The sequence below is a fragment of the Podarcis gaigeae genome, assembly GCF_964106915.1.
Source record: "Podarcis gaigeae genome assembly, chromosome: Z".
NCBI lineage: Eukaryota > Metazoa > Chordata > Lepidosauria > Squamata > Lacertidae > Podarcis > Podarcis gaigeae.
In genome coordinates, this window is record NC_139691.1 from 7,032,698 (window position 1) to 8,186,130 (window position 1,153,433).

Sequence of the window (1,153,433 nt, forward strand, 5' to 3'; positions counted from 1 at the left end):
AGTGAAATAGTGCAGCCTTATTCCCCCCACCCACCCCCTCTAGGTCTGCAATCTTAGTGCTTTCCTCGAACAGGAAGCAAGCTTTATGACCTCCAAACGCTCTCCCCCTCCCACATGTCCTTTGCATGCAGAAAGCTGTAGGTTCCACATAATCTCCACATAAGGCTGGGAGAGGCTGTTGTGTGAAACCCTGGAGGGCCAATGACAGTAAATGTAGACAATAATGAGCTACACTAAACAATGGTTTGATTCAGTTTAAGGCAGCTTCCAGTGCTCCTGTGGATAAATACTGGCCATAGTTCAGTGGTAGCACATTTGTTTAGCATGCAGACTGTTCCAGGTTCGTTCCTGGACTACTCCAGTTAGGGCTGTAAATATCTGCATCCAAAACCCTGAAGGACATCTGCCAGTCAGTGTAGACATTACTGAGCTAGATAGAGCAAATGTCTAAGGCAGATACCTATAGTCCAGCAGACAGACTTATTGGAGGGGGATTTTCAGCTGGTGGCAGAGAAGAGACTGTGACACCATGAGACAGGTGTAAAACCAAACTAAAATGAAGCAAAACTTCTGGGTGTTTTTCCTGCAGGCAGAGTACAAACTGCAGCTTTTTCCTTTTGTAGCCACGGCCAGCTGCAGCCAATTAACCCAGAGCTTACAGAAACTTCTTAAAGGTATACATATGTTTCTGTGCAGAATGTCTCCCAACAAGACTACACACAACTGGTCACCAAAGCCTCATCAATCCACAATAACCCCACCATGATAAGCCCACTCAGCTGCTGCTGCTGCTACTTCACAGGTGTTGTCAGGGGCTTCTGTGCTGCAACTGGGAGACTTTGGGTTTATGTGTGGCTACCCAATGTGAAGAGTCAGAGAGCTGCTTTTTGCAACATCTGCCTAGACTCAGGGTGGGGAATCTTTTTTCAGCTCTAGGGGCCAAGTGCCAGTTGTGGATGGAGCCATATGCAAAAGCGGGGAGATCAATTAATGTGATTGTAACCTTTAATATAAGAACATAAGAAAAGCCCTGCTGGATCAGGTCAATGGCCCATTGAGTCCAGCATCCTGTTCTCATGGTGACCAAGCAGATGCCTGTGGGATACCCACAAGCAGAACCCAAGCACAAAAGTACTCTCCCCACCTCCTGTTTCCATAAACTAGTATTCAGAAGCATTGCTGCCTGCCAACTGTGCAGGCAAATCATAGTATCAATGGCTAATAACCATTAATAGGCCTCTCCTCCATGAATTTCTCTTGTTGGCAGCCATCTGCCTCAAGAGACAATGGAGTGCGCCTCCAGATAATGAAATCAAACTGCTGTATTAGCAACACCGAAGTGACCTCCCCAGGGCGCAACCAAGTGCCCTGTTTTAAGTGAGACAGCCTTGCTGCTCACTTTGAAGGTGTCCTGGGCTCTGCCTTCATCCTGGGGTGCCCTGGTTTTACATGATGGGTGGGCAAGGGCAAGTGGAGATGGGCAAAAGCGTGCAGAGATGGGGTGAAGGGGGTCTCCCTCTCTGACTGCAACAAGCTCCCATCCCCCCTGGTCTTCAAGAATGAGCGGAATAGGAGGGCAGAACAAAGATCAGAGGTGCGTAGACAATATTCCCTATCTTATATTTGTGCATCTGGTTCTTCCTGTCTAGGTGCAGATCCTTACATTTGTCTCTAATGAAATTCATTTGTACATTCAGCTCGGGGCCTGAGGTTCTACACCCCTGATTGAAAGACCAGCCACACAAGATTAAGCAACACTGGAGACAGAATTCTTTTGATACAGCCATAACTTGAGCCCAAGTTATGTCTAATGCTCTCTGTAAATCATACTGCATGTTTCAATACCTTCTAACATTTCTCTGATAAAAATAGGGACATTCTATTTCATAATAATAATTTTACTATTTATAACATACCCATCTGACTGGGTGGCCCCAGTCACTCAAGGTGGTTTCCAACATATATAATAAAACATGAAACTTTTGTTTTTTTAAACAACTTCCCTTACAGGGCTGCCTTCAAATACCTCAGGGACTGGATAGCTTCACACCTTCCAACATTTCTCTGATGAAAATAGGAACATCCAAAGGAAAAATGGGACATTCTGGGATCAAATCAGAAACTGGGACAGCTTCTGTAAATCCGAGATTGTCCCTGAAAATACAGACACTTGAAGGGTCTGTATTTTCACTATGTGGAAAAACAACTTACAAGTTTTCTAACTCTTTCCTATAACTCTGCTAGTGACTCCACATTCCTTATTCTGAACTGCGAGAGTTCACATCTAAAACCATATGTAATTGCTAGTTTAAGCTGTACACATGCTTTCCCTCAAAGTAGCCAACAGAGGGCGTTGGCATCTAGCTGAGCTGAGTCTTCAATGCACAAATACACATAACTGTATATTTTAGACATGCTAGTGGCAAAAACAAGCTAGGCCCTTTTATCATATTTTGACATTTCACTGTTTACAGGGCTTTGCCTCCCTTTCTTCCCTTCAGCCCATGCTTTTAGTAGGGATTGTTTTCTCTCAGAGATGATTTAGGTGGGAGGGAAACAAGAGCTATTTTTCTAGAAAAAGAGGTGCTGCAACTCACTATAAACAACACCCTTGTTCTCTTATAATGGCAATGGCGCCCAAATGAGAGGAGCTGGAACTGAATTCCAGTGAAAGAAAGCTCTGGCTAAAACTCTTCAGCAATGCAGGTCTGATACATACAACTTAGCACAGAGAGAGAGAGAGAGCATGCCAAAGTATAATCTCTGATCCATGCTCTGCTCAACTAAATCAAAAGAGCTACCAAGGCAGACTTGAGGAGAGGAGATGGAAGGAGAGGCTTTCAAGAATGCATGCCAGCACATTAGTGCCTTTGGAATATAGAAAGCTGCCTTCAGAGGTAGATTTGGGTGAGTACAACTGGTTTGCCCACACTGGGCACTGAGCTGAGACGATGCCGCAGGGTGTGCTAGTAAAGGTAAAGGGACCCCTGACCATTAGGTTCAGTCGTGACCAACTCTGGGGTTGCGGCCCTCATCTCACTTTATTGGCCGAGGGAGCCGGTGTCCAGCTTCCGGGTCATGTGGCCAGCATGACTAAGCCACTTCTGGCAAACCAGAGCAGCGCACGGAAACACCGTTTACCTTCCCGCTGGAGCGGTACCTATTTATCTACTTGCACTTTGTGCTGGATTGGCAGGAGCAGGGACCGAGCAATGGGAGCTCACCCCATCGCAGGGATTCAAACTGCTGACCTTCTGATCGGCAAGTCCTAGGCAATGTGGTTTAACCCACAGCGCCACCCGCACCCTTATGCAGGGTGCTCCACAACAATGGAAAACAAAAGAAGGCTGGAGGGCAGGGTAGTGGTTTTAGGCTTTGCACAGGGCGCTGCTGAAATTTTAAAGCCTGAAGTCTACCACTGCTATAATCATCTAGTTCAGGGTTGTCTACACTGACTGGGTCTCCAGGGTTTCAGGCAGCGGGTATGTCCAGCCCACCCTGGAGATACCATTAGGGATTGAACCAGGAACAATCTACATGCAGAGCAAACCATCTACCACTGAGCAGTGGCCCTTCCCCTAAGCCTTAGCTTCATTGACAAAAGACTTTCACTGACATTACTAACCATTTTTGGTGGCCATAATGATACAGCAGCATTTAAGGAGGTGCAAACCTCATTCCTTTTTTGTTGCTGCAAGACAGGTGATCACAAAATATTAGAAAGGCTCTGGGTAAGAATGGCATTGTGTTACAATTGGCAGTGCCAACGCACCCATGAAGAAGAAGAAGAGGAGGAGGAGGAGGAGGAGGAGGAGGAGTTTAGATTATATATATACATATATACATTTTTAAATGGTATTACTTGGTATTATAGGTCAGGACATTAATAGGCAAGATGTTAAATTGTTTTTATATGCAATAACTGTGGCAAGAATATTGTTAGCCCAGAAATGGAAACAAAAAGAAATTCCGACGAAGGAAGAATGGCAGATGAAATTAATGGACTATGCAGAATTGGACAAAATGACAGGAAGGATTCGAAACCTGCGGGATCAGAGATTTACTGAAGATTGGGAGAAGTATATGAATTATTTGAAGAGCAACTGTAATCAACAAATTACATTAGTAGGACTATAAGACATTTTGTAAGGAGAAATATATGAAGTGTTACAAAGTAGAAAAAGATAGAGATATTGGTTATGAGTTTGAAATGTAATATGGAAGATAAGAAATGCATACTGAGAGATTAGATTGGAAAATTTTCAGACAGGATTGATGGAAGTCAAAAATTTGAATAAGATGTAAAAATATGTTTAATTGCTGTTGAAAATGATATGTTAAAAAAACTAATAAAATTATATATATATATATATATATATATATATATATATATATATATGCAGGTTTTGGTGTCCTCGGGTGTCTTCCCGTGTAAAAGTTGGGGTGTCTAGGCGACGTTTCGACGAGGTCTCACTCGTCATCTTCAGGCTGGTGCTTTCGGCTTCTTGTTACTGGAACAGAGCGGGATCTCAATGTTTCAGTTCCTATAAATACTGTAGAGGGGGTGTGGTGTCTAGCCTCCAATGTTCTGGGCAGAGAGGAAGTTCCCAGGCTAGTGTGCCTTTTCTTCTTTTGTTCCTTAATTACTTGAGAGATACCTTGAGTGATTTCTTGAGTGATATCCTGAGTACCACTTAGGTGGGTCATTAGGTGTGGATTAGTTGCTAAAGTCTTTGTGTCTTGACCTCTTGAACTTTGTGAAGAGTTTTCCTGAGAAGATGGCTGTATTGCACTTAGTTGTGCTTTGGCTTGGCTTCGTGTATAGGGGCGAGCTGTGGTTTTGTGGCTTGTGTCAGCCAGATCTGTGTAGGGATTGCAGGGGGGTGCAGCATCCGGAGGTGCCACCATGGATTGGCTACTGGATGGTGTCAGTAATTCATCTGTGGAGAGGGTCTGGGTTTGGGTCTGGTGTGGTTGATTGGTGTTGGCGTTCTGTGTGCCTCTGGATCTGGTGTCAGTTTTTGTGGAGAGGGCTAATTTCCAGATGTCTGGCAAGCGGGATGTGTCGTCACGCTTGTTCATGTTGTGAGGGTGTTTCTCTATCTCGATGGCTTCCATGATTATTCTCTTGTGGTGATGTTCCGTGTTAAAGAGCAATTTGGAATCTGCAAAATTAATTTCGTGTCCTGTTTCTTTCATGTGTTGGAAAAGAGAGGAAGTTTTTTCTTCTTTTTTGACGGCATTCTTGTGTTCTGCGATACGTGCATTTATTCGTCTGTTTGTTTGTCCAATGTACGTGGCTGGGCAGACTTTGCAGGGTATTTCATAGATCCCTTGGTTTTCCAACTGGATTTTATCCTTGGGGTTTCTGAGGATATTGGCTATTTTTTGGTTGGTGCAAAAGGCTGTTTTGATATTGTGTTTATGGAGGATTTTGCTAATTTTATCTGTAGTGCCCTTGATATAAGGAAGGAGGGCCATGCCATTGTTTTCTTCTGTGTCTTGGTTTTTGGGGGGTGTTTCCTTTTGGATTAGCTTCGTAATCCTGTTTTGCTGGTATCCATTGGCAATTAACACATTTGAGAGATTCTGTAACTCAGTTGTCAAGTGGTCTTTGTCAGCCAGGCGTTTGGTTCTGGAGATGAGAGTCTTGGCTACGGAGTTTATTTGTGCAGGGTGGTGGTGTGATTGTGCATGTAAGTAGCGGTTGGTGTGTGTTTTTTTCTGGTAGATAGTGTGTCCTAGGGAGCCATCAGGTTTTTTGTAGATTAGGACGTCAAGGAAGGGAAGTTGGTTGTTGGCTTCTATTTCCATAGTGAATTGTATTTTGGGGTGTAAGTTGTTGAGATGTGTGAGGAAGCTATCCAGTTTTTCCTTCCCGTGTGGCCAAATTACAAAGGTGTCGTCAACATATCTGAGCCAAAGTTTGGGTTTGTGTTCTGACTTGTCTAAAGCATTGGTTTCAAAGTGTTCCATGTACAGGTTTGCGATGACCGGTGAGAGGGGTGATCCCATAGGTGCTCCTTCTATCTGTTTGTATCTTTGTCCATTGTGGATGAAGTACGTGTTGGTTAGGCAGTGGTTGGTCAGGTCCAAGATGTATTCGGGGGGATTGTATTTGTTTTGAATAGCTGTCAAGGCTTCATTAATGGGCACTTGTGTGAAGAGAGATACAACATCGAAGCTCACAAGTAGGTCATTAGGATGTAGGTTTTGCTTCTTTATTGTTTCTATGAACTGGAAGGAGTTTGGTACGTGTGAAGAGATGGATTCTGCATAGGGCTGAAGTTGCTTGGCGAGAAATTTAGCGAGATTTTGTAGAGGTGAGCCTATGGAGCTGACTATTGGTCTGAGTGGTGTTCCTTCTTTGTGTATCTTGGGGAGGCCGTAGAGTTTGGGGCATCTGGATGATTTTTCTCTGGGGATGATTCTTAGCTGGATTTCTTCACTGATAGGAGAGGCTTTTATTTTGGATTTGGTGGTTTTTTCCAGATAGGTGGTGGGATCTGTTTTTATAGGTTTGTAGGCAGGATCTTGGAGTAGCTTTGATAGTTTTGCTTGGTAGTCCGATGTGTTCATCACCACTGTGGCATTACCTTTGTCTGCTGGGAGAATGATTATGTTGTTGTCTTTCCTCAGGTTGGTGAGTGCTTTCTGTTCTTCTTTGTGTAAATTGCTTCTGGGTGGTTTGCTGGAGCAGAGGATGTTGGTGACTTCAAGTCTGATTTTATTGGCTTCATCTGGGTTGAATTTGGTTAGGCTAGCTTCGACTCCGCATATGATGTTTTCCGTGGGGATGCGTCTCGGGGCGACTGCAAAGTTGAAACCTTTGGAGAGTACTTTGGTTTCAGTTGTGGTGAAACGTCGCCTAGACACCCCAACTTTTACACGGGAAGACACCCGAGGACACCAAAACCTGCATTCCTGTACCCGTGAAAATCTACGAAAGCAAATATATATATATATATATATATATATAAAAGAGTTTGTATTATCACTACCCGAAGGAGTCTCAAAGTGGCTAACATTCTACTTTCCCTTCTTCCCCCACAACAAACACTCTGTGAGGTGAGTGGGGCTGAGAGACTTCAAAGAAGTGTGACTAGCCCAAGGTCACCCAGCAGCTGCATGTGGAGGGGCAAGGAAGTGAACCCGGTTCCCCAGATTACGAGTCTACCGCTCTTAACCACTACACCACACTGGATCTCCATGAGGTAGACTGAAGAAGCAGCCTTAGGCAGTGGAATCCCCATGGGTGCCATGCCTTCCCCTTCTGCTGCTGGTGGCTCATGGTGGCTTCTGGTGAGATCTCATGGAACTCTCACAAGAGCTCACTGGTAGCCACTGCCACCACACAATCTTTGTAAGTAGGGCTTCAGGGGTCTGGTGGCTTGGCACCTTCCCATTTTGCCTCAGTTGGTGAAATGGGATTGGCAGTCCCTGATGGAAGGCAAGGTGCCTTAGCAGTGAAGCTGGCTAAAGCTGACTGGCAGGTCTTCAGGCACCAAGTTCAAAAGAAAAAGGGGGAAGGAAAAGAACATATTATCAAACTTGGCCCATGACGGGCAGAGGAGATAACAGTCTGGTCCACTGAGCTATCAAGGTTCCTCACCTCTGGACTAAATAAACCGAAGCTTTGAGGATGGCTGAATGTGAGGATGACTTTGCACCTCACTGTTATACTTTTATTCTATGGTTTAAAAGAGAAGGTAGCCACTGGATTTCACCACCCAAACATGGGACTTTATGGACTGACCTGCTGAGATAAATAAAAGACATCCCTTTCTTACTCAGCAAATTAAACTTGTGAAAGCATATGGGGTTTAGATGCATTAGCATTAGCAGAAGTTTGAACTGTGCGCAGAAATCTCTTGGAGGAATGCACGTTGGCCTGGATGTAATCACAAAGAGAAAAGTTTAAGGTAAAAAATACATGTTAGATAGTAAAGCAGTGGAAGACAGGAGTGCCTGGCATGCTCTGGTCCATGGGGTCACGAAGAGTCGGACATGACTAAACGACTAAACGACAACAACAACAGATAGTAAAGATCCTAGTTCGGTCGAACTGAGTTGGAGATGCAAAGAGCCATGTTTCAGAGAGAGAGAGAGAGAGAGAGAGAGAGAGAGAGAGAGAGAGAGAGAGAGACTAAAGTAAATATGTCTCCTCTCCCAAGGTGTGATTGAGAAGAAAGGCAAGGGGAAGTTAGGAGACATCAGATTACAAGACATCAGATTACCAGACACCAGAAGGAAGGTCAGCATAGGTTAGGTCAGAAAGACAGTCTTGGAAGCTTTGAATTCATCTCTATCTACCTTCTCCCTGAGTTGTATCTAACACTTCCAACAACTCTGACTGATACAGTATCATGCCACTTTAAACAGGGTTGACTTCCCCAAAAGAAACCTGGGAACTGTAGTTTGTTCCCAGTTCTAAAGAGACACCCCTCTCTTCTGGGAATGCTTTAAGAGTTCCCTGGGAATAAGGATGGGTTGTTAAACCACTCTGGAAATTATGAGAGGAATAGGGGTTTCCTAATAACTCTCAGCTCCTGCCAACCTAGCAGTTCGAAAGCACATCAAAGTGCAAGTAGATAAATCGGAACTGCTCCGGCGGGAAGGTAAACAGAGTTTCCGTGTGCTGCTCTGGTTCGCCAGAAGCGGCTTAGTCATGCTGGCCACATGACCCAGAAGCTGTACGCCGGCTCCCTCGGCCAATAAAGTGAGATGAGCGCCGCAACCCCAGTCGGCCACGACTGGACCTAATGGTCAGGGGTCCATTTACGTTTACCTTTAATAATTCTCAGCAGCCTTAAAAAAACTATGCTTCCCAGCAGGGTCCCAACTTAAATAAAATATTGAGGGGCAGGTAAGCCCCACTCCACATAATCGATCACAAGAGACACACACCATTTGAATGACAATGCCCATCAACTTTGGGAGCCCAAGCCCTCTAAAATATTTTATTGGATGGCTGAAGCGACCTGGGCCCCTAGGAGTTCCCAGTATTGTTGGGAGAAGCTATGACTGTTGAAAGTGGTATGATTATGCTTTAAATGAATAGTGCAGATATGGCTTAAGATTGCTATATACCTACATATGTACTGTGAAAATGATGTGCCACATGTTGTTAGGTTTTTGAAATATATATATAAATAAATAAATGGTTCTCTCACTTTTTAAAAAAAAAAGTGCATTACTTATGGATGGCTTTTCTTAACATTTAACCACACTTTTGTGTTCCTGATGGTTTTTTTTTGAAGAGAAGGAATCAACAGTCCTGAAGCTAGGACAAATATATATCTATATACACACACTCACATGTTTATATATAATCACATATACATAAATCTGAGCAGATGGTGTCCGTTGCTTTGCAAGAACGCAGAAATCCTTGGGGTTTGGCGAAGACAGAAGGAAAGATCCTATTCTCAGTACCTTCAAAGGCCATCTTTTGCAGCTGCTGTAAAGACCTGGACATCTCTAGGCATATCATGGAATGCTGGATTGGTCTGAACTAAATTAAAACCAAACATGATAAGCCATAGCTCAGCTGGTGTTGATAATGCCAGGGTTGCAGGTTTGATCCCCATATGGGACAGTTGCATAGTCCTGCAATGCAGGGGGTTGGATTAGATGGTCCTCAGTGTTCCTTCCAACTCGACGGTTTTATGATTCTATGTGGGTCCTGCAACCATTCATTGCAGTGTGGAGTGATGCTGTTCAGGCTCCAGCCAGGCAGTCATACTAGAGATTCCATTATGTTTCCCCTCCTCTTTGTTTCCTTCCCTGCCCCTAAGCCAATGTTCTGTAGCTACTGATCCTGTCCAGTCCTCAAGTTCTCTTTGCACTGGTTCTGCCACCCCCAGCCACTTCCCTTTTTGGTGTCGGTCTCTCCCACCAATACTTTTTGTACCTCTGCAAACCTTGTGTATTCCAGTACTGTTACATCCACTGTGCTTAGCTGGTAGTGAATGAGACTCTTAATCTCAGAGTCAAGGGTTTGAGCCCCATGTTGGGTGAAAGATTCTTGCATTGTAGGGGTGTGGACTAGATAACCCTCATGGTCTCTTCCAACTCTACAATTCTATTATTCTATGTGTAATGGTTCTAGGGGTTGCTCATGCGTAAGTTGTCGCCACACCTGGCTGGGTTACCTGGGTGAACCCTTTCTGTCCGGACAGCCACCCATCCGTGGCTGTCTCAATCGCTGGCAGAATCCGTCAGTGGGCGTTTCTTGAACTTCTTCCAGCAAAGAAGTTCTTTGACGCCGAGTCTCCTCCTACTCTCCCTGCGTGGAAGTCTTCTGCGCAGGGAGGGTGTGGGCAGCAGAGGACCCGTGCTCTCCCCGCTGGTCCCCGGCAAGGAGTCCTGGAGCCCCCTTGCTGATTCCCCCATCTGCCCCCCTTCTCCACTGGTGCTACGCTGATTTCCTTCCCCAGCAGATGGGCTGCCTCTCTCCCTACTGGGACCCTCTCTGGCATCCCTCTGGAGCCTTCCCTCCGCCTCTGGCTCCGATGACAGTTCCCTGACATCCGGATGGCATGGTTTTGACTGCATAAGGACCTACACTCAGTAAATGAATCTGCAGATAGGATTATACAGCCAAAAAAATGGCTCAAGGCCCCATGAGGAGTAAAATGGAACACCGTTGTGGCTGATAGCCAGGGATGATGGGTGTTGTCCAGCGACATTTGGTGGGAGGCCGAGGAAGTTTTATTTAATCCAGGGGCAACCGTCAATGTGGTGGCCTCCAGATGGTGCTGAACATCAACTCCCATCAACCCCAATGAAAAGAACCAATGGCCAGAGATGTTGGGAGTGGCACCCCAACAACATACAGAAGACACTATGCAGACTTGCCCTGTTTTAAGCTATGGGCAGTCCTGCTACCATGGAGGAGACCACAGCAGTTTGCTGCTTGAGACAGAGGCCAATTTTAAATAATTTATTAAAAGACCTTGGCAGGTGTCAAGAGGGGTGTCTGAGGGTTCCGAGCTTCCCATGGGTGACAAATTGGGAAGCCATGTGACATCCAGGCCCAAAGGCATTGTAATGAGGGGGTTTTGCTGCTTCCACCACTACCACCACAATATTGACAATACGGGGTGGGGCAGGACGTTGATGTGCTGTACAGCCACCAGCCATTGTCAAGCTAAGGGGCAGAGGGCAAATGAAGACCCTGAAAAAAGCTAAAGCCTGATACCAGTCTCAGCTGAGAGGGGCCAGAAGACTGCATAACTGAGGATTCCAAATAGATTGGCAATCGACTTGCTAGCTGTGGTTGCTGCTTCACTCGGTGGAACCTGCTGTACTCCATAGGCTTGTTCTATTTTAGCAAAATGAGTATGTATTTAGGGCACACGTTTATCTGCCGAGTAGCATCCTATGGAGAATTCCCTGCTAGCAGATTCTTGCACCCTTGGGTGGCCCAATCTCCTGCAGGAGGAGCAACCTTCTATAATAAGAAAGAGAACGCTCGCTCCATACCCACTCCAGCTCCTCAGTTACCTTTAGAAATCTGCCTTGTGCTGAAACAGATCACTGGTCTATCTAACACAGTGTTGTCTGCACTGACTGGCAACAGCTCTGGGGTTTCAGGCAGGCATTTGTCCCAATCCTTCTCATAAGTGCTGGGTGCTGTACCTTTTGCATGCAAAGCAGATACTCAGTTGCTGAGCTATGATCTTTTCTCCCCAAAACTGACATTTTAAAATGTGTTTGGGTGCATTTTTTTTTATCTACAAACTGCATTGAAAACTTTGGAGTATTGCCAAATCTCAATGATAATTATACCCCAATCCAAATCTTTATTACAGTCATAGACCAGCATAAGATAAAAGCACCTTCATATATAAATAAAATATATTAGATAAGCAGTAAGGGAACTGCAGAAGTAGCGGGTACACATGCTCATACTCACAAATACAATAGACCAACATAAGATTAAAAAAACAACATAAAACATTTAAATCAAACCTTCAATTTTAGACCTGCTGTGTGGCACATACCATCCTCTGACGTATGTCAGTCATAGCAGCACAATATCTGGCAACGGAATATGTTATAACAGGATTTATATCTTGGAGCAGTAAGGAGATACAGTGGTACCTCGGGTTAAGAACTTAATTCATTCCAGAGGTCCGTTCTTAACCTGAAACGTTTCTTAACCTGAAGCGTGCTTTTGGTAATGGGGCCTCCTGCTGCCACTGCACCGCTGGAGCACAATTTCCGTTCTTATCCTGGGGCAAAAATCTTAACCTGGAGCAACCACTTCCTGGTTAGCGGAGTTTGTAACCCGAAGCGTCTGTAACCCGAAGAGTCTGTAACCCGAAGCCTCTGTAACCTGAGGTAACACTGTACAATCATACCTCGGTTTGCAAACGCTGCAGGTTGCGCGTTTTTGGGTTACGGATGCGCTGAAGCCGGAAGTACCGGAACTAGTTACTTCGGGGTTTTGGCGCTTGTGCATGTGCAGAAGCACTAAATCGCGCTTTGCGCATGCACAGAAGTGCCGAATCACAACCCGCATGTGCGCAGACATGGCACTGCAGGTTGCAAATGCTACGGGTTGCGAATGTGCCTCCCGCACGGATCATGTCACAACCCAAGGTTCCACTGTATAGAACTGCCCTGTGTGTCCTGGAAATGTATGTATGATCAGCAGAATAAACCTAACATATATGTTTGTGTAATACTGGCAGTGGAGGAAAACACGTTCATTTGTTTTTATATGTCCAGAGCCGCAGGGGCATTTTCTCTCCTCATAAGGTGTCTTCCTGAAACGACCTTCCTGGATGGCTGAAGGGAGAGGCTGGCAACAAGCCAGAGTGAAAACCCTTTGCTGTTTTGGTATCTCAAGATTGGTTAAATAGGCCATTGGAGAGGTGAGGTACCTACTGGTTTCACTGATAATGAACTTTGGGGACCTAGCTACATATATCTGACTGACATTCTACAAAAACCAGACACTGTTTAATGGTTTCTTTGGCCTGTTCATAGTCTATGCCGAGTAAAAGCTGTGGGGTAAGACCTAGAGTTAATATTTTGTCTACCACTGCTGGTTTCCATGTCGTTTGAAAGTTGTCTTTTATAATTAGTAGGGCAAGGTCATGTGAGTAAAAGGATAGTCCCTGTGAGAACAGAATGCTGCACTAGCAGGGTCCTTTGGTCTTAGTAGCGGACACTTCCAATGTTGTTTCCCCCATCAACAAGATGGTAACAGCAGTGTCCTAGTTTAAAGGTGTCAAGGCCATTCCCCCATGCAGTGAGGTAAGGTGGCCACCTCAAGCTGCAGGCTCTGGAGTTGGGAGGGGTGGCAGATCCACCACGCCTGCCACCTGCTGTGTGCTACTGTCACCTGCTCCCTTCCACGAAGAGGGAGATACAGCAGCAAGAAAGGCGACTGGAAAAGGCTCTCAAACCCCTCGGCTGTCACTCTCGTCATTATTCTCTGAGAGAGGGAGACACAGCTACTGTGAACTGACCCCCCCCCTCCACACACACCCCTTCCTCAAGAGGGTTGGTTCACAGCAGACAAGAGAAGGAGTGAAGATGAATATTGCAAAGAAGGGCAGGACTCAGATCAGCATCAGATATAAGGGAGAAGTAAAGATCAGCATGGAATGTGGGTGGCACTGTGGGTTAAACCACAGAGCCTAGAGCTTGCTAATCTGAAGGTTGGGGGTTCGAATCCCCACGACGGGGTGAGCTCCCGTTGCTCGGTCCCTGCTCCTGCCAACCTAGCAGTTTGAAAGCACATCAAAGTGCAAGTAGATCAATAGGTACCACTCCGACGGGAAGGTAAATGGCGTTTCCGTGCGTTGCTCTGGTTTGCCAGAAGTGGCTTAGTTATGGTGGCCACATGACCCGGAAGCTGTATGTCGGCTCCCTCGGCCAATTAAGCAAGATGAGCGCCGTAACCCCAGAGTCTAGGACGACTGGACCTAATGGTCAGAGGTCCCTTTACCTTTAAAGATCAGCATTGGGTAAAAGGGGGGAGTGAAGATTTACACTCCCCCCCCCCGCCCCGTTTCCAATGCTGATCCTCACTGCCACCCACATTTTTGATATTTCCCAAGTGAAGATAGGAATTAGAAATAAGGAGGCGGGGAGTGAAGATCTGCATCAGAATGGGACATGGTGTGAGGAGCCTCAACTGTATTTTAGAAAGCGCTCTTGACAAACTAACTACAAAGGGGTGTGTTTGTCAATTTCTGATTTGCTTCCGACGCCAAAATGTCTGGAGTCAGCCCAGACAGGGGTGTTGCAGGGGTGCTAAAATAATGCTCTTTCCTGCCCCTATTTTCCATGTTCATTCCCTAGTGTTGTATGATTGGAAGTTTAGACAGGAGAAGAGAATCAAGGGAGCTAGGTGTACAGCTTTAAACTACGGTACCTAAATAGTTCTGGCCAAGTATAAAAGTGCTTGCTTGCTTGCTTGCCTGCCTTTTGTTAGGGAGATGGATTGATTGATCTCGATAGCTGGCCTTCTGAAGGGCTCCACAAAATACTTGTAAGGAGGGGCGACTTTTTCTGCCGTGGGCAGCTTTCTAAGGGCCCTATGCCCATGCTGTGCAGGACCAGAGGCAAAGGTGGGCAACACAACTAATGTAAAAGTAGAGCAATGCCTGCCAAATTTACCTGTGTACAATAGACTAGTTACTACCCCTGTCTATGCTCCATCCAGGCAAGTGGGCACTTACCAGCCAGGCAAAAAGACTCAAAGAGAATGTAAAGTTAAGGCTGAGGCTTGGGAGGAAAGAGTCCCAAGGGCCAAAAAGAGAGATGTAGAGGAACAACACATTTGCAAGACAGTACCTCTCTACCTAGGGATGCGGGTGGCACTGTGGGTTAAACCACAGAGCCTAGGACTTGCCAATCAGAAGGTCAGCAGTTCGAATCCCCGCGATGGGGTGAGCTCCCATTGCTCGGTCCCTGCTCCTGCCAACCTAGCAGTTCAAAAGCATGTCAAAGTGCAAGTAGATGAATAGGTACCACTCTGACGGGAAGGTAAACGGCATTTCCGTGTGCTGCTCTGGTCCATCAGAAGTGGCTTAGTCATGCTGGCCACATGACCCGGAAGCTGTACGCCGGCTCCCTCGGCAATAAAGACGCCACAGTCACGACTGGACCTAATGGTCAGGGGTCCTTTTATCTTTACCTTACCTCTCTACCTATGCCAGCTGAGGATGTCTGTTTGTGGAGACAGACTGCTGTCTGGAGACAGAAGAAGAGAGATATCTGTGCTTTTGGACTGCACAAACAGAATTTTGGGGTGCTGCCTGTCTTCCTGGAAACCTGATGTGAGAGCACTAGACTTTTTCAGCTATAATATGTGCCTCCAACCATGCTCAGCCTGTATATCTACAAATTCAATTGATAAAGCACACTTCAGCATAACGTGTTGTGTTAAGAGCTTTTTGTGTTCATTCAAGCTCCAAAAAGGTGGGAAATTGCAGCTGCTACAGGCCACAAATTATTTAGGCATTGTACATATGGTACTGTATTTTGCGCTTCAAGTTTCACAGCTATCTTGGAGCTGAATGACTGTCGGGGGCAGAGGATTGAACCTAGGTCCCAGATTTGGCTGTTCACTGGAACGGATGCAAAGAGTCTCTGCCATGGAAGCTACAAGTACCCAACTAGAATACTTGGGCATAGCCATGGGGGGGAGGGGCAACTGTCTCCCCAAATCAAGTAAATAAATAAAAACAAAAAAGAAATAATCCGAATATTTGAAATTGAAATGCTCACTGGGGTAACTCGAATGATGTTGTGGTGCATTCTAGTGACGCAACTGGCAACCCGATTAAGGAATAGGTGTGGCTTCTGCAAACTGACCAATTGTGACACAGGTACCGGTAGTTTGGTTCTGGAAGCTTCTCACAGTTTTCAAGTGACTGAAGATTTTGACAGATTTTTCTAAGCAGTTGGGGGTCAAGAGAAAGTAATTTAAAACAACTGCTGTTGAGACATTTCATTCTAAATCGGCTAGACAGTGCCAGACAGAGGATGATGACAGGGGGCTGTCCTGCCCGCCCCCAGCATAAATCCTGACTATGCCCATGACCCTCCACATAGAATTATAAGAGTTGGAAGGGACCGTTTCATTACAAAATGTTACCAAATGTTCATAAGTCTCCTTTGTCAAACATGGGTAAGTGCTGCACCTCTGGAAAATGTCACTGCTCTGAAAAGTATGGGGTGTGTGTGTGTGTGTGTGTGAGAGAGAGAGAGAGAGAGAGAGAGAGAGAGAACGAACGTAACACAATTCCATAGGACCTCTCTCCAGTCTGTCACTGCCTCTATTTTGCTAATGTGAATTGTCCAAATGGTCCCAAGGGTAGGGTGACTGGATGGATGGATCTTATATCGAGCACATAGGCATAACCCATGGGTCGGCAAACTAAGGCCCAGGGGCTGGATCTGGCCCAATTGCCTTCTGGATCCAGCCCATGGATGGTCTGGGAATAGCCGCATGGATTGGCATGGGGATTCTGATAGTTTGGGGTGCTCCGTGGCCCCCACACACACATACACACACCGCGGCGGCGCCTCCTCCCTCCCTCCTCCTGGCTTCTCCCCGCCCTGCCTAGAGGAAAAAGGGGGCTGGGCTTTGTTCAGCAGTGGCTGGCTGAGCACCATTTTAAGCAGCCCCTCTCTGGAACCAGCCCTTTCACGCCGCTCATCGTCCCTCTGCCGCTGCTACCACCAGCCCCTGCCACTCGCAAGGCACAGGTAAGCAGCCACCGGGGTTCATCCGGTGCTGTGGAGAAGGGAGGGGAGAGTTGGGGGGGATTTCACCCCAAAAAATATAGTCCAGCCCCCCACAAGGCCTGAGGGACAGAACAAGTTTGCTGACCCCTAGCATAACCCCTAAACCACCCCATTAGTGTAGTGCATTTTTTTTAAGTTGTTTTGTACTTACGTCATTTTTATTTTATTGCCAATGGATGGAGACTTGTTTACTTCTTGAATCTCTGTAAGTAAAATATTCACTTATTTGCAAAGCTACATGTCTGTGATTTATTTTAGTCTAAGTATTTTTGTGGAGAAGTTTATGTAAAGATGGATGAGGGCAGATGTAAATCTAAGCAAGTTTTAATGGAGTGATCGCAATTGTGCTTCACTTTGCTACTGTGTTATGAGAGAGTAAGATATCTCTCTTCCAAACTTCTCTCTAAAAACTGGTAGATTCACTTTTAAAGGTAAACTGAATAGAAGTTCTCCCCCACTTTTATGTGCTGTATATATAATTGGTGGTTGGATGGGATAGGAAAGGCAGAGTCGTGTTATACTTTCTGATATTTCTCCTTATGTTTCCTTTCATAACTCTGTGTATTTTTAGGTTCAAAAAATGGAAACAACATAGAAAAGCCAGTGGGATTTGGTGCTTAGATCATTTTTAACTGCTCTATTAATAACCAGTCAAACAGTGGTCAAGCTTTTTAAAAGCCAATCTTAATTAAATCAGCTTACTACAGTTGTTTCACTTATTGAGAGGGCAACAAAAAGACTTTTCATCTTCCTATGTATTTAATGCTTAAAATAATTAACCCAAAAAAGTTAGCCAGGACCTAGTGTGAAACATTGAAGTTTTAATCCTTAACAAAGTGCAATGAATTGGTATAATTTAGGGAACAATGTTAAGTATAAATGCATAAGATATAAGAGGCCAAGCAGTTCTTATTGGTGTTTTGTCTTCAAATACCAGCATGAATGGGACACAAAAGGAAAAAAAGAATTGCAATATGCACACGGTATTAAAAGAAACAGAAAGCAAACATAATAAAGGTCATTTCTCCCCTAAATTAGCCTTTGCCAACTTGGTGCCCTCCAGATGTTTGGAACTGCAATTCCCATCATCATCTACCAGCACGGCCATTCTAAGCCTGTTCCAAATGCTATTTAAATTCACTTGGCAGCAAGCCAACCATTCTAGTATTTAGATCTGTGATTCTCAGGGCTCCTCCAGTCCACCTATTTATTTAGCGTTCATCCTGATCTGCTTGCACAAAGCTTACATGAATGTTAGTCTGTGCCTAGTCTTTACTGGGTACAGTGGTACCTCAGGTTAAGTACTTAATTCGTTCCGGAGGTCTGTACTTAACCTGAAACTGTTCTTAACTTGAAGCACCACTTTAGCTAATGGGGCCTCCTGCTGCTGCCGCGCCGCCAGAGCCCGATTTCTGTTCTCATCCTGAAGCAAAGTTCTTAACCTGAAGCACTATTTCTGGGTTAGCGGAGTCTGTAACCTGAAGCATATGTAACCCGAGATACCACTGTATTTGTTTTCAATGCATTTCTCCATCACATTCCTAACCTCAAAAACTCAATCTGTTGTGCTAGGGGGGACAGAATGCTTTTTACCCGTGTTAATTGTGCAAAACTAAATTTTCTGGTATGCGCTCTGTCCTCTCCTGCAAAGGTAGGACCTCGTTGGAGGTAAGAACTGGCCTGCATAGTACCCTGAACCTTGCACCAGCCAGGAAGATGGATAATTTAAACACCCCCCGAGAGAGAAAAAACAGCACATATAAAAGAGAACAGCAAAGGTGTGCCCAACATGTTTTGATCATGTGAGCAAGGTGAAAAATGTTGATTGGGTGAAGAAACAAAAATATAATGGTTATTGGGCAGCATGCAGCTTTGCTGAACAGACTTATGAAAGGATGATGTGCAATTTCTCTTGATAAGGGTATCGCTGAAACACGTTGGGAATACCAAACTCTCATTTTTTAAAAACAAACCTGCGCATACCTGCATCCTTTTCCAGCTGCTTTTGGCCCTCCTTTTGCTTTCTTTGAACTCCTAAAAATAGACGCACACCCCTTATCCACATTCAGATGATTACAGTAGTACCTTGGGTTACAGACGCTTCAGCTTAAAGACTCTGCTAACCCAGAAATAGTACCTCGAGTTAAGAACTTTGCTTCAGGATGAGAACAGAAATCATGCGATGGCGGCACGGCGGCAGTGGGAGGCCCCATTAGCTAAAGTGGTGCTTCAGGTTAAGAACAGTTTCAGGTTAAGAACGGACCTCCAGAATGAATAAAGATCTTAACCCGAGGTATCACTGTACTACAAGTGGGACCTGCAACAAAGTGTTACAGCACATTCCTCATCTCATAACAGGGGTGCTGCTGCTGAGTCTTCTAGTTAGCTTACCATTCAGAATGTTGTGTGTGTGCTTGGGTGACTCAAGCAGGCCAACACACACACACACACATACACAACCCCCCCCCCCACTTTATTTTCCAACCGACACTCAGCGGTCCATTGTTCCTGGAGGCTGCAGATCAAACTAAGCATGCACTGGGAGGGTTGTACTAACTACTGCATACAGCAGGAGTATGAAACCTTCTGCATGCAAAGCAGATGCTCTGTTCCTCCCTCCAAAGGGTTCAGTTATTTAGTGATAGTATTAGGCAGAAGGAATAATAATGTTGCCCCTTTAAGAAAAGGTAGTGCATTTCCCCTTTCCAGACCTCAAGGCAGGCTGAGAAATGAAGAAACAGTAATATTTTAGTTTCTATTGGCTCTGTTCAGAACAGGAAAACTTTCCCTTCCCACCTTTCTTTCCTTGCAACTTTCTGTTTTAGTTCATGCAAGTTCAGGAAGACAGGCAAGATCGCTCGTTCCGACAGAACTCCATAAAGAACTCCATAATTGTAGAGCTTCCTAACCACATTCATTCAAAGCCAAAAGGACAACCTACTGGAATGTGAGTCCATGTGTCTTGTGAACTTCAATAAAATACATGTTTTAAGAGCTTTGTGGAGTTTTGTTGCATACTATCCAGACTGAGAGAGAAGTCTCAGGACAGAACATGCTCTACTACTGAGTCATGCTTTTCCTCCACAAGGCAATGGGTGGATGTCCACAAAAGGCAAAAGTAAGGATGAATTTAGGACAGTAATTTACCAAGGGCAGGCAACAAAAAGTAGGAACTGTGTCGGGTAAATAGAGACCAATATTTCAAATATTCTGAAATGTTTTGTACATGACATTCTGACTTTTAAAGATTTATTTACACTCTTCCAGTAGCATCTCATGCCCCATAAAACCACATGCTGGCTCACAGTTAAATCAGAGGAAAGAATCCTGGCTGTTGGATCATAAATGTCACTTCCTGCATTACTTAAAATATTCTTTCACTACCCCCTGCTGCCCTCCCTCTCCCAAATCCAGAAATCTTTTAATTGAATTGCTGACCTAAGCATGCTCCTGCTTTAGAGGCTGTGAAAGCTGACAAGACCACAGGTTGTATTGACGTAACTCTAGGCCACAGCTAGATAATATATGGGCACAGAACAGAGTTAATACACCACAGTTTAAAGGGGGAAATTAATTCTGCGGTGTTTTCCTTTGGACTGTGAAAAACTCTCTGCTCTTCCTTAGAAGAGTTATTGATGCTGATCTGCATCTTGAAAAGTGAAATATAAGTCTCATATTACATCACAGTAGGGCAATATGACATATTTGACTAGCTGGCCCTAGAATTTGCCAGATCTATTACAGACAGTGCAAATCGTTCCATATATTGTAAATACGTATATAGTGCACCATCACTGTTTATACATATCATCAATAATTGGTCCAATTGAAAACCACTTCAGAAAGAAAATTCTAAGCCTCTGCTGATATTTTGCAATAACGCTTTCATCTCCTGTACTGCTTGATGAAAGATACATTACACTAGGCTGTCCAGAACCGTAACTCAGAAGATTGTAAGGCAAGGCAAATGTTCCACCTGCTACCACTTAGACCAAAGTGGTTATTTTCTCTTCCTCTTTCTCCTTTTTAACCTGGATTGCATTGGCGTTTTAAGTATTTTCCAGTTTAGATTACTGCATGCAGATGCCTGGAGAGAGACTACGCACAGACCAACTACCATTGTGTGTGTGTGTGCACACACACACACACACAACCAGAGCAACTGATGCTGCTTAGAAAAATACATCACATCACTTCTGGGATTGCTGCTAATGGCTACGGAATGAGAGCCGTAGCCTCTGGGAAAGGCTCAGTCACCAAGAGGGATCTGGGAAGAGCAGAAGGGTGCTGTGCACCAAATTGAATTTTGGGCGCTGAGGATTCGGTGGCGCCGGTCAGCGAATTCTCTTGTCCGCCCCACCACACAGAAAGGCGGCAGCGGCGGCGGCGGGGGGGAATGAGACGGGACTAAGTCACGGCATGGAAGAAAAATATCTTTACCCCCTGGTGAGAAGCCTTGAGCTCCAGCTAGGATGTAGTAATCCTTTCCAATTAATTTAAAGCGCTATTGAATAAAGATATTTGGAATTAAAAGAATCAGAAAATTGGGCATTATGATGGGGAAAAGTTTCAGGAGGTCCGCCCTATTCTGGCATTACCTTCTGTGACGTATGCGTTTGTCAGTTGGGTGAGTGGTTTTTGGCATTTCCCTCCCAAAAAAGCTCAACAACCCTGGGCCATCTCCCCCCATTTTCTTAAATTGGAGTCCCCAAAAGTAGGGGACGTCGTATACATGGAAAAATATGGTATCTTCTTTGATCCCTTTCCCGTCCATTAACAAGCTGGTATCTTGCTGAAGCTGTAATAAATCAGAACTACAGTGGTACCTCGCAAGACGAAATTAATTCGTTCCGTGAGTTTTTTCATCTTGCGAATTTTTCGTCTTGTGAAGCACGGATTCCCATAGGAATCCGGTTTTAAGAAAAAGGAAACAAACTTGCAAGACGTTTTCATCTTGCGAAGCAAGCCCATAGGGAAATTTGTCTTGCAAAGCAACTCAAAAAACGAAAAACTCTTTTGTCTTGCGAGTTTTTCATCTTACGAGGCATTCATCTTGTGAGGTACCACTGTAGTCCTCTTTAACATCATAGAAGGTCAATGCCACAAATCATTACAATATTTTCACACAATTCAATTCTTGTAGTTATTTCGTAAAAAAAATATGAAGTTCTTGTTAATTCCCTCTTGCATTACATTAATAATAAATCTTCGGGGGAGGCTTGCCAGATCATAAAACAGCAAGTATAATGTATATGAAGATAGAGTAAAGACTCCCCTTCTCCTACATTCCAATCAGATTATGGCAAACGTCCTCTCCAGTGGCTGATTCATTTAGCAGGTTATCTTGTCTCCTTAGTCCAGAACGCACCTATTACTTAAGCCCAAATCCAAAAACATCTTAAGAAACAGAAGGACCTCCGCTCATAGTGACTGCATTGGAGGGTTACCGATATGTGGCAGTGCTATGCACTCGGCATCCCCTGCCTCCAACATTCTGTCGGAACGAGAGGCAGGTATTAGATGAACTGCAAGTGAAAGCTCACCCCCCCAACCCAGCTTGCATGGATAATTACTCTCACATTATCCTTAATTTGCTGCACGGACGGTCTCCGCTAGCGTGGGAGCCACTTTTCGCCATGGCGGTAAGCACTGGAAGTCCTTCATAGTACAATTTTATATCTGTTTGCTCAAAGGCTGATCCTCTTCTGTCACTACCACATCCAGTTCTGAAATGTGCCAACTCTTTCTTGTATTTTCCCCAAAATTCCTCAGCCTTCAGTATCTCAGTACATCTGTGTGTTTTTTGGTTCTATATGTACATAAAATCCCTTCTGGGAATTCTCACCTAAATGGGATTCCCTTTTTCCTGAGCGCTTTAGTCAGAAATTTAAAGTCCTTTCTTTCGTTCAGTATTCTTTTTAGAATTTCTTTCAGAATTATTATCCTCTTGCCATCTACCTATAGGTTGTTTTAAAATGCATTTGCAGAATTTCATCTTTAATAGCTCTTGAGAAGAATTGCACCAGGCCATCTCCTGGTAGCTTCTTCGTTCTGGTGAGCACAGACAACATGGAATGCTCTCTCTATCACAGCCAGCATCTCTTATTTCATTTTTCCCAGAATTTCCGCTAGTTCTGTAGCGTTTGTCTTTAATGTTCTCACCTTCTTGCTCCAATTTCACAAAACCGCAAGATTTTGGTCTCATTTCCAAGAGAGTCATCAGATCTAATACCTGCTCTTTCTCCAGTTTAAGAGCACCCACGTCCTTCTGAGTTGTGTCCACATTGGTTTTTTTAACTTCTTGATGTTCCACCCAAATTTTATTCACAGAATCTTCAACAGAGGTTGTTCTCTTAGTCTGTTCCACAATGTTGAAAGGAAGTTGAGTTATTGTATTTTTATTAGCCTCTAATGCCACTTGCACCCCTCTCAGTGATTCATTTAAATCTGGATTTTTCTCCTCTTCCACTGCCACCAATCCTCTCCTTGATGAAGTCCCTATACGCCTTTCTTAACTTCTGTCATTTTGGTCCTGTCAGTTGCAAATGTTAGCTTAGACAACAGTCTTTCTGGGTCAGGATTTTGTTTAGTAGTTCTCTTCTAGACTAAACAATCTCACAGCCAAATTCTTGTGATCCTGTGATTCTTCCCCCTCAGATTTCAAATCTGGACCAGCATAAGAGGGTAAAACAACTTCAGAATTTGCATGCAGATGATCCCAGCGACCCTGCTCACAAAACTCTGCATGTCTAGACACTACAATCCCGCCATGCACAAGAAAAAAATTGATAGCCTTTGGACAAGCTCTGATATCTGACAAACCTCAACCTCTGTGCTGTGGGATCCCCTTTTCTTCTCTGCCCCCCTCAGGCTGTGCACCCAAGCCCAGCAACTAAAGGTTCTGAGATGATCTACGCATGGCTCGTTGCCAAAAAGCAGTAAATAAGGAGTATTATCTACTGTAGAATGAAATAGCGTGTTCTGTATGTAATTAACACAAAGAATTGCTCCCCACCCCCAACTTTCTGGGTATACCAGAATCACTCAGCATAGAATCCTTCATTGTTTGCAAAGATCTAATTTCACATTCTGTTCTCCTGAGGAGAAAATGTTTTGCACTGACTGATCCCACACTTCTTCAGCCAGGTATGGAAAGCTCCTGACATGAACTCTCCACCTCTATCACTTTGAAACTGTGCCACCTTGTGGGAGAATCTTCTATCCACATAGTTAACCCAATCCTTAATTACCTGGAACGTTTCACTCTTTTGCTTTGTGCCTCACCCACATGAGGCGCTAAAAATCATCGATTAGGACCAAAAAATACTTGGCCCCTCCTTCCATCTCAGGGAACGGCCCAAAGAGATAAACATGAACCAGAGCAAATGGTCTCTGACTAACCCTGTCACTTTTCTGATAAGACCTACATTTATTCTTTGATTCTTTGCATGTATTGCAATCCAGAAAAAGTTGAACTTTTCCCCCCTTTCATTTTGGACCCTTCACACAGTTCAGACATTTTAGCCTCATTTTTTGAAATTTGAAGTCCCGATGCATCTATGCCATAAATGTAAACAACCATTATGCAAAGCTCTCATGCATGCCCCGGACTCTTTCACACAGCCTGGTTGGTCTTACAACACATACAAACCATTCTTCAGTGGTGCAGTGGCAAGTTTGCCTGCCTTATCTACTGTACAGCAAGAATCAGAGAAAGACGCTTTGAAAGCTTGTTTCACAAGACAGGATACAGACATTAAATTATTTTCCAGACAAGGAACAATTAACACATTAGGCATTGCAGCGTCAAGACTGTGAACATACACACTGTCACGCCCACTCTACCATCAGCCAGGACCACATGTGCAGGTGTATTAGAAAGCTCCTCTTCGAAAGACTGTGATGAACAAACTAGAGACTTAGGTTATTCACTGTCAATTATCCAGCATAGATGGGTGCCTCCATGAGATTCCTTGACCATTGAGCCTGATGCTGATGCTTCTTCTGTTTCTTAGCAGCTGCTGGCTTCTGTTTGGCTTTGCTGCCACCCAAATTAGCAGTGCAGTTCCGCTGAAGATGTTTTGATGATCCACATGGAAAACCGTATGCTGACTCCTATGCGCAGTCACCGGTCTCTCTGGAATGCTGTCCATCACCAGCTGCATTCCTTCCACCAGAATGCCTCCCACTTCTTGGGTTGCACTGATGGGTTAACTCCTTCCTCTCCTGGTGTTTTGACACCTCCATCAATGATCTCCCAGTGAGATACTGCATGGTCCCTTGCTGCTCAGGCAGAGCCTCAAGAGTTAAGACTAAACTGTCCCATGATTTATTCAGTGATGACAATATGATATACACCTTCTGCTGCTCTGAGTAATCCTCACCAAGCTTGCTGAATTGTGAAAACAAATCACACATCTTTTGCAGATGATCTGAAACACTTTAACTTTCCCTCAACCTGGCTCTATACAAAGCCCATGTTCTTGCTCCCCACTGAAACTCAGCTGTATCTTGATTGGCAGCATCTATTCTATGCACATGTGATAGTTGGGAATTTTCCAAACTTAAATCGGATTAGCATGGGATTTGTCCTCAAATGTCTGTTGCCCATTATCAAGATTCCCAACAGGAGGATTCATTACAGTTCTCCACAATCCCTCCTGCTTCAAATATGCCCACATCTTGTCACTCCAGGATAAATAATTGTGTTCATTCAATCTTTCCATCGGGAAAGAAACTGACGTTGAAGCCAACGCCATAGCGGCAACCAAGCTATCAGCTGTCCCGGACCGGTGATTGATTACTCACTCAGAGCGGCAAGAACACTGCTCAACTTCTGGCCCCACAGACTCTCCTTGCTGGCGCTCCTCACAGGCAGCTCCTGGTAACACAGATTAGCTGCTGTTTATGCATCTGTGCTAACCCCAACACCTTCACAGGAATTAACCCATAACCTGTTAAAGATTTTATTATCTCCAGATCACATTGGTGTGTGCCAGCCCTAATATCAGCAGAGATTAGCCTTGGACAGCCACCTTGGAAGCACACTGAAGTTCAGGTCACACACAAAAGGCAACAAAACACTCATGGAAGCAATAAAGATCAATCAAGTAAGTTGTTTACTTGAGCAGGTCATAAAATGCGTAACTGTTTCTTTTTACATGCAGTTACTACAACTGTCTCCTGTAGGAACTATGCATGTTCAGAAAACAATTCCCACAGCAAAAGTTCATTTGTAGACTAAATAATTCAGCTCTCACTGCTTCTTGAATCTTCTTTCTGTTTCTGGAACGAATGATTGAATACACTCTCAATCACTCAGCCCAACATGCCAAACAAATCCAGGATTACTCTGAAACAAATACTCACATGATGTGAAGCCAAGAGAACACCAATAATATGGTCTTGGAGTAAGTACTAATGATTCCTGCAATAAAAACATGTAATGCAATGCAAATATATATTACAAGATGTCCGGTCAAATTACACAGGCATTACCAAATCCGTAATAACCCAGTCCTTGGTAAGTTTGCTTGAAGCAATATTTCACCAAGTTCACAGGAATTTGCTCCCCCTGAGCTTGATACTGCAGTCCAAGATGTTGGTCAGGGAGGGAGAATGGCAGGTATGTAGGTGTAAACACCTTTCCCTCCATAAAATAAACTCCCTTATATTTTCATAACAGCAGAGGACTCATGAGAAGTGGCTGGTGCCCACTGAGACCAGTAGGACCAAAAGCAGAGAAGCCAACAGCAGGTAGAGCCAGAGCAAATAACATGCAGAGACAATGACAGGTGGAGCCAGTTTTGTCCCTAGCTCTTCCCTGTTGGATTTTTACAAATACAACACAGAGACTAAGAAGGTAGATGACAGCCAGTATCACCCACTGGGTCTGTTGTAAATAGGAAGGCAGACAGGTGGAGGCTGGCTGAGGGCAGCCTGGGGTTGGTGGGACAGTGCCCTATTCACTGTAATGGAACAGCCTCCACTAGGACTCACATCTTTATGAAGCAGCCCCCCACAACATTGAACACTCATTCACATGGTCTTCTTTCCATGACAGGAGTTCCCATAGGCAATAAATAGATTTGGGGTAACCAATATGGTGTCCTCCAGATTCCACTGGATTTCAACTCCCATCCTCCCCACCACCACCACCACACATAAAATCTCTCTGCAAGAAAAAAATCTAATGTAGCAGGTAGAGCTTTGAACATAGCCCACTCCTCTGTCTGAAGAAATGAACCAATGCTGCCAATTCTCGTAGTAGACCAGTATAAAGTAAGCAGCACATAAGCGGCACAGAAAACTCTACCAAACCATTCTGCGTTCTAAAACATATTAATGACCCCAAAATTGAAAGAGCAATGTACAAGATCTAGTACAGAAGCCACAAACAGAAAACTCATTCAAATTGTGTCTGTGCTATACTTACTGGAGAACATTCAAAATTATTATCTTCTCCATTGCAGTAAAAAAATGAAATAATAATAATAATAATAATAATAATAATAATAATAATAATAATAATAGTAGAAGAAGAAGAAGAAGAAGAAGAAGAAGAAGAAGACCATTTCATGAACCTTCATTACACCCTAAATCAGGGCTGGATCTACACTGACCATTTTAACTTTATTAGAATGATATGAGATATACTATTCTAAAACGTCACAGGGGATACTGGTAAATTTTTAAAAGTTCCTTACCTTGTTTTGTCCGTAACAATGCAGCTTCCCTATTGCCGGTTCTTGGTTGCTCTGCAGCACTCTCTGATGTCACATTTTAATAACGTATTATTAACGTTAGAAGTGAAACGTAATATGTCCATCTACATTATGAAAATCATTCCGTAACCCTTCCTGACTGTTATAAACCATGAGTATAGATCCACCCCAGCTGGTTGCAGATATTAGTTTTGAAGCTCTCCTGCAAGAACAAAAGTAGCATAGATGGAGGAGTGGGCTTGGCTAGAAAGCTAATGGCTGCATGACACTCCCGCTCCCCCGCAACCCATTGCACTCAGTGGAAGAATACAGTTTTTGCCACAAGGATTCAGATTGTGTGATAGAGCATGCCAAGAACATTAGAGCATTGTTACTGCTGTAACAATTTGTTACTAACAACTGTTTTCTCATGTATATTCTGTACCATGAAGAATAAATAAAAACTTTATTTTAAAAAAGAGCATTAGAGCGTAAGAAGAGTTAACTTTTCCAGATATGGTTACTCTAAGTCTGACACCCTTTCCTCTTCCTTTTGTGCCTCTACACAACAGAAACTCAGAGAGTAAAAGATTACAAACACACACATACACATACACTTACTTCCGATCAGGCACTCCTTTTTCTCAGGCTTACTGCTTCTGATGCCTCACACATACAAGAGAAGCACCCAGCCTTTCAGCTGGATTTTGTGGTAGACAAAGCAAGGGTCAAAGAGCTTTTGAGAGATGGGGGAAAATTGAAGGTGATCTTTATGAACATCACCACTGCTGCTATAACAAATTAAGCCAAGTGTTCACTGAGATTGTGAACTTTTAAGATCATCTCACCCATTTCTGTGATGGTGCCCTTTCTCTTTTCCCAGTTTAATTCAAATTAGTAGGTAGTCAGCCACTTACGTGCTTGCATCTGAGGCTTCCCAGCAGAGGAGTCAGCAATGATGTCGGCCTGTGTCTCGCTGCTCAGCCTGCCTCGGATGAGATCCTTTGACTCTGTCCAAGGCAGGAAACAGTGATCCGATACACGTGGAAGATCTCCAGCCAACCCAATACATTTGCCTTTGTGACCCCCAAATCTCCCCCCACCAGGCCTTTTCCAACCTCAGAAAAAACTGCTTTGTGTAGTTGCAGTTGACCCAGAAGTCAATTTTAACAATTTTTAAAGAACAGCAGAAAAGTAGCAAAACTAGAACAGCAAAATAAAAAACAAGATTTAAAGATATACGGTAATCAGCCTTTCAAAATAACTGAAAATACTTTTTGATCACATGAGAAACTGTTGTCTGGGTGTGTATACTTTTCCTCCTCTTTCACTCAATGCCACCACAAATAGAATCTGTTTTTGTCTTGAACTTTTTGGTTACTTTGTTCAAACAGAAGGTGCATTGCCTTGAACTGGGTGTTAAGGACATCCAGCTATGATTTTAGCAACTACCAGCTTTCTCTCACATATGTTGCTAAACAGACTATCAAGTAGTAACAGCTCTTTAGCTGCTATTGATTGGAGCTGGATTTGAACTCTAAGGTACAAATCCCCAGAGCCAGTCAACCTATCCAGCAGCTGATATTTGAAAGGGCAATGAAAGGCTGAGCTGAAAGTACATTTTTCTCCCAAGGCCTTCTGCTGTCTCACGCTTGCTTGCCTGAACGTAGAGGAGTTCAACATAGAGGAGCTTGGACACTTTTAGAAACCTTGTATGCATTACAAGCCTATCTACCTATAAAAAGGAAATAACCAACCAAGAATATTGCCTGGAGCACAGCTGTGTTGTTATTACAGAGTTGATAGTCTTAAGAGGAATGTGTTGCCAGTGGGTAAACTGGGTAACCATTTCAGAAGAGTGTGTGTGAGAGCTGGACTGTGCAAAGCCTAGACAACAAGAGAAGTTATGCAAAGGGCACAAAAGGCATTGGAAGAATTAATAGCAGACTGGAAAGAGGAGGCAGAGAAAATGGATCAAAAGAGAAGGAGCAAAAGGGACAATGAGAGAACGAAAGATAGGATGAAAGATTAAATAAGTGAGGCAGAACTGAAGAGAAAACAAAGCTGATGAGAGATATTAATGCATTGGTAGGCAAGAGGTTTGTTGAAGGTAGTACAACAAAAGGGCAGACCTGAGTAAGAGAAAACTAAAGATGGGTTTAAGTGACAAAGTACTGAAGCAAAGAAAAGGATGGAAGAGTAGTGCACCTCACCCAAGATGGGAATTGTTCCTAAGATTTGATTTGATTGAGAGTTGTGTATGAGAGATCCCATTCAAGGCCCAGGGAACTGAGGGCTTAAAATAAAATTACCGGAAGCAAGCAGAAGTCAGCCAAGGGGAAAGGGGAGTGATGAAGCTGTCTGAAATAATCTTTAGGAAGGACTAAGGGTGGGGGAGATTAGCAGAATGTGGGAATGGAGAGGCGAAAGGTTAAATAACACAGTAAATTGACTACTTTTATCAGATAGGAGGAAAGTGGAGACAGCTTGCAAAGCATACACAAGGGAGGAGAATATATGGGTGGGGTGGGGGAAAGGCCCCCTACTTGTAGTGATTTCAATTTTTGTGACTCCCTTGTGAATTCTTTGTTGTTCTTTCTGAAGGGGAACAGAAGAAGAGTCTTGCTGGTTTAGGCCAAAGACTCATCTAAAAGCCCTCTAGACTGCTGGATTTTTTCTGTGTGAGAATATTCAGCAATATGCATTAGTTGTGGATTTCAACCACATATCATTCCACTTTATTAATAGTTCTGCAATGCTTCTCCAATGAATGTTACCAAATTATTTTCCTCTGGAGGGGTACTCTTGCACTGTAGCACAACAAAAGCAGGACAGTCCCTCTCCTCAGCCCAAACAGTTATGATATGAAAAGTTACATATTTCTATACACAACAACAGCAGCGAGAATGTTGGTAGCCCGTCATTGGAAAGGAAATTATATTCCAAGAAAGGGGGGATGGTTAAGTAAACTTTGTGAGTACCTGGAGTTAGCAAAATTGACGGATTTAATAAGGCATAAGTCAAAAATTTTAAATCAGAAACAATGGAAATGTTTAAATGATTATTTATACAAGCAGGGCTCAAACACGAAAGTTTGGTTGTGTCTAGACTAACCTTGTGAAGAATTCAGAGAGCATAAAGATTTGATGGATTATGAAATAATCTAAGGAAGGGAAATGATTGAAGAACAGATGTAAATGCGGGCAAGATAACTAAGAGGCGTGTGGTGAATGCGGTGGAAGTCTTTTATAATATTTTAACTAAGATTTATATATGGCAGTACAGTGGTACCTTGGATTAAGTACTTAATTCGTTCAGGAGGTCCATACTTAACCTGAAACTGTTCTTAACCTGAAGCACCACTTTAGCTAATGGGGCCTCCTGCTGCCGCTGTGCCACCAGAGCACAATTTCTGTTCTCATCCTGAAGCAAAGTTCTTAACCTGAGGTACTATTTCTGGGTTAGCGGAGTCTGTAACCTGAAGCATCTGTAACCTGAAGCATATGTAACCCGAGGTACCACTGTATTTGAAGCAATAATTTGGTAATATTCCAGGTTATGAAAAGTATTTTTTCTTTTCTTTTGTTTCCCCCTTTATACCTTTTTTCTTTTTTCTTTTTATTATTGTTTAACTTCTATTTTTTTGAAAAAAAACAATATTTTTCTTTAAAAAAAGTTACACGGTTTTTGCAGGAAGCTATAGGGACACGGGTAGCTCTGTGGGTTAAACCACAGAGCCTAGAACTTGTCGGTCAGAAGGTCAGCGGTTCAAATCCCCATGACAGGGTGAGCTCCCATTGCTCGGTCCCTGCTCCTGCCAACCTAGCAGTTCGAAAGCACGTCAAAGTGCAAGTAGATAAATAGGTACCGCTCCAGCGGAAAGGTAAACGGCGTTTCCGTGCACTGCTCTGGTTTGCCAGAAGCGGCTTAGTCATGCTGGCCGCATGACCTGGAAGCTGTACACCGGCTCCCTTGGCCAGTAAAGCAAGATGAGCGCTGCAACCCCAGAGTCGGTCACGACTGGACCTAATGGTCAGGGGTCCCTTTACCTTTTATAGGACTGAGCAGTATGACAAAACTTTTGTTGGTGCAAAGAGGAATGAAAAAGGGATTCTGTACAACCTTCCAAGTACCATCATGAGCACACATCACCATGAATGTACTGAGTCAAATATTCTGTTTCTCACAGCGGGCAACCGGATGCCTTTTCTTGGAAGCCCACATGCAGGACCTAAGTGAAACAGTTCTTCACCACTGTTCTTTGTCAGCAACTGGTATTTGGAAACAGGCTCTCTCTGCCCCATTAGCAGCTCTGTCCTCCATGAATTTGGATAATTCCCCTTTAAAGCCAGCTAAGTTGATGGCCACCATCACATTTTGTGGAAGTGAATCCCATAGTTAAATCTATGTGCTGTGTGAATACATACTTTCTTTTGTCTGTTGTGACTCTTCCATCATTCAGCATCATCGGATGACTCAGAGTTTAAATTTTAATTGCAGGGCCAGGGGAGACTTCTGTCGATTTAACTGCCACGTGCTGGCTCACTGTTTCATTGTGCTATCCACCTGCAATATCCCAAAGTACTCTTCCTGATCAGCCACTACCAGCTCAGATCTCATCATGAAAATGTAATTAATTTTTTTTTTACCTGGTCCAATATACATCACTTTACTGCTAACTTACAGTTAAACTGCATCTTCCATTTTATTGCTGATGGAGACATCGTTTTTTAATTCTTTGCAGTCTTTCTGTTTTTACTAACCTTGAATAATTTGGTGTTTTCAGCAGATTTGACCACCATACTTCACCAATCACAACTCTGTCATCAGTCCCACTATAGATCCTTAGGGAGATTCCCCCCCCCCCCTCATGATACATAAGGGGGGCTGTCCTCTTGCACCAGGACTACTAAGTTTAATTTTGGCAAGAGACTTTGTCCTCACAAATTAATGGGTATGATTTGTTTTTAAAGAAATATGTGTAAAGGGGCTTTAAGATTTTGCAGGGGTGGCGGTGGTGAGATGAAGTAGAGAATTCTGAGGTGGTTTTAGCAACAATATGTTTAAGTACACTTGAGGGGAAAAAAGGTGAGAGGGAATCCTTATCTGCTAAGTGACTAACTAGAAGGTGCTAATATGTCTTCAGGAAGAGAGCAGATTTAGATTCCCTGTTACTGAGTATATTTTGAGGTTCTCTCTTCAAGCTTATGCAACAAATTCAAAGTCTTCTATTCAGAAGAAGAGTTTGGGTTTGATATCCCGCTTTATCACTACCCGAAGGAGTCTCAAAGCAGCTAACATTCTCCTTTCCCTTCCTCCCCCACAACAAACACTCTGTGAGGTGAGTGGGGCTGAGAGACTTCAGAGAAGTGTGACTGGCCCAAGGTCACCCCGCAGCTGCATGTGGAGGAGCGGAGATGCGAACCCGGTTCCCTAGATTACGAGACTACAGCTCTTAACTACTACATCACACTATATATTCAGGATGCTGCATTCCATGATTTTGGCCTTACCAAACAGGGCTTTTCTTATGTTTTTATCCTCAAGTACTTTTTAACACATGTGTTCTATCCTCATACTTTCCCAGCCTTTACAAAATTCCTCACCCCAAGGTCATTTCCACCTAACTCTGTACACAAATCCTTCCGCTTTGTATATTTCTATTTCTCCTCACAAGTTCTTCATATCCCAAGAGTTTGTTAGTTCTGTAAAATTAATTATCCATTAACTATTGTTGGCTGTACATTCCCCTCCTTGCCAAAACCCACACATTCCAAGGACTTATTGGATGTATATCATATAATCTGAGTAGTAATTTACCACCCCAAAGTGGTGAATTTTTATTTGATTTTACTTGTACATCTTCTTCTCACATTCTGCACATTCTAGGAATAGGTTGTTGTTCTTAAAACAATTCTCCCCGCCCCTGTATCCCTTACAAAACAGAGGGCAGCATTTTAAAGAAGCTATTTATATACACTTCCCTCCAATTTCTCAAAATACAAAAAAGATGAGGGGATCCATATGTATTTTCAAAAGCAACAGTAGTATAATACTGCTTCTAATAATAATGATAATGCTTTCTGGTTTTTATCTAATGGATAGACATGCATATCTGCAATTTTTGCTTGCTTTGAAGAATTTCTATTTGAGCTTTGTGTCTACTTCTTCCCATAGATTTTGCATCTATGTTTTTTCCTCCCAACTTTGAATAGCAGACCAGTAAAAAAAAGTGGAGGAGGAATTAAAGAACCTCTAATGAGGGTGAAAGAGACTCTTGAGAGTCCCATGGACTGCAAGAAGATCAAACCTATCTATTCTGAAGGAAATCAGCCCTGAGTGCTCACTGGAAGGACAGATCCTGAAGCTAAGACTCCAATACTTTGGCCACCTCATGAGAAGAGAAGACTCCCTGGAAAAGACCCTGATGTTGGGAAAGATGGAGGGCACAAGGAGAAGGGGACGACAGAGGACAAGATGGTTGGACAGTGTTCTCGAAGCTACCAGCATGAGTTTCACCAAACTGCGGGAGGCAGTGGAAGACAGGAGTGCCTGGCGTGCTCTGGTCCAGGGGGTCATGAAGAGTCAGACACGACCAAACGGATGAACAACAACAACAACAAACATGGGAACATTGTGTACACATGTGTAAAGGTGCATTAATCTTTCATTGTGAAAGGAGGCTGCCAAAAAGTGAAACTGGCAGTGTGTAAAGATTTGTATAATGTGGTGTGTATAAAGGGTACATTTATTTTTAACTTTGTGAGGGGAAACAAGGCAATAAATTGGAACATCTTTTAAGGAGAGAGAGAGAGAGAGAGAGAGAGAGAGAGAGAGAGAGAGAGAGAGAGATATGAATGTGAAGTTCTTTGAATATTTGAAAGTGCTATATAAATGCTAAGCATTATTTTTAGTGTTTATTTATTTATTTATTTTAGTGATGGGAAACCCAGCCAGCAAGTAAATGAATGCAAAACATCTCTAAGTGGTGAAAGCATAATGAAAAGTCTAAATACTATACTATTATTAATAATATAATTATTATTGTTTTAGTGTATGTTTTCCTCCGTGTGAAGCATGGGTAAGGGCAAGTGAGCTAGTCAAAATCTTTAAAAGAAGTTTGTGTAATGAATTTAAAAGCACACTTTTTTGGGTAAGGGGAAGCAAGCTATTAAGACTGCAGCTCTTTACCTGTTTACCTAGGAGTAAACCCAACTCAATTCAGTAAGATTTCGAGAACCAGTGTGGTGTAGTGGTTAAGAGCGGTAGTCTCGTAATCTGGGGAACCGGGTTCGCGTCTCCGCTCCTCCACCTGCAGCTGCTGGGTGACCTTGGGCCAGTCACACTTCTCTGAAGTCTCTCAGCCCCACTCACCTCACAGAGTGTTTGTTGTGGGGGAGGAAGGGAAAGGAGAATGTTAGCCGCTTTGAGACTCTTTTCGGTAGTGATAAAGCAGGATATCAAATCCAAAACTCTTCTGAGTAGACAAGTATAGGATTATGCTATGATTAACGTTGGAAATGTGTTTCTAGGCACATTTATTTTTTCTCATGTGAAGAAGTGAGCCAGCATCTAAATCTAGAACCTATTACAAGTGTGTGTTTGATGACCAAAAATTGCTGACCACATGAAAGTGCCATATAAATGCTAAGTACTAATTTTCTAATTATTGTTTAGTTTACCCTTGAGAGAAGAGCCAGTAAATTAAAGGATTTTTTTAAAGGACTGATTTTAAGGACCCAGGAGAGCCAATTTTATTTTTCTCTCCTAAGTAGTGAAGTGAGCTTCAAAACTCATAAAGTTAGAAATCTTGAAGAAAGAAATATGTGTTTCTAAGTGATGCAAATCTGTTTGACCCCTTGAAAGTAGGCATACTTTCTAAGTAACAATGTTATTAATATTATTTCAATTAAGCCTGAGTTTTGCTTCTTTCTCTCTCTGGAGAAGTGAGTTAAGATCGATTAAATTGGGGATATTTAAAGGGCTGTGTGTATGTGATGAATGCCCCCTCAATATCATTAACAATAACTAACAGAGATATGGTATTTTTGACCCCCAAGCTTTCCATGTTACCCTAGTTATTGTTAATAATAATAGTTATTATTATTTCTTTTTGTGAGCAAAGATGTGTTTTATGTTCCTTTTTTTTTGAGCTGTGCATTACACCTAAAAAGCACATTTACCGGTATATTTATGCAAAGGGAACAGAATCTAAAAAGTCAGTAAAAGTTGGAAATCTTTCAAGCTCAGAGTTCTTCGAATTTCTTTTAACTCTTCAAATGCTGTACACACATAGAGCCTAATTACTAATATTACTAATTACGGCGAAACATGTTTTTTCTCTCTCTCTTGTGTGTGTGTGTATCACCTAATTACTAATATTATTACTAATTATTATGATTTTAAAACACATTTGCCTTCTTGTGAGGGGGAGGCAGGATATATTACTAATATTCATTATGATTAAACGTCTTTTTCTCTCTCTTGTGTGTATACGTACATCCTAATTACTAATACAGTATTAGAGTATATCTAATTATGATTATTTTTAAACAGGTTTTCTTTCTCATGTATGTGTGTGCGGGGGAGGCATGATATACAGCCTAATTACCTAATATTAGTGCCAATTATGATTAAATACATTTTATTTACCTTGTGAATATGTGCGCGCACACACAGCGCCTAATTACTAATATTATTACTAATTACTATGATTTTAAAACACGTTTCCTCCCTCTCTCTCGTTTGTGTGTGTGTGGAGCCATGAGGCGGCCAGTCACCCAGACTGCGCTTTAAAGTTGGGACCTGTCGAACGCAGCGTGTTTTCGCGCGGCTCAAAAGTAACTCGCTTTCATTTTGGAAGCAGGTCGCTCGCGAAGCGGCGGCAGCGGCCAGAACCAGAGCCAGCGCGCGAGGCGGAGCCAAAGCAGCGGCGGCGGCGGCGGCTGCCGAGCTGGGGGGCGGCTGAGTCGGGGGCGGAGCAAGGGCGGGGAGGAGGCAGGCGAGGCAGGCTGTGCCCGGCAGGCGAGTCGCTGGCGTCGGCTGCTGCTGCTGCTGCTGCTGCTGCGACGTCCTCCTGCTCTCTCTCGCTCCTTCTCTCTCTCGTTCCCTTGCTCCCTCTCGCTCCCCGGGTCCGAGCCACTTCCTCGCGCGCCCCGCGCCCCGCTCCGCTCGGGCATGGCAGCCCCTCGCCCCTTGCTGCTCCGCCGCCGCCGCCTCCTCCTGTTCCTGCCCGCCGCTTGCTCTTCCCCATCGGCGGCCGCCGCTGCGCCCGCCGCCTCGGCTTCCTTCTCTTCGTCGCCACCGCCGCTCCTGCCGCTGCTGCTCCTGCTGACCAGCGGGCCGGGCCCTTCGGCGGGGGCGGCCGCGAGAGTAGAACCGGGCGGAGGAGCTGGCGGAGCCGGCGGGAGGAGCGGCGGAGCTGGCGGCGGCAGCCCGTGTCGGGAGAAGACGGTGACGGTGTCTACTCTGCCGGTGCTGAGGGAGAGCGACGTCGCCTGGAGCAGCGGCGGCGGCGGCGGCGGGAGCAGGAGCCCCCCGGTCGGTTCATCCTCGGCAGCGGCGGCCCCGGCTGCCGATTCTTCCTCTTCGTCGTCGTCTTCCTCGGCTGCTGCTGCCGCCGGCTCACCGGGCTCGTCGCCCCCCGCGGACTCGCGGCTGCTGCTCTTCGTACGGACCGAGCTGCCCGGGCGCGTTGCTGTGCAGGACGACCTGGACAACACCGAGCTTCCCTTCTTCACGCTGGGTAAGGTGGCGGGGGAAAGCGACCCACAACTTGGATGGGTGGGAGGGGAAAGGGGGAGCGGGGTGGGGTGTTTGCCTAGAGGTGCCTCCGTCCTGCCCTCTTCGCCTTCTTTGTGGGAATTTATATCTGCCTGTCGGGAGCTCCTGCAAAAGTTGTTAGGCGACCCCCTGGGGTGCGGGAGGGGGGCGAAGAAGCATCTCTTTCTCTCCCCCCCCCTCCCGCAATTTATGGAGGTAGCGCATGCGACCCCTGGGATGGGGCAAAAAAGAGCTCCTCTGCTTTTTGTGGGATTTCTTTCTTTCTTTCTTTTCTATCTATGTATCTATCTGGTGCTGCAAAAGTAGTTAGGTGACCCCCTGGGATGGGGAGAGAGAGATGCTTTCTACCCCAAATTTGTGGGCATGAAGAGACTACCGAGGTCGCACATAGGACCCCCTGGATAGGGAAAGAAAGACTTCCTCCTCCCACATCCCTTTATTGTGGGGATTTATATCTATCTATATCCTCAGGGTAGGGATATAAATAAGCTTTCCTTTCTCCCCACCCCTCCAATTTTTTGTGGGCATGAAGAGAGTATGGAGGTAGTACAAGCACATACGACCCCCCAGGATGATGCAAGAAATACATCCCTCCTAGGGGTGGGGGCATAAAAGGAACTGCAAAGATTGCCCCCCCACCTTCCTCCTCCCATTGGGTTGAGGGTAGAAAGGGATGCATTCCCCCTGACCCCTTGGTGAGCATGGAGGGTGTGTAAAGGTAGATGGGTTTGCCCTCATGACCACACACAATATGGGGATAGAAAGAAGCGTCCCCTCCTTATGGATGTAGCAGGAGTACAACACCCCCAAAAGGGGAGGTGTAGAAAGATGCCCACAAAGGGGTTGCTCCCTCCTTTGGGGGCATGCTGGGAATAGAACATGGATGCATGCTGCCTCCACTTTTTTGAGCCTGGAGAGCTGAAAAGGTGCTCCTCTTGGCATGAGGAGGCAGCAAAGAAAGGCGGGCATACCACCCTCCCACCCAGAAGGGGTGGAACGGGGTGCTGACACCCCCCCTCCCAATGAGGGAATGCAAAGTAGAAGGGTGGAAAGAGATCTGCCTGCTTTCCCTGAAATGTCTCTTGGGGAGGAGGGTGTAGTGTGTTACCATTACTTACTCCAGGTGCTGTACAACTGAAAAAACAAGAACAAGTCCTTTGCGAATTACTTGCAACTGAATGTTCAGAGAGGGAGTAGGTGATGTCTGGAGCGAGGTGAGCAAAAATGTATAGCAAATGTCAGGTTTACCCCACAGAACTGCAGGTGCTCCTTGAAAGGATGGACTGCAATGGGGATGTGAGATGTAGTGGATGACGGTGCCCAGTGTTGTGCTAGGTGCTGTGCATCTTAAATATAAGAACATTCACTTGCTAACAGCTTATTGGAATGGCTTCAGCTACACAGATAAATAATATTCCTGTAACAGCTTACTGGCTAACACACTGGGGAGCAGGCGCCCAATTGTCCCGTGATGGTTGGGGAATGTGGTGGGGAGTGCAAGGCTTACCATACACGAGTTGTGACTTTTCTACCCCCAACTTTCCCAGTGGGAACACACATTGGAAGATAGGTAGGCTTATCTCATCTCCATGTGAATAGGCATTGGAACAGTGGGCTGGAATGAAGGGGCCAGATAGTGTGCATTCATATTGTGCCGGGAATTGTAAAAATTAAAAGCAGCCAATTCCCTGCCTATTGCATACAAAAATTTGCCCACTAGGACTAGGAGGGAGACCCTATTTTGGGGATGGGGTTGCAAGTTTACTGTGATGGGTTGCAAAAGAGATTCCCCATGGGCACACTTACTGGGAATGGGAGAAGATCATAAGTAGTGAATGCCCAGCACATAGGATAAATGGATTTGTGCGTGGGGATAACACAAGGGAAGGCATGGGGTATTGAATGGCAGGAAGCATTATATGTGCATTTAGGCAGGCGAGAACAAGATTCAGCAGAGTGGACGGGAGGGCAGTGGCATATATTAGAAAAAACCATTCAGGAGGTACAGTGGGTGGCCAGATGAAGGAATTGTGTACACTGGTGAGTAGAATAGGAGAAGGGCATGTCTTGAAATGGTGCGTTGGAGTGATGCTCATGTACTGATGGCTGGAAGGATGCAGTGCTGTGTTTCTGGTTTCACAGACAAGAAGCTTTTTGGAGAAGAAGGGCACTGGATGAAGAATATGTTTCACATGGCAATGGACGGTTCAGTAGAAGGAGACACTGGGCCAGGGTGACCCTTCTGTGGATTGAAGGGAGCACACCATAGCACAGTAGCGAGGGGTGGGTAGGTAGGTGGTGGGACACAGAGTGAGAGATAGTATAGAAATGAAATACTAAATAATAATAATATTGATAATAATACTCACTGATAGGTGAAGAGGATGCTTTGGAATACTGCATCATGGTTTAATCAAACCTAAAGTGATGGAGAACCAGTTGCAGATGTTCCTTAGATAAAGTGAGGCATTGTTAGGAATGGGTAGGTTTGGGAAGAAGTGATGATAACAGCTGTGGAACAGCTCGCTGCAGCAATTTCTTTGGCAGGAAAGAAGGAGATGATGTACTAGGATGCAATGTGCAAAGTACCAGTCATAAGAATGTCCTGGGAATGGACGTGAATGCATTATATGATGGCCTTGTGGGGTAGTATACCAGGCATGGAGGTTAATCAGGTAGGGAAAGAGCCAGTTGCAGACTACAGCAGGAGAAAGGGGGCTGAGATCCAAGACCTACGGTAGTGTAGGAGGAGCTGTGTGTGTAGATTGGGAAGGGTGGGAAGAGAGGAGGAGTTATCTTGAACATTTTTGGGACTATGGGAATTTTTTCTAGATTGCGAGGGCTAGTCCAGGTTAGGAAGCATAAAAAACCTAAATTAAAATGTTGCACAGCTTGTCTGCATCAGATTGTATCAATAGTCTATAAGCATTTTAAACTTTTTCTTTACTTAGGGGAAACTAGCCACGTTAAAAGCTGTGTAATGTGATTATTATTTTTCTTTTATGTTTGCTAGGATTTTATAAATAAATAATAATAAGTTTTGTTTAAAAAAGAATATATTTTGCCACTTGAACAACCCCTCATGTACATTTGGAAAATCTTGCGGTGGATCTAAATAAATAGTACTCAGAATAAGGGAGGTAAATGCAAGTTTGCTGTGCTCTGGAGAGTGGCAGAGGGTGGGATGGAATTTGGATTGGTGGTGGTGGTAACGGATTGTCTTTGCAACGAATTCTTGGTGGCACCACCATGGACCAAAGCAGAATGACTGAGAACTGAGGAGCGGGTAGGCATTGAGGGTCAGGAAAAGGGTGACTGTGCTCCAGTGAGTGAGAATGTTATGAAAGGTGATTCTAAGATGTGTGGCCTGGAGGCTTGATTCAGTTGAGGTTGGTGTATAGGGGAACAATAATGAGACTTGTTTGGTTGGTATTCTGTAGTATATGAATAGGATTCTAAGCACGTGTTTGACCTACAGTTGCTCTAGGCAACTGTGGAGAGGCTGGGATAACTGCTGGCAAAGCTGCTGGACAACTTGTTCTTCAAGTTGCTATCCCTGGCTTCTGGTTTCTTCTGCTCCTGGTTAGGACAACTAAGAGCGCTAAGACTATTGATTGACTGTTAATGATTTGGTTTATGCCTTATTTCTGTTCATGGGGAAAGGGGTGAAAGAGAGAGAGAGAATGCCTTGGGCAGAAACAAGTTTGTCAATATGATTTCCATACAGTTTCCAGAGCTTTGCGATGGGTTCATTTGGAGATGCTAAGCGGTTTATGGGTTTTCTTGCCATCTCCTATTCCTCCCTTGCAGTGTGTGCTGGACTGAGTAAATCCCTCAAGTATTGTTACCTTTGTCCCTGTGGATGTTTAAATTTAGGCCACATCTTCAAATGGAAAGTATCTTCCCTCTTCCCTGCCCCCTTTCCAAGCTGCCAAACACTTTGAATTTTGTAAAAAGACATTCTTTATGCTGAGGCAGGAGTCTCTTTAGTGCTGCTGTCACTTTGCTGTGGCTTGATTTCCTTCTCTTGCAATTGATAGCTTAATTATCTTTTAGCGCTTTGTAATTTCCCCCCTTCCCTTCTTCTGCTTCCTGTGCGTTCCATGTCCCCCTCCTTTCAGTTCTCTTCGCCTGGTTTTGGAACAAGATCTGCAAACCTGCCCAGTATCTCTTGCTTTGGAGGAAACTGCTCATCTCCACTGTGGCAGGTGGCATCCTTAAAAGACTCTGTTTTGAAGCTGAATGGTGGAGTATGAGAGTTGTGCAAAGCAAAGGCTTTGTTCTAATAAGCATCTTGTATATAAATATTTTGTTCTGATTATTCTCATTCTAGTTGTCATGGTCTGTCACTTGAGTGTCTCTGTGTGTTTGCTCCAAGCTTCTAAGGTTCTCTCTAGTCTAGTGGGAAGAAGAGAAAGGAACAAACGTCTGTCATCCTGTGTGTACCTTGTTGCTCTTTTGCTCTAACATGGTGTGTTCTTGCCAGGCCTTGTCAAGGTTGTCGTGTGTATCATAGCTAACTTGTTATCCTCACTAAAAGTAAACTGTTTAGAATTCTGCATCCAGAAGCAGGCTCTCTGCTTTGGCAGAACAGCAAAGGCAGTCTGTTGATCTCCACACAGCTCCTCTTTTATCTACCAGCTTCTTCCCCTCACTGACGCTTCAAAACCTTGCTGTAATTTGTGGATCTGCTTGGCTTTGTGCTGCCACTGATTGGTGCTTAACTAGCTGTGGTTGTGAGACCCCCTCACATGTCTTGCATAAACTTAAATGTGTCAGGCTGTTGTGTAGGTACACATATATGCCTGAAGTACAGCTGTCCTAGGCAGTCTTTAGAACACTGGCTTTGTTTTTTTAAAGCATTTTTTTTTCTTTAATCAGGGAAAGTATAATGCTGATGAATACAGATTTCTCCACACTGGGGTCCTTTTAACCCTTCCCCAGTGATTTTAAATGCTGTTTTGTTTTGTTTTGTTTTGTTTTTATTTTTAAAATAATACAAGAATCGCTAAGTAGAGCTTTCTATTGAATGTGTTTCTCTCACTAAAAGCACAATTTTATACTCTCAGTTACACTGGGTGATGAGGTTGCAGGATTTGGTGAAAGACCCGTCACGCTGTTTGAAGTGGATTGAGTACAGTGGTACCTCAGGTTACAGACGCTTCAGTTACAGACGCTTCAGGTTACAGACTCTACTAACCCAGAAATAATACCTCAAGTTAAGAATTTTGCTTCAGGATGAGAACAGAAATCGTGCTGTGGCGGCGTGGCAGCAGCAGGAGGCCCTATTAGGTAAAGTGGTACTTCAGGTTAAGAACAGTTTCATGTTAAGAACTGACCTCTAGAACGAATTAAGTTTTTAACCTGAGGTACCACTGTATGCCGCTATTGTGAAAGATACACCAGAGACTCACCATATAAGGTAGGGTTGCGGGCAGCATTAGGGTCTACCCTAACTCCTCTGATCATGGCCATGGCCGTGTTGACAGTGCACTGGACCTGGAGTAAGACGTTGCCCTCTTACAGACTTCAGCAGAAAGGATATTAGCTGCCCCTGCATTGAGGGCCACCCCACCCAAGACATCACAACAGAGCAACTTTGCACATAGTCACAGCACTCTACCACCCATAGGTGTAGCCAGGGGGGCAGGGGGACAGCTGCCCCCACTAAATCAATAAAAAATACTTAAATAACTGATGTTTTTACCCCCTCCCTAATATAAAGGCTGCTTCTTAACAGAAATCCTGGCTACACACATGCTAAAAAGGTAAAGGTAAAGGACCCCTGACAGTTAAGTCCAGTTGCGGACGACTCTGGGGTTGTGGCGCTCATCTCGCTTTATTGGCTGAGGGAGCCGATGTTTCTCCACAGACAGTTTTTCTGGGTCGTGTGGTCAAGACTGAGGGAGCTTGTGAGGATCCTCTTTACTAGCAAGCTCTCTCTCCTTTTCTTAGATCTTTCTAATACTGTATTGTAAAATAAATGTAAAGGTAAGGGGACCCCTGACCATTAGGTCTAGTCATGACCCACTCTGGGGTTGCAGGCCACTTTATTGGCCGAGGGAGCCAGCGTACAGCTTCCGGGTCATGTGGCCAGCATGACTAAGCCGCAACTGAGTATGTAACATCTGGGTTTTTATCTTGAAGTAGTATGGAGGTATAAAGTTGTTCTGTACAACCTGGAAATTTATGTAGTACAGTCGTACCTTGGATCCCGAACATCTTGCAAGTGAAACATTTTGGCTCTCAAACGCTGCAAACCCAGAAGTGAGTGTTCCGGTTTGGGAACATTCTTTGGAAGATGAACCTCACTCGTGTTTAGTATTGGCAGTGAAAAAAGGCACGTTCTGTTGTTTCCAGTTGCCCTGAGCCACATGGGTATTTCCTCTCCTCATACAGTATCTTCCTAAAGAGGCCTTTCTGGATGGCTGAAGGGAGTGCCTGGCAATGGGCCAGAGTGAAAGCCCTTTGTTGTTTGGGATTTCAAGGTTGGTATTAGGTATTTGGGAGGTGAGGTGTTTCTGGTTTCACTGGTTAAAAATTTCAGGGACCTGACTATATCTGCTTGGTGTTTTGTATCTTCCACACAGTATTTAATAGGTTTTTTTTGGCTGGTTCATACCCCATTTTGAGGATAAAGCAGATTTGGGGGACTTGGGGGCGAAAGGCAAAAGTGGGCAGAGCAACAAATTTACTTTTGTACAGCAGGCTAGTTTCTACACACTTGAACATAGCCCTCTTTATTTTTCATCCAGGTGAGCAAGAGGCATCATAAGAGTTCAAGGAGATACTCCAGCCAGGCAAATGTACTCAATGAGGGTGTAAAGCTGCAATGGTAATGGATATGACCTGAGAAGAGAGTGTAGACCAGGTATGGGGAGAGTCCTGATGACCAAACAGAGACTTGGAGACCACATTTGGCCATATCCTAAATTTGCCAGTCTCTTTTCAGAGGCACCCCCATCACAATCTTTTGTTGTTGTTGTTGTTGTTGTTGTTGTTTGCATATAAAGAAAAACATGACCCATCATACACTGGAGTGAAATCTGTCTACTAATCAGGATCACTTTAGACTTATTCTCTACCCACAGGCATTAGGGGGGAAAGAGAAAGCTGCAATTATCCTCCACGTTTCAGAATAACATTGTGCTGATTCTGTTATGTGTGAAGCAGCCTTAAGCCTGACAGCATATGATGTGGCTTGCTTGTTACTAGGAAGCATGAAATGGCAGGCTGAGGTTGTCGTCCTGATACCAAGAACTTGTGTGCTTGCCACATTAAACTAATAAGACTTGAATCTGTGGGGACTGGGTTGCTTAGCCCGATGCAAAGAAATGCAGTTTCCTGGAGAATAACAGAAATATCTCTTTAGAAAACGGCATCAGCTATTGCTGCCCTTGCAGTTGGGAGAAATTCCTGTGCCAGGGTTTAGAGTCAGTCTTCTATAAATGTGTGCTGGCCATCATTACATCTTCTGTGACTGTATTTCCTCATGGAAATTCTACTTTGTGAAGAAGCCTGCCCTTTTTTTGCCATTCATGGCATGATCTAGTGTTTTAGTATTGCAAGACAGGAAGGAAAAAAGCCCACTCCCATTTGGCTGTTTCCACATGATGCATACTTTAAAAAAATTCTATGATTGTTCATCTTATCTGCCTGAAAAGAATGGTTAGGGAACTTTTTTCTGAATTCCTCTGATGTCATCTGTTAGCAACCACTTATCAATAATGGTCAGGGCTGAAACCAATAATGGGCAGTGCCCACTCTTTTCTCAGTTTACTCTCTCTGCCCAACCCCTTCCCTTACCACCTTCTTGAAATTAGGCCAAAAACTGCAAGTTCCCCATTTCTGCTTTTCAAGTGTCCCGTATATTGAAACTTGTCTTCCAAGGGGGGTTCCTCTTGCCCGCGAACCTTTTGGTTGCCCTTTTCTGTATTTTCCCCAACTTTACAATAACCTTTTTGAGATGTGAACATAATTGTGCACAGTATTCCAAGTGTGGATGCAACATACGTTTGTATGAAGGCATTGCAATATTGGCTGTTTTATTTCCAGTCTCTTTGATCCCTGTCATTGAATTTTCCTTTTTTCACAGCTGCCAGGAGACACTGGGATGTTTTTGTTGAGTTATCCATTACAAGATCCTTTTACTGATCAGCCCACTGTCAGTTCAAAGTTTTAAGATGCATTACTTATATTTATTGTATGCCCATTTTATGCCCATTCATATGTTTTAGAGAAGTCTTTATAGGGTGTGACCCAATCAGTTTATTGTTTGTACCAACATGAATATTTTTGTGCCCTCCCCAAAGTCTGCTGCATGCTGGCACACATAAACACACCTACACCACATCCCAGCTTGGTATTGCAGAGAAGAGTAGAAATAAGATTTCTTTTTAGTGTACAAAAGTGAGTGCAACAATTCAAGCATTACCTCTTGCTGTCTTGGTCTAGGATGCAAATAATTGATGACATGTCCTTTAGGGGCATCAATCATACCTTATCTCATAGCTGTAACTGTTGAAAAGTTATGGCAGTTCTTTTTACTCATCACATGTCAGAGAAGTATTTTAGCCCACTAGGGGGTGTTGGTGACTGGATGGAAATGCTTCTAACAAGAAGTTTTCAGCACTGAATTTGTCTTACAGTAGTTTTTAAATTTTTATTTTTAAGTAGCCCTTATGAGTGGGGGGGATAATTATTCCAGCTACCCATCAGAGCCCAAAAAAAGCTGTGTGGATTTGATTGCATGATTACTGCAGGGGATCTCTGTCAGAAAACCCTGCTCCTGACTTCGTTTTCTTAGTCTCCTGGGAGCTGTTAAAATACGTATGTGGTCAGCCTTTTTTGCCCATGGAATCATCAGCTTTCTGTGTTCTCCATAAACTTGCCTCTCTGTTCTGCCCTATCTTGGTGTGGCTCCACTAAAAGAAAAGTTCACACTGTACAGTATAGAAATTGGAGAAACAAACTTTGTTCACTACGTTTTGAGTTCATACCAAAAAGTGTGCTTTTGTCATATAGATGTAAGAGACTGCTCCCCTCCCCATAAATGCTTATAGATGTTTCCTGTAGCTCAGGATGCACTGATATCTTGCAGTGCATATCTTTTTTCTATCTTTTGTCATTTTCATCACCATAAAAGACTGCTGGCTCTGATCTTTAGACCTTTTATATGAGAAGGTCTCTACTCTTTCAAATATATATCGTAATTTTGTCGGCAGCCATAATATTTCTTTCGTATTATTCTGTACCTACCTTATGTTCCATCTCATTTTCTTGAACTGTGAAATGCTAGGTTAGCAGAGCAGAATGTGAGTGTGTCACCAGCTTGCATGGGTGTTGTAAGGGTGTTTATCAATAAATTCACTTTGTAAATTAAAGGTAAATTTTCTGGGCTTGAATTCTGCTGCGTTGTGCAAGGACAACCTTCTGTCCTTTTAGGGTTGTTATCTGATATGAGTTGATGATCTGATAAGAGTGAGTATAGGAAGGGTTTTCACAAGGGGCTGAATCCCTGACATAGAACTATACTACATCGCCAGTCAAGTACACCACATACTCCCTTACATTCTAGAGGATGAGACAAAACAATGGGTACACTTGGAAAGAGACATATTTGAAAACACACCCACCACAGCATACCCATTCCTCTAAGACAAACTAAGGAAATGTCAGCATCGCCCTTGAGCCAGTGCCACCAACTGGACTCATCCACTTCAGCCCTGACTGGGCTAGGCGAGCTAGGGTAGCACTTCCAGAGACCACCTTCTGCACAGGAACAGGTCAAAGTGCTGTGGACTCACAGCTTAGAGTTGTGAGCACCGGATTCACTCCAACAAGAAGACAGTCGTTGCACAGCAGAGTATAGCAGAGTATAGCAGAGCATAAACGACTCAGAGAGCAGCTCTGTAGAATATCTTCTTTCATTCTATCTACAGCTATAATACACAACTATGTACAGAGCTAAATGAGGTCTAAACAAAAATGCTGAACTGCACTTCGTGTCTGCAGCTGCTCTTAGCAGCAACCTTATCTATACACACGATCTCTCTCTAACACTCAGTCTCTCTCTCTCTCTCTCTCTCTCTCTCTCTCTCTCTTTGATGTGAGGCTGGAGAGGAATAAGTAGAGAGCAGAAACCGCCCCCTCCTCTCTGGGGAATCAGCAGAGAACACCAGCAGATTCTTGGATATGGGAGGGGTGAAATCTCCTCAGGAAAATCCCCACAACATTAAACCGGTTCACAAAGACCATGCTTAAAGCATAGAAGGAAGAAGTAGGCAAACTGTCCCCAATCCCATCCCCACTAATCCCCCTGGTTCATCACCCACTACGCAGCACAAAACCTCCAGGTAAAAACCTGGCAAGCCAACGGCACAAGAAATACAAGACAATCTAAGGGACACCCAAATACCCTAGCTAACATGCCACCAATTTCATGCCCTCTTAAACAATCCAGTTGTAAAAGCATCAGCAACTAGATCCTTAACCACCTTTGAAAACCTTCTCCTAACAACAAAGGAACAAGGCAAGGGGATGGTATCCACAATATATAAAATATTGTTCCAAAGCCTCACAAACTCCCTCATGCAATCAAAAAGCATGACATAGGCTATGAAATCAACCCCACCCAATGAACCAGAATGTGATCTAAACCGCCCTTTAAATCCATCTCAGCCAAAAGAAGGGAACTCACGTTGAAACTCACACACAGATGGTACTTAACACCATGGAAACTGGTGATACGCCCAGGAACTTCACCAAAATGTTGGAGAGGCTCCACCTCCACAGGCACATACCTCCACATGTGGTGGGAATGCCCCAGAATCTAACCCTTCTGAACAACAGTCCTACAAGAGATATGCAAAATAACTAAACAAGTATTAGAACTCACCCCAGAACTGGCTCTACTGAACAGTTTCCAAGATCATAACGACCACTCACATTACAAAGAGCTTATAATCCACCTACTCTCAGCAGCCAGAAGCCTCATAGCCAGATACTGGAGAGAACTGTCAGGAGTGAACACGGACAACTGGTACCAAGTCATATGGGAAAAAGCCTTACTAGAAAAAACTAACAAAAAATTGAGACTGACACGGAGGCAAATAGAAGAGGACGCCATCACCCCAGTATGGCTCCCCTTTATCACATACGCAGCCCAACAGGACAACAACAAGAACTCACCAACAATATATGAATGAATTTGGCTTACTTGACCCAACAAGCCACCCCCCTCACAAATGCAAACAAAACCCACTGCAGACAACCAACCACACCCTGCCTCCCCAATACCTCTCACTATCAAGGAAATGTAACAAGCAAATAGAAAGAGAACCTACCCAGTTGACTCTGACACTCCCCCCACTAAGTAGATAAGCTTTATCACCACCCCTCTTCTCTTCCCCATCTTATCCTGCATACAACACTAATGTCTCACAACAAATGTAACTGATCTGTAGAAAACGCAACCTGAAAAAGAGACAATGCACTTACTTTTGTAAACTAAGAAAACCTTTAATAAAAATTATTTTTAAAAACAAGGGGCTGAATCCAATGATGCACATACAGATTTCTATTTGCACAATGGAACCTGCCTTTCGTCTCCAGTGTGGTGTAGTGGTTAAGTGGAGAGCCAGTGTGGTGTAGTGGTTAAGAGCGGTAGTCTCGTAACCCAGGGAACCGGGTTTGCGTCTCTGCTCCTCCACATGCAGCTGTTGGGTGACCTTGGGCTAGTCACACTTCTTTGAAGTCTCTCAGCCCCACTCACCTCACAGAGTGTTTGTTGTGGGGGAGGAAGGGAAAGGAGAATGTTAGCCACTTTGAGACTCCTTAAAGGGAGTGAAAGGCGGGATATCAAATCCAAACTCCTCCTCCTCCTCCTCTTCTTCTTCTTCTTCCTCCTGTACCTGTGCACCTTCACAATCTGCTCTGGAGGGTCTTCCACTCCTCGAGAGCAGATTTATAAAATTCATTTATTTTTCAAAAACTTAACTAGCAAATGCAATAAAATGCAACAAATGAACAAGTACATTGAAGCACAGAAAATGTTAATAAATAATACAGAAATACAATGTAGAAGAAGGCACAATTTATTTCATTCAATAAGTCTCTCTATAGTCCTCTGTGTGTTTGAGGCAGTTTTCTTGTATGGTTGTCATGGCATATATAGGAAAGAAGAGGAGGCCAAGATGCACAAAAAGTCAGTGGGTCTGAAGCTGGCTAGTCAGTTTTTCTGCTAACACAGCATTCCAAACATGGGCATTCCAAGAGCCAAGGGTTAGCCCTTCAACAGAACACAATACCTGACAATTTCTAATTGTGCTATAAGACAAACTATTTTTCATGACTTACATTCTAATTAAGATTGTCTCTGGAGAAGATTTTGAGGGTGGGGTGGGGCTGAAAGGGAGAGAAGGGAGATGTTTGACTGTGCAAGAAGAAGGTTGTACTAGTACAACAGCATATTGGCTTATGACCCATGGCTAGTATTAAATACGCAGAATAGTAGGTAAGTAAACTCAATGTTTAAACTGACTCCAGATAGAAGATTAGATGGACCTCTCATGAATTTGGATTCAAACAACTGCATAAATATTTTTGGATGGCTAAAGGAACTTTTGACTGCATCCAACTAAGTTCTGTTCCAAGTAGACCAACTGAATGTGGGCAGAGAGTTGCTACACTCAGTTCCTGCTCATCACCTCCCCAAATGAGGCATCTGGTTTGCCATTGTGAGTTTGGGATGCTGGACTATATAGACCTTTAGCCTGATTCAGCATACTCTCTTATGTTCTTAAAAGTATACCAAGATCGGTATTATTTGGCAACCACTGTACTTTAAAAGACTCAGCACTGAATCCTAGCACTCCTGCTAGGGAACAGAGTGACTTCAGCTGAAAATTACAAACAAGGACAAAATTACAAACCTTGTAATAGAGGAGGGAGCACTCTTGGACACACAACTCCATTGGTACAGCTCTTCAGACATAGGAATACATTATTTTTAATTATATGGCATGAAGAGTCAAAGGCCTCTAGAGCTTTTGCCTGTTCCTGCGGGCTATTCTAATGTTCTTATTATGGCTACAACCCTTTGTGCTTCTTAAACAGTGACCAAGTGGCGTTTGCTGTTCAGAAAACTTTGAATTGAAATTTTTTATACTGGTGTAAATTGAAAGAGACCTGATTAAGCATATTTCATTGACATATTTAGCATACAGTGGTACCTTGGGTTACATATGCTTCAGGTTACAGACTCTGCTAACCCAGAAATAGTGCTTCAGGTTAAGAACTTTGCTTCAGGGCGAGAACAGAAATTGTGCTCCGGCGGTGCGGCGGCAGCAGGAGGCCCCATTAGTTAAAGTGGTGCTTCAGGTTAAGAACAGTTTCAGGTTAAGAACGGACCTCCAGAATGAATTAAGTACTTAACCCGAGGTTCCGCTGTATATGTTTATATGTATATGTATATGTATATGTATATGTATATGTATATGTGTGTGTATATATATATATATATATATATGCACATAGACAGCTCTTACTGTCAGAAAGTTTTTCTGTATGTTTAGTCGGAATCTCCTTTCTTGTAACTTGAAGCCATTGGTTCAAGTCCTACTGTCTAGAGCTGGAAAAAACCAGATTGTTCCCTCTGCCATGTGACAGCCCTTGAGATATTTGAAGATGGTTTCATATCTCCTCTCAATCTCCTCTTTTCCAGGCTAAACATACCCAGCTCCTTTAAGTACTCCTCATAAGGCTTAATTTCCAGACCCTTGATCCTCTTGCTTGCCCTCCTCTGCACACAATTTAGCTTCTCAACATCCTTCTTAAATTCTGGTGCCCAGAATTGGACATAGTATTCCAGGTGTGGCCTGCCTAAGGCAGAATAGAGTGGTACTATAACTTCCCTCAGTCGGGACACTTTACTTCTGTTGATGCAGGCTAGCATAGTGTTTTGGGGTTTGTTTGTTTTTTTAAAAAATTATTTGATTTTCAAAAATATAAACATACAACAAAAAACAATTCAAAATCCAAATATCGAGATCACTCTGAATCTCCTGACTTCCCCCTGTCCCTTCCATGCATCCTATTGATAATATTTTCCAACTGCATATTAATACTTCTCCAATTTTTTTGTCTTTCTAAATTATCTATACTTTCCATTACAAGTGTGGTTAAAATCCTGCCAATGTTTTAACCTGCTTACAACAATCTCGTATATAAATTATAAACTTTTCCCATTCTTTTTAAAAGTTCTTGTCTTCTTGATTTCTGAACTTCCCAGTTAATTTTGCCATTTCAGCGTAGTCACAATTTTTAATTGTTTTTTTATGATTTTATTTTAAAAATGTACTTCTTTAACACTTCTATGTATGCTACCCTGGATATCTTTGAGAGGAGGTGGGTAGCTCTGTTGGTTAGAGTGTGGTCCTAAGAAGGCTAAGGTTGCTGTTTCAAATTAATCGCCATAAGAGACAGCTGCATATTCCTGCATTGCAGAGGGTTGGACTAGATGTGTTGGGAGACATTCTGCACAGAAACATGTGTATACCTTTAAGAAGTTTCTGTAAGCTCTGGGTTAATTGGTTGCAGCTGGCCATGGCTACAAAAGGAAAAAAGCTGCAGTTTGTACTCTGCCTGCAGGAAAAACACCCAGAAGTTTTGCTGTTTATTGTTTTGTAATAAAGTCTTCGTTTTAGTTTGGTTTTACACCTGTCTCATGGTGTCACAGTCTGTTCTCTGCCACCAGTTGAAAATCCCCCTCCAATAAGATGATCCTCAGGTTCCCTTCCAACTCTATCATTTTATGAGGTAAAGCTTCTATGATAGAAAGGTTGAAAATAAGTCAAATCTATAAATAAATAAATAAATAAATAGGTTGTTTGGATCCGGATCTTTTTCAGGCTCCTTTTTTCCTTCAATATTTCCACTTGTACACAGAGTAAAAATCCTGAAAACTGTATTGAAAGGAGATCAGGACAATCAACTATTCCACTATGAAAACACCTTCAGATGTTACAGCTTTGCAATTTGGGAATTACTGTTCCTCCTTCATCTCCTAAAAAAGGTAAAGGACCCCTGACAGTTAAGTACAGTCACGAATGACTCTGGGGTTGCGATGCTCATCTCCCTTTACTGGCCGAGGGAGCCAACGTTTGTCCGCAGACAGCTTCCGGATCATGTGGCCAGCATGACTAAGCCGCCACTGGCAAAACCAGAGCAGCACATGGAAACACTGTTTACCTTCCTGCTAGAGTGGTACCTACTTATCTACTTGCACTTTTGACATGCTTTCGAACTGCTAGGTTGGCAGGAGCTGGGACCGAGCAATGGGCGCTCACCCCATCGCGGGGATTTGAACTGCCAACCTTCCGATCGGCAAGCCAAAGAGGCTCAGTGGTTTAGACTACAGTGCCACCCACAACCTTTCATCTCCTTTTTTTTTAAAAAAAATTCTTTTTATTGATTTCCTTTAAACAAAACAACAGCAAAACAGACAAAAATTAACAACATAGCATAATATAAATATCCATTACCACCTTTCTTTAGTTATATCATCTTATATCATCTTATTGTTATTACCCCTATATACACATGTTGACCTCCCCCCATTCCGGTTTCGGACTACTTAATATATATATATATAAAGTGTATATATATACACACACACACACGCGCCAAATCACACTGCGCACCTTTTCCGGCAAGTTCCAGCTGAAAAGAAAGCCCTGTTCCCAACTATTGTTTTTGCTAGTGCATCCCTCAAAGGACACAGATTTTGTTACTTGGGTATAAAAAAGCTCAGAATTTGTGCCCCAAATAGTACCATTAACATAATTGTTTCCATTGGATATGACCAAAATAGTCTTATCAAGTAGAGTAGCAAGCTTCCAGACTGAAGAGCACTTACCTCCCGCAGAACAGAACGAATCCTGCTGAGCAAAACTACTGAAGGGAAATTGTGATGGAAGCAAGACACAGTCTGAGAACTCCCTGTGGTGGGAATTGAGTTAATGTCTCCCGAGTCAAAGGATGAGGTGCTCTCACTTTTGAGGGAACCTGCCAACATGCAGGAGCCATTCTGTCAGCATGCATGCCTTTGGTCTTTCCAACAGTGTCACAGTGTCGGGCACTGAGCTATGTCTACTTACATTCACACTGAGGGGAATAAAGGAAATAAGGAACAGATTCTGATTCTGGTTTGAATCATTTTGTTGGAAATAAGGGTCGGACTCAAACTGGTTGGTTGGTCTGCTTCTTCTTTCTAGACTACCATCTCTAATTTATTTATTTTTTTGGATAGCATGTCTAATTTGCACAATCAAGACACAAACTACTTTCTTAAAAGCATCAGTGAAATAGATGACTATTCTCATTTACAGACAGGAAGGAAAGGAATTCTGTAGAGCAGTCAGTAGGAGCATTCTGTGCAACAGTGAATGGTATAGTGGGCTCACCTGATCTCCTTTTGGTTGTGTCACTGCTGCTTACCTTGAGGTAGAGGAGTGAGGCAAAATTGAGGTCAATGCTCTGCCATTGCAGAGGTGGGAGTTTTGGATTTGTACTGCATCACACTTGCTGCTGCCTCTGTCCTTCCCCTCTGCCTCCTGGTAGGCAGCAGTGATGTGAACAGAGGTTAGGTGAGTGTCCCCATGCAACCATGCTGTCCACTACTACTTCTGGGGATGTAGATAAAGGTAGAATATAAGCTTTCCAGAGAGGCAGCTGCAGACTGAAGCCCTGACATCTCTAGGAAGGGGTGCAAAAGGCTCTTAGCTGAAATTATAAGAGAGCTGCTACCAGTTGGTACTGTATATAGTCTAGGGATACGGAGCCTTCCCTTCCTCACCTATTGACCATGGTGACTGGGAGTTGGAATCTAACAATATCTGGACAGCCAAAGTTTTCCCACTGCTAGTGTAGACAATACCAAGGGTCTGATTCACTATAAGACAACTTCTGCATTTGGGGGGGGGGGAGGGGCAATTCTCCTGAAGGTTCATGCAATCAGAACATGGTCTGAGGAAACTTGGTTAGTGCAGTGGACAGGCATTTTTAATATAGTGTGCCACCATTAGCAAAACTCCACTTGACCACTAAGGCATAAGTGAGGCCAGTGCTTTTTTCCTGGGGCGATGCAGGGGTATGCATACCCCTAAACATTTTGTCAATCTTTGTGGTTTTGTCCATTTACTGTATTTATTTCCCCCAATTTGAACTATAAAATGGTGATCCCCCCCAAACATTTTTTAAAGAAAAAAAGCACTGAGTGAGGCATTTCTTCTGTTGAAGGGAAATTATGTTTTCAGTATCCAAACTGCAACATTTAGCTAGCATATCTGTTGCAATTGTGGCTGTGTGACATTTAATTGTACTAGTGTCACAAGGCCTAGTGCAAGGTCTATTAATGATGCAATTACCTCACTCCCCCCAACATTTGTGTACCTTTCCTTGGGAACTTAAAAGGCTTATGTGGCTATTCCCCCCCCCCCTCAAGCAGTTCCTACTATTTCATAAATGCTAGCCTTTTGCCTTTTAAAATTAATGATCTTTGTTTGCTTATCCTCTCCGCCTCTGTAATGTGCATCTTCATCTTTCACCCCACCCCCACTGCCAAGTGGTGAATGGAGGTAGGTTATTCACACCTTGTTAATCTGACCTTTAATCCTTTCATTTATGTCAGGGCTTGGAAATTGTGGTGCTGGAAAAGTGTGGTTCATAGTTTTTTGGGGGTGATGGTGGTGATGATGATATCAGTTATTTGCTCTGGACACGATACTCCTGTTGATGCAGCCTAAAATAGCATTAGGTGTTTTTTTGCTGCTATATCACACCATTGACTCATGTTAAGATTCTTAATCTCAGGGTTTGGGGTTTGAACACTGGGCAAAATATTCCTGCATTGCCAGGGGTTTGACTAGATGCAGTTCTAGGATTCTGTCTAAAGTAGTCATGAAAAAGATGTTTAAAATGACATTTGTAAAAAAACTAAAAAAACCAGAAGCATTTCTGTTAGGGATTCTAGGACAAGACCTGCCAAGAAAAATAAATAACTTATTTATGTATGCTACAACAGCGGCAAGAGTTTCGATAGCACAAGGATGGATGGAAGAATGAGGAAATCCCAACGAAAGAACAGGGGCAAGAAAAATTGATGAGTTATGCAGAACTGGCTAAACTGACAAACAAACTGTGGGACAAGGACAACTGTGACTTTAAGGAAGGATGGGAGCTTTTTACAAATTTTCTAAAAAGACAACAAAATGAACTGGACTCCTTGGCAGGGTTTGAATAAACTTACACAAATTTATTGGTTGATAACATGATGGATAGTTAATGTAAGGATATGTACAATTTTATAACATGCAGAGAATAACATGTGCTGATAAATGAGAGAGAGGAGCTGAGGGAAGTCTTTGTGGGGGGAGGGTTGGAAGGGGGGAAGGGGGGAAAAGTGAATATGAAATTATTAATATAATTTGTTGAAATTATTAATAAAAATATTTTAAAATAAAATAAAGTAGTCATGAATAATAAACAAAACATTAAAAAGTGCACAACCAAATTAAACAATTTCCCCATAAATCATAAGATCCAAAGTAAAGATACAAAAAATTAACAACAGTAACAACTGCCCCCCCCTTCAACAATCCTCCCTAAACAATACCTTATCCCAAGGTTGTGATCCACAGCCTCAGCTTTTGTAGCTGGAGTCAGTCAGGCCCTGTCCTTCCAGGTCAGGTGGAAAAAGGCATGCAAGGCAGGGAACAGATCTTCCAGTTCTCACAGTTGTTTATTGCTCATGCTGTTGATGAGTCTGGGCTTCTAACTTACAACACTTGGAAATAAGTGTAAAGCAATTTAACGAGTAAGAACCCTTTCAGATTTGGCCAAAAGCACATCTGGTCCATTGTTGTGTTGTCACACTGGTTGGCCTGGTCTCCTTGCCATGGTTACTTGAATGCTGCGCTTCGGCTATCAGAAATGGACACTTAACTAGAGAGGTTCTTCAGGGAAGTGTATAGAATGTGCCTGTGGTCTGCGCATCCTAATTTTTCATTGTCTTATACAAGCAAAATGAAATGTATACTTGGCTAGGATAAATCATAGCATGAAGTAGCAAGCTGTTTTCTAAGCCAGAAAACCTTTGGTTTTTTATTTATTTACTTCTTGGTTATGTAGCCCTGAGCAAAATGCCTAAGCATAATTTACTGACTGGATATTGAAGGACTGGCAGGGTAGGGAGAATTAATCCCACCTTTGCTTTTGCAGTCTGCGGTCTTGACATGTCTCAGATCTTTACTGTATCTTTAGGTATTTTTTTTCCTTCACCGAGCACACACATTGCTAGTGATCATCGCAAAGTGATAGAGGATTTGGAACATAGGAGGAAAATGTTTGTAAATAAGCATGTTCGGCTTTGAAATGAGATTCATTTTGTCAGGGAATGACAGAAAATTAGAAACATTGAATAATAGCAACATTTACTGAGTTTGCAAGAGGGAGAACAAGAGCACTGTAGCAACGAAGTTCTGTCTTAAAACATCTGAAACCAAGAATGAATGTAGTACTTTGGATAACTGAAATATGGCAGTCTAGGTTAAAAGGTAAAGGTAAAGGACTCCTGACAGTTAAGTCCAGTCACAAGTAACTCTGGCGCTCATCTCGCTTTACAGGCCGAGGGAGCCGGCGTTTGTCCGCAGATAGTTTTTCTGGGTCATGTGGCCAGCATGACTAAGGTGCTTCTGGTGAAACCAGAGCAGCGCACGGAAATACCGTTTACCTTCCCGCCGGAGCGGTACCTATTTATTTACTTGCATTTTTGGCGTGCTTCTGAACTGGTAGATTGGCAGGAGCTGGGACCGAAGAACGGGAGCTCACTCCGTCGCAGAGATTTGAACCATCGACCTTCTGATTGGCAAGCCCAAGAGGCTCAGTGGTTTAGATGACAGTGCCACCTGAGTCCCTTGGTCTAGGTTAGTATAATGTATAACATGTAAGTCTCTGTGCAGCAATTTATTTTGTTTTAAAAAATTGTGACCCACTTAATAAAAAGAAGATTTTAAGCAGTATACAATAAAAACAAAGCAATTACCAACAATATAAAAGATACAACCAGAAAATCTTATAAACAAGTATACATAACTAAATTATGTGTCTGGGTAGGCTTGCTGAACTAAGGTTTTAGCAGCTGTCACATGATTGAGCTGGGCATGTCAGTATCTCTTGGCCTGACTTCACAGGGTATTTTTGAAGTGTGAATGCATGCTCACTGAAAAATGTGGACTAAACAGGGGATTTGGAACACTGTTCTTCTTTACACACTGTCTGTTCCAACCTTCCCCAACCTGGTGCCCCACAGAAGTTGTTGGACTACAACTCCTGTCATTCCAGACCATTGACTGTGCTGCCTAGGGCTAATGGGAGTTGTGGTTCAAAACATCTGGAAGGCTAGGTTGGGGAAAGTGTCAGTCTTGCTAGTTTGAATGGGGAATGCCCAATCTAATTGGAAGCAGGGCTCTAAACTGGAAGGGGCATTAAGTTATTCAAAGGCCAGGTACCCACTATCCATCATGTGTGCATTAGGCCTCTTGTGATGTGAAGACCTGACCAAAAAAACACTTTCCCCAGTTTTTAGGTTTTTTTTAGTCTCTCTGCTCTCCACCTGCTCCCCAGCCTTCACATTGATACTGCTGAATTGTTGGGATCAAACGAGAAAGGCTTTAGTGGCAGTGTAGTCCTGGGCACAGCAACGGCTTGAGATGCTATTCTGGGTGGGCAGTTCAAGCACAGAGCAGTTCGTTTAATTATAGTCTCTTTTCTTACTACAATAGATTGTGAGTTTGCTCAGAACCTAAATGGCTTTTTTTTGGGGGGGGGGGATAATGGCAGCCTGTCAATAGGAAGCATGAATGGGTCAGAATCACTGAAAGTGTCTTTTATAGTAGCTGCTTATCTATTATCCAACCGGCCACAAAAACAGCTTTATCAAATTGTGGTTGTTAAGAAAAAAGTATTTATTAGAGCTACTGTTTGTATCTGAACAAAAACAAGCAACCAAGAGCTGCACTTTTGCAAGAGTACCCATGCCGTCCAGCTACAGGCAACAGACAAAGCAACTTGCACTCCCCCAACAAGAAGACAGTCTGTAGGAAGGTAGAAGCTATTAGAAGATCCTAAAGTTTCAGGGAAGGCAGGCCCAGGGCTGGAATACTGTGAAGATTACAATCTTTTCTCTGTAAAGAAGGCCTGTGAGTTGAAGGTGGGGTTCATTCCAAAAGTACCTATTACCTGCGGTGGTGGGTGGTGATATAATAGGCTATAAAGCTTGCTGCCCCAGAGACTATGGTGGAAGAGTTGTTGTGCACAGAAGTGTCCAATGTGGAATCTCCAAAAGACTAAGCATCATAGAATCATATAATAGTAGAACTGAAAGGGTCCCAATGGCCATTTAGTCTAACTCCTTGCTATGCTGCAATCTTAACTAAAGCATCCAATCACTGCTTTAAAACCTCCATGAAAGGAGAGTCCAAGGGAATCTCTGTTCCACTGTCAGAAAGTTCTTATTGATGTTTTGTTGGAATCTGCTTTATTCTAACTTGAATTGAACGTTTTGGGTCCTAGCTTACTGAGCAGGAGAAAACAAGTTTGCTCCATCTTCCTTGGGACAGCCCTTTAGATATTGGAAGGTGGTTATCATATCTGTTCTCAGACTTCTCTTTTCCAAGCTAAATAGAGCCAACTCCCTCAACTGCTCCTCATAAGGACACTTGATCATCTTGGTGGTTGCTCTCCTCTGCACACATTCCAGCTTGTCAACGTCGTTCTTAAACTGTGATGCCCAGAATTGTCCAGTCCACATTTTACCAGCTTTTCTGCAACAATATTATGGGGGATTTTGTTAAAAGCCTTAGTGAAATCAAGATACACTATATCCACAGCATTCTCTTGATTATTCCCCCCCCCCTTTTTTGAAGATGGTGACATTTGCCTGCCTCCAGTCTGCAGGGACCTCACCTGTTCTCCAAGAATTCTCAAAGATTATAGACAGAGTTTCTGAGATTACAACCGCAAGCTCTTTTAGTACCCTTTGGTGCAGGTTATCAGGCCCTGGATATCTGAATTCGTTTAAAGTACCTAGGTGTTCCCTTAGTACCTTTTTTCCTATATTCAACTGCAGCTCCCTCTTTGTATTGGTTATTCTGTTATCTTTAGGCTGGCACTGCTTTCCTTTTTGGTGAAGACAGAGGCAAAGCAGGTGTTGAGCAGTTCCACCTTCTGTCTGTCACAGTTTATCTGTCTTTTCCACATACAGTGGTACCTCAGGTTACTTACTTAAATCGTTCCGGAAGTCCGTACTTAACCTGAAACTGTCCTTAACCTGAAGCACCACTTTAGCTAATGGGGCCTCCTGCTGCTGCCGCGCCGCTGGAGCACAATCTCTATTCTCTTCCTGAAGCAAAGTTCTTAACCTGAAGCACTATTTCTGGGTTAGTGGAGTATGTAACCTGAAGCGTATGTAACCTGAAGCATATGTAACCTGAGGTACCAGTGTAGAGATCTATTACTTGCTAATCCTTCATCTTTGAAATTAGCCAAAGAAAGCATTTTGTTTGCTTGTTTTTAACCACTCTTGCAAGCCTGAGCTCATTCTGAGTTTTGGCTTGCCTAACCTCCCTGCAGTTGTTGGCTACTTGTATATACTCTTCCTTTGTGATTTCCCTTTTCTTCCACTGGTTTCTTTAGATACCACCCACTTCTCTTTCTTGTTATAATTGTCTGCCTTTGTGCCTGCACTAGTTCACCCTTAAGAAATTCCCATCCATCTTTGACCCCCTTCTCCTTGAGTATTTCTGACCATAGGATCTCACCCAGTAGTTCCTTGTGTGTTTTGAAATCAGTGTTCTTCAAGTCCAGAGTGCATGTCCAAGTACATTCTGCTGCCCCTTGCATCTGTATCATGAAACGCAATAGGGCATGATCACTTCCTCCCAAGGTCCCTAGCACTTCCACTTTGTCAATGTTCCTTCATGTTGGTGAGGACCTTGAATGAGATAGATGTTCATCTAGTTGCTTGTTCTACCATCTGGGAAATTATATTGTCAGTGAGGCAATGGAGGAATTTGTTGGACCTTACATTATTGGCAGAGCTGGAGTTCCAACAGATATTGGGGTGGTTGAAGTCTCTCTTTGTTTCTCTCTATTTTTTTTACCCATATCCTCTCAATTTTCCCTCCATGCCGCATTTAGAGCCTTACATATTTGGTAAGTTTGGGAAGCAGAGGAAGAGAGCTTTAATGTCCAACATGAATGGCTAAGGCATATATTTCTGATTTTGTGGTGTGTGGGGAGGGAATGGTACAGTAGCTTCTGACAGTGACACTGAGGTCCAGCGCTGAGTGCCTTCTGGCAGTTCCCTCACTGCGAGAAACAAAGTTACAGGGAACCAGGCAGAGAGCATTCTCGGTAGTGGCGTCTGCCTTATGGAACACCCTCCCATCAGATGTCAAAGAAATAAACAACTATCTGATGTTTAGAAGACCTCTGAAGGGAACCCTGTTTAGGGAAGTTTTTAATTACTGATGTTTTAATATATTTTAAATCTTTTGTTGGAAGCCACCCAGGAAACCCAGCCAGATGGGCAGGGTATAAATAAATAAATAAATTATTATTATTATTATTATTATTATTATTATTATTATTATTCAATGTGAGTGTTCTGTCCATTTAAGAATCTCTGTGCCATATGTGCAGGCAGAATCTAGCCTAATACAATTGCATGACCTTGTATCTAACTCTTTAGATCCCTCAATCTGTAGTATATCAAATTCAGATGCATCTAAGTGTCTTGCTTAGCAGTTAAGCTGTTGCTTTCTTGAATTTAAGGAACGACAGGTCAATTTTTTGGCTTAGGAGGACAGTGTGCTGGAGACATCCAGAGCCTTCATAACAACTCAGTTTATTTCCAGTTGCAGAGATTGAGGAGTGATTAAAAAAACAGCACCCTCTTATTCTCAGGGCAGAATGGGTTACTCCTCCACACAATTTAACAAACCTCTCTTGAATGTTCAGCTTCTTCTCTTTTGAAGCATCTTATCAAGTCAGTTAAAAAGATGTGCTGTAACTTCTTGGCTACCTGCACTCTTGTTAGCCTTTCAAGAAAACCCTTTGTGTTTATTATGAGTCTGAACTGGAAAAGTACTGTAGATTGTAAAATGCACCTTTAAGCAACACGCTAGATAGCTAGAGCTTAGTGCTATGATTGACACATCTAGCCATGCCCATGGGAGAATAGTTAGGCCCTGATATGTGTATACTCTCTGCTGAGATCAGCACTTTATGGAGTGTGTGCTTAAGGACTGGTCCCTTTCTGTGTGCATGCAGTGGTGAGGCTGGAGTACTTATGGCTGACTTAAAAAGTTTAAACTGTGCAAACATTGTCCTCTACTAGGGGCACTACCAGCAATAGCTAGGAGCAGCATCCCACAGAACAGGACGTTCCATGACATCTGAAACCCTTATTGTTGATCATCAGGAACCTGTGAACCTCCTGGCATTGTTGGACTACAATGCACATCACTCCCAGTCAACACAGCCCATGTTGAGGGATGAAGGGAATGGTAGACTAGGTGCCCGGAGGGCTACAGGTACCCCATGCCTGCTCTGTTCTTTCATGGATTGTGTTAGGAAAACAAGTCCCCAGCTGCTATATGTTCATGAGATAAGTTTAAGCCAATGCAACCCATAGAATAGACACTATTCTTCCTCATTTCCTACAGACTTAGTTATTTTCTTGTGTGGGATGAAAGCACTGGGAACCTTTCAGATCACTTGGCAGAGAACAGAAGACTCTTAAAAAACAGTGGTTGGGGTTTCCACACAGATTGCTTGCTGCTGCTGGATCACAACTTGTTAGGGCTGTTTCTGTTAGGATTATCAGTATCTTCCTAATGACCAGGGTTTATACGGTGGGGTTTGGCAGTGAGGAATTCAGGGATTGATCAGTGTTGACTGCAGCCTTGTAAATAAACCCACAAAATGTACAAGCTTTCAAAGATATTTGCGAGCCTGCTGGGAGCTGGTAGGGGAATGATGGAAATATCCACGCTTCTTCAGGTTGCCTGCTCCATTTCTCTGCTTTGCACATATGCTGGGTGCAAGAGGGGCTAAACATTCCTTCTCTGCTCCCCAAGCCTTCTCCCTTCTTTGCATGGAGCCCTGTGCACTTCCTGGCATGCAGTTTTTGATTGCATTTTATATTTATATTTATTTATAGTAGTATTTCTTTACTGCCATGCCATGAACTGTCAGGGCTATGAACAACATTAAGACATGAAACACCGTTAAAGACAATAAAATAAGCATTAAAGTGATTGGCTAATCAGTTTAAACAGCTGCAAAGTCCTATTGGCATAAAAAAGGTCTTCAGGAGACACCTGAAAGTCCAAAGTGAACATGTTTGCCAAATCTCAAATGGAAGAGTATATTGCATAGTATGGGACCAGTGTTACTAAATGCCAGATTTCAAGTTGAGGCCAATTGAACCTCTGTAACACAGAGGACAGGGACGCAGGTGGCACTGTGGGTTAAAGCCTCAGCGCCTAGGACTTGCCGATCGAAAGGTCGGCGGTTCGAATCCCTGCGGCGGGGTGCGCTCCCGCTGCTCGGTCCCAGCGCCTGCCAACCTAGCAGTTCGAAAGCACCTCCGGGTGCAAGTAGATAAATAGGGACCGCTTACCAGCGGGAAGGTAAACGGCGTTTCCGTGTGCGGCTCTGGCTCGCCAGAGCAGCGATGTCACGCTGGCCACGTGACCCGGAAGTGTCTCCGGACAGCGCTGGCCCCTGGCCTCTTGAGTGAGATGGGCGCACAACCCCAGAGTCTGTCAAGACTGGCCCGTACGGGCAGGGGTACCTTTACCTTTACCTTTAACACAGAGGACAACACTAGCAGTCTTCTGGATGAGCTCAGTGATTGTGTTGGGATATAAGTGCTCTGGTGGTCCTTAAGGTATCCTAGACCCGCATTGTTGAGGGCTTTGTGTATCAGCATAAGAACCTTGAACCTGGCCATGACATATGGGCAGTCAGTGCAGATATTTTAGCAGAAGCTTTGGCTACCAGTTTACTGCTTACAGGGTTACTTAATACAGGCAAATACCTACTTACGCGGGGGTTACCTTCCTGGGACCTTCAGCCATAAGTGAAATCCTGTAAAGCAGGGACCACCCTCTAAGCATCCTTTAAATGTCCTGTCTGCTTCTCTCTTCAGTCCATGCCAAAAATACTATATCCACAACTAGAATTGAAGCTCTGGGGCCAGCAGGAGGCTGGAGGTTGTGCGGGAAAGCGGCTGCTGCTGCTGCTGTGCTGCCACACTAATAAGCTGTTAGGAAGGGAGACTGAGCAGTATAAACAAAGCCCCATTGCACCTCCAGTCTCTCTGGGGCTTCCACCACTTTCACTGACACCCTATTTGGGCTCCAGGAAGGGTCTCCTCATGAGCCATGAGGACTCTCCAGCAATCTCCTGCCATTTCCGGGTATGAATTGATTATTTATTCCTGGGTGCCATGCATCTACTCTTTTGTACGTGAATAGAACATGTGGGGAGTACATTGCCTCTACTTGCTTTGGTGTCACATGCTAATTCTACTCCTTTCCAGTTGGGACGCTAATGGGTGTTTCAGGCTATGTATCTCTTCCTGCTATGTAGGTTAATAAGTTATTAATCCAACCCCCCCCCCCCACACTTTTTGAGAGTTAAAACACTGATTATTTTTTCATTTGCTACTGCAGGAATATAAAAATATGCTTATTGGCAAATAATTTCTTTTCCTTTGAGCATTGGTTAATTTAAATTCCTTACTACAATGAGAGCTGTTTAAAGAGGGGTGTCAGAAGCAAATAATTCAGCGCAGAGATTGCAATTATTGTAACACCCCAAAAGTTAGGAAGAGAAGAAGAGCCCTGCTGTATCAGGCCAGAGAGGAATCATCTCGTCTACCATGGTGGTCTCATAGTGGGCAATGAGATTCTTATGGGAAACCTGCAAGCAGGACCTGAGTGTAAAAGCATTCTCCTCACTTGCAATTCCCAGTAGCTGGAATTCAAAGGCATAATGTGTTTGATAGTGGAGGCAGAACATAGACAGCAGGGGGCAGAGAAGTGGGGCACCTGGTTATCTCTCATCAGCCTGCAATAATGATGTCCCTTACATGCCAGGTCCTTCCTCTCTTTGCTGTAAAACAGAGTCTGTTTTTGAGCATTTACAGCGATTCTGTTACAAGCTGCTTTTTATTATCTTCTGTTTTCCGGCGGATTTCCAACCTGCCTGCCTCTTATTGTGAAAAGCAAAAAACCAATAGAGATGCTTGAAAGCATGGCCAACCCTAGCTTCCTTAATGTGTGACCCTGAAATTTTGGATCCCCTACTTGCTACTTTTATGTTATTTTGTACCACAAACCCCACATTTTGTGCCGCTTCCCAAACTGAATAACTGACGCAGCAAACCATGCCCACAAGTTAATGCTCAAAAGTCCAAGTCAAAAGCATGGTTTTATGCTAGTTTTGTATTGTTTTGTGCTGCAGCCCCAATGTTTGGTGTGGCCCTCCAAAACTGAGTAATTGACACTCAAATTGGGGATCATAAGTATACCCCAAACCCAACACTGTCTGATTGACTCCAAACTGGTGCCAAAGTTTTGTGGTAGTTTTGTGCCATTTTGTTCTCCACCACATTTGGTGCCACCTCCTTCAACTGAGCGATTGACTTGGGAATTTGCCCCCATGCCCTCATCTGCTCAGGTGAAGCGATGGGAAATCCTAGCGAAAGTGACATCTGCTACTTTGTGTATAAAGAATGTAGTATGCACATTTGCTGGGGTGCTGTCAGGCTTCTTTGCTTTAAGTCTACACCTACTTTAATAAAGCACTAGAACTGGTCATTCTGATGTTTTCACATCCTTCTTTGGTATCCCTGCACCCAACCACTCCCATGAGCCCTCCTTTGGGACTGCGATTGAGAGCAGTGTTAGATAGGCATTACTTAAACATGACAGTAGACCCTCCATAATTTGGAGACCCTGGAGCAAGCCTGATTCCAGTCTCCTCCAGAAAGTCATTCAGGCATATCTGGAGTTCACCAACACCTGAGCTTTAGATTTACACATGCAAATTTAGTTTCCAAGTACAGGATACTCTACTCCATGGGTAGGCAAACTAAGGCCTGGGGGCCAGATCTGGCACAATCGCCTTCTAAATCCAGCCCGCGGACAGTCCAGGAATCAGCGTGTTTTTACATGAGTAGAATGTGTCATTTTATTTAAAATGCATCTCTGGGTTATTTATGGGGCCTGCCTAGTGTTTTTACATGAGTAGAATGTGTGTTTTATTTAAAATGCATCTCTGGGTTATTTGTGGGGCGTAGGAATTTGTTCATCCCCCCCCCCAAAAAAAATAGTTTGGCCCCCACAAGGTTTGAGGGACAGTGGACCAGCCTCCTGCTGAAAATGTTTGCTGACCCCTGCATCTACTCCAAAGGGATCCATCCCTACAAGGGTAAAGTGAATGGAAGGCAGATAATAGGCAAAGAGGTGGCCAAATTCAGCTAACCCACTCACTATCACAGATGTTTCATCCCTTTGTTAAGTGAACAGAATGGCCAGTTTTCAATCTTTCTCACTAGGATGAGCAATGTGAGAAATTGGCAGAAATATTGCGGGAAATAAAATAAAAGAGAAGCTGTTATGCTATTGGCCAGAGGGGGGGGGGATAAAGAAAAAACACATTAGCATATCCCTGAAACAAAAATTAGGAAATCTCTATCCCAAACCATTTAGAAAAAATGTAGATAAAGGGCAGCAAAGTGAAGTCACTTACAGTTTTTTTTCCCCTTGGGTTACAGATAAGTTTGTTTGGTGCAGGGAATACATGATCATGCTTTGATTTTTTTTTAAAAAAAGAATAAAGTTCGACAAAACTAATCTGCCTGGTACTGGGTGAAAAGTTAGAATGCAATTTCAGATTTTAGTATTGGTCTTAAATTCCAGGCAAAATGTAGGTAAGATTTGTATCAATCTGCTCCTTAAGGGAGCAAGGAATTAAAAACTGAAAACATGTGCATGAGGAAAAATGGTTTACCAGAAGTGTGCTTAAGGCAGCAAGCGAGACCTTTTTGTGACTGCAGGGGAAAACTTTAAAATCCATTTCCAAACAACCCATTGGTGAATAAAGTGATTGGATGAGAGCAGAGCTTAAAACATTCTCCCCTATCTTAAGGACCCCCAAAGTCTATGTGCTACTTGCGAAGGGACAGAAGTTTATATGAGTCAATTGTTTTGCCTGCCTCACAGGAGAACTTACTCAAAGAGACAAGAACCTGGTTTTACAGTAGAGGAAATATTCCTGAGGGAGTCTATGAATGATTAAGGGCACAGTCAAAAGTGCCTCTAGGCAGACTGGACATTACACAGCTTACCTGGGTACAGCTGCAAGAGTCAATATGTGAAGTACCAGTATCTGATTTTCTATGGGAAACAGGAGTTCCCAGGAAGAGAGGTGATTTATACAAAATAGATTCTTTAGAACCCATTAAAACTATAACATACACCCATCAAGGTTCTCATTTATCTGTAATTCCAAAGCATTTTTTGAGCATTAACTTGTGACTCCAGTTTGAGTGTCGGTTACTCAGTTTGGGGGCGGCAGAAAACGGGTTTGTGGCACAAAACCTTGGCACCAGTTTTGAGTCAATAAAGATAAGGTTGGATTTTTGGGCACTAACTTGTGACCTTGGTTTGCTGTGTCAGTTATTCAGTTTGGGGAGCGGCACAAAATGGGCAGTTTGTGGCACAAAATGGCACAAAACTAGCACAAAACTTTGGCATCAGCTTGGAGGAGATCCAAAATTTTGGGATCACACATTAATGAAGCTGCCGACTCTCTAGCCAGCAGGGAATAGTGAGAATCCTCCCCAACATTAGCTGGAAAAAGATAACCAGTCACCTGCTAACTGCCCATTTTAGGAAGATTATTAATAGCTAGGCTCTCTTCTCTACGAATGAGCAAGGAGAAAACTTTTGAAAGAAAGCAGGAGACCCAATTTTCTGTTAGAGGTAGCTGTGACCTTTGCAGATGGATGACTCAGGGCTTTATTTGAAATATTGATATAAATGTAGTTTTGAATAGATCTTCCTCGCAAAGATAAATGAAGGGTCAGTATTCTACTAATACCCTGGGATAAAAATCTAAGTTGTTGCTTAGATTTTTACCCAGTCTTCATTTTGAGGCAGGCTATAACAACTTAAATATACAATATTAAAATCTGTTAAAAGAGACTGCAGTGAAGATAATAGCCCCCCCCCCTTTCTCTGTGTACAGGTATCAAAGGTCAGAATGAAGTGGTGCCTCTTCAGCATATGATGAAAAACAGCATAATAAAGGTGACCAGCTACACCTTTGTAAGGAGGGGATTCTGCAGCCTCAGAGTTGCCACTGAAAATAATCTCTCCTGAGCTACCACCACTCAAACTTCTGAGTGGGGCAGAACTAGTAAGAGAGCCCCCTCTGCGGATGTTAACACCTCAGAGAATCCATAGGAAATGAGTGGTTGTTTCCAATGTTTAGTGCTCCAACATCTAATCGAAAAGTACTCCTCTTGCTGCACAGTCTCCCTTTATGCAGTCTTCATATACCCGGTACTTTAAAGTAGCCGTTGACTCCATATCCAGAGTTAAACTATGAGAGAAATTGGAGGCCTCCACACTTGGGAGGCACTTGTTATACTTAACACGCATGTTGCATGAAGGAACCTCACTAAAAGTGTGATGTAACCCCCAGGCCATCTCTCCACTACTGTTGCAACTGAGAAAGGTGTCAAGCAAAGGTGTATAATGGTCCTACTCTTATTGAATTTGTATATTTATTATATTTTATCCTACCTGCATAATGTGAACTTCTATCCTCCAAAATTGTCAGGGACGCATATCCTTCTGCATGCAGATGATGCAGCAATTCTTTCAAGAACACCCATAGGCCTTAGAAGAGCTATGAAAGCATTAGCAATACAGTGGTACCTCGGGTTAAGTACTTAATTCGTTCAGGAGGTCTATACTTAACCTGAAACTGTTCTTAACCTGAAGCACCACTTTAGCTAATGGGGCCTCCTGCTGCCGCCGCGCCGCCAGAGGACGATTTCTGTTCTCATCCTGAAGCAAAGTTCTTAACCTGAAGCACTATTTTGGGGCTAGCAGAGTCTGTAACCTGAAGCGTATGTAACCTGAAGCATATGTAACCCGAGGTACCACTGTATATTGCAAGGAGTGCAATTTAGAACTTAACTATCAGAAAACTAAAATCATGGCATTTGCCCAAAGGCCCCAAACACCTCCCATGGTACATTGATGATCATAAGATTGATCAGGATGCCTGCTTTAAATATCTGGGAGTAGTCCTCCATGCTTCTGGAAGCAGAAAAGCCTATGTGAACTATGCTGCTGAGAATGCACAGAGAAGTGCAACTGCTATACTTAAATATATTAGGACCAAAGGTGGACATTATATACCCACAGCCTTTAAACTGTTTGAAGCCAAGTCGATTGCACAGCTTTTACGGTATATGGCGCCCAACTAGACCCCTTCACTAATCTTACATCATTGGAACTAGTACAATCTAAGTTCCTAAGATCAGTTCTTCAAGTGTCAAAATATGTCTCAAATGCTACCATACATCTTGAGACAGGCCTTGTAAGAGTAGCGGTTACATTGTGTATGGCTGCACTTAACTTCTGGCTTACACTATTGTTTTACCCACATGGCCTTGCTCCACTAATTATAAAAGACAACTTTCAAATGTCATGGAAACCAGCCGTGGTAGACAAAATGTTAACTGTAGGTCTTACCCCACAGCTTTTACTCGGCATGGGCTATGAACAGGCCAAAGAAACCATTAAACAGTGTGTGGTTGATATAGAACGTCTCCAAAGTTCATTATCAGTGAAACCAGTAGGTTTGGAAGCACCCCGCACAATTTGGAGCCACAAATAAATTATGGGTTGTATTCGATGCTCTCCTACTCGGGGTAAAATCATGGAAGATATTGGATTTGACTAAGATGCATTAACTTCAGTAGGTCTACTCTGAAAAGAACTTAGTTGGATATAACACCATATCTTTTTATTCTGTTGGTGTAGGAACCTGCAAACTTTGGGGTTTCAGAGAGTGAAACAAGCACAAGTGCCCATGCCTCTCAACAAGGTGCCTAAAACACACATTTCAAATTGCAGTCTGATTCACAAGCGTTTTCCATGAAATGAAAATGGGTGGTGGTAGTTTGCTGTTGCTAATGTGGTGATTAGCCTTTTACAATGTAAACACAATATAATAGGGAGCATTACATTAACAGCAATATTAAATTTCAACATTGTCAAGAATGATAATATTGAAACAGCATATACTTCTGGAGAGCTACTGAATAGGAAATGCTTTGTGAATAGGCCATTTTCCAAAATGCAAAGCTTTCTTTGCTTGCAAGCCACTGTGCTCAATACACTTGAGATTTAGCTACTCCACCATTCTGTCTTTTGAAAGCTTCTGTACTAGAAGCTCAAAAATATATGTGCAGTTTAAAACCTTATCAGTATGTTAAGCCTACATGTCTCCTCCACATGAATTTAGCACCTTGCTGTTGAAAGTCTGCAGGCATTCCTTCGAATGTATGAACCTGGCCAAGCAATATTTCCCTCACCCCCTCCCTTGAATTTTCAATTCAGTAGGTGTGTGTGACTTGAAAGCTCAGTTTTCAGTGCTTTAAACACTTGAGCCAAATAAAGGCATTCTCTGTTTGTATTTCAAAAGCTTACATCAACAAAAGGAAGAGAGAAATAAAAGTGCTTTTGTCTGTCTTGCATTTCTTAATCTCTGGGACCAACAAGGATCCTATGATCTGGATCAATCAGTTGGAGACAACAGAAACAGATTTTTCTAGGACCTTTTGTGCCTTCTCTGCTTGCCTTTTAAGATAAATGTTAGAGGTCACACTTAATTAAAATATGGCACTAAGTGCTGTTCTGAAAAAGTTGCCATGGTACCCCCACCTCCTGGCATAAGATGCAGTACAAAGGAGGTGTAGGGACTGTCAAAGCTTCATAGCACTTTGAAAAGCCTCCAACATCTGACATTGAATTTGGGGGATCACAGACTCTTAAAAGAGTTGCAAACAATTGGACAAACCTTGGTTACACCTTGTGGTTAGTCTGAATCTTGAGCCTGGGTTTGGGTGGCATGTTAAACCAAGCCATGTGTAGCAGCAGAATGACCTGGGAGGAGCAAATTGGCCTCTTGCATAACCTACGCATTCCTGCAAAGCCATGGTGTGCCTTAGCATGGTGTGTGAACCAGACCAGCTCAGAGACACTGCTTCCTGCTTCCTTGATCCTGCTTTGCTCCCTGGCTCTTTAAGTTCCTTCCTTTGTCTTTCCCTTCTCTCCAGCCCTGCTTTTCTACTGGTACCAGGCTCACTGGTATGAACTTTTATTTCTGGATTGTTGTCTAACTTTTTGGTCTTCAATATTGAGTCACAACCTACTACTATGCCATAGCCTGATCTAATATGGGTCACAGCAACAGCACTACCTCCATACATATATATGGTGGTGAATTTAAGAAACAAGGCTGCATACATATATTTGCTTAAAGCTCACAATTTCCCCCAGAGTCCAGGGAACTGTAGTTGGTTAACAGTGCTGGAAATAATAGCTCTGTGAAGGATAACTGATGTTCCCAGGCTGGTGAAAGTCATGTGCTTTGAATGTATGGTGTGTATTCTGTCTGTCCCGAAGTGTATGTTGTGTTTAAAGGTTTATCTGGATCTAAAAAGACTGAAGAGTGTTAGAATTACCTATAGCAGTGCAGAGTGTGTCTCTAGTGATGTATGGAAGTGAGAGCTGGACCATAAAGAAGGCTGATCACCGAAGAATTGATGCTTTTGAATTATGGTGCTGGAGGAGACTCTTAAGAGTCCCATGGACTGCAAGAAGATCAAACCTCTCCATTCTTAAGGAAATCAGCCCTGAGTTATCACTGGAAGGACAGATTGTGAAGCTGAGGCTCCAATACTTTGGCCATCTCATGAGAAGAGAAGACTCCCTGGAAAAGACCCTGATGTTGGGAAAGATGGAGGGCACAAGGAGAAGGGGATGACAGAGGACGAGATGGTTGGACAGTGTTCTCGAAGCTACCAACATGAGTCTGACCAAACTGCAGGAGGCAGTGGAAAACAGGAGTGCCTGGCGTGCTCTGGTCCATGGGGTCACGAAGAGTCGGACACGACTAAACGACTAAACAACAACAACAACAAAGCCTCTTGTGGGGCTGGGGTTGAAGGGTGCATGGTTGCTGCAGCCCCACTCTGCCCTCTCTGAGCGCCCTTGTGAGGCTCAGATCCAGGGAGGGTGGCTCCACCTGCCTGCCTGCACAGGGGGGAACCAGCCAGCTTGCGGCACTATGTGGGTGCAAAGCAGGTGTCCTTAGCCCAGCTCATCTCTGCAAGCGCTGGTTTCTCCAGTGCTGGAGGAGGAGCTCCAGGCCATGCCACATTGGGGATGCCTGCTTCATGCCCCCTCAAAAATCCACAACTGGGACCATGGCTCCTCTGGCTCCACCACACCACGCCACTGGCCTATAGTTTTCAGTCACAATTACTTCATCTACACTAGCTCATTGGAAAATATTTGGCCCTATGAAAATCTGATAAGGAATCAATGAAACAAACAAACAAACAAACAAACAAACAAACAAACAAACAAACAAACACAGGTTCCAAACAGTTTCCCTGGATGGTTTACAAGAAAAATTACAAATGTAGCATATAATCTGTGTCCCTTTCCTCTTCTCCCCTAAGCCCAGAGAGAAGAGCCATAGATCAGTTGTAGAGCGTCTGCTTTGCATTCAAATGGTGTGAGGTTCAGTCCCTGACATCTCCAGGTAAGACTCGGAGAGAGAACACAGCCTGCAGGTCTGGAGAGTTTCTCCCATTCTGTGTAGACAGTATTGAGCTAGCTGAACCAGTGGTTTGCTTCCTAAGATTCTGTCTCTGCTAGGGGCATTGGGGGATCTTTCAGAAAGAATTAACATAGGAAAGTGCTAGCTTCCCATTATCCTGCAATACTCTCCACAGTGCTTTGGGGAGACTGGTGTTTCTAATATCATGCCTGTCCCTGCCGCTACAGTTTGTGAAAAATGCTGGGAATTAATGTAGTTTGTATATTTCTTTGTTTCGCTTTGGGGAGGAGTGCTGCACTCACAAAAACACTTGATGTTGGGAGGGAGACACTTGTTCTCCACTTGCAACCTGGCTTTTTCATCTTCCTAAGATCTTTGGCAAAGTGTGGAACACTTCTGATGTTCCTTAGCATGTTTACTTGTAGGCAATTTTGATGTAAAATTTACAATATTCCATTCCTTTGAGGCAAGAATAGCAAAGTTGCCTGAATGTTTCTTTAAACACCTTACTGAATATTTAAAACTGTATTTTAGGCATCCTGTTCTATTTGGTAACTGTTGAGCCAACAGAAAAGAGCCGTATATGTATGCTAGATACATTTAAAGTTTGGCAGCATAGGCATCACCACTTCTCTGAAACTCCCTCCCTATTAATGTTAAGTAGATGCCTTCATTATACTGTTTTTTATGCCTTCTAAGCCCATTCTCATTTAGGCACACCTACCCAGACATGTAATTTTATTATGTACATTAAAAAACCTCAACATGGTTGGACCTGGAAGCTGTCTGTGGACAAACGCCGGCTCCCTCGGCCTATAGAGCGAGATGAGTGCACAACCCCAGAGTCATTGGCAACTTTTACCTTCCTTGTATTTCTGATTAGGTTGGCCTCCAGCTGAACACAAAACTCAAAATGTACTGTATTGCTGTATGGCATTGTAGTGGCATTGGGAAGTCTTGGGCAACATTCTGTTTGATCTAGAGCAGAGGTGGGGTACCTCTGGCCCATGGACTACATGTGACCCACTACATTTGGCCTGTGAGGCTGTTTTCCCACACCCACCTGCCCCACACCTGACCTATGTAATGTCAATTGTGAGATAGGTAGGGACACAGCTGGATCCTGCCTCTGGAAAGCAGGATTGGGAGTCCAATGCTGCTCAGTTTGAGAGCCCCAGGTAGTTTCCAAAACCCCGCAGAGAAAGTAGGATATAACGCCCGGTGCAATCCTGCTTGGTTTGGGCATGCATAATAATGTAGGTTTTAGAGATTCATGAAAGATTCACATTTATAGTTCAATAAAGCTCCCGCTCTGCTTCTCTGCACCAAATTTATTAATACTGTTCCTTTTCTCTGTAGAAACACTGTGCATATGACAAAGGCTTATTTTGTTAGCTGCATTGCATAGCTCTAGTGCCTGTGTTTGAGATGTGGAACGGAGGGGGGCATAACTCAGTCATAAAGCACATGCTGTGCATCCAGAATGTCGTAGCTTCAGACCTTGATATCTCCTTTTAAAAGGTCTCTGACTCTGAAGGCTACAGAAGGCCCTTCCTGGAGCTGTTGGGAGAACCACTCTCAGTCACAGTAGGCATTAGGGAGTGATGGTGGAATCTGTGGTGTTGCTGGATTCAGATGCCCATCAGTCTCAGTCAGAATGGCCGGTGGTCAGGGGTGCTTTTATTTCATTTGTTGGATTTCTTACCTGCCCTTCACTATAAGGTTCCAGAGCAGGCTTCAGCAATAAAATATACAACTATGAAAAAAGATAATACCATTAACAAAGGGAAAACATATAAAACTTCCAGATGGAAACGACAGTATAAATTCAGCAAGAGAGGTGGGTCCCACAAAACAGCAACTTGATAGGTTTTTGGAGGGCTGAAGTTCTCGTCTTTATTTCAGTGACTCCTCAGTGCAATTCTACATAACAGCACAATGGATGTGTATGTGATTGTTTATGTGTTCCTTAGCAAGCTTCAGAGGGCTGGGGGTGGTGGCCGTGGAGGGAATGTCTGATGCCTAAAGTGCCTTTGTGGCCAGGATGCCCCTTGAGGGATTTGTTCCAATCTCAAAAGGTGGCTTTGCTGCACTGATATGAATCAGATGCCTTTCAATTCCAGGGCATATGAGTGCTTGGCTGACACCTGCTTTTCTGGCAGGTTTCCCTGCTAGCTTTATGGCATGCGAAGAGTCATTCAAAACAATTTTTTAGGATGTCTCGGCCCATAAAGCCTTTCTTCAGCAGGAACGGCTGAAAAATTGTTTTCAAATTACCTGGCGTGCGCTTTCTAAATTGCATTATTCCCCACCCAGCACTCCCCAGCCTCCCTTGGGATGTCTAGGATTGATCGATTGCTCTGTGTATACAAAACCTTTTCAAGTTGGATGGCTGAGGTGGGGCAGCTCTCAGACCTCTGCTAATTGGGAATGTCTTAACAAGGAGAAGAGTAGATGGTATTCAGAATGTAAAGTTAAAAGCCTGACAGCTGTATAAAAGACAAGGCTTATAATTTAACATGAAACTGCCTTTTCTTTCTCTCTCTCCTCACAACCCCCACTTTTTGTCTCTCTACTCGGAGATACAAGGAGGGGTATGTTTTATACCCTCCTGCTAGCTTCCTTGAGGGGAAAAAAGGAAATTGAATTGATCCAAGAAAGGCTGTTTTCTCTGCAAGGGGAATCCTTGCACCATCCCAGAGGACATGTGAATTGTAACAAAAAGCCATTTGCTTTTACAGAAATATCTTTGAGCAGTATACACTTGAAATCCTAACTGAAAGAATGTGACCCCTAATGACTGCCCTATATATCAAAGTTTTTAATAGGAAAAGTTACCACCTTGCGGTGGTGAGAAGTGAAGAAGGTTTGGATTAAATGTACAGGCAGTTTTAGTGGTGTTTTGATAATCAGGGAGAGGGAGATGGCAGGCTAAGTGAGCACATTGTACTTTGTTTTGGTTTTCACTCAGAAATGAGTGTTCGAGAGAACTCTTCTTGTTCAGCAGGAGTACCTGCCTGAATGATTTGAGGTTGCACTCTGTCTTGATCTTGGCAGATGCTGCTGTAAATGTAAATCCTACCTAGTGTATTGATGAACTTCACTACGGGTTGTATAAAACATCCAATCTTCCTGATAGATTTGGCTGGGAGTGATTCCTGTCCTGCCTTCCACTCTAAAAGCCTGAGTTGTTGCAGTCAGCTCCCTGCTAATCAATGTTTGCCTCAGCAAATGTTCACATGCAGAAGCAATGTGTGTGTGTGTTTACACATATATGTGTTTATATGCATCCCCATGTCTCCAAAGGCTGAATTGCAATGTTGACCACTGTGAGAACAAGACGCTGAACTAGATGGTCCATTGGCTTGATCCAGCAGCTATTCTGATGTTCTCAATGTGATGAGATCTCCTGAGGTTTTTCAAGTGGGGGGGCTTAGGGGAGCATGGATTTGGTTGAGACTTGACACTGTGGGAGGCTCTTTTCCTATGCTGTTTCCCCAGTGGAGCTATTTTTCTATTTCCCCCACCTGCTTCAAGCTTCCTGGTGGTACTGCTGGAGAAGAAAATTCAAAGCCATTGGCATCACCATTACAAATACTAATAGTGTTTACAGACTGTTGCTATTTACTGGCAAATTCAAGTTGTACAATTATAGTTTTTTCACATCAAACCTGCTTCCCCAAAAGGTTAGATTTCGAGACAAGAAAAGTGGCTTTGAATTGCACTGGAAACAGTGGGGTAACATTTGCTTTAAGGTGATGCCATGTAACCTCCCTGCAAGCAAATATGAATGAATGCTCAGAACAGTATTTTGTATTATTCATTTAACAGAATTTATATCCAGCTTGATTGTAACAAAACCTTTAAATGGTTTAAAGGAAATTAAAATTATCAGTAAAAGCAAGTACTGTAGTGAAAACATTTTATAGACTATTAAAATCAGCAGTGGAGGGATGTGGGTGGTGCTGTGGGTTAAACCACAGAGCCAGGACTTGCCGATCGGAAGGTTGGCAGTTTGAATCCCCGCGACGCGGTGAACTCCCGCTTCCCGGTCCCTGCTCCTGCCAACCTAGCAGTTCGAAAGCACATCAAGTGCAAGTAAATAAATAGGTATTGCTCCAGTGGGAAGGTAAACGGCGTTTCCATGCGCTGCTCTGGTTCGCCAGAAGTGGCTTAGTCATGCTGGCCACATGACCTGGAAGCTGTACACCGACTCCCTCGGCCAATAAAGAGAGATGAGCCCCGCAACCCCAGAGTCAGTCACGACTGGACCTAATGGTCAGGGGTCTCTTTACCTTTACCTAAAATCAGCAGTAAACTAGATAGATGTAAGCATGTCAACATCTATGTGTCTGGCTAGACTTGTCTAAACAGTAATTTAAGCAGATGCCAAAAAGAATGTGGCAAAGAACGCCTCCCCTAGGCAGGGAGTTCCAAACTGCAGGCATTTCCACATTAAAATAGCTATTTCTTACAAAATTGCAGAACGGGTAATTGTTTGGCACGTGTTGTAGTGCCAGACCTACAGATCAAAGTGGTTGAGTGGGCACACATGGAGTAAGGTAGAGTAAAGCCCAGGCTATTAAGGACTTCCTATGTCAATAGAATTTGGCCTGAAGTCACCTGATCTCCCTGCAAATCTATCAGGATGAGGGCTTACTAAATGGGTGGCTTGAAAGTGCCCTAAAAGTCAACTAAATTGTATTCCCGAGAGGAAAACTGTCTTTGCGTATCCTAGGGTAATCTCTTAATTAAGTTTCCTTAATTGGGGCTGCTGGCAACTTTGGAGGGCGTGAGGAAGAGATTATTTCAATTGAGAAAATGGAATTTAAGGGAAAGGTTAAATGTGCCTTTTCTCAATTCCATTTGCCACTCTCAGTTGTTTTAGTTAATTCAGGTGATCTAGTTGTGGTTATTCTGTGTTGTTTGACCCCTGAATATGTGTACACAGGTTTTAGAACAAAAGAACCTCCCTACACTCTGCCCAAGCTCACTTCCCAAGAAGTTCACTAGGTGTCGTTAACACAGCAGTTTGAGTTCACCCTTGGAGTCCCAGTCCATTGTCTCTTGAGACAGAAGAATGTCAGCAAGAAATAGGTATTAGAAGTGGTGTGTAAATATATAATGCTTGCACACTTTAACACATCTGCTGCAGAAAACACTAGCACCAATTGAAACTTTTTCTAGAGAGTTAACTGAGATAGTATTTTTCGGGGCAAAACCAAACAAATACCTTAAGACTCTTTGTTGTAATTGGAACTTAATTGTGCTGCCCTAATTGTAGATCTGGCCTGACCTGTGTCTTGGAGAGAAGTGCCAAAAGATCAAACAGAACAGTTCCTAAAGAAAATTGGTTGTTAGGGGAAGAAAACTCACAAGTAGATCAAGGGATGATTACCACATGATATAGTACCCCAATTAAACAACATTCTTACTGTGTAGTCTTGGGTGGAACTGAGCATTGAGAAGGTATGGTGTCTGAAGAGGTTGTAACATTCCCCTGCTGTTAACACTCTGTAAATGTGCTGCTGTTTTCCTCTTTAATGTGGTGATAAAATTGTTAGATTTAATTGCTATTGCCATGGGATCCCTTTTAGGGTTGAAGACTGGGGCGCAGATGCATATTAGATAAAAGAAACTTAGGTTTGGGTTGTGTCTTAGGAACATGCCATATTTTTTCGTGCATAAGACTCCCCTGTGTATAAGGAGATCCCTATTTTTGGCACACAAAATTAAGAAATCAATATTTTAGGGTTGCCATATCTCCAGAAGTGAAAATCTGGATGATGGGCGGCAGCGAAGGAAAATTGTTGAGCGAACAACCACTAAGCTGTTGAGCTTTGGTTTGGCCGAGCAGGCAAACCCAACCATTACGGTCAGCCTGTAATGGCTGGTGGAAGTGGTTCTTGCAGCTTCTTCACTGCAGCCGTAGGAAAGTAAGTTCATTCACCATCCACGTATAAGATGACTCCCAATTTGTAACTTTTTTTTTAGCGAAAAACATCATCTTGGATATAGTACTATGAATGTCCATTGGTCCATATATTACCTACACTGACTGGCAGTGACTCTTCAGGTTTGAGATGGGGGGAACTCTCAGTCCTATCTGCAGATATCAGGGATTGAACCTGGGACATTCTGCATGCAACTATGGAGTCTCCTGTGGGAACTGATATCAATATTAAGTCTTTGCTACAGGCTTCTTCTTTTCTGAGCAAATGCCATTCTTTGAATTATCTCCTTTTTTGGTGGGTTGGTACATTTATTTTCCCTACTATCCCATGCTGCTGATGTGTGTCTTTTCTGTGCTGCTGTAGCAGAATTTCATGGATTTAAAACTCATTTGACTGTGCTGACAGTTCCGAGTCTCCCCCCACCCTTTTCATTTTGCTACTTGCCTAGAGGCCATTGACTCTGTGCTGTATAATTAAAAACACTGTGTCTGAAGAGTTGTAGCAATGGAGCTGCATGCCCAAGAGTTGCATGTCCACTGGAAAGAACTACTGTGATTTTATAAGGGGAATAGTGCCTTATAAAAGGCACTATTTTTATAGTCCCCCTTCCCCTTCCCCCAGTTATAAGACAAAGGAATTCTGCTCCCTTGCAGGATGGGATACATACTCTGCAGCACTCTTTGACACGTCATTTCAGTACCTGTCGAATAACACCGGTGTTAGTAAACTTTTAAGCACATAAGAAAAGCTTGATGGATCAAACCAAAGGCTCATCTAGTCCACCATCTCCTTCTCACAGTGGCCAACCAGACACCCCAGCGGGAAATCCAGAAGCAGGACGTCAGCACTCTGCCTACTTGTGATTCCCATCAAGTAGCATTCATAGGTAAAGGTAAAGGTACCCCTGACCATTAGGTCCAGTCGCAGATGACTCTGGGGTTGCACGCTCATCTCGCACTATAGGTCAAGGGAGCTGGTGTTTGTCCACAGACAGCTTCTAGGTCATGTGGCCAGCATGACTAAGCCGCTTCTGGCAAACCAGAGCAGCACACGGAAATGCTGTTTACCTTCCCGCCAGAGTGGTACCTATTTATCTGCTTGCACTTTGACGTGCTTTCAAACTGCTAGGTGGGCAGGAGCTGGGACCAAACAATGGGAGATCACCCCGTCACAGGGATTCGAACTGCCGACCTTCCGATCAGCAAGCCCTAGGCTCTGTGGTTTATATTTAGAGATAGAACATAGTAATTGCAGCTAGTAGCCATTGATAGCCTTATCCAACGTGAATTTGTCTAATCCTCTTTGAAACCCATCCAAGTTGGTGGCCATCGTTACTATTTGTAGAAGTGAATTCCATAGCTTCGCATTTAAGTGCTTTCTTTTTGTCTGTTCTGAATCTTCCAGTGTTCAGCTTCACTGGATTTCCACTAGTTCTAATGTAAGGTTACAAGATGTCCCCATTTCCCAGGGACAGTCCCCGGATTTACAAATCAGTCCCCATACGAAATCCATTGAGGTTGAAAAGTGTCCCCGAATTCATTGAAAAAAAATCTGGTAACCTTATTACGAGAGAGGGAGAAAATATTTTATCTACACCACACATATTTCCCCCCTGCCGCCCCACTTTTCATACACATCTGTCATTAAAAGCCCAGGCTAGGTGGGTAACCATGCTTAAAAGCAACTTACAAAAATAACCCTCAAAACATATTGAAAAAATAATAATCTGCAGGTGCAAAAAACCTTTGTGTATCCCCAGCAGTTAAATGTGTTTCCAAATTGAAATGCCTTGCATTGTTCATGCAGTGTGCCCTAGTGATGGCTTTGTCATAATAATAAGTTAGTACTTCTTATGTACAAACTGCTTTCTAGTATGTCTCAGTGTCACTCTCGTTTGGTGAGCACAGTTGTTATTTTTCAGAGGAGCAAGCAGTGAGTGGCATGCCCAAAGCCACTCAGTGACTTCATGGCTGAGTAGAAACTCAGGCCCTCACATTCTAGTTTCAGTACATCAGGGCAGGAAACCTTAGACCCAGGGTCTGAATATAACTCTCCAGGCTTCTGTTAGATCCTTGGTATTCTCTCTAGGCCACACTTACCCCAGGCTACATCCCTCACCACCCCTGATGCACTGTTTATCTAGTGTTTCTGGATGAAGGCATTGGTATGTGTACGTAGAAACTTCTGACTTCCATGTAGATAAAATGTAGGCTATTCTATCTCATCACACCTGTTTATCAGTGGCCTTGCCCACCACTTGCACGCCCTCCCATTCTCCTGCAATATCTATCTTTTGGGCTGCGCTAGTTTTCTGGGTCTTATCGTGAGTCACTTTCTAGAGTTGCCAATCTCTCATTTGATCCGTTGGTCCATTATTTTGATCTTACCAAAGCTTATCATTTGAAGCAGAGTTGGATGATAGACCTTTAGTTTCATGCAAGCATAACAGTAAATAAAATCTGATCTACAGTGGCTTTTTTGGGAGGATGGAGAATTCTTGGTTGTGTTTTTAAGTGTAAAGCTTGTTCATGAGATGATAAGCCTATGGAAATAGTTACCATGGTTAGAGAGACAGAGGTCACGAAGAGTCGGACACGACTAAACGACTGAACAACAACAACATGTATTGGAACAAATTTATGACATACATCGAAGGGAATTATAGAAACTTAAAAACTATAGCAGGTTTGATATAGATCTTACGACATGCAAACCATCAACAACCACCAGCTGCAGGAAAAATAAATCATGGATATCAAGAAGCCTGAAATCGGGAGGAATGGAGGTCAATAGGGAGTAGAAGAATGATTTAAGTTCCTAAAGATATAAAGAAACAAATGTGAAGACAAAGAAGTGTAATGAAAATGGATAACATTTTTATGTTATGTTTAGACATTTTCTATCTATTTCTTCTTTTTTTCTGTAACTGTGGATTTGTTTTTCCTTTTTGGTTAACTATATGAAACTCAATAAAAAGAAATGAAAAAAAAAGAAGAAGAAGAAGAACATGTATACCACCTTGAGCTTGAAGGAAAGTTCGGATATAAATATAATAAATGAATTCCAAAAGTATGAGTCTGCAACAGATCCCTATAGATGTTTTCAAGTAAATGGGTGTCTCCTCCCTGCCAGTCACTCTACCTTGTTACAAATCTGTTCTTTGATGCTAAATCTTAGGTGACTCAGTTGATCTTTTATACCCCCTCTACCAATTCCTGTAAAATGTGATGTCATGTAACCCAAGAAGCTTCCATGTTGTAGTGAAAGAACTTTGACTGTTTGATTAAAGAATGATTCCTCAAAAAGGGCTACTACAAGTGGTGTTTGCGAAGGGGTGTGTGTGAATATGTGTATGAGTGACTAGGGGCGTAAGAAGGGAAGGGATTATTCTAGATGCAAGACAGTGTTGTTGCATGAACTGAGCATGGGGAAGCTTCTTTATTTAACACATTTATATACAGTCATATCTTGGGTTAAAGTAGCTTTGGGTTGAGTGTTTTCAGGTTGTGCTCTGTGGCGACCCAGAAGTAACGGAACGTGTTACTTCTGAGTTTTGTTGCTCGCACATGTGCAGATGCTCAAAATGACATCACACGTATGCACAGACGCGGCGAATCGTGACCTGTGCACGCGCAGATGCGCAGACGTGGGTTGCGTTCACTTCAGGATGTGAACGGGGCTCCAGAATGGATCCCGTTCATGTCCAGAGGTACCATTGTACAGTGGTACATTGGTTTTCGAGCATCTCGGAAGCCGACCGTTTGGATTTTCGAACGCCAAAAACCCAGAAGTAAATGCTTCTGTTTTCGAACAGGCCTCGGAAGTTGAACGGCTTCTGCTGAATGTGCATGTCAATTTTTTCCATTTTCTGCAGACCACCCTTTGCGCCTTAGTTTTCAAATGTTTCAGAAATTGATCGGTCTTCTGGAACGGATTACATTTGAAAATCGAGGTACCACTATACTACTGCCTTTTATCAATGATTTCAAGGTAAAGGTAAAGGTACCCCTGCCCGTATGGGCCAGTCGTGTCCGACTCTAGGGTTGTGCGCCCATCTCACTTAAGAGGCCGGGGGCCAGCGCTGTCCGAAGACACTTCCAGGTCATGTGGCCAGCGTGACGAAGCTGCTCTGGCGAGCCGGCACCAGCGCAGCACACGGAAACGCTGTTTACCTTCCCGCTATAAAGCGGTCCCTATTTATCTACTTGCACATAAGAGTGCTTTCGAACTGCTAGGTGGGCAGGAGCTGGGACCGAACGACGGGAACTCACCCTGCCGTGGGGATTCGAACCGCCGACCATACGATCGGCAGGTCCTAGGCACTGAGGTTTTACCCACAGCGCCACCCGCGTCCCAGATTTCAAGGTAGCCTGCAAATTTTGTTAAAAAATATTGACATTCAATATAATTCACTGAGCACCTTAACTGTTGGGCTGCACATGTGCTCTTTCATCCTTCTCTACTTTCACACAGCTGAATACTGCTGTTGTATTTTGCCAGGACAAGATATCCTTGCAACGGTTATAATGGGGCTCCATGTTGGACAGATTAGTAGTGTGTGTTCTCTCTCCCCACCCCTGGCCTTGCATCAGTACAAAATGCTTGTATTTCTTAAAAGGTGTGTGTGTGTGTGTGTGTGTGTGTGTGTGTGTGTGACTTTTCTCATTGTGATCTTTGCCAGGGGATTGACAGCCTCTCTAATTAGGCAAATTCAAGGTAACCTTAGCAACTCCTTGCAGGCGACAAGGACTCATCTCCTGCTGCCCTTGCAGGCAGCGCGTTGAGCATGAAGTGGCCTCACTTGGGAGTGCTGCTAGAGATTCTGCTGCTGCTTGCTCCAAGGGCTTCTCTCCCTGTCGCAGGACTAATACAGTCTTTGGCAACTCCTTGCTTGAATATGAGAGCCTTCAGTTTACAATATAGGGTTGCTTACTCTGTGCTCACCTCTCTCTCTCTCTCTCTCCCCCCCCCCCCCAGCTTCCAAGTTCTAGATTGACAGGAGTGAAGAAGCATCTCAAGACTCTAGGATATGCGTGGAAATGAGGATGTGTAGGAGGAAAAGTAGCATTGTAGCTAACCCTGTATTCCAAGAAGGTGCTTATTTTTGGCTTAAAAGTTCATAGCAAGTACTTTTTATAATGATTCAGCTCCTCTGATTGTATTCATGCTGGGTTCAGCAAAACACTCTGGGTGGCTACAGCTAAGAAATCATTCTCTCAGCTTAACCCCTTTCATATGCGAAAATTGCTTAAAATACAGTAGATGAGAATGTAGTTCTACTTCCCTCCCTGCCCCCCTCCCCAATCCCAGGATGGTATGGTAAAACAAATAATAATTTATCATTTCTATAGCACTTTCATTTTAGAACTGTAGAAAATAGCTCATAAAATTAAGAAAGAAAGCCTTCTCCCCAAAATGAGAACATTTGCTTTATTTGAGAATCAATATCCTGCCAGGCTAATACATTTGCATTACTCAAGGAGGCTTACAACAATTAAACATTAAATTATAACAATCTCAAAAGCCTTTGTCAGGGCTTATTGGCATGAAGCAGACTGCCAAACCCCACCGTATAAACCCTGGTCATTATGAAGATACTGATAATCCTAACAGAAACAGCCCTAACAAGTTGTGATCCAGCAGCAGCAAGCAATCTGTGTGGAAACCCCAACCACTGTTTTTTAAGAGTCTTCTGTTCTCTGCCAAGTGATCTGAAAGGTTCCCAGTGCTTTCATCCCACACAAGAAAATAACTAAGTCTGTAGGAAATGAGGAAGAATAGTGTCTATTCTATGGGTTGCATTGGCTTAAACTTATCTCATGAACATATAGCAGCTGGGGACTTGTTTTCCTAACACAATCCATGAAAGAACAGAGCAGGCATGGGGTACCTGTAGCCCTCCGGGCACCTAGTCTACCATTCCCTTCATCCCTCAACATGGGCTGTGTTGACTGGGAGTGATGTGCATTGTAGTCCAACAATGCCAGGAGGTTCACAGGTTCCTGATGATCAACAATAAGGGTTTCAGATGTCATGGAACGTCCTGTTCTGTGGGATGCTGCTCCTAGCTATTGCTTGTGGTGCCCCTAGTAGAGGACAATGTTTGCACAGTTTAAACTTTTTAAGTCAGCCATAAGTACTCCAGCCTCACCACTGCATGCACACAGAAAGGGACCAGTCCTTAAGCACACACTCCATAAAGTGCTGATCTCAGCAGAGAGTATACACATATCAGGGCCTAACTATTCTCCCATGGGCATGGCTAGATGTGTCATTCATAACACTAAGCTCTAGCTATCTAGTGTGTTGCTTAAAGGTGCATTTTACAATCTACAGTACTTTTCCAGTTCAGACTCATAATAAACACAAAGGGTTTTCTTGAAAGGCTAACAAGAGTGCAGGTAGCCAAGAAGTTACAGCACATCTTTTTAACTGACCTGATAAGATGCTTCAAAAGAGAAGAAGCTGAACATTCAAGAGAGGTTTGTTAAATTGTGTGGAGGAGTAATCCATTCTGCCCTGAGAATAAGAGGGTGCTTTTTTTTTATCACTCCTCAATCTCTGCAACTGGAAATAAACTGAGTTGTTATGAAGGCTCTGGATGTCTCCAGCACACTGTCCTCCTAAGCCAAAAAATTGACCTGTCGTTCCTTAAATTCAAGAAAGCAACAGCTTAGCTGCTAAGCAAGATACTCAGATCCATCTGAACTTGATATACTACAGATTGAGGAATCTAAAGAGTTAGATACAAGGTCATGCAGTTGTATTAGGCTAGATTCTGCCTGCACATATGGCACAGAGATTCTTAAATGGACAGAACACTCACATTGCATCATCATCATCATGATGATATGTAAGCTTGGCGTGCTATGTAGTGGTTGGATTAGGACAAAGGTGGGGAACCTGTGGTCCTCCAGATGTGGTTAGAATCCAAAGACCATCCACCCCAGCCAGCGTGGCCAGTGGTCAGGGATGATTGCTCTCCATTTCTGCTTTAGAAAAGACATTGTGGAACATATATGTATAAAGGTAGTCACTGGCTCTGTTCTTCTCTGCGTGTGTTTCTTCTGATTGCTGTGCTAGGACAGAATGCTACCTGCATGGACACAGGTAGCATTTTGTTTAGTATGGTGTTGTAGCTTTATCACACACCCCTGCCTGGCCTTGTTAGTTCCTGACCACAGTGGGGCTCTGTCACTCCGTAGACAGCCTGCCCAGTTTCTCTCCATTTTTAATAGCAACTGAGAGTGAGCCAGGGTGAAAATGAGTTGAGGCCGCTTGAAGGGAGATAAGCTTAGGCATAAACTGTGATTTTCTGCCCTGTGAGCCCTATGCGTGGATTTCATCTTTTAATGGAAGTGCAGTAAATAAAAGCCATTTTCACAATAAGCCGAGCAACAGGTCATAAGCGCCTGAGCCACCAAAATTGATAGAAGTGAGCTAAGCGTAACAAATCTTCCAAAATTGCACCAGGCTCCGTGTATCCGGCTCTCTTCCTACATCTCACCAATTACAGCCAGCGACAATTATTTCTGAGCTACAACACTCTCCAGTTTAAAACCATGCATAGCTGGGAAATGCTTTATCTTTTACTGTTCTCTCCCTCTCTCTAAATATATTTGTATTGTAGCAAGAGGAGCGGGGGGGGGGGAGGAAATTACATTTAAAGGGTCTTCCCTGCTTTAAGAAGAAGCTGCAAGTTACAGTGAAGAAGCATGAACACTGATGCACTGGGAGCAGCCTTACTCAGTTGCATATTCCTTCCACTAACACATATTGGTGAGACAGCATACTATAATAGCCAGGAGTCAATGTTCAGCCACTGTGAGCAGGCATGGCATATGAGTGGTCTCGTTTGTGCGGTGGCGGAGCAAGCCGATCGGGAGCCTGGGGCGGTGTGCATGGGCAGGCAGGGCAACCTGGGGCAGGATGCTCTGTGGGGCCTCCGAGGGGTCTGCCTGCCTCCTCCCATTCATCCCCCCTATAGGTGAGGGGGAGGCGTCAGGCGGACCCTTTGGGGCAGCGCGGAGCCTGCAGGTTCCCAAGCCACCATGTCACTCCCAGGAGAGAGGCATGGCTCGGGCACACTGCAGGCTCCATGGTGAGTGCTACCAAGCACTTTGTCACGCCCCTCAGTGGTGACACCCAGGGCGGACCACTCCCACCGCACCCCCCTTCCTCCGTTCCTGCGTCTGTGTCTGAAATCCCAAAGATTCATCACTCTCCATTATTCTGGTTCCTGTGTGTGTCTTGTGGTTCCCTGTCCCCAGCCAGCTGTGCTGATAAAAAGGTCCACTCGTCCCTAGCTCCCTAACAAACAGCAACAGTTGGAAGTACTGAGGTAGATGGGCCAAGGAGCTGGCAGAGTGTTCCTATTTTCCTGTGTTCCTAATTTAGCCCTTGCTTCCTGTGCTTCAGCAGGAGGGAAATCGTTCTTCTTGAAACTAAATTGAACTTCTGAGTCTCCTTCAACTTGAGTCTCAGGACATATGTATTTTGAAGCCAAAATGCCTTCATGTGTTTTCATGAAGGGCTGCAGCTTATTGGCAGGGCAAATGCTTTGCATGCAGAAGGCTGCACATTCAATCCCTGATGCCAGTCAGTGTAAACAATGCTTAGCTAGATGGCCCCAATTTCTGGTTTGGTGTAAGACAGCTTCCTATGTTCCTGTGGATACCTGTTGTACTATTTTCTGTATGGTGTGCATGTGCAAAGAAATAGGAAGTTGTTCCTGTATAGAAGAATGCTCCTCCTTCTACCATCAGTTGCTTCAGATGTCTTTTAAAGACATCTTGTCAGGTATTAAGGTTGAGAAGAAGGTGAAATATTTAGGTATTTGGATAACAAATAACAGTGCTAATCTGTTCCAGAATAATTATGTGCTTGCGTAGAGCAAGATTAAACGAAATATGGAGAGATGGAGTAGGATGAAACTTTCTTGCTGTACCTCCCCACAGCGGCAGAGGGTGCGCTGTGCTTTCCCGCAGCAGCAGAGGGATTTTCTGTGCCCCCAGAGGTTCCTGCTGTACCTCCCTGTAGTGGCAGAGGGCATGCCATGCTTCCCCAAAGCAGCAGAGGGCCTTCCCATGCCTCCCCGCAGTGGTAAAAGGTAAAGGTAAAGAGACCCCTGACCATTAGGTTCAGTCGTGACCAACTCTGGAGTTGCGGCACTCATCTTGCTTTATTGGCCGAGAGAGCCGGCGTACAGCTTCCAGGTCATGTGGCCAGCATGACTAAGCCGCTTCTGGCGAACCAGAGCAGCGCACGAAAATGCCGTTTACCTTCCCACTGGAGTGGTACCTATTTATCTACTTGCAGCTTGACGTGCTTTCAAACTGCTAAGTTGGCAAAAGCAGGGACTGAGCAACGGGAGCTCACCCCGTGGCGGGGATTTGAATCACTGACCTTCTGATCAGCAAGTACTAGGCTCCGTGGTTTAACCAACAGCGCCACCCACGTCCCTTATCTTTCCACTTAGAGCTCAGCTAATTATGCAGAGCCTGCTAACAATCCAGGAGGAACCCCCCACGGCTAGACAATCAAAGATCCAGTGGCAAAGTAAACAAAGAATGTAAGCAAAGAACTGGAAAGTAGATAAATAGGTACTGCTCCGGCGGGAAGGTAAACAGCGTTTTCATGCACCGCTCTGGTTCGCCAGAAGCAGCTTAGTCATGTTGGTCACATGACCCAGAAAAACTGTCTGCGGACAAACGTTGGCTCCCTCGGCCAGTAAAGTGAGATGAGCGCCGCAACCTCAGAGTTGTCTGCAACTGGACTTAACTGTCAGGGGTCCTTTACCTTTTAAGTGGAAAGATACCAGTGAAGCTGAGAGAGTTTGCTGGTTTGTGTGAGGCCTTATCATCATTTCTTATAGGTTAGGAGGGAGGGAGGGGAGAGCAAAAGAAGTGGGAGACATCTTGCCTGCAAAGTATTTGCAAAGTATCCTTTCAGTTGAGCTACCCCCTGGGAAGCTGTCAAGACTCCATCTTTTGTTCCCTGGTATATTGCCTTGTTGAAACACTTAACACGATGTTATTTCAAAACTGTATTCAATGATACAGTGATTTATTGCACAGCCCTACCTATTTGTGGTATGATAAGGTAGAGGTACATAGATAATTTTAAAATCATTATATAAGAAGATGTCTATATTGTGTGTGAAAACCAGATATCAAGTTCAAGGAAAACACTGTTATGGTTATCCCCAATAGAAGCTAGTACTAAATATGACAGAGAATTGGGGTACCTATAGAGATACAGTAGTACCTTGGGTTAAGAGCTTAATTCATTTTGGAGGTCCGTTCTTAACCTGAAACTGTTCTTAACCTGAAGCACCACTTTAGCTAATGGGGCCTCCCGCCACACGATTTCTGTTCTCATCCTGAAGCAAAGTTCTTAACCTGAGGTACTATTTCTGGGTTAGCGGAGTCTGTAACCTGAAGCGTCTGTAACCCAAGGTACCACTGTATACTGCTCCCCCCTCCCCCTGAAATATGTGTAAATTGAAAAAGTTTGAAGAAATCCAAGAATGGGTGTTGGACTGGTTTCAACATTATCAAATTAATGAGTATTTTAAAAAGGATTTATTAAAAGGTTTCATAGACCTTAGACCTGACTTTGAAAAGATTCTGCTTGAAGGAAGAGAAAAATTGATTTCAAAAATGTATAGTTATTAGAATGAACTAAAGAATTAGATGAAAGATGAAAAGGTTATATCACTAATGATGCATTGGGCTAAAGATATAGGATATAATATAGAAATGGGAAAAGTTATGGAAAACTGATATGACATTTACTGCTTGCTGTACCTTAAAAGAAAACTACATGAAAATTATGTATAGATGGTACTTAACAACTAACAAATTGTCTAAAATGTATAAGAAGTTTCCAAATAATTGTTGGAAGTGCAAACAAGAACAGTAGATGGATCTTTTTTTCATATGTGGTAGACTTGTAAGAAGGTGAGGGTATTTTGGGAAATGATATACGAGGAGGCAAAAAAGATGCTTAAAATGATAATACCAAAAACCTGAAGCTTTTCTTCTAGGAAGAAGTATAAAAAAAAAGATGATTAGGCTGTTTATGTATGTAACAGGGGCAGCTAGGATTCTGTATGCAAAAACAAGAGAGAGACGGGGGGGGGGGGAGGAGGAAGTAGTTCCCACCAAAGAAGAATGGATAAGTAGAGTGATGGAGTATGTCTAACTGGCAAAGTTAACAGCTAAAACATGGGTAGGCAAACTAAGGCCCGGGGGCTGGATCTTTCCTAATCGCCTTCTAAACCCGGCCCGCGAATGGTCTGGGAATCAGTGTGTTTTTACATAAGTAGAATGTGTCCTTTTATTTAAAATGCATTTCTGGGTTATTTGTGGGGCATAGGAATTTGTTCGTATTTTTTCCTTCAAAATATAGTCCGGCCCCCCACAAGGTCTGAATGGACAGTGGACCCGCCCCCTGCTGAAAAAGTTTGCTGACCCCTGAAAATAAGAGAACCTAATGATGATTGTTGAGCAACAGAAGTAATTAGAGATTATTGTTTAGTTATTATGGTATAATAGAGAGTCAATAGGGTACAGCAAGGGAGACAAATAAAAAACACCATGGAAAACAGGGTGTGAAGTTGACAAAAAAAAATCTATTATGTATTGTAGTGTACATGTGGACTTTTTGAAAATTTAATAAAATATAGTTGGGGGGGGGGGAGACCTCTCTTGGCTCTGGTTTTCCCTGATCCAGAAAAAGTATACCCAGCTCTTAATTTTTATTTTTATTTTTATCTCCGTCTTATTTTGTTTTATGTGTGTTTGTGTTGCAATTGTTTTGGTTTTAGGTTGCGTTTCTTTTTTAATGGGGAATATTTCATTTCTTTTTTATAACATACACTGCTTACAGGATTTTTTTTTTTTTAAAAAAAACCCCAAACAGAAATATGGAGCAGTTTATAAATGCTTTCAAATAAAAGAAGTGAGTTAAGCCTGGGAGGCAGCCCTCCCAGTACTGCTTGGTTTCCTAGGTGATGGCAGGGACCAGTGTGTGTATTGCCCTTCAGCTCAGCTCAGCCATACCAGGGCAACTTAGCTGGAGAGCAGAAGAACAGCTCAGGAGTAGCAATTCTATAGATGCATGAATAATTAGTCAGCTTTGGGCAGAAAAAAAATGCTTAGAGAACTATGATTATGAAATGGAACATGAATTCAGGCTCCTTTTCTTAAATCATCCTGTTTCTCAGTGCTTTACGTTTGTTAAAAGGTAAAGGGACCCCTGACCATTAGGTCCAGTCATGACCGACTCTGGGGTTGCAGTGCTCATCTCGCTTTATTGGCCGAGGGAACCAACGTACAGCTTCCGGGTCATGTGTCCAGCATGACTAAGCCGCTTCTGGCAAACCAGAGCAGCGCACGGAAATGCTGTTTACCTTCCCGCCAGAGCAGTACCTATTTATCTACTGTACTTGCACTTTGACATGCTTTCGAACTGCTAGGTTGGCAGGAGCAGGGACCGAGCAACGGGAGCTCACCCCGTCGCGGGGATTTGAACCGCCGACCTTCTGATAGGCAAGTCCTAAGCTCTATGGTTTACACCACAGTGCCATCCGTGTCCCTTTACTTTTGTTACCACATGTTAAATAAGAAATGAGCTCACGGGCTGTACCATGTGCAAATTCTTCTTCTTCTTCTTCTTCGGCGAATCAACGGTGTCTCCGAAAAATTTTACACATCACTTGCAAAGACAGGCGAACTAATATCAGTGTACTGGCAGAAGCAAAGATCACCAGTGTTGAGGCAATGATTCTTCAACATCAGCTTCGTTGGACTGGTCATGTTGTGCGGATGCCCGATAATCGTCTTCCAAAGCAACTACTCTATTCTGAACTTAAAGATGGAAAGCGTAATGCTGGTGGTCAACAAAAGAGGTTTAAAGGCTGTCTCAAGGCAAATCTTAAAAAATGTAGTATAAACACTGATAACATGTGCAAATTATTCCTTAGCCCTCCCTGCCCCACCCCACCCTGTAGCTAACTTTTCCCACCAAATCTACTCAAGGATACATTGTTCCCTCTCCCTCCCCTACTTCACAAAGTTGTTGTTTTTTTAATGTATTTTTATTAAAGATTTTCTTGGTCTACAAAAGTATGTGCAATGTCTCTCTCTCTTTTTTTCCAAGTAACATTTTTTACAGATTAGTTTTGTTTGTTGAGACATTAGGTGGAGGGGGAGAGGTGAGTGGGTGTGAGGTCGGGTGGCGGAAGTTATAGGGTGTACAGTACTTGCGGAATATTCCTGCAACAAGTAAAACCAGTTCAGAACTTAGTGCTAAAAAGAAACCTATGTGAAGTCATCTGATGCAGATTAAATACATATGCATGAAGTTTCCTAGTTTGCATAATGCATCAAATCTTGCTATAAAAGTGCATTTTTCCTTCCAGAATTTGCAATTTTATTTTTTCTTTAGTTTCTTTAGTTTATGTAATCAAGTTAACTTCTATATGAAAGAATGCATTTGACCCAACTTTGTTTCACAAACTTCTTTTTGTTAATAGAACTTTTGTTTTTGTTTGAACAACTCCTGCCTGAGACTCTAAATCACTAAGTTTTCCCTCACACAAGACCCCCACAAGATAGCCTGTTGTAAATTGTGGAAATTAGTTTAATTGGCGTATCCTGAGGTGGGTGCACCATATTTAATTGTGGGCAGTTAGCAAGGTGAATCCACTACATTATTAATTGGTGGTTAACGGTGGGATCTGCTACACTAGCCTTCCAAGAGGAATGCTAGAAATTATGAGGTGAGCTTTAAAGTACAGCACGTGACATGAAGAAAAGACTTTGGCAAGAGGTTAGGGTACAAATCTTGACTTTTAAACGCAAACATTTTAATAGCTTCAGTTAACAATGCTTAGCAAGTGTTCTGAAGAGACTGAATTTAGTTTTTTGGTTGTTTTTTTTTAAATGGGAAATGGAGCAAATGGAGCATGATTAAATACAGCAGGCTTCTGTAAGATAACCTGTCCCATATTTCAAGTGTTTCCAAACTGGTCTGCCCGCTTCATTTAGGTGGTCCATGGCATCTCAGTGCAAATACAGTTTAAAATCTCACAGCATGTAGTGCAATGCATTATAATTGCTACAACAGACAGAAAAATCATAAGGTGGTCCACCAAGACCCTCAACAATTCTCGTGGTGGTGGTGGGGAGTTGGGGACACAGAATAATGCTGTTCTGTGATGATGCTGGGGAACTGCTGATCTGAATTGTCTGCTTTCAGCATAACTGAGACCTGTGGGTATAGGGTGGTATACAAATTTAAACAACAACAGCAGCAGTTGTATCTTCACAGCCATCAATGAAGATGCAGTCTATTTTTTTTTTGACGAAAATAATCAAATTCCTGATCCAGGGATTTCATAACTTTTTATTGGATGCTCTTGACTTTATTGTGATCAATACAAGTCTCTTTTCTTCCTCAGTGATCAAGCCAGTGACCATACAGGTGACAGTGATGATGGCAGCTGTGGCACACAGGCTTACATCATACATATGATACTCTGCATAACAACACAATGTATTTCTAATGTGTTGTGCTCCGACGTTTTATTAGAAGTGGAAGGCATACTTGGTTTTTTCATTTTCACCAGCAGAAAAAATTTCAATTGATGGTATGGAAGCATCCTGCTTAGTTCTTTGCTTATATTCAGCAAACCTTCTCTCATATTCTTTCTGCTTCTGCTTCTTGACTTGTTTGTTAAGCTCAGGCATATATAATATAACTCAAAGTACTTGGCAATCATATTTAATGATTTTATGCAATATTACACACATTTTTTCATAACTTTTAAATGAAACAAGTTTAAAATTATTGGAAATTTCACAGAAACGTAAAAAGTCAATATTTTTATGTAGTTATCTACCAAGCAAAACTAAATGTTAATTTAACCAGAATATCTTCTGAATTCCCAAGTCATATGACAGCTTCATAGCACCCCTCATTTTAGGAATGTGATAATTGAAAAATTCAACATGCCCTACATTTCCACCAATCATTTGCATTGATTAGCTGTGATTGCAGTCAGAGGTGGATATGCTAGTGGATAACAGTTGCTGGATGTGTGTGCATGCAAAGACTATGTGCCTCTTGCTCATTAGACATTTACTTTATTTAATCTTTTAGACAGCACTTTATCATAAGCTCTCTGAAAATCTATTTGAATTATAGCTGCTAGGTAGCCTTTCTGTGAAACTTTCATTTACTCTTTCTTTCAAATAACTAACAGGTTACTGGCCTGAATGAGTTTTGTTCCCCTTTATGGACTTCTATATCCACTTAACCTAATCAGGTTAGGGTTAATCAGATTGTATTTAATGAAATGAGTTGCTTTCTTGACCCTTAATTTAAGATTGCACCAGTTTCGCAGCAAAGAAACTTAGTTATATGCATTTTTTAAAAAGAAATTGTTTTTGTTTTGGGCAAGTAGCTACTATTAGTCTCTCTTGTCTTGTCCTTGATGGTCTATGTTATCAGAATGAGTATATGTACTTTAATGTAAGAACTACCAGCAAAGGATTTGTCTTTTCCAAAGAGTAGTTCTGATGTTTTCAAGCATCTTGTGGGAAGTACCATTAAAAGGAAGGAGCAGCTTCAGAGTGACACAATTCAAGTTGCTATTTGTCATACTGTAAGGGAATATGTATTTTATTTTAATTTGATTCTGTTTATGAGCCACTTCTCATAAATCTACCTCAAAGCTATTTTGCAATACAAGCATCAACATAAAAGCAATTAAAAATAACTTTACATGCAAAAACAATTTCATATTCAATGGAGAAACAGACCAAGATTAAAAATTGCCACTTAGGTTTGTTGAAAAAAGAGGGTCTTCAATAAGCAATGAAAAGGCAATAGCGATGGTGCCTGTATGATATGTAATGGGAGGGAATTCCAAAGGAGTAAGGCATGCCATTTTCTAGTGTGAAGGAGGAAGAACAAATCTGATCGAAGTGGCAAATATTTGGCTGGGGGTAGTATTACTGAATTGAATTGAATTTTATTATTACGGTCACAGACCAGTTCTGGCTCACTTACAATATCAGGAAAATCATTCATGTGGACCCAAATACTAGTTGGGAGAAGACATATTTCATAAAATGAGATCCTGATTTTAACCACATTTTTATCAAAGGATATGAGGACTTGTCTGCCGTGTAGCAGTATCAGAAACCTGGTTTTTGGACTCTGACTCCCCTCAGTTCCAGCCAAAATTGCCCAGTGACCAGGGATGGTGATGGGAATTGCACTACCACAACATATGGATGGCCAAAGGTTTCTTATCTGTGTCATTCAATGTTCAGCCAAATTTTTTTTAAATTCTCATGTAGACATGCAATGGTTTGATGTAGTCACTGGAAACCAGTCTTTTAGCTTCCATTTTGCAGTGTGGCTTTCATTCAATGGTAGGCAGAAAGTAGGTCAAAGATCTATTAGTAATTTAAGCTAGATTTTGTACTCTCGGTTTAAAATTCCAACAACAAAACGACCCTCCCTTCCCACTTCTTCCCAAAAAATTATACTGCTGAAATGAGGGAAGGGAGAAGCTGAGGGGGCGTAACTGGCAGTAGGTTTCTCTCTCTGAAAATTCAGAGTATTTCAGTATGTCAGTGTTAACAGTATTAAGGAGGCTGGACCAATGGGCAGACTGTGTAAAACAACGTCTCATGTTCACTTGTAGATTTAGAAGTGAACTAGCAGAGAACTTACCTTGAAGAAAATATGTCAGAGAATGGTGTCAGGGATGCTGACAGGGCAGGAAAGGACCAAGAGCTGCCTGTTAAGACAGACATGTTCCTTAAATTTCCAGTTTTAGGAGACATTTGTCCAGAGGTTTATATGAGTATGCAGTGTTGGAAGAGCAAATTTGAGCAAGACTGCTAGGGACTGACTCTTCTGAAAAACGATTCATCAGCCAGCCTGTTCTTGGGGAACCTTAGTTACAAGTTTTAAATTTCTAAGTAGAATTGAGTATCATTGCATTCAAAAATGCAATTCCTGGATTTCAGAGAGTGAGTTAGCTGTAGTGTGGGGGCACTTTGCTACATCAGATTTAGGCCAGGTGTATCCTCCAGATGCTGATTGGTTTACAGCCCTCATCATCCCCAATCATTGGTCATTTTAGCTTGGCCTGATGGGAGTTGGAGTACAACAAAATCAGTAGGGAACTGGGCTATTTGAAACCTTGTTGATTTTTGCAGGATTCTTTTAAGCGGAGTTTTCTTGGAGCAGGGACTGCACATTCTCTGACATCCCCTGTGTTTTTAATTGACTGCACTGATGCCAGCTGAAGATGGCAGAGCTGGCCAGCCACGAGCTCCTGCTGCTGCTCTTAGACAAAATCTGTTGCTATTGTTGTGTTGCTGCTGCTACCCAGGACTATAAGCCATTTCAGCTGTTTATATCCTCTGGGAGATTCTGATGACTTTCTTTCTCTGTCCCCAAAGTGCAAAATTTCACATTGCTTTAAGCAATGAGCATTCTGCTAAGCCAAGAGCCGGTCCTGCTCAGGCACAGATGGTGCTTTATGGGCTTGTGGATTTAAACTGAAAATGTGGCGTCTCTTCTCCTTTTGTCTTCTGAGTGAAGGAAACTAAAGCAAATTCACACTTCATATTGGACCAGACTTTGTTAGTATTAAGAGGATGCAAACTTGAGAGTGAAATGGAGCTCTGTCGAACAGGTATGGTTTACTAATTAAAATAATCTGCAGTGCTGAGGCAACAACTCAAAAGATCTGGCATCAGTCCATCTCCCTGTGGTGGACTGTCCTTCCTTGGAGGTTTTTTAAGCAGAGGTTGGACGGCCATATGTCATGTATGATCTAGTTGAAATTTCTGCATCACAGGGGATTGGAGTAGATGACCCTCAGGGCCACTTCCAACTCTACAGTTCGGTGATTCTATGATTCTTTGGCAACCTTTGCTGGAGAAGATTTATTTTTGGGTCCACAGAAGACCTACTCCCCAAAAATTTGGAATATCTCTGAATTCACTGCACCATTGCAGCATTAGATCAAGGGACATTATTTTAGTAGGTAACACTTTAGAGATCCTTGGCCATAACCTGCTTGTTGTGAAGCTTCTTTTGCAGAAAAACTTGGGGAAAGGCTGTAGCTTAGTGGTAGAGCATCTGTTTTGCATGCAGAAGGTCACAGGTTCAATCTCCAACATGCCTCTCTCTCTCTTTTTGCCAAAGCCTTTTTATCAATTTTCCAAATTTTAACAAATCAACCAGAAATTAAAATAAATGTAATACATTTTTTTTTCCAAAAAGTGGCTTTCCGCATTCTATCCCATGAAGAGTGGCCACCATAGTCACGGACAGGAACCAGTAGCCCAATCTCTGATATCGCTAGGTAGGAGGCTGGGAGATGCTCCCATCTGAAATCATGAAGAGCCACTGCCTTTCACTGTAGACAGTACATGGCTAGATTGTTCCGATGGTCTGACTCTGTATAAGGCAGCTTCCTTTGGTCCTATGTTTTCAAAGAGTGCTTTGCCAGGCAGTACCTTAGTTCATATCCACAACTGGGATGGGGAAGGAAAATGCTGAAGTCTTAAGCCTTTTTTTTCTGCCTCCTTCAAGTTAAAAAATGTTTCCAGGGTAATTTAAAGCATATCAATAAAACAGTAACAATCAAATTGACACTGAATCATGGTTAAAATGTGATTATAAATAACCCCACAAAAATACGACTAATAATAGTACAAATACTAGGCTGCAAATTGTGTATTGGCCTGCTCAATCTCTCCTTTGCAAGCCACTCTTATACATAAAAGGCAGACCAATGTTCATCACTGGGCTACTAACTCTTTATGCAGACCATTCACTTGCTTAGAAGCAATCTATGTCACCTATGGTTCACCAGGTAACCGGTTGAATGCAAGACAGAGTTAAAAGCGGAAAAACTAGCATTTCACTGGCATTAAAGGCGTGAGGAAAAAAAGAAGGTATTAGCCTGGCACTTAGAGGGCACAAGTGCTGCAAGAGGGGGAGGGGAGGGGATTTCTCCAGAAGGGTACAGTGTCAGATAAGGCTTTCTTACTGGTTGTCACCCATTTCACCTCAAATACAGGAGGTCCTCCAAAGAAAATATTGGTGTAAGAACAGGCTGATGTACGGAGGTGTTCTTTTAAATATAGAGGAGTGGTGCAAACCCATCCCCTTCGCCACAGAAATAGCCTTCAGTGTGAACTGAACCATCCTCATGTTTTTTATTTATTTGATCAAATCCCACCTTTCCACCTTTCAAGGTGGCATAAATAGATTCCACCCCCCCCCCCGCCATGGTCCCTTCTCGTTTTATCCTGGCAACAAAGCTGTGTCGTTGGTTTGGCTAAGACTGCACTATGTTCACCCAGTTCATAGGGATTTGAATCCTGGTCTCCCAGGTCCTAGTCCAACACTCATAACCACTGCAACACACTGCATCACACACTGTTTCGATGCCATCTTCAGCTTCTTGTATAGCATCTCCATCTTCAGCTTCTTGTATAGCATCTCCATCTTCAGCTTCTTGTATAGCAGGAGTGGGGAACCTTTTCAGACAGAGGGCTTTATTCCTCCTTTGGAGGGGGGCACTGTTGCGCATGGCCAGAAGCAAACACGCATGGAGTAACAAAGGTGAATTTTATCTTTTGTGCAGTAGGCTAGTTTCTGAACTCATTCACATACTCCTTTATCCTCCACAAGCAAGAGGCATTATCAGAGTTCAAGCACAAATCTCAGCCTGGCAAGAAGACTCAAAGAGGGTGCAAAGCAAGGCCAGTGAAAGGCTTGGGGAGAGTTCCGAGGCCGTACTCCCCATGCCTGGTGTGACGTATTGTGACATGGGCATCTGCTATACCAGAGGTACCCAAACTTATTTGACCTACCACCCCGTTTTCAGGAAAACAATTATTCAGCCCACCCCCCACCCCCGGAACTCTACCTTCTTTAAGCGAACAAACAGAAAGATGCAGTGACAAATTTGCTTTCTTTTATGTATCTATAATTGTACAGGCATCGTACAACATGGTAAAGGAAGATGTTGTTGTAAATAAGAAACCTTGAAGCTTGAAATTATAGTTGTTGTTTTTTAAGAAAAATCAAACATAGTAACATTCACATTACACACAGAAAAGTAAGATAATAAAGGGTAAAAAGAAAAATTACAGATAACATTAAAAATAATCCTTATGAGAAGAATGAATCTTGTGCCCTGCTATCAAATTTTATCAATTTTGTCAGCAGCATTCTTAAATCACCTTGATTAGCTATTTGCAGTCAGTTTTTGTTTTTGTTTTTTAGTTAACAGATTTGTGGCCACACTGAACCCACATTTCCCCTAAATAAGATGAAGGAATTGGCCAAATGGGCAAGCAAGCTGCGATCCACTTCCTGGGCCTGGGTGAAGCCAAAAAGGGTTCACCCAAGCCCGGGAAAACCCCTCACCTCCAACACAACCACTGGATCCATGGGAGAGGTTGTCACTGTCCCACATTGGCGCCTGACCTGGCGGTAAACATCATTACACAACAAATGAAACCTGTATGAATGGTTTTTCCAAAAAAATCTTCTCTTTCTTTATGCTTCCACCAGCCCCTTATTTTTATATAGTACCCCAGGCTACTACCTCACCCCTGGATTGTTCCAGTGCTTCCCAAGGGACAATATCGACCACTTTTCTAAATACTGTGCTAGACTATAGCCTGCTTCCTCAGATGAAGGGCATGGTGCCACTCTGTTGGCTCTTCTTTTGTACTGCATTTGCTGTGTCTTAAAACCCTCTTTCATCCCAATACAATCTTTGTCCACCCACTGCAAGGCACTACTGCATATCAGATCAATCAGTGCAATCTAATTTAGTTCCTGTAGAAGTTCCTTTACTTATTGATTAAATTTATATCCAACTCCTCCCTCCCGAAGCATCCCAATTTGGCACCCAATGGGCAGTTTTAAGTACCAGCTGAAGTTACAGCATAGACTTAGGCTTGTGTATGCTGGTGATGGTCAAATCACACATTTCTTCTGTGTCTCTGTCTTGCCCCATAATGTGTAGCACAAACTAGGTCACTGTATCTTTATCTTTCCCCCATGACAACCCTGTGAGGTAGATTGGACTGAAAGATAATGTGTCCCAAGGTATCAGGAGTAAGCCAGCAATAAATAACACAAAGTAAAGTTGAGTCTATTAGAAGAAACAGGAGTGCCAGGCCCTGTGATTTTTTTTTTTTTTTTAGAAAAAGAGGTGCCAGAACTCACCATGAACACCTCCCTCGTTCTGTTAGAATGGCAATGGTGCCTATCTAAGAGGTGCTGGAACTAAATTCCTGTGGGCTCCTGATAAAAAAAAAGCCCTGACCAGTCCTAATGATCATAGCAGATCATGGTTTCCCTCCCTCCATCCCCATTTTATCCTTGCAACAAGGCTTTGCAGTTGGTTAGGCTAAGACTGCACTTCAACACAGCTTCTTTCTGAATGGATGCCCATTGCAAGGAGTATATCTGCATTAAGCCAATGGTCTGCTGACAACCAAAGAACACTTGCTGAAGCTGACACACTGTTCTTGTCTATAATAATTTTTCTCCTGAGTTATCAATGCCCTCTAAATTACCTTGTTAAAACCGCTCTTTATCTTCTCACTCCAGAGAAGCTTTGCCATGGGAGAACTACCTTTGTCCTTACTGCTGCTGTCTCACTTGTCTGTATTTATACATAGAATAAAAATACTTTATTGTTCATATGATGTGTGGTCATAGTAGAAGACTCTCCCATGGTCCTTTGCAAAAGATATAAAATGCAGCCACGTTGGAGGGCAGAAATTGATGATGAGGGAGAAGCTAGCCAAATAATGCTTGCACATTATTCTGCAGAAAATGTCAGAGTATATTTTTCCAAATAATGGTGATTACCAGTAGTGCTAGTTTATAGTCTCATTTGGAGAAAACACACACTGATGTGGAAAGATGAATTTGCATGATACTTTGTTTTTGTACTAATGGGTTAGGCTGAGCTATGGAGTTGTCTTCTTCTTCGCCAAATCTTTATTAGGCATTATAAATATAGGCTATCATAAAACATCCATATATAAAATTATAAAATATATACAAATAAATAGTCATGGAGTTGTCACATTTATTTGAAAGAGGGAATTGGCATCAGTTGTGTTCAGAGTCTTCAGAATTCCACAGTGTACACAACTGCGCACAACAGTTGCACTCAAACATACAAACAAGTATTCTATGCAGATGGCAACCAGTTCCAGGAGCTTTTATCTCTTTTGCAAATCCTTCTCCCCCCACTTTTCCATCAGCCAAATGGCTCAACTTCCTGCCAAGTTATTTTGTTTCATTCTTCTTTGTCACTGATGTCAAGCACTTGGATTTTCAACCTAGCCTACGCAGAAGTCCCAGGGACAGTTTAAGCTGTTTTTAAAGGCCATGGAATGGCTTCAGGGGGGTTGCTTGATCCTCAAATATTTGCTTCCATATGCAACATGGAAGCCCCCATTACCAAAGAAAACCCAAAGGGGCTGCCTCTTAATCCCAATTTGTTCATTTGGATTGCCTCTGAATACCAGTTGCTAGGACTTGCAGGAGGGCAGAGTGCTGTTCCATGTGTGTCCAGCTTGCAGGCTCCCCACAGGCATCTGATCGGCCGCTGTGAGAACAGGATGTTCAGTGCTGGATTAAACCCATGGAGGCCTCTAAACATAGAACTAAGAAAGATTGGCTGTAATTTTCTTTCAAGATCAAATCAATATTATTTTGATCTGTTGTTGTGGGCCCCCGAAAAGGCACCCATAGGCTGGTGCCTACTCTGTCTGTTTGGTAATCCAGTACTGCGGGTGTTGGACTATTTTGCATGGGAAATTTTATTAGAAATGTGAGCACCCTACCTACAGTTGACAACAGCCCATCCCAGCACCTCATTCTGCTACATGTATAACCCATGCCAAAATGTTCATTTGTGTGTTCATTGTTCTGTAGACAAGGTGAGAATTAGGGTCCTCCTTTAAGAAAGCTGCAGGTTCTAAAACCAGACTGCAGCTTCCCATCCTACTATGAGTTGCATAGGATGTGATATGCAGGAGTAAATGACTAAGGTTGGTGGGGCAGTGATCCATTTGCCATAATGGACTAGCCTCCAATCCAGCAGGGGAAGGCCTTGAGAGAAGTGAGGTTGAATGGGAAACGTGCCCCTTTATGGCTTCCCCACTACTTACCCCTCCCCCACTAAATAAAAGCCTGAACAAGGTCACATTCTAGGCTGTCTGAAACCCTGAGGCGGAACACTTGCCTTAGGAGGTGCAGATTGATTGATTGATTGATTGATTGATTGATTGCATTTATAAGCCCTACACAGGTGAGCCATCTATAGGATTTTCACACAAATAAATGATAAGCATATGAGTGGCAATTGATTAAATCAGCCAAATTAAGCATTTGACTGAAACAGTAATTTTTAAGAAGAAAAACAATGTTTTCCATTTTTTATGTGTGTGTTCTTCCCGGGACGCGGGTGGCGCTGCGGGTTAAAGCCTCAGCGCCTAGGACTTGCCGATCGAAAGGTCGGTGGTTCGAATCCCCGCTGCGGGGTGCGCTCCCGTTGCTCGGTCCCTGCGCCTGCCAACCTAGCAGTTCGAAAGCACCCCCGGGTGCAAGTAGATAAATAGGGACCGCTTACCAGCGGGAAGGTAAACGGCGTTTCCGTGTGCGGCTCTGGCTCACCAGAGCAGCGATGTCACGCTGGCCACGTGACCCGGAAGTGTCTCCGGACAGCGCTGGCCCCTGGCCTCTTAAGTGAGATGGGCGCACAACCCCAGAGTCTGGCAAGACTGGCCCGTACGGGCAGGGGTACCTTTACCTTTACCTTCTTCCCTTACTCCCTGAAGGGTGACCAAGAAAGCTGATAGCAGTAAATCCAGTAAATTATTGATAGCACACACATGTATCACAGCAGGCATCATCTCAGAAGACATGTTTCCTCTTGTGTAAGAGTGGAGAGGGAATGCTTCTTCTAAAACAGTGCTTGCCAACTGCACTTTTTATATAAATACTTATACTAAAAACAGTAGGGTTTTTTTAAATGCTGGATTACTTGCTTTTTTAGTCCAACAAATTGATTAAAGTTTGCACAACACCTGCAATATAATAATTGCCTGAAGTTAAACAATGTTTGTCAGGTGCCCCTGCCATGTCATCTCTTCCAACATAAAGGGAACTTGAAAACTCTGAACCCAAGTAGTCATACCAATCTGACAGTCTTTCTCCAACCAGGATGGGCAGGAATCAAGATGACATGTGGTCAGAAGTGAAGCCACAAGTATCCTGTCTACATCATCAGGCTGCATAAATTGAAAATGATCCCACAAGGCGGAGGGGGATGGTGCACTGGGCACTTCAACCAAAATGTCATAGCTGTGACATTCAAGTTGCTACAGAGTCAAGTTAGTTTAGCCTCAAAAGTTCTGGGCAAATCCCTCGTATTTGGATTGACAAGCCTCAGGACCACACAGAAAAGCTCAACTGGGCAGCATAGAGACAGCATAGAACCTCTTCTTAGCTGCCCTGGCTGTTATTTGCTCAGTGTGATTACGTTCCCTTGGAAGTTCTTCATTGACTTGAAGGCAAGTTTTATGCCATGCATGCTCTAGCACAGTGTAAATGTTTTTTTTTTTTCTTCTGTTGGGGAAAGGGGATGGAATAGCATATGGCAGAAGGCATTAGTTATGACAAATGATTGATAAAACCCTTCAAGGGTTTTTGACTGCTCAAAGGGAATGCTCAAAGAGCCCAATTGATTTTTGGAATGAGGAGTAGGTTTGTTCATCTGCTTTTACCCTGTCCACCAGCCTGTCTGCCTAAAAGCAATGGAGTATGACTACTGGAATACAAAGATGCAAAATTTTGTGAAGTGTGAGGAGGTGTGTGTGTGTGTGTGTGTGTGTGTGTGTATGCATGCTGCATAAAATTTGTTGCATTGCTTGTAACTCCTATGTTTGTTTGATTTGTTGGGATGCCCTCCTTTTTAATTTAATTTTGTAATGTTTAGAATTAGTGGTGCAGTTTCACCCTTGATCTCTGCTTCTTCAGCTGCTGTCAGTTGAGATAGAGACTTATATGGTGGAGTCTTTCCTATTTGGGCTTATCTATTACATTTGAGGAACTCTTAAGAACTGCAAGCCCATGGATAATGGAAGGGTTCCTGGACAAAAAAATGCTTCCCCAAGCAGTTTTAAATACTTAAGATAATCTCCCCACTGCCTGCGACCAAGTTAGTATGCTTGAACAGCCAAGCCAAACATCAACAGATAAATTAGCACAAGAAAAATATATAGAAAGGAAATACCGTAATAAAACTTGCAGCCATTAAAAGCCAGATCGTGTGTGTGTGTGTGTGTGCGTGTGTGCATGCACAGGACCTGCTGAAAGGTCTGGGTGCAAGTGTGTATGATTTCACAAGGGACAACATTCTGTGTTAAAACGTAGTGCTACTAATGTCTTTGCTGGAAATGTGCAGCCAGTGTGCTGTAGCTCCTCTTCTTGTTGGTGTGATCAATAATTGCTTAAAGAGCTCTTGTTCAGGAGACTCTATTGCTAGACAGCTCCAATCAGTGCCAGCATTTTGTAATGGAGATGTCTCTACTGCCTACTCTTTATATTACTGTCTCTCTTCAGCGCCCTCAATATGATGCTTGCATTTCTTCTCCCATCTCCCCCCAGCCACACCTACATGTGCTTTGCCAGTATTTTTAGGTCTTATGCCACTGAATCCTGTCTTACTCTCACCAGGCAGTTCTGTTCCTTTGCTCATGGTGTCACTGGTATCTGCTTTGCTGCTCTTCAACTGCCTGATCTTATTAGCTTTTGAATAACCTGGAGTGCCACAGTGCAGAGGTAAAGATTGCTTAAGGCTTAGATGCATAATAAGAGAAGTGCAAAGTCAGGCCCTTTGCCGAAAGACTGCTGAAACTCAAGTTTGATTCATGACTCCCTGCTTGGATAGATGGCTGGCCTTTTTGAGATGCAAGTGATAGATGAGGGGATCCATACCTTGAACTTCTCAAGCACCTCACGTAGTTCCTGAGTACGGGGCAGTAATGGTCGACCTTCTCCCCACCTCAAAGCCTAGCCTGTAAACAAATGGCCCTCGCTCTAGCTTAAAATTTGTGTCCGCACGTCTGCTTGGGTAGAAAAGCTAATCTATTCTTGTTTCCCTAAATGAAGGATGCACTCAAGCAATTGAAAACAACTTCTAGAACAATCTCGTTCCATTATGTCTAATGGAATTGAGTCTGTGTGGTGTGTAGTGTGTGCTGATATCTTGGAGAAACAAAGAGGGATTTCTCCATTATTCAGAGAATGGATGAGACGTGAAATGAACTCCTCAGAGGCATTTTCAGTTTGTCACAGGAGAGCAAAGTGAACCACATTCAAGGGGCTAGGGATAAAACGCATTCTTCTACCCACCCACATGTGTGTTTTCCTTCCTTTTTGGTTGCTAATCAATCTGGCAGCAGAAGCCAAAACCGAAAGGCTCGTTCACTCAGTGTCTTAAAGAGTTGTCACTACTGTTTGGAATACAAAAAGCCTCATTTGAGGGTAGCATTGTCTTTCTCCTGATTGTAAGGGATTGTTCAGAGAAGCTGAATTCTGTTGGTAAATGGAATGAAAAGTTGCTGTCTTGAGTCTTTGCGCTTTCTCACACAAGTGTTTTGGCAGCTGCTTCATTTGGCTGTGAATAAAATCCCATCCCATTATGTCAGGCTGTGTTGCTCTGCAGGGGAGAAAATCCATAGGTTGGGCTTTGCACATCCCTCCTGACTGGTATGTTTGAGGATGGTGGCACAAGTGCCCTTGGCTGGATGGGTTTTCTACCTCAAGGATGAAATAAGTCCAGAGCTGTGCAGAAAATTAGGGAAATTTCCTCTTTGCTGATCTAAGGGGTGCTTTGCATAGGTCTAGGGAAGATCTCTGCTCTTCCTTGTCATTTAAAAATTGCATGTTTTTGCAGGGGCAGTAGTTGCAGGAACCTAAATATTATTACACTACAGATTGTAGCAAACTGCCTTATACTCAGACACATTGTTTCACCTAGGTTAGTATCATCTATAGCAGCAGTGGCAGTGCAGAGTTTCAAGCAAGAAGCATACCTGGAGGTGCTAGAGTTTGAACCTGGGGCCTTCTGCATGCAAGGCAGATGCTCTACCACTAGGCTACAGCCCTTCCTGATGAGTAAAGACAGGATTCTGCATTGCATAGGGTTGCCATACATCCTCCCCCCCCCCCCCCGATAGGTCCTCTTTCTTGGGGGTAAAATTTCAGTCCGGGCAGATTTTTTGAATTTGCCAAAATGTCTGGGCTTTTGCAAACAGAACCAAGAAGTGTGTGTGTGAGTATCTTCATGGACACGCCTTTTCTCTGTACAAACATTTGCTTTACAAGCAGAGCCAGGAAGTGTGCATGCAAGGATCACTTTTAACCTTTTCCTATCTCTATAGTGCGCCCGTGTGGTGGGTGTTGGGATTGGGCAGATTGACCAGCTGCTGCCTAGACCTTTCCAAGCTGTTGGCCATGCCCAGTAAGCTGCCCATGAGTAGGTGGGAAAGATTCCTTGAGGGGGTCTCTGCTGACACCTCCCTTAGTGGGTCTCTCTCTCTCTCTCTCTCTCTCTCTCTCTCTCTCTCTCTCTCTCTCTTTCTCTCTTTCTCCCTTTCCCCGCTTTGGGGCCTCCCATATACTCTGTGTGCCTCAATGCCAAGATCTCCACCCCACCCTAATGCATTATCCATTGACTGCAATTAAGCTGACTCTATTTTACAATACAGGGCGCGGGTGGCACTGTGGGTTAAACCACTGAGCCTAGGGCTTGCCGATCAGAAGGTCAGTGGTTCGAATCCCAGCAGTGGGGTGAGCTCCCGTGGCTTGGTCCCTGCTCCTGCCAACCTAGCAGTTTGAAAGCACTTCAAAGTGTAAGTAGATAAATAGGTACCGCTCTGGTGGGAAGGTAAACGGCGTTTCCGTGCGCTGCTGTGGTTCGCCAGAAGCAGCTTACTCATGCTGGCCACATGACCCGGAAGCTGTACGCTGGCTCCCTTGGCCAATAAAGCGAGATGAGTACCGCAACCCCAGAGTCGGTCACGACTGGACCTAATGGTCAGGGGTCCCTTTACATTTACCTATTTTACAATACAGTATTAGAAAGATCGAAGAAAAGGAAGAGAGAGCTTGCTGGTAAAGAGGATGCTCCCAAGCTCTCTCAGTGTTAATTAAAAGTTATTCATTGAAGGCCAATGGGCATTTGGATAGCTATTGTAGAAATTAACCAAATCACCTTGGGTGACTCTAAACACAATTCTTGAATGTAAGTTAAAATACAAAGCTGCCATGTAAGGTCAGGGAAAGCCCCCTGCTCCCCATTTTTGTGTGGGAGGGTGTCCCAAAAGAGTGAAAGAGGGAAAGAGTGGAGGAAATGGCTGAAGTACTAGGCACCCAATTCCCCCCCTAAAAGCTTTGCTCCTTTCTTTTGATCACCATACTGCTTGGATCTTCATATTGTATTTCTTATTGCCATTATGCCTTTAGAAGACATCTGCAGGCAGCCCTGTATAGGGAAGTTTTAAAATGTTTAATGTTTTATTATGTTTTTATATATGTTGGAAGCTGCCCAGAGTGATGGGGGCAACCTAGTCAGATGGGATGGGTACAATTGTTGTTGTTGTTTAGTCGTTTAGTCGTGTCCGACTCTTCGTGACCCCATGGACCAGAGCACGCCAGGCACTCCTGTCTTCCACTGCCTCCGCAGTTTGGTCAGACTCATGTTTGTAGCTTTGAGAACACTGTCCAACCATCTTGTCCTCTGTCATCCCTTTCTCCTTGTGCCTTCCATCTTTCCCAACATCAGGGTCTTTTCCTTTTTTTTTTTAAAAAAAATATTTATTACTTTTAAAGATTACAAAAAAGTATGGCAACCCTAGCAATGCAGAAGATGGTCAAACAAGGTATCTTCTAAAGTTGGATCCCATCAAAGTTACATTCTGCTTTGCCCTTGTAGTTCATGCTTGTGTAAATTGCTTGAGTTATCTGGAATGAAATGATCCGGGGAAATGTTATTTGTTTCTGCTCTCTGCTTGTGTTATACTCTGCACAAACCTTTATGACAGTGAGATAGAGTCGCTTCCTTGTAGCTCAGTGAGTCAGTGAAAAGACAGTGAAAAGCAACACACTTGAAGAGCGGAAAAGAAATTTGCCTTATATGGAATCAGACCATGGGTTCTGTCAATCCCCTAATGTAACTATGACATCAGGTGATGTTGTGCTTTGAAGACCCCATTGGCAGGACTTCCAGTGCCATTTAAAAGCCTTTTGCTGTTTCTAAATCACCTGATGGGGGGGGGGGGGATGTGCCTCCTGAAAGGATTTACTCTGCAGGAAAAAGTCACATGCATAGCCAATCCTTCTAAAAGGCAGCTGCTTCTAAAAGGGGCTGCTTTCTGTGTTCTTGTGTGCCTGTTCCCACACAGCCAAACTGAGCCCTTTGCAAGCCATTGGCAAATTGGAAGTTGAAAGGAGCTGTGTGGATTGCTTCAAAGGGTAATATTGGAAGGGATAAGTGGTTTCTATTTGATAGAAACCGCTTTCCCCACTTTCAGCAAGGTTCACTTCTGCTACTCATCAGCTGATGGTTGAGTGGGAGCACACCTTGCTTCAGCAAAGAAACAACAAGGAACCGACTTTCAGATGCTGGTTGTTCCTTTGGAGCCCTGCCCCATATCAGATGTCATGTAAGATCTCAGTTGTAGGTTTCTCCACAATGGCCTTGCAGGGCAAATAAATGGGCCTTCTGGGCCAGGATTGGCTGGAGGTTCCCCATCTCTGTGATAAAGGATTGTGTCCTCATCCTTCAATCAAGCCTCTCTCTCCAAATGTGATGTCATAAGGCCCCTAACTACTGTAGCTAGTATCCAACCTTGCTTGAAGATCTTCAAGGCTTGTATTTAATGTGGCACCTGCATAAAACTTGAGAAAACTCAAAGACCTTTGTGAAGACCTTTTCTTTGTGATATTTTCTGAGATGTTTGTTCCCCCTCCTCCCTAAAAAGACTGCTTTTCTCTGAATACTCACCACCTTTGTGAGAAAGAGGTTAGTGGTGGCCACCTTTTTCCCTCCTGAAACTAATCTAGGTCTGGGATATTGTAAGGATGCAAAATGGTAGTCAAGCTACCAACAAATTTTTGATGTGCCCTCCCCCTCATAAATAAAACTCCATTATGCTAAAAGATAAGCAGTTCTGATGGCCCAGCCAATGGTAAACATCACCCCTGTGAAACTGTTGGGGATTCCCCCCCCCAAAAAAAAAAATTGGCCCACATGCAGGAAGGAGAATTTACATTCAATTCTACAGAAAAATAGGCTGTGACAACTGAAAAGTGGACTTACCCTTGCTGCCAAAGTATAATCATGGAGACATTGTTTTAACACCCATGGATGTTAAAACAAATATTATTGAAAAGCACTGAAAGTACTCGGTTATCTGTAGTTCTGCCCCCCTAGCAAAATCCTGGCTACGCCCATGTGAAATACTGTCATTTTATTTCCCATTTAAAATGGCATTCTGTTTTCCCTTATTTTTTTAAACAAGGCCTATGCAAAGAAAATCTGTTGCATGAGCATAAAATTGAGAAAACCATACATGAGTGCATTTAAATGCATTCATTAGCCTCATAATCCTCTCCCTCTAAGCAAATGTTTTAAAGAGTTGGATGGGCTACTTCCACATCCAATGAACCTTTCCCTTTTGCAATACCCATTGGTTTTTGATTTGTTTGGTCTAAAAAGATTTGAAAAAACTGCAGTGAAAGAGCTTGCAAAGTTTCTATTGTTTTTTTCACACAGCCTCCCCATATAATAGCAGAAAGCCACCCTAAATTTACACTCAAAGCTCAGAATTTCCATGTGTGTTCCTTCATACAGAAATTTGAAGGGTTTCTTTATTCCTCTCAAGTGGTTCTAAGCTGTCTCATATGTTCTGTGGATCAAGACGTGATGGGCCTCTCTGTAGATATCTTTTTTTCAATTAGCTTTTTATTAAATATTTTCTGGTGTTACAAAATGTTATGTACTGAGTTGAATAGGATCCAAAATGCAGCAGTCTGATTGGTCCTAGAACAATGCAGCAGTATGATTGGTCTGCAGGAGCCACCCAATCCGGCTCCAGATGGAAGTGAATCCACAACCTGATTGGCCTACAGGAAAATTCCGGAATTAGCCCATCCCGTGCAGCCCATTGTGTAAATAATGTATATAAAGCAGATTCTTTGAGGGGACATTCATTCCTCCTCACCACTACGAGCTGAATAAAGAACATGAAATCCACTCTCGACTCTGAGTATATTTCACAAAACAAACAAATAAATGGGAAAGGACATGTTCTCCACTTTCAATTCATATAAGCTTGCTGTGTTCACAACTTGAAAGTTACATTACCCAAAGGTAACGTAACCCGAGGGTCCAGTGTATTGGTTGTGTTCACTCCTGATAGGTCATTCCAGTGTTTAGTTACGATATTTCTTGCTGCTGAGAGTAAGTGACTTCTGAGTTTCTTGTCATGTGCATGTGCCAGAGGTGAAACTAGGCTTTCTTTCACCGAGGTCTAAGACTCAATTTGGCACACACACACACACCCGGCAAACATACTATATTATTAAACATAATGATGATGATGGCAATGGAAACACATAATGATCGGGCACATACCAGAAAGCTGTATTGAACTCAGTGGGACTTACTTCTGAGTAAAAATGCTTAAGTTTGCAGTATAAGACTGCATAATCTTTACACATTTACCTGTGAGTAAGCTCCATTGAATTCAGTGGGTCTTACTTCTGAGTAGTAAAGGTTTGCAATTTAAGGCTCTAAAGAATAAAATAAAAGAATAGATACTCCACAAGTTTCCCTAAAAATTGCTGGCTGCTAAACCATTGCAATTAAAGAATTTAAAGTGGATTGGTTACATTTCCCTTCCAAATTACAGGAAGGGATAGATACAAAGTGCTTTGTATGTCAACATCACATTTTTTTCATTGCAGGTATTTTATTTTCAATATAAACAGGGCTCAGTTTTTGTAGTTGATTGCAGTGCCCTCTTTATGTATTCACATGGTGTAAACATGTATGTTGCCATCCGAACACACACACACACTTTCCAAAAAGGATACGGGGTGGTGATCTGATCACTACTTTTAATTGGATCTGTGAGACGTTGAAGGGAGAAAAAGAAGAAGAAAGTAAGAAGAAGAAAGTATATTTTAGGGGGTTGGCTGGGTCCCTTCCAACTTTCCAGTTCTATGATTCCCTTCCATTAACAGCAAAACAAGCAGCTGACAGCAACAAAACTTGCACATTTTCAGATTTGCTTGGAGGGCAGCCTTCCCCCTCCCTCCCTCCCTCCCTCCCTCCCTCCCTCCCTCCAGGATTTCTCTCCAGTGTGGTGTAGTGGTTAAGAGTGGTGGGTGACCTTGTGCTGCCACACTTCTTTGAAGTCTCTCAGCCCCACTCACCTCACAGAGTGTTTGTTGTGGGGGAGGAAGGGAAAGGAGAATGTTAGCCACTTTGAGACTCCTGAAGGGGAGTGAAAGGTGGGATATCAAATCCAAACTCTTCTCTTCTTCTTCTCCTCACACTGTTGTGAAAACAAACAGGGAGAAAAGGGAAGGAGGATCATTCACTTTTGTTGCTCAAGGCTTTCCTGATTCCCCCTTGCAAATAAGCATCCCTCAGGTGCTCAGCAGCTGGCGATCCATGTGAGGAAAGACTATCACTGAAATTAGAGTTGGCTAGGCAGGAAGCTCCTTGCTGAAGGATGCTTTTAGAATCTGAAGCCACAAGGAGGGGCTGTTTGGAGGAAGCCCAGGTGGGCTGGGAGCCCCTATGGAGCCCCTCTGGAGGCTTCACTTGGCACCAAAAATCCAGCTAGCCGCTAATTACGGCCCTGGCATGTGCATTTTTTCTGGAAGATATTTAATAAGGCTAGTTATGGAGTTACTTATATTACCTGTTCTGTTATTTTGGAGATTTCCTGCAGCACTGATATCAAAAGGATTGAACTTTGGGGCATTCCCACCTCACATGGAGGTATGTGCCTATAGAGGTCCAGCCTCTCCAGCATTCCTGTATGTTCCTGTGTGTATTAGTGACAACTTCCTTGGTGTTAGATACCATCTTAGTTAAGTTTCAGAGTGAATTCTCTCTTTTTTTGGTTGAGATGGACTTAAGTGGTGCTTTTGACTATATATATTGTTTCCCTCCCCCCCTAAAACCCCCCCTTTATTAGGCATTAACAGATATAGACCATCTTAAAACATCCATATACAAAAAATTAATATATATATATAAAGAGTCATATAAAATATATAGTAACATAAATTTTCATTGGCGTGTCTTCCTGCTAAACCATGCCATTCACCACTCTAAGAGATAAAATCTGATATTTTCATTGTGCCATGATGTTAAACTACCCCAAAAGGGGGATAACACGTGTTTATGCAATTGTTTGTACAGTGGGCAGTAGAAAAGAATATGTTCTACAGTGTCCAGCACACTCAAATAACATCCACAATGTCTATAATTTCTAGGGATATTTCCCCCTAACAAAAGCTGAGGGGGAAACGTTCAGTCAGGCTGACATAAATGCCCTGCATCGGACTGGAATTATTAACTTTGAGATAGAAGTGATCCGGTTGTACTTAAACGATAGAACTTGGGGGAGCAGATTTTATTTATAGCTGACTCAATGTTTTGTTTTTCAATATCCCTTAAACTAATTTGGATATTGCAATAAATATATTGCTCACTGGAATTGTACCATAATTCCAAGTCGTTACCAATAGATCTAATTTTGCTGTGTATGAGTTGGAGCCATCTGGATTTATAGGAGTCCTTAAGTAAATCGGAAAGCAGACTTGAAGGTTGGGAACAAAAATGGCAATGCAGTCAGTATTTTATAGTGCTAGTCCATGCCCAATATTCCATCATGTATATACCTAATTCTGCACATATCGTCTCATAACTGATTGAATTTGGGAGCCCGAGGATACGTCTCAAGAAACATGAGTGTATCTAAATCACTATTATGTGCTTGTATCCATACTGGAATCCCAAAAAGTAGCTGGGATGACACTTTAGCTTGAAAAATCTGAATGGCAGCTGGTATAAATTGGTTACCTTTCTGAAAATAAAAGCGAGCTACTGCTGAAGAGGTATGCTTTGCCTGTTTATAGTACTTGGGCGATGATTTAACCAAGCTGAGTTCCTCTGGAATAAAATTCTGAGATATCTATGGATCCTTACTTGCTGGATTTCTTGTCCTCTTATTTTCCATTTCTCTAGTTTCCAGGAATTAGAGAAGACCAGATTTTTGTCTTCTCTTATTTATAGAGCGTTTGTTAATTTCGTAGTAAGAAACCAAGGAGAGTAAAAGATGATTCAAACCTATCTTCTTCAGTGATAATAAGGTTGCATCATCTGCATACGGTAAAAGTGGGACCGGTTTTTGGTTGATTTCGGGGGGCATGTGATTCTATTTTTTGGATGTGCTCTGGAAGATCTGATAAAAATAAATTAAGGAGAAAAGAGTCAAGAGTACACCCTCATTTTACACCTTTCATGTTAGGGATATCAGAGGAGAGGTGACCTTTGATAATGAGTTTGATTTGGGAAATGTTAAAAGAATATAAATTCTGTATTAAGATCAAGAAACGTTGATCAGTTCCTAACTCTGCAAGCTTCTTCCACAATATCACACAATCAAAGGCACCACGGAAATCTGTGAATGCTGCATAAATCTTGGATTGTTTTTGAAATCTGTATTTTTCAACCAAATGTGTAAGTATGAGACAATGGTCTTAAATGGGGCAGCCTTTGGAAAAACCTATTTGTTCTTTCCCTTGTAAGTTTAGATTTTTCATTCAAGTAAGCAATTTAAATAAAAAGTGCTTAGCATAGATTTTCCCTATCACTGACAGCAGACTTATCCGACTGTAGTTCTTTGATTCATCCAGATCACCTTTTTAAAAGATTGGAGTAATTATTGATCTGAGCCATATTTCAAGGATGATTCCATATTTATCAATAAAAGTAAATAATTGAGCTAGGGGTTCTGCCCACCAATCTATGAGTCTTCAATAATTTTATTGGTAGACCATCTGGCCCTGGCGACTTGCCCAGTTTAAAACTATTAACTATCTCTATAATATCCTCCTCTTTCCCCCTTGGCCACTCCTCTAGTCTGTCCAATTTGTTATCATTGATCTCCTTTCCATGAAATACTGGGTCCATTTTGATTCTGCAATTGGTGGAACAACTAAATGGTCACCAGCTTTCAGGCCTCCATACACTAACAACCAAAATGCTTTGTTGTTTTTGTTTTGGATGGAGTCAAGTAATTGGGACCATTTTTGAGAGGCATATTTTTGTATGTTATTTTGGCTGAAATACTCCCCCCCACCCACATCAAGGTAGATAGGTTCTAGTTTAGTACGGTTATCTTTGAAAATTTGGTGCATTTTAACATTCATTGTTGAACCAGGGACTAGTTCTGTATTTAAATACCCTGATATTTGGTGGAGTGTTGAGCTCTTCAAATGTTTGAAAATTTCACTATATACTTTCAGAATGTCCCTTTGAGAATTGATATTCTTTAGCTTAGACAGCAACTCATTTCTAAAATCAACTGTAAGTTTTTGCCCCACTACTAAACTTATTTCCTGAGACCTTTTTAGTTGGGTCATTTGCCCGTGTTGGAAAAATTTTGTGTTATTCCAATTAGTTGTTTCTAAATTGAAGTTTAAATTTATAGACATCAACAGTGGTTGGTGATCAATTTTGGTATGTGTCCCAGTTTTGAAGTCCAGTATCAGATTCACAATATTGTAAAGGACCATACATATTGTAGATATCACCCCTTTGCTGTGTCCCTCTCTTGTTAGGAAGGAGTTTTCCAAGCTGGTCATTGGCCTGCTGGCTGCTGCTTTTGTTGCTAGCTTAGTTAGCATGTCTTGTAGTTGGTGGTGGGTCAGCCAGGGTATTACAGTTTCCCTTAATTTAACTTGTGTATCTTGTGTGGATATGGGGTTGTCATTTTTGTAGACGTCAGTGAGGCAGCACAGTGGACGCTTGGGTTGTGAACATGATCTGTACGGGAGGCACGTTCGCAACCTGCAGCGCTGCGCACGCGCACACACGGGTTGTGATTCAGCACTTCTGCGCATGCGCAAAATACAATTTAGCGTTTTTGCGCATGTGCGACTGCCGAAACCCGGAAGTAACCTGTTCTGGTACTTTTGGGTTTCGGCAGGTCCGTAACCCAAAAACAAAACAAACAAAAAACAAAAAAAACGCAACCTGAAGCATCTGTAACCCAAGATATGACTATATAAGCCTTTAGCTTGCCAGATCTTTATTTGGATGTGTTGGGGTGCATGGTAAAATAGTGGGTGATGGGCCAAGGGAGTTAGTGGGACTGGGACTAGTTTTCCTACTTTTTCCTTCCATACTTTAAACATGGAATGTGTGAACCTGTTTATTGTTGTGGGAATTTTTCTTAATTTGTTTTGGAGGAATGGGTATGCTATGGTGGGGGTGTTTCCAGTTTTATCTATCTCCAGGTGCACCCATTGTTTTGTTTTCTCTTCTAGGATGTATGGGATTATGTGGCGCACCTACCGGTAGTTGGTGATGTAGTATACTGTAGTTCTATGTTGGGAAGTCCCCATCCTTGGGGAGTGGGGTGAGGTGCAGGAATTTGGAGCTTACTAGTGGCTTTTTCTGTGAGAAGATGAATGAGTGTAGTTTTTTCTGCTTTTTACAGAGTTGGGGGAATCCAGATTGGAAAGGTTTGGAACAGGTAGGTTAGCTTTGGGAGTATTATTATTAGGATTATTATTTATTATTTGTACCTCACCCATCTGGCTGGGTTACCCCAGCCACTCTATTATCATTTTAATTATTGAGTCTCTTGGGCTTGTGAATGGGAAGGTCAGCAGTTTGACTCCACACGACAGGGTGAGCTCCTGTTTCTCTGTCCCAGCTTCTGTCAACCTAGCAGTTCTAAAGCATACCACTGCAAGTAGATAAATAGGTACCACTGCGGTGGGAAGGTAAACAGTGTTTCTGTGCGCCCTGACTTCCATCACGGTGTTCTGTTGTGCCAGAAGTGGTTTAGTCATACCGGTCACATGACCTGGAACACTGTCTGTGGACAAACAAAAGCGAGATGAGCTCTGCACCCCATACTTGCGTGTGACTGGACTTAACCTTCCAGGGGTACTTTACCTTTACCTTTTTAACCTTTATTTTATCTGAGACGATGATACTGGTTTTATTCCCATCTCTTCAGGTCTTTGTTGATTTTCCACCAGAGAGGATAGTAATTTTGAAGTACCGTATTTTTCGCTTTATAGGACACACTTCCCCCCTCCAAAATTTAAGGGGAAATGTGTGCGTATACTATGGAGCAAATGCAGGCTCCTTGGCTTCAGCGAAAGCAACGCGAAGCCTCTGAAGTGCAGAGGGAGCACTTCCTCTGCCCCCCAGAAGCTTTGCGTTGCTTTCGCTGAAGCCTGGAGAGCGAGAGGGGTAGGTGCACACCTGAAGTCTTCGGTGGCTATCCCTGAAGCCTTCGGAGCGCAGCGTGAGTTCCGCAGGCTTCAGGTTCTTTTCGCTGAAACCAGGAGAGCAAGACTCTCCTGGCTTCAGCAGAGAGGGAGAGCTGCGCAGCGCCCCTTCAGCCAAGCGGGAGGAGAAATGGAAGGGGCTCTGTTTCTCCTACCACTTCGCTGAAGGGGTGCTGAGCAGAGAGGGGGGATTCTTTTTTCTTGTTCTCCCCCTCTAAAACAAGGTGCGTCCTATGGTCCGGTGCGTCCTATAGAGCGAAAAATACTGTAGTTTGTTGAGGATTCTAGTTATTTGTACCCCTAGATATCCAGAGTCGGTGCAGCAGAGTTTCATTTTTGTGATGTTAGTATATTCTTCCTGGGTATGGGGTTGATGCGTTGAGGTACATAGCCTTGGATTTGCGAAGTTTACTTATAAGTGTGATAACATTGCAAAGGTGTTTAGTTCTTTGGTTAATGTTGTGTTTATGGGATCTGGTGTTGTGACCATTGGATTGTCTGCATAGAGCCCAAGTTTGTGGGTTTTGCTTTATATTTCCACCTCTATGATTTCAGGGGTTATTCAGAGTTGCATTGCCAAGGGTTCGAGGGCCAAGAAGAATAGAATGGGGAGAGTGGGCATCCTTATTATGTGCCTCTTTGAATTCCTATATTGTTGGAGTCTAGGTTGTTGATTGTGATTTTTGCTGAGGCCTTAGAGTAAATGTCTTTCAGGATTTGTAGGAAGTTAGGGCCCAATTTCATTCTGGTTAGTACTTCTATTAAGGATTTGCATTCTAGACAATCAAAGGCTTTAAAGGGTATCTAGAGACATGATCGTTAGTGGGAATTTTGTTGTTTTGCTGTGTTCTTTCCAATTTAGTAGCTTCCTAATGGGGTCTGTTATATTATGGCCAGGGACAAAGCCAGCTTGGTCTGGGGTTATTAATTTGTGTAGGAGGCATTTCAGGCTGTTGGCCAGGATCGATGTGAATATTTTGTAATTTTGATTTTTCTATGAGATTGGTGATAAGCTTCTACCATACGGCTGTTATTGAATGGCTTTTAAATAGATATTATCTTGGAGAAGAACCAGGTTTGGGGAATGGGAGCCCATTTTATGATGTCATTAAACAGATGGGTCATGTGGGGATCAGGACTTATTTGAATTTCTTGTAGAATTCTGTTGTGAAACCATCTGGGCCTAGGCGTTTATGTGGTTTTAGGTTTTTAAGGACAGTCTCTGTTTTCTTTGGGGTGCTCAGACTGTCCATGAACAGGTTCTTTTCACACCATATATCATATAGGCCATGGAATGGCACTGTAGTTCAGTCACAGGAACTATGGGGTCAATTCAGTAACTGTAGTTTCTTGTTGTCTTTCTGTGCCTTCTTTTCAATATCACAGTTATGATTAAGGAGATGGTAAACAGGTATGGTGTGAAAATAGGAAGCTGCCTTATCCCAAATCAGATGTTTGGTTCCCCTAATCCAAGCAAGGGGAAGCTGTAGCTCTCCTCTCCAGATGTTGTTGGATTACACTTTCCATTGTCCTTGACTATTGGCCAAGCTAGCAGGGGCTGATGGGAGCTGGAGTTCAACCACATCTGGAAGACCACTGAGTCCACATCCATGTGCTAATTAGCCTTGCCTACACCAGGAACAGCTAGCCTGTAGCTCTCCAGATGTTTTTGGACCCCAGCTCGCATCAGCCCTAGCCAGCATGGTCAAAGTTCAAGAAAGATGGGGAATGTAATCCAGCAACATCTGGAGGGCACCACATTGGGTCCTCCTGGTCCACACTGACTGGCAATTGCTCTCCATTGTTTCAGACAAGAGTCTTTTTAAGGTGTCCCTACAGTGGTGTGTGATGATTTTTGTTGTTGTAGGGGAACAGTTAGGGCCAGAAGCACCAGTTTGTGTGGGCGATTGGTGGGGACATTAGGACATCACACAGGTGAGTTTCTCACCTTCCTCCCTAAGCTGGACACAAGCTTCCCAGGATTCTAATTTACTAGGAACATTTAAGCGACTAGCCTAGTTCCACTAGTGCAGTGACAACAATCCAATGGTCCCTAGAAATGCAAGAATGAAATATCAGCTCTTTTTCATGCAAAGCATGTGCTTTACTATTGAACTACAGACTCTGCCCACTACTGAGAGAATGACTTTTCCTTGTGCCCTGGCTGTGCCTGTATATCCATGGTTTGAGGAAGGGATTTTCTCTTGAGTCACATAATGCTAAACTACCCCTGCCTCTTTCTGATTTCCTTTACAGATTGTGGGTTGAATTATTTTCTTAATCACCTAGATTTATTTGAACTTAGGTGTCATGGACATTTTGGTGTCTCTCTCCTCTTAGTTGATGACATCAGGGGAGTAATACTTATTATATATTCTGATCTCACACAGAATTCCCAGTGGTCTTCTGTCCAGATTGCTGATGATGTCTGCACCAGCTTAGCTTTAGCAGAGCCATTCTCAGACCATTTGGCCCTGACTTTGGGCTTCTTTGCCGTGCTTTCTATGCATAGCAACGTGGAAGGTATATCACAAATGGATTTCTTTGGGGGTGGATGGAGAAACATTATACCAAGGACTTTATATGTTATAATGACACAGATTTGTAAACCAAGTATATCTCTTTGTGTAGTCTGACACCCTCATTGCTTCAGAAGAACAGAAATAGTTTTACAGTTCGTGCTGCTTCCCTGAAGTCTTTCTAATCTCCTTTTGAGATAGAGGCATGTGTGTGCGTGTGCACAGCTGAAATGTCAGTGATTTTCAAGAGTAACCAGAATGATGATAGGCTTGTGTGGGCTGAAGCTAAACGTTTCTATGAGCAGTGTATTTCTCTCTGTTAAGTGAGTACAGCTAAGAGCCAGCTCCTGCATATGACGGTGCATAGATTAATAGTTTGATCCTGTAGCTTCAGCTTGCAAAAGGAAATGGTTTTAACAAAAGAGACAACTGGAAACAGTCAAGAATTGCTTCTCAGGTGTAATTGCAGCTCACGTTTTAATGCTGCCCACCTTCAGACATTTTTGATCCAGGCACCTCCCACCCCAAGTTTTCTTGAGTGAATGAATGTATTTTAGGAAAATAAAAAACAACCCTATACTGCATCATACTATATGCCTACTATGCCCAGTGTTGTCTACTCTGACCGCAACATGTTTCTAGTGTTATACGATAATTATGGCTCCTTTACCTGCAAGTCAGTGGAGGCTTGTGCAATAGACTGAATGGGGCTTCGTTTGCCCTCAGACAGCCCCATATCAGTCTGCCTTCTTACTTACAGACAGTCCAGGAAGCTTTCCTGCCTGCCAGCTTCCTCCTTCTCAGTCTCAATGTTACCCCCTGTTGAACTCAGCAGGGAGGAGGATAGGGACAAAGCTGGAATTAATTGGTTCTTTAAACAGCCAGGAATCGAGCCTGGGACTTTTGGAGTGCTGCAAATTGAGCTGGGGGCTAGGGCTGAGCAATATGTTGACATATCACCCCAAACCAGTTTGAAGTCCACAACAATAATATCAACTACAACATCAATAATAATAATTATTAGAATTTATATACTGCCATATACTTGGAGGTTTCAGGGCAGTTCACAGATATTATTGGTTTCATAATTTTAGACCTGGCAATAATGTGAATCATAATGTGTGTGTGTGTGTGCGCGTGCGCGCGCTGTGCAAAAATCACAATGTGGGGGAAATTGTGCTTCTCTTGATTCCTGTGGCCCCTTTTAATTCTGCTGGCTCTGCTCTCCCCTGTCTCATGCAGGGGGCAGTGAATCACAAAAGTAGGTGTCAGCAAAAATCACAGGAAAAACAGATGCAGGAAAAGCCATGAAGCCAGCCAATACCTTTATATAGTTCCATCCTTATTTGAGACATAGTGATATATCAGTATATCATGACGTTTAGCTGGTGATATATCATGATGCTGAAAAACAGATATTGCCCAGCCCTGCTGTTCACCTCTACATAGTTCCATCCTTATTTCAGACATCGTGATATATCGATATATCACAATGTTTGGCTGGTGATATATTGTGTAGTTGAAACCAGATATCACCCAGCCCTACTGGGGACATTCTGCCATTTCAAGGAGGTCATTAGCAGTGAGAACAGGCAGGTTTAGCAAGGTTGTCTCCTAAAAGTAATAAACACAGCCAGCGATGGGAATGAAATGGTCCTGAGCTCTGGGTATTCCTCTTCTTTGTTGCTGGCAGAAAGACTTATTGCTGCTTATGCCACACACTTGGTGTTCGTATTTTTCTGTTGTTTGTTATGAAGATTTCTGGGTCTGTTTGCTTGAGTTATGGAAACAGACAGGCTTTGGAACAGCTGTGTTGGTAATAATAATAGTGGCTTGGCTAAGCTGGGAACAGTCTGTTTCTTTCACTTGCTCACTGGGTGGCTGTAATTTCTGCAGTATCTCACTCACTTTATTTTCTCTGTAACATTCATATGCTTTATAGGTCTGCCTTTTCCCTGTGGATTGTTCACTTCCAGGTCTTTGCAGCTTTGTCCCCCTTTCCACCCTGCAAATCAGACCAATAATTCTGAAAAGCCACAATGATCCAGTGTAATAAGCTGTCACATGTTGTGCAAATGTGGCTCCTGACTGTAAACGAGTGTGAAACCCATGTGTTCTTGTGGTATCTGCTTGATATTCACAGGCATTATTCCATGTACTCACCAGGTTTTGCCTCATGTGTCCTTCAGAAGGTTCCCCCAGGATTTTTGCATTTCGTTGTAGATTGACAGCTGCTCTGAAACACTTGTAAACCTTTCTTTAACAATTTTCACATTTTCCTTAACCCCCCCACCTCTTTTTATGAGTATTTATTCTTCAGCAGAAGCAGCAGTGGTGTGCTCCCCTCGGGGGGGGGGGTTGGTTGGTCAAAAATTGGACAGAAATTTAAGTCTCAGCATTAAAGCTAAATACTGGAATTTCTGAGGTGCTGCACATTATGGCTCATTTCAGACATTCCTCTTTTATACATAATATATGTGTGGCACAAACATGTGTTTGCAATTGACTGTATATTTTGAAGACTTATTTATTTATTTATTTATTTATTTATCCAACGAAAAGTCAGAGGAAGAGCGCCAGACAGGCCACAATATATCCACCCCCCTCCCCCCGGAGTGAGCTCAAGCTCTGCTCATTGGTCAGTTGGATCTGCTTCCAGAGGAATGCCTGTCCCAAGCCTACCGGCACTGACCAATTGCCAGCAGCCGGGTGATCTGACCTGCCATCGGCTGGATCGCTGGCGTGGCCCGTAGCCTGGCTGCAGCACCGCCCACCATAGAAGGTGAGTGGATTTGCATGCCAAGACCCCATGACCCTGCAGTTCCCTGGGAAGTGAATGACCAGAAAGGACAATGAGATATTGATTTATGAATTCAACTAGGTAATAACTTTATTGGTTACAGAAAAGAATGGTTTGACATAGGCATTGGGTAAAGCCTGTCTGCTGGAAGTGCATCTGAGAGTAAATCACATCTTTTTTGGGGGGGTGGTGCGCTCTATATGACCTACATCAAATAGGGATACCCCCCATAGTCCCCACTGGAGATGTGCTATGGCCCTAGCACCCACCTGGGTGTCGGACAGAAGCCACCCAAGATCCTTTTAACAGGATACTCTTTACCCAGGAGGGGCAGGCAGAGGCTACAACCTTCTCTCGGGCCAAGACCTATGCTTACCCAATGCCTAACCACCAATTAAGCCGAAACGGCTTGCCACAATGCCTGCAACCAACACTTGATGCCCCTCCACTATGTCACTTAGTCAGATTTTGTTGCCAGCTTCGGACATGTGTACTCCATCAAACCAATACAAGGCCTCCTGGTCGAATGTGATGCTAGGGTGCTGTATCACCCATTCTCCCAGGCACTCCACTTTCATGCTACTGCATACCTGGCCTTCTTCCTGCCCTGGTTGATGCCTGCTGGGTCTGGACTGTTGTGCCAGTGCTGCCTTTCAACAAACAATGATTATATGTGGCTATAAATCCAGGAGTCTCTCAAAGTTCTCTATTATATTCCAAGTGAGCTTGATGCCTTTTCACTGAGCTGGATGACAACGGTGTCGGGAGGGCCAAACTCAGCAACGTTTGATGTCACCGTGGGCATGAATTCGTGCTATTTCATTCTGCGCCTAGTTACCCAAGAAATATGGATGTCAGATGGAAATCCAAGGTTGTTTTCTCAATCTTTGTCTGTGGTGTGGGTAGCTCAGTTGGTTAGAGCGTGGTGCTGATAATGCCAAGGTTGCAGGTTTGATCCCCGTATGGGACAGCTTCTCATTCCTGCATTGCAGGGGATTGACCTAGTTGATCCTCAGGGTCCCTTCCAACTCTGAAATTCTATGGTACTATGAGGACAAGGAACCAGTAACCTCCAGTTGCTATTGAGCTCCCACCAGCCCAGGCCAAGTTAGGAACAGTTAGGAATTGTTATCAAACAATCCCTGAAATTTCCCAGCTTCCCCATCCCTCACTCAAAATGTTAACCACTCTGCACCAGAAGATTCTAGGGTGATGTACAAAAGTGTGAATAAACAATGAATGCATTTAAATAATAACCATAAGCAAACTTTTTATTGAGTATGTGCTCCACTGAGCCTGCATTTCCTGGGGGCTTCCCACTGTGTCTGTGGAGTGCCAAATGTTGTGTTTATTGCTGTGTGACATGCAGTTTGCTAAATAAATATATTGATTCATATTCTCATCTCCTGCAGCCCTACCTCCATAACCTGAGGTATGTTAGGCTGGGAAATGAGACTGTGGAACTGTTGTGCTGGTGTGTAGAGAGGTTGTCTTTCCCATTCGCTGATAATCTTTGGCATGATATTTTGACAAGCATTTGTTTTTTTAATGGGCTTTTTTATGATCGCTTTGTTTTTCATATTGTGCTGTAAGTTGCATTGAATATTATTGTTATTATTATTTTTACTAACGCAGAGAAGTGGGATATAAACTATTTCAATAAATGAGTAAAAGGGAAGCAGGGAAGGGAAATAATTTGAAATCTCATTTTTGTGGTAGCCAGGAACTGGATTGCTTCTGTTTCTTAACTCAAACATGGGTCAGATTCAGAAATAGCCTGAGTGCCAAGAGGCCCTTTAGGTTGTGCTGAAAACTAGAGGGAGGCACCAGTGTGGGTTGTTCCATTAGGGTGAATGATGCCTTGCCCCATCAACCTCCGTCTGCCCTCAGCCAGCCCACACCTACCTCTCTTCTTACTTAAACCAGTCCAGGGAATGGCTCTGCCAGTCATTGGCTCTTGCTCCACCTACTGCTGGTCTCCCTGCTTTCCACCCATATAGTCCCAATGGGTCCCTAGAGCATACTGGTTCCACAGATTTGCCTTTGATGGTGCATTCAAACTTGCTGCCAGTAAAACCTATTTCCCACAATTCATTGTTCTCTGTGTGTGCGCGCGCACACACATTCTTGTGGTGTAACAATACAGACAGAAAAAAGTGATCCAGTGTACACTCGTAACACTACTTACGTATCCCTCTGCATATGGAATCTTTGGGTTACGGCCACGGCAAAGCCAGAAGTGTACACTTCTGGGTTTCGCCACATGCGCAGAAGCACTCAATCGTGCTGTGTGCATGTGCAGAAGCACACCTCTATTTGCGCTATTTTCGGGGTGCAAACAGACCCCCGGAATGAATTAAGTTCATATCCGGAGGGTCCACTGTAGTGACCTAAAGTTGTCATTACAACACAGACTGTTTTCTGCTTTTGAAGATATGGAACTGCTATTGCAAATCTGTAGCTACTGAAGGTATTTTTACAGCATTGGTATTTATTTTAAGGGTTATGCAAAATTGGCTCCGCTTTCTTTTAATGTTACGCTGAGTATATTTTGGTCTGGGATTAAATTGTGTGAGTTTAGTGGGAGAGAAGAGGACCTCTTATTGAGGGAGTTTCATTTTTTAATCATTGTATTCTGGACAGTGCAGCTGCGATGATTTACAAGATCATTCTGTATGGGGCTTCTGCTAGTCCTGCCCAGGTCATGTGATGCACGTGACAAATGTGGAATATTAAATTATTCATCCCATCCACAAGCCGCTGCTTTGCATTCAACATCTAAGCTGTTCAATAGGAAATGTACAGAAATATCTTGCTTGAAGTTATACAGTACTGCATTAACCAAACTAAACTTTTGTTGTACCTGGACCATTTGCTTCAGGTTTAGAGGCTGTGGTACCTTGTTTTTTGTTGACATGTTGCTTGTGCAATTCACATTGTCACCTTCTGCTAGGTCAGAAAACCTCCTGCAGCCATTTTCCCCTTTGTGGCTGGATGCAGAGGGGAACCTCCAAGGGAAGAAGGCTCAGAGCCATGGGATTGGTAGTCAGAGGGAGAAGAGGGAACATACTGGGAGGAAGAGGTGTCAAACAGGGTTTAGTGAGCAGGAAGAGGCTGCGTCAGAGAGCAGTCCAGAATCAGAGGCAGAAGCGGTGTATGTATGTTTGTCAAGAGGCAGAGTGAAGACAGGCTGCTGAAGAATCCAGGGAGTTTCCCTACTGCTGCGACCAGCTTTCCTTCCCCGTAGTCTCCTAGAACATGGAGAGGAATGAGGACAGAGCAATGAGAGATAAGACAAAGGAGCTTTAGGCTTCTAGGGAAGGAACCGGGAGAGGAGTCTTAGATAGTGGTTGAAGGTTGGGACCTTCAGTCCTCACAACTGCCACATTGGGGCAAGACCTACTGGGAAGAGTTGCCATGATCAATAGGCTTGAGTTGTTTTGATTTCTTTGAATAAAGAGTTAACTTCATGGACACCGGGTGTTTTATTGTCAGGACCTACTTCTAACTTTATTTCACAAGTGTAATCCTGAGATGCATATCCTTTGGCAGACCCAGTTGCCCCAAGTTTATTCTGCAAGCACTATTACAGGACCTAATGTAATCCACAACACCAGGGATTCATTTTCCTACATGATATATTTTATCATCTGCCAGCAATTTTTTGCATTTTACAGAGGACAAAGAAGCCAGTCTCTATGGCAGGGGTGGGGGAATTTTTTTTCAGCCTGAGAGAGTCCCATTCCCTTGTGGGAAACCTCCTGAGGGCAGCAGCATGCTAGTGGTGGGTGGGATGAGAGATAAAAGTGGATGGAGCTGTGGATGCAAGTCTTAACTTTGTACAACTGTATTCCTTAAGTGACAAAAACCAGAGGTTTATATATGCCACAACCTTATGTCTCTCTCAGTCTTCCATCCAGATAAGCAAAGAGGCATTGTCACAGTTCAATGATGTTTGTCTGTCAGGCACAAGCACTCAAGAAGCATGCAGGGCTTGTGTGTGTTTGTGCGTTCTTGTTAGAAGGGGGCATGACCTGGAAAGAGGGATGGTTAGGCAGGCCCTGAGGTTCTCCACCCATACCTTTCTAATCCTTAAGGCCTAAATGTCTCTGCTGGTGCATAAACTGCCTTTTTGGAATTAGTTGCCATAAGATATAATGATGGACACCAACCTGAATGGCTAAAAGACCTTATGGATAAAACTGTCTGTGGCTGCTTGTCATAATTATGTGCGACAATATACCTCCGAATGCCAGTTGCTAGGGAATGTTGTTCTCATGTCCTGCTTCTTCACTTACCACTGAACCATTTGACCGGCCATTTGTAAGAACAGGATGCTTGAATAAATGGGCCTTTGGTTTGATCAAGCAAGGCTCTTTCTACCATCTTATGATTGTTTTCTGGCTGAATGAAGGGACCCACCTGAAATGGATTAACTCCTACTAACCTAGAATCATGCTTTAGTTCAGGGTGTGAGGAACATTTAGCTCTCAGACGTTGCAGAACTATAAATCCCATCATCCCTTGCCATTGGCCATGCTTGCTGGGGATGGTGGGTGTTGTTAAGCAACATCTGGAGGACCAAAGGTCCTACATGCTTGCTCTAGTTACATTAAAAAAAAAATCGAGCATGCTTGATTATATCTCGTTTTCTTGAATAACCCCTGCATTTCCTGACAAATTCCATAGTCCTAAAGTTGGGTGAATGAGCAAGCACAAATCATTAGGATAAATATGGCTGGCCCTACTGTTTGGTAGAATGATATGGCTGCCTCAAGCAGCATATGCTTGGGGCGTTTTAAAAGACAGAGAGGATGTTGGAGGATAAATTTGTGTGTCACACAGCCTATTCTGTATCCCCTAGGCTATCTGCTACCCTCAACAGTGGTGGGGGGCACTTTCCTGTCACCAGTGTTGAAATATGATTCAGTTGTCACTGGGTTGACTTCTGTATAATTTAAGTGTGTGAGGTGCCATCTTGTCTGCCTCAGGCAGAAAAATGTCTCAGGCCAACTCTGGAACTCAAGGCTCATTAAGGTAGAGTGGGAGACTTGATATGTACCTGTTTGAGCTGGCTGTAGCAAAAAAGGATTGTGTAGAAGGTGGTGATCATTATTTATCTCAAAAGATATTTCAGCTAAACCACAGAGTCATGGGGTCCCGCAGAAATGCCCCATCAGAGAATTTGCATCATTGAGGTTGAGCACAGGGAATCAGATGGTCCCTAAGGTACTTTGGACTCAAGTTGTTTAGGGCTTTTGTGAATTACCACAAGTGTCTTGAACCTGGTCCAGTTGAAGAAGAAGAAGAAGAAGAAGAAGAAGAAGAGGAGGAGGAGGAGGAGTTTGGATTTGATATCCCGCTTTATCACTACCCTAAGGAGTCTCATAGCGGCTAACAATCTCCTTTCCCTTCCTCCCCCACAACAAACACTTGTGAGGAGAGTGAGGCTGAGAGACTTCAGAGAAGTGTGACTAGCCCAAGGTCACCCAGCAGCTGCATGTGGAGGAGCGGGGACGCGAACCCAGTTCACCAGATTATGAGTCCACTGCTTTGAACCACTACACCACACTGGCTCTCATGCAAATCAGCAGCCAGTGGAGTTCTCTCGGCAGTGAAGTATCATGTTGTTAGGAATCTGCTCCTGTGAGCAGCCTGCCTGCTGCATTTTGCACTAGTTGAAGCTTCTGGACCAGATACAAGGGCAGCCCCACATAAAGCATGTTACAGTAATCCAGCCTTGAAGTTACCAATACATGAACTACTGTGGTCAGGGTGTTGTGGTCCAGGAACCATTGCAGCTGGTGCAACTGGAGCTGGTAAAAAGGAATATTGTTTAGAGGTCACTTGGACCTCTAGTGACAAAGATGGATCAAGGAATAACCCCAAACTACCTACCTGTTCCTTTAGGCAGGCAGGTGAGATTTCTCCCAGACTTGGGATTCCTCACCCAAAGCCATTGTATTTCAAGGGTTCAAGCTTAGTTTATTAACCCTCATTTAGTCCACCTCTGTATCCAGGCACCAGTCCAGGACTTGCACAGTCTTTCATGACTCAGACGTAGTGGAGATATAGAGCAGAGTATCATCAGCGTACGGATGACACCTTGCTCAAAACTCATTATGACTACACCCAATCATACAGATGTTGAATAGCATGGGGTGGGCACTGTACTGGCTCTATGCTTTTATTGCAAAATGTCTCAGATTCAATCCCCAGCCTCTCCAGGTAGGGTTGGTATAGTCTCCCCTTTGATGACCTGGAGAACTATTACCAATTAGTGTTGGCAGTACTGTACTAGATGGCTCAGTGGCCCAATTCCATAAAACTGCCTTCCTGTTGCAAATTCTTACACTGTCAATAGTTATTTGCTCATTGTAGAGCTCAAGAGTCTGAGTTCAAACCATTAACCTGTGGTGAGACGTTATACATTTGTAGACGGCATTTCCTTGCGGGTTGTCATGATCGGAACAATGTGACAGGAGGGAGAGAGCACCCTGAGCCTTGCTTGTATTTCATGCACAGTTCAGCAGCCCTATTGTTTGTTTTGAAAGGCACTGTCTTGGTGAAGGCTAGCCTGTGTTGGTTAATTTCATGCCTGCTGTGCTGAGATCAATGGCTTCTTTCTTTCCACAGCCCAGTTAAAGGTTCTTGAATTACTAATACTAACCACAATCTGCCCAATTTAAAAAACAAAACAAAACTGTGTGTGTGTGTGTTTTGCCTCTTGCTAAGTAAATGTTATATGCTCTTTACAGTTATCCTTCCCCTGTTCATCTCTCCCCCCCCCCCATTCTGCTTTCATTTCCCAGCGTTGATTTTATTAATGGCTGGTTTTGAATTTGTTCTTGGAATGATTGAGGCGGCAGCAGAGACTTACCGGCAAGTGTTTGGAAATGAGCAGTTATCCATGTCCATTCTTGGCAGAGGCAATAGAACTTTTAGTCTCCAAAATTTCCTTTTCACCTACTGTGAATTGAAGTCAGTACAGTGGTACCTCGGGTTATGTACTTAATTCTTTCCGGAGGTCCGTTCTTAACCTGAAACTGCCGCCGGAGGCAACAGAGACTAATCCCTCCCTTTCACCCCTTCCCTTTGGCAGATAATTAGAATGAAAGCTGGACAGCAGTTCTACCTGCTACAAAGCTCATTGCAAAGTGAAACAATACCACTTTCACTCCCCTGAGTCCTCTGCTGCACACAGACTTTTTAGAAGAAGGATAATTTATTTTATTTACAAAAAAATATCAAGGCAGTACAGTGATACCTTGGGTTACATACGCTTCAGTTTACATACGCTTCAGGTTACAGACTCCGCTAACCCAGAAATAGTACCTTGGGTTAAGAACTTTGCTTCAGGATGAGAACAGAAATCGTGCTCCGGCAGCACAGCGGCAGCGGGAGGCCCCATTAGCTAAAGTGGTGCTTCAGGTTAAGAACAGTTTCAGGTTAAGAACGGACCTCCGGAATGAATTAAGTACTTAACCCGAGGTACCACTGTATACAACAATATACAGATGCAATAAAACATAGTGCTATGAAGAAGGATAGAACCTATATGAGCTTCTTGTACTATTGGTGGCTGGTGCCCATTGGAACTGGTAGGGCAGGTAGCAAAGGACCAACATTAGGTGGGGCAGGAGTCAAAGTTAGGCAGATAGTGGCCAGGTCATGCGGGAGATTAATAATGATGAACTGCGTAGGGAGAGAGATTTTCTTCTCCTGGTAGGATTTTGAGTGAAATGGGTATGTTGCCCCTTTATCACATCATTGAAGACTTCAGTTGTGAAAGAGTCAATGTCAATGAGATCTCCTAATGTTCTGCTTAGCAAGCGGTTTATTTTTTTAGTCAGTGCATTCAATGACTTCATTGTTTTAACACTGAGGCAAAGCCTTTGGTGCTTGGTGGGTCAGAATAGGTTACTGGAATGGAATGGAGAGAAGTAGATAGCTTGGGACCATATTCAGATTGTCCAAAGTGAGCTGGAAGATAACTAGCTCTGATGTATTTGAAGTAGCTGGATGGTTTACATTTTGTGGCAGCTGTGTTGACAAGTACATGGATATTAAACTAGTTCCTTTCACACCTAAAGTGTGAAAGACATATGCAACCTTAAACACCCATGTACTTATGTCAAGGAGTTGTGACTGCATCAGGTCTTTCAGATGCATGTTTATACACAGATAATGGGCACCTCCCATTCACACTTCCATGTAATTGCTGTAGGAAATGTTGGTGAACCCACAGTCATAGCAGTTGCTATATAACTGTGGGAGCACTTCCGTACAGATCATTCTGTAACAGTTGTCAGCTGATGTGACAGCTGAATTGTGAAATGATTCTTAACCCTTGATATAGGGCTTAGAAACACCCATCAGGTTTTAGTTTTTGTGTTCATACGGAAAAGTTTTTGGAAGGAGTTGGACAATTCATTGCCCTTATACCCATATATAGACGTGTAACTTTGTAGAATTTTTCTGACTCATGACCCATATAGAAAACCCATATTCTGAAGTAGAAGGCCATACGTCCACAGGAGCAAAGGCATGGGTATAAAAAGAGGGCAGGTTGTATCCAATGTTAGTCCTACTAACAGTAAACCTATTAAAAATAATGAACATTACTTAGAGCCATTAATAGCAGTGGGCCTACTCTGATCTAAGCCACAGAGCCTAGGGCTTGCCGATCAGAAGGTTGGCAGTTCGAATCCCCACAACGGTGTGAGCTCCCATTGCTCAGTCCCTGCTCCTGCCAACCTAGCAGTTTGAAAGCATGTCAAAGTGCAAGTAGATAAATAGGTACCACTCCGGTGGGAAGGTAAATGGCATTTCCGTGCGCTGCTCTGTTTTGCCAGAGGCAGCTTAGTCATGCTGGCCACATGACGCAGAAAAACTGTATGTGGACAAATGCCGGCTCCCTCGGCCAGTAAAGCGAGATGAGCGCCACAACCCCAGAGTCGTTCATGACTGGACTTAATGGTCAGGGGTCCCTTTACCTTTACCATCATAAGAAATGGGAGAACAACAGGTGTGGCACACATGACTTGCAAGATGTGTAGAAACATAAACTTATGACTGAAACCACACAAGGAGGATGAAGAATAAAAGGGTCTATATCATATTAAGAAAAATGGTCAGCCAGTTAGATGTTCCTCATCCCAACTTATTTAAGAGAAAAATAATTTTTTTCTTTTTATATATATTCAGTGAAATCCTATAAAACTGAGATAAAATAGATTATATTTGTTTTTCCTTTCATAAAACAGATGTACCAGGTAAGTTTTTCATGTAATGCAGTTTTAAATATGTCACTCCACCAAAATGAGGTGAATTTCAGTCATTCTTTTCCATCTTTAGGCAATTGATAGATGTGCAGCAATAAGAAGGCAATTCAACATATCTTGATTTTATATTTTTACCCTCGCCTTCAAAAAAAGATAATAATAATATAATAATATAATATGTTGTAAGCTGCCCAGAGTGGCTGGGGAAACCCAGCCAGATGGGTCCGGTATACTACTACTACTGCTGCTGCTAATAATAATAATAATTCCTGTTCACCTCAGGCACTAAGTCTCTTCAATTATTATCATTGGCATAGGGTATAAAATCCACTGCACAAAAATCCAAAGGCTGTGTCTTGCTCTGAATACAAAGTTTTATAGAAACAATAATCATTTAACATACAGGAAAACTAAATCTTTATAAGCTTTTTTTTAGCTGCAAATGTATTTGTAATATCACCGTGACAGAGTTTAGAAGCTAACATATGTTCTGTACTGATGATGCTTAAGTTGGTTAGTCACTGTTGACTTACTGAGCTTCGGAGATGTGTTTTTATCAGTTTTAGTTTGCTAAAACTCCTTTCATTTGAGGCAACTGATACTGGCATTGTAAGAAAGATTATCAAAACTGTTGACACTTGGGTCTCCTCAGCACAAAGATATAAATATATATCATCATCATCACCATCATAATGGAAACTGCGAGAATGATCAGGCACATACCAGAGAGTAAGATGTATTGAATTCAATTGGACTTACTTCTGGGTAAAAATGCTTACGATTGCAGTATAAGACTACACAGTCTTTACAGTTACCTGGGAGTTAGCTCCATTGAATTCAGTGGGGCTTAGGTAAAGTAGGTAAAGGACCCCTGGATGGTTAAGTCCAGTCAAATTCAACTGGAGGTGTGGCACTCATCTCTGCTTTCAGGCCAAGGGAGCTGGCATTGGTCCACAGATGGGTCATGACTAAACCGCTTCTGGCACAATCGGACACAGTGATGGAAACCAGAGCACACGGAAACATCGTTTACCTTCCTGCTGCAGCAGTACCTATTTATCTGCTTGTGCTGGTATGCTTTCCAACTGCTAGGTTGGCAGGAGCTGGGACAAAGCAATGGGAGTTTACTCTGTCGTGCCAATTCAAACTGTCGACCTTACAATCAGCAAGCCCAAGAAGCTCGGTGTCCAGATCAAGGAAAATAATAGTACCACTCTATTCTGCCTTAGACCACGCTTGCGTCCAATTCTGGGCACCACAATTTAAGAAGGATGTTGACAAGCTGGAACGTGTGCAGAGGAGAGCAACCAAGATGATCAAGGGTCTGGAAAGGGTCTGCATTGTGTGTGTGGTGTTTTTTTTGGGGGGGTGGGGTTGGACTAGATGACCCACCTCTAAGATTCTTTGATTTTATGATTCTATTATTCTATCCATATCATCTGCACAGAGACAGACAAGGCCCTGCCACCACATAGCTTAAATATGGACACGTTCCAGCTTCTCTATGGAGAATGTTGAAAGCCAATTACCTGACATTCTTTTTCTTTTGTACTTCTACTCACTCTTTAAAGGGTGTCATACCACACAAAAAGCAATATAAGTAATGGTCTGGGGAGTGCCACTGTGAAGATAAACATGCTTCCTTATTTTCAACTGCTCAAGAACATGGAATAATTTAATGAAAAAGAAACAAGCTCAATGCAGCAGTATGGTGCAAGGGGAAGTAGTGGCTGAACGGGCTTGTCTTGCCAATAGCAGGATTTTTCTAGTTTTCTCCCTAATAATTGGAGTGCATTGTTGATATCTGACTTTTAGAAGACATCTGAAGGCAGCCCTGTAAAGGGAAGTTTTTAATGTTTGATGTCTTACTGCATTTAAATTTGTTGGAAGTCGCCCAGAGTCGCTGGGGCAACCCACTCAGATAAGAGGCATATAAATAACTTCTTCTTCTTCTTCTTCTTCTTCTTCTTCTTCTTCTTCTTCTTCTTCTTCTTCTGTTACAGTAGCATTTACTGTAACAACTTCATAGTGAGTACTGACACATTTTTTCTATTAAAAAAGAGCACTAGATAGATGGATGCTGGCAAATGAAAAACAGTGAAACTGATTGGGGGGAAAACCAAATTGCTATCCAAAACTTCAGGTGACTTTGGACTTAAAATGGAGGCCTGGAGAGAGATTGGCCCAATTTGGTCACACAAGTCTTGTTAAACCACAGTTTAGCAACTGAGAATGGGTGTTGAGATCACACATCCCTCCTTCCTTTCCTGGTGCTTCTAGCTTGGTTTGATTAAATCTCAAATAATGCATGTCCAAATTTGGAAACTGTGCTTCAATGTTAGCTTAATAAAGAGGATCTAGAGCACACTGGTTAGCAAATGAACATTACCCTGTTTTGAATTTGATGTCTAACTGTGGCTTGTTTAAAGCAGGAGATAAACCTCCAGGAAGGAAGGAAGGAGTGTGTGGCTTTGTCACTCATTCCTGGCTGCTAATCAATGGTTTAGCAAGCTGGGATCTGTGCAGCCAAACCAAGTTGGCTTGGTCCATGCATAAAGTTCAAACCATTGTTTTCCTATTTTGGGACTGTGCCACAGGTGCATACTTTTTATGCATTACCCTTTCTCCATATACTCATATTCCTTCCCTTGCTTCTTTGTCCAGGAAAGCTAAAGCTTGCCATTGTGTACAAATCAGCCAAACTATGGAATACTACTACTACTAATAATAATTTTATTATTTATACCTCACCCATCTGGCTGGGTTCCCTCAGCCACTCTGGGCATCTTACAGCACATAAAAAAAATTTAAAACATTAGACTAAAAAAATCCTGATACAAGGTTGCCTATACTTCAAACAAAATATAGTTTGCCTGATTTGGGTATAATGTCAGACAGTGACTTGTCTGGGTCAGAACTGTGGCAGGGGATGTGAGCATGTGAGAAGAGGAAGGGGTGGGCTTAAGCCTGCAGCATGATCCCATCATCCAAACTGAACTGAGCTTTTGTCTTGTCTGGGATAGAGGTACCTCTTCCACCCTTTGCACCCTGGGCGTAATATTTAATGAGCTGGTGGTATATAAATATTTCTGTAAATAATAATAATAATAATAATAATAATAATAATAATAATAATAATAATAATAATAATAAATACCCATACTGTATCATTAAACTAGAAGTCAGATGTGGATGAGAATTGCATTTGTAGCTGCAGAGCTACTCAGTTTTTCTTCTTTGCTTGCTTCAGCTGTCTTTCTCAAGTTCCTTAGAATTTACTTTAATGGTCCACAAATGTTCCCAGAAGTCAGAACACTGAGGAGCTTGTTAGTGCTGGGCAATTCTGGTTGTTTGAAGCCATTAATTCCTTGTGTAATATGTTTTAACTGAACCTTTAATAAATGCTCTAGACTCAGGGAAAGTACTGCTAGGTCTTTCTGCAAGTAGAGGCCTGAGTAGAGGTTGCTGTCATCCATGTTAAAGCATTTGGGTATGAGAATATAGCCTCCAAAGGCATTGCTATGCGGAAGCTCTCTCTTGGAGCACATTATATGGAGCCAGCCCATTAATCTGTCTAGTTCAGTGTTACTAAACGGCAGTAGCTATGCTGGAACACCATTCAGGAGTCCGAGCTCTACTTGGAGATTCCAGAGAATGAATCTGGAATTGTTTGCACACAAAAGCATGCACTATACCATTGAGCTACGGCCCCAGACCCTCCAACTGTCCCTATTTTCCAGGGACATCCCTGATTTAAAGAAGCCATCCCGTTTTCTGGTTTGATCCCAAAATGTCCCACTTTTCCTTAGGATGGCCCTATTTTCTTTTTTTTAAAAAAATAATATTTTTTATTAGTTTTATGAAATACAGAAAAAAGAATAAAGAGCATATTATAAAAGTAGAAAAAGAAAGTTACAAATTTTCTTATTCTTTTTTCCAAATCTACTGGACTTCCCCGCGTCCTCCCAACCCTGCATTCTCTGTGATACATAACATCTGCAATTTGTTAACTTGTTTCAATACTTATTGTATCTTCCATTTTATCATGTTACCCAATTTCAAATATATTATGACCCAAATCATGTACGTTTTCATTTTAACACAATAAAGTTGTTTCATTATTCTATCTCTGACTTGTACCTTAATTTCCATTTCTTTAATTTAACATTACTGAAGCTAGAATTTCCTAAAAGGTGCGTTTTTTAACATTCATACAACTTATAATGTTTTTCCAAATAGTCTTTAAATTTTTTCCAGTCCTCCTCGATTGTTTCTTCTCCCAAGTCTCGGATTCTGCCAGTCATTTCGGCCAGTTCCATGTAGTCCATCAACTGCGTGTGCCATTCCTCCAGTGTGGGTAAATCTTGTGTCTTCCAATGTTTTGCAATCAGGATCCTTGCTGCTGTAGTAGCGTACATAAAAAAGGTTTTGTCCTTCTTAAGCACTCTCTGGTCCACCATGCCCAGGAGGAAGGCCTCTGGTTTCTTAGGTAAGGTAAATCTAAGTACCTTTTTTAGTTCATTATGAATCATTTCCCAAAAGGCCTTCACTTTCGGGCAGGTCCACCAGAGGTGAAAGAATGTCCCTTCAGCAGGGGGCCGGTCCACTGTTCCTCAGACCTTGTGGGGGGGCCAGACTATATATTTTTTGGGGGGGGGATGAACGAATTCCTATGCCCCACAAATAACCCAGAGATGCATTTTAAATAAAAGCACACATTCTACTCATGTAAAAACACGCTGATTCCCGGACCGTCTGCAGGCCAAATTTAGAAGGTGACAGTGCTGGATCTGGCCCCCGGGCCTTAGTAGATTGAACCCTCTGCATGGAAAGCAGGTGCTCTACTACAGAGCAACAGCCTTACAATCTGTGCACCTGACCTGCTTACCATCTTTTCTTAATTTCATTTTTGTTGTTGTCCCCCACAGAGCAGATTACAGCATACGTTACAAGAATAGTAAATGAGCAAGCCAATCAATCAATATTTATTAACTATCAGAATCTTTAAACAAATAAATAAATATTCGCTATCTGAATCTATGACGTACCAATTATGATAGCAGCAGCAGCAGCAGATAAAACCACAGTACTTTGAAATTAACAAAATGCAGACTGGAGTAAACCGGACCTCAAAAATCCTCATAAAAACTAACTAAGGAGGGAATGCTAAGTGGTTTCCAGAGGCAGTTATATGAGAGGCGTTTATCTACTCCTATTCCTCTGTGAGAATACCAAAATGAAAGGACAAAGCAGCCTAAGGAAGAGAGATGCAGCAGTCTCTACACATACCTCTTGCAAAGGTGTTATTGCAGATTTAAAGCCAGACTTGTTAATATGAGCCCACGGGGTCTTTAATAATTATTTATTTATATAATTAATTGTCAAAGACCAGGGTGGAAAGAGGTGCTTTTTTCAGCACACACTAGAAGCAATAAAAACATAACCTCTCCTGCCTGGAGTCTCCTCTTTTAATTCTTCCTCTTTTCATTCTTCTAATTACCATTTTAACTCTTTTCATTGTTATGCTGTTTTAATATGCTTGTTTTTATTGTACATGTTTTAATTGTGGATGTTTATTTTAATGGCTTGATGAAAATTGTTTTGTTCATACCTTCCAACATTTATCCAATAAAAATGGGGACACCCTATTTGATCATAATCTTCACTTTATTATCTATTTACCATCCATTAAACATTAAAAAACCCTATACAGGGCTGCCTTCAGATGTATTCTAAAGGTTGCACAGTTACTTATCTCCTTGGCTCGGGGGTCACATAACTCTATACCCTCTGATGTCCTACCATACCTTCCAACATTTCTCTGCTGAAAATTGGGATGTCCTAAGGAAAAGCAGGACATTCCAGGATGAAATCAGAAACTGAGATGGCTTCTGTAAAACCAGGACTATCCCTGGAAAATAGGAACAGTTGGAGGATCTGTTTGTTGTGCATTTTAATTACTGTATGTGCGGGATTTTGGGGTAATTTTATATTTGAAAACCACTTTGATTTAGAGTTATACACTTTGTAAATCAACAAATATTAATAATAATATACCTGTGGGGAGGAACTGCTACAGGGAGAACCCTCTTCTCAAGCCACTGTTCCCTGCACATCTGAGGGTGGTGGGTATTGTGAATTAATTTCAGGCTGTTACACAGATTAGCAGGAACGCTTTTAGCAAATAAAGGGTCAGAAATCCCCACCAGGCGTCTCCCCACCCACCACCCAGTAAACAAACTATAGAGAGGAACTCCAGAAAACTTTGCGTTGCATCACGATCAGATTTTCTTTTTGTCTGTTCTTGCCCTGGTCTCAGATGTCCTGTGTTGATTGACAGTTAACAAGAGCTAAGCAGTTGTTGGTAAGTAGCTTGTCTCGTTCCCTCCCTCCGTTGCCTTTTCTGTGGGGAATTGGCTTGGGAAGGGCATGCCAGATGCCATTCTGCACACACACAGTCCCTGCTGCTCAAGGGACAGTAACCTTCCGAGGGCTGCGTTTCCATTCAATCATCCTACTGCTAAATGAAAGAGACAGTTCCCCGTTCAATAATTCATAGCCGCATGAAGCTAGCCACCATAAAGGAAAAAATGTCCTTCCTCCCAGGCTGCTGGTGATGATGGTTGGAGAAGTGATTCTGCATAGCCTTTGAGGTAGTCATTTTTCTCTCCCGCCCCTCCACCCACTCCATTGCTGCCTTTCCTTTCTTTTCCTCCTGAAATGAGTACTCCAAATAGACTTAATTAAACCAAACTTCTATTTGCACAAAAAAGAAAGAAAGAAAGATGCAAACAGGCCAGTTCCTAATTAAATAATAATCTAATGGAATGCATTGAAGAGGATAAAACTCTGCTTTCAAAGCAGTTCCTGCTGGTTAAAATGATAAGAGTCCTTCAAAGGATCGCCTGCAATTTGCCCAAAGGCACTGTTCTCTGCATGTGAGGTGGGCTTGTCTAGCAAACTTGTGGAATATATTTTGTATATAGCTCCCATTCAATGCAGTGTCTTTTCAACACTGTAATATGAGCCATCTTCTAGTATTCTAAAGGTAAAGGTACCCCTGCCCGTACGGGCCAGTTGTGTCCGACTCTTGGGTTGTGCGCCCATCTCACTTAAGAGGCCGGGGGCCAGCGCTGTCCGGAGACAGTTCTGGGTCACGTGGCCAGCGTGACGAAGCTGCTCTGGCGAGCCGGCACCAGCGCAGCACAGCACAGCACAGCACACGAAAATGCCATTTACCTTCCCGCTATAACGCGGTACCTATTTATTTACTTGCACTTAGGGGTGCTTTCGAACTGCCAGGTGGGCAGGAGCTGGGACCAAAAGACGGGAGCTCACCCCGCTGCAGGGATTCGAACCGCCGACCATGCGATCGGCAAGCCCTAGGCGCTGAGGTTTTACCCACAGCGCCACCCGCGTCCCTCTCTAGTATTCTACTTGCATCTAAAAACAATGGGACATATTCAGTGTTCTGTGCCCCCTCGTGCAAGAGCCTTCGGGCAGAGTTTAAAGGTTGCACAAAAAGGGAATCCAATGCAGCAGTTGTGCTAGTGAAAGTTTGTTGTACGGGATTTGTTGATTCTTGGAGGGTGATCTAAGTGACCTTACAGGGGCTGGTGGTCTTTCAGGTTAAATTAGAAGGCTGATCCTATGGTCTAATGATCCCAGGCACTCAATAACATTTTGATCAAGGAAACAAAATAAGCTTGTTCTTGGCTGTGCTGTAGAATTTGATCTTGGACAAATTCCTTTGCTTCCCTTTTTAAACCCAACTCATCACTCCCCCTTTTTCTTCAGAGCACACTGAAAACTGATTTTTTTTTGGAAAATAAAATTAACTAACGATGGCAGGTGTCAAACTTTACCCCCAAACCCTGACCCTCAGTATGGGAAGATTTCCAAATGTGGCTGTTTGCTTCAGCGCCCTATTCAAAGTGGTCAGCATTCCAAGTCTCTCACTTTTCTCTCTCCCCTCAACAACACCCTCCTGCTTCTATTTTTTTTTTTTTTTTTTTTTTTTTTTGCCGTCTGGCTCTGAAATTGCATCCTGTGCCTCCGAGCAGATTCTGCTGGTGGAGAAGTGCCAGATTGAGGGAGTTAATTGAATAGAGGCTGAAAACATCACAGAGCTACTGCTCTTGTAGCCACAGTCTCTCAGAACCCCTCCGGAGGTGTGTGTCCAGAGAACACTTTGGATATCAACAAAATAAAAGAGGTTTCCCCAGTAACAGGAGTAATAAATAGACTAAATCTTCAGAAAGAGTTTGCAGCTTGGCTTCTAATCCCAGCATCTCCTTTAGGCTTGAAGTTGCAAGCTATCATGGGAGAGTCAGAGATTCTTCTGTGAGGTATAGTTTCATATTGCCAAGCTGCGAAATGAGGGGTTTTGAGGCAGTCACTAGGATATATATATACACTATTGGAGAGGAAGAAGAGCAGTGAGAGCCACTAAAAAGAAACTTAGTGGGGAAGGGGAAAATCCAATACATACCTTCCAGTATTTCTCTGATGAAAATAGGGATGTCCCATTCCATAATGATAATTTTACTAATTATACCCCACCCTTCTTACTGGGTTGCCCCAGCCACTCTGGGCAGCTTCCAGCATATATAAAAACATAATAAAACAACTTTGTTGTACAGTGATACCTCGGGTTAAGTACTTAATTCATACTGGAGGTCTGTTCTTAACCTGAAACTGTTCTTAACCTGAAGCACCACTTTAGCTAATGGGGCCTCCCGCTGCCGCCGGATTTCTGTTCTCATCCTGAAGCAAAGTTCTTAACCCGAGGTACTATTTCTGGGTGGGCAGAGTCTGTAACCTGAAGTGTATGTAACCCAAGGTACCACTGTACTGCCTTGATTTTTTTTTGTAAATAAAATAAATTATCCTTCTTCTAAAAAGTCTGTGTGCAGCAGAGGACTCAGGGGAGTGAAAGGTCTGTTCTTAACCTGAAACTGTTCTTAACCTGAAACATCACTTTAGCTAATGGGGCCTCCTGCTGCTGCTGCGCCGCCGGAGCCCGATTTCTGTTCTCATCCTGAAGCAAAGTACTTAACCCGAGGTACTATTTCTGGGTTAGCAGAGTCTGTAACCTGAAGCGTATGTAACCTGAAGCATATGTAACCCGAGGTACCACTGTACTTATGGTACCTTTATTGTAAGATTGTATTTTAAACCAATAAACATGTATTAAAAAAACAACAGCATAAAAAATTATTATCATTTTTAAAAAAACCTTCCCTAGATAGGATTGCCTTCAGATGGTTCGGGGTGGGGGGTCAGATAACTCCATACTCCCCAACATTTCTCCAATGAAATCCTAAGGCTCAAATCAGAAACCAGGATGGCTTCTCTAAATCAGAGGTGTCCCTGGGAAATGGGGACAATTGGAGGGTCTGCAGGCCTACACAGTGGTTCTCTGACATACATAATGAGATTTTTATTTAAGTTTTTCATAATACAAATAAAATAATGGCTACCAAAAATACAAATAAAATAAGTAGAATACGGAATCCATTCTAACTCATCACCTTTATACCACCCACAGAAGATAGTAGCTCCTCCCAGCTCTCACCTGGGATCTATTTTTTCTCTTTCCAGCCTCACCCTGGGAGACCAACATTTCCGTGTCTCTCACCCAGAGTCCTCCACCAACCATTTACAACCCTCATGATTACACAATCCCTGGACCTTAACAAAAGTCGCAGGCATATGATTCCAAACAAAGAAGAGAAAGAAAGAAAGAATAGGAAGAGAAAAAGAGAGAGAGAGAAATAAAATAAAAAAGACAAAAGATAAGAAACATTAAAGAAAGATACAAAAAAATTCCGATTTTCCATCTGCCGGTTACATAAAAAAAAAAAGTATTTAAGACATTCAATCCATGCTTATCTCAATATTCACTTTCTATTAACCATTATTTCTTTTAAATCTAAGTGTCTCAGATTCATTCATTTTCCCCATGAAAAGTCCAAGAGGGGTCATGTTCATGTTAAAATCTCTCCACGGCGATCACATATTGGGATAATATTCCATTTTTTTCCTCTTTAGTTCATGTCCAGTTCCGTGTGTTCAAATCCCATTTCCTGTTGTGTTTACATTTGCTATTGTATTTATTATAGTATCCCACTCTCCTCCTCTAGGACTTTCCATTTTTGTTTTCTCCATTCTTTTTTCCAGAGTATCATTCCCTGAATTCATTCCAATAGTATGCAAAATACATTCTCTCTGAAGAAAAGCCAGGACTGAAGTATCCCCAAATCTTCCCCCACGTCCTCAATTCCATCAATACCATATCCAGATAATTCTCCATCTCACTACTGGTGATTTTATCTTTTCCTCCAAACCCTTGTTTGGAAGCCATTTCCATTTTACCATCTGCTTTCTTCAGTTTGACTATTTCATCTTCCAGTCCTGCTAGCTTTTCAACAACTTGGTCTAAACTAAAGCATGGGTAGGCAAACTAAGTCCTGGGGGCCGGATCCAGCCCAATCGCCTTCTAAATCCGGCCCAGCTTGTTTTTACATGAGTAGAATGTGTCCTTTTATTTAAAATGCATCTCTGGGTTATTTGTGGGGCATAGGAATTCGTTCATTCCTCCCCCCAAAAAAATAGTCTGGCCCCCCACAAGGTCTGAGGGACAGTGGACCGGCCCCCTGCTGAAAAAGTTTGCTGACTAGACCAGGAGTCAGCAAACTTTTTCAGCAGGGGGCCGGTATTCCTCTAGGTATTCTCCATTTCCATTTTCCATTTCATATATCTCTGATTCATTTTCTTTCTTCCTTTCATAAAACACTGATCTTATCATTTTTCATTGTTCAGCCATCAACTGTTGAACAATACTAACACCCACTGGGAGATCAAAAGGTATCGTCATCATACTGGATGCTTTTGTTGTTTTGGATATTATGAGCAACTTAAAGGTAAAGGTAAAGGGACCCCTGACCATTAGGTCCAGTCGTGACCGACTCTGGGGTTGCAGCGCTCATCTCGCTTTATTGGCCGAAGGAGCCAGCGTACAGCTTCCGGGTTATGTAGCCAGCATTATCAAGCCGCTTCTGGCAAAACCAGAGCAGTGCACGGAAACACAGTTTAGTCTACCTTAATATTTCAATTTAAGGTTCCACCTTAAAATCACAATCTCAATGAATCTTATCTCACCTGGATTTTTTCCCCACAGGAGTAATGGCTGATTAACTTTCAGCTTCCTTAGCTGCAAAAACAGAAAAAGGGGTAAAGTGTTTTTTTTTTTACAGAGAATTCCCTTGTCTGTTTAATCTTTATTATCAACCATAAATCAGGCTTTTCGCTCTGCCTTAGACACTGTAACTACCAGTTTTTCTTTCTTTTTTGTTCTTAATGACAGAAAGTGGTACCTACACATTTTCAGATTGTAAATTTTCACCAGCAGATAGAGGGATCTCTCTAAATATCTCTAAATTTTCCTTGTCCCAGAAATGTTTAAGAAAGGCGCATAAGTGGCATTTGGGTATGATATTGAATCTGCAGCAAGCCAGCTCATTCTAACTCCTGTCCACCTCTCATTGAGCTTGTTTACATACTGAAGGTTTATAAGTAAGAGACTTGTTTATAATTATATTTTTGGAATAATTTATGTTCTTATGTATCTGCATTGTTTTATACTTTCTGGATGTGCCATGAACGTATTATAAAGTAGTTGTGTTCTGTGTTATAAATCAAGCACTGCTAGGAGTTTGTTTACTAACATGACTTTGACCAAACCGCGGGAGGCAGTGGAAGACAGGAGTGCCTGGTGTTCTCTGGTTCATGGGGTCACAAAGAGTCGGACACGACTAAATGACCAAACAACAACAAGGAGTTTGTTTGTTTTTTGCTTTTTGATGTATTACTGATCAATATTTTATTTTTTTTGGTGTGGCATGAGCAAATTTTTATTCTGAAAGTGTGACCCAGGGGGGAAAGTCTGAAAACCATGACTAACAGGTCCTTTGATTTATGTGGGTCTAGTCTGAATAAAATGTAGTTGAATACTGTTTGGTTCAGATGATACCAATGGCTCCCACCAAATTTGCAGGTGGTTTCCCTGCATGGGGTGCCAAGCCAATAGGGTGCGAAACAACAATAAAACCTATACAAGTGCCTACTGAGACAATCCATTAAAAAGCAACTGTACCAAAAGGAAAAATTGTGAAAATAAGATGTGCTTTTGCGGTGGCACCCAATTTTGTTCTGGCTCAGGGCACCATATTACCAAAATCCACCCCTGCCAATGGGTCCCAACCAAACCTGCATCTGTGACATGGAGGTTTGCAGTAGAGGGAACCTGCTGAGGTGGTCAAACCATTTGCTGACCCGGTAAAGTAGCCTATCTGAATAACCAAGAGGCTGCCATTTTGTCACGCAGGCAAATGAGCGGGCCTCCCTTTGCCCTCAGCTTGGTATTTCACTCACTTCGCCCAAGGCCTTATTTTGAAAGACTATACCTAAACTAACCTCAGATTCTGGAATCCATCACAGCAGCTCAAACTTCATGTTCAGTTCTATTTTCACAGCTGCCAGACTCAGAAAAATCAAAGTTATTCTTCATTACTATGATTCAGACTTGAATACAGATAAAATACAGTATGTTGTTTGTTTCAGATCTAGTATTAAAGACCCATGTGCTGCCTTTAAAAAACCTTATAAATTCATTGTCACTAATCAAGCTTTAATGGGTCTTTATAGGATGCTTAAAGAGTTTTAGCTAAGTCTAAACGACTAAACAACAACAAAGTCAGGTATAGAGAATTGGTGGTTCTCTATAGTTGCTGGACTGCAACCATGTCAGCTCTGCCATTGACCCCACTGACTGGGGCAGATGGGAATTTGGGGTCCAGCCACATGAGAGTCACATCTTTCCCAGTTCTTAATTTAAAGTCCACATTCAATGCATCCCATTGACTTCTAACTGTTGCTACTTTAGTGTGACAGTGCTGAATATTAAAAACAGAGTGTGTTCATTGTGTGCCTGTTTCATTTGGCTTTTTGGCAGGAAGGCTGTAGATGTCACACAGGGGCTTAAATTGAAGAGGGCTGAATCCTGCCTCTGAAACCTGTGAAGGCATGTAGGAGGCTGGGCTTTAAATCATTACCTTCCAGCCTGCATGCAGATTTGTGGAAGGGAATCTCAGTTAATCATAGGATAAATTTAGAAATCAATTATTATTTGCCAAAGTGGTTTCCCTCACTTTCCTTAATGAGAAGGTTGAAGGGATTAATCTTCTCTTCCCTGACCCCAGTATGTAGGGATGAAGGGCAAGAACACTTAGCATGCCTTTCCCTTTCCTTATGCACTTGGCCCTTTAGAAGATCAAGTCTGAAGTACCTGGATGTGAAGCTGCAGAGAAATGGTTTTCCTTGTTTAGGACGATTCCCTTCATTGGAGGCCTGATGCATAATGGAATGAAAGAAGAAGTGTGTTCTTTGAGACTCAATTGCAGGGCTGGGAAGCTGCATCCAGTTCCAGTGGGATCCTGCATTTGTGATCTGGTTGGAGGGGAGCAGATGCCTCTTGCCTCCTAGGGTAGGATGAGCTGAGCTCTCAGTGTTGATGAGTATAATTTTTTTAATGGGAAATAACTCTCCTAAACATAGCAATATCATCAGCATCTCTTACTCCCTACAAAATAAGCTCTGAATGGATGGGTGCATTTCCAAATATTTAATTTACATCTCACTCTTCCTCCTAGGTGGCTTGGCTGCCAATATGAACAGCTTACTAACCAACTATTATGACACTAGGTTATATCTAGTGCTTGTCCTACTCAAAGTAGTTCCTCTGAAGTTAATAGGAATGATTTAGGTTTATTTATTTTAGTAGGTCTAGTTTGAGTAGAACTTAGTTGGATATAACCTACGGGTACTTTTTTTGTTTTTGGATGTCACAACCTTCCCCTTCCCCAAATGTCCTAAGCTCTGAATAGTCCTCTGCTCATCTATGTGGTTTTTGAGCTTCTAAACAGGCATTTTTCACGCTTTTGTTTTGTAAATTTCCATAAAGCACAACTGCCAAAGACTCTTGGATGTACTTTCCACAAAGCTATTGGCAAAGATTTCCTCCAGCATTTTCCTGTGCATGCCTTGAATACAAGAAGAATTAGGAGCACAGGAAACTGTGTTACACTGAGTCAGACCATTGGTCTATCTAGCTCAGTATTGTCTGCACTGGCTGGCAGTGGCTCTCAAGGGTTTCAGACAAGAAATCTTTCCCAGCCTTATGTGAAGATGCTGGGAGCTGGAACCTTCTGCATGCAAACCAACACACACTTTTCTCCTCCACCTCCTCCTCCTCCTCCTTCCCAAAGCCATTATAGGAAGTCATTCTGTACTGCTGCTCATTTACAAATGGGGAGCAGAGTCCTGACTTATGCCTTGTCCAGGATCATCCAGTTAATGTGGGGCTTCTGATGTGTATATTGTGGCTTGCCAATCATGGAAGGATAGGTCTGCTACATGTGAACCTCCACCGTCACATGTAGTGTAGAGTGCCTCTGAATTCCAGTTGCTGAGGTGTGAGAACATGGGAGGGCATTTATTTACTTATGGAAGTATTTAAAACTTAGACCACAGCGCCACCCACGTCCCTATCAGAGCTTTCCAAACCATAATATAAGTTAAACAGATACAACTTGTTTGTTCAAATTTTCAGTAATTCACACCCCCAAATATCTAAAACTTTTCCTAGCTATTGGAATCTTCAACATTGCTGTAAAAGTCTGTGTGAATGGGGTGTATATGAATGGGGTGGTGTATGAAAAAGCATTACCTCTGCTTTCTTAAAAGTATTTTGCAATCCTGAGACCCTGGAGAACTGTTCCAACTCTGTGCATAGTATTTTTCCTGCTGTGATAGGGTCAGAGGTGCATAAAATTATATCTTCTGCAAAGAGGCCTGAATTTAGTTCATTTTTGTTTGCAACTACTCCTGTACGAGTCGCCTGCCAACCTAGCAGTTCAAAAGCACCTCCGGGTGCAAGTAGATAAATAGGGACCGCTTACCAGCGGGAAGGTAAACGGCGTTTCCGTGTGCGGCTCTGGCTCGCCAGAGCAGCGATGTCACGCTGGCCACGTGACCCGGAAGTGTCTCCGGACAGCGCTGGCCCCTGGCCTCTTAAGTGAGATGGGCGCACAACCCCAGAGTCTGTCAAGACTGGCCCGTACGGGCAGGGGTACCTTTACCTTTACCTTTTACTCCTGTACGAGTAGGTCCCAGGGTGGTTTGGGCTTCTACCTGCTGGAAGACCAGAAACATTTCCTTGTTTGCAGCTGATGGCATTGGGACAGGGCTCCCAATCTGGACAGTGGGGTTTCTCTGTTCCAGTGGAATGGGAGCTAAGTTTCCGTGATGGTAGAGCTCCACCCCGGTGAAAGATTTAGGCACCAGCTAAACCTTACACCTGTTAAGCTCACCTGTTTCTATAATTCGGTGAGATAGGGGTTGCAACAGCAACAAAGATCATCATTCATCCAAAGAACAATTGCTATTTCAGGCTCTCACACGAGAGCGGAATCTCACCAAACTGCTTTTGGTTCTGGATCAATGTAGATCATTTATGGATATTTACTTATTTATTTACTGCTTTTCCTCCCAAACTGATGTTTTGTGTTGTTGCTCCCTGGAAACTCTTGGTTCATAAGCTGCTTTGGACAAGTGCAATGTACATTGTTCTACAAAATGCAGTGTAGATGGACAGTAGTACCAAAAATAAATATGTGATTTTGAGAACTTGTCAAGAATGTATAACTTGCTGTTGAAATGGAACACTCAGGATGAAACGGTGCAATCAGCTATGATTAAATGGGCACAAGATGTTGGACATAACATTATGATGGCTGACTGGGAACAGCTATGGACCACAGGTATGAAGTTTACGGCATGTAATGCCTTAAGAGAGAATATAATGAAAATGATCTACAGGTGGTACATGACACCAGTCAAGCTTGCAAAAATTTATCATTTGCCCGATAATAAATGTTGGAAATGTAAAGAGACTGAAGGTACTTTCTTTCACCTTTGGTGGTCATGCCCAAGGATTAAGGCTTTCTGGGAGATGATCTATAATGAAATGAAAAAGGTATTTAAATATACCTTTCTGAAGAAACCAGAGGCCTTTCTCCTGGGCATGGTCGGCCAATTGGTGCCAAAGAAGGATAGAACTTTTTTTTATGTACGCTACAACAGCAGCAAGAATACTTATGTTAGAAGGATGTTGGAATGAAGTTACATGGTTTTAGCATAAATGTTATAAAGGATTAAGAAAAAACAGACTGTTAATTGGTGAAAGGAGGGAAAGTAAAGTTACATTATATTAAGATAAATTACAGGACAAAAATTGGAAAAGATGGAAAGGATTTGCTGAAATAGCTAACTGAACTAGAATACAAAAAAGGGAGGTGTGAGGAGGTCAAGGAAACAAGCAAATGAAATATAAGTTATGGGAAGGTTTGTTGTGTTTTTTAATTGTTTTATTTTTCTGTTTTTTTTCCTTTTTCCTTTTTTTTCTTTTTCCCTATTGTGATGTCTTGGTTTGTTTTTGTTTAATATGGTGTTTTCTATTTTTTCTTTTTGTAACCTATAAAACTTTAATAAATATTATTTTTAAAAAAACACAAAAATAAATATGTGATTTTGAAGGAGCCTCAGACTTTATCAGCACATCTAGTGAAAGATATATTCAAGACTAAGTCCCATTGAAGGCCATTGAATGGGCCTTAGTCATGGCTTATCTAAGCCCCATGGGGGGTACTGGGACCTTGACTAACTGGGGTGGCTTTTTAAGGGAATCTGCCTTTCTCCATTTTCTCTTGCTGTCTATCACAGCACCCACTTGCATGTATGCTACCAACTCTTAAGTTGTCCAAAGATTTCATCCATCCCCAGCTATAAATCCTTAACTTCTCAGCTGGCTTCTCTGTCTGCTTCATGGGACAATGAAGCAGAACAGGTGAACATCTAGATGGCACAATTTCCTACCTGCCATGTTGATAGGAATGCTGACACAAAAACCACAAATATCTAATCTGATAGCACTCCTCACACTGTTACTGAACAACATCCGGTAAGAAGTGGGCAACAGAATAGCAATGATGCAAAGTTGTTTCTTGCTGTCTCTACGGTAACCCTGCAGAATGTGAGGAAGGGGCGAGGAGAATATCAGAATCAGATGATGTCATCATGGAAGGTGGAAGAGCAGCCCAGGGGTGAGAAAAGGGTGATCAGTTCACTCTGGTTGACCATTATCTTCACAAATGCTCCCTACACATTTTTAAACATAGTCATTTGAATTTTCCTTTGGAGTTTGTTACTATCTTCCATGGAGACGATGTTGGAGAAAGAGAATTGCACTCTGGAGTTGGCCAGCCGAGAGGAAGCTGTAGGAAGTACTCAAACCATACGGTTCCTGCCTTTGTGAATAGCAAGCATGGTGTAGTGGTTAAGAGGGGTGGACTCGTAATATAGTGAACCGGAATTGATTCCCAGCTCCTCCACATGTAGCTGCTGGGTGACCGTGGGCTAGTCACACTTCTCTGAAGTCTCTCAGCCCCACTCACCTCACAGAGTGTTTGTTGTGGGGGAGGAGGGTAAAGGAGATTGTTAGCTGCTTTGAGACGCCTTACGGGGAGTGAAAGACGGGATATCAAGTCCAAATTCTGTTGAACAGTATTGAGCACAATAGTGTTCAAAGGTAACCTTGAAGGTCATCTAGTCAAACTCAGAGCAAGAAGTTTGTAGCTACAGCATCTCTGACTGTCCAAGGGTGGCTAATCTGTGGCTTTCCATATGTTGTTGGATTACAACTTCCATAATCCTATGGTAGCTACGATTGATGGGAGCTGGAGTCTAGGGACATCTGGAGGCACATAGCTTAGCTATCCCTGGAGTATGTAGTGCATAAATTAGAAAATAACCTTATAGAAAACGGTAATAACCATGGCGAGCAAAATACACAAAGTGTGGCACCTACAGCATTACACAGCACAGCATTAGCCTCCATACAAGTAAAACGAAACTGGAGATAAAAAAGATAGCTTCCAAACGGCTACTCATCTTCACGTTACCTGCACTGCTCTCCATGTCTATTGTACAAGAATGCAGAAAGTATCATATCCTAAGAAGAAATCACAAGGTCTGCAAGAGAGGCTACACACTGGGCTGCCTTCCCCTCCTATAGAAGGAGCCCCATTCTTACCTGTCTATAAAGGCTGGCTGGCTGCCTCCCTGACCTAGCTGTGCTCTGGTGTCCAGCCAGAGGGGTGGATGCTGGTCAGCAGAACAGGCTCTGTGACCTCAGTGAGTAGCTAAGGGAGGCATTGTGAGCTCCTCATTCAGGGGCTGTTTAAAAGGCCAGGCAGGCACCCTACAAGCTAGCTATGGTGTCCAGGCAGAGAGAGGCTGGTCAGCGGGACAGCCTTTGGTGGGGACAGCCTATACAACTTTACTGAATGAGACTCTCCTAGGGCCAGGCTGCTGCTGCTGCACCGCCACCAGGTAGAGATGCAGGCCCCTGATTGAGTGCCTCTAAGACCTGCCTGCCTAGCTAGAAGATAGCCAAAAAAAAGTCCGGACAATTCCTGCCAAACCTCTACATGCAATGAATTTCTCAGAGCAGAGCCTGCTATCCTTAAGGCTTAGTCCATAGTAAAGTTCAGCCAGGCCTTAGACATGTAGGCAACTATTACAAGAATTGCCCCCTCAGAGATCTCAGGGACTGAGATGGAGCATAAGAACATAAGAAGAGCCTGCTGGATCAGGCCCATCTAGTCCAGCATACTGTTCTCACAGTGGCTAGTCTGATGCCCTTGGGAAGCCTACAGCTTGGACTAGATGATTCTCCAGATCCGTTCCCACTCTACAATTCTATGATACAACAAGGTATTAGTCCAAAAGGTAGTTTGACCTCATGTTGTTTAGGGCTTAGTGGATTAACACACGTATTTTGAAGTTGGCCCAGTATTACTGCTTCCAAGCCATACTTGTGGTCTTCCTAGAGCCATCTAACAAGTCACTATGGGAAAGGGGATGCTAGAATAGATGAACCATTGTCTGATCCTACCATTATCTTGCTGCTCAGTGCTTCCTAACTAGGTTCACTGGACCACATTGGCACATGTTCAGTTAGCCCTAAACGGAGACTGTCTATATGCTGCTCCCTGTGCTCTGAAAAAGACAACATACAGGCACCCCTTCACATCTGCACAATCAACTCACATGACCATGTATAAACACAGTATGGGGAAATAAATAATTCTTTTCATACTGAAAATGGCAGAAGAGAAACAGAGAGTCCTCAAGGCCTGCAGGAGGCCCTCCCAAAGAGGACATCAGCTTTCAACATAATATAAAAATACAACTAAACATCAAGCATTACAAATTCCCAATACAGATGTCTTTAGATGTCTTTGGAAAGTCATGTAATTGGTTACCTCTTTGTCATCTAATGGAGAGTGTTCCGCAGGATGGCCACTACTACCAAGAAGGGCCTCTGCCAGGTTCCCTGTAACTTTACTTCTTGCAATGAGGGAACTGCCAGAAGACCCTTAGAACTGGACCTCAGTGTCTGGGCTGAACGATGAGAGTGGAGATCCCTGATGGATCAGATTGATAATCTGTCTTGTTGTTGATCATTCTGTTTAGCACAGTGGTCATGCAGGTGTGTCTATGTAACTCCCAAATAGGACCTCTTGTGTTTTCTCCTCTATGCTTGGTCACAGAATGTGTCTTTGGGTGATGAAGATTCTGTATAGCTGCTCTATAGCATTGGCAGCATATTGTGAGCTAGCATTGTGGCTAATAGACTCAAGCTACAAATTGAACAGTCCCTTGTTCGAATCTTGCCTCTGCCATGAAACTCAGTAGGTCACCTTATGCTGGCCATTCCTTTAGTTTTAGCCAATCAATTGCAATATAGTGGGATGATAATACTGATTTAGCTTCGCTTCCGGCCAAAGAGGCTTAACTGCTCATAGGGTTGTTTTAAGGATTGCAACTTCTTCTCATTCTAAGTTATATGAAGAAGTGCTTTTTGTATTCTGCCAAGTTCTACTTTCGTGGAAAAGACTTCTTCCTACTTATCTCACGCCATTCTCTCTCTCTCTCTCTCTCTCTCTCTCTCTCTCTCTCTCTCTCTCTCCTGGCCCTCTTCCATTTCAAACTGAACAAACCTATTCTACTTATTTATTTGAAGAACTGTAGCTTATTATTTTAGCTGAAGTGGCTCCTGAGCTAGCTTACAAAGATCAGTAGCAAGTAGTCTTTCTTACCTGTCACCCCCCTTCAAAATAAAGTACCTGTTTGCAAATAATGTTTATCTCTGGCTTTTACTAGAATTATCACATGTGTATTTTAGCAAAACTTAACAAGATGTCATTGTTAGCTTCCTGTCTTGTTTTCCCCAGTACTGTACTCCACAACATTTTTTTATTATTATTTTTTCTGCTGCCTTTTCCAAGCAAACTGCTCAAGATAGTTTGCAAGCAGGTAAAAGCAATAAATATTATTTTAAAATGTCAGAACAGCAATAACATGTTACATATACAACACATGATATTGCAGCTGTTGTAAGAAAAGAAAAAAGAAAAAGAGAAGAGAAGGGACGTCTGGCTTTTCCCAAAGCAAAGTAGCAATTCTCTCTGGAGAGCCAATATTTTACAAAGTTCATATTTGGGGCTTGTCTGCAGCAAGTCATAACATTTTGCAAACGTGTGTGTGTGTGTGTGTGTGTGTGTGTGTGTGTGTGTCTTAATTCCTCCCCATTGTGTGTGAATGCATTTCCCTAGCTATCACCTGCTGCCAAGCAGATGTGTTATTTATTAAACCTCTTGGTGGAAAAAGGATCCCCTAAGCTTTGAACATCTGTGATGATGAAAAGAGCCTGGTTTTCGTTGCCAAAGCTGCTTTTTGTCTGCCAATCTGGGTGCTCCTCATGTATAGGCGGTGGCATGCTTTCTGCACATGACGGAGTGTCTTCTTCAGTTTTCTGTGGATTAATGTTAGAAAGGCTTGCAACAAGCCCTCAAAAATGCTTTTCGGCACTCAGTGCTTCTCAGTGAATGTCTCTCCTGACCTTGGCACCCTAACCCATGAAGTATCTACAAAATGACATCACAAAGTCTTGATGACATTACTGAGAAACTGAAAATTTAAAAAGTAAAAAGAAAACTACTAAGCCAAATGAGCATATATAAAGATCCTTGAATGCCTCTCTCACCAACACCTGGACTGCTTTTATAGTCTCAAATTTTGTTGGGGTTTGCAAAAACCCCAAAGTCCTGGAGTCCTGCAGGCCAGGCTCAGAATATGAACCCAGATAGAAGAGGAAAGATCCCAATTCCTTGAACCTGTTTGCCCAAGTCTTTCTCACACTACTACCTCAGATGCAGCAGGAGGTTTCATAATTCCCTTTCACCTGAATTTTGCTGTGTACAAATTGGTGGCTCCTAAATCATGCCCTGGCTCTAGTGACTGATGTTCATAGAATATTTACACAGTAAGCTGCATTGGGTTTTGTTTTGTTTTGTTTTGTTTATTCATATAATTCCTAGGCCACCTTTCTAGAATATATCTGGTGCCATGGGAGACCTGCAAGTGATTGATATAAGGCTGCCATCACCACAGTGCATTCCATTATAAAGCATCTGTTGCATTGATAATATAATTCCATTCTGAAAACATGTCAAGATGAACAGAATCTTTTTTTAAAAAAAAAACCTACCGTACGTATGTAAATAACATCTAATTAGCTGGAAGATAGCACTATTCTAAAAGGGGAATTAAAGCACCCACATCCAAAAAACATAACCTTCCCAACAATTCTGTATATGATTATTTCTTTCATTCTGCTACTATGGTCTTCCAATAGGACTGCGGGTGATCAAAGGTGTAATGTGATTTGATTTGACTTTCTGGCGTCTCAGCACCCATATGATTATAAAATACTGAATTGTTAGCAAATTGATGGTGCATTGCAGATACATACTGAATGAGGAGATCCAGCACTGAAAAAATTCATACATTTGTGCTACCCTTTCTCAAAGGAATTGCAAATTGTCAAAAGGCAATTTGCAAACATGCCATTAAAAACTGCTTAAAATAGTCTTAAAAGCAGTTCAATAAACAACTAAAGATTTTGCATTGTTTTAAAGTATAGGACAGAGAACCTTTCATCCAGCTGGAAAATCTTCTTGAATTAGTCTTGCCCATCCCTTTCAGTGGTCTACTCAGAGTAAGTCCCAGACCTCTAACCATTACACCATGCTGCCCCTCCAGTATATAGGATTCATGGCCAAGCAGTGACACAGTGTGCCCCTCTGGTGTGCTTTTGGGTATTTCAGGTAGCACCCAGGACCCAGTCTTATCATATTGGCCCTGAGCCTACAATGCTGACCCACCACATCCAATTGTGCAAGTGATTTTCATAATGGTTGTCTTTAATATTTGACAGCACGGTTTTCTGCTGGGTTGCACTGCTTAGTCAATGAGAACCTCTGCAGACAAATAAAAATGGGATTGGATGGCATGGAAATTGAGAGTCAAAAGGGCCCTGTAAATAATTTTAGAGTGCCTCCGGCAACCTGCTCAAACACTGCCATTATAAATAAGGTGTAATGTACTAGAGACTGAATTACAATCAAGGCAGCCATAAGGATGTGGAATGTGGACCGTGCTTATTTAAAGTATATACGGTTGGATTATGATCTGCAGGCAGCACAGCGTGAGGAATCAATAACCACTCACTCAACCAGGGGCCAAGGAGACTGTGATTATAAAAAAGGAGTTGGTGACAGGGAGGGGAGGGGGAGCAACTTAGAATTGTAAATGCCGATTTCTGAGGACGGTAGATATAGTAGCATAAGTTTCATTAATAGAGTGGCATTTATTAGTTGGCCTGTTGGCTCTCTATAAAATGCCAATGCTAAAGGAGGCTGAGATATCCTTTGGGGGTTTTTTGTAGGAATTTTGTCTTTTCTTCTTGATGATACAATGGGTTTTTCTTCTAAGACCATGCATGCATGGTCTTAGAAGAACTGTTTGTACCTACTGAACCAAATGCTAGTGGAGCTGTGTGTATGGAAGTGGTTTAACCTGCTCTGATGTGTGCTAAACTGCAGGGGTCAGCAAACTTTTTCAGCAGGGGGCCGGTCCACTGTCACTCACACGTTGTGGGGGCCGGACTATATTATGGAGAGAGAAAAAGAGAACGAATTCCCAGGCCCCACAAATAACCTAGAGATACATTTTAAATAAAAGGACACATTCTACTAATGTAAAAACACTGATTCCCAGACTGTCTGCAGGCCGGATTTAGAAGGCGATTGGGCCGGATCTGGTCCCCGGGCCTTAGTTTGCCTACCCATGTGCTAAAGGATATTGTAGCAAAAAGTCTGCCCAGAACTTCCAGGGAAGCTGACTGAAGCAAGGAAGGAAAAAAGCAGTTAAACCCAAGAAGGGGGAGTGGGGGGGGATTAGAAACAAATAAACAAAAATGGAACCTTGTGGCACCTTCAAAGGAGCTGTTGTGGCATAAGCTTTTGTGGACTAGAGTCGATTTCCCCGAATGGTATCTTATGAAGGGGTATCTAGTCCATGAAGGTTTGTAGGTAATGTGCTAAGTAGGAATGTCTCTGACCAGGACTCCCAATAGTCAAGCTTCAGCATCTGGTGCCTGTGTCAGCAGCATTGTTTCAACAGCACTCTTGCCAACCTGCTGAAGTACTCAATTCTTTTGACAACAAGAGCCAGTTCCTGTCCACCAGGGTCTATTGCCCCCCCAAAAAAGTGCTTTTTAGGAGAGTATGTTGTGTGAGGATACTTGGCAGATCCACAGCATACATTAAAAACACATCCAATACACAGCCTCGGTCTAGTATATCTGAAGAAGTGTCTCCACCGCCATCATTCTGCCCTGAGGTCCAGTGCCGAGGGCCTTCTGGTGGTTCGCTCACTGCGAGAAGTGAGGTTACAGGGATCCAGGCAGAGGGCCTTCTCGGTGGTGGCGCCCGCCCTGTGGAATGCCCTCTCACTAGATGTCAAAGAGAACAACAACTACCAGACTTTAAAAAGACATCTGAAGGCAGCCCTGTTTAGGGAAGCTTTTAATGTTTAACAGACCACTGTATTTTAATATTCTGTTGGAAGCTGCCCAGAGTGGCTGGGGAAACCCAGCCAGATGGGCAGGGTATAAATAATAAATTATTATTCTTATTAGTAGTAGTATGTGACTTTCCCTCAAAAAATCCCATAAATTGTCGTTTGTTAGGGGTGTTGGGAATTGTAGTGTTGTACGGTGTTGTAAAGATGCTTAACACAATTCACTGAGAGATTGAAACGGTATAGAGTAGGGCGTTACCTGAGTGGGTGATATTGGGCGGTGTGTGTGTAGTTATGCTCCTGTTTGTGTGGTGGCATATTGCTCTATATAAGGAGTCTTCAACTTCTTCAGAACTGGGACACACCTTTCACCCTAAGATGCATTTTGGGACCTATTTATAATTTTTTTTTACCATACATTTGCATGGCTGTAGTGCTGCTCTTGCAACATACCTTGGTTGCACCCAAAAGCTGAAAGACGAATACTCTAGATCATAAGCCTACTGACCCCTTTTCAGAAAAAAAGGATTACTCAGTGCACCCCTGGAAATCTACCTTCTTTAAGTGAAGGGGCAGGTCTGGCGCTGCAGCCCTCCTGCCTTTGGCCAAATAGGCAGGCAAGCTGTATCCACTTTCCATTCCTGAGTGAAGCTGAAATGGTTCACCCAAGCCCTGGAAAACCCCTTGCCTCCAGCAGGATCACCAGATCCAGGGGATGTGTCATGGCTGTCCTGCAACAGCACCCGAATTGGCGGTAAATGGCACCACACAACAGATAAAACATGTACAAACGGTTTTTCAATAATTTCTTCTTTCTTTATGTTTCCACTGCCCCCTTGTTTTTATTCAACACCCCCCAATTGCACCTGAGGCTGCTCTAGATGGAAGTGGGTGAATGAGCTGGTTGTAAATTGTGATTAATGTTGCCTGGATTTTTTTGTGTTCGCACCAGATGCTTGCTTTGCAACAAATTGTTGGCTGGGGGTTAGCTACGTGTGTTATGGGTATGATTGTTGGGAATGAACAGGAGTGAAATTTGTATGTGGAAGGATGTGCTTGGGAGATGCTGCCTTGCAAGGCTGCCAACTTAGAATAAAATATTGAGGGACCCATGTAAACACCGCCTTTCATTGATCACAAGACGCGGCATACCCATCTTCTTGGGGGGGTGGCCCCTCCAATACTGTATTGGAGGGGGGCAAGGGGACCTTGGCCCTTAGGGTTTGCCTCCTATGCTGCCTTGTGTGTAGGGCGAAGTGTAGGTGCAGCGTTTACCTTTGTTTAGTTATTAATAATAACTAAATTAATAATAAGTTTTGGTGCTGACCTTTAAAGCCAAGGTCAGCGAGAGGCCAAGTTACAGGGAACCAGGCAGAGGGCCTTCTCGGTAGTGGTGCCCACCCTGTGGAACGCCCTTCCAGCAGATGTCAAAGCGATAAACAACTACCTGACATTCAGAAGACATCTGAAGGCAGCCCTATTCAGGGAAGTTTTTAATATGTGACATTTTAGTGTATTTTTCATCTTTGTTGGAAGCCGCCCAGAGTGGCTGGGGAAACCCAGCCAGATGGGCAGGGTACAAATAATAAATTATTATTATTATTATTATTATTATTATTATTATTATTATTATTATTAATTTAATAATTAAGAATAACAAGTTACTAATATTAAAATTTATTTTAAATAATTAGTAATAAATTAATAATAATCTGTACATGGAATTTTTATTGAAATACTTCTGCCTGTGCAATGGACCTTGCCCTCCTCCTCATATGCCTCTTGTCTTCCCTAATCTGCTCCAGAGAGTTGGGGGAACCACCAGAACATATTTTGAGGTAGTGCGGGTAGGCAGGTGAGACACACAGAAGGAAGGAAAAGCTCCTTTGTGCAAGGGAAGCCCTTGTATAGTGTTACCGCAGGTTAAGAATTTAATTCGTTCTGGAGGTCCGCTCTTAACCTGAAACTGTTCTTAACCTGAGGTACCACTTTAGCTAATAGGGCCTCCCGCTGCTGCTGCACAATTTCTGTTCTCATCCTGAAGCAAAGTTCTTAACCCGAGGTACTATTTCTGAGGTAGCGGAGTCTGTAACCTGAAGCGTCTGTAAGCCGAGGTACCGCTGTATAGTTAATTTCCCTTTGATATTTACATGAATATATATATAGTTTTCTTGCTAATTATTTGCTCTTAAATTCGTTCACCATCTCTCTTGGAGCAAAACACTGGTCTCTAAATGTGGATCTTCATCATACTTTGCATCAGATTTTCATTTGTAATCATATCTTGTTATTTTTTGATGCTTTAAAATTATTATTATTATTAAATGCAAATTGGTGTAAGATTGATTAAAGTAAAATAAATGAATAACTGATTAAAATAATCAGTTAAAAGAAAAGAAACACAGGAAAACAGATAAAGAAAGAATTTTGGTGTTCTTTTAAAGTCTTAGCAAGTGCAATGCCCAATGGAACCAGGAACCAGATGGCTGCTGTTAGGAAGTGTCAGTCAGATTAAAAATGGGGAGTGAAGAGAGCAAGGATAGAACCTGCACAGGCTGCACATTTCCGTGTTCTGCTGATCAATGATCCTGCATGCATTTTGTAATAACAGGATGGATTCATCTTTAACTTCCTATGCAAGTTAAAAATAAAAATAGATAAATAAAATTTTGGAGGCCATTCCCACCTACCAGCTTTGTGATTGGAATGAACAAACAAACAAATGGTTTGCAAGTGTGGATCTCAAGGGCAACAACTAGTTTGTATTGCAGAATTTTGTGTGTATGAGGGCCTGTAACTTGTCACACCGTTGATATAACAACAGCAGCAGCAGCAGCAGCATCAACAACAACAACAACAGTATAACACATCTAAATACCATTTCCATTGGTGCTTAAATATTATAAAGTCAGAAATAAACATGATCATCCTCATTATTACAGTGGAGCTGAGAGAAAGTATTTATCCCCCACCTTTCCTCCAAAGGGTTCAAGGTGGTCACATGGTTCTCCCTCTCCTCATTTAATCCCTATAAACAATCCTGTAAGGTGGGCGGGGACATAACTAGGGGCTAACCAGGTTGTCCCCCACCAAAGGCACAGACTCAGAGGGAGGCAAATATGGCACCATTCCACTCTGCCTCTCTGCCCATCTGCACACTCCACACTTCACTGCTTTGGGCAGCTGGGCAAGGTGCACATGCTCCCCAGGGCGCTTCGGCAGGGGAATCCAGTTGCTGGCAATGACATCCCTGTAGGGCCCCCTCCCTGCTTGGTAGTGGCACTATTAGCTCCTTCCCAAGGGTGCAAGAAATGGGGAGGGGGGTTGCGCCAATACATCTCATTGACAAGGGTGCAAGGGAGCCTAGGTATACCTCTGAAGGTAAATTAAGCTGAAGGATAGTCGCTGGCCCAAGTTCACCAAGTGAACTTCATGAGTGGAGACTTGAGACATGGTTTCCCAGGTCCTAGTCCAGTACTCTAACCACAACACTACACTGCCTATGTCTCCCTAGTGAATTTGTGGCAGAGGTGAGATTTAAATTGGCTGTAGTTCTGAATATTGGTTATCCTGCTGAGTACATATAGGATATCAGCCAGATCAGAGGTTACTGGGACCTACAAGACCAATGTTGAGTTTAATCTCTCTCTCTCTCTCTCTCTCTCTCTTTTTCCCCCTGTGTGTGTGAGATAGGGGGGAGGGGGGGCGACACAGAGACCAATTGCCTGCTCTAGGCTGCTTGCAATATCAGTTTTTTATTCATGAGCATTATAAAAAATATATGCTCACAAGCTTCATGCACAATTACATTCAGAGAGAGAAAAGCGATCTATTGTCTAGGTGGGAGGTGTGGAAAGTTCCTGGCTCTTGCTAAGGGATGCTAAGATGATTGTGCCACCTGCACATTAGGAAGCCACTTCCACAAACTCCTGCTCCCACTCCATCTGTTTAAATTTATGGCCTTCCGCTGCTGCTTTTTTTTTTTCTTTGCATGGACTCAATTCTCTTTCATCTTCCGTTTTTTTTTTCTGTAGATCACGTTTAGCTTGGTAATCATACTGGGAAAAGGAGGGGAGTAAGGGAGGACAGACCGAGGTGTGTGTTGCTATTCACATGGGGAAGATTTTCCCCCAAGAAAAATAAGCCGAATAACTTATTTTAATAATGACCTTGAGAAATTAAATAAAAAGACAATAAGCATGGTAGATTAGAAAGAACAAGCCAATTAAAAACAAAACATGCTCTGCAAAATTCTGTGACAGATAAAAGTGGCCTGCAACCTTGACAGTAAGAGATGAATACTAACATGATTTTGCAAGGACCACACATGGCTGTGGGTTTTTAAAAGCCTTCTGAATTTTTAAAGAGTTGTAGGCTATTTTAGAAAAAGTAGAAAGGTGAAAAGGCTATCTCACTCCTTTTTATTTTTATGTTTTCAGTTAAACAACTTGGGAAGGGATGTGGGGAGGAGAAAACCATACTGAGTTTGCCTGCAGCTGGAAGGCATGGAACAACATTTCTCCAACTTTAATATCTGCTGTTTCATTTTATATTCATCATGTCAGCATAATCTGCTTTTATGGGAATAGTCTTGGTTCCCAACCAAATGCATTTAAGCCCTTTTGCTTTTAAGTTTGATTGTAATGCGACTTGAAAATTTCAATGAAATGTTTATATTTAAGGACTGTAGAAATGGCAGAGAGAAAATGGAATTACAAAATCAATCAGAAAGCATCTTGCTCTTGTGTGCGTATGTCTCTCTGTTTCCTTGTCTCTCTGACCTTTCTTGTGAGCAGACAACTGAATGGCTGGCTGGAAACGTCTTCCCTGCTTGTTCTTCAGGGACATATTTGTACAATGTGCAGGAAGCAAAATGGGCTTCTTGAGCACAATTCTTCTGCGTTTGGAGGGAAAGTGTGGCGTTCAGCAAATGTTTACTCAGAGTAGACCCACTGAAATTAATTGACCTAACTCAGTCATGTTCATTAATTTCAGTGAGTCTACTTTGAGTAAAAATTAGTTGCCACCCAATCTACCTGCAAAGGGATAGCTGTCCCTTGCCTTTGGGGGGAGGGTTGCCAAGTCAGCAAGAACAGAAGAATCTTAAATATATCAGCTTCTAAGCAAGCACAGATTATTGTATTGTATTGTATTGTCATATATCATATCATAATCTCGTAATGCAGTTTTCAGTGATGAGTGCACTTCAGTCAGATGTGAAGATATGAATTTCTTGGCAGGCCTTGGGAAAGTGAAGCAAATTTCCTGCTTTTTTAAGCATTCTTCTGTAACATAGGGATGTATCCCACTAAGGCTGGATCAAAGAAGCATTTTAGTTAAACATGTTGTGAACTTTGTATGAGAAATTGGGTTAGCAAAAGTGGAACTCCACAGTGCCGTTTGCACAGTGTCAGAATGCGTAAACAATGGATATTGTTTTCTTTGCCAATGTAGCTGAGTCCTAAGTTCTACTCAGGTGGAAGCCATGGCTTGGTGAGAGAGCATCAGCTTTGCATTCAGAAGGTCCCAGGTTCAATTGTTGGCACCTCCAGAATGGGCTGAGAAAACTAATGGATTACAAAAAATACCTCAGGAAATGAGAACAACCCTGAATAGTAATATCACACAGCAAGAAATTGAAAGTGCCATTCAGAACCTTCAATTAGGCAAATCTCCAGGCCCCGATGGACTTACCTCCAAATATTATAAGGTTTTGAAAGACTATTTGATACAACCTCTGTTGGAGGTCTGCAACCAGATTATGGAGGGGAGGAAGGCACCGGAAACGTGGAAAGAAGCCTTCATCACATTGATACCTAAACTAGAAACTGAAAAGACCCATCTTAAGAACTACCGCCCCATCTCACTCCTAAATGTGGATTATAAAATTTTTTCGGACATTTTGGCAAGTAGGTTTAAAAAAGTACTTAATGAAGTGATACATAAGAACCAGGCCGGCTTTCTCCCCGGTAGGCATTTGTTTGACAACACAAGAAACATTATTGACATTTTGGAACTTCTACAAACAAATCTTAACACTAGAGCGGTTTTAATCTTTATTGATGCGGAGAAAGCCTTTGACAATATCTCTTGGATGTTTATGAAGAAAAATTTGGAAGGGATGGGAGTGGGGCGGGGGTTTGAAAATGGAATAGAAGCAATATATTCAGAACAAAAAGCTAAATTGATAGTAAACAATGTGGTGACAGAGGAGTTTAAAATTGAAAAAGGGACACGGCAGGGGTGCCCCCTATCCCCCCTACTGTTTATTTCAGTTCTGGAGGTGCTATTGAACATGATTAGAAAGGACCGGTCGGTACAAGGAATTGAGGTCGGAGTGAAACAATATAAATTGAAAGCATTTGCAGATGCCTTGGTATTAACATTACAGGAGCCAGTCTCTAGTACTAAAAGAGTGTTAGAATTAATTTCTGACTTTGGTCGGGTGGCGGGATTTAAGCTGAACAAGCAAAAAACTAAGGTTCTAGCAAAAAATTTGACAACTACAGAAACAGATGAGTTCCTGAAAGAAACAGAACTAAATGTGGTTAAAAAAGTAAAATACCTAGGGGTGTATCTGACCTCCAAAAATTTGAATTTGTTTAAAGATAATTACGAGAAATGTTGGTCAGAAATCAAAAGAGATTTGGAAACATGGTCAAGATTGAAACTTTCCTTGTTGGGCTGAATAGCAGCTATAAAGATGAATGTATTGCCGAAAATGTTATTTTTGTTTCAGGCCCTACAGATCGTGGACAAGGTGGAATGTTTTGGAAAGTGGCAGAAGGATATTTCCAAGTTTGTTTGGCAGGGCAAAAAGCCCCGAATAAAGTTTAAAATATTAACTGATGCGAAAGAAAGAGGGGGATTTGCCCTGCCAGACTTGAGGTTATATTATGAATCTGCAGCCTTCTGCTGGTTGAAAGATTGGATCTTATTGGAGAACACTGATGTCCTAGATCTGGAAGGGTTTGACAATGCTTTTGGGTGGCATGCATATTTGTGGTATGACAAGGTTAAAGTGCACAAATTGTTTAAAAACCATATTGTCAGAAGAGCAATTTTGATGGTCTGGACAAAATATAAAGACTTATTGGAGAGTAAGACTCCGAGGTGGCTCTCACCAGTGGAGGCCAAGGCACGTAAGAGACTTAACATGGAGGCCTACTGGCCTAAATATTGGGAAATAATTGAAAAAATTGGAGACAATTGGAGGTTGCAGAGCTTGGAAAAACTAAAAAACAAGGTGCGAGATTAGTTGCACTATGCACAAATTCAGGAGGTTTTTAAAGTGGACAAGAAGGTTGGATTCCAGGTGGAAAAATCGAAACTAGAGACAGAACTGTTAGAGCCAAAAAATAAACTACTTTCGAGAATGTATAACTTGCTGTTTAAATGGAATACTCAGGATGAGACAGTCAAATCCGCCATGATAAAATGGGCGCAGGATTTGGGGCATAACATTATGTTTGAAGACTGGGAAAGGTTATGGAACACCGGAATGAAATTTACGGCATGTAGTGCCTTGAAGGAAAACATTATGAAAATGGTATACCGGTGGTACATGACCCCAGTCAAGCTTGCTAAGATATATCACCTGTCTGACAATAAATGTTGGAAATGTAAAGAGGCGGAAGGGACATTCTTTCACCTCTGGTGGACTTGCCCGAAAGTGAAGGCCTTTTGGGAGATGATTCATAATGAACTAAAAAAGGTACTTAGATTTACCTTACCTAAGAAACCGGAGGCCTTTCTTCTGGGCATGGTGGACCAGAGAGTGTTTAAGAAAGATAGAACTTTTTTTATGTATGCCACTACAGCAGCAAGGATCCTGATTGCAAAGCATTGGAAGACACAAGATCTACCCACGCTGGAGGAATGGCACACGCAGTTGATGGACTACATGGAACTGGCCGAAATGACTGGCAGAATCCGAGACTTGGGAGAAGAAACAATTGAGGAGGACTGGAAAAAATTTAAGGACTATTTGAAAAAACATTATAAGCTGTACGAATGTTAAAAAATGCACCCTCTAGGAAACTCTAGCTTCAGCAATTGTAAATTAATGAAATGGAAATTAAGGTACAAGAAGTCAGAGGTAGAATAATGAAATAACTTTATTGTGTTTAAACGAAAATGTATAAGATTTGGGTTATAACATCTTTGAAATTAGGTAACATGATAAAATGAAGGATACAATAAGTATTGAAACAAGTTAACAAATTGCTGATGTTCTGTATCACAGAGAATGCAGGGTTTGGAGGATGCGGGGAAGTCCACTAGACTTGCTGGAAAAAAAGAACATGGAAATTTGTAACTTTTTTATTTTATTTCTTATATCTGTCTTCTATTCTTTTTTTCTGTATTTCATAAACTTAATAAAAATATTATAAAAAAAAAACAGAATGGGCTGAGAGAGACTCCTTTCTGAAACTCAGTAGAGTGGCCACCAGCCAGTGTAAGCAATACTGAACTAAATGGACCATGTGGTCTGACTATGTATAATTTAAATGGGTATATTCTAAGAACAAACATTGGGTATTTACAACCCAAAATGTTGGTCATGTTATGGTGCACATATGCATTATTTATTTATTTATTAAATTTATATCCTGCCTTTCCTCCCCAAGGAACCATGGTGGCAAGTACACAAATCTTTATACAAATGGATTATCTAAAAAGAGTTCCAGAGCAGATTCCCCTTTAAGGTTGCAGTTCCCAGCATCTGCTATGGTGGAGTTGTGCTTGAAAATTCAACCACTAATGCACTTTCCAAAATGAATATATTGAGGAGCAAGATAGGGTTTTAGATTTGTTTAGAGGGACAGCAAACAATCAAGAGAGTTTACCCAGATAGAGGTGATGGTTTCCAGCTGAACAGGCTGCCTGGGTAGGTAATTAGCTGTTGTGGTTCCCGCCAATCCACAATAATTTAGGAAACATTAGGCTAACATTAGAGAACCCTTGTGTGTACAAAGCAGTCTGCCCAACCTGACTGCTGACTGTTCTAATCTTATTTTGCTTTCCAAGGCGGAGAAGAATTTCTGGGTAAATGACCCTCAATTCATAATGTGTCTGAGCATTACAAGCTGGGCAAATTTTCATTCTGAACTTTGACAGTGTTGCTACTTACCAAGGAATATTAAATAGCTAAGCCAATTTCTTATTTTCACACTTGCACTTCACCCCACATGAATTGTATGTTTTTTCTTTCTTTATAATAAAATAGTTTGGTATAAAACATTTTCCCCCCCACAACAAAATATTGATAAAAGGCTGTATCTATGTTCTCCTTAGAGTGCATCCTCTGGAATCAGTGGACCCTAGTTGTGTACATTAATTCCAGTGGGTCTGTTCCGAGTAACATTGGATCCAACTCAAAATTGGAAGGTGTCAACTTAAAAGCAACTTCTGGATCTCCAGTGGAAAAGTCTAAGTTAGTCTAAGGGAAAAGGTCTTAGTTAGTCTAAGGGAAATTCACAGATATGGGAAATTTCAGAGAAGAGAGGCATGTTCTAGATTTGTCTGGTTCTAATTTGGGTGTTGCTAGTGTGCTGCCCTTAAGATTTTGTTGGATGCCCATCAACACTAACCAAGGCGGTCAGTGGTCAGGGATGGAGGGAGCTGCAGTCTAGTAAAATATTGAGGGCACCATTTTGGCTATCCCTGTTCTAACTGGACAGTGTTGGTCATCAAGTCTTAAGTACATATGCCTTACAAGGATACTGTGAGGAGAGAACAGGAATACAGTTTTTTAACCTGCCTTTAAGCTCTTATCTGGGACGCTGGTAGCGCTGTGGGTTAAACCACAGACCCTAGGACTTGCCGATCAGAAGGTCGGCAGTTCGAATCCCCGCGACGGGGTGAGCTCCTGTTGCTTGGTCCCTGCTCCTACCAACCTAGCAGTTTGAAAGCACGTCAAAGTGCAAGTAGATAAATAGGTATCGCTCCGGCGGGAAGGTAAACGGCGTTTCCGCATGCTGCTCTGGTTCACCAGAAGTGGCTTAGTCATGCTGGCCACATGACCCGGAAGCTGTACGCCGGCTCCATCGGCCAATAAAGCGAGATGAGCAGCGCAATTCCAGAGTTGGTCACGACTGGACCTAATGGTCAGGGGTCCCTATACCCTTTACCTAAGCTCTTATCTATTCTTCTAAATACATTTAATACTAATATCACATTACATTGTGCTTGGCACTGCAGTTCATATTTGGGGTTGTGTGGTGTCATATTTGTGTGATGTCAGCTATTCTGTGAAGCCAAGAGTGTGACAGTTTTAATTGCATTGTGGTGCCATCTGACAGGGCAAATTGGAGAGAAGTCTTTTGGCTTGCTAAATACAGAAATCTGAGTGCGCATACTTGCTCACTTAAGAACAGGCACCGACTTTCCTGCTTTGACACCATAACTACGCATGGGTTGTGCAGTGCAGGGCTGCCAACTTGAATAAAATATTGGGGAGGGGGCAGGTAAGCCCCACCCCACATAATCAATCACATGACACAGCACACACACAGCATCTGAATGGCAATACCCATTAATTTTGAAGGGATCTGGCCCCTTCAAATATTTTATGGGGGGGGGGCAAGGGACCTCAGCCCCTAGGAGTTAGCTCCTATGGTGCAATGTATACATGAGTAGCTTGGTTTAAAAATAATGAGCCTTGGTCATCGCCGAGATTCTAGGATAAAAGCCAAGAGCTTCTCAGTCTCATGAATATTGTTCACATTTATATTTGCATAATATCATTAGCTGTAGTGATTGATTGCTATAGTTTAGAATATAATTTGTTTCATAATTGCTAACTAGAATTTTTGTAATGGATGGATTTGTTCTACTAAATTAGTGGTTTTAATATTTGGCCAATATTTGGCCAATTGAGCAAGGCCTTTTCTTTAGTGTGGTCAAACACTGAACATTATAATATCACATTCTAAAGATCAGTGCAGTAACATCTAAAGGAGTTGGCCATTCAAACTTTTGCTGCCCCTTTTCCCAGGAGCTATGCAGTACAGCTGTCTTTCTCAACCTAAGACTTTTGATGTGGGTCCAAAGTGCCAGTGTTGCTGAGAAACAGTTCTTTTGTTGTTATTGTTGTTTTACAGAGCAACTTTCAAATCCCTCTTAATTCATGAAGCTCACACTGTGAGTGGGAGTACGGGTTAACTACCATCACTCCAGGCTTTTACCATAATGTTTTTTTGTGAGGGAGAGAGGGGGAATAAGGGTTAGAGGAGTGGGTGTGTTTGCCTGAGCTCTTTGGAAGATGGTTGAGGAAATTTATAATTACTGTACTGTATTTTTCCATGTATAAGATGCTTCCTATTTTGGGGGACTCAAAATTAAGAAAATGGGGGGAGATTGCCCCTGTGTGTAAGGCTACCCTCCTTTTATAACATTATTTTTTGGTTTAAAAAAACCTAGTCTTATACATGGAAAAGTACGGTAAGTATAAGTAAAATAGGTCCTCGTGTACCAGCACAGGTTGAAGCCTGCACTGTGCAAGTGAATGGAGGCAAGAAAACCAGCCAAACCAATCCTTCCTTGTTAACTTTGCTGTTGCCTCCTCTGCTCACTCAGTTGCTTGGAACTCTATGGCTGCCAGGCGAGCTGTTATATGCAAGGCTGCACCAACTACATAAGCACAATGTTTGCGGCTTCTGTTCGCTTAGCTAGGATCCGAAGAGCGAGTGAAATGATAAAACTCTCACTTTCCAGACAGGGCTACATACAGTGCTGTGAAAAATATATTTTATGTCTGGTTTAAGTCTAAGGAGTCTCGTATGGCAGAACAACTCTAGCCCTGCCCCACAGCAACAAAATCCCACTTCCTAACCTGAATTATCTGTTTCATCAGTTATTAGCAGAACATCCACCAAGCTACTTAATGTCTTCTTTCAGCTACAATGACATCTCTGTCTATTTAGCTGCCCCTATGTATGGGTTTCTCATATTTCCAGGGCATGACTCACAGTACTGTATTTCATCCTTTTCTTGCAGGTGCAAGAAATTCTAGGTCTCCTGATAGTACTGTTATTGCTATTGAGGTTCAGCTGAAGGGTTCTGTAGCACTTGACAAACAGAAGTGTTTTGAGTGGGTTTCCATGGTGCTGTTCTCCCCCACGCCCTCTTAAAAATACAGATATTGGTTACATCACCTCTTATATACCTCATAAAAAAGGTTTTTTATTTGAAGCTTTAGTGCTTTTTCAATGTTTCTCTACCAAAGGTTATGGACTGTTTCTCTGTTGTCAGAACTAAAACGAACACATTTTTCAAAAGCAAAATGATTATTGTGTGTGTGTGTGAAACCTTGGGTGGGTTAGCTTAACTTGTCCCAAACCTTTTTCACTTGTGCTCCAGTTTTCCCTCTCCTGTTTTGGAAGGTTTTTGTGGGAAGGCTAGAAATTGCATTCTATCTACAAGTCATACTTCACCAGGAGAACATATTACACTCCACATTTTGGTTTCTGAGATAACTCAGCTTTTTCAGCTAGAAAGAAGAAGTAGTTAATTTATAGCTTCCAAACTGGAAAATAATGAACCATTTGGCCTAACCTTCTGTCCTGATGGCAGATGAATTTATACAAGGGATAAATTCAGGCATAATGGAAAGCCATGATTTGTTTGGCCAAACCATGGATTGTCTTAATGTCTGAACCTAACTCTGCCCACAAACTGTGATTTTTTTTTGAGACTAACAGTCCAAGACATCAAAGTTGAAGGTGATTTGTAAACCACACTTCCTGCTGTGGCTTGCTGTTCATGACTGAATTCACATATCATTAAGCCATAGTTATTTATTATAATACTTTATTTTGTAAGATTTTTTTAAAACCCACCCTTCATCATAAGATCAGGCTACATAGTATATGCAGTTTTAAAAGCAAATGTAAGCAATACAATAAATCATGTAAAATTCATCTAAATGGAGCAGAACAAAATAAATTCTGTAAAAGAAGTGGATCCCACAAAACAAGGTACCTTACCTGTCAAAGGTCAAGGTAAGAAGGTGTGCCTACATCATGCAGCAGGAGATGTACAATAAAGATGCTAGATGCACCTCAGTAGGAAGTTCCACAGTTTAAGGACTGTCACAGAAAAAGCCTTCTCCTGTGCTGCCATTTTTAGGTGAATTGCTTCTCTCTGCTGACAAGGTTAGTAGGGATGTTTGAATATTTGGGGCCTAAGTCATTTAGGGATTCAAACACTAATGTGAGCACCTTGAATTGGGTCTGGAAATGAATGGGCAATCATTGCAGCTACTTTAAAACAGGGATTATATAGGCACTAAATGAAACCACAGCCACTAATCTGGCCGTTGCATTTTGGCCTGGTTGAAATTTCTGAATCATAGTCGATGGCAGCCCCACAATAGTTGCAGTAATCCAGTCTACAGGTTACCGGAGCATGAAATACAGTGAGCAACTCACTCCTGTCTAATAATAATAATAATAATAATAATAATTTATTTATACCCCACCCATCTGGCTGGGTTTCCCCAGCCACTCTGGGCAGCTTCCAACAAAATATTAAAATACAATAGTCCTTCAGATATTAGAAGCTTTCCTAAACAGGGCTGCCTTCAGATGTCTCCTGAAAGTCTGGTAGGTGTTTTTTCCTTTGACATTTGGTGGGAGGGAGTTCCACAGGGTGGGCGCCACTACCGAGAAGGCCCTCTGCCTGGTTTCCTGTAACTGAAGGTCTGCAGCTGGTGAACCAGCCAGAGATGGAAGTGGGCAACCCTGGGCACAGAGACCACCTAAAGCCTCCACTGACTGTGCTGGATCTGGGAGCACTTCCAAGCTACAGACCTCATCCTTCCAAGGGAGTTCATTCCCATCCAGAACAGCCCATCTCTCTACCTCCTTTACTAGTGAATGTGGAACAGGTAACACATCTGACTTTTCAAGAATTTGATATAATTTATTGGCTCACATCCAGCCATCACTGCTTCTAAGCACTAGCCTAGCACCTTTGCCTCCTCTTCTGATTCAGATGGATAAAAAAGATAGTATTGGGTGTCATCTGCATAATGGTGACACTTTACTCCAAATCTCCTGATGACAGCTCCCAGTGCTTTCAGATAGGTGGGCAGTGAACTTCTGCACCTCAAAAAGAGTCCGCACTGTGGAGATGGGGGTGGACTTCCAAATCTGTGAAGCCAACCTCTAAGCATATGGTGGGGGAGGCAAAAAACTAGTTCAAGATCCTGGCTTGCCTGTTAAAGTCTAGAAGCTCAAACCATGGTTTTGCCAACACCTAAAGCATCTTGAGTGTATGTTTGCTGAGACCTCCCTTGAAAACCACAGAAGGCAATTTAATATCTTACCAAAGTACTTTATTCCACAGTTTGGGTCTGGGGTACCTGATTAATTGCTTTCTCTTATATGTACGTTAAGTTCTTCCCTCTGCTCTATGTGCCTCTACCATCTGATACACCCTGTTCTCAGGAGAGAATATAATGTATAAAAGAACCTGGATCAGGCCAAAGGTCCTTCAAGTCCAGCATCCTGTTCTCACATCAGCCAACTAGGTTGCTCATGGGAAGCCTGCAAGCAGGACCTGAATGCAACAGTGCTCTCCCCATCTGTGATTCCATGCAGCTTACCCATCCCACTATTGTCCCCAGGCAAGGGTGTTTCTCCTGTCCAGCTTTTGGGATTTTACAATACAGATTTTTATTAATTAATTATTGCTGCTGATAGTTGTGTTGAGTTTTGCTTCTTTGGTGGTTCTTTTTATTGTGTATTATTGGTGCTTACTGATACTTGTTTTGTTGTAGTTTAAACATTTCTTATTAGTTGCCTTGTGTGACTTTGTAGATCAAAAGGCAAAGCACAAATATTTTAATAAAATTAAGTAGGAAGTTCTTTCACATGTTTTCATAAATCTTTCCCCTTTTAGTTCAAAGCTCTTTCTGTTTGTTTGGCCTAGGAAAGCTTGGGCAATTGTTCCCCCTCTTGTTTCTGAGATTAAGAATCCATAGATTCCCTTCTGATCATCATTATTCCTTTCTGCACAGCATCTTGAGTCTTCTAGGTCATGCATTATCTAATCAAATTATCTGTGGAAAAGTACAGTGTGCTCTAAATGAGATATTACAAAGGCAGGGTAGAACAGTATTATTAATCCCCAAGTCTTCGAAAATGATGCTCCTGTTGACAGAGCCCTGAATCTGACCCTCATGCCCAGCACATATAACCAAGGGGACATTAACTATATTAAGCTTCCCTAATAATTCTTAATATGGATTTGTCTTTTTGCTGCCCATGCACCTCATGTTGACATTTTTCACTGAACTACCCAGTGTGACCCACAAGTTTTCTCTTGGGTACTCAGTTCAGAGAATTGTGGTTATGGAGGATTGATTAGTGAAAACAGCCATTAAGTATACAGTGCCAGTGTTAGAAAAGTTAGTTCATGCTGAAACTTAGCTGTTTCAACAGAATGAAAACATACTCTAAAACACAACAAAATACCCCCCCCCTCCAACAGTCAGCATTGAGTCTCAGAAGATTTGCTCTAATGGCCAGCTATGCAGGCCAAATGTATTATGAAAGGGGTGCCACATTTCAAAAAGTGAAAATCCAGAAAGAAAAGTTGTTGAGCAAAGTCCGAAAAAAAATGAAGTTTTTGAGCTAAGGCAGATCGCCAAAAACAACACTGCCAACATGGGTTGCCATATGTCCAGATTTTCCTAGATGTTTAAGTCATTTCAGCCCAGATACTGTTTCTGATGACCAATCTTGCCAGCTACGTCCAGGAAATTCCAGACGTATGGCAACCCTATATTATGAGTAGGGGTTGGGGTACAAATGTGATCAAGGTTGCAGTTAAAGGCAAACGTACCTAATCTACACATACTGAAACAATATGTGACATTACCATCCTTTGAAGTTAACACTTCTCTGAATTTTGTGCTGCAACTCTCCAATCATATAGTGTGCAAAAATGCATATGCTAGGCTAAAGTTTGCATAAACTGCATGTAATAATGAAAATGACATACACAGATGCATCATAATATGAAAATTTTCCTTCCAGTAGCACCTTAAAGACCAACTAAGTTAGTTCTTGGTATGAGCTTTCGTGTGCATGCACACTTCTTCAGATACACCTGAAGAAGAAGAAGTGTGCATGCACACGAAAGAAGTGTGCATGCACACGAAAGCTCATACCAAGAACTAACTTAGTTGGTCTTTAAGGTGCTACTGGAAGGAAAAAAAATTTTGTTTTGACTATGGCAGACCAACACGGCTACCTATCTGTAACTGCATCATAATATGGAAACTCTAAAAGAAAAAATAAGCTTTGCAAAAAGGTGTATATTAGGAGAAATTCACACTAAAGTTTTGATGAATTTTCATAAAGACTTTTTAAAATTTACAAACTGATTTGGATAACTGAATGTATTGGAAAATGAGAAACTGAAATTGACTGATTTGCCAATTCCCAACTATAGTTAATACCAAGGTCCTTGTAAAAAAACGGTGCTTCAGTTTTCCTTTGTAATTAGGCAGAACTGATATATCCTTTTGATGGGAGAAAGTCATTTTCACCTTGTTTTATCAGTGAGGGGGCAGTTTAATAGATAAATGTTTTAATGTTTCTGTCCATTTTGTTCCACAAGCACACATTCTCTCCGGATGAAGGATGCAGTTATGAGAAAAGCCTTCTCAGATTTTGGAAGGCATCATATCTGATAAGTTTCCCAAAACACAGCAGACTCTGCAGTCCTGAGCAATGGCACTTACTCCCTAGTAAGTGTGGTTAGGAATGCAGCTTAAGTTTTCATTCAAGGAGCAATTTAAGAGTATTTAATCTCTATGTACTGGGAGATGTTTATTACAAGCACTATAGATTAAACATATTTATTGCTTTGCCCTGATTGAGCTGTCCTAGATGGATTTCAGCCAGGTGTGGGGAGCGTTGATTTATATTGGATGACTAGGTTGGAATACCAAGGAGACTTATCAGCAGTTTTTACAGCTTGTTCCAACAAGCGTAGTTTGGATAACCTTGGATCATTTTGATTTCTTATCAGAATCCAGTCCTTAATACCTTTTAGTAACCAAGCAAAGCTAAGAAGCCTTAGCAACTAAAGGGGGTGCTTTGTGGCTTCTCTGGCATATGAAACTACTATCCCCTGTGGAAGAGGTAAAGGGGCATTTAAAGATTTTCTTGAACTATCTGGATGTCCTCAGTCTTGTCCAGAACCCTCAATTCTTCCCCGAAAAGTAGAATTGTGGAAAACGGTAATATAGTATGCATTGGATGTAAGAATTCCCAATGTAATGTAAGCATGCCCAAACTATGCCTTTTCAACTCTGGCTCCGGCCTGGTGGAACGCTCTGCCTCATGAGACCAGGACCCTGCAGGATCTGATTTCTTTCCGCAGGGCCTGTAAGACAGAGTTGTTCCGCCTGGCCTTTGGCTTGGAGCCAATTTGATTCCCTCCCTCCCCCCCCCCTCTCTCTCTCTCTCTCTCTCTTTTGTTTTCTTTTCCTTCTCCTCCTGTGACGAGGCTACATTTTAATATTTTAATGTTCCATTATTTTAATGTTGTATTTTATTTTTGTTTTTAAGTTGTAATCATTCTTATTGTTTTTATTATTGTTTGTAAGCTGCTCTGAGCCCGGCCTTGGCTGGGGAGGGCGGGGTATAAATAAAAAATTATTATTATTATTATTATTATTATTATTATTATTATTATTATTATTATGTCCCTAAATATTTAAAGGAAGTCACTTGTTCTGAAGTGTTTCCATTCAATTGAAATAAGGGGGATAGTGCCAAAGGCCATGAATGCTTCCTTGTAATTTGGCAGTGGCCAACATGGTGCCTGTGAGTACAACAACAGCCACAAGGACCTCTCCCGTACCCATGAAACCTTTGAGCTCCCTCGCTGCCTAGTTAGCATGAGGTTGTGAGGATGGTTCCCATCTCCCCCTTTTGAACAGTAGTGATGAAGCAGGAAAGAGCATTGTGTGCTGCCACGCTGCCTTTCAACTCCGTGAAGTGACCTGGAGTGAAAAATATTCTCTGGCTATTTCCCCCAATGCCCCACTCCCCAAACTTTGCTATGGGAAGGATTCCCTTTTCTCAATCCATTAGTAACAATGAATGGATGCTAATTAGACAAGCTTGGTGGTTCTGAAACTTTCTACCTCCAGGATCTGCTTGAGAGGTGACAAGTAGTATAGCAGGTAGATGCAAGGTGTGTCCTAATCAGTTAGCAGTTACTGGAATAATTTTCCATTACTACCTAAAACATCTTTGAAGACTGCCAAATTCTTTGCTATAACAATATCATTGTTACAGCAAGGAGTTCTATAGCTTAAATTTCCTATAGGTAAGTCCATAGATTGACCCTGGACTTAGCCTTCCTATTTTAGGCTCTAAAGTGGGGAAGGGTTCTTTTATATTTCCCCCTCCCTTGCCCAAAGATGCCATTCAAAATAGTTGTTGTCCTGCCATTCCTTGCCATACCCTCCAACATTTTTTCTGATGAAAATAGGGACGTCCCATTCCATAATGACAATTTTATTACAGTGGTACCTTGGTTTTTGAACATCTCGGAAGTTGAACGTTTCAGTTTTCGAATGCTTTTCTGAAGTCAAAACATGTCATGCGGGCTTGCATATTGAGTTTTCCGTAAGTAAATTCTTCCGGCTTTTGAACGTTTTGGAAGTCAAACGGTCTTCCGGAACAGATTACGTTTGAAAACTGAGGTACCACTGTATTTATACCCTGGTACCTGGGCAGCTTCCAACATAACTCCATACCCTCCAACATTTCTCTAATGAAAATAGGGACATTCTAAGGAAAAGCAGGACATTCCAGGATCAAATAATAAACCCGGGTGGCTTCTCTAAATCAGGGATGCCCTTGGGAAAAAGTGACAATTGGAGGGTCTTCCTTTCCTGCTTCTCCTTTCACACTCAACTTGTGCCCTACTCCACTTCCAGGCTGCATATGCATTCATCCTTCCTTCTTGTACATGTACCTACAGCAGACTTCTTCTTGTATATTCATTATTTCTGTTCCTAGTTAGTTAGTTGGTTTGAAATGACCTTTTCTCTCTCTAATTCTACTCCTGGCCTGCTCCAGCCTTAAACCTCAGAGGAAGGAGACTTCCATTCCCCATAACTTTTCTCTCTCTAATGACCTTTTCTCTCTCTAATTCTACTCCTGGCCTGCTCCAGCCTTAAACCTCAGAGGAAGGAGACTTCCATTCCCCATAACTTTCCTTTTCTTCTTTAACTTCCCTTTTCCTCATAACTTCCCTTTTCTGCCTTGTTGTGGCAGAGGCTTGTGATGTGGCCAGGGTGCAGGTGGCATTTAGCAGGCTGCAGCACTGATGCTCCCCATTTGGGAAGCAGAACGCTGCACCACAGTGCCCCTTGGGTTCTGTCTACCACGAACTTCCTTAGCCACCACATTTGAGAAACTGCGACCCAGCCAAGAGATCTCCTGTCATCATTCTGTGTGTACCACTTGGTCGTTCTCCATATTTTCTTCACAATTTCAGAGTCTACTGTCTACTGCTATCAGTATTAATATTTAATGCTTGTTTAGCATCATTCACATCCTAGACGCCGTACAGAAAGCAGCAGTAATACAGTCCCTGCCCACAGGGCTTACTGTCTGTATTAAACATACGAAACAGGAAGGGGGGGTGGAGAGAGAGAGAGAGTGGGAGGGAAATGGTAATGAAAAGCCTGAACGATGAAGAGTCAGAAGTGTTGCAGTGGGTAGTGTAGTGCCTAGGAAATGCTTTTCAAAACAAACGGATGTTCAGGAATGACTCAGGAGAACAATGCAGTTTGATGTAGGCAAGTTCTAAATGTGTATCTATGAGTAGTGTTGGATGGATCACTGTATTTCTGCTACGTCAGTTTCTGCATGTGTTCATTCATAAGTCTGTAATGACCCGTTCCTACAGTACTCTGAGGTAAAATCAACATGAGGTTATTTTGTCCTAAATTTTGCAGTTTTTTTAATGCATTTTGGCATGTTATTTGGGTTGAGGATTGTATTGTGAGCTTTTGTGAAGTGCAGAATTGGAAGGACAATTATATTCTGGCCCAGGTATTATATTGGCACATGTGATATCTGTTGGCTCACTTAAAAGCTTCCGAGGAAGATTGAATACACATTTTTAATAAACAAGCAAACAAAGCATTGTTAATTTATCAGGGAAGAGCATGTGTCCTGCATGCAGAAGGTCTCATGTTCAATTCCTGGCATCTTTAGGCAGGACTGGGAGAGATTTCCCATCTGAAACCCTGGAGAAATGCTTCCAGTCCAGTCGATGTGCACAGTACTGCGGTAGATGACCCTGTGGGTTTGATTCAGTATAAGGCAGCTACCTATGTTGCTGTTGTTGATAGGCGTTTATTCCCCAGCTCTCCTGAAGTATTCAGATAGGACCATTAGATGGAAGTTTGTGTTTCCTGTCCTTGTTCCTGGTTGGATAATGAGCGACCTGGGCCACTAACTGTCCTCGTTTGGGATTCAAGTGGCAATGCCTCTGTCTTGGATATGTCGATAGAATAATTAGCAAAGTGCTGAGTAAGGGAGTTTGCAATAATGGTTTAACCTTGTCTCTGTCAAGGGGGAAAACAGCAGCTGGGTATTCAGGCAGCTATAGAACAGTGGGAGTTTTGTGAGGGGGTGGAGGGGGATAAGTCTGATGGACAGGTAAGCTAAGCTCCACGCAAAGGGTTTCACTTTCTAGATAGGGTCTGCTTTGCCTGTTCATATCTGTTCCACCAGCTTAAACTCACATCAGCTATCTTTTCAGTACTGCAAAATGGGGAGTTTGTGCTGGGGGCCAGTGTTGTAGAAAGGAAAATGAACTTACGTGGAGCAGAAAACCTCTCTTGCGCAGAGGGGCATATGAGTCCTTGACACGAGCAGAATTTTAAAATATTGAAGTCTGTAGCTGTTGGCTACAATCTTTCCAAGAGCAGCTACTGCATATCTTAATTCTGAAGCCAGGGGCAAGCCCCTTTTAAGACTAGAAGATTGTGCATGGCTGCTCCTTTTGCTTGTATTCATGAGTATCTTTCAGAAATGGTGTAGGATCTTTCAATTTCAGCTCATTTTTGGTAGCTGAGCCTAAGCAGGTTGAGTGTTTTGTGTTCTGCTGTTGGCAATGTTTGTACTAGTTTTAATTTGGTGGTATTTGGAAGAGGTTTTGCGTGCAGTGTATACGTGTTTATCACCAGGAACTTCTTAGATACGAGTGGCCTAATAAAGTTGCATCAAATTGAATAACCTAAAATTTGGGCAACTGGCCCAGGGTCACCAAACCATCTGGGGTTCAATTCTAAGGGTCGAAGGCAGACATTGTGAATGACTTGCTTCTTATTATATAAGGATTTGAAATGGTTTTCCTGTCTTAATAACCTGCGGCTTGATTAAGATATAATGGGAATCCATTTTTTCCTGCTATGTCAGGTGTTGGGAACCTTTGGCCATCCAAATTTTCCTGAACTACAACATCCATCAACCTTGGCCATTGACCATGCTTGCTGGGGCTGATGGGAGTTGTAGTTCAGCAACATTTGGAGGGACAAAGTTTCCCCATAATTGTGCCATGTGAATGAGCTGTAGTGAGCCTTGGACTCAATTTGCTCCTCCTTCCCACTTCTCTTTTATGGCTGCAAAGAGAAGACCTGAAGCATTCATTTCTGACAGGCCACTGTTCTCCCTGCCATCCAAAGGAGTTTGTTTATCTAATGATCTGAAACCACTGTTTTATCCTGGTTTATTCTCACTAAAATTAGAATTTAAACAAACAGTTCCTGAGCTTGGGCACAGGATATACCTAGGGGTTGGTCAGGTTGGCCACTGCCAAGGGCCTGGGTGGGGGGGGCACAAAAACTGTGCTTCTCCACTCTGGCTCATAGTGATTTGGGGTCCACCCTGGGCTGCTCCTCCACTGCTCTGGGTTGCTGGGCAAGGCATGCAGGCTCCTCTGTTCACCTCGGTGTAGGAATCCAGTTGCTGGCATAGGCCATCACTGCAGCAGAGTGGGCACTGATTTGTAGGAGAAGGAAAAGGGAAGAGGAAGAGGTAGGAGGTGAAAGGGGAAGCAGTGAGCAGAAGGAGGGAGGCAGAAAGGCAAGCAGACGGGGGAGGGGGAGGAGGAGAGGAGGAGCAGAGCAACCAAATTCCAATGGCTCTGGGATGCAAAAGGCAACAAACTTTTAAAATTTCTGGTCCATGATCTCTCCCAGCTTTGGAGGAGCTAGGTAAGCCTCTGCTTGTACATTGCAGGAAACTCAAGCTTTGTTTGAAACCAGAATTTGTATGAAGCTTTGAAAGATAAAGAGATATTGGGTGGGAGTGTGGCATTCACACTCCTTATTCATGTAGCTGGAAATCATAATATCCCATTATGTCTGAACTTGGCCACAGGGTGGGCAGGATCCCTCTGCCTTATTCCCAGAAGGTCCACAATGCAGAGGGCTTCATTGGACACCTTTGCTGTGAAAGATGTAGCAGACTTCCCCAACCTGTTGCCTTCCAGATATTTCAGACTACAACTCACATCAACTCTAGCTTGCACAGCCAACAGATGGAGTGTTGCAAATTGTAGAAGAAAACATCTGTAGAGCACCAGGTTGAGGAAGGCTGATCTATAGCACGTTGTCAAAGGGGATGATAAGAGCTGTTCAACAGTGGAATGAGCAACCTTGGAAGGTGGTGGACTTTTATTGGAGGTTTTTAAGCAAAGGTTGGATGACTATCTGACAGGGATTCTTTAGCTGTGATTCCTGCATTCTAGGGAGTTGGACCAGAAAATCCTTGGGAATCCTTTCAAACTCTGCAATTTGTGATATTTTGAGCAGTTACATGCAGTTACATAATCTTTAAGCTTGGATACTGTTGAGAATGGGAGTTGCTGAGAGATACCCAGGAAGAAGCCTTTTTCAACAGTATCTAAATATACTGAACAACTCTTTGTTTATGTTCTTGCAGAGATGTCCGGAACGGTTTCTGACATTTCCTTGGTACACTGGAAGCAGCAGTGGCTGGAAAATGGCACCCTCTATTTCCATGTCTCTATGAGCAGTGCTGAACAGCTCTCTAGGAACACACCGCCGACCCTGCAGGAGCCATCAGAGATTGTCGAGGAACAGATGCATATTCTCCACATCTCCGTCATGGTGAGTGACCACCATTCTCCCCTTTACCATCTCAAAGACACCCCTCTTTTATTGTCACTCTCCTCATTCAGCTTCTTCTGCAAAAGAATAATAGAATCATAGAATTGGGAGGGATCATGAAGATCATCTAGTCCAAGCCCCTACAATATGCATCTGTCCCTCATTGGGATCAAACCTGCAGACTTTGTGGTATCAGCACCATGCTGATTACTGACCAACTGCTCTATCTATGGTCATAAGTGGATTTGATTTATGTATATATCCATATATCTACACCTGTATCTTTATTCACACTGCTTTTCTGCATAAGTTACAGCCCTGCTATAAAACCACAGCAAAATACAATGGAAGCAAGCAGGCATGACAGGTTAAAATGATATTCAGATAAAAACATCTACCCAGCAAAGGCGAAATGCCTGCTGGAATAGTAATACTACTAATAATAACACCTTCATTCACCAGCAGAAAACAGCAGGAGAAGGTGGATAGCTAAACTTCAGTGGGGGGAAGGTGTTCCACAAGTTGGGTGCCACCACAGAGAATGCCCTCCCTAGTTACTGCCAACCACTCTTCCACCACAGGGAACAGAGGAGGGCTTCTCTGCCAGATCCTAGGCAGCAGTCAGGTTAGCATGGGAGGAGGGCTATTTGGGCTTATTTCTTTGTAAAGGGAATATGCCTTGAGCAGTGAATGCTGGTCTATCAGAATTAACTGCCCCATCAACCTCATTCTGCCCTCAGCCAGCCCCTATGTGCCTGCCTTCTTGCTTATGACTAACCCAGGGAGTGGACCTGACTGACCCTGGCTGGGTCAGCTTCCTTCTCATTGTAGAATGCAGCAAGAGACCAAACCAAACGAGGATTAGTTGCCTCTGCTTGTTATTGGTTTTGTCCCCACCTATCCTTGGTGCCTGTGCTTTTTGCCTTACCAGTCCCAAGGGACATCAGCTGCCTCTGGCCTTGAGTATGTTCATGATTAAACTCCACTGCTCTTAAAAGTTCCAGGCTGGTCCACTGCCTCTGGGTACTGTGTAGCCAAATTTCCTTTTTAAATTATTTGACAAGAGCAGCAAAGTGTGGCCTGGGGGAGTTTGGAGGGATGTTCTCTCTAGGGCAAGGGTAAATGCTAGATGACAAATAGGATAACAACTTCAACATGCCTTTGTTGTCATTATCTCTTGTATAACTCAAAACATGTGAATTGAAGACTTCAGTGCTGTCAGAAGAGCATGGCTTTTCTATGCTATATTCAGTCAGATAAAGACAAAGCAATGGGACAACATATACTGTACCTTGATGCTTTTTAAAGTTTGATCACACTCATCAAGCAGGTATCAGCAGCACAGTGGTATTTTTTTTGGGGGGGGTTGTTTTTTGCTGTTTGCACTGAGAAAGCAAATCTGTTACTGCAGCACCCTGCAAATCGAAGCTTTATCACTTCAAGGCTTTTTGTTGTTAAGGCTTTTTTCAAAAGCTGCCGCTTGCCACTGTGCAGACTTTCTGGGACTGAGAAGAGAGACTTCTGGAATAGTAGTCTCTGACTGGTGTTCTTCAGAGAGAAGGCAAGGGGGAGACACAGGTGATGTCTGAACTCCTCTCACCTGTATAAGATGCTCGTGATGGGTAGCTTTGTGATAACCTATCCAAGGAACAGTAATTGATTCCACCTTAACTTCAGCTGTAAATTGCCACAGTTCTGCTTGCACAGCTGCTGTAGTGGGGATTAAACCACTGTTATTTCTTTTTCTATTTTGCTTTTGCCAAGTAGAGTAGTTCCTGTGTTGTGGTACCTGTGTTGAGTATAGAGTTCTTTCTATAATTTTTTATTTTTGCATGTTTTAGTTTGGGGAAAAGGCAAGGAGATTGTGATGGTGGGAAGAACGCGATAGAGGCATATAATGTTACGCATTGTGTGGATAAAGCAGATTGGGATATGTTTTTCTTCCTCACTTGGGACAGATAAAAGGAAGTACTTCACACATCACATCACTAAACTGTGTAGTTTACTTCTACCAAATTGCAAGGCTTTAAAAGTGGATTCAACAAATTTATTGAGAATAAGGCTGTCAGCAGCTACTAGTCATAATGGCTATGAACATCAGCTGCTGGGAATTGCAACTGGGGAGAGCACTGTTGCATTCAAGCCCTGCTTTCATGCTTCCCGTGAATGTCTGCTTGGCTATTTTAGGATCAGGATGCTGGACCATGTCAGGCCTTTGACCTGCTCCAAGATTTTGAAAGTGGGGGGGGGGTCCATTTCCCCTTTTTGCTGCCACCTTTTGTTTCTGGTGTTGGCAGGGATTGTGTCTGCAGGTGGAGTGAACAAAACTTGTAAGGAGCTTTGAGTGCATACTAAACCCGGCTCTCTATGTTTGCATATAAGTGAAAATGAAATTAATCTTTCCATCTGTAGCATCTGCTGGAGCTGTAGATACAATATCATACAAGTGCCTTTTTATTTATGTAAGTGCTTTTATGAACCGCTTAGAGCAGTGGTTTTCAACCTTTTTGTGTCCTTGGCTCCCTTGACCAACCACGTTCTTTTTGTAGCTCACCTGTGGGATATAGGGAATCCCCACTTACAGGTTCCTTTTTGGGCCACGCTGTATGTCACTGGGACACACATAAGTGGGAATTTTTCCGTTTCCGTCCCTGCCTATTTTCAGCATCGTTTTTGGTGCGCATGTTAGCGGGAACACACAAAAATACATTGTATTAAGACTTTAAGAGGAGGCTGCTAGGAGAGCAGAAAAGGCAGCAGAGGGTGAAACGCAAGTATTTGCTGTACAAAAGACTGAGAAGTATAATTTTAAAAATAAAACTGATTTCCAAGGTGCAGGCAAAAGAGATAAAACTAGATGCTTCTTGTGTGGGAAAATAGGACATTTTGCACAGAATTGTACAAAACAAAGTGGCACTAATAAAGAAAAGTTCCAGGGTGGTGGCAGAAAGCAAACTAAAAATGCATTTGCAGTTCCATTAGAACTATCTAGCAATCTCAAGTTAGAGGAAAACTGATGCTGTTGACAGTAACTCTTCTAGATGGTTAATTGATTCAGGAGCTTCAATGCACATGACATGTGATGCTGACTTTTTTCAGAGTTAAATGAAAACGCATCAGAGACAGTTACAATCACAAATGGCCATAGAATATCTGTGCAAAGAAAAGGAGCAGGCTTGCTTAAGTGTGTTGCAGGCAGAGAAACTATTTGTAACGAAGTGAGAAATATAGTTTACTTGCCAGAATTAACAGACAGTTTGCTGAGTGTGTCAACTCAGATTAAGCACGTATTTAATGTAAATTTTAATCGCAACAGATGTGCAATTACCAGAGATGGAATTTTGTATGCACAAGGTTTTGAAAATAATGGACACAGGTCAAGAAAGAGCAAATATGGTCAAGAATAATTCAAGTGCAACCTGTATCCCAGAAAATGGCGTAGCAGAGAGAAAGAATTACTTTCTAACGGAGATGGTCAGATGTATGCTGGCACAGTCTAATTTATCATTTGAATATTGGGGCGAGGCAGTGATGAAAGCAACATATTTGCAGAACAGACTGCTAATAAAAGCTACAAATAGAACAGCATTTTAACTTTGGTTTGGAAGAGTACCAAACATCAGTCACATTAGAGTTTTGGATCAAAAGTGTTTGCATATGTGCCAGCACAAAGATGTACCAAACTTAGCAAAATAAAAACAGTATTTTTCCACTGCAGTGGAGAGTCTGTGTGCTATGTCCCATTTATGCAGTTGGGGTGGCACTTGCCCTTCATCTGACAGGAAATGCACTGCTTGGGGGAGATACAAAAAAATGGGGTGTTGAGGGTCAGTTGGGAAGGGAGTGAGAAAAGTCCCTGTTTTCATTTAAGGAACATTGGAGGGTATGGGAATCTGAAACGTGTCTGGGAGATGGTGAGGAAGAGGAAGAGGACGATGACAGGGGGGGGGGAGAGAGAGAGAGAGAGAGAGAGAGAGAGAGAGATGCAGGAAGATATGGGCTATAAGTAAATCAAAGGAAGGGAAGGAAGGATAGACTGCTGCTGCTCTCCTGAACATCCCTCAAGTCTTCCCAGGGAGCCAAGGATCACTGGTTGAAAACCATGGACTTAGAGGAAAGTATTATTACACCAAGTTCATGGGGCTACTGGTAAAATTGTGGCGTGGGCCTGAATTGCAGCGAAAGCATGGGTGTCTGGGGTGAGGGAATGCAAGTTCAATCCTCCTGTATGCTTTTAAAAATATTTTTTTAATGAAGTGGGGAATTGCTTCTATTCTTAAGGCACAACTAGGCCTGAGGGTTAGATGAATTGGCCCAGGTCTGAATTAAACTCTGTAAAGTGGTGGGGGTGGGGGTGTAAAGTGTATAATGGCCTGGTCTGCCTGGCCTGGTAAGTCCAGAATATTTCTTACTGTCACTGCATGAAAATGCTGGTTCCTAGTGAGGGATTCACTCCCAATTTGCTCCTCTAAGGCATGGTTTAGCTTAATGTGTTGTCTAAACCTGGGATCAAAGTTAAGGTTTCTCTACTTCAGCACAATCTGTAACCATAGGGCAACATACCTTCCAAGTGCCATGATTCGACTGAGACAATCACAGAAAAACATGAGCTATCACAGATTTGTCCCTTGGTCCCTAATGTCCCGAATTGAGTGGGGCTCCTAGAAACAAACTCCTTCCCAACAGGACAAACCCATCCTTCAACTGCCATGTAGCAGATTGTGCATCCTTCAGGCTCTGGCACAAGCTGGGCTGTTTACCTTCTTTGTCCATTTATTTATTAAATTTGCTCTCAATTTAAATTAGCTGCTGATGCGAGCGCCTGGTTCTGGAACTGCCCTCTTGCTTCCCTGGCACCCAGCTGGAGCTCACTGGGCTCAGGCTTAGGAGGGAGCTTACTTGTGAGTAAGTGTGCAGGGCTTCTATGGCAGGAAGCGGGGAAGCAGTATTGCTGTTGTTGTGATTAGGAAGGGGGACCTGACAAGAAATGTATTGATTTCTTCTTGGGAAATGTTGGGGTCTTTGGCCATAGACAGTGGTGAAAGAGGAGAGACCTTAAGCACAGTGCTGTGTTCAGACGACACCATAAGCAAAACTTTGTCTTAGCTGTTGTGCTTGTCTAAACAGCCAATGAAGTGGCAAAGTGGTCTCCTCCCTCCAAAGCCGGGACATTCAGGTAAAGTCATGGTTTTGCAGAGCATGGCGTGTGAATTTGCTTAGCCCACAGTTTTCTACCAGAAATTACTTTTTTAAAATCCTAGACCTGGCTGAATTGCTTGTTCCCTGGTAGATGACCCTCATTGAGTGTGTGTTTGAGGAGAGGGTGACTGCTTCCTCCATTTCTAGATCATCCCTTTGTATTCTGAGTCAAACAATTGGAAAGAGTTGCTTCTTTGTTTTGTGTAACGATTCCTTTTATATGGTTTTAGGTCAGAGATAATCTTGCTCTATTTTTTATCTAATACCAGTGTGGGATTAGATGCTTAAATGAACACCATGAACATTGTAAGGATTTGCACATTTTTATGGGTAGAATAAGAGGGTGTGGGCACAGGTGGGGGGAATCAAAGAATTGTAGAGTTGAAAGGGACTCAAGGGTCATCTAGTCCAGCCCCCAAACAATGCAGGAATCTCAACTAAAGCACCCATGACAGGTGGCTATCCAACCTCTGCTTAAAAATCTCTAAAGAAGAAGAATCCACTACCTTCTGAGGGACTCTGTTCCACTGTCAAACAGCTCTTACCACCAGAAAGGTCTTCCTGATGTTTACTCAGAATCTACTTTCTTGTAACTTGAATCCATTGGTTCAGGTCCTACCTTCCAGAGCAGGAGAAAACAAGCTTGCTACATCTTCTATGGGATAAACCTTGAGATATTTGAAGGAGGCTATCATATCTCCTCTCAGTCTTCTCTTTTCCAAGCTAAACATATCCAGCTCCTTAAACGGTTCCTTATAAGGTTTGGTTTCCAGACCCTTGATTATATTAGCTCTCCTCTGCACATGTTCCTGCTTGTCAATATCCTTCTTAAATTGTGGCTCCCAGCATGGACACAATATTCCAGGTGTGGTCTGACCAAGGCAGAATAGAGTGGGATTATTACTTCCTTTGATCTGGACTCTTCCTTTTGTTTTCTTTCTTTTTTTGCTGCTCCATCACACCGGTGACTCATGTTAAGCTAGTGGTCAACAAAGACCCCTAGATCCTTTTCACATGTACTGCTTATAAGCCAGGTGTCCCCCGTCATATATTTGTGCAGCTGGTTCTTCCTGTCTATGTGCAGAACCTTTGATTTGTCCCTATTAAAATTCATTTTTTAGCTTGCACCCAGTTCTCCAATCAGTTAAGACCATTTTAAATTCTGATTCTGTCTTCTACAGCATTAGCTACCCCTCCCAACTTGGTGTCATCTGCAAATTTGGTGAGTATCCCCTCAATTCCTTCATCCAAGTCATTTATAAAGATGTTGAACAACAATGGATGCAGGAAAGAACCCTGCGACACCCCACTTGTCGTTTCTTCCTAGGTTGAGGCAAATTAGAATAAGATGCACTATTTGACTACTGATTCAAACCCCCTAAAATGTATTTTATATAATTGACTTTTCATTTCTATTCTTTGTATAGCATATTGTTGTTTTATTGGTATGGCCGATGGCTGATTCTAATAAAGATTCATTCATTCATTCCTAGGTTGATGAGGAACCATTAATGAATACTCTTTGGGTTTGGTCCACTAACCAACTACAAATCTACCTTACAGTTACCTCGTTCAACCCACATTTTACCAGCTTCCTTGCAAGAATATTGTGGGGGTCTTTGCCAAAAACTTACTAAAATAAAAGATACTTAATGCCCACAGCATTCCCCTGATCCACCAAACTTGTAACTACTTCAAAAAAAGAAATGAGGTTTGTTTGACATGATTTACTTTTGAAAAATCCATGCTGGGCCTTTGTAATTACAGCATCCTTTTCTAAGTGCTCACAGACTGAGTGTTGAACTATCTGTTCCAGGAACTTTCCTGGTATTGACGTCAAGCTCACCAGTCGGTAGTTACCTGGGTCTTCTCTCCCCGTCCCCCCGCTCCTTGAAGATGGGGACAACATTTGCCTTCCTCCAGTCTGCAGAGACCTCACCTGTTCTTCACAAATTCTCAAAGATCATAGACAAACGCTCTGATATTACTTCCTCAAGCTCCTTTAGAACCCTTGAATTCAACTCATCAGGCCCTGGAGATCTGGATTCATTTAAAGTAGCTAGGTTACCCTACTACCTCTTTTCCTATCTTGGGCTGCAGCTCCCTCCTTACGTTGTTGCTTTTCATTTGGGCATTGCTTTTCTTTTGTGTGAGGACAGAGGCAAAGTAGGTGTTGAGTAGTTCCGCCTTCTCTCTGTTACCCGATAGCATTTCTCTGTCTTCTCCATGCAACGGGCCTACTACCTGCTTGTTCTTTCTCTTACTTCAGACATAGCTGAATTATTATTATTTATAACCTCTTGCAAGCCTGAGCTTATTCTGAGCTTTAGCCAGCCTGACCTTCCCCCAGCAACTATTGACTTCTCGTTTATACTCCTTTGTGATTTCCTCTTTCTTCCATTTCTTATATATGCCATTTTTAACTCTCAGCTCATCTGTAAGCTCCTTATGCAGCCACACCGGTTTCCTTAGATGTCTCCCACTTTTCTTTCTTGTTGGGATTGTCTGCATTTGGGCCTTCAATATTTCTCCTTTTAGAAACTCCCATCCTTCTTGGACTTCTTTCTCATTGAGTATTTCTGACTATGAGATCTCACCCAGTAGCTCCTTCAGTTTTTTGAAATTAGGCTTCTTAAAGTCCAGAGTGCATGACTGACTACACTCAGCTTTTCTTTCCTGTGTACTTCAACAATAGGTTCCTCACAGTTGGTGAGGACAAGGTCCAGGACAGATGACCCCATTTTGCCTCTTGCATCTTCTGGGAAATGAAATTGTCAGCGAGGCAAGGAGGAATTTGTCAGACCTTACATTCTTGGCAGTGTTTGAGTTCCAACAGATATCAGGGAAATTAAAGTCTCCCATGACTACTATAGCTCTCCTTTTTGAATGTTTGGTAATCTGCTCTAGTAAAGCATCATCTAAGTCTTCAGTCTGGCTTGGTGGTCTACAGCAGACCCCCAGCATAAGGTTACTGTTGTTGTTTTCTCCTTCAGTTTTTACCCATATACTCAATCTGCTTTCCATGCTCCAGGTCATGGACTTCTTCACAAATGTACACATCCTTTACATATAATGCTACTCCTCCTCCTTTTCTGTTTGGTCTATTCATTTTGAACAGGTTATACCCATCAATTCCTACATTCCAGTCATGGGTCTCATCTCACTCGGCTTCATTAATGCCTACCAGGTCATCTTTGCCATCATGTATTAAAAGATGTGATTCGTCTTGCTTGTTTCCCATACTCTGTGCATTTGTGTACAGACAACTCTGTGCATTTGTGTACAGACCATAAGATGTTCCCTCCATCTGCTTCCTTCTTATAGTTTCCTGCTCTTTGGCAGGTTTCTGGAGCACTATCTCAGTTTCCTGAGCATTAGTGAAGCTATTATCCACAATACCAGGTGCTCTTCTGTCGACTGTAATGTTGTCTCCTTCCTCCTTAAGTTCTACTTCTGGGGTCCTCAAACTTTTTAAACTGGGGGCCATTGTCTCTTTTTAAACTGGGGGCCCACTGTTGAGGGCCGGACTATAGTTTGAAAAAATATGAACGAATTCCTATGCACACTACACATATTTTATTTGTAGTGTCCAAAAAACAGGAAAAACAAAACAATATTTAAACTGAAGAACAATTTTAATCAACATAAACTTACAAGTATTTCAATGGGGGGGAATATGAGAGTGCAGGGCGACCAAGTAAGAGGGAGGAGGCGCTGCCGGAAGCTGGAAGGGATTGGATCCATCTGCTTGCAGTAGTAGCGGTTCAGAGGGAAGGAAGCTCATGTTGACTGTGGTCATCCCGGGCAATGGGCGGGCCGGATCTGGCCTGCAGAACGTAGTTTGAGGACCCCTGTTCTACTTTAAAGCTCTCCTGATCAGGTTTGCGAGACTCCTAGCAAACACATTCTTGCCAACGGCTGTGAGGTGCAGCCCATCTCTTCCCATAATTCCTTCCTCAAGGAAGCACAGACCATGATCCAAGAAACCAAACCCTTCCTGACACCACCAACTGTGCAGCCAGTGGTTTACCTCCAGTATTTTCCTCACTCCTCCTGGGCAATGACCTTCAACAGGAAGGAGTGATGAAAACACCACCTGTGTCCCAAGGCTTTTCAGCTTCCTGTTCATAGTCTCATTTGATGTTTAGTCGTTTAGTCGTGTCTGACTCTTCGTGACCCCACGTCTTCCACTGCCTCCCACAGTTTGGTCCTTTGCTATACATTAAGGGCTGTGTAGGGAAGTATTATTAGTACCCACATGAATCAGGTTAGTGGTCAGTGGGCTTCATAAGACTTCATAAGACTTCTTGAATCTTGCACCTGGAAGACAGCACACCTCCTGGGATATCCAGTTTCCTCTGCACACAACTGCTTCTGTTCCCCTCAGTAGGGAGTCATCTGTCACCACCACACATCTCTTCCTCCTCTTGGGAGTGGCAGGAATCATTCCATGTGCTGTGCCTTCCAAAGCCTGCTTGGAGTCTTCTAAGGTCTACATCATCTTAACTTCAGTCATCCCCTCTTGTGTATTGGAGCTTATTTTGATGTTGTTGAGATCAGTTACAAAGGCAGAAATCTTATGGTTTGAGCAATTCCCTTTCTCCGCTATCGTCTCCATGGAAGGTAGAAAATCTGAAGCGGTTAGATCAAAAATGGAAAAAGATTCCTTCAAGTCCATCTCCTCCTGTCTTCTTTCTCCTCTGGGGGGTGGCAGGAATCCTTCTGTGCACTGTACGTTCCACAGCCCCCTTGGTGTCTTTTGAGGTTGGCACCTGTTGTCTTAGCTCCTCTGGCTGAGAATTGGTGCCCAAAGTAAGAGCATGGAAGCAATTTTGCGACTCTAATGATAAAACGTGGCTTGTGACTGTCCTACTTCTGTGTGTCACATTCCTCCAGAGGTTAGTCTTCTGCAATGGGTGATCTTCCTCGTTCCTGGGGACACCCCATCTATCTTGCTGTTCTATCACAGCCAACTCAATTCTATCAAGAAATTCTGCATGTTGTCCTGTAGCTCGAGCTGCGGCTAGGCAGGCCTCAAGTTTGTTGCACCTTCTCTTCTAGCAAGACAGTCAGCTTGCACTTGATGCAAGTGTACTGTTGCATATGCTCTGGCAGAAAGACAAACATGGCAGAGGTGCTGCAAGTCACTGCAGCAGCTGCCTTGCCCTCCATGTCTCTTGGTCCTATGTACACCATGAGATTGTCCTCTAGGCCTCCCCATTAAACTCCCCTGTTCATGAGCTCCCAGAATCTGCAAAGAGCTAAGTTTGACTGCTGTGGCTGCTAACTCCTCCCTCAATTCATCCTGGCTTCCTCTAGGCTGTAACTCCTCCCCCTCAGAGCACTCAGCCACAACCTCAGCCTGCACTGAAAGGTGAATAACTTTAGAAAGGGGGTCAGTTTTGAAAAGTTGACAAAAACCTAGCCTGTGGATTGCAGAATATATCATATTAGTACATATATCACTGTAATAAATCACTGTGCAAAAATATGCAGGCTGAGCAGATTAATTCAACATCAGCATATTTGCATATGGTGCATTAATTACCATGATTTATTTTGAGCACAGAACCTAAGTTGCTGTTACTGGATTGTGGTTCACTTAGGATAACCCTGACACTGACTAAACTATGGGGTTTTTAAGGAATTCCATTTTTTTAAGGGGAAAAAGGTTTTTTAGTAGGTTTTAATTAAATAAGTAAATTTGCTTTCCTCACTGAAGGTAGTTGCATAGCTTCATAACTCAGCCATTGGGAAAGTTGCCTTTTTGCAAAGAAGCAACAGATGTGAGCTGGTGTGAAGTACCATATCATTTACGTGGCACTTCCCATCACCACCTGGTTTGATGGAACCTGCAGGTACACCTCTTAAAAGATTCTAAACCAGCCATTGTCTCAGAAATAAACCATGTGAAAGGAAGCCCTTAGCGAGGATTTATAATGACCGGGAATTATAATTAAGCTGGGGAATAAGCAGAGCAGAGGGAGGGGTACGTTGTTCATTTTGTTTAATTCAGCATTTTACAGGGGAAGAATAATTAGTGGTTTTAAATGTTTTGACACAAGCAGCCCAAATAATCATAATAAATCATATCAGGCATATGCCCAGAACCTTGAAGTGACAGATGACAAACAGAGCAGTGACAGGTTGCTCCATCATGCAAGGGAAATCATTGAGGTAATGGAAGAATTATGGCTTCTGAAATCCACTCCACTCCTATTGTGGGGAAACATTCCAATTTATCAAAGCCAAATGAACATTAATTGCAGCAGCCTGGTAAATTTTCGAGCCGCTGTGACCTTCATTGAATTTTAATCCAAAACAGATAAGATTTACTTCCACACACAAGAGGAAACAACACAATTAAAACTCAAATGACAGCTAAGATTATGGTGCTGCGGGAGGTTAGCGGGGGGGGGGGGGAGATGACAGCAGGCGTAATGACAAAAATATTGATTCCTTTGTACTTGACATTGCACAAATTAAAAAAGCGAATAAATAACATTCAGCTTTTGCATATTCCACTCACACCCCCACCACAACCGAAAACAAATTTCAGATGTTCAAGATGAGAAGAGAAAGGGGTGATGACAGTAATGAAGACGGAACTTCCTTTAAATGTAGTAATTAATGTTAAGTATCATTGGGGAGATATTAACGGGGAAACAAACAAACAAACAAGTATTAATTTTGTTATTAAAAGATGCTCCTGAACAAAGAGACATTGAGCAGCAGTACTTGCTTTTTGGTTTTCAAACTTGGAGGAATGCTATTTATAATGGACCAGCTCACAAATGTGTGTTCTGTATCAGCTACTTAAATCCAGCCCATGTTACTACATAAAACAAGCTCCTTTTTATTTGTTATGGTAGGTCTGTAGTTTGCTGACTACCACGGCTTTGTCTAGGACTGCTAGACCTAGTCAAACTGCCTACCTTTTCTGAATCTTCTTTACCTCTAGGTTGTTGAGAACCAGTGTGGTGGTGTGGCTTAGTGCGTTGAGTTCAAATCCATGCCCAGCAATGAAACTTTGATATACTCATCTCTGTCAACCTGATCTAACTCAGAGGGTTGTTGGGGGATCATACTCAACATTACTTGGACTAAATGACTCTTGGGGTTCCTTCCAGCTCTGCAATTCTATGCTGTGTGGTGTTTAAAAATCAAAAACCTTACAAAGAAAATAGGTGTTCGAAAGACCAATAAAATATACAATTATTAAGCAGCAAGCTTGCGTAGTTTCTCAACAACAAGTTGCAAAAACTGCATGTAATTACATACCACTGGGTTATAAAACATTTGACTGTGCTGACTAAATGTATCACTAAATAATAACTACACCACAGCATTGAAATTCCAAGATATGGTTGTCCAAAACAATTGTATCCTGCTGATGATAATTGCGCCAACCAGATGTTCTTTGAAAAACATGCCAGACATATTTCAACTTATAAAGTCTTCTTCAGTGACAGAAGTTGAAGCACATCAGTTAAATATTTAGTCAGCACTGTCAGATGTTTTAGAACACAATGATGTGTAATTACATTGTACTGAGGCTACATGAGATTGTTGATCATTGTATATTTTATTGGTCCTTTTTTGTAAAGTTATTAATAATTGTACAGGATACAATTGATGATCACAATCAACTGCTGGGGACCTGAAGATCTATGGAAGGGTTACTTTTGTGAGCTGACATTTTAACTATCAGCAACTCCTTCTAGGCTGCTTCTTCTGGAGGAAAGAGTGTGGATGTTGGACTCCTATTCATTTCATTTCTATACTGCTTTATATTTTTAAGAAAGAAAAATTTCAAAGCAGTTCACAGCACATTAAAACATCAAATAAAACAACTCAGAATGAAACATTACTGTCAGGGAACTGCTATCAGAGCCAGAGAGAGAGAGAGGGCTCCAGAGGGATTCTGGAGAGCGTCCTGGGAGGGAGAGAAGCAGCACATCTTCTGGGGAAGGAAATCAGCGTAGCACCAGTGGAGAAGGGGGGCAGATGGGGGAATCGGTGAGGCGGTCCCATGACTCCGCGCCTGGGACCAGCGGGGAGAGCACGGGTCCTCCGCTGCCCACACCCTCCCTGCGCAGAAGGCTTCCGCGCAGGGAGAGTAGGCGGAGACTAGGCATCAAAGAGCTTCTTTGCTGGAAGAAGTTCAAGAAACACCCACTGATGGATTCTGCCAGCGATTGAGACAGCCACGGGCGAGTGGCTGTCTGGACAGAAAGGGTTCTCTCAGGCAACCCAGCCAGGTGTGGTGCCGATTTACACACGAGCAACCCCTAGAACCATTACAGTTACTGAAGAAAGTCAAATATGAAGTATACAAGATAATTAATAGGAAACTAAAATAGTAACTTGAAAGATTTCAAAATGAACCATTACAAAGGAGGTCAACTACAGAATGCACATTTAGCCATAGAATAGTTGGAAGGAAATGACAATGGTCATTTAGTCTAATCAATATTTTGCCCAAAGTGGGCTTGAATCCACAACCCTGAGATTAAGAGGCTTGTTTCATGCTCTACTGACTGAGCTATCTGCCCAAACTTGCATCAAAGTTCACACAAAAAAACTTAAATCGTTCAGTCCAGACACTGAGATCCAGCGCCAAGGGCCTTCTGCAGTTCCCTCATTGCGAGAAGTGAGGTTACAGGGAACCAGAGAGAGGGCCTTCTCGGTAGTGGCGCCCACCTGTGGAATACCCTCCCTTCAGATGTGAAGGAAATAAGCAGCTATCCTATCTTTAAAAGACTTCTGAAAGCAGCCCTGTTCAGGGAAGTTTTTAATATTTGTTTTTAACACTTGATTGGGAGCCGCCCAGAGTGGCTGGGGAAACTCAGCCAGATGGGCGGGGTATAAATAATAAATTATTTATTATTTATTATTATTATTATTAAACATTTCAAAAGAAAACATTACTAAATGGAGTCAAATATAAAATGTACATTTAAAAGAGAGTAATTAACAAGAAAATAAAATATTATCTTAATCAGAGAATGTATCTGCTGCTGTTGTTGCTAATCCTGCCAATGGTGGTTCATGGTGGAGGCTGCAGAAGCTCTCTGGGTCTAGAATAAGAGACAGATAAGCTGGTCTCCAGCCTCTTCAGCTGCCTCAAATTTTGTAACTGGAGTCCATCAGGACCCTACATTCCTAGGGCAGGTAAGGAAAGGCCTGCAGGACAGGGAGCAGGTCTTCCAAGACTCACCGCCAATATTCTGAAATCAGCTTCTAGAGATCTGAAGAGATTGAAGTAAACACCTCCACATATCTCTAATATATTTAATCATTTATTTAAAATGAAATACATTTTAATTGCAAGACAAGATGGCTAGCCAATCTTTGCTCAGAGGTAGGGGTGTAAATATAACACCTGCACAACCTGTGCTTCTTCTGGGGGTGGTTTGTCCACCTTTGGTCATTACTGCAACAGCAGCCACATCCCAGAAAACTGCTTCAACTGGTCAGCTAAACTATGTGAGGGTAGCTGATGCATCTCTCTTTGGTGAGTTAGAGACTTCCGCTATCTGCAAAAACAGGCTGCAGCAGTTTGAGAGGTTGGGTGGGTCCAATGGTGAAGGTGATTTCTGCATGTGCAGAAAGGAGGGACAGATGGGGCTTGTCAGCCTGCAAAAGTAGAAGAAGGAAAACTCTGATCCTGAAGTGCCTTGCGGCTCTTCTCATTCATGAGAAAGGCTTTGGGAATAAACATCAGGGGAAAATCTGTATCTGCTGCCTTAAGGGACACCTGCAGGAGAAGAGAAGGCTAAGGAGTAAACCCTACACAAATCCAGAATGGAATCCCTAAGACAGTTGGATGATGCTTGTATGCTGCCTCCTGGCAACTCCTGCACCCAAGCTGGTGCCAAACATATTGCTCTTATTTCCTTTGATGCACATTGACAAAGCCAAGTGAGCCCCAGACCTCCGTACAAACTGCCCAGGTTTGTGCTACAGAGAGGTAACTTTGGTGCTGCTAACACAGCAAAAACTATACAGGAGGCAGCAGTTACTGGTCTCTGCAGTCACACAGATGCAGTGATTCTCCATGAGTTTGAATTCCCCCAGAGGTACACTCCATTGACAGACAGATGCCAACAAGAAGAAGCTTGAGTTAACACATTCAGCTGTTACATGACCATTAATGAATATGGCCAAATATTTGGCATGAGAAGGCTTCAAAAAGTTCTCAGATATTCTTATTTTATTATTGTCTGCAACAAGTGTCGTCAGTATGAAGGTGCTCCCTTCCCAACCATTTTTTAGCCTCTCATTTTGTCAACTTTTAGCAGAGGGGCAGCCAAGCTTCAAGGGCATAGTAAGCTTTTGCTGCTGTTGCATGCAGTTTTGATGAAATGTGCTGGGGACCCCTATTTCTCCCTGTAAATATTGGCTTTTCCTGATTTTATGGGTCCTTTAACTGCCATGGTTGTTCAGAGGACTCCAGTTCACAACAAACAATAAGATGCAAAACTGTGTGTAATTACACATAAGTGCATTCTGAAACATCTGACTGCTGAATAAGAAGATCATTCAAATAATAACTACACCACAGCAGTGAAGTTCCAATATAGCACATTTTTCCATATATAAAACTAGGTTTCCCCCCCTAAAAAATAATGTCAAAAATTAGGGGGCGTCTTATACAAGGATAGTGTCGAGGGTGGATTATCTTAAATCTGGGTCCACCAAAATAGGGGGCGTCTTATACATGGGGACATCTTAGAGATGGGAAAATATGGTAAGTTTGTACAACACCATACTGTATAAAGATTTTTTTGCATGATACAGTAATGCAGATCATGATCATAACCAATCGCCAAGGACCCAAAGACTCATTAGAAGGTTACTTCTGTAGGCCTTCCTCTTTAGGAATGTAAGATGATGCACATGGTTCCCCACTCCCCATTTCATCATCACAACAACCCTGTGAGGTAGATTAGGTTGGGCAACCAGCCCAAGGGTACCAAGTGAACTTCATGGCTGAGTGGGGATTTGAACCCTGGTCTTCCAGGTCCTAGCCGGATGCTCATAACCACTACCTCATACTGGCTGTAGGCCTATCATACCTTAGAAGTTGCTGCCTCCCCAGTGCCCAGTTAGTCTATTGACTTTATGGCATACTTTTAACAATATCATTAATCTGCTGATAGTTTTAGTAACTAAGGCGTGAGGAGAGGTGTCCTTGGTTAATTAACTTTACACCCCTCTCCCAGGAAAGAGGGAAAACACCCTAAATACAGAGCCTTTCTGTTTGTATTTCCTCCCTCCCTTTTACCTATAAGTAGCATAAGGTTTCAAGAAAAGATAAAGCTAGCAAAACTTTCCTTGGCAGAGTTCTTGCACACACCTTCTTTATTAGACACTTGAGCTATTGCAGTTCCATTTTTTCCCCAAGAAAGTGGTAGTGGTGATGATGCGCCTTCTTGACCCACTTTAAGTTAGTCCATGACCTAGTTTAGAATCCTGACCCACCAGTTGAAGGCCATTGCTATAAGGTCCCTCAAACAGGGAATATCTCTTCTGTCCCTCTCCCTTTTTCTCCGTGCAGAACAACAGAAATGGCCAACTAAGATCTGATTTAAGAGAAGTAATTCAACTTTGACCTGCTTTATTCAAAGAGCACCAGCATTTTATGGAAAGCTCGCATCACTGACCAAGTTGACCAAGTGGAGATATTTGGTCTACAACTTGCAAATTCATTTATGGCTACATTTCCAAAGGTGGTTCCTCACCTGTGTAGCATTGTGGCAGTTTTGTATGTGTTAACACAGCTTTATTGAACACTTTTAGTCGCACCTTGATGCGATTGATAGTAAAAATGGGGAGTCTTCTTGTAGCCCCCTAGAGGTTGTTGGACTTCAAACTCTTATCAGAGTCAGCATAACAAATGTTCAGAATGGTGGAAACTGTGATCCCACAACGTCTGGAGAGCCACAGATTTCTCATCCCTGGACTGGAGGGATTGGGGGGGGCAAGGGGTTAGTTGAGAGAAGGCAACTTTTTTAACTGCCCCAACCCCCCCGAGTTCTAACATCTATAGACTACAAAAGCCAGGTTTAACTTTGAGTCCTATAACTCAATATTATACAGTGGTACCTCAGGTTCCATACGCTTCAGGTTACATACTCCGCTAACCCAGAAATAGTGTTTCAGGTTAAGAACTTTGCTTCAGGTTGAGAACAGAAATCGTGCTCTGGCAACGCGGCAGCAGCAGGAGGAGTCCCCATTAGCTAAAGTGGTGCTTCAGGATAAGAGCAGTTTAAGGTTAAGCATGGACCTCCGGAACGAATTAAGTACTTAACCGGATGTACCACTGTATTGGGATTGAGACCAATCTGTGGTGTGTGAACTTGGGTGGTGAGAAGACACATGTTCTGGCAAAGCAGAAATGATACTCCTTGCAGGGTATGCCATCATGTCTGAAGAACTGCGGCCACATAGCAGCAGCTGCCAGTATTTAGAGTCTAAATGGTGCAATCGGATGGAAAGCACTTGGACTACATTAGTGCCCCAAAGAGACCCTTGCTATATGATTAAGCAGCAGGTTTTGCTCGGTCTCTCCTGTATATCCATCATCATTCCTGTCAGGGCTGGGCCTGTCAGCCTCTCTCCACCTCAGAAATTAATGATTTGAACTTAGCGACCTCATTCCCATGACAGGACAAAACTCAGGAAGTCAACATAAAGCTGTGTGGGAATGACAGAGTTCCTTCAAGTGGCCCAGCACAGCTGCCAGAGTGGTAGTAGCAGGCAAGAGCAGCTGAACTGGCTGAGGGTGGGAGAGGACCCAGAATGGAGGTGAGGCTGATGCTCGCTGCCTGTAAGCTGGGCTAAGATGAATGGGCTGATGCTCAATCACTGCAGATGGACAGTATGCCGAAAAGGGCTTCCTCTCATCTGCTTGCTAATGTGCTGCGGTTAGACATCCCTGTTGATTTTAGCAGGAAAAGTGCATTCAGAACCTGACATTCTGTATTGTTCTGCTTGGCACTTGGGCATGGCTTTGGGGTCTACTCAAGACTCAGATCAGTGGCGGGGTGAGGTGGGGAAGAGAACATTTAGTCTCTTGAAGAATTGCTGAGTGGAAGTCCTATTGAAATACACCCAACCTAGCCCTTTTCTGGCTGCAGCTCTAAAAGGTAAAGGGACCCCCTGACCATTAGGTCCAGTTGTGGCCGACTCTGGGGTTGTGATGCTCATCTCGCTTATTGGCCAAGGGAGCCGGCGTACAGCTTCCGGGTCATGTGGCCAGCATGACTAAGCCGCTTCTGGCGAACCAGAGCAGTGCACAGAAACGCCGTTTACCTTCCTGCCAGAGGTACCTATTTATCTACTTGCACTTTGATGTGCTTTTGAACTGCAAGGTTGGCAGGAGCAGGAACCGAGCAACAGGAGCTCACCCCATCACGGGGATTCGAACCGCTGACCTTCTGATCGGCAAGTCCTAGGCACTGTGGTTTAACCAACAGTGCCACCCGCATCCCTCTGGCTGCAGCTCTAGTCTGTGCCAAATGTACTGCACAGTTGGGATTTTTATCAGGAAATTGAAGCAGCATGTTTATGTCTAGTATACCAGTCCTTCCCACCATTGTGGTCCTCACTCGCTTTCCCCCGGTACACTTGCTTTTCTAACTTAAGAAGAGCCTCCCTGGATCAGGCCGAATGCCCATCTAGTCCAGCATCCTGTTCTCACAGTAGCCAGCCAGATGCCTGTGGAAAGCCTGCAAGCTGAATCTGAGTGCAAATGCATCTCTCTCCTCACTTGTGATTACCAGAAACTTGTTTTCAGAGGCACAGTACCTATGGCAGTGGAAATAGTACATAGCCATTGTGGCTAGTAGCCATTGATAGCCTTAGCCTCCACCACCCCTGCCCTCAGTTCTCATGACTTTGTACTCTACAGTGGTACCTTGGGTTACAGACGCTTCAGGTTACAGACTCCACTACCACCAAAAATAGTACCTCGGGTTAAGAACTTTGCTTCAGGATGAGCACAGAAATTGTGAGGCGGAGATGTGGTGGCAGCGGGAGGCCCCATTAGCTAAAGTGGTGCTTCAGGTTAAGAACAGTTTCAGGTTAAGAATAGACCTCCAGAACGAATTAAGTTCATAACCCGAGGTACCACTGTATCTCTGTTCCTCTCTCAACTGTATCCTGTAAAGTTCTGCACAAGCCCTTCTTAGCATGTGCCAATATGTTTATGACACTTAAAATAAATGCCATGAGGAAAAGAGGTTGTGACGTATTTGCTTTTTTTATTGGTTTAAATCTTTTCTCACTGTGTGTGTATTTAACCTCTAGTCTGTCTCTACAGGAACAAAAAATAGCTCAGCTGAAGCTTGTTCCAGAATTTCAGGAGCCAGAGTATCAACTTGCATATATAGCATACAACACACTTTACTCCACTTGCTTTGAAATTGCTTTTTTAGAGCCTGAGTTCTGGTTACAAAGGATTCATAGTTTGTTTGTTTTTTAAGCTCTCGTTGAATAGATTGATTAATCTAGTCACTTTCCTGAATGGTCTTTTGTTGTTTGTGTGATTTTGAGGCTCCTGTGAGTGTGAAGTTCACTGTGCAGTACATCTCAAGGGCAGACGATATTCAACATGAAAAAGCTGTTGGGATGCAGAGGTGTTGCAGCACAGAGATGATGGGGTGCTAAGTGGATGCTGAATGAGAGTTGAGGAAGGGAAACTGGATGTGGGTCTTGAAACTAGGAAGAGGCCTGTAGCCTTTTGTGGCTGTCAGTAAAATTTAGCAGGTCTTGAACTAGTAGCTTCTCTCTTTATAGGTAGAAAAAAGGCATGCAGGTAGAAATACAGACCCAAAGTTGTGTCAGTAAATCATGAAGCCCCTTTGATTCTACTCTCTGCCCTCAGTATACATCTAGTAATCACAGGGCTGGCTCAGGAAATTTTGCTGCTTGAGGCACAACCCCCAACCACTCTGTGCTCTAAACCACTGAGCCTCTTGGGCTTGCCAGTCAGAAGGTCGGCAGTTCAAATCTCTGCAACGGGGTGAGCTCCCGTTGCTCTGTCCCAACTCCTGCCAACCTAGCAGTTTGAAAGCACACCAGTGCAAGTAGATAAATAGGTACCAGTCCAGCGGGAAGGTAAACGGCATTTCCATGCGCTCTGGTTTCCATCACGATGTTCTGTTGCTCCACAAGTGGTTGAGTCCTGCTGGCCACATGACCCGGAAAGCTGTCTGTGGACAAACGCTGGCTCCCTCGGCCTGAAAGTGAGATGAGTGCCACAACTCCATAGTCACCTTTGACTGCACTTATCCATCCATGGGTCCTTTACCTTTTTACCTTTACCCCTGCCACTGCCTCCTCCTCCATGTGCCACCCCCCCACTGCCACCTATTTCACTGCAGGTGTACGCTGCCACCATGTCTTGCTGCTGCCATGTCTCTGCCTCTGCTGCAGGTGTGTGTATGGTGGCAGCAAGATGTCAGAGAAGGTGGCGGTGGCATGTGGCAGAGAGTGGCATGCTTCTTGAGCTCAGTTCTGCTGCCTGAGGCAACTGCCTCATCTCACCTCATGGGCAGGCTGGCCCTGAGTAATCAGAAGTACTTCATGAGTTATGTAGTAGAGAACTGCAGCTCTCTTCACATTTAATAGTAAATGAAGAGTGGATTAAACACACACACACACACACACACACACACACACACACACACATGCGGGTGGCACTGTGGTCTAAACCACAGAGATAGGGCTTGCAAATCAGAAGGTCTGCGGTTCGAATCCCCATGATGGGGTGAGCTCCCGTTGCCCGGTCCCTGCTCCTGCCCACCTAGCAGTTCGAAAGCATGTCAAGTGCAAGTAGATAAATAGGTACCGCTCCAGCGGGAAGGTAAACAGCATTTCCATGTGCAGCTCTGGTTCGCCAGAAGCGGCTTAGTCATGCTGGCCACATGACCTAGAAGCTGTCTGTGGACAAATGCCGGCTCCTTCTGCCTATAGAGCGAGATGAGTGCCGCAACTCCAGAGTTCTCCGTGACTGGACCTAATTGTCAGGGGCATATATATTACGCCATAAATGCACACAGATTGGGGATGCAAGTATGAATATCAGACATTACAAAATGTGCCCTTTATATTTCTTGGAATTCAACCCCAATGTAGGAAAATGTGAAGTAGGAAGTGTTCCTCGGAGGCATATTTGCTAAGATCTGGCAGTGGTGAAATCACACCCATTGGAAGCAGGCAAGTTGGTTTGCTTATGGTTTGCTACAAGTCGACATAATAAATACTGATAATAGAGCTGGAAATCACATACTTGGTTTGGGCCTCTGACTGGGCGTTACAGCAGAATGCATATGCTAAGACTCCTCTTTAGGAGTTATGCTGTTTTTTCATTTCTTTAGCATTGGCCCAGTCATCTCTATTTGTGGGAAGTGGTAATGAATGATTACAAAACATCCCAGTTGGTGCTTACTAAAGAGAAGAGCTACTCAGTTTCAACACTGCTGCATGATGAAAGCAGGCACCATGTGAGAGTTAAGGTGTTAGGGGAAGTAGCTGGGACAGCTCTAAATGGGAGAAAGAGACAAAGCAATCAGATGTTCTCACAGACCATGAAAAGTGGGCCGCAGTTTAGTGGTAGAGCATCTGTTCACATGCTCAGGTTCAACCACTTAGCATCTCCAGTTTGGGCTTGTCAGGTGCTGGTCAGGAGTTGAATCAGTACTGTCTCATTTGTTCCCCAGGGATAAGTGAGCAGGCAGCTGGTGCCCATGGACACTGTCAGGAGAAACCAAGGGCACTGTGTATATTGGCATAGATGTCAGTAGCTGTGGAAAGGGGGCAGTGGAAGTCGGGGGTGCTGCATACTGAAGCAAGGTACAAGCACTGTGGGACATTGGCAATTTCTGTGTCTCTAAGTTTTCTCTTTCTCTCCATCATGTCCCCTACTCTGTATAGAAAAGGGGCAAAGCAGCCATCTGTTCTTATGAATCATGGGGTTTGGGGAAGACATTTATTTAGGAAGGATTGTAGCTGTGTGGAGCATCTTATCTGCATGGGAAAGTGCCAAGTCGAATCCCCAGCATCGCCAGTTGGGCTAGAAGTGGCCCCTGCCTACACCTCTGGAGATCTGCTGCTGGTCAGTGTAAACCCCACTCAGTTAGATGGGCCAATGGTCTGACTCAGTATAGGGCAGCATTCTGTGTCCACGCAGCATATGGAATTTTGCTGCCATAAGATTTAGTGAGGGTTACTGGTTTAGATGGCTTTGAAGGGGCAGTTGGAGAAACTCTTTGAGGGATAAGTCAATCAGTACTAGTCATGATTACAGGCAACTCCCCATTTTTGTGGGGGTGAAATCACGTAGATTTGAAACACTGAAAAAGCCTGAAAAGCTCCCACTCCACCCCGCCTCCACCGTATTCCACCCTATTTTTGTGATGTTTTTGTGTCACTTCTGGGTTTGGCATGATTCACGTGTATACGGTCATATGCATATTGGACATGCATAAATGGGGGGTTGACTGTACTGTGTTTGTGGACCTCTGGAAGCAACAGTGGATGAGAGCTTATTGTCTTCAGACTCTGCTTATGGAGTTCATGGAAGCAGTTGGTTGGCCATAATGGGAAACTGAATGGTTGACTAATGTAATCACCTGACCCAGGGCACTATACAGTGGTACCTCGGGTTACATACGCTTCAGGTTACTTACGCTTCAGGTTACAGACTCCGCTAACCCAGAAATAGTACCTTGGGTTAAGAATTTTGCTTCAGGATGAGAACAGAAATCGTGCTCTGGCGGCACAGCAGCAGCAGGAGGCCCCATTAGCTAAAGTGGTGCTTCAGATTAAGAACAGTTTCAGGTAAAAAACGGACGTCCGGAACGAATTAAGTACTTAACCCAAGGAACCACTGTACACTATCTGCTGGTGGAGGGAACAGCGAGAGTGGCGGTGGTGATTGCTTTTTGGCCCTGCTTGTGCTCTCTCACCGAGTACCTGGTTGACCACTATTGGCGCAAAGACAATGGATTAGATTAATATATGGTCTGATCTCTGTGTGTATGCATTTTGTTATTGTGTGCTGAAGATGCCTATATGCACAATGACACTTCTTAGGACCAATCTCCTAAGAGGATTAGCTGTGGGATAGAACAGTGTTCTCCAACTTTTCCCCCTCACCAACTGCTTGAAAATTACTAAGTATCTTATCTTATTTTTCTGCCTATTTCAGAAATAGATGCTTTTTTTGTACTTTTGTTGCTGCTTTTATTTCTTATATATTGTATTTTGATGTATTACAATTTGAATAAAATAAGCAATGAAAACAAAACGAAAGCAATATGAATATGAATATTTAATGCAACGGATGGTGCTATTTCCTGTCTTCTACCACACACCCACAGACATGCTGTGGATGACCTGAATGAAAGTCATGAACCAGTAGTGCTTCATGGACTACAGTTTGGAAACTCCTGTACTGAGAGAATTGGGTGTAGGATAGAAAATTTAAAGTTTTCATGTGCAAGATGAACACTAAATTCACCTCAATAGCATAAAATTCTAAGGTAGCTTTAAGAAGAAAAGAGGAGCCTGCCAGATCAGGCCAATGGTCTAGCATCCTGTTCTCAGAGTGGGCAACAACATGCCTGTAGGAAGCCACAAGCAGAATTAGATCAGAAGAGCCCTCTCCCCTCCTGTGGTTTCCAGCAGCTGGTACATCTTGTAGATGATGATAATTGTGTAAGTCTCGCCGCTTCTGCACATGCACATGATGTCATTTTGAGCTTCTACACATGTGTGAGTGGCGAAACCCGGAAGTAATGCACTCTATTACTTCTGGGTTGCAGTGGAGCACAACCTGAAAAGGCTTAACCTGAAGCGACTTCCACCTGAGGTATGACTGTACAGTGGTACCTCGGGTCCGTTTTTTACCTGAAACTGTTCTTAACCTGAAACACCACTTAGCTAATGGGGCCTCCCGCTGCTGCCGCGCTGCCGGAGCACGATTTCTGTTCTCATCCTGAAGCAAAGTTCTTAACCCGAGGTACTATTTCTGGGTTAGCGGAGTCTGTAACCTGAAGCGTATGTAACCCGAGGTACCACTGTACTGGGTACAGAAGAGATAATTTACTTCCTCTGCAGCTAGTGTGGAAACCAAGGCATGAAGTGGATCTGTCCATCATCCATCACGCCATTCACTCACCTGAATGAGTTGTGAATATGCCCTAAGATGGTGGACAGTGTTTAGATTTTTAATGGGCTTGTGGTATTCCAGGTGCTGGAAAGTCTAGGCCAGGCATAGGGAAACTCCAGCCCTCCAGATATTTGGGGACCACAATTCCCATTATCCCTAGCTAACAGGACCAGTGGTCAGGGATGATGGGAATTGTAGCCCCAAACATCTGGAGAGCCAGAGTTTGCCTGTGCCTGGTCTAGGCTAAGGAATGAAAAGCATGGTTCAGAGGGTGTTCTTTTCCAACACTCCTTGCCTTCTCCCCCCCCCCCCCCCACTCATGTAAAAGCCAGAGATCAGGGTTGTCAGATGGCAGTGAGGGGGGTTGTTCTTGATTGAATGAATACTCAGCCTGCCTTTTGAAATCATTGAATCTTGAGAAGAAAAGCAGGCATGTGCTCCTGGCAATGATCAAACTTAGAAAGAGGTGATGCGCTGTATGGGTATGATACCAAAACCCAGGAGAGAAGCTGTCTGCCTTTATGAACTCCTCCAGGCCTTTTCACTGACTGCTCCCTCTCCTCACAATGGGAACGACGTCACACACACGTACGTGTGTGAGTGTATGTACAAGGGAGCATACAGATTCTGAAATAAAGCCTAAGGCTCTGAAATGTATCTTCTCTGCTCTGTCCTGTCAGGTTGAAAAGAAAGAGAGAAATTCAGCTCCTAGAAGCTGCACAACTAAATGCTTAGTTGTCCCGTTAGCTGCTCTCTTGCCTGATTTCTGATGCCATCAAGACAGAGAGCAGGATATAATGATTGTGGGTTCAGAGCTCCCACCCACAATCCACTGGAAATGTCAGCAAGAAATATACACTTTAATTTCAGAAACACTGGCATCATTAAAAGGGGAAGAGGGAGGAGAAGATGCATGGAATTTGCCATGTTGTAAATTAATGTTTCTCTTATTTCCTATCAGGTTTCAGTTGCTTCATCACCAGTCTCTTTGCACCCCATTTTTCCGCCTCTCTGTTACTCTACATGTCCCTTCTTTCCCCCCACCGCACAAAACTCTGAAGCACCACAGGTCTCCCTGAAACTTCATATCTGCCCCCCTTTTCCTCCAACCTCATTTCCCCATTGTTTCTTTGCTCTTTCTTGCTCAGCTTGATGGTATCAGCATCACCACACAACAGCTTTCAGTCTCCCACTGATTCAAACACCGGATGAGAAATCTCAGAGTATCAGTGTGACAAGCCTGCAGGAGGCTACAACAAACTCCAGCATGCACCTCTCAGTTCAGGGAGAGGAGGAAGGGTGTAGGTCAGTGGTGTCCAAATTTTTTTCAAAGAGGGCCAGGTTTGATGAAGTGAAGGGCCTTGGTTGGCCCAAAGGGCCAACCAAAGTCTTTGAGCTTTTTACCCCAGGGACCAGATTAAACTGACTGGCGGGCCACATTATGCCCCGAAATGGACTTTGGACATGCCTGGTGTAGGTGTAAAGACATGGGCATTCTTGTTCCCACAGAGTTGGTGGGCTTCATTGTGAAAACGAGTATTTGGAATTCTTCCTGCACCACTGAAGGAGCTGTAATCAGCCTGAAACTCCCCTACGAGTAAAGTTTGCAACGGTTGGGGCTAAGGAATTGACCTTTTAGCATGGTGGCACTTATACTTTGGAACTCCCTGCCATTTGATATCAGGCAGACACCTTTGCTGTACTCATTTTGGTGCCTGGCTTAAAACATTTTTGTTTTGCTGAGCCTGTCCAGACGCATAGATGCTGATTTATTTATTTATTTATTTATTTCTACTCATTTTAATTATTTTTATATGTTTTTCAGTTTGTTATTGACAGGTTTTAATTGATAATTCTAATATGGTAAATGGCTTAAGAGTTTTACTACAATCAAGTAGTAAATACATTTTGTTGTATAAAATACAATTTTAGTTTACTGAAAGGGGCACCGTGATAGAATGCACAGTGTGCAGAAAGTGTGAGGAGAAAAGCTAGTCTCCCTCTCATAATGCTAAAATATCCAGAGATTTAGGAGAGAAAAAAGAAAGAACTTCTTCACACAGCACATAACTAAACTATGGAATTATCTCTGGCAAGAAGTATTTGACTGGGGCCAACGTGGATGTCTTTAAAAGTGAATTAGGCAAATTAATAGATGGTAAGGCTACCTGTGTCTACCAACTCTGATGAGTAAGTTCTACCTGCACTGTTGGACACATTATGCATCTGTGTTGCAGTTGCTAGAAACCTATGGAAGAGAGAGTGGTGTTGTGCTCAGGTCCTGCTTGTGGACCTTTTGTTGAGACATCTGTTTGGCCACTGTGAGAACAGGATGGTGGACTCTGTGGGCCACTGGCCTGATCCAGCAGAGCAGTTCTTAATGTTCTTATGAAACCTGTTGTAGTGAATTCGTTGGGTGGTTGTCAGAGACTTCTTTCTTTCTATAACTCTGAGATCCACCAGAGTTATATTCTTGCCCAGGAATTTTGCTTTCAGAACCAGAACTGAGCTCACAGTCCTGTTTGGAAAAATCTGCTCCCGATTTCCTTCCATTCCCAAACCTTACTTCTTTTCAGCTGCCTAATTTAGTAGCAAAAGAAGCTGGGAGGGGGAGAGCTCTTGTCGGTGTTGCTATTATTAAACAGTCGTGAGGCAGATTCCTTGCCAGTTCTATAGCAAATCACTCAAAGCTACCAGTAGATCCTAATCTTCTTTCTGCCCACCTCGGCTAGTTAGGGATACCCTAACTTGGTCTCTCAGTTCCTGGAAGTTGGCATATTCTGATCCAGTCCCAGAATCCCCAAAGCAAGTGGCAATGCTGCAGGCAAAAAGGCTGGCTGAGGGCTGCTGGACCACAGATAGCTCCAAGTGAGCAACTTGATCTGATAAAGAATGGGAGCAGATTGAGACCTGTCTCCAGACTACCTCCTCCGGGATCCAGTCCCTTGAGAGAATTTCAGAGATTCACAGTCTCTGTCCTGAAGACAGGCATTCCTCCTTTGTTCCATAGCCTCCCTCCTCCTGGTGCACTTCCAGCACTGCCAAACTGGCAATTTGTAGTGGGAGGCATCCGGTTCTTTCAGCTCAGGGGAAGGTGTCCAGGAGGGTCCAGGCTCTAGGTGAATAGGCTCTGGAGGCTCCACTAGGAGTTCCTGTCCAGTTGCCTCATGTGCAGTCCTCTCTCTATTTGGTACTTCTGCAGTCTCCCATCTCTATGCCCAAATAGCTGCTGGATAGAGGGGTCATGTTAGAAGTGTTGCTGGCTTGTTTTATTAAAATGTGTTTCTGCAGTCCTTGAGATTCATGTGCCCTGACTGATAAATTTCAGCCGCTGCTTTTCTTCGTCTGTCCCCCCTCTCCCCCTTATTCCCTGGGGAGGATTTGCCCGCCGCAACGCACTGCTGCCTCCATCATACGATGAAGTGTTAATGACTTTTTAACACTGCACAAAGGCAGATTGGCGTGCTGGGTTGTGAGCTAATGTTCCTTCCGGTTATAGAAATAGAATTCCATATTACAGCTCAGAGGGGTGGCCACCACCTTCCTGTTCACTGTCTGTAAGATCTTGAAATCTGCATGTTCCTAGTCTGGAAATGAGCCTCGCTGCCCTGGTTTGCTCTGTGATCATCTGCATGTTTTCTGCTAAAGGAAGCTGGCTTAATAAAACTCAGCATTTAGGGTTATTATGCATGAGATGCTGGGTTTTTCTTCCTGTCAGGTTTGCCACCAACCTACCCTCAGCTTTGAAAAGCAGAGTATGCTTTCTGATCATGGAAAACAATAGGGCTACAAGGGGCCAAAAATATCATCACCTGCTGACTGCATCTCAAGGCAGAACTAAGAACATAAGAAGAGCCTACTGGTTCATACCAGTGGCTCATGTAGTCCACCATCCAATTCTCACAGTGTACAGCCTGATGCCCATATACTGTTGAGCTCCTGCAATCCCAACCCACATAACCCAAACTGCAGAGTGCTATAAACAGAGTAGTTGCACCATCTAGCTCAGAGGTCAGCAAACCTTTTCAGCAGGGGGCTGGTCCACTGTCCCTCAGACCTTGTTGGGGTCTGGACTATATTTTGAAGAAAAAAAATAAATGAATTCCTATGCCCCACAAATAACCATGAGATGCTGAGATGCATTTTTTAAAAAAGGAAACATTCTACTTTTGTAAAAACAAGCTGATTCCCAGACTGTCTGCGGGCCGGATTTAGAAGGTGATTGGGCCAGATCTGGCCCCCCGGGCCTTAGGTTGCCTACCCATGATCTAGCTACACAACAAAGATACAGAGAGCAGCTTTACATTGAGCCTGAACACTGGTTTCATAAGAAGCTGCCTTATAACAGATCAAAGTATTTGTGGAGCCACTTTGTGGAGGATTTTGTATGAAAAGTAGGATATAAAAGCTGAACAAACAAAATGTGTTTGTTATTCCCCCCCCCCCCCAACCCCTGGTACCTCTACCTGGGCCTCCTAAATAGTGATGTCTGGTGTTGAATCTGGGAAATTCTCCATGCAAAGCATATGCTCTGCTGGTGAGCTTCAACCCTTCCCAGGAATATGCTTATACCTCCTATATGCAAAGCAAACAGCATCTTTGGAAAGTAAATGTGAGAACATGAGAACTGCCTGCTGGATTGGGTCATTGGCCCATCAAGTCCACCAACCTGTTCTTTCAGTGGCCAACAAGAAGCCTATGGAAAACCAGCAAGCAGGACCCCAAGCACCAGAACATTCTCCTCAAATTTGATTCCCAGCTACTGGTATTCAAAAGCATACTCGCTCTGATATTGGAGGCAAAGCATAGCCATCATGGCTGGTAGTCACTGATAGCCTTATTATCCATGAATTTGTTTAATCCTCTTTTAAAGCTGTCCAAATTGGTGGTGTTCACTGCCTCCTGTGAGTGCAAGTTCCATGGCTTAACTATGTGCTACATAGTTATGTGTCACATAAAGAAGTACTTCTTTTTATCTGTCCTGAATCTTCCAGCATTCAGGTTCCACTGGATACCCATGAGTTCTAATGTTATGAGAGAGGGAGAAAAACATCTGTCCACTTTCTCCATGCCATACATAGTTTTATAAGCTTCTATCATGTCACCTCTTACTTAGGCAAGAGGTCCAGAGGGTGGCAACATGAGAGCAGGCCATTTCTGTGGTGGCTGCCTGCTTGTGGAATGTTCTCCCCAGATGAGCCTCTTCTCCCAGATGTTTGGCTAATTAAATAATCTATGTGTGTTGGTGGTGGTGAGGATATCGCTTTTGTTTATTATGGTATGCACTTTAGTGTTTATATTGTAAACCTCCCTGTGATCCTTGATGAAGGGCAGTATAGAAATTTAATTAATAATTGTACTGTAATACTTGCCTTTTCTCTAAACTGAGAAAGTCCCAACCACTGTAACCTTTCTTCACGGGGGAGTCACTCTATTCCCTGATAATTTTATGACCTTTCCACAACACTATAATATCCTTTTTGAGGTCAGGCAACCGAAAGTGTACCTGGTATTCCAAATGTGGTCGTGCCATTGGTTTGCCTAATGGCATTATGCTGTCAGCAGGGAAGGGGATGGTCTGATCCAATTCCTCCCCCCTCTGCTCCTGCGAGGTTGTTTTTATTTTTTTTGCTTGTTTTAAGTGGTGGAGCTCAATGTTGTTTTAGTTTGGCCATTAGATCTTTTGTCTAAAAATGAATGAAAGCAGGGACATTTGTAGATATCTATGCAAAGCATAAGTTGCCCTCTTTTGAGTTCTTTGTTTGCTGCTGAAGATTATTCAAAGATGTGACCAAGAAGAAAATTCAGCATGAGACAGAAAATGGGGGGTATACATTGTCTGAAGGCTTCACTAGTTCATTCTGTATTCCTGAATATCGTTCACCATCCTACATGTATTGTTATGTACCGAGTCAGTTGCAGATTCTTTGCTTGGAGGATCCCAAGGCCTTTCTATTCAGTTGTCCAAGGAAACAAGACAAATTCTTGTGTAAACTACTTTTGTGCAACACCAGGTATGGGTGGGTGAGAGGGCTGGAGGAGAATCTCATTTTGGCTTGCATTTTAAGGTGAATGTACCTAATTGGCAATTTCTGAAACAGTCCTTAAACCAGAAGAAAGTAATTCTTTGAAATTTGCACTTCTCTGAATTTTGCAGTGCAGTTCTCTAGCCAAGTAACATATCCAAAAATGCATCTTCGGGGGGGGGGGCAGTGGATTGTGCACAGAAATGGATATACAGTCAACTCCCTATTTAGTTGCCTCCGAATGATGAATGAACACACACATGTGCCCAGCGCCAAACCCATTACGTATGCTCCAAATGTCATAAAGACGTCGTGAAAATATGTGCTGAGATCTGGCAAAGAACCACTGCACAAAATGAGGATTGCCTGTATTATGAAAATAAAATTATTATTATTATTATTATTATTATTATTATTATTATTATTATTAATTTGTACCCCACCCATCTAGCTGGGTTTTCCCAGCCACTCTGGGTGGCTTCCAACAAATATTAAAAATACATTAAAATGTCACACATTAAAAACTTCCCTAAATAGGGCTGCCTTCAGATGTCTTCTAAATGTCAGATAGTTCTTTATCTCTGACATCTGATGGGAGCGCATTCCACAGGGCGGATGCCACTACCAAGAAGGCCCTCTGTCTGGTTCCCTGTAACCTCACTTCTTGCAATGAGGGAACCTCCAGAAGGCCCTTGGCGCTGGACCTCAGTGTCCGGGAAGAACAATGGGGGGTGGAGATGCTCCTTCAGGTCTACTGGACTGAGGCCATTTAGGGCTTTAAAGGTCAGCACCAAAACTTGGAGTAAAATAACTTACAAATATACAGTGTGTTGGGGAAACTTGCTTTGCGAAGATCATGGCCACTGGTCCCATCACCTCCTGGCAAATAGAAGGGGAAGAAATGAAGGTAGTGAGAGATTTTACTTTCTTGGGCTCAATGATCACTGCAGATGGTGACAGCAGCCACGAAATTAAAAGACGCCTGCTTCTTGGGAGAAGGGCAATGACAGGCCTAGACAGCATCTTGAGAAGTAGAGACATCACCTTGCCAACAAAGGTTCGTATAGTTAAAGCTATGGTTTTCCCAGTAGTGATGTATGGAAGTGAGAGCTGGACCATAAAGAAGGCTGATCGCCGAAGAATTGATGCTTTTGAATTATGGTGCTGGAGGAGACTCTTGAGAGTCCCATGGACTGCAAGAAGATCAAACCTCTCCATACTGAAGGAAATCAACCCTGAGTGCTCACTGGAAGGACAGATTGTGAAGCTGAGGCTCCAATACTTTGGCCACCTCATGAGAAGAGAAGACTCCCTGGAGAAGACCCTGATGTTGGGAAAGATGGAGGGCACAAGGAGAAGGGGACGGCAGAGGACGAGATGGTTGGATAGTGTTTTCGAGGTTACCAGCATGAGTTTGACCAAACTGCGGAAGGCAGTGGAGGACAGAGGTGCCTGGCGTTCTCTGGTCCATGGGGTCACGAAGAGTCGGACACGACTAAACGACTAAACAACAACAACAAATATTAGCCAAATTCGCATACAAAAATGTGTATAACAAATTTGCATGAAAATACTGATGAATTTTCATGAGAACTTCTCTCCCCCCCCCCCCATTTTTTTTTTATTTTATTTTTTGTGAAAATATGGATAACTGAATTTAAGATTGGGGGGGAAATGAGAAACAGAGAAACGGAAATTGTTGGATGTTCCCATTCCTAGTTGGAGATGACTTCTACCATGAAGCTGCATTGTGGGGTTCCTAGTTTTCCAAGGCTAAGCTGAAAAAGAGGGAAGAGTATTTCCTGGATTGGCTACAGATAAAGAGAACCAAAAAAGAAATCAACAGGACATCCTTTTAAACTTTCTCACTGTTAAGAGCCATATCCCCTCTTCCTTATTTCTGCTCTCTGCTTCCCAAAGGGACCTTATGAGTTCAGATGCACTCGAGACAGATGTTTACTGAGCTTACTTGCTCACTGTGCTTTGAGACAGCAGGGCATAGAAACCAGCAGATGGAAATAGCTGGGAGCAGAATTGGGGAAAGCTTCTCGATTGCGATTGATTATTCAGCAGTGGAACAGACGGACTCTGGAGGTGGTTGGTTCTCTTGCCTATAGATATTTAAGGGGAATGCTGTAATGAGGCAGTTGAAATAGATGACCTCCAAGATCCCATACACCTCTAGGCTCATCTGCACTGTGAGTTTGAAGCAGTATCATGCAACTTTGAACAGTAATGACTTCTCTCAGTGGATCCTGGGAACTGTAGTTTGGTAAGGGTGCTGAGAGTTGTTAGAACAGGCATAAGCAAAATCAGCCCTCCAGATGTTTGGGGACTATAACTCCCATCATGCCTGACCACTGGTTCTGTTAGCTAGGGATGGTGGGAGTTCCCAAAACATCTGGAGGGCTGAGTTTGCCTATGCCTGTGTTAGAAGATCCCTATTCACCTCATAGAGCTACAATTATCAGAGTACCATAGGAAGAGGGATTTATTGTTAAACCACTCTGAGAATTGTAACTCTACATGACTCTCAGCATCCTTAACAAACCACAGTTCCCAGGATTATTGGACAGGAAACCATGACTGTTTGAAGTAGTATAATAGTGCTTTAAATGTATAGTGCAGATGAGGCCTGTGCTTCTGTGGATCTGAGGTCATTCCACCACCACACCCCTTTGGGCCCAATCTAACCAAATTAGGTCTACAAAATTTACTCTGTATTTCAACCTAAGATTGTTAGAAGTCTGGAGCTTTACCATTGTGCCCACTGATATCTTTCCCCTTGTTTTCACTTACCTTGTAGCCTGAAGAAGTGTTCCGTTAAACTTGCTCGGTGCTTTGATGTTTTCGTTGGCCCCTAATAAAAGGCATTGCACCATAGTTACTTGTAATCTCTCCTCCCTCCCATCCCTGGGAGAACACAACTCTCTACAATTTTAGCGTCTCCTGCTTGTCATTCTTAGCAAACCAGGGGAGCTGTTACTCAAAGCAACAGTCAACATCCAAAATGGGAACAAAGCTTTTTCCTGGCTGGAAGAATGAAAAGGTTTCCCCAGTATTGAAGGTGTGGGTAGTACTCCACATACAAAAAAGGCAGGCTACCTGCAGGGTCTCTAGGGAATTGCTACGCAGATGAAGAGATGAAGTAAGCCTCACATGCCTGAAAGGCAAAAATGGAAGGGTGAAGGGGTGTGCACAGAAGCGGCAGGGGAGGCGTTTTAATTTTTAAGCAGGAGAGATTTAAGCATTTCATTAATTTCCTGCCAAGGTGCCCCTTTGATAAATTACAGGCATCTATTCTCCACCTCCTCCTCCCCTGTGTCCCTCTATTACCCCCACAATCTCCCATGACTGCTTGTTTCTTCAGGCACCAGACAGAGCTGAGAAGCTCCCAGATAATGTGTGTGTGTGTGTGTGTGTGTGTGTGTGGAGGGGGCAGGGGGCACAGACGGGAAATAGATCTGCCTGCTTGTTAAGTGTGCAGCTTGCAGCCTTTGAGCTCTTCCTGCCTTATTCCGACATCTTCAGGGATGCTTCTGTGATGGAGCGACCCGGCTTGTTCCCTGGTTCAGCGTTTCTGACTGCCAACCTCCACTTATTCTAATCTGAGAGACTTCAATAAAAATCTAAAATCTAAAAATGTGATGAAAGTTTTGATTAGAGCTCATATCCACATACAAAGCTGCCGTTATGCTGTCAGACCATTACTGTCCACCTAGCTCAGGAATGTCTTCTTTAATTCTTAACTGGTCTCTTATGGTCTCAAAGCCTCTCCTATGAGAAGAAACCAGTTGAATCAGGTGAAAGGCCCATCTAGGGCCATCACAGTTGTCAACCTGGCTTACCAGGAGTACATGTGAAAAGGATCTACGGAACTTAGTAGACCACGGGCCGGATTTAGAAGACGATTGTGTCGGATTTGGCCCCGGGCCTTAGTTTGCCTACCCATGCTTATGAGGAACAGTATGAATGAAACAGTAACTCTATCCACCTGTGATTCCCAGGAACTCGTATTCAAAGGCATTGTGGTAGCCACTGAAAGCCTTATCATTCATGAATTTACCTAATCCTCTTTTAAAGCCATCCAAGTTGTTAGCTATTACTACAACTAATGGGAACAAATTCCCTAGTTTAACTACATGACATCTGAATAATTATTTGCCTTCCCTGCCTCGCCCCCCAACATTCTTGCATTAAGAGAGGAAGAAATTTTCTCTGTCCATTTTCTGCATACTATGCATAATTTCATATACTTTTGTCATAAACAGGCCTGCTGAATCTCTGTTGTCCCATCGTTGTACACAAATCTACTTTAACTCTAGGAGCTGGATCCTTTCTTCAAGACCTTTGCTTCTGTCTTGCCAAATGCAAGGTGGTTCTTTTAAAATGAGAGGTGATACAAAACACAAGTAAGCGAGAAGATTTAAGATTTTATTCTAAACAGCAAGCAATATGCACATTACCAAGCAAGCACTTTAATCTGCCACTTGGAAGCCCTCAGGAAGTGGCGAAGTGACTCCCCAGGTAGCTTTAGGTCTACACGGCCCTGCCATCAATCAGCCCATGCATGAACTTTTCAGAACTGCCTGTTAGCCAGCTGAACTATTTAAAATTTTTAAATGATGCTGTTAAGGTGCTACACTCAATATGCCAGCAAGTTTGGAAAACATGAGTTTGACCAAACTGCAGGAGGCAGTGGAAGACAGGAGTGCCTGGCATGCACTGGTCCAGGAGGTCATGAAGAGTCGGACACGACTAAATGACTAAACAACAACAACAACAAGCCTGTTACACTGTGTGGCTTGCCGGTTGTGCTACGTGCTACTGGCTACATGCAGATTATTCATTAGCCACTTCTCCCAATGCCTCACTTTCTTCAAACAATGTCCAACATATAAAGAAGGTACCCAGCAATATCACTTCCTTCCAACAGATTAGGGCATTTAAGGCTGTTCTCAGGCATCAAAGAGCTTAAAAAGAGGTAGAGAGGGGAAAGCAAACAGAGGCAGGAGGGGAACCATGTCAGATCACTAAACTCCTCGAAATACAATTATCTTCTGGATAGATTGCCCATACAGGTTCTTGAGAACTAAACTAACCTCAACTAAATGTTAGGGTGCACCTCGTAGCATTTGCCATCTCTTTAGCATAAGATCTGACGTGTTTGGCCACATTCTGGGGTTTTCTGTGTGAGCTCCTTCCAGCATGGGCATACAAGCTGAGCACACTGAAATGTTTGCATGCTGAAAGTCAGCCTGAAGGCCACATTTCCTTTTCAGTAGCTAACCATGGACCAACCACATACCAGTGATGGGTGGGTGAAGCCTGAGGCAAAAGTGAGCATGGTCAGAGGCAAGAATGGACAGAGCAATGAATGTGAATGTTGTACAGGAGACTATTTACTGCACATCCCTCTCCATCCAAGTAATCAAGAAGCATTGTCCTAGTCCAAAGGTACATTGCAGCCTGGCAAAACACTCATAGAATCATAGAGTTGGAAGAGACCACAAGGGCCATCGAGTCCAACCCCCTGCCAAGCAGGAAACACCACCAGAGCACTCCTGACATATGGTTGTCAAGCCTCTGCTTAAAGATCTCCAAAGAAGGAGACTCCACCACACTCCTTGGCAGCAAATTCCACTGTCAAACAGCTCTTACTGTCAGGAAGTTCTTCCTAATGTTTAGGTGGAATCTTCTTTCTTGTAGTTTGGATCCATTGCTCCGTGTCCGCTTCTCTGGAGCAGCAGAAAACAACCTTTCTCCCTCCTCTATGTGACATCCTTTTATATATTTGAACATGGCTATAGAAAGGGGGTGCAAAGCATAGCTGATGAGGGTATGTGGCTTGGGAAGAATCCTAAGGACTAGATACAAAGGTCTGAAGTGCCACATTTGGGGTCTGAGGTTCCCCAGCCCTGCTAAAGGTGCTTCTGCTGCAAAGGAAAAACAACAACATCTCAGCCTGTGCTGATTTCTTAATATTGACAAGGGTTGTCTTTAAGTATAATTTCAGCAAAAAAACAGAGGCTTTCCTGCTGGGGTTAATTGAGAAAATTCAAATGAAAGATGTAAATTTGTTCATGTATGCAACAACGGCTGCAAGAATACTCCTGGCCCAGAAATGGAAGCAACAAGAACTCTCCACATTGGAAGATTGGCAAGTAAAGATGGTTGAATATGTGGAGCTGGCGAAGCTGACGGGAAATATTTGAAATCGCTGTGATGATTTGTTTCAAATTTGGGGCAAATTTATATTATATATGAAAGAAAATTGTAAGCAGTTGAATATGTTTGTAGGTTTAAGTTGAAATGTTTGGTAAAGGGAAATTAAGGAGCTGATTTACTTATAAGTAGGTGATTGTTAAAAGATTGATTTGAGGTAAAGAAGTGAATTTAGGAATGTGGAGAAATTGGTAATGAGATATGGAAGTCTGTTAGAGGGAAGGAAGGAGGTCAATGCTCTATTTAAGCAATGTTTTAAGTCATGAATTATTATTATTTTTATTCTTTGATACTGAAATGTAATAAAATATGGAAAACTTAATAAAAATTATATTAAAAAAAGACAAGGGTTGTCTTTTGGGTAGGGATGAATTATTGAAAGGTCTTGTTAGAAATTGGCCCAAATCTTTGGCTGCATTTTTGCCATGGTGGAAGCAATTCCCATGTGGTTCAGAAGCTTGCAAATTCTCATCTGCCGTTTAGCTTTGCGCCTTGCCATAGATTTCTTCTCTATCAGGATTTTTCTTCCCTTAGGCATTGCTCTCTTGCAGCGTTTGCTGGGCTCCTCCAAATGCAACAAGTGTGCTGACTTTGTTCAGAACCATCCAACATGTGTTTAGGAATTCAGCTCATCTCCTCACAGACTGCTCAGAACTTAACTTGCCCCTCTATCTTTCCCTCTTCTTATCTTTCCCAAAGCCTGTCATGTATTTAGAGATCTATGCGCATTGTCCGTGCGGGCAAATTCAATTTCTCTCCTTCCATCGCTGTGATATAAAATTAAAGATTAAGGCAAGCACTCTTGCTGCCGTGACCCCTGGCGGGGATTTATTTGTCTTAGGCATTGTTCCTCAGAAGGACTTTGCTATCTCATGCGTAATGTGTAACTAATGTGTGTCTCCTTTGAGTGCATTCTGGTTTCCCTTTCTGTATTTGTAAGAGGATTTGAGGAGGCAGAAGTCTATGGGTCTTTCGATTTCTTGTCTCTGGGGTGATCCTGTAACCAGAACCCCCTGCCACCTTTGGTCTTTCAATTCACCTTTCAGCTGTTGGCAGAGTGGTAAAATGGGTTGTTATAAAAGGACAACAGAAGGTAACATAATTGAAATTCACTCTGCTTGTGAGAAAGAAGAAAATAAGTTTTAATCCAGGTTGGATCTGCAGCCTCAGACATACCCATTTGCCATGAACCATAAAAGGCAAATGAGATATGTATGACCAATATATAATAATAATAATAATAATAATAATAATAATAATAATAATAATAATAAATTGTGGAACTCTACTTCCGTTGTTGATGGGTAATCATAAAAGAGACAGGGCACTAACCACTGCTAGATCAGACTTGTGGAATTGGTCCGATTTAATAATCCGTGTAACTTTGGGATTTGAAACTGTGCGGGTGAGTGGATGGCTCTAACCTTCTATTTGACCTGCTTCTGTCTGGATTTCTTTGGTTTTCATTCATTGAGGACACTGGTGTCAAAGTCTTGGCTAAGTTTCAGGGGTCTGTCTGCAAGTAATCATAATTAATCCTCTTTTCGAGGATGGCAGAGGTGAGAATTAGTTGTGATTGCTTTTTAAATCACAGGGTAAAAAGGAGAGTGCGCAGGGCTTTCAGAATGGCAGTCCTTGTGAGTTTTTAAATGCATTCACATTTCTTTCTTCTACATTTAATAGAAAACACATTTGGCTTTCATTTCACTGTGGGAAGGACATCCGTTTGAAGCAGCTGACCACTTACCTCCAGTTTCTTTTTTTTAAATCATAAATATTGAACACTTGAGCTAGTGCAGTAGGAAGGAGTGGGTGAATCTGTCTATTTCTAGCCTGTGGCACCTTTGCATATGTTCACACATCAGCCCATTCTCTATTGCTTCTGTATTTATATGTGATTTTTAAAAATAATAATAATAAATCCACGTATTTTTGTTCATTTAAACCAAGGGTCAGCAACCTAAGGCCCATGGGCTGGAACCGACCTGCAGAGGTCATTTGACCAGCCCACGAGCCCCCAAACCGTGTTGCTTGCTCGCGCACTGTGCTAAACTGGCACAGCGCGGCGTGGGGACCCGCTTCCATGGCACCGAAAATCGCGTCGGAAAGTTGCAGACGCCGGAAATCGTGGGTGTGTGCGCAATCCGGCCCATGGAGGGATCTCTCTGGGACCATTCCGGCCCATGCAAGATAAACCTTGCTGACCCCTGGTTTAAACCATGGGTAGGCAAACTAAGGCAAGGGGGCCGGATCCGGCCCAATCGCCTTCTAAATCCGGCCTGAGGGTTTTTATTTAAAGTGCATCTGTGGGTTATTTGTGGGGCATAGGAATTTGTTCATTCCCCCCCCCCAAAAAAAATATAGTCTAGCCCCCCACAAGGTTTGAGGGACAGTGGACTGGCCACCTCCTGAAAAAGTTTGCTGACCCCTGGTTTAAGCTATGAAGAACTGAATTGCAACACTTGGAGATGTATTAAATCTGGTGTATAGTTAAGTTCTGATCTGCACATCAGTCCAAGTGGTGTGGATCAGGTCAGTTAATCCAAAGTTGTGGGTAGCTCATAATTATTTCAATCATAGAATCATATAATTGTACAGCTGGAAGGGAACCAAAGGGTTGTCTAGTTCAATCCCCTGCATTAGCTATGCCCACCTCACTTCAGGACAGCTGAAGCCTAGAAAGGGATGTGTTTATGCCGGCAACATTTTTAATTGTCTGGGCTAATTTGTTCTAATTGATGGACAAGATATTGTGGGATTCAGAATTCAGGTCTATGGAAAAAACAAATAAATGCACAGCTGGCACCAACAATTTTGGGAATGAAGCCCTATAAAGATCCAAGGAAATATAAGAATTGCAATGTTTATTAGATAAATCAGACGAATCTATTATTATACATAGATCAGCTCACAGGATGCTCCCTCCAATTAATCTGTTATCAGCTTTTAAACTTCTGAAATTATTTTTTAATACAAGGACTTACATAAACTGTAAACTGAGGAATGACTGTCTTAATATGATGCCTGCCATGATGCAGTTTAATTGGTTAATTATATGTGTTACAGTTAGATATAAGATTTCTCTAATTGTGTGACAGTCCTAAAATTATATTCTTTTCAAGGAGCTTATGTAATTTGAGGTGCCTGGATTTTTTTAACTCTCTTAGAGAAGCAGCTTGATGACTCTTTGGAACAAGATGGAAGCTGAACCAGATGGCAGACACCCTGTTGTGAGGCAGCCACATTGTGTGCTGTTGGGGATAATTTCTGTGCAAAAAGGAGTAAATTTTGCTTCCTAGTGTGTGCAGCAGTACGAAACTGCTGGATATATTCTTCTCATCTTTTTTGTTTGTTTGTGGCCTTTTGTTTGCCATCCCATTATATAGATACTTGAAGGCTTATTGATGGGCCATAGTTCAGTGCTAGAGAAGTTGCTTTGCGTGCAGAAGGTCCCAGATTCAGTCACTGGTATCTCTAGTTAGGGCTAGAAGAGACCCCATCTGAAACCGTAAGAGAGCCACTGCCTGTCCCTTTAGACAGTGCAGAATTAGATGGACCAAGGATCAGTGCTTCTAAGAAGTGCTGCCTATTTTTACTTTGGTTTTATTTGCTAGATGGCATTGAGCTCAATGGGTTCAGAAGCAAGAGAGACCCTCTGAAAATGAATGTGCTACAATCATACCTCATGTTGCGTCTGCTTCAGGTTACGTCTTTTCAAGTTGTGTCTCATGGCAACCCAGAAGTACCGGAATGATTACACAGAAGTACCGGGTTTCGCGGCTTGTGCATGTGCAGAAGTACTAAATCGCACCACGTGTGTGTGCAGACGTGGCACTTCTGGATGCGATCACATCAAGTTGTGGAAGTGCCTCTGGGACGGAATACGTCTGCAACTTGAGGTTCCACTGTATTATGCTTTGGAGTTCAGCAGCACATCAGATGATGGGTGGTATAGATATTTAATTAATAATAACTCTTCTTCTTGATAAAAGTAATAAACATTTGAAGAAAAAATACGTGCTGACTGAAGTGAAAAAGCCCCAGTTACCTGTCATTGCCCCCCCCACCTGTAATTCTGGTCTCTTGGGCTTACTGTGTGATGGTGACTTGATGAGGTCTGATGAGTTGTCTGCCAGCCCAGTTGCCAAACATATTATTTAAATAAGTTGCAGCCTGAAATGTGAGGTATAACTTGTTCAAGGAAGATGATCTACAGATACTGCAATTAAGCTGACAGTATTGTGTCAGAAATGCACTGTGGCACTGAAATTGGCAGCACTAAGAAGAATGGAAGCCATGCGGGACTGGAGAGATTTTAGCCTGTTCTCCATTTGCCTGAGCATCTAATTGGCTTTCAGCTGTAACCTGGATGGTGTTTTCATCTCTTCTTTTAGGGCAGAGATACTTAGCAAGAAGAGGAGAATAGGTCATGGGCCTTTTCTGATGTCTAGAGCTGGGCGATTTATCGATAATATCGTCCAAAACCACTTTGAAGTTGCAATCTACCACAATGTCTGAAATAAGGATGGAACTATGCAGAGGTTTTCAACATTGTGATATATGACCAGCTAAGCATTGCAATCTACCACAATGTCTAAAACTGATAAATGACAATATTATCAGTCACCACATGGTCACTTTCATTAGCAGACAAGCCAAAATGCATCAAATATACATTACAATATACCAATATATCACAATGTCTGAAATAAGAATGGAGCTATGCAGAGGCGAATAAGATAGGGTAACATCCTGGCAACTTAAGGGTCTAAAACTGATAAGGGTATAAAACTTCTGCCACCACCTCCCACTGCCACCACGAGGTCTCACAGGCTGCCACAACTTTTGCCGCTGCTTCTCACTGGTGCAGCAAAACCTTGCAGGCCATCACCACTGGTATTGCCTCTATCTCCTTCCACCGTTCTCGAAGCTACCAGCATGAGTTTGACCAAACTGCGGGAGGCAGTTAAAGACAGGAGTGCCTGGTGTGCTCTGGTCCACGGGGTCACAAAGAGTCGGACACGACTAAACAACTAAACAACAACAACCTTCCACCATGATGAGGCCTTGTAGGCTGCCTCTTACCACTATGAGGCCTTGTGGCCGACCACTGCTTGTGCTGCCACTGCAAGGCCTCACAGGCTGCTGCTGCTACTGCCACCACCTTGAGCAGCACCACCTGGCAGGCCACTGCCACTTCTGCTGCCGCTTCCTATTGCCATGATGAGGCCTGTGAGGTTGCCATTGTTTGTGCTGCCATCACCAGGCCACCACTGCTTCTGCCGCCTTGCAGGCCTGCTGGTAGCCCCTGATTATTTGGAGTCACTATGACTCACCACTGTATTTTGGATTGTCCTGAATGCAACCATTTGATAGACAAGCCCAAAACCAAACATCCTGCTTGGATGCATTTTGGTTTTCCTGCTGAGAAAAGTGACCATGAGGTGGTTAATAATATAATCATTTAACAATTTAGTAGTAGAAAGGACATTACCTTGGTCTCCTCTGCTTAGTTCCATCCTTATTTCAGATATTGTGATATTAAAATATATTGTGATGATATATTGCAATATTGAAAACCAGATATTGGCCAACCCTACTGATGTCATAGGAAGCTTGGGTTTACAACTACTTGACTAAACCTCTTCTTCCATTGCTGGGAGGAGTTTGAAAGCAACAGCTTCCAGTTTTAAATGCAGCACAGTTCATCATGACATCCAAACTTGGGGAACTGCAGTTGGTTTAAGCTCTTGTAAGACCAACCAGGATGAAACCATAGTTTTAGGCCCTGGCTTGTCCACTAACCAGAATTTAAAGAGACCACGGTTCTCCCGAGTTCAGACATAATGATGAACAGCAGCTTAAACAACAGCAACCTACTAATCTTTTTGTCATGGTCACTAAAAAGCAGAAGGAAGAATGTGCAAGCCCATTAGTGTTGGTCATCCACATAGGAGGAAATCTGGTTTCCTATTATGTCAGTGTTGCATCTTCTCTGCCATACAGCTACAAGGAAGCATGTCAGTAGCCACTAAGAACATAAGAATTTTTCTGGCTTGGACCAAAGACCCATTGAGTCTAGGACTCTGTCTCTCATAGTGACCAACCAGAAGTCCCTGAGGAGCTGTCCTGGCCCACCCTAGCTAAGGAAGGCACATGTCTGATAGTTGAGTCTTTATTGACAAAAAATAAGCACTTACAGTAACTCCCATGGTGTTCTGGATGCACATGCACACACTCCTCTGGCTACTAAGCAACTTCCCCCACATATCTGCACTCTGCAGAGCAGTTGCAGCAACAGTGAGATCCTGCCCCTCCCTGACGGGTTGCGCTCCCACAACCTGAGACTTCTACTGCCTGGATGCCATCACTGCTCTTCCCAGTTGAAGCCCCTCTTGGTTCTAGGGGTGAAGTGGGGAAAGATGGGGAATCTACTGACCCATCTGTCACCAGAACACCCTTTTCTTCCACCACATCCTGTACACGTTCCTCTGTCTCAGACTGCCCTGATTCTCCCTCCTCCCCCTGCCCTGGGTCCTGCCTTGTAGGTGACGTCAAACCCCATAGATTGTTGCAGTTACAGACAGGTAGCCGTGTTGGTCTGCCATAGTCAAAACAAAAAAAAATTTCCTTCCAGTAGCACCTTAAAGACCAACTAAGTTAGTTCTTGTTATGAGCTTTCGTGTGCATGCACACTTCTTCAGATACTGAAGTATCTGATAAGAAGTATCTGAAGAAGTGTGCATGCACACGAAAGCTCATACCAAGAACTAACTTAGTTGGTCTTTAAGGTGCTACTGGAAGGAATTTTTTTTTTTTTTTGCCCATAGATTGTTGGTCACCTTTACTAGATCACTCTCCTGGCCCCTTTCCTCTGCCACACAGTCTTCAGAACCCTGCCAGGAGCCCACAGTAGGGCATGAACACACTAGCACTCTCCCTTGAACTCCTCCTCTGTTTTATGGAAGGAGTATTTATGTCCCAGAGTGAGCACACAATGGTACATACAAAATCTCATTGGGAAGCTGAGCATACAGGAAGATCTCAAAGAAAGGACTTGCATGCCACTGGTGTTGTGTGTGTGTGTGTGTGTGTGCGCGCGAGTGAGTGTGTGTGCATGTTCATGTAGCACTAATCCCAAATGCGACTTGAGTACAGTTTGGAACTTCAGAGAACCAGAATTCTAGTCTGTGCAGCATTTTAGTTTTACACTAGCGCTGCCTCAGAAGAACTTTGTATAAATAATCCCTTGCACGTTTGAGAGAAAGTGTAACAAAACACCCCTCCCCCCCAAAAAACTAGCACTTGCATTTTCTTTGCAAAGTGCCTGAGGATAACAATAACCACTGCCTCCCTCACCTGTTCAGGTTCCCTTGTAAAAGTCATTCTTAAGGAAATTTTGCTAATGTTTGTGTTGCATTTTTAATGTACTCACTCCTTCAGGCTGCATGCTTGCTTTAAAACATGTTAGACTAAACTGGCAGGGAAAGTGTTGGACAATGACGTTATAACTGCTTTGAGAGTTCCTATTGTAAACAATACAAAGCACACATATTATTTATTTCAACAAATCTAGTCAAGGAGTGGCAGAAAGGCTGACAATTACTCTGACAATAGGGCTAATGTCCACTTTTCTGCTACGCACCTCCCTCAGCTATAATATCCAGATGGGTTTATGTAAAAAGTGTGAATGTGATAAACATATGCTTGGCAATCAATCTAGTCAAGGAGTGGCAGAAAGGCTGACAATTACTCTGACAATAGGGCTAATGTCCACTTTTCTGCTACGCACCTCCCTCAGCTATAATATCCAGATGGGTTTATGTAAAAAGTGTGAATGTGATAAACATATGCTTGGCAATATGTAGATCATGTAATCCTATGACTGCTACCTAATTAAATGAATCAACAGTTGATGAATCAGCTAGAGCTCATATGCTTGATCAATTATATTTGCATATGAAAAAATAGTTCTAAAGAAGAAGAAAAATGCTGTATTTTTTGTGACTGACACATGTCACTGCAGGGATCTTAAAAAGATGCAACATCCCCACCATCCATCTCTCTCTCTCACCTAGGAATGGAATAATTCTTCTACAATTGCACTTAGCCCATGCAGGCATTACAAGTACTTGCATTAAAATATATACCTGTATTAGATAGCTTCTGGCCAATTAATCAGGGACACTTCAGTTGTAAATTTAAAATGTTTTCGATCTTTGTACCCATAGTATGCAGACTTGTCAGGATCACCTAAAACTCCTCATTGAGAGAGTGGTGACTCACCCAGGAATGCTTCTGCGAATCTGAACAGCCCATGTCCTTCAAATTTGTTTACGTATTTTATAAAAGTTTTTTTTTGCTGCACCCACATGCCTTCAGAACAGCTTACAAAATCAAATACAGTTCAAAACACATCATATTGAAATAAAATAATGTGAATGAAAGCAGATTGTAGCAAATGACACAAAATAAAAACAGCCATGAAAATTGCAATAAAGATTTTTGGTAGGCAGGAGAAATGAGTAGGCGGGATGGGAGAAATTTCAAAACGAAAGGCCCAGCGAACTACAGTGAACTCAGCAGCCTTTCATAAAGCCTGCAATTTAGAGGCTTAAAGTGATTAAACATTTTCCAAAGAAAGAACATTCCACAACCTCGGTGCCACTACTGAAAAGGTTCTGTCCTACACCACCACCACTGGAAGCAGTGAACATGAGAACATAAAATGAGCTGCTGGTTCTTAGTCCAGTATCCTGTTCTCACAGTGGCCTGGGGGAAAGCTGTAAGCAGGACATGAGTGCAATGACGCCCTCCTCACTTGTGAATCCCGGCAACTAGTATTCAGAGAGGCATAGTGCCTTTGATTGTGCAGGGAGAATGCAGCCATTGTAGCTAGTAGCCATTGCTAGGGTTGCCATCTGTCCCTAGAAAAACGCGATTGTCCCCCTTTTTTTGGAGACAAGTTCTCCTGTCCTGTTTGGACTTCAAATGGGATGACTTGCTTCATGTACTCAAGCTCCTCCTCCTCCTCCTCAACTTTGGGGGCAGAGGGTGGGTCCAGTAGGAGGAGGAGAGTGAGAGCTTGAGCAGGAGTTTGTGCAGGCAGAGAGTGGGTCTATGAGGAGGAGAGTTGAGAGCAAGAGTTATCGTGGGACATGGGCAGAGGGTGGAGTGGGGCTGAGAAGAGGAGTTTGAGAGAGAGAGAGCTTTTGCACAGGCAGAGGGTGGGTCACAGAGAGCAAGAGAGTGGGTTTGCAGTGCGCAGTCCTCCTATACTGTAGTTTTGGATTTAGTATGGGATAGAGGGTGGGTAGCATAGCTGTCAACTTTCAGATTTGAAAATAAGGGATTAGCAGCCTCAAAAATAAGGGATCAGCAGCCTCACCTGTCCTGGGGACAGTCTATGGGATATCTAACAATATGGGATAGCAGCGGGAAGCAGCGGGTAACGGCACTGGAATAAGGGAATTTCCCACAAAAAAAGGGAAGGTTAATGGCTATGGTGTGTAGGAGTGTAAGAGGGAGTTTGCAGGGGCCTAGTCTAGTTGCAGGGGGGGGGAAGAGTTTTTGCACAGGCAGAGATGGGTGGATTGGAGATGGAGACTTGGAGACAGAGAGTGAAAGGTTTTGCATGTGCCTGTTTTTTCCCATTGAATAAACCATTGTAAGCCCCGTGTTCCATTGTAATTGATTGCTTTGAAGTAACTTCTACACCAGGTAAAGTAATTTTTAACCCCCCCAACCTGTCGGATATTTTGCCAGACCTGTCCTGGCAATGGTAATTGATACCCTTATCATCCATGAATTTGTCTAATAATCCCCTTTTAAAGCCATCCAAGTCAGACTGAGGCCTCTGCACTGGGAAGATTCAATGCATTTTTGTAAAAAGCTTCCTGATGTTCCTGGATATTTTAAATGTCTAGTTACTGACTGTAAATTGTGTTGTTTTTCTCCTTTGCTGTTTGCCATTCTGGACCGCTTGGGTGTGTGGGTAGGACAGAAATCTAACAGATGGAAGTGGTCTGTAACGTAGCCTAGGCCCAAATCATATGAATATTATAACAATCACCTGTTTGGCACTTTTGGAGATCCTGCTTAAACCAGGCTTGTGAGTGTCCTTTTCTTCTGAAGTAAAGAGTTTGAAAGCTTTCACTTCTAGTTTATATTACCCACAAGTTGTCATCTCATCCAAACTGCTGTTATGGTTATTTTAGTTTGTTTAAATAAGCCAGTTTCATAGCCACAGTTAGTTGCGTTTGGACTCCACAACAAGTGGAAATGGATGGGTCCCCCAATTTTTGTTCTCTCGTTTTCCATTTTTAAATTCAGTTCTCCACATTGCAGGAATTTACAATTGAAAAATCAAATTTGCTGTCAGCCCTTCTAATAAACACATTTTTGTGTGTGCAATTTTGCTCAATATACCTATTTTTGCAGAACAATTTCCCCTAATACAGTGCCTTTCTGTATGTTATTTTCATTAATATATGCACTTTACCTCAGCATACGGACTGTTGTACACAATACTTGGCTGGAGGACTACCTTCAAAACTCAGAGAATGTGAATTCCCACTTCCTTAGTAAGTTGTGAATAATCAAAACTGAAAGCAAAAGCTTCCAGAAACTTTTCAGAGGAGATGACTTTATATGGCTCATTTTCCTCATGCTAAATGTGTCTGGAAATGAATTGAGAGCCAGTACAGCTTCCTCTCTAGCATTTACCTTCCAACTATTCATTCCTGCGGCTGTTAAGCAACCTGTTGGCCCTGCTACAAGCAAAGTGATTGCAAAAGCTGACAACTCCCGTTTGGTTGAAGTGTATAACTTTATTCAGGCGTCTCTGAATGCACCTTTTTGCCCACTCCACCTGGCAAGATTTTAGTCTGCTGCTTAACTGCCAAGTGATTCATCCCTCCTGGCATGACCTCATATACCTGTGGTAGTGATACACCTGTTGGGAACAGCTGCTCCCTCAAAGAGTGAGAGATTTCAACGTCCAAGCAGAGATGCTAACAGCGTGTGTTGACATCGTGTAGGCAAAACTGGTTCAGTCTCATCTTGTGTTCCCATTGCAGAGCGGTATACCTGTCTTAGCCGTCTGCTTTGCCACCTGAGTTTTGTAAAGCAAAAGGGAGGGAAGCTAACTGGGGCACTGATATGCATTTAACAATATGTATATAAGTTTACTTTTAAGCGAGAATAGACATGAGAAGACTGGAGTATAAAGTCTACTAAAGAGAACTGGGTTGGGGGGGGGGATTAGCAGCTTCAGAATGTGGTGATAACCACTGGCTTGGCTTCAGATAGAGCACTGCTTATGCTAAGAGTCAGTCTTCGTCTGTCTGGTGTGGTTACAGCAGGGATGGACGAACTGTGGACCACCGTGGCCACAGTGTGTGAAGAGGAAGACTGCCTCTGAACATGGCAGTTCCATGTAGCAGATCATTCCTAAGTACATTTGTTGTCCCAATAATTCATTGGAAGGGGAGCAGGGGTTAAGAAAGTGTGGCTTGCTCAATGCTACTGTGTGAGTGTGTGTCAGTCTGTCTGTCTATCTGTCTGTCCTGTCTGTCTGTCTGTCTGGTGAGGTTGTACTAGGGACTTGCAAATTCACACTCCTACCCAGAGATGGAAAGACCTGTAAGTTTTGTTTCTCTCTGTATCTCATTTATCTTATATTCTGCTCTTCACTTTTCAGCAGCAATTTGCAATTTAAAATATTCTCATAAAAATTCATCAGCATTTTATTTGATTTTCTCCAAAACAAACACATTTTTATAAACACATTGTTTTATAAACATATTTTTGACCATGCATTTTCACAAGTGGTTTCTCTTATGCAATGCATATTTGTACTTTGTTTTCACCAGCATATTCATTTTGTGTGTACCTTTCCCCTAAACTATACAGTGGTACCTTGGGTTACAAACACCTCGGGTTACAAACACTTCAAGCTACAGACTCCACTAACCGGGAAGTAGTACCTCAGGTTAAGAACTTTACCTCAGGATGATAACAGAAATCGTGTGGCGGCAGTGGGAGGCCCCATTAGCTAAAGTGGTACCTCAGGTTAAGAATGGTTTCAGGTTAAGAACGGACCTCCGGAATGAATAAAGTTCATAACCAGAGGTACCGCTGTATATGTTTTGTACACATTGTGTGGTTGGAGAAGTGCATCACATAATTCAGAGAAATGCAGATTTCAAAGGATGCCTGTGTTTCCATTCTCATATTGCTTCTGAAAGTGTGAATTGGATAGATTTAGATGTGAACTTGTCATCACATTTCTCCATGAGCAATATTTCAGGGGCCGTATGTCTGGAATGGACTGGGCCAGAGGGGAAAGTATGCAGGACAGCATATTTAACACTTAGGTTAGTATAGCAGGCTGCATTCCAGACTTGCAAAACCCACGATTTCTTACACTCCCCCCACCCCTGGACCTCTTTCCCCACCCAGGTAGCACCCAGGTAGCAAGAGGCGTTGTAAAAGTTCAAGGGCACATTCTGGTTAGGTAAAAGCACTTAAGGCCACTAAGGCATATGGCCAAGGAGTCAGAGAGAATGGAGAGCTGCATTTGGTCCCTGGGCTGGAGGTTGTCTACCCCTGATATAAATCGTATTGGACAAGATGGAACAGTTTTCTGGATTGATGTGTACCTTCTTATTTTTATTTTTATTGGGTTTTATAAACAAGAATAATGTTATACAAACAAGTATACCAAGTTTTCTCATGTTATTTGTATATCACAAAAATAGCATAATAAATGTGGGGGGAAATCTGCAACATAAGTCTCATTATTAGTGGTCAGTGTATAAGTTCTTGGTTTATGAATGGCCAAACATGGCCCTCCAGCTGTTTTGGGACTACAACTCCCATCATCCCTAGCTAACAGGACCAGTGGTCAGGGATGGTGGGAATTGTAGTCCCAAAACAGCTGGAGGGCAAGGTTTGGCCATGCTAGAAGAAGAAGAAGAAGAAGAAGAAGAAGAAGAAGAAGAAGAAGAAGAAGAGGAGGAGGAGGAGGAGGAGGAGGTGTGGCGAGTGGGGTGGGGTTGGATGGTTATGCTTCTGTTATTCTACTTAGTGTATGTGAGGGATCGTGTCAGTTACCCTGTATGGGTTCTCTTACCATTCACTTGTTGTATTTCCTTGGTGGTGAGAGAGGTTGGGTGTGGCTTAAGGTGCGGTTGGTTGTCTTTGGTTGTCTGTAGTGAGGATTTTTTTTTATGTGTGAGTGGGGTGTGATTGTGTAATATGTACTTTCTTATGTGGAACTAGCAAGAAAGTAAAATGGAATCATTTTAATGTTTGATGATACCTTGAGCTGGACTCATTTTTCATATTTTAATGTATGAATAGTTAGAATTCCAGGCGTGGTACCTGGAATTCTAAACTATCCTCTTAAAGGAATGCCCCTTTCCATTGTTGCAAGTTTTTGTTTATAGATTTTATAACATATACTGTAAACTGAAAGGGACTTGATGCATGACACCTTGTGAGTTACAGGTATATGTAGTGAGACTGCAGTTGCAAGACTCTTCTGGTGTGCAAGCCCCTGAGAAACCCTCTTTCAATACCTTCCACGGGTCCAGTTTTTGACATTTTAGTAAACCTTGGAAGGGTGTATTTTTCTCACTGTTTTCTCAAGGAAATGAATGTGTTTCTTTGGGGAGTACTTTTCCTGTTAGACATGGTATGCCTTTCCCCTCATTTGTAGAGGTGCCCATGGTGATTTGAGCCTTTTTTGGATGTGATACATGGCACAGGATGACAGTGCAGATGTATTCCATTTGCACCCAGACAACTTGAGGAGATTAATTTTGAACTGTTTGAATACCAAGCAATGCAATTATTTTTGGAAGCTTTTTGCACTTTCTTAAGTCTGCCTGTATTTTCCCCTGAGCCCCTGACACTCTATTTTTTGTGTGGAAATTCTCTCATCTTTACCCATCTTCTCTTCATTGCAATTGCTTGAAGACTAAATATTTGTTTTCATAAGGGGAGTGCGGAGTAAAGAACATTACAGGTGCTCTCTTCTCTTGCTACCCTAAGTAGCTTGGACTCCTGGTATCACCAGCAACCAGCTCTGATTGTCCAGTTCTCGGCAACTTTCCTCTTAGGCACGCAAGCCTATGGCTCAAGCTATATGTAGCATGCAGAAGGCTAACAGCTGCATAGGAGGCCGAGGAGTCTGCCTCCCAGTAAAATATTTAAGGAGAACTCCCCCCCCCCCCCAAGTTGATGGACATTGCCATTCAAATAGTGTCTGTACACATCATGTGATTGATTATTCAGGGCAGGGCCTACTTGCGTGGCCCCCCACCATTTTATTCAAGTTGGCATCGCCAAATGGCTGGATATCCTGGTGTTAGGATTTTGACTGTACTACAGCTGTAAGGGCCTAACAGGTTTGTGTATTAACCATTTTCTTGATCAAAACTTGCTCTTTGCCCTATAGAAAGGGAGCCAGCATGGGTGTAATGGTTAAACCACTGTGGAATCCAGAACTGGCCTCCACAGTCACTTACAGACTCACTGTTAAGGCCATAGTCAAAACAAAAAAAATTTTTCCCTTCCAGTAGCACCTTAAAGACCAACTAAGTTAGTTCTTGGTATGAGCTTTCATGTGCATGCACACTTCTTCAGATACACTGAAACAGAAGTTTCCAGACCCTTCTATATAGTGAGAAGGTGGGGAGGGGTATTACTCAGAAGGGTGGTGGGAATGGGTGATTGGCAGATAGCTGTGATGAGCCTGTTGACGACTCTTAACGACTGCAATAGGTCTTACAGGAAAAAGCAAGGGGTGAGAAGGTGAAAAATGGCTTTGTCGTGTATAATGAGATAAGAATCCAAGGTCTTTGTTCAGACCAGGACTCTCCATGGTTTTAAGTTTGGTGATAAGTTGCAATTCAGCAGCTTCTCTTTCCAGTCTATTTCTGAAGTTCCTTTGTAGTAAAACAGCTACTTTGAGATCTTGTATAGAATGTCCTGGGAGATTGAAGTGTTCTCCTACTGGTTTCTCTGTCTTGTGATTCCTGATGTCCGATTTATGTCCGTTTATTCTTTGGCGTAAGGTCTGGCCTGTTTGTCCAATATAGAGAGCTGAAGGACACTGTTGGCATTTGATGGCATACACAATGTTAGACGATGAGCAATTAAATAGTCCCGAGATGGTATGTGTGATGTTGTTGGGGCCAGTAATGGTGTTGTCCGGGTGTATGTGGCAGCAAAGTTGGCATCTGGGTTTATTGCAGGCTCTGGTGCCAGTGTCCGTGTTAGGTCTGGTTGTAGTATTATTGTGGGTTAGGAGTTGTTTAAGATTGGGTGGCTGTCTGTAGGCAATGAAAGGTCTTCCTCCCAGAGCTTGAGAAAGAGAACTGTCATTGTCCAGGAGAGATTGTAGATCTCTGATGATGCGTTGTACTGTTTTAACTTGGGAGCTGTATGTGATGACTAGAGGTGTTCTGTTATTTTCTTTTTTGGGTCTGTCAGACCAACACGGCTACCTATCTGTTAAGGCCATGTTCATGGAAGACAATCTTACTTGGCTACGAGTGATCGCCAAAGAAGAAATGGTTAGAATGTTAGCGTTGGGATGCAGCCAAGGAATTGGGGGCAATTGGCAGGCCCCCAGCTGCCCCCAGCCCATCGGCCGGTGTGCTGGGCGATCTCCAGTCCTTGGATCAGCATGAAACTGCGACCCGAGCTTCAGAAGCCTTCAGAAGCTGGAGCACGCAACTCAGCAGTGTAAATAACGCTGCGCAACAGAAGTGGCAGGAGACGGCTGTATGAGCATATTTACAAGCAGTTTATTCCGTGTACATCAGGACAATAGGAAAAACATGTCTTCTCCCCTTCATGTCCAAGCAAGCAGCATAAGCAATAGCTATACACAAACGGAAGTTCCCAGCAAGCTGTGCTGGAGTGTAAACAGGCATGTGACACACAACAGTCATGCCTGTACTTAAGGTGGAACGGAATATCCTAACAGTTAGACCAGGACTGCATACATACCATATGTTTAAAACACCACCAGTCAAAAGAATTTTGGGAACTCTAGTTTACCCCTTACATAGCTACAATTCCCATCACCTTTAATGAAATACAGTTCCCAAGATTGTGTTTATGGGTGGGCGGGTGTCCTTTAAATGTATGATGTGCACACAGCCCAGGGCTCTGGGGAGCCCCATGTTCAAATGTGGAGAGACTCAGCCATGCAGCCTTGAGCTAGTCATGCTTTCTCAGTCTAAGCAACTTGATAGGGCAGTTGTGATTATAAATTCTGGTGAATAATAAAATGGGAGAGAATAATGTATACTGTCCTGATCATCTAAGACATGGGTAGGCAAACTAAAGCCTGGGGCCGGATCCAGCCCAATCACCTTCTAAATCCTGCCTGCGGACGGTCCAGGAATCAGTGTGTTTTTACATGAGTAGAATGTGTGCTTTTATTTAAAATGCATCCCTGGGTTATTTGTGGGGCATAGGAATTCGTTCATTTTCTCCCTCCAAAATATAGTCCGTCCCCACACAAGGTGGACCTGCCCCCTGCTGAAAAAGTTTGCTGACCCCTGATCTAAGAGGAAGAGCAGTCTAAATATGTCATAAAATAATGCACGTAAAATACTTCAACTGCCCCACCCCCTCTACCGGAGATATACAAAGCAAATATTGGGCAGGTGGGGTGGGGAGGAGAGGCATTTCCATTGGGAAAACTACAAAGATTCTTATAGCACATTTAAAATCAACAAATGTATTGTTGTATAAGCTTTCATGCACTGCAGTTCACTTCTTCAAATCTGGTGTGTTGCTGGGGTAGCCTAGGAAGCCCAAGACTTGGGACCTTTGTTCAGAGTCTTCACAAGTTGTCTGAGCACTGGTGGCTGTGGCCCTTGGAACCAGTCAGGCACATAGCTGTCAACTTTTCTCTTTTCTTGCGAGGAATCCTATTTGGAATAAGGGAATTTCCCTTAAAAAAAGGAAAACGTTGACAGCTATGGTCAGGCACAAGGCAGGGAAACCAAACAGTTGTTGTTGTTGTTTAGTCGTTTAGTCATGTCCGATTCTTCATGACCCCATGGACCAGAGCACGCCAGGCACTTCTGTCTTCCATTGCCTCCCGCAGTTTGGTCAGACTCATGTTTGTAGCTTCGAGAACACTCTCCAACCATCTTGTCCTCTGTCGTCCCCTTCTCCTTGTGCCCTCCATCTTTCCCAACATCAGGGTCTTTTCCAGGGAGTCTTCTCTTCTCACGAGTTGGCCAAAGTACTGGAGCCTCAGCTTCACGATCTGTCCTTCCAGTGAGAACTCAGGGCTGATTTCCTTCAGAATGGATAGGTTTGATCTTCTTGCAGTCCATGGGACTCTCAAGAGTCTCCTCCAGCACCATAATTCAAAAGCATCACCTGTCTGGTTGTAAGAATACTGGCTGAGTGCAGACTTGAGTTTGGTCAGGCCTCGCCCCATTTGCTTGAACAGACCATCATCCATGGTGTTGGAAGGAACTAATAGACAATGGCAGAGGGAAGGGTATTCCACAGTGTAGGGGCATGGCAGAAAATGTCCACATTTGGGTCACTGGAACAATATGCAAATTTCATACAAATTTGTGCCAAAGGCCTGTGCCCTGAGTTCTTGAAGTACCTAGCTGCTCCCCTGTGTCTGATACATGAAATGTGTGTTGCTGATGTAACTTGATAATGGCTCTGGGCACACTGATGGTGTACACAAACAATATATCTCTATAAAACACGCCTGTTGTAATCCCAGCTTTGCATTTGAGCCTTCTGCTGTCTCCCAGAAAGCTCTGGTGATATTGCAAAGTTTGAACCTTGGCATGCACCACTGCTGTTGCTTTCCACATGAGGCATCTGTTATGCTGAAATATTTACACATTAAAACTGCCTAAACATATTTACACAATAGTCGGAAGGGTTCCCAAAGCAATTGGCTCAATAATAAAGCTTCAAAGACAACAACAAAAAAAGAACTCAAATCCCCCCCCCCATTTCCGATGTGAACAATAACATTTCTTCTTTTACTCAGTTCCCAGCTCCATAAATTGTTTTGAATTGTCCATAAATACATTTTAAAATGCTTTTCAGTACACTTGCATGTGTTCTGTCTCCCATGGCTTATGTGGGTGGGAGGTAACTTTAGCTCCTGATAAACAACCACAACCACAGGGAACAAATGGTGAGGCCTCCTTGGGAGGGCTGCACAAACTCCTGCTGTCCCTATTTTCCATCAGTGGTCCTAATTCCCCACCCCCAATGCATGCCCCTGGCAAAACACCATCACTGGTTCATCAATATATTTGATTTTTGGGCAGCTATTTTTCTAGAAAAAGAGGTGCCGGAGCACACCATTAACACCTCCCTCATTCTCTTCTAATGGCAATGGTGCCCACCTGAGAGGTGCCAGAACTGAGTTCCATTGAATTCCGGCTGAAATTAGCCCAGATTTGGGGTGAAATTTATGAGCATTGAAAGAAAAAAGGTCATACTTAGCCCCACCTCTATCACTGCTGCTCATTTAGTAGTTAAACCTTTGAGTGGGGCTGGAGGCATTTGGATCTTAGTGCATTGCATAAAATCAGAGAGTTGGAAGTGACCCCAAAGGTCATCTAGTCCAAGGCAGGAATCGGAACTAAAAAATTTCTGACAGATGACCATCCAACCTCTGCTTATAAACCCAGTTATGTTGCCAAATAGCTCTTACCAGGGGCATTTTTTCAGGGGGAACTTGCCAGAAATCAGTTCTGGCACCTCTCAGGTGACTTCTGGAATCTCTCAGGTGGGTGCTGTTGCCATTCTAAGAGAAAGAGGGAGGCACTTATGGTGAGTTCTGGCACTGGCTTTTAGTACCAGAAAGTTCTTTCGAATGTTTAGTCAGAATGTTGTTGTTGTTTAGTTGTTTGGTTGTGTCCAACTCTTCGTGACCCCATGGACCAGAGCACGCCAGGCCCTGCTGTCTTCCACTGCCTCCCACAGTTTGGTCAAACTCATTATAATAATAGTAATAATAATAAATTTTATTTATATCCTGCCCTCCCAAGCCGAAGCCGGGCTCAGGGCGGCTAACAACACTAAAATAATGCAACATTCTAAAAACATTATAAAAATTAATTAAAATGAAAATTGATTGCAACCATACTAAAGTTCTGTAAAGATTGCCAAAGGAGGGAGTCAGGCTGCGCCCTGACCAAAGGCCTGGTGGAACAGCTCTGTCTTACAGGCCCTGCGGAAAGATGTCAAGTCCCGCAAGGCCCTAGTCTCTTGTGACAGAGTGTTCCACCAGGTCGGAGCCACAGCCGAAAAAGCCCTGGCTCTAGTTGAGGCCAGCCTAACCTCTCTGTGGCCTGGGACCTTCAAGATGTTTTTGTTTGAAGACTGTAAGTTCCTCTGTGGGACATATCAGGAGAGGCGGTCCCGTAGGTACGAGGGTCCTAGGCCGTATAGGGCTTTGAAGGTTAAAACCAGCACCTTAAACCTGATCCTGTACTCCACCGGGAGCCAGTGCAGCTGGTATAGCACCGGGTGAATGTGATCACATTCCACAGCAGTGCGCCTGTGTGGGATGCAATTTGGCGCTTCTGCACATGCACAAAGTGCAATTTAGTGTTTCTGCACATGCGCAACCACTGAAACCCGTTCTGGTACTTCCGGGTTTCGGCGGTCCGCAACCTGAAAAAACGCAACCTGAAGCGTCTGTAACCCAAGGTATGACTGTACAGATGAGATTCTAGGCAGGAAGCAGAAGAGCCTAAGGGCACTGGTAGTCTTTTTATTACTCATGGCCCAGGAAAATATTGGAGGTAAACTACTGGCTGCATAGTTGGTGGTGTCAGGAAGGGTTTGGCTTCTTGGATCATGGTCTGTGCTTCCTTGAGGAATGAATTATGGGAAGAGATGGGCTGCACCTCACAGCTGTTGGCAAAAATGTGTTTGCTAGGACTCTTGTGAACCTGATCAGGACAGCTTTAAAATAGAACTTGAGGAGGAGAGAGACAACATCACAGACAACAGAATAACACCTGGTACTGGGGATAATAGCCTCATTGATGCACAGGAAGTGTGAGGTGATGCTCCAGAAACGTGCTAAAGGGCAATAAATTACAAGAAGGAAGCATCTGGAGGGAATGACTCATGGTTTCAGTTGCCTCTACAGAAATGCACAGAGTATGGGAAACAAGCAAGACGATTTTCAACTATTAATACAGGATGGCAAATATGACCTGGTAAGCAATACTGAAAACTGGTGGGATGAGACTCATTTTATGTAAAGGATGTGTATACTTTTGAAGAAATTCATGACCTGAAACATGGAAAGCAGATTGAGAGTATATGGGTAAAAACTGTGGGAGATAGAAACAGCAGTTTCCTTACTGTACCTTACCTTACAGGGGGTCTGTTATAGATTGCAACTGAAGACTTGGATTATGCCTTTCTGGGGCATATTACTAAAAAGGAGGGATAATAGTCAAGGGAGATTTCAATTTCCCCGAAATCTGTTGGAACTCAAACACTGCCAAGATTGTAAGATCTGACAAATTCCTCCATGTTCTTGCTGACGATTTCATTTCCCAGAAGGTGCAAGAAGCAACAAGGGAATAATCTATTCTGGACCTGGTCCTCACCAACAGCGAGGAACTGATCGACAAAGTGGAAATTCTCAGAAACTTGGGAGGAAGTGATCAAGTTCTCCTGGGTTTCAGGATACAGAGGCAAGGGAAAACTGACTGTAGTTGGACACACACTCTGGAAGGCAAATATCAAAAAGCTTAAGGAGCTATGGATGAGATCCCATGTTCATAAATACCGTACTCAAAGAGAAATGAGTCCAAAATGAATGGGTGTTTCTACAAGGAGAAATATTGAAGGCCCAAATGCAGACAATTCCAACAAGAAAGAAAAGTAGGAGGCATCTAAGGAAACTTTTGTTGCTGCATGTATAAGAAGGGCGTGTATAAGAAATAGAAGAAAGGGGAAATCACAAAGGAGTGTACACGAGTAGCCAACAGTTGCCGTGTGAATGTCAGGCTGGCCAAAGCTCAGAATAAGCTCAGGCTTCCAAGAGGTTAAACAAAAGAGACATCATACATCTTTGGCTATGTATGATGTAAGAGGAAGTGCTAGGACCTCTGCATGGAGAAGACAGAGAAATGCTATTGGGTGACAGAGGGTGGGCAGGTCCAATAAACACCTACTTTTCCTCTGCCGAAAAGAAAGCGATGCCCAGCCTAGTGATAACAGAATAAGTGATGTAAGGAGGGAGCTGCAGCCCAAGGTAGGAAAAGAGGTAGTAAGGGATCACCTAGCTACTTCAAACAAATTCAAATCTCCAGGGCCTGATGAGCTGCATCCGAGGGTACTAAAGGAACTTGTGGATGTAATCTCAGAGCCTTTGTCTATGATGTTTGAGAATTCGTGGAGAACAGGTGAAGTCCCTGCAGACTGGAGATGGGCACGTGTTGTCCCCATGTTCAAAAAAGGAGAAAAAGAAGACTGTTGACTCATGTCAACAGCGCAGGTGGCGCTGTGGGTTAAAGCCTCAGCGCCTAGGACTTGCCGATCGAAAGGTCGGCGGTTCGAATCCCTGCGGCGGGGTGCGCTCCCGCTGCTCGGTCCCAGCGCCTGCTAACCTAGCAGTTCGAAAGCACCTCCGGGTGCAAGTAGATAAATAGGGACCGCTTACCAGCGGGAAGGTAAACGGCGTTTCCGTGTGCGGCTCTGGCTCGCCAGAGCAGCGATGTCACACTGGCCACGTGACCCGGAAGTGTCTCCGGACAGCGCTGGCCCCCGGCCTCTTGAGTGAGATGGGCGCACAACCCCAGAGTCTGTCAAGACTGGCCCGTACGGGCAGGGGTACCTTTACCTTTACCTTTAAGACCCCTAGATCCTTTTCACATTTACTACTAGTAAGTCAGGTGACCCTCATTTTGAGTCAACAGTGTGATGCAGCTATTCTGGGCTTCATCAATAGAAGTCTAGTGTCCAGATCAAGGGAAGTAATAGTAACACTCTTATTTTGCCTTGGTCAGACCCCACCTTGGTTTCAGGGACTAGCTAGATGAGGAAGAGGCCTCCAGAGAAAGTGGAGCCCAGGACAGTTTGGACCCAGGTTCATGATAGTGGGAGACAGGACAAACCTCAGAGGAAGAGAAGGGCTGGGAAATGTTGGAAGGTGAAGAACAGAGGTAAGCCAGCAGATGCACCACCCTTGAGCGAAGACAGGACTCAGACTTAATGGAGGTGGCACCAACTGATAATGTGTCTGTTGAAAGCCTGCCAGTTCCCCCTCTCCCCCTAAAACTAGGCGGTTTCTCCACATCAGAGAACAGAAAACTAGACAGAGACAGAGAGAATCCCTTAGCTCTTGATGTAGGGAGGGATCTGACACATAGAAAACAGACCATAGTGGGGAGAATCTAGTATCTCTGAACCACAGCTTACATGAGAGAGCATATCTCATGAATTTTTGTATATTTCTGTTCTGATTTCATAATAAAACTGTTTGCTGCATGTTCACTGTGTGACCTTATCGTCTTCACTGAACTGTGCTATGCTTCAGTGTTCCAGCCATGATACCTGGAATAATGTGTCCAGTTCTGTGCACCATAATTTAAGAAGGATGTTGACAAGCTGGAACGTGTGCAGAGGAGGGCAACCAAGATGATCAAGGGTCTGGAAACCAAGCCTTGTGAGGAGCAGTTGAAGGAGCTGGGTATGTTTAGCCTGGGGAAAAAGGAGACTGAGAAGAGATACGATAGCCATCTTCAAATATTCCATAGAAGATGTAACAAGCTTGTTTTCTCCAGAGATTCCTGCTTTAATGGCACTGGAATGGATGACCCTTGGGTCCCTTCCAACTCTATGATTCTATGAAATGCAAGGCCAGGAGCACCACACTCTTATGTCCTTGCATTTAGGTGCTCTGGGCAACACACATGGCTCCAGCAATGCTTTCCTGCCTTCTTCTTTCTCCTTCCCTCCTTAGTGGGTGGTGGTTGCACTCCCTCCCTCTCCCTTTGCCAGCCCAGTGGCAAGATGCACATTGACGTTCCTTCACTTGCCATGAAAAGAAGGAGGTACTGCTGCCGCTTCTCCAAAGGCACAGCCCGGGTGTCGCTTGCCTCCCCATGCACCCTTCTCAACCGCTGGGCTCACAGGGGCCAGGGCACAGGACTGTTGTTTCCTTCTCACGGCACCCTCCAATTGGACGCAACAGCTCATGGTGCTCTCCCTGCGGACCCAGCACCGCTTGCAAAAGCAGTGCTGGGCTTGCAGGGCCAGGGCACACACCTGCTCACAGTGCCCCATGAGCCCTGTGTCTTTTTTGCAAGTCTTGTAAAGTAACACTGGATCCACAGGGTGTCTTGAACATGCCTTGCTTTGCATCAGTGGGGAGGGGTTGTTCCCCTGGCGCACACCGCCCCTGGCCTCGCCACCACGTTGTGCTCTGTGCATGACCTGGGCACAGGCAAAGGATGCCCCACCGCTGCCTGGTTGCTCCCTCTCATAAACTTGTGCCCGAGGCCTCCCCCACGCCACCCTGGGAAGCAGTGCTTGGAGCAGTGGGGTGGTTATTGCAGTACAACCTGTTGCCATTTTCTCACCAGTGTGATAAATGTGTATTTGGCTTGGACACTGACATGCTAGCTTTCTATGTGCGGTTATCCAGTCCCCACTTGCAGTCTGATGGGATAGAGAGCCCACATGCAGGTTTAGTGTCCCATGTGAAAAATAGGCTGTAGATAGTCACACAATCTAGCTCAGGGGCTGACTTGTTCGTTCCTCCTTATCTATTTGGCCATATATTTTTTTAGATGAGCAAGAGGGCAAACTAAGTTGCAGAAAGGTTGTTCAAAAGACAGTAGTTAAGTGCATGCAAGAGGCAGAGAGAGAACACAGACCAGAGGCACAATCTTTATTAGCATTTCTTCATCTGCAGATGCGAGGTTTGGTTTTTCTCTCTCTTTTTTTTAAAAAAATAAATAAAAATAATTCATTTTAATGTATGTGGAATGTGCAGTGGAGCTGCATTAATTTGCACTAATGATCGAGAGATCCACTGAGATTAACTGCATTTTTGTAAATTAGCAAGGAAGCAAATAAACACTATCATCATAATTATCATTCCTCCCCCTCTTTCCTGAAAAAGCAAGCAGTGACTGTTCTGCAAAAGCAATTGTTACTTATTGCTTGTGGATCTGGCACGTGTTTTGTATTTAATTATTTATGAAACTTCATTTTATGGATAATAATTATTCCGCAGCAGATTTTGATCAAATAAAGTGCTAGGGGCAGGAGAGGGGCTCAGAGGAAAGGACTGCTTGAGGTTTGGGTTGCACAATAGTGTAGCTTAGCATTAATGTACAGTATTAAGGTAATGCTTAGAAATCCTAGTTGAAAGCAGAACATCATGGAACTAAGCAGGGCATTCAGAAGTCTCTTTATGCATTTCTTTCCTGATGCAGAGTTATCAGTGACTGCAAAGTTACTATTTACTTACGTGGTATTTTCAGGCTTGCTTGACCCAGGGACAGTGGTGCTTTTTGCCATTTTATTTATATACGTATTGCATGCCCTTCATCCTAAGGTTCCAGGGTGGGTCATGGATCATCACTTCCTTCATGACCACCCTTCTGCAAGACAAGTGGACTGTCTGATAAAAGTATGCTTCAGACATTGCATGCATGTCCTGTTCTGTACAAAAATGGTGCCTGAAGGCTGTGTGCTTCCATTTTTGAGCGCCTTTTCAGTGGTTCCTTAATTTTGACCACTGTTCTCTGCAAATCCAATAACCTTTGACTTTTTGCACGCAGAGCCTACCCTCAAAGGATCCTAATTGGCCCATGAGGCTGTCTTGCCCATCCGCCACGTACCTGATTTCTGACATCAAGTATGGGGCAGGTAAAGACATGACTGCAAAGGGACACTCAGTTTTAAAGTGTGCTCCTGATTGTTGTCTGGCAAACACTTTAAATATAATCTTTTAAATATGGTACCAGATGCAATGCCCACTGGCACTTGCCGTGTGGAAGCTGTAGTTTTGCACTTGGCACTGATCGCCTGATTGACACTGGCTGCAAGCCTCTTTTAGGTAGGGTTCTTTCTTTACAGCCAAGCTTGAGATCATGAAGAGAGGAAAGATTTGGAAGTGTACTTAAAGTGCACTCTCAATTCTTTCCTTTTAACTTGGGTCACCTAATTCCATGGTGATGCCAGGTGACTGAAAGCTGGACGGCCCCACTCACCAGTCAAAGTGGCTCACAATGGTGGGGTAGCTGAGGATCTTGCTGGCCTAAACCATTCTGTCGATTTGCCTTCCCCAACCTGGTGTTCTTCAGCCCTTTGGACTACAACTCTTGTCAGACTAGACAGCTAGCCATACTGCCCAGGGCCGATAGTACAAAACATCTGGAGGTCACCGGCTTGAGGAAGATTGCTGTAAATGCCTGCAATTTTCAGACACCCTATTGAAAGTTGCCTCTCATATGTTCTACGACCTTTGTACTATTAACCCATATATCAGGATTGAGAGATAGTAGGAGAACCTGGAGAAAACAACATCCCTCCTCTTACTTTCACTGCTACTGCTTGGTTTGCCTTCCCTGGCCTCCCCTTTGACTGGGAAGAGGTAGGATTATGTTTAGGCAGATGGTCTGGAAGGCTTCTTGGGATGGTGTGGGACTGATAAGGTGGAAGGAATCTGGCAATTATTATTTGGCTCAATCTTTGAACCAAGTTGGAGAAGATTGCAAGGACCTTCAAAAGCTTGTCTTTCATTTATTGTGTGGTTTTTCCTAGCTCAGGGAAATGGAACTCTGTGACAGGAAGGCAAAATATAGCCATAGCTTGAGTATGGGGATGCAGAAAGGGAACTTGGGTGAAAAGTATTGCAGGAATGCTCTCATGCTGCTCCAGCAACTCCATGTAACCCTTTGGAAATTCAGGTTAAACAGCATTCATTGGCTGAACTGGCTTTTGCTTGTTCAGGTGAGAAGGTGGCCAACGTTAGTGATTGCAGTTGATGCTGCATGACCTGGGTTAGTCAGATTCTCCATGATCAGAAAAGAACATCTTGGCAGAGAATTTATTGAAAGAGCCCCTCTTGTTGTCAACTGCTGAACTGCATGAGGCTTTGGCAAGAAAAGCAAAACTTTCATGAGGCCAGAGAAGGTACCCCAGTGTTAATTGGGGTCTTTCTCTCTCACACACTCACCATATGACCTGGAGCAGAGAGCCGATGAACCCTAAAGAAGAGTCATCCTAGTTCGTGGGATGTGACCTTCTCTGAAAGATTCTCACCTTTTGCTCTTGTCAATATGCAGGTGCAAAAAGGAACTGTACACAAGCACACCCACCCACCCACCACCCACCCACACAATTCTTAGAGCAGGGCCTCATTGACTCATGCATGTGTCCTCATGTAATTATTCTGTTGCTCTATTTCTTTTGGTCTGGTTTCCCCTACCTCAGGTCCTCAGCTGATAGACAACAATTCTCATACTCCCTGACCACTGACCTGCTGGGTAGGAATGACAGCTTGCTGTCCAACAACTTCAGGGGACCTAAGTTTTGGGAAACCTATTCCAGAAAGCTTACTACTCACTCATGTATGTGACAATGAAACCATGTTTGAAAGCAATCTCTTGTGTATTCACACCTCTCTCCCTATTACGCATGCAGTTTTGATCTTGGTGGTTGGGTTCTTGATTGTTGGAGAGAGAGAGACTTTCTCCCTCCTGTCTGTTGACAACATAAAGGAATAGAGTAGAGCGCCAGCATGGTGTAGTGGTTAGAGTGTCAAACAAAGACCAGGGTTCAAATCCCCACCTGATAATGACTCTCACTGGGTGACAGTGGTCAGGCACTGTCTTTCAGTCTAACCCACCTCACAAGGAGAGGATAGCCATATATGCCACCTTGCGCTTCCTTGGAGGAAAGGCAAGATCTCTACCACAATAGTGCTAGTAGCAATAATAATAGTCTCTGGATAGATATGGTCCTACATTAGACACTTTCATTGTTGTGTGTGCTTTTAAACCAAGTAGTTTTTCTAGTTATTGTTCATGCTTTGTGCATAATGTGTAAAAGCAGCAAATTTTGAAAACAAAATGACAAAAAATTAAGTGATCCATTGCCCAATTGTGTGGACCAAATTAAAGAGAAATATTTGAGGTATTTCAATATTCACTCTGAACTGTACTGCCATATTATCTTGGTAGACCAAGAAGTGGAACATTTATTTATTTTTTTTTAAAGTACCACACTAGTCGCAATGGACCTTGGTCTTATCTGAGGGTTTTTGACATGTCAAAAGGCAAGAAGCTATGATTGGTTACCAATTATAGTTACCAAAGTCTTCCCTCCCCCCATTTTTATACAGCTTTTCATGTTTTGTGGTGTGAGCCTGGTTTCAGATCAAATCTTAAGCTAATTCAAGTAAGCACTTAGTGGAACGTGGTAGTGCATATTTTAGTCAAACAAAATATCTGCTTGACAGAATTGCTGTTCTCCCTCCCTCCCTCCCTCCCTCCCTCCCTCCCTCCCTCCCTCTCCCCTTCCTTGGAACACTAAATGAAAATCAGCTTTGAGATGAAACTATACAGAAATTGAACATTCTTCACTGTGATTATTTTTTATGCACAGGAAGTCACATACTTTAAAGTTAGAGTTCCCACAGCAATTGTAACTCTGCCCTCTTGTGCATATTCTATATCTTTGGAGTACTTGTATCTGCTATTAAATGTATGCCCTTTGTGTATATGGTTGGTATAGTACCTAATAAAGGCATACATAATATAGGCTTTGCAAAAGGAGGCTGACTTCTTAAAATACCTGGCAGAGAGATCACCCTTTTGTTAAACAGCACTATGAATCCCATTTCATCTCTAGGTTTAAGAAGGAAGCACACCCCAAGGGATACTGAATCATAGAATTTTAACAGTTCCCAAAGGTCATCTGGTCCAGCCACCTGTATTGCAGCAATCTCAACTAGATCATACATGACAGATGGCTATCCAACCTCTGCTGTAAAACCTCCAATGAGGGTGAGTTCAGCACCTTTCATGGAAGTTTGTTCCACTGTCAAACTGTTCTTACTGTCAGAAAGTTCTTTCTAATATTTAGTCAGAATCTCTTTTCTTGTAACTATTCCTCATAAGACCTGGTTTACAAACCCTTGATCATCTTGGTTGCCTTCCTTGCTTGCCTTCCAGCTTGTCAATATCCTTCTTTAATTGTGGCACCCAGAACTAGACACAATATTCCAGGTGTGGTCTGGCCAAGGAAGAATAGAGTGGGATTATTACTTCCTTTGATCTGGATACTTCCTTTCCTTTCCTTTCCTTTCCTTTCCTTTCCTTTCCTTTCCTTTCCTTTCCTTTCCTTTCCTTTCCTTTCCTTTCCTTTCCCTTCTTCTCTTGCTGCTGCATCACACTGTTGCCTCATGTTGAGCTAAATTAGTGTGGTAAGTAGACAAAGCAGAGGTCAAAGGCACAGCAGGTTCAAGGCATGACTAGGCACCTAAGATGTTGTTTCAATGGTTGACATGCTCCCAGGATCCCTGCCATAAAGGAGTGGGAAGTTATGGCTTCAGCAGGGCAAATGGAATTCATCTTTGGACTGGGCAAGCAAACATGGACTGGGCCTGTACTGTCTGTTTACTCTAGTGCTGGCATCTTTGTGTCTTAGGTGGAGGAGGAGGAGGCATCACCTGCTTGAAGACATACAGCAGCAGAGCCATAGGTACAGGGTGATGAAGAAGGCCCCCACAGGGGTGCAGACGGGGGCGGGAATCAGTTTCCTGTTGGCGCAGCGCTGTCTCCTGCTCTGCGGAGTGGGCCAGCAGCTCCCAGTGCTCGCATTGGATCTGCGCCTACAGCTGCTGGCTCTCGTTGCCCAACAACATGTAGCCCAGGAACTCCTGGCTCTCGATGCGCAGCTCCTTTGTCTCCCGCTCCAGAGGTTTGTGCTGCACTCACAGCTGCGCCCATCGCCCGTGCAGCCGCTCCAGCTCCCAGCAAATGCGCTCCAGCTCCCCTTGCAGCAGCGAGGTGCCTTTCTTCAGCGGGCGACTCCCATCGTCCTTGGCACCACTCCCACCGCTGCACATCCTGTCCCGGTTGGCTGCATCTGCACCCTCATCTTCCCCCAGCACCTACGAGGCATCCTGAGCCCTGGAGGAGGAGGAAGAAGAAGGATGCTGGAGGTCAGCCAAGAGCACAGCAGCTGCCCCAGAGAGACTGACTGACCCAGGGCCCTAGAGAGCAGACCAGGGGACACGGGACACTCAGAGGAATCAAGAGGGGCCAGAAAGCTGCCAGTGACCCCCTTTCAAAGGCAGAAGAAAATCTTCCTCAGCTAAATTAAAAACTGAATGTTTGAGCGCCCTTTGGCCGCGCTCCTGATGGGCTTGGGGGGTGGGGTGGAGGAGGGCTCTCCAGGTTGCAGGGGAGTCGAAAAGGGGTGGCCCCCTGGCAAGAAGGGGCTCTACTTGCTGGCTGCCCTGGAGGGTCCTTTGGGGCACCTGAAAACCTTTTATTAAGAAATAATAAATTAAATACTGGATTTTCTTTGAAAGAATTCATTACAAGGTGAAGTGTGTGAGGAATTGAATGGGTGGTGGTGGGGTTGCAGGAGAGGTGGAAAGAAGAGCTACTTTGTCCGTGGCTAAGGGGCGTAATCTGGATGGTTCTGTCAGGGGCGCAAGATCACCTAACCATGGACTAGGTGGCTACCAGCAGGAACTGATGAGAGGGGAGGCTCCAGTGGCATGAGAGGTGGGGATGTGGGCTGAGATGGAATGGGCTGAATAGCTGACAGCTCACTTGGTCCCTCCCTGGAATCATCGGCCTCTAACTCCCCCCCCCCCAAATCCTTCATCTTCATCTGATCAGTCATCTTCATCTGAGCAGCAGGTAAGCCCCACCCTGCATAATCAATCACATGACACAGTGCACACAAACCATTTGAATGGCAATGCCCATCAACTGGGGGTGCGGTAAAGGTAAAGGGACCCCTGACCATTAGGTCCAGTTGTGACCGACTCTGGGGTTGCGGCGCTCATCTCACTTTATTGGCCGAAGGAGCCTGCGTACAGCTTCCAGGTCATGTGACCAGCATGACTAAGCCGCTTCTGGCGAATCAGAGCAGCCCACGGAAACGCCGCTTACCTTCTCGCTGGAGCGGTACCTATTTATCTACTTGCATTTTGACATGCTTTCGAACTGCTAGGTTGGCAGGAGCAGGGACCGAGCAAAGGGAGCTCACCCCGTCGTGGGGATTCGAACCGCCGACCTTCTGATCGGCAAGTCCTAGGCTCTGTGGTTTAACCCACAGCGCCACCCTCTGCTATAAACCCGTGTCCCATGGGGGTGGGGTAACCCCCCTCAAATATTTTATGGAGATGGTTCCTATGAATCCCTCCAATATGTCTCCACAAACCATGGTTTAACCCTGGGTAGTGCAGTGGGTGGTAGCAGCAGGACCAGAGGAGAAGCTTTGTAACCACAATCTTCATTCCAAAAACTCACTTTATTGCTCTTTCATCCCATGGTTTGGCTGTTATCTGAGAATCTCTGTGTGGAATTATGTAAAGCACCAGCCATGCCTGGACACCACACCGGTAATAAATCATCTTTAGGGAAACTAGCCTATGTATGAGTTGCACCATGGGCGTAGCTAGGATTAATGGGGGGGGCAGGCAGAACCAAGTTATCTGCAATGCAATTGGTCAGTTAGTTAAGTGTTATCATTTATTTACTTGATGGGGGAGCAGCTGCCCCCCCCCCATCCATTGGCTATGCCAATGAGTTGCACACTTGTGCATGCAGTTTAAGCAGCTCTCATTTCGCCCCTCCTTTCCTAGTGTGGGGAAACAACTCAGGCAGCAGCTTGCTTAGTGTTATTTACAAGCCAGTGTTCATTTTCGGTTTCTCTCAAAACAAACCACAAACAGAAGGCATGGCTTTGCTTCCCACTTGTGGTTTGCTTTGGAGAAACCAAATACAAGCACTGGTTTGCATGCAGTGGTAAACCAGCCTTTCTGTGAGTTACTTTCTCTGCTTGGGTAGGGACTGCTTGACCTGAATGCAGCTCATATACAAGCTAATATTCTTAACAACAGTTTGTGACCAGCGTCACCTGCCTAGCAGTCCACTGTGTCCGCTTGAGGACTTGAAGTGAGGATTATGGATGGAAAATGTTTTTGGGTAGATAAGGGGAATTCTTAAGAGAAACAGGCCTGGGGTTTGTTACATCAGACATTCATCACCTCTGTTTAGCATTTCAGCAGCTAGTGGTGGTGAGGAGGATTTCTTTCCCTCTCTTTTCCTTCCAGGGCTTATAGAACTGAAGCACTTTAGGATTACAGAGGCTTCAGAAATGACAGGAATGCAATGAAGATGGTGATGAATGAGAGTCAATGGAGAGGGGAGGAGGAGGTATCCACAAGGATTTCACTGAGATTGGCAGTAGCAAGTCCCCTATTTATCATCATTAATGACCTGTAAAGAAGAATAAACAACACATTATATTTCATAGCATGTTACACAGGGAGGTGCTCTTGGGAGGAAGACAGCAAAAAATGCAGCAAAAAAATGTATTAACTCAATATTATGGGGCATCAATGTAGACCTGGAGCTTAAAAATATTTTTCCATATTAATTAGCTAACAAGAATGCTCTAAATTAATAATCAAGAGCATCAACAACTGAAAGATCAGAGCATTCAGCAAAATGGACCTCATTTTGGCAGAATCTGCCTCTATGGGAAGACAGCTCTTAAGTTCCTTTCAGAAGATCAAACTTACCCATTTATTGCTGTGTCATGCTCATGGAAAACATTTAGCTCATACTGCTCCAGTTCGTGCTTGGTAAGCCGAGAACAAACCGTGGTTGTAGGTCATGGTTTGATTGGAATGAGACAGGCCACAATACTGGTTTTGATTTGATGTGAAGCAAAGGCTTATCTTAGGGTAGTACATCAGCAGCAAGACTAGCGGTCACAGTTTTGCTTTCTTTACCTATAATCTGTTTCCTCCAGGAGAATCAGCAGCTGTTTCAAAGAAACCTCTTGAGCCCCCAAAGGGATATCTGCACCTGGGTATCAGTTGTCCAAAACATCTGGGTTCCAAGTGGCGTCGGTCCACCCTCTCCCCATGACTGTTGAATGCTAGTGTGTAGTAAGAACACTGTATGGGCAATGAAAATTTGTCTAGCAGTACGCACATTAAACATTGAACACCCGGTCTCATTTTCCCCCACCCCTAGGTTAGGTAGCAGTACTTATCCTGCTTGCCCTTTTCATTATATGTCCCTAATCCCTAAAAAATAAGACAAAATATGAAATTGAAAAACAAAGTGGAAACAAACAAAATCACTTCTGCTTCAATGCAGCTGTGAGAAAATGTGCTGAATGAGCTTTTTATTAAGCAAGCAAGCAAGCAAGCAAGCAAGCAAGCAAGCAAACAAACAAACAAACAAACAGTTGCTCAGGTTGCAGAAATCACTCCAGTCCCACAATTGTTGTCTTTGGTTGCAGAACTCAAAATCTTTTAATCTGTTTAATGCCATAAACATGTGCATACTGGCAATGGACTGTGAGAAACATGGATTTGTGCTCTGCTTACCTTGGGGCAAGGTTCTAGGTACTCTTTAAGAGGCCCAATCTGCATTCTAGATACTCTTCTGAGAGCTCCATGCTTTGTCCTTCTCTGCCAGTGCTTGTGTGGTTTGGGGACACCACGGAAGTATGGCAAAAAGGCTATCTATTATGCAAGAGAATATGCATGTTCACAGCTCGGAGGATTAAAGGCCTGTGTTCTTATCACTGCAGAACAGAGTATTATAAATCCTGTCTTAGAATACTAAATCCCCCCTGGATGTAGCCATTGTTTGGGAATATGGGGTGAGGGGGGGAGCTTGGAGACAGAAATAATCAGTTTGGAATGACACATTGTCAAATAAAACATTTCACATATTATCCTTTTTCCTTCCCCTTTTCTATATCTGGGGCTTTTGGTTGGACAATTCAACATGAAAAATAGATTAAAACAAGCCCTTTCTGAATCCCTCCGAAGTTTGACTTTTCAGAAAGATCTTTCTTCTCTCTGTGAATTTCAGAGTGCTGAAAATGGACAGTGTCTGTAAATGAAGGCTCTAATTCTTCTTTCTGGGGCTTGTTAACTTGTTTATCCTTTGCAGGGATGTGGAAACTTAACCTTTGCTCCGTTTGAAATCAGCTCAGGAATTATGGGCTTTCTTGACAGGTTTCTGGAGGAAAAGTATATCTCTGTTCTTGAAGTTCTTTCTCAACTTCCAATATTGACTGAGCTTTAATGATACTTTGAAACTTCTGTTGAAGGGAGTCAATCGTGCACTGAAAATTTAGGTTTGTGCAATTAGTTTAAAGTACTCATTAGTTTAAACTTAGTTTAAAGACGCAGGTGGCGCTGTGGGTTAAAGCTTCAGCGCCTAGGACTTGCCGATCGAAAGGTCGGCGGTTCGAATCCCTGCGGCGGGGTGCGCTCCCGCTGCTCGGTCCCAGTGCCTGCCAACCTAGCAGTTCGAAAGCACCTCCGGGTGCAAGTAGATAAATAGGGACCGCTTACCAGCGGGAAGGTAAACGGCGTTTCCGTGTGCGGCTCTGGCTCGCCAGAGCAGCGATGTCACGCTGGCCACGTGACCCGGAAGTGTCTCCGTACAGCGCTGGCCCCTGGCCTCTTGAGTGAGATGGGCGCACAACCCCAGAGTCTGTCAAGACTGGCCCGTACGGGCAGGGGTACCTTTACCTTTTACCTTACTCTTGCCCAAGTGCACTAAGGCTATGAACACACTCACGTTCACTCTGCACTTAGTGTCCTCCCACCACTGCTTTGGGAAGAGGTGTACACATCATCATAATCCATATGCATCCTTTAATTGTCCTCTCATTTTTTAATTAGACACTGCATTTTGATGTGCTTTCACCCTAACCAGCTTCAATCCAAATTGAGAAAATAATGACCCCTCTGTGCTTTAAGCCAATAATGTGCACACAGCCCAAATCCACTAAAAGATAAAAGAAAATGACTTTAGCGTTCCAAAATGCCAGGAAGATGTACTGAAACTTGTGGCGTTATTGAATTATTAACGGGGAGATGTACAACCACCCCACAAGTAAATGAGGACTAATGCTCCTTGCAGTACACTGTTCTTGCAAACAAATCAGAAGAAATGCTCAATGAAGACTGGATATAATCTAGCCTGCATGTAAGCAATTGGAATGATTGCTGAATAAACAGGTCATGTGCAGAAACCCTAATTTTTGATTTCACTTCATTGTCAAAAAGCACCAACATTAATTACTTTCCCTTGGTATAAGTTAGCTCAGTTGGTTAGAGTGTGGTGCTGATAACACCAAGGTTACAGGTTTGATATCCATATGGGAGAGCTGCATATTCCTGCATTGCAGGGGGGTTGGACTAGATGATCCTCAGGACCCCTTCCAATTCTATGATTCTATTATTCTAATAGGGTTCATGTTTTGTAACCTTGTCTTGTTTAACTGTTACTTCTGTTATTAACTGTTTTGGTCACTACTTTCCGTGCATTCATATGCTTGTTGGTTGTTTGTTTGTCTGTATTTGTTCAACCGTGATCTATAATGGTATATATTTATAATGTCACCAGATCCTGTTTGATCACATTGTATTTTGCAGAATCTTGTATAACCTTTTTGAAAATTATATATGGGGTGCTAGGGGAGGGGCAGTATCTCTGGTGGGGGACATGATGTCCTCCTTCTGGGTAGTTCATCTACCACTGGTCCCCATCCCCTGCACTCAGCTCTCATCTGTGGCTCCTAGAAGCTGTCAGCATGTGACAGCGGCCACACCCTAGGAACAGCTTTGTCTTACTGGCTAAACCAGGTGTGGGTGGCCAATGGGTCTCAAACCCTCAGTGAGTTAGAGACTTGTCCTGCATGTGAAGGTAGGCTCCAGCAGACTGAGCAGATGAGACCAGTAGTGGGTCCAGCAGTCAAAGAAACAGTTCCTACACCAGATGAAGGTAGGAAGATGGGAAGGTAGCCCATCTAGCAGAAGGAAAACTCTGAAAGGGGGTAAACCCTGAGGAAAAATCTGTAGCCACTGCCTTGTGGAACATCTTCAGGAGAAGAAAAGCCTAAGGAGTAAAGCCTACACAAATCCAGAGTGGAGTCCCTAAGGTGGTTGGATGGTGTTTTGTATGCCTCCTTCCAGCAACTTCTGCATCCAAGCCAAATGTATTGCTTTCCTTTCCTTTGGACCACAAGGGTGACTTGTCGCCTGGGCAACCCAGGACCTCCATACACATTGCCCAGGCTTGCGCCCCAGAGATGTCACGTTGGTGCTGCAAGTGCAGCAAAAACAATGTGTGTGAGGGGCAGTTACAAGTTATGAGCTCAACCTGGGTGGTAAGGTATGAGTGCTATGGGTTGCCTCCACTGATGGGAGAGATGATTGTGTCTCACTGGTCAGCTACTGCCTGCCTTAAGCTGGGCAGCCCCCGGTCAATAAAGTGCTGACCCACCATGGTCCACTTGCTTCAGTGGATGCTTGGAGCAGACTGAACTTCTGCACCATGCAAGAAAGATCTATCTATCTATAACATGAACTTTTCAATCACAGCAAGGGAGGGGGTGCCGCCACTGCCTCAAACAACAAGTTTCATTAACGAAAAGAAGTTTGTGAAAGAGAGTTGGGTCAGGAGATGCGTTCTTTCATATAGAAGTTAGCTTATTACTTAAACTAAATATAAGGATGCAACAGGCTTAAGCACAGTAGTATATTCACAGCTTTTCTTAAGCTTCCTTTGCTACAACTCCCATCAGTCTAAGCAAGCATGGCCAGTGGCCAGAGTTTATAAGAGTTGTAGTCCAGCAACTTCTGGCCAGGTGAACCCTGGCTCGTGGGTTGTAGCCAAAGTTAGTCCTACTCAGAGTAAACCAACTGAAATAGGCACATCTAAATTAGATCCGTTAATTTCAGTGGGGGGTTTCTGATGTCTGCCTGAAGGAATTTTTGTATAGCACCTAGCAATTTAGACACTGGAAAAATAATGTTTTCTTAATAAGACTGATTTTAAAAATTTGGGTTTAAGTGGAGTTGGAGAGTGAGGGTGTTGAACAGCTACGGAGTTTTGCTCTCTCTCCATTTAGGGAGGCCTGATTGCTCTCCTGTTGCTGCTGCTGGTGTTCACCATTGCCTTGTATGCCCAGCGCCGGTGGTACAAGCAGCGCAGGATCCCACAGAAGAGCGCCAGCACAGAGGCCACCCATGAGATCCATTACATCCCTTCGGTGCTGCTGGGCTCGCAGGGAAGGGACAGCTTCCGGAACTCACGCCTACAAGCCCACACCTCGGTCATTGGCATGCCCATCCGCGAGACCCCAATCCTGGATGACTACGACTACGAGGAGGAGGAGAACCCCCTGCGTCCTGAGCATGGCTGCCAGGAGGACGAGTTTGCGAGCCAGATGATGCAGCCGCTGGACAGCTTGGGCAGGAGCGGGGAGAAGCCTGACTATGAAAAGAAAGGTTTGTTGCTTCCCTCCCCCCCTCCCCCACACTTTCCCTTTGCCAGAGGCAGCCATCTTTGGAATGTGCTGAAGGGGTCATTAAAAAGTGATGGATGAGAAGGGCAGCAGCCATGCTGGGTGTTTGTTCTTCCCTTGCCCAGAGCTGCGATGTGTAAGCACAGGGGGCTGCTGCACTTCAAATGAGTGTTGAGTTTCTAGGAGCAGTTTGCTTGCATGCAAATACAGGTCACAGGCATACTGCCTTGTGATGCTGCTGACAGGTGCTTTGAATGATAAAAACATTAATCAATTTTTCTGCATGCGCGCGTACACACACACACACATAGTACGTTAATCATTGCCTTCCATTGAGGAACTTGGGAGTTGTATGCAGTGCATCTCTGTAGGGACTTGCCATAAGACACGTTGCAGCCTAGTACTGCTTGTGTGGTGGATATTAGATAAGATAGGAGGACTTGTCACCTGAGAAGTTTGCATATCTTTTTTGCTGGATGGAAACTTTCTGGGAACAAATGAAGTACAGCATCTTTCAGTGTAATACTTTTCAGGCCCCTCACCTGGAGCTTTTAATCTCCAAAGCACTTCTTGAAGGAGGGGATTGTCATCTTTTGTAATAGCATGGAAAGGCAGTAAGGGAGATGGGTCGTATTTCTAAATTCATGATTGAATGCTCAGGTGGATTGTGAAAGGTATTCTGCTAAGCCTCCATAGCCTTTCTTTCATTCCTGAGGGTCCCATGCTGATAAATGATTCCTGCCTTATGCTCTCATTTAAATGCCCATTGTTCCCACCACCCACTTTGTCACTGGATAAAGGCCACACTTAAATAACGTGACGTATTACAAACCGAAAATTTTCCATTGGGTTTGGGAAAGATAAAACAATAGAGCAGCAAATGGAACTGGAAGGAGCCGTAGGAGCATAGGAAGTGTTCTTATACTAGCTTAGACTATTTGCCAATCCATTATGGGATTGTCTGACTCACAGTGGCTGTCTGACGTCTTGGGCAGAGAGAGGTGTTTCATCTCACCTGAAGTACGTGAGCAGAAGCACTGACTCTGTCCTTTTGGCCCTGACATTGTCACCTGCTATGCTCATGGATCTGGAGCCACAGGAAGAGGGGAGAGTCATTCTCTCGTCATTCTCTCTCTCTCTCTCTCTCTCTCTCTCTCTCTCTCTCGCACACATACACACACTTGGAGAGCAGCTGACCTCTTAGATAGACAAATGTAGACAGATGTATATAACTGCATTCTTTGTTCAATAGCACAAGGACTCTTGCACTAGCGGATGGGTGAATTTCAGTATTGTGCTTCAAGAATCCAGGTAGCAAAACCTTGTTGTGCAGCAGATTGCACAATCTATTGTGCAACAAAGATACCAGCAACTTGCTTGTGTATTCTCTTGCACAGTGTTTCATAAGTGGAAAACATGTTGTCAGTGGAACAATTATGCCCCTATGTGACTTTAACTTAGTGCTGCATTCGATACAACCCCATAACAATAAGCTTTCTTTTTCCTCCCTCCCTTCTCATCTTTTTTTTTTCCTCTTATGCTTTAGTTTATAAGCCTGAGGACAGTGAGTAACTGGTTTTGTAAGCTGCTCTGGGAGCCTGCTAAAGAACAGGATATAAATGCTTTAAATAAATGAATAAAAGTGGGTAGCAACACAACTTTTATATCCCTTCTTAATTTTCAGAGTTCTTCACAGTTGTTGAGCTGAGTACCTTTTGCGAGTGGCTGCTTTTATTCCCCTTTTTAAGAAAGGGATACTGAAAGACCAAGAGTGATTCTGTATAGGACAAGAGTGGAGCTCTCAGAACCTCATATCATTCATTACATTTCACCATGCGGCCTTAAGCAAGCCAGCATCTGTTCATCTGTAAAATACTTGTGATATGTTTGATTTCATTTTTGCATTTGAACAAGTAATGTGTTTAATTGCTGTGTGAATTAAATGTACAGTGCAAATTACAAATCCAAGTATAATTACTTTAAACCACACACAACAAAACAAAAACTGTATTTTACATTAAAAAAATTCTCATTAAAATAAGATTATATTTTAAAACACAATGGGTACACAGTTCATGGTCACATGCTTGAGGCATGATGGAACTGCAGAGAGGACGTGCAGTGCTGAAGAGTTGAGTAGAAACATTTCCCCCCACTCTTTATGCCTTTTCTACCCCACATCTTGCCCCCACCTCTGCTTCTACCTGCTTCTCCAGCCACCTGTGCTGCAAGTGGGAAGCCAGCCTCAATGTGAGAACCACGTCAGCAAAATAATTAAAATCCCCTGCAGCCTTGAATTTATTGTTTCCCCTTTTTTTAATGGTAGAAGGATACTCACTATATTAAAAACCTATGGAGTGGATTAAACCTCTGCAGAAATCTGATTTCTTGCTTGGATCCCTTAAAATATGATCTCTGCAGGCCTTCCACTAAAGCTAACGTGTGCTTCACAGCAGTGATGGAAGGTAGGAGAAGTCCTCCACAATTATTAACATAATCACATATTTCAGAGCAAGCGTCTGATTTCTAGACCAGTCTCCCCAACCTGGTGCCCTTTGGGTGTTATTGGGCTCTAACTCTCACCATCCTTGACCCTAGGCCATGTTGGCTAAGGAGGATGGAAGCTTCGAGTCCAACCCAGTTTGCCATATACTGCTCAAGACACTCAAGCACAGTGCCATTTTTCTAGAAAAAGAGGTGCCAGAACTCACTTCCTTGTTCTCAGAACACCTCCCTTGTTCTCTTAGAATGGCAATGGTGCCTACCTGAGAGATGCCAGAGTGGAGTTCAAGCAAGTTCCAACTGGGGGGAAAAAAGCCCTGCTCAAGCATGTCAAACATTTCTATCTCTTCACTAAGTTTTCTTAAAAAGGGAATCTCCCTGCTTTTCTTACTGCTGGTTCCAACAGTATGGTCTAAGGGTGGAGAACCTTCTTCAGTCTGAAGACTGCACTCTCATCTTGGAGCCTTCCAAGGGCCATATGTCGGTCATGAGTAGGGCCAGAGGCAAAAGCTGGTGGAGCAACATATGCATATCTTACCTTCATACAGTAGGCTAGTTTCTACAGTCACACACCCCTTTTTATCCTCTAAGCAAGCAAGAGGCACAGTGGACCCAGGTGTAGTGAAGCTGTGGGAGGGGGTACGAGCGGTGAGCCAAGACCATGAGACACGTGAATGAATTGCAATTAGGTTTTATTGAGTACAGATGCATAGGCATGGGACTTGCATCCCTTGATCAACCAGACTGCCTGCTGGTTAATATGCTGTCTTTTCACAGAAAAGGGGGTTGACAGATGTTGGGGGTCACCCTCAACATAAACTTCTGCTGTTCAGACACTGGTAGTCTGTCAACTGGGGTCTATCAGCCCCTGATTTGGGCTTCTGGAGAGGAAGTGCCACCCTCCAAGGGAATCTCTTTATGGGAGAAGGCAGGGGGCCCCTTTCCCCTCTGCTCCCTACTAAGTATTCAGCCCAATGCATCTTCCACCACTAGACTTGGTGCACTTGCCAACTCATTGCCAAACCTAGAACCCCTGAAACCAATCAATGAGCTTAAACACCTGTTACCCACATGTCACTGCCTGGTGCTCACAGCTGCATGCAATCCTGCCTATTCAAGGCTCCAGTCTTGTGTGAAATCCTGGGGTGCTGTATTACCGAAGCACCATGAACTTGCACGTTCCAATGGACCACCTTGTTAACTTTCCTATGGGCCCCATCAACTTGAGTGAGGTTTCTGCCTCCCCTCCACACCTGCCTTTTGATCAGATTTCACCATATGCTACTCATTTAAGAACAGTCCAGTTACATCACATTCAGCAACCAAAAAGGAGCTTACATAGTACCCTTCTCATCAACTGCTCCACTCCTCTTAACCTGAAGTGAAATTCATTCTGGCAGAAAACGACTATTAGCTCTTGCTGTTTGGAGAGCAGGATCTGGGGAACTGGCCCAGACTGGCTTGACCTCCTGACCCTTTTATTCCGTGCGTCTTCTACATGCCCGCGCTCTGTGCACTGTGTTTAGAGGAAGGCTCACACAAGTGATAGGAATATGTGTTTTTCTTCCTTGTGCCGAACAGAAAATGCTTTCCCCAGAGTGTTTTGGCTAATGCACATTTGATTGCCTGCATTTTTAGTTGTTGTCTCTTGAAAGCAGCAACACCCATCTCTGCTTATTGAAATGTCATTAGAAAAGCATTTAATATTGTTAACCTGCAACATAGCAATAAAATTCCTCTGAAGAAACAAAAACAAGGCATTAAAATTTTAACTAGTAAGCGAGTGCATGGTAGCAGGGAGCAATTTTATTCTGTGTTCCCTCTCTCTCTGTCCCCACCCCCTTACAAAGCATTAGCTTTAATCTTTAAACACCCTGCCATGGATCGGGCCTTGGGTGGGTCTCCTCTCCAATGCTTCCTGCTGTGCTTTTAGGTCTGCCAGGGAGACCGTGTTGATATATCTCATCGTGAAAGCAGTGTTGGGGTCATGCATGGCTGAGAACCAAGGTAAAAAAAAAGAAATCTGTATGAATAAAACAAAACGATAGAGGTAGCTGGGAGAGAAAACAGTCAAGGAAGCAACAAGCTGCTTCAATGTGGAACAATTCCCCAGTGATGGTCTTGTCTTCTATCTGCATTCATCCCCTGAACCCTCTGCACTACTGATAAAAGGAATCGTGATGCTTCACCAAGAGAAGCAGACATGTGTTCTCAGTGCCACACTCCAGTGAGATATGCGGGGTGGGGGTGTCAGAATATTGAGCGTATGTTTAAGTAGTAATGGTGTGTGTGTCAGAATATTGGGGGTGTCAGAATATTGAGCTGTCCTGTTTAAGTAGCAATGGTGTGTGTCAACACCAAAGTTGGATACGCCTTTAAATACAAGTAGGTATTTATTTTAGCTGGCCTTTATACCCAAGTCAAAATTTAGGCTGCATTATCAGTCTGCATGTTCATTCGAAAGTGAATCCTGTTGTGTTCAGTGGAGTTTACTCCTACTCTTGGTGTCTGACCTGCCACTAAGGCACTGTGGGGAATCAAGGACAATGCCTTGCTCCCTACTCTTAATTTAAAGCTTTTGCACTGGGGTGGTGGTAGGAGCCCATTTTGGTAGCATGGGAGCTCACCTTACTTTTTCAAGGCTAGAGGAAAAAGCGGTGAGTCAAGTAGAAGGTGTGCTGCCAAAACAGTCAACTTAGCTTTCCTCTTCTGCTTGGCTCTAGAAATGAAGGAGGTGAGAATTTGATTGACTGGTTGATTGGTTTTGTTTATTTATATGCCACTTTTCCACAGTGAGCTGTGCCCAAAGCAGCTTTCAACAAGCACCCACTTATTAAATTGGGTGTGCTGAAGAAATTGTTTTATGAAACATATTAATAAATTCAAGTAGGACAAAAAAAAAAAAAGAATTAATTCAGCTTTGAAAAAGAAGCAACTTAGACTTACATGCAGAGCAAAAAGAATGTTAACAGACAATTAATAAAGTTCCACTGTACTGGTTCCACTGCTGGTTCTACTGTACTTAAAGGTGCCTCAGCTGTTGTTGTTTAGTCATTTAGTCGTGTCCGACTCTTTGTGACCCCATGGACCAGAGCACGCCAGGCACTCCTGTCTTCCATTGCCTTCCACAGTTTGGTCAAATTCATGCTGGTAGCTTTGAGAACACTGTCCAACCACCTCATCCTCTGTTGTCCCCTTCTCCTTGTGCCCTCAATCTTTCCCAACATCAGGGTCTTTTACAGGAAGTCTTCTTTTCTCATGAGGTGGCCAAAGTATTGGAGCCTCAGCTTCAGGATCTGTCCTTCCAGTGAGCACTCAGGGCTGATTTCCATAAGAATGGATAGGTTTGTAAAAGGCAAAAGATTTATACTATCTCAAGAGAAACCAGAGTATATCTGATCGTCTTGCAGTCCATGGGACTCTCAAGAGTCTCTTCCAGCACCATAATTCAAAACAATGGAGTTTTCTTGGCAGGGATACTGGAGTGGCTTGCCAGTTCCTGCTCCAGGTAGATCATGTTGAGTCAAAACTCTCCACTATGACCTGTCCATCTTGGGTGGCCCTGCATGGCATAGCTCATAGCTTCTCTGAGTTATTCAAGCCCCTTCACCATGACAAGGCAGTGATCCATGAAGGAGAGGATCCTCAGCAGCCAGGCTTAAATATTGTTCATAGAAGATGGGGTCTGCTTACCAGGGTAGATTGTTCATTGCATAGAGAATGCTGACAGCCTCAAAAGCAGTCTCTCCAAGTGTCCCTATTTTCCAGGGACAGACCCAGATTTACAGAAGCCATCCCGGTTTCTGATTTGATCCCAGAATGTCCCACTTTTCCTTAGGATGTCCCTATTTTTGTCAGATAAATTTTTGGGGGTATGGAGTTAGGCAAGCCCCAAGCCAAGGAGATGAATACAAACTTTAGAAGATATCTGAAGATAGCCCTGCATAGGGAAGTTTTGAATTGTTTAATGTTTCATTATGTTTTTATATATGTTGGAAGCCGCCTAAGTGGGCAAGGTATAAATAATAAAATTATTATTATTATTATGGAATAGGATATCCCTATTTTCATCGGAGAAGTGTTGGAGGGTATGCAGTAGGAAAGTTTCAGGGGGGCCATTTGGGGTTAGGCTTTTCCGTCAAAGTGCTGCAAAACTATAGGATCCTGGGACTCTTCTTGCTCCAAGCTGGAGAGGAAGGTCGTGGCTCCTCCCACCACCCTCATCAAAGGGTAATGATAATACATGCTACAGGAAGGGTGCTGAGCAGAAACTCTTTCTTGAAAATCTTAATGTCCTGCTTCTGTGAAAGCTGTTGCAGTTTCCTCTTCAGGTATATAGAAATAGGTATACTGGATTCTGCTCATTTTCCTCTTCCTACCTCTTGCCTGTTTCTGCCTCTTCTCTTGATTTTCTTTGTGTAAATTATTTAGAACGGTATAAGTCTGCAGGCACACAGGTGGCACTGTGGTCTAAACCACTGAGCCTCTTGGGCTTGCTGATCAGAAGGTTGGCAGTTTGAATCCCCACGGTGGGGTGAGCACCCTTGCTTGGTCCCAGCTCCTGCCAACTTAGCAGTTTGAAAGCATGCCAAAAAGTGTAAGTAGATAAATAGGTACCACTCCAGTGGGAAGGTAAAAGCTGTTTCTGTGCACTGCTCTGGTTTCGCCAGAAGCAGCTTAGTCATGCTGGCCACATGACCTGAAAAAACTGTCTGTGGACAAATGCCGGCTTCCTTTTCCTGTAAAGCGAGATGGGCACCACAAGCCCAGAGTTGTCTGCGACTGTACTCAACTGTCAGGGGTCCTTTACCTTTACCTTTAAGTCTGTAAAAGACAGAAATTACTGAATTTTCAATACAGTTCAGAGAAGAAACCCCAAACAAGATTTAGGGCAGAATATTATTCTGCTAAGGTTTCAGGGATTGCCATATTTACATTTCATCACTTTCCTTCTCTCCATCTACAGAACATCTAAAAAGCCAAAGGCAATCTAACCAAAACAGTGGGGTAGTAATACACCAATTGTCTCCCTCTTCCTGCTCCTCTAGAGAAAGGATAAAAGAAAGGGAGAAAGGAGGGACTGAGCGATGCTCAGCATGAAAGACAACTGCATCAGTTGATGGATATAGTAGGTGCTGTTGTGTTTTGGAGACAGCTTGTTGCATCCCCAGGAAGGTGTCATCCCTACTCTCTAGACGGTAACTTTTGGCTCCCAGGGGAAATCTCTCAGTATAGTATCACAATAATACTTCAGGGTTTTGTCACCAAACCTCAAACAGCTTCACCAGCAGAGCTGTCACTAAAACCTCTGTAGGGTGTCACTAGCTAATTGCCATGGATGGTGAGTCAAGCTGATTTCTTCCATCCTCTGCAACTTCACTGACCTCTTCCCCCTCTTCATTTGAACCTGTTGCAGACATAATTCATTTGGGAGACAAGTTTTCAGGTGAATGTTGAAATAGAGTAGAGAGAGGAAGCAGAGATGCAGGGATGCATGCAGCACAGTGACTGTGTGATGTCTTGAATCATATATTTGCTCCCAAAAGCTATACAGACATAGCTCGGAAGTCGAACGGAATCTGTTCCAGAAGTCCGTTCGACATCCATAAAGTTCAGAAACCAAGGTGCGGCTTCCAATTGGTTCCTGATTACGCAGGCACGCCAGAAACAATAGCGGAAGCTGTGCTGGACATTCAGCTTCCAAAAGAAGTTTGAAGACCGGAACGCTCACTTCTGGTTTCCGTTCAGGAGCTGGAACGTTCAACTCCCAAGGTATTCAGGAGCTGAGGTACGACTGTAGTAGCTGCCTTGTTTTCAAGAACTGCAGCATCAAGCTCCTCGGATCCTTCCTATGTTCTTTGTAGGCTATGGTTTCCCTCTTTTTTCTGCAGGAGGCATGTTATGCATTTTGATTCAGACAGAAAATTGCCATGCTCCCTATGTGAACGATTCAATCTGCCCACAGTAATGGTCTTCAATGCTACAACACTCAACTGGATTGCATGCTTATCAAAGGGTGGGTCATGCGCTGGTGGCACTACTGTCATTTTATTTTTGTTCTTAAATGTTTTGTACACATACGTGTGTGTACATGTCTGGGAGATAGAGACAAAGACAGAGATTGGTAATTCTTTTTAGGAGACACGGATCTCCCAACAGATATTTATGAGAATCCCATCAAGCTACAGTTCCTGGGAACTTTTGTAGAAGCCATTACTGCTCAAACTAGTATAAAACCATTATACAGTTGGTGTATAATCACCCAGAGAGAAATAGATAAAGAAAGGTGGGCACCTGCAGTCTGAAATTACACAGGATAGATTTAAGGATGGTTCCTGCACCTGAAAAAGTGAAAGCATACCTAGTAAACACCCCATAAATCAGAGTTGGAGCCCAATATATTGGCTCAGCACTCACAAAAGCTCTATTTAATATATCCAAATGAATTACCTTTCATGTTATATCCATATACAGTATAAACATACAACTGAAGTGAAATACACTATGCAATCAAATGTGGTGGTTTGATCTAATTCAGCCTGTTTGATAGAATGACTGAAATGCAGAGTCACAGATTGTAGAGATGGAATTGACCCTGAGGCTTCTCTGACTTTATTTAGTCTTGGTTGTATGTTTTTAAATGGCTTTGAAAATAAGTGTTTGGGCTGTTCATCTACAGCTTTCTGGAATGGCCACGTTTTCTCGCTTGGGCTGTTTGGTAAAATAAATTCATAATTAATAAACTAAGGGTGACGAGAAGGCTGTGTGTGTGTGTGTGTGTGTGTGTGTGTGTTGTGCAGAAAGTTAACGAGAGACAGATGGGTTGTAGATGGAGCTCTCTGTTTGTCCTGCGCTGGAGCTGTAAGCTAGCACAAATACATCCAGATAAATAAATGTGTTGTATCATCTGATGACAAGCATGTCATAGCGAGAAAGTTAATGGAGTTTCATGCTTTGACCTGATACCAGGCTGTGCAACAGCTAGATAAGAAGCAAGGTAAAGATCAGATGCTATTTTATCGCCCCCCTCCCACCTCCTCTTGCACTATTACCATGAGGCAGGGGGTGAGATCATGGAGGGAGGGAGGGAGTGGAAAGACAGATAAGGAGGCAAAAGAAACCGAAGGAAAGTTCTGATCACATCAAAGACTGACATGGTGACCTTGCGTAGAACACGGACAAAAATCCATGCAGAGAGGAAAATGCAGCATGGGACAATCTTTCGGTGGAGGAATTCAGAAAAGGATTAAAAACAAAACACTGAGATTGAGAAGAGTGGTGTGGGAATGCAGACACAAAATCAAAGCTGCTTTGTATGTTTATTCACCATCCGCCCTTCCAAAGCCTGGTGAGGAAAAAATGGAAATGTTGGAAACACAAATGTTCTGCGACATTCCTCCATTCACCCCGAAAGCCGTCCTATGGCAGTGCATCATCTTAAGTTAACTGTTGTTTTATTTCCCATTCAATCTCAGACATGGTAATAATGAACTGGGAGAGCAATTTGTATGTATTTCCGGTAATGCCAGAAGTACAGATTTCTGTCAGACCACCTTTCTCCCCAACCACTTGAGATCTCTCTAATAGAAATCTCTTGGTCCTAGATATCTCTTTCTGTTGCCAGATTGCTTATTCTTTATCCTGTTCCTCCTTTTCTCTGTTCACACTCTACTGTAGGCACAGTTCTCTCAAAGGAGCAGCAATGAGCGATTTCCTTATCTTTGCTGTGTTGCTGGTGTGAAGCTCCCTCCCATTGGGGTTTACCAGTATAGTTGCGGCTGCCCTCATTTCATGTCTTTATCTCTCCTTTAAAAAAAGCAGACAAATAATAAAACTCATTAACTCTTAACATCCACTCTTCTTTCTTTCTTTCTTTCTTTCTTTCTTTCTTTCTTTCTTCAGATTCTATACCCAGGTAGTATCCATCAGCCTCAACTTCCTTTTTCTGCACTGTGTCTAATATTCATTCTTAGAAAAGCAGCAAAGGACCATGCACTGAGAAAGCTGGTTGGGAGGGTACTGTCCTGGGGCAAGGGATGGGCAACCTGTCAGTTTTTGGCTTGCCATTTTTTCCAATCTTAAATTCAGCTCTCCACATTTTTATGTTAGCTTCCAATTCGTTTTTAACATTCTCAAGGAAATCCATCAGAATTATTTGCAAATTTCTCCTAATATTCACAAGTGTGTATTTAATTTTGCCTACTAATACTTATTTTTTGAAAACACATTCCCCTAATACAATACATGCTTGTATGTTTCCCCCCACTAATATATGCAATTCCCTCCCCCGCCCCCTACACACAACACTTTACTACAATACAGTGGAACCTCTACCTGCGACCATAATCCTTTCCAGAGGTCCATCTGGAGGTCGAAAGGAGTTGCTGGGAGAGGCGCCGTTGTGTGCAGGTGTGGGCGGCGATTGTCCGCTTCTGCTCATGCGCGAATGGCGATCGCTGCTCCTGCGCATGCATGAATGGCAGCAAACCCGCCAGTTACTCCTGGATTTGCCACGGACATTGGGCGAAATGGACGCAAGCAGAGGTGGATGTAAGAAGAAGTTTGACTGTACATGCCTTTTTGAACTCATTTCTTGGCTGGAGAGCTGCATTACTAAATTTGGAAAAGTGTGATTTTCAATGGTTTGGTTTTCATATTTGTCAGGGAACTGCCATCAGTGCCGGAAGGAGAGAGCAAAAGCCAGAGGGATTCCAGAGAGCGTCCAGGGATCGGGAGAAGCAGCCCATCTTCTGGGGAAGAGAATCAGTGTAGCACCAGTGGAGAAGGGCGGCAGATGGGGGAAGCGGCGAGGCGGTCTCATGACTCCTTGCCTGGGACCAGCGGGGAGAATAGGGGTCCTCCGTTGCCTACGCCCTCCTTGCGCAGAAGGCTTTTGCACAGAGAGAGTAGGAGGAGACTAGGCGTCAAAGAGCTTCTTTGCTGGAAGAAGTTTAAGAAACGCCCACTGACGGATTCTGCCAGCGATTGAGTCAGCCACGGGTGAGTGGCTGTCCAGACAGAAAAGGTTCACTTTGGCAACCCACCCAGGTGTTTGCACCCAGCTGGGGAGATAGAAACCTGCTTACGCACGAGCAACCCCTAGAACCATTACAATATTGTTTTGGAAAGTGTGAATTAGGGAGATTCATGTTTAAATGTGAACTGGATCCAGTATTCCAGAAAATCTCCAGAACTAAAACAAAGACATTATCCCTCCATGACATTCATTCATGATAGCCCGGGTTTAGCTTATGCTCTCGCAACCCTTGTGGTTGCATGAGCTGATTAATGCTCGCCAAGTTCTCAGCGTCAAATCGTTATAAAAGCTAATTAACTTGAGAGCTGTAACACAGGCCCCAAACAGATGTGTCCTGACTTTATTGCCCTTTGATGCAACTTTGGGATGAAGTGCATAGTGTGCTACAGTTAGAACTGGAACATTTTCTCTGTGTCACTTTCCAGATGAAATTTTTCACTTTCCCTTGAAGCTGTTATTTGCCATGATGGTGGTGGTGAAACATAGTGGGCTAATAGCAGGGTTGTTGTTTTCTAAATGATTTTTATTAGTTTTACAAAATAAATCTCAAATTTAACCCATTAAACAAGATTCTTCTGAATCTTAGGACTTGCCTCCTCCCCTCCGTGGGTCCTTAGTATATCTAAGTCAACTGCATATTATAATTTCTCCACATTAAAGTCCTCCAAAGTATACAAGTCTTTGTCACATTGCAGGAGTTGTTAAAAGAACTCAAGTGATTACAGTGTCACTTTGAATACAGTTTGTATTTGTCCCATTCCCTATTGAAGTTCTGATCCTCCTGATTTCTGATTTTCCCTGTCAGTCTTGCCATCTCTGCACAGTCTAACAGTTTCATCTGCCAGTTCGCTTTTGTCAGCATTTTCTCCTTTTTCCATCGCTGGGCAAGTAGCATCCTTGCAGCTGTAGTCGCGTACATGAATAGTCTTCTCAAGTCCTGTCTGCACCTAAAATTCCTAAAAGAAAGGCTTCTGGTCTTTTGACAAATGTTATTTTAAACATTTTTTTTTACTTCGTTATATATCATTTCCCAGAATTCCTGAATCTTTTTACAATTGCACCACATATGATAAAAGGTGCCCTCTTTTTCCTTACATTTCCAACATACATTCGAATTAGTCCCATACATTTCCACTAACCTACTGGGTGTTAGATGCCAACGATACATCCTCTTCATATAATTTTCCTTCAGCATATAGCTCACTGTAAATTTTAGTTCATCTTTACATAATTTTCCCCATGCTGCCAACTGTATATTATATCCAAAATCTCTTGCCCAGTGAATCATTACAGACTTCATCTTTTACCTCCCATTCCAACAACAATTTATACATTTTCGAAAGAAAGGTAAAGGGACCCCTGACCATTAGGTCCAGTTGTGGCCGACTCTGGGGTTGTGGTGCTCATCTCGCTGTATTGGCCAAGGGAGCCGGCGTACAGCTTCTGGGTCATGTGGCCAGCATGACTAAGCCACTTCTGGAGAACCAGAGCAGCGCACGGAAACGCAGTTTACCTTCCCGCCGAAGTGGTACCTATTTATCTACTTGCACTTTGAGGTGCTTTTGTACTGCTAGGTTGGCAGGAGCAGGGACCGAGCAACGGAAGCTCACCCCGTTGCGGGGATTCGAACTGCCGACCTTCTGATCGGCAAGTCCTAGGCTCTGTGGTTTAACCCACAGCGCCACATGCGTCCCTTTTCAAAAGTAGTTTCACCTTATTCTATAACAATTCTCTCTCAAAGCTTGATATTTCAGTAGTGAAACCCTTTCTTTTATCCATCTTAAATGCATCATTCAGCTGGTTATATTGTAACCAATCTTTTAAAAGGTCTCCAATGTCATCATTTCCCCCCCCCCCCCAGTTTTAGCTCATTTTATTCTTCTTTAAGTAATTCTTTATATGTTGCTGAATCTTTTCTCATATTCAATTTCTTTACAGATATCGCCTCTAGTGCCAATATCCACCATGGTGTTTTTGGTTCTAACAAACTTTTATATGTGTCCCATACTGTGTATAAGGGCTTTCTTATTACATGGTTCAGGAATCCTCTGTGTACCTTAGGTTTTTGATACCATAAATATGCATCCCATCCAATTCTATTGTCATGACCCTCTAGGTTTAATTTATCTGTATTTTGTAATGTGATCCATTCCTGGAGCCAGCAGAGACAGGACACCTAATAATATATATATTTTTTATTTTTTGTAAATAATTTTTATTAAATTTTACATCTTTTTTAACAAAGTCACATATAACAATATAAACACAAAATGAATTCCCAATTACTCCCTCCCCACAACTTCCCTTCCTGGTTTCTTACTTTCTGCTGCTTATTATCTTAATTTGTTCTTAACATTTTATCCTCATTTTTCTATTTTCACTATTTAATTTGCTAATTTTAAGTGTTTAGTCAAACCCTGCAAGTGAGTTCATTTCTTTACATTGTTTCTGTAGATATAACATAAAAGGTTCCCAGTCTTTTTTAAAGTTTCTATTGTCCTTATCTTTGAGTCTTCCAGTTAACTTTGCCATTTCAGCATACTCTGTCAGTTTTTCTTGTCATTGTTCTTTCGTAGGTATTTCATCACTTTTCCATCTTTGAGCTAACAGAACCCTAGCCACAGTTGTAGCATATATAAATAAAGTCATTTTATCTTTTAGCAGATCTTCACCTGAAATGCCTAATAGGAAAGCCTCTTAACAAAGTTAATGTAAACACTTATTTCCATTTCATTATAAAACATTTCCTAATAATTTTTCATTATTTTACAATTCCACCACATATGAAAAAATGTATCTTTCTTTTCTTTACATTTCCAACACTTATTAGAACTTGTTCTATACATTTTTGCCAATTTCAAAGGTGTAATATAGCATCAATACATCATTTCCATATACCACATTTTCCCCCCTTAGGATGCACATTTTCCCCTCCAAAAATGAAGGGTAAATGTGTGTGCGTCCTATGGGGCGAATGCAGGCTTTCACTGAAGCCTAGAGAGCGAGAGGAAGCTTCAGGAAGCTCTCCGCAAGCCTTGGGAGCCCGGCGCGACTTCCCGCCGGGCTCCCAAGGCTTGCGGATGGCAGCCTGCGGGCTTTTCAGGGAGGTGGAGGAATTCCCCCATCTCCTAGAAAAGCTAATAAAAGGTGTGCAGCCCCTTTAAAGAGTGCACGGCTTCTGCGGGAAGTGGGGGATACTTCCAGAGCTTGTCGGGGCTGGTGGGGGAAGGCTTGCGGATAGCAGCCTGTTCTGGGGGCTGGGGTCAGGGGAAGCTCGGGCTTCCCCCGCCCCAGCCCCGCGCCTGGGGGGGGGATAATTTATTTATTTATTTCCCCCCCCAAAAAAAAAACCCCACTAGGTGCGCCCTATGGGCCGGTGCGCCTTATAGGGCGAAAAAATGGTAACTCTCTTTTAACAATATACAATAAGTGAATTTTAAATTATTTTTCCATAGTTTTTCCCAATCTTCCAGTTGTATCTTGTGTCCTGTATCTTGTGCCCATTTAATCATTACAGATTTGACCTCTTCATCTTTGGTCTCCCATTCTAACAATAAATTATACATTTTCTTTGAGAATTTGTTTTATCATCTACAATTTCTCTTTGAAATCTAGATTTGGTATCTCCAAATCCCTTCTTTTTATCTTCTTTGAAAACCTCATTTAATTGACGATTTTGCAGCCAATCGTGAACATATTCTCTTATCTCAACATAATTCTTAAATTTTACTTTCCCTTCTTTTTCTATCTCTCTCTATATGTTGATCATTTCACTTCATAAATGTTTTCATAATCATATAATCAGGAAATCACTGATAAAAGTATGGGGAAAATATAAATATCTATTAGAACAAAAAATTCCATGGTGGGTCGCCTGAACAGAAGCAAATTCATAATATATTTTTAAATCTGCCAGGGAGAAGCCACCTCCGTCTTTAAAATCTGTCACCAGCTTGTGTTTTATTCTTGGTTTCCCCACTGCCATATAAACCTTGAAATATCTCTTTGCCATTGCTTGAAGGGCCCCTGCTCCACCGATCACCAGGCTTGCATGAAACAGAAATAGCATTCTCGGCAATACGTTCATTTTTATCACAGATATCCTTCCTTCTTTTTACTTATTTTCACATGGTTAGGTAATTATCCTAATGTGAATTAATATTTTTCGGGGTCAACCGAACTCCCAAATATTTGACCTTTTTTATTATTATTACCATTTCAGTAACTTTTTGTAATTCATTTTTATTTTGTTCTCTCGTATTTTTCACCAGCAACTCACTTTTATTTTTATTCAATATGAAGCCTGCCACATGGCCGAACTCATTAATCATCTCCAAAACCCTAGGTAAGCACACCACCGGGTTTTCTGTTGTTATCACAAGGTCGTCTGCAAATGCTTTGAGTTTAAATGCTTTGTTTCCCACCAGTATTCCTTTTATATTTCTCCTCCTCTTATTTTCCTTGCCAGTAGGCTAATAGCAGTTTTGGTGGGGTGGTTTGATGTGGACTTCTTTTTCCTCCTTGCATCATTCATAACAATCCTTCCTTCTAGCTGCTTTTAAGCCAAGGGAGGGGGTGTGCATGAAGATCCAGTTTTGACCCTCAGGAAATACAGATCCCAGGTACACATGCCTACCAAATTACATTTTCTGGTATGAAAAGGGTGAGAAGCAACAGATGGAAAAGGTTGAGAGGTTTGGAGATTCTCCTTGCAGAGGTCCATATTGATTTTTTAAAAAGAAGATCTTGAGTGAAACGATGCTTAGAACTTCACCTTCTAATCAACTCATTTGTCTTTAACTGAAGGTTGCCTTCTTTTAATATGAGGATCTTTGACATTTACCCTCCCTGAGCAGCAAAAACAGAGTGTCCTGGCCAGCTGTGTGGAGGACAGTGTGACTGTTTTAATGCATCCATAGCTGATACCCCTCCCTGCTTTTTCCATTTGTATTCCTGATAGCTTGCAATACCTATGACGATTGGGAAATTGAGGCACACAATACTTAGCCTCAAGGCCAACTGCAAAGGTAAAATGAAATTATCTGCTGGCACTTTGCCGTCTCTTGTTTTCTACAAGAAACTGGTTTCCCCCCTCACATCCAGATCAAAGATTCAGGTGGTTTTCTTCATATTTGTCTAAAGAGGTTTACCGAAAATAAACTTATGAAAATGCTGTATTTTATAAATATATGCAGTTTTTTGGTCCCCAGACACAGGAAGGCAACAAGTATATTTGCCTTTCTGCTTGGTTGAATTATCCCTCTCCCCACCTACAAGAATCCCCATCTGCTTTAAAACAATGGTGGAAATGAATTCATTTGAATTGCCCTGAGTGTTTGCACTGAAAGCAGATGGTTTGGTTTTTACAGCAGTTCATCATATTTAGGGTAGAGCAGTTAATCATATGGTCCTTATCTCTTTCTCTATAAACAAACTAGTCTTGAGGATTTCACAGAACCTTTTTGAAAGGCGTCTGGTGGGCAGAACTACACGGAGCGGCCCCAAGGGAACATGCCTGCATTATTTATGACTGCTGCAAATTCCCCACAAATACTGCATTTTCCCGTTTTCTTCCAAAGCCGTTTTCCCCCCTGGAAAAATGGGGGGGAGTGTGTGAAATATTCAAACTACATCAAACTCCCATTTCCCATTTTTCCGGAGGTATCGGTAAATGGCTTTGGGGGGAAATGTGGGGAAACTGGTTATCCCCCCCCCCATTTTTTTCCCAGGCTTTCCCATCTCTACTACTGGGGCAGAACCATTTAGATACAGGTATCCTTCAGATAAAAACCAGGAACAGCAAAGTTAGCTATAGAAAGGGGTGTCAAGGAGAACTAATTCTAGATGTCTTAAGCAAAACAACTGATATGGATGAAGGGAGAGACACCAGGGCCACTGACCATTCTGAAGCTGGGAAAATTTCCCTTTGCAGTTGCAGTTAAGTTGATTAGCCAGACTTCTTGTATCACACCCCCAGCATCACTGCCAAACACACGGTGGAATTGATGGCTGCTTCCCATTTGGACTGTTAGGCCAGAAGGCAGGGAGGCCAGCAGCAGGTAGAGCTAGAGCTAACGACAGGCAGAGCTCGTTAATTCTAGTCCCCCTCCTCTTCCCCCCTCCATAGTTCTCCAAGGGCAGAAATGGAAACTTAGGGGAAGGAAGCTGATAGCCAGTGCTTAACCCTGGATCTGTTGTAAGAAGGTAGGCAGGTGTGTGGGCTGGCAGAGGGAAGGCTGAAGTTGATAGCGGCAGTGCTCTGTTTGCCCCAGTGAACCAGATACCACTGCACAGTGGCAAGTCTTGTTTTTCCCAGATGCATTTTGGTTACTTTACTTACTAGTTTCTTTTATTTTTTCAGGTAAGTGACTAGTAGATGTTTGGGAACAGAATCCCTCTGTTGGCCATTCTGGAGCAGCCCTACTCTAGGCTCACCTGGGTAGAAACTGTACCTACTTTGTTGTTGTTTAGTCGTGTCCGACTCTTCGTGACCCCATGGACCAGAGCACACCAGGCACTCCTGTTTTCCACTGCCTCCCGCAGTTTGGTAAAACTCATGCTGGTAGCTTCGAGAACACTGTGCAACCATCTCGTCCTCTGTCGTCCCCTTCTCCTTGTGCCCTCAATCTTTCCCAACATCATGTTCCAAACTGTGCCACTGAGACAGAACATTGATCTACCTAGTTTGGTATGGTCTACACAAAACAGTATTGGATCTCCGGGTTTTCAGGCAAAGTCCTCCATCCCACCCACCAAAAACCTGTGCTGTGTCTGGAGATGCCAGGGATTGCTTGCAAAACATGTGCCCCATCCCTGAGTTTCGCCTTCTCATCTAAACAAAGATTCCTCATAGTTCTGAATAAGGAGCAGAATTAAATAGGAATATAGGAAGCAACCTTATACTGAATCAGAAATATGATAATGATTATACTTGTTAGTTGTTTGTTACCCAAAAGTATCCAACTAACCTACAACATGTTTATACCATAAATATAAATATATTATACCATAAAAGCAAAGAAACCCACAGAACAACCACAGGAAGCTGTGTCAGCACAGCAGTAGCAAAATAACACAGTCTTATCAGAAAGCTGGGGGATGGGTGGGAAGATAAGTCTTACCTGGTGCCAGAAATATGTTAACGAGCTTGCTGGGGAGAGCATTCCACAACCAGGGAAGCAAACATGAAAAGGCTCACGCCCTTGCCACCATCCCCAAGCCTTCATCAGGGTGGGGAGCTGGAGAAAAGCCTCAGAAGAAGATCAAGGTGTCCAGGTATTTTCATACTTAGAGACATTCCAGGAAATAAGCATCTAGCTGAATTATGCCTACATTGACTGGTATTGGCTCTCCAAACCTTAAGAGAGAGGTCATACCCAGCCCTAGCTGGACCTTTCTTAAACCTTTTGCATACAACTATCTTCTTCTACGGAGCTATGGTTCTTCCCCTTCATAGGGTCAGTTTGCAAGTGTGAAAGCAGATTTTGCTACGAATAAACCTTTTGTATTTGAGAGAAAGAATGTCAGACGGTGACCAAAGGAAAAGAGATTTTCTGCTGGAGAGGTATTGCCTACTTGATGCCACAGAGTTGATTTTTCACTGAGTGGAAGAAATTCTCTGCCTTTCTAGTTACATAAAATCAGACCTAATAAACCCATTTATTGTCCCTCCACCTCTGAACCTGTGTTTTCCAGAGCTGTGCTGTGTTCGATTTCCCTGTTTTGAGAAATTGATTCTTTTTTACTTCCAATGTTGGGTTGCTCTGCTGGAGAAGGCTATGGATAGCTATATAATACAGCAGGCCACCTTGAGTGCAGGATAGTTAAACTGTGGGCACTGGGATGCACTACAATGAATGAGAGATGGAGACTGGAAACAGAAGGTGACATCTCTAAATCTAAATATCATTGAGACAAGGAGTGGATTGAGCCTGTGGCGTTTTTATGTTGCAGGGTTAGTTTGGCTGTGATCTAAACCACTGAGCCTAGGGCTTGCCGATTGGAAGGTTGGCGGTTCGAATCCCTGCAACGGGGTGAGCTCCCGTGGCTCGGTCCCTGCTCCTGCCAACCTAGCAGTTCAAAAGCACGTCAAAGTGCAAGTAGATAAATAGGTACCGCTCTGGCGGGAAGGTAAACGGCATTTTCGTGCACTGCTCTGGCTTTGCCAGAAGCGGCTTAGTAATCATGGCCACATGATCGGGAAGCTGTATGCCGGCTCCCTCGGCCAGTAAAGTGATATGAGCACCGCAACCCCAGAGTCGTCCGCGACTGGACTTAACTGTCAGGGGTCCTTTACCTTTACCTATATTCAACAGCAGCCTGTTACAGTGGTGCCTCGCAAGACGAAATTAATTCGTTCCGCAAGTCTTTTCGTCTTGCGAGTTTTTCGTCTTGCAAAGCACGGTTTCCCATAGGAATGCATTGAAAATCAATCAATGCGTTCCTATGGAAACCGCCTTCAGACCAGGTCCGGGGACAGTCTGTCCCCCGACCTCTTCTGAAGGCCGGCGGGGGACAAAAGTCTTTGCTTCCACCCCGCCTGCCTTCCCGGGACAGCGGAGACTTCTCCGCTGTCCCGGGCGATCTTAAAATGCTGGCGGGCGGCAGCGAAGCCTTCGCTGCCACCCGCCAGCATTTTAAAAAACCCCGGGACAGCGGAGGACTTCTCCGCTGTCCGGGGCGATCCTAAAATGCTGGCGGGCGGCAGCGGTCTCCGCTGTCCCAGGAAGGCAGGCGGGGTGGAAGCAAAGACTTTCGCCCCCCGCCGGCCTTCAGAAGAGGTCCTGGACGTCTTCTGAAGGCTGGTGGGGGGCGAAAGTCTTTGCTCCCCCCCGCCTGCCTTCAAAAGCCGTCCGGGAGAGCGGAGAAATGCAGCACATTTCTCCGCTCTCCCGGGAAGGCAGGCAGGGGGGAGCAAAGACTTTCGCCCCCCGCCGGCCTTCAGAAGAGGTCCAGGACCTCTTCTGAAGGCCGGCGGGGGGCAAAAGTTTTTGCTCCCCCCCATCTGCCTTCAAAAGCCGTCCGGGATAGCGGGAAGCGCTTCCCTGCTATCCCGGACCGCTTTTAAAATGCTGGCGGTGGGGAGCAAAGCCTTTCGGCCCCCGCCGGCCTTCCTGGACCTCTTCTGAAGGCCGGAGGGGGGGAAAGGCTTTGCTCCCCACTGCCAGCATTTAAAAGAGGTCCCCGGAGATTTCCCTATGGACTTTCTTCTTGCGAAGCAAGCCCATAGGGAAAATCGTCTAGCGAAGCGACGCAAAAACCGAAAAACCCTTTCGTCTTGCGGGTTTTTCGTCTTGCGAGGCGTTCGTCTTGCGGGGCACCACTGTAATTGTAAGGAAAATAAATCTGCAGGGGTGAGAAGAGGCATAAACTGTGATATTGGTATCATCTTTGATAGAAGTAGCAACCATGATGTCCTGCTTGGTGTAAGTTTGAGAGTTTGTGAATGTGTGTGACAAGCGAGCCCAGCTTGCTGGAGAGTGTTCTCTGTACTCCTCCCACCCACAGCTGTATCCAATAGGCAGATGGTCATACACACAGTATTTTGTACAGTAAACTGGGTAGCAGCCCCCCAGGTTTCTACCTGCATTTATGTTGCTTGTTGAGTTAATTTGTTTTGAGCCTGGAGTTTATTACATCAAAAAGAGGGGAGGGGAACAATCTGCCCTGGTCTCAGTCTTTTGCCAAGCTTGCATTGCTGCCTAACTCTCTTGTTGCCTTGACACTAACGATGTCACAGGGTTTGAGACACTTCACTAGCTGGAGCTCCCCTGCTGCTTGTAGTGCAGACATGGACACCTGGAGGAAGATATCTGATAATAGCCTTAACCACAGCTCAAACAGTCCCATATCATCCAGTTGAAGCCCCCCCCCCCCCCCGCCTGATCTGTGGCTAGGCGCTGTTGATTCTAAATTGGTTTGTCCTTTGCTAGTTTTTTAGTTTTTAGTTTTTATGCTTGGTGGTGGTGATTGGATTTGGGGAGGCCAAGAGCTTTATGACCTCCTCTTTTTTCTGTGACAGTGCATAAGAGCTAACTAGTCTTGTTGGTCATTCTCAGGCCTTGATATCAACAAGAGCTTCCTTCCAATTCCCAAATACATTCAGTTTTCGAAAGGATAATCTTCTTACAGCTATGAAAACAGCTAAAAGCCCTTAGATTAGCCAAACCTCACATTTGTGGCAATAATACATTACCCCTATTACCGTAAGTGCATTTTCTCCCATACAGACTTGTGTCCTAAACTGCCGTTTGTGTGAAAAATAATCAGGAGTCTACAAGTCTGTATGTAATGTTTAAAAGTAACAAGTGTGTGTGCAAATACACTTAACTTTCCTAATGTATTCCAAGTGTGCACACACTCTCCCTCCCCTTCCTCCACCACCCGAGGCTTAAGGCACATAAAGACTAGCAGATTTATTGCAGAGTAAGCTTTCATGGACTGGAGCTCACTTCATCAGATGCAATATATACCATTGTCACTAGATCTTGTATAATTTTGCCTAGAGTAAAGAATGGGAATGCTGAATCTTGTGTGACAGCTCCTGGTATAGGAGTCAAGCTGCTGACTCAGGTCCTGACACACTGCCATGGAAATAAAATCAGACTCTGACCATAAGGTGCACAGTATCAAGAGAAGCTACAGGGCTATATTTATTATTATTATTATTAATGCCTGTTGGGTTTTCTGTTGGGTCCCCCCCCCCCCCCGTGGAAAGGGTAAATCTGGATTAAAGAGGGGGGGCGGTAAATACAGGCTGGTGTTTTGATTCCAATGATGCTATGCAGATGCTGCAGACAAAACAAAACAAAACAAAAAACAAAACAAAACACCAGCCATGCATGAGGAGCACAGATCCTCCAATAAACACTCACCTGGAAACACTCATAAACTTTGCAATACTGAATGGTACTTCTCGTGCTGTTGCTTAAACTCTGCATTCCACCATATTTTCTCATTTCACAGTTACCATATGGGAAGTTGTTTGCAAAGCTTCTGAACTAAAACACAGCTGTTTGATTTAGCTTTAATATTCCAGCAAAAGCCATATCCAGGCGGAAGAATGATTTTGGTAGCAATAGTGGTGTGTGGGTTATTCAAAGTTTCCAGTGTAATTTTTCTATACCCCTCTCCTTTGGTCCTCTGCCACCTCAGTCATTGCCAAGAAATTCAGTGTCTATGTTTGTGTACTTAATATATCTGTGCATCCATTGTGTATCTATATTAGCGGTCTTGTACACAGCATTGCCAGGGAATTCCAAGGAAAAACAACAAAATATTGCATTTTTAAATATTCAGTGGTTAAAATCAGTACAGTTTTTAAAGGTGCAGTCAGCCACATTGGTTCAAAATGCTATCCAATTATATCCAAACACAGGCCAAAACATTCTCCTTGATCCCAGGAACCATCATGCAATATTCGGGTGCAGTATCTTAAGAGGTGTCAAAATGCATAGAAGACAGACAGACAAGCAGTTTTCTTCACCCCACACTAATAAAATTTGGAGAAAGAATCAGCAATGCAAACTTTAAGATGGTGTGCCAATTCATTGAAAGATATAGGCATATTTCCAACATGCATATTTCTATACAGGCATCTTTTTGTGGATTCCAAGAAAATAACAAAATATATTGATATTTGTTAGGAAAAATCATTCTAATATTTCCCTCCTGCTCATTCCTTGTTAAGCTGAGTGAAAAAGTGGGGGATTAGAAATAAAATTGTTCTAGATGCCTCTCAGACCATTTATATGGGTTACTATATTTACCGTTTTATTTGTCTCAGGGACTTTTGGAAGCTGCTCAGTAGATTAGTAAAAGTGTTGTGATGACTTTCTATGGCATTCTGAAATGGCTTATATGGACAAGGGTCATAAACCGTAGAAAATACCATAAAACTTTAGTTTCCCAGGGAGTAAAACAAACCACTAGGAGCTGTTTTCTTATCTAAATTTCAGTCTATGTTTTTCTTAACTTTGTCCATAACTATGAATGATACAGCTTGTACATTATTTACGGGCTGGCTGCAAGGTAGATGGTGGGCTGGTATGGAACAAAAATAGCCTAGAGGTGCTCTTTGCTTTCTGAAATAACAGGCATTGTTTATCATTCTTAGAGAATTCAAAGAAATATGCTGCCTCTGTTTCCCAATTGTTTTTCCTAGGCTATCCTTTCTCTAGTATGATTTTGTCTCAATATGGACCTCTTCTGGCTTTCTGCTGCAGAGGCTTCAGGCAAACACTTTTATCTCTTAAATAGAGACGGGTCTTAAGCTCAAAGTTCAGGAGTGACACATATAGCAGACTGTGCCCTTTTGGTTTTGTTCAGATGCTGCTGCTAAGCTTGTAACCGTGGTCTAAGAGAAGCATAAGGTAAAGGATCCCAGGACGTTTAAGTCCAGACAAGGCAACTATAGGGTGTGGCACTCATCTTGCTTCAGGCCGAGGGGGTTGGCGTTTTTCCACAGACAGCTTTCTGGGTCATGCGGCTAGCATGACTAAACCACTTCTGGCGCAATGGAACAATGGAAGCCAGAGTGCTCAGAAACACTGTTTACCTTCCCACTGGAGCAGCACCTCTTTATCTACTTGCACTGGTGTGCTTTAGAATTGCTAGGTTGGCAGAAGCTGGGACAGAGCAACGGGAGCTCACCACTGTCGCAGGGATCCGAACCGCCGACCTTCCCATCAGCAAGCCCCTAAGGCTCGGCGGTTTAGACCATTGCACCACCCGTGTCCCTTTGCCTTTAAGAGAAATATAGCTAGATGTTGTTAGAATGCCAGTTCCCATCAGCCCCAGCCAGGATGACCAATTGTCAGTGGTGATGGGAGTTGTAGTCCCACAACACCTGTTGTACACCAGCCTGTCCTGTTTCACCACCTGAGGCAAAACAGGAATGTGCTGCCCCCCCGCCTCTCCAAACTCAGTGAGAGCCAGAGTGTTCTGTAAAGCATTGCCTCTCAGCAAGAGGGGGGGGCGCGTGTTCCAGTGGCTGTGGAGGTGGTGGATGGGTGGGGAGCCACCTCTTATGCTTCTACTGCCAGAGGTGAGTGCAGCACCCTGCCTCATCAATGGACATGCTCTCTACACCACAGTGGCTACACCTGGTTTAGGAGATGGGGAGTGGGCTCCCTTAGTGGCTCTCCTCCCTCTTCACCAAATTGGTAGTGTTAAATCCTCACTGATGTGAATCTTTTTTCCCTTCCCCCCTTTTTTTGACCAAGCGTGTAAAGCTGTGGTCGCATAGGGTAAATGAGCTTAAGTTGCAAATCGACTGTTATTGAAACTTCCAAACTGTTTTCAAAGGCAGGATGTGAGGTGCATTGTAATAATCCCATCTTGCGGTTACCAGAGCATAGATCACTGCAGCCAATTTATCTGTATCCAGATAGGGCTGTAGTTGGGCCACCCACCTAAGGTAACTTAAGGTTCTCTGTATATATTGACACATATGTGAACAGAATCAAACCTTGAACTTGGCATTAAATTAGTAGTTTGGTATGTTTGCAAGCATTTTAGGACTGCAAACATTGGCTTGGTTTATCTACTCATAGGTTTATCTATTCATTAAATTGATTCAGCAATTTTAATAGATGAGGGTAAGACAGAGGCATATAAGAAGTATATTTCTTGAAAACGTTTTTTATTTTTGTCTCTGTTGTGTCAGCATAATAGGGAATGAAAGAAACAAATATTTCATAGTGTCTTTTCTTCTAACACAAAGCTGGTGGATTAAATAATATTTTATTGGAAAATGCCTTCAGCAGGTACCTGCTAAATCCCAAGTTCTGATAGTATGTGGAGTGTAGGTGGGTTCAGGCATGACCCAATACTGATATTAAGCTCAAAAAGGATTTATTGGAACATCAGGAACAAAAACGACAGACAGAGGCACTTGGCCCAGTATATATACCTCAAGCCAGCCAAGGTAAAACACACATACCATCTGTGATAGGTTCTCTTAATACTGCAGCTAGTGAATCACAACACTGGACCTATCTCAGCAGGGATTGGCTGCCTGCCAGCTACTAGCAATGTCACTGGAGGATTTTAGAACCCTCTCTGTCTTTTGTTATACAGATGAAGCTCCTGGGTTACAGGAAACCTGAAGACCTAGGCCTGCATTGCATGCAGCATACAGCCTGACTTCAGCCTACAGTGCCTGCATACATAACAGCATGCACACCCTCCCCCTCCCCATGCCACTGATAAGTTAAAAACCAGATAATTATTTAACAAAACTTTACTTGATGCATAGCTTTAATAAATCTGAAATATTGGCTGTGCTAAAATTGAAGTCAGAAACCCTGTTTTGAAACACACATACCAGCATACACTTACGACACCCTGGCGTTTTGATAAGGATTGAATTGTCAAAGGGCAATAAAAGGAGATGTGTGGATGCAGTGAAGGGGCATGGAACTTGGCCACAGAGAAGCTAGTTGTAGATATACAACAACTTTGCCAGACCAATGATGCATTTGTTCCTGGCTGCTGCAAGCCCCAGCCAGAGCTCCTGTGTTTGGTTTCAGGCTCTTCAAGGTGTGCAGCTATAAAATTCACATGCTTTTTGTTAAACAGTGGGTAGACATAGCAAGGCAATGCAGCGATTTCTCCAAAGCAGCTCTTTATTTCTAAGCTGGAACAGAACTGAACAGCAAACAGCTCAACCGGCCTGCTTTTATAGGCAGCCAGCTGTCAACATTGTAGCAACAACAACCCAGGGTTTCCCGCCTAAAGTAACAGAGGTGGACCTAAGTGAAAACTATATAAACGATACTCCTGGTGGCCAGGGTGAGAACTTCAATACATAACACTTTTCTCTTGCCAGAGGAGTCCGTAGTGGAGGTAGAGATTAAGGTCTCTTATTATTCATAGAATACGATTGTGCTAGGCTCCTGAGCCGTAGCTGGGGTTCCCATCAGCCCTGGATGAAGCCTCCAGAGGGGCACCATTGAGGCTCCCAGCCTGTATGTGTGTGTACACAAATGTGCGTTGCGGGAGGCAAACTGGGTCTTTGACCCGGGTGAAATAAAACTTAGTTTTGCCCCTGCTAGGCTCTGTATCAACTTATAAAACACAAGCCCCTGCCTGTGGACTTAAAAAATAAGCAAGACCTATTGGAGGAAAGGTCTGAAGAAACTGAAATTGACCAATTATATGAAGACTTGCAACACCTTCTAGAAATGACACCAAAGAAGGATGTTCTTCTCATTATAGGGGATTGGAATGCTAAAGTAGGGAGTCAAGAGATAATAGGAACAACTGGCAAGTTTGGCCTTGGAGTTCAAAACGAAGCAGGGCAAAGGCTAATAGAGTTCTGTCAAGAGAACAAGCTGGCCGTCACAAACACTCTTTTCCAACAGCACAAGAGACGACTCTACACATGAACATATATCACGCTACTGGAGATGACAACTTCCAGCTTCTGGTGAACCTGGAGACAGTGGTTTTCTTTTCAATTCAGTCATTCTTAGCTGTGTTGTGATGGAAATGTGCATAGAATTGTTCAGTGGGGCATCTTTATCAGTCAGGACAGCTCTAATCAACTTCAGTTATTGATGGGATTCTGAATCATGAATCCTTTGGCATTCATTCTCATCTCTTGAATACGCAAAGACATGAAGAAACATTCTTTCCTTCCCATTCAGAAGCTGAATTCTCCATACCAATCACATGTTAGTTTCCTCAAGGCTAGATAGTAAGACTGTCTGCAGTTATCCTTGGAGATCTCTGACATGCTGTTGCTGAAAAGGCTGCCCTTTTTTTCAACTTACCAGGTGATGGAAAGGGACCACACTGGTGGAACCTGCATTCTCCACTGCTGCTTCTTTGAATTTCTGCTACATTATTAACATCTGGAGGGGTGAAAGACAAATCATTAACTTTTCTGAGCCATTCTACCTGCTGACATCAAAGTATTATTTTTTTTGTAATAATGCCATGTCCTGTTTCAAGACTTATCTCTGTTCATTTTCCTTACCCTTGTGCAGAGTTCTGTGTAGAGCTGAGCAGCTGCACTGTGTGTTAGTATATGTTTGTTTGTGTTGTAAGGTGTCGTCGTTGTTTTCCTGAGTATTCTCTTCTCCTTAAAACATCCCTCTACCTTTTTGGTGATTTGGATACCAATGTGTTAAAGGTTGCCAGACTGTTGACAAGGGGTGCACATGTTTGGAATGTGGAAGTGGAAAAGCATCCTACATTTTCGTCACCTTGATCCAGCAGCACAAAACTCTTCAACTGGCAGATTGGAACTGATAATTAGGTGAACTGCACTAGCAGCACTAATGTCACTTTCATTCATATGTTTGATAAACAAATAAGAGAATCCCGATATGCATGTTCAGGCTAAAGATGGGTCCCACATATGAAAAAGTTGAAGACTACTAGATAGCTGGCTAGTTGGGGCAGAATGTGGATAGGAAGGCACATGCTACTGAATGCCATGTGGTGTGGACAGTTGTCACATTGTGCTTGTCAGCAAGTGTAGCAGGATCAGATGTATGAGCCTGTTTGCCTAGGTAAGAAGAATGCATTGTTGTTGATGCGTTGAGCCATCTTCAAATATCTCAAGGGCTGTCACATGGAAAAGGGAACAAGCTTGTTTTCTCCTGCTCTGGAGGGCAGGACTCGAACCAATGGCTTCAAGTTACAAGAAATGAGATTTCGACTAAACAGCAGGAAAAACTTTCTGACAGTACGAGCTGTTCAATAGTAGAATGGTCTCCCCTGGGAGGTTGTGGATTCTCCTTCCTTGGAGGCTTTTAAGCAGAGATTGGATGGTCACCTGTCATAGATGCTTTAGCTGAAATTCCTGCAATGCAGGGGATGGACTAGAAGACCCTTACGGTCCCTTCCTACTCTACAGTTCTATGATTCCATTATTCCCCTGCCCAAATTTGAAGTGAGGTCAGTGGGCTGCTTTCTTTTGTTGGCTGTTGATGTGCATGAGCATATAATGCACATTGCTTGAAACACTGCACAATGCAGTTTGGGGAAGAGCTATAGCTTTGCATATGCTTTGTGTGCATAAGGTCTCAGGTTCAATCTCCAGCATCTCCAGGATTGGACTGAGAAACAACCCATCCTGAAACCCTGGAGAAGTGCTGCCTACTCCCTGTAGACCATGCATGGGGATCCTCTGACCCACGACCCCCAAGGTCCTTCAAGTAACTTTCCCCACACCTGATGCCACATTCTAGCAGGTGTGGGACAGGTAAAGATATGGCTGCAAAGCAATAGCCAGAAAGCTTTAAGCATGCTCCTGATTATTCAGTTGATGAAACAGACACAGAAACTTTGTAACTGCCAGCATAACACACTGTTTACTCAGAAGAACAGATACTAGAAAACAACAACAACAACAACAACAACAACTATTATTATTTCTACCTCGCCCATCTAGCTGGGTTTCCCCAGCTATTCTGGGTGGCTCCCAACAGAATATTAAAAGCACAATAATACATTAAACATTAAAAGCTTCCTTAAGCAGGGCTGCCTTCAGATGTCTTCTAAAAGTCAGATAGTTTATTTCCTTGACATCTGATGGGAAGGTGTTCCATAGGGTGGGTGCCACTACCGAGAAGGCTCACTGCCTGTTTCCCTGTAACCTCACTTCTTGCATTGAGGGAACTGCCAGAAGGCCCTCGGCGCTGGGCCTCAGTGTCTGGGTGGAACGATGGGGGTGGAGACGCTCCTTCAGGTACACTAGAGACAAACCAGAAGTTGGAGCCACTGCTTGAAACAGAAGGCAGAACTGATGGAACATGAAGAAGCACACCAAAACCAGGAAGAGGCATACCTTTGGCTCACCAGATGTTGCAAAACTATAACTCCCATCATCTCTGGTCAGCTGGGGCTGATGGGAGTTGTAGTCCGTAATATCTGGAGGGCCAAAAGTTCTCCATACCTGTCCTAGACCAAGAAGAAGTCTTTTGTTCTTCTTCCTGTCCAGAGGAGTCAGATGAGTGAGCAGGACCAGTCCATGATCTGGGACTACTTTACTGCCCAGGCTGATGCTCCAAAACGCAGTTCTGTGGTTTGCCACAGAAGGTTCCAATTCTAGCATTGGTAACTTTCTACTGTCTGCTTTCCACTTTTGTCCTCGTCATACCAACATATATATTGCTGACAGGGATCTTCTTCACATACTTTATTGTTTGAGAGACAGATTTATTTCTTTAGGTCAATCTCCATCAGAGTTGACAAGGCCTTGGTATGTTCTCCAGTGAGGTTGTTTGTTGACTGCACTGTGCTGTGATTCTGTTTGAAAGAATGCCTGTGAAAATGGCAGGCCTCCTGGGTCTATTCTGGTATTTGTGTGTATGTGATTTTACTGCATTATCTTAATTGTCACAGTGAGGGGAACAGCAAAACAGGCAGGAGAAGGGGGAGAAGATGAAGTGACACTATCTCTAAAGTGCTTGAATAATAATAATAATAATAATAATAATAATAATAAAACCTCTCAGTCACTCATAGGTTGGGATTGTGGCTATAATTGCAAATAGTGCTATTAATACAATGCTTGTTTCATATCATTTTTTATAAGGGGGGGGGGGGTTGAAGCATTTCGCCGTAACCCAGCTCTAAATGAAATTAACATTCTGCAGTGTTTTCCAGTCAATGGTTAGTTTGCACACATGAGTGGAGGCAATTAGCTGGGAAGTGATTGAGCACCGTGACTGGGGAGAGGATGAGTACTGGGTCACTGTTCGGAGAAAATAAGGTGTAGGGTAGTTCTCTGAAACTAGCAACCTCTTCCCTTTTGGTAGAAATTGATGTTTTCAGCTGAGATGGGGTGCTGTTGAACTTCTTGAGGCTCTGCGGTTGTAAGGCCAATATACCCACACTGCCACTTTGAGAGCAAACAATGGTTGAGGAGATTTGGCACCTCTGGGAGGGTGAGAATATGCAAAGAGTAAAGCCAAGCAGACAGTTCCAGTCCAGATAGTTCATTTCACTGCAGAATTTTACAGTAAACTTAACACTGAAGCGTACAGTCTGCAGGAATCCTCAGGTTTACTCGTGCTCATTAGTTAATCCATTTCATTGCTGAATCACTGCCCACGATACGCCCTGAAGCCATGTCACAACAGAAACATCAACAAATGCATGCGTGCATGTGCGCGTGCACATGCACATGCACACACACAATTCCAAGCTAAAGACATATACAGACTGGGGTTGGGTTGCTGCAATACATGTTAAACTACCCTTGGCATTGATCTGGAGACTACAGCTGGTGCAGAAAACAGCAACAAGTCTGCTTGTGGAGGTGGCATATAACACCTTGCTTGAAGGATTTGTACTGGCTGCCAGTCTGCTATGGGGCTCAGTTGTACAGTTGACATATAAGAGAGCCAGTGTGGTGTAGTGCTTAAGAGCGGTAGTCTTGTAATCTGGAGAACCGGGTTCGAGTCTCCGCTCCTCCACATGCAGCTGCTGGGTGACCTTGGGCCAGTCACACTTCTGTGAAGTCTCCCAGCCCCACTCACCTCACAGAGTGTTTCTTGTGGGGGAGGAAGGGAAAGGAGAATGTTAGCCGCTTTGAGACTCCTTAAAGGGAGTGAAAGGCGGGATATCAAATCCAAACTCTTCTTCTTCTTCTTCTTCTTCTTCTTCTTCTTCTTCTTCTTCTTCTTCTTCTTCTTCTATATAAGGCCCTGTACACAGCTTAGGACCATGTTACTTGAGAGATTGCCTTATTCATTCATATATATATATATATATATATATATATATATATATGCTTTCGTAGATTTTCACGGGTACAGGAATGCAGGTTTTGGTGTCCTCGGGTGTCTTCCCGTGTAAAAGTTGGGGTGTCTAGGCGACGTTTCGACGAGGTCTCACTCGTCATCTTCAGGCTGGTGCTTTCGGCTTCTTGTAACTGGAACAGAGCGGGATCTCAATGTTTGAGTTCCTATAAATACTGTAGAGGGGGTGTGGTGTCTAGCCTCCAATGTTCTGGGCAGAGAGGAAGTTCCCAGGCTAGTGTGCCTTTTCTTCTTTTGTTCCTTAATTACTTGAGAGATACCTTGAGTGATTTCTTGAGTGATATCCTGAGTACCACTTAGGTGGGTCATTAGGTGTGGATTAGTTGCTAAAGTCTTTGTGTCTTGACCTCTTGAACTTTGTGAAGAGTTTTCCTGAGAAGATGGCTGTATTGCACTTAGTTGTGCTTTGGCTTGGCTTCGTGTATAGGGGCGAGCTGTGGTTTTGTGGCTTGTGTCAGCCAGATCTGTGTAGGGATTGCAGGGGGGTGCAGCATCCGGAGGTGCCACCATGGACTGGCTACTGGATGGTGTCAGTAATTCATCTGTGGAGAGGGTCTGGGTTTGGGTCTGGTGTGGTTGATTGGTGTTGGCGTTCTGTGTGCCTCTGGATCTGGTGTCAGTTTTTGTGGGGAGGGCTAATTTCCAGATGTCTGGCAAGCGGGATGTGTCGTCACGCTTGTTCATGTTGTGAGGGTGTTTCTCTATCTCGATGGCTTCCATGATTATTCTCTCTTGTGGTGATGTTCCGTGTTAAAGAGCAATTCCTTATATCAAGGGCACTACAGATAAAATTAGCAAAATCCTCCATAAACACAATATCAAAACAGCCTTTTGCACCAACCAAAAAATAGCCAATATCCTCAGAAACCCCAAGGATAAAATCCAGTTGGAAAACCAAGGGATCTATGAAATACCCTGCAAAGTCTGCCCAGCCACGTACATTGGACAAACAAACAGACGAATAAATGCACGTATCGCAGAACACAAGAATGCCGTCAAAAAAGAAGAAAAAACTTCCTCTCTTTTCCAACACATGAAAGAAACAGGACACGAAATTAATTTTGCAGATTCCAAATTGCTCTTTTACACGGAACATCACCACAAGAGAATAATCATGGAAGCCATCGAGATAGAGAAACACCCTCACAACATGAACAAGCGTGACGACACATCCCGCTTGCCAGACATCTGGAAATTAGCCCTCCCCACAAAAACTGACACCAGATCCAGAGGCACACAGAACGCCAACACCAATCAACCACACCAGACCCAAACCCAGACCCTCTCCACAGATGAATTACTGACACCATCCAGTAGCCAGTCCATGGTGGCACCTCCGGATGCTGCACCCCCCTGCAATCCCTACACAGATCTGGCTGACACAAGCCACAAAACCACAGCTCGCCCCTATACACGAAGCCAAGCCAAAGCACAACTAAGTGCAATACAGCCATCTTCTCAGGAAAACTCTTCACAAAGTTCAAGAGGTCAAGACACAAAGACTTTAGCAACTAATCCACACCTAATGACCCACCTAAGTGGTACTCAGGATATCACTCAAGAAATCACTCAAGGTATCTCTCAAGTAATTAAGGAACAAAAGAAGAAAAGGCACACTAGCCTGGGAACTTCCTCTCTGCCCAGAACATTGGAGGCTAGACACCACACCCCCTCTACAGTATTTATAGGAACTCAAACATTGAGATCCCGCTCTGTTCCAGTTACAAGAAGCCGAAAGCACCAGCCTGAAGATGACGAGTGAGACCTCGTCGAAACGTCGCCTAGACACCCCAACTTTTACACGGGAAGACACCCGAGGACACCAAAACCTGCATATATATATATATATATATATCCCAAATGTTTTAACAAATCTACTTCACATGCAATATATCATTCACTTACAGTACATTTTCTGTTTTTACTTCCCACCCCTCGCCCCTGTTTGTTTTTGTTTTTTCATGTACCCAGTGGATCACTGTGGTCTGCTGGAGAATTTCTCTTACACGTCCCAAAGATCTCATAAACTCGCTGCACGGCAACTGGGAGCAGGGCTTTCTGTATGGCTGCCCCTGTTTATGGAATAGAATTCCTGTCAAGATGCGACAAGCGCTTGCCACCTGCCCTTTCCAGAAACAACTGAAGATGTTTCTGTTCTGACTAGCTTCCCAAGCTGCATGAATATGTTTGCGGCATGGTTGCCCATTTTTGTTTTGTTTTTCGAATCACATTCTTTGGTGTTTGTGTTGTGTTTACCTGCTTTTTTAGTTGTTTTTATTAATGTTCTGTACAATGCCTTCAGATATGTGGAAGGTCATCAAGTATAAATAATAATAATAGTAATAATAATTTGTATCCAGTAAGTTAAGGTCACATACAGTAGTGATATACTTGCTCCTCTGGCTAAACTTTTTACACCCGTGAAACATGATTGCTCAAGAGTTAGTTGCTGGTAATGAGTTTTTGCTAGCACAACTGTTGCAGTGGATTTCTATGAGCTTTATTAAGAACCCGAGACTCCCCCCTCCCCAATTTGTTAAACTAGTGAAAAAACTTGTGATTCTGTCGAGGGGTCCCCCCCCCACACTGCTGCATCTCCTCCTGCCTAGTGCCAGATAAGGGCTGCTGCTGGCACAGTGCCCAGAACCAATGAAGGGGGAAGCATCTAGGGAGGGGAGGGATCTCATAAATATATGAAGGAGAAAAAGTACATTTGTTCAGTTCCCCTCAGAGGCAAACTGTATCACTGACAAAGCATCATTTTACTCTTACTTTCTCCCTGCCCCCACAATGAATTTACAATTGTGTGTGGATATGCAATGCATTCATTTTTTATCCTGCAAAGCGCAGTGGGTTGGAGACAAAACTGAATTTGAAGTGGGGTGTGTGTGGAGCCTTTTAATGCAGCGGATGATACATTTTTTTGCATAGAATTCTCCCCCCTCCACCGCCTTGGCTTCTCTAAGCTAGGCAGACTGATGTACTTGTTTTAAATCAGTCCGCTGGATCAGCCTGGGAGCTGGGGAAGGAGACGAAAGAGGGTCCCTGGAGAGAACATTATCCTGCCTTGTTTATAATCCAATTCAATTGGCTTATCTAAAAACTGACTGGAGACCAAAACCACTTTCCAAAGCTATCGGTATCTAGCAGGTTGCTACGATACACAATCAGGTTTGGTTATTTTTTATTATTGCTTTGCTGCATTATGCGCATCTAACAATATTACAGTAGGCCTACCTGTTCCTTTCTTCAGCAAAGGAAGCATAAATATCTCACACATGCTTTGGAGCGGGTGGTGGGTAGTGGATGAGAAGAGGGATCTATTTGATTCTTCAGGGCCATTTGCAGTTTGTGGTTCTGTACAGCCCTGTTGGAGTAGCCATAAGATGTTGAAGCACAGAGAAAGCAGTAGTGTCCGCATTCTTCCCATCCAAGAAACCCCAGCAGGGGTGCTCAGTGGGTTTGCCTGCTGGTGGAAGCTGAATTATGAATGCCACTTCACAAATCCTTCACTATCTTGCACCAGCAATGTTCTTTTAAATCTACATATGCATATAGTAAGAAATAGCCCACCACAGATGTACCTGTCCTTCCAATTTCTTATCTTCTTAGAGTAATTTCTAGCTTACACCATCTCTTTGCTCAGGTATTGTTCTCCTGTGTGTGCCATACACCTGTCCTTAGGTAATCCATCCCACTGGCAGTTAGCCCCTCGGCTGTCACTCATTACTCTCCTGATTAGCAATCATAACACATGAAATATTTCCCTCAGCCTCTGATCAACCATCTCAGGAGACTCTATGAAACACCAAAGTGACCGTGACGCAATGCAACTTTGATGCTCTGTTAGGCTGCACAGTGTGGAATCAGGCTTACCAGTAAGCTAGGTTGTTTATCACACATACTCACAGGCTTTCTCCTATTTATAGTGTCCTTTCATAAAACTTGATTAGTTTGGCATTTAGAGTTGGCTGCATTCCGGTGCCACCCAGGGGATAAACTTCCTGTCACACTTGCCTAGGCTGTTACTCCAGGCTTTTATAATTTAAGTGGAAAATGAAAATGGGTTGATGTTTGATTATCTGGAGGCTGTGGGCTCAGCTTCTTGCCCCTTTATCACCAGTTAAATAAGCAGCAAGCTGTGGTTAGCTCAGTTGCTCTGGTTTACGCTAACAAGGAGTGGGTGGTCACACCCAGGTGGAAGACGTGTTGCCAGGGGTTTTCCCTGCAAGGCTGACAGTGGGACAGCCTTTCCCCCACTTCCACAGTTGTATCAGAGGGCAAAGTGCATCTAGAGTTAGGAACAATGGAAGCTACCTTATACAGAGTCAGAAAATTGGTCCAACTAGCTTAAGCTTTGTCTCCAGAAAAAGAACAAAAGACGACACGGATCTGCATGAAGTTTGTGTGCACTAATGTATATGTGTTGATTCAAATTTAGAAATGATGTCTACAATTTAAATAGAAGGATGTGACCTGTGTGTCTGCTCAGACTGCTGCCCAGGTGCTCACTGCTAATGGGCATTCTTGATACACACCTCATTCTCCCTTCTTAGGGTCCTTTACCTGTTAACCAGACTTTAACCAGGCAGCCCTAAAATTGGCAGCACCTTCAGAAAGAGGGCTGTTGTCATGCCCCCGCTAGAAGAGTCCTCTTCAAAGGAGGACCCTAGCATCCCACTGGGCACATAGGAAGCTGCCTTATACTGAGTCAGACCACTAGTCCATCTACCGCAGTGCTGTCTACACTGACTGGCAGCAGCTTTCCATGGGTTCAGGCAGGGGACATTCCAGCCCTACCTGGAGATTGTACAGTGGTACCTCGAGTTAAGTACTTAATTCGTTCCTGAGGTCCGTTCTTAATCTGAAGGACCACTTTAGCTAATGGGGCCTCCTGCTGCCGCTGTGCTGCTGGAGCACGATTTCTGTTCTCATCCTGAAGCAAAGTTCTTAACCCGAGGTACTATTTCTGGGTTAGTGGAGTCTGTCACCTGAAGCGTCTGTAACCTGAAGCGTATGTAACCCGAGGTACCACTGTATTTGGGACCTTCTGTTTGCAAGGCAGGTGCTCTACCACTGAGCTATGACCCTTCTCAGGAAACTCATGTAGGGCAGTAGCTCTGGATATCCTTTTGTGCCCATCCTAACAAGTTTGGGACCTGGTGATGCACCTAAATAAGCAGGCTATGGCCAGGTAAATATTTGATCAGTTATATTTGGTGTATTGGCTCTATTCAGAGGCTTTTGAAGTCACTGAATTCTTGCATACCTTTGCAACCCCTTAGAGTGACTATTCCTTCAAAGCATTTCCCAGCATTTTCATCCTGAAAAGCTTTTCTGTAATGCAGTATGCACCAGGCTACCATTAAGGATAACTCAAAAGTTACCGGTGGTTCAGAATGCTTCGGTTTGCCTCTGAATGACTATCAAGAGGTGACAGTGTCCTTCTGTTCTTCAGCAGCTGTACTATTGCTGCCTGTGAACTCTTGGACCTAATTCAGGTTGCTGATGCTTACAAGTAGAATCTTTCATGACCTAGAACTGACATCCTGTGAGAATTCACACTGCTTATAGTCAGTCGATCCAAGGCTTGCTCTGTACACCCTCCTTAGACAAGGTTAAAAAACTTCAACTGCAAATGGGAAAAGTATCCACTTCAATTGCCCTCAGGCTTTGAAATGGCCTCCTTAGCAAGACCAGAAACTACCCTTCTCCTCAGAGGGGTTATATTAGAATGACTTTTAGCAGCTGAAACTGTTAATTGGCCCCTAAAATAGTTCACTGGCACCTCAACACATTTACTTGAAAATAAATTCCATGCATTTTAGTCAAACATAATTCCAAGTTATGTGTATAGAACAACTATAGTAGTTTACCTCCTATTAATGTGTTAGTTCAAGAGGGATGCAGGTGGCGCTGTGGGTTAAACCGCAGAGCCTAGGGCTTGCTGATCAGAAGGTCGGCGGTTTGAATCCCTGCAACGGGGTGAGCTCCTGTTGCTCGGTCCCTCCTCCTGCCAACCTAGCAGTTTGAAAGCACGTCAAAGTGCAAGTAGATAAATAGGTACCACTCTGGCGGGAAGGTAAACGGCGTTTCCGTGTGCTCCTCTGGTTCGCCAGAAACAGCTTAGTCATGCTAGCCACATGACCCGGAAGCTGTACCCGGCTCCCTTGGCCCGTAAAGCGAGATGAGCGCCGCAACCCCAGAGTCAGTCACAACTGGACCTAATGGTCAGGGGTCCCTTTACCTTTAATGTGTTAGTTCACTGTGTTTGTTGGGAATGGGGAAACATACACACACACACAAACAAACACAAAACAGAAACCTATCAATTTGTTCTGCAGTAGTTTAAGTGGGATGAGTGACTTATTATTCACAAGCTATGCAACCAGAAAAAAAATGTAAAATTGGAACATTGTGTAGACACAAAAACACACAGTTTTATCATATTAAAAATGCCCCCTTCTAACTGTCAGATGAGAGCCAGCACATTGCCAGGTCAGGGTAGCGAACACTGCACCCTCCCAGAAGTCACTGAACTCCTACTTCCACCAGCTTCAGCCACCGAGGCCTCTGCTCAGGGATGAAGGGAGCTATGGTTCAAAGCATGTAGACTAACCCAGTGTTACACCAAAGATCAATGAGAAAAAAGCTGGCTTATAAGTAGGTCCATCTAGTTTGGTACTGTTTGTTTTGTAAGTTGTGTAACTTTCACACTAATTTCACAGGCTGGTGTGTGTGTGTGTGTGTGTGTGTGTGTATCTCCAAGGTTCCATGTAGGCAACTTAGCCTTGCCACCTGATACCCATTTAAAGTGGAGAGGTTGGGGATTGAATCTGGGGGTTTCTGCAGGAAAGCCAGTACCATTGACCTATGGTTTCACACAAGTGCACCATAATCTCCTGACTATTATTAAGATGCTTTTACTGCAGATGTTTCATAAACACAGGCTTCCCTCGCTCCTACCATCCCGTGAATCCAGTTTGATTTGGTAATGGTTTGTATGTTGAGCTAGGACTGTAGTGATACAGGTTCAAGTCTCCATTCAACCATAAACCTCACTGGTGGTTTGGGATAGCGGGGGTGGGAGGCGCTTTTTCTCAGCCTAACCCATGTCATGTGGTTGTTATGATAACTGTGCCTGTCACTTTGAGCTCCTTGGAGGAAGGGCAGGATGGAACTAAAGAAATCTAAACCAGCAATGAAATGTGGAGAGGGCAGTGACAGTTGTGGATGATGGCTCCACCTTGCAAGGAGCTGTAGCAGCTCCCCCACTCCAAATCACTTTGACACACGTCTTTTGCTGCTGTGTGAGAAGCCCCCCCCCCCCACATTCGCATTTGATCTTGCTACGACAGTGGCATCACCTTGCCACATACATACGATATATGCTATGCCCCTCATAGTCTGAAAGGTGATTTTTGTGGCTCACCCTGGACCTGTGCCCCAGCAGAGGCCAGTTTTGCCAGTCCCTGGGTACGCCTCTGCGTGGAATTACCATCACCTGACAGCTTCATATCGTCACCTTCCAGAGCTGGTTCTGTCAGTGCTGATAAGTCTTTGGATGAATCCTGGAGCTCTTAAAAGCTACTATCTGGGAAATGTAGGTCCATTATCTCAGGCACCAGGGATACCCTTCAAAGGCAGAGCAAATCTGCAGCATGTCCAGTAACCTGATGTTATTAGAGACATCTTATAGATCCTGCTGCCCATGGTCCAAGTGTGAAATTACACATCCTGGCCGTGGTGGCATCAAAGGCCTGACAAATGAGGGGCTGCTCTGCCTTTCTCCTTCTAACTTTTCCTCCTGATGCTTTCTATTTTCTCCTCTGTGACCTTTTTGCTGCTTTCCACACATTTTCTTGCTCAATGATGTCAGTTGCTCTTCCAGAAACAGGGGTCCCTCCCAATGCAGTGCAGGGTGAGGGGAAAGGGAAGACTCGGGCCTTAAATAAGAATTGCATCTCCCCATGTCCTGAGGGGGAGTAGCTCTTTCTACCTTGGTATATCCTACTTCACTTTACACTTTTGCCAATCTACACTGACACCCCGGTGTGTCCTGTTAAAAACACACTCTGCTTCATGCTGGAATGAGAATTAAATCTTTAGGCTGCAGCCTTTCCAGATACCAAATGCCCCAGGTGTCCAAATAACCTCCAAGTGCTATTCCTATCTAATGCATCTCTGGGCCAAGGCAGGCCAGCAGGGTTAATACTTAAAAAGGAAAAGGGGGGAAAGGCCCTGGGACTATCTTGGCATCTTAAACCAAGGTACTACGTTGAATGAATTTAACCATTCAGAACAGTAGGCAAATTCTACATTAGGGCAAGTTTGGGCTAGAATACTGAATGATTAAAAAATAAAGGAATGAAAAGCAGCCCAGGAAGATTTTGTCTTGCAAAAACAGCATTTGCTTCAGCCCATAGCAAGTCAGTCACTTCCCCATGTCACCACAGATTGAATTCAGCATTGAGTCTTCATGTCATGGCAGACATACAGCAACCAGTGCTGGCATTTCCCACTGGAAGGGGGTTAATGAACCAAAGAGGGTGTTAAAGGAAGGAATGAAGGAAAAGAAAAACCATAGCTCATCTAGTAATTAATACCTGGGCTTTTCAGTGTTGGTGGGAATGACAACGCGAAGCCTCTGTAATGTTGTATACTGGACTTAACCATCCATGGATCCTTTACCTTTACGATAAAGTCTTTCCTTGGAGTTCAGGCCATTTGTCTTCAAATCTGGTTCTTGTTGAAGGTGTTTATAGTAGAGGTTGATAGATATCAAGCTTTTCCTGAGGCCCTTACATGCCTCTCCTACTGGTAACACTGCTCTAAAGGGATCAGGTTATAGCCAACTAAGAACAGACTAATTGGAATGGACCTATGTTAGTCATGCCCATAATTTTGATTTTTTTTTTTTCTGCTCTAAGTAGGAGTAACATTGAATGTGATGGGTTGCGGAATGTCTCCGCATGAGCTCTTTAACTGTTCAATTCCTTATTGTCCCCTCACCACCAACTTGCAGCTACAGAGGTGACGCAAGAAACAGTGGAGTCCCTGATGCAGAAGTTCAAGGAGAGTTTCCGAACCAATACACCAATCGAGATAGGCCATCTGCAGCCAGCACTTCGCAGCTCTTCAGTTGGGAGGCGAAAACGCAGGAACCGGCCCAGAGGTAATTTCACGACGTTTGGAATATTGAATCATTTCCCCACGCTCATCCTTCCTCTACCTCATTTCTTATGTGCTATCCTTTTTTTTGCTCGGTCAAACTCGGGGGCTTCTTTTTGGCAATGATGCTGTTTCTGGTATGCTGTACAACAGGCTGCATAAGGAAATCCTCATGCAACTTTCCTCTGACACTTCCATAGTCATCATGGGTTAGGGAAATGGAACGTGTGTACACTAATACATCCAGGATACGGTCCTGCACCTCTTGTGCTCCACTAATGTGTCTTAGGATTTAGTGCTCCAAGTATCAGGGTAATTTGTCAGAGGCAATTGAGAATCTTCCAGGGGTGAACATAAGAAGAGTTCTTCTGTACTTACCTATTTTAAATACCCTCTTTCTCACTGCGGCCTACCAGATGCCTCTAGAAAGCCTGGGAGTAGGATATGTGCACCACAGCTGTCTCCTGCTGTTGTTCCCCAGAAATGGATAATTAGAAGTGTGTTGTCTCTGATCATGTAAGGTTGCATGCAACCAACCATTATGACTCATATCCACCGATATGACATTTCCTACTATCCTTTTAAAGTCATATGTATTGGTGCCTATTAGAGGCATGTGAAAAAATCATTAGCATTTGTTCTCATGGTTTCTGTGGTTTGGTAGCTTCCTAATTCTACTTAACTTGTAATGTTTCACACACAGTTATGAAAACTCTGGGTGCAGCAACTGTTGTCAACTTCTTTCAAACCTTCCCCCCCCCCTTAAGAGTATCAGTTACATTGCTTTACCTTCTCTATGTTACAGCCATTTCAAACATATGCACTCACATTGGTTAGCAGGTGAAAATGATTATTATTTTCTACATCAGTCATCTGAAGACCCCAGCCTAGGGCTTCCCATACTGTTATTTCCCCTGGTCAGTGATGACATAACTCAGATGCTATCCAGTTAAGCAACAGACATTTATTGACTTAACATGACGACTCTAGAAAGTAAAACCATCCTCAAAATATCACTGGAAAGCCAACTTAATCCAAGTTTTTAAGATTTATGTTAACCATGTTTACCCAGAATAATGTTCCTGGCAACCCTGAGAAAACGAGATGAAAAAATGTTTAAAACCATCACTGTTTTGAGATGTTTTTAATTGTAATTGTCTTTAAAATGTTTTGTTTTCAAATGATGTATGTACTTGCTGCCCTGGGCTCTTTCGGGGGGGGGGGGAGGACATGATACAAATTAAATAAATACAGTGGTACCTCGGGTTAAGAACTTAATTTGTTCCGGAGGTCCATTCTTAACCTGAAACTTTTCTTAACCTGAGGCACCACTTTAGCTAATGGGTCCTCCCACTGCTGCCGCACCGCTGGAGCACGATTTCTGTTCTCATCCTGAAGCAAAGTTATTAGCCCGAGGTACTATTTCTGGGTTCGCGGAGTCTGTAACCTGAAGTGTATGTAACCTGAAGCATCTGTAACCTGAGGTACCACTGTAATAAATGTTTACCCAGTAGAGGACACATCCTGAATGACTTCCTCATTGGTTGCTTGGTGCACTTCCCACTGTGCATTTTTAAAAAGAAATATGAATATACTTTGGCATCCAACTGTCCTAGGAGACACTGGAGGAGTGTTCCTTTGAGGGTAAAGTAAAACTGTTGGAAGGTTGCAGCATCTGCTGTGGTTGTAGAGGCTGATACAGGAGAGGCATATTTTGCTGCAACTGGGGCAGATGAAAGTATCCAGTTTTTCTGCTGAAGATCCACCATGGCGTTTCTTCTCTTTTTGCTCCTCCCAGCAGTCCTTCCTCCATAGCATCACTGCTATGGATGCGCAACCTGTCTGCAGGCACTGTGGTCATCTGCATGGTGGGGTTGATGTTGCTAGACTTTGTACTGCTTGCCTGCCTACCTGCTTGCTTATTTATTTAGCTCTTTAATTAAGTTTTCCAAAATTTCACATATATTTCAATACATAATTAAAAACTTTTTTAAAAAAATTCCGCACACCCTTTTCCACAGTGTTCCTATTTCTTTCCCTCTGCTGCACCCTGTTTCCTATCTCTTAAACCTTAACAAAACTACTATAATCTTATTTTTTTTTTTTAAAAAAAAAATATTTTTAAAAGTTGCAAAAAAGGAGAAGAAAAAGAAAAAACAAAAAAGAAAAAAACAAAAGAAAAAGAAAAACAATACAGTACAATATATAAACAATACAAAACACAACCTAAACCCATTAAACTAAACATAAAGCAAAACAAAAACAATTTAAAAACATCCCTCCTTTTCCATACTCAATCCTTCATTCCCTTGTTTCCTCGACCTCCTCTCACCTCCCTTTTTGTATCCCACTTCTACTAATTGTTTCAGCAAATCCTTTCTATCTTTCTCTATTTTCTATCATATTATAAATAACATATTTTTTAACCTTATTTCCCATTAAGACTAAAATACTTATATATACTTAACTTCTTGTAACATTTCTGCTAAATCCATAAAATATCATTCCACCATTTTTCTAACAGTCATTACTTTTAGAATATTTCTAAATATAAACTTTAAGTTTTCCAGTCTTCTTCCACCATCTCCTCTCCCTGGTTTCGGATTCTGCCAGTCCTTTCCATCAGTTCCATATAGTCCATCAACCTGGAGATCTTATGTCTGAGGCTCTTAACTCTTTTCCAAGTCCCTTCTGCAGATCTTCTTCATGTTCTTTAATGCTAAGGAGCAAATCTCGGGAAAACTCCAACCTAACAGTACTTTTATTCCTTCAGGACAGTTCAGCCAAATTTCCATAGTTAAAGCTAAGGTCCATAAAGTGTTTCAGGACGTATTTCAGGATTCCTCCAGATCCAAAGGCCCCCAAACTTCAATCTCCTCCAAACCCAAGCCCATGTCCCAAAAGTCAGTTAATCCCTGGATGGAGGGATCTTTCCAACTTTCCTTCTTCAGTCCAAGCCGGGATCCAATCCTCAAAATCTGACTTTTGCTAGATTCAATCATAAAAGGCTTCAATTTGCTTCCGTAAAACTAAGGATCCCGCTTGTACTACTTTAGGTTTCACAACAACAGCTTTCTCCTTTTCCTCCACCATTTGTCCTGCCAAGGTATATTCCTGTGCTGAGTCCTGAATTATTTCTGTATTGGTGCTCGCTTTTTGACTCAAATTAGTCACTTTCTGTTCCAAGTTATCAATTTTAAAAATCGTGCCATCTGTCTTTTTATGAAGCTGTTCCAGCGAGTAGCTTATCTTGCATAATACAGTCACAATGGCTTCTCCTGTCAACATTTTGAATGGTCCAAGGTCAATCTCTGGTTCTCAAAATCCTTACCTTGCAGCTGGAGATCTCCCTGTTACACTCCTGTAACAGTTTCACATGCTTCCTCTAGAGGGAAACAGTCTCCACTTGTATCAGTTCTTTCAAGTACAACTCACACAATAAAAATAGTTTCAATTTTCAGTTACTTTTTCCTCCTTTTTAAACACAGAAGACGATGGAAACAGTATCCTATTCTTATTTTAGCTAGCTGTCAAATCCGTTCTGTCAATGAACTTTGCCCAAACGTCATCTGGCAGCCCGTTTCCAGGTTCAGAGCAGTGGTAATCTCTCCTGCAGGCTCGCTAAATCCAAAATTCCCCCCCTCTTCTCCTGATTCCAAGGGGTTTTTTTTTTTAACCGATGGAAATTTAATCCTTTGTCAAAAGCTTTCAGAGACTTTAGCTTGTAACGTCTTTGCTTCAGTCTATTTACAAAAGCGGAAGGCGGACTTCCTGTTTAGAACCTTCCCGCTTCGGTGCCAAATTAAAGTATTTAAAGGTCCAATTTTCTGTTCTACTCACGGCTGGTTGTTTAAAATCCAATTGTCCACAGGAAAAAGTCAGCGCTCTCCGGCAGCAGCAATGCGGCTTCACTCCATGAAAGAAGCAGTCGATTCAAAGCACCGCGCCACTCACCCCACGTCGCTCCGGATCCCCAAAACAGGGTTTCCCCGCGAGTAGGGGAGGCGCAAAAGGTGCCAGCCGAATCCCAAGTTCACAGGCTTCTCCCGCCTGTGATTTCTATGGGTCTCAGCCTTCGCCGTGGCGGTCAGACCCTGCTTTTCACGGAGCAAGTTCCTCCCAATTGGATGAGCTCCGCCATTGCTGGAGGCGCCAACCCGGAAGTCCCCCAAAACTACTATAATCTTTAATCCCTTCTGTTGCTCATAGTTCAAATCCTGCTCGCGTGTTCATCATATAACAATATTTATTTAAATAATGTTTTTTGTGCTCTGCTTTTTGCACCTTCTCCAACTCTTCCAACTTGCTCAGAAGCAGCTTACATCCATTAAAAGCCTCAGAAAAACAGCAATATGATAAAAGCCACATCAAAGAACAAACAATGAGAACAGCAATAATAAAGGCAAACCATTCATAATAATCAACAGGGATTAAAACTAAAATGCTGTTAACGTAACCTGGCTAGGGGATCCTAAACTTGATGTGTGAACTGTTTGCACATCAATGCTTTTGCATTTTCACTAATTAAAATTAAGTCCTAAGCCTTAAAATTTCTAGACACACAATGGAAGCAATGAGAAAACATCCTAAGAAAAACCTCTAGTTTGCTGTACCTGGTGAAGAACAGTAATTATACTCTGATGGTTGGATTCCTTCATCCGCCTCCAAACTTGAATTTCATTGGTCAGAACTCCCACAGAAACATAGGTCACATTATAAAGGTAAATGTATAGGAACCCCTGACCATTAGGTCCAGTTGTGGCCGAGTCTGGGGTTGCGGCGCTCATCTCGCTTTATTGGCCGAGGGAGCCAGCGTTCAGCTTCCGGGTCATGTGGCCAGCATGACTAAGCTGCTTCCGGCGAACCAGAGCAGCGCACGGAAACACCATTTACCTTCCCGCCGGAGCGGTACCTATTGGGTCTCAAAGCATTGACCATTTGCATGTCAAGGTTAAGGTTACCAGATTTTTTTCAGTGAATTTGGGGACACTTTTCAACTTCAATGGATTTTGTATGGGGACTGATTTGTAAATCCAAGAACTGTCCCTGTGGAACAGGGACATCTGGTAACCTTAGTGACCCCATGACCACCCTGTACCATGAAGTATAAATAACTAGACAACACACGTTATATTGATGTGGGATCAAATAAGGCTACAGCTTTATTGGTTACAGATGAGAGGTTTGACCATAGCGATTGTGGTAAGTAACTGCGTATATCACTCCCACCTGTTTGCTGGGAGTGTTTCTAAGGGTGAAGCCAGTGGTTGGGGGGGGGATGTCCTATGACCTAAGTCAAATTGGAGCATCCACCAAGCAGTCCCCATTGGAGGAGTGGTATAGCCCCAGCCCCCGTCTAGGCACTAGACAGGAGCCACTCCTCCCTGATCCTTTTAACGGGATACCCTTACCTGTGGAGGGGCAGGCAGAGGCTGCACCCTCCCCTCCAACCAAGACTAGGTTTACCCAATGCCTATCTGCTGTGCAGTCAGTGAAGCTGCAGAAGGAGATGGGGCGGCGGTGGTTGTGGTGCAAGGGCGGCAACAATGAAATACACAGAAACTGAGCTGGGCCAACAGAACACCAAGGCGATCGAGGTCAGAAGAATCCTCAATGCGATCCCATGAAGAGAGCTGAAAGGCTGTGCTGACCAGGCATTTAAACTTCCCCTGGGCACGGCACCAAAGTCCGCATTTGGTTGGTTGGTCCCACACCCAGGGGAACACCCACTACTTCCTGCCACCATTGGCCAATTTGATGGCAGGAATATGATCCAGCTGGCAATAGGTCAGTTTAGCAGGGAGACCCAGGACCCGCCTGCAAAGCCGCCTGCTCACAAAGGGGGCGTATGGACTTAGTTCAGTATTGTCTTCACTGGCTTGCTATGGTTTTCTCATAGTTCAGATAGTTTTCCCCAGCCTTTCTTGGAGATGATATCAGGGGTTGAAAATTATTATTATTATTATTTATACATACATACCCCACTCATCTGGCTGGGTTGCCCCAGCTACTCTGTGTGGTTGCAAACACATATAAAAACAATAGTAACAATCTTATCCAATATAAAAACAATAGTAACAATCTTATCCAATATAAAAACAATAGTAACAATCTTATCCAATATAAAAACAATAGTAACAATCTTATCCAATATAAAAAGTCACAATATCTTTAAAGTAAACAACTTACATAAAATAAAGCAATACTTAATAATCCATTAAAATCTTATAGTAAATAGTAAAATTAAACATCAAATATTTGCATCGGCAGCAAATAATAAGTTTATACTTATCAATTACAATAAAGAATTACTGACCTATAAGCAATAAAAAGAACAGCAAATCACAATACGTAAAATACCACAAAACATACAAAACCATCTAAAAGTATCAAACTGAGAGACAAGGACACACAATTTATATAAAAAATAAATAAAAATAATATCCCTGAACTCTTCCCAGCTGCTTCTGCTGTTCTGGAAGTTGTGGTCTGGGAAAGGCTTCTAGGGCTGGAGGCAAGTGGAAAAGCTATTGCCTGATGGACAGAAAGTCTCTCTCCCCTCCTGCAAAGCATGTGCCCAGCTGCTGAGCTTCCTCCCTTCATCTAAATCGGGTCCCTAAACTAAGGCCCACGGGCCGGCTAAGGCCCAAGGGACTCATTTATCCGGCCCGCGGCAACCCCTGCCACCCGCTCTTACTGCACTGTGCGGCTGCCCACTTCCGGGTCAGAGGAGCACCGGAAATAGCTTGTGTGCATGCACAAGCATTATTTCCCGTGCACATCTGGGTCAGAGGAGGCCCATGCACCTGCACACAAGATATTTCCAGTGCTCCTCTGACCCAGAAGTGCGCGAGAAATAGCGTGTGCGCACGCATATGGGCACGTGCTCCCCACCCTCTGGCCCGCCGCATGATCAGCGCTGGAAACACTGGCCTGAGGCATGGTAAGTTTGCTGACCTGACCCCTGATCTAAATGCAGAGCACCAAACATTCCCCACTGTGGTTTATCGTCTTCCTTCCTATAGGAACCCACACAAAAGAGGGGAGTGGCTTTCCATTGTCAAGCTGACTGCATAGCTAACCCCTGTGGGCTTCGGATAGAATTGTAGGTGGGTGTCTTGCCTTAATAGAGTTTCATTACTCATAAATGGATTTGGGAATAATGGCATTGGGCAAAGTGAAAGCACTTGTGTAATGATTGCTTCCTTCAGCTGGCTTAAGGTAGCAAAAAAAGGCTCCCGAAATGTTCCATCCTGTTTGTGGGAGGCAAAATTCTGGGGACCATTTCAACAAATGTTCTCCATTGGTGAGGAGAAATTCTCCCAAGAGTTTCCTGAGGGCTGGGATCAACCAGCTTTGGGGAGACAGTTTATTTGTTCTCTCCCCATCTTCCTCCTGTGCAGTAGGAAATAGATTGTTTTCTATTGTTGCGTGTTGAGTCCCACAATTGCCACCCCCACAAAATTCACACTTCACACATAATTTTTTGTTTAGGTTTTTGGCATAATTTTGGCCACTTTATTCAGATACAAAAATGTGAGTGGTTGCTTAGGCATTGGTTATGACTATCTGTCCATGCCCTCAGGGACAGAGCTGGCATACCGGACACCAACGGAAGCCAGTGTGGGGAAACAAGTATTGGGTGAGAAAATGTAGCTGGGCAACAGTCCCTCACTTCTCACCCTCATGTTCCTGTGGGGCTTGCATGGCCCAAGTCCGACTCTGGGGACAAGGACGAAAAGAATGGCAAGCCCCTGGATTCCTTTAACGAAATTCCCTTTCCGCATCATTTGGAGGGATAGGCACTTACCCCTCCAAGCACCAATTTAACCAATGCCTAACCGCCATGGAGCCCACAGCTCACCGCCAAACCACTCACAGACCCAACCAAGCCCTCAGCATGGCCACCACTGCACCCAGCCAAGCCTCATTCCCTGAGGCAGAAAGATGCACGCCATCAGCTCTGAAAAAGGATGCAGTCTGAAAAATAATCTCAGGATGGGAAATCACATCTCCACCCAGCTCAAAAATCTTTATAGACACAGCAGAATTGATGTGCTTCCTGGCCCTTTCAGTGGCAGCTGAGCAACGACTACCCTTCCAAACATGTCGTTGCAAAAGCTTTGACCAAAATATTTTTGCTGTTGGCACCACTGCCCGCAGCTCCTCCAGGTCACCCAAAATTGCACCACGTAGTGAAAAAAGTCCATGGAAACCAGGTCGTTCTCACCCAGCTGCATCCCAACAGCAGTGGGCGGCCCTTCCAGCAGCACCTGCCTCCGAATCAGTGGCAGGAATTCTGTCCCCGTCTGGACAGCCAAGGCAACTGCACATGTGGAGGAAGGCCAAGACCCAGTCCCAGTCCAGACTGCTGTGCACTGATGCCAGCCCAATGCATGATGCTGTGTCCCACCATCCAGATGCAGACAGCTGCTAAACCTAAGATAAAACAAGCAAAAATTGTAAGACACCAATAATGTTAATGAACATAACCTTTGAATGCATTCGATTTCCAACAACCTGTATTTTATTTCCACTGCCTTATTAAGACGCTTTCCGGCCTTCTCGGTGGTAGTTTGTCTAGGCATTGGTCCACGACTAGCTGCACCTGACCTCAGCAGGGCAGCACTGACGACTGGGCCCCACCATATCGTCAGAACCAGCAACATTGTGGGGGAGCAAAGAATCCCAAGGCAATTGCATCCCGCCAGGTGTCGTTCCCCTTAGGGGAAAGATGCACCCCATCTGCCCTAAAGAGGGCAACAGCCTTGAAGAAAATAGCAGGGTGCAATATTACAGAACCACCTAAAGCAAGGACCTATTGTATTTTATTTGTTATTTTATTTACTTTATTTATTTTATTCTATTGTCCACCGCCTTATTAACATGCTTCCTGGCCTGCTCAGTGGTAGTTTGTCTAGGCATTGGTTCCCGACTGGCTGCACCTGACCTTAGCAGGGCAGCACTGACGACTGGGCCCCACCATATCGTCAGTACAAATAAACAGCGTGGGGGAGCAATGAAACAGGATCAGACTCAAGCTCACCCCCAAATGCTCCCAGGGACTCTTGCGTGGCCCTACCCCTCGAAAGGGGTCGACAAAAGCATAGCGAATCCTTGGATTCCCTTAATGGAATATCTTTGTGCATTGGAGAGGACAGGTGCTCCAACCCCCCCTTCAGACCACCTTGAACCAATGCCTTAAATTATTTTGAGTCCAGGGAGAGCTGCCATCAACTCAATCCAAGTCCTCTTGCATGCAGGAATGCAAACTTATGCTGGAGGAAGAGAGCAAAGATTCTCGCCCAGCTGTACCACCAGCACTGCGGGAGGACCTGCACAGGTCACACTCAACCACACCAAAGGAAGGATCTCCTCCCAAAGCATTCCCCATCTGGACATCCAGTAAATGTTCACATGGGCAGGAAGACTGAGATGGTGCCCCAGTCCAAACTCGTCAACATGCTTGCCAGCCTAGTGTACGATGCTGTGACCCAAATGTGCACAGCTGCTCCTATGAAAAAAGGAAATAACAGACAAGCATCAGCACAGACATCATTTGACACTTCTTGATATAACCATTGTCAGCGTCAGACTTCCAATGACCCGTATTCACAATCCTGTCTACTGACAAGGCCCCCAGTGTGCAGCCTTTGCAGCAGTCCTATTCGGAAGGAATGAGGCGTGTTCAGCGGTAAGCAAGCCGCAGGCCGTAATAACTGGTGCACGACGTAAGCACATTGATGCCTGGCTAACGGGAACCCATTTTCATGCACTAGGAGCGGGCCAGCCCCCAGGGAATGAAAAGCCAAATATTCTGTTATCCATAACCGGGCAAGGGCCCTCCTCACCTGTGGCGGGAACCCTGATTGTGGCACTCCTGCCCACTAAGTCTGTTTTTGAGTTCCCGACTCTAAAGACAAGCTCCAAACGATAAGTCCTGAAGCAATAAGCCTCCAGACTCTCATCCCCGTGCTGGCACCAACAACCATTTTTCCAACACTCAGTGCGAAAAAGCAATGGACTACTGAAAGGAATCTTGCCTTGATCTTTAACCAGCAGACAAGTTTTAACTTGTTGCAGATACTGCATAGGTAAAATTGACCAACTTCCTGCCCGCTGTCCTATGAGGTTGGAGCCTATTCCAACCTTCCAAGGCCCTGCGCACTACAAACTTTATACAAGGGTCTCTGAAAATTAAAGCTTCAGTGTAACAGACATTGCAGCGGACTGAATTCTGATAGTTATAACAGCACACCCAATCTGCAGCAGGTGGACCAAATACTGCAGGATCTGCTCAGAGGATGGGGGCCAATTCATCTGAATGGCCGAGGACTGCCAGCTTAAGGCTAAGAAATCCATCCAGGCCATCCCATAAGAACTAAAAGCAGAAGAGGAAATGGAAGCTGCTGCTCTCTATAAATACTAATTGTTGTCACAATGCCACAGGTGGTCTGGAAAAGTCTGGCAACAGCTGAGTCTGGAGCCCAGGATCTGAAGCGCTTCATCTGAAAATGGGATAGAGTGTCAGCAACATCACTAGAGGATCCCGTAATTTGGAGAGTAGAAAGCACAATATTAAACCTTAAGCGGCGCAGCTCGAAAGCGTAAGCGGAGGGGCGGAGAATCTGCTGGAGTGTGAGGACTGTTTTGCCAAAACGCTCACCACTACCTGGTTATCAGACCAAAAGCAGATCCGATGGTCACTGAACTCCTCGGGCCACATGTGAACTGCTGCTACAATGGGGGAAAACTCAAGAAAAGTTATGTCACATGATTGCCTCACCACACCGGGCTTGAGGCCATAGCTTTGCACACCAGCAGCCCTTGAAATAAAACCAAAGGGCAAAGATCCAGCAGCACCAGCATGAACCTGAAAATCCTTGTGCGGGTTCAAGGTATCCTGCCATGGCGAACTACTATTGCATACATTCAGGAATTGCTACCATCGCCTGATATCTGCCTTCACCACACTTGGTAGGCATACACAAAGGTAAGGGGACCTCAGGCCGCAGGCAGCCTGGCCTAGTGGGAAGATTAATTAAGTGACCCAGCAAGATCGGATCTGATGAAGCATCACTTGCTACAGAGGAAGTATTACAAAATAACTTCCTTCAAGGCAGACAGCTTCTCCATAGGCAAGTGGTTTGTTTTAGCAACGTTATCCAACTGGATCCCTAAATAAAATGGGAATATGGGCAAAAGGTATTGAGCTATTGCTTGCCAGCTTCCAGCCCCCGCTTGGGCAGGGGGCATCTTGTGCTGCCATCATGATATGTAAATTTACAGGGCCGACGCTGGCCAGAACCCCTAAAGACTTCCTGACAAAGTTGCCGCCGAGCCAGCTTCCTTTTCCGACACACACTCTGTGCAATGCAACTACACACTCAGTGCAATGCAAAAAACAACAACACACACGCTCTGTGCAATGCAACTACACACTCCGTGCAATGCACACAAACCCTCCGTGCAATGCAACTACATACTCCGTTCAATGCAACTACACGCTCCCTGCAATGCAAAAAACACGCTCTGTGCAATGCAAATGCACACTCCGTGCAATGCACACACAAACCCTCCGTGCAATGCAACTACGCACTCCGTTCAGTGGAACTACACTCCATGCAATGCAACTACACACTCCGTGCAATGCACACACACTCCTTGCAATGCAAAAAACAGACTCTGTGCAATGCAACTACACCCTCCATGCAATGCACACACATTCCGTGCAATGCAACTACACACTCCGTGCAACGCACACACACTCCGTGCAATGCAACCACACCTTCCATACAATGCAACAACACACTCCGTGCAATGCAACAACACATTCCGTGCAATGCAACAATACACTCCGTGCAATGCAAACACACCCTCCGTGCAATGCAACTGCAAATCTCTCATGCGATGCAATGCAATGCAATTGCAGCCCATGCAGCGCCGTGTCCTGCAACGCACAGAGCAAACTGCAATGCGGGCACGCAAAGGTGCTTTCTCCCACTTGCATATTGCAAATGTGGCGCCCATTACATCCCTCACAGTGAGGTAACCACCAAAAGGACCTAAGTGTCCAGGTAGACCAGTATGGGAGCATGCAGCTGTCCCATACAGGGACCAATCCTGCAACCTAGGTATTACTGGCACTATGCGCTGACCCAGTGAAACCAATGCTTATAGACCACATGGGGACACTATTCAGGCCGGAAACGCTTCCAGGGCATCGAATTCTAGGGCAAAGCCCTAGGATCACCTGCTAGGCCAGGCACAAATGTTTCCAGTGAAATAGGAGAGCTGAGGTAGCCCACAGCTTGTCCAGGTACCCCTGCTTGCCCTTTTAGAGGGAAGCACCCCTTCAAGAAACCCAAAGTTCTTTTATCACAAATGGGCAGAACTACCCAGCAACAGAATAGCCTAAAAGGAACAGTTAGTTTTGTTTTGTTATAACAATGGCTAAGAGGGAGATATGAACCCTGTCTCCCAGGTCCTAGTCCTACACTTTAGCCACTAAGCCACAATGGCTCGTCTCTAAAATGGCAGTTGCCACTATCAGGGCAAAACAAACTTAAAGAAAATAAAGAAAACTTAAAGAAAATAAACTTAAAGAAAATAAACTTGTTCAGAAATGGCATAGTTCAAGAGCATATACAGAGTGCTCATAGTCCTTGGAAGCACAGAGAGCCTCTGGGGCCGTCTGCCTCAGATATACATTAGGAGCAACTGGGCCTGCAAGCAGATACATTCCTATAGCAAGAATGAGTCACGTGTCAGAGACTTAACAATTAACTGCTACCTGTAGCAGACTTAGGCTTGGAAGTTAATGTGCAGGCCAAATAGGCCTCCCTGTTTCTGCTCTTGAGAATCTTAGTCTCATAGTAATATTAAAGGAAGCCAAATTAGTGCTCCCACCCAAGGCTAGCTTAAAATTTGGCCAACAGCGCTGCACACACTCAAAATAAAGCCAACCTTTGGGGATACTATAAACCAAAGTGATTCCAGCTAAGCTGGGAACAGCCCTGACTAGCCCCACAATTTCAACGAGAGAAATGGGGGAAACCTTTTGCAAAAGAAAGTCCCTAACGGGGGCTCTTTCCCTATTGGGAAAGGCAAGCCACAGATACAGGGAGAATCTTCCCACAGGGCAGGGTAAGGGGTGGGGTGGGAAATCGAACAGGAAAAGGGGGGAATTAAATTATTTAAGGGACTAGAGAGGATTAAAAAGGGGAAATAAAGAAATAAAGAAATGTAACCAGACAATGAGAAGATTGTCCCAGTGCTCCATGTGATCCGATGCAAAATGGCCAAGAGGAAGGCCCAACCTCTGGCCTCTGTATTTATATACTCTGACCCCTCCTCCAAATTGGCTACAATCAAAACTCCCCAGCAACCCAATCTTAACCCCTTAAGAGGCTTGGGTTTCTCCAAATCTGCCTAGTCATGGCAAGGTGGCTTGTTCCCCCAACCGCAACACGTGCTCTGTTAGGGAGAACACGCTTTATTGGAAAAACGATGATGATAATGACGATCTGCTTATTTAGGTAATTTACTGATGCCTGCTAAATGCCTTTGAGGATCATACTCTTACTAAGCTGTTCTAGTTAAAACAACTAAGGACAGAGGGCTAGGCAGTAGTTCAAATGGAGAACTACTTAGCCCTTAACCCACATGACCTTAGAAATTGGATTTTTGTGCAGGATGCCAACCAAGAAGGAGCATCCATCATTGCCGCCTGTTACTTTCCTTTGTACCTGGAAATTCTGACCAATCACTCAAGGCCCCATTACCTTGAGACTCTGACCTTCCCACAACAAAGGAGACTCTTTGCAGAACTAAGATTTCAGCAGATGCCCTAGGCATATTTAGAGGGGAGAAATCAGGAAAATCACCATATGGGTTGCAAATGTAAATGGATGCAATCAGACAGAGGACTCCACACACTATCATGCTGATTTGCCCCCTATATACAATGCCCAGAGGAAAAATTATATTGCCAATTCTTAATTGACTTTCAGGTCAATCCACACAGGAAGTGACAGTTGAACTCTTAGCAGATAAACATCTATATAATACACACCAGGGAGCCAGGTTTGCGCTGGCAGCCAAGAAGCTCCTTTCTAGCTATGTGAATGCACTCCAATCTTAAGTTTTAATGTTGTAAAATTCTTTTTATGTTGCAAACCCACTACAGGTTACGTTGTGTGATTTTAGATGGAAGTTTCTTTCTATTCTCTGTCGTCCATTGTAAAGTCCTTTGGCGCTATACAATAAAATTGATTGACTATTGACTATTTAGGTAATTTATGTACCATTTCATATTTCAAAGGAAGTTTGTAACGTGTTTACAACATCCTAAAGACACTACAAATAAAATTCAAAAAAGGAAGAGGGAAAAAACACAGGTAAAAATATACACATTTTAGAGCAGCAGAGATAATAATCAGGGACTGCCCCAATTAGAAAGCAATGACAAACCTAGACAGCATCTTAAAAAGCAGATACATCACCTTGCCAACAAAGGTCCATATAGTTAAAGCTCTGGTTTTTCCAGTAGTGATGTATGGAAGTGAGAGCTGGACCACAAAGAAGGTTGATCACCGAAGAATTGATGCTTTTGAATTATGGTGCTGGAGGAGACTCTTGAGAGTCCCATGGACTGTAAAAAGATCAAACCTATCCATTCTTAAGGAAATCAGCCCTGAGTGCTCACTGGAAGGACAGATCCTGAAGCTGAGCCTCCAATACTCTCATGAGAAGAGAAAACTCACTGGAAAAGACCCTGATGTTGGGAAAGATGGAGGGCACAAGTAGAAGGGGACGACAGAGGACAAGATGGTTGGACAGTGTTCTCAAAGCTACCAGCATGAGTTTGACCAAACTGCAGGAGGCAGTGGAAGACAGGAATGCCTGGCGTGCAGGGGGGTCACAAAGAGTCGGACACGACTAAATGACTAAACAACAACAAGCCCCAAATAAATGTGATCGAAAATATTTAGGAAAATGGTCTCCTTGTTTGGGAAGCATAAGAAACAGAAAATTATCTGGGGTAATGGTGGGGGGAACTCCCATTCTCCTCCAATAATCATCCAGGAAGGACCTTTTTTTCCTAAAAATATTCTCAGCATGTGCTTGCTCGAGCAGGACTTAGATTTTCCAGACAATGATTGGAGGCTGGAGGGAAGAAAATCCTTTTCTGGTTCTTTCTGTCTTTTCTGTTTGATTCTCTCTTCTTCCTTATTTATTTCTGAGCTGTGTGAAAGAGAAAGAGAGAGAGAGCGAACTCTCTGTATGCTTCTCCTGTACTACAGGCCTGAAAAGCATTCCTTTTATTACTGTTATTATGAGGATGATAGTTTGGGACATAAATAATTCACTTGGTGGAGAGAAAACGTCGCTTTTTCTTAGCTGCTTTAAATGATGTAATTTCTCTTGTTGTTTCTAAGTATCCAGAGAGATATTGCTGAGGTCATTAATTGGGATGGGGCTTCTCTAAGCCTAACAACATTTGCCACCTTGTCTTCACCCTGCATGCAAATCAGGATGATACGGGAGTGGTTATATTGTCTTATAACCAACCACTCCCGTAAATAAATCAGAACAAATGCTCAGTAAATACTAGAGATAGTATAACCACTACATAAGCTTTGTGTAAGCAAAGGGTGAATGCTGAATAAGCAGGTCATATGGAGGAGCCCTAACTCTTCCCTTTTGTGTTATTTCTCTTATCTAAATTGCCTTGTGATCAGCTGGCATTATCTTGGTTCTTTCCCAGGGTTAGGGTAACCTGTATGCTGGGTCTCATGATTGTTATGGGGCGGGGGGGGGGGGGGGAGGGGAGTTTATTCTATTTTCCTGGTGTGCTGTGATACAAATCTAGGAGGAATGCACACTCATCTTGTGTTGATTGTATATGTGTGGACTACGAGTGAAACAGTTTTTCACACGAACTTTTTGCTTTCTCCATAGGATCTTTCCATTTGTTTGTTTTTAAAATGCATTTTAGGTTGCATCAGAGTAGACCTGTTGAAATTAATGGGCATGACAAACATAGATCCATTCATTTTAATGGGTCTCCTCTAGGACTTAGTTGGCGAAAACTCTTTATATCCCACTCTTCCACCAAGGAAGAGATCCAACTGGTGTTTATGTTTCCCCCTTTTTCTCTTCATTTGTCCACACAACAACCCTCTGAGGTCAGTTAGGCCCAGACAGTGTGCCTGGTTCAAAGTCACACAGCAAAAATTTGAATGAGGGTCTCTTCAGTCCCCATCTGGTCCTTCCACTTCATGCTTGTAATAAATAGACCGCCTGCTTGCCACAGGGAAACTCAGATTCTTTTAAGGTGCTTTTTTTGCTGATAGCCGCAATAAATCTCTTTAGTCCTTAAGGTGCCACAAGGTGCCGTTTTGCGTTTTCTGTCAAGCTGGGCGTTTTAAAACCACCTTATTCTCTTTTAAACCTTTTGGCCTTGTATTCTCAAATTCTTCTTCACTGCAGCTGTTTTCCCCTTCAGCTCTTTCCCTCTCCCATTTGGAATGTTCTCTTTTTCACGGCTCATGGTTAATTGCCCCTTTGGTGTGCTAGTGATTGGAACTCTATTGAACATTAAGGTTAAATGATGATATCACAACTTAGTATGTTTGCATTTTACATCCAATTGCAAACACAAACCCTTCGCCTCATTAATCCTTCACAATCTTTTTTTAAATTTTTTTACTCTTCCTAAATGAAATCGTCGGTTTGGGATGCATTTATTTTCTCCCTAACAGCCTCATGACAGTTACGCCAGTGGAGTTCACATCCAACGTTGGTTCCTGGGTAGAGACTAGTACCTGCCTTTGATGGATGTGCATGTGTGCAATTATTTTTACGGTTCCGTTTAATTAATGCCGAACCTCCTCACAAGCTTATATTAGGAATGGCTTCCATTGTACATATCAACGGGTGGAGGAAGGTTATAGGATGTAAACAGATCAAAGCAGGACAGATTGTGAAAATAACTCCACAAAGACACACAACAAATAAGCAGCACTCCCTTAACTGTGTTTTAAACATTGTCTGTTTCTTGATTTCATTACATCTGATGCCAAGCTGTTTCTAACAGCGATGGGTAAAGTTTATTCCCCTCATCTGAAGAATACCTAAATGTAAAATAGAGAAGATGAAAGAAAAGGGAAATTCCTTGCTATTTTACAAAGCTGTCAGACTTCTTTGTTTTTATGTATTTGTTTTCTCTACTCCAAATAAATAACTAAATAAATGCAAATCACCAAACACTCCCCTCCTTAAAAAACCAGAGTATAAAGCACCTAATAAATGTTGCAAAGAGGCAGGTAAGAATGGCTAGGAATGGTCCAAGGTTTTTTTTTGAGAGATGCCTGCAAACAGCTAGGTTGCGGACTATTGCTGCATGTCCCTGCAAGACAGAGGCCTGAGCTAAAACAGAGTCACATCTCACCAAATAAATCCTGTGTCGTGTTAGCAAACCTATTCTCTGTGTCAGGCTTCTTTAAACTCGGCCTTCCAGATGTTTTAAGACTACAGTCATACCTCGGGTTACAGCTGCTTCAGGTTGCGGACCACCGAAACCCAGAAGTACTGGAACAGGTTACTTCTGGGTTTCGGCAGTCACACATGCACAGAGGCACTAAATCATGCTTTGCACATGCGCAGAAGACCAAATCGCAACCTGCGCATGTGCAGACACGGGTTGTGAACGCTGCGGGTTGCAAACATGCATCCCACACGGATCACATTCACAACCCAAGTGTTCACTGTACAATTCCAATCATCCCTGACCACTGGTCCTGCTAGCTAGGGATCATGGGAGTTGTAGGCCAGAAACATCTGAAGGGCTGAGTTTGAGGAAGCCTGCCTGTGTAATGATCCTTATGCAATCAAGGTAGCACCACACATGAACAAGAAAGGAAGTAGCATCAAGCCTGAGAGCATCCCCATATTTGCAGAAGCACCAAACCACAACGCTGGAGTCGACTTTGGGTTCTATCAATGAAAAGGGCGGGGTTTAAATAAAGATATAATCATAATCATAATAGCTTTTAGAAGCAAGAAATTCTAAAGTGGAGAACACCTTAAAAACAGCCAGGTGAGTATCCCCATGGCCACATAATGCTGCCTTGTCGGTGAAGAAGGGATGTGGTTTTATGAAAGGGACATGGCTGGTGGAAGCCTTTAACGGGGCAGTATTCTGTGCTGTAACATTTTGTTTCAGTTCCTGATTGCCAATAAATAATTATTTTATGTATTATCTATTTATTGGTATTTTGATACTGTATTTTGATCTTGGTTGCCAAAAAGCTGTTGTTCTTTAGTTGTTAAGGTAAAGGTAAAGGGACCCCTGACCATTAGGTCCAGTTGTGGCCGACTCTGGGGTTGCGGCGCTCATCTTGCTTTATTGGCCAAGGGATCCGGCGTACAGCTTCCGGGTCATGTGACTGGCATGACTAAGCTGCTTCTGGCAAACCAGAGCAGCGCACGGAAACACCGTTTACCTTCCCGCTGGAGTGGTACCTATTTATCTATTTGCACTTTGACATGCTTTCGAACTGCTAGGTGGGCAGGAGCAGGGACCGAGCAGCGGGACCTCACCCCATCACAGGGATTCGAACCACTGACCTTCTGATCAGCAAGCCCTAGGCTCTGTGGTTTAACCTACAGCGCCACCCGCGTCCCTTTAGTGGTTGGGATCTGTCAAATGCTCATAAGTATTCTGAAGCAGTACATTTGTGTAACATATGTCAGAACTTCTTTAAAAAGAACAAGTGGAACCTGCAGCAAAACATTGCAGTGCGAAGATTTTTGCAATCTGTCCTATAACCAGAAGATTGAGTTTTGTCCTCATTTGGTGGGCTGGGGTGGGGTAATTGCTTGGATTTTTAGTAAAGTTCCAGATAGTTTGATTCCTTTTTCTCTTCTTATCTGCTAGTGTGGCTTCACCAACCCATTATCTCTCAAGGTGACAATTGACTTGTTTGTAAACAATGATTAATTAATTGATTGATTGATTGATTGATTAAGGTTACCAGACATCCCCATTTCCTGGGGACAGTCCCCAGATTTACAAATCATTCCCCATACAAAATCCATTGAAGCTGAATAGTGTCCCTGGATTCATTGGGGGGGAAAATCTGGTAATTTTAGATTATATTTCTATGCCACAGTGATTTACTAACAATAAATAAGAATAACATGATAGAACATAATAGAAGTGATCATTACAATGCTACTTTACATCTCTACACTGGACATAGAAAAGCAGAATATCAGGAGGAAAGGACATTTTCTGTGTGGATGGATTTATTTATTTTCCATAAGGGTATGGAAGAGCATTCAGTCACATAATCCAGTCATGTGATCCTCATACTTGTGGTCTGATGTTATACAGCTAAGACACAGGTTGGCCACCTGATAATAATAATGATCATGATGACGTCAAAGCTGCTCCATGCTTGAGCTTGCTTCCTACAGTATTTAGTGCGAACCCCGAGATACATGAAAAATTTGATTTAAAAAGAGGATTTGGTGCCCTCTTTTGGAACAAAATTTTAAAGTGGCCAAATCCACTTGTCCAGAATCAGAGGTAGTCAAGTGCTGAAAATATATCCTGAACAACAGGACCAATATTTTGCATATATAAACATAGAGCCATATCAGTGCATACATTTAGCACATGTCACTACCATGCCTTTCAGTTTCAGAGAGCTGCAGCAAGCATTCACAAAAAAGGACTCCTGTGACATCTTAAAACCACAAAGCTGTTACTCTCTTGGGTGCCACAAGACTGTCTTTAATGTGTGCATGTAAAACAAAATTGTGTGTCCTTGAGGGCTTGCCAGAGGTCTAGATACTCCAAATAAAGAAAAACAAAGCACCTCAGGATTTCAAGAGGAGTCCGCTTATGAGCCATGAAAAAGTACCAGAGCACCCACACATAGTTGTACAGGTTCAGGCAGTGGTGTTTATTCTCTGCTAGCAATGCTTTAAACAGCCACAAACAGCCGGGGGAGGGGGGGAATAGTATGTAAAGGGAAATCCTACTTTAAAAGCAGCTGGCAGAGTTTAGCCCCAGAAGTATAAAGCTGTTAGGTGGATAAGAGCTGGTGCTGAAATATGGTGTTTATCTAGACTGCCAAAGGTAAATAAAAAGGTTAAATGAGCTCCTTTCCCGTTTAAAATAAATAAGTGATTAATAGCTCATTCTGCCAACGGGAATAATTTACTACGGTCGGGGCTGTGCTTAATGTGTTTCTCAGGCCTCTGCCGTGCCGTAATTCACCAAAAGCTCCCATTTTGGAGAGCGGCTGTGAGGGTTGGGTGAGGGGTGCAGAGAGTGCTCCACTATCAGAGGCTGTAAGCCTTTGAATGTAAGTTGGGATCGCAAGTGGGGAGAGTGCTGTTGCACTCCGGTCTTGCTTGCTGGCTTGCCATAGGGATAATCCCCCTGGAATAATAAAGGAGCAGATTTCTCATGCAGATTTATAGCCTCTTTTGTCCTTCTTTGGCAATGCTGAGTCGCCACCTTACCTGAAACTAATCTTCCCCTGTCACAAAAGAACACACCATGTTGCAATGGCTCTCCTGGACAAGCTCTCAGTCTGCAGAGGCTGGGCCACTAATTAGGAAGCCCTTTAATTGACTCCTGCTGCTGTAGTGAACTGAACTCAATAGAAGGGTCATGGCCAGAATATGCAAACTGCTTCAACTGGGAAGTCTTGCAAGTGAAGGTAGAGCTATAGGGATGCAAATGCTGTGATCAGCGTAATTGAGCAGTGATGGGTGTTCCACATGGCCTCACACAGCACTGTACAAAGGAACAAAGGAAACAGCTTTATAATGAGCGAAACAACTGGTCTATCTAAACCAGTACTGCTTACTGTAATAGGCAGTGGCTCTCCAGGGTTTTGCATTGTTGGAGGCTGCACACCAGGGATGTCTTGACCGTAGAGGCAAGTGGCGTGGGGCGCAAGGGTGCCAAGTTCTGGAGGGCGCCAGGGTTAGAGGCGGAGGCTGGACGCGGTGCCTCCTGGCATCAACTTGCTGCCCTTGCCCACCTCTGCCATGCCGTGCTGAAGCAGCGTCGCGCCCAGAGCCTCCGCCTCTTCCTCGCCGGAGGAGCTGCCCTCCAGCCGCTGCAGGCCTCCTCCAGCCCTGCAAAACTGCCAGCAGCACTGTAAAAAGGTTGGCAACTCTGGGAAATGGGGTGGGGGAGGGATCTTTGCACCACGACTCCAGATATTCTTAAGACAGCCCTGCTGCACACTAGCAATCAGACGTAGGGAGAGTGCTGTTTCACTCAGGTCCTGCTTCTTGGCTTCCCAAGGGCAAATGAGGTTGAGGTTGAGGTCTGTACAGAGGTACAGTGGTACCTCAGGTTACATACGCTTCAGGTTACAGACTCTGCTAACCCAGAAATAGTACCTCAGGTTAAGAACTTTGCTTCAGGATGAGAACAGAAATCATGCTCCGGTGGCACAGCAGCAGGAGGAGGCCCCATTAGCTAAAGTGGTGCCTCAAGTTAAGAACAGTTTCAGGTTAAGAACAGACCTCCGGAACGAATTAAGTACGTAACCAGAGGTACCACTGTACTATTTCTGGGGGACAGGGTGTGGGTGGGTGGGTGTGGGGATTCCCTGGTCCTGAGCAGCCTGGGAGTCATTTTGGATTCACTGTTGTCCATGGAGGCACAGGTCAATCCTGTGTCCAGGGCAGCTATCTACGAGCTCCACCTGGTATGCTACCTGAGACCCTACTTGCCCGTGCACTTTCTTGCCAGAGTGGTGCATGTTCCTGTTATCTCCCACTTGGACTACTGCAATGCGCTCTATGTGGGGCTACCTTTGAAGGTGACCCGGAAACTGCAACTAATCCAGAATACGGCAGCTAGACTGGTGACTGGGAGGGGCTGCTGGGACCCTATAGCACCAGTGCTACAGGATCTTCACTGGCTCCCAGTACATTTCTGAGCACAATTCAAAGTGTTGGTACTGACCTTTAAAGCCTGAAATGACATTGGCTCAGTGTACTTGAAGGAGCGTCTCCACCTCCATTCCTCAGCTCAGACACTGAGGTCCACTTCCAAGGGTCTTCTGGCAGTTCCCTCACTGTGAGAAGTGAAGTTACAAGGAACTAGGCAGAGGGTCTTCTCAGTAGTGGCACCCTCCCATCAGATGCCAAGAAGATAAATAACTACAAAATTATTAGAAGACACCTGAAGGCAGCCCTGTTCATGGAAGTTTTTAAACGTTTGACATTTTATTATGTTTTTAAATTCTGTTGGAAGCTGCCCAGAGTGGCTGGGGAAACCCAGCCAGCCAGGTAGGTGGAATAATAATAATAATAATTAATAATTTTATTTTATAAGTTTGGCCACTGTGTTGACAGGATGCTAGACTAGATGGACTAGTGACCTAATTCAGTAGTGGGGCTGTATGCCTCTCTCTAGCAAGCAAATATTTGTGCTCTTTGCTGACTTTTCAAAAAGAAAAGATAGCAGGAGTCGTGGTGGTGGCTTTCCATCTATACCCCTCTCCTCTTAGGTTTACCTCCGTTCAGTATTTTCTTGCTCTGCATAGAAATTGTCATGGACTGGTTGAATGCCGAGGAATGGAGGGAGTAATCAGTTGGGGAACCACCAAGGGAAGAAGTGTCAAGGCCCAGAGAGAGCTAATGGGATGATGCTGAATGGTCAGAGGGGGAAGACGGGGAGGAGAAGGTGTTGGAAGGTGAAGGGGTAACAGGGCTTAGTGAGCTGGGAGAGTCTGTGGCAGAGAGAAGTCAAGAATCAGAGGCAGAAGCTGGCGAGTGAAAGAAGGGAGGCCAAGAGGCAGAGTTGAGTCTGGTGCTGAAGAGTCATTCATTTCATTCATTCAGCCGTTATTGCCATAGTTTAGACAATAAAATCCTAAAAGAGGGGAGGAAACAAAATTGGTAATCCAGACATATTAAACACATAAAGCGTATAAAAAGACTCAATAGCCACCATTAAGTAAAATTAAGTAATTTTAGATTGATTGGCTTCAGAAAAACTCGGTCTATTAAAGACATACTGGTCCACTCTGACCTTACATTGGCATGTTCTCCCACTAGTTCTAGCTTCATGGGTCATCATAAATGTAGCAGATGTGTATCTTGCCAGTTTGTGTTACAGACAAAAGAGATCTACGATACTCAGTCTAACTTTAGATTCACTATCCGCCACTTCAGTACCTGCCAGACCAAATATGTGGTGTACTTAATTAGGTGTCCTTGCAATTTAATTTACATTGGATCTACTACGCGGGCTGTCAGTGTCCGCATTGGGAAACATCAAGCCCACATTAGGAATCAAGTCATGGAGGCACCTCTAGTTGAGTACTTTGTAGAACACCATCATACAGATACAGATCTACTCTACACAGCCTTATAGGTTAATCAGAAAAAAAGTTGGGATGAGGAGAGATTATGTCAAATTACTGTACCAACAAGAAACCAGACTGATCTATCTGTTTAAATCTCTGCACCCTGGGGGTCTAAATACTGAATTTCATTTTAATTGTTTTGTTTAAGTTTTCTGTCAAGATGGCTACTGTTGCTATGTTCTTTGCTATATTTCGGATAATGTACCATTAAATTTCCTGTAAATCTATGTGATTCATTGCACCTGTTGAGAGCCTTTATAATGCCACTAGCGTTTGGCCAACAGCATCAGCTTACTACACTTTTTAGTGGTAGCTGATCCATGGCCATTTGATGTAGCTTTGGGGGCTATTAATTTGGTATGTATTTATTATTGATTGGTTAACATGCTGATGAAGATTTATCATTGAAACAGTTCATTATCCTGGAAGAACTGTACTGTCTGCTGCTGTGCTTGAAGCACCCTATTACAACGTTTGGAGCACCCATCATCTCACGTTTGTAGGATATAGACTGTGGAAAGGCATTCTGCCTCCATTTCAGTGATCTTTGACTGTGAATTACCACTCCTACCATTCCTGTTCATGGAACATTTATTTGATTCTTATTAGTTTGTGACTCCATGCACATATTATATGTCTTCTGTTTATGAATTTTGAAACAGTATAGTGTTATAAAAATATTTTCAGTATATTGTAAGGCGACATGTTGCTCATTGTTGTTCCAAGTGTAGAACCTGACATTTGTCCCTTTTGAAATTCACTTTGTTAGTTTTGGCTCAGTTCTCCAATCTGTTAAGGTCTTTTTTGAATCCCAGTTCTGTCTTCTACGGCATTAGCTACCTCTCCCAGTTTGGTGTCATCTGCAAATTTGATGAGCATCCTCTTCATCCAAGTTATTTATAAAGATGTTGATTAACAATAGGCCCAGGACAGAACCATGACAGCAAGACACCTTCTAGCTTTCTTGCTGCTCTTGCTTCAAGAGCTGGAATTAGGCCCTGTGGGCAGCTGTGGCCACATGTTAGTCTGTTGAGTGGATTATCAAGCTTGTAAATCAGGAAACAGGATTACAGAGAAGAAATGCCTTGATTAAGATGTGTTTCTGGCAGAAGCTACATTAATAGCTGCAGATTCCCTCCCCCCCCCCCCGACTCCTGGGCTGCATTCAGACAGCACTTTTTCTTTTTCCTTACCTGATGATTTCCACATTTTATGTGTTCTTTCACACAATGTTAAAGCCACTTCTGGAAATCTAATGGAATCCAGCAGAAGTTTAGCATTCATTTCTGTGTTCATTGCTTTCGGAAAACAATCCATTTGCACTAGCATTTCCTTGCAGTTCTCATGTATCATGCCATGCAATGAAATTTGTGGTGGTCTTCTGGAATGCAGTTCCCGCCTGCTGTTTCCATGAGTAAATCATGGGGGAAGAGACGCATGCATGCACATAAAGGGTGGCATTATGTCCAGTGATGTTTGCTGTTGTGTCTGGGGTTGGGCACTATCACCATCTTAAACATCACAATATACCAATATATCACTATGACTGAAGTAAGGATGGAACTACATCAGAAGCAAACAGGGTCATGTCATGGCAACTGCTACTACTCAGGGGTCTAAAATTGATAAATTTTACTTACCTTTAACATGCTGTTACAACTGTTATTTTACAGTTCAGGTAATTTTTAAATCAGCGCATTTTCTCTAAAATTAAAGCTGTATAAGTATAGTTTAAAAGGTAAAGGGACGCCTGACCGTTAAGTCCAGCAGTGAACAACTCTGGGTTTGTGGCGCTCATCTTGCTTTACTGGCCGAGGGAGCTGACATTTGTCTACAGACAGTTTTTCCGGGTCATGTCGCCAGCATGACTAAGCTGCTCCTGGAGAACCAGAGCAGCGCACGGAAACGCCATTGACATGCTTTCAAACTGCTACTATAATTATAAGTAAAAAATTGAAAGAATGGATTAAATTTTACAGAGCAAAAAAATATTAAACAATTTAATCTGTCTCAACTAACTGAAGAGTAATTAAGTAGACTAAATGCCTTCCCCTCCACAGTGACCACAGGTAGATACTCACAAATTCCTTATCAAGTGCACCTGTGTGCCTGCAGTCAGGGAGTACCAGATTCACTGGACCATATTCTCTTGGACTGCCCTTTGCACAGTAGAGTCCGCAAACAGATGCTGAGCAAGATGCCGGACCTGGAACCCATGGCTCTGAGAGAAAGCCAAATGAGGTTCCTCCTAGAGGACAGGGACAAGGACATTACTGCCTCAATGGCTTCCTTTTTAATGTCCATCTTACCCGAAAGGGTTCTTAATGAATCAGAGTGAAGCAGAACAACTGAGTGCCTTGTGACCCTCCACAGCCTCACTCCTGTCCCTTTTAAATCCATCCCACTGACTTGAAATGCCTTAACTTGAAATGCCAAAAAAAGGTATTTGTATTTGTATTGTATTGCAATTTACAAATGTCAAGTTGCATCTGCTTCCCCACTCAGAGGGCCAAGTGCAGCTCCATGCATATGTGTGCTCCACCGAGTTCTACTAAACCTACTTCTACTTTCCTGGGAATAAGCCCCATTGAATTCAGTAGAGCTTACTTGTGAGTAGACACACATTGGCTTTCACATCTTACTGAAAAACACCCCATCATTCTCACTGCACAACTACCCAACCTCCCAGCTGTAATGTGGCCAGTTAAATCCCCCCTCCATTTCCCCTATTGTGACACTGAAGCCCAGCCCCCAGCCCCTCCCCCCAAATCCCTCATCCCACCAATCTCTCACTTTTTATCATCCATAAAGATCCAGTAGTAGTTAGAATGTTAGACTATGACCAGATAGACGCAAGCTCAACCATGATACTCAATGGGTCTCCATCTCTCAGCTTATTCCACCTCTCAAGATCTTAACTAGTGCAGCTGCTTGAAAAGGAAATACATTCTAATTCCGTACCCCCCCCCTTCCTTCCTGCTAAGTGAATTACCATTGCCTCTTCCCAGGGAGTGAGAATGCTGATTTCCTTTCCAGCTTGTGCAGCAACACATTGTTCTGCCCCATCCCCATGTTTTAAAAACCTGTGCAGGTTCTAGGTAATCAGAAAATGCAATATCCCTGTCACTGACTTTCTGAAGATGTGTGGCCTGGGTAATTTAACCTGTCAGCGCCATCAATCATGGAGGCGCAACCAGCAGCTGAACAAAAATGGAGGGGTGAAGAATGGCAGGCAGCTGTGCAATGGGCTGCAGTCTTCTAAAGGCACCCCCTTCCTCCTCTGGTTTGTGCCTTTTGTGTGGCAGCAGTCCATTAAATGCTCCCTTAGTCAGTGAGCTGTCTTGCTTTTAGCTGAATAATTAAGTGCTTATACTAGACATTAAAACATCTTAACATAGGTGGATGTTGAGTCGTTTGAGCCGCAACAGTTTCCCTTGACTAAATTACAGATATAAAACTTACATTCTTGTGGAGGATCATTTCCTGCAAGAAGAGATGTATATAAAACTGCAAAAAGTGCTGTGGCCCCTTAGAGACAGAAACTGGTTTAATGAAACATTTAGTTTATTGGGCTTTACTAACTGGCTTATGGCAGTGACAATTCTCAAAGCGATCACAATACTACTTATGGTCTTGCTGATGTAGATGCACAATGCACAGGACTACAGTCGTCCCCCCCCCCATAAATTGTTAAAGGTATCTGTGCATTTATAGTAGAAAACTGAAAATAAATCACCTACAATAGTACTCTCAAAGTTCTGATCCTTAAGCAGCCAAATCAACATCATTCTTGCACAAGAAGTGAGGGTATAAAATATAAATAGATCTGGGGTATCCTCCCAAATGTTGCAGAAGTCAAAACAAAAAGAGCCTTGCCCCCAAACACCTTTAGGAAAAACTCGGTGTGAAAAGCCCCCCCCCCCAGCCCAGTGAACATTGGTACATGACATCAGCCTTTGGTCAGTTGGGTTTGGCATAAATATCAGGAGTCTAGCCCCCTACGCTGTCCTGCTTCACACATCTGTGATGTCTGCATGCTACACTCCAAGACCACCACTCCAGCAAGGGCAGTTAGGACCTTACATTGGGAAATGGCTGGACTTGGAAGCAGCCTGATCCCTGTTAGAATTCCTGCTCCGTGATTGCAGTCATGGGATTGTTGTCTATCACATGACAGTATATGTTTTGACTCCACAAAGTGGGAAGTGACGGAGACAGGATGTTTGTGTTACTGTGTTCCATGAAGTGGGACCATTGTCCATTGTTCATTCTCTTTGTTATCTGATGCTAGAGAGAGAGGGAGCCATGTTTCAGTGCTCCATGTGTGTTTATACGTAAATAAAGTAGATTAGCCAAAATGCTGAGTTGCTGAGGTCTGTTATGCAAGCTGCGCAAACTGCGGATCCCTAAGTGTGCTGATGTCTGTTGGCATTGGTCGCTGTGATGTTCGGGCTGAAGAAAACTCATGAAGCTCCTGAATGATCGACCAGGAGGGAGAGAACATGCCAGTCGGTCTCTGCCAGGGTCCTACCCTGTCATGTGGCAAAGTGAAGCAGCTTGCTTCAGTCACCACAATGAAGTGGCCACAGGATGGGAAATAGATAAAAGCAGGAATGGACAGTGCGACAAGACCCCCAGCAAGAGGGATGGGTACCATTTGGACTCTACTTCAGGCAACAGGATGTCTGGGCCAGCAAAACAAGGTGGTTAAGATATAGCCCAAAATTTCCCCATGGACGACCTTTCTAGATATTCTCCAATCAGGGGCATTTTCCAAAGTATTGCAAAGCTTGGCAACTTTTCAGAGCTGCCAGAAGAGTGTGTTGAGAGTGCGGCTGAATCTGTGCCACTGCCAGGGTCTGTTGTCTGAGCAGAAGCCGCAACACATTTTCCCTTGAAATATTTGTCTCCAGTTCTTGGCTGAGTGGTTTGCTACCATCTAACTCTAGTTTTCCTGAAGAATTTCCTACACTTCAGAAGCATTCCCACGTGTTTTCTCCTTCCCAATGCTAGTGTCCTTGAGAATGTTTTCAACACAACCTGCTTCTCTTCCTCCACTCCTGAACCTGTAGAGGCTGCAACTAGGGAAATTAGGTAGCACAGAGCTTCCTCGCAGCTTAGGAACATGAGAATTTACCCCCAGTCACTGAATAAACCCAACCCAGGCAGTTGCTATCTCCTTTAGGACTTCAAGAATTGAATGGTACTGGGTCATTCATGAGAGCACTTTAATGCCCTAAGTTGTGCGCTTGTGAACAGGTACGGTGCCAGATTTTTAAAGGGGAGAGTTCAGGGTACCTCACCTTCCCTCCCCCTCCTAATAAAAAAAACAGGGCAGAGCCCAGTCCTGTTCACATTTTATTTGCCATTGCTGTAGATCTATTGGCTGGGCCACTACATTTTTGGTAACTTAAAATGATGGGTGCTCAATATGGATGGGTGCTGAACTTGGTTTTCCTGCTCACTTTGTTTGAGTTTAGCCATAGATTCCTGCCCCTGCCCCTGCCCCAAGTTCCAGGCCTCAAAATGCACACTCTCAAACATTTAATAGAGGTAACATAGGGACTATTGTATCCTTACAGCACCCTTATTCTGACTTCAAGAAATTGTAGCCTAAGGACCCCTTGTCTCATTGCATATTTCCCTCCAACATGTTGTATTAATTTATTCTGAAATAGCAGGCTCTATATGGTGCCAATAGTTCAAAATGAACTTTGCCAGCGGCAGCATATGATATCATAGATTGGACACTTGGTGATGTGTTGATGAATGGCCCTAGGTCCTAGCAACCAGTGTCAAGATACCTACAAGCTGGTGTGTGTGTGTGTGTGTGTGTGTGTGTGTGTGTGTGTAGCTCAGAACTAAAGAAAGGCAACCACACTGGTTAGAATGTCTGTCTGAGACTAGGGATGTTTGTGTTTAAATGAAGCTCACTTGGTGACTTTGGTCCAGTAACTCTTTCAGCTGAACCCACCAGGATTGTTGTGAAGATTAGCTGGGTGTGTCTGTGCGCACACAAATGCACACAGCTGAGAGCCTTGGGGGCAATATAAAAGTAAAATGATAAAAACTAGGGCTCAAGGGATGCAACTAACACAACATTCCTTTAAAGACATCACCAACTCTTTCCCCAAATTAAAATTAGAAACTATGTTTTACCAGGCACAAGTATCATTAAAGAGAGCCTGTCCCTTATCGGTTGAATGCAGGAAAACAATGGCTTCAGAACTAAAGAACACGTTGTTGCTTTGCAGGAAGTAGTATCTGAATGCAGAAATGGAAGATTTTGCAGTGTGGGGAATAAGCCTTGCTTATTACATGATCTTCCAGGTCTGGAGCTTTTGCAGTAAGCCAGAAGCACACCGCCATGCCATATGCAGCAGCTTACTATGTGCAGGGCTTTGTGTTAGTCAGATTGCACTCATGCCATAATTTTCAGAGAAATCACAATTCTATTAATATTAGCTGTATGGCTCCCACCGTTGTTCCAGTGCAAAAGCTTACCAGGAGGTGGAGGAGTGCCAGCAAATTGCAGCCCGGGCATTGCTAGTTCATAGCCAGAGGGCTTCAATTAGCAGCCACCCAGAATAATGTTTTGTTTCTCTTTGATAGAATTTTACAGAGGGTTTTGGTTGTTGTTAGGTAACACCACCACCCTAGACATCTTTTTCCCTACCATTTGTGTTCTTCATCCAGCTAAGTTCTACTCAGAGTAATCCCACTGAAATTAATAGATCTTAAGTTAGTAATGTCCATTATTTTAAATTTATTTATTTAACAAAATTTATGCATGGCTTGACTGTATAAAGTTGTTTTTAAGAAAAATGTATAATTATGATTAAAATACACTTATAGTTAAAAACAGTTAAAACATTTTTTTTTTTTTTTAATTAACAGCAAGGAAGGAAGGAGAAAGCCAATAGTGGCTATACTCTGAGTAGGGCTAACATTGGATACAATAAATTTTGTTTGGTAATGCCAAACCTTGTTTGGATATGCCAACCTTGACATGGTAGGATTTTTTTTAGATTCTACAAAGTCAGTCTCCTAATGATTGTTGGCAACCCTTGGTATAGTCTATAGATCTCTATTGCTCTCTTAATCGGCAACAGTATGAAGCATGTTCTTGCTTAAGAGACCTCAGTATCACAATTGCAACTAATTGCTTGCTCTCTAAAGGCTGACGACTGTGTATAGCATACATATTTCAGTGTTTTCCACAATATTTTAAATCTCATTTTATCCTTATACAGTGGGCTAGATTGTGTGTACATAATTTGAAAAACACTCTGTAGTGAGCTTCATGAAGAATCCCCGCTCTCTTGTCTTCTGGCTGTGCCACAGGTTAAGACCTTCTACCCGAGTGACATTTCCTAGAATGTGGGAAGCCAGTAGTGTTTTTAGCCTTAAATATTTCAAGGGCGAGATAGCCATTAATTTCACCCAAGCCAGCTCTATAACATAGCCTGTCTGGCAAATAAGAACAGGGATGGCTCTAATTTTTAGCCTTTTTATTTTTTATTTTAAAATGTATTTTATTATAGATTAATAAAAAAGGTGGATCTAAAATTTAACAAGTCAGGGCTTGTCCACATTTCTGCTCATCTTAGAAAGCATGGGCCTGAAAGGTTTTTTGCTTGTCCTGTGCAGTCTCTGCATGGGTGCAAGAGGTTTTCCATTTGCTTTGCCACTTTCCCCTGAAAAACCTGCTCCTTACTGCTGAATTGGAGCAAACAGGTTTTTGCAGATTGATATTTGCTCCAATTTAGTGAAAAAAGTGAAGGTTTTCCCAGGGAAAAACAGCGGGAGAAACAGAAAACTGCTCAGCCCCATGCTTTCTAGGCATGCGGCAAGCAGAAGAGTGGATGAGCCCTGAATCAGAGCAAATGTCAATCTGCGGAAAACCCAATTGACCTTTGCTCTGATTCAGCAGTAAAGAGCGGGTTTTCCCAGGGGAAAGCAGTAGCACAAGCAGAAGTGTGTATAAGCCCTTTGTGAGGCAGACAGGCAGTGAGTGTCCTCCAACCCCCCAAACAAGAAACACTTTAATATATTTGCCTCTTCTCCTCTCTCTCTCTCTGAGCTCCTAGCCCTGCTAACTATCTCATTCAGGAATTCAGTCTGCAAGCGTGGTCGTTGAGCTGATGCTTCTCCAAACACAGGCTCCAAGAAAATGCCACCATATGGTCACTCTCTCCCAACTATCCTTGATAATTTGAGTACAGTTCACATGGTTCACAACTGGTTACAAAATGGCTTTCCTCTGACTCTCTTTGGAGACTTTGGTTCTCTGTTAAATGGTTAGATGTGAGGTGGGCAACCTGCTTCATCATAGAGCTGGCACAGGATGCCATAGCCAACAGCTTGAGACAGGTGCCTTTGGGATGCTTTTCTATACCCATACTAAAAGCCATGCCCTGTCTTCCAAGGAGTTCATTGGTTGAGTCAGGTGATAGTGGAAATACCCCTCCTTATCTGCTCCTGTTGGTTGAGTTGTCCATCATGCCCTTGGCAAAGATGGTGGATCTTCTGCATCCCTTATTGGTGAGGCAAGGGGCAGGCCACCTCAAAATGGATCTCCAAACATCCAAAGGGTGAAACATACTGAGGTACAACCCAGACATTTAGGATGGGCACCCATGCCTTAGGTTGGGGAAATGACTTGAAACTATCAGGTTGGGGGCTAGAAGCCAGGCATGTAGAAAACTCATATGATCTCATAAAACAGACTTTTGGGGGGCAGGGGATCAAATGTCTATTAAGCAATATAAAAATTTATATAAAACAATGCAACACTTACATAAAAGGATGGAACTCCTGATAAAAAGGGGGCAGGGCTTCTGCCACTTTTTGTGAAGACAAAAAGCATGCCTTCTATTCTTCACAAGTCACTGCATTAAGAAAATAAGAAGAAGCTTCACTGTATATACAGTGGTACCTCGGGTTAAGTACTTAAATTGTTCCGGAGGTCCGTACTTAACCTGAAACTGTTCTTAACCTGAAGCACCACTTTAGCTAATGGGGCCTCCTGCTGCTGCTGCGCCGCTGGAGCACGATTTCTGTTCTCATCCTGAAGCAAAGTTCTTAACCTGAAGCACTATTTCTGGGTTAGCGGAGTCTGTAACCTGAAGCGTATGTAACCCGAGGTACCACTGTATTGACAATATTTATTTTGATTCATTGACCAAATCTATTATTTACTGTTCAGATTCTCAGCCTGACCTACATCTCAGCACAGTTTCCATTACACTTTCCAAGAGATTTTCACATCTCTTGGTGGTTGCTTGACCTTATTGCTTCCCTCCCAACCAACTTGGGTAAGGCTGAGCTCTGTCAGGTTAAAAATTTCTTTTGGTTCTTGATTTGGAACAGAGGTCTCTTAAAGGGGCCAGTCCTCAGTATTACTCACAACTGAAAGCAGCTTTTGTGTCTTTAACTGCTCTCCATTCGGTGCAGTCCTCTGCCTCCTTGGCTTGAAGTGATTAAGATTTCCATGGGCCGGGGGCGGCACTTTCATTTGCAGCTCTCTTGCCAAGAAGCGTGGAGGCTGCACTTCTGCGTAGAATAATAAAGAATTTTTACAACAGTAAAATACTTTAATGGCAGTTTAAAGGGCCACTGTCAGCCCCCAGAGGCCTCTTTCCTTTTAACCTTCTTCACAGAGTGAGAGGCGTGCGCCAAACATTTTTACAAGGCCTTTCATTTTGCTTTTCTTCTTTGGTTTCCCTTACCTGTACAGTTTCAAAATCGCCAGGAGCATGGATCTTACAATGTCCAAAAGCAGGTGACTTTGGGGAAAAGGTCTGGTAGAGAAGACTCTGTCAGGGACTGGCAGAAGATCAAGGAGAGAGGGGATTTGTGGGCAGAGGAAGAGGAGAGTGAAGAGAATGATCTTGGGGAAGGTGCCAGTGATGCGTAGGGTTCCATGCCACAAGTGAGGAGAAATCTTCCCCTGTCACCAATTCCTTCATTGATGCCTGAAGTATTTGTGAAGCGATTGCCAGAAGAGGCAGAAGAAGTGGAGCAGGAGCCAGAGGCCAGTCAGCAAGAGCAAGGGAGAAAGGAGCAGGTTCAGAAATTGAGGAAAGAGCCTTCAGGGATCCCTAACTCTTAGAGGCTACTATGTCTCCAGAATCCCCTGGAAACCCACCCACCCCTGCTGTCTCCCTGCTTGAGGAGGAGTTTAGAGCAGTCTCTGAGAAGGAGGCAATGGTTACGCAAATGGTTACTCAAACACAACACAGTCATACCTTGGTTTAAAGATGCTTTGGGTTAAATCTTTTCAGTTTGCGTCCCGCGGTGACCTGGAAGTACCGGAAAGGGTTACTTCCGGGTTTTGCCGCTTGCACATGTGCAGACACTCAAAATGATGTCATGCGCATGCACAGAAGTGGTGAATTGCAACCCGCACATGCACAGATGTGCAGACGTGGGTTATGTTCTGCTCAGGTTGCAAACAGGGCTCTGGAACGGATCCCGTTCGCAACTAGAGGTACCACTGTATCTTTTAAGGGATGGTGGTTGGGGATATTCTATTGCTCCAACTATCTGAGACTCGCACAGATCTTCAGCAGTGGCTTGCTTAGACAGCTGACTAGTGAAGAGCTTTGTTGTATATCACTTGTGCACTAGGACCTGATTTAACCAATAAAATGATAAAAAGCAAAAGTCCAGTGTGTTGAACCAAGGTGAACTATTCTTGAAGCTCTGTAAACACCAGCTTGATTGTCAAGATAACCCCACAATTAATTGGTAGTTGTGACAATGAGCTAAGATGTGTTTATATTCACTTGCTTTGAGGTTGTGCTTATCTTTGGGCTCGGGGTGCTGGGCTCTGAGCCCAGAAAGGTGAACTATCTGTGAGACTTGGGAATTTGTCCCTTATGCCCTCATCTGGTCAGGTGAAGTGATGGGTAGGCCTGGCCAAAGTGATGTCTGTTGCTTTGTGTATAAAGAATGTAGGCATGTTTGCCTGGGTTCAGACAAGCCATCTCTTTGCTGTGGTGTCTGTCCCACATCTGAAAAGGCTTGGAGACCTGGCAGGCTGCTTTGCTGTAAGTCTAGACCTTCTTTAATAAAGCACTAGAACTGATCACTCTGACATTTGGACATCCTTCTTTGGTATCCCTACTTTGGTGTAACCACTCCCTCGAGCCCTCCTTTGGGCCTGCAGTTCAGAAAATCCATTCACTTGTCCCCGTGGGTCTGGGTGTGTTTTGGGTCAGACTTGTTTTCTGGGCAACTGTTTGCCATGATCACTAGCACTAATCCTCAATTTCCTTCTCCGTAGGTGGGATTGGATTTGGCCGTACCAAAGGCAACTCTGGCTCTGAAGCAGACGATGAAACTCAGTTGACCTTCTACACTGAGCAATACAGGAGCCGACGACGTAGCAAAGGTGAGGAGGGGAGAAAATTTGATTTAATGGTTTAGGCCACAATATGATACGATAATCTTTATTGTCATTGAACAATGAAATTGAAAAAAAATCTAAATCAGATATTCAAAAGCCAACAAACCTGCTATCCCAGCTATCCCAGCCTGGTTAGCCCCCTAGAAACTCTGATACCCCATAATTAAATACAATATACAATACAATTGGTGAAGGTGTGTGATGCAAGAACGTTGCTGAAGCTATATGTATGACTGGATGGTTGACTGCCTGGGAAACATTAAATCATTTGATAAAGCCTAGGACCTTAACCATCATACAACCCATGGGCTGTATCCAGCGGCAGTTCCAGTGGAGGCTGGTCCACTAGGGCGAATGGGGCCCTTCCCCACTAGCCTCAGTCTACCCTGAGCCAATGCCCACCTGCCTGCTTTCCTACTTGCAACCCACCCAGTAGGGTGGCACTACTGCTGGTCTCCTGGCTTGTGACCCTTCCAGTCCCAATATGCACTATCCTGCACTGGCAAGTCCTACTCAGAGTAAGCCCATTGAAAATTATAGACATGACTAATTAAATTTAAATAGCTCCACTCTGCGTTGAACTTAGTTGGTCATAAGCCCATGTGTTCAGCTGGAATCAGATGTTCTTTGCTGTTCTGCAGCTGCCTGTACTTGCCTTCCCTGGAAATGGATTCTTTCTGTTTCTTTTTCCTTTCTCTCCCCCCTTCATTTCCTTTTCCTTTTTCTCTTTCCTTTCTTCTTCCTGCTTATTTTCTATATCTTACTGTATTATGAGAAACTTTAACAAAAATCTCAACGGGCTGCAGGGGGAGAGGAAAAGAAAAAGACAAACTAGTGCAGCAAGGCAAGGAATTGGCTTGGTTGACCACCTTTTCTCCTTCTGTGCCACTTTCTTTCTTCTTGCAGATTTCTTTTAATGTGTTTTATTTTACCTGAAGCAGGTATCTTTTTTTTAAAAAAATGATATTTATTACTTTTAAAAATTACAAAAAAGGAAAAGGAAAGAAGAGAAGACAAGAGAAACAACAAAAAAACAAAAGAGAAAAAAACAATACAATACAATATATAGACAATACAAAACACATTAACCTAAACACATTAAACTAAACTATCCCCAACCCTAACCCTAAATAAAACAAAACAAAAACAATTTAAAAACATGCATCACACCTTTTCCATACTCTATCTTTCATTCCCTTGTTTCCTCGACCTCCTCACACATCCCTTTTTGTATTCCACTTCTATTAATTGTTTCAGCAAATCCTTTCCATCTTTCTCTATTTTCTATCATATTATAAATATCTTAACATATTTTTTAACCTTATTTTCCATGAAAACTAAAATATATATGCTTAACTCCTTATAACATATCTGCTAAGGCCATAAAATTCCATTCCACCATTTTTCTATCACTCATTAATTTTACAGTATTTCTATATATAAACTTTAAATTTTCCAATCTTCTTCCACCATCTCCTCTCCCTGGTTTCGGATTCTGCCAGTCCTTTCCGTCAATTCCATATAGTCCATCAACCTGGAGATCTTATGTCCGAGGCTCTTAACTCTTTTCCAAGTCCCCTCTGCAGGTCTTCTTCATATTCTTTAATGCTAAAGAGCAGAACTCGGGAAGACTCCAACCTAACAATACTTTTATTCCTTCTGGACAGGTCAGCCAAATTTCCATAGTTGAAGCTAAGGTTCATAAAGTGTTTCAAGACATGTTTCAAAATTCCTTCAAATCCAAAGGCCCCCAGAACTTCAATCTCCTCCAGACCCAAGTCCATGTCCCAGAAGTCAGTTAATCCCTGCATAGAGGGATCTTTCCAACTTTCCTTTTTCAGTCCAAGCCGGGATCTGATCCTCAAAATCTGACTTTTTCTAGATTCAATCATAAAAGGCCTCAACTTGTAGTCCTCAATTTGCTTCTGTAAGACTGAGGATCCCGCTTGTATTACTTTAGGTTCAACAACAACAGCTTTCTCCTTCTCCTCTATAATTTGTCCTGCCAAAGTAGATTCTTGTACCAAGTCCTGAATTATTTCTGTATTGGTGCTCACTTTTTGTCTAAATTAATCACTTTTTGTTCCAAATTGTCAATTTTAAAAGACATGTTATCCGTCTTCTTATGAAGCTGTTCCAGCGAATAGCTTATCTTACATAATGCCGTCACTATGCCTTCTCCTGTCAACATTTTTAAATGGTCCAAGGTCAATCTCTGGTTCTCACAATTTATTATCTTGCAGCTGGGATTCCCCCAGTTACACTCTTGTAACAGTTTCAAAAGTTCCCTCTAGAGGGAAACAGTCTCCACTTGTATCAATCCTTTCAAACAGAACTCAAGCCATAAAGATAGTTTCAATTTTCAGTTACTTTTCCTCCTTTTTAAACGCAGAAGAGGACAATGGAAACAGTATCTTTCTCTTATTTAGCTAGCTGTCAAATACGTTCTGTTCGCAGTCAATGAACTCTCCCAAAACTTCACTCTTTCTGACAGCCCTTTTCCAGGTTCAGAGCAGTGATAATTTGATTTTTCACTCTCTCCTGCAGGCTCGCTAAGTCCAAAATTTCCCCCCTCTTCTCCTGCTTCCAAGGGGTTTTTTTTGTAATTTTAACTGATGGAAATTTAATCCTTTGCCAAAAGCTTTCAAAGACTTTAGCTTGTAACGTCTTTGCTTCAGTCTATTTACAAAAGAGGAAGGCGGACTTCCTGTTTAAGACCTTCCCATTTCGGTACCAGATTAAGGTATTTAAAGATCCAATTTTACGTTCTACTCATGGGTAGTTGTTTAAAATCCAATTGTCCACAGGAAAAAGTCAGCGCTCTCCAGCAACAGCAATGCGGCTTCACTCCGTGAAAGAAGCAGTCAATTTGAAGCACCGCGCCACTCACCCCACGTCGCTTCAGATCCCCAAAACAGGGTTTCCCCGCGAGTAGGGGAGGCGCAAAAGGTGCCAGCCGAATCCCAGGTTCACAAGCTTCTCTCGCTTGTGATTTCAGTGGATCTCCGCCTTCGCCGTGGTGATCAGACCCTGATTTCCACGGAGCAAGTTCCTCCCAATCGGAGGAGCTCCGCCATTGCCGGAGGCACCAACCCGGAAGTCCCTGAAGCAGGTATCTTTCACACTGAAGTGATACAATCCACTCTATACAACCAATAGATTGTACCACCTCATTTTGCTGTATATGTAGAACAGGCTATAGGCAATTCTAGAGAAATGCAAGAAAAGGAGAGCAGGGAAATCTCCCGAGTTGTGTCATCTTTCAGTTTTAGCAGTTAGGAGGCTTGTTCTTTCTCTATTATTTTAAAGCCTTAGTTTCAGAGTGTGTCCCACACTTGCTTCCCTCCCCACCAAAAAAAGTTCTAATCTGCATTTGCATTCCTTTATTTTTGTGACAAGAGGTGGTTTTGAAAAATGAGTGTGAAGAAATAATGAAGTTGCAGGGTGCTTTGAGCTCAGGAACAAATTACTGTTTTGTGCGATGGCTTCTGTGCTTTGCATTCACTATCTGTACTTAAGCGTAGCAAGATGCAGGATCAGAAAGTTGCCTCTACTATCCTGGGAAAAAACAGTGAAATTTATTTCAGTGATTAGGTGTTGGCATGCATAGGAATATGTTCGTTTTGGGGCAAAGCTGGCTCAGTGGTTGCCCTCCTCTGCACACGTTCCAGCTTGCCAACATCCTTCTTATATTGTGGTGCCCAGAATTGGACGCAGTATTCCAGGTGTGTTCTGACCAAGGCAGAATAGAGTGGGACTATTACTTCCCTCGATTGGGACACTAAACTTATGTTGATGTAGCCTAGAATAGCATTAGCTTTTTTTGCTGCTGTAAATACACTGTTGACTCATGCTAAGCTGTGGTCCACCAAAACGCCTAGATCCTTTTTACATGTACTGCTAGTAATAGGGTTGCCATATTTCAAAAAAGTGAAGATCTGGACAGGTCTCTCAGGGGAAGTGGTGGAGCAAATAGAAGTGCTGACAAGCCCCGAGGGAGATTCAGGATTGTATCCAATCTATCCCAGGATAGATCTGACCCAGGATGATCCAGGACCAACTCAACCTGGATCTGGGCCCCAAACTGATTCAGGATCCTTGCACAGTTTTAATTAGTATTTCAACCCTAATTAAACATGCAGTTGGCTGGGGGAGAGGGGAGAATAAGACACAAACAGGCTGCATCCTTCTCCGTCTCTCCTCACTGCCAGACCTCCCAACTTTTGGATCGTCCTGGGTTGGATCAGCTCAACTTCAACCTAATATGGCCAAAACCCTGGTCCATCTGAATTTACCTGATTTAGTTCAGGAAGGACCTATGATTTGGTTGGATCTGGCACACAGCTTTAGTAGAGGAAACCAACTATAAATGAAGTGTTCCTGTTCAGGGTCCAAGCTTTCCTTCCCCTTTTAAGCATTCTACTACTCCTTTTCCCATGCTTCATTCCTTGTCCTTTTCCATTGTAGTTATTGAAAATTTTCAGTTCTTCCCCCTCAGTTCTCCCCCAATTTACCTAATTTCCCTCTTGTAAATTTTGGGATTATCTTGGTCATGCTGGTGCTTCACTCTTGCTTCTTGGTGTCCTCTTTTTTTATACAATCCTGTTGGCACCAGGGCTTGCCCAATACGTTTTGGTACTTGAGGCAAACCACAAAATGCCCCCCTTGCCAGGGCAGAAAGGTCACTGTAGAGGCTGCATGGGGGGAGGGGGAGGCTTCTGAGGAGGCAGATGATCAGGCATTCACTGTGACCGTGGGAAATATATTCCTTGGAGGCCAGATCTGCTGCCTCTGTAGATCCTGCCTTCTGAGGCAATTGCCTCACCTTGCCTCATTGATGGCATTATTAGATGTGAGGGGATGGTAGTGATGAAAATGACCTTGAAGATCAAAGTCTTAATTACAGGGCCAGCTGCCTCCCCCTTAACTCTCCATTGTCCTTTGCTCCTGGTCGTTTTTTCTGTATGTCCCAGTGAGTCTTTTGTGTAGGCCATTGTCAAAAATGGCCTGCTTTGTTTTGATATCTTTGCCACTTTCCCTTTATGGAAGAATCTATCTATATCTGTCTCATCTATTTCTATTTCTGTATTGAACTCTGCTAATCCCATGTGCAAGGGAGATCACCAGTTTAAGAGAAAACGGTGGCTTTTTTTTATAAACATAATAATTAGAACTGCAGCTGAGAACCATAATTGGGCAAGCTTCTAATTCCTGCTAGGGAAAGCTGTGTCACCAGAGACAGCTAATTGTTAGTGATGATGCTTTCCTGTTGATTTTTATAGTGGGCCTCTTGTCACGGTTATTTGGAGTTAAATGGCCATTAAGGGCAGTGCAAAAGTGTCTCCAGCCCAGATGAACCATAGCAGGACAGAGGACAATTGTTAAACGTGCTGCAGTGCCTTTTTTTTCTTTTCCAGTGCTTATTGGAGTGGATCTGGTGGTTCATCTTTAACTCTGTACATCTCATTTTATGCTGTATGATAAAGCAGACTTTCTGCATGTGAAGCACATCTCTCCTCATTTGGTTTTGGGGAGAGAGTTCCAGTGTGAGTAATCTGAATTCAAGGTTAACCCCTGAGGTTTAATAAATTCAGTGGCCTTGTTAGCATGTCACACTCAACCAAGGAGAGCATGGGAGCTGTCCAGTTACTGTTGGATTCGAACTCTCATCAGTCCCAGACATCATAGTAAATGGTCAGGGATGATAAGAACTGTAGTCCAGAATAACTGCACAACTCAAACAAGTTGTGTGTGTTTTTTTTAAATCAAGTAGTTAAAATAATAAATTCATATTGGGCTTTATTTAATAGCCAATTCATTTAACAGCAATTCATTCTTGTACTTTCTCCCACTGAAGAAAAGAGTAATGAATACTCCTCACATTTTTGCTTTAGTGGGTGTGTTTTGTTCTTCCTCAGGATCCTGCTACTGTTGTCTAAAGGCCTGTTCTTCACCTGTTGGCTAAAAGCATGTTCTTCACTTGCAGGAAAATGGGGTAGGAGAATAAGAATGGACATTGGCAATAACCACCCCAGGCTGCAGGTGAAATAAAATGACTCCCCTATGTAAAACTCCTCACAAACAGAAGTCTAGCACGTGATAATGCAGATTATTTATTTATATTGAATTTATATCTGCCAAAGCAGTTCAGGGCAGCAAACATACCCATAATAAAACAATTAGGAGGGGAGAAGCGTTCTTTTAAAAAGTTGCAATAAAAACAATTTCTGAAACCTTCTCTCTTCATTCCAATGATCTCAGGATTGCCGAGAACAGTGTCCTTCAGGCATCAAATGTCAATAATGGGGGGAGGGAGACAGATGCACCTCATCAGGGTCTCACCTGCAGATTGTAGTGTCCAAGATAGTTGATATAAGGGAAGATGTTCTTTAAGGTACTTGGGTCCCAAGCCATTTAGGGCTTTTGTATGGTAGCACCAACACATTGAATTGGGCCCAGTAGTTTACAGGTAGCCACCACAGTGCTTTCAGGACCAGTGGCATGTTCCCATCAGGCTGCCTCACTTATCGAACTGGCAGCTGCCTTTTGCACCAGCTGCAGCTTCTAGTCTTCAAGGGCTGTCCCACAGATAGCACACTGCAGTAGTCCAGACAGGAAGCCAGCAGGGCATGGAAAATGAAGGCCATGCTATCCTGGTCTGGAAATGGTCATAACTGGCAAATCAGCCTAAGCTGTGCCTAATCACTGCCATCCACAGAGACTCTAGTGACAATTGGAACCCAGGACTACTCTCTATGAACCTTTTCCTTCAAGAAGAGTTCATCCCTCCCAGAATAGGTTGTGCAGTTCATTCCCAGATGCAGGAAACACCCTCTGACTACACCTTTGTCTTTGCAGGATTCAGCCTCATCTCCCACTGCTTTTGTATAGCTGATAAATAGCATAAGGGACAGTTTATACTCCAATTCCTTGCCTGCTTTTCTGTTTCTAATGAATTTTTGTCCTAAGGGACATTAGGAAGTACCACCATTCACCTACAGTCTGACGTCTACCACATTATTCTGCTGCGTATAACACCAGCTATAAGTCCTAGTTTATTCATACCTTCCGTTGTAGTCATCTGTTTGGCCCCATTGTTACTTGTGCCAGTTTGCATTGTGGGAGCGAGTATCTAGGTCACATGACATACCCACATTCATGGTTCTATGTGGTATAGTCAAATATGGTTATCTTGTAGTAGCCTGAAGGAACCCCTGCGATAACTAGTCCCCCCCCCCCCGAAACATCCAAGTTTTTGACCACTTTTTTCTGTTCCAGGGCCATGGCTGCATTTGCTTCCCTCTCACTGGACTGTGTGGTTGTTTTCTTCAACAATATTTGGTAGTTTCCTTTTGTCAAGATAACACAGTGAGCCGAAGCATCGCTTGGTCTCTGGAGAGCTGTATTATTGCCTCATAAACCAGCACTGCCATCCCATTATAGCCTAATTAAGACCATGGGGATTTAGGTTCCTCTTGTCCAGTGATAAGTTCCACGCCTTACTGAGATAAGGAGGTTCTGCTGTTGTTCAGAGGCTTGTAGCAGATATCACCAGTATATCTTATTTTGGGGAGGGGTTAGGGGAAATAAGACCTTTTTTTTAGTCTACAGGATGTCCAGCTCTTTCCCCTAATTTGCAGCAATCTTTAATGGGAATTCAGGGGAGCCCAATTATCTGCCTCAATTTTGCATCAGCCACTGTGTGTGTATCTCTCTGACTCACGGAGCCTTCTGAGGGCTGTTAGAGAAAGACGAATCCAGGCTTTGATCTGCTTCTGTATTTGGTGTTTAAAACAAGGCCTTTATAAGGGAAAATTAGATATTTGGAATCTGTTACATACGCAGAAGCCTGTCTTTGATCCTCACACGCCTCTGGAGGCAACAGACACTTATTATTTCAAAGCAAAGCAAATGAGATGTGGAATGAAAAATTTAGGTAGTCTTTCTCCTCTCTTCTCCCTCCCTTCCCTTCCCCTTCCCCCAAAATGTACATAGATGCTAGGGCTAAGTAAACAAGGTACATCATAGCAGGAGACACGACACTGGCTATAACAACAGTAATGGGTGGGATTTTTTGGGTGGCGGGGGTGTAGATAGAAATTCACAAGCTCCCCTTCCTCCATTGCTATTCTTTGGACCTGCATTTTATCTACCTTTCACTTATTTATTTAATTTATTGTGAATAGCTTCCTGTAAAATCTCTATAAGCTATTTCACAATAAGAAACATCAGCAATGAAAACATTTCATTATATACACAGTTAGAACAATTTCATTTATATAGAACTATTTCATAAATAAAAACAATTTCAAATCCAGTACAGATACAGACTGCCACACGTACACACACACACACACACACACACACACACACACACACCTTTGTTTAACAAGGTGTTCAATTGGTGCCAAAATTACAATAGACACAGTGCCTGCCTGATATGCAGGGAAAGGACTTGCAAAGAGTCTTTCACTGCCTCCCGCAGTTTGGTCAGACTCGTTTTAGTAGCTTCGAGAACACTGTCCAACCATCTGATCCTCTGTCGTCCCCTTCTCCTTGTGCCCTCCATCTTTCCCAACATCAGGGTCTGTTCCAGGGAGTCTTCTCTTCTCATGAGGTGGCCAAAGTCTTGGAGCCTCAGCTTCAGGATCTGTCCTTCCTGTGAGCACTCAGGGCTGATTTCCTTCAGAATGGAAACTCAGTTAGGCATATAAGGCATCAAATCATAAGTGTTTGGACAGGGTCAAATGGTCATTTCAGCTAACCTTCAGGTTGTATCCCTCCCCATATTCTGTTTTGGCTGTTTTTGAACCCAAAAACAACAACCCCTGCCCCACTACATAGTTTAATTTTGCCCTGCAAAAACCAGCTAATTGCATTTTTTAGTATTATGGCATCTTTTAAAACCAAGTCACAAATGGATCAGTTGCTACATATCCCTAGAAGAAGGTGCTGAAATTGGGAGGGGGGCACACACACGTGAGAAATGGATAGGAATTAAAACAGTTTCAAGGTGAGAGTAGTTTTTTTTGTAACTGAGTTATATAGTTGTTACATTATTGAATAGCTTTAGTCTTCCATGAAGTGTGTGTGTGTGTGTGTGCGCGCGCGCGCGCGCGCGTGCTCGCATAAGAACATAGGAAACTATACCAAGGCAGACCATTGCTCCATTCACCTCGGTACTGGCAGCATTGATAGGGCCAGGTTCTCCAGTGTTTTGGACCGGCATCTTTGGGCAGATGTTGAACCAGGGGTGTTCTGCACTCAAAAGAGGCACAGTACCACTGAACTATGGTCCATATGAACTATAATGAAATAAAGAAAATGTCACCTTATTCTGAGTGAAGCCATTGGTTCATCTAGCTCAGTGTTTTTAGCACTGCCTTGCAGAAGCTTTCCTGAGTTGCAGACAGGAGACCTTCCCAGTCCTACCTGAAGATGCTGGGATCAGACCTGGGACTTTCTGCATGCAACACATGCATTCTACTGGAGCTACAGCACCCTCTCCCCACAAGTGATTGTGGACTCACTTGGGCTTTTAATCTTACTTTCAATTTTGCATTAGAGAAATATATATAGGAGCCAGCTCTTAGGGGCCATGGGGGCTTTGGCCCCCACAGTAAAATATTTGAGGGGGCTGGGCCCCCACAAAGTTGATGGGCATTCCCTTCCAGATGGTGTGTGCACTGAGTCATGTGATTATGTAAGGTAGGGCTCACCTGGCCCCCCATAATATTTTATTCAAGTTGGCACCCCTAGAAGTACACATTGCAATTTGGATCAGGATCTTAATAAATCCCCCCCTCCATATTCCCAAGGCTAGTTTGTGGCATAATACAGTGTTTCCCAACCTTGTGCCTCCAGCTGTTTTTGAACTACAACTCCCATCATCCCTGACTAGCAAGACCAGTGGCAAGGGATGATGGGAACTGTAGTCCAAAAACAGCTGGAGGCACAAGGTTGGGAAACACTGGCATAATACACTACTGTGCCACAAACATCAATATACCTAACTATCCCTTTGTTCCTGCTTTGATGCCATGGTTGAGGAAACAACATTGCCTCTGCAGTTTGTAATCTGATCACCAACTGAGGACAGCAGGGGTAGAGAGCTGGAGTGGTGGTGGGCACACAAATGGTAATCCCAAAAGAGCATTGTTAGCAAATCTCAAGGACCATAGCAATATATGATAAGAGAAGACAGTTCTTCAGATATAGGTCTTTAATAGGATCCTGGGTGGATATTTTACAGTTATGCTCAGTGTGCTGCTGCCTGCCTTGAGCTTTGGGGATGAACCCTGGCCATAAAGTAGCTCTACATAGGAGTTCCAGAATAATGGGTGGTACAGCAGTGTTAAGTAGGCTGGTGACTGAGCTGATATCTCTGTGTGGTATCTTTGCTTGCAGCAGTATGAAAGGCAGTATGGAAGTGATAAAGTTGCTCCTTAGCTGATGAGATGCTTCCCGCTACTCTTCAGATGACTCGATAAGTGGATAGCACGTAAATCTGAGCTGAGGCGCCTGCTCAAATATTTCCTCAAAGTTCTTCTGCTTTCTTATTATTACAAAAGCTGCCACAGTGCTGTCTTGATTCTGCAGGAGGAAGAAATTGGGATAAACATTAAGTTGGGGTGCAAATTACCAACTGTTAAAGGTGAGTCCTGTGGGCTAAGGGAGTAGAATTCTTTCTCTTGGAGGAACCCAAATGTCACAGTAAAGTTTGTAGTTCTGGCATAGGGGTGAAGAACCTTTTACAGCCCAAGGAACACATTCCCTTTTGGTGGCCGCATTCCATCAGTGGTGTGGCCAGAGGCAACAGTGGGTAGAGCAAAAAATGCAAATGTTGCCTTTGTACAGTACAGTAGCTTAGTTTCCACACACACTTTCACATCCCTTTCTATCCTCCATACAGACCGGCAAGAGGCATTATCAGACAGGGGCAGCCCATGCAGGTGAGAGGAAGCCATTTGCTCCAGGGGGTGGATCCAATCCTTGCATTGCCATTGTTATCACAGTTCACACATTCCAGCCATGCAAACAAATACTCAAGGAGGGTGCCTAGTAGGGCTGGTGATGGGTGTGACTCCTGAGGGTGTCTGCTTGGATAGAGTCCAGGAGGTGCCATTGGGTCCCAAAGCCAACTGAAGTAGCCCTAAAATGGTACTGAGCAAGCTTTCACATTCATTAGACTGGATGCTAGACATGGTTTATTATACCTACATTGAGTGGCAGGCAGGAGCGCCAACTTGCCCCCCACATTTAGGAGGTGCGGTGATGAATCACATGACGTGTCATGTGATGTTGCCTGGCATGGGAGGGGCAGGGCAGAACAGGAAGTATGGAGGGCGATCTCTGTACTTGCTTGTCCCAGCCCCTGCCCAGGTCCTGGGTTGCCAGCCAGAGGCTGGAGCTGGGATGTGCAGAGGGCACCTGGCAGCGGTGGGGAGTGGCAGTGCCCTCAGTATTGGGGAGCGCTGCCCCCTTCCCCAATATATTGTGGAAGCCGAAGCCCCCTCCACCCCCTATAGCTAATGCCTCTGATGGCAGGGAGTATTAGGCAGAGATGCTCATTGACATGGTAATAAAATGAAATCTTACTCTGCAGTTTGTTAGAGGGAGTGGAGGATATGTACATAGACTTGAACAGCTAAAACTGTGAGAGGTGCAAAAATATTTCATGTTTTACCAAAGGCTACTGGAATAGCCAAGTAATGACTGTTGGCTCAAAATGCCTCTGCCCCCCTGGACCCTGCAGGTTTTATCCTTGGTCACAACATAACAGACCCCATTAGGAAACTACTGAACTACTGAATTTCCTGAACACAGCAAAATAACCAAACTCCCACTGGCAATCATGTTCCTAGATATCCTTAAAGCCTTTGATCACTTAGTTGCAGAACAACTCCAGGCACACCTGGAGGATGCGGACCATTTGAATCCCTTTCAATTGGGATTCAAGCCTCGCCTTGGGACTGAAACTGCCTTGGTTGTGCTGGTCGATGCTCTCCGGCAGGCTAGGGACAATGGTGAAAGCTGTTTCCTAGTTCTGCTGGATCTCTCAGCAGCCTTTGATACCATCAACCATGACATCCTTCTGGACCAGCTAGAGGGGCTGGTGTTCAGAAAGTGGTGTTGGGGGATGAGTGTTCGGACTCCTGGACTCTCACTTGTGGGGTGCCTCAGGGTTCTGTCATCTCCCCCATGCTTTTTAACATCTATATGAAGCCACTGGGATAGATCATCAGAGGGTTTGGGCTGGGTGTTCATCAGTATGCAGATGATACCCAGCTCTACATCTCTTTTAAATCAGAACCAGTGAAGGTCCTGGGTGAGTGCCTGGAGGCAGTTGGAGAATGAATGGCAGCTAACAGATTGAGGTTGAATCTGACAAGACAGAATTACTGTTTTGGGGGGACAGGGGATGGGCGGGTATGGAGGACTTCCTGGCCCTGAATGGGGTAACTGTGTCCCTGAAGGACCAGGTGCGCAGCCTGGGAGTCATTTTGGACTCACAGCTGTCCATGGAGGCACAGGTCAAATCTGTGTCCAGGGCAGCTGTCTACCAGCTCCATCTGGTATGCAGGCTGAGACCCTACCTGCCCACAGACTGTCTCACCAGAGTGGTGCATGCTCTAGTTATCACCCACTTGGACTACTGCAATGTGCTCTACATGGGGCTACGTTTGAAGGTGACCCGGAAACTACAACTAATCCAGAAAGCGGCAGCTAAACTGGTGACTGGGAGTGGCCACCGAAATCGTATAACACCGGTCCTGAAAGACCTACATTGGCACCCAGTACGTTTCCAAGCACAATTCAAAGTGTTGGTGCTGACCTTTAAAGCCCTAAATGGCCTTGGCCCAGTATACCTAAAGGAGCTTCTCCTCCCCCATCGCTCAGCCCTGACACTGAGGTCCTCCTCTGAGGGTCTTCTGCTGCTTCCCTCACTGAAGTTACAGGGAACCAGGCAGAATGCCTTCTCGGTAGTGGTGCCCCCTCTCTGTGGATGTCAAGGAGATAAAAGAATTACAGTCATACCTCCGCTTACGTATCCCTGCAGTTACGTAAACTTTGGGGTATGTAAGCGGCAACCCAGAAGTATATTTCTGGGTTTTTGCCACGAGCACATGCGCAGAAGCATGTGTGCGTAAAAGTGGTCTCTCCAGTTACGATAACCTCGGGATCTGGGTTGACCTCCGGAACTGATCCCTTTCGCAACCGGAGCTACCACTGTGTACACAGCTTTTATGTCAAGGAAATAAACAAGACTTTTAGAAGAGATCTGAACGCAGCCCTGTTTAGGGAAGTTTTTTAAGTTTGAAGTTTTATTGTGTTTTTAATATTCTGTTGAGAAATGCCCAGAGTGGCTGGAGAAACCCAGTCAGATGGGCGGGGTATAAATATTTTGTTGTTGTTGTTGTTGTTGTTGTTATAAAATGGAATCATAGAATCATAGAATCATAGAGTTGGAAGAGACCACAAGGGCCATCGAGTCCAACCCCCTGCCAAGCAGGAAACACCATCAGAGCACTCCTGACATATGGTTGTCAAGCCTCTGCTTAAAGACCTCCAAAGAAGGAGACTCCACCACACTCCTTGGCAGCAAATTCCACTGTCGAACAGCTCTTACTGTCAGGAAGTTCTTCCTAATGTTTAGGTGGAATCTTTTTTCTTGTAGTTTGGATCCATTGCTCCATGTCCACTTCTCTGGAGCAGCAGAATACAACCTTTCTCCCTCCTCTATGTGACATCCTTTTATATATTTGAACATGGCTATCATATCACCCCTTAACCTCCTCTTCTACAGGCTAAACATGCCCAGCTCCCTTAGCCATTCCTCATAAGGCATCATTTCCAGGCCTTTGACCATTTTGGTTGCCCTCCTCTGGACACGTTCCAGTTTGTCAGTGTCCTTCTTGAACTGTGGTGCCCAGAACTGGACACAGTACTCCAGGTGAGGTCTGACCAGAGCAGAATACAGTGGCACTATTACTTCCCTTGATCTAGATGCTATACTCCTATTGATGCAGCCCAGAATTGCATTGGCTTTTTTAGCTGCCACGTCACACTGTTGGCTCATGTCAAGTTTGTGGTCAACCAAGACTCCAAGATCCTTTTCACATGTACTGCTCTCAAGCCAGGTGTCACCCATCTTGTATTTGTGCCTCTCATTTTTTTTGCCCAAGTGCAATACTTTACATTTCTCCCTGTTAAAATTCATCTTGTTTGTTTTGGCCCAGTTCTCTAATCTGTCAAGGTCGTTTTGAAGTGTGATCCTGTCCTCTGGGGTGTTAGCCACCCCTCCCAGTTTGGTGTCATCTGCAAATTTGATCAGGATGCCCTTGAGTCCATCATCCAAGTCGTTGATAAAGATGTTGAATAAGACCGGGCACAAGACAGAACCCTGTGGCACCCCACTAGTCACTCTGGAAATATCTACTATCAGTATTAACTAACATAAAATTTGGCCCCAACTTCCTGCAAACCTCAAACAAATTTACTCCCAAGTCTCAGCAAAGTGCAGAGTTAACAGTATGGATTCCAATACCATAGCAATCCAAAGAGGCCCAAAACAAGGATTCCCACTGTCTCCCTTCCTATTCATCTTGACCCTGGAACCCCTAGCAATCATACTCCAAGAACCCCAGATATCAAGGGTGTGGAAATAAAAGGTAAAACCTTCAAACTAAGGCTCTTAGCAGGCAAACTGATGGTCACAACACCAGACCCCATAAACACAGCAACCACCCTAACCAAAGAACTCAACGCATTCCAATGGTGTCGGGCCTACAAGTAAACTTTGCAAAATCTGAGGCTGTGTGCTTTAACATCCCGCCCCCCTGTATACCCAAAAATAATTCACCAACATCACAAAGATAAAACTCTGCTACACCAAATTCAGATACCCAGGCTTTCAAATAACCAGAAACCTCAGAAACTATAATACCTCCACAATTAATAATAATAATAATAATAATAATAATAATAATAATAATAATAATTTTTTTATTTATACCCCGCCCTCCCCAGCCAAGGCCGGGCTCAGAGCGGCTTACAAGCAATAATAAAAACAAGATGAATGATTACAACTTAAAAACAAAAATAAAATACAACATTAAAATAATGGAACATTAAAATATTAAAATGTAGCCTCATCGCAGGAGGAGAAGGAAAAGAAAGAAAAAAAGAGAGAGAGAGAGAGGGAGGGAATCAAATTGGCTCCAAGCCAAAGGCCAGGTGAAACAACTCTGTCTTACAGGCCCTGCGGAAAGAAATCAGATCCTGCAGGGCCCTGGCCTCATGAGGCAGAGCGTTCCACCAGGCCGGAGCCGGAGCTGAAAAGGCCCTGGCTCTGGTTGAAGCCAATCTAACTTCCTTAGGGCCTGGGACCACTAGGGTGTTGTTATTTATGGACCTTGAGGCTCTCCGTGGGGCATACCAGGAGAGGCGGTCCCGTAGGTACAAGGGTCCTAGGCCGTGAAGAGCTTTAAAGGTCAAAAGCAGCACCTTAAATCTGACCCTGTACTCTACCGGGAGCCAGTGCAGCTTGAAAAGCACTGGGTGAATGTGCTCCCATGGCAGAGACCCCGTGAGGAGCCTCGCTGCAGCATTCTGCACCCGCTGAAGTTTCTGGGACAGCTTCAAGGGCAGCCCCGCATAGAGCGAATTACAGTAGTCAAGCCTGGAGATGACCGTCGCATGGATCACTGTGGCCAGGTCGGGGCGGGAAAGGTAAGGGACCAACTGCTTGATGCGGCGAAGGTGGAAAAATGTCGCCTTGGCTGTTGCTGTAACTTGTGCCTCCATGGAAAGGGAGGCATCAAGGATTACAAGCCCTTGTGGCGACAAATCAACAGAACTTGAACAAATGTGTCAGGGAACTGCCATCGGAGCCAGAGGCAGAGGCAAGGCTCCCAAGCGATGCTAGAGAAGGGCCCAGCAGGGAGAGAGGGAGCTCATCGGCTGGGGAAGGAAATCAGCGTAACACCAGAGATAAAGGGAGGCAGATGGGGGAATCGGCGAGGGGGCTCCAGGACTCCTCGCCGGAGACCAGCGGGGAGAGCATGGGTCCTCCGCTGCCCACACCCACCCTGCGCAGAAGACTTCCGCACAGGGAGAGTAGGCGGAGACTTGGCGTCAAAGAACTTCTTTGCTGGAAGAGGCTCAAGAAACGCCCACTGACGGATTCTGCTAGCGACTGAAACAGCCACGAAGTGAAGGGCTGTCCAGACAGAAAAGGTTTAACCAGGCAACCTAGCCAGGAGTGGCGGCAACTTACGCACGAGCAACCCCTATAACCATTACAAAATGACAACAACTTCATCCTCTCAGACAAAATAGCCATGATCAAAATAATCACCCTCCCAAAACTAACCTATTAGTTCCAAACCCTCCCAATCTGAATTCCCCCTAACCAACTCCAGAAGTGGCAGAAAAAACTACACTCGTTTATTTTCTCACACAAAAAGCTACGAATAAGCCCCAAATACCTGCACCTCCCCCCAAAAAGGAGGATGGGGAATCCCCAACACAAAATCATCTTACATTGCCAACCAAGTGTGCCACATAATCCCATATATTCTGGAAGATGAGACAAAGCAATGGGTCCACTTAGAGAGAGACACCATCGAAAACACCCCTACAATGACATACCCATTTCTCCAAAACAAACTAAAGAAGATCCCCACAATACTGAACAGGTTCACATAGTCCATGCTTAAGCATGGAAGGAAAAAGCAGGCAAACTGTCCCCATCCACATCCCCACTAACCCCCCTAGCCTATCACCCATTATTCCAACATGCCACACAAAACCTGTCTCCCCTTCCTGTCTTAGTGATTAGGGCTCTGTTTTGCTTCAGTTGCCTCTTTAACTTCCCCAGGGCTGCAATAGAGATAATGACATTTACATCTGTTCCCAGCGGTCCAGGTTTTTGGATGTTTTTTTTTTTTATTGCATCTGATACAGTCTTACCAAAGTAATTGAGTATTTGCACTGTAGCTTGGTCCTTATCTTGACAGCAAAGCAACACTTTTAATTTAATTTTGTTCCAAGCATGCAAGGTAACAAATTTTACTAATCGTTCCACTCATGCCCGCTGCATGGTAATGAGCCACTTGTTTCACAGGAAATAAAATACTACCATGTTTGCTGGGGAGGCAAAGGAGGGGTGGCTTACAAGGGTATTGCTACTTTGTCTAACAAGCAGGGTAAATTGTAAGTCTTTGAGGGCATTTGGTAAATAGACTGGCATAAAGCAGGGTTGGAAATATTGAAAAGTGAATGCTGGTGTCCCCATCACACAGGTTTATTAGTAGGGTTGCAATGTTTAATTGACTTGCTGAGACTCTGACCTTGGACTGGCCCTGGGTACAGCTTTGGTTTCTGCCCCCTTAGTCTGGTTGCTTGCAAGTTCCCTGTTTACTCTGGAGCCCAGTGAAAAGAGGTCAAAGTGGAACCTAGTAAAGGTAAAGGTAAAGGGACCCCTGACCATTAGGTCCAGTCATGACCGACTCTGGGGTTGCGACACTCATCTCGCTTTATTGGACAAGGGAGCTGGCGTACAGCTTCCAGGTCATGTAGCCAGCATGACTAAGCCGCTTCTGGCGAACCAGAGCAGCGCACGGAAATGCCGTTTACCTTCCCACCGGAGCGGTACCTATTTATCTACTTGCACTTTGACATGCTTTCGAACTGCTAGGTTGGCAGGAGCTGGGACCGAGCAACGGAAGCTCACCCCGTCATGGGGATTTGAACCGCCGACCTTCTGATCGGCAAGTCCTAGGCTCTGTGGTTTAACCCACAGCACCACCTGCGTCCCTGATAGTAGAACTTAAAAAGGTAAAGGTACCCCTGCCCGTACGGGCCAGTCTTGCCAGACTCTGGGGTTGTGCGCCCATCTCACTTAAGAGGCCAGGGGCCAGCGCCGTCCGGAGACACTTCCGGGTCATGTGGCCAGTGTGACAAAGCTGCATCTGGTGAGCCAGAGCCGCACACGGAAACGCCGTTTACCTTCCCGCTGGTAAGCGGTCCCTATTTATCTACTTGCACCCGGAGGTGCTTTCGAACTGCTAGGTTGGCAGGCGCTGGGACCAAACGACGGGAGCGCACCCTGCCGCAGGGATTCGAACCGCCGACCTTTCGATCGGCAAGTCCTAGGCACTGAGGCTTTAACCCACAGCGCCACCTGCGTCCCCTATAGTAGAACTTAGAGGTGTGTAAATGACAGTATGGTTAGCTTTGTCCTTACATAAACCTGGCAACTATGTTCTGTGCATGGTTTATTCAGAAATCCCACTGACTTCAGTGGAAATTACTTCAAGGTAAACCTGAGAAGACTTCAGCCATAAGCTCTGATCAACAGAATGGCCCCCTGCTTCTTGACAGGATCAATTATTTTATCACTATTTTATCACATCATATCTATTTTATTCTTGCACTGAGGCTCATGTTGTCTTCGATCTGACCCAGAATTCAACTCTGGTTTAAGGCATATGACAGCAATGAATCAGCCACGATTTAATCTGATTTGTACTGAAGAACAGTGCTATGCAAAAATCTATCTAAAAGATATCTATAAACAGTTTTCCTCAATGTAACAATGATTCTCATCTGATTCCAGAGCAGGGAAATGAAAGCAAAGTTGACTCCATTGATTTTAATTGTCCACTCTGGAGGAATGAGAGGGGGGGGAGGGGGGAGGCACAGAAAGCCCATCAGCAATGTGAATAAAGAGAGAACTAATTGGACTTACAAGAATGAAAATGAGCGAAATGTGTTTTGAATAATAGGACCCCCCCCCCATAAATGCTTTAATATGTGATAAAAAATGGTATGGTGTCTCTTAAGCACAGGTTTATATAGGTAAAAGGTTTATATAGCTTCAATGCTATATAGGCAGCAAATACATATCAAATACACAGTGAATTCTCACAACTGATGGAAAACTCAGAAAAAGTCTGAGTGCAGAGTCACCTATGCTCCTGCTTCCAGGTATGGCTTTTTTGTCTTTTGTTTTAAAAATGGTGCTTTTATACTGCTGCCTTTATGTTGCATTTTTGTTTTAATGATATTGTTTACTGCTTTTTATGTGGGATGCAGGTGGCACTGTAGTGTAAACCACTGAATCTCTTGGGCTTGCTCATCAGAAGGTCAGCGGTTTGAATCCCTGTGATGGAGTGAGCTCCTGTTGCTCGGTCCCAGCTCCTGCCAACCTAGCAGTTCGAAAGCACATCAAAGTGCATATAGATAAATAGGTACTGCTCTGGCGGGAAGGTAAATGGCATTGCTGTGCGCTGCTCTGGTTTCAGTGTTCCATTGCACCAGAAGTGGCTTAGTCATGCTGGCCACATGACCTGGAAAAACTGTCTGTGGACAAATGCTGGCTCCCTCGACCTGTAAAGTGAGATGAGCACCACAATCCCAGAGTCATCTGTGACTGGACTTAACTGTCAGGGGTCCTTTACCTTTACCTTTTATTGTTTTTATATTGTACACGGCTTAGTGGGATGTCCAAATGCTTTCCCATAAAATAAAGTGGTTTAGAAGTGAAAGTAAAAACTGAGCCCCTCAATTCTGGGCAAGCGGACAGGCAGGCTGTATGTTTGCTATGTTTACCTGACATCCACTTCTTCTCTGGAAACAATATGGACAGAAAAGAAATTGTTTGAAGGATGCAATGTGGAACAAAAAGCCCACAGCACCTGTACTGCCCCCCTTTTTGCAGAGTGGGCATTTAGATGATTTGTGGCAGGGTAGAGAGACGGACGCAGGTGGCGCTGTGGGTTAAAGCCTCAGCGCTTAGGACTTGCCGATCGAAAGGTCGGTGGTTCGAATCCCTGCGGCGGGGTGCGCTCCCGCTGCTCGGTCCCAGCGCCTGCCAACCTAGCAGTTCGAAAGCACCTCCGGGTGCAAGTAGATAAATAGGGACCGCTTACCAGTGGGAAGGTAAACGGCGTTTCCGTGTGCGGCTCTGGCTCGCCAGAGCAGCGATGTCACGCTGGCCACGTGACCCGGAAGTGTCTTCGGACAGCGCTGGCCCCTGGCCTCTTGAGTGAGATGGGCGCACAACCCCAGAGTCTGGCAAGACTGGCCCGTACGGGCAGGGGTACCTTTACCTTTACCTTAGAGAGACAGACAGTGGGGTAAATGTAACTACCAGAGGTGCTCATGTTCCTAGTTATTGACGGGCACTATTTTTTAAAAAAACCAACAACATCGGGCATTAGAGAGCGTGCAAGAAGAATTGTCTTCAACCAGGTGCTGCGTGATTTATTAATAATTTACAGTGGTACCTCGGGTTACATACACTTCAGGTTACATAAGCTTCAGGTTATAGACTCCGCTAACCCAGAAATAATAGCTTGGGTTAAGAAAATAGGAATAATTGGCAGCTTTAATTGGATTTATTCATTTCCAAAAGGAAAAGGAAAAAAAAGAACCGATCCATGTTTATAGTATCCTCAACAGGACCTTTTTCTAAGAAAGGACACTTTCGTTGGCTGTGGGATTTTTGTTTCTTTGTTTAATGTCTCTCTGTCAGGACTGTTCATCTTTTGGGATTATCTGCACAAATTTGGCAACCCATTTTCTATTCCTGTTGAAGATGTATACATTACATGGTTTGTTTGTATTTGAGAGATACTGATCAATTGCTGCAGTTTGACAAACTCTTAAACTGGAAGTAAGGAGACATTATTTTGGTTCCCTTCTTGAATGGGGAAATTCTCCTAGAAACTTGTTGATCAGGATTTCCACACTTCTATTTGTGCCACTGACAGTTTGGCCAGCCCTCGTCCTCTCAGCCACATCACCAGCCCACATGTCTTTAGAACCTGCCCCTTCTCTTGGGCAGCTGTGTACACCGTGATTTGCATTCTGGCCATAAATGCCCCCAGTTAATGCATGAACTATGAGCTAGTCAGCCTCCAGGGCCCATTCACTCCTTGTTGGCTTTGTATTTCCATTTATTCCATTTGCAGCACCATTTTCTTCTTCCTTTCCCTATTGGGACTCCATAATATGATGAATTTGTTGGCTTGCAAAAGGTAAAGATGTGCCAGTTATTTGTCATAGGACTCTTCATAGGTTTTGTATGCATCAGTATCTGGCTTAAAACAGTGGGGAATAATGTTCACATAAGATTGCCAATGTACCCTGTGTGTGCTCGTGCATGCACACACAAGAGATCAATATTTGAAGCATTATGGTCTTTACAGAAAAGCATATTTATTTCAATGAATCAGGCATTAAAACTCCTAAAGTCTACTGAGACTGAGTATTAGAGACAGATTAGCAAAAGGCTTCAAGGACTCTTCAGGCTGAATAGAACATGCAGAGTGCTCGGTTGTGGGAGTTGGCAGTTCCTGCTGCTTAAGCCAAAGATTTCGCTGTCTCCATTGATCCTGCTGCAAATTATCACCCATGGTAGATTATTGCTTTGGAGAGGGAGGTGTGTGTGGATTCTGCCTTCATCAGTCAAATTATCCTCTTTACTCTACAGGTAGCCACATTTATGTACCTCCTCAGCATGTCAATTGCTGGACTACTGGTTAAGGAAGAGTGGTAGACTAGGTGGAAAGTGTTCTCCAGTTAATACTGATTCTGATAGACCTGGCTTTCTCTTTTTAAGTGAGAGTCCACTCCCGAGGTGTGTATCTATGGACAAAACCAAAAGAAGCCCAATGATAGCCCATTGTTTTGCACTGCTCTCTGACAGGATGCATTAATGTTAGTAAAGAGAGAGATTGATGACACCAGTCATATGCTCAGCTCTATTGACTCCTCTCTTGTGTATGAAAATTCAGTAGGATTGGGCATCTCACCAGTCAAATATTGTTGAAAAACTGTCAAATAGTTTTAATGCAATGCACCAGTTGAGACATAATGATCTCCTTAATAGATGACAATTTAAAATGCTTAGATTGAACAATCACCCTGCTGATGCACCTCATCCACTGACCTTTGTGAAGTGGCTTTGACATTTTTGCTGTGGCTGTGTAAAGTACAGTTCCCAGAACTTCCATTTTCAGGGAAGTTTGTGTCTGGATTTTTACTTTTTGAAATACAGTATGGCAACCCTACCAACTTCTTACTTAGCTAAGAATAACTTGTTTATTCTTGGCTAAGTAGCCAACTTATGAAAGTAAGGTTGGTAAATTTTATTGTTTAAGCCAAGATCATTGCATAAGAAGTGGCCTAATTAGTTTTCAGAGCATTAACAGAAATATACCTTAGGTTTTATAGTTACACTAATTACGATAGAAAATCAGTTAACTTATGAGTGGAATTTCATCCATCGAGCATTGAACACAATTCTTTGTGTATAGTTAATTAATCATAGGTTTTTTTCAAGAAAGAGGAAAAAGAGAGAATAAAGCAAAAATATTTGTATAGAAGTGGAGGGGGGGAGATTTTAAAGGCAGTTGTGCTAAATTGGCAGTGGACTAGCTCTTCAAGCCTCAACTTCAACTTTCCTGATCTTTCAAAGTTGAACACACTTTTATTTATTCTAGCAGTTTGGAGATAAGTAGAGATTTTTGTCAATTTTATGTGGTTTTCCAATATTGGTCCTTTTTGGTATACTTTTAAATCGTTTTTAAGTTTACCTCCTGAACTTTTTTGGGGTTGAAATGCTGTCTATAAATAAATAGAAGTATGGCTTTTTCAGAAAAGAAAATATGTTCTAGCTCCTTTTTCAAAAAATCTTCCTTAAAACTCCCAGCAGATTTCCATCTGTTTCTCCTTCCACAGGGATCAGTTATGAAATAAACAGTTCACTTTTTCATCTTTCTCTTCGGCTGAAGCCCAGACATGCTGAGAGTTTGGGAGCCTCAATGGCGCCCCTCTGGAGGCTTCACCCGGGACAGAAACCCTGGCTAGATCCCCCTAGCTATGGTTCTGTGGTGTTCCCCTTCCCCTGTCGTGGGGGGCAGCAGTGGGGCATTTCACTTCAGGTTCCAAAATGCCTCTGGCTGCCCCTGCTCTGTGCCAACAACATTCTGTCAAGATCCACCCACACTCCACCCCACATTTTGAGCAAAAAGATCTAAATGCAGTTTGTGTAAACCAAGAAGATATATTAGTTTGCATAATTCTACTTTGTTATTAAAAATGGAAATAAGCAATAAACTCTGCAGGCTGCTGAAATCTCTCCTCCCTATGCTGAAAATGCTACTGCACCTCCCTCCAACTTTGCAGGTTACACCAGGCAGTATCCACATAATTGAAAACACATCTTTTCAACCATAAGTACTAGAAACCATTTTTTTGTCAAGTGAGAGCTTCAGGAAGCAAAATAATGCAAACAACTGGTGGCTTTTCCATGCTCCTGTAGCATTCTGTGTTCCTTTTGATGTAGAATTCACCTGATTGACAATGGGACATATTTAATAATCCATAAATTAAGGAATTTCTTTTTGTTTGCTTGTTTTATTGTGCTTTATTTAACAGGGGTTATCTTGCACCCTTTGATTAGCATGTGACAGGCTTTATGGAGTGCTTCAGCTATTTATTTACGGAATTTATGTAGGCTTTCCAATAATGCTTTTCGCTGGGCAGCTCACCATATAAAATAATAAAATGGGAAATTATTCCCTCCATCTGGTAGCCACCTAGATAATTTCATCTGATGGGAGCACCCAGAACAGCAAAATAGGGTTCTGAACTTGATGATCCATATATATGCATGGAGATTAGATAGATAGATATATGATAGATGGATATGAAAATGAAGACATTTGTGCAAATAACATACAAAATATAGATTGTATTTGAAGAAATTGCCTTGGAAAAATGGTCTGGTTAAGCAAAATTGCATAACAAAAATGAGCATATATTAGAAGAAATGCACACTAAAATGCTGCTGGTTTGTTTTTTTAAAATCATAAACTCATGTGGAAATGAGAAACTGAGAGAAGCAAAACAATGGTAGATTCACCCATCACTAGGTAAGCAGAAGGATTTCAAAAGCAGCCTTGAGAACAAGCAATTTAGACTGCAGAGATTTAACAGGAAACCTGTCTCCCACCCGCCCCTTCCATGCAATGCCTCACTGAGTCCCTTGGGGTTGTCAATCAGAAGGTTAGCGGTTTAAATCCGCTGGATGGTGGTGAGCTCCCGTTGCTCTGTCCTAGCTCCTGCCAACCTAGCAGTTCGAAAGCACACCAGTGCAAGTAGATAAAGAGGTACCACTGTGGCAGGAAGGTAAACGCTGTTTCCATGTGCGCTCTGGTTTCCGTCACGGTGTCCTGTTGCTCCAGAAGTGGTTTAGTCATGCTGGCCACATGACCTGGAAAGCTGTCTGTGGACAAACGTCAGCTCCCTTGGCCTGAAGCAAGATGAGTGCCACACCCCATGGTCACCTTTGACTGGATTTAACTGTTCAAGGGTCCTTTACCCTTACCTTAATCTGTAATTAGTTTTTGAGTTGCAGGGTACTTGGTAGTGTGAATTGCCTTAATGAGTCTCTGCCTGAACATAACTCTGGATAGTTACTACACAGTGAACTCCCTTGACAAGTGTGGCCTTCTTGGGTGTTTGGTGGGCAATTCTCACCCCTCCCTTAAGTCTGCGAAAGGAAACTGGGCATGTACATGGGTGATTTTGCCATGCTTGGTTGCTTCCTTGAGGTGTTGGTGATCTACAGTTTCCTCCCCTTTCCTCCCACACACATAGGGCTGCTGTGAGTTTGCGGCTGCTGTGTACCAGAGCTTCTCGCAAGTGACTTCCTTTCATCTTAATGAGATTGGTGCAGGTTCAAAGCAGCATGGATGACCCATTCACCCCCCCTCCCCAGCTCTTTTCCGTATTCCTGTAATTATCTTGAGGTGGGAATTTTCAATGAAATATAAAGTGCTGCCATGGAGTGGGAAAGAGAGACCTGATTGCTAGGCATTTTGGCATCCACATCTGGCTCCAGTTAACAAAATTTGTGCTGATTAAAAATTGGGTAATTAAAGTTCATTATGTCTTGGTTGGCTGATTTCCCAACTGTGTATTTATAAAGTTGATTTAGGACTATATTGTTATGAGGAGGTTGAGCTATTAAAGATAGTCATAAATCCATACAGAGTTGTGCATGTCTCCATCAAATCTAGCAATGTGCCTGTTTCCCAGTGTTTCCCTAAGTATTAAATTCTGCATTATATTTGTACGTGACGTAAAATCTGCTTCCAGAAATATAACACAAGTTTAGCACTCAGGAGAGAAAAAATCTGTTTGCAAATAACACAGAAATGAGACCATATTCTGCTATATTTCTGGTAGAGGCTTTTATACCACGTGAAAGCTCAGCTATAAAGCAGAAATTAACAGGATATTGCTGAGAAAATGGAATATATGGCTGTGTGAATGCAGACCCAGTTAACCCTCCAATGCAATAAGAGGAGAAGAAAAAACTTGTAAGGTAAGCCATGTTGGGGTGCTTATTATTCCCCTTTGCTGACCCCCCAACTTCTGGCTGCTGTCATTCTTTTGAAAGGTTTCAGAATCTTCAGAGGAATTTGCCACTTCATGGGACGTTTTCTTTAGCAGCCTGTCTGCCCCCAGTGAGTCCAGAGCACATCTAATTGGTGCCAATGGAAAATGTCATGAAAGAGAGGTCAGGAGGCATGTGACACTGGCAGACACTGCTTACATGCCCAGGGTTACAGGGCACCGCAGGGAGCCTTTGTTTCAGAATCCAGCTTTCCTTCCAGACTAATTAAGTGGCAGCTGATTGGATTGAAAATGGCAATGATGGTTGGATGCCATTCCTGTTAAAAAAAAAAAAACGACAACAAACGCTTGCATACCTCTCCCCCTCCCCCTTAAAAAAAAATATTCTTGCTCTTTTGTTCTCTTAAACAAGGGTTTCTTGCTTCAGGGCCTTTTCTTGCCCTCTTCCTCAAGGATTACTGCACTGGGCACACTCTTCTTCTTGAGAGAAGCTTCTGCTGCTCAGCATTCAGCTACATTTCAGCTATTGAGTCTTTGCAGAAACATACCATAAAGGTATAAAGCCTGTCCCACAAGACAAAAAACTTGTCCCTGAATTTAAACTCTGCTGGGCTTGCAAGGTGCTTCCGGGTCGGAAGAGTGCTGGAAATAGCGTGTGCACATGCACACGGGTGCTCCTCCACTCCAAAAGTGTGCCAGAAACAGCACATGCATGCGCACACACTATTTCTGGTGCTCTTCTGCCCTAGACGTCAGTCCCTGCAGCGAGAAAAAGGCACCACGAAAAGAAAGAGCACGGAATCCCCACGCCGATCCACGGAACGGCCATGGGCCGGTTCCAGGAAGCTCATGGGCTGGAACTAGCCCATGGGCCTTAGGTTGTCGACCTCTGGTCTAGATGTTTCTCTCGTAGAGCCCAGACGTGTGTTTGTGTGTGTGTGACTCCTGTAGAAGCAGAGCACTGTTCACTACTCCAGCCATCAATGAATCAATTAATGTTCTCATTTCTTGACTAAACCTGCTTCTTGACAGCTTTAAGCTTCTGGGGCAAGGGATGAATAGGTGTTACTTTCATGTTCGTAAAATAAGCCCTGAAATCCAAGGATTCTGTTGCAGTCTGTTTAGTTAGTGCTGGGTCATAAAGTTTAAATTCATCTGTTTTTTAAAGGTCTCGTGTTAAGTCATTTATCTCTTGGTGTGTATTTAAATGCAATGTGCACATTGTGTATGCTCTCCAGGTGCAGAGAAAGTTACAGAATTGAAAACAATTAAGTCTCATTTTTTTAAAAAAGAGCCTCCAAATAATTGGCTAATACTAGCTGTATGGTATGGTTTATTTATGTACTGCTTTTTAGTCCCCAAAGCAGCGAACAGCATGAATACACAGCAAAACAAAAATAAATACACAATAAAATTACAATACATAAAATATATCCATCAAAATGATGTAAAATAGCAGTAGGATTTTCTAAGGCTGACATCATGGGGTGGGGGTGGGGAATAGTAGCCATTTACCTATTGCAAGTAACAATTCAAGGGACTCAGTTCTATGGTAGAGTACATACAAAAGGTCCCAGCTTTAGCCCTCCCCCCCCATGTGATGACATTAACTTTAAACACAGCGAACCAAGTGTAACCAAGTTAAAATTTTTGAAGGCACACCTGTAATCTACATGCTTAATCCAGGCGTTGCCAAAACATTTTCAGAATACTATGAAAGTGGTATTAAATCATATTTCAATAATCAACCGAATAATGTTTGACAACTAGATATTGTGTTGTACGGAAACTCTAGTAACAGTTTGAAGGCAGAGACCTGAAAATCAAGAGGTAGTAGCATCAGTTTTCAAGTAAAAAATTTGATTACAGGGGACTTCCGGGTTAGCGCCTCCAGCAATGGCGGAATTCCTCTGATCGGGAGGAACCTGCTCCTTGGAAACCAGGGTCTGGCCGCCACGGCAAAGGCAGAGACCCACTAAAAACCACAGGCGGGAGAAGCCTGTGGACATGGGATTCGGCTGGCACCTTTTGCGCCTCCCCTACTCACAGGGAAACCCGCTTTCGGGGATCCGGAACGACGTGGGGTGAGCGGCGCGGTGCTTCGAATCAAATGCTTTTTTCATGGAGTGAAGCCGCATTGCTGCTGCGCTGACTTTTTCCTGTGGACAATTGGACTTTAAACAACTACCCGTGAGTAGAACGGAAAATTGGATCTCTAAATATCTTAATTCGGCACCGGAACGGGAAGGTTTCAAACAGGAAGTCCGCCTTCCTCTTTTGTAAATAGATTGAAGCAAAGACACTGCAAACTAAAGCCTTGGAAAGCCTTTTGTAAAGGATTAAATTTCCATCGTTCTAAATCATTAACCCCCCCCTTGGAAGCAGGAGAAGAGGGAGGAGATTTTGGACCTAGCGAGCCTGCAGGAGAGAGTTAAAAATTAATTACCACTGCTCTGAACCTGGAAATGGGCTGTCAGTAAGATTGACGTTTTGGGAGAGTTCATTGACTGTGAACAGGATGTATGTTGACAGCTAGTTAAATAAGAGAAATATATTGTCTCCAATGTCCCCTTCTGCGTTTAAAAAGGAGGAAAAGTAACTGAAAATTGAAACTAACTTTATTGCTTGAATTGTGCTTGGAAGGATTGATACAAATGGAGACGGTTTCCCTCTAGAGGGAGCTTTTGAAACCCTTACAAGTGTGGAGCTGGGGATTCTACAGCTGCAAGATAAGAACTGTGAGAATTAGAGATTGACCTTGGACCATTTAAGAATGCCGACAGAAGAAGCTTTAGTGACTGCATTTTGTAAGATAAGCTATTCACTGGAACAGCTCCACAAGAAGACGGATGTTATGACTACTAAACTTGAGAACTTGGGACAAAAAGTGAACACCAATACAGAAATTATTCAGGATTTGACACAGGAATCTACTTCGACAGGACAGATTGGGGAGAAGACGGAGGAGAAAGTTGCTGTTGTTGAACACAAAGTAATACAAGTGGGAGCCCCAGCCTTACAGTGGCAAATTGAGGACTATAAGTCGAGGCCTTTTATGATTGAATTTAGGAAAAGCCAGATTTTGAGGATCGGAGCCCTGCTTGGACTGGAGAAGGAAAGTTGGATAGATCCCTTTATGCAGGGATTTACTGAATATTGGGACATGGATTTGGGTCAGGAGGTGATTGGAGTTGTGGGGGCCTTTGGATTTGGAGGAACTTTGAAATATGTTTTGAAATACTATATGGACCTTAGTTTCAACTATGGAGAGTTGGTTGAACTGTCAAGAAGTAATAAAAGCATTGTCAGGTTGGAGTCTCCCCGAGATCTACTCTTCAGCATCAAAGAATACGAAGAAGACCTACAGAAGGGACTTGGAAAAGAGTTAAGAGCCTCGGACAGAAGATCTCCAGGTTGATGGACTATATGGAATTGACAGAACTGACTGGCAGAATCCGAGACCAGGGAGAGGAGATGGTGGAAGAAAATTGGAAAAGTTTAAAGTTTAAATCTACGAAAGCATATATATATATATATATATATTTGCTTTCGTATATATATATATATATATATATATATATATATATATATATACTGTAAAATTAATGAGTGTTAGAAAAACATTGGAATGGAATTTTATGGCCTTAGTAGAAATGTTATAAGGAGTTAAGCATAAATAAGTACTTTAGCATTAATGGAAAATAAGGTTAAAAATATGTTAAGACATTTATATGACAAAAAAATAGAGAAAGAGGGAAAGGATTTGCTGAAACAATTAACAGAAGTGGAATACAAAAAGGGAGGTGAGAGGAGGTCGATGAAACAAGGTAATGAAAGATAATGAAATGATATGATGTATGTTTTTAAATTGTTGTTGTTTTGCTTTGTTTAGTTTAATGTGTTAAAGTTGTGTTGTGTATTGTTTATATATTGTATCTTTCCCCCCCTCTCTTTTGTTATCTTCTTTTGGTCTTTTTTCTGTTCTTGTCCTTTTTCTTTTGTAAACTTTAAAATCAATAAATATTATTTTTTAAAAAAAGATTTGATTACAATTCCAAAGCAATTTAAGCAATTCCTACGTGTTAACGAAAACAAGCAACAGTAGTTCAAGTTGCTAGCTAAGATAGTGGTGCAAAACGAGTGTCCAGGAAAACGTATTGAGCCTTTTCCTCCCCACTTCCATGTTTGATGCTGTTAAATTGAATTGGGGGTGGGGAGAAGGTTTTATGGTCACATTTCTAGGGAGTGGACTAGATGACCCTTGGAGTACCTTCCATTTCTATAATTCTGCAGTTCTGTGATTCTGCGATATTGGGTGGGTGTGTTATACTGATGTATATTTTGTTCTAGGTGGCTTAGCTTGGTCAGAAGGAAGTATACACTTCCAGAGTTAATACTAAATACATTGCTTCTGGTAAATGAACCACCATAGCCAAGTGGGCTCATATGGGAGCAGGTAGTCATTAAAATGTCATTATCGTAACCAGTTTAGGCTTAGTTAAAATGGTTTAAAAATACTTTTTAAGAATCTCAAAAGTGAGATTGTTTTGATCACTTACTGAGGTTTCCCCGCTTACCTTCTGGGATCAAGCTGAGATCAAGGCTTTGATGTTTGTGATAGATACTTTGTAGAATGCAACACATATTTTAGTGTGGAACAGCAGAATTATGTAATGTGAGCACTTGCCTATCTTAAAAGCAACCAGTGCATCTTGGACCTTTTTTGTGCTGGGACAGTTCTTCACTGAGTGCGTGAACTCTCAGCACTCATCCACACTTCCCCATGTCCTGCTGCTTTTCCTCCGGGAAAAACTGCACTTTGGCTCTCAGTCGGAGCAAATGGCAATCGGGTTTTCCATGGATTGCTATTTGTTCCAATTTAGAGCTAAAGAGTGGGTTTTTCTTAGGAAAGGAGCAGGGCATTGGAAAAACTGCTCAAGCCTAGAAATTAAGGGTCAAGCTGAAAAAGCTCTCAGACCCATGCTTTCTAGGCATGGGGCAAGCAGAAGTATGAGTGAGCCTACAATTCTATTTAGTCTGCCTGTAGGGAGCTGTCCAGGCTTTCAGAGAATAATAATCAGTGTGCAAGGTTTGCCTGCCAATTCAGTTCTGATTTTGAAATCCTTCCCTTCCTGGAACAAATATTTATTTAGTTTTGGTGCATGTATTTCTCCTTAACTTTCAAATCTGTGTGGCCTGTTCTCTGCTCTTGCTCAAACTGTGTTATTATAGCAGAATTGACCCAATTATTACAGGAAAGGAGGATTCGATGTTCATGTGGTGTTGGCATTTTCCTTGTTTCCACAGCCCCCTCCCCGTTTCTTTTTCTTTTGCAAAGAGAACATTTTGGCCTTCTTAACTTGAAGGCAGAAAGGGCAACGGGCTTTCATTCAATTATTTTCACGGTCTTTGTGTTGTGCAGTAGGGTTGCCAATTTTTCTTCTGCTAGCACTGTAACTTGCACTTTCCCTCATTAAACTGGCTTTATTAACAAGCTCTGCGGGAGAACTAGTTTTGGTCTTGATGGAGGCCCAACTGCAGCACAATATTCCTTGGAGCTGCTGCGTATCTTGGCTCTGCATAGACTCAAAAGGTTCTGCTGGCTCTGAATAATTTCTTAGGTGTCAGCTTTTTGGCATGTGGGATGTTAAGACAGTTGGTCCACAGATAGAGGGCACAGAAGCACTGTCTGACCCTCATGGCTCTCCAGTGCTGGGGTTGGTCTAGCATCAGATTTGGGTTGCAAAGAGCCTGTCTTCATGCTGTCAGAAATTATTTTAGCCCACACTTGCTGTGAGAGGCCCTTTGCAAGAATGACCTTGAGCGATGAAAGGGCTTTCTGTGACTAACAAAACGGATTTTGCTGTTTCTGTACCATTGTAGCTCATACCAAGTTCCAGCTTTTATGTGCTCTGCAATTCCAGCTGATATCCCTATAAATGATTTTACATTGGAGAATACTTGATTTTTTTTATTCTTTTATGTAAAAAGTGTATTAATTTTCTTTAGAAAAAAAATTATATAACTATTGATGTTTCTCAGAAGACAACAGCTTCTTATGTAAAATGTAAATGGAAAATAGTTTTGTGTCTTTTATTTAGTTATCTTCCTTTATCAATTAAAGTTTAATAACATTTCCCCTGCTCCAATGTGTTTGGGAATAAGGGAGGGGGGATTTAAGTGTTCTGTAAATGAGATCCACAAAGAAGGGCGAACAAAGGAGTTTCTTTAGTGACTAATTTCACAGCACCAGATTTGATGTTCCTTCTGCAAATGTCAGTTACGGTACCTGTAGCAGGTAAATGTAGGTGAACCCCAGAGAGATGGCAAGGAGAAGCATAGTCTGGTTTTCCACAAACACACACTGTTCCTTTTTTAGCAAGGGACCACGGAGTGCTTTATAGGCAGGTGGGCGAGTGGGGAGATGGGAATCCCAACGTGTTTCAAGCTAAAGCCCTTCCCTGGTGGGTGGGGGGAATAGTTCAATAGAAACGTCTCTTCAAAAAGCATGGCTGTGTGGCTTCTTTTACAGGAACATGTATAACCATGCTTTTGAACAGGAGTTTCTCTTGAACTAAATATCCTAAGATGGAGACCTTATTCTAGCCTAAAATGTATTGGGATTCCAGCCGTCCCAACCACAAAAATGCTTTTTGTGCCTATTACTCAATTATTTATGCTCTCCATTGTTGGGGTGCTACCCAAGAAGGTACTGAAAATGCCATTACTACCTTGGTGATGAAAATTCTGGTCAGAGGTAGTTTGAAGGCTCAAATCTGAAACTTTCTTTATCATGCCTCAGTATGGTGATTGAGATGAGAATGGGCTCTGATCTTTCTCTTCACATTGTAACTGAGTTTTCCTTTTACTTCCCAGGTTCCCTGAAGAGCCCTGTGAACAAGACAGCACTTACCTTAATTGCCGTGAGCTCCTGCATCCTGGCCATGGTGTGTGGTACTCAGCTGTCCTGCCCACTGACTGTCAAGGTGACACTCCACGTTCCTGAGCACTTCATTGCTGATGGTAAGAGCACTGGCCTCACTGCTATGATGATAATTGCAGAGCCCTTCTCACACACCCCAAGCTTCCTAAAGATGTCATAGGCCATCTGGGGCAGAGGGGTTTGGGATCTTTATTTTAAATTGATCTAGCGCAGCATCTTGTCTCTGATTGTTAGGGTGGCAGAAAACCAGAGTGTGCAGTTTTTCATAAAGGGACTTTTTCTCAACTTGTTATTGCTGCTTAAATTTAAGTGTGTGCAATGTACATATTTGATTAGGAATATGTTATCTATAATTGCAGATACACACTTATAACAAAACAAGCAATGGAAATATAGTAGAAATTATTGCATTTATATTCCCCCACCCCCAGTAACATATAAGGATTTCTTTAATCGTTTTTTATGTCCTTCCTCATGTAAATATAGTTTATATGGCAAATATGAGATACATAATCATGAGCTCACAATAACAATAAGAATTATCCATCATTCCCAATTTAAAAATAAATATACACTAATATATGCTGGCATGCGCTCAAGTAGATACCTACTAGTAATTATAATATGTACATTCAAATATAGAAAGGGGCAGCAAGATCTTCAGGTCATGAGTAATGGATGGTGGATGTTTATCCTTCCAACCTTGAATAAGTCTCCGCTTCATTTTACTGCTTTGTTAAATGGCAGCACAATCAAATTTTACACTTGTGCTGTTTAGTCCAAGTTCCTGTATTTACCATACTCTTCTTTGTGTAAGACATCCCCTATTTTGGGGCTCAAATTGCCAGTTGTTGGGCTTTTTTGGGGGGATTACCCTGGGTTGTTCAGCTTTTTTTTAGGGGGGACTGCTGAAAATCACTCAACTGCACGCATTGCTAAATCCAACTTTTCGTCTGTCCCCTCACCGGCAGAAGCTGCCAGTCGCCCGCACAATTGCCGCAGCGTCAGCCAATCAACACCAACCATTGACGCAGCAATCAATAACATGCACAATAGTTGCTGACAGCTGCAGCAGCAACCAATCAAACGTCCACCCTATGCACTACCCATGTATAAGACGACTCCCATTTTTTTAGCATGCTTTTTACAGGAAAAAACCTAGTCTTATAGATGGAAAAGTACAGTACTTGTGATATTTTTATATTGCCCTTCTCTTTAGGAATACTAGGACAGTACAGCTGGTAGAGCAAGAGGCTCTTTATATTATGTTTGTGGGTTTGAGCTCCATGTTGGGAAAAAGATCCAAGCATTTCAGAGGGTTGAGCTAGATAACCTTTGAAGTCACTTCCAGCGCAGATTCTTAATGGTCTCCACCCATTCCCCTGGTTCCATCTCATTCTCCCAAAGTCCTCTTAATTAGGCCATTGGTTTTCAACCAGTCTTCCATGGCACCCTGGAGTGTCCTGAGGAATGTTCAGGGTAGCCCCTGGGCTTGTGCTTTCATTAAATTGCATCCCATATCTTCCTGCATTATCTATCACTCTTTTTCTTCCTGAAGAACATTCAAGGAAACCAGCTTTAACTTGCAGACAATTATCTTCCTGAAATAAAACAATGGCAAAAAGTGGGGAAATGCTTTTGCATAACTCTTTATTTTCTTAAAATCTCTCTCCCCCCCATTCAACAACAACAACAACCAACCAACCAACCAACCAACAAACAAAAATCCTCCCCAGCTTCAATAACTAACAGTTCCTTAGTTTTACACAGGGTTATTGAGAAATGCAAGAAAATAGCAAACTAGCTTGATGGTGTGTGCTCTATAAGGAAGGATTTTAAAATAACCCTGAAAGTGAGGAGTATCTACAGTGTTTTTCGCTCCTTCTACCCCCAACATCGCTCCACCCTCTTCTTCTCTACCTCCCCCCCCCCCGCAACCTTCCTCCTCTTTAACAGTGACATACAGTAGCTTTATGGGAGCAGGGAGAATGTTTCAAGAAAGCACAATGTCTGCATGTGTGTCCTGTGCTATGCGTTTCTCACTTTCCTTTCCCACAACGGCAAAATATTTCTGCTTTTGATCTTGTTTTGCCCTCTCCAACCCCCCCCCCCCACCACGTGTGCACAAATTTCGGGAAAGGCAGGCTGGGGCTGCTATGTGGAATACGTCAGCTCAGCCCCGCAGAGCAGTGGTATTTCTTGGGTTCCCATTGACACATGTGCTGCCACTTACATGTGTGCCAAAAAGGATCAGGGCAGAATGGGTAGGGGACAGGGAAATCCCCACTTACACGTGTCCTGTAATGGAACCCTAGTGTAAGTGGTTTGCCACAGGAGAGCTGCGGTTTGTCAAGGTACCTGAGGACTCAAAAATGTTGAAAACCCGTGAATTAGGCTGAGAGACACTGATTGTCCTAACAACACCTAGTAAACTGGCAAGCCCAGTAGGATTTTGAACCCAACTCTCCATTTTCTAAGCCCATCACTCTGACCACAGTACAACACAGACTTCAAAACTCTCTCTCTCTCTTTTGAGAGAGTACTGCGCTGTTTTGTTTATCTCTTCCTGATAGTAGTAGTATTTATGAATTTTTTACCCCACCGTTCCTCCCTAATGAGCCAAGGGCAGCAAACCCCAGAATATTAACACAATACAATTAAAAAAAAACCCATAATAATAAAATTAATTAAAAACATCTAAAAACAATTAAAATTACCTAAAACAAATAAAAGCAATCACATACCCTCACAGCTTGTAATTTCCAGAGAAAGTTATCTTTCAGACATCAAATGCCTGGGGGAACAGGAATGTTTTAAAATCCTCCCTGAGCCTTAATGATGAAGGAGGGAGGGAGAAGTCACCATGAAAGCATTCCAGGAGTCAGGACCCTGCCGTGAGTCTGGGAAGCAACCTTTGACAGCACCAACAATAGGACCTGTTAACAAATATTTTCAACAGTTTTTCAACTCCTAAAGTGTTTTGTGATTCATCCCTTGCTTTTTAATCTCATGCCAATCCTGCCAGGAATATGGGAAGTTGCCTCATAGAAGTCAGGCTATTGTCCACTTGGCCAGTATTGTGATTAGCAGCAGGGCTCCAGGGTCTCAGACAGAAATCTTTCCCAGTAGAGGAGGCTGGGCCATTTGGGCTAGTGGGGCATTGCCCCACCAGTCTCAATCTGCCCTCAGCCACCACCACCCCCAATCTGTGGAAAGTGCCATAGCTCAGTGGTGGAGCACTTAGCACACTCAGTCCCCAACACCTGCAGAATGAATGTTTCCTGTTTGAAACCCAGGAAATCTGCTGCCAGCAGATAATACTGAGCGAGATGAATTGGTGCTGTGACTTGGTGTAAGGCAGCTTTCTGTGCCCCTGTCTTTCTTCTTATTTAAACCAAACCAATGGTTGGGACTGCCAATGAGCCCCCCCCTCCTTAATCTCAGTATTGCCATTGTAGACCTCTGCAGAGAAGAGGATGGGGGCAAAAGTATAAGCTGGCTCTGCCTGTCATTGGCTCTGACTGCTCTGCCTTCTGCCCTACCATTCCTAATGGGCACCAACCACCACTGATCTTTTCCCAACCCCTGCTACTGGATCCTTTCTAAACTGGAGTTTGAACCAGAGGCCTTCTGCATTTAAGACATGCATTTTGCCACTGAATTATAGGCAGAAAAGCAGCAACTTGCTACACACATCACCTTCGTTCTTCAATGTCCAAATGTAGCACTATTCACCATCCTTCATTGGGCTGACCTTGGAGTTTCTGTTTCCAGGCTGGAAGTTTGCTAGGCTGGACTTTTTCACTGAACTCATCACTCACAGGAATTACTCAATGGAGGGGACCGGGAGAGCAATGCAGTGTGTGAATCAGCCCTGAGGCACCCAGTTTTTTTGCTGCTAGTGCCTCACCATATCTGAATTGCGGAGAAAATGGTATTTGCCTTCAGGGCTCAGGAAGCCAGTCTATTTCAGCATCCTAGTGTCATCCGAAATGCTACAGTGTGGGCAGGAATGCCATGAAAGGAGAATTGGGAGTGGGTGGGGATAGACAGTTCTGCCTGGAGCATAATATAGATCTTTGCATGGGAAGGGCTGGTACATTTTATTTTATTTTACTTCTCTTCTACACCTTCTGCATAGATACTATCTATTTGGCATTATTAGAAGGTATGTGCTGATTTGTAAGGAAATGTTTCAGTGTATTTTAACAGCCTGTTATGGCAACTGTTCTTATCCAGTGCTCCAAGCAGCCAGATAGTACTGTTGGGGCTAACAGGGGAATTTCCAGAACGGAGGAAAGGGTCACCTCCCCCACCCTTCACCTAAAGCAGAACTGGCTCCACTATACTGAACACATAGCAGCTGGTGGATGTGACTCCCCTGAAGCCCTTAATCATCAGGCAGGGATATCAGGGATCAGACAGTCCTTATGGGATCATGGACCTAAGTTGTAAAGGGTCTTGCAAATTAATTCAGTAAACCTTGAACTTAGCCCAGTAGCACATGGACAGCCAATGCAAGCTTTTAAGCACTGGTGTTGTGTGCTGGCAGTTGTCTGTCTGCACCAATGATATAGCCACAGCATTTTGCACCAACTGGAGCTTCCAAACCAATCTGAATCTTAGCCCCACACAGAGTGTGTTGCAGTAATGCAGTCTTGAGGTTGCCACTGCATGAGTAATTGTGGCCAGGCTATTCTCAGTCCAAGAACAGCTGGAGTACCAGCTGTACCTGGCAAAAGACACTCCTAGGCACTCCAGTGCTGCTAGCTAGGTAGTTTTACAATTATACAAGTGACCTCTGCTACTCAAAGACTTTGTCTCCTGGCTTAAGGTTTTGATGGTGTGTAGCAAAACTTTGATTGGTGGTGTGAGACACCTTCCCAATACTGTTTCTATTTTTAATGTTATGACTGATAAAAGCCTCATACCTTCACTTAGAAGCTGCTCATCTCTGCTTCTTTTTCTGGTTCTCAGATGGTGAATTTGCTAATTTCTGATGGGGAAAAGAATGAGATGCTTATGCATTAGTTGGGAGCCATTGCCACTTTCTATTGCTCTCCCCACCCCCAAGGTGAATGTTCAATGTTTCTTGAATTTAGCTGACCTTATTAGCCCAACATGCAGTGAGCACCAAGTTCAACTACTAAGGGCAAATTACAATTTCTTCCTTCTGCTGGGACCCTTCACTCAGTCAGTTCTAACCTTCACCTTTTTTTCTTCTTACCACAAGGGCAAATTAAACAGCATCCTTCTCTTTTGGATCAAATGTTTTGCACAAAAACTCAGAACAGAGCAGGAGCATAGAGGCACTATGCTCGTTTCTTAGTGGGTGGGTCACTGTTGCTTACCAGGATGGGTGAGGTGGAGAGGGTGTCATGCAAACACTCTAGCAGAGCCCATCTGGCACTGCTGCTGGTGTGTTTGCTTCCAGGGCTCAGAAGTCAGTAGAAGGCTTTGGGGCTGTTCCTCATAGTCACTTGTTCCTAGTGCAGGAGTCGGGAACCCTCCCCCAACCCCCAATGTTGCTAGACTCCAACTCCAGTTAGCCCATCATCATCATCATTTTTTATTTGTATGCCGCATTTCCGCAGTTAAAAAAACAATGCTCAAGGTGGCTTACAGCATAACAAGATTTACATAATTACAAAAGTAATAAACAATAAATAAACCACATCAAAAAAAAAGACACAACCAAATGGGAAACAATTTCCACATAAATCAAAATCTAAAACTAAGAATACAGCATTAGTATCACAGTTTAAAATGACATAGGTAAAAAATAACAGCAATTCAAACAAAAACAAAACAAAACGGAGCTCTCTCTGCCCAGCAGCAGCAGCGGCAGCAGTCCTTTATAGAGCCCATCAGGCCCTGCCCTAGGTTAGGTGTTGAGTGGCAGGTCAGGGGCCCTAGGGTGCTGAGCAGGGGAGTATAGCATGCTGGATCAGGCCTTTGACTAATCTACTCCATCATCCTATACTCACAGTAGCCAACCAGATGCCTATGGGAAACCAGCAAGCAGAAAATGAACACAAGAGCACTTTCCCTTCCTGTAGTTTTCTAGCAGCTGGTATTTGTAAGTACTGCTGCCTCCAACTGTGGAGGTAAAGCATATCCATCATGGCTAGTAGCTATTGATAGTCCTCTCCTCCATGAATTTGCCTAATCCTCTTTTAAAGCCTTCCAAGTTGGTAGCATCACTGCCTCCTGGAGGAGCGAGTGCCGTAGTTTGGCTGAGTGTTGCATGAAGACGTGTTTTCTTTTTTCTGCTCAAAATCTTCCAACATTCTGCTTCCCTGGACGCCTACAAGTTCTAGTGCTATGAGACAGGGAGACAAACTTTTCTCTATCCAATTTTTCCAGGCCATGCATAATTTTATAATCTTCTTTCCTGTCACCTCTTGCCTTTTTTTCTAAACTAAAATGTCCCAACCACGGCAACCTTTCTTCATATAGGAATAAATCCACCCCCTTGATCATTTTGGTTGCCCTTTACTGAACCTTTTCCAACCCTACACTATCTTTTTTGAGGTTATGAGAACTATACACAGTACTCCAAATGTAGTTGCAGCTTATAATTGTATATCGGCATTATGATGCTGGTAGTTATCCTAGGTGGGGGGAGGGAAGTAAGGGAAAGACAACTGGAGTGGACTCTTTGGTCCTGGTTTCCACAATGGATCCCAGTGGTAGCATTTCTCTCTCAAAAACTGGCACATACATTATTCTTCTTCTTTGACGATCACTCGTAGCCAAGTAAGATTGTCTTCCATAAACATGGTTTTAACAATGAGTTCGTAAGTGACTTTGGAGGCCAATTCTGGACCCACACGTCCTTCCACAGTGGGGACATTGGTTCCTGGGCAGGAGTTGATCACGGTGTGGATTTGCCAGGCGTGCCTTCCTCTTAGCAAAGTCCATGACACCTTTGGTAAAGGCTGTTCTCCAACTGGAGCGCTCGCAGGCCAGTGTTTCCCAGTTGTTGGTGTTCATACAAATCATCCAATATCCAGATGGGTTTTTATACACTCCTTAAATATGTCCCAACCTTTCCAACAGCAGCTGGAACAAAGCATAAGCCAACTGTATTGTCTACACTCACTGGCTGTGGCTTTTCAGAATTTCAGGCATAGAGTCTCTTCTATTCCAGATGCCAAGGACTGAGCCACTTTTATGCACTGCATGTCGCCAGAAGAACATAATTTAGGAGTTTTCCCACTGACCTCTCCCATTGCTTTCTAAGCCCCAAGAGAATACATTTCCAATCAGTATGGAGAAAACTACTCTCCATTTTTCAAGCCCCAAATTGTTTAATTCCTTTTAAGAAGCTAAATTAATGTATTCAGTGCTGGGAAAGAAGTTAAACTAATAACACTTCGTTGGGTGTTATTAAAAACTTCTAGCCCCAATGGTATCCCTAAATGGTTTTCTGTAGTTTGCTGTCAGAATGATTTGAAGCTGTTAAAGAAACAGCTCTCAGTGTCTCTGTTGGTCAAGGAGAGAGGCTTTAGAGGAGTTTGCATAAACTCAACCCAGCTGAAACACTGCAAGAGTTCGTGCATACAACTTTGACAAGGCTTTTGTGAGCGACAAAGTGCTGTCCCCAATATTGCACTGCAATCTGGCTCAGCTTGAGCTAGGATGAAGAGGGCACTGGGAGAAAACACCTTACAGCGCCCTGGCAAGAAAGTGCAACATTTCAGAATAGAAGACAGCTGCTGATACTTCCAGCCTCACCTTGGCAGCTAAGGATGCTCCTCCCCATTGAAAGTCCCCTACTCTCTCTCTCACACACATACACACATTTCAAACGATGTTTTACAGTGTCATTATAGATGCCATTCTCATTCTACAGCTAGCTGTTCCACCGGGCCCCCTCTCTTCTTTCTCTTTAGAAAAGTCATTATGTCTGAATTGGAAAACAGCCCATTTCTTCCCCATTTTCAAGGATATTAATCTGTTTTACTGGTATTTCATTGGCAGGCCTGTGCAAGTGTTCTGAATACTTGCATAATTTGCTCAGCTGCCTTTTTCCCAAAGGGACTGGGTTATAAGTGATTCCATTTTTTATTGTAATATTATGGGGACATATTGGATTTCATTTTATTTCAGCTTATTTTCTTCCATTCTAAGAGGGAACACATTTTAGTATTTAGAGGATGGTAAGACTGAGGGCTGGAGGGGGGGGGGGAGAGATTTATACCTATTATTATACTACTAGCACAGGGGACATACACCCTATGTAAATTTCACCATTTGCCCCCCCCTTTCATTATCTTTTTTCAGTCTTACATAGAGAATAGCAGTGTTGCATGAAGCATTTTATTTTATTCATTACCCCCATCAACCAACCAACCAAGTAAACAAACAAGCAACAGAGTTCAATCTTGACTATGTCTGTTTGAAACAAATCAACTTCAAACTATGATTTATGAAGCTGGCTTGTTTCAGCAAACCGTAGCTAATATTAACCTCAGTTACATGCAAACCCTTTCAGTTAACCAAAATTGAAAGCAAAACATTTTGAACTTCTCCACATGGCCATGTTGGAGGAGAGGGAGTATACAAGCTCAGGTGGGAGTCTAAGCTCATTTCCATTCATAATAAGTTATGACTTACTATGATGTTTGAATGCCACTATGGTGCAAACCATGACGTGAAAAGCCTGTTCTTGCCTGATATTGTCCTTTATGTTTAAGATGCCATTCTATTAAATGGATAAAATTACTACTTACAGTTTCCAATCTTTAGGGCCACATTCCACCCAATTTTTACAGTGTGTGTTGTATAATAGGTTCCCCAAAGAACTTGAAACTCCACTCATGGGTGAAATTTACAGACACACAATGTATGACTTCTTGAAGTTCTATTTTGTGGCTCACATCTGTTAGGGAATTGTTAATGTCTCACAAATGTTTAGAAGATGAACCCGTGGAACTTTGATCAGAACTAAAGATGCCTAGTGAGAGAGATGTTCCTATCTGTTCTGGGCCCCTTGAAAGCATTGTCATGCACACAAAACCTCTTGGGACCTATGTGCCATGCTTGTGTATTTTGGATGATGCATCAATCTCTGATGAAGAACATGACCTACTTATTGCAGACAAGCCATGGATGTAGCATGACGTCTGAGACATCATGTGTGTCTTAGTAACCCAAATGACTTGAAGCTACACAAAATCCCTGATCACAGGCCAGAATGATGTGAGTGGGAAGGGCCTTTCCTCTTCCACATTAAAGAGTGGGAAAGAAGCAATGTTGGCACAAAATATTGGGAACTGCATAAGGTTACAGTTAAATGGAAATGAGTGCCAGCTCCAGAAGCAAAATATGGGGGAAGCTATTTGATTGGGGGCAGCTGTGAGGACTAATTCTGTGCTCATATTTCCTTAGTTCTGTTAATATGTTTGTTGGTTTTTGTGTCCTCTTTCTACTCTTTGAACCATCTCTGGGTTTGTGCAGCTGCTCCATCAACATGTCAGGGACAGATGGTCCCATTCCTGCTGGATGTGGCATTAGGGCAAACCAAGATTTCCTGGAACAGGCAGCTGACCTCTTTTTTTAATTATTGGCATAGAAGATTGCAGTTTCTGCATTTTGGTTTGACACCAGTGGCACCATGTCATTGAATTAGAGAATAACTTCCCTGGGTAAAGGGGAAAGCAAGGCATGGGTAGAAGGTACCTTGAAATGAGGAGGATCATGGGAGGAAAGTAAAAAGGTAGCCTGTTCTGCAAAATACATTATTTTAAAAAAAATATTTTAGGTCCTCTAGTTTTTAGCCTTCCACCTAATAGTTTTTTGGTGGGTTCAGCAGGTGGGAGGAGGAAAATGCATGCTTACTAGAAATAGATATGCAGGTGCACAGGAGATAATCTTGAAACATTTGAGGGTATATCCTGCGCAGCTCCAAATTTTCGTCTAACTGTGACTGCTAGAAAATTTCTACCTCCTCCTCCTTCTTTATTATCATATTCATAGAGGAATTTTAATATACAGTGGTACCTCGCAAGACGAATGCCTCGTAAGACAAAAAACTCGCAAGACGAAAGAGTTTTTCGTTTTTTGAGTTACTTCGCAAGATGAATTTCCCTATGGGATTGCTTCACAAGACGAAAACGTCTTGCAAGTTTGTTTCCTTTTTCTTAAAACCGTTAATACCCAGGGTGCATTGCTTGAAGACGTGCAGTTGCGACTTGACTTCGAGGAGCAACTCATAGCACGCGGTGTGGTAGCCTTTTCAATGCATTCCTATGGGAATCCGTGCTTCACAAGATGAAAAATTTGCAAGACGAAAAAACTCGCAGAACGAATTAATTTCGTCTTGCGAGGTACCACTGTACACAGTAAATAAAATAAAATAAAATATTTGAGCGGAAGACTTAGATTACATTTTTTAAATGTCAGAAGAACATATAGAATGCATTTTTAATGCTTGGCAAAATGCTGTAAATAAAAACCATTTGAACTGAGAAAAGTGCAATCCATACGTGACTGCAGAAATTTGGAGAAACTGCAGGAGGCAGCTGGAGAGAGCCCTGCTAGATTGTGTGGCTAGTGCTAGTCAAAGCTTGGTTGTTGTTAAAATTGTATACTGCCCTATACCTGCAGATCCCAGGGCTGTTACAACATAAATTCACAATATAAAAACACAAATGCATAATAAAAATAAAAACAACCCAATACCCGCCCCCCAACACATTTTAAAAGGGCATTTAAAAGAGGAATGTTTTTGCCTGGCACCTAAGGTTATAATGAATGTGCCAGGTGAATTTCCCTAGGGAGAGCATTCCACAAATGGGGAGCCACTGCAGAAAAGGCTCATTCTCATGTTTCCATCCTCTCAACCTCCTTGCACGTGGCCTCAGAAGATGATCTCAGGGTTCGGGTATGAAGTCCCACAGAAACAGCAGTCTGGGAGTCCTCAACATCGCCTCCAAGATCAGCTCTGTCAGGGACACTGCTGGGCAAGCAAGATAGTGGTAAACCAGCAGAATCCCATATCTGTCCCGATTGATCAATGCCAGGAACACACACTCTAGATTCCCTTCCAACTGAACAGACAGTCTGGAGAGATTTGGGGGGGGGGGGGAGAGAGAGAGAGAATATCTCTATAGACCACAGCAACTCCCCCTCCCCGAGCCTTGAGTCTGGCCTGATGCTGCACTGAGTACTCAGGTGGGGACAGGTGGGTGAGACCAACTCCACCCTGTTCTCCACCCAGGTCTCAGTGATACATGCCAGATCAGCCTCCTCATTCATAATTGGATCATAGGTGGGGGAGGTCTTTCTACAAGCCAACCTGGTATTCTTCAAGAGCAGCTGCAGACCCAAGGGCTGGCTGACGTGACAACCACAGTTTCCCTTACCCAGCCTGCCCCAATACGTTTCCTGGGGTTTGCTGTTATGTCCCCAATTGTTCAGACTGATTTAATTTGCTTTTAATTGTTTTAATACTTTTAACTGTTTTAAACTTATTTTGTAAAGGCTCTTGGTATGATGTGCTTGGAGTGGGGGAGAGCAGGGGGTGCCCTAATTACAGTGGTTCAAGGTTGGAGAGTTGGGGCAGGCAGGGGACATAACAGCAAACCCCAACCTGAGGTTCATCTGGCTGTCTCAACTTCCAAGGCTGCAGTTAACTTCCAGGGTCCCACACAATAGAAGGCAGGGGGCAGGTCCCGCATGACTCACAGCAGGTGCTGTAATAAAGAGGGAAATGTCTTGACCTTACACTCCTTTGGTGTGCCATTAGTGCACTGGGTGCATAGCTTGAGCTTTCTTGGTGTCAAGCAGACCCCCCTGCCCTCCCAGACTACTGAAGCAATCAGATTCTCAGTCTCCTGTGATTTCTAAAGTTTTGAGTAATGATAAAAGTGTCCTTCATTTCTCATAATATACTGCATTATATAATAACACTGGGGTGGCTGCAGATCTTCTAACATGGTTGTTAAACAGAAATATAAGGCTAACGGTTGGGATTGGAGACGCAGGGGCGGATGGATATAAGGTTGAGAGAGAACTCCTGCTCAGTCCAAATGATTAATCCTCCATGAATTTATTACATATGTCTCAGTTAAACTTGGCAATAAGCTTCTGTTTCATTGCAGTAAGCAAGTGTCTGAGAGCTGTGGGCTGGAGCAAAGGACACCAGTGGGCTGGGCTGGGAGTTTGTCCTTGCAGAACAGCAGCTTGAAATACGATGCCAATTAAAGCAAGGCCAGTGTTTTTACAACCCTCCTACTTGTTATAGATGCTAGAAGAGCTTTGCTGAATTTGTTAGTGAGAGAGAGTGATAGGAGGGTGTGCAGCCAGTGGTGTAGCGTGGGTGAGACTGCGTAGGACCGTGACCCCAGGCACATTTTTTTGAAGGGATTCAACCAGACACCCCCACAACGGGCTCCCTCATCAAGGCCAGAACTGTGGATAGGGAAGGTGTGCTGATGGACATCTGCAGTGGCAGAGATGGCATATACACCCCAAGAAAAGCACTTTAGGCACATGTCTGCAAAGCCTATTACACCTGGATCAAAGCATTATTCTAGAGCAGCTTTCTCCAGCCTACAACCAGGTGTAGTTGAGCTACAGCTCCCATCATTATCAGCCAGGATGGGGAAAGTTATGCTAAATATCAAATGATCAGCACTATTCTGTCCTACTATGGGAGGACTGGAATATTAATGCACTTTGTAAAGGTTAGTGGATATTTCTCACAACTCTGTAGTAATGTTAGAATTGTGTTGTCTCATCAAGTTTTTCTTTGTTTCTAAAATGTATACCTCCCCACTTTCAGTGGCAATCAGCTTAAAACCCAAATCCATAAATAGATAGTAGCACATTGAAAATGACAAAACAGTAAAGGATAGAAAATTAATAACTGGCTATTAAGGGCTTAAGAGTTTCAGAAGCTTTTAGGAATATGGTCTGACGGTTGGTCCATCAGTGTTCTTATCACTGACTGGCCGTGACTCTCCTGAGTTCAGGTAGAGGACATTCACAGTCTAGCAGGAGATGCCAGGCATCAAACCGGGGATCTTTTTGCATCCAAAGCAGATGCCTGTACCACTGCAGTACGCTCCTTTACCTTAAGTCTTTAAAAAGTCAAGCAAAACAGAAATGAGCTTGCCTGGTGCTAGAATTTACAGTGAAGGAGGCACCAGCTAGATTCCACAGGTGGGGCCCCACCACTGAAAGGGCATTCTCCCTGGCTGCCACCTACCCTGATTCAAAGAGTGAGACTTCCCTGATAATATCCTCAATATATGTCAATGTGCAGGCAGTGCAAGACTTGGGGTTTTCATTAAAACACTTTTTTTTCAGGAAGGGGAGTTTTCCAAGAAACCAACCAGTGTGTGTGTGTGGGGGGGAGAGATTTGATAAACTTAAATATAAGGGCCTGCCTTTGCTGTACATTGTAATAAGAAGCTGTACAAGCATAGGTAGCAAGTTGCTGCTGTCTTCCTTATGAGCTTCGTCACCCAAGACCCTGACCCCCCCACCCCCCTCAGAGATCTTGAGGATAGATAAGTCTGGGTTCTTGAATCACCACAGGAATGTAGTCAGCAAGCTCCAGATGCAGCACCCCAACTTTCATTATTCCAGACTCCTGGCCATGCTGTCTGGGACTGGTAAAAATTCAAGCCCAACCTGGAGGGCAACACATTGGTTGTCCTGAGACTTCCACAGTGAATGAGAGAATGAGGCCTCTGTTTTCTCTTTTCTTGAGGATGCACCATTAACCTCGTACTTGAATGTCTCCTCAAACCAGCTGCAACCTGAGAGGACCCTTCTGCACACCAAGCTCTTTTGGAGCCACATGAGATATCCTGGCTGTGCTGGAAAGCACACCTGTATGACCCTGTTAACTGTTGAGCGGTCTTCTAGGATACCTGAAGGCCTTTTCTTTGTTGCACACGGACCTACTTCTCGCTGCAAAAATACTTAAATCTTCAGCTTCCTCTAGGCTGGTGCTGGAACACACATTCTGCCTGATGCATTAAGCCCTACTGGGAGCTGTCCATGGTCCTGATAATCTTGCACTCTGATTTATATGTTGAAGGGCCTCACACCATATTAGGCCTCTCTCTTGCTATGTAGAAATATTCTTGAAGGGTATATGTGTCTGAGATTAAGTGAGTTTGGAGGCAGGTGTTAGAACAAATTGTGCCATATATATATATGCTGTGGACATATATATATATATATATATATATATATGCAGGTTTTGGTGTCCTCGGGTGTCTTCCCGTGTAAAAGTTGGGGTGTCTAGGCGACGTTTCGACGAGGTCTCACTCGTCATCTTCAGGCTGGTGCTTTCGGCTTCTTGTTACTGGAACAGAGCGGGATCTCAATGTTTGAGTTCCTATAAATACTGTAGAGGGGGTGTGGTGTCTAGCCTCCAATGTTCTGGGCAGAGAGGAAGTTCCCAGGCTAGTGTGCCTTTTCTTCTTTTGTTCCCACACTAGCCTGGGAACTTCCTCTCTGCCCAGAACATTGGAGGCTAGACACCACACCCCCTCTACAGTATTTATAGGAACTCAAACATTGAGATCCCGCTCTGTTCCAGTAACAAGAAGCCGAAAGCACCAGCCTGAAGATGACGAGTGAGACCTCGTCGAAACGTCGCCTAGACACCCCAACTTTTACACGGGAAGACACCCGAGGACACCAAAACCTGCATTCCTGTACCCGTGAAAATCTACGAAAGCATATATATATATATATATATAAAGAAAAGTAGTAAAAACGTTATTTCTCCCTTATGAGTGATTGGAGTGTAGCCTGGCCTTCTCTAATGAGAGGCTGTAATTGCCCTGAGGTTTTATATGCATCATGCATGACTATGAAATACTAAATTAATGACAGAGCAGTGCAAAAACACAGGTTTGGTGTTGCTAAACAATGAGGTAGAAACAGCTGATCACTGGCCAGTAAGTTATATTTGAATGGGTCACTGACTAGCTGCCTGATGGTGATGGACAGGCTTAGTGAAGAGAAGACCTTAAACCCAGTTAATGATAGAAATATTGGCTGTTGTGGAAAGCTGGACCTAAAAGACTAGGAAGCTATGCTGGTAAGATCCAGCCACATTGGTTTTGTATCTTGTGTCCAGGATGGCAAAGTGCTAAATAAGCCATGACTTCATTTAGCTCGTGAACACCATGCCATGATTGGTGTGCAGATGGACTTTAAGTGTTCCATCTGAAGATTGTTTATCTCTTTTCTCCACAACTGTCTCCACCATGATGCTCTCAAAATTTGATGCAGCTATTACCCACTTTCCCTTAATTTTCCTCTTGATCTCTGCAGACAGAAATGCTGGGCTTGGAACAACTTTGGTTGCGTTAATTAAATGTGTTGCTTGAAACTGTTTGTTTTGACAAACTCAATCTCTCTGTCTTTCACCTTTAGAGGTGACCCAGTGTTATGTTTGTTTTTTCAGGTGTTTACACCTGTGAGTGTCAAGTTCTCCCCTCCCCCACCAATCCCTCTGAAACAGTTGCTTGTTACATCTCAGAACTAAACAACCTCCAGTACATGATTGCTACAACTGTGTGCTGAAGACTGCAAATTGCACAGTAATTCACTCAGTATAAAAGATTAGCTTCCTGTTTGTTGACTTGGTTTATTGGCTTGTCATCCCATTTAGCATGTAAGAAATAAAAAAGTATTTATCCTTTGAATTAAAAAAGTTTACTGCTATAAAATTCCCCCTTTTCTTTCTTTACACTGTAGCTTAATCCCACAGTACAGAGCAAATTAGATCACATTAATGCTTTGGACAGCATTCAGGTTATTATTGCAGTAACTTTAATGTGGGTCTGCTCTTGAATACAGAACCTTCAGCTGGTTCAATTTTGCACTTTACATATTTATTATTGTATTTGTAATCAGCACGATCATAGAAGTATATCAAGGCAGTACAAAACATGCAAAGCCATAATAATATGAGTGAATGCACCCATGAAAGCATCATTAAAAACACCAATACATCCTGGAAGGTTATAAAGACAAAATAATATTCCTAAAGTCTATCTAAAAATACAGTGGTTGCAATGTTGTTAAGGATAATTTACTGTAGGGAATCACCTCTCACCAATATTGGGAGACCTGTAAATCTCCAACTGGGAGATCCTGAATGGATCCAGTACCAATGGAGCTTGCATTTGGCACCAAATTTAAAAGGTACTGAATGCAAGCCATACTTGCCAAGCAGTGCATTTTAAAGTTTCCTGGTTGTTACTTTGCAGCCATGTCTTCACCTGTCCCACACTTGATGTAATATATCTCATTACGTGGGAATCACTACTAAATTGCAGGAATCACTACTGAATTGGAATGGCAGGAACATGTCACCTAGTGTGTGGACTTGTAGAACCTCAAGTGAGAAAAATCTTTGGTTTTTTTTTTAAAAAATAAAATATCAGAAAATAGTTTTGCATAGTAAATAAGCTAAAGGAAACAAAAGAAAACAACATTTTATTTAAGTTGCTTTTGGAAGTGCAATTACATATATATTGAAGGATATTAAAGGAGCGGGGAGAAGAATGGGGCGGAGAAGAAAAGGAAATGCTGCCAAGTATTTTGGGCTCTAAAGATATTTAACAAGAGAAAAGAACAAAGTCTGCGGCTGTTTCATCCGATTTTACTTAGCGGGGGGGGACCCCACACACATTTTTTAAAGTCAAAATTTAAGCCTTTATTGTAGAAGCTTTAAACAGGCTCACTGAACTTTGATGAAGACCTCTGAATGAGGCATTTGAACTTCTGAAGCTGCTGTAGCCAGCTATGCTTTGATATAAATGTGGGACTAGAGAGAGGGAGGGGAAGGAATAATAAAACAAAACAAACAATGACTATGTCTCTCTGTGAACTCTTGTACAACTAAGAATCAGTTATGCTGGAGGCTGTGCAGCCACCCAATTTCTTTGAAGAAGAAGCCTTTTTGCTATCTACCACACCCAAAATATTTTTTTCCTGTGCTAGCCATCACTTGGTCTGTTGGTGGCTTAGGCACAATCTGCCACTGGTACTTTGCTACTGAAAGCAATTATAATCAGGTCTGTACTTCTGAATGACACTCATTGTTTTGAAAGATACATTATTGGATACCCTACACATTTTATCCATGGGCTCCTTTTCTTATTGGCTAAAAACTGAAATATAAGAAGGTAAGTGGGGGACTGTCACATCTGCAATGAAGTTTGAAGATTTGTAGACAGTCTTATTGCATAAAATGTTTCTAGTCTACAGAAGGGAATTGTGGGAGAAAATTGAGCCTACTAGTTCATTTAGATAATCTTCAGAGGTCCTGGTTTGCACAATCTCCTGTTTGCCATGTTGCTGTGACTAGTGGCTGCACAAGGCAGGTTCTTCTGTGATGGCATCTTGGTAATGAAACTTATTCCGTACCATATGTGCACATAATGCTAAACCAACATATGTTATTTGTTTAAATCATAATATGCAAATTCTGGTGCACTCTGCTCAAGCATTCCCCTTTCACTCCTCAGTTATAACCAAACGGGAAACCAAGGACAAATGCATCATGGTTTGTGGTGAGAGAAACAAACCATGAATGCCAGCTCAGATGTCATGCCAATTCACATGGTTTGTTGCACCTGAATAGAAAAGAAGAGGAACAAAACAGATTTATGCTTGTACACTTTATGGTTTAAACAAACCACACACCTTGTATTAGCATTATATGTGAACACCAGCATTGTTTTGTGGGCATATTGGACTAAGCCAGGGCTTCAAATCTGTGCTCAGCCATGAAGTTCACTGGGTGACCTTAGGCCAGCCACACAACATTTTCAGCATAACCTACCTCACAGTGTTGTTGTGAGAATAAAATGGGGGTGGGTGGGATGGAGATGACCTTGTATGTCATTGAGCTCCTTGCGGGCAATGTAGGATATAAGTGCAAGCGAGCAAGCAGGCACAAAATAAAGTCAATTAAGACCCTATTATTTCAGAGAGTGTTTGGGATAATAGGCAACTCCTTACATTCTGCCCTTTTTCATCTCCGGTGTACTGTTGATGCTGTGCCCCTTGGATAGTGACATGGGATGTCAAATATTTTAAATAAAACAAATTAACCTGCATCTGAGCTGGCCATTCCATCTGCAGGAACTAGCCTGGTCATTCAAAAGCAGAAGTTTGTGGGGGTGGGTGGGGATTGGCTTCTGAAAAGTTTATGAAATAAAAACCATTATTTTTTTAAAGTCCTAGGTTTCTGCCATAAAACTTCAAGGTAATTGGAGGTCTGGGCCCGTGTTAACCATCTCAATTAGTTCCTTTGTTTTTGTCTCTTAAAGTTTTCCTGGCTTCTCAAGCTGTTCCAAAAAATCCTTTCCCAGTTTTTAGTGGTTTCCATGATGTAATTTTTTTGCAAAATGTGGTATTATGGCAGTATCTCTCCCTTGCCCCAGTCACCTCTGATCTCTGCAGCAAAATTGTGAAAACAGCCTTATAATCAATGTAATTGGAAATCAGAGTTAATGAGAACCTTGGCATTCACAAAATCCCCAAAGTGATGTTGGGCTTCAGACGCTAGATAAGAAAATGATTGGGCTCAACTGAAAATCGATTTGCCTAATTAGAAGATGCATACTCCCAACAGCCCATGTGGGAAAGACACTTTAACCCCCACCACTAAGGTAAGACAACCTGTTGGCCCACAAATGGACATTTTCTAGGCTAGTGGTTCCCAATTAGGGGTCCGGGGACCCCTGGGAGTCTGCAGAACACACTCAGGGGGTCCACGGCATCATCCCCTGCCAGGGAACTCACTTATCTTGTTAATTGCACAGTGAATTAAATCCCCCCACTAAATCTTTTTTGTGTTTTAATATCACAAATTTTATGGTCTATTTTTTAGTATTTCTAAAATCCTTTGCTTATTAGGGCCTACCCTACATTTTATTGCTTTGCACAGGTAACTACCATAGAGTTATCAAAATTTTCAAAAGTAAGGGGTCCATGGCTTAGCTTTTGAAAAATATGGGGTCCTCAGTAATTAGCTAATTGGGAACCACTGTTCTAGGCAATAGTGTTCTATAATGAGATATAATAGCAACTCCCATTATTTGTGAACTCTTTTATGTTCTTTGTTCATTAATTTCCACCTACAGACAATTTCCCACTCTGTATGGAGTTCAGGGTTTGAAAAAGTTCCAGTTTCTGGCCAATGTTATTACTAAAGATCTTTCTAAGACCTGTCACCCTGCCTGGTTGCTGCATCTCTGAGAAAGCGTGCGTAGAAGTTACAACCTACACATACCTTTGCCACTTGATAGCCCCTTAAAACAGCTAGAAAGCAGCTTTCTAGTTTTGCACATCTGGGGAATCCTTTTTGGCTTCTACTAAATTGGGAGCTACCAGTGGTCACTCTTTTGTTCCTGTTCTATCTGCAAAGCAGGGAATGGTCTGTGGGAGAAGAACACATACCAACTCAGACAACCGGTCTAACATCTCACTATTATCTACAGTGGCAGTAGCACTCCATGCGCAAGGAATGTTCAGAGGCTCATTATTTATTTATTTGATCTTCCTAGGATCATGTTGTTTGGGATCTACAGTCTGGTTGCTGATTTATTATCAAACTAACATTTGCTCTGCTTTCTGTGGTTACCGCTTGCACTTGCAGGGAGCAGTTTTGTTGTCAGTGAAGGAAGTTATTTGGACATCTCTGACTGGCTGAACCCGGCAAAGCTCTCTCTTTATTATCAAATCAATGCCACTTCACCTTGGGTGAGGGATCTCTGTGGACAGAGGACTACAGATGCATGCGAGCAGCTGTGTGATCAGGAGACTGGTAAGTGGAAACATGGTTGGGGTTATGGTATGAACCATAGCTGTCAACTTTCCCCTTTTTTTAAAGGGGAATTCCCTTATTCCGAATAGGATTCCTCGCAAGAAATGGGAAAAGTTGACAGCTATGGTATGAGCCACAAGTGACTGTATAAAAATGAGAGAGACATTACTTTGAGAACCACTGCAATAAGAGGGGCGTGTGGTTTCTGCAACCCTCTTTTCTTCTGGCTGGTCTAAGGAACTCTTCCTAGGCTTCTGACATTTTGTCTTCTATTCACAAGTGCCAAGAATCACGTAAAATATGTTTTTTATGGAAAGATTTTCATGCATAACACATAACATCTCTGTTTTCAGTTCACATAGTTCTGTCTACAGGTCAGTTACATTTGGTGTGATACATTGCTGTCATAGGCATTGTGAGGGTGAGGGAGAGAAAAATGTAGGGGGAGAGAGAGGGGAGACAGAAGTGGAGGCAACACTTTCCCTTCTTTTGCATAGTGTGTGGGGGGGGTTGTGTCAGCATCACATGGATATGTTCTTCATCTATTCATTTATTTATTAGTTTTCATTGATGTAAGAGATTGGGGAGCCCAGGGTATAGTTGGTTGCATTCAGTTGATTGCAGTGAGTTTTGTTTGTGTGTGTACTATGAATCACTGTTGTGGACACCTTGTCCTTCACTTAGTGATATATTTGCAAACCTACGGAGTCCCCTACAAGCAGTGAATAAGGTGTGTGTGTGTGGAGGGGGGAGTTTGGGCGACTTCTAAATTTCCTAGTTGGAATCTGGACAGATTCACTTTGAAGACAGGTTGGGAACAGCCCATGCAAAGAGGAGTTTGAATTGTCAGTTCCCCCCCGATGAATTCTGAAAAAGCTGCCATGGATGCTTCCTTAATGAAGATGCTGGTTTAGATGTTGCACTGGCAGATTGGAAACTTCTTTCCCTAACTCACAACACAGTTTTAGCTTAAAGACCTGCTTAATAGACACATGGGTCCTTATCACTTGACAGTCTTTCTACAGTCCTGGGTGTATGGTGTCTTCATGGTAGAGGCCTGTACAATTGTACAAAGACTTAATTTAAATTGTACAAAGGCTTGTTCAGGAACACCATGGGATGAACCCATGATAAAACAGTTCCTGTGCCATTGCTGTAATGTCCAAAGGACACTTGAGTAGAAAGGCAAGCTGCCTTAGTTCTGGTAAAGCTTCTTGTGTCTTAAAAAACAGTGCTAAAAACTAAATAGATAAAGCTGGAGATTTTACTTGGCTTATCCTGCTCCCCATAGTGTAACTTGCCCTTTCTCTCCTAGCCCCTCAAGGAGATCCTCTGGAGCAAGATTTTGGGGGAGGTGGGGGGTGGAGAGGAAGGGAGCTCTTTTTGCAGGACACCACTTGTTCAATGCTGAATTGAACCTTGGGGGGGGGATAATAATTTGGTTTTAACCAATTAAAAGTGAATACACTTTTAAGTGAACTGGAAACCTCGATCAAGCAGGGTTCAAGTGGACAGATTTACAAACCCCGTCCAGATACGGAAAGGTCAGAGCCCGAGGAGGCAGGGCTGGCATGTGCAGCCACACCCCTCCCAATATGGTTTCACTTCTGTAATGCCTGTTTGGTAAAGGTAAAGGGACCCCTGACCATTAGGTCCAGTTGTGGCCGACTCTTGGGTTGCGGCGCTCATCTCGCTTTACTGGCTGAGGGAGCCAGCGTACAGCTTCCGGGGTCATGTGGCCAGCATGACTAAGCCGCTTCTGGCGAACCAGAGCTGCACATGGAAAAGCCGTTTACCTTCCCGCCGGAGCAGTACCTATTTATCTACTTGCACTTTGACATGCTTTCAAACTGCTAAGTTGGCAGGAGCTGGGACAGAGCAACGGGAGCTCACCCCATCGTGGGGATTTGAACCACCAACCTTCTGATCAGCAAGTCCTAGGCTCTGGTTTAACCCACAGTGCCAGCCACGTTCCTTAATGCCTGTTTATTGTGGTATTTATTTTGTTTACTGTTGTAAGCTGTGCTGTCCTGAGTGGTGTATTCGCACCAGAAGGGTGGGATACATTAGTGTTGCTAATAATAAGCATGTAAATAGTGTTGGCATGTAAACAAAATTACAAAGAGCATCTGGGAAGAAGTCTAAATGGGAAAACAACCCACTTTAAACTTGAACCTCTACTGCTGATACAACTATCCAATAGGGCTGTTCCCCAAAGACAGCTTTGTGCTGCCCAGGAGAACAAGGGGATCCTTTTGCTCAATGGTCTTTCATGGTTTATAATGGGTGCTGTTATCAAATGGGACAGCCACACAGAGATCCAAAGATGACTGGTTCAGGTCTCACCACCCTTGTGGCATGGGTAAATGGCAGAAGGCACCAAACAGCCTTATCACAGGCTTAACAATTTCTGATTTCCTTTGGATAGCAGACTAAGAAATTGTTCCTCTGACATTCAGTTAATAGTTTGTAGGCTCTTGGGAGAGGATCAATCAATCTGCAGCTTTCTTTGCATGCTTATGGATCTTGGAGACCTTTGTGGCTTCATTCTTCTAGGCAACCAATAGTGCAGATACAGGGAACACATTTGTTCATTTTACTGGTGCTCCTTTGGGCTCCTGGCTGTGCAAATGGCACTCTGGGCTGCTGGCAGCAATCTGGTTCATGGACTGCGGTGGCTTGCATATTGAAACACAGAAGCACAGCTTGGTTTGCAGATCTTGGACGGCAATGAAGAACAGAGGTCAGGATGCATGCAGAGGGATGGATTTCAGGACCAATAGCAAGTTTTGGCCTCATGCCATGATTCCTTGGGGGAAATTAACATTGCATCATGATGGTTTGGGAATGATCTAAACGGGCCTTGCTGAATTCATAGAGCATATCCTTGCTACAGACACAAATTTGTCCCTTTCAAACACATCTGCAGCATGTAGCCTCTTCCAAGCCCCTGACACAGGAAATTGTGTGCGACATCATCCAAACAGCAGTATCTGCTGGGATTTGGAGGGTTTGTTTTTGAGTTGCTTGTCCTCAACCAAAACAGTAGCAAAAAAGCACAGAGGAGTTGGCAGGTCCAGGGGGTTGTGTCCATGTCATTTTCATCAGAGGTAAGGGTAATCACATCTTGTGAAGAGTTGGCTACACCTATGCAATGCCACCAGTTGCTATAAGAGTTTGGGAGCAGGAAAACAGAAGCAGCTGCCTTAAGTCAGGTCTGTCTAGCCCAGAATTGCCCTTTCTGAGAGGCGACGCCTTTCCAGGGCAAATCTCTTTACCATCACTGGCTCTCCCAGGGTTGGGTAACACCTTTAAGTCTAAGGTCTGTCATTTCTTCCTAGCAACCTTCTGAGGACCATGCTCCAGGGGTGGGCAGCCACAGAGGCAAAAGTGTGTGAGGCAGTGTATATAAATTATGCCTTCGCAGAGTAGGCTATTTTCTACACACAAACACACATCCCTGTCCTCCAGAAAGGCAAATAAGACACACCCTTGGGAGTTCAAGGATACATTATAGCCAGGGAAAATCCATCAGCATGTGAAGCAGACCTAGTGAGTGGTGTGGTCATGGAAGAGGGCTGTGTGGCCTGTGGAGAAGGAGAGGCCTGGAAGGGTACATTTGGCCCCTGGGCCTAAGGTTCCCAACACGTGTGCTATTTAATCCTTCCGACTTTCCATGTCAGGATGGACATGGAACCTTATGCATGTAATCCTAATGTGTTCCACATTCAAGCTGTTTATAGTGTGGACCAAGCCAAACATTTTCATAGCCCTTTAGACATGTCTAAAGGTGCTTATGTCCCCTTCAAAAGAAGCACAAATATGTTTTGAGATTACAAAGTTGATTATTTCTGAGCCTTTCTGGTATCTGAACAAAACAATTAAGTCCTGTCATATTGTGTGTGTGTGTGTGTGTGTGTGTGTGTGTGTGTGTGTGTGTGTGTTTTTAAGAGATGCTGCTTAGACCCCTGACCTTCAGTGTATCTGATGGGAATGCATTTTGTATAATGCAAGAAGGAAAATTCTGCCATCAGAGATCCATTAATCTCCAGGCAGAATGTTGAAATTGTGTTACAGCTTGCCATCTTTAGTTTGCTGAAATGAAGTTTCCCATAAAGTGAAGCCTGGAGCAAAAGCTTTAGCTGTGGGTATTAGAAGCACTAATTTTATTGTTTTTTCAGGTTTATAGAGCTTCAGCTTCAGCTGTCATGGAATAAAGAAATATAAAAGGTGTTTGGGCCTTTTTTTTCTTTTCTCTGTTTAGGGAAGGGGGAGAGATGATTGAGTGGGGCATGATGGAAAAGTACAGAGTTATATATGGTATGAAGTGGACATAAAGGGTTTCCCCCTAAGGGGGCTTAGTACATTTATGGATTGGGGTAAGAGGTTCATCAACGGGCATCAGCCATTGTGGCGCAGTGGAGTAGCTCATGGTCCAAGGCAGTCCATCTCTGAATACCAGTTGCCAGGGGGTAAAATAACAATGTTTGACTGCTGCTTTTGTGCCCTGCGTACCAGCTTCCCTGAGGCATCTGTTTGGCTATAGCAGGAAGCAGAGGTGCATCTTTGGTCTAACAGTCTTATGCTATATTTCCTTGCCACCTATCCTGCTGTTTGGGACACGGGTGGCGCTGTGGGTAAAACCTCAGCGCCTAGGACTTGCCGATCGCATGGTCGGCGGTTCGAATCCGCACGGCGGGGTGTGCTCCCGTCGTTCGGTCCCAGCGTCTGCCAACCTAGCAGTTCGAAAGCACGTCAAAGTGCAAGTAGATAAATAGGTACCGCTTACCAGCGGGAAGGTAAACGGCGTTCCGTGTGCTGCACTGGCTCGCCAGATGCAGCTTGTCACGCTGGCCACGTGACCCAGAAGTGTCTGCGGACAGCACTGGCTCCCAGCCTATAGAGTGAGATGAGCACACAACCCTAGAGTCTGGCAAGACTGGCCCGTATGGGCAGGGGTACCTTTACCTTTACCTTTATCCTGCTGTTTATCCAAAATATTTAAACCCTAAAGCATCATGCAAAGTTTCTCAAGCAAACTCCTGCTGTTGTTAAATCCAGACAGTACAAAACAGTGATACATATTGCATTATCACAGTGTCCATAATACACACACTGTTGTTGTTGTTGTTAGTGCAACAAATCCACTTTTAAGAAGAAACAAATTTTCTTTGCTCAGGAAAGTGACAGGGAAATGCGTAGAAAACTGTGGGATGAACAATGTCTTAACAGGAAGGCATATAAACTCCCTGCAAGCAAGTTTGTATGAATGCCTGTTGTTGCATAACCTCCCCACAATCAAACCAGAGCAATTGCTCAATAAATAAGCTTTGTGCAAGTAAATCAGAATGAATGCTACACTAGGCAGGTCCTCTAGGGGAGCCCCAAGTCAACCCCTCACAGAAAGGCATTCCATATACAGGGCACCACCACTGGGAAAAAACACTTTTCTGGCAGAGAAATCTGGAGAAGGTCCTTCAATGAAGATCTTAAGGCCTGGGTGGGAATATATAACCACAGGTGCTCTTTCAATTAAGCTAAAGGTAAAGGTAAAGGTACCCGTGACTGTTGGGTCTAGTCACGGATGACTCTGGGGTTGCAGCACTCATCTCGCTCTTTAGGCCGAGGTAGCTGGTGTTTGTGCGCAGACAGCTTCTGGGTCATGTGGCCAGCATGACTAAGCCGCTTCTGGTGAACCAGTGCATGGAAATTCTGTTTACCTTCCCACCGGAGTGGTACCTATTTATCTACTTGCACTTTGATGTGTTTTTGAACTGCTAGGTGGGCAGGAGCTGGGACTGAGCAACAGATTCGAACTGACCTTTACACCACAGCACCACCCGTGTCTCCATTCAATTAATCTAGTCCACAACAATTTATGATTTTTAAGGTTAAAACCAGCGCTTTGATTGGCCTTGGAGTGGAAAGTAGTGCAAGTGACAAAGCACTGTACTAACTGGTGCCTATCAGTAGCCTGCCTATTAGTAGACCTTGCCGTAAACCTCAGTCTTCAGTGGGAGTGTATCTCTGAGTACCATTTGAGGGATGACATAGTAGGGGCAGACGTGTTAGCTTGCAGTAAATATTCAGTGTAACCAGCTGTCGGGCTCATTATACAGGTCTGTGGAGATAGAAAACTGTGGCTGCTTATAATTGGAGGTGAGTTTTGAACTATTAAAAGTACCACCTTTTTGTTATCAGAAAACAAACATTTTATTATTTGGCTGCATTAAGCTAACTAAGGGAATGTGCATATCTTTGATTACCGTAATTGCATATTTGAGTCCTACCCAGCCCTAGATTTGCAAGGCAATTTCAGACAGATGTTTGGGAGTACATTCAGTGACAGAGGGTGTGCAAATGCCGTCTGGGGCGGGCGTGTAGGGTGCTCCCTTGGGGGAGGCAGGGCACGGAGTGAACCTGCTGCGACTCCTCTTGCAAATTACATCCAGGGCGTACCTGGAAGCAGAACTGTGGCTACGTTAGAGGTAGCTGTGCTGCTTCCTTGTGCGCCACAGCACAAGAGAATGGTGGCAACATTGCCCTACCACGGCCAGGCACAGGGGAGCAGTTTGGCAGCTTCATAGCTCACTGCAGCCTCTCTCCCTGGGTCAGGTTTGTCCTAAGGGTGGAGCTGCTCGGCCTCTCTCTGGAGCTGCCACAGCTGGGCACAAGCCAACCTCCACTGACAGAGCCTCTGGTGGGGCACCTGGTTGCACTCCTTCAAAATTGTGCCCCGGACCATGGCCCCCCACACTATGCCACTGAGTACATTGTCATCTTTGCAGGGAGGAAAAGGCTCATAAACTAGCAGTTCAGCTGAGAGATCCCTTTCCCCAGAGGTGTGGTCTAAAGCTGAAAGGAAGACTGGTCTCTGACTCTGCTCAAGGCCACACCCAGACAGTCAGAGGAGAGACACTGAAAAGTCTCAGAGTCTCTGCAGCTGGAGGGCATATCAATCAAAGTACAAATTAACAACAACAACAACAATTCTCATTGAGAACTGGAAACCGTGACCTGTGTTGGAGGTTGTATGCTGTGGAATGGTACAGTCGGGGTCAGCCAGATTTCAAGCAAGCTAGCCTATGTCCCCTGCCTAAACCTAGCACATCACATGCAGTTAGGGTTGCCACCCATACCTTAAAAAAATGGGATTGTCCCGTTTTGGGGGTACAGAGTCTCCTGTCCCATTTGCCCTCCAATTTGTCCTGTTTTCGAAGTTATAAAGATAAAATTTGTGCTCTCACCCTAACTTGCTTGTCTCACGCAACTAGAAGTTGCTAAGTGCTTAGGAAGTTGGGTCTGTGCTTCCCTCCAAAGCCAACTGATTGATGCTCAAGACTAGCCAATAGTGGAGCAGCAGCCTTTTCGAAGGGGAGAATGTGGGCGTCAGAAGCAGCTTGAGTAAGGAGTCATTTTGTTTTGCTTTGTTTGCAAGATGAAGCATGTAAACAAGCATTTGGGGATGGGGGCTTGTTTTGTTTTGATCCACCACCTTTTTGTTTAAAGCATTGTGTCCCAGAAGCAGCAGCTCTGGTGCATATGAATACGAGTGATCACTGATCAGGTGTCCTTTATTAATCCTGCCAATTAATTGTTTTCGAAAGATGCTTTCCTCCCCTTCTCACACACAGAACTAAATGCATCTCTTATGATGGCACATGCCACCTAGAATTGCTAGATTTGGTTGTGGGTTTTTAAAACAAATATTCAAAAAGGCAGGACTAGGTTGGCCCAAGACATTTTGCTACCTGAGAAAGAACAGTGGGGTAGCAATCCTTCTTCCCAGAGGATTCTGGGAATTATATCTCTGGGAAAGGAACAGGGGGTCTCCAAGACTGTTAAAGTGGTATAAGAGTGCTTTGAATGGTGCTTTAGTTAAGATTCCTGCACTGCAAGAGGTTGAACTAGATGACCCCCAGGGTCCCTTCCAGCTGTACAGTTCTATGATTCCATGAATGCCTATAGATAACAGATGAGTTCTTTTTAGTAAAAAGTAAAGGGGCCCCTGACCATTAGGTCCAGTCGTGACCAACTCTGGGGTTGCGGTGCTCATCTCGCTTTATTGGCTGAGGGAGCCGGAGTACAGCTTCCGGGTCATGTAGCCAGCATGACTAAGCCGCCTCTGGCGAACCAGAGCAGCGCACGGAAACGCCATTTACCTTCCCGCTGGAGTGGTGCCTATTTATCTATTTGCACTTTGACGTGCTTTTGAACTGCTAGGTTGGCAGGAGCTGGGATGGAGCAACGGGAGCTCACCCCGTCGTGGGGATTCGAACCACTGACCTTCTGATCGGCAAGCCCTAGGCTCTGTGGTTTAACCCACAGCGCCACCTGCGTTCCATGAGTTCTTTTTAAAATGCCTCAAATAGGTGACAAGAAAAGATGTAACCCTGGTGATTGAATGGACTTCTCTGATTATGATGCATACATGTGTGTGAATGAACTGGCATTAGCAGCTATATATATGGAAAGGGATATTGGAGGCAAAGCTCTCCTAGAAAGAGAAACAGAATTTGTTGCTATCTCCTCCTCACTTGGACGTGGGTGACGCTGTGGGTTAAACCACAGAGCCTAGGACTTGCTGATCAGAAGGTCGACAGTTTGAATCCCCGCGACAGGGTGAGCTCCCATTGCTCGGTCCCTGCTCCTGCCAACCTAGCAGTTCAAAAGCACGTCAAAGTGCAAGTAGATAAATAGATACCGCTCCGGCGGGAAGGTAAACGGCATTTCCGTGCACTGTTCTAGTTCACCAGAAACAGCTTAGTCATGCTGGCCACTTGACCTGGAAGCTGTACGCTGGCTCCCTTGGCCAATAAAGCGAGATGAGCGCCGCAACCCCAGAGTCGGCCACGACTGGACCTAATGGTCAGGGGTCCCTTTACCACCTCTCTTTGGTGGGGTTTTACCATACTTCTTACAGGTAGAAATCCAGCAGGCGGGGAGGATGTGAATTATTGAAATGAATGTGCATTGCTAACTCAGATCCAGAAATGTCATTGAGTCCACTCTGTGGATGTGACCAACATTGGAAACAACAAAATGACTTTGAAGTCATTTCTGCACCAAGTAATTTTTAGCCTCCTAATTCTTCCCCACCCCCTCAACTTGTCCCATATTTTGCCTGACCTGTTCCTTATTTTACCCAACCAAAGGTGTCAACCCCGCACTGTGCACACTATATGAGCTAAAACCTAAAACAACTCTGCAGGGAGTGTGGTAGGGAGGCTGAAACAAAAGTCCATGGAGCCAAAAATTATCTGACATCAGGACAAAGGTCCCCTTTCTTTGCCGTTACACTTTCACGACCCCTTTTTTAAAATGCTGCATGATTGCAGAACACATATTTGTTATGCAATAAGAGTGAGGAATTAATGATCCAGGCAGTAAGAAACTTGCATGCTAAGCACTGTACGAAGAAAATGACTTATTAATGCTTCTTTACACTTGTGTTCAAGTTCCTAAAAAAAAAAAAAAAAAGAACATTAAATGTGGGCCATCCCTTTAAGTTCTCCCTCCCTACCCCAGGAAAGAACAGTTCTTCCCAAGTAGGGAACAGCCAACCCTTCCTCGGTCCACCCCCCACTTCTTTTTGGAAAGGTTACAATTCGGAACCTTGCATCATGAATCACAAAGTTAGCGGCTTCTGGCAGATCATAAATCAGGCCTCTGGAGTCGCTAGGACAAATCCCAGGACATTTAATCTTTAATATTAGACATGTTTAAGACGGTGAATATTTTATGAAGGTGCTGTTGCAATTTAGCACATCATTAGCTCCTCTTATTTTCCCCTCCCCTCCTTTACAGGACTTTTTCCCCCCTCAGTGAAAGAAAAGAAAAGAAAGATGTCTAGCAGATGAACCCATTTCACTTATCTTTGGCAACAAAAGATGCTTACCTAATCCCAGTGAGAGATTTTAAGGAACCCGATGATCATAAGAGCAAGTTTATCAGACTGTATTACAGTGGTACCTCTGGTTACAAATTTAATTCGTTCTGGAGGTCCGTTCTTAACCTGAAACCTGAGATACCACTTTAGCTAATGGGGCCTCCTGCTGCCGCCGCGCCGCCAGAGCACGATTTCTGTTCTCATCCTGAAGCAAAGTTCTTAACCCGAGGTACTACCTCCGGGTTAGTGGAGTCTGTACCGGGTTAGTGGAGTAGAAGTATTTGTAACCTGAGGTACCACTGTACTTCCTTAGTAGAAGCAGCTTTCAATCTGTGCATCTTCCTTCTTTAGCTAGGTGAAGGGAGGCATTTGCATACCTTCCACCATTTCTCAAATGAAAACAAGTTCAAGACTGGGATAGCTCAGTTCTCATGCCGGTTATGCCTGTCCCTGCCACCACTACCCATAGCCTGAAAGTTCTGTTCCATCTGCTGCACTCAGTATCATTTACTAACTCTGCAGTATTGATATAATCTACTCTGCCCTGTTTCCCACTGATTTAAAGCCCAGTAAAGGTGTTTGCTCTTTTGGCTAAAGAAAGATACATTTGATAAGCATGGTTGCCTACAATCTGTTGGTGACAGTTGAAAATACATTCTGGAAATTGCAGTACATTGAAGTTTAGGCTGGGCATTGTCCAGGACTGCATTGTTTTTGGGGCTGATGACTATGCATGCACATTCATGTACACTAGAGATAGGATGCATGCCTTTGGCCACTGTGACAAGAGGATGCTGGGCTACTAGGAGGGGCCTTTGGTCTGATCCAGCAGCACTCTTTCTGCATGCACTTGAGATACAATGCATTCATTTCCCAGGTCTGCCACCTAACTGTTAGGGGCTTAGGGTTTGGAACTGAAATCTGGACAGTTTCCTTTTATGGTTGGGGTTGGACTCCTTCTAAGGCTGGGGGTGGGGTTGTCATAATAGACCTATGTGATCTCTCATAACTAGGAGGGCCTTTTACCAGCTTTGTCTTGTAGGCCTGCAGTAGTCATACAGTGGTACTTCGGGTTACATACGCTTCAGGTTACATACGCTTCAGGTTACAGACTCTGCTAATCCAGAAATAGTACCTTGGGTTAAGAACTTTGCTTCAGGATGAGAACAGAAATCGTGCAGCGATAAGTACGGACCTCCGAAACAGTGGCGTAGCATGGGTTGTCAGCACCCGGGGCAAGGCAAGTAATTTGCACCCCCTAACCCGTGGAATTGCGCCCCCTAACCTGTGGATTTGCGCCCCCTAACCCTAACCCCCAGATGTTGCGCCCGGTGCGGCCGGCCCCCCCTGCACCCCTCACGCTACGCCACTGCTCCGAAACAAATTAAGTTCTTAACCCAAGGTACCACTGTGTCTGGATTGGTAACACCTTGCCATTTGTATGCAATACACTTTATATGGGACTGCAGCAGCTGGATTGTTGATGGGGCAGATGGGGCAGGTGGCTAACAGACTTCTGCAGCTGTTTAAATTTATTAGCCAGTCATTTTAATTATGATATGTATTGTGGTTATTTTTTTAATGGTACAGTATTTATTTTTTTACCCCGCCCTACTATTTTTCATATTTATTCATTTATTGAATTGAAATTTCTGCTGAAGGAGCCCAGAGTGGCAAACGTGTCCACAGTTAAAAAGGAGAAAGAATTCTAAGACAGTTAAAGCAGTATATGACATTTTAAAATACGACAGTATAAAAATACTTTTATAAACAAATAAATATATCTGAGGAATGGCAACTCACACTAACAAAATATTGGCAAGGTATCTTCCAAAAGATAAACCAGAGATAGTGATCAAATTGGAGCTGTCCCTGATAAATAGGAATAGCTGGAGCTACTGGAACATATGTGATGGGGAGTTATGCAAAGAGGTCCTCAATCTTCTTTATGCCAACTGTGCTTAAAACTTGCCCTAGCTTGGTGCTTTGTCAACAGAAAATGTCAGCTGAAGGGGAAAGGAGAAGAAAAATCAACACAGGCTTTTAACGGCTCCTGGATGAACAAATCCAATTAATCTTTTATTATATATTTTTGCCAGCGTTTGCTTGGGGATATGTATTTCTGTGAAACAAAGGATCAATCTAAGCCATCTAAGAATGGTGTGCCACATGGCAGCTGACTGCTTGCCCCAGGTGTGGGTCATCTGTTCCCACATCTTGCCAAATGGGAAGGGAAGCTTTAGTCCTTTCTCCTTCCCCCATGCAAGAAAGTTGCATATGAACTGGTATTTAATATAAAAACTATATTTATTAGTATATGGAATATGCATTTGGTTTCTCTTCTCCCCCCCCCCCTTCTCATATTAAGAATGTGTTTCAGAATGTTAGAATGTGTATTGGGTTTCTCTAGGAGAAAGGACATGGCTCACTGGTAGAGCATCTGATTTGTATGCACAAGCTCTCAGGTTCAGTCCTTGGCAACTCTAGGTAGAGCTGTGAAAAGCTGTGACTCCCTGCTTGAAACATTGAGGAGCTGCTGCCGGTCAGTGGGCCAAGTGATACCTTCCTGTGTTCTTTGTTCCATTCCATGCTAACATTCACATATAACACATCATGAGGATGGTTTAATGTATTCTTTAGTTTCTTGGCTTTCACTTGTACAAACAGAGTCCAGAATATCTTCAGAATTGCATGAGCCCTTATATCCCACTTTGAACAATTTAAGAAGGTTGTTGACAAACTGGAATTTGTACAGAGGAGGGCAACCAAGATGATCAAGGGTCTGGAAACCAAGCCTTACGAGGAATTGTTGAGGTTGCTGGGTATGTTTAGGCTGGTAAAAAGGAGACTGAGAGGAGGTATGATAGCCACATGGAAGGTGGCGCAAGCTTGTTTCCTTCTGCCCTGGAGGGTAAGACCTAAACCAATGACTTCAAGGAGATTCCGACTGAACATCAGAAAGAACTTTCTGACAGTTAGAGCTGTTCAACAGTGGAACAGACTTTCGTGAAGAGGTGGTGAACTATCCCATTGCTAGGAGTTTAGCATTCCAGCATGTGTTCTCTCTTTCTAGGTGAGTGCAGCTGTCACGAGGGCTATGGCCCTGACCCTGTACATCAACACTTGTGTGTGCGCAATGACTGGGGACACAGTGAAGGGTGAGTGCAAAGTATTCTAAATGGGAAAGGCAATAAAAGCTGGCAAATGGTAGTGGTGGTGGTGGTGACTGGCCTACTTGTTGCATCCAGACTGATCCCTGCTGGGCCACATGAATGTCCCAACAGTCCAGCCTCCTGCTTTCCACCTTGGCCAAGTAGGTGCTTGCAGGTGCAAACGCTGCCCCCCCTTCCCCGCCACCCTGATTTAGAGAAGCCATCCCTGTTTCTGGTTTGATCCCAGAATGTCCAACTTTTCCTATTTTCATTGGAGAAACGTTGGATTTATCTGATCCCTGAGCTGTCTGAAGGCAATCCTGTATAGGGAAGGTTTTTATTTTTAATGTTTTATTATTTTTTTATATGTTGGAAGCTGATCAGAATGGCTGTGTGGGATATAAATAGAAAAAAAAATATCATTATGGAATGGGGTGTCCCTATTTTCATCCAAGAAATGTTGAGAGGGTATGCTCACCAACTGACCTCTGCCCCCTCCTTGAGAGTTTCTGCCTACCTGGGATGTGTCCTTGCACTCTGATAATGCCTCTTGCTTGTCTGGATGTAGTATAGAGAGGCATGTATGTGTGTGTGTGCAGAAACCAACCCACTATACAAATGTAAAATTCTGTATTTATTGCTATGTCCATTTTTTGCTTCTGGACCAAGTCCCCAAGAAGCGCGGCCCATGGGTTGGAAAAGGTCCCCCATCCCTATTGTAAAGAAAGAACCAATGTTACGAGGCAGCTTCTTGCATTCTTACACTTGATTTGTATGTCACATTGTGAGGCTACACTCTAAAATGTAGTATATAAATAAAATAAATGCTACCTCTCTGCTAACAGGTTCTCTCCTTTCCTGGTTTCATGAGATTCTTCCTTTTCCATATCTTTCAGGCCTTGGCCATATACAACACTGGAAAGGGGCTATGACTTGGTTACAGGAGAACAAGCACCTGAAAAAATACTTCGGTGAGTCATGCAACCTCTTCAAATGGACTTTTGGCAGATATGGGAGCTGCCAGCCAGTTTTTGTTCCATTCTGTCAGAACTTATTTACACAATTAGAATCAAGAAGTTGTTATCTTGGCATGTTATGTTAGGAAAGAAACATTCTGCACAGAAACAGCAAAGATGTTTGTACCTTTAAGAACAGTTTCTGTAAGCTCTGGGCTGATTGGGTGCAGCTGGCCATGACTACAAAAGGAGAAAAGCTGCAGTTTGAACCTGGCCTGCAGGAAAAACACCCACAAGCTTTGCTGTTTGTTGTTTTGTAATAAAACCTTTATTTTATTTGGTTTTACACCGGTCTCATGGTGTCACAGTCTCTGTCATCTGCCACCAGTGAAAAAACCCCCTCCAACATGTTATCCTTCTTGTGCATTTCAGTATGTTTCAGCCAGGTTCCCTTCCTGGCTACAGTTGACAAGACTCTCTCACTAAAGATGAGAGCCAGTCAACATGACTAATTTTCTGGGTGTTTGAACTATTCAGTTCACCCTATTAACAATGCTAGATGGGTCCATTTTAACTGTTTGTGGTAGCATTTCTTTATTTAACTGCAGCCAGGTGTTTGACTTATGTGAAGGATGCCCTATGTCTGCTTATTCCCACACTACTCCAGAGGTTGGTTTTAATGCATGCACTTGTTAAAATGTGCTTCTAGTTATTAAAAAGTGACTAATAGGTAATAATAATAATAATAATAATAGAAATAAGGGGAACAATGAATCCCTTTCAGATGCATCTGGCTGGGTCTGACCCTGTCTGATTCTTTGCGCCAGAGCACTATAGCCCACTATACCAGCTCCTGAGAGAAAATTTTGAGGTGCTGTGCCAACCAAGAAGCAGAATTAATATTTTTTTTGTGCATCAGGTTAGAGCTCACTTACTTGCTCTCATTGCCGTCAGAGTTTGGCTGACAGGGACTTATGACAAGGCCTTTTCATTTGTGGCACCTGGGTTGTGGGAATCCAGTACTTTGGGAAATTTGATGGGTCCCCTATATTTTAGTTTGTTGGAGTTTAATAAATACTCTTCCGTTTCACCAAAGCTTGTGGGTTCAGCTTTTGTTTTCCCTGTTGCAAAATTGCTTTTTTGCTGTCCCTGACTGTTAGCTTTTTGTTCATTTTTTAAAAAAATGTAATCTGCCTAGAAAGCTCTTCTGGGAACCAAAAGTTGAGGTAAATAATGTTATTAAAAAAGCAAACAATGTGATTCTCCTCTTGATTGCATAAAATATTCCAGCACAAAAGAAACCATAGTGTTGGTCAGGGGTCAGCAAACTTTTTCATCAGGGGGCCGGTCCACTGTCCCTCAGACCTTGTGGGGGGTCGGACTATATTTTGAAAAATATAAATACCCTGCAAGCTGGTCCTGCAGCTGTCACCGGGCCTGGAGGAGGAATGCACTCTGCATGTGCTCAGGAGCACATCTCAGTTGCGCCTGCTCACCGGCGTTGTTAGCAAGCAGCAGCCACTCCATTGGCCCATCCCTGTGGAGCTACAAGGAGGTGTGCACCATGTGCTACAGCCCGTCGTCCGAGGCCAGGTCGGTGAGCAGGTAGCACATGGGCGCTGGGCAGGTGGCGTGCAGCTCACTCTCCAGCTGCTTCAGTGCGGCGGCCAAGCGTGCCACCAGCAGCAGCGTCAAGCCGGGCGCCAGGTGTGGGGCCAGCAGGCACGCCAACCTCTGGCTGAAGCCCTATGATGCACCCGTCACGATGCCCATGGTGCAGCCCAGACCCGCCGCCCACCCGCCGGCCTCTCCGTCCATGGCCATGCTGGGTTTACCTCAGCGCGCGGGCAGTGAGGTTTCAGACTGGCTGCAGGAACTTCCTGCAGCCAATCCAAAGCCGCGCCAGCGTCATCGCCCACCCAGAGCCATCCACAGCTTTGGATTGGCTGCAGGAGCTTCCTGCAGCCAATCCAAAGCTGCATCAGCATCGCCATCCACCCAGAAGCCATGCTAGCATTGCAGAAGTCAGTCTCCATGTGGCGAGGCATCCTCAACGGGCGGGGACTGACTGAGCAGGCGGCAGGGTCTGCGGGCAGGATTGATGAGCCTGGGCGGCCACATCCAGCCCCTGGGGCCTTAGTTTGCCGACCCCTGGGGTAGGTGTTCAGATTTTCCTCCATCCCTAATTATTACCGGTGCTTCTCAGGACAGGGAACAAAACCCAAGTTACAAGGTGGCACTGAATGCCAGCGACCTATAAAACATATTAATTATAAAAAGATATAAATAGATGAGTCTTTAAAATGAACCTCAAAAGGCAAAGTCTTTCCACGATTTCAGGAATACCACTAAGAAAGCCCTATGAAGTGGTCCTGAGATGGATAAATTCTGTATTCTGTTAGAGGATTGTCTGTGCAAATGGGGCGCTGCCTCACCAACTTGCCTGCCTTCTTCCTTCCAACCAGTCCAGGAACCTGTCAGCTTCCCCCCTCCATCTCAGGGTTACCTCTTGCAGAACTCAGCAGGGAGGAAGAGGGGACAAAACCAGATTTAGCTGGCTCTGGTGGTCTTTTTCTCTGGGTCCACCTACTGTTTGTTACCCTCCCTGTCTTCCACCCTACTAGTACCAGTGGTCACCAGCCACCATGAAATCTTAAGGAACAAATAAGTCTATAAGGTTCAGCACTTCTGTCAGCAATTAATTTGCAAGTAGCAAAAAACTCAAGTATTCTGTGTTAAAAAGAGCACCAGGTTTGGGAACTAGAGCAACCACAGTCTATGTAGAATGTAGAGAATGTAGGCACCATTCTCATCTTCTGCTCTTTTTTGAAGGTCCACCTACAGCCTAGGCCAGGGTCTCTGGCTGCCTGTTAGCAAGAGCTTTGTGGTTCCTCCGGTGGAGCTTTCTATAAATCCGCTGGCCAGCTGCAAAACAGATGTCTTGGTGACCGAAGATCCATCAGATGTCAGGTAAGGATGATACTCCCTGCACTGTGGATGAAGGAAGGTCGCAGTACCCATTTAGGTTTCTAAAATGGAGTGAGCTGTTGCAGTGAAACCTCTACCTAGGCTTCTCTCTCTGCATGAGCATGCTGATCTACTGTATTTTTTGCTCTATAAGACACTTTTTCCCTCCTAAAAAGTAAGGGGAAATGTGTGTGTGTCTTATGGAGTGAACACAGGCTGCACAGCTATCCCAGAAGCCAGAACAGCAAGAGGGATTGCTGCTTTCACTGCACAGCGATCCCTCTTGCTGTTCTGGCTTCTGAGATTCAGAATATATTTTTTTCTTGTTTTCCTCCTCCAAAAACTAGGTGCGTCTTGTGGTCTGGTGCGTCTTACAGAGCGAAAAATACGGTACCTGATGAGCCCTCATATTATGTTAATGATACCCTTGATATTTATAGTGATACGAACTTGTTCCTTTGTAGAGATGGGAGATGTGTTGTTTTTCTCTTGGTTTTTCTGCAGTTGTACTCCAGGCTAGAGAACCTGGGTTGTGCACAGGCACATCTGTTAATATTTAAACAAAGAGGGCTTCCTGCAGATACTGTCTTACCATGCATCGGGGCACTTAGGGTGGTGGCCGTTTCCCTTTGAGAATTCCCTGCCATTAAATACTAGACAGGCATTGTCTGTGTTATAATTTTGGCCCTGACTGAAGACTTCAGTTTTTCAACAAGCCTTATAAGTAAAAATCTTTCCCCCGACTGCTTCTGCAGTGAAATTGTTTTTGACATTTTAATTGTTTTATCACTTGTGTCTTTGCTGTCCAGGGCTCCTTTGGGAAGAAAGGCAGAATATAAATTTAATAATAAAATAAATAATAAATTTAAATGGTGTGGTTTTTTTGTTTTTTTTTTGTTTTTTGCTGTGGAGTGAGCTCTGTGCCCCTGCCCCCTCCCCTGTTTCAAGCAAGCACTTTGGCTTTTCAGATAATATCAATCCTGCTCTAAATGCTTTTGCTATCCTTATATCAAATACTGTTATTTGCCTATTCAGGTGATGTGCATGGTTAGCTCATCAAACCTTTCCTTGGCATTCTGTATATGTTAAATTATAAATAGTTTGGATTATAACCGTATTGGCCCGAATATAAGCTGCACCCGAATATAAGCTGCACCTTTAAAATTGGAGGGGGGGAGAGAGAAAGAAAGAAAGAAAGAAAGAAAGAAAGAAAGAAAGAAAGAGAAAACCCAAAATATAAGCCGCTTCATTCCTCACTGCTCCTGGCTGCATACTGGGGGGGGGGGGGGAGCCACATTGCGTTGCTGGTGGCCTTTCCCCTTCCTCACTCTCTCCTTTCCCGTCCTTGGGGGAGAGGACGGGGGACCATGAACAGGGCAGGCACTGCTTTGCTGCACTCCTGGTGCTCTTTGCCCCACACTCCTGGCTGCATACTGTAAGGTCGCGAATATAAGCCACACTTTAACTTTTCACGGCCAGAGTTTTGGGGGAAAAGTGAGGCTTATATTCAGGCCAATGCGGTATTATTTCCCTTTGTTGTTGTTGTTGGAACACTGCTCCAAGAGGGAGTGAAGGTTGTTTCATGATTGACATAAGGGACAGCAAATCAGTTCTGTTCACAACTGAGCTCTGGGAAGGGGTTACGAGGGATTAATAAAATGGCTCCATAATTATCATAGTGAGCTAAGTTATGCACAAGAGTTCGCTTCTAAACGTGTGTGTGTGTGTGTGTGTGTATGCCAGTCCACACCCATAGAAAATCTCTTAGAATTTGCATATGAGAGCTCATAATTTGGATTGTTTTGAAACTCCAAATTCAGGTCCAGGTGTTACTTTCCATTGCAAGTTAGGCAAGCGTGGTAGTAGACAAGGCTACAAATTTTTTCCCAGTGAAGAAATAATTATAAATGCTCCCACTTCCCAGATAACAGCAATGGTGTCCTGCCTCATAGACTAACTGGTTTGCCATGTATAAAATTAAATGCATCACTTGTGCTTCTATGCCCAAAGCTAGTTGATGAAGACTTGGATTGATAACCCACTATTTTGATTCAACACTATTGGGGGGGGGGACACACGACTATTTAAATACACATTGGCAGGTGGTTAATCTTGCCCATGAGGAAAACAACAACAGTAGGGACAAGAATATGAGAGAGCTGCAGAAGGTCTGTGGTTGTGCCTCTCAAGAAGAGAACCACAACTTTAGAATACAAGATGTGAAAAAACCGGAGACTCAGATGCAACAAAGCGAAAATAGTTAACTGAACACCTCGGTGACACACAGCAGATGTTAAATTATTTAACATTTAATAAATGTGGTAATAAATATTTGATGTTGAATTATGGAAGGCTCCACAAATACATTGGGAACCAAAGAGTGATCTATTGTGTCTGTATTCAAACCTGAGCTCTTCTCAGGTGGAGCTCAGCCTGAAAGACGGAATTGGTGTAGCATTCAATGATTTCTCCATATCTTTTTACTTGAAAGTAATCTTGATCACAGCTGCATAAGCTGCTGTGGAGATGTTAGTCTAGAATTAAGAGCTGGGTCTCTGTGTTTTGTTCACATTGCAAGAAACAGCCAAAAGTTTATCTCTTCCCTCCTCAGTTTTTACCCCCACCTTCACCATTTTCTTCATTATATTGTTATTATTAAAGCACTTCTTACATAAGTGCCTAAGGCAATTTGCAGATACTTCATAAAAACAGCTAAAATGGATTTATAAGCAGTACAAAAGCAACTGAAAATAGGTTTTAAAACAATAAAGAATTAACACCTAAGGCAGAGGAGACCATTTCACCTAGCTAGGAAAGTTTGTTGAGACAAAAATGTCCTCAGCTGCTCCTGGTGAGTACAGATAGTACTTTTCTGGAACAATTTAGATTGTTATCTTCGTATTATTCCTTCCTCAAACAAAAACTGCAGATATTGTTGAACATCTATAATGGGGGTGGGGGTAGCCAACATGGTGCCCACCAGATCCATCATTCCTGATCCATGACCTGGCAGGCTGGGGCTGATGGTAGCTATATTTAGGTTGGTCAGAAGGTGGATCAGGATCTACTGGTTGATCTCTGACAAGCAGAAGATCAGCAAAGGTTTCTTGCTCCCAATTCTTTAAAGAAAGGAATATATAATAATAATAATAATAATAATAATAATAATAATATTTTTTTATTTATACCCCGCCCTCCCCAGCCAAGGCCGGGCTCAGAGCGGCTTACAAGCAATAATAAAAACAAGATGAATGATTACAACTTAAAAACAAAAATAAAATACAACATTAAAATAATGGAACATTAAAATATTTAAATGTAGCCTCATCGCAGGAGGAGAAGGAAAAGAAAGGGGAAAAAAAGAGAGGGAGGGAATCAAATTGGCTCCAAGCCAAAGGCCAGGCGGAACAACTCTGTCTTACAGGCCCTGCGGAAAGAAATCAGATCGTGCAGGGCCCTGGTCTCATGAGGCAGAGCGTTCCACCAGGCCGGAGCCAGAGTTGAAAAGGCCCTGGCTCTGGTTGAAGCCAATCTAACTTCCTTAGGGCCTGGGACCACTAGGGTGTTGTTATTTATGGACCTTGAGGCTCTCCGTGGGGCATACCAGGAGAGGCGGTCCCGTAGGTACGAGGGTCCTAGGCCGTGAAGGGCTTTAAATGTCAAAATCAGCACCTTAAATCTGACCCTGTACTCCACCGGGAGCCAGTGCAGCTTGAAAAGCACTGGGTGAATATGCTCCCATGGCAGAGACCCCGTGAGGAGCCTCGCTGCAGCATTCTGTACCCGCTGGAGTTTCTGGGACAGCTTCAAGGGCAGCCCCGCATAGAGCAAATTACAGTAGTCAAGCCTGGAGATGACCGTCGCATGGATCACTGTGGCCAGGTCAGGGCGGGAAAGGTAAGGGACCAACTGCTTGATGCGGTGAAGGTGGAAAAATGTCGCCTTGGCTGTTGCTGTAACTTGCGCCTCCATGGAAAGGGAGGCGTCTAGGATTACACCCAAACTCTTAACGGAAGGCAATGGCACTAATTGGGCCCCCGCAAGAGAAGGGAGTTGGTCCCTCATCCCCATGCCATCCCGACCTAGCCATAGGACCTCTGTCTTCGGAGGATTTAGTTTTAATCGGCTCCCACGAAACCATCCAGCCACAGCTTCCAAACATCTGGTCAGTGTGTTTGGGGCCGAGTCAGTGTGGCCATCCATCAGCAGATAGAGCTGAGTGTCATCAGCATATTGGTGACAGCCCAGCCCAAAGCTCTGGATAATCTGGGCAAGGCGGCGCATAAAGATGTTAAAAAGTATCGGGGAGAGAATTGTGCCCTGCGGCACTCCACACACCAAGGAGTGGTGCGACGACATTTCCCTCCCTAGTGCCACCCTCTGTCCCCGACCAGAGATAAAAGAGCACAACCAGTTACGGGCTATGCCCTGTATCCCCACCCCACGTCTGCGAGGCGGTGGTCCAGAAGATCATGATCGACCATGTCAAAGGCTGCTGACAAATCTAAAAGGATCAGCAGTCCTGACCCGCCTCGATCCAGTTGTCTACGGAGATCATCTGTTAGGGCAACCAGAGCCGTCTCCGTCCCAAAACCAGGACGGAAACCGGACTGAAATGGATCTAATGCCGATGTTTCCTCCAGAAACCTACCAAGCTGTTCAGCAACCGCTCTCTCAATTACCTTACCCAGGTATGGAAGATTTGAAACTGGGCGGTAATTGGATAGGTCTAAGGGATCTAATGAAGTTTTTTTTAAGAGTGGACACACCACTGCTTCCTTCAGTTCCCCTGGGAATGTCCCCGTGTCAAGGGACAAATTGATAATTTCAACCAGGGGGGTCCGCACAACATCTGGACACTCCCTAATCAGCCAAGACGGGCACGGATCAAGGAGGCAGGTGGTGGGCCTACCAACTTGGAGGAATCTATCCACATCAGTAGGGAGTATCTGATCGAAATGGTCCAACACTGGACCTGAAGTCAGTTGAGGGGCCTCCAGTTCAGTCATTGTATCTAAATTGGCAGGGAGGTCACGGCGGAGCAACAGGACTTTCTCCGCAAAAAACCTTGCGAATGCCTCACAGCTGTGGGTCGAATTTGTGCTTAAATTTGGTTGTCCTCCTAAGGACGTTATTGACCTAATTATTTTAAAAAGTTGTGCCGGGTGAGAGCTAGCGGATGCAATGGAAGTTGCAAAGTAAGATTTCTTAGCAGCTTTCATAGCCATCTCATAGGCTTTCATAAGTGTCCTATAAGATGTTCTTGAGGCTCCGTCACGAGTCCGTCGCCATACTCGCTCTAGCCGTCTGAGATCCCGCTTCATTTTCCGGAGCTCCTCAGTAAACCAAGGGGCCCGGTTTCGACGGGGTCACAGAGGGCGCTTAGGCGCGATCTCATCAATGGCTGCCAAGAGCCGGTACATATATATATATATACACACACAGTTCCACCCCACTGTGTAAACCAGGATACTGAAAGGAAGAAATCTAGCAGGAGTGAACTTTTGTGTGAAAGGCCTGCACACAAAAATTACTGAAAGCAAAATTCCGGGCTTAGAATGTGCTCAGATGTACCTGTTCATTCATTCTAACCTGGTATCTTTTGCACTTGCCACTGGTTGGCGGATCTTAGGGTTTCTAGGAAAGCAACAACAGTGTAGTAGGTTTGACAAGCCAGAAGACTGTCACCCACGCCTCAGATCAAGGACATCTGTAAGGCAGCAGGCTGGGGAAGCCTGATATAAGCCCTGTACAAGTTGTTGTCCCAGGCTGATCTTCAACTCTCTCTGGCAGGGATCTTCTATTCTTTTCTCTGACATCCATTGGAATATAAGACCTGCTTGCGAGGTTCCTTGGAGCACAGCCTGGCTTTGTTTCCCAGACTTATTTTATACCTGACACTGAACTGGATGCTCTCCTGACCATGTTATGACATGTTGCTTTAGCAGCAAGGCCGCCAGGGCATTCCTCTCTCCTCCTCTGTAGGCATGGTAGCATCCCCACCCCCAGCCCTTATTTTTGAGCACACCATATTCCTCTAGGCCTCTTATTAGCCTGACACCTTTGCCTGAAGGTCATGCTTTGCTAAGAGCTTAATGGAGGAAAATTGTCAAGCACCTGCACTGTGAAAATACTTAAGTTCTTTATAGCTCTCAGGGTGAAGGTCTCAGCATGACCCTTCTATCTTAATGAAGGTGTCTTGAGTGCAGCAGATAGGTGTGGTGAGGGTTTTGTGGTGGGGGGGATGCTGATCTGCTTTTGTGTGCTGGTTCAGAAAAGGATTCTGCTTTCTAGAGACGGTGGCATTTATAAAGGGTATTTGTGTGTAGGATTGTTTGGATCTTTGAGACTTTGTGAATGGGAATAAGCACAATCCCAGGTTCAGACAAAATGCCAAGTTAAAATCTGGCTTAGCTACAGCCCCACAGTAACCTAGAAAGCCCAGGAAGGAGCAGGAAAGTATGTGCAAGCTCCCTCCAGAAACCAGCATATTTATGCAATAACAGTACACCATGATTTGGGTTACCATGACACGCAAACCAGGCCTAATTACTAGTGTCTGTTCATTTCAGGAACACTAAACTGTGTGCAGAAGAGATAGTGGAGGGTGTATGGTTACTTAAGATCTATTCTGCACATGTGCTAGGGAAGCGGTGGGCTTAGGTTATTTCCCGATACATCTTTCTCGTAGCTTTGTAGATTATTTTCATTAATTTATGCATATCTGTGCACATGTTTGGGTTGGAGAACTGCATGACACAATTTGGAGAAGTGCAGTGTTTCCAGAGATAAGCTGTACACCATTTTGCTTATTGTGAATTAGGCAAGTCTGCATGGAAATGAAAACTGAATGGCTTTCCCTCCATCCCTGTGAAGGGAAACTCGGGGTGGGGGGAACACACCTGAATCCCCTACAAAATTTCTTCTTCTTTTTGAAGAAGTTAAGGAATCTTTTGCATTTTCTGCCTTCCTGCTTCAAAGCCTGTTGCATTTGCTCACTTTGCCCTCTTATTCTCACGTTGCACATTGGGAACTTGAGGGCCACTTGCTCTGCCACCAGTTCTAAAAAAAACAATGTTTCTGTAATATTATTTATTTAATTCTTAGCATCTGCAGACATAAATCACAGGAGCAGAGACTTAGCTGTTGTGGTGACATGACTTATGGCTCTATCGTTATAGTAACTGTGGAGAGATGGAAAGGCCCCGCACTTGCCTGGCATGCTCTAGAGGAGCTTTGATGGGAGGATAAGCTGGAAGGATGTTTTCTCTTTAGCTTGCTGCAGATTCATCTTCATTTTTTCCTCTAGAGTGAACTCACTTGCTTTTGGTTCATTGCATGGTCTCTGGCATTACACACACCCCCCCCATCGGAAGGGAAAATATGCTGATTGGTGGTAGGGTGCGTAGATTGGCTGTGATGCCCTTTAAAGATGTCCTCCTTAAAATTGCCTTTGCCAGAGGGACTTTGGATATTTCGATCTGGTGGCATGATTCAAACTCAGACTTGGACAGGATTTTGTTGCAGATCCCTGGAGACAAGTAAATGTCTTTCAGACTCTGTTCTCCTTCCCTAAAATGGGAGCAATAGCTATCTACCTCAAGAATTCTCATGAGGGTAAAATATCACAGTGGTGTAAAACAATTTGCCTATCCCCCCCCCCTTGTGAATAATTGAATACCACACTGCCTCCCCACCATCTTTCAGGGAGGGGCTATTGCTCAGTGACAGAGCACATGCTTTGCAAGCAGGTGGTCACAGGTCCAAACCTTCCCATCTCCGGTCAAAAGGATCAGATAGTAGATGACAGGGAAAACCTTGTCCTGAGATCCTGGAGATTTGCTGTCCGTCAGAGAAGGCAATACTAGACTGTCAGACAAATCAACTCATTTTAAGGCAACTACCTGTTTTCCTTGGTGGATTTCAATCACATCTATAAAAGAAAGAAAGAAAGAAAGAAAGAAAGAAAGAAAGAAAGAAAGAAAGAAAGACCACCACTACTACTTATTATGATTATGATTAGAATTTATATACTGCCCTATACTCGCAGGTCTCAGGGCGGTTCACAGAATAAAATCAAAATAGAAAACCACAAAATACATGATCAAAATACAAACAACAACAACACCCCTCCAAAAAAACCCACATTTTAAAAGGGCATCAGATGTAATTACCGTTATATACTTGGAAAATGGAAAGGAGCAACAAAAGATCTTCTGAACTAAGGCAGAACTTAAAGAAAGTATTAAAGAGAAAGTGAGATAGAAAGCAATGGGTAAATTGAATTAACCACCAAGTAATTGAGTGAACAGGACAGCTTCATTCCTAAAATAGAGCAATGGTGCTTCCAGTGGGAACATGCTTGGGAGAGATTTCCATAGTTGGATGCAGCCATAGATAAAGAGTTATGCCTCCAGTTGCTGCCCATGTGATCTTCGCAGTGAAAGAGGGCTTAAAGAGGAGAGCCTCTTCTGAAGATCTCAGAATTTAGAGTGCTAGAAAATGATTGCCCGTGCTTTTAGAACTTTGTAATGCCATCTTTTGGCTTCGGGACATTCCGTACACCTGTCTGAAAGAGTAGCTTCCTGCACAACCTATTTTTTTCTTGCTTCTGGTGCTACTGAAAGAAAATGGCTTAGCTTTGAGCAAGTCCTTTATCAGACCCTTTAATCAATGGTTACATTGAACCGTGGAGGGAGCTCCCTTCAAAGTCTATTGCTCTGTCAATAACAGCATCAACCGCCTCCGATAAAGGCATCCCTGCACTCCTGACAGCAGGCACCAGTGATGAATGGCAGATTTAACATGATGGAGCAAATTGATCATTGCTTTGCCGGACATCGCTTCACGTCACGGTGGTGCTGTCATCACCAGAGATAAATGCCCCATGCTGGGGAGATTACAGTTTCCTGGCCTTTGCTGTAAGCCATAGTGATTACCTTGCTATAAGTCAGTAGATCAGGAAAATACCTTCCAGCGAAATGGTAGAACTTGCTGGGCATTGGTACTGTAGTGCTTGTGGATATATTGAATATTTAATTGCCACTCTCAATGCACTCAGTAATGTGTACAACAGTAAATTGGCATGAATTGTGTTCATACAATTTGTGGCATAAGCCAGGCATGTAAGCAAGAAGAGAAGACTGAATCATATAATCATAGAATTCTACAATTAGGACACTGAGGGTCATCTAGTCCAACCCTCTGCAGTGCATGAAACTCAGCTAAAGCATCCATGACAGATGGCCATCGAACCTCTGCTTAAATACCTCCAAAGAAGGAGAGTACACCACCTCTTGTGGGAGTCCATTCCACTGTTGAACAGCTCTTACTGTCAGAAAGTTTTTTTCTGAATATTTAGTTGGAATCTCCTTTCTTGTAACTTGAAGCCATTGCCTTGAGTCTTGCCCTCAAGAGCAGGAGAAAACAAGCATGCTCCCTCTTCTATGTGGCAGCACTTAAGATATTTGAAAATGGTCATCATATCTTTTCCCAGGCTCCTCTTTTCCAGGCTAAACATACCCAGCTCCTTCAAGCATTTCTCATAAGGCTTGGTTTCCAGACCCTTGATAATCCTGGTCACCCTCCTCTGCACAATTCCCAGCTTGTCAACACCTTTCTTAAATTGTGGTGCCAGAATTGGACACAGTGTTCCATGTGTGGTCTGACAAAGGAAGAATACAGTGGTACTATTACTTCCCTTGATCTGGACACTATATTTCTGTTGATGCAACCTAAAATGGCCTTAGTTTGGGGGGGGGGGTTTGCTGCTGCATCAGCCTGTTGACTCATGTTAAGCATGTGATCCACCAGGACCCCTAGATCCTTTCACATGCACTTTCTCTTTTCCATTTCTTATACATACCCTTCTTAAATCTTAGGTTATCTGTAAGCTCCTTATGCAACCACACAGATGTTTTTAGATGTCTCATGCTCTCTTGTTAGAATTGTCTGTATTTGTACCTTCAATCTTTCACCTTCAAGAAACTTCCACCATCTTGAGCTACCTGCTCTTTGAATATTTCTGACCATGGGATCTCACCCAGTAGCTCCTTAAGCTTTTTTGAAATTGGGCTTCTTAAAGTCTAGAGTGCTTGTCCGACTACACTCGGCTTTTACTTGCCTCTGCATAATGAAACCCAAGAGGACATGATCACTTCCTCTGAAGGTTCTCAGTACTTTGTTGATCAGTTCCTTCCCATTTGTGAGGACTAGGCGAAGACAGATGATCCCCTTGTTGCTTCTTCTGTCTTCTGGGAAATGATGTTGTCAGTGAGGCAATGGAGGAATTTGCTGGACCTTGCATTTTTATCAGAGTTTGACTTTGAACAGATATCTGGGTAGTGATAACTGACCAACTGACAACTGAGCTATGCTGCTTCTCCAAGCCAAATGGGATAACAATTGGGTATTCAACTCAGCTGTACAGTGGTACCTCAAGTTAAGAATTTAATTTGTTCTGGAGGTCTGTTCTTAACCTGAAACTGTTCTTAACCTGAAGCACCACTTTAGCTAATGGGGCCTCCCGCTGCTGCTGCACGATTTCTATTCTCATCCTGAAGCAAAGTTCTTAACCCGAGGTACTATTTCTGGGTTATCGGAGTCTGTAACCTGAAGTGTCTGTAACCTGAAGCATATGTAACCTGAGGTACCACTGTACCTTGCCCAACCCCCTTGCGCTTCCCTGATTGGTGGGCATGGAGTGCAGTCCTTGTATGGACTTGTTCTTCTCAGACCTTGCATTTATTCCTATTAAACAAACAAGCAGACTGATGCTCTAATTCTTTTTCACTCCAGAAGTCCAGTATGCCTCTTCTTTAAATTTTTATCTTCTGATGGCCTAATTTAATATTTTTCCAGCTCTTTGTGATGTTTTTATTTTAAGGGTTCCAACATATCTCAGTGTCATACTAATCAACAGTCCATTTTCCTCAATTCTTCTCTCTTCTCCCCTTCCAGTCCTTCAGAAAACTAACTTTGGGTACATTAGCAGCCTTCTCTAATTGTAAATCCACTCCCCCAGCAATCACATTAAGCAACCTCTTAAAGTCACAGCTGGCAGGAGAAAACGTGTCTTGCCTTGTCACTAACACCTCTTGTAATTCAATTTATTCAACTATTAGCTGTTCATTTTTCTCTGAGCATCAGAAATATTTTGAGCACAGGGTCTGCAGATTCAACATGATCAGGCAAAAATGGCCCCTCTCTGTCGTCTGCAGATTCCACTTCTATTTTTCTAATCAACAAGCTAATCTTTCTGTTGGATTTTTCCTTTACTTCTCGGATTACTTCTCAGAATTCAAATTGCAATGCCACTCGCTGCTCTTTAAGCAACACTTGCAAACGATTTTCTAGGATCAGTGAGATATTCTGATCAATCCTAATTTACTACCTCTCCCCCACTTAAGGATTTATAACGCAGCTGTAAATTCCACAAAGAGATGAAGACTTACGGACTTGCAGGAGACGTACAACTTAAATTACAGACAATAAAGAGTCATAGTCTGTTGATAAATTTAATGGCAATAGATCCTTTAATGCTTCTTGAGAAAAATTCCAGCCTGTAGGATTGTCGTTTTAAGCTGTCCACAGATCTCTTATCTCTTATTTGTGTGCTTTTACAAAGAATTATTTTTCTATTTCTTCAATTCATTCTATAGCTAAGAAAATAATGTGTTGCAAGCCAAGTGTCCATAGCTGGCTGTTGTGTAGTTTGGGCAAGGTTTTAATTTCCTTGGCTTCAGAGCTGTTCTACTCACCCAGGGTCCCAGACATGCTGTCTTCCGGACCCTCCTGTGAGACACAGCTCTTAGAAAATTTCAAGAGGATGACCACATGTTTCACTCCTGACCCTGGAATGAATTTTCTGGCAGCTAGAAAACTTCTCAGCCACCGTAAACGCCACACAACTATCTCTTTCAGCATGGAAGCTGATAAGAGACTTCTAACTCACCGCCATACCTCACTGGAACATCAATTTTTACCTCGGAGGTCAAATGGAATCCGTTCCTGAAGTCCGTTCAAGTTCCAAAACGTTCAGAAAGCAAGGCGTGGCTTCCGATTGGCTGCAGGAAGCTTTATCCTACCAGATTGATTTGATTTAAATGAAGATTGTGTGTTAACTGCTGCAGGTGCCTTTTCGTACACATCTGATGAAATGGGCTGCATCCTATGAGATTTCATCCCATAATTAATTTCCTAGTCTTTAAAGTTCCTCAGCCACAATTCTCTTTATTGTTAATGTTGCCATGGACTAACATGGCCACCCCTCTGAAAATCATAAATATAAATATTTTGAGGGGATATATATTGGTGTTTGTGTGCGCACAAGTGCATTTAACAATCGAAGATACTGCCAGAATACATAATTCTGAATTATCAAATGATACAACAGGCCCTTCATAGCAAAAGGAAATGATTACCCCTAATAATGAACCATATGGCATTCTAAGGTGTTCTAAACAATTCCCACTTCTCTTCATTATTACTTTTCCTTATCATTTTCCTGATTAGTCTGAATACACTCTGGCATTTAATCACAATTGCTTCATCCCAAAATTTAACATGCCAAGATATTAGCTGACAGATGTGTTTTGTTTTTACATTTTGGTCATGCTAGTTTTGCTGTTACCGCTATGCCAAAAAGAAGAAGAAAGAAGTCCTTTTTGGTAGAGAGCCTTCTAGATAAACATGTATATAAAACTTTTGATCAACTGCAATAACTTTTAGGTTTTACAAACTAAAATGGCAATATGTAGCAAGTACTGATGGGACATATCCCACAAGTGGGACATATCCACTGTTAAGTTGTGGGCGAACATATCAGACGACACAGCGATTCTTCCAAAGCAGCTCTTTATTTGTAAGCTGGAACAGAACTAAGCTGAGGAACTCAGTCAGTCTGCTTATATAGAGCTCCAGAACAATGTAACTGTTGCCATTTTCTAAAACTGAAGGTCACTTTTTGATCCTTCATTTGCATACAAAACTATCCAGTCACTGAACATCACGTTTCGATCCTTCATTTGGATAACTATCTACAGTATCCCCCTGCTGGCCCAAGGTGAGAACTTCAGTACATAACATCCACCAACACTGCAAAAAGTCTCCTTTTGTTAGGGTAGAAACATTTTATGCCAGGGTTAGGGATTCTGTATGTCTCTAGTTGTTGTTGCACTCCAACTCCCATCAGCTTCACCCAGCATGGTCCAGTGCTCAAGAATGATGAAATTCCAACAACACCTGGAGGGCCACAGGGCCCCCCATTCCTGTTTTATAAAATTACAGCTCTGTATGTGAGAAGAGGCCTTAAATAAGGGAGTTATAAGAATACTCAGAAGCTGTTGTCTTACTGAGGATTTCTAAAATAACATAGACTGAGCAGGAAATACATTCTAACCCAGGAATTGCCCTGATTTCCTTTCTTGCTCAGTTATCACACAGTTATCACACTTGGATGCCAAGCAGATTATTTGGCCAGTTTTATAAAAAGTTTTGCTATTGACTTAAACTATAGGATGGGTTATATAATAATACAATAAGCCCACAACTTACATGTACAGTGGTACTTCGGGCTAAGTACTTAATTCATTCCGGAGGTCTGTTCCTAAGCTGAAACAGTTCTTAACCTGAAGCACCACTTTAGCTAATGGGGCCTCCCGCTGCTGCCACGCCACCGGAGCACGATTTCTGTTCTCATCCTGAAGCAAAGTTCTTAACCTGAAGCACTATTTCTGGGTTAGCGGAGTCTGTAACCTGATGCATATGTAACCTGAGTTACCACTGTATGTAACTTGTACACATTCAGCTTTATGCGCTTGGCAAAAATTGCAAAAGAATTAAAAGGGGGTAGAAAGTGGGGAGGCATCTGAGGAAAAAAGACTTTGGCATTCCCACTCGCCTTTGAACCTAGTGTATTTTGACTATACATGATTTTGGTTTTAGGCGTGATCCACGGAACATAACCCCCATGTAAGTTGAGGGTGTTCTGCATAAATAGGGGAGTGAATGGACCCACCATGGTGTGGCATTACCAGACATATGAGATACTAAGCTGAGGAGTCCTTCCGACTTGTGAACTGATTTGGGGGTGGCGCTGTGGTCTAAACCACAGAGCCTAGGGTTTGCCGATCAGAAGGTCGGCGGTTTGAATCCCCGCGACTGGGTGAGCTCCCGTTCCTTGGTCCCAGCTCCTACCCACCTAGCAGTTCGAAAGCACCTCAAAGTGCAAGTAGATAAATAGGTACCGCTCTGGCAGGAAGGTAAATGGCGTTTCCGTGCATTGCTCTGGTTCAACAGGAGCGGCTTAGTCATGATGGCCACATGACCCGGAAAACTGTCTGCAGACAAATGCCAGCTCCCTTGGCCTTTAAACCAAGATGAGCGCCACAACTCCAGAGTCATTCACCACTGGACTTAACTGTCAGGGGTACTTTTACCTTTGCCCCTGTGCACAGAGCACACGCTGCAGATGCCCAAGCAGGTAGTTACTCCACTGTTGTTTGTGTTAGACTAATTTCAACACCTTGATTTGGGGGCAGTAACACATAGACCACTATTGCATATTATTCAGCATATTAAGCCTTCAAAACACTAAAAACACCTGTAGTAGAAATAAATGCAATGTTTGAAGTGGACCAGGAAGTGGCTGGATGATTGTTTTCAGGTGCCGTCATCTTTTTGTTGTTGCTCATGCCTTTGCCCTTGTGTTGGGCACCCTTTAAATCCATGTGTGGTGTGTGCAGTCCTTTTAAACAGCATAGCTGAAAGCATAAAGGACCAAGCTGAGAGAAGGCACTGTAAATCTGCACTGAGAAATGTAATGGGGATGAGAATGGTGGAGAATATTCACGTCAAATACATATTCTTTGCCTTTAAAAACTTCTAATACATTTCAGTCTCTGCCAAAATACCACCCTACAATCCATCTGAATCTGCTCATAAGCTGCCTCTGCATTACTCCACTTTAATATTAATCTGCACATATATGGTCTTTTAATATGAAAATGTTGTTAGAAAATGTTTAATAGATACTTTAATAAATGGTCAAGCAATTGATGACCCACTGGACTGTGTAATCTTTCCTTTTAACCAGCTGTTTGCTCTGTTATTATAGATTATGCTTGGCTTGGCTGGACTCTAGTTTCTAGGCAGGTATACTCCAAAGAACAGGTGGGTGGGTGAGTGTGTGTGTGTGTGTGTGGGGGGGGTTCTCAATGCATTCTGTTCTCTTGTCAGTTTTAAAGAGAGTCTGTGAGTGCTTCGAGGCTGACAGTATTTTGCAGGGGGGATTCAAGCACATACCTGAAATTCTGGTGTGCATGATTAAAATGGATTAAAATACTATGCAACCAATCACCTTTTTTGTTTTATTTTTAAACAAAAACAACAAGAAATAAATTCTGCAGTTAGGGTAGTTAGAGTGCAGGGAGACCTGTCTTCATATCCCCACCTGGTTAAGAAGCTCACTTTGATGACCTTGGGTTTTCACTTGTCCCTTGGCCTAAGCAACCTCACAAGAGCGGTTGTGAGGATAAAATTGCAGAGGGTGGACTCTGCTCTTGATTCTCCCTCTCTGCCTTTGCTGTACATGTACATGCACGACAATGTGTAGCTCAGGCACAGGCAAACTCAGCCCTCCAGATGTTTTGGTACTACAACCCCCATGATCCTTAGCTAACAGGACCAGTGGTCAGGGATGTTGGGAATTGTATTACCAAAATATCTGGAGGGCCGAGTTTGCCTATGCCTGGTGTAGCTCATATTTCCCAGAGGTAAGGCTTTTAGGAAATCACCTTATATTGTGCAACTCCTGATAAAATGTTTGAGAATTAGCAAGGCAGGATGGGGTGGGAGTGGGGGATGAGAAAGAAACAGAGGAGGGGAGTTCAGTACTGTACTTTGGGCCTCATCAGCTGAGGCTTTGCTGAGATTTAGGGGATGATGAAAAGATTTACTGTCAAACATGTGTCTCATTCTCATCGCAGCAGGTCTACACTGGAGAGCTTTGTGTGTGCTCAAGATTTCAACCCCTCCCCCGTCCTTTGCATTCAAAGGAGATCTGAGGCCAATAGCCTTATGTGACTTTTCCTGATGACACACTGTTTGGATTCTCATGCTCTCTATTGTCTTCAGAGTGTACTTCTGCTTCGAAGAGCCTGAAGCTTTGAGCCTCTGCACCCTGTTCCTTATTCCCTGCATCACCATGATAGTTCAACAGAGAAAGTTACTGCAGGTGCATCAGCCTAGCCAGAACCAGTAGCTCAGCCATTGTGACACCTGCATGTGCTGGTGTGCCTTCCAGTTTCTCCTATGGCACCCACGAAATGTCTAAGTAAATATTCCCTTGAAAATCCATAAGGCAGAGAACGTTGTCTCTTCCTGCTCAGTTCCCGTTTGCACTGACTCAGCCTTTCCTACATTGAACATGCCCCCTTAAACATGCCCACATTTTATTGGATGTCGCACTACCCTCCTACCTGTGCTGAACAGAGAAGGGATGCAAAGAGTTTCTTACACACATTTTGTATTATGTTATGCACCCAGGATGGGACGCGGGTGGCGCTGTGGGTTAAACCGCAGAGCTTAGGACTTGCCGATCAGAAGATCGGCAGTTCGAATCCCTGTAAAGGGGTGAGCCCCCATTGCTTAGTCCCTGCTCCTGCCAACCTAGCAGTTCAAAAGCACATCAAAGTGCAAGTAGATAAATAGGTACAGCTCCAGCGGGAAGGTAAACGGTGTTTCCGTGTGCTGCTCTGGTTCGCCAGAAGTGGCTTAGTCCTGCTGGCCACATGACCTGGAAGCTGTATGCCGGCTCCCTCGGCCAGTAAAGCAAGATGAGCGCCGCAACCCCAGAGTTGGCCACGACTGGACCTAATGGTCAGGGGTCCCTTTACCTATGCACCTGGGGCATGCATTTGTGACTGGTTTCTATGTCATTTTCTCCAAATGTGCCCACAGACCCCAAAATGTTGGGAACCCTTGAGCTAGAACATCATCATCATCATCATCGTGATGATGATGTATTTATTTATACCTAGACTTTTCTCTTGATAGACTTAAGTCAGCTTGCAGATAAATTAAAAGGTAAAGGTACCCCTGCCAGTCTTGACAGAATCTAGGGTTGTGCGCTCATCTCACTCTAAAGGCCGGGAGCCAGCGCTGTCCGCAGACACTTCCGGGTCACATGGCCAGCGTGACAAGCTGCATCTGGCGAGCCAGTGCAGCACACGGAACGCCGTTTACCTTCCCGCTAATAAGCGGTCCCTATTTATCTACTTGCACCCGAGGGTGCTTTCGAACTGCTAGGTTGGCAGGCGCTGGGACCGAGCGACGGGAATGCACCCCGCCGCGGGGATTGGAACCGCCGACCTTTCGATCGGCAAGTCCTAGGCGCTGAGGCTTTAACCCACAGCGCCACCCGCGTCCTGCAGATAAATTAATGACAGCTAAAAACAAAAGGAAATACAATCATGAAAACAATTAAACAGTAATAGAATGGGGGGTGCATGTGTGCACACACACACACACAAATCAATGGTCAGACTTGGCAGCTTCTTGTGTTATGCATTACTTTGCCACTAAAAAGCAAAAGACTCCTGGCAGAATCCGGCAGTTGTACTGTATATATTGAGAATAATTCAATTTGATTGCCACAAAACTATGTTTAGCAAACCCTCTTGAGAGAACGCAAACAGCAGTTTTATGCTGCAGAAATAATAATAATATTTTAATCTGATTTAGGTAAAAGAGAAAAAACCTGAGCTAGGGAGCTGAATGTTTGGATTTTACTCACAAACATCCCAACAAAGGAAGAAAAAAAGGAAGAGTGAAACCATGTTTCAGGAGCAGCTTTGGTTCCAAGTCTTCATGGGGGCTTCTAAAGATCCCATAAAGGCTACTGCTCAGTTGACAGAGAGGTTAAGATTTAAGGATAAATGAGTGAGGTTTAATAGGGTGGTTAGTGTTATGCAAAGCCAGCTCTAGATTTTAGAGGAAGTGCAGTCATTGAGAGGGTGGATTGGAGGCTTATGTGGGGGTTAAACCTATCACATTTCTGCCCTTTCCTTGGCAGGCATAACAAATGCATTTGAATCAGTGTAAGAGTTCTATTAAGGCTTGGATTTGCTGACCTTGGCAGGGGCTCTCTAATTACTTTGGGCTTTTCCCCTGATGGGGGAGAGCAGGGAAGGTTGTGAATGGATTAAAGGGCATGGCTTGCATCTTGGTGAATGGGGAGTGGTTATTGGGAATAAATGACATATTTTTTGTCCAGGAAGTGAATCCTTCTAGCACACTGCTTGTACTGTACAGTCTCACAAGCTTCTTCTGGCTTCAAGGCCTCTCTCCACCCACCCCCACATCCTTTCCCAAAGAGAGAGAAATACAGTATGACCCAGTTTAAGTCATCTGCTGAAATGTTGTACTCTGGTGATGAACTTTCCCCCCTCTTCCTGAGTGTATTTCATATACCCAGGAACAGGTATACTTCCCAGAGGATGGATACAACAGTGGCTGACTCTGGGGTCTCAAATCTCAACAGCGCCGTGTGACGTCTCTTGCCTTATATTCTACATCATAGATGTGGCACCTCCTGTGGCACCCCCAAGGCTCTGTGTCCAGTCTGGCTAAACCAGTTGCATTCCCTTAAATCTGCCTCTGGATTCAGGGAGCGATTATGAAGCTTCCTAGGAGGTTGCTGCCTGTTCTTCAAGGAGGGATAGACTAACTTTTTCTGGCCTGTTCTGCCCATCACACATTTAGCTTTTCCAGACTTGTGTTTAAAAGATTTTCCATGAAATGTTCGGGCAAGACAGGGGCAAGGAGAAGAAATGTGGGCTATCAAAGGAAAATAGGAATATATGAAAGGGGGGGGGCATTATTTCAGAAAATACTCCTCCTCACACCTTTCCATGCTGTCTTTTCACATTTACTTTTCAGCCTATAAAATCCAGTACAGACCTAGTCCTCGCTCCCTTTACTTCTTCACTTTTTATTCTTATCCTTTCAGTGCATGGAAGGTACATTAGAAGCAGAATAAATTCAGCAAAGCACACTTATACAAATTCTTCTATTGGCAGTAATAATTATTATTATCATTGCAAAGTACACATTTCTCTGCCCACACAGCATTTCTCCAATTTCCCATTTGCTGTCTTTTAAGTCCTACGCACTTGACCAAATAATAGTAGTGTAATAAAACGCTGCTTGAGCAATCTGGGTGTGTAAACAAATGCCTTCTCCTCTTCTGAGATCCCGATTTGATGACTGTCATGTGCTACCTTTGACGAATGTTCAGAAATGGCAACGAGCTCAGAATGCAGCTGCAAGCTTTATAACTAGAACATTTTGTGTGTGCATAAAACTCAGATTTCGTCTCACTTTGGGCTTTCATTTTGGGCTTTCATTTTGGGCTTTCAGGCCCAATTCCAAAATGCTGGTTCTCACCTTTTAAGCCCCTTAATTGGCCTTTCCCAGTCAGCTGCCCTGCAGATTAGGACTAGGTGATATTTCAGTATATCATCCAAAACTAGTTTGAAGTCCATGTCATGATATCGGTGTCATAATTTTTGACCTGGTAATATATCACGATTCATGATGTGTGCTAGTGTTGTCTGGATTTCTATATCATGATATAGCACCAGCTAAACATTGTGATATACTGATATATCATGATGCCTGAAATAAGTATGTAACTGTGCATAGGTGAACAGGGTAATGTCCTGGAAACTGCTACTACTTATTTTTACTTACCTTTAACATATTGTTACAACTGTTATTTTATAGTTCAGAGCAACAGGAGCAGAAGGAATCATCAGAGAAGCAATGACTGGCTTCGCAATTTTCCCCACACCACAAATTTTTGCATAGCACACACACACACATCATGATTAGCAATATATCACCATGTTGAATATTATGAAATCTTTACCACAATGTTGTACTGACTATTACTACATTGCCCAGCCCTAATGTGTGTGTGTGTGCACGCATGCGCGCACTATGCAAAAAATAAAAATAAAAATGTGGGGAAATACGTGAAGCCAGCCAATGCCTCTACATAATTCCATCCATATTTTAGGCATTGTGATATGTCAGTATATTCATATTGCAATATTTGGCTGCTGATATATCACGATGTTGAAAACCAGATATTGCCCAACCCTGCTCCAGGTGTGTTAGATTGCAACTCCTACCACACCTCACCACTGACATTGTAAAATTGGAGTGGTGGGCGTTGTAGTCCAAAACATCTGGTCCCCTTCTCCTTGTGCCCTCAACCTTTCCCAACATCAGGGTCTTTTCCAGGGAGTCTTCTCTTCTCATGAGGTGGCCAAAGTACTGGAGCCTCAGCTTCAGGATCTGTCCTTCCAGTCAGCACTCAGGGCTGATTTCCTTAAGAATTTCCTTAAGGTTTGATCTTCTTGCAGTCCATTGGACTCTCAAGAGTCTCCTCCAGCACCATAATTCAAAAGCATCAATTCTTTGGCTGAGGGTCTTTACTGTTTATTGTTAAATTAAGCCTTAACTATTGCCCTTTTGTTCCGTCCCTGGAGAAACTTCCTTGTGGATCCCAATGGATGAAGAGTTGGGATATAATACCTACCCCAATGAACAAACAAAGAAATTATTGTGGTCCCACTCTGAATTCCACCAGCGTTAGAACTAATTTATTCTTGTCTGTTATAGTTCTGGAGATGCCTGCCTGGTTTCTCAATCCAACATGTGTCTCAGTTTTATCATGTGGTTGGATGCCTCAGAAAGGGATGTCTGTCACAGGCCTCATTTTTCCCTCAAGCAACAGGTTTCTTGGGCGTCTCCCAGCTACAAACACTGCATCAGAGAGGACTCCATTAATATTCTGGGAATTGCAGCAAAGATTGACTGCCTCATTAGCAGGCATCGTGTGGAACCCTGACAATAATTAACAACTCAACGGTCTTATTTGCTGGCCTATCACAGAAGTATTCAATCAAAAATGTAATTTGCTCAGCGCACCCATTTAGCATGGAGAGAATATTCCTTCAAAGTTTTAAATAGACTAATTAAGAGGGAAGAAATACAAGCAGAAAATTATTAACAGTATAGTTTTAATGGGAAATTATTGGAGCGTATTAATAATGCAATAACCATTTTTAACAGCTGTCTGTCAGTTTGTGGGCCAGGGGTAATTAAATTAGCTGCAAAGGGTTAGTCAAATTAGGTTTGGGGCTTAACGAGGATACTTCAGGCTTCATGGACTGGTGTGTGACAAAGAACAATCTGCCATTGGAGCGTGGATGGCAATTGTTTAATGGGCAAAGGCTCCTCCCTCCCTTCTGTCTTTCCCCAAATAGTTAGAAATTGGCTTTGATTGAAACTTGTAATTTATTTAGTGAGCACAAACTGAACCAAGCCATAAAAAAAGAATAGATAGGATTAACATCATTTTACAATTTTATCAAACACTTCACTGCCTGAGGCTACCAAAGCAGTGTACAATATACAAATGAAATGAAACAACAACAAATAAGTCTGAAAACAATGAAAACAATTCATGCAGTTGCACAGTTAATGTTTCATAAATGACTGGGCCACACTTCAGAGGAAGCCTTGTTAAACAAAAACCTTTTCAGTAGGTGCCGGCAGGTAATGCATGATGCTGGGCCTACAGGCTAATTTTGTGTTGTAATTGGTTCCAGAGGTATGAAACTGTAGTACTAAAAGCCCAGTTTCTAAAACCACTGAATTGTAGATTTGAAAGGAACTGTGAGGGTCATCTAGACCAACTGCCTACAATGCAGTAATATCAACTAAAGCATCCATGATGTATGGCCATCCAACCTCTGCTTAAAAACCTCCAGGGAAGGAGAGTCCACCACCTCTTGTGGGAGTCTGTTCCACTGTCAAACTGTTCTTACCTTCAGAAGGTTCTTCCTGATGTTAGTTGGAATCCTCTTTCTTGTAACAAAGCCATGGGTTTGGGTCCTACTCTCTGGAGCAGGGGAAAACAAGCTAGCTCCATCTTCCAAAGGACAGCCATTCAGATCAAATATCTGAATGGCTGTCACATGGAAGATGGAGCAAGATGGATATCATATCTCCTCTCCATCCCCTCTTTACCAGCCTAAGCATAACCAACTCCTTCAACCATTCCTCAGAAGACTTGGTTTCCAGACTCTTGATAATCCTGGTGCACAATTCCCAGCTTGTCAACATCTTTCTTAAATTGTGGTGCCCAGAACTGGACACAGTATTCCAGGTGTGGTCTGACCAAGGCAGAATAGAGCAGTACTATTGCTTCCCTTGATCTGGACACTATACTTCTGTTGATGCACCCAAGAAAAGCATTAGCTTTTTTGCTGTTGTGTTGACTCATGTTAACATTGACTCATGTTAAGCTTGTGGTCTAATAAGACCCCTAGATCCTTTTCATGCTTACTACTAGCAAGCCATCTTAGATTTGTGAATCTGGTTCTTCCTGCCCAAGTTTGGAACCTGACATTTGACTCTGTTGAATTTCATTTTGTTTGTTTTGGCCCAGTTCTCCAATCTGTTGAGGTCATTCTGAATCTTGATTCTATCTTCTGTGGTATTAGCTACCTCTCCCAGTTTGGTGTCATCAGCAGATTTGATTAGTATCCCATAAATTCCTTCATCCAAGTCATTTATAAAAAACATTTATAAAAACACTTCTGGGACATGCAGTACTTTCAGTAATATCCCATGTAGTTGTAAGGTTGGGATAAATGAGGTGAGATGGTCCCAAGTTGTGGGAAGATACTCAGGGCCCCACTCTCATCATGAAGCATGCAGACCACTATCAGTGTTGTAAAGTGTTGGTCACTTCTCCTACCTGGGCAGTTATCTCTCCACAAGGCTAACATTGATGCCAAAATCCAGCATCGCCTGAGCTCTGTGAGTGTAGCTTTCTCCCAATTGAAGTGCAGAGTGTTTAAGGACCAGGACATTTGCAGGGAAACCAAAATGCTTGTTTTCAAAGCTATTGTACTACCAACCTTATTGTATGCTTGTGAAACATAGACTACTTATAAACATCATCTCCAACTCCTCAAATGATTCCATCAATGGTGTCTCCGGAAAAAAATTACATATCGCTTGAGAAGACAGGTGAACTAATACCAGTGTACAAAGATCACCAGTGTCAAAGCAATGATTCTTCAACATCCACTTCGTTGGACTGGTCATGTTGTGCAGATGTCTGATTATCGTCTTCCAAAACAACTACTCTAGTCCAAACTTAAAAATGAATGGTGGTCAACAAAAGAGGTTTAAAGACTATCTCAAGGCAAATCTTAAAAAATGTAGTATAGACACTGAGAACTGGGAAACAGTGGCCTGCAAGCACTTCAGTTGGAGATGCTTGAACTTAGGATGAAAGGGAGAGACATGCTAAGAGGAAGGCACACTTGGCAAAACCTCAGCATGATCAACTCCCACCAGGAAACCAATGTCCCCACTATGGAAGGGTGTGTGGATCCAGAATTGGCCTCCACAGTCACTTACAGACTCACTGTTAAAACCAGTGGGGTTTTTTTTCCTAAATAAATGTTTACTCTCATTTTGACTCAAGAAAATCACCATTTCAGTAGTTCAAATTGGGAAAAATAAATACAGTAAATGGACAAAAGTACAAAGATTCACAAAACGGTTAGGGGGATGTGTACCCCTGCATCCCCCCAGAAAAAAAACACTAATTAAAACCATGTTCATGGAAGGCAATATTACTCGACTACGAGTGATCACCGAATAAGAAGAAACCACTATCACTTACCCTAATCTTTTTTTAAAATAAGAACCTAAAATCAGTGTTCATTTTGTAAATGTCTCAAAAGCAACTAATACTAATGCTGTTTCCTGTTGGGTTTTTTTAATAGCAAAATCTTAGATGATTGATTATATATTGTTTTTAATGTGCAGCTCTGCATATCAAAAACTGGGGGGGGGGGGGGCTGTTGTTTAGGAAGCATCATTTTAGAAGAGGCACCCCCTCCTTCTTCTACTCATAGGAGGAAATACCTCTTTCGAGATGGTGTTTGAGACGTGAAGTTGTTATTAAGTATGTTTATAAACTGATCCAGACCCTGTGTTCATCATCTGAGGCCCTTGTTTGCATGCTTCCTCCACAAGAGGTCCAGAGGGTGGCAACATGAGAATGGACCTTTTTTGGGGTGGCTCCCCCCATGTGGAATTTTCTCCCCAGGGAAGCTTGTCTGGTACCTTTTTACATATGTTTAAGCACCAATCAAAAACATTCTTTTACACCTAGTCTTTGGGCCTTCTATGGCCTTTTAAATGTGTTTGTGGGAGGGGGGCTATTGATTTGTTTTTGCTTATGTTTTATTATGTGTTTTGTGTTCTCATTTTGTATTTTTATATTGTTAAATGCCCTGTGATCTTTGGATGAAGAGCAGTATACACATTTAATAAATAAAATAAATATTCAAAGTAATTTAAAACCAGTTGAAAATCCAGCCTGTTGATCAGTTACCCTTTTTTGTTAATGCTAAATGCAGAGTGTTTTAATCAAGAGTGCTGTCTTTGGCCTAGTTTCAATGGTGTGGCAAACTGTGTGTAGGGTTGCCTTATTCTGAAGAGCAAAAAAGAGGGCATGTTTGCTGACTTCTACATTTAACTACAGATCACTGTGATGACTCTCATTTTAAATACCCCTACTGTTTGTAGGCTATAGAAGCTGTGATATGTTGCTAGTAGCAATGTTCTTAACTATATCCCTGAAACCGTTTTGCAAAATACTGGCAGTCCGAAGTTGTTCTCAACCTATTTGCATGCTACAATTTCCCACAGATACACTTGTGTTCAAAGCACTTTACAGAAAATAAACTATGTTAATCCACCCCAGGTTTTTTTCCAAAATGCTTACAGCCTTGTCGCTAAATATCTCTTTCTGCTTCACCACCACCTCCAGCAGTTCATTACTTCACACGTACACATGCTAGCTGCAGCTTGCTGTGAAATGGTGAGAAGCTGCAATTACTGCAATTCCTTTTTATACATAACTATTCTTTATATCTGGTCTTTCTCTCTCTCAACCTAACTTAGAACCTGGGCAGCTTCCATCCCAACCCTGTGCAACTCAGTGGTCACTGAGCATAACCCATTTTATAACAACCCCTCTCTCTGTTTCCCTCCGTTCCCTGTCCCCTCTCTCAGACTTTATACATACACAATAGGGCAGGGGTCAGCAAACGTTTTCAGCAGGGGGCTGGTCCACTGTCCCTCAGACCTTGTGGAGGGCCGGACTATATTTTGAAAAAAGAATAATGAACGAATTCCTATGCCCCACAAATAACTCAGAGATACATTTTAAATAAAAGGACACATTCTACTCATGTAAAAACACGCTGATTCCTGGACCGTCTGCGGGCTGGATTAAGAAGGCAATAGGGCCGGGTCCAGCCCCCGGACCTTAGTTTGCCTACCCATGCAATAGGGAATAAGCTGTGTAGGCTTGAAAGTGACCTTATTGGGCGGTAAACTTGCACCAAGGGGAGGGCCAGGAGGGATGAGTTGCTGGTAGCTCTGGAGAAGGTGGCCTGTCACTCGTGATCTTCCTTGGTAGGATGGAGGAGGGAGGGGCAGGGAAGGAGCTGGCAGGGAAGGAGGACTGTGTGCTGAGGCCTGGCAAGCCAGCTACGCTGAACTTTTCTGTTCTGGATGGGATGGGCAGGCAAGCATGCCAAGGGACAGCGCTTGGAGGATAGCAGGGATGGAGCTTGGAGGATGCTGACAGGCAGACGAGCGCTTGTGCCATGTTTTTAAAATCCCCCCAGACATAAATTTTAAGCCTGAAAAAGAGTGTGTGTGTGGGAAGATCAGAACAAACGGCAACCCTAGTGTAGGTTGGCAGAAAGGAGAGGGAAGAGAATGAGATAAAAGAGGGTGCAGTATCCACTTTTGGTTGTAGCCTCTGATGCTGATCACCCACCCATTGCCAGTATGTATCCTTATATATTACTCCTTAGGACAGGGGTTCTCAAACTTTGTACCCCAAGTGCTGCCTCCAGGGGCTGAAATTTACTGAGACCCACTAGTCACAAAATGTTAAATTTTCCCTATTTCTGCAATGCTTCTCAAAAATACCTCAACCAAACCATGTAATGTAGTAAGTCCTGCCTTAAGGTGCCGTTTAGCTCCTATCGCAGGATTGATGATTTTATCATACCCTTCCTCTGAAGAAATCAAGGTGGTGTACATAGTCCCCATGGTTAACAATTTAGCAAAGTAGATTATTATTATTTATTCCTGTATCGTAAGAAAATAGTGGCTTCCATAAGGCAACCCAGTTAGTGTCTTAATGCTACACAGAAAGCACATGGTGGGGTGAGATTTGAACAAGAGACCTCAGGGATAAAGGTTGTGAGGGTGAATGGCCACTTCTCATGGATGCTTTGGTAGCAAGATTCCTGCATTGGCCAGGGGGTTGGACTCTTAGATAGCCCCTTGGCGTACCTTTCAACAAATGCACTACTATCTGTGTAGCTTTGGCAGACTTGGGTTAGTTTTGAGGAAGGTGCAGCACGGATAGAGATGTGTAAAGGAAGGGGGGGCATCACTTGCCTTCTCTCTTATAGGAAAATTATGAGCAGTATAGATTATTTTAATGGTAGCATTGCCTCCCATCTGCAGTTCCACCATCTGTTCTTCTCCAATTATGGATGCAAAAACCCAGCATGGTTTTTCCATTTCAGCAGTAGAGAATGATATATAAGTGCTATAAAAAGGATGCATATTCTTTGAACAATACAGCCGGCACCTGGGCGTGCATTCTTTGAACAGGGCATTTAACACCTGCACTCCTTTTCTCACACTTGAGGCTCCCATCAGCAGGAATCCCCTTTTTGAGATCAGTGTGACTTTAGCACCTGCCACTCTGAATTCCTGAGGTGGTGGATGCCAGAAAAACATATTGTGCCATAAAGCTGATACTGCCACGTGAGTTGACTGAATTACTGTTGAGTAAAAATATGTGTACTGCAGAGAGCATCCCAAATGCTAACAAAATTAATCTCAGGACAGTGCTTAAGATGAGAGTTGGGGAACCTCAGTTCCAGTGCAGAGGAGGTGATGTGGCCCTCCAGGTCTCCCTGTATGGCCCTTGAAACTCTACCTAGCCCATACCCTCACTGGCCCTGTTTTGCACCCTCCTTGAGTGTCTAACTTTGGTCATGCTTCTTGTTTGCCTGGATGGGGAACAGAAAGGGCTGTGTGTGTGTGTGTGTGTGTGTGTGTGCGCGCGCGCATGTAGAAACTTTCACCCAGATACATTCTTTTAGGTATAATTGGTACCTAGAAGTACCTAGAAAACGGGGGGCGGGGGGGGGAATGTTGGAATGTTTATGTATGCTAGCATGGCTGCTCAAAATATTTATGCCCAAAGATGGAAGGAAGAAACAGTTCCGACAAAGAAAGACTGGGAATTAAAATTAATGGAATATGCAGAAATGGTGAAACTCACCAGAAGAATAAGAAATGAGATACTTTTAAAAACAGAGGAAAATCTATTGACTATACGAAGATGCATTGTAAACAAATCAAAACATTAGTGGGACTGATATAAACATGTGCAGTAAGAGACAGTTAAGGGGAAGATAAAGTGAAAATTTGTAAATATTTTTGAATTGGATATGCAGTAATAAAAATATATCAATAAATAACCGCAGAAAGGAGGAGAGTGAAGTCGAGGGGAAGGTAAATTTGATTTGTAAAGATTCTGTTTTTCTTTTAAAATATTTGTAAAAGGTAAAATAAAAATAATCCAAAAAAATATCACACAGATACAATTTATATTAATTGTCCCACCCATTAATTAACTTTGAGACCACCCACTACTGGCACGTGGTTCTTGGAAGGTTACCCAGAAGCGAATTCAACCCTTGGGCTAAAAATATTTCCTTTGCCCCTGCTATCGACCATGAGCTTGAACGGGTGGGTTGGAGCCTACAAGTGGATTGTGCCCTGATCTATGATTGGTTGGACTAGTGCCACCTTTATTTTGTATTTTGATATTAAGAAGGAGAAAGGGAAAGGAGGAAAGAGAAAGGGGAAAGAGAAAGAGAAGAAAAAGTTGGGAATGAAAAATGTATACTATTATCATGATCATGATCATTATTATTTTCAAAGTGGGTCTCATGTTGCAGGTTATTAGGTTAGCCCTGCATGTCTAATCGCATGCCCCAAAGTAACATCCAACCCAGAAGCCATTTTATCTGGCTCCTGGTGGCCATTTCGTTGAGCTATCTTTGCAGCTTTCATCTGGTCATCTTTTCACAGACCCCTGGTACTGTGCACAAACTCTCGTCCTGCCTTTGGTGATCTGCAGCCATAGCCTGACCTGTGCTTGCAAGCCGCGAGTAAAGCTTTCTTTCTTAGTTTCACGTAAGAACCTCTGGTGTAGCATGTGGGACTTGAGTCAGGACATTACAGTTGTGGACTAGGAAAGTTTTCTGCTGAAACACTTGTTGGAAAAGGAAGGTCTTCACTTGGCACTGAAAAAACAACAGAGTTGTTGCTTCCATCCATCTGCCTCAGGAGATAACAGAAGAGTGTGCCTTCAGGGGTAAAGTCAAACTGTTGAAGAGCTGTAGCTATAGAGACCAGTCCTGGGGGAAGACATGTTTTATTACAGCTGGGGCAGATTTCAGCATCTGGTTTTGCTACTACCGGTCCACCATGGCGTTTCTGTTCTCTGCACTCTCAGAGTTTGTGCTTGCCTTTTATTTAATGGAAGGGAATTCCATAAGGTAGGTGCCAGAACACTAAAGGCCTGGTTCCTGCATTCTGTAGAATGGGCTTCCTGATAAGATGCTATCTGCAGGAGGCTCTCACCTGTAAAGACAACAATTGATTGGTTATAATATTAAAAGGGGGGGTAGAGATGAGGGGGAGTTATCGCCCACATCTGACCTGCATTTTGTTTCCTCCACACCTTCAAGTCTTAAACCTAGCTGAGGGAGAAGTTTTTGGGGCACTGGACGCAATTTGGCAGAAGCATGACGATTTGACAGTACTGTTAGATTCCCGCCCCCCACTTGATATGTCAACAAGGCAGGAGCATGTTCAAACACATATGGCTGTCAAGTCTAGGATGAGTCATTGTTGCTTCCTTTAAATGTGGGGTGCTGTGCCTTGAATACTAATTATAGTTGCCCCCTTGGCATTCTTCTGCTGGAGGCAGCCCTGTGAATGAAGAGTCAGAAATAAGACATACGGAACTCATGAAAGCAGAAGGGAGAGGGGAAATTGTGTTCTGTTGGCATTTTCATTTAGAAGGCTCCTGCCCTCTTCTTTTCTACAAGCGCCTCCCTCACTTGGGGGGCGGGGGATATGTAGAGAGCTGGAGAGGAGGAAGGGGGAAAGAAGCAAGTTAGACGTGCAGATTCAGTTCCTTGCTTGAGTGTTTTGTTGTTTGGCTCTTGATGCTTTTCAAGACTCCTGTCTTCTAATCCGCAATTGAAATCCTGTGAATAAAGGTAATAATAAAGGTGCCATGAACTATTCAGAGTCACCATGCTCCCATACGCTCTTAATAGGAACAAGTAGAAACCTGATTTATAATAATAGTCATGGGGCTCCATCTAGCACTTTACCTTCACATCTTCAAATACCTTTTAAAAAAAACAAAAAACAAATATGAAGCGGAATGCCCACCCCCGTGATTTAGGAACCTGTTGATCAAACCTTATTTACAAGTAGTAGATAAACTGTGTTGTTGAAGTGGATTGCTCAAAGTTTTGCAGTGTCTGCGGCTTGCACACCCATTATTTTATCTGTCCTTTACTGTGGCCTCCATTGTGTGTTTTGTGAAGTTTTTCCTGTGCTGTTGGTGCTTTAAGCACTACAAGCAAATAGCGCAGGTGTACCTATAGAGCAGATCATATGGGGAACCTGTGGTCCTCTACATGTTATTGGACTTCCAAATCCCATCAGTGCCAGCCATTATGGTCAGTGGGGGCATGATGGGAGTTGTAGTCCAGCAATACCTGCAGGATTGCAGGTTCCTTGTCCTTGTTTCATGGGTTCAGTTAGACGAGGGGTAGCCAATGTTGTGCCCTCCATATGGACTGGACTCCAACTCCCATCAGCCCTGCCCATTGGCACTGTTAATTGCTAAGATTCACTTAACAGTATGACCTGAGAAGCCCATGTCAGGGCAGTGCCACACCACACAGTTAAATCTCATCCAATACACAATTACTCCCCGCAAATATTCCTGGGGACTGTAGTTCCTCCTCATACAGCTACTCTTCCCAGCACCCTTAGCAAGCTACAGTTAAATACTTCTGCTTTAAATCTATGGTGTGGATATGCATCACAGGGTTTTTATTCATATAGAAAGACATTTCCTTCCACACAGGAATATGGGCAAAGACATTTACTCATGTCCATTCTCATATTCTTCAAAAGAACTGCTTCAGTTGCAACCTCTTTTTTTAGTTGAGTGTATTTGCATAAGCAATCTATTAGTCTAATCTTCAGTTTAAATGGAATATTGCAGCTGGTTAGTTGAAATGATACTGCAGTATTTGCAGTGGCCAAGGGAGCCCATGCATTGCATGTGGAAGACCCTAGGCTAAACCTCTGCCGTTTCCAGTTTGAGGGTTTCCGCTCCCGTGGCTGAGAAAGACCTCTTTTTGAGATCTTTGAGAGCTGTTGTCAGTCAAAATAGACTAGAGGGATCAATACTGTGACTCTTTGAAAGGTGGCACCATATGTTCATTTATGTGGGAGGATCTATAACTGAGTGATAAAGCATGTACTGTGTTTTTCAAAGGTCACATATCTAATCCCTAGTTGCGTAGTTAGAACTATCTGCCTGACCCTCTAGGGAGCTGCTGCCAGTCATAAGATAGAGCTGGCTATATTCAAGACTATACTAAGACAGATGCATACATTCATAATTCTGCTCATTGCCTCCTGGACTTTGCTGCTTCCAGTGATAATAGTAAAATGCATACTCATCTCAGTGACAATTATGATCTAAACCCGGGAGTCTACATGATGCCCTCCAGATATTATTGCCCCCCAAATTCCCATCTTACCTGACATTAGTCATGCTGGCTGGGACTGATGAGAGTTGTGGTTCAACAACTCCCATTAGCCTGTGTCTTTTGGTTGAAGGATTTCAGTATTTAGCAATGCAGATTTTAGCTGTTGCTAGGAGAACCTTCCTCATTTTATACATGTGAGCATTACCTCTGGCTGCAGTCAAAACAAAACAAATTCCTTCCAGTAGCACCTTAAAGACCAACTAAGTCAGTTCTTGGTATGAGCTTTCGTGTGCATGCACACTTCTTCAGATACACACTGTGTATCTGAAGAAGTGTGCATGCACACAAAAGCTCATACCAAGAACTGACTTAGTTGGTCTTTAAGGTGCTGTGTATCTGAAGAAGTGTGCATGCACACGAAAGCTCATACCAAGAACTGACTTAGTTGGTCTTTAAGGTGCTGTGTATCTGAAGAAGTGTGCATGCACACGAAAGCTCATACCAAGAACTGACTTAGTTGGTCTTTAAGGTGCTACTGGAAGGAATTTTTTTTATTTTGACTATGGCAGACCAACACGGCTACCTATCTGTAACTGGAACTCTGGCTGCAGCACACCCAGGTTGGTCTAAAAAGCATCCTTTTGTAACCTGATGCCTTCTGTTGTTGGACCACAACTCCCATCATCCCTGGCCATTGGCCCTGCTGTTTAAGGCTGTTGGAAGTTGGAGATCAAGTTGGCCTATAGCACCCCATCCTTCCCAGAAACACTTTGGGTTCATTTGGTATCTATTTCTTATCTACCTATGGGGTTGTATCCAGCTAAGTTCTACTCAGGATAGACCAATTGAAATTAATGGACTGAAATTAATGGACTGAAATTAATAGTGTGTCAATTTTTATGGGTCTACCTTGAGTAGGATTAGTCTTGAATACAACCCTAGATGTATTTTCCCCCCTATGAGCATCATGGCCAGCCACAGAATTTTCTGAGTGGCCTTAGGACAACATTGTCTCCAGATGTTATTGGACTGCAATACGCTTTGGCTACAGCCGGCATGGCCAGTGGTCAAGGATGATGGGAAGTGTAGGCCAACAACACCCAGAGACCCATGAATAGAGAAGACTGCTGTAAACTGCTGTAAAGTGTGAAGGGATTCGTGGTACTTTAGGATTAGCAGAGCTGGATAAGTAAGAAGAATGCTGAGTGGTAGAATGAATAGTATCACATCTTCAAATATCTAGACTAAAGGCTTTCACATCGAGGATGGAGCAAATTTGTTTTCTCCTGCTCTGGAGGGTAGGACTGGGACCAATGGATTCAAATGATAAGAAAGGAGATTTTGACTATCTGTCATGGATGCTTTAGCTGAGATTCCTGCATTGGGGTCCCAACTCTACAATTCTATGATTATACAACTAAACATGAGGAAGAACTTTCTGACAGTAAGATCTGTTTGACAATAAAATACTGTATTTTTCCGTGTATAAGTCAATGCTTTTTGCACACACAAACATTAGGCAAAAATTGGGTGTCGCCTTAATACACGGATAGTGAATGCAGAGGGTTTGCGATTAATGACACCAGCAAGCAGGAGATTGGCAGTGGTGACTGGGTGGGTGATTGGTGGCTGCAATTGGCTGTAGCTGTGGCAATTGGGCAGGCTGTGCTGGTCCCGGGGGGAAGGTACCGTTACCGTAGTCCGAGTTCACAAGATGAGAGGCGAGGTCCGAAACAGGGAGCTGAGCGGGGAACAGGAATGCTAGAAGGTCAGAAGCAGAAGGCCGGGCAGGGAACAGGAACGCTGGAAGGTCCGAAGCTGGGAGCCGGGCGGGAACAGGAACGCTGGAAGGTCAGAAGCAGGAGGCCGGGCAGGGAACAGGAACGCTGGAAGGTCTGAAGCCAACAACGACATTGCTCCCGCAACCTGGGACCGGGCCCACTGACCTTTATCTTCTTCTAAGGCCAGGGGCGGTCCACCCCAGGAGCCCCGCCTCCCTTGGCCTTAAGGCGAGCACTCCTCCTGGGAGCAACCAGTTCTCTTCCCTAAGCCTCTGCAGTTCAGGAGAGGCCGAAGGGTTACTGGGCCCCGGAGGAGGCTCACCTGTAGACACTGAGTCCTCAAGCACCTCTGGGGCCAGAATGGTTTCACCTGGTGCCTGCTCCTGAGGATCTGACACAGGTGCAGGCTCCTCAGAATCTAGGCCTTGCCCCAGTTCAGCCAGCCCTGGAGGCGGGGACTCCTGTGCAGGCTGGGATTCCTCTGGTTCAGCCTCTAAATCGGAATCCCAGGCCATCACACCGGCGATTGGCAGCTGTGGCGAGGTGGGCAGGCGATTGGCTGCGGCAAGTGGGCGGGTGGGCTGTTGGTAGCAGTGAGTGGGCAGACAATTGGTGGCTGCGGCGAGGTGTACAATCAGCAGTGGCTGTGACAAGCAATCGGCAGTGGCGGGCAGGTGGGTGAGCGATTGGCGGAAGTGACCTCCCTTACCCCCCCAAAAAGCTAACGAACTTAATTTCTTAATTTTGGGTTTAAAAAAATAGGAGTCGTCTTATACATGGGGGCATCTTATACATGGAAAAATACGGTAGTCTCCCTCGGGAGGTTGTGGACTTCATTGGAGGTTTTTAAGCAGAGGTTGGGTGGTCATCTGTCCTGGATGATATAGTTGAGATTCCTGCATTGCAGGGGGCTGGACTAGATCCCTTCCAACTTTACAATTCTATTATTCTAATATTCTTTTCTATGACTACAAGTAGTGAGTACAGTGCCATTTCCCCCCAGTCCTCTTAAACATCTCCCTGCTTCATTCCTACCACCCTGCCTGGAGAACCATTATAAGGACTAAGCAGTCTGATTAATTCTAGGAATCGTCTTATGATGTGACTGAATGTGAGACTGGAGCTTTATTCCCTTTAATAGGGTCTTTATTTTAAAACACAAACACTTCATTTTCTCCCTAAATTGCAGCAGCAGCAACCACACTCAGAACAAGCTGTGTTTCAAGCTGAATCCCATTGTGCTAGCAGGAGCTGTTTTTCAGCTGGGTCGATGAACATTTTCCCTGCCTTTTATATACCTGTGTAGGTTTTCCTCTGAAGTTTCCCTGTATTCACCATATAGCACATTTAGGTCTCGTTCCACAGCGCCGTTCCTGGTCTTCTTTTGTATTCCTTTGCATGCCTCTGTAAAATGGGCAAAATGTAATATGCTTGTGTGTGTTGCAACAAATGCCCTTTTTTTGTACCAAGCTGCTTCCCGCTGTTGTCTTCTCAGTGCTGACAATGGGTTGCACATTTTATTTCTCTAGTACCTTTTGAAAAGAGCTCATGTATTCCAAGAGGGCCTTTCAACATTCCCCAGCTCGTAGGTGGGAGGGAGGGACCATCCCTTGTGTGTTATTACTGGCCTGTAGTGACTTAGAATAAGCCATAAAAGTACTGGAAAAGGGCACTGGGAGAGAGGTTTTGAAACACCAACAGGACAGAACTTTACGCTGTCTGTTCCTCTTGCCAAGTTGCCTGTTGCTAACACACCAGTGGAGAGTGACTTCTGAGGCACAAGTTCTGTCTGATGTGTTTTGACAGATCTAATCAGGTGAGCATGGTGATGCCTCCTCTGTACCTGCTCACCAGTGCCTACCTTTGTGAATTGCAGTTCAAACTGAATATCCTTCACAATTACCCTGTCATCTTGAAGCAGAGCCAGTGACTTCACCGAGGTTGATAAAGAAACAGAGAGGGAGAGACAGCATGCTAAGGAAGCTGCTGCAGAGCAGAATTCAGCTGGCACTGGCACCATCTCCAGTGGGCCTTGGGAGCCCAGGAACCCACTTGTTGTTGTTTTTTGCTGTGGGTGTCCAGCCACCCCCCGGCTGCCTTAACTCTGGCACTCCAACTGGGCTGGGGCCTCCACGTCCGCCATGGGGCTTCTGTTGGGGCCCACTACAGACACAGATGTGCTTCTGAGGTGTGTCCTGGCCATAGTGGGCCCCAACAGAAGACCTGTGGCAGACGTGGAGGCCCCAGCCCAACACCACCAAGATGCTGGGACGTGAGCATGCACCATGACACTTGGCACTTACAGTCTGAGAACTAAGTCAGCACTGCTGCTATATATTGTGGTGCTGAAAAGAGTGGCAGATTTATTGTGACAGAATCTTTGGTGGATTGCAACCCACTTCTTTAGACAAATGAACTGCTTTCTTTGGTACACAGATTGTGTTCACAAACACATTCGAAGAGGAGTGTATTCAGCAGATCCAAAAGGCCATCAAATACAGAGCTGGTTTGCAAGAACAGAAAGGAGCCTGTGAATCCCAACAGTCAAGGTTTGGCTCAGTGTGTTATGTGAACCAAGCCACAGTCTTCAGCATTTCCATGCAAAGCTCAGATGCATAAAGAAAAGCACAGTGATCACTCAGGATAGCAGTAATTGGCAATAACACACAGTCTTTGTAGCTTTGCTTTGATAATTAACAACTTGAATGGGAGAGCTCAGGTGATCAAGAAGAGCCAGTCATATTCCTGTTATTGCAATATATCTCTGGCCAACTGCTTGCGCTCTCTCTCTCTCTCTCTCTCTCTGTGTGTGTGTGTGTGAGAGAGAGAGAGAGAGAGAGAGAGAGAGAGAGAGTGACACTGACACTGACTGACTGACTGACTGACTGACTGGGCAAGGAATCAGTCAAAGCACCCATCTGCACTTATTTGCCTGCCATGCGCTCTGCCAGCTGTGCTATCTGCCACTCTCCCTGTTCTGCCTTATCCAGACCTTCTTTATTGCCTTCCCCTCAGTGTAATGGGCTATTGGTTTTCTGCCTGTGCTGCCAGGTGCTACATCTTCCTGAAACCCATCCTGCAGGAGTTTTAGTTCTGAGCACCTGTCAGGTATCTCTTCTGCTAACCATTTTATCTGGGTGTTTTTTTTTTTTTAAGTTTTATTCCTCTTTCCTCTGAAAGGCACCAAGCAACAATTCCGCTGCTGTGCCAATAACTTGCTGTTGTTGCTGACTTCAGTAAAGCAAGCAAGCAGGAGACAGAATGTCATGTATTTTATTGTCCCATGACACAAAAGCAGTTGAACAAATTGTGGTGGGCAAAGAACAATTGCCGTATTTGTTATTGCTGTATGTCTTACAAATTTGTTTGGGCCGCCATCATGCATGGTACTGTATGAGACGCAAAGCGACAATGGTTAATTTTGAAGGCCTTGTGGTTAACATCAGAGAGACTGGGGTGGGTATTCTGAGCCAGATTCCTCCAGGTCCTGAATAGGAAGTGAGTGTATGTTTACAAAGAGTGGTAGATCTAGTAACTCATGATAGTTACTTAGGGAGCGGGGGGAGGGTATTGTTTTGTTATTTTGTTTTCAGAATCCAGACCAGAATGGAAAAATCCAGGCAGCAATATTTTACAGAAAAGGTTTTTATTGACTTTGGTTTATTTGTCAGACAAGCAAAGCAAAGTGGGTACATTCAGCAAAAATGAGAGAATGCCCACCGTCAGTCAGATGCAGACAACTTTTATGCTCTAAGGCAAAGCAACAGTTCAGCCCCCCTTTCCACCTTTATGCATATTCATTGAAGCTCAACCAATTAAAGAATTGATGGTGGCCCTTCGGTTCCAAGCTGCATTATCCACTAGGTGGCGCTGCGAGCTTATAAACCTCTTGACCTATTTACAATTCCTAGTAAAACCACATTGGCCATCTGTGTTCTGACCATTAGTCTTGTGGTGGGCTACATCTTCCTGTTGTTCGCTCTATTCTCGGTGTGTTTACTGGAATTGGGTCAACGGCTAGAGCAGGTGTGAAGTGCTCTGACCACATTTGCTGCATTTACAAAAATGCTGTGTGCAGGCAGAGGAGAGAAATAGCTTTTAGCTTTTAGCTTGCTTCTTATAAAATGGCTTCAGTCTGGCTCTCCAAAGTGGACCCAGGTGGACCCTTGGTCCTCACTCCTTCAATTTGTGTTTTAACTATTCATGCTTTTATCTTGTGAATTGCCCTGAGATCTTTTGACGAAGGGTGGTATATAAAACTAATAAATAATATTATTATTAATAATAGATCAATTAGGGGAGGAGAACAGATGTCTGTCCCATTGGCTGGGGACCAGCCCTCTGTAAGTGGAATAAATAAAGCAAATGTTTACTATTGGATTAGACATGTGTACTGAAGTTTAAATGTACATGGTACTAGAGAGAGGTGATCAGCTTAGCAAGTATAATTGCAATAATAAAACAATATTAATAGGCTCAGAGAAATTGCTTAATAATGTTCCAGTTAGGATTCTTAACTATGCATCATCCCCAAATTGCAAATGAGCTTGCTGAGTTCACAGATGAACTTACAAAAAGAGAGGGAGAGGGAGAGCTAACAGCACAAATGCATAGCTTGGTAAATGAGTTAATTAGTGTTCAATTACTAGACATTACTATCTATTACTAAATATTGCTGCTACCAATTAGATGTTGAATGGACCCATATTTTGCTGCAATTAATAATATAAATTTTATTAATAAATGCACAAATGTGTTTGGGTACCAAGTGAAACATGTATCTGCAAATGTCTGGGTATGAAAACATAACCAGGTTCATAGTTGTTGTGTTTAAATGTAGAAATTGCAGTGGAAAGCTTGGTTTTTAACACATTGAACCCTTTCAGGGATCTCGGAAGTTGGATAGGACTGTGGTGAGAGAGAAGCATGGAAACTAACCCAGCTCAGATAGCCACGCTGGTCCACAGTTAAAGAAGCTTCACTATTCTTTTAGACGGTTTCTTAATTTGGCAAACCGGAATAAACACGGTTTGTTCTAACTCTGGTCAGAATGGATAAACCATAGCTTATGGCATTTTCTCTGCCCCCACTTGCGGTTGCTATGCTGAATGACTGAGGCTTGGATGGATATGGGATACAGATTTATGTGGATGCAATGAATACAGAGAAGTGCAAACAAGGGTATGCATTTAAATTATAACCCTTCTGCCCTCCCATCTGCTATCCCGGAGGGCTATCAGCACTTCAGGCCAGAGACAGTTTGGTTGGACTTGGTTTGAAGGAAAAGAGGAGGATCTTAGTGTAAAGTGCAGAGCAATAATTGTGAAGTGCCAAAACTGAAAGGATGACAAATAATACCCTTAATAAAATGTATTGCACTCTTATATTGAATGCAACAAATTTCTTATTCTCCCACAAGCATTCAAGAGAGACTACAGTGGTACCTCAGGTTAAGTACTTAGTTCGTTCCGGTGGTCCGTACTTAACCTGAAACTTTTCTTAACCTGAAGTATCACTTTAGCTAAGGGGGCTTCCTGCTGCTGCCGCACTGCCAGAGCACAATTTCTGTTCTCATCCTGAAGCAAAGTTCTTAACCTGAAGCACTATTTCTGGGTTAGCGGAGTCTGTAACCTGAAGCGTATGTAACCTGAAGCGTATGTAACCCGAGATACCACTGTATACATTTCTTAACAGTTTAGGCTGATTCAAAAATGTATTAAGCACACATCATATTTAAACTGTGTCCACAGTTATTTTTAGTTGTTTGTCTCTTAAGTATATATAATATATATATATATATATATATTTGCTTTCGTAGATTTTCACGGGTACAGGAATGCAGGTTTTGGTGTCCTCGGGTGTCTTCCCGTGTAAAAGTTGGGGTGTCTAGGCGACGTTTCGACGAGGTCTCACTCGTCATCTTCAGGCTGGTGCTTTCGGCTTCTTGTTACTGGAACAGAGCGGGATCTCAATGTTTGAGTTCCTATAAATACTGTAGAGGGGGTGTGGTGTCTAGCCTCCAATGTTCTGGGCAGAGAGGAAGTTCCCAGGCTAGTGTGCCTTTTCTTCTTTTGTTCCTTAATTACTTGAGAGATACCTTGAGTGATTTCTTGAGTGATATCCTGAGTACCACTTAGGTGGGTCATTAGGTGTGGATTAGTTGCTAAAGTCTTTGTGTCTTGACCTCTTGAACTTTGTGAAGAGTTTTCCTGAGAAGATGGCTGTATTGCACTTAGTTGTGCTTTGGCTTGGCTTCGTGTATAGGGGCGAGCTGTGGTTTTGTGGCTTGTGTCAGCCAGATCTGTGTAGGGATTGCAGGGGGGTGCAGCATCCGGAGGTGCCACCATGGACTGGCTACTGGATGGTGTCAGTAATTCATCTGTGGAGAGGGTCTGGGTTTGGGTCTGGTGTGGTTGATTGGTGTTGGCGTTCTGTGTGCCTCTGGATCTGGTGTCAGTTTTTGTGGGGAGGGCTAATTTCCAGATGTCTGGCAAGCGGGATGTGTCGTCACGCTTGTTCATGTTGTGAGGGTGTTTCTCTATCTCGATGGCTTCCATGATTATTCTCTTGTGGTGATGTTCCGTGTTAAAGAGCAATTTGGAATCTGCAAAATTAATTTCGTGTCCTGTTTCTTTCATGTGTTGGAAAAGAGAGGAAGTTTTTTCTTCTTTTTTGACGGCATTCTTGTGTTCTGCGATACGTGCATTTATTCGTCTGTTTGTCCAATGTACGTGGCTGGGCAGACTTTGCAGGGTATTTCATAGATCCCTTGGTTTTCCAACTGGATTTTATCCTTGGGGTTTCTGAGGATATTGGCTATTTTTTGGTTGGTGCAAAAGGCTGTTTTGATATTGTGTTTATGGAGGATTTTGCTAATTTTATCTGTAGTGCCCTTGATATAAGGAAGGAGGGCCATGCCATTGTTTTCTTCTGTGTCTTGGTTTTTGGGGGGTGTTTCCTTTTGGATTAGCTTCGTAATCCTGTTTTGCTGGTATCCATTGGCAATTAACACATTTGAGAGATTCTGTAACTCAGTTGTCAAGTGGTCTTTGTCAGCCAGGCGTTTGGTTCTGGAGATGAGAGTCTTGGCTACGGAGTTTATTTGTGCAGGGTGGTGGTGTGATTGTGCATGTAAGTAGCGGTTGGTGTGTGTTTTTTTCTGGTAGATAGTGTGTCCTAGGGAGCCATCAGGTTTTTTGTAGATTAGGACGTCAAGGAAGGGAAGTTGGTTGTTGGCTTCTATTTCCATAGTGAATTGTATTTTGGGGTGTAAGTTGTTGAGATGTGTGAGGAAGCTATCCAGTTTTTCCTTCCCGTGTGGCCAAATTACAAAGGTGTCGTCAACATATCTGAGCCAAAGTTTGGGTTTGTGTTCTGACTTGTCTAAAGCATTGGTTTCAAAGTGTTCCATGTACAGGTTTGCGATGACCGGTGAGAGGGGTGATCCCATAGGTGCTCCTTCTATCTGTTTGTATCTTTGTCCATTGTGGATGAAGTACGTGTTGGTTAGGCAGTGGTTGGTCAGGTCCAAGATGTATTCGGGGGGATTGTATTTGTTTTGAATAGCTGTCAAGGCTTCATTAATGGGCACTTGTGTGAAGAGAGATACAACATCGAAGCTCACAAGTAGGTCATTAGGATGTAGGTTTTGCTTCTTTATTGTTTCTATGAACTGGAAGGAGTTTGGTACGTGTGAAGAGATGGATTCTGCATAGGGCTGAAGTTGCTTGGCGAGAAATTTAGCGAGATTTTGTAGAGGTGAGCCTATGGAGCTGACTATTGGTCTGAGTGGTGTTCCTTCTTTGTGTATCTTGGGGAGGCCGTAGAGTTTGGGGCATCTGGATGATTTTTCTCTGGGGATGATTCTTAGCTGGATTTCTTCACTGATAGGAGAGGCTTTTATTTTGGATTTGGTGGTTTTTTCCAGATAGGTGGTGGGATCTGTTTTTATAGGTTTGTAGGCAGGATCTTGGAGTAGCTTTGATAGTTTTGCTTGGTAGTCCGATGTGTTCATCACCACTGTGGCATTACCTTTGTCTGCTGGGAGAATGATCTGTAACAAAATCCACCCTGCACTCTGGGACAAATGCAAACAACTAGCCGTCTGGAGAGCTGAAACGGAGACCTCACATAAGACAGACACACACACCAACAAACTCCACAAACTAGAGAAACGCCAGAAGCCCGGCCACCCTCCACAGCAACCCATGAAACAAACAGTACATAACATATCAGACAGGATCCTCACCACAACTGAAACCAAAGTACTCTCCAAAGGTTTCAACTTTGCAGTCGCCCCGAGACGCATCCCCACGGAAAACATCATATGCGGAGTCGAAGCTAGCCTAACCAAATTCAACCCAGATGAAGCCAATAAAATCAGACTTGAAGTCACCAACATCCTCTGCTCCAGCAAACCACCCAGAAGCAATTTACACAAAGAAGAACAGAAAGCACTCACCAACCTGAGGAAAGACAACAACATAATCATTCTCCCAGCAGACAAAGGTAATGCCACAGTGGTGATGAACACATCGGACTACCAAGCAAAACTATCAAAGCTACTCCAAGATCCTGCCTACAAACCTATAAAAACAGATCCCACCACCTATCTGGAAAAAACCACCAAATCCAAAATAAAAGCCTCTCCTATCAGTGAAGAAATCCAGCTAAGAATCATCCCCAGAGAAAAATCATCCAGATGCCCCAAACTCTACGGCCTCCCCAAGATACACAAAGAAGGAACACCACTCAGACCAATAGTCAGCTCCATAGGCTCACCTCTACAAAATCTCGCTAAATTTCTCGCCAAGCAACTTCAGCCCTATGCAGAATCCATCTCTTCACACGTACCAAACTCCTTCCAGTTCATAGAAACAATAAAGAAGCAAAACCTACATCCTAATGACCTACTTGTGAGCTTCGATGTTGTATCTCTCTTCACACAAGTGCCCATTAATGAAGCCTTGACAGCTATTCAAAACAAATACAATCCCCCCGAATACATCTTGGACCTGACCAACCACTGCCTAACCAACACGTACTTCATCCACAATGGACAAAGATACAAACAGATAGAAGGAGCACCTATGGGATCACCCCTCTCACCGGTCATCGCAAACCTGTACATGGAACACTTTGAAACCAATGCTTTAGACAAGTCAGAACACAAACCCAAACTTTGGCTCAGATATGTTGACGACACCTTTGTAATTTGGCCACACGGGAAGGAAAAACTGGATAGCTTCCTCACACATCTCAACAACTTACACCCCAAAATACAATTCACTATGGAAATAGAAGCCAACAACCAACTTCCCTTCCTTGACGTCCTAATCTACAAAAAACCTGATGGCTCCCTAGGACACACTATCTACCAGAAAAAAACACACACCAACCGCTACTTACATGCACAATCACACCACCACCCTGCACAAATAAACTCCGTAGCCAAGACTCTCATCTCCAGAACCAAACGCCTGGCTGACAAAGACCACTTGACAACTGAGTTACAGAATCTCTCAAATGTGTTAATTGCCAATGGATACCAGCAAAACAGGATTACGAAGCTAATCCAAAAGGAAACACCCCCCAAAAACCAAGACACAGAAGAAAACAATGGCATGGCCCTCCTTCCTTATATCAAGGGCACTACAGATAAAATTAGCAAAATCCTCCATAAACACAATATCAAAACAGCCTTTTGCACCAACCAAAAAATAGCCAATATCCTCAGAAACCCCAAGGATAAAATCCAGTTGGAAAACCAAGGGATCTATGAAATACCCTGCAAAGTCTGCCCAGCCACGTACATTGGACAAACAAACAGACGAATAAATGCACGTATCGCAGAACACAAGAATGCCGTCAAAAAAGAAGAAAAAACTTCCTCTCTTTTCCAACACATGAAAGAAACAGGACACGAAATTAATTTTGCAGATTCCAAATTGCTCTTTAACACGGAACATCACCACAAGAGAATAATCATGGAAGCCATCGAGATAGAGAAACACCCTCACAACATGAACAAGCGTGACGACACATCCCGCTTGCCAGACATCTGGAAATTAGCCCTCCCCACAAAAACTGACACCAGATCCAGAGGCACACAGAACGCCAACACCAATCAACCACACCAGACCCAAACCCAGACCCTCTCCACAGATGAATTACTGACACCATCCAGTAGCCAGTCCATGGTGGCACCTCCGGATGCTGCACCCCCCTGCAATCCCTACACAGATCTGGCTGACACAAGCCACAAAACCACAGCTCGCCCCTATACACGAAGCCAAGCCAAAGCACAACTAAGTGCAATACAGCCATCTTCTCAGGAAAACTCTTCACAAAGTTCAAGAGGTCAAGACACAAAGACTTTAGCAACTAATCCACACCTAATGACCCACCTAAGTGGTACTCAGGATATCACTCAAGAAATCACTCAAGGTATCTCTCAAGTAATTAAGGAACAAAAGAAGAAAAGGCACACTAGCCTGGGAACTTCCTCTCTGCCCAGAACATTGGAGGCTAGACACCACACCCCCTCTACAGTATTTATAGGAACTCAAACATTGAGATCCCGCTCTGTTCCAGTAACAAGAAGCCGAAAGCACCAGCCTGAAGATGACGAGTGAGACCTCGTCGAAACGTCGCCTAGACACCCCAACTTTTACACGGGAAGACACCCGAGGACACCAAAACCTGCATATATATATATATATATATATGCATGCATATTAAGAGTTAGGTTTCTCCCTACCCCCCATGTATTCTAAATAGATAAGCTGCTAAAAATACTCAGATTCTCAGTCTAAATATGCCATGCGGGATATATATTGGATTTCCTGTTGCTTTGAAGTGGCACTTAGAGCTTTTCTGCATTGCAGTTTAAATGTATTTGTCTTCTTTGCAGCTGGGTTTTTTTTTTTGGGGGGGGGGGGAGTAATGATTAGCTTTTTAAAGAATTCTAAACACAACAGCACTCAACAAACTATATATTGTTTCCAAGTCCTTCAGCAGTAACGAAATCTACAATGTGTTGCATTCAGTGATAGTCCTACTCAGAGCAGAACCATTGAAACTGATGGAATTAAGAAGTTAATTAATTTCAATGGGCATGCTCTGAGTAAAACATTCTCTATCTTTAATGTAAAGATGGGTGGATCAAGCTATTTCTGGTCTGTGCCACTTTTGCAACTGTTCACCTATAAGCCGATCCTGTGAAGTTTCTAACTGTGGCATTAGGGAAGTTTGCTGCTGAAGTGCCAACCCTGTAAAGTAATCTTGCAATCCACCATACGGTCTCTCGGATTGTCTGGGCTTGTAAATTTGCAATAGCATTATTAGCCATGTGAGCCACTACAGATCTTGTGGAAAGGGAATACACTTCTTACACTTGCTTCACCTGCCCTTGTCTGATTTCTCTGTCTCCTAGTTGCCCTCAATTCTTGGTCCCACTGTGTCAGTTAACCTCACTGACTTGATAGCAGTAGTTTATTGTCTTTAGCAAACTCCTAAGCAAGAGTTGTGAGTTTTATCACCCCACTGCAGGCTTTCTTTGAATGTGTGATCTTTTTGTAAAAAGGTGTCACCTGCTGTGAAATTGAACACACTGAGTAATTGCATCAGGCCTTTAAGACCTTTGCAGACATATAATTTACAGAGCTCTTGTACTGTTGGAGTTTGTCATGTACATGCAAAGTCACATACTTTGTCTTAAACTTTTCACCAAATTCTTGGTTGCCAAGGAAACCAGCAAATATTGGCAGATGGAGAGAAATTCTTAGTTGCACCTGAAACCTGTCCTTGGCTTGCGTGGGTATGGAAACTCTGGGAGGAAAGAAAGGCTTTCTCTGTTTGAGGCTCTGGATAGACATTGCTATTCAAAGTAGGAAGTATAGGGCTAGATAGACACAGAGTCCCACTTAGTTTAAAACAACGTACAATGTCCCTGCAGTATGAGTAGCTTCCTTGATGTGTGCTGAATTGGACTTCACATCCAGTATTATGTTTCTTGTGTAGTTTGTGATGCAGTTGTTTGGCGTATGGGGTGTTAGGGGAGGGTGGTACCTTTGGTGGGGTAGTTTGTACACCTTTGGTCCACACTCTGCACTCAGCTCTCACCTGTGGCTCCTAGAAACTGTCAGAATGCAACAGTGACCAAACCTTAGAAAATGACTTTGACTGGGCAGCCAAACCTTCTAAAGGTAGCTGATGGGTCTCAAACCCTTGGTGAGTTATGGACTTCCCCTGCATGCCAAGATATTTCTGGCAGATTGAGCAAATCAGACCAATAATGAGTCCAAAGGACAAGAAGGTGGTTTCTACACGTACTTTAGAGGGAAGTGAGGGGCAGGTGGAGTTCATCAACTCCGGAAGGTACCCCATTTAGGAGAAGAGAAGAAAAGGCCAAGGAGTAAATCCTACACAGATCTGGAGTGGAGTCTGGAAAATGGTTGGATTGTACCTTATGTACCTCCTTCCAGCACCTCTTGCAGCCAAGATGGTGCCAAACGTATTGTTTTGCTTTCCTTTCGACCACATTGGTGACACTGAGAGCGGGTCTTTCTACCTGGGAAGCCCAAGACCTCCATACTCACAGCCCAGGCTTGCTGCCCAAAGAGGTAACTTTGGTGCTGCTAACATAGCGATTTGACATCACCTCTAGAGGCACACTCCATTGAGAGTCTCTCTTGTCTCTCAAGATAGACAGATACCAACATGTTAGGAAACTGATTTGTTGAAGGCTTCCATAATTGTTCCTTGTGCGACTTCTTCTCACTTTGAACTTCAGTTCTCCCCACTTTGCCCTATCACACAAACTGCTCTGAAATCACCCATTAGTTTGAAAAGCAACATGCTGCATTTCTGGGGATTATATGAGGGTAGCAGTGGGGTGACCTGCTTTTGAAAATAGTCAGATCCCTCTGCCTCCTCCCTTTGAAGGGAAGCACCTGGTTCCTGGACTGTCAGGGCATAAAATATGCCCCCAACATGCACCCACCCCATAATCACACCCAAATATATTGCACTTTTCTTTGAATTTGAATTGTAAGTCGCCTTGAAATAAAATCTTGCCTGAAAGGCACAGGATCAATATACTAATAAAATATGTCCACCCAAACCTGCCTTGGGCTCATGGAATGAATTCTGCAGCCCTTTGGTTTCTGGTGTATGAGTTCCTCATAGACTTTGCTATCTCCTATGTAACTGGAGCTGCCTTTCCCATTTCTCTCCAGTCAGTTTTCTTTCTCCTATTGCTGACTGAGATAAGGTTGGAGAAGCAGCTGGTGCAGTTCAAAGCCTTTTGAATTGCTGCACATTCCCTTTGTTGGCTCCTATGGCAATACCATATCTTAACTACTCCTCCTCATCCATCTTCTCCTTCCTTTCCACCCCCAAACCCCTCTCTCCTTGTATCATAGGGTTATGGAGAGAAGTTTAGTCATTTAAGTCAGGATCACTGCCTCTAAGGCATGACATCATGTTTGTGATACCTGGCTTAGAGAGTAATGGAAACATGGGTCTGGAAAGGGATCACTACTCTCTTTTGTGGCAGCACCACATGTAAATGCATCCCTATGTATTAAGAGGAGGGAGGGAGAAATTTGATTCAGTTCACATTTAAAAGCAAACCTACCTTATTCAAAAGTAATGCACAAAAATGCACTAGGAGAAACTACTTTTGCAAAAATCTGTAAATTAGGCAAAATCACATGCAAGTATGTATGTTAAGATAACTTGCACTAAAATGCTACTGAATTTTCATGGAGACTTTTTCTTTTCTTTTCCAAAAGAAGAATGTAAACCTTTGTAGAAATGTGGAGAACTAAATTTAAGATTGGAAAGATGAGAAACTGAAATGGATGGGTTCACCCATCCCTGACTAAGAGTAGACTCCTACTCCATGCTTCTAGTTCAGGCATAGGCAAACTCCTGCTCTCCAGATGTTTGGGACTACAATTCCCATCAACCCTAGCTAACAGGACCAGTGGTCAGGGATGATGGGAATTGTAGCCCCAAACATCTGGCGGGCCGGAGTTTGCCTATGCCTGTTCTAGTTAATATAATCTCCGGGTATAGGGTGGTATATAAATTCAAGAAATAAAATAAAAATAAAGAGATGCCAGCTTCAAACTCCCACTCAGCCATGAAGCTGATACCAGACTGGAGGCTTTGACGTAGTGTAATCTGAGGCCTTGCATTGGTAGGTACCAATAAACAACGGAATCCCCTTACTTATAGGGCCACATTTTGTCTTGGAGCCTTGGATTCCTGTATCACTCAGATCTTGATCTAAGTTGGAATCTGTTGTCCCTATGGATCCTGCTGCCTGGGGTGGTCACCTCACTTTGTGTCATGGCCTGCTCAGAAGGCTTCCAGTGTATCATCCTGAGTGTCTCTGTTGGCCATTAGCAGAAAGCATGAACAGGGACACTCATCTGGGGTTCCAGCTACCTACTTGGGCATACAGTTGATAGCTCTGGGATTTTGAGAACAGTATTTTTTCTGCATGTTCCCCTTACTCAGTACCTCAACAACTTGGCTTATCTGAGCATGGGACACCTGGGGCTGTATCCAACTAAGTTTTACTCAGACTGGACCCATTGAAATTAATGGACTTATGTCATATTCGGGACGCAGGTGGCACTGTGGGTTAAAGCCTCAGCGCCTAGGACTTGCCGATCGAAAGGTCGGCGGTTCGAATCCCTGTGGCGGGGTGCGCTCCCGCTGCTCGGTCCCAGCGCCTGCCAACCTAGCAGTTCGAAAGCACCCCCAGGTGCAAGTAGATAAATAGGGACCGCTTACCAGCGGGAAGGTAAACGGCGTTTCCGTGTGCGGCTCTGGCTCGCCAGAGCAGCGATGTCACGCTGGCCACGTGACCCGGAAGTGTCTCCGGACAGCGCTGGCCCCTGGCCTCTTAAGTGAGATGGGCGCACAACCCCAGAGTCTGTCAAGACTGGCCCGTACGGGCAGGGGTACCTTTACCTTTTACCTTTACCTTTATGTCATATTCAGTTCATTAATTTCAGTGGGCCTACTCTTGAGTAGAATTAGTATTGGATACAACCCTTCATCTACATTAGTATAGGTATCCAAACCAGAATTCAGCCAGAATGCTTAGAAGACTTGTTTTTCTGAGAAGGTGACTAAGATTTTAATATCTCTCATCCACCCTGCCCCTTAATAAAAAGATCAGTTTTGAAGAATTTTATCTGAATGTTTACATGCCTCTCTACTCTTTGTGAGAGGCAACTTGTGTATGGATCTGATTTGAATAATTCTTCAATTCATGCCATATCAGTGAACTTTTTACACACACACACACACACACACACACACACACACACATTTATACTTCCTGAATGGCACATATGTTTTTCAGGAGCTACGCAATCATAGTTGCAGTTATGCATTTGTCATCAAATGTATTTCTTTGCTTAAGATAAACAATGTACTATGTTATTTGTTTTCTGAAAAGCAAAATTAAAATTTAAACCTCCTCCCTTTAAGCCTTGAGTCCTTTACTTTTAAATGGCAGTGGGATTGTGGGAGCAGTCTAGGGGGCAATAATGGGAAGGGAGTATGCATTTATTTGCTTGTTGATGCTTTAACTGAGATTCCTGCATTGCAGGGGGTTGGACTAGATGGTCCCTGTCAACTGTACAATTATACAATTCCATTATTCTATGATTTTTTAAGAGATTCCTGATGCCAAACCCTCAAGATAACATGCAATCAAGTTAGATAAAAATATTCAACAAAATCAATACAGCTTTTTAAAACAACAACAAAGAATAAGAAGGGGGAATGAATAGCAACTAAAGTCAGTAGGGGAGCCAGTGGTCACGCCCACAGCGTACATTTGAAGAACTATTGTGCCACTTTTAACAGTCATGGCCTCCCCCAAAGAATCCCAGGGGGTGATTTGCAGTGTGTGTGTGTGTGTGTGTGTGTGTGTGTGTGTGTGTATTCTAACAACTCTAAGCACCCTTAGCAAACTGCAGTTCCCAGGAATATTTTGGGGAACTAATGACATTAGAGTGCTTTTAAATGTATGTTGTGAATATGTCCTCTGAATCAAAGCCACAGGACAGGCATACAAAACCAAAGAAGTTCTCCTGCCTGATTTCAAGTTTGTTGGAGGGACATTGTTGCAGGCACTTTTCAGATGCATGTCAGCCATAAAGGCTAGATAGTTTTATGTTTTAAAGCTATATAGCCAGGCTGCCCTTGTGTGTTTTTTGTTTGTTTGTTTGTTTGCTTGTTTGAGCAGTGATTCCTCAGATTCCTGCAGATATACCGTATACTCTCCCTACCTCCTTTCTATACCCCAATTTCCTTGCCTAGCTTCTGTATTCATTGTCTCATGTCCTCCAGACTGTTAGTATTTTCCCAGAAGGGTTCCAGTCCATACAGGAACTTTAGATTTGCACATTTTAGATGGATGAATGGGCTGTACTTCCCAAACTCAACAAATCCACATTTATTTATTTATTTATTTATTTATTTATTTATTCATTCATTCATTCATTCATTCATTCATTTTAGATTTGGGGAGTGACAGTGAAATGCATTAAAAAGTGTGAGATGAACAAATGATTAACAGAAAGATGTGTAAGCACCCCACAAGTAAGTTATGATGAATGCTCATTGTCATCTAACTTCCCTGCAAACAAATCAGAACAAATATTCAGTAAAGACTTAATATAATCTAACATCCCTGCAAGCTTTGTGCAAGCAAATCAGGGTGTATGCTGAATTAAATAGGTTGACTGAAGGGGCCCTCTGTCTGCCTGTTTATTCCAGTAGTGGGCTGACTCCCCCCCCCCTTTTTCCTGTTTGTCTTCTGATGGATGGGTAAATTATTGATTCATCACTCTCATTGTGTGTCTGTGTGACACACAAATGGATATATATTTTAATAAGTAAATTTTTGATACACCCTGTTCACTGCTTCTGCAGCAGGCATAATATTCCAGACAAAAAAGTGAAGTGTGTGTAGAATCACTCAAAACAAGCAGCCCTTTAGAAGATCCCTGGGGCATGGAATGTGGCAGAAAAAGGTCTGGTTTGTCTCCTTCATGCACATCAGTCTCTTCCCCATGTGCTCAGAGGCTTTGCCTGGAGAACCTGCCAGCCGTTTTCTCCAAAGCAACCTTTTGTTCTCAGCTTCCTCTGGGTATGGCAGTCAGCCCTCTCCTGTTTCATTGTCACCTGCTCTTGTCAGGCCTTCATATTTAAATAATAATCCTTCTATCGTATCAAACGGTTCAATGGAAGAATCCTGCTTGATACATAACAGCCCTTTCTCTGTTTTCTTTCACTGTGGCAAAAGAAGGAGAATGCCAGCTTGTTCATCTCATTTGAACACTAGGTTTCCCTCTCGTCTGTTCTCACTCACTCATACTCTGACGAGGTTAATATTTAATACACCCAGCTGCTCAGTCAAGTCCACCAAGCCTTCTGCCTTAGTGGTTGCAGCACCAGTGACAGTTTTCACCTTGCTTGAAAAGGGTGACCCTACTTTACTTAGGAAAGTACTGTTTATGTATGCGACAACAGCAGCAAGAATACTGTTTGCCCAGGGATGGAAAGAAGAAAGAGCCCCATCAAAAGGAGAATGGATAATGAAGATGATGGACTGTGCAGAGATGGCAAGGCTGACTGGGAAGATCAGGGACCAAGAAGATAATAAATTTAATAGAGAATGGCATAACCTTGTAGAATATATTAAAGAACGCTGTAAAAATCTAAAAACGTTAGCAGGATTGACATAGCAGTTGTAATTTAAAATAACAAAGGATAAAAATGAAGTACAATAATTTGGATAAATGCAACTAGTTGCAGTTAAAAGGAAGACACATTTTGGAAGCCAAGAGAGGGGTGGAGGGAAGTCCGGGGGTTCAGGGAACCCCATAAAGGTACTGATATGGACTATGGTTTAATGTAAATGTCTGTTCTAAAAATTGTGGTTTTTCTTCTTTTTGAAACTTTGAAAATACCTTTTTTTAAAAAGGAAAAAGAAAACGGTGACCCTTTCTCTATCCAGCTGTTGCCACCAGACTCTGCCACTCTCTCAGTGTTATTCTTAGCCTTTAAAGTGCTAGACCATCATGGACCTGGTTATCTCAAAGGCCTCCTTCTCCCATATGGACCCTCCTGTATTTTAAGACACTTTTGGAGACTATGTGCCTTTATATAAGCAAGCATGAGAGATAGGGCGATCTTAGTGGTTCCATCTGGAATACCTTCCTGATGGAGATTTGACAGGCTCCCTCTCTGCTGTCTTTTAGACAGAAACTGAAAGCCCATGCCCCTTTAAAGGTAGACTTTTAAATACAGTGTTACAGGTTTGGAGGGTCAGTCTGTGTGATCCTGGGTATTTGTTTAGAATCTAGTAGAAGAGGCTGCTGAACCAGTCAGACAAGTTTGATAATGGCATTACCTGGCCAGATAAGTACCATGATTTACATATCCAAGACACATAACTGGGCCTTTTCTTACCACACCTGGTTGAATGCCACTTCATTTTGGGATGGGGAATAAAAGGGCAAGTGTGTGTGTGTGTGTGTGTGTGTACAGTATGTGAGGTTTGGGGTTTTTTTTGGCTTATGCTGGAATCTTGAGATTCCTGGAATCCTAATGGGAAAGCAAGATCTGCTGGGGCATTAATGTGGTGAGCCCCTCTATCCTATACTCAGGTGGATATATGTGTAAATAAAACCATGTATGCTAAAGACACCACAGTCTCCACTGACCCTCATTCCAAGGAAATAGAACCCTGGGTGAGCTGAGGCACTCCTGGAGTCTCTCTCCACTCAGATATTGGGGTGTTATGCAACAAGATGATTTCTGAAACTGGTTTGTTTATTTGTGCTTGTTAAACTAGTGGGGCTGTTCTTTCATTCAATTAAAACAGCACCAAAGCAGCACATGGAAACTAGATTAGCATGTTGAGAGGGAATTGCTAGTCTAAAACTCAATCACTCTATTTTTCTGTGTGCAGGGAATTGAGGCCCCATGTGTAGTTGTGGATTAACTTGATAGTTTATCACCTCTGAAAGAAAAGCCTCTTGTGCTCTTTGTATCTGGCAGCAATACAAAGAACAGAAAAAGAACAAACCCCCCCCCACCTCCTCATATAAGTAGCTTTAATTTCATCCCCTTTAGCTTCACCAGTGGGCATGCTGAGCTAGTTTTAACAGCACCTTTCTCCTCCAAGGGAAGAAGCAATGCTGTCAACCTATTTCGAAACCATCAATGACCTTCTCTCCTCCTTCGGGCCAGTTCGAGACTGCTCGCGCAACAATGGTGGCTGCACCCGAAACTTCAAGTGTGTGTCAGACCGCAAAGTGGATTCCACGGGCTGTGTGGTATGTACTCCTCTGAATTCCTCAGAAAGAGAAACAGCATATGAAGCTAGGGGATGGAGAAAATGATTTGGTTAATACTGGGGTTCAGATCCTACCTAGGGTTCAGCTAGGTGATGGTATCCTGAACACGCATTGTATGCTAGGTTGCTTGTCCAACTTAGGGATTAGCCAGGCAGTAGCATCCTGCACATTCATTTGGGCACTGGGTTAAAGGTTCCACTTAAGGTTCAGCTTGGTAGTAGAATTGTAATTCTCTAATTTGGCGACTGGGAGTGCAAAAGTGACCTGGTAAAAACAAGGTGATGTACATCCTCAGTACAACTGCTATGGATAAAAAGGTAAAGGGACCCCTGACCATTAGGTCCAGTCGTGACCGACTCTAGGGTTGCAGCGCTCATCTCACTTTATTGGCTGAGGGAGCCGGTGTACAGCTTCTGGGTCATGTGGCCAGCATGACTAAACCACTTCTGGAGAACCAGAGCAGTGCATGGAAATACCTTTTACCTTCCCACCAGAGCGGTATCTATTTATCTGCTTGCACTTTGACGTGCTTTCGAACTGCTAGGTTGGCAGGAGCAGGGACTGAGCAACGGGAGCTCACCCCGTCGCAGGGATTCAAACCGCTGACCTTCTGATCGCCAAGTCCTAGGCTCTGTGGTTTAACCCACAGCGCAAGTGTAATTAATTAAATGTTAAAGCTTCCAACAGAAAGTGCTTGTTGGTATCCTGGCTTCATCACTTTTTTGCCATGATTTAAGCATCCCTGTTCACAAATTCAAAGAGTTTCTTTCTCCAGGTCCTTGCAAATCTCCCTCTTCCTCAAAAAGATTCCTGCATTGCAGGGATTTTTGGACTAGATGACCCTCAAAGTCCCTTCCAACTCTTCAGTGCCATTATTTTTTCTCTTCCCTCCTTCCTGCAACAAGCAAAGTGTTGGAAACATCAGACTGATCTGGATTTGGTTACTGAGGATATTTATGTCACTGATAATGTACAAAGTTGCTTAAATCAAACTGCTTTATTTTTTCAGTGACTTTCTCCCATTGCCCCCCCCCCCGCCCCAATTTGTCTGACACTTTACCCTACAATCTGTTCCTTTCAGATATTGTCATCTGGGTGGAGAGAGAGGGATGACGACTGTACTGGACAACCTCTAGAAGTCAATATGCATTATGACACTAGAAGGGATTCATGGAATCCTAGGGTTGGAAAAGGTCCTGAGAGTCATCTAGTCCAACCCCTGCAATGCAGGAATCTGAGGCTCACACCTACAACCCTGAGATTAAGAGGCTCAAGCTCTACTGAGCTACCCCAGTCGGAAGGAATTGATGATAAATGGCAGCCCCACCTCCCTATTTACATTGTGTGAGGTGCTGATAGCGGGAATTGAAATCCATGTCATCCAGCAGGGATAGGAGTCCTCCCTCCCCTATCCTCCCTCAAAATAGCTGCATCTCCCATAATTTAAAAAACGCTGCTAAGACACAGGCTTGAAGTACAACCACAAAGAAAACTAGCTATACAAGAAAGGACATTTGAAATACCAAGTTCAGCTTCTAGAAAATAAGTTTTTATGACGGATGTTAAGTACTGCGAAGGTTTTTTTTTTGTTTTTGTTTTTTTCTTCTCTCTGATCATTGCCAAAGTAATTAAAAATACTTAAATATTTTTTACTAAAACTTGAATTTTTTTTGACTTTTCTTTTTTTTAAAAAAAAAATTAAATATTTGAGATGAACTGAGAACAACATAGGGCAAATCCACCGGAATCTTAACTGACTCTCAATCCCATCAGGTAAAAGGACCAAATTATAGACTATAAACAGAGCATTTTCAAAGTTTAGGAATATATACATTCTTGGTTTGAAATAAAGATATCTAGATCAGAACCAAAAGGAAGAATGACAAATATGGGCTCTAAAAAATACCAAACCACACTGACATCTGGGTCAGGTCTACAAGTGAGAAGACAATCAACAGCTGAAACAGACCCCAATGCTGACATAAAAGACCTTATAATGGGGATGGAAAAGAGCCTGAATGATAAGTTGGACATACTAACTGGCAACATCCAACAAAACTCAAAGCTAATAATAGACCTAACAACACAAATAAGTGACCTCTCACTTAAAAATAAAGAACTGGATAAATCTGTACAAGAACTTAAGAGTAAATCTACCAAACAAGAGGAAATGACAAAGAAACTGCAAATGGAAAATAAGGACATTAAAAAATCACAAGACTCAACGAAGGAAGAAATAAACGACCTAAAGAGAGCCCATGAAGAGCTGCTAGATGATATATCATTGATGGAGATGCGTCAGAAGGAGACGGTCCTTCGTTTCCGAGGTGTCCCACAAACTCATGATGAACAAATTCAAGAGAAACTATCACAGGAGATCGCAAACTTGTTGGGAGTAGAGGTAGAAGAGATGCTATTGGATATTGATAAAATTTTCAGGATCAAATCAGAAAGATCGGACACTTATAAAGGGCCAGGAGATTGCTTAATTTTTTTCAACTCAAGACTTTTAAAGGACAAAATATTACATCAAAAAGGACAAGTGAAGTTAGTAATAGACGATAGGCCTATCAAAATATTCAAGGAAATTCCAAAAAGAATTCTGAAGAAAAGGCAGAACTATAAGACGGTAACAGAAGCACTCAGGAAGAATTCGATTAGATTCCGGTGGGAATTTCCTGAGGGTATCACTTTCACATATAAGGACAGAAGAAAAACTCTTAGATCAGTAGATGAGCTGGGAAAATTCTGGAGGAAGTACAAAAAAGAATTAACTGGAGAGCCAACATTGGAGCGAGAGGAAACAACGCAGACATCACAAGAAACATAGAGAAATAAGCGCGTATTAAGGAGGGGGGGGGAGATTGGTGAAGCAGATTATCAAAATCCTAAAATTTCTGAATTTTTTCTCTTTTTTTTTCTTTTTCTTTTTCTACCTACTCAACGAAACTACTGTAGATAACAAATAAAAATTAATGAATTTAAAAATTATATCTTGGAATGTTAACGGTCTAAATGATAAAAGGAAGAGAAATAAAATAGAACATGTACTGAGGAAAGGACAATGGGATATTATATGCTTGCAGGAGACCCATGTGACTAGAAACCATAGAAGGGTTTTAGAAAATAAGAGATTGGGTCAAGAATTTATATCCTCAGATGTAAAAAAGAAAAGGGGAATTGTGATCTATGTGAACCCCAAACTAGACGCAAAAAAAATCTTTAAGGATGATGAGGGTAGAATACTAGGGGTAAAAATAACAAAAGGTAAAGAGCATTTAATTATAGTAGGAGTTTACGCACCGAATGGTAACCAAACAGAATTTTTCAGAAAAGTAGAAGCTAATTTACTGGAATTTATAGAAGAGGAAATTATTTTGATGGGAGACCTAAATGGTGTCACATCAATAGAATTAGACAGGACAGAGAGAGAAAGAAAATCTAAAAAAGGCAGACTCCCAGACACCTTCTTTCAGATGGTAGAAAACTTAAATTTGATTGATACATGGAGATATAAAAATCCAGGAGAAAGACAGTATACACATTTTTCGGAAGTTAAAAAATCAGCGGGCAGAATTGACAGCATATGGGTATCAAACAATTTAACAACTAAAATTAAAAAAGCAGAAATACAGACCAAAATTATTACAGATCATAACCCAGTCACATTAGAATTAAAGGAATACAAGAAAATTAATAAAAGATGGAGACTTAATGAAAGATTATTAAATGACGAAAAGATTGTAAAAAAAGCGCAAGAACTATTGAAAGAATTTTTTGAATTAAATAAAGAACAGGATACAGACCTCAGGATAATATGGGATGCAAGTAAAGCTTTCATAAGAGGCTTTTACATACAACAAAGCGCAAAAAGGAAAAGAAACAGAGAGCAAAAACTGGAACAAATAAGGAAGGAAATAGGAATAAACGAAAAATTATTAGCAAAACAACCAAAAAATGAATCAATAAACCAAAAATTAAAAATATTACAAACTCAGGCTTCAGCAATATTAAATAGTGAAATTGAGGATAACATTAAATGGATGAAACAAAGGTCGTTCGAATTTGCAAATAAACCCGGAAAGATGCTAGCCTGGCAACTGAAAAAAAGACAAAAGGAAAAATTGATTGATAAAATAGTGGAAGAGGGGAGAACTTTAGACAACCCTGAGGAAATTAAAAAGTGTTTTACAAAATATTATAATAAGTTATATAAAGCAGGAAACGAGACAGAGGTTGAAATAAAAGAGTATTTATGTGGAAAGGATATACCTAAAATTAAGAAAGAAAAGATCCAAGAGCTAAACTCCCCAATAACCACGACAGAGCTTCATCAAGCGATAATTAAGATGAAACTGGGAAAATCCCCAGGACCAGATGGTCTTACCGCAATACACTACAAAAAATTAGAGGAACCATTATTATCACCTATGAAGACACTCTTAAACAGAATATTAGAAGACGGGAAGATTCCCACCACCTGGAAACAGGCGCACATAGTAGTAATCCCAAAACAAGGACGAAACAAAGAGTTTATAACCAATTATAGACCAATATCATTACTAAACAATGATTACAAGATCTATGCACAAATATTGGCAACAAGATTAAAGACAGTTTTGCAGGATTGTATAAATAAAGAGCAGGCAGGGTTCTTGCCGGGCAGGAAAATGAGTGACAATATAAGAACAGTGATTGATATGATCGAGTATTTAGACATGAAACCAAGTAAGAAGGTAGCCTTTGTTTTTGTGGACACGGAAAAGGCGTTTGACAAAGTATCATGGAAATTTCTAAAAATATTACTAGACCAGATGGACATGGGAGACCAAATCACAAGAGGGTTAAAAGCAATTTATGAACAACAAGAAGCAAACATAATAATAAATAACGACACAACTGATTATTTTAAAATACAGAAGGGCACCAGGCAAGGGTGCCCACTTTCACCTTCGTTATTCATTTTGGTTTTGGAAATATTAAATCAAGAAATCAGATTGGATCAAGAAATAAATGGAATATCCCTAGGAGAGAAAATATATAAAATAAGGGCATTTGCGGATGATTTAGTTTTAATGGTGGAAAATCCAAAGGAAAGCATAGCAAAGGCTCTAGAAAAAATGGAAAACTTTGGATGGGTATCAGGTTTTGCTTTGAATAAAGAAAAAACGAAACTATTGGTAAAAAATATGGGAGATCAAGAGAAAAAGGAACTGGTAGAAAAATTTGGATTACAAATTGTAAAAAAAGTGAAATATTTAGGCATACAAATAACAATGAAAAATATAAATTTGTTTGAAGATAATTATAAAAAAATTTGGGAAGAAACAAAAAGAGAAATGGAAACTTGGACAAGACTGAAATTAACACTCTGGGGTAGAATTTCGGCTATTAAAATGAATATCTTACCAAAACTTCTGTTCCTTTTTCAAATGATTCCCATAATAGGTAAAGATGATTGTTTTAAGAAATGGAAAATGGACTTAACAAAATTTATATGGCAAGGCAAAAAGCCACGGATCAAATATAAATTATTAACTGACATAAAAGAGCGGGGAGGTTTTGGACTCCCAGACCTGAGACTATATTACGATGCAGCATGCTTTACTTGGATCAAGGATTGGATCAAATTTTGGATTTGGAGGGATGGAACAACAGATATGGTTGGCATGCCTATCTAATATATAACAAAGTGGCAGTCCATAAAGAATTTCTAAGCCATGTAATTAGAAATGCATTATACAAGGTCTGGGTGAGACATAGAAGGTTGTTAGAACCAAAAACTCCATGGTGGGTCTCACCACTAGAAGTAATATCAGTTAAAAAGAAAAATACTACAGGAAGAATGGCAACTTACCAGCAGCTCCTAAAGGAAGAACAGGGCCAATTAAAACTAAGACCATATGACGAGGTGACCCAATACTGTACCACATGGCTTCAATATCACCAAATTGCACAAATATTTAACCAGGATAAAGTAATAGGATTTGAAAAAGAAGAATCAAAATTACAAAAAGTATTATTACAAAACTCAAAAAAATATATATCCAGAATGTATAATTCATTATTGGAATGGGAATTAAAGGATGAAGAAATAAAAGAAGTTATGATCAAATGGGCATGTGATATAGGATATGTAATTCGGCTGGATCAATGGGAGAAATTATGGAAATATGACATCAAATTTACGGCATGTTATACAATAAGAGAAAATTTTATGAAAATGGTGTACCAATGGTACTTAACTCCAGTAAAATTGGCAAAAATTTACAAATTAAAGTCGAATACCTGTTGGAGATGTAAAAAAGAAATAGGAACAATGTTCCACATGTGGTGGGAATGCCGACCCATTAAACAATTCTGGAATGAAATCTATGAAGAACTCAAAAGGATGTTTAAAATATCTTTTAGTAAAAAACCGGAGGCATTCCTTTTAGGTTTAATTACAAATGATATCCCCGAAAATCAAAGGAAAATATTCCTTTATGCAACAACAGCTGCCAGGATGCTTATAGCTAAAAACTGGAAAAGCAGAAAAATTCCATCAGTGAAAGATTGGCAAATTAAATTTTGTGAATACATAAATCTGGCAAGACTTACAGCTTACATAAGGGGACAATCGGACCAGAAACTATTAAAAGAATGGGGTTGTGCTAAAGAGTATATGAAAAAACATTGTTCTGGAGTCAGTATATTGGTATGTAATGAATGATGCTTTACAGGGTTAAAGAACAAGAAAAATGATGTAAAAAAGCATAAAGATGGAAGTAATCTAATTAGACACAACAATACAGTAAGAGTAAATATCTTTGGAGGTCTTAGAACAAAGGAAGGAAGTCAATTTATGTTTATGTATGTTATGATATGGTTTTGCTTTGTAGATGTGTGTTTTTTCGTTTTTGTTTAGTCTTGTTTCCTTTGCCCCCCTTTTTTTTCTTTTTCTGCTTTTTTTTTCTTTTGTTTGTTTGTTTGTTTTGTTTTGTTTTTTATGTGCCGGGGATTTTTGTCTGTATAGTACTATTTTGGATTCAATGTTTGTAATTTTTGTTACGATTTTGCATTGAAAATAAAAGCTTTAAAATTAAAAAAAAAGAAAAAAAATAGCTGCATCTGTACTGAAAGGGATGCAGACTTCATGAGCCTGATGGTGCCATTTGTGTGTGAAAAAGAGTTTGCAAGCAAAAACACCTACACATCCACACACAAAAAGTATTAGAAAAGGTGTGTATGTATATATTGAGGTGTGTGTTTTTCCTCCACTTCTCTCTGTTTTCAATTGTTATCTCTGAAGAGCAAACACTTTCACAGATTTGATGCCTAGTTTGATGCCTTCTCAGCATTTGGTAGAATGATGCAGCCTGAAGTCACAGAAGTCTACGTTTGCCATCTTTCTCTTTTCATTCCTTCAGCCCCCTCTCTTCCATTTTGAAATATTTGTTTGAGGTGGGATAGGGAAGCAGATGAGGCCAATCCTTTCAGGAGAGAAACACCCATACATTTTGCCTCTGTTGCCATGGAAAAGTCTCTCCTGCACCAGTTGCTTGGGTGTGCCTTTTCTTCTTCTCAGTCTGTGCCCTGGCCTGTAGTGATCCCACTCCTGGTATTCAGCACTAATTGCAGACATAACAATAATAATAAAAAGTTGCATTCTCTCTGACTTCAGTGCAGTTTCTGTGCAATTGATATCATACCTCCAGACATGTTTTTCTTCCAAGCAAAATTTCTCACTTTCTCTTTGCACCCAGCCTGTCACATCATTATTTTCAAACTCACTCTATCTTTTTGTGTGTGAGAGAGCGAGAGAGCACATCTTCAAGATGCTGCCTGTGATTTGGCTGAAGCTAGGAGTAACAACAAAGTGCATCTGACTGTCTGTCTCTCCTCCCACTTCCAGCATCTCTCTCTTTCTCTATAGAGCTTGGGCTGCCATCTGGTCAATGCTATACCTGTCTCACTCTTCCTTGCTAACTTGTTATCTTTTCTTTCTTTAAAAAATCTCTACCTCAGTGCTAGACAAAAGTTATTTAAATATGTAGATTCAATTTTATTTCAACCCTTTGGGTAGCAAGTCCCCCAGTTACACGGAAAGAAATTTGGGGGGAGTAGGGTGGAGAGGAAGCGTGGGAAATGAGTGGCTGGCTAAGCAGTCGGTGGATTCCAGGCAGAAATCCTCCAAGGCAGAAATAACCAACGTGGTGCCCTCCATATGTTGCTGGACTGTGCCGTCAACTGTGACTGCTAGCCATGCTGGATGGGGCTGATGGGAGTTGTAGTCCAACAACCCCTGGAGGGCACCATATTGGCTCTCCCTGCAGTAAGGGGCAAAACTCTCCAAAATTACTGAAGACAAATGGGTATTTTTAATGGGAAGCAAATGAGTGGAGAGGCATTTAATGTCTAGCGTCTTTCAACTACGTTCTGAAGTGAAGCTGCATTCCTGAATTCCTACCACCTAGTCCTCTGCTATGTGTAGATCCAGACCCAGGCCTTGGGTTTCATAGTAAAGATAAAGGTACCCCTGACCATTAGGTTCAGTCGCGGACGACTCTGGGGTTGCGTGCTCATCTCGCTCTATAGGCCAGGGAACTGGCGTTTGTCCACAGACAGCTTCTGGGTCATGTGGCCAGCATGACTAAGCCACTTCTGGCGAACCAGAGCAGTGCACAGAAATGCTGTTTACCTTCCCGCTGGAGCGGTACCTATTTATCTACTTGCACTTAGATGTGCTTTTGAACTGCTAGGTTGGCAGGAGCAGGGACCGAGCAACGGGAGCTCACCCCGTCGCGGGGATTCGAACTGCCGACCTTCTGATCAGCAAGCCCTAGGCTCTGTGGTTTAACCCACAGTGCCACCCGCATCCCTTGAGTTTCATAGAATAGCTACTAATTATTAGTTCTCATTGATAGAATCTAGAATGTGAAAGTTCTTCTTTCCCACACAGTCATCCACATCTGTTTCCAGTGTTCAGAATGGAAGTGTCAATGCTTATGCAGCCAGTATAGCACTATCCTTACACATGAAGGAGACATCAGTAGGCCTGGGGGTGCAAAAAAATACACACACACACTATTTAGAGGAGGGGGTATGAAAGTGGGGAATGCAGCACAGTGAGCTGTATTCTGTAGCCCACTGATTGTCAGCTGGGGAGGGGGGTTTGCATGTGTATTATATGGAACAGTCACATCCAGAGCATATATTTAAAACACTATCATACCATCTTAACAGTCGTGGGGAATTTTTGGGAACTGTAGTTTGTTTAGGGTACTAAAAATTGTGACTCTATTAGGTCAGCATCCTCAACAAGCTACAGTTCCCAGAATTCTTCATGAGTGATAAAGTGGTATAATCCTGCTTTAAATGTATGCTGTGGATATAATCAGAGTAGGATTCTGAATAGGGAGCACTCTACATTACAACATCTTGTTGCATGTTTCACTTGTACGACTGTACATCTGTTAGACTTCAAGGTGCCACAAGACTCAACAGGCTAACAGAGACATCCTTCTAATTCTTTTTTAAAATAAGTTTTTTCTTGGATTTTACAAAGTAATATTTAAATTCACAATCATAGATTTTTTTTAAAAAAAACACACCAAATAAACGAGATTCTTCCAAATCTTTAAACTTCCCTCCACCCATCCATGGGTTCTTTATTTAACCTTTTCCACTGCATATCATACGTCACTCCAATTTCCCAGTTATCCATTATATCCAAAGTCTTTCTTACCTTACAAGAGTTGTTTTAAACCTGCTAACAAGTTCAGATGTTTACAGTGGTCTTCCAAATATAGTATAAATTTCTCCTATTCTTTATTAAAGTTTTGGTCTTCCTGATTTCTGATTTTCCCGGTCATTTTTGCCATTTCTGCACAGTCCAGCAATTTGTTCTGCCATTCCACTCTGGTAGGGACCTTGTCATATTTCCAGCTCTGGGCTATCAGCATCCTAGCGGCTATCATTGTGTACATGAATAGTTTTTTCTGCTCCTTCGGTAATTCTGCACCTATAATTCCCAACAAAAAAGCTTCTTCTTTCTTTTTCTTTTTTCTTTTCTTTTCTTTTCTTTTCTTTTCTTTTCTTTTCTTTTCTTTTCTTTTCTTTGCAAACATAATTTTAAACACCCCCCCACCCCAGTTCATTATATATCATTTCCCAGAATTCCTTTATTACCTTACAGAGCCATGCTTCTGAAATTGGTCCTCACTGTGGTGGTCAACCTGTGGCTGGCTTTATTACTTCAGACTACAGGTGGGGTGGGGCTTACATATTTAAGTGATCCTTCAAACCACAATAAATTTAAAAATGTTAAATCTTTGCATGTAGAAATCCAGCATGTCATAAGGAAGGAGTCTTTAAGAGTCCCTGACGTGCTAGCTTTCTCCGCGTAGGGCTGTGTTTAATATGGAGATGCAGTCTTTCATGCGAGCCCCACCTGCAGTCTCAGGTGACATTAGCAACCCAGGCAGAGGTAGACCACTTCAGTGCAAAAAGGTCCTGAGAAGGGGAAAGTACAGAGCTGGACGTTTTAACATCCAGAAAAGGAGAAATTGCTAAACTAATATTATAACTAAGGAGAATCCCTTATTCTGCTGAGGCCTTAATTTCTGAGTTCTACACATTGGTTGCCTCAGGGGGATGCTTAGCGAAATGCAGGATATTGTGACTTGTGCTAAGATGCTCAAGAGACAGTTGAATTTGAACATCTGAAGCTAAAATAATGATGGATTGGTCTTGTAAAGGGCATAAAATACAGATAATGTGAGAGGAGGAAATAGAGGTTTTTATTAAGGAAAACATTTGTAGTGTGTTGCCTTAGGAAGAGTTGTTACTTTTGGAAAGCAGGGGAAGGATTAATGCAGAAGCTGCTAATAGGAGCCACAGGACAAGATTTAAAAGTTCTGCAAATATTGGTCTTCCAGGGACACTGAAACAGTGAGGAATATGAGGATAAAAGTTACTATGTACAGAGGTGGTTCATGCCTCCCCTTTCATAAAAAGAGCCCTGCTGTGAATCACGTCAAACCCACCTCCCTGAAACCGGTTGTTATTCAGAGGAACAGAGCTAAAATGAGATGCAATCAAAGCCATTCCTTGCTGATAGACCTATCACCCTCCATGAACTTATCTAATCTCATTTTAAAGCTTTCTCAATCAATGGCCCTCAGCACCTTGTGGCATTGTGCATCAATCTCATTTGGTAACTCCTAAGTTCCTGTATTAATGGAGATGCATCAACTTTATCTATGCTGTACATGAAACAAAAAAACAACAACCCTCAGTTATATCCCTCTGTTCATGTTGCTTTTCCAAGCTATGTCCAAATGCTCCCAAGCAAGCCCCTTCCTTGGGTCAAGCTCATGGTAGGTGACCAGTTCAAGGCTGGAAGGTGAAGGAATGAGGGACTGTGGTCACATGGCTTTCGCCAAAGAATTATAGAAACTGTAGTTGAAAGAATTATACTGATGCTGTACAAATGCCCAGGAAAACAAAAATATATTTTCCTAGTGCCAAAATGATGACAAGGCTGGCAAGAAGCAGGTTCCACTAAGAAGAGCAATCCATAAATGGGGAACAATAACAGAGAAAGCGCATTCTTTTGTCTCCACGTTCTAGATCTGCTTCAGAGGTGGCACGCAGAGAAAAGCTTCAGATGATGGCTTCAGGATTTGGATATTAATTATAAATCATGTCAGGCCTAGGTCATGGGAACAGCCTGCTGGATAGCCCTATGACCTATCTAGTTCAACAGCCTGTTTTCACAGTGACCACCCAGGCGCCCAGCAGACAGAAACTGGCATTCAGAAGCATGGCTTCCTCTGATCATGGAGGCAGAGCACAGCCATCATGACTGACAGCCATTGATACCCTTTGATATCCTCCAGGAATTTCCCTGATCCCCGTTTAAAGCCATTCCAGCTGGTAATGGCCTTGGCAGCAACCATAGTTTAATATTGATTGTTGGGCTTTGGCTGTGCTATTTTTCTTTCTTTCTTTCTTTCTTTCTTTCTTTCTTTCTGGGTGGGGAATAGCATTATATGTAAAGGATGTGTAGACTTGTGAAGAAATCCATGACCTGGAGCATAGAAAGCAGATGACCTTACTGTGGGGGTCTACTATAGACCACCAAGCCAGACTCAAGACTACAACGATGCCTTCCTAGGTGGTCTATAGTAGACCCCCAAGCCAGACTCAAGACTACAACGATGCCTTCCTAGAGCAGATTACCAAACATTCAAATAGGAGAGATACAATAGTCATGAGAGACTTCAACTTCCTTGATATCTGTTGGGACTCAATCTCAATTTCTGCCAAGAATGTAAATCCCTCTGTTGCCTTGCTGTCAATTTCATTTACTACAAAGGGATCGCCTGGTCCTCACCAACAGGGAGGAACTGATTGACCAACTGAAAGTACTCAGAAACTTGGGAGGAAGTGATCATGTCCTTTTGGGTTTCATGAAACAGAGGCAAGGGAAAGCTGAGTGTAGTCAGACACACACTCTGGGCATGATCAGAAATACTCAATGAGAAGGGAGTATTTAAATGAATTCATATGTCCAGGGCCTAAGGAGCTGCATGCGAGGGTACAAAAGGAGCTTGCAGATGTAATTTCAGAGCCTTTGTCTATAATCTTTGAGAATTCTTGGAGAACAGGTAAGATCCTGCAGACTGGAGGGGGGCAAATATTGCCCCCATCTTCAAAAAGGGGGGGGGGAGAGAAAGTAGTCTCAGGTAACTAGCGCTGGTGGGCTTGACATTGATAACAGGAAAGGTTATCAACAGGAAAGGTCCTAGAACAGATAATTCAACAGTAAGTCTGTGAACATTTAGAAAAGAATGCTGTGATTACTGAGACTCAGCATGGGTTTCTGAAAAGCAAGTCATGCAGATGGATCTCATTTCTTTTTTAGATAGAGTTATGAGCTTGGTGGATCAGGGGAATGCTGTGGATGTAGTCCATCTTGATTTCAGTTGGGCAATATTCTGTTGAGGAAGCTGGTAAAATGTGGGTTGAACGAGGTAATTGTTAGGTGGATTTGACACTGGTTGATGGACCGAACCAGTGGTTCCTTGTCATCCTGTGAAAAAATGACAAGAGGGGTGCCTCAAGGTTCTGTCCCGGGCCCATCGTTTTTCAACATCTTTATAAACGACTTGGGTGAAGGAATTGAGGGGATGCTCATCAGTCTCCCTCAGGAAGTTGTGGACTTTCCTTCCTTGGAAGCTTTTAAGCAGCTGTTGGATGGCCATCTGTCATGGATAGTTTAGCTGAGATTCCTGTGCTGCAGTGGGTAGGACTACATGATCCTTGGCGTCCCTTCCAACTCTACAATTCTATTATTCTGTTTCTGTGTTAAGCCTCAGCATGCCATCCAATTCTGGCCCCAATCATGCAGCAAGGCTTGTTTCATCCAGGGGTGTAGCATGGGTGGGGGCGGGGTGCAGCCAGGGCGATTTCCCCCAGCACATTTTGGGTGGGGCATTTTGGCCACTCATGCCCCCCTCCCTGAGCCAGCCCTGCACAGTTTTGTCTGGGATCTTATCAGATCCTAGCCTCACAAAGCAGCTTGGGGAGGGCAGCATGAGAAGGACTATAGTTTTGCAAAGGTGAGGTTGGGATCGAAGTGCACATGCCTGTTGCATTCTTCTCCTGCACCCTCACTGAGTGTTTACTTGGCAGGGTGCAGAGGGTAAATGGAGCCAGCTGTACCAAGGCAGCCCTCAAATACTCCATGGCTGGTTTCATCTCCTACATTGTCAGCTGCCTAAACCCCCAAAGCTGGCATCTTGCGGGCTCCTGTTTTTTTAAGGATGCTGGTAATTTAATAAGGAGGTTGTTTGATATGCAGTGAAGCTGATCCATAGTAGTAGCAGCAGCTGTTTTCCTTTGATATCAAATGGTGCTAACAAGGTACTAAAAGGGGAACTTTGCCTAGTTCCCAGCATCCCTCAGCAGGCTGTTTCCTTGCAGGTGATGGTGCTTCTCTAATGTAGCAGTAAACTAAAGTCACTTAGTGGTGTATTTATTGCAAGGTGATTTTTTTTTTTGCACCAGTGGAATGTTGTTGCACCAGAAAATGCACAAAACAATAACTTTATTGTGGAATGTGTGGCACAAGTTTCTGCTTGTGCAACTGCCACATTGGATTCCTCTTCTGTAGGAGTCATTGTGCTATTAGACAGACAATGCTTGATCTAGGCCCATGCTTTATTCTTTTTAATTCAAGTCCACTTAACCCCCCTATCTTATTTATTTTTCTACAAGAGGCTACTATAACTTCCATCCCTAAAGCTTTTCTTGCTGCTGCTTCAATCCCCCCTCCCTTCTTTCTTTACTATCAGGTGTTTTTGAAGTAAGTGCCAGGAGCATCTTCCCTGCACATTTATTAGCATTGCCAACAAAATGGTTTGTAATATTTAGAGGATGTGATAGAATATTTGAAAAGGCAGCAATTTACGCTCCACGGAAACACTCTTTTTCAAGTGTAATAATGAAGAAAGAAGCTGAGCTTAATAATAATAAAAAAGTGAAACCTTTTAGGCAATTAAGCTCACTTATTTTCCTTTCCTTGTTGGGAAAGAGTGTCAGTAATGAGGCATTTCTGATCTTTGAAAGTAGAGCCTGTATCATCAGCCTTTGTTGTTAATGAGTTTTGTATCTCCTGAAAGTAGTGGAAATAAACAGGCAATAGATCGGATGTTTGTTTTCTGGAGCAAATGGCCCAATGTATTTCACATCTTGGACTCATTTAATCTTGCTTTCCAAGTCCTAAATACTTTCAGTTCATTTACCATGGCAATGGCATCATTTGGAATAACCACCATATTCCTGGCTATCAGATAGGAGACACAAAGGCAATATTACAGGAGGGAATTTTGCACTATGGTTCCTTCGTTTTTTTCAATCGGCCAAAACCAACTGTCCCTTCACATGTTCTCCCAATCACATGATAACCACTTTTGCTGCTGACAGAATAAGGTAAGCTGCCTACACCAAGTCAGATTATTGGGCCTACCCCCTATACTGATTGTTGTCTGCACTGACTGCACTAGGGTTTCAAAGGCATTTTAGAACAGCTCTACCTGGGCTTCTTTGGGATCAAACATAGGAATATGTGGATGATTTGACCACACAAGTGGGACCTGATTGTGTGGGTTTTTCTTACAGAATCAGCACCATCTGCCCTTCCAGCAGGCTGACAGTTTTGTGGGGAAGACTCATGCAGTCACCGCTACCACTACTCTGCCTATGTAACTGGATCGTTTGAATGTTTCCCCAGTCACGTGCAAGCTGCTTGTTCAAGATGACATGTGTAGCTTTGGGAACTCTAGGATTCTCTTCCCACTTGTGACCTTGAATAATGTCCTTTGTAATGGCTGCTCTGCTGCAAGAAAAGTGGACAAGTTAGAAATGGCAACCTCTTACTCAGCACATCTGTACTTGTGTGCATTTACAGGATTTTTTGCTGACAGTGGGAACAAAAGCATAACCATACCTCTTTTCTCCATCTTTTTCTCTTTTTTGTACTGATGGCAAGGATGAAAGATCAAGCTTAACTACCACCACTACCCCTGCTCCAATGTCTAAAAAAAATAATAATGCAGGTAAACATTCTGAGTGAGCATTCTGAGCACTCCAACTCATTTGCCAGTTGTTTCACTATTACGTGGGTACAATTCAGTTCTTTGATTAGGCGGAGGGAATACCTTCAAAGCTCTGAGAATGTGCTTGAGGTGGAATTTATATCTGTGCATTAGAGATTGATTGTGTGCCCTTGTGCCTTATCCATTCTCTGTTGCATCATTTGGGACTTTTGGGTTTTGAGAATAGGCAAGTAAGAGGTGACGTGGTAGAAGTCTTTTGTTTTTTATTTTAACTATGCATTGCATGCAGGAAGTAGATAGAGGAAAGCCCCCCCCCCCTCTCTCAACACTAGTACTCATGGACATCCAGTGAAACTGGAAAGTACTTCTTCATGCAGTGCATAGTTACCCATGGAACTTTCTCCCACAGGTAACAGTGATGGCCCCTCAACTAAGGTGACTTTAAATGAGGATTAGACTAGATACATGGAGGACAGGGCTATCAATGGCTACTAGCCATGTTGGCTATGTTCTGTCTCCACTGCCAGAGGCATTGTTGTTAGCATCTGTCTGTTGTTGAGAGAGACAATGGAGTGTGCCTCCAAGGAGGGGAGGGGAGTCAAACTACTGTGTTGAACAGCACCAAAGTGACCTCTCCAGGGTGCAAGCTTGGACAGTGTGTATGGAGGTCCTGGGCTGCCCAGGCGAGAAGACCCCATCCCCCAGCCTCACTGATGTGGTCCAAAGGAAAGCTCGGCTGCAGGAGTTGCTAGAATGGGCATACAAGATACCATCCCACCATCTTAGGGACTCCATTCTGGATTTATGTAGGGTTAACTCCTTAGACTTTTCTTCTCTCAAAGATGTCCCTGAAGGCAGCCAAGGTTCAAGATCAGAGTTTTCCTTTGTGAATACTATTTGCTGGGAAGTACAGATAGGCAAAGTACTGTTGTGTTCAGGTTCTGCTTCCAGGCTTCTCATAGGTATCTGAGTGGCCGCTGTGAGAATAGGATGCTGGACTCAATCTTCTCCCTCTGACCTCTCTTCTGTGTCCCACCACCAATCCCCTGGCTCTAAGCCTTCCTTCTCTAGGGTTTTCCTTGGGGGTTCCTCAGCTGGTGCCTACCACCACTCCTCTTCATCCAGCCAGTTCCTGACATGCACACACCCTTCTGTATCCTCCACCGAGGAAGTCTAGAGATAGTTCAAGGGCATATTCTGTGCATGGCAGGGCCAGTGAGGTGAAAGTTCCAGGGTCCTACTAGGGAGGCCAGTACCCTAGTACCCCACCCCTGCTGTAGCATATTCCTGACAACCAAGCTGTGGTTTGCCCATGGCATCAGTTTCCTCAGTATGTATGGAGAGGCTTGACTTGCCTGTTTTTCTTATCTTTCCTAGGGATCAGTGAATGATTTGTCTTACGTGAAGCATTTGTTCAGACTCCTGCCTAGTTTTTCTTCTTCTCAGCTGTGTTATAGTCTGAATAAATAATGCACGCAAAACTTTGTTCTCCATACAACACGCCAGCCAGCCAGGAGAAAGCTCCTGCGGGGATGTATTGACTAAGGACGCATCATCCACGATTATCCAGAAAGAATTATTGGCTGAGGTGGCTATTGATTTTCTAATAATTTCTAGCCCTCCCCCAGACTCATGTCACCAGAGAGGCAGATCACAAATTGAACTGCAGCTGAATTGCTGCACGATTGATTAAAACTCACAGTAATTATTGCCTCTCTACTGCTCAAGGCAGACTGATCAATGTGAGCTATAACTGATAGGGTTCTTCAGGCAATCTCAGGAAATAGGCATGAGTATCATTTGCTTTGCACCCGCAGAAGAGCAGGTATGTGGGAACAGTCAATGCTGGGCATTAAATGCTCCCTCAGAAAATGTAATTGATGTCAGAGCTAGAATATAATTCAACCAAGTATGCTCCCCCCCTTCTTTTTCTTGGTCCAGATTGTTCAGGATGAAGGCCAAAAAGTCACCAAGAAACTTTTTACAAACCATGGGAATGTCTGTTGAGTAATTAAAGGTCCATTAAATACAGACTGCATATACTAACTGAGTTGCCAGTGAGTTTGCAGCCCATGCATGGCCACTGGAAAATGAGGGGATAACCAGCTTGTGTCAGGGAACCCTGGTTTGCAGAAGTACAAAACGCAGCAGTGTAGGAGGCAGGTGGGAAGGAACAGGCAAAAACAGCAGTGGTCCAGTCAGGGCTGGACATGCCAAGTAGCCACAAACACTACACTGCAGCATTTGGTTGTGGCGCCTGCTGGTGAATTGTCTAATGAAGACAAAGGAAACAAAGCCAAGATCTAGCTCTTCAGTTTAAGGAAGAGCCTAATAGTGGTAAGTTAGTGGAGGAGTGGGCACAAATAGTGCAACGTGGTGCAAGTGAAGGCTCTGTAGTGCTTCCCGGCTTTCTTGGAAGAGCTGCTAATTGGTTGTGTCACATAGGGAGGGAGCACTTGACAGTCTGTCCCAGTCTCTCCCAGCCTGTGCACAGTTATAGGATGTCTTCTGCTGACTTGTTCAACCTACTTCACAGGCCCCTGCTGTTTGGCAGAATCCCTGAAGCTTCTTGGCGCATGTGGTCCCTAGAGTTGAGATGATTAACAGCTTGCAATTAAAAGAACGAGCATTTAGAAGTACGAAATAGTTTACAGATATTAAATTAATCATGATGATACAGGTTTATTTAACCAATAAATATATTACTGCGGGCCCTGAATTGCTGCCAGGAGTTTTTCCACCACCCAACTCTTGTGCTCTCTCTCTCTCCCAGTCTCTCAGAATTCAGAGGGGAGGTGTAGATGTCCAATGAAGGGGTAAGTGGCAGGGAAGTATAAGACAAACTGATTTGTGCAAACTCATCTTTCCATTAATCAAGTCAGAAGAACAGGCCCTCTTTCCTCAGAACTGGCCCTCATCCAGTACACTTCATTCATCCTGTACACATACTGTTTGACCCATCTATCAAGCTTTTCAGGAGTCTCCCTGCTCCTCAAAGCAACCCTTCAAGGCAAGCTAAGGTGCATCTAGGTCTTACCACCTTCCTGAAACCTTCCTGAAACAAAAGAGGCTCAAACTCAGGAAGATGGTTCTTCCCTGTTGAGGACGAGAGACTGCAAGATGCCCGTAACTGTTCAGTAAGCTTCATATCTGAATGTACACACACACACTCCAATATCAATACAGACACATCATTTTATTTGTATGTTGCCTTTCCATAGCCAAAACCATGCTCAAGGTGTCCTACAACTTGAAAAAGAAATACATAATACAAACCTTAAAAGTAGTCATAAGCAATAAATGAAACATCAAAAAGGTGCAAAACCAAATTGAACAATTTCCACATAACTCATTATAAAATCCAAAACAAAGATTAAAAATAATAATAACCGCAACAAGCCCCCCCCCCCCAATCTCCCTAAACAATACCCCAACCCAATAGTTTGTTCAACAGTCTCAGCTCTTGCAGCTGGAGTCAGTCAGGGCCCCTCCCTTCTAGGCCAGGTAGAAAATGGCCAGCAAGGCAGGAAGCAGGTCTTCCAGGACTCTCAGCTAAGATGCTTTTCAATATGCATGATATTAATTCTCTCTTACACACAGGCACAAACTGGTGGTGTCTCAGCTCACTTGTAGAATGTAACATCATTGATAAACCTAGTGTAGTTCATGTTTTATTCAATACATTCAGGAAAGGAAGATTAAGAAATTGTCAGAACCAGGTGCTTTTGAAAGGCAGGGAAGCAAACTGCTGGCTTGTGTTGCATTTCTAAATTTTGGCTGCTTTATTAACTGTTCCCAATAAAATACACTCAGACTTGTTCTGTAATTTTTAAATCAATTACTCAAATTATAAATACTGTCCATTTTCCCTTTTGTGCATAATGTCTGCTATTGCTGTTTAATATAAACAAATAAAGGAGGGCTAAAAACATAATTATACTCATTGATTTAAAACATCTTTACAGTGGTACCTCGGGTAATGAACCTAATTCATTCCAGAGGTCCATTCTTAACCCGGAACCGTTCTTAACCTGAGGCGCGCTTTCGCTAACGGGGCCTCCGCTGCTGCTGTGCCGCCGCCACATGATTTTCGTTCTCATTCTGGGGCAAAGTTCTGAACCCAAGGTACTACCTCCGGGTTTGGGGAGTTTGTAACCCAAAGTGTTTGTAACCCGAACCGTTTGTAACCCGAGGTACCACTGTACTTGATAAAAAGATGTCTTTACACGTATACATACACTTTCACCGTTCAGATGTCAGACTACAACTCCCATCACCACCCCTGACCACTAGCTGCACTGGCTATGACTGATGGGAGTTGGAGGCCAGCAACATCTGGAGAGCCGCAGGCTCCCCTCTCATGAAGCTCACTGGGTGGCCTTGGGCCAGTCACTGCCTCTGAGCCTAGCCTGCCTCACAGGGTTCTGCTGAGGATAAGTTGAGGAGTGGGAAAGCCACATATACCACCTTGAACAGAGAAAAAGGTGGGATGTAAATGTACCAAATAAATGTTAATTTCTTTTTTAGCAAGAAGGGTACATGCCTGGGACCTTGGAAAGTTCCTTTCAGCCAGGGGAAGCAAGTGAGGGGCAGATGGACCAATGGGCTGGAGATCCTTAGGTTTAGGGCTTCTAAAACATGGCAGCCAGTCCTTTAGCAGCAACACCAATGGGCATCCAAAGAAGAAGCTGTCCAGGCAACAGATTAGAGTTGGGATCTTCTGTGTTCCCCCACCCCCAAAAAATGTTACGGATGGGGAACCTTTTTCAGCCTGAGGGGCTACATTCCCTTCTGGGCATCCTGCCACAGCCACAGGCCAGTGGCAGGTGAAGCCAGAGGCAAAAATGAGTGGAGCAGCAAACATAATTTTAACATTTGTATAATAGGACAGTTTCTACATGCAGTTGCACACCTCTCTCTGACCTGCATCCAAGCACTCAAGCAGTATTATCAGAGTTCAGGGACACATTCCAGCCAGGCAAAAATACTTGGGAGGGGGCACCATGCAGAATCAGTGCAGGGTGTTGCTTGTAGAGAGAGGGGGTGTGTCATGAGGAGAGTTCTGAGGGCTAGGTGGAAAGGCCTGGAAGGCTGCATTTGGCCTCTGGGCTCAAGGTTCCCTTCATATAGGGCAGGGGTAGACAACTCCCAAGAGACTGCAATCTACTTGCAGAGTTAAAAACTGGCAGTGATCTACCCCATTTTGGGGGGTTCAGGACAAAGTTGTTGAGCTTTTTTTAGGGGAGCAAACTTGTTGAGCTTCTTTGGGGGGACCACAGATGTCCAGTGATCTACCGGTAGATTACGATCTACCTGTTGGACATACCTGATATAGGGGGTTGTGGTCACAGAGAAGTATTTTTAGGAACATAGGAAACTCTTGTCAAACTGAGTCAAACCTTTGATCCATCTAGCTCAGTATCATGTACACGGACTGGCAGAGGCTTAGGGTTTGAGGCAGGAACTCTTACCCAGCTCTGCCTGAAGATGCCAGGGATTAGACCTGCAAGATGGATGCTCTGTAACTGAACTGCAGCCCTTCTCAATTTGTTTTCCTTTATTTTCTTCCTTGAAAAAAGCAACACAGAAAATGTAGCAGTTTTATGACTTTTCCTTCACTTGACAGGCAGTTTATAGCCAACCATCATGCATCTCTGGACTGGCTGTTGTTTACCCCATCTTCAGGAATTCTGTAATGCATCCTTAATTTGGAACTGCTATTAGGCTACATTTATTATCTTTCTCTTGCTCTCCAGATAACTGGTCAGCTTTCTGCTTTTAACTTATTATTATTTCTCTCTCAGTTGATAGAAAATTCAAGTGGAATAGGAGTGTTGCTTAATAAGGATGTCTATGGATTGGTGTTGCTGGGTAGTTGTCTGCTTTAATTATTTGGGACAGGCAGAGCTTGCTGCAAAACAGAAATTTAAAATGTGGGTCACATTTTCAGCACGATGATAGTAGTTTAGAACCTCTAATAATAGACAAGAGACCAGGTACCCAGCTGAATTAATGTGTGTGTGTGTGTGTGTGTGTGTGTGTGTGTGCATGCGCATGTGTGTGCGGGCACACACACTTGCCTACTCCTTGCTGTTTTCAACATAAATACTCTAGAGCAGGAATGGGGGATGTGTGGCCCTCCAGATCCTGTTGCAAGAAATGGAAGAATGCCTCTCTCCGCCTGAGAGAGGAGGATGCCTCATAGGCTGGATCTAGACACATCAAAAAAGCTTTCAGTTAAACCAGGCATGGCCAAACTCCAGCTGTTTTGGGACTACAACTCTCATCATCTCTAGCTAACAGGACCAGTGGTCAGGGATGATGGGAATTGTAGTCCCAAAGCAGCTGGAGGGCCAAGTTTAGCCATTCCTGAACTGTTAAACGTATTGTAAATTTAAACAGGGAAATCCAGCAGGGAAAACTGGACTCCATAGCTCCATCTGCTGGCACAATGTTTCTTGCATAAAGGTAAAGGTAAAGGGACCCCTGAACATTAGGTCCAGTCGTGACCAACTCTGGGGTTGCATTGCTCATCTCACTTTATTGGCCGAGGGAGCCGGCATACAGCTTCCAGGTCATGTGGCCAGCATGACTAAGCCGCTTCTGGCAAACCAGAGCAGCACACGTACCACTCCCGCTGGAGTGGTACCTATTTATCTACTTGCACTTTGACGTGCTTTCGAACTGCTAGGTTGGCAGGAGCAGGGACCGAGCAATGGGAGCTCACCCCGTCACGGGGATTTGAACCGCCGACCTTCTGATTGGCAAGTCCTAGGCTCTGTGGTTTAACCCACAGCGCCACCCACATTCGTTTATCGCATATACAACACATAAACAGTGGTACCTCGGGTTACATATGCTTCATGTTGCAGTCACTTCAGGTTACAGACTCTGCTAACCCAGAAATAGTACCTCAGGTTAAGAACTTTGCTTCAGGATGAGAACAGAAATCGTGCTCTGGCGGCGTGGTGGCAGCTGGAAGCCACATTAACTAAAGTGGAGCTTTAGGTTAAGAACAGTTTCAGGAACAGACCTCCGAAACGAGGTCTTTTTTAGCGGCAGCTAAAAAAGCCAATGCAATTCTGGGCTGCATCAATAGGAGTATAGCATCTAGATCAAGGGAAGTAATAGTGCCACTGTATTCTGCTCTGGTCAGACCTCACCTGGAGTACTGTGTCCAGTTCTGGGCACCACAGTTCAAGAAGGACACTGACAAACTGGAACGTGTCCAGAGGAGGGCAACCAAAATGGTCAAAGGCCTGGAAACGATGCCTTATGAGGAACGGCTAAGGGAGCTGGGCATGTTTAGCCTGGAGAAGAGGAGGTTAAGGGGTGATATGATAGCCATGTTCAAATATATAAAAGGATGTCACATAGAGAGGGAGAAAGGTTGTTTTCTGCTGCTCCAGAGAAGCGGACACGGAGCAATGGATCCAAACTACAAGAAAGAAGATTCCACCTAAACGTTAGGAAGAACTTCCTGACAGTAATAGCTGTTCGACTGTGGAATTTGCTGCCAAGGAGTGTGGTGGAGTCTCCTTCTTTGGAGGTCTTTAAGCAGAGGCTTGACAACCATATGTCAGGAGTGCTCTGATGGTGTTTCCTGCTTGGCAGGGGGTTGGACTTGATGGCCCTTGTGGTCTCTTCCAACTCTATGATTCTATGATTCTAAGTACTTAACCCGAGGTACCACTGTAAATAGCTTTTTCTTTAGCAATCTAGCTGAGCCCTTGGAGTAAGGATGGGGAACATGTGGTCCTCCAGATGCTGTTGTATTCCAACTCACATCAGCCCCAGTCAGCCTGGCCAATAGTCAGGGATGGTGATGGGAGTTGGGAATTCAGCAACATTGGGAGGACCACAGGTTCTCAATCCCCATCCTAAAGGATACTAACCCAGGTATAACCCATTTCTATTGTTCTCAGCATTTTTCCATCCTCCATGGGAGCAGTCACTGCTGAGTTGCATCTTCTCCTTTCAATATGACCTTCACATTGACCCCCGACAGGAAGTCTTTCTTAAATAGGTGTGTGTAATTAATAGTAGAAACTCAGGTAGAAAATAAATCTGGGAGAGAAGAGGTGTTCAAACTCATTTCTGTACTTAGAATCCATTCCAGACAATCTATTTATTGAGCATTCACCCTGATTTGTTTGCAGGGAGGTTAGATAGTGTTGGCATTTTAGTGAGCATTTAACCTGATTTCTTTTTGAGGTGGTTGGACAATGTTGCATGAAGATAGTGTTATCTCACACTTTCCAGTGCATTTTCTCATCACTGTCCTTGCTGCAAAAATGTTAGCAATTTTGGGGGGAGTGAGCTTGTTGTACAAGGTGTAACTGTACAACCTGAATTTGCCGGTACGTGATTGAATTCTGCTGTGGAATAATGACAATCTGTAAGCATTACGTTAGAACTCATATTGGGTTCTAATGCACAGGTGAGTTACCCACTGACAACACTTTTTCATCTTAACCTCTTCCCTTCAGAGTACATCTCCTGGTAGTAGCAGCCCTCTTGCACAAGTGACTGTTGTTCTAGTTTGTGCAGGCTTTTAAAGCATGAGTGCTATTGATGCATGATGCTTCGCACAGACCTAAGCACCAGCTGTAAAGTATTGCTGTTCCTGGAAGTGATAGCATCATTTGGGCACCTAAATTCCCTTGCCTTCTGAAGGCGTAATACAAACACCTTGTGTTATACACCTTTCCTACAATAGTAGGCATCTCAGTGGTATAAAGGTGTCCAACTTGGAGAGAGTAATGCTCCCCTCTTCCTTAACTGTATCCTTCCCTTCTCAATGCAGTGCCCTGAGGATTTGAGGCCTATGAAGGATGGTACTGGTTGCTACGACTACTCCAAGGGAATTGACTGCTCAGATGGCTTCAATGGTGGCTGTGAGCAACTGTGTCTTCAGCAGACCCTCCCTCTCCCATCAGAACCCATGTCCAGCACCATCCACATGTTCTGCGGGTGAGTCCCATGGGCAAGAGGTGTTGGTGGGTACAAATTCAATGGACTGCAGTCTCAAAGCCTTCTGTATGCTTGTTTTTGAACATTCCTGCCTGGCTAAGCAAATGTAATATGGAAGCTCAAGCCAACTCAAAACATTCAGCAGATGAAGTAAGGTAGTTGGTAGATGGACACCTTATGGGAAAATGCACCACTTCTGGAAGCTGCTACTTCTGTTGTCTGATGAACTTTGGATATGTCACTTTAAAGGGAGGACTGGAAGTGACTGTTAACATGGCCACTATCACCACCCACAAATTCTCAGTGTCATGCTGCCTTTTTCCATCTGGAGCCTGTCACTTTGCACACCCCAGCCCTTTTATGCATTGTTGCTGTGAAGTCATGTTGGTGGAAGAGGGGTCAGCACAGCTGTCAGAGTTGGTTTGTGTTTAAAGATGTAGCTTGTCCCCTAGCTTTGCTGTGGGCTTTGGACTTGGAAACCTTGCCTTGCCTCTGAGATAAAGGATGCAAGGAGTATCCAGAGGAGGGAGTTTCTCTCAGCTTTGGGCTGGTGGATTTCAGCTGGCCACATTCCCCAGAGCAGAGGGACATGGGGTGATCACTGCATCCCTCTTTCCCTCCAGTGCCAAATTCCCCACAGATTTTGTTTCTTTGGCTTGTGGCAGCAGCTGTTGCTGCCTCAATACCACTTTGACCTTCAAAGGAATGTTAGGTGTGGATTTGTGCTGTGGAGAAGCACATTCCGAAATGTAACTCCAAGGAACATCTGTCAATTCCTGACACATCCAGGTGCTCAGGCAGCCGAGATTTTGCTGTGTCCCAGCCCTTCATGGCTCCCTGGGGCTTTGAGTTCATCAACTAGCTTTTTCGTGCATGTGTCTATTGCTTTATTTCTCGGCACAGAAAAGTAAAGAGGAATGTGCATCCTGTGGGAAGGCTGATAACTCCAGTGAAGCAGCCAGCCCATCAAAGTTTTGCTTTCAAATCCAGCAATGAAAAGATTGTAGACTGTTCTGATTCCATGTGGATTGGCATGGGAGCAGAAGAATCGGCACACTTTCAATATTCCACCGCTCTAGAACTTGTGTCCCCTTATGAAAAGAAGAATGCAGTTTGAATCAATTAACTACTCGAACAGCTGACTAATATTTCTTCAGTTGAGACATAATTTGGAAGTGGGGTTAGAGAAGAGAATGCCAAAATATAAGGCGAAATGTTTGATTCAAGGGATGAGGCAGATTGGGCTAAGCCTTTCCTCCCTGCTATCACTTTGGTGAGGGTTCTTCTATAACAAGTGTGGCAAACTATTTGCCCTTCAGATATTGCTGGGCTACAGCTCCCATCACCCCTGACCATTGCCATGCTGGCTGGGGTTGATGGGAGTTGGAGTCCAATAATACCTGAAGGCTGACTGGTTGCTTGTTGTTTTTCTGTTAAGGAACACATTGTGAAATAAGCACATAACACCAGAGGGTTTAGTTGTGCTCCAGAACAGTGTTTTCCAAATGCAGTTCTTACCACCTCACAAGGAGCAGCCCACAAAGAGCATTGGAGGTGTTAGTTTTCCCCCATGGTGCTGTACTGAAACTAGACAGCTCATTTGCATGAAGATCTGCTCTGTGATCAACCCCGCACCCCACCACATGGTGGTATATGAAGGACAGGTGTACTCTTAGCAATCCTAGCAGCAGTTTTTGCAAGCTGACATTTCTTCAACAGTGAAGTACTGAGTCCTCCCCCCCCATCTCACCCCTCCAGAGGAATTGTTTCTTCTGCAAAAGGGCTTTTGAAATTATTCTTAGGAACACATGAGGAAAGCCTTAAATCATAGCTGGGAATTCACATGACTTTTGTCCAAGAAACATTTATAGGCACATATCTAATATCAATTTTGTTTATTTTCCCCAAAACATTATAATGTAAAAATTTGCGCATATTATCGTTTTCTTCATAGTAGGAATATTTAACATCAGTATTAACCCATTAAACACTGTTCAAAGTACTTCAGATGCATTGTCTAGTTGTAGTACTTAGAACAGCCCTGTAAAATAAATCAATACTGTATAATTTCTCATATTAAAGATGGGGCAACTGAGGCTATGAAGTGTGGCTTGCCTAAGGCCACCTTGGGATTTCATGGCAGAAACAAGATTCAAACCAGGAACTTCATGATTCATAGTTCAGTCTCTTTGCTAAAGCAACTCTTACTGTCTTTGTTACTGGTATTCAGTGACTGGTTTTTATCCCTGTGATGTTTGGTTTGGTTTTCTCTGGCTAAGCCCATGTGAGGTTTTTCTGCCCATTCTGTAACATGCTATGTGGTGCACTTAACTTACTCAGGGATTTTCATATGACTTCCACTACGCAACTGTAAAATATCTGTCTGGTCCATATTGTTAAAGCAAACTTCATGTAAGCCTACAGGAAGCTGCTACGGCTCCAGCATGCTGACAGGGGCCACCACTGATGCCTGTCAGGGGGGCAGCTTTACATTCTCCGCATCCTCCCACGGTGCTCTACTCAACTCTAAATTGCCCTAGTATAGTGTTGTCCCAGGGAAAATTAAAATGGCAGCTCCCACTTCTCTGATGCTCATCTGAGCATTGCCACTGCCTTTGTCTTCTAAATAAGTGAAACAAAATAAGAGGGACCCACTAAAGTGCATTTTGCTGACAAACCCGCCCCCACAATCTTCAAGCTGGTCCAGGTTTTAGCCAAGTCTTTGGTATATATTTTCCTCTCATTTTTAATCTCTTTCACACACAGGGTCCCTTGTGCTGTTCCTTATTTCGGTGCCTCACTTTGGTGCATCAGATTTAATATTTATGCTGCACCATTGTGCTGGCCCATTTCACCTACTCCTGTCACCCCTACCCACCAAAAAAGAAACAATGTAATATATTTTATCTGGAACTGACTTTTGTTGTTTGCTGTTTGTGCATATCTGATGTATCTTTTTGTGTTTGGTTCTCAGCTGTGTTGAGGAATACAGGCTGGCACCAGATGGCAAATCATGTCTCATGCTGTCAGACATCTGTGAGGGCCCCAAGTGCCTTAAGCCTGATGTGAAGTTCAATGATACCCTCTTTGGAGAGATGCTGCATGGCTACAACAACAGGACCCAGCATGTCAACCAAGGGCAGGTCTTCCAGATGACCTTCAGGTAGGCCTTATTCGCTCTCAACCAGCTTTTGCTACAATGTGCATTTACTGGGTATATAAAAATGGTAAAAGGACCCTTGACAGTTAAGTCCAGTCGTGAACGACTCTGGGATTGTGGCGCTCATCTCGCTTTACTGGCTGAGGGAGCCGACGTTTGTCCGCAGAAAGTTTTTCCGGGTCCTGTGGCCAGCATGACTAAGCCGCTTCTGGCGAAAACAGAGCAGCACACGGAAATGCTGTTTACCATCCCACCAGCGGTACCTATTAATCTACTTGTACTTTGACGTGCTTTTGAACTCCTAGGTTGGCAGGACAGACGCATATGCATCTGGACAGGAGTGTTTGTGTGTGTCAAAAAGTTGAAAACTCCCAGATTCTGCAAGTACCCTGAATTCCTTTTGCTCTGCAGTTTCTGATACAGAACCCAGTGAAGAAGCCATACATGATGTCCATGAACCAGAGTGTACTGGCTTCATGGACTCTTCTTATGGAAATTCTTTTAGTGGTTTAGGTGCTTCTGGGGCTGGTTCTGAGCACCATTCCCCCCCCCCCCCGGAATCCCCAGCTTTATCTACTGAAGAAGGGGGTGACAGCTGTATACATACAGTTCCTCAGAACCTCCCCCACAATTACAACAACTAAATTGTCTTATATTTATCCATTTTTTGGCTGAATACTTTCATACAGTCTCAAGTTTGTGCTAAGATTCCAGATTCTGCTCTAGATATCATATGCTATAACTCTTAGTATGAGTACAGCAGTGCAGAGTGCCCTGTTCAAAGCTAAGACCAAATAAATTGACCTAGGGGATGGAAGACTGCAAAGCTCTTTTATACCTTTCTAAGTTCCTTTGAGGAAGTATCCATACATGTAATGTTTTCTTTTTCTTTTTTGAAGTTTAAAGTTCACATCTGATTTTAAAAAGAGGGTGTTGATTGAATGGCATGCACCTAAAGAATGATCTGGCTTCCCTTCCACTTTCCCTCTGTTCTTTTAAATTCAAACTGGGTTTGGAGCAGCTGATTTTATTGTAGGGAAAAGCCCAGTCTCCTCAGTCTAAAAGCCAGGTGCTTCCTTTTGTGGAGTCATTAAAAGAGGCAGTGAGGCCTCAGGCCTCTAATCTAAACCCTATCCATTAAGCACACGACAGTTTAATAATAATAATAATAATAATAATAATAATAATAATAATAATAATAATAATATGCCACCCATCTAACTGGGTTGCCGCAGCCATTCTGGGCAGCTCACAACAAAAAATTAAAAACTCAACAAAAGATCCAACATTAAAAACTTTCCTGTTGTTATTACTCCTTTTCTTTATGGTTGAAAGTACTCAGTTTCATTCTGGTATCTTACTGCTAAGCTGGAATCACAGGCGGTAAGAGCCTGCTGCATCAACAACAGATGGCACTTTTAGATTCCCTCCAAGTCCAATGCTGATTCAGCAACCCATACTCCACGGTCCTCTTCACTTGAGAAAGGTTGATGATGATGCAAATCTTAAGGCTATTCATGTCATAGTATGCAATGACTTGTTCTTGTGAGGCTGCCGGGGCGCTGCCTGGATTTCTGAATCCCACAGAGGATAATTAGGGAGAAATCCCTTCAGTGTTAAATCTGTAAGACAGAAAAAGAAAACCAGTCATGGAATACTGGTGGAATATAATTAATATGAAGGCTATGAATTAATATGTGTGTGTCAGGGTGGGAGAAAATGTAGTCCATGAAAAAGGACAGATTTGCAGACAGATTTGTTGTTGTTGATGATGATGATGTTGATAATAATAATAATAATAATAATAATAATAATCAACATCATGGCTCTGTAGAGTAACTATGTCATTCCATAGTAATAATTTTAATAATAATAATAATAATAATAATAATAATAATAATAATAATAATAATTTATTTATACCCTGCCCATCTGGCTGGGCCTCCCCAGCCACTCTGGGCGGCTTCCATAAAAACCAAAAATACAGTAAAATATCACACGTTAAAAACTTCCCTGAACAGGGCTGCCTTAAGATGTCTTCTGAATGTCAGGTAGTTGTTTATCGCTTTGACATCTGCTGGAAGGGCGTTCCACAGGGTGGGCGCCACTACCGAGAAGGCCCTCTGCCTGGTTCCCTGTAGCTTTGCTTCTCGCAATGAGGGAACCGCCAGAAGGCCCTCGGCGCTGGACCTCAGCGTCCGGGCAGAATGATGGGGGTGGAGACGCTCCTTCAGGTATACTGGACCGAGGCCGTCCAGTATACCTGGCTATAGTAAATGGGCACCTGCAGGTTCTCAAGCTAAATCAGACCAAAAAAAAATGAGGGAAGAGGAAAGTTGTTTTGGAAATTTGAGATCAAAGACTCAAACACTGCTCAGACAATTCTAAGGAAGGAAAGATGCAGATTGTTGGAGTTCACAATATGTGAATTGTTTGACTGAGCTTGTACAGTAAGACCAAAAACTATTCACATTTAACCTGTGTGCATTCAGCTTTACGCACTTGAGATAGATAGATTAGATAGATAGATGATAGCTAGATAGATGATAGAGAGAGATAGATAGATGATAGATGATAGATAGATAGATAGATAGATAGATAGATAGATAGATAGATAGATGATAGATAGATGATATAGATAGATAGATAGATAGATAGATAGATAGATAGATAGATAGATAGATAGATAGATGAGATAGATAGATAGATAGATAGATAGATAGATAGATAGATAGATGATAGATAGATGATATAGATAGATAGATAGATAGATAGACAGATAGATAGATAGATAGATAGATAGGTAGGTAGATGATAGATAGATAGATGATAGATAGATAGATATAGATAGATAGATAGATAGATAGATAGATAGATAGATAGATAGATGATAGATAGATAGATGACAGATAGATAGATGATAGCAGAAAGAGGTGGGTGTCTGGGAAAGATGACTTTGGCAATCCCACCCACCACTGAACCCAATGTGTTTTGACTATATGCAGTTTTGGCTTTAGGTACGATCCCAGGAACTTAAACCCCTGCATAAGTTGCAGTTTACTATATACACATGTGTAGCTTGAGTTCCATAGCTAGCTGTACATTCAATCTACTCATCAGAGGATGGTAGGATGGGGCGGTGCTTTTGACCTGACATTGAGCTGGTTGTGTTACTGCTCACTGCTGCTTACCAGGACGAAAAGGTGAGGGGGAAAGGTGATGGTGAGTTTGGCATTGTACAAGCACACCAGCAGAAGCACTGGATTGGTTCCACCAGTGCGAGGTGAGCAGTGCTACCTGTGAGAATTACTTTAGTTCCCATTTACAGAGTTATGCAGGAGAGATCCCGAGTTGTTTGACCCTTTAATTAGTTCCCTTTTCCCTCCTGTAAAAACTATGCAAGACATTCTCCATTTAAAGTTTAAATTTTGTTGTTGTTGTTTTTGTTTAGTAGTTAGTCTTGTCCTACTCTTTGTGACCCCATGGACCAGAGCATGCCTGGCACTCCTGTTTTCCACTGCCTCCCGCAGTTTCGTCAAATTCATGTTGGTAGTTTCAAGAACATTGTCCAATCATCTTGTCCACATATAACTTTTACTCAGTGTACTTGCTCTTGTTAGATTAAATATACAAGACAGGTGTTATTTACATTGCTGATACATCTTACATAGGCTTGTCTCTGAGACAAATACTGTTGCAGACTGACTAACTCTGAGGCAGACAGCAGCACAACAGAAAATACCTGCTGCTCTCACACAAAAGACTTAATAACTGCCACTGCTGTGCCAATGGACATAACTGCCTCAGATGTAGGACAGCACAGAGTTCTATAGCCCTGATGAGCATTACCCTTTACCTAGCATTTTGAATGCTTTCATCCCATGTTAGTGCCTCACCACCTACTATTCTGTAGCGACTGGTGCATTATGGTGCTTAAATCATTGTGTTGAAGTTTTGTGTTCTTCCCTCATTGCTTTAAAATGGTTGCATTATTTCATAAAGCTTTATTGTGTGTGCTTCAGCTTGGGTTCAGGTTTTTTGTCAACACAGGTGTCACAAGGCAGTGGCAGGGAGTTCCAGATGAAAGGGGCAGCTCAGGAGAGAAAGGATGGGGGTGGGTAATAGAGAAAGGAATTATTTAATGTCACCTATTCTTGTTCAGCTTTCCTGTAACCACAATGTTTAGAAATCTGAAATGCAAGCTGAAATTCTTAGAAATCCAGTGCCTTTCTTTCTGGCAGCTTAGAAGTGCTTCCCAACAACCCTGTGAGATGGGTTGGCCTGAGAGCTAGTGACCTGCCCAAGGCTACCCAGTGAGTTTCACAGCTGTGTGAGTTTAAATATTGATTTTTCATGTCTATAAAATATTTTGTTGTGGCTCACAACAGTTTCACAGCTTATTGATATAGAGCTGTGGTCCAGACCATTTTTTTGACATTACATTTTTGCTGATGGGTCCTGGGGCAGAAATTGTAACGTTCTGACAAATTTCATGTGTATCTGTCATGAATAAAAGTAAACCAAGAAACAGCTCTTCATACTATTCTGCTTTGCAAATGGACACCATATTTAGTATTTCTGACATCACATTTTCCCCCAGTCCAGAGGAGTAAGCTGCAGACTTCCCTCCATTAGCCAAAAAAAGAACATGTTGGTAAACAGAACAGGGAAATCCCTGGAAAAATTATTTTCCCTTTCTTTGGCAACACAACCTCTGAAATCAACTCCAGCCAGCATGGCCGGTGGTCAGGGGTGATGGAACTTCTAGTTCAGCAATATCTTGAAGAGTCATGGGCTGGATCCAGACACATCAAAGAAGTGTTTCAGTTAAACACATTGTAAACTTTGTACAGTGGTACCTCAGCTTACAGACGCTTCAGGTTACAGACTCTGCTAACCCAAAAGTAGTACCTCGGATTAAGAACCTTGCCTCAGGATGGGAACAGAAATTGTGCAGTGGCGGTGCGGTGGCAGCAGGAGGCCCCATTAGCTAAAGTGGTGCTTCAGGTTAAGAACAGTTTCGGGTTAAGAATAGACCTCCTGAACAAATTAAGTTCTTAACCCGAGATACCACTGTATAAGAAATTGAGTTGGCAAAAATGGAACTCCACAGCACCATCTGGTGTCACAGTGTTATAATGCATATACAGCACATAAAGGTAAAGGGACCCCTGACCATTAGGTCCAGTCATAACCCACTCTGGGGTTGCAGCGCTCATCTTACTTCATTATCCGAGGGAGCCGACGTTTGTCCGCAGACAGTTTTTCCAGGTCATGTGGCCAGCATGACTAAGCCGCTTCTGGCAAACCAGAGCAGAGCACGGATACGCCGTTTACCTTCCCGCCGGAGCGGTACCTATTTATCTACTTGCACTTTGACGTGCTTTCAAACTGCTAGGTTGGCAGGATTTGGGACCGAGCAACGGGAGCTCACTCCGTCACGGGGATTCAAACCACCGACCTTCTGATCGGCAAGTCCTAGGCTCTGTGGTTTAACCCACAGCACCACTTGCATCCCATACAGCACATATAAAGCGTTTTTTTCTTTGTCAATGTAGCTGAGTTCATCGGTTTTCTATTCCTGTTCTACAACTTCGGCAAGGGAACCTCCATACTTCTGCGTGTCCTCTAGAGGAGGAGGGCTTTCCCCTCTACATACACTCTGTGGGGAAAGATGGACACTTTCCACTCAGTTATATTTTATCTGCAGTTAAAGCCCCAACTCTGGAGACTTTTTTCTTCCCCTGCTATTTGTTCGAGCTTTGTTACTCAATTCTTGTTTTCTCTTCCCTCAGTTTCCCAATGGAAGAAGAGAAATAAATACAGCCTTCCACCCAAGACTGCATTTAAGATAAATGGCATATGGGTTATAAAGCACTGTGCAGGGTACATAAGCTGTTTACGTATCTCCCTGTGATTGGGAGTGCTTTGCTTTTTAGGTTTTTTGTTTTTGTTTCTTTTTTTTATCTTGTTTGTGCCAAAGATCCCAGTTAAGATATTCAAGAACCTCTCTGAGCATTAAGGACACCAGCTGTTTGTGCAGCCCTTAATTTGATGCAAGTGAAACATAGCAGGAAGCTGCCCTAATGCCGGGGATTAAAAGCCTTTTTCAACAAAGTGGAACAGGGGGGCTGCATCTTTTAAAGGGATTTACAGCTCCTTGGATCCCTTTAGCTACATGGATGAGTCAGCCTGCTTCCTGTGCCTTAGTAGCTTCAGTTTCCATAATAAATAGAATAATCACAACCCACTGTGCAAGATGGCATGGCAGGGAAGCAACCCCGCAAGAATCTACCCCGAGCACCTTTATCAGGTAGTACCTAGGAATACTGTTGGGTAGTTGATTCACACCAAGTCAGACCATTGGTCCATCTAACTCAGTATTGTCTACAGTGGTACCTCAGGTTACAGACACTTCAGGTTACAGACTCAGCTAACCCAGAAATAATACCTCGGGTTAAGAACTTTGCTTCAGGATGAGAACAGAAATCATGCTCTGGCGGCGCAGTGGCAGTGGGAGGCCCCATTAGCTAAAGTGGTAGCTCAGGTTAAGAACAATTTCATGTTAAGAACGGACCTCCAGAACGAATTAAGTTATTAACCCGAGGTACCACTGTACACTATAACGATGATGATAATGATAGAATTTATATACTACTTCATCATAGCCTCTAGGTCCGGGGGTGTGGGGTGGGGGAGCTCCATATGTTATTGGACTTCAGCTCCCATCAGCCCCTGTTGGCATTAGTAGAGAGTTCACCACATTAGGAGGCTTTATGTTCCACTGTCAAACGGCTCTTACTGCCAGGAAGTTCTTCCTAAGGCTTAGTCAAAATCTCCTTTCTTGGTGGTTGGGGGCGGGGGATGAAGCAGCTTTTCCACAGCTCTCTCTGAGATGTATTTAATATGAAAACAACACTGGACAAAACAACTCATTTTCAATTTCCTTTTCATGTTGTTTGCTTTTCTATTTGACAAAATTCCACCCCTGTGCTGATTAAACACAAACAATTTAAGCATGTGAGTCAAAATTCACGAAAATCCAGTTCACCTCCCCCCCCTTCTTCCAGGGAGGAGGAGGGTGTCTTTATATAGTAACCCTGACTATTCAGTTCCAGAATGGCAGGCTTTTGTTTCAGCAAAGTTATGTTAATGTTGTCATGCTTCATGTTGGGTCACTGAACCAACGAGGGAGGAATTGTCATAATATTGATGGGAAGTTTTGGCAAGTTAATTTTAAAGCTGTCACTTGGCATCTCCCTCACTGTTGCTTCTCAATAAAACTCCATGATGATTATGGGTCATGCATGACAGCTAGAGAGCAATTGCTGCAACCAAGAGCTGGCAAGCAGTGTCATTTCCCCCCTCCCCCGAGATCCTTTCCCCAGACCCCACCCTTCCTTATCACCTACTTTCTTTCTTCTGGTTTGCCACTCAGTTATGGATTATTCACATGGCCCAAACTGAACCTGATCTTAAGAATTTGAAAATGAAACCTTGGGCTATACATCCCTACCTCACCTTATTGCCCTTTAAGAACATAAAGAAGAGCCCTGCTGAATCAGACCAAAGGCACCTGTATACATTAACAACAACAACAAGACAATGGGGGCCACCTTTCTTTATGGAAAACCTTCCAGAGACAGGCTGATTTAGGGCATCTTGGCTGGTTGCCCTGCACAGAGCTCTGAGCCAGAGGCACTGGGCTTTGGGATAGAGGCATGAGAGCTGTAGCAGGGTCCTAGAGTGTGCCTGCCTGCTGCCCAAAGCCTACTTAGTGCTTGCCCAGCTTTGAGAAGGAGACGGAAGACCACCTTCCCAAAACCCAGCACCTCCCTTACCCATCTTTGGGAAGGCAGCTCTGGTGAGGAGCATCTAATTTCGGCCTCACACAGGATGCCATATTACCAAGGTCCATCCATGTGGAGACCATATGCCAGTGATGGGCAGTGACAGAGGCAAAATAGGATAGAGCAACTGATGTTCTTTGCTTTCTCGCGGTTCCCTGCAGTTCCCCACTCCTGATATATCTAGCATTTCATTCTCACAGTGACTAACAGGTTAGCTTGGATAGCTCAGTTGGTTAGGGCATGGTGCTGATGATGCCAAGGTTGCAGGTTCAATCCCTGTATGGGCAGCTGCATATTCCTGTATTTCAGGGGGTTGGACTAGAGGATCCTCAGGGTCCCTTCCAACCCTATGATTCTATGTCCAACCCCCTGCCATGCAGGAAACTAACCAAAACTAACCAAAACATCCATGACAGATGGCCATCCAACCTCTGCTTTAAAAAATGCAAGGAAGGAGAGTCCATAACTTCTCAAGTGAGACCATTTCTCTGTCAAACAGCTCTTATTGTTAGAAAGTTCTTCCTGATGTTTAGTTGGAATCTCCTTTCTTGTAACCTGAAGCCATTGGTTCATGTCCTACCTCCAGAGCAGGAGAAAACAAGCTTTCTCTGTCTTCCTTGTGACAGCCCTTGAAATATTGGAGATGGCTGCCATATCTTCTCTCAGTCTCCTCTTTTCCAAGCTAAATGGTCTCAGTCCAGTATACCTGAAGGAGCGTTTCCACGCCCATCACTCAGCCCAGACACTGAGGTCCCCCTCTGAGGGTCTTCTGGCTGTTCCCTCACTGTGAGAAGTTACAGGGAACTAGGAAGAAGGCCTTCTTGGCAGTGGCGCCCTCCCTGGGGAATGCCCGCCCATCAGATTTCAAGAAGATAAAGAACTACACAACTTTAGGGTTTCTGGTCACCCCCACATTTAATGGTAGGCATTCTCTGCCACCCCTCCAGGGGCTGTGAAGAAGTTCAGGCAGTGGGGAGGGAGGAAATGAGGCATAAATCTTCCCGAAACTTTCCAGGGTTACTAGAAAGACTGTGGCACCCGCAGCGCCACTTGAACCAATGTCTGCTACTTTGGAAGGCAAAACAGAAGTAACCTGGGAGCAAGCCCCTGCCAAGGAATGAGCCTCCATTTCCCAGCATGATTTGTGGCAATGTTCCTCCTTAATTCAGCTAATTGGATGAATCATGAGGCATTTCTGAAGCAGGATATGCAAACAGGCTGCGATTAATCAGTTGCTGAAAGAAATGATACTTTTGAAAGTATTTGAATGATATTTTAAAGCTTTGAAAAATTCCTGCAACAGGCATGAATGGGGAAAGAGGAAGGCAGGGTGCTTGATGTTTTCTTATGATTATTGGATATGGTTTCCTTTTCCCTCTGCCCTCCCCTGTACAATGGAAAGAGGCATGTGTAGTTGTTTGTATGTTTCTTCTTGGATGAGAAGGAGGGGAATACATCTGATTTATGTTTTACAAGGAATTCAATACGGCTTTGTACGTCAACACAGCTTTATACGTCAACACTTTATCCCCCTTGATCGAGGAGTGAATGGGTGATATTTATTGCCATCTCCAGATGGGGCGATGTGAGAGAAGAAATGCAGTGAAAAAATAACCTGCAGCTTAACTGCTATCGAGTTGAGGAGAGGCAGAATTTGAGAGAGACTTGTGTTACAACCGGCACTGGAGAGGAAGGCATAACAGGGTAGGATCCAATGGCTCAGAGAAAAGGTCTGGAAGATTTGCTCTGCATGTTTGGCTGCAGTCAGACGGATTGCTGTGTGGCTGTGTTATCATTGGAATGCTATGCATCCTTGAATGAACACACATACAAAACAGACACTCAACCAGGGAAAGATCTACAACTGGAACAGTGAGCAAGAGGATTTGAGTAGGAAAAGGAGTTCAATGGGGAAAAAATACACATGCTATTTGGATTATATACACCAGTGTTTTTCAACCTTTTTTGGGCAAAGGCACACTTGTTCCATGAAAAAAATCACGAGGCACACCACCATTAGAAAATGTTAAAAAAATTAACTCTGTGCCTATATTGACTATATATAAAGTAATTCTCTTGAATAGGAATAATTTTACTACCTTTTTATATTTGCTGTATGCCGACCAGAGTGCCTGGGGGAAAACCAGCCAGATGGGTGGGATACAACAACAACAACAACAACAACAACAACAACAACAACAACAACAACACCACCACCAAACAACAACATACCAAGCTCCCTCAATTGTTCCTCATAAGGCTTGGTTTCCAGACCCTTAAACTTATTGGTTGTCCTCCTCTGCACATGTTCCAGCTTGTCAATATCTTTCTTAAATTGTGACGCCCAGAACCAGTCACAGTATTTCAGCTGTGGTCTGACCATGAGATCAGTATCCCACTCCCACAATTATTATCCAGTGACAGAAACTGATTGATTGCTTATATTTCTATGCCACTTTTCATTCAAATTAATCACAAAGCAGATTACAAACAATAAATAATAATGTAATAGAACATAACAAATACGACATAAATCTTATAAAATAACAAAGCAGTAGCCATCCCTAAAGCAATAGCCATCCCTAAAACACTACTAACAAAACAACTAAAAAAATAAGATAAACAGTACTATTACAAAAAAGTCATAGGATTCACAAAGTACTACATCAGTCATAATCTATAAAACAATATCATATCTATACAAAATTAAATCTATAAAACAACATTAACAAAATAGCAACCAAAAAATAATCTAAGCACCACTGAATTCATATGCACACACTCCAAACCCCCATGGCTCACAATCTTCTACTAAAAAAAAAAAAATCCTTTCAGTAGCACCTTAGAGACCAGCTAAGTTTGTTATTGGTATGAGCTTTCGTGTGCATGCACACTTCTTCAGATACCTTCAGATATCTTCTACTCATAATGCCCGTGGCAGCAACTCCCTTTTGAAGGCTCCTAGGGTTCTAGGGTGGGACAAGTCAGGTGTAAAAAGCCTTTGTCTGGTGGCCAGCATTAAGTCTCTTTCCCCTTGGAGGCATCCTGTGACAGATCCTGGAAGTTCCATATAGTCACTGTAGTCAGTAACCATTGATAGACCAAATGATATTTCCCCCATTCTCATATGTTAGGATAGTAAGTGGGGCATCTCAGTGGGACTGTGTGTCACCAATCCTGAAAGCATTGTACAGGCTGCCAGCAAGCTACTGAGCCCAAGACAAGGTGCTACTAGCACCCAAGTACCTAAAAGAATGGCTTCCCCAATATCAATCATCTCGGAACCCATCATTGACAGGCGAGGCCTTGTTAGGGGTGACGTATCTGCCACTCTGGGCTGCTTCAGGAGGAAGGGTGGGATATAGGTTAAAAATAATTAAATAAGTGCATTTATTTATAACCTGGTGGCTGCTGTCGTGCTCCTGTCCTAACTGTAATAGAAGTGAGGCTAACTCCTTAAGCATATGCCCTAGAGAAGTACCAACAACTGTTCCATTTTTTTTTAATGTGAACATATGGTAGACATATGTCTTTCCTTGCAGTGAGTGGCATGAACTGTAAGCCCCTTTACGTAGTGCACCCCTTAGTCCTTTCTGTGTGCCTGCAGAATTATGAGAGTCTGGCTTGTTGGCTCATGCTAAAAGGCCAGCATATGAATGAGGATATTGTGAAAAGAAATGGGCTCAGCGAGCAGGGCTAGAAAAGACTCCCATCTGAAGTTTGCAATGTAAAATCCAGTGCAGAGGAAAAGCAGCTTGAGGATCAGCAGAAGCATTATGGGGGATTGTACGCACATGAAGGTGATGGATGGTTGATGAAGGTCCCTGTGTGAGAGGCAGGGAAGGGAAGATCTCCCAGGGTGGGAGGCTGGGAGAAGAAAGGGAAGCTCCCAGGTGAGAGCTGGGAGGGTCCACCCCCTTCTTTGATCTTAATCAAAGGATTAAGATCTACCTTTGAGAGAGGACTCTACATGTTCATTTTCTTTGTTTTTGTCTAGATTTGTTTCGTTTATCTTAATGTATTACAAAAAAACCTTAATAAAATCTTATGAGCAAAAAAAGTAGAAGCATTATGGGGGGAAACCATTGCTGAATGACAGAGCATCTCCTTTGCATGCAGAAGATCCCGGGTTCAACTCCCGGCATCCCCAAGTAGGGCTTGTTTTAAACATGCCCTGTTTTAAACATTGGAGAGCTGCTGCCAGTCTGTGCAGATAGTATGAAGCTAGATGAACTAATTCTCTGACTTGGTGTAAGGAAATTTCCTTCAATTAAGGGTCAGGTGGGATTATTTAGCTCGGTAATATTTTGGCCTTTCTCTTTACCTCTTAGTTATGTATTTCCAGGAAAGGTCTTGTATCTCTGGTTTATTGACCAACCCTATCAAACAAAAGCCTGTGATTCTGATCTCAGGATGAAGGAAGACCCTTTAGATCTTTGAGCACATTTTGAATAGCTCTTGGGGAATATTAAATGTAAAGCATGTAACAACATTAAATTAATTTCATTGATTTTAAAAAGAGGGGTCCTTTGCAGTACCTAAATGTAAAAAGAATAATTGGTCTGTTTATTATTCCTGCCCTGAAGAGCACCACATTTCTCGGTGCCTTGAATAGCTTGTTTACCTCTTACCCTTCAGCTTGGCATAATAGATAGATCTGCTTCCCCGGGGCTGGCTTCTATTTCATTCCCTTTTATTATGGGTTTTTGTATGTGTGCACGCGCAATTCTATTACCTGTTCAGCGCTCTAAAGCCTCGGACATATTGGTTGGAGGGTAATGATAGTTTTTGAACCCGGGCTAATACCTCCACAGCACATGCTGTGCCGAAGGATTGGACTGAGGGACGTGCTGGCTAGAGAGAAAAACTGAGCCTTTTGCAGTTTAAGCGGGGGAGCGGTACTCTCGTGGCAATTGGCTGGCTCCGTCGGCTCCCACTTGATATGCAGGCTCACGCAGGGAAATTCAAAGCAGTGTGCGAAAAAAACGCTCTCCTGCCATCCGAGAACAGCATTAGTTCCTCAAGATCCATTTTGAACAAGCCGACTCTTCTTGCCCGTGCCAACGTCTCTTTTAGATAATTTGGCCTTTGCATTTCTCTGCATGCAGATGAGCTCCCCAAGGTCAGGGGAGCCTTGTTGCAACACAAGTGGGTAAACACCTTACTTGTTTCTGCAAGGCTGCACATACCCTCCGCAGCATTGGTTAAGGTGGTAAGAAGGCAGTGTATTAGCTGCAGATCTTTGGGGCTTTCATCTGTTTTGACTGTGCCCAACTCTGCAAACAATATAAGGAGGGAACCCGAAAGGGTCTGATATTAATTTAACGTATGGCTCCTCCTACCTGTCCCCCTGCCAAATGCTAGGCTTTGAATAACTACAGATTGGGCAACATTACGTAGCATATTTTGTCATTGTCTGTATTCTCTTTGTCTGGTTTTGCTATTTAGATCTTCAGTGAAGGGTGTGAAATGTAAACTGGTAGATGGAATAGCTGCTCTGAATAAGGCAAAACTGTGCCTTTAGTAAATTCAAGACATATTCCAGGTACTATTTTCCAAAAACTGGCTGCTTTTAATGTTCTCTGCTTTTAAAGTGCTGCTGCTGCTGTTCATATGCTGTCATATATTGTTATATTATTGTTAATATGTAAGCAGCCCCAAGTATATTTTAATACAGAAGGGTGGAATACCTATATGGCCTTGTGGACTGGTCTGGAAACTCCAGTGGGGCAGAATGCAGTGGCTAGACTGCTGGTGGGGCGACATGTCTGCTAACATATACTCTGTCAGTTGATATGCTAGCAGGCGATGTTCAAGGCTTTTTTGTTGATACACAGAGCCCTGAACAACTTTTGTCCAGGATACCTTAGGGACTGCCTGAGTCCTGTCTCCCTGCCCACAAAAAAATGTTACAGAGACCTGATTGATCTCATTCAGAAGTCAAGCATTTACTGCCACAGGTTCTGTGTTAGGGAACGCTCTTCCAGCAGAGATTGAGCAAGATTGATGTTTGCTCTGATTTTGAGCTAAAGAGCAGATTTTCCCTGGGAAAGAAGCAGGGCAAGGGGGAAACTGCTTGGACCTATACTTTCTATGCATAAGACAAGCGAAAGTATGGATGAGCCGTCAGGGGTGAAGTGGTTAGGTCCCAGTTGCAGCAAGGGAGCATGGAATATGTGGCCCTTGATATGCTGATGGACTCAAATTCCCTGTTCCATTCACCCTGGCAAATGGTAACAAGAGCTGCAGCTACACAACATTTGGAGGATGACAGGTTCCCCAACACTGCCAGATCGAACCCAACAGCATTAGCAAAGAGCTTCTGTGACAGTGGAGTAAGAACACTGGGCCAATGGTCCATCTAGTCCAGCACTTTGTTCTCACAGTGAGCAACCAGATGCCTCTGGGAACCCCACAAAAAGGAGTGCAACAACATTCTCCCTACCTGTGATTCATATCAGCTGGAATCCAGAGGCAAATGACCTCCAAGACCGGATGTAGAACATAACTATTAGAGCTGGGGGGTTTTCCTGCCTCCATGCCATGTAGTTCCTGCCAAGTGTTCTTAAGTAAAGGGACCCCTGACCATTAGGTCCAGTCGAGGCCGTCTCTGGGGTTGCGGCACTCATTTCACTTTATTGGCCGAGGGTGCCGGCTTCCAGCTTCCAGGTCATGTGGCCAGCATGACTAAGCCGCTTCTAGCAAACCAGAGCAACACATGGAAACACTGTTTACCTTCCCGCCGGAATGGTACCTATTTATCTACTTGCACTTTGACGTGCTTTTGAACTGCTACGTTGGCAGAAGCAGGGACCGAGCAACGGGAGCTCACCCCGACACGGGGATTCGAACCGCTGACCTACTGATCGGCAAGTCCTAGGCTCTGTGGTTTAACCCACAGTGCCACCCGCGTCCCTTACCAAGTGTTCTTACTTCCTAAGAAAACTGGAAAGAAACAGCTTCCCATAGCTTGCTCTCCACCCACCTTTCCTGCACCATAGAATACACTGCATCTTCTCCACAGATGTTTGTAATCTGTTCAGTGAGTGAAAATAGTCATTATCTTGTTAGCTTGCTGTGGTGAAGGAAGTTCAGATTTGCATTTTCACAGATAATCACCAAGCACAAAAAGGGCCTTCTCATGCAGCAGCGTTAATTGGGCTGAATGGTTAGGGAGGAAACTCCTGCCACCAAAGCGCCAGATCATCCTTCACTCAACTTAGAAGAGATACTGGGAAGAGCCAGTTCTAAAAATAGGCAAGCCATGGTGGGAGGGAAGAAGATTTGATGCTGATGGAAAGGGGTGTGGTAGTGGTGTTGGTAGCAGGATGTGGGACGGTTCCAAAGGAAGTGGAGTACAATAACAATATTTGTATTACGGTAATATTAAATGACAGTGAAAAAGGAAGGTGAAAAAGATAACTCAGACAGATTTTTCCCCTCTGCAGATGAGTTGTGAGTACAGTGGTACCTCGGTTTAAGAACAGCCCTGTTTACGAACTATTTGGTTTACGAACTCCGCAAAACTGGAAGTAGTGTCCCAGTTAGCGAATTTTACCTTGGTCTTAGAATGGAAGCCGAACGGTGGAAGGGCACTGGCAGCGGGAGGCCTCATTAGGGAAAGTGTGCCTCGGTTTAAGAATGGTTTTGGTTTAAGAACGGACTTCCGGAACGGATTAAGTTTGTAAACCAAGGTACCACTGTATTATAACAGTTTTATCCAGCTTTTTATCGAGGTGCCTCTAGCATCACCTGAGCTCCAGTAAGGCTGGAGTAGACCTAAACCCATTTTTTTTTGGGGGGGGGGGGAGCTGAAAAAAATCACATCTGGCAACCAATACGCCACTTTGGTTTCAGATAGTACATGGGTAGACAAGTCTAAAAAGCCCGGGACACAAATTTTCACAGTCCTCTGGCGGCTATGGTGGTTCATTTCCCAGAAGTATGTATTAAGCATTAACTCTGGAAGTGTATACTCCATTCTGATCAAACTAAGCCTCCTAGAGCACAATATACATCAGCATGACTCCCCCTCCAATATCATAGAATTGTAAAGTTGGAAAGTACCTCAAGGGTCATCTAGTCCACCCCTGAAAATCTAACCATAAAACCTTCATTCCCTCGTTATTTGATTTAACAGCATTGAACGTTGTTGTGCTTATAGATTTGCTATCCTAGAGAACAAAAAAGGACTCAAAATGTGAGTTTCTTCTTCCAAATGGAACCTCTGACATGTCAAGCTATTTCTCGTTTAGTCATGGGAAACAAAAAGAGGCAGGAAATTGAAAATTTCTTGATGTGGAGCTTTCCCATTGCACCTCTGGGCATGAGCTGGCAATGGGAAATTGGCAAAACCTCTCAGACATTTACATAATTGGCAAGACACAACATACGTGAGAACAAAAAACATGAGCCTTTCATCACATAGGACAGTCCTACAGTTGGGTGTGCTCATGTGCAGGATGGTGCTATTTTAAAACCGGGCCTGGATTTTCCAATGTTAGATGTTTTTGAAGGCAAAGAATGCCAGACAGCTGGTGCAGCAGCAGAAGTCCAGGAAAGTCTTCATGGAAGACTATGAGAGGATTAGAATGGAGGGAGTTAACATAGAAAAGAGGAACTAATTCAGATGCTTGATGTGGCACGGAGGACAAAGGCTCATGAATAGATGTCCTCCTAGTACAAACTTAGATGTAGAGTATGCTTCTATAATAAAGTGTCACTCTTCGCCAGGGGTAGGGAATCTTGGGCCTGGCCACTGAATATGGCTCTCTAGTCTTCTCTGTGTGGCCCTCACAACTGTCCTCAGGCCACACTCCTCACCAGAACTACTTTGCACTGTCCTTGAATGTTTTTGCCTGGGAGGAATGTGTCCCTGAACTCTTGGCTGCCGGTATAAAGGTAAATGTTTCATTCACCACTCTGTCCACTTTTGCCTCTGACCCTGCCCATAACTGGCATGTCACCCAGAAAGGAATGTGGGCCCCAGGCTGTAGAAGGCTCCCTGGCCTTCCTCTGCATCACCATTTTGTATGAGACAAATGAATACCTATCACCAGCAATACCTACTGCATTCTGTCTAGTAGCATGGGGAGCTTCTCACCAAAGTCCAGCTCTTCTATAGTCCTAAAGTCAAGGTGGGTTGAGGAAGTCTCCAGGTTTCCCTCACTGCCTGGATCGTAAGCTTTTCAGAATCGGGCATGATTCTCTTTGTACCTCCCTGTTCTCTTCACCTTGCAGCTGATGGCTAGGCATGGAATTAGCTGACCTAGGAGGTTTTCCTTGTCTCTTAAGATTTTATTATTCTAAATTTAACCTGGGATTATTGTACAGTTACTCCACATTATTAAGCAGTGTGACAGAAAATTGGTTTTACAATTATAATAATAACTTAGATATATTACACACCTTACCTTTCATCCGTAAAGGAGGTCCAAAGTGCTTCCCCCACCTGTCCCCATTGCTGATGCCTTTCCAGGGCACCCATGAAATAAAAAAAATCCTCCAGCACCAAGTTGCAATTTAAATTCCCCACAATTCCACAGAATGACACCACATTTGGGGGGATTGTCAGAAATTATGTAAAATGGCAGTGCCAAGACCCTCTGTGAATGACCCAGTACCACCAAATGAAAATGCATTAAAGGGAACCTTGCCAAGGTGTCAGGGACTGGGCAGAGGAGGAATGGTGGAGACTGCCTCCCCATTCTGACCCTTCCAGGGTAGAGGAAGAGGAAGACAGTATAGATTTACAACAGTGGTTTGTGGGAGGTCACAGTTCAGAGGCAGATGAGGGGGAAAGCTGGGAAATAATGGGAGAGGAGGAGGCAGAAGCAGCGTGACAGCTGACTGACATGGTGTCATTAGAAAGCATCCCAAACACTACATCTCCCAGAACCCAGCGAGCCTTGAAAGTAGGAAAGCAAAGAGCTCAAAGACAGAGGGCACATAGTAGCACCCATAGATGTGACGAATGAGGAAGCAGGAGAGACGGGGGGTTGAGATTCACTCAGAAGAACGCCTTTATCCAAGAGGCTGGGTTCTATAGCCTCTCTCTGTAACAGAAGGACATCCTCTATTCTAGGCTTTATTCTGGGGGTGAGGGGCTTGAACTGTATAGCCCTTAATAAAACCCATCTCCCCTCCCCCCCAGCTCCTTCAGTTTAAGTCAAATTACTACTCTGTCCTTTTACTTAGGGGGCTATCAGAAAGTAAGGGGGCAGCCGCCTTGCCCCAAGCACTGAGCTAGGGGTTCAGAATGATTGTTCCAAAGCAGAATCTGTACAAGTCCTTTGCTCCACTGAAGTTGATAGAAGCTTTGGCATGCATTGAAGTGGGAACCAAATTTCAATTTGGCATTGGTATTTGAAGCAGCACTGGGCACTAAATAGACACCAACCATTGGTACACATTGCAATTTCCTAATAATCCTCCGCCAAGCCATACTGTGAGGACAGCATGAAACAAGTGTTTCATGGCCATTGTGTCCATAGTATTCTGTGTCTCACTTGCGGGATCATCACCTTGTCACCACAAGTGGGCTTGCACATTCCTATAAGTGGTCCTATTTAGGATTCACTCTGCTTACCCTGAAAAGGGGGAGGGGCTAGAAAAAGTGCCCTAAACATAGTCTGCTTCTTTCCCCCCTGACTGGATCACCACACAGCGGTTGTAAAAGACAATTGAAATTTGGAACATGTAATATACGCACTTTGTTGAATAACACAGATAATGAGCATCCTGAATGCAGGACTGCAATCATTGCCAGAGAGTTGTGATGTTTTAATATTGATATTTCAGCACTTCAAGAAACTCAAAAAGCAGGAGAGGGATAATTGAAGGAAGAAAAAGGAGGCTATACATTCTTCTGGAAAGGTGTACCTGAACAAGAATGAAGAATACATGGAGTAGGCTTTGCTATAAAAAATGATCTTGTGAAGCTCTTGTCAGAAGTCCTTACTGGCATTAATGAGCAACATTCAACCCTTCAAATAAAACTCACCGAAAACTAGCAGGTGACTATTCTAAGTTTTTATGCACCTACACTGGGTGCCAATGAAGACATTAAAGAAAAATATTATTCTCAGCTGGATGCCATCCTATCAGAGACACCTAAGGAGATTATCCTCCTGGGTGATTTTAACACAAGAGTTGCATGAGATTTCAATCTGTGGCCAGGAACTATTGTGAAAGAAGGAATTGGCAACAGCAACCAGAATGGAATTTTACTTTTGACTATATGTGCAGCACATAACCTTGTTATTACCAACATACTCTTCAAAAAAATAATCATCATGGAAGCACCCTAACTTGAAACACTGGCACCTCTTAAATGATATAATAGTCCAAGCTAAAGATTGGTGTGATGTGCTCCTTACAGAGCCATGACAAGTGCCAACAAGTGCTGGACATATCACCAATTAACACATTCCACAATGGCTATTAACATTGTACCTCAACACAGGCTTCAAGGAAGGAAACCAAGGTGTAAAATGAACACTCAAGCTCTTCAAGATTCTATTAAGTGGGCTTGCTTCCAAATGACTGTTAAGGACCACCTGCTTTCGGAGTTCCCTGATAGCATCAAGGAACACTTGACCAAGCTAAAATATCCATTGCTACGGCCAGTGAACAAACTATTGGATACCAACCAAGAAACAGCAGGACTGGTTTGATGAGAATGATAGTGAGATAGAATGCATTATCAACAAGAAAAGATCTGGCAAAGAAATAGAAACTGCATCACTAAGGGAAAAAACCTACGCTAAGGCCGAGTTTCAAAGAAGAACCAGAGAACTAAAGAACACCTGGTGGATAAAAAAGCTCAAGGGCTCCAGCACTTAGCCAACACTTATGATACATAGGACTTCTTTAAAGCCACAAAGACAATTTATGGGCCAATATATTATGGTATAAGCCTCCCACAGATGGTACCACACTTCCGTTACCCTGGAAAGAACATTAGCAGCATCTCCTTAACCGCAACTCCCAGGAGCTGCCATGGTCCTCTCGCAAATCCCGCAAAAACAAATTAGAGATGAGCTTGCAGTATCTCCAGATTTGGGAGAGATGTGTACAGCTATTAACCAAATGAAAAACAACAAAGCCAGTGAACCTGATGGGATACTTGCCAAAGTCTTCAAAGTAGTCAGAAATGAACTTACAGGCAGTGGCGGAGGTTATGTCCACACTGCCCAGGAGCAAGCTGCTCACGGGGGCGGAACGAGCCGCCCATGGCAGACACTCAGTGTGCCACCCACCCACGACTCCTAAGCATTCCCCCAAGCTGTCAAAATGAAGGGGGAAGAGGGGAATGCTGCTGCCAAAGCAGCACAGCTCCCCACCTTACCCCGACAGCTCACGGTAGGCTTGAGAGTCGCCGGCAGGTGGCATGCTGAATGTCACCCCCCTCAGTGAGGGCATCTGGGGCGCTCCGCCCCCACTGCCCCACTTCCTATGCCCCTGCTTACAGAACAATTTCACAAGCTCATAAAAAGAAAATATGGGAGAGAGGAGATCTCAGCAGACTTTAGGGTTGCCAAAATTATCAATCTTTATTAAAAAGGTAATAGAACAGATTGCAGAAACTACTGTATTGAGGCATCTCTTTATTAGCTGGAGCTGGAAAAATTCTTGGAAGGATCGTAACAAACCATCTTCTAACTATATCTGAGGATACCCTTCCTGAATCACAAAATGGTTTTCAACCTAGGGGGGCAGTGGACATGATTTTCACTGCTCAACAGCTTCAAGAAAAATCCAGAGAGCAAAACTAAAACCTGTATATGGGGTTGACCTGACCAAGACCTTCAACACTGTAAATTGTACTGCCTTGTGGACTGTCCTTCTGAAAATTGGCTGCCCAGATAAATTTGTGAACATCCTTCAGCTCCTCCACGATAATATGACAGCAACATTCTCAGATAACAATGGCTCTCAAAGTGAACCATTCACAGTGGGAATAGACGTTAAACAAGGATGTGTTATCACCTCAACTCTATTTCTTATTTTCATTGCCATTATCCTACACTTTGTCAAAGGGAAACTCCCCACCGGGGTAGAAATCATATATTGAACAGATGGAAAGCTCTTCAATCTGAGCAGGCTGAAAGCAAAGAGTAAGGTTACCATAACCTCCGTCATAGAGCTTCAATACACTGATGACAACATAGCGTATGCACACTCAGAGGATGACCTCCAAACCATCCTAAATATCTTCACAGAAGCTTATGGAAAGCTCTGCCTATCACACAACATTCAAAAAACCAAAGTGCTGCATCAATAAGCACACACAAAAAAACCCCTTTGCAGCACCACAAATTCAACTTAAGGGTATAACATTGGAAAATCTCAATTATTTTTTCTACCTAGGCAATTATCTTTCCACAAGGGCCGACATTGATGCCAAAATTCAGCATTGCCTGAGCTGTGTGAGTGCAGCTTTCTACCAATTGAAGCATGTGGTGTTTGAGTACCAGGACATTTGCAGGGAAATAAAAATATTTTTAGTTTTTAATTTTTTAATTTTTTTACATTTTAAAATTTATACCCCACCCATCTGGCTGGGTTTCCCCAGCCACTCTGGGCTGCTTCCAACAGAACACTAAAAACAGAATAAAACTTCAGACATTAAAAACTTCAAACATTAAAAACTTCCCTAAAATGCTCATTTACAAAGCTATTGTACTACCAACCTTACTGTGCACTTGTGAAACACGGACCACTTATAAACGCCATTTCCTACTCTTCCAAAGATTCCAACAGTGGTGTCTCCAAAAAAAATTACATATCACTTGGGAAGGTAAGCAACCTAATGTCAGATTACCAGAAGAAGCAAAGATCACCATTGTTGAAGCAATGATTCTTTGACATCAACTTTGTTGGACTGCTCATGGTGTTTGGATGCCTGATTATCGTCTTCCAAAGCAACTGCTCTTCTCCCAACTCAAGAATGGAAAGTGAAATACTGGTGGACAACAAAAGAGGTTTTAAGATGCCTTCAAGGCAAACCTTTAAAAATATAGTATAAACACCAACAACTGGGAAACACTGGACTGCGAGCGCTCCAGTTGGAGAACAGCCTCTACCAAAGGTGTCATGGGCTTTGAAGAAGCACAAACTGAGGACAAATGGAAGAAATGAGCTAAGAGGAAGGCACATTTGGCAAATCCTCACCATAATCAACTCCTACCTGGTAACTTACGTTCCCACTATGGAAGGACGTGCGGGTCCAGAATTGGCCTCCACAGTCACTTACGGACACACTGTTAAGACCATATTCATGGAAGACGATCTGTGAGTGATTGCCAAAGAAGAAGAAGGTATTCTGTGTGAAGAGAAAGCAGACCTGGTTCACACAACATAGTAAATCATAGTTCAGTTTACCAAGACTGCACGGGTATGCAGGATCCTGGAGGGTTGCTCACAACTGCTTTGCTCCTTCTGTGTCTTTTATACAGCTATATGACACTGAGCTAGGACAAGATTTGACTCAGTACATTCACCCAATTGGGATGTATGGTTAAACTCAGTGCTCACTAACCATGATCTGTAACCTTAGTTTGTTCTGACTAAACCAGGTTGTGAATCTAGATTATGAGTCTGTTTTACACTTTTTTTGTCCTGATCTTCCATGCCTATTTATGTGGAAATCTAACTGCATTTTTAACAGTCCTTTAGGTTGTCTCAGGAAGTGGTGGAATGTATCTCCATGATGCCTGGGACTGGTGTGCATGTGGGGGGGGGGGGTCTCCCGCACCAGAGGTGGGGTGAGGGACGGAGGACAAACAGAGCCCACTGCACCTGCTCAGCCCCCCCACCACCACTGGGGTGACACCGGCCCCAAACAGCATGGCTGTTGAACCCTTCTTGCACCGCCTTCTATGAATTGAAATCTTGCAAGGCCACTTGGGAACGACAGTGTGGGATGCAGCAACTGTGTACTCTTCAATCCAAGCCTCATATGAGGAGGGTTTAACATCTCTGCCACTCAGGGCTGGTGTAGCCCCAGCGGTTGTGGGTGCTGGGTGGGTGAGGTGGGCTTAGTTTGTCCTCCAGCCCTCATCCTTCCCCCCCCCCCACAAGGCTGGGATCGAAGGGTGCGTAGCTGTTGCATCCCCATGCTGCCCCACCCCCCCAGTGGCCTTGCAAGGCTGGGATCCAGGGAAGGCGGTGTAAGAAGGCAGAACAACAATGTGCTGTGCTGCCTGCCTGCACAAGGGGAAGCCCAGTCAGCCAACATGGCATTTGGCAGCCATGAAGCTGGCACCCCCAGCATGGCCTGGTGCTCCTGTGAGCATTGATTCCTCCAACACCAGGAGAGGTGCACTGGGCAGGGCTGTGCTGGGAGCACCTACTTTGTGCCCTCTCAAAAATCCATGCCTGGGGCCACAGCCCCTCTGGTACATACCACACTATGCCCCCTGGTCTCATGGATCCTTACACTCCATCAGTGTGTATTGTGTGAATGTGTTTGCTGTTTTAATCCAGTTTCAGAAATAAAAGCACAAACCAGTATCTGTTGGTTTCTATCCACCATCTCTCATTCCTTCTTTCATGGCAGGCTTCTATTTCTGGTTGTTTGTCCAAACCCAACATGAATTAAAGACTCTTCCAAATACAGGATTCTACATTTTCTGGGCTAACGTCAACCTGGATATGTAACATTTTTCTCTTATTCTTTTTTTATTCCTTAGGTATATTTATCTACCTAATCCTGAACAAGAGCTCAGTGCAAACTTAAACATTTACTTAACTGGGGCATTTAGTTGGCCCAACTGAGAGATTTCAGCATTCTGTATGTTCTCTTAAGGTACTATAGCACAGAGATGCTTGCTTTATGTCTGTTGCCCTAGGGCCACAGTTGGCTCAGTTTCATGCAGTCCTCAGCATCATTTGGCTCTGGATACTACAGGGGCAACATTTACTCTGCAGACCACCCTTCTGAGGAGCCTTTCCTCTTTCACTGTGTGTGTGTTGAGAGAGAGAGGATAGAGAAGCACAGAAAAAGAACTATGCAATGATGCAAACTGCTGAACTGTTGGAAACTCATTGCATAGCAGATTTGTATTCTATTCTGTGAAAGAAAAGTTGCCAGCAAACTGCTTATGCATTCCCTTGCAAACAAGAGGCTGCTGGTGCAGAACACTTTGCCAGTGCGATGAGTAATTGACTTTAACTTATTGCCACACTGGATATAACCCTCTGGCTGTGCTCACTATCAACTGCTCCCCACCCATCTTACTTTTCCCATTGGTAAATGGCATTTCACGTAGAAATAATTCCCCCACCCCGGCTCTACAGCATATCCTTCCCCTCAATTATTCCCCCCCTTAAATATAACATTCTCCCCCTCACACACACAGTGGAGTGTAGAGTAAGAGACCCTTTCCACCCCTTTTTATTCCTTCAGAACCAGCTGCCAGGCCATTTGGGTCCATCTGATTTCTCAGCCTCCTTGAAGCAGTTTGACAATCAGTGCATCACACAACCCAGCAGGGGTTGATAGGTGGGAGGAACTGCAGAACTGATGCAGCAGGTGGTAACTGAGAGGAGGGAAGAGTGCTCAGCCTGCCTGCCATTCACCTTTTTCTCTCCCTTGCCTCACCTGCAATACTGCCATAGAGATTGCAGCTCATACCAGATGTCTGATACCTGCAGCAGCAACAAGTGAACATCTGGAAGGTTATATGGCATTGCCACACGTCATTAAGAAACCTGTGAGCCCCATGCAGTTGATGGATATGCTGATCAAATAGAGGTTGTGTGTAAAATGAAGACTGCAATAGAGACAATAGGCCTTAGTTCACAGCTCCCTAAGACCTGGATTCTGCCTCCTGGGAAAGCTGACTTGGAGATCAACTTGTGTGTGTGTATGTGTGTACACTCTCCTTGCATAGGGTGTTTTCTCTTCTACAGTTCAGCTGAAACACAGAAAAGTGACGTCATCATGTACCCTACTTGTGCTTTTAGTGTAGACAATATTTCACATGTGAAAAGGGGGCATACTTGCACCATTCCTATTTTCATAACAATAATCCTCCCCCTTATTACACCTTGCTGGAAGCTGTACTGCCTTGTATTTATTCAACTTGTAGGGACTTTGTGGAGGGGGCTGAACTTGTTCAATTCTCATCAACAAATTCCAAGTAGGTGTTCTCTAAAGGAATAAATAGGGACAAGAGACCAGAAAACCAGAGACAATTGGTGTGTATGTGATGACAGGCACATGGACACACTGAACTAAACATCCTGTTTCAAAGGAATGTCTAGGAGTTGTATCCTGGTAGAGTCAAAATATAGTCCATAGCTTCAAGACAGCAAACACAGTTGGTTGTTGTTTGAGCTGTACTTATTTTCTAGCACACCACTCCCCCAGTACTAAAGCTTTTGAAGATCTGGTTCCTTCAGGAATATAGTAGCTTTCCTATACAAACTTTCCTCTCTCTTTTTTAAAAAGTCACCAATTTCAATCCTTTTCCTTTAATGTTCATGGAGTGCAAATCAGCAGTAGTACAGGAAGTAACCCTGCTTCCAGTATTGCAAAAGTAGTGGAATCAGTGTTAGAAACTCCCATTGTTCTAGGCGCATTTTGCGACAGGGGATTTCATTAGTTTCTGAGCTTTGGGCACAGAACTGCACCTAAGATTTCAGATTAAAACTGCAGAGTGGAAGGAAAGGAGGACCTTTTTTCTGCCTCCCCACTTCCAGCTACTCTCTGAAGACTGGAGAAGAGACCCTCTTAAGAATATTAGGGTAGGAGTGGAACTAGACTATGTGAAAAATGAACATAATATTTTAGCTGCAGTTGTTGCACCCATAACCTAGGTTTGAGGTGTCATTTAGCTCTTAGCTTTCATATCTCAGTTTCTAACACTGACTGGAATACTGAAAAGTGTTTAATATGTATAATAATAATTTAATAAACCAGTTTAAGCTTGGTTTTTCCTGTTTCCTTTGGAGTTCCAGTAGGAGCTCCATAGTTATCTCCCCACCTCAAAAGAGAACAATAGTGTTCATTTTGCTGCTATTAACATGAAACTTCTTACAATCAGAAATTGGGAACTGGTGACCTTGGGCAAGGACTCCTTGTGTGGACCATATTTTTGTGGTGTTTCCACCACGGTAAGTGACAGGTTTCAAGGCTGGTGTAAAATGGACCACATTGAGACCACACAACAGCTGCAGCATCAGGAATGATTTAGATTTCTTCACTTGGCAACTGTTGATAGGCAGATTGAAGCAAAATGCAGCCAACAAAGCTGTATTTGAAGCAACTGTGTACACTATTGCTAGGAGGAGGAAAACGTAAGTCACCATATATTCCCCATTGTGATATTTATGAAGAACCCAGGAAGAAATTAATTGCAAATTTGCTAGTCAGCTTGTCTCGTTTCGGATGACGTATCTAGAGTAAGCTTATCTTTACTTGCCAATCCAGTGAAGGATGTGACGTTTAGAGGTGCCAAAGTTGCAGTGGTTGCACAAAAGCCAAAGAAGGAAAATAGATTAGATTAAAGCTAATGCAATGAACTGCAAAGATCTGTGGAAACTTAACATCCAGCCCCTCATAGTACCATGACCAATTTCCTTTAGATAATTAGCAATTGTGGCTGACATGGAGACATTAGAGCTCTTGAGCCCTTTAATACAATTTCATTTAAACTCTTGGTACACACTAATTGTTTTATGACTTTTGGTCCTTGGCTATTATTTCAAGATGGCCATGTTTTTTGGTGAAACAACAAAACTAAAAAATGTTGTTGTTGTTTTGAGATAGAGATTCAAAGATGCATTTATCCAGATCAGTTTCTCTGCAGGTGATGAAGCAAGTGAGAACATGTCTTCTGGTCCCTTCCAACAATTCTGTGATTCTAGCTAGATGTTGAGAACTATTTCACTTCAAATGCCACTCAACAAGCTAATAGATAACACACAGAGAGATATATTTATATACACTTCCAAACAGACTCATTGAATTATAGAGTGGGAAGAGACCCAGAGGGCCATCTAGTCCAATCTCCTGCAATGCAGGAATCTCAACACGCAGTCCCCCATCCAATTTGAAACCATATCGGACCCTGCTTAGCTTTGCAAATGTGGTAGTAGTTTTATTGCTGCATTACAAGGGGTGGGAACCTGGATAGCTGTGCAGCTGTTCTCTGAGACAGTCAGAAAGGAAATGGCTCCTTTCAGTTCAATTGCACCTAAATGAGGCAACCCACTGATTTCTTCTAACAGTGGGGAGAGTGCAGCTAGCCACAAGTCAGAAAAGCAAAGAGTGAAAGGGGGAGGCTTCAGATCCAATCTGCAAGGTCCCAGTTTTGAGGCTTCTTCAGAGAATACACCCATGCCTTCCACACTCTGGCCAGGTTCTAGCTGGCCTCGTCCTTGTTCAGCTCCTGGGAAAACTTCTTTATCACCAAGACCACTGAATTACCTGTGGATTTTCATCCACAAAACTCCATTTGTGTTGTGCAATGAATAAATTCTCCAGGTCCCATTCAGAGGGTCTCAAGTGACCTCGGCTTATCCCCACATAAGCCACCAAAATGTGGTAAGAATTCACTTCTACACCACCTTGTTTATTACCCAGGTGAGGGTCCACCGTTTAAACAAACTACAGAACCAAGGAAACTACTTTGAGTCTCAACATCCTGGAGTGACCAGACATTTTTATTTCTATTGCAAAAGGACAGAGCTGCTTCAGAAATTTTGCTATAAAAAGTAATTATTAAGATGTTCTATCCATGGACACTTACGCATCCCAATGAATTCTTGGATGCTGGTTGAGGGTGAGGATTTCCTGACAGAGAGCAGATGATCCTGCCAAGGCCCCAGTCTTATGGTTGAGTGGTGAAATGTGTTGTGCTGTCAACTTGATCCCAAGTACTGCTAATGCTGCACCTTGTTACTCCCAGGAGATGCAGAGTATGGCACAGGTTGGACAATGACTGGGGATGGTGGTGGGAGACTCATGGTGAAGATGGCCAAGCACATAATTTTGTCTCTGCTGCATCACAGTGAACACAACGTGTAAAACCTTTGCTGCCTCCAACTTATCTTCAAGTAGCAATCTGGCAGAGTTTTTCAGAGTGGTGAGAGGTTTATTAACACCTAAATGGAAGGGTGGGGTGTAACAGCCCTCAGAGACTCACTGTGGCAAATTTGCTCAACAGTTTGGAAATGAAATCACTCATCTCTGTAACAATTTAGATGCCATGGATTTGACAGTTCCTGTTGAAGGTGTTTAGTGTGGTTTTAAGATACCAGTTTTTATCTCAGAGGAGAAAGACAAGGTGCTTGGAAAAGTTGGTCCAACCACATGCTCTCATGACCTTTTACCTATTGTGAATCATTCAAGGAGGGTGCTGGTGAGATTGCTGCTGCGTATGGTAAAAACATAATTTCACAAGAGGGTTGTGCTTACCACCTTAAAAGTGGTGGAAGTGTGTTTCCTGCTCAAAAAGCCAACCTGGGCCTAGAGGTTTATGTCAATCATGACCAAGTTGTAAATACACCTTTGTTAAGGAAAGGCAAAACTTGAAAACGACAAGTCATGACTTTGGGACTGAGTTGACTTTGGTCACCCTGGTGGATAACCTTTATCAGTAAAGAAACAGGGAGTGCGTAACTCTGTTCCTCTTGCTTGATCTCTCAGCAACTTTTGAGACCCTTGACCATAGTATCTTCCTAGACTGGCTCTGTGAGTTGTAAATTGATGCCCTGCTTCAGGCTCTGGCACATCTGGCTTGGGCTGTTCTGCACATTGTGGCTGGCGCCAGTCTGAAGTGGGGAAAGAGGTGCAAGCGCGCAGCAGTTCCACACGTCCATGTACCTCTTTCTCCAGCTTGGGCTGGAGATATGGCAGCCCTAGCTGACCATTATGGTCAGCAATCAGAACTGCAGTTTGGGACATCTCCTTGAACAGTATGGTGTTCACCTGCCCCACACGGGGCAGTACTGGAGAATGGGTTACCAGCCCCCGGGAAGGCGCAAAAGGGGTGGGGCACCACAGTTCACCTGTAGCACGCCCCACTGGAAGCTCCGCCATTGGAAATATGCTTTAATCCAGCTTACATTGCTGCCTCTGTGTGCGCTGGGCACTGCAGCAACACATCACCATGCTTGTGGCTTCCTGCTTCCGTACAGCAGCCTTGGCTGGGGAGTCAGTGGCAGCTCTGGGGCAGGAGGGAGCCAAGGGCACTTCCCGGCGCAGCAGCGACCTGGCAAGCACTGCAGCGCCAGCCATGGGGGCAGGCAGTGAGAGGGGGCTTCACCCCAGCAGGGAAGGGCTCTTGACTTGCAGCCCATCCAGCCAACCGTGCACCACACTTTGCCGTGCCAGAAAATGGAGCCACCTTCCTCCCACCCTCAAGGCTCCTATGGCCTAATTGCACCAGGGTGATGCCCCACACACTACACCTCTGCCACCAGGCCATTGTATCCTCCTAGGTAGGAAGGACTATAGGCAGCTTCCTGTTTGGAATGGGATCTTATGTGAACTATGCCTCTCTTTGCCAGCCTTGCTCTGATGCAGCTGAGAAGGGCTGGTTCCTTTTGAGCATAAGTGTAGTATTTCTAAATCAGGTTGTCTTCTGTCACATCATTCCTGATTGTTCCTGGGGTTAGATTAACTGCCTGACAGGTGTGAACTTTTAAAAACACATTGCATTTGAGTAGGAGGTCAGCAGTGTAAAGGTTCTGCAATCTTTTATATATTTATACTAGGCTGCTCAATAGAAACTCCCCCCGCCCCATCCTTTTGAACTTTTAAAAAACACCACTGCCTTTTTGGGACACAAAAATTGCTTTTCCAATTTTAGTCAAGCTTTGAACTTAATCATCACAAACATAAGGCTCTGTGTAAGCGGCTGGAATCTCAAAGGAAGGAAGATAACCTCTGATTTACCAAGAAGTTGAGAGCAAAATAATTTAGCAGTGACTACCTCCCATAACAGTGACTTTGTAATTAAGGCATAAATCTGGAGCGGCATTGCCTTAACAGTGCATTATACATACGAACAAGGTGTTGCTGTGGGAACGATAAATTTTCCTGAATCTGTTCACGTTCCACACCGAGTCTTCCGACATTCCCTCTAGACACTTCAGGGGAAGCTAGATCTTTTTGCCTATCATGAGTTTTAAACCCATGGGAGACAGTTTAGTAGAATAAACAATTGCAGCGAGGAGGGAGGGCGGATTGAAAGACCAGAAGAGAAGGGAGGAATAAACATTAGAATGGGCATGTAGTCTCAAGCATTGCAGGAATGAATACTGTGGGTTGGGATACTTGTATGTCAGGATGCACCTCATCCAGCTCCTGGAGCAGAACCCTCACATGCATAGTCTGAAGTCTGGTCAGCATAGTTTACCCATTCATCTTTTTCTTGGCCCCCTTAGAACAGGGGTCACCAACCTTTTTGAGCCAGTTGACATTGGAATTTTGAGAAGCCATGATGGTGTGCAACACAACTAAAAACATCAGTTGTTGAGGGTGTATATGAAAGGCTGGTTAGGGAAGAGCAAACAGTCTTGCATGGAAGGGGTATTATACCTTTTGTACCCTGTCCATAACACAGGTTGGACCAATTCCAGCACCAGTAACTTCACCACATGCTAAATACAATTGGACCAAAGATGTGATATTTGAGGGGCCAGGGGACATCTCCTTCCTCCAAGGAGAAAGGGCAAGAGCAGGTGTTGAAAGAAATCAGAAAGACAAAGTGTTTCACCCAATAATTAGGAAGGAAGGAAGGAAAGAAGGAAGGAAGGAAGGAAGGAAGGAAGGAAGGAAGGAAGGAAGGAAGGAAGGAAGACTTCAGCTAAAGCTGCTATGGGAATGTATGTAATTGGGGAAGTAATTCTTTCCGTTTGTCCTGAATCTTCCAACACACAGTTTATTTGGATGACCTGAGTTTTAGTATTGTGAAAGAGGAAGAAAAACTATTGATCCACTTTCTCTGCCCCATGCAAAGTTTTATATGTCTCTAGCATATAGCCCAAGTTGGGCAAAAGATTCTTGCAATGCAGGGGGTTGGAGTAGATGATCTTCATGGTGCCTTTCAACTCCACATTCATTCCTCTCATTCAGCTTTTATCAAACTTTAAAAGTCCCAAATGCTGTAAACTATCATCATGGGAGAGTTGCTCCATCCCTTTGATTGTATTGATTGAATGAGGGGGATGAGGGTTGTGGGTGGCTTTCCTGGGAGCTGACACCAGAGTTTCCAGGTGACACTTGTGCTGTTTTGCAAGCAGTGCACCTGGAGAGACTTTCAGTAGACAGCTGCCTCTTTATTTCCCCTGTCCCTGTGCCATTTGTGTGTGTGTCATTCTTCCTTGTTTCTTTTGTTTGTATGTGTGTGTGTGTGTTCTCAAATCAGATGCTATTAAGGAAGAAGGGTCCAGGTTGTGCCGTCTGGAGCATCCCTTGGCTCCGAAGCAAGTGCAGCTTTTAGTGTGCCTGTCGCCATTATGATTAGTATTCTGCTGTTAGGATGAAAAAAGGCTGCCAAGACAGAGCCCGAGGCATTCTGCCAGAGATGATTGACTGAATCATTTTCAGCACCTCGCAGTTACAGGCCCGCTAAGTTTATATTACAGCGCTGATAATCCACCCACCCACTGAGTGGTTAATTTATTTTTAAAAGGGGTGCCAGAGCTTTAAGTCTGCCTGGGAGGCAGGTTTGCTGACCTGGACAAGGCTTTTACTTAATCCCAGGTGTGCTGTGGTTGCTCCTGGCGACTCATTTTTGCAGAAGGGCAGTCTGCACATGTCCATAGATCCTCTTCTCATACTTGCTTAATGTGCTTAGAAGGTGAAAAGGTGAGCTCCACTTCACTAGAAGTGATACTTCCACTCCCATTGATGTACTGGGGCTCCTAGCTCAGTGATTTGCATCTACAAGGTCCCAGGTGTAATCCCCGACATTTCCAGGCAGGGCTGAGAAAGACTTCTGCCTGAAATCCAGTCATTGTGAGAAATCCTGAGCTGGGGAGACCTGATTCAATATTGATATGACATTTACCGGAGCTTCAAGTTTCATGACTCTGAATTACAGAAGGGATTTTGTGTGTGTATTGGAGTGGGTGGGTGGGGGTGCAATAAAATTCTAGCTGAACCAAAGATTGGACGAGAGATTGCTAACTCATAGCCCTTCCGATGTTGTGGGACTACAGTTCTCATCACTCCCTGACCGTTGGCCATTCTGGCTGGGGTAAGCAGGGTTGGAGTCCAGCAATACTGATGATCCTGATTTGGGATGAGGCAGCTTTGTATGAGAAAGTCTCTTGTGCCCATTGCCACCTTCTGTGACTGACAGCAAGCAGCTCTCTTGAGCAGAGAAAGGCCTTTTCATGGTTGTGATCCACAGAATCAGGGAATGGATGTGAGTGTGCAGCTGTGATTCTTGCATTGCTGTGGCTTGGACTAGAAATCCCTTTCCAATCCTACAATCCTGTTGTTCTATTATTCTAATAGCTTGATGACAGAGCATCTGCTTTGCATGCAGAAGGTGTGAGGTTCAATCCCCGGTACCTCCAGGGAAGGATGAGAGAAAAGCCTTGTCTGAAATCCTGGAGTGCTGCAGCCAGCTGGTATAGGCAGCCCTGGGTTGGACATACCTATGGGCTGATTCAGTGTAATGTGGCTTCATTTGACTACCGAAGATGAGGCAAGGGGGCAAGATGTGGGATAAACGGGATAAACTAAGTGACAATGCACATATCAGTGATCACAAGTCATGGGTCACTAAGAGGTTCTGTGTGTGTGTGTGTGTGTGTGTTGGTTTGCAAGCTGCCTCCACAGAGGCTGGCCCTCTCACTGTCCTCGGAGCTTGCATACCAGTAACCTCCTCTGGCTGACATCCAGACAGACCAGAGAGATTTTGATAGGTGACATTTTCCCAAGCGTGGGTAAATGCACACCCCCTCCTCCTGCTTCTTCCCTAGCAGGGAAAGGAGACAAGTCAGAAACGTCATTTACATTCTTTTATTTCTGACTACAGCACTAGAGAAAAAACATGTCCGTTCAGACCAGTTCTTCTAGCAAGTCTGACAAACTTCCTGTACATGCGCAAATGGAAGGTTTCAAATTACACTCTTCACAGAGCTCTGAGAAGCCTGTGAACTTCCTGGGAAATTCTTTCCCACAGCTAGCCGCATCATGTGATGTCAACAAGCTGGCTGTTTGCAGCTGCGATGTTTCCATATACTGACAGAGTGTGTGTGTGTGTGTGTGTGTGTGTTGCCACTTTCCCTAGGAAGACCTGCTGCTTACTGCTGAATCAGATTTTCTGTGGATTGACATTTGTTCAAATCCAGCAGTACAGTGGTACCTTGGGTTACAGACGCTTCAGGTTACAGACTCCACTAACTGAGAAATAGTACCTTGGGTTACGAACTTTACTTCAGGATGAGAACAGAAATTGTGCTCCGGCGGTGTGGTGGCAGCGGGAGGCCCCATTAGCTAAAGTAGTACCTCAGGCTAAGAACAGTTTCAGGTTAAGAACGGACCTCCGGAACGAATTAAGTTCTTAACCCGAGGTACCACTGTATACAACTGGTTTTCCTAGGACCTTTTAGATCTGTGTCTTGAAATCCTACAAGAACTATGTAAAATAACCAAACAGGTGTTGGAATCCACCCCAGAATTGGCCCTATTGAATATTTTCCAAGACAATAATGCTTGCTCATTCTATATAGAACTTATAACCCACATAACTCTCAGCAGCCAGAAACATCATATCTAGACACTGGAGAGTCCTGTCAGGAGTAAACATGGACCACTGGTACCAAATTGTATGGGAAACAAATATATTAGAAAAGCTAACCAACAGATGGAAACAGACTCGGGGACAAACACAGGAGGACTCCTTCACCTTGGTATGGCTCCCCTTTACTATATATACAGCCCAAAATGACAATAACAGGGATCTACCAACAGCATATGGATCAATATGGCTAACATGGCCTAACAACCCACCCCGCTTCTAAACACACAAACAAATCTCACTGCAGTTAAGCAAAGGCAATCAACCACGCCCTGCCCTCCAACCTTCTCTCACTACCAGTGTAAACCAACAAATTAATAGAAAGAAAGCCTGCCCAAGTGACGCTGACACAAAAACCTCACACATTTACCAATTTTGAAAAAAAGATGGAATAATATGTAAGTTTACCACCCACCACTCTCTCTTCCCCTTCAACCCTATACTGCTTAGAACATTGTCTTACATTGAACATAACTAAGAGACTCTGTGATCTGGAAAACGAAAAGAAAAAGAAGGGAAACATTGCACGTTCTTTTGTAATTCAAGAAAATCTTTAATAAAAATTATAAGAAAGAAAGAAAGAAAGAAAGAAAGAAACTCTGTTTACATGCCTCTAATTAAAAAAGCCATTGCTGACCCCATATCAAAACACATCATGCTGAAGCCAGCTGAGCTGGTTTTGAATTGCTGCAGTGCAATTTCCTCATTGTCACTTTTCGGAATGTAACCTCATTGGACAAAGGGGTGGATGTTAATATGATTAACATTTGTAGCAGTGTGAGCTGGGAGAAAAGGTAATTAAATACCATGCTTTGTGGCTTCCGCTAATCACTGTCATGGGTCATGATCTCCTCCTCCTCTCCCTCAAATTAATGTTTTTTATGTTGGTGCATTATGGGATGGCAAGTGGGGGAAGCCTCTGCCTTAAGCAGGGAATACAGGAACACAGGAAGCTGTCGTAGGCCAGGTGAAACTATTTTATTGATAAGCGTCTACTCAGACTGGTTGTTCTACCTGATCCTCTTAGCAGCTGATAGCGACAGTGGTCCATGTGGTTCAGTGTTGTCTGCAGGGACTGGCAGCAGGGGACTGAGACTAGGACCTTCTGGATTAAAGCATATTTCCAATTTAGGATGCTTCCAGACTTTCCCTATTTCAGGTGAAATACCAGAAAATTCAGTTTGCTCAAGTGGAGTGGATTTAGTGGCCTTGCAAAACATACCCATTCTCCACACCCCATGCCAAAAAATTGGACTTTTTGTGATAAGGAAAGTCATAGTGAAACGCACTAGAAAGTGTGGGCTGACATTTGTTTGATGTAATGTCCTCTAACCTCTGCATAGACAAATCAGAATGGATGCTCAACATGAATGAATGCTGTATTGTTTTTAACACTTGATTGGAAGCCGCCCAGAATGGCTGGGGAAACTCAGCCAGATGGGCGGGGTATAAATAATAAATTATTAAATTATTATAAACGGCCGGTGTAAACCAACCTCTCTGTAAAGAAAAAAGGAACTGTCTAATAGTCAAGCTGTTTGGAAGACCAGTGACTTATGTCACCTGCCAGTGTTGGGTGCAAAGGGATGACTCGCCCCCACAAGCTTTTTGCTTTTTTGAAGGGTCCTATTCCTAAGACACTACCGGGCTGAGTGTGTGAGTGTGCTCCCCGCCCACACACACACACTCGGCCTTTGCCTCAGTTTCATTCAAAATTATTGGAGCTGTGATCTTTTAAAAAAAGAATTACTATTTTTTTAAATTTCCATGTTTCCAAATACAGTACAAACTACATGGTGGAGTCCAACTTATGATTAGAACAGCACCAAAACAAAGGGAGGGGTTGTTAAAGAAAAGAAAACACAGGAAAACAAAGTAAAAACCTAATTATGCACACCCAGGTGTATTCAAGAAACGGAAGAAAGGAAGTTGCATGAATTAGCAAGCTATTACTATAGGCACACACTAAGAGGGCTGAGACCACAAATATTTTGGCATTAAGTCATATCAGAACCATTTACGACGTGATTCCGGAGGTTTAATAGCATTGCTTTTGATACATTGTACAGGCATTGAGTGGGTATCAAGTGCTAATAAACGACTCTTTTACACCTCTATTTATTCTGCTCACACACTTTGGACCACAGAGCCCTGAGAAGTAAACAAAGAAGTGTAATGTTAGCGTCCCACTGTTTTGAGTCAAACTGCCACTAGGAGGAAGGTGACCATATATTTGGGTATAAGATTTTGCCTAGTGACTATTTGGCAAGATACTAAGGGATTGTTATTATAACTGAAATGTAACTGACATTAATTAAGATCATGGAACACAGTGACATAAGATCGGAAATGCACCCAAACCATCATACAGGGAGCCACTTTAACTAAAATGTGTTAATTGGAAGTTGGTTGGCATTCTGATAATTGTATAATTTGGGAATTGTTATTTTTGTAATTTGGCTATTGTTGGGGTATGTTGGAAAACTAATAATAATAATAATAATAATAATAATAATAATAATAATAAATATTTAGATAATAAAGCTAGCTCTGTAGTCAAAGGGATAATTTGCTGCAGTGTTGGCAGGATTTCTGGGAGCTGTGAACTTGAGGAGACTTCCACTTTAGAATAAATATTGGGATTCCGAACTGTGATGCACTTGATGGGAGTGATGGCTTTGGATGTGGGAGGGTGAGAGTCAGATTGTAGCAATTTCTCAGTCTCTAGCCTATCTCAAGAGAGTAGGATAAATAGTGTTGCATTTTAAAGCGTGCAAGAGGAAAAACAGTACTTTGGTACCTCTGGTTATGAACTTAATTCGTTCTGGAGGTCTGTTCTTAACCTGAAACCGTTCTTAACTTGAGGTACCACTTTAGTTAATGGGGCCTCCTGCTGCTTCCACACCGCTGGCACGCAATTTCTGTTCTCATCCTGAGGCAAAGTTCTTAACCTGAGGTATTACTTCTGAGTTAGCGGAGTCTGTAACCTGAAGTGTTTGTAACCTGAGGTGTTTGTAACCCAAGGTACCACTGTATTGCCTAATCAGTACTCATTACCAAAACAATCGTGTCCGAACACTGGCCTATTATAACTTTCCCAAACACACATTCTGTGTTTCCTCCTTCTCACACCTTCTTGTTCTCTTCCTCGGTAATTAGGTATATTTTCATTTCATGAGTGTAAGCCATGAGTAGGCAAACTAAGGCCCGGGGGCCGGATCCAGCCCAATCGTCTTCTAAATCCGGCCCACGGACAGTCCAGGAATCAGCATGTTTTTACATGAGTAGAATGATGCTTTTATTTAAAATGCATCTCTGGATTATTTGTGGGACATAGGAATTCGTTCATCCCCCCCCCAAAAAAAAATAGTCTGGCCCCCCACAAGGTCTGAGGGACAGTGGACCGGCCCCCTGCTGAAAAAGTTTGCTGACCCCTGAAAAGCAATCACACACACCTTCCAACTCTTTGCCCATAGCAAGGAGGGCTGGCCATGAGACTTCTTTAGAATTCCAAAAACTCACACACATCCAACAAGAAACTCTGCCTTTTCACAGTTGCTTGAAAATGGAAGTTACGGTAACTGGCGGTTTTGTGAGTAGTGCATTTTTCAAGGCATGTGCAGCCCTCTACTGGCTGAAACTTCTAACTGCACCTCTGGTTCTACCGTGTTCCCAGCTGGAAGTATTGTGAGATGTTTCTCTGTCTTCCACAATCTCTGCAAAGCCATTTAGTGCAGCAGCCTCTCACCTTTTCAGACCCAACTTTAGCCCAAACATGTGTTTTGGAAACTCACTTCTTAATGGTTTCTTAGAATCCAGGTAGTGCTGCCACTAACCTTTGATGAATAAACAAGACTACAGGTGACTTTCATTTTATTTGGACTGATTTTACTTCTTACACGATGGCTAAAGAACACGGTTATCACCCACCTTGATCAAACACATGCATTTCTATGGAGCAGAATTCTAGAGTGAAAACCTTTTGGGTTCAACTCCTTCCCTTTTTAAATTCATATTGTTCTGGGGAAAGGGGGAGGACTGCTTTGGGGATGCTCTTATTTTCTGTATATGTTTGTATTTGTCCACCGTGTTCCTGAAAATCAATAAATATATTTGAAAGCACCCATGCATATACATGCACAACTTAGATCTGTCCTTGAGTGAGAGATTTAGCATGATTGTGCAAGGAAAAACACATCATTTTAAACCTGTTTCTGTGTGGGGTGAATATGTGATGCTGGATGGGAGGAGCTGCAGCTCACATAAAAGCAGGGTGCCTTGACAATTTGCAGGTCCAGAATTTCAGGGAGGGGTCCACAGCTCAGTGGCATTCTCTAGCTGAAGGCCCTTTGGGATCTACTGCTAATCGCAGAAGAGAATACTCAGGTAGATGGAGCAAAATGTATATGGCAGCTTTCTACTTCCTGTTTCTGTCTTTGAATGTGCACTCTCAACCATAATGAGGGGAGCAGGATCCATTAAGAATGCAGTCTTGATTTTGCCCTGTTCCAGATGTTCACTCCCTCCCTAGCTACACCAGGAGTAGGTGCAGCCTTTAGTGCTGTTCAGTCCATTCATGGCTTCTCCTCCTTCACCCAGGAATAATTTGATTATGTGTGTTGTGGGGAAGAAGAAGAAGAGTTTGGATTTGATATCCCGCTTTATCACTACCCTAGGGAGTCTCAAAGCGGCTAACATTCTCCTTTCCCTTCTTCCCCCACAACAAACACTCTGTGAGGTGAGTGGGGCTGAGAGACTTTAGAGAAGTGTGACTGGCCCAAGGTCACCCAGCAGCTGCATGTGGAGGAGCAGAGACTCGAACCCGGTTCCCCAGATTACGAGTCTACCACTCTTAACCACTACACCACACTGGGAGGAGGAATTGCTTTCAAGGAAGGGAGGGAGTATGATGGCAGAAAGAAAATGGGTGGTCCACTGCTTGTTTTCACCCCACACCCCTTTGATCCCACCACTACTTTGGTATGCAGCCCCGCCAGCAAACAAATGCTGTCCTTTTAAAAAAAGGGGGGGCATTCCTAATCTACACACATCTTGCACACACACACCTCTTTTCTTTTTTTTTATAATAATTTTTATTAAGGTTTTCCAAATTAGAACAAATCAAAACAAATTAAATCCAATCTATTGCCAATAACTAGGACTTCCCCTCCCTACCCCCTCTTGTGTTCCAAATCTTCCAAATAAGCAATTAAATTCAACAAATTCTTATCCCCAAATTACACTCTTCATCAATAACCCAATTTATCCAAATTCCCATCCCCTAAGATCGATCTATACCCTTCAACGAGTTTCCCCCTTTCAAACATAGTACAGATAGAAATAAGATAAATATAAATAGTAATTTTACAGCCTTTGGATTCCAAATTTTCCCTCCCCTCTTTCCCCTTTGCGTTTCACCTATCCCTCCACTTCTAATATCTTCCTGGAGTTCCCACATTACACTATGTCCCTCAGGTTCTTTGCCAGTCTTTAATTACAGATGTCCAATCGTAGAAGGAGTCTATCCAATAAGGGCCCATTTCTTCTATCCAGGTTTTTATATCCAGGAGTAAAAACTCCAATTTTGTATCCATAAGCTTGTCAAACCTGAATATCCCAAATGTTCCCCCAGTTCTGTCCAGTTCTTGTTGTTTCCTTGTTCTTATCAATCATTCTCCTCCTTTTTATTTCTCTGTTCTCCCACAGAAATGTTCTTTTTCCAAAAGTTTCTAGTGTCTCTGCAGAGGTTTGTTATTCTTGAAGCAAAGCATTACATCATGTTCCTTTCATTTTCCAACAAATAGTTCCATTGTTTCCTGTAGTGTGTAGACCTCTGTAGACAAAATAGTGTTCCATTCCTGCAGTTTCCCAGGAGATTGAAAGTTCCATTCAACTGTTCACATTTCCTGTGAAAAACACATGCAATGTCGCTCAGCTCCTCTAGGTGGATTGCAATAACAAAGTTCCCTTCCAGAATCACATCCACCAGACCAAGTAGCTTGTTGACCGATATTTAAAACAATTTGTATTCAATTTGTAACAAATATAACCGGCAAAGTCCTTATAACAAAGTCTCTATTTTAATCTTCCTTTTTGACAGCTCTTTGACAGTTGTCAAAACCTCCATCACTTTTCTCCAGGCAGTTTCACGAATCGCTCCAGGGATTCCGGGGGGGTTGCTTTTTTTTTTTTTTTTAAACAATTCCACTTTTCTCCTCCAGCTCGATCTTATAATTTTCCCTCGCGAAGTTGCTGATTCGGCAAGATAAGGTTACACTCGATCTTAGTTGTCCAGTCCTTTGTTTTGGCTCTTCTACAATTTAGGGGTAGGCTGACTTCCTTTTTTCCACCTCCCCCGTTCGCTCCGAATTTTAAAAATTTATCCCCCTTTTTTTTTAGTCCATATTCCAATTACTCACGGGTTCTTCTTTAGAGCCGAATTTTCAATGGAAGAAGTCAGCGCTCTCCGCCGGATGGCATGCGGCTGCGCTCGGCAGGGATAGCAGAGAACTCAAAGCACCACGCTTCTCCCCGGCACCCGATCCGTAGCCTTTAAAAAGGCTCCTTCACGAGTCGGGAGGGCGCTAACGGTGCCAGCCGAGTCTCCATGTCCACGGCCTCAATCTGGCCGTGGTTTTTAAGGGTCCCCGCATCGCCGGTGCGGTAGGACCCAGCCCCTGCCAAGCCGGCTCCCTCCGGAGCTCGGAGGGAGCCCGCCATTCGGCGATGGCGCCGACCCGGAAGTCCACACACACCTCTTTTCATTACCCCAACCCCTCAATTGCACATAGATTCTATTCAGAAATGATTTGATTTCTCTCTCCCCTCCCCCACTCCACCCCCAAATTCATATGCAGATGGAGCTTTTGGGTTCTTTCTATTCTTTGACTTCTTGCATTTTTTGGAAATCTGGGTTGCGATTGACAGCAAGCCAGGAAGGCCAGCTTCTGAGCATGTATGCATGTTTAATGTGTTCAGTTCTGGGCACCACAGTTTAAGAAGGATATTGACAAGCTGGAATATTTGCAGAGGAGGGTGACCAGGTGATAAAGGGTCTGGAAACAAAGCCTTATGAGGAACAATTAAGGGGGTTGGGTTTGTTTAGCCTGGACAGGAGGAGACTGAGAGATGACATGATAGTCATCTTCACATATCTCAAGGGCTGTCAGGTGGAAGATGGAGCAAGCCGGTTTTCTGCTGCTCCAGAGTGGATGACCCACATCTGTGGATTCAAATTACAAGAAAGAAAGAAAGAAAGAAAGAAAGAAAGAAAGAAAGAAAGAAAGAACTGTTCGACATTGGAACAGACTAGTTCAAAAGGTGGTGAACTCTGTTTTTGAACAGAGGTTGGGTGGCCACCTGCCAGGGATTCTTTAGCTATGACTCCTAAATTGCAGGGGGTTGGACTAGTTGACTCTTGGTATCCCTTCCAACTCTTGTGATTCTATGAATACCGAAAGGAATTAATGTGCATCTCATGCATGTTTGAATCTCTGACATCCTCTCTGAAAACTGCAGCCTGCATTGATCCCTCTTCCATTATCTAGGGTGGGCTAATTTATGAGGGTCATACTTTTCAGTGGGGCATGCTTTGTTTCATCCCCGTCACACAACGGAGCTAAGAGCAGAGTGAAATGGTAGTGCAGATTTCCACTGCACCTGCCTTGACTGATGCATCTTGCATCTGTGTCCAGCATGTGCTTTGCAACAACATTCATCAGAGGCATAAATCTCCCTTGTCACTGCTACTGTCTCTCCCAGAGCTGCTGTTGCAGAGTCAGCTTTCCATGGACGCTGGAGCTGTCACTTTGTACAAAAATCTATTTGCCAAGAGTTTCAGTGTCCACAGTGCACTGTTGCCATTCTTCTCACGGGCATAGCCAGGATTTTTTTGTTGCGGGGCACGGCTTTTGTTGGGGAAGGGGGGCAGAATCTCAGTTTGCTATGTATTTTTGTTGATTCGGGGGGACAGCTGCCCCTCCCTGCCCGTCCTTGGCTATGCCCATGATTCTGAATGTACATGGGGTTGCCTTACTCTGCAGATGCACATTTCATACGTTCTGCTGTTTTGTTTAAAGAATAATAGAATCTGCAGCAAAAAGACAACATCTGATCAGTCTGTGGTGCTGGTGGAAGAGGGCTAAACCTTCCCTGCCCTCACCACACACACACACACACACACACACACACCATTTTCCTGAAATCACCTCACCTCCCAAGCAGCAATAGCCCCATGGGACAAAACATCCAGTTATTCTGCTGTCATGTTTTGCTTGGTCCTAGATGTTGAACTGCCTAACTTGGTAGCGCCATAGCCTTCCTGCCAATCATTCTCCAGGGTCTCACAAAGAGATTCTGCTTTCTATCTGGGATCCTTTTCAAGGGAGATGTCAGAGACTGACCCCTTGATTTATACATGTGATGAATGTTCTAGATCACTCAGAAAGTGTTAGAGACCCTCATCCATTAGAGGGAGTGAATGGCCATCTGTCAGAGGCTCTTTAGCTGTGATTCCTGCATTGCAGGGGGTTGGACTGAATGATCCTTAGGGGAGTTTCCAACGCAACAGTTCTGTGGATCCTTCCCATATTCATCCATAGCAAAACTTTGCAAATGAACTGGTTTGCAAGTGCTGGTTTCGTTTAGCTGAGATAACCATTCTGGGTTCTCTTGGAGGGAAGAAGAGGGTGTATTTTTGTTGTTGCCGTTTTTTCTGTCTTGAGCTCATAAGGAAGGTTTTCCCACCGCCTTGCTTTCCCTTTCTGTATAAACTGTCAACACTGTGTCTTGTCTGGCTTACCAGATTGCAGATCAACAGGGTTATATTCAGTGTGGCACCTTTCATATCAGTTGCTGCTGCAAAGTGCCTGAAGCAAAGAATCTGAAGGGAAAGCAGGAGTGGTGGGAGAGAAGATTTGTCACACACATTCAGTGTGGGAAAGAGATTCAGGGTATTGTAGACTTTGGGTAAACTGATGGCATGAGTAGCAGATCAGACACACCAGGTATATAAGAGCCATAATGACTGAGACTAAATGCTGCTTACATTGAAACAATTTGGGCGGGGGGAACTTTGGCTATCTGATTGCTATAGCATTGGCAGAACTGTTACGTCTTATCAAATTCTGAACCTTGAAGAAGTGGCTGATGTTTTCTAGAACTAGTTATGAAACACCAGCTATCTTCTTCTTCTTTTTTGGCGATCACTCGTAGCCGAGTAAGATTGTCTTCCATAAACATGGTTTTACCAAACTGTCCATAACTGTTCCCAGTCAGCGAACATAATGTCATGACCGATGTCTTGTGCCCATTTAATCATAGCTGATTTCACCATTTCATCCTGTGTATTCCATTTCAACAGCAAGTTATACATTCTTGACAAATTTTTTGTATTGGGTTCTAACAATTCTGTTTCTAATTTTGACCTCTCCTTCTGAAATCCTATTTTCCTGTCCTGCTTAAATGTCTCATTTATCTGATGGTAATGCAACCAATCTCGAACTTTGAACTTTAATTTCTCATAACTCTGAAGTTTAACCTTTTCACCATCTTGTTCTAGAATTTCACAATATTTTGGCCATTTAGAGTCCATATTAAGTTTTTTCACCGCCTTAGCTTCCATTGGTGACAACCACCTGGGAGTTTTACTTTCCAACAAATCTTTGTATCGAGTCCAAACATTGTATAATGCTTTCCTAACAATATGGTTTTTAAATCTTTTATGCACCTTTGCCTTGTCATACCATAAATATGCATGCCAACCAAAATTATTGTCATACCCTTCCAAATCCAAAATGTCTGTGTCTTCAAGAAGCAACCAATGTTTCAACCAGCAAAAAGCTGCTGATTCATAATAAAGTCTTAAGTCCGGCAGGGCAAAACCCCCTCTATCTTTTGCGTCAGTTAAAATCTTAAATTTTATTCTGGGCTTTTTGCCCTGCCAGACAAACTTAGATATGTCTTTCTGCCACTTCTTGAAACAGTCCATCTTGTCCAAAATCTGTAACGTCTAAAATAAGAATAACATTCTAGGCAATACATTCATCTTGATAACAGCAATTCGGCCTAACAAGGAAAGTCTCAACCTAGACCATATTTCCAGATCTTTCTTTACTTCTGTCCAACACTTTTCATAATTGTCCTTAAATAAGTTGACATTCTTAGATGTTAAGTTCACCCCCAGATATTTCACTTTTTTCGTTATTTCCAAACCTGTTTCACTCTGAAACCTCTCTCTTTCTTCCATTGTTAAGTTTTTTTCCAGCACTTTCGTTTTCTGTTTGTTCAATTTGAATCCTGCTACTTGACCAAATATCTTAATTAGTTCTAATACTCCTTTAGTGCTAGTGTCTGGCTGTTGCAAAGTTAATACTAGGTCATCTGCAAATGCCCTTAGCTTGTAATGTTTAACTCCGACCTGAATTCCTTTAACCAACTGGTCCCTTCTAATCATATTTAACAAAACCTCCAGGACTAATATAAAGAGCAAAGGGGATATTGGGCATCCCTGTTGTGTACCTTTTTCTACTGATATTTCTTCCGTTACCACATTGTTTACAATTAATTTTGCTTTTTGTTTAGAATATATTGCACCTATACCGTTTTCAAAGCCTTGGCCTACCCCCATCCCTTGGAGATTCTTCTTCATAAAGCTCCAACAAATATTGTCAAAGGCTTTCTCCGCGTCCACAAAAATCAAAACAGTCTTCCTGTTAATATCAACTTTTAACAACTCCAAAATGTCTATAATGTTCCTCACATTGTCTGACATATGTCTCCCTGGGAGAAAGCCAGCTTGGTCCTTATGAATCTCCCCTAACAACACTCTCTTCAATCTTTTTGCCAAAATGTCTGCAAAAATTTTGTAATCCACGTTAAGTAAAGATATAGGGCAGTAGTTTTTGACCTGGTTCTTTTCAGTCTCTGTTTTCGGTATAAGCGAGATGAAAGCCTCTTTCCACGATTCAGGTGCCTTTTTCCCCTCCAAAATTTCATTGCAGACTTCCTTCAGTGGTTGTATTAACCATTCCTTCAACACTTTGTAATATCTAGCAGTCAAACCATCTGGTCCTGGTGATTTTCCCAATTGCATATTCTGAATGGCACCCTCTATTTCTTGTTCTGTTATTTTCTCATTCAGGATCGTTTTACTTTGTTCTGAAACTTTTGGTAGTCCATATTTTTTAATAAATTCTTCTATTTCTTGTTCGTTAACTGGCCCTTGTGCATACAATTTCTTAAAGAAGCTTTGAAAACAATTACTTATCTCATTAGGTTTGTGGATAATCTTCCCATCCATTTCAAGACTTGTCACTGTGTTCAATTTCTGCCTCTTTTTCAATTGCCATGACAGAAGTTTCCCACATTTGTCTGCTGATTCAAATGTCTTTTGTCTCATTTGCTTTATCTTCGATAATGCCTTAAATTCTTACCCAGAGGGTGACGATCAACTTTGCTTGGGCAGAAAAGAGTCTTGAGATATCCGAGGCTTGCAGTGCAGTGGCAGAGATGGAGTCTAGTGATGTGGTGGATGTTTTGCTCTTATAGGGGTTGGTATACCCACGGCTTTTTTTCAACTGGAACTTGCTGGAACTCAGGAAGGTGTTCATGGTGAGTTCTGGCGCCTATTTTTTTAGAAAAATAGCACTGGGTATACCTAAATAAAGCATTTGAAAAGAGGGCATGGGTGATGGAGGATGACAGAGGCTATGCTTGATTTAGGCTGCTTATTACATTATATGTTAGCAAATTTAAACAATAACAACAAATGTTGGGAAAAATACACAGTAAGACCATTCACTCACTCACTCACTCACTCACTCACTCACTCACGCTATCAAAATGAGTTTCTGCACTTAGGCAGGAAGAACCAGATGCACAAATACAAGATGGGGGACACCTGGCTTACTAGTAGTACATGTGAAAAGAATCTAGGGGTCTTGGTGGACCACATGCTCAACATGAGTCAATAGTGCGATGCAGCAGCAAAAAAAGCCAATGCTATTCTCGGCTGCATCAACAAGAGACTATATTGGATATTAGTGAGTATATTTTCCAACTCACAAGGTGCCCAGCATGCTCCTCTGTGTGCGTCACTCTGCACAGTGTTGCAAGGCCTTTTGGAGACAATCACCGATGCAATAAACTCACTTCACACCCATGGTTCAGGCAATAAAGTTTATTGCTGGTTTGCAGCTTAATGGTTCTGTACATCATTAGCCCATAAATTAGTCACTAGCATGCTGCTGGGACAGTCCACTTCTGAAGATGGTTCTCTCCCTCCCAGCAGAGAGAGCAGAGAGAGAAAAGAACAAGCTCAATTCTTTCTCTCACTCTCTCATCCAGGCCATAAGAACTCTGCGCATGAACATTACCTCATGCTTCTGACCTTGAAGCTACCTGCTTCTAGATAGTTTACATGACATGGTGCAGATAAGGAATAACTACTGGTTTCAGTTTCATATATATCAACAGTCTAGTGTCCAGCTTAAGGGAAGTCATCGTCCCACTCTATTCTGTCCTCGTCAGACCACACCAAGCGTGCTGCCTTGAGTGCCTGGGGCATGCATGCATGCATGCATGTGTGGTGTTGGCAGGCCCACAGCATGCTGATGTTACTTGCACACATCATGCGAACGTACCAATGTGACATGTGCACACCCCGCAGTGTGCACATGCTACCAAGTGGAATCGGGCAGGGGGTCAGCCCCTTCATTTAAAATTTGTGGGTGCCTGGAGATCCAGGGTCGTGAATGGTTGCTGCCTATGAAGCACACCTGGAATACTGTGTCCAGTTCTGTCCACCACAATTTAGGAAGGATCTTGACAAACTGAAATGTATGCAGAGGAGGGCAGCTAAGATCAAGGGTCCAGAAGCTAATAATTGAAGGAGCTAGTTTATTTAGCCTGGAAAAGAGGAGACTGAGAGGAGATATGATAGCCATCTTCAACTATCTGAAGGGCTGTCACATGGAAGATGCCAAAAGGGTTGTTTTCTCCTGCTCTGGAGGGTAGGACTCCAGCCAATGGCTTCAAGTTACAAGAAAGTAGATTCTGACTAAACACCAGAAAGAACTTTCTGACAGTAAGAGCTGTCCGGCAGTAGAACACTCCTACTAGAGGTGGTGGACTTTTCTTTCTTGGGTGTTTTTAAGCAGGGTGGATGGCCGTCTGTCATGGATGCTTTAGCTGAGATTCCTCATTGCAGGGGGTTGGGCTAGATGACGCTTGGGTCCCTTCCAGCTCTAAAATTCTATGATTCTGTGATATGTGCTTAAATATGCACATTGATGGTGAGCTCCTTGATGGTGGTTATGTCACGTGTGAACATAATAGGAAGAACATAGGAAGGAAGTCATGGGTCATCCAGACTTCCTTTGGGGCTGTTTCCAGGCACAGGTCCACAGTTGAACATGCCGTGTCATGTCCATGTGTTTCCCACCCTCCCCACAAACCCACTCTCTACCGCTGAATCGGAGCAAATGCAAATCCGCAGAAAACCTGAACTGATGTTTGTTCTGACTCAGAAATAAAGAGTGGCTTTTCATAGAGGAACTGCCAGGGCAAGAAAATAAAAAGCTCTTACACACAGTGCTTTAAAGCACAGACCTTTGCCTAGAAAGCGTTGGGCAAAAGGTAAGTGTTGTAGCTTGTGCAGAGTTTCATATTGGCTTCTGTATGTGTATTTTAAAGAAAGAATAAAAGGGAGGAACAATACAGCAGACCCCGAGGGATCTAATTAACAGCTCCTGTTTCTTGGAGGGAAAATCCAGGTTTGAAGCTGAATGGCGGTGTCACATCTCAAAGAGGCGGCGTCTGTCTGCCTTCCAGAGTACATCTGCAGAGTGTTCTTGGACGAGGTTGGCGGCAGCCATCCTCCCAGACAGCAGCCTTGCTGAACGTTCCTTTGCTGAGTGTAAGTGGCTCCTAAAAGCCAAGGCACCAGGCTGACTGCCTCGCGGCACTCCCTGGGCAGCCCTGTTAGTTACTTGCACCTTGTGGTGGAGAGCCAATGGTAAGGGGAACTCATTATTGCATCTGCAAAACCATAACAATGCACTCGAGCAACTTGAAAGCACAATGTTTTCAGTCTATCTCTACCACCACCAACAGACAAAGAAGGTCTGGACAAGACAGAATGCCAATAGGCAAAGACTGGAGCATGTAAAATAAACGTAGCAAAAGTAGGGATGGTTTTGCTACTAAGCTTGCCACCTTCTGGTTTTAGGAAATTCAAAGCATTTTATGGTGAAGCTTAAACTGGAAAGGGGTGCCTCTCATTATGAGAGAATCAGCATTCATTGTTTAAAATGCTGCTGTTGTCCGGGTGCAATCGTAGAGGTGGGGGTAATGTACTTGTAATCTGTCCTTTACTGCAAGTTGGGACAGTATTAGCCGCTCTAGAGTGTGTTTTAAAACAAAGAACGTAGCAAATGGTTCATTCTACAACAAATCACAGGGAGGCAGTTGTATCACTGAAGAGTTGTATCACTGAGGTTTCCCTCTCTCCTTGCACACACACATAAACACACAATTTCTCTTTTACACAAATGCACCCTTCGCTTAATGTCTCCTACCACCTAACACTGTGCTCAGATTCTCTGCCCAGAGCGCACCCAGATCATTATTTTTGAGTTTTCTGATTTCTTTCTGCAGGGAGAATAATTTCATCAAGGACTTTCCCCAGTTGGCTGATGCGTTGATGGTGATCCCGTTACCAGTTGAGGAGCAATGTCGTGGTGTGCTCTCTGAGCCACTTCCAAATCTCCAGCTGCTCACAGGTAGGAGACTTGGACATAGTTGCAACTCACCTGAGTTCTAGGTGGAGGGGTAGTTCTTATTAATGCCCAGTTGGGAAGGAAACAGTTTAAGCTGCTTGATGGAGTGGTCACTGCCATGTGAAAAGTGCAGGAGAGGCAGAGCCAATGGCAGCTGGTCTTTCAGCAAATCCAAATGCATAGCGTTCCTTCTTTCCCTCTGTTGCAGCCCGATGGAATAGCTGCTACAGACTGACAGCTGTACATGAGCCAAGGGAAACTGGTCTATTGGCAGAGACCTGCTTCTTCGCCTCTCCCTTTGCCCTTCCCACAGATGCCACAATTTTTGTGGCTGGAAATTACGTTTTTCTGGATAATTTCCAATTCTTATCCCATGTTAAGTGATGTTTCTTCTAAAACACACACCCTGTTGGTGCCAATAAGCATGGCTCTGTCTTCATCTTGCCTGCAGCCTGTTCATTGAAGAATCCCAGCAGTGACTATTGTTATGAGGCTGTGATCTCTGTTACTGCACTCTTCATAATCCCAAAGTTTGTGACAATGAAATAAGCCTGTGGGAGCGTAAGTAGACAGCTCTCTTCTCTGGCCACTTCCTGCCTCTTGTGCTCTGACTCAAAATTATGTCTTCACAGGTGATATCCGGTATGACGAAGCCATGGGCTACCCCATGGTGCAGCACTGGAGGGTCCGAAGCAACCTGTATAAAGTAAAGCTAAGCACCATTGCCCTCTCAGCAGGTGAGAACAGCCACATTACAGTGATGATTGCAAGCTGGGAGACAGCTGTAGTTCTTTGCCAGAGACTTCTGCTGCAACTTGCAATGGTTGCAATGGTAACTTCTCAGTGGCAGTGTTTGAAACTCCCATTGTTCTAGGAGCATTTTGTGACAAGGAATTTCATTAGTGCGAGAAGTTTCTGAGCTTTGGGTGCAGAACTGTGCCTAAGATTTCAGGTTAAAACTGCAGAGTGGAGGAAAGGAGGACCTTTTTCCACCTCCCCACTTCCAGCTGCTCTCTGAAGACTGGAGAAGACACCCTCTTAATAATATTAGGGGGGTGGGCAGGGGAAGGACTAGAACATGTGAAAAATGAACATAATATTTTGGCTGCAGTTCATTCATTTTCACCTTTGTATTCTTGTTGTAAAAACGTGCACCTAAACATTCCATCGCTGCACCCATAGTGTAGGTTTAAGGTGCCATTTAGCTCCTAGATTTCATGTCTCAGCTTCTAACATTGCTCAGTAGTGATACATGTGTCACACACATCCATCAACTAGCTTCCTAAAAGACTAGCAAAACACATGCCTGGTTATTGATCAGGGATGGGCATTTCAGCAGTTTCTGTACACATCTGCAAGGGAAGCAGCATTAGGGATACAGAACAGCATATTGTAAGCTTAGAGCAGATTCACTGAAAATAATTGACAAGACTAACTTAGGTCTGTTAGTTTCAGTGGGTCTGCTTAGGTGGCTATAACCTGTAAGAAGCTGCCTTATACTGTGTCAGACCATTTGTCAGTATTGTCTTCATTGACTGGAAATGGTTCTCCAGGATTCCAGGGTCTCCCCTGGGGACTGAACCTGGGATGTTTTTCATGCAACTCAAGAGCTTTACCTCTGAGCTAAAACCATGTCTTTAACAATGATTTAAGAGCCTAGTCCTCATGGTTCCATTTAGCTCAGTATTGTCAACCCTGACTGGTAGTGGTTCTCCAAGGCTTCAGGAGTTCTCATTGCCAGCCCCACCTGGAGATGCCAAAGATCTAGCCTGGGATCTTTTGCATGCAGAGCTGATGCTCTACCACTGAGGAATACCCCTTCCCTAATAAAGGATCATAAGAAGCGGCCATATTCTGGTTCAGGCTGTTTATCCATCTAGCCCAGTAATGTCTAGTCTGGCTGATCTCAGGCACGGATGGCTCTGCCTACTAAGATTCTTTCACATCACCATTTACTTGGTCCTTGTAACTGGAAATGACAGTGATTGTCCTTGTGGTCTTCTTCCCGTGGCCTTCTGCAGGCAAGGCCTATTTTCAGTAGCAGACAGTGAGATGGGGCAGTAAAGATGCTGCTGTGTAGGGGGAGGGGCAAGGTGGTGTCAAAATTGGTGCTATGCAAACACACCAACACTGTAATAGTCCATGGAGGAGAGGGCTATCTGTAGCTAAGCTCTACCTCCAGAGGTGAAAGCAATAATGCTTCTGAATCCTAGGCGCTGGAAACTACAGGAGGGGAGAGTTGCTGTTGCACTCAAACCTGCTTTTTGGTTTCCATGGGCATCTGGTTGGTCATTGTGAGAGCAGAATGCTGGATTAGATGGGCTATTGGCCTGATCTAACAGGCTCTTCTAATGTATTGGCTCCACTGTGTGTTTGCCCAGCACTGATCTCTCCACTTGCCCTTCCCACTCTCCGTACTGTCAGAAAGTCAGGCAAGTGCTGCTGTTCCACCCTTCTGTTGACTGCTGTGTGTGCTCTACCACTGAGCTACAATGGCTCCCTCCAAGGCTAGGGTTATGCCAGGCCTCTATCTATAGCATTCTGCATAGGTTGGCAGCCAAAGCAACAGAAACACTAGGAATGTTGCTTATCACAAACAAGAATGTGCTCGGTTTTTTTGTATTTACCACCCAATATCTGTGTAAGGCCATTAATTTCATGTTCCCATTTTTTAGATGAGATGCCTGAGGCTGAGAGTGACTTGGCTGAATTAATCAGCATGTCTATAACATAGCCGAACTCAGGTTTTCTGAGTTCTCTTATTTTTAAGGACAACACTGTCTGATTCTACTTATAAAGTACGGTCATCAGACACTCTTTGCCTAGCTGTGACATCAAAGTCTTATGGTGATGGTTCTTTAGCCCTCTGCACACTCCCACCAGAAAACATGCACTATTCTGTGTTTTACACAGTGCATATTTACATTGTGCAACTTGCACACATGGGAGAGAGTAATGGCCACCAACCTCGATGGCTTTGAAAGAGGATTAGATAAATTCATGGAGGTTGAACTGTTAGCCATGAAGGCTACACTCTGCCTCCACAGCTGGAGGCAGTATACTTCTGGATCCCAGTTGTTGAAAACCACAGGGTGGGGATTGTGGTCAGATCCTGCATGTAGGTTTCCCAAGGGCATCTGGTCAGCCACTGTGAGAACAGGACGCTGGACTGATTCAGCAGGCTCTTTTGCCTTATGGTGTTGTCCTCTATTGTCCTTATGGTGTTATCCCATTCTCTGGAATTGGTTTTGGGCCTCATTTATCTAAAAGGCAGCCCCCCAGAGAACCGGGTGGCAAATACTCACTGATCTTGCTGTGTTGGTTGCTGAAATGGCTGCATTGAAGGTCACAGTCTTGCAAAACAGGTTCAATGGTGTAGGCTTGAAGGTGGCCATGTGCAGAGGGGTAAAGAAGAGCAAGCTTCACCTGAGGAGTCCTTACGGAAACAGCAGTGCACCCAGTTCTTGAATCTGCTTGCCAAGCACCAAAACTGGAATTTGTAGGAGAAACAAATAGAGAAGGAGGGCACATTGAGCAATTCAATTGGTCAATAGTGTATGTGAATGGTATTCCAGGTTTCCTTCTGTTGCATTGTTTCTTAACTTTAAAAAAATATAAAATAAAATCTGTGACATGCCTCCTCCTCCTCCCTCTTGGCTCTTACAGGATTTTTTAATGTCCTGAAGATCCTGAACAAGGACAGCAGCCGTGAAGAACTGCTCTACTTCATTCAGCAGTATGGCTCCCACTACATAGCAGAGGCCCTCTATGGATCCGAGTTCAGCTGCACCATCCACTTTCCCAGCAAGAAAGTGCAGCAGCAGCTCTGGTTCCAGTATCAGAAAGGTAAGATGCTCCTGGAGGCTAGCAGAAGTTTTCTCGCTTATTCCCACTTTGCTTTGCATATAACGAGTTCTACATATTTCCTTCTGTTGCATGGCTGGGGAGTGGGCTCCTTTCCAGTGCAGGAGCCTGGGGCCACCACTTTTTTTCTTCTCCCAGATGCACACCTCTCTCCCCCCCAAGTCCATCTGCGCTCCTTGATTTCCGCCTGCAAGGCTTTCGCTTGCTGTCCTGTTTCTGAGCCCAACGCGCTGCGATCCTTGTCATCTGCTTGCCAGCCCTCTGAAAATTGCGGAGGGTGATTTGAGTAGGTTTCTATAAATGTGACATAATTGAGCTGTCTGGGAATGGTTCCGTTTTATCGCTTGCGACAATGACGGTCTTTAAGGAAGTATATTAATTCAGCAGCAGACTCATTGTGCAGTGCCATAAATAACCAGACACATCATTAAACAGGGCAATAAACTTTGGGACTTTGAAGTGATACAATTAGGTTATATTTCTAAAAGTTCAGCGATTTGCAATAGCCGGCTTGTTTGCCGCCTCCAGAAAACTACATGGCCACCTGGTTTTTGCAGCTTGCCTGCCACTTACCATTTTCAGAAAGTTGAGCCACACTGCTAATCCCGGTCCCCTGCTGGTTAAATTGTATAGCTTGTTGTGAAAACAAATCTCCAGAAATAATTGATCAGGGTCCATCAGCATAAAACTCCATTGTACATGAGATAAAGATCCTTCTCAACACTCTGTTTGTTGGTGACACAGGATGGAACTGCAGTGCGCTGGAATTGGGGGGGGGGGGTTTGCTCCCTAGGGACATTTGCCTCACTCCTTATCTGCTGGTTTATAAGGCTATTAGCTATGATAGCTATCTACTGTCTGCAGTCTGGGATTGGGCTGTGCATTGCATTCAGGAGAAGAAATGGAACACTGTGAGCATAATATACTTTTAAAGTACATTTGAAGCATATCGTCCCCCACTCCCAAGAATTCCGGGCACTGTAGTTTGTTACAGATTGATGGGAAATGCAACTCTGTCGGTGATAAACAGCAGTGCACATAGTTCTTGGGTGGGTGGGGAGTGTTTCAAATGTGCTTTAAAGTTATTGTGCATAGGCAAGTTACTGTGCATAGGCAACCTGATGCAAGACAGTGCAGGTGAAGCTGGATGCAAAACAGTGTGACCCTCCCAACCATTTCCTGGACAGTCTTTTCCCCTCTGGTGTTTCCCTATGTGTTGTGTTTTGTATAAAATTCATTCAGAATTCATCTAACCCATTTGCTTCAGTCTTAAACAATGATAAATGACAACTTGCTGGTGCTGCCTGACTAGAGAGTGGGAAAAAGTGAGTGTGTGCTCCTCTTCCATGTCATTGATCTTACCCACTGTGTGATTTCTGGGGAGACTTAAAAATTGTTGATTATAATGATGGTATGAATGAGTAAACTAGACTGAATCCTGTAGGTTAGCAGTGCAAGTTTGTGTAGTAAATCCAGTGTAAAGTTCAGCTTGGTTGAGGGATTTGCGCTTCAGTGAATTCCACTCAGCAACTTTCTTTAAAAAAATATGTAATGTCCTTTCCCACAAAGAGAAACCTTTACTTTTCTGCATCTCGCTTCTTTACTGATGACAATACAGCAGCGGTTGCCAGTGTGGCGCCCGTGGGCACTTCAGTGCCCACAGAGGTGTTCCTTGGTGCCCACAGGGCTCTCCATTCCCAGTGACCTTAAGTTTGGAAGAAGAATCCAATAGGATAGTATTTGTGTGTGGTGCCCACAGTCAGTTCTCCAGTTTGCCAATGTGCAAAAAAAGGTTGTCACCCCCTGACCAACAGAAAGATTTATTGTAAAGTATACAAATAAGCATCTTTGCATTTTGCGTCAGGGCAGGTTGTTGTGGCATTTTTGCTTTCAATAACCTGGCTTTCAAATAATGTAGAGTTCCTTCTTGGGAAGTAGCGTAACAACTGTAGCTGAGAGGGTTTGTGAGTGTTGAAACCAGGTTATTGTTTCTTTGCTTATCATTTTTTAATGTCTTATTCTTCCACAAAAGAGCCAACCATTGTTATCTTCTCTCCACCCACCTCACCCCCAACCTCACAACAATCATGTAAGGCTGAGTGTCACCTAACAAAGCTTCATGGCCGAGTGAGGATTTTAACCCAGGAGTCACTGCTCTAACTCCTATACCACACTGGTCCTCAGTTATATACTAGTTGATTGAAACCATAAGACCAAGACAACAAAACACCAATGAGTGGTCATGTTTCTGGTATCTGCCGTTCTGTCATCTAATTCCGCTTGCATTGCTACACCAGTGTGAGGGCAGAAGGAGAGAAACTACCTTGACCTTTTTTTAAGGAGAAAGAATTTGTTTGGGGAAATTGCAACATTTCACTGGGGACAGCCATTACACTAGCTACCGTCTGCCTCAACCATACAGTACATAAGCAGCTGTCCTGGACTGATTTATATTGCCTACTCTGAGTAGCTCTCTCCATGTTCTTCCCATGTTTGGAGATACTGTACTGGGGATTGAACCTGTTGCTGAGCCTATATACCTTAAGCAACACACCAAAGGAAAAGGACGAAGAGTTTCAAGATGGAAGATTAGTGGAATGGCTGTTGTCATCACTGAGACACATCTCCACCTCTCTAAACCAGGGATGGGGAACATTTAGCCTTCAAGAAGTCCTCCAGTTACTATCATCCTTGACCACTACCCATGGACAGAGGGGTGAGGGGGGTGGCAGGGAGTTAAAGAGTCCAGCACCTGAAGGGTTACAGCAGGCTTCCTCAACCTCGGCCCTCCAGACATTTTTGGCCTACAACTCCCATGATCCCTAGCTAGCAGGACCAGCGGTCAGGGATGATGGAACTGTAGTCTCAAAACATCTGAAGGGCCAAGGTTGAGGAAGCCTGGGTTACAGGTTCTCCAACACTGTTTTAAATTCATCACACAAGATCTACCGATATTGTAAAATGCTGTAAAACAACACACTTGGCGACAAAGATGTCACAGCTGAGCCATGGGACACCCCATTAGTTCACCATTTAAGCACAAAATCATGTTTATATAGGTGTGCTGAGTATATCCTCAGAAATTGACCCTTGACTACAGCCTTGACTACAGGATTAATTTCCCTGAGATTCAATGCCCAAGCTTGAGAGCTACCACTAAAGGTGTGTGTCCCTGATCTAGGTGAAGATACACCTTCATTGGAAGATTCAGAGAAGAGCTATAACTCAATGGTTGAGCATCTGCTTTGTCATTGTACACAGTACTGAGCTTGATGGACCAGTGGTCAGAGTCAGTATAAGATAGATTCCTCCACACCCAAAACACGTAGAGAAAATATGAATTCTTTGCTTCTTAATGCTTTAGAGGAGATGTGGGGGGTCTTCTTAAATAGCCCTACCTTTACCTAAAATTTCTGCTGCAGCTGCTGCAGAAAAGAGAGAGAGATTGTGTTCAGGCTGCTTCTCTTTGTGTTTAAGAAATAATAGGAGCCAATACAATAAAGGAAAAGAAACCCCTAATATCTGAGTAGCAGGGAGTCAAACTTGATGAAGTTACCCTGTGTACGCCCACAGGAATTTCTGTTTGCTGCTGTTGCAATTACTGCATCTCCTAATAGCACAAGAGAGAATGCTTCTGTTTCTTCCCTACCTACCAAGCATAATTTGTTTTTAAGACCTTGTGAAACAGACCTGCTATTAAGGGGGAGGGAGGAGGCGAGAGAGGAGATGAAGTGTTTTTAATAACACCAGCTTTTTCTCTTCTTATTATTTTTGCAGTGAACATTTAATTCAATTTCCTCTCTATTACTCAGCCTTCTAAAAACACAATGCACTCTCAAGCACACAGCCAGAAACAAAAGGCACAGCAAAACACATTTGTGAAAGTGACAAAACAGTTACCCAGCTGTTTATTAATCCACATTACCAATAGTGAATGTGGGTGAATGAGTGCCTATCAGTGTTGAAAGCGAAACAGGGGCCACCCCTACACCAAACTCAAAATGGTTTCTACAACACTGAGGTGTGCCTCCCTGCATACACAGACGTGTAGACATTTTTAAGTTAAGAGAAAGGTAATGGGATGAGGTGTGTGGAACCAAATGTAGCCCCAAGGGAGCTGACCGTGCTCAGCTGTCCAGAAGGGAGACAACACTTCATCTCAGTTGAAAGAGGAAAATGGACCCAAGGAGCAGAGGCATTCCTGTTAGGGGCTGAGGATGATTCAACATTTGTTTGAAATTAATGGATCTGTGGTACATTCAGATCATTATCATACTACTTTAAGTGCTCATCACTTCCCCCAAGGAATCGGAAGCTTGTTAAACTGCAGTTTGCTATTCCCCTCACAGAGCTAACAATTCTCAGAGTGGTTTAACAATATTTTTGTAAACTGCTTTGAGGATTTATTACAATTGAGCAGTACTGTCAAAAACCTCAGAACTCAAACGTAATCCATTCCGAAAGACCACCTGACTTCCGAAACGTTTGAGTTCAGAGTCACGGTTTCTGATTGGTTGCAAGAGCTTCTTGCACTCAAGAGGAAGTTGCGTCAGACGTTCGAGTTCCAAGGAACGTTTGAGAACCGGAACACTTCCGGGTTTTTGGCGTTCAGGAACTGAGACGTTCGGCAGCAGAGCCGTTCGAGTTCCGAGGTTTGAGTGTATATACATTTTATGAAAATAATAGTAATATTTCCCTTTTCCCTGGGAACTGTGGTTCTGTGAGGGGAACAGGGGTCTCGTAACAACTCTCACCACCCTTTTTGTTGTTGTTTAGTCGTCTTAGTCGTGTTTGACTCTTGGTGACCCCATGAACCAGAGCATGCCTTGGAAACTCTCACTTTCTTCTCAAAGCTTCTCCTTTTTTATGTCCATGGAGTTTTCTTGGCAAAATACTGGAGTAGTTTGCCAGTGCCTTCCCCGCTCAACACCCTTAGCTTACTACATTTCCCAGGATTCTTTTGGGAGAACCCAAGACTGTTTCAAGTTGTATGATCCTGTTTTAAACATGTAGCCCATGTGAATCATCACTCAGTAAGAACTCTGGCTTAGCAGCTGCTTGCAAAAGTGATTCTCTCCTCACCAAAGCAGGAAAGGCCAATTCAGAGAGTTCTGCTTTGCCAAGAGAGGCACGTGGACTGCAGCTGGGGTAGAAACGTCCTGTGTCCTCCATCTGTGCTGAAAACAGGACAGCAGAGCAGATGCAAAGAGCCCACCCCCCAACACACCATACAGCGAGCATGTGGGGTGGACCTCCGTGAATCACAAATGCACCATAAACTAAAATGTGCTGTTCCTCTTCCCTCTGCCCATTTGCTGTCGGGAGAGTGGAACAGATGGTGGGCTTTGCTTAAACTGCAATGTGGCTATTTGGCTAAAGCCAAGGCAGTCAAGTGCTCTGTCAGCAGAACAGAGTGGGCTTTAAGTCCACTTAAATGAACCTATGGCTTTCCCAAATGCTCTCTGTAGTGGGATATTGACTACAAAAGATGCTCCCTGGAACAGCGTATGCGGCAAGTGCTTATTTATAAAACACAATATTGCTTCTGCGAATCAGTCTGGCACAGGCTGTGCAGCAGCAGCCAGCTCATAAAAGCAAACATTTCAAAATGGCAAATAATAATAATAAAAAAATATTGATAGGCAGCAGCTATAAATGTAATGTTTATCGAAGGGCCGTGGGTGAAGGCAGCACAGCAATTAGACAGAAGAGACACACACATACCCCAATCCAGGTGATTATTTGCAATCTCAGTTGTTTCTACATACTGAAGCCATTCTTTGTCTCTCTGTTTGGTATAAAAGCTCACTGGCAGGGCCCACCCATTAAAGCGAAAACCCACACAGGAAGGGGCAGACCACACGATCAGCTTTCCATTCAAACAACTGGGATTGTGGGTCACTGTTGCTGTATTTGGGATATTACCATAAATGCAATCCACCTAATTTAGAAGCAATACTTGGCTGCAATCAAATCTATCTTAAAAATAAAAACAGTACCCTTTCACTGTGCTGTAGATCATTATGTAGTATCTCATGTGCAATCCAACATGAAAAGGTCTGTTTATGTTGGAGCTAAAGCAAGGTTCTGTTTCTCATGATGATGAAACTTGGAAATAAAGCAGCTTTAAAAAAAAAGATAAGGTTTGGGCAAGGGTCCCAATAGAAGAGGGACAAGTTCTCAACTCACCAATACTATCATTTAGGTCTTCTTTCTCCCTAACTATTCCCTTTTAAAATGTGTGTGTGTTTTATTGTTTTTGTTTTTGTTTTGATTATGTATTTTGTGGTTTTATATTCTGATTTTATCCTGTGAGCCACCTTGAGACCTGCATGTATGGGGCGGTATATAAATTTAATAAATAATCATAATTATTATTATGAGAATATTATTCACCTCTACATTCTTCACATCACACACAACAAAAATCACACAACTCTGCATGTCATTAAGAGAGTGAACACAAACAAACAGTCTGCAAAATTCATTCCAAGTGCAGAGTCTGGGATCTTTAGGACAGAGTTACAGAGCCACACTAGCACAGAATAAGATCTGTGGTGTTTTTAGGTGCTACAGTCAGGCGGGGGGGGGTTGTGCCCCCTAATTATTCACACACTTTTTTTTGGTATCCATCACCTTAACTGTAACCCTGCCTTTCCTGAACTGTCTTCAGGAAAAAATTAAAAGAAAGCTTAAAGAGAGAGCAGCCTGCCAGCCCCCCATTTTGCAGGAGTAAATTAGTAGGAAAGGTATCTATATATCCAGCTCTTGCAACTACAGTGGGAGCGTAGTTATCCTCTCTGCTCTACATAATACCTGTCACATCCAAAGCATTTCAGACCAATTAATACTCCACTCTTGCTTGGCAGAGCCAGAGCACAAACACATATGCAGTACCTTGGCCTTCCCCAGCCCATGCTGAGAATGCAAGGGCCATGATAACTGGAGCTTTGGCGAGCTGTGACTTTTTTCCTCCCTCCAGCAAACCAAGCCACTACAGAACCAGCTTGAAATCATTTCCCCTGCCCCAGCATTTTTGCAAGGGCACCGCTGGAAGTTAACACCGTTAATTCTGGCAGATTAACGCTGGGCGACTGTGTCCTATTTATGCTTAACAAGCTGGTTTCCTTTCTCTCTAAGATATTTCAGTTACATCAGAGGGTGTGTTTCTTGTCCTTTTTTGGGCATGCCTAGGGTGTGCTAATTCACCCAGCTGTGGTTTCACGCTTCATCTGACCCAAGCCATATGCCCATTGGCTGATGCGCAAACCCGTCTGTTACCTTAAATAAGGCCTAGCGGCATCGCTGGCAACATAGCATTTTGCTGTGAAAGGAATTGAGACGTGAAGACATGGCGTGCGGGGGGAGATCCCCTGTAATGAAATAAAAAGCTGCCTTTCCCCCATCTTACGGACAAGTAGCTTTTCCGTACGGTGCAACTAGTGGAAACCCATCAGGCAGTGCAGCGGTGTGGAATGCTGGATATTGAAGGTGCAGGGTTAAACATATCGTTTGTCAGATTTGATCTTGTTTACTCCCAATTTCTCCTTCCCCTAGCAAAAACATCAACAAGAAACATGGCTTTCCAAGACATTTTTTTTTTTTCCAAGCGAGAGACAACACAAAAGTCATGAATCAAAAAACAAGTCTCGGATCAGTTCTCATCCAGCAAGGCTATTGCTGCTGTTCAAAACAAAAGGTTCATGAACATAGAATCCTAGGAGACAGTTTTAGCTTCAAGTCAAGTTTCCTGCAATTGCAGCAGTCTAACTTCAGAATGATCAATGGGCACAAAGTCAGTCTCTCTCTTGCACACGCACACGCACACATACACATTAACACATGTTGAGCACTAGGGCTCTGTTGGCACTGTAAGGATGGGTGAGATCCTGGTTTGGGGAGTGGGGGGTTGATTTCAAACCAGGACTGTGGTGATGAAGTGTTTGTGATGGGTGGGTTGCACCAACACGGTTGGGAAATTAAAAGGATTCAGTAGTGGGGAAAGTACTACCAGCTACTGTGGTGAAAAGGCCAATGAAAAGAGACTGGCGCTGGAGCCCTGATACGCATGCAGTGGCAGAAAGGGGAGGTGGAACCTAGGGGTGCAAGGCAGGACTTATGAAAATCCCAGCTCTCTTTTATCAGCACTCTCCACTTACTAAGGAGATTTACTTAGCTAACTTCTATTTTAGTAGTAATAAAATGTGCACACACAAACACAGAGATTGCCTATCTTTTCTTCTAAGAGCACACACAAAAAAGGTGGCCGCTGCAGCAGTTCAGCCAGGACTGTGGCACACTCTGTTTGAAAACTATGGCACTGAATGACAAGTCAGTCTACTAGGAACAACAAAGGAATCTCTTGTGTGGACACAGTTACACCTGCCCCCTCACACACACTATGCCTTTTTCCTCTTAAGGTGTGGAGTACCTCCTCAGGTGGTAACTGTAGATCTTAATACAATGATCCCAACAGTCCAAGACCAAGAGCTGTCCCTTGGGGGTGATGGCTATGCCAACAGGGCACGTGAGTCCCTCCCGGATTAAGATGTTATAGCCACCCCCTTTTGGAAAATGCAGTATTTCCTTCCGGCTGCTGTCTGCAACGATCAGGTCCCCCCGGGCGTCCACGCACATCCCTGCGATGCACCGGAAGTCCTCGTTCTCCGAGAAGAAATGGCTGATCTGCCGGCCAAGATGGCCATCTGGGCCAACGGAACCAATCGAAAAGCCTCCTTCCAAGTGGTGCTCGTGTTGGCGGTTTTCAAGGTTCAAGCCCAGCCCCTGGGTGAAGTAGATAGTCCCTTCGGTGTCGCAAGTCACGAACTTGGGGCGCACAGCGCTACACAGGCAACTGTACTTCACAACCCCAATGCTGCGGTCTACTGTGAAGCACCAAAGCTTCCCTCCTTCCACATCCGTCACTACAAACTGCCCCGATGGGAGGGCAGTGATGCCCCACGGCTTGCTTAGCTGGCTCCTGTGGCACGCCACACAGTGCCCGTCCATCGTGTACACCTTCACAGAGTTGTCGTAGCTGTCGGTCACGCCAATCAGTCCATTGCAGTTCATGGTGACAGACAAAGGAGTCAGGTTGGGCAGATCTGCTCCGAGAAAGCTGAGCACAAAGCTGTCAATGCCACTGGGACTCCGGCGGATCTCCTTTAGGAAGCCCTTGCGGGTAAAGACTTGGATTCTGAAGTTTCCGCGATCTGCTACAAGCACCTCCCCCTGGGGCGTGACATGCAGGCTGACGGGCAGGTTGAAAGTCCCTGGAGTGCTGCCTTTAGAGCCCATCTTCTTGAGGAAGTTGCACTGCTGGATGCTGGATGCTGCCTCTGGCATGCGTGGTTTGCTGGGTGAGGAGCAACTGGGCAGCGAGCTGGCCTCTGCGTCAGCCACGTTTGCCTCCCTGAAGGAGACAGAGGCCACTGCCGCCATCTCCACCTGCGATTCCTCCACATTGATGCTCCTGGGTTTTTTAACCACTTGTCCAATCTGCAGCGGCCCAACATGGCCTACCTTGAGGAGCTCAACTTCTTGCAGGGTCAACTCTTTGGGGAGGCTGTTCATCAGTTCAGGTTCCTCTTCATCACCCTCCTCCTCTAAGAGGGCTATGTCTCCCTGTTTGATTTTGGCAAGGAAGTAGTCACACCGTGACACAATCTGCACCTCGGCGATGTTCAGCAGGTAAGCCTGCTCCTCCATGATCTGGCTGTTCACTTTCTCCACCTCAGAGAGGGAAGTGGTGAAGAACTTTCGGGACCTAGCAAGCTCCTCTTGGACTTTGCGCTCCTCTTTCCCATACTCCTGCAGGACGGCTTTGTACCTGACTTGGAGGTCCTTCGAAACTCCTTCCAAAGTTGCCTTCCTTTTCTGCAGGTCCCCCATGAGCTCTCGCAGCTGGCCGAGCCGGGCCCCAAATTCCCTCCTCCGTTCGTCGGCTGCCTCTTTGATAGCAACCACGCCATGCCCCTGCTGCACATGCTCAGCTTCTTTGCACGATTCACACAAGACCATGCCACAGCTCTTGCAGAAGTGCTTGGGGAGCCTCCGCCCGCAAGCCTTGCACATGAGGATGCCAACGGTTTCGCTGAGTCCCGCTGTGTCTATTATCTTCAGCACGGTCAGGTTGTCCGTCAGCTGAACCAAGCTGGTGATCCTCGTGACTTTGCTGCAGAAGGGACAGCGTATCCCATTGATGCTGTTGGCCAGGAGCTTCTCAGTGCACTGTTTGCAGATGGTATGCCCACAGTGCAGCAGTTTCGGCCTTAGGTGCTCTTCGGTAAAACATTCCATGCAGATGGGGCATTCCAAGACTTCACGGAGTGCGTCCACATTGAGATGAGGGGCAGCAGCCATGACTTTGCAGGTGAGGTTGAGAGTGGCTGCATTTATCTCAGCCGTTTTCGATGCTGTTAGGGAAAAGAGAAGAATAAAATATTTAAGTCCTAGTGGGTGCTTAGCCCTCCAATATTCTGAACCAGGCTGATTTAATTGCACTGCTTTTTTTTCTTTTTTAAAAAAGTGTCAGGCTTCTAGATCTCATGACTTTTTTTGGTGTGGAGCAGGGAGCTTCTAAGACTATAATGGACATAGAAAGAGCTTTCACTGGCCCAAGTGAGAGATTCCTTACTTCTGCATCCCTCTACCTATGCCAAGCAATTCTCTCTCTCTCTCTCTCTCTCTCTCTCTCTCTCTCTCTCTCACACACACACACACACGCGCGCGCACACACACACACACACACACACACAATGCCCAGATTTGGGTTTGTTTCTTTGTTTTTTGTCACACTAAATAAAGCCATGGGCTCAAAAGGTACAATTAAATAGGAAGTTTAATCTTCACAGCTGAACTGCCCCAAGTGGAAAGGAATCTTCACAAGTTGCAGCAGCTCTGGCACTGAGCAGGTCTGGATGTGGGACAGCCTTTTGAGAGGAGCACAGTATGTACCCCTGGCCTTTCAAAGACTCTGCACATGCTAAATAAGTAAGGGGCTGGCATGGAGCATCTAGCGCAGGGGTTGGCAAAGTTTTTGTGGCTTGGGCCAGTTCATGGTTCCGCAGACGCCGCAGTGGGCTGGAGTACACACACGTACAAACACTATTTCCAGTGCAGAGGAGACATGAGCAGCTTCCCATTGGCTGCAGGAGCTTCCTACAGCCAATGGGAAGCCAGCCAGCTTTGCAGAAGGCGGTCCCCGCTCTGCTCTGCACTGGTTTAGCACAGCGTACAGGAGCCGACTCAGCGGGAGGCAGGGGTCCATAGGCCGGTTAAACAACCCCCATGGGCCGCTTGTGGCCCATGGGCCTTAGGTTGCAGACCCCTGATCTAGTGCAACCTAGGTAGGAATGCCTCTCAAGTAGAATGTTACTCTTCAGAGCTGATGCTAAATATAATCCACCTTAATAAGTCAGATCTGTTTAACATGATTTGGATTGAGAGAAGGACTGCAACTCATTGCCAGCACACCTGTTTTGCATGCAGAAGGTCACAAATTCAATCCCTGGCAGCTCCTGTTAAAAGGCTCCATTAGAACAGGTATGGTGGACCTTTGGCTCTTCAGATGTTGTGGAATTACATATCCCATCATCCCTAGGCATTGATCATGCTTTCTAGGGCTAGTAGGAGTTGCAGGTCAGCAGCACGCAGAAGGCCAAAGGCTCCCCACTCCTGAATTAGCAGGTGATGAGAAAGATCTTCCTCTGCCTGAGATCCTAGAGGCCATTCACAGCAGATGCTACTAGGATACATGGAAAAATGTATTTTGCAGTACAAGGCAGGTTACCATATTCGTAGCATGGTATAGAATAATGAGGGGACAAATAGACTAACAGAGAAAAGAGTATGAGATCAGAAGGACATATGGGAGAGAGAATGGAGAGCTGCAATGTTATTTCTAAGAGCGGACATGGCTAAAATAATGGTCATGACCAACTTAGGTTGATTTGAGCTGTGGAGAACCTTTGGCCCTCCAGCCATTGCTGAACTAACTCCCACCAGCCCCAGCTAATATATCCAATGGACACGGATAAAGGGAGTTGTAGTCCAGCAACAGCTGGGGGGGGGGCAAAGGTTCCCCTTACCTGGTTAATCTCTGTGTGTCTACTCTGTGTGTAACTTAGTGGAGGGGTACAACCTATAATACCGATTCATATTTTTGGGGCAAAAGATCTCAATTTTGGGGGTAAGCCGGGCTTGGGAGGGGAAATGTGGGGGTGGCATGAATGAACAGATTCTTTTGGTGACTAGATCACCTTCACACAGCTTCAGTTGCATGCATGTAGCTGGTGAGGGGCCAGAGCTATGTAGAGAGCGCATGATTCACACACATATTGGACTTAGATTCAATTTCTGGAATCCTTAAAAGATGTGAAGTTGCAACGCTGGGAGAGATGCCTGCCTCAGTCTTTAGAGAGCCACTCTGAATAGCCATGGCTCTGTGGCAGAGTGTCTGACTTGCATGTAAAAGGTCCAGCTTCAATCTCTAATGGCAACTGCTATGAATGTCTCCTGTCTGAAGCCCTGGTGAGCTCCTTCCAGGCTGTGCAGGCAATACTGACTAGGTGGAGCAATGGTCTGACACAGCAGAAAGTGCCTTCATAACAGGAGAGAATGACCACAGTTCAGGAGTAGAGCATATGATTTGTGCACCTCAAGCCACAGGTCCAGTCACCAACCTCAGGTAAGATGGGGCAGGGGACAGGACTCCTGACTGAAACCCTGGAGAACTGCTTCCAGTTAGGAACAAACAGATAAGATGAGCTAGATAAGATGGTTTTCTGTGTTCATAAGAGGAGCATAGCTCAACACCAGAGCTCTGCTCATGGGGAGCCCCAGATTCAACCCTTGGCGTCTGCTGTCAGTAAGCAACATACAGCGCTGGATTAGGTACATGCAGGCATGCTCTGCATGCAACATATACAGGTTTTAGTGAAAAAGGTTTAGTGTGAAAGAGTGCTTGAGACCCTGTGGAGCCACTTAAAAGTGGAGTGGAAGGAAAGACCGATGATCTGGCTCATTGTAATGTAGCTTCAGAATAGGAAGGCCATCACGCAGTGGGAGTTTTCATGCTACCTGGATTAAGGTTAGAGATTGTGAAGCAATGCTGCCAGTGAGAGCATGCGGTACTGGGGTAGTGCCTTGATTCCATATAAAGCAGGTTCATGTGTTTACATACATTTGTTCATCCCCGTGGAGTTGTACCATTTGTTGGGTATCAGAAATGGCAAAATAAAGATCCTCTTAGGTTATGTGTCAAAGACCATGTAACACTGCTTACTGTGGAGATGAGTTTGGATAAGATGTGACGAACAAGGGAAATGGACTGGGTGAGGGCAATCGACCACTCTTGATATTAGTCACCCCAAACAATCCTTCAAAGCAAGAAACTTCAACAAAAACCATAGATCTGATGTCTCCTAACAGGCTCCATGCTTTCAAGCCTCAAGTGTTCCAATCAGTGCTGGTACAGCAGGGGTTAATCAGGTGCTTTAAAAAATGATTGCAAAAATCCTGTGCATTTCCCTGTGCAGGGTCACATTCCTAAGCAACCCCCCTCCACATGGGCGGTTTTTTTTGGTAAAATACATGTAATTTCCCTTCTCAACTATCTTTAATGAGTCTTGTAACAGCCAGATATCTTGCGCATACTGTATAGTCAATCTAATGAGACAGTATTGTTATCCAGGTTCCCAAACCACTTCCCTATTCCTTTCCTTTATATTAAACTCTGCATTCTCAGGATTCCAGCTGTGCTGTCTTCAAAGTAGTTAAGCCATTGAAAGCCATTGAGAAAGAGCTACACAAAACAGGTGGCATCATTAAGCCATTATGCGATAGGATACAGATGGTATTCGTCTTTCTCGTGGATTTGCAATTGGGAAAGCTTCCAGTTCTGCACAAGAATACAAACTTTGTATGCAGAAGATCTTGGGTGCAATCCCTAACATCTCCAGCTAAAAGGATCAGGGAGCAGATGACGAAAGAGATACCAGCAGGTGGTGTAGTACTGAGCTAGGTGAACCAATTGTCTAACTTGCTATAAGGCTGGTCCTATGTTCCAAATGCTTGGTCATTAAAGGAGGGGCGAGTGGATGTGAGAAATCCTGCACAACCACTGGGGGTTATTAGAAAACATGAAGCTAGAGATGTATGACACTGACAACCCCTGGGTTAGACAGAAGCCTTGTTTTCATCTAAATTGGAAAGGACTAGAGCACTTTCATAAAGCAGATAGGGGACCCATGTACCCAAATGCTTCTCCATATAAATATTTTTAAAACAAGAGCAACAAAATCCCTACCCATAGAAAGCTAGCATGTCAGGGTGAAGGGTTCTGCCCTAGTCTTCTCTCCAGCATACTGATTTTCTATGTGCAGGGACTGTTTTTACTGCTTTCTTTGTGTGGGTCCTCATCTGCAGCTCATTATGCTACAGCCCTACCTATCATAGCAACTTTAATACCCGAGTGGTGAAAACTCCCTAACCTGCTACCAAGGAGAATCTGATTATTAGATTTTTTTTTCATGGATGCAAGACACTGAAGTTGCTGGAAATGCGCTTCCAGGAGACATTGCTTGTTATCTGCACATGTACAAGACTAACAGATGCGTGAGTTTCTTGGCTTGGTAAATTGCACAGAGGAGCTTCTGAAATGAGCTCCAAAAAGTGGAGAATGAGAAAGTTGGTGGCTTTTTAATAAAAGAGCGGGCTCTGGGCTTTTACAAAACAAAAACAGTTAGCTGTTTGGGGGGGGGGGGTTGCAGTTAAACAATGAATTTGCACATCTTCTGCTTATCAGCTCTACAAAGTATGACTGCAGAGAGGCATAAGTGCAGGGGAATTTCTAGATAACCGGAAGAGGATGGAGGATTCCAGGCACTATTAAATAAGACACTGGCCACATTCTGCAGAGATCTACTTCTTAGCAATAAACGGCAATCGGTTTTAATAACAAGGCAGATTTGTGACTGGTGAAACTAAGTAGTGTTGCCGTTTTATTGGTACTAAATTCACATCATAAATACTGTGTGTGTGTGTGTCCGTCCCCTGCGTGTTCGGATGCAGTTACTGGAAATAATTCAGCAACACAGCCAACTTGGTCTTTACCTCACTGGTGGTAGGTGATCCGTAATGACATCCAAGCAGTTTTTATCTCGTGTGTCAGGTGTCAAGGCAGTTCCCTGGATTCACAGAGGCAAAGAGAGGGGAAAGTTAATGAGCAAGTTTCAAGCTGCCCCCAGAAAGTACTTTAGATACTACAAGAAACATGGTTAGCAATAAGGAGGTATATGCATTGTCAAAGTAGTAATAAGCCCAACACTTCCGAAGCTGTAAAGGTAAAGGGACCCCTGACCATTAGGTCCAGTCGTGGCCGGCTCTGAGGTTGCGGCGCTCATCTCGCTTTATTGGCCGAGGGAGCCGGCGTACAGCTTCTGGGTCATGTGGCCAGCATGACTAAGCCGCTTCTGGCAAACCAGAGCAGCGCACGGAAGCGCCGTTTACCTTCCCGCCGGAGCGGTACCTATTTATCTACTTGCACTTTTTGGGGTGGTTTCAAACTGCTAGGTTGGCACGAGCAGGGACCGAGCAATGGGAGTTCACCCCATCGCTGTATTCTTAACAGGAGAAATTTAAATCTAAAGCCAAAAACAGTCTCAAGGAGACCAGCACTGTATTATTTTCACTTCTGTGCTAAGCGTGAGCTGAATCAGTTGGGTAAAATTGCCTGGTAGGGCCCAATTTGAATGAAATTAGTGCTGGAGTATAATTTGCTTGTCACAATTATTTCTCTCTCCCACCCTAAAAAAGTACATTTACTCTATTTTGTTGTTTTCCAATTAATTTCATTTGCAGATGTTTGCACTAGGGCAAGACCTAACAAGCACAGCCTACAGAGGTGATTTAAAGCTGACTGAGCTGAACCAGAATTCTCAGTTGCATTGTGCAAACAGCTCCCTCTGAGTTCGGGTTTACAGAACTGTGGTGACAATTCTGGGAGAGAATAGCTTAAAAGGAATGATCTACAAGGGAGAAACTGTGGACAGAGGAGCGTGGGTTTAACCCATTCCATGGCTTGTGGTTCCCACCCACCCACCCTTTCCACCAGCTGCTTGCTCTTCTGCTGAGATTCTGGACACATTTTTGCTGTGGTTGGGGAGAGGCTTGCAAAGAGAGAAGAATGGTTGGGTGGGATGGTGGCAGGGGTGCAGTTGAGAGAAAGATGGAGGCAGTTTTGGGGGGAAGTGGTGGGTTGCCCACCGCAAATCATGTTCCAGTTTTCCCCATAACTTTTCAGTTCAGTGGCCACCTGAGCTCTTGTCCCCATGGCTTCTGCCAAATGTCTAGAATGAGCGCACACTCACAAGATCTGACCAGTCCATACCATCTTGGTATCCAGTGGCGTAGCATGGGTTGTCAGCACCCGGGGCAAGGCAAGTAATTTGCGCCCCCTAAGCCGTGGATTTGCACCCCCTAACCCTAACCCCCAGATGTTGCGCCCGGCCCCCCTGCACCCCCCATGCTACGCCACTGTTGGTATCTCTCTGCTTCCACTTTTAACAATGACAATAGAGGCAGGGTTCGAAATTAGCCAGGCGTCAGGCACATTTTGCACCTGCCTTTTGACCACTTGCGACCAAGTGAAGATAGCTGGGCCCCTGGCATCTCCATTTGGTAAACACTGGATCTGGACTGTTTCCACACACTAATACCCTATCCTGCAGAATACAATCAGTTGTATTTTATCTGCACAATCGGAATGAATTTCTGGAACCAAAATGCTTTTTCTGTGCAGCCCGGGGCAGGAGCTGTCACCATTAAGAAAAAGAGGTTGGAATTGGTCAACATATACATGTTGACTGTCCCTGGACCATGTGACTTTTATTATTTAAGTTATCAAAGCTCTTAATCTAGTTTAAGATTGTCATCTGAACTAGCCAGGTATTTAACTGAGAATCAATCAGTCAATCCATCATTTGAAAAACAAGACTTGCCTCAAAATAGCAACTAGACATTCTGTTTTGGTGTCTGCAAGCTTGGTTTAAGGAACCATTTGGCACCTAGCTTATATATCTGAGTTTTTAACACTGAACAGAGGTTTTAGTATTCAGGTTTAAAGTGATGTATAAGAGAGTAAGTACAATACAAAAATGAAGTGTTTTGCTAGCAGCTTTATTCAGCTTCAAGTCTCTTCAGTACTCTAGGTGCAAACTTGAGTGAAAGAAGTTGGCATTGTTGGGGTGCTTGGAGGGCGCATGCATGTCAGCAATGCTCAGCAGAAACTGTCCTAAGTAAGGCTTCTCAGATGGGGGGAGTGTAATTGCTTAGAAGACTGCTTAGCAAAAGTGTGACCAAGTGCGCTGTCTTGCCCCCACAACTGAGGGAGCCAGGGCTGCGTAAGTAAAGTTAGAACACCCTGCAGCATGTGAGCATAGCTGCTACTGAATTTTGAGGGGGCCCAGCCCCCTCCTTGGAATTTTATTTGGGCCCTCAGCCCCCCCCCATCATGTGACCATGATGCAGTGATTGAACAAGACTCCATGAATGTGGAAATAAGGCAAAGTCCCCCCCCAAAAAATGTTAAGGGAAGTGCAAGAAGCAATGAATTCAAACTGTGGCAGATCAGATTTAGGCTTACTGTGGAGAAATATTACTTCAATTTGTAAGGCCAGTTGAAAAGTCTCAGGGAAGTCTAAACTTGTAACACTCAAAACCACTTTAGCCACTTTGCTGTACTTGCAAGCGAGGCAATTAAAAGATTTGAAAGAGCAAGTTCGTTTTAACCCTCTAATAACACACTGTTGGTTTATAGTGGCCTATGTTAAAGTGATGTGGTGGCATTTCTGGCTAGAGGAGGAGGGACAGCACCACCACAGTTATTCAGGAAGGAGGGAATAAGGAGATCTGGGGGAGGCAGAATCATTTATAATCGTCAAATGCTGACACCCAGGAGTTTAGAATAGTCTTCCATCCTAAACTATCTGCTTATTCCCTCCTTAATAACCTTGGTGTCACACTTTATACACACACACTATACACACTTTAAGCCCTGTAAAAACAAACACAAACACCAGTGCAGGAGCTGAAATGAATAGCCCTCATTGTGGTTCTGTTGCCCTGTAATGTACTGCATGGATGACTTCTTCTGAAATAGGGAATCCAGTACCCATTAGAGGAATGGAATACAGCGGATTGGAAAGTGAGGTCTTATGTCTCACCCACTTCCTTCCATATCCAGTGCCACTTTGTATATTGACAAGGTTACCCAAGTATGGTATGGTTTCCTGGGTGTGCCAAATGTATGGCCAATCTAAAGCATTTTATAATTTTTTAACTCAAGGGGATAACCTTGACACAGTCACACTCTCTACTGCAGTTATTCTCCACATCTGTTCATGTAAATCAGGCATAGGCAAACTCGGCCCTCCAGATGTTTTAGGACTACAGCTTCCACCACCCCTAGCTAACAGGACCAGTGGTCAGGGATGATGGGAGTTGTAGTCCCAAAACATCTGGAGGGCCAAGTTTGCCTATGCCAGTTGTAAATGGACTTATTTGCAGTCCTAGGTGCACTAATAATAATATGCTACTACGAATAAAGAACTTGTATTGTGCTTTCAGGTGTTCAAGCGTTGTGCATAATGATCCAGCTGTAGAAAAGCCACTAGGGTGGGGGAGGAGAGGGAGACAGACATACTTTTTCAAGCCTCTGACTGAGCTGCACTTTCCAGGATATCGCTATGGGGAAGATGGCTACAGATACTGTGTTTAAAAAGTATTTTATTTCTGGGTTTTGTTTTTAAATTATTGGTGAACATTCTTATGCTCATTGAGGAGGTAACGTTGCGGTGGGGATGGGACATTTTTACCAAGGTGTTGCTCTACATAGAATCACAAAATTGTAGCGTTGGAAGAAACCGAAGGGTCATCTAGCTCAACCCCCCTTCCAGTGCAGGAATCTCAACCCACAATTCCCTGATCTTATCTGAAACCATACCAATTTGGAAAACCTAACTGCTTGCCAGTTGCTAATCTCCATTTCCTGAGCAGTGTTCTGGAGGGAGTGGTTGCAAACCAGATCCAGGCGTTTTTGGAAGAAACTGATTTTCTGGACGTTTCAATCGGGGTTTAAACCCAGTTTTGGCACAGAAACTGCTTTGAGAACCAACAAACTGAAGCTCAATCCAGATAAGACTGAGGCACTGTTAGTGGGTGGTTCCCTAGACCAGTTGGGTGGGAGATCGCCTGCTCTTGACGGGGTTACACTCCCTCTGAAGGAGCAGGTTCGTAGCTTGGGGGTACTCCTGGATCCTTTGCTGTTGCTCGACGCTCTGGTGACCTCAGTGGCCCAGAGTGCCTTCCATAAGCTTTGGCTGGTGGCCCAGCTACGCCCCTATCTGGACAGGGATAGCCTAACTATTGTCATCTATGCTCTGGTAACCTCTGGGTTAGATTACTTCAATGCATTACATGTAGAGCTGCCTCTGCAGATGGTTCGGAAACTGCTACTGCAGAATTCAGCGGCCAGATTGCTCACCGAATCAAGACAGTTTGAGCCTATTACACCAATCCTGGTCCGACTGCACTGGCTACCGATTAGTTTCCGGGCCCAATTCAAAGTGCTGGTTTTGACATATAAAGCCTTAAACAGCTCAGGACCACAATACTTCGAGGACTGCCTCTTGCCATATGTACCTAACTGGAGCCTGAGATCATCTTCCAAGGACCTCCTTCATGTGCCGCCTCCTCGAGAAGTCCGGAGGGTGGCAACACGAGAACAGGCCTTTTCTGCAGTGGCTCCCCGTCTATGGAATGCTCTCCCCAGGGAAGTTTGCCTAGCGCCTTCATTATACACATTTAGGCACCAGGCAAAACATTTCTCTTTAACCAGGCATTTGGTTGATTTGATTGACATCCTATGCCCTTTTAAAAGGAGTTGGAGGGAGGTATTGATTTTTTTTTGGGGGGGGGGTTATTATGTATTTTGTGGTTTTATATTCAGATTTTACCCTCTGAACCGCTCTGAGACCTGCAGGTATAGGGCAGTGTATAAACTGAAAAAATAACAAAATAAATAATAATACCAGACTCTGCTTAGATTTGCAAATGTGCTAGCAGGTTTATTGCTGCACGTGCAAAGGATGTTCTTTTAAAGCAGGGGTAGGAACTTTTGACAACTCCAGCTCCCATCATCCCTGAAAAGTTGGCCAACTACATCTGAAGGGCCACAAATTCCCCCACCCTGATTTAAAAGATTGCTATGAGTTCTCTCAAGGACCAGAGGCTTTTTTTAAAAAAAACAACCACCACCAAACCAAAACCAAAACAAAGAACAGCATCTCCTTTTCTGCCTGACACACCTCTGTGATCCTTCAATTCTTTCCACAAAACCCAGCTTTTTTTCATCAGGCCATTGGCACAATCTCCTAGTTCTTGCACTCCACCACGGGGGTGGGGAACATGTGCCCACCCTCCAATTGTGGTTGAACTCTGATTCCCATCAGCCCCAGCTAGCATGGCCAATGGTCAGAGGTGATGAGAGGTACAGTCTACCAACATCTGGAGGCCACAGGTCCCTCACCTCTACTGACCTGTAACTCAGCCATTAAATATCCTGGCCCTGTTGCATTACATGGGCAATTTTTAGATTGGAGTCCCTCCTGCTGAGCAGACTGCTTGTGCTATACTGTATGTATAAAAATGAATTGCTTATCTGGCTGCAGGTGAAGGAACAAAAATAATTTAAAAAGAGGAGACGGTGACAACATTGCTAGGCTACCCTAATGTAGATTAGGAAGTTGATTGTCAGTTTTCAAAGAATCCACAAAGCAATGTGTATGTGTGTGTTTTCTACGTAGCGCTTTCTATCTTAAATTGTGTGACTTATCAAAGCAAAGATAAATTTGGGTTTGTATATGTTATGGCATTGAGAGGGAAGCATGTATTGCAACGCTTAGGACACTTTTTATAGGCTATCTTGGAAGTTTACTTAAGAGAAGGCAGAGAGGAAAGTGAACTGTGCACCCTAATGAATTTTATTAATAATTATCAAAATGACATCATTACATTTCCACCCTTCTTTCAAACAGTTCTCGATTCTCCCCATGACCTTTATAATCTTCACAGTGGCCCTGTGAGGCAGATTAAGCTGAGAGACAATAAATGGCTGTCCAAATAAAACATGGCACTAAGCCAGGGAGTTAAAGTCATGCCTGTCCAGTCTTAATTCCAACATCCTGACCACTAGGTTAGGGAACTGGAGGGGTAAAAATATTATTTGGCCCATGAGGCTTAGAGACTTTTGTGGTGTACGAATTTTAGTCGGGTGCAGCACTGATCACATGCTGGGCATGGAGAAAGAAAAAGAGATTTTTCTATGCATGTAATCCATAGATCTCTATGAAATTTTGTGTGCACGCCATAGCTCACCATGAAACTGGGGCTTCTTTCAGGGAGCTCTTGTCAGACCTGCGGGGGGGGGGTGAAGATTATGCCCTTCAGCTCCTGAGAGATAAGCGCTGCTAGTACCTCTGGAAGGGTTTGGGGCTCCCTATGCAGGAAAAGACTGTGGGCTCCCTTTCACCTGAAAGGGAACTTTGGCACAAATCTGCATGCAGAATTGCGGCTCCAGGAACTGCAAAACTTAGGCTGTGCTGCTGCTGCTTGCCGTCTCTCTTTTCGGCCCTCTCTCGCACATCCTTCCTATGGTGGGACTTACTTCGGAATAGAAAGTGTGCTCCAAGCTGGCTTAGATGCCCGTTTTTAAGAGGCATTGAGCAGCTGGAATTTAGGAGAACTGAAGTGTTTTAAAACAACAACCTGCTTTTGCATTGCACGGTGTGTGTCTGTGGTTTGTTTTTGTTTTTTTAAATGACGTGTCCTTTGTTGCTTTTTCTGAAGACGGGTCTCCCCCTGCCCCCCTTGTTCGGATTTCCGCATCTGTGGTGGGCCGGAAGCTGGACTTTGGCGAGGCCTCTCTGCAGAGGGAATGGTGCTCGCGTCTCTTTGCACGGCCAGATCGCTCTCTCTTTTTGCACGGGAAGCGAAGTGCGCGCAGCACCGTTCTGCTTTAGGGATGCAGCGAAGGGGGAAGGAGGCGCGGCGGGATGAAGAACCAGCCTTTTCTGGGCGCAAATGAGAAGGGTGGAAGTTGCATGGGGATAACTGGTTGGGGAGGAGATGTGCTAGGGTCGCCCTGTTCCTGCCCGTTGCCCCCCTCCCTTTCCCCGGTGCGGCCACCCCTTTGCCCCCCCCCAAACAAAACAGAGCCCCTCCCTACCTGCAGCTTTCTCTCTCTCTCTCCTGCAGCTGCACCAAGCCTTTGTCCCCACCATCCTCTGCGCCTGCGCGAAGGGGCCTTTGCCACTCCCACCCTTCCCTCCCTCCCTCTGGCACAACCCTCGTTCGCTCGGCAACGTCGCCTCCTGCGAAGCTTCATGGGAGTTGAAGTCTTCAAGGGAGGTCTTCTTTCCTCCGCCTCCGGGAGGAGTTTTGGGGCTCAATAGTTCGAATCCGCGGAATACCCGAGGCGGATAATTGTTTCAGGCATTGTTATTAATAATAATAATTAAAATCATAATATAATTATAATTTATTATTAATATAAATAAATAATTATAATAATGGCGGCAATAATGGAGATTGAGAGTCATTCAGCTTTAATGCCTCTTTAGGGCTTTAAAACCCACACACAACAACAACTTTGTTTTCTTTGGGAGAGTAAAAAGCGTTTGCTGTACTCGGTGGTCTGGGGGTGTTTTTTAGATGAATTTTGTTTTGCAGAACTTTTTTTTCAGTTGTGTGTTGCTGTTGTTTTCAAAACGGCTATGCACCCGACAAATGTTTGCTTTTATCAGCCAGACTTAGACTTTTTAAAGTTACAGATAGGTAGCCGTGTTGGTCTGCCATAGTCAAAACAAAAAAAAAAATTCCTTCCAGTAGCACCTTAAAGACCAACTAAGTTAGTTCTTGGTATGAGCTTTCGTGTGCATGCACACTTCTTCAGATGAAGAAGTGTGCATGCACACGAAAGCTCATACCAAGAACTAACTTAGTTGGTCTTTAAGGTGCTACTGGAAGGAATTTTTTTTTTGTTTTGACTTTTTAAAGTGTTATTTGTATGTAGGGTGCGTGTTTGCCCAAAGCTGTTGTTCTGCTGCTGCTGTTGTTGATGATGATGTTGTTGTTTATACCCCACCTTTTTCTGTGACGGGATTCAAAGAAGCGTACAGTTAAAAACAACCATTAAAATATAGAAAAATCAATCATTAAAATAAAAGAGCAATTGAACATTGATAGAATTAAAACCATATTCATATGTGGTATCCATTAAAGCCAATAAAATAATCACAATAGAAACAGAATGGCACTAGCCGTTTAATTAAAAGCAATCAATTCCTGGATGCTTTCATCTGCCAGCAGAAGGACAAGGAGGCAGCCAGTCTGGCTTCTCCAGGGAGGGATTTCCAAATCTTATTGCATCAATCCTGTACCTACTTACTTCCAACATTACTTCAGAGTAAGCGCCCTTGAGGGACTTTCTTCTGCGTAAGGCACATTAAATGATCGCCTTGTCAATACAGGTGTCTAATAAAACAGTGACAACAATTTTAAAAGGAAACAATTTAGAGATATGGCAAAACATTAAAAAATAATAATGAATAGGGCACCTTAAAACCAAACAATGTGAAATAAGCTAAAACAGATAAGACTAAAACACCCAACAGTCTTGTGGGTTGCTTTTGTTCTGCTTGTTCCCCTTTATGTTAATGGTTGCAGCTATTAACTCCTCTTTGTTACAGGCATGGAAGAAAGGTCTCCCCACCTTTTTTAGTGCTAACACCCACCCTTTGGAAGATGGCATAGGAGGTTACACTGGGTGGTGCCTGATGACCTGTTTATCTAGCATTCATCTTGATTTGTTTACAGAGAGATTAATGAGGTTGACTACCTGATAAGAATTCTGATTAGTTTGCAGCTGGGTTAGATGATGTTGTGTCTACCATCTGAGATCATCATAGAGTTGAAAGGGATCCCCGAGGGTCATCTAGTCCAACCCCCTGCTCGAACTACCAGCCTTCCGGTTAACAGCCAGGTGCACTGACTCATTGTGCCACAGAGATTACCCCACATTCCCCCCTGGTGCTTTTCCCCATCACTTTCTTTAATGCAGAAAGTCCAGTATTTGGGGGGAGCTGATGACAGACCTCCCAATCAACTATCATTGTGCAGCCTGAATTTGCCTGAACCTACATTAAAATGGGGGACGCGGGTGGCGCTGTAGGTTAAACCACAGAGCCTAGGACTTGCCAATCAGAAGTTCCGTGGTTCGAATCCCTGTGACGGGGTGAGCTCCCGTTGCTCGCTCCCTGCTCCTGCCAACCTAGCAGTTTGAAAGCACATCCAAGTGCAAGTAGATAAATAGGTACCACTCCAGTGGGAAGGTAAATGGCATTTGCGTGTGCTGCTTAGTCATGCTGGCCACATGACCCGGAAGCTGTACGCCGGCTGTACGCCGGCTCCCTCAGCCAATAAAGTGAGATGAGCGTCGCAACCCCAGAGTCGGCCACGACTGGACCTAATGGTCAGGGGTCCCTTTACCTTTACCTTTTACATTAAAATTGATCCAGAATAATCAATTTAAATGGGCATGGGATAATCACTGTGCTGTGTGTGTGTGTGTTTGTGTGTGTGTGTGTGTGATATTAATATTTCCCTTTTTAAAGCAAATTACATCATCAAGAGCCACAAGTTGTTTGGGGAGACCTGAGTAGGAGTCACAAGACCACACTGCTTTCTGGGGAAAGCGGAAGGTTTCCCTTTATGAGAAGATAAAGAGCTGCCTGCAGAGGTCCTGGTCCTCTCTCTGCCCAGTCATGCCACACAGACATGGGGATTCAGAAAGCACCTGGCTTTCAAAGGGTGGCTTAATAAGCCACAATCCTTTTGCCTGCCCATTAAGATGACTAGGAGGTATGCCTAAGGCATTTGAAAAAAGCTCCTTGGATTGTGGCTTTGAAGAGAAACACCCAGCTGTGCCCCCCCAACCCCTTTGGCTTATTTGGATACAGGAAGCTTTCAAATCTGCTGCTATGTGATGAAACTTTGATGGGAGACAGTAGGAAGTGCCCCTGCCCACCCAGCAGGAATCATAAATTGAGCAGGGCTGTGTTGGGATTACTAACCAGCAGGCAAGACAGAAACGTCACAACGCAAGTCTTGTGGGGCTCCAACACTGCTAGCACCTTGTAAAAGTGGCCTTCCCTTCCCACTTTTGCACAACTTTAGTTGGTCTGCTCAACTCAACGCTGGTCTGAGTGTGCTGCCAGGCTCTTGTTATGACTGGGAGATGTACCTTATTTCATTTGTGTGTGTGCGTGCATGTGCACACTCTACATTTGGCATTTGTGTATTTGAATTGGTCTGGCTTAGCCAGGCCTAACATTCAGTCTAGTTCTTGGGAAGATTCTTAAATGTTGAAACGAGAGTATTATGGGAGGAATTCAGTGTTGCACTATATTGTTGTTTTTTCTGAGGATATGTAGTACTGGTACCTTTTTTCCTAGAAGAAAAGCACTGAAGGTGACCTTTCCATCTGGGAAAGAATTTTGGTTTTCCAGAGGGAATAACACCCTGCAATCCAGGGTCCAAATCCCCACAAAGTCATATTGCTCACTGCATGACCTTGGACCATGGGTAGGCATACTAAGGTTCAGGAGCAGGATCCGGCCCAATCGCCTTCTAAATCCGGCCCGTGGACGGTCCTGGAATCAGCGTTTTTACATGAGTAGAATGTGTCCTTTTATTTGAAATGCATCTCTGGGTTATTTGTGGAGCATAGGATTTCGTTCATTTTTTCCTCCAAAATATAGTCCGGCCCCCACAAGGTCTGAGGGACAGTGCACCAGCCCCCTGCTGAAAAAGTTTGTTGACTCCTGCCTTGGACCAACCATAGAATCTCAGCCTATGTTTTTTTTTTTAAAAAAATATTTATTAAAGTTTCCAGAATAAAAAAGGAAAGAAAGAAAAAAGAAAAGGATAAAGTTTACACTTAATTTCATTGACATCTTTCCAGAACTCCCCCCTCCCCCTTTTGTATTCCATTTCCATTAGATTAATTCCACAAATTCTTACCCCAAATTTTAAAACCTTGTTATAATTATAATTAGCCCATTTATTCAAAATTAATTTATCTTATTTAACCATTTCTCTTTATATTTTTATACTTCCCTAAGATCGACCCCAATTCACTTCCACGAATTCCCCTATTTTTCTCACACAGCAAGAGAAAATAAAAAAAAGAAAATAGAAAAATATGTAGTTTTACAGCCTTTGGATTCCAAATCTCCCCCCCCCTTTCCCGGTTTCGATCCCCAAAATCCATCCATCTGTCTACTGCCAGACTGGAGATCCACGTCCATGTCTAACTCTTTCTCGAATCCGCTTTGCCGTCTTTTTGGTAGCTTTTAATTTCAAAAAGTCCAATCTTTGAAAGTAATGGACATGACTAACTTGGATAGATTAATTTCAGTGGGTTGTATCAAATGTTAGTTCTACCCAAAACAGACCCATTGAGATTAATGCACAAGTCTGACTTAGGTCCATTTATATTAATAGGTTCTTTTCTTAGTAGTGGAACTTAGTTGGGCACAACCCTTTACTTCTACGCCACTGTTTGTTACATATTAATTTGATGGATTCATTGCCTTAATCTTCCAAGTGCGGCATTTTTCCTTATGCTTCAGGTATCTATGTTTTGTCTGGTTTTTAGCATCATATATACATTTATTCACTTAAATCTCCTTTTGACCCACTTGTTGTTCAAACTTTTTTTGCAAAAAAAAATTGCTTCATAGAAGAAAGTGGAGGTGAGGGGATTATGTCACAGATTTCCAGCCAGTCAGAGCTGCCATGTAGACATAGCACTCATTTCCCCTTAAGCTGAAAATAAGACTGCTTGTCTTGGCTAAATGCAGCGAGTGTCCTTTCACAGCACCCACCTCCTCAAATTATCTACCTCAATTGTCTTGAGAATAGAAATGCAATAACAGAAGCACTCTTTTTGCCTTGCTATGAGATACCTTTTGCCACTGCAATAAGGTCTCACCAAATATTTGAGTTGGATGCTGTTTCCTCATTAAAGAAGGGAGCTGCATAGGTTTAGCCTGTTTTGGACCCTGGATCTCTGCAGAGGGCTTCTGCTTTCGGACACAATTGCTTTTCTTGTGACTGCAAACAATGCCACTTTGAGATCTCTGAGTCTCAGAAGGAAATTATTTTTGTCTGTCTTCCTCTCCCCTCACACACCAAATACAGCCCACTTCCCTTCACCAGAAGTTACAACTCTATAACTCCACTGGAGGGCAGCAGAAAATTACATAAACCAGTTTTTAAAGCACAGCATGCACTCCCTGAAAAGTTCAAGATTTAGGCAAGGATGGTATGTGTGCGTGTGATGTGTTTGTCTAGTCTCCAAGCAGTGGGAGATATTGGGGTGCCATCACATGCCCTGTGGTTACTTGGAATGAAGGTTGCTGGAGACTGCTTTCTTTGTGATAAATATGGTTTTATTTACACACACACATATACGTAGGCTGAGTGTAAGATGGAAGGTATCAGGTCAGGAGCACCCCAACAGATCTTTCTCCCTCATTCAGTTTTCGGGTGGGGGGCTGGCAGTCCCAAAGCAATTTAATTTCATAACAACTTAAAAGGTGTTGAGAGCTGGGAAGATCACCCCCTCCACACATACACACAGATCAACCATATTTTACTTTTGATTAATGAATGTTCAAACTACATCCTCATACAACTATTACTTGCAACCGTACAAGCCGTTTAGAACACTCACTTCATCAATGAGCTGTTTCCACCCTCTGTGCTGGATTGTGTGCTTGCTGGGTACACAGTTGAAGACTTAATTGTGAACTTAGAGGGTAAGTTATGACAGCTCTGTATCAGCCTATCTGGGAGAACTCTGAAATTTGCAATATTAGAAGAAGAAATATATAGAGAAAGGATAAATCCTCAACAGCAGCCCAGTGAGAACAGCATATTCTGTGGCCACATAATTCTGTGTGGTATTTGTATGGGGTGGGGGGGTTCAGCCCAGAAACCTGGAGTGGGGGAGGATGAACGAAAAAGATGAATGAAGTATGCTAAAAAGAGACACGGGTGGCTAAAATTCTGAACTGGAGCACTCCACATTGCACTATTTGTTGCAGGTACCACTTTTTAAATATATCTATTCTAAAATAATTTACTTGGGACTGAACTTTAGTGTTTTACTTTTGTTCCCCCCCCCCACCCTCCATCCCACCTCTCCCTGTTCTGTCCCCAAACCAGAAACAACTGAACTAGGTAACAAGAAGGAACTGAAGTCCATGCCATTCATCACCTACCTCTCGGGCCTGTTGTCCGCCCAGATGCTGTCAGATGACCAGCTGATATCGGGTGTGGAGATCCGCTGTGAAGAAAAGGGTCGCTGCCCCTCTACTTGCCACTTATGTCGACGCCCAGGCAAAGAGCAGCTGAGTCCTACACCTGTGCTCCTTGAAATCAACCATGTGGTCCCTCTGTACACGCTGATCCAGAACAATGAGACCCGGGAGGTGAGTGGAGCAAGAGATGAAACTGGGGAAGTTGGCCAATTAGGGCAAATGGGGCACTGCCCCACCAGCCTCAGTCTGCCCTTGGCCGGCATATGATAAAGGGTAGAACATTCAATTTTCACACACCAGCTGCTCAAACTATATTAAAACACCTTCCTGTTGGGGGGCAGAAACTCCTATAATTCACCTTTCATCGTGTCTTTGTAAATACACTTGAAGTGCTATTGTTTCCGTGCTTTAGGCCTGCGCTGCTCACTGAGTTCCCTTTCTCTTCAGCCAATGCAAAACATATGGTCTGGTGTCCCTCTCAGCCAGTGGTGGCATGTTATAATGGATGTAAAGATACCTGAGCCCTGCTTTTCCTTTAGAACACATTGCTTGTACCTGTGATCCTCTCAGTGCCAGCACCGTGGGGCTTGGCAGAAAGTATGCCGGCACAGTTTGTAGCAGTGTTCTGGTATGGTAGCCCTGCAATGAATTTGACTTTGTCCATCAAAGCCATGGAACACACACTTTCAACATACTCAACGCAGATTATTTCATCAATAAAAACATCATCAATTTATTTTTTGCTTTCTTAGAAGAGTGCTAAACTCACTGCTTTCCTTTTTCTTCTTCACACAAACAAATGAAAAAGATAGCAAGAGAGAGAAAAGAGAGAGGCAGAGGAGATCCTATTAGTGAGCCAGCCCAGAGAGCTACTACTTTATTAATCCATTTCAACTTTGCTCACTAAACTCCAGCATCTCCTAGTCAGACCCTTAAGATTTATCAGACCAGTAATAGGCCTCCTCCACTGAGTCTGAAACAGACCATCTAAAAGCCTTCTGAAAAACCTTGTTGGTTGCCAACTTGTTTCTGCAGACAATGCGCCTGGCAGACAAAACTGAGCCCGAACATCCTAGTGATTGTAGAGCACACTGAACACAACAGCCAATCTGACTTTGGCTGTACTTTGGCTCTACTTGACTGAAGGAACAACTTGTGTAGTATTTTTTGCTGCTTTGTTGTGGAACATTTAAAAAAGAATGATGTAAGGCCAAATATAATAGACTTGTCTCACCCAAAGGATTTTCAGACAATCAGTAGATCAACATGTACTTTAGGTCTATTGAGATTTTGGTGGAGCTGGCAGCATTGGAATAAGTTCAGGGCATAAAGTTTTGCCTGGAGGTCTGGTGTGCCTCAACCGACCTCATTCAGTCTGCTTGGCCTAGTAGCTGCTTGACTTTGTCCGAGAGTCTCTCTGAGCTTGTGCTGTAGGTGCTGTGAATTTAGAGAAGGAAGAAAGAGTTGAGAATTGACTGCAAATTTCTATGGTAAGAACTTAGCAGAACCAGGGCTGAAGGGTGGAGCAAGAAGACACTTGAAGGCAAAGGAGAACAGCAGCTGGTGGGGCATGTGGGCACACTAGAAGAAGTGCTGCATTGATTCCAGTGGTGTGCTCACACCGTCCTGACTTCACCACCATCCAGTCATACCCTGGCAGTGGCAGTTATGCCAGTGTCAGGAGGGTGTCTCTGCAGCACTGCTCTACCATTCTGGCTGCTCCTGGTTGTGAGGCTGGATGACAAACAGGCAAAAAGGTTGGTGAGCAGAGAAAGGAGATTCATGCCAACATTTTTTTCCTGACACCTGAGCAGCAAACACCAGGAATTTTGCATAGAATGGCATCTCAAAATCTTCTATAGTAAAAGAGAAGGTGCTCATGTTCCTCCCCTCAGAGATGGTATCTCTGGCATGTGCTTAAATCAGAGCCAAGCTCCTTCTCCTTCAATTCTCTTTTTAGCTAGAGTTAAAGAGGGAGTGTTTGACTCTCTTCTTAACTGATAGATAGATGGCCATTTTAACTTTATTTGCTCTCTTTGGTCCTCACTGGCTCTCAGTGCTGCATTGTGGCATGCAAGCACTTATTTCTTCTCTGAGCTGGCTCTTAGCACCATAGAGACTTTAGGAAGCTGCTTCATAACAAGTTAGATTGGGCCCTTCTAACCCAGCAGCATCTCTTCTGGCCCTCAACAGCTCTCTGGGGCCTTCTGCATCATCTGCAGTCTGTTTAACTGAAGGTACCAGGGATCAATCAGGGGCACTTTTCTGTGACTGAAGCACACGACCTACCACTGAGCTTTGATCCGTCGCCATATCTTTGCAAACCTTTGTAAATCAGGAAGTTTTGATTTCCCTTTTGGCAGTGGTCTTTTCTACCTATGCCAGACATTTGGAAGACTAAAACTAACAGCAATTCTTTGCACCATTCAAATCCCCACCAGCATACAGACTGTTTCTGTCTCACAACATCCCTACTCTGCCGTCAAATTGCTGTCAAGCAGAGGCCAATGGAATGTGCCCAACTGGCCACTGGAGGTCAGTGTAAGTCTAACAGGTGCAGGTGAACTTTCCTTGGTGACAGAAGCCTAGCTACTTGGCTGCTCTTCTTCCTTACTTCAAAACACTGAAAGAACTTACATGTTAATTATATGTAGATTTATCTCCTCCCCCCCACGGTTCTTCATCTCGCCTTTCCCTCCCACAAACCAGGCTGTTGTTTCTCTATCCAAAAATGACAGCCCTGTTTAAAGTCACTTATTAGCACCGCAGCCTGCACTTGATTAAGGTGCTTGGAACACACCAGCTTGCAACAGCTGTGGGTGGGATGGGCGAAATGCAGGTCTGGAAGTAATCACAGGTAGTGAAGGCACGGCCACCATTCAGGCCAAGCTGATCCACTGTCCTTTACCCCATGGCAGTGGTTTAGTGGGAGGGGGCTGTCACCCCAGGTGCAGTTTTTAGGGGGCACATCACAGCACCCTGCCCCATCATGAGCTATTACATCCTTCTCAGCACCCTTCAGCTAGGGAGGGGGGTTTGCGAAGGACACAAGAGGCATGCCCCATGGTCCCCCTGTGAGCCCAGTGCTGCTTTTGTGAGCAGTGCTGCTTACAGAGAGGCTGCTATGAGCTGTTGCGTCCTTGTCACGGCACTCTGCAGCTGGCTCTCAGGCCAGGGCGCTTGTCTGTTGTGTCCTTCTCAGCCACCCCCCCCCCCAGCTGAGGGCACTGTGAGAAGGAAGCAACAACTCAAGGCACCCTCCCTGAGAGCCCAGCACTGCTAGCAAGAGCAGCACTGGGCTTGCAGGGGCCAGGGTGCATGACTGTTCACGGCGACCTGCAAGCCCAGCATTATTTTTGCACTGGCTCCTGTTCCCGTGACATGGCCTGACAAGCCACAGCCCCTTCTGCCGCTGCCTCCTACCGCCATGACATGACCTTGTAGCCTGCCACTGCTTCTGCTAGCACCTCCCATCGCTGGGGCAAGGCCTTGCAGGCCGCCACTTCTTGTGCCTCTGCCATGAAGCCTTGCAGGTTGCTGCTGCTACTGCCACCACCTGCTGTGGCCATGGTGAGGCCTGCAAGGTTGCCAATGGTTTTGCTGCCACTGCCAGGCTGCTGCCACTTCTGCCACCTGGCAGGCCTGCTGGCAGTCCCAGATTATTTATCTTCACTATAACTCATGACTTTCCTTTGAATTGTCCTGAATACCACCATTTGGTAGCTAAGCCAAAAAACCAAAAGTCCTGTTTGGATGCATTTTGGCTGGTCTGCTGATGAAAGTGACTGTGTGGTGATTGATAATATCATCATTTATCAGTTTTAGACCCTTAAGTAGTAGCAGTTGCCAGGATATTACCCTGTTCACCTCTGCATAGTTCCATCCTTATTTCAGACATCACAATATATTGGTATATCACAATGTTTAGCTGGTGATATATCATGATGTTGAAAACCAGATATTGTCCAGCCCTAGCATCTATGGCAGTTTCATCAATATACGAGTACCAGAAGCACCTCATTTTAACACACACACACACACACAGAGAGAGAGAGAGAGAGAGAGAAAGAGAGAGAGAGAGAGAGAGAGAGACTTATAATAATAATAATCAAAATAAATAAATAAAAATTGTCCAGTGGCACCTTGGAGACCAACTAAGTTTGTTCTGGGTATAAGCTTTTGTGTGCACGCACACTTCTTCAGATACACACTTCTTCAGATACAACGAAAGCTTATACCCAGAACAAACTTAGTTGGTCTCTAAGGTGCCGCTGGACAATTTATTTATTTATTTTGACTGTGTCAGACTAACACAGTTACCTACCTGAATTTTATAATAATAATAATAGTAGTAATAATGATCTTGCAGCCCAGACACAACTTCCAATCCCACTTTCTCCTAGCAAGGTGCCTTGAGCATATAATCCATATCTCCTTAGGACAACCACTTCATCTGAACTAACTTTTATGACCTCGGGAAGGAAAGATGGTTGTGCTGGCAGTGCAAATCCTGCTTAAAACCTCCACCAGACTTGCTTCCCTGCAACTGGGCTGGAACACTGCTGCAATGGAACATCTGAAGGAAGTGTGCAGAGGCACTTATGTTCCCATTGCACAGAGGTGAGGAACATTTTTCCAGCCCAAGAGCCACATTCCCTTCTGGGCAGCCTTCTGAGGTCCACATGCCAGTGGCACATGGAACTAGAGACAAAGGTGGGTGTAGCAACAAGTGTAATCCTCCCCTTTGTACAGTAGACTAGTTTCTGCACACACACCCCTATCCTCCATCCAGGCAAGCAAGCAAGCAAGAGGCATTATCAGAGTTCAAGGGCACACATCTAGCCATGCAAAAAGCACCCAGGGTGTGAAGTGCAACTGGTGGTGGCTTGGGGAGAATTCTGAGGTCAGGTCTGAGAGGCCTGGGGACTGCATTCAGCTCCCAGCCAGAGGCTCACCAGCAGTGCTTTTCTTCTAGAAAAAAAAGGTGCAAGTACTCACCATGAAGTTGTTACAGTGGGTGCCACACTTTTAACCAGTGCTTTTCTTCTAGTACAAATGGTGCCGGTACTGTGTACCCTTGAGTACACCCCCCCCCCCAAAAAAAAGCACTGGTCACCACCCTCCCTTGGCTCCCTACTCCAGAAAACTGGCTTGGGGCACCTGTGGTTTCCCCAATCCCCTCCTCTCACCCTCTGGAATTAATCTGCTGCATTAATTAGGAGGGGTCTGTGGAGGGTGATGCTTCTCTCCCTGGCAGCACAGCTTGAAGAGAACTGTTCCCAGCTCTCGAGACAGAAGCCAGCTCCTAGAATAAACCAACCAGACACTGACTGATTAGTCCCTGCAGAAAACATCCCAGCCCTGTCCTGAGTAGGGGGACTGCATGAGGTGGGGAGTGGAGGCTGCATGCTTTGGGTGTGTGGAACGGAGTCCAGAGGGGGCAAGTCGGGTGTAGCAGACGGTGTGGCTGTTGAGGTGGGGCAGGTTTTTGTGCTGCAGGATGGAAGGCAAAAGCATACATGAGTTACACCCTAGGCAAAAAAAAAAAAGGGGGGAGTGCCCTTATTTTGTGGGAAGAAGAGCAGGGGTTTGCCAGCAGACAATGGGTAAACATTAAGGACATTGATCAGTGTAGTCGTAGGGCCTCTCCTGACATCATGTTTTCCTTTTCCAGAGCACTTTTGGAACAGTTCCTGTGGAGAAATGCATGCACAAAAGTTTATGTGGGGATGGAAAATCCCCACATATTTCTTTCCCTTTTTCTTTTCTTTTTTCCCTCTCCTCCTCCTCCTTCTCTCCCCGCCCCCTCCAACTTTTCTTCCTGAAAGATCCATGAGCAGGAAATTGCAGGACTCCTTGTTTGCTACTTATGGATCTTACCTGGAAAATCCACTTTAATATTCCATTCTGGCATGTGGTTTTCCACATGGAGGGTGGGGACCTTGTTTGGCTTGGTGAAGCTGCTATGTGGAGACTGTTGTTTCTCACCCATTAGCCATGGCTGCAGCCACCCTCCTCCTCCCTCCCTCCCACCAGTTCTTATGGAGCAATCCGAATTTAAGGAAGCCAGCATAATTCATGCCTGGGTAGATTGTGCTGGGGCAATTTACCTTCATTCCAAACTCAGTTATGGGGCAGTTCTGCTGCCAGCTGAACTGACCCGAGCCTCACAGAGGAAAAACAAACCTTTAAAATAGAGTCTGACGTACCATACTTTTTTTTGCCTTTGCAACTTCCATGGCATTGCTAGCTTACATGACTGAGCTGAATGGAGTTTGGGCTCTGGGGGGAAGTTTTCCAGCTGTACATTTGGAGCTTTGGTAAGAGGCAGAGTGGGCTCATCCATGAGGCAAGGTGAGGCAACCGCCTCAGATGACAGGAACCACAGAGGCAGCAGATCTGGCTTCCAAGGAATGCATTGCCTGGCACTGCCATCACTGCTGCAGTGGCAGCAACAATTGCAGCACACTCCTTGGAGGTTGGATCCGGCGTCTCCTCAGCAGCCCCCCATGTCAACTCTTGGCGAATAGGAGATGCTGCTGGTCTCTTCCAGTGGGAACCAGTGTGGTGTAGTGGTTAAGAGTGGTAGAACCGGGTTCGCGGTTCCCCGCTCCTCCACATTGCAGCTACTGGGTGATTTTGGGCCAGTCACACTTCTCTGAAGTCTCTCAGCCTCACTCACCTCACAGAGTGTTTGTTGTGGGGGAGGAAGGGAAAGGAGGTTGTTAGCCGCTTTTAGACTCCTTCAGCTAGTGATAAAGCGGGATATCAAATCCAAACTCCTCCTGCTGCTGCTGCTCCTCCTCCTCCTCTTCTTCTTCTTCTTCTTCTTCTTCTTCTTCTTCTTCTTCTTCTTCTTCTTCTTCCCATCCTGCTTCCCGATACAGATTTCTCTCCCCACCCCACCACTGCTTTATCCTAAGTGTGGCTCTTCACTCATCCCTGAGGTGGGCATTTTCTGGTTCGCCTCAGGTGCCAACATTTCTTGGGCCACCCTGGTGACAAACCAGTGGGACAGTCACTTCTTCGGCTGCTTTTCTCCTCACTCTCCTGTTTTCAGCCAATCTCATTTTTTCTTGTCCCGCCAGGGCATGGGAGGCTGGTTGGGGCAGGCTTTTCTCCAGGGACCAGAACCTTTTTTTTTTTTTTTTTGGCTTTACCTTATGGGAGCAGAGCGTTCTTCAGCCATAGCGTCAGAACTGATGAGATCTGCAAACCAGGATCCCCACTACTGTTGCTCTCTGTAGTTGATTACAGTTATATACCCCTCTTGCATTTGTCTGGGGTTCTAAACGTGATGTTATGCAGGTAGGAATGGATACTTATAACACACACACACACCACAATTCTTAGTTGGCCAACCACCACACCAGTAGCCCCTTGGTTTGTTTGTTTTAATCAATTTATGTTAAAAGTTTTCAACAAAAAATACAATAAAAGCCTAATTGACGTAGAGAAAATAAAATATAAAAAGAAAAGAGAAAAAAAAGAGAAAGTGAAAGCAAGGCCCTCTATCACAATTGTATCTTAGCCCTTACCAGTGGTACCTCGGGTTAAGAACTTAATTCATTCTGGAGGTCCATTCTTAACCTGAAACTGTTCTTAACCTGAAGCACCACTTTAGCTAATGGGCCCTCCCACTGCCACCGTGCCACCAGAGCATGATTTCTGTTCCTATCCTGAAGCAAAGTTCTTAACCTGAGGTACTATTTCTGAGATAGCGGAGTCTGTAACCTGAAGCGTCTGTAACTCGAGGTACCACTCTATTCCACACACAGAAGAGTGAACCCTCCCAGCTCCCACCTGGGAGCTTCCCCATCTTCCCTTCAGCCTCCCATTCTGAGGGATCCTTTCTACTCTGCCCCTCACATGTCCCCTTGTCTTCCATCTATCAACTTCCAGTGTCTCCTTCATTAATCCAAATTCAGGAGCTTCAAAAAGCAAAGCATAAAAATAGATAGAACAGAAAGAAAACAAGTATTAGAGATCATAGAAAGATAAGAAGAGAAAGAAAAGAAAGAAAAAGAAAAAAAAGGTTTCGAATTCTCTGTCTGCTAATTATGACAATTATCCAAAATATTCAAAGTATTAACTCCAGGATATCATCTATCTGTATTGTCCAGATGTTTCCCAATCTGCTAGGTCTTGTTTTCTCAATCTTCCATTCCAGACATCTCAAATTCTGCCCTTTCCACTCAAAAACTCCCAAAGTAGCTCTTCAATGATTATTATCATTAAATGTCCAAAATAGTCATTCTCTGGTCCAATACGATGAATTTCTCCCCAAAGGTTTTGACAAATCTTAAAAATGTAATAGTCTATTCTTATTTCCTTTTTGTATCTTCATTAATTCATACTCAGTTCCATATATTCCAAACCCATTTCCTGTTGGCCATGCATTTTCTTGATCTAAAGGGAAAAGGAAATATCCTTCCGCTATTTCCATTCTTTTTCTAGACCGGTTGTCAAGAGCTTAGAGGCATTTTATTTTCTGTTTTCACTTCAGTTTGTACACAAGACCCTTTCTCTCTCAGCTCCATCTCTACCATCTCTGGTTGTCCCTGTTCATAAATCCATTCATCTCTTCTGGCATTACAGCAGCATCCTTTCTCTGTTTAATGCTTCAGATAGCTGTATGGATATCCACTCCAATTCATTGTCCGCTGTTACCCATTTTGTCTGCTTTTAGCCACATCTTTTTCCACAGGTCCTGTGCATTCTCTAGTCTGATGTATCTTTGATCCAATTTCTTTTAACATTCTACACATCTCAGCTCTTAATTCTGTCAGCTGTTCATCTAGTAGTTATTGCATGATACCAATGATTAATGAGGCATTCAGTGTTGTCTTTCCCATGTTGGTTTCCATTAATCTCCCCCTTGGCAGTCTCTGCTTCCAGGAACTTGTACGCATTCCTTTCTCACACAGATAAGGTTCAGTTTAGTATTCACAGCTAATACAGCACATACAAGACGCAGACTTAGTGGCAGTATAAAATGAAGATTTAAAACAGACTTAGCTCTTATCAGTTGTATTCTTTTAGAGTCATCAGTAATTAAGCTTTTTTTTGGTCAGTTATTTTTATTAATTTCCCAATTTTAACCCAAGTATACAAATACCAATTAATTCCAAATTAATACAATTTCATTAAAGTGGTTTCCTGTGTGCTGTGCTTGATGCGTCCATTATGATTTGATATTACTGTCTTTCATGTTTTCATTAACTTCTAGTTATATTCCATTTAACAAATTAATCACAAATTAAACAGCTGAATTCTTAATGATTTCTATTCTGTTATTATGTTACTTAACCTTTTATAGAACTTCAAGTGAGGAGCGCTAATTGTTTCCCCCCCCCCCCAGTCTGTGTGTGACAATATAATATGTACAATTGTTGGTTTCATTGCCCTTGTATGCTGTCACGTTCTTGAGCTTCTCCCGCTGCTGCTGTTTCTTTCCCAGTGTAATTCAGGGTGGAGCTATGATCTCATGGTTAGCTCCTACTTGCTCGCCTTAGCTCCATCCCATAATGCTCAGGCAGTTCCATATAAACAACAGTCCACTCCTTCCCTCTGATTGGTTGAAATCTAGAAGATTTGCCATTCCCTCTTCAATCTGGGAAGGGGGAGCTGTTTCAAACATATCTGCTGATGATCTGGCAGCACTTTCCTTTTGATTCATTAGCATCCTAGGAGTCCCTGTGCCCCTTTTCATCCACAGCCACTAGAATCCTTTCATCTGTATAGTTGCATTTTAGTTTTGGCCATTATTCTTCCTCTTAGGTTATGTCTCAACTCCTTTTAGTCTCTTTTCTTTTTCCATTGTTCGGGGGGGTGGGGTGGCGTTTAGCTCTAGTTTCTCAACGTGATCCATTTAAACAATAGAGCTCCCCCCCTTCATTCCCTTTAAACCACACACAGCTTCAACTCTCTCTTTTTAATCTCAATATTACACCATCCAGCAATCAATCCTCACTTGTATATCCTTAAAACTTGCGCTTGGAGAGGGTTGCCAAATCATAAATGTAGAAACTACCGTAATATAAACAATAGGGCTTCCCTTTCCACCAGCCACCTCCAAAACAGAATAAAGTCTTTTCTCAATCTCAAACCTCAGATTGGTGTAGCTGAATAGTCCACAGTTCTGGTAATCACATCTCCTCTGGCATGTGCCTTGCTTTGTACCAATTAAGATCCAATTATTAGGAGAACCTCTGCTTCTGAATGGCAGTATAGGGCGCTTGTGTCAGGAGAAGTGCTTACCCAGCACCTCCGCCTACCCCTACGTTCCAGTAACAGAGGAGGCAAGTGGGGACTTTCGCTCCATTGCTTTTCACTGCCGTCGATCGAGAGGGACCAGTATACAGTAGGTATACATTTGGCGCCCCCCCCCCCCATTTTTTGCCTGGGTGCACGACACCTCTTGCACCCTCGGGTAAAGACGGCCCTGTTCAATGCAACTAATTTGTCTATAATGGAGAGTCTTCATTTATTCCAATGTATTATATCCATATTTCCAAAACGTAATATAATTAAACCGATACAACTTGTTTGTTCAAATTTTGGGTAATTTGCACCCCCAGATATCTAAAACTTTTCCTAGCTATTGGAATCTTCAACATTGCTGTAAAAGCCTGTTGTATATGAATGCGGTGGTGTATGAAAAAGCATGACCTCTGTTTTCTTAAAAGTATCTTGCAATCCTGAGACCCTGGAGAACTGATCCAACTCTGTACATAGTATTTTACCTGCTGTGATAGGGTCAGAGGTGCATAAAATTATATCGTCTGCAAAGAGGCCTGTATTTTGTTCATTTTTGTTTGCAACTACTCTTGTACGAGGAGGTCCCAGGGTGGTTTGGGCTTCTACCTGCTGGAAGACCAGAATCATTTACTTGTTTGCAGCTGATGGCATTGGGACAGGGCTCCCAATCTGGACAGTGGGGTTCCTCTGTTCCAGTGGAATGGGGCCTAAGGTTCCGTGATGGTAGAGGCCCACCCCGGTTAAAGATTTAGGCACCGGCTAAATCTTACACCTGTTAAGCTCACCTGTTTCTATAATTCAGTGAGATAGGGGTTACTAAAAGCGAAACAAAAGAAGTGCCATGGTCAGATCACTTCCTGGTGCAACTGGACTTCTCCGCAACCCTTCCCCTTCGCAGGGAGGTGGGACCGATTCGGATGGTCCGCCCCCGCCACTTAATGGATCCAGTTGGCTTCCAGAGAGTGGTAGGGGATGCCTTATCCCAAGTTGATGGCCTTTCAGCTGATTCCCTGGTGGCCCGCTGGAATGCGGAGTTAACCAGGGCTATTGACTGTCTGGCTCCGAAGCGCCCTCTCCGATTGCATGGAGCCCGGACAGCCCCGTGGTTTTCCCCGGAGCTGAGGTTGATGAAACAATCGTTGAGACGGCTAGAGCGCCGGTGGCGGAAAACTCATTCTGAATCAGACCGGACACGGGTTAGAGCTCAACGTCGAGCCTACCAAGTGGCAATGGCGACGGCGAAGAGGGCCTTCTTCGCCGCCTCCATTGCATCTGCAGAAAACAGCAGCAGGAGACTTTTTCAGGTGGTTCGCAATCTATCAGAACCACCTGTACCACCGGGACCTGGTAGGGACCCCAAGATCTCCTGTAATGCTTTTGCAAAGTTTTTTGCAGATAAAATCGCTCAGATTCAGAAGGAGGTAGACTCCACTGTGGGAGCAGGGCCATGGCAGGAGAGTGCTAGAGTTCTGTCTGGTCCTGTTACATGGGATCAATTCCAATCTGTTACCTCCGAGGATGTGGACAGGCTGCTTGGACGAGTGAAACCGACCACCTGTCTCCTTGATCCTTGCCCATCCTGGCTGATAAAAGCGAGCCGGGAAGGGCTGGGCGATGGGCTCTGTGGGGTGGTGAATGCTTCCCTCTGTGAGGGAGCCTTCCCAGACCCGCTGAAAGAGGCGGTCATTAAACCGCTTCTTAAAAAAACATCTTTAGACCCGGCCAATTTGGCCAACTATCGCCCAGTCTCAAATCTGCCATTCTTGGGCAAGGTGATTGAGCAGGTGGTTGCTGAACAACTCCAAGCACGCCTGGAGGAAACGGACCATTTGGATCCCTTCCAATCGGGATTCAGGCCTCACCATGGGACTGAAACTGCCTTGGTCGCGCTGGTTGATGACCTCTGGCGGGCTAGGGACAAAGGTGAGAGCTGTTTCCTAGTTCTGCTGGATCTCTCAGCGGCCTTTGACACCATCGACCATAACATCCTTCTGGACCGTCTAGAGGGGCTGGGAGCTGGGGGCACTGTCATACAGTGGTTCCGCTCCTTCCTCCTGGGCCGTGTCCAGAAAGTGGTGTGGGGGGTGAGTGTTCAGACCCCTGGGCTCTCACTTGTGGGGTGCCTCAGGGTTCTGTCCTCTCCCCCATGCTTTTTAATATCTATATGAAGCCGCTGGGAGAGATCATCAGGGGGTTTGGACTGGGTGTTCATCAGTATGCAGATGACACCCAGCTCTACCTCTCCTTTAAATCAGAAGGCGGTGAAGGTCCTGTGTGAGTGCCTGGAGGCGGTTGGAGGTTGGATGGCGGCTAACAGATTGAGGTTGAATCCTGACAAGACAGAAGTACTGTTTTTGGGGGACAGGAGGCGGGCAGGTGTAGAGGATTCCCTGGTCCTGAATGGGGTAACTGTGCCCCTGAAGGACCAGGTGCGCAGCCTGGGAGTCATTTTGGACTCACAGCTGTCCATGGAGGCGCAGATTAACTCTGTGTCCAGGGCAGATGTCTACCAGCTCCACCTGGTACGCAGGCTAAGACCCTACCTCCCCGCGGACTGTCTCGCCAGAGTGGTGCATGCTCTAGTTATCTCACGCTTGGACTACTGCAACGCGCTCTACGTGGGGCTACCTTTGAAGGTGACCCGGAAACTGCAATTAATCCAGAATGCGGCAGCGAGACTGGTGACTAGGAGTGGCCGCCGGGACCACATAACACCGGTTCTGAGAGATCTGCATTGGCTCCCAGTACGTTTCCGAGCACGATTCAAAGTGTTGGTGCTGACCTTTAAAGCCCTAAACGGCCTCGGTCCTGTATACCTGAAGGAGCGTCTCCACCCCCATCGTTCAGCCCGGACTCTGAGATCCAGCGCCGAGGGCCTTCTGGCGGTTCCCTCATTGCGAGAAGTGAGGCTACAGGGAACCAGACAGAGGGCCTTCTCGGTAGCGGCGCCCGCCCTGTGGAACGCCCTCCCATCAGATGTCAAAGAGATAAAGAATTACCTGACGTTCAGAAGACATCTTAAGGCAGCCCTGTTCAGGGAAGTTTTTAATATGTAATGCTGTACGGTTTTTAACACTGATTGGGAGCCGCCCAGAGTGGCTGGGGAGGGCTCAGCCAGATGGGCGGGGTATAAATAATAAATTATTATTATTATTATTACAACAGCAACAAAGATCATAATTCATCTAAGGAACAATTGCTATTTCAGGCTCTCACACAAGAGCAGAATCTAACCAAACTGCTTTTGGTTCTGGATCAATGTGGATCATTTATGGACATTTACTTATTTATCTACTGCTTTTCCTCCCAAACTGATGTTTTGTGTTGTTGCTCCCTGGAAACTATTTGTTCGTAAGCTGATTTGGACAAGTGCAATGTACATTGTTATACAAAATGCAATGTAGATGGACAGTAGTACCAAACATATATATGTGATTTTGAAGGAGCCTCAGAGTTCACCGGCACATCTACTGAAAGATATAGTCAAGATTAAGTCCCACTGAAGACCATTGAATGGGCCTTAGTCATGGCTTATCTAAGCCCCATGGGGGGCACTGGGACCTTGACTAACTGGGGTGGCTTCTTAAAGGAACTTGCCTTTCTCCCTTTTCTCTTGCTGTCTATCACAGCTTCCACTTGCATGTATGTTATCGTCTCTCAAGTTGTCCAAAAATTTCATCCATTCCCCAGCTATAAATCCCTAACTTCTCGGCTGGCTTCTCTGTCTGCTTCATGGGACAATGAAGCAGAACAGGTGAACATCTAGATGGCACAATTTCCTACCTGCCATGTTGATAGGAATGCTGACACAAAAAACACAAATATCTAATCAGATAGCACTCCTCACACTGCTTACTGAACAACATCCGGTAAGAAGTGAGCAACGGAATAGCGATGGTGCAAAGTTGTTTCTTGCTGTCTCTACGGTAACCCTGCAGAATGTGAGGAAGGGGCGAGGAGAATATCAGAATCAGATGATGTCATCATGGAAGATGGAAGAGCAGCCCAGGGGTGAGAAAACCTTCCTGGTTGACCATTCATCTTCACAAATGCTCCCTACACATTTTTAAACATAGTCACCTGAATTTTCCTTTGGAGTTTGTTACTACCTTCTGTGGAGATGATTCTGGAGAAAGAGAATTGCATTATGGAGATGGAAAGTCGAGAGGAAGTTGTAGGAAGTACTCAAACCGTACAATTCCTGCCTTTGTAACTTATCCCCACAATATCAAAATAAGTTCCAATAGACAAGAGGGGAAGACTCAAGAGCAGCAGGTGCAGACCTTAGAGCACTCCAAGCAGGCTTTGGAAGGCACAGCACATCAAATGATTCCTGCCACTTCCCATGTGGAGGTGACAGGTGACTCCCTACTGAGGGGAACAGAGGCAGTAGTGAGTGTGCAAGGGAGAGGTGGGAACTGCTGTTACCCCGTCTTGCCCTGGCTTAAAGCTTAAAAGTTAGAATATCCATTAGAGGCAGTGCTCAAGGTGAATTCTGTTTCTCCTCCTGCTCCTTCTTTGCAGATGAAGTTTCCTTGGGAAAGGTGGCATGGGAAGTGGTGGAAGATAATCCCAGGGTTGGTCTGCAATACAGGGGTATAGGAAGTGCTTTTTGGTGCTTTTTGGATTACGAACACTTCAAACCCGGAAATCAGTGTTCCAGTTTGCGGGGGCAGAAATTGGAATATGAAGCTTCAATGTCCCCCTGCCCCTTCTCTGCTTCTCCTACAGGTACTCCTGTAGGTACTCCTACCTTTGTGGACTACAAAGGGGCACCTTGCTAGACCCAGAACTCATCCTTTTTCTTCTCTTTTTTTTCTAGGTTTTTATTTATACTTTTGAAATTTATACATTTCATTAATTTTGCAAGCATTTTAAAATTTCAATGTTTAACTTCCTTCCCTCTCTTTCTGCGGTTCCTTAAATTTATTTTTTAATATCTTCTGCATATCCAAATTCATTTACTGTATTTTTCACCCCATAGGACACACCGCCCCATAGGACGCACCTAGTTGTTGTTTTTTTTTGGGGGGGGGAAATAAAGAAAAAAAAATATTTCTCCCACAGGCATGGGGCAGGCGTGGGGGAAGCCCGAGCTTCCCCCGACCCTGGCCCCCAGAACAGCCTGCTATCCGCAAGCCTAGGGAGCCGCGCCGGTCTCCCCAGGCTTGCGGACAGCTGCACGAAGCCCGGGCGCGCTCTTCAGCACGCCCCAGGCTTTGGAATGCAGGCAGCTCTGCGCAACCTTTGGGAGCCCGGTGTGGCTTCGCACCGGGCTACCTAGGGTTGCGCATAGCTCTGCGAAGCCCGGGAGTGCAGGCAGCTCTGCACAACCCTCGGGAGCCCGGCGCGGCTTCGCGCCAGGCTCCCGAGGGTTGCACAGAGCTTCCTGAAGCCTGGAGAGCGAGAGGGGTTGGTGCGCACCGACCCCGCTCGCTCTCCAGGCTTCAGCGAAAGCCTGTATTCGCCCCATAGGACGCACACACATTTCCCCTTCATTTTTGGAGGGGAAAAAGTGCACCCTATAGTGCGAAAGATACTGTAATTTGTTCACTTAATTGTCTACTTTAAATATAAACTCTTATGAAACTGCAGGTTATTACAAGAACCCTGCAAATGTTTTTATCTGTTTGCAATTTATCTGCAAATATTCAATAAACCATTTCCATTCTTTTATTAAAAGTTTGTTATCTTGATTTCTTATTCTTCCGGTAAACTTCACCATTTCTTTATATTCCATAAGTTTTTGTATCCATTCTTCCTTTTCTGGGACTTCTGCTTCTTTCCATTTTGGGGCGAGTAGCATTCTTGCTGCTGTAGTAGCATACTAGTGCTTTTTCATCCCCCAGCAGTCCGTTAGTTTTCCAGTTGCTAATTCACTGGCAGACAGAAAATCCATTTTATATTTGCTTCCAGTCTTAGCAATAGTCAAAAGAAGGTTTTGCCTACTTGGTGCTGTGATTTAAGGGCTATTATGCAGTGTGTTGGTCCAGTGAATATTCCTTGTTCAAGAAGATCCTCTACTCCCAATAGACTGTGATCTACACACAATGTAAAAAACAACAACAACTAGCAGTGATCTACTCATTGTTGTAAAAAAACTGCCAGTGGTTTTAGGAAGCCAAAGTTGTGGAGATTTGGGGTTTTTTTTCTTTGCTGCTTTTATGTAAGGAAATTGCTGAGGGGCCAGAGATCAACCAGGATCTACCAGGAACACTCCGTGATCTACCAGTAGATCGCGATCTACCTGTTGGACATGCCTGCTCTACTCCAAAAAAAATTCTATCTCCAGCATGACGAATGTCTTCTTCTGAGCATGTGAGGCTCTTCCTGAACTCCCTTATTTAGATATTACCATGGTTGTCCTAAACCACCGTGTAATTATCTCTGCTGACTAGAGTGTCAGCAGTCCATTTTCCTCCCCAGAAGTTCCATAGGCAGCCAAAGTGGTAGCTCCCCTTAACAAATAAGCTGTAAGCCCCTTAGAACCTTCCCAGAGCCCCATAAGCCTGGACAATAAACTCCTTAGGTCATCTAGAAATCAAAGAAGAAGAAACTTTCTTCCCCACAGAAGGCCCAGCAAATGCCACAAGCAAAGACTTGTGGAATTCCTAAGTTCTGTCTAAATAAAATCGTAAACACAGTCCTCCAGTTCACTTGAGCAAAAACTGAAATTGGTTTCTTACAGTGAATTTCTGTTTGAAAAAAAGAGTGGAAGGCATTCTTCCGAATCCCTTTCCTTTCACTCTCTGCATCCATGTCTTTTGGGTGGGTGGGATGATGGTGTAACAGGGTTGGATTACATTTGAGTTTTCCCCTCCACCGACATGACATACTTGATGTTCGTTTGAATGGTTGGTGAGAGTGTGATGTTACGCAATTCTCAGCTTACATATACGTGTCCACTGTGGTAGTTTTTTGAAACAGACATGACTATTTTGGGCTATGGGTGGATGAGTTGTTTTTAGCTCTGCCAGTTCAATCTGGAGGGCTCCCACCAGTGGAAGGAGAGGCAAAAGACTTCAAAGGACCCTGCCTATCTGGTCCGATGGGAGGAGTCATCCTGTCAGAACAATGTCCTCTGGTCTACTCTTCAAACAGAAATTCATGGTAAGAAACCAATTTCTGATTTTTCTACCCAAACAGTTATTACAAAAAAGCATATATTAGATAAAAGTGTGAATTTAAGAAGCATACATTAGGGAAAATAACATACACAAATGCTTTATATTAGGGGAGATTGCTTGCAATAACAACAAAAAATTGTACATTAGTCAAAACTGCATATAAAATATTTTATTAGGAGAAATGCACACTAAAATACCGATTTGTTTTCTTTGTTTTCTTTTTTCTTTTAAATTGTTTATGCATTTCCCCCAGTTTTATATTTACACATCATATTTCCATCCTTATCCAGCTTTCCATGGCAGTTCAGATATATCTTATTTGGCTGCATATCCAATAATTTATCCACCCTATTCCTCCCCTTCCATATCTTTGTTGTCAACTGTTGTTCATAAAGTTTCCCCTGCTTGGAAGCTAAATTTAATGTCATATCTTTTTAAATACTCCCCAAATATTTCCCACTTATCCCTTGTATGTTTTTCATCTTGATTTCTTATTTTAGTAGTCATGGTTGCTAGTTCTGCATATTCTGTTTATCTATACAACCATTGTTCTTTTCCTGGAGTCTCTTTTGGTCTCCAATTTCTAGCATACACTATTGTTGCTGCTACTGTTGTATACAATAATAAATTGTGAGTCTTATTTAGTATCACATCACCAATTATACCCAGAAGGAATGCTTCTGATCATAGCTGTCAACTTACAGATTTGAAAATAAGGGACCAGCAGCCAAAATAAGGGACCTGCGGCCTCACCTGTTCCAGGCACTCCAGTCTTCCTGTCCTCCTGCAGTCTGGTCATACTCATGCTGGTAGCTTCGAGAACACTGTCCAGCCAACTTTGTAACCAGAGGTTCAACTGAATAGAATCTGCATCACATGCACCACAAAGCCTATGCAGCCTCAACTTAAGATGGCTCCCCGGCCTGGCTTTGCACTGCAAAGTTTGCAGCAGCACGTGAAACAAAATGGTGTCCAGCATTCAAAAACGCCCTCAGCTTGCATTAACTAGCCACATGCAAGCTCCACCCCCCAGTCGTTCTTAGACTTCTTATTGGGTGAGCAACACAGCCAAGCAACACAGGGACGGCAGGGAGGGAGGGAGAGGAGCTGCTTCCTTTGAAATTTAAGGGACATCATTTAAGGGACATTTAAGGGACATCCATCAATAAGGGACAGCAGCGGGACATGGCACTGGAATAAGGGAGTGTCCCTTCAAATAAGGGACACTTAACAACTATGCTTCTGATTTCTTAGGGAATGTAAATTTAAAGATCTTTTTCTGCCATTGTATACGATCTCCCAATAATCTCAGGCATATTTACACCACCACCACAGATGTATAAATGATCCTTCGGCTTCTAAGTACTTCCAGTACAGCTTGGAACCTCTTTTGTACATTTTGACCACCAATTTGGTAGGTAGGCATCAAATACCACATATAAAGCATCTTTTGCATGTTTTCTCTTATCAAATAACAGGCCAAAAAGTTCGTAGTTTTATTCCAAAGTTTTCCCCATGCTGAGATTGCAATGCTATGCCCAATGTCTATTGCCCATTTTATCATTGCCTCCTTGATCAGTTCATCTTTCGTCTCCCATTCTAATAGGATTTTATATACAGCCGTACCTTAGTTGTTGAACGGAATCCATTCCAGAAGTCCGTTCGACTTCCAAAAATGTTCGACAACCAAGGCATGGCTTCCGATTGGCTGCAGGAACTTCCTGCACCCAATCAGAAGCCACAGAAGCCATGCCAGACATTTGGCTTCCGAAGAATGTTCGCAAACAAGAACACTCATTTCCGGGTTTGCGGCGTTTAGGAGCCAAAACATTCAAGTTGCAAGGTGTTTGGGATCCAAGGTACGACTGTATTTTGGAAATTTTGTTGTTGTTGTTGTTGTTCCCCAATACCACTGATCCTCCTTGTACAAATCCTCTTTCTTTGTCTTTCCTAAAGACCTCATTTAGTTGAAAGTATTGAAACCAGTCAGTTACCCAATTCTGGATTTCCTCCCATTTTTTTAGTTTTATGATGCCCTCTTTATATTCAAGAAGTTTCTTATATGTTCCCCAGTCTCTTTCCATGTTTAGTTTTTTCCTGCCACTGCTTCAGTGGGTGAAATCCAACAGGGAGTCTTTCTTATGACTTTCCCAAACATTGTGTAGGCTCCTCCTTATAACATGGTTAAGGAATCCCTTATGTACCTTAGCTTTATCGTAATGAAGATAGGCATGCAATCCATAAACTAAGTCTGCTCCCCCTATGTCTAATATGTTTACATTCTTCATTTCTATCCACTCCTTCATCCAACACAAAATGCTGACATAATATAGTTTCAAGTCTTGGGGGGCAAACCCCCCTCTATTCTTCGCATCAATTAAAATTTTATATTTAATCCATGGTTTCCCCCTCCCCCGACATATAAAGTTTGATAAATCTTATTTCCATTGCTTAAAGCAATTATTGTTATTTATCACTCATAGTGATTGAAACAAGATCATCTTGGGAAGGACGTTGATTTTGATTACAGATACTCTTCCTAACAGTGACAAATTCATTTGATTCTATTTTTGGAGGGTTTTTAAAATTTCCGTCCAGGCTTTACTATAATTATCTTGGAATAAATTCAAATTTCTGGGTGCAAGCCATACTCCTAGATACTTTTCTTTTCTACTTTTATTCCTGATATCATTTCTAGTTCTTCTTTTTCTTGCTTTCTTAGGTTTTTAATTAACATCTTGGATTTCTCTTTGTTGATATAAAATCCAGCCAAGTTACCAAATGTTGTTATGACCTCAAATGTGTTAGGTAAGCTTTCCAATGGGTTGCCTAATGTTATTACTATGCCATCTGCAAAGGCTTTGAGCTTATAGAGTGGCTGTCCTACATCAATCCCCATTATTCCCTTGTCCTCACAGATCTTCCTAGTAAGCACTTTCAATACTAGGATAAACAGTAATGGAGACAGCGGGCACCCTTGTCTGGTACCTTTTTAAATGTTAAATTCCTCCATAATGTTGCCATTAATGATTATGTTTGCCCACTGTTCCTTATATATAGCTTTAATTCTGTTATCGAATGCTAATCCAAAATCCATATATACGATAAATTTCTTCATAAAAACCCACGAGACAGTATCAAATACCTTCTCTGCGTCTAGGAACAGTAGTGCTGCTTGCTTTCATTTCTCTTTTCTAGGTATTCAGTTATGTTCAAGACGTGCCTAATGTTGTTTCTTATTTGTCTTGATGGCTAGAAGCCTGCTTTGTCTTTGTGGATAAATGTGTTCAATACTTCTCCCAGTCTTTTAGGTATAATAGTTGCATATACAGTGGGCCCTTGGTTTTCAAACGTAATCCGTTCCGGAAGACTGTTCAACTTCCGAAATGTTCAAAAACTGAGGAGCAATGTGCAGTTGGCAAAATCCATTGAGAAAAAAGAAAAACACGCAGCGGAAGCTGTTCGACTCCAAGGCGCGTTCGAGAATGGAAGCAATTACTTCTGGCTATTTGATGTTCAGCTTCTAAAATGTTCGGCTTCCGAGGTGCTGAAAAACTGAGGTTCCACTGTAACCTATCATCATTATTTAATAGGGATATTGGTCTGAAGTTCTTTGGTTGCTAATTAGTTTTCATGAGGCTTTTTTAAAAAGATAAAAATAAAAAAAATCACAAACTGCTGCAAAATGTGGAGAACAGAATTTAAGGTTGCGAAAATGACTAACTGATAAAACTGAAATTAACAGATCCTACATCCCTACACGTTGCCCCTCCCTGTCATTATTTAGGATGAGGCCTTTTTTCTGCTTTCCCCCCCAGAATACGTACGACAGGTGGTGTCTCCCCCCATTTGCAGAGCTGTGTCATCTAGAAAGCCTGCATGTTGAATATGGAAACATATGTGCTTCCATCATCCATCACACTCACAAACACACACCCTACTCAAATGAGAAGGGGTTGTCCCTTCATTTGCAGCTGGAAACTATCCCCTAATTACTGTGTTTTGCCAAGGCTCTGAGCAGCAACAGCATGAACAGCAACAAAAAGATCCTCTGCTATGGAGACTTTGATTAATGCATACTTCTCCTCCCTGCACCTGCTGGACATGCATACAGGCAAACCCACACCCTATAGCAGCCCCTTTCCATGTGAGCATGGATTTCTTTCCCTGCCCCCCCAATCCGCCTACACCCCTGCTAAAGAGAATAGAAGCACTTTTCTTCTATTCTCCACCAAGGATTCTTTGTCAACCTTTGTTTCAGGGCCTGGGTCCCAGATCCGAAACATTTGTCTAGATCCTTCACTGAAGAAGCCTGGAAAAGATAGCACAGATAGAATAAATTTCGGGTTGATTTGTCCAATAGCTGCCAATAAAAGATGTCTAGTAGGGCTGCTACTTATTAAATTTTTTTTAGGACAAGAGCAGTGTAACTTCTGGTACCCAGAGGCTGCATTCTCTCCAAAAGAACAAGTGCACAAGATGTAACCATCTCTGTCTATGTAGGCCCAGGCTATCTCTTAGCCACCACACCAATTTTAAGGTACTGCTACTTGCATGTTGTTTAGTAGTTCAGTCGTGTCCGATTCTTCGTGACCCCATGGACCAGAGCACGCCAGGCACTCCTGTCTCCCACTGTCTCCCACAGTTTGGTCAAACTCATGCTGGTAGCTTTGAGAACACTGTCCAACCATCTCGCCCTCTGTCGTACCCTTCTCCTTGTGCCCTCCATCTTTCCCAACATCAGGGGCTTTTCCAGGGAGTCTTCTCTTCTCATGAGGTGGCCAAAGTATTGGAGCCTCAGCTTCAGGATCTGTCCTTCCAGTGAGCACTCAGGGCTGATTTCCTTAAGAATGGATAGGTTTGATCTTCTTGCAGTCCATGGGACTCTCGAGAGTCTCCTCCAGCACCATAATTCAAAAGCATCAATTCTTTATGGTCCAGCTCTCACTTCCATACATCACTACTGGGAAAACCATAGCTTTAACTGTACGATCCTTTGTTGGCAAGGTGATGTCTCTGCTTTTTAAGATGCTGTCTAGGTTTGTCATTGCTTTTCTCCCAAGAAGCAGGCGTCTTTTAATTTCATGGCTGCTGTCACCATCTGCAGTGATCATGGAGCCCAAGAAAGTAAAATTTCTCACTGCCTCCATTTCTTCCCCTTCTATTTGCCAGTAGGTGATGGGACCAGTGGCCGTGATCTTAGTTGTTGTTTTATGTTGAGCTTCAGATCATATTTTGCGCTACAAAGCCCTAAATAACTCTGGACCAAGTTGCCTAAAAAACAGTGTTTCCTTTCACTGCAGATCCTTCAGCACAGGTGTGATACTAGCCCAATATGGAATAGCAGTCTGCATCTCAGTTGCACTGTTCTGAACCAGCTGCAAGGGAAGCTCCACATAAAGCTCATTACATTAGTCCAGACATGAGGTAACCAATCCATGTGTCACTGTAGCCAAGTTGTTCCCATTCAGGGAAGTGCACAGTTGATGCATCAGCCGAAGCTTTAATTAGGTTCAGCTGGTGTGTCAGCTGCGCCTTTACCTGGACAGGGATAACTTTGCTACCAGGAGTACAACCCCATCCAGATCAGGTAGGCTCCTCAGTGCTCAGACCTGGAAGCTCTTGCCCATAGTTTTAACAGAATTCATCTTCAGCCTTTTCACCGCACTACTGCATCCAGGCACTGGTTCAGCTTATGCATGGCCTCTCCTGACAGATTTAATAGAACTGAGTGTCATTAAAATACTGATGGCAGTGTGTTACAAACCTGATGATTGCTTCCAACAGTTTCATATAGATAAGTGGTTCCCAAACTTTCAGGCCACCTCTACCTCGCGCAACTGATTGTGTCACAAATGTTACCAGCAACCTGCTTATGCATAGTCTTGTGCAACAACTTTCCAATGGTGTGGAACAAGTACAGTGGTACCTTGGTTTACAACCATAATCTATTCTGGAGGTCCCTTGGTAAACCAAAACAGGTTGTAACCCAAGGCGCGCTTTCGCCAATGGGGCCTTCAAAAAAAAATTCTCCGTAATCACCCCCAAAATTGGTTGTAATCCAAAAAAAGGTTTCAAACCAGGACACACACTTCCAGGTTTGACGTGTTTGTAATCCAAAACATATGCAAACCAAGACGTACGCAAACCAAGGTATGACAGTATACTACTTGTATAATACTAAGTGACTTTAATTTAGCATTGGATATAATATAATACTATAGTATATTATATATAGTATTATATTATATATAGTATAATACTAAGTGACTTTAATTTAGCATTGGATGCAACCCATTGTTCTGCTTTTAAAAGTGTTTTTCCCCCTTCTGTTTCCTCTTGCCTTGCTTTTTAAAAAAGAAAGAAAGAAAAAATTCTCTATTTTGGTCCTCCTCCCGGTCTTTTTATTTCCTTCACCGGCCACCACCTTCCTTTCCAGCACTGTTCTGCGGCATCTGATCTGCCCTTTGTAGCAATCTGTCCTCTGCTGGCTGAGAGATCCCAGTGACTTCAGAGTCAATCAAGGGTAATTGATAGCAGGCATTCAGGGGCTCCCAGTAGGCAATCGTGGTCACTACTGTGGAAAGAAATATGAGTCAGGTCTCGTGAGTACCAGCCCAAGGCAAGGATCCAGCCTCCCCCGCCCCCGGCCAAATGTCTATTAGCAGGAGGGCTGGTGCATGACATGTGTTTTCTTCTTGGAGGGGTGGAGCAGACAGCAGGATCAACCAAGGAGCTAGTCGAGGTGGAGATGAGACAAGCTGCCTCTTTGCTCCCAGATGTTGGCTTTCTTTTGGCGCGGATGCAACTGTTAAGTAGACAGTTGTTCTGGAAGCAGACATGCAATGTGAGCTCAGGCGTAGAGTGAGGCTCACAAGGGGAGCCAGAGCCTCACAGTAACAGACACGAAAGTGTCTGCAAGCAGCAGTTCTCCTGCCGGAAGCAGGCATAAGGTCCATGTGGCTGCTTGTAACTTGGTGTGGCAGGAAACAGGGTGCTTTATAATGAAATTTGTAGCTAATAACTGAGCAGTCTGGTTTGGTCAATTGGGAGCATCCATTGGCAAGCTTTCACTTCCGGTCATGGGAACACAGGAAACTGTCTTCTTCTGAGTCAGATCTCTAGTCTGATCAGCCAGTATTGTCTACACTGACTGGCAGCTGCTCTTCAGGGTTTCAGCCAGCAGTCTCCCCCAGGCCTACCTGGAAATGCTGGGAACAGAACCTCAGACCTTTTGCATGGAAAGCAAATGGCCTACCATTGAGCTACTGCCCTTCCCCATTCTTCAGTTGTTTCGCTCAGAAAGTCAGGGGTCATATATTTAAACTTAACTTTTCTCTCTAAAGCTGGACCTCATTATTCTTACAGGGTATATATGCTTTTTTTGCTTTTGTTTTGAGCTGTGTCTTGTTTCTGAATTTTCCTTCGTCCAGACTTCCGCTTGTTTCATGCTTAGAAAGTACTGGTCTGAGCACTTTCCACTTGGCCCATGCTTTCTAGGCACAGGTCTGAGTGGTTTCCCCCTTGCTCCAATCCTTTCCAAGGGGAAATCCACTCTTTAGCGATAGAGTGGAACAAACAGCAATCCAGTGGAAAAGTCAGATTGCCAGTTGCTCTGATGTGAGCATTGAAGAGCAGTTTCCCCCTAGAGTAAAGAAATGGGGCAAGAGGAAGTGTGGATAACCCCTAAGTATCTGTAGCTCTGCAAAGTCCAATGGAACTCCAGGCCTTCTGGCGCGTGTGAATGGAACCTCCAGATTCAGAGGCAGCATGTGACCAAATAACAGGCTGCTGGGTAGCAGCTACAACATAAGAGGGTAGTTGAGTCCATGCTCAGCTCACATACGGGCTTCTCAAGGGCACCTGGTTGGGCACTCAGGGCCCAGCCACACTTCTGTTTGTCATGTGATTTCACATAATTTCAAACTATGGCTGAGAGGTGCTTTTTTGTCTTGCCACTTTCCCCAGAAAAACCTGCTCTTTACTGCTAAATTGGAACAAACATCAGTTGGGTTTTCCGTGAATTAACATTTGTTCTGATTTAGCAGTAAACAGCTGGTTTTTCTGGGGAAAGCAATGGGACAAAAGAAATACTATTGGCAGGGCTTTTTTCCAGCTGGAACTCACCGGAACTGTGTTTCAGTACCTTTTCTCTCCCCCCCCCCCCATCAACATTTTTTTTTTAAAAAAAAAACCTGATTGGCTGGCTATCCGCATGTCCAATTGCAAGCAGGAAAAGGGGTGACCCAACAGGAACTAGCACTCCCTTTTCTCTCCATGTGCATTTTCCTGGAACAGTTCAGGTTTGTTTTGGCCGCCAGCTAATTGCAGAGGCTCCCATTTTGCACGGTAGATCCCAGGATCCAGGAATCTCAGATCAGCTGAGTGTGGGGTGGTGAAGGGTAGGGCTAGGGTAAGTCACCTTGTGGAGCATGGCTGCCCCATCCTGCTGCCAAACCCTGGACCCAGCAGCAGCACCCAGCAGCCTCGGCTGGGCTCCATGAGGCAATGAGGGGCAAGCCTGTGAGAGAAATCTCTGGTGAACATTTTCCATCTTGGAATTATATAATTAAATCACTGAAGGAGCTTGAACTTCTTCTCTCCACATCCCTCCCCCCCATCTAAGATATTTAGCAATGGAAGCCCCACCAAAACTATTTATATACTGTAGACTATTATGCAATTTGTTAATGTTAGCATTTATGCACTACATTCACAGATGCTTCTGTTTCATTAAGCTTTTAAATATTACTTTATGTTGCAGTGTGTTGGGTTTCCTCGAGCAAAAAACAGGATGACTGCACTTGGTAGAAGTTATTATTATTATTATTATTATTATTATTATTATTATTATGGCAGATCATTTCTTTCTTTAGCAACATTTTTGGGTAGTGCCACCATTTCCCTCTTTAACCTACCTATTTTGGGGCAGGAAAGAGAACAAGATTTAAGGTAGTTATAATGATCTGAGAAGAGAAAACACTTTTCTAGAATCCCTACCTTGAAAGAAGCATCCCAACTCCAAGCTGCAGTACAGTTTCTTTCCATGACAGTTTAGAGCATGGGCTCTAAGTTATCCATGCAATGGGAGGAGGCCAGATCCAGAATTCAAATTATGAGTGGGCAGGGAGGCTGTTGTCCTATTTTTTATTTTTATTGGTGATATATATATATATAATTTTCAAATTTTATAATCACAATGATCCATAAATTCAATGCTTTTCCAAATAAGAGGAAACAAACAATATAGACTCCCCCCCTGCCCCACCCCTGGATTCCAGTCTTTCCCCACATAATTTCTTGCATCTCATTTTATCTCCAGATTCTTTGTTTTCCCTCTTGTTTATCTTAATTTCCAATTATTTAATTACATAAATGTTATATCAAACCTGCTAACATTTTAATAGATTTACAGTGGTGTTTTTTTTTTTTTTAAAAAAAAAGTCTATAAATTTCTTCCATTCCTGCTCAAACTTCTCATCCTGATCTCTGACCTTCGCGGTTATCTTTGCCATTTCAGCATAGTCCATCATCTTAGTTATCCATTCTTCTTTTGTTGGTATCTTCTCCTGTTTCCAGTTCTGGGCAAGCAACACCCTTGTAGTTGTTGTCGCATACATAAATAACCTTTTTAGGTCCCTAGGTATTCCATCCCCTGTTAATCCAAGTAAAAAGTCTTCTGGTTTTTTAGCAAAAGTTGTCTTAAACATCTTTTTCAGTTCATTATATATCATTTCCCAGAAGTCTTTTACTTTTCTATAGGACCACCACACGTGGTAAAAAGCACCTTCCTTTTCCTCACGTTTCCAACACACATTTGATGCACTTTTACACATTTTTGCTAGTTTTGCCAAACTCAGATACCATCGGTACATCCTAGTCATATAATTTTCCTTCAGCGAACAACAAGCCATAACTTTTAAGTCCTCTTTCCATAACTTTTCCCACTGAAAAGTATTGTATTCCATTGAAAAGTACTGTATTCCACATCTTTTTCCCAGTATAGCATGACCACCTTAACTTCCTAATCCTTTATCTCTCATTCCAACAGTAATTTATACGTTTTTTTATAAGAGTTTATCATTATTATCTACTCTCTCTTTCAAACCTTGAAAATTCTTTTCCAAAGCCCACTCCCCTATCTATCCTGAATACATTGTATTGTAGCCAATCTGTTAACAAGTGTTTTACATCATTAAATTCTAATACTTTTAATTAGTTTTCAGCCTCCATTAATAATTCTTGATAGGTCGCCCAATCCCCTTTCATATTTACTTTTTTAACAGATATTGCTTCTAATGGGAAGAGTCACCATGGTGTTTTAGTTTCCAGTAAGTTTTTATACTTTTCCCATACTTAAATTGATTTCCTTACAATGTGGTTCAGGAATCCCTTGTATACCTTTGTTTTTTCCATACCATACATATGCATACCACCCAAATCGATTGCCATGCCCTTCCAGATCCAAAACATCTGTATCCTTTAACAAAATCCATCCCCGTCACCAGCATAGGCAGGACACTTCATAATACAGTACAGTTTTAAGTCTGGCAGGGAGAATTCACCCCTTTCTTTGGCTTCCTTTAACAATTTATATTTAATTCTGGGTCGTCGTCCCCCCACCAGACAAATTTAGAAATATCCTTTTGCCATTGTTTGAAGTGACTTGCCCCTCTGATCACCTGTATCGTTTGAAATAGAAAAGACATTCTTGGCAATATCTTCATTTTTACCACAGAGATCCTACCCCACATAGATAGTTTCAGCCTTCCCCATATTTTCATATCTCTCTTTATTTCACTCCACAACTTTGTATAATTATCTTTAAATATATTTATATTTTTGGCTGTCAACCACACTCCCAAATATTTCACCATTTTTTCTTCCACCAATTTTGTTGATTGTCTAAATTTATTTATTTATTTTTATTGATATTGTGAGAGTTTAGGGGTTCCTGAGCTTGGTTGGTTGTGTTTAGTTGATTGTGGTGTGGCTTATTTGAGGGATGAGGTGGGCTCGGTTGTTTGGTCAGGTTAGCCATATGCTGTTTTGTTATATTTCCAGATTGCAATAATGCTAAAGCACTGGGGTATTATTGCAGTACAACTGAAAGTGGAATGATGTGTGGATGGTCCAGTATAAATCCACCAATAATGCACTATCATTGCATCAGTGATAGCAAAGGGCTGGGGTGCAAGTCTGTGAAGGGAATCCTGCCTGCTCCTCCCTCCTGTGCTGTGTGTGTGCTGGCAGCATCTCCACAGCTCATCTTTCTAGCAGAGCTCATGAGGTTGAAGAAGTTGTTATGCAGAGACCTTGGAGCACTTTTATTTTAGGTTTTAAAAGAAACTTGGTGTGCATTTGCCCCTAGTTGCTATTTCAATGTATCCTTGCTAGAATACAGTGGTACCTCTGATTACAGATTTAATTCATTTTGGGGTGCCATGTGCACCCTGAAAAATCTGTAACTAGAGACACTGCTTCTGTACATGCGCACGGCACGATAGAGCGCTTCTGCACATGCGCGGGTGGCAAAACCCGGAAGTATACACTTCTCGGTTTGCTGCAGTGGCGTAGCATGGGTTGTCAGCACCCGGGGCAAGGCAAGTAATTTGTGCCCCCTAACCCGTGGATTTGCGCCCCCTAACCCATGGATTTGCACCCCCTAACTCTAACCCCCAGATGTTGCAGCCGGGCCCCCCTGCACCCCCCACGCTACGCCACTGGTTTGCTGCGGCCATAACCCGAAGATTCCATAACCTGGAGGTTGTTCAACATGAGGTACCTCTGTATTGCTGTTTTGTATACCACTTTAAAGAATACTAAGGCACCTTGAACTGTGGCTTTGTTTGCTCTTCTATTTCTATTAAGTGTAACAATGGAACTGTTCCTTCTCCCAATAGATATCTGCTATTAGGTGTGGACAAAGTTTTATTGGAGCAGGAGCTCAGGGGAACAGAGTTCCCTTACCTTTATAAAATGATTTATTTATTTTTTGTCCAGGGATGCTGAAACAGATATATACCCTGTGCCTGAGCCAAAAACCCACCTATATCTGTAACCAGTAAAGTTGTGCACATTTCTAATCCATATTGTCTGCTTGAGTTTATTAATCACATCTTACATTTAGTTGTTGCCTGGGTGTGTGGGTGTGTGTGGCACTGCGACTGGGCCTGCAGTAAACAAACAAACAAACTTACTTTGTGGTGAGTTTCCCCACCTCTCCCCCCCCCCCCCAGAAAAGAAGCATTGCTTCTCGGACCCATGTCTTGAAATCATTTGAAATAATGGGATAAACAGAAGTATGGATGAGCCCTAAGAGAAACAAGATGCTAGATGGTCTGATTCACCTAGGATCTTCTCTGTAACCCCCCACACTGACGCTCCAAGTCTTGTCCAGGCTCAGACTCAGGAGGGAACCAAGTGCACACTAGTAGTGTATGTTGTGCAGTTAAACTCCTCTGTCCACTCCACCAGCTGGATCCAATTCCTGATCCCTGCATCAGGGCAACCAAGGCAGTTTTGGCCTAAGGTCTGGTTGAAATAAATCTAGAAACTCGTAAGCCCCATGGGTGTGTGATCGTCAGCCTGTATAAATTGGACATTCACAAAATTCAAGCAATGCCATGCCATGAAAACTTAAATATGAGAACTCTGCACTCATCTGAAAGAGAACATGATGTTCATCTTAACTTCATTTTTGAATTATTTGGTCTCTAGAGCATTTTCAGAGCCAAAGGTCAGGGTGGGAAGGTCATAAAGAGCAGGGAGAATAAAAAGGGTTTGCTGACTATGAGATGTCTGGGCACCTAGAGATCAGATGGAGAGAGCCTTCCCAAAGGAGACTGCCCCCCCCATTTTGTTCCTCAATCATTATTTGCTGACATCTTTCTCCTCCCTAGTGGCCAAGGAAACATGAGAAAGAACGTCCCAAATTCAATATAAGCAGTGATGGTGCTTTTGATATTTCCCTCAATTGCCTTTCACATTTGTATGGAAAGTGCTGCTAGCTATATCTGTGCACTGAACAAGTTTCAGTTGGTCCTGCCATACAGAGCTGAACTACATCCACCCAGCTTGAGCAAAACTAGAGAACTAGGGTGATGATGGATTGTAATCATAGTTCCCTGTTGTTCTAGAGTAGAGTACTTTGTGATTGAGGTGAGAGCTCATAGGCAGTCTTACCCAGTAGAGATGTTAATAGAACATCCCCCACTTTCCCGCTCTCTCTTCTGTTCCCTTGGCTCCTATCAGTGACAAAACCCAGCACAAGCTGCCCACCTTGAGCCTGTTTTCAACACTGTGACCTTTTTCTGCAGAAAAGATGAAGTCTCTACATGGGATGAACTTCAGGAGATATGGCTCCCTGGGGTCTGCCAGCTTGGGGAGCAGAGCATGTGAATGCTAGAAAGATGAGGTCACCTGCCAGCAACAATACAGAAACATCATCATTGTTAGCTCTGTGAACCTGGCCTCAGCAGATAGAAAACCCCACAATCCTTGAAAGCATCATCTGGCCCAGAAAGTCAGTTTGTTAATACTTTTCTTCCCTGGTGTTTCAAATACTGCAGAACTCGCTTTAGATCCTCCAACCACCTAAAGAAAACTTGAGGTCCCATGCAAAGTAACCAAAAACATTGCACCTGGGAGCTGTTGAGTTCCTGGGTTGATACTTTTAGCATCCCTGTCATTGGTAAATCAGGACATTATATCATTTAGCTTGGGATTTAGTACACCAACACGGTGTAGAACAGAAAGAGGGAACAGATGGCCCTCCAGATATTGTTGGGCTACAAATGTCCACCCCCGCCCCCCACGCCTGTCAAAGGGAGAAAGGTATCTACACCAGCCATTTCTTCACTCATAGATACTCTTTGGAAATATGTGCTTTTCAGAACAGAAAGGAAGTTGGGTGTCTAGTCAGTCCTGACATCCAATGAAATGTGGGCATGTTTAAGGAGGAGTGTTCATTTGTGGCCTCCATACAATTTCCCGGCAGGCACATTAGTGCCTACAAGCACCACGTTGGTGACACTTGGCCCAATATACGCTTAGTGAATTATTTTTTACATCTTCGGTGCAGACTCCCAGTCTCCCTTGCCATTGCGAATAATTCAGCGTCCATTGAAAACAGGCCACAGGTAAAGCCAGCACGAATATTGTTTGTTTGCAAAACACAACACTAGCAATTCCCTTGACCCAACAACAAATGATAACCACTCTTTGATGCAATTGTCATTGCAACACACAAAACAGAGGAAGCCGTTTATTTGCTTAATGGCTTGTTGTATAAAGATGCTTAATGTAAAGCAGGATGTGAATATCCTTTTGTCTTGTTTGTGTCAAAACTAATTAACAGAATATGCTTTGTGGTGATGGGGGGGGGGAGTGATCCATCAATTCCACCCTCTGTGGGTGCACATGGGTGTGTGTGTGGAGTCAGTCATCTTACACATTTAAGAGCAAATCAGATGATGTTTTGGGTGATTCATAATACCATATATTTAATGGTATGACTCCTCTTCTAAAAACAGCCATTTCTAGCTAGCTTAGAGTCTTGCAAATCCCCCTTTGGCACTGGAGGATATAAATTAAGTATTGTAACTGACTCACAGCAGAAACAGGACTTGGGTCAGAGACATTTGTGTTTTCTTTTAAGATGCTGTTGAAGGCAAACTAGGCAAACTGTTGCAGCTTACTAGGAAGAAGAATGGTGCTGCTTGCCCTTCTCCAAGAACCAGGAGCTGTGGAGGGCAGCTTCCCCGCAAGGAAGAATTCCACTGCAAGCTGATCTATTATGGAGGTTTGGCTCCTAACATGAGCTAACTCAAAGAAATTCATGAAAGGAACTTTTCCCTTTCCTTCATCCTTCCTTGTAGCCACCTGTGCCTCCCAAAAACTTTTTGGGGTGCAGAGGTCATTCTGAATATTGTGGGGTGAAGCAGGCAGGGGGGCTGCTGGAGGAAGAGGGCATCACCGAAAACCAGGCTTGGATCCTTAAATAAATTAACTTAAGGAAGTTTACCCCACCCCACCCCACCCCACCCCACATTGTTCTGAAGAGGCTTTTTTGTGCATTGTAGGCTGCTGCTCAGGAGGGCAAGGAGCAGACAAGAAATCTTTAAGTTTAATAATAATAATAATACCCCACCCACCTGACTGTGTTACCCTAGCCACTCTGGGAGGCTTCCAACAGATATAAAAAATATAATAAAACATCAAAATTATCTTAGGACTCAAGTTGGAAAGTTTGGATGCTTCTATTTCAGCACCTTTCTAGAGGTAATCTTAAGGGCCAAACTGGTTTGGGTTTTCTCTCTATGTGTGTCTCTTTAGCTCTGCAGTTTTGCCACCATAAGCTTCTCTTGAAATGCAACAGCTTCAGAGATGTATTTTTTATTTTATTATTACATATTTATTTTCCATCTTTCCTTCATGGAGCTCAAGAAGGTATGCATGGAACTCCTCTCTCCATTTCATCCTTTCAATCTCTGAGGTATGGTATTAGGCTGAGAGATAGTGACAGGCTTCCTGGCTGAGTGAGGATCTGAAATCTTATCTCCAAAGTCCTAGTCTAAAACTTTACCACTACACCACACTGGCTATAAGTGTCAAGCCTATTGGAGAGGGGTGTGGCCTGCTATTGCTATAACTAAATGAGGTGTGTGTCGACTGCAATATCAGTCAGTAAAATTACAAATCTAAGCAAGCATATATAAATAATTAAGGGCAGATAGAACTGCAGATATATAAATGTATGTGTGTAATCAACCAGAAACATCTAAAATACCTGTTGGAATATGTATGTCTCTAAACCTCACCCAGAGGGATACGGGTTGCTCTGTGGTGTAAACCACTGATCCTTGGGCTTGCCGATCGGAAAGTCGGCAGTTCAAATCCCCATGACAGGGTGAGCTCCCGTTGTTCGGTCCCTGCTCCTGCCAACCTAGCAGTTCGAAAGCACGTCAAAGTGCAAGTAGATAAATAGGTACCGCTCTGGTGGGAAGGTAAATGGTGTTTCCGTGTGCTGCTCTGGTTTCACCAGTCATGCAGGCCACATGACCCAGAAAAACTGTCTGTGGACAAACGTCGGCTCCCTCAGCCAGTAAAGCGAGATGAGCGCCACAACCCCAGAGTCATCCGCGACTGGACCTCTGCAGACAAGGGTTTCTACAAACTGATCCCCACCCTGCAAAAAAGAGCTGTAATGGTTGTATCTAATGTAATTCCTACTCAAAGTACACCCAGTGAAAACAATGGGCGTCAATAATTTCATCGAGTCTACTCCATGAACAAATTAGTTGGATGGAACCTCTATAGTATTCTCCTAATGTTCCTTGTGGGATGGGGAAGATGAATAATGTTTCCCTGAAGGCTACAGCTAAGGCCAGGCATGTCCAAAGTCCATTTCGGGGTCTAATCCGGCCCACCAGTCAGTTTAATCTGGCCCCTGTGGAGTTTATTTCCTGGGGTAAAATCCTTAAAAAAGCTGAACAACTTCAATCCTAAGAAAAAACCCGTTTTTTAAAATATTTTTTATTGAATGATTTTATGTTACAAAGAACAATACAACCATACTACCACTAAATATAATTGAGAAATAAAAATTACAAACATTAATATTTAGTTTGTTATTTGTTATTTACCTCCCAAACATTCCATACAAAAACACACATCAGTACACACACACACACTGATAATAATGAAAGTAAATATTTCCCCCCCTTTTATCTTACAAAATCTTTTCTTCAACTTTGACTTCCTGTCAAGTCCCTTTGCGTATATTTTATCTTACAATCGAATGTACATGAAACAACAAACCTTTCTATATAAATTTTCCAATACATTCTGAAAACATAATAAATCCTTAATTGTTGTCCACCTCCTTTTAGTTCCTTTATCACTCGAATGCTAGCACGGAGTCAAAACTAATATTGTATTTTTGAACAAATCTTCTATAACCATCCCATTTTTCTGCAAATTTTTGCTTTGAGTTTCTTCTGAGCTTGCTAGTCAATTGAGCCATCTCCACCAATTCCTGTAATTTGATTTGCCAATCTGTTACTTTTGGAGCCTTGTGATCTTTCCATCCCTTGGCCCAACAACTTTGGTTGGCTCTTTGGTCGGCCCTCACGGCCCTTCACTTCATCAAATCTGGCCCTCTTTGAAAAAAGTTTGGACACCACTGGCTAAGGCTGAAAACTCAATTCAGTTGACTCAAGGGGAATCCTTGATCGTTATGGGTATGTCGTCTAAGAATAACATGAGCCTGCTGAAGATGGAGGGGCCCCTCTTTGATCTTTTTTCTTCGCAATTATTCTAAGGAATCTCAATTCTTCACACCCCTGTTGCATTCACACAGCCTTACCTTGCATTCCCCACCACTTGCATTCATTAGAAATTTTGATTAAACGCAAACAAAACCCTAGCTGCAATGAACCCTATCAGCTCAGGCAACTCTCTCTCTCCCCCCTCCCCCGCTCTTCTCCTGACTTAATTTGAGGTCAGTAGTCGGTTGCTGCTCCATAAACAAATGTCAGCAAATTGAATTGAAACTGGGGGGGGGGGAGGGGGGAGCTCTTGTGCCTCAGTGTAACCGCGTTAAGGCACGTAGATGAACTTGCCATAATGAGGGGAATTGAAGGATGCATCAGATGGATAACGCTGTTTGTTTGAAGGTTGAGACAAGGCAGATGGTGCCTTGTGTACCTGCAGGATCTAATTAAAGCAGAGGCGCACAGTATTGGACTTACTGTAAGAAACAAATAAACAAAAAAAAATACTCTATTGGATTAAACTCTGTAGCAAGAGCACAGCCAGCAAGATTATTCCTGTGGCTCAGCATGCCATCAAGCACCATAATCAGCCTGCCCCACTCTTCATTATGCATCCTTATTTTATTAATTATATTGTTATACTACTTCCTCACACAAAACTTGTCTCTCAAAGCAACCCACAAGCAGTGAGTAATGCAAGGCAGTGCTGAGTGTAGGCTCTGTTACTTAGATGGAAATAAAAAGCGGGCCAGAGGAAGGGCTACTCTCAGGCCTGTTGTTGTTGTTTAGTTGTTTAGTTGTGTCTGACTCTTCGTGACCCCATGGACCAGAGCACGCCAGGCACTCCTGTCTTCCACTGCCTCCCACAGTTTGGTCAGACTCATGTTTCTAGCTTTGAGAACACTGCCCAACCATCTCGTCCTCTGTCGTCCCCTTCTCCTTGTGCCCTCCATCTTTCCCAACATCAGGGTCTTTTCCAGAGAGTCTTCTCTTCTCATGAGGTGGCCAAAGTACTGGAGTCTCAGTTTCAGGATCTGTCCTTCCAGTCAGCACTCAGAATGGATAGGTTTGATCTTCTTGCAGTCCATGGGACTCTCAAGAGTCTCTTCCAGCACCATAATTCAAAAGCATCAATTCTTTATGGTCCAGCTCTCACTTCCATACATCACTATTGGGAAAACCATAGCTTTAACTATACGGACCTTTGTTGGTAAGGTGATGTCTCTGCTTATTAAGATGCTGTCTAGGTTTGTCATTGCTTTTCTCCCAAGAACTAATAATAATAATAATAATAATAATAATAATAATAATAATAATAATAAATGAATGTTAATTAGAGTTAACTCTGTAAAATAAGAACAATGCGGGATGAATGTGGTAAATGTTAGGTGAATTTGTAGCTGGTTGACTGACTGAACCCAAAGAATACTCATTAATGGTTCTTTGTCATCTTAAACAGGAAGAATCAGATGCACAAATATAGGGTGGGGGACACCTGGCTTACTAGCAGTGCATGTGAAAAGGATCTATGGGTCTTGGTGGACCACAAGCTTAACATGAGTCAACAGTGTGATGCAGCAGCAAAAACGTGAATGCTATTCTAGGCTGCATCAGCAGAAATATAGTGTCCACATAGAGGGAAATAATAGTCCCACTCTATTCTGCCTTGGTCAGACCACACCTGGAATACTTTGTCCAATTCTGGGCACTACAATTTAAGAAGGATGTTGACAAGCTGGAATGTGTTGTAGAGGAGGGCAACAAAGATGATCACGGGCCTGGAAATTGGTCTTAGGAGAAATGCTTGAAGGAGCTGGGTATGTTTAGCCTGGAAAAGAGGAGACTGAGAAGAGATATGATAGCCATCTTCAAATAACTTAAGGGCTTTCACATGGAAATGGGAGCATGCTTGCTTTCTCCTGCTCTGGAGGCTAGGACTCAAGGCAATGGCTTCAAGTTGCAAGAAAGGAGATTCCGACGAAACATTCAGAAAAACTTTCTGATAGTAAGAGCTGTTCAGCAATGGAACAGATTCCCATGAGAGGTGATGGACTCTCCTTCCTTGCAGGTTTTTAAGGAGAGGTTGGATGGTCATCTGTCATGGATGCTTTAGCTGAGATTCCTGCCTTGCAGGGGGTCGGACTAGATGACTCTTGGGCCCATTCCAATTCTGAGATTATGAATTGGAATATATCTGAGAGAGTGGGAAACCAGGTTTTGGAAAAAATGTACTAAATTAATTTTAATTTGGTTTTGATGTGTTATAAATTTGAAATTGAATTGGCAGATAAATGGGAGCTGAAAACAGGGAGCCCTCCAAGTAGGTGGGGTTCTCAAGGAGAGCAGGAATGAGTATTGCAAATTTCAAAGGAAGGAAATGTTTTTAAAAGTCCAAGTACTGAGCTCATGTTTGGGCTTTCATCACTAGGAAGTATTGGTGTACCTGACCACCAAGTCTCCCTCCCACCCACCCTTATTATCCTTCCTGTCATCTTCTCAAACTATTCATTTTTGTATTGTGCGGGGGCAGGGGTATCATTTGAGTATATTGGGAGGGGTGATGCAGTCCCAGAAGCATGAGGGAACTAGTTCTCACTGAACAGATCCACCTCTGTCTCTAGGCTATTGAACTTTAGATTGCTATGTATGGTACCTTAATGTTTGGTCTTGAGGGGGAAATAGCAGCTGTAGGAGGGAAGTGATTCCAGCTGTGGTGCTGAGAAGGGTGGAGAGATTAAAACCATTTAGCATTATTTCCTACCTGAACCACTTCTCGCTATTTTTGGATCTCCAATAATCTTCTCTACTTGTTCCCTTATATCAGGGAGGGAGGGAGGGAGGCCTGGGTTCAAACCCCCACTCAGACACAACATTTTATCAAGAGAGCTTGGGCCTGTTCTGTGCCTGCCAGCCATGCCCCTCTTCTCTCTCAAGGTAGTGCCATTCCATTTCACTCTCTACTTGTTTTCTTTCTTTTCCCCATTGGCATTCAACATTCTGTGGTGACCGAGTCCTTGATGATTGTTCCCTGGTGGGGAGGGGGGGGTCTAATAATGTCTTTTTGGTTGTAGTTCTGCAGAACTTGGGGTTCCCACAAGTATGCATGCCTTCCTGTTTCTCCGTGGCTTTGTTTTGGCTACATAGCCTTTGATAATCACTACTGTGTTTGTTTTTAGACATAAGATGCACTTGTCATTAAAAATAAAAGTATACTGTGCTGTTCACAACATTGGTAAGCCTGCTCCATTGGACTGTGGTACATGCATTTTACAGCACACTCCCCACTCTGTGTGTTCCATGATTCCAGGGTCTTTCTGTTCTCCCATGCAAATTGTAGCTAGGCTGAATGTGCAGCAGTACAAAATATTGTTAACTCCCGGTTATCCAGATATTTTAGATTTCACTTGCCATTCCTATGTAGGAAGCTGCTCTGTTTTGCTATCATAAATGTGGGGAAAGGAAAACGAAGGAACACAAATGCAAATCTGTTAGCATGCTTGGTTGGTTGGTTGGATGCTAGATTTTCTCTCTCTCTCTCTCTCTCTCTCTCTCTCTCTCTCTCACACACACACACACACACACACACACACACACACACACCATTATATATCCCTTCCTCCATGGAACTTTGGGGTATATATAAACAGCAACAGCAGCAGCAACAACACCAACACAACCCTAGGAAGTAAATCAAGCTGAAAGATTGTATCTGTTTTAGTTAACATTTGGGCCCATATCACTTAGTTCCATGCTACTCCATACTAAGAAAAGAAGAAAAGCCCTGCTGAATTATGCGAAAGGCCCATCTAGGCAAGAACTCTGTTCTCACAGTGGTTATCTGGATTCCTATGAGAAGCCCATAAGCAGAACCTGAGTGCAACAGCCCTTTCTCCACTTGGCAACTAGTTTTGAAAAGCATACTCTTTCCAGCAGTGGCAGAACATAGCCATTGTGGCTGGTAATCATTGGTAGCCTTACCCTCCATGAATTTGTCTAATCCTCTTTGAAAGCCATCCAGCCCTCTCACACCCATTCTGGAAATTTGCTAAATATAGGGTTTCTAAGTAAAACCTTATTTTGGTTGTGGGAGAGAGATTACGCATTAATTTGGGTTTGTTTTCTGATTTCCCTAGTCACTTTTCTGTCCATGTGCCAACTTACTTCAGCAGCAGTCTGTTTAATACTGATTACTATTTGATTACTAAAATGTCCACAGACCCATCCCACTTCTGAACTTTTAGTTATGATCTAAACCTAACAAATGAAATCAGATTATCTCTTTAGCTTCTGTTACTTCCCTTTTCTTCCTTTTTGATCAAATGGGAACATTTCCTAAGTGTCTGGAAGGCAGAAACAGCAGATGTGTGTGACTCAGGATGCCTTGTTAAAGGCAGCTGTGTATCTGGGGAAATTGACGAAGCTCAAGCAGTGGGGAGTGTTGCACTGGGCTCTGTTTATACCCCTTCCTTTCATAACTGGCTTGAATAAAGCATTTTTGTTATTGTTTGCAGTAGAGCCCTTTGGATCCTCTCTTGATACAGTGGAAGGCAATCCATCAGAGCAAATATGGCACTGCTCCACAAACCTCATTCTACCCTCAGCCAGCCCCCACCCTGCCTACCTTCTTCCTTACAACCCCTTTTGAGCATGACACCACCACCTGTCATCTTCCTTAATCTCAGTGTTGCCTCAGTAGGGAAGAGGCTGAGGACAAAATGGGGGAATGTGTTGGCTCTGCCTGTCAGTGGCTCTGGCTCCCCCTACTGTTGGCCTCTCTGCATTCTGCCCTACCAGTCCCACCATCCTCCAATGTTCTTAGATGTGGATTTTAAAGGTTTACAGCAGAGATGGGAACTTGTAGCCCTCCAGATGATCCTGGACTTCAGCCCCCATCAATCCCAGCCAGCATGGCCAATGTTCATTCACACTGATGGAAGTATTAGTCCAAGAACATCAGGAAGGCCACAGGATTCTCATTCCTGTGAATCCATAGTGAATCCTCACTATGTTTATTTCATAGAATCATAGAATCATAGAGTTGGAAGAGACCACAAGGGCCATCGAGTCCAACCCCCTGCCAAGCAGGAAACACCATCAGAGCACTCCTGACATATGGTTGTCAAGCCTCTGCTTAAAGACCTCCAAAGAAGGAGACTCCACCACACTCCTTGGCAGCAAATTCCACTGTTGAACAGCTCTTACTGTCAGGAAGTTCTTCCTAATGTTTAGGTGGAATCTTCTTTCTTGTAGTTTGGATCCATTGCTCCGTGTCCGCTTCTCTGGAGCAGCAGAAAACAACCTTTCTCCCTCCTCTATGTGACATCCTTTTATATATTTGAACATGGCTATCATATCACCCCTTAACCTCCTCTTCTCCAGGCTAAACATGCCCAGCTCCCTTAGCCGTTCCTCATAAGGCATCGTTTCCAGGCCTTTGACCATTTTGGTTGCCCTCCTCTGGACACGTTCCAGTTTGTCAGTGTCCTTCTTGAACTGTGGTGCCCAGAATTTCGAATAGAATCCTACCAAGTTCAGTGGAAGTTGCTAGTAAGTGCCCTGGCTTGGCAATGCTGTGTCACAAAAAGCAGTTTCTCAAAATGTATTGAGACAGCAAGTCTAGTTCTAAGATGGGAAGCCTTTCTCTAGAGCTGTATCACGCAGGTGGGACTTGAATATTGTGCCATAGAAAAAAGAAAACCCTGAACTAGAATATTAACTTTCTCCCTGAAAAGTCTTGAGCCCAGCCTTTTCCCTGGTACACTTATTTTCTTTGTGCAGGGAATTACAATATTCTCTCACACGCTATCCTCTTACACACTATAAAGCTGAGGTAGAACCCTTCTCTCTCACAAGACAGTTTTGTACACACAAGGTTTGTTCATTTGGTTGGTTGGTTGGTTGATAGATATGGAAGAATATTCCACCATGCAGCCTTCTCCAACCTGATGCTTTCCAGATGTTTTGGATCACAGCTGGCTAGTGCTTATGGGAGTTGTAGTGCAAAGCATGTAGATCACACTAGGTTGGCAAAGACTGGCATGGTGTGACCCCCTATCTTAGTCTGAAGCTGTACAACCGAGACACAGGTTAATTATTTAAAAAGATTATTGCTGAAAGTTGACATACAATAAGGACTGTTTAGAATGTTAGGCCAGAGAGCAGATAGAGGTTTTCTCACTGAAGTGAACTGTGTTTGCTTGTGTTTCATGCCAGGGATCAATTTCATAAATGTGATCTCCCATCAGCAGTCTGAAATAGTCTAGTCTAGTTAGCAACTGCCACCTCATTTATATATTAACACTGGCCACTTTTTCTGACAATTTGTAGTGCTACTGTAAATGCCTTTATCAGTTCTGCAATTCTTGACAGTCCATTTGTTCATTATTCTCTCCTAGGCCTTCAAGGGGGCCCTCATGAGCTCATACTGGTGCTCAGGGAAAGGGGATGTAATTGAGGACTGGTGTCGGTGTGATCTAAATGCTTTTGACGAAAATGGACTCCCCAGCTGCAGCCCTCTCCTGCAGCCTGTGTAAGTATCTCTTTACAGACAGACTTCTTTTTCTACACAGTCAAATACCGTGTGTGTGAATTTTTAAAACATGATTTCCAAGGAGCTGCAGGAACACTCATGTTCACAAACAAGTAGCTTGATCCAAATTATTAGGATGATGTAAGCAAAATGTGGCATAAGTCTGTGTCATAGCATGGAGAAAGCCCTGAGTTTCACTCCTGACATTTTCACATAGGGCTGGGGGAAACTGGAGAAAAGCAAATTGATTCCCTTTTTTTGTAGTTAATGCACTTTAAACCACTAGAAGCACTATTTTTTTATAGTAATCTAGCCAACACTTACTTGTAGCCTTTTTGTTAGCTCCACCCCTAAAAGCTGAGCCTTTCTGTTTGTTATTCTCTCCCAACTTGTTGAGACAATATGTCTGCTATTTGGCTCTTTCATTTCTATTCATCGTGTAAATGGTTCCTGCATGAATAAAGCCTTTGAACTCCAGAAACTGTAAGTTTCATTATAATTCATTATAATTAACCCTCCTGTCTGAAACCCCAGAGAGTTGCTGCCAATCAGTCTAGGCAATACTAGGCTAGATGGACCAGTGATCTGACTCATATGGACCACTCATACAGACAAAACCTGGTAGACAGAGGAAGTGTGGTTTTCCCCAATATAGACTTCTCTTGCCACACATTTGGGGGTGGGGGGAGAGAGTACAATGGTTTTATAAAGATGGTAAGAAGGTAAAACTTGATTCTGAATACTAATGAAAAATGCATTATTATACATGAAAGCAGATACGGTCCCTTGAAAATTCACCCTGTACATATGATTAAGCATATAGGAAGATAAAAACACTTAATAAAATCAAGTTCAGTTATTCTTCCCTAAGGTCAACACAGTGTTCCATCAGTTCCAGGAGACAGTGCTATCTTTGTTGTGTAAGAACACTTCATGCTGACAGGAGCACAGGTGGTTCATTTTGGACAGCAGGAGGGCATTACAGTTCTGTCTGGAGGGAACTAGGGACTTGGGGAATGCTGAGTCTCTGTGGTTTTGCTGGCCCTTCTGTGGGAGAGAAAGGTCTTTTTCTGGTCTGGTCTTAGGTGGTTCAGGGAAACTCTAGGCCAGGCCTATGTGGCACTGGGCAGGCACTGGTCATATTCAGTACAATATAAGGCAGCTTCCTATGTGTTTGCAAGCAGAAGACCTGCACAGATAAGCTCCTATTGTGTTGATTTGTGCACACAGATCCTAAAAAAATACTGGGGGAGGGGGGAGCAACTTAGTTTGATTCATATTTTAATGCAAACTTCCCTACTTGAGACTGTCCATAACAATATGTAAACAAAAATGCAACTAACCTTTGAAATTTGCGCTTCTCCAAATTTTGTGATGCATTTCTGCACAAAAATGAACATTACGAAGGTAAAATGTGTATAATAATGCATATATTTAGTGAAAATGGCACACACAAATGCATTGTATTAGGATGAGCTGCTTGCAAAAAATGCATTTGCTTACCTAAATTATTTTTTGTTTGCAGCTGTACCAAAGGAAAGAAACTGGTTTCCAACCTGCCTGTCTTTTTCTGTTTGTCCTAGGTTGCGGCTTTCCCCCAGTGTGGAACCTTCTAGCACTGTTGTCTCCTTGGAGTGGCTGGATGTCCAGCCAGCCATCGGAACGAAAGTCTCGGATTACATCCTCCACCACAAGAAGGTTGATGAGTACACAGACACTGATCTCTACACAGGTGAACAGAGAGAGAAGGGTGGCTGGGGTGTGTGTGGATGGACAAGAAGGAAACCCTTGTCTCTCGCCATTGTGCAAGTTCTGGGACATGGCTAGCCTGTTTTCAATAACAAGGACAAGAACCTTGTTGGAAGGGGTTTTTAAAAATGTGTTTTCCCCCAGAAGGTGACAAAATTTCAATTGTTGTGCTAGCTGTTCTGCATTAAAAAAGAAAGATGGGATATACTTTCAGAAGAATGGTTTCATGTTGCAAAGTTATCTCCCAGAATCACAAAACTCATCTCTTTCACTTGGCTTTGGATATCAGCTCATATTTTAGACCCTTTGCAGAGAAGTGCCCCTCGGTCTTTAGCCTCTCAAATAAGTATCATAGTGCAATACATCAGACATCAGTGAGACATCAGCTAACAAAATACTGTATCATCATTTACATGCTGATTTTCTTCCCAAACACTCAAGATGGTTCATCATTTCCTAATCATGTGTTTATTAACCTTCTGAGCATTCTTGAGGAGGGAGGGTATGCTTTAAATGTGTAGTGTGTATATAGCTTGAGAGACCTGATAGGAAAGGAAAAATGTATGGAGCTACAGGAGGGAAAGAAGCAAATACAGGTGACCACTCCTGGGCATGGGAAATCACACTGGACCCTGAGGTTTATGCCAACTACTGATCAGAAACTATCACACCTTTCTTGGCCAACTTGATGGAGAGACCAGTGACAGTTCATCTGCGGGCACTCTTAGATGAAAGTGAATTAACCCTGGTTGGCCTGATAGATTACCTTATTCAGAAGAGGAACAAGGGAAATGTGAAATGGGGAATGTGACCCTGCAACTTTGTTGATTCTTCGGGTTTCTTAGCAGCTTTTGATACCTTTGACCACAGTATTCTCCTGGATCATCTCAATGAACTGAGAGTTAGGGAGCACTCTGACTGTGCCTCAGCCTTCTAGCAGTTACTCTGCAGAGTGCCAAAGACATGTTTTTCTTCCTAGCCCTGTTTAATACCTATGTGAAGATGCTGGAGGTGATCATTAGGAGATTTTGGAGCAAGATTTCACCAGCATTCTGATAACATGCAGTTCTTGTTTCTCTGTACCATCTGAATTGGGAGAGATTATGAATGTCATAAACCAGTGAATGGGTGCAGTCATTGATTAGGGCTAATGAACTGCAACTGAACTGACAGAGACCCTATGCATAGGCTGGTGCATGATCTCCTACTATCTCACCTCTCCATCTGAGATAACCAGGTGGAAACAATCTGTCTATCCACCCATTCTATCTTGGCCAAAGTATACATAAGAACAGTATCAAAACTGAATGCCATTGCTTTAACAGTGAGCATAGAAGGGCACCCAAGGTTTTTCCAGGCAGTCTCTCATTCATGTCACAGTATCCATTTTCTGAGACACGCATCCCCCACACCCCACATTTGTCAAAAGCAAAGCACTTCCAAAATAAGATCTCCAGTAGATTTTCAGAAATTCTCTCTTTTTGCCGGTTACTAGCATGGTTAGGTTTCTGGGCCTCCTCTAAAGAGCCATGTAAATCAAAATGCCTCTGAACATGAGCAGAGCACTTCATGTAATCCCAGCTCACTCCGACACAGTGCCTTGAATAGATTGGTCACAGCTTTTCATCAAGTTCCAAAATACTCCGTTCTGCTCATCAGCTAAGCATGCATGTTACCTAAGATGGCAAAGAACACAAAGTCCTGCATGATGTGTCCTTGGATCTTTGGGGGTTGTTTGAAGATAAGAATGAGTTGTAAGGGATTAATCATTCCTTAATTGTCCTTACTTCCCCCTGTCCAGGATTTTTCCTTCTGAAACATCCATTCAGAGATGAAGGGCTGGATGGGTCATTATCTAACCCAATATAGCAGTTCTGCTGTTTGCAAATACTTTGGCATCTTTGGGCTCATGTAGCTTTTGCAGCTTAGTCCCATCCCCTCTCCCCTCTCCAGGGGAAATTCAGTACTGTACGTGCCACAAAGCCAGTCTCTGGCATGTTTAGAGAACAGACCTAGCTCTGGAGGGGATATTTATGAGGTGCTAGTGGACAGATCAAGGATGGGTTTCTTTGTTTCTTTGTTTGTTTGTTTGTTTGTTTGTGGTGGTGGGGTCTACAACCTTTATGTGCAGTTTGACAGGTTCTACCAAAGGAACCTAGAGGGTACCACAGCCCAAGATGTTAGTCTCACTGTCCCATAACCTTGTGAACCCTTGAACACTTAAGATTGTTTCCAGAATGATATAGCATTCAAACATTCCTCTTACCACTGTCAAACAAGTTTAATTTTCAGCTAGATCTTCTTTTCAGATGGAAATGGGGCCAGGGCAACTTCCAGGACATGCTACATATGGCAATTGCCCCTGAAACTTATATGCAGAAAAACTCCCCTCCCCTCCATCACCAAAGTTTCCAAGACTAGGTGAGGAGCTAGTATTGAACCATTAGGGACAACCTTTCCCAACCTGGTGCTCTCCATATGTTATTGAGCCAATGGCTGTGCTGGCTAGGGCTGATGAGAGTCATGGACTACTAACCCTGATGAAATATACTCAGAGTCGCAAAGTGATTTCATGCTCTTTATTCAGCTCATAGCAGTGAGGAGGAATGAATGAAAGTCCCCTCAAAGTATCTGCTTTATATACATTATTTACACAATGGGCTGCACATGATTGGCTAATTCTGGAATTCTGCTGTAAGCCAATCAGGTTGTGGATTCACTTCTATCTGGAGCATGATTGGGTGGTTCCTGCCAACCAATCATAGTGCTGCATTGTTCTAAGACCAATCAGACTGCTGCATTCTGAATCCTATTGTTCTAGGACCAATCAGACCGCTGCCTTTTGGATCCTATTGTTCTAGGACCAATCAGACTGCTGCAGTTTGGATCCTATTCAATTCAGTACATAACACCTGATGACTGTGTTCTGCCTCTCCTGTTGGAAGCAGTATGCTTTTTAATACCAGATTCCGCGGGAGAGGAGAGCACTGTTGCACTCAGTTCCTGCTTACATGCTTCCCATAGCCACCTGGTTGGCCACTGGGAGAAGAGGATATTGTACTGAATGGGCCAGTGGCTAGATCCAGCAGGCTGTTCTTTCATTCTCATGTAATCCAACAACATTTTGAGGGCAGCAGAGTGTGGAAAGCTAATTTGGGATGATATATGTGTGGTCACCCTGTAGAGCTGGAGGAGAGAGATCCATAGGTATAAGGGCTGGAGGATAAGACAGGGAAAAGTCAACATACAATTTAAAGATATAGACCAGAAATGGGGAACCTGCTGCTCTCCAAATGGAGTCCAATGTATATTCCCATCACCCCTCATTCTCAGGGGAGCACCAGTAGAATGATGAACTTAACATGAGTCAGCCTTATGATGCAGGAGCAAAGAAAAGCTAATGCAATTAGCATCAATAGAATTAGATCAGAGGTTTTCAACCTTTTTGAGTCCACGGCTCCCTTGACCAACTACACTCTTTCTGTGGCACCCCTGTGGGGGTCAGGAGCCCAGTTACATGTCACCCTTTGCCTGCAGAGCTGGCAGCCTCTCACCCTTTTTCAAACACCCTCCCTTGTGGAGTGTTCCCTCAACGTCTTCTCCACTCCCCTTTGCTTGGGAGTCTCCTGGGCAGCTGCTGCTGTTGCCCCTGGTCTCTGAGCTGCCCCCCTCTCTGCTCTAGTACCCACCTGGAGTACTGAAACAGTACTCACCTGGAGTACTGAAACAGTACCCACCTGGAGTACTGTTTCCAATTCTAGGCACCAAAGTTTAAGGAGTATATTGACAAATGAACATGTGCAGAAGAGACCACGAGGATGATAAGGGTCTGGAAATCAAGCCTTATGAGAAACGCTTGAGAGAGGTGGGTATGTTTAGCCTGGAGAAGAGAAGCCTCAGATGGTATGATAGCCATTTTAAAATATCTCAAGGGCTGTCCCATGGAAGATGGAGCAAGCTTGTTTTCTCTTGCTCTGGAGAGTAGGACCCAACCCAATTGATTCAAACAACAAGAAAGGAGATTCTGACCAAAGGTTAGGTACAATTTTCCACTTCAGGAGGTGGTGGACTCCCTTGCTGAAGGCTTTTAAACAGAGGTCAGATGGCCATCTGTCAATGATTCTTTAGTTGTGATTAGATGACCTTTGGGCACCCCTTCCAAATCTATAATTTTATGATGCTTTCAATGGCCACTTGTAGGGAGCGGGACTCTCTGAAAACAGCCCTGCTTGCATCCAAATCTATTGAGTGATAGTTGTGGAAATGTGTCCCGAACAATAGTGCAACAATATGCTGCACAGCCGAATGGTGCTCTTTGCTTGCGATGGAAAGTCTGCCTCTCTGTGTGAATATATTGCAGGCCACAGAACAACCCAGCCCATTATGTCACAGTAGAAAAAGGCTCCACAACTGAAAGAAAGGGAGTGTGTTTTTTTTACAGGGTGAGGTACAAACTGAATGGCTTACAAGCATCTGGAATTAATATTAGGCTTGGAAAAAAATGTTTTTTTGTCACACCAGTGCTCCTCTGGTGGAAGGGTGAGACCCTCTAGAGGAGGGGGGAGGAGGGGCTGGAGAACAGCAATAATTCTGTACCCTTGTGCTATATTTCACAGACTTTAATAAAAAAAAAGTGGGGAAAATGGATGAGGTTTGTAATGATTAAGATATGCCATATCTGCCATACGCTTCTAAGGCAATGAGTAGTTTTCTCTAAAGCAGTCAACAGTTCTGGGACTGCACCACTTCAGGCTGTAGAAAACTAGCATGCTGAACTAGGCCCATTCTCCCTGACATCTATACTTCATTCCCACTGAAGGTGTAAATTAATATCTGAGCTGGGTTGCACCAAGTGGAGACTCATCTTCCAGGTCTTCCACCAGACAAACCAAGTTCATAGTTCTACATTTGGGAAGGAGAAACTAAATGTGCAGGTATAGGATGGAGAAAAGCACATGTGAAAAGGATATTAAGATTGTGGCCTTATCACATTCCGAATATGTGTCAGCAGTAGTAGGCCAGTAGTAATGTGCAGGAGTAATAGTTGGCATTCACGTAATACCAAGCCACAGTTTATTAAATTATGGTTTGTAAAGCATTATCCATGACCCCTGTCCAGCAGCTTAACTGTGGTTTAACCAAGCAAGCTAGTTTATTCTAACCACCCCATTCCTCCTTGAGAGTATTGTGTCCCACTCCCCATCACACAAGCCTCCCACTGGGATAAGTGTAGTTGTTTCCAGTTGTTTCCAGTGCACCTTCCCAATCTCTTCAATATTTGTGTCCTGGAAAGAGTTGGGGGGTGGGACAAGAGAGGCAGCAGGGAGGGAGGAGTATTTTGGCCAAAGTTGAAACTATGTGCCTAAATAATCCATTGAATCATGTTTTCCACAAGGCGGTTCTAGTTCATCTGACCAGTAAATTCTTTTTTTGGCTGCAGCAGGTTCTGGGCATTGCTGCTGGTTCCCCATCACTCAGGAGGTTATTTTAGGTAGGGGCCTTGCAGTGGGTGGGGTGTTTTGTGTGTGTGTGTGTGCTGTCAGCATCGCCCTTGAGCCAGTACCACCAACTGGACTCATACACTTCAGCCTTGACTGGGCTAGGCGAGCTGGGTAGCACTTCTGGAGACCACCTTCTGGACAGGAACAGGTCAAAGTGTTGTGGACTCACAGCTTAGAGTTGTGAGCACCGGATTCACTCCAACAAGAAGACAGTCGTCGCACAGCAGAGTATAGCAGAGTATAAACAACTCGGAGAGCAGCTCTGTAGAATATCTTCTTTATTCTATCTACAACTATTATACAACTATATACAGAGCTTAATGAGGTCTAAGCATAAATGAATGCTGCACTGCACTGAGTGTCTGCAGCTGCTCTTAGCAGCAACCTTATCTCTACACACGAACTGTAACACTCAGTCTCTCTCTCTCCAACACACTGACTGACTGACTGACTGACTGACTGACTCTTTGATGTGCTGCTGGAGCAGAATAAGTAGAGAGCAGAACACTGCTCCTCCTCTCTGGAGAATCAGCAGACTCATCAGGAGATTCTTGGATATGGGAGGGGTGAAATCTCCTCATGTGCATGCTGCTTTGTGCTTGGGTTGTTCTGGAAAGTCTGTTCTGGTGATATGAGCCTTGATGTGTGGGTGCCAGAGAGGTTGTGGCCAGTGTTAGCGATACTCAGAGCAGAAATATTGAAAATAATGGGCATGACTACTCAGGTCCATTAATATCAGTGGGTCTACTTAGAGGAGGACTAACACTGGCCATATCCCATTGAGTGGCATGTGTGTACACATGTGTGCTGTTATATATCTCAAGAAAATAAATGGTGCTAGAATGAGAGGACCAAAACAAGTTATCTGATATATTTCATCAGGGGGAACAAACATAGTACTCTCCATATATTGTTGGACTACAACTCTGACAACTCCTTGGTTATTAACAGTGTTGACTGGAGCTGATGGGCATCGTAGTCCCACAACATATGGAGGGGCACCATGTTGGCTAGTCCTGCATCACATGCTACTTGGGCTATCTCCAGTGGTGGAGGGCAGAACATTTTCCATTCATTTATTGCTCTGTCCATTAGTAACATGAATTTATGCCAGTTGCAAATAAATATTAGGTTAGTTTGGAAGTTTTTGAAGTTTTTTGGTTTCTTCTTCTTCTTTTGCAATCACTTGGAGCCGAGTAAGATGGTCTTCCATGAACACAGTCTTTACAGTGAGTCGGTGAGTGACTGTGGATGCCAATTCTGGATCCACACGTCCTTCTACACTGGGGACATAGGTTTCTGGGCAGGAGTTGATCACGGTGAGGGTTTGCCAAGTGTGCCTTCCTCTTAGCATATTTGTCCCTTTTGTCCTGAGTTCAAGCGTCTTCAAAGCCCATGACACCTTTGGTAAAGGCTGTTCTCCAATTGGAACGCTCACAGTCCAGCGTTTTCCAGTTGTCGGTGTTTATACTTTTTAAAAAAAGATTTGCTTTGAGAGAGTCTTTAAACCTCTTTTGTTGACCACCAGCATTACACTTTCCATTTTTAAAGTTCAGAACAGAATAGTTTCTTTGGAAGATGATAATCAGGCATCCGCACAACATGACCAGTCCAACGAAGCTGATGTTGAAGAATCATCGCTTTGACACTGGTGATCTTTGCTTCTTCCACTACACTGACATTAGTTTGCCTGTCTTCCCAAGTGATATATAAGATTTTTTCAGACAGATGGAATCTTTCAGTGATTCCAGTGCACAGTCTTCACAGTAAGGCTCTGTTCTGATGGCATGAGTAGTCACGATGATTGGTAGATTCTTGTTTGCTTCACTGCCATCATATTCTAATGTACCTATTTTTGCAAAGTATATTTCCCCTAATATTTATATTTTGGAATGTTTTTAGTTATTTTTTTTGGAATGTCTGTATTTTGGAGTGTCCTCCCCAAAATGAATATATGCATCTTTGTCCTCACTTTGCCTAACTACATGCATGTTTTTGCACATTACTTGGCTGGAACACTACATTACAACATTGCGAAAACTGTAAATTTTGAAGGATGGCTAAGTTTCAGTTGGTATGCTGTTTCAGAATATGTGAATTAGCTAGAATTGCTGTTAAATGTGAACTGAATTACCCACCATACCTGGACTTTGACCATGCAGGTGGGAACTGACGAGAGTTGGAATTCCAATAACATGTGGAGGGCCACAGACTGTCCTTTACTGTGACAGTCAAATGTGACCATGTACAAGAAGCAGCTTGCAAGGACAGGTGTAGAGGAAGCTTTAGGGGCGTGGAGCCTGTTTCAGTCTGTGCATTGTTTCAGAACATATATATGAGGCATGTTCACCTTTTAATTCAAACTGAATTGGATTTCATCCCCACCTGTAGTGTGAATAGATATAAGTAATAAGGAGATACCCTTGAAGTGTCCAGAATCTCTTGTGCCCAAGTGAAATTTGCTTTTCCTGGGAGTCATCCTCTCTAGGCACATTGGTGAGCCAAGCTTCTAGAGACCAACAAAGGTTCCTGCTGAACAACCCCAGGCATGACTTTCTGCTTCTGTCCAGTTGTTTTAGCCAGATGCATCCACAGTAAGGGCTCATACTTACCTCTGTTTGTCCTGTGATTTCAAATCACAGGTCTGAGAGGTTGGAATATTCCCCCCCCCCCATTTTTTTTAAATGGTCCTGCAGCTTCTCCTGGGAAAACCCACTGTTTACTGATGAATCAGGACAAACATCAGTTTGGTTTTTTTGTAGATCAATGTTTGTTCTGATTGAACAGTAAACAGTGGGTTTTCCTGGGAGAAGCAGCGGGTCAAAAGGAAAACCTCTTGGACCTGTGCTTAGAAATCATGGGACAAATGGAAATGGATGAGCCCTAAGTCAGAGGGCTGTGGAAGCCTAACACTACAGTTTGAAAACACACAGAGCCGTCTTTCCCATAGGGCTTAGTGGTGTGTTGCGCCAGGGCACCGGCCTCTCAGGGGTGCCCCAGCAAGTGGGGGAGCTGCGCGGCTTTGCCGGTGGCCTCCCCTTTCCCTCCCCGCCAGCTACGCCCTCCTACCGCAGTGGCTTGGGAAGGGTGCAACTTCACTCTCAAGCCTCTGCGCGGATCGCTCTCCCACAGCGGCATGGGGGAGAGTTGTCCCCCCCCCAATAGCTGGCAGTGCGCAGCTACTGCCACCCCAACACTATCCATGGTAATTTGGGGGCTCTGGGCAGATATTTGCACCCCAGTGCTGCATCTTCTAAAGACGGCCCTGAACACACACACACACACACCCTCCTTTGACACAAGCTTTAAAGCACTGGAGCGGTACTCTGAGCACCTTTCTTCCCTTTTGCTGTCATCAGCAGAGCAAGCCTAACAACCACCTGTTTTAATTTTGGCAGAGCATTATTTGTGTTCCTTAACAGAGGTGGCAAGATTCTCTCCCTTCTCGCCCCTCCCCGCCACTTTCTGCTGCTTGTTTTACAAATGATCCACTTTATCAAGGAGCCTTTAAAGTGGCAACTTCATCAATCACCCATAATTTGCCTCTTCCATTGCATATACGTGCATAATGGAATCCTACATTTATTAGGATTAATTTATTCTGTAGCTCTTGTTTTTTTTCTTTCTCCCTTGGGCTGTGAGTGATTTTGTTTGTTTGTTTGTTTTCCTTTTCTTGGTTTGAACACATTGTTCTACACAGCACAATTTCCTGCTTTCTTTCTAAGACCCAGCACACTTTTGATACATGATGAAACTTTTCCAAAATAAAACGAATGTTTTTTCTTTGATCACGGGTCTTTGGGTAAAAGTGACTTGTTCCGGTAAGAATGCCAATAAAGTTCATTTTCATTAGTATTCCTTGTGTCCACATTGGGGACAGGTGATTGGTGATTACTACACTTGTACCAAAGTGTGACTGAGGCAAAGGTTGTAAGCCAGTTAAATCCTTTTTTATTTCATAAGAACCTAAGAACAGGCTGCTGGATCTGGACAGTGGTACATCTGGTCCAGCACCCTGTTCTCACAGTGGCCAACTAGATGCCTGTGAGAAGCCTGCAAGCAGGACCTGAGTGCAACAGTGTCTGTGTGTGTCACATTCTAGTGGTGGACGGAGCCAGAGCCAAAAGTTCATGGAACAATGAACATGACACTTACCTTGCTCTTCTTATGCTTGTTTCTGCACACAATTGTGCAACCCACTCTATCCTCCATCCAGGCAAACAAGAGGCATTCACAGAGTTCAAGAATACATTCCAGCCATGCAAAAATACTCAGGGATGGCATGTTGCAGGCCTGGTAACTAGTGGGGATAGGGAATGTGGCTCAATGACCAAATACAACAGTCTGGAGGACCACATTTGCCCCCCCCCCCCGGACCTGAGGTCCTCCAGTCCAACCTTTGAGGCTCCACAATTTTCAGAATCCAGATCACATCCAAAGTCTTGATTCTTAAGCTTAGCACTTTCCCCTCCCCGCAAAACAAGTTTCCCTGTTCAGACTTCACTTGCCTCTCTCCCTTTTGTGTATTTCTGAGCCTCAATGAATACAGTGGTACCTCGGGTTACATACACTTCAGGTTACATACGCTTCAGGTTACAGACTCCGCTAACCCAGAAATAGTACTTTGGGTTAAGAACTTTGCTTCAGGATGAGAACAGAAATCGTGCAGCGGCGGCGTGGTAGCAGCAGGAGGTCCCATTAGCTAAAGTGGTGTTAAGAACAGTTTCAGGTTAAGAACAGACCTCCGGAATGAATTAAGTTCTTAACCCGAGGTACCACTGTATATTGCTTGTCCCAAGCTTACCAAAATAACCACTGCTTAGGTGATAACCGAATAAATGATATAAAGAGGGAGCTGCAGCCCTAGTTGGGAAAAGAGGTAGTAAGGGAACATCTAGCTCAGTGTTTCCCAACCTTGTGCCTCCAGATGTTTTTGGCCTACAACTCCCATCATCCCTGACCACTGGTCTTGCTAGCTAGGGATGATGGGAGTTGTAGGCCAAAAACATCTGGAGGCACAAGGTTGGGAAACACTGATCTAGCTCAGGGGTCAGCAAACTTTTTCCGCAGGGGGCCGATCCACTGTCCCTCAGACCTTGTGGAGGGCCAGACTACCTACCTACCTACCTACCTACCTACCTACCTACCTACCTATTATCTATCTATCTATGAATTCCTATGCACACTGTGAGGGGGGCAAGTAGTCGTACTCCCCACCCCATGCCTTTCTCGGTTTGCCGCCTGCCTCATTTGCCAAAGGGCTCACGGCGGTGGCATGAAACAGGCTTCCTCCCCACCAAGAGAAAGAAGGTGCAGCGCTTATCTTCCCAGGGGCTGCCGCCGCCACCACTGCTGCTACTGCTGCTATAGGCAGGTAGGCAGAGCGAGCTTGTCCACTCTGCTCTCTGGCCCACAGGAGCACTAGGGCGGTGGCGGCAGGAGGAAGAGGCTGAGCAGCAGTGGCTCTGCCGATCAAACCATGAGCGGTGTTTGATTTGCAGACCCACCGCCGCTCGGCCTCTTCCTCCTGTTGCCATCGTCGGGAGTCTCGGCTTCACGTTGGGTTCCGGCTTTGTGCCACGGGCTGGTTTTACGAGCCTGGGGGACCGTATCTGGCCCCTAGGCCTTAGTTTGCCAACCCCATATCTAGCTACTTTAAATGAATTCAGATTCCCAGGGATTAGTGGAATCCAAGGGTACTAAAGATGAGCCTGGGAAATCACACAACTGCTAAGGAGACAGACAGTAAAGACACCTTAGAATGAAAAGACCACAGCAAGAATGCAGCTGGAAAAGTAGGAGGTAGAAGCACTTGTTGCAGGGATGTAGCTGGAATGAAGGTATAATCACACATGAAATGTTGACAGGTTTGCATGGTTGAGGTTCAAGAGAACTGGTCCCATGGGCCAGTAGCCTTTTAGTCTATGTGAGCATGAAAGTCCAGTTTAAGGATTACTTGGAAGAGTGGCCCTTCCCTCTTGTAGCTGAAAGAATTGGCTAAAGGTATCAGGTAGGGTGAGGGCTTAGGGCTCAGCAAGACCAGGATCTGGTCAGCTCTGACACTTGGCCGACAGAGGGTGCTCTTGCACTGTCCAGAGCGAGGAAGAACAAAAGTAAAATGAAAAGGGCAGCAGCAGAGGTTGCCAGCTGACCTTTTTTCAATCAGATCATATATTTCCAGAGCAGCCAAGGTGCCAGCAGTGTGGAGCAGTCACAGCTTCCCAGGAGTTGCTGAGGGAAGGCAAGGAAGTACATTATTGGGGAGGCAGGCAGCATGGTCTTGCAGTCTAATCAACATTTTCTCAGCAAATGCAAGAGAGCAAAATAGGAGTGTGCCATCTCCCATTATGGAAACTTTTAAGAATTCTCTTTTTGTGGCTTAATACCCAGCAGTAGCTGAATGAGTGATCAAGTGACTGAGGCATCTAATTGGCTGTTTATGCACACCCAGGGCTGCAGTCTTTTCTGGAAGGGATGCAGCTTTCCGTACAAAATAACTCACAGGTATAGCACGTTGTGCTTCGATGCCTGCACATTCAGCAGCAATGCAACTCCCTGTGGCCACCAAAAACCTTATTCACTGCCCTTGTCTCTTAAAGCAAGGGTAACACCTGGACTGTCCTTGTGATTGTTAGTTTAGGTGAAATTTATTTAATGCCCAGTGGAATTTCAGCATGTTTTGGTGTTGAGGAACTGTGTGCAACTGAATGAGAGGAGAGGAATCCACAATCCAGGGTGTTGAAGTATTAGTTAAGGTTGGTGTCCTGTAGTGGTGTCCTTTCATTCATCATTTTGTTCTATAAGCCACTAGAGGAAGTGTTTATAAATACAGCAGTTTTACAGATCCACTTAATATTTTGTCTCTTCTCAAAAGCAAGCCCATGTGGGGTTGTCTTGCATGGATCATATACCTTATACCATGTGTCCACTGAGCCCAGTATCTTGCAAAAATTATTACAGTGGGCAGGTGCATGGCAGAGGCAAGGCTGGCCCAATACATTTTGGCACCTGAAGTGAACCACAAAATCAGGGAAGAAGGGGTGAGTGAAGATCTACCATAGGAACAAAGTGGGGATAAATATCTATATCAGGAATAATGGTGGGAGGAAACCAACAGTGCCTCCTATTCGCCAAAGAGGCTGCTGTAGAGGCAGCATTTAGAGGCTGTGGGACTGTCAATGAGATGGCAGATCTGGCCTCTAAGGAAAGTGCCCCAGCAGGCAATGCATTCCTTGAAGGCCAAATCTGCTGCTCATGTGCCTTTACCAGGCCTCATGGATGAACCAGTCCTGGGCAGAGGTGATATTGAGGCTGAGGACTTTCTGAGTCATAGTTCAATCTCCTAGACCAGGCATAGGCAAACTTGGCCCTCCAGATGTTTTGAGACTACAACTCCCATCACCCCTGACCACTGGTCCTGTTAGCTGAACCTGCTCCTAGAAACAGAGCACAAAAGAAAGTTTGGATGAGCTCTCAGTATCATCAAAAGCATCTTCCTACGTCCCTCTCTTCCATTGCAATTCCTGCTTCTAATTCACACAAACTGGGATGTATAGCACATTGCTGCAACAAAAAATGGAGAGTCAGATATATTTTTCACTCATACATGCAAGTTCATGCTGCCTTAGGGACAATCGTAAGGAATTTTTCCACTACAGGAACATGGTGGTGGTGGTGGTTGTTAATGTATTTATACCCTCCCTTTTCTCCTGATGGGATCTGAGGCAGCTTACACATAAAAACAATTCATAAAAACATAGAAAATGCAATAATTAAAAAACACAACTAAACATTAATAAAATTACGCACATATATAAAATCTGTTTAAAACATAGAAATAACAACAATAATAACAATCTATTTCTTATACTCCACCCATCTTGGCTGGGTTGCCTCAACCACTCTGGGTGGCTTCCAACAAAAATGCAGGAAAAACAACATCATCCTCAGACATTAAAAGCTTCCTGAAAGAGGGCTGCCTTCAGATGTCTACATTAAAAATAGCAGGGCACCAGCCCTTTCATTAAAAGCAGCCTGTTTTTAAAAACCTGTTGGAACAAGAAGGTATTCACCTGCCAGGAGGATAACAAGGAGGGAGCCTGCCTGGCTTCTCCAGGGAAGGCATTATAAAGTCTGGGAGCAGCCACTGAGAAGGCTCTCTCCTGAGTCCTCAGCAGGTATGCCTGTGAGGGTGGTGGGACTGAGAGAAGAGCCTCTCTGGAAGATCTCAAAACCCAGGTAAGCTTGTCAGTTCTTTCAGATAGCTTGGACCATGTAGGACTTTATAGCACTTTGAATTGCCCCTGTAAACAGGCAGGTAACTGGTGGAGCTGTTCTAACAAGGGAGTCATCTGCTCCCTATAACCAGCTCCAGTCAACAATCTGGCTGCAGCTCTTTGAGCCTGTTGAAGTTTCTGATCCCTTTTCAATGGCAGCTCCACATAGAGTGTGCTGCAGTAATCCAAACAGGATGTAATTTAAGGCGTATGTGACTGTGGCCTAATCAGAACATGTGAGGAACATGTTTCCTAACTTCCCTCTTCCCTTTCCCAATTCATCTGCTCAATGCAAGAGCACCAGAGGTCCCTGCTGCTATCCATTAACACTCTCCCTGTTTCTAGGCACAAGGCTGATTCTTGCTGAAGTGAGTAGTTGTAAGGTGTTGTTGATAGGTCTTAAATCCTGCTGGGGTGGTGGGAGAGTCCATCCGCCCCTTGGTAGCTGCCTCTCTGCCAGACATGAGATAGTATGAGTGTAAATACTTGAAGTTTGAAAGCCTCAACTGGCAAACCGGATGCTGCTATTGTAAAGCACATTAATTTATACCAGAATAAACAAGTTGACAAAGGGCTGATTCGTGCTGGACATGGCATTCATGTTTGTCATGTTCCTTGCTATTTCATTGTGTGTGTTCTCTTCATGCAGCATGTAAAATGCTAAGGGGTTCTCTCTGTCTCCAGAGCACATTATAGAACCTCACCAGGGAGCTGTGAGTGTCACACACACACACACACACACACACACACACACACACATGTTCATTGGTGTCAAGGTCCCAGGTACAACTTGGATGTAAGTAGCTGGGTACCATGTTTGCAACCGGGAACCATGAAATTATGAAAGGAACCAACTTGTTGGTGGTCCTATAGCTTCTCTCACATCTAAACTCAAAGCCAAATTTCAGCTTCTGATTTAGTATGAATGAACTTGCTAAGTAGCCCATTCAACTTAATGGACTGTGCAAACATTTGGTAACTCTTCTGGACCTACTGGACTTAGGCAAATAGATTTAGCTATTCCTGGTCAAATAGTTTCAGGAAATCAATGAGGCTGAGAATTCTAGCACTCTGATAATAAAGTTACCAAATTATATGAAGTTGCAGGACAATAATGTAGTAATACAGCTCAGAAGTCAGGATTCAAAATGTAGCAAAAATATAGGCCAGTCATTGATAATATCCACACATCTGAATAGTATTCTACTAATACTTGAATAGTATTCTGAATAGTATTCTACTAATACTGCAATCTTTTATCCATTTTACTGGGAGTAAGGTCTGCTGAGTTCAGGGAGCTTTCTTCTAAGTCAGGCTTCCTCAACCTTGGCCCTCCAGATGTTTTTGCCCTCCAACTCCCCTACCTAGTAGGACAAGTGGTCAGGGATGATGGGAATTCTAGTCTCGAAACATCTGCAGGGCTGAGGTTCAGGAAGCCTGTTCTAAGTCCTGCAACTAAATAAAAAAAAGTTATTATTTCCCCTGTATTGCTGGGCAGAGGGAAGTGAAGAGAGAAAGGCTTTGCTTAAGACCCCTTGGATCCTATCCAAGCATCCTACCACCAGCATCCTATCCACCAGCCCTGTTTGCAAAGGGCACCATCCTTTATGAAGACAGAATATTTGCTGAGAGCTTCAGCAGAATGAAAAGCTTTTGCCGTTTCTTCTGTGTCCTGGTTCCACCCGCCCCCTTTAATTATTCCTAATTCAGGGGAGTGGGGTTTAAGGTGAGTAAATGGTGGCAGATGTAAATGGTGGCAGTACTTAACCCAAGGTACCACTGTATACAAGCGTCCAAGTCAGCCAGGTTGAAATGAACAAGTCCTCACTTTTGTTGCAACTTACCTAGGAGGAGTAAGCCCTGTTGTGCTTCATGGGACTTGTTCATTTCAACCTGGCTGACTTGGACGCTTGTATACAGTGGTACCTTGGGTTAAGTACTTAATTCGTTCTGAAGGTCCATTCTTAACCTGAAACTGTTCTTACCCTGAAGCACCATTTTAGCTAATGGGGCCTCCAGCTGCCGTCGTGCTGCCAGAGCACGGTTTCTGTTCTTATCCTGAAGCAAAGTTCTTAACCCGAGGTACTATTTCTGGGTTAGCGGAGTCTGTAACCTGAAGCGTATGTAACCCGAGGTACCACTGTATTTGCTTTTGCTATGGCCCCCCATCTCTCTCCCACAAATTTGCTTTGCTTTCTTGACCTTCCCTAAAACAAGAGGAATCTGAGGAGTACAGCTGTGCCATTGATAGAGGCCCATTCTGTGTCTCTTTGTATAAAAGGTAAAGGTAAAGGAACCCTGACAGTTAAGTCCAGTCACGAACGACTCTGGGGTTGCAGCGCTCATCTCGCTTTACTGGCCAAGGGAGCTGACGTTTGTCCGCAGACAGTTTTTCCAGGTCATGTGGCCAGCATGACTAAGCCGCTTCTGGGGAAACCAGAGCAGTACACGGAAACACCATTTACCTTCCTACCAGGGTGGTACCTATTGATCTACTTGCACTTTTGGGGGTGCTTTCAAACTGCTAGGTTCGCAGGAGCTGGGACCGAGCAACAGGAGCTCAACCCATTGCGGGGATTCAAACTGCTGACCTACTGATCGGCAAGCCTGAGTAGCTCAGTGGTTTAGACCACAGCGCCACCCATGTCCCTGTCTCTTTGTATAGTTCATTCTATTCAGTGCCACCTCTCCTGCTTCAGCAGGGCTGGCCCACCCATGAGCAAAGGTGAGGTGAGCTCAGGTGGCAGGATCCACAGGGGCACCAAATCCACCCCGTACGTAATGTGCTACAGTGACAGCAACAACTGCAGCATGCTTCATTTGGACCTGGGGCAACCTTCTCCTCAGCAGCCCCCACAGTGCTGCCTCTACAGTGGCCTCTGGGTGAATAGGAAGCACTGATGATCTCCCCCCCTCCCTTAGGGAAGAAATGGCAGAAGCTGCCAAGTGGGGTCTCCTGGGCTCTGCCCAGTATGATTCAGAGTGGGCCCATTCCCTCACCTCCACTGTGGCCTTTGATTACTACTTCAAAGGTCAGGTAAGGTTAATTTGATGCCCCCTCCCCTTGTTCCTGAATCTGATCTTCACCCACACTCTTGTTTCCAATGTAGATTTTTTATTCCTGCCTTTTTCCTGAAATCTTCGCCCACACCTTCTTCCTTGATGGGGTGTGTAATGGGATAAGGGGGCTGCTCGTGCGTAAACATTTAAGCCCTCCAAGCTTTACCATCAGTTCCTAAGCTCTCCCAGTCCGCGGAGCCATGGGTGCATGGCTACCTCAATCGCTGGCAGAATTCATCAGTGGGCGCTTCCGGAATTTACGCCAACATAAGAGTTCCTTGACGGAAACTCTCCTTCTGGATTCTCTGCGTGACAGTTTCCTGCGCGGAGTGGGCGTCCCCAGCAGAGGTCCTGAGCCCTCCCCGCTGTTCTCACTGGAAACATCTTGGAGCCATTCCTCCGATTGAGTTTTTGCAGGAACTCTCCCTCTCCCCCTACTGGTTCCTTCCTCCGCATCCGAAGGTCTCCTAGCCTCCTTGAGCCCTTAAACCACCTGACTCTCCGATGGCAGTTCCCTGACAGGGTGTGTGTGCCATTTTGTGTTTCACCTCAGGTGCCCAAATGTCTTCAGCTGACCCTGCTCTTTAGTGTGGATTGTGCCTTGCCACCAAAATGTTTCGCAGCCCAACCATGTTGACCTTGTACTTAGGTCCTCTTTCTTACCTCTTTCAGAGCAGGTGGGTACAGAATATGGTGACCTTCTGGCTTCCCATTTGCTGGTCAGGAACAGCTGAGCCAGCATTGCAAGCAGAGGTGTTAAAATTTGCTGATGGCTAAAAGCAGGGTGGGATTACTATCTGCCAGAAACAGGCAGGAGGCATTGTGACTCATTGGGGAGTGGGGGGTGGTAGCAGCCAAGAAAAGTGCGGGAGGATTGCCTCTTGGGGCTATTCCAAAGCAGAGCATCTCACACACTGGCTGTTTTGCCAGATTGGACTGGCTTGGGTGTCTCTGTCTGGCAATCCCTTTGTGCCCCCTTGATATGAATTTATATGAAATGCACACTATCCGTCCTCCTCCTCTTCCTCTCCACACTTGGCCCTTCCATCAGCATTTTTTGATACATACAAATCTCATCTGCAACCACAGGCAAAGTTTTTTTTTAAAAAAAAATATTTTTATTAAGTTTTCAATTTTACATCTAAAAATAAACATTTTACAAACTTTAAAATACCCAGTGACTTCTCTTCTTCTCCTTCCATCATTCATTTTACATATCAAGCATTCCTGCATATTTTACTAAACCTTTCAGATCAGTTTTCCACTTTTACATCCATCGAAAATTATTTAATCTGTTGAATTTATCTTAGTGTTGCCAGCATTTTCAGCTGTATACAGTTGTTTTCCATATATTCAATAAATGTTTTCCACTCTTCTTTAAATATATCTTCTTCTTGCTCTCCTATTCTATGTGTTAAATCTACAAGTTCTGCATATTCTGCCAACTTAAGTTCCCAATTCTCTTTAGTTGGGACCTCACTCATTTTCCATTTTGAGGCTAACAAAACACGGGCCACAGTTGTTGCATACATAAATAACCCTTTATGATGCTGAGGAATTTCTGTCTGGGTTATTCCCAACAAAAAGGACTCTGTTTTTTGGGGGGAAGTAGTTTTAAATATTTTTTTCAATTCATTATAAATCATTTCCCAATATACTTTTACCTTTTTACATGTCCACCACATGGGAAAAAGGGTTCTTCACACTTCTTTACACTTCCAACACATATCTGATTCTGTTTTATAAATCTTAGCCAATTTACTCAGAGTTAGGTACCATCTATGAATCATTTTAAAATAATTCTCTTTCAGTGAATAACATGCAGTAAATTTCAGGTTACTTTTCCAAAGTTTCTCCCAGAGGTTAAGATCCACTGGTATATTGTGTCCTACATCTATTGCCCAGTCAAAACAAAAAAAATTCCTCCCAGTAGCACCTTAAAGACCAACTAAGTCAGTTCTTGGTATGAACTTTCGTGTGCATGCACACTTCTTCAGATACACACTGTGTATCTGAAGAAGTGTGCATGCACACGAAAGTTCATACCAAGAACTGACTTAGTTGGTCTTTAAGGTGCTGTGTATCTGAAGAAGTGTGCATGCACACGAAAGCTCATACCAAGAACTGACTTAGTTGGTCTTTAAGGTGCTGTGTATCTGAAGAAGTGTGCATGCACACGAAAGCTCATACCAAGAACTGACTTAGTTGGTCTTTAAGGTGCTGTGTATCTGAAGAAGTGTGCATGCACACGAAAGCTCATACCAAGAACTGACTTAGTTGGTCTTTAAGGTGCTGTGTATCTGAAGAAGTGTGCATGCACACAAAAGCTCATACCAAGAACTGACTTAGTTGGTCTTTAAGGTGCTGTGTATCTGAAGAAGTGTGCATGCACACGAAAGCTCATACCAAGAACTGACTTAGTTGGTCTTTAAGGTGCTGTGTATCTGAAGAAGTGTGCATGCACACGAAAGCTCATACCAAGAACTGACTTAGTTGGTCTTTAAGGTGCTACTGGAAGGAATTTTTTTTGTTTTGATTATGGCAGACCAACACGGCTACCTATCTGTAACTGGAACTATTGCCCAGTGTGTCACTGAAACTTTAACTAGCTCATCTTTTGTTTCCCATTCTAAGAAAAAAAATTAGACAAAAGTTTATCCTTATTCTGTAAGAGTTCTTTTTCAAATTGTGAGTTTGGTCCAAAAATGCATTCTTTCTATCTAGTTTCAACATGTCATATATCTGGCAACATTGCAACCAGTCCATAACTTGGTTCCTTATGTTTTCCATTGATTTCAGTAAAATCCAGCAGTCTCCTGTAGGTCACCCATTATCTATCCATATTAACTCTCCTAATTGTAATTGCTTCAATGAGAGATAGGCATAAAGGTGTTTTTTATATTTCTCCCAGACTCTATACAGATTCTTTCTAAGAATGTGTTCATTAAACTCTTATAGATTTTAAGCTTCTCATACAAAAGACACATGCCAGCCAAATTTTAAATCGTGACCTTCTAAATCTGAAATGTCTGCATTGTTCAATATAATCCATTATTTTAACCAATACAAACAAGCTGCCTCATAAAACAATTGAAAATTTGGCAGGGCAAAGCCTCCTCTTTCTTTTGTATCTATAATAATGTTATGTTTAATTCTTTGCTTTCCCCCCTGCCACATGAATTTAGAGATATATTTTTTCCGTTCTTTGAAGCTCCTTAAATTATTTAGGGACGTTTTTAATGTTTGATGTCTTATCGATGATGATGATGTTTGAAGAATATTATTTATACTGTGGGGTAGAAAATAATAATAATAATAATAATAATAATAATAATAATAATAATAATAATAATAATAATAATTACCCCACCATAAAAATAATATTCTTCCAACATAATATTTTATTGTTGTTGTTGCTATTGTTGTTGTTGTTATTTACAATCAGGATTGATTGGAATAAAAACAACATCCTGGGGAGTATATTCATTTTGATGGTTGAAATTCTACTAAACAGGGAGAGTTTCCTTCCCTATATCTCCAAGTCTTTCTTAACCTTTCCCCACAATTTAATATAATTATTTTCAAATAGGTTAAGGTTTCTTATTGTCAGTGGGTTGAGTTAAATCTGTCATTCTGTGATACTTTTGTGTAAAAAAATGATAAATAAATGTTGGGTTGTATCCAACACTGGTCATATTCATAGTATACTCATTGAAGAGAATAAACATTGCTGTCTTAGGTCCATAAATACCAATAGGTTTACTCTCAGAAGAAATTATTTGGATAGGAAACAACAACAACAGACCTTAATTTGAAAGCCATAGTAGTCACAGCAAGCCTTTTCAGCCTGAAGTTTTGGGACTGACAATTGTGGCCAGCATGGTCATGGAATTCATACCACTGCTGTTTTCACATGGACATTGAGATCTGGAATTGTAAGACTCCAGTGCTCTTTCTGCTCACTCCTGCAAGTGTGATAATGAAAGCTCATGTCCTTTTGAGCTGTAGTTGCTATGAGGGACTTTAAATCACTGAGATAGCCTTGTTAGCATTTACCTTGATTCTGCTGTCAGACAAACCACAACATGCTCATCAGGAGCCTCCAGGCTTAGAGCCTGTGAACTTCTGGATCTGAGTACTAGCAGTGAATGGGGATGCGGGTGGCGCTGTGGGTAAAACCTCAGCGCCTAGGACTTGCCGATCACATGGTTGGTGGTTCGAATCCCCGCGGCGGGTGAGCTCCCGTCGTTCAGTCCCAGCTCCTGCCCACCTAGCAGTTCGAAAGCACCCTTAAGTGCAAGTAGATAAATAGGTACCACTCCAGCGTGCCGGTTCGCCAGAGCAGCTTCGTCACGCTGGCCACGTGACCCAGAAGTGTCTGCGGACAGCGCTGGCTCCTGGCCTCTAGAGTGAGATGAGCGCACAACCCTAGAGTCTGTCAAGACTGGCCCGTACGGGCAGGGGTACCTTTACCTTTACCTTTACTAGCAGTGGAAGAGGATTTTGTTTGGCCTGCATTTTCTATAGAAGTTACTTAATTTACATCTCCTGTTCTAACAATACACAGGTGATGTATCTTTCGGATTTTGCACTTCCATGGTATTTTTGTTGTACAAATCTCTGCTTTAAAACAAACAAACCAAAAAATACCACCCACGACAAAATAAATTGCATTTTAGGATAGAATATATTTAGAAATGTGTACATTGAGATTTAAATATTCAAGTACACATTTTGTGATAAACAATTTAAATGCAAAACTTTTGAATGAAAATCACAATTGATTACAGTGGAGCAGAACACATGTGAAATTGGCATGTACTGGAAAGAGGCTCATTCATCCACCCCTGCTGTGCCCTACCCACCCGCCTGCCCGCCCCAGGTGTGTTTAGGCACAAACACAATATAACGGACTTGGGCTTTCCAGTTTTGATGGCAACCTGTTTGGCATTTAGCACACACACAAGCCTCTCACCTTCCAGTCTACCTCACTGCTGCAGTGCCCCTTGTGGCACCCTCTTGGCTTGGTGCTTAATGCAGGCAAACCAGTTAAAGGTAAAGGGTAAAGGGACCCCTGACCATTCGGTCTAGTCGTGACCGACTCTGGGCTTGCGCGCTCATCTCACTCTATAGGCCGAGGGAGCCGGCATTTGTCCACACACAGCTTCCGGGTCATGTGGCCAGCATGACTAAGCCGCTTCTGGCGAACCAGAGCAGCACATGGAAATGCCGTTTACCTTCCTGCTGGAGTGGTACCTATTTATCTACTTGCACTTTGACGTGCTTTCGAACTGCTAGGTTGGCAGGAGGCAAACCAGTTACACTCCCCTAAATCTGCCTCTGAACTATATAGGTTGCAGAGTCCCTTGACTCCAGTATCTCTCTCTTCCTCCAACCTGGATATTGCCTCCTCTTGACCAAAAGGACTTATAAAGTCTTGCTGTTCATCCTGTGATTTGCCTGGGAAACAGTCATGACACGTTCCTCATAATTTTTAATTCTCAGTTCTTAGTCTTCACTTAACAGCTCTAAGAATGCTGTTTGGTGGGTTGGTTGGTTGGGTGGGTGGGTGGGTGGGTGCACTATATCTCCTGCCTTTGAAAACCTCTGCTTATGTCAGTAGTGTTGAAGAATATGAATGTTGCGGAGAATGCTAATTTGGAAAACACGGTTTGTGCAAATAAGACCTGGTAGTGGCCCAACTTTGCTTAGCACTGCTGGGACTTTCTCTCTTCTAAATGGCGAGCCCATGTCCAGGAAAAGGGATGTTGAGAGAAAGACACAGATCTGGCAGGGTGGAGTCATTTCTTGTTTTTGCTACCAGTGCCAAAAGTGCTCAGTCTGCATGCTAATGGGCCCAGGGCTTATTAGCTGGAGAGCGCACAGAGATTTTTGACAGTGGGGAAATGAAATTTGCATACATTCTTAAGTTAACAAGCGAAACAATCTGGCGTCTGCATCTCTTTCTCTGTGGCCCCACTCCCACCCCAAAACACCATCCTCAGGAGGCAACCCTTTGGACAAGGAGAGTTGCCAGCATGCACTGAGCCAAAGGCCAGGAGCAAATCACCAAGCATTTTGCTCCAGCCAAATTTAGAGCATACCAGATTGTGTTCTGTGTGTTTGGAACTGGGTGGGGGCCCCTCCACTCTGGAATCCAGACTCTGGATGAACCTGAAAGAAAGCTCAGAATCCTACCACCACCCATTTCCAAACTTTTTGGCAAAGCCAGGATCAAATCTCAATCCAGACCTCCACGGTTACAAATGCAGCCTACCTCTATGTTCTTGTGTAACTTTGCTTCGGGAATCCATGAATTACATCCCTATATTTTCACAGGAACAAAGTCCTAGTGAGAGACTTAAATGGGCAACTGTTTCCCTTGTATCCCTCAACTAATAAGCTCATGATCAGAAGCTTTTCCTTTCTTTCTTTTTGATAATTTCTGTGTCTGTCCACCCATTCTTCCACCATATAGACACACATCAGTGCAGAACAGAAACAGGATCTTCAATAATGCTTTAAATAGGACAGAAATACAAATGAAATTTAAACAAATAAGAGGGGGTGGGATCCACGTTTTGATTTGCCTGGAAATCCTTTGGTAGGTTCTGACAGTGTTATAGATATAAATAAAAATATGTAGGACTGCAATGTTTAAATGATTCAACCCAACCTTGTAAACAGTCCCACAAAACCTGCAAAACACACGCACACCACCCTTACTAGCCTGCTTAGAGTTTCTATGCCTGCTGTGGAGGAGGTTATGTATGGAACTCAGCAGGCTACTAAAAGAGAAAAGAAAAACCTTTCTACCAAGTGGATTAAAATGAGAGGCAATTCACTCCTCCCATCTTCTACACTCCTACAATATTCCATGCTGGTTTCAGAAGAAGGGTCTTTTCTTCCTCTGTGACCTAGCACAGGAACCAACCAGGCTGGTGAATGAGTGCCCTGCTCTCGTCTGAAGGACAGGCAGGGTGGTTGTTTCAGCACCACAGAGAGTTCCAAGTAGACAACTTAGGGCTCATCCACACTTCCGCTTGCCCCACTGCTTCCCCCCAGGAACTCCAAGATGAACTGAGGCCTTTGAAGCCTTTGCCTCCAGCCCATCTCTGCTGAGCTCTGCCCTCTTTTAAAGGAATAGTCTGTCTGAAAGGACCATCCCTCTGTCTTGAAGACAGACACTTTACTCTGCCTGGTGAACTCCTTGTACTGTTGGATTGGTGAGGTCATGTGGAAGGCATTCTGGTTCCATGTTGGCTGGTGCCCACTGATATGCAACATTTGATGGAGCCAGAACCAATAACAGGCAGAGCCAACTGATTCTAGTTCTGCCGCCATGCTCCTCTCTGCTGAGTTCTACAAAGGGAACACTGAGTCTAAGGAAGAGGAAGGTGACAGGGAGTCCCCTGGACTGATTGTAAGCAATGAGGCAGACAGGTGGGGACTGGGTGAGGGCATGCTGAGGTTGGTGGGTCAGTGCCCCATTCAGCCTCCTTAAAAAGAATATTCTCAAACATTTGCCAAAGTATGTTTTAACAAGCCACATTCCAGAGGTAAAAAAAGAACATGGAATGACATTATTCTGATAATGCAGTATTTTTTTTTACAAATGTGGTCTCTATCTGAGATTTTCAGAACAATTTATGCTTATTGCAGACCAAACTCCTTATTGTTCTTATCCACAGTTCATTTAGTAGTTTCTGCTTTTATAATTACTGTATAATACCAGGGTATGGTGTAGAGGCACGTGAGGCTTCTACCTCACTAAAGCTAAGGGGTTCTGGATCTGGTCAGTGCCTGGATGTGTGACTGCCTGGGGATTTCCCTTGGGTTCCCTGATGGGGTATAAAAAGCCAGGATATAAACAAAACGGTTAAGCACACTCCTACCCTCCACTCATTTTCCACCATAAAGGCCCACCTCCAAAAACTAAACAAACAACAGCTTGTAGGGCCTTCATTCACATAACGGCTGCATAAGAAATGAAGATGGTCCCTGGAACCAAAAAGGAGTAGCACAGACCTCATCTGGTGAATCGCAAGAAGTTCCCTTCCTCTCTCAGTCTGCATCCCTGCCCCCCGGGTTCCTACCTGCCTTTCTGTGTCTCCTTCTCAATAACTTTTAAGCCCAACTCCCCAGCATCCACATCCAAGACAGCAACACCAGCCCCCCTGCCAAAGGCAGGCTTAGAGACACACACACAGACAGAGCTTCTTTAAGCCAAGCCGAGTCTTACTGGAATAATTCCTGGCCGTGTCTTGAGAAAACAAATATAGCACGTTGGTTTTCTTTGGCTGCTTTGAAAATGAGGTGGGGCCGGGGGCTTGAGGAGGAGGGAGGATCACTCAAGGACACACATTTGCTGTTCGGATCTGGAAGAGTAGCAGGCAACAGAACCAGAGCCTGGTTGCAGGGGTGTTGATGCATTAAGGATGATTCTCGCAGCACATTAAGGAAACAGACTTGAGAATGGCTTGCAATGTGTTGTAGTGCCCACTGAATAGTGCAGCTTGGTTGGGTGGGGGTTATATTCCCTTCCCTGGCATTCTCCATCATTCTCCCTGATGTAGAGAGAGGAGCCGCAATGATGGAAAGCATGCTTTTCATGCAAAAGGCCCCTTGTCTCCAATTCAGTTTATGGTTCCTTCAGACAACAGCTCAAGGACTGCCTCTCCCCATATGAACTGACATGGGACCCTGCAATCACCATCCAAGGGCATTCTTCGTGTTCACCCTGTACAAGAGGCTTGGAGGGCACAAGAACTGACCTTTTCAGCAGTGGCTGTTCTCTCCCCAGGAAAAAAAACCAACTTTCCTCTATAGCACTTGATCTCACCCAAAAGGCAGAGAAACTTTATAACCAGGTCTTTGGCCTTTAACTGTCTGTGGCCTTTCAGAAGTGGAGGAGACATTTTTAATGCCCAGTCATGACTTAGTTTAATGTATCTATGTAGGGTTTTTTGGTTGCTTGGTTGTAAGTCGCTGTAGGCTTCCTTGGACAAAATAAAGCAACTAACACAACAACAACTTATTCATTCAGCATCCATCCTAATTTGCTTGCACAAAGCTTACGCATAGATTAGACATGTGTCCAGTCTTCATTGAGAATTAGTTTTGATTTTGTAAGGGGTGGTTATACGATAAAAAGCATTGATCCTGATTTGCTGGGGTGGTGGTGTTATATATACCTTCCCATTAATCATTTGTTCATTTATTCATTCCACACTTCAGGGGATTTCTGCACCACTTTCCTCACTGAATAAAGCCTGACTGAATAAAGCCTGTTATTTGCTTTAAGTGGATTTGTTGCACCAGGGTGACAGAACACTTATAATACACTTTAATTGTGCAAACATGCATACCGTATTTACATGAATCTGATGCTCCATCGAATCTAATGTGCACCTCAATTTTCAAAACCTTGAAACCAAAAAAGTATTTGCTGGTGAATGTAAAGGTGGCCAAAAGTGCATTACATTTGAGTAAATACAGTATAAGGTATGCACTTGAACACTTCCTGCAAAATAGTGATGATCCAGAGACACTTTCAAATGGTTGCTGGGTTGCAGGGATGTAAGAGCCCTTTGACAACTGCTGGCAGACAATGCTGGATGGCATGATGGGACGACAGCTCAGTGGTACAGCAGATGTATTTTGTGTACAGAAAGCTCCAGGCTCAGTCTCTGGCATCTCCTATTAAAAGGATCAGGTAGCAGCTTGAAGGGAAAGGACTCTTGTCTGAGACCCAGGAGAGATGGTGCCAGAGTAAACAGTTCAGGATAGATGGACAAATAATCTGACTTGCTATTAGGCGACCTCTTAAGTGCCTCCAGGGTTGAGCAACTTCTGTTTTTGGCTCTGGGGATTTGCTAAACAGCAGGTGTATACATACCCATGTGTATTTCCCCTGGCTCTTTTTTTCTTTACTCACTGATAAATGTCTCAGCTTTGACACTTGAACTTAAAGGAGCAGCTTTGGCACAGCTGGGCATGGTTAGTTATTTCTTACCATCTAGTGGAGGGTTAATATGGTACCCATATTAAACCATGGTGGAAGTGCACAGCTAAGGGTTACATTTACCTTTTGTTCTGCTCACAGGTCTGTGCTTTAAAGCACTGTGTCAGAGCTTTGCCTGTGAAAACCCGCTCTTTAAAGCTGAAGTGCAGCAAATAGCAATTTCGGTTTGGCAAGGGTTGCCATTTGCTCCAATTCAGCTTTAAAGAGTGGGGGGGGGGGGGTAAGTGTGGATAAATTCTAAGTGACTGAGCTGAGAATTAGCAGGTTGGCAGTTCATCTCTTGCCTCTGCTATGGCAGTGCCTTTAAATGAAACGTCTCCCTCTCTCTCCTTCTCCCTCTGCAATAACAACAACCTATAATGCAGGTTTATTTAAATAATGCCTCAGGTCTGCTTGGACTCAATGGGACATACTTCTGAATAGACATGTATAGTATTGCACTGTACCGATTGGCTGTCATATTTTTTTTTTAAGGCACTCTCCCCTCCATTGTCCTTTTAAAATCATGCAAACCACTCTTTAAACCCCAAAGATAACCTAGCATACAGACAAAAGCCATATGAAGGTCCCAAAATGCTCCATCAGCAAAACACAGAAAGTCTGAAGGAGGACAGGGGAACGTGCAGCCCTTGAGATGTTTTTGAAGTCATAACTCTCATCATTCCTAACTGCTGGCCATGCTGGCCAGGCCTGTTGGGAGCTGGGAGTTCTGCAACATTGAAAGCATTTGGCAGATTAACATTCTGTGGCCTTTTAAATGTATCTGTGGGAGAGGGGATATTATTGGTTTCTTTGGTTTTGCTTATGTATTTTGCGTTTGCATTTTGTATTTTTGTATTGTGAACTACCCTGTGATCTTCAGTTGAAGGGCAGTATAAATAAAATAATAAAATAAAATAAAATGCTGCAGGTTCCCCAGCCCTAGTTTAAGCCTTGAAAGATCTTATGCATCAAACTTCCCTATATCTGCAGTTTTGGGAAATGATGCATAATGAATTGGAAAAGATGTTTAAACTGATAATTCCTAAAAAAACACACACAAAAGAACCCTAGAGCCCTTTTGTCAGGAATAATGGGGACGCAAGTCCCGAAAGAGCTGACTAGTTTATTTAAGTACGTCAGCTAGAACTTTATATAAATGCATAATGGGAAGAGGCAGCAACAAAGGAGGAATGGCTTATGAAACTGATGGACTCATGCTGAAATGGCAAAATTAACTGCCAAATTAAGAGGACATAATAGCAAAGTGTTTAAGGAGGAACAGAGACTATTAAAGGATTGTCTATCAAAGTATCGCACATACATGAAGTCACAGGCCGGATTTGAAACAGTAGCAGTGGATTACTGAAAGAACCAATGATAGTAAAGTTTAGATAATAAAATCATATGTGTCGTTAAATAGATTATAAAATGAAGTAAAAAAAAAAAAAACCACCAGGAAAGGAGGGGTATAATTCTGATCATTCATAGAAAGCTGAAATTTTCAGCAGAGAACATTATTCTGAACTATATATTACAGTGGACACTCAGGTTGCGAATGTGATCCGTGCAGGATGCACGTTCGCAACCTGCAGCATTTGCAACCTGCAGTGGCGCATCTGTGCACACGCGGGTTGCGATTTGGCACTTCTGTGCATGCGCAACCGTCAAAACCCAGAAGTAACCCTTTCTGGTACTTCCAGGTTTTGGCGGGTGCGTAACCTGAAAAAACACAACCTGAAGCATCTGCAACCCAAGGTATGACTGTATATGGTGGTTAACAATGGGATAACAAAAATGTATTCTACATGTTCTAATGGTAGCCAAGCCATATTGATGAACTGGAAGAGGAAAGCTATAATCCCCTTTAATAAATGGATTGACAATATGATAACACTTGCAACTTTTGAACAGACTACTTACAGACGTAGCCTTGGATAGATATGACAATAAGGATAATAATATGAAATTTATAAAAGAATGTATGGGTTAGGGTATTTTTCATATATATATTCATATGCTGTTTTTTTCTCTCTTCACATTTTGGTGCCTTTTATTTTTATTTTCTTCTTTTCTTTTTTTTGTATCACTTTATTTTTTCATCATTGAAAATTTTTCAATAAAATATTACCATAACACCAATGAAAGGAAGGGTGGGCAGTCAAGAATGAACTTTCTGTTTTCAAATAATGTATATGATGATAAATATTTTGGAATATTTTTGGAGTGTGTGTGTGTGTTTGCGTGTGTTAGATCCAGAACAGGATTATCTCAGTAAATGAGAATGTGGCTCCTGAGGCACTGACCAACACATTCAGTTGTGCTCTCAGACAAATAGTCCACTAGCACACCTGGGGATGTGCTACTCTTCTAAAAGTAGCACAAGGTGTGATACTCTTCTGTGTGATAACTCTTCTAAGAGATGTTCCGCAGCTTCTGGAGAATAATGCACTCCTGGGCCGTGGGCATTACAGTAATTGATCCATTGTTGTTCTCAAGAAATGACTCACCTCTCAAAGCAAAGTTAGCATACTACACGCCTCCCCCCCCCCCCCGGTTGCAGCAATAAGTATATTAATTGCAAACTGTTTTCTTCTGCTGAAGGTTTGTTGTTTTGCTTGGTCTGCTTATTAGATTATTGTAATGGTTTTATTGTAATGTATTATATTGTTTTAATGCTATACCTTTGGCCTTTTTGTAATTCAATTATGAAATGTTTTTGTAGTGAGTGACTAATAAGATGATGATGGTAGTAGTAGTAGTAGCAGTAGTATAGCTCAGTGCAAGTGGACCTACTTTGCTCTCAGGTACAATCCCTGATATCTCCAGGCAAGTCTGGAATATACCCTTTCCTGAGACCCTGAAGAGCCATTGCCAGTTGGTCTTGAATCATAGAAATGTAGAGTTGGAAGGGACCCAAAGAGTTACCTAGTTCATCCCCCCCTTAGTAGTCCAAGTACTACTAAGCACAGAACTACTAAGTGAGATGGATCCTTGTATAAGGCAGATCAGTAGAAAGTTCTTCACAGAACTCCACACTCTACCCCCCAAGAATGGATGATGCAGGAAGGAATTTATTTTGCAAAATCACCAGAACCCTCACTTAGCTTCTGTTGCTCTCCCAGTTGCTGGTAGGCATTGTTCCCTCCCCCCCCCCCACATACTAGTGCAAAGCTCCTAAGTGAAGATGGGAAACATAATCCCCTGAGTGATGATTTCACATCATTGCGCAACACCCATCATGAAAGCCAAATCAGAGTGAGAGCAGTGGTTCTTCGCGTTCGCTCTCACTTGTATCCAACTAGGTTTTACTTGGGGTGCACCTGCTGAAATTAATGAGTGTGAACTAGTTATGTCCATTAATTTCACTGGGTCTACTCAGAGTAGTACTAGAATAGAACACAACCCTCCCCCCCCCCGAAACCTTATTGGGGGAAGGGAGTGATGTACCTCCCAGTATCACTATCACCACTACTGTAACGTAATCACCACCCTTTGCCTGATTTGTGCCACCACTCAAAAGATCATATAAGCTTTTCCGGATTTTGCATCTTTGCAAACATGGCAGCTGAGCACTTCAGTTTAGCACTATAGGATGATCATCTGGTGCCAGTTGAGTTTTCTGTCTAGCATAGTTGGGATTCAGAAAGGAAAACATTTGGGAGTTGGGGAATAAATAGTGAGTGAGGGAATTCACTCTGTGTGTGTGTGTGTGTGTGTGTGTAATGATCATGAGTTAAATCCAAGGTGGCTTAGTTCTTTCTTCTTGTGGAGTAAAGTGTGTGTCTTTTGCCCTCTGTGTGCTGAGGTTTTCCATTGGTTTGGCTCTGCAGGAAGATTTTTCCTGTTGCTACTGTGTTCTCCCAAGGCAAAGGACTGGAATCCTGCCTGCTCTGAGGTGCTCTGTCTTCTCTTTCATCTTTGCAAAGAGAGTCACTGAAGCAGACACTGCCATGGCCTCTGGGACTCTCCCACTCCACCCCCACCCTCAGACCTCCTGCCATGGGTCGACCCCAGCTTGCTTGGAAGGCCCCACTTGACTGCAAGCCAGCAAGACCCTCTTGGCAGCTCAGCCTCTGACTCAGAAACAGCCCCACCCGGAGCACCTTCCTTAAATCATGTATATTGCACACAGCCTGAATGTTCATTGGAAGCCCATGGCGATGGCAGGAAAGGATTTACCACATCCAAATTCACTTGACAGAAAAACAAAATTCCAGCATAATTTTAACCAGCTGTTATAGGGAAAGGGAGAGGGAAAACAGTGTGGGGAGCAAGAGAAGCGGGTTCAGGAGAGGAGGAGGAGGAGAGAGGAGAGGTTGTCACCACTGAATGTGCTTGCTGCAAGAGGAAAAGGCCATGGTGGTGCAACTTCCTAGCTATCGCTGTGCAGGGTACCTTGGGGTTGCCGATACAGATGACTGTAATTATCACCAGCAACCAGAGATGGTCACACATTTGCATGTGAAAATCTGGAGGTCACATCCAATAACCTTTTCCCTCCTGCAAAGCCACTCTTCTCCCACACAAAACACCCCTTCATTTTAATCACCAGAGGGGGGGAACTGAGACTTTTGTGCAGAGGCATTATAATACATTTTTTATTTTGTGGGCTATGGTAGATATATTTATTTATAGCATTTATATCCTACCTTTGTGTCCAAGGAACTGAAGGTGGTGTACATGGTTCTCTCCCTCCTCATTTAATCCCTACAACAGCCCTGTGAGGTAGGTTAGGCTGGTAGCTTTGTCATGACCATAGAATGGAAGCTGACAGGGTCACCAAGCTCCAGGGGGAGCTGCCTTAAGGAACCATGCCCATTGGCAAACCATCTCTGTGCTACAAAGATGTCTGCAAATGTGGCATGAAGACTGGCAACATCAACCTCACTGTTTGAGAATCCCTTGCTGACCATTACAGTGCCTGGAGATAGGCAAAGAGGTTGTGCATCCATTGCAGTGACCAGAGGAAGAATGACTGCTGGGAGGACCACAGAGAGAAGAAGTGCAATGCTGGATCTGCAGCAGCACAAATGGATGCCTTTGATACTGCTACAGCTGTTGGATGTTTTTCAGCACTATGAGTAGGTCAGTGTACCCCTGCCCCAATGTTATTGTGGACTCCAACTCTCATCATCTTGACCATTAGTCATGTTGGCCAGGGTTGATGGAAGTTGGAGTCCCAACAGCATCTGGAGGGTGCTATGTTGGCTGTCCTTGACCTACTGACTTCTCTTTGAAATGAATTGTGTTGCTGCAACTGCCACCACCAACCAAAGCAAAACAAGTTTTCGCTCAGTCCATTGGCATTCCCTTGTCGCCCCATCCACTCCTGTTAAAGGTGAAGGAATGTGCATTTGGTAGGCCTGAGATGGATAGTTGTTCTGTATTTCTAGCACCACTTCACCTAGGGCAACATCTGTTTTGCCTAATACACTGAGCACCCTGCCTTTTAGCTGAAGGTGAGAGCCTGGTAGCAAAGAGCAGGAAGAAATGAAGAGTGCTGCACCAGCTTTTGGAATGCCTGCCAACTAATTTTCAGTCTGTTAAGAATGTATGTTTTGTGGGCATGAAGGCTATTCTACCCTTTTTTTTAATGACAACATCAAGCCTAAGAGAGAGATTTGCAGACAGAGAACATTCAAGTCAAGCTCCATGCCCTCATTTTGCATTTGGCAGAGAACACCTGCATCAGTTACATGGTGGCCATGGATAGAATCTGCACATTTGTGACATTATCCTGGAAGTACCAATTTCAACACACCTTTTTATTGCGTTTTCAAATACACTGACATACTGATACAATGAAATGAAACCCTCACATAGCATCATGTACTGTGTAAATGAGAGAGGTGCAATTAGCAAATCTGCAGATAGAATTCTGGAGAGATTCTGGCACTGTGTTCTAATCGAAACTGTTTAGTCTGATACACAGTGGGGATGAGATGGTGAGGCTCTGCATCATTTGTATATAATTAACACAATGCCAATCATATTACTCTGCTTTCTTTGGACCATACCAGCGAGGCTGAGAGGGGGATCTTGTCATCTTGTCATCTGGGCAGCCCAGGACCTCCATACACACTGCCCAGGCTTGCACCCTGGGGAGGTAACTTCAGTGCTGCTTACAGCGATTTGACATTGTCCCCAGACATGCACACCATTGACTCTCATGACAGACAGATGCCAACAACCAACAACATGCCAGACTGCAGAAAGAAAGAAAAAAACCAAGCAACCTGTCACGAATACTTTGCCTCTGGCTACGTTTTAATGTATGTGAATTTTTCTTCAGTGAAGTATCCTGCCACAATTTATTACAGTAATAATCTAAATTATCAATATCTGAAATCCCCCCCCCCCCAAAAAAAAATTGTGGCTACTGTGGCTCCAGCAGCCATGAGAAGACAGGCAGAGAGTCTTCTGTTTTTGATACTTGCATCAAGAGTGACAGATGAACCACGCTGTGCCTCTTCTCCCAAGCACTCAAGGGCATGGCCTAGATTGTTGCTGTTCTGATCAAATGACATCATGATGCAATTGAGACCCTTCCATGCCCCCACTCTTTTGGATCACTTCACTAACCAATAAACACTTGCTGGATTCATGGACTTCTTAAAACTATCTAAGAAGCATTCTGGGTGGGAACACTTCCATGGGTCGGGCAGAGAATAGAGACTAGCATTATAGGGCACCTGGGAAGGCCCACACACCCCTATCAGGAGGGGTTGCACTGCCAGTCCTGGAGACCCAAGACTGTAGCATTGCCATCCTCTGGCTCACAGGACTCTCATTACAGAAGCTCCAGTACAAGCAGAGTCTCTCCTACTTTGCCAGTGAAGGTAGAGCTTGTCATTGTGGCTGAACTGCTGCTCCTATAAGGGGCTCAGCCTGAAGCAACACCAGAGTGGTACTATCCTATATTATTCATTGTTAGCCAAACCCCCCAAATGAGATTGCTCCCTCTCCTTTGCCACCTGGAATGATTACTGTCCTCTTTGTCCTATAAAGTAGAGAGTATGAAGGTTTGACTGTTTCAAACCCCATCAACATTTGAAGCCAGAAGAACAATTGTCAAAGCAGAAAAGAGGAATTCCATCCCTACAACACTGCCCCCCCCCTTGCTGTTAATATGCATGCTCAAAAAAACCAAAGCACGAATAATAAAATCAGTACCCTCTTGTGGGCCTCAGTAACTTTACCAAGCAACTCTCCATGTTTTTCCAAGCTGCTTGATGATAGATGATTCTGTACTGCCCGTTGTTACTCTGAACTCCCTCTAAAAGTATGGAAATAGGTGGCATTGCTCTTACTACAGGTTCAGGGTGTTGCACGGCTTCTTCTCTTCCTCCTCCTCCTCTTCAACTCCCCCCCCCGACATTACAGAATAGCAGTGGTTCTCAAACTTTTTGCTCTATGCCGCACTTTCAGAATAAAAACTTGCTCCCCCCACACTAATAGAAAACAAAAATGAAACAATTTCTAGTAGTGCTTGATTTATAACTTAGAACCCAACTACTTTATAATATGACTCATTCCATGTGTGTGTGTGTGTGTGTGTGAGTCTGTGTGTTTTATCGTATTGCATGTGTTTATGTATGTGTGTATATATATACACACACACACACACACACACACACACAATACGGTAAAAAACACAAATCTGAATAAAAACAATACAAACAAAAATACAGTCAAATCCCAGTTTTCAAACGGCTCCGTTTTCAAATGTTTCAGCTCCCAAATGCCGAAAACCAAGAAGTAAGTGCTCCGGTTTTTGAATTTTTTTTGGAACCCGAATGTCCAACGCAACTTCTGTTTGAGTGCAAGAAGCTCTTGCAACCAATCAGAAGCCATCCCTCGGTTGTTGAAAGTTTTGAAAGTCAGATGGTCTTCTGAAACAGATTACGTTTGACAACCAAGGTTTGACTGTAACAAGAAAGAGGATAAAAGAAGAAGAAAATACAAAGCCCTCTATCAGAGGTTGATCTTAACCCTGTTCTCACACTCAAGAGTTTGGACCCTCCCATCTCTCACCAGTGGCAGAGGAAGCCTCTCCGGCACCTGGGACGGGGGTGCCTGCATGGCGTCCGTACGGACTGTGCCCACGCGGCACTCATATGGACTGTGCTTGCGTGGCGCCCGTACGGACTGCATGCATGGCATCCTGTATGGATGCTGCGCACGTGCCCTCAGCTGCTGTACAGCTGGGGGACAGCGGGTCTTCTTGTCAACCCCCCCAGGGTAGCACCCGGGGCGCACCGCCTCCCTGTCCCTCCTTTGCACGCCTCTGCCTTTCACCTGGGAGCTTCCCTCTCTTCTCCCAGCCTTCCACCCTGGGAGATCTTCCCTTACCTGCCTCTCACACAGGGACCTTCATTAACCATCCATCACCTTCATGTGCATACCCTCATTAACCCAGAATGAAGGACATAAAAAAACAAAACAAAACATAGGCAAGAGTAAAGTGAACAGAAGAAGAATGAAAAAGAGGAAACACAGGAAATAAAGATCATAAAAAAATGAGAGAGAGAGAAGAGAAATAAATAAAGAGGAGTCCCGATTCCCTGTCTCTCAATTATGTATATAACGATTATTCAAAATATTCCAAGTGATCATTCTGGAATGGTATTCAGCTGTATTCCAGAGTAATATCCAGTTTTTCCTCAATTAGCTAGGCGGTGTTTTCCCAGTCTTCAACCCCAAACATCTCAAGTTTATTCATTTTCCTTTCCACACAAAATGTCCAAAGTTCAATTGTTATTATTGCTAAATGTCAATAATACTTTTCATCCCGTCCAGTATAGTGACTTTTTCTCCAAGAAATACCAACATCCATCATCATCATCATCAGTACTTGTTTACTTGTTGTATATTCATTAATTCATACCCAGTTCTATATATTCTGATCCCATTTCCTGTTGGCCATGATTTCCCATTCTAATTTAGAAAAATAAAAGTTTCTTTCCATTTCCACTTCTTCCATTCTTTTTTCCAGAAGAATCACCAGAGGCTTGGTGGGTTTTTCCTCTGAATTCACTCCAACTTGTACATAGGACTTTCTCTCTCAACTCTATCTCTGCCATTTCAAGATGCTTCTTAATGTCTCTATCAATGTTTTTATTCCACTTCTCCAACATCACAACACCATTGTTTTTCTGTTTCACTCCTATAGGCACCTGTATGGAGATCCTCCCCATTTCATCATATGCTGCCTTCTCACTTTACCATTCCATTCTCATATTCAGGTAGATCTTGATCAGTATTCCCCCCCCCCCCCTAAAAAACCTATGTATTCATTGGTTTGATCTGATGATGATGATGATGATGATGATGATGATGATTTTATTTATTAAATTTGTATACCACCCTCTACCCGCATGTCTCAGAGCCATTCACAGGATAAAATCACAATATAAAACACAAAATATACAATAAAGATAAAAACAAGTAGAAGCCATTTTCGTTCACCGTTTTATGCATCTGAGCTCTTTCAATTGCTCATCCAATAACTACCACATAATACCAACAGTCAGCAGGGTGTTCAGCAGTATATTTGCCATATTGGATTATGTTAGTCTCCCCCTTAACAGCCTGTTAAGATCCCAAATAAAATATTGATTGTCCTTGAATATTCCAATCACACTTGCCATCTTCTCGTGCCACACCAGTGTAGCGCACCACACCCTTTGAGAACCACTGGAATAGCAGGTGGTTTAAGGCACAATTCCATTAGTTGTTGTGCTGTTGTTTTTGGAGGGGATGCTCAGCCTCAAGCAATATGCCCTGCTACCAACTCAACCTTTGAAAACATGCTGATGATGGGGCATACCACAAAAATTACACTTCCTTGTATCTGTGCCAAAATACCATGGTTGTGGCTATCCAGAAATTCCTAGGTTGATCGAACTAATACTTTGCCTTTGATCTCCCACATATACCTGGCTTGACTCCTGTGAATTGTGTAGTGTGGCGGACAGAAGGGGAGAGAGGGAGAAGATACCTGCCACTCCCAAACTGTAATGACTTCCATCTGGGACTGAACTTTGCAATGGTTTTCCTTTATTTTATCACTGCTCTCCCTCCCCTCCTATCTCACTTAAGAGGGGAAGGCATTGACAGCACCCAAAGGAACTTCCTATCCCAAATGTTTTACCTCGGAAGTTGGTGGCCTCTCCTTCATTGGAGGTTTTTAAACACAGGTTGGATGACCTTCTGTCAGGGATTGTTTTGTGTGATTCATGCTTTGCAGTGGATTGGAGTCAGTGACCCTCAGGGTCCCTTACAACTCTACAATTCCATGATTCCATCCACTTTCTACCATCTCCAGTGGTCTTCCCTTTCCTCACCACTTGGATCCATTTGTGCCAGAACCCTCACAAAACTCTCTTTATACATGGGCAAGGGAAGTTCATATGACTGGAGTGTTGGCTTCCAGAAGAACATTTGTCTCTTAGACCAGCTCTGCACTTCCTCCCCAAGCTGGTTCAATGCTCATATTGATCAATTTCATTATGGGTGATACCCAGTGTTAGTCATACCCAGAGTAAACCTGTTGCAGCTGCTCTGAGGATGACTGAAGTTGGACACTTTATTCAGGTACGAGGAATCCCCAGGCTACCATTCATCCAAGCCACGCCACTGCTGTGTACCACCCTTGAGTGTTTTTTGCCAGGTTAGAATGTGTCTTTGAACTCTGATAATGCCTCTTGGTTGCTTGAATGGAAGATAGAGAAAGATGACTGAGAATGAAGAAACTAGCCTACTGTAAAAAAATAAAACTCACATTCATTACTCCACCCACATTTGCTTTGGCCCCACCCACCACTGGCATATGGCCCCCAGGAGGTTGCCCAGAAGTGAATGCAGACCTTGGGCTGAAAAGGGTTCTTGACCCCTGATGTATATTTCTTTAACCCACTTTTTCAGACCAAAAACTACACTCTCCCTAAAGAGCCTCATATTAGTAAAAAATCCAACACAGTGCTGGTGGCATGGACTATTGTACACGAATATGAATCAGATGCAGCTCCTGCCTTCAACCTTATAAACCTTATAAACTAAAAGGCACTGTTCACACACATGGGAAGTGATGTGAAGGGGGCAGTAGAGAAGGGTGTTAAAGTTGATCATCTTGGAATTATGAGTATGTCCTTTCTCTGGAAGCAGTATGCCTCTGATTAGCTGTTGCTGGCAATTGCTAGTGAGGAGAGCACTGTTTCTGGTTGCAGGCTTCACACAGGCATCCAGCTAGGTACTGTGAGAAAAGGGTGCTGACCTTCGGACTCATCCAGCCACAGAGTTCTTCTTACATTCTTAGAGAGATGGTCTGGATGCTGTTATCCATGCCCCAATAATGTCCATCCCAGATTATTGTAATGCTGGTGTCTCCACTGTGTCATCAAATACCTACAGAGATCTCCCAAGGCTGCAATTAGGTCCTCCTTTCACCAGAATATAAGTCATAATGGCTGTGTGAGTGTCTCTTAACTCTCCCAAGCACTACCCACACTAGCAGGGGCTGCTAGCTACAATTCCTATATTCTGCCCCCAATGTCAGTATGCCTCCAAATGCCAGTTGCCAGGAATCACAAATGTGAAGAGTGCAGTTGTACTCAGGTTCCTTTTGTCCCTTCCCATGGACTGCTGCCTTCAAGATGGTGGACCAGATGGGCCTTTAGGCCGATCCAGCCCAATCTTAAAGAATGCTAGTGAGTTGTAAATGGCACAGCTACCCAGTGGCGTCTTCCTCTGGCTTGGTGGCATAGGCCACAGTGCCTTTCCTGTTTACTTCTTCTGGAAACAGAGTTGTGTTGTAGATTTGGCAGTTAAGGTGGAAGCCTTCCTCTTGAATTGCCAGAGGGGTCACACAGGATGTTCAGAGGACCCGGAGATTAAATACAACCTTACATATATGTTTTAATCAGGTAGCCTGATCTTTTCAAATTGTGTTAATCTGAATAAAATAAAATTAGATTTTTAATTTTTTATTTTTTTTTAAAGTACCTTGTACTTGCCAACCATTTTGGTGTCTTTATACTCTTAGACCACATCACTGTACAATGGAGCAGATTTACTTAGTTCTGCTTTCCAGGGTGGGCAGCCTCAGGCTGAAAAAGTCTGGTCCCTCGGACTCCCCTGCAGACATGCCTTCTTTCCAGACCACACCACCGTAGGCCACACCCCCTCAGCCCTCCCATTCTTTGCTCCCTACTTGGGTGTTTTTGCCTGGCTGGAATATGTACTTGAACTGTGATAATGCATCTTGCTTATCTGGCTGGGGAGAGGAAGGAGGATGTAGGAACCATGGATTTTTGTGTGATATTGTGTGACTGAAATGTTGTCCTCTGCACAATGTTAGAATCACCTCCATTGTTCTACTTGCATGTGACCCCCAAGGAAATGTGATCTTTGGGCTGAAAAAGGGCTGCTCTAGGTGGTTGGATAGGATAGTATCTGGGCAATGGGGACTGCGGCCTGGGGTGCTTTTTTTAAAAAAGGACACAATCCAGTACTTCCATGACGGGCTCCCTCATCAAAACCAGAACTGTAGGGAGGGAAGCCATGCCTGGGCCAGGCCTTCAGTGCCTGGTTCCATCGTATGAGGGAGCTGCTAAGACAGCTTCCTTGTGCAACAGCTCAACACCTCCAACTACCTGCAGCCCCACTCCTGGGTCAGGCCTGACCTGGGGGTGGAAGCAGCGGAGAGGAAGAGAGGCAGTGGCAACATCATTTCCCCTTTCCTCCACTGGGTTCTGGAATGTGAGTGCACCCTCTGCGCTACTTTGTGAGCCTAGGTTCAGACAGTCCAACCCTAGCCTACCTCAGGCGGCAGTAGCGTACATTCTGGGTGCTTTCCCCTCTATTTCCAAAAGTAAAAGGGATGAATACTTAACCTTGTTCAAAAGCTGAAAGTTAAAGGAAGGGGTCTAGGATCTCCCTGGGAGGTGGGGACCTCCCACAGCTCCTCCACCTCCTAGCTGTGGCCCTCAGTTGGAAGCAGCTTGGTGTGCAGGGGTGGTTTCTTTAAAACATTGTTTTGTGCAGTGCTTTCTGCATTGGCTTCTCTGGCAGGGACACTCTGACATCTGGCAGAGATTCCCTGCGCGCCTTGCACAAATTCCAAATATGTGTTCTAGGGCATGTACTTAGTTCATGCAGGGTGCTGGTCAAACCCATAATTTATTCTTATCCTGCCCTTCCTCCATGGCACTCAGAACAGTACGGTACATTGGTTTCTCTCTCCCTACCTCCCTCCCGTTCCACTTCTTCTCTCTCTTTCCCTCCTGCACCACCTCTTTGTCCTCACAACTTCCCTGTGAGGTCGGCTAGGCTGGGAGATAGGGATGAGTGAATCTGTAGGTTCTGATTTTGCTCTGGAGTCCCCCCCCCCCCCAGTCTTGAGTTCTCCACCTTTCCACATCAGTTTTGACAACCTCTTTTTTAAAGTTCTCATGAAAATCCATCAGTGACATTTTCCTAATATCCACATTTTTGTGCAAGCACTTATCACTAATATGATTTGTTTGTGTATGTTCTTTGCACTAATACATGCGTTTTTATGAGTATATATATCTGACTCTGAAGAATGGCAGGATTTCAATTCATATGTTTCTTTGGAAAGAGTGAGTTTGGTAGATTCGCCTTTCCGTGCAAACTGAACAGAATCACTGCTGGGAAATGGTGACTAACTTGGAGTGTTTTGGTTGAGCAGGGATTTAAAACCCATTCTCCCTGGTAAATGTCTGTGTCTCTATCTACTTCCCCATCCTGGCTTTCTTAGTTATCACTGTAATCCTCATGTGAACACCGGGTAAACCCTAGGAAGCACCCACACTTGCCCATTGCCTCACAATGCAGGGGAAGATCAGAATATTGGGCAAATACTCATATGCCTCTGGGGAAACCCACAGGGCTTGAGTTATGAAGCAGCTACCCGCAGACAGAACCATGCTGGCTCCCAGCAACATAGATAGATTGCAAATGACAATAGAAAGGAAGGACATTAATTCTACTGCAGGCTGAGAAGAAGAGACCCCACTGAAGTGAGACTTTTAAGATTTATTTTATGATGCCGCCTTACCTCAAATGTATTCACAGTGCTTTTTTTAACTTGGTCATTGTCTAAAATGCCAGTCCTGACAGCTGACCTAAGTTTTCATGTGCCTGCTCAGCCTGCTGCCCATGTTCAAATAGCAGATAGCTTCCCCCTGTCCTGCTTTCATGCTGAGAGCCTCCCGCTCCACCTCTGGCCATGCATTCCATTGTTGTTCAGCAGTAATGCAAGGTGGTGGTGGTGGGAGTGAGAGAGATGGGAGCATTTTGATTACTCTTATGGACTTGATTTATGGGGACCATTTTAAATCACAAACCATCTGTGCACCTCTTCCCGGTCCAAAATGGATAAAAGACCAAGACATCAATCTGAGCACAGGCACCCGCCACCCGCCCTGCAACACATGCACGCACATACAAAGCCAGATCTCCCTTCCTCTCTCCTTCCCTTTTTATTAGCAGCTCAGTTTCCCGAGCCTAACGGTCTTTTTGCCAGAGCCTAACTGTCTTTTCCCAAGGGTAGGGTGACTTGCATGTGTCTTTATTATTTCCTTATGGAAGCCAAAAAAGCAGATAGGGGGAAATGAATACCAATCTTTATTGCTCTTTGGCAAGATTATCTCTTATCTTCCTTTCCTGTGAGGGTGCATTGGAGAGGAGAGAGAAAGGGGGCATGCTGCCATAAAGATCCCAAATGACTTTGGCCACGTCTTGATCTCTAATTCACCCTTTTTGTGTGGTAGAATAGTGATAGCCCTTCTCATGAGCCTAAATTGTGGCACAACATGGGTGAAGGAGGTAATCATCTATGCAGAGCCTAAGGGGTGTGTAGTCAAAGCTCCTTGATGGAGCATATGCTTTGCACGGAGAAGATCCCAGGTTCAGTCCCTGGCATCTCTAGCTGAGAAAGGCTCAGGTACCATAGGGAAGGGACACAGTTGGTGCTGTGGGTTAAACCACAGAGCCTAGGACTTGCTGATCAGAAGGTTGGCAGTTCAAATCCCCGTGACGGGGTGAGCTCCCGTTGCTCGATCCCTGCTCCTGCCTGCCTAGCAGTTCGAAAACACGTCAAAATGCAAGTAGATAAATAGGTACCACTCTGGTGGGAAGGTAAACGGCGTTTCCGTGCGCTGCTCTGGTTTGCCAGAAGCGGCTTTGTCATGCTGGCCACATGACCCGGAAGCTGTATGCTGGCTCCCTTGGCCAATAAAGCGAGATGAGCGCTGCAACCCCAGAGTCGGTCATGACTGGACCTAATGGTCAGGGGTCCCTTTATCTTTACCTTTACCATAGGAAAGGAAAGTGCAGGCCTGAGGCCAAATACATCCCTCAAGAATTCTCTTCCTGGCCATTGAGACTCCCCACACCACCCGCCTCCCAAGCCATACACTCTCTCCATGGGCCATCCTACTCACTGACCTCCCTTGCACCTTTCTTGGTTGTTATTGGCAGGCTTGCATCCTTGGACTATGATAACACCTCTTGGTCACCTGGGCGGAAGATAAAGGAAGGTGTGTGGTAAAAACTAACCTACTGTGTAAAGGTTATTTGAAGTTTATTCATAAGCAAATGAAATTGTAGGCAGGATTTGAAATTTGAGCAACGGGAAGAAATGATAATATATGAAATAGAGGAATGTGTATTAGGTGAAATGCGCAATATTATGCAGTATACAAAGGGGACTGGTATAAAAACAGCATGGAAGAGGAAGTGGGAAGTCAAATTATAAGATAAATGTATAACAAATTTGAAGTTTAAAATTAATTGGCTAAAGTTATAAAAAAATTAATGAAAATTGTAATAATAAAAGATAAAATCTGCATTTATTATGCCGCCCATTTTTGCTCTTGGTCCGCTGCCACCAGCATGTCACCCCCTAAAAGCTTGGCCAGTAGGGAATAAGGACCTCAGGTTGGAAAAAGGTAGTAGGTGATGGGAAAGTCATTCTGCAATCTGGTTCAGCAAACATGATAATCTTTTAAACATGAGTTTCTAATAGTGAAACACTATGGAGTTGTGTGAGCAAAAGGTTGTTAGTGCTGTAAGTGCTCTTCTAGGACACTCAGTCCCATGACAGTTTTACACATTCCCCTCCAAACTCTTAGCATGTTAAGAGCATGCTCAATCCTCTGTGAGGTCTTCGAGGGGAGGATTCTGACTCCTCTGCACCAAAGAACACTTTTTTATTTCTAAAGGGTTTTGGAGGGGGCGGGCAGTAACATTTGCAAATCTAGAGATTTCCTTAAGTCTGTTGATAGCTCCTGACTTTAGATGGGTGTGGTGGAAGGATTGACACTCACCCTGAATATCACTCACAACTATAAACATATGTACATAGACAATTATTTTAGCTTTCCCCCATTAAATTACAGGTGCCCCATGAGAATTATCTTGTGCCTTCGTTTTTTTATTATTTGAATTCCTAGTTTGGTTTATGCAGATGCCTTTTCCTCATGGTTTGGATCATGGGTAGGCAAATTAAGGTCCACGGGCCAGATCCAGCCCAATCTCCTTCTAAATCCGGCCCGTGGACGGTCTGGGAATCACCATGTTTTTACATGAGTAGAAAGCGTCCTTTTATTTAAAATGCATCTCTGGGTTATTTGTGGGGCCTGCCTGGTGTTTTTACATGAGTAGACTGTGTGCTTTTATTTAGAATGCATCTCTGGGTTATTTGTGGGGCATAGGAATCCGTTCTTTTTTTCAAAATATAGTCTGGCCCCCCACAAGCTCTGAGGGATGGTGGACCAGCCCCCTGCTGAAAAAGTTTGCTGATCCCTGGTTTGGTTAAAAGGCTTTTAAAGTAACCAGATAAGGAATTTATTTTTGTGCACTCATTGCCTATAAATAAACTGTTTCTTCCCAGTCCTTGAACTCCATCATACCCCAATAGATTCCATAACTTAGCTGCCAGTCTGGATAGTCTCTGACAGGAACGATTAAAGTATTATCTTTGAAGACTTTCAGATTTCAAAGGGATATAATTTGGAAACAAGGGCATCCTAGCCTAGTCCAAACCTCTTTTGAAGAGATATATTCTCTGTTTCTAAGAACTCCAGTCACATGGACTGTATTCATACCAGCCAACCCTCCCATTTTGAATGTTTCATCCTGGAACTTTATCAAAAGCTGCCCTGGCTTCTGTCTCCAATCCCAGCTGTCCCACCTTGGCTCCGTCCACAGCCCCCGCCTCAATGGCCTCCTCCGTGGCCTCTTCTGCTACCGCCACCATACTTCCAGAAGCCTGCACTTCCTGAAGTACGGTGGAGGTGGAGAGTGCAGTGGTAGCCATGGCAGGGCTGCCAGAAGTATATTGTGGTGAAAAGTGAGTGGGCAGTCGTGGGTATGCCAACAAATGGGCAGGCAGGTGGCAGTGGCAGTGGCAGGATGGTGCTGGGGGGGGGGAGGAGTAGAGTCCTGATTTGTCCTCCTGAGAGGGTATGCTATATATATACTGCACTGTCCATAATCCCTATTTAGCAGGAAAAGTTATTTAAAAAAAATACTTTCAAATTTAACAGAAGAAAAAACAGAGAAAGAGACAAAAAAGTTGAAAGAGAAAACAGTGTCAGCTCATATTAAGGGCATCAGCCCTGAGTGCTCACTGGAAGGACAGATCCTGAAGCTGAGACTCCAATACTTTGGCCACCTCATGAGAAGAGAAGACTCCCTGGAAAAGACCCTGATGTTGGGAAAGATGGAGGGCACAAGGAGAAGAGGGCGACAGAGGACGAGATGGTTGGATAGTGTTCTCAAAGCTACCAGCATGAGTTTGATCAAACTGCGGGAGGCAGCGGAAGACAGGAGTGCCTGGCGTGCTCTGGTCCAGGGGGTCACGAAGAGTCGGACACGACTAAACGACTAAACAACAACAACAACTATCAGTATGATCGCAGATCATACTGATAGTTGTTGTTGTTGTTTAGTCGTTTAGTTTAGTTTAGCACAGTTTGAAGCATCTGGATGCATAAAAACTGGCTCCTTCTGAAATGAAATATTGTCCAAACCCATTAGATTGTTTAAAATTTTACTTGCAGAACGTTCTTCAAAAGAGAACAGAAACATCAAATGATACATCCAAACAGTTCCATAAGACATATGACAGTCCAAGGGACAGGCTCAGAACCTTACAAAAAATGAAATAATTCCAACAGACCTGTAAGCAGAGGTCTGTTTCTTCCTACAGCCTGAGGCTGTGTGCTTCAAGAGAGCTTCATTTACATCCTTACTGAGAGCAAAGACCGAAGGCAACTCCTTTTCGAAATGGTGATTTGCAATGTGATACCTTTGTCACATGTTCAAAGCTGAACATTCAATATTGGAGCACAGGACATTCAACAGTTAATTATCAACTCAATTAAAACTCAGAGTCCCTTAGAATAGTAAAGGTAAAGGTACCCCTGCCCGTACGGGCTAGTCTTGACAGACTCTGGGGTTGTGCGCCCATCTCACTTAAGAGGCCAGGGGCCAGCGTTGTCCGGAGACACTTCCGGGTCACGTGGCCAGCGTGACATCGCTGCTCTGGCGAGCCAGAGCTGCACACGGAAACGCCGTTTACCTTCCCGCTGGTAAGCGGTCCCTATTTATTTACTTGCACCCGGAGGTGCTTTCGAACTGCTAAGTTGGCAGGCGCTGGGACCGAGCAGCGGGAGCGCACCCCGCCGCAGGGATTCGAACCGCCGACCTTTCGATCGGCAAGTCCTAGGCGCTGAGGCTTTAACCCACAGCGCCACCTGCGTCCCCCTTAGAATACTGCAGTGGAATTTCCCCGTGTTGAACCTTTTTGGTAATATGCATTTTGCCATTTGCCATTTCAGTGTCAATTAAACAATTATACTAACAAGTACATCCATCTTAAACATGTAACTTGATATACACAATCCAGGTGCCCAAATAGGTGTCTATGTAAGATTGACGTATATAGGGGAAATGTTCAAATGTAGAAAAGGCTGTAAAGGTCCTCAGATCATTTCATAATGCATGGTGGCTGTTTATCCTTCCAGGCTCAAAGTACAAGTCTCTTAGCAACAGGAATAATAATAATAATAATAATAATAATAATAATAATAATAATAATAATTTGTTATTTGTACCCCGCCCATCTGGCTGAGTTTCCCCAGCCACTTTAAAGGGCTTCCAACAAAGATTAAAAATACATTAAAAATATCACACATTAAAAACTTCCCTGAAGAGGGATGCCTTCAGATGTCTTCTAAATGTCAGGTAGTTGTTTATCTCTTTGACATCTGATGGGAGGGCATTCCACAGGGCGGGCGCCACTACCAAGAAGGCCCTCTGCCTGGTTCCCCGTACTTTGCTTCTTGCAGTGAGGGAACCGCCAGAAGACACACTCCTTCAGGTATACTGGGCTGAGGCCGTTTAGGGCTTTAAAGGTCAACACCAACACTTTGAATTGTGCTCAGAAATGTACTGGGAGCCAATGGAGGTCTTTCAAGACCGGTGTTATGTGGTCTTCGTGGCTGCCCCCAGTCACCACTCCAGCTGCCACATTCTAGATTCTGGACGGGGGAGAAATCTGATTCAGTTTGCATATAAAAGTGAACCTCTCAAATTCACACTTTCTGCAACAATATGAGTACTGAAACACACCCATCCTTGGAAATTCAGTTACTCAAATTGTGCAAATTTGTAATCAAATTTGTGCAATTTGTACTCAAATTGTCCTTGAACAAAACCATGCTTACAGAAGTGCATGTTTTAAGTGTTCATAACAATGAATGTGTTTGTGAAAATATTCTAAAATGAATCATATCCAGCGACATTGCTTGCAAAAATGTGTACATCAGTCAAAATGGTAATCAAACTGTGTTAATTAGGAGAAATTCTCACTAAAATGCTGGAGAATTTACATGAGACTATTTTGAAAATTTAAAAAAAATCATTGCATGGATGTGCAAGCATGAAAATCTAAATGTAAAATAAGAAACTGGGGGAACCAGGTCGTTCCATCCCTTCTTAACAACTTGGCAGGGAAGATAACTTGATTGTGGAGTTTTGTTTTGTTTTTTAATCTGTCCCTGTTGGAGGGATACTTGTTAAATTTTTGTTGGTGTAACTTGTTAAGGGTTTTCAGCCTTCAGCTTCTTCACCACAAAATCCCAGATTTCAGGGAATGGGGTGAGAGTAAAATTTGTGGGCCCCAAACTCACTGCTGCTGTCTGAAGAGGAGCCCTAGTGGCTGCTATCCCCATCTGCAGAGTCCAGGTGGGGGCGTGTGAAGTGTGTGTGTTTGTCCCACTTTCCTGTCCCCAAGTGTTGGTAGACTGGTATGGGGGACAGGAGTTCTGTGGCTTCATCTGTGATTCCCCACCCTACCCCACCACTGCACAGAGCAAACGATTTGATAGGACACAGGCACAACCTCCTTCATTTCTCATTGAAAAAGAATTCAGAGGAGCCTAACTATGTTGTCAATTGACCTGAGGATGTTCACTTGAAAATATAATTTTGGCCTAGATCTGGATTTGGTGCACACCTGGCCCCTATGTTCAGTGCCCCAATGTGAACACTTACTTTTCTTTTTAGGTAAAATTGAATATTTGGAGCATGCAGCATGTTAGCAATGTGTTTGGGTTGGGCACTTCTACCAGACTGTTGGGATGTTTGTTCATTGGTTCCTGCACTCTATTAATGAAGCAGACTCTTTCTTTCTTACAAAGGGATCTGAGAGGAAAACTACGCCTCCTGGCCTAAATCACACCTCAGCCAGACCTCCAAAGCCTTGTTTTGTTTAAGCATATGTTGAAACAATCAGTTACAGCTATACACAGGTAGAGTCATAGCTTCGTTGTTGGTTGGTATGTCTGTGTATATACGTGTGTGTGTGTGTGTGTGTGTGTGTGTGTGTGTGTCTGTGTGTGTGTTTGTGTGTGTACACACACACACACACAATGTAAAACCATAAACCTTATGGTTTAGGTATGAATTAGAACCTTATAAAATGTGCTTTCTCATTTCTGTGTAACTCAAAGCAGGGATTAAACAATAGGAAAAACTCACCAGAAAATTTTTCCAAGGTAGAAATCTTTTTGCAACTTTTCATTGTGCATTTGAGAGGGTGAAGCATTTTTCCCATTTCCCTCTCCATTTAAATATTTTCCCCATGTCTTTAAATAAATCAATATAGGGTGCTCTGCGGGTGGGGGTCAGTTAGGAATGAGAAGACAGGAAACTGGAATTTAATAGGCAAAGAAAGGAACGAAGTGAAGGGGGGCAAAGTTTCTACAAACCCCCCCCCCCCAGCTTGCAGACCACCATGCATAAGGCAGAGAAAGGAGAAATTTCCCTGTGTCTGTGGCATTCGGGAAGGCATCCCTAGAGCTCTCAACATTACTAGATGAGGCCCTGCTTTTCTCATCTCTTTGAAGGCCAGTTTTATGGAAAAAACAGAAATCTCTTTTTACTCCAAGGCAGGCAAAGCGACAAGGTTGGATAAAGCAGTGAAAGTGAGGAGCGAAATGCAGCCTGTGTGTGTTACAGAAGGCCAGGAGTTGAAGGAGAAGGGCTGGGAGGCACGTGAGACTGCTCTCCCACTCCTCTGTTAGGCAACACTTAAACAGTACAGTCGTACCTTGGGTTACAGCCGCTTCAGGTTGCGTTTTTGCAGGTTGTGGACCACTGAAACCCGGAAGTACCGGAAATGGTTACTTCTGTGTTTTGGTGGTTGTGCATGCGCAGAAGTGCCGAATCGCAACCTGCGCACACACAGACATGGGTTGCGAACACTGCGAGTTGCGAACGTGCATCCCACACAGATCACGTTCGCAACCTGAGCGTCCACCGTATTGCTCAATTGACCACCAGAGGAAAGAGCAGTTGAATGGTCTGAGTATCAGACAAGGATTGGGAATACCCAGGTTCAATTCATAAGGGAATAAAACAGATGGGAATCTGTGGCCCTCCAGATGTTGCTGCTGTGCAACTCCTACCACCCCGACTTGCTGGGGCCGATGGGATTTGGAGCCAAACAGCATATTGGATGGCCATCTGTCATAGATGCTTTTGTTGAATCATAGAATATTAGAATTGGAAGGGAGCCAAGGGCCACGTAGTCCAACCCCCTGCAATGCAGGAATCTCAACTATTGATCCAGAGAGTACAAGTCATTGCCTCCATTTTATTTTACAGAAATCTAATGAACCAGTGATTTTTCAAAAATATACATGACCTCTGCATGTTCCATTGTAATATATGCCTTCTTAATACTTCTAAGTAAATATCTAGAGCTGAATCTTTGGGGCCAGAAGGCTGGAGGGTGTGCGGGAAAGGGGCTGTTGCTCCTGCACTACCACACTAATTAGCTGTTAGGCAGGGAGGCTGAGCAGCATAAACAAAGCCCCACTGTGCCTCCAGTCTCTTCAGGGCTTCCTCCACTCTCATTGACATACTCTTTCGGTTCCGGGGAGGGTCTCCTTGCGGGCCATGAGGACTCCCCCGTTCTCTTTCACCAGTTCCTGGTGTGATTCTATTTATTTATTTTCTGGTGCCAAGTGTATACACAGTCTCGTGTGAGTAGAAAGTGCATAAGTGGAGGGATGCCTGTATAAAATTCATCTGCTCTCTCTGGCTCATACATTTTCAGAAGTGGAAAGAAAGACCAGGAAATAACCCTGACAAGAAGGCTTGCCCCACCTCCCAGTCACACTGATTGGGCCCTGATCAACAGCCAAGAGCCCATTCTTGCTAACCCAAGTAGCACTTTGGCTTGTCTCTCAAATTGCCATTTCCAATCGCCACCCCAGAAGCTCCCTTAGAACCACCTCTGCCTTGCTTGCAAAAATCAGGATTTTAAGGGACATACTGAAAAAGTATGATTGCTTTACGGTTTCCATGAATGTCTTGGGAGAAACGGGGCATTTGACGGGTATGCTCTTAGCCACATCCCCGTGACCCCATATGTCTAAACAGCTAATCATCCTGAAATGTCCAAAATCCAACCCACCCAAAATACCTTGCATGGAGAAATGAGGCCAAAGAAAGTGGCATATTTCTTTGGGCTAGCAAGGTGATAATTGGATTTTAAAAAATTGTCCACACCTGTTGAAGATTAATTACGTTGTCAGTTTTCTCTCTAGGAAACAGCTCCTATTTTCCTAGAGAAAAAGATTACGTTGCTTTAATTGTTTTCTTTTCTTTATTAATGACCAGTGTAAAGTTTTATAAACAATAAAGACTCTGAGAAACAGAACCAATTGATGTTTATTCCTATAACAGGAATTTCACTAAGAGATAGCTGGAATGCTGCTGCTGCCGCTTCTGTAAAGAAGTAAAATATGCAGGAAAACTTTTCTGTAAAGAACTCAGCTGCAGAAAGAAATGAAAAATGCAAGAGTAGATGCTCACACACCGACAGTATAACTTTGCCGTCTATATTAATTTTATTTATAAAATTCATACCCTGTTTTTTCTTTTATTGCCACACCTGCAATTTAATAGGTTTGTTGGCAAATTCAAAGTGTCTCTGTCACAATTTTTTTATTTTCTATTCAATTTCTTGATTCAGACTTCCGGATCAGTTGTGATCTCATTCAGGTCGTGAGTTTGTCCAGTGAGCTTGTCAGGATGACTCAATCATAGAAAAGGGTGAAAGGGGGAGCGACGGCAACACAATACCCCTAAATTTCTTGATTTACCAACATTGAATATTGTGCTTGTAGCATCTGAAGGCAGCCCTCTTTAGGGAAGTTTTTAATGTTTGAAGTTTTATTCTGTTTTTAATGTTCTGTTGAAAGCTGCCCAGAGTGGCTGGGGAAATCCAGTCAAATGGGCGGGGTAGAAATAAATAAATAAATAAATAAATAAATAAATAAATAATAATAATAATAATAATAATAATAATTAATAATTTGTTTTATGTATTCTTTTCCTGGCTTTTTAATCAATTCTTTCTCATTTTAAATCAAGTCTTCCAGAAGTTCTGGGTTAAAAAAATTAATCTTTTGATATCTCAAGTGTTGTCACATCGAAGAGGGAACAGTATGGTTTTTTCCTGCTCTGGAGGGTAGGATTCAAACCAGAGGCTTCAAATTACAAGAATGGAAATTCCGATTAAACATCAGGGAGGAAAACCTTCTGGCTGTAAGAGGTGTTTGACAGAGGAACAGTCTCCTTCAGAAGGCTGTGGACTCTCCTTCCTTGGAGGTTTTTGAGCAGAGGTTGGATGGCCGTCTGTCTTGGATGCTTTAGCTGAGAATCCTGCTGTGGTGTTTGCCCGTTCTTTTGAAAATGTCTGTACAGGGGAAGACATTGAGTTAATAGGTAGACCAATAGAAAAGCCAGAGGTGGAGCCTACCTGTTTATAAAAGGGCTTAGCCCAAGGTTTAGTTAGCTAGTTAGTTAGTTAGTTGGTTGGGAAAAGGCAGTTGGGAAAGCATTTGGCAGACAGATGGAAATAGAGAGACAGTTAGTGCAGTTGGTTCTTGTGTGAGAGGAGGTAGAAGAGTTAGAGACAGAATAAAACAAGACTAAGAGGGGAAAGGGTAACAGCTTTTCGAATGCATTTAAAGTTTATTTGTGTTTGCAATAAACCACAATCTTCATTATTAACTTAAGAACCTGACTGAGACTAAATGATTTACCGAGGAGGACCTGGTTGGTGGCTGCAGATTAGTGGCGTACGGGTCAATAGTCTATGAGATGACCGGGGGCTCTGTACGAACGCCATACCTGCATTGCAGGGGTTTGGACTAGATGACTCTTGGGTCCCTTTCAACTCTGCGATTCATATGAAGCTATCCACTGTGACCCTAAAGTTTTGGGCTTGGTCAGTGACCGCCAGTCCATTCCCACAAATGAGCATGTAGTTTGGCTAAAATTGACAGGAAGTGGGGAAGAACCATGCCTGGAGCTCCTTGAGGATAGGTGGGGCAAAATGTAATAATTTAACAATAGCAGAGTCTGAATTTTCTCCTTGCAGGTTATTGTAGAATCATAGAAGTGTAGAGTTGGAAAAGTGCCAAAGGGTCATCTGGTCCAAACCCCTGCAGTGATTCCAGCATTGGAAGGGGTTGGGCTAGATGGCCCTTTGCATACCCCCTTCCAACTCTATTATCTCCCCTTTTTTGTTGGCTACAAAAACACCATACATTTAAAGCACATGACTTTTCCCAAAGACTCCTGGAAACTGTAGCTTGTTTAGGATGCTGGGAACTGTAGCTTTGTGAAGGGGTAAGCTACAGTTCCCAAGATTCTTTTTAGTGGGAGGGGATGTGCTTTAAATGTATGGTGTGTACACAGCCTTTGTGTGCACGTTCTATAAATTCACAACAGGCATCTCATTGCAGACTTGTCATCCAGAGCTGCAGCCTGGGAACTGAATTTTTGCAAGGTTCAAGGCAAGGTGGGCTAGTTTGAGCAAGCCACCAACCCCAGAATCCCCCCCCTCCAGTCTTAACACCTTGAGGTGGAAAACTGGGAGAAGGGAAGGGTGCATTGAACACACACCACATGTGACGTATTTTTATGGATCTCCTAAGGCCAGGTGTTTCCTGAGCAAAGAAACTGGGCAGGAGCAAAATGGAAACAATTCTTACTCACCTTCCTTTCCACTGCCTCCCTCCTTTGCACCTCACAAAGGGCTGTCATTTGGGGGAGGGAGAGGGGGCTGGTCCTAAGTGCCCCTCCCCCTTCCACCCTCCCAGTCCCCACCATTTATGCCTATTTGTGCCCTCTTGACAATTCTGCTGTGTTTTCCTTTCCTTGAAGGAGAGGGAATTGAGAGCCTCCCCTCCTTCCCCAATGCAGGTATGTGCCTGTTCTCCATTACAGCTCCATTGGGGCTGAAATATGATCATGCCTGTGTCAGACCTACCAATATATTTATTTATCCATATAGGCTTTTCTCCTTAAGTTCATTGTGTCCAAAGGTTTTCAACCTTTTTGAGTCCACGACTTCCTTGACCGACTACATTGTTTCTGTGGCACCCCGTGGGGCTCAGGAGCCCAGTTAGGTCATCCCTTGCCTGCAGAGCTGGCAGCCTCTCAGCCTTTTTTGAAACCCTCCTTGTGGAGTCTTCCCTCAGCCTCCTCTCCTCTCCCCTCTCCTTGGGAGTCCTTCAGACAGCTGCCCAGTTGTTGCATTCTAGGATCCTACGTGCCTATTGTTCTAGGATCCAAGCTTAGTACATAACATTTTCCCTTGTGTAGTGTTCCCTCAACCTCCTCTCCTCTCCCCTATGCTTGGGAGTCCTCTGGGCAGCTACTGCTGCCCCTGATCTCAGAGCTGCCCTCTCCCACCCCGAAGAGAGGTGCCTCCTCACACTGCCCCACATGGCCCTGGGGAGAGGATGCCCCAGCCTTAGTGGCCCAACGGAGGCCTGCACCTTACCTTGAGAGGCAGCAGTAGTATCAGTGGGCACTGCTGGGTCTGCATGGTGGAAAGGCTCCCCTTCAGCACTGGGCACTCAGCTTCCAGGCGGGCCTTGCACACAGCAAGCACAGAAAAGGTCAGCACAGTGCCTGCCTGCCTGCCTGCCTGTCCGGCCTCCTACTTGTCTGTCCATTCCTAACAGCAAGGGCTGGTGAACTGGCTTGCCGGGCTCCCTCGCTCACTTGCTTGCTTATGCCGGCTGCCTCAGCTCCTGGCAACCACCACCCCCTGGCCAGCCCCAGAGGCACCATTCGCCTGCAGGGCTTGTAGCCAGGGCTGCTGCAACAAACAGCCATGCAAGCCTTTTAGAAGCAGAGATGTGAAAGGGCATCAGAGGCAGGAGGGAAGGAAAGAGGGACAGAGGCCAGTGTTGCCCACAGTACCCCTGACCATCCTTCAAGGCACCCCAGGGTGCCACGGCACACTGTTTGAAAACCACTGTGTTAGGGAAAGGATGGCTTGCTATTACTGTTGTTGTAGTAATAGTAGTAGTAGTAGTTGCGGTCATCATGTTAATCTCACCGCTGCTTCTAAATTTCAAAATGAAGCAAAAAGCTAAATAAAATAGTGTATGGGAAAAAATAAGAAGAGGGAATTCCCCCCCCCCCCAGCCTACTTCATTGGCAGGACTTAAGCTATGTATACACTCCTATTTGCTAGAGTAACTCCCACCACTGGCCCTTGAATTGGTCTACACACAAAGTTAGCCACAATCAACAAGCTATGTCTATCCTGCTGTTTCTCATGAAAAAACTGTGTTTTCATACCCTCTGACATTTCTCTGACGAAAATAGGGACGTCCCATTCCAGAATGATAATTTTACTATTTGTACCCCACACATCTTACTGGGTTGCCCCAAAAGCTGCCCAGAGTGTCTGGGGCAATCCAGTAAGGTGTGTGGGATATAAATAGTAAAAGTATCACTCTGGAATGGGGCGTCCCTATTTTCATCGAAAAAAAGTTGGAGGGTATGCAACGTATCCTACACTTGGGCCAAGATTAGTATTTAGGCCCAATATCAGCTCTTGGCATCCTTGGGCATCTTCCAGGGCACCAGAGGTGCTGGCATCTGCCCTCTACCACCTCTGCCTAGCAGCAGCAAGCAAACTTAAATTTACCAGGATGCCCTGAAGCAATGCCATCCATTGTGGCAGTTATCACCAGGTAATTTCCATGGCTAAGGTCCCACCAATAAAATCTTTGCCAAGAGCCCACTCGAAACTGGAGCCAGTATCAATTTTCTAGACCACAGATGGAAAACCTATGACCCTCCAGATGTTGTCAGGACTCCACCTCCCATAAGCCTCAGTCGGCAAGGCCAGGGTTGATAGGAGTTGGAGTCCAGCAACATCTAGAGGACCATAGGCTCCAGCCACACAGTTCTAGAGAAATAAAGGCAACGCATGCAACAATAGTGTGCAGCCTCAGTGCCCTTTCCCATTCACCAGGCATCACTTCAGGCCAATCACTTCTGCCACTCCCAAATTTTGGTCTAGACTTGCTTCTTGAAACTGCTGGAGCAAACAGTGGTGTGATGGAAACAGCATAGCAATGGTGCCATTTGGGGACTTGCAAGAGGCATTAAGATGACTAACTTCGCCTTTTGGTTTCTTTAGGGAAAGAATAAATGTTCTGTTTCTCCTCTGGCAGGAGAAATTTGTTACCCGCATGTGGCTTTTTATGAAAACAATGTTTGTGTGTCCATGTGTTGTTTTGTTATTGCCACTGCCACCACCTGTAAAATCAGCTCCTGGCTTTATGGATTGCTGGTTTGTCACACCAATAGGCTGGTTTGCGTGTTTTGTACCAAAGACTTCGGCATTTCTTATGCACTTTTGAGTCTTTGATCAGGTTGAGAAGAAAGTAATGAAAGGAGGACAGGCGCAAGAGCCATTCTGCTGTTTGCTGTCAGAGCCAAAGCCTGACTCACAATAGATGTTCAGAGCTAAGGAATGAGTTTCTTGTTACTCCAGGATGCCCAAAATGCTGACTGTTCTCTCCCTCGACATGCAATCCTACTGTGCCACTAACATGTCCAGCTCTGGAAGCTGCCAATTTATATATGAAGCCGAAAGAACACAGGGTGTGATCCAGAAGTACTCCTGCATACACAAAAGTTATTTTTGACCATTTGCAAAGCCATGCAAAGGGGGGGGGGAGGACTGGCTTGACAGTTGTTTTATATAAAACCCACTTTTCAACACTTATTTATGCAAACATGTGCCCCTCAACTGCTTTTTAAATTGTCTCAGGGCTGAGCTGAACCTTACTGATCTTCCATATCACATCTCCACTGAGTATTTATTCCAATTTATTTTTCAGGACGCACATAACATTGAAAGGAGCACTCTGCTTGCACTGTATTCCACTATTGTTCCCAAAAGTTAGAATATAGTGCAGAACTTAACATTTAAGGAAAATTCATGAAAATGGAATAAACTATCATGTGAATGCAGCCTAAATCAGCACTGGTGGGCTGCAGTACTCCAGGGTTTCTGGCAGGAAGTCTTTCCCAGCCTTGCCTTAAGACAATACGTGTGCAAAGTGCACACACTACCACTCGGCTACTACCCTTTCACACAGCTTTCACAGAGTCCTCTTTTAAAGCCACCTAAAGTCTTCTTTTAAAGCCAGCACCTGCCCACTCATGCAAGTCATTTCCATAAATTCCAATCTGCAATGTATGGAAAAGTCCCTTGTATTGTCAGTCCTGAATCTGCTGCTCATGGGTTCAGTTGAGTGATCTCAGGTTCCAGAGTTACAGGAGATGGGGGAAGAAAAACAAACCCAACAACAACCAACTCCTCACCACTTCCTCCACCACATGCATATATTTTCTCTGTCAAGTAAATAAATGAATGTTTCTCAGGTGTTTCTTTTCTTTGGCCTGCAGGAGAGTCCTTGAGCTTTGCTGATGATTTGCTCTCTGGTCTTGGAGCTGCCTGTGTGGCTGCTGGAAGGAGCCATGGAGATATCCCTGACACAAGCCTCTACTCCGTCATTTTCAAGTGTCTGGAGCCTGATGGATTGTACAAGTAAGGAAGGAGTCATGTGGTGGAGTCGTGGGGCATGGGGAAAAGATCATCCAGTGTCTTGTGCACATTACTTCTCGCATTTCAAAGTCTGTATGGATTGGAGACTGCCCAACCCAACCTCAGTCTGTCCTTAGCCAGTCACCATCTGTCTGTTTCTTACTGACAACTAGTTCAAGGGGTGGTGCTTCCTCTCAGCTTCCTCCTCCTTGCCCCAGCTTTGTAGAAGGGAGAAGGATGTGAACAAAAGCAAAATTAATTGCTTCTACCTCTAATGGACTCTGGCTCTGCCTGCCATTGCTCAGGCTCCACCTACTGTTGGCCTCCCTGCCTTCTGCCCTACCAGTCCCAATGGGCACCAACAACTACTTTCTGTATGGCAGTAGCAACAAAGGGCTGAAGAGAAGCAACTGTCCCATTGTTTGCTTTTTAAATTAGAAATGAACCACTTTCCCCCTCAAAATAAATTGAAAAGTGGTTTAGAGTAAAATAGACTTAACCCTAAAACTATCAATGCAATTGTTCCCTTAGGTTCTTAATCCAATCACAGTCAAGTCAGCTCCTTGGTACTCCAGAGAGCTGCAGACTGTGAAATGGCCAATGGTGGAGGAAAGCTTGTGATGATTGCAACTGAACATGTACAGAAAGCCAATGTGACTTACTATGTGACAATGGTGGTGGCAAAGAAAGCTTACTTCTTTGTCATCATTGCATCTGCAGAATGCCAGCCATCATAAATCTTTTCTGTAGTGAAGAGCCATTGAGTTAGGAGTTAGATACAAGGCTGGCCCAAGACATTTTGGCACCTGAGGAGAAGCACAAATTGGGGCTCTCCTCTCCCTGCCGGGGAAGAAGGGATGAGTGAAAAATCTAAAACAGGAAAATGGGAAGGGGGGGGGGGATAGAGATCTACCTCAGGATCTGCTGTCTTATGGATCCTGCCACCTGAGGCAGTTGCCACACCTTGCCTCATGGGTGGTTAGCCCTGGTTAGATAATAAAGAGAGCCCCCAAAGAGCCAAGGTGACCAGTCTGCATTGCATTATGAAAATAAAATCACTCATATCCTTTCTAAATTTAATGCCACAGATTGGGCAGATTGGGCAGATTCAAAGATGGATATACAAAACCATCTGATTGTGTTGATTTGGATTCTTTCTTAATGTATCCTCCAAGCAGTTTGCTCATGGTATGGCACGGAAACAGCCCTGGTCATAGATGATTTACACTAGTAAATGAATATGGGGTATGTGACCCTGTTGTTTTGAATGGAGCCCTTAGTGACCTTTGATACTATTGACCGTGGCATCCTTCTGGGCTGTCTTGTTAGTTTGGATCAGGGAAGAGAGAGAGAGAATGGACCCAGTATGTGGTGCTGGGGGGGGGGCTTCTGTTCCACCTCAAATCACTCCTGTCCTTCAACCAAAATTGCTAAAATGCACCTGCCAAGTTTGCAGCCTGCAAGCTGGGGACGGATTTCAGCTCAGTAGTGCCTTGGGTGCTAAGGTCAAAAGCTTTGTCAGTTTGGACAATCCTCTTACTAAAATGGGTTACCTCCCCCGTTGGAGTCTGTGAGTCTTTGAATGCTTGGAATCCCAAGTGGGGAAAATGCTGTAGTGATCAGGTCCTACTTTCAGGCTCCCAAGAAGCATCTGTTTGTCCACTGTGAGAAAAGGATGCTGGACTAGATGGGCCATTGGTCTAATCTAGCAGGACACTTCTGATGTTTGGAAAACAAGTCCAGGAATCTAGATGTCCAGAGAGATGGCCCCCTGCATTAGCCTTCTGCTGTGACTGTCATTTTTCTTACAACTTGCTTGGTAAAATATTGGGGGCGGGGGTTGATGGAAGAGAAGAGTGCTTTAATTTCCCTGAGATTTAAGACATGAAGTACAGAATGAAACATTAGACTGGAAAGATGTTTGGAAGGGGTGGGGGACAACCCTGGAAAACAATAGGAGAATATCAGAGCAGCCTCGGATAATTAAAACCCATTGTTGGAATGAATAATTCTCCCCCCTGCTTGGAACCGCAAAGGCAATTAAACCTGTGAACTGGCAAATCTACCACCACTGGCAAACTTTTCAGGCTTTGTTAATACTTTCCTTCTGCACCTCTAGCCAACTCCACAACCATTGGCTTCCACCAGCACCACTCTCAGGCCTCCCCCACAAACTCTATTACATATGTTGACATGATCTTTAAAAAGGAAATGGCTTTATTACACTTTGGTTTACGAGGCACGGCAGCTCTAACGCGTGCTTGCCATTTAATAATTTTTAATGTTTCCCTTTTAAAAAGGGGTGTGGGTGTGTGTGTGTGTGTGTGTGTGTGTGTGTGCGCGCGCACACACACACACACACACACACACACAACCCTTCTGATTGTATATATTAAGAGTCAGGCTGTTCTGAACAGGTGCCCAGCATGAATGTGGAAAACATAGCACAACCTGGCAGTGATTTGCTTCTAGTAAATTGTTCAGTCGCTATCAGTTGCTGCATACCCTCCAACATTTCTCTGATGAAAATAGGGACATCCCATTCCATAACAATAATTTTACTACAGTGGTCGGCAAACTTTTTCAGCAGGGGGTCAGTCCACTGTTCCTCAGACCTTGTGGGGAGGCAAACCATATTTTTGTTTTGTTTTTTTGGGGGGATGAACAAATTCCTATGCCCCACAAATAACCCAGAGATGCATTTCAAATAAAAGGACACATTCTACTCATGTAAAAACACGCTGATTCCCAAACCATCTGCAGGACAGATTTAGAAGGTGATTGGGCTGCATCCGGACTACGGGCCTTAGTTTGCCTACCCATGTTTTACTACTTATACCCCACACATCTTACTAAGTTGCCCCAGCCACTCTGGGCAGCTTCCAACATATATAACAACATAATTAAACATTAAGCATTAAAAAAAAAACCTTCCCTATATAGGATTGCCATCGGACACCTCGGGAGTCAAATAACTCCAAACCCTCCAACATTTCTCCAATGAAAATAGGGACATCCTAAGGAAAAGCAGGACATTCCGGGATCAAACCAGAAACCAAGATGACTTCTCTAAATCAGGCGGGACCCTGGGAAATAGGGGCACTTGGAGGGTCTGTTGCTGACTCCTCAGTTGCCAGTGGTACAAGAAAAAGGAGGGGAAGGAGGAAGAGGTGAGGTTGTTTCCTTTCCCCTCCCAAATACATTGAAAGGAAGCAGCACAGCATAGGCTTGCCCTTTGTGATACACGTGGCATGAAAATTAATTCCCCCCGTTGGACCTATTTATTTGTTAACTCTATCCATATATACCACTCAGCAACAATGTTCTCAGGGCGGTTAACAATAACATTTTTAAATTCCATAAACAGAATACAGAAGGGAGATAGAAACAATTTCAGCCTGAGGGCCACATTCCCTTCTGGGGGCCACTTGTCAGTGGTGAGGCAAAAGTGAGCAGAAAAGTGGGTGGAGCAACAAATGGAAATGTTACGTGTGTGTGTTCTAATCTATTATAGATATCTAATTTTCTATAAATCTATCAGTCTGCATGGTGCATTATCTGTCAGAATAATACAAGCTATAGGAAGTCAGTGTGATTTACACCAGGGTAAATTGTGCCACTGGAGCTAATCCCTGTTCCAAACTCTGTTCAGACTGAGCTGGCCCAAGCCTGGCAGATGGAAAATAGTTTTGCTTACCGTGTCCTTTTTGCCAGTGTAACTTTCACTGGGTTGCTAAGTCATGTGACAGAGCTGAATGGAATTTGGAATGGAATGGAATTTGGAATAGGGGCCTGCCTCCCTTGCTCCATCCTGCCCCCACCATACCCCTGGAACTTTTCAGGTATGACTCTTGGGGACCCGCTTACTCGCAGGCCTATTCCACCTGGATAGGAGGGTGGGGCCAGACTGATTGCAGCAACTTCATGTATGGCTGATGCATTGATAGACAATCCATCAATGGTCTCCATTTCTCCTTAAATACTTTGTCATTATTCAGGTAGGTAGCCGTGTTGGTCTGACGTAGTTGAAATATATAAAAATATATAAAAACTGTCCGGTGGCAACTAAGTTTGTTCTGGGTATAAGCTTTCGTGTGTATCTGAAGAAGTGTGCATGCACCCTTATACCCAGAACAAACCTAGTTGGTTACTAAGGTGCTACTGGACTATATATATATATATATATATACACACACACACACTTTGTCATTATGTCCTCTTAATTTGGCAGTTAATTTCACCATTTCAGCATGAGTCCATCAGTTTCATAAGCCATTTCCGCTTCGTTGATAATCCTTCCTCATTCCACCTCTGTGCATATAAAACTCTAGCTGCTGTTCTTGGGTACATAAATAAATAGTCAGCTTTTTTGGACTTCTGTCCCCATTATTCCTAGCAAAAAGGATCCTTTTTTATTCATTATATATCATTTCCCCAAATCCCTTTACCTTTTCACAGGACCACCACATTGTTGAACTTCTTCATCAACACAGAGTGTGTGCAGCCAAGGGGGCTCAAAATATGTTATCTCCAATTATCTCCTGGGCACCTTCGAAGGTGTCCTAAGAACATAGGTACACAGTAAGAGCCCTGCTGGATCAGCCTAGTGGCTCCTCATAGTTCTGCATCCTGTTATCACAGTGGCCAACCAGATGCCTCTGGAAAACTCACGAACAAGACCTGAGTGCAAAAGCCCACTTGTGACTCCCAGCAACTGATATTTAGAGGCAGGCCACTTCTGACAGTGGAGATAGAAGATAGCCATAGCAGCTAGTAGCCACTGAGGGAGGAAGAGAAGTGCGGGGGGAGCACACCGCCCCTGGCAGCGCAATCCCAGTAGGGTGCCATCGCGGCTGCCACCCCGCCTTCACTGGGCACCCCGCCCCTGCAGGCAGCGTGCCCCACCCCCAAAATGCATGCCACACCCCTGGGGACAGTGTGCCACACCCCCAGGACATGTGCCAGCCCTGCCCCCACCTGTTCTCTTCCACTGCTAGTAGCCACTGATAGCCATACCCCTCTCTTTCATTCCTGTATGTGCCCTTTTTTCTTCCTCTGAAGGCAGTCCTCCCTTCATGGATGATGCTGAAAAGCTAAATGTGTCCAAAGGGAATGATTTCATGCCAAATGTTCTTGTTATCACTGGCAACACCAAATCACAAGCAAAACACTTCAGAGTAACCTTAGTGTTACCATGAGCCAAATGACCAAGAAGCTGGTGTGGAGGTAGCCGTAAAAGGAATAACTTTAAAACCATTTGGCATGTTCTCTGCTGTGCTCTGTGATGACAACAACTGGTATAAAAGAATGTCAGTTTCCCAGTTCAGGAAGGCTGGAGCTTGGAGCTGGGGTGAGAGATGTCACTTCAGTAATGAAACAACCCAGACTGAGAGCTAGTTCAGGAACTCCACCTTTCATGGGTCAGCCCCTGATCCAAGCAGATGTTTCCATGCACCTCCCCTTCCTCCCAAACAGCCTCACAGGCAACTAGCTGGGCACTTGGGCTGCTGCTCACTGTTTCCCTGCTTCTGTAGCCTTGGGGGAGATGAGGGGAGGGGTCTGAGAGCCAGCCATGAACTCAGGCAGCTTTTGTGGAGGTGTCCAGCCCTGGTGTTGGGATGTTTGGGTCTGATGGCTTCTCAAGGTCATTGGCAACATGGAAATCTGCTGAAGGGTTCTGCTCTCCTTCTTCCTCTAAGGAGGAGACCTCGGGTTCAAGGACAGGGTTCAACACTGACATAGATATGGATATCTAAATACATGAAGCTGCATTATAGTGTCAGGGCAATCAATTCATCCTTTGTAGTATTATCTACACCAGACTACAATTCCCATCATCACATCATCCTGAACCTCTGGCTGTACTGTCTGTGATTGGAATTGGTGCCTAGCACCATCTGGGAGCTTGAGGAAATGCCAAGATTTGCAGGGTGAACCTAAGAGTGTTTGGGAGGCAGCTTCAAAACAGCCAAATGTGGACTAATCATCCTCGGTGACCACAAAATGCCAACTAATGGTTGGGGGAGGATGGGATAGAGAACTGAATGAGAAGGTGAATTGAATGTGGTATCCTGGAAGATATTGCTGCAGCTGCACTTGTCTATTTAAATGTGCTTAACACACACACACACACAGAGAGAGAGAGAGAGAGAGAGAGAGAGAGAGAGAGAGAGAGATTTGTTCTTTTTTTACCTTTTTTTTGGAACATTGCAATAAGCACATAGCCACCTGCCCTAGCAAATTACCTCTAGCAGAGGACCAACATTAGTCACACTCAGATTTGACCCATTTAAATTAATGCACATGGCTAACTTAGGTCACTTAATCTCAGTGGGTCTACCTTAAGTAAAACCTAGTTGGCTATAATCCAGATACCTTTTTGGTTCTCACTGGTTGATAGGTATGCTGCCTTTGAGTGCACTGATTTATTTGTCCTGCCTGCAGAATAGTGGAATAGTAGGGGTACATGAGATATCTGGAGGCAATAGTGAGAGGAAGTGAGGGAGCAGGAACTGAGGAAAAGGAGCATGTTGGCATCAGCATCAAACAGATGTGTGCAGTCCTAAAAATGAGTAGCCTTCTCAAGACATCCTGAAGGCCTCTCTACTCCCAGAGGTGCTTTGATGTTAGTTCTGTTGCAGCAAAACCCACAGCACCCAAAAAAGCTTATAGTTGATGCTGCCTTCACCTCTCAAAAGTGTCACCCTCCCCAAAAGCATTAATGGATGACAGTTCCAGTGGCTGTCCAAAATCTGTCCAAAATATAGCCCATAAACATTCACACGCATACACACAGAGAGAGAGCTTCATATCAGACACAGTTGAAAAGGAAGCATAGGTTCCTTCAGTTTCCCAACACTTCAAAAGTGACAACAGCCTAAGCTGTGGAACGTGAGGCCAGCACTGTGCTCTGAACCTCTGCAAACATCTCAGAAACAGAGGCTCAAGAGGTGTGTTTTTGTTTTGGCCTCTCTCATTTCCTCCCTATTCCCTAATGACTTCCCCATTGCTTATTTGCTTCCACCACTTGCTTCCACCAGTAAGGAAAAGAGAAACACATACTCTACCTTTCACCAGAGCCCTTCCCTTTCCCTCAGGAATTTTTTTTTTCCTTAGGAAACTTTTGTTTTGCAGCCCCCTCTCAGGCATGCTGGACTGTATTGTCCTGTGCCCCAAACCCAGCCCCAATTTGAATAATACGATCTAAAGTCAGAAGGGGGTTGCTTCAGAAACCTATGTGGATTCCATCAATATTATCTAACCTATGGTCCATTTGAATCATCCTGCTTCGACTTACCTCAAGTAATTAGTCTGTGCAACTGACTGACTCTTTCCCTCTTCCCTTCCCTTCCCCAAGCCTATTTCCTTCCTCAGATCAAAGCTGGGCTTGAGGTTTCTGAAAACAAACAAACAAACAAACAAACAAACAAACAAACAAACAAACAGAGGCTGATTGATTTCTCTGCTTTTATAGACTCTATCATTTTAAAGAAATAAACAAAAACATTATTCTCTTCCCCTCCCCCATGCTTTCACTCTCTCTTACGAAAAAGCAGTTTGGCAAAAATATGTTCTCTTTCATGTTGGAGCCATCTTACCTGTAGATTAGGGCTTGGAGAACCTGTGTCCCTCAATATTACTACATATTCCAGCATCCCTGAACATTGGTTGGCTGGGGCTCATGGGAGTTGTAGCCCAGTAACATAATGGAGAGAAACAGGTTCCTCCAGAGCTGCTGCATCAATTACTATTAACCACATAGGCTCTGTCCCACCTGCACTGTCAGAGGCAGCATGTGTCGAGTATCAGCTAGGGAAGGGGAGATCACACAGATAACACATGTAAATGGAATGGAAGTCTAACAGTGCAATGCTATGCATACCCACTAATGACCTTAATTGTCCCATGCACCATTCTTCCCCACTCTTCAGATGGTTTAATTTTACTTGCTTCAAAAAGTGGCAAGCCAGACCTGCAGAATTTGAGCTTATTCTGCTCAATGAGGGCCTGGACCCTCCCTCCCTCCTCTATTTTCAATTGCAGTTTCTTTGGAAGTGGGGGAACCTTTGAGAGGGGGTGAGCTGTAGAAGCGATGCTGCTTTGCCTGCAGAAGGTCTGACGTCTCCAGGTTGAACTCCTGTGAAACCCTGGAGAGCTGTTGCCAGTCAGCATAGATATTACTGAACTAGATGCACCCAGCAATCTGACTCAGCTTCCTATGTAAGGTGTCAAGCCTTGCAGAAGTATGCAGAAGTAAATTTATAATAGTAGTAGTAGTGAATTATTTGCACTTGGAGAGGCCCATAAACTGGGTCCCAGCATGCCAGTCTTTGGGCCTCATTTAATGGAAGCAGCGGTCATTGTGTTGGGCAGCAGAGGCTTCTAAAGGCCTCTGTTCTGCTTAGCCCATTCTTTGAGAGATGTCTGTGAACAAGCTAGCTAGGCTGTTGTCTAACTGGGATGAGAAATGGAGGCTCTTCCTGCAGAAAAGGCTCATAAAGGTCAGCTCCTTCTGGCTAAATCCTTGGACCACCTGCTCTGCATTCAGAAAACTTCAATCCTTGCCACCTCTGGCTAAAAGAATTAGGTAACAGGTATTGGGGGGGGGATCATTGCCAGAAAGCACTCCCTGCTAAGCAATATTGGGGGGGGGAGCTAAAAGAGATTAGAAGAACAGATAGTACCCCAGTTCCTGCTCTCTCTTCTGATTGCTTGCCATATAACCCCAGTGCTCCACACTCCTTTTCCAAATCAATTTCAGTATTTTGGAGTTGGAACCAAAAATATATCAGGGTATTTAGCATGGTAGGTTGAAGGGTGTATAAGCCAAGGAAGCTCAGTAATGTCTACACTTACTGGCCAACAGCTCTCCAGAATTTCAGACAAGGAAGTCTTTCTCAGCCCTACCTGGAGATGTTGGGACCTTCCTCAGACAGATGCTGTGCCCATGAGCCTCAGCCCACCATGTACATAAGTTAGCTGCCCTATACCAGGAGAGGCTGTTCCTTTCCACTCACTTCCTTCTAAACAATGCACTTCTATGAGTTGTCAGCCTATTGAACCTACTTCAGTGTTCCTAGAACTGGAGGCATAAATTGGATGCTGAGAGAATGGAGTAAGGATTTTTTTTCAGGAGAGGGAGACATGATGCCCCACTCCATCTCTTTCTGCAACCCACTCCTCTCCTTCCAACAATACAGGCGGAAGAGAACTGTCAGTTGTCACAGAGTTCCTGCTTCAAGACTACATTAGCTGTAGGTTAGATTAAATCCCAGTATTTTGCTTTATTTACATTCCTGCACGACCTTCCTAATTTCTGGTGCTTCTGCCAAGCACTGGCCTACATGTTACTGGAAATAATGCAGAAGCTATCTCATGGGAGACATCAGTCCTTCAACCTCCTGCTGCACATTTCTCTGTGCTGGGCCAGATTGGCTACTTCACTGTGGAGCTGACCTGCCCCACTGTGCAAGCATGTCTAAGATGCACTGCTGGGGGAAGGTGTGATCATACAGTCATGCATCATTACTTCCAGGAGACAATATCTTGGAAGCCTTCACTGCCTCGGCCAGTGTCGTTTTGCTCCTTTGCAGGCAGCAGAGAAAAGGAAGGTTGTATTGTTTGGATGGCAGTGGGCTAGGAGATCTCAAAAAGGAAATGCACCATGTTGTACTCTAGCAGGCTTAAGTTACAGAGCATTTGGAGGATCTTTTAGATGGTAAGAACAGTTTGCCCATGGAAACAGTTCCTGAAGGCAGCCAGGCTTTCTCACTTTGCTGATGTTCTCTAGGCAGAGATTAGCAGCCATTGGTTGGCAATGCTGTCTCTCTGGAATTCTTGCATTGAGCAAAATGCTGGGCTGCATGGCCTTTCATGACCCCTTCGAGCTCTGAGATTTTGTGCACATTGGCAAACATGCATTTACTCCACAGCAGGAGTGGGGAACTTTCTCCCCACAGGCCAACTTTGACAAGCGGTTCTGTCCACCCACCAGTTACCTGGTGTCATTGTGACATCAGGGGGACAACTTCAAAGGGACTTGGTATCGCTGCTTTGTGAGCCTCCATTTGCATTCAACCTGCACCTGCATGGCTCACATTAAGCCCCTTTAAAGGTGCACTGTCAGTGCCAAACAGTGCTCATATAAAGCCCCTGTGGCTACACTAGAAAATTCTTTATGACACCCAATGCAGCAGATCCCAGTGTGACTCCCTGTCCATGCTGATCAAGGTACTTCACTTGCCGGGGAACAATGAGAAGCTCACTTTAAGCTCCCACTTTAATTCCTAAACCTAGTGTCATGTGTGAGGTCAGGTGTAGACAGGTGGGTGTGATGTGGGAGGGGGAAATAGCTTTGTGGGCCAAACAGGAACCCATGTTGTGCCTAATTACACCAGCAAGCTGGAGGTTTTCACTATACACAGCCATCAAGTTGGGTCAGATAAAGAGAACAAACCAAGAGCCCAGAAGGACTCTCTTTGCTCAGTCCCCTCATGCAGGAAACTTTCTACCACCATGTTCTATGTACCAGGACTGAATCCTGGAGATCCATAACTTTGTAGTATGTATGGTCCGTTAGAACTTTCAAAATTGTCCCCTTGCCATTCATTGCTGTCCCAGGCTCCCAAGCTAAGTTCATTGGCAGTCAGGGCAACCATTGATCTTAACTGCTGCTGTAAGCCAATCCTGATCACACCTAGCCCTTTCAGAACTCTCAGTCACCACCATCCTTCTTGTCTCTGCTTTGTACCACCAAGTTTTCCTGGTTGGCTGGAACGTGACCTTGAACTCCGGCTTGTCTGAATGAAGATGTGTATGTGTGAGCATGAAAGCTGACCTACAGTACAAATGTATGTGTGTTGCTCTGCCCATTTTGGCCTCAAGCCCTGCCCACCACTGGACCTTGAAAGGTTGCCCAGAATGTCACCCTCAGGCAGAAAGAGGCTTCCCATCCCCTGATGTATTTTTAATAGTAGGGCCATTCCTGAATGTGTCTCATAGCCCTGTCTCCAATTCTTAGAGTAGGAAAAGAAGCTGAACTTTTAAAGTTCCCCTTCTTCCTGCTCCCCACAACACACTTAGACTTGGACTTTTCCTTACAACATCACAAATGAAATAACATTCTTTGCATTTTTGTTACGAAGCTCGTAGAATTCTCCACCCAGCCCCCCGCCATGTCCAAAGTGTGGATGTGTGTACTGCCTTGGGCTGATGCAGGAGGACAAGGAAAGCAAGTGAGATATCATTTTGGCTTTGAACTAAAGTGGGGAGGACAAATTAGCTGAGACATTTAGATATATTCCAGCCAAGGAGAAGAGAAAATTGCTGATTGCCTTCCCTTTCTGCGAAATGTTAGCAGTTCTGTCTGTTGATAGTTTAATACCCTTCATTAGTCATTAACCCTCCATCAGAGGTAGAACAACTCACTGGTTTTATCTCAATTCCTTTTTTCCCCCTGTGCCTCCTCCATGTCCAGCAAGCTAATGTAATTAAACAAAACATTTCCTTAATCTTATATCTATCCAAGAGAGTGGAGGGAGGGAGAGGCAGCAAAAGCTGTTGGTGATTTCTCTTTCTGCATAACCCGTTAGTGTTCATTCCATAGCATCCTCCTTAGTGAAGGATTATTCATTGATGTTTGGCAACCTTATTCCCATTCCTGCTAAGACTAAAGTGGCAGGATTCCCCCCCCGCCCCATGGAGTAGAGTTGATGTTGTTTGAATTTTTCATTTTTTCCAGCGTTTAGTTCTTCCTGTTGTGAGGAAAAGCAAATGGTGAGAAATGTACCCATGGATTCGGCTGTGCTGGCCAGCATATCAAAAAAGGCACAACATTGTTTTTCTGCTCAAAGTTGTGAACTCTGTAGCGCAAACCCACAAGAGGGCAGTGTCATAGAAGCTGTGAGAACAAGGCTAAGTCCCCTCCTCCTTTGTAAAATAGGAATACACAGCCGCTTTACACTATCAGATCACTGGCACATTTAGTTTAGTGCTAAATGAACCTGGCATCTTCTGCATGCAAAGCTGTGTGCTCTACTATTGAGCTGGAATGGGCAACACCAGCAACTTCAGTTTTTCATTTTTCCAGTCTTGAGTTCAGTTCCCCATATTTCCACATCAATTGCATTTTTCTTATAAAAAAGATCTCAGGAAAATTCATCAGCAGTTTAGTGTGAATTTCTCCAAATAAACACTTTTCTGTATGCAATTTTGCCTAATATACAACTTTTCTTGTGCAAAGCAATTTCCTCTGATGTAAAGCACTTTGGTAGGTTATTTTCCCTAATACAATTTATTAATTTATTTATTTAAGTGTTAAAACAATAAAACATGTTAAGAACCATCTCAGTACAAATGCAGACTGGGAAAGTTCTCAATTTAGATGGCTTGTTGGAAGAGGAAAGTGATCAGTAATATATGCATTTATAAGGGCACTTCACCTGAATCTGTGTGCATTTCTTGGCTGAATGCAGTTCTTCAGTCAAAGTGAGCCAAATTTTGAAGAATGGTGGATTTTGGTTTGTGTATTGCTTCAAAAAGCATGTTTGGTAGGTTTGCCTTTCTCCCCCATCTCTACCACAGAGCCATCCTTAAAGGTAAAGGACGCTGACAGTTAGGTCCAGTCGTGACCGACTCTGTGGTTGCGGTGCTCATCTCGCTTTATTGGCCGAGGTAGCCAGCGTACAGCTTTCGGGTCATGTGGCCAGCATGACTAAGCCGCTTCTGGTAAAACCAGAGCAGTATACGGAAACGCCGTTTCCCTTCCCGCCAGAGCGGTTCCTATTTATCTATTTGCACTTTGACGTGCTTTTGAACTGCTAGGTTGGCAGGAGCAGGGACCGAGCAATGGGAGCTCACCCTGTCGCGGGGATTCGAGCTACTGACCTTCTGATTGGGCAAGCCCTAGGCTCTGTGGTTTAGACCACAGTGCCAATTTATGTATGTTCCCTGTTCTGCCCATGCCCCACCTCCTTAGAAGATGCAGGGGGAGGGGGAACAACACTGTTTGCCTTCAGGCTCCTCTAGGCGACCTGTTTATTGACCACCCATCCTGATTTGCTTGCACAAAGCTTATACGGAGCTTAGATGACATCCAGTCCTCACAGAATCTTTGTTTCAGCTTAGTTTGAAGGGAGGTTATATGACCGTAAGCAGTCATCCTGGTGGTTATGCACCTTCCAATTAAGCATCGGTTCATCCCAACTTTTCAGTGCATGCCTCCTCTCTTTCCTAACTTCTTTGTTGTTGTTGTTAAAGTGAATTCGTTTTGCTAATTCTCTTCAGTTGTGCAAACCTACATTTCTGTCATGTGTTTGAATCCCTCCAGCAAAATACTGTCAACCTGGGAACAACCTTCATCAGTTTCAGAATGCAAAATCCACCTGCATTACTCTGGCCATTATTATTGATACATTCTTGTTGTTCTTCTTCTTGTGGTTGAAGTGTGTCGTTTTGTGATGCAGAAAACACAGAACAAAGAAACACACACTTATTTTTCTAAGCTGGCCTTGAATGAACACTTTTACAGATCCATTTCCCTGAGCAAAGGAAAGCCTGCAAGCCTAGGCTCTGAGGTGGTCCAAAGCAGCTCTCCCAGGACAAGGTTACAGCGTAACCCAAGAATCAGTTATCTATATTAAAGGACCTCCTCACTGACACCTGCAGTATGCGTTCTATTTGCCCTGCAGGGTTTTGTTTTTTGCAGCATTTCTGTTCAACCTCCAGAAGGGTACTCTTGCTTACTTTCCCCCAGCCTGCTTTTTTTTTCCTTTTCCCTTTTCTAACTGAAAAAAGACCTCCATTTTCCATCTAATCTCCCATTTACGCAAAACATTATGTGTTTGCGGCCCCTTCGTTCCCACTCGCTTCCAAGTCCAGCTGCTGCCGCCGCTTATCAGGCTTTGATAGCAACCCTTGGACCCATCCCAGCTGCGCAAGGCATTCTTACAACTCAAGGTTTTTGAGACCCAATGTTTCCACCACAGTTATCGTGGGGGTGATGCTGCCGTGCCAGCAGCCCCAGCACAGGGCTGATAGGGAAGCGGATGGTGGGCATCGCATCTCAACAACAACCCCTTCCAGGGGGAATTTGGCTCAATCTCCTGAGACCACCCAATGGGTTTTCTCCCACGACTGAGCAATATTAGAACAGATGTTTCCTATGTCCACGGCTATCAGAGGGATGGTTAACAGGATGGGCCAAGGTTTAAATTGGCATCCCATGCTCAGCTGTATGTTTCTCACTGAAATGCAGACAGAATCGACAAATGGTTTCACATTGTGTTCATTTGGGAAGACACATAACAAGGAAGGATATGCAGGGAAAGGGCATAATTACAACCCCATTTGAACAATACGATACGATAATCTTTATTGTCATTGTCCCATACAGAACAACAAAATTGGGGGGGGGGGAATCTACATAAGACATTCAAAACCAACAAGCCTGCTATCCCAGCTATCCCAACCTGGTTAGCCCCCTAAAAACTCTGATACCCCATTTTTAAAATACAATACACTCCCATAGAGACTCCTTATACTGTGTTTAAAATCAGAATCGCATTTGGATAGAAACTGTTTCTCAGGCGGCTAGTCCTAGTCTTTATAACCCTGTACCTTCTTCCAGAAGGCAGAAGCTGAAAGAGATCATTTCCGGGGTGTGCACTATCCTGCTCTTCCATTGAGCCCTTACTTGGAAACATGGTATTCAAAACAGCATTCATGGTTGTGGAACAAATAATTAGGGATAATTAAGGGAGCATCCAGGATCAGTTGAAGTACTGATTTTTATTCTTTCTGCCTCTTGCAGCTGTTTGGATTGCTATGAAACAAAATTATTTAATGTCTAGATTTTTGAGCTGCATTGGGGATTGAACTGGCAACCTCAAGGGAGCAAGAGCAGGAGGTTCAGCCTTGTGTGCCATTACCCAGCTCTGGGCAATGTGGGGGTGAGGTGGGAATGGCAGCCATATCAGCCAAGAAAGCAATAGGCCAGAAGGAGTTGAGTGATGCTTCCTGACCCATATAAATAATCCACTTGGCCAATGTAAGAACAGAATGATGGACTAGAAAGGCTTCTTCTAATGGACTTCATTTGTTTTTCTGCCCACAAATAGGGTGGAGAATTCCAAGAAGCCATTCACACACCATTCTGCCTTGCCATTGCACAAAGACAGAATCTGACACCAACCTCTCCCTTATCCACAGCGGCCTCTGAATTATACTGTCACACCCTTTCAGCTTCATGTTGATTCGGCTGAATCAAGCTACCTGTACTGTTCCTGTAAGAAGCAATCAATTCATTTCCAATCCTCAAAGCTCAAGCTTCAGTTAAAAGAACTCTTCCTCCAGCCTTGCTGGAAAAAGACTTGTTCACATTTTCTTTGGGAAGCATCAGTGGCCATTAGTCAGGTTCACCCAAGTTTACTTTATTCAGCTGAGGACAGTCCCCAAAGCCTTAATTGCCCAGGAACTTGAAGCAAATCTCAGTTAAGACCCAGAGCACTCCATGATTGGCCAGGTGCCACTGAGCACTTCCACAGTAACATCTGTTCCCTCCCCTCAGAGACAGGATGTTTGGCTGCTTGGACAGCTGGGCTGGACCCAAAAGGACGTTCTTCTGCATTCAGCCTGGCACTGCCCAGCTGGAGGCATCGGTTCACTGCACAGCCAGGGGTGGTTTGGGGTTGCTGGGTGCTCTTCCGGAAGCTTCCAAGATTTCACATTCCTTTCTCCATCCGACCATGTCACTTTGTTCTTTGGTTTTGCAATCAGTTAAGCTCTCATATTTTGTGGTGCTGCCACAAGAGGATGTTTTCTTGGTCAGAGGCGGCACATACTTCTGCCGGGATCATATCCCCCTGTGGGTTTCCCTTTTCTGTCTGTCTGGTTTCTGAGACTGCATTAAAAAAATCAAAAATCAAACTATTTGTGTAAATAGGAACCCTCCCATGTCAGGAGGTTGGGGAAAAGAATTCCTCAAACAAGAGACATTAGCATCCATACATAATAGTGTGCTTTTGTTGTGCAACCCATGAAATCTGCAATGATAGAGGCAATCCAAGTATTCACATTCTTTGCCTATTCAATTTGAAACTAGGTCTTGGCTAAGTTTTCAACAGTTCAACCATTTAGCCTGAATTTGGTGGTAGAGTTGTAGGGTTAAGAGGGAGCAGAACCACATCCTCCCTTTTGCCATTTTGAGGGTGAGGCGAAAGACACAGGAGCTTCTTGCAGTATTCATCAGCTGACAGCTGTCATTTTGTCTTTCCCAGAATGCCCCATTCCAATAAACATTATTGGGAAAAGAAAATGGCACCCACCGGCCAATTAGAACTGTAAAGAGCTCTGGTGACCTTTCCTACCATCCCCCCAAATCACTGACATATCACCCTTCTCCCAGTTTTATACCCTACAACCAGAAACGTTGTTAGTGTGATCAGTCCACTGGAGCTTAGACAGCTGTGCTGTCTTCACACAAGTTTGTCTGGACCACGGGGCAATGGTTTGAGGTGATTTGGAACCAAAGGGAAGTCAGACCCCAAAGATAAAGAATAGGTAGAGCAGTAAAAGGGATACAGTAACATGCCAGATCTGAAGATGACCTAGTAGCACAAAACGGGGTACCGCCAGTTGACATGTTTAGTGATCATTCACTTTGATTTGCTTGTACAAAGCTTACATGGAGATAATATGATGTCCCCTCTTTATTGTGTGTTTATTCTTATGTGTTTTTGCAGACATTATAAGTCTTTAGGTCAATCAGCTATTTATCCAGCATTTAGTGCAGTGCCCTGTCACTTTCATGACTGTAAACAAAAAACAACAACAAAAAACCAGTTTTTTAAAAAAGTAGATTTTTTGTGACAAAACTCTTTTTTATACTTTTAATTGTGCAAACTTGCATTTCCGGCATGTGATAGAATCCCTCTTGCAAAATAACTCAAGGTCTGCTCGAATGACCAGGAAGCCCTCTAATATTCTTGTTCAGGAGGACCTAATGGCCAGCCTGTGTGGGCTCACTCCATATCCTGAAGGAAACTAAATTACTGAGACAGATGCAGAAATGTACAGTTTGGTGATTCACCATATGGGGCAGCTGTACACAAACCCAAAGTCTCCCAGTTTGAGCTCCGGCAACTCTTATCTTCTTAAATTTATTTATCTAATGTATGAATTGCTTCCTATGAAACATCTTGAAAGGATTAAGTGTGAATATATATTTGTGATGTACCTCTAGGGGCTGTATCCCTCTAACTCACTACCACTGCCCCCACATGAATCCCCTAGAGCTTCCCCTTCCCACACCATGCAGCTACTAAGCTCCCTTTGCACCTTCCCAGCCCCATTTCTGAAGCCATTTCTTTCTTCTATTCTTCAGCCCCATTTTACACCCCTGTTTTCACCTTTACCTCAATTTATTTATTTATTTTTATTGCACGCACAGTTTACTAAGAATGGCTGTGTTTTGGTTTTCATGTTTTGGAAAGTGTGAACTGAATCTAATTTCTCCACCGTGCCTAGCAGGGTACACACAAATAAACTGTTATACACCGGTCACTAGAGCAAAATTGGAGAAGCTTGAAACAATTCTCTTCTCTTCCCCCTTCCCTTTCTGGGCGTTGCCCTTTGCTAACAAGTCATTGACAAAGACCAGGAGCAACAGATACTTGCCACCAGTCCCCCTGGTGTATAGGCATGGATCTGCCACCCTCCTTTTGAACCCAAGGCTCATAAGGGTTTCATTCAAACATTGATTCCAGCACCTCCTACTTGGGTTAATATCATAGACAACGTTTTTCAGACGCCAGTAAGGTATATTTGTTCTTCTTGTGAAATGTTTTGCACCAGCAGAACACTGTTGTGCAAGAGAATGTATAAGCAGGTTCCTAGTGGTGCAAATGATAGTGTGATCTGTTGCACAACAGGTTTCCACTAGTGCAGCTGTTGCATTGTATTCCTTGTGAAACATTTAAAGAGCCCTTGCCCTCGTGGACAGAGAATGCTGCATACAGTCCTAGTTATACTTGTTCACAAATTATTCCTTTTTAAAAACAAGAATTAACTAAATCCATGAACAATTAAAACAGAAGTTTAAAAACCAGACTGTTTTGAAACCAAGCTCATCTTCCTTTTCATAATTGTGGTCTGATTTTGATGACTACAGTGAAGAATGTGGCTTTGTTTTCTGTATAATCTTGGGGGTTGGAGCTTGCCTTCACTATTAAAACATAGAATTCATCTTAGTCTGTCATGTGTAGAGAAAATACTGGGTAGATAAATTGGGATCGTCTGTCCCCCGTAAAAGTTACAGTATAGAGGAAGGAGGACCAACATCTCACCTGAGCCACTTGCACAAAGACAGATTATCAAGTACCAAGGCAAGCCCGGCAGACTGACCTTCCAGATCTGCTGATGGCAAAGCACAAAGCAAAACCACCTCCCAATTGAAAATGCTTTTCTGTATCTAAGAATCTTGAATTCCCCACCCCTAAATGACTAGTGGCACATGAATGAGAGGAACAGCAGTCTCAGTCACATTGGCTGGGATTATGTGCTTGCTTCCAAGCAGCCATTTACAGGTAAACACATTGTGGACTGTGGCAAGATGAGGATGGCTAAGGTTGTATTAAATAGAACCAAGTTTCAAATCCTCTAGCTCAACACCACCACTACCCTGCGCAATCTCCGATGCTCAGTTGGCCCATTAATCCATCTGGCGAAACACCACTACTCAAGTTGGCCCTTCAGGACCTTGGGCATATTTTTTCCCTATCAACAGCTATCTGAAGAACCTGGGAACTGAACATAGAAACTCCCCCTTGCATCAAAACAAGACCTACCACTGAGCTATAATCTACCTTATCCAATATTGCAGATGGTCTTCAAGGTCTCCAGAAAAGTCTTCCCTCTCTCACACAGATAAAACCACACACGCCTAAGATATTTTTATCCAAGGACGCTGGAAAATGAATCTAAGAACTTTTGTTCATGTACTCTACCGCTGAGCTATGGTTCCTCTAAAATTGCCCAGTCTTTAAAATATTTGGGTAGGCCACACTTCTGTTGAGCTGCCTATGTACACTGGAGCCCTCTTGCAGTCCTTTGGAGGGGAGCTGATGAATTTATTTTGGTGTACGCCTGGAATCTGAACCCCATAGAGATTCCCTAGCTTTGCACGGCATCAGCCCCCTGAAACTGCCATCTGTGACTTGTGTGTGTGAATCATTCATGCGCTCTGATATAGGATCCCTACCTTTCCTGACCACTGGAGTCAAGGTTATTTACCGGGTATTGTATCTGATCAGCCAGCAATGTGGTTCAGATTATATGGAGAGCTCTCACTAGGGTCAGGACAATGACAGTGATGAGGGAGCGTCTCCTCACACACACAGCCAAACTCTTCTCCCCCAACCCCCCCCCCCCAAAAAAGTATATTTTAATGCAAAGAAAAGGATGGGAGTGTTTACTGAAAGCTGGGGAAAACTCCATCACTTGAGCAGAAATGAACGGGAGGGTAGTGTTAGGAAGAGCGATATACATAATGAAAATATATTGTGTAGAACAGATGATGCTATATGAAGCACAGGGGCTATATGCACAGAAATCCTTTGCCTGGGAGTTCTTGTCCATAAGCTGTTGCAAAGCAGGAGGGAAGGGTGCAATAATGAGATGCATTTTAAGTCACCTATAGCACACATATCCCTGCTATCAGAAATGGTAAAATCTAGGGGAAAGCTTCTGATTTTAGCGGGGGCAGGGACAGAATTGACTGAAGTTGCCGTGTGTGTGTGTGTGTGTGTGTGTAGTCTCCTTCCTGAGTTTACAACGGAGGTTTTGGGGTTCAGTTTAGAGGACAGACTCTCTCTCAGTGTACAATGGTTTGTTTTGGATTAGATAGTGATAGCACTCAGCATGGATATGAAACTGCATAGGATGGTACCTCTCCCTAATCCACATGTATGAGAATAGGAGCATTCTCTCTGCTCACCTAGTTTGCCTTCCCTTTCCCAATGTTGCCAAGTGGCTGTAATGTTTAAATACAGCTGACATGCCTAAAATCCAAAGTGCGTAGACTCACAGATCATGTTGTTAGCTGCCAGGTTTTCTCCATATGAAAGATGAATGTAAACGTTAAGCCCCCTCCCCCTCACACACATCAATATCCAAGGATGTTGGTGGCCAGATGGGCACACCACATGTATGGACTGGATTGGAGAGATGATACAGTATACCATTCAATTTAGCCACTGATTTTTGAAGTTTTCAGAGCACATTGCATACAGTGTCCCATCTCAGAAGTCCTTTAAATTACTCTGCAAAGTCTCATCATCCACATAATATGGGTAGCAGACTGTGGGTGCCTCCAGGCCACAGAAGAATTCAAACAGAGATTGGAACTTTAGGTTTCTACAAGGTAAGTAGACTGAAGTACTGTGTTGCCCCAGCACAACAAATCCACTTAAAAAAGAAGACTTTTTGAGGGGTTGGAATGTAACTGGGAAATACATTGGACAGTGGGGTGAACATATGGAAGAGCCCTGAAGCTGAATGATAGTGACTTGGCCACCTCATCAAGTTTTGTGGTGGAAGTAAGGTTTTAATCCATCTCAAAGCTCCTGTACCTAGCCACTACTATAAGCAGCTCCCTGATATTATGTAAAATCTCCATCAACAGATGTCTTTTTAATTGCATCTCCCTAAAAGACATCATATCCAGGGAGCCTCCCTTGACTTGCTGTATCCCACCCATTACATGAAGGCAGGATTAAACCTCCCTAATAAAGAAAGGCAGGCTCCAGGTGGGAATGTATGTTATTGTACCTGGCTAGGTGAATCATTGGTAGATCACATGCTTTGCTTGAAGTAGGTCCTAGGAACCATTCCTTGCAATTTCAGTTTTTAGAAAGGGTCAGATGGCAGGTGACAGGAAAGCCCTCTGCCTGAGACCCAGAGAACTACTGCCATTCAGAGAAGACAATATGGGCTAATTCAAGGATGGGGAACCTTCGGTTTCTAGAGGTTATAGGTCTCTCAACTCCCATCAACCCTGGCTAGCATGGCCAGTGACCAGGGGTGATGGGAGTTGTAGTACAATGGGCCACAGATGTCCCTGGTCAAGTTGGACAAATATTCTGTAGCAGCAGTTCTCTACCATTGAAGGTCTGCTAGATTTGGCCATCTCTGTGATGCATCTTGCCTGATTATCATTCCATGATGTAAAAACGGGGGGGGGGGGGGGGAGAGAGACATCTGTTCCACTTCAAAGAGGGGCACATATTTTTTTGCTCACCAGAAATGTGTAAACCCCATTGAGCCTGAAGCAGCAAGTGCCCTTTTCCAAATCTACGCTGAACTTCAAGCGCATCCTGACATGCACACAGTGATTATTGATTTGACCTTAATTCAGCTTCGAAGTTTGTTTGTTTGTTTTCCTCTCCCTGACGGCCCAGCTTCTCCTTTCTTAGCTCATAGCATTCATGTGGATTCCTTGCCAGCTATTACTAGCACAATGTGCTTTTCCCCATTGCAAAGAGACTCAGAGAAGGGGAGTTTACTGTTAAAGGGAAATGCTTTTCTACGCCAACATAGTAGACTTGTCTACAACCAGTCACAATGACTGTCTCATCCTCTGTGGGCATTTCTCTTGAACAAACTCTGTTCCAAAGCCTGTTCCCCTTTCTAGAACCACTTATTGGCCACCCCTGCCCACCACTTCATTCCCCCACCCCCTGTCCATTGTGTTTGTTTATTCCAAACTCTGCTGTACCCTATCCTAAAAACTCAGGGCAGGTCATGACATATTTGCTGTGTAAACATGGTAAAGCTTGAAAGGATTTAGTTGGGTCACAAAATTAGATGAGATGTAATGGTTTGTCTAATGCAGTGTTCTTCAAACTTTAGGAAATGTTGTTTAATTATTTTTTATTCTTCCCTTTCTTCTAAGCCAGTGGTCCCCAGTTTTTCAAAAGACAAACCACGGACCCCTACCTTTGAAAAAGTTGATAACTCTATGGTAGTTTCCTCTACAAAGCAATGTTTTGAACAAAATGTGGAATAGCTCATAATAAGCAAAGGATTTTAGATATACTTAAAAAATAAAAAAAAACAGTCTAGGGCTGATTAATATCTGGTTTTCAACATGTGATGTATCAGCAGATAAATATTGCAATATTCTGATATATCACGATGCCTCAAATTGTAGATCAGGCATGAGGATGAGGAAAGAAGCAGCTGTGGAGATAAAATGGGTGGGGGGAGGAGAGGAAGGGGAGTCACTCCACCACATGGTTTGAGGGGGAAGGGATGGGGATGGGGGACTATCAAGCTGCTATCAGTGGGGCAGCCAGTGGTGGCAGCCAGTGGAAATACACATCCACTGTGGCTGCTTTCCTACCAACTGAGAAAAGCTGCTCACCTCAGTGCCAGGGGAAGGCAGTGCCACGATGACCTGAAGTGTGGGTGATCAGCTGCTGTGTTCTCTCTCAGCGTGAGAGAAGGCAGCTCAGATCAGCAGTGTTATCAGCTGACATCATTGTGCAATATCAGCAGTGCCTTGAAATTGGCTGGCCTGCTCCCCCTTGCACAAAGAGTGATATTTTCCTGCGTACTGCCAGGCCAAAATTGTTATTTCAAAACAATTTTTGGCCAATATATTGAAAAACCACACTGCGCTAAAACAGACCATAAATTTTGTGATATTACCATGCAAAAATGACAAAAAAAATAGTTGGGGGGAAGCAAGGGATTGGACCGTGGACCCCCTGTGTGTTTTCTGTGGAGGGGTCCCCAGACCTCTAATTGGGAACCACTGCTCTAAGCAGTTCAGGGGAGCCCCCTTCCCCATTATTGTTGGATCACAACAACCTTGTAGCTTGGGTTGAGTTAAGATATAGTGAGTTGTTCAAGGTGTTGATGATTATGAATTCAAATCTAGGTCTCCCTGATCTAAGTCCCACACTCTATCCACTACTCAAGGTATGAGGAACATGTGGCCTTCAAGATGCTGCTGGACTACCACTCCCCATCATCCCTGACCACTGGCCATGTTGCCTAGGGCTGATGAGAAGTGGAGTCCAACCATATTTGGAGGGACACTGGTTCTGCATTCCTGTGCTGCACCACACTAGCTCATGTAAGCAACTAATGGAACACCTATGCGTACTAAAGGATGTTGGGATATGTTCTAGAATGCATGCTCAGTTCACACTGGCCTCTGAGAACTAACACCGGAGTTGGATCATGTGTGCTTTTCTTGTCCAGTGAACAGGTGTTTTCAAACTTTGCATTGTTTCAAAACAACAACAATCATCATCTGTGAATGGAGATGTCTCCTGGCAAAATTGGGAAGTGATGCAACTCTCAACCCACTTTTAATTCTCAAAGGGTGTTCTGCACCACACCCAACACTGTTGCAGCTGTGCATTGCAGAAAAAGAATGTGCAGTAGTGGTGAGCAAGCTGCCTTTCAAGAAAGCTGGTCCACCACTGCTAATCTTTTAATTGAGGAACCCCAATAAGTTTCTAAGGAGTGGCAAATTCTTGTGGTCTCTGTGCAGGTGTGCATATGGGGAAACCTGTATCTGGACAGACCATCTTCTGAACATTATAACATTCCCAGGGTCACATAAGCAAGGTCAGAGCCAAGAGGGTATGTGACACCCACTGACTCTTTCTGCTGCTCCTTTTCCAGGTTACATTTACATGTTTTGCTCTGCCATATTGCCATATTGGCATGTGCGTCACACAGGGGGCCACTGAAATCTGAGATGCCAAGGTCCAACACTTCTGGGAAGTTGTGCAGAAATGAATGTGGTCTCCTGGATGAAAACAAAGTTCGTTGTCCTTGATCTAGAGAAATGTTCTGCTGCACTTTTTGGATATAGCTGTGTTGTTGTAGCCTGATAGGATTCCAAGGAACCACACTTTGATCTAATTCAACTTCCTGTCCTAAAGCATGCTTGCATTGATATCTGAGGACTTATGTGCATGCTTACACATTCTGGGGTATCGAATGACTCATTTGCATGTTCAAGGAACACATCAATTGTTGTAGTCAGTTGACATAAGATATCCCAATCGGAAAATTAAAAAAGCAGGATCTCTTTTAATTTCTCTTTCTTCAAAATTGATGATCACCAAATGATTACCCAAAGCAATCAGCCAGGGGTAGGGGGTCTGGAATGTCCCCAGATTCATTGCTTTTATAGACAAGTGTTTGCTATCCCAGGCTAACAATCCGGAGATAATTACCCATTGACTCTGTAAGCAGACTGCGAAGCAGCCCACACAGAGCCTGTCCAACTTTTTCTGTAAAGTGTCCAAGAAAAGAGATTCCACAACCCCCTAAGGTAACTTGCTATGAGTAACTTTTAAGAGCTAGAATATGTATAGTGCTTTATTCCCCCCTCCCCCAAATGCATAACCTATGTCTGTTTTCCACTTCTAAAAAGTAGGTTTTCTTCTGCCTTTTCAGGACCAAGCAAGATGTTAGATGCATCTTGTTTGGCCTTTCAGTCAGTCTTGCACTCTGAAAAGTCCTGGTGATTTTATGCACAAGCTCCCTCACATTAACATTGCTTTTTAGCACTAAGGAACCCCTGAAGAAAATTAATTCTTCAATGCAATTCACTGCCTATTTATTTGTTCCATTAAACTAAGAGTGGAAACATTTTTTCAGTCCAAAAGCCACATTCCTTTCTGGGTATACTTCTGAGAGCCACATGCCAGGTGGGGGGCAGAATATAAATGTTGCCTTTGTACAGTAGGCTAGTTTACAAACACAGACACTCACTTCTCTGTCCTCCATCCAGGAAAGCAAAAGGCATCACCAGAGTTCAAGGGCATACTCTTGCCATGCAAAAACACTCCAGGTGCAAAATAGATTGCACATATAAGAGAAGTTGTCTATTGCCCAAGCACAGTTTGCAGCTGTTCTTTCCTCAAGCTGCAGCAGTACCACCATTTTTCACCAAACAGGCTTGTTTCCAAGGCGATCCCAGTTGACAAGGGATGTTGGCGGCAGCCTGGTGATTTGAGATTGATATACAGCCAATCACATTTTGACTGCACATCAGTGGACTCAGCCAGTGGCGAAGCTGCATGCTCCGGTGCTGGGGGTGGAGAGCAGGCAGGGGTGTGACTGGCACGCATCCCGGGGCATGCATGCCGCCCGTGGGGGTGTGTATCCCAGGGGTGTGGCACGCCGCCCTTGGGGGTATGGTACTGCCTGCAGGGTTGTGTGCCTGACACAGTGGGGGGTGCGCAGCGCATGTCTGGGAGAGCGGCCGTGATGGTACCCCACTCTTGATGGTGCTGTGGGCAGTGTGCTCCCCCCACCCTTCCCTTCCTCCACCAGTGGACTCAGGTACATTAGTAAAGAAAAAGAAGTTTATGTGTGTTATAACACTGTGACACCAGATGGTGCTGTGGAGTCCTATTTTTCATCAACAGGATTTCCATTTATAAAGCTTACAACACATTTAACTGATTCCTCCCCCCTTTTTTTAGATCCAGCCAGTGTCATATAAGGGACAGGGAGCAATTTCTATCACTCTGAAGCAGCACTATAAAGCCCATCAGATTTAGGGGTTATCCACACTTCCACTTGTTCTGTGCCTAGGAAGCATGGTTCTGACCAGGTTTCCACTTGTCCCATGCTTTTTAGGCATGGGTCTGAGCGGTTTCCTGTTTGCCTTGCAACTTTCCTTTGGGGCAAACGTCAATCCACAGAACACCCAATTGACATTAGCTTTGATTCAGGAGTAAATATTAGGTTTTCCTGGGGGGAAGTGGTGGGACAAGTGGAAGTTTGGATGAGCCCTTAGTTTACATAATCAGGCCACGATGCTGCACTATAAGGTGGGCCCATCTGGGGAGGGTCTTCAAAGGCAATTCTTCCTGTAGGGCCTCCGCTACTGCATCATCTCCTTGGTTACTTCAAGAGGAGGATATTGATTTTCTTTCTCCTTTGCTCATTGTGATGAGCCTTCTCTCCTCGCACCACCTCCAGCTGTCAGATTGATGCCAATCCCTGGAGACCCTCTCACTTAAGGGGTCTTGAGCTTTTAAACAGCTTTCAGATGTGTCTTCAGGCACTTCCAGCACTAGAACTATAAAAAGCTGATAGGCTGTAACCTTTGACTAATGGATTCAGTGTTAACATTGAACTTTCATTCAGGGCACCTTTGGCCTGAGGGCTAGCTGAAGCAGCATTTGCAAAATGCTCATCAAATGCTTTGACTGAAAGAGATGGCGAATCCTAGAAGACATGGAACTGCTTCTGGCATGTTCTAGCAGCCTCTGGAGTAGCAGTATAGAACATCTGAACGTGGTGATTCCTCCTTGATTGGAACACAGCAAATTGTGATGTTGAGGTTATATCACTAGGATATAGCTCTGTGCATCATTGTGGGGTCTTGCCAGTTCCAGATGCTATCAGCCTTGAAATAGCTCATAATTGTCATGTGGATAATTGCACCCCTGCAAATCTGAGCACTGTTATCTCCGCCATATATAATTTTGTCAAGTTACGGGCCTGCTGAGGGCACCAGAAAGCCATCTGCAAAGCCCTAAAGCCAATATCTGTAGCTTCCCATAGCTTCCTGTTGAGCATAGCAACTATAGGATATTGCCCCCAATTACTCTGGGGCAGAATCTGTGGCCTTCCAAATTTCTTTGGACTCACAATCCCTGACCATTGGTCATACTGACTGGGGTTAATGGGAGCTGTAAGTCCAGGACAACAGATTCCCCAACCTTTGGCAATTTCTTCTCAGGTTCTACCAGTGCTTTTTTCTCTTTTTAAAAAAATGTTTAGGGGGTACTCTCATTTTCCTGCTCGGCATAGTTCATAGCTTCTCTGAGTTCTTCAAGCCCCTTCGCCACGGCAAGGCAGTGAACCCAATCCCAAAGAAGGGCAGTGCCAAAGAATGCTCCAACTACCGCACAATTGCACTCATTTCACACGCTAGCAAGGTTATGCTTCAAATTCTACAAGGAAGGCTCAAGCAGTATGTGGACCGAGAACTCCCAGAAGTGCAAGCTGGATTTAGAAGAGGCAGAGGAACCAGAGACCAAATTGCAAACATGCGCTGGATTATGGAGAAAGCTAGAGAGTTCCAGAAAGACATCTACTTCTGCTTCATTGACTATGCAAAAGCTTTTGACTGTGTCGACCACGGCAAACTATGGCAAGTTCTTAAAGAAATGGGAGTGCCAGATCACCTCATCTGTCTCCTGAGAAATCTCTATGTGGGACAAGAAGCTACAGTTAGAACTGGATATGGAACAACTGATTGGTTCAAAATTGGGAAAGGAGTACGACAAGGCTGTATTTTGTCTCCCTGCTTATTTAACTTATATGCAGAATTCATCATGCGAAAGGCTGGGCTGGATGAATCCCTAGCCGGAATTAAGATTGCCGGAAGAAATATCAACAACCTCAGATATGCAGATGACACAACCTTGATGGCAGAAAGTGAGGAGGAATTAAAGAACCTTTTAATGAGGGTGAAAGAGGAGAGCGCAAAATATGGTCTGAAGCTCAACATCAAAAAAAACGAAGATCATGGCCACTGGTCCCATCACCTCCTGGCAAATAGAAGGGGAAGAAATGGAGGTAGTGAGAGATTTTACTTTCTTGGGCTCAATGATCACTGCAGATGGTGACAGCAGCCACGAAATTAAAAGACGCCTGCTTCTTGGGAGAAGGGCAATGACAGGCCTAGACAGCATCTTGAGAAGTAGAGACATCACCTTGCCAACAAAGGTTCGTATAGTTAAAGCTATGGTTTTCCCAGTAGTGATGTATGGAAGTGAGAGCTGGACCATAAAGAAGGCTGATCGCCGAAGAATTGATGCTTTTGAATTATGGTGCTGGAGGAGACTCTTGAGAGTCCCATGGACTGCAAGAAGATCAAACCTCTCCATACTGAAGGAAATCAACCCTGAGTGCTCACTGGAAGGACAGATTGTGAAGCTGAGGCTCCAGTACTTTGGCCACCTCATGAGAAGAGAAGACTCCCTGGAGAAGACCCTGATGTTGGGAAAGATGGAGGGCACAAGGAGAAGGGGACGGCAGAGGACGAGATGGTTGGATAGTGTTTTCGAGGTTACCAGCATGAGTTTGAGCAAACTGCGGGAGGCAGTGGAGGACAGAGGTGCCTGGCGTTCTCTGGTCCATGGGGTCACGAAGAGTCGGACACGACTAAACGACTAAACAACAACAACAACTCATTTTCCTACTCATATTGAAAGGCTGCCCCTCAGTGAGGCCAAACTTAGATTCACAAAATGTTTAGGGGTATGCGTACCCCTGCAAAGCCCAGAAAAAAAGCACTGGGCAAGCTCTCTCTCCAACCTCTTTCCACTGCTGATTTGCTGTTTTTGTGGTGGTTATAGCCACAGGGATATCCTGTTCTCCCCTCATAGAATTTACCCCCATCCTCAACGACAAGCCACCACAACCGAATGAGTATGCAAAGTAGATCTGTTTATGAGCTTCCTTTTATTGTGGCATTGTCAATATGCTTCACCCATTGAAATTCCAAGATCCAAGAAAAAGGCTCCATTTATTTTATTGGCACAGTGAGAAGGTTTTATGTGTTGATTTACTGATCCCTGATTATGCTGAATCACAGAGTTGCCATCAAGCAGAGGAAATGCATTCTTGTGGCTTTGATTTATATTTGTATAAATATATACTTTAAATTGAGCAGTCTCTGAATAGACATTTTTGCACAGATATCTGAGGAGCTTACAGTGGTGAGGGCACACTACACTGACATTCCGGAGGAAAGCTGCATTGCTTGGTTTTCCTGAGACATTGTGCAGTTCACACATACACAACCTTATTTTGTGAAGCTCTGAAGTAGCACTGAACCCAAATGGTGCCCAAATGTCGTAGTCTCTTTGGCAGGTGGAGAATTGGGGAGGGGATTTCTTAGATTTTTTTGTGGGTGTGAAATTTCCCATCGATTTCAGGGGCAGCTTGCTGTTGGTAGGATTCTTCCTTCTTCCCCCCCTGCTAGCTCTATAGGCCTGGGGTGGGGGATCCCAGGTCCAGGATGTAAGTGCTCTGGCCCTTGGGACTGGTAGGGCAGAAGACAAGCCGCACAAACAGTAGGTGGAGCCAGAACCACTCATTTTGATTTTGCGCCCATTCTCCTTCTCCCTGTGGAGTTCTTTGCATGGGAGAGCACAAAGAAGATGGAGCCCAAAGCTAACAGACACCCCCCACACACACACACACACACTCTGATTGTAAGTAGGAAGGCAGGCAGGGAAGGGCTAGCTGAGGACAGACTGAGATTGGCAGGGCAGTGCCCCACTCACCCTAATGGATCACCTTCTACTGATTACACCTCGGATGGCGAGAGGGCCAAAGCAATGACTCTATGCTGCCGATCTCACTGTTATGGAAGGTTCATGGCAGCAGGAAATAGTCAATGCATTCATAATAGCATATCCCTTCACAACATGCCACCTTGGTTCTTTTGCATGGACAGCCCCTGTCCATCAACATGTTATTCTTGTTCACTCACTTCTTCAGGTTGGCACCACCTGGCAACTTGTGCCAAACAGCAGATTAGAGCAGGGACAGGCTGGCTTCAAGCTTACTGGGTCTATCTTGCATTTCTCTCTCTCCCCTCCCCCCCAAACATGAGGTCCACCATTGCAGTTGGACCAAAAAAGAGTGGCAAAAGGCAGAGCTGGGGAGGAGGGAATGGTGCCTCTATGGGGTGGGTCTAATTATCTGCATATATATATGTAAGACAAATATATGTTGCTACAGATCAGGGATGCTGACACATCTTGGAAACCAGGCTAGTGGTGAAGTGCCTGTTTTCACAGCCTGCAGCCAAGGATCTGAGCCCCAATATTTTGCCTGTTTTTGCCTATGTGATCTGAAGGCTGAGCTGGATTCTGCAAAATAGTTGTCTCTCCACCCCAAAAAACCCCAGGCAGCTGTTATCGCTAAGACAAGAGTTCTTGCTGAAACACAAACACACACCAGCCTGCCTTTGTTCCTGGGCTGTGCCTTTCATTTTGTTCTGTACGAAATAAACTCTGGCATGGTCCAATCCCTTCAGATGTGGGGCCCCATATAGCAGTACTTATGCTGCTGGGAACACTCCGCTCTTAATATTTGGGCTCATCCAGCTGCACAGACCCTGTGAGGGAACGAGATGTCATAGAAGGGGAGATCTAGTCATCCACCACAAGCAGCTTTTACATGAAGATCAAGACTTTTCATATTTTCCCCCCAAAAGGGGAAATAAGGTATCAGAAGACCAGGCAGTTCCCAGAGAAAAAGAGAAGGGTGTGGGTGGAGTGGGGAGGGGTGGGGTGCGTGGGCGGGACAGAATCTGGTCCTTCTAAGAGCACTTGTCTCTGCTTCACAGCCTCTGCTAAGGAAAATTTTTCAAGGAAGATGCATACAAAGTCAGTTTTCACCCACACTTCTCTCCACACTTCTAGCCATCCTTTACATTTTCCACAATGCTCCTCACCCACCATAGCTGACTCCACAAACTGCAAGTGAAGATGCAAAGCTAGGGGTCATTTTCCCGAACTGTACCCTTTAAACTGAAGCTGCCAAGGACTGGGATCTGCTACTTTCTGCATGCAAAGCCAGTGCTCTGCTGCTAAGCTATGGACCTTCTCCATAATAGGTGCACATTATTGTACTGAACCAGCCCATTGGTCCATTTAGCCTAGTATTATCTATTCTAGTGATGGGAGCCTGTAGACATTCCAGATGTTGCTGGACTCCTAACACTTCTCAGCTCCAGCCAACATGGCCAATGGCCAGGAATGATGGGATGTATTATCCAACAACATATTTCCACTGGCAGTAGCTATCCAACATCTCCAAGAGTTTGAACCAGGTACCTTCCACATGCAGAATTGTGCTCTGTTGCTGAGCTTTGGCCTTTCTCGTTAGGATCACAGTTTGTGACAGGTAAAGCTGAGGCAACAGATCTGTGGTACCTCTTCAGGACATATGCTCCTATGTGGAATTCACTCCTATGAAGAGGTAGTGATGGACACAATCTTGGATAACTTTCAGAGAAGGTTAGACAAATTCAGGCTGTCCATGGCAACTATCCAAGATTGTAATGTTATTCTTCCAATGGATCCCACCACTGTTGGAGGTCGTCTACCAGTTGCTGAGAATAGCAAGTGGGGAGGGGGGTACCCTCCTAATGGCTTCCAATGGTCATCTGGATGGCCACAGTGAGAACAATATGCTGGACTGGATGGACCACTGGCCTGATCCAGCAGAGCTCTTATGTCGCATACACAAACATGCACACCAGCTTCTCCATCCAGTTGTCCCTGAAGAGCCTGGATAGTCTCCACTCCGAACATACTTTAGACCCTGTGTGTCCTAAGAGCCTTTTTCACAGCCTAATGGGCATTTTTACAAATCTGGTGCCTGGCTGCATTATCCCTTTCTCGGTATGTGATTTCTCTCTCTGTGTGTGTGCCTCTCCCTTTCATCTTATCACCATACATATATACCTCCCCATAGCATTTTCTCCCGCCCCCCTTCAACATTGCAAAATTCAGATTGACAGTTTAAAAGTGCTATGCCTGGCTAGCCATCATATTTAAAGAACTGGAACGATTCCCCCAGCAGAGCAGAGCAGCTGTCCTGCTCAGCTTTCTGTGGCCAACCATGTGTTCTGCCTACATGTAGTTGATTGTGACCATCAGGTTGGCTTGAATAGGGATTCCAATCTCTCAGATTTCTGACATCTGCAAAAGGGAGAGGGACCAACCAAATTCTGACTAAAATTCCCATGAACTCCACTCCTTCCTTTGTGTCCCATGCTGGTTGTCCAACATTTCTCCCTGCTTCCCTGTGTGAAAAGTTAGCAGTGAGTAACTAGGGTTAATAAAAAGTGTAGACCAGGGGTGGAGAACTGGAGGGCTGTGGGTCAAAGGAAGCCCTCCTTCTTTGTTTAGCCCTCCAGACTCTCCGCAGCCCTTCACTGGCTCTGCTTTGCACCCTCTGTGAATGCTTTTTCCTGGAATGTTTTCCCAAACTCGGATGATGCCTATTGCTTGCCTGAATGGAGGACAGAGAGGGGTGTGTGAGTGTATGTAGAAACCAGCCCACTGCACAAAGGTAAAGTTAAGTTTAATTGCTGTGCCCACTTTTGCTTCTGGCTCTACCCACCCCAGCACATGGCCCCTGGAAGGGAATGCAGCATTCTACTCCACCCCTGGTGTAGTCAGTTCCCACTGTGGGTGTCTGGAAGGGAATAAGCTGCACAGGTTGTGTCCCTGCTGAGATGCTCAGAATGGAGTGTTGCTTTTGTCACAAGTAAAGGAACTTTGAGGGGTCAACTTGTCGTTAAGTAACCATCCAAATCCCACTTGGCTGCATCTGCTTTCAGAAAGAGCAGATCCTGTTCCTCTTCAATGGCACAACTGTCTGCCTTCCATCAGCAGGTGCCCTGACACTGGGCAGCTTGGACAATCTGCACTTTGTCAAAGCCAGCCCAGGATCCTTGCTTTGTTTGTTTGTTTGTTTGCTTGCTTGTTTTGCACCACTTAGCTAAGAATGGAGAAAGGGGGGAAGTGATTGCAGATAAGAAAGGAGGAGAGGGAGAAATCGAAAGCTTATTCAGAGATTTACTTGGACTGCTTCTGATGAGGAGATCTTGGGTTTCTACAGTGTAAACCTCTCCAGATGCCACGTGGAGCCATGTGTTAGGCTTCTTTTCCAGTAGGGCACAATGGTGTGCTTAGAACCACATGAACCTTGCAGGAGGATGTGTGTGCTCTCCTGCAGTACTTCAAACACTCTGAATTTGGGAGCATGTCTTCAGCGTTATTTATTTATTTATTTATTATTTCCATATATGAGTCACTTCCTATGAACCACCCCTAAAACAATTAAACATGAAAACAGCTTCAGATATAAGAACAATTTGAAATACAATGCAGATATAGACTGGAGTTAAAACAGAACAAAAACCCTGCACTTAAAGTTTAGTTAAGAAAAAAGATCTTCAAGATGCACAAAAAATCAATACAGATGACACTTGTTGATGTTTAATGGGAGGGAGTGCCACCACACCAAAGGCTGGTGGATCAACCTTCATGCATTAACCCAAAAGTAATTTTTTACATGTCAGGTGTGGGGGAAAAAGCACCCCTACAACACTATTTCCTTTGTGTCTTTAGTGTACATTGGAAACACCGCGTTTGGTGGCAGTGTACTACCACAAGACTTACAGGGCAATTCAGAACTGGTGGGGTGTGGCGGAGCATGGCCATTGCCACACTTGTTGATGTAGGCTGTGATGGAAGGCAGGGGGTGGTCCAGTTGTTCTGCCAGGTGCTGCAGTTGGGCCACAATTTAGCCCTGTGCTTTCAAACATTTGCAGTGGGTCTGACTGTGTACCCTGAGGCAGCTCAGTCCATTCCTGCCCCTGGACCAGGGAATGGGTGGGGGTGGAAGTTCATAGATCCCACCTGTGGACTTTTTGTTAGCCTAAATATTCAGTGGGCAGAACTGACCTCCCTACTGGCAGAATGAGGCTAGCTTTACTCTGTAGGTTGAGGGACACCTTCACCACATCCAATCACAGACCAACATGAAGGGTTGTTGGCTTGCAGCCTATGCCATCTCTGTGAGTCTCCCTTGAGCCTTCCTGTAGTCTAGGGGTGAACACCCCATGACCCTTGGCCTGATTTCAGCATATTTTCGCCACCTGAGTACTGGTGAGCCATCCATACCACTGGCAAGAGTGATATGTGTCCCCATCTGAGCAGTCTACCAGGAAGAGAAAGGGGTGGGGTGGTAGGAAGAGTGAGATGAAAAGTGATTAGCTCTGCCCACTTAATTGGTGGGGCCTCAGGCAGAGAGAGATTAATCCCAAGGGAATGTGGTCCTTGGCAGGAGAAAGGTTATCAGTTCCTGCTTTAGTCTGACAACATCTTGCACCAGAATGTATGGAGGTTACCATAATTTCAGCCATTCCAGCATATTATGTTAACTTTACTTTTCATGGTGGAGGCCTTATAGTTTTCTTCTCTTCCAGGTTCACCCTCTATGCTGTGGACACCCGAGGAAGACACTCCGAGCTGAGCACAGTCACTCTGAGAACGGCTTGCCCATTGGTGGATGACAGCAAGGCAGAGGGTAAAAGCTCTTGACTTCAGAGCTGAGTTATGGTCATAATTGATCATAATCACACCTTCATAATTGCCCCTCCCCCCTCACACACACACAAGTTCTAAGCAACCTAGCACACTGCTCAGATATTTCCAGGGCAAGGTCTAGAGGTGTATGATCCACTATCCGTTATGAAGCTGCACAGGGTTGATTTTGGTCAAAGGTGAGGTGAAAGACCACCTGTGAAGCCTCTTCATGCTGCTCTGACTCCAGTCAGGGGTGGATGGGTGTGGTGGGGTAGGGGAGGGCGAGGTGGGATATTGCCCTCACAATAATGTTGACATTTTCTCAATACATTTGTACCTATATGTAGGCTTCCCATGAAGTTCTAACTGGCCACTCTGAAGATAGTGTGATGGATTAGATGGGCCTTTGGCCTGATCCAGTAGTGTTTTCTTAATGTTCTTATATTCAGTATGTGCACAGCAGTTTAAGAATGATATTAACAAGCTGTAATGTATACAGAGGAGGGCAGCTAAGATGAGCAAGGGTTTGGAAACCGAGTCTTACAGGAACAGTTTAGCCTTGTTTCATGTTTAGCCTTGAAAAGAGGAGACTGGGGAGATAAGATAGCGATGTTCAAATATCTGAAGGCTTCCAGTTACAAGAAAAGAGTTTCTGACTATAATAAGAAAAGAGATTCTGACTATAAATAACTTTCTGATAGTAAGAACTATTTGGCAGCATAACTGACTCCTTCAGAAGGTGGTGGACCCTTCTTCCTTGGAGAGCCTTTTAAGCAGAGGCTGAGTGACCATTTGCCAGGGATTCTTTAGCTGTGATTTGGCTTTACAGGGATTTGGACTAGGAAACGCATGGGGTCCCTTCGAACTCTACAATTCTATTATTCAGTTAATCTGGTAGATCCTTCCTCTGGAATTCTTGCTTGAGTGGACATCACCTTGTCTTTTCCCAACCCAGAGCTGCAGTCTTTGATCCCCCAATAGTAGAACAGTAGATTAGACCCCCCAACTAATCTGCAGTAGCAACTTTGGCCAGATTAGTGTCCCTCCTTTTCGCACGTGTTGTATCCAACATCTGCTGACCAGTTGTTTGGCACAAGGCATATGCAGCTCATTAACATTGAAACTTGTGAGGGGGTTACCTGAGAACTGCATCCAACACTACATTTCCCCGTTTGAATTATATGTATGTGTTTGTGTGTGCATGTACATGTACATGTGTAGGGGTGCTGGCAGCATGGACAGGCCAGATGAAAATACAAGGCCAATATACCCTGGACACCTGCTTTGTAATCCTCACACCTCCTCCTTGCACTTCAAAGAGGTGTGTCTTGTCCCTTCATGTGCTTGAAAACACAAGTGAGGAACTAATATTAGACGGAGCCTTCAGATGCCTGCTGTAAATAAGAAACTTGCTTTGTTAGGATGGATGTGCACACACATAATGTCTTAACTACTGCTGAGCCAAAATGCCTCTCCCTTCCCTAGACCTTCTCCACCATATTCCCAGGGTGCAAAGTGGTAGCGGTGGGGATTTTGATGACTGAGGGTGGGTGTTGAAAACAGTGACAAAGTGCTTGCCCAACTTTTCAGTGGTGTTACATGTGCTGCCTACTAGTATGGTGGGCACCATTTCTCTAGTGCTTCCTTCCTACGTAGAATGCACCAAAGCGAGAGCAGAAAGCAGCTCCCTATGTTTCTAAGAGATGACCTGGTCTCCACTGCTGGATTCCCATTCTGCCATGGCCATAGCTTAGTGGTAGGTAGGGTTGCTGCTCCATATACAGGAGGTCCCTGGGTACATTACTAGGTAGGGCTGGGAAAGACTTCTGTCTGAAACTCTGGATCTGTGTAGATCAAAGGTGGACAACCTATGACCTTCTGGCCAGTGCTTTTTTCTGGGGGTACTCAAGTACTAGCAACTTTTTAATTAAAAGTGTGGCACCTAATATCAAAAATTAATGGTAAGTACCAGCACCTTTTTTTCTTTTTAAAAAAAGCAAAAGCACTGCTTCCAGCACTGCTGGAGTTCGGCTTCCATAATCCATTACTATTGGTCATGCTGGGGCCACAAGCTCTTTATCCCACTGGCAACTGATGTAGACAATCCTAAACTAGATAGATCAGTGATTTGACTAGGTTTGAGGGAACTTCCTTTATAGAGGAAGGTGGTGGAGGAGGTGAATATTGGACATAATTTCATGAAAACTTTTCCAGCTACAACCCATTCACCCTCTAAGCCTCCAGGTCCAAGCCAAAAATGTATCTAAAAGTAATTTTTGTTCCATTCCATTTGGGCCAAGATCTGCTTCCTTTGTGCTTAGATGATTATTGCCCCTTCCCACCCCTCTCCTACTTCCTTTCCAGAGGTAGCAGACAAGATCTACAACTTGTACAATGGCTACACCAGTGGGAAAGAGCAGCAGACAGCCTACAACACTCTGATGGAGGTCTCCACTTCCATGCTTTTCCGCATCCAGCATCACTATAACTCCCACTACGAGAAATTTGGGGACTTTGTCTGGCGCAGTGAGGATGAGCTTGGACCCAGGTAGTTATATCCAGCAAGCTTACATTTGTGACCCCTTCCTGAAATCCGGGAGCACAGTGTCGAACCAGCCCTGTACTGCCAAATTTTTTATGTTGCCTTAAAAGTTTTGGTTGCTCAGGGAGATGCTTTGGCCTGCAGCCTTGTTGGCGTGTCACACATGTCTGGCATCCACAGAGCTGAATGTGCATGCCCCTCCATTCTGGCCTCAAACACCTCCTGACACTGTCCAAAAAAGCACTTGCCTCCTGCTTAGGAAAAATCCCATTTTCTTTTCTCCTTTCCCAAAGATCCCTGGCCATCTACAAAGCCTCCAAAAGAGGAGAAGGGCAAGCCAACGCTTTTTGGGGGGGCGGGGCACTTCTTAATGAAGTTTTAATAGCAGAAAGTTTGTATTCTCAGTGGGTCATTTATTTCCCTACCTTGAAATGTTTATCAGAGGATCCACAGTAAATGCTGAGCCATAAAACTTAGTGGCGAGCAGGGAGGCTGTTGCATCTGCAGCATAAATACATCACACCAAAGACCTCCAGGGCCCAGTTTCAGGAGGAGCTACAGATTGCTGCAAACAGCTGCTTGCAGTACGACCCAGTATTCAGTCAGCAGGAGACAGGAAAAGGCTGAGCTCATAGGTGGCCTTGGTTGCGATGCTATGAAGCTAGCCAGCTCTTCTCTGCACCTGCCTCAATCCCTGTCTGGGGCCATCTTTCTCTCTCTCTTTTTAAGCCCTCCACCAGCCCCACTGCAAGACCCCCAATTTGTAGCAAACATTTGTTCCAGGAAAACAAGAACATATCTGCACTGACCACATTGTGATCCAAGGGCAAGCGGCATGTAGGAGCATAAGGAGCTGCCTTATGCAGTCACACCATTGGTCCATCTAGCTCGTTAGTATATGCACTGGCTGGCAACAATTCTCCAGGGATTCAGACAGGGAATGTCTCCCATCCCTACCTGGTGGTGCCAGGGATTGAACCTGGGGCTTTCTAGGTGCAAATCAGATACTGTAACAGCTGAGCTATGGTCTGTCCCTGAAACAATACAATAAGAGCAGCAGCAGTAGAAAGGAGGTGAGAAGGTTCTCACGTCTGTGGTGCTTATCAAAAGCTTGCGACACCTATAAGGGGTCAGTTTGTGTGCTACTGAAATGAGCTGTTTGGCAGTTTATTGATCTTTGTTTTTAATTCTTTTATGCTTTTATTGCATGGTCTAATCTCATTTTTATTCTAGCAAACTTCTTTGATACATTTTTATGATATAGTGGCATACAAGCATTTTTCATAAATAAATTAACCCTCATCAACCCAGCCAGCACAGCTGGTGGCCAGGGAAATTGGAGTTCCACAGCACTGAGGTAGGTAATACACTCAATTACTGGTGCAGATGAACAATAGGCTAGATGAACCCATGTTCTTGACTTTGCAAGGCAACTTCATATATTTTGACATCCATATACCTATGATAGGTTTCCACTCTGCCCAGACCTTGAACCTAAGATATCCTCAGATGAGGTAGGTTTCTGTGGCCTACAAGCAAAATAAAGTGCCTGCAAGTAGTCTGTGTATGGCTGGAGTGAGCTGACTTCAAGCTTGTGGGGTTCTTCACTAGGTCCGCAAAAGACTCAACTCTAAAATAAAACAATTCCATGCTAAGCAATTGGCTAAGAAAGTGAACTGATCTCCAAACCCTTCAACAGAAAAATCCCTGATGGTTACCCTAACCTTTTTTCTTTTCAGAAGTATAATGAAGGAGGAATTGGGGTTTGGGCCATTTTGTTGCTGCTACTGTTAAAAAAGCAGGGGCATCCGGAAACCTTGACGATCTGCTGCAAATCACCCAGAAATCTATCTAAATCACTCTCCTGGCCACCACATTCATTGTAAGGCATACCATGAAGTGCCCTCCCTTTCTTGATGCTGCCCGTAATGACTTAATCAATTACCACTTGTGTAAGATTATTACTGTTTTCTGGAATGGGTTTGGTGGGAGGCAGGTCAGCATTTGAGACAATTTCATCTCCAGGTTTATAAAAATCCACAACTTCCACAGGGAGAACTTGGAGAGGACCCAGCACATGATTTATGGCCCTGTCCTGGCTGCTTTTCTAATTGATTTCCTTGCCTTCTCCAGGAGGTACCTTGCTCTTGCCTTCCCTGTTTCCTTCTCCCTTCCTTCTCTTTCCCTTGTCTTCTTCTTCCTTAAAGGGGGGAGGGGCGGTGGCAGGAGAGGGAGATGTCAGCCAAAGATAAGCCTAACCTTTACACATTACTTCATTAACCTTTTCACATAAGTGAATCACACCAGGAGCTTGGCCTCAATATTCCCAATCTTCCAACTTTTGCTGAAAGGGAGCTTGTCATAACGAATGTCTCTGAAGGCTCCATTTCCTCCTCCTTCTCTCCAACCTGTTCTCCCTTCTAGATTTACTCTTGCATGGTGCTGCTGCCACTTCTCCCAGCCTGCTTTGTCCCATCCAGTCATGGCTGCTTCCTGTAAACCACACCCTTGAGGATCCTTGCAAGCAGTGGACCGCTCCAGGGGGCTGTGGGGATGGGAGCAGACCATAACTCTCAACTGTCAGGCGGTCATGATGGGGATTGCTCAGGTGGTAATAGTGGAAGGATGGGCTCCTCAGCAAGGAGCAGAGGATGACTCAACCTGAGCTTCTTTTAAGTCCCAGAGTCATCTTTTGTAAAAGTACAATGCTAAGCATCCATGTAAATAAACAAAAGTTTTTCACAACCAAGCTACATAACTGTTGACTGATGCATGTTTGCCTTCAACTTGCTGTCCACCTCTCACCCCCTGCCAGCTGCCCATTGGTGGGTGGTGTATGACCATTGGGCAGAGGGAGGCAACCACTCAGGTGGCAGTTGCTGAGAAGCAGCAGCAGCAGCACTGACTCCTTGATTCTTTTCCTCCGTTGGAGGGCAGACGTGGGAGTGTGAGGTGGCCAGTTCTGCACCCCCTAAACTAGCCTTCAGTAGCCTTCAGGTGTGCTTGCATGGGTGTGGTGCTGCTATCCTTTTGCCAGCAATTAAGTCACCTTCTGAAGATGGAATGGGACATTATCTTGTCCTTTACTTCAGGCAGCAAAATGTCTCGATCCAACTCTGGCTGGTGCCCTCTAGGGCACTAGTAGGGAAGAGGACAGGGAGACCAAGAGTAGGTGGAACCAGAGCCAATGACAGGCAGAGCATACTAATGCTAGTTTTGCCTCCATCCTCTTCCCTGCTGAGGAACATTGAGACTTAGGAAGAGGAAGCTGACTACCAGGGTGTGTGTGTGTGTTTTAAAGAAGTCATCCAGCTGGGGGCTGGCTGAGGGAAGTCTGAGGTTGGTGGGGCAGTGTCCCAGTCACCCATACAGAGCAGCATCCATTGCCATCACCCTTTGTTGTCTCCGTTTCATACAATGTGTAAGGAATTCAGTCTTGGAATGAAGGTCCAAGGGGCCATTCTCTGTGCCAGAGGCACCAGCTTGGGGGGCCAACGTCGTGTGTGATGGCTGGGTGTGCACAATGTCATGACATCACAATGTGATGTCAGGAGGAGCCTGGGATGGAGCTGAACGTGGCAGCCGTGCAGCTTCAATGGCCGCAGACGACTCCACCTCCTTCTGGCACTGCTGCTTCAACCTTCCTTCCCTTCTGTGGCAGAAGGAGTAGGAGAAGGAGCTGGTCACTGAAGCCATGCTGCACTCAGCTGAATACTTTTTGGACACTGGGGGGCCAGCCTAACTCCCCAAATACTGGGCCCCTTCAAAGGGCTCAGCCCCCAGAAGCTGGCACCTCTGTTCTGCACACATCAACAAATAGCCCAACTCCTTTTACAAAACATCTTAGCTGGCAACTCTGAGCTTCAAAACCCCACAAAGCTCCCCATAATCAAATAATTCCCCTGTTTAGACTTGGATGACTGAGAGCTCTGCTCCTGACATGTCATTAGCTTGAATTTACATTCCTGCTGGGAAACCCCAAAGCTGAAACCCAGAGCTTTACTGTGGCACCAGAGGGAGAGGAGAATAATCAATAGTCTTGGAGCTTTCAAACCACTGTAGTAAACACTTCCTTTTGATTTAGCAGCGTCTCCAGAGTGCTTTCTTCTGACCCTTGGCCTGTCACCTCTTTCAAGTTCACTGCACTTGACTGTTCCTCTTTGACTTTCTTCTCACCACAAAGTCAGCACCGCTTAGAGAGCAACTGCAATCAAGGAAATACAGGTCTACAAAGGGGGGGGGGGAATGCTAGCACCTGCTAATTTGGGGCAGCCTACTGATGCTGGCTCCACGTCCTTGCACTTTTACAAGTGTGCTGGAGATGGGGGAGAAATCTGTTTCATTTCACATTCACAGGCAAACCTGTCTTAATTCACACTTTCTGAAGCAATATGCAAACCAAAATGCAGGCCAGCCTCTCAGAATTTTGCAGTGGATTTCCCCAACCAAGAAATGTGCATAGACTAGGTATGGAACAGAAATGCATATCGCAGGAACAATAACATACTAAACTGAATTATATCTGGGTTAGCTGTTTACAAAAATCTCAGGATGTTTGTGTCTCAGGGGAAATGTGCATTAAATGCTGATGAATTTCCAAGTTGACACTATCTCTATCTAAAACTGATGTGGAAACGTAGACAGTGGAACTTAAGTTTGGGTGGGGGGGAATAAGAAATCAAAATGGACAGAGTCAAGGGTTGTGTGGACATTTTGGCCCTAAAACAAAGTTTCCCCAAACTCTGGAAGAAATGGAAGCCTTTTGGCCCTGAATTGAGGAAGCGTTTGGGGAGCCCCAGCGTATCAACAGACGATGTCGGCCGCTAACTGCGGCTGCCCTGGCTGCTTCTCCCACACCTGGCGTCCTTCTCCTGTGTAGTCTCAGACTGTCCCGTTTTCCCTTCCAGAAAAGCTCACCTCATCCTGAGGAGGCTGGAGAAGGTCAGCAGCCACTGCTCAACCTTGCTCCGCAGCGCCTACATCCAGAGCCGCACAGACACCATGCCGTACCTGTTCTGCCGCAGCGAGGAGGTCAGGCCACCTGGCATGGTGTGGTACAACATCTTAAAGGACACCAAAATCACATGTGAGGAGAAAATGGTCTCTATGCTGCGCAATATGTATGGTGAGTCGAAGGGGCGATGAGAGGATGCAACGGACCAGGCAAGCTCACGGCGAGAATCTCTACTGTGGTGGTGACTTGTGGCATCTTGGAAATTTGAAGCAAAAAAAGAGGAATGAAAAACCACATGGGACTTCATGGAAAGTTGCAAATTGAGAGATCAGCAAGACTTCTTTTTTTGTTTGTTTCCTTTTTTCAACTATTATTATTATTGTTTTTAAAAAGGAAGTACATAATTTTGCTCAGTTTTTTTTAAAGTGTCTCCTTTTTAATCTCTCTCCTCCCCTCTCTTCCTCCCTCCCTCCCTCCCTCTCTCTTTTGTCCTTACTAAATGCCTAGACTATGTGATCAAAAGTAAAGAGAAAGAGATGGAGAGGGAGGGGAGGGAAAATCAAAATAGCTGGGGAGGGGGACACAACAGTGATGGGTAGGATAATCCCTACTACCCTTCAGGATGGACTCATTTGCCCAGGAAGAACTATGTCCCAGAAAATGTGTTTAACAAGCAAGGAGCCAAACAAGAGGCACCATCCTGGAGGGAAGAGATGGAACAATTAACACAAGGCAGGGACAAAGGCTTTGCTAGAGACCCTTGGAAAGAGTGATGAATGCAAACACAAAATGCTCTTGAGTTTACAGAACTTGCTGTTCACACAGCCATCTTTTAGCAGGGTCCTGACAGGTTGTTCTGTGCATTAAAACATTCATATTTACTTCCACCTTCTCTGCCTGCCTGACGTTTCTTCAATTAGCAGTGCATTCATTTGGTTTTTTTGGTTTTTAATTATTATTATTTTTTAAAAAAAGTTTACACACTTCCTTATTGCTTGCTGCCTTTGTCGATCAGGAAGGTTTAGGGTTGGGTTCCCTCCCCAGAATTTGTTCCAGGAATGAGGTGATAAGCGGTGTGTCTTTTTAGTATGAGATAGACCTGAGATAATGGAAACTTTCAGAATCATGGGCAGGTAAGGAAGAAGCAAGCGTTGGGGAATATAAAAAAACCAAGTGGTCCATGAAAGGGTTAGGAAGACATGATTTTCCCAACAGTTTGTCTAAAAACATAAATTTGAATATATGTATAAAAGAATCTGCATTTTAAACCATGCAGCTGTACACAAGATCATAGGACTTGCCTTATGCCAGATCAGACCAGTGGTGCATCTAGCTAAGTATTGTCTGCATTGTCTGGCCTACGGAGGATCTCTGCGGGAGTGATCCGGCCCATGCCCAGTAAGCCTTGTTGACCCTGAAACCACCTGCTCAGTCAGGATTGTGCAGTTACAGCATCCCTGACAAATGGCATTTGCTTCTCCAGTGAAGGAGAGCCTACCACCTCCCAAGGCTGACTATCTGACTGCATATTTATGGCCCACATTTGCCTTACACACACCCCATGTGTGCGCACACATCAAGGCAGCCTACAACATACAAGAATAAAAAAGACATCCATAAAATCATCAGTAATTGGTTCGTGTGTTTTTAAAAAAATCACATTTCAAAGGTCTATCTAAACAATATGCATGCAGGTTCCACCATCCAAATGCTCATAATATGAACATTCACTTGTCCAAACACAAAGAATTGGTACCCAAACCTCACTATATACACTGCAAATCCAAACAGCCAGATCTGCATATAGTACTCTAGTACTGTAAACAAATAAGCAGCCTTAAACAAGCCTTACTTTTTGTTTTTTGCTGGTTTGATTTTCCTGGGTTTTACTTTTTTATCGTTTTGGGGTCCAGATTCCTTGGTTGGGAGCACAGTAGAATTTTTCCCAATGGGAATTGTCAACTCCGTATGCAGACACCCACCTAACAAAACAGTTGTGGAGCTACAACATAGGTGTCATGCTTAGTAGCCAGAGGTGCCAGCTTGTGAGGGCAATTTGGGGGGTGGGGGCAACATCACACGTGTGGCGAAATGTGTGGCATTGTGTCCTGACATAGCATGCGTGACGTCAGGATGTCGAGAGGAGCTGGGGATAGAAATGGACACAGCGGCTGCATGGCTTGAAGTGGCTGGCGGCTCATCTTCCCTGTGCTGCCATGGTGGGAGAATGCTTCCACCCTCCTTCCCCTCCACAGCAGGAGGAGGAGCCAGCCACTGGAGCTGAGCCACATCTGGCTTTGTGCCTGGCTCCATGCTCAGCCTCCTCCTCTCCCTCAACATGGGGGAGGGGGCTGACCCTCTACCAAAAGATATTGAGGGACCCCAAAACAGCTGGCGCCCCTGCTAGTGGCAGTTGTAGCCTTCTCCTAAAGAAGGGAGGGGTGGTTCCTACAGGACCTGTGTCCATAGGCAGTCCCACAGAGCAGGGCCTGTTACATGAATGCCTCAGTCCTTAGGGGTGTGGGGAGCCACCAGAAGGCATCAGTGATACAAGGAATCAGATGTGCTTTGTACTTTGGCATCAAGTTTGAACTCATTCAACATGGAAGTATTACTAAGGCCAACGTAGATAGGGCTGATATAGATATAGATATATAGATAGAGATACATGCCTTCATGCAGGAGGGAGGCATCAGCAAGCTTAAGCGAATCACTTTTTGGGGCGGGGGGGGAATATGCTCAGTGGCACAGAATGCTCACTGACTGTTGGGAGAAGAATGGAAAATGGGTGAGAGGGGAGATGGAACAGTGTGCCTGGAGTGCAGAACTGCTGCCATGCCTAACCTTGACCTGGTACCAGTCACAGAGGATGAACCAGGCATCCTGCAGATTAAGGAATTTGAGAAGCAGCTAGGGTCCCCGAAACCGGAGCTGAAGATCCCCCTGGTGGCATCCTAGGCACAAACCTGTTCAAGAACATTTGGAACTACCAGAGGAGAAATCGGCGCCACCACCATCCAGTCCATGATAACAACATAGCATGCACCTGCTTATCTCAAGTCATCGTGCAGCTTGTGAGTAAGGGGTCCCCTACTGAGAAAACAAACCCTGAAACTTCCTCACTCCCATCAATTGTGATTAGGGTGTGGTCTAGGAGGTCAGAGGTCTCTCTCTTGAGCCACTCAAGGTGGGTCGTTGGGTCCCTGGTCCTGAGTGTAGTCTCTTCTTGCTCTCTTGTACTTTCCCTGCACTCCTTATTGACACTAGTTGACGCTCTGCACTCCTTACTGACAATAGTTATTGATGCTGGACTGTTGCCTGACCTTGTCTTTGGATGATGCCTTGAATCTAGGTCAATTCTCCATGCTTCACCTTGGTTTGTTTAGGCTGTGCTCCACCCACAAACCTGCCCTCAAAGTGTTTTGGTAAGAGGCTTATCCATCCTGGGAGTGGAACCCTAGCCCCAGCAGGCACCTACTGAAATGCGACAACTGCAGTGCTTCATACTGCAACACTTAGAACCCATTTTCATTTTGTTTCTGTGGGGTTTCCCCCCCTCCTCACCCCAGTTGGCTCTTTTCTGCTGAGTCTATGATTTAAGCAGGTTTTGCCCAAATAGCCACATGCCTACAGCTTTTTGGGGCCACCTTGCCGACTTTGCCCTGCAATCTGTTGCAATGACACCTGTCCTCTGAAACAGGCACCACTTTGCCACGCTGTCAAAATCTTTGTAAAAGCAAAGAAGTAGCCACTGCTTTTTAATTTTATTTAACTCGCTTAAGGTGTATAGCAGAGGGTTGGACAAGATGACCCTTGGCTTCCCTCCCATTCTATGATTTCAAGGTACCCGTTCCTGAAAGTTTTTAGGATCTTGCAAGCCTACTGGCCAAAGTGTAAAAAGTGCCTCCCCACCTTCACAACCCAAGAATGGGTCTCCAAAGATGGGAAGACACTATCTACACTGTCCAAGTGTATCCTTTTTTATTTTATGCATATACTGGGGATTAGGAGAGACGGGCAGACTGAGTTCCTTCCCAGCCTTCTTCTGCTGTCACCACAGCTGCTAGAGTAGCCACCATAGGAAGGGAGGCAGAGGCAGATAAGCAGGAACACCACAAAGCCCAGAAACACCAGGCCAAGGTTTGGGGGCCACAGTGGCAGGGGGAGGGGAAGTATTTAGAACTGTCAGGAATTTGGCACTTCTGCTAATTCCAGACCCACTTCAAGCCTTGTGTGTGTGTGTCTGTGTATGTGCTTAGGTGTCAGAGCCAACCCAATACATTTTGCCACATGAGGCAGACCCCAAGATTGCACTCCCTCTTTGCCAGGGAAGAAGGGGTGAGGGAAGCGCTACATCAGGAACGAGGGTGGGGGACAAGAAGATCAACATCGGGATCTGCTGCCCCAGTGAATTCTGCCACCTGAGGTGGTCGCCTCACCTTGCCTCATGGGTGGGCCAGCCCTGGTGTGTGTGTCTGTGTCTCTCTCTATGTATATAAATTATTATTCTTGCTACATTTTAGACCAGGTTTAATTTCTGCTGCATATTTTTCAGTGTGCAGATTGCTTTATAGTTTACACCTAGCAAGTTGCTTCAGACCACCCAGGAAAGTTCATGGTAGAAACATATTTTTCAAATCTTCTAATTTAGCATTTTGTCTATCCATTTCTTCTTCTCCTTCTCCTTCATCTTTGTCCCCTCCTCCTAATCTGTGCTATCTCTGCCTACTCTTCTTCTTCCTAAATGGGTCTTCAAAATCATTCTAGCTATGTTTTGTACTAATTAATGCTCCAAGGGAAGCCTCATGTATAACACATTGTTCTGACCCAAATGGGATGATAGCCATTTGCCAGGCCAGGAGAGCTTACTAGCCAGGAGGTGAACTAGCTACAACTACCTCACTGAGGAAAAAGCAGAGGTATGTTATAGGTACCTAGTGGGCAGTGCTTTTTTTCTGTGCGCACGCAGGGTACACATACCCCTAAACATTTTGTGAATCTAAGTTTGGCCTCATTGTTGGGTATTATTTCAATATGAGTAGGAAAATGTACCCCTAAACATATTTTTTTAAAGAAAAAAGCACTGCTAGTGGGGTTTTAGTAGGGTTTTCACCCAGTAAGGCCAGAGGTGCCAACTTGAATAAAATATTGGGGGAGGGAGGTAAGCCCCACCCTGCATAATTGATCACATGACGTGGTGCGCACACACCATTTGAATGGTCATCTTTGGGGACCCTGTTCCCCTCGTTTGGGGGGGGAGCAAGGAAACCTTGACTCCTATGAGCAAGGTTAATAACTTTGGTTGGTTTAAGGAAATAATGTCCCACAGCACTGCTTCCCTGTTTAAATTAGCACACCTGCCTGATAGCTGCCTGAGATAATGAAGACTATATAGGCTTTTAGAGTTGGAAAGGATACTGGATCTCATCTAATCCAACTCTCTTCATTATGCAACTGGAGCATTCCCCAGCAGCTGAAAAGCCTGTGCTAAAATATTTCCTTTGCTAGAGGTATTTAACCAGCATCTGGATGACCTTTTGTCTGGGATTTCTCTCATGCCAGCTGTGATCTATAGATGCTAAGCAAAAGGACCTAGGTTTGCCTATCTTTTTTGTCTTGGGACATGATTCTCACTGAAAGCACAAGAAATCCCAGGTTAGACTCCCAGGCAAACCCAGTTTGGAATGATAAGATGGTGGTGCCTTTGGGAAGTAGGACATAGCTCACTGGCAAATCTCTACCAAAAGAGGCACATCTAACCCGGATAGGCAGTGCTGGGGGCACATTGTCTGCCTTCCTGTAAGGCAGCTTCCTATGTTTCTAAATTCAGAAGCAAATTGGGTTAGGGCTGTAGCTTGGTGGCAGAATATCTGCTTTGTACCCTGCCTGAAATCCTGGACTGCCGCTGCCGGTTTGGGTAGACAATACTGAGTGAGACAGTCCGATAGTCTGAGTATAAGGCAGGTAAAGGTAAAGGTAAAGGTAAAGGTAAAGGTAAAGGTAAAGGGAACCCTGACCATTAGGTCCAGTTGTGACTGACTCTGGGGTTGTGGTGCTCATCTCACTTTACTGGCCGAGGGAGCCGGTGTTTGTCCGCTTCCGCAGACAGTTTTTCCGGGTCATGTGGCCAGCATGACTAAGCCGCTTCTGGCAAACCAGAGCAGTGCATGGAAACGCCGTTTACCTTCCTGCCGGAGCGGTACCTATTTATCTACTTGCACTTTGACATGCTTTCGAACTGCTAGGTTGGCAGGAGCAGGAACCGAGCAATGGGAGCTCACCCCGTCAAGGGGGTTCGAACCACCGACCTTCCGATCGGCAAGTCCTAGGCTCTGTGGTTTAACCCACAGCACCACCCACGTCCCAGGATATAAGGCAGTTACCTATGTTCCTAAATCCTGCCTACCTGGCTTGGGCACAGGAGCAAAGAGGCCCTCAACATTCTCAACCAAAAAAGAGAGGAAGTTTACAAGACACTTTAAAGGTTGTGAAGATCCCAAGCAATGATACACATAGACTTCAGTACTGCTGGGAGAGGGGGTGTTGCATTTAAGCCCAGAGCTTGATTGACAAACACTTGGGGGAGTCACGGTATAACTGCATCTTCCCCAGCAGCCGTCATCTCTGCCCAGCCAAACGTGATGTGTCCAGCCCTTCAGATCAAAGCCAGCCCCAGGCACTGGAGCAATGTGAGCCCTTGATGTCCGGCAGCAGAGCCAAACCAAATGCAGAATTGACATAAAAGGGGTCTTGACTGAAAGGAAGGATCTGTGGTTCCTTCTTTGGAAACTTTTTGACCATGTTATGCTCGGGCTTTGAAGCCAAGCCTGTTGCACTTTCCGGCTTCCTGAGACTTGGCAGGCTGCTGAGCACTCTGTTAATATATACTCAGGTGTCCCTACCACTGCTGGCTGGCTGCCTTCCTCTGAGCACGGTTCTACTCCAGTCCCACATTCAATACATGACATGGAAGAACCCAGACCCACACAGTTGCTTCCACCTGCCCTAAAGGCTCTACAGCAGTGCCAGAAACTGACCAGGTGAAGGGGTTGGTAGAGGTTGGGGCAGTCAGATCAGCCTCTAGTAGCAAATTTAGCACCTGGGCCCTTTGATGCCTTGACCAGGGAATTCTTGACATGGGCAGAGACTGTTTTTTTCTGGAAATAGAGGCTATGGAAGACCTTTGTGAGATCAAAAGACTTTTTCATGTACTTGGTTTCTCGCTCTCTCTGTGTGTATAGTTGGCATCCACCTGTCTTGAGAGACAATGGAGTGTGCCTCTGGGGTTGAAATCAAATTGCTGGAGAATCACAGCACCTGCTGGGGCTTCAGAGACTGGTAACTTGTAACTGTTTCCTCCTGTGTTGTTTTTGCTGCATTAGCAGCACAAAAATGAGCTCTCTGGGGTTCAAGCCTGAGCAGTGTCCAAAGGAAAGCAGAGCAGTTCATTTGGCACTAGCTTGGCTTAGGAACTCCACTCCAGCTTTGTGTAGGCTATATTCCTTAGCCTTTTCTTCTCCTGAAGATGTGCAATGGATTTTGCAATACTTGAATAATATAATATAAATACATAAATGGCCAAATAAAAATCAGGGTGAGGAGGGGAATGGGGTTGGGGACACATTGGGTAGGGACAAAGATTATGCAGAGGAAGGCATCACAAATGAGCACTTAGTTGGGATAGATATAATATGGTCATGCCCACAGAAGGGAGGATGGCTGGATCCCTAAGGACATGCTCTATGAGGAGCCGCCTTCAGGCTGTAGGCTTGTTGGCAGACCAATGCTGCGTTACAAAGATGTTTGCAACAAAGATATGAAGGCTGACAACATCAGCCCCACCCTGTGAGAGTTCCTTGCAGCTGACCACAATGCCTGGAGACAGACAGTCAGGTTGCATATCCACAGAAGTGACCACAGGAGGAATGACTGCTGGGAGGAGCACAGAGAAAAGAAACACTATGGTGTACCAGTAGTAGCAAAACTGGATGCCTTCATCTGCCACACCTGCAGTAAAACCAGTATTTCCCATATTGGTCTATACAGCTATAGCACACACTGTAACTCTTCAACAGTTTGACTTTACCTCCAAAGGTGCACATTTCCATTGTCTCCCCAGACAGATGGATGCACGCAATAACGATTTCCACTCCTGCTGCCTGAAGTGCTACTATCCATTTCACTACCCCAGGCCTCCTCAATCTCAGTCTGTTGCAAGTGTAGACCAAGCATTCAATGTCATTAAAAGGACATTAGACTATCAGGGTAGCTACAGGGGTAGCTTGGATTTTTGCCCCGGGTGCAGCCTCCAGAGGGACACGATTGTGGCTTCCAGACTGTGTGTGTGGCAAGGGTGTGCTAAACTGGGTCTTTGACTCAAGTGAAATAACACCTAGTTTCACCCCTGGGTTAGACTGGGGTAGGTCTGTCAGCCATTATTGTTGCACAGGCTGCCTCTGAACAAGGTGGCCCTTTCTATATTAATTGATGGGAAGGCAGCAGCAAAGGCAGTGTGTGTGGATGCATTGTGCTTGTAACCAGATTGCAGGATTCCCTTAAAAGGGCATCTGATTGGCCACTGTTGGAATCAGGATGCTGGACTAGATGCATCTTTGGCCTGAACCAGACAAATTGTCCTTGAGCCACATTAGAATAGGTAGCAGCCACATGTGTGCATGTGCAGCAGTTCCTATTCCTTTCTCTGTGGTTGCACCACCTTTTAATTAATGGGAGTTGTGGGGGATGTTGCTATTTGGATTCTCCATTGTAGGTGTTAAAACCCTTGTTCACTGGCACTGTGACGAATCTGTGTGGACATATATATGAAAATGAACTTGGGAAAGGTACAAATGGTCAGAAATGTGTGGTGGGGCTGCTAGACAAGTGAGTCTGTATTATGTTGGGAAGAAAAGCTGTGGGGCTGGCTACATGGGAACAGCCCCTCCAAGGTTGAAAGGTTATGAGAACAGGGTCATAGGTGGATCAGAGGCAGACCATTCTTAGCTTTTGCGAAATGGGGAAAGTTCCCTCAGCAGGCAAGGCAGGGCATGGAAACAAGGGCAGGGAACTGGTTAAGTCACCAAATCTGAAGTGAAGGCTCAACTCTGGATTGAACAGGAGGAATGGGAAATGGCTTCTCTCAGAAGAGGAGGAGGAGTCAGGCAGTTCCAGGAGAAGGAAGCAGATAAGTTGCCACCCCATAGGTCTTAGGACTGTAAGATAGATCTCCTGCCAGGTGCTTGGCTGCCCACAAGCTGCCTCTATTCGGTATCCAAGACAGAGCTGGCGGCTTTGAGAGAGTTTTTGGAGAAGAATCTGGCAAGGGGCTTCATCAGACCTTCCAATGCACCAGGAGGTTCCCCAGTGCTGTTCGTGAAGAAAAGGGACACTACAGAACTTAGATTATGCACAGACTACTGAAAGCTCAATAGCCTAATGGTGCCCAGTCGCTATCCCCTACCACATATTGGGGATTAATTAGAAAGGCTGAGGTCAGCGAAGATTTTCATGAAGCTGGACTTAAGGGGGGCTTATAACTTGATCCATGTGAGTGAGGGAGACAAGTGGAAAACAATGTTCTGCACAAGGTATGGAAGTTTTGAATACCTGGTCTTCAGTTGGGGATAGCAGCATTTCAAGCCTTCCTTAAACAAGTTCTCAGTGGCCTGCTGGATAAGTTCATGATCAGCTACCTTGATGATGTTTTGATTTACTCTGAAAGCCAGGAACAGCACATGCAACATGTGACAGAGGTGCTGCAGAGGCTGAGAGAATACCGGCTTTATGTGAAGTTGGAGAAATGCCAATTCCATGTTTCTGCGGTAGATTTCCTGGCTTACTGCCTCACACCAGAAGGGGTGCACATGGATGTGCAGAGGTGCAGAGCATAGTGTCATGGCAGGAACCCAAGATGAAGAAAGACCTGCAGCAACTACTGGGGTTCTCCAACTACTACTGCAAATTTGTGTCAGCCTATTCAAGACTCAGGGCACCTCTCATGGACTGCTTGAGGGGTAAGAAGCCTTTTTAGTGGACAGCTGAGGCGCAACAGGCATTTGAGCAGCTCAAAACCGTGTTCTACTCAGAGGAATACCTAGCACATGCCGACCCTCACTGGCCACTGGTCGTGGAAACAGATGCCTCTGACAGGGCAGTGGGGGTGGTACTGTTGCAAGAGGACCAGAATGGCAACCTACGCCCTTGTGCTTTCCACTCTAGGAAGCTGACTCCTTCCTGAGCAGAACTACACCATCTGGGAGGAGTGTGTGGCTATCCAGGAAGCCTTCGAAGTGTGGAGACATTTCCTAGAGGGAGCACAACACCAGGTGGAAGTGCACACTGACCATCGGAATTTGGAGTATTGGCAAATGATGCAACGTCTCAATCAACAGCAGATTCACTGGATGCAGTTCTTTGCCAGATTTGACTTTAGAGTGCATCATGTGTCTGGCAGTCAGAATCAAGGGGTGGATGCCTTTTCCAGGAGGGTGAAACTGCTGAGCCAGTTCCAGTGTATAGGGATATTTGAAACCAGAGCAACTACAGATGGCAGCAGGGTCAGTTGTCGAAGTATCTGAATTTCAGCTGAAGACATGGGAGAATGCTTTTGCAAAAGGCAAGTTAGAGGTGCTGCGGAATGATGCAGGTGATGCTGAGGGGTTTGTGGGGAAAGATGGGCTACTGTATAGAGGAGAAACTCTCTATGTTCCGGAGGCAGATCTCCTAGCCAAGGTCCTACGTCAATGCCATGATAACCCTACAGCGGGACACTTTGGGCAGCAGAAGACACTACATGATGAGGCAATTCTTGTGGCCAAGGTTGAAGGAGGATGTCAAGAAATACGTCTGAGCCTGTGAGATTTGTCAGCAGGCAAGGAGGCCCAGGGAAGCGCCTGCAGGATTGCTCCAACCACTACACACACCACAAGGACCATGGAAAGCCATAGCTATGGACTTCATCACTGATCTGCCTGAGCCGCAGTGACAGACAGTAATTTGGGTAGTGGTAGGCCTATTCACAAAAATGGCACACTTTGTGCCCTGTAGAGGACTGCCGACTGCACAAGAGACAGCACAGCTTTTTGTAGATCCTGTGTTCAAGTTGCATGGGCTCCCCCTTAAAGTGATTTCGGATCGGAGAACCCAATTCACCTCACAGCTCTGGAAGAAGCTCATGCAACTACTCAAAGTAGAAGTGTGTCTCCCTTCAGCCTAACACCCAGAGTCTAATGGGGAAAGGACCAACTCCATGTTGGAGCAGTATCTCCAGTGTTACGTGAACTACCAAGAAGATGATTTGGGTGTCCAAATTGCTCTTCGCAGAGTTTGCGTACAACAATGTACTTCATGGTTCAACCCAGCAGACCCCCCTTTTTTGCCAGTTATGTCTACCACCCACATACCTTCCCTTCCCAAACTGAGATATTGTCAGTACCAGCTGCAAAAGACTTCGTAGAAGAGTTAACAGCCATACAGAGCCTGCTGAGGGAATGTTTGGATTATGCTATGGAGTCGGAAAAGAGGACAGCCGATGCCCATAGACAAATAGGCAATGAGATAAAGGTGGGGGACCAGGTGTGGCTGTTTACAAGAGATTTGCCCCAGAGAAGTAGATGCAGGAAACTGGATCCTCAGAGGGTGGGGCCATTTGAAGTGATTGAACACATCAATCCAGTAACTTTCAGACTCAGGTTGCCAGCCTCAATGAAGATACATAGGTCTGTGCTGTCCCCAGTAGACCCAGCACACCCCTACCAAGAGCCCAGACAAGCGCCCCCACCTCCTGTCCTGGTAGAGGGAGAGGAGGAATTTGCAGTAGAGCAGATTCTAGACTCACACTTGAGATGGAAGAGACTACAATACTTGGTTGCATGGAAGGGGTATGGGCCAGAAGAAAGGTCTTGGGAATATGTATAACATGTTCATGCCCCGGAGTTGCAAAGGGAGTTTCATAAGAGCCACCACAACGAACCAAAACTGAAGGGGTGGAGGGAGACAGGGGAGGAGGAGGAAAATTATGGAGAGGGGGATGATATCAGGGACTGGACTGAACAGGAGGAATCAGAAATGAGCCCTTGGTCTGATTGGCTCCTCTCAGAAGAGGAGAAGTAGGAACCCCCCCCCCCCAATCTCCAGCAGTTTAAGGAGGAGAGGCAGACAGGGATGATGTACAGCTGAATGAGGAAATCCTTAGTTACAAGATAATGGGGGGCGGAGTTAGAGAGCAAACAGCAGTGACCTCCCTGGAGAGTATGGGAGACCCTTCTAGTCCAAGGGCTTGCTGGTCCCTCTGCATTCAAGAACAAAGAATGCGAAGAGATGTGACTCTTGTGACTTCCTGTAGGTTTCCAGGATGTTGTGGGAGATGGAAGAGCAGGGACTCAGAGTAGCCAACCTCTCCTATGCATGGAGACATGGATCTTTTGTCTGGCAAACAGATGAATGAATAAAAAGCCACAAAATATGAACTGTTTATTCTTCTTGCCGCTGAGGCTACCAGGGGAGGAGAGGATACTCTATGTCTGACACTTGTTAACAAAAGCCTTGATTATTCCTTTCATATGTGGCTACTTGGTATTGAATCCAACCAAGAGCTCTGTGGCCACCTTCTAGACATTCTGTTGCACAAGGAATTCCATGGAGTATCCTTGAACTCCAGCAAATTTTTCTCATAGTTTTAAGACTTTCTTGCACTATGGAGGCTGCAGAAAGCCAGACACTGAGGTTTCTGTGTAGCTGGATGGAAAGTTTGAGTTTTTAAATTCTGGAGGTTGGGGGGGGGGATGTTGAATAAAAGGGATTCCCTTCTGCTTTCCCCTCCAGCCATGTCCCCCCCCCCCCCTGTGGCTGCAAAGCTCATTTATAGCCACTTCCATGAGCTGGAGCCATAATACGTGATGGAAAGAGCAGTTGGAATTTGCAGAAATAAGACGGCTAGCATTTCAGATTAAAAACAAAAAGAATCCTGACCCTTTTGAAAAGACGGTGGGGATTTTAACAATGCTTCCAGTGCAGCAAAGCCCACAGTAGTGGTTTTGGGAAACTTTATTAGCCTTTTTTCCAGAGCCTGATCTATAGGTCAGGACTGAAAGAACTGGATGTTTTAGCAAGGAAATAAATTTTATGCATGAAAATTCAAGGGAATTTGCCAGTATAGGCGCATAATGGCAATGGCAGGTGAAAGAAGGGCCACAAGAATGACACAGGACACTGGTATTGGGTTGAATTAGGCCACAACTTTATTGATTACAGGAAAGACTGGGTTTGACTAAGGCACTGGGCATGTCTCCAGCATCAGGCAGCACCCCTGCTACCTGGTAGGAACCTGGTGGGGTCAAACTTGTGCTGGGGAGTCACTTCCAACATGGAATGGATTCCACAACCCTGTACAAGCCACCATTGGGAGAAGTGTATTGGCCCATCGGTCCCCCAGTGGATTCCTGGACCCCTCCAACGGGGTGCCCCTGTAACTAAGGATCCAGCCCAATGCCTTGTCCTCCAGAGTTGTGACAGTTGCTATGAGGTAAGCAAAAACCAATTTTTGGTAAGCCAATTTGCATGCAGGAGAAAATTACTCCTTGGCCCCAAATACAGTGACTGAATAAACCATAGCACGGTCTGTAGGCAATGTGCCCACTTCCCTCCTCCCCAGACAGGCCCCTAAAGACTGGCTGGATGGAAAATCCTAGGATGATCAGCCAAGAGGGCATTCAACACCTGGCCACTTTCTTAAATAAGCTAGAGGTGGGCTGCTCACAGACCCCAAGCCCTTGCCTCCGATTGGCAAAGTGGGCACTTCCTGCCCTTACCCAGAGGACCTGATGCAGCTGGAGGTGGGCAGTGGCAGCCATCGCCTCCCCTAGTTGTGCCAGAAGATGGCAGCCTCCCTGAACCCACCATGGCAGCCTCCCTGAACCCACCATGGCCATGCCATGAGGCAACAGCCGCCCATCCGGAGTTCCAGGTGAGTGGATATTCACAGCTGATTCCAGTGAAATGAGATTTCTCCCCTCCCCTCCCCTCTTTATGTGTGCTTCTCTCTCTTGAAACCAAGTTGCCCTGTACTTCATGAGCATGATAAAACAATTGACCGCAGAACTAAGTGGCCTTCCAGATATTCTTGAACTCCAACTCAAATTTTAAGAGTCCAATGTCACTTTGGTCAGTTTCTAGATGTGGAGAAGGGCCAGCAGGTGTGTCAAGCCACTTTGTCCTTCATCTTAAGCAGCAAAAGATCTTGGGCTGTTCCCAAGCATTTTGAAAGAAGGGAGGGGGAAATTGGGTCTGGAGACAGAAACCCATGACAAGGAAAGTGTATATGAGGTGTCTGGTGTGGGACATCTGCAGAACCATTGTCAGGTGTGCTAAAATACCTGCAGATGTTTTTTTAGTTTTTTAGCCAGTGTCCACCTATACAATGCAGGTAATTTGGAAGAGCAAGGAGAATGATGGTGGCAGAAAAAAGATTATCCATGGCAGCAAAGCCCTGTTGATGTGATTGTTGGGACCACTTCTTGGCTAGCAGCCATTGGTAGGTTCTGCCTCCACTTTCACAGGCAATATTTGGCTCTGAATACCAGTTTCTGGAAACAGTGCTGTTGTGCCAATGTGCTGCTTTTGGGCATCAGATTGGCCACTGTGAGAAGATGATGCTGGACTAGATGGGCTTGCACTATCACTCAATATCCAAAAAACAAAGTGTTGCACCAACAAGCCCAAAACAACCCCTCTGCAGTGCCACAAATCCAACTTAATTGTGTAACGTTGGAAGGTGTCGATCACTTATGGACACACTGTTAAGACTGTGTTCATGGAAGACAATGTTACTCTGCTATGAGTGATTGCCAAAGAAAAGAAGGTCGCCTGACTATCACACCAGGTGGGTTCATAGTAAGACCTTGCTCGTTTGCAATTTGATCACAGATGAGGGAGCCAGCCTGGTGTGTATTACTGAGACCTAGGCAGGTGAGATAGGTGAGAAGTAGATCTTTCCTCTGTAGGAATTGAATGGTGTTTGTTTCTCAATTGTGCTGCAGTAATTGTTCATTTCCTTAGCCCCATGGAACAGTACATAAAAGGAAGGAAGCTTAAGTCACTGGAATTGGAATAATAAAAAGGACCCCCATCAAGTTCAGAACTCTTTTAATACAAGCTTTTATACTGCTGCTTTTGAGTCTTTGTTTTCTCAGGTAAAGACCACATATATATAACTTTAACATACAGGAATAAGACAATGGGAAAATAGTGCTGATGCATGATGGGGGAAAAATTATTATTATTTGAATATGTGAAATATAACCAGTTACCTGAAAAACTGAGGGAGGGTATGGGGAGGAAGAGAATAATTGAAAATGAACAAATACCAGACCTGTAAAAAAATGACATTTAAACAAAGACCCTGAACAGGAAAAAACAACAACACCAGTACAATCATAGAGAAAATAACTGTACTACTAAAAAGGTAATAAATTAGATGAACAATTGTGTAAATATAATTTTTCTTAAAAAAGATGACAATCTTAATAAATAAGGTGGTTTTTTTTACTATTTACATCTTTATATATTGCTTGGAGATTTAAATTAGATTTGTTAAAAACAAACGAACGCAGCAACGGAACAAGTAAAATAACCAGGAGCAGCAAAAGTACAGGCATGAGGTACCAAAATAAGGTTTAAACTGTGTTTTTGTTTTGTCCCTCCAATTTCCTTCTTACTTCTCTCTCTCTTTCTTGCTTATACAGTAGACCCGTAGAACTCTTATGCAAATAGTTCCATTTAACTTTTTTTGGGGGGTGGGGGTAAGTATTGGTTGACACTGACTTGGAGCTGATGCCTAAAGTACAAATTCCATAATAAAATCACCAATAAGTGTAACCATCATAACTGTAACAATAAAAAAATGATATAATATGGTTTATCATTATGGAGGAGCAGTTGGTAATAGGAATAATTATATTATCTATCAATATATATATATTTATATCTATATATGTTGCACTAGAAGAGATCACAGTTTTATTTGCAAATATTACTATATTATATTCGGATATAGCTCAAAATACGTATTCTGCTTCTCTTGAAGGCAGCAGCAAATGGGGTCTACTCCCCCCTTACACTTGTGTTTTGTTTCAAAGGAATAGAGAGACAGACCCATAACTTCAGTCGGAGCAGTTTATGTCCCAGGCGCTCAAGCGCTGTAAACCCCACAAATCTATTTCCCATCCCTCTTGCTCCTCTTGCTGGTGAAAATTAGACCCTCAAGTCCATCAGTTAGATCCAGCAAAGGGGTTGATGGTAGAGTGCTGGTTGCCCTCCAGATAGTTCAGTAAGAGTGTGGTGTGGTGTGGTGTGTGTGTATGGGAGGGCCTACTCTGTGACCACCCATGACTGTACATTCAGTTGCCCTTGCTAAATCTGAGTCCACAGGTATGCTGTCAGCTCTGAAAACACTGAGTTACCTGCTTAGGACACAGGATCATGGTGCGCATCAAAGTGTTTTGGTTCTACAATCAGCAGAGTGTGGCTTTGGTACATTACACTTAACTTCTTGTTTACCTCCTTATTGAGAAATGATGGAGAACAAAGCAGGAAAGATGGCTTCAGACCTACTTTTGAAACCTGAACCAGTGGCTGAAATGTAAGCCTCACTACTTTTTCCCAAGGCAGTGTGAGGAACCTGTAGCATTCCAGCTTCCATCACCCCTGACTATTGGCCACGTAGACTGGGACTGATGGTCCCAGCAATATTAGAGGGTTGGGGGGAGGAGACATACATTTCTCCACTTCTGTTCAAATTAACTTGCAGGCCTCTGTGATTTTGGGGACTGGGGCTCTTGAACTATCTCTGTGTCAGGCATTCCTGTGGGCTGCAAATACCCTTCTGTGCCTTTGGGGTCTGGGGAATGTGTGTTTTGAGACGAGTGGGGTGGGAAACATGTGAGTTTCACAAGCATTCCGTTTGGCCTTTTCGCAGCTTAAGGGGGCCAAAAAGATCCAGCCACTAGGTGGGTTTCTAGGTCAGCTACAGTCTACATCTCCTCAAACACGCAACCACTTAGCACTCAGGGCAGGGGCTAGCTATGTGAAAGCAGCATGACTAGTCTGGTCAGTGTTAGTTATCCATGCCAACCCATTTCTACTGTCAGGTTGTGCAAATGTGTGCGGCTTTCCATGTGAGTGTACACAAAGCTCTACAGAATGGAGAAATCTGCCACTTTAACTGTTTGGAAGCACAGGAACACATGACTCAAACCTGCTAACACTTTGCAAGACTCAGTTACAGATAGGTAGCCGTGTTGGTCTGCCATAGTCAAAACAAAAAAAATTCCTTCCAGTAGCACCTTAAAGACCAACTAAGTTAGTTCTTGGTATGAGCTTTCGTGTGCATGCACACTTCTTCAGACTGTTTTTCTCTTGAAGCAGCAACAGTAAGGGTATATTTCAGCCACTGCTAGTGATTTGCACCTCTTTCCCAACACACATGGAAGCTTGATACAAAGAGGTGATCTCTGGTTCTAGGAAAAGCTTTGACTTGGGACAAAAGTAGGTGCTATGGAATGGGTAATGAAAATATACATTGTTATGCTGTTAGCGAAAGGGCCTTATCTTATTGGAAGAGCATCTGCTTTGAATGCATGTCTCAGTTTCAACCCCCAGCATCTCCAGAACGGATTGGCTATGTCCCCTGTCTGAAATCAGCTAGTGCAGCTTCTTTCATACCTGCCTGAGGCACAGGCCAAAAATCTCCACTTTTGCAGAACTTGGGAAACAAAGAGGCCCCACTTCCAAGGAAGAGTCTGCCTGATTGCACCAGGACCTCTTGTTCCTAGGCTGGAGAACTGATGAGCCAGGGAGAGGAAATTGGCCTTGGTCCAGTTGTGCAGCAAAATTGAGACACTTCTCTGTTTGTGCCGCAAAAACATTAGGCTGCTCTGCCTATACTGGGCCATTATCATTACACCAATGGTGGGAAACCTTTGGCCCTCCAGATGTTGCTGAACTATAGCTACTATCTGCCTCAGTAAGCATGAGGAAATGGGGGAGCTGCCTCCGGTAGTGTATGCTGGTGATGCAGTGGTGGTGGTACAAGTCCCATCCAACAATTCTCCATAAGCTAGCCTGCTCTGTACCTCCTAAGCCCTCTGATATGGTGGAAGACATGAGCATAGAAATTTAGATCAACTGGCTGGAACCTGTATGTGTACTGACTGGGCACCATTTTGTCCTTTGCTTCTAGAAGAAGCTTTGGGTTGGCCCTGTCTTCTCCTAAATCCTTAGGGTGGTGCAAGAAGTGACTGTTTGGTGTACTTTATACATGTTGGTCACGTATGCGTCAAGTAGGGCAGTGTAATTGTTTTCCAGTTTTGTGACCTGAGCAATAAAGATGGAGCTGGTTTGGGATATGTTGAGCACCAGTGAATATTCTGAAGAATTGTCTCCTAGTTCCCATACTGGGTATAAACTCATCAGCAGGAACACTTAGTGGCTGCTCCCACAATCCTTTGCAACACATACCACCCACAGTTAAGAGCATTGCTCTCCCCTAGCCTAACCAACATCATGCATTGGTAGTAAATGCTGTCCAGATCAACATGACTTCCATGATCAGCAAGATCATGCTTGAGGAAGTAAGAGGAACACTGATTCTAGAAATGGACTATGGGGTGGACAAGGGATGGAGCTGTGAAAGTGTGTGTGGTAAAATAGGGATGGGGAACAATAACTCCTCCAGATGTTGCTGGGCTCTCAGCTCCCATCTGCCCCAGCCAGTATGGTCAATGGTCATTGATAATGGGATGTGCAGTTCAATGCAATCTGGAAGACCTCCTCAGTTCCTCCTCAGACCTAGTGAATTCACAGCAGAGGTAAGATTTGAGGTCCATCTGATTCAGTATTGTCTATATCAGGGATGGGGAAACTGGTGACTCTATAGGTATTATTGGATTCCAACTCCCAGCAGCCATAGTCAGCAGGGCTAGTGCTCAGGAATGAAGGGAGTTGGAGTCCAGCAACATCAGGAAAGACAGAGTCTCCTCATCCCTCCTGTAAAACAACACATATTATACTGTTAGAATTAGTATACTGCATATATCACACACACATATATTAGAATTTTAAGGTATTAATCATGCTATACATGCAGCACATTTCATGGCAGCCCAGTCCAGTATAGAAAGTCCAAAGGCAGATAGAGATGGTGCCCCCACATCCCCCACAAACTTTGCAATCCGTGGCTGACCTAGCTGTTCTGCTAATCCTGCACCACCTATCCAGTAAATGATTTTTTTTTCTTAATGAGAAAACATTGATGTTTTCCCCAAGAACTGGAATCATCTGTCTAATCATTTTAGCAGCCGCCTTCTTTTGCATTCTTCTTTTTTTTGTGTGTGCTGTCGTTCTTTTGAATTTAGTCCGTGCGGTTAGGAGAGCTGTGAAACACTGGAAGTTGTATCAAATACAGTCTGATCAGTGTGGACTGGGTTAGGGGGAGAGATGCAATTTCTTTGCCCTCAGAAACATCTTGGGATAAATTAAAGTAACACCCCCCCCCCCACACACACAAATGACAGACATACCAAGGGAAAAGGCAGATGCCTATGAAGTACTACAAAGCATAAGGGAAAAAGGAATCAGGGGAAACCAAAATTGGCAAACGTTATTGGACTCCAACTCCCACCAGCTGTAGTCAGCATAGCAAACAGCCAGGGACGGAGGGCAGCATGTTGGCCAACCCTGGATTAGACAATGAACCCAATTCTCTGACACCCCTCTGAACTATCTCCGGAAGACTTGCACAAGATAATGTTTCATGAGATTTGTGCCCAACATATTATAAAGCCCTCAAGTTATTTGAGTCTCTCTGTCTGACTGTCCTTAGTTGTTTGAAATGGACATTTCCTTGAAAACATGTGCAGTCCCAGCAATAACATTGCCTCTCCTCTCCCGTTTCTTTGCACCACCCTCTTTTGTATTTTCCTTTCTTCTCTTCAGTAGCCACTCAAATCAGTTGCAGCAGGAAATGTTGGTTGAGAATCTTTCAGGTTTAAAAAGCAGGCAAACAAACAAACCTCCCTCTTTCTTTCTTTCTTTCTTTCTCTCTCTCTCTCTCTCTCTCTCTCTCTCTCTCTTAAAGACAGAAACAAAACACAGGTAAAACCTAGAACAAACCGACAGTTACAACCAAGTGACACCAGAATGGAGGTAGCTGAGTCCTGCTTCCAAAGCACCTTCCAGCGGCTAAAACCCTCCTCATCGTCTCGATGGACAAGAAAATCCAGGCTACCAACCCAGCCCAATATGTTCGACAGGGTGGAGGGTGGTGAAACTTCTAGGAGGAGTCATTTGCCCTTAGCATTTGTATATTTGTTTCAGAAAATGTATACACCACTTGATGGTTAAAAAATAACAACTCAAAGTGGTTTAATATGCACAATATTCTCTTTTGATTGCTTTCAAATCACCTGTCCCTTGCACATTTGAACTGATTTGCGTGCACAAAGTTCGCAAACTGGGCAATGCTGGCTATTTATTGTTTATTCTTATTTGTTTGCAGGGAGGTTACACAACCTTGCAGAGCCTTTTTGCCCTGGAGCGTCAACGAGGCTCCCAGGCTGTGTGTGTATATATATGCAAATACACATGGGATGTGTGTGCCAAGCTGGGTCTTTGACCCGGATGAAATAAAGTCTAGTTTTGCCCCTGCAACCTTGTGTCAAATGAATGTTACCCCACAGTTTCCAGTGCATTTCCCCATGAGTGGAGTGCTGTGAAGAAGAGGCAGGCTTGTAGCACAAGAGCACCAAATCCACTTTAACTGATGCAACCCCTAATTCGTGGGCATGTGAATGAATCCCACCTGAACACAGCAACAGTATGGAATAGGTGGAGTTAGGAGAATAAAAGCAGTTTCCCAATTATTTCAGGAGCTGGTTAACATGGAATAGGATGCAAGCTAACAGGGATAGACAATTCTGTCCAATTTCATTTTCTCATTTTTTCCCCCAATCTTAATTTCAGTTTCTGAACTTAAGTTCATTTCTGCATTAGTGTGCAATTTTTTATGTCCTTACGAAAATTTGGCAGCATTTCAGAATGAAATTAACCTAATAAACCTACTTTGTATGCAATTTTATCTAATATGAATATTCTTGCGAGCCATTTTCCATTTTCATAATAATTTATCATTAATGTTATTATCATTTTGTACATTTATATCCTGCTTAATACCATGACAGCATTTAAGCAGCTCACAAAAGTATAGTGCTTTTTTTCTATGTTGCTTTTACCAATGTGGTGTTTTTACTGCACACTTTTTCTGAATATTTGCATTTTTTTCATGTATTATTTGGCATTGCAAATTCTAAAGAAGTGTGAAATCCGAAGGACAGCAGCATTTTAGTCTGTGGATTGTTTGGGGGAAGTGTGAATTACATAGGTTTCCACTGAAATACAAACCAAACTGAATCCTCCCCCCCCCCCCAATTCTTATTCATGAACAGAGTTGGTGCTTTTTAAAGCAACTGGGGCTGAGGCAGCCACAAGAAAGTTCTGTAGGAAATTATTGGATAAGAATGTTTCTGACAAATCAAATTCACTTGCCTTTTTAAAGTCACACCCCACGCCCATCCCCAAGCATACTCCCTTATGTATTTCAGCTGGAATTTGTTTTTAAAAAGACGTTCTCAGATGGGAAAAGATTCCCATCTTAACTTCACCTATATCTGGATGGATTTTGGACTATAGAATGATAATTTGCATGGTGGTGGAGGAGAATAATGTCTCCAAACCATAGTTTGAGAAGTGTGTGTGTGTGTGTGTGTGTGTGTGTGTGTTGGGGGTGATTTGTTTTGAGTAAATGGCATGGCAGCAGGAAAAGGTTGACCCTTTCTTTCCCAAGTGCCACCAGCAGGATTCAATTCAGAGGCCCCCCACAGCTGCTTAGAAAGAGGTAGAGCTGCAGACCTGCACATACATTCCCTCCACATGCCATTTAATTTGGCCTTGTCATGCCTTTCCCTGAAAAATACTGGGAAAGTCAATTGGGTTCTGGGTGTTTTTTAGAACTCTTTGTTAAAAGTTCCCAGAATTCCTAGGGGTGAGAGCAGGACTATTAAACCACTTTATGTTTATGTCTGATGCACAGGCATGCCCAATTTGAGAATCAGCAACAGTTAACGTTTGCAAAGACCAGGGTTCTTTTAAACTTGAAATATTTCTATTGGCTGCATTGGATGTGGGGAACCTAGTTTGCCGAATCACATGAGTGGCCAGTGCTGTGGTTTCTCTTCCCCATAATGGCATCCAGTTATGTCAAGATGGGGCTACTGCTTTTTCAAAATGGCAAGCAAACAATCCTGGCAACAAGACAAATTGTGTGCCTGTTCCATCACCGGACCACCTAAAACTTGGCTGCTGCTTCTTTTGGCAGACACCAGAGGGAATTGTAGATTCCCTGCAGGGATAGGAGACCCTGAAGTTGTACAAGCCCAGGCCCCTGTGTGCAGAATTTAGAGTTCTAGCAGCAAAATTGCACATGGAGTCCAATGACTGAGAGACAGAGAGATGATGAGGGGAAGCTGGCAGCTACCAAGAGCTGACTCCAGATATGATGGTGTGGAAGAGGTTAGACAGGCAATGGCAGGAGCATTGTGGGGTCCTGCCCGAGAGGTTAATACTGATAAGGGTTGTTCCACACAGCTCAAGGGTCTTGCACCAGGTAGCTTCTATCACTTTGGGAAAGGCCCACATCTCTCTCCTCAGTCACAGGTTGGGTCATTGTCTCAGGGATTTTATATTTGGAGGAGAAGGGCTGATCAGGTGATGGAAAAGCCACATGCCCACACGGGGCTTTGTTTGCTGCTGAAATTTCATTTTGGGCCTTGAGGGTTATTGGTCGCATTCAACCCACTGAAATGAGCAGACCTAAGTGGGACCCCCTCAAATTCAAGGGGGTCTACTCTGAAGATAACTTTGTTGGGTATGTTTTGGGGGCTGATTGGTGCCTTGTTTTTCTTTGTCATGCTTGAGGAAGGGAAGGTGGGGAGGAACCCCGAGGTGGTTTGGAAGACAGGCAACCGGTAAAGCGGTTTAAGGCAGACTGTTTGGTTGCTTGGAGGTTAAACGGCACCCTGTTCCTGACACAGTTAGGGAATCAGTTTTACGGGATGTAGCAGCAGCAAGAGTAACAGCAGCAGCAGGATGGAGGTTTGGTTCTTCCGCTTCCTTTTCTTCTCTGTTCCCCATTGGTGGTGCAGTGGGACTTCCATCCTTCATCCCCAGCTTAGCAGCTGAAGCCACCCCCACCCCCCTTGACCCTCAGCTTTTTGCCACAGAAATGCATCCTCTCCCTCAAGCACTGGCTTAAGCATCTCAGGAAGCCCCCTCTCGTTGTCTGCAAAGCTGGCAAGCAATTCTTCTTTTTCCTCCCCCCTCCTCATCTTCTTCTTTCCCACCCAACCCCAACAAACCAAATTGCTTACTGGCTTTCCTTCCTTCCTTCCTTCCTTCCTTCCTTCCTTCCTTCCTTCCTTCCTTCTTCCCTTCCTTCCTTCCTTTTTCTCACACCCTCATTGAGCATGAAGGGAGTCTGAGCGTACAACACTGAAGGCAGCCAAGGCAATGTACTCCTTCTTCTGTTGCCATGGCATGCTCCTCTCCCTCTCTTCCTCTCCCCATCCCCACCAACTTCTCTATAAATATTAGGTACATATTTATATATGGCTTGGTATTTTTTTTTTTGCCTTAATCTGCATACAAAAGAGGAGGAGGGACTTAAGCCAAAAGACATACAAACCCACAAACTGAACCACGCATTGTTCAAACGAGGTGGATGCACAATTGCATCAGACCATGATGCCTCCTCCTTCGTCTCCTGGCACATTTTTGTTGTTGTTTTAAAAAAGTCCTCTTTGACTCAACTATTTGCCATTTCCTGTTTTGCTTCTTCTTGCTAGGTAAGATATGTTTAATGCAAGAGCCTGCCTCTCCCTCCACCCTCCACCCCCACCCCCACCCCAAATTTCAGTTCTCCTTGGGCAAAGAAATTAAAGGCAGACTGGTTGAGTTCTACAGGTCCCTGGTGCAGAAACACCATTGAGTTGAGCAGCTGAAATTGTTTTGTTTTAAACAAATGAGGAAAAAAACACACACAATACCAACAAAAATGGGGTAAGTGACGATGCCTCTCTCCTAGCCTTTGGAGGTGCTTTCTCTTCTGTCATCTTGGTATTATCCAAAGCTGAAGGCACGAAGCTCCCGTCGGCTGTGCTCTTGGGCGCTGGGGTCCCGACAAGCACAATCCCCCTGCATGTCACAGGACATTGGGAAGGGGATGACCTGCACAAAGGAAACCAAGAAACATAGGGCATCAGTGCCTCACTCTTATTTGCAAAGCTGCTTAAAAGGATTTCTAAAAGCACAACAGGGCAGGGCCTTTTTGGTGTTGACACCATCTTTGTGGAAAAGCCCGTCCCCCCCCCCCCGCGATGGATATACACTTGGCTTCCTCTTTCAAATGGGCCTTAAAGACTTGGGGCAGCTCTAGGCAACCTAGAACATTCATCCTGATTTGGTTTGTACCAAGGTTCTGCAGAGGTTTGGCACTATCTGTATCAATGATTTGTTCTGATATGTTTGTAGGAAGGCTTATATGGCAATGAACATTCATTCTGATTTGCTTTTGGGGTTTATATGCCTTCCCTTTAACCATCAGATTGCCCCCAAGCCTCTTCCAGTACATTTCCCAATCATCACATTCCTAACCACGAGAAGTCATTTTTATGAATATCTAGTAGATCTGTTGCACTAGGGTGACAGAAGGATGTGCTTTAACTGTGCAAGCCTTCAATATCCAGAATGGACTTGAATCTCTCCAGCAGAAATCTGCCATCTGGAGATGGTGTTAAACTGAGCCACTGACCTATCAATAAATGAGCCACATGGCTTACCCTTTAGAAGACCATTAAATCAGAAACTAATGAATTTGGGTCAGGGACAAGAATGGGACCTTTTCTGCAGTCCATAGCTGGAGTTGGGTGGGATCAGAAGCAAAGGTGGGTGCAGAACTGAGAAGATGCTTGCCTTTTGTAATGCTATGAACCTACTATACAAAGTTAAGAGGCTTCTATATCTGCCACCTGCCTCCTCCACCCTCCATCCAGGTGACCAAAGAGGCCTTGTCTCAGTTTAGGGGCACATTTAAGCACTTAAGTTGAGGAGCTGGGCCAGTGTGACCTGGGAATGACCCAAAGGCTGGATAGAGGTGCCTGGGCCAATAAAGGGGTGTGGCTTACGGGGGGGGGGAGAGAGTTCCAATGGCTGGATATACATGCCTAAGAGGCTGCATTTTGCTCCTGGGCCTGAGATTCCACACCCCTATGCTAATAGCAATAATCTGCCAGCATTTACAATGTAGACTGGTTTAGCAATAACCCACCCACCCCGCTCATACTTGCCCTCCCTAACAGTTAGGATCCCATCCAGATCAGACCCAGGCTTCATTTTGCAATGTTCAAAAGTGAACAGGATCTATCTATCTATATCATCTATCATCTATCTATCTATCTATCATCTATCATCTATCTATCTATCATCTATCTATATCTATCTATCTATCTATCATCTATCTATCTATCATCTATCTATCTATCTATCTCTCATATTATAAAGCTTGCATCAGGTAGAGCAAGACCCCGCCCAGCTTTCCCAGGTGAGCAGAGTTCTGGATTTGGGGTAGGAGGTCACATTTTGCCAAGTGAGGGTGGGTGAGGGGCTTGCAAGGAATGGAAGAAGGCTATCATGCAAGAACAGCTTCCTGTCTCTTTAACCGAAGAAGCGAAGGCAGGAACTGGAGCAGCAGCTGGGTGTTGCTTTGGCGAAAGGAAGTTGATTTCAGTGGATTGCATCAGGAATTTACATAAAGTAAAGAGCAGGGCAAAACTGGGGTTAGGGTGGGGGTGGAGAGACTTTGGTGCCTGGGATGAATTCCCAAGAGTCTTTTCCATTTATTGAGCCAGAGTTAATGACCTAATTCCCTTCCCTTCCTGAACGATGCCACAACCTGTTCAGATGTTTTTAGCAAGCATAAATGTGTGTTCCCTCCCTGCTGACACATTGGCTTCCTCCTGCTATGGCAATTTCTTCTTCTTCTTCTTCTTCTTCTTCTTCTTCTTCTTCTTCTTCTTCTTCTTCTTCTTCTTCTTCTTCTTCACCATGGTACAGGTCATGTAAGGAGACCCTCCCATCTGTCCTCTCTGCTGACACATTTGTTATGGGTGCTTCTGGGAATGCACATGCCACACATACATATGTGTGTCCTCCCATTGCTAGGCAACGCCTCCCTTCTCCATGCATGTCCCTACCTGACTCTTCACAACATGCCACTCTCTTTTTGCACCCAAATTATGCAGAATGAGGGGGGCTGGGTCACCTCTGGTTCCCCCCCCCCAACCTGGCAGACCTTTCCACCAGGGGCTGGAAGGATCTCAACGCAGATAACTGGGTCCCCACCATCTGGCACCAGACAGATCTTCCATTGTAGTGCTCTGCTTTCAAAACTGTAGAGATCCTTCAAAAGTAGCTACTGGGGAAATCACTGACTAGGAAGCATCAATGCAGTTTCAGCAGTAGCGAGGATGTTCCAATGTTCCTCCGCAGAAGGGAGGATTTTTCTCCTTCTTCTTCATGGAACAAGGAGGGTACTCGATTCAGGTCAGCTCCTCCTTGAGGAGTTTTCCTGTTGAAATCCATGTGGATTTTCCTTCCCAACATAGTGTCTCAATCCTCTATAGGAAAGATTCCAGAAGTCCTACCACAGAGGAAAACATTATGCTGAGAGAAGGGAGGGAACACTGAAGGTCTAGTAACATGATAGGCACTGGAAGCTTCATCGCCAACAGAGGAGGCCAGAGGAAGGTGAGATCCCCCAAGCCCCGCTGCACACTAAAACCAATCTAAGCCACAATCTGTTTCCAGTGTCAGCTAATCAGATGCCTCCATGAAACCTATAAGTAGGGCTGGAAGGTAATAGCCCTTCACTGCTGTGGCCATCCTAAGCTGGCATAAAATCACAATTTGCCAGGGCTCTTGGAGACTTTGGGCATAGGAATGTAGGAAGCTTCCTTAAACAGAGTCAGAGCATTGGTCCGTCTACTTCAGAATTGCAAGCATTGGCTGGGAGCAGCTCTCCGGGGCTTAAGGCAGGGGACATTCCCCATCCTCCCTGACGATGCTAGAAAACTTAAACATGCAACATTTGTGCCCTGCCAGTTAATTATGACCCAGCACACTTAGTATTGTCCACTTTGACTGACAGTGGCTCTCCATGCTCAGATCTCATTAGGAGGGGACTTAACCTGGGACCACCTACATATTTGTCCACGTACAATATTTTGTACCCACCCTTCACCATAAGGTCCCAGGCTGGGAATAATATACAGATATGAAAACAAGCAAAGCCCTTTATAATTATAAAACAAGGAGAACTGTTCCAAATGGAACAGGACAGTATGAATTCAAATGAAGAGGCGGGTCCCACAAAACAAAATACTGCAACTGTCAAAAGCCAAGGTAACGGATGTGCCCTTAGAATGAACTGTGCTTCCTTCCCACTTGACGAAAGCTCAAATGCCATGGATTTTTGAGCGTGTCACCAGCAACACATAAGCCACTGTTATTATCATGACCTTGTCCTCCTCTTCATCATCACTTTACCCCACAATCTCTAGGTGGGTTACAATCTAAAACACATTAAAAACAGTTTTTTCAAAAACTTGCAGTCACATAAAGGGTGGTTCCTGAAAATATACATCTCACGTGACAAAAGAGTAGAGTAAAAAGATGTGTCTTCATAATTTGAAGAAAGCTGTACAATAAGGATGCCAAATGCACTTCTGTGTGGAGGGAGAACAACAACTTAGAGGCTGCTGAAGAGAAGGACCTCTCCTGAGCCACCATCACCACACTGAGCTTCTGGGGGTAGCAGAACTACGAAGAGTGCCCTCCACCCTAAACATCTGAAAGGTTCTACAGCGGAGGAGGTGGCATTTGAGATATTCACCACTGCTGCCATTAGGCTGCCTCCCACAGGTTAGCAATATGAGCCTGAGGAGAATCATTTTATCCTGGGAGAAAAAGTGAGCAAGTCAGGCTAGCTGTAGGAGATCCAGGGCAGATATGTTTTGATGTTTATTGGCTGATCCTGCCCTTAAGGCACAAGTTACTAGATCCCTTACTAAATCTAGAGGATTTGTTATTACACCTGGGCCATTGGGACAGAGGACTGGTATCTGTTATTTATATGGAACTTCTTGATAAATCTATGTGGCCGTTAGAAGTGGACATGGGTAGCTCAGTGTTTAAACCACTGTGCCTCTTGGGCTTGCTGATCAGAAGGTCGGCAGTTCGAATCCGTGCAACAGGGTGAGCTCCCATTGCTCTGTCCCACCTTCTGCCAACCTACCACTTCTAAAGCATACCAGCACAAGTAGATAAATAGGTACCGCTGCGTCAGGAAGGTAAATGGTGTTTCTGTGTGCTCTGCCACTCATCACAGTGTTCTGTTGCACCTGAAGTGATTTAGTCATGCTTGCCACATGACCCGGAAAGCTGTCTGTGGACAAACGCTGGCTCCCTCAGCCTGAAAGTGGAGATGACTGCCATACCACATAGTCAAATTTGACTGGACTTAACCATCCAGGGGTCCTTTACGTTTTTTAACCATTAGAAGGTCTTAAGCTTACCTGGGAGAAGGAATCTACAATTGAAAAGAAATGACTCTTAAGTGGATTGCAATATATTTGTGTGCCTCTTCCATGAGAGGTCTGGAGGGTGGCAACATGAGAAAGGGCCTTCTCTGCAGTGGCTCCCCATCTGTGGAATGCTCTTGTGGGGAAGGCTTGCATGGCGCCTTTATTACACAGCTTTAGGTGCCAGGCAAGAACAATTCTCTTTAACTAGGACTTTGGTTGATTGTCATCCAATGCCCTTTTAAAATGTTTTGGCGGGGGGGGGGGGTATTGGGTTGTTTTTGTTTTTATTTTGCTTATGTATTTTGTGGTTTTATATTGTGATTTTATCCTACGAACTGCCCTGAGACCTGTGGGTACAGGGCAGTATACAAATTTAATAAATCATCATCATCTTCTAAGTTCTATAAATCTACCTCAGCTTACGTTAAGGGAATGTCGTTTAAAAATTCTGCAAGGGTGGCATTGTAGTTTTGTGCAGCTTTCTGACAGGAGATCAAATGCATCATAGAACTGTTGTCATAGTTGCGGCAATAGGACAATATTCTTCAACTTATGTTGGGAATGCCATCTGGCACCAAAACTTTTGATGGATTTTTTTAAAAGAAATAAAGTACCAAAAGCAAGCAAACCAACAAATAAATAAATGCCCCACCCAACCCTTCCCACAACCTGACCTTCTAAACTTATGAGATAATGAAACAGCACGTTTCCAAACTAAGGAACTTCTTAGGTGGATGCTGGAATTATGTGGAATTCCTAGGACTTTAACATCTCGCTGTGGTATAAGAATATGTGGACTCTGCCTATTGAAGATAATAGCTCACAAATTACGCATTTCTAAGGGTAAGCAAGACCCAGAACATTTCTGCACCATGAAATTCCTAAAATTGTTGGATATTTTTCTCTCTTCCTCTTTTTCCTATATTTGGGGGGGGGGGGAGGAGGGGAACCTGAATGACGTTGTCAGTAGATTTAGTAGGCCACAGACGTGTCCAAAGTCTGTTTCGGGGGCCTAATTCGGCCCCTGTGGCAGTTTATTTCCTGGGATGAAATCCCCTCAAAAGCTCAATCCTAAAAAATGGCCAACAACTTTGGCCAGCCCTCACACATGCTCATTTCATCAAAACTGGCCCTCTTTGAAAAAAGATTGGGCACCCCTGGTAGGGATCCGTGTGAGAATAAATATTGTAGTATGATTTATTTTAGATCCTAGCTATTGTGTATCAGGACAACAGAAGAGCCCTGCTGGATCAGACCAAAGGGCCTTGCCCAGGACTCTGTTCTCACACCAGCCAACCAGATGCCTATGCAAGTAGCAATCAGCAGAGAAGGGAGTGATCGCCTGAGCTCCCATCACCAGTATCGCTGCAACATTCTGGGAAGAGGAAGGAGGGGTGAGGCTGGGGCATGGCAAGTGTCCTGGTGGAGCTGACCTGGTGTTTGCAATGGTGCCTTTGCACCAGACCCTTGTTGCTGCCTTGATCCTCCTCCTACCAGTAAGTCACACTGATGCCCATGACAGGAGGTCAGGTAAGCACCCACTTGCCAGCTACTGCTGAACCTATAACCATATTCTCCAAGCCTTACATCCATAATTTTACTTTGGGTTCTGCCAGTTATTCACTACCAAGTATTCACTATCACTATGCAAACATGTCAGGTTGACTGCTTGAGTCAAATCCCATCTGCCCTGGCCATTTTTTTTTTTTGTTTGTGCTAAAGGAGGAGTGGTCAGCCTGCAGTTCACATGGGTAGGGAGAGAGCCCAGAGAAAGAGAGAGGGAAGGATGGATGAGAGGGGGGGTCAGAACAGGTAGACTGATGGGAAAAGAATAGGGAAAGAGGAAAACCCTCTGCAAGTAACAGAGATCTGTCCCTCCACTATCAGAAAAATAGAGCAAAGAAGGGTGACTGAAGAGAGAAAGGGTTGCTTGTTTTGCTCTGGCTTTGCACACTTCCAGCATGTAATCCGCCTAACCGATTACTCCCAAGGGAATGTAGCCCTCAATGGAAGAAAGACTTGCCCCACTCCTGCTGTAAACAGACTGCAATTTGTGTTTATGTGCATTTCTGATAAAACAGTGTCAGGTTCTCTAAAATGTTCGCTTCCTTTCCAAGATCAGCACCTGTTTTGCGAATCAGCCAAAAGACTGTTGAACTGACAACTTAAAATGGCCTCTTTTTATAAATAAATAAACATGTAGGTCATTTCTTTTCCCCCAAATTGCTTTGATACTCTGTGTGTATCTGATGTATAATGGAATCGCTAAAAGCACATGTGCTACGATATTCCCCTCCCAGTCTGTAGTGAGGCAATATTGTGGAATTCAATGGCCTGATCCTTGCTTTAAGGAAGCAATGGTTCTGGCAGAGGCAACAGAGGCCCATCTTTTTGCAATTAGAATGAGCTCATTATTCATGATTCGCGGATGTGGACTGTGAGGAGAGGTCGCTCCAGCCATGGAACCTCCTGACAAAAGAGAGAGCAGGTGAGCAAAAGCAATCCAGATTTTCTCAGCCAGCAAGAGAAGTTACACACACACAGAGCCAGATTATACACCGGACAGGAAGAGCTCAGTAGTGGTTGGCTGCCTGTGTCTTCCAATGCAAACATATTTCAGCACAGTTTTATCAGTTTCTCACCCAAGATATGGAAGCCTGGAGAGCTGCCTGTCAGTGTAGACTACATGGAGTTAGAAGGACCAATGGCTATTGGGGAAGGACCATAGCTCAGTGGTAGAGCATATGCTGTGCACGCAGAAGGCCACAGGTTCAATCCTCAGCATCTCTAAGAAGGGCTGGGAGAGGTCCTTGTGAGTTACTGCCAGTCAGTGTAGACAAAACTAAGTGGACCAGTGGTCTGACTTAGTATAAGGCTTCTTCTTATGTTCCTATGCATTTGCAAAGACTGCATTATTCAAGCATCCTTATGTTACCAGGATGCTGTGCTCCAAGATCTCTGAGTTAGCTAGTCAGGGATGATGGAAGTAGGATGGGTGTGTGTGTGTGTGATATATATATTTAGGAGGCACACATCGATGTAAAAACAAGCAAAGAATTGAGTCATTTTTTAAAAAGTGCTGTGATGCTTATCCTGGATCTTAATAATGTAATGAAAAAACAGTCTACTATTACAACCTATAATTCCCCCCCCCAACTCCACTCGCGGTGGGCAGGAAACCCTATGAAGAAAACATTGCAGTGGAAAGATATGTCATGGTGAGTTGAGAATCCTGGGATATTTGATAAGGAATTGTGGCCACAGTGACCAAGAACCGCCTGGCCTTTAGGGAGAAAGAAGGTGACCACTGCCATTCACAAATAACATAAACAAGAATATGAATATGAATATTCTAGCTGCTGGATCAGGCCAAAGGTCTACCTTGTCTAGCATCCTCTGCTCACAGCAGCCCACTAGATGCCCCAATGGGAAGCCTACAAGAGGGACACAAGTGCAAAAGTGCTCTCCCCATGTGCAATTCCCAGCAACTGGGATTCAGAGGTGATACAGCAGGCTTCCTCTTTTGAGGGATATCCAGAAAGAGCAGCAAAGTTCTGTTTGCTAGAATGGGCACACAGTGGAATGTGGATCCAACAGGGAGAACTTCCTGTCAAACCTGCAGGAGCCACTCCTCCTGGGTGAGATGTGCGTAACTTATAAGAAGGGCTGGTCCTGTATCTCTCTCTCTCTCACTCCATCTTGCTCGTTTGCCTTCATCATGCATTTTCTACCACTGCTTCTGACGCCATCATCCTATATACACACAAGTGTACCTCCAGATTGCTACTGAATGTGATCTGTGAGTAAACACTATTTTATTCTAAAAAGACTTCTTTGTGTGTTGTTATTGTTTTAAGTGGGATAAAAGGGGGAAATACCTGGAAGATTCCAGGCTGCACCAAGGCATCCTGGTTGCTTCATCAAAAAGGCTGTAACCAGCGGAATCAACAGCTTCCTATTCTGCTGCAAAGGGATGTACTCTGCTGTACTCACAAACTTGAGTAAGGAAGGATAATATCTAACTAATATATCATCTCCTAGTCACCATACGCTTTCCAACATCTGTGTTTAGATGTGAAACTGAAATATAGTTGCCTGATATTCATTTTAGCAGAGGACTGGGCTATTTTCCTTTGGTTGCTGCCCAATGTATTTCAGCTTTTGATTTTATCTATATTTTGATAATTTTATTATGTCCACTTGTTCTAAGAGTTTGATGTTTTAGATTATTTTATGTGAACCGCTTAGAGGTCTTTTATCTGTTTATTCTTTTTGATTAGGTAGTATACAAATAAATGTTGAGAGAGAGAGCGCACGCTGCTCTGCTTATAACTTTGCAGAAAACCAATAAATACAATAAATAAACAGGTACCAAATGATTTGCAAATATGTCTGCAAAATCCAACCCTTTCTGGTCAACAATCACCCTAGAGGTATGCAGTTAATGCCTCCACCATCAATACACACACACAAACACAATTGCTGGCTTGCTTGCTCAATTTAACAGTGTAGTTCTGCTGTTCTAAAGCATTTGTCTCCCTTTACAATTGTTATGCAGTGGAGAAAATAAGAAGGTAGAAAGCTTCACTAAGCATTCAAGCTATGAGGGAGCTGGGAATCTTGGGAGGGTCAGGAGGTCGCAGACATTAAAAGGAAATAGGATTTTGTTTGTCCTTAATGGAGGACCTTATCCCCTCTGGATCCCTAGAGGAAGGCCCCATTCCCTGCCATTAGTTAGGAAAGGCTGGATGGAACACTCTTTGTTGAGCCTCAAAGACGCTCCCAGGTCAATTGCAGGGCAAGCGGCTCAGTAGATTAACATGTTCATTCTGCTGGCTGGCTGCACACTGCCTTCCTGCTGAACTAGCAAGACAGCTTGCCTGGTTCATAGGAGCGTGTATCTTGAAAAACCTTTGCAAACTGGTAGGGATAGGCAAACCATCCATTTCAGTTTCTTTGTTTTCCAGTATTAAGTTCAGGTCTCCAGTTCAGGTTGTAATATTTATTTTTTTAGGTCCTTGTGAAAATTTGTCAGCATTTTACTGCAATTTTCTCCTAAGAGACACATTTTTAATGCAATTTTGTCTAATAGACACATTTTTGCAAGACAATTTTCCTAGCTATAGTGAATTTTTCTACTTTGTTTTCCCAAGTGTATGTATCTTTTATGTGCATTTTACTTTGGTTATATGCATTTCTGCACATATTATTGGGGTGGGAAACTGCATTGCAAAATTTGGAGAAGTGTAAATTTTGAAAGGTGGCTGTGCTCTGGTGCGCATGTTGTTTCAGAAAGTGCAAATTAGGCAGATTCATATTTAAATATGCAAACTTTATTAAATTCCTCTCTCATGCCCTTCCTTTCTTTTCCCCCTCCACTTTCCTTGGTTTGGCCTTCACATACAAGTTGATTCTAGGCTTGTTTTTGTGAAGGTGGCACAATCACGCTGGGAAGACAAAGCAGTATTTTGATACATAACACCCTCCTTTCTCTTGCCTTTCATTCTTCTCCCCCTTTTGGAACATACCATTTTAACATTCCACTAACAAAGTACCTCAAAGGGCAAAGCAAGGATGCAGGCGGGGTTACTCTATTTCAGCAAACGATGGCAAGAATCTGCTTTACAGTCAAGGGTCGCAGACAGGGCCGTCTTAAGCATATCTGGCATCGTGGTGCAAATATCTCCCCACCCCCCATTTCCCAGAGTTGTCGACCTTTTTTTAAGGGGGGGGGACACGCGCTCGGTGCTGCATGTAAGTAAGAGGCGCCCGGATCGCAGCCCAGACAGCCTCCCATCCTTGCTCGGTGCTGGAATTGCACAGGGTGCGTCCCTGCTCCTCTTGCAGACTCCGCAGAGAGGCACACAGGCAGCAATGTGGCCAGAGAGGGGCGGGAGAGACATGCCCACCCCATGCAGCGCCTGCCCCCATTTGCACCCGCCAGATGCCCAGGCAGCCCGAGAGGGAGGGGACACAAAGGAGCTTCCCTGAGCAGTCTGCAGCGCACTCCAATGGGTGGCTGAGAGGAGAGGAGTGGGCTGCCCCAGAGCGGGGAAGGGAGCACACCCTGACTCTCCTTCCCGGACACTCAGCCTGTGGTGCCCTCCAAAATCTGGAGCCCTGGCGCCCCACGCCACTCATGTCTATGGGTTAGATGCCCCTGATCACAGACAGGAAAATATTTCTCAGGGCTGGGCCTCACTGTCCGAATGACCCAGCGTCTGAATCCGAAACCCAACAAGTACCTGCAAGCTCCTGGAAGCCACAGAACAACACACATTACAAAGAGGGGCATAAACTGAATCACAATTTCCAAGCAGAAACAAAAAGCATCAAACAATAAATGGTAATTGTAGCTTAGTTGGCAGAACATCTGCTTTGCATGCAGAAGGTCCTAGGTTCAATCCCGGGCATCTCAAGGTAGGGCTGGGACTTACTCCTGTCTGAAACACTGCCAATACGTTTATACAATCCTGAGCTAGACAGACTAAAAGTATGGCTCAGTATTGCAGCTCTCTGTTCTCCTAATGTGCTTGTATTCATTCAATTCAATTGTTTTGAAACAAATATACAGATCTGGGATAGTCAGTATAATGCCCTAAAGATTTTGTTGGCCTCCTACTCCTATCATGCCAGGCCAGCATAACTATTAGCCAAAAATGATAGGAGTTTCAGTCCAAAAAGATACAGAGGGCACCACATTGCCTACCTCTGATGTAGATAAATTTTGATATAGATAATTTTACTCCGCTATCCGCTCCAGATGTGTTCACATCTCACCAAAAGCTTTGTTACTTTACTTGGACAGTACATTTTGACCTCTATTTTGATTCACTGTTACAAGTGGAATTAGCCAGGGAACACGTCGACTTTGTACTAATTGCTCAGTGTTTGCAGAAAAACACCAAATGTCCAATACTTTGTGCATTTATTTCATTGTTTAAATACGGCCAATATTTTTAAGAATTTCTGGCAGATCTGTGTACTCCACTTTGGAGAGGTTCTATTCTAGTGTTGTAGTGCTTCTTCCATTTCAACAGAAGTGAGTCAGGATAGAAATCAGCCAGTTACCTACTAGGAACATAGGAAGCTGCCTTATGCAGAGTCAGACCATTATCTACACTGACTGGCAGCTGTGACTCTCCAGAGTTTCAGAGTGGGGATACCACCAGCCCTACCTAAAGAGGCTGGAGAATCAACATGGGACTTTCTGCATGAGAAGCAGTCACTCTACCACTGAGCTAGTAATTTAACCCCATTAAAATATTAACTCTGATTGGTGCTCTCCTAACACATCATGGTAGTTAAGGCCCAGCATCAAGACAAGAAACAAGTAAAAAGAGTGGCAGCATGTTCCACAGGAAATAATACATCCCCAAATGTACCAGTACTTTCTGGCGCATCTGAACAAAGCAAGCTATGCCTTTGAACCCAGAACTATCTGCAGGAGATCTGTCACTGACATCCCTAACACAGAGATGAGGAACATGTAGCCTTTGAGATGCCTTCTTAACTCCTATCAGCCCCTGCCAGCACAGTCAGTGGCTAGGGATATGATGTGAGTTGTAGTTCCATAGAACCTGGAGGGCCACACGTTGCCTAACACTGCCCTAATGAAGTAACAGCAATACACTTCCCTCTAGTGTTCTTCTTCCATATGAGGGCTGCTTTAAAACCAGGAGGGTGCCAGCTTACCTTTTTAGTCTTCACTGTTGAGGCACAACAGTCTCCACCATCATAGTTGCAAAAGGCTCGGTTATTGTTCCCATCACAATAGTTGTCTCCCATAAAAGGCTGAAAGAAAGAAGCCAAATTGAGACAACCACAACAACAACAACAACAACAATAATAATAATGCAACCTATATCGTGCCTTTAAGAATCCAAGAACCCTGCTGGATCAGACCAATGGCCCAGATCCTCCGGCATCCTGCTCTCACAGTGGCCAGCTAGATGCCCCAATGGGAAGCCTACAAACAAGACCTGGGCACAACGGCACTTATACCCCAGCAGGCCTTCTGGCTGATGGACAAGGCCTATTGGTCAATTACCTGGTGTCACTATTACAACCGGTGATTCATTTCACCTCTCCTGTGACATGCAGCATGCTGTGCCACAAAGGTAAATCCATGCCCAGCCAAGCAGGGCTTGAAGTTGCCTTTGAATGGCTGATGGGTTCTGACTTCCAAATTCCACTTTTGAACGGCACATACTTAAACCATGCAATTCACTCCCACAAGATGCAGTAGGTGACCACCAACTTGGGTGGCTTGTAAAGTGGATTGGACAAATACAAGGAGGAGCAGACTTTCAATAACTACTAGCTATAATGATGTTCCATGTCCAAAGTTGGAGGCAGTATGCCTCTGAATGCCATTTACTAGCATTCAAAGGTGGGGAAAGTGCTGTTGTGCTCAGGTCCTACTTGCAGGCATCTCACTGGGGCACCTGGCTGACCTAGTGAGGACACAATGCTAGGCTAGATGGATCTTTGGCCTGATCCAGAAGCAGGGCTCTTCTTACGCACTTACAACACAGTTGGCTGCTTGCACAAAAATCACACCATTTCATTGTTTCCCCATGAAACTGTCCTGCCTGCTGCTGTTTTTGCAGGTGGGGGTCACTTAATTGCATCCCACAGTTCCCATTATGTGACCATTAGGGCTCTCCTGTTCCACTAATCCTAGATGGAGACACACGCTGTCCTTTCGGAAGAAGAAACTGTCTCTGGAAAATGAAGTAGGGAGCTAAAAGCAGCCCTTGTTTTGTTTGCAGCTAATTAATTGTGTGGGGTTTTGTTTTGTTTTTTAATAGCAGGAGAAATAAAACATAGGGACATCTGAAGAACAATCAGTGAGGACATTTTGGCACTCTTTCCTTTCTGTGGAGCCAAGGTCAAGCTCATAAATATTTCAAGGGGACACTGTGAAACATTTTAGACCCCATAAGTTTTTAAATCACAGTTATTCCTCTCTCCATACATAAACCTGCCCTTGAGGGGCTAGAGGAGAGCATCAATGCCCTTCATTGAGTACCATGACAGGAGAGCTGTCAGCTTGCACATTGTAAATTTCTAAATTCCTCTTTATTCATTGATGGACTCTATGGCACTGTACAGCAACACAATACAGTGGTACCTCGGGTTACATACGCTTCAGGTTACAGACACTTCAGGTTACAGACTCTGCTAACCCAAAAATAGTACCTCAGGTTAAGAACTTTGCTTCAGGATGAGAACAGAAATTGTGCGGTGGCAACGATTTGCGGTGGCAACAAAACTCTTCCACAGGCCCATCTAGTCCAGCATCGTGTTCTCAAACGGGTCACCCAGATGCCTCTGGGAGGCTCACAAGCAGGACTTGAGTACAACAGTGCTTTCCCCATTGGTGATTCCCAGCAACGGGCATTCAGAGGTTTGTTGCCTCCAACAGTGCAGGGAGAAAATAACCAGACTTCTCCAAGCTGGTTCCTTACAGATGATGTCAGTCAACAGCTCCTATAACACCCAGCCAGCATGACTGATGGTCACAGATGATGGAAGTTGTAGTCTGAGAACATCTGAAGGGCAGCAGCTTGGGGAAGACTGGCTAGAAGGATCATTTGAATACATTCACATGTATACACCTTGGCATCTTTTGATTGCACACTGTTGTGTGGTTGTTGTTTGCCTTCCTCCAAGGTGCTCAGAGCTCCATCTCTCACACCCTCATCCCTTTTCTGTAGCTTTGCAATGACTTTAAGCAAACATAGGAGACCTACTGGAAAATTCACACACACACCCTCAATCAAATCTTGTAGCTGTACCAGGGAGTGAAAATAACACGTCTTGGCCAAAACTATGCCTGTATGCACATACACACCTCAAGAGCGAGTGAGCTAATTTCAAGGAGATGAGTTAAGTGCAAAGCGTAAACACAGATCTATTAATGGAGCAGTGAGACAACTTCTAATCATAGGTATTAAGATTCTCTTTCATCTCTTCCTCCCTTTCTTTTCAATCCTCTGCTTCCTATATACGTGGTCTTTTCTCTAAAGGGGGGCCTGGAATTTGTTGCAGGTAATTTTTAGTTCAAGGAAAAGTGTGAAATGAGTGATGTAAGTGTCACCAGAAAGCTCTAAGGTGAGAAGAGGTAATAAAGAAAAGAGAAACAGTGGGGGTTATTTTTTAAGAGTTTAAGGTTTTTGAAGACACTGGATTTTGGGGAAAGGCTGAAGCTCAATGGTGGAACATCTGCTTTGCACACTGAAAGTTCCAATTCTTGGCATCTCCAGGTAGGGCTTGGAATGCCTCCTATCTGAAACCCTGGAGAGCCACAATACAGAGCTATATGGTCTTACTTAGTGGATGGCAGCTCTCTATGTTCTTATTTAAAATCAGCTCTGAAGGCCGGAGTCTTAATTTATTATTAGGCAAATGGTCATAGCTCAGTGGTAGAGCATCTGATTTGCATGCAGAAGGCCCTAGGTTCAATCCTTGAGATCACCAGGTAGGATTAGGAATGTCTTAAACTCTAGACCAGTAGTTCCCAATTAGGGGTCCAGGAACTCCTCAGGGTTTGTGGAACGCACTAGGGGGTCTGTGGCCCCATCCCTTGCCTCCTCCCCAACTATTTTTTTGTCATTTTTGCATTGTAATATTTTATGGTCTGTTTTAGCGCTGTGCAATTTTTCAATATATTGGCCAAAATCGGTTTTCAAATCGCAACACGATAACAATTTTGACTCAGCAATACAGTGGTACCTCGGGTTACAGACGCTTCAGGTTATGGACTCTGCTAACCCAGAAATAGGCCCTCGGGTTAGGAACTTTGCTTCAGGATGAGAACAGAAATTGTGCAGCGGTGGCATGGCGACAGCAGGAGCCCCATTAGCTAAAGTGGTGCTTCAAGTTAAGAACAGTTTCAGGTTAAGAAGAGAGTTCCAGAACGAATTAAGTTCTTAACCCGAGGTACCACTGTACACAGCAAAATAGTGCACCTCGCGCGAGGGAGAGCAGAGCAGCCGATTTCAAGGCACTGCCAATATCACATAATGATCTCTGTGGAAAACACTGCTGATCTTAGCTGCCTTCCCTCATGCTGAGGGAGACCAGGGCAGCCAACTGCAAGGTGCTGCCTTCCCCTCATGCTGACAGAGAACAGTATCACCCATACTTCAAGGCCCTGTGGCACTACCTTCCCTGGTGGAGCAGCTATTCTCAGTCAGCAGGAAAGCAGCAGTAGCAGCCACAGTGGACTTGCAACTTTGCTGGCTGCCACCACTGGCTGCCCTGCTGATAATAGCTTGATGGTCCCCCATCCCCATCACCTCCCATGTGCTGGAGTGACTCCGCTTTCTCTCCTCCCCCCCCCCATTTGATCTCCACAGCTGCTCCTTCCCTCACCCCAATGCCTGATCTCCAATTTCAGACACAAGGAACTAACTCAAGGAGCTCGAACTTGGTCCAGTAGCAAACTGGCAACCAGCAGCTCTCTCAGCTGGCAAGTAACATGTGCCCAGTAGCTTGCGCCTGCCACCACATTCTGCTATAGCTGCAGCTTCTAGATCACATACAAGGGTAGCCTCATGCAAAGTGCACTGTGTACTCAACAGCGTTTCAATAGGAACAATGAATTCCTCTTGCTAGGACAGGGGTAGGGAGCTGGATCTGCCCAGTGGGTCAGATTCTTATCTCCTGAACCCCTTGCAGGCAAAGTTTGACATCATTTAAGGTCAGATTACACTTTGGGGGGGAGTTGCCTTCAGAGATATTGTAGAGCATGCTTCAAGGGGATCCACAAAACTCCACAATCAGCTGACGCATCTTATTAATTAGTGAGCCAGCATGGTGTAGGGTTAAGAGTGGTGGACTTGAAATCTGGTGAACCGGGTTTGATTCCCCACTCCTCCACATGCAGCTGCTGGGTGACCTTGGGCCAGTCACACTTCTCTGAAGTCTCTCAGCCTCACTCACCTCACAGAGTGTTTGTTGTGGGGGAGGAAGGGAAAGGAGGTTGTTAGCCGCTTTTAGACTCCTTAGGGTAGTGATAAAGCGGGATATCAAATCCAAACTCCTCCTCTTCTTCTTCTTAGTATTGCTTGGTTTAACACACACATGCACACATATGCAAGAGTTGGCTGATGGATGCTCACCTCACAACCCTTGATGCAGTGGATCAGTGCAGGATGAGGATACCACTTGAGTTCAGCGGTGCAGACAACGTTCTAGATGGAGGAAAGGAAGCATGGAGACATTAGGAACAGAAGGAACTGTCTTATATCAAGTCAGACTCACTGGTCTATCTAGCTCATTACAGCTATGGGCAAAACTTTAAAAAGCTCACAACTGTGCCTCAAACCATGTCTGGATTTTCACTTTTTAAATATGGCAATCCTGGAGATTGAACCTACGGTGGTCTACATACAAAGGAGGTGCTCTATCAACTGAGCTACAGCCCAGATGGCACAGCACATTTCGTTAGGGTGTGTGTGCACCCTGGGATTTTTTTAAGTGCAAACATTTATTGAGTACATACTCATACTAATACCAGACATCATTTTTATTCATCAGAGTAAAAAGACTAAAACTTAATGAAACTTAAAAATAAATAAATCAAGAACTAAACTTTACTTTTTTAAAAAATGCAAACTTTAAAAATGAGACACAAAAGCAAATTTTTGCTGTAATGATAAAAAGGTGTACACAAAAATATAGTCCATTTCATGATCTTTATCTTTAACCATATGATGAGTGAACCTAATATGGGAGAATATGAAATCCTTCCTAGGCTTGAGTGACTGAGGAGCTCTGTAAAAGTCAAATGCTTGTGTATGCTGTAGCTGCATTCATGGAACATTTGAAAATCACCTTGAGGCAAACATAAAATGTGAATTATTATTATTATAATCATCATCATCATCATCATCATCTGTCAGGCTAGAATGTTCAGCTGATGTATCAGAATGAATAAACTGGAATACATGTTAATTGACTAAAGAAGTCAATTAAGTGGGCAACATTATGGTAGGGGAGGAACTCCCAATTTGAATAAAAGGGTCATCTGAGAAGAAGGTTCCCCTCCTGTGTGTGAGAAAATTGGGGCACCATGTTTAAGAGAAGGCTTCCTGTGATACACATGTGCATCACCTAAAAAAGAAAAAAGTTAGCACTATTTTTCATCATATGCAAATTGATGTAGACTGATGTAGTGTTGTCCAGTGCCGTAGGAAGGGGGGTGGGGGCGGACCACCCCGGGTGTCCTCACTGAGGGGGATGACATTCGGTGCGCCGCCTACCCACGATTCCCAAGCCTACCTCGAGCCATCGGGGTAAGGGGAGAGCTGCACCACTTTGCTGGTGGGATTACCCCCTTCACCCTTCATTTTGACAGCTTGGGAGTTGCGGGCTGGCACGCCAAATGGCTACCATGGGTGGCTTGCTCCGCCCCTGTGAGCAGCTTGCTCCCTCCCCCCCCCCAGCTGCAGGGCGCGCACGCCGCTCCGGACACTCGAGCGGCTATCCCGTGCATGGAAGGGCACCCTCCATGCCATGCCCCCTTCAGGAGCGCACCCGCCCTGGGCAGCACAGGCATATGCTCCACCGCTGGTGTTGTCTCTAAGGTTAGTTCTTCTTAGAGTAGATCAACTGAAATTGATGGGTGTAGCTAATATGATGTTTAAGACATAAGGCAGTAAAATCCTGTTAGCGTCCCTCCCCATTCTTATCTGTAAAAATATAATATGTAAGTAAGTAAGTAAGTAAGTAAGTAAGTAAGTAGTACTTTTACTTCTGTGCCCCTGTTGTTATGTATCCTTCAGGATTCGCACGTGGCAAACCCGGAAGTATATTTCCAGGTTTTGCCACGAGCACATGTGCAGAAGCCCTCTATCACACCACATGTGTGTGCAGAACACGCACCTCCGGTTGCAGAAACCTTGGGATCCGACCGGAGTTCCGGAACAGATCCCGTCCGCAACCAGAGGTACCACTGTACTAATAATGTGCTGTTGTTTCATGACACCCAAAATCAGCTGCCTGAGGTCACGACTTCCCTCTGCCTAATGATAGGGCTGCTCCTATACCTGAAGATCACTCACTAGAAAAATCTAACATGCCTCAGAGGGTATTGTAAAGTTCACCACCACCCCTGGGGTGGGTGTGGAGGGACAAATAAAGGAACTGAGCACTCATCTAGAGCTTCTGAGTCACTTTTTGTTCTTCTCCAGGGCTTGATGAGCGACATCCAAGGGTACTAAGGGAGCTTGTGGGTGTAATTTCAGAGCCTTTGTCTATGATCTTTGAAAATTCTTGGAGAACAGATTGAACCGGGGAGAACAGAATGAACTTTGCATCTGCATGCAAAGCAGATGATCTACCATGATCTACTGCTCAGCTATGGCTTTTTCCTTAAGAGACAGTAACGTAGAAAGCTGACTTTCATGGAGTCAGACTATAGGTCCACCTAGCTCAGTACGGTCTACGCTGGCTAACAGGATTTCATACACTTGACATTCCCAGTCCTACCAGAAGATGCCAGGGAATGAACCTGTGGCGACTTCTGCAAAGTGGATGCTCCTCCACTGAGCAACAGGATACCGAGAGACAGGATACCATTTTATCAAGCTATTTCATGGCAACACACTGGTGGCATTTATTTTGCATGTGTTCAGTCTCATCAGGTTTTTACGAAAAGTGTGGTGGTCTATGCACACACACATACCTTACCCTTTCCCCCTGCTAATTCTGAAGGCTAATTTAATCTGTCTGTGGGGAAACCTTGGTGTGTTTTTACAGTTTCGGTCATTTGAGGCTTACCTGGTATGTGCTAGAAAAAGGACTTTTATACTATCTGCACAGGGCTGTTTATCTTTCCGATGCACTCGGATTTTCCACTATTACTCAGGGCCCAGATTGCTCCACCTGTCTTGCAACAGGCCTGGTCTGTGTGAAATGGAACGAAAAGGAGTCTGGGGAAGGCCGGGCAGGGGGGCGGGGAGGAGGAGAGCCCCGTGCTGTTTATTTGCTGAGTGAGCGAGAAGACTGCAAAATTCAGCAGGGCCCCCCCTTTCTTGGGTCAGATGCCTTCCCAATTGAGTCCTTGACAACCCTCTGGAAACTGAAGGGCCGGTGCTTGCCACAAACAGGAAGATAGTATTTCATTTCATCTCAGTCTCTTATTTACTGCAAGATGAGGAATAGAGGAGCATGTTCTTATTTTTAATATTTGGAAGATTGATGAAGTCATCAAGATGGGCCTCAGGATAATGAGAAGTGGGAAAAGCAATAGATTCTATCCCCCTGAACCCTTAGGGCAAACCAGCTTAAAGGTGCCAATAATTCCTCTCACCTTATCTGGTAGGTGGTGTTGCGGCCAGAGCATGTGCCCTGCAGTGATCTGGTGAGGGGGGCGGGGTTTAACTGACCGCCTACTGGCGATTGACCTGAGCCCGCAGGTCTTGGATGGGCTTTCCCTGGGGGCAGGCCCAGCCAGCCAATCAGCACCACCTGGGCCTGCTCCCGGGAGAAGTGGTACAAATTGTGGCCCAGCCTGGCAGTCCCTTCTTCTGCTGCATCTCCCTCCCTCTAATTTTGTTGCGATTCATACTTGCTATGGATCATGTTGGCTGCCATATTGGGGCCAGGCAAGAATTTTTCCACTTGGCAAATTGGCATTGGCCATTTGGTTTGCCTACCTCATATCAATCATTACAACTTTGTGAGGTTAGGTACTGGGTAAGCCTTGGTTTTGCCTGGAGGGGAGGTTGTAGCCTCTGCTTGCCCTTCCTTGGTTAACGGTATCCTGTTAAAGGGATTCGTGAGGTGTGGCTTCTGTCTGACATCCAGGCAGGGGGTAGGGCTATGACACTCCTCCAACAGAGACCCCTTGGGGGTACCCCTATCTTATGTAGGTCATAGAGCCCCCTAGTGGTGATTTACCCTTAGATGCTGTCACAGGCTGGAGTGATATAATTTGGCTTCACCCGATGCCTATGCCAAACAGTTCACAACTGTGACTGATTGTGACCTATTGGAACCCATAAAACTATATGCTGTTGTCTCATTTGGTTATTCACCCCTTAGGGATTTGCGGAGTCTGGGAGACTTGGCACACAAGGGAGAAGAAGATAGCAAGACTTTCTCTTCCATACAGTCAAAAACATCCCTAATAGAGTGGCATTTCCAGACATCCTCTTTGACAAAAGCAGAGAAGGAGGCTAGTGTGGCACAGGGGTAATTTCCACTCAGCCTGAAACGCACTGGGTGATCTTGGACCAGTTCATTATCAACCTAACCTACCTCGTGTACACCGCTTAGAGATTTTTGACATATGAAACGATTCAGAAATGCTTTTAAAATAAACAAGATTACAGCCTTAAAGTTTTTCCAAGTGGAAAGAATGACTGTTGCTATTCTTCCTCTTAATAATATTTATTTGAAGACGGCAATACCAAGTCCTTGTGCTAACAGCAGCAGCAGCTGCAAGGCAAATGTGTGTCGGCTGCAGCAAATGCCAGTGTGTTACATTTGGCCCCAACCTGGTTTCAATTCCAGAGGGAAAGTTTTCAAGGTGGTAACAGGCATCGTAAAAGTCTAATGGCCCTGTCTTATATAACACTCACTCTCGGCTGGCTAACCAGTGGCTGTGGCACTGCAAATGACCCCCATACACTGCTTTCTGGTCACTGATGTTGTCTACAAGACACACCTATGTCATACAGGTGCCATGGGTGTCCTCCAACACCCAACACTTACAGCTGCCTTCAATTTGACACCTGCAATCTAGCCCATATTTCCTTGTGGCCATCCCTACCATTGTATTTGTTAAACCTGTGCTGTGAGTTTTGGGCATTCTGTCTCTCAGAGGTAGGCATATAAAGGGAGATAGCTGCACACTGTTTCGGTGACCTGCTACAGAAGATCTTCAATTGAATTCTAATGGTTTGGGAAATGTATTCCTTTCATAAAGGCCTCAATTTATGCTTGTTGTGGGAATGGGGGAGAGCAAGCTTGTAGGTGATTGTAGCAACCCAGTGATCTTAATCCCTAGAAGAGAAATGGTATTTCAATCCATGTTACAGGCAAATGAGGTGAGGACAGTAAGGGTAAAGGACATTTTCCTCCTTCATCATCTAAACAAATCTGAATTAGGGCTGAACATAAACAAGTTGCTTCACTCCACGATCATTTCCTTGAGTGTTGTAAAGCACTATTCATTTTTAGCTGTTTTCAACACTCATTTCCAACATAGGAGTGTTATTCCAGTCATCTTCTTTGTTTACATTGCCATCTTCACCCTCACTGTCCTAATTTGCACTATTTCATTCCATTGCCTGTGGAAGCCCATTTGAATGCCTCAATATCACTATCCATCTGGTGTGGCAGCATCATAGAAACACTTGTAGATAAAAGCTTAGTTTGCATGTAACACTAAATCATGGTTAAACATAGTTAAACCATAGTTAAGTTGAGGTGTCTGGCAGATGATCACTTAAACCTTGTTTTATTACATAATAGTTAAAAACACCAGTGAGAGCAGATGAGACATGAGAGTGGTTTGAATTTTTTGTCACTCTTCACTTAAGTTAAAATTAAAGAGGTCTGGATTTGTACAAAATGCAAAGCTATAACTATGGTTTATAAATGAATTATAAACCTTGGTTAGTGGACAACCTTCAAGTTTTTAACGCTTGATGTTTAGCTCTGTTTTCATTTTACAGTGGTACCTCTGGATACAAACAGGATCTGTTCCGGAGCCCCATTCGCATCCTGAAGTAAACGTAAGATGCAACTGCGTGCCTGTGCGTGCGCGGGTCGCATTTTGCCGCTTCCATGCATGCGCGTGACATCATTTTGACCATCTGCGCATATGTGAGCAGCAAAACCCAGAAGTAATGCACTCCATTACTTCTGGGTCGCCGTGGAGCGCAACCCAAAAATATTCATCCCGAAACTACTTCAACCTGAAATATGACTGTATGTTGGAAGCTGCCCAAGAGTGGCAGGAGCAATTCAGTCAGATAAGCAGGGTACAAGCAAGCAAACAAACCATAGTTAAAAAACCATAGTTAAGCTGCTGGGCTGGGTTAACACATAACGCTAAACCATAGTTTAGATTTTGTGTGAACTAGGTCATATTTTTGTGGATTGTCACAGCCAACTGGATTGAACAGCTATGTGGGCAATGAAGTTGAGGACAATGAGGGCAATGAATGGCAAATGAGGGCAAGAAGGAGGAGCAGCCAGAGGAAGAAAGGGATTCTGAAGAGCATTGAAACAGTGCAAATCTTCAGCCAAGGGAGACCCTTTCAGTGATTTGTCCAGCTGCATTGAACATGTGACTTTTGAAATAAATGATCAAAATTAAGGAATAGTCATCACACCCCTAACCTGAATTGGTTTTCTGCATGCCTCTTCCCACTGAGGGTGAGAGTGACTTGTATTTTTTCGTCCTTTTTTTGGTCTGTATTCCTGGAATACTTCAGCCTTTCTCTCTGTCACCTCCCCGCAATCTGGGCCGCTTTCCCCTTTTTACTACCAGTTATTTCCCCTCCTCTGGCTAACTAATGAGCCCTCCAGGGATATGTAGGTATAAAACTCGTTATGGCTTCTTTCAAGAGACGGCATCAATAAAGGAGGACAGAATGGGGAGGGAGGGGGGGAGGGGAAAGCTACAACACTTTCAAGCCAGGATTTTTATTTCACAATGAATTACAAAACCAAAAAACCAACCCCCCCCCTGAAACCCCACTTGAAAGTCTATATGGTGAGAAAGAGCCTCTAAAATGTAGATAAGGAAGTTTCTAATGTGTTGTGTGGTGCAAAGAGTGACAGGAGGCCCTGTAAGTGGGGGGTAGGCTGTTATTATTGTAGGCCACCCACTCTCTGGTCCTATTCTCTGCAAGAAATTGCCCCAATGGCCATGATAGATATGTAAATTCCAAATTTATCTTGAGGTCTGAGGTCGGTCATTCCTCCCTTCCTTTATTTTGTTTCCAAATCTGGATGCTCAAGGACTCTGTTCAGTCTGCTATTTTAAGAGGACCCACCTGATTTGGACTTCGCAGGCAAATGTACAAATCTGGATCTAGTTCTCGTGTCAGTTTTTTACACACACACCCTTTTGCAATAGTTCTCAATTCAATAAATGTACCCAAGTGTGTACAAAACTGCATGCTTCAGATTGAAAAGCATATGAAAAATGCATACCTGAGGTAAAACGGTGTACCATTCAGCCCAGAAAAAGTGCAAAAATAATGGGGATTTTTATGTGTTTAAAAGATAAATAAATCATAGACTAATGGGGAAGCAGGGAGCAGATTTATGGATTAACAGAAGTGAATGGCATGGATCAGAAATAGACTGTGAATGCTCTATCCCTATCTTCAGAACAGCCAATTCAATGACAAGGTTTTTGAGTTAGCAATCTTAGAAAATGTGCAATCTGAAAGAAACCTAGAGCCTTCTGACATGGAATGTTGGAAGATCCAGGACAGATAAAAGAAAATACTTCTTCGCAGAGTGCCTAGTTAGACTATGGAACTCGCTGCCACAGGAGGCAGTGATGGCAACAAGTCTAAATAACTTTTTTTTAAAGATTAGATAAATGCATGGAGAGTGGCATCAATGACTACTAAACATGTTGGCCATGCTCTGCCTCTACAGTTGGAGGAACAATGCTTCTGAATACCAGTTGCTGTAAATTGCAGGAGCCAAGAGTGCACTTGTGCTCAGGTCCTGCTTGTGGGCTTCCTTCCTATAGAGGCATCTGGTTTGCCACTGTGGGAAAAGGATGAAAAAAGGGATGGACCATTGACTTGACCCAGCAGGCTCTTCTTATGTTCTTAAGATAAACGAAGCCTGAGAATTTGGGCTTCTGGGAGAAGTGGAAGGTGATAGGAGATCGAAACTCATTGTTTACTGAGCATTCGACCTGACCTGATTACCGTCAGTTTAGATGGCACAGATTACTGAATGAACATTCATCCTGAGTTGATTGCAAGGAGACTAGGTAGCATTGTAGGAAGATTAGATGATAGCCAAGAGCCACCCAACCTTCCCAGTGCTTTTCCCTATCACTGACCTTTCTGATTGCAAAAAATCCTTTCTCCTCCGTAAATACAAATCAGCTATAATTGTGCAGCCTAAATTTGCTGGCAAGTGACTGACCCCTACCTGAAAGCAAGTCACTGCTTGAATGTGCCTAATAATACCAATAATAATTTATATGCTGCCCATCTGACTGATTTGCCCCAACTGCTCTGGGCAACAACTTAAAACATCAAGCAAGGTAAAACATCAAACATTAAAAAGTTCCCTTGAGATATCTTCTAAAAGCCAGATAGTTGTTTATTTCCTTGACACTTCATGGGAGGGCATTCCACAGGGAGTGCACAACTACCAAGAAGGCCCTCTGTCTGGTTCCCTGTAACTTCTCACAGTGAGGGAACCAACAGAAGGTCCTCAGAGCTGGAACTAAGTGTCCAGGCTGGATGATGGGGGGGGGGGGAGAGACGCTCCTTCAGGCATACATGGCCAGAGCCATTTAGGACTTTCAAGGTTAGCACCAACATTTTGAATAGTGCTAAGAAACATACTGCCTCTCCATCACATTTGTACACTTGCTCATAATACCATAAGGATAAGCATGTATGGCTAGTCCAGGATCACGCTTCCTTCACTGGGATCCCCTAGGTAATGAGTTTATAGAGCATTCATCCTGATTCGCATGCACAGTGCTTATGCAGTGGTCAAACTAGGTCCAGTCTTTAGTGACAATTTGTACTGATGTGTGGATTGGCTATATGACAATGAACATACATAATGACTTACATATCCTTCCATTAGTCATTTGTCCAAGCCACACTTTCCTATGCTTTTCTCCATCACTTTCCGAACAAAAAAGGGAATCCAGTTGTTGTTGGGGGTTTTTAAGGTAGATTTGTTGCATAATGGCATGTTTTAACCCACTAATCCACCTTAAAAGTGCAAACCTAAAATTCTAGTATGCATTTTAATCCCCTCTATAAGATAACAGCAGTCTGGAAGAACCCAGTGACCAACTAGAGTCATAAAGGCAACAAGACACTGTGTCTGGTATTTAGGGGTAAGCTACCTTTGAACTAGCCAAAGATTGAGGGGACCACATGTGTGTGGTTGGGAGAAGGCCCATACTGTCAGTAGGAGGCTGGGTGTTACCCTATGCCCCAGCGCCCCACACAGAAGGGATAGGCCAGGCAATGTGCCGTGCCTCATCCCCAGACTGCAGAATCCTGCCCCATGTTGTCGGGAGGCAGCCGTGTGCCAGAGCACCCCATGGTTGGGAGGAAGCTGGATGCCATCAAGTGGTGAACATCAAGTTGCTGTTTATTATCCTGGCCATTGCTGATTGATGGTCTTCTCCCTGACCATGAATTTGCCCAGTTCCACTTTCAAGACTATCTGCTGGGTTTGTTGCAACCAAACCTACCTAGGAAGCCCATGAGGGGGTCAATGTTCCACAACAATCTATCCATCAAATCACACTTGGGACTATCCACTGACCTTCACTCTTGGAGGGTTCATCCAGTGCTGGATGTCTTGTAATGTCTCGTTGGCACGCAACAGGATGGGCTCACTAGGATGGTCTGGGCACAAGATGGTACATTCAGCTCCTTCAAAAGGGAAAAAAGGAAGATTGGGGAGGGGAGGCCCCATTATATATTTATTTTTAAAAGTGGTATACCACTTGATTGTAAAAGAAATCTCTACGCAGCATTCAACCCCCAAGCAGTTTATTAATCACCCATTCATTGTACACAACATTTTTATGCCACTTACTCCAAAAATATTTCTATGTGGTTTACATAAAATTGCATAAAATGCTCATTTAAAATAGCAATAAAAGCCGACTATAAGAATATAATAAAATTATCAAAATATAGATACAAATCAACAGAATTTAAAAACAAATGTGCATAATAAAATGTATGGGGAGGCTCACCTAAATCAGTGTTTCCCAACCTTGGGCCTCCAGATGTTTTTGGCCTACAACTCCCATCATCCCTAGCTAGCAAGACCAGTGGTCAGGGATGATGGGAATTGTAGTTCAAAAACAGCTGGAGGCCCAAGGTTGGGAAACACTGACCTAAATAACAACAAAAAGGCTTTCAGCAAGTGAAGAAAGCATTATAACAAAGGCTTGGCCTAAATATCAATAGGCTGGGAGTTTCAGAGAATAGATGCTGCGAGATCTTCCAACTCAGACAAGACAGAGGAGATGGTTCATACACACGGGGCCATTAGCACCAAACACACTTGGGGAACCACTGGGCTCCATACACCCATCCCCACTGACACTTTCTGCTACCTCCCATGCTGGAAGACTGGATTTGTGATTTAACCACAAAAACTCCTCAGATGTTACTATGTAGGTGCAGATCCCCAAGGTTAATTTAGATGGCTGGTGGTCACAGCAACCTACTGGGTGCCAAAATGCACCTGCTGCCTGCTGATGCTACTAGCAGCCTGTAAACCAGAGGTGAAAGTGAGCTTCCAACATATGAGGGCCCCACTGCAGCAGGGGTAAGGAGTTGCCAAGTCCCCTTGCACTTGGAGCTGGCACTGCACCCACACTGGACTAGTCACCACAAAGAAGCAAAAGGAGCAAAAGGAGTGGGGTGGAGTTCTCCAATGTGGGACTATCTTTGTTGATGAGGAGTGGGGAATCTCTTTCACCTGGGGGCACACTCCCTCAAGGGCAAGCTTCAAGAGGGGCCACATGCCAAGCAGTACCAAAAACAGACATGGCTAGACATGTACCATGTCCATATTTCATCCAGGCATGAAAGACAGTACTAGTCACAATTCATAGACACATTACAGCCAGCCTTGTGAAAATCACTAGAGGGTGGGCTCTCCTTCCTTGGAGAGTTTGGATGTCCATCTGTCATGGATTCTTTAGTTGAGATTTGTGCATTGCAGGGGGTTGGACTAGATGACCCTTGGGTTTGGTTCCAATGCTATGATTCTGAATGTTTTAAATGGAAGGATGGGGGCCAGTTGAGCCAGTAGCACCTACCACCTACAGAAATTCCAAATTTGGGCTGTGATGATAAGCTCAGGTCCACTAACCAGGAAACATCATAATCCATGGACTGCAGCTCAGAGAAGGAGCAGCATCACTGATCCCCAAAGGCATTGTGTCTAAAATCTGCTCCCCACTGCAACAGGCATGCCCAGCAGATGAGCGACCAAATGCTAGACTGCATGCCAGAGGCCTCTTCCTTTAAGGATCTCCATTCTCCAGCAAGGGCAGTCAGGCTGAATGACTGTACAATAGCTCAACCTGCAACCAGCCCATGTTGGAGAAGGTTGCCTCTTCCTTGGTACCTGTCCAGGGTTCTGAAGGGCTTGGCATTGGCCACTCTCTTTCCGGAGTGGATGCAAATGCCTTGCCCCTCAGTCCCCTGCACTGGCTGGCTGCTATGGACCCCTGCCTGCCTCCTCTTCTGAGAGCCAGTGTGGTGTAGTGGTTAAAAACCGTGGACTCGTAATCTGGTGAACTGGGTTGGCTTCCCTGCTCCTCTACATGCAGCTGCTGGGTGACCTTGGGCTAGTCACACTTCTCTAAAGTCTCTCCACTCACCTCACAGAGTGTTTGTTGTGGGGAAGGAAGGGAAAGGAGAATGTTAGCCGCTTTGAGACTCCTGAGAGTAGTGATAAAGCGGGATATCAAATCCAAACTCCTCCTCCTCCTCCTCCTCCTCCTCCTCCTCTTCTGCACTCCAGCTTGGGTTCTTCTCCTCATCAGGACTTGATGCAGATCACTTGTACCCAATCTCATAAACTGAAAGCCAGAAGCAAGGCTACTGCACAAACAGGCAAGTTGCCCATATACAGTATGCTGCTGGATAGCTCACTTTTTATGAGTACAGTGGTACCTCTAGTTGCGTTCCGCTCTTGTTACGGACTTTCAGCTTATGAACACAGAAAACCTGGAAGTGTTTACTTCTGGGTTCTCTACATGCGCATGCGCAGAAGCAATATGCATGCTTCACGCATGCGCAAAAGCGCTCAACCGTGCCGCACACATGTGCAGAAGAGGCACTCTTGTTGCAGACTTTTTGGGTTGCGAACGGCACCCCAAAATGGATTAAGTCCTCAACTAGAGCTACCACTGTATGTAAGTGCCCTGCAAACTTTTGGGAAAGACCTGGTTGTATACAACACCAATTTAAAAAGTTCACACCGTAAGTATGTGGACATTGCAGGACACATGCAGATGAACAATCCAGTTCTCAGTAAGGAAACCAATGCAGTGTAATACTTAGACTGTTGAACTAGGACCCAGGAGACTGGGATTCAAACACGCACTATGAAGCCCTGGGGTGACCTTGGGCTGGTTGCTGTTGCCTCTCTATCTATTCTAATTTACAGAGGAAAAACTTGAAGGAGGAAGAAAGCATGTAGGTTAGCTCGCCTTCCTTAGAGGAAAAGTGGGATATAAATATAATAATTATGATGATCAATAATTGATAATATAAAATAGAGATGGGGAGAACCATGTAGTTCCCAAAATCCTGTTGAATTCTGTTTTTATTCCCTCCATTTGTGTGTGTGTGTGTGTGTGTGTGTGTGTGTGTGTGTAGTGTTCATTTTATCCATGTTTAATTGCTTTTAATTATTCCCCCCCACCTATGTTTTTAGCTGTTCTTATTTTTAACCGCATCCACCTTGAGTTCGTGTCAGGGAGAAAGTTGAGATATAAATAAATGTCTGAAAACCACCATCACCACCATCTTGATTTCTTTAGAGGAAGAGTAGGGTACAAATGTAACAAGGCAATAAGAATTTTATATCTATCAATGCCCCCCCCCCCACATAAACACACACACACACACACAGAGAGAGAGAGAGAGGTCACATATTTTTTTGCACACAGAAATCAAGCATACCAGGGCGTAAGCTAGGCTTGAGCCCATCTCTCTGGCAAGCTATTTTTCTATGTGCATGGAAATTAGTCTTACTATTGCTGTTATTACCACCCTGAGCATCTTCGGGATGAAGAGGTGGGACCTAAACAGATTAATCAAACAGATATGATTTCTTTCTGTGAAGGAGCTTTCAGCCTGAAATGCATTTGAAACCTGTTTACATAGGGCACAATTGGTGTGGCACAGTTGCTAGCAGGTGAGCCCCTTATTCATTTCGCCTAATGGTTGCACACCACAGGAGCCCTGCCCTCTCCCTATTAAGGTAAGCAGTAATATATTGGAGCTTTTCGAAGACACAAACCTACACCCCTGGGGGTGCTGCCGCCACTGCTGCATTGGCTTTCCCCCTCTGTGAAATCACTCTCACAGTGGCACAGCTGCTGTGAGTGTGTCATTAAGGAGCTCTGAACTCCAATCAGTATCAGAAGCAAGACCAAAGGGGGAGGCAGCTTCTCACTTCTGGCTCACAACAAACCCTTCCCTGATTGGTGTCTGCAGTAACACCAATGTCTGCATCTACCCATTTTGGTCTCTCCCAGTTTCTCACACACACCCCCGCCCCCCAATCTTAAATTCGGTTCTTCACATTGCCATGTAAGTTTTTCTTTAAAGTCCTCATTAAAGTTTACCAGTATTCTAGTGCAAATTTCTCTTAATGAACACAGCTTTTATGCCATTTCCCCTCACATATACACATATTTCCAAAAGAATTGCCCCAAATATATTACAATATTTTCACTGATATGTGCATTTTTACTCTAATATTATTGTGACTATTGCTATTTTTACACATTACTTGGATGGAGAAATTGCACTGCAAAATATGGAAAAGAATGAATTTCAAACAATAGCTTTGTTTCAGTTTGCACATTGTTTCAGAAACTGCGAATTAGATAGGTTTGCCTTTAAATGCCTTTGGATAGGTTTGCCTTCCATTATTTTTGAGTGGCTGAGTCAAACGGGTAGATAGATTTTGCTGTTGTTTGAAGATGGGTTATCTTTCTGAGTTTCACCTGTGTATATACGTGCCAACCTAACAGATCCCATGGATGCAGTTTCACTGATAGCAGCATTTTATTAAGCTTTCTGGGAAAATTGCATAGACAGCTGTTACTGGTTCATTCCCAGTGGATGGAAGACACAACATAGGACTGGAGGGTATGTCTGTATGTGTGGGTGGCTATCTGTCACTCACTAGACAAGATTCTGTTCTTGCTGACAACAGATGCCTCTTTCAATGCAACGCCTGACCTATAAACCACTGAAATAGCCTGCTTATTCCCCAATGATTCTGCACAGCTGTTAAGATATTCATCAGAGGCCTTGCTTGGGATAGATTTTGCCTTCTGGGTTGTGGGGGTGGGCCCAGCCAATGACAATGAATGTAAGAAGAGCCTGCTGGATCAGGCCAATGACCCATCTATGTGGAAGGACCATAGCTCAGAAGAAGCATATCTGCTTTGCATGAAGGAGGTTCCGGGTTCAATCCCCAGCATTTTTCCAAGTAACATATGTGCACCACACAAACTGCCCATCTAATCCAGCATTCTGTTCTCTCAGTGACCAAACAGATACCTGAATGGGAAACCCATAGGCAGAATCTGAGCACGAGCACTCTCCCCTCCTGTGGTTTCCAGAGAATGGCATGCACAAGCATTACTGCCTCTGGCTGAGAAGGCACAGCATAGCCATCATGGCTAGTAGCCACTGATAGTTCAATATTGTTTATGCTGGCTGGCTGTGGCCCACCATTATTCCATGCTGGTGACATTATAGGCTGACCTGGGATCGCACCTGGAGCTTTCTGCATGCAAAGCAGAGGCTGTACCCCTGAGATGGGTTTACTGCAGCTCACCACTGCTCGAAGGTGGTAGAAGTTGCTACCTACCCTAACGACTTGAGCATGGAAAACCCAGGCTCAGACTGACCCTGGTCCATAATACATACTGGCAGAGCCAGGACTAATTGCTGCAGCCTTACCTCCAAAGTTTGCCATAAGGGTAAAACAAGGAGGATAACTGTAATTGTAATCCTATGGTTCTATGATCATGGGGAAAGTGACATAAATGAATAACAAAACAATACCTTGTGGAAGAAGGCAATTGCCATTTAATTTCCATTTCAGCTTCCATTCCTACACCTTGCCCCCTCTACCAAAAAAAGAAAGTTAGGACCCAGCATTATGAAAAATGAGGGGGGATGATGTCCCTTGAATGCTACAGCAACCTTTGGTAGGCATCTAAAGGTCACCTCTTCTCCAGAGATAATACACGTTGTCAGGGAAAAGGATGCCTGCTTGCCGTCTCACTGCTTCACCAGCAGTGCAATTTACACTTCAGGAGAGGAGCAGGCCTGAATTGTTTTGATATGTGATCCATAATTGGCATCATTACAGAGCAGTGAGCTCATCTAGGTTGCATTCCTCTCCCCCTTGGGAAGGCCTTGAAGCAACTCACAATAGTTAGGCTATAATGAGGGATCAGTACAGTGTATGTGTAAGAGAGAGGGGAGGGGAGATATTTCTTTGGAGTTCAAAATGATAGCCAAGGAGAGAATGGCACAGGGGAGAATCACACAAACACACATAGACCTGGAGCTTTACCTGCAATGCATCTTTGCTGTATTGGTAGGACTACACAACCTGGATCAGTGATAGGGATGGGAGGATCTGTCAGTTTCAGTTTCTTCCTTTTCCAATCTCAAAATTCAGTTCTCCACATTGCCACATCAGTTTGCCAGGTTTTGTTTTGTTTTTGGGTTTTTAAAAAAAGTTATCATGGAAAACCATCAGCATTTTAGTATGGATTTCTCCAAATGTAACCTTTTGTCTGCAATTTTGCTTTAACGTACATATACTTGCAGAGCAATTTCCCTCTATATAATGTATTTGTGTATGTTGTTTTCAACATTAGCTATATTTGAAAGTATGTAGTGTGCATTTTTTGGGACGCAGGTGGCGCTGTGGGTTAAAGCCTCAGCACCTAGGACTTGCCGATCGAAAGGTCGGCGGTTCGAATCCCTGCGGCGGGGTGCGCTCCCGCTGCTTGGTCCCAGCGCCTGCCAACCTAGCAGTTCGAAAGCACCTCCGGGTGCAAGTAGATAAATAGGGACCACTTACCAGCGGGAAGGTAAACGGCGTTACTGTGTGCGGCTCTGGCTCGCCAGAGCAGCGATGTCACGCTGGCCACGTGACCCGGAAGTGTCTCCGGACAGCGCTGGCCCCTGGCCTCTTGAGTGAGATGGGCGCACAACCCCAGAGTCTGTCAAGACTGGCCCGTACGGGCAGGGGTACTTTTACCTTTACCTTTACCTAGTGTGCATTTTACCTTAGTATATGACTTTAGAGAAATGTATATTTCGAAAGGAGATTTGTGCCTCAGTTAGTGGATTATTTCAGAAAGTGTGAATTAAGCGGATTTGTCTTCATATGCAAACTGAATCAAATCTCTCCCCCATTTGTGCCTCAGTTAGTGGATTATTTCAGAAAGTGTGAATTAAGCGGATTTGTCTTCATATGCAAACTGAATCAAATCTCTCCCCCATCCCTTGTCAATGATGCTCACACTTTGTGGAAGGGCCACTCACAGAAGGTCCATAGCCTATGCTTTGCATAGAGAAGGCCAGAGATCTGGCCCCTGGAGTCTCCAGGTACGGATACAAAAGTCTCCTGTTTCAAACCCTGGCGTTGTATCCATGATATGGACAAATGAAAAGGTGTTGATCAGCAGAGCGTCCATTCCCACAGGGGACATCACCGAGGACCACAGAGAACCACCCTGTTATGTGAGTGCAGGGGAGCATCATATGTTACCAAGAGGTCTGGCACCTTAAAGTCTGTCTTGCCCTTTAAGAGGGATTAATTAGCTGTGTTGTTTTGAGACTCAGGCCAATGAGGGGAAGGTGGGAGATGGAAGAGGAAACTTTTGAAGAACCCTTGCCTTTCTCCTGCCTTTTTCACTGACATCAACCATTTGGTTTCTAAGCTGGCAGAAACCTTATAAATACCTATGCTGTATCCGTCTGGACACTGCAGTTTCAGGCCTCCGCTCAGCTGGCTGGGAAGGGAGCAGTGTCCTTGCATCCCTCTGCAGAGGTGAAATGAGCCGCTCCAGGTGCCGTCTTTCCGGCAGTGAATCACGTTGTTCCCACGGCCCTGGTGAGAGAAAGCAGGAAGAACAGCTTAGGTAAATGGTGAAGGTGTTCCAGGCATCACTATCATTCATTGGAAGCTGGTCCACTGGGGAAATGGGGCACTGCCCCTACACCTGCAACCTCAGTCTGTCCTCAGCCAGCCCCCACCTGCCTGCCTTCTTACACATATCCAATCAGGTAGTGGCTCCATCTGTCATTGGCTGTGACTCTACCTCTGGTTTGGACACCCTGCTTTTTACCCTGCCAGACCCAATGGGCACCAGCTGGTTGCATTACTATCCATCACTTTTTCTGCATGTGTACAAAAATAAATAAATAATAAAAGTGTGCATGAAAATTATTATTTTCATGGAAAAGGTATCTTAAAATACAATACATTAGAGGAAATGGCTTGTAACATAATGTGCACATCAGCCAAAGCTGCATGTGTTTGCTATAAGCAAAACCTGCAAAAAAATGAAAGTGAAAATGCAGGTGAGTTTTAATGACAATCTGTCCTGCCCCCAAGAAAAAAATTCTTTCAGAGAGTGGAGAACTGAACTGAAGATTGGGATCTGTCAACTGAAATTGGCAAATTTGTCCCAGCCTTCCTAAAGAAATTTCAGCTGCATTGAAGTCACCAAGGAATTCTCTCCCATTCAAACATAGAAACCACATACACACACATCCCTAGCTCCAGCATCAACCTATTATGGAGCCAATTTATTAGGAGGAGAAAACTATATAAAACACTAAAACAATAATTTATCCTCGCCAGAAGGGTCACATTAATTGAAGCCATTATCATTTTCAAGGGTCAGTACTCTCACAAGGTCCACCAAAGTCTGCAGAGCAGTAACACACACCTATTTCTGCTAGAAACGAGGACTATTAAGGCCCCTAATGGTTTAATCCTCGTTGCAAGCCAAGGAAAAACTGGACTCCAGCGAGACTGAAATGCTGATTTCAGTGCCAAGGTACATATCATATAATGTTAACTACTGCATGATATAAATGCTTTTGCGGGGGGTGGGGGTGGGGGTGGAATTGCCTCACAGCCAAGCTGATGTTTCTCCTGCATTAAAAACATGCTTTAAAAAGAAAAAAATGTACACATATCCATGGACTACTCCCCACCCCGCTACATCATGTCTGAATTAAGAGCTGAACCTCACTTAAGTTTTATATGTCAGTATGGAATAACTTCTGTTTATGTGATGAGAGCTCAGACTTTCAGCCAACCCACCTTACATCAGAGATTGGCACTCCCCCCACCATGTTGCCCTAACCCCCCTCCACCCTCCCAAATATAGCAAGGAATAGGATGTGTAATTGCTATAATGTGAGAGCTGGTGTGGCACAGTGGTTATGCAGCCTTTCTCAACCTGTGGGTCCCCAGATATTGTTGAACTACACCTCCCATCACCCCTAGCTAGCAAGGCTAGAGCTCAGGGATGATGGGAGTTGTAGTCCAACAACATCTGGGACCCACAAGTTGAGAATCACAGGGTTAAAGTGTCAGAGACCAGAGTTCAAATCCTCTCTCAGGCATGAAGCCCACAGGGTTAGCTTAGGCAGTCGCTCTCTCTCACTCTACCCTACTTCACAGGGTTGTAGTGACGGTAAAATGGGTTGGGGCTGGGTGGGAGAAGAATGTACACAACCTTGAGTTCCTTGAAAGAAAGGGGGGGTACAAATATGATAATGAATAAAGCACCATGAATGGTGCGTGAGGATTCCATCCCACAAACACGCTACTTTGGGAAGTAAGGACCCATAGTCTGACACTTGTGCAAATAATGAATTTTGCTCTCCCATCTTTATAGATTTCCCACTTGTTGGAAACCACAGGAGGGTAGAACAGGATAACAAACTATGTGGGCCACTGGCCTGATCCAGCAGGACTCTTCTTATGTCCCCAGTGGGGTGATTTCCCATTCCCCCAAAGGCTTAAAGTAGTTTTAACCACAACCCTGAACTGTGAAACACAAACCCCATTACATCAGTGCACGTTTTCTGCACCAAACATAAGAGGCTGGTGGAACCAGGCTCTCTTGGTGGCTGTAAGGCTGCCAAACAGCTCATGGGCACATTGACTGCCAAATTAGCCAAAACACACCAAGGGTGAGGGGTGGGGAGAAACAGGGCCTGCTAGATCTAAACACAGAAGAGTCAAAGTCTAAAGGGATGCTAATTGGTATATGATGGTTTTACACAGACCAGATGCCAGACTTCTGTGTGGAAGGTTTGGGAAGAGAATATGCCAGTTGTTTGCATCTCTCACACAGCACAGCATGGCACATGCAGAACTGTTCTACTATGCACAGTTCTGGTCAGTCCTTTTCAAAAAGGATGCTGTATACCTTGAAAAAGGGACGCGGATGGCGCTGTGGGTTAAACCACAGAGCCTAGGGCTTGCCGACCAGAAGGTCGGGGGTTTGAATTCCTGTGACGGGGTGAGCTCCCGTTGCTCGGTCCCTGCTCCTGCCAACCTAGCAGTTCAAAAGCACGTGAAAGTGCAAGCAGATAAATAGGTACCGCTCCGGCGGGAAGATAAAATGACTTTTCCGTGCGCTGCTCTGGTTCACCAGAAGCGGCTTAGTCATGTTGGCCACATGACCCGGAAGCTGTACGCCGGCTCCCTCGGCCAATAAAGTGATATGAGCACCGCAACCCTAGAGTTGGCCACGACTGGATCTAATGGACAGGGGTCCCTTTACCTTTAGACCTAGGAAAGGCAGAAGGATGTACCCTACTAAGTTCTACTCAGATCAAACCCATTGAAATCGATGGACCTAAGTTAGTTGTGCCCATGCAAACCCACATCCACACTATAAATTTAAAGCACTATGATACCATTTTGAACAGTCATGGCTTCCACCAAAGAATTATGGGAGCTGCAATGTGCTAAGGGGTGCTGAGAATTGTTAAGAGAGCTGACATTTCCTGGGTTTTCTATGAAGAGGAACTGATTGCTAAACCACTCTGGGAACTACGGTACTTATCTGTGGGGGAAATAGGTGTCTCTTAACAACTCTTAGCATCCTTGGCAAAATACAGCTCCCAGAATTCTTTGGGAGAAGTCATGACTGTTCAAAGTGGTATCAGTGCTTTAAATGTATGGTGTGAATGTGGACTGAGTCCATTTAGCTCAGTATTGTCTACACTGACAGGCAGCAGTTCTCCAGGCTTTAAGACAGGGAGTCTTTTCCAGACCTACCTGGAGATGCCAGAGATTGAACGTGGGACCTTCTGCACGGAAAGTAGATGCTCTGGCACTGAGATACAGGCCTTCTACTTTAATTAGGATTAACATTGGCTATAACCCATGGGAGCGGGAGAAGAGGGCAACAGAAACAATGGGTTTGTAGAAGGTTTGGGGAGGTCTCTCTACATTTATGTGATGATGATGGTGATGATGATGATGATGATGACCAAGTAGAGCTTCCTTGTTTAGGGGCAGTGCACCACTGCAAATGTTAAGTAGAGCTCCAGCTTGTGGGATTCCAAGAAGTGTCTGATTGGTCACTGTGTGAAATGGGATGACGGACTTGAGGCATTGGGTTCCAGTCTCATTGGACTGTTTGTTGTATTTTCTTCATTCACTGCTTTAATTTATTGACAGTTTGTTTCATTTTTACTTTAAATGCTAATAAAGTTCATATTTATTATTTATTTATTGCACTTACGGCCCACCTTATTCTCCAAGCAGCTCAAGGTGACATACATGGTTCTCCCCCTCCTCATTTAACGCCCCCCAACAGTATGTGGCCCTCCATGCCCTTCTGTCTGGCCCTTGGAACTTTCCCCTGGACCCCTCTAATCTCCCTGGGCCATACCCCTCCCTGGTCTTGCTTCACGTCATCCTTGAGTGTTTTTGTCTGGCTGGAATATATCCCTGATTTGGGATAATGCTATTCACTTGTTCACATTGAAGGGCAGAGAGAGATGCACCTGGAAACTGGTGTACAGCGATGCCTCGCAAGACGAAATTAATCCGTTCCGCGAGTCTCTTCGTCTTGTGGTTTTTTCGTCTTGCGAAGCACGGCTATTAGCGGCTATTAGCGGCTTAGTGGCTATTAACGACTTAGCGGCTATTAACGGCTTAGCAGCTTTAAGAAAAAGGAAAAAAACTCGCAAGAACTCACAAGACGTTTCATCTTGCGAAGCAAGCCCATAGGGAAATTTCTCTAGCGAAGCGACGCAAAAACCGAAAAACCCTTTCGTCTTGCGCGTTTTTCGTTTTGCGAGGCATTCGTCTTGCGGGGCACCACTGTACTGTATCAGGTTGCCATATTTCAAAGTAGAAATCCAACTCTCTTTTTTTGCCCAAAGTTGTTGAATAGCAAATCGCAGCCCTTGGCATGGAAACAGTTCTACACCCCTGGACTACATAGGTCTTTGGTTAAATCAAGCAGAGCTTTCCTCATAAGATCAGGAGACAAGGATGCCAACTTGAATAAAATATTGGGGGAGCAGCTATGCCCTGCCCCACATAATCAAACACGCAATGCACATCAACTTTGGTGGGACAGCCCCCTCAAATATTTTATTGCAAGGGGCCAGAGCCCCCATGGCCCCTAAGAGTTGGCTCCTAGGTTGGGAGATAAGTTTAATCATAGCAAACTCATTCTTCAGGTACTTGTGCTTTTGTACCTGAAATGGCAGCTTTCATGCAATGAAATGAGTTTTTGGGTGGGGGAACCCCAAGATATGAAGTTGCAGAAAAAAAAGCTTTATGGAAAAAACCCTAAGAGCTGTCATGTGTGTGTTTGTGCGTAATACCAGAAAAAGTAGAACAAGGATTAGGTATGCTCAGTGGGCATGGGGGGGGGAGGGGATCCTGGAAAATGAAGGGGTAGGTGTGCAATTGAGCATTCTGAAAAAGAGCAGGGCACTGCTGGCTGGCAACTTGTAGAAGGCCTTTTCAGTGCTGACACAGCACTTTTGGGAAACTCTCTCCATAGAGGTTCACTTGGAGCCTTCATTATGGTCTTTTCAGTACCAGGTGAGATACTAATAGGCCACCTATTACAGGCTGCAAGATGAAACATAATCAGACACTGGAAATATATTTCTGGTGCAACACTAGATGATTGGTAGAAGACTAGAAAACAGCCCTTCTTGAGTCACAAACAAATATGTTACAGTTATCTCATGGGCAGATCACCTAGGCAGTGTGGTTTGACTTCATTACATACACTAGTTTCTGAAAAATGAACAATATCCCCCACCAGCCCTTAGCTCGATTTGGTTGATCTGAATCAATGTTTCAACCTCTACCCCCAATTAACATTCTATTTTATCTCACCTGCAACATGAAAGAAAAGTGAATATTATTTAAACCAGCTTTTTCACAACTGTTAAGAGCCTCTGACACTTACCTACAATAATTGAGAACTAAACCAAAATATTGAGAGTATTTGGCTGTATGATATTGCTTATTAACAGCTAATTTCATCTTTCTTTCCTTTATTTGATCTTCTTTATGAACTAAGAGTATATATGCTGACTAATGAGAATGAATCATAAGTCTGATACAGCACTGCAATGTGGCAAACCCAATATGTAGCTTTTGCCATGCATGAATGATATAAGACTGTTATGGTCTATTCAGCTATATTATCTGATGTAACTTTTGTAAAATCAAATAAAAATCTGTACAAACAGTACCAGGTAAGGTAGAACATACTCATAGGTGACTAGTAGCCATGGGTAGTGATCATATGGGCAGCTCTGTCAATGGAGGTTTAGGTAGCTTCCATGCAGGACTGCCTTAAGCTTATGTGGTGCTGGGGTGCAAAGATCCGCCTGCCTCCCCCAGGTTGCCCAGTCCTAGGTGCACAGGAGGGCGGAGCCGGCTGGCTACCTCAGCGTCTCACTGGCTTGGTCGCCCCCAAACTTGCGGCGCAGAGCCGGCCACAGCAGAAGAGCCCGTCGCGGTGCTCCAACAGGTGGGCTCTTCCCCGGACCCAACTCTTGGGCCCCGGACTCTTCGCCTTGCACCCCTGAGAGCCCGGCGCCCAGGTGCCCCGCATCCCTTGTGCCTATGAGTAAGATGGCCCTGCTTCCATGACTAGAAATGCTTTTACCAACTGCAACTATGACCATTCTTGGACCAGAAAAACCTGGTCTCAGCGGTTCATGTGTTGGTTACTTCAAGACTGGATTACTGCAAAGTAGTCTAGGTGGGACTTTCCTCGTGCTTGATCTCGAAGCTGTGGTCACTGCAGAATGCTGCAGCATGATTGCTGATAGACGTGAGGCTTTGTCAGCACATATGACCTCTGTGCACAGATCTGAACTGGTTGCTGATTTGCTATTGGGCCAAGTTCAATATGTTACTATTAGCATATAAAGCCCTCGGGACCAGTTCGCCTATGAGATTGTCTCACCCCACATGGGCCCACTTGACTACTTCTATCAGCAGAACTGGCGCTACTACAAGTGTCACATAATACCCGTTCTGCATTTGTAAGAACTCAGACGTTGAGTGTGGCAGCACCTGCACTTTGGAACTCCCTGCCTATTGAGGTCAAGTAGGCACATTCACTGTACACTTTCTGGCACCTGCTAAAAACATCCTGTTTAGACAAGCCCACCAAGATGCTTGGAAAGCTGAGGTGAGTTGCAATTTTTCAGTATTTTAACTTCTGTATGTTTTAAAGTACAGTTGTGGGTATTTCTTGATTTTACTGTTTTATCTTTTTCTCTAAACTGCTTTGAGGGTTTTCTTTTTAAAAAAACAATCAAGCGGTGTATACATTTTATGAAATAAAAGGAATGGATGGATGGATGGATGTATAGAATGTGGCAATGTAACACGTCCTGGTGAGACTTATTTGGGTATCGCTACAGGGGAAGGCTTTTAAGAAACCTGCAACAGCTTAGATGAGGTTGGAAGGGACTCACAGCTTGGGTGCCATCCTCTTCACACTTGATCCTGCACTCGCTGTTGAACTGGAAGCCGTTGGTGCAGTGGTAGAGCCCATAGAACTTGGAGGGTGGAGGTTCGCAGGTGACAGGTGTACAAGCTCCTTCAAGCCAAGTTCCATCTTGGCCACACTGGATCTTAAAGGCCCTCCTACAGTACATGGGGGGGGGGGCGGAGAGAAGGTAAACAGGAGAAACGGTTGATTTATTTAACACACAGCCTGAGTTCTGTAACATTTTCCCAAGCTGCCACCACAACAGACATTTGTGTCCCTGACACCTCAGGACCATGGTGGTGGATTTATGCTGTGTGGTCTCCTAATGAAAACAATGGCTATTTCCAAAGGTCCAGCTGCTGATGCTGCCCCCCCCCCACACTGAAAATCTTCACCCAGACCTTAAGGTCAGTGGCTATTTTTGATGTGGGTTTCTTTTTCTCCACTCGCCATCCCCACTGAGTCATAAAACGTAGAATACCAGTAAACTTCTTTTTCCCACCAAGGTTCAAAGGGGACTCCCCAGGTTGCATATCAAAGAGGGTATTTCCAAAAGGAGGTTCCTAGCACAGAGCTGGTTTGTGAATGCAATGGCTTATAGAGACAGAATGAGAGGCGTGAGCTTTAATGGCTGGCATCTTCAATAAAGGAGCAGGTAACAAGAGGCTCCTGAGATAAACCATTAAATTGCATTCTCATGCAAAATTCCATGGAAGTCATCCTTGATGCTTTGCCCTTTTATGTGTGCGCAGGGGAGGGTGGCGGCGGCCAGGATTGTGGTTGTTGCATTTAAAACTTTTTGCTCCCTTGATCCACTCCTGTTGTGCTCTCTTGCAACAGCTTATGCCTAGAACTCCGTCCCAGAACAGCTATGTGGCACTCCCTTTCTCCATTCCTTCAAAGACCTCATTCTCATAAGCAACTAATAGAGGAGGCCAATTTGTTTCTGGTCTGTTCAAGACATCTGAAGAGCCCTGTGGTCTATCTAGTCCAGCATCCTGTTCTCACAAGTGGTCAACCATATACCTATAGGAAGCTCACAAACAGGACATGAATGCAATAGCATTCTCCAGAATCATGTGCCCCAGGCATTGGTATTCAGAGGTGATTTTGTGCCAGTAATGATTTCATAGAATCATAGAGCTGGAACAATGAGGGTCATCTAGTCCAACCCCCAATATGGGACTCAAACCCACAACTCTGAGATTAAGAGTTATTACAGGAGGCAACTGAACCACAATGACCACTAGACTTACTGTTAACACATTCTTCTATTAAAGGAGTCCAAGTTGGTAGCCTTCTCTATATATCATGTAGTGAATTTCCATAATTCAGTTGTGCTATGTGAAGTCCTTCCTTCCTTCCTTCCTTCCTTCCTTCCTTCCTTCCTTCCTTCCTTCCTTCCTTCCCAGATCTCCCACTTCAGACTTTATTGGAGAGCATACATGGAATGTCCTCCATTGCCATGGAGCCTATTTTGTAAAACCACTTAGAGAGCTACAGTTCCCAGCACCATTTATAAACATTTTACCATGTGAGATAAGACTCAGCTGAGAGGTAGTGGCTAGGGATATATGGAACCCTTTGTCTCATTTTTTTCCAATTCTAAATTCAGTTTGCCACATTTCTACAACTATTTGCATTATATATATATATATATATATGCTTTCGTAGATTTTCACGGGTACAGGAATGCAGGTTTTGGTGTCCTCGGGTGTCTTCCCGTGTAAAAGTTGGGGTGTCTAGGCGACGTGGTACTCAGGATATCACTCAAGAAATCACTCAAGGTATCTCTCAAGTAATTAAGGAACAAAAGAAGAAAAGGCACACTAGCCTGGGAACTTCCTCTCTGCCCAGAACATTGGAGGCTAGACACCACACCCCCTCTACAGTATTTATAGGAACTCAAACATTGAGATCCCGCTCTGTTCCAGTAACAAGAAGCCGAAAGCACCAGCCTGAAGATGACGAGTGAGACCTCGTCGAAACGTCGCCTAGACACCCCAACTTTTACACGGGAAGACACCCGAGGACACCAAAACCTGCATATATATATATATATATATATATATATATATATATATATATATAAACCTTCATGGAAAATCTGTAAGCACAATGCAAATTTCTTCTCATACACACTTTTTTGTAAAAAAAATTTACTACTGTACAGATTTTTGCAAGGAATTCTCCCCTGCAATCCAGTTGATATGTTATTTTCACTAGTACACTCCTGTTTATGCACACTTATCCCCTAAAATATGCATTTTTGTAAATACTGTTTGACTGGAGAACTACATCACAAAATTAAGAGAACTGCAGAGTTTGAAGGATGACTGTTCTTGTATTCCCCCTAGAAGTGCAAATTAGGTTTGCCTTTACATACAAGCAGAATTAAATTTCTTCCCCATTCCTGGTCATGAATGGCCAAAGGTCATCGAAGAAACTTCATGGCCGAGTAGGGATTTGAACCCGGGACTCCCAAGTCCTAGTCCAGCACTCTAACCAGTACACCAGACTGATTGTAAATTATCAGTAATGAAAAGAGGCACAGCAACCTTTTGCAGTACCCACTTACTTCCTTGCCTTCCGAGAGGATCCTGGGACATGGTAACCTGGCTTGCATTTATACTTGCAAAAGGAACCAACTTTGTGTTTCTCTTCACGACAGCGAGCAGTTTGGAGGTCGGCACTGGGGACTAAAGGAGGAGCTGGGCACATCAGTTCACAGAGCGCCTCAGGAAAGGACCAGAGCCCATCTTCCAAGCATGTCAAGTTGCTGTTGTTCCCTGGACAGAGACAGAAGTGAGAGTGAGTTGTGATGTGAAGAGTAATGCATGCCGAAGAATTTGGTGAGCCGAAGGCTGTGTTAACTAGGGGTGGTCTGACCCAGTATAAGGCAGACTCCTGTGTCCCTATGCTCTTTAGATAAAGGACCATAGCTCAGTGGCAGAGCATTTGATCCCAGCTTCAGTCTCCGACAACTCCAGGTAAGACTCCCTATATGAAACCCTGGAGAGCCATTGCTAGTCAGTGGAGACGATATTAAGCTAGATGGACTAATGTTTTGGCTCAGAATAAAGCAGCTTCTTATTTTTTAAGAGTGTATAATTAAAGCAACATACATCTTCAAAACATCACCAAGCATCACATAAAACAGGGGAAGGGAGCTGGGTGTCTTCCCAATGTTCAGCATGGCTAATGGTCAGAGATGCTGAGAGTAGTAATCCAACAATATCTGGAGGGCCACAAGGTCCCCAAACTTATATAAAAAAGAAAATGAGTTCTGTATTTTGGAGTGTACTACTGAAGTGATTAGACATGACTAACTTAAGTTCATAAACTATGGTGAGACCACCCTGAGTAAAACTTAGTGGGCTGCAATCCAATAAAATTCAGAAATGGGGGGGAACAATGTGCATGTCGAGCTAAGCCAAAGCATGTTCCCCAATATACTAGCTTTCTATGTGCAGGGATGATGGTGAGCATTTCATCATGTGACCCCCCCCCCCCCCGCATACAATCTACAGTGATACAGCTCAGGCATAAGAAAGTTATTCACATTGTATGTTCTGAAACAGAAACTTTTAGAAGCCACCTTGTCAGTATTACAGGCCAGGTACTTACCAGGCAACGAAATGCCACTTCAAAGTAGTTTTGTAAATTGTTTGGAGACCTTTATGTGAAACAACCAATTATCAAGTTTAAATAAAATAACAACAATATGTGATCGTCCAGTGTAGCCTTTGGAAAAAGTGGCAAGATTGCAAAGGGTGATGGCATTATCACATATTGTGCCTTCTGTGAGCCAAGGGATTCATTTCATAGTCCTTACTTTATTCATGTCCACAGTAATTCAAGCCATAATGTCCTTCATATTGGGAGCTAATCAGTGGTGTAGCATGGGAGGGGTGATTACTGGGGCGATTCCCCTGGGCGCAAAATGCTTAGAGGGCACAAATAACACTATGCCACTGAGCTGCAGCAGTCCTGAAGTTGCTGTGAGACTGGGAGGGGGCTCCCTTTTCTGGCACGGAAATGCATGGAGTGCGCGGAGCACGCATCTCCCATGAGGCTGGGTGGGTTGCGAGAAGGGAGTCTGGCAGTTGGCCAAGGCCAGGCCCTCCCATGCTGTGGTGGAGCCCCCTGTCACTTCCTTCTTTGGCCCCTCAAGTTCTTTGCTTGTAGGCACGGCACGCCACATGCTTCTCATGCCATGATTGGTGCCATTGCCATGTGCCCTGGGTTGCTGCTGTGCCTGGTGCCCCCCTTGGCTCCCTCCTGTCCCTGCTTTGGGGCAGAGGTTGCTGGAGGCCTCATGGCACTACAGAACTCCCAACCCAGGCTCCCATATGGGAGCAGGCAGCTGCAGGCATGGTGGGGCACAGTAGGAGCATACAGCATGGAAGGAGAAATGACTGCACAAGCCTATAGAAAGTTGACATATACAAATCAGGTCACAGGTCTATCTATTGTCTATACTGACTGGTAGCAGCTCTCCAGGTGTTCAGGTAGGGATGTCTTTAGTCATGCCTTGAGATGTTGGGGATTGAACCTGGGACCCCCTCACAGAGCTGTAATTCTAAGTGTGGTTTAACTGTCAATCCTTCTTTCCAGAGGACTCTGAGAATTATAGTTCTTTGAAGAGACACTGGATCTCCGAACTACCCTCAGCATCCCTGACAAACTAGTTCCTATGATTCTTTGTGGGAACCATGGCTGTTTAAAGTGGCATGATACTGCTTTAAATGCATAGTGCAGATGGGAGCCTGTTGCTTGGGAGTCTGTTGTGCTGGATTTGCGAACAAGGTAAGTAAACCACAGTTTAGAATCTTGGACTTTGTGGGGTCCCTGAATACTTTTTGTTTCTTTTAACAAATCTGACGTTTTACATAATCTGTTAAAATAAATGAATAAGTAAAAGAAACAGGGAAACTCTAAGAAAGACAATATTGTTCTGATATGAAAAAATAAACTTAATGGCTACACAATTATTTGTTAATCTGTGTAGAAATAACTATAATATAGTTTACATATAAGCTAAGTAAGAAATCATGAGGTATTTTCATTTAAAGGAACTACTTTAAAAACCTCCAGAGACACAGAGTCCACCTTGGAAGGTGGTAAACTCCTTCATTTGAACTTCTTAAACAGAGACTGAATGGTCAACTTCAAGGGCTTCAGACGCAAACCTTTTTTCCCCTCAAAATCTCAAAATAGAAAACGGTTTTTCAGACATTTCAGCGATTTTCAACCAGACACTACATATGGGCTTATTGCAAATAGGTGGGAAGGTTAATGCTATGTTGCCTCTTAAACCTGATTCAGTTTAGGGGTTCCACATGTCTTAATCTAGTGGCAGGAGTCAATGAAGAGAAAGACAAGAAGGAAGGAAAAGAAAGAAGCAGTGATGCTCAGATGTTCGCCTGGAAAAGGGGGGGGGGGAAGCAAGAGGGCTTCTGTATCTTTTCCCCTCCCAACAGCCATGAGCCGTTGAGGTATTTTTGTACACTTCTGAAAAGCTCCCTTCCTGGTCCAGCAGCTTTGTTTTTCTCCTGTCTGACTCACACAGCATGTCCGCAGTCCAGCGCAGATGATCTCATACTTGCTACGGCAGGGTGATGAACTGTGACATTAAAAAACAGTGGTTTGTGTGACATCAGTGGTCAAATTAAGGAGTGAGTCATCCCAGCTTCCCGACTCAAGGAGCTTGCTAGCTGAGCCCTATTAGTCATCGTTTTGTGATTTGGCGCCCAGAACTTCTTTTTCTCCTCCCCACCCCCCATTTCACTTTTGACAGCTACCGGTCCAAGTGTTGCCGTAATGCTCAAGTTGCAAGCAGGGTGGGTTTCAGGCTACTTCAGAATGCCGAAAGCAGCCTCTTCTTGGTCAGGCCAAGAGCCTGTGCTTAGACCAGGATGTTTTCTCAGAAGCCAACAGACATTTCTCAGCTTTCCAGCCACAGTCTAGAAAGCTTGCACCTCAAACATCTGAGTTCAAATTTATTCCATGAATATGCAGGCTGGACCAATGTTGCTCTTTCCAGGCTTTGCTTGTGGACAATGCTTTCTCACATTCTATGCTGAGTTGAGCTGTTGGGTGGTTCCTCATGTGGTGAAACGGGAAGGGGCCGCAGCTCAGTGGTAGAGCATCTGCTTTGCATGCAGAAGGAAACTGTAGGTAGAGCTGGGAGCATCTCCTGCCTGAAGTTCCTGGAGAGCCACTGTCAGTCACTGAATCCAATACTGTGCTATTGACCCAATTGTCTGACCCTGTATATGGCAACTTCCTATGTTCCTATGTATCTATATTGCAGTTTCATATAATGCTGAGATAGTATTTTTTAAAAAGTGTTAAGTGGTTTAGAAATGCTTTTAAATAAAAATAAACAAACATTCATTTACTTACACATTTTAGAGTAGAATTGGGAATAGGTTTACGAAAGAACATACACAAAATTATAGTGGGCTGGAAATAAAACAGATCTACCTCCATTACATTTGTATGCATTGGCTGATATGAACTGGCTCTTGATAAGGGCTCAGCAGACTGAGTGCTTAGTCAGGTGGCAGAGATAGTACTGAAGCCTATGTGGTGCCCTTGTGGAGCAGAGCTCAGTATACAAGGTTTAAGGGTTGTCGGTGCACACGCGTGTGCTTTACAACCAAGCAATATATAAATTTTGTGAAAGAAAGAAAAAAGGAAAGGTAGGCAGAGATCAGGTATTGCTGAGACACAAGGCACTGGAGCCTGGGAGCAGTGCTAGGAGACAACACACACAACACGGTAGCCTACCCACACTTGCACGTAACACCGAAGCATAAGGATCCATTTTACGCTTGTGTCCTTCCTGCTTACCCTTCAGCTGGGCAGGAGGCTTACAAGTGAAAGAACATCTCTTGCCAAAGGTGGTGCCCTCACTGCAGTTGAAGGTGGCTGGGTAGACATGATACTGGTCAGGGAACCCACAGTCCACAGGTTCGCAGGCTACCTGCTTGCTCCACTTCCCATCCACACAGGTCATGGTGACACTGGGCTCCACCTGAAAGAGGAAGCATGGACTCATTAAGAGCTGAATGAGACATGGTGGGAGCCCCCAAAACCATTTATTGGCTTTGACCCAATTGCTTGTAAATTGAGTTTGAGCCCATGGCCACTTGCCTTTTTTTGGGGGGGGCAATTATTTTTATTGATTTTCCATAATTTATAACAAATTATCACCTTATTGGTACAAAATAGTACAAATTTAATACAAATTTAAAAGCTGACTTCCCATCTCCCCAGATGGTTCCTCTCTCTTTTTCTCCATGCATTGCTGCTCCTAGTACAACAACTTTTCCAACTGTATGTCAAAATTCATTCATCCCTTCTCCCTGCACGTCACCTGAACAAGTACCAGTTTCTGCTTTGACTTTTATACATTGTTATAACAGGTAAGTGGGCAACCTTCACCATCTCCAAGTTCCCTTTCCTATAGGTGATTATTATTATTATGTCATGGAGTGGAAGAGCAGTACTATTGGAACACACACTGCAAGCTTCCCACCATCAGGCTGCAGGATGGAAACAGATGCTACATGATAGGCAAGAGCCAATGTAGTCTGGTGGCTAAAGTGTTGGACTAGGACCTGAGACACCAATTCCCCATCTAACCCAGCATCCTATTCTCACAGTGGCCAACCAGATGCCTCAATGGGAAACTTGCATGCAGAATCTGAGAATAAGAGCACTTTCCCCTCCTGTGGTTTCCAGCAACAGGTATTCAGATGTACTGCTGTCTCCAGCTGTGGAGGTACGGCAGAGATACCGTTATTTTATTATTTATTATTAGTCAGTTGTTAACATAAACAAATAATCAAGTTTATTTTTAAATGCAGGAACAAGCTTATGGTTTCAGTTAATTTTTCTCTTATTTTAGTTTCTTAATCTTAGTTCCTAACAACTTCAAACTGATTATTCCCAACTATCTATCTGACTCCACCTAACAATTCCTCTCACTCTCTCACAATACAACTCTACCAACCCACACCGAATCCTCCCTCTTCCTTCTTCAACTCCCAAACCTTAACTCTCAACTCCCAAACCTCAACTCAACTCAACTCAAGCTTCTAATAGATCTTCTTCTCCATGAATTTGTCTTATCCTCTTCTACTGCCATCTAGGTTGGAGGCCATCACTGTCTAATGCAGTAGTAAATTCCAGAGTTTAAACGAGCTGTGTGAAGAAGTACCGTATTTTTCACCCCATAGGACGTGCTGGCCCATAGGACGCATCAAGTTTTTTTGGGGGGAAATAAAGAAAAAAAATGATTTCCCTCACAGGTGCTTGTGGGGCCGGCAGCAGGGAGAAGCGCTCTTCTCTCCGCCGCCAGCCTTCAGACCAGGTCCGGGGACACCGGGAAGATGCGCTGCGCCTCCCCGCTGTCCCCGGAGCTTGCGGGGCCGGCGGCGGGGAGCACACGTCTCCCCACCGTAAGCCTCCAAAGCACATCAGGAGACGTTCCGCCTCCCTGCTGTCCCCCAAAGCACATCAGGAGACGTTCCGCCTCCCTGCTGTCCCCCGACCTTGTGGGGCTGGTGCTGGGGCTCCCCTGAAGCCTGGAGAGCGAGAGTGGGGTCGGTGCGCACCGACCCCTCTCGCTCTCCAGGCTTCAGCAAAAGCCTGCATTCGCTCCATAGGACGCACACACATTTCCCCTTCATTTTTGGAGGGGGAAAAGTGCGTCCTATAGGGCGAAAAATACGGTACTTTCTGTTCTCTGTCCTGAATCTTCCAATATTTAGCTTCATTGGGTGCGTATGAGTTCTAGTGTTATGAGAGAGGTAGACGAACTTTTCTCTATCCACTTTCTCCTTGTCTTGCGTAATCTTATAAACCTATAACTTGTCACCTCTTGTTCACCTTTTCTCTAAACTAAAAAGTCCCAAATGCTGCAACCTTTATTCATAGGAGAGTCACTCCATCCCCTTGATAATTTTGGATGCCCTTACAATATTCTTCGCAGTAAATGCGGTTGTGCCGTACATTTTTATAACGGCAATACATCAACAGGTTTATTTTCAATTGCTTCCCTAATGATCCCTATCATGGAGCTTGCCTTCTTCACAGCTGCCACACCCTGAGTTAGAATATTCATTTAGCTAACTACTATGACCCCAAGGTCTCATTCCTGATCAGACACTGCCAATTCAGACCCCTTGAGTGTGTATGTGAAATTAACTTTTAAAAATTGCCCTGACATGCATCACTTTACACTTGTTTACACTGAATTGCAATTGTCATTTTATTGGCCATTCACTCAGTTTGGAGAAATCCTTTTGGAGCTTTTCACAATCTTTTTGTTATAGCGACCCTAAAAATCTAGTATCATCAGCGAACCTGGCCATATCATTGCTCACTCCTAACTCTAGCTCATTTATGAACAAGTTTAAACACACAGATCCCTTGGGGACTCTGCTTTCTATATCTTCCCATTCATATAACTATCTGTTTAGCCCTGCTCTTTACTTCATGCAACTTAACAAATTCCTGGTCAAACCATTTTTTTCTCCAAGCATTTTGAAAGTCCAGGTTACTTTGTCATCTGGATCGCCTCTATCTACATGCTTATTGACACTCTCAAAGAGTTTTAATAGGTTTGTGAGACAGAACTTTCCCTTGCAGAAGCCATGCTGCCTTTGCTTCAGTCGGGCTTGTTCTTCTATATGCTTGGCTATTTTATTTTTAACAGTTCTTTCCACCATTTTTCCTGGGACAGACATTAAGTTAACTGGCCTGTAATTTCCAGGATTCTCCCTGGATCTCTCTCTTTTTTTAAAATGGTGCCACATTGGCTACTTCCCAGTCCTTAGAAATGGAGGCTGATCTGAGAGACAAGCTACATATCTTTTTGTTAGACGATGAGTGATTTCACATTTGTGTTCTTTGAGAACTCCCAGCTGGATGTCATCCAGACCCAGCAATTTCTCAGTTTTAATTTTTTCTATTAGGCTTCAATATTCATCTCTTGTCACCGCTACCTGCCTCAGGTAGGGCAGGGAGAGATCCCCGCCCGAAATCCCAGGGACCGATTGCAAGTCAACAAAGACAATACTCAAACAGATGGACAAATGGTCTGACTCTGTATAAGGCTGCTTACTAATTCCTATATCACGGGTCAGAAACCATTTTCAGCAGGGGGCCAGTCTAGTGTCCCTCAGACCTTGTGGGGGGCCAGAATAGATTTTGAAAAAGAAAAAAAAGAACGAATTCTTATGCCCCACAAATAACCCAGAGATGCATTTTAAGTAAAAGGACACATTCTATTCATGTAAAAACACTGATTCCTGGACTGTCCGTGGGCCGGATTGAGAAGGCGATTGGGCCAGATTTGGCCCCTGGGCCTTAGTTTGCCTCTCCATGTCCTATATGAACAATCTGAGCCAAACAGAACATACGTGGAATGGTTAAATGGCAACACCTACCACACAGCTGACTGGGACACTGTGAAACTATGTGTGCCCCCCCCCCCAGAAAGGGGGGGGGAGAGAAGAGAGATCTGATTCAGGTCTGGCAATGTCGGGAGTCTGGTTCTGCCAAGCATTGATGTGTGCTTATGAAAGCATGGGGAATTTTTCCAGCATACATCAAAGGGAAGCTGAGTCCCCATTTGCCAAGGCACCCTAATAGTTTCAGCAGCTTGGGACCTATCTGCTTTTGATATATGGCTGCTTTTGGATGGGAAAAGCAGCCTTACAGCACACCTCCTGTCTAAGGAAGACAGGCAGTTCCCCAAATGGACACTTCCCCCTGCAGAGTTTTCCAAGCCAGTAAACTGATGCAAAACAAGGAATGCCTCCTATAAATTGGACTAAGGAATCGGTGCAGTTTGGAATCTTTCAAGACCTCAAGTTTAGTTTATTTGGTCTACAGGCCATAAATGTCATATACAGTATAGGATGATCAGGAGTGAAAAGACAACAATCCACAAATCTATGCGCCTCTTTCAAAGTTGTCTAATTTTCTTCTAAAGCCCTCTCAGCCAGTGGCTATGTTACCGGATCTTGTGATCTTATTTTTTAAAAGGAAATGCTAACTTAATAATAAAAGAGGCAAAGGCTGCAATCCTATGCCGACTTACCTGGAGTAAGCCCCATTGAATTCAGTGGAGCTGAATTTATTTACAGTGGTACCTCGGGTTAAGAACTTAATTCATTCTGGAGGTCCGTTCTTAACCTGAAACTGTTCTTAACCTGAGGTACCACTTTAGTTAGTGGGGCCTCCCGCTGCCACTACGCGCCCCCGTGCGATTTCTGTTCTCATCCTGAAGCAAAGTTCTTAACTCGAGATACTATTTCTGGGTTAGCGGAATCTATAACCTGAAGCGTCTGTAACCTGAAGCATATAACCCGAGGTGCCACTGTATTTATTTCGAAACATTTGTAAAAATAAATAAATGTAAAAGCACAAACGATTTACAAAAAGATAAAAGAAGAAGAACATCAAGAAGAAAAAAATCACAAGACTACTTTAAAACATACAAAAGTTAAAACCCTAAAATTGATTAAAATTACCTCTGTTCTGTAAGCATCTGGATAGGCTTGCCTAAACAAGACTGTTTTTAGCAACCTCTGAATAGAGTACATGAAAGCACTGCTTGATCTCAATAGACAGGGAGTTTAAAAGTGCAGGTGTTATTGATGAGCTTTCCGAGTTATACACCCTTCCAGACAATCCTTCTGCAGTGCTATAGTTTGTGAATTCTTCATGCATTTTTTAAAAGTCCTCACAAAAATTTGTCAAAGTTTTAGGGCAAACTTATCCCAATGTGCACATTTTTGCAAGTTCTTCCCCCTAATACATTACTGCATGCTATTTCCACAAACACAAAGCATTTGCAAACCTCCCCCTAACATACATATCTTTATTAATTTTTTGGGATAAACATTTGGTTTGAGAGCTGCCTTGCACAATGGAGAGAAGAGTGAATTCAGAAACTGGCTGCATTTTGGGAATAGTGGTTTAGGGAGTTTCATATAGAAATGGAACTGAATTTCTCCCCATAACTAGGCTGTTATCCAGTGGAATATCCTCTGTTATCTTTAACAAATAATATGGTAACAGTAATGCATACCCTACAGAATACACACAAACCCTTTGTAGTGCTGCTGGTTTGCAAAATTCATCCACTGCCCCTTTCAGCTGGACCCTATACAGTCCCTTTCCCCCAAAGAACTGGCTGCTGCATTTCGAAAGAGGAGCCTCAAATTGAACCCACATGAGGCTGGCCTTTTCTCTCTCCCTCTCAGCTCCCGCATGATTGATTAATTTTTTACAGAGCATTAAGGAGCTGTCAAATTTTAAGCAGCACCTCCTGGCCACAGAGGCAGCAGAGGAAGAGAGGCTGCGATGACACCAAGCCACCAACTGAGAGAGTGGCAGCTTGTTACTAAACAGGGGTGGGGGTTCCAGAGGCAAGAGGTGGGAAACAGGGAGGAAGTTCAACCATCAAACAAATGACACAGGCAAAGAAGCACATGCACTACTGGATTGCTATTATTGCAGGGGGGAATTTTAGTCCAGAGGAGGGCAACCAAAATGGTCAAAGGCCTGGAAATGATGCCTTATGAGGAACGGCTAAGGGAGCTGGGCATGTTTAGCCTGGAGAAGAGGAGGTTAAGGGGTGATATGATAGCCATGTTCAAATATATAAAAGGATGTCACATAGAGGAGGGAGAAAGGTTGTTTTCTGCTGCTCCAGAGAAGCGGACACAGAGCAATGGATCCAAACTACAAGAAAGAAGATTCCACCTAAACATTAGGAAGAACTTCCTGACAGTAAGAGCTGTTTGACAGTGGAATTTGCTGCCAAGGAGTGTGGTGGAGTCTCCTTCTTTGGAGGTCTTTAAGCAGAGGCTTGACAACCACATGTCAGGAGTGCTCTGATGGTGTTTCCTGCTTGGCAGGGGGTTGGACTCGATGGCCCTTGTGGTCTCTTCCAACTCTATGATTCTATGATTCTAGTCAGTGGCAAAGCTCTTATCAGTACACAAAAATGAATTCCAAATCCTTGATAGACAACGTGTGTGCGCGTGCATGTGCTTGCTTGTGAAATTGCAGCGTATTTGTGTGCAAGCAAAATCGCTTGTGATGTGGAGAGCTGCATGCAAAGGCCCTCTCAGAATTCTGCACCTCATTTGCAGGCAGACAAATGGAAGAACCACAGCTTACTGGTAGAGCGTTTGCTTTGCATGAGGTGAGTCCCAGGTCAAATCCCCGGCATTGCCAGGCATGGCTGGAAATAATCCCTGTCTGCACTCACTGTAGACAATACTGAGCTAGGTGGACCAAAGTTCTGACTCAGGCAGTTTCCTAGGTGTTCTGAACTCAGGATCCCAACCATTATATTGGAGAAGGGCTGTTGCTCAGTGGTAAAATGCAGAACCATCACATGCAGAAGGTTCCAGGTTCAATCCACAGCATATCCAAATAAGGTGGGGAGAGACCCATGTATGAAAACCCTGCAGAACCACTTCCCATCAATGTAGACAATACTTAGCTAGGTGGACCCACGATCTGGCTCTGCATAAGGCAGCCCCCTATGTTCCAAAATGAACCTTTCACCAACCTCCTCCAAGAGTTTGGAAGAAATTTTTCCAGAACATAGAGGCCTCACCTAATCTGAGATTATAAACTATATCTTATTTACCTTGCACTTAAATCCATCACTGCTGCAATAGAGGCCGCATCCACACAATGCAGTTAAAGCTCTATGATACAGTGGTACCTCTGGTTACAGACACTTCGGGTTACAAACTCTGCTAACCAGGAAGTGGTTGCTCTGGGTTAAGAACTTTGCCCCAGGATAAGAATGAAAACTGCAGGATTGATGGAAGTCAAAAATTGGAATAAGATGTAAAAGTATGTTTAATTACTGTTGAAAATGATATGTTAAAAAAACTAATAAAAATTTATATATATATAAAAAAGAATGGAAATTGCACACCAGCAGTGCAGGGGTAGCAGGAGGCCCCATTAGTGAAAGCATGCCTCAGGTTAAGAACTGTTTCAGGTTAAGAATGGACCTCTGGAATGAATTAAGTTCTTAACCCGAGGTACCACTGTACAACTGTTACAGTCATGGCTTTCCGCAAAGCATCCTGGAAACTGTGGCTTATTAACTGTGGCTTAACTGTGGCTTTCTGTTGGTTGTGAGGAGACCTCCCTTCCCCTCACACAGCTACAGTTCCTAGAGAATACGTACTGATTGCTAAACCTCATTCTTTCTTTCTTCCCTAATCTCTTTCTTTCTGCCCCCACCTGCTCTCCCCTTATTCCCTCCTCCCTTGCCATTTGAATGAAATTAGGCTGAGGGACACATGAAATTCAGCCAAGGGCCACAGGTTGCCCACCCCACCATAGATCCTGGAGCAGGGAGATATTTTTCTACGTGTGTTAAAAAGAAAGAAATCAGCAGCTTGCACCTATTGGGATCAGCTCTTTCTCTACGTTTACTCAATGAAAAGAAAAGGAAGCAGTACCATATGTGGAAAGGACAAGTGCAATTAATATTTCCTCAACATTTCCTTAGTTTAAATCAAAAGTCAATGGTCCATTACTGCTGCCTTGGCTTACTAGTTGGCCACTATCTGTAGACACCAGCAAAGCCCTCTCCCGTGTGCCCTGGCACATTATGAGGGCTAGCGAAATAAGCAAGGTCACCTCTCATTTCTGCATGGCATAGAGATGGCAAGAGACAGCAGGAGTTTCTCTCTAACATTGCTGCTTCTGGCTAGGGCCTGACTGTCCTGTTCACCAAAGTTTTGGGGTGCATTCACCTCTGGTGAGCTGGCAAGTGGATTTGTAGATGCTGGCCTAGGTTAATGTCTGGATTGTGAAGAACTTAAGCAAAGCCCTCCTAGATCAGGCTAAAAGCCCAGTCAGTCCAGCATCCTTTTTCTCACAGTGGCTAGCCAGATGTCTACAGGAAGCCAGCAAGGAGGACCAGAGCATAACAGCACTCTTCCCACCTGTGATTCCCAGCAACTCGTATTCAGAGACTTACTGGAGTCTACAACTCAATGGTAGATTACATAATCTGCATGCAGGAGGCCCCAGTTTCAATCTCCCTGTCATCTCCACTCAAAAGTGATGGGAAAGACCTCTGTGTGAAACCTTGGAAAGCCACAATCAGTCAGCATTGGGACAGGACTCAGCTAGATGGGCCAACGGGCAGATTCCCTACATGCATCCAAGCCCCAAAACCTCAGTGGAGAGAGACTGCTGTGTGTGTGTGAATTAACTAAGTACCCATTTGCCTTGCAAGCAGGGCTCCTTGATCAAAACCAGGCACACTAACTGGCTCTAATCTCCTGCCGCCGCCAACCCCCCTCCCCGCCCCACAGAGGGCTCCCTGCCACAAAAACGATATGGATGGTGATTTGTTTGGTTTGCAGATTCTTGCACTTCTTGACGATAAGGGCCCATTTCCCAAGCATTTCCTTGTTCAGTAAGTCAGGCTCATTTGAGAATTTGTTTTCTGTACTGCAAGAAGTGATCAGCTTTAGAGAGGTTCTGGTACTGGTGCCAGTTAGCATGAAGGAAGTGGGGGTGGGATGAGGCCCAGTCTGCAGTGTCCTCTGTTGGGTCTGCAATTAAATCAAAAAGGGGTTGACTCATCCTGGACTTCCCTTCCCCCACACGCACCTCAAGTATCTCCCCTTGGTAGCATTATGAAGGGTCTTAGTGTTTTCACAAAATGATGCTATATAAACCTCTAGGCGTAGCCCACCCACTTGCAAATTTGTCCTCAATTAACACTCTCAATGAATGCTCTCCACTTTCGCGGCCCTTGAATGTGCAGAAAGTTGTGAAACTGCTTTGTGCATGTGTGTGCTAAACCTTGGATTTCTCTTCTTCGCATAGAGCCAGTGGAAAGAGAAGTAAACAAGCAATTGGTGGGGCGGGGTGATGCTGAGTGAGTGTGTGTGTGTGTGTGTGGAGGGGTGGGGAATAGTAGCTGCCAGCTCTCTCCTGGAAGAGACAAGGAGGAAGTCAGTTGGTGCTGGGGCCACGTTAGGGTAAGATCTGTCACAATGAAGGCCCAGATAGGGGACTCACTCTAGGTGGATAGCAAAAGGAACATAGGAAGCTGGCTTATCCTGAGTCAGACTATTGGTCCATCTAGCAGAGTACTGCCTACACTGACTGGCAGAGGCTCTCCATGATTTCAAGCAGGGGACATTCCAAGCCCTACCTGGAGATGCCAGAAATCTGGGACCCTCTGCATGCAAAGCAGATGCTTTGCCACTGAGCTATGGTGGGCTTTCTCTTCATAGCTAAGTGGTTGTATCCCATGCTAGTTCTACTCACAGTAGTCCCATTGAAAACAGTTTCCATGCCTTAGATCCATTAATTTCACTGAGCCTGCTATCACTGGATACAACCCATACAGTCTGAAATGGGTCTAGTGGTTGTGCAGTTCAATTCCTGCAGGCACTCTAAGACAACCATCCTGTGTATCACCTCCCAGACCCAACCCACAAGGATCCCTATTTATCAGGAATGGTACCTATTTCAGTGATGCCATTAAGACAGGGCTTTGAAGGACAGAAGTCCAGAGAGGAGGCAGGGAAGGAAAGCCCCCCCCCCCCCAATCAAACTGAGGCAACATAGTACAGCTTCATAGAGTGGTATATTAAGAACAAATCAATGCACACATTTTCAACTGGAAGCCACATTTCGCTTAACTAAAGTACTCCAACTCTATATTTCATTGATCCCATATATATCCCTATCACAAGATGTGGGAGGTGTCTAAAAAAAAAATCATGAGACTTATTAATATAACTCAAACAAGGGGCAACAGAATGCAACAAAGTGATCATGCCTTAACCTAATGTTGTTGTTGTTGTTGTTATTATTATTATTATTATTATTATTATTATTATTATTATTATTATTATAATATTTATACCCCACCCATCTGGTTGGGTTTCCCCAGCCAGTCTGGGCAGCTCCCAACATAATATTAAAAACACAATAAAACATCAAACAGTAAAAACTTCCCTAAACAGAGTTGCCTTCAGATGTCTTCTAAAAGTCAGATAGTTGTTTATTTCCTTGACATCGGATGGGAGGGCATTCCACAGGGAGGGCGCCACTACTAAGGAGGCCCTCTGCCTAATTCCTTGCAACCTCACTTCTTGCAGTGAGGGAACCGCCAGAAGGCCCTCGGCACTGGACCTCAGTGTCTGGGCTGAACGATGGGGGAAGAGAGACTCCTTCAGGTATACTGGGCTGAGGTCGTTTAGGGCTTTAAAGGCCAGCACCAACACTTTGAATTGTGCTTGGAAACGTTCTGGGATCCAGTGTAGGTCTTTCAGGACTGGTGTTATATGGTCTCGGTGGCCACTCCCAGTCACCAGTCTAGCGGCCACATTCTGAATTAGTTGCAGTTTCCGGGTCACCTTCAAAGGTAGCCCCACACAGAGCACATTGCAGTAGTCCAAGTGACAGATAACCAGAATATGCACCACTCTGGCAAGACAGTCTGCGGGCAGGTAGGGTCTCAGCCTGCATACCAGATGGAGCTGGTAGACAGCTGCCCGGGACACAGAATTGACCTTAGTTTGAAGACGAGGAAGAAGAAGAAGAAGAAGAAGAAGAAGAAGAAGAAGAAGAAGAAGAAGAAGAAGAAGAAGAAGAGGAGTAATGGTAGTAGTAGTAGTAGTAGTAGTAGTAGTAGTTTGGATTTGATATCCCGCCTTTCACTCCCTTTAAGAAGTCTCAAAGTGGCTAACATTCTCCTTTCCCTTCCTCCCCCACAACAAACACTCTGTGAGGTGAGTGGGGCTGAGAGACTTCAAAGAAGTGTGACTGGCCCAAGGTCACCCAGCAGCTGCATGTGGAGGAACAGGGACGCGAACCCGGTTCCCCAGATTACGAGACTACCACTCTTAACCACTACACCATACTGGCTCTCAGTAGTTGGGTGTGAGTGTGTGTAGATACAAGATTCATTGTTCCACCAACTTCACCTACCCGGCTTCACCTACCACTGGCATATGGCCCAGAAGGGAATGTGGCCTTCAGGATTAAAGAAGTCCCCAGCCCCTGCTATAACCCATAGCACTGCCTACTATTATATTATGAGATCCTGTATCTCTTTAATGATGGTGAAACCATTCCCCACCCACCCACCCAACCAGACAGCTATTCCCTCACCCTGGCAGATTGTGCACTGCAGCAACAAACCTGATTCTTTGCAAGATCGTCATCTCTCTGTATTTGAAGGATGTAGCCTGTCTTGCAGGTGACATTGCAGTGGGCACCATTAAAACGCCCTGCACTGGAGAAGGTCAGCACAGCATTCTCAATCTCCAGTTCTTGGCAGTCAGTGGCTTTGCAGGAGTAGTGGACACAACTGTTGGGGGAGAATAGAAATATTTATGCTTCTTGGTGGTTTACAAGTACAAAACCAACAACAATGTGCACAATTAAAACACACAATAAAGCTATAAAACACCTGTAATCAAAATGCTCAATAAAACAAGTTCGTCTAGGTTGCATTCACACAGCACTTTATTCCATTTTCCCAGCTGTAAATTTCTGCATTATATTTGAGCTTTCACACAACATAAAAGCCATTTCTGGAAAGCGAGCAGAATATAGTAGAAGTTTTGTGCTCGTTTCCATGTTAATTGGTTCCAAAAATAATCCATTTGCAACCCCATAAACCCAGAAAATTGCAGGAGTAAAGTGACAAAACTTGAGGTAGTATGCAAGCTTACAGCTCCTTCCTGCTGTTTTCATGGAGGAACCATGGGGGAACCAAAGCAGGTATGTGCAGAATGGGAGGGTGGGGGGCAGCGAAACTGTCCAATGACATTCCCACTGGTGGGAATTAAATTTATTGTGACACACCAGCATATGGGTCAAAAAGCCGCAGCTGCTTAACACAACAGGTACTACAGCGTGAAAGGAACATTAGAAAACAGAACATAAGCACTAGGAAAACTAACACAACACTCCCTGCATCCAACTGCATCCCAAAACAGTGCTATGTTCAAAACAGTGAAAACGGTAATTAAAACAGGAGGTTGTAGCTTATCCTTTAAAACCGCTCAGCAGTTTCAGTGCCCCTGCAATGTCCAAGTTCATCATTTTAGCCACGGAGTCCCATGCAATTGCTTCTCCCCACCCCCCTTAAATTATCCTTACAACATGCAAAATTCTTCCCTCGCCAAACCTTTCAAGGACTATGTTTCAGCAAGATTCAGCAGGACTCGGCTGAATTATACCTAAGCTCCTAATTGCCAAAAAACCCCACCCCCATTATTCCATTTGGAAGATTGAAAAGGCGAGAGAGGAATGCAAGATCAATACCATGAGATGAAACTGGGGAGGGAAGCATTATGGAAGGATGCTAATGATTGCTGACTTTAGCATGGAAGGCACTGCATTGGTATTCTATAGCATCCAACTGCCTGCTGAAGGATCAACCACCCTGCTCTCATTTACCTTCACAGCAAGCCCTTGGATTGAAAGGGAGCACTTTGCCCAAGGCCTGCCTGGTTGTCTTTTTGCTAGTTGCAGTGGGGGCTGGTGCCCATTGGGAAAGGCAGGGTGAAAGGCAGGTAGACCAATAATAGGTGGAGGCAGAACCAATGACAGGCAGAGCCACTGGGGGCTGGCAGGAGGCATACTGGAGTTGGTAGGGCAATGCCCCATTTGTCCCATGGACCAGCCTCCACTGACCACTTGCAGCACAGTGCTTTAAGCTGATTTTTGCCATGATTCATGGCGCAGTTGTGACAATGTCACAGTGTATCTGTTAAAGCTGGGCTTCCCAGAGTGGTCAGTACTGGTCCTCCCCCAGATCAAAAAGTGGCTAGGGGTGGAAAAGAAGTGTGCAAGGCATACTGCGAATAATTTAATTAAGAACTAGGTGCCTCAGAAATGCCAATGGGCATGTGCAGAGTTCAACTCCCTTTCCAATGATGCTACTCAGTATTTAACAGGCTGTTTTATTTCCCCTAACATTGTTTGATTCCTAGTCATGGAGATTGGTCATTAATAAATGTTGACTATATATCAATATATCTCAACTGTATTTTATTTATAGTCATAAGAATTTGGGTTGGGGTCGCTGACAACATTATAAGCTCATCAAGAGATCAAGGGATGAACTCTGAAGTTTGGGAAATGCTGTGAAATCAGCATGGGTTCAAACTTCTGTCACCCATTTCACTATCACCTCACCCCCAAGAGAAACAAAATGTGTACAAAAACCCATATATGGGGGGGGGGAGAGTACACACAAATTAAGTGAAAATGATGTACAGAAATGCACTATATTAACATACAGAAATTTATTGCAAAAATGGGCAGAACTATGCATAGTAAGAGAAACACATGGGTTTTTTGGTGCGTTTTGTGTAAAACATAAAACATGTATACACACTTTGATGCATTTTGTTAAGAAGAAGAAGAATTTGCAAGATGATGTGTAAATGGGCTGCACTGAATTTATAATTGGAAAAATGAGAAAATGAAGAGAACAAAAATTGATAAGTTGGGTTGGGTCACAGGATGAGCAAAAGGCACAAGATTTTGGAAGTGCATTGATAAACACTAAGAGGCTGCTGTTTTGCGGCTGGTGATTGAATTCGAGAAGCTGAGAGGCTCTTTTGAGGTGACAGGTATCCCCTTCATATGTGGCACAAAATCTTACACAGGAACCAAATCTACTCTTACAGGGAGTGCTTTACATCCATGCGCGGGCCCTCCCACCAGCACCTGCACAGATGTAACTTGAAGAGGGTGTAACTTGAAGAGCTCTTGGCTGGCCAGGCAAGGTGGATGGCAATAAAACAAGGTTTAGTGGAACCAAGAAAAGCAAGTGTACTTGCTTCCAACTGCAAAGTATGCAGAGCAGTGACATAATTACACAGCAAGGAAAACACAGGCTACCTGTCTGTGGGAATACAGTAGAAAACTCAGAGCAAAAGAAAAGCAAAAGTAAGAGGGGAAGGGGTAGAGGACAGGGAAGAATGGGAATAGAAAGCAAGACACCGTTTACCTTAAAAAAAAAATCATTGTAAGTGTCATTGCTTTGGGGAGAAGTGGGACTCTTGGACGCTTCACCTAGAACGTTGACTGAGCTTTCAGCACACATACCTTTAGGAGCCCAACATGGCATTGGCAAATTTCAAGTGTCTCCACATGGGATTTCGCTAACATAAGGTGTGATGGTATCCACCAACTTGGACGGATTTAACAAGGAAACAAACAATTATACAGATGATAAAGTGTACTAGTTATGATAGCTATGCATTTCCTCTGTTCAGAGCTTTTTTTCAGTGGAAACTCACCAGAACTCAGTTCCAGCATCTCTAAGGTGGGCACCATTGCCATTATAAGAGAACAAGGGAGGCATTCATGGTGAATTCTGGCTGGGGTTTGAACCTGGGACATTCCACTTGCAAGGCAGATGCTGTCCTACTGAGCCACGACCCTTTCCCTTAGGAATTTGGGTGGCTATGGTGGGGACAAAATGTGGGGCAAGACAAGCCTTTGGTTTGATCTAGCAGGTTCTTCTTCCTCTAGTTTTAACCACCTATTTCAATAGGTCTACTCGGGGTAGACCTATTTACTCCTTTTATTAGATCAAGAAGACCAAGATAGTTGCATCCATAGCAATAAAATAAACTAAATTAAAACAAAACAAAAAATCAATGTAGACAACATGCTCTGACCTAGATACAAGGCTTCTGATCACTGTGTTGAAATGAGATGAGTAAGCTCAGAAGCCCAGTGAACAGCCAAATCAAGTTTCAAATGAGAGGTCCAGTTTATGGACGTCTGGCCAAGTCCCAAGGAGGACAGAGACAGAGAAAGACCCATTGCTGCAGAGAAATGTCTGAAAGCACTAGCGCAGGGATGGTGGGTGGTAGTGGCAGAATCACATGCTCAGTTTGCTTCTCCGCCTTCCCTTTAAGCTCTTATGAGCTTAAAATGTTGGAGCGGAAATTCTTATCATGGCATTCAAGCATACACTTTGTGATCAATCAGTGCCAATGCAGTAAATGGTGGGAGGCAACTGAAGGGTTTTAATTTGTAGGGCAAAAAATCAAGTCCACACTTCTACAAAATTCTGAAGCCATTTTTTGCAGAAGGTGTGTGTTTTTCAAAAGGGTACAGAAGTCTTCTTTAAATAATAATGATGATGCCTTATTCCTGTAACAACCAGTGCTTTGATGGAACTATCTCTTTGAATCTCTGCAAGAGGACACCTTTCTTAAGGTTTGGCAAATCGATGCAATCGCTCGAGAAAAAGGATTAAATACAAGATGATAACTGACTTAAAAAAAGTAATTCCAATCCACATCTGAAAACTTAAAAAAGACGGTTTTATTGTTTTTGATGCTTTTGAAGATCACCTATATACGTCAATAAACACTGTACAAAATATACACAAAATTGCCTTTGGAAAAAGCAAGGAGGAGGGTATTTTAATTTTTAAGGCTGTTATGATTGATACCTTTGGTCAGTGCTTTTTTTCTAGAAAAATAGGTGCCAGTACTCACCATTAAGTTGTCACAGTAAGTAACAGTAAAGAAGTTGTCACAGTAAGTAACAGTAAAGTACAGTAAAGCCTCCACAAGTTAAAGTACGTATAAATAGACATATCAGTGAAAATTGCATAGAAAGATGCATTATATTAAAGGAAATTGCTGTGCAAAAATGTGTATATTAGGCAAACTTCCATACAAAAATCGGCATATTAGATAAATTTGCACTAAAATACTGGTGAATTTCCACTGGACTTTTTAAAATATAAAAGAAAAGAAAATGGCAAACTGGTGTGGAAATATCAACAAAGATCTCATTAAATTAAATTGACTTCTCCACATTTTCCAACCAGTTTGCAATTTATTTATATTTTTAAAACAAGAATTCATTGTGAAAAACCCATCAGTATATTAATGCAATTTTGTCATAATATACACATTTTGGTATAAATTTTCCTCAATATGCACATTGCTGCAAAATGATTTCCCTTAATATAACACAATTTTTGCATGTTATTCTCACTAACATGTGCATTTTCAGGAACACTGTCTTAGTTTGTGTACATTTGCACACTTCACTTGGCCGGAAGATACATTGCAAAGTTCAGAGAAGTGTGAATTTCGAAGGATAGCCCTGTTTCAGTTTCCATTGTGTTTCAAAAAGCACACGTTTAGTAGATTCACTTTAACTGAAACTGAATCAAATGGATCACCCACCCCTAGTCCAAAGTCAAAAATGAGTGCAACAATTAATTTTACATCTGTACAGTAGATTCTTAGCACCCCGCCCCCCATCCTCAGTCGATGCAACCAATAGGCATTAAAATAGTGGAAGGATACATACCATCCAGGCCAAAAGGAAAAAGGAAAGTAAACCCTGGGTGTGAGGCGTGTGGTTTGCAGAGAGGGAGGTGTGGCCTGGAGAATCATAGAATCATAGAGTTGGAAGAGACCACAAGGGCCATCGAGTCCAACCCCCTGCCAAGCAGGAAACACCATCAGAGCACTCCTGACATATGGTTGTCAAGCCTCTGCTTAAAGACCTCCAAAGAAGGAGATTCCACCACACTCCTTGGCAGCAAATTCCACTGTCAAACAGCTCTTACTGTCAGGAAGTTCTTCCTAATGTTTAGGTGGAATCTTCTTTCTTGTAGTTTGGATCCATTGCTCCGTGTCCGCTTCTCTGGAGCAGCAGAAAAGGTCCCAAGGGCCAGACAGAGAGGACAGGAGAGTTGCATTTGGGCTGGAGGCTTCCTGCCTACTCAGGATGTTGCTGCTCTACAACTCTCGTGGCCTTGCTGAGTGAGACTGATGGAAGGTGTGGCACAGCAACACACAGAGGGCCCCACAGTTTCCAACACCTATGGCATATGGGAAGAACGTTGGGGAGAAGAGAGGCCCTTCTCTTACTCCCTGATTCCAAGCTACAAAGAGTTTTAAAGGTCAGATTAGGTGCTGTGCAAGGCCATCCTGTGTTTATACCATACCCTACAACATTTTTCCAATTAAAATGGAGCTGTCAACAACAACAACAACATCCATCTGACTGGGTTGCCCCAACAAAACCTCCCCATACAGGGCTGCCTTCAGATGTCTTCCAAAGGTTTATAGTTAGTTACTTATCTCCTTGGCTCAGGGGTTGCATGCCCTCCAACATTCCTCTGATGAGAACAGGGGCATCATAAGGAAAAGCGGGATATTCCGAGATCAAATAAAAAACCAGGACAGCTTCTGTGAATTCAGGACTGTCTCTGGAAAATAGGAATGCTTGGAGGGTCTGTTATGCCCAAGCCCACCCAGTGAGCTATATAGATAAATGTAGATTTCAAACTCAGGTCTCCACTGATCCTACACACACACACACACACACACACAAACACACACACACATACTGCTGTGAAAATAAATTGGAAGTGAAAAGAATTATGTACAGCTACTGGAAGTGGGGTGCAAGATTGTGTTAGAATGGATCAAGGTCTTTCTTTCTTTCTTTCTTTCTTTCTTTCTTTCTTTCTTTCTTTCTTTCTTTCATGCAGAGAGAGCCTGCCCTCTTTGAGTTGCAACTTCTTTTCCAGGATTTTCCTAGCATAGATTGAAGCTGGACCATGAAAGCCGAGGAGAGACAAAGGAGGTGGAAATAATCTACTGACATTTTCCCATGTGGGTTAAATGCCCCGTCTGCTCCCATTCACTGGGAAACTCCATGGATTCTGCTGGCAATGCCAAAGGTCAGGCACAGCTTTTCTCCTCCTGCTTCTTATTATCCCCTTGATCAGGCCTACAGAGGCTGGAAGTCTATGGGTGGTAAAGACACGGGAGGGTGAGAGAGGCGGGGTGGGGAGAGAAGAAAGGACTCACCTCTGCTCAGCCGGGCTATAGGTCTGTCCGCTTTGGCAACTGCTGACGGTGATGGGGTCAAAGTTTTGGAAGGAGCGCAAGGCCACCCCAGAGATGGCCACGAACGGAGAGCTGAAGGTGATGAGGATGGCCTGGGTATGGTAGAAATGTTGGCTAAGGTCATGAATGACAGGGATAATCAAAGGGTTTTTCCTGCAGCTCAAGCCATGGATTCCTGTCAACAAAGGAGGTAAGGGGTGATGGAGGAAGGAAGGGGAGGGGGGGGAGAGAGACAAGAGTTTTAAATTGTTGTTTTGTTTTCCTTTATTTATTTATTTTATTCACTTACATAATTTATACCCCACTTTTCACATGTGTCTCAAAGCGGATCACTAAACAAACAAACAAACAAATTTCAAGCTGAAGATCAAAATATCAGATAATAACAACATTAGAGCAGCATTTGTGGTGTATGAGAAGAAATATATATATATATATATATATATATATATAATGTTCCTGCTACAGAAGTTCTATCTGTGGTATGAGATCTATGACTCATTGACACGTAAATCAGTAATCAATAAAAAAATCAATTTGACCTTGATTGGGTGAGGAATATATTAGCAATTAAAGCTTTTGTTAAAAAAAAAAGTGTTACATGCCACCACTGATGACTTTGGACAAAGAATGGACCCCAAAATATTTTGAATAATTAATCTGGTTTTCTCATGTGTACAAAACTCCTTGAGCATTTTGCGAAAATAAAAATAAAAATGGTGGTGCACATTTATATGTAGACAACACATGAGGTTTTGATCCTAAAATAACTTATGAATGTTCATGGAAGTTGGGGGAAGTATCCCTCCTGCCTCATGAAGCTCCCTAGGCTTCCCCCTCCAAGCTGATAATATACAAGAGGCCCTTTTAAAAATTGTTGTATTGCTTTGCTCATGTATTTTGATCATATTTTAATGTGTGCATAAATTGCTTTAAGACTTTGTAAACCACTTGGAAACCTATTTTGCCATTAAGCAGTAAATGACAGTATTTGTAGTAGTAGCAGCAGCAAAGTAAGGGGGAAGAACTGTAGTTTAGTGATAGAGCATCTACTTTGCATACAGAAGGTCCCCGATTCAATCTTTGGCATCAGTCAGTCAAGGCTGGGAACGTCCCCTGTCAAAATCCCTGGATAGTTGCTATCATTAACAGTAGACAATACCGAGCTTAATGGACCAGTGGTCTGATTCAGTTTAAGGCTGCCCTCCCTTATACATGGAGGGCAGCACCCCTGAGCAATGTGAGACAAGATAGGGAGGAATCCTCGATAACTGAGTGGAAGTTTGACTGTGATCAAATACTTCATTCACATCAGCTATCTAGATAGGAATTCAGAACAATGCGGTTGCCACACAGACACATTTCACTGATTTATTCTCCCTCCCTTTTACTGATGATTTTTAGGATTTAAAGTGCACCTGCAGTGCCTGTCCGCTCAGTGAAAATACTTTTTGGTCTTTTCAGGGCTACTGTACCTTTATGTAGAAGCTTGCAGCTTCTGTTCAGCCTCTGTTCAGCAGGAACATGACTTTACTGAATTGCCTCTTAATTAGTCCACGATAGAGACAGGAACCTTCAGAACAGTTTTCCTTTAATTATGAATTCATTTTTTGTAAAGTAGTTCTATTTTTAAAAATTGTAGGTTGTAGGAGAATTTGTAATATTTTAATTATATTATTTATTTTACTGTAAATTCTTATTGTGGAGTGCCCTGAGCTATATTGTATGAAAGCTGCTGCAGTGTTCTGTCCTGGGTCCGTTGTTGTTCAATGTCTTGGGTGAAGGGATTAAGGGGATGCTCATCAAATTTCCAGATGACACAAAATTAGGAGGGGTAGCTAATGCCACAGACAGAATCAGAATTCAAAATGACCTTAACAGATTGGAGAACTGAGCCCAAGCTAACAAAATGAATTTCAATAGGGACAAATGTAAGGTTCTGCACTTAGGCAGGAAGAAGCAGATGCACAAATATAGGATGGGGGACACCTGGCTTACTAGCAAGACATGTGAAAAGGATCTGAGGGTCTTGTTGGACCACAAGCTTAAAATGAGTCTAGTGTGATGCTGCAGCAAAAAAGGCTAATGCTGTTCTAGACTGTATCAACCAACAAAATTAGTGCCCAGATCAAGCCAAGTAATAGTCCCACTCTATTCTGCCTTGGTCAGACTGGAATACTGTGTCCAATTTGAGAAGGATGTTGACAAGCTAGAACATGTGCAGAGGAGAGCAACCATGATGATCAAGAGTCTGGAAACCAAGCCTTGTGAGGAATGGTTGAAGGAGCTGGGTACGTTTAGCCTGGAAAAGAGGAGACTGAGAGGAGATATGATAGCCATCTTCAAATATCTTAAGGGCTGTCACATAGAAGAGGGAACAAGCTTGTTTTTTCTCTGCTCTGGAGGGTAGGATTCAAACCAGTGGCTTCAAGTTACAAGAAAACAGATTCCAACTAAACATTAGGAAGAACTTTCTGACAGTAAGAGCTGTTCAGCAGTGGAATAGTGTCCCTTGGGAGGTTGCAGATGCTCCTCTCTTTGAAGTTTTAAGCAGAGATTGGATGGCCACTTATCATGGATGCAATAGTTGAGATTTGTGCATTGCAGTGGTTGGGGTCCCTTCGAACCCCCTCCAAACTCTACCGTTCTATGATTCTATGAAAGATGGTAGCAAATGCCTTAAATGAATAAAGTATATATCACAGTCAGAAATTTAGAGAAAACCATCAATTAAAGCTCTCTTCCCCACCATTGAACATGAACTGACTAAATAACAGATGTAGTACAGAGCTGCTAGCAAGCTGAATGGAAAGCAATTAGAGTCAGAATCTGGAGACCGAATCTTCTAATTAAGATTGCATAGGATCTTCACTGAACAGGACTAGTCCAGAATAAGTATTACAAGAGCACTGCCGGACAATATAGTGTTTATATCAACTGCCATGTGGAAACATAGTTTTAATTCTGCTTCCAAACAATTTTGGAAAAGCAGGGCTTCACGCTCTGCTAAAAGACCTAAGTGGAAATTACTTCAGGCTCTTTTCTGCTTTCTTATTCAGGTTTGAAGAAGTTATTATGATTGTATGGACAAGCTCGGTGCCCCAAATCCGCTGAAAACGAGCATATAATGCAAGCTATCCATCATGCATTCATGTATGCAATTGGTATAGTAATATAATTAATTGTCAGGTTTGTATCAGAATACCTAAAATATTGCCTCACCCATTGTATACTCAACTGAGTCTTCAGGAGTGAGGCTCCTCCAGATTCTACCACATCAAGAAATCCATTCCATATGATATAGGAATAATGCCTTAAGTGTGGTGGCCCCAACACTTTGAAACTGCCTCCCATTACATATCAAACAAGCACTGTCTCTCTTATCTTTCTGACCTTTCTTTTCCAAGCTTGCTTTTCACCATCTAGGTCTCAAAGCAGCTTGTGATGATAAAAATATACAACACAGGAAATTAAAAATGCAACTTAAACCTCAACAATTTAAAACCCCAATAATTCAAAAGCAGACAATTTAAAACCTCAGAAAACCTTTCAAGTGGAGAGGGTTTGTTTGTTTTTTTTAATCCAGTCTGTCTGATATTTGAAATTGGTTTCATAGATGAATTTATCTGAATTGTTTTCATGTATATGGAATTGCTTTACACATGCTTTTATTGCTGACGTTTTTACTGTTAAATCTCTCTGAGGCAATTTCATAGGAGGAGATTCACAGGTGGGGTGAAATAAATAAAATAGATAAATAACCACTTCCCTCCAACAGTTTCAAAAAGTGACAGTGGAGGCTGGTCCATCAGAGCAAATGGGGCGCTGCCCCACCAACCTGAACCAGCCTCCACCTACATGCCTTCTCACATACATGAGGCATGGCCCTCCCTGCCACCTCCCTGCTCCTCTTCTATTTCAGTGTTTGTTCCTTCAAGAGGAAGGAGAATGGGGCCAAAGCTAGAATTAATTGGCTCCATCTGCTCATGTGCCTGAATCAACCTGCCGTAGGTCCCTCTGCCTTCCACCCTCTCCGTCCCAGTGGATTACCAGCCACCATCTGTGATGTTCAGATTCTAGCTAAAGTACAGCAGCAGAAAGTACTGCCAACTTTCCCCAGCCCCATGAAATTATATGAAGGAGGGTTCTGTGGGTGTTCCCACCCCCTTAAAATATTCAGTGAATGCCCATTTATTTACTTTATTTAGTAGTAGTAGTAATAATAATAATTTATTATTTATACCCTGCCGATCTGGCTGGGTTTCCCCAGCCACACTGGGCGGCATCCAACAAAATATTAAAATACAGTGGTCTAGTTGTTTCGTTAATAGTGTTTTATAGATTGTAATTGTTTTACTGATGATTTGTTAATTATTCTATATGATTATGCTGTTTTGTGACATTCTAATATGTTATTTAAGGGACGTGGGTGGTGCTGTGGGTTAAACCACTGAGCCTAGGACTTGCCGATCAGAAGGTTGGCGGTTTGAATCCCCACAACGGGATGAGCTCCCGTTGCTTGGTCCCTGCTCCTGCCAACCTAGCAGTTCGAAAGCATGTCAAAGTGCAAGTAGATAAATAGGTACCGCTCTGGCGGGAAGGTAAACAATGTTTCCGTGCGCTGCTCTGGTTCGCCAGAAGCGGCTTAGTCTTGCTGGCCACATGACCCAGAAGCTGTACGCCAGCTCCCTTGGCCAATAAAGCGAGATGAGCACCGCAACCCCAGAGTCAGCCACGACTGGACCTAATGGTCAGGAGTCCCTTTACCCTTTATCTTTAATATGTTATCTATTCTTTGTAAGCCAATTTGCAATTTTTTTGAATGAAAAGCAGCATAGAAATATTACAAATCAAATCAGTTTATTTTATTAAATTTATATGCCGTTTGATGGGGGGGGGGGGATTTCTAGGGCACCGGCAAGGCTTACCTTGCCTGGGCCGGTTCACTGCCATGGAGCCCCCTCCGTGGGCTGGATCGCAGACAGCGTGAGTGCGCATGCCTGCGATTTCCGGTGCATGCGTCTGTGCAGATGTGATTTCTGGTGCCACGAAAGCAATTCCCCGTGCCGCGCAGCGCTGCTTTAGCACAGCATGCAGGGACTCACCAAGCGGGCAGCTCGGTTCAGGGGTGGCTCATGGGCCAGTAAAACAACTCCCATGGGCCGCTTGTGGCCCATGGGCCTTAGGTTGCCGACTCCTGCTCTAAGATGTTTACAAAGGATGAAACAGCATTCCAAAAAAAAAAAAAAAATCTCAACCATACTTCAAAACATACAAAAGTAAAAATACTATCTGGAGCACTCTGAAACAATGGCTTTCATGATAGTGCAACTAGGACTTCTATTTTATCCTATGGTGAAGGACAACATCCAAACAGGCAGAGGGATTCTTACCAAGGTCATGGCTCTGGTCTTTGGTGTCAACCAGTTGAACAGAAATGGTCTCCTGCTGATCGAGATCTTCGGTCCCATCTGCAACTAAGTGGATTATAACGGCGGCAGCAACCATTGGTTGTGAAAAAGAAGCCTAGAGAGAGAAGGAAGAAGAACATCAAGATACAGGACTTGCTGGTTTCCTGTGTGGCCCCTCTTGAAGCAAAACAATTGCTGGCTGACACTTAAAAGTGTATGTAGGGATGGATTATAGATCAGTGGCTGAGAACATGGTAGGCATGCCTGATCAGGCCAATGGCCCATCTAATCCAAAATCCTGTTCTCGGTCAAGCAGATCCCTCTGGGAAACCTGCAAGCAGGACCTGAGTATGAGAGAACTCTCCCCTCTGTGGCTTCCTGCAACTGGTTTTCAGAAGCATTATTGCCTCCAACTGTGGAGGCAGAGCAGAGCCATCCTGGCTAGGAGCCATCAATAGTCCTCTCCTCCTTCATGAATTTGTCTAATCCCCTTTTAAATTCACCCAAGTTGGTGGCTATCCCTGTCTCTGATAGGAGTGAGTTCTATTGTGTAACTATGCACTGTGTGAATATGTTCTTTCTTTTAACAGGTCCTAGGTTTTTGTTTGTTTGTGTGTGTGTGTGTGTGTGTGTTTGTATATATATGCATATGCAATTGCATATCATTCGCCCACAAAGCAACAGGTGTACAGCAATGTAAAAGCAATCAATCAAACAAAACATTTAGAAGCAATATAGAACCATCATTAAAATGAATGGCAACCCCAGAAAACCATAAACTTCTGAATAAGCCTGTCAGCATTAACAACAACAAAAGTCTTCAAGAGATGCTTGAAAATCAACACTGAGGATGCCTGCTGAGTTTCTGTTGGGAGAGAGTTCTACAGTATGGGACTGATGACACCAAATGCCCAAATTCTGGTTAAGGCCAGAATTTCTCTGGAAGACCTCAGTGATCGAGCTGGGCTATATGGTTGTCCTTAAGGTAATCTGAACCCAATTTGCTCATGTTCAGTCCTTGCCATCTCAGGATAATATGCCTGCATTACAAAATGAGAAATATGTGTATTTTCTTAGAGGGGGTTAGTTCTTAATTAACATTTTTTGGGGGAAAATATATTGTTTCTTCTTGACCAATGAATTGCCAAAGTGTGCCTTAACTAAGGAAAATGCTTTATAGCCGACATGGAAATGAACTTATTTCCCCTCCCTCTTTCATCTTCTCTTCCTATCTTTTTCTTCTTCCATTCTTTGTTATGAAGAATGCAAGAAGAGTCCTGCTGGATGAGGCCAAAGACCCATCTACTCCAGCACCCAGGTTTCACAGTGGACAACCAGCTGCCTCACCACCACAAAAACAACTCTCCCAGCTAACTTGTGATTGCCAACAACACTGGTCTTGTCTGAGGCCAATGGATTGTTGATTTATGACACATGGGCGATAATAGATGCATTATCAACATGACAATGTTTGCACTAAACTAAGTTGTTCCACCTATAGAGAAACTGCTTCTGGGAGGAAGATAGGGCATAGGGAAAGGAAAGACATGTGTATGTAATGAGTGTGCGGGATGGAAGAAAAATTAGTTTTGGTTCAGATTTTAATGTAAACCCTACCCAACATGCAATTTTTAAAACAATATGTCAAATGAGACACAAGCCGTTCCCAGGATTTGAGGATGTAGTTCCTCAGCCCAATAAAGTACCAAGATGTGTACATCAGAGAAGAAAAGTGCATAAAAATGTAAGTGTTGGAGAAAATAGCACCTATGGTGTATTTATACCATTTGATTGTAAATGGCACCACAAAGTTTACATTGTGTGCCAGTATACATTATGGTTTACCGAGGCACTATACCAGTGACAATTGATGGCGAAGATGAGCACATCAGGTAAAATTGCTCACGAAGATGTGTATTTTAGGATAATTTTTTTGGGGGGAAATACGGTGAATTTTCATGAAGGCTTCTTTTTTAAAAAAATGAAATTATGCAGAAATGTAAAAATTGAACAAGCATGGAAAACTGAGAAATCAAAATGTATCAACCCCCCCTCCCTTTTCTGGACTTTGTATCTGTTTGTAACTTGGAAAATTTACAAACCTTCAGTGAATAGTTTCTCTTTCTCTTTCTCTCCTTCTTTCTCCCCAATCCATGCAATATCTTACCTTGAGCCAGAAAACAGTCTGGGTGTTGTTGGCAGTGCATGGGTACCAAGCATGCTGAGATATTCCATCACTGAAGTCATTCGCTTTGGTTCGGCACACCTAAGAGAAAAGAAGAAGGAGAATCAGCATGAAGTCGAACTGAGCTCTATAAAAAGTCATGGTAAAGTCTATAAAATTCTTGAGTAGCCAATGTGGCACCCTTCAGACATTGGGGAGAACTCCATCAGTCCCAGTCAAAACAGCCAATGGTCAGGGATGATGGGAACTGTAGTCCAAAGCATCTGGAGTACATCAGATTGTCTTCTCCTGGTGCGATAAGAAAAGGATAAGTTCTTTATACATTTCTTGGTTAATATTTGTTGGGGGAGTAAGACAATTAAGCTAAAGCTGGTTATCACAGAATTTTAGAGTTGAAAGGGACCCCAAGGGTCATCTAGTCCAACCCCCTGCGGTGCAGGAATCTCAGCTAAAACATCCATGACAGATGGGCCATCCAACCTCAGATTAAAAACCTCCAAGGAAGGAGAGCCCACCACCTTCTGAGAGAGACTGTTTCACTACTGAACGGCTCTTACTCTCAGAAAGTTATTTCTGGTGTTTATGGAGATTATGGAGGAATGAGTTGCAAAACAAATGCACAAAGCATCTCTCAAGCACAAAACAATAAAAATGGAGCCAGTGTGGTGTAGGGGATAGATTGCTGGGCTGTGAGTTAGTGAGCTCCAGGTTCAAATCTCCATTTGGACATGAAACTCACTGGGGACTTTTGGCCAGTCATTATTCTGTCAGTCTAACCTACCTGACAGGCTGTGGTGAGGATAAAATAGAGTGGGGGGGGGATCATATACACTGAAATTGAGATGCTTGGAGGAAAAGCATGATATACATGTCATAAACAAACAGAATCACAGAGTTGGAAGGTGTTTATCTAGTCCAGCACCCAGCAGATGCAGGAAATCTGCCGCTACAACATCCCTGATAGATGGCCCATTCAGTCTCTCCTCAAAAACCTTTAACCAAGGTGAGTCTACCATCAACAAAGGCAGTCTGTTAAACAGTTTATTTACCAGGCAACAGGGGATAAACAAACAAACAAATGTGGACTAGCCATGGTCTCAGAAGAGAGAATGTAAGCCTAACTTGGTGGCAAAACCAATGCCCCCTCTGGTCTTCCTGCCCGTGTCCACAGGCCAGGCACCAACAGTTGGCCAGATTAAGCATTGGTCAAGGGCCTCAGGGGTTCAAAGGGGCCCACTGCTGGCCAATCTGGCCACAATGTTATTTTCTGCCCTCCCTGCAAGATCCCCGGATGCTTCTCAGTGGTGAGCAGTGGATGGTGGTGATACTTTTCAGTAGGGGCCAAGCTCAGCTCTCATCTACAATGCCACAGTCCATAGATCTATGAAACTGATCTGTAATCCAGGCTGGACTACAGCTACCCTGGTTGGATGAGGCAAGGGCCTTGCCTGTCTAGGTCTATTTGTGGCACTTTTGCACCACTGAAAGCATGGGTGAGGAAACTATTGCCTTTTATCTGTGGTTAGACCTCAGGTAGTCAACCTTTTTATACCTACCGCCCACTAATGCATCTTTCTTGATGGCAAAATTTCCTTACTGCCTACCAGTGCTCGATGGAAGGAGGATTCAGCTTGTGCCATAGAACCCCCTACCGCCCACCTAGAATCCTGTAACACTCACTAGTGGGCGGTAGGGACCAGGTTGACAACCCCTGGGTTAGACTGTAACTCCCACCCAACACCAGAAGCCAGCATGACCAGTAGTCAGGGATGATGGGAGCTGGAGCCCAGCAAAGTATGTAGGGAGACAGGTTTTCCTCCTCTGTCCCTCTAGTTGTTGGACTTCAACTCCCAGCAGTCCCAGCAGCCAGCAGCCAGCATGGCCAACGATCAATGATGGTGGGAGTTACAGTCCAGCAACATCTGGAGGTCCATGGCTTCCCCACCCTTGGCCCAAGGCATTGCCCATCAGCTCCCCTTCAGGCTTCTTCCAGATATTTCCAGCTTTGCAGCTTCTAAGCTTCCTCCTGTATTCTCACACTTTTGTATTAAAGAAAACATGGTAAGCAGAGAAGCTTCCGTGGGGATATTTTCAAGACAGGGGTGATGTCGATGGCAAATGAGTTCCACAGTGGCTGAAGTAAGAATAGTTCCCTTATGTCCAGGAGGAAAAAAGTCAAAGCAATGCAAAAGTAGTGCTCCGCATATTTGGAAACAGAGATGCTGGATTGGCCAAAAGTGAGGTAATGATTTCTCTAATTTGAATCCCCAAAGGCTGAGAGCAAAGGAATCTACGGGCAAAACATAAATCAACTTTAATGGGCTGGAAGAAGTTTTTCAGTTTTGTTTAAAAATAAGGAGGCAGCGGGAGGAAGGAAAAAGAAAACCTTGACTGGAACCGAACCTCAACAAGGCTTGCCAGTGGATAGGGTTACATTTTACAACAGTGCAGGACTTTACATAAACTATCTTTGGCATTTGAAATTCATTCCAGCAATTCGACATGTATCATTTTGCAATTCTCCTTTCTTGCATTTTCAGCAGGCTGCCTCTCATTGGGGAGAATGGATGGTTTCTTTCTTTCTTTCTTTCTTTCTTTCTTTCTTTCTTTCTTTCTTTCTTTCTTAAATAGCTATCCAGTTAGGGGATTTATCTTACCCACATCTGCAGTTTATATGGCTGACACAAATGGACAGCCTTTCTGGAATTCTATGGACATTGTGGCGTGACTCTTCTCTTCTCTTCCTTTCTCTTCTCATCTCTTCTCTTCTCCTCTCTCTCTCTGAAACCCACTTGGCCCCCAAGAACACAGAGAGGAATGGGAGAGCTGGGGTTTGGCATAGTTCATGTGTCGCTTAATGGATGAGTGAGAAACGATATTAAAAGCTGACCCAAACCTCCACTAAAAAACTTGAGCCAAACCCAAAACAAACCATTGTTGAGGTTCAGGAAAGCTCTGATAATTTTAAATATCTATGTTTTTATTTTTGCTGCTGCTACTCCCCTACCCCCCCCCAAAAAAAACCCACCTCAGCATTTTTCCTGGGTTCTGTCTGCAACCCAGAAGCAGAAATCTTAAAACACAGAGGGGAGAATCTGGTTGGTAGGGCCCTTTTAAAGTTCTGTTTCTGGATCTGAAAGGCTGTACCATGGGAAGCTACAAGTCAGTGTCATAGCATCTGCCTTTGCATGCAAAACATCCCAGATTCAATTCCCAACATCTCCAGGTAAGACCAGAGGAGACCTCTGTCTGAAACCTTAGAGAACTGTTGCCTGACTTTGTTGGTGCATCATTGCTCTGACTCAGTAGAAGGCAGCTTCCTTTGTTTCTATGATTTGTTACTGTTTAATAAGGTCACAGGGACGCAGGTGGCGCTGTGGGTTAAAGCCTCAGCGCCTAGGACTTGCCGATCGAAAGGTCGGCGGTTCGAATCCCTGCGGCGGGGTGCGCTCCCGCTGCTCGGTCCCAGCGCCTGCCAACCTAGCAGTTCGAAAGCACCTCCGGGTGCAAGTAGATAAATAGGGACCACTTACCAGCGGGAAGGTAAACGGCGTTTCCATGTGCGGCTCTGGCTCGCCAGAGCAGCGATGTCACGCTGGCCACGTGACCCGGAAGTGTCTCCGGACAGCGCTGGCCCCTGGCCTCTTGAGTGAGATGGGCGCACAACCCCAGAGTCTGTCAAGACTGGCCCGTACGGGCAGGGGTACCTTTACCTTTACCTTTAATAAGGTCACATCATTTCTTCTGAAAATTGCCTTTTTGTTTGGTCATTGTCTGCCCTTGTAACTTTCAGACAATCTGTCCATTAATGTCAAGTCCCAAACCTGAGATAGCCACATTTCATATATGTCTGGTTTAGACATTTCCAGCAGTGGTTAGGCAAGCCACTGTTATTAATTGCCAACATGAGGTATTTGGAACCATCTGACTTATTTACCATGGAATAATGATTTCTTCATAACTTCAGTTCTACACAGGTGTTTTGCTGTGTGTAAAACCAAAACACAAGAAGCAAGAGTGGGTTGGACACACTAATGTCCACCCTTATCACTCTCCATCTTGTGGAAAGTGGAGGTCAAAAGAACATAAGAAAGCCCTGCTAGATCTAGCATCCTGTTCTCAAAGTGACCAACCAGGTACCTGTGGGAAGCCCACCCACAGAACCTGAGTGCAACAGCACTTACCCTACTTGTGTTCCATAGCAACTCTGGTAGTGGAGGAAGAACATAGCCAATGTGGCTAGAAGCCAATAAGAGGTTTATTCTCCAGATCCACCCTCAAAGCAACTGTAACACAAGGAAAGCAACAAGGAGCAACCAACTTCATGTTAAGGCAAAAATAGGTATTGCCCAAAACTGGAGTCTCCATTTCAACTGAATACTCATAAGGAGCGCTCTGCTGGGGGAGGCCAATGACCCATCTAGCCCATCCTGTTCTCACAGTGGCCAGTCAGATATCTCTGGGGAACTTACAAGCAAACCCTGAGCACAACAGCACTCTGCTCATCTGAAATTCCCTGCAACAGATTTTTAAGCTTCAGGTTACAGACTCCTCTAACCCAGAAACAGTACCTCAGATTAAGAACTTTGCTTCAGGATGAGAAAAGTAATTGGGCAGTGGCAGCGGGAGGCCCCATTAGCTAAAGTGGTGCTTCAGGTTAAGAACAGTTTCAGGTTAAGTAAGGACCTCTGAATTAAGTACGTAACCAAAGCATAGGCATGTGCACAGCTTAATGTTTTAAAAAAGGAGGGATTGTGGCAACGAGGAAAGAGTATGAAGTAGCAATCCTTCTCCCTCAGCTGCCACAACCTGTGGGGAAGCAGTGGTAGGGGAGACACAAAGTTGTAAGGGAGAGAGGAAGCAGAGAGAGATGCAGGCAGAAAAAAAATGGGTGGTGTGGGTCTGAAACAGATATGCAGCTTCTGCTTCCATCTGTCTTTGGAAGCAGCCGGGGCAGAGAGTAATGGGCTGCAGTGGCAGCAGTAAATGAGAAGGAGGAAGTCATTCTCTAGGACAGGAAGATGAAGAAATCCTAAACTGGCAAGTTTGGGTTAGCTCATTACAGTGGTACCTTGAGTTACATAAGCTTCAGGTTACAGACTCCCCTAACCCAGAAACAGTACCTCAGGTTAAGAACTTTGCTTCAGGATGAGAAAAGAAATTGGGCGGTGGCAGCGGGAGGCCCCATTACCTAAAGTGGTGCTTCAGGTTAAGAACAGTCAGGTTAAGTAAGGACCTCTGGAACGAATTAAGTACGTAACCAAAGGTACCACTGTATCTAGTTAAATATAAAGATAACAAAAACTGACTTTATCTTTGTCTGTTTTCATTAGAGCAAAATTTTGGTATTTTGTATCTCATTTTTTAAGTTTGTATTTTTAAAGCAAAGTTTAGTTAGTCGTTAAAAAAAATAGGTAAGTTTTAGTTTCTTTAGTTTATTGGATGAATAAAAACAATCCCCTTTATGATTGAATATGAGTATATATTCAATTAATGTTTGCCTTAAAAAAGAATTTCACATGGTTCACACCCTAACAAAATGTGTTGTGCACATATTCAAAGATACACACCTGTATTCAGAGATATACTGCTTCTAACAGTGAATGAAGATGATAGTCATCATGACTTGCAACCATTGATAGCTGTGTCCTCTAAGAATCTGCCCAATCCATTTTTAAGAACAAAAATCGACCCAAGAGGGAGCCAAGCCAGTGTTGTGTAGTGGTTAGGAGCAGTGGACTCGTAGTCTGGTGAACTGGGTTCGCTTCCCCGCTCCTCCACATGCAGCTGCTGGGTGACCTTGGCCAGTCACACTTCTCTGAAGCCTCTCAGCCTCACTCACCTCACAGAGTGTTTGTTGTGGGGTAGGTAGGGAAAGGAGAATGTTAGGCTCATCTACCACCAACAACCATGGTTTTGATGTTGTTTGGATCATGTGAAGGTGCCCAAAATTAAAATATCAGCTCCCAATTGCCCTGGCACTGATCAAAATACTGAAAAATTAGGGACACTGAAATACTGGAAAAGCAAACCTTCCCAGGTAGGGATGGGTGAGGAATCTGCTGAGCTCAACTTCCAAAGTGGGTCACATCTAACCTAGTTCTACTCAGAGGATACTCACCTACATCAAAAGGTCTAAATTAGACTTGCCCATTAACGTCAATGGGTCTACACTGAGTAGGACTAACATTGTCCAAAACCTATAAATGGGGTGCCATCTTGCTAGTTGACACCTCATCTTTGATGGTGGAGCACCCCGGCTGTGGTCTTGGAATCAGCCTATAAGTCATTAAGATAATTAACATATCTTAAAACAGTGGCTTGGAACCATGGGTATGTTTCTTGTTAACTTGGTACAGGGTCACCAGGGTCTTTAATCAGCCCAGAAGCATGCAAAGCAACCTTGAAGAGACAAGCATCTCTATCTGTTGCCCAAAATTGTCTGATGTAGAGTTGAAAAAGCTGTTTACTGCAAGAGTTGGTCTCTCTCTCTCTCCATGAAATGATTGAATGTTATGCTTAGGTCAGGACATGAGTACAATTGCCCACTTATGATTTCCAGCAACCAGTGTTCAGAGCCATGGAGCCTCTGACAGTGGAGGGAGAATATAGCCAGGAATAATGCTATGGCCATTGATAGTCTCATAATTATATAACATGTTTACTAGAATGGGCCTTTTTGTGGTGGCCCCCCACTTATGAAATGCTCTCTGCAGGGAGGCTTACCTGGTACCATTGTTACATATCTTTAGGCACCAGGCAAAAACATCACTCTTCTCCCAGGCCTTTGGCTAATTAAACAATCAATGGTACAGAAATCAATCAAACAAACAAGCAGAAAGAATACCATAAATACTGTTACCTATCTCAGATGTTCTCAGAACATTTTTACTGAAGCATTACCTACACTTACCAGAGATGGGGGCACTTGTTTATCCAAGGGTAAAAATACAGCTGACCACATATGAGGCAGTGGGCACTGTATTAAGGATGCATTCTCTTTTACCCTCTGCTAGGTATTGCCTACACCATATGGCGGCCACTCCCCAGGGTTTCAGGGATTGAACCTGGGTCCTTCTACATGCAAAGTGGATGTTCTGCCACTGAGCTACAGCCCTTGTAGATCATAGAATCACAGAACTGTAGAGTTGGAAGGGACACCCATGGTCATTTAGTCCAACCTCCTGCAGTGCAGGAATCTCAACACACTGTTCCCCATCCAATTTGAAACCAGACCAGACCCTGCTTAGCACTGCAAAAATGCACCAGCAGTTTTAATGCTGCACCACTAAAGGTAAAGGTAAAGGGACCCCTGACCATTAGGTCCAGTCGTGACCGACTCTGGGGTTGTGGCACTCATCTCGCTTTATTGGCCGAGGGAGCCAGCATTCAGCTTCCGGATCATGTGGCCAGCATGACTAAGCTGCTTCTGGCGAACCAGAGCAGCGCATGGAAACACCATTTACCTTCCCACCGGAGCGGTACCTATTTATCTACTTGCACTTTGACGTGCTTTCGAACTGCTAGGTTAGCAGGAGCAGGGACCGAGCAACAGGAGCTTATCCCATCGTGGGGATTCGAACTGTCGACCTTCTGATCGGTAAGTCCTAGGCTCTGCACCACTAGGAGTGCCAAATTGGGAGAAGGGTCTCAATTACTCAGGAAGGTTATCATGAGTGGCCCTTTGGACTCCTGGGCAACTAAGATTTACAGGGTTCTTTCTCCCTACTTGTCCATGTGATGCCGGATGACAAATTTGCCTTCTACTCCTCTCAACTGGAAGCCTCTGCGTCTGTTTTCCTGGCATCTTGTATCAAACTTCTCCCTCCAAAGCTGCTTTCAATTAGAGGCATCTAACATTGTCTCTGCCTTTTCAGTGGGTTCTAAATCCAGCCCTGTCCTCCTTCCACCCACACACTGTATGTATGTGTGTGAGGCGGGCGGGCAGGCGTGTGTGTGTGGAGAGCAGGAGACAGAGTGAACGAGGGCAGAGGGAGGCACAGATTATGTTTCCAACCCCAGGGGGATGCCATGAGGTTTCCCTTTGACTCACTTAGCCCAGCATTTGCTAATGATAAGGCAACATGTCAACTCTCTCCACTCCCCCCCCACCCCCTCCACAAAAAGTAGATCCTACTCTCTGAGCTTTCTTTCTATCGCCCCACAGGCCCCAGGAATGTGTCCGGGTGGGGTGCGGGTGAAGAGGGAAAGTGATATAGCAGTTGTGCACAACTCATGCTCTTTCTCCCACTGCCCCCTCCCTATACAAAGTGTCCCCGACCTGCGTGGAGCCAATTCCAATGCAATGCGACTTCATGCCTGGGGTGGGGGAGGCGAGGGTGGGGTGACAATATGTACATGTGTCAACATGTTAACAGCAGACCATACTGCTGATGTACATATTGCAGGAAATGAATACACAAAAAAATAAATAAGCAGGCAAGCTTCCATTCTAGCCTGCAACATGTCTGTTCTGCAAGTACAGCCAGCCTGCCCATGAGGTGAGATGAAGCAGCTACCTAAGGCTGCAGAGGTGCCCAAGGCAGCACCCACCACTTCTGCCGCTGGAGAAATGCCCCCCTTTCTTCAAGTTCTGTGAGAGGGAGGCATTCCAGTGCAGAGTGCTGCTGCTTGTCTTCTCCACCCCTGTGGAAGACTTAGGAATGGGCAGATCTGTCAATTCTAATTTCGTGTTTCTCTCTTTTCTTTTCTTTTTTGAAATCATGTATCCCGGTCTCTGCATTACTGCAGCCAAAAATTTTTAAAAATAAAAAACCCTGAAGATTACCAGCACTTTGAGTGCACATTTCTCTTAACAAATGCATTTTTGTTCGCTGCTTTGACGAAGATACCCAATTTTGCAAAGCATTATCCTTAATACAATGCATAGGAGCCAACTCCTACGGGCCGTGGAGGCTTCAGCCCCCACAACAAAATATTTGAGGGAGCCGAGTCCCCACAAAGTTAAGGGGTATTCCCATTCAGATGGTGTGGATGCACTGTGTCATGTGATCAATTACCCGGACCCCCACAATATTTTATTCAAGTTGGCACCTCTGATACAATGCATTTCTCTGTGTTAATTTCATCTAGTCCAGCCCCATGCAATGCAGGAATAACTGCTGAAGAATTCCAGATGACCATCGAACCTCTGCTTAAATGCCTCCAATGAAGAAGAGTCTACCACCTTCTGAGGTTGTCCATTCCACTGTCAAACAGGTATTACCCTCAGAAAGTTCTTCCTGATGTTTAGTTGGAATCTCCTTTACATTTGAATTGATTGGTTCCATCTACCCTCACAAAACAAGCTTGCTCTGTCTTCCATGTGACAGCCCTTCAGATATTTGAAGAAGGCTATCACATCTCCTCTGCCATCTCTTTTCATTTCTGTGCACACTTTCCACTGATATATGCATTATTGTTCACATTTCTTGGTTGGAGCACTGCAAAATTAAGAGAAGTGTGAATTCAGAAGGCTGGCTATATTTTTGTTTGTTGGTTGGTTTGATAACTGTGAATTAGCTGTGGTGTCATTTTTTATGAAAATGAAAGCAGCACTGCATTTCTTGCCGATATCTAATGTGACTAACTTCATGTGCAGCGGGACCGTGTGTGATCATGCACATGAAATCCCATGAATGTGCTCTGGTGATACCATACATGCTTGCCCACCAACTAAGAGTTTCAAGGGAACAGCTTTGGCTCAGTGGCAGAGCACCTGCTTTGCATGCAGAAGGTCCCAAGTTCAATCCCCAGCATTTCTAGGTAGGGCTAAGAAAGATTCTCTGCCTGAAACCCTGGAGAGCTGCTGCCAGTCAGTGTAGACAATACTGAGTTGGATAGACCAATGGTCTGAGTCATTATAAGACAACATTCTATGTTCCTATATGTATAGGACAGCACTGTTAACTGCTAGAGACGGGACATCTCTGTGAGAGTCACATCAACTATTTAGCAAGGCATAAGTTTTTTGGGAGCTTTGTGCTGCTTTTAAGTTACTGCTGTTCCTGCCAACAGCTTTCCTGTTGTTCTTTTCCATTGTGGTGTTTTAATGTCTACAATCGAATTTATTGAAGTGAGATGGGTGTATGTCCCTGAAATAAACAAAAGGCTGAAGATAAACTGGAAGCAGAGATTTACCAAGGACAGGGAGTAGAAAATAGGGGCTGCCCATAGTAAATAAGGCTACCTGATAAATAAAGACGGGGAGAAATATAATTTCCATTCAAAGGCAACCCTACTTAATTCACAGTTTCATAGGAAATTGCTTGGGGGGGGGGTGTACATTAGAATGAATTCAGGCTAAAATGTTGGTGAGGAGATTTAAAAATAAATAAATTAGCAAACCAATGTGCAAATGTTGAGAATTTAATACTGGGATCTGTCAAGAATGTATAATTTGCTGCTTAAATGGAATACACAGGAGGAAACGGTGAAATCAGCTATGATTAAATGGGCACAAGATATCGGTCATGACATTATGTTTGCTGACTGGGAACAGTTATGGACCACTGGTGTTAAGTTCACGGCATGTAATGCCTTAAAAGAAAATATAATGAAAATGATCTACAGGTGGTACATGACCCCAGTCAAGCTTGCAAAAATTTATCATCTGCCCAATAATAAATGTTGGAAATGTAAGGAGAATGAAGGTACCTTCTATCACCTATGGTGGACCTGCGCGAGGGTGAAAGCATTCTGGGAAATGATATATAATGAAATTAAGAAAGTCCTTAAATGGACATTTACTAAGAAACCAGAGGCTTTCCTCCTGGGCATGGTTGGCCAATTGGTGCCAAAGAAGGATAGGATTTTCTTTATGTATGCTACTACAGCAGCAAGAATTCTTCTGGCAAAGTATTGGAAGATGCAAGAACTACCTACTCTGGAAGAATGGCAGACAAAGGTGATTGACTTCATGGGACTGGCAGAGATGACCGCCAGAATTCGTGACCAGGGGAAAGAGGCAGTGGAAGAAGATTGGAAGAAATTTAAAATATATCTTAAAAACTGTTGTAAAATTGAGGAGTGTTAAGATGTCAAGGGGTAAGAAGCAGAGAATTACAGCTGTAACCAACAAATTTATGGGAATTTAATGAAAAGGAACTAAATGGATAAATTGATTAAAGGGTTGCTAAAAATTTTTTTTCTAAAATAAGGATGCAGCGAAAGGGAGGTATGGGGAAGTCGATTGAAAGAAGTTACAAGAAAATAAGATTACAAATTCATTTATGTTTGATTTGTTTATGTTTGTTTGTGTTTTGTGATGTGTTTGGCTTTTAATTATGTGTTTTAAAAATTGAATATTTTTTTTTTTTTTAAAGAATTTAATACTGGGAGATTGAAACTGAGAGAAACTGAAATTGAAACTGAACCATATCCCTAAACTACCTCTAACTGGATCATGTGAATTTTAAGCTGGCTTCAACTGAGAACATTCTGGATGTCCTTCAAGTGTGCAGCTCAATCTGTCAACCAACTTGACAAACAATCCTTGCCAAGCCATCCCAAATGGGGAGTGAGCAAGTCTCTTAGCTCAAGCAATTTAAAGGGATGGGGAATAAATACAAGCCTCATTGTGATTGCTAACTTTTGGGGGAAAGCATTTGCCTCCCATGCTAGTAAGAAAACAAACAAATAAAAACCCCAATTATTGATCCACACAGACACTGAGCGCTTCCAGTCTGTTGCTATTTTCAGGTGCAATTCAATCACATGCCAGCAAATTCAATTCATAGAATGAAAGCTGATTTGTCATTCTGGTGCATCTAATCTGCTCCCCTCCCCCTCCCCCCATTTCGGACTTTTTGCAGTAAGAAAAGTGATAAGGAAATGTAATGGATCACAGTTGCTTGATGGAACCTCAGATGACCTCCCCACAAACAAATCACAATGAAAGCGCAATAAATAGCCAGTCCTGTCTGACCTCCCTACAAAGCCTGTGTAAATAAATCAGGATGAATGCTCAATAAGCAGGTCATCTGGAGGCAACTGCTGTGGCTCAGCCAAAAGGAGACTTTCCCACATTGAACCAATGGGCTAATTTTATATGGAGTTCCACTCCTACTTTGTCCAGGAGCAACTACGTAGACTTCATTTTCACCAGTGTAATCCTATACATGATTACTCAGCAGTGGGTCCCTGTGTATTCAACAGGGCTTAGTCCCAGGATACAGCCTAAAGAAGTTGATTTGGTGCAAAGATTTGGAAACCATTCTGCCTCCTGCGCAGTATTATGAACAAGGTCATCCTGTTCAGCTACTGAGCCAATTCTCCGAGCCAACACGTTCTCTTTGACTCTGGTCCTGAAGATGACATCAGCAGCTCACAAGCAAATGTGCAATCATATGCAGCTTGCCAAACAAAGGGTGACCCATGGGAAGTTACTTTTTTTTTTAGGAGTCAACTCTGCCACTGTACAATCTATGAGCAGATTGTCACTTGCTCTGTGCCTTTACTATATTCTGTGTGTTCACTGGGCCCTGCATTCTGTTCCTCTTGATTTCTGGCTTTCTAATAATGAGTCCCAGCATTGGAGAATGCACCAGTTTGCTGCAGATTTCAATTCATTTGAATCTTAATTCTTGTCCCTGTACATGCAGATTTGGCATAAACGTGGTAGAACATATTAGCAACTGTTGGAAACAAGTTATTGGACTAGATCAGGGATGGGAAAACTGGAACCATCCATATGTTGCTGGACTAGAACTCCCCTCATTCTTGACCATTAGCCATGCTGACTGAGGCTGATGGGAATTTGTGTCCAACAGCAAGCAGAGGGACATACCTATCAGCTATGCAGGGCCAGACTCTGACAAATGCACTATGCATGACATAGCAATTAAAGATAGTGATTAAGGGCTCTCCAACTTCCACCAAACCCAGCCAGCATGGCCTGGGGATGATGGGAGGTGGAGCTAGGGATGGCAGAGAATTCAATTAGGAACAGGAGTGGCAATTGCCACAATCTGCTTGTTCATCTGAGGTCAGAAACAGAAATCATGTAAACAAATATTTGCTATTGATTTTCTTTTTAGCCCACAAATATCACACAAACAATTACCTTATTTTCTGTGTTTTTCATGACATTTCCCTTCTGTGGGAAATTAATTGCATAATTAATTACATTAATTTATGTAATATTGGACAGCATGGTTTCAGAAGCTAACAGGAACAGAATGGAAACAGTGCTGGTTGCAATTAACACAGGATGGCAAGGAAACTACTACTTCCTTACATGTTCCTCACTGCTGCTGTACTGCCCAAGTCAATGATGGAGAATCTGTGGCTTTCCAGTTGTTGTTGGACTCCAAGTCCCATAAGCTTCAGCCAACATGGAGAACAAGTCAGGGACGATGGGAGTGGCAATCCAACAATTTCTGGAGGGTTGCTATGTCTCTATCCCTTTAACAGTTTGGTTTGATCCAACAAGGCTTATTTTATGTTCCTGTTTTCTAAATCCACTGCAGAGGCCCAAATGGTACTTGGGGAACCGTAAGGTTTGACAAAGATACGCAGGTCAAACAGAAAGTACTAGCTTCCCCAGTACATGAGGACATTTTGCAATCAGTTGCTATATTTAACATTGGATGTCACAAGGCCACTGTTTATTTAAGCCTGGTACTTTGGAAGGCAAATCTGTTGTGCTCAAAAGAAGTTGTGTCATCTGTTCCTTTTTCCTGCTTGAGATTGCCCTAGTGGGGACCATTCTTATGAATGAAGTGTAAATAATGGCTTGCTTCCACTTGGACAAGCAAGCAGGATCAAGTTTCCATGTACATCCACAAGCTGGCGGATGCCAGCTGAATTGCACACAGCTCCTTGGCAAACAGGGTGAAGTTCTGGAGAAGGATCATCCAACCCTTTGGTCCATTGAGGCAAGGACAGGATGCTTGTGCTCCAACAAAATAAAATGATGTGCTAGATCTCAGTAGCAGAGAATAACAGAGAAAGGAGTTTGAGAGAAGCAAATCACAGTGGCAAATTCCACCTCTCATGGAAGTGAGTGGATTTAAATCAGAGATGGGGAACCTGTGGCCCTTTGGGTGTTTCTGGAGTTTACCAGCCTGAGGGAGGGCAACTAAAGGAGAGAACTCTTGAAACAGCCTGATGAGGACTGGGCATGTTCAATGGCCATGGAATACTCATAAACAAAGGGTTGGGAACCTCCAGATGTTGCTGTACTTCAGCTCCCTTCAGCCCCAGCCAGCATGGCCTATGGTTGTTGTGAGGATGAATCTGGGGAGGGGTAGAACTGTGCATGCTACCTTGAGCTCCCTGATGGAAAAGTGGAATATAAATGTAATAATAAAAATAACAGCATAGTATTTCACAATGGCATAGGTAAATGCAGGTGATACAGTCCGGGCACCATCAAACAGGTGGTTATAGCAGTAGCAAAACTGCCATGCCCATAGGGAGAAAAGCATAGTTCACAGCTGAACCCTCCAGCAACATCTGCATGCTGGGAAAGGGGTGTCTGACCAAGAGTGGAAGCACAGGCAGAATATTGACTGAGTGGATTAATGATGGTTGTAAAAGTCCTGCCAGGAAAGCAGCAGTATCTCATTTATGGAAGCTGGATTCAACCACTCTCAACTGAGCCAGGTCCATAATGAAATGCTCTGTTAGCAGGCAACAGTAGATGGAGAGAAAACCTCAATTTTCCACCTCCCTGTCCTAGGACCATGGTTGTGACGGATTTCCTATACTCTGATGGTTGCCAGTTTTGGCAATGCTGAAATCAAGCCCCATATCCACCCGTCTGTCTACCCCATCCTCCCTCCAAAACGTATTGCTGACCTTCCTGTGCCTTCTGGATCCGTGTTAAGGCCCCCCCCCAATATTTTCACTGGAGATTCCTGGGCAAGAGGCGTCGGCTGTTGTAAACAGCTGCACAAGCAGCAAATACCAGCTCTGACCACACTTTCTCATTCAAGAAAGGTCAAGAGAACAATTTTTCACTTCAAACAGAGCTGTGTGTCGAAAGAACAGAACTTTCTCATACCCGGTGAGTAATGCCTGAGGAAACCAACAACCATTTTTAATGCGTCCAGTATGGTTAATACCCAAATAAAATGCACTGCATAAACTAGAGAGAGAGTTTGACATTCTCTTGTGAAGTGGATTAGATGATAAGTGGATGGGAGGATACTGACTTCCCCTCCTTCTCTGCTCTTATGGACAGTGTGACAAGTTGGAAAGGAGTGGAGCTGAGTGTTAGAAGGTTCAAGACAGATATAGAAAGTATGTCTTCATGCAGTGCATAGTGAAACTATGAAACTCACTGCCACAGGAGAGACTGGTGGCCACCAAAGTTGATGCCAGTTGCTGGAAACCACAGGAGGGGTTTGGAACACTCTTGTGCTCCAAATCCTTCTTGTGGGTTTTCTACTGAGGCATCTGATTGCCCACTCTGAGGACAGGATGCTGGACTAGACGGGCCATTGGCCTGATCAAGCAGGCTCCTCTTATGTTCTTAGAGGACTACTTTAACAATATATGGATGCCCTGTCCCACCAACCTTAATCTGTCCTCAACCAGCTCCTGCCTACCTGCCTTCTTACTTGCAAGCAGTCCAGGGGGTGGCATTACCTGGCAGCTTCTTCATCCTCAGTCTTAAGTGTTGCCCTTGCAGAACTCTGCAGGGGGAAGGAGGATGGCGGGGAAAGATAGAATGAGTTAGCTCTGACTGCCATTGGCTCTGGCTCCACTTACCGTTGGGCTCCACCTACCTTCTGTCTTAACAATCCCAATGGGCATCAGCCACCAATGTGCAGCCCTCCAGGAGCAGCCCTCCAGGAGCCAGTGAGTGAACTCTGCCTCCTGCTTCATTCAGTTCTCTACAAACATATGTGTCTGAATCCAAATTCAATGCAGATTTTTGCTTCTCCTTCATGCTCTGGCCAGGTTTATCTTAAAAAACCAAGCAGGCACCTGGCATGGTTACTTGGTGCCTTTCTTTTAAAACAGCTCCTTTTTAAAATTAAAACATTGAGGCGGAGGGAGGCTCCTTGATTGCCACAAAGGTAAAGACCAGCCAACCAGGTCTTCTCAGTTGGTTGGGAAGCAGGGAGGAAGTATGGCTTTGCAATTTCCCCAAGGGCTAGCCAACCAAGACAGCACAGTCAACTGAGAAACACAAGGGGAAGGAAGGTGACCCAGTGATTGTCACAAGGGCTAGTCACTCAGCACTATGCACAGCCAGCTGAGAAGTGCAGGCCAGAGGGAAAGTGACTGTGACTGCCACAAGGGCAAGCCAATCAGCATTCTTACAACAGGCTTCTGCTGCAAATAGGAAGAACCAGTTCCTTTTGAGCTGGATTCAACATGAATTTGCATATGGCTAAAACAATTGTTTCAAATGGTGGGGACATTCATTTGTTTTTGGAAAGTAGTTCCTTTGGTCTTTTAGGATATAGGGAGACTTATTTGTGAGTAAACATGCATGGCATTTGTAGGGACATGGGTGGCACTATGGGTTAAACCACAGAGCCTAGGACTTGCCAATCAAAAGGTCGGCAGTTCGAATCTCCATGATGGGGTGAGCTCCCATTGCTCGGTCCCCGCTCCTGCCAACCTAGCAGTTCGAAAGCACATCAAAGTGCAAGTAGATAAATAGGTACTGATCCAGCGGGAAGGTAAACGGCGTTTCTGTGAGCTGCTCTGGTTCGCCAGAAGTGGCTTAGTCATGCTGGCCACATGATCTGGAAGCTGTACACTGGCTCTCTCAGCCAATAAAGCGAGATAAATGCCGCAACCCCAGAGTCAGCCACGACTGGACCTAATGGTCAGGGGTCCCTTTTACTATGCATGGCATTATATTGCATGAGACAGACACATAGAGATAGAAAGAAGCTGGATGTTTCTGTCTGTGATGGTGTCCCTTCTCCTATCTAATTATCAAACTACATTTCGATGCATAAGACCTTAGAATTAAGCATTTGTTGTCGTTTGATGTGGGTTTTCCTCTCCTCTCCTCCCCTCCCCTCTCTGTGAATACCAGGCACAGGGCCTTGTAGTGGTGTGCAAATCAGAAAAAAACATACTCTTTTCCACAGCTGTCATTGTAAAAGTGCTGAGTAACAAAACCTCCACCACATAAACACACTCCAGCTCAAGAGGCTAGACCATCCAGCTCATAGGCTCTCCCTAAAACAGCGGCAAGTCTACTTCCTTTGGCACATGAGCCAGCTTCATCTGCATCCAAGTACAGTTTTCCTGCAACCCAACCCCACAGTCAACAGTCATAGCTCAGTGGTACAGCATGTGTTCTGCACAAAGTATGTCCCAGGTTCAAAACCCATCATCTCCAGATAGGACTGGGAATGTCTCCAACTCTGGAGTGCCCCTGCAAACCAGTGTAAACACTATTGATCTAGAGAGAACAATGGACTGACTGGGCATAAGACAACTTCCTATGTTGTTTTGGGGAAGGGCTGTTGCTCAGAAGGCAGAGCACATGCTTTGAATGAGGAAGGTTCTCAGTTCAATCCCTGCATCTCTAAGTAGGGCAAGGAGAGAACCCTACATGAAATCCTGGAGAGCTGCTGCCAGTCAGTGTAGACAATATAGAGCTAATGTTACTATTAGGCTGACTTGGCATAAGACAACTTCCCATTTTCCTAATCTGACAATCTTTCACTCAGTCGATTAAAAAGCAAAAGAAGTACCCACCAGGGGTGCTCAGAGCACTGAAGACGCAAGGGTGGAAGATGATGTGGTCTGAGTACTCTAGGGCAGGGGTAGAGAACCTGGGTAGCCCTCCAGCTACATGAGCTCTGAAGCAGCAGGGATGATGGGGCATTGCAATCCAGCAACATCTGGAGGACCACAGGTATCCTCATCCCCGATTTAAACCCATGCTTGCCCCCAATCACATATAATATGAGACAGGAGGGGGAAATCAAAAGGAGTATTTGGATAATGGGAGGGGAATCCTCAAACTCCCATCAGCTCCAGCCAACATGCCTGATGGTCCGAAATGATCAGGTGTTGTAACCCAGCAACCTCTGGAGGTTGCAGGTTCCCCATCCTTGTTTTAGGAGATGTGCTTCAATGGTGCAGTATGTGCCTTACATGCAAAATGCCACAGGATGTGGGAAAGGCCTGCATCTCAGGTCTTTTGGACAGTCAGTGCAGAGTAGGCAAGACGGGGATAAATTGACTGATGGCCTGATCCAGGAGGATGTGTTTCCTTTGAAAGGCTATGAAAGGCTCATAAGAAAGGCACATTAAAGTGGATGGGACACTGACCAACCAACTGCCGAAGCCAGAACCAACACACTTCCCTTCTTATGTGCAACCAGTCTAGTGGGTGGTTGTGTGTCATGGGTCCCATGGTGCCATCCAGAACAGGGCAAGGCTGGCAGGACCTGTTAGGAAAAGAGGAGGATTCAGGAGCTTGGGGGCAGAGGGCTCAAGCAGTACCAAACTCGGGTTAACGTTTCTGCCAAAATCTTTAAGGCTCAAATCAGTATGGTATGTAAGTAAGGCAAGGGTTAAAAGGCATGTCATATGGATTGCATGACTAGGAAAGCTAATATCCTGATCCAACGAGTGACATGCCCCTGCACCTTACTTTTAAAGAGCAGGCTGGTCAGAGCTGTGGTGTGGCAAGCAAGAGTCATCTTTAGGATGGGCAAGCAAATGGGTACTCCTCCAAGTGGGTTTGGCTTGCATGGTCTGTTTGCACTTGTGCTGGCCCAGAACCAAACTTAAGGGTGGCCACTCATAGGCAGAAGGAAGCAGAAGAGGCAGCTCCAGCATGAGTGGAGCTTGACTGGAAGTGTCTAATGGTGAAAGAGCTGGACTCTTCCCCCACATCCTGTTTGATCTTTCCCCAGGATCCAAATCTGAATTCTCAGGACCCACAGCTACTCTCTCTACCAATTCTGAGACCCCTTAGGTCTGGAGCCTGTCCCAACTCATTAGGACCTTCCCTGGGATTATCAGACTTTAGCACTTCCTACTCCTCCTCTTGCCTGACTCTATGTGGCTCATGATAGCTTTTGCTTGGCTGGAATGTGTACTTGAACTTGGACAATGTCTCTTGGCCTTGAAAGCTAGAGAGGAGAGAATTTAGGAAGAAGGAATGACTGAAGCTTCCAGTGGAGCTGAATACTGGGAGGTTCAGGACAGATAAAATAAAGTACTTTTTAATGCAGGGTTTGGTTAAACTATGAACCTTGCTCTCACAGGAAGAAGTGATGGCCACCAACCTAGATGGCTTTAAAGGAGTATTAGACAAATTCATGGAGAAGGAGAGAGCTATTTATGGCTGCTAGCCATGTTGGCTATGCTCTGCCTTTGCAGCTGGAGATAGCCATGTTTCAGAATACTTCTGAATAGTCTTCTCAGGTTCTTATGCTGTCCTTAAAGATGCACCCTGAATTTGCCAATGACAATGAACAGGGCAGGTGAGTAGATCATAAAATATATTTCTGCAATCTTCATTGCCAAGATGGTCAAGTATGAAAATATTTCTTACAGCAGTGTGGACAATAAAACAAAGGAGCCTTCATTACTGAGTTGTGCATTGTTGGGGTTTTTTTTAAGTGCCCTCCACTGCTGACTTGAGAAGCTGAACTTCCAGGCTTGAAGAAAATGAACATGTGGCTTTGGGGATGACATTCCATTATGCCAGAGAATACAGACTTGCATGTCTGTGTATTTGTGGCTTTGCAATAACATTACAATCTTGGAGTGCTGTTCTCATATTTGACATGTTTTCTTGTACAGAACACGAAACCAAATTATACAGAGAAGGCTATGGCTGGCCCTGTTCTGGAACCACCACGGCTACACTCCCTCATTGTTGCCATCTTCCTCTCATTATTGTGGTTTGAAGTCAATCAAGTAGAGCCTGCTAGCATATTTTTTATCCTAGCTTGATTGGCTGGTGGCATGCAGGCAAGAAGGAAGGGATCTTTGTTGTTGTTGCTTAAGGCTTTGTTGCAAGATGAATTGTGCAAACTCTGGTGAAGCTACACAGTGGCATGTCTTGGAGCTTGTTTGTTTATGTTTTAGTAAGAGGTGAGTGGAGGGGGGGGGAGCCACAGTTCTTCAATGCACAAACATCAGAGGCACCTTCTTGGGCAACTTTTTGAGCAATTGTTTCATCCAGAATAAAGGTGGAAGAAACTAGCTAGCGTCAGGGGAGTTATCCCTACATTTTTCAGCATTAGCAGGTAGATTAGAGGGTTAGTGCTGACCGCAAGAGTTTGAGGGGCCTTGGGTATGGCCCTAGATGCCAAGGTGGTTCCCCCTAACCCGGAAGAGGTATGCAAACAGAGAATTCCCAGGAAAAATCATATGGGTGCCATGTGCTGAGGACATGGCAACACAGTGCAGCTATCAAACAAATGACGACACCACAGAGGGGAAATGAAGCCAAATGAGAGGGAAGGCAATGCTCCCAAGATCAGCACTGCCCTCATTCCGAACAGGCATTCACTTTGGCCATTTTAAGATTAATCCCTGGGAAATGTCTGTCTTTCTTTTTGAAACAGATGGGAAAGAGTAGAGTCTGGGGCTCCCAAAGTGAGGAACAGAGAGAAGCTGGTGGTGGAGGTGGGGGAGACTCTGTTTAAGTGTTTGCATATGTGACTGGATGACAGATTAATGAACAGTGTGTATATGCCTGGGTGAGAAAGAGAATGAGTGGGTGAATATTCTCATTATCCTGAAGCTTTCTGTTGCTATTATGGGATGCTTTGCATATATTTTTCATTACAGTGGTACCTTGGGTTACATACGCTTCAGGTTACATACGCTTCAGGTTACAGACTCCACTAACCCAGAAAAGTACCTTGGGTTAAGAACTTTGCTTCGGGATGAGAACAGAAATCATGCTCCAGTGGTGCGGCAGCAGCAGGAGGCCCTATTAGCTAAAGTGGTGCTTCAGGTTAAGAACAGTTTCAGGTTAAGAATGGACCTCTGGAATGAATTAAGTACTTAACTTGAGGTACCACTGTAATTGCATGTGTTTTCTCTGTAAATGTGTTTAGAATGTATTTTTTACTCATCTTTGTGTTTTCAAATATGTGGGAGATCTTTTAATTAACAAGTGACTAGCAAGTTTAATAAAGTATAATACACCACCAGGAGCATCACCAGTTGAATTTTTTTCCTTCCCTTAAAAATGAATAACTGCTGGGGAACAGCAGGGGGCAGACAGAGGTGCCCACACTCACTTTCACCTTTGGCTCCACCCACCACTAATATACAGCCCCTGACCAGTTTACCATGAGGGAATGCCAGCCTTGACATCAAAAAAGATTGGCTGCTCCTCGCACAGAACTGAGTGGCTGTTTGGTTTTACTGACCCTGCCCAACATAGGAAGGTGCCTTATACCCTCAGACCATCTACGTAGCTCCCTCTAGCTCAGCGTGGTCTACCCTAACTGGTACCAGCTCTCTGGGGATTCAGGCAGAGGTCTTTCCCCTGCGTGCCCTGGATATGCTGGGGACTGAACTGGTGAACTTCTGTGTGCAAGGCGGATGCTCGGCCACTGAACTGCAGCCCAAAAGCTGGAGCCTGGTGGTGCAGTCCCTCAGAATTCCACCAGAGGGCTGCAGCCTCTCTCCGATTGGTACAAAAGTCAGCTAGCAAAAAAGGGGGAGGAGCAGCACTTTGGGATGGAGAATAAAAGGAGTGGTTTTTGAGAGAGAGAGAGAGAGAGAGAGAGAGAGAGAGAGAGAGAGAGAGAGTTAGACAGGGTTTGAGCTGAGATGAGAGATGGGGCTTGATCTGCAACAGGGTTTAGTTTGAGAGACGGGGACAGAGATAGGGATTAGGATAGGATTTGACTTAGGGAGAACTGGTTCTGATTTGAGTTGAACATCTGCTCTGAGGAGAATATAGTTAGAGCAGGCATAGGCAAACTTGGCCCTCCAGATGTTTTGGGACTACAGTTCCCATCCCTACTGGTCCTGTTAGCTAGGGATGATGGGAGTTGTAGTCCCAAAACATCTGGAGGGCTGAGTTTGCCTATGCCTGAGCTAGAACCTCACAGCTTAGATGGGAAGAGCAGGTTGAGTATCTGGGGAAAGTATACAGACAGGAGGTACATGGAGAGCTGAGTCTGAGCCAGGAGAGGGAGAAGCTGTGGGAATACAGACTTCCTGGGTCTCATTCTAGCCGGGGGGGGGGGGGAGAGATCTTCTAGGTAAAGAAGACTCCCAAGCCAGTAACAAGGGATGAGGGGATCCCCTGGGTTTGTTATACCAAATGGAATACCTCAGGTGTGTGATTGCTAAGAGAGTGGGTAACTGACGAAAAGTGCCCATCACTTCTGAACCAAAGTATTAAGCTGTGAAGGAAGTTGTGCTGCGTCAAAAGTATTTAACTGTAACACCTGCCATGACTAAGTAAGGGAACGAGACTGAAGTAGCAGAAGCTGAGTTAAGCATTTTACCACCCATTCTAGAAACCTGAACATCTACCTGAAGTGTAGCAACAGATCTTTAGCAACGGAAGCTTAAGAAAAGCTGTGAATATACTACTGTGCTTAAGCCTGTGACATCTTTATATAAAGTTTAAATAATAAGTTAGCTTCTACCTGGAAAAGTGCCATATTTAACTGGGGGCAGTTAGTGGGTGAGTCTGCTACATATTAATTGGTGGCAAGGGTGGGATCTGCTACAGTAGGGAAGAAAGCATCTATCAACTTTGGTTCCTATCACTAACTCATAATTCCCCATCTCCTGTTCCATACTTCACATTTCGGCATCAGTTTGCAATTCTTTTTAAATAAAAGGTCCTCATGGAAATGGGTCTAAATCTGAGTATGATTTTTTCCTAATATATACACTTTTGTATGCATTTTCCTCAAACACATTTTTTGCAAATTATTTTCCCTCATGTATTTTTATACACTGCTTTCATTAATACACCATACTTTCTGTGCTATTTTCATGCATATATGCACTGAAATGCATACTTTCATATGTGGATTCCTAGAAATGTTATTTATCAGAAAACTGCACTTCAAAATTCAGAGAAGTGTGACATTTAAGAGGGTGGCTGTGTTTTCCTGTGCATATTGTTTTGGAAATGGTGAAGTAAGGAGTTTTGCATTAAAATGCAAACTGAACCAATTGTTTCTCTCCTTGCCCTGTCCCTCATCTGAGATATCCTCCCATCCACTCCAAGAATTCATCTCTCTCCTTCCTCCTGCCACCCATACTCTCTGAAGAAAACTAGATTAGTCACTATAAACCAGTCTGTCTTGTCACACAGGAACAACACAGCCACACTATATAAGTGTTCTTTTGTGTGGAGAAAGACAATGACCCCTTCTCATTTCCTCCTTCCTTCCAGGTTAGCACCCCTTAAAATTTCTTTCTACCCACCACATCATGCATATACTCCTTGGAACAGGATGGTTTGTCTTCTCTCACCACTACTGCAGGGAATGCAGTAGGGGGGCAAGGAAGGAAAATGGCAAGCTGCCCAGCCCAGGGAGACTCTCAGTTTGCAGCCAATCTCAGCCATGACCCAAACACACATACAAGGCCCTTATTTGTAGGTGAGAATGGGAACAGGTAGGAAGGTCATACCAGTACAGTTCTTAGGGTAGTTATTATGTGTCTTGCTCTGAAGAGGCCCCAGATTCTGGCTGGTCATTGAATAGTATCAGTATGGCTCATGAGATTTCCATTCCTTGAGATCCAGGGGCAGCTCCAAGCATGAAAGCAAGGCTGAGTTCTCAGTGCAGGGACTTATCACTTGATATAATGTTCTGCCATACCATCATCTATCTATCTCTCTATATCTATCTATCTATCTATCTATCTATCTATCTATCTATCTATCTATCTATCTATCATCTATCTATCTCTATCTATCTATCTATCTATCTATCTATCTATCTATCTATCATCTATCTATCTATCATCTATCTATCTATCTATCTATTATCTATCTATATCTATCTATCTATCTATCTATCTATCTATCTATCTATCTATCTATCTATCATCTATCTATCATCTATCATCTATCTATCTATTATCTATTATCTATCTATCTATCATCTATCTATCTATCATCTATCTATCTATCTATCTATCTATCTATCTATCATCTATCTATCTATCTATCTAATCTATCTATCTATCATCTATCTATATCTATCTATCATCTATATCTATCTATCTATCTATCATCTATCTATCTATCTATCTATCTATATCTATCTATCATCTATCTATATCTATCTATCTATCTATCTATCTATCTATCTATCTAATCTATCTATATCTATCTATCTATATCTATCTATCTATCTATCTATCATCTATCTATCTATCTATCTATCTATCTATCTATCTATCATCTATCTATCTATCTATCTATCTATCTATCATCTATCATCTATCATCTATCTATCTATTATCTATTATCTATCTATCTATCATCTATCTATCTATCTATCATCTATCTATCTATCTATCTATCTATCTATCTATCTATCTATCTATCATCTATCTATCTATCATCTATCTATATCTATCTATCATCTATATCTATCTATCTATCTATCTATCTATCTATCTATCTATCTATCTATCATCTATCTATCTATCTATCATCTATCTATCTATCTATCTATCTATCTATCTATCTATCATCTATCTATCATCTATCTATCTATCATCTATCTATCTATCTATATCTATCTATCTATCTATCTATCTATCTATCTATCTATCTATCTATATCTATCTATCTATCTATCTATCTATCATCTATCTATCTATCTATCTATCTATATCTATCTATCTATCTATCTATCTCTATCTATCTATCTATCTATCTATCTATCTATCTATCTATCATCTATCTATCATCTATCTATCTATCTATCTATCTATCTAATCTATCATCTATCATCTATCTACCTATCCCTACACATAGAATGCTAACATGCAAGGGAAAAGGTTTTGAGTCTAAGATTTTCTGTGTGCAGGGATTATTATTTTGTGCATTTAATCAATACAATTCCTTCCTTCTGCAGTCCAGTGCAGATATGGTCAGCAGGGTGGGGGAAACACAGATCTGGCCCACAAGCATAACCCATCCCAACACAGTTTTCAGCCATTCAAAAACAGCAAACCACTGGAACAGATAAAAGGCGCCATCTAGTCCAGCATTCTCACCAGATACCTATTTCTCCTCACATGAGATCTCATACACATCCAATGAAGCTGAATGTTGGAAAATCCAGGACAGATAAAAGAAAGTATTTATTTATACAGCGCCCAGTTGAACTATGGAACTCATTCCCACAGGACGCAGAGGTGGCCACCAACTGGGATGGCTTTAAGAGGAATAGACAGATTTGAGGAGGAGGGGGAGGAGACGACTATCAATGGCTACCAGCTGTGATGATGATGATGATGATGATGATGATAATTAAATAAATAAATAATATATTATTTGTATCCTGCCCATCTGGCTGGGTTTCCCCAGCCACTCTGGGCGGCTTCCAACAAAGACCAAAAATACACTAAATGGCTGTGCTCTGTCTCCATGATCAGAGGCAGTAATGCTTTTGAATACCAGTAGCTCAGGTGATGTCTTTTTTTTTGACTGGAGAGATAACAGAACACCCTGCCCCACTCCCATTATTTGAACCATGATTTGGTTCTTTTGTCTCAGGTATTTAAATGTATCATCCTGTCTTAGGCCGGCCCTATTACAATGTTCTCAAAGATGTTGGGGGGTGGGGAGCCTTTGGAAACCAATAAGATTGAAATGATTTTGTAACACCTCAAAGTTCATTTGTTTCTTAAAAACAAACTTAAAAAACCCAAACTTGATTTGCATCTCAGAAAAAAGGTTAAGTCAAACTTGGTTTCAAACCTGGATGGCTGCTGTGCTGTCTGCATCTGTTTCTTTTATCTATTTTTCTGAATTGTGCACCCAAACACACATACACACAGAGAGGGAACAGAATGTGCCAACCCTCACTTCATTCTTCCCCTTATTTATCTGCATGGACTCTTAAGTGAGATTAAAAGAGGAGATTCATTCAAGGGTGGGGGTGGCTGGGAGTTCCTTTGATTGCTGTGGTGGCTGGTGCCCTTTGGGGACAGGTAGGGCAGAAGGCAAGGAGCCCAATAGTGGGTGGTGCCAGAGTCACTGAGAGACAGAGTTAACTAATGCTGGTTTGTTTCCTCCTTCCTCCTTACTGAGTTCTACAAGGGGCAACATGGAGGAGGAGAAGGAAGAGGAAACAGGTGGAGGTGGAGAGCAGCACTGTGAATGCCCCTCCACCGCAACTTGATTGTTGTGGTGCAAACTGTACAGGGTTCCTAACTGGGTGGAAGACCAAAGCTCAGTGATAGAGCATGTGCTTTGCATGCAGAAGGTCCCAGGTTCAGTTCCTATCCTGGCATCTCCAGGTAGGCTTGGGAATGTCATCAGCATGAAATCCCTGAGACCCACAGCCAGTCAGTGTAAACAATACTGCGCTATCAAGTAGCCATGGTGGCTACGCTGGACTTTCAGCTTTCTCTCGGTAGCCAATCAGCCTCTGATTCTAACCTAGAGGAGCAACCAGCTCAGCTTATGCTAGACACTCCTGTGATTTGAAGGAGTCTTCTAGCCCACTTGTCCTCAACTGGTGGGTTGGAACACACTACCAATCAGGGGTCACATCAGCAGCCCTTAGACTAAACAAAGACAGATGTTTGTTTGTTTGTTTTTAAAAAAAGGTTTAAATCCATTGGAAAAGGAGACCAGGGGCCTTGAAGTTGTCTGTCATTGTTTAATACCAGGACAACAGGTCAAGTCACTGTTCACAGCCTGCCCCACTAGGGAGAGATATGCTATATTTAGCTTTAAATTATAGTAATTGTATGCATTTGCATTCTATGAATCATATAAATCAGCATATGCAAATTTATGTAAAACAACCTATTTTGTATTTTTCTTTTAACTATCATAATTATTTCTAAATCTGCACAGATACATGTAAATTAGCATGTGCAAATTTTATGCAAATTGGCACCCTCTCCTTTTGTGATGCACTTCCTTAAAAAAAAAAAGTGGCCTAAACTTATTTCAACCCCAATATTCAGTGGTGCTTCCACTATCTGGAAATGGTTTTTATGTTAGCGGAGAATCCCCATTTCTGTGCCACAGTTTCATTTCAATGAGTAAAATAGGCCTCTAGAAGAGAATTCCCTAAAGGATTGGCACTGCCAATGAATACAATGTTTTCAAACCAGGGAGAGGAAGAGAAGAAAATTTGCCTGCTATGATTGAGAAGCCATTTGCTTCCTTTGGAGTGACCTTGCTGAGAACTGGGATGTCTCCACTTTGGCATGCCTGAGGAACCTCTCGTTACAACTTCCCTTGCAGGAGCCAAGGGCATTCCCTCTTACGCTGCAGAAATAATCTCTCCCTGGATCTCCCTATAGCTTCACACCTTCTCTCTAGCTTTAATTTTGCCACTGCAGCTGTTGTTGACATTTTATTTTAAACACGCACCAAAAACACATGTAAATTCCTTAGTTATTTATAGCACAGTTTCTAGAGCTTTAAATAGTATTTTCTTGAATAAACTGGTTTAATGTTAGAGAAGCCTTGAGCAACATGTGATCCACCAAGCTGTCTGAAGTTCATCAGCCATACATACTAACCTAGGTGGCCACCAATGCCTGGATATGGTATAAAGAGGCCTTTCAAGGACCAGATGCAGGTTTGAGGGGGAAAGTGGCCTCTTCTGGATCCACTCATACTTCAGTGGGCTATGTGCTGAGAAATCTTGTGTTCTTAACCTGCTGTCCAGCAGCTTCATAGTGTGTGGCATGAGAGGTTCTGTGCTCCACAGTGTGTTAATGTTCATGCATTATTCTTACATTTGCAACATTGAACCAGTTATTTGGTTACAGCAATTACAATTATTATTATTTTGCAAAGGAGGAATGCACTGCAGCAAGAATAATCTCTTGCTTCACAAAGTATGGTTTATGAAACTAGGGCAAAAACATCCAGTGCTTTAAAGGAATGCATAACAAGTAACACAGCAGAGTGTGCTGCGCTAGGAGACCAGGGTGCAAATCCTCCCTTGGCCATGAATACTGCTGGGATAGACGCAGGACAGTCATACAGGCCAGTCAGCGGCGGAGCAAGCCGATCGGGCGCCTGGAGCAGCATGCATGCCCTGGGGTGGGGCCAGCCGCCCATGGGGGCGAGGCCAGCTGAAGCAGGATGCTCCATGGGGTCTCCAAGGAGTCTGCATGCCAACTCCCACTTAGCCACCCTACAGCTGAGGGAGAGGCAGCGGGCGGACCATTTGGGGCAGCTCGGAGCCTGCGGGCGCCCAAGCCACCGCGTCACTCCCAGGAGAGACGTGTGGCTCAGGTACGCTGCAGGCCCCACGGTGAGTGCCACCCGGCATTTTGTCACCCCCCCAGTGGTGACCCGCAGGGTAACCCCCACTGCACCCCCTTCCTCTGCCCCTGGTCACACTGTCTCATAGAACTGTAGAGTTGAAAGGGCCATGGGGGTCATCTAGTCACACCCTGCAATGCAGGAATTTTTAACCCAATGTGGGGCTCGAACACACAAGCCTGGGATTAATAGTCTCATGCTGTACCAACTGAGCTAGGAGGAAGTCTTTCCGAGCCCTCCCTGGAGATGTCAGAGATTGAACCTGGGACCTTCTGCATGCAACACAGATGTTCTACCACTGAGCTATGGCCTTTTACACATAACCATGGAAACCACCATGAGCTCCTTGGAGGATAAGTATGAGAGAGAGAGAGAGAGAGAGAGAGAGAGAGAGAGAGAGAGAGAAGCTGCCCACAGGTGATAGTCCTTATCTAGGGACACTGTAGTTCTCTGCCCAGGCTCAACATTTACCCTGAAGGAGCCTGGGTTAGCTAGACAGCTGGAACTTTGTAATAGGTTTCCTCATAATAGTTTATGAGTTAGTACCTCGTAACTGGCTTGCTTTCATTTCTTTTCTCTCCCCCAGCTGCCCCGCCACTTTGCTTTTTTAAGAGTCCAGAGCTGCAATGCAGAGCAAGCCAAGGCACACGGAGGATGGAATCTTGGCTAAGTGGCGTTCCATTGGCCCGTCGAAGGCTTGAGTCAGATGGATCGGGTGAATATGGAGAAGGGGAGAGAGTTCCAGTAGCAGCCAAAATATGTATCTTTTCTTGCAGGGCACAAGCTGAATTTAACTATCATTGTTAGAAGTCGTTTCCTCCTCATTTGATGCAGCATTTTCCTGGCACTAAGTGCAAATACATTTTTATCTTGTCCATCTCCCCTCACCCCCGAAGAAAGCCCTATTATCTTTATTCAGTGACACCAAGGCTGACATCCGAAGCACAGTTTACTAGGATGCCAAAGTCCTCTTTAAACAGGGTTGGGGGACATTTTTTAGCCTGAGGGCCACAGTCCAGTGGTGGATAGGAGCCAGGGGCAAATAAATATATAAATAAAGTGGGTGTAGGAACAGATGGGTTGTATCCAAATCAGTTCTATTATAAAAGAGACCCACTGCAATTATGTTGGTCACGTTCACCAATCTCATTAGTTCTACTGAGCAGCACTAACATTGGAGACAACCTGTTCCCCAACAGTCATGGAAGAATCAGAATTGGCTTTTTTCTTTTTCTTTACAAGTTTGTATCTCTATCCAGGCAAGCATCTTCACAGTTCAAGGGTGCAATCCAGCCAGGCATAGATCAGTGCTGGTAAAGGGTGTGCAAATGATAGTCTCATGGGCCAGATAGAGAAGTTTGGATGGCTGCACTTGCACTTAAGTTCCCTGTCCCATTCTTAAATTCAACAAATGTTGCTGGAAACTATTCCTTAAAATACATTTATTAATGATAATCAGACTGTCAAAAATATGATTTTTTTTTGGTGAAGAGCTCATTTCCTTTTGTGAAAAAAACAACTATGGAGCCTGATGACTTGGAAATTTTTGCCATTATTATCTTCATTGATTTTGTCTGTTGTGTTGTGTTTTCATTCTGCCCTTCCTCCATGGAACTTGGGGAAGGAGGCTGTCACCCTTAGAACAATCCTGTGAGGCAACTGAGAGAGTGGATGACTAGGCCACCATTACCGACTGAGCTTGCTCATCATTGGACTGTACACCCCACCTTGTTTGCCAAGAGAACAAACAAACAGCAAAAAAACAACAAAACAAAAACAAAACTGAAGGATAAATATGTTCTGATTTGCATGTTATAGTATGGAATGTGAGAATCAAGCCAGCCCATATCAGAATTCACAAAGACTGAATTTATCAAAAACTCCTGAGACCCAACACACACATACACACACATTCCACATACATTGAAATAATCTAGATTTGGATTGCTTCGGGAGATAAATTAAGAGATAACGAAGCTAAATTCCCTCCCTTGGGAGGCATGGTTTGACCCTCTCCCTGTCTTGTTTTTGATGTCCAGCAAGGATGGGGCATTTCTTCAGTCTAAGGACCACATTTCCTTCTGGAAGTCACACGCCAGGCATGGGCAGGCAGAGGTGAAAACTGGTGGAGTGGCAAATGTAATGGTTACCTTTGTACAGTACGCTAGCTTGCACAGACCCCCTCTCTAATCCCCCATTCAGCAAACAAGAGGCATTAGCAGAGTCCAAGGATACATTCCAGCCAGGGAAACACATTCAGAGTACAGAACAGGGCCAGCAAGAGCTCTGAGGACCAGGCAGAGAGGCCTCATGGGCCACATTCTTCCCCTGGGTCTGAAGTTCCCCACCTCTGCTACAAACAATAAACTTTCATATCATGATTTTATGACAACTGAAGCTGTTATTTTTGTCCCCTGGCTCTGTGGGTTTGGCTCCCTTTATTTTGACTCAGTACTGTTTCATAGTTTTTATTGTATTTTGATATATGTCGTGCACTACTTTGGATGCCCTTGAGCTGGAAAGCAGGATAAAAATAAACTTTAATAGTAATGATGATAAGATGTGGGGAAAGGAAGGTGCCATGTTTAGAGGCAATGCACCTCTGAATATAAGTTTTCAAAAATGTTGTCTTAGTAGTTGAGTGACAAATAATTGAGAAGGACCATTGCTTTCATTTCCTGTTGGACCATCCAGCAGGGGCATCTAGTAAACTGTTGCAATATACAGCCATACCTCGGGTTAAAGACGCTTCAAGTTGAGCACGTTTGAGTTGCGCTCCTCGACAACCCGGAAGTAACGGAGCGTGTTACTTCCGGGTTTCGCCGCTTGCAAATGCGCAGACGCTCAAAATGACGTCATGCGCAGAAGCAGCGAAAAGCGACGCACGCATGCACAGACGTGCTGTTGCTAGTTACGCTTACCTCTAGATGCGAATGGGGCTCCGGAACGGATCCCTTTCCTATCTAGAGGTACCATTGTATAGGACATTGGATAAGATCAGTGACTGGAGAGAATTTGGAAGGCCAGTATTCTTACCCCTGATCTACCTGGACCAATACTCTGATTCATTAGAAGAAGGCAGCATAATGTTGATATAAGTTTCCACTAGAACCCCACCACCACCAACCCACACAATGCTTTGCTTATGTATTTATGGAGGGAATGATTCCAGTGGTTATGGGGGTGGGGAAAGATACTCTTGTGGTTTGCAAAGTAATAACCAGTGGGGCCCTGGAGGTCAGTTGGGAGAAGAAAGGCTATTCTGCAATCAAGGCAGCTGCATGATCTTATAAACATAAGAGAAACCATAGCTGAGTGGTAAAACACAAGCTTTGCAGGTAGAATATCATAGGTTCGATCAGTGCTTCCGCCCAAGAAAAATAGGTGTCAGTACTTATCATGAAATTGTTACAGTCACACTTCTTAACAACAACAAAACGAGGTGCCAGTACTGTGTACTCTTGAATACCCCTGGGGGGGAAAGCACTGGGTTTGATTCTTGGCAATGTCTGTTTCAAAGGACCAGATGGTGAGCTGATAGAAAGATGCTCTGCTGCGAATCAGAGAGCTGCTCTGTCCCCCAAAACAGTACTTCTGTCTTGTCAGGATTCTACCTCAATCCATCCTCAAAACGCCTCCAAACACCCACACAGGACATTAACTGCCTTCACTGGTTCTGATTTAAAGCTGAGTATCATTTGCATGGGTATGCAAATGATACCCAGGTGGATATAGCTGGGTGTCATTCACATACTGGTGAACACCCAGCCCAAATTCCCTGATGATCTCCCCAAGCACCTTCCTGTAGATGTTGAAAAGCCTGGGGGAGAGGACCACGCCCTGAGACATCCCACAAGTGAACACCCAGGGATCCGAACACCACTTTCTGGACACAGCCCAGGAGGAAGGATTGGAACCACTGTATAACAGTGTCCTCAGCTCCCAGCTCCTCTAGTCAGTCCAGAAGGATACCATGGTCAATGGTATCAAAAGCAGCTGAGAGATCCAGCAGAACCAGGAAAGAGTTTTCACCTCTGTCTCTAGCCTGCCGGAGATAATCGACCAGTGTGACCAAGACAGTTTCAGTCCCATGTTAGGTCCAGAATCCTGAATGGAAGGGATCCAAATGGTCTGCATCAACCAGATGCAGTCTGGAGTTGTTCAGTGACCAGACGCTCAATCATCTTTTGCCCCACCAGTCCCAATGAGCACCAGCCTCCACTGGTCTCAGGTAATATTTTCTCAGCCCTGCTTCCAGTGTACTGTAATGGATCACTGTGTGAGCCTGAATCAGTCACTGCCTCTTAACCTAACCTTCCTCATAGAAATCATATACACCACTGAGCCTTCGGCAGAAAAAAAAAAAGGATAAATGCCATAAATAAATAAAATCCTTTGTGTGGAGATGGTGGGGATTCATCCTGGAGCTATTTGTGTGCCAAGCATGAGCTGTGCTACTGAAATGCGGCTTAACCCTCCCCCCACAAAGAAATAGTAAAACATTCCATTGGCTTGGATGCACGGCTTAACACTTTAACCAATGACCATCTGCTTTCCTTACTTGATTGGCTGCTGGCTGACCTATCACAACCAATTCTGGGCATCGCTCATCATGATGTGAAACTGACACATTGGACGCCCACTGGTCGACAAAGCCTTTGGGTGTATAGACTCCACAGTCTATGATGCTGGTCATCTGCTCAAACTCTTCGCACACGCCGTCACCATCATGGAAGTAGCACCTGCTCGGTTCATCTGCAGTAAGAGAGAGGAGGAGGGAAAGGGGAGTCAAGAAAGATGGAAATGTCATTTCTTAATAACCAAGTCCAGTAAGCACTGCGTACTTTGACCTAATGAGCAAATGGGAATGATGCCCTCAGAAAACCAGAGCTTTTGCCCTTTAGAAAAAAATATGTAAATTATTTTTAAAAATTGCAAGGGAATGATGTGCTCTTGCTTCAGTCAAAGTCTGGCTTTCATAGTACCACCTACTACCTCACTCACCCCTTCACACACACTCACTTCTTGTCAAACACTTGAGCTGACAGAGGACAATGAGGGAGCCTGGGAATTGCTAACATATGTATCACAGCTTGTTTGTCAAATGTGCATGTTTTCAGAAATCTACCAACAACTCTCAGTGCATTCACACTTAAAAATAGACCACTGAACTACCGTTGGAATAGTTGCATGAGGTCCCTTACCTCTTGTACAATTCAGAGTTATCAGGTAATTTGAGGATAAGATCACAAAGTTTGTTCCAGTTTCCTTGCAGTGAGTGCTCCTAGAGAGTGGTTCAATTTAGATTGGGGAACCTCAGGCCTGGTGTCCACATGTGGCCCTCAGAACTACCCACAGGCCACATCCATTCCTAGCCACATCCTAGCCACACCTTCTCTCCCCAAGTCACAACCCTCACTTTGCACCCTGTGTGTTTCTGAGTGGCTGTGATGTGTCCTTGAGCTCTGGCAATGCCTCTTGCTTTTCTGGACAAAGGATAGAGTGGGGTGGGTATGTTTGTAGAAGCTGTAGAACCTGCTCATCACTAACACATGACCCTTGACAAATTGAACAGGAGGGAGTGCAGCCCTCACGATGAAAAATGTCCCACATTCCAATTCAGATGATCCTACAAATCATGAAAGATCATGATTGAGCCATAGTCTCGCTTCTTCCTTCCTCCATATCTCCCCATCCCTCCTTTATTTTCAACTTTTTGTTGTTGTTGTAAAAGGTTTTCTTACAGCTTAAAAAGATGTAATGCTTTCCATATCCTCCTATTGTTAAAAAAAACTCCTTACAAAATCAAATGTTAGTCCTGTTCAGAGTAGACACATTGAAATTCATGGGTATGACTAACTTCCCTATTCTGCTTCCTACGTGGGTGGGTGTCTTGAGGTAGAGAAAGGGACACAAAGATCTCTGCAGTCCTTTGGTGCAGATACTTTGGTGTCTGCCTCATCCCACCACTCTCTCCAGATCCTGGCTGACTCTTTCCATGGCTCAACAGCCCTTTAAAGGGCTGTTTCAGTTGGAGATGCCAGAGACTGTATCCGGGACACCTTTGCTTGCAAGGCAAGGGCCCAGTTTGTGGCTCAGCTCTGAATGTCGTTTTCTTTGTTATGGCTTACATCTAAACAAAGGTAATACTACCTCTTGTGGTTTACTGTTTTAAATGTGCTATTCCTTCCAGTAGCACCTTAAAGACCAACTAAGTCAGTTCTTGGTATGAGCTTTCGTGTGCATGCACACTTCTTCAGATACACAGTGTGCATGCACACGAAAGCTCATACCAAGAACTGACTTAGTTGGTCTTTAAGGTGCTACTGGAAGGAATTTTTTTGTTTTGACTATGGCAGACCAACACGGCTACCTATCTGTAACTTAAATGTGCTATGTTATACATTAAGGGTGGCAGTTCGGCGGCAGAGCATTTGATTTGCATGCAGAAGGCCCCAGGTCCAACCCTTGGCCTCTCTAGACAGGACTGCAGCCAGAAAAACGAGAGAGCTGCTTCCAGTCAATGCAGACAACTCGGAGCAAGATGGACCAATGAGTTGATTGCGTATAAGGCAGCTTCCCACCACCACCCCTAAAAGAAATCCCAAGATATTTTATATCTGGTGGTTTGCCTACATCTATCCGTGTGCCTATTTCTCGCCCACATACACACACAAACAAACAAACAAACAAACACACACACACACACCTGACTAGAACCAGTGTAAAACTGTATAAGTAAACAAAAATAAACATAATAAAAAACAAGCAAACAACCCTCTGCACAGGAATAGAAAAAGAGCAATGAAGCAAATTAACTGCTGGCAGAGCCCAGCTGATTTCAGTGGCCTCCTGCCAGTGCAAGAGAGGCTCCAGGCCCCTGGTGTTGTTCACTATTTTGTTCTTAAATGACACTTGCGAAACACTGAGTTTAGCAAGGACAAGCACTTCCAAAGGAACAGCTCCAGAGACTGGAGGCCTCTGTTTACCAACTCACAGCATATTTGGCATGGGCAGTAGCAGAAGGGAAGGGAGGGGGGGATGTCCCTTGCAACTGAAGAAAGATCTTTTTGCGCCAGTCAACGAGACACTAATCTGAACTAGAGGGATCAAAAGTCAGAGGGAGATGGAGTGACTCTCTATGGCAGGGGTCGGCAACCTTTTCGGCCATGGGTCGGTCCACCATTCCTCAGACCATGTGGAGGGTCAGACTACCTTTTGGGGAAAAAAATGAACAAATTCCTATGCCCCACAAATAACCCACAGATGCATTTTAAATAAAAGCACACATTCTAATCATGTAAAAACACCAGGCAGGCCCCACAAATAACCCAGAGATGAATTTTAAATAAAAGGACACATCCTACTCATGTAAAAACACGCTGATTCCCGGACCGTCCACAGGCCAGATTGAGAAGGCGATTGGGCCGGATATGGCCACCAGGCCTTAGGTTGCCCACCCCTGCTCTATGGGGATAACCCAATGCTGGGGAGGAGGGCAAAGAGTGTCCTCCTGTGTCTTTAAAGGAGCAGAACTTCCACTGCAGGTCGTTCTCTAGTGTCCCTTACTTACCACCCCTGATTTTCTTCCCCCTTGTAAATCCCTTTCCTTACATACTCAGTGGAAAAGTATCTGCTTTGTATGCAGATGGTCCCAAGATTCCCAGGATGACTCCAGGTAAAGGTAAAGGACCCTTGATAGTTAAGCCCAGCTGCGGGCGACTCCATTGTGGTGCTCATCTTGCTAGTTCCTCAGAGGGCAGATCTGCCACACCTCCCAGCTGTCTCATTGCTGGCCCGGCCCTGGATATACCAGCAATGGGGACTGAATTCCTTGAAGCATGTGGATTTTGGGGTTTCCTGTGCCAAGTTGTATGGATGCACAATGAAATTATTCAAAATCCATCCCTTGGAACCACCAGAAGTGGTTGTTCTAAGAGGCCAAACTATATATGATTCTACTCCCCTGATCAGCAAGGTGTTTTTTTTAAAGGTTTGTGTGAGAAAGAGATCTGGAACAGGATCTTGTGTGGAAGGGTAAAAGACATTCATCCTTTGTCCCCTTCTGCTTGGTCTCAACCTGAATTCCTTGAACCCAACTCCCTGTAATGCAGGAATCCTGCCCACAGCTGTCCCTGGGTGGACTTGAACCACGTACTTGCTGTTTACAGCAGGGCTGGGAATTCCAATTGGTGTCAATGAGACCTTTTATTTCCATGCAAATCACAGGCCAGGGGCAGGGGCAACAGTCTGGTGGGAAGCAAATACTTTATAAAAACCCATCTATGTCCCCTCTCCAAGGTCTTAATCTTGGATCAAGCCGCAGCTATTTGTCCTCTAACACACACACACACACACACACACACAGCCGAAATTCACATAACAGCCAATTACATGAATTAGATCACATCTAAATCAGTTCATTCATAGACTAGATAATGCAGAAGTTATAATTCGCCCAGAAACTCAAGTGAGAAAGTCAAGTGGAAGTACACTGGTACATCAGTTTATGAACTTGATCTGTTCCGGAAGTCCGTTCTTATACCAAAACCATTCTTAAACCAAGGTGTGCTTTCCCTAATGAGGCCTCCCACCGCCAGTGCACTTCCACCATTCGGATTCCGTTCGTAGACTGAGGTAAAGTTCTCAAACAGGGACACTATTTTCGGTTTTGCGGAGTTTGTAAACCGAATTGTTCTTAAACTGGACTGTTCTTAAACCGAGGTACCATTGTACTGTATCTGAATCAGTCCAAGCATACCTTCCCTGCAATGTATCAAAGACAAACAGGGACAAGCTTGCAACATGCTGCCTATAGAAGATTAGAAACCAAGGCCACTCAAAATACTGGAATTGCCACTGGCAGACTGCATACCAAAAGGCGGAGATAAGCAACCTTGCTATACTCCATTTCTTCTTTCTTCTTTATAAGGGGTGGACACAGGGGCGCCGACTTATAAAAAATATTGGGGGGGGCCCATACCGGGGTCCTGCCCCGGGAAGTTTTCTAAATTTTAGATGAGTTTTAAAGTTTTTTTAAAGTATTTTAGAGTCATATGATCAACATTAGAACCCCGAAAACTCGACTCTCTATAACTCCACACTCCGGGAAACTCGACAAGCCTGAAACACTTTTTGGCTTTGAAAAAAGAAACAAAACATAAACACGCACGGTATTTTCGTAAAAAGCTAATTTAATTTGCAGTAACAATTATGCTTATAGACTATTACAGAGCAGTGAATATATAGCTCTGAAAAGACTGAAATGATATTTAAATAAACTATCATTAAAAGAATAAAACATAAAATATTGCTGTCGCACAGTAATAGCACTTTGATTAATAAGTGAAATAGCTAATTTAAGCTTACTTTGAATAAGGCTGAGGGTTAATTAAATAAAAATAATATCTCAAAGTTAATGCTTTAATACAGTAAATAAAGTTAATACAGTATGCCTAATACTGTATGTAAATACTGTAATACTGTATGTAAATAACGGGCTTTAATTGGGTCTTACACCCTAAAAATATTTAAGTATTTGAAAATAACTATTACAGTACTATAGTAATATAGAAATACAGTACTAAACTAGTACTAATATTTCGAAACTGAAAATTTAACATTCTGTATGTATTTAATTCTCTATTTTATAAAGATTTTAAATATCTGACAGTGAGTTTGGAGTAGCCCAATGCAAAAATCCTGAGGATCCATGTGGATCTGTGCTTTGTAACCACGTTTTTGCACCACTGTGACCCTAGGCAACAGTGGGTGCATGATTTTTTTGGTGCAAGATGTAGCCATGAACATGCTATGTGATCTGATGGTGAATTTGGGGTGACCCAATGCAAAAATCCTGAGGATCCATGTGGATCCGTGCTTTGTAACCACGTTTTTGCACCATTGCAGCCCCAGGCAACAGTGGGTGCGTGATTTTTTTGGTGCAAGATGTAGCCATGGACATGTAATGTGATCTGATAGTGAATTTGGAGTGACCCAATGCAAAAATCCTGAGGATCCATGTGGATCCGTGCTTTGTCACCACGTTTTAAATGGGGAGGGAAGGAAAAACACAGAAGGGACAAGAAGCACAAGAGGGGTGTGCGGAGAAGCAGCTGGCTAAGAATGCAGGGGAGGACTTTAACGGGGGGGGGGGGGGGAGGAAAGGAAGGCAAAAGTCCCCCCCCAAGCCAGCCCTCTCTCTCTCTCTCCCACCTGCGAGTCCCTAGAGCACGGAGAGGAGGAGGTGGTGGGCTGGAGCCTGCACGCAGTGTGACTAGGAAAGAATTAGAAGGAAGGACTCGATCCTTTCCTTAACCCTCTGCTTGCCAAGAGGGCAGGGGATTCCCTGCTCTTTGTTGAGTTTGAGCAAATGCAGCAACAGAAGCGGGTGGGCAGTAAGACCCTGAGGCAGAATGCAGGAAAGCAGCAGCTTCCACCTTCCCTCCGCCCGCCCGCCCGATCTTATTTTTGCCTGATTTTTGCCTATTTTTGCTCCTGTGCTCCGGCGAGACAGCTCCAGGGACCACACATTCGCTCAATAACACGCACAGACATTTCCCCTTACTTTTTAGGAGAAAAAATCTGCGTGTTATAGAGCGAAATTTACTGTAATAATTTTCTTAAATTATTGGGGGGGGCGGAGCCCCCCCAAACGAATTTTTGAGGGGGCTCGGGCCCCCTCAGGCCCCATGGAGTCGGCGCCTATGGGTGGACATTAGGTTCCATCAGCCATAAGGTGTGTTTTTTATTGCAAAATCTGTCTCCCAACTTTTCTACGCTTCAAACGTCTGGTACAATGGCTTATTTTCTAAGTTAGATGGGTTCCAGGCAAAGTATCTTCGGTCTTTACTAGTTTCCAAATTGTGTCCCAAATCCAATCTTATTTGTATCAACTGGGCTACGATACTGCCCTTGTATCCCTGAGGCAAAGGCTTTGGGACCTCTCACAAAGCGACCTGCAATCCAGATCCAATGTAATCTGTGGCCCAATTGCAGCTGGAATCCAATACGGGCACAACTTTCAGTTAGCCTCATGTCTTAGGAAACCTATCGGTGTTTATTTACCAAACCTAGATTAAAGGTATTTCCATTGGAAGTTTTAAATGGTAGACTAAGAGGCATCCCCTATCATAAAAGGCTTTGTTTATGTTCTCAGGATGTCAAATGCATGAACCATATCCTACTACTGCATTGTGGGCAGTACGAGCAAGCAAGGGACTAACTGATCAAACCCTTACTAGCAAATTTGCCAGGAAAATCTGATGCCTCCCATATTAAATACCTTCTGGAGGATAGGTCAAATGATATTACACTGACCGTGGCAAAGTTTCTTTCGGGGGTCGCAAGAAAAAAAAGACTACCATGCTCTAGACATACCAACAATACTCTGCTCTTCAATGATTTATAAGGCAAGAGAGTGTTTCGTTATATATCAATTGAAATATATATTAGGGAAGGAAAAATATTGCCTTAGCTAGGAAAAGGAAAAATAAATCAATCTCAGGGCTTGCCCCCCCCCCCCCAGTTTCACATATTTCCACATATTCTCCACACTTCTCCACAAGTTTGCATTTTTTATATGTAGAAAATTCGTGCTTATAAAAATTAATCAGCATTTTAGTGTGAATTTCTACTTACCCCTGTTTGTATGAAATTTCCCCTAAAGTATACATTTATTTCAGGGAATTGCCACTAATTTTAAGCATTTTTAATGTTATTTTCACTATTGAGTGCATTTTTATGTACACTTTCCCATAATATACACAATTTTGTATTCATTATTTGCTTGGAGAACTGCATTGCAGCATTTGGAGATGTACAAATTACAAAGGAAACTTCTGTTTTAGCTTACATATTGATTTGGAAATGGCTAATTAGAGTGTTTTGCATTAAAATGAAAACTAAACCAACTTTCTCCCCGTTCCTAGTGCTAACATGTTATTCCAGATGTTCTTTAACTACACTGTTAATCACTGCTGGCTGTGGCTGATGGGAGTTAGAGCCCAATGGAATCTGGAGGGTACCACAATGGCTACCTCCCAGCTAGCTCATAAGAAGATTAAAAACCAAAGGCCCATCTGGTCCACCATCCTGTCCCCACAGTGGCCAAACAGGTGCCTCTGGGAAGCCTACAAGCAGAAAATGAGTGCAATTGTTGTTATCCAGAGGAATTCTGTCTCTAGTACTGGAGACAGGGCTGTCACACCGAAGATGGAACAAGCTAAACTGACTAAACATCAGGAAGAACTTTCTGATGGTAAGAGCTGTTTGACAGAGGAACAGATTCCCACAAGAGGTGGTAGACTCTTCTTTTTTAAGCAGAGGTTGGGTGCCATCTGTCATGGTTGCTTTAATTGAGATTCCTGCATTGCAGGGGATTGGACTTGATTACCCTTCCAGCTCTATGACTCTATGATAGTATATAGTCATCGAGTAGCTGTGTCTTAGCTGTTCTACCATATGCTTGGTAGTTTTATCTTTAGTAAAAAATTCCACTAGTGTTCCTAGAACAGAGATTAACTGAGTTGTAATTTCCTGGATTCCCCACTCTCTCTCTCTCTCTCTATATATATATGGAGTGCCAAATTTGCCACTTTCCCATTTTCAGGAATGGAAGCTTAAATTGCTGATCTTCTGGAACTTGTCCCTAAGAATTCGAGTTATTTAGGAACCCTTGGGCAGCTGCCATCTGGACCTGGTGACTTGTTCATTTTAATTTGTCAACAAATTCTAGAACATCACCTCCTGTTACCACCTTTTGCCTTTCTCCCTCAGACATCCTTCCTGAGAAAGTTAGTGAAGGCAAAAAGATCTGCCCTTTATCTTCTACGGTGCAGCAGATGGAAATAATTTATTCGGCATCTCTGAAATTTCCTTTTACTCCTTTAGCACACCTTCAATTCCCTTGTCATTCAAAGGTCCAAACATCTCCCTAGCTGTTTTCCTGTTTCTAATATTTATGAAGTAATTTTATTGTTGATTTAATGTGCTTTTTTTTTAGCAGTGTACTCCTCAGCTTATTTTTTGCACATCACATGCTGCTTGCATTTCTTTCATCAAAGTCTGTGTTCCTTTCTGTTTTCCATATTTAGGCAGTACTTCCATAAAGGAAGCCTTCTTACTTCCATAGCTTCCTTGACTGCTCATGAACCACACTGGCATAATCTTGGCCTTAGTGGTTGTTTTCTTGTATACATTCCAGCTGAGCTTTCTGAAGAATTTGGACCCTCTTGATTTTCCCTTCCAAATTCCATTTTTTCTTATCTCTTGTTTTTTGTTAGAAGTTTCCTTTTTTCAAGTCAAGCATGACTGAGTTGGACTTTCTTGGCAACTGTCCACTTGCATACATTGGCAAGGCATATTCCTGATGTGGTTGCACCCCAATTCCCATAAGCCCTATTCAGTATGGCCAGTGGTCAGGTATGATGGAAATTGTAGTCCAACATCTTCTGGAGGGCACCATGTCAGCTGCCCCTGGGATAACCAGATGCCCACCCATATATGAAGACAGATCCCCCTTTGCACTGAAATGCACTGAAAAATAATCCCATTTTTCATATCATGCTCAGTGGCTTCCCCATGTGATGATAAAAAATAGTAGGCCTCTGATAAAATCATATGCTTGGGATAAAGAGAGGACATGGGCCTGATCCAATGTGATGAGTTAATTCATACTTGCATGGAGAGGAAATCTTTCGAATAGCTCTAGTGCAAGCCAGTATGTGATCTGTATGGAGGCTAATTTGTTCCTGATTATGTTTAAAACCCCAATAAATCTGTCTGCTCTGAGTCTGAAAGGCCCAAGGGATGAGAGGAACAGAGAGACAGAGATGTCTGAATTAAAACAGAGATTGCACAGTTGATTTAAAAAAAGCTCACTGAACGCAGCCCAGACAGTGAGCATGCCCCTTCTCAGATTCCAGCTCTGTTGTACCGAGTCGGCATGCCCTGCCCTCCATTACCTTTTTGGCCAGCCCCAATGACACTGGTAATGAGAGCCAGGAAAAGATTAGGTGTTCCATTGGTTTCATGGAAGAATCATGGAGAAATATGGTTTAACTACCGCATTCATCTTATTCTTCTTTTTAAGGGAAGATATGTTCTTAACATTGGCAGGATACTACAAAAAAAAAAAAAAAATCAAGCTGCCCTTCTAAGGAGAGCAGGAGGACCATCATCAAATGTTTTAGTGCCCAAGATGGAATGTCCAAAGTACATCTCTTATAATGTGAAAATGCACATTAAATGAAATTCAATAGATACAAATGTGAATATCTCCAGAGAGGTACAGATAATTTGGCGTGAAAAATGAAAGGGATATTGGGGTTGACATCCATCACAAGCTGGTCATCATCCAACAACTGCAAAAAGGGCAAGTGTGGTTTCAGAGTACATTGAGAGAACCATACTTCCAGGACGGAAGAAGCAAGAGTCCCACTCTGGAGTCTATTTCTGGGCACCACAATTTAAGAAACATGTTGACAATGTGTGCAGAAGAGGACAATAAAGATGGCCAGGAATATGGAAAACAAGTACTATGAGCAAAGAACAAAGTATACGCTCATGAACCATATTCCACTGTATCCAGCCCTAGGGAACTGGGTACCAGATCCATCTTAGCAGTTTGCGGCACAAATGCATTTACAAAAGATGCCTGTCAATTTTAGAAGTTTTGAGAGGTCAACGTGGACTGAAAACCACTGAAGAAGACCACTGCTAGATCAGACCAAAGATTCATTTTGTCTATTATCCCTTTTGCTACAGTGGCCAATGCAGTGCCACTAGGAAGCCCACAAGCAAGGTACAGCATCAGGGTGGGGAACTTCAGGTCAGGGCATGAAAGCAGCCCTCCAAGCATCCCTGTCTAGCCCTCAGAACTCTTCCCTTGCCACACCCTTCACAGGGCATGCCTCCTGCCCCAAGCACATTTGCCTGGCTGCAACATGTTCTTGATCTCTAATAATGTCTCTTGTTGGCTGCACGAAAGATAGAGAGGCATGTGTGAATGTGTGCATTTGGAATTCTGATAACATGCCATGGGCACCAGTCACAAAATGGCTACAGTAAGTGTGTGGCATATCCCAGAATGCTGTGGGGGGGGTGGCATTGTAGTCACAATGTAGGAGATGCTAAGCCACTGGCAACAGTGAAAGCAGACTGTAGATTTGGGGGAATATTTAATGAGAACTTTTTAGGGTGCCATAAGAGGTAGGGACGCAGGTGGCACTGTGGTCTAAACCACTGAACCTAGGACTATCCAATCAGAAGGTCGGTGTTTCGAATCCCCATGACAGGGTGCGCTCCCGTTGCTCGGTCCCAGCTCTGCTGACCTAGCAGTTCAAAAGCACATCAAAGTGCAAGTAGATAAATAGGTACCACCATGGTGGGAAGGTAAACGGTGTTTCCGTGTGCTGCTCTGGTTTGCCAGAAGTGGCTTAGTCATGCTGGCCACATGACCTGGAAGCTGTACGCCGGCTCCCTTGGCCTATAGAGTGAGATGAGCGCACAACTCCAGAGTCGTTCGCGACAGGACCATATGGTCAGGGGTACCTTTACCCTTAAGAGGTACTGGCAGGCACACCGGTGTCATGTGAAGAAGCTGGCCTACTATACAAAGCCACCACTGGGGTGTGGTCCCTGGAAGGTTGTCTTGATCAGAATGTGCCTCTCAGGCTGAAAAAGGCTCCCCACCACTGTATGACAGTAGCACCCATTCTTTGTTGTCAGCAACTGGTACACGGCCTATTAGGCTGTTACTCAGCTTGCTCTGGCAAAAATAATAGTCAGGCATAACTATGGAAGACAGGAGCTTGCTGAATGGTTCACAGTGAGAAGGGGGGGAATACATATTAAAAATGCAATCTTGGAGTTGTGATGTTTGGTGGAATAAACACAGCATATGAATTCCCAAGGATCTAACTTGTATCAGGAGAGAGAAATGTCTTCACTGGTAAGAAGGCTTGGCCTTTAAGAGTACTGAGACAGATGTTAGGCTAAAAGAAGCCTGCTTTATATCCTCATTATAAATTGGGCGGGGCATACTTGTAATTGGCTTATGAGTGTTGTGTTGTTTTTTTAAAAAAATGTTTCTTATAATAACTCAAAACTTGGCTATATTAAACACTGATAAGTCTTTGGCCTCATTCTCAGAAATAGCAGATGTGATGTTGAACTGTTTTTTCTTTAGTTATCCTTCAAATAACAGTTTCCTACACCTGCTCTCCTGCCCCCACACTCAGTCTTTGGCCTGGGTTTAATCTAAAGTCTTCCATTCCTAGCCAAATGACCCAGATGATCATTGTTGAAGAGAAGGAAGGTATATCATTGACACAGATCTGTGACTGTGACTTTGGCATGCATGGGTATATCTGATAATTTATTTTCTTTATTTATTGCATTTATATACCCTCTTTCCTCCAAGGAGCTCAAGGTGGCATGTATAGCTCTCCTCCTCCTCATTTTATCACCACAACTACCCTGTCAGGTAGTCTAGTGAGTGATTGGCCCAAGGTTAAGTGGGGATTTGAACCCTGGTCTCCCTAGTCTTAGTCCAACACTGTAACCACTACACCACAGTATTCTTTTTTCCAGTTTGGCACATTATTTTTTATTTTATTTTATTTATATATAAATATATACAGTATTTAAATTTCTGTTTATAAACAGGACATACACATAAAGTGCATTTTAGTTGGATGTGTTTTAACACATCCAAAATGCAGACATTTTAGAAAAATGTCTTCTAAATAAAAGAAACTCTAACTTCCCCAATAGGCAGCTTTTAAACAACTCTAGCAACAGAAAGTCCCCCTTCCACCACCACCACTAGCAAACAGTTTGCACAAGTACGGTAGGTTCTTCTGAATGTTTAGTTCTCGTGAGGCTGTTATGAGGACAAAACGGGGTGGAGAAAACCTCATGCTACCACCTTGACGGAGAAAAAGTGGGGTAGAAATCTAATAAATTATAATAATAATAGTCAATCTCGCTCAGACATATGGACAGCTTAGATTAATCTATCTACTTAAATCAGGACTGATGGAATACATCTACTGCTGATGTCAACTAACAATGTCTCTTTCCTTCATTCTCCACTATATTTGCAAGAGCCATTATTATTATTATTTTGTCATTATTTATTAACCACAACAATAATGATTTTGTCTGTGATGGACAGCCTTTTATCAGATTGCACATAAAGAACCAAACAAAAACTCAAAGCAATCTACCCCATTTGGCAACCAGGGCAAAATCCCCAAATTGCACAAAACCGACTGGGCAGAGAAGGGTGGACACACAGCCCTGCATCCTGCTTTCAGTTTGGAATGAAGCTGCTGGCATCAGAATCACCTCCTTTTCTACAATAGCTACTCTTTAAAGAAAAGGGAAAAAAGGCCAGGCAAAATGAGAGAAGGGAGGGTGGGGAGAAGGGTATTTTTAAGCAAGCATGTTTACTTAGGGACCATGCCAATGTCAACAGGCCTTGTACCGTATAATGACATGTCCAACTTTTGTTTTTTAAAAAACAATGAACAAAAATGCACACGTGTTGTTTCTGAGTAACAGATTCTTGGACTAAGCTGGCCTTTGCAGTTTAGTCCCTCTGCCAACTGCAAAAAAGAAAAAAAGAAAAAAAGGATATTCAGTCTTGGGTCTCCCACTGCTTCGCCTCACGGACATAGAGAAGGTGCCCCCACACTCTCCCTCTCTCATGTAATATTAGAACTCAGGGGCATCCAATGAAGCTGGGTGCTGGAAGGTTCAGAACCAGCAAAATAAAACACTTCTTCACACAGTGTGTAAAGGGACCCCTGACCATTAGGTCCAGTCGTGGCCGACTCTGGGGTTGTGGCGCTCATCTTGCTTTATTGGCCGAGGGAGCTGGCGTACAGCTTCTGGGTCATGTGGCCAGCATGACTAAGCCACTTCTGGCGAACCAGAGCAGCACACGGAAATGCCATTTACCTTCCCACCGGAGCGGTACCTATTTATCTACTTGCACTTTTTGGGGTGGTTTCGAACTGCTAGGTTGGCAGGAGCTGGGACCGAGCAACAGGAGCTCACCCCGTCGTGGGGATTCGAACCGCCGACCTTCTGATCGGCAAGTCCTAGGCTCTGTGGTTTAACCCACAGCACCACCCGTGTCCCTTCACACAGTGTGTAGTTATAACCATTGCATTGGCTCCCAGAAGAGATAGCAATGGCCACCAGCTTGAACAGCTTTCAAAGAGGATTAGACCAACCCATGTAGGATGAGGCTATCAGGGGCTACTAGCCACAATGTCTGTGATCTGCCTCCACTGTCGGAAGCAGCATGCCTCTGAATGACAGTTGCTGGGAATCACACAAGAGGGAGAGGTGCAGCTGTTGCACTCAGATCCCCATAGGCATCTACATGGCCACTAAGAGAACAGGTTGTGCAAGAGTGGAGGGGGTTGATGCTCACAAATGGATCCTTTGTATGAGAAACTGGGGTGTTGCAGGTACATCTAAAATGATGGAGAAAAAGGTAAAGGTAAAGGAACCCCTGTCCATTAGGTCCAGTCGTGACCGACTCTGGGTTGCGGCGCTCATCTCGCTTTATTGGCCGAGGGAGCCAGTGTACAGCGTCCGGGTCATGTGGCCGGCATGGCTAAGCCACTTCTTAATTACCACATGCGCTGGGTAATTTAATAAGCATCCATTATGAGTTGTTTGTGGGAATATCACCTAACATTGTGTAAAGCAAAAGGCCACCTTGACACTTCGCAGTGCTATTACTCATCACTTTGCTTATCGCAAAAAAAGTTATTTATTTATCTGAGGGTTGGGGGTCGGGAAGGCGCTATTGTTCAAGAAGTCCAAATCAAGTTTAATAGCACAACCTAAATTTGCTAGTATGTGACTTAATCCCACTAGAAAATAGAGACAGTCTGGAAAGATCCCTACTCACAAACCACTACCTTTCAATTGTTTTGACAAAGGAAGCAGTTGTTCAGAAAAACCATGCTTACTATTCTGAGGAGGAGGAGGAATTCACAATAAGTGATGTGCAGGGATAGAGTGTTGGCTTTTGGACATTGGTTTCTCTGCAGGGCGTAAGGAATAGGGAAGACGAAGAGAAGCATGGTCATAATGAATATGGATGGTCATCCATCAATTTATTTTAAGCACATTACCTCCATGACAAAGGGAGGAGTGTGCGGGGAGGGGGAGCAAAAGGAAGGGGGGATGTATAAAATTAGGTTTGTGTCACTCACTTAACATTTTAGCTTCCCCAGAGGATCCTCTCCTAAACAGAGCTTGCAAGCTCATGAATATTAATCATTTCCCTGAATGCACTGCTGTCTACCAAAACAATGAGATTAGCAGGGGCAGAAGGAGCTCTGATTTATTAAAGAGAAGCGAACTGGTGGGATGGTTTGAACTCACAGAAGTAAGGGTGGGGGAGGCAGTGAGGCCCCACTCAGAGAAAAGCTTTTTGGAAGAAGCATCTTCAAAGGGGCACCAGCAGAGGTGTTAAGAAAGAGACAATCCACACACTTTTAATGTGGTTCACCTTCCCTCCGCAAGTACCACGACGAGGGCCACAATGGGATCCAGCATGATGCAGTATACAGGATGTCTCCTGAGTTAAAGTCATCATTTGGACTCAGACTTCACAAATGAGCAGGCCAGCTGCTTCACACATAGAAGGTTCCAGGTACAATTTCTGGTATCTCTATGCAGCGCTGCAAATGTCCCCATATTGAAATCCTGGAGTACTAGCCACTGGGAATCACAATTTATGCTCGAGTCCTGCTTGTGGGTTTCTCAATAGGCACCTTGCTTGGCCACTGGGAGAAAAGGACAATGGACTTAGATCGGCCAGATCCAGCAAGGCTCTTATGTTCCTAACATGTTTGAGATTTTGGCTCCGTTCTGAACCTCTATTCATTGTCCAGCCGTCTGCGGAAGTGTTGTCAGTGGGGACAAGGGAAAGGGCCTAGATTATAACATGCTAGCCACTAGGCTACTGCCCAAGAGAAGTTTGTCAGACCTTTCTTCTTCAACTGCTTTGAAATAGACTCTTTAAAACTATTGGGTTGGATTCAGACTTACAGTGACATGCAAGGCAACTACTCCACAGTAAGTTCACTTAAGGCAACCACATCTGTCCTACCAACTTAAGTCCCATCAATATAAGACATGTGGCTCTTGCATGGTTTCCCACAATGGAAATAGTCCCTCAAGCTGAAAAAGATTCCCCACCCTTACTATTATGGAAGAAAACTACATGTTTGAGGGGGTTCCTAACCCTCTAACCATTGCAGTACACTACCCCTTTGACAGTGGTCTATTACTAGTGAGAAGGAAGCACGTGTTTATCTGTGTTAGGAAGATACCCCACACATTCCAAACTGTGTGTGTGTGTGTATGGGGAAGGGAAGAGCCATGGGCTTGGCTGGGACCCCATGAGTCATCTAGTCCAGCCCCTTCAATGCAGGAACCACAGCTAAATAATCCCTGGCAGACGACCACCCAACCTCAGTTTGAATACCTCCAGTGAGTGAGAGGGAGTCCACTCTATTATCAGACAGTTCTCATCATGAGAAAGTTATTCTGAAGATTTAGTTGGAATATCTGTTCTTGCAATTTGTAGGTATGAGATATTTGTGAGGGGGGGGGGTGAAGCAATAAAACCGGTAAAGCCATACCTTGGATCTCAAATGCCTTGGCTACCAAACGATCGAAACCCAGAAGTGAGTGTAAAGATTTTAGAATGGTTTTCAGAAGCCAAATGTCCGGTGCGCCTTCCGATTGGCTGCAGGAGCTTCCTGCAGCCAATCAGAAGCCGTGCTTTGGTTTCCAAAAGTTTTGGAAGTCAAATGGACTTCCGGAAAGGATTCCGTCCATCTTCCAAGGTACAACTGTACTGCTGCCCCACCTCACAGTACTCTCTCTTCACAGCAAACTTCTGCTCTGCTATCAGATCCTATGAGGAGAGCCGAATCCCACATGGTTCAGCAGGGCATCTCAGGCAGTGTGTGAAAGCAGCATGCAGCCAGATGCCAAAACCAAATTATTTCATTTACTCCATCCTAGCCACCTTCACATTTGCTAGAGCATCAGAGAGAAATAAAACAATCTTATTATCCCTTATCTGGGCTTTATGTTTGTGTTGCCGTTGTTTTCCAAAGAGGCCAGGACAGCCTGACAGAAGAGACCACACAGATCCTCCCCCTCTCTCCCTCCTTTCTTTCTTTCCCCCTTCTTCCTCCAACACCCCTCTCCTTACCTCCCATGGCCTAAGCAGATTGGTCCAGGCCTTATCTGATTAAGAGGAGGCTGGGGTGGGCTGGGGAGGAAGCCAGGAGAAAACAGGAGAAAACAAAAGAGGCAGTTAATTGAGTTACAGGCAAATGAGTGGAAGCCTCAAGAGCAGACTGTGGTGGAGATAAAAGTATGGACATGTCTGGGCAACGAAAGAGCATCACACAGCTCTCTCTCTCCTCTCTCTCTCTCTCTCTCTCTCACACACACACACACACACAGAGAGAGAGAGAGAGAGAGAGTATGGGTTGTATTCTGTGTTAGACCTACTCAGAACAGACCCATCGAAAACAATTCACATGGGTGACTAAGATAACTTAATTTCAATGGACAAAACCTGGTTGAATACAGCCTGATGGGTTGCCTCCAATACTAGTCTTACTTGGAGCAGACGCATTGGCAACAATGGACATGACTGACAAATCTCTTAATTTCAATGGGTTTATTTTTGGCAAAACTTTACTGAATACAATGGGTGGTAGCCAATGCTAGCCCTACTCAGTGTAGACTCACTGAAGTTAACAGTTATGATTAACTTAGGTTCATTGATTTTAGTGGGTCCGCTCTGAGTAGGTCTTAGCTGAATACAGCCCAACGTGATAGGTTGGAGCCAATATCAGTCCTACTCAGAGTCGGCCCACTGGCATTAATAGCCATGACAAACTTTGGTCTATTCATTTCAATGGTTCTTAACTGAGTATAACTTAGAGTAGTTCCACACTGTTGTGATTTCCAGTGGGATTCACTCACATAACAAAAGTCCAGCTGCAGAATTAAAGTCGATTTGAAGCTCTGGAATATCAGGGGGATTTTTTGCTTGTTTTTTTGTGATAAAAGATTGGAAAATACACTGGGAAAGAGCAGGATGACATTTGCTCGAAGCAGCATTGTCTAACCTCTCTGCCAGCGAATCCGGATAAAAGCTCAACAAACAGATGATGTCACTGGATTGTCGAACCTCCCTGTAAACAAACTGTGGCGAATGCTCTTTGAACAGGTCAGGTGGAAGGGATCTTTGCTGCATGTGAGCCAATTCTAAAAGAAAGAAGGTGGCGAAGATCGCAAAGGAGGAACACTTCATGCCGCATTGGTCCAGGAGGGAAACAAGGGGTTATTTCCAGCTGCTAATGCAACCCACCCGCCCCCTTCCCCTGTACTCTTCCAAGCAAGTGTACTCTTCCAAGGAAGGGGGATTCTAGCTGGCTAATTAGCTTAGGGAAACCCACACACAGGTACGTTCTTCAACTATCTCACATTATCCATAACACTGAAGCCAGGGATTTAGATATAAAAACCAAAGGCTCATAGGATCAGGTGGAACAGTCCTTATCCCAGACAAAAGAACAAACTCATATCCAACCAGCAGGGAAAGCAACAAGTGACTGAGCAGCAGAAGTGAAAACAGCATCACAAAAGAGATGCCAGAGATTGAAGATGGGACTTGCAAGAGGCAAAGCAGATGCTTTACCACGGTTATTAATAAAAGGCAGCAGTAGTAGTCGCACAGAAGCTGGAGGACACTAGCTATCGGTTCCTTCGGAGGGCGCTACTAGTGCTAGGTACAGAGAGACAGTATCATCTAAACCATGGGTGGGGAACCTGTGTACCTCCCCCTGGGATGCATTTGAACCCCAACTCCCAGCAGCCCCAGAGAGAATGACTAATGGTAAGGGATGATAGGACTTGTAGTCTAACAACATCCTGTTCCCCATCCCTGAGCTAAACATTAGAAGCTTCCTAATGGGACAAGCTGTTTGACTGTGGAGCAGTCTGAGGTATTTAAGCAGAGGCTGGATGACCACCTGCCAGGGATGCTGTTCTTTCTACTTGCACTGAACCAATGGGTTGGACTAGATGAAAAGGTGGATTCAGTATGGTGTAATGGTTAGAGGGTTGGACTAGGACCTGGGAGACCAGGGTTTGAATCCCCACCCAGCCAGGAAGCTCATTGCCTCAGCATCAGCCTCTCCAAGTGTCCCTAATTTCCAGGGACGTCCCTGATTTAGAGAAGTTGTCCCAGTTTCTGATTTGATCCTGGAATGTCCCACTTTTCCTTAGGAGGGTATGGAGTTATTCAACCACCGGGCCATCTGAAGGCAGTCCTTTATAGAGGTTTCTTAATGTTTAATGTTTTATTATGTTTTCATATATGTTGGAAGCTGCCCAGAGTAGCTGGGGCAACCCAGTAAGATGTGTAGCGTATAAATAGTAAAATTATCATTGTGAAATGGGACGTCCCTATTTCCAAGAGAGAAATGTTGGAGGGTATGCAGCATCTCTCATCCAAACCTACCTCACAAGGTTGCCATGAGGACCAGGTGGGGATGAGGAGATCCACATACACCACCTTGAGCTCCTTGAAGGAAGCAGTGGTGTATTAATATAATAAACATATATAAATAAAATAATAAATATGTTGTTTTGTTTTATTATGTCCGCAGTGCTAGAGCAACAATAACATACATTAATCATTGAGTAGTAGCAGGCAACATTCTGAGAACTAGAGCTCCTTTAAGCAAAAGCGGTTCTGAGGTCAAATGTTACTTCAAGCTATTTCACTCTCTTTCTATTTGCCCTATGCAAACAGTCTATGATGGTAGTACCTTACAGCAGTCAATAGCTGATGGTAACTGGATGTGAGCATGAATTGGCCAAAAAGAGAACCACTTGATTGATTTTGATAGAAAGGTTGTGCCAAAAGATTGGCAAGCTTTGGATTTTGTTAGAACAGGCTTGAAAGCTGCATGTTATTACCCAATGGGATTTTTCAACTTGTATTGCCATAAACCAAGGAGTCTGGATATGAGAAAAGGGAAACAATAAATTGTCCACGTTGCATCCCCTCAGCTCAGAAACCTTGCAAAGTTATGCTGCCAGAATTGGCACACCCAACGCTGGGGCCCCTATTGCAAAACTGTCTGCTGAAGAGAAATCTGCTAGTTGCAGTTTATTTATTCATTTACTTACAGTATTTTATACACCGCTTTTCAGGCTGACTTCACAGGCAGTTTACATAAGATTATTCAAGTTACTACTGTCATTATCTTTACAGCTATATTGGGATATTAACTGGCCTCTTGGCATGCTCTGAGTTCATTTGTTTTTATGGGTGTATTTTAAATGATTTGTTAATAATTTATCAACAACAGTTATTAATGATTTCATTATTGATTTAGTATTGCAAATGGCATTGTTATGTTCATTATGCATTGTGGTTATTCTGTTGTTGCCTTTGGACTGTTATTCTGTGGTAAATCGCTCTGGGTACCAATTTTTAGAAAATGTGGGTAAATAAAACAAGAAGAATGAGACTATAACACAACAGTGTAATAAATTAAGGGCATCTGCAGATGACATAGGTTTTTTGTGGATAACCCCTTGGATAATGCAATGAAAGTATTTTGAAATGATAAAACAGTATGGTGAATTAGCCGGTTTTTATGTAAAGAAGGATAAAACTAAAATGATAGTTAAAAATATGGATTGGCAAAAGAAAGAAAACTTACAAGAAGAGACGGGTATAAAGGTGGGGGGAAAGGTGAAATAGCTTTGTATATGGGTAACAAATAAAAATGCAATGTTGTATCAAAATAATTATGTTAAAGTGTGGAACAGTATGAAAACTGGTTTATTTAGGTGGGAAAGAATGAAACTTTCATTGATGGAAAGAATATCGGCTATAAAAATGAATGTATTACCTAAGGTGTGTTTTCTTTTTAAACTATTCCAATAATAAGTAACATGAACTGATTCAAACAATGACAAAAATAATAATCTGGCAGCGGGGGAAACCCTAGGATTAAATCTAAAATATTAACAGATTTTAAAGAAAGAGATGAATTCTCCTTACCAGATTTAAAACTGTATTATGAAGCACCGTGTTTGAGTTGGTTACACCGGGAATGGCTGATATGGAAAGATACTAAATTGCTGGACCTTGAAGGTTATGGTGGAAGGTTTGGGTGCCATGTCTATTTATGGTATGAGAAGATTGAGGTCCACAAAGATTTTTTTTAGATCATGTTATAAGGAGAAGTTTATATAATATGCAGTTTCACTAAAAAAATGTACTTGAAAGAAAAACACCATTGCGGTTATCTCCAATAAAGGCATGTTTTCAGAAGAATATGGAAGGAGATTGGGGTGCATATAGAGATATATTAAAATTATCTGAAGGTTATGAATTGGAAAAAAAAATCCAGAAATGGGTGGTGGGATGGCTCCAACATCACCAAATAAATGACTTATATAAGAAAATAAGATACTTGGTTTTTCAGAACAAAAATCTGAATTTTAAGTAAAACTGTTAGAGGGTAAAGAAAAACTGATTTCGAAAATGTATAATAAGCTGTTAGAACAGGGTTGCCTGGAAATCACTGAAATTGTTGCGCTTTTTTCAGGAAACAACCCTAAGCTGTAGAGTTTCGCTTTCCTCAGCATGGGTTGGCAGCAGCCACAGCGTGCTGTGATTACAAGAACAGAGAAAGGAGCAGGCCTCTGAACACGCACAGAGTAACTTTTTGTTCCAATTGCAATAGAGAGAAGTGGACTGCAGGAAATGAGGGAACAACTTTTCGGTGCGCCAGTGCCAGACATTTGCCCTTTTGACAAGTGGCTGTCAAAAGCCTTTCCAGCTTTAGAAAAATATAGAAACCACAAACGCTATCCATGGAGGAGAGGCCTATTAGCCATTATAGCAAACTGAGCCTCCATATACAGAAGCAGCATTTCTTGGAATTCCAGGTGCTGGGGGAGAAGCAGCAAGAGAAGGCCATTATGCCACCCTTTTAGTGCCCTGCTCTGCAGCTTCCTAGAAGCACCCAGCAGGCGGGATTCTGGACTCGAATCCTGAACAGAATCCACCTTGGACTAGCTGCACCTTGCTCTGATCCAGCTATTAAATAATAATAATAAATCTACATTTAGCTAAGCAATTCTTTCTCCCTTCCTTCTGCACCCCTCCCCTCCAAAATCTGATCTTAAGATACTCTCCCCTCTAGGCTTTCAGCTGCAAAAGTAAAGGTAAAGGTAAAGGTACCCCTGCCCGTACGGGCCAGTCTTGACAGACTCTGGGGTTGTGCGCCCATCTCACTCAAGAGGCCAGGGGCCAGCGCTGTTCTAAGAAACTTCCGGGTCACGTGGCCAGCGTGACAAAGCTGCATCTCGCGAGCCAGAGCCGCACACGGAAACGCCGTTTACCTTCCCGCTGGTAAGCGGTCCCTATTTATCTACTTGCACCCGGAGGTGCTTTCGAACTGCTAGGTTGGCAGGCGCTGGGACCGAGCAGCGGGAGCGCACCCCGCCGCAGGGATTCGAACCGCCGACCTTTCGATCGGCAAGTCCTAGGCGCTGAGGCTTTAACCCACAGCGCCACCTGCGTCCCTTTCAGCTGCAAAAGAACACCACTATTATAACAGCAAAGCCTGCAATAAAAGCATGTGTGAATAAGTCACACTGCTGCTGTGGAACACACACACACACACACAAGTTTCCAAATCCCACCCCTCTCCTGCCATCATTAAAATGTTATTATGACTCCCATGCTAGTAACCTTCAATATATACACTGACACAAATGTGTGTGTGAAACCTCCCCCCCTTTTTTAAAGCATACAAGTTTAAGTTATGTACTGGCCAATATCCTATATTTGCACAGACATATAGATAGAAGTAGAATGTAACCCTCTCTCTAAAAAAAAAAAAAACCCTCTTACACTTAGCTGGGTTGTGGATCAGAAACAGCATCTTGATCACCTATTTCATCAATGAAAACTGACTGTTGCTAATCAAAACAGAATAATATCAATATCAAAGAGGTGCTAGAAAGGTATATTCTGAGGAAAAGCCATCTTTTTTAAAAAAAAAGACAGGCAAAGGGGAAACAGGAGAAAGAAGGGGCTGCTGTCCTCCCCAGATTTAAAAGAGGGCCAAAATAGTGTCAATATTAATAGTGGGGAGTGGTGGGGATCTGCCAGCTGGTTGGCTGAAGGAGCAGCCCCATTTCACCTTTCTTAAGAGCCTCTTCTCAACAGTCCTAGTGCAATGAGATACTGGTATGGTTCTGGCACCCCATTCCCAGGTGGGTAAGAGTGGGGTGGATGTTTTTAAACCTCAGCTGGCTCACAGGACACCACTTCTCTTTTCTTCCCTCTGAGTAGCTTGTTATTGGCACTGGGGAAGGCTGAGAGGAGGTAGAGAGTGGACTCCATTTTATTTTTGTTGTAACATATATTTTGCTGTACTGTCCATTTTCTAAAGAGTACTTTTATGTCAGAATCGGAGTGTTTTATGCAACCAATTTAACACATTGCACTCAAACAAATACCCTCAACAGTGATTCCCCTGCCAGGAATATACTCTTCTCATATGCTGCCAGTCAAGAAGCAAGACTTTGCTGCCAATCAAAGGAGGGAGAGAAGCACACACACAAACACACAGACCCCTCTCAATTCACCAACCCCAAAACCTGGTGGCCAGGGAGTGCCTCTTCAGCAGGAAGCATCTGAGCTTCCATTTTGGACCCTAACCAGGTGAGGCAGGTTTGCACAGGGGTCTGGAGCTGCATGAAAAACCTTTGGAAATGCACCGTCCCCCTCTTCCCTCACAGCGAAGTCACGCACCCACACACCCCATCACCCTAAATATGCTGGGCTTGCCTGTCCCCCACCTCAGCCTTCCAGCCAACCCCCGCACCATTTAAAAACCAAGGTTATACATGCCCACACACTGTGTTAGGGTGGTGGGGTTAGTATAAAACAGGCATGTCCAAAGTCCGTTTCAGGGGCCTAATCCTAACTTTGGTCAGCATTTCACTTCATCAGATCTGGCCCTCTTTGAAAAAAGTTTGGACACCACTGGTATAAGATTTATTCACTTCAGTTCTGTAGGAAAAGCCTGATTCCATGAGCACACACAATCTCTCTCCCCACTCTCTTTCTATTCCAGTGCAAGGATCTTAAGCAAGGGTCAGCAAACTTTTTCAGCAGGGGACCGGTCCACTGTCCCTCAGACCTTGTGGGGGGCTGGACTATATTTTTTTTTGGGGGGGGGGGAGTGAACGAATTCCTATTCCCCACAAATAACCCAGAGATGCATTTTAAATAAAAGCACATATTCTACTCATGCAAAAACACCAGGCAGGCGCCACAAATAACCCAGAGATGCACTTTAAATAAAAGGACACATTCTACTCATGTAAAAACACGCTGATTCCTGGACCATCTGCGGGCCGGATTGAGAAGGCAGTTGGGCCAGATCCAGCCCCCGGGCCTTAGGTTTCCTACCCATGATCTTAAGCGATTCCAAGTGGAAAGGGGAGAGAGAAGGGTGGAGTGGTGGGCTGCTTGGGAAAGCAAGGCAAGCCAGATCAGGAGGTAGGCAGCCCCCAGATCCACAAGGGCACCTGCTTCTCCCCAGGATTTAATTTTTAAACTGGCTGGCGTGGGCTGCAATGGTGCTCCTCAGAGGCAATGGCCGTGGTGTCACTGCATGGGCGGCGGAGGCCGCAGTGGATGTTGCAATGGTCTCCTTGCGCTCCCCCAAGGTGGCAGCACTGTGCAGATGGTGTTGGCAGCTGTGGTGCAGGCGACCACACCGCCTCTGCCGCAGCGAAGGCAGGGGTGGCGGACATGGTACTGGTGTACAGGCGGACCAGACCCCACTGTGGCGCTTCCGCTTCCAGGGAACACCATAATAATAATAATAATAATAATAATAATAATAAATAATTTAATTAAAACCCCCCAAACCCAGACATTTCCTTTGAAATGCAAAAATCCACCCAGATGCTATTTTTTACATTTAAATCCCGTACATGTCCTGGTTTTCTGGGACGCATGGCAGCCCTTGGTTAGAATAGGAGATGAAAGATGAGTTGGTCAAATCAGCAATGATACAACGGGCAACACGTGTGGGGCACAATATTGAGACGGCAGCATGTGGAAAGTTATGGGAAGTAGAGATGACATTTACTGGTGGCTATTCAATAAAGGAAAAATATGTGAAAATGATATATAGATGGCATTTAACACCAGATAAATTAGCCAAAATGTATAAGACTGCATAAAAAAAATATATGTTGGGAATGCAAACAGACAGAAGGGTCCTTTTTCATTTGTGGTGGACTTGTAGAAAGGCAATAGGCTTCTGGGAAATGATATACAATGAATTTAAAAAGAGTGGAGGTTCTTTTTGGACTATTTAAGAAAAAACTACAGTCAAATGAAATCACAAGCAAGATTTTAATAATAGGCAAGGGAAGGAGAATAAATAAATGATTTCAATATAAGTTATAATGCAATAGAAAATGAATGGCAGTTATGGCAACAGATAAAGTAATACAACAGGAGCATCACAGATATTAAGAATGGGAAGTCAAAATGTAAAAAAAAATATTCTATTGAATGTGGATTGAATAATGTCAAATTTTGAGTAAAAAACAACTAATAACAATAAGACCTTCAAGGTACCTTTTTAACTATAATAAACAAATTTATGGTAGCATGAAAGGCAGATGTTCTGTCGCCATGGATTTCTTTGCTCCAGTTAGAAGGGATATAACTCTTATAAATGGGATGCACAAGTATATATAATCAACCGGTAAAGTCTTTGGCTCTGCAAACCTACAGGCCTCTTGATGGCTTCAACATTGACCAGCTTTTGTGTCCAGCAATCCTCGCTAATCAAGGCACAGCAAGCCTTGCAAAAGAGATCTGGTTAAGCAATTATAGCCCTTGAAAGGAAAGGATAAAGTACCTTTGATTCCTCTTCAAGGGCACTTATTAGCATCTCAAAGAAGGTGTCAACTTCTTCAGCTGGGCCCATTTTGGCTCCCAAAGGCTTATTCTTCACCCTCTCTCCTCTGCTTGCAAGCAGCCCTTTCAGATCACAGCCTTCCCAAAGCTACCCCCACCCCACCCCGCTCTGCACATCTGTTTCAGAGGGCCTTGGACACAAAGGGTAGCTCAGCTAAAAAGGCTTGAACTGCAGGCAAAACAGATATTTGATCTCTGGATTCCATTGAATTAAAAACCATAGGGAGGGATACCTGTTGGCTACCTGCACTCTAATTTCTTTTAAGACTTCCTTTCAGCCCATAAGAGAGGACTTCCTTAAGCTTTTCTTAGTCAGTTCCTTTGTATAGGAATCTAGTGCTCCTTTATTTCTTTATTATTAAATTGTATTTTGTGTTCTCCTTTTGCATTTTTATGTTGTGAACTTCCCTGTGATCTTCAAGTGAAGAGTGGTATACAAATCAATCAATCAATCAATCAATCAATCAATTAATTAGGAGCTAAATCTCAGGGCTAGGTCTCTTCAGGTCCAGACTGCTATGATATAGTCCTCTAACACAGCAATTCTTAAGTGTGCTTAAAATAGTTCTAAGTAATTTAGCGAGACTGAAGGCTTAGCTCAGAAATAACCACTGCATGGTCCTCTCGAGATGTTGTTGGACTGGGCAGAGATTATAGAAGCTGTAGTCCAGTGACTTTTGGAAGGTACCATATTGGCTACCCCATATTAGTTAAATGTGCTGCGGAGGTCAAAGTCTAGAGGGATATCTATGATACTCAGCTTCAACAGATGCTGAGGGAGAGACATAGGGTTGCCACTTTGGTTGGGTAAAATAAGGGACAGGTCAGGCAAAAGAAGGGACAATAGGGGTGGTAATTGAGGCTAAAAATTTCTTTATATAGTGCAGAAATGGCTTCAAATAAATCCATCACAATCAGTTGTTTCCAATGCTAGTCATACTAACAGAGTAGACCCAGTGAAATTTATGGATCTAAGCAATGCACATCAATTTTGATGATTCACATCCTCCCCACCTGCTGGATTTCTGCCTGTCAGAAGAATGGTACATGTGGAAACCCAGCCAAAGAAAGGAAGAGGTGGAGATAGCAACAAATTCTGTTTCTCTTCCTAAGAAAGCTTTGCTTCCAACATCTCTTTCCATATAGCTGTTCATTTCAGTTCATATTCTCTCTCTCTCTCTCTCTCTCTCTCTCTCTCTCTCTCTCACACACACACACACACACACACACACACACAACATAGTCAAAGAAGTTCATCCAATCACTAGGATTACATCTTTTCTTGGCACATATTTGAGGCATTTAAAAAAAAAAATTCTGTTATCTATAGGCATTCATAGAATCATAGATTTGTAGAGTTTGAAAGGCTCCTAAGGGTCATCTAGTCCAACCCCCTGCAATGCAGGAATCTCAATTAAAGCATTCTTCTCCCAGAGATATAATGCCCAGAGTCATCTGGGAAGAAGTATTGTTTGCTGTACAACTGCTGTTCCTCAGGTAGCAGATTCAGAATGAAATGTCTCAACAACAGCTGTTTGAAATTACTTTCTTTTAACCCCAAGTGCTTAGAAAAATCTGTCAAAACTTCAGCCATTTGAAAACTAGGAATTTAAATAAAAAATTAACACCAGGAGTACCGTTCATGAGGTTAACAAGTATATTTTGCAAAATTACAAAGAACACACCTTTTTTATCTTATCTTGTGTTTTATACACACACACACACACAAAAAAAAAAACAAGTTTTCTTGGATTTGGTGGAAACCTTTACAGCACTTCCTTCTCGAATTCCTCTTTTTCCCCAATGCAGTTTTTCTGTGCACACTGAGTAAGCATAGCCCCTTGAGACGCTCCCCTGTCATGGTCGACCTTAGCTGAGTCTTTATTCTCCACAAAGTATTGAATGACCACCCTAGGGCTGAGCAAGAGAGATGGGCAGAGCCTTTTTGTGGCAGGGTAAAAGATTTCTGCCTCTTTTACTAGGTCTGCTATGTTCGGCTCTTCTAACTGCTCTTTGTTGAGTTTCTTCTCCTTCCACATGGTGCATTGTATTTCAGCTTCAGAGCTGAAGTCTTAAAACTTACAAAAACTCAAGAACTTTCCTGTATTCATTTAAAAAAAAATGATGTGTCCTAGGTATGGCTGACTAGGTTGGAGTTAGAACACCGATGACAGCCAGGAAACTACAGTATATTTAAATAAAACCCTGGCTCACAGCAAACGTTAGCTATGAACTCCACACCGATCTGAACTGTGAACTTGCCTAAATTGAACTATATAATCGACTGAGGTCTGAGGGCTTTCTGCAATATAAATAACCTGTGGAAAAGTTCCAGTAATTTATAGACAGGCACAGCAGGTTCACACTCTGAGGTTTGGACTCAGTTTCCAGAATTGAACTACCTGCAACACGATTGGTCCATTCATGGAAGCCACACCTTTCACTCAGTTGGGTTGCCAGTTGCATGACTAGAATGCACAACATCATCCAAGTGACCTCAGTGAGTATTTCAAATAGTCTTGATTATTTCTACTTTCAGTTATGCATTTACTTGATGGGGGGGGGGCAACTGCCCCCCCTGCTTCCCCCTAACTACACTCATGGACCAGTAGTACCTAAGTGATAGACAGATTTATTGTGGCAGATGATTTGGAGATGGATAAGATAGATGAAGGTTGGTGAACTTGTGACACTCCAGATGTTCTTGAACTCAAACTCCCATGAGCCCCATCCAACTTGACCAGTGGTCAGAAGTGATGGGACCCTTTGCATGGAAGGCCACAGGTTCACAATTCCTGAGACAGATAAATGGAGGCCAATGGCCATGAAATAAATAAACCCCCTTTCTATGCAAAGAAGAGAAGTTTAGGGACTGCAGATACCATAGTGCCATTATACAAATCCACAATGAGATTGCACTTTGAATACTGTAGTGTGTGTGTGTGTGTGTGTGTGTGTGTTGTCCTGGCTGATCAAAGGGTTGGAGCAACTTCCATAGGGGGAAAGATTACAGAATTGGGGACTTTGTAGTTTTGAGAAAAGGCAAGTAAGGGGACTCTTTATAGAAGTGCATTACATTAAGCATGACATGGAGAAAAAGGATAGAGAGGACTTTTTCTCCCTTCCTTGTAATACTAGAACTCAGGGCGTCCAATGAAGCCAGGGGTTTTTTTTCTTCTTCACCTTTTTGCACACATTAGCCGCAGGGAACATGTGCAAAGCATAAACACATATGATACAAGGAAACAGAGATACTGAACCTGGACTGCAAGCAATTTGGCTCTGGCTGTTATCACTGCAAGCCTGGCCAACTGAGTATTGTGCCTCAAGGGTGCCATCTAAGCTTGCCTGAAAATTTCATCAGCTGACCCTACAGACCAATCTTGATTAACCAGGCCCTATAAAGCTCAAGACTCAAAAGTTTGCTCTTCTGTCCAATCTAGTCTCTGGTGTCAGGACAGTGCATAAGCACTCCTGCTACCTCTCCCTGGTTTTTAAGTTATTAACTCAACCACTCCTTAAAAATACACATTTTTATAGCCTGGGGTCGTTGTTTTTTTCTTCTTCAAAAAAGAAGCTTTAAAAAGGAGCTTATGATGCTCACAACCAAAGATACATGCAACACAAGATACATGTAACAGCCACCAAAAAATACCAAGTTCATAAAATCCAAAATCGGCAAATCAACAACTCACAAAATTCATCCCCAATGAAACAAGAAAAGTCACAGAAAAAGCAAGATAGTCTCAACATATCCATACCGATAAACTCCCCACCCTCACCCCACAGCTGATTGGTAGCCAGAATAGTTATGCCACTAGCCATGCCATGCCAAAGACACTTACCGATGCAATTGAAGGACAACTCTTGACGGCAAAAGAGGGAACATCCATCTCCATTGACCTTGTTCATGTCATCACACTCTTCCCCGAGGTCCCTGAGAGCAAGATACAAAAATGGGGGGAAATAAATGCTGTGATGGTCCAAATAACCCCTCTTCTACTTCCTTCTCCCATTACAGGCTGATAAAGTGAAATGTATATTGAGGGAAAGTAATAAAAATTAAAACATTTGTAAGGATCGGCAAATCTGTCAAATTCAGTTTCTCCTTTTACACTCTTAAGTTTTCAATATTTCCACATCTGTTTACAATTCTCCCCAATATGCATTTTTGTATTATATGTTCATTTTGTGCACACTTCTTCCTAGTATACAGGCAACAACAGATTAACACTTGCATGAAATCAGACCTGTAGTTAATGGCAGGGAGGGGCTAGCCAGGTTTTTTTGCTCTAGGTGAAGCCCCCAGAGGGGCACCATTGAGGCTCCCAGCCTGTGGTTTTGTGTGTGTGTGTGTGCAAATGAGCAAAGGGCCAAACTGGGTCTTTGACCCAGGTGAAAAAAGCCTAGTTTCACCCCTGCCTGAAAGACGTGTGATTGCACATGCACGCATGATGCTGAACCCAGAAGTGACCCCCAAACATCACTCAACACATAATGAGAATGGTAGAATGGGGGTCGGGCACAGTGCGAGAACTGCACTGTGAAATTTGGAGAAGTGTGGATATCGAAAGCTGGGTGTGCTTGGGTTCACATATTATTTCTGAAAGTGTGAATTGGGTAAGTTAGTCTTCAATTGTGAAATGAATTTATTTCCCCTCCAATCCTAGTAGTAGACCTCAAAACACTTTATTGTACAATGAAAGTCTATATGTAGCATAAAGAAAACATGAATGCTCTTTTAAAAGCATGCACAACCATTTCAGCACTGTAGATCAACTGGGGGACAAGTTATGCAACCTTTAGTAATCACTTTTACAGTCCAGATTTTTGCTCATAGATCCCAATACCCAGATTCCATCTGCAACCTTTCCTCATGGTAATGACTGATCATTTTGGTTGCCCTTTTCTGAACCTTTTCCCAACTCTACAATATCCTTTTTTCAGATGAGGCAACCAGAACTGTATACTGCATCCCAAATGCGCCCACACCATAGATTTGAATAATGGCAATATTGTATCAGCAGTTTTATTTTCATTACCTAATGATACCTAGCATGGGATTTGCACAGCTGCTGCAAACTGGGTCAACATCTTCACTGAGCTATCTCTTATGACCCCCATGTCTCATTCTTGTATCAGTAGGTGCTTGGACTAGATAATGTTCAAGGTACCTTCACACCTTCATTATGCCTTAAACTAGGGATTAGCCTGCTCACCAGAGGCGACACTCAGGCCAATGCAGCCAACTCTGATGAGATGATGAGAGTTGTACTCTAGCAGCATTTGACGGGCTACAGATGTTCACATCCCTAGATGTGTCATCAAATCAATTTAAAAGCATCATGCACTTACTTCTGGATAATCCCATCTCCACAGTAGCCGCTTCCATGGACATAGGTGAGTGGTGGGGATGTTTCACTCTCTTCCATCCCAGAAATTACTGAAACCCAGTAAGTGTATAAGATGCCTGCTTGTATTTCACTGCAAGATAAGGAAGGAGACATTAGCCAGGCATTAAAGTGTAGGATAGTCTCAACATATAATACTAGGTGCAGAATACAACTTCCTGGAAAATCTCATTGTCCTTATGCCCTCTAACATATCACAGGTGTAAACAAAGACATTTGGGGTATCCTGATTCTCATACCAAGGCCTCCAACTCTACCATCACTGGACATTCGGGCAAATCTGTAAATTTCAATTTCAGAGGGGTTTTTAAATGCAATTTCTATGCAAGCCTCTCAGGATTGATTGCTGAACCACTCCAGGAACCAGATGAATTGCAGGAATTGCAGCTCTGTGAGGGGAATAGTTCCCAGCATTATTTGGGGGAAGTCATGACTGTTTAAAGTACAGTCATACCTCTTGTTGCGCGTTTTCAGGTTGCGTCCCACGGCGACCCGGAAGTGCCGGAAGGGGTTACTTCTGAGTTTCGCCACTCATGCATGCGCAGACACAAAAAATGATCCCGCGCATGCACAGAAGAGGCGAATTGCAACCACACATGCACAGACACGCAGACGCAGGTTGCGTTCTGCTCATGTTGCAAACGGGGCTCCAGAATGGATCCTGTTCGCAACCAGAGGTACCACTGTAGTATGCTACTGCTTTAAATGTATAGAGCAGACGAGGGCTAAGTTTTACTCAGAGCAGACCCACTGAAATTAACAAGACTATGCATCTACACTGAGTATGACCAACACTGAATACGTTCTTCTAGGACCTGAAGGGCTATCACATGGCAAAGGGCTGAACTTACGGGAGGAGAGATTTGGATGGAATATTGAGAGAAACTTATTGATGATAAGCGCAGTTTGCCATCAGAAACAATTTCCAGGGCAGGTGGGCTTGCCCTTGCTGGAGGTCTTCCAGCAAGTTTGGGGTGGCCATCCATCAGGGATGTTCTTACTCTGGATGCCTGACACCAAACACGAGGTTGGACTACAAGACCTTTCACAGAAGCATAGCAATATTAGGTAGCTGCCTTATACTGAATTCAACTATTGATTCATCTGGTTCAGTATTGTTTACACTGACTGGCACTGGGAAGGGTCCAGCTCTCCCTGGAGATGTTGGGGCTTGGATGTGGCACCTCCTGCATGCAAAGCAGATGCTCTGCCACTGAGCTACAGCCCCTTCAATCCTATCATACTACTGTTCTTCTTATTAAAACATGTGGCAACAGAAGGAAGCTGAACTTATTTTCCGTCCTCGGTGTAGAATGAATCTAGCAAAACAGATGACTAGAAAAGCTCACACCATTAGCATTACAGCAGGGCTGAGCCAACATGAATGAAATGTTTATGGCTAACTCTAAATGACAATTTCCCAGTTGGTGGGTATTTATGTTTTTATATGAAGCCAGAGTATCTTCTTCTGATCTGTTTCTGCCAAAGAAAGAATGAATTTGAGATGCAGCAGAGAGTAATAAAATTGTAAATTGTCTCCTAGACAAAAGGAAACTGGGACAAAGTGCATGGATTGCAGTAATAGAGAGATCCATCGCTATCTGCTAAAATGTTTTTATTACAGCAAAACTAATAGCTCTTTAACAATGATATTGTTTGCACAGCAGAATTGCTCTTCTTTCTTCTTTCTTAAAAAAAGATGTGCATTGTATCTTGCAATCTGATGTACAGAGAGAGAGAGAGATGGATAATACTGTATGAACATATTCAGCCACACAGGGTAAAATGGGTAAGGATGCCCCTTCAGCTGAACCAGTATCTATTGGCCATTTGTGAGCCAGAGAGAATTTTTTAATGAATCATATGGCAGATGCAACCTTTCTCCAAGAGATGATCCAGGGCCAGCCCTATCACTAGACAGATGCTATGTGGCACATCAGTTTGGCACGATTAGGGGGGGGGGCTCGTAGCTGTGCACCATCACTACACCGTGCATGCATGCTCCGTGACATGCCCACATGACATGAGCACACCCCACGGCATGCTGCCGTCACTCTCACACATCGTGGAGCATGCTGACATGTTGTGCAGTGTGTGTGGCAGCCACTGAAGAACTTTGGGGGCCCTAGCCCCTACATTGAAAATTGGGAGGGGCTCGGGCCCCACATAGATGGTGTGCCTGATTGCAGACAAGAGTCTCCCTCAATCCTACCTAGATGGGGATTGAACCAGGGACCTTCAGCACACAAAACAGGGGTTCTAATGGTCTGACTTATACCAAGGTAGTTTCCTATGTTCCTAAGTCTTAAATGGCAGGGCAAGCCCATTACATTGATTGTGGGGGAAGGCTGGCTTCCAAATAGGAAAGTGAGAAGAAATGTATTCTATCCCATGCAATTGCTTGTCCCTCCTTAGAAAGACTAAGTGTGTATATCAGGTTAGAGGAACCTTTGGCACTATGGATGTTATTGAACTATAACTCCCCTTTGGGGAGTAGACGGGAACAATATTAATGAATATAAAACTGTGCAAAAAACAACAACAGTATAAACAGTACAATGAGAATTATTGGAAGACTTGTTTTGTCGGAAGCATTTTTTATTTAAGTGTTTCATTGTATTAATTAGGAAGATTAAGTTTTTTATGTATATAAATTTGCTTTTTCTTCTTTCTTTTTTTCTGTATTTTCTTCTTTTCTTTTTTCTTAATTGTTTTTTTCTTTAATTCTCTTTTTATAGTATGAGATTGTAAATCCTTTGTATAAGTGTGTAATTTAAATTAATAAAGATTATTTATTTAAAAAGAAGAAGAAGAACTATAGCTCCCATGAGTCCCAGCATAGATGGGTGGGCATCATAGTTATGGTTCAGCAACATCTAGAGGGGCCAAAGATACCTTACACCTGCTATGTGTGGTCACCATCAATACAAAGGGATGGGTCCAACTAAGTTCTACTCAGCGTACACCCATTAAAATTAATGACTCTAACTTGGTGTTGCCCATTAATTTCAATGGGTCTACTTAGAGTAATGCTAACACTGGATACAACCCAAAAATCAAAATGATATTTTCCCTTCCTCTCATCACAAATATAGCATTTAAATTTAAAATTATCTTCCATTATTGCTTTCTGTGAATTTTTCTCATTTTTACTGCTCATGGCTCCACCAAATCCTCCTCTGTCTTTTTAACAACAATAACTTTATTATTTGTACCCCATCCATCTGACTGGGTTGCCCTAGCCACTCCGGGTGGCTTCCAACAAATATAAAAGTGCAATAAAACATCAAATATTAAAAACTTCCCTATACAGGGCTGCCTTCAGATGTCTTCTAAACGTTGTATAGTCCACTTATTGGTCTCCTTCCAACTGAATTCCTGACATAACTTTTTCAGTAGACTTCCATCATCTAATCATTCCACTTGACCTAGCCATCTTAACCTTTCTGGCACAATTAATAGACCTGATTTTGTTAACATCCATCCACTGCACACTCAGCCAAAGCGAGCACCCCAGAGATGGGGCTTAAAAACAGGTTCTAAGATTCAGTTCCGATTTTTTTGTTTTCCTAATGAGCATGTACCACCAGATTTACAGATTAGCATCTCTTGCAGGCTTGTGATCAGTGACAGAGTGCCATTACTTCTTTACAGGGCAAAAGGAAACACACCATGCGATCCAAGCATGCGATCTGCTGTTTGTGGAATTCCTTCAGGAAAGCTGAAAGTTCAGTAACAGAGCACATGCATTGCATGCAAGAATGTCTGAAATGTCAGAGAGCCCCTGCTTTACATTGCAGCCATGGAAAAATCAGTAGTTCTCAGTGCACATCCACACAAAGAAGCAAGAGGCACTATCACAGTTCAAAGACACATTTCAGCCAGCCAAAAAACACTCAAGGAGCAGTGTTAGGTGAAGCCTGGAAAGGAGGGAAAGAGTCCTAAGGGCCAGATAGAGAGGCTTGGAGGGCCACATTAATCCTCCCCACCCACCTCAAGCCTTCACAATGCCTAGGAGATACCCAATATGAAATGTTCTTATCTCCTCCCAGTCCTGTGCAAGGATGGTATAAACCAGGTGTCTGTGTAGAGGAACAAACTGTAGTTTGTCAAAGAGGGGGAAAGAGAAGTGAGACAGAGTCACATTCCAGCTCTGTAAGCTAACAGCATTCTGGGATGGTGGCTGGTACTTTCTAGTGTTCTGATGTGGAAGCCATGGACTTTTGTGCCTCCACCGACACTCACAACAATCACATAACTGTATATTTGTAAATAAAATCAGGGACCCTCCAGACTGTTTTTGCTTGTTTGTTTGCACCATGACACTGATGCAATAATGATGCGTTTGTGGTGGATTCATACTGGACCATCCACATGTCATTCTGCTTTACTTGTTGTCCTGTGATACTTCCCCAGTGTTCCCACACTATCACTGTCAAGAGGGGCACTATTGCAACAAAAGTGGGACAACCCCCTGCCCTGAAATATTTGTAGTATGAAATGTCACAGGATTTCATCTGGAAGTTATGGGACGCACATAAGTGAAGCAGAATGTCCTCCTCAAAACTTTTGCAAACACCAAAAGCATTGAAAGCAGGGGAGTGTCTCACCACAGTCGCCACCTTGCAAAAGAAAGCAAAAGCACATTCATGCTGTGCTGTTTGGAGAATCTCACCTATCAGAGAAGTGGCATGAGCACACACAATATTGTTAACAACGAACAAGTGTTGCTCCATTCTTTTCTGCATCTGGGGAAAATGTCATTACAGGGTCAAAGTTGCGTTGAATTTTGCGTTCAAGCTTCCAGCCTGCATCAGAGACTCTGGGCTCAGGGAGTGTACAGCGCTTTTATCTCTCTGCTTACTATGCCCCTTTCTCTAACGGAGAGCAGCGGAGGCTGGTCTACTAGGGCAAATGCCTCACCAACTTCAGTCTGCCTGCAGCCTTCTTCCTTCCAACCAAGACTGATACACTGTTAGTGGGTGGTTCCCTAGACCAGTTGGGTGGGAGGTTGCCTGCTCTTGATGGGGTTAGACTCCCTCTAAAGGAGCGGGTACGTAGCTTGGGGGTACTTCTGGATCCTTTGCTGTTGCTCAAGGCTCAGGTGGCCTCAGTGGCCCAGAGTGCCTTCCATCAGCTTTGGCTGGTGGCCCAGCTACGCCCCTATCTGGACAGGGATAGCCTAACTACTGTTGTCTATGCTCTGGTAACCTCAAGGTTAGATTACTGCAGCATGTTATACATACGGCTGCCTCTGAAGATGGTTCAGAAGCTTCAGCAGGTGCAGAATTTGACAGCCAGGCTGCTCACTGGGACAAGACGGTTTGAGCATATTATTACACTGATCCTGGCCTGACTGCACTGGCTGCCAATTAGCTTGTAGGCCCAATTCAGAGTGCTGGTTTTGACCTATAAAGCCTTAAATGGCTCAGGACCACAATACCTCAAGAACCGTCTCTCACCCAGACTCTGTGTTCATCATCTGAGGCCCTTTGTGTGCCTCCTCCATGAGACATCTGGAGGGTGATAACACAAGAAGGCACATTTTCTGTACTGACTTCTGTACTAGCTCTCCCTGTTCTCTCCTGGGACGTTTGACTGGTACCTTCATTATATATTTTTAGGTGCTAGGCAAATATGTTCCTCTTCAGCCAGGCCTTTGGCTGATTAATATTCTACAGCTTTTTAATATGTACCTGTGGGAAGCGGAGGTTATTGTTTAACTGTTTTAATTATTTACTTGTGTTTTTATCTTGTATTTTATTCTGTGAATTGCCCTGAGATCTTATGATGAAAGGCAGTATACAAATTTAATAAATAAATAAACTAGTTGGCTTTGCCTGCCATTGGCTCTGGCTCCACCTATTACTGACCTCTCTGCCTTCTCATCTACCAGTCCCAATGGGCACCAGCCACCAGGGACAGAGAGCACAGCAATAGCCAAAATGCACTCTCCACCGAGCCTGATGCATTCCTGTTCCTGCTTTAGTGTATGAGCCTGCTTCAAAGTTAAGGGCATAAACAAGTTGGTGTTTTAAGATCTATATCCCCTGTCTTTTAATGGGCTTTTGGAACACTGACTTAGGGGATAATGATTGTTCTTACTTCCATATAAATGGGTTACTGGAAAGGTCTCCTTTCTTGCTGGACATCTGTTGATCAATCCACAAATAACAAAATGCCAACAGCTCTTCCTTCTTTTTGAAATCTTTCCAATGGGTCCTTAAATCAAGGCTCTCTTGCATTTCTAGCACCTCCCTCAAACACACAAACTGGTACTACTAAGTTTTAATCAGGTAACCAGGGTGATGAACCAAGTTAAGCTTCAATGCAGATTAAAATGTGCCTCCCAATCAAGCAGTGTGGCAGGCAACAAGCAAAGGATTCTGGGATTCAGAATTTGGGAAGAACTTTGTGGGCACATAATGCACAATGCCTGGGAAACATATTACCAGCAAGGAGGATGTGCTATTTGCCTCTGCCATGCTGACTCCCTCAAGAACTAAATTTAATTTTTTTTTGGGGGGGGGAGTGTGAGAGAGAAACTGAAATTGACAGGTTTTTGTGTCACAGGGATCGGGACCCTTCAGATGCTAGTGAATTTCAAACCCCATAGTCCCTGACCATGCTGACTTAAACTGATGCGAGTTGAAGTCCAAAAAATATTGGGTGGTGAGGCAGGTCCCCCATCCTTGATTTAACATCTCTGGTTTTTCCCTTTAAACAGTATGTGTGTGGCTGTTGGGAGTGGGGTTTTCGACATCAATGGGTAAATAGCCAATATGTGGGGGATGGAATAATCTGCCAATTTTGTATTATCTCGGTTTCTCACTTTTCAAATCTTAAATTCAGTTCTCTACATTTCCAAAGCAGTTTGTTCATGCTTTTTGTTTAAGTCCAGAAAACTCATCAGCATTTTAGCATGAATGTCTCCTAATGTACATATTTTTATATGCAATTTTTGTATGCAATGTACACAACTTTGAAAGTGATTTTATGTTGCATTTTTGTAAGTGACTTTCACAAATGCATCCATTTCTATGCCCACATTATCCTAGTAGATGCATTTCTGTACACACCAGATGGCTGGAAAACTGCATTGCAAAACTGCAAAAAGTGCAAATTTCAAAGGATGGTATTATTTCTAATTAGGTAGGTTTAAATGTTACTCATACTCACATTAGCATTAATGTACATGAGAAACTTAGGTTTATTAACTTCAATGATTCTAACAGGCCAGGCTCAAGAATCTTGTGCTAATTCATAAAGCCCTACACAACTGGTGTCCAAAGTACCTTAAGGACTATCTGATCACTATGTGACACTACAACTGAAATCCAAGACTTGGTCAGTCTTTACTAGGAGACAAGTCTTTATTGTGGCAGGCCCTGCCCTGTGGAACTCCCTGCCAGTAGAATTACTGCATTAGTCATCTCGTTTATTTTAGATGTCTTTTAAAAATTGTTCTTTTCTGACATGCCTTTGCAATGTGATTCTTTCTTTTTCAACCAACCACTTTATTGATGTTTCTATTTATGTTAATGTAGTACAGTATTGATGTTGTACTAATGTACTACTGTAGTATAGGATGTGATTCCTGCATTAAAAGACTAGATGACTCTTGCGGTCCCTTCTAATTATACAATTCTATGATTCTATGATATTTTTATATTGTTCACAACCTTGTTATATGGTCACCCCCAACCCCCCCAACTCCACCATTTAAATATATAAATACTCTGAGAATAGCTTAGTTGGGTAAGGCCAGTAGCAGTTGTGGAGGATTTTCTGTGTTCCCACTGGTCCTTTGAAGTGTATCAAAAACAAAACACTTCTTACAATCCCTGAATGAGGGAAGGGTGATTCTAGGACACATGAATTAGGGACCGCCCTCACCTCTCTCTCTCTCTCGGGTGTGTATGTGTGTTTAAAACAAAATGCCAAAAGGCTATGAGAAGCTTGACTTGGATAATGTAGGGAATCCTTGTCTGAATCAGAAGTCTAAGCTCTGCATGTGTTGGAGGTACAGGGTAGTAGTGCAGTATGCAGTAAACAAAGGAGAGACGTCAAAACTCAGACGGCTATTCTGCTCTCCTGTTATTTCAGCTGCATTTTCACTTATTTGGACAAGGCTAGAGAGGGAACAGGTGCAAAAGACACACAACAATTTCTCTGCCCCTGCAACCCAGACAAATGCACATCCCACCCCTCTTTTCACTATGAAGTTGATTTAAAAGGCAAGGGTGCCAAAGAACATTTGGATCCCACAAGAGGGGCATCAAACTAACACAGCCATGTCTGGATTTTACAGTCTCCTGTGAATGATGGACAGGAGGGCAAAACAGGCCACATGCAGCCATGATCTCTGCAGAAAGCCACAGGGCTGTGGGGTTGGCTGGGATCTCAGGGGCCAGCTATGCATTTTGATGTGGAGACAATGGTATTAGTTTCCTGCAACAGTGCCAGTTGCAGACATCAAAACAGGGAAGTGGGCACATATGGGGTAAGGCAATCCCACAGGTCAACCGGTCCCAGATGAGTCTGGGAAGCCCACAAGCCCATTGATCGCCCATGGTCATCTATGAATTTTCCTAGTTCCCTTTTGACGCTGTCCCAGTTGGTGGCGCTTTGCAAATCTTGTGGCAGCAAATCCCAGCATTTAGCTTTGAACTGTGTAGTGGTTGGGACTGGTAGGGGCAGAAGGCAGGGAGTCCAAAGATTAGGAATACAAAGAAAGCTGGCTCAGTTTTGTCTACCCTGGCTGGCACCGGCTCTCCGGGGTTTTATGCATGAGTCTCTCCCAGACCTCCCTTGAGAAGCTGGGGATTGAGCCTGGTACCTTGCAGATGCAAAGCAAGTGCTCCGTTGCTGAGCAAAGGCCTTTCAGCTAAGCCAGAGCCAATGAAAGCAAGGGCCAACTAAATTTAGTTTTGCTAATCTCTTTAAGGGGAATAATGAAGAGGAAGCCAGCAGCCACTGCCACCCTCTGGACTGGCTGGAAAAAAAGAAGGCAGGCAGGTGATGAGTAGCTGAGGGCAGACCAAGGTTTGCCAGGCAGTGCAGCATTTGCCCATTCACTGTGTCAAGAACCATGCACTGTGTGAAGACTGGACTACTGACGACAGAGGGAGAAAGTCACACTAACAACATTTTAAGAAGGTTCTTGCCCCCCAGTTAGCAGGGCTGGGAAATAGGGAAGGTCAGGGGTGGCCTGTCCAATAGGTGAAGTGAAGCCATTTGCTTCAGGAGGCAGATCCACGTGCCTCTCCCCCACCACTACACTCTTGTCGGCCCTGCCAGGTCTTCACCCACACTGCCAACACAGCCCTGTTGCCCTTGCCATTGTCATGGTGGTAGCAGAGGCGCAGCTGCAGGTGAGGGTACAGTTGCCTTGACAGGTCTAGAAGCAGCATAGGCCTGGCAGCAAGGGCAGGGAGGAATTGGGGACCCGGATCTGCGGAGGTAGGCAGCATTGGGGAGGGGCATTGGGGTGTTTTGTCTAGAGTGCTAAAACATCTTGAGCCCACCCTGTGGGTGGTGATTTACCAAGGTTAGAGATCAGAAAAGAAGAAACATCTGTTCTACCTTGGGAGGGACAGAGCTGCATGTAGAAAGTTAAATAAGGTGTCTCTTCCAAAAGGATGCTCCACAGTGTTTCCCTTGGGAGGGACTTTGTGTCTTGACTTAATCTCCACTGTTACCATCACATTTGCAACTGGCCTCAAACCCACCCACCCCCCAAAAAAAGAAACCCCAACAACAACAACAACTCACAGCAACCAATGGAGCAACACATTGCACTCTGCTCCAGACACAAATCAGGATCTGCAGGACTTGTTCTAGGTCAAGGCATGAATGGGGTTGCCTGAATGAAGCAAGGGATGAAGGAACATGGGGAGCAGTCTTACAGTGAGTCAGACCATTGGGTCCATGTAGCTCTGGTCTACGTTGACTGGCAGCAACTCTCCAAAGGGTTTCAAACAGGGAAACTCCAGGCCCTACCTGGATGCAAAGCAGATGCTGTACCTATGAATTACAGCCCTTTCTCTAAGAAGAAGCTGCCTTATACTGAATCAGACCCATTGGTCCATCTAACAAAGTATTGCTTTGACTGAGTAGCAGTGGCTCTTCTGGGTTTCAGATGGGGGGAAATAATCACAGTCCTACATGAGACATGCTGAGCATTGAGGGACTCCTCACATAGAAATATGTTCTGCCAGTAGCTCCAGCCCTTCCCCCAAAAGAAATGAAGTAAGAGGGGAAAAGAGAGAGAAGTGGGTGGCAGAAAAAAGAAGGAAAGAATACACTAGCAGAAAAAAAATGAAAGAATGGGGAGGCAGGTGGTGGAAAGGGAGAGGGCAAAGGGAGAGAAGGGATGGCAAAAAGCGTGTGGGGGTGGCAAGATAGAGGGGCAGAAAAGAGAGGAAATGGTGGCAGAGGGGGAAGAATGGGATGCCCTGCCCCCTTATGACTATGTTCCCACTCACCACCCATATGTGGCCCCCAAGAGATTTTCCCCAAGGGAACATGACCCCCAACAGGGGAAAAAAGGTTCCCCACGCTAGAATAGACAGTGCTAGATACAATGGTTCTGGTGGCCCAGCCTTGTATAAGATATCTTCTTATGTTCCTATGAAAAGAAGCAGCGCTAAGATCTCCTCAAAGCTCTGTGTTTCATTTTGGGTGGGGCTGCATGCCATTAAATTTACTTTAATCCCCAGCCCCCAGCAGGTGGACCTGGCAGCCACATCTGAATGTTTGAGAGTCAGAATGTTTCTCTGGCTAGCAGGGCTTCAGGGGGGAAACAAGAAGACAGACTGACAGATTCTGGAGATGGATGAGTGGGAAGGAATGCAATAGCAAGAGGCAGCTGTGGGGATGAGCTCTAGCAAATTGACCACATTCAGTGGAGATTGGAGATCATGCTTCTTTTTGCCCAAAGCAGGGGGTCATGTTATCTCAAGCCTCTGTGCACAGAGGTTTGACCCAGAGCCAAATGCAAGTCAGCAAGAGGCAGACTTGACTGTGGCCTCTCCAAGGGCGCTTTGCTCCAACCTTTCAGCGCTGGCTTGCAGCTGCAAACTACACAGCAAGGAGCCATGCCACTGGCTGAAGGGCACACAGCTGAAATTTGGTGTACTTCAGATCTTGGTTCAGTAACCCCTGATGGATTTAACATGAAAGGGGCTTTTTGTGGCATAGGGTACTTTCAGACTTTTGCAATTTATGGGTGGGATTCAATCACATACCAGCAAGTACAGGTTGCTCAGTTGATTTGGCAGTCCTGCGCAACAACTCCACTCCCCCCACCCAAATTGTGTGTGTGTGTGTGTGTGTGTGTGTACTTTTGGCAATAAGGAAAGTGTCAGGAAAATGTACTTTAAAGGGGGCGGTGGGATGATTACTTGGCAAAAAGTCATATAATATATTTATATAGTATTAGAAAATAGCTACCAACTTAACTCTAGAGGCATTGTGGAATTAGAACATGGAATCTAGCCCTTATGCAGAAACCAATGAAGCATCCTACAATGCTCAGAATGCAAAGACCAAAGATGATTTTGAAACTGTATTACATGTGTTTATTCAGTACGCTGGAAAGGACAATGTTGTCCTCTCACCCATGGCTCACTCTGAGACAATCTGTTAAGACAGAGAGCAGAAGATACCCAACTGTTGTAATCAGTTCAAAACTGCTTACAAACTCACTGTTTGACTGCATATGCATGGAATGTTTCGGGGGGGGGGCTATATGTCTTTTTAGAAACTGAGACATAAAAAAGTTTTTTGATTTTTAAAAAAAGACATATAATCTTCCCACAAAAAAATCAGAATGAATGCTCAGTAAACACTCTTCTAATGTCCCTTCAAAATTTGCACAAACAAATCAGGACAAATGCCCACCAAACAGGCCATCTGGAGAGGGGCCTGATGGACATGCTCTCCTGCCTCAGAAGAATTTATCCCAAAGCACAGAATCTGACACCGTACAAGCATACTCATTTCCTCCCCTAAAGGAAACTACTGGGGCAGGGGGAGGGGCTGTGAATTTGATTGGAGGAATAGCCTTTGGAGAGGGAGGTTTAACCCTTCTCCCTGTTGACATTGTAGGAAATGTATAGATGTTGGTATGTACTATCAGGGAAATTGTAGATAGGACAAGGAGAAATTTTAACTGTTCTGGTGCTTCTGCACCAATCAAATTTGGGTATAACCCTACAGCATCATTAACATCCAATATTCTCACTGGATCCCAGCTACTTCCCAGCTTAGATCAAACCATACTTGTTTATCGAAGATATGCCTACCCTGTCCTTCAAACAGGTCCTCAGAATGCCATTCTTCATTGCCTCTCTTGATGCAAGTCACATGGTATTCTTCAAGCAGAAAACTGGCTTGCAATTATTACCATAATATATTCCAGTGGTGGGGAAGCCACTTTTTTTAGCCTGAGAGCGAAATTCCCTTTTGGCCAGTGGCAGACGGGGGACATAGGCAAAAGTGGATGGAACAAAGCATGTAAATTCTACCTTTGCATGGAAGGCTAGTTCTTACACACACTCATTCCATTCAAATGGGGGGAATTCTGAGGGCCACATAGGGATGCCTGGTGGAGTACATTTCACTGCTTATAATAATATAATTCATTTCTCGAAGTGTGGCTCCTTACATAGATAAACCAACATCATTTGTGCAGAGGAGGGAAGTGTCAGCAGGTTTTGGGGGAACAGAAGGTTTGCTGAAGTACGAAAAAATAACATTGTAAATGAAGGGGGTGGAATCCAAACAGCACAATGAGGACTGGGTGAGCACAAAAAGATGGGAGGAGGAATTCATGGAGTATCCTAGAACAGGGCATGTCCGGGTGGGTGGAACACTGAACAGGAGTGCTATAACATTTTGTTGCAGGTTCTGCTTGTGATGACCACAATCACACATTTCTGAAGTGTTCTCAGATCAAAGCTTTGCGCCAACAGATAAAATCAAGAACTGTTTGCCTTTGCGCTATCAGTACTTACGTGTCCATGAATTTCCGGCTGAGGTCTGAGATGATGAATGGAGAGCCCTTCTGAAAGGGAGGGTCCCGGGCTACTTTGTACCAGATAGGTTGGCAGTTGGCACACTGCTTGCTCTGAGGGACCGAGCTTATCATGGCGGCATCAATCTCCAGTTGTTCATCCAAAGTGTAGATTTGGATGCCACAAACTTCTTCATTCACCTTCTTGGAGTCCAGCCTGATGGTCATGGGGACATCACAGAAGAAGTTCTGAGGGCCAAGGGATATGTTCCGCCCACTGACCATTAAGAGTTTGATGTCATTCACCGCTTCGCTGAAATGCCAGTCATCAGAGACATAGGTCACCCATATGGTCAGAGACTCTGGGATTACCGGGTACTGAAACTCTAGCTCCAGGTAGCAGCCCTGGGGTTCGGGACAGGCAGGAGGGATGGTTTGCTTGATGACTGCTGAATTGGGGCTCCAAGTTCTAACACTGGCCTTGCACGGCTGTTCCACATCAGGGGGACCTTGAAAGCATAAAGAAAATGTAAAGTTGAAGACAACACCTCAACACTGCATCGGTCTTATAAAACTGGAAACCCGAAATTTTAGTTTCCACAATGTAATTTATATGTTGTATAAAGAAGAATTTCCATGGGACACTGATGGCCCACAAGCTTCTTTCCTTTGCCCATCAATTTCCTTGGACAACCTCAAGTATTGTGTTATTGCATTGGAAGAAAAAACCCTCTATCCACTAGGGAAGGAGAAGCCAGTCAATTTCAGTTTTTCTCATATTCTCATATTTCCAAACCCCAGTTCAGTCCTCCTCATTTCTGGATCAGTTTGCAATAAAAAGTCATCGTGAAAATTCATCAGCATTTTAGTGTGAATTTCTCTTAATATATACTTTTCTGCATGCAGAATATAATTTATTATGTATGCTATTTTTGTTAATCTGTACATATTATTTATTATTATTATTATTATTATTATTATTAAATTTATTATCTGCCCTTCATCTGAATGTCCCAGGGCAGGTTACAAATTAAAACACAACATTAGAACAGAATAACAGAAACAGTTTAAAACAATTTATAATTACAGAAATAAAGTGGGCCATAAAAATATGCACATCCAATGTCAAAGGCTAGTTGCATTTCTGTTAGGAGGTTTTGTACTGAAACACGAACTGAAGTGAATTCCTCCTCTAACCCAATTCACTTTCATATCTGGTTTTCAGTAACACCGCTTGAGACCCTTCTTCATGTGCCCCCTCCACGAGGGGTCTGGAGGGTGATAACACAGGAACAAAACTTTTCTGTGGTAGCTCCCTGTAGGTGGAATGCTCTCCCCAGGGCGGCTCACCAGATGCCTTTGTTACATATCTTTAGACACATGGAAGAAATGCTCCTCTATAGCCAGACCTTTGTCTGATGAAACAATCATTTGTCTTTAGAACTGGTGGGGAGTTAATTGTAAACACTGTTTGACTGTAGAATTGCTTTGCAAAATTTGGAGAAGTGTGAGTTTCAAAGCGTGACTGTGGTGTTTCAGTTCACATACTGTTATGGGAAGAGAAAATTAGGGAGTAACAAAACAAAATTTCTCCCCCATCCCTCCTGTTCACTTTTTCCACGACCGTGCATGATTTTTCATAGATTACTCTGATGTGTCCCTCATTTGTCTCCCCTGCCCTTCCAAAGCTAAAAAGACTGGAGTGCAATAAGAAAATGCAACAGAAGCTAGCAAAGGATTGGTAACAAGCAGATAAAAACAACATTAAACTGAAACAAGTGGAAAAGGACAATGCAGCCAAATACAACAGTGGAAAGGAAATGTTATCTTCTCGCATTTGCTTTTCTTTTCTTTTTGCAAAATATGAATGAGGCAGTGAAGGCTTGGTCACAAAGAGATAGCATGCAACAGTGACTCGATTTATTTGGAACAGGATCACTCTTCCTTATGAAAGCTCATGCCATGACAAACTAGTTAGACCTATTCCTCACTGAAAAGGTCTGTCTGTGTTTGGGGCTGTACCACATCTCCAGTGCCACAGATGGGGAATGTGTGGTCCTGTGGATGTTGCTGGACTCCAGCTCCCATCAGCTCTAGACTGTATGGCCAGTAGTAGGGATGCATCCCAACAACATCCAGAGGGCCACAGATCTGTCAAGTGTTCTGCCTCCCACTGTGGGAGCTCTGAGCTTCAACGGTCTTATAGTGCAATGCTATGTGGGTCCACTAGGAGCAGGCTCCTTTGAGCTCAATGAATTTAATCCCAGGTAAATTTGCACAGCAGGGATGAGGAGCCCATGGCTTCCAGATGTTGCTGGACTCCAACTCCCAACATCCCAACAGGATGGCCAATGGTCAAGGATGATGGGAGTTGTAGCACCTGGAAGACCACCCCCACTCCCAATAACAGTTTATGTTAAACTTGCAAAACACATTGGGTGGTATTCAACTCAGTTTTACTCAGAACAGACCCACTAAAATGGATGGTGCTAACTTAATGACATTAATTAATTTCAATTGGAACAAAGCTCAGCTGAATACCACCCACTGAACTTCAAGAAAACATCATTCAGCAGGTGAAATGAAACCTTAAGCTTTTTATTAGAAAGGCAAACCATCCATGAAAGGAAAGGACCATACTGTAATTCCTCGCTATCCCTTCATTCACTTTGCCAGAAAAAGAGGTGTCCATCAATTGCCCTTGTGTTCCATCAGATGACTTCATCACTCCTGCTTTTAAAAAGGTTTAATGTAGATGTTAAACAACATGGGGGATAGGATTGAGCCCTCTGGAACCACACATTGAAGGTTCCATGGGACTGAAAAGCATCCCCCAAGCAACACCTTCTGGAAACAACCATCCAAGTAGGACTGTAACCACCACAAAGCGGTGCCACCCACCCCTAGTTCAGACAGTCACTCCAGAAGGATACCATGGTTAATGGTATTGAAAGCTGTTGAGAGGTCGAGAAGAACTAACAGGGACATGTTTCTCTTTCCTCTCTCTCAATAAGAGGTCATCATGCAGGGTGACCAAAGCAGTTTCTGTGCTAAAACCAGACCTAAACCCCAATTGAAATGGATCGGATCCAGAAAATCAGTTTCTTCCAAAAACTAGTTTGCTGGAAACGTTGCCCAGAGTTTAGTTGTTTTTTGAGACCAACAGCATACAATATCTGTGTGAAACCTTTATTCACAGCCAAGAAGTGGGAGGAACAAAACATGGATGCAAAGCATATTCTTGGCCAAATTAAGGTAACATTGCATACCCTACAAGAAAGCAGTTCAAAATCTCTTTTAAAATACTATTACTGTTATTAATACTACTAACAGCAGCAGCAATGAGAAAGGCCTTTTGAAACGTAAGAATCTTCCTATCAGACAGCCCATTGGTCTATCTAGCTCAGTACAGTCTACACTGACTGGCAGCAGCTCTACAGGATTTCAGACCAAGAGTTTTCCCCAGCTCTACTTGGAGATGCTAGGGATTGAACCCTAGAATCAACTACAGCAGGAAATTGGGGGGAGACGTGCCCCTTTCCCCCCATAGAAAACATCACCTCATGTGTGTCCTCTGCTGTGTGGGTCAGGGTTGCCCACTCCATTTAAAAAAAAAAAACCCTCAGAACTGAGCAAGCATTGTTGGGAAGAAAGCTATGCTTAGATCTACTAAATCGATAAAATTTGCATTGCAAAAGCAAAAGTGGGTTTGGGCAGAGCAGGCGGAAGAAAGCTGCCTGTGTTGATATGTGAGGGAAATCAATAAGGTTTGCTTTGTGAATCAGAAGAGAGTTGAGGAAAGAAGGCACCTGCAAAATCATTTGTAGCTCAGAACAGGGGAGACAGGGCTTCTGAAGCCAAATCAAGAGAAGCAGTCCAGAAGGATATAATGGTCCATTGTATCAAAAACTGCTGAGAAGTCCGGGCACTCCCCTAGCCTAAGCTGTCACACAAGTCATCTTTCAGGGCTACCAAGTCTGTTTCTGTCCCAAAAATACATCCTGAAACTAAGCTGGAATGGATCCAGTCCAGGACTGCCTGAAGCTGAAAAGCCAACACCCACTCTAGCACCCCCCAAAAGATATATTTGAAACCATGTGGTAGTTGCTCATTACTCTGGGATTCTAATTTGGATTATTCAAAAGTGGTTTCACCAGCACATCTTTCTGACAAGTGAGGACCACATCTTCCCTCAAGGAGGCATCAACAACCTCTGAGGTCCAAATACCCAGCTCAGCTTTTGCTGATTTCACTATCCAAGATGCACAAGGTTCTAATGTACAAATAGAAGGACACACAGCTCCCAGTGGACTGACCATATTCCCAGCCAACGCCAACGAAAAGAAAACCATTACAGGGCTTCCTGTTTCCAGTGTGCCAGGAATGGAATCTCTCTCTCCAGGAATGGGAAAGAGACAGATGGAGAAAATCAGATAATGATGGGGGAATTTCATTATCTGCATTCCTCTTTGGTTGGAAGAGGAACCAGGCTCTCATCCACAGTTTGCCTGGTGGTCTGGCACTCGCTTCCCCATGGAACGCGAGGGCAGGCAAAGGCATTGAGACCATGGAGCACTCCAGGTGCCATGACCCCCTCCTGATCCCGTTCCTGGAAGCACAGGTTATCCTGTTAATTGGACGTAACTGGAGTAAACTACAGGCACGTGCCAGAGACGTTGAGATAAGAAACTGCAAAAACAACCCAGCTACAAAGATGTAAACGTTTTGGATTGAGAGCAGATTTCATTCGGTGAAAGAGACAATGGGGGGGAGGGGAGCCCACGGTTTGCTTACTTAAGGTTTTTCTCTATATTTATGATAAGGCAACAACAACAACAACACCCCGCCCCCGGCCCCTGAATGCAAGTTTTATTAACAAATATCTGCACAAGTGAAGATGGAAGAAATTGGAAAATAATATGGAATTTAACAAAATTGGAACTGCCTGTGCGACAGAAAGGAACTGAGAGGGAAGGAGAAAAGAAATGCTATGCTATGAAAATATAGAGCAAAATCTTCCCTAACCTTCATTATCCACAAAGGAATATGTTTGAGATAAGGATAAATGGCCATAAATCAGCAGCAGAGAGGAAAAAAGTCTACCAGCTGTGAGAATAGCAGTTTTTGGATTAACTATCTGTAGTCCAGATTCAGACCGTTCTTCCTAGGCTGGAAAAATGGCAAAGACAGATTCCTTACTGGAAGCCGAATCAATGGACGAAGCGATGCAATGACTTTTCGAAACTGTGAGATAACAGCTTCTCCTGAGACATGATGGAAACCATCAACAATTGCAGGAATAAAGGATACAAGACCTTATATGGATGGGAAACACCATGGAAAAAATTGTCACATGCAGGAAAGAATAAGGATTACAGCTAAAGTTCCTCACTTGAAACTTTATAAATTACCTATTATAACAACACAAATTGAAATCACAAAAATCTGGAATGGAATGAAAATTATTAAAATTTTGGAACGCAGAAAAAATATAGAAGAATGAACTCATCAACTATAGCATGTGAGGGGGGCAGTTTAATTAAATTTTATAATTTGACATTTGAATAATTGCCATTAATAATTGTATTAATTGGATAAAATTGATAATGTTATAATGAGGCTGTTATTGGAACGATTTTGAACAATCAATAATTATTATTTTTTTTTAAAGAAATGCATTACAACAAGATAGGGAGGGGGGTAATTTTGATTCTGTTTGCATTTTTTTTAAAAAAAAAACCACCTACTAATTCATCCTTTCCAAAACCATACATGAACTGAAAAGCAGGTAGTCTTCATAACTCCCTGAATTATGTGATGCCTATGTAATAGGCATAAAAACAAGTACATAAAGGGAAATTGTACCTAAAACTGCATAAAATAACATAAAATAATATAGTTGGTTTTATGTTATTTTCTTAAATTTATTTATTATTTATGCATTTTTCCAGTTGTCATGTTTACACATCATATTTCACCATCCAACATAATTTCTATACTGACTTCCCAACCTTACCTTCCGTGGCGTTCTTGGTATTCCTAGCTAAGCTGCATATCAGTTTTTTATTCCACCCTCCTGTTCCCCTTGTTGCCTCTCCTTGTTTTTAGCAGTTCTTCATAAGATCACCCCTACTTTCAGATTGATTTCAGTATTTAAGTATTCCCCAAAAGAATCCCATTTGCCCTTCGTCTTTTTTCCAACTTGATCTTTTATTTTGGCTGTTAAGTTGGAAAGTTCAGCAAATTCTAACAATTTATACAGCCATTGGTCTTTCAATGGAATTGGGTTTTTTCCAGCCAACTTCTAGCATAAACTACTCTGGCTGCCACTGTTGCATAGAGAAAGATGTTGTGTGCCTTTGCTTTTGCTCTCATTGCTAATGATTGCTAGTAAGAGGGCTTCGGGGGGGGGTTTGAAAATGTAATTTTAAGGATTTTTTTGAGTTAATTGTAGACCATCTCCCAGTACTCTTGGGCGTACTTACACATATGCCACCACATATGAATGAAGGATTCCTCAGCCTCTGCACATTTCAGACAGAGTTTAGAGCTTCTTTCATACGATTAAAACCAATTTGGAGGGTGTCATGTACCACCTTTAGGCCATTTTTTACTATATTTTCCTTTATCAAGTTGCAAGCTGAAAAGTTCATTGTTTTATCCCAGAATTTTTCCCAGGCTGAGATTTTGATATTGTGGTCCATATCTATGGCCCAATGCATCATTGCAGCCTTAACCATTTTGGCTCTTGTTCCCTACTCCAGAAAGATTTAATAGAGTTTAGATATTAATTTTGGATTGCTTTCCAATATTCCTTTTTTAAATTCTGAACTCCCATCTAGAAAGCCATTTTCTTTGCCCTTCCTAAAGACCTCATTTAGTTGAAAGTATTGGAACCAGTCTGAGACCCAGTTTTGTACCTCTTCTCTTTAATCCTAAACTGCCCTCCCTCTGCCCAAGGAGGTCCTTATATGTGCCCCAGATCTTGTTCATGTTTGGTTTTTTATTGCCACTGCTTGATGGGAGATATCCACCAATGTGCTCTTTGTTTCCCCCCCCAGACACTGTAGAAGCTCTTTCTGATCACATGATTGTGAAATCCCTTGTGGGTCTTGGCTTTGTCGTAATATTCGTAGGCGTGCCATCCGTACATCAGATCAAACCCTTCTAGATCCAGGATGCTTATGTTTTTCAGCTCCACCCAGTCTTTCATTCAACAAAGACATGGTACATTTTCAGGTCTGGGAGCCCAAATCCCCCCTGTTCTTTGCATCAATTAATATTTTATATTTAATCCTGTCATCCCGTTCTCTCTCTCTGCCCCCCCCCCCCGCCATATGAAATTAGTAATGTAATTTTCCCATTGTTTAAAATAGCTGGTGCCTTTAATCACTGGTAGAGCTTGGAATGAAAAGATCATTTTCGGTAAGATATTAATTTTGACCGTTGATATTCTTCCAAGAAGTGAAAGCTTCATTTGGTGCTCCAAGCTTAGACCATATGGTTTAAGCAAGCCATCTTGGTGTTTCTATACAAATAATTTACAAACTACTATCCTTATACTTAAGGTATATTACCTGTCTTTTCTTGCTGCCATATGGAAAAGTACATGAACCTGACCTTTGAAGAGTTTGTAAACCTTTTTTAACTTACCAAACATGTGGTTTCTTTCTATGCTAAGGGAAGTGGGGAGCTTTGGAAGAGACTTAGAAGGGGATATTTTAAAGGTCTTATAGCCTATAATCCCATGTTTTACTTTGCTGCATATTTTATTTTAAATCTCTACTGGGGCTCTCTCACCAAAGAATACTTGCTCCAAACCTGTATCTAGACATACAGAGAACTATTTTATTTTACCATATCTAGTATTCCCCCCCCCCCTCTAAACCAAATCTAACCAATAATTCCTGCAGTGCAGGCGTTTGGACTAAATTACCTTTGATGTCCTTTCCAACACTACAATAGAGAGTACTACTAGGCTGGGAGGTATTGGAGAAACTTGCTATATATGTGCGTGAAGCTTAAAAAACCCCAGTTAAAAGCAGGGGAACCTTCAACTATATCCTACAGTTTAGTAAAGTAAGCAACAAGTGGAAAACCTCTAACATACAGCAGTCAAAAACTTTCCTGACTTCCTGAAAGCAGCAAGTGTTCAAATAAAACAATGGTGGAGGTGCTAATTATATTACAGATGGGCCAAAATCCTCTCCCCATACACGTTAATAGGGCACATAAAGGTAATGGTAAAGGAACCCCTGACAATTAAGTCCAGTTGCGAACGACTCTGGGGTTGCGGCGCTCATCTCGCTTTACAGGTCGAGGTAGCTGGCGTTTGTCCACAGGCAGTTTTTTCTGGGTCATGTCGCCAGCATGACTAAGCCACTTCTGGCAAAGCCAGAGCAGTGCACGGAAACACCGTTTACGGGTACCTTCCCACCAGAGTGGTACCTATTTATCTACTTGCACTTTGACCTGCTTTTGAACTGCTAGGGTGGCAGGAGCTGGGACTGAGCAACGGAAGCTCACCCCATCGTGGGGATTTGAACCAGCGACCGGTAAATGTGTGAGATGAAATTTGACATACCTTGAATATTATTTAGCAATGGACAATACACACACACAACCCTGTATTTCAGTTTCGACATTGTCAGTTATGCTTATTTACATCTGTGCATGTGTGTGGGGGGGGTAACCTTCCTTCCCTGACAACTTTACATTCATAATGTGGGTTGCACTATATTAAATTGATTTAAGAATCTCACTGAGAGTCCTGGACACTAATCTTGGCTCAAACAAAACAAAGTAAACATCACCACCGCTTCGTGTCTGGGCAGCAATGGTCCTTGTCTCACGAGACAGTCAAGCACTACTGTATAAGCAAGACAAATTTGTGCCTCAAACCTGCTAATTATGAACTTCTCTGCTATCATTCGAACTATATTATTTTTTCATTTTTCTTGTTCTCTTGCTTGGTCTTCTCTTCCTTCCTCATCCACTGTTGTCACAACCACCCTCCACTTTGCTTCTTGTCCATTTCCCTTCCCCCAGAGTGAGGTCACCTTCTGCTTCACGGGGACTCCAGTGTCCGGATGGGTCACATGGCATCGGTGATGAGGCTCTGAATGCATACTGCACAAGGGTCCTGCCTTCCACGCAGAGATCACAGGCTGATCCCACTTCTCTAGGAGGCCAGGAAATAAGAAAAAGAAAGAAAACGCACCAACTTAGTAACAGTTGAATTCAATGGAATAAAATGGGACAAGATAACAAGTTGAAGATCACTTAACCCTCCCACCTCGCCTCTTGATATGGCACACCAGGGAAAGAGGCAGAAAAGATGCAATTTGCCCTTCCATATAAATTTATCTGTGCTTGGAATCCAACTTCCCCCAGCGCAGCCAGTGCTGAGAGATGATGGGAGCTGTAGTCCAGCAACAACTAGAGAGCTTCTAGTTATACACCCCTAGTATTATGGTCATGTGTCCCTTGGGGTGGGCCCTAACCAGGACTGCCCTGTGAACCAAGGTTTGCAAGCTTCTTTTAACCCTATGCCTGCACCTTTGGTGCTCGTTAACTTTCTAAAAAAATATTACTAAATTGGGGCCTATCTGATACCAATCCCAGGTAAGTTAGGTTCCCTCCTTTAGAAAGCATCACTCATGCCTTTCTGGACATGCTCTTAAAGAACTGCAAAACAAGTTTTGGTTTCATCAAACAATCTGCCTCCAAACACACATTTGGAAAGGACACTTCATGCTCATTAAAGGAATTGCCTTTCCATTCAAAGCATGGAGACCTGAAGTGCAACTTCGAAAATGAGAGGAATGGGGTATATTTCACTACTTTGGAAGCTCTGGGTCCCTTCCTTATGCGCTAGAGATGCAGGCATTTGCAAGGGAAATTAAGAGCCAGCAAGCCAGTCACATGAACGTCCAAGAGGGCTTCCCAATCGCCTCCTTAGATCAAGAAGTTTGTACCGCACAAATCACTGCCATTGTGGAAGAATTAAAGAGATAGCGATCGCTGGAACTGCGGAAATGACAGCCACCTGGGTGATGGAGAGCGTCTCTCTTGCCCGAATGGGACTCCACAGTCACGCCCGTCAAAAATATCTGCCTGCGTCAGTCCGGTGCATATTGAGTAATTGCAATGGCTGGGGATAACGAGATTAAAAACTGCTTTGATGCAGTCAGGAAACGAATGGGTTGGGGGGGGGAGGCTTCTGTTTCTGCTCTTTTTTCATATTTATTTGAATCCAAGAAAATGCTTCATTATGACAAGTGGTGTGTGTGATGTGGACAGCAGCACCATCAGGTCATTTTTGATTCTGTACTTAATGGACCTAAACTCCCAACCCCCCACTTCCACCCCATTTACATGTCAACATCTGTGACCCAACGTCAAATTTTTGTAAGCCCATCTGGCTGTGCTGAGGACCCTCCTGTTCATTCTGGAGAATGGGGCCCTGGGCACCTGCCCCAAACGGCTGCCCGTGCAGCATGTGGAGAAATGCATAAACTTCAAGGCCTCCATGGGTGTCTCTGCATGCTCAACTTGATAATCTATTACATATAGCAATTATCAAGTCTGCTCCAGTATTTACTTGTGTTTACTTGGCAGCCCAAGTTCACATTCATTTTAAGACTCTAGCATACAACACCTGCTTTCTGAGAGCATCCGTGCAGTGCCTCACCCCCTGCTACCAGCTCAGTTCATTATAATAATAGAACTGTAGAGTTAGAAGAGATCCTGGGGATCAGCTAGTCCAACACCCTGTGATGCAGGAATCCTGCCCACAGCTGTCCCTGAGTGGGCTCAAAACATCAACCTTCTGGCTAACAGCCAGACGCACTGACCCATTGCACCACAGAGATTCAGGGCTTTAGAGCAGAGGTCATCAAACTAAGGCCTGCGGACCAGATACGGCTCACTGGGCTTGTTAATCTGGCCCACGAACTTTGCGGACCCTGCTGCCCGCTCAGTCAGTCCCTGAGCTAAACAGGCGCGGCGCAGAGACCTCGCCATGCGGAGACTGACTTCCATGACGCGGCATGGCTTCTGATTGGCTGCAGGAAGCTCCTGCAGCCAATCAAAAACCGCAGATGCCTCTGGGTACCGCCCCTTCCTTCCTGCTAAGGTGGCCAAGTGGGAGGAAGCGGCTGAGCAGGAAGGAAGCGGAAGCGGCGCAGAGGCTGCCTCTGCTGCCCAGGCCAGCAGCATGGACTCTGTGCCCTGCCAAGACAGAGGACGCCAATGTTGCTGAAGAGAGGCAGTGTTGGTGGCTGTGGCATGAGTGGCATAGGTGGGGGGGGGCTTTCGGGTGGTGGGGTGCTTTCAGGAGGCGTTGGGTCCAGCCCCCCAGAAGGTCTGAGGGACAGTGGACCGGCCCCCTCCTGAAAAAGTTTGCTGACCCCTGCTTTAGAGCATCAGACCTGGGGGGACAAATGTGGCCCTCCAGGCCTCTATATCTAGACCTCAGAACTCTCTCCAGCTAACACATCTTGCTGGTCCTGCTTTGTACCCTAAGTAGTCTTGCCTGGCTGGAATGTGTCCCTGAATTCTGAGAATTCCCTTCTGGGCAACTTTCCAAGGACCACACACCAGTGGTAGATGGGGCCAGATGAAAGCAGGTGCAACAATGAATGTAATTCTACCTCTGTACAGCAGACTACTTTCTTCACACACTTACACGTACTTTTCTGAGCAGCATCATGTGAGGGAGGTTCCCTGCTACACCACTCCCTGACTTTGGAAACCGTGCAAGTTACTGGAGGAGAGGAACTGTGAGCAACGTCATGTTTCTAGACCCAGTGTGTCCCTCATTATTTCTGCTCTCGCAAAGAGGTGTAATGTCGTCAATGCAATCTTGTTATATTTCTAGTACAGAAATGTTGGCTTTACTGTTATATCGTTATTTATTGTTATTAATGTTGTTACATTTCCTCCTTTTTAATTGTGTTAAACCATTTACTTGTTATTAAATTGTTATTGCAATGGTGTTAGCGTTGTGATCTATTCTGGCATTCTTTGCCATGGATGCTTTGAACATGATTCTTTCCGTGGAAAGGCAGCATTCAAATAAACAGATTGCAATGGCATGTGCTCCATCAGGGCAAGCAAGAGGCATGACCGGAGTTCTGAGCTGAGCAAAAGAACACCCAAGGAGGGAATGAAGTAGGGCTGGTGTGAGGCAGGGCCTGAGGAGAGTTTGGAGGGCTACATAGAGAGACCATTCCACTGTCTTAGATCAGCGATAAAGTGACAGGAACTGACCAAGGCATCAATTATTAATTCAGAACAAGAGTCTGAGGAATTTCCCTGTTCTGCCTTTAAAATAAAATAAAAAAATCTCGGTAAGATTTATTTATCCTAGGCTTGAGAAACTGAGAAAATGATGACATAACTACTGGACAATGTCTTCTTAGATATCCACAAGTTATGCCAATTCCATACTACTGAAACCCCAATGGAAGGGTTTGTCAAAGAAATCTAGTGTTGACTTAGGGTATGATCACTGTGTTATGAAATCCTAGATCGAACAGGCCAGCCATTGTGTGTTACTTAAGTACGAACTAGCCAGGGGTTATTAAAAACATACTGATTGAGGTTGAAGACGTATGTCAGAGAGACGTATTTTGTTACATAACAATTAACCTTGTATCAGTATGTTTTTAATAGGCAGATGGAATTTATTTAACATACAATAACTGCTTTATGAAATATAAATTAAATACATATTGCAAGAACTTAATTTACCCTTTCAGAAAGAGAGAGAAAAGATGGTGGCAGTGGGGAGTAGTGGTGAAGGCAGGGAAAACCAAAGGCCACTTCAGACATAAAGGATTGTATTAAGCCAAGATCCACTCAGAGGAAACCAACTGAAATTAATGTGCCTAGCTTAGTCATATAAATCAATTTCAATGAATCTACTCTAGCACTGGGCACAACCCAAGGTCTTTTTCTCATATGAATGATTCCAAGCATTTCCTTGGGACTATGCAGTTCAATCATGAATACTATATAGACCATATAGGAAGGGTTACCAATGGCATCTAGGGGTGCTGGTGTGTGTGCCCCAGTACTGTCTATGCCTCCCACAAAAGGTCTCCAAAAAGGTCACTTAAGAATCCATATCAGCTTCTCCTGCATCGAATCCCCTCACCACCACTTAGAGATGTCCACATTTTATTGGATGCCAGGACTGGAGACCTCTAAGTGAAGGGTGATAGTGACTGACACAAATGTGTCTTAGCCCATTGTTGGGGCAGCTGATTGGGGAGCGGCATGCTCTTACCATTCTGATCCTCTTTGTCTGCTCTTTTTCTTTTTCTTTTTACACTTTCTCAAAATTCCAAATGTGTCCACTGACACCCTCCTCCCCCCTGCAACAAAAGTTGGCAATCCCTGTGATAGCATGGTAGGGATAGAGAAGCATCCTGAAGGTTGCCTGAAATAGGATTGTGCTTATCTGAGTGCCCAGCTTAAGCACTCACCAAAGGACCAAGAGCCTATCTCTATGGCTTCCCTCCATGACCCCTGCTGGCAGGGCCACCATCCCAGCAGAAATGGACACAAATAGAATCACATCCCTGCTGGGAATCTGGAAATGTGTGCCGTCACCTCTGTTTCCTTTCCTGCTGCCACAAGGCAGGGGATCAAGTGAAGGAAGTAGAGTAATTAAGACAAGCCTGATGGCTTAAGGCCAATGGTCCATCTAGTCCAGCATTTGTTCTCGCAGTGGCCGACCAGATGCCTGTGGGAAACCCACAAGCAGGATTCAAGCACAAGAGCCTTCTCTCTTCCTGCTGTTTCCAGCAACTGATATTCAGTCACGATTCCTCTGTCAGAGGAGGTAGAACATAGCCATTGTGGCTAATAGCCATTGATAGCCTTGTCCTCCATGAATTTGTGTAATTCTCTTTTAAAGCCATCAAAGTTGGTGGCAATCAATGCCTCTTATAAGGGAGAAAGAAAAAAGTGAACTGTCAGAGGCAGCAGTTTGAAGCTGGGGCCAAACAGGCTCCTCCCACAGCTAAGTTGCAGTAGGTTCTGAGGAAGGCCCTGCTAGTCTAGAAGCTATTTTATTTTATTATTTATTTCATTTCATTATTTATTTATTTTATGGTCCACCTTTTTTCTCTAAGGAAACCAAAGTGGCACACATAGTTCTTCCCTTCCTCATTTTAATCCCACAACAGCTCTGTGAGGTAGATTAGGCAGAGAGGCACTGAGTAGCCCAAGGTTACCCAGTGAGCCTCATGGCCAAGTGAGGATCTGAACCCTGGTCTCCCATGTCCTAACTGCTACACCATGTGAGGTAATCATATAGGCGCCTGTAGACTTTGCATTTGGAATGGAATTATGTCTTTACTTGCCCCACTCCTGACATCATATATATTGTCAAGCGAAGGGCAGGAGGGCATGGCTTGCAGGGAAGAACCAGCCAAATTAAGACGCTTCCTAGACCTACTTAGACCAGTGGGCCAGATAAACCTCTCCCCACCCGCTATCCCATAAACTAGCAAAAAAGACAGTGTCTTCTTTTCTCAGGGAGAAAAGAAAGAGAGCAGGGGATTTTAGCCCAGTTATATGAGCCCCCCAACTATAACCTTAATCTGAACAACTAATTGCTTCTCCACTGCCATTTACCATCCCCATCTTTCAAAGTCAGACAAACAGGTGTGCATTGTCCCCACCAATTTACCTTTCAAAGAAGTGCCTGTCTATGGGTGGAAACCACTCCAGGGTGATGAAGGTCCCCATTCGGTCCACGATCTGTGGTGTGATAGCGATGGGGGCAGGCTTCTTGACAGGTTGCCAGCTCTGATACACAAGGTCCAGGTAGCAGTGCATCCTTGCCACTTGGTTGGGTGTGAAGGAGTTGGTGCAGTCATCGTCTGAGGGGATAAGGCAGGGTGGAAACAAGTCACACAATGTTGCACATGTGAAAGAAAGGAGAGAGGGGATGGGAGGGGGAAAGAGTTAAATAAAAAAGAGTTAAACTGTGAACATGGCTGCTCTATAAGCTCTCCTGGGTAACACTGCAAGCTTCCATGGCATTCCAGGAGAAAGAGCTGACCAGTAGCAGCCTCAACTGAAGAAAGGAAAAATGAGAGAAATAAAAACTAAATACTGGATCACAATACTTATTTATCCTTTCTCTTTACCACCTAGTGATCTGGAAGGGAAATTTCAGAGCAAATTAGAGGCACTGTTCACAAAGCCCTTCATTTAAATGCAGGATAGACAATCTGTGGTCCTCCAGATGTTGTACAACACCAACTCCCATCAGCACCAAGCTAGTATGGCCAATGGTCAGGGATGCCAGGAGGTTGTAGTCCAGCAACATCTTGAAGGCAATGAGAGCCCTAACCCTAATTTAAACACATCTGCTGCCAATCACACAATATGAGATGGGAGGGTCCAATCAAAAGTATTGGGATGATGGGAGGAAAGCCCTCCTTGTAAGTGCCACATGACTTCTTGTAGCCTTGCCCACTTCATGCATTTCTCTCAGCTAAGTTTACCTAAAGGAATGCAGTTTGGATGGGTAGAAAAGTGGGGCGAGGGAAGTGGATAAGCTTCTGGATGAAGAAGGGACTTATGATCATTCATCCACACTTCCCTTTGCTCAACGAATTAAAAAGCCCTTGCTTTATTCATTCTTCTTTTGTTCTAAAAGGTGATGAATTCAGATGGGCAGGCATAAACCAGAACATGTAGTCATCAGTGCTACTGCTGCAAAGTCAGAAACCTGGGCAAGAGAGGTTGGCATGACCCTATACTTGGTGGGAAATGGCAAATTTTAATTTCCTTCAGATTCTCACTTTTCCAATCTTAAATTCAGTTCTCATTGTTAATCATATTAGTGTCCTGATTTTAAAAAATAAATAAATAACCCTAATGAAAATGCATCAGCACCTTAGTGTACATTTCTCCTAATATACACATTTTATATGCCATTTCCCCCAGTTTAATGCATATGTGTATGTTATTATCACCAATATATGTATTTTTAAACACACTTTACTCTAGTACAAGCATTTTGACTTGGCTGTAGAACTGCATTGCAAAATGAGAAGGGTAAATTTTGAAGGAAGGCTGCTTTTCGGTTTGTGCATTTATTATTTATTTTATTTTTTGCTGTCCTTCACCAAAAGATTTCAAGCAGTTCACAAGATAAAAATGTAAGACAAAAGCACAGATAAGTAGCTAAAACAGAAACAACAGAATAATAACCTCTCGCAAACACGTTATTTTTTTTTAAAAAAACTGCTCTTACCCATTTTCTTTGAGTCAAACTTTTTGGCCCTGAAAATTCAGTTCAATTCAGTTTTTGATGGATACAGCTTTTATTCCCCTTAAAATTGGCTTGGACCAATGATTAAATACACTGTGAGTATTCAATATAATCTTTCCAAACAGATAGTAGCCTGTGCAGTCCTGTTTGGTCATCACTGCCTTGGCCACTGGGACAAATAAAGGAACTCACTTGCATCTTCTTCTGTTCTGACTTTGCTTAGAGAACATTTTCTTATAGCTGCCCTGAGTAAAAGTGACAAGGATCAAAAGGAGCAGGACAGGCCTCATCCCAGGTCCGTCCCCCCCACATGCTTCTGCTCCATAGTATCTCTGTAGGCCTTCATCTCCAGTTAATCTATTCTCCATTCAGCAGCAACCATGTGCTCCCCAGCAGCCTCCTTCCTCTCTTCCATCCCCACAGTCCAAGGCCAAGGCCCACTGCTGCAGTTGCAGGATTGAAACCTCTGGCCACCCCCACATACTGCATTGTTTTGGAAAGTGTGAATTAGTTAGGTTCACCTCTAAATGCAAACTTTTTCAAGTTTCTCCTCATCTCTATCCTATACTTGTCTAAATCAGAATTAAGTCTCAAGGTTTTCAGTGGAGATTATTTCCTAGTAAGTATGTTTATAATACATGTGCTATCAACATTTTTGAAGCCCAGCTGATCAAATGAAACATAATTGCACTGGTTCTGTGTCTAACATGTTCTAGAAAGTGCTTAACTGACTGGCATCAACCTGAACACGTAAGTTTCACCTTTGCTGCAAAAAACTGAAGCCTGAATAAGAAACTCTAAAGATTGCTTTATTTTGCATTTTGAAAAAGGCCATTTTGAAAAAGGCCAACTCTAGTAGAAAGCTAGGAAGGGAGGGCAGAGTACCTGTGTAGCTCATAAAATTGTTAAATGGAGTGTCCTGGAAGCTACGGAAACCACACATGTCATTCCCAGGGGCTGGATCACCACAGGTCTTGTGTTTTGGAGCTGGATTTGTGTCATGGCAGAGGTCACCAGTCTCAAAGGAAGGTTCTGTTTCCATGCATGGATCATTGCAGGAGAGGATCTCGGAGATTCCTCGGAAGACATGGTAGAGCCCCAGACTGTGCCCTATTTCATGGATCATTGTATGGGTGTGTCCCGCTATGCCATAGAAGGAAGGATTCAGCACAATTCCCCCTGTAAATAAAGAGAGATAGTTGTTTTTATACTCATATATCCAGAAACATCATGCAATGGCTGTTTCCCATTGGGGCTGGTAAAGTGGAAGGTGGGGAAGCCAATGGGAGGTGGAGCCACAGCCGATGACAGACAGAGCCAGCCCTTGAATGGCTGTATGCAAGAAGGCAGGCAGCTGGGGCCTTACTGGGGTTGGTGAGGCAGTGCTACTTTTGCCCTCATGGCCCAGAACACCAATGAGGAAAGGTTTATGGAGTTGGGTATGTTTAGCCTGGAGGTGATTAAGATGTGGCTATGATAATCATGCTCAAATATTTGAAGGGCTGTCAGAATAATAGTTGAGCAAATTTCATTTCTGTTGTGCAAGAGACCAGGAACTGAAATAATGGACCCACAAATTATAAAAAGCGGGATTATGACTAAGCATTAGGAAGAACTTCTTGATGGTACAAGCTGTTCAACAGTAGGGCAGACGGACTTGAAAGGTGACGCAATCTCCTACGTGGAGGGTTTATAAGCAGAGGTTGCATGGCCAACTATGACCTTTAAAGTCCCTTCCACCCCTATGATTCCCTGTGATGGAATCATTCAAGCGCTATGATTCATATGCTATGATTCATTATTTACGCACTATGATTCATACACTATGATTCCAGCTCTATAATTCTGTGATAGCAGGAGAGTAGGAGCAGAACTCAGTGAAGGACCACCAATAAATGGCTTTCAAAGGGGGTTGGGCAAATTCATGGAGAATATAAGTCTCTCAAAGGTTATTAGTCAATATGATTATACAGTGGTACCTCGGGTTACAGACACTTCAGGTTACAGACGCTTCAGGTTACAGACTCCGCTAACCCAGAAATAGTACCCCAGGTTAAGAACTTTGCTTCAGGATGAGAACAGAAATCGTGTGGTGGCAGCGAGGCAGCAGGAGGAGGCCCCATTAGCTAAAGTGGTACCTCAGGTTAAGAACAGTTTCAGGTTAAGAACGGACCTCCAGAACGAATTAAATTCTTAACCCAAGGTACCACCGTATAAACATAAGAAGAGCCTGGCTGGATCAGAACAAAGGTCCATCTAATCCAGCATCTTGTTCTCACAGTGGTCACACAGATGCTTCAGTGAAAAGCCCACAAACAGGACTTGAATGAAACAGTCTCTCCCCATTTGTGATTACCATCAACTGGTATGCAGAGCATACCGCTTCCATCAGTGGAGAGAGAACATAGGCATGGTGTTCAGAGAAAGTATATTTTCACTGAATGCTAGTTGCTGGGGCATAAACAACAGGGGAGGGCTATGAGCTTCACACTCTCCCTGTGGACTTCCCAGATGCATCTGGTTGGTCACTGTTGGGAGAAAAAATCCTAGACTACATTGACATTTGGTGTGATCTAACAGGGCTCTTATTATGTTCTTCTGTGGGCAAGCAAAACAAGGCAGATTTATCTTAGGATAAGTCATCCCCAGTGCTATGTTTCTAGAAAAAGAGGTGCTGGAACTCACTATGAATGCCTGCTTTATTCTCTTAAATGGCAATGGCACCCACCTGAAAGATACCGGAACTGAGTTCTGGTGAGTTCCAGATGGGGGAAAAAGCCCTAGTTACAACTGTGCTAGATGAGACGCAGAAGAACCATGATCACTCCTTCATTTGGTTTGTAAAAATAATAATGGCAACAACTGCAAGAGAATTCAATTCAAGAAAAGGTGGTCATTGGGGTGGGCCTTTTTAAACCCTATCTCCAGCACCATTTTCTCAGTCCACTTTACTGCCCCACCCTCCCAAAGCTGCTATTGGGAAAAACCCTGCAGGCATCATATGAGCAACCTGTAAATGTCCCTGCATCGGGCAAATAGGGACTTTGTGGGAGGTTTACCATTGGAAAAATTGCATAAGCCATTAGGTGAAAAGCTGGGTTGGGCTGGGGGGAGGAAGGAATGCTTTAATCAATAATAAGTTAGCAACCAGCAGGAGTCAAACTTAGCTCATTGCAGCTTCTCATTGCAGAAGCACCGAATCACAACCTGTGTGTGTGCAGACGCGGGTTGCGAATGCTGCAGGTTGCGAATGCGCATCCCGCATGGATGATGTTCGCAACCCGAGCGTCCGCTGTATAGGGACCAGATCAAGGGAAGTAATAGTACCACTCTATTCTGCCTTGGTCAGACTACACCTGGAATACTGTGTCCAGTTCCAGACACCACAATTTAAGAAGGATGTTGACAAGCTGGAATGTGTACAGTGAAGGGCAAGCAAGATGATCATGGGACTGGAAACAAGCCTAATGAGAAACTGTTAAAGGAGCTGGGTATGTTTAGCCTGGAAAAGAGGAGACTGAGAGGAGAGATGGTAGCCATCTCAAGGGCTGTCCCATGGAAGATGGAGCAAGCTTGGTTTTTTTCCTGCTCTGGAGGCTAGGATTCAAACCAATGGCTTCAAGTTACAAGAAAGCAAATTCCGACTAGACATTAGGAAGAAATTTCTGACAGCAAGAGTTCTTCAAAAGTGAAACAGTCTCCCTTGGGAGATGTGGACTCTCCTCTCTCTGAGGTTTTTAAGAAGAGATTGGATGGCCATCTGTCATGGATGGTTTAGTTGATATTCCTGTATTGCACAGGGTGGGACTAGATGACCCTTGGGGTCCCTTCCAACTCCACAATTCTATGATTCTATTGTAAGTATACATTAAAACAACAGAGACAGTGTTTTGCCAGGTACTAGAAAATACAGACTTCTCAGATAAAGGATTGGTGGATCTGTCAATAAAACTTCTCATTTTTCCAGCCATAAGAACATCAGAATGTAAGAGGAGCCAGCTCAGTCTGTCCAATAGCTCATCTAGTCCAGAATGCTATGATTCCATTACATCTTTGGATAGGGAAAGTGAACAGCTGACAACTGTGAGGAGGAGTAGGACAGTCAAGGGACTCTAGTGGTCAACTGTGAGGTCCTTGCTGAGGTGTGAGCTTTGGCAGGTGCCCAATGTGCTGTTCCTTTGGTGCTGCCACTAGACAGTGTGTGTGAATGAATAGAAGCAAGAGAGAATCCATGTTGATTATTTTGCTGCAAACCCATCTCAAAGCTTATCTCCCTACCATTCCTCCCCACCCATCACTAGATATATTGGAAAAACACTCCCTAAGTGAGGAGATAAAAATCACAATACAGGCTGGCTCAATTTCATCAGGGCTTAAGGCAACTGTGCAGGTTGCTTGATTTTCTTATTTATTCCCTTTTTAGACCCCCCCCCCTTCTTTTGGTGGAGGTTATGTATATTTTTCACAGCTGTCAAGAGTCTAAATCAATTGCAATCTCCCCACCAAAAAGATAGTTTCCCTCAACCAGATGATCTATATTCCAAAGCTAAGATCCGGACAGTGGTGCATATTTCATCTTATTTTTTCTTATTAAATACATATTGGATTTATAGAAAGAAAAAGAGTATAGAAAGATTAAGCAGCAAAGTTCTTGCTGAAGGAGAAAAGGTGGGCAGTGAGGGCTTTTAAAACAGGAAATTAATTTTTTCTCCTATTGCCTTATTTGGGGGGGGGGGGATGAGTCAACTTCAGACTGTCCACTGATTATATTTTCTTGTGATGATTACTCATGCACTCACTTTTATATAGAACCCCCCCCCCCCAAAGAAACTGAATCCAAGGTACTAAAAGGTACTACTTTGGACCATTAAGAGATTAGTTGAAATCAAGAGAAGAGACAGTGGAAAATACCTATGACTGGTCCAGCAGGAGGTGCTACAGGAGAGTACAACACCAATTAGCCAAAAAATCTAGTTATCTGAATTAAAAAAGCCTGCTTCTGTTCCCAAGCTGCATGCCAGCCCTTCAGCTCTCCCGTTCAAGCTCATCTCTCTCTGTGTGATTGTGATTGTACATACAAAGCACCTTATACCAAGTCAGCCCACTGGTCTAGCTAGACCAACTGGCTCAGAATTGTCTATTTTGCTGGGATAGTGATTCCTTAGAGTCCAAGGAAGAGGTCTTCCACATCTCCTTTCATGACATTCTTTTGACTCTCCCAAGCATCTCTCAAACTCAACTCTTTCTCTTCTCCCAAATAAAGTGTTGTATACTGAGTCAGACCACAGGTCCAACTAATGCAGTATTGTCTATGCCATTGGGACAATGGCTCCCCAAAGTCTTCAATTCATTTGTCAAGCCCTCTCCCTCTCTCCCCTCACTCCCTGTTGGTATAAATGAAGCATCTTACACTGAATCCGACCACTGGTCCAACAAGCTCAACATTATGTACTCTGCTGGGGGAGTGGTTCCCCAGCACCCTCCTCATACTCCTGTCTCTGACTTTGTCTCTTTCTATGTGAAGCAGCTTCTACTGACGCAGATCGCTGGTCCACCCAGGCCAGTATTGGGCTCATCCACACTTACCTTTTGCCCCATGCTTTCTAGACATGGGCCCTTGCTTTCCCAGTCCACATCCCAATGCTTTTTCTTTTTCTTTTCTTTTTTGGCCCACCACTTCCCCCTTGCTCTTTAACACTGAAATTGCCATTTGTTCTGATTTAGCAGTAAACAGCAGGTTTTTATAGGGAAAGTGTCCAGGGCAAAAAAACAACAAAAAACAAGCACTTGGGCACGGACCTGAAAATCCTAGACCTGTGCATAGAAATGTGGAGCAAAGGTAAGTATGGATGAGCCCATGGTCCCCCAATATCTCAGGCTGAAGTCTTCTTCATCTCCCGATATCTGATGTTCCCTTATCACTGAGCTATGGCCATTAAGAAGAGAAAAACCAGAACCATTGGTCCCTCTAGCTCAGGATTGTCTGCACAGACTGGCAGTGGCTTTCCAGGGTTCTAGATGTGGCTCTCTCCTAGCCCTACCGGGAGACACTAGAGATTGGATCTAGAACCTTCTGCATGCAAAGCAGGTACTCTAACATTGACCTACATCCTTCCTTTTTAGTTCTACAAACCTGGCACCTACTCCTGAAGGCTACTCCTCTGAAAGAGCAAAGGCCAAAATGAAAAGCCCTCCTCCACACTTGCAGGTGATTAATTTGGGGCATATTTATGGCTGATTTTCAGAGAGGTAAGATTCAAGGATGTGATGGGGCAGGTGGGGGGGGGGGAATCACACCACCTGCTTGCAGAGTTCCGTCTGGTGGCCCACATCCTCTCTGCCTTCCAATGCATCCCAACTGACAGAAGTGAGATGCTACATCTATTACTGCCCCAGAAGGATCTTGGGGAAGCGAGAAAATGCAGATGTTGGAAGGATCCCTGGAAGTGACAAGTCAGCAGCAGAGCATATGCCCTTGCTGCTAGGGGTGGGCTTGTGGGGCTCCCCCAAGGGAGGCATGGAGGATACCATCCCATGCACCACAGTCCAAGGGAGGAGAGGGGCAGGGAAGCTGCCACCCACTCTCCTCCTGCCCTCCGTGGGCAGGGCAGGCCTGACCTGGCAGCAGAGCAGCTGCAGCCATGTGCACCCTGCAACTGAAGGCACCCTGCAACTGAAGACAGTGGGCAACATTGTTTCTGCCCACTCTCCTGCTCTCCTTCCCTAGGGTCAGGCATGAGCAAAAAGGCACAGCTCCTTCTTGCACAGAGCCGGGCTCCAATGAAGGCACCTGTTTGTATCACCTCACAAAATTGTACCCAGGGCCACAGCCCCCATGTACCCCTACGCTACACCTCTGTGAGTGGTGCTCTGCCTCTGAAGTTTGCCCAGGTGGGGGGCCAGCTTCTCTCCCACACCCAGGCAAAAATGAGAGTTTCTTTCATTCCTGGTTTAGTGCTTTAGTGCATTACTGAAAATGTAGGACATAGCATGAAAGGAGTTGTGTTGCAGCTGATGAGTTAGTGTAAAGCGTTGGTAGCGTCCTATGTTCTTATGTCCTACATCTAGCTCAGAATTAACTATGCTGACTAGCAGTAGCTATCCAGGGTGTCTCTCTCTGCCTTATCTGGAGCTGCTGGTGATTGAACCTGGGACCTTCTGCAGGCAAAGCAGATGCTCCACCACTGAACAATGACCCATCCCTCAGGACTGAGAGAAGCTGTGGCTTGAGCCACTGCCAGTCAGTGTAGGCAGCACTGAGCTAGGTGGACCAATGGTTTGCCTTTGCATAAAGCAGATTCCTATGTTGGTCCCATCATCCCTGATCGCTGACCCAATATGCTTTTTCTAAGTTAATCAGCACACGCTGAAGTTTACTTAGTCTTTCCCCCCCACACCACTGGAGGCGGTATGGTGTAGTGCTTAGAGTTCTGGACCAGAACTTGGGAGAGCAGGGTTCTAATGCCCACTCAGCCATGAAGCTGATTATCATACAGGGTTGGGAGCTATATAAAAGCAGGATATAAATAATTCAGAAGGACTTATCTCTATCCCCCTTAATAGAGTCATTTTTGCAGTCTTTCCTTAGCTGACCCTGTGATACCACCTGTAAAGGGATTTTTCAACATTAAGCATGGATGCTTTATCACTTGATGGGTCTAAATACTGTAAGCCAGCTGTTGTGAGTGAGGGTTCCAGACCATTCCTACCCACCTCCAGAAGCCCCCCATCATGTCATTTCATCATGCCATGTCATTCCCAGGGGCTTTGGAGAGGGAGAGAGAGAGGGAGAGGGAGAGGGAGAGGGGAGAGAATATGCCCAAAGGCCCTCTGGAGATGGTGAGTTTTCCTCACCCCCAAATTGTTAACCCTCTGAAAACTGGTTAAAACCACTCCCCTGCCATTTCTCCACCCACAAATTGGATGCTTTAGCCTGGCCCTGTCTGGCTGTTCCCCCACCATGAAACTCCAGGGGACATCCATTAGGGGTTTCCAGTCATGAAACGAAGGGCATTTAGCCAGGAATTTTACCCGGGGTGAAGCCTCCAGAGGACACCACTGAGGCTCTTAGTCAACCAACTAGCTTCTCCAATATGGACACATATCCTCAAACCCTAGGTTAGTTAAGGACATGCCTTCTCACCTAGTTCCAACTTCCACCTAGCAGTCTATGACTGCCCATGATTGGCTGCTCCCACCTTACAGCCTGACATACAGCTCTTCAGGGACACCCAAGTGGAACAAGGAAATCAGCTGCCTGCATTGCGAGCAACAATTGCGAGGTTAATAAGTCACAGTGTTACATCTCCCCCACTAAAACAACGTGTTCCCTCACTCAAAAACCTTTGCAAATTCCACACGTGGAGAAGATGCCCTCAGAAGCAACTTCTTTGAAAAAGGTGAAATACTTTTGTCTTGACATCATTTGAGAAATACTGTAAAGTGTTTGGGGTTTGTAATCTAATATTTTCCTGGTTGTAAGCCAGGAAGCGAGGAATGGTGAATATTGTTTTGATGATGATGATGATGATGATGATGATGATTATTCGGTGGACTACTTAACACTATGACTGCAAATGATAAGAAATCAGGATAAAGGTTAACAGCATCCTGTCCTTTCTTCTTTTCCACAAGGAGCAGTCCACAGGGAGGAGATTCTCCCTTTTCAAGGTCTGCCTCTTCAGTTGCCGAGAATCACAGGTGAGGAACGCATTGCTGTTGTGCTCAAGCGCTGCTTGTGGGCTTCCCATGGTCATCTAGTTGGGCAAGGAAAGGATGCTGCATTAAATGAGCCTCTGGCCTGATCTAGAACTCTGCTTAAGTTCATAGGGAGATGATTTGGCTAATTATCCCAGCTCTAGCAATGCTTGGGTCAGATAATTGCAATACTGGGACTCCCAACCTGAGACTCATGGGCTAAGGGCCCAAAGATCTACAAGAGAACCTACCAGGCTTTCTGATTCTAATTCTCTTGCATTGGCTGTATCATTTCTCTCCCCTAAGGGCATATAATTGCCCAACATGAGAATGGAACGCTGGACAAGACTGGGCCATTGACCCGATCCAGCAGGACTTTTCTAATGTTCTAATGCATAACAGTAAGAAAGGCCTATTGCCTTTGTCGTCTACCTATGAACTTCCCAGAGCCATCAGGCTGACCACTGTGAGAACAGGATGTTGTTTGACCTGATACTGTGGAGCTCTTCTGGTGTGACTTACCCAGGTGTACCAAAGCTTCCTTGTCCCACGGCCAGGTAGCTACACCTGCCAACTCTTCTTCAGAGCTGTTAGCAAAGAAGATGTTGAGATGTGTTGAGCCATCCAGTTGGAGCCTGTTCTTAAGTTCTTTGACATCTAAATAAGCTCTGCAACAGAAAGAAAGATGAGAAAATATCACATAAATGAGAAGTGACCCCCTCAAAACAGACAAAAGTCTCATAATATGAGCTAACATCAGAATGGGTATTGGGCTGGTGTAGAATTGTGAGACCCTCTCCCCATCTTCCCCCCCCCCCCTTTGGGAAGATCCAGCAACCACAAGGCTACATTTTGACCAGAATGGGAGTGCCAATGGGAATGATGAAAAATCACCCATAGAGGAGCCACAGTGTTTCCAGGTTCAAATCACCCCATACCTTTCAGCTGTGTCACCTTGAATCTCACTGAAGAGGTAAATATGTACTTGGGCTACAGATTGAATGCTCTGGTATTTTAAAGGAAGGAAGGAAGGAAGGAAGGAAGGAAGGAAGGAAGGAAGGAAGGAAAACACTTTCACAAAGAGTCTAGTTTATCAGGAAGAAGAGACGCAAGATAAAAAATATCCCAGACATGCTGCTTTTCTGTTTATGGAATGTTACAAACAAATTTTATTTATTTATTTAAAAGGATGGAGGAGAATCTAGTCATGTATAAGCCTGCCCTGATCTGATGTGACTGTGAGCCAAGGGCTACTGTGTGATTACTGACAGTCCTGCCCACAATCACTTGGAGTAAGCTAACTGAGACCTATTTCTTTTTGCATAATGACTATAGGCACTATACCACTTCAGAATGCAACCAGCGGCTCAGATCACTGACTCATTTGGGAAATTGCCATCTTATAAATGGAAAGATGACTCAGCCTGGGGGGATCCCCCTTTGCTCCTAGCTCAGTCTTTGTGCATTAGCTCACTAAGACTACCTGGGTCCCTAAAACCCCTTCCTGATGTTCTGTGAATGCCTGCAGTGGATGGCATTGGGATCATGTTCGTGCTCCCTGACTTGCCCTAAACTCCAGAGGCTCATCTTATTATCTGAATAGAGTTAATGTACGTGTTTCTCAGTGTTAAGTGATAATATTGGAAAACACAGCCTTCCCAGCTAAAAGGACAGAGCTCACATCAGTGCAGGTGTGTGAATGAAGATGTTGTTCAGGCACCCTACACCAACCTAGTGCCCTCTAGCCAGCATGTGCAATGTGGGAAATTAAAACTGCTTTATGTTCTAACAATGGCCTACGATATAGCATCAACTGCAGGGCACCCACAATGCACTAGAGCAGGGTGGGGAACCTCAGAACCTGGGGGCTATGCTGACTTCTCTATCTGGCTTTCAGAACTTTCACCAAGCCATAAACCTCACTTTCCCTGCTTTGCACCATCCCCTTGTGAGTTTCTGCCAGTCTGGAATGTGTCGTTGAACTCTGGTAATGCCTTTTGCTTGCCCAGATGCAGCATAAAGACTGACCTATTGTACTGGTCAATGACCGTAATAAAGATTTGTGGTGGTGGTGGTTTACCTATTGCACAAAGGTAAAACTTTACATGCATTGCTCCTCCCCCTTTCCCCCAGGCCCCACCCACCCTTGGCATGTGGTCCTTAGAATGCAGCCGTCAGGGAAGAGGGTTCCCTGCCCAAGTGTAACGCTACATTAGGAGGCACGGTGGGAAATTAAAATGGCAGCTTGCTATCTATCAGGCACTGGTTGTTTGACCCAGGGCAGCTGTCAGCAGTTGGCCCTATCAGGGCTGGGGCAATGTGCTGATGGGAGCATGTCATGGGCACAAAGCCCCAATCCCCATCCTACAATGCATTCATTGCTAAGTGTGTAATGGGGTCAGCTCTTTGGGGCTGCCTACATCTCACTCCCTTCTCTGCTGCTAAATGCATTGTGTTCTAACACTTGGACAAAAAAAAGGGGGGGACAACAAAACAACATAGCCATTGCTATTTCCACACCCCTGCTCAATGTAAAATCCCAGCTTGGTCAAACATGGAAATTCAGCACAAGAATTCAAAATGTGATCAACATGCAGCTGAGCCCTCACTCTTAGTTCTGTAAGGTAACAGTGCATTTTGAAACCTGCAGTAGAGGTGAAACCAAGACTCAAATTACTGGGGAAGGTGGGGGGGGGGGAGAGAGGCAAGGAGGGAGGGGAGGGAAGCCCCCCCACTCTCATGCCTTTGGAGACAGCTCTCTTAGCAACTGCTTTTAGAAGGCTACAGAGGGGTTGATTTGGCTCAACTTAGAGGGAGTCACGACCCATAGATTTTATTAAGGATCCTCCCCCTCCATAATAATAATAATAGAAGCAGATAAAACACATATCCAGAAAGTCAAAGCTAGTCTTAGGGGCACAAGGACATCAACCTGTCATTCCTCTCTTGATGCCTCATTAGCAACGCAGACAAGCACCTCATGGGAGATTGCTAAGGGTATCAGATACTCTGTGCTCAGACTCAAGAAGCGTGTGGCACCAACAGGAGCCCATCAAACTCTCACAATGAACTGCTGTTGTTTTGCATCACATAATATAACAACAATGATAAATGCAGCTTAATACTCACTTGCCATTTAAAGAGCCTCTGGAAACAAAAACAAAAAAATTCCATTTTATTTTTGGTGCCTGTTAAAGATGTTCCTACAAGCCTTCTAAATTAAAATCTTTACCCCAGTTAGTAACTGTATTAGACTTGCACTGACTTGCAGTTTAAAACCACAACAGCACATACATAAACTGCATTTTTTCCAGAAATTTTTATTATTTTTTCGCAATATAATAAAATTATATCTAGAAGCAATGAAGTAAAAAAGAAAGAAAGAGGAAAAAACAAAAGAAAAGAGAGGAGAAAGACAATAGAAATAGCAACAAACACACAGCCCCCTATTCTAATTCTACCCTAATCTTCAATCCACATACAAAGAGGTGAATCTCCCCAGCTCTCACCTGAGAAGTTTTTCCCCTTCCTCAGCCTCACACCCTAAGGAAAACCCCTTCTTGCCTGTCTCTCATACTGTCTCCCTTTCTTTTCACCATAACCCCTCTGTGTATAACTTCTTTTCTACAACTAACAGTAATAGAGCACTATCAGAAATTAACAATAATAAAAAACAAAGGAAAATTATAGGTGATACAGATATATAATCGTGCCCTCTGATCCTTGGATGAAGAGTGGTATAGACATTTAATACATTATAATACATAATATATGCAATTGTTTTAACTGTTGTTTTTTTTAAAAAAAAACACAACATTTTTCCATTTTAAAAAATTATATTACATATTGCTTCAGGATGCCTCATGAGAAGTGATTCATAAATAAATAATCATAGCATCAGAATAAAAGAGAAATACATTACAATAAAACATATGTAATAACCCATAAAACAGACCTACTTAAATAGAGGCAAAATATTCAACAGCAAAAAACAACAACCAATAAACCATGAAATGTCTAGGACAAGAGATACCTTTTACCTGGTGATAAATGTACATTAAGGATAGTGCCAGGTGGACCTTACTGGGAAAAGAATTCCACAAGCAGGGAGTCACCACTGAAAAGGCCCTTTCTTTTGTCACAACCTGCCAAACCTCCCCTGGTAAGAGGCCCCTGGAGGAGAGTATCAGTTACAAACTGAGGGGTTTGTGTAGGTTGTAGCAGGAAAGTAAATAATCCATTGTCACATCACAACCTCCTCCCAGTGTAGGCACTTCTATCTCACATTTCATTCGAAGGAGCTCAGGGCGGCAAGCATGTCTCACTCGCCTCACCCCAAATTTATACTCACAGCCCCCCTGTGAGGTAAGACTAAGCTGAGAGATTGTGACTGGGTGACAGCTCTGCCTGAAATCCTGGAAAACAGCTGTCAACCCGTGTAGTAACTGGCAGTGTATTGAGCTAGATGGATCAATGGTCTGATTCAGGATAAGGCAGCTTCCTATTTTCCTAGGAGATTCCCATTGAACCATTGTGCAATTTTGCAAATTAAACAAACAAACAAACAAGAACAGGAGAGGGGGAAATAAAACAATGCATTGTTTTTTTAAAAAAAATTCTGGCAAAGTTCCATTTGTCTGGATGAAAAAAAATAAATCCATAACTATTTCTTCAGAATCTGACACTAAAGCATATTTTGTCATGGCAAGTTCTGACCCAGAAACTATGCTAGAAATACAGGCTTGCAAAATTCAGGTTGGAAGCCAGGTGTGACAGATTCTGTTTTTAAGCACAATGCCTCTTCCCAGATAGAACACTGTGCAAGACAGCACAATTTCCCAAAGCTTATTTTATTTTTTCCATTTTGTTTTGTTTGAAATGGGGCAACTGGAAAACATACTAATGAAGGGGGCTGCACTCTCTAGGGCAAAAAATTCTCCAAGGATGGGAAACATTTGGATTCTTCCACCTCTCTCTTGGCAAGCTGTGCATGTGTTTTCGCCTGTTACACGTGGTGCTCTCATGAACCGTTTGCTCCTCTGTTCCACTGAGCTGGGTTCCTTGAATTCTTTGTGAAAATTCCCTTCCCAGAAGGAAGAGAGACCACGGGAGCTGGCTCAGGACCAGAGGCTTCCACTCATCCCCCCAAGGACTCCCCAATGGAAAACAGAGATGCGTTTCCACAATAGCATTATCGTTTCTCTCCTCCCCCTGTCTCTCACAGAAGTCATTGATTTCAAAATATCTCTAGGCTGGGTGTCCCCAAGCCTCTACTGCTGAATCATGGAGAAAAGCCATCTCCTCAGGGATACCATTGGTTTGGGGTGGGGGTTGTTTCCTAACATTTATCTTGAGGCAAGCAGTCACAGATCTATCCTGAAGGATGCAGCTCTGTGACGATTAACCCAGTTCTCATAGCCACTGTCGCCCTGTGCTCTCTGTGACCTGTGACAAACACATAGGTTTTTCTGATGATATTTAAGCATTGGCTTAAAAAAAATCTTATAAAGAATGAAAGGAAGAGAGGTTTCCCTGAGTGTCCATTTGAAACCTCTGTCCATGTTGCGTTCCACCTTCACAGCTTTATCACCAGATGTGGCATACATGTGAACAATGCAAAAAGAGCCCCTCTGGTTCAACCAATGGACCATTTGATCCAACATCTGGCTTCCCACAGATACTTCCAATAAGGGCTTCATTCTGGCTGCCTAGCACAGAGTCCCAGCACTTCAGGCCTGGACATCAACAGCAGCCCTCCATCTCTATCTACCCTCCCTAGCCCACTCTCCAGCAACACCCATCAAGATTCTGGCTTCACACCCTACTTTGAATGTTTTTGCCTTGCTGCACTCTACTAATGTCTCTTGATGACCCAGAAGTGGTGTGTGTGTGTGTGTGTGTGAGAGAGAGAGAGAGAGAGAGAGAGAGAGAGAGAATGTGTAGAAACTAGTCTACTGTACAAAATAAAGTTTACAGTCATTGCTCATATCCACTTTTGCCTCTGGCCCTGCCTGTTTCTGTCGTGTCCCCTGAAAGATTGCCCAGAAAGGAATGTGTCCCTTGGGTCAAAACATTGTCCACCACCTCTGCCCTTGAACCAGGTGTGCAGATGTCTACTGGCTCTGAACAGTGTTTTTAGTTTACTGTCAAGACTAATAACCCTTGACAGGCCTATCTGCCATGAATCTAATGGCAGCTATCATCATCATCAGTGCTTTTTTCTGGCAGTACAGTCATAACTCATGTTACATCCGCTTCATGTTATGTTCTTTCAGGTTACGTCCTGCAGTGACCCGGAAGTACCAGAAAGGGTTACTTCCGGGTTTCGCCGCTCATGCAGAAGCGCAAAATGGCGTGACGCGCATGCACAGAAGCAGTGAATCGCAACCTGCGCATGTGCAGACGCGCCACTGAGGGTTGTGTTCTTTTCATGTTGTGAACGGGCCTCTGGAACGGATCCCGTTTGCAACCAGAGGTACTACTGTACTTTGTGGTACACAGTGCCATCACCTCCCCCCCCCAAAAAAAAAATATTGTGATAAGGTAAATGGAGGGTCGGGAGAACAAGCAAACAACCATGGCTAAAAGGGGGGCTGCAAAAAGTAGGTTGAAGCAGCAGTGGCAAGAAAAAGAGGGCTCTTGTTCAGAGCTGTTGTTGCCACACTCAGTCAACAGGTTGCGCTGTTCCCCTTCTGCTGCCCCCACAATTCATGCTCTCCCCCTGGACGCACTGCCATGTCACTGCCTCGCTGCGCCATGAGCAGCCAGGTAAGCGCGAGACCACTTCCCTTTCATCTCTGCTCACTCTTTCCATGTCTGTGGGATGGGGACAGAGGAGCGAAGGAAGGGAGAAAGAGAAGGGGGAGGAGGCAGAAGCCTCTACTGCTAGTGCCGCCATCCTCCATTCTGTGGTTGGGGCAAGCCGTTGAGTTGAGCACAGAGGGGTTGTGGCTGGTGGCTGGGAGGAGGGGAAGGGAGAAGAAGGGAGAGGACAGGAGGAGTGGGTGTGAAGAGCAGATGGGGCAAAGTAGGGGGGGAGGTTGAGGAAGCGGGAGGGGTGCACAAAGTGGGGCTTTAATTAATTGAGGGGGGACAGGAGAGAGAGTACATGTGTGTGAGAGAGAGAAAAGGCCGGTGGGGGTGGGGAAAAGGATTATGATTCGTACCGGCACCATTTTTCTCAGAGAGAAAAAGCACTGATTATTATTATTAATACCCCACCTTTTTCCTTGTGGGACTCAAGCACTGACTGAAGAGTTTCCAGATGTGTTCTATATATTCAGTAAGGCCATATCCATACCATGCATTCAAAGCACTATTATTTTTATTTTATTTTATTTTTTAAAATGTTATTAACAGTTTCAACAAAGCACTATTAGAACACTTTAACAGTCGCTGCTTCTGCCAAAGGATTATGGGAACTGTAGTGGATTTAGGAGGCCCCCTATTCCCCTCACAAAGCTAACATTCCCCAAATTCCCTAGGAAAAGGATTGACTATTAAAGATAGGGCGCTGGGGACTCCAGCTTTGGGAATGGAATAGGGGTATCCCAAAAACCCTCAGCATCTTTAAAAAATCTTAGTTGTCAGGATTCTTGGGCGGGGGGGGGGGAGCCTACAGTTGCCTAAAGCGGTATAATAGTGCTTTGTATGTATAGTGCTGATGGAGCCTCAGGCAGTCCCATTTGAGAGCCACCTAAGCTAGCGGTCATTGCCACATATTGTGGCAGAGAGTTCCAGACATGAGACAGAGTGCCCACAGGCAGTACTTAGAGTGTGTTTCAGCAAGAAAATGGCATTGGTGGGCCACTGAAATGGTGGCCAGCAGGTGAGGAGGAGCAGCTCTCAGGCTACTATTCTGCACAGATTTAACCTGAACACAGTGCAACTTGCTTGCAAATAAAGATGCATCACATACAGTAGGCTCAATCTGTGAGTGCTGAATGTCTGGCAAAACCAGCAATTATTGCTCCATTCCCCTTCGCCCCAGGACCTGGCCACATCTGGCAGATGCTGTCTGGACAGTTGTCTGAAAGGGAAGACAGTACCAGCCACACAGCATCTAGTATTCTGAAGGCAGACAGGTTAAGGGAGAAGTTTCTTTCTCTTGCCTCAAGAATTGCCTCAGACCAGGAAGATAACAATACTGAAACACATATATGCATATATCTTCTCCAACATCTGTATCAACTTTATAGTATCTGTCACTGTAAGGTCCTGGTTGGGAACATCCAGCCGACAGGCCATTTAGCCCACAAGGCCATATCGCTCACCACCTCTGGCATCAGGTGACTGACAGGTGCACAGGCCTACTTACCTTCCAGACTTGGCCAGGTGTGTGTGTGTGTGTGTAGAAGATAAGGATCTGGTCCCCTGGCTTTATCAAGTTGCCCCAGCCCTGGTCTGTACCATCTGCCTATACAGTGGTACCTCGGGTTAAGAACTTAATTCGTTCCGGAGGTCTGTTCTTAACCTGAAACTGTTCTTAACCTGAGGGACAACTTTAGTTAATGGGGCCTCCCCCTGCCACCGCGCCGCCACCGCACGATTTCTGTTCTCATCCTGAAGCAAAGTTCTTAACCTGAGGTACTATTTCTGGGTTAGTAAAGTCTGTAACCTGAAGCGTATGTAACCTGAGGTTCCACTGTAATGCTATTTTTAAGGGTGGTTCTGTTTTGTAACCTGTTATGGTTGAGAAAGTGGTAGACACATTTTTGTAAAACAAATAGATGTTTAAGCATGTGGTCTGAGCAGGTTTCAACATCAAAAGCTTTTCAGTTTATAAAAAAGCAGACCAGTTTAAAAATGAAGTATGGTATGGATAGAAAAGTCTTCCCTTCCTCTCATAATCCTAGAATTTGGAATAAATAAATGAAGATGAGTGGGGGAGAATTTCAGAACAGGTGTAGAAACATAGGAAGTTGTCTTATATTGAGTGATATCCCTTGTCCATGTAGCTCAGTACTGTCTACACTGACAGGTAGTTATTCTCTGTAGATTGAATCAGGGACATTCTTTATAAAAAGCAAGTGATCTATCGAGCCATGGTATTTTCCATAAAATGAAGTAAGAATCAAGCCTTCATGATTTCAAAAAAAGAACACAGGAAGCTGCCTTATATAAAGCCCACCTGGCTCAATACAACCAACACTGAACGGCAGTGGCTCTCCAGGGGTTCAGATAGGGAGCTTTTCCAGTACAACCTGGAGAGGCCGGGCACTGAACCTGGGACCTTTTGCCTGCAAAGTGTGTGCTCTTCCACTCAGCCTCTTACGTTGCAGTCACCATGTTTGCTAGCATAGCACCAAACAACTGATGGTAGGCACCTCAAGCCCCCCTTCTTCAGCATGGTCTGAGAGCCACCCATCATCCTCTCAAGGTTATTTGGGTCCTGTGATGGAGGATGTAATGTCACTCAAATGGGCCGATGCCAAAGAGAACCAAAGCAGCCAGACTCAAGGGCTGCCAAAGTCGCATTTCAAAGCCATGAGTGCAGTCCTGGAAGAGGATCAAAGCCTTTTTGAGCTGTCATTAGAATGTTTCCTTGACGCATCTCTTTGGTAAAGGCCAGTAAGCTCCATTCCTTAAGCTTGGCAGTCTGAAACAGCAGTTCAGAACAGAAATGGGGAGAGGAGGGAAACGGCGTGCTTGCATGAAGGGTGGGAGAGCATAATTTCGAAACAGAACTCATGCCCCCAAGCGCAAACCAAAGCAAGTGATAACTCAACATAGCACTTTTCCTAAGATGGAACATTTGTGTAATGCCAGGAGACTGCCTTACACTGGAGTAAGTGTGTCAATATGTCAGTTAAAGGTCTTCTCTGCTTGAGCTGCTTTCAGATGCAGAGAGAAAGGCTGTGTACACAACATCCATTTAAAGCACAGGGTTCCAGGCCCCTCCCCAGTATTTTGGAAACTGCAGTTTGTAAAGGGTGCTGGGAACTATAGCTGTGGGGGGCAGGGTTCCTAGCATTCTTTGTAAGGGGAAGGATATGCTTTAAATGTATGGTGCGTGGAGAGGGAGGGAGGGAAGAAGGGAGGAAGGGAGGAAGGGAGGAAGGGAGGAAGGGAGGAAGGAAGGAAGGAAGGAAGGAAGGAAGGAAGGAAGGAATACTACAGATTGCTCAGAGGCCACTGGGGATGCTGATATCACATCATCAAATCACATGTTCCTCTTCCCCCATCCCTGCAATGTGTTCAGCCAGACCAACCTGTTCCACATGCTCCTTTGCATGCTGCAGAGCGTAAAGCAGAGGGGGACAAGACGGCAGAGGGAGATAGTGATCTACTTGCAGATCTGTGGGTGATTTGCATTCCTTTGCAAAGGTTTCTGAATCCCAGTAGCTGAATTAAGCTTAAAAATTTGAAGGGGGAAAAATGCAGTGGGCTTTTGCTAATTCATTATTTCTCAGACTCAAATATTGTTTGACTCCAGCCCCTATTGTCCAAAGCAACTGGGCATGCTGGCTGACAAGTTCTCCATCCCTTAGTTTCAGAGCTGAGGATGTGGCCCTCCAGACCTTTCTATCTGGCTCTCAGGATTCTCCCCAGGCCACAACCACTCACCCTGCTTTTGCCTGGCTGGAATGTCTCCTTGCACCCTGAGAATGTCTCTTGCTTGTGCAGATGGAGGCTAGGAAAGGATGTTCCAATGCAGATAGAAACCTACTGGGCAAAGGCACAACTTACATTTACTGCTCTGCCCATTTTTGCCCCTGGCAATGTAGGTCTTGGAAGATTGCCTTAAGTTGAACAAAAAGGCTCCCAGCCCCAGTAAACTCCGCTGAGCACAGTTGGAGGAAGCCTAAGGACTGCACTGTCAATTGAGTAATGCTTTCCCAAGGAGCCTTTCATCACATGGTGAAGCAAAGAAACATCAGAACAGCTTTGTAAAACAACCTGACCTCTCTTTATCCAGGGGCAAAACTAGGCTTTATCTCACCTAAGTCAAACACCCCGTTTGGCACACCCCCGCCACACACATTTGCATACACACACACAAGCTGGGAGCCTCAGTGGTGCCCCTCTGGAGGCTGCACCTGGGGGGGGGGAAAAACCGGCCATACCACCCCCATAGCTATGGCACTGCTTTATCAAAGCAAATCCAAAAACAATCACATGGAATTTGGTTTAGTCATTGCTTGTTTCCAGCCTTCCTCCACAGTGACCAAAGGCTTGATGACGGTTGGTCTCTCAAGGGACCCTGGTGAGCTTGGTAAATCTGAGTCAGAAATCGCAATCCAGCCAGCATAGTTAGGGATGCAGTTGTAAGCTTAGTGCTCTTGGGACTGGTAGGGCTGAAGGCAAGGTTGTTGCTAGAGCCAGTGCATTCTGCTTCTGCCCAACATCAGCCTACCTGCTGAGTTCTGCAAGGGCAACAGTGAGAACTGAGGAGGAGGAGGCTGACAACAAAGGAAACTGCATGGACTGTTTGCAAGTATGAAGTATGAAGGCAGGCAGGTGGAGACTGGCAGACTGAGCTGGTGGGATAGTGCCAACAACATATGGAGGGCCACTTCCCTGCCATAATTCAAACACTCCTGCCCAGTGCTATTTTTCTAGAAAAAGAGGTGCTGGAACTCACCATGAACATCTCCCTTGTTCTCTTAATAATGGCAATGGTGCCCACCTGAGAGGTGCCAAAACTCAGTTCCTGTGAGTTCCAGCTGAGAAAAAAACCTGCTTCTGCTTACCGCAAGCATTACTGGGGAGGAGGGCGTGTGGCAGAGGCAGATCTGTCAGTTTTGGGTTCTCTCTGTTTTACATTTTCCCATTCTTTCTTAAGTTCCGTTCTCCACATGTATGCAATTTTTTTAGATGTCCTCATGAAGAGTCATTAGCATTTTAGTGTGAATTTTTCCTAATATTCACATTCTTGTATGCAGACTTGCCTTGTATATACCCCCCCCCCCAAAGCAATGCCTCCTTATATAATGCACTCTTGTGTGTTATTTTCAGTAATGTGTGCATTTTAATTTTACCCTAGCATATGCACTTTTGCACACCTTGTTTGGCTGGAGTATGGCAGTGCAAAATTCAGTGAAGTGTGAATTTCAAAGAATTTCATTTTGTATACTGTTCCAGAAATTGTTGTAAATTAGGTAGGGTTATCTTTTAAATGCAAACTGAACCAAATCCCACCCACTCCACCACTCATCACCAATTTGCATATACATGTTGCTTAATACTCAACTTTCATGCTTAGACATTTATGTGGGAATTCTAGGTTGCTTGTTTTCAACAAACAACCCTTCATTAATCCATTTTTAATCCATTGTCCATTTTTGTTTGAAGAACAGAAGCAAACACAGAGAAAAGATAAATCACAAGACAGTAGGAGAAGACTCTCAGTGTTACAAGTGGCTGGATTCAGGGGCTGGGGGAGAGAACAATGCTCCACCCCCCAGCCCAAATGGCAGTGCTTACAAGAGTTTCTGGGTTGCCACTGCTATTGGAGAACAACCAGAGCCCAAAATAAACTCCCCCTCCAAAGTCTGTTGCCCCCCTGCCCCCAAACTTTGAGCAACTAAAAAATCCATTCTTTTGGCAGGGGCCCTAGAAGAAAACATGCAATGACACCAAGTTCAAATCCAGATTACTGCTGACCTTTTTTTTTAAAAAAAAATGGTATTAGGTGAGGCAGTCAGCATGAGGAGAAAGGATAAATAACAGGTCTTATCAAATGGCAACCCATTGTTGTGGAGCACCATGCATACTTCATAGGATGAATGGAAGAACTTAAAAGATCAGTCCTGCTAATCTTTTACTAAGGTCCACTATCCTGTTTTCTACAATGCAAACCAGATGCTTCCAGGAGTGAGCAAGCAGGGCCTGGTCTTTCCCTGGTGTTGCCCCACCCCCTCCCCACAGTCCCATAATTTTGACTATGGAAGTAGGATTTGCTTATCACAGCTCATAACGTAGCAGGACTTGCTAACCACTGCCCCACGGCACTATAGATTCACAGTGAAAACCCTTTCAGACTAACTCCATCCAGGCTGGCCATGGGCTCCTCCAGAGCAGAAAGGATTGTAAGGGGGCTTTGTACTGTTGTTTGACAAACAAGGGCTATGTGAGCTCCCATGTGTCTTCTGTCCTGACTCCTGGCTTGTTCATAGGTCCTGCCGTTTGATCTTGACTGCCAGTTCTTGGCTTCGGATTCACACATGGCCTGGATTGCCAGTCAATTAATTTTGTATTGTATAAATAAGTAATGGGCTTTGAGACTGGCCACAGTCTGTAGGCAGATAGGTAGGCACTAAAGGAAGAGTATTTTTCAGTGGTTGCTCCAGATCAATGGAAATACCTTGCAAAGTACGTACATACGGCCTCAACTTTCTTGTTTTCTGACTCTCGTTTGAAAAGCACTGATTGAGGGCATGATGAAGACCCCTGAGAGGGTGCATGTGCTAGAGATGGGTAACACTGTCAACGTCATTCCTCCCCTTATTTATCCAGTCAGAAACTCAGCTCTCCGTCTTTCCACATCAGTTTGTGATTTTTTGTTTTTGTTTAAGTCCTCATGGAAATTCATCACCCTTTCTAGTGCAAACCTCCTAAAACCCACCAGTGGCGTAGTGTGGGGGGTGCAGGGGGGGCTGGCTGCACCGGGCACAACATCTGGGGGTTAGGGTTAAGGGCGCAAATCCACGGGTTAGGGGGCGCAAATTACTTGCCTTGCCCCGGGTGCTGACAACCCATGCTACGCCACTGAAACCCACATTTTTGCAAATCCATTTCGCTGAATATAATGCACTTCTGCATGTTATTTTTTATGAATATATGTATTTTTGTGCACCCTTTATACTAGCATATGCATTTGTGTATACCTTGCTTGCCTGGAGAACTGCACCGCAAAATTCAACGAGGTGTAAATTTAGAAGGATGGTTTTGTTCCAGTTCTTGTACTGCTTTGAAAAGTGAGAGGTTTGCCTTTAAATGCAGATAGAACCAAATTTCTCCCCTATCCCTAACACATGCTGGTGAGTTTTGCACGAGTCTCTTCAACAACCCGAGCCTTCAGGAGAATTGCACTCATTTGCCTGTTATCCGCCCTCATCTCCACCTGATATTCCCTTGGCACCCTGATGTTTTTCCAGAGTCTGCACACCCAATCTTTGTAACAAGGAGAAAAAGTCACAAAAGATAAAAGGAACAGCATCAGGAGATTTACAGAAGCCAAGTTTGCAAAAGCAAAACATTTTCCTCCTTATTGCTCTGACAAACTCCCGCTCCCCGACATTTGTATTTACTAGATCCAGTTTACATTTTGAGGCAGGTTCACAGACGAGCAGTTTTTAGGCTGAATGCAAGGAGACTTTAAACTGGCAGCAACAACAGAGTGAAGGTTCCTTTGAGACATAGAGCTGATAATTTCTGTGTCCTGCACAGCACTTAATACTTATTTAAGATTTTTTTTAAATAAACTGCTGAGATAAATTAAAAAAATCTAAGGGGTATACATAAATACATAAAAAAGATATTAATGCTATACAGATAAAATTTAAAAAACTGGCATATGTAACTAAATTAGATAAATGTGATATATCATGTAACTATTATTACTTTATTAGTATTATTTATCAGTTATTATCTATTATTAATCATCTATTATTATCAATTAAATGCGTATCACAACCTTCCTTCCAAAGTCCCTCTTACAATTTATTTTTATAAAATATTATTAAATAAGTATCATTTATTAATTATTGTCACAGAGTGGCTCTTTGGTGTTGGAGCTCACAGTTATGGAATGTCCTCCCTACAAAGGCTTGCCTTTTTATTATTTGTTTGTTTGTTTGTTTGTTTGTAGTATTCGTACCCTGCTGTTCAACCAGAAAGGCTCACAGAGCAGCTTACTTGCAATCAAAACAAGACAGTCCTTACCCGCAAGGCGCACAATCACAAGGGAAAAGGAACAGGGAAGGAAGAGGAAAATCAAAATTGAGAGACCAATTTCTGTTCCTAGAATGACCAGCTGGCACAGTTTGGGGGCAGTAGGTGCTTGGTTGAGCTGGGGCTCCAGCAAAGCTGATGAAATGAGCCCTGGCTCTGCCAGTGACTCTGGTGCAATGGCTGCCCCCAGGTGACAGTTGAGGGGAGAGGAGGTCTACTGCTTATATTGCATACCCCTCAACTGTAAAAACAAAACCACCAGAATGCCTATATTACGCAAATCCAATTGAAAAAACACGTGAACGTAACAGCCTGTATGATAACAACTGCAGAGTTATTTACTAGAAACTACTTCTCAAAAATTAGATACAGCTTCTCATAGTGTAATAATCTTATCAGTGTCTAATGAAGATGATAGAGACAAAAGAAACTGGCACTGGTAGATGTTGAAACAGACCTGTGCCAGCATCTACCAGTGCCAGTTTCTTTTGCTACCAACTTTATCATCTTCATTAGACACTTAGAAGATTATTTCATGTCACTCTTCTAAGGAATAAGTCAGACAGAAAAATACAAGAGAAGATGAAGAAATTAGAAATGAATGTATTACGGCACTGACAAAATAGGATTTGTATTTTGTGCATACTGGACTTGGTGGTCAACTGAATAAGCTACATTTTAATATATTATGTCACGATGTTGATTTTGACACTATGACAAGATGTATCTAGTAAATACCCCTCAACTGTGCCAATTAAAAAGGGACATCCCATTTTTGTGCTCTCATATGAGAGTATGGCACCTAAAAAAGCACAAGAATATGGTCCCCCAAAGTGTGTGAGATCATGAACTTCCACAAGATTGCAGAGTGCAAAAATGCATGCTTTGGGGCTCCGTAGTCCCTGGCTGGTAACATGTCTCGCCCAGCAGCACATCCCAGTTTTGGGCCTGGACATGTTGGAGGGTATGATATTGTGATCCTTTGGGTGCCAGGGGAGAACCTTGTACTCCAAAGTCTTTGTGGTGCTCCAATGGATGCCTGCAGGGGCTAGGGACTCAATTACAGAAGATACAACCCTTCACCATTATAACTCACTGATGCAGGCAGGGTTGCATACGCAGCCCAGTTGTAACAAGCCAAATTCAAGTGCGGACAATTGGTCTAGGTTGAAACATAATCCAGAGACAAAGTTAGGTAAGGCAATACAATTAAGAGCCAGAGACCTGTGTGGTTTTCAGCACCTGGAGGCTCTGGAGGGTGACCTTATCGATACTTCCCTTCAAAAGTACATCCAAGCCATAGCTGCTGGCAGTGAAGTATAAGGGATTGCTTACTTCTGAGCAGACCAGCAACTCTGGGTCCATAGATGCATACAGTGTATGTTGTTCTTCAACCTGAACCTGAAGATTTTGGCACCAATGCTTTTGAGAACCGATGGTTCCAAGTTTTCATCACCAGGTAACAACCTGGAGGGCCCTTCAAAGGGATCCCCAGCATTGGATTCAGGGGGGACTCAACCTGTAAGATGTTTGATTCATCCCTTGGCATTGTGTAGGGCTAGGCATGAGTCTTAATTGTAATTTTTAGTGCATTTCAATTCTCCAGCACTTAGAGCTTTTCCTGCTGCTGGTTTTATGTAGATTTGATGTTTCTTGTGTTGGTGTAATAATTATTTCTTCTGATTTTATGTTGGTGGTAGTAATTATTGCATTCATATAGTTTTTATTTATTTGTGGATGTATTTTTTCTTTCACTGAATTTTAATGTTTTGAAAACCACCTAAGGATTTGTTTGATGAGTGGTACTGAAATGTCACAAAGAATAAAACCTTACAACAACTTTGTTGTGGAGTAGGCTGTAGCTGAGGGGTAGAGCATCTGCTCTGTATGCAGAAGGCCAAACATTCAGTCCTTCACACCTCCATATAAGCTTCAGATAGACTGCTGCCTGAAACCATGGAAAGCCACTGCCAGTCAGTGTAGACAATATTGAGCTAAATGGTACATTGGTTTGACTCAGTATAAGGCATCTTCCTGTGTCAACCCAGACCATTGTGTCCAAGTGATATGACACATAGACCATGACAAATGATGCTGTTTTCTGTGAGTGATGAACACATGTTTATTCAGCCTTCCCCGACCTGATGTCCCCCCAGAGGCTGCTGAACTACAGCTCCCTGTGTTCTATGTTACTACATACTCTAGCTCTCTAGGGTCTCATAAGAGCATGAGAAGAACCCTGCTGCATCTTGTCAATGGCATATCTCACCCCACATCCTATGGGAATCCTACAAACAGGACATGAGTGCTCTCCCCACTTGTAACTGGCAATTCCCAGCAGCTGGTGATTCAGAGGCATACAATCTCCAACAGTGAAGGCAGAACTAAGCCATGGTGGCTAGCAACCCTCCTGAAGATGCCAGCAACTAAACCTGGATACTTCTGCATGCAGTGCAAAAGGCTCCTCTCTCCAGTTATGACCTTTACAGCAAAACAAGTTATTTCCCAAACACTCTGGCTGGTTGTGATCAGTGTCACATAAATGACAATATCATAGATGCTAAACCCTGCTGCTGCTTTAACCTCATTGTGCAAAAGGAACACAGCCAGGGGGATCTTTGTGCAAGGAATATAGATGCATTTGAAATTATTCAGCCCCTGTTGCAAATCAGGTGAAATTCAGTTGAAAATGCCACTTTGCCAGGCTTTTCCAGTCTTATTATAAGTTGCATTTACAGCTGAATTTGAGGAAACCACTTGAAGCATCCATTGTGTGGAGCTATTTTCATTGCTTTGGTTGGATTTGCTCCTTTCAAACAGCAGAAAACCTGTAAATTTTGAGAATAAACTTGATTTGCAATGGGGTAGAATAATTTTGATTGCAAATGTAAATGCTTGTCTTATTTTAAGAGTTACCCTCTCATCTCATTCTATATCCTTTTGGAACTTGAGGACCGGCAGAAGAGGGTTTCTCTCATTCTGTGCCTTGATCATTTCATGTGTTTCCTCTCCAGTGAATTCCACTCCTCCAAAATTCTTGTTCGGCACTAGGGCCATTTATCAAATTAATTCCAGGATTGGAGCACAGGCATTTTTATCTCAGCTTTCATGGCTGCCTTTGTTTGTTTGTTTGTTTGTTTGTTTAAAAGCAGTTCTAAACCACTTTGTGTGTTGTTGTTGTTGTGTTATAAACCTCTAAGTGGTGCACACTATGTGCAATATAAAAACAATATCCATTAAAACAAAAATATAGCCTAAAGTCATTAAAAGAGCATACACAAATAAAAGCAAATAAGAAAGAGACTCAGGGGCTTCATACACACAATTCACAGACCTTCCAATGGTCCCTATTTTTCAGGGACAGTCACAGATTTACAGAAGCCATCCCAGTTTCTGATTTGATCCTAGAATGTCCTGCTTTTCCTTAGGATGTCCCTATTTTCATTGGAGAATTGTTGGAGGGTATGGAATTATGCGACCCCTGAGTCAAGAAGATAGGTAACATCTCAAAACAGCCATGTGCAGGGAAGTTTTTTAAATGTTTAATATTTTATTCTGTTTTTATTCTGTTGGAAGCCGCCCAGAGTGGCTGGTTAAACCCAGTCAGATTGACAGGGTATAAATAATAAAATCATCATCATCATCATCATTGAATAGGACCTCCCTATTTTCATTAAAGAAATGTTGGATGGTATGAACTCAGGGTCCAATCTTAGGAGCCAGTGAAAGCCTGGGCAAAAATATTAATCTTTACAAGGTAACTGCTTGTAAATGGTTGTAAATGACAGAGGGAAGGACATTCCACAGTACAGGGACAATAGCAAAAGATACCCATTCCATAGTCACTGCCCTATGATATTCTGTAGGGTGCAATGCCATGAGCAGAATTTCCCCAGGTGATCTAAGTGACTTAATAGGTCTGTGCAGGGGAAAGATGTCTTTCAGATTGCCTGAATTATCTGTTAACAGTGCACCTTTGAGCATGATCTAGTTGCTGTTTGGCGGTCAGTGCAGTAGAGGTATAATTTGTGCACATCCAAGTGTTCCACTCAATAACCTGACCACAGCATTTCACATCAGCTGCAACTTCCAAGGGAAGCCCTACATTGAGTGCAATACAGTAGTCCAATAGAGAGATTATATATACAGTCATACCTCAGGTTACAGCTGCTTCAGGTTGCGTTGTTTGGGGTTACGGGCCACCGAAACCCAGAAGTACTGGAATGGGTTACTTCCAGGTTTCGGCGGTCGCACATGGGCAGAAGCACTAAATCATGCTTTGCACATGTGCAAAAGTGCCAAATCGCAACCCGCGCATGCACAAACACGTAGACGCGGGTTGCAAACGCTGCAGGTGCATACGTGCATCCTGCACGGATCACATTCGCAACCCAAGCATCCACTGTATATCTGAAGAGTGTTCGTGGAGAAAATGGATAAGACTGTTCCGTCGCTTCAGAGGGCAAGAGTAGTTAGTACCAATGTGCGTGAGCTGCACAGAAGCTGACTTTAGCTAAATGTTCAGAGGATCTTCCTAATGGCAAAGCAGTGGAACAGACCATCTTGCAAGGTAGTTGGCTCTACTTGGCTAAAGGATTGGGAGCTCCCCCCTGCCACCTCATTGTGGACAAAATCCTAAAGCTGAACACTCCTTGCAGAAGGAGAGTCTGCAATTTCTCTAGGGCAATCCTTTTGCAGCCTCACAAACCTCTTGAATTGTCCAAAGTCTATTTTTGTAGCAGGTTCTTTGTCAACCATGTCCTTATTTTTATTCTAAAAAGGAGCTGACTCACCGATTAGGGCTGAACAAAACCATTTAACATGCAGTTTGAAAGAACAACTAAAAAATAATAATCATCATATCAGTGTCCAAGTAACGGGTTCCACCCTTTCCTCTGTGCTGTTAATTTTTACTACATCTTTTGGTAGGAATTCAGCATGGAATTTTTCCTGGCATTAATCCCTCAGGTTTCCCTTTTCTGTGTTAGGCAGTTCTATATTTTGGTAAACTCCATCTATTAATAGCTGCCTTGTGTGGCTATTAAAAAACACAAGCACTTGCTTAGTAGCCGAAAATCACAGGCTGCTCAAGCTGACAGCTGCAAATGGGGAAAGGCGGACTTGAAGACTGACATCATGATGTGAAGCACCTTCCTGGCTCAGAACCAAAACAAAACAACAGAGGGACCTATCTTTAGCATGAGAGGCACATTCCATCTGGGTGACCTTGCAAGGGTCACATACCAGGGGTGGGCAGAACAATGAATGTAAACTATCACCTTGTACAGTATAAACCCCTCTCTACCCACCACCCACACAAGCAAGAGGCATTATTAGAGTTTGAGGACACATTCCAGCCAGGCAAAAACACTCAAGGAGGGTAGAAAGCAGGGGCAGTGAGGTGGGTGGCCTGGGGAGAGTTCCCAAAGACCAGGTAGAGAAGCCTGAGGGGCTGCAATTCAGTCCCCAAGTTGGAGCTTCCTCATACAACATAAACAATTGCCAACTTGAGAAGGGGGATGGAAATGCCACTTACCTATCAAAGAGGAGGTAAAAGTTCACACTGAGGAAATCAGAACCCATTAAACTTGCATGTTACAGTTTGATTCACTATACAATTTGCCCAAATTTTATCATGCCCACTGTAGGGTACATGCAAGCCCTGCAAGACTTTCTTTTCTTTTCTTTCTTTTCATTTTGCAGGTCTACTACAATTAGGAATGGGCATTTCTTTCAGTTTCAGTTTCTTTTCCCCACTCCATCCTGAAGTTGAAGGGAAAAAAGGAACTGCAGCCCTCCAGAGGTTAATGGACTCCAACTCCCATCATCAGTGACAATTGGCCATGCTGGCTGGGTCTCATAGGACCCTGGGCTTCCAACAATATCAGGATACCAGTTACTGGAAACCACAGGAGGGGAGAGTTCTCTTTTGCTTCGATCCTGCTTGCTGGATGCTGGACTTGATGGGCTATTTGCTCTAATCCAGCAGGCTCTTCTTCTGTTTTTTTGTTAATTGCATGGTGTACATGTGAGATGGCAGAGGAAAGATGGGTTGCTCCATCACTGCTTTGGGTCCAGCACAAAAGCCAATCAGCGAACAAATTCTCCCTCTTTTCTGTCCTCAGCAAAAAGAAAGGCAGCAGACAGTTGGAAGATGAATGGAGGGCCCCCGTTGTCCATCCTCTTCCAGCCCTCCACAGGCCAGTAAAACATTTTGCAGGCTAGTAACTTCTCTGAAGACTTTATTTACAAGGCTGTGCTAAAGCTCACATCGGCTAATAAATACATGTGTACTTCCAACTGACAGTTATTGCTAAAGACAAAGCCTTGCAAAGAAAACAAACAGCCTTTCCATATTCATCTCCTCATACAAATCTCCCTCTTCACATGACTCTTCCGAGAGATTGTCCCTGAGCAGGAGAAAGCTCGTCAAAGCTTTTGTATGGCTTATGTTTTAACATTCTGTTTGAGTTTATGGCTGGCATAAAACACTCATAAAAAGTTACACATCCCCTCGCCCTGGGGAGCGATTCTGTTCTGTCCACAAAGAAGATAATATTCATTGAATACCTCTAGCCAAGGCACAAGGGTGTGCATGAGAGAGCAGGTGAAATAAAACAGCGCCAAGTGACTCTTAACTCAAGGATGGAGATATTTTTCAAAATCCTGCTGGTTCTAAATCTAGGCAGAAAAACCATCATGTTTTCTTGATTAAGCACCGCTCTCAATTAGAGGCCTGCCCTGCAAATAAGTGGCTTTCCAGCCAGCTGTATCAGAAAGAGGTGAGACGGTGAGGCCCACCCCACAACCTCAGCTGGGACTCATTACTGAATGCTTCCTCCCTTCCCCAACCTGCCTATATCAGCAGCACTTCCACTGGGCTGAGAGAGGCAAGACAGAGAGGACCACACCACTGGTTGAGCTGGGAGTGGCTGCCGCTTGACTGCTCCCATCCCAGAACCACCTCCGGCACTTATACAAGTCATACAAAATCCCACACAAATACAGTGGTACCTCTGGATGCAAATGGGATCCGTTCCAGAGCCTCATTTGCATCCTGAGTAGAACAAACCAGCATCTGCGCATGCGCGGGTCACAATTTGCTGCTTCTGTGCATGATGTCATTTTGAGCATCTGTGCATGCGTGAGCAACGACACCCGGAAGTAACGCATTCTGTTACTTCTGGGTTGCCGCGGAGCATAACCTGAAAACGCTCAACCTGAAGTGAATTTAACCCGAGGTATGATTGTACAGGGAAATAAATTTATAAACATGTCCTCAAGCAAAACCTACAATTCACCCTTAGTTTTTAAACTCATTATAAACCCAGGCTTGCCTCAACCAAGCCTCCTTAGATCTGTGCCCCCACCTCCAAGCCCCTGCTAATTTGTGCCAAGATATATCTCCTCCACTCTAAGGGCCCCATCATGGGCACATGAAGATGTCAGGTTTGTACATCAATTCCCAAGAGTGTGTGCAAAGAGTGTTCAAGTCTGTGCAAAACGGCCCTCTGAGCTGCTCATCAACCCAAACCAAACCAACTAAACGGACTGATAATGAGAGCTAGGAACACAAAATGCATTTCCTCATGCATTCTAAAACTTGATTCATTATGAGTCAGTTTAAAAGAGAATCATTAAATCAATATGAATTGTTGTGGGCATGGGAAGAGGTGTTGGGGTGAGGGGAATATGAATGAGGGGAACATAGGCAGGCCTGGTATGATTAGAAGGACCTTATATGCTCAGCAGTGTGCCTACCTGTGAGGAGAGTCTGGATCAAAGCATGTCTTGGTGACATCAGTTATCTCTGGGTTACAGCAATCCCCACCATCAAAGCTGTACCTCTCAAAGTTACAATCCATGTCGCACACACCATTCTGCTTCTTCTTGTTGAATGACGAGTGTCGCATGTGCCGGCAGTCCCCTCCATCGTACCCGGTTAAGGTATGGTTGCACTCAGGGTCACAACTGTCATCTCCAATCTTGCTAATTTCACAGTTGGCCAGGATCAGGCGATGCCGGAGGGAAGAGTTCTTTACTTCCAGCACCTCCAGTTCCCATGTGATGTTGTAAGGGCTGAAGGCATCGTTCAGTTGCTGGTGTTGAAATTCTATCTGTTCATGGCTAACCGTTGGGTTGTGATGGTGGTCATCATAGATATTCACCACTCGGTAGCGGACTACCTTTTTGTGACGGAAGTTTGGGAGATTGTTGTAGCTGGCAATGACCTCTTTGTTGTCACACACAGTTTGCCCACATAGAGGAGGATCAAGGCTTGTATCCAGTAGGTAGCCAGGGTGGGAAGTGAATTCGATCTGAGGAAGACTAGGGCTGTCTTTCATCGGAGACCAGATGCTTTTCACATTCAGTAAAGTCTCCTGAAAAACGAGCTGAGGTAGAGGAGCATCTGCTTCATGAGTCACCATGGCCATGTCAGACAGAATCTCCTTCTGACACCGGGCTGTTCTCCAAAGGCTGAAATGTTCTACGTAGCCTCGGTAATTCTGATTCAGGGCATTCCCACCAAGCATGAGAACTTTGCATTTCAAGGTCAAAGGGCTAAAGATGTTCCCTACCTGCTCCCCACTGGTAGCCACTTGAGCACCGTTCACATAGAGTTTCATCAGGCGTCCATCGTAAGTGACAGCTAGGTGAACCCACTGGTTTGCGAGGTAGTTACGATGATCTGTGATGGTGGTAACCTTCCGGGCACGGTCCGTCTTCAAGGAAAAGAAAAAGCGGGGTTCTCTATTCCCCTGGTCACTGATGGTGTTAATCCCCAGGACCCATCCTCGGTCACGGGTGGTGTAAGAACATTTGTCATATAGTCCTAAGTGCCCCCCACAAAAAGAGAGAGAGAGGAGAGAGATAAACAGAAGTAAATATGAGTGATGACAGCACAAAATTTACAAAATTTACATCGATCTACAAAAGACAGCAATTTTCACAATAAACCGGTTGGCGTGAAGACAAGGAGCACTGAACCCTTTTGTGAACACGTGACCATAAATGGGAGAAATCATTTCAATATTGCAGCAAAAGGTCAAGAACTTCTAGAGGCATATGACGTAAATGGGACACCCAATTCTTTGTCTAGGGGCCAGAAATCCTTTGCAATTGCTTAGTGGTGAAATTACAGTAAGAAATCTCATTAACTTCACTTGAACTGTAAGCTTGACGTCACTAGTTTGGACCAAATCCTCACAAAACACATGCATTTGTTAATTCTTAGCACCCCCACAAAATTAAAATCCCCTGAGTTCATGGGGGGGGGGGGGAATTGAGAAGGAACAGTCCATGGTTGCTAAACCTTAAAAAAAAAAGGCTGTACCATAGAAGTATGCTTATCTAAGTTCCTTTAACAGATGAAACCACATTGCATCAGAAGTAATCAGATAGCAACAGAAAGAAAATCTGGGGTTTCTTTTCAGAATGAACTCTGATAGCTGGTGCAGTACTATTTTGGAAGGAATTGGTGTAAATGTCTTACAGAGGGCACACCAACTCATGGTAGATGGGATTTCTGCACCAATCTCAAAACCATATTAGGCAAACTCACGGAGGATAAAACTCTTAGTGGCCTTCCAGTTATAATAGTCATATATTACCTCTAGTATCAGAAGCAGCATGTCAATGAATACCAGCTACAGAGCAACCAAACGCAAGAGAGAAGGGACTGTGGTTCAAGGGGTAGAGTATGTCAAAGGTCCCAGTTTCAATCCCTAGTATCCCCAGGTAAGACTGGGAGGTGCTCCTTGCTTGAAATTCTGGAAAGTCTCTGCCAGTCAGTATAGGCAATACGAAGCTAGTTGAACCAATGGTGTGACTCAGTATAAGAGGGGTTCCTAAGTTCCTAGTGTACAAATGAATGAGAGGGAAGTGGATGGAGTCATTGGCTCCAGATAATGTCTGGCAAGCAAATCAAAATATCAATGCACACATCTGCTAGAAAGCCACAAGACATGGATATTAGGGTTGTCATATGTCCAGAATTTCCTGGACATAGCCGGAATATGGCAGTCAAATGCAGTGTTCTGGGTGGAAATTGCTTAAGTGTCTGGATTTTCACTTTTTGAAATATGGCAACCCTATGGATATTCTATGCAAACCCATGTGCATAGATACAAACTGACAGTGCACAGCTTACCCTTCATTCTCCCCACCAGACAGATTCTCTGCTTCAAAAGGCAGTGTAAGGTAGACTAGTGCCACATTTACAAATTAATGGCTACTGCTCTTGGCAGCTACAAGCCATTATGACTGTATCTAACCTCCAAAATCAGAGTCAATGTCCTTCTGAATAACAGTTGAATGGGGAACAAAAGCAAAGAAAGGGGGCCTGCATTCAGGTCCTGGTGCAGGCTTTTCATAGGAGACTGAGTTGGCCACTGTGAGAACAGGATACTGGATTAGATGGGTCTTTGGATTAATCCTGCAGGGTTCTTCTTAAACTGGCTCATGCTCTCCTTCTTCCACCCCTCTCCCACCCCCAACTAAGCCCTCACCTCTGCACCCTATCCTTCCCTTAACTGAAGCCCACTGCCCCTTTGTGTTCTCAGCATAATCACTCAATCCCTCTCTATCAACAATTGTGGACTCGGAGACCATCAGCTGAGCAAAGGTTATCAGAAGAGTAATTCTTCCCTCCCCCCCATTCCCAGACCAGCTCTGTGAAGTGTTATTTTTGCTAGGGGCTCTTTCTTGTCCCTTCCCTTCTTGCCTTTGCAAGGGAGGTGCCAGCTAGGTAGTGTACTTATTCCTCTGTCAAGTGCATACACTTTAACAAACAACAAAGCTAAATCACATCTTGAGAGCAGATTGGAGCTGAACACTGTGACTGCTGATCATCAGTATGGTGCAAGGAGGGGAGGGGAGACAAATGAGCGGCTTTGTCTTGGTATCTGAATTAAAGCTAAGGCTTGTATCCAATACTGGTCCTATTCAAAGTAGCAGATCATGGATAGGCAGACTAAGGTCCATGGGCCGGATCAGGCCCAATTGCCTTCTGAATCGTGCCCATGGATGGTCTGGGAATTGTCGCATGGATCGCCAGTGTGCACGTTCTTTCCCTCTCCCTCACATGGCAGCGGTGGTGGCAGCGCCTACTCCCTCCCTCCTCTGGGCTTCTCCCTGCCCTGCCTAGAGGAGGAAGGGGACTGGGCTTTGTCAGTGCCAGCAGCAGCAATGCTCAAGTGGCCACCATTTTAAGCAGCCCCTCTGCAGATCCCTTTTGCGCACCGCTCATCATCCCTCTGCTGCCGCTGCCAGCCCCTTCTGCTCGCAAGACACAGGTAAGTAGCCACCGGGGCTGGTGGTGCTCTTGCACCTTTCACCCCCCCTTCAAAATATAGTCCAGCCCCCCACAAGGTCTGGGGGACAGTGGGCTGGCCCCCTGTTGGAAAAGTTTGCTGACCCCTGGGGTAGACTCTTTGGATTGCTATTTTATTACTTTTTAAAAAATGCATACCTGCATATATTCCAAAATGTTATCCAATCCACTGTAACCGACTCGGAGTACACCCACTGCAAATGATGAACATGGCTAATTTAGCTCCATTATTTTTAAAGGGTCTACTCTGAGTAGTTGGATACAGCCCACTGAAACTGTTGGACTGTATCCAATTTTGTCCTACTCAGAGTAGATCACTGACACTGATAGACGTTGCTAACTTAGGTTCACTCATTTAAACTGTTATACTCTGAGTTGAACTTGGCAGTATACAACCCATTAATTTCGATAGTTGAATTAATTTTGACTCAGAGAAGACTACTTTAAATGAATGGCCCTAAGTTAGTAATGTACATTACTTTCTGTGGGTCTCCTCTGAGTAGAACTGACACAGAATATAACCCATAATGTGTATCAGGCATGGGAAGGTTACTGAAGCTACAAAAATGAAAAACTACACAGTTCGACATACTCCAGTTGGCTTCTCGCTGACAATTTCAGTTCCTCTCAGACTCCATCTTTCCTTGCAGACTTAAGTTCTATTTTCTACATTTCCACATCACTTTGCCATTAAAAAAAACCACAATCTTCATGGAAATTCATCAGCATTTTAGTGCAAGTTTATCTTAATAGGCAATTTCCCCAAACTTATTAGACATTTTTATGTTGCTGATTTTATGTTGATATGTTGTTGTATGAATGTGTATGCACAGCACACTTTAATCTAGCATATGCATTTTTGTACACATTGCTTGGCTGGAAAACTGCATTGCAAAATTCAGAGCAGTGCAAATTTCAAAGGCTGGCCGCATTGTGGTTCATGTATTGTTCCAGAAAGTATGAATGAGGTAGGTTTGCCTTTCCCTGTGAACTGAATTGAATTTCTTTTCCACCAGCTTCACAACTTGGAGATCCTTTGGATTATGTTCTAGAAGAATTTTGTGGTTTTTAATTTCCAGTTTCAAAGGGCCAAAATTAGCTCAAGATCAACCCAGTGGTGGTGGTGGTGTGTGGGTTTGTGCGTGCATTTGGGGTGCTGGTATTGATCTCATAATTTGTTTTCCACACTAGATAACAAAAAATGTGCAACATAAAGCAGGGGAGGTAAGAAAGAGGAGGGGGAAGAAGAGATCTCATCATCCCCAGTCATGTTCAAGCCTGGGGTGGGTAGAGAAGTATAAAACGGGAATACCAGGAAGGAGACCTGAGCCCACTACTTCCATTCTTACCACTCAGGGGCATTTACCAATGTACTTTTAGGGTAACATAACATATCACCAAACCAACAAAACAAAAAACCACCACAAAAGCCCATGGTTCCTGCATTGCAGTGGGGTTGGACTAGATGAAAAACTGCAATCAGCTGCCTGGCTTGCTCGCTCAAGTCAGTTGCCCAGGTGCTAACTGTCGATGAGCAAATTCAATGATGAACACCTCCCCACACACACCCTGCATTGCTCTCTCCCTTCTTAGTGCCCTTTATATTGACTGGAGAGCCCTTCATATACTGGGTAGACCTCTGTAAAGCAGGGCAGTGGGGCTGCTCTGTAGCAATGGTGCATTATATGGTTTGTGGTCCATGGGCTCTAAGGGAGAATAAGCTCAAAACCAAACTGCAATGGAGGACCAGACAAGTGTGGCTACTCGCTATCTATTGAGGCTTAGTGCTAGGTACAGCATCAGGTCCCCCAGCTCCACATGTCCTTTCCAGGCAGTACAATCATAGTTTCGTAAGTTCTATCAGAGCCATAATTGGGCCCCTTCCAGCTCTATGATTTCTTAGTGCCAGGACCATCTTCAGGGATCTCAATGAGAGATATGAGGGATTCAGGGATAACATGGCCAGTGTGAGATTAAACCCTGTGGGGCTCCTAGGCAATTGAAATTTCGCACACACACCCTCAAAAATTATCTCTAATACATTTTTGTAATTTTATTTCAAGATCAAATCAACATTATTTTGACCTGTTGTTGCAGGGCCCCTAAAAGATGTGGGGCCCATAGGACGGTATCTGCTCTGCCTATTTGGTAATCTAGCACTGGATGTGGCTACTGGAGGATGGCTTGAGAAGGATGCAACAGGCATGTGGCCTGCCAGCCCCTCACTGCTTTTGCAAATCTCACAAAGCAGTGCTGGGCTTGCTGGGCACTGTGAACGCACCCTTCAAAGCAGTTGGCCAGCCAGGCTCCCCAGTGCATGCCCAGGCTGGCAGCGCAGCGTGGCCCCACTTTACTGCAGTGGGTGGGGATTTTCATCCAGGTTTTCATGCAGAGGCTCTCCTAGCCTTTCCTTGAGATGCCAGGGAATTGAATTTAGGACTTTCTGAATGCAAGGCAAATTCTCTGCTGCTGAGCTACAGTCTCTCTGCTCCTCTTTCACACTCCACGAAGCCACTTTTCACATTCCATTTAATTGCTTCCCCTGTGCTTATTTAAGCTCCTGAGGCTCAAGAGGCCCTGTGACAGCAGCTGCACCCCGACATGCTTCTTGCTGTACTGGCTGAGCAGCAGCAGTCTTGGATGCTGAAGAGGTGGATTGAAGCCACCTTAAAGAAGCAGAAATTCTGGAAACTGATCCAAGGAGCAGCGGCATAGCATGGGTTGCTGGAACCCAGGATGGGACAAGTGTTGCACCCCCCCAGTGGACTGGACAGCTGGGGTAGGGGTGAATGCCAAGGGTGTGTGCACAGAGCTCATATGGTGGGTGATAAGAGCCTGCCTCCAACAAGCTCTCTGCCCGCTGCCTCCATCCACCTGACCACTAAACCAACCTGTCTGCTGCCAGGCCTCAGCTGCCAGGGCTCCATGCCTGTCATGGGGGCACCTGATTGCCCCCCCCTCAAAAATGTGCACCCTGGGCCATGGCCCCCTCCTCTACACCTTTGCCAAGGAGAAATTGGTATTATTTCAGAGATTGAGGTCCCACTCCCGGGTTGTGTCCTCTTTCCGTATTTTCTGATCAAACATGTTATTTACACACAAAGGCTCTGATTCATTATTGCATTTTTGGTTAGCACCCACAACCGGAAGGATGCACATAATCTGACTTGAGAGGCATGGTGCAAAAAGTGTTTATTGAGGGTAGGGTGGGAATTAGCACATCATTTAAAGGTACAAACAGGTGAAGCTGCTCTTGAGGATTTTGAAACTGTCTGGTGGCCATTTATTAATCCTATAAGCGATTCACACTGAAATTGTATCTCTTCCATCACAGGCCAGGAATTGAAGTCTAACCTATCCTTAGCTCTATTATGGCTGGAAAGTGACCCAAACTCAAGAATTAAACACAGGGACCTAGTTTTTGTTGTTGTTTGCAGCAGTGCAAATCAGAGCCTCAAATGGAGACCTGGATTAATTATATTTGGGACACAACTCTCTCAGATTACTTTCTGGAGAGAAAGAGTGTTATAAGGGGAGTCTCAAAAAGAGATAGGTCTAAGGAGGCTTGGTTTCTGTTCTACGCCTTCATAAATAAGGGACAGCGAACTCTCCACCCCCAGTCTCTCAAACCCCTGTGCAGAGAGGCCCCATGGTCCCCGTAAGAGGAGTAAAGCATGAGGCACAGGATTCCTGTGATAAGAACCTTCACATGCATAAGAGCGGAGTGCTTACAATATCACATTGATGAATACTTTTCTTGCTTCTGCACTATGTTTTGCTTTGTATATGCTTGTAACTGAAAAAACTTTGTGTGGCTTTATTTGTTGCTTGTGGTGTTTAACGATTTTTTTAAAATCAAAAAATTATATCCTGAGACATATGTAACCCACCCCCTACTTAAAATTTAAATATATATGTTAGACCATTCTGTGAATAATGATGTATATGTTTTCTACACATATTAAAACAGATAAATTGAGCTAAATATATGGGTTCTTTTTGATGTTATTAGATCATGTACTTAGTATAATTTTCTTTTAGGGGGAGTACAGGATTCCCGCTGGTGTACCGACCTTCCATCTGCACCAAGGATTACCTGCCCGAGCTGCTTCAGGTCATGGTGGATGTTCTCCTAGAGATTCCTAGTCTGGTGGTCCTAGGTGATTTTAACATTGATGCCAACACAACCTTACAAGGGGCTGCTTGGGACTTTGTGAAAAGCATGGCCTGCATGGGGTTGTCCCTGAATAAATCTGGCCCTACTCATAGCTGTGGACACGCCTTAGACATGGTGTTTACCTCTGTGCACATGGGTGGTCTGACATTAAGTTCCAGTGGAACAAAAGAAGTGCCATGGTCAATTCACTTCCTGGTGCAACTAGACTTCTGTGCAACCCTTCCGCTCTGCAGGGAGTTGGGACTAATTTGAGTGGTCCAAATGGTAGGGGATACATTATTCCATGTTGATGGCCTCTCAGCTGATTTCCTGGAAGCCCGTTGGAATGCGGCATTGACCAGGGATATCAACTATCTGGCTCTGAAGCATCCTCTCTGATTGCATGGAGCTCAGATGGCCCCTGGAGCTGAGGGTGGTTTCCCCTGGAGCTGAGGGTGATGAAACAATCACTGTTATGGCTAGAGCACCAGTGGTGAAAAACCCATTCCAAACATGGGATAGAGCTCAATGTCAAGTTTACCAAGTGGCTATAGCAAGGGCGAAAAACTGCCTCTATTGCATCTGTGGAAAACAGTACCAGGAGACTCTTTCAGGTGGTTCATAGTCTAACAGAACCACCTTCGCCATCAGGGTCTGGTCAGGACTCAAAGATCTCCTTGCAAAGTTTTTTGGAGATAAAATCAATCAAATTTGGAAAGAGGTAAACTCCACCATGGTAGGGCTAGGGCAGGAGAGTGCTACAGCTCTGTCTAGTCAAGTTGTGTGGGATCAATATTAACCTGTTACCTCGGAGGATGTGGATAGGCTGCTTGGATGAGTGAAACTGACCACCTGTCTGCTTGATCCTTGTCCATCCTGGCTCATAAAAGTGAGCCAAGTTGGGCTGGGCAATGTGCTCTCTGGGATGGTGAATGCTTCCCTCTGTAAGCGAGTCTTCCTGGACCCCCTTAAAGAAGCAGTTATTAAACTGTTTTTAAAAAATCTTTAGACCTGGGCATTATGGCCAATTATTGCCCAGTCTCAAATAATCTATTACTGGGGTTGAGCAAAGTAATTGGACAGGTGGTTGCTGAAAAACTCCAGGCATGTCCTGAGGATATGGACTATTTGGATACCTTCCACTCAGGATTCAGGACCTATAATGGGACTGAAATTGTCTTGGTTGCACTGGTTTTTGATCTCTGGTGGGCTAGGGACTGAGTTGAAAGTTGTTTCCTGGTTCTGCTGGATTTCTCAGTGACTTTTTATACCATCAGCCATGGTATCCTTCTGAACCATCTGGGGGCACTGTTATGCAATGGTTCCACACCTTACTCCTGGGCTGTGTCCAGAAAGTGGTGTTGGGGGGTGAGTGTTCAGACCCCTGGGCTCTCACTTGTGGGGTGCCTCAGGGTTCCGTCTTCTCCCCCCTGCTTTTCAACATCTATATAAAGCTGCTGGGAGAGATCATTGGGGGGTTTGGACTGGGTGTTCACCATTATGTGGATGATACCCAGCTCTACCTCTCTTTTGAATCAGAACCAGAAGGCGGTGAAGATCTTGTGTGAGTGTCTGGAGGCACTTGGAGGGTGGTCAACGGATTGAGGCTGAATCCTGAGAAAACAGAAGTACAGTTTCTGAGGGACAGGGGGCAGGTGAGTATGGGGGTCTCCCTGGTCCTGAATGGGGTAACTGCACCCCTGAAAGACCAGGTGCGCAGCATGGAGGTCTTTTGAACTCACAATTGTCCATGGAGGTGCAAGTTAATTCTGTGTCCAGGGTGGCTGCCTACTATCTCCATCTGGTATGCTAGCTGGGACCATACTTGCCCGCGCACTGTCTCATCAGTGTGGTACATGCTCTAGTTATCTCCCACTTGGACTACTGCAATGCACTTTATGTGGGGCGACCTTTGAAGGTGATTTGGAAACTATAACTAATCCAGAATGTGGCAGCTAGACTGGTGACTGGGAGCAGATGCCGGGATCATATAACAGTGGTCCTCAAGGATCTACACTGGCTCTCAGTACTTTTCTGAGCACAGTTCAAATTGTTGATGCTAACTTTTGAAGCCCTAAATGACATCTCCACCCCCATTGTTCAGTCTGGACACTGAGGTCCAACTCAGCGGGCGTTCTGGTGGTTCCCTCACTGTGAGAAGTGAGGTTACAGGGAACCAGGCAGAGGGTCTTCTCGGCAGTGGCGCCTTTCCTGTGAACTGCCCTCCTATGAGATGTCAAAGGAATAAAGAACTACACAACTTCTAGAAGACATCTGAAGGCAGTACTCTATAAGGAAGTTTTTAATGTTTGATGTTTTATTATGTTTTTATATGTGTTGGAAGCCACCCAGAATGGCTGGGGCAACCCAGCCAGATGGACAGGGTATAAATAATAAAATTTTGTTGTTGTTGTTGTTGTTGTTGTTGTTGTTGTTGTTGTTGTTGTTGCTATTTCACCTTCAGGTGCAACCCTCATCTTTGATAAAACTTTTCATCAAGTTATTGGTTTTGTTACTGTGCTAGGAGATCACCCTTTAAGAGTGAAGCAAAGGAGGGGCGGTGATGGAAATACAAAGAGTGTTGTGGAGAGGCAAGATTAGTGGGGAGGCATTCTTGGGAAGAAAAAGTTAGAGTGGGGGATGGACTATCCCCATAACTTTGGAAAGTTGTCACTGCCCACTTTGCTGGAAAAATACAACCAAAGGTGACAGGACTTAGTTATGAAAGGGGAATTTAGGTCAACAATCAAAGCGGCAGTCAGAGGCCCATGAACAAGGAGTTAAAGGTTGGGGCTGTGTTCTTTCTCCTCACATGCTTTAATCGCTTAGTATCAAAGTCACGGCGGAACGCTTGAAAGCGCAAATATTCTACAGGAACCTATAGAAAGCTTTTATCTGTCCAGAGGAAAATAATTAAAAGAGACAGATTTGGGTTAAGTATTCCCATGTTCCATGCAATTGGATAAAGTCGAGGAGGATCCACCCAAACACTTTCCCAAGTTCAGAGGAGATTTCCTCAGATGACTTTGAACCCATTGTGGTTTGTTTGTGTGTGTGCATATGTTTATATGTGTGTGTGTGTGTGTGTGTGTGTGTGTGGTATAACTTAGCCTCTCAATTTCTCTTCCTTCCTTCTTCCCCATCACATTCTTCCAAGAGACCCTTAAATAATTCAAAATGTCAATGTAAACAAAGCAAAGATTCAACCTGCATAATTGCTAACACCAGTAAAGTGGCCTCAAGAGTCACACAGGGAAGCTTATGGCCTATGAGCAGAAGAGTTATTGCAATTGACAATGGCCCTAAATAATCCCCTCCAATAGAAAGTGCATTCAAGACCCACCTTTTCCACACAAAAAACAGCAGCTCCATATAAAACAGTTGTGAGTGGACTTTCCATTGTCACTTTGGAACCGGTACAGCATTAGGCAGGAGGCCAATACTAGGTGGTGCTTGAGTTCCTCCATGGTAGGAGGAACCAAATACAATGATAGGTGAAGACAATTCTAGCCTTGTCTACACCTTCCTCTTCCTTAGTTCCTAAAATGCAACACTGAGTCTAAGCAGGAAGAAGCTGGCAGGTAGGGCTAGCTGTAAGAAAAATTAGGCAGGTGTGGGTTTGTTGAGAGTGGTGGGGACACTTTTCAGACCATTCCTGACTCCCAAAGTTAAACTAACACTCCTCACTCACCCTTTGGTCCAAAGCTTGCTTTTCTGAGTAATCAAATGTGTGGCATGGGCCAGAAAGTCCACTGTTTTCTGCTTGAGGATAAATGAAGTTTATCAAGAAAGAGTTAAAGACAATGGAGGCTCATGCCCACTGGGACTTGGTGGAGCGGAAGGAAGGGAGGCTAACAGTAGGAGGAACCAGAGCAAATGACTGGCAGAGCTGGAGCCAATGATATGCGGAGAGAACTAATTCTTATTTTGTCCCCATCTTTCCCTCTGACAAGTTCTGCAAAGTCAATACTGAGACTCAGGAGGCTGACAGCCAGTCTCCACCCATAGATTGTATGCAAGTGAGTAGGCAGGTAAATGTTGGCTGGTTGAGGGCAAACTCAACTAAAGAACCCCTGGAAAATGCCCATCCAACCATTATTTAAAACCAACCAGTGAAGAAGCGTCCATGAACTTCTGAGATCATCCGTTTGAAGGTCAAACTGCTCTCACCTTAAACAGAAGTTGGCCAGGAGTCACTCTGCCTTCTTTTCAACACCTGTTAAAAATTGTACTGCCCAGGCAGTTGTTGATTTTTTTTGTCCATTTATGTTATTGTTGCCTTGTGTGTTTTATGTTGCACATGGGGATGGTGGATAATTCCAAACAAAAAGTGGAAATTACCTTCTTTTTTTGGTTATTCCTCCCATTTCCAGAATGGAAATCAAGCCAGTGTATACCATTCGTACTCACTTTTGCTTTCACTTTGCAAATGATACGTAATTGATTGCAGCCCCCCTCCCATGTGCATTGTGTTTCCTTTGCATTGCAATTATAGGATGGAATAGCACAATGACAATGTAATTTGCATAACGTACATATTTAATTACGAAAGTGACCTAAGTTTGTCACAGCAGACAGCAAAGTGACTGACATTCTTTTTTGACACTAGATGAATTGCAGTGGAAAGGAAACAGTGTTGAGTAAACTGGAGAATAGAAGACTGAGAGGCAATAAGATAGCCATCTTCAAAAGACTGAAGGGCTGTGACATGGAAGATGGAGCAAGCCTTGTTTTCTCCTGGTCCAGAAGGTAGGACCCAAATCAACAGATTCAAACGACAAGAAAGGAGATTCCTATTAAGCATTATGAAGAACTTTATGGCAGTAAGAGCTTCATTGTGGGTTTTAAAGATGATTCATTGTGATCCCTGCAGTGCAGGGGGTTCAGCTAGATGACCCTTGGGGTCCCTTCCAACTCAACAATTCTATGAATTGTTAAGGATAATTATTTAATTTCCTAAAATGGAAATGTTTACTTATGTGAACATGGATCTGCCCCCCTCTGGCAGTAGCTCTCATCTGACTGTGAGTTACATGAGAGAGGCATTTCATTCTGTTGTGACTGTTATTCCAGTAACTGTTGTTTTTAATTGCTCTCTGTCCTCTGTGTGTGTGTGGGGGGGGGGAGAGAATGGCTGCTGAGAGGCTTCTCTGGATACTGCTGAGGGCAGTGTTGTGTCAGTGTGATCTGTCTGAAGTGAAACATACAGAGGAAGATCCCTAAACTTTAATTGGGAAAAACCTGTGCAGGAGCTCTCTGTAAGGAACAGAGAAAATAATGCTGAGGCGAAAGTAAAAACCTCTTATAAGAAGCTGTAAGGCCTGAGTGAGTTAAAACTCTGGTGCAAGTATCACCACAGTTTTTATTTATAAGTCTAAGGAAGAAGTCTTCCATCTACAATTCAAGTGAGAACGTACCCATGTTTGAATGTAAATATATTATTATCAGTTATATGTTTATGAAAGTAAAGTTCTTCTGAATATAAAGAGTCTGGACATTGTACGTATAGTCTTTACAAAGAAGCTATCAATCACCCAGAAGAGTTACTTAGCTCCCTAGCTGTAAGCTACTCTGCTCCTTCGCATATCATCAAAATTTATTTTTATATACATGACATGAATGAGATGAATGCAGGGCAGAATGCAAAACAATTCCGTCTTGCATTCCTAGTTGCACACCACCTTGCTTATATTTTCTTATAAATATTTAAATAAATATCATGTAATTTTGCCAGCTGAAGGTCACAGTTTCAGTCTCTCGTTAAAGACTCTCAGCAGGACTGGGGAAGACCCCTCTCTGACTCAACATAAGGCAGCTTTGAGTTTTCTTAGGTATGCGCTGCAATCTTATGCAGTGTAGCATGGAAAGGAAACCAGAGCAACTGAGCTGGGTGTAGGTCGGGAGTTGTGGCTGTGTTGCTATGGGACATGGCTGGTTTGGGCAAGGGTAATGAAAATGCAAACAATGTTTGCTATTAAAAGTGGCTTTTTCAGAATAATATTAGGGTAGCTCTGCAGGGTTTTGGTCTTTTCTTTTCTTTACAAATGTGCTGTCCCACAAAATATCCCCCTCTTTTTTCCTGTATGATCTTCTGAGATGGCAAAAGAAGGACCAATGACAAATGAACACCAGGGTGAGAGGCTAGTAAATGAAAACAAGGGGCAAAGAAGAACCTGTAGATTCGCATAACAGGCTGGGAATGAGAAGTCGGGTTGCCATATTTCATGAAGTGAAGATCTGATCAGTGGCTCAACAAAAGTTATTGAGCTTTTAGTCAAAGAACATTTTTTGGGAGGTCATAAAAAAATTGTCCACAAACAAGGCAGAGGAGCAGCTCTGGGCACTCTGTGGGCTCCAGCAGCTAAAGCCCTACCACAGCTAATATTCCAAAGAAAGTCCAAGTTCCTTACAGCACAGTTTGGAAACCATAACGCTGAGGCAACATGGAATGCCCCAGCTCAGTGTCCTCCTTCCCTCCACATAAACCACTTGAAAATTGTTTAGGGTCTTGGTGGACCACTTTATATTTTTGTGTCCATTGTAGCAATTATAGTGCATTTTGCTGGATGCTATATGATTTTATTGGGGACGTGGGTGGCGCTGTGGGTTAAACCACAGATCCTAGGACTTGCCAATCAGAAGATCGGCAGTTCGAATCCCTGCGATGGGGTGAGCTCCCATTGCTCGGTCCCTGCTCCTGCCAACCTAGCAGAATGAAAGCATGTCAAAGTGCAAGTAGATAAATAGGTACCGCTCCGGCAGGAAGGTAAATGGCGTTTCCGTGGGCTGCTCTGGTTCACCAGAAGCAGCTTAGTCATGCTGGCCACATGACCCGGAAGCTGTATGCCAGCTCCCTCAGCCTATAGAGCGAGATGAGCACCCCAACCCCAGAGTTGGCCACGACTGGATCTAATGGTCAGGGGTCCCTTTACCTTTACCTTTATATGATTTTATTATTGAATCAAGGTTAAACTTCTTAATTCTTGCTGCCCATTAGGTAAGCTGCTGATCTTTGCCACTCCTTTCAAGTGCAGGGGTTGGACTAGATGATTCTTTGGGGTCCCATCCAACTATGAAACTAGAAAAGCTGCATCTCTAGCACAATGTTTCTGGACATTCTTTAAAGCATCTTTATCATGTCCCCAAAAGTGATTTAGTAGCAACTAGAAAAATCGGCTCTGCCCCTGGTTGGAATTGTGGAGGAATTAGTTCTGCCCACATTTTTAAAATGGATTTTTATTGAATTTTTCAAAAAACAAGAATGTAATAGAACAAATGTAAAACAGTTAAGGAAGAATATGACAAATCAGGAAATACATAGAGATCTGACTGTTGAAAGGCATGTGCTATTGCAGTTATCGGTTTGGGGTAAAAGGATTGTGCCAAAAAGAAAATTGGGAGACAGGTGAGTGAAAGTTTTTGTCTTTTGTGTTTGACTGAAACCATATTGACGCAAATTTGTCAGTTTTAATTTCACCCCAAGTTTCTCTAAATTGCTGAGTCGGCTTTTCATCTAAAGCTAATTACCAGATCCTAGCATGCCATGCGTTTATGGAGAGATTTATGGGATCTTTCCAGTTGGAGGCTACTTTGAGCTTAGCAGCCAGCAACAGTTTTAGAACCAAATCTTTATGAAGTCACGCATTCCCTCTCTGAAGATATAGAAGAGTGCTAGAGTGGAGTCAGATACCACAGACTGTTACATAATCTTGCTTACAGTAGCAAAAACTGCTCTCCAGAAATTAAAAGCTTTTTCGCAGGATCACCATAAATGATACAGGCTGCCTTTCATAGGACAGCTTCTCCAACACAAGGGAGAGGTGGCAGAAATGCCACCTATGAAATAGTTTTAAATCTGCTTTGCGTATCTTCACAGAGGTAGACTCTAAGCGTAACTCAGTCCAAATAGCTTTCCATTGTGAATCTGTGAGCCTGACACTAAGGAGTTTTTGTTTGCATCCATCTGTCTCAAGCAACAATGCAGTGCAACTCTTGGGGTGAAGTCAAACCAGTGTATTAGTAGCACCAAAGTGACCTTCTGGGGACATAAACCTGAGAAATGTGTATGGAGGTTCTGGGCTGCCCAGATGACAGATCACAGGCCTCCCCTATCAGAGTATTGTATATCTAAGTTCAGTCCACATTTTAAAGCCAACCTACCTAATTTGCTGGTCACAGACTTGCATGCTAATTAGAACACATCTTTCAACTGGATTACTCAAGTGCAATTAAGCTTTGATTTTTAAAATGTGTATAAAATATGGGTTGTATCCAACCAAGTGCTACTGAAATTAATTGGCATGATTAAGTTGGATCCAATGGTTTCTGTGGGTCTACTCTGTGCAGAACTTAGTTGGATGCAAGCCCATGTATTTACTGGGGGGAAGGCATACAAAGTATATTGTGTATACTGAAGGCATACGTTAGGGGAAAGTGTGTACAATTTAAATGTGAATTTTAAAACCCTACAAAAATGCATTGGAACAGATCTATGATTGAGTACATGTGAAACTAACCCCAAATAGAAATGGGCTGATTCATCTATCTCCAATACTTGGGGTGAGATATCTGGACAGTTCATGTTAAACTGAACAAAGGTACAAGTTGTCTCTACACACGTACAAGTTTGAATGCATGCACACTTATTCATCTGTACAGCCAACTGTTAGGAGGGTTCACACATTACATTAAATGAGTATATAATCTATGTACATAAATCACTGCTCACTAGTTCAGTTTCATGTAATATTCAATGGGTGTATAGATTGTGAACACAACAGTTGAGCTACACAAATCAACAAGTGTTCCCTTGCACATGTGTAGAGAGAGCTTGTGCCAGTGTTCAGTGTAACATCTGAACAAGGCTTACATATTATATGTGAATTCCTGTACAAGTGCACAGGTCAGATATTTCTGTACACAGATTCCATGTTGCGTTAAACACCCCTTATCTTGGATTTTCAAATCTTTTTTAAGTGGTAGCTTTGGTGGGGGTTGTTGTCAGCCCCCACCCCCTATTTTCTGCACATGCTTAAGAATCTCCTTCCACATGATGGAAGGGTAGATGCACAAGACAGACCTTTAGACAGGCAGATAGTCACGATCTGCCAAACAGATTTCTACAAGCGGACAGACCCTCCAAGTGTCCCTATTTTCCAGGGACAGTCTTGGATTTGCAGACACCATCCTGGTTTCTGATTTGATTACAGAATGTCCTGCTTTTAATATGCCCCTATTTTCATCAGAGAAATGTTGGAGAGTATGGAGATATATATATATATATATATATATATATATATATATATATATATGCTTTCGTAGATTTTCACGGGTACAGGAATGCAGGTTTTGGTGTCCTCGGGTGTCTTCCCGTGTAAAAGTTGGGGTGTCTAGGCGACGTTTCGACGAGGTCTCACTCGTCATCTTCAGGCTGGTGCTTTCGGCTTCTTGTTACTGGAACAGAGCCGAAACAAGAAGCCGAAAGCACCAGCCTGAAGATGGAACAGAGCCGAAACAAGAAGCCGAAAGCACCAGCCAGTAACAAGAAGCCGAAAGCACCAGCCTGAAGATGACGAGTGAGACCTCGTCGAAACGTCGCCTAGACACCCCAACTTTTACACGGGAAGACACCCGAGGACACCAAAACCTGCATATATATATATATATATATATATAGTGATTCATAATGAAGTATACAGTTTCCATTCGCTATAAATGAAAACTGTATACTTCATTATGAATCACCCTGCATTATTATGGAATAGGATGTCCATGTTTTCATCTGAGAAATGTTGGGGGGTATGGGTGCACTATTGGAAATACCCTGTAGACCCACTGACTGAAAAACTCAGAGAAGGAGAGGGGTGGTGGTTTTCATTTTGTTAACCATCATCTTTCCTTCTGGATTTCCCCTGTGGTACATGTTTGTAAATGGGAGAGGAGATAATCATCCTGGAGACTGCAATTTAGAACAGAGTTAGAAAGCAAGCTTAGAGCAAAGGCTTCACATGTGTGTTTCTCCTCACAGACACACAAAGGACTCACTGTATAACTTGTCCGTTGCCTGGTCTTTTTGTGTGTGGTGGGGGGGGGTGTATTTTTGTTTTTTTACAAGCCCAATAGGAATACGATAGGTGAAGGTATAAAAGCAAACAGGCCCATCTTGGAGAAGCGTTTCCCGCTTCCAGCCGCTGAAAGCACAACACACCCAAATTAAATCATTCTCCACAGCAAACAGAGGTCCCGGCCCGACTGACAAGGGCGCTCCTCCACACAACACTGATTTCCCCTGGCGATCCCCATAAATCTCGAGCCTATTTCAGTTTACAGTTACGCACGCACACGCATCAGGGAAGCGCCACTAACCTTTGTTCCATGGGTTCATCCCTCCCCCCTACTCCCTATAAATCCAGAGTAATTGAGAGCAGAGCTAGGCCCTTGGTGTGCATTATAGGATACTATAGATTGCCAAAAATATGTACATTTCAAGGCCCCACTTTATGTTGGGACATTTCAAGGCCAAAACATTCTCCTTGGGGCCTGTTCTCTCTTTCTCTCTGCCTGGATCTGACCCCACCCATGGTGAACTGCCTGAAAAACCCACCGAGAGCAGAAAAGCTTGACATTTTTTTGCAAAGCACAGCAGTTGCTATCCTTGATATAACTGTTCCCCCAAAACAGGGGATGAGTGGGTTGAGAATCTGGGGATACTGTGCCAGATTGTGTCTCAATCAGTCTTTGGAATCTTGCCTTCTGTGCCACCAACATGCTGGGGCCCCAGAAGATCAGGCAGACGAGGCCATATAAATCCTAGGACTGCAGCTGCAGGACAAAAGAAGTCAGCTGGCACACAGCCTCAAGCTTTTGCATTGTCAGCTGATTCCACAAGCCCATTGCCACAGAACGAGCCCTACAAAACCCTGGAGGCCAAGCCAGCTTGTTAGACTAATCTAAAAGTGGAAATGCTGATCACCTTTCCGCAGGCAAAGCTAGCCAAGTGTCCTACTCTCGAGAGGATGCACTTCAGTTTGAAAGGCTTTCTCATGGAAGTCCAGACAAAAGGTAAAGAAGCGTGAGATGCAGAGGCCTTGATGTTGCCCATCCACAGTTAGCATCTGGACAGCAGACTCAGCAGGCACACTGGTCACAGTCTTCCACACTGTGGTGTGATATCCTAGATTTCTAGTTCAGTCTATTGTCATTATTCTAAAGTTGCCACTATACATATACATTAGCTTATGAAAATTTCACACAAAACGGTACCCTCTTTTTGTCTTTCCTCTTTGTTGGCAATGTGTAAAAAGCTTGGTAGAACATCCACACTGCATACAAAAGATCCCGGGTTCAATCCCTGGAATCTTCAGGTTGGGCTACAAAAGAGCTCTGGCCTGACAACCCGGAGAGCCAATGCCAATCAGTGTGATTGATACTGAGCTAGTGGGACCAATGGTCTGACTCAGTACAAAGTTACTTCCTGTTTCCCTATGTTTCCCTATCATCTACGTGTGTTTAGGGCAATGTTTGAACAGAGAACTCCAGAAAGGTTGTGTTGGAGAAGCGGGCATTTTTAGGTGGAGAAGGATGTGAGATGTACACATCTCTGGCATAGAGGACCTGTGGCCTGCGCACATGCTTGTGTGTGCGCGCGCACTCTGCTGGACTCAAACTCCCATCATCTATGACCATTGGGCATGTTGGCTGGGGTCAGTGGGATTTGGAAGGCACTATGTTGAGGAAGGCTAAGGTAGAGCTGTGAAGGAGTTGGTGGAATCCTGAAGAACAATTTCAACAACTCACATGACCCGCCAAATCCCAACTCAGAATGGTGTTCAGAAATTAAGAGTTTACACCAAGGGATGGCAGAGAATATGTTATTTTGCTCCTTCGCCCCTTCATGGTGAACAAGTCTAAATTTAGATTTTCCTATTTTATCATTATATAGATTAGAAGATATAAGTCCGTTAAGTCCAGTCACGTGGATGACTCTGAGGCTGCGGCACTCATCTCGCTTTACTGGCCAAGGGAACCGACGTTTGTCCGCAGAGAGTTTTTCTGGGTCATGTGGTCAGCATGACTAAGCCGCTTCTGGTGAACCCAGAACAGCACACAGAAACACCATTGACCTTCCCGGTACCTATTTATCTACTTGCACTTTGACATGCTTTCGAACTGCTAGGTTGGTAGGAGCTGGGACTGAGCAACAGAAGCTCACCCCATCGTGGGGATTCAAACTGCCAACTTTCTAATCGGCAAGCCCTAGGCTCTGTGGTTTAGACTACAGCACCACTCGCATCCCTCATAGAAGATATAGGAAAGGTTAAAAACAAACATGACATTCACTGAAAACCAAACACATTCATCATTTGAAATTCACTCTTCTCTGAATTTTGCAATTAATGTGTACAAAATACATGTACTAAAAGTGTGCATATAGATTAGTGAAAACAACACAGAAAAGTGCATTATATTAGGCAAAATTATTTTGGAAATATGTGTATATTTGGCAAGACTGCATATAAAAATGTGTGTTGTAGAATTTCTCATTAAAATTTAGCTGATGAATCTGCAGGAGGATCACAAACTGATGTGGAACTGTAGAAAACTGAACTTCGCAACTGTAAGAAAGAGAAATAAAAATTGGCAGATTTTCCCTTCCCTTCTTTCCAGAAGTTCCACCATGACAACTGGGGCTGATGGGAGTTGGAGTCAGCACTGAGAAGTGAAACACATGAATTGTTGCTTCAAGACAATCAACCAACCAGTCAAAAGCCCTGTTCTCCTCTGCAAAGAGCTTGTCTTAACTCCTCTGGAGTCTAGGATGGTGGCTACACTCACATAGTAAAAGGTGGATTAAACTGCACAGAGATTATGGTTATCGGGTCCTCTCTGTTTGCTTGTCAAGCTAAATCAAACAGATGGAAATTCTGCCTATCAGGACAGATATGTCAGGAGGGAATCAAGGACACACAGATAGTAAGTAAAGGAAGGAAGGGAGATAAGGGTGGGAGTGAATGAATCAAAAAGTTACACACGTACATCATACAGCTGGCCAAAGTGTCTTGAATAAATATCCTTATTTTTAACACTGGATGAGAAATAATTTATTTTGGGATAAGCAAACACTATTTTTAAAAAATATATTATTTTGGATAGCAGAAGTGTAAGTCAACCAGATATTTACCAGTCTGCATCTGTATTGGAATTGTTTTTGGATGTTTTAATCTGAATCTGTATTGGAATTGTTTTTACATCTTTTAATTGTTTTCTCACTTGCATGTTCGACACCCTGGGCTCCTTTGGGAGGAAGGGTGGTATATTAATCAAACAACAGCAGAACACACCTCATACCTCACACCTCACACCAAAGTCTCTGGTTAGATAAAGCAGACTTAGGAAATGTTGAAGTTCCAGGGTTCAAATATTGCTATGTCCACCCATGAGTGCACAGGGTGGTTATGAGCCAAATTGCTAGCTCTCACAACCTCAGTTTTCCCATTCTGTGGAATGAGCACAATTACAACTTAGATCACAGATGCCTTTTATTATTTCAGAGAGAATTAAGGCTGTTTGCCTTCCGCATTGAAAAGTCTGTTGCACTGGATTGGCAAGTTGCAGGGACTTCTTGTTTCAAGAATCGAGAATCAAATGTGCTAGATGAGGGAGTAGGAAACTTTCTTTTAGTTAGAGTAAGGTTACCAGATTTTTTCAATGAATCCAGGGACACTTTTCAACTTCCTACTAAATAGATGGGTTTTGTCAGGGGACTGATTTGTAAATCCGGGTCCTGTCCCCAGGAAATGGGGACGTCTGGTAACCTTAAGTTAGAGGGACATATTCCCTTCTGCCACAAGCCAGCAGTGGGTGGGACCTGAGTCAGTGCAGCAATTAATGTCAAGTTTACCTTTGTATAGTAGACTAGTTTCCACACATACTTGGCCATTCCTTTGTATTCTCAATCCAAGCAAGCAAGAGGCATGATCAGATTTGAAGAACACATTCTAGCCAGGCAAAAGCTCTCCAGGAGGGGACAAAGCTAGGCCAGTTGTGTAGAATATGTGTGGCCTGGTAGGGGTATAGCCTGGAGAGAGGGAGAATAGCTAGGGAGGAGGTGTGGTCTGAAGGAAATCCAAAGAGCCAGGCAGAGGGGTCTGGAGGCTACATTTGGTCCCAGACCTGAGGTTCCCCATCCTTGTGCTACATCATTGAATTTAAACCTTACACGTTAGAACTCAACATGCTTCAGTTCTTTGTCTACATGTGAACATTAAGGGTGACAGATGCGAGCAGATGGATGCCCAAAGGTGGAATGAATTGATGCTCCATGCTGTATTGACATTTTTCTGCACTGCCCCATAATTCTGTCCTAATTTTCACCAATGTGGCCATTCCTTATCTGGATCGTATCACTTCAGTCTGTAACACATATTGAAGGGGTAGGCACCCTTTCTCTTTTTTTGTGAAGGGCCACATTCCCTTGTGGACAATCCTGCACGTGGGATGAGAAAAAAATCTTCTCTGAAAGTGTCTTCTGAGAAATTTTGCTCAGGTCTAGAGTATACATTGTATTAAGAATCTTCTTGCGTGGCGTTTTTACTGATGCTCAAAAGGAAAGCACTTTGCAATAAGAATTACAATGAAGTTGTATGTACAGTCACATTAATACTGCAGTGTTTTGTTAATGTGCCCATGTGCCACTTGCGATTTTTTTTGGGGGGGGGGTTGAGAGAAAAGATGCAAATGAATCAAATGAAATTAAATAAATGAAATCTGCTGCAGATGGTGCATGTTCCAGCTCCAGAATGAATTGTAGAAATTCTTCCAGTTAAAATGGCATTTAGAAATGGAACATATAGTAGAGTGAACTTATGGGGCAATAAATCAGTGGAATGGGGGGGCAATTCATTCATCCCACTAATGAGGAATGGTGAAAAAAATCAAATGTGTTTGCATTTAAAGGCAGACCTACCTAAGCCACACGTTCTGAAATAATATGTGAACCAAAATGCAAACCATCCTTCAACATTCTCACTTCTCTGACTTTTGCAGTGCAGTTCTCCAGCTAGGTAATGTGTATATGTGTATATACTAGAGTAAAGGGTGCATATAAAATGCATATAATTGGTGGAAATAATGGAGAGAAAAGTATTACATTGGGGGGGGGGAATTGTTTGCAAAAATGTGCATTTTTTGATAGATTTGCACTGATGAATTTTCGTGAAGACTCTAAAAAACCCCACCACAAATGGATGTGAAAAGAAGCAACTGAGAGCAACTGACAGATTTGCCCATCCCTGTCCCTAACCAGAACTGAGGGCTGTCAGTCTTGAAAGGTCATTGCCTAGGTACTGAGTGCTTTCTGTGCCTGTCCAGTAACGGGCCCAAACTCAGAAGCTAAGCATTCCAAAAACTGTTTAATATGCACAAAGGCCACGATCTGAAGAGAGCTCTGCTGTGCTACCTCTGGAACCCTTCACCTCACTCTCCCCTTTCATCTTGAACCCTGCTGCAACCTTGCTTTCATCAGAGAATGAAAGTTTGGGAAAACGGAGGCGTTTCCTGTCAAGCTGGGCTCCAGTCACTCAGGATCATGTTCCTTAACCTGGCAACTGGAAAGTATGGAGAGACAGTGAACAGCAGCAACAGAGAAACTCTCGCTTCTCTTGGCAAACACGCCTTTTCCACTCCAACTCATTCATCCAAATTTTGTTTTCCACTCCTGCCCATTAAAGAATCAACCATCACTTTGCCAAGAGTGGAGACCACATAGACGAGGGGTTGTTTGTTTGTTTGTTTGTTTGTTGAGGGACTACCCTTTTGATTGCACTAAGAGTCAAGCAGGATTTATTTCTGGTGAGAGCAACCAACTCTGGTTTTGTTTGTTTTGTATGTATTTTCATGTATAACTGCTGAAGCAAAAAGAACAACACATTGCAATGTCAGAAATGGCATTTACATCCGGAAAACAGACTGAATGAATGTAAAAGACCCACTCACATTCTGATGCATAGATCTTAAAAAAAAAAAAACCAACCCCAACAACCTCATTTACTTCCCAGCTCCAGCAGCCCCAAAACAAGATAGATTTGCAGCATCTGAGGTGCGGTAGTGTAAACTCCATTTTTGGCATATGTTTTGGGACACAGCGGGTTGAGTCCAGTGCTAATCCTACTCAAAGTAGACCCACTGAAGTTAATGAGCATGACTATAAGTTGTAGTCAATACTAATCCTACTCAGAGTAGACCAATTAGGCCCCCATCTGCATTATTAATTCAAAGCAGTATCATTTCACTTTAAACAGTCATGACTTCCCACAAAGTATTCTAGGAACTGAAGTTGAAAGCTGTTTCTTCACAAAATGGCAATGACCAGACTGCCCTATGAAGATGGGTTGACTGTTCAACCACTCTGGGTCTTTCAGCACCCTTATTTCAGCTCCAAAATTCTTTGGGGGAAAGCTATTTATTATATATTTAGGGCATTGTTTATTGTAGTGCATTTAGCACATTTGTACCCTGCTCTTCAGCCAAAATGACTCCCAGAATGGCTTACATGTAATCAAAACAAGACAGGCTTACAATCCACAAAAACATGGCAAACAAGGGAAAAGGAACAAGGAAGGAAGAGGAAAACCAAAACTGAGGGACGAATTTCTAAACAGTTGTTCCTATAATGTCCAACTGGCATAGTTCAGGGGCAGAAGATGTCTGGTGAAGTTGGGCCTCTGACAAAGCTGAGCCTTGCTTCTATATCTCTCCCTCTGAGGCAGTCAGACAGAATGACTGCCCCCAGATAATAGCTGAGGGGAAAGGAGGCCTGCTGGAGCTGGGCTGTTACAGTGGATCCGATGGAGTGAGCTCTGTCTGCTTCCCAACCCTCCCACTGATGGCATGGCTTCTCCAGAGGATGGCTATGCCTGCTTAAAGTGGTACGATACTGCTTTAAATGTCTAATATAGACGAAACGTTTAAATGTCTGCTTTAAATGTCTAATATAGATGAAACTGCTTTAAATGTCTAATATAGACATGTCTAAACACCAATGGATCTACACTGATTAAGGATAGAACTCGATAAAACCCAGTGTGTTGTTGCATACCAGCTATCTGCAAAGGTTATCACACAACCCAGTGGCAAAACCTGTTGGGAGCCATTGATGTGGTTATTCTACACTTTCTCTCTCTCTCTCTCTCTCTCTCTCTCTCTCTCTCTCTCACACACACACACACACACACACACAGAGGGAGGGAGGCTTTGCTTTGCTGAACACTGCAGCTGATAGCACCAAAGTCAAACGAGTTCAGAAATAGTCTCAGTCTCTCTCTCTCTCTCTCTCTCTGAAGCAGTGTGAAAACTGGCAGCCCTTTGCATCAAGGGCCATCTCCCCCTCCTAGATGAGGGATGGCCCGGGGAGATGACGAGCCCTTTTAATAGTGTTGTAAAATTAGCTCTTTAGAAAAGTCACACACACACATACCACACACTGCAGCTGATGGTGATGCAAGGACAATTTCAACTCCAGAGGAGCGAAGGAAACATGCTCAAAGGCCAAGAAAGGAGGAGGGTGATCCTTTCTTTCAGGGAAGAAAAGGATCTTTGGCACTCTGGATTCTACACCCAGCTTTTAATGAATCTTTTTAAAATATATCTATATCTATATCTATAATCTATCCACGTTTGGCCTAAGAAGTACACCCCCACCCCAAATTCCATGTCTATGCCTATTCTGAAGCCCAGACAGAAGAGGAAGGAAGAGGCAAAGTTGCTAGGAGAAGACAGTCACCTAAGCCTCCAAGATCTGGTGCGAAACACACAGGTGGCTGCCTCAGGGATGTGGTTTGGGTGGCCATGAAAAAGCAGCAAATCATCAAGCATAAAGTTATTTGTTACTGCTATCAGGGTGTAGGACTAACCCTGAACATTAGTCCATCTGGCTCAGTATGGATTTCAATGACTGGATGTCCCCCAGGGTTTAAGACTTGGATGGTTCTGTCCACTGTGGCACTAAGTGATAATGTGAGTGCAAGGACTTACACTTCCCACCTCCTTCCACAGTGCACACCCTAAATCTGTTCTGGGGTTTCACCAGCGCTCTGGAACATATTTGGGGAGGGCAGTGGGAGAAAGGGGAAGGTGTGTCCTAACAGGAAGAGTGCACAGGAAGAGGTACAGTGGTACCTCAGGTTACATACGCTTCAGGTTACAGACTCCGCTAACCCAGAAATAGTACTTGGGCTAAGAATTTTGCTACAGAAATCGTGCTCCGGCAGCATGGCGGCAGCAGGAAGCCCCATTAACTAAAGTGGTGCTTCAGGTTAAGAACAGTTTCAGGTTAAGAACGGACCTCCAGAATGAATTAAGTACTTAACCCAAGGTACCACTGTACTCCCAGTATTACCTCGAGGCAAAAAACAGATGCCCTGACTGCTGGGCTATAATCCTTCCCCCAGCGGCATTGTATGGGTTGCTGGTGCCTGGGGCGGGCAAACCACCAATGCTGATGGAGTGACTCTTCCACCATAGCCAAGCTGGGCTGCATTGCACCACCTGCCATCCAGGCCTATGCAGGCAGTTAAAATACATCTTTCCACAGTGGTTAATCAGTTTCTGTTTTTAAACTTTATACATAGTTTTTATTATAAGCTGTGAACCACTTTAATTTTTCTAATGCAATTCCAGTAAATCAATACTTTTTCTAAAAACAACAACAACTGCCTCTCCTTGGTTTTGGCTCTCCAGGGCTTCAGGCAGTCTCTCTCACAACTTTACTTGGAGGTTCCAGGGCTTGAACGGGGCCCTTCTGCTGAAAAGCAGGAGCTCTACCACTGAGCTACAGCCCCCCCCCCCCCACTGAGAAGGGATATCATTACACAGAGGCAGATCATACACCCATCTAGTTCAACATTTGTCTACATTGTTGGAATTATGGAAGCCAAGACCCAAGTCTGGGGCAAGCACTCTTTGGTGAGAAAACCCCAGCAGAGATTTAAGACAGCAAAGCAAGCAGCGAAGAAAAGCTTGGGAGTATAGGTAGTAAAACCTTAAAAAACATGCGCTTCCAGTGAATCCCAAAATGTCCCCTTTTAAAAGCTCTTTCCAAGCTATCCCATTTCCCTTGCATAGAGACAGACCGCGCATTTGGGAAGTCATAACAAAACCCTTTGAAGGTCAGATTCATGTGCTGTTCCATGCAACAGCCAGAAAAGATGCACAGGCAGCTAAAACATTGCTTAGTTACAAAACGCAAACGTTTCTAAACTATTGACAGAGGGAAAATGCTAGTTTTAGACTCCATGCTGGCCTGAAACAAAGTAGTAATCAGTGTTCTAACGTTAATCATAGAACTGTAGAATTGGGACCCCAAGGGTCATCTAGTCCAACCCCCTGTGATGCAGGAATCTCAGCTACATCTCTTATATTTCACCTGCTCCATTCTGAATTTTAAGAGTTTAAAATCAGAGATATAACCATAATATATTCTTCCTTTCTTAAAGGGTTGTTTCTAAAAATCAATCAATCAATCAATCAGAATTTCTTGGAAATAAAAATCCAGCACCATGGAAAAGGAATATTACCATTAGCACATGATTCCCCCCCCCTTAAATATGTAATCTTTCATTTAAAAAAGTTAAAGATAGCTCCCAATGCAAATGTTATCTGCATTTATTTATTTACATTACTTATAACTCACACTTCATGTGCAAAACCATTGGGAGGATCTCAAGGTTCACCATTCCTGTCATGATCTACTCTCCAGTTATCCAATTAAATTTCTTCATTTATATAAAAAAGTTATAATATATTTATAAAAATAGTTATATCAACAAAAGGGGGGGGATATCAGAAAGGTTTCGAATAACTGTATCTATATACAATAACAACCACATAAACATATAAAACAAGAGGACAACAGCTGTTACGGAAAGATGTTTTCTTTATTGCCTCCATAAGCCTGGCAACATAGGGAAATTTTTCAGAAAGGTTTTAAAGGCTGAAACAGAAAGCGCCTGGTAAAATATCTGCTGGTGGAGCATTCCACAGAACTGGACCACCGACACTAAAAGCTCCATTTCATGTTGTTAGATGAGTCTCGCTAACTAGGAACAGCCAAGGTGGTGCTGAAAAACATTGTGCACCACTGGTCTATATATCTGTATCTAAGCTTGCACTCCACTGTTTTCTATCTCATAAAATAGCATCCCTGAGACCCAGAAGTCACAACATTGATGAACAAAGGAAAAAGGTTGGAAGATTACAGCTGAAATTATCTTCCTCACTTAGGATTGCTCCTATTCTTTTTCTTCACAAGATGGGGACCATTTGGTGTACAAAGCAGAAGGATGGGAGAACATGGGGGCCACTAGCTGCTGTATGACTACGATTCCCACCATCCTTAATAATTTGTCCATGCTGGCCAGGGCTGATGGGACCTAAAGTCTCACAACATTTTCAGCAAGTTACCTCCTACAGGATTCTTTTCCCCTCAGATCCAGCTGCTTTAAAAGAAAGCATTTGGTTTCTTGAAGCTCCTCATTTTTCTGCCTCAAAAAAGTCTACATAAAAATTAATACACTCAATTTGTGTGCACTGTGTTGTTTGATGTACACATTTTTATGCTAGTTTGACTAATATGTGCCTTTTGTCTGACTGTACACCTTACCATATACATATGGGGGCGTGGGGGATGGGGGTTGAAGAACAACACCACAAAATTCAGAGCAGTTCAAATTTCAAAGGATAGCTGTGTTTCACTTCACTGATCAGTTTCAGAGAGTGTGAGTTAGGTCAGTTCACAACTAAAAGGCGAGCCAGGTAAATTTCTCAAACATCCATAGTTTAAAAGTGAGAGTGGGGCAGAAAGAAGGACTGTGGCTCAGTGGCAAAGCACCTGCCCTGCATGCAGAAGGTCCCAGCTTCAATTGCCAGCATCTCCAGGTAGGGCCAGGAACAGCACTTTCTCAAAATCCTGGACAGCAGCTGCTGGTCTGTGTGGACAATATTCAGCTAGGTGGACCAACTGTCTGACTCAGCACAAGGCATCTTGAGTGGTAAAGTGGAAGGAAAGTTAAAGTCTCTCTCCCCCCATCCACTTTTTGCTGTGGCTTCTGTTTTCTTTGCTTCGGGACAGACTCCTCTGAGTGACAGCAATCTTGTAGGTCAAGTATAGGGCAGTCGAGATAAAGAAATAAAAACACTGTAATGTGGCAGGAATGACAGAAAACAGCCCCAGAGACAGAAAAAAAAAGAGAGAGAGAAAGCATCTGCTGCCAGAACAGTGTGTGAGAGAAAGGGAATTCCCTCCTTTTTCCTTTAAGAGATCTATGGCTTGGTAATAACAATAAAGTTTAAGCTATAGTTAACATTTGCATAGCTCTGCAGACTCTTTCATGTATACCATTTTGCCTTACAACAACCCTGCAGCATTGGGAAGTATTTATTTATTGTCACATTGCAGAAGCAAGGGTGAGGGTGAGGGTAAACTAAGACTGAGAGAGTGGGAATAAAAACATGCAATACAAGGGTAACAAACTCTTGCCTACCTTACAAGGTTGTTGTAAAGAATGCAGCAAAACACAGTAAATTATTTGAACCAGGGGCTTCCTCAGTGGTATCTCAGGGTACTGCCACAGGTTTAATAGAACTCATTACTGGCTCTCATTACTGACCCCCTTCCCCCAGAAGAAGCAGTATAGTGTACTGGTTAGAGTGTCAAAATAGGCAAGGAAGACCTGGATTCAAGTTCACACTCATCCATAAAGCTCACTGGGGCATCCTGCTATCTCTCAGCCTTATCAACCTCACAGAGGTGTAGATATAAAAGTTGAATAGTGGGGAGGAAGAACAATGTATATTGTCTTGCGCCCCTTGGAGGATAGTCAATATGAAAATGTAATAAAACAAATTAAAAGTGTTCCAAATCACAGACTTTTATACTTATATCCCAATACTCTATCTCTAGGGAACAGGGCAAGCCTCTCAAGTCCAACTCCACCAGAGAATATATTCCCCATTTCTCTCTCTTTACTCTTCCCAAGAACAGAGGGATATGTACTGGATGTGTCCAAGCTTCTCCCGGGGCCTCGTTGAATGAAAAACAAGACACATGTTCCAAGACCTCATGATTAATAAAGCTTACAGTTCAACAGTATTTTTTTTGGGGGGGGAGCGCCAAAACTTTTATAGTGCAACATGATATTGTAGTCAGCTGTTGACATTTGCAATATTGGAAAGAATTTCAAAAATGCTGAAAAAATGTGTGTGCTTTTGGAAAAAAAAGATCCTTCACATATTCTGCCCCGTTGAGCGATGAGGTTTGGGAACTGCAAGCGCTCATGAATTATCACTATTTTTAAAACTGCCAGCACTTTATACAGTTAAAAAGCACTGCTTTAGGAAACCACATGCTTATTCTAACATCAAATAGCAAAAGTAAAGCAGGGAAGCTTTCCAACACATTTGGAAAGTGAGAACCTTTAAAGCGAGGAAGATAAGCTGCCTGTCCAATCCACTGGAGTACATGTCTAAAGAGACATCATTTTCCCATGATCCTATTCAAATGAGAAATATTTCTCTTTTTAAATGTCCCATTATGAATTCACTGATGAGGGGAGGAATGAGCTCTTGAACAAAAATGAGCAGGATCCAGTAAAACCTTCACCGGGTTATATCCGACGCTAGTCTTACGCAGAGTAAACCCACTGAAATTCATGGACACGACTAAGTTAGGTTCATTCATTTAAATTGGTCTACTCCGAGTAGCACTTAGATTAGGTACAACCCAAGGATTCCTATAGGACAGAGCCAGTGTGCGTTTTACTTAGAAGGCCCACCCAGTTCAAACGGTTTACACAGGAGGAGGACTAACTTTTTCATGCCACATCAGCGTTTGCTGCCCGATCCAGCAGCGCACGTGTACTTAGGGATAAATCCCGCGGGTTTACAGCACAATCCCAAACACACCTACTCTGGAGTAAATCATATTGAATTCAGTGGGCTTCACGCTCAGATTCAGCGGGGCTAGGATATTGCAGTCTTATGCCAAAGCAGCCGTGCTTAGGACTGAAGCCTTTTTACAATACGCTCCAACTCACGTGGACTAATAAGTAAGTTTCCTTTCCTTCCCATACCAGCGGGCTTACTCTCAAGTAGGGGCGTCCGATAGGGAGGCATCGTTAAACGTGTGCGATTAACTCATCGAAAATGTATGAAACCACACTTAAAAGGCAGCTCTTAGGCAGGATCGGGACCAACCTGTCTAAAGGGGAGACGCATAATGCCCTCTCCACCTTATCTCATCCCTCGCTCGCTCGCTGGCCCCTGGGCTTTTCTTCTAGCCACGTTTCTTCGGAAGTAAGCACAAGGAAGAGGGGTTTTTTTTTGGGGGGGGGGTGGAGTTTAGCCTGCTGGATCAGGCCAAGGGCCCGTCTAGTCCATCATCCATTTCTCAAAGCGGCAAAGCCTGTGGGGATCCCGTGAGCAGTACCTGTGCGTAGGTTTCTTTCCTCCTGCGGTTTTCCCCAAACTTCCTAAGTTTCTGCCCATTCACAAAATAGAAGAGACAGACAGGCGTGCATGCATATACTGGAGACACAACAGCACGTGGCTTTAAAGAAACAACAAACCACGACATAAACACTCAAGAGCCTCCTCCCCCCCGCCATACACTTTGCATTCAACCAGAGTTGAACAGTAAGTCCAGATGTGGCACGCACAAACGTGGTCTAAACGTCGCCAACGTTCAACACGTAATTCCTTTGGGCAACGGGTAAGATCCAACGCCAGTTCCACTCGTAGTAGACCCGTGGACCCGAACATTGGCGCCGACTCCATGGGGCCTGAGGGGGCCCGAGCCCCCTCAAAAATTCGTTTGGGGGGGCTCCGCCCCCCCAATAATTTAAGAAAATTATTACCGTATTTTTCCGACATTCTGCCTCAGGGTCTTACTGCCCACCCTGCTCTGTTTCCTTGCTGTGTTTGCTCAAACGGAACAAAGAGCAGGGAAAGCCCCTCCCCTCCAGGCAGAGGGAAAGCAGAGTGTGTCTCTGTGCTCCGTGCAGGAGGGAGAGAGAGAGCGAGAGAGATCGCGCGAGCTGGCTGACTTGGGTGGGTAGGTGAGGGAAAACTTTTGCCTTCCTTTCCTCCCTCCTCCTGTTATACCCCTCTCCTGCATTCTTAGCCAGCTGCTTCTCTGCACACCCCTCTCCTGCTCCGTGTCCCTTCTGTGTTTTTCCTTCCCTCCCCACTTAAAATGTGGTTAAAAAGCATGGATCCACATGGATCCTCAGGATCTTTGCATTGGGTCAGCCCAAATTCACCATCAGATCACATAGCATGTCCATGGCTACAGCCTGCCCCCCAAAAATCACGCACCCACTGTTGCCTGGGGCTGCAATGGTGCAAAAACGTGGTTACAAAACATGGATCCACATGGATCCTCAGGATCTTTGCATTGGGTCAGCCCAAATTCACCATCAGAGCACATAGCATGTCCATGGCTACAGCCTGCCCCCCAAAAATCACGCACCCACTGTTGCCTGGGGCTGCAATGGTGCAAAAACGTGGTTACAAAACATGGATCCACATGGATCCTCAGGATCTTTGCATTGGGTCAGCCCAAATTCACCATCAGAGCACATAGCATGTCCATGGCTACAGCCTGCCCCCCCAAAATCACGCACCCACTGTTGCCTGGGGCTGCAATGGTGCAAAAACGTGGTTACAAAACATGGATCCACATGGATCCTCAGGATTTTTGCATTGGGTCACCCCAAATTCACCATCAGATCACATGTCTGGCCACAGCATGAAGCACAAAAATGATACATCCACTGTTTCATTCAGAATGTTTTTTCCCCTTGTTTTCCTCCTCTAAAAACGATGTGCGTGTTATGGTCAGGTGCGTGTTATAGAGCGAAAAATACGGTAGTTATATTATGCTTTGTAAAATCACAAAATTATGTTGGTATTTTTTATTTTCCTTGTTTGATGATAGTTACCTTTTAAAATACATTCAGTAATGAGTTAAAACAAATAATTATTACGGTAGTAAAAGAGGCGGCGCGAGTAGTTTTGCTCGGTGCGTGCGACTGGCCCAGCCCCTCTTTCCTTTTCCTCTCTTCTGCTCTCCCGGCCGGGCGCCTGAGGTAGAGTTACTTAGCGGTTCTGAGGAGCCGCTGTTGTTTCGGCAGGGGAAAAACCGCCGCTGCGAACCCCCGAGCTCCCTCTCTCTTTCCAGCCTCTCTCTCTCTCTCTCTCTCTCTCTCTCTCTGGCCAAGGAGGAGGAGAAGCCCTTCAGCCAGTCTATGGCCGAGTGGCGGAGGTTCATCTACAACCCCAACAGCGGCGAGTTCCTGGGGCCAACGGCCAAGAGCTGGGGTGAGGAGGGCGAGCGAGCGAGTGCGGGCGGGGAAGGGAGGGGAGGGGGCGGCCGGCACGAGGGGCGGTGGGAGGCGAGGCGCGGCGGGCACTTGCCTTGCCCACCACGCATCTCTCTCCTTCTCGGTCTCTCTCCCTCCCTCAGCTGGTGAGGGGGCCACGAGGCGGGCGGCAGCAGCAGCAACGGGCCGGGAGCGGATCTTAGAAAACTTCCCGGGGCAGGACCCCAGTATGGGCCCCCCCAATATTTTTTATAAGTCGGCGCCCCTGGACCGGAATGAATACAGCTGAAGTACATTCATTTCAAAGGATTGGATCTCCCTCAGTCTCACTCAGAGTAGATGTCTCGAAATCCATGCGTAAAAATCTAACAAATGCATTAATTGCAATGGGTTCTTCTCAGAATAGACCCCGTGGAACGAATGGTCATGTCTAACTGAATTCCATCCGTTCCAATGGATCTCCTCTGGAGTAGAACTGGAGTCCTCAACCCAAGTGTGTGTGAAGGGGTAGGTGTCTCTGGAGGCCCCCAGTAGAGGAAGTCCTGCTTACCTGCGACGACCGCCGGAGTCTTCTGCCCGCCCTCGGGCCGTAGCCACGCTTGGACCGTGAAGGCATCCCGGGGTAACTCCACCTCCGCCTTCAGCCGCAGCTGGTCGCCCTCGCCGCGAAAATAGAGCGCTCGGCTGACTGCCGGCTGCTCCCCGCCCTCCTGAGCTCGCCTCCTGCGGCGCGGAGCCCTCGGCGCCTCCGGCCCGCCCGCGCCCGCGGAGGAACGTCTACCCCGGGCTAACCTGGTGGCGCAGGTGCCCGGGGCGGGGTAAGGCGAGTGGAGAGCGGCGTGTTGCTGCGCCGCCGCCGCCGCCTGCTGCTGCTGCGCCGCCTGCCGGGTGTCCCTTCGAGCCCGGCCGGAGCGCTCGGCCAGCCCGCACTCGGCGCTGCCGGCGTGGGCTGCCGCCGCCGCGGCCGCGCACACCAGCAGAAGGGGCAGGAGGACGCTCCGGCGCTGCATTTCCAGGCTTCCCCCCCACCCTGCTCCCTTGGAAGTCCTCGCGTGCTGCCAGGTTGGGGCTCCTCCTCGCTTTGCGCTTCACTCTTCTGAGGGACTCGCTTTTTTTATAACCCTTCTCAGTGGCTTCTCCCCCCCCTTTTTTTTTTTTGCTTTGAGGATTTCTCTTTCTCCCCCCTCACCTTTTGAAACCAAAATAAAAATGAGATTTTTAAAAACTCAGAGCTTGTCGTCTCTCTCGGTTTTCTTCCTGCCTCCTCCTCCTCCTCTCCTCCTCCTCCTTCCCTCTCTCCCTCTCTCTCTCTCTCTCCCTTTCTCCTTTTCTCTTTTCCCTCCTTCTTTAAAAAGAAACAGCTTCGGCTCCAAAGATTCGAGCACACACGAGGTTCCCTCCCCCTTCCCAAAAGATGCTCTAATTCATTTAATTTTTTTTTCTCTCTCTCCCTCTTTCTTTTTTGGTGCCTCCTTTATAACGTAAGCCACAGCCCCCTTTCTCCCCCTTCTCCCCCTCCTTTCTTCTCCACTTAAATGAAAGGGGGGGAGAGAAAGAGTGGGGGGAAGTTGCCCCCTCCAAGATGATGAGTAAACAAGAAATCTATGGGGGGGAGGGTGCTCCACCTCGACAGAGAGATCCCCCCCAAACTGCAGTGATCGTGACTAATCAATCACTTTGAAGTAAGCGAGGTGGGGGGTTGGAGCACTTCGGCGGGGTCTTACAGCACCACCTTCGCTGTTACTTCCCTTATTTATTCGTATTTAAAAGGGGCAGTCAACGTGAAGGTAGTATACTCCAATGTGAATTTCCACCAGAGGTGCTTTAAAACCTGTCCCAAAATACACGCACGCACGCACGCACTCCTACCCCCCCCCCCCACACACTCACGCACACCACTGCGCTGTACCCTTTTGGCACTTCTCTCGCACCCCCAACCACCCCCTTCTCATGAACCTCTTTGCACTTTGCTGATGAACCTCATTCATATACATATTATTATTTCTTCCTACACCGCATAAAGAGTGTTGAAACTTGATTCTCTTTCTCTCTCTCTCTCTCTCTCTCTCTCTCTCTCTCTCTCTCTTTCTTTCTTTCTTTTTGCGCGCTCTCTCTTTCTCCCTCTCCCTCTCCCCTCTGTGTTAAATCCCCCCACCAATATTATTTCCTTTAAAAGTTATGGAATCGCCAGCCAGAGCTGCCCCCTTTCGTGGTCCCCCCTCGGAGCAGCTAGACGGTGCAGCTAACCCAGAGCGTTGCATCCAAGGTTTCCCATCGGATCGCAGGGGGGAAAAAGGGAGAGGGGGAAAGCCGTTTGTCCTTCCAGAAGCTGGAGCGAGGAAAACCAATGGGTGTGCGGAGGGTTTGCCTTTTCGGTTCTCCTTCTCCCAAGAAAAAGAAATCTCTCGTCGATTTAATTTGTGCTTTTCATTCAGAAAAACTAAAACACTGATGTTGGAGACTGTGTTGTTGTTTTTTAATTCAAATATCAAATTTGTTCTTTAGCTCCTGAGTTCCTCTGCTTCCGTTAAGCGGAGTGATAGCCACAGGTAAGACACTGAACGTTTATTCGTTTGTGGATCTGTTTCTCAGCTGGGACGTTTTTTGGGGGTGCGGGATTGTTGTTTTGTTGTGTGTGTGTGTGTGTGTGTGTGTGTGTGTTTCTTTAAAGACCTCAAATGCTCCCCCTGATGGCAGCAAAGAGGATTTCCCAATCCTCCTCCTAAGTAAGTGGAAAAGAGAGGGGATAAAGTCTTTCAAAGGCACCAGCTACAACCCCATTCAGAAAACATACGAATAGAATCTTGGCACCCCCCCCCCCCAATCTCGTTAATTCACGTGTCCATTAATTACCCTTCAACCGGGGCGGAGTGTCTCTGTGTGGGGGGCCTAGGGGAGGGTAACAGCAACCCTATAACACCTTTCTAGAGGCAGCCCCAGAGCACAGACAGTCTGGAAAGGGATTTGTTTTGCTTTTCGTTGCCACTTCTAGGAAATCTAGACCGGATTGCCATTAGTCTCAGTCTCACTTTCTGCTTCAGAAATCATTCTCTCTGGTCTTCTGTGCAAATGGGGGTGCTGGTTTGGCTATGTTTTTAATAGCCCCGAAAGTCTTGTGCCCAGCATTTCCCACAGACTGATACCTCCCCAAATGTGCAAGCCTACATGTGCACCAAATGCGCAAGTCTCAGTGTGCAAGCTACTTTATAATCGATAAAGCTACTTTATAGATTATAATAGTGGGGTGCATACACACAATGCACAACACCCTAGAAACTGTAGTTTGATAAGGATGCTAACAATTGTAACGACCGTGAGCGGTAAACTACAGTTCCCAGAATTCCTTTTTAAAAAAGGGGGGTCTTCAAAAATGCTTCAGTTGTTTTTTGTGTACACAACTCCCATCCCTGTCAGGAGAGGATCACAGTGAAGATGCTCCCTTCTTCAATCACATCTCTGAGGTGTGGAGAAGAAAGCATGATCACGATCAAAGGCTTCAACTACATCTCAGTATCACTCACCTTGACCTCTGCAGGTTTATAGTGAGTGAAGCACTTGACTTTTAGGTAAAGGTAAAGGGACCCCTGACCATTAGGTCCAGTTGCGGATGACTCTGGGGTTGCGGCGCTCATCTCGCTTTATTGGCCGAGGGAGTCAGCGTACAGTTTCTGGGTCATGTGGCCAGCATGACCAAGCCACTTCTGGTGAACCAGAGCAGTGCACGGAAACGCCATTTACCTTCTCACTGGAGTGGTACCTATTTATCTACTTGCACTTAGATGTGCTTTTGAACTGCTAGGTTGACAGGAGCAGGGACTGAGAAACAGGAACTCACCCCGTCACAGGGATTCAAACCGCTGACCTTCTGATTGGCAAGCCCTAGGCTCTGTGGTTTAGACCACAGCGCCACCCGCGTCCCTAAAGGTCCCTGACTTTTATTCTGTATCAATATCTATTAATAATAATAAACCCTATGCAACACCCCCCCACACACTTTTCTCCTTTTACTTAGGTTTTTATAAGGTGGCCCAAATGGGCTGCCTTTTACATTTCTTTCTTGCTTTTAAACCATGGATGGGGAACGTGTGGCCCTGCAAATATTGTTGGACTCCAAATCCCATCACCCCAGCCAGCTCAGTCAATAGTCAAGCATGATGGGAGTTGCAGTGAGTGGTGGCTGGTGCCTGTTGGGACTGGCAGGGCAGTAGGTAGGAAGCCCAAGTAGAAGGTGGACCAGGACCCAATGACACATGGAGCCAACTAATTCATCTTTTGTCCCCATGCTTCTGGCTTACAAGAGCAAAACTGAGGCTAAGGCGGAAGAAGCTGACAACCACTATTGGACTAACTTGATGTAAGAAGGACAGGCAGGTGGGAGCTGGCCAAGGGCAGACTGAGATAGGTATATCAGATGGACCAAGGGCAAATGTTGCTACAGTACAACAAGTGGAGACTGGTCCATTTACCCCAATACCCATGGGGCTTCAAACTCCCTGTCACTGCTTTACATTGATAGCAGATTCATGGGGGGAGTCCACTGTGCCCTCCCTCCCAGGGCAATTTGCAGCTCTGTGTTTTAACCCACAAAGCTTTGTTTCTGGGGCAATCTATTGGCAACATGAGCCACCTCAGTTGAAAGCATTCTACTGTCTGCCAAATTTCTATTGAGCCGCTTTACTACTGGTGTACAAAATGCTAAACAGTTCTGGACCAGGGTACATCTTGGACCTGGTTGACACCACCAGTGAGGAACTGATTGACAGAGTGGAAGTACTCAGAAACTTAGAAGGATCATGTCCTCCTGAGTTTCATGATAAAGAGGCGAGGGAAAGCAAAGTATAGTCAGACATGCACTTTGTTGTTGTTTTTTTGTTAGTTTTTGATTAATTATTTTCAGTTTTATACATTTCAATACATTTTTACAATCATTTTAACATATTAAAACTTGACTTCCTTCCCCCTCTTTCTGTGGTTGCTTAAATTTATTTTTGATATTTTCTGTATATCCAAATTAACTTAATTTGCTCATTTATTCATCTACTTTAAATATATACTCTTATAAAACTGCAGGTTGTTACAATAATCCTGCCAATGTTGTTATCTGTTTACAATTTGTTTGCAAATATTCCACAAATCATTTCCATTCTTTTATAAAAAAGTTTGTCATCTTGATTTCTTTCCAATACCATTCCATTCATGACTCTTTTTTTCATTTTTATTTCAGTTTTCATTTGCATACCACCTTTTTATATTGCTAGATGCAAGGCTGTTTGCAAGCTGAAGAAACGACAAAGTACACAAGATCTTATAACAATCTAATTCAATACAAATAAGTCATAACTTTTATTTTCTCCCAAGCCTTCCCAATTTAAGCCTGTTGAATTGTATTTTAAATGTTTAAATTCTGCTTTTATTATTTGTTTTGTTTTTAATATTCTATTTCTGTATTTCACTTTTCAAGCAGAATGTTGGCGTATTCAGGACAGATAAGATAAAGTACTTCTTTGTGCTGCGTTCAGCTAAACTACGGAATCCGTTACCACAAGAGGTCATGATGACCACCAACTTGGATGGCTTTAAAAGAGGATTAGACAAATTCATAGAGGATCAAGCTATCAATGGCTAGTAGCTGCAATGGTAGTATTCTACCCTACTGGTAGAGGCATTAATGCCATTTGCGGGGAACTACAAATTCTGTTGATCTCATTTCCTGCTTGTGGGTTTCCCATAGGTTAGCCACTGTGAAAACAGGGTGCTAGACTAGATGGGCTTTGAGCTGGTCCAGCAGGGCTCTTCTGAGCTGATTTATTGTTTAGTTGTGCTGTATTTTGAATTTTTATGTTTTATTGTTAGGTGGCATTGACTTCTGTTTGAGAATGCAAGCTGTTTAGTGGAAGACACTCATGCAAAGCAGATGCTCTACCACATATGCTCTACAGCTCTTCCACAGGTGTTCTGGGAAGCAGCTCCATGCATAGGGCAGTGGAGGCTGGCTCATTTGGGCAAATAGGGCATTGCCCCACTAACTTCAGCCTGCTCTCTTCTGCCTGCCTTCTAACAATCAGCCCAGCAGATGACCCTGCCTGTCCACTTCCTCCTCCTCAGTCTCAGAGTGTTGTCCTTGCAGAACTCAGCAGAGAGGAAGATGGGGCCTTCCACCCTACCAGCACACATGAAAATCTATACTCATTTTTCTGTGCATTTCCCCCCTAAAATGCATATTTTTGTATGCAATGCCACTTGTCCAAATAACTTAATATATCTGCTTTGAAGTAATGTTGGGGTTGTTGTTTTTTAAAAAAATCTATAAGTAAATTTTAATGTAACTTTAAATATCTTTATGTACAGCATAAAGGCAGATTTCATGCAGAGGCAGTTTTACAAGCAAGCAAGCAAGCAAGCAAGCAAGCAAGCAAACAAACAAACAAACAAACAGGTATCCACTGACTTGTTCTGAGCTAGACCATTGGCCAGTCTCGATTAGTGTTGGATACACTGCCACACAGCAACTCTCCAGAGATTCAGAAAAGGCTATTTCCCAACCCCACCTGGAGGTGTAGGAATGAATTTGGGACCTTATCCATTCAAAGCTTCTGCTCTGTTACTGAACTGCAGCCCACCTAACATTCCAGTCTTCATGATTCTGAACTAAAAGCTGAAACAGAAACAGCAGGGCTTCAGGGAAGAACTTTTCTCAGCTCCACTGCCACACTAGGGGTGCTCTCGCTAGGGTCCCAATCCCACAGGGCATAAGTGTCTCACCAAAGTATTGATCAACATAGGGTTTCTAGTGCAGCACTGTCCATGTGTTAAGAATCATTTATTCATTGCTTCAGGCATAGTGAAAAGATGAGCTTCGGTGTCCCTTCTAACTCTTCATTTCTATGATTCTACAGCAAACCTTTTTGCCAAGGCTTTCCATGAACTACTGGCATACCTTGGAGATATTGCAGGTTCAGTTCCAGAGGACCGCAATAAAGCTAATATATCAATAAAGTGAGTAACACAATATATATATATTTAATTTCCCAGTGCTTATAGAAGTTATGTTCACACTATACCATAGTCTATTAAACCAATTCCCCACCCAGCTGTAAAAAGGTAAAGGAATCCCTGACCATTAGGTCCAGTCGTGACCGACTCTGGGGTTGCGCGCTCATCTCGCTCTATAGGCCGAGGGAGCCAGCGTTTGTCTGCAGACAGCATCCGGGTCATGTGGCCAGCATGACTAAGCTGCTTCTGGCGAACCAGAGCATCACACGGAAACGCCGTTTACCTTCCCACCAGAGCGGTCCCTATTTATCTATTTGCACTTTGATGTGCTTTCGAACTGCTAGGTTGGCAGGAGCAGGGACCAAACAACGGGAGCTCACACGGTTGCGGGGATTCAAACCGCCGACCTTTTGATCGGCAAATCCTAGGCTCTGTGGTTTAACCCACAGTGGCACCCGTGTCCCCACCCAGCTGTAGGAGGGGGGGAATCCATGTCCAGCTCATGTCAGCTCCACTCACATGGCCAGAAGTGGGGCAGTGGTGGTCAGGGGCTTCTTTCCCCTAGAAGTATCCAGGTTGCCTGTAGCTGCACCCACATCTTCTTAAGGAACAATACATGCGAAGCACAATCAAGTGAGGCATGTGTGTAGATTCCTGTTTTTACAACGCTGGTTTTTAGGTTGCCACCAACAAACACCTTACTCAAAATAGACCCATGAAAATAAATCAGCTCAAATTAGTCATGTTCATTCATTTCAGTGGTTCTACACTGGGAACATAGTTGACTGTAGCCTTCTGTTTCTATAATATTATTTTGTTGTGATTAACTTGTATTTTCTTATACTGTTTAAATGGGACGCGGGTGGCATTGTGGTCTAAACCACTGAGCCTCTTGGGCTTGCTAATCAAAAGGTTGGCAGTTCGAATCCCTGGGGTAAGCTCCTGTTGCTCGGTCCCTGCTCCTGCCAATCTAGCAGTTCAAAAGCACGTCAAAGTGCAAGTAGATAAATAGGTACCGCTCCAGCAGGAAGGTAAATGGTGTTTCCATGTGCTGCTTTGGTTTTGCCAGAAGGGGCTTAGTCATGCTGGCCACATGACCCCAAAAAACTGTCTGCAGACAAACGGCAGCTCCTTTGGCAAGCAATTTCCCCCAACACAATACATTTCTATATGCTATTTTCATTAATATGCATATTTTAACACACACTTTGCCTAGTATACACATTTTGGATGCATTACTTTGTTGGAGAACTGTACTGCAAAGATTTGGAACAGTGTAAATTTCAAAGCATGACTACATTCTCTTTTGCATATTGTTTCAGGAACTGCAAATAAGGTGGATTCAACTTTAAATGTGAACTGAATAGAATCTATCCCCAAACCCCCAGCTAACTGTGGGAGAGGTCTTTGTCTCCTCCTTTGTCCTAGGTGCCCTGCCAGGTTGCTTGCATCTAGTTTGAGGGAAGATGTGTTGATTTTTCACATCAAAGCACATTTGATTAGGGATGAATTAATAGAAAGCTGATTCAAGATGATCTTGTGTGTGTGAAAGTTAACGAGGATTTATTTGGGGTGATCTGCCTGGGGGATTAATTGGTTTCTATTCTGTGAAATTTACATTTGAGTAAATACTTCCCAGTCAGCATATATAAAGATAAAAGTTCTGTCCTTTTCTGCTTTTCTCTAATATTCTTCTTGCTGTTAATCAGACTTGTTAGTCTGCAGGTGTCCAAGAGACTTTTTTTAGGCAGAAAGAACCATATGCACAAATATAAGGTAGGGGACACCTGGCTTACTAGCAGTGCTTGTGAAAAGGATCTAGGGGTCATGGCAGACCACAAGCTTAACGTGAGTCAACAGGCTGATGCAGCAGCAAAAAAGCCAGTGCTATTCTAGGCTGAATCAACAGAAGTCTAGTGTCCAGATCAAATGAAGTAATTGTTGTTGTTTAGTCGTGTCCGACTCTTCGTGACCCCATGGACCAGAGCACGCCAGGCACTTCTGTCTTCCACTGCCTCCTGCAGTTTGGTCAAACTCATGCTAGTAACTTCGAGAACACTGTCCAACCATCTCGTCCTCTGCTGTCCCCTTCTCTTTGTGCCCTCCATCTTTGACAGCATCAGGGTCTTTTCCAGGGAGTCTTCTCTTCTCATGATGTGGCCAAAGTATTGGAGCCTCAGCTTCAGAATCTGTCCTTCCAGTGAGCACTCAGGGCTGATTTCCTTCAGAATGGAGAGGTTTGATCTTCTTGCAGTCCATGGGACTTTCAAGAGTCTCCTCCAGCACCAGAATTCAAATGCAGTAAAATGAAGTATTCTGCCTTAGTTAGACCACACCTGGAATACTGTGTCCAGTTCTGGGCACCACAATTTAAGAAGAATATTGACAACTGGAGCCTATGCAGAGGCAGGCAATCAGGAAGATCAATGGTCTGGAAACCAAGCCTTATGAGGAACAGTTGAATGAGCTGCGTATGCTTAGCCTGGAAAAGAGGAGGCTGAGAGGAGATATGATAGCCACCTTCAAATTTCTTAAGGGCTGTCACATGGAAGAGGGAACAAGCTTGTTTTCTCCTGCTCCAGAGGGTAGGGCCCAAACTAATTGATTCAAGTTGCAAGAAAGAAGATTCCAACTAGACATCAGGAAAAACCTTCTGACAGTAGGAGCTGTTCAACGGTAAAACAGACTCCCTCAGAAGGTAGTTGACTCCTTCATTGGAAATCTTAAGCAGAAGTTGGATGGCCAACTGCACTGGCTCCCAGTGGAGTTCAGGGTCAGGTTTAAGGTGGTTTTGACCTTTAAAGCCCACGTACCTACGGGACTACCTCTCCTGGTATGCCCCGCAGAGGACCTTAAGGTCCACAAATGACAACACTTTGGCGGTCCTGAGCCTCAAGGAGGTTGTATTGGTCTCAACTAGGGCCAGAGCCTTTTAGGCATTTGGTGGAATACTCTGTCACAAGGGACTAGGGCCCTGTGGGACTTGACAACTTTCCACAGGGCCTGCAAGACAGAGCTCTTCTGCCTGGCCTTTGGTTTGGACTCAGTCTGACCCTTATGTTTCCCTCCCCTTGTGGTTTTGATCTATGGGCTACTTTTAAAATGAGGCTGCATTTTAAACTGCATTTTAACCTGTATTTTATATTGGTGTCGTCCCCCCCCCCTATTATGTTTGCATTGCAATTTTACTGGTATTAGCCGTCCTGAGCCTGGCTCTGGCTGGGGAGGGCAGGGTATTAATAAAATTATTATTATTATTATTATTATTATTATTATTATTATTATTATCTGTCATGGATGCTTTAGTTGAGATTCCTGCATTGCAAAGGGTTGGACTAGATGACCCTTGGGTTCCCTTGCAACTCATTCTATGATTCTCTGATCCACAACACATTAGAAAACATAGCTACAAATACAGTGGTACCTCAGATTACAGACGCTTCAGTTACAGACGCTTCAGGTTACAGACTCCGCTAACCCAGAAATAGTAGCTCGGGTTAAGAACTTTGCTTCAGGAGGAGCACAGAAATCGCATGGTGGCGGCATGGCGGCAGTGGGAAGCCCCATTAGCCAAAGTGGTACCTCAGGTTAAGAACAGTTTCAGGTTAAGAACAGACCTCTGGAACGAATTAAGTTCTTAAGCCGAGGTACCACTGTACATTATACAGCAAAGAGAGAGAAAAGTCCCAGTAATAACGGAACAAGACCGTCTCAGTTTATCAAAAGTCCTGGAAAAAATACAAGTATTTACCTGGTCCCAAAAATATGTCAATGAAGGTGTCAGGTGGATCTTGCCGGGGTGAGATTTCTACAAACTGGGATCCACAACTGAAAAGACCCTCTTTCCCATGTTACCACCTCTCTCAGACTTGTAGAAAAGTCTTAGAGGACTATCTAAGGGTCCAGTTAGGTTCATATTAGGAGAGGCATTCCAGAAAATATTGTGGTTCTAAGCCAGTTTGTCTAGGGTGTTCGGCTAGGACTTAGGAAACCTGGATTTGACTCCCCACTCAGCCATGAAGCCCTCAGGGTGAGCATGGGCCAGTCATTGCCTCCCATCCTAAATAACCTCATAGGGTTATTGTGTGGCTTAAATGAGATGTGGGAGAAAATGTTTGGATATAAATGCAATTAATCATCATCCTCTTCTTTATATGTCATAACCTGCCAATAGGTAAGAGGCAGGTACATTTTGTGCATGCTAGATGTTCTATTATCTTAAAATGCCACTACAAAATTTCTCATTCATTTCCATATCCCCTACCCACATAATTTCTGTGCTTCAGAAGGCAATGGAGCAGAGGCTACTTTATGATGGCTATAAACAGCCTCTGGTTCAGAGGCATTGCTTGGCAATTCTGTGAAACAGGAGATTGGATTAGAAAGGTCTGTTGTTCTTATGAGCTGTGGGGACAGAATGTGTAATAGCTTGGCAATGTAGTAATCAAGAATGTGCCTCTTTTGCTTTGTAAGATTTTGGATGCTATGCAAATATTAACATCAGCTTATGTGTAGGAAATCCTTGGCCTTTTGGATGTTGCTGAATTACAACTCCCATCATCCCTTGTCATTGGCCATGTATGCTGGAGCTGATGAAAGTTGCCCTCCAGATGTTGATGGACTGCAATTCCCACCCCCCACCCCCAGCCTTGCTTGTTGGAGCTGGTAGGAATCTAACAACATATTGCAGGCTCCCCATCCCTGGGCCAGAGTGTCCAGAAAAATACCCATTCATTAATGAAACACTCCTGTTCAATAGCCTACCTTTGGATTAAATGAGTGTGTGGGGTGTATCTTTGGAAAAGTCAAATGAATGCCCTGTTTTATTAACCTGCATAACAGAAACATCAACCTATTGTAAAGGGGCCCTTATTGCCTATTGCAACGGTGTTCAAAACACCATCCAAATCTGCTAAACTAAGCAGAAATTTAAACGGGTGCAGCTATTATGTTTCAGGTGTTTGCTTGTTTTCTTATTGCTAGGTTGGAGTCTGTCCCATGAATGAATGTGCTTTCCTGTACCCTACTGATCCTGGCTGCTTTTTCATCGTAAATATGGATAACTTTTTCTAATACTGAGAAGAGTAAAACATGGCACATAATTGTAACAACAACTGATTAATTAAAAAAAAAGAAAAGTAATTGTAAATTGTGTTTGTTGAAAGTGACCACAAAGTTAAACAGGATAAGATTGGTTACTGGATTAACTGATGGTGTCAGAGTTTTTCCTATTTTGCCCAGACTTGTAAGTTTGGGGGCACTCCTGCCTTGTTGACCATTCCTTTTTTCCTTTATACCTGGCATAGGCAAACTCAGTCCTCCAGATGCTTTGGGACTACAACTCCCATCATCCCTGACCACTGGTCCTGTTAGCTAGGGATGATGGGAGTTGTAGCCCCAAAGCATCTGGAGGGCCGAGTTTGCCTATGCCTGCTCTATACACTCTGACTACCTCTTATATAGCTTGATAAAACCTTCCCTTACTGGTCTTCCTTCCTGTCATATCTCCCCTCTTGGTTCACAAAGTCCTCCATTCAGCCCAACTTTAAGGTTACAAGAAGAATCCTGCTAGATCAGACCTAAGGTCCATCTAGTGTTCCAACTGTGGCCAACCAGGTGCCCCTGGGAAACTCACAAGCAAGGCATGGAGGCAATAGTCCATTGTTGCTCTTCAGCAAATGGTATTCAGTTCTGGATGAGGGTGAAGGGAGTTGGAGTCCAAAACCCTGATAACAGGGAACAATGCAATATTAGTAGCATTGAGGGGTGTGAAAATATGGGTTGTATCCAATGAAGTTTTTTTTCAGAGGAAACTCACTGAAATTAAGAAACCTAAGTTAGTCATGTCCATTAATTTCAGTGGTTCTACCCTGAGTATGAATAAGAAGATTGGCACCCTAAATTCCTTGGTAGACTAATAGAATCATTTACAGATAGGTAGCCGTGTTGGTCTGCCATAGTCAAAACAAAAAAATTCCTTCCAGTAGCACCTTAAAGACCAACTAAGTTAGTTCTTGGTATGAGCTTTCGTGTGCATGCACACGAAAGCTCATACCAAGAACTAACTTAGTTGGTCTTTAAGGTGTTACTAATAGAATCATAGAACTGTAGTGTTGGAAAGGACCCTAAGGGTCATTTAGTCCAGCCTCCTACAATGCAGAAATCTCAACTAAAGCATTGATGACAGATGCCCTCCAACCTTACCTTTGTCCCTATTGAAAATCATTTTGTTAGTTTGAGCCCAGGTTTCTAATTTTTTAAGGTCATCTTGAATCCTGATTTTGTCTTCTATAGCATTAGCTGCGCCTCCCAATTTGACGTCATCTGTAGATTTGATGAGAGTCTCCTTGATTCCATCATCCAGGTCATCTATAAAGCAGTTACCCCATATAATGCATTTTTGTATGGTATTTTCACAAGCATATGCATTCCTTTGCACAGTTTATGAATTTATACACATTACTGGGGGGGTGGGGGAGGGAATAACTGCATTGCAAAATTCAGAGAAGTGTGAATTTTGGAGGGTGACTTTGTTTCAATGCTCATAATGTTTCAGGAAATCTGAAGTTGGTAGGTTTACCTTTAAATAAAAAGAGAACCAATTTTCTCCCCCATACCTATTTCTGACTGCAGGTTTGGAGGAGGTCTCCTCTGAACCACCCTCATGTAGCCTCCTCTGTGCACGGGCAAATGACCTTCTTAGTTCCGCAAATCCTTTTATCAGAGGCAGATTTAGGGCAGCACAACCAGTTCCTCCACACAGCGCATTGAGCTGAGGGGGCAAATTTTCACCTCCTTCCCAAAAAGCCCAGTAAGCACTTGCTTTGGAAAGAAGTCATGAGGGCTCTGGCAAGGTCTGCTCCTCCCCCAAGCCTGGTTAGTGCTTGCCCATCTTTGGAAAGGAGCTGGGAAGGCTCTAGGACCTGCCAGAGCCCTCACACCTCCTTCCTTAAGCTCAGCACATCCCTTCCACAGCTTTGGGAAGGCAGTGCAAGGGCTGCTTAGGGCAGCAAAGTCAACTTTTGGCCATATTGCACAGACCACCATTTTGCCAAGATCCAACCTGCTTTCATATCCCTGACCCTCTCCTTGTCTATAATATCTGTTTCCTAGTCCTCTGCTGATTATCCCAGTGGAAGGGGGGGGGGGAGCAGCAGTTCAAATCCCCACAACAGGTCAGTGGTTCAAATCCCCGTGATTGGGTGAGCTCCTGTTGCTCAGTCCCTGCTCCTGACAACCTAGCAGTTCGAAAGCACATCAAGGTGCAAGTAGATAAATAGGTACCGCTCAAGCGGGAAGGTAAACGGCGTTTCCATGCGCTGCTCTGGTTCACCAGAAGCGGCTTAGTCGGCCACATGGCCACATGTCTGCGGACAAACGCCAGCTCCCTTGACCAATAAGGCGAGATGAGCACCACAATCCCAGAGTCGGTCATGGCTGGATCTAATAGTCAGGGGTCCCTTTACATTTACCTTTATGTTCTCTGGGAAGGGAGATGAATTTTCCAAATGTTGGGGAGAGGGCTAAAATATTCTAGAATAATTCTCTTCTGAGAAAGCTTCCGTTTGTTAATGGTGAATGAAACTCTATTGTTAGTTCATGCTGGCTCTGTGTGTGTGTGTGTGTGTGTGTGTGTGTGTGTGTGTGTGTGTGTAACAGAAACAAGGGGCTAAGATGAGAAATGGATAGATTTGGGCCAAACCTCTTGCTTCCATCAACAATATTACACATATTGGGTTGGATCCAGATAATTAGAGTAAACTCACCGCAGTCAATGGGGCTTAAATTAATTCCATTTACTTCAATGGGTTCACTAAGTGTGACTAAGCTCTGATCCAACCAACTGGACCCAGAATTCCCCAACCCATCCTTATCCAGAGAAGTTGAAGGTGGCAATATTTAAACAAGTAGCCTCCTGAAGTAGGAGTGACATTGAAATTCTTCAACAGGTTTTTTTTTGTTTTTTGAGGGGGAAATGGAATCCTCTTCCCCAAAAAATAAAATTCTCAGAGCAAAGGTCAGAATTTTCCGAGAAATTTTAGCCCCAATACATATGATTATACACTGACTTGGAATTTGTTTTCTAATGGTTTACAATCAACGAATCCTATATAACGTTTCAGCAGTCAAGACTGTCCTTTATGTTGTCTAGTTCTGATTATTGCTCATGTTTCAGAGGAGAAAAATCCCTTCCATCTATACATCTGAAGGTTAGCAAAGCCATACCCATTTAAAACATCATCCTACAGTGCCTTTTGCAGATGTAACCAAATGAATCGATTTCATCTGTACATATACCCTTTCATACCATAAAGTTGCCTCTCATTCCCCCTATCTACCCAATCAGAGCATTGTGAAGACCAGGAAAGTCAACAGTTGCCACTGCTGTTTAGGATGGACTCAACTTCAAGGGGTAGGAAATATGTTTTGCAATGTTTATTTCAGCATAGCTTCTCTACTTTTTAATTGAACAAAGAACTGGCCATGATGACAAAGAATGCAGCACGCCTGACTTTAGAGGGGAGATTAAGCAGCACAGACTAAATACATTGACTTAATGTCTAGCCTCCCAGGATAGACAAAAGAAATTTCAAACTGTCTCATTGTAAGACTTCATATAAAATCTGCAGGGGGAAAATCCTGGCCAACGATGAGAAAACAAAACATAGTGCTGCCTGCAGATCTGTTTATGTGATCATAGGAATAACAGAAGTACGGTAGTTTGGAAACTACTGAGTAGAACTGAGGCAACAGAGGGAACCCAAAGGTCATGTGGTCCACCCTTCTGGCTGAAACAGGACCATTAGTGGGGAATGCTTGTGTGACAGAGGAGAGTCCTCTCTGTAATACGTATCTAAGTGGCAAGGATATCATTTACTAACAGGGAGCAGAGGAAGTGTAGCTTCCTGTGCCTCCCAAGCAGGCATTTATAGTTCTCCCTGGTTCCCAAGCTTTAATGTCATCACCCATTTGAGGTTCCTTCTAGAATCTCTTTGTATCTAAGGACTTCTTATAGGGCAGATGCAAGAACTCAGTGTTTTGGGTTCATTTTTTCTCCTCTCTTTAAACCATTCCTTATAGGACTTGGTTCCAGACCACCAACCTGGTTGCCTTCCTCTGGATATCCTCTGGTTTGTCAAAGCCCTTGTGCTCAAGTCCTGCTTGTGGACTTCCCATTAGGGCACCTGGAGGACAACTGTAAGAACAAGATACTGGACTAGATGGGTCTTGGCCTGACCCAGCAGGCTCTTGTTTTCTAACCTTTGTTTGGCATGCAACTCCACGTGTAATATGTAGTTTGGTCCTGGGAGTGAAAGAAATGGGAGCATGTTACACAGAATGAGATGCTGAGTCCTTTATCAGGGCCTGCTGGAATCATGATTTATCCATGTCACATTTTCCTGTTCCATCAAATGGAAATGCAGACGGATTCGAAAACCCATAAAACCAACAGTTTGAAACCAAAACCAAGAACAGTCCCATGTCTGGAAAGCATAACCAAACTCAGCTAAAAGCCAGCAGAGCCAAAACAAAACAGCCATCAAAAAGCAGAAGAAAAAGCAAAGCAAAACCCAAAACCTAGTTGTAGAAAACAACAATACAACTCAGACCCTGCCAACTCATGCGAAAACCTTTCTGAGGAAAACATGCACACATGCACCACTGTCACCACTGCCACTGGCAAGCCCACAGTGAAGTTGTTGGACTTAGCTGTGTGGCACAGCCTTCCACGGGTTGAGTAGTACCAAAGAGAACCCATGGCTCCACATTGGGATGGGGAAGCTGTGGCCCTCCAGATGTTTGCTGAACTCCAGTTCCCATCAGCCTCAGCCATCATGGCCAAGAATCAGGGATGATGAGAGCTGGAGTCCAGCAATGTCTGGAGGCAGCTCCTCTTCCCTGGCCTAAATTTTTCACCAATTGTATATTGGTAGAGGCACCGTAGCTGACTCCAGGATGTTGTTTTCCAACACTCCATGACTCGCTTCCCCCTAAGCTGAGGTTGCAGAGACTAACACATTAGAGAAAACATTCCATGAGGTGTGCAGAGCCACTGACAAGTTCACAGTCTCATCATCATCACCATCACCATCATCTACCCTTCACCCTTAGGTCCCAACATTAAAACTCAAGATTACAATATTAAAACAACTTTAAGCACAATAATAAAAAGAAGACTGGTCCTAAAAATATATACATCAAGTGTCAAAAGCCAGGGCAAAGAGGTGCATCTGCAGCATTTACCAGAAGCTGTGCAATGAAAGTGCCAGGCATACTTTTGTGGGAAGGGAGTTCCACAACTTAGGGGCTGCCACAGAGAATGTCCTCTCTCAGGTCAACCATCCTTCTAAGATTCTGAGGAACTGCCAATAGGTTCTTCCTACTTTGTAACCCGAGTGTTTCTTGCCTGTCTGGAAAGTGTTTTTGAATTTTGATAAGTTCTCTTGCTTGTCTGGATGGAGGATGGAGAAATATGTGTGTAGAAACTAGCCTGTCAGTGTTACTGTCAGTGTTACTCCACTCCAATGTCCCCACCCACTACTATCATGTGCCCCCTAGAAGGTTCCCCAGAAGAGAATATGGACTTTGGGTTGGAAATGTTTCCCCAACACTGGCCTACAACTTCAGAGGCAATGGTTCACTGGGAGTAAAGGCTATCAGTTGCTACTAGCCATGATGTCTACATCCTGCATTCACAGTAAGAGGCTGTATGCTTCTGAATGCCAGTTGCTGAAAACTTCAGGAGGGGAGAGTGCTGTTGTACTCAGGTCTTGCTCGCCGGCTTTCCCAGAGGCAACTTGTTGGTAAATGTGAGAACTAGATGCTGGATTAGATGGGTAATGGGCCTTATCCAGAAGAGCTATTCTTACGTTCTTACGCTATGACTCAACCCTGGCACATAGTTGTTGCACATGCACGAGGACAGCGCTGGCAGGTGCCATGATATTGGCTGTGGGACCTGAAGGTGTGTGATCATTCATTAATTGCTTCTGAGTGCAGGAGAAAACTTTTAGTCCTGCAACCTGTTTGTTCTAACGGTGGCTAACCAGATGTATGTGGGGAACTTGCAAGCAGGGCATAAATACAAGAGCACTCTCTGATTCTGCAGCTTGAGAGGTTCTCCCCTTGTGCCTCTAGATAGGAGGGAGAAGCATATCTGCCATCTCCCTCCTCTGCCACTTCAGTGGAGCACAGAGTCTCATCAGGCAGGGGGAGCACTTTGAGGGAGGGGCTAAAGAGGAAGAAGAGATTGTGGCAGGAAGGGCAGACCACAGTCTTGTCACCAATAATCAGGAGCCACCTTCATGGGTGGCATCTGACACATCCACCCAGACAAAATTTTCTTGCAGTGGTTTTAAAGGGAAATACTTTGCATATGCCCAAAGACACTCTGCTGTTAGCAGGCATGAGAGACGAATGAGATCCAGTTGACATTTAAAGGCAACCTTTCCTAATTTACACAAGATGTGAACCAAAACACAGTTATTCTTCAAAATTCAAACCCATTCAAATTTTGCAGTGCACTTCTCCACCCAAGTAATGTGTACAAAAATGCATGTACTAGTAGAAAGTGTGCATATATTAATAGAAGTACTACGCAAAGATGCATTATATTATGGAATGTTACTTTTTTAAAAAAAGAAGAAGGCAGAACTGCATACAAAAAAAATCAGGAGAAATTCCATTTCGAATGCCAATGAATTTTCAGGAGTTTAAAAAATAAACCATAAACTGGTATGGAAATGTGAAGAATCAAATGTAAGACTGGCAAAATGAGAGGAACCAAAATTGTCAGATTTCTTCATCCCTAGCTATTAATTCTTTCTTTCTAGGCAATCAACACCAATCTCCTTTGGCTCAACGCCTTCCTTCATCATTTGCCTCTTTGGAGCTTTTCCTCCTTTTGGCCCTGAAAAACCCACACAGCCTTTCTCGTCCCAGATTGCACTCCAGGCATCTCTGTTCTACTGAGGCTCTCAGGTGGTATGAGTGGAATGTTTTGATTTAATTCAATCCTGGCGTTGCTTTCCTTTCACAGATCAATCCATCAAGAGATTGCTGCCCTTTTGGGCAGGGGGGATGTGAAAATCTGGGGGAGGGGAAGATGGGAGGGATGTGTTCCTGCAAATGTGGTTGGGGTAGTGGACAATAGGCAGAGAGTGTAGGAGTCTGACCAAGGCAACAGCACTGTGGGTGGATTAAGGGCTAGCTGAGGGAATTAATATAAACAGGATTGAGTCCTGGGGCAGCTGATAGTATGGTCACTTCAAACAGGATATTATAGAGTTGGAAAAGGGCAAACAAAATGATCAAGGGGATAGAAACTCACCTATGAATAAAGTTGCAGTATTTGAGGCTGTTTAGTTTACCAAAAAAAGTGATTATTAAGAGGTGGTATGATAGAATGTAAAAAATTGTGCACGGCATGGAGAAAGTGGATGGAAATCTTCCACTCTGCTTGGCTGCTTTGCAACAGCCTGGAAGTCATCAGATCCACCTCATTGATGACTCTTTGTGTGCAGCATGTTAGAGGTTAGGCTGCCCCAAGTCATCCAGCACAACCCTCATGTACCTGCCAGGAACTAGAAGAGAAGGGATCAGTCCTGAGTAGCAAGTTGAGGGACCAGTGGCATGCATACCCCCAGGCACCTATCCAAAACACAACAGCAACTATTAGAGACAGAAATGTAAGGAAGAGATTTTTATCTAGGCTCATACTAGTGCAGGTTCAGTTGGAAGCACAAGGTCCAGGAGTCAAGTTTCGAAGTTACATGAACAAGGCAAGAGATTCATAATTGCCAACAGAGGCTTCAAAGATCTTAATACAGACCACCCCTCCTACAAAGTTTTTACAGAGTGAGTGGGGTGAGCTCAATCACAGAAATCTCTCACCCTATACCTATCCCTGCTCTGTCTGGGAGCTGAAGGGAGATTCCTATTTCCCTCACAGAGATATAATTCCCAGAGTTCTTTGGGGAAATGGGGATTGACCATTAAACTATTCTAAGAATTGTGGCTCTGTGAAGGGAATTGGCTTTGCCTAACAACTCTCAGTACTAGGTTTTCCATTTTTCAAAAAATAAAAGTCTGGATACAAAAGTTGGGGTGGTGGTGGGGACCTCTGGGGCAAGATTGCAATGAAAAATGAGCAAAAATGGCAAAGCAAAAATGACACTGCTGACATGGGTTGCCATACTTTCAGATTTCCCCGGACATTTTTGCCAATTTCCACCTGGACTCTGCTTCTGACAGCAGTATTCCAGGCATATCTGGGAAATTCTTGATATATGGCGACCCTACTCAGTACCCTTAACAATATGCAGTTCCCAGGATTCCTAAGGGGCATGTTTAAAGTGGCATGACACTACTTTCAGTGTATAGTGCAGATAGTATCTTATTGTGAAACTCCCTTATTTGGACTTCCTGAAACAATATGTGAACTGAAACACAGCTGTCCTTCAAAATTCACCCTTGTCTCCAGCCAAACGAGGAAAAATTGTGTTTGGAAATGTATACATTACTGAAAATAAACAAAAATGTTTTATAGGAAAATTGCAGACCAAAATATTTTTATTAGGAGAAATTTTCACCCAAATGCTAATGATTTTTGTTTGTTTGTTAGAGAACTCTTTTTTTTCCTTTCCTTTTCTTAAAATGCAAACTGACAGGGAAACATGGAGAACTGAATATTAAAAATATGAGAGACTGAGAGAAATGAAAATTGAGATTCGCTTGGTGAGCTAACTGGTACTTGTTTCTGAATGGATATTTAGCTAATAGGTGCTGACATTATGTGGGACCAGAATGGGAAGATTATCCCCTCCCACCCCTTTCTTTCTTCCTAGCCTAGGCTCCTTTAGCATAGAAGCTGAATAAATAAACCAATTGTGATTGAATAGAGTTGTTATTGCGCTGGGTGCTGTACAGAATGTGGAAAAGAGACAGTCTCCGCTAAGCAGGTTTACATGAGCTAAAAGTCAGCATAACTCAAAAATTCAAGCTCTCTACTTACAATGAAGGATATAAGGGTCATCAGGAATGGCAAATAACACATGACAACTTCTTCTTTCCATCAAATAATAATAACGGGATGCCTCCAACTAGGTTCTAGTTGAGTAGACCCAGTGAAATTAATGCGCCTAAGTTAGTCACCTCCATAAATGTTAATGGTTCTACTGGAGATAAACACTGCAGATAACCTAATGATAGAAACTGCCAGATTTGTCCACCCCTAGCTGCAGCACCCATTCTTCACAGCCTCCAAGTAATGGATGGGCCACTACTTTCCCCTTTTAAATATTTCCTTTCTTTCTCTCTTCCCTGCCTTGTTCTGCTGTAGGGCTCAATCATCCATTCAGGTGAGTCCAAACACTTGCTTCCCCACTCTCAATTTCCAGTTGAGTAATCACTCCCTTTGCAATTTCTCATGCTGCTCCCCTCCCCTCACATTCTTATTTTCCCCTTCCATGTGTATCTTTTCCATGCAGAGTTTGGTCTGTTTAGGCAAATGGGGCACTGCCTCACCATTCTCAGTGTGCTCTCAGCCAACTCCCCACCTGCCTGCCTTCTTACATACTTCTGGTCCAAGAGATGGCCCTGCCTGTCATCTTCCTCCTCCTTAGTCTCAGTGTTGCATTTGCAGAACTTAACAAAGAGGATCTTTGGCTCTGCCTCTCTTTGGCTTTATCTCCATCTATTTTGGGAGCCTTCTGCCCCAACAGTCCCAATGGGCATGAACTGCCACGGTGCTTTCCTCCTCCAAAACCTTCTTCTGCTCTCTTTCTCTCTCTTAGTCATTTCCCCTTTTTCTCAGTGCTCACCTCTCCTCCCAGCCAACAACCCCTTTGGTAGTATCAGCTAAAGTTTAAATGCAGTCGCGCTAATGCTAGGCTAGTTCTGGAGCTGATGTCCCCACCCAACCCCAATAACAGTTTGGTTTCTGGCTGACAGGACTGATGAAACACTAAAGATGAGCAATCTTGAGGTGCATCAAAATCATTTGGTGCAGTTTGACCAATACATATGTGCCATTGGGCAAACTGATTTTTTTTAAAGCACTTCTCAAAAAGTCACCAGTAATATTAGCTGGTTCAGATGTACATACTGATAGAATCCTTGCCAAGAAAGGGGATGTGATTGTCTCAAGGTGGCTTTATGAGCAGTGTGTTTTTATCAGTATGCCCACACATTTGCACCACCTAGAGTTCTGAAATAAAGAAATGGAAGGATCATGGGCATAGCCAGGATTTTTGTTAGGGGGTGCAGGACTTTTGTTGGGGGGGCAGGACTTTTGTGCCCTCCTTGGCTATGCCCATGGTCTTCCCTGTTGCATACCTAATGCACTGGCTTCATACTTTGATGGAGGAAACCCTCTAATACTAGCCATTGAAATTGAGGGGCCAAATTTACTCATGTCCATTCCTTTCAGTGGATCTACTCTGAGTAGGGCTAACAATAGCTACAGCTACAGGCTAACTAAGAGGTTCTCCAGAAGACCTGTTGTTTGAGCATTCATCTGGATTTGCTTGCAGAAATATTATGCAGAGGTTAGACTACGATTGGGTTTCACTGAACACTTGTTCTGATTTGTCTGTGGGGTAGTTACTGTATATAACACTGCTGTTCAGCAGTAGAACAGACTCCCACAAGAGATGGTGGACTCTCCTTCCTTGGAAGCTTTGAAGCAGAGGTTGGATGGCCATCTGTCATGGATGCTTTAGTTTAGTTTCTTGCAGGGGGTTAGACTAGATGACCCTTGGGTACCTTCCAACTCTAAGATTCTATGATTCTATGACAATGTGGATTCATCTTCAATTTACCCTGGTTTGCTTGAGCACTTGTGTGGGGTTTACATCTTCCCATTAATCATTCACACATCCCACACTTTTCTGGGCATTTCTCAATACTTTCCTAATCATAAAATATCTGTGATTCCCCCCCCCCCCAAAAAAAAGTGTATTTGCTGCACTTGGGTGATGGAGCAATTAGAATGGATTCAAACTAAGGAGAATGTTGGAAACTTGTTTACTCAGAATTAAGTAAACACATGTGAAATGGGTCAGAATACACATCTGAAAAAGTTGCTGATTTTTTATATAACTTACTTCTTGCTGGTTTTATTTTAAAAAAACCCATATACTGCTACTGTATTTTTGGTTTCTATGGAAGCCGCCCAGAGTGGCTGGGGAGGCCCAGCCAGATGGGCGGGGTATAAATAATAAATTATTATTATTATTACTTATAAAAATAGCATTTTGCAACAATTATTCATAAAACCATACAATAAAAATTAGAAATCAGCTAATGATTAGAGAATGGTATATTCTTAATTGCCTGCATAAGCCTGACAGAATAGAAAGGTTTTCAGCTGGCATCTAACAGTTGAAATTTAAGGTGCCTACTGAATCTCTTTCAGCAGAGTATTCCACAGGACTGGGCCAAAACACCAAAGGCTCCGTTTCTTTTCACTGTCAAATGAACCTCACCAACTCATGGAATGACCATTGACACTCCTACAGATGATCTCAGTGACTGAGCTGGGATAAAAGAGTTCAGCCTTCCCTGAGGTACCTTGGACCTAAGTTGTTCAGGGCTTTGTAAATTAATCCTGGAAACTTGAACCTAGCTCAGTAAGTGCAGATGCTTTAACAATGGTGTCACATTTCGCAGTGCCACAACTTCAATGCATGTGTTTATGGGACACCCATAAGCACCTGGGCAGTACCTAAAATTGAATAATAGCTTAAAGTGAAACAGTAAAATTTCTGCAACCTGGTGTTTCCCCAACATTAGCCTAGAGTCAATGGAGGTTAGCCCATTATGGCAAACGGGGCATTGCCCCACCAGCTTCAGCTAGCCCTCATTTCCCTGCCTTTTTATTTACAGTGGGATGACCTTGCCTGTTACCCTCCTCCTTCCACTCAGTCTCAATGTTGTCTTTGTAGAACTCTGCAGGAAGGAAGATAGGAGCAAAACTAGCATTGGTTTGCTCTGCCTGCCATTGACCCTGGGTCTGGTTCTGCCTACGGTGGGCCTCCCTGCCTTCTGCCCTACCAAAGCAACTCCCGACTCTATCACTCCATTAGTATTAGGTAAATGCCAACAACCTCTGCACACCAACTGTGCCTATTATATAAATGCCACAGCTGGACAGGAAGCCTGAACATTGTGCCCTATATTTTGGCTCAGCATTTCCCAACGCTACTGACGTAGGTTTTTGTTTTTATTATTTAAACTAATCTTTATAGGGGCACCAGACTGACAAATCAGGAAATGGGCAGGGCAATACACTTTGTTTGTACTGGGTCACACAGAAGAATTATGGGGTTTGTTTTACCCGTTTCATGTTTTGCAAGAAGGAATGAAGAAAGAAGACGTTGAAGTTGAAGTTAAAATGCATTGCTGAAATCTTAACGGTTTGGACTCTACCCGTGTGTCGCCTAACAAGACAACCACACCCAGCTACACCAAGGGCTCCTCAATTGTTCTCCTACGATGATTTTTCTTATTTCACTATAATAGGTTACAGATTGAGTTATGGAAACACTCCAGGGGCCTATTACTTAGCTCCCCTTCTTTTAAGAAAGAAATATTTTTTGGAAGTTGGGAGAGGGCAGTTTTCAATTAATTCAAAATGACCGGATGGCATTTTCAAAGCTATTGAGCAGATCTGGGGTGGCTGAACCCCATTTGGAAGAAGAGAAACAAGCATTCCAAACCACCCCTTTCATAGGAACAGAAGAAGAGCCTGATGGATTGATCCAATGTCCCATCTAGCCCAGCAGCTTGTTCACACATTGGGAAACCAACATGCAGGACTTGAGCCCTCTCCCCTCAAGTCCTGTGGTTTTCAGCAACTGATATTCAGCAACTGATATTCAGCAACTGATATTCAGAAATATTGCTGCCTCCAATTGTGGAGGCAGAGAAGAGCCATTGTGGTTTGTAGCCACCAATAGCCTTCTCCTCTTGTCTAATCCTCTTTTGAAGCCCTCTAATATGGTGGTCAGGGACGCAGGTGGCGCTGTGGGTTAAAGCCTCAGCGCCTAGGACTTGCCAATCAAAAGGTCGGCGGTTCGAATCCCTGCGGCGGGGTGCACTCCCGCTGCTCGGTCCCAGCGCCTGCCAACCTAGCAGTTCGAAAGCACCTCCGGGTGCAAGTAGATAAATAGGGACCGCTTACCAGCGGGAAGGTAAACGGCGTTTCCGTGTGCGGCTCTGGCTCGCCAGAGCAGCGATGTCACGCTGGCCACGTGACCCGGAAGTGTCTCCGGACAGTGCTGGCCCCTGGCCTCTTGAGTGAGATGGGCGCACAACCCCAGAGTCTGTCAAGACTGGCCTGTATGGGCAGGGGTACCTTTACCTTTACCTTTAATATGGTGGTCATCCCTGTCTCTGGTGGGAGTGAGTTCCATGGTTTATCTATACACTATATGAAGAAGTGCTTTCTTTTCTCTGTTCTGAATCTGGCAACATTCAGCTTCATTGAATGTCCACAAGTAATAGCGCAATGAGAGAGGGAGAAAAACTTTTCTTTATCGACTTTCTCCATGCCATGAATAATTTTATATACCTCTGTCTCCTCTTACTTGCCTTCAAAATTAAAAATCTAAGGTTATAGCTCAATTCAGAGCTAAAATTTCCACCAGCTACAAATGCCTTATGACTCATGAGTGAAGGTCATCTGCTAAGGCTGTCCTTTCTTGTTCCCACCATCCCATGTGAGGTTGGTAGAACCAGAGAGAGGACATTTTTTACCCATGCAACCTGTCTGCAATGGTGCTGTTGGTGCAGGACTTTGGGACAGACTTTAGGGCTCCACTCAGCAGGATGCATACAATAATAATAGTTTATATTACTTTACTTCCTTCAAAATGTAGTAAAATAGTCCAGTTGCTTGAGTGATTTTACTACATTTTGAAGAAAGTAAAGTAATATAAATTATTATTATTATTATTATTATTATTATTATTATTATTATTATTTGCTGCTGTTGTTGTTGTTGGTGGTGGTGATTATTGTGTCCAGTAATAAACCTTCACAGAACAGATCTATTGAGATTGGTGGACATGACTAACTTCAGTCCATTAATTTTAATATGTTTACTCTGATGAGGATATAGTTGGATATAGATATCCATTATTATTTTCATCACTAAGTTTACACCCCACCTTTACTCCATGGAGACCATGGTATATACATGGTTCTCCCCTGCCCCATTTAACCAAGAAACGGTGCCTGGACCTGAGGAACCTACTGAGCTTCATGGCTGAGCAGGGATTTGAAACCTGATGTCCCATGTCCTAGGCAGACCCTCTAACTGCTACATCATACTAAGTCATTACCATTTAAAGAGAGAAGTCTCCATAAGATCATTGATAAAAACACTTAAGTCCAGTGTCTACAGTACATATTTTTTGTGTGCCAAGCAAATAACTTTTCCTTCCCCTGGTCAGTGTGGAAGTTACTAATGTAAGTTGCTTTGTTAATTAATTAGATTCCGTACCAGTCCTTCCGTATAAGGTTCCATGGTAGGTTACAGCAATATAATGTACAATTATAAAAACAGATTAAAACTGTTAAAATTATAAAACAAGTAAAACAATTCCAAATGGAACAGAAGAATACAAATTCAGCAGAAGAGATCCGGGAGGAGAGGGACTATCAATGGCTACTAGCCATGAGAGCTATGCTTTACCTCCTCAGTTAGAGGCAGCAATTGCTTCCAAATACCAGTTTCTGGAAACCACAAAAGGGGAGGCAGTGGTGTAGCGTGGGGGGTGGCATAGTCCTGGGCGCATTGTTTTGTGGGGGTGCAACAAGCTACCCCCCAATAGGTTTCTTCATTGAGGGGAGTCGTGCCTGACTCGGGGGCAGAAGCAGCGGAGAGGTGGAGAGGCGATTGGTAAGGCTTCCGTGGCAGTAGATAAGAAGATCAAGGAAAGCAATGGCTTACCAGTTAGAAACTTTAATGATCACAGTGAGGGAATGAAGAACACATCTCCTAGAAATGGTGGTGCTCCCAATTAAGGATCACACCCCCTTCTGCCCCTATTAATCTATGCCACTCCTACAAATCTGAGCTTGTACTCTCTGTGCTTTCTGTTCTGCCAGCTTCTGAGCTCTTCTTGACCTTGGGCTGAGTGGAGGAATGTTATCCAGAGCCTGTTAACCCTCTCTCCCCCAGTGTTTCTTCTCCTAGCTGTTCCCTATCCAGTATTTCCCAGCTTCTGCCTTCTGACCTATGTCCCTCTGCAAACCACTGTTCCAAATCTATACTTTCCTCCTGCTCCTGAGAAGATTCAAGATCCTGATCAGGAGCCTGGGTTGGGGGCGGGGAGGAGGCTCCCACCATTCCCTCCTCCATGTAGTCCTCCTCAGCACGGCCCCTGACAGCAGCAGACACTTCGCCACCCCTCTCCTCCGCTGAGCTGTGACACACGAGGGAACTGTGGAGGTAGCTTTCTTGCACAGCCAACCAGCAACCAGCCAACCGCAGCTCCACCCCCCAGGTCAGTCCTGAACCAGGGACAGAAGTGGTGGACTCTGGTGCATGAGTGAGCCGCTCAGTGGTGCCCTACCACCCAGCATGCCTCGCCCACTCCCCTGGCACCTAAGCACACCTTCCAGTATGTGCACATCCCCGCCCCCAGTAGTGATAGGAGAAGCAATGCCCCTGAGGGGAGGGTGCCCTTTTGCTCATGTTTTGCTTGCTTGTTTTCCAAAGGCAACTGGTTTTCCACTGTGAGAACAGGATGCTAAGCAAGAGGGGCCATTGGACTATCCCAGCAGTCTCTTCTTATGTTCTTATGTTCCACAAAGGAAAATAACTGTCAACGGTCAGGGCAAAGAGGTATATTTTCAGCACAGGGTGAAAGCTGTACAGTGAAGTTGCCTCTTTTGGAAAGGAGGTCCACATTCTAGGGGCTGCCACACACAGTGGCAGAGCTTCATACTCTGGCACCAGGGGGCGGAGAGCAGGTGGGGTTGGGGCTGGCGCGCGTCCTGGGGACGGGGCATGCCACCTGTGGGGGTGGGGCGCCCAGTGCAGGCGGGGGGGCAGCCACAATGGCACCCTGCTGGGATTGCGCTGCCGGGGGCGGTGCACTCTCCCCGCACTCCTCTTCCTCCACCAGCGGCCACAGATAAAGCCCTCTCCTTTCTGGGCAATAATTCCCCACAATTCTGAGGGTGGCAGAACTTCCTCTGTGGATATTCACACCTGAGAAGGTCAGTAGGGCTGGAGCCAATCTTTCTGTCAATTGGCACCTGTCATTAAAGGCTTTAAATGCTAATGTGAACACTTTGAAAAGGGCACAGAAATGATCTGGCAACCTGTGCAACTGTTTTAAATCTGCATTCTAAAAGGGATGCCTTCCAGTAATCTTATTTCTGCATTTTGGACCAGTTGAAGTTTTTTGATCATCTTCAAGGGCAGCCCACAGAACAGTGTATTGCAATAGTCTGGAGGTTACCAGAGTGCAGATTATAGCCTCCCACAGTCTGTTCTGCTGAATGTTATGGCTTTGCTTTTATTTCTGCTTACTGAGCAAGTCTTCTTATGATTTCTGTGTTTGATGTAATTCAATATCTTATGGTACACCTTCCTTGGAGTTAAAACACAATAAAAATTCACATTTTAAAACAGCACAGAACAATTAGACAAGATAATCTTTAACAGAAATATTTTTTACAAAAGCCCGGTGCCTGCCCCGACCTCTGCCAAGCAGTGGCAAGAGCACATGGGGTCACAGGCACATATACAGGGTCTGTGTCACTTTGGAGAATAGAAGACATGGCAGAGACTGACTTGCTTTAAGCAATAGGGTTTATTCGCCTATTTACACCTTCAGTCCGCATGGAGGGAGTCCAGATCTTACAGCATGGCCCAAAGCATTGCAGGCAACTGTTTCTTCTGCCCTGCCAAGATGGATCTCCTTCTTCTGCCCAGAAGCCCCTGCTTCAAAACTCCCCTTTTCCTGTCCCCTCAAACACACACTTATCCTAGCTGATTATCCAGGCCAAAGGATCTTACTGTGGTACTTCAGCACCTCTTCCCCCAGCCAGCCAGGTCTGCATAAGCCAACCCAGGAATGTGCAACTTGCATTCTTCCTTCACACTACAAATTACCAGGTTTATCCTGTCTATAACACTATAAATGAAAACAGCTCCAAATATGGGGACTGGTAGTGAAAGCTACTAGTGCATACCCTCACTTGTGGAATTCATTGTTAAAGGATGTGTGGCTCAGATGACTTTGAAAAGGGGAACACATATATTAGTGGAGGAGAGGTCTACTAACAGTGGTTAGCCACATAGCTGAACAGGCCATAGCTCAGTGGCAGAGCATATACTTTGCATGCAGAAAGTCCCAGGTACAATCTTCAATGACATCTCCAGGTCGGGCTGAGAGAGACTCTGCCTAAAATCCTGGAGAGATGCTGCCAGCTAATGTGGGCAATATTGAGTATGTGGACCAATGGGCAGCTCCCCATGTGCCTGAGAGCCTTTCTGTGCCATGTTCTGCCAATGTGCAGGGATAAATCTGCACTTCCATGAAGCACTACATGAAAACAACATCTCAGGGTCTTGATGACACCAAGATTGCTTTTGAAGTGCACTGATAACATGGAGGAGGAGGGGCCTGTGACAAAATGAACACAATCCTGAGCTAGATGGACCAATGGTCTGCCTCAGGACAAGGAAATTTCCATCGTTCAGCCACATGGATCTTGGATATCAGTGGTGAGGAGGAGCCACTGTCAGGAGTGCCTCACAGGTGTGTTTGATGGAGACCTCTGTCTTCACAAGTGGGACCTTCCCTCCCAACCTGGCAAGGGCACTTTGCTGTTCTATCAATACACTCTGTACCCTCATGCGGCTCCTCTGCCCCTCTCCCATGCAACATTTGGAAGAGTTCCTAACTGGTTCTACAGCCCAGATTACCTATAGAAGGCTGCTACAGGGAATACATCAGGACTCAGGTATCATAACCACGGGCCAAAGAGTCATTCCCCTCTCTCCATTCTTCTCCCCTTGTGACGGACAACAGAGCCAGACTAGAGTCTGGTGATGCAGTTCCTCAGAATTCTACCAGAGGGCTGGAGTCTCTTGCTGATTAGCTACAAAAACAAAAGAAAGCAAAAAAATAAACAGGATGGTGATATAATCGCTACTGCAATAGACACAAGATAATATCACCAAGGGAACTATCTGTAAACCAACAATAAACACTCATAAAGTGGCAAAAGTAGTTTCTTTCCCAAATAAGTTTGGAAATAATCTTTAAAAATTAAAAACACAGTAAATGAAGAGTCCACTTCTAATATATCAGTGGTTCAGTGCTCGTTTTTCTCTCTCTCCAAAATAGGTTTTATCTTGAACAATTGCAAACGCAGTAATAGAGTCCACTTGTGGTGTATCAGTTGTTCAGTGCTTGGACATCACTCTGGTAATCAGATGTTTCGTCCCCAAAGGGCTTAGTCATCAAGCTTTGTAGTAAATAATATACAACAGAAGACAGTATATAAATGGCTTAAAGCATGGGTGTATCTGTCCCCATCAGCATGTTTCTTTCGGGAGGAGCATAGAAAGAGGACGATGTTCTTCAGTTTGTTAATCCCCCTAGCTGGTGGGGGGGGGGGAGATCTTCTAGGTAAAGAAGACTCCCAAGCCAGTAACAAGGTGTGAGGGGATCCCCTCGGTCTGTTATACCATATGGAATACCTAAGGAGTGGCGAACCAGAGCAGCGCACGGAAACGCTGTTTACCTTCCCAGCGGAGTGGTACCTATTTATCTACTTGCACTTTGATGTGCTTTCAAACTGCTAGGTTGGCAGGAGCAGGGACCAAGCAACGGGAGCTCACCCCATTGTGGGGATTCGAACCGCCAACCTTCTGATTGGCAAGCCCACACCTGTGTCCCTAGATTTAACTGTAACACCTGCCATAACTAAGTAAGAAAACGAGACTGAAGTAACAGAAGCTGAGTTGAGCATTTTACTACCCATTCTAGAAACCTGACCATCTACCTGAAGTATAACAATAGATCTTTAGCAATGGAAACTTAAGAAAACCTGTGCATATACTACTCTCCTTAAGCCTGTGACATCCTTATATAAAGTTTAAATAATAAGTTAGCTTCTACCTGGAAAAGTGCTATATTTAACTGGGGGCAGTTAGTGGGTGAGTCTGCTACATATTAATTGGTGGTAAGGGTGGGATCCGCTACAGTAGGGAAGAAAGCATCCGTCAACTTTGGTCCCTATCACTAAGTCTGTGACATCCTTATATTTAGTTTAAGTAATAAGTTAACTTCTACATGAAATAACGCATCTCCTGACCCAACTTTGTTTCACAAACTTCTTTTTGTCAATAAAACTTTTGTTGTTGCTTGATCAACTCCTGCCTGAGACTCTAAATCACCACGTTTTCCCTCACACAAGACCTCCACAAGATAGCCTGTTGTAAATTGTAGAAATTAGTTTAATTGGCGTATCCTGAGGTGCGTCCACTATATTGAACTGGGGCAGTTAGTGGGATGAGTCCACTACATCTCTCCTTCAAGACCTCCTGAAGCTGCCCCCTCCCCACTTCCTCCTCCTCTTCCCCCCCCCCCTCACTAATCGCTTTACCAATATTTCAAAGGCATTATGTAACGGAAAAGAGGGAGGAAGTTATTCCTACTGACACAGCCAATAAATCATTAACGTTCCTTAACAGGCACACTGCCGCCGCGTGTGTCAGCCTTGTCGTGTTCGCTTTCAAATCAAGGCTTTCCAATTAAATATTCATCCCCGCCTTGAAATATTCATGCCGCCCTTGCTGTTTCTGTAACACATATTAATTTCTTATGGAACTTCCAGGCAATGCATAAGTTATAAACTTTTGTCTACCACAGGAAGCCCACTTCTCTTCCCCTTCTCCGCCTAGGCACTCCTGATTTGCAGCTTCAGGAAAGGCCTTTTGAAAGAAGTGGTGGTGGAGGGAAGGGGAGGGACAGGGATGGTCAATCATTTCAAGTGCTCCCCCTTCTTCTCTCTCCTACAATTGGGCATCCCTCTCCACTTAAATCAGGATATGGATATTTGTTATTGCATCTTCTGCCTACAGCATGACTCATCCCACCATTCACAGTAATTCCTGTTGGCTATATATTTCCAACAGAAATATATTAATGTGTGCGTAATTTCTGGAGAATCCATTCCCTTCTTCAGCTCTTCAGCCCTTAACCCTAGTTAGAGACAAAGGAATATAGCAGGCAACTCTCATCACCCCTGCCCATTGGCCATGCTTGCTAGGGCTGATGGGACTTAGTCCAACAGCATCTGGAGGGCCAAAGTTTTCCAGCACCTGGAATATAGGAACATAGGAAGCTGCCTTATATTGAGGCATCTTCTAGCTGAAGATCATGCACATATCTCCACAGTCTCATTCGTTTGCATGTCCCCACCATTTTATCAATGTGCCTCAAAAGCAATCCTGGTGTCAACAATATTTTGGAGATAAGGCATTATTTTCACATGCCACTTTGCAGATGTGTGCATGAGGTTTTGCACATAGGTAGAACATTACAGAGAAAGGCTCCTATGGACATAAGAAATATCTTATATGGAGTCAGACCATTGGTCCATATAGCTCAGTATTGTCTACACTGGTTGGCAGCAGTGCTCTTGGGATTCAAACAGGGAATCTTTCTCAGCCCTAGCTGGAGATGCATGTAAAGCTGATGTTATACTACTATCATGGGAAACAGTATTTGGTGATGCAAATTTGGGATTTTTAACTTCTCAAGCAGAATTTGCTACAAATTACCTTTCAAGCAACATCAGGTGGCAACCATACATACTCTTCCCATTGAGGACGAAGTAAATGTTAAATACATAAGGGGCTCAGGACCCTGTCACATATTTTCATTATATTTGCACAAGCAAACTGCATGTGTATAGATGAAGATCTAGATCTCTGTGCAAATTAAGAGGAAGGGTACTAAGGGTCTGAGTGAAATAGCACATTGGAGCTTGTAAATATATAAATTATTTTTAGACGTTTTTGTCACAAGTGAGGGGAAATCGAAAGCTGGGGCCCAGGACAAACGATATAGGGCTCAGGGCCCCCAAAACCACCCCAAAAATGAGATGCACTGAACTCTCTGTAGAAAATAAGAGGTTTAACCTTGCACTTACCTGAATATAAACCTTACTGAATTCAATATGATTTGCTTCTGAGAAGACATGGTTAGGATTGCACTTTAAGAGATTATATAAGGGGCATCTTCAAATATCTGAAGTGCTGTCACATATGGGGGTCTATGGGGACAAGGGGGCAGTACCCCATCTCCATCCCCAATGAACCATAATCTCCTGATTCCAGCTTTCTTTCTTTCTTTTTCTTAAAAACAGTAGGTTTCTAACATTTGTAAAATCTAAAGTATGAGGCAAAATGCATAGGCATTATTATTCTCAATTTTTGGTAATAAACTAGGTACTTTTGGTGTTTTACTCCCCATTGGGAAATTTCCTGAGAATGCTGCTGCTTTCACAGATGTTGGCCTAACCACCACTACCTTGATAGCAAGAACAGTTTTGACTAAACATGAGTTCCTAATTTCCTTACCAGAAAAACTGTTGGTAAATAAGAGTTCTGACCCTGGAAAGTAAGAACATATATACATTCATGTATATGTTCAAATGGTTGGAGAACTTGTGGGTGACAGGATGTTGTTTGACTACAGTTCCCATAATGCCTGACCATTGGCCATAGTGCAGTGATTTGTTGATGGGATGGGAACCCAACAACATCTGGAAGGAAGCCCACCAGTTTCTCAGCAGATCCACCACTCTATGAAAGTAGAGATGTTTCATTTGTCAAGGTTCCCTCCCTAAGCAGAGTCTCTGCGCATACTTTTCTATGTGCATATGTTCTGAATTCCAATGAATACCTGTAGCTTAGAGCTGGAGCCAGCACATGTGTGACCTCACCATGTTCCCACATTCATGGAATATAGAATACAGAAGGAGCGTCTCCACCCCAATCATTTGGCCTCCAAGGGTCTTCTGCTGGTTCCCTCACTGCAAGAAGTGAGCTTATAGGGAACCAGGCAGAGGGCCTTCTCGGTAGTGGTGCCCACCCTGTGGAATGTCCTCCTTTCAGATGTCAAGGAAATTAACAACTATCTGACTTTTAGAAGACATCTTAAAGTAGCCCTGTTTAGGGAAGTTTTTAATGTTTGATGTTTTATCGTATTTTTAATATTCTGTTGGGAGCCGCCCAGAATGGCTGGGGAAATCCAGCCAGATGGGCAGGGTATAAATAAATTATTGTTATACTGACCCATCTAGATTTATTTATTATTTTCATTGATGTATGTCATTTATATTCCACTTGTTCTCCAGGAAGCTCAAAGTGGCATACAAGGCCCTCTTCCTCTTCATTTTATCCTCACAACCCTGTAAGGTAGGTTAGGCTATGAGACGGTGAATGGCCCAAGATCACCCAAAGAGTTTCACGACTGAGAGGGAATTTGAACCCTGATCTCCTGGGTCCTAGCCCAACACTCTAACCACTATGCTACACTCACTCTCTGATAAATAATAGATAAGGGTGAGGAACCTCAGACCTGGGGGCTAAATGCAGCCCTCCAACACCCTTCATTTGGCTCTCGTGGGAGTGGGGGTGGGGTGGGGTCATCCCCAGACCTCACCCTCCTCAAGTGCTTTGGCCTCAGTGGGCTATTGAACTGTGATAATGCATCCTGCATGGCTGGAAGGAGGATGAGCAGGTGTGTGTGTGTGTGTGTATAGATACTTTTGATTTTTGCATGGTGCAATAGTCATACATTATGTTTACCCACCACTAACTTATGACTGAGAAGTAGGGAGGGAGGAAGAAACTGTCCATTTTGGTTCTCATTTTTCTAAGCTTAAAATTCATCTTAAATTCTGCTCAAAACATTTCTGTAGCAGCTTGTGATTATTTTTCTTTGGTCTGTTTTTCTTTTAAAAAACCCCCTAGTGCAATTAATAAGCATTTTAGTGCCAATTTCTCCAAAATAACCACATTTTTATACATAGTGTGGACTAAGGTACCTATTATTGTAAGCAATTCTCCCTATTACAATGCACTTGTGTGTGTGTTATTTTCACTATCATCCTCATTTTTATCCACTCTCTTAACAGACACATTTTGGTAAACGTTGTTGGGAGAAATGCATCACAAAATTCAGGTAAGTGTGAATTTCAAAGGATGGCTGTGTTTTGGTTTGCATATTGTTTTGGTAAGTGGAAATTTGATAGATTTCGCTTCAAATGTGTACTAAATTGAATTTCTCCCCCATCCTTACCTGGGACCTTTTGCATGCAAAACACATGCTATCCTGCTGAGTTATGGCTCTCATCTCCATGAATTTTACTGAGCAAACAAGCTTCTTACTTCAGCTATGCCAAATGAACAGAGCACATGCGCCCAATTGCCTGACCAGCAGATAATCACGAAATATAGTTTAACCGTCATATAATCACAAAGCAAGTTGAGGCTTCAGCAACAGCTGTGGCTTGCACATCCTATCACTGGATGGGGGAATCGGGGATGTGAGTGGCATTTGGAAAACATTAGCTGAGAGAGCAAGTTTAAAGTGAGGGGTGGGGGTGGGAATAAAAAGCAGAGACTTTCCTTCAATGAAAAATTTCATACAGCTCACAGATTGAACGCACCTGTGTCGAGGCAGCAGCAAACTGCAGGGATTTAAGAGCCTCCGACTCCTCATTGATATGGAAAGGTCAGCACGGGGTCAACCTCTGCTTTCCTAGAAGTCTCTAAATCCATTTTCCCAGGATGTATCTCAACAGCTCCAGAGGGATCATTAAAAGAAATCCACCAGCTCCATCACAGAGGTGCTTTAGGTTCTCTCCCTAGGACTGAATTCGTGTTCAAACAGTCTGTAGTCTGGGGCATTTTATGTTGCCACTAGACACATCTCAGACAACAATAGGCCATGGTTCAAACACACAGTGAGGAACAAACACACACACACAAGTCCCTTTCCTTCAGCCAAACCAAACTCTGGCTTGATTCCAGCATATTTTTTTTAGGGTTCCGCTCATCATTCTTATTTTTTCCATCATTCTTTGGTAGTGTTTGTGTATGTGGAGGGGGGTGCCCATTCTTCAATGAGTGCATATCAAGCAGGAAATTAAACAGACTGGTTTTCCCATATCAAAAAATTCAGGTTTCTCTCAGTTTCTCATTTCTATAATCTTAAATTCGGTTCCCCACATTTGTTTGTATTTCTTTTCTTTTCTTTATAAAGTCCTCATGAAAATTCACCAGCATTTCAGTGCAAGCTGTCCCTAATGTATGCATTTTTGTGCACCATGTTGCCTTATACTGCAAAGCATTATTATCACTAATATATGCATTTATACACATTTAAACCTAGTCTGTGCATTTTTGTTGCATGTTACTTAGCTGGAGAACTGTGTTGCAGAGCAGCGCACAGAAATGCCGTTTACCTTCCCACTGGAGCGGTACCTATTTATCTACTTGCACTTTGACATGCTTTTGAACTGCTAGGTTGGCAGGAGCAGGGACCGAGCAACGGGAGCTCACCCCATCGTGGGGATTCAAACCGCCAACCTTCTGATTGGCAAATCCTAGGCTCTGTGGTTTAACCCACAGAGCCACCCGTGTCCCATGTTAGTTTTTAATGGCAAAAATGTAGTTTCAGTGTATCAGAGCAGAGGTCTATCCACATGGGAATGACAAACAGATTAGACATGCATTATTGAGTAATTTTACACATTTTGCCAGCATAAATAGTCCTCATGAAATCTGAAGATAAATAGGCAAAAAGAAAAAGCAAACACTCGGCATCTGGGGATATGATTATATCTGCTGTAGTTTGGCCTACAACTGGTGTCCCCTCACCCAGTCAGCAAAATTGCCCCAGAACTTTTCACCTTATAAATATATCTTACAGGGGCACCAACTATAGCGGGCAGAAGGGACTTCAGCCACCTCAATATTTGTGGGGAGGGGGCCAAGCCTGCCTAATATTGAGGAGAACCTGGCCTCCCACCTACAAACATTCCTTTGATGCTCCCCATCCTCCACCGCCGATGGGCGACTGCTCACATGCCGGGTAGGGGCAGAGCATGTGGAAGATGATTTTTAATCTCCATGCTCTCTAGCTCCTGCCACCAGCAGGGTGCAATGGAGATCTGGGGGGGCATGCTGGTTCATGTCCCCGCTTGATTGCATTATTCATTCATTCAAAATTTATACATTGCCCTATACACAGAGGTCTCAACTAAATGCCTGGGTAAAGAGGAATGTTTTGCCTGGTGCCTAAAGGTGTACAATGAAGGCACCAGGCAAACTTCCCTGGGGAGAGCATTCCATAGATGGGGAGCCACTGCAGAGAAGGCCCGTTCTCGTGTTGCCACCCTCTGGACCTCTCAAGGAGGCGGCCCACGAAGGAGAGCCTCGGAAGATGATCTCAGGGTCCGGGTAGGTTCATATGGCAAGAGGCAGTCCTTGAGGTATTGCTGTCCTAAGCTGTTTAAGGCTTTATAGGTCAAAGCCAGCACTTTGAATTGGGCCCGGAAACTAATTGGTAGCCAGTGCAGTCAGACCAGGATTGGTGTAATAGGCTCAAACCATCTTGCTCCGGTGAGCAACCTGGCCTCTAAATTCTGCACCAGCTGAAGTTTCCAAACTGTCTTCAGAGGCATGCTGGGGCAATGGCCTTCCTGGCACCCAGGACATGACTTTGTGTATATGATGCCACGTGACACCAACCCCCCTCAATGTGGGGGACAAGTTGGTGCACCTGCTATTGGTCCATCCAGCTCAGTATCTTTTACAATGATTGGCAACAGGTCTTCAGGATTTCAGATGAGAGTAAACCTGGGCACTTCTACATGCAAAGCAGACAGTCTACCACTGAGCTACTGCCCTTCATCTCCCAGGTTGAGAAAGGTAGGGAAGACATTTCAGTTAATTAACATGATTAATTAGAGTTCTCTTGGCAGGAACTCTAACAGTTCTCTCCCTCCACCCAAATTATTGACTTTGGATTTGGTTTCAGCAGCAGAATAAAATAATAATAATAATAATAATAATAATAATAATAATAATAATAATAATAATAATTTGTATACTGCTCTTCATAAGCAAATCTCAGTGCAGTTTTCAAGACAAAACCACAAGGTTATAAACACAAAATACTCTCCCTCCCCAACCCCTCCTTTGGCTTTTAATCATCTTCATTGAGGATAAGGCTATCCATCTCTACCAGCCATGAAGGCTCTGCTGTGTTCTACAATCAGAGGCAGCAATGCTCCTCATTAGCAGCTGCTGGAAACCACAGGAGAGAAGAGTACTCTTGAGCTCAGGTATTGCTTGCAGGTTTTCCAGAGACTTTTGGTTGGCAACCATGAGAACAGGATACTGGACTCACTGAACAAATGGCCTGATCCAGCAGACTCTTATCTTCTTAAAGGAAGAAAATATTAAGCATTTCACCTTCTCCAACACTGGAAGGGAAGAAGAGACAGAGATTCAGCAAAGTTGCCAACCTTGCATTTCTCCATAGCCTGATGGTGAGAATAGAGTGGTGAGGTAGCTGAATCTCTGGAGAGTTCTGGATGCTTCCCCTTTCCCCATCCTCGAGCCTTTAAATCTTATTTATCAGAGTGTTGAATGGGCAACTGGCCCAAGATGGAGATGCACATACTGTTGAGCTAGCAAAATGCCAGGTGGATCATCATAATATTAATTAAGGGCAACCGTATTTCAAAGGAAACTAATGCCAAGTTCATATTGTGAGCTGGAAAAGAGAATGCTATTTTCTACAAATGCACACCCCAAGTACCTTTACATTTCCTGTGACTCAGAATGATATTTTCTCTGAGTTATAGTGCTGCTGAAAAGTTCTGATTTCACTCAAGTGTCCCCAGAAGACCACCACTAGTATAATTCATGCAAAGCCCTGTTAACCTACAGAATTCATTGACACAAGACATTATACTGACTGCTAGCCTAAGTGGTTTTAGAAACAGACAAATAATAGTGACAACATTCACAGTTACAGTTTTCAAAATAAATACCTGTTCTTCTCAAAATGATCTGACAGCATTGCAAAAGGAGTACTGATCCTTTTAAAAATTCTCATATCAGAAACCACACTGGTGCCCTTTCATCCCTGGTAGCTAAAATGCTTCCAAAGAGAACCTAAGAAACATAGTTCTCCAGGATTTCTATTGTAAATGGCAGGTACCCTGGACCCCTGATGAGAGGCTCCATTTCAGAACTGGACTTGAATATAATCTGATACCTTTTTTATAATTTTAAATAGTGAGTTCACTCATTATTAATTCATAGCTATTGGCTGTATTTCCTCCATCTTCAGAGCATCAAAACATAATTATAATATCTTCCTTTGGCAGAAGTTCCTGCATTACAGGGGGTTGGACTAGATGGCCATTGGGGTACCTTCACACTCTAAAATTCCTTGTTTTTAGCGGAGATGTGCCTTGGAAAGAAGATGATGGCTTTTTTAGCCTCTGTGACAAACACCTCTCCTCCCACCCTGCCATTTGGTTAAGATATTTGGTTAAACTATTGTGGGAATTCACTCCCACAAGGTATAGTGATGTCCTTTCTTTCTTTTTCATTCATTTATACTCCATCCTTCCTCCCCAAAACCCAAGGTGGGATACATTTGATCCCCACAACCACTAGGTTAAGCTGAGAGGTAGTTATTGGCCCATCATCACCCAATGAGTTTTATGGCTAAGTGGATCCCAGCACCTCTCCACAAATCTCCCTCCCTCCCTCTCCATAAACTGGTTCTGTCACTACATAGACTTGCTTGTATGCACTATTGTCTAATATACACATACCATTTCCCCTAAAACATGTACTTTTGGCTGTTGTTTCCATGAATAAATGCTTTTAAGGACACTTTAGCCAAATGTTTGCATTTTGTACACAACACTCGGCCGAAAAACTGCCTTACAAAATCTGGAGAACTGTGAATTTCGAAGGATGTTTGTGTTTCAGTTTGCGTATCATTCAGAAAGTGAGAATCAGGTAGGTTCACCGTTAAATCTGTTGAATCCTTATCCTTAGATGAATGAGTCCAGCTGGGATAGTCTGATCATCATAAGCTGAATGATGGAGTGCCCATTGGCTTCTCGTTTCCTTTCTGGCAGCAGTTCAGTGCTGTTGTTATTGTGGAGTTCTGCTCCTCTGTCTTGAAATAATGTTTTGTCATTACCGCCACCTATTTGACCCTATGTCCTCAGTCACTGTCCTTCATCTTCTCAGTTGTCTTGTCGGAGGCATCCCAAATTCCTTGGAAACTATTAATAGCATTGATGTAAGACACACACTCCGGCAGCGGATACATTCTCAGGGAAGACTAAACATTATTGAAAGGTTACTCCATTCATTTTGATTGTGTGCCTGTTTAAGCCATTTCAAGAAATGTTGCCTTTAATGGCATGGGGATCTAGCCAAGGTGGGCAACCTCAGTCCTATCTGATTCTCAGGACTCTCTGCAGGCCACATTCCTCACTAGCCCTGGTTATGGCTTCCTGTAATCATTGCTGAAGCAATTAATTGCCACTTGAGTAGTCTCTCTAAATTGTGTAAATGTCTTTCCACGGTCCCAAGTTTCTGTTCCCATGGCAGGGGGAAGAATCGTTTCACTAATAATTTCCTTCCCTTAAAAAAAAAAAACTTCAATAGGAAAATAGTGGTATTTCAGTAAAAAAATAAAAGTGTGTGTGTGTGGGGGAGTAATTAAAACCACAGGAATAGGAACTGACAATGGGGCAATCACTATTCAAGGGGCAATTAATATCCCACGGACTATCCTCCTCCCATGCTCACCAGGAAGCAATAAAATGGGCTGATTGTACATGGAATAAATGTTTAATTACAGTTGCTGGAAATTCAGCTCAATGGGACTTTCTTGTAAGTAAATAGTAGAGGACAACCTTATGAACATAGGAAGCTGCCTTATATTAAGCCAGATCATTGGTCCATTTAGCTGGATTTAGTCTGGATTTAGCAAATGCTCTACCACTGAACTAAAAATCAGACATGGGGGCAGGGGTGATGGTGGCAGGGCTGGCTCTACCAGGATCCTTTCTGAGACTGTCTCTTCAAGCGGCACTCTGGGGGGGGGGGGGTTTGGCATATATTCATCAGGTGCTGCACCTGCCCCCCTGCTTACTTCCTGCTCCTGGCTGCGACACCTCCTCTCTGGGACAGTTCCCCCCCCCCAGGAATGCAGGAAATCAAGTAAGCTGGCACTTAACAAACTACAGTTCCCAAGGAGTGCCATTTCCTGGTTTGCCTCAAATGTATTGGGTTGGCTCTGGGTGGCGGCTATCATTAAAGGCAGTGGCAAATGCATTTGTTTATCCTCTCTCTTTACTGTAATGTTCTCAGTCACTTTCAACAGACAAGAATAGCCACAGCAGCTTTATTACAGGGACTGGGGACCTGTGGCCCTCCAGATGTTGCTGGACTACACTTCCCATCATCCCTAACCATTTGCTATGCTGGCTGGTGGCTGATGGGAGCTGGAGTCCCACAATACCTGGAAGGATGCAGGTTGTCTACCCTACCTGGAGGCCAATATTCTTTAACTCTTTCAGACCCTAAGCAACCAGCATCGTTTCCCAGTGAGCAAATCAAAACTTCCCAGTGAGCAAATTCACAACAGAAGTGCTGTGCTTTCCATACATCTAAAATAATTATATTTATATAGTTTTAAGCACTAAAACGCCCTTTCTTCCACACATGGTTATCTATTTCTGGACATTTTAACTTTTTATTAAATATAAATTGCAACTTCCTAGTTGACTAGCCAATGCAAATGTTTTGCATTCCACAAATGCTTGGCCTCCAATTCCCCCCTTCCACAACAACCCTGCCAAGTAGGTTAAGCTGAGAGATAACAACTGAAGATCCCAACCCTACATAGACACTTCTGATGCACATTGTTGAATGCTTCTCTCTGCTGCCTGGTTCATTTCTTCTGCAACAGATTCTCTACTGACTTCTGAAGCTTGGAATCTATAATGGCCTAGAATCATAGAATTGGAAGGGACCTCAAGGGTCATCTAGTCCAACCTCCTGCAATGCAAGAGTCGCATCTAAAGAATCCCTAACAGATGGCCAAGTGAAGGAGAGTGCACCACTGTCAGGCTTCAGGGAATTGGCTCCCTACCCCCCCCTTGGCATTAGATAAGCAAAACAAAGGAAAAGGAGTATTCTTACCAGTTAGAAACTTTAATGATCACAGCGAGAGAACAAAGAGTCAATTACCTAGGAATGGCAGTGCTCCCAATTAAGAGTTCCACCCCTTTACCTTCCTATTCACCAGTGTCACTACTGTGTATTGTAACCTGATCTGGTACCCTCTGTGCTTTCTGTTCTGAGACCTTCTGAGCTCTTCTTGAACTTGGGCTGAGCGGAGGAATGTTATCCAGAGACAGTGAATCTGTTAACCCTATCTCTCCCAGTGTTTCTTCTCCTAGCTGTTACCCATCCAGTATTTCCCAGCTTCTGCCTTCTGACATATGTCCCTCTGCAAACCACCCTTCCAAATCTATACTGTCCTCCTGCTCCTGGGAAGATTCAAGATCCTGATCAGGAGCAGGGGGAAGGAGAGGGGAGGCTCCCACCACTCCTCCTCCAAGCAGCCCTCCCTGACAACCACCTAATGTCAGAAGGTTTTCCGAATGTTTAGTCCAAATCTCATTTCTTGTATTTTGAATCTGTTAGTTGGGTCCTACTCTCTGGAGTAGCAGAATACAAGTTTGTTCCACCTTCCGTGTGACAGCCTTTCAGATAATTAAAGATGGTTCTCATATTTCCTCTAAGTCTTACACTGAGTCAGAAGTGGTTTACCTAGCTTAGGATTGCCTACACTGACTTGCAACAGCTCTCCAGGGTTTCAGGAAGGGTTTCCCAAGTCCTACCTGGGGATCTTGGAGATTGAGCCTTGCTCTACCACTGAGCCATGGTGCTTGGTCTTTCATCTCCTGGTGCATGAATTTATCATCAAGTGATCCACAGCCAAAATGCAATGTCTAGGTACATGGGGCAGGGCTGAAAGAAAAAGCTCCAGGACACAGGTAAATTAAACACATCCATAAGAAGATACAGTATCCTCAACACCTAAAGGGTGTGTGTGATCATCCAAATTTCCTTGACAGACTTTTACTGGACTACAACCCCCATCATTCCTGACCATTAGTCATGTTTGTTAGGGTGGTTGAGCACTGGACTCCCAACAAAATTTTGGAGGACCACAGATTTTTCATCTTTGGTGTAGACAATATTGGGCCAAATAGACAAAGACCTTGGCTTGTCATATGGTGCTTCCTCTGCCCAAGCTTCCTCCACCCCTATAGACTAGGGATGGGGATCTGTGGCCTTCCAGATATTGCTGAGTGACAATTCCCAGCATTCCTGATCAATGGCTTTGCCTGAGGTTGATGGGGCTTTTAGGTCAGCAACATCCAGAAGGCACAGGTTTCCCCATCAGCTGTGTGCACTTTCCAAGGGAGAAAAATGGAACTAGCCTCACCACCTCATAACCCAAGTGGGGCTTAGAAGGTTTGTGGACACCAGGGGAAGACCTCAAGGTTTGCATTGTGTCCACAGGCAACACATTGGTGGGCCCTGATCTGGATCTGGAACTACCTGCCCTCACAGTGCCCACAAAAAATATGAAAAACTGCCTCCCTCCCTCAGTTCCTAGCCCATGATCTATAGCAGAAATGCTCCCAGGATTTGTTGCCAGACAGCTCCAAGACCCATTCAGAGGCCATGTGGATGACCCTTTGAGCTTCACCTTCCTGTATCCATTCTGACCATCTCACCACATCCCATACTGTGTGCAGTATGATGAAGAATCCAGAGCCCTTGGTGGCGCCCCTTGATACCCATCTGTTTTTCTGAGGCAGCTTTCCTGAACTCTCCTGCAAGTTATTAGAGAGCTTTGGACGTCCAGCAAGCAGTGTGTGTGTGTGTGTGTGTGTGTGTGTGTGTGTGTCAATTCCAAAGTAAACGGTTTTGCCTCAAGAAACATGCAACATAGTAAAGTAATTTGACTTGAGCTTATGTGAATCTTTGGGGCTTTGAGCTGTTTTTGATCTGGTCCCAGAAGTGGGAGTCTGGTTTCAGTATCTTGTTTTTGTTTTGTTTTTCCTCTGTGTGCTTTCTGGGATTTGCTCACCATGGAGGCTTGGATTCCTGCGCCTGACAAGTTCTGCTTTATGCTACTTGCTTTGCCACCTGCATAGCTGGAGTCAGATTTGAAAAAGCCAGCTTTTTGCTTTTTCTTCTTCTTTTTTTCCTTTTTTTTTCTCTTTTCATGAACCGTTGAGGGGAAAAAGAGAGAAAGAGGCACAACAAGACCAAGCTTCTTGGTTGGAGCATGACTGTCCTGGCTATCCCAGGGCCCCAACTTCTCCAGAGTATGCCAGCTTTCTGTTCACAACCTGTTTGTCTAATATCACCCTCCCTTAGGACAGCCCTGTTTTGTTTAATTAAACCCTTTCCCCTCCTGATCTCAACTCTTTTCTCTGAATGTAGTAGCAGTAGTAATACTGTGTGTGTGTGTCATTCATACACCACTTTTCAGCCAAAAAGGCTTCCAGAGTGGCTTGGATACAACAAATTAAAATAATATGCAGGTTTGCAATCTTAAGGACGCGGGTGGCGCGTTAAACCACAGAGCCTAGGACTTGCCAATCAGAAGGTCGGCGGTTCGAATCCCCGCAATGGGGTGAGCTCCCATTGCTCGGTCCCTGCTCCTGCCAACCTAGCAGTTTGAAAGCACGTCAAAGTGCAAGTAGATAAATAGGTACCATTCCGGTGGGAAGGTAAACGGCATTTCCTTCTGGCACACCAGAAGCGGCTTAGTCATGCTGGCCACATGACCCGGATCTGTATGCCGGCTAACTCGGTGTGATGGCCTGGGATTCCGATTCAGAGGATGAACCAGAGGAATCCCAGCCTGCACAGGAGTCCCCGCCTCCAGGGCCGGCTGAACTGGGGCAAGGCCTAGATGCTGAAGAGCCTGCACCTGTGGCAGAGCACCAGGAGCTGGCCCCAGGTGAAACCCTTCTGGCCCCAGAGGGGCTTGAGGACTCAGTGGCTACAGGTGAGCCTCCTCCAGGGCCCAGTAACCCTTCGGCCTCTCCTGATCTGCAGAGGCTTAGGGCAGAGAGGCGAAGGGAACTGGTTGCTCCCAGGAGGAGTGCTCACCTTAAGGTCAGAGGAGGCGGGGCTCCTGGGGGCCGGGACCGCCCCTGGCCTTAGAAGAGGATAAAAGCCCAGTCAGCCCGGCCCCAGGTTGCGGGAGCAACGTCGCTGTTGGCTTCGGACCTTCCTGTGTTCCTGATCCCTGCTCGGCCTCCTGTTCCTGACCATCCGGTGTTCCTGTTCCCTGCTCGGCCTCCTGTTCCAGCGTTCCTGTTCCCCGCCCGGCTCTCCGCCTCGGACCTCGCCCCTCTTCGTGTGGACTCTGCTTACGCCCACGGTACCTTACCCCCAGGTCCAGCACACTCGGCCAATAAAGCGAGATGAGTGCTGCAATCCCAGAGTCGGTCACAACTGGACCTAATGGTCAGGGATCCCTTTGCCTTTACCTTGCAATCTTAAACAAACAAAATGTGGCACACAAGGAGAATGGGACATGGAATGGCTGTAGTTGCTGCTGCTGCCAGGTGACAGTTGAGGGGTTGGAGGTGCCTGATAAGAGCTGGCCTTTCATCACATCTCTCTCTCTCTCTCTCTCTCTCTCTCTCTCTCTCTCTGTATCTATATCCCTTTTATGGTTCATAGTTCTGCAATGGAGGAGGCTGCCTTGCATGCAGAAGGTCTGATGTTCCATTCCTGATATTGCCAGCTAAAGCAAGGGTGAGGAACCCCAAGCCTCTTTATCTGCACTCCATCTCTTTCTCTCTCAAGCCACACCCCTCACTGATCCTCCTTCATAACCCTTTGGGTGTATCTCGCCTGGCTGGAACGCATCCTTGAAATGTGTCAATGGCCTCTGGCTTGCTTGGATGTGCTTGTCCAATATTCAAGGGGAGTTATTTCCAGTGTGTGTTTGTGTGCATGTAGTGAGTGGTGTGTGCATGTATGCCGTATGTATGGGTTTTGTGTGGCTGGAATGTAGCCACCTGCACAGATAAGACTTGCATCCATTGCCCTGCACAATTTTGCCGTTGACTTTGCTGGCATACAGCCCCAGAAGGGTTTCCATGAGGGGACATGGACCCTGGGTCCCCACCCCTTAAGCTGAAGACTGTTAAAACTTTGGTGGTTAAAAGATGCTGCTCCTGGCAGCCTTGAAATGATTAGCTGTGAGTAGTGGTGGAGGAGAAATTCTATTTGTTGCTCATTTAAAGACAAATCTATAAAACCCTCACTTTCTGAAATAAGCAAACCAAAATACAGCTAGCTTTTAAAATCCACACTCATCCAAATTTTGCAGTGAAAAATGCACATGTTAAAAAGAAGTGTGTATAAAAATGGAAGAATGAGTGAAAATAACTAACAAAAATGCATTACATTATGAAAAAACTGTTTTGCAAAAACATGCATGTTAGTCTACACTACATATAGAAATATGTCTATTAGCCGAAATTAATATGCTGATGAACTTCCATGAGACTTAAAAAAAAAATATATTCACAAATTGCTGTGAAGTGTGAAGAACTGACTTTTAAGTTTGGAAAAATGAGAAACCAAAATAACTGAAAGTGACATATCCTTCCATCCCTAACTGTGGATATGTGTTACTGATTATTTTTTGGCATTCTTAATATTTTAAGTGTTTATTTTATTTTTAAAAAATTGTATTCATTTGCTGCTTTGTGGTTTGCCACAATGGGCTCATTGGGGAGGAAGGGCAGGACAGATATTTTAATAATAATAATAATAATAATAATAATAATAATTTTGGATGGCTGTTTATTTACTCTTTCTATAGCCCTTCTTAGGGTTTCCAATGGCAAAGAGGACTGTAGCTGTGTTCAGCTGACTATGCTTGTAACTTCCCTTCAGACATTCCCACTACACCAGGGATTTTGAGGTGCTGGCTACTGCTCACTGGGAGTGGTGGGGCAGAAAGCAGAGAAGCTAACAGTAATGGCAACAAGAGCCAATGATGGGCAGAGCCAACTAATTCTAATTTGTCCCCCTACTCCTCTCTGCTGTGGTCTATAGGGGCAAAACTGAGACTAAGGGCTTGCCAAACCAGGGGCACCAACTATAGGGGGCTCTGGGTGCCTGAGCACCCTCAAAAAATTACTGTGGGTGCTCAGCACCCATGCCGCAGGGCGCCTGATGCAACTTCCTAGGTCTTTAAAGGCCTCTCCTAGGTCTCATGAGGTCTCGGAACCTGAATTCCAATGCCACCGGAAGTCAGGTTCTGAGGCCGGGGTGGGGGTGGGGGGCTGACGTCATGACATCACACTGCAACACTAGGCACCCATAACCTGGGACCCAGGTCAGCTCCCCTGGTCCACACTTCCACTTGTCCAAGCTGTTTTCTTTTTGTCCCACCACTTTCCCCAGGAAATCTCAATCTTAGCACTGAAATGGAGCAAATGGCAACCTACAGAAAACCTGATTGACGTGTGCTCCAATTCAGTGGTAACAACTGGGTTTCCCTGGGGAAAGCGGTGGGGAAAGCTGAAGTGTGGATGAGGCATTTGCAGGAGGAAGAGGACAAGCACTGCTGCCACCACCTGGGCTGGTTTTAAATAAGGAGACTTGGAGGTATCTGCTGATTGCGCCTGATGAAAGAGGTTGGCTGGTGAGGCAGTCTCCCACTTGCCTCAATGGACTAGCCCCCACCTGCCCCTCCAGAGGGACAGTTAACAGATACCCGGGACTCGGGTGGCAGGGGAGGGGTAGAGCACAGCTGCTAGCCAGCCACAACTCCCGGGCCAGGTCCTACCCAAGGGGCAGAAGTGATGGAGAAGTGGCAGCAGCGTTACCACCCCTCTCTGAAACTGGGATCTGGCACGAGAGGGAGCTGTGGAGGCAGATCACTCGTGTGGCAGCCCCACTATGGGCTTGGCCATAGCTCCACCTCCAGGGTCAACCCTGACGCAGAGGCGGAAGTGGTGCAGAGGTATTGAGCTCCAGCAGCGGATGAGTGCATTATCCGGTGATGCACTCTGCCCCCCGCATGGCACATACACCCCCATGTATGCACATCCCCCTGGTTCCTGTGCACCAGCCCAGGGTGGCAACCATTGACACTATGCCCATGATCTGCAGGCTCAGGGGATTCTTAGTGGTTAAGGAAGTAACAATTTCAAAAACTAAAACGAAGAAGCAACCCCCTCCCCTTTACCCAGAATAGTCCAATGAAGACTATGATAACTGGCTGGGTGAGAGGCAGAAAACTTGTGTGGGAAGGGAGAGGGCAAAAGGAATAGTGCATCCTAGAGGAGAGCATGGCAGGTTAGCTAGAAACCTGAGCACTCATTTTGCTGAGCTGCAACATTTTATTGTTAGATTCACATTTTTTTTTCCAGTTTAAAGATGTAGGAAGAGTGTGCTGGATCAGGCCAATGGTTCACCTAATCCAGCATCCTGTTCTCACAGTAGTCAACCAGATGCCTGTGAGAAACTCCTGAGAGGAAGTTCCATAGTTTAACTATGCAGTACTTTCTTTGATAAATCTTCAATTTTCTAATATTCAGCTTCATTGGATGTCCATAATTTCTCGAGTTATGAGAGAGGGAGAAAAACTCTTCTCTATCCCTTTTCTCCACACGATGCATAATATTATATTAAACACGCCATTTAACTTGCAGACTTTTGCAGCATTCTGAATGGTGCTTCCCCCCATCTCTCACATAGGTTCTCTCCCTCACCCCAGTACTAAATTCTGAATTGAGTATGGCAGTACCATGGTGGTGGCGGTGGAAAAGTAGGAGAAAAGGAATAATTAATTCCTCTGTAGAACTATGTCAGCCAATCAAGAAACATGTTTTGGGGGGGGGGGGGAGATAGGACTCCACATTAGGCATCAACCAAATGCCACTTTATGGTTTTAGCACTTGGAAAACATAGTCAAATAAAACCACATTGACATTTTTGCTTGCCCACTTACTCCTCCACGTTCCTTTCACTATTTGATGAGCAAAACCATTTTTAAAAAAGTAAAAGGTCATATGCAGTTAAAGGTTAAAGGATCTTTTCATCCCCCCCTCTTTCCACCATACATCTGAGCTGGATGAATCACCAAGGTTAAATAACCCTGCAGACTCTACGGCACAGTAATATGTGAACAAGGCTGGTGTGAGTAATAATCCGTCTGAACTGTTATTAGATGTAAACTTTTCAAAAATTCAAAATGGGAAGGTCAGTGATTTAAAGCTGGGAAGTTTTCCCCAAGCTGTAGCCAGAAGTAAAAATAACACCATTATTTTATCAATTATCTTAACCCTTATGGTTTTTGTTTCTATTTCCCATGAACTAAGCGGGGGGGGGGGGATGACCTTCCATATGTTGATGAACTGCAACTCCCATCATCCCTGGTCATTGGCCAGATTTGTTGTGACTGATGGGAGTTGTATTTCATCAATATCAGGACCAAAAGTCTCACACACTTCCGATACACTAAAAGGGCACAGAATCCCAGAGACCTCAAGGTCGGGTAAACAAACCTTATGAATGAATGAATGAATGAATGAATGAATGAATGAATGAATGAAATAGGCTTTTTCATCCTGAGGACCACATTCTGTCATGAACAACCTTCTGGGGGCTACATGCCAGAGAGGGACAAAAGCAGAGGCAAAATGGGTGGAGAAACAGGTGCAATTATTGCTGTTCAACAGTAGGCTGCATTCCAGTTATGCAGAAGCCAGAGGGTTCTAGACCCATCTACATCTTTCCATCCAGGCAAGCGTAAGTCACCATCACTTTCATAGACACATTCCATGGCACCTGTGAAGCAGGGATGCTGAGGGATGAAGTCTGACATAACTCTGAGTTCATGGGACCTCCTTCTTAGCAGACATGCATAGGACTGCTCTTTTTGATCAAGAGATGGTTATCAGGACATTCCCTATAGGATCAAGTTCCTCACGCATCCCTACAACCAAGCCTATGGGCCCCCTCCAGATGCCATTTTTTCTCATGCATCCATGGTGTTATCAGGTAGCCATACACAATCCCATTTTCAATACTGTTTGCACCAGCAAGAGTATGGAGAAAGTCACTGCTGAATTTCCAGTCAGTGTGTATCCCATAACTTACTGATGAAATTCCATTATCTTTTCATGTCACCATTGTTTTGGTTTATTTCTGTCCCATTTTTGTTGTGGTATAGGTCCTCTGGAGAGCAATAATTTGGTCGTATTGGGAAACAAACCCATCACTATTTCATTATTAATGGTTCAAGAACCTATATTGCAGAATATGTCCATGATAAAACATCTCTCAGCTATCAACATTTTGGACAGTTTCATTTGCCTAACTTAAGCTTAAACGCTGCTGCAGAGAATGAAAGTTACCCAATGTCCAGGCAAAAGTTGACTGAATGCTTAGTAGGCCCTTATGAGATGACTGATAATAATAATTTTAATAATTTTATTATTTATACCCCGTCCATCTGGCTGGGTTTCCCCAGCCAGTCTGGGAGGCTCCCAATCGAATATTAAAAACACAATACAGCATTAAACATTAAAAACTTCCCTAAATAAAAATAATAAAGAGTTAGCTTGGAATCCCGAGAACAGAATAGTTTCCCCCTTTGAAACAAATCCCTAGTTGGCACCAGCTGTACAACAACTCATATGAAATAAAGGAAGGAAGGAATCCAAGTATGCAGAAAAGAAAGACATAGAAAAGGTTATCTAGGCAGATAGGGGAATAAAAATTTACGTCTCCTCCAGACAACCTATTTAATGAGCACCAGTCCTTATTTGCTTTCACCCATTTGATGCAAAGGTTAGATTGCATCCAGTCTTTATTGAGCACTCGTTCCGACTTGTTTTGTGAGGTTACATAGCAATCAGCATTCATCCTCATGCACTGCAAGGTGGTAAGAGCTGTTCAACAGTGGTATTAGACTATGTCAGAAGGTGGTGGACTCTCCTTCATTGAAGGTTTTTAAGCAGAGTTTGTCTGGGCATCTGTCAAATATGCTTTAGCTGAGATTCCTGCACAGCATGGGGTTGAAATAGATGACCCTTTGGGGTCCCTTCCAATTCTATAATTCTATGATTCTTTGATGAACAGCAGGGATAAAGACTGGGTCAACCTATGTCCTAGAGCCACTTCACTTCAACAACCTGGAAACCAGTGGCTGTGTTATAAAATAGGGGCTATTTGAGTTCTAGATGGTACCTTATTCAGTGGTATTGCTACTGCATTTTGGACCAGTTGATACTTCCCAGTCATCTTCGAGGGCAGAGCCACATCGAGTGCATTGCAATAATCTAATCTGGAAGTTACCAGAGTGGCCAAGTACAGAGGTTAAGTCATCTTGTCTGAAAGGGGCAACACTTGGTGATCCAAAGGGAGCTTGAAATGGTCATCACTGAGGACACCTGAGCTTCCAGTGACAATGCTGGATCTATGTTATTGACAAGATGCTCTGTAATGGTGCAGGATTTGGTGATCTCCATGTTTTATCTCTCACAGCGCTCTAGCACCACTGTCTGATATGCTTACTTGTTTGCTCATTTGCCAAGAAATATGAGTGGTGTCAGGTGCTGAGAGAGGCATCAAGGCCTACTTGGAGTCCAGTTCGACTAGAATGTCTATCTGATTACCTTCAGAGGTGGCCTTTGGCTAAATGGCCATTTAATAATTCTACTCAGCATATATGCATTTTTTTAAAGTGTCAAATGCACTTTATGCCCATTACGTGCTGCAGTGAGGAAGCAGGAAAAGCATTGCCCTCACATTCAATCACCGTGCTTAGTCCCCAGGGAAAACAAGATGGGAGCTCCAGAAAAACATGTCATCTGCTTTCTTTGCTGCCAATGTGAGATTTACAGAAATGTGGTTCACATTTGCAGCTGGGTTGGCCAAGTCAATTAACCTTTCTCTCTCTTTCTCTCTCTATCCACCCACCCCCTCTTTACAATTGACGAAAGGGTGGTTGCTTCAAGAGGTCACCAAAGTTGCTTCCATCCTAAATTTCCCTCCTGAGATGATTCTTGCTAAGGTCTGCAATTGTTATGCTAGGATCATGAGTTCCCAGTGGGTCAATAATCACTATGGGACACCCCACATTCCTTTGGATATTTATAGCATTGGATTACTGTCACAGTGCTGTAAGTATGAGATCATTGTAATATCATGAGGTCCACAGGGAAGGCTTGTTATTAGCAATCTTTCTTGCTAACCCTGAGACTCATTTCTTAACATTGCTTATTTTCTCTCCCCTGTCTGCTCCAACCGACCTCAAGGGTTTCCTTCTACTTCCTAGCTTTTGCATCCTTCTAGATGGTTATCAGGTCTCAACACTTCTATATGGTTCTTTTAATTCTTTTTACATAAATCAGTCCTGGTTCCTCCTCACTGCCCCTCACCCCCACGGCTGCACAATATGCATGTTTCTCAAACACTGCCAACCCAGAATATGAAATATGCATCTACCACAGAAAAAAAAACCCCACTTGCATCTGATTTCAAGGAAGAAATATCTGAGATTGCAAGGCTATGATCCATCCGACAAAATCCCCAGGAGTTCTTAGATTCATGCTTTGCATACCCCTGCTGCAAAATTCCTTGCAAAAAGACCCATCTGGAGTGAAGCAAAAGAAGGTATCAGAATACAAAATAAGTTACCTAATAATTCATGTTGTTTCTGAACTTTGCCCTGCCGGATCGAGGCATTTCCGTCTTTTACACTTTGTTCAATGTGGCTTTAATCTGCTTAGACAAGGGAAAGAATTTCTCAATAGCTCTTTGCATGCAAACTTAACAAGGGCAGGCCCAGGAAAGTTTCACCTGCTCAGTGCTTTGCAGCTCTTCCCTGGTTTGTGAGTCATCACCACTGGATACTGCCAGGGCCCACACCTAAATAGGGGACCCATATCAGTCCCTACAATCTCCTCCTGCTTTTCCTCTTAACCATGATTTTCTTTTACCTGCCAGGGCCAACTCTACTATTAGGCCAAGGATTGGGCACCTGCAGTCCTTAAGTTATACTTGGACTCTAACTCCCATCAGCCCCAATGGCATGGTCAGTTGGTGGGAGTTGTTGTTCAGCAAAATCTGGAGGGCGGCAAGTTCGCATTCTCTGCATGAGACAGAGTGAGGCAGCCACCTCAGTCAGAAGATCCTAGGATCCAGTAATCAGTGAGATCCTGTGTGTGTGTATGTGTGTGTGTGTGTGTGTGTGTGTGGTGACTCCCTGCTTGTGGAATGCTTTCCCCAGGGAGGCTCATTTGGTGCCTTCACTATGTATTTTTAGGTGCCAGGCAAATTATCCCTTGGCTTATTAAACAATAAATGGCCTTTTAAACTGGGGTGCATTGCTTTTGTTTGTTACTATGCATTTTGTGTTTTTATATTGTAAACTGCCATGTGATCCTCAGATGAAGGGCAGTATAGAAATTTAATAAATAAGAATAATAATGGCAGGATGTTGAGAAGCTGAAAAGTGTGCAGGGCAACCAAGATGATCGTGATGGTCAAGCATCTGGGAACCAAGTCTTATGAGGAACAGTTAAAGGAAATGTGTGTGTTTAGCCTGGGAAAGAGGAGACTGAGAAGAGATATAATAGCCATCTTCAAATATCTCAAGAGCTGTCACATGGAAGAGGGAACAAGCTTGTTTTCTCCTGCTCCGGAGGGTAGGATTCGAAACAATGGCTTCAAGTTACAAGAAAGGAGATTCCGACTAAACATCGGGGGGAAATTCTGACTGTAAGAGCTGTTCGACAGCGGAACTGACTTCCTTGTGAGGTGGTGGACTCCTCCCTTTGAGGTTTTTAAGCAGAAGCTAGATGACCATCTGTCATGGATGCTTTAGCTGATATTCCTGTATTGCAGGAGGTTGAACTAGATGACCCTTGGGTCCCTTCCAATTCAAATTCTATGATTCTATGAAAAAGTCACCTCAGTATGCATCATCCTCACTTCATCTCCCTCTGCTGGTGCAGACTGAGTACAGAGGGAGAAGCAAGCAAATTGGCAGTGTCAATGCAAAGAGGTGAGGAGGATGGAGGAGCCCTTCTGAGGCTACCTTGCCAAAAGCCCCACAAAACTCAGTAATGGACCTATACTTGGCCTCTTCAAGCTTCTAGGACAAATGCATTGGGCTTAAAAAGAATGAGGGTACAAACAGAAATTGACCCCCAAATGTCCATCTATATATTGGCTCATTTTCGAATATTCCCACATGTGATTTATAGAAGGGATCTAGGAGGAAGTCTACTGGTCTTGGGTGTCACCTGAACCTTTCTGAGTTGGTATTTCCAAATAGTCATCTTTTAATCAGGCGTCTTCACATAATATATTATGAACCTTTGGGATTTACTGCCACAAGATTGACAAACAGGAGCATGCCCACAGGGCTGCCTTCAGATGTCTTCTAAAAGTCAGATAGTTGTTTATGTCCTTGACATCTAATGGGAGGGTGTTCCACAGGGTGGGTGACACTACTGAGAAGGCCCTCTGCCTGGTTCCCTGTAACCTCACTTCTCGCAATGAGGGAACCGCCAGAAGGCCCTCGGAGCTAGATCTCAGTGTCCATGCTGAATGATGGGGGTGGAGATGCTCCTTCAGGCATACAGGGCCAAAACCATTCAGGGCTTTAAAAGTTAACACTAACACTTTGAATTGTGCTCAGAAATGTACTGGAGCCAAAGTAGATCCTTTAAGGCCAGTGTTATACGGTCCCAGCAGCCACTCCCTACTGTTGGGCTACCTGCCTTCTCCCCTGCCAGTCCCTGTGTGTACCAACCACCACCGATAGAGAGTTGTGTGTAGGTCTGAGTACAGTATTTGCATTTCACTTGTGCACATTCAGCTTTATGAGTATGGCTAAATTAAAAAAGGGGGGTGGAAAGGGGGCAGGGTTCCAGCAAAAAAATATTTTTGCAATCCCATTTGCCATTGAACCCATTTTGGCTTTGGGCATAATCCCCGGAATGCAACCCCCACGTAAATTGCGGGCTTACTGCATATGTATAAACCGTCTGTGACTTTCAAGTTGCTACAATATAGACCTGTTGCCCCACCCACTTTTGGTTCTGGCCCCCCACACCTCCAGCATGTGGTCCCCAGAAGGTTGCCTATGAGTAAATGGGTCTCTCAGGCTTAAAAAATTTCCCCATTCCTGCTGTAAAGGAACAGAATGAGGGAAATTCTCCCACACTGAGTTACATTCTAGTGTACAAGAAAAACCTACAGCTTTGCTTATTTTAAGAGCAGTTACTTTTTTAAGACTCATTTTGCCCACATATTGACTATAAATAAAACGAGAGGGATCCCTCACATGATATTGGATGGGCAACCCCATCATGATGTAATTATTTTTATCAACATATGGCAAATAATTCCTCCGGCCTCATTTTTCTTTTTCTTTTTTTTAAAAAAACCAGTAGGTTTTTTTTAAAGCAATTAAAAGCCTCAAGCTTTTTACAGACTGAGCAAAATGAGTTCCAGCCTTCAGGACAGAAAAAGCAAATATATTTTTAACAAGCAAGTGATTGGGTCATTGCTAAATATTTCCAAGAAAGAGAAACACCAAAGACACTTGTATCCAGGAGGTCTTACACATCTGAAGAAAAAAAAGGGGAAAGGAAAAAAAGAAAACCATCATGGAAAAATAATACCGGAGGATTACCGTATAACTGAAATATTATCTGATTTTTTAAAAAATCAGGTTGGTGCAGCGGCAGCAACAAAACATTGGAGGAATTTTTAATTCATTAGTTCAAGTTTCACACACACAAGCATTAGTCTTTATATATGTAGTAAAGTTAGTTTTCAGGCTTCAAGCACACTTGGGATTCAGACACTGCTGGGTGGCTCTGGGAACATAGAAAGCTGCCTTATATTGTCAGACTGTATTTCAATCTAGCTTAATACTGTCTGCACTGGCTGGAAGCAGCTGCCCAGAGTTTTAGCTGGGAAATCTTTCCCAACTTTACCTGGATATGCCGAGGATTGAATCTGGGACCTTCTGCATGCAAAGCGGTTGCTTCACCACTGAGCTACAGCCCTCCACCTTTCTGCATAAACACACACACTTATCCAGTGCCTTAAATGTCTAAACAGAGAAACATTTATTTATTTGTTTTGCAGAAGCTGGGATGTGAGTCATGAATTTGAGGTTTTCCTTGACACTTCTGTGTGTATGTAATTAAGAACATGTATAAAGACACAAGACTATGAGTGTGGTGAAATGACAAACGCAGTAGGATAAAAGAAGAGCATTTTCCAGGTTAACAGAGTTGCAAATGGATTTTTTTTCCCCTCCCACCTGGAAGTAATTAACACAGAAATGAGCGCTAAAGTTCCACTAGATCCTGCTAGATTTCCAGAAATGGCTTGTACTACTGTACTGTGTGAAATGTCACGTAAAATTCAGAAATTATCAGGTAAGGGGAGAATAATATCCATACCTGATAATGTCCTGATTCAGCCTAGCTGAGCTGGGGAAAATCTGCCCCATGCCACCAGACATCTTTCCAAGGGTGAAACAGGAAATAGGAAAAACCCAACAAACTTAGTAGCCCTCCTCTGTGTTCATGAAGCTTGTTATTTCACACTTGGCCATCTTTACGTTGAATATTGCTCTGTAGCTTCAGGACAGGGTGGGATGAAGAAATAAGAGAACTACACTCTCTTAAGATTACTTAATGAATTAGCATGAACTGAATGAACATTTCCAGTGTGGAAAGAAGTTTTCAGGGAGATCATTCCCTCCCCCTCCAAAAAAATATATATATCCCCAAAGCATATACAGTATTTTCATGTTAATTCCCTAGGGTTCACAGCCTCAATCAGCTTTTAACAGCCACACACACACACATCATAGCTGTCAACTTTTCCCTTTTCTTGCGAGGAATCCTACTCGGAATAAGGGAATTTCCCTTAAGAAGGGGAAACGTTGACAGCTATCTCACACACACACACACACACACACACACACACTCACTCTTACTGTTTTTCTTCTTAAAGGTTAAACAACAACATATATACAACAAAATTAATCCTGCCTCACACTCAGTACCTGAGCACAACAGCACTCCCCGAACTTGTGATTCCCAGTAACTGGTATCTACCTCTGACAGTGGAGGTAGAACATCAGAAAAGCCCCACGGGATCAGGTCAAAGGCCCATCTAGCTCAGCTTGCATGTTCTCACAGATTTATCTGAGAGGCCCACAAGCAGGACCTGAGTGCAACAGCCCTCCCTCCACCTGTGATTCCCAACAACTGTTAGGGCTGTCCGGTGTCCAGAATTTCCTAGGCATAGCCAGGATTCGGCCATTGGAAACAATGTGTGAGCAGGAACCGCTGGAATGTCCGGGAAAATCTGGACATAAGGCAACCCATGTCATAAGTGTAGATTTTGGTGAGCTTCCTTAAAATTAGCTCTTTTGCATCTGGATTTTCACCTTTTGAAATATGGCAACCCTAAACAACTGGCATTTAAAGGCATACAGCCATGGACAGTAGAGGTAGAAAATTGTGACTAGCTACAACCACTCCACCGTTATTACATTGAACTATACAGTGGTACCTCTGGTTGCGAACGGGATCTGCTCCAGAGACCTGTTCACAACATGAGCAGAATGCAACCTGTGTCGCAATTCGCCGCTTCTGCGCATGCGCGTGACATCATTTTGAGCATTTGTGCATGTGCGAGTGGCGAAACCCAGAACTAACTCTTTCCGGTACTTCCGGGTCACCATGGGACGCAACCTGAAAATGCTGAACCTGAAGCAAACGTAACATGAGGTATGACTGTATCTCTTCTAGCAGAAAGGCAGAAAAGGGATGCACAGCACCAGCATAAGGCTGGGACTTAAAAAACAACAACAACCACAATGCATTTTGCTTGTGTCTCTTAAACCTTTGCCTTTATACGGGCTGTAAGCAATGGAGCACAGTTGCTGAGCCACTTCCTGTGAGTGCCCAGCCATACACATCCAAGCACAATGATGACTTTAATCCATTGGGATCCCAGCCACCCCAATCCCGCAATGAAAAAGCACTTGACCATCATCCAAACCCACAGTGATCCATTCAAGGAGGGCTCCCCCTGCCCCCACCCCGGCCTTATAAACCTCTGTGACAAGTGGGATGGTCTCTGTTTAAATATGTGGCCTTGTGGGATCCTGCTGACATCATTTCAGACATTCAGTAAACAAGGAGACATACACGGAGCCCTTTTCAGGGAGGTGTGTGGTGTGAGGGGAACGAGAAGTTACTCAGCACTGACTGTCTGCAAAGGTGAGAGAGGCTGGAAAAAAACAGCCACCACTTTATTGTTCTAACCTTTCTGTAAATATAGAGTTGATCACCCATTTTTCCAAGGGATTGAAAACAAGGCTCTCTGCCATTGACTTTGCAGGCAATGTTCAGACATATTTTAAGCATTATTTTACAGAGCCAACTGTGTTTGGGGTGGTGGGGTAGGGAGGAAAACCTATTTAAGATGTGTGCAAAACAAAAATGTACTCATGGTGGGGGGGGGGGAGTGTAAGAGAAAGATTCCCTGCGGCATATTGGCCAAAGCATGCTTTATCTCTGTGCTGTTGTTTTTATTAAAAAATAAAATAAATATTCCTTCACAGCTCTTCCTGGGTGGCGGTTAGTTTTCAGACAGAAGCCATGCTAATTTTTCCATTGCTCAAGAGTTTGTTTGGGGAAATCTGACTGAAAGGAATATTTGTAGGCCTTGAGAGATTGAGGAATATTATTAGATGCAATGTTTTTGAATGGAGAGACTTGGAAAGAGAGTTGAGGAAAATAGTCATTATTACTACAGCTACTGCTGCGACTGAAGCAAGGGAGCCCAGGCCATCACTGGCCTGAAGGAACTGTTGGGTAACTCTTCGCCTACCTTATTTGGGGGCTGCTGAAGAACTTGTGCTCTTGGGGAGGGCAGAAGCAAGGGATCACAAGCCAAGAAGCACACATGTCATCAGCTCCCAGTTGTTGAGAGGGCTCTGACAGTTTTGTGTGATGCATTTGTTTTCGTATTTAAATTGTCAACCATCCTGGGTGCCTTGACAGGAAGGCAGACTATTGGCCTCACCATCATCAAAAGTAACAAACCTCTTCTCCCCCAACACCAGTCCACTATGATAGTATTTATTTATTTAAGGTCATACACAACCATTCCTCCAAGGATCAAGTATAAAAACACAAAAAATACATAACATAGTAACAAACAAAGCAATACCTCCCAGTTTAAAAGGCCATAGCTTGCTTAACCAGCCAAAGGGCTGAAGAAGAATGCTTTTGTCTGGTGCCTAAAGATATGTAAGAAAAGTTTCAGGCAAGCCTCCTTTGGGGACAGCATTCCACAAGCTGGGAGCCACTGCAGAAGAGGCACATTCTTGTGTTGCCACCCTTCAGGCCTCTGTATGGACATGAAGAAAGTCCTCAGGTGGTGATTGTAGGGTCCAGGTCAGTTTGTTAGGGGAGAGACAGGCCTTGAGGTATTGTGTTCTTGAGCCACGGAAGGCTTTATAGGTCAAAATCAGCACTTTGAGTTGGGCCAAGAAAGTGACTGGCAGCCAATGGAATAGGGCCAAGATTGGCATTAGATACTCAAACCACCTGCCTCAATGAGCAACCTGACCTCTGAATTCTGTATCAGCTGAAGTTTCTGAACTGTCTTCAGAGGCAGCTCTATGTATAACGTGTTGCAGTAATCTAACTTAGAAGTTAGATAGACAACAGTAGTTAGGCTATCCCTGTCCAGATAGGGGTGCAGCTGGGTCACCAGCTGAAACTGATGGAACACACTTTTTGTGACTGAGGCCACCTGAGCCTTGAGCGACAGCAAAGGACCCAGGAGTACCCCCAAGCTACGTACCCACTCCTTTAGAGGGAGTCTAACCCCATCAAGAGCAGGCAACCTCCCATCCATCTGGTCTAGGGAACCACCCACTAACAGTTCCTCAGCAGTAGTAGTAGTGATGACCACCACCACCATATTCCTTCCTTCCTTCCTTCCTTCCTTCCTTCCTTCCTTCCTTCCTTCCTTCCTTCCTTCCTTAAGCTGACTATAGTACTAGCAATATCATCACCATAACTATCACAGGAAAAGGGTGTTTTTCTGGCATTCCTACAGCCTCTAACTTCACTGTTGTTTCTTTCGCAGGCCCTTTTTGAGGCTTACTACATATCCAGACAGCAAATCTGTCAGCCTGCCATCCTCCTCTGGGTTCTCATTATATGTCGGAGGAATTCCTCGCAACATACATTCTTGCTATCCCCTTCATTTCCTCGTGTGTGTTTCCAATACGTTGACTTAGGCTAACAGTTCAAAGGAAAAGAGGCCTACGAAGAAACAGCCCAAACCTCTCTTTGCCCAAACCCAAACATACTAAGGGTGGAAGCAGGGGTTATTTATCTGATTATTGTTTGTTTCTTTCTTACTGCCCTCTGCCTTCTTTTTCTCTTTTAAAGGCCTCTGGAAGAGGTTGACCCTCTCTCATAATGCTAGCTGAGGGAACATCCAAGGAAGCTAAATGTTATAAGATTTAGGACAGATGCAAGAAATAATCATTCACCAGCTCCCAATCCGCACATTTTTAATGTAATTTCACACATGCACACACCAAAATTGAAGGCAATTTTCTTTCATATAATGCCTTTTATTCTTGTTGTTTTCACTCATATATCCATTTACATTCACAATTCCTCCCAGTCTATACAGGTTTTTTGTGGTGTGTTTTTTTTGTAAAAATTATTTGGCTGGAGAACCTCATGACAAAATTCTGAGGAGGAATTTTGGTGGCTCTTTCACATATTGTTTCAGAAACTGCAAATCAGGCATTGTCACCTTGGAATAAAAACTAAACCAAATGTCTCCCCCATCCCTGCTCCTTGCTCACCTCTGCCCATAGCCCAATCCTGACACAAGCACAAGCTGGGAATTGCAGGTGGGCTGAGTATTCTTGCATTCATGTCCAGCTTCCAGGCTTCCCACAGGCATCTAGTTGACCACTATGAGAACAAGATGCTGGAGAAGAAGGGTTGTTGGCCTGCCTTATGTTTCCACAAAAGGGTTTTGACTCCCTGATTAGGTTCCTATGTATGGCTGGATTCTTACATGTTAATCAACTACCGTGTGACATTCAAAGGCCTCCACAAAAAATGTTGTTTAATGTGCTTTACAATTAGTTATGGAAAAAAGTTTGAATTGGACAAAGGAGCCTTAGAGAACTATATATCTTCAAAGACTCCTTATGCCTGGGATACTGCTGTAATGTTTAGGTTAGTGCTGGACCAAGTGTTCTCAAAGGGCTGATCTTTCTTTGGAGGAAGGGAGAGTCAATAATGGAAGGGGGTATAGTTCCATGTCCATTTCTGAAGTTGGGTTTGAAATTAAGATAGGTGGCAAAATTTGTGACGTTTCTTCCAGAAGTTGCTAGAGCACCGCAAATGGAATGAGGATCAAACTGGGCCTGTGAGTTTTGCACTCAGTTCATATTGAATCCAGGTCTATTCATGTACTCAGCCCTTCACACAATTCCTTGTAGATTATCACTGTGCCTGGAGTCAGACAGTCAGGTCGTGTATCCGCAGCAGTGACCAGAGAAGGAATGACCGCTGGGAGGACTGCAGAGAGAAGAAATGCCATAGTGCACCTGTTGCAGCAAAACCAGATGCCTCCATCTGCCCCACCTGCAATAACATATGTTTCTTCTGTATCGGTCTCGACAGCCACAGCTGGTGCTGTAACGCTCCAAAGGTTTGACTTTACACCCAAAGGTGCACTCTTCCATTGTCTCCTGAGAGAGATGCCAGTAACAATGTACAGTTCAAATTATGAGAGCGGAAGGAGTGGAGCCATGCTTGCTGCCCTCTTGTTTCCATCACATCCCTCCACTCCTTATTGGAGAAGATCTGAAGAGGGGAGCCTGCTTCATGAAAATAGGGTCCTTCCATCACTTAGACATCTGACTGCACAAGTTTCTACATTACATGGGGAGCCTAAATTCACAGAGCAAGCTCCCCACTTTATCTTCTCTTCCCACATAGGATGTGCAGAAGAGCTGGGTAACAGGAATGGGCCTGTCAAACATGGCCAACTCTATGGTGTCAGTATCAGAACTGGAATTGAGCTTTGGTTTTTGTTTTAAATTTGAAGTAATTTCATTGATAAAGTGGGAAAGATACATATTTAACAAATATTCTGACACTGCAAATGGAAATAGAGGTCAGTCAAGAGGAGTTGGCTTACTGATCTCATACAATTCTTATGTCATCCATCTTCACAGGAGTTCCTGTGAACTAGCTAAGGGGGCTAAACATATTTCAGCTTTGAGGAGCACACCCAGCAAGCTTTATGACTGAGCAGAGATTTGAAGCTGTGCCTCTTCCACCATCACCCTTAACACTCCATATATATTTCCTTCTGGCCCCAAAAGATGTAGGATGGAGAAGCACTGCTCAGAGAGTCCAGCTGTTTGCAGGCCAAGGGGCTGGAAAGGGTTGCCAATAGTCAGAGGGATGGAATCATTCACATTCATCTCCTACATCTTTTGACGATGCACAGAAGGTTGGTTTACAAACAAGAGTCACTTGCACTCCAAGCCTGAGTGAGTGCATTTTTCCATATGCATGTGACTCCTATACTCTTCAGCATAAACAAAATATTTTGATGCCAAGAACATGCGCCAAGAACACTGAGACCCTTATTGGGGTCTTCCAGATTCCAGCCTTGCCTGGATCTCCACATTTGACCAATGATCCCTTTTGTCAGATCGTTGGCATCAAATCACTCTTGTGCATTACACTTCTGCCCTCCCAATGACAAACTGTTCTTCTCCCTCCCTTTCAAGGAATGACACTGGAAAATAAATAAATAAAATCTGCTTTGATAAATCAGAACTGTCTACTTACCATTCTGAGCACAGCTGCAGCAGCTGGGAGCATCTGGCACAGGACATATGGAATTTAATTTCCTGATATTTACATAGATTGAAACAATTCTGAGTCCAAGCCTTCTGCACCAGACCTCCAGGCAAAGGCTTTGTGTTCGATTCATTTTTCCTCTCTTTCTCTTCTTTCCGCCAACGGGCTGGGGATAAGAGTTGAAAGTCTGTGCGGGCTTTAGGATGTTGAAAGGCTCGGAAGACCTTGATCTACAAGACTTACTGTGTAAATGCTACTTTTTTGCTTCTGGGGAATCCAGGGGGGGAAAATGCTCATAAGAGCCCTCGCCATTTAAAATATATCCCTCTTTGCTGACCTTGAGTAGGCTTGAAGCAGATCAGCAGCGGGGAAAATAGGGGCCATGTGGGCTTAGGAAGAGAGAAAAGAAATTTGGTCACACAGAGGAGAATGAAGGAGCATGATCAACAGAAGCTTTGAGTTGGGAGGGGGGTCAATGGGCTCACCTCATTCTTTGCATTGATACTTCCCCTTTAGGATCAACTAGAGATGAGAAAGAAATTAAGCTTTGTTTTCATTTTAGTGCAAAACTCCCTAATTCATACTTCCTGAAACAATACATGGACTGAAACACCTATCCTTCAAAATTCACACTTCTCTGAATTTTGTGGTGCAGTATGCCAAATATATATATATATATATATTTGCTTTCGTAGATTTTCACGGGTACAGGAATGCAGGTTTTGGTGTCCTCGGGTGTCTTCCCGTGTAAAAGTTGGGGTGTCTAGGCGACGTTTCGACGAGGTCTCACTCGTCATCTTCAGGCTGGTGCTTTCGGCTTCTTGTTACTGGAACAGAGCGGGATCTCAATGTTTGAGTTCCTATAAATACTGTAGAGGGGGTGTGGTGTCTAGCCTCCAATGTTCTGGGCAGAGAGGAAGTTCCCAGGCTAGTGTGCCTTTTCTTCTTTTGTTCCTTAATTACTTGAGAGATACCTTGAGTGATTTCTTGAGTGATATCCTGAGTACCACTTAGGTGGGTCATTAGGTGTGGATTAGTTGCTAAAGTCTTTGTGTCTTGACCTCTTGAACTTTGTGAAGAGTTTTCCTGAGAAGATGGCTGTATTGCACTTAGTTGTGCTTTGGCTTGGCTTCGTGTATAGGGGCGAGCTGTGGTTTTGTGGCTTGTGTCAGCCAGATCTGTGTAGGGATTGCAGGGGGGTGCAGCATCCGGAGGTGCCACCATGGATTGGCTACTGGATGGTGTCAGTAATTCATCTGTGGAGAGGGTCTGGGTTTGGGTCTGGTGTGGTTGATTGGTGTTGGCGTTCTGTGTGCCTCTGGATCTGGTGTCAGTTTTTGTGGGGAGGGCTAATTTCCAGATGTCTGGCAAGCGGGATGTGTCGTCACGCTTGTTCATGTTGTGAGGGTGTTTCTCTATCTCGATGGCTTCCATGATTATTCTCTTGTGGTGATGTTCCGTGTTAAAGAGCAATTTGGAATCTGCAAAATTAATTTCGTGTCCTGTTTCTTTCATGTGTTGGAAAAGAGAGGAAGTTTTTTCTTCTTTTTTGACGGCATTCTTGTGTTCTGCGATACGTGCATTTATTCGTCTGTTTGTTTGTCCAATGTACGTGGCTGGGCAGACTTTGCAGGGTATTTCATAGATCCCTTGGTTTTCCAACTGGATTTTATCCTTGGGGTTTCTGAGGATATTGGCTATTTTTTGGTTGGTGCAAAAGGCTGTTTTGATATTGTGTTTATGGAGGATTTTGCTAATTTTATCTGTAGTGCCCTTGATATAAGGAAGGAGGGCCATGCCATTGTTTTCTTCTGTGTCTTGGTTTTTGGGGGGTGTTTCCTTTTGGATTAGCTTCGTAATCCTGTTTTGCTGGTATCCATTGGCAATTAACACATTTGAGAGATTCTGTAACTCAGTTGTCAAGTGGTCTTTGTCAGCCAGGCGTTTGGTTCTGGAGATGAGAGTCTTGGCTACGGAGTTTATTTGTGCAGGGTGGTGGTGTGATTGTGCATGTAAGTAGCGGTTGGTGTGTGTTTTTTTCTGGTAGATAGTGTGTCCTAGGGAGCCATCAGGTTTTTTGTAGATTAGGACGTCAACACGTACTTCATCCACAATGGACAAAGATACAAACAGATAGAAGGAGCACCTATGGGATCACCCCTCTCACCGGTCATCGCAAACCTGTACATGGAACACTTTGAAACCAATGCTTTAGACAAGTCAGAACACAAACCCAAACTTTGGCTCAGATATGTTGACGACACCTTTGTAATTTGGCCACACGGGAAGGAAAAACTGGATAGCTTCCTCACACATCTCAACAACTTACACCCCAAAATACAATTCACTATGGAAATAGAAGCCAACAACCAACTTCCCTTCCTTGACGTCCTAATCTACAAAAAACCTGATGGCTCCCTAGGACACACTATCTACCAGAAAAAAACACACACCAACCGCTACTTACATGCACAATCACACCACCACCCTGCACAAATAAACTCCGTAGCCAAGACTCTCATCTCCAGAACCAAACGCCTGGCTGACAAAGACCACTTGACAACTGAGTTACAGAATCTCTCAAATGTGTTAATTGCCAATGGATACCAGCAAAACAGGATTACGAAGCTAATCCAAAAGGAAACACCCCCCAAAAACCAAGACACAGAAGAAAACAATGGCATGGCCCTCCTTCCTTATATCAAGGGCACTACAGATAAAATTAGCAAAATCCTCCATAAACACAATATCAAAACAGCCTTTTGCACCAACCAAAAAATAGCCAATATCCTCAGAAACCCCAAGGATAAAATCCAGTTGGAAAACCAAGGGATCTATGAAATACCCTGCAAAGTCTGCCCAGCCACGTACATTGGACAAACAAACAGACGAATAAATGCACGTATCGCAGAACACAAGAATGCCGTCAAAAAAGAAGAAAAAACTTCCTCTCTTTTCCAACACATGAAAGAAACAGGACACGAAATTAATTTTGCAGATTCCAAATTGCTCTTTAACACGGAACATCACCACAAGAGAATAATCATGGAAGCCATCGAGATAGAGAAACACCCTCACAACATGAACAAGCGTGACGACACATCCCGCTTGCCAGACATCTGGAAATTAGCCCTCCCCACAAAAACTGACACCAGATCCAGAGGCACACAGAACGCCAACACCAATCAACCACACCAGACCCAAACCCAGACCCTCTCCACAGATGAATTACTGACACCATCCAGTAGCCAATCCATGGTGGCACCTCCGGATGCTGCACCCCCCTGCAATCCCTACACAGATCTGGCTGACACAAGCCACAAAACCACAGCTCGCCCCTATACACGAAGCCAAGCCAAAGCACAACTAAGTGCAATACAGCCATCTTCTCAGGAAAACTCTTCACAAAGTTCAAGAGGTCAAGACACAAAGACTTTAGCAACTAATCCACACCTAATGACCCACCTAAGTGGTACTCAGGATATCACTCAAGAAATCACTCAAGGTATCTCTCAAGTAATTAAGGAACAAAAGAAGAAAAGGCACACTAGCCTGGGAACTTCCTCTCTGCCCAGAACATTGGAGGCTAGACACCACACCCCCTCTACAGTATTTATAGGAACTCAAACATTGAGATCCCGCTCTGTTCCAGTAACAAGAAGCCGAAAGCACCAGCCTGAAGATGACGAGTGAGACCTCGTCGAAACGTCGCCTAGACACCCCAACTTTTACACGGGAAGACACCCGAGGACACCAAAACCTGCATATATATATATATATATATATTTGCTTTCGTAGATTTTCACGGGTACAGGAATGCAGGTTTTGGTGTCCTCGGGTGTCTTCCCGTGTAAAAGTTGGGGTGTCTGTTCCAGTAACAAGAAGCCGAAAGCACCAGCCTGAAGATGACGAGTGAGACCTCGTCGAAACGTCGCCTAGACACCCCAACTTTTACACGGGAAGACACCCGAGGACACCAAAACCTGCATATATATATATATATATATATATATGGAGAATATATTTCTGCGCTGCAGATCGGTTGGTGTGTATGCAGCCAGACTTATGTTGGGACTGTGTTTATTTATTTATTCAGTATTTTGAAAACTGATGCAAGATCATCACATTCAGAATAAATCATCATTTGAAATGAATCAGAATCACAAACAATGGGATGTATCCAATATTAGTCATACTGAGAGTAAACCCATTAGTGGAAATGAGTCACTTAAGGCCATTAATTTCAATAAGTCTACTATGAATAAAAATGGTTATAAACCAATAATAAATAATCTAGGGGTGGATAGATCTCTCTTATATTTAGTCCTTCGCTGTTTTGCATGTTAATCCTTCTGTCCATTCTGTCCTATCTACACATTAATCTGTGGATTTTTAAAAAAATAAAAGTATAAAAATTCATATTTAAATAATAGCACAAAATCCATATTTAAACCCTCTTTTATTCCAATGCACACATTCCTAAACAAATTTTCATATTGCATCTTAAAATATGCATTTTAACACATTTCTGCATTTTTATACCAGGAAGTATTGCAAAATCTGGAGAAGTGTTAAATCTGAAGGGTCATTATATTCCAATTCCAGTCCAGGAATTTGCTTAAAAATATTGACTAAACAAATTTCTCTTCTACTCTAATTCACTCCTATCCTTAAAATAGTCCTAAGAGACCAAAAGGGGATAAATGTTATTAGATGCACATTAATGTACATATGCAGATACAAATATAACTTCATTCCATAGCTGAATGAGACTTTGATCAATTAATATTTCCCCGCAAGAACCTCATGATACACCATACAGAGCCAGATGCAAAATGGGGGTGGGGTGGGGCTTCTGCACACTTGGAGTCAACCAAGGTGCCTCTGAGCACATGCCCAGCCCAGGAATCTGTTTTGAGGACAAGAACTGATTTCTATGGCTGTGTACATATTACTGCTTGCTCCAACTCCAGTGTGTGTGTACCCACTGCTAGTGTTTGAAACCGAGTACATGTGATGATAGTCACAGTCCCTAGGCACCCTGTGGCTTCCTGATAAATACTCCTGATTAATGTGTTTTCCACCAAACCAGCTTCCATCCAATTTGAAAATGGAAATAGAAGCTGAAGCATACATGTCAGGCATCAGGTGTGCCTGCTCAGATGACAGCAGGTGTGCAGATGGTAGCTTCAGTGAACTGAACAGCACAGGGGGAGTTCAAGTTGGGCATTGGGTGAAGACATATGTGCTTCCTTGTGGTCATAAGACATAAGAATGGGACTCGAAATGAAGTGACATGAAATGACCTCACTGCCTTCCAAGCTGCTAAGTGTGTACACAGCTTTAGTCTTTTCACAGACACTCCTTGTCTCCTTCAACCCTACCAGACTGTCTTCATTTTCAGCAACCTAATGAACAACACATTCCTAGGCACATCTACTCAGAAGGACATCCTACTGATGTCAATGGAACTTACTCTTAGGTAAGTAGAGTTAAGATTGCAACCTAAGGAGAGGGAGCCTTTTGTTGTTGCTTTGGATGAACTGTTGAGAGTCTACTTTACATAACCTGAAGATCTACCAGTAGATTCAATTAGCCTGACTTGCTCAGTGATGACTGGTTCATTAAAGTGAATGGGGAATGGCACCACCAACCCTGGTCAGCCCTCAGCCAGCCTCTACCTGTCTGCCTCCTTACTTAGAACCAGTCCAGAGAATAGCACTGTCAGCTTCCTCCTCCTTAGACTCAGGCTTGCCTTTGTAGAACTCTTCTGGCAGAAAGATGAGGAGAAAACAAGAATGAGTTGGCTTTTCCTGTCATTGGCTCTGGCTCCACCTACTGATTGGTCTCCCTTCCTTCTGCCCTACCGGTCCTAATGGGCACAAGCTACCATTGCTCTGCCTGGAACTATATATTCCATACACGAGTTCATACTGCCCTTCCTTTGACCCACAGGAGAGACCCTATCAGTTCAGCAATTAACACAAGACAGGGGTGGATGATTAGAATGGAAGGTGTAGATACAATTAGAAATTCTAGGCAAATCTGGTTTCTGCACAAGTTGGAGACAATGAGCTAAAAATCCTGAGAAACAAAACCACTTCCCAAACTGTACTAGTAATCAAGACTGGGCTCTACTCTCCCCACTCTTGCACATATCATTAAAGGATTTTTTAAATAAATAAATAATCAATTTAAGAGAAGAAGAAATGAAGGTTTTAAGAAAGCAGACTCCAAAGCAGAGATCTCAGTCTGGCTAGCTATCTGAAGCAGCTGCAATGTGTTTTAATTGCAGGATCAATACTGGGTTCAAAGAGTGCTTAGAAGCTGCCGTGACTACGAGGTCACAAACATTATTTGAAGGATAAAGAGATATCCCACTGAAGGGAGTGGGGGAAGAAAAGCACACACACAGGAATTCTGCGTTGAGGGAGACCAGTCAATAGTAGATTTGTTTTGACTGTGTTAAGAATCTCTGGGGCTGAAGAGGGCAACAGAAAATGGGGAAAGGCAGTTTCAGTTGCTGCTGCAAGGAAGCAACTCGTCTCCTGCAGGCACCACCATGAGCAATAGCTTGGATCTTGACTCTGACCAAGACAGGAAAGCAAAGAATGCCACCCACCCCCATGGGAACTCCAATAAGCGACTGGAAGTGGGACCAAAAAGCAGTAGGGTAGGCCAAAGAGATATTTATAATTCCAATATATTTCAGACCTTGCTGGACCTTTTTCTGGGAAGTAGGACAACAATTTAAAATAGATTTTTAATTACAAACTTCACTTGGGCAGGAACCTTGTTCAGTGGTTAGAGCATCTGCTTTGCATGCAAAAGGTCCAGGGTTCAATCCCTGGTATCTCCAGGTAGGGCTGATAGAGAACTTGGTCTGAATTCCTGGAGAACTGCTGCCGGTCAGTGCAGACAATACTGAGCAAATAGGGCCAGTGGTCTGCATAAGGCAGCTTCCCATGTTCCTATGAATGGTATATTGTATAAAACTCTCTCATTAGCCCATGTGCGTATAAGTCATAATCTACTTTAAAAGGATATTGGTTAATATCACATGTTCAAAAGCGCATTTTAGGATGTAAAGCAAAAGGGACCCCTGACCGTTAGGTCTAGTCGCGGACGACTCTGGGGTTGCGACACTCATCTTGCTTTAATAGCTGAGGGAGCCGGCGTACAGCTTCCGGGTCATGTGGCCAGCATGACTAAGCCGCTTCTGGCGAACCAGAGCAGCACACGGAAACGCCATTTACCTTTCCGCCAGAGCGGTACCTACTTATCTACTTGCACTTTGACGTGCTTTCGAACTGCTAGGTTGGCAGGAGCTGGGACCGAGCAACGGGAGCTCACCCCGTCGTGGGGATTCCGACCTTCTGATCGGCAAGTCCTAGGCTCTGTGGTTTAACCCATAGTGCCACCCATGTCCCTTATTTTGGGTTGTAGAATATACATATTAAAAGGATAGATTAAAAGGACCAGTGGGGTCCCAAATGGCCCTGACCAAGCTGGCTCAGAGAGGTGGCCAAGGTAAGGATATGGTTTTGCTGGTGATATCATTACCTTATTCCTGTGTCATTCTGTTGACAGGATTAGCAGGCGTGGGGGGATCTTTTTCAATCCGAGGGCCACATTTCCTTATGGGTAACCTGTCAGGATATCACATGTGAGTAGTGAACAGGGCCAATTGCAAATGTGGGTGGAGCAATTATGTTATGGTTACAGTACATTTATATGGTAGACTGCATTTCAGCTATAAAAACAGCACAAGATTCCTATCTTTTCAACTGCAGAAGCAAGAAGCATCAACCCAGTTCAAGGGTTAATTTCAGCCCAGCAGAAGCACCACAGAGGTGTGTGGCCTGTCTTATGCCCCAAGGGCCAACAAAGGGGCCTCATTAGGCCCCTGGGCCTGAGATCCCCCCCACTCCTGGATTGCAGCAACCATGGACGCATAAGGTAAAAATGGAACTGAGCTGCATGCCTGATACAAAGTTATATTACCCTAAAAATAATGGCTTGCGCTCTCAGAGTTGATAAAACACAACCTGCAATATGCTCATTTGAATTAGGGCTGTTTCAGTAGCTGACAAAAGAAATCCAAGCCTCATAAAACGAAGCTAAGATAGAACAACCCCTTCCTGGACTACCTCATAAAAAGCGATATTATTCATTATCAGAATTTAACATTCATGATTCAACCAAAATCTAAGTAATGGGGAACCTGTTCTTCCTCCTCCTTTCATCCGGTTGCGAGCTACATTAATCCTAATTGAAATCTACTTGGCAGTAGCAACGGAGAGACAGCCTGTGCTGGTCTTCTCCTTACCACTGCCAGTCCAAACCACAGACGGCAGCAATGATGGAGTGAGCAGAGGCTATTTGGTCGACATAGCTGGAGTTTTGCACTAGCAATGTGGCCCTTTGGTTGAAAAAGATTCTGTCATCACTGGCCTACTGGGTGCCTGCCTGTCTTCTTCAACACATCCTGCTGACAAGCTACTTTGAAAAGCCTTTAAATACAGTTATTTATGGGTTTTCACTGCTTTATTGTAAGCAGCCTGGGTGAAAATTAGAATGGAAATTCTGTACGTAATGGTGTTTGAAAGTATAGCCAAAGAGTGGCCCAGCAGTGTTTCACATAAAGAAGGACCAAAATCACTATACAATACAAGATGGTGACTGTGGCAGGGGATGAAGTGTCCTGCCACACACATTTCACTGGCCAGAGCCCACAAAATCCACTGTAAGACTGAGTGACAAAAGACCAAGTGAATCAGCCCTCCTCTTCTGAGTTTGCTTTTAGCACTGGGTTGCCATATGTTTGGAATTTCCTGGACATAGCCAGTATTCTGCCCTCTTAAACAGTGTCCAGAGATTTTGCAAAGAATTGTAGAGCAGCCGTATTCAGCTGCAGGTCACCTTCTGTTGTCCTTACAGAGTGGGACAGTGCTTCCAGCGACGCCTCTAAGCAATTGCTAGCAGCAGATGCATCTGCTTCCGACAGACCTGCCAAGGAAGTGTCTGGGAAGTGTCCCACGTGTGGTGCGTGTGTGCGTGTGTGTGTGTTGGTGAAGCTCATCTCAGTGTTCCACTGAACTTGAGGGAACGAGCCCCTCTCCTCCTTAACTTGCTTAAATAGGATTAGCTGGCTTCCTCCCCGAATAAATCTGCTTGCTTCTCATCTTCAGCCATGCGCACCGTGAAAACAACCCTGATAAATGAGAGGTTTTTAAGACACTTCCTACAAGAACTATCAGCCATACATCAAAGTTAGGCACTTTCAAGAGCTCCAGTGCTCTGGCAATCTGTCTGTGGGATGCAAGATGACGCTCCGATGCCCTGAGCCGACGCTATCTGGGAGCATTGCTGGAGCAGCAAACTCAGCCCCTCAGGAGGCCTTGGAGAGGGCGGGGGAGGAAGAAGAGGTCTGCTAATTCTGGCCTTCTCCAGAGAAACACTGATGTGACATGCTGGGCCTGGACAGGCCCCTGCAGTCAGAAGGTCAATCCATCAATCTCAAGGACTTGCGTGACCCTACCCCCATCCTATGTTTTCCCTTCCATGTAAAAGGAGGGCCTCACAGACTTTAATGGTGTCCTCACAATACCCCTGTGAGGTATCAAGTGCTGTCTCTCTCTCTTTCCCCTTCCCACTCTCCAGATGGAGAATGTTGGAAGGCAAGAGATTCTGGGCCTGGTTTCACTGAGCTGGTAAAACGCCTTCTGAGTTGTACCACTTCAGAGTGAAGTCAGGGAAATGCACACATCTCTTATGCTGGTTTACTGCAATGCACTCTCTTTTGGGCTGCCCTTGGGCCTGGTCCAGATCCTCCAGCTAGTGCATAATGCAGCAGCTAGACTGCTGATGAGGGCAGATGGCTAAGGGCATATAGCGCCTTTGGCAAAACATCTGCAATGGCAGCTTGTATGCTACCAAGCCAGGTTCAAGGCTCTTGGGTCAATATGCCATATGCACAGCCCTTAACAACCGATAGGTTAATTGTTGCCTGCTTTATTGATTTCAAGAAAACAAAATAGAACACCTTTGAGTAGACATACGTAAGAAAATCCAGTTACAAACATGGATGATATAATACCTAGTACAGAGACAGAATAGATCGAAGCAGTGGATTATCTCAGAAAGTAAGTTACCAACTCTGTGTGATTTTCAAGTGTTAGTATAGCTCCTCCAAAGTGAGGTATGGGTACTGGGTGGGCCTGAGAATTCAGAGCCCTTATTAATACAGTAAAAATAAGATAAAAATCACACTTCTTTGAACCAATCTTTTTTTGCTTCACCCCCCACCACTTGTTTGTGTTGTGTTAGACATTCAGTCAGGGCTATATCCCAGAAATTATTGACTCATGCCTCTTTAGGTAGCATTGTACACAACTTCCATTGTTTGTTTGTTTTTTTCCTTCTTAACTTTATTTTTCAGTTTCTTAATATAACAAAGAATACCCATATGCTGCCATTCCCGGAGGAACATTTCATGTATACACAACATAAATAATGCAGTCAAACATAGAGGGCTTATCCACACTTCCTTTGCTCTTTCCATGCATGGTCTGTACTTTAAAGCTCCATGTTTGACCATCCTTGTTTTTGCTCTGGAGCTTTCCCCACAAAAAAAGCCCCTCTCTTTAAAGCTCAAACAAAGCAAACAGCAATCTGTGGGAACCCTGAACTGATGTTTGCTCCTACTGAGTGCTAAAGAGCAGGTTTTTGAAGGGAAAGCTCCCGGGCGAAAAGACCATAGCTTGGACACAGAGCTTTTAAGCACAGACCTGTGGCAAAAAAGAGTGGGACAAAAGGTAAGTATGGAAGAGCCCTAAGTTTGTAAATGGTTTAGAATTGATTACATCAGTTAGGTGTATTCTACAATATGACTTAACATGATTGTCCCATAGTGAGTCATGGGTAGCTGGTGGTGGGAGGGCAACATTGTCTTTTCCGCTATACTAAATAAACATGCACCATACAGTATCAAAACTGTCTTTGGTCTTTGCATTCCATATTCTATCTGATCATACCTCTAGAGTTAAGTTGGTAGCTGTTTTCCAATATTGTATTATTATATTTCTAGCCACAGATATGAAAAAGATTAGTAGCTCTTTAAACCATAGATTATCACAGATTTAATAAAGCTAGTCTTGGACCATCCTGCCAACAGTAAAAACAGGAGAAGATCTTTATGCTAAACAGTTGGATTTAAGGGGCCGCTAGGGGCGCATTGGAAGATGGATGAAGATCGGGAGTAAAGACTGCTAATTAAAGGGATCTCTGTGAAGTGGAGCGATGGGCTGGATAATAAATCAAGAAGAAGACTCATCAAAGGATTGGTATGTCGGAGCGAAACTGAAAAGGGGGGGAGGAAAAAACTTTTCTATTTTTGTCTTATGTGAGTACCCAATAACCCTCCCCCCCCCCATTGAAAGAATCATTGCAATTACTGATCACAAGCAGGAAATTAAGAACTGTGTGGAAATAAATTACAAATCAAAGATATGGCTTGTGGGAACATCGGGAAAGGAAATAAAGCTTTGTGACGCAGTTACGGCAGACCTGCCCACAGGAGGACGAGGGGGAGGAGGACCATGGTTGGTTATTATATCGGAATGTGAGAGAATGTGAGTTTGACCTGGCAGAGCCCCCTGAGAAAATTGATGACAGACTGGCAGGCCTGTGGAAATCAACGGACAGACTGTGGGAATGTTTTGTACGGAGGAGTGGAAATGGTTTCTGTCTTTTTTTGATATGGCTCTTGGAGATGCATAAAATCCACACAGGGTATAACATGTTTTGTTTTCAACCCTCTTGTGGAGACTATCAGAGATCACAAAGAAAGGAATATATGATAACAACAAGAAGATGAGGAAAATAACAAAGAGACTATCTGGACAGAACTGTGTAATTAAAGCAGCAGCAAGAGGGATGTTTGGATCCCTTTCGGAGCTCGAAGTATGGGTACCCCCAACAAAAATTTTAAAAATTGGCTGTGTAATTTGGAACTAATGTGATTTGGAATTAATGTGATTTGATTGGCCTGTTAATAAAAATTATTTAAAAAAACACCAGTTGGATTAAAGTCACTTTCCAGTGATTCCTTCCTTAGCCCTCTTATCACTAGAAAGTCCCCACCATTCCCAAGCTGCCAAAATCCCTTCCTTCCACAAGCCTACAAACCCTTTCCCTGCCTCCCCACTTACCCATAAACTTCCAGGCTTCCTCTCTTCCACTCACTGCTGCTGCTACCAGAGCAACAGACAGCTAAGCAGAAGTGAGGAAGGTTTGAAGGCTCACCAGAGGAGGGTGGGAGAGGAAGAGGCAAAGGAGTTTCTTTTATCATCTCAAATTAAAATCCGTTTCTGAGAAGAATTTGAAGTCACAACAGGACAGAACCCTGTGGCACTCACTTGTAGCTTTTTTCCAGGATGACTAGGAGCCATTAATGAGTACTCTTTGGGTTCGGTCTGTCAACCAAATCCACCAGTTACCTCATTCGACCCACATTTTAGTAGCTTCCTCACAAGAATATCATGGGAGACTTTGTCAAAAACCTTACTGAATTCAAGATACACTATGCCCACAGCACTCCTCTGATCCACTAAGTTTGTAATTCCATTTTTAAAAAAAGAAATGAGATTTGTCTGGCATGACTTATTTTTGAGAAACCTATGCTGGATCTTAGTAATCACATCATCCTTTTCAAAATGCTCACAGACCAACTGTTGAATTATCTGTTCTAGGGCCTTCCCTGCTATTGATGTCAGGCTCACTGGTCAGTAGTTATTTGGTTCTTCTCTCCCCTCCCCCCCACTTTTGCCCTCCTCCATTCTGCAGGGACCTCACCTGTTTTCCAATAATTCTCAAATATTATAGACAAAGGCTCTGAGATTACATCCACAAGCTCCTTTAGATGCAACTCATCAGGTCCTGGAGATTTGAATCCATTTGAATTTAATCTAGAAACAAATGAGCAACCAGTGGGTGCTATGTGTTCATGGCAACTGATGCCAGAAATTGCAGTTCCTAAACAACCCTCAGTGTGGTGTAGTGGTTAAGAGCAGTAGACTCGTAATCTGGGGAACTGGGTTCATGTCTCTGCTCCTCCAGATGCAGCTGCTGGGTGACCTTGGGCTAGTCACACTTCTTTGAAGTCTCTCAGCCCCACTCACCTCACAGAGTGTTTGTTGTGGGGGAGGAGGGTAAGGAGATTGTTAGCTGCTTTGAGACTACTTCAGGTAGTGATAAAGTGGGATATCAAATCCAAACTCTTCTCTTCTTCTTCAATGATAATTCCACATAGAGTGTATTACAGTAGCCCAGCTGGGATGTTACCAGGGCATGCCCTACTACAATGTTCATCCAGCTGGTGGGTGTTGCTTCAATTCCATCATCCCAGTGTTTTGATTTGTGCTACTGTTGGCATTTGTCTGATCTGGTGCAGCCCATGTGTTAATACCTGGAACCAGATAGGAGAATTCTACTCTAAAATAATAATATTTAAAACAACTAAAACAAAAAGCACCATAGGTTTGGCAGGATATTTTAAAATTTTATTTTCCTTTGACTTGAAGGCTACAAGTATGGGAGGAGATTGGAGAAAGAAGACCTTTCCAAGCCAGTCATCCAAGAGACGTTCTCAGCATTTAGAGTTGTCTTTCGGCATTTGGAGAAGCTGTGTGTTGCAGCCTGGCAAAAAACCAGGAAGACTTGGATTGCGAAACCCTCTCTTGCTCCTCAAACTTGCTCACAGATGACAATTCCCAAAAGGCTAGAGCATGAGATGTGGTGCCAGAGACCAATATTATGAATTTATTCAATTAGAATTTTATTTTTTTAGGGCTGAGACCAAACAGCCCCTCAGGTCTGCCACCCTGTTTTCAGTTATTGAACTCCTTCTCTGTGTCTTGATTGGGTTTTTTTCTCTCTGTGTGCATGGGGAGTATAAATGGGGAAATGCTCATTTAGGAGCAGTGGAGAGTCTTCCTCTTTTCTCTTTTCACTTCTGCTGTTAGAGGTGGTGATGGAAGCTGAAATCACGAATACCATCCATGTTATGTTTATTTTTAGAGCTGAAATCAAATGGCCCCACAAATTTGCAAAGTGAACTCTATGCTTGTGTGTATCTTGCGTGTGTGTGTGTGTGTGTGTGTGTGAGAGAGAGAGAGAGAGAGAGAGAGAGAGAGAGAGAGAATGGATTGTTGCTCACTGTTTCCTAACAGTGGAGAGTCTTCCTCTTTTATCTCTTTTTCTCCCCTCTCTGCTGCTGCTTGGAGTGGTAATGGTGATAAAAGAAAATATTTCTTCACACAGCACATAGTTAAGCTTGCTCCCACAGGAGTTAGTGATGTCTACCTACCTGGATGGTATTAAAAGAGGACTAGCCAACTTCATGGAGGATAAGGCTATCAATGGGTACTAGCCATGAGGGCTCTGCTCTGCTGCCACAGTTGGAGGCTGTAATGCTTTTGAACGCCAGTTGCTAGAGACCACAGGAAAGGAGAGAGGGCTTGAATTCTGCTTGCAGGTCTTCCACAGGCATCTGGTTGGCCACTGTGAGAACAGGACGCTGGACTAGATGGGTCATTGTCCTGATACAGCAGGCTCTTCTTATGTTCATATGGGCAATGTGTGGCCCTATCTCTCTACATACTCTCTTTTACATAATTTTATATGAGTAGCAAGGAGAGGGGATATGGGGGAAAGAAAGACTAAGTAGCAGTTGGTTCCACCCACTTTTGACTTCAGCTCCAGTCCCTGAGAGATTACTCCCAAGGGAATTTGGCCCCAGAAAAGGGGGGGGGGGGAATGTTGCTCACCTCCTCAAGGCAGAGACATTTCCAAGAATGATCTGGGGTGCTGGAACAGTGTCTACTCTTATCGCCACATCATTCCAATGATATTCTCTTAAGAAACCATGACATCATCTCAAAAAGGACCAGTGCTGTGGTCACTGAGGTTTCTCTCTCTTTCTCTCCATGCATTAACATGGCTGCATCTCCTAGAGTCTCTCCCACCCCAACTAGATCATTAATTTTTAATGGCACATTGCTTTAAATATGTGCAGGACAATGTGTTCAGCCAATGAGTCAGAGGAGTTGTCCTTGCCCCAAGCTCGTGCCACTATATCTCACACTACTATGACACATACATCTGTAGAAGTTCCATCTTCTCTCCATCTGCCCCCCCTCTTCCCATAAGTCTTATGAGTTTGAGCTGCTCCTGGACTCAGATTTGTGCCTGAAGCTTCAGACTGTAGTGAGTGGGCCAGGGATATCTTTTGCCATCTCTTAGTGAGAAAATGACTACCTCTTTCATTCAAGAACAGTCTATTGAGCATTTGCCGTGACTCTGCCTTAGATACATGGAATCAGACTTGGAGTGGGTCTTGTAAGGCCATCTAGCCCAGTGCAGGAAATCCAGAGCTAGAGCACCCCCAAGAGATGGCTTTCTATCCAGCCTCTGATTTAAGACCTCCAGTGAGGGAGAGTCCACCCCTCGAGTAACCCATTGGTTCCCATTAGCAAAATTTGATGGTACTTTGGATTCTAGACATGAAAAAGCTTTTTCTTTTTTCTTTTTTCTTTTTTCCGGTGGGGCAGGGGGAGAACTTAATGTAAGAGACAACTGGGCACAACATGAAAGTCAATGGGAGACTGGGCCCCCCAACACTTTTTTCAAAGCTGTAAAGCAGATGTGGACCTCCAGGTGGTTTTGGACTACATCTCTCCTTATGTCTTGCCATTGAGCATTAGTTGCAGTATAGTAGCATCCCAGGGGACAAAGATTCCTCATACCTGCCTTAAAGCTGCCACAAGCTCAGGCTGGGGCTCTGAAGGAGATGGTTTTATTTAACCACGTCCTCTGCACTATTTCACAGAACTAAACTACACATGCCCTAAAGCTGCTATGCATATTATTCCTGTCTTAAAAACATAGGAAGAGCCGGGTGGATCAGGCTAATGACCATTCTAGTCCATGAGCATCCTGTTCTCACAGTGGCCAACCAGATGCCCTAGTGGGAAGCCCACAACAGCATGCTTTCTCCCCACCTGCAACTCCCAAGTGGGTCTTTTTTGTGACCATTAGTGCCTTTGGAGAAGAGGCAGATTTCATTCAGGGAAATTGCATTGTGGAAGGGATTCCCACTGCCACACCACCACCATCACAGTCCAATCCAATTTAGCCTCAAACCAATTCAGTCCCTGTGGCTGCTTTGAAGAAAGATGACAGAGGATCTATGATTGCATCTTCTGCATCTTGCCTCATTTGGCCCAGAAAGAAGCTGGATTCATGTGGATATGAGTTCATTTCCCCAATCACTCTATATGGGTAGGGGCAGCAGGAATTGTCAGGTTGCTCAGCCTAATGCCATTTCCAGTAATAAAAATGTGTAGATATATCTCCAGTAATGTAGCTGAGCTCAGTTTACTGGATCTCTGTCGTCTCAGAATAGCTTTATGTAAAAAGCACCTCCTCTGCAGACAGCAGACCGAATTTATAGGGCTGTATCTCATCCATGGGCTGACCATTAAAGTCCATATTGCTGTTGTCAGCCAAATGGAGAAAGGATCAAATATTGGAACCTGAAAGCCAAGTCACCATTAACCTCTATGGAAATCAAGAGGAAGAGGCCACTCCTATCCCAGGAACCTGCAGCCGCTAAAAAATCCAGCCTTCTATAGTGATCCACTGGAATATCATTCAAAAGTGGATTGTAGCCTCCTGTGTCGTTTGCTTAAGATGGATATGCGGGAATATTAATGATGATCTTTATCTACCCCCACTTGCATTTTGCATGCATGCCAACTCTCTTGAAGAGATGTATTTCAAATTTCATTTCTTCTGCCTGTACAACTCAGCTAGCTGGAATAGGATGGCGTGCAATGAACATTTTCCATGGGCCTGGACGACAGCAAGTTTATTCGAAGAAAGGGGGAAATGAAGAGAACTAGGAAATATAATATGCTATCAAAACACAAGGCAGCACTGGAAGTGGGTGAAGCGGGCAGGTAGGTGGGAATTAGCTGCAATTTCTCCCATTAACAGCTATTTTCCTTTCCTCCTAAGGCAAGACAGTGAATGGCACGGTTAACTGCCAGTGAGAACCACTGGGCTGTAGGGATTGCATCTAAAGTTAGAGGAAGCTGGAGGGTGTGGGAGGAGGAAAAACAAGAACTACTACAAGATTTTGATTCACAAACAAAACAAAGAATATTTATGGGGGTCATTGCCACCTTAGTTTCCACAGGACAATTATTCCCTTTCAGGTTGAGAGGGACCTTCCTTTAAATGGGGCAGTGTGACATAGGTGTTGGTGTGAAAATAGAAAAGATGCAAAAGGTTAAAGCTAATCTGAGAGTTTTTGTGGTGCCTTAATCTGTAGGGTTTCCAAGAAATGTCCTTGTGTTCTCTTGAGGATGTGTTTATATGTGGGTAACCTTTTTAATTCAGCAGAGAAAGGAAGACTCGGGCAAGGAGGGTAATTATCACCCCAGAATTAAACTGCAGAGAAATGCATAAATAATCATAGGACGTCCTTCATTAAATGAACCATTTCATTGTGCACAGGAGCTGGTGATGAGGGCATTGAATGGAGAGCAAATGTTTTGTGTTGAGAGGCATCACATCAAATTATCCTGAAACTGAGGAACATGATGCACAATCTGGGTAACAATTGAGATGAATCAACCACCACACTCAGCAAACAATATATATTGATAACTCCCCCACCCCACCAGCAAGATGTATGTTTTTTATTATGTTTTTATTATTATTAAAAAGTAAATGAATTGCATTGGGTCCCCCGCACTATCACATCTGGGGCTGTAATATGTCTTAATGGCATTATTTTAGAGAAACAGGGTTTCTCCTTTGGCTACAAAGGAATCTGATGAAGGCATCAGCTTTTCAGGTTCAAGCATCAGACTGGTGTTGCCTCATGCTGTGTCTCTACAAAGATACAGACTAGAACATTTCCTAAACTGGAGGTTGGGGGCCTCCTTCAGCCTGAGGACCATGTTTTTCCTTGGCCAACCCTCCTGAGGGACACAGGCCAGCAGTGGCAATGGGCACTGTGGTTGGGGCCTTTCTATACTCTTCCAGGCGACATACAGGATAGACATGCATGTACAGAGAGGGGTGTGTATATGTATATGTATATGTACAGTGGTGCCTCGCAAGACGAAATTAATTCGTTCCGTGAATTTTTTCGTCTTGCGAAGCACGAAATCCCATAGGAATGCATTGAAAATCAATTAATGCGTTCCTATGGTCAAAAAAAGTCCAAACAAAGCCAAATTTGGTACAACAAGAGTTTATGAAGTGCTCTTTAAAGTCACACATACTGTAAAGAGCATTTCAAAATTCAAACCCAGATTTTTTTTTTAAAACAGCAGAGTGCCCCAATGGTCACAGAAAATCATAAAAATGCAGAAAAAAACCACAAGCTTCCAGATTCTTGCAAACCCCTCCCCAACACCAAGTCCTTGAATTCCAAACACCCCAACCCAAAACCCCCCAAAAAAGTTTTAAAAGTTTAACTTAGCAAATGGCAGCAAAAGAAGTTTTGGAAAAGCTTCAAAAATCACCAAAGTCTTTAAAAACCTCAAAAAAGGCTACTATGTACACTGCATTCTATGAGTTGCTCCTTGAAGTCAAGTCGCAACTGTATTAACGGTGTTAAGAAAAAGGAAACAAACTTGCAAGACGTTTTCGTCTTGCGAAGCAAGCCCATAGGGAAATTCGTCTTGCGAAGCAGCTCATAAAACGGAAAACCCTTTCGTCTAGCGAGTTTTCCGTCTTGCGAGGCATTCGTCTTGCGGGGCACCACTGTATATGTATATGTATATGTATATGTATGTGTGTGTAGAAACTAGCTCACTATACAAAGGTTCATATAGCTTTCTCTGCCCACTTTTGCCTCTGATTCCACCCACCATTGGCACGTGACCCCCAGAAGATTGCCCCAAAAGGAATGTGGCCCTGATGCTGAAAAACATTCCCCCTATACTAAGCAGTAAAGCAAGGATGGAGAATATCTTGCCTCAAGTCCCATCAGCATGGTCAAGGATGACTGGTGTTCCCCATTCCTGGCCCAGGGTTTGCAAAAATGTTGTTAGTTCCTGCTTATCATCTTTAATGAGATATAGTAGAATGGCTCAGAGTATGAGCTATGAGGTTCATAGGTTCAACCTTCCCTCTGTATTGTAGTTGCTGCAAGGCTGTAGACCAGAGATGGGGAACCTGTGGTCCTTCAGATGGTATTGGACTCCATCAGCTCCACGCAGCATGGCAAACGGTCAGAGATAGGAGCCAAAAACATCTGAAAGGCCACACTCTCATGGAATGAAGAGTGATATTGAGGATGGTCAATGGCTTTCATCACCAGGACTGACTAATGAGGCTTCTTAGTCAGCCTTGGGCTTTGTCTGAGCAATGACTCCAGATCTTTCCTGGCACCAAATCCAGCACCTCGTCTGGTTGCCTGACTTGGACTTGGCTCTCACATTTTGGCACTGATAGCTCATCTCTGACAATATTTGTTTCAACTCCTTTTAGATGTCCACCAAATCCTTAGCTTGCTTGCTTTACTTTTGCAATGCAGAGAAATCAAAGTACAGCAAACAGGCCCTTTCCTCCTTAACCACTCCAGCCTCTTTCACCCTCACAACATTTCCCCCCTCTTTTTTGTGTGTGATCATTTATTTTTTAGCTTGTTGCTGGAATCACAGCTGAACTTCCTATTGGCCCTGGGGGAATGGACAGCAATAATTTTAAATGGTTTGGTAGACACAGCTATGGCACAAGGCCAAGACTAATTTCAAGCCTTGTGGTGCTGTATAAGAGTCAGGGAGGAGAGGGGAGGAAGACTAGAAACCCTAACCCAGAACCAGAATTATCCCTCAACATTAGTGGGAATCAGAAAGGCCTATGTATGTATATCGGTAGGGCAAAAAGATTGACGGATGCACACATTTATGGTTTTATGTTGTTGGAGGGGTGGCAGTGGGGTTAGAAAATAAATACATAGAATAACTAGACTTTGGGATATCGGTTGGGTAGCTCTTTGATGGGACTTGGAATTTGCTGAAATTGTATAAAAGGATTGTTCAAAAGGTTGTACCTTGCCTACTCTGCTTTCAAAAGGCCTTAGTCAATTGAATAAATCTGTTTGAGCCGTCTCTCTCGGTTGTCTGATTTTCCTTTCATTTGAGGATTTCAGTATTCCGCCAAGCAAGAATATGGCTCTCAAAAGCAGAACTTTTTTTTTTCAGCCAGAACTCACTGGAACTCAGTTCCAGCCATAGGTATCAATTCTGTGGGACCCTGGGTGCCCGAGCACCCGAAAGCTCCCCTTTAAAGGTCTGGGCACCCACAAATTTCGATGCCAGAGCCATGCATGATGCATGGTACCCAAAGCCCCGAGCACCCATGGTCACAGGACCAAGCTGCCACTCCTAGTTCTGGTACCTCTCAGGTGGGCACCATTGCCATTCTAAGGAAACAAGGGAGGTGTTCTTGGTGAGTTCTGGCATCTCTTTTTCTAGGAAAATAGCATTGCTCAGAAGGTTATTCAGAAAGGAGTGCAGGCTTCAGGCAGAAAAAAAGTTCCCCATCTCTGCTGGCAAGTCTTGTGACACTCTGACCACAGCTATAACGCAAGCAAAGGAGAATCTGCCTAGGCCAGCCAGACTTGGTGACCTTTCAGGTGTTGCTGGACTCCAGGTCCCATCGTTTCAGACCATTGGGCCTGCTGCCTGGGGCTCCTGGGAGTTGTAGTCCAACAACATTTAGATAGTATTAGGTTGGGGAATCTGGCCTACAGCAAACAGAGTATGCTTTTTAAAAGCAACAAATACAACAAAGAGAATCATTAATTTTGAAAACTACTTAATTATGATGGGCATATTTATATTTCCTTGCAATTTACTGTCAAGAAGGTGACAGTACTTCTTGTACTTGCCAGCTTCACTCCGGTTGCCCTATGTTAAGTATAAATTTCAGTTCCAGCGTAATCATTACAGTTGCCTTCTGTTAGGTATAAATTTAAGCTCTGGTCTCAGGTGCCCATTTCCTTAATTTCAACTGAAATTGTTAACAAAGGAGCACACTAATCCTTTTTGATTCACAGAAAATTGCTAGTTAAAAATGATAACCCCTAAAATCATCCGATTTCATCCTGCTTTTAAGAGTGCCATCAATAAGCGTAAACTGGGAGTTTCCTCTTTTCCTTCAATAAATAATAGATGTATTGTATTGTATTTTATAAAATTTTATTTTATAAAAAAATATCATTAATTAATTTTGAAGTAAAGAATTTATTATTCTGTTGTTGTTGTTGTTAAGCCAGTGTGGTGCAGTGATTAAGCTGTCAGACAGGGATTTAGGAGACCAGGATTCCAATCCTCACTTGGCCATCAAGGTCAATGGGTAAACTTGGGCCAGCCACCTTACAGGGTTGTTCTGGGGATTAACTGAGGAGAGGGGGAGCCATTAACTGAGGAGAGGGATCACTACCTTGAGCTCGTTGCATTAAAGATGGCATATGTGATAAATGAATGAATATTATTCATACATTATCCAAAAAGTATATTTATTTGAGATTTCTTAACTGCACTTTACCATAAGGTCCCAGGCAGGTTGTAACAATATAGTATAGAATTATAAAAAGAGATAAAAGCAGGTAGAGTGGCAAAAACTTCCAGCCAGAACAGAGAAGTGATTCTCCCTCTCAAATCTCCCCTCCACACCAATCCCACCAAAGGCCCAGTCCCTACATGCCAATGCCACCTGAACCTACTATAATATTTTTGTGTGTCTGACTGTCTATCTGACCTGTACCAAAACGTTGCAGTGCAGGGTTCTCCTTTTTCAATGTGAAAGTCAGCCAGCCATGCTCTGTTTCAGGATGTTCCATTCCATTCTGTTGAACCTGGTTTTCTCCTTAGGTTTTTTTTGTCCAACAAGTTGCCAGCACAGTCCTCGTTAAGATGCACATGCACACACACACACACACACACACGGCTGGCACTTAGACAATATCCAAAAAGAGGATCAAAGAGATTTCCATGGATTTGGGCATACGCTTTTGGGTTGCCATATTTTGAAGAGCAAAAAGGAAGACGCATTTGCCTACTTCCAGGTCTACACTGACTGGCAGCAGCTCTCCAGAGTTTCAGGCAGAGACTCTTTACCCAGGCCCACCTGGAGATGCTGAGGATTGAATCTGGGGCCTTCTGCATTCAGAGCAGATGCTCTGCCACTGAGCTACGACCCTAAAACAAGCAGAAGATTGCACGAACAGAGAGAGGTTTCAAGAGATGGACAGGCCCTGGATGAGGCTCTCACTCAGCATTAGGCAGAGGCTGGGCAGTGTAGTGTAGTGTAGCGGGTAGAACACTGGACGTGGAGGGGGGGAAAGGGATGCAGTGGGCAGGGGAGGGGGAGGCCCTTGGCAGGACGAGGGAGTCAGGGGGGCGAATGGAAGAGGGATCCCAGCAGAAGGAGAAGAGAGAGAGAAGGAAAGGAAGAGGGTCTGGAGGAGGAGAGGGGAGTGCTGGGGGGTAGGGACAAGGGAAGCATTGAAATAGCTATGCAATGGGGAGAGGCTGGGGTGGGGGCAAGGGAATGAAGCAACAGAAAAAGGGAGAGCAAGCAAATGGGGAGCGATCAGAAATCGAAGAGGGAGGAAAACTCGTTTGGGGAAGAAATCAGGGAGCGCAGCAGAGATTGGGGTAAAGGAGGGAGGAGGGAGATTAAATCAGTAAGTCCCACTTGGGGAGAAGAAGGGTCTCCCAGAGCCAAAGATAGCATCATTTTCTGGAGGACGCCCCCAAAAGGGAAGAGAAAGGGGATTGTGTGGTGTGTGGGGAGGGATCATTGGATGGAAAAAGAGAGAGGGAGAGGGGGGATGTGGAGGAGGTACACTGGGGGAGGAAGGGGAGGGAGTCTGAGAGAGAGAGAGGCACTATCGATTTTGTCCTGGGGGGCTTCAATCAAGAAGCGCTGATGCAGTCAGGTGCTGAGAGGTGACTGCCTGTCTCTCGGTCTCCCTTCCTCCTGCTTTTTCCCTCTCCCTCACTCGCACGTATGCATACAAACACACAGGTTGGCACGCCTGGGAACAGGATGGGCAGGCCCAGGAGGAGGCGGAGGCTCTCACTATGTGTCGATAGTGTGAGGGGAGTCCAGGCTCTGCCGCCACCCCGTCTTCTCCCACGCAGAGAAAGAGGGTGAGGAAGAGCAGAAGCGGCTCCAGCTAAGCCCAGTCTGAGGCAAGGCTGCGCGGCTGCTCCGCTCAGTCTCTTCCTGCCATTCTCTCTCTCCCCCCCACCTCTTTCCCCGCCTTTTTTCGCTCCCACGATGTTGCCGCCGCCGGCCAAAGTCAGAAGAAGAAGGAGCTCAACTCCAGCCACGATGGGGCGACGAAATCTCAGACAAAGAGTAGTTCCTGCTGGCGCTCGCGGACCAAGGGGCGGGGCTTGCGCACAGCCAAACAAAAAACCCTGGACATTTTGTCACATTTTAAATTTCCACCAGGGCACAAATTTTAAGCCTGAAAAAGAGCGTGTGTCCAGGGAAAACCCGGACATATGGCAACCCTAGATAAATGCAAATTTAGAAATAACGGCTATTCTTGAAATGGAACTGCAATACCTTTCCCCAGATAAGGACGGCTATAGGAGTATAGGGTCTTTGGCTCCCCAACAAAATATTTGAAGGGGCTGACCCCCTCAAGTTGATGGATTTATTATGTGAGGCAGGGCTTACCTGCACTCCCCCAATATTTGATTCAATAAAATATTGAATTCAATATATTCAATTCAAAATATTTGATTCAATAAAATATTGAATAAGATCCTGGGAGCTGTAGTTTGTCAAGCATGATAATTGCTGATAGTTGTTAGGACAGGTCTATTCCCTTTACAGAGCTACAGTTCCTGGAGAGGTTTGACAAGCAACTCCTCTTCCCAGGGAACTCTGGCAATCATACAGGAGTTCTCAGGTGACCTGTATGCCTGCTCAGTATAGGGGCTCACAGTTGATTGGTAACGTCAAAACTCCTCCCTTCTGATCTCCTTTCTTGGGGTTCTTTATGTTAGTAAAATCATTTATATAATGTAGACTGAGACCAGAGAGAAAAGAAATCCACAGCTAATCAGATGTAGCCTCAGCAAACATCATGCCACTCTGCCTGGTTGCTAAGCAACACCTCCCCCATGGTTATATGACTTGCTGATAATATAATTAACCCTTACGTTACAAACTTAATGATCTTGTGTACCTGCACTTCCAACACTTTATCTTTAAACTGGACTGTGACTGGTAAGTTCTTTGCATAGGCTGCCCACTGTAAAATAGGGCACAGAACTTCCATACCCTGAAAAGAGAGCCTACTTAAGACTCTTACCTTGGGCTGCATGCCCAGAAGTGATGCTACTTTGGCAGATATCAGAAGGCTCAATGGATGCTCAGATACCTTGTAGAAAATCGGGAGCAGCTCTGCAAACTTCTATATTTATACAAATATAATTGGAAGCAGGATTTGGAGTTACATGTCTAAATAACCAAAGGCTTTAAGCAATGAATAATTTCTTAATGTGTGTGTGTGTTTGTGTGTAAAATCAGCTGTAGGCCCCTGTAGAAATTGAGACACATTAGGCAGTAAACAAATGTTAATGTCCTGGATTGAATCTGCTTTGGAAGGAGGTAATGAACTTGATGTACTCAAGGCAGCCTAAGAAGTGGACATGGGATCCATCAAATGGACCTTCAAAGGATGGAGGATAGAGAGGGGAAAGGAAGGCGAGTGTGTCTAAAAACTAGCTCACCATACAAAGACTACATTTACATTTGTTGCTCTGCCCACTTTTGATCCATGTGGCCCCAGGAAATTTATCCAAATGGGAATGTAGCCCTTGGACTGTAAAAAGTTCCCCACTCCTATCCTGATATAAATGATTTGCCATCCGTACTATATATGATTCTAGCATTTGCATTCATCATAATATTTCATAATATCTGCAGTATATGTTGAAAGGAGGAATAAAAGATCTACTGAAATGTCCTAACTTTACATACCTTTTGTGTGTGTGTGTGTGTGTGTGTGTGTGTGCACGCACGTGCACATGCTTATGTAATTTCTGTGAGGCAGTTGAGCTGACTCCAGTGAAACATTTAATGTTGTAAACAGATCCTTGTAGGTCTGGACCAGGGGGGAATTCAAACTAAGCCTGAACCAAAAACTGGTGTGAATAATCTGTGGTTTTTTTCCTGAACCAGAATATAATTAGAACCATTAAATACAACCCAGGTGGTTAAGAAAGCCCATCAGAGACTCCATCTCCTCAGAGTATTGCAGAAGAATGATGTCAATCAACATCTGATGATCTCCTTCTACTGGGTCAACAATAGAAAGTGTCCTTTCATACTGCATCACGGTGTGGCATGCTGGTTTGACATCATCTGATAGGAAGTGCCTACAGAGGGTGTTGAATACAGCACAAGATATTATGGGCTGTCCCATGAATCCACTGGATGAAATAGCAGAAGATCGTTGCCTCAGGAGAGTGAGGAAAATTCTCAGGGATGATTCACACCCTGGCCGGCACTTTCTTAATCTGCCGTCAGGCAGAAGATATAGAAGCATGATTAGTCGCACCAACAGGGTAAAGAACAGCTTCTATCCATGGGCTGTTAGGCTGCTGAATGAACAACTGACTTTCAGGTTTGGTGTGTGTGCATCAGTAAACGAGGGGAATTAAGAATAAGAGAGCTGAGGGAGGGTGCTCATGTAATCTCACAAGTTGTACAAGTGACAATAAAGTATTTCAATTTCAATTTCAATTGTTGATACCAAACCAGCACAGAACCTGGTTCACATTAATGGGTCAGTTTAAAAACATCAACACTGACGCATTGGTGCGCTTAGCTGGAACAACTGGACATTATAAGGGCCCTGCCATGGGCAAAGCCCCCCTGGACCCACAAATATTATTGAAAAGCATTGGAAATACTCTATTATCTGAGGTTCTACCCCCATCCCCAACCAAAGCCTACCCCTGCTGCAATGCCCTCTTTCCCAAGAAAAGCTCAACAACTTTGATTTCTGAGTTTTGGCATGTCAAAGGGTTCTGAGTGCCCTCTACAGGCCAGCCTATCCCAAATTACCCTGGGGAAGGTTGAGAGAAGGGGTAGAGCAGCCAGCATCCCTTCTGCTTCCCTGGCAACTGGTTGCTCCAGATCACTGTCTGGAACATAAGAACACCAGGAGAACCCTGGTGGATCAGCCCAAAGACCCATCTAGTTCAGCATCCTGTTCTCATAGTGGTCATCTGGACACCTGCACTCTCCCCATTCACAGAAACTGATATGCAGAAGCATAATGCCTCCAGACATAGAAGGAGAACATAACCATTATGACTAGTAGCCACTGACAGCTTCTAAATTGGTGGCCATTTTTTTTAAATTTTTTTTATTTTAGAGTGAATGCCATAGTTGGCTTTAAACCTGGAAGGCTTTTTGATTCAATCAGTGGAGGATAAGGCTACCCATGGCTACCAGCCATTATGGCTATGTTCTCCCCATACTGTCAGAGGCAGTATGACCCTGATACCACACATTTTTGTATGTCCCCCCCCCCAAAAAAAAATACTTGCATTTTGATGTACAATTTCCTCTAACATATGCTTTTCAATACCTATTACTTGGCTGGAGAACTGCATTGCAAAATCTGGAAAACTGAATTTCAAAGGAAGGCTGTGTTCTGGTTCATGTAATGGTTCAATAACTGTGAATTAGGTAGGTTTGCCATTAAATGCAGCTGAATAATTATTTCTTCAACGAAGAAGAAATAATTATTCAGTTGCATTTAATGGCAAACCTACCTAATTCATTAAATGTCATTCATTGGAGTTTTTAAAAGCAGAGGTTTGGTGGCCACCTGTCATGGATGCTTTTAACTGAGATTCCTGCATTTCAGCGGGTTGGAGTAGATAACCCTCAGGGTGCCTTCCAACTCTACAAACTCCATATCTAAATCTTATATACACTTTTGTTTTGTTGTGTTTATGAAATTCTCCATCACTTTTGAACACTGAATCTGTTTCATTGTATATCCATTGTTTTTATGTATATATTGAAAACCACCTAGGGAACTTGGGCCACATTCACACAATACATTAAAAATACTATGATACCTCTTTAAACAGGCATGGCTGTTGGGATACTGCCAGGGAGACAAAGTCCATCTTAGCCCCCAAGCCGGCTGCCGGACGATCCATCGACCTCCAGTGGTCACGCAGTATCAGCAATTAGCGACACCAGCTCCAGAAATAGATTGCCACATTCCTGGGCTGATGCACACTCTGTCAGCAGAATTCACACAGCAGAAGTTGCACTCAGGAGGGTATCATTTAGAATGTTTATTCAGCGTTGGTCAGAACAAAGAACAAACAGGACTGACTGCTAGCGTGTTCTGGCGCAGAGAGAGAAAACGAAAGCAATAGCAAACATAAACATCCTGTAAAAAGAAAAGCGCAGACTCTGTGACTCACAAGCCTGCTCTCTCTTAAGGTGGAACGGAAATATCCTAACATCCTCCCCCTTTCCGTGTAACCTGTAGTACCTGGGTGTGATGGCCTGGGATTCCGATTCAGAGGATGAACCAGAGGAATCCCAGCCTGCACAGGAGTCCCCGCCTCCAGGGCCGGCTGAACTGGGGCAAGGCCTAGATGCTGAAGAGCCTGCACCTGTGGCAGAGCACCAGGAGCTGGCCCCAGGTGAAACCTTTCTGGCCCCAGAGGGGCTTGAGGACTCAGTGGCGTCAGGTGAGCCTCCTCCAGGGCCCAGTAACCCTTTGGCCTCTCCTGATCTGCAGAGGCTTAGGGCAGAGAGGCGAAGGGAACTGGTTGCTCCCAGGAGGAGTGCTCGCCTTAAGGCCAGAGGAGGCGGGGCTCCTGGGGGCCGGGACCGCCCCCGGCCTTAGAAGAGGATAAAAGCCTAGTCAGCCCAGTCCCAGGTTGTGGGAGCAACGTCGTTGTTGGCTTCGGACCTTCCTGTGTTCCTGACCCCTGCTCGGCCTCCTGTTCCTGACCATCCGGTACTCCTGTTCCCTGCCCGGCCTCCTGTTCCTGACCATCCGGTGCTCCTGTTCCCTGCTCGGCCTCCTGTTCCTGATCATCCGGTGTTCCTGTTCCCTGCTCGGTCTCCCGTTCCAGCGTTCCTGTTCCCTGCCCGGCTCTCCGCCTCAGACCTCGCCCCTCTTCGTGTGGACTCTGCTTATGCCCACGGTACCTTACCCCCGGGACCAGCACAGTTTGCTCCCGCCACACCCGCACTCCCCCTTCGTTGGGGTGTGTTCGGGAAGAGCCAGAGGCCATGGCTGACCAGGCTGCTGCGCTGGTGGCTTTGGCCCAGGAGAACCAGGCCTTGACTCACACCGTGCAGCAGCTCAGCGACGCGGTTATGGCACTTCAGCAGCGCTTGGAAGCCCTACCGGCTCCTGGGGCCGACGCCCCAGCTCCAGGCAAGTACCCAGTGGCCTTGACAGAGAAATTTGATGGGACCCAGGCCAGTTTTCCCATGTTCCTCGCCCAGGCCAAGTTGTACATTCAGGGGCGAGCCCGGAACTTCCCTGACGACCGCACCAAGGTGCACTTTTTAATCAGTTTGTTAAAGGACCAGGCGGCCAAGTGGGCTTTGCCACTGCTCCGGCAAGACTCTCCTTTGCTAACGGACTATGTGGGGTTTTGTAACCACTTAGAGACTGTGTTTGGTAACCCTCTGAAGGAGAGCCAAGCCAATCGGGCGATTCGTCGGTTGAGACAGGACAAGTCCACAGCCGCCGCCTACGCCACAGAATTTCGGCTGTTGGCACAAGACTTGTCTTGGAATGACTCTGCACTACGGGACCAGTATCTTGAGGGACTGTCGGACGAGATACTGGACCAGTTGGCCATGATGGATCGTCCCACCACACTGGATGCCCTCATTCAGCGGAGCCTGCGGATAGACAATTGGTTGGAGGACCGTCGCCAGGCCCGGGACCGCCAGCACTCCCGGCTCCTCGTGCCAGTCCTTCCCAGCAGGTCCACGCCCACAGCCGAGTTGCCAGTCGAGCCAACGCAGCTCGGGGCTGCCCGACCTCGCCTCTCCCCCTCGGAGAAGTCATGGCGTCGGGAGGGGAACCTGTGTCTTTACTGCGGTGGGGGTGGACATTACGCCCGTTCCTGTCCCGAGAAGCTACCAGTCGCAGGGAGACCGCCAACCTCGGTAGCCGGAGGCCCTAGCAACATGGGGTCCCAAACCATGCAAGAAGGGCCCTCACCAGTGGAATTGCAACATTTCATGGTACCGGTGCGTCTCTACCCTCCAGGTGGGCCCTGGATTCTTACCCACGCTTTGGTAGATTCGGGGGCAACCCGCTCCTATATGGACGCTGCTTTTGCTGCCCATCATCAGGTGCCACTTCGGAACAAACCAGAACCGGTCCAGGTGGAAGCAATTGACGGACGGCTTCTGCGTTCAGGTGCCATTACTCAGGAGACCCAGCCCCTGGTCCTGTGTCTCCAGCAGCACCAGGAGTTGCGAACTTTGGACATTGCCTCTATGCCCCGGTTCCCCCTAGTGCTCGGGATGGACTGGCTGGAAGCTCACAACGTTCAGATTGCCTGGGTCAAACGGACTGCACTTCCCAGACCCATGTTCCCATGCTCCATCCGAGACGCTGGCGGCCGCGCCCACGGAGGAGGCAGCACCCACGCTCCCAGCCGTGTACCAGGACTACCAGGACATGTTCGAGGAACGGGGGGCAGACCAGCTGCCGCCGCATCGGCCTTTTGACTGCGGCATAGACCTCCAACCCGGAGCGCCTTTACCAGTGAGTCGCTTATATTCTCTAACAGAGCCAGAGCACGAGGCTTTGCAGGACCTCTTGTGCAAGAACCTGGAGCGTGGTTTCATTAGGCCTTCCACCTTGCCTACCACGGCACCAGTGCTCTTTGTTAAGAAGAAATGTGGGGAACTCCGCCCTTGCCATGATTACCGAGCCCTGAACAAAATTACCATCCCAGACCGGTACCCCTTGCCCCTTATCTCGGAGTTGCTGGAGCGGGTGCAAGGGGCACAGGTGTTCACCAAGCTGGACCTCCGGGGAGCCTACAACTTGATTCGGATCCGAGCCGGGGATGAGTGGAAGACAGCGTTTGGGACCCGGTACGGGCAGTTCGAATACTTGGTTATGCCTTGCGGTTTGTGCAACGCGCCTGCTGTGTTCCAACGCTACATCAACCACGTGTTCCAGGACTTGTTAGACAAGTACGTGGTGGTGTACTTGGATGACATACTGGTTTACTCCCGTGACCCGGCTCGCCATGAGGGACATGTCCGGACCGTGCTGCAGCGCTTGCGTGAGCACCGTTTGTACACAAAGCTCAGCAAGTGCGAGTTCCATCAGTGGACTGTGGACTTCCTTGGTCACCGGCTCTCTCCAGATGGGGTGCAGATGGACCCTGGGAAGGTGGCAGCGGTTCGAGAATGGGCTGCACCCTGGAACCGCAAGGACCTACAGCGTTTCCTGGGGTTCTCCAACTACTACCGGACCTTCATTGCAGATTATGCTCATCGCACCACCCCGTTGACCAGGCTACTGCGCCCAAAGACGCCGTTTTCCTGGGACAAGGAGGCAGAGGAGGCGTTTCAGGGGTTGAAGGCCTGTTTCCAGAGGGCGCCAATCTTACAACACCCTGACCCATCTCGACCCTTTGTGGTGGAGACCGACACCTCCAGTACGGCTCTCGGTGCCATCCTGTCTCAACAGAATGGACCTGAAGCGCCACTCTTACCCTGTGCCTTCTATTCCCGCCAGCTCCTACCAGCGGAGCGTAACTATACTGTGTGGGAGTGGGAACTACTGGCCATCAAGGTGGCCTTTGAGGTCTGGCGCCACCATCTTGAGGGGGCATGACATCCGGTGGAGGTGAGAACCGACCACCGGAACCTGGAGTACCTCCAGACCACCCGCAATCTGAACCAAAGGCAGATCCGGTGGGCGTTGTTCTTTTCCCGGTTCCAGTTCCGGATCCGCTACATCCCGAGTTCCCAAAACCTGAAGGCGGATGCCCTGTCCCGGAAACCCGAAGACAAACGCAGACACGGTACAGCAAGCAGCACCTACCACGATCCTGCCACCGGTGGCTTTCCTGGCCACCCAGGAGGTGGAACCACTGCAGGCTCGGGTGCTGCAACAGCAGTGGGTCGATGCTTGGGCCTAGGAACGACTCCGGGAACTGGCCAAAGGGTCATGCCCTCAGTATCCAGGGCTGGTCTTGCATCAGGGCTTTCTGCTGCACCACGGTCGCCTATACATCCCGCCTGGGCCACTGCGGGCTGAGGTTCTCCGGATGACCCATGATGCCCCAGCCGCAGGACACTTTGGACGGTATCGGACCACCCATCTGGTAAGCCGTGAGTTTTGGTGGCCCCGCCTGAAGGCTGACGTGGCTCGCTACGTCGCTGGTTGTGATGTCTGCCGGCGGGCCAAGGGCCCATCCGGGCGACCCCCCGGCCTTCTTCAGCCGTTGCCAGTTCCACCACGTCCTTGGCATACGGTTTCTCTGGACTTTGTAGTGGACTTACCCCCGTCTCGTGGCTATATCTGCCTCCTAGGTGGAGGTGAGAACCGACCACCGGAACCTGGAGTACCTCCAGACCACCCGCAAGCTGAACCAAAGACAGATCCGGTGGGCGTTGTTCTTTTCCCGGTTCCAGTTCCGGATCCGCTATATCCCTAGCTCTCAGAACCAGAAAGCGGATGCCCTGTCCCGGAAACCTGAAGACAACGCAGACACGGTACAGCAAGTAGTACCCACCACGATCCTACCTCCAGCTGCATTCCTGGCCACCCAGGAGGCGGAGCCACTGCAGGCTCGGGTGCGGGAACAGCAGCGGGTCGACGCTTGGGCCCAGGAACGACTCCGGGAGCTGGCTGAAGGGTCCTGCCCTCGGTATCCGGGGCTGGTCCTGCATCAGGGCCTTCTGCTGCACCACGGTCGTCTGTATATCCCGCCAGGGCCACTGCGGCTGGAGGTTCTCCGGATGGCTCATGATGCCCCAGCAGCGGGGCATTTTGGACGGTATCGGACCACCCATCTGGTAAGTCGTGAGTTTTGGTGGCCCCGCCTGAAGACTGACGTGGCTCGCTACGTTGCTGGTTGTGATGTCTGCCGGCGCGCCAAGGGCCCTACCGGGTGACCCCCCCCGGCCTACTTCAGCCATTGCCAGTTCCACCACGCCCTTGGCACACGGTTTCGTTGGACTTTGTAGTGGACTTACCCCCGTCTCGTGGCTGTACCTGCCTTCTAGTTTTCTCCGACCATTTCACCAAGATGGTGCACTGTGCCCCCTGCCCATCTGTACCCACAGCCAAGGAAACCGCTCAGCTGTACCTTCAGCATGTCTTCCGCCTGCATGGCCTACCTGAGCGCGTGGTGTCCGACCGGGGCGTTCAGTTCACTTCCCGGTTCTGGCGAGCATTACACCAGACTCTTGGGACAGAGGTCTGCCTCTCATCAGCCTACCACCCACAGACCGATGGCCAGACGGGACGGGCGAACGCAGTGCTGGAGCAGTACCTCCGGTGTTACTGCAGCTACCAGCAGGATGACTGGGTCGACCACCTGGCATTGGCGGAGTTCGCCTACAACAACACGGTGAATGCGTCCACCCAGCAGACCCCGTTCCAGGCCAGTTACGGTTATCATCCACGGCTGTTTCCAGATGTGCTGCCAGCTTTCGCGGTCCCAGCGGTGACGGAGTGGCTTCAAGAGCTCCAGTCCCAGCAACAGCTTTTGGTGGAGCAACTGCACCAGGCCAAGGAAGCGTACAAAGTCCAGGCCGACCGCCACCGCCAGGTGGGGCCGGCACTTCGCATCGGTGTCCTGGTTTGGCTCTCCACTCGCCACCTCCACCCCTCTCGACCTTCGCAGAAGTTGGACGCCCGCTTCACCGGCCCGTTCCCTATCGTGGACCAAGTTTCTCCTGTGGCATTCCGTCTCCGGTTACCCGCAACCCTGAAGGTTCACCCGGTCTTCCACAGGTCCCTTCTGAGTCCGGTGGCCCCACCCGACGAGTTCCACCCGAACCGTCCCCGACCGCAGCCAGTGTTGGTTCAGGGAGAGCCTGAGTACGAGGTGGAATGCATCCTGGACTCCCGATACCGCAGGGGAAAGCTGCAGTATCTCATTGACTGGAAGGGGTACGGACCGGAGGACCGTTCCTGGGAACCAGCGGCCAACGTCCACGCACCTGCCTGCCTCCGAGAGTTCCATGCGACGTACCCTGGCAAGCCGGGTCCGGACCCTCGGTTGAGGGGGGGGCCTGGGAGGGGGGATGGTGTGATGGCCTGGGATTCCGATTCAGAGGACGAACCAGAGGAATCCCAGCCTGCACAGGAGTCCCCGCCTCCAGGGCCGGCTGAACTGGGGCAAGGCCTAGATGCTGAAGAGCCTGCACCTGTGGCAGAGCACCAGGAGCTGGCCCCAGGTGAAACCTTTCTGGCCCCAGAGGTGCTTGAGGACTCAGTGGCGTCAGGTGAGCCTCCTCCAGGGCCCAGTAACCCTTTGGCCTCTCCTGATCTGCAGAGGCTTAGGGCAGAGAGGCGAAGGGAACTGGTTGCTCCCAGGAGGAGTGCTCGCCGTAAGGCCAGAGGAGGCAGGGCTCCTGGGGGCCGGGACCGCCCCCGGCCTTAGAAGAGGATAAAAGCCTAGTCAGCCCGGCCCCAGGTTGCGGGAGCAACGTCGTTGTTGGCTTCGGACCTTCCTGTGTTCCTGACCCCTGCTCGGCCTCCTGTTCCTGACCATCCGGTACTCCTGTTCCCTGCCCGACCTCCTGTTCCTGACCATCCGGTGCTCCTGTTCCCTGCTCGGCCTCCTGTTCCTGATCATCCGGTGTTCCTGTTCCCTGCTCGGTCTCCTGTTCCAGCGTTCCTGTTCCCCGCCCGGCTCTCCGCCTCGGACCTCGCCCCTCTTCGTGTGGACTCTGCTTATGCCCATGGTACCTTACCCCCGGGACCAGCACACTGTGGTTCAACCCAATTGCAACCTCTGTACGTAAACCTTAAGTTGTTCTCTGTTAACAACCTTAGACAACAGGTATTTCATTTCCTGCCATGTAGGACACCTGAATCAGTCCTTTCTGAATACACTCTCTTGCACGATGTAGCTTAATCTGCAAGTACTTGGTTCTTTGCTTGCAACTCTCTGAGTTCAGCAAAGCCAAACAGGATCTATTGTCTTGATACACTTGTATAGGACATTTCACAGAAACCCCAATGTCCTTAAACAGTTGCATCAACCATTCACAATCCATGAGTGAAAATGACAGAGCATTGAGTTCTGCTTCACAGGAACTTAGGCTCACTGTCGTCTGCTTCTTGCACAGCCAGTCAAACAGACAGTGGTTGTACATGTAGCACACTCCAGAAGTGCTTGTACCATCCGTGGTGTCACTTCCAAAACTTGCATCTGCAAAGATTTCAAGACCTCCAGTCTTCTGACTGGTGAACCTCAGCCTGTAGTGCATAGTCCCTTTCAAATAGCGGGCTATGCGCTTCAGAGCTTTCCAATCCTGAACAGTAGGATTGTTAGCATGTCTGCTAAGCAGGTTAGTGCTTATAGCTATGTCAGGTCTTGAGCATCTAGCAATAAAGTTCAACTTGCCTAGAATGCATCTGTACAGCGTAATGTCAGAAAACGCTTCAGCAGTACTATCTACCTGGTAACCTGTCACCATCGGTGTGTCTGCTGGGTTTGCATCAACCAAATTCAACCTGGTTAATACATCAGCAATTTTCTGTGTTTGGTGTACCAGAAAATTACCTGCTTGGTCCCTCTCCACCTGCAGAGAAAGATAGTTGGATACCTCACCAAGATCCTTCATGTCAAAGTGCTCCTTCAGCTGAGCTAGGGTGCTTTGGTAAAAAGCCTGATTCTTCCGAAACATCAGAAGATCATCAACAAAACATAAACAATACAGTTTGTTTTGCCCCTCCTCCTTGACAAACACACATGGATCAGCTTTGCCCCGGTGAAAACCTAGAGAAAGCAATGTCTCAGTGAGTTTTGTGTTCCAACACCTGGCACTCTGCTTGAGACCATATAAGGATTTCCGCAGTTTACAGACCATTCCCTTCTGTATCTGAATTCCATCAGGTGGAAGCATGTACAGCTGCTCGTCCAAAATCCCATACAAAAAAGCTGTATTAATGTCATGGTGGGAAACATGCAGTTTCTCCTCTGCAGCTATCTTGAGCATTAGCCGAATGCTCTCATATTTGACAGTGGGCGAGTAGGTCTCGTGGTAATCCTGTCCTGGTACCTGTGAAAAACCTCTGGCAACCATTCTGGCTTTGTGTCTGACAACCTTGCCATTCTGGTCTGTCTTGGCCTTGAAGACCCATTTGCTGCCAACCAGTCTCATTCCTGGGACTACTGGTACCAATTCCCAAGTTTGGTTCCTGTTCAAGGAATCAACTTCAGCCTTCATGGCATTAAGCCAAGGCTCAGCATCTTTAGAGGTTAACTCCTGAACCTCTTTGAAGCTTGAAGGTTCCCACACCTTCTCTGAGCTACTATGAACAGCAGTTGCCGTCTTAGCAAACTTTTCAGCAAATCTCTTTGGAGGTCTGCCTTTGGTCGCCCTTTCAGACCTGCGAACCAGACGTAAGTCTTCTGGACTCATCTCCTCCTTCTTAGGAGAAAAGTGACCAATGGTGAACAGTGGTTCTTCCAGTTCATTGTCAGACGCATCAGATGGTCTGACTGAGGCCTTTGCGCTCTTGTAGTCTGCTGTGTCATCACTGTCACTGACAGCAGCAGCAGCGCCACCAACTGAACTGGAATCCGAACTCTGATCATCATCATCATCATCATCATCATCATCATCATCCTCAGCTTCCTCAACATCATCTGCCTTTTTCACATCACCTTCATCCTCCTCTGGGTAACTCTGGAAAATTCCCACATTTCCCCCCCACTTAGGATTGTACTCAACACTCTTGGTGAACTTAATGGACTTAGAGTTAGTCATCCATACCCTGTATGCACCTTTTTCGTACCCCATGAACAAACCTTGTGCCCCACGCTTCCCAAGCATGTTGCTTTGTGGGGTGTGTACCCACATGTCAGAACCAAAGATTTTCATGTGCTTGACGTTCGGTTTCTTACCAAACATCTTCTCGTACGGAATGCAACCTATGGGTGATGACAGTCTCCGATTAACGGTATAAACAACCGTTGACAGAGCTTCCCCCAAAAAACTTCTCAGGGAGGTTGGCATCATGCAACAAGGTTTTCAGGCCTTGAAGCAAAGTTTGATTTGCTCACTCCGCAAGTCCATTCATCCATGGCGATCTAGGCGCTGACAAATCATGCTGGATTCCCTTCTCCGTCAGGAAAGCTTCAAACTGCTGAGAAGTGAACTCCCCGCCCCGATCGGTAAAAAGACAGCCGATAGGTTTACCACGAACATTCTCCAACCAAGCACAGAATGCCTTGAACTTAGGGAATGCTTGCGATTTCAGCTCAAGCATAAACACATGAATGTACCTAGAAAAAGAATCAATTAGAACCATGAAGTACCTTGCTCCTCCCAAAGAGGGCGCAAGTGGACCAACCAGGTCTGCATGCACTAGCTGGTAGGGTTTGGAAGCCTGCCTGCTAGACTCCTTGCCTTTTGGAGCAACCTTCACCTTGTTCTCTGCACAAGATACACATTTCATGTGATACTTACAAGGTTTGATGTTCAAACCTTCAACCAACTCTGGCATCTTGGCTAGCGCTTGCCAAGACATGTGACAAAATTTTCGACGTGCTTCATGAATACATCCTGCATGAAGAACCTTGTTAGTTTGTGCCACACAACAAGAATCAACATTAGACACAACAGCATTGTCATCATAAGTTATACAGAATAAACCATCCATAAACTTTGCATGCAAAATGTCCTCTTTGCCTTTCCTGATGACACAGAAGCTCCTCTTGAAGGAAATCTCAAAACCACGCCCCGTCAGCTGTGGGACACTTAGCAAATTGTCCGCAGCTCCTGGAACATAAAGTACATTACTGATGGTTGTATGCAAACTTGCAAGTTTAACAGTCCCTTCTCCTGCAATTTGCAACGTCCTTCCATCAGCCAGGTGGATCTCTCCGTCTTGAGGTGTGAAGGAGATAAACAGGTGCTTATCCTTCGATAAATGGCGGCTCGCACCTGAGTCCACAATAAACTGGCTTTAGCCTTTGGAGCAGTCTTTCTGGCAAGCAAAACCTTGTTTTCCACCGGCGTGGGCTTTTGCAGCTTGCCCCCCTGCTCCTGCAGCTTGCCCCCCTGCTCCTGGCCTTTAGCCTTTGGTGAAGCTGTGCCAGCTAACAAAGCTTTGTTTTCCACTGGCTCTTCACCCCCCCTTGCTTCGGGCCATCTGCAGGCATGTTGCTCTGTTTACCTCTGGCCTTCCGGCCTCTGCAAAGGTGATGGCCTTGGTTCCCACGAGAAACAGAGCTCTCAGCTGCTGACTCCTTGGCTCCCCCTGGAGGCTGGAATGCTGCCTGGGCTGACATCACAGTCTGCTCCCCCTGCAGCTTGCAACCGGTGCCCTCAGCATCCCTGCATTCACTCGCATTCTGGGAAACAGCCAGGACCTCCGATGCATTCACACCCTGGGCATTCAGACTCTGAGCTGGGATGATTGGCAAATGAGCTCTCTTCAAAGCATTCCACATCTTATGTGCCGTCACGTTGCCAGCAAGTGTTTTTATTTCCTCCAGAAAGACGGATAAGACGATTACGTCAATGGCCTTCGAATTCCGGGCCCTCCATCTATCTGTCAGAGGAACTGGAGGGGCTTGAGACACGGTATGCCACACTCCATACTGACGCAGCAAACTCTCACACCATTTTGCCCAGGTCTGATAATTTTTCCCATTTAACTTAGGGCATTCAGCAGCTTGGAAAAATTCCATTTCAGGTTTTCCTTGAGCCCGAGCCTTAAAGAGCCCTTATCTTGGCAGCTCATTAATCACGAAGCCTTCTGGCTCGGCTCCCAGGCCAATTAAGCCCTGCTGGAACATCAAAGAAAGAAAAGCCTCCTCTTTCGCTTTTCCACATACCTCAGCAGTCTGTCGCATTTTTACCCTCCTGTAAATGCCGTGAATCTGGGCCCATAACCTGTTGTTGGGATACTGCCAGGGAGACAAAGTCCATCTTAGCCCCCAAGCTGGCTGCCGGACGATCCATCGACCTCCCGTGGTCACGCAGTATCAGCGATTAGCGACACCAGCTCCAGAAATAGATTGCCACATTCCTGGACTGATGCACACTCTGTCAGCAGAATTCACACAGCAGAAGTTGCACTCAGGAGGGTATCATTTAGAATGTTTATTCAGCGTTGGTCAGAACAAAGAACAAACATGACTGACTGCTAGCGTGTTCTGGCAGAGAGAGAAAACGAAAGCAATAGCAAACATAAACATCCTGTAAAAGGAAATGCGCAGACTCTGTGACTCACAAGCCTGCTCTCTCTTAAGGTGTAACGGAAATATCCTAACATCGGCTCCTCCCAAAGACCTCTGAGACCTGTAGTTTGTTAAGAGTGTTAAGAGTTGTTAGGGGTGCTTGGACAGCAAACTTTAAAATGCAGGACCATACCTGGAAAGAGTGGAGGAAAGGTAAGTGTGGATAAGCTCAAAGCTACAATTCCCAGAATGGTTTATCAATCAACAGAGCCAGTGTGGTGTAGTGGTTAAGAGCGGTAGACTCGTAATCTGGTGAACTGGGTTCGCTTCCCCGCTCCTCCACATGCAGCTGCTGGGTGACCTTGGGCCAGTCACACTTCTCTGAAGTCTCTCAGCCTCACTCACCTCACAGAGTGTTTGTTGTGGGGGAGGAAGGGAAAGGAGAATGTTAGCCGCTTTGAGACTCCTTCAGGTAGTGATAAAGCGGGACATCAAATCCAAACTCTTCTTCTTCTTCATAGGCAAATCTGGAAATTTTAGCTCTAGATAGGGAGAGGGAACTCCTAGCAACACTTGGCACCTTTAAGAAGGTGCAATTCCCACAATACTTTGGGGGAAGCCATGACTGCTTAAAGTGATATCATAGTGCTTTACATGCATGGTGTGAATGTAGTCATTCATTCATAAATACTTTCTTTAAGTTATGTAAAACAACACCACTGCAAGAAATTCAATTTGGTTCTCATTTCATTGTGAACATACCTATTTTATATTTCTTGGAAAAGGATGCGAACACACATACATGCTTCAAAAATTGCACTTCTCTGAATTTTAAGTTGTGGTTTGCCTACCAAAAAAAGTATCTGGAATTGCATATGTTAGGAGATAGTGTGCATATAGTGCATAAATTATGGGCAATCACAAATGTATTAGGGGAAATAGATTATAGAAATGCATGTTTTGGGCTACACTGCATACAAAAAATGTGCAGATTAGAAAAGTTGTGGGGTTTTTTTTAATTGTCACGCATTGATTTGGATCTGTGGTGAACTGAATTTAAGAGTCAGACAGGGAGAGAAACTGAAATTGACACATATACCCATCTTTAGATATCACTTGCTGTTCTTTTCCCTTTGGGGGGAAACAGTGATACACACACATACTGGAGAGGCAATAGAATAGGGGCAATTTTGTTTGCAGAAAATAACCCAGAAGGGCTCTAAATACTGGTCCTCCAAATATTGTTGAACTCCAACTTCCTTTATCCCCAGCCAACATGCCCAATGACCAGGGATGATATAGCCCAGTCGCTAAAAGACCTGTGTTCCTTCTCACTGCATTGAGCACTGGCTGTGAGTTTCCTCCTCTGTGGTCTCAATGTTACCCCTTGTAGAACACAGCAGGAAGGAGGAGGATAGGGCCAAAATTAAAATTAGTTTGCTCAACATCTCATTGGTTTTCTCCTATCTGCCCTACCAGTCCTAATGGGCACCTGCCACCACTGAAGATGCCTAGTAGTTTAGCCCTTAGCTGGGGCAAAAATACAGGCCACAGAGAGCTGGGAACTTATCTGGGCCCTGTTGATACCTGTGCTTTTAGCTACAGATTGCAAGCTGCCCTTCCTTAGACCTTCCAGGCACTATTGGATGTGACCTTTGGTTGGGAATATTATTGATGTTATAACCCAAGGTTGGGTACTTCTTGTGGCCCTTTACATCTGCAACTCCCATCACCACCCCTGTCATGGACTCATTGGATGCAGAGGAATGGTAAGAGGAAGCAGCTGGAGAACCACCAAGGGAAGAAGGCTCAGAGCCTGGAGAGCGGTGGTGGGACAATGACAACTGGTTGGAGAGAGAAGAGTGGAAAGAGGAGGTGTCAGAAGCTGAAAGAGTAACAGGGCTTAGTGCGCCAGAAGGGTCTGTGGCAGAGGAAGTCCAAAATCCAAGGCAGAAGCTGGCGAGTGTCAGAAGGGAGGTCAAAAGGCACAGATGAGTCTGGTTGGTGAGGGTGTCTGCCCCTCCTGCTGTGACAAGCTCCCCTTCACCCTGTCTCCTAGAACCAGGAGAGGCATGAAATGGGCGGAGGAGAGACTGGCCACATACCAGCACAGTCTCTGATTGCTTGGGGAAAGCCCTAGAGAGAAGGAGACATAAGCAGATGTGAGGAAGCAGGGACCTTTGGTCTCAGCAACTGATTTCACAGAAATTAGGCCTGACACTCAGCCAAGTCTGTGGAGATTGTGTTTTTGCTACTAAAGAGTTAATTCCAACCTTGAACTATATGATGTACTGTCTGACATACTCTGCGACAACCCCTAACCATTGATGATCCTGGGTAGTACTGATAGGAATTGGAATTCAAAATCTGGAGGGCCACAATTTCCTCATCTCTGCCCTAGTTTCTATAGCCTACAAACTCCATGATGCAGGGATGGGAAACCTGTGGCCATTGGCCCTCCAGATGTTGCTGGGATCCAGCTCCCATAACCATTGATCATTGGCCATGCTGGCTGAGGCTGATGGGAGATGGAGTCCAACAACACCTGAAGGTCCACAGGTTCTCCACCTGTGGTGTTAAAATGTTTACTGAGCTGGGTGGACTAATGGTCTTGCTCAATAGAAAGCCAATTCCTATGTTCCTTCCTGTGTCTATCCCAGGTTAGGACCTCCCCATCCTTTTTAATACCCAGGTTCAGGGCCTGTAGAAAATAAGTTTCTATCATCACGACTGGAAGTGGATGCTTTACACAATCCCCTGTAGCTCCATAGCTGACTCCCCCGGCACATCAACCCTTACTAGGACTAAACTGTTGTGATCCAAACAAGCCAGATTCCCAGACAGCTGCACTGACCATATCCCAAATCCCAGCCCCAAACCTTGGATCGGATCGAGCAATATACAGAAGTTCTTTTGTTTGTTGTCCTGTTTGTCTTGTATGCAGCTGCCTCTGGGCTACAAACTTCTCCTCTAACAACTCAAACTGAAAGGGACACAGTATGTACAGCTCAAAGACAATGCCCCCCTCACAAACAAATTTCTAGACTTCCCGAAGTGGTTAAAAGACAACATTTTCTGCATATCGTTGTCTCCTCCTCCAAACCCTGTCTTCATCCCTGCTTCTTCTTTCTCTCTGCCTTTTTATATTTAACTTTTCCCTTTGGAGATAAGAATAAATTGAGCTGCAAGATTCTCAGACTCTCTGTTTTACTGATCTGTGAACTTCTTCCTTCTCCTGGATGACACATTCAGAGCTGATGAGGTGGGCAGGGTGAGGGATAAATTTCAGAAATGGGGGCCTCCAGTATGAAGCACCGAGGACTCTGCAAAGGCCAAGAAAATGCTTGCAGCACATGGGGCCAAGCAATGCACAGCCTTGGACAGATGCGCTGAGGGAAGAGGGTGGGGTCAAAAGAGTTCCCCTTTCCATCAGTATGGAGGGCAGCCAAACCAGCAGAATGGACCCTTTTCTGGACCTCAACTGTTAGGGAGAGCCCCAGAGGCTGTCTTGGCCATAAAGTAACACACACACACACACACATGCACACACACGTACACATACGCACACCAGAACACTTCAGCAGCAATCAGAACCCAGGAGACGCAACACTTTTGTCTTAATTCAGAGCATATTTTAGGCTGCAGCTTGTGCGCACACACACATAACCCATGCACTTTTTTCAAGCCAAGCAAATTGTGCTGGGGAGGGGTGGATGAGAGGGAATTGAATGTGGAGAGGAGTGAAAGTATTGCCCCCAAATGAAATGCTGAAACAGCTAAGTTTGCAAAGGGGGGGGGGCAGAGAAGCCTCTCACCACCCACATATTTTTAGGAGTCTCATGCTAGCTTTGAAGAAAGGGTAGGTGTGGCGGCCCCCAAATGCATCAGCAAAAGTAGGGATGAAAGAAGGCACAGGTTTGGCAAAATTCTGCATGTGCTCATTTATAGGTGAAAATTTAGAAATAATGCAGGCAATTTAAATAGAACTCTGCAGTACACCATAGTGAGAAAGACTTTTGACCAGGTGACCTGTGTGCCACTCCAGTCTGATGTCCAGGTGCTAACTGTGGATGGGCAGCTTGAAGAACCCTGATGTTCTCTCACTTCTGATGGTAATTTATCTTTAAATCAGATGAACTAAGCAGGTTAACATTGCTGTGCGACAACGCCCATCATCCTTGGCACTTGGCCATGCTTGGTGGGGCTCATGCAAGTTGTAGTTTAGCAACATCTGGAGGGCCAAAGGTGCCCCACTTCTGAAATAAAGGATGCCTTCAGGAGGGACTGTTTTCTGATGGCCCTCCGAAGAGAGGCCAGTCCTCTGTACAGTATGACATACTGTGGTTACCCTAGGGGAGTGGGGGAATGGGGGGAAACCGCTCAAATAATGACGATGGAGAAGAAACAAATATCACCATCCAAAGCTAAACTGAGTGGAAGCTAAATTCCAAGATGATGAAAGAAGGTGCTTTGATTAATAATGTGCCATCATTATGCATGTCCTTTACAATGTTGCAACATGCATATAGGTCTCTGTCTTTAATTTACAAGCAAATATTTAAGATGGGATATATTTTAATATTTTTTAAAGAACTTATAGGTTGTAGCCAACTAAATTTTACCCAGAGTAGACCACTGGAAATTAATTCACCTGATGCAGTCATGTTCATTAATTTCAATGGGTCTACTCAAAGTATGACTAACACTAACACATCTCATTGTTAACCCACTTTTCTTCCAAGAAAGATCATATGCTTCAAGGATAGTCAACACAGTGCTCTCCAGATGTTTCTAGACTTTAATTTCCATAATCCCTGGCCATTGGCTGTGTTGAGTAGGGTTGATGGTAGCTGTAGTGGCTACCCTTGGCATTCAATGTCTGTCCTCTCCACCCCTCCACACAATTTATCCTCAAAATAACCCTGTGATGTAAATAAGGCTAAGAATTCACAGTCACTCAGTCTGTGCCTAACACTAACTACAGCATCACACCAGCTCACAAGAACTTGGTACGGGTAATTAGGGGAAGATTACATAACTGATATCTAACTGCAGGGGTTTTTTTGGGGGGGATGTCTATTTATTGAGCAAAGAGCATCTCTGTATAAATAAAGTTTCTTCTTCAGTATAATGTTTAAAATTCATTTCCTTGAGTAGAAGTGCCAAGATTGAGAACATAGATGTTCTCATATGCAACACCAGGGACAAATTTACACTACTCATAGGTTTCACTACTGACATATAATTACACCATGACTTCAGGGTTTCTGATGAAATTTTTAATTTCACAGCAATCATTTTACATTTCCACAAATGAAAACAGTTATCAGTGTCTGTTAACATTATGGCAGACTCTTTCTTTCTTTCTTTCTTTCTTTCTTTCTTTCTTTCTTTCTTTCTTTCGTCTGTCTGCTTTGTCATTAACATTGACATGAGTGCTATTAAAACAAACATTTTAATCATTTTTAATAACTAGGGATCTTTTCCCAGTTGTTGCATGCCCTCCTGTGCACCTAGGGAAAGCTGATCCATCAGAGCAAATGGGGTACTACTCCACCAGGCTCAGTCTGTCCTCAGCTAGCCGCCAGCTCAGCTAGCTTCCACCTGCCTGCCTTTTCCCCCACTTACAATCAGCCCAGAGGCTCTGCCTAGGAGTTTCTTCCTCCTTAGTCACAGATTTGCACTTGTTGAAGAACTCTGCAGGGTTGACAAGGGAACAAAATCAGCATTAGTTAGCTCCTTCTGCCATTGGCTCGGACTCCACCAATCATTGACTCTCACTCCACCTACTGTTGGCCTCCCTGTCTACCACAATTTCAGTCCCAGTGGGCACTAGCCACCACTGCCTGCACTGATATCCATCATAAACTTATTATTATTTGCTTTAGAGGCATGGGTGGGGAATCTTCAGCCACTGGACTTCATTGCATAGTGCGTAAAAAAGGGATCAGCAAGACCTGACAATCTAAGGTCACCTGGTGTCATTGTGATGACAGGTGATTTGACACATGGCTGGCTTCACTTGCCTACCAAATGGCTGAGGGAGATAACAGTTAGTCTCACCAGCTAGATCTGGTTCACCTCTCCTGCTTTAAAGGCATTCATGGCTTGACCCACCTTAGTTACTTACTCATTTTTAAAATTTCTATTCTGCTCTTCCTCCCAAAAGAGCCCAAACAACAAACCAACAAGAAGATACAATTAAAAATAAAATGCAAATATATTTAAAACCTATAAAATGTAATTAAGAACATCTAAAAATAGCTAGGTAGGGGTGGCGCTGTGGTTTAAACCACTGAGCCTCTTTCTGATCAGAAAGTCGGCGGTTCGAATCCTTGCAACGGGGTGAGCTCCTGTTGCTCGGTCCCTGCTCCTGCCAACCTAGCAGTTCGAAAGCATGTCAAAGTGCAAGTAGATAAATAGGTACCACTCCGGCGGGAAGGTAAACAGTGTTTCCATGCGCTGCTCTGGTTCGCCAGAAGCGGCTTAGTCATGCTGGTCACATGACCTAGAAGCTGTCTGCCGACAAACGCCGGCTCCCTCGGCCAGTAAAGCAAGATGAGCACTGCAACCCCAGAGTCATCTGCAATTGGACTTAACTGTCAGGGGTCCTTTACCTTTACCTTTTAAAAATACCTAAAAACCATCACATACCCTCCCAGCTGAAAATTTCAAGGTTACCAGGGACAGTATTGAATACCTGGGTGAATAGTAATGTTTTAGATTTCTTCTTAAAGTTAACAATGAGGGAGCCAGTTGCATGTCACAAGGGAGGACCTTGTACAGATAGGAAACCACTACCAAGAAGGCCATGTCACATGTCAGTTCCTTGCCATACCACCAAGATACCTTGACCCATATTGCCAGCTAAATTCATGACACCTCTGCCCCCCCACATCTGTCCCTCTCTACTAACCAGAATGATCCTGCCCTTTCTCTCTAGCTGCTCTTCATGACCTGATTAGGAAACATGAGACACTTACAGCTTGATGCTTGGTTATATTATTGGTCCATATACTCTCACAGGCAGCAGCCCTCTAGAGCCAACAGCAAAGAATGGTGCTCCTCATCAACTCATACCTGATTCAGAGTTGCCAGGGATTGAAGTTGGGACCTCCTAAAGTTGACAAGCTACCACTAAGCTAGAATTCTCTCCCTGAAAAATGCACAAAATATCACCTCTGCCTTCAAAGCCCTCTTTAAAAAACCCATAACCCTTTTCACGATGCCTGTGGCTTAGCTCCACACAGCAGGTGTTCTTTTGAACATGAGGGCTCCATTACCTTCTGGGAACCTTTGGGAGTGGTAGTTACATGTCAATGGTGGGTGAGGCTAGAGGAAAAGTGGGTGGAGCAAGACAATAAACTTTACAATTGTACAGTTTCTACACCCACTTGCACACCACTCTTTATCTACCATCCAGACAAGCAGGAGGCATGATCACAGTTCAAGGGCTCATTCTCATTGGTCAAAAGCATTTAGGATGTGCAGCCAGTACAGTGAGGAGTGTAGCCTACATAGAGTTCTGAGGGTCACAGAGGCCTGGGGTGCCACATTCAGCCATCAGCCCCTGGGCCTGAGGTTCCTCAGTCCTACTTAGCAAGAAATGTTGAGAATTGAACCTGAGACCTTCTACATGGAAATTCTTTGATCTCCTGCTGAATAATGACTCATTTAGGCCAGTGTTGTCTCATCTGATCTCCAGAGTAAATCTCCAAAGACTTGGGCAGAGAGGGGACTTTTTCAAAATCTCAGGCAGGAGGACTGAAAGAGCCTCCATAGAAGAGCCTCTGGGCATGGGAATGAACAATTGTTGTCTAGATGGATAAACAGTCCTGCTTTCCTATGTTCTTGTATGCCCAGATGGCATAAGCACAGCCTGCTGAAAGTGCTTTCAGGGGTTAGATTTCAGGGAAAGAAGGATTTTCTTTTGCTGGCTTTCCAACACCAAAAGTGCAATTGCCATGGGAAGATGAATGATTGCATCATTTTGCTTCCAGAAATAGCTCTCAGGCTATTAAACACACACACCAAGAAAACAAAATATGCACTGAGGAATTAGTTGAAATGTAAGCTGGGCAAAAAATGTTAAAGCTTCCCAAGATACCAACCCAAAGCCAAAGTGCGAAGGTGGCTTCGTTTGTTATAAAAAATCAGGGGAAGAATGCATTTGTAAGGCTGGTCTCTAGAATGTCCACATCTTATGATCGCACAGCTGGGTTTTTGAGTATGAAAGCAAAAATAAAATAAAAAGTGCAATTAAACAAAGGAAGGAAGGAAGGAAAGAAGGAAGGAAAGAAGGAACTGGGGTGGGTGGGGAGGAAGTGTATGGAATCACAGATTAATTCCTGAAAGCAAGTCCCTCTCTTTACTTAAGCCAAAGTTGGCAAGCCTTTGACACTGCAGATGTTGTTGGCCTACAAGTTCCATCAGCCCCTGCCCATAGGCCATGCTGGCTAGGGTTGATGGGAGCTGGAGTCCAAGAATTTCTCTTTCACCATAGGCTTCCTACCCTTGTTTTATACTGAAATAATAATACTTTAATATGAACAGTACTACTAACAATTTGTAATATGACGTTAAACAAAGTTAGTAAGAAGGAAAAGAGGACAGTGAAGAATGTGAAGGAAAACATAGTGTTTCTCCATAGAACAAAAGTGGAGTGAACCTTTGGCTCTTTAGATGTTGATGGATTACAGCTCCCCTTGACCATTGGCCATGCTGGCTGGGGCTGATGGGATGTGGAGTCCAACAATTTCTGGAAGGCCACAAGTTCCCCATGCCTGACGGAAACTTTTCTACTTGGCCTGCTACCCAGTTAAAGACATTTCAGACTCGGTCTAGTAACAAGTTTGTGATAAAATGGCTTCCAGAGATTCTCCAGCCAATTTGCAGGCAGTGAAACGAAGAGTACTGATTCACCAGAGGGCAGGGGTTTATCCAGGAGTTTTGGAACTTATCCAAGAGTTTTGGAACTTCCAAGATTTAGAAGGGGCTGTGAAGTAACCCATGGCCTACCTCCATCTATCATCTATCTATCTATCTATCTATCTATCTATCTATCTATCTATCTATCATCTATCTATCTATCACCTATCTATCTAGTGTGGGAAACTGAATCCCTCAGGATGTTAATGAACTACAACTCCCATATGCCCCAGAAAGAAGGGCCAATGGGTAGGGATTATGGGAACTGTAGTTCAGCAACATATGGAGGGCCAAAGGTTCCTCATCTGTTTGGTTGAAATAGACACTTCTAATTTGCTACTTTGTACATAGGGGGAAACTGCGGCCAGGCATTGGGGGGGGGGCATGAATCAACCTGAATTGACCATTCACATTGCATATTGGTTTAGTAAAGGTGGTTGGGAATTTACAGAGAGCTTTGTGTTTGGGATGAGCAGTCTTGGGCCTTTTTTTTTAAGAGGTGACCATACAGCCCCCACTCTCTGCAATAAAAACCTTCCAACCACTTCATCTACTCAAAAAATTCTATCTTGCAAACTTTGGTGAAATTCAGTTTTTGAGAACATTTCTCTCTCTCTCTTTCTGCCACTGTCTGCATTTAAAACAGCATCATGCCACTTTGGATAGGCTCAGCTTCCCTAAAGAATCCTGGGACCTGTATTTTGTTTAGGGTGCTGTGAGCAGTCTAGGGGGCTTAGAAGATACCCTTGTCACCCTCATGGAGCTACAAAATCAGTTTGCTGGTGAGAGCGATTGATTGCCTAACCACTCTGAGAATTGTAGCTTTGAGAACTGTAGGGGAATAAGAGTCTCTTAACAACTCAGTGGTCTGATAACTGCTTTAAAAATATAGCACAAATGGGCCTAACTTCCCCCACTAGAGGTCAATGGACAAAATAAGTTGCATTGAAAGGTTTGTCCTAACTCTAGCACTTATTTAGTATTAAGAGTACAATATAAACCTCAAAAGCCACAGCACAGGAAACATCAGGCTGTGCACCGTGGGTTATCTGAATGATTTTGTGCCCTTAAATACATGCACACAAGAAACAAGAGCTTAAATCAAAGTAAGTTATACTCAGAATAGTCCTGCTGAAATTCACTGACATAGTTAGAGCAATATATGTAAATTCTAGTGGGCCTATTCTGAGCAGGACTAATGTTGGATGCAACCCAAGATGTTGGATGCAGAAAAGGGAGGTTTTCTGGTAAATCAGGTAAATTCTATGGTAATTTGGTAAATCTAGGAAATTCTATTGTAAATTAGGTTGGGTTTTTTTAAGGGTCAGTCAGGATCTCAGGAAGGCTTTCCAAGCTCTGCTAGCTAATATCTTTCTAGCTAGAGATTGTAGAAATGGAACATGGTGCATGTAAGGCAAGGATGGGGAACCTCTGGCCTGCCAGATGTTGGACTGCAATTCCCATTGGCCCTGCCCATTGACCACACACAGTGTTCTCTAAGGACAGAGGAAGAGCCATTGTGTAACAGTCCAAAAGCCCATCTAATCCAGCATCTTGTTGTCCCTATTGGAAGCCCACAAGCAGGATCTGAGTGCAATAACACTCTATGCACTTGCATTTCCCAGAAGCTGGTATTCTCAGGCAGACTGCCTCTGATACTGGTAAAACATATCCACTGTGGCTGATAGCTTTATTCCTCATGAATATATCTGTTGGCATCTGTCTGTCTCGAGAGACAATGGTGTGTGCCTCCGGGGGTGACAATCACAGTGGCCACTATGGCTGCAGAGAACAGCAACACATAATTGCTGTCTCCCACATTGTTTTTGCTGCCCTTTCTGGGGTGCAATCCTAGGCGGCGTGTTTGGAGATTCTGGGCTGCTGAGATGACAAGACCCTGCTCTCAGCCTTGCTGATATGGTCCAAAGGAAAGGAAAGCAATACATTTGGCACCAGCTTGGCTGCAGGAGTTGCTGGAAGCAGGAATACAAGATGCTATCCAACTACTTTAGGGACTCCATTTCAGATTTGAGTAGGGTTTACTCCTTAGCCTTTTCATCTCTTGAAGATGTCCCACAAGGCAGTAGGTACAGATTTTTCCTCAGGGTTTACTCTCAAAGCCTTTCTCATGAAGGTGCATAACCACAAAGCTGAGGAGGTTTAGGATCAGAGTTTTCCTTCTCCTAGATGGAGAACCCCACCTGCTCCTCACTTCCTTCTACAGCATGAGGAGGAACCATGTTCTTGAATCTGTCCAATCCTCTTTTACAGCCATTCAAGGTGGTGGCCATCATTACTACTTCTATTGGAATCAAATGCCATAATTTAACTATGGGCTTTGTGAAGATGGATTTTTTGTTTGTTTGTTTCTCCTCATTTCAGCATTCAGCTTCTTTGGATGACTGGGGTGCTATCTAGGGGGACTGGGGTCCACAAAAATTTCAAGGAGGGTACCAGGCCCCATCAAAATTCCACTGCAGCCATGCATGAATGCCATGGGGCATGCTTGCATCACGTGCACAAGACGCATGACATGTGCATGACACATCAGAATGCCCTACAGCATGCACGAGTGACATCAGTGCCCTCCTTGCATTTTCTCTTAACTAAAAAGCCCCAAACGTGTAACCGTTCCTCACAGAGGAATTTCTCCAGCACCTTGATCGTTTTGGTTGCCCTTTTCTGAAGCTTTTTCAGCTGTACAACATCCTTCTTGGGGTGAGGTGATCAGAACTGCATGCAGCATTCCACAATTCTAACCCTGAGCCATGGCTTTCCACAAGTTATAGGCATATCTGGCCTATCTCCACTAGCTGTTAAGTGTTATTATGACACCTAGGCTGTTCTTGAGCTGTTTTTGCACCAAGCAGCGGTTGGGCCCCAATTGTCCAAAAAGACCCCTTCTAAATCCATCCATGATTGTCAGTTGCTCTTCAGAGTAAAGAAACAGGGAAGTTTGAGCAGATTTAACAGAGTTACAAGTCTGGCCTTGCTCAGAAGACACAGATTATGTAAGCCTCCAGAGATGAAGGCCTACAAACAGATTCAACATCTGTGCATGACTCTTTCTGTGTGTGCGTGTGTACATGCAGACCCAGCACCACAAAAGGCAATTTTCAAAGTCTTGTTTGCTCAGCGTATGCGTTCTACGTGCAAATATCTCACACACAAAAGTACAGTTCCCCACTACAGGGCCCAAGGTATAGCATGGGTTGCCAGATGTTGCGTCTGTAGAATGGGGGTGGGTAACACTACTGCATCAGCAAGTGCTGCAGTTGATAGATGCGAGACAGGAGCATCATACAGTTGTACACATAATCACACACAAGAAGATACGGAGCTGCACACTTGCTACTGAGGGTCAAGAAAGGTGAGCTCCTAGTTACCTGAGATCAAGGAATCAGTTGATTCCAAAGTTTTACTCAGAGCAGACCCACCAAAATCAGAAAGCATAACTAAGTTTATTCCATTAATTTCTGTAGGTCCATTCAGAGTAAACCTTTGTTGACTACTGCCCTAGAGTTTGAGAAGGCCTTGTAGACCATCAACTCCCAATTTGATGGTGGAAACTAGAGAAACCTCACCAGACACTAATTTAGCATTTGTCCGAAGACCTCTATAGAAGATCCCAGCAGGCCTCTTGGTCAAGTAAGGGAACCTCAGGCCCAGATCCCAAATTCTATCCTCCTGGCCTCTTTATCAGTTTGGTTTTTTGTTTTTGTTTTTGGATCTCCCCAGGCCACACCCTTTACTGGCTTCACACCCTCTTTGCTTCACACCCTCCCTGAGTACCTTGCCTGTCTTGAACCTGCCCTTGAATCCTGATAAAGACTCATTTGCCTAGAACCAGAACAGAGAAGGTGTGTTAGTGTGTGCAAAAACTAGTCTACTGCACAAAAGTAAAATTCACATTCATTGCTCTGCCCACTTTTGCCTCTGGCCCTGCCCCCCCGGGCTGTGGCCCCCATAAGGTTGGCAAGATAAGAATGTGGCCCCGGAGCTGAAAATGGTTCCCTACATCTGTATCATTTCCTGGGCAGATGGAGACTCACACAACTGAATGCTGCTCCAGGCATAAAATCAATGTACATTAAAACAACAACAATGATAATGTCAGGGAGAAAATTTTAGTCTAGCCTTCTCCATGACCAGTGGTGACTGTTGCCCACTGGGACTGGTAGGGCAATGAGCAAAGAGGCCAACAGTAGGTGGCGCCAGAGCCAATGGCAGGCAGAGCCAACTCATTCTAGTTCTATAATGGCAGCACTGAGGGCTCATCCACACTTTCACTTGACCCCTATTTTGATAATATTTTGTACATTGCTGATTATTCCCCCTGGGTCTGAGAACATCTCTGCATCTGTGCCTTGCAAAAAAACCAATCTTACCAGTTTCAAATGCTGTTATCTATCATTCAGGATCAGGCATGTGTACTATAAAACAAATAACTTTATTAACTCCTAACTCTCTGGCCCTCCTGCTGCCTCCACATGCTTTTTGTGCTGAATCACTTCCTGGTAGCTGTTCCCTTAACCTGTGCCTTCCCTCTGTGTCACTAAGTTTCTCTCCCTGACCATTGTCCTAAGCTCTTAGTTCCACATACATTAACCGTTCCTTTTATAACTTTAATAAAACCAAAAAACCCAAAACTGGCTATTAAGTTGACTATATAGTTTCAAAAGTCCATGTGCCCACTTGAATTAGACATAGTCTCAGGCAGAGGTATTTTTCTAGAAAAAATAGGTACAAGAACTCACCATGAACACCTCCCTTGTTCTCTTATAAAGGCAATGGCACCCACCTGAGAGGTGCCGGAACTGAGTTCCATCAAGTTCTGGCTGGAAAAAACCCATGGTCTTAGGTGATGGGGTTTCTATACTAGTTAACCTGTCAGAGTCTTTATCTGTTTTGCTGCAGGTGACATAATTATTTCCCAGTGGTGATTGCAATATGTGGTATCCAAACAGGATTGAGGTGAGTATGAGCAGTAGCGGACCTTAGGCTCTCAAATTTCAGTGTGAAGCCAAAATTCGACAGCCCACCGTTCTATGTCTTCGTTGCAGCATCCCCTATGGAACCCCTGAGACTCTGCGCCTGGTGTGACTGAACCAGTCATGCTCCCCTAAATCCACCTCTGGTGTGAGCTGTCATTCACTTGTGCAGGACAAGCTGGGCACTCTCCAGGATGTAGGTTTTCACTACTACACTGGCTCTTCTGGCTCCTGAAGATGCCTCTCCTCCATCATCCATCAGTTCTGAGTCTATGGGCAGGTTGCTGCCCCTTAACCCATGGCTTCCATCTATGTCACTAAGTTTCTGTTCTAACCATTTTACTTAGTTCTATATACATTGATACATTACTCATTAGTCATTAGAGGCTCATTTAATCAAAATATCTCTCTGAATTTTCTGTGCACCTGAGAAGTTCCAATTCAGCAGGTAAGATTGGATTTTCACAAGGCACAGCTGTGGAACAACAATTAAAATGCTCAGACCCAGGATAATTATTCGCTACACAATATGAGCAAAACGCAGGTCAAGTGAAAGGGTGGATAAGTCCTGAGACTTACACCCCCTGTAAGTCTGCCTACACCTTACACAAGTAAGTAAGGTAGATGGAGATGCCTGAATGCAGATCTGAGGTTGATGGGGCAGCTCTCCATTTGCCCTAACAGACCAGCCTCCACAGTGGACCATGGCATGCATGCCATCTATCCAAGTGCGCAGGAATTGGTTTGTCTGTCTTAGGGAGAAGTGGAGGTGTGCACCTAGGTGTTAGACCAGATGTTCTGATTAAAACCAACTGCTTCATTCCCAGGAACTGGAAGGCTGGATTGTGAAATATCTTCACCTGAGGCCTTGGAAATCAATTGCTAGTAACTGTAGCTGGACTGGGCCAGACAGGACAATGCTTTGACTGAAAATCAGGCATCTCATTATGCATCCCTCAAGATTTTTCCCTTCGAAGTGTTTGGCACGTGCAACATGTTCTGCAAACTATAATGGTAAAGGGTGCCAGAGCATCATCTGTGGGGGCAACATCTGGCAACATAGCAGTCTTTAGGAGGGCTGTACTTTTAAAACATGTGGTATTTGCACGTAAAATTCATATGCTGAGCAAATGAAAATCCAAATTTGGACTTCACAGGGCTCTTCACAGGCAGACTCCTATGTCTTTTACTAGCAACATTATAGGTTACTGCAGTTTTCTGACTACCGATACTCATTTTTTATTTAAAACACTAAGTTTGCAATCTTATTAGGCATGGGCAAAACTGTTAGTTTCAGTTTCGCTCAGTTTCTCAGTTTTCCACAGTTTTATTTTTTTTAATTATCATGAAAATTTATCAGCATTTCAGTGTATTGTCTCTTAATTTGCAATTTTTGTATACAATTTTCCCATACATACTCATTTCTGCAAAGCAGATTTTGCTAATATGATATGTTTTTGCATGCTATTAATATTAATGGAGGGTTGTAGCGGTGGGAAGCCCCAACAGCAAACTTAAAGCAAGCTCCATGTGTGGGTGCAGGATTTGACTTGGTTAAGAAAAGGGAGGGAAAGAATCTGCCCTTCACAATTACATCTTTCTTCATTTTAGTCTGATTTTGAACCTCTTCCTTTAGAAGATAAATACCAGCAGCTGGAGCCTTGTTAAGTAAAATCATAATCAAAGTCTTTTGTATATAAACTGAACTTTTGGAATAATGAATTGATGTCAAACTTTTCTGTGTGGGAGAGATGTGGGGAAACAGGACTGGGTTGGGGGAAATGCTGTACCTCCCTACCACTTTCCCCCTGTGTGTATGTTTTATTTAATAAGTTCAAAAGCCAAGCCTTCAAGATATGCACAGGCATGTCTGAACATGCCTGAACTTGCCCAGAGTGGATAAAAGCCACAGAAACAACTGACTCCTCTTATTTAAGGCAAGAGTTAGCTGTACTGTGTAAATTGGAGTGATGATATCAGAGGAAATGAAAGTTTAAATACAGGGTGGGGTGTCAGAGTGCTTCTAAATCAGTAAAGAGGCTTACATTTCGCTACCTACAGTGATACAGCCCAAACACCATCACTAGATCTAATGGCATCGCTTCCCCCCTCCCCAGAGTCTCTCTGGACATTATTATTTTTTTTTGGGGGGGGGGGGTTATTCTGCAACATGTCACTGATTCAATAATAGGGCATTAGTGGTGAATTTATACTGGTGCATCCACATCATTCCACTTTGTTAGTTATTGTGAGATACTTCCCCAGTGTTATTTATTGTGGTCATGCACATCAAAAGCAGGACAACATACACACCAGGAACATTTATGGTGTTACAAGTTACAGGATTCCAGTAGAAAGTCATGGTATACATGCCGCCTGCAAATTGTGTGACTATAAGACATTGTATCCAGCAATGGCTACTAGCCACAATGGCTATATTCTACACCCACTGTTGGAGGGAGTAGGCCTCTGAATTCAAATTGCTTATTTTACCTCCACTGCACAGGTGGGGAGATGTCAGGGAATGGTCTGAAGATGAGTACTGGGGAATGCATTCTATGGCAGACCAGCTTCTCTCCAGTGGAAGAATCGCTCCCCTTGCTCACAATGTATTCAGAAGCAGAGAGAGATGCAGAAACTGAACAGTTTTGAGGGGAGTTACCCAGTTATGGGATAATGACGACAGAACCAGAAGGGAGGCAGCAGCTAGCTGAGACATCTCTTCAGAGCGTGGAGGACCTCTCCTTCCCTTGGACTCGGAGGTCTGAACGTATCAGAGAACAAAGGAGTCAGAGGGAGGGAGGAATTTCCCGCTGGTGCTCAAAATGCTGCAGAAGTCGGAAGGATGATTTGACCAGGCAACCATTCTCCTTGCAGACGGCTGTGTATTTGTGCTTGCAACATGATGCTGTAATAAAAGGACTATAAATCTATCAATTGCTTGTTAATTCTTACCTGTGAAGTTACCGAAGGGAGGGAAGGACTCTCCATGCTTGACAGGAGAGCACTGTTGCACTCAAGTCCTGCTTTTAGGGTTCCCAAAGGTATCTGGTTAGCCACGGTGAGGACAGGATGTTAGACTAGATGGCTTTTGGCCTAATCTCTTTATTTATTTATTTTTAATGAATATTTATTGGTATTTTCGGCATACATATAAAAATCAAAAACAAAAATAAAGAAAATAAAAACAACACAAAAATACAAAAAATTCAAAACTTAACAACAATTAAAAACACATAAAGTTTCAATTACTTATTTTCTTTAACCTTATTTCTCAGACCTCCTCGCGCCTCCTCTTCTTGTATTCCAATTTAGATTGTCAATTCAGCAAGTCCTTAACTTATATCTCCACTTTAACTTAATAATTTGTTTTAACATACTGTTATTATTCTTTTCTTCTTTCTTCCATTTTATCAATTTACTTTTACAAACCTTATTTCTATTTAATTAAAAAAAAAAAACAATTTTAACTTATCCAAATTTACATCACTATTTATACCTCATTCATTATTCTTAAACCTTTTTCCTAAAGTCGACCAAAATTTCCCTTCCACGGTTTTCCCAATTTCCATACAACTAGCAAAAATATAAAAAACAAAGCAGATTGTATTTGTATACCCTTTGGATTCCCAAACTCCACCCACCCTTTCCCCGGTTCCAGTCCCCAACCAATATCCATCAGTCTTTATATGTTATTTAGCCTGGAGATCTCACGTCCGAGGCCCTTAAATCTCTCTCAGTTCCTCTCTGCCGGTCTTTTTGATAGTCTTTAATATTAAACCCCAAAACTCGGAGAGGCTCCAGCCCAACAGGAGGCTTTTGGCCTAATCTAACAGAGTTCTTCTTCTGTTCTTAGGGTGACTTCTGGAAGACATGCCTCAGCCTTTACCTCATTAAGCCTTATTTGAAGCCAACAGAACTTCAGGACTGTCTATGTAAGTTTTATTAAAGGCCGTTTTCAAAGCAGCAGGAATGCCGGTACACTTCACGTACAGATATCACATATTGCACGGCTATTTTAGCTATTGCTCTGTGTGTGAGAGAGAGGGAGAGGGAGGGAGGGAAAGAAACATAGGCCATAATTCTATATCCGGTGGAAGCAACTTTTTGGAGGCAGTGATGACACCAAATTTCTATATAACGATAACGATATCTTTATTGTCATTGTCCCTTGCGGACATATACATACATATATAAATAAAAAAGAAACAGTACACAAAGTGTTGAAGGTGTGATTATATATAACTGCCCTGAAACCATCACGAGAAGAAATAATCATGAAAGCACAATAAAAAGAACACCTGGAGAGCCCTATCACATGAATTCACCGTCTGCCAAAGAGGATTAGGATAGTTGTACTGAATTTATACTACGATTTTATCCCACACTTCCAGCTGCATTTTTCCATCACCTTCCTTATCAAATTATTATTATTATTATTATTATTATTATTATTTGGAGGAGACTGTATTTTTGTGCAAGATCTCCCAGACAAACCTAACTGTGCAAGCTTCATTTGCTGGTGTGTGACTGAATTCCACCTGAAAATAGCTACAGTGTTCCACATCCCTCAACTGCCTCCATGTTCATATAATGAAAGATTCAGAATTACATGGTATGCAAGCATATGGCTGTGAAAATGTTGGAAAGTTTGATAAAATGTGCTTATCTAGTCTGTAATGAAGCTTTGGGTGTTGATAAAGATGTAAAGCCTGTGGACTCTCTGGACCAATACTGAACCATCTAAATTGTTGAAGGGCAGAACATGATCCATAGCAAGGGTCCATGGTGCACTCCATGGTGGAACTACAGCTCTCACCATCGCTATGATTAACAATGGTGGCTGAGGTCGATGGGAATTGTGGTTGACCAACATCTGGAGGGCACCATGTTGGCTACCCTTGATCTATAAGAAGAGACCTCTTGTCCACTTGTTGGAGAAAGCGCCAGTAGAGCTGAGTCACTGCCTGCGAGCCCAACATATGTGTGTGTGTGTGTGTGTGTGTGTGTGTATTTGGTTCCAGTTACAGATAGGTAGCTGTGTTGGTCTGCCATAGTCAAAACAAAAAAAATTCCTTCCAGTAGCACCTTAAAGACCAACTAAGTCAGTTCTTGGTATGAGCTTTCGTGTGCATGCACACTTCTTCAGATACACTGAAACAGAAGTTTCCAGACCCTTCTATATAGTGAGAAGGTGGGGAGGGGTATTACTCAGAAGGCTGGTGGGAATGGGTGATTGGCAGATAGCTGTGATGAGCCTGTTGACGACTCTTAACGACTGCAATAGGTCTTACAGGAAGAAGCAAGGGGTGAAAAGGTGAAAAATGGCTTTGTCATGTATAATGAGATAAGAATCCAAGGTCTTTGTTCAGGCCAGGTTTCTCCATGGTTTTGAGTTTGGTGATAAGTTGTAATTCAGCAGCTTCTCTTTCCAGTCTATTTCTGAAATTCCTTTGTAGTAAAACAGCTACTTTGAGATCTTGTATAGAATGTCCTGGGAGATTGAAGTGTTCTCCTACTGGTTTCTCTGTCTTGTGATTCCTGATGTCCGATTTATGTCCGTTTATTCTTTGGCATAAGGTCTGGCCTGTTTGTCCAATATAGAGAGCTGAAGGACACTGTTGGCATTTGATGGCATACACAATGTTAGACGATGAGCAATTAAATAGTGCCGAGATGGTATGTGTGATGTTGTTGGGGCCAGTAATGGTGTTGTCCGGGTGTATGTGGCAGCAAAGTTGGCATCTGGGTTTATTGCAGGCTCTGGTGCCAGTGTCCGTGTTAGGTCTGGTTGTAGTATTATTGTGGGTTAGGAGTTGTTTAAGACTGGGTGGCTGTCTGTAGGCAATGAAAGTCTTCCTCCCAGAGCTTGAGAAAGAGAACTGTCATTGTCCAGGAGAGGTTGTAGATCTCTGATGATGCGTTGTACTGTTTTAACTTGGGAGCTGTATGTGATGACTAGAGGTGTTCTGTTATTTTCTTTTTTGGGTCTGTCTTGCAGCAAGTTCTCTCTGGGTATCAGTCTGGCTCTGTTGATCTGTTGTCTAACTTCATCTGTTGGGTATTTTAGTTCTAAAAAGGTTTGCTGTAGATCTCTTAGGTGAGAGTCTCTGTCTGTAGAACTGGAACAGATGCGGCTGTAACGTAGTGCCTGGCTATATACAATGGACTGTTTGGTACGTTTGGGATGGTAGCTAGAGGCATGTAGATATGTTTGTCGGTCAGTTGGTTTACGGTATAAGGTGGTGTCTATGTGCCCATCCTGTATTTTTATAGTAGTGTCCAAAAAATGTATTTCTTGCATAGATTGATTCATAGTTAGGTTGATTGTGGGGTGAAAATCATTGAATTTCTGGTGGAAGGTGTTCAGGGTCTGTTGACCATGTGTCCAGATGATAAAAATATTGTCAATGTATCGCAGGTACAAGAATGGTTTGAGTGGGTACGAGTTTAGGAAACGTTCTTCTAAATCTGCCATGAAGATGTTGGCATACTGTGGGGCCATGCGGGTGCCCATTGCTGTGCTGCTGATCTGAAGGAACAGGTCATCACCGAATTTGAAGTTGTTGTGGGTAAGGACAAATTGGCAGAGTTTGGTGGCAAAGTCCGCTGTAGTTTTATCTGAAATGGTGTTCCTTATAGCTTGTAAACCATCGTTGTGTGGGATGTTGGTATACAGAGATTCCACATCCATAGTAGCTAGTATAGTATTGTTGGGAAGATTATTTAAAGATTGTATTTTCCTCAGAAAATCTGTGGTGTCACGTACATAGCTGGGAGCACTGATGGCATATGGTTTCAGAACAGAGTCCATATAACCATATATTTGGTTCGTTATTGTTTATATTATAAATTAGGTATGTATGGTGGCAATAAAATCTTTTAAGTGCTTACATCCTCTAAAGGTCTTAATCCAGTCCTAGCTTAACTATTTGTGTACACAGATAGTACATTCACTGAATATAATGTGTAGACACCCCTGTTGTGTCATGGTTTTCAAGAGAGCAGAGTTCTGAAGTAAAAGTGGGAAGAAACAGAGAGAAAGACTGCAGTGGCTGGGAAGGGGAGAGGTAAGGTAAGAACTGTATAAACCTTGAGCTTCTGAATGCCTTAATTCCATTATTATCCTTCTCTTCTTTCCTTCTTTTTTTGAAGCTTTGTTGACTTCAGTAGTTCTAAGATGAGTTAAGCTCATAGCCCTCAAAGCACTTACTCACGAGTTGTCCTGTCAATTCCACAATTAAGTCATCTGCATTAAGTGGCTTTAGGACTGCTGCCAAGCTGAGGCAATAGCTCCCTGCTGGATATGAAGAATAGAGGAGATCAAATATGTAAACCTTTTCCCACTCAAGCTACTTTGATGAACAGGCTGTAACTTTGACTAAAGGCCTTGTGTATTTACAGTTGGCTAATGACCTGTATAAACAAAGCATCTGTATGCTAATTGTGCTAGTCACACAAAACTGTTTTGCTTAGAGAGGCTTGTAAAGAATTCCTTGCAGCTTGATTCTCAGCACTGTAGACTGGAAAATGCCACAGATGGAAAACTGGGGAACCAGTGGCATGACTGGTGCCCACTGGGACTGGTGGGGGAAGGCAAGGAAACTAGCAGCAGGTGGAGCTGTAGCCAATGACAGGCAGAGCCAGCTAATTCTAGCTCTGTTCTACAAGGGCAATCTTGGGATTAAGGAGGAAGAAGTTGAAAGGCAGTGCCATCCCTCCAGTGGTTGCAAGTAAGAAGGCAGGTGATGCTGATGGGGCAGTGCCCCATTCACTCTAACAGAGAGCCTTTCACTGTGGGAGACCTGCCGTGGGATTTCTTTGTGAATCTTTCTCTTGCTGTGTATATGCCTATTTTATTGTTATGACTGTATTAGAACATGTTTCACTGAGTGGTGATATGATAGCAGTCCTTAGATATCTGAAGGGATGGAACAATCATGGAAGATGGAACAAGCTTGTCTTCTGCTGCTCCAGAGGGTAGTACCTGTACCAATGGATTCAAATTACAAGAAAGGTGATTCTGACTAAACATTAGGAAGAACTTTCTGATGGTAAGAGAAGTTCGAGAATGGAATGGGCCATGTTGGAAGGTGGTGGACTCTCCTTCATTGGAGGATTGTAAAAAGGAAGTTGGGTGAACTAGATGGCCCCTGGTGTCCCTTCCAACTCTACTGTTCTATGATGTATATTTATCTTATAAGTTTCGTTATATGTTTTTGGCGCTAGGACAGGGGGCGGGCATTTGTGTGAATAAAGAATGGGCCATCCAGATTGGGCCTGACTCTTAGGAACCTACAGGTATCACAGACAGGGCAAGGGCCATTGTATGGCAAAGGGGCCAGCATTGGGGTTGTGCCCCTGATCAGTTTTGGAAGAACAAATCAGTTTTGGAAGAATATATTCTGAGCTTCAGAAAATGCCATGGAAATTTATATCCTTAATACTCAATCCAGCATGAGGCGATGATGCTGTGCCCCCAGCGCACTCGCCAATACACAGGGCCCCAAGGAAGGCCAAAGAATATGCAGCTTGGAATAACTGGACCTCAAAACTGGACCAACAAACACTGCACAACTTGCCCCAGATCAGCTGCAAAGTCTTGACAGTAATAAACTTCCTTGTGTCTGGCAACACCAGGTGCACATGACGCCAGCCAGTGATTAGCTTTTTTATGTGGAAGGTATTACAGGGATCAGGTATCCAAAGACATTTGCTAAAATAAGAGATAGCTGCCCTGTGGAGGCTCATGGTGTTGATTGTCAAGCCTTTCCATTTAACGAAAACCAGGTGTTTTAGAACGTCAGATTCCATAGCGGAATGCCTGTGAGATGAGCAGAACTGGGCTCTGAACCCTTCAAAGGATGACCAGCTCTTGTGTAAGCCCACATTGTGGAGAGTGCAAGGACCTGCAATAGTCCCTGTGTCACTTCTCTTGTTCAATTTCCCAAGGCTTCTTCAGGAAGGCATCTGTTAGCTGGGAAGCCTCGGGTGCCAGGTCGCAAAAACGTTCTATCTGGAAACGAGACAAGGCATCCACAATGACATTATTAAGGCCAGGAACAAACATAGCTAAGAAGGAAATGTTAACACAGAGGCAAAGCACCCGGATAACTTGTTCCGATTTGGTTGACTGCTTGGCTATTATTTTTACCACTACCTGGTTGTCAGACCAGAAACAAACCCTGTTGTTCTTGAACTGATGGCCCAAGTGTGACTAAAATTGGGGGGGGGGGGACTCAAGAAAAGTTAGATCATGTGTGATGTCTCCAGAATGCCACAACGCTTGCCATGGATGGGCACACTAGTGGCCCCTGAAGTAGACCCCAAAGCTGCAGCGAGCGGAGGCATCAGAGTGCACCTGCAGGCCCTCTTTTGGGAAGGTTGCGCAGAGCTGCCTGCATTCCGAAGCCTCGGGCGCACTGAAGAGCGCGCCCGGGCTTCGCACAGCTGTCCGCAAGCCTGGGGAGACCGGCGTGGCTCCCTAGGCTTGCGGATAGCAGGCTGTTCTGGGGGCTGGGGTCGGGGGAAGCTTGGGCTTCCCCCATGCCACCCCCTTGCCTGGGGGGCAATTTTTTTTCTTTATTTCCCCCCCCCCCAAAAAAAACTAGGTGCGTCCTATAGGGCGGTGCATCCTATGGGGCGAAAAATATGGTAAGTTTTGAATCATGCAGAATTCACCCAGGACCTTTTGGGGAATAATCTTGAGGAGTGACGCTATAAATTTGTTAAAAGGCGGATTTGGAAACAGATCTGTGACCCTGCCAAAGTCGCAATCCTTTTCAATCTTTTTCTGAGTGATGTGTAGCATTTCCCTCACTGACTTCTGATTTGGTGGGTTAGTTATAATCAGAGTATCTTCCGCTGGGATATGAAAGCCTTCACGAAATCTCTCCTCCAGGTATTTCACTGCCTTCCTGTTGGGGTATACGCAGAAGAGAGGTAACATAGCTGCAAGAGAGACCGGGGAGGGGGCTAGGGAGAAAAGTGTGTTGTTTTTGAGCAGATCCTTTTGCTGACTAGAAAATACCAGCAGCCACTCTAAACTTCTTCTCTCCTCAGGTGAGTCCTGAGTTCCAGAAGCTACGAAAAGAGGTTGTGGCATGAAAATATTTAGCACAGGGATGTGCACCACCACAGCACTCACATTCATGAGGTCTCTGCGACAACCAAAGGGGAAGAAGCAATGGCCACTGAACGGCATGGCTTCGGGAAGATGGCAAGGCTGCACACCGGTCCACTAACCTCACCCACCACTGGAACCCCATGAGCGGGCATTACTGATATGTCATTGGGATCTAAATATTCTGAGCAGATATGAATAGTATCATATTTATTATTAACATTAGAAAGAGACCACACATTTATTTTATATCCCATGTATAGAATTTTAACTGGTTCAACCCTCATGGGAGGGGGGATTTTTCATTGGGGCCCAAACCCAGGCACTCCCACACACAATTTTTTAAGCAGGACACTCTTTGTATCCTCCTGATGTGTGGCATCCCTTAACAGCTCCTCTTCTCCCCTAATGTCTTTGCAGTGTGTCGGGCAAGCTGGGGGGGCATACACAGATTGGCCATGCCAACTAATAATAATAATAATAATAATAATAATAATAATAATAATAATAATTTTTTATTTATACCCCGCCCTCCCCAGCCAAGGCCGGGCTCAGAGCGGCTTACAAGCAATAATAAAAACAAGATGAATGGTTACAACTTAAAAACAAAAATAAAATACATTAAAATAATGGAACATTAAAATATTAAAATGTAGCCTCATCGCAGGAGGAGAAGGAAAAGAAAGGGGGGGAAAAGAGAGAGAGAGGGAGGGAATCAAATTGGCTCCAAGCCAAAGGCCAGGTGGAACAACTCTGTCTTACAGGCCCTGCAGAAAGAAATCAGATCCTGCAGGGTCCTGGTCTCATGAGGCAGAGCGTTCCACCAGGCCGGAGCCAGAGTTGAAAAGGCCCTGGCTCTGGTTGAAGCCAATCTAACTTCTTTAGGGCCTGGGACCACTAGGGTGTTGTTATTTATGGACCTTGAGGCTCTCCGTGGGGCATACCAGGAGAGGCGGTCCCGTAGGTATGAGGGTCCTAGGCCATGAAGGGCTTTAAAGGTCAAAAGCAGCACCTTAAATCTGACCCTGTACTCCACCGGGAGCCAGTGCAGCTTGAAAAGCACTGGGTGAATATGCTCCCATGGCAGAGACCCCGTGAGGAGCCTCGCTGCAGCATTCTGTACCCACTGGAGTTTCTGGGACAGCTTCAAGGGCAGCCCCGCATAGAGCGAATTACAGTAGTCAAGCCTGGAGATGACCGTCGCATGGATCACTGTGGCCAGGTCGGGGCGGGAAAGGTAAGGGACCAACTGCTTGATGCAGCGAAGGTGGAAAAATGTCGCCTTGGCTGTTGCTGTAACTTGCGCCTCCATGGAAAGGAAGGCGTCAAGGATTACACCCAAACTCTTAACGGAAGGCAATGGCACTAATTGGGCCCCCGCAAGAGAAGGGAGTTGGTCCCTCATCCCCATGCCATCCCGACCTAGCCATAGGACCTCTGTCTTTGAAGGATTTAGTTTCAATCGGCTCCCACGAAATCATCCAGCCACAGCTTCCAAGCATCTGGTCAGTGTGTTCGGGGCCGAGTCAGTGTGGCCATCCATCAGCAGATAGAGCTGAGTGTCATCAGCATATTGGTGACAGCCCAGCCCAAAGCTCCGGATAATCTGGGCAAGGGGGCGCATAAAGATGTTAAAAAGCATCGGGGAGAGAATTGTGCCCTGCGGCACTCCACACACCAAGGAGTGGTGCGACGACATTTCCCTCCCTAGTGCCACCCTCTGTCCCCGACCAGAGATAAAAGAGCACAACCAGTTACGGGCTATGCCCTGTATCCCCACGTCTGCAAGGCGGTGGTCCAGAAGATCATGATCGACCATGTCAAAGGCTGCTGACAAATCTAAAAGGATCAGCAGTCCTGACCCGCCTCGATCCAGTTGTCTACGGAGATCATCTGTTAGGGCAACCAGAACCGTCTCCGTCCCAAAACCAGGACGGAAACCAGACTGAAATGGATCTAATGCCGATGTTTCCTCCAGAAACCTACCAAGCTGTTCAGCAACCGCTCTCTCAATTACCTTACCCAGGTATGGAAGATTTGAAACTGGGCAGTAATTGGATAGGTCTAAGGGATCTAATGAAGTTTTTTTTAAGAGTGGACACACCACTGCTTCCTTCAATTCCCCTGGGAATGTCCCCGTGTCAAGGGACAAATTGATAATTTCAACCAGGGGGGTCCGCACAACATCTGGACACTCCCTAATCAGCCAGTGCATGGATCAAGGATCAAGGGCATGGATCAAGGAGGCAGGTGGTGGGCCTACCAACTTGGAGGAATGAGATCCCTTCACAAAGAGAAAGTGAGAGAAATCAAAACTGAGATTATTTCTTCCCTAGCTGGGACTTCATTTCCTATGGGTCTCCTGAATTACTAAGGTTGTGTTTCCAGTAGATAGCTGGATGACAGCAATGAATATTATATGGTGGTGGTTCTTCCAAGTCATTGTTCCATTCCAACATCTTTTTTCTTTTTTTTCAGATCATAGAATCTCTTAGTTATGTTCAGTGTAAGACAATGTTGTATCTAGAATAGGATTGAAGGTTGATATAGAGTTAAGATAAATGAAAGAGGGTAAGGATTTGCTGATTTGATTATGTAAATGGGAATACAAGAAGGGGAGTGTGAGGAGGTCAAAGAAACAAGCAAATGAGTTTAAAGTTATGAAAAACGGAATTGTTTTAATTTTTTCTTATTTTCCTTTTGCCCTTTGTATGTGGTATTTTTATTTTTATTTCTTCTTTTTTCATGTATTTTTGTACTTATGTTTTTGTAAAACTTCAATAAATATTTCTTTTTTAAAAAAAGAATAGGATTGAAGGAGAAGAGAGGTGGGAGGTGAGAGTGGTGGAAACGGGGTGGTAAACTTGTATATTATTTTTACTTTTTTTCAAAATTGGCATATGATTTCCAGCAGTTTGTGCCAAAGTGATTCAGTAAATGGACCGAGCTATCAAATAATCCTTTAGCACTTAATACATTTTTGTGATACCAGAATGATAATGTTTGGTTTAGGGTCTTTATTTCCCCTTATTTTAAAGCATTTATGTAAATATTGAAAATTAGTATTTTATCTTTTTTATTTAGAGCCCCATCACAATCCGAGGTTCTAAACTGAAGCTTATTTAATTTGTGCATAAGTACAGACCTGTATGTTGGTGAAACAGGATAGTTGACAATTAGATATATAATAATTACTTATTGCATTAATAGCCCAGCTTTCCTCTCTGAGGATCTCAAGGTAGCATACACTGTTTTTTCTCTCTCTCTCCCCCCCCCCCATCTTATTCAATCCCCACAACAACCCTATGAAGTAGGTCAATCTGGGAGGCAGTCACTAGCCCAAGGTCACTACTGCACCAGCACTGGCTATATATAAGAGGAGGAGAGGAGATAGTAACAAAAGAGCAACTATAGAAACCAAACAGTTGGAGAACACGTGTTCCTCTCTTTCTCCTTTTCCCAGCTCTTATATTTTTTTCCTAAAGGATGCCTATTGGCATGGCTTTCTGTTTTAAACCAGGTCTGGAGTTTGGGGATCATATCATGTCTACTGAGGTGCAATTGGTGATGTAATGGTTTGACCTTCCCCAGAACCTTGGAAGCTAATGGAGGGTGTGGAGATGGGGAGAAAGAGACAAGATTCTTGTCTGTTGAAAAAGAACAGTCTGTTTCTGTGCTTATGAAGGGCACAGTGTACAACTGTTAAACACTTAAGTGCCATCCATTAAATTTGTAATAATCTCTAGTGGCCAGAGATCCAAGAAATGAATTTTCTGCAATACTCTCTGTTCTTAACACATTGTGATAGGTTAGTGGAAAGCTCTCCAAAGAGCAGACCACAAAGATTAAAATAGATAGGGATGTTTCCAAAATGATCCCAGTTTCTCCTGATGTTGTGGAGTTTTGTATTACCTAGACTTGTTTCCAAAGTGGAAATGATGCATTAAGCAAACCTCCATTTCATTTTTTTTTTTAAAAAAAACTACAAATTTGGTACAGCTGCATTGGGGAACTGGTGGTTCTCCTGATGTTGCTGGACTATAAGTCCCACAGTTCCTGACCAGTGACAATGCTGGTTTAGGCTGATGGTACCTGTAGTCAAATAATGTTGATGTGAGACCAATTTTCTGCATCTTTCAGTTCATTTGTGCTGGTTTATTTCACACACTGCTCCACTACTGTATCAATCTTCTTGCATCAACTGATGAAACATGTCCCCTACCAAATCAAGCAACATGATGGTATGTGCATCAATAACATTTGCACACATTTTTTTATTCAGTATGTGAATCAGTAAAACAGGAATGGGGAACTTGTGGCTGTCCAGCTGCTGGACTCCAGCTCCCATCATCCCCAACCAGTATGATTAATGGTCAGAGATGAAGACCAACATCTAGCAACATCTTGAAGGTGACAGGCTATCCACTCCTGTACTAAAACACTGTACAAAATGAATTTTGATGAATGATTACCTGTGTGTGTGTTTTTTATTCAGCAAACTAGTAATGTAGGTGTATGTAAATGAGGAGGGAATGATGCAGTGGAATGGCAAACTGTGCATGTGCCAAGTCTGGAATTAATCTTAGAAATTCTCCTATCTGAACTGGAATTTAAGAGGAGAGGAACCCCAGAAGAATAATCAAGGAAAGGAATGGGAGAAACCCACTGGTCCATTGAATTACAAATAAAGCCCCCTGCACCCCCAAGTTTACTGCTCCCTGTACCGACTATATATAGACACAGATCGCTATGGGTTTGGTTGGATTACCCAGAGGGATCTGGCAAGAAGGAGAGTCAGAATTTGTGTTTCCTACAAAGGTCTGAGACCTACCTGACCTTGCTTCTGGAAATGTGCAGGTTTTGGGCATTTCTTTTGGGCTTGGGCTTGGGCCGCTCCACAAGCCCCAGCCGCTGCCAGCCCAAGGAAGGAAAGAGGTGCATGGGCGTGGGTGCTCTGTATGCTTTGACCACTGCTAGCCTGAATCAAGGAAAGAGGCACATGGATACAACTGTGGTGGGTCTGCATGCCCATGCCTACATGCCTCTTTCCCTGGCTCAGGCTGTCCTCTTTTTTGCTCTTCAAGATATGGCAACCCTACATTCATGAGTACCATTAGGCAGTTATGTCAAGCCATGTGTTCACTCCCCAGAATCTCTCTAAGTGATGCTAGGTCAGGGCATTACACTGTTAAATCCATCCAGCTATCCATGGCAAAGCCACAATATGGGCAGGGAACAGTCTTGGCATCTGCCAAAGGATGCCAGGCATTGATGCCATTCACAGCATGGAGAGCAACAACACTTGGAGAATTTTAGATCACTAGTAGTTATGAACTAGGTCACCAATGTGGCATCTGCACATGTGCCAATGTGCCAACCAATATCTCCTTTGGCACCTGAGAAAGGTCTCAGACAAAAACCCACCTGGGCTGAGAAGCAGTTCATTCTTCTGGCTCAATTCTTGCTTCCATTGTCTCAGCCACTCCTAAATTAAACACACATCTTAAAAAAGAGACAATGCATGTACTTTTGTAAACCAAGAAAATCTTTAATAATATTTTGTTTATTTATTTATTTATTTGGTTATTTTAAAAGGGCAAGGAAAAAACCCACCAGATGTTCCTTCTAATAAAGCATTGGAAAATGAATCAGAAAATAAAGAACCAGTCATTGTAATATAAAGAAAAAGTGTGCACATTTCTCCATGTGTCAGGTTTGGACACTTACTTCTCTACTTATTCAAAACAGGGGAGGTGCAAAGTGAGTCTCTCTCTGACAAAGTGTAGCAGTTGGCAGGGCCGTCTTAACCATATCCGATATCGTGGTGCAAAGCTCCCTCCGGCACACACACACACACATACACACACACACATTTCCCAGAGTGTTCTAGGGAGGACGGTGCTGCCGGTGGGGCTGGAGGAGCCAGGCAGTGGCTGGAGGGTGGCTCCTCCAGCAGGGAAGAGGCAGAGGCTGGACGCAGCTCCTCCCAGCTCAGCTGGCCACTTTGTGCCGTGGTGGCAATGGCAGACAGAGGCTCTTGGTGCAGCGCTGCTTTGGCGTGGCATGGCGAAGGTGGGCAAGGGCGGTGAGCTGATGCCGGGAGGTGCTGCGTCCAGCCTCTGCCTATTCCCTGGCACCCTCCAGAACTTGGCGCCCTGGCACCCCGTGCCACTATCGTCTGTGGGTAAGACTCCCCTGACAGTTGGAAATGTAGATAAGAATAGCTGGTGAGGGTGAAGAACATTGTTTACACTCTTTTTTCAAACCCCCTTTTAGATGTGGCAGTCATTCCGTGTTATATTATGTACCCGAGAGCAGCCACTTTGTGACTGGCACCCACAGCACTTCCACAACATTCCAAATGTTCCCAATGGCCTCAAAAAATTGGCAACTCCTGCTCCCTCCCCCTGATATAGCTCCACCGACAAGTATCATGGCATGTGTCTTCTGCTTTTCCAAGGAAGCAACAAAGGAGGCCCACCCACCTGAGAAATGTATGATCCTGAAAAGAGCCTGCATACGCTTTGTGTTTTATGACTTCATTGTAGTGCTGTTGTAATGCCAGATGACGCTGATTCACAGTGAACCAGTAAATGAATAAGTAAAGTATTTTGTAAATGTAATGAAGTCCTAAGAAATAAGAGATCTTACTGAAGTGAGTTGAATGTTAAATCTGTGTCGGGAAGCTGTCTTCTTCTGCCAGAATCTTGGGGGATAACAGTTATTAGACTGGCAAACTGACAAAGTGGAGAGGAGTCAAAATCTATTACTCAGGTTCTGATTGCTTCTAGGTGGGCAACTAGAGGATGTGGGGGGCTGGCAAGTACCCCTATAAATTCTATGTCACTATAAACACTGCAGCTCTGCTGATGTAACAGATGGAGGTCTTCCAATGGGGCACTTTAGTTGGTGTCCCCCATGCCCCCTGAGGTGCAGATGGCGTGTACCAGAACCCAAGGCTTTTGCATGGCTGGCCCTGTGGCAGTGGCGTAGCGTGGGGGTGCAGGGGGGGCCGGCCGCACCGGGCGCAACATCTGAGGGTTAGGGGGCGCAAATCCACGGGTTAGGGGGCGCAAATTACTTGCCTTGCCCTGGGTGCTGACAACCCACGCTACGCCACTGCCCTGTGGAACTCCTAGCCAACAGAGGTTCAGCCGGAGCCTATCCCTGCTTCTTCTCAGTCATCTTCTTAAAATGATATTTTTCAGACAGGCCTTTCAAACCTGGGATTATTTGATAACCATTTCGTATTGGTGTGTTTGGTGTACTTCTTGTAACAGTGTGTTTTTAGACTGTATACTGCCTTGTGATATTTCATGTGAAAGTATAGTTTGCAAATATATAAATAAATATAATGGAATTCTGGAGGGTTGGAGGCATCCCAGAACAGATTTTGGCAGAGACACTGGGGGTGGGGAGGAAATGTGTCAGTGAAACTATGTGCATGGGGCACTGGATATATAGCCCATTGTTTTGTGCACCCATGCGCAAGCTGACAGTGTATGGGGAAATTAATAGAGGTAATGGGGTTTAGAGAGAATTTGAGTAAAGGAATTAAGGCAATATATTTGGCACAATTTGCAAATGTTATAGTAAATGATAATCTTATTCAAAAGTGTTCAATTTCGAAAGGTGCAATACAAGGTTGTCCATTATCGCAATTGTTGTTTATATTGGTATTAGATGTATTGACAAGAAGAATAAGAGAGAATTGTAATAAAAACACTGGGGCCCAATTTGATCAGTAGAATGTCTGGTATCTGGTGGGTTGGGGCTTGTGTGTTCTGCTCTGGAATCAGCCCCTCCCTTCAGAGTGTGTTCAGTTAAGAGTGTCAGTTATGAGGGACCAACTGCCTCTTCTTGTTTCTTTCCTCAGACTTGCCTCATGCTATATTTAGCTCCTCACATCAGGTTATTTTGTTGTAGTTTTCTTTATCACTAAAGCTTAGTTTACATTTACATGAGTGACTTATTTTTCTCAAAGAGAAAGAAACTGCTGAGGAAAGGTGTGGAATGTCCTAAACTGCACGACTGAGGTGATATTCCCAGTTTGCCAGGAGGATTGATTTTGTTAATCATCCCCCACTCCACAACAATTGGGTTATGGGCCCGTCTGGCAGAGAGAAAAGAAATTATGGCCACGTATATAAAAGCTGTGGAAGCCCTAGAGCCTTCTGTGCCTGTTTTCACGTCAAGTAAGTATCCTTTATGGAAATCTAGAATGGAGAATGAGCTAGTGAAGAAGGATTTGTGGGAAACAATTGAAAGAAGAGGCAGAGAAAGTGGGAAAAGCAGGACAGAAACGCTAGGGCAGAAAGTTCAACTCATGTGAGTGACTTACACCACATAAGCAATTTTAAGACTGCCATGGAGTTGTGGCAAGCTCTGAAAGAGTTGTATGAGAGGAACACTCTGAATGAGAGACTGTATTTATCAAGAAAGCTGTTTAGTTTTAAATTGAAAGAAAATGGAGATTTAGAGAAGTCAAATGACAGAGTTGATGGATCATTTAAATTCTATAAGCAAGAATTTTTTTTTATAATAATATTTATTAAGTTTTACACAATAAAAAACATACATAATAACATAGTATTTTCCAGTATCCACATTTCATTCTCATCTTTGGACTTCCTCACATCTCTTGTTCCTGCAACCTAAACTCATAAATTTTACTAGCAAATTATTAACTTGTTTCAATTCATATAATATATTTTTCCAATATTAAATCTCAGATTTTAGAATTTAAATCACTCTTTTGGAAACTTAGTTATGACAATTTGTCCAAAATTTGTCTTTTCTTTCAATTACAATTAGATTTGTATTCCTTGTAGCTAATTTGTTGGAGCCATTCTATTGTTAATCTTACATCTTTCTTAACATTCATACAATTTACAATATTTTTGTAGATAGTCCTTAAATTTCTTCCATTCCTCCTCCACCAGTTCTTCTCCCAGATCTCGGATTCTGCTAGTCATCTCCGCCAGTTCCATATAGTCCATCAGTTGCACCTGCCATTCTTCCAGTGTGGGCAAATCTTGAGTTTTCCAGCTGCTGTTGTAGCATACATAAAAAAGGTTCGATCCTTCTTTTGCACACTCTGGCCGACAATGCCCAAAAGAAAGGCCCCCGATGTGGGTCTCCGCTGCGCCGTAGCGGACGACCCGTTTCTGTGGAGCTCCCTCTTCGCAATTAGAAGAGGGCAGCCATTGCCGGACGCGCCGCCTCCGGAAGCTATAAGCAAGAAATTTGAAGATGAGGAAAAATTGATTTTAATTCTGTCAAGTCTGCCTGAAAGTTACAATTCTTTGATACATGCACTAGACTAGAGTCTAAATATAAAGTTGATATGAAAATGTTGTATCAAGACTTAAAGAAGAGGCTGCTAGGAGAGCAGAAAAGGCAGCAGAGGGTGAAACGCAAGGATTTGCTGTACAAAAGACTGTTAAGTATAATTTTAAAAATGAAAGTGCTTTTCAAGGTGCAGGAAAAAAAGAAACAATGGATGCTTCTCATGTAAGAAAATGGGACATTTTGCACAGAATTGTACAAAACAAAGTGGCACTAATAAAGATAGGTTCCAGGGTGGTACTATCAGAACTATCTAGCATTCTCAGGTTATAGGAAAACAGATGCTATTAACAGTAACTCCTCTAGTTGGTTAATTGATTTAGTATCTTCATTGTACATGACGTGTGATGCAAATTTTTTCAGAGAGTTAAATGAAAACGCATCAGAGACAGTTACAGTTGCAAATGGCCACAAAATTTCTGTGCAAGGAAAAGAAGCAGGTTCGGATAAGTGTGTTGAAGGCAGAAAAACTGTTTGTAATGAAGTGAGAGATGTAGTTTACTTGCCAGAATTAACAGACAGTTTGCTGAGTGTGTCAACTCTGACCAAGCATGGTTTTGATGGAAATTTTAATCACAACAGATGTGCAATTACCAAAGATGGAGTTTTGTATGCACAATATTTTGAAAAGAATGGAATCTTTGTGCTAGATATAGGTCAAGAAAGGGTGAATATGGTCAAAAAGAATTCAAGTGCAACCTGTATTCCTCAATGGCACAAAATGCTGGGACATAGAAACTTCAGGATTATTGCAGACCTGTCAAAGAAAGGTTTGGTGAGAGGAATGGAAATTAAACCTTGTAAAGTTGACCTGAATTAGTGAAGTATGTGAAAGTTGTTTGCTGGAGAACAATACCTTCTTTCCCCAAGCAAAACTAGAGATGCTCGACAGAGCCTTTGCAACTTATTCATACTGATATATATATCTGGTCCAATTCAACCGATGTCTCATGGGAAAAATAAGTATATCTTAACATTTATTGACGATTATTCCAGATACTACACAACTTATCTTTTAAAGGACAAATCAGAAACTGTAGAAAAATTGAAGATGTTTGTTGCAAGCGTTAAAAATCAATTCAGAAGGAAGCCACAAGCAATACTTTCAGACAGCGGTGATGTTAAACATTTGCACACTACCCCATTTATCCCAGAACAAAGTGGAATAGCAGAGAGAAAGAATTGCTCTCTGATGGAGATGGTCAGATGTATGCAGAACAGACTGCCAACAAAAGCTGCAAATAAAGCAGCATTTGAACTTTGGTTTGGAAGAGTACCGAACATCAGTCACATTAGAGTCTTTGGAACAAAAGCTTTTGCATATGTGCCAGCATAAAGACATACCAAACTTAGCACCAGGACTGAGTTAGGAATATTTGTCGGCTTTGAGAAGGGGTGCAAAGGTTACATAATTCTTAATCCAAGGACAGGAGAAGTGAAAGTGAGTAGTGTATTTTAGAGAAGGAGAGCAATCTTGTGCATGTGTTCCTAATCAGAACAATTTTAAAGAGAAACAGACTAATGCTGATTTGGTAACTGAAGAGGTTCCAGTAAAACTGATCACAGAAGTTGAAAGAACAGAGAAAACTAGTCCAAGTAAGATACCGTACTTTACCAGGGGAAACAGAGTCAGGTCAAGAAGCTGCGTGTGATGATATGGATGAACAATTAGAACCTTTAATCAGACACTCATCATGAGTTAACAAAGGTGTGCCAGCATAGCAACTATCATACATCGCAAGAGCAGTGCCTAATGGTGAACCTGACACATGGAAAGAAATCGACAAACTACCTGCAGAAGAAGCTGATAAGTTGATAGAAGCAGACAAGGAAGAAATTGAGCATTGAATAAAACAACACTCGGACACTTACTAAATTGCTAAAGGGTAAAAAGGCTATAGGGTGCAAATGAGTGTTTAAGGAAAAGTTAAATGAGAATGGAAATGTACAAAGTATAAAGCAAGGCTGGTAGCAAAGGATAGACACAAAAATATGTTGAAGATTATGATGAGACATTCACTCCTGTAGTTAAATATAGTACAATTAGAATTTTACTTAGTGTTGCAGCATCCAAGCAACTTGTGTTGAACAACTGGATGTAAAGTCTGCTCTCTTAAATTGGGAAATTGAAGAGGAATTGTATATGATTCAGCCAGAAAGATTTGAAAGAGATGATGGGCTAGTTTGTAAACTGCGGAAGGTAATGTATGGTTTAAAAAGGGCTGAGAGAGCATGGAATGAAAAGTTAAATAATCTGTTTTTAAAATGAGGTTTTTTAGAAAGTAAAGTAGATCCATGTCTCTATACAAGACAATGAATTGAAAAAAGAATTATTTTGCTTGTATATTTAGATGATATAATTTTGGTTACAAACAAAAATATACAAGAATTGAACTTCTGGCTTTTTCTACTAAGAGCAACACCCAGATGCGCAGATGCAAGTTGTGTTCGCTTCTGGGTGTGAATGGGGCTCCAGAATGGATCCCGTTCGCATCCAGAGGTACCACTATAGAAATTAAAAGACTAGGAAGCGTATCTTATTTTTTGGGCATGCAAGCAGAGAGGGAGGAAGATGGTAGTTTTCTTCTTAATCAAAGGCGGAAAATAATTGACTTAATATAATTTTTCGGTTTGAAAGAAGCACATTCTGTGTCAACTCCAATGTACTAATTTTCTTTCCGGAGAGGTTGAGTGTGAATATTTATGTAATAATGAATTGTACAGAACTGTAATAGGTAAATTATTATTTGTAGCTACCACATGTAGGCTTGATATTGCCTCAGCAATGGGTATACTATGCAGAAAGGTGAGTTCACCTACCCAAAGAGACTGGACTGCATTGAGAAGTCAGATATTTAAAGGGAAAGGTTGATCTTAAATTAAAATTGTCAGCTGCAAAGGATCCCAAATTAGTGGGATTCTCAGATGCAGACTGGGTTGGAGACAGAGAATGAAGCTGTAAGTTAGGCAAGTCATAAACAAAGTTCAGTAGCTCACTGTTCAACAACACAGGGTATGTTTCTGCTGCAGAAGTGTGCAAAGAAGCACAATGGCTTAACCAAATTTTAGAGGATTTGGGAATGCCAGATTCTAAGCCCATTAAGCTTATGAAAGACAATCAGAGTTGCCTGAAATTGGTGCAATCAGAGAAGATAAATTGATGTACCAAACATATAGACATAAAATGCCATGCAAGAAGAGATTTGAGCCAGAAGGGATTTATAGAAATGCAATATTGTCCAACAATAGAAATGACAGCTGACATTTTAACAAAGCCTTTGTCTAAAGAAAGTTTTGAAAAATTACGTGCTAAATTAAATTTGATTAATTCCAATTAGGCTCAGGGAGAGGGGATTGTAAGAAAAACACTGGGGCCCAATTTGATCAGTAGAATGTTTGGTATCTGGTGGGCGGGGCTTGTGTGTTCTGCTCCAGAATCAGCCCTTCCCTTCAGGGTGTATTCAGTTGAGAGTGTCAGTTATGAGGGACCAACTGCCTCTTGTTTCTTGCCTCAGACTTGCCTCATGTTGTATTTAGCTTCTCTCATGTTATTTTGTTGTAGCTTTATTTTTTATTAAAACTTAGTTTAAGGGAGCCACTTATTTTTCTCAAAGAAAGAGAAACTCTGCTGAAGAAAGGTGTGGAATATCCTCAACGTAGGTGAGTGAAGGGATATTCCCAGTTTGCCAGAAGGATTGATTTTGTTAATCATCCCCACACCTCCACAACAAGAATAAAGAGGTACAATGAATCCAATTGAGGCAACGAAGTTATAAACTGAATGCATTTGCAGACGATGTTGTATCAATGTTAGAGAACCCAGGGGGAAATGTACCAAATATACAAATATAGGGTTGCCAAAAAAGCTTTTTTGACAAAATCACAAAAAAACATTTTTGAACTATGTTTTAGGAAAATCGGCAAAAACTACACAGCCGGCATGGGGTTGCCATATATTTGTATTATTCTGGTCAGTATTCCAGGTATATCCTGGAAATTCCAGCCGTATGGTAACGCTAAACAAAGGTGTTGGAAATGATAAAACAATATGGGAACTTGGCAGGTTTTTATGTAAATTAGAATAAAACTAAAATGTTAGCTAAGAATATAGACGTGCAAGGAAAATAAGCTTTACAAGAAATAAGCGGAATTAAGGTGGTGAAGACTGTAAAATATGTATTTGGTTAACCACTAACAATCTGCATTTATTTCATGATAATTATGTCAAAGTATAGACTGAAGTAAAAAAAAAGATTTTGAAAGATGGGGGAGAATGAAACTCTCTGCAATTAAAACGGACCCTTTTATAAGAGGTCTTTTATACAGAATGGGGAAATGGGCTTGATCTAGTAGGGTTCTTCTTACATTCTCAAAGCTCAGTCATAGTGCCTATGGTTTGGATGTAGGACACCCTGTCTTCACATCTTGGCATCTCCAGTTAAAAGCATTTGAACTAGAAGGTGACTGGAAAGACCCTTTTCAGCTTGAGTCACAGCATCCAGAGTAGGCCATGCTGAGCAAGATGGAACAATTGGATCATATACAGCAGCTTCCGAATGCATTTTTTAAAAAATAACCAAGTTAAATTTCTTTATGTAAAGGCAACTCTGAAGAAGGCATTTCTGTCCTATTCATCTTCTAAGACATGCCTTTCAAGGACTCAGATTGAAGGTCCTCAGATGAGGAAGGACATCTACTTTGGGCTCAGTGGTAGAGCCCTGTATTCTTTGTATATGGAAAGTCCTTGGTCAAATTCCCAGCATCACCAGGTAGGGATGGGAGAGACCACTGCCTGAAATAACGGAGAGCTGCTGCTTGTGAGCTAGATCTACTAGGCTGAGTCTAAGGCAGCTTCCTACGTTCATTCCAATATGTGTTTAGCTGCTCCATGTGGTGAGCCAGAGAACTACAAGTTGCTTCATCTGCATAACATCTTCCTGAATTTTCATGCCCTCTGCCCCTCCCATTACTTAAGTACCTTGAAAGCAAAGGGGAAAATCTGTGCATATTTCAAAAGCCTGGCTGTGCCATGTGTTGGGTGAAGTCAGACTTCATAAAATGATTTTTAAAGGGGAAACCTTAGCTTCTTGAAATACCACCTATGTTCACCGTAATTTCAGAATCCTCCTTGCTGGGAGGGGATGGTTCTTGGTATGGCATTTCAAAGCACTGCCTGTTCAGCAAGGGCATTCATTGCAAGCACACCTGAGACTCACCATTTCCTATTTTTAAATGAATATGAAAGGGGATAGCAGTACAGTTCAAGGTGATGGACTGGGCCATTAGCAGAGGGGATCCATTTACACTCAGCAAAACACTCCTGTAAAGGATTTACCTGCTGGCAAAAAGTGTTAACTTATCACTTGCTTGAAAAGGCATAAGCAGAACTACAGAGAATCTCCAGGATTCCAAATGACCTTGGGCTGGTTTCTAACTTGATCTGAAACTGAAAACAGACTGTTGATGCCAGCAGTACTAGGTGGCCAATTTCTGAAAACAGTTCCTCATTTATATCTCACTGGTCTAGGGGTTAGCCAATTTTTCATCATAAGGACCCTGTGAAGAAGGCTTCCAATGCATTTCTGTGGACAGCTTAGAAGTGTGGATATTTACTAAGTTCAAGATGAAAATGGTCACAGCTATTATTTTTGTGATTTTCAAAGGAGGGATTCAGGCTCCTGAATATGGGAAAGGTTCACTGAGGGTTTTGTTTTCGTTTTTTGGTGGTGGGACGGTAGCAAGCTGCTAGTTGCCCAACAGGCAACAGTTCATCCTTGTCCTGGGATTAATGTAGATGTATAAAATGACCTCCCCTGCAGTATCAGACTAATCAGGGAGACCTATAGCTCAGTGGTAGATCACTTGCTATTACACACAAAAGGTCTCATGCTCAATTCCAGGCACAATCCCCAGTTTCTCTGGATCTCAGGTAACAGGTGATGGGAAAAGTTTCAGACTCAGACTCTGGAGAATCTTTGTCAGTGAAGAGTAGACAGTGCTACTGAAGAACTAGAGTGGTGCAGTGGTTAGAGCATTGGATTAGGATCTGAAAGACCAAGGTTCAAATTCCCACTCAGCCATGAAACACACTGAGTGACCTTGGATCCATGGGCATAGCCAAGGGGGGGCAGCTAAAATCAATAAAAATAAATAAAAATACATTGTGAACTGAGGTTTGCCCCCCCCCCCACAGAAGGCCTGCCCCCCCAGGCCTACCCACTAACAAAAATCCTCACTATGCCCATGCTTGGATCTGCCATGGGTTCTCAGCACTGCCTACTATTGAACAGGATTGTTGTGAGAACAAAATAAGGACTGGGGAAAGCCACATACACCTCCTGGAGCTCTTGCAGGGAAAGGTGGGATATGTGTGTGTGCGTGTGTGTGTACTGGTAGTATAGATGGACAGAACTATAGCTGAGCTGTAGCATTACATTAGTCTGATCTTGCAAATTTGGGTTCAGATTGACTGGAGATGCTTCTGTCTCAATGAAGTTGTCCACTTCTGTCCAAGCTGCACGATTTGGAACTCAAGGTAGGAGCTCATAGGATAGGATGCTCCTCCATAGAAAATGAAAATGATACCATGCACGTAGAAAACTTACATCTAGCCTGGGCCTCTCCCTGACATGCTGGTATTTTAAGTACAGAGGAGCACTCCATCATGTAGGCCTCCACCTAAACTTGCATGCATGCAGTCTGAAATGGTATAGCCCAGACACAGGTTGACTTGGAAAATAAACAGGTTTTACTTACTAGGCCACAGTATAAAATGATTGCTGAACATCACCTGAGACACCTTTGCCTATATTTGCCCAGAGTTTCACACAGCTTTGGAAGGAGACAAGGAAGTTTCCTCCTTATGTGGTGAACAAGAAATGGACAGTTAATTTTCTCTCTCAAAAGGCTGCATAACAAAAACAGCAAAAAGCTATTTGAGGGCATCTGGTGAGAAAAGTGGAGCGCTGCTGCCAATGCACTGCAATGTGTGCACAAAGCTTTGCCCGACACCACCTTTTCTGTATCCATGCGCAAGCAAACATGCTTGCATGTATCTAAGCTCCATCCATCATATCACATGCACCATTTATTAAGACCTCATTGTAAAGCTCTGGAAAAGGGATGATGGTGACACCCCCACCCCTCACTTCATTGTGGCGTGTCAAAGTCACATATAGAGTAACTGACATCTGCAGATTTTGCATGCCAGGGTGACTGTAACTTGAACTGACAATATAAATTGCTGTTCGCATGCTCCCAATGACTTTGCTGTGTCCCCAGAGCCTGACGCCTTTTTTCAATTAAAAGCACACATCCCATCCTTTCACAGGGTTGCAGATGTACTGTAAGCGGCTGGCAGAAGGGGTGGGGGGAGGCTGACATTCACAGCTGGAAGTGGGAACTGAGAAAAAGCTCCCGGCATACGCAGGAAGAAATGTGCTTCTGGCTACGGATAAGAAGAAGGGATTCCATTGCCTGTGGGTGGTTTGTGTGCCTTTCAGGGGTGCTGACTAGCCCCCACATCTGGGGAGCATGTCATGTGACACATCATGTGATGTATTGTGCCCTGCCCAGTGCACAAGTGCTTGCACACCAGGCTGGGTCAGGCTGCGTGGGCATCCTGCCCCTGCCGCCATGATGCCAGTGCTTGCATATGAGGTAGGGAATGGGGACATCGAGTGGGGATGTACCAAGTGGGGGCGGGATGCATGGAGGGTGATCCTCAACCTCACTCGTCCCAGCTCCCTCCAGCTCCTGGGCTCCCCACCAGAGGTGGGGGGCATGTTAAGGCCTACCGGCTGTGGGGGATGTCAGCTCCCTCAATTTTGGAGGTGCTGGCCTCTTGCTTCAAAATATTGAGGGGGCTGATGCCCCTTGTGTCCCCATATCTGGTGCCTCTGGTGCCTCCCCCCCCCCCATGACACCAAATGTGCTATCAAGTCTAGCACTCCATATCAGGGGAATGCTTTGGGTGTAGTGTATGTTAATTTCAGTAAGGCTTTTGACAAAGTCCCCCATGGTATTCTCATGAGGGAGCTGGTTAAATGTGGATCGGATGAGATAACAGGTCGATTTGTAGCTGGTTGGCTGACCAAACCCAAAGAGTGCTCACTAATGGTTCCTCATCATCCTGGAAAAAAGTGACAAGTGAGGTGCCACAGAATTCTGTCCTGGTCAACATCTCCATAAATGACTTGGATGAAGGAATTGAGGGGATGCTCGTCAAATTTGCAGATGGCACCAAACTGGGAGAGGTAGCTAACGCCACAGAAGACAGAATCAGAATTCAAAATCACCGTAACAGATTGGAGAACTGGGCAAAACTAACAAAATAAATGCCAGCAGGGACAAAGGTATGCTACTGAACTTAGGCAGGATAAACCTGCTGCACCAATATAAGATGGAGGACACCTGAAAAGGATCTTGAGGTCTTAGTAGAATACAAGTTTATCATGAGTCAACAGTGTGATGCGGCAGCAAAAAAAGAGAATGCTATTCTAGGCTTTATCAACAGAAGTATAGTGTACTAATCAAGGGAAGTACCGGTAATAGTCCCGCTCTATTCTTCCTTGGTCAGAACACACCTGGAACATACCTGGAGTACTGTGTCCAGTTCTGAGTGCCACAATTAGAGAAGGATGTTGACAGGCTAGAATGTGTGTAGAGGAGGTCAAGCAAGATGACCAAGGGCCTGGAAATTAAATCTTATGAGGAATGGTTGAAGGTATTGTGTATGTTTAGCCTGGATAAGAGGAAACTGTGATAGCTATCTTCAAATATCTAAAGGGTTGTTACATGGAAGATGGAGCATGCTTGTTTTCTTCTGTTCTGGAGGATAGGACCCGAGCCCATGGCTTCAAGTTAGAAGAAAGGAGATTCTGACTAAACACCAGAAAGAAATTTCTGACAGTAAGAGTTGCTCAACTATGGAACAGTCTCCCTCAGGAGGTTGTGGACTCTCCTTCCTTGGAGGTTTTAAAGCAGAGGTTGGATGGCCGTCTGTTGTGAGATTTAGATGAGATTCCTGCATGGACTAAAAGACCCTTCGGTTCCTTTCCAGCTCTACAATTTCTTTGATTCTATGATATGTGCTTAAATATTCTCTTCCAGTTGAGTTTAGGCAGGTCTCCTCAATGTTGAACTTCCGACTTCTGATTTGTTTTTGAATTGTTATCTTTATTGTTGTTCATTTGGCATGCTCAGGAAACATGGCATAGAAATAGACAAATGATTATTTCCATTTATTTCAGTTTGGGAGATCCATTGAAACTGATTAGGGCCATTTATTTCCAAGTGTCATATTCAACTAAGTTTTGCTCAGAGTACACTCATTAGTTTCAGAGGGTCTACTATGAGCAAAACTTAGCTGAATTATGGAAAAATAGTGAGTATCACTCAATGCTAGTCCTACTCAAAGTAGAACCATTGAAAATGATGGACTAACTTAGTTTCAGTGAGTATACTCTGAGTGTCTGGTTAAAACATGATGGGTTGGAGCCAATATTAGTCCTATTCAGAGTAGAGGCACTGACATCAATGGACATGAGTAATTTGGGTTAATAATTTCATTTTTTTTAATAAAGATATTTATTAGGGTTTTTTATAAAAAATACAAAAATAATAAACAACATTCCTTTTGTCTTAACAAATTTTCAAACCTTTTTGGACTTCCTCATGTTTCCCGTTCACACTTACATTATCAATACATTTTTCCAAGCAAATTATCATGTAATTTATAATCACTCTTTTAAATGATAAATAACAATTCTTCAGCAATTTTTGTTTTCTAAAATCTCACTTATCTTCCAGTTCAAATCCAGATTAGTGATGGCCAGTTTTTTATAATCAAGCACCCTTCTTAACATTCCACCAAATTACAATATTTTTGTAAATAAATCTTAAATTTCCTCCAGTCTTCTTCAATCTTTTCTTCTCCCAAGTCTCGGATTCTGCCGGTCATTTCCGCCAGTTGCATATAGTCTATCAGCTGCATCTGCCATTCTTCCAGTGTGGGTAAATCTTGAGTTTTCCAATTCTTAGCGATAAGGATCCTTGCTGCCGTTGTAGCATACATAAAGAATGTTCGGTCCTTCTTTAACACCTTCTGGCCGACTATACCCAGGAGGAAGGCCTCTGGTTTCTTAGTGAAAGTATACTTAAATACTTTTTTCAGCTCATTATATATCATTTCCCAGAAGGCCTTCACTTTCGGGCAAGTCCACCAGAGGTGAAAGAATGTTCCTTCATTTTCCTTACATTTCCAACACTTATTTTCGGACAAGTGGTATATTTTAGCAAGTTTAACCGGGGTCATGTACCATCTATATATCATTTTCATTACATTTTCCTTCAGAACATTACATGCAGTGAAGTTCAGCCCAGTGGTCCACAACCTTTCCCAGTCTTCAAACATAATATTATACCCAATGTCCTGTGCCCATCTTATCATAGCAGATTTAACCATTTCATCTTGTGTGTTCCATTTCAACAGCAAGTTATACATTCTTGATAATATCTTACTCTTTGGTTCTAACAGTTCTGTCTCTAACTTCGATTTTTCCACCTGGAATCCTAACTTTTTGTCATTTTTAAAAACTTCTTTAATCTGAGCATAATGTAACCAGTCTAGCACTTTACCCTTCATTTTCTCCAAACTCTGCAATTTCCAATTGTCACCATCTTTTTCTAATATTTCCCAATACTTTGGCCAGTTGGCCTCCATATTGAGTCTCTTCCGGGCTTTAGCCTCCAGAGGTGAAAGCCACCTTGGGGTTTTGTTTTCCAACAAGTCTTTGTATTTTGTCCAGACATTAAATACAGCTTTCCTGACAATATGGTTCTTAAAGGCCTTATTGGTCTTAACTTTGTCATACCATAGATATGCATGCCAGCCAAATGCATTGTTAAAACCTTCCAAATCCAACACATCCGTGTCTTCAAGAAGTAGCCAGTCCTTGAGCCAGCAGAAAGCTGCTGCTTCATAGTACAACTTTAAGTCCGGCAGGGCAAAGCCGCCTCTTTCTTTCGCATCAGTTAGTATCTTAAACTTAATTCTAGGCTTTTTGCCCTGCCAGACAAATCTAGAAATATCTCTCTGCCACTTCCTGAAGCACTCCGTCTTATCCACAATTTGTAATGTTTGAAACAAAAACAACATCTTTGGCAATACATTCATCTTAATAGCGGCAATTCGGCCTAGCAAAGAAAGTTTCAATTTTGTCCAACAGTCCTTAAATAGACTCAGATTTTTTGCTGTTATATTTACCCCTAGGTACTTAACTTTTTTCACCAATGTTAGTTCTGTTTCTTTCTGAAACCGTTCTGACTCTATGTCTGTCAAGTTTTTCCCTAATACTTTAGTTTTCTGTTTATTTAATTTGAATCCCGCCACCCGACCAAAGTCTTGAATCAATTCCAAAACTCTTTTTGTACTAGATTCTGGCTCCTGCAGGGTCAAAACTAGGTCATCTGCAAAAGCTTTAAGTTTATATTGTTTCGCTCCGACCTGGATCCCTTGCACCAACCGGTCCCCTCTGATGAGATTCAGGAGCACCTCCAGGACTGTAATAAACAACAGCGGGGAAATTGGGCAGCCTTGTCGTGTTCCTTTTTCAATTTTAAACCCTTCCGTAACCACATTGTTGACTATCAGTTTTGCCTTTTGTTCTGAATATATCGCATCAATCCCGTTTTCAAAACCCCTCCCCACTCCCATTTCTTTTAAATTTCCCTTCATAAACTTCCAAGAGATATTGTCAAAGGCCTTCTCCGCATCTATAAAAACTAACACTGCTTTGGTATTAATTTCTGTTTGCAACAGCTCCAAAATGTCAATAATATTCCTTGTATTAGCAAACATGTGTCTGCCTGGGAGAAAGCCTGCTTGGTCCTTGTGTATTACTTCACTTAAAACTCTTTTAAGTCTGTTTGCCAAAACTTCAGCAAATATTTTGTAATCCACATTTAGAAGGGAGATGGGACGGTAGTTCTTAAGCTGTGTCTTTTCAGTTTCTGATTTTGGTATCAATGTGATAAAGGCTTCTTTCCACGATTCCGGCGCCTTCTTCCCCTCCATAATCTCATTGCTGACCTCCATCAGTGGTTGTATCAGATAGTCATTTAATGTCTTATAATACTTGGAGGTCAAACCATCTGGCCCTGGAGATTTGCCCAATTTCATGTTCTGAATGGCACGTTCAATCTCTTGTCGAGTTATTTTGCTATTCAAGAGTGTTCTATTTTCCTGTGACAGTTTTTTGAGCCCATTTTTTTCCAAGAATTGTTTAATTTCCATCTCATTTTGCGGCCCTTGAGTGTATAGTTTTTTGAAATATTTCTGGAAACACTTTCTAATTTCCACGGGGTTCTGGATATTTCTTCCTTCAATTTCCAAATTTGTTACTATATTCAACTTTTGCCTCTTTTTCAACTGCCAAGCCAGCAGTTTCCCACATTTGTTTGCCGATTCAAACGTTTTTTGTCTCATCAACTTAATCTTCCATTCAATTTCCTGATTTATCAATTTAGAATATTGTGCCTGGTGGAGTTTAATTTCTCTCAAGATCGGCTGCGATTTTGGGTTTGCTCTTAACTTCTTCTCTAGTTCTTTGATTTTCTCCAAAATCCTGTCTTTCTTTTCATTCTGTGTTCTTTTCTTTATAGAATTCTGTTGTATCAAGAACCCTCTCATGACCGCTTTACTTGCATCCCAGATTGTTCTTTTTTCCACCGTCGTATTCAAATTTATTTCAAAATAGTCCTTTATAACTTTTTGGGCCTTCTTAATAATCTCTTGATCTCTGAACAAATTGTCATTCATCTTCCATCTAAAGGAACCGGTTGGTACTAGTATCATGTCCATTTTCAAAGCATTATGGTCGGAGCAGGTCTTTGGGCAGATTTCCACTTTTCTCACCTTAGGTGCCAGACCTCTAGAAATCCATATTTGGTCGTTGGGTTAATAATTTCAATGTGTCTTCTCTGAGTATAACTAAATGTCAGCCCAATCGTACCTTAGACCCCAAATGCCTTGCGAGTCGAACATGTTGGCTCCCAAACGCCGCAAAACCAGAAGTGAGTGTTCCAGTTTGGGTTCCAGTTCTTTGGAACCCAAACATCCGATGTGGCTTCCAAGGCTTCCGATTGAGTGCAGGTAGCCCCTGCAGCCAATCGGAAGCCGTGCCTTGGTTTCCGAACATTTTTGGAAGTCGGATGGACTTCCGGAACTGATTCCGTTCAACAACCAAAGGATGACTGTACAGTGAAACAAGAATTGTGTTACAGTTGTAATTTATACCTTTGAATTGGAAGGAAATGGATAGTTCAGAATAACTTTTTTTTAAAAAAAAAGCACTACAAATAATTAGTGATATCTTCTGTCACTGCTTTAAAACCATTATATCAATAGCATAGCAAAGACAAAGGTTAACTAGGAAACCATTACAAGTTTGCAGGCTGTATCCAATGCTAATCCTACCCAGATTAGGCCCACTGAAATTGATGAACATGACTAAGGTAGGTCCATTAATTTAAATGGATCTGCTCTGAGTAAAATATAGTTGGAGACAACCCTAGATTCCTTGCCAAGTGAGAGTAAGTTTAGACAACATGGCTATAACAGACAGAATATTAGCCTGTCAGTGTAGACAGTACCGAGCTAGAAGGATCAATGGTCTCATAGAATCACAGAATTCTAGAGCTGGAAGGGACCCAAGAGTCATCCAAACCCACTGAGCTGAGTGAGCCTTTTGGGGAACAATAAACCCCATGTGGGGAAATTCTTCTGGTTAAGCTACTTTAGATGACTCAGAATCAAGTAATTAATTAAGAGTGGCAATTTAATTTATATTGCCAGATTAAGCCTATTCTTTGATTTAATTGGGTGTTTGATAGGTAGATAAAGAAAATCTGTGTTTTGGAAAGGACACATAAGAAGGCAGAGGGTTGTTTTCAATTGTCAATCACGAGAAATCACACCCCTCTATATTACTTTGATGAAGTAATGAAATGAGATATAATCCGGAGATCTTTTCAACAACTCTACTACAGTGCATTCCTCCTACATTCAGCTTCACAAGAAAATTTGTATTTTCTTTCTGTTTAATGGATTGTAGTTTTTTCTTGGCTATATTGTGAGTGGTTTCCTGCATATGGTGTAATATGAGTCTGTTTCACATATGTTTTTATGTACTATTGCCATAGCCTCTTTTGGACAGACATTACTTGGCTGTGGTACTCCATGCTCTAGTAACTTCCAAATTGGATTACTGCAATGCACTCTATGTGGGACTGCTCATGAAGAAGACTGGGAAATCTGAACTGGTCCGAAATGCAGGTTGGGGTTGCCTTTAAAACTCTTATAATCTTGGTTCTGAAACAGCTGCATTAGCTGTCACTTCAGATCCAGGCCCAATTCAAGATGTTCAAACTAGTGCTTTAAACTCTGCGTAACATAGGCCACAAATGTCTAAGAGACTTCAATAACATATGGGGACACAAGTTTGAGAAAGGCTGCTGTAGACCCTTCCAGGGGTGATCCTCTTGGTGACTCCACCAGCTTCAGATGTTCAAGGAGGGAGTGGTGGCCCAGAAGAAAGACTTCTCTGTGTCAACCCCCAAATTGTTTTCAAGACCCACCCTGCTCCTGTAACTGTAATTTTTTTTAACTGTTTTTATTTCTGTTTATCATTCACATGCCAATTAAGGACAATTATTATTGTTGTTGTTAATAGCATGTTGTTATTTCTACTAATTACATTGATGACCTATTAGAAAACTGACTCCAACTGACTGCCTTCACTCAGAGTTGGCTTCAGGCATGGCGTGCTCTGGTCCATGGGGTCACAAAGAGTCGGACACGACTAAACAACAACATCATCATAAGCAGTGCTTTTTTTCTAGAAAAATAGATGCCGGTACTCACCATGAAGTTGTTACAGTGTCATACTTTTTAACACCCCCCCCAAACCCCCCGGATGCCAGTACTGCATATACTTGAGTACCCCATGAAAAAAGTACTGATCTTAAGAAATAAAGCAATAGACAAAGTCAATAGGACACATAAACATAAGGGTTGTACCCAACTATATCATATTCAGGGTAGACAATGGATATGACTAAATTGAGCCATTGCTTTCAATGGGTCTACTCTGAATATGACTTACTTGGATACAACCAATATGTTATTGTTGCTGTTTTTTTATAGTTATGTTTATTTATGTACCACTTTTTTCCCTGCTGGAACTCAAGGCAGGGGCGGAGCTACCTGCCCTGGCACCAGGGGTGGGGCTAGCCGGCCCAGGGGGGCGGGGCTAGCTGGTAGCACAGCAAGTGTCCTTGGCCACCCGCTTCCCATGTGGCAAGCATGGGGGGGGCACCGCTTGCCTCCCGCATGGTGAGCTTCCCTAGCCGCCTGCCACTTGCACGGCGAGTGTCGGGAGGAGTGCCGCTAGCCGCCCGCACGACGAGCGTTGGCGGTGCCGCTAGCCGCCTGTGACAGTATCATCCCTAGTGGCCCACCGCCTGCATGGCAAGTGTCCAGGAGGGCTGCCCATGCAGCAAGCAGGGGTGGGGGTGCTGCGGCGATGTCACCCGCCCTCACGGCTGACACCTGGTGCGCACCGCACCCCCCACACGACTCAAATCAGCTTACAGATAAAAATAAGAACAGCTAAAAGTGTAGAAAAAAAATCATTACAAAACAATTGAACAACTGATAGAATTAAACCTATATACATATATGGGACACGGGTGGTGCTGTAGGTTAAACCACAAAGTCTAGGACTTGCCTATCAGAAGGTCGGCGGTTCAAATCCCCGCGACGTGGTGAGCTCCCGTTGCTCAGTCCCAGCTTCTGCCAACCTAGCAGTTCAAAAGCATGTCAAAGTGCAAGTAGATAAATAGGTACCACTCCGGCGGGAAGGTAAACAGCGTTTCCACGCGCTGCTCTGGTTTGCCAGAAGTGGCTTAGTCCTGCTGGCCACATGACCCAGAAGCTGTACTCCGGCTCCCTCCGCCAATAAAGTGAGATGAGCGCCGCAACCCCAGAGTCGGCTACGACTGGACCTAATTGTCAGGGGTCCCTTTACCTTTACCTTTACATATATAAATCTATTAAAAACATACAAATAATTACCATAAAAGTAGAACAGCATCCAGCTCTTTCATTAAAAGCAGTCAGTTCCAAAAAGCCTGTTGGAACAAAGAATTTGTCACCTGCCAGTAGAAGGACAACAAGGAGGGAGCCAGTCTGGCTTCTCCAAGGAGGGGGTTCTGGAGTCTGCCAGCAGTCACAGAGAAGGCCTTCTCCCGCATCCCCACCCAGTATTCATGTGAGGGTGACAAGACCAAGAGAAGAACCTCACCTGAAGATCTCAAAACCCAGGCAGGTTTATATGAGGGAATACTGTCTTTCAGATACTTTAGTACCTTGGTTCTCAAACTTAATCCATTCCGGAATTCTGTTCCAAAACCAAGGCACACTTCCCATAGAAAGTAATGCAAAACAGATTTATCCATTCCAGACTTTTAAAAACAACCCCTAAAACAGCAATTTAACATGAATTTTACTATCTAACAAGATCATTGATCCATAAAATGAAAGCAATAATCAATATACTGTACTATTAAATAAATAATTGTCCAGTAGTACCTAAGCCTTCATGTGCATGCACACTTCTTCAGATACACTTCTGTATCTGTACACTTCAGGTACCTGAAGAAGTGTGCATGCACATGAAAGCTCATACCTAGAACAAACTTAGTTGGTCTCTAAGGTGCTACTGGACAATTTTTTAATTTTTAAAATTTATTTCAACTGTGTCAGACCAATACGGCTACCTACCTGAAAATAAAATAAATAAGACAGTATTGTAGATGATAAAAATTATTTTTTTTCCTTCTTATCAGCACTGATGATAGTCATTGTTTGGATGAGGGGCTTTTATCTATTTCCACAGTCACACAATCAGTCAATCAGTAGCTGAACTGGGTTCCACACTGTCACAAAAACAAATTAACTGAAAAAGTCTCAAAAACAAAATGCAAAATAAATAGCAAAAACAAAAGTGCCAAGCTTAATCCGTTCTGGAAGTCCGTTTGGCTTCCGAAATGTTCGAAAACCGAGGCGTAGCTTCTGATTAGTGCAGGCGCCCAGGAAACAATAGCCGACAACTGATTTGAATGTTCAGCTTCCAAAAAATGTTCGAAAACTGGAACACTTACTTTTGGGTTTTCGGTGTTCGGGAACCACGGCGTTTGAGTGCCAAGGCATTTGAGAACCAAGGTAGCTTATACTTTAGGGTTTTGTAGGTTGTAACCAGCACTTTGAAACGTGTCTGGAAACAGACCAGACCAGTGGTGCTGTTGTAGCAAGGGAGTCATATGCTCCCTATAACTGGCCCCAGTCAAGAATATGTTTGCACATTCCCAGTGACTTTGTGTACACTTAGGAATTGCTCATAAAAGGTAGTCATCCCCACCCAACCCTCCCCGCAATCTCTCTGAGAGTGACAGCACCACATCTCACTGCTCCTAGGAAGTATTGCAGCCACGTTTGTTTGTTTGTTTGTTTGTTTAAATTTATATACCACCCAGAGGAGTATACAACATTAAAGACACAATTTATGAAGCATAATAATAAAGACATAATACACAATATAATAATAAAGTAATCATAATAACAGTTCGCCTTCCCACATTTACCAGGCCATAGATTATTTAATGGCCAAAGGCCTGGGTAAAGAGGAATAGTTTTGCCTAGCACCTAAAGACATGTAAGCCTCTCTGGGGAGAGCATTCCATAAACAGGGAGCCACCACAGAAAAGACCTCGTCTCATGTTGTCCCCCTCCGAAACTCTCGGGTAGGGGGACGTAGAAGATGGCATTGGGTAATAAGCGCAGGGTCTGGGTTGCTTCATATGGGCAGAGGCGGCCCTTAAGGTATTGAGGTCCTGACCTATGTAAGGCTTTATATGTCAACACCAGCACTTTGAATTGAACCCAGAAATTAATTGGCTGCCAGTATTGTTGTGACAGGATTGGTGTTATATGCTCAAACCATCTTGTTCCAGTGAGCAATCTGGCCATTGAATTTTGCACCAGCATGTACAACGCATAGCAGTAATCTACCCAAGAGGTTACCAGAGCATAGACTACAGAACCTAGGCTATCCCTGTCCTGATAGGGTGCAGCTTGGATACCAGCTGAAGCTGACATAAAGCACTCCATGCCAATGAGGCCACCTGGGCTAAAGCAACAGTAAAGGATTTGGGAGCACCCATAAGCCACACTATGTATCTGATCCTTAAGAGGGAGTGTAACTTCTGCAAGCACTGGCAGTCTCCCATGCATCCAGTCAGTGGCATAGCATATGCCCATGCTGCCTCGGGGCAGGGGCATGGTCACGCCCCCAAGCCTCCTGTGGGGATGCCTGTTTGTGTCCACTTACAAAATTGCGCCCAGGGCCACAGTCCCCATGCCCCCCCCTACGCCTCTGCATCCAGTTTAGGGAACCACCCACTAACAATGCCTCTATCTTATCTGAACAAAAAAAATTCCTTCCAGTAGCACCTTAAAGACCAACTAAGTCAGTTCTTCGTATGAGCTTTCGTGTGCATTCCCATTCCCACCAGCCTTCTGAGTAATACCCCTCCCCACCTTCTCACTATATAGAAGGGTCTGGAAACTTCTGTTTCAGTGTATCTGAAGAAGTGTGCATGCACACGAAAGCTCATACCAAGAACTGACTTAGTTGGTCTTTAAGGTGCTACTGGAAGGAATTTTTTTTGTTTTGACTATGGCAGACCAACACGGCTACCTATCTGTAACTGGATCTATCTTATCTGGACTGAGCTACAGTTTATTGGCTCTCATCCAGTCCATTACCAAGGCAAGACACCAGTCCAACACATCCACTGTCACACCTGTAGATATTAAGGGGAAATAGAACTGTGTGTCCTCATCGTACTGCTGACAGCATATTCCAAAACTCTTGATGTCTCTACTCAATGGCTTCATACAGATATTAAGCAACACAGGGGATAGAATTGAACACTGAGGGACCCCACATTGAAAGCCCCATGGTGGAAAAAACACACACAACAACAACCCTCCTCAACCATCAGCCACTGAAGTTGACCATCCGAGTAGGACCTGAAAGCAGTGCCCCCCATCCCCAACTTGGATAGCCTCTCCAAGAGAATACAGTGGTCAATGGTACTGAAAACCACTGAGGAGGCAAGGAGAATTAACAGGGACACATTACCCTTTCTCTTTCCCAACAGAGGTCATCACATAAAGTGACTAGGACCAGTTTATGTGCCAAAGCCAGGCCCAAACCCAGTTGAAATGGATGTAAGGCTGGGAAAGTTAGAAAAAGAGGTGAGGCCACTCAACAAACAAGTTGGTGAACATCAGACCTATCTCTCGATGATTGAACTGAGAAGTAGGGAGACCAACTTAAGGATTAGATCGATACCCGAAGTGGAAGAGGACAACCTGGCTGAGTTTCTGACCAAAATATTTTCCAAGCACTGGAACCTAGAAGAGACGGACTTTAAGATTACATCAGCTTTCAGACTTGGAAGACTGACAAAAAAAGACAAGCCCAGAGACTGTTTGATATCACTGAGATCAAAGGAGGAGAGGGACAAGATTTTGGGCCTACACTACGGAAAGTCACTGGACATTTTAGATAAGAGGATTGAGTTATACAAGGACGTTCCCAAACAGCTTTTGGATTTGAGATCGGAATATTTGGAATTAGCAAGACTTTTGAGGAGCAACGCCATCATCTTTAGGTGGGATTTTCCACAAGGACTATCTTTTACTTTCAGAGGGAGGAAGATCAAAATTAGAACATTGGAAGACAGAGACAAATTTCTGAACCAATACGGAGAGGACCTTCATAAAAAACTTGGATTACCATCGGAGCTCGAAACACCAGAGGTACCTGCACCCTTGGATTCTGAAGATTCAGCGAAAAAGGTACCACCCCCAGAAAAATAACCAGATCTATCCAGGATGTCTCTGCAACTTCTGAGTTGGAATATAAATGGCTGCAACATTCCGGAGAAAAGGAGGAAAATTTTTCACATATTAAAAAAGGAACAATTGGACATTATTTGCCTGCAAGAAACCCACGTGACTAGGCTCCACAGAAAAGTGCTGATAAATAAGAGACTTGGCCAAGAATTTATATCTTCAGACATAGTGAAGAAGAGAGGAGTGGTGATATATGCAAAAGAGAGCCTTTCACCTAAATTCTTATTTAAAGATGAACATGGCAGAATTTTGGCAATTGAAATACAATATCAAGGAGAAAAAATTTTGATATTAGGAATCTATGCACCAAATGATGGGAAATCGGAATTTTATAAGAAGTTGCATGAAAGCATGCTGGAATATCTGGACTATGACAACATCATAATGATGGGAGATATGAATGGGATTGTATCAACTAACATGGATAAGTCGCAAAGTCAAAAAGTTACCAAAGATGGCAGACTACCAAAGACCTTTTTTGAAATGACAGAAAATATGGGCTGGATTGACATATGGAGAATCAAGAACCCCCTAGGAAAAGAAGGAACATTTTTCTCTGAGGCTCAACTGACTTGGACAAGAATCGACCAAATTTGGATTACTAGAGGTCTGGCACCTAAGGTCAGGAAAGTGGAAATCTGCCCAAAAACCTGCTCCGACCATAATGCCTTGAAAATGGACATGACATTATTACCAACCGGCTCCTTTAGATGGAAGATGAATGACAATTTGTTTAGAAATCAGGAGATCATTAAGAAGGCCCAAAAAGTTATAAAGGACTATTTTGAAATAAACCTGAACACCGCGGTGGAAAAAAGAACAATTTGGGATGCAAGCAAAGCTGTGATGAGAGGGTTCTTGATACAACAGAACGCCATAAGGAAAAGGACACAAAATGAAAAGAAAGACAAGATTCTGGAGAAAATTAAAGAACTAGAGAAGAAGCTAAGAGCCAATCCGAAGTCACAGCCGATTTTGAGAGAAATTAAACTTCATCAGGCACAATATTCAAAACTGATAAACCAGGAAATAGAATGGAAGATTAAATCAATGAAACAAAAAACGTTTGAATCGGCAAATAAATGTGGGAAACTGCTGGCCTGGCAGTTGAAGAAGAGACAAAAATTGAACATAGTAACAAATTTGGAAATTGAAGGAAGAAGTATACAGAACCCCGTGGAGATTAGAAAGTGTTTTCAAAAATATTTTAAAAAATTATATACTCAAGGGCCGCAGAATGAAGTTGAGATTGAACAATTTTTGAGGAAAAACGGATTGAAAAAATTGTCACAAGAAAATAGACTACTCCTGAACAGCAAAATAACACGACAAGAGATTGAACATGCCATTCAGAACTTGAAATTGGGCAAATCTCCAGGGCCAGACGGCTTGACCTCCAAGTACTATAAGACATTAAGTGATTATTTGATCCAACCACTGCTGGAGGTCAGCAATGAAATTATGGAGGGAAAGAAGGCGCCAGAATCGTGGAAAGAAGCGTTCATCACATTGATACCAAAATCAGAAACTGAAAAGACACAGCTCAAGAACTACCGCCCCATCTCCCTTTTAAATGTGGATTACAAAATATTTGCTGATGTTTTGGCAAACAGACTTAAAAGAGTTTTAAGTCAAGTAATTCATAAAGACCAAGCAGGCTTTCTCCCAGGCAGACATATGTTTGCTAACACAAGGAACATTATTGATGTCTTGGAAGTTTTGCAAACTGACATAAACACTAAAGCAGTGCTAATTTTTATAGATGCGGAGAAGGCCTTTGACAACATCTCTTGGAAATTTATGAAGGGAAATTTAAAAGAAATGGGAGTGGGGAGGGGTTTTGAAAATGGGATTGACGCAATATATTCAGAACAAAAAGCAAAATTGATTGTTAATAATGTGGTAACAGAAGAGTTCAAAATTGAAAAAGGAACACGACAAGGCTGCCCGATTTCCCCTTTGTTATTTATCTCAGTCCTGGAGGTGCTCTTAAACTTGATTAGAGGGGACCGGTTGGTGCAAGGGATCCAGGTCGGAGCGAAACAATATAAACTTAAAGCTTTTGCAGATGACCTAGTTTTGACACTGCAGGAGCCGGAATCTAGTACGAAAAGAGTTTTACAATTGATTGACAATTTTGGTCGGGTGGCGGGATTTAAGTTAAACAAACAGAAAACTAAGGTGTTGGGGAAAAATTTGACAGATATTGAATCAGAACAGTTTCAGAGAGAAACAGAATTATCATTGGTGAAAAAGGTAAAGTACCTAGGGGCGAACATAACAGCAAAAAATCTGAGTCTATTTAAGGAAAATTATGAAAAATGCTGGTCTGAAATTAAGAGAGACTTGGACAGTTGGACAAAATTGAAGCTTTCTTTGTTAGGCCGAATTGCTGCTATTAAGATGAATGTATTGCCAAAAATGTTGTTTTTGTTTCAAACACTACAGATTATAGACAAGACGGAATGCTTCCGGAAGTGGCAGAGAGATATTTCTAAATTTGTCTGGCAGGGCAAAAAGCCCAGAATTAAGTTTAAGATATTGACTGACGCAAAGGAAAGAGGGGGCTTTGCCCTGCCAGACTTAAGGTTGTATTATGAAGCCGCAGCTTTCTGCTGGCTAAAAGACTGGCTACTTCTCGAAGACACTGATGTGTTGGATCTGGAAGGGTTTAATAATAATTTTGGTTGGCATGCATACTTATGGTACGACAAAGTTAAGATCAATAAGGCCTTTAAGAACCATATTGTCAGAAAAGCAGTGTTTAATGTCTGGACAAAATATAAAGACTTATTGGAAAATAAAACCCCAAGGTGGCTTTCACCTCTGGAAGCTAAGGCCCGAAAAAGACCCAATATGGAAGCCAATTGGCCAAAATATTGGGAAATATTAGAAAAAGATGGAAATAACTGGAAATTGCAGAGTATGGAAAAAATGAAGGATAAAGTGCGAGACTGGTTACATTACGCTCAGATTAAAGAAGTTTTTAAAAATGACAAAAAGCTAGGGTTCCAGGTGGAGAAATCGAAGCTGGAAACTGAACTGTTAGAACCTAAGACTAAGGTACTTTCAAGAATGTATAACTTGCTGTTGAAATGGAACACACAAGACGAAATGGTTAAATCGGCTATGATAAAGTGGGCACAGGACATTGGGCATAACATTATGTTTGAGGAATGGGAAAGGTTGTGGACCACTGGGCTAAACTTTACTGCATGTAATGCTTTGAAAGAGAATATAATGAAAATGATATACAGATGGTACATGACCCCAGTTAAGCTTGCCAAAATATACCACTCGTCTGACAATAAATGTTGGAAATGTAAAGAAAATGAAGGAACATTCTTTCACCTCTGGTGGACTTGCCCTAAAGTGAAGGCCTTCTGGGAAATGATATATAATGAACTGAAAAAGGTATTTAAGTATACTTTCACTAAGAAACCAGAGGCCTTCCTTCTGGGTATTGTCGGCCAGAAGGTGTCAAAGAAGGACAGAACTTTCTTTATGTATGCAACAACGGCAGCAAGGATACTTATCGCAAAGAACTGGAAAACTCAAGATCTACCCACGCTGGAAGAATGGCAGATGCAGCTGATGGACTATATGCAGCTGGCGGAAATGACTGGCAGAATTCGAGACCTGGGAGAAGAAAGGATTGAAGAAGACTGGAAGAAATTTAAGATTTATTTACAAAATTATTGTAATTTGATGGAATGCTAAGAAGGATGCTTGATTATAAACAATTGGCCATCACTAAATTAGATGAGCATTATTAGACTATATTGTAATGATTGGTTATAAGATTACAAATAAGATGGTAATTTGCTTGAAAAATTTTATGAACAATGTAAGTGCGAGCGGATGACGCGAGGAAGTCCAAAGATGTTATGAAATTTTGTAAAGACACAAACAATGCTGTTTTTTAATTTTGTATCTCTTTTATTAAAAAAACCTAATAAAAATTTTGGAAAAAAAAGAAAAAGAAATGGATGTAAGTCAGCAACCACCACCTCAAGAACCTTGCTCAAAAAAGGGAAGTTGGTGTGAACTTCCGGGAGAGATGCATGGCAGTTCAGAGATCATACTGGTAGCTTCAGCTGACTGAAGATAATTGCATGGTGACTGATAATAGCCAGACAGATAGTCTGGATCTATTAATCACTCTGGAGATACCTCAAGATGCTTGGATCCAAGCCATATTTCTGCTGTCTATGCTTTGCGGTTTGGACAGGAATTATAACAAACTAGCAAGCCAAGGAGAATGATATGGTACTTAAATGCCATGCAGTCACCTGAAAACAGGTAATAAGAATTACACCCTCTTTCCCCCCCCTTTTTTTTTAAAAAAAAAAACCTTTAAAACATATTTGGGACAAGGAAGAGACCCCTCCTCCATCTGCTGGGGAAAATCTGAGTACCACCTTCTGTTGCTGAAAAAAATTGTTAAAAGTAGCTAGAGCAAGGTGGAAAGCTTGTACAATAAAGATTAAAATGGATGATAGGAATACTAGTACTGTATCATTTTCTTTATCTGGAGCAAATTCAGAGAATGTTGCTATTAAAGTTATGGTATTACCTCTGGAGAAAGACTGGGGGGGGGGGAATGAAAATGGAATGTCGTAGAGGAGGAGATCAGGATACTATTGTAAGCACAACAGGAAATGGAATACAGCAGGTCATGGAACTGAATATATGAAACTGGACATGAATGAGCAGCTATATAATGAGAAAAAAATGGAATACTAGGGAGACTTTAATATGGACATGGATGGAAGAATTTAGTATTATTATATATTGCATAATGGTGTTGGGAATAACAGAGGTAAAATTAAAAGGGAAAAAAATGGTTAATAAATAACAATTAGGGAACCTACCTTGGACTTTATGTAGGAAAAGGAAATGAATGATTCTGAGAATGATTTAAGTTAAAGAAATATTGTTTAACAGAAAGTGAAGTTGGATGTTCCCATGGACCAAAAGTTTTAACTAATCATATTTTCTTCTTTTCTGTAAAGATAGAAAACTTGAAGTTCCTCTTTGGTATTTTTTGCTAATGTTTCCTTTCCTTTCCTTTCTTTATTTTATATTTCTATTTCTTTCCTCTCTTTTTCTATTGTCCCTTTATTATATTCTTCCGTTTTTCACCTTTGTTTTGTAGCTGCAATTTTACTGTATTATGGGAAAATCTCAATTAAAAATCATGTGTGTGTGTGTGTGTGTGTGTGTGTGTATGTGTGTGTGTGTGTGTGTGTGTGTGTTGGCAACTGACCTGTGGTTACCTAAGTTCTCAGAATCTATAGAATGGTTTTGTCACTGCCTCCTTTGAACAGGCAGAGACCAACCCCCTCTTGTAAAGATGCATTGGCCATGTCTCTGACCCAGACAGCTGTCTCCTCTCTGCTGGATTTTATCAGCCAAGAGGGGCAAGGGTCCAGATTACAGGTAGTAACCCAAATCAATCCAAGTGCCTTGTCCACATCCTTGAGCTGCATCAACTGAAACTCATCCAATAAAACAGGACTAGACAGTGCTCTGGGCACCCCATGGGAATGATCTGCTATAACAGCAGAATCAATGTCTTAATGAATGCACGTGATTTCATCCTCAAAATGCTTGGCAAACAAATCACAGTGAGCGACCATTGGTTCCACTACTTTTGGGGGGGGGCCACTCTGCAAAAGGCCCCACACTACCTGGAAAAGCTCTGCTGGGTGGCATAGTGAGGTGGTAGCAAAGTATGCCTTCTTTGCTGTCTTCACTGCCACTGAGTAAACTTTAAAATACACACTACCAGGGTTTGGTTGTATTCATCTGGAGTTTTCCTGACATGCATTCAAGCTTTCTCCTAGCTTGCTTCTTTACCCTAAGCTTGGGAATATACGGGCTCTATGAAATGGGTAAGGGTGCTCAGGGGTAATTGTGTCTGCAGCCTGAAACATTGAATGTTCCACAGATCGTCCAGGGCTTTGACCAGCTATATCAGCTGGATTAAACCCCAGAGCTGTTTGGAAACCACTCGGATTCATCAACCTCCAAGGGTAGACCATCCTAAAAGGTCCCCTGTCTCTGCATAGTGGAAATGGTGCTGAAACATTTCAAACCCACATAGCAGGAGCCACATATCTAAAGTGCTCCAAGTGGCTCCAGTTTCAGTGCCTGGCAATACATGCTGCATGGCACGTGTGGCTCTGGGAACCCACAATTTGGCACTCATGGTAATGCCTGTGCATCAAGCAGGCTTCAGGGATTGTGAGGCTCTAGGTTTGAAAGGGGCTGGTTCTGCTGGAGAATCTGGCTCGGAGCATGCATTCTCCAGGGATCCCAGTTTCTCATGACTGACAGGCTCTACTGACAGCCTGTGAACACAGTGATCAAGTTTTATTGGCTGGGGTCAGTTGTTTTAGGGGGAGCTCTAACATAAGCAAAGTGCAGAGCAAACTTGCTAGTTGTTGCTGGACTTCTTTTCTTCTTTTGCAACCCATAAGGCTCCAGAATGTGGGGTCAAGAATTGCCTTCACTCTGATTTGGCTTCATAATGATGTCATGGAATGACAACTGAAGCCAGGTCTTGGTGGAGGCAAGTTTTGTATTTATTCTGCAGCTTTGTAGGTTATAGGAAATTGGGAGCCAGGAGCATTGCTGCTGCCACTGACAGGACCATGATAAACAGCTGGAACATGCATTGGGACATGCATTGGGATATTCACACAACTATTTTCACCCCTCCCACCCACCCACCAGTTCTCAAAAAGGATTTATGATGACTGAAGTATGATAGGTTGTTTGAAGTAACCAACTCTTGTATGCCATTAATGCAAGGGGAAGAACTCCACCACCTCTACCTTTCCTTTCCTTATGCTTTTCCTTGTCTGCTTCCCTCCTTGCTTGCTTGCTTCTACTATTTTCCCTTAAATCCACAATGCCATCTTGTGGCGGCAAGCAATGAAAACATCTAAAGGACCAAGTCATGGCAACAATACTCAGGCACTTTCATTTGACTCTGAATGCAGCTGTGTGTGTGCTTGTGGGGTAGGGGAAGCATTTGGCGACAAATGCTAAGCAAATAGATCTTCAACCATAGAGAAGCAGGGGTAGAGTGATTCATTCCATAAAATCATAAGATAGGCACTTATGGATCAGACCAGCATCCCATCTACTCCAACATCCTATTCTCTCTCTCTCTCTTTTGGATATATTTTTAATTTGCTTTTCTGTTTTGTCATATCATCAAAGCATACTGTATTATATACAGGATAATAAGAAAAAATAAGGAGGTGCTGTGGTCTAAACCACTGAGCCTAGGGCTTGCCAATCAGAAGGTTGGCGGTTCGAATTCCCACGATGGGGTGAGCTCCCGTTGTTCACTCCCTGCTCCTGCCAACCTAGCAGTTCAAAAGCACATCAAAGTGCAAGTAGATAAATAGGTACCGCTCCTGCGGGATGGTAAACGTTTCCGTGCACCGCTCTGGTTCTCCAGAAGCGGCTTAGTCATGCTGGCCACATGACCTGGAAAAACTGTCTGTGGACAAATGCCAGCTCCCTCGGCCTATAGAGCGAGATGAGCGCCACAACCCCAGAGTCGTCCGCGACTGAACCTAATGGTCAGGGGTACCTTTACCTTTAAGAAAAAATAACATAAGTATAAGACATATATAAATGAATATTAGTAGTAACATAACTTACTCCTCTGATTTGTTTGACTCTTATAAACCTTACTTTTGACTCCCCTTCCACTCTTTCCTTAGTTTCCTAACTGCTATCTTTTCAACTGCATTTTCTTACTCTACTAAGTTCTTTTCATTACCTTATATAACCTCTACTGCTGAGTATTTTTTGGCAGCCTGTCATGCTTATTTTTTTGTTATAATGTTTTTCCATATAATCTATATAAAATGTCCAACCCTCTTTTAATTTTTTGTTGTCTTTGTTTCTGAATCTATTTGTTATGCTGGCAAGTTCTATATATTCTAATAATTTAAGGTGCCGTTCTTCATGTGGCAGTACTTCATCTGTTCTCCACTTTTGAGCTACCAGAATTCTGGTAGCTGTGGTCGCATAAATCCATAGAGTAATTTGATTTCGTGGGATTTCTGTTGTTATTATTCCCAGAAGGAAAGCTTCTGGGTTTGGGGAAAACATTCTATTGTGGCATGGATAACGGGCAGATAATCTCCTTAAGTTCATAAGAAGAGCTCTAATGGATCAGGCAAAAGGCCCATCTAGTCCAGCATCCTGTTCTCTCAGTGTCCAATCAGATGCCTCAATGGGAAACTGACAAGCAGGACCTGGCTGCATCAGCAATTTCCTCATTTGTGTTTCACAGCAGCTGGCATTCAGAGGCAAACTGTTTTGGATACTGGGAGGGTATCACCACTCTTCCAGAAGGCAGGACTCCATCCTACAGGTTTATATTACCAGGAAGTTTTCTATGTCTCTCTTTGTAGCAGCCATTTACTGTAGGTGTTTGCAGAAGGTTTTGATGTCCTCCCTCCCTACTTTACCAGACCTTGAAAGCCACTTTCTGGGGCTATTAATGAGCCAAACAAAAAGCATGGGAAATCCAAGCCATCAACCCACATCACCTAAAGGCTGAGGTTTTGTTTTGTTTTTAAAGACCCAGCCTACGTTCTTTTGTCTCTCAGTGAATTTTTCTACCCAGTTTCAAGAACCCTGAGGTATTGCCAGGCTCAAGCGTTGGCAAGGTGAGATGGACAAGGATGGAGAAAAGAAGGCTGAAATGTGTTGGAGGGGGTTGAGACTAGGGAACAGAGGCTGGAGGAGGCAGTTACTTCCCCACATCCCCAACCAGGATGTGCCTACTCTGGTTGGGGAATCCACCCCAGCTAGAGATTCATGGGAATACAATCTGGGGAGGGAATCAACCAGTATGATGCAGTGGTTAGAGTGGTAGACTAGGACCTGGGAGACCAGGGTTCAAATCCTTAGTTGACCATGGAGCTCACTGGGTGACCTCACAGGTTTGTTGTAAGGATAAAATGAAGAGGAGAACTATGTGTGCCACCTTGAACAAGCAATCAAACAAAATTAAACCAATTGCTAGTAGTGGGTGAATGAGAGTCAGAAGGGGGTGGGTCACAGACTGGTTGTCTAGGACTCAGTGATGTTCCTATCATTGGGAATTGTCACATTCCCCTGTGATGTAGTGAGCACTTGCATGCTTAACAGTCTCAAAATGCTTGGCAGGTGGGCATGTTAACTCATTGGGATGCCACTGCTTCCATACACCTCTGAATTCTTCGCCCTGATCTTGCAATCCATCAGCTGGAAGTGCTGCTTCTGGCCTGCCTAGTCTTGCCTTTCTAGTCACTAACCTGAGCATAATGGCTGCTGAGACTTGCTACCTGTTGCTGAGCTTGTAATTCTACTCTATCTCAATAAAGATATATGCCTTAATCTCAAGTAAGAGTCTCTGTTGTGGGATCCAGGACACCATAGCCATTTAGAAATCTGACCACAGGCAGTTTTGATTCTTTTATTCCCCCCCTTCTCTGTTTAATTGCATTGGCAGTCAGTTAAGGTCCTTTTTGGCTGGAATGGAATTTGGATAAGCATTTGCTGATACTTCAGTAAAAGTGAAGCTCTGATCAATACCCTGTCTTCCCTATTTCCCTCTAGAGTAGATGAGGATAGGACATTTTTCATCCCAAGGGCCGCATTTCCTTTGGGGCAACTTTTGGGAGGCCACATACCAGTGGGCCCAGAGATGAAAGTGGGGGGGGGGGCAACAAATGTCAGTGTTACCTTTGCATTAGTTTCTACACACATTCTCCCACCCCTTTCCATCCTCCACCCAGGTGAAATAGAGGCATTATCAGAGTTAAATGACTCATTTCAGCCAGGAGAAAGCACTGAAGGTGAATGCAAAGCAGGAGCACCAAGGACCATGGGCTGGAGAGAAGAGTGGCTAGTGAGGACCTGTAGCATATGAAGAGCCTCAAGGGACAGACAGAGAGGCTACAAGAACCACATTTGCCCCCTGGGGTTGAGGTTCCCCAACCCTGTTCTTCATTGTCTGCCAGTAAGAGTACACATTCAGGATAGTGACTGGCAGTAGTTCTCTAGGTGTTCAGACAGGGAGTCTCTCCCAACTCTGCCTGGAGGTGTTGGGGATTAAACCTGTGGCCTTCTGCATGCAAAGCAGGTGTTTTACCACTGAGCTACAGCCCTTCCCCGATGCTGTAGCAGTGGATTTCCTGCATTTGCTGGGGCCTAGACTAGATGACCATTGGTGTCCACTCTGACTCTACAGTTCTGTGATTCTAATGTACGCACATATTTATCAGTCAGCTGATAAATGAGTCTTTTAAAATCCACACTCCCATCTTCCCATTTTCTCCCCCCTGCTAATGGTTCCCCATGCTAATCTGCAATGGTTCCCCATGTCTGGCACAGGATGCCTATGGTACCATTGTCACAAACATCTGGAGGGATGCGTGGCATGAGAAAACATAGATTTTGACAAGGGTGCTGAGCAGGCAAGTGGGAATGAGGCTCCACATTATGGTCTTAAAGGTAAAGGTAAAGGGACCCTTGACCATTAGGTCCAGTCGCGGACGACTCTGGGGTTGCACGCTCATCTTGCTTTATTGGCCGAGGGAGCCAGCGTACAGCTTCCAAGTCATGTGGCAAACCAGGGCAGCACACGGAAATGCCGTTTACCTTCCCGCTGGAGCAGTACCTATTTACTTCCTTGCACTTCGTGCTTTCAGACTGCTAGGTTGGCAGGAGCAGGGACCAAGTGACGGGAGCTCACCCCATCACGGGGATTCGAACTGCCGACCTTCTGATTGGCAAGCCCTAGGATCTGTGGTATAACCCACCGCACCACCCGCATCCCACTTTTTTATTATGGGCTTTCTTATGGTTAAATGTGTGTGCAGGGGCTGGGGGGTACGCCAGTGTCAGTGAAGAAGACCCAGATTCAATCCATGGCATTTCCAGGGTTTTTTGTTTCTAAAAAAGAACAGGTAGCAGGGTGATGGGGGGAAGCTCTCTGAAAGTATTGAAGAGCTGCTGACAATTGGAGTAGAGAATCTGTGGTGATTCGACAGATAGCATGACATAGTGTTAAGGCACCTTCCTATGACTCTCCTTCTCATGAAATGAGAAGACAGGAACGTTAAGATGTCCCTAGTACCTGGAAAGCCTTGAGGGCTGTGTGAATAGCAGGCTGTGTGATAATCAACTTAAACTCTCCAGTATATTACAACATATGAACCAAAGAGAAGTCTTGTTGGATCAAGCCAGTGGCAGCATCCTTTTATCACAGTGGCAAACCAGATGCCTTTGAGAAGCCTGGAAGCAGGACCCAAGTGCAACAACATTCCCCTACTGTGGTTTCCAGCAACTGGTAATCAGAAACATTATTACCTCCAACTGTGGAGGCAAAGCAAATGGACTGGCAACCACTGATAGCCTTTACCTCCATGGATTTGTCTAATCCTTTTTTAAAGCTACCCAGGTTGGTGGCCATCATTGCCTCGTACTATGCATGGTATTAAGAAGCACTTCCTTTCATTTGTCCTGAATCCTCCAACACAGCCAAAAGCTAATCATCGTGTTCCCCAAACCTGTGTTCTTGGTGGGCTGCAGCTCCCATCATTACTGACTATTTGTTATGCTGGCTGAGACTCATAGGAGTTGGAGTCCAATAACACATCAAGGGCACCTATGCTGAAGATGTCTGAGCTACCAGATTCAGTAAAGAGAAGGTTTGGAGAGCTCTTGTACTCTTCCCAAACCCCATTCTCAACTATTAAGTTTCAAATTCTGCCTGCAGCCTACTCACCATCAGAGCTGCTCCCTGTCCCCCACAAGCCCTCACAAGCTGATTTTTCTGGCAAAGAAATGGAAAGACCTGATGTGAAGTCAGTCTTATTCACCCACTATGGCAACTAGGGCCTCATTGGGCAGGAGATGGGTGGGGGGTAGAGGGCTTAGGGGAGGCATTAGCACCCTGGAGGATTGCCTTCTTTCCCCGACAAGCTGGTTCTCAATCAATGTGTCTTGGTCACACTCCAGTGTGACGTGAAATTCTCAGAACTGAGTGTTAGAGTCACTGATATGATCCTGGCACCCAGTCTTTTCACTGTGCAAGACAGATTATGGGTCAGATTGAATACCACTGTTCTTATGGTAAAAACAGATCTTGCCCCATTCCAAACAAAACATTTCTCAGCTTTCTTAAATGGTTAGAAAATCTTTTTTGTTTTGTTCTTTAAAAAAAAAAAAGAAGGGGAAATATATCAGAGAAACACCAGAAACCAACTGCCTTTTTTCATCTGCTGCTTGATAAAGTAGAGGCTTCAACCTGGGGACAAATCAGGCAGCTCGGGGCCTTGAATACAAAATCCAGGGCTGTGTTATTTGCCCCCAAATCCAGCTGTTCTTGCTGAAGTGTCAGAAAAGTTCATCTGAGGATATGCAAACATCTTTACATTAAACAGATGCCCCAGCATCCTATACAGAGAAGGAGGATATGAAAAACAGTGCAAATTCCAGGGGACAATCAACATTTGTATGTGTGCATTGTGGAGGGTTGAACTGGTGAACTTTGAAGTGGAGAAAGTGTTATTTATTCAGAGCTGTAGCGGGTTTGGTGGCCTCCCCCAGATACCTAAAGGACTTGTTGAGATAAGGCAGGCAGCCCTCTGCCTTCTGCAGCAGACTGTGGTGCAGACTCCTCTGCCATTAGATTTGCCTCTTGCCAGGAAAGCAGTGCAATAGATTCCCTTGTCAGTTACATTGCCTCTGATTAATACAAATGTACAAGGCGGTTGATCCCAGAGAGCACCCTGTGGATTTATTTGCATAATTACAGGAGAATGTGCCCCTCCTGGTGACTTGGTCGCATGATACATATTTATTTGTGCAGTTTTATGCTGCCAACCAAGCCTAATTATATTCTTTCTCCTCTCTTCTTTCTGGAAAGAACCATAACTGCTCCAATGAGACATTATTTCAAGATGACACTGGCATTTGCAAAAGGACAAATGAGCAAGGCCTGTTTTCATAGCAGGCCCAGTGCTGGTGGTCAACATAATTGGGGGACTTACTGAGGGCCAGTGTCACGGACATAGCTTCCCACAGTCCAGAGGAACAGTCCGAGCAGGGGGGAAGGCAGTCAGTCAGAAGGGGGAGATAGAGACTTGCCTTTCTCTCAGCCAGCCAAAAGCAGTGGGTTAGAGTCCCCCTTTCCAGAAGGAGGAGAGAATGTACCTTATCAATACAGTGAGATTGGGCCAGTGGCGTAGCGTGGGTTGTCAGCACCCGGGGCAAGGCAAGTAATTTGCACCCCCTAACCCATGGATTTGCGCCCCCTAACCCTAACCCCCAGGCGTTGCGCCCGGTGCGGCCACCCCCCTGCACCCCCCACGCTACGCCACTGGATTGGGCTGGATGCAGGCCAACCCTCTGGCGAGCGGCCATTAGTCACCTCTCAGGGGAGGGGAGAATCTTCAGCAGAAGAAGGGGTGGGAGCTGACCCTGAAAGTCCAAGAGTTTACAGAGGAACAAAGGTCAAAGAGAGGCGTCAATCAAAAAGGAGGAGGGGTGGACACTTTCCTGTTTCCTCCCGGAGATGCGATGATGGCTCAGATGCTTCAATTGAATTGTGATGGATAGTTGCTAGTGTGTGCGGCTCTGAGGCTAATGACTGTATACAATAAATCTTATTGTAATTACCATCACTGTGTGCTGTTTATCTATGCCAGTAGCCTGCCAGCTCCTGCCAGCTTGAAGCATCTCCACTCTTCACATCAGATGGCCAGGAAAGAGTCGGGATGTCCGAAGAGCAAGGAGCAGCTGGAGGCGCGCTGAGGGGGGCAGGGGTGACGGGCACTGAAGCTGACCCCTATTAGGTACTATGGTAACAATATTTGAAACTTAAATCACAGCTCGATCATCTAGCAGGAGCTTTTGGGGAGCAGAACAAGCAGTTAGCTCAAGAACAGGACTTGCAAATGTCTAAGTCTCTAGTTGGCACTCCCCCCAAGTTTTCTGGGGAAAATTTGGACTATTTATCGTTCAGGATGGGATTTCTTTGGTTCATGAAGATTAAAGGTAAAGGTACCCCTGACCGTTAGGTCCAGTCACCGACAACTCTGGCGTTGCACTCTCATATTGCTCTATAGGCCAAGGGAGCCGGTGTTTGTCACAGACAGCTTCCGGGTCATGTGGCCAGCATGACTAAGCTGCTTCTAGCAAACCAGAGCAGTGCATGGAAACGCTGTTTACCTTCCCGCCGGAGCGGTACCTATTTGTCTACTTGCACTTTGACGTGCTTTTGAACTGCTAGGTTGGCAGGAGCAGCGACTGAACAATGGGAGCTCACTCCATCATGGGGATTCGAACCGTTGACTGCCGACCTGATCGGCAAGCCCTAGGCTGTGTGGTTTACACCACAGCGCCACCCACATCCCTCATGAAGATTAGGGGGTGGTTTACACCACAGCACCACCCGCATCCCTCATGAAGATTCAAGATGACAGCGAGAGAGTGAGCTTCCTCATTAACCTTCTGGAGGGAGGAGCACAACATTGGGTCACTCCTTTGATGATAAGTGATGACGGAGCCCTGTCTAATATGGAAGTATTAAAATGTGTAGTTTGTATAATTCCAAAATTGGCAATTGTATACCAAATTGTTCCGTGCCCTGGTCTTCTACAATCACTTTATGAAGTATGTTGCTCTCCAACTTTTCACCTCCAGCTGTTCCAGGCACTCAGCCTTTCCAGGAGTAAATCTCCAGGATTGGCTGAGTGTTCCCCTGCCAAGCTTCGGGTTCGATTGTGAAGTTCCAGGGACCTTCAAATAAGCAGATAATAATAATAATAATAATAATAATAATAATAATAATAATAATAATACCAGAGCTGTTCAGTCGACTTCTAGTTTAAGTTCCAAATGCCAATAACAAGGAGCAATAGATCCAAGTTGAAAGTCAGCAGTCAAGTTCAATCAGAAGGGAAATCTCTGTACCCAATAAAATGATATAATAAAGTCTCTCTAAAGGCTGCAAAAAGTCTTTTTCTCTCACTCACAAATTGTTTCCGTTGCAATTGCCTGTGAGCCAGAAAACGGAAGTTGACTTCCTGTTTTGTTTCCGTTTTCGCCAAATCAACTTTTTATTTTAAAAGCTTCCAATTTTCTCCTTAAATAAGATTTAGATCCAAAGACCTTGCTGGAAAATCTGCTGCTTTTGGTGACAACTTGTGGCTTTGACTGTAGGGTTGTGGTGAAGCCATGAGCAATCTCAACTGCTTTTCCTCCCCCGCTCCACTCACTCGTGGCAGCAGCGGGTTCACAGGAGGTTGCGGGAGTATAATCGCTCTACTGGTCCTCTCAATGCCCCACTTCATCCATGGGGTTCTCTAGGGGGGTGCCTAGCCCTGGCACTCTCCCCTAATGCCCAAACAGCCTCAGAACGGTCTCCCTTTAATCAGACGACATGAGCTGCTCCACCATTTCCGATCCACAGCAGACCGGAAGTCCCCCAATTTTTTTAAAAAAGATTATGTTACAATTCCACCACATGTGATAAAACATGCCTTCCTTCTCTTTACACTTCCAACATTTATTGGAGCCTGTTCTATACATTTTTGCCATTTTTATGGGCATGATATACCATCAATTTCCCTCAACTTCCTCTTCTGGTTCTTTACATAATAACTTCTCCTGCCTGTTTTATTATATCTTAATATTGCATTCTTTAGTTTGAGCTTTGTTCCATTCTTGTAATTACCACCACTGTGTGCTGTTTATCTAGGCCAGCAGCCTTCCAGCTGCTGACAGCCAGACAAGCAAGCTAAGTAAGATATCGCTTAGAGCAGGGTTAGCTCTGGAGGTCTGGAGCTCTCCATAGCTGACCTGAAGTATCCAGGTTTACCTGGCCGCCTCCAGGTTTGCCTGAATCTGCAGGTGGGTGAGAGTGGCTTTTATTTTTAAGAAGACTTATGTGTGCAGCATGCAAGCTTTAGCCTAATAGGAGCCAGCTGCAAATTATGGCTCTCTGGGGATCTGCCTTCCTCTGATCCTCATCCCCTCCCCCAATTAACCTCCATCTCCATGGCTCAGTAGTGGGACATCACCAAGACCGTCTCCCATGACATCCTTGATTCTGGTTTGGATCCTGAAATCTCAGAGTCTGGGATGCTCCTGATCAGGCAATCCTAGCTTAGAGCCTCAGATCATGGAGGTCCAGGTAGCAGCAGGGGAGGGCACCACTGTTTAGGAGATCCCAAATTGAATTGACTACTGACACAGGGAATGAAACTAAAGAAGAGGTTGGATGATGCATTTTGTGGCTGCTGATTCTGCTGCTGTTACCCTTCACCACCACTTCTGTCTAGGCTTCATTTCCTGAAGTCTCCTAACTTTGAGATCAGATTCCTCTTCCTGAAGGGATAAGGCTGAACTCTGGAGTAGTAGATGTGAGTCTTTTCTTATATTTGGGTTTTGTCACACATGTGGGGTTAAGCAGGGCATCTAGATCACCTGGTGCCACTTTGACTTAGATTTAAACTCTAGTGCATCTCCTATTTGGAAACCAGCTGCTTTTGTGAAGTCTGTTACATTTTGGGTGGCATGTATTTAGGGAAGAAGCTTCCTCATTTGTTCTTCTAATGAAACCTGAATGTTCCCCATTGGAATTAATGCCTTTGCAGTATTTGCAAAACCAAACAAGAAGGATTTCATGTGTCCAAGTGGTAAAGGAGACCTACCAAGGGAGAGGTCCAAGTTTAAGGTGATATAGTCAATAGAAGATTTTACCACATGTTGGCAACAGTTTCTTCAGTAAAACAGAAAAGCTGATAAATGAGCCAATACATATTAATATTGTTTAAATTGTGCAAAACACACACACAGAGTAGCAACAGCCCTATAAGGTTTACATGAGTAAAAGAACAAGCCAACTAAAAGATGGTTTGGCTTTTAGCAGAGGTTCTGCACTGTGTCTTTTCCCAGCTGTGAATTGATGGGGGAAAGCTGGTATGAAGGTATGGAAAGAACAATAAGCAATTCATTTCCTACTCCCCCCCCCCCGCCACCGACTCAAAACACTATTTGAGGTTAAGCAACAAAATGTCCTGTGGAACCTTAAAGACTAACACATTTATCATGGCATATACCTCCATGGACTAGAATTAGATGCATATGGTATAATTCTCATTGGCAAGTATATACAGTGGTACCTCTGGTTACATACTTAATTCGTTCCAGAGGTCCGTTCTTAACCTGAAACTGTTCTTAACCTGAGACACCATTTTAGCTAATGGGGCCTCCCACTGCTGCCGTGCCGCCACCACCCAATTTCTGTTCTCATCCTGAAGCAAAGTTCTTAACCCAAGGTACTATTTACCTTTATAATATATTTGAAACACAATAAAACAGACAGTGATGCAAATAGCCACTGCACCAGGGCAAATATATATGTGAGGCTCCCACAGTTTGATCTCTGATGTTCCAGCAAATGCCATTCTGCTACTGAGTCTACTGGCACATGAGCCCATTGAGTGACGAAGAAGCTAGACTGGCCAGGAGTTCCTCCCTGGGTGGTGGCTGTTGCTCCTGTCTCTCATAGCCCCAGCCCTGGTGGCAGATGCAGAAAGCGCTGGGGGAAATGAAGATGGTCCATGCCTCCCTCCCAGTTCTCAGATGCTTCAAAGATGTCCACCATAGAGCATTCTGAGGGAATGAAATGTTTTCCTGCTGGCTTGTTTCTGATGCCAATTCTGTGCCCATTTCTTCCTTTGTATAGGAACTGATCTTCTAGTCCTATGCAGAATGGCAAAGGGATTTGCTGGCAGGTGACAGAATACATCACACTGGAAGATAAGCAGGTGGATTGATCTTTGGTGTTGCGGCCTACATTATTAGATGTTGCAATAGCAGTGCCCTAGTAAATGTAGGAAGAGAGTTAGCATATAGGTTTGTTTATGTTTGTCTCTATTATGTGGCTTTTTGAGTAGTTTAAATATGTGGTTTGCTGTAGCCTTCACTAACTCTGTCACTCGTTAATAAACCCACACGGCTTGAGCTGGTTGGATTTTGCATGATTTTTTTTGGAGAAACTGTTGTTCTGTGGACCAAAAGAGAATCCTGGGATATTTTTAGGCAGCCCTTGGCCCTGGGCAACCTTCCAAGAGATGCATCCTGGTGGTGGATGGTGCCAGAGGTAAAAATTGGGGAACTGGATGAGACTCTCATCTTTTGTACAGTGGGCTACATTCCAGAATGCGTTCATGCAAAATCCAAAAAAAGCCATTCATGCAGCACCCACCAACATGCACAAACATCTCTCAATCCTGACAATCAAAAAGCATTATCACAGTTCAAGGAGACATATATTCCAGGCAGACAAAAGCACTTGAGGGGAGCACAGAGCAGGGCTGGCAAAGGGTTGAGGTTCCTCACCTCTGCTTTAAATCATCAACAAATGCCTGAGAAAATTATCTGAGGAAGCTATCTTAATCTGAGTCAGACCACCTACCCAGCTGTTGCCAACACTGACTGGCAGTGGCTCCCCAGGGTTTCAGACAGGAGTCTTTCCCTGCTTTAACCAGAGATGCTGATGACTGAATCTGGGAATTGTCTTTTTCTGGCAAGCAAAGCCTGTGCCCTACCACTGACCCATGATGCCTTCCTACCTTCTTAAGATCCTAAGAACATGAGAAGCATAGTGCAGCATCCTGTTCTCATAATGGCCAAGCAGATGCCTGTAGTCAACCAAGAAACAGGACCCAAGCACAAGAGCACTCTCCCTCCCCCCATGGTATCTCTGACTGTGGAGGGAGGCAGAACTCAGCCACCAATGGCTAGTAGCTGCTGATAGCCTTATCCTCCATGAATTTGTCCAATCCTCTTTCAAAGCTCTCCAAGTTGGCGACCATCCCTGCCTCCTGTGGGAGTGAGTTTCACAGTTTAACAATATCATGCATGAAGTTCTTCCTTTTGTCTATCCTGAATCCCCCAGCATCCAGCTTATTGGATGTCCATAAATTCTAGTGTTCTTCACTTTTACACAGTTTGGGAAATCTTTTACCCTTTCATTTTTGTGTTGATTTGTGTGTGCAGAAATCAATAACCACTCATTACTTCTTCATCTTCAAATGCAACATCACCTTTCAAACAAATCCTAATAAAAAGTGCTACTGGAACTCTTGACCCATCCTTTCACATTTCGCATCACGTCCCTCTAATAGGCTTGCACATTCTACTACAAGCATAAAAACAATTGCTTCACTTGTATTACTTTGCCTCCCAACAATGTCTGGATGGCTGATGAATGCATGGTTTGAATTTTGTCAGGCATATCCAACATTGATCAAACATTTTAAAGAAATCCACTTGCATTACTGTGTTAATTAGACATGTAGGGCCAGTAATGCATATGTAATCCCATTGGGACTAGGCTTTCCACCTTTTCCTTATTTCAAGGAAAGGGTCTTTATATAGTATTGAAATGCATGCATTCTTTTTCAAGTTAATGGTAAAATAATACATGGCAAGAAATAATATGTTTTCTTATTAAGAACTATTTTTTTAAACTCTCTTCTTCAGATGAAAAGACTCCTAGATCAGCTGCCAAGGATCAGTGAAAAGACAGTCCCTGTGCTCAGGCTCACAGTTTAAAAGGGACAATACACAAGGGAATACATGAATAACCGTGACAGGGTGAGCTCCCGTTGCTCAGTCCCAGCTCCTGTCCACCTAGCAGTTCAAAAGCACGTCAAAATGCAAGTAGATCAATAGGTACTGCTCTGGCAGGAAGGTAAACGGCGTTTCCGTGCGCTTCTCTGGTTCGCCAGAAGTGGCTTAGTCATGCTGGCCACATGACCCGGAAGCTATCTGCGGACAAATGCCAGCTCCCTTGGCCAGTAGAGTGAGATGAGTGCCACAACCCCAGAGTCGTCCACGACTGGACTTAACTGTCAGGGGTCCTTTACCTTTATACAAGGAATGGGGATTGTGAGGGAGGAGGGGATATGTTCATGCAGAAACCGAGGAAACCAGGAGGTGATGCAAATGTTGCAGGTTTCAGCAGAACTGATAGAGTTGCCCTGTTTCCCTCCTATCTGCCTGCTGTAGCCTTAGTCCTCTGGCTGCAAAAGTAAATGCTGTCTTTCAGTCCTCAGGGCACAGTTAATTCATTTGTTAATGTATCTTTTTTCTGATTTGGCAACCTTCTTGTGGCACAGGAGAAGCCAACAGGCATGATTGGTGGAGACAACCTGGAAGGTTCTTTGCCAAGAAGCTGCACTGATGCTGTTCACAAGAGGCAATGAGCAGCAGAAGTTCCTGACAAACTCCATCACTCAAATGACAGCTCATTTGATATCTTGCCTCCTTGCTCCTTCCCATATCCCAATAACATTTTGCGACTCATTAGGAAATGATCTATGACTATCCATCCCTGTGTCTTCAAAGCTACAATTTATAGCCTCTTGTATAATTAAAAAACAAACACAATTTGGTTAAAATTGGTGTAGTGCCGATATGCAAGTGGGATGAAGCCCTCTGAGCTTCCAGGGAAGAAAGTTCCAGTGTGAGAGGGTTGTTTTCTGAATTGCTGTCTCTGGGCAGAATTAAATTGCCTTGACACAGATACCCATTTTAATCTTAATACAATGACTCTAATTTCTTTGTGCCACATTGCATCAGGGAAATGAATTCAAAGAGGAGGGGGAAATACGTTTTACAGATGAGAGTCACATCCTCTTTTAGGTGTATTACCTCATTGCCAGGGAGATAACAATGAGTCATCTCATTCCTGCTTTTATTGATAAATTCCATCCAACCCAGCCAATCCAATGAAAAGGTGGATGAGCTCATAAGGGTCCCTCCCTAGAAGGATCCATTTTTAGAGTGCTAGTTTCATGGATGGCTTACTTCAAAGCACCATCTGGAGCTATCCCACTAGCATAGGAGCAAACTCCTAGGGGACGAGGGGGTATTCAGCCCCCAAATAAAATATTTGAGGGGACTGTTCCCCCCAAGGGTTGATGGGGCATTGCCATTGTAAAATTGATGTCCATGTGCCATACCCCTCTCACAATATTTGAACTTGTGGACATCCAACAAAGCTGAGTGCTGGAAGATTCAAGACAGATAAAAGAAAGGATATCTTCATGCAGCTCATAGTTAAACTATGGAATGCCTCACATGAGGCACAGATGGCCACCATCCCCAATGACTTTAGAAGAGGATTAGACAAAAGCATGGAGGAGAGGGCTATTGACGGCTACTAGCCATGATGACTATGCTCCAGAGTCAGAGGCAGTGATGCTTCTGAATGCCAGCTGTTGGAACCAACAGGAGGGGAGAATGCTCTTGTGCTCAAATCCTGTTTGCAGGTGCACCACTGTGAGAACAGGATGTTGGACTAGATGGGCCATTGGCTTGATCCAGCAAGCTCTTAGATTCTTATGCCTACTCTGTTCAGTCCCAATGGATCATGACCTGAAACGAAACAACAGTCCACTTTAGAATCCCCAGTCTAGTGGATTATTTTACAAGGTGGCCTTGTAGGTTATGTGCTATATCCATAGCACCCCTCCTATTTCATTTCTAAAATAGGGTATACAGCTGCCCACAATCTGAGAGGCTAGTGCATGGGGCTCCTTGCTGTCATGTGCATTGAATGCATGTAAGGCAAGGCCCCCTAGGAGGAACTGGGTTGTGTTCTCAGAGGGAATTGTATGGGAAAAGAATGGCTGCCACTGTCCCTCCCCCTGCTCCAGGTGTGATATTAGCAGTTTAGAAGGAAAAACTTTAATGGGGGGTGGGGATGGATGTCTTAGAATTTTTCATAAAAAAACCTGCCTCAGAATTGCATGGGATAGAGCTAGTCCCATTATCTCTGAAAACTGAGATAGACCAGATCTTAATGGGTCCTTCTCTCCATCACTTGGCACTGATGCTCTTTGAGAATTATTGGAGAACAAGTGAAGTCCCTACAGACTAGAGGCAGGCAAATGTTGCTCCCATCTTCAGAAAAGGGGGAAAAAGAAGACCCAGGTAACTACTGACTGGTGAACTTGACATCAATACCAGGAAAGGTTGTAGAACAAATAATTCAGCAGGTGGTCTGTGAGCACTTAGAAAATAATGATGTGATTACTAAGACCCAACACAGGTTTCTTAAAAACAAGTCATGTCAAACAAATCTCATTTCTTTTTTTGATGGCATTACAAGTTTGGTGGATTACAGTAAGAGTTCTGACAAAATAAAACAATTCCTTCCAGTAGCACCTTAGAGACCAACTAAGTTTGTTATTGGTATGAGCTTTCATCTGCCATGATATTCTTGCAAGAAAGCTGGTAAAATGTGGGTTGAACAAGGTAACTTAGGTGAATTTGTGGCTGGTTGGCTGACCAAACCCAAGGATTACGGTACTCATTAATGGTTCCTCATCATCCTCGAAAAAAAATAGATGTGAGGTGCTGCAGGGTTCTGTCCTAGGCCCATTGTTCAACATCTCCATTAATGACTTGGATGAAGGAATTGAGGGGATGCTCATCAAATTTGCAGGTGACAGCAAACTGGGAGAGGTAGCTAATGCCACAGAAGACAGAATCAGGATTCAATATGACCTTAACGGATGTGAGAACTGGGTCAAAACTAACAAAATAAATGTCAGCAGGGACAAAGGTATGGTTCTGAACCTAGACAGGACAAACTAGCTGCACCAATATAAGATGGAGGACACCTGAAAAGGATCTTGGGGTCTTAGTAGAACACAAGTTTAACATGAGTCAACAGTGTGTGATGCAGCAGCAAAAAAAAGAATGCTATTCTAGGCTTTATCAACAGAAGTATAGTGTACTAATCAAGGGAAGTAATAGTCCCGCTCTATTCTTCCATGGTCAGAATACATCTGGAACACACCTGAAATACTGTGTCCAGTTCTGAGTGTCATGATTAGAGAAGGATGTTGACAGGCTAGAACGTGTGTAGAGAAGGGCAAGCAAGATGACTAAGGGCCTGGAAACTAAGTCTTATGAGGAATGGTTGAGGGCATTGTGTATGTTTAGTGTGGATAAGAGGAAACTGAGACTGATAGCTAAGACATTTAAGACATTAATGGAATGACTGAATTGAGCTTATGCCTCCTCATTCCCTTACTCTCTCTTCCCTGCTTCTTTTCATACCATTTTACCCTTACTAAGATTAAGAACATAAGAAGAGCCATGCTGAAATAGGAAAAAGACTCACCTAGTCCAACATCCGCCTCTCATAGTGGCTAACCAGATGCCCAAAAGGGAAGCCAACAAGTAGGACCAGAGCACAACAGCACATTCCCCTTTCATGCTTCCTGGAAACTGGTATTCAGAGAGTAACTTGCCTCCAACAGTGGAGGTAGAGCATAGTCATCACTGCTAGTGTCCATTGATAACCTTAACTGCCATAGATTTGTTTAATTCCATCCAAGTTGGTGGCCATCACTACCTCTTGAGAGAACTAATTCCATAGTTTAAGTGTGCTATGTGAAGAAGCACTTATAAAATCATAGAACTGTAGAGTTGGAAAGGACACCAAGGATCATCTAGTCCAACCCCTGTAATGCAGAAATCACAGGTAAAAAAATCTCTGTCAGATGGCCATGAAGGAAAGTCCACCACTACCTGAGGGAGTGTGTTCCATTGTTGAACAGCTCTTACCATCAATAAGTTATTCCTAATGTTTAGCTAGGGATGCGGGTAGCGCTGTGGGTTAAACCACAGAGCCTAGGGCTTGCCGATTAGAAGGTTGGTGGTTCGAATCCCCATCACAGGGTGAGCTCCCGTTCTCGGTCCCAGCTCCTGCCAACCTAGCAGTTTGAAAGCACGTCAAAGTGCAAGTAGATAAATAGGTACCGCTCCGGCGGGAAGGTAAACGGCGTTTCCGTGTGCTGCTCTGGTTTGCCAGAAGCGGCTTAGTCATTCTGGCCACATGACCTGGAAGCTATACACCGGCTCCCTTGGCCAATAAAGCGAGATGAGCGCCGCAACCCCAGAGTCGGTCACGACTAGACCTAATGGTCAGGGGTCCTTTACCTTCAATGTTTAGTTGGAATCTCCTTTATTGTCACTTGAATCTGTTGGCTGGGACCCTTGGAGCAACAGAAAACAAAGCCTGCTCCATTTTCCATGTGACAAGACTTCCTTTTGTCTGTCCAGAATCCAGGGGTGCCAATTGCCTGGGTATGATGGGAAACTTGCTCAGATAATTTAGTGATAGAGGATGTAGCTTGGTCAATTTTTGATGATTGATTGTCCACTTTTTGATTTAAAATTCCAAGTTGTTCCAAGATTTGCTTCAGGACTATTTCAGATCCTCCAGTTGCCATATCTTCTGCAGCAGGCTCTGCAGCAGGCTCTTCAAATTCCACCTCCTGTGCTGTTAGCACAGTTGGAACGGATGATCTTCGTTGATGAGATAGGGTTGTTTGTACAAGTTGCCCTGGTTTCTTTTCTTTCTCTTTAGCTTTAGCTGCTCTTGTTCTCCCTGTACCACTCATTCCACACCTGCCTCTGTTCAAGGTCAAATTTTCTTTTGTTTCATAAGTTAGACAAAGTCCAGAATGTAAACAATTTAACCACAGAGAGTCACAATAAAGTACAATTCCCAGGCCTCTATATCTCCACAATCCTCTAGGTGGGGGTATTTCAAAGTTTCAAGGAAGGAGAGAACTCTTGTCCGCCATTGAAGTTCTTATATTCCCTATGTTAAGTCTTTGATAGTTCCAGAGCACAAAAGGAAGTTTCCACAGGCTTTCTTTGACTTAAAAAGAAGCCACAAGGTGTCAAGAAAGGTCCCAGCAACAATGTTTTAACGTTAATGTCTCAATCTATGTATCAATTAAGCTCCAATAACTGTATCAGCAGTTTGACAGCTCTCCTTTGCACACTGACAGCCCGATCGCTGGGTTGTCTCTTTTAACTCCACTTAACTCAAAATTAGGAAGAAGGTCCCAAAGATAAAGTCCACAGCCTTTACAAAAATTTCCTGCTTGTCTTTTCACTACAAAGTCTGTCAAATACACCCTCATTTTACTTTGACAGTCCCCTTTCAGCGCTTCAGCACTCTTCTGCGCAATTGCTTTAATCTGGTTAGCAGGGTCGGGAGACGGACTTCCTGTTACTCGCCTCCCGTTTTCAGCCGAATTTCAACCAAATTCCCAAAATTTCCGATGTTTAGCTCCCCTTACTCACGGGTATGTAACAGCCAATTTTGATGTTTTCAAGAAGAAAGGTCGGCGCGCAGCAGCAGCAGCAGCGCGGCTTTGCATCCACGAAAAGAGCGATGAACTCACAGCGCCGCTCCCCCTTTCGTGTTCCGGAGCCCCTTATGGAGCCCCTTCTTCGTTTCCGGGGGGGCTTTGGGCGCCCGCCGAGTCCCACGGCCGCAGGCTCGCTCTGCCTGCGGTTTTTCTTGACGGGTCTCTGCTTTGCCGTAGCGGACGACCCTTTTTCGCGGGGCCCCTCTTCACCAGGTAAAGAGGACCGCCATTGCTATTTTGCGCCGCCTCCGGAAGTCAAACTGGACTACTGGACTACTTAGACTATAACAACATCATTATGATGGGTGACATGAATGGGGTTGTGTCTGTAAATATGGATAAGTCGCAAAGTGCTAACATAACGAAAGATGGCAGACTACCTAAAACTTTTTTTGAAATGACTGACAATGTGGACTTGATTGACATATGGAGGGTTAAGAACCCCCTAGGAAAAGAAGGGACTTTCTTTTCTGAAGCTCATCTGACATGGACACGAATCGACCAAATATGGATAACTAGAGGACTGGCACCCAAGACTAGAAAGGTGGAAATCTGCCCAAAAACCTGCTCCGACCATAATGCTTTGAAAATGGAATTGAGACTAAATACAACCGGATCCTTCAGATGGAAAATGAATGACACCTTATTAAGGGACGAGAAAATTGTTAAGAAGGCCCAAAAAACTTTGAAGGACTATTTTGAAATAAATTTAAATACTACTGTGGAAAAAAGAATAATCTGGGACGCAAGTAAAGCAGTCATGAGAGGGTTTCTAATACAACAAAATACGATCAAGAAAAAATTCTGGAATGAAAAGAAGATATTGGAAAAAATAAGAGATGGAGAGAAAAAATTAAGATCTAGGCCAAAGTCGAAGGAGGTGCTGAGAGAAGTGAAATTTCTCCAAGCACAATATTTGAAATTGATAAATCAAGAGGTGGAATGGAAAATTAAACAAATGAAACAAAGATCCTTTGAATCAGCAAATAAGTGTGGGAAACTGCTAGCATGGCAGTTGAAAAAGAGACAAAAACTTAATACTGTTACAAATCTAGAAATTGATGGGAGAATGGTTCAGAAACCCGAGGAAATTAGAAAGTGCTTCCAGAGATATTTCAAAGAACTTTATTCACAAGGGCCACAGAAAGATTCGGAGGTGGACCAATTTCTTAAAACCAATGGATTACAGAAAATACCTCAGGAAATGAGAACAACCCTGAGTAGTAACATTACACAGCAAGAAATTGAAAGTGCCATTCAGAACCTACAACTAGGCAAATCTCCAGGCCCCGACGGACTTACCTCCAAATACTATAAGGTTTTGAAAGACTATTTGATACAGCCTTTGTTGGAGGTTTGTAACCAGATTATGGAGGGGAGGAAGGCACCGGAAACGTGGAAAGAAGCCTTCATCACATTGATACCCAAACTAGAAACTGAAAAGACTCAGCTGAAGAACTACCGCCCCATCTCACTCCTAAATGTGGATTACAAAAATTTTGCAGACATTTTGGCAAGTAGGTTTAAAAAAGTGCTTAATGAAGTAATCCATAAAGACCAGGCTGGCTTTCTCCCTGGTAGGCATTTGTTTGGCAACACAAGAAACATCATCAATATTTTGGAACTTCTACAAACAAAATTAAACACTAGAGCGGTGTTAATCTTTATTGATGCGGAGAAAGCCTTCGACAATATTTCCTGGACGTTTATGAAGAAAAACCTGGAAGGGATGGGAGTGGGGCGGGGGTTTGAAAATGGAATAGAAGCAATATACTCAGAACAAAAAGCGAAATTGATAGTAAACAATGTGGTGACAGAGGAGTTTAAAATTGAAAAAGGGACACGGCAGGGGTGCCCCCTATCCCCCCTATTGTTTATTTCAGTTCTGGAGGTGCTATTGAACATGATTAGAAAGGACCGGTTGGTACAGGGAATTGAGGTCGGAGTGAAACAATATAAATTGAAAGCATTTGCAGATGACCTGGTATTAACATTGCAGGAGCCTGTCTCTAGTACTAAAAGAGTGTTAGAATTAATTTCGGACTTTGGTCGGGTGGCGGGATTTAAGCTGAACAAACAAAAAACTAAGGTTATAGCAAAAAATTTGACAAGTACAGAAACAGATGAGTTTGTGAAAGAAACAGAATTAAATGTGGTTAAAAAAGTAAAATATCTAGGGGTGTATCTGACCTCCAAAAATTTGAATCTGGTTAAGGACAACTACGAGAAATGTTGGTTAGAAATCAAAAGAGATTTGGAAACATGGTCAAGATTGAAACTTTCCTTGTTGGGCCGAATAGCAGCTATAAAAATGAATGTATTGCCAAAAATGTTATTTTTGTTTCAGACCCTACAGGTCGTGGACAAGGTGGAATGCTTTGGAAAGTGGCAGAGGGATATTTCTAAGTTTGTTTGGCAGGGCAAAAAGCCCCGAATAAAGTTTAAGATATTAACTGATGCGAAAGAAAGAGGGGGATTTGCCCTGCCAGACCTGAGGTTATATTACGAAGCTGCAGCCCTCTGCTGGTTGAAAGATTGGATTTTACTGGAAAACACTGATGTCCTAGATCTGGAAGGGTTTGACAATGCTTTTGGGTGGCATGCATATTTGTGGTATGACAAGGTTAAAGTGCACAAATTGTTTAAAAACCACATTGTCAGGAGAGCAATTTTAATGGTCTGGACAAAATATAAAGACTTATTGGAGAGTAAGACTCCGAGGTGGCTCTCACCGGTGGAGGCCAAGGCACGTAAGAGACCTAATATGGAAGCCAATTGGCCTAAATATGGGGAAATTATTGAAAAGATTGGAGACAATTGGAGGCTGCAGAGCTTGGAAAAACTAAAAAACAAGGTGCGAGATTGGTTGCATTATGCACAAATTCAAGAGGTTTTTAAAGTAGACAAGAAGGTTGGATTCCAGGTGGAAAAATCGAAAATAGAGACAGAATTGTTAGAACCAAAAAGTAAACTACTTTCGAGAATGTATAACCTGTTGCTTAAATGGAATACTCAGGATGAGACAGTCAAATCCGCCATGATAAAATGGGCGCAGGATTTGGGGCATAACATCATGTTCGAAGACTGGGAAAGGTTATGGAACACCGGAATGAAATTTACGGCATGTAGTGCCTTGAAGGAAAACATTATGAAAATGATATACCGGTGGTACATGACCCCAGTCAAGCTTGCTAAGATATATCACCTGTCTGATAATAGATGCTGGAAATGTAAAGAGGCGGAAGGGACATTCTTTCACCTCTGGTGGACATGCCCAAAAGTGAAGGCCTTCTGGGAAATGATTCATAATGAATTAAAAAAGGTACTGAGATTTACCTTACCTAAGAAACCAGAGGCCTTCCTTCTGGGCATGGTGGACCGGAGAGTGTTTAAGAAGGACAGAATTTTTTTTATGTATGCCACTACAGCAGCAAGGATTTTGATTGCAAAATACTGGAAGACACAAGATTTACCCACACTGGAGGAATGGCACACGCAGTTGATGGATTATATGGAACTGGCTGAAATGACTGGCAGAATCCGAGACTTGGGAGAAGAAACATTTGAGGAAGATTGGAGAAAATTTAAAGACTATTTGGAAAAACATTATAAGTTGTATGAATGTTAAAAAATGCACCTTTTAGGAAATTCTAGCTTCAGTAATGTTAAATTCAAGAAATGGAAATTAAGGTACAAGGAGTCAGAGATAGAATAATGAAACAACTTTATTGTGTTAAAATGAAAATGTACATGATTTGGGTTATAATACATTTGAAATTGGGCAACATGATAAAAAGGAAGATACAATAAGTATTGAAATAAGTTAACAAATTGCAGACGTTATGTATCACAGAGAATGCAGGGGTGGGAGGATGTGGGGAAGTCCAACAGATTTGGAAAAAAGGGTAAGAAAAATTTCTAACTTTTCTTTTTGGCTTTTATAATACGTTCTTTATTCTTTTTTCTGTACTTTATAAAACTAATAAAAAATATTATATATATATAAAAAAAACTGATTCCTCTGAGTCAGTTTGCTGGCTAGCCAGGCAATAAACCTTTTGTTGTTCCTCATTTGCTGCGTGGAGTTTTCCTTCAGCCCGGACACTGCTGTTTTGCAACACCAACTTGAGTAAAATATTGGGTGGTGGGCAGGTAAGCCCCACCCTGCATAATCGATCACATGATGCAGTGCACCCACACCATTTGAATGGCAATGCCCATCATCTGGGGGAGGGCAGACCCCTCAAATATTTGGGGAGGGGGATGCGAAGGCACATTGGCCTCTAGGAGTTGTCTCCTATGCCAGAATCTCTCACCATTCTGTATCTCTCTAAAAATATCCCTGTGAAAGCTTTTCTTTCTTGTGAAAACTCCCCCCCCCCCCAAAGAGAGTACACGAGGCACTTAACCTGAGGCAACTTTGTGTGTCAAACCCTCCAAGAACATTTTAAGAACACAGTGTCTTTCCCCCTAAGGTGCAGGCTTACCCACAATTTATTTCCCATAGAGTTTCATGTAACATCTTAAATCTGGCAGGGCCCTGATACATGTTCTTTTGCTATGAATGGCCAGGGCATTTGTGACAAGGATCATGGCCTTTCTAGCCAGAATAGGCCCAATGATATTGGGCAAACTTCCCAGTAATCATTGGATCTACTGACAAGCACAGTATCTCAGTAGTCCCATTTTGGGCCTTGAATGTAGGACATCCCAAGTTCAAATTCCAGTAAAGAACCCCCCTTTATCATAACTCCCTCTCAGATTCAAATAAAATCAACATATACAGCCACATCAGGGAGTCTTTTTCAGTGTGAGGGCTGCCTTCCCTTTCAGTCCACCTGAAGGCTGCTGCTGCTGCTGCTTTTCCTCACTTCTCCCATGGTATGGGGGTGGGTGGGGTGTCCTGCTTGCCCTCTGCCGCTGGCACCGGAGAAGCAAGGAGAGGCAGCTGAGGCTTCTGGGTTCTGGCAACATCTCACAGACCTCTTGTGAGAACCTAGAAGCCTCAGTCATGCAGTCTCAGTAAGCAAGACTACAATGGTGGGGCAGGGGCAGCAGCAGTGCAGCACCTTCCAATACCTTCCAACTGACCTTCCCCAACCCCCCATTTTCGCGCCCCCCCAATCATTTCCTACCAGTAGGACAAGTGCCACCACCAGTACATTAACAGGACACACGCCCTTCTTTAGTAGATTCCGTAGATTTACATAAAGAGGAATACACCCCAATGAATAAATAGAAAGGGGCAAAATTAGACATGGAGACCTAAAGCATTTTTTTTAAAAAAAAGAAATCAAGATTGTTTGCGCTGTGCTCTGCTCCTCCTTTCTTCCCTCCCAGCCTTCTGCCTGCCCCTCTGAGCCGGCATGTCACACAGAGCTGGCCTCTGCATTGGTAGCCTCCCCTCCTTGCCTGCTCTCCAGCAACCACAACGAACTTCCCAAGGGAGGAGACTGTCAGCAGTGGCCATGGGGAGGCCATGGGTTGCTCCCTCGCAGCCACCATCACCACTGCTCGGGACAAGCCCTGGCTCATCCTCCTCTCTGAGCTCAGTGGCGGCAGCACTGGAAGGGGAAATAGGAACATTCTAGGATTGAATCAGAAGCGAGGATGGCTTTTATAATTCCAGGACTGTCCCTGGAAAATCAGGACACTTGGGGGATATGCCTCAGGCATTGAAATAGGATGGGCAACTCCTGTTTGCAGGGGAGCATATAACAGTGGTGGGCACAAGTCAAGTGGGGTGGAGAAACTAATGTAAATTTGACCTCTGTATAGTAGTCAGTATAGTGCGGGTGGTGCTGTGGGTTAAACCACAGAGCCTAGGGCTTGCCAATCAGAAGGTCGGCGGTTTGATTCCCCACGACGGGGTGAGCTCCCGTTGCTCGGTCCCTTCTCCTGCCAACCTAGCAGTTTGAAAGAGATAAATAGGTACCACTCTGGCGGGAAGGTAAACAGCGTTTCCGTGCGCTGCTTTGGTTCACCAGAAGTGGCTTAGTCATGCTGGCCGCATGACCCGGAAGCTGTACGCCAGCTCCCTCAGCCAATAAAGCGAGATGAGCGCCGCAACCCCAGAGTCAGCAACGACTGGACCTAATGGTCATGAGTCCCTTTACCTTTACCTATAGCAGTCTAGTTTCTACACACACTTATACAGCCCTCTATATCTTATCCATCTGGGGGAGACTCAAAGAAGCTGCAGGTTGGGGCCAGTGAGTGGTGTGGTTTGGGGACAGTCTTGAGGGCGTGACATAGAGCCAAGGTTTTATTTGGATGTTATCTTGAGGGAAGCCTCTTGCAGCCACTTGCCACAGCCTATGGGCACTGACTGTTTTTCTGGGTTTTTTGTTTTTTGTGTGTGTGGCTTGTGGTAAATATTTGACTCCATCTTTAATCCATCAACACAGCTGGGTCGAAGAACGACCTTAGTGACTTCTCCGATTTTAAACAATTGAGTAACAGAAAAAAGCAATCCCCACAGTAATCACACTTTAGCTTTCTAAGGACAATGGATGCAACCTTCTCAGAAAGTTGACATGACAGGCCTTGTAATCACATCCAAAAATAAACTTACAAATGCTAAGATAAGCAATTTCTCATCCTTTTAAGAACAGTGGAGTGGGAAGCCTGCATGGGGCAAAGCCAGCATTTTGTAGAATTTCCATCTGAGCTCCAATAGCAAATATTGTCCTGGAAGGCTTTTTGTTTCCCTCTTTGTCATTGTCCAAAATATATGAAATTAATTGTTTTTTGAAGAAGAACACCATTCCCTCCATTTCACCCCCAATGTAAGCCTCTGTATACATATTCTCTCTCTCTCTTTCTCTTTCTCTCTGTTTCTCTTTCCAAACAATATAATACTCTTGGCTGGGTACATAAATTTAGACAAAAATAAGAGCAGGCTAGAACCATCAACCTGACTTGGAAACACCCTGACATTTCTCCCCAGCATCTCCACTCCAAGGTTCAAATGAGTTCATGAAACTTTTCTTTAGGTTTCCTTGTTACATCGAGGAACACAAACTAGAAACATTGCAATCAATGTTATTTAATAAAGGTTAGGAACTTAGGAAGCTGCCCTGCACTGGGTCAGACCAATTATTTCATCTAGCTCAGTACTGCCAACACTGACTGGCAACTGTTTGCCAGAATTTCAGATGGAGGTTTCTCTCAGTCCCAGCCTACTATACAATGGTACAATTTGAATACATTTTCCCCCCACCTATTTTGTCCCACCTACCACAAGGCATATGACCATTGAAAGTTTGCCAAGAAAGGCATGCAGCTCCTGGGCTGAAAACATTTCCCCAATCCTTCTCTAAGTTGTGTATGTAATAAATTATCAACAAAATGCAGCTAAAATCCACAAAACTGTTAGAGGTGGCGCAAAACAGCAATGGTGGTCCTCTTTACTTTGTGAAGAGGGGCTCCGCGAAAAAGGGTCGTCCGCTGCGGCAAAGCGGAGACCCATCAAGAAAAACCACAGGCAGAGCGAGCCTGTGGCCGTGGGACTCGGCGGGCGCCAAAAGCCCCCCCAGAAACGAAGAAGGAGCCCCGTAAGGGGCTCCGGAACGCGAAAGGGGGAGCGGCGCTGTGAGTTCATCGCTCTTTTCGTGGATGCAAAGCCGCGCTGCTGCTGCTGATGAGCGCCGACCTTTCTTCTTGAAAACATCGAAATTGGCTGCTACATACCCGTGAGTAAGGGGAGCTAAACATCGGATTAAAACTTGGGAATTTGGTTGAAATTCGGCTGAAAACGGGAGGCGAGTAACAGGAAGTCCGTCTCCCGATCTTGCTAACCGATTAAAGCAACCGTTCAGAAGAGCGCTGAAGCGCTTAAAAGGGACTGTAAAAGCAAAACGAGGGTGTATCTGATAGACTTTGTAGTGAAAAGACAAGCAGGAAATCTTTGCAAAATCTGTGGATTTTATTCTTGGAACCTTCTTCCTAATTTTGAGCTATGCGGAGTTAAAAGGGACAACCCAGTTGTCGGGCTGTCAGTGTGCAAAAGAGAACTGTCAAACTGCTGATACTGTTATTGGAGTTTAAACTGATACATAGACTGAGACATTAACGTTTAAACATTGTGGCTGGGACCTTTCTTGACACCTTGTGGCTTTTCTTCAAGAAAAAGAAAGCCCGGGGAACCTTCCTTTTGTGCTCTGGAACTACTAAAGATTTAACATAGGGAATATAAGAACTTCAATGGTGGATAAGAGTTCTCTCCTTCCTTGAAACTTTGAAATACCCCCACCTAGAGGATTGTGGAGACATAGAGGCCTGGGAACTGTACTTTATTGTGATTCTCTGTGGTTAAATTGTTTACACTCTGGACTTGTCTGACTTATGAAACAAAAGAAAATTTGACCTTGAACAGAGGCAGGTGTGGAATGAGCGGCTCAGGGAGAACAAGAGCAGCTAAAGCTAAAGAAAAAGAAAAGAAACCAGTGCAACTTGTTCAAACAACCCTATCTCATCAACGAAGATCATCCGTCCCAACTGTGCTGACAGCACAGGAGGTGGAAGTTGAAGAGCCTGCTGCAGAAGATATGGCAACTGGAGGATCTGAAATAGTCCTGAAACAAATTTTGGAACAACTGGCAATTTTAAACCAAAAAGTGGACAATCAATCATCAAAAATTGACCAAGCTACATCCTCTATTAGTAAATTATCTGAGCAGGTTTCTCAGCATACTCAGGCAATTGAAAAATTGCAAGGGGCAACGACTGAAAATTATAAGCTTGCTGTGGAAGCCAGTCAAAAAGCAGAACAGGCGAACAAAAAGGTTGATGAGATTAAGGGGGAAGTAAGGCCTCTGAAAAGACAGGTAGGGGAACAACAAGCCTACCTGTCATTGGTTGAATTGAAAAGTAAGGAAAATAATCTCAGATTAAGGGCCATCCCAGAACTGGAGGAGGGAAATTTACAGGGATTTCTAACACTTTTGTTCTCCAAATTCTGGGGGATTGAGGAAGATAAGGATTTTAAAATTGTGACGGCCTTCAGACTGGGAAAATTGATAAAGAAGGATAAGTCCAGAGACTGTTTGGTTATTCTGAGATCAAGAGAGGAAAGAGACAAGATACTAGGCCTACATTTTAAAAAATCTTTGGAGATAGAAGGTAAAAAGGCTGAAATTTACAGAGACATACCCAAACACCTTTTGGATCTTAGGACCACTTATACAGATTTGACCAAACTGTTGAGATACAACACAATCCCTTATAGGTGGGAGTTTCCACAAGGACTATCATTTACCTACAAAGGAAGGAAAGTAAGAATTAAAACACCTGAGGACCAACAGAAGTTCTTACACGACCACGAGGAGGACCTCCAGAAAGGAGCCGCAGCTTCTTGGCCACCACCACCACCGGGACCATCTCCAAAGCCTACACCGTCTGGATCTGGACCAGCATTACCACCTCCGGGATCGGAGGGAAACCTAGACACCCCACTGTAGACCCACCAATTAGACCAGGATGTCGCTGCAGCTTCTCAGTTGGAATATAAATGGCGGAAATTCTCCGGAAAAAAGAAGAAAAGTATTTCATATTTTGAAAAAAGAACAATTGGACATTATTTGCCTGCAAGAAACGCATGTGACAAGGCTCCACAGAAAAGTGCTAATTAATAAAAGATTAGGCCAAGAATTTATTTCTTCAGATAAAGTTAAGAAAAGAGGAGTGGTGATATATGCAAAGGAGAGCCTGTCACCGAAATTCTTATTTAAAGATGAACACGGCAGAATTTTGGCGATTGAAATTCAGACACAAGGAGAAAAATTTTTGATATTAGGAATATATGCTCCAAATGAAGGGAAATCTGAATTTTTCAGGAAGCTGCATGAGATTATGCTGGATTACTTAGACTATAACAACATCATCATGATGGGTGATATGAATGGGGTTGTGTCTGTAAATATGGATAAGTCGCAAAGTGCTAACATAACGAAAGATGGCAGATTACCTAAAACTTTCTTTGAAATGACTGACAATGTGGACTTAATTGACATATGGAGGGTTAAGAACCCCCTAGGAAAAGAAGGGACTTTCTTTTCTGAAGCTCATCTGACATGGACACGAATCGACCAAATATGGATAACTAGAGGACTGGCACCCAAGACTAGAAAGGTGGAAATCTGCCCAAAAACCTGCTCCGACCATAATGCTTTGAAAATGGAATTGAGACTAAATACAACCGGATCCTTCAGATGGAAAATGAATGACACCTTACTAAGGGACGAGAAGATTGTTAAGAAGGCCCAAAAAACTTTAAAGGACTATTTTGAGATAAATTTAAATACCACTGTGGAAAAAAGAACAATCTGGGACGCAAGTAAAGCAGTTATGAGAGGGTTTCTAATACAACAAAATACGATCAAGAAAAAGCTCTGGAATGAAAAGAAGGAGAAGATATTGGAAAAAATAAGAGATGGAGAAAAAAAACTAAGATCCAGGCCCAAATCGAAGGAAGTGCTGAGAGAAGTGAAATTTTTCCAAGCACAATATTTGAAATTGATAAATCAAGAGGTGGAATGGAAAATTAAACAAATGAAACAAAGATCTTTTGAATCAGCAAATAAGTGTGGGAAACTGCTAGCATGGCAGTTGAAAAAGAGACAAAAACTTAATACAGTTAATCTAGAGATTGAAGGGAGAATGGTTCAGAAACCCGAGGAAATTAGAAAGTGCTTCCAGAGATATTTCAAAGAACTTTATTCACAAGGGCCACAGAAAGACTCGGAGGTGGACCAATTTCTTAAAACCAATGGACTACAGAAAATACCTCAGGAAATGAGAACAATCCTGAATAGTAATATCACACAGCAAGAAATTGAAAGTGCCATTCAGAACCTTCAATTAGGCAAATCTCCAGGCCCTGATGGACTTACCTCCAAATACTATAAGGTTTTGAAAGACTATTTGATACAACCTTTGTTGGAGGTCTGTAACCAGATTATGGAGGGGAGGAAGACACCGGAAACGTGGAAAGAAGCCTACATCACATTGATACCTAAACTAGAAACTGAAAAGACCCAGCTTAAGAACTACCGCCCCATCTCACTCCTAAATGTGGATTACAAAATTTTTGCAGACATTTTGGCAAGTAGGTTTAAAAAAGTGCTTAATGAAGTGATCCATAAGGACCAGGCTGGCTTTCTCCCTGGTAGGCATTTGTTTGGCAACACAAGAAACATTATCAATATTTTGGAACTTTTACAAACAAAGCTCAACACTAGAGCGGTGCTAATCTTTATTGATGCGGAGAAAGCCTTTGACAACATTTCCTGGATGTTTATGAAGAAAAATTTGGAAGGGATGGGAGTGGGGCGGGGGTTTGAAAATGGAATAGAAGCAATATATTCAGAACAAAAAGCGAAATTGATAGTAAACAATGTGGTGACAGAGGAGTTTAAAATTGAAAAAGGGACACGGCAGGGGTGCCCTCTATTCCCCCTATTGTTTATTTCAGTTCTGGAGGTGCTATTGAACATGATTAGAAAGGACCGGTTGGTACAGGGAATTGAAGTCGGAGTGAAACAATATAAATTGAAAGCATTTGCAGATGACCTGGTATTAACATTGCAAGAGCCAGTCCCTAGTACTAAAAGAGTGTTAGAATTAATTTCTGATTTTGGTCGGGTGGCGGGATTTAAGTTGAACAAGCAAAAAACTAAGGTTCTAGCAAAAAATTTGACAACTACAGAAACAGATGAGTTCGTGAAAGAAACAGAACTAAAAGTGGTTAAAAAAGTAAAATACCTATGGGTGTATCTGACCTCCAAAAATTTGAATTTGTTTAAAGATAACTACGAGAAATGTTGGTCAGAAATCAAAAGAGATTTGGAAACGTGGTCAAGACTGAAACTTTCCTTGTTGGGCCGAATAGCAGCTATAAAGATGAATGTATTGCCAAAAATGTTATTTTTGTTTCAGGCCCTACAGATCATGGACAAGGTGGAATGTTTTGGAAAGTGGCAGAAGGATGTTTCTAAGTTTGTTTGGCAGGGCAAAAAGCCCCGAATAAAGTTTAAGATATTAACTGATGCGAAAGAAAGAGGGGGATTTGCCCTGCCAGACTTGAGGTTATATTATGAATCTGCAGCCTTCTGCTGGTTGAAAGATTGGATCTTACTGGAAAACACTGATGTCCTAGATCTGGAAGGGTTCGACAATGCTTTTGGGTGGCATGCATATTTGTGGTATGACAAGGTTAAAGTGCATAAATTGTTTAAAAACCACATTGTTAGGAGAGCAATTTTAATGGTCTGGACAAAATATAAAGACTTATTGGAGAGTAAGACTCCGAGGTGGCTCTCACCGGTGGAGGCCAAGGCATGTAAGAGACCTAACATGGAGGCCAATTGGCCTAAATATGGGGAAATAATTGAAAAGATTGGAGACAATTGGAGGCTGCAGAGCTTGGAAAAATTAAAAAACAAGGTGCGAGATTGGTTGCATTATGCACAAATTCAAGAGGTCTTTAAAGTAGACAAGAAGGTTGGATTCCAGGTGGAAAAATCGAAACTAGAGACAGAACTGTTAGAACCAAAAAGTAAACTACTTTCGAGAATGTATAACCTGCTGCTTAAATGGAATACTCAGGATGAGACAGTCAAATCCGCCATGATAAAGTGGGCGCAGGACTTGGGGCATAACATTATGTTTGAAGACTGGGAAAGGTTATGGAACACCGGAATGAAATTTACGGCATGTAGTGCCTTGAAGGAAAACATTATGAAAATGATATACCGGTGGTACATGACCCCAGTCAAGCTTGCTAAGATATATCACCTGTCTGATAATAAATGTTGGAAATGTAAAGAGGCGGAAGGGACATTCTTTCACCTCTGGTGGACCTGCCCGAAAGTGAAGGCCTTTTGGGAAATGATTCATAATGAACTAAAAAAGGTACTTAGATTTACCTTACCTAAGAAACCAGAGGCCTTCCTCCTGGGCATGGTGGACCAGAGAGTGCTTAAGAAGGACAGAACTTTTTTTATGTACGCCACTACAGCAGCAAGGATCCTGATTGCAAAACATTGGAAGACACAAGATTTACCCACACTGGAGGAATGGCACACGCAGTTGATGGATTACATGGAACTGGCCGAAATGACTGGCAGAATCCGAGACTTGGGAGAAGAAACAGTCGAGGAGGACTGGAAAAAATTTAAGGACTATTTGGAAAAACACTATAAGTTGTATGAATGTTAAAAAAATGCACCTTTTAGGAAACTCTAGCTTCAGTAATATTAAACTAAAGAAATGGAAATTAAGGCACAGGAAGTCTGAGATAGAATAAGGAAATAACTTTATTGTGTTCAAATGAAAATGTACATGATTCGGGTTATAATACATTTGAAATTGGGGAACATGATAAAACGAAGGATACAATAAGTAATGAAATAAGTTAACAAATTGCTGATGTTATGTTCACAGAGAATGCAGGGTTGGGAGGATGTGGGAAGTCCAGTAGATTTGGAAAAAAGAACAAGAAAATTTGTAATCTGCTTATTTTACTTTTATAACATGCTCTTTATTCTTTTTTCTGTAATTTACAAACTTAATAAAAAATATTATAAAAAAAAAATACAGTGGTACCTCGGGATGCAAACGGGATCCATTCCGGAGCCCCGTTCGCATCCTGAGTAGAACGCAACCCGCGTCTGCACGTGCACGGATCACGATTCGCCACTTCTGCACATGTGTGTGATGTCATTTTGAGCATCTGCGCATGCGCGAGCGGCGAAACTCGGAAGTAACGTGTTCCATTACTTCCAGGTCGCCACGGAGCGTAACCTGAAAACGCTCCACCTGAAGCATATTTAACCCGAGTTTTGACTGCATGCATAAAATAATCACCAATATTCAGTAAATATTTGAAACAGAAATATAGATAACTAAATTACAGTACTTTTCTGTGTATTAGACAAGGTTATTTTACTCTAAAAGAAGGTGTTTTCTTATGCCACGTGCACGATTGGCAGCGTGAAGTAAGTTATTTTCGGGGCATGGGGCATTCCCCTCCCAAAAAATCTCAACCCCCTTGGCAATCCTCTCCCCATAAAGCTCAACAACTCTGAGCCAACTCTCTCTCCCCCCCCCCATTTTCTTAATTTGGGGTCCCCAAAAGTAGGGGGTGTCTTATACACGGGGGCATCTTATACATGGAAAAACATGGTACTTGCCTGGGTAGGCCTGCTCAGTGAGTGGGGTGGATTCCAAAGGATAGGAGCTGCACTTGTACAAGTTCTAAAGGTCAAAGTGGTTAAACAGGCATGTATCAGACAAAGTAATCCATCAAATAAACTGGTCCCAAGCCATGAAGGGCTTTATATAAAGTCTTGAACTTGACCTAGTAACAAATGAGCAGCCGGTACAGATACCTGAGCACAGATTTAATATGCCAACAGAATCTCACTCCTGCCAGCAATTGTGTAGCAACATTCTGAGGTACCGTGAGTTTCTAAGTCAACCTCAATGGAAGTTCCACATGCAGTGCATTATAGAAGTCCAGTCTTGAAGTTACAATGCCTGAGCTAATGTGATCAAGCGGTTCCAGCCCAGGAACAGTCACAACAGTCAAAGCAGTAAAAAGGCACTCCTGGCCACTAAGGCTACCTGAGCCTTCAGTGACAAAGCTGGATCCAGGTATCCCAGATGGCATACCTACTCCTTCAGTGGGAGTGCTTCCTGCTTCAAACCAGGCAACTGGTTGATTTTTCAAAGTCCACTCATCTCTCTCTTGCCAGAATTCAAGCTTGGTTTGCTTCCCTTTCTCCAGCTCACTGGTTCGTTAAAGCACTGGTGCAGGGATGCTATGGAAAAACAGAGCTGAGTGCAAATCAGTACAGAGCTAGATGAACCAATGATCAATATTAGTCCTTTTCCTATGCTCTTTTTGGCACCCAAATATCCTAATGACCACCAACTTCATGTAGATGAAAAAACAGCAATGGGGATGAAATAATGCTTTGTGGCACTCCATACCATAGCTGTCAGAGGGCCAAAAACCACGCTCTGAACTTGACCCTGTAGATAGGAACAGGGCCACTGTAATGCAATACCCCTGCTGCCTATCCCACAGAGCTGTTCCAGGAGCACACCACGGTTGGTGATATCAAAAGCCACAGAGAGATCTGCACACAGAAGGTCTGATGTTCAATCTCCAGCAACTTCAGGTAGGGTTGGGAATGTCCACTGTCTGAAACCAGCAACCAGTAAACTATCTTTCAGAAAAGTGCAGTTGAAACTTTTCCTGGCTATGTAGCAACAGTAGGATCAGTAGTGCAGGGAGGGAGGAGGAAGGGTTTTCCTTAACCCTCACCTAGTATCCTGCCATCCCGACCTGGCATCCTGGCTGGCTGATATGCATGGATTCAGCAATTGATGGGACATGAAATTCTCCAGAGTGTTAGTTTAATTGTTGCTGCCATTCCAGGTAAAACGCCAAGCAGGGAGGTATTTAGGGGAGTGGGGAGCTGATACACAGAGTGGGTGGTGGTGGTGGTAGGAACATTGGATGCTGCCTTATACCAAGTCAGACTATCAATTCATCTAGATCAGTATTGTCTCCAGTGACTGATAGTAGCTCTCCAGTGTTTCAAACAGGGGTCTCTCCCAGCTCTACTTGGAGATGTGGAAGATGCACCCAACATGTCTTTTGTATGTACCACTGAGCTACAACCCATCCCCAATAATTCTTCTCTAGCTCAAATTACTATCTGAGCCAGGAAATAATTTCAGAGCATTGAAATCTCATTAGAATTGGGCTTTTAAGATCTGATGAAGTTTGTTTTCAAACCTGGCTTAGCAGTCACACCAGCATTTTGAGTTGTGTGTGGTTGCCTTTATCCAGCCAATTGTAGCTTCTTATTGGAACAGATGTGAGGGGCAACTCATCTCTGCAATATGTCCCCTTCAGGAAAAAGTGACATCAAAAGTGATGTTTCCTTGCCAGATGCACCAAAATAGTTTATGAAATGTGTGTCTAAAGCTTATTCCTTTGGGAAGTCTAAAGAGGAATTTCCATTCTGACAAATGTGCCCCTGATGAGCCTTTACCATCTGCTCTGACGACTGGAAAGGCCCCAGATTTCTTGCAATCCAAACGTGCTGAAGTGCTTCTCTTAATGACTCTCTTAAGCAAAAAGCGGAAACCTCAGTGACTTCAATTTATGTGTCTACATATTGCCAATTAAAAGCTTATTGCAAGAATACAGTTGTGAATGAATGGCAGCAGCAATCAGCACCGGGGTATTGTAACAATAAAAATATAATGATTCCTTAACCCACCCCTTTAATTTATCTTCATTTACACATGAACTACATCTCCACAACCAGGTCAGTTTTTCTACCTGTCCTGAAGAAAGGGTAAGGGGAGGGTAGTGGCTGTTGCTAATTTCATACCCTCCCAATAGGGATGTCCTAAATAACAACCACAACCACAACATTCCTCCCATCTGATTGGGCTGCCCCAACCACTCTGGACAGCTTCCAAAATATATAAAAACATAGTAAAGCAATAAAAATTTAAAAAAATCTTCCCTATACAGGGCTACCTTCAGATGTCTTCTAAATGTCTTCTAAAAGTTGTAAAGCTACTGATCTCCTTGGCTCGGGGGTTACATAACTCTATAAACCCTTCAATATTTCTCTAATGAAAATAGGAACATCCTACCATAGCCGCCAACATGGGTCAGTGAAGGACTCTTGCGCCCTCCACCTTCTATGAGACAAAGAGCATTTTAGCATCACCTTAGAGCTTGGCCCCTTCGAAGGTGAAGATTTAGGTTCTGCAGCACCATGCTGGGCCTTTGGGGAGAATGCTTGGCAAAAGAAACGTCTGGGACGCAGGTGCAATCAAGTGAAACAAATATCCCAGTCAACTGTGAAATCAAGCCTGCATTTTGATTTATCGCCCAGCAAAATAAAATTATGGTTTGTCAGGTTTCTTTTGGCATTCCCATTACTCATGGAGAGTTTGATTATTATTCTTTTTTTGAAAAAAAAATAATTACCATAATTATGGAAACACACTTAAGAAGTGAAAATGCCATTGGGAATAATGAAGGAAACTCACACAATCACTGCTCCATAAATTCATAGCAAGTGGAACATGGGAGACAAGTCAGTATGAAGGATGATGCTTCTGTGCCGATCCTCCTATAGAGTAAGCAGGTACCACCTGAGTTTACTTGTTAACCTATTCTGCCCCCTAGTGTCCACATCCCAGCATTACTTTGGCTCAACTGGTTGATATTAAGTATGGTTTCCATGCCACCTTCGGTTCCTTTGGGGCTGTTGGATTTTCACTTTTTGAAAACCCTAGTTCCTTTTAAGGCATCCACTAATCATGCAGTTGGAAGGCATCACTAAAGGTCATGTAGCCCAACCTCCTGCAATGGAAGAATCACAGCTAAAGAATTCCTGGCAGATGGCCATCCAACCTCTGCTTAAAATCCTCCAACCAAGGAGGACCAACCACTTTCCAAGGTTATCCATTCCCTAATGTTTAGTTATAATCTCCTTTCTTGTAGTTTGAATCCATTGGTTTGGATCCTGCCCTTCAAATATTTGAAGATGCCTACCATTATTTGAAGATGCCTACCATACAGTGGAGAAGGGACGCAGGTGGCACTGTGCGTTAAACCACAGAGCCTAGGACTTGCTGATCTGAAGGTCGGCAGTTCGAATCCCCGTGACAGGGTGAGCTCCCGTTGCTTGGTCCCTGCTCCAGCCAACCTAGCAGTTTGAAAGCACGTCAAAGTGCAAGTAAATAAATAGGTACTGCTCCGGCAGGAAGGTAAACGGCGTTTCCGTGCACTGCTCTGGTTCTCTAGAAATGGCTTAGTCATGCTGGCCACATGACCCAGAAGCTGTATGCCAGCTCCCTCAGCCAATAAAGCGAGATGAGCGCCGCAACCCCAGAGTCATTCGCGACTGGACCTAACGGTCAGGGGTCCCTTTACCTTTACCATACAGTGGCGTAGCATGGAGGGGGCAGCTGCGGCAGGGGGCCCAGGTGCATTTTGGGGAGGGGGCACATTTTGGGGGCCCTGCAGGCAAGGGAGGAATGGGCTCCCTTGGCCATGGCACCTCATTTCTCCCTTGGAACGCAGGGCTGAGTGCCATGCCAGATTCCTTCACCCTCGGCGCCCCGCTCCCCTGGTACTTGCTCATGCCCTCCCGCTCCAGGGGCCATGAGCTCAGGCAATGCCTCTGCTACCATATCACCTACCACATCACACTATGGAATGCTGGCTCTGATGTGACTCTTTCTTTTGCATGGTAGGCTATGTTAAAGTAGGGTTGGAGGAGAAATTTGCTCCTATTCACATTTAAAAGTTGATTTTACCTTACTCATACTCTCCAAAAAGAGCTTGAGAACTGGAACACGGCCACCCTCTGAATTTCACACACTTCCAAATTTTGCTGTGCAGTTCTCCAGCCACGTAATGTGTGTGGAAATGCAGATGCTGTGCATATTTCCAACCGTCACATACTTAAACCGTGGAAATGGCTCCCACAGGAAATGGTGATAACCAACTGAGATGACCCTGAGATCATCTTCTGAGGCCCTCCTTCGTGAGCCTCTGTGGCGATCACACAGGTTCCCCAGACGTTTCACCGTCTAATGATCCCTGTGCCTCCACCTTATATCTCGCTGCCACCACCCAGGACCTACCTGGTAAAATACTGAGTCCAGTCAGGGTTAAATTGGAACATAAACTTCTGTTTATTTGTTGCAGTTTAACAAGCGTGTGGTTTCATAAACGGTATCAGTCAATTGCAGTCATGGGGTGCCTATCCAGACCTATAACTTCCGCTACCTGCTCTCGCTCACTAAACCATCTCTCAGACATTTACTTGTCTTCCTAGCTCCTAACTGTTCCTGACTCAGCTTATTTCGTGACACTAACTCAACCTGCCCACAGACTCTCTCCCAATTCACTCCCACTCCAACCAACCACCCAACTCCAAACAAACTCCTCTCTTCGCCCCTCCCAGAGCTGGTTTTATAGTCCCTCTGACTCCACCCCTTGGGTTCTGATTGGGTAACCTGTTTAACTATTTCACCTCCAACACTCTCATATGTTAATGTCAAAGCCTCCTCCTCAAAAGGTTCAGTGGGTGAGAATGTCTGTGGCTCTGCAGTGGCCCCCTGTCTGTGGAATGCTCTCCATAGGCCACCTTCAGGCGCCAGGCAAAAACATTCCTTTTTAACCAGGCCTTTGGTTAATCCAATTTACCATATTTTTCGCTCTATAACATGCACCCAACCATAACACGAACATAGTTTTTAGAGGAGGAAAACAAGAAAAAAATATTCTAAACAAAATAGTGGAGGTATGGGACTTCCAGAGGCGGCACAAACGACAATGGCTGCCTTCTTCTAATTGTGAAGGGGGAGCTCCGCAGAAACGGGTCGTCCGCTACGGCGAAGCGGAGACCCACGTCGGAAAACCACAGGCAGCAAAAGCCTGTGGCTGTGGGACTCGGCGGGCACCAGAAGCGCCCCTCGAAACGCAGAAGAGACCCCGTAAGGGGTCTCAGAACGTGGAAGGGTTGGCGCGGTGCTGTGAGTCGATTGCTCTTTCTGTGGAGTGAAGCCGCGTAGCTGCTGTCGGTGAGCGCTGACCTCTTTTCCTGGGAACATCCAATTTGAAAACAACAACCCGTGAGTAAGAAAAGAAAGAAAGATTTGGAGGCTAAATTACTGCTAATTCGGCTAAAAGCGGGAGACGCAACCAGGAAGTCCGTCTCTCGTCTCTGCTTAAGATTCAAAGCAAAGGACTTTGATGTTTGGAGCCTTTGAAGAGGCGCTAAAAGGCAATCAATCTGTACATCTATCGGAGCTGTGTTTAAGGAGACTTAGGACTTAACTCTTTGAGTGATTCACTTCTTAATATTAACTGTGCTTTACCTTTTCTGCTGGAATTACAAATCTACACAGAAACCCAGGCAGTCGGACTGCCTATTTAACAGAACTGTCAGATTGCAAATTTTGACACTTTGTTGCTTTCTGCTGCTACAAGCTGAGTGCTATTGGAACTGTTATATTGAATCATTTTCTCTGGCACTTGCTGAGACATTGTTATGCTTTTAAGACCAACTCTGCTAACTACAGGGAAACCGAAGGTTCTTCGGAAACTAAAGGCTGTATGGACATCGTTTTAGAAACATTGGAATTTGGAAAAGTTTGGAGTTTTAAAACAATTGACTTTAACAATTTAATTTCCTCCCTCAAAACATAATTGGGCTCCCTCTAGAGGATTTTGGATTTACAATTTCATGTGACTTTGCTTTCTTTTTCCTTTCCTTCTGTTTGGCTGTTTACCCTCTGGGCTGGTGGTTTCCCATGGGAACATACTCAGTTTGACCTTGACCAGTAGACAGAACTGGAATGAGTGGCACTGGGAGATCAACAAGAGCAGCTAAAGCGAAAGCAAAACAAACAACTCTGACTTTAACTTCACAGCCGCGTAGATCATCTGTCCCTGCTGTTTTGGAGGTGGAAGAAGGAACTGAGCAACCTTTGTTAGAGGATATGGCAGCAGGAGGATCTGCTTCAGTATTAGACAAAATATTTGAAAAATTGGAAGCTCTAGACAAAAAAGCGGATGAGCAAACGGCAAAGATTGATCAAAATACAGCCAGTGTTAATAAATTAACTGAACAAGCTACTTTGAATGCACAATCAATTGGCAAATTATTTGAAGCCACCGCAGAAAATCGGAAATTGGCAGAGGAAGCTAATCAAAAAACTGAAGAACTGAGGCAGGAGGTAAAACCATTGCACAAGCAGGTTGGAGAACAACAGTCCTATCTGTCTATGATTGAACTACGGGCTCGGGGAAATAATTTGAGATTGAGGTCTATACCAGAACTTGAACAAGGGAACTTAATTGAGTTTCTGACAAAGGAATTTTCCAAGTTTTGGCTTTTGGAGGAAGAAAAGGACTTTAAAATTGTGACTGCTTTCAGACTTGGAAAACTAACAAGGAAAGACAG

At 43.9% G+C, this 1,153,433-nt stretch overlaps 3 protein-coding genes and 4 long non-coding RNA genes across 16 annotated transcripts; 3 read left to right on the forward strand and 4 right to left on the reverse strand.

The window, feature by feature from the left end:
- Positions 1-36,450: 36,450 nt before the first annotated feature.
- ASTN2 (astrotactin 2) lies at positions 36,451-697,950 on the forward strand. 5 transcript variants are annotated; one of them, XM_083721626.1, is made up of 23 exons: positions 36,451-37,224; positions 177,627-177,814; positions 250,643-251,021; positions 291,381-291,530; positions 326,231-326,338; positions 358,667-358,813; positions 378,385-378,552; positions 391,515-391,599; positions 392,490-392,564; positions 395,382-395,519; positions 447,533-447,683; positions 472,116-472,282; positions 475,257-475,445; positions 523,720-523,844; positions 524,474-524,578; positions 527,508-527,687; positions 556,056-556,321; positions 597,209-597,342; positions 598,926-599,074; positions 655,269-655,410; positions 689,468-689,568; positions 691,932-692,115; positions 697,017-697,950. In XM_083721626.1, the coding sequence occupies exons 1-23, from the start codon at positions 36,657-36,659 to the stop codon at positions 697,252-697,254; spliced, it is 4,137 nt and encodes a 1,378-aa protein (XP_083577752.1). In that variant the 5' UTR covers positions 36,451-36,656; the 3' UTR covers positions 697,255-697,950. The 5 variants fall into 5 exon arrangements, with proteins under 5 accessions (XP_083577752.1, XP_083577753.1, XP_083577755.1 ...); XM_083721627.1 differs by lacking the exon at positions 691,932-692,115 and having other exon boundaries at positions 36,480-37,224; XM_083721629.1 differs by lacking the exons at positions 36,451-37,224; positions 177,627-177,814; positions 250,643-251,021; ... (8 more) ...; positions 472,116-472,282; positions 475,257-475,445 and adding an exon at positions 478,619-478,725.
- Positions 535,284-550,086, reverse strand: TRIM32 (tripartite motif containing 32). Its single transcript, XM_083721764.1, has 3 exons — positions 549,991-550,086; positions 542,820-542,893; positions 535,284-538,120 (listed from the first exon to the last, which is right to left on the reverse strand). Exon 3 carries the CDS (start codon positions 538,065-538,067, stop codon positions 536,121-536,123), a length of 1,947 nt encoding a protein of 648 aa, XP_083577890.1. The 5' UTR covers positions 538,068-538,120; positions 542,820-542,893; positions 549,991-550,086; the 3' UTR covers positions 535,284-536,120.
- A 21,347-nt stretch (positions 697,951-719,297) lies between the features above and the next one.
- Positions 719,298-953,271, reverse strand: PAPPA (pappalysin 1). The gene is made up of 22 exons (XM_083721583.1): positions 952,611-953,271; positions 918,961-920,032; positions 896,827-896,972; positions 888,493-888,786; positions 886,012-886,204; positions 880,367-880,488; positions 871,309-871,816; positions 858,234-858,362; positions 856,724-856,815; positions 827,334-827,527; positions 794,347-794,445; positions 792,162-792,294; positions 786,730-786,943; positions 780,053-780,221; positions 768,677-768,860; positions 764,397-764,607; positions 761,802-761,973; positions 754,764-754,911; positions 747,328-747,437; positions 737,940-738,011; positions 733,504-733,602; positions 719,298-721,396 (listed from the first exon to the last, which is right to left on the reverse strand). Exons 1-22 carry the CDS (start codon positions 953,068-953,070, stop codon positions 721,289-721,291), a joined length of 4,929 nt encoding a protein of 1,642 aa, XP_083577709.1. The 5' UTR covers positions 953,071-953,271; the 3' UTR covers positions 719,298-721,288.
- A 59,650-nt stretch (positions 953,272-1,012,921) lies between these two features.
- Positions 1,012,922-1,022,839, reverse strand: LOC310836569. The gene is made up of 3 exons (XR_014560156.1): positions 1,022,747-1,022,839; positions 1,015,172-1,015,349; positions 1,012,922-1,013,884 (listed from the first exon to the last, which is right to left on the reverse strand). It is a non-coding gene; the product is annotated as an uncharacterized lncRNA (long non-coding RNA).
- Positions 1,022,840-1,023,061: 222 nt separating this feature from the next.
- Positions 1,023,062-1,033,327, forward strand: LOC310836561. The gene is made up of 3 exons (XR_014560148.1): positions 1,023,062-1,023,142; positions 1,032,055-1,032,204; positions 1,032,764-1,033,327. It is a non-coding gene; the product is annotated as an uncharacterized lncRNA (long non-coding RNA).
- A 46,873-nt stretch (positions 1,033,328-1,080,200) lies between these two features.
- On the reverse strand, positions 1,080,201-1,084,696 carry LOC310836119. 2 transcript variants are annotated; one of them, XR_014559866.1, is made up of 3 exons: positions 1,084,227-1,084,696; positions 1,083,166-1,083,243; positions 1,080,201-1,080,264 (listed from the first exon to the last, which is right to left on the reverse strand). It is a non-coding gene; the product is annotated as an uncharacterized lncRNA (long non-coding RNA). The 2 variants fall into 2 exon arrangements; XR_014559867.1 differs by lacking the exon at positions 1,080,201-1,080,264 and adding an exon at positions 1,081,912-1,081,959.
- Positions 1,084,697-1,086,988: 2,292 nt separating this feature from the next.
- LOC310836533 lies at positions 1,086,989-1,128,756 on the forward strand. 5 transcript variants are annotated; one of them, XR_014560112.1, is made up of 6 exons: positions 1,086,989-1,090,508; positions 1,090,544-1,090,749; positions 1,120,867-1,121,013; positions 1,124,913-1,124,994; positions 1,126,715-1,126,828; positions 1,127,353-1,128,756. It is a non-coding gene; the product is annotated as an uncharacterized lncRNA (long non-coding RNA). The 5 variants fall into 5 exon arrangements; XR_014560108.1 differs by having other exon boundaries at positions 1,086,989-1,090,749; positions 1,124,913-1,125,082; XR_014560109.1 differs by having other exon boundaries at positions 1,086,989-1,090,749.
- The last annotated feature ends 24,677 nt before the right edge of the window (positions 1,128,757-1,153,433 follow it).

Excerpts from the sequence above, each read along its gene's own strand:
- ASTN2 (XM_083721626.1), top strand. The coding sequence starts at position 36,657 with ATGGCAGCCCCTCGCCCCTTGCTGCTCCGCCGCCGCCGCCTCCTCCTG. Across the intron at positions 37,225-177,626 it reads GCTTCCCTTCTTCACGCTGG|AGATGTCCGGAACGGTTTCT; the intron begins GTAAGGTGGCGG and ends ATGTTCTTGCAG. Across the intron at positions 599,075-655,268 it reads AGACACTGATCTCTACACAG|GAGAGTCCTTGAGCTTTGCT; the intron begins GTGAACAGAGAG and ends TTTGGCCTGCAG.
- TRIM32 (XM_083721764.1), bottom strand. The coding sequence starts at position 538,067 with ATGGCTGCTGCCCCTCATCTCAATGTGGACGCACTCCGTGAAGTCTTG.
- PAPPA (XM_083721583.1), bottom strand. The coding sequence starts at position 953,070 with ATGCAGCGCCGGAGCGTCCTCCTGCCCCTTCTGCTGGTGTGCGCGGCC. Across the intron at positions 896,973-918,960 it reads GATCCAGACTCTCCTCACAG|AGCTTATTTAGATGTCAAAG; the intron begins GTAGGCACACTG and ends TTTCTGTTGCAG. Across the intron at positions 858,363-871,308 it reads AGCCGGAAATTCATGGACAC|TGAAATACAAGCAGGCATCT; the intron begins GTAAGTACTGAT and ends CTTATCTTGCAG.